The sequence below is a fragment of the Myotis daubentonii genome, chromosome 7 (assembly GCF_963259705.1).
Source record: "Myotis daubentonii chromosome 7, mMyoDau2.1, whole genome shotgun sequence".
In the NCBI taxonomy this organism is placed as follows: Eukaryota; Metazoa; Chordata; class Mammalia; order Chiroptera; family Vespertilionidae; genus Myotis; species Myotis daubentonii.
Window position 1 is genome coordinate 60359257 of NC_081846.1, and position 1153433 is coordinate 61512689.

At 38.5% G+C, this 1153433-nt stretch overlaps 5 protein-coding genes and 1 pseudogene across 6 annotated transcripts; 4 read left to right on the forward strand and 2 right to left on the reverse strand.

The window, feature by feature from the left end:
- Positions 1-169220: 169220 nt before the first annotated feature.
- GALNT13 (polypeptide N-acetylgalactosaminyltransferase 13) lies at positions 169221-666656 on the reverse strand. 2 transcript variants are annotated; one of them, XM_059704420.1, is made up of 13 exons: positions 666369-666656; positions 631619-631689; positions 591564-591809; positions 456069-456237; positions 371769-371935; positions 370916-371123; positions 368121-368291; positions 354563-354680; positions 321690-321870; positions 217911-218050; positions 208491-208589; positions 184406-184540; positions 169221-170693 (listed from the first exon to the last, which is right to left on the reverse strand). In XM_059704420.1, the coding sequence occupies exons 3-13, from the start codon at positions 591703-591705 to the stop codon at positions 170553-170555; spliced, it is 1671 nt and encodes a 556-aa protein (XP_059560403.1). In that variant the 5' UTR covers positions 591706-591809; positions 631619-631689; positions 666369-666656; the 3' UTR covers positions 169221-170552. The 2 variants fall into 2 exon arrangements, with proteins under 2 accessions (XP_059560403.1, XP_059560404.1); XM_059704421.1 differs by having other exon boundaries at positions 170575-170693; positions 184406-184478.
- On the forward strand, positions 479804-480321 carry LOC132238629 (jun dimerization protein 2-like). Its single transcript, XM_059704422.1, is given in 2 exon segments — positions 479804-480158; positions 480161-480321. Coding segments are annotated over 2 exon segments (489 nt in total). The 5' UTR covers positions 479804-479830.
- Positions 666657-910744: 244088 nt separating the features above from the next.
- Positions 910745-912357, forward strand: RPRM (reprimo, TP53 dependent G2 arrest mediator homolog). Its single transcript, XM_059702503.1, has one exon. It carries the CDS (start codon positions 911140-911142, stop codon positions 911467-911469), a length of 330 nt encoding a protein of 109 aa, XP_059558486.1. The 5' UTR covers positions 910745-911139; the 3' UTR covers positions 911470-912357.
- Positions 912358-1031889: 119532 nt separating this feature from the next.
- On the forward strand, positions 1031890-1032919 carry LOC132237984 (casein kinase I-like). Its single transcript, XM_059702504.1, has one exon. The coding sequence runs from the start codon at positions 1031890-1031892 to the stop codon at positions 1032865-1032867; it is 978 nt and encodes a 325-aa protein (XP_059558487.1). The 3' UTR covers positions 1032868-1032919.
- Positions 1032920-1043811: 10892 nt separating this feature from the next.
- LOC132238630 (cyclin-K-like) lies at positions 1043812-1046177 on the forward strand. The gene has a single exon (XM_059704423.1). It carries the CDS (start codon positions 1043933-1043935, stop codon positions 1045679-1045681), a length of 1749 nt encoding a protein of 582 aa, XP_059560406.1. The 5' UTR covers positions 1043812-1043932; the 3' UTR covers positions 1045682-1046177.
- A 60949-nt stretch (positions 1046178-1107126) lies between these two features.
- Positions 1107127-1112004, reverse strand: LOC132237985 (small ribosomal subunit protein uS5-like; annotated as a pseudogene).
- Between the last annotated feature and the right edge of the window lie 41429 nt (positions 1112005-1153433).

Genomic DNA, 1153433 nt, shown 5'->3' on the forward strand with positions numbered 1-1153433 from the left:
AATTTGTCTTTCTTTGACTGATTTATTTCACTGAGCATAACACACTCTAAGTCCATCCATGCAGTTCCAAATGGCAAGATGTCATTCTTTTTATGGCTGAGTAATAGTCCACTGCATATATGTACCACAACTTTTATAATGTCTCTCTCTGTGTGTTTTAAAACATCCTCTACAAGGGTTTCCCAGTGAACCTTATTTATTCTGTTTCTTTTCTCTCAGAAGTAGGTGTATTAATTGGAGTAGGTCAGAATATCCAGGAGCATATCTTCTAACAGTTAAATCAAATTCCTTTGCAAACCCATCAGGGTCCTGGAGAGGGTTGGAGAAATCTTTAGGTAGATTCTGTTCTAGTCCAAGGAATACATTTTTGGGTTCCCCTCTGCCTAAGACTGGCTTTTCTCCAAAGAGAGCTGCCAACATTTCTGCTCCCTTTTTTTTCTAGTCTATTCTGGTCTGGTTTTCTATTCTGAGTGTCCCCTAGGTCAGTAGAGAACTGTGGTGGAGGAGGTGGAGAAGAGAGAGAAAAGAGGGGTGGGAGGAGGAAAGGAGAGTAAAGGCTACAAAGTAAAGGTTACAGCAGGGCAGTTGGAGAAGAGGGGAAAGTAGGGTGTTGGTATTGAGCAGCTTTGGAAACCTTCTTTATTTCAGAGATGGTCTCTACAGTGTTCTTAATAGCTTTCTGGAGAAAACAGTCTCTCTGTGCTTCGTTTCAGAGGTTTCTCTTTGCCAGTTGAGGTAAGCCTCTCATTCATTCAGTTTTATTTTAGATCTGGCTTTATTTTTTTCTCAAATACATGCAAAAAAAGTTAATTTAGGTGTCAAAAGAACTCCATTTCAGCCATCTTAAGTTGATATCACTTCTAGTTAAATCTTCTCATTTCTGTAAGTATTTGCAAGTATTAGTAAAGGCTCCCAATGAATTGTCTATCTGCAGGAGCATTAATGGGGGCTGGAGACTGGGGGCCTGTTGGCTTTGGAGGTATGATTTCCCAGGTTAATTTTAGTTTTCTTTTGAGGTCTAAACAAATATCTAGGGATGTTGTGTAAGGCTGGTTGAAGTTCACTCCTTATAGATTGAGCTCCACGGGGCCGTAATCTCTGGAGTCACTTCAACCTTCTCACAAGCCTCAGTTTCTCTCCCCAGCTGCCTAATATAACCATGAGGACTCAGAGTGCTAGGGAACTGAACTTGAGGTGCATGTCCACAGATGAGTCAGTTATTTAATTGCAGTTGTGTTGGAATTTTCTATGGGGCCCAGATCATTTTGAAGGGTGCCCTCAAACACCTCCACGTAGATTCTCAGTTACTTAAGAGCACCCTAAATTCAAGTTGGAGGGAGTAGATGTCCCTTAACTGCAGACCTGAACAAGTTCAGAATGTCATGTATGCAGCAAAAGGTTTTGCTCAGACTCACAATAACTAGTTCCAATTGAAAAGCCAAAAATTAAAACCGGTCACCCATTATTATTTTTTTCGGTCCTACATTATCTCAACTCTTATCTTTAGCCTGGGTTATCTCACTCCTTAATTTCTCGTGCCACCTTGAGGATTTTATTTTATTTTTTTAAGAACAGCTCAAATAAAGTCAGAGGTTTCTATCTTAAAACAGGAAGATCTGGAATCAAAAAAACAACAAAAACCACAACTCATTCAAGTTTACCCAAAGCAGGGTGCTGGTGGGCACAATGGGCTCCTGCTGGGTATCCAGCACCAGGTCCAGGTCTGCAGGGTGGTCCTGGGTGGGCTTCTTGGGAACCCCACTACACCAAGTATGTCAACAAAAGAATGTCCAGCCTAGGAAAAGGTCTTATAAGAGTTTATTTGAGCCACAATGATGACAACTGTCAGAAGCAAAATCTCAATGAATTGAGAAAATGCTCTGGAGAATGGCAATTTTACAGTTTATTTTATATATTAGAATCAAAGGTGGAGACATAAGAAGGGTTACATGAAATCCATTGGTGGTACATTAGGGAGGCAGGGGAAAGCAAAGCTAGGAAAACTCTGGGGTTGGATAAAAAGTAAAACTGAGAGACGCATACTTTTTTACATTGGTGGGTACAAGATAGTTAGCAATGAACATTTACAGCACATAGAGATGGTACTCGAGGAACAAGATAGCAATGAGGGGTTCTGTGGTCTGCTCTGGCGTGGTGGGGGTGCCCTGTGGGATCTGGTAAAGGAGATTAGTCTGGTAATTGAAAAGTATGTTATTTTAGATGCAAAGAGATATTAGACAGTCTCATTAAGGTAAAGAAAGAGAAGCTACATGCCTACTGCCCACGACTCACTTTTAGTCAGGAATATTTATGTTTAGACATCCTATGTGACTGCTTTTGGTCTCTGAGTCTGTAGGGCCCAACATGCAGGCCCACCTGAGCTTGTCATGTTTAGTATGTGGCCCCTTTTCATTCACATCACCAAGTCAAAGAACCCAGGGCTGCGCCAAATCAGCGTTTTCACCATCAACCTTTCCTTGTGCTCCAGGTGGGGTATGAAATGGCACAACTGAAAAATGAGCAGTTTGAAGCTCAGAGATAGACGTAGGCCTGGCTATTGAAATAACCGTGCAAATAACCCAGAAACACTAGCAGAGTATTTCAACTAATGACTTCAGAAGCTAATCCCATCTAACACAACGCACATTTAAACTGGTGCTATTTAAAGGCAAACAGCTATACTATAAAAAGTGTCACTGATACTTCAATTCTACGTTCCCTCCAAACAGTATGAAAAGCAGTAACTTTGGGGTATGATTCAAATGTATATTTACAATCTCCTGAGAAAGATCGTTTATCCACATTCTAGAGTATGTGAATTGTATTTTTCAAAATTAAAGACACTTTTAAGTAATACATTAGTTTCATGCAAGTGTTTTGATGAGAATGTGGGGAGAAGGAAAAATTTGTATTCAAAGTATGTTTTCCAGAATTGCATATTATTCGCCATCTATTTGGGAGAAGTTAGGATTGGCTGCATCTATACCAGGGTTACTAGTTATAGTTACCAATGCTAACACTCATGAAGATAAGCACCTTCTAGAACTGTGATTGAAGGTAGTGGAGGATAAAATTCTTGAAACTCATTCTTAAAAAGAAAGCTCCTGAGAGCAAAATAATAAAACAGATAAAAGCAGAGCTATTCCTGCTGGAGCTGGGTTGGGGCACAGACGCCCACCCACTCAGACCTTCCCTCCTCTCTTATAGTGGCACCCAGGAAAGCTGGGGAAAGTAAAGGACTCTGAGGAGCATAGGTCATCCTTCATGACTTTCTGGAATTTAAAAGATAAAATGGAAGAGATGTGGGTGAAGAAGAGATGCCAACTTTATCCCACACTGTGTACACTCCTGGGATTCTTTCACATTTGGGTGAATGATGGGGCCAACCTGCTGAAAACGAATTCCTTAAGAGACATGAAAGACAATTCATTCTTTACAAGGGAAGAGGGAATGGGGCCAAGATACTAGTAACAAAGACTTAGTCAAGAAAGATGAGCAATTCTGCAATTCTGTACCTGTCATACAAATGTCTCTCATTCAGGCACTAATCAGCTAATGTAATGCATGAATCTTACCAATGTGCAGGTGTGAAAAAGGGTTCATGGGATTCTAAATTTGAAAAAAGAATAGACTGCTTAATTTAAAAGTCTGTGGAGGAAAAGTTGGGTATAAGCAGCATGCTTTGGTAAACTAGTAGAAAAGTACTAACATTGCAGGAGAGAGTGTGTTTGAATAAGCTTAGTTTCTGGAACATGGGGACATGCAAAGAACACCTAGGCTAGTTGCAGTGATGTGAAGTGGACTTGATCTCAGAATAGAAAGGAGGAAAATATTGTTGGAGAGTGAAATGCCCAGAGTTGACAGCAAACAGAAGTTTCTTCTCTTTGTGGTTATTCCATTTCCTGAGAGGAGGAAGAGCAGGGAAAAGGAAAAACACAAGTCTATGTTACTTGACCAAGCCTCGACTTGTCCATCAACAATAATGAGAAACCACCAAAAAGTTCCCCCAAAATGAGTTGGATAGTAGAAGTTACATTAATTGAAAGAGAAATGCTGGGGAAATGTGACAAGGAGAAAAGAAGTATACCACATAGAACAAGATTGTATAATCTTTACTCTTTCAAGATTTAAGAAAACAATTGATCAAATTCTTTCTCTACTCATCCCCACACTCTGTCCTTGGCCTTTCCTGAAATATTCAAATCATTTTGCTTTGTGCTAAGTAGACATCCTTGGCCTTTGGGGCTCACATGTAATAGGTAAATTCCAGCCTGGTTGTCTTACAAGAGATTGAATGCGTGGATTTCCCACTTTTCTTCTTTTTTAAAAAAAAAGATGGTGCTACATTACAAGATAAATAAAGATGGGAAGATACAATGGAGTCACTGAGAATAGCATTGCTTAGCAGGGCAATTCATCTTGGCATCACCAGAAGTTATTTTCCTTAGGCACAGCAAAGGCCATAGCCTTAGTATGGAAAAGGATGTAGCTCTGTGTGGATGAGAAAAAAGGCAATGGAAGCCATGTGTTCTGGATTCATGAGGTGGCTTCTGCCCTGACCCAATGTTCATGGTATTAGACTTAGCTTCCTGGGGTGGTAGCCAAGTGACAAGATGCTGGTCACCAGACCTGGAACTTTGGGTAGAGAAAACAGTCTCTCTCCCAGGTGTGTCCCAGATGCAAACATCAGGGGCTGGTTCAGGCAATGTCTTGCTGTGAAGCACCTTGTCCCCTCTGGGATCCCAATGTGCCCTGCTGCTGGCATTCACATAGCCTGAGGCTCACTGATCATGAAGTGACAAATAATTGAAAGAACTTGAACCTCAAGGGCATTAGCCTCTTGATTGAAGATTTCCCCTTTTAAAGATGTTTAATTGTTCTTTCTGATAAACCTCAGAGTTCCCTTGCTAGTGCCCTCCAAATTCTCCATGGACCACGCTGGCTGCTTATAACTCCTCCCTCGGCCTCCTGCACTTGAGTGTGCAACCCTGGCCTTCTTTGCTTTCCTAGCAGGAGCACCCTGGGCTCTTTCCCAAAGTGGTTCACAGCCAGCTCCACTTCCCACAGATACTTTGCCCCACCAAGTGTAGCGTGTTCCCAATGAAAGCCCTCTGACCTAGCTTCCTTGGCTGTTCTCTCCATGTATAGCTGTTCTTTACACTTTTCAGGTGTGACTCCATTTTTGTTCCAGTGTCCCTCAAGTTCCAGGGAATCCATGTCAAAAAATTCCTTCTGCCCTGGCTAGTTTTGCTCAGTGGTTAGAATGCCGGTGCAGGGGCTCTTGATTCCCAGTCAAGATGTACCTCAGTTGCAGGTTCATTCACCAGCCCAGTTGGGGTGCTTATGGGAGGCAATCAATCAATATCTCTCTTACATCATTGTTTCTCTCTCTCTCTCTCTCTCTCTCTCTCTCTCTCTCTCTCTCTCTTTCTCTCTCTCTCTCTCTTTCTCTTCCTCTTTCTCCCCCTCCATCCCTCCCACTCTCTTTAAAAAGCAATGGAAAAATATCCTTGGGTGAGGATTAACAACAACAAAATAATAATAATAAAATAAAATAAAAAAATATTCCTCCCATTTTGGCTTTTTCTTTCTCATTCCCTCATGGGCAGATATAAGAACACAGAAATCTATTAACTTTTTACAAAGCAATTCTCACTACAACCTCAAATAAGTCTTTGTTTTCTTACATCTAGCTGAAAATGGCTAATGGAATAATGTTGGTTGAGTCAATTTCATAATAACTGAGCATGTGTCAAAAAGGTCTGGCACTTCATTTCAGAAATGCAGGAACTTGGTAACTATTGCCTTGTTCATGACTTTTAAGGTCTATGATGAATGAAACACAACTATAAATTTGATAACACTAGACATGAATGCTGTCCCAGTGATCACATTATACATTGATAATGTTATGCATTAACAGAGAGAAGTAACATTTTGAAAATAAAGAATAATGTGAAAAGAACTCATATTAAAATGTGTTATATAACTGAAATAAATAAAGAGAAATCAACAGAATAGATTATACACCCAAACCCACTGAATAACCTATTGTAAAAGAACTCCAAACCAGTGAAGAAAGAATGGGTTCTTAATGGATGTCGTTGTTGATATTGTTGAGTAATGTCTTAGCTTTGGATTCATGGAAAGCATGTTCTGAGGCAATGGCTTATGGGATACCCTTTAATTAGTGAGTATAATTCCAGATAGCAAGAGTGAAGGAATGTAAAATGAGGAAAGCCAGTGGAGGATGCAAGGATTAAGTGGACTGCTCCACCTCAGAAGACAATTTCTAAGAGGCAGTTTTTGCTTTACATAGCCACCATCTGGAGCCAAAAGGTAGAAAAATATATCTTTAGCCGCCCCCTCCCAAACATACCCATCTGTCATTGATTGGTCAAGGACATGCCCAAGAAGATTAATTACTCCAGTTTTTCCCAAACACACATAAACACACACACACACACACACACACACACACACACATACACACACCCTCTATTGAACCAAATTTGAAATGAGTAGTATCCCAGTGAAGTGATTTTGAAAATGCTTTTGTTTACAAATTCATTAATTCACTGTATTGAGATAATAAAGATACTTTTCTCTCATGTAAATCTTTATTCTTTGGAAGAATATATAATATGACCCAAAAACAAAGTTTTCTTATTAAATTTAGAATATTTTGTAAGGCAGGTAAAAGAAACTTAAAGCAAGGTTACTTTCTAAATGCCACTCCAAGCAAATATCATGGAAGATATCTAATTCCACAGGGCAACAGCAGTAATAAATAAAATATTTTGAGATCTCAGGGAAATGCTGATAATGAAAATCAGGCATGTTGATCATTACCATGTATTAGAAAAGCAAACAATCCAAGGAAATAATAATAACTACCACATTAGATTATTTCAGAAGAAATACAATTTAATTATTCTCAAATATTACTAGATAGAAAAATGATTTGCTGTATATATTAAGAGGCAAGTTCTGATTTCTGTAATCTATATTGGGACCCAAGAGATTTTAAGAAGTTTTCCTTGTATTTATCATGCAAAAGTCCAGATATTAACAGATAACACTTTACATATCTGCAGTCAATTATAACAGTCTATTAAAAGGCTACATGAAGGAAAGTGAACAAACAGGGTGTGATGGCTATTTTTATATGTCAACTTGACTGGGCCATGGTGCCAAGACATTTGGTCCAACATTGGATGTTCCTATTTTTGGATAAGATTTGCATTTAATTGGTGGACTTTGAGTAAAGCAGATAGCCCATTATACTGTAGATGGGCCTTTTAAAGTCAATTGAAGGCTCAACTACAACATAGGACGGAATTCTGCCCTCCTATTTGAGCAAGCAGAAATTCTCTAGCAGAAGGCTTTCAATCTGCATATGCAAAAGTGGATCTTCACACTCATGGACTTGGACTACAGTGTGCTCATTGCAGGTGCGGGAGGTGGGGGTGCAGAAGGGGAGTGAGGAGGGCATAGGAGGGATAAATTATGATGGAAAAAAATAAAGAGGAAAAAAAGTGATTCTTCATTTCTTGCCAGCAGACTGCCTTTGGACTCAAACTAAAACTCTGATCAGTTTCTAAGCTGCCAGCCTCCTTCATCAGATTTTAGACTTGCCAAACTCCCATAAGAATGAGAGCTAAACCTTGTGGGTGTGGCTCAGAGGTTGAGCATCCACCCATGAACCAAGAGGTCAGGGCACATGCTCTGGCTGCGGCTTGATCTCCAATAGGAGCCGTGCAGGAGGCAGCCAACTGATGTTTTTCTCTCATCATTGTTTCTATCTCTCTATCCTTCTCCCTTTCTCTCTCTCTAAAATCAATTAAAAAACATTTTTTTAAAGAATGAGAGCCAATTCCGTAAAATAAACTGAGTGACTGAATGAATGAATGAATGAATGCATGCATATCCTATTGGTTCTCTTTCTTGGGAGAACCCTGATTAATGTATAGGGGGAAACAATGACAGTAACTGTAGACTTATCTAGTCCAACCTTTCCTAAGCTAGGTTATAGAATTTCTATTCATGGATTCACCAGCACTGTATAATTTTCTGATAATCCCATTCCTTTTACTCCTCTACTTGACCACTCCACCCCAGACTGCATTCCTGGCACATAAGAAATAAAATTGAGAAAGTAAAATAAATTCACCTTAAGGTACCTGAATAAAAGAATCACAGGCATTTATTATAATTTGAAGTCAAGGCTGAGAACCACCAACCCAGTAGCTTATGTGCTATATCAAGGCCAGTGGTTTGCTCATTTGTATTCTTTTGTTTTTAATTCTAGGAATCATGGGAAGCTACTAAAGTGTTTCAATAAAATAGTGTCCTTATCACATTTGATTTTTTTAAATATGCTCATTTCTGCAGCTCAGAGAGAATAATTGGGTGAAGAGGGATAAGTACAGACATATAAGATTAAATGACAGGTGAGGGAAGTAGCAGTGAAGATTCAAGATACATTAACAGATGAAACTGACAGGAAATTACCAATTAGTTGTCTGGATATGGGCATTAGAAAGAGTGAGGGGGTCAGAGGTGACTCCTACATTCTACAGGAAATAGATGGCAACAAGACACTTGCATTTACTAAATAGAAAACAATGCAGGGGGATCAGGTTTGGAATTCCCTCTTGGGCATTTGAGTTTGAAATGCAAGAAGTTGAGTATATATGTCTAGACTACAGACAGAAATTTGGGAGTGAGCATCACATTGACAACCTCTGTATGCTCTCTTCTCTGGTAACACGCTGGTTGCAGGGACTATGAATTATTACAGAAAAGAGAAAGGAGCTGAATTAGGAATAAACATAAAATACTGCAGGAGAAATATTTTCTAATTTTATGTCTGGTCAAAATGTGCTTCTTTGAACTATGATTAAGATACTGTATTGCCAGCCTGAGAAGGAAAAACAAAAATCAATAAAGTTTCTAAATGATCCTTCAAACCTTCTTATTTGATTTAATTTTCTATTTTGTTCAGAATTTAAGGTAGGGCCCTAGTAGCATAGAAAGTCAACATCAATCCAGTGTAGTCGTTTCAGTAAAAGTGTCTTTGATTTTCATTTAAGATATTAATAGATTTACAGATACCAATATGATTGATTCTTGATGTTCGAAGAATAGGTCTACATGTCTGACATTCGAGGGGACTGTTTTTCTTGTCTCCAGGTTTTACTTCCATGGTAATTCTGGAAACTATGACATCAGAAAATAGTGGGTGCCTACAGCACAGTATTCACCAAAACTTTTCCAGAAGTTACCAGCAGTGCCTCTCTGAGAAAAACTGAATTTCTCAGCAAAATACTCCTTGTCTCAGAGCTCCGTGATCTCAGGTGTGGGCCCTGCACTCCCTCATCTCTAAGGCCAAATGCAGATAAAGGATTGGTGAATGGCGGTCAAAGACATGTTGGCTTTCTTTCAGCAAATATGTTCTCCCAAAAGATTAAATGAAAGATATTGACAGCTTAATGAAATACAAACAACAAATTTAAAACAAGGCAAAACAAAAAACTGATTATGCCTGTAAGAGAAATAATTTCTAAATAGAAGGTTTATATATTTGTTCTTCCAGGTCAAAAAGGATAAATATGTTCGATTGCAATCTATTTAAAAAGCATCAACTTACACTTTCTTTTTGTAACAGAAAAGTTGAGACCAACAGTGAAAGGTCAACAACAGTGAAAGTGACCTCATACTCACAAATATCAAGCCATTCAGCATGCAGTTTTACCTCTAGAATTGCATTTTTATTTTCTTAATTTAATTTAATGTAACTTTTCTATCATCTTTTATTCCCTCTATGCCCTCTACAATCTCTACCCATCCTCCTTCACCCCCACAATCACCACATGGTTGTCTTTGCCCATGAGTTCTCTTTCTATTTTTTTACATTTTTAAAATAATAAATCTTTCTTAGATCTTTAGAGCTCACTATTACACTCAAGGGTTCCCCATGGAAGGACCTAATTAGACTCATTTAACCAAGACTCATAGATTAGGAACACTAGCTGGCAAGCCATATCCTTAGCTAGGACATTGCGATTGGCAGAAGTCCATGACATAGCATTTGTTAAATATTTTTATTCTCTCTCCTGGGCCTCCTTAAGCCATTATTGTCCCAAATCTGGAGGAATAGTTCCACCTTATCAAAGAGATGTAGTTAATCCAAAATGATACATGGTATGGAAAGCACATATATTTGGCTTTGAAATGTATTTTTGTACTTACATTTGAATGTGTGTCTGGTGTTCTGAGAAATTGCTTCAAAGAGATTAATGAAGCCATACTGTGAACACCTGACTCAGGAGAGCTGGGAAACTGTCCAGCTTTCTCTTCATTCTGCTCCCCTGCTGAACTCCTCTTTAACACCACTCTCTGTAGCTAAAATGTCTTTTAGAATAATGTCAGTCCTTATGGAATGAGAGATGAGAGCTTGAGTACCACAGAATTTTTTTTGCAACAGGCAAAGCATTCATTGATTGTATCTTCAATATGCATTTTCCTTTTAACCTATCCTTTTTCAAGTGTGTCTGGTTTTATTTAGAGATCCTGGTTCTTCCAGGAAACTTGGCTCCTCTCTCAGCTTCAGGTATGGGTAATGTGACTTGGGCATCCTCCAAGCTTCAGGTGTGGGAAGTGACCTTGACTCAGTATAATTCTATTCCCTTCTTCACAGTCATGGGGTTCAGACCTGAATATTCATTCTAGGTTTGTCTAATAATAGTCAGCCTCAGGATTTTTGAAGTCAGCCCAGGCTCCCTTTCCTTAGATCAGCAATTTTCAACAGATATGCCAAAAGAATTTATAAAACATGAAATACCTATTTAGTCAGGGACACTGACCTCTTTTCTCATAGATTGTCAAATTAAGAAAATGACAACAGCCAACATAACAATAGCCCTCAGTTGTAAATGTCGTCTTGAACTATAAATATATAGGTCATATAATAGAGTTGCATATTATTAGTCAAGTCACATAATAAGGTTGTGTCTGATTGGCTCATTGTTTTTAATTACATTTATTTGGGTGATACTGGTTAACAAAATTACACAGGTTTCAGGTGCACAATTCTGCATCATATCATCGGTATGTTGTATTGTGTGTTTACTACCCCAAGTCAAGTCTTTGACCATTTATCTCCCCTATACCCTTTCCACTTCCCCTACCGCCCTCTCCTCAGCAATCATCACACTGTTGTCTGTGTCCATGAGTTTTTTCTCTTCTTTTTTTGCTCAATCTGATTGGTTATTTCTTGGTAAGAGATGTTCTTATATACAAGTATAATAGGCGCCTGATTTTTTAAAAAGTCACTTTGGAACAAAAAGGGTAGGTAATTACTATTATTATTTTTTGTAAAGCAATCAAAATTATACCCATTTTTGGCAGATCAGCAAAAATATAATATACTAGAGGCCTGGTACACAAAATTCGTGCATGAAGGTGGGGGGTGTCCCTCAGCCCAGCCTGCACCCTTTCCAATCTGAGACCCCTCAGATTGCGAGGCAGCCTGGGCAAAGGGCCTGTGGTGGTTTGCAGGCCGGCCACGCCCCCATTGGTGTAGAGGTCCCCACTGGGGATGGTGCCCGCTTGGGCAGGATCTGGGGCAGTTTTCAGGCCAGCACGCCCCTATGGGGTGAGGGTCCTTGATGGGGGGTGTGGCCATCGTGGGTGAGGGGCTGAGGGCTGTTTTCAGGCTGGCCACACCCCCTACAGGGTGGGGGTCTCTGCTGGAGTACCTGGCCAGCCTGGGTGAGGGACTGATGGCTGTTTGGTGGCTGGTCAACCCCCGCAGCTGGGACCCTCACCCCATGGAGGCGTGGCCAACCTGGGTGAGGGGCTGAGGGCCGTTTTCAGGCCCCTCCTTCAGCGGCCGGCCAGGGCAGGCAGGCAGGAAGCTTGGGTTGCCCCCGGCACTCCAACCTGCTCTGTGGCTGCTGCCCACAGGCCCCTCCTTTGGTGGCCAGCCCAGGCGGGAAGCTTGGCTTCCTCTGTCGCCGGGGTAACCCAAGCCTGCCGCCCACTCCAGCTGGCTCTGTGGCTGCCACCATCTTTGTCCTGCTAATTTGCATACTCATTCCTGATTGGCTAGTGAGTGTTGCAAAGTGAAGGTTAATTTACATATTTCTCTTTTAATAGTGTAGATTTTTGGTGTGCCACATAATTTTAGTAATTAGTTTATGTGTGCCATGAGATGAGAAAGGTTGAAAATAGCTGCCATAGATGATTTCACACATAGTAATGTGAGCCTTACATGTGCTGCAATCACTTTAATAAAGTCATCATTAGGAAAAACCAATATGTGAAGATGAATATATCCAAGAGACACAGAACTCGATTCCTCACAATATAATAAGCCCCTGATTTAAATCATGTCTGAGCGCTGAACCTCAGCTTCCACCAATACATAGACTCAACCAAAATTTTTCCTTTATTTTTTAAGCTAATTAAATTGGAGCTTTCTGCTATTTCTGATTTAAGGCTTTCTAATTAAAACAATAAGTCAACAAACAGGTAAGTAAGCTGATTAGGAAGTAGCAATTGTGTTAAAATATAAATGCTGCCAATTCATACAAAACAATTTCATCACAGATAATCATAAATTGATACACACATTCACTTCTCTCTCTCTACACACACACACACACACACACACACACACACCATCAATCTATGTTGCCTGGCCTAATTTAGTTAAGCTGTATATTTTCAAAGAATGCATGACAACAAGATATAAAGTAATCTCTGTGCTATAAGTTAAGGTTCACTTGATCATGGGAAAGCAGCCTGGGAGAAAGTCAATGTATATACCAAATATTGGAATGTTCAACCTCAAAAGTTATACTAGATTAAGCTTCAGTGCTTTAATCAGAAATAAATTTTATCACTTTGTACAAAGAAGTATATTCATTTGGATTAGAAGAAGAAACAGAAATGTTATTTGCAATAAATGAAAATATATGCTGTGAATTAGACTTACCTTTAGTAATCATAATTTTCACATTGGCATGCCATCTATGTCAATATTTTGAAGTATTCAAGAGAAATCTTATGTCCCTTATAAGTACATATTGCACAAGTTATGCCAATTTTCTTATGTATATTAGTTAGAACTAAAGGCAAAAATAAAAGAAGTCAATATTCAGCAAGGTTACTGTAGTGAAAATAATGTTTTGTCATTTTTTGGGATATGATGGCAAGTATAAATACATAATGAGTTTTTTCTCCCGGATTTTGCTACAACAGTTTCTTTGACCTACGATGCAGGGGTTACACCAAAGCAAATTCATCAGTTACAATTTTGTCAGTATTACTTGGAATCTGCATAGAAGTGATCAAAAATTCCTAAGAGAGTGTCATGATCAGAAATCATGATGCTATTGTTCAGGCCCCATAAGCAGATAATTGCTTTCTCTAAGAAAAATTATTGGAGATGCTTCATTAGCCAGAGAAGCTGCAGTGAAGCTGTTTTTTCTAAGAGTGCTCCCTGACACATGCTACAGGGTAATGGCTTAGTTCATCTGTACTCTGCTTCCTGCTGCAGAGATGTGTGGGACCGACTGATGGGCTCACAGCTGGGAAACAGGCGTTATGACACAATGGAACAGTAAATCCATTGCAGCCACAGCAGCTATAGCAGCCAGCCAGAGAGAAAGTTCGGTGATGGAAGAGGCAGTTATGGTGGCCACAGCAGTAGACATTTAAGATTGAGTTAGCAAATAAATTCTGAAACTCAGTAGAATCTAAGAGATTTTAAGTGTAAGGGGTTCAAAGAGAGTCAACCAAATATATTTGTCTGTGGTATGTGTATTGTTTTGAGATAAAGGCAACCAAGACCCTGGGATATTAAGAAAAACTTCTCCCCCATCGCCTCTTAACTACCTAAAAGAATTTGAATTAGAAGCCTTGCCCATAAAAGGAGATTATCAGAGTTAATCTTTTTTGACCTGAATACGTGTTCTCCCTGCAATGATCTTCTGAAGCCCCAAGATGCCTTACCTCCTCCCTAGCTCAGAATGTCATATACACTAAATGTTCCCTTTCTTTGAACCTCTCATGTATGCAAGGTTCTCATTCATAGGAATGTGATTAAATTTGGTCATTTTCTCTTTCTGATCTCTCTGATGTCTATTTGATTGCTAGGCCAGCTGAAGGAACCTTGGGGGTAGAAGAAAGTTTCTCTCCTCCCCACACAAGGAAAGTCACTGACAAATCAGAAGTTGGTGTTTGTTTCACATGAAAGAGTTCTAAAGAGAGCAGCTAAGCAAAGGATTAAATGGTCACACCTGTAGGGTCTTGACTTCCTGTCATTCAAAAAAGGAATTTATTGTACCATATCACATCAATTTCTTAATAATCAAAGAGACTATATGATATTTATAAACTTTTTCTTCTTTTTTGAATTACATGAGAACAGTGTGATGTGTTTCCCTACTCATCTTAGCCATGAACTTTGCACATAAAAAATAAGATTGTGATTATTGACTTAAACTATAAATACCATTTATAGAGAATTAAAGCAACACACACACACACCATACACACACACACACACACACACACACACACAAAGCAGTTTTACATCATCATCATTTTAACCTCAACATCATCATCATTATGATCATCAGCTTCATCATGAGACAAAATGACTGTCAGACAGCTGAACTGTACTCAATAATTTATAAATATTAACACACCTAATGTGATACTGGGTTATCAAGAGACAGATTTTTCTGCTGTGAACAGAGAGGAAAAATAAGCCCAAATGGGCAACTGTTGAAGTGCCCACAATGCTCCATAAATAGGACCACAGTTTCTATAAAACAGAGTGTAGGGAAGACTGTATTCTCTTCATGGCTCTACCTTGGCCATAGAAATATTGCAACTAATTCTCCATTTACTACCTTCATGCTCACTAAGATTTTTTTTTATATAATTTGGCTTCTTGTGCAAAATTTCCTGTAGCAGAGGATATGTTTTTTATTCGCATTGATTATTAGCATTTGACATTCAGATTTTTGTGCATCAGCTCCTTGTTAATGTATTTAACAGGAGACATTCCTGACAGTCCTATGGTCTCTAAACTTAATTTAATTTCTAATCCTGATAAAAGGAGGGCTAGACCTTGAAATGAGGAACCCCATCTATACAGAAAGACATTTTTCCCAGGTAGCATCCCATTCTCTTGTCCTGTGCCTTTGGTTTTGTAAACTTTCTTTATTCTTCCTTCCCAGTTACCAAAAGAAATATGATTATTAATAGTAGTTCTAATTGTCCTTTTTGTAGTAAACAATCACAATCCTAAAAAGGTTTGATATATATGAAAATTATGCTTTGCTAGAAAGATGAGAGTAAACAGCAAAGAAAACTAGGGAATGAAAGTGTAGATTCAAAGGAAAGTGTGTATTTGATAAGTAAAAATCTCCTTAGTTATAGTAGTAATTTGAAATACTCGAAAATCTACAAAACAATGAGATGGGCTAAAATATGAAAAAAGTGAAAGTAATGATGAGCTTTTCTCACATCTGTCAAATTTAAAGATTTAAATTAGCATATCCAGTTCTCAGAAGATATTTTTTGAAAGAGGACTTTCCTGGTACTTATCTATGAATATTTCATTAGAAACAAACTTTTAAAACCACAGGATATATTAGGACTGCTCTTACATAAAGAAAAGGCCACAAACCAAAATAAGATTAATAAAAAATAATAATTTTGCATTTGGAAATGACTTCCATATACTTATTTTCCAAAGCTCCAATAGTATGTCCTCCCCAATTTTTAGATTAAAAAAAAGAAAGTGTGCAAGGATAGAAGGAGCCAAAGGCCTTCCTTTAATTTACTTTAGGCATTTTGCTAAGCACGTAATAGGCATTATCTTATTTAATCTTCATATAACTTCTTTAAGTTGTTAAAAATAAGTGCTTCTTTCATTCCAATTTAAGAGAAAGTTGGCCTGGACAATATGATATTTCAAATCCTGGAACCATTTTTGGTTCCAAAGACTTCTTTTTCTTTCCTTATCTCTGCAGGGAAATGATACTTTAAGAGAACTGAGGGTGTGGCATTATGTGAGAAAACTAGCCCTACTCTCTTCTGTTCATATATTTTGTGTGAATGTGAACAGCAGCAAAAATAAATGCTGTACATTTTAGTAAACTCAAAACTGAAATACCTGTTACTTTAGATCAGGAGTGTGGACCCATTTTTCTTCCAAGGGCCATTTGGATATTTATAACACCGTTCTCTTAATATAAATTTATTTTTCTATGAAAAAAGTTCCTAGATTTATTGAATTCTGAGTCGCGTTTGCAATTGCCTTGGCAAGGCTAGAACAAATGATTTGCAGGCCTTATACAGGCTGGGGGCCTGATGCTACCCATCCCTGCTTTAGATATACAAATATGATTAATTTTTTTTCAACTAACTTGGTGGTCAATGCTTACACTTTTTCCTCAAGTAGACAATGCAGCACATATTTTTTGATATAATAGATGATGCCAAAGGTGTTTTCGAATCAGGGACCGCTTGATTCATGGGTAGATGCTCAACCACTGAGTCACACTGGCCAGGCACCAAGTCCATTTTAACTTCATTTTACAATAGCATCTATGATACAACTAGAAAAATCTAAAGAAGAATGAGGTTTTCATTTTAATTACATTCCCAGAACACACTTGTTGCACTGGACATACAGTAAGTGCTCAATAAAAAGTGTTGGAAAAATGAATAAATTGTTAGAAGAGCAGTGCTTCATTCAAAGATTGAAAATGCTTGTATACAGTCAATTTATCTAAGAGATGATTTTCATTTCTACTACCAACCAGTGTTTTCAAATACTGACTTGACTATGAAGGAACAGTTTTCTATATAAAACCAATATAAGTTTATGAATTAACAATTTGAAAATATATAAAAAGAAAAATAGGTGGTAAAAATACCCATAATCATATAACCTAATGATAACTATTATTAGTATTTTAATATAATAATTTCATTTTTCTTAAATATGAATTTATGTGATATATAGCTCTTAAATTGCACCTATCCATTTTTTTCCTTTTACTCATTAAAAAAATACTAACGTAAACATTTTCTGTTATTCCAATATCTTAGTAAATATTATTTTTATAGTCCAGCCAATAGATTACACTAAATATTTTCTTTTTGTAGGTCATTAATTTTAAGAATTTTTGTTAGGTTACACTACATCCAGTTCAGGTCTGTTGCATGATTTTCTTGAAATTTCACATTGAATGATTTATGTGCCAATGTCAAGGATCAATCTGGCTTCTTTACAATAGAAATGTCCTTAAATGAGTGGGTTTCAAACCTTTCTGTTTGCTAGCACAAACGCCTTCTTAAAACAAGCACTAATGGCATTTGAAAAAACAAAACAAGCAAAAATAGAGCAAATCTGGTTGATTCAGACTCAGAACACTAACCTAAAATAACAAATTTGAAATACCATTATTTTAAGAATGTCATGTTTCCCAGTGAATAAGTTTAGCAATTCATTTTCTGCAAATGCCACAAAAGCGGTGAGTGCAACTAAATTAGAAATCCAACAGAAAATGAGGTGTCTTTGGAATTGAAGTTTGTATTAATTGGCCCTTTCTGAATCATTTTTTTTTTCCCAGGGATGCTTTCTTTTTTCCCCTGTGTCTCATCTATAGCTATAAGAACTATGTGAACAGAACTTGCTGATTTTCCCAGTAGTCTGGTTTTCCTAGAATCATTCTATCAGTGTTCCCAATTGTTCACCAAAGCATGTGGCTGTCTATCTCCAAGAAGTACATGTTCATACAGAGACTTCCTTAGAACTATATAACGTTATAAGCTGCACAAATAAACGTTTCAAATGGAGCTGCTTTTTAAATGCCTAGGTGGTACTAGGGTACTTACACTAAGAAATTAACAGCCAACACTTCACTGATTTGGAAATTATCTACTCAATTATAAGTCATTTTGCCATTTCCAGATGTTCATTAGTTATTGCTTATTCAGAGGATTGGCTATATTGGTTTTCATATATTTTTAGGTTTATTAGAGTGTGAAGATATACAGCAATTACGAGATGCAGATGAGCAACCATCTGCAGATATTTCTCCCCTTCTCAAGGACTTTCAGATCAAACTGAGTCATATTCCACTGATGAGTTTCCCCTGGATTAAAGCTTTGCAGCACTGTAAATGGCAATAATTATGGTGCTGAAAATATAAAGTTTCTCTGTACTAGAATCTTCCTTTTCTGTCTTTTCAGACTTTAAAGTAACTTCTAAAATAAATATCTTGTGTGATATGTTAATAGTGCTTTAGGTCAACTTTATTAGTTATGTTTTAAGTGGACTATTATTGATAACTAAGCAATTTATTTTTGTCACAACTTTGGAACCAAAAAAAGCAACTGAAGTGTTTGATGATAATTCTTAAATATATATGTTCATCCAATTAGTCACCTCAATGCATATCCCTTTTAGAGCAAAGATTCATCTTATCTCAGTATATCTCTATTTATCGGAAATGTCTACAGTGGAGTCCTTTGGAAGCACCCTAGGTATTCCTGCCATAGCCTAACATCACAAATAGGATAGTCAAATTCTATTAGCAAATATTACTTATGAAAATTTAACTCAAAGAAATTATTTGAAATGGGTGTGTTTTTTTAAATTGTGTTTTCTTTTGTCTTGTGGATTATACACTCAAAAATATATTATTTCAATATTATGAAGCAAACGAGTATGACTTTGTATGGTCTCCTGAAGAACACTAGCTTTGTTTTTTAATTACAACAAATTAATAAGCTTTAGGAAGTTAATTCAAAGACCTTTAATATTAGTATAGCCAGTTGGAAATGTTTTATTCCAATCTCAATGTCACATTATTTCCTACATATTTATTGCAATCCAAAATGGGCAGATATCTATTGTATAGTGGTGGATCTGGGGAAAAATATACAGCATAGTTTTTAATGCCCTGCTTACGAACTAGTGGGAACAGATAGACAGATAGACTTAAAACTGTCCAACTCTAGTGAGAAGAATTATGTTTCTATCAGAGGAAGAAGAATATAAAGAATTAATTCGGGTTGGAATTTCTCAGCTTTTGTCTACTAACCATCCTCTTTTTTGTCTTCTAGGTGTGAGTAGTTGAAGACTACAGTTTAGACTCAGTATAGAAATCAGAAAGCCAACAACTAATGACAAACTACTCAGCTTGTCCAGGGAAATGCAAATTAAAACAATAATATACAGTCAAACAAAAAAAAGAAAAAAACTTTATCAGTTTGGTTGAAGGTGTAGAGAAACTGATACTTTCAAACACTGCTGATGTGAGTGTAAATTGGGGGTGATCAATTTGGCAATATCTAATTAAAAATAATAATATACTCTTATAGAGCAATTCAGTTTCTGTTTATCTTAGAAAAATATCCATACATGACCACAAAGAAGAATATGTGTGTTCAGTGTAGGCTTTTGAAAGGTGTAAATATTAGAATCAAATTCACTCACTAAATATCCATCAGGATATGAAAGACTAAATTATTCAATAATCAATTAGATCTCTATGTTAAAAAAGATTTCTAAGATATAAAAATGGCTAAGTTTTATATCATTTATGCTGGTGGGGAAAACAGAAATATATACTTAGAAATAATATGTTTTCTAGGGGTACATACATGTATATGTAAATACAAAGAAGTTGATCCGCTAAAATAGTTTGTCCAGAGAAAGTAAGAGAAGATATTATTAGTAGAGATAGTGATAAAATGGGATTTTAGTTTTGTTTCTGATATCTAATATATTAGTGAAGTACAACACACAGGTAAGAGGACATGCCATAAGTGCACAGCCTGATTTATTTTCATAAAACCAGCACGCCTATGTAATTAAAACCACAGAAGTATAGCTCTGTCCCATTTCAGTCACAAAATGTCCCTCAACAGTAACTGTTACATCATTTTCTAAAAGCATAGATGCCATATGCATTTAATTATAGGAGTAATGAAAAACACACAAAACAAATAAATAAACAAGACAAAATGGAAACAGATAAATAGATAAAGAGAACAAGATGATGGTTGGCAAAGGGGAGGAGGAGAATGGGAGTCAGGAATGTCAAATAAAAAATTCATTAATTAATTAAAATAAAGTAAGTAAATCCTATATAATAAAAGGGTAATATGCAAATTGACCAAATGGAGGAACAACCAGTTGCTATGATGCATACTGACCACCAGGGGGCAGATGCTCAATGCAGGAGCTGCCCCCTGATGGTCAGTGTGCTCCTACAGGGGGAGTGCTGTTCAGCCAGAAGCCAGGCTCATGGCTGGCTAGCGCAGCACCAGTGGCAGGAGCCTCTCCCCCCTCCATAGCAGTGCTAAGGATGTCCAACTGACATCCCCCAGACTGTGAAAGAGCACAGGCCGGACTGAGAGGCCCAATGCACCCCCCCCCCCCGCCAGTGCATGAATGCATTGCACCAGGCATCTAGTAAAAAATAAAAGCCTTTATTAAAAGGGTGTCCTGGCTATGTGATTTTCAAAACCAATTTGTATGTATTTACCGTGGTAACAAAAATAAATAAATAAATATAAAAATTGTAAAGGTTAAATTCTGACTTCATGAAAAAGAGAATAAATAAGTACACGAATAAATATATAGTTTTAGGAAATGAGAAGAGCTATGTAAAATTTTAAATTAAATTTATCGGGGTAAATTTAATAGTTAATAACATTATATAACATTATATAATCTTACATCATCTGTATATCACACTTTCCTCACCACCCAAAGTCTAGTTTACTTCTGTGACCATATATTTGGTTTTTTTTCCCTCTAAACTTCCTTTCCCTCTGTTAAACACCATACTGTTTTCTGTGTCAATTAGTTGGTTTGTTTTATTTGTTTCATATCCAACATAAGAGTGAAATCATTTTTTTTTGGTCCTTTCCCATCTGACTTATTTCTCTTACCATGATACTTTCAAGATCCATCCATGTTGTTACAAATGGTACTATCTTACCTTATTTTTATAGCTAAGTGGTATACAAGAGGACAAGAAGGGTGGGAGAAATACTAGTATGAAGAGAGTAGTTCAAAAATATGGTGACAGAGGAGACTAGACTTTGGGTGATGAGCACACAATACAATACACAGATGATATACTATAAAATGTATACCTGGGACATAAAATATTATTAACCAATGTTGCCACAAAACTTTTAATTTTTAAAAAAGTATTCAAATATTCTTAGAAAAATACCTTAAGCAAACAAAAAATGTATTGTAGGTTCTGAAGACCCTAAAGTTCTTCTCATTCACCGGCTGTTTGCTTCAATGTCCCTATAAGGAATTTTCTTTTTGCTCAAATGCCTCTAGTTACAGCGAAGTCGCTGTCCACTGGGGCATTTCAAACATCTCACTTGGCAATTCCTTTAATGGCTAGAAATTCTTCCTGCTCTAAGAGCTTAAACTTGGAGCCATAGAACTCCCACCCATTAGTCCTAGTGTTGCCCTTTGAGATTACGTGCAACAACAACAACAGCAAAACAATCTCTTTTTCCCCAAGACAGCCCTCTCATAATGTTGACATGGTTTTAAGTGTCCTCACCAGTCTGCCTACTGCTTTCTGGACAAACTCCAGTTAGTGAATAGCATCTTTAAAATGTGGTTCCCATTCTGAGAAACATAAAATCTCTGCTGAAGTTGCTACCAATGTGAACACACGCATACATGTGCATGCACATGTGCACAAGCACTTGCATGTAGAAATAAAGTTCCTCTAACTGTATTTTCACCCATTCCACATTTCACATCATGCTGTCAAATGCCTCGCTGAAATTAAAGTGTACAATATCCACAGCATGTTTTGATCCATCACTATATTGTCTCAAAAAGAAAAAAAAACTAAGAAAGAAGGATAGGTGCCCAGAAATGGACCAACAGCACAGGGATGGACAGGACCCATCCTTGTTCTAGTCATGAATCCCCTATTTATTCCACCTCAGCTCACATTAGCCTTCATGGAAATCAGAGCTTATTATTGATTCAAACTGAGTTTCTAGCCATGTCACAAACTCAGATTGTCTGTTTGTTTTAATACAGGAATGACGGAAGAGTTAGCATAATAATGTATGATGTATTTTGCCACTACATGTTAGAGTAGGCCAGCATTGAGATTCTAAAGGACCCCTGGGTGAAATTTTGTGCAAAGGCCCTAAAAGGAGTGGGGAAGGAGGGAAATGCTTTGGGTCGGGGGTGATGACAAGGTAGATCATGGAGAGAATGGGTGTTCCCTGACCACTGGGCAGAAATGTGCACCGGGTAGCAAGGACAAGTGTCCTGCAGGCCCATGGTAGCCATCAGCAAAGAGGATTGCTGTCAGGGCATTTTCAACCTCTCTAGAGCAGAGTGTCCAGGAAAGAAGGGTAGACTCCAGGACTGAACCCCAGCATGAAGCAGCAGAGAAATAACCTTGGAGGTAGTAGCAAATGCTTCTTCCCTGAGGAGTTCTGGGCGATTCTAGAAGGGTGAGAATGACACTAAGAGGTGACTGAGGTTGATTTATTCTGACTCAGATAAATAAATGCATGTGATATAAAAATAAATTAATATAAAATAATATAATAGAAAATAAACTACAATCATAATTTAAAAATTCCGATGCATCAAATGTGAAATTAGGTTTTATATAAAAATCTGCTAAGTATGTACTTTGCAAAAGCAGTTGGGGATTATATATAAACTAGTGGCCCGGTGCATGAAATTTGTGCATGGGCGAGGGTAGGTTCCTCAGCCTGGCCTGCATCCTCTCCAATTTGGGACCCCTCGAAGGATGTCCTATTGCCAGTTACAGGGATCGGGCCTAAACCGGCAGTTGGACATCCCTCTCGCAATCCAGGACTGCTGGCTCCTAACCACACACTTGCTTGCCTACCTGCCTGATTGCCTCTAAACACTCTGCCTGCCAGTCTGCTTGCTCCCAACTGCCCCCCCCCCCCGCTGCCGGCCTGCTTACCCCCAAATGCCCCCCCCGCCAGCCTGATCACCCCAAACTGCCCCCCCTGCTGGCCTGCTCACCCCTACCTTCCCTCCCCACTGGCCTGCTCACTCCAAACTGTCCCCCCACTGTCCTGATCACCTCCAACTGACCCCCATTGGTGGCCTGCTTGTCCCCAACTGGCCCCCCTGCTGGTCTGCTTACCCCCAACGGCCCTGCCCCCCACCAGCCTGATCACCCACAACTACCCTCCCCTCTTGGCCTCTAACCGCCTCTACCTCAGGCCTGCCACCATGGCTTTGTCCAGAAGAACATCTGGAAGGTCTCCCAGTCTAATTAACATATTACCCTTTTATTAGTATAGATGAATTAATTTGTGCACTGGCGGGGGGGGGCGTGTCCCTCAGCCCCACTTGTGCCCTCTCACAGTCTGGGACCCCTCAGGAGATAACGACCTGCTGGTCTAGGCCCGCTCTCGGGTGGCAGAGGGCAGGCCCAATCCCTAAGGGCAGCCCCTGGTCGGGCTTAGAGCAGGGCCAATTGGGGAGTTGGGGCACCGCCCGCTGTCATGCACAGAGCAGGGCGGATCGGGAGGTTGTGATGCCACCCTCAGTCACGCTCAGGGTAGGGCCGATTGGGGGGTTGGGGTGCCGCCCCCTGTCACACTCAAGGCAGGGTCGATGGGGAGGTTGCGGCGCCACCCCCTGTCATGCACAGAGCAGGGCCCATCAGGGGCGTTGGGGCTCCATACCCTGTCACACACAGAGCAGGACCGATCAGGGGGTTGGGGCACTCCCCCTTGTCACACTCAGGGCAGGGCCGATGGGGAGGTTGCGGCTCCACCTGGTCACACACAGAGCAGGGCCCATGGGGGGGTTGGGGTGCCTTCCCCTGTCACACACAGAGCCACAGGGCAATCAGGGGGTTTGGGCGCTGCCCCCTGTCACGCTGCTCCAGGGGCCAGGAGGCCTTGTGGCTCCGGTGATCCCAGTCCTGGGAGGCCTCGCGGCTCTGCTTGACACAGGGGCAATGAGGCCGTGCTGCTCCGCTGATCCCGGTGCTGGGAGGCCTCATGGCTCTGCTGATCCTGGTGCTGGGAGGCCTTGCTGCTCTGCTGATCCCAGTGCTGGGAGGCATATTACCCTTTTACTATATAGGATAGAGGCCTGGTGCATGGGTGGGGGCTGGCTGGTTTGCCCTGAAGGGTGTCCTGGATCAGGGTGCGGGTCCCGCTTGGGTGCCTGGCCAGCCTGGATGAGGGGATGATGGCTGTTTGCAGCTGGTCACACCCCCTTCAGGGAGGGGGTCCCCCCTGGGGTGCCTGGACAGCCTGGGTGAGGGGATCATGGCTGTTTGCAGCTGGTCACACCCCCTTCAGGGAGGGGGTCCCCCCTGGGGTGCCTGGCCAGTCTGGGTGAGGGGCTGAGGGCCGACTAAAGCTCCCAACCTCTCCTATTTTTCTTTCTTTTTTTTTTATTCTGGAATTTATTTACCTTCTATGGCTGTCACTGGAACTGAGAGCCAGCTTTAGCTTTGAGGCTCGGTTCCAGCTCTGAGACCTCGGCTGCTGAAAGCAGGTATCTGGGTTTGTTTGGGTTCTATAATCGAAACTCTGTTGCAACTCCAGCTCAGTGGGCTGGCTGAAAGCTTGGGGATTGCTTAGCCTCTATAATTGCAACATAGTTGCTTAGAGTGCAAGCTCAGAGCCCAGCAGCGGCAGGTGGAGAACCTTGGCTTCCTTTTTCACTGGAGCAAGCAAGTCTCCTGTTGGCTTCAGCTTTCTGGCTGCTGGCTGCCATCTTGGTTGACAGTTAATTTGCATATGGCCCTGATTAGCCAATGGGAAGCATTTCAGAGGTACGATTAATTACCATGTTTGTCTATTATTAGATAGGATTATTCTTTTCTATCAAAAAAGAAGGAACAAAATAGGTAGCTAGAATAAAATATAAAAACTGCTGCAGCCTGGCCGGTGTGCTCAGTGGTTGGAGTCATCCTATGAACCAGGAGTTCACACATCTATTCAGGTCAGAACACATGCCCAGGTTGTGGGCTTGATCCCCAGTAGGGAGCATACAGGAGGCAGTTGATGGATGAGTCTCTCTCGTCATTGATGTTTCCGTCTCTCTCTCCCTCTCCCTTCCTCTCTGACATCACTAAAAGTATGTTTTTTTAATAAAACTGTTTGCAGAGTTCAAGTTATTTAGATTAGTCTCTTAAATCCTTCAGTTTGTAGTATTTTGTGTATCTGGTAAAATAAGAAAATGTCTCCCTTCCTATATGTATGCTTGTTCATTTTGATAGATAGATAGAATTTCTCTATTGAAAAATCCATATTTTAATGTGGTATTTTAAATCCACATTTAAAATGTGATCTTTTATTTTTACTCCAATAGACAAAAAGTACCAAGAAAATTTTAAGTGCATCATTGTGGTTTGAACACTGTCTTTGTCTAGTCTTTTTTTCAATCTTACCCTAGGACATACTCATAGATTTATTTTAGAGAGAGGAAGGGAGAGACATTGATGTGAAAAAGAAACATCGATTGGCTACCATATGTTTTAAAATATGTTTTTATTGATTTTTAGAGAGAGAGGGAGAGAGAGAAAGATTGGTGAGATCCAGAGAGAAACATCCATCTGGCTGCAACCTGCATGTCCCCTGCTGGAGATGGAGCCCACAACCTGGCTATGTGCCCTGACCTGGAATGGATCCTTGGACCTCTTGGTGTATGGGTTGTCATTCAACCACTGAGCCACACTGGTTGGGCCAATAGCGAAATCTGAATCACTTTTATGTCTAAGTACATTCTGGGTTCCATGTATCAGAATATCTGTATTCCATGCATTCCTGGGTGAAAATCTGAGGTTCATCAGCCCAGAGGCAAGCCACACGGAAACTCACATTTGACATATAGAGGTATTTTAGAGAAGTACTGAACAAGTAAAAGGCTGGATTTCTCACACATGCCTAAAAGGGCAGTATATTTGCTGAGAATGCATACTCAGAAAAATAGTTCTTAGAGGGAGAAAGATACATTTTAAAAGTCATTTGACTTTCACAGTTTTCTTGAGAAGGTGAAAGAAGGAAACCTTTTGATATGTTAACCAGTTTTATTTCAGAGCTCTTAGATCTGCTGTCCTAAATGGCTTTCACCTTCAAACATTATGGCAGCACCACATTATATGTTGAAAAAGAGAATGATCAAGTATTGTTATAACTACTAAAGCTACAATATCTCCCAGCACTTACATTTTTTAGTATTTTTCTATTAAAGTTAATCACTGATGAATTACTTCCTTTTCAAATTTATACTCGGTATTACTTTAAGGAAATCATGATGAATTTTTCAAAGTGTAGTGTGATCACACAAATTGATAGTCAAAGTATCAACACAAAGCATATATTAAATTTGCTTATAATTGTTCTTAGTTTAAATAACTTCTGAGGAAGAAATTCTATAGATCCTCTACAGATCTTTACCACAAAACTTACAGAGCCTGGCACCATGTCCAAATGCAAGTGTTGAAGTAAAAAAAAAAAAAAAAAGTTGTGTGGTTGTGTGTGTGTGTGTGTGTGTGTGTGGAGAGAAAGGAGAGAGAGAGAGAGAGAGAGAGGGAGAGAGAGAGAGAGAGAGAGAGAGAGAGAGAGAGAGAGAGAGAGAGATTGAGAGAGAGAGAGAGAGAGAGAGAGAGAGAGAGAGAGAGCTGGAGAGTGGAGTGTGTAAAAAGTTATGGGATTTATTTGTGAGAGTGAGGTGGTTATGCAAAATGGTCCAGAGTCTTTAAACAGCTTTAAACAGGAAAGAAGGATGGGGGAAGCTCTGGGAATTCTTTAAAACTCGTATACTTTCCTGTCTATAATCATAACCTTAAGCCTTCTTTGTATCCATTTCCATCTCTATTAATTATGTGGTAATCATTACATCTAATTCACAGAATTATTTCCATAATCAATTTTAAATAACTTCTGAGGAAGTTATTTAATGTAACATTCTATGTGCAAAGGTATTTTGTGTCAGTATAGCACATTAAATACCATGTCATATTGTTTAGATTACAGCAGTTGTCAACCTGTGGGTCGCGACCCCTTTGGGGGTCGAACAACCCTTTCACAGGGGTCGCCTAAGACCATCGGAAAACACATATATAATTACATATTGTTTTGTGATTAATCACTATGCTTTAATTATGTTCAATTTGTAACAATGAAAATACATCCTGCATATCAGATATTTACATTATGATTCATAACAGTAGCAAAATTACAGTTATGAAGTAGCAACGAAAATAATTTTATGGTTGGGGGTCACCACAACATGAGGAACTGTATTAAAGGGCCGCGGCATTAGGAAGGTTGAGAACCACTGGCTTAGAAGAATGTCAGACAGGTCCTATATGTGCCGTTTCCAAAGGTGTTACATCAGGAATGTCCCATATGAGCTATGGTTTTGTATATAACTGATTTGATTGAGTACCTGGTATGTTTTTGAAAATCTATTTTTATTTATTTCAGAGAGGAAGGAAGAGGGAGAGATAAAAACATCAATGATGAGGGAGAATCATTGACTGGCTGCCTCCTGCACACCCACACCCCCTATTGAGAATTGAGCCTGCAACCCAGGCATGTGTCTTGCCTGAGAGTTGAACCATGGCCTCCTGGTTTATATGTCGATACTCAACCACTGAACCACACGGGCCAAGCTGATTACTTGGTATCTTGCTATTGGAACAGCAGCACAGTAAAGTGGGAAATGCTGCAACTATATAGTTAAGACTCATTTGTGTTATCATTACAGCTCCCATGCATATTGACTTCAGGCAAATTATAGAATTCTTGATCTTTAGTTTCTTTATTTGAATTATGGATATAATAACATGCTTAAAAAAGCATTAGTTGCTTTGTGAAAACACATAATCTCTTTCTTGGTTAATTTGATTGCCCTTCTTCCAACTTCTAAATAGGGAAACAAATTAGAAGAAGAAAAAAAAAACGTATGAGAAAAGCAAACACTTCACACCTGATCACTTTCTAGCATGAGGTTGACAATAATGGCCTTTCCATCCTCATTGGTGAAATACAGCTCTTTCCTTTTAGAGATCTATCTTTTTTTTCCATTGTTTCATCTTTGTATGTTTGAGGAAGGAAAATATTCTTAAATCTCTAAATGTAGCATAAGGGTCATAGAATCTTGGGAAGAAGTGAAATTACCATGCTGGAGTACCATTTTAAATACACTCCACTTAATTAACTTTAAATTTTAAAAACGATTAAAATGGGTATCAATAAAATGCCTTTGTTTTTAAAATGCTAAGTACACTAAACAATGTATTTATAGAATTAGCATTCTAAGCTAAAATAGTGTTATATATTTAGAATAGTCCAAAATAAAAAGCAGGTTAAAAATAAGCTACAAAAATTGAGTGTAAATATTTTAGATCCACATTTATCACTATGTTTTACAAGTTAGTAATCTTTGGAACTCTGCATAACAGTGTTTGCAAAAGAAAACCCTACCAGAAAGATAACTATGATTAGTAAGCTGTGTTTTCTATTATTCAGAGCGCTCTAAAAATTCTCCTGCTGGGATGACATTTGCAAGTTACTGTACCAAAAAGCATTTCTCCTTTCAAAAAAATTTAAATATATTTTTTACAAATCCAGAAATGAAGAAAATAAAAAACCTCATTTTTTTTTTTTTTACAAATGGGAAGATTTTAACACATACCACAACATGAAATCATACATAATAATAATAAATGCTTTTCAAATATTCTAACTTTATTATGGAAGTTTATTTTAAAATTTAATTTAAAAACAGAACAAGGGCTGTAGCTGATTTGGCTCAGTGGACAGAGCATCAGCCTGCAGACTGAAGGGTCTCAGGTTCGATTCTGGACAAAGGCACATACCTGGGTTGTTGGCTCAATCCCCGGTGGAGGGTGTGCAGGAAGCAGCTGGTCAATGATTCTGTCATCATTGATGTTTCTATCTCTCTCTCCCTCTCCCTTCCTCTCTGAAATCAATAAAAAAAAAAAAATTTAAAAAAAAAACAGAACAAGGCATTTACCCGCAGCATTCACTAAAATAATTTATTTATGCTGAAACCGGTTTGGCTCAGTGGATAGAGCATTGGCCTGCGGACTGAAAGGTCCCAGGTTCGATTCCGGTCAAGGGCATGTACCTGGGTTGCGGGCACATCCCCAGTAGGAGATGTGCAGGAGGCAGCTGATCGATGTTTCTCTCTCATCGATGTTTCTAACTCTCTATCTCTCTCCCTTCCTCTCTGTAAAAAATCAATAAAATATATATTTAAAAAAATAATAATTTATTCATGTAATTAATATTATAAGATACATTAAAATTAGAATTCTAAGAAGAATAAAAAGTAGCCAAAGCTTTTTTTATTTACATAAAATTTAGTTCAGAATAAAACAGACCTGTGCATTCATAGATTGATTAGACTTGTTTTAAGTCCTCTATTACAAGAAGGATGGTTTTCTGAAAACATGTGAATTACTGGGACAGCTTCAGAAGGCAGAACTGGTTCCAATCAATGCCCATAACTGGGAGACAGACTTAAGCTCAAGATAGTATAGAAACAGTTTCCAGGAGTCAGAACACTCGGTCCTAGGACGCAGTGACTTGGGAACATTCACTGGGGGAATCAAACTATCTTTCAAGGATGATCAATGGAGGATCGGGGCAGTAACAGTGATCTAGAAATCCTCTAAGAGAAACGGCACTGTACATTTTCACTGACCAAACTGAACATGAAGTTGGCTCAGACTAATTTTCAGTAGAAAAAAGATTATTTTAAAAGCAAGGAGAGACTCTCTTTTTTTTTTAATTAAAAAGTAAATATATACCAGAAAAAAATCATGGTAACACAACTATTTTTAATATTGCTAATAACTATGTAATGCTTTCCAAACTGCTAACACATTTTATGCAGTTGCACTAAGTATGTACCATATTTTGACCCTCCCCCCCATTAATATATTATGAACTTTTGGTTAAGATTTTATCCAGTCTTTACAAAAGCTGATGATAATGCAATGAAAATAAAAGATGATCATGAAGATGGGAGTGATGATTGATTATGTCAATTGAGTGCTTCTTATATGCCAGGCATTGTTACAAGCATTTGGGGTAACTATCTTATTTAATCCTCACAAATCCTTTACAGATAGAGTTATTTATGCAAAGAGAGTTTAAATATTTGCTCAATCATAGAGCTATTATGTGGCATAACTGGATTTTTATACCAGGTAGATTCTCTAGGCTGCTATGTCATAATTTGCTAAATAATGAAAACTTATTATAGAGACCTAAGAGAGACAATTATTTATTTGAATCTGAAGGGAGGAGAATTTCTGATGTCAAATGTGAATTAGTTTGCATTTTCTCCTATCTTCTTAGAGATAAGAATGAATACATTTCTGTAAAGCCCTTCAGTCTATTAAATAAAATTAAAAGATCATAATCTGTGAGGGTTTTTGTTTTGTTTTGTTGTTTTTTTATTTTGTTTTGTTTTTGGATCAACTTGACACGTAGAAATTAGTACTTTGATATTCCTAGGAAAAACTCTAGGAATACCCCTGAAGCCAAGCTATTAGAGGGTTTACATGGACCTAGAACTTTTTCCAGGGTGGAAGGAGTGGTACCAGGTGTCACAAGATTTCAAAAGTTTATAATAATAAAGTACGGTCCTTCTTTTAAAACTATCAACATCAATACCCATGCAGAGGCAATGTGAGTAACAATGGAGGGCTCAGTTCTTTATGTGTGTCCAGATGGCAACAATCTGTCATAGGTTGGTTTTGGTTTATTATAGTAGTGGAAAGAGATGAAACTAGGACAAAAGTTTCAACGTTGCAGTGGAATAATATAGTAGAACTTAAGACTCAGCAGCTGCCTCCATGTAGGTGGCAGGCTCCATGGAGGCAATATCTGCAATGTTTTGTCAGCTTTAAGGACTCTTATCCCTTATTTGATTAAGATGAGCTGGAATTGCAAGTTCCTGTAGGCCAAAGGTCAGGGAACTATATCGCCTCTGGGGACAGTCTGACCTGTCACCTGTTTTGTAAAATAACTTGCATTGGAAACAGTCACATTCATTTGTCATTGTCTATGGCCGTGGTTCTCAACCATGGCTGCACATTAGAATCACCTGGGAATCTTTTTAAAATCCTGATTTCTGGGCCTCATCCTCCGGAAATTGTTTCTTCGTTACTAATGATGAGGCCCAGAAATCAGAATTTAAAAAGATTCCCAGGTGAGTCTAATGTGCAGCCAAGGATGAGAACCACTGGTCTATGGCTTCTTTCTTGCTACAGTGGTACAGCTGAGTTGTGATGACAGAGGCAGTATAGCCCTGGAAGCCTGTAATATTTGCTATCTGGACCGGTACAGAAAAAAAAAAAATGTCAACCCCTGCTTTAGACAGGGGTTTCTTGCTTAAAATAACTTAAATCACCTTTAAAAGATAGTATCACTCACACTTTCTTTCTTTTTTTCTATACTATTTTACATACCACTTCTAACTCGTAATCAAAATGAACAAAGCACACAAGTAGAAAGAAAGCTCTGTGACATGGGTTTCTCCTAGAAGTAGGCCCTAAAAGGGGTAGTCAAGTACAGATATATTTGAGAGGATATGACCCGAGAAAACATGTTTAGAGGAGTGGAGATGTAAGGAAGAGGAAAAGAAGAAAACTAATAAAGGATGCATTATTGAGCCAATTACCTGTGGGGATAACTGAAGTCTATCTCTTTAGGAACCTTAAGGAGATACTGTAAAACATGTCTCCTCACCCAAGAGGTGAGGAAGCCGGGGTTTTCATTCATCAACTTCCAAACAATCTTTACATGAATGCTACTTCTGCAGGCATTCTCTTATCAGCACTATGCCAAGGGCAGGCATGCTCCCAGGGGCAAAACCAAGCTGAACAGGCAGGAAGGAAGTGAGTCTGGCAGAAGACTGCTTTGACCTGTAGACATAAAAGCCCAGGAGATGATGGCGAGGCACTACCAGCCTTTGTGACCCAGGATGCAGTTAACAGAAATGGGTTTAAATGTAACTGTACTTAATATGCTTGAGGAAACAAAAGACAAGATTTAGAGTTCTGGTAGAAATTGGACTGTAAAACATAACCAAATGCAGACTCCATAACCACAAAAGACAGTTACTGAAGTTAAAAGAGCTCAAAGTATTGTTTTCCCCGGGAATTAGGTAACAGCTGAAAAGAGACTTAGTGAACTAGAATATAGGTCAGAAAAAAACATTCGTGTTAATACTGAATGTGACTAAAAGATGAAGAATGCCGGAAAAATCTGTAAAACTGTCTGATATAAGTGTAACTAGAGTCCCAGGAAGAGAAGAGACTTAGCACGAGACAGGAGAAATATAAAAATAATTAACTAGCATTAATTACGGTGATTTTTCTGGAAATTGGTACTTAGTTTGAAGAGCACATTGTGGTGAGTGCCATTTTAGGATGGATAGAAACAAGGCTCAAGAAATCACTTAATAAATATAAATGATTCTGCCACACACAAGGAAAATTAATTGTTTCTGAGCCCCAATCGAATAAAAGAAAGCAGTAATGTTACCACCAAATTATCTTCTCTGTATTACAACCTATTCATCATGTTCTTTTAACTTTATTTTTTATTCCTTGCTCCACATTGCAAACACAAAATTCTTAGATATATTGCTTTAAAATTAAAGCTTAAAATAACAGCTTAAGAAGTGACTAAAATTCCGGGGGGGGGGGATGTTATGAGACATCATTTAGCAATGAGATATTAAAGTCATAGAGAGAATTTCCATGGCTTAAACTTTTTGAGAGTTCAGAAACACATTGAATGCATATATTTTTTGACAAGTGATACCATGTCTAGGATTTACAGAAATATATACATACATACATGAAATGACAAAAGTGCAATGACATTTATATTGCTTATAAACAATTACTGTTCATAATAGTAAAATATAGTAAACTATCTAAATTGCTTAAATAAGTTATGTGGTGTTATTAATGTAATGTTGTGTAATATTGTGCAGCAACAAAAAATGTAATATTAGGAAATTATATAGTAACTAGAGGCCGGGTGCATGAAAATCATGCAGGGGTGGGGGGGTCTCCGCAGCCCAGCCTGCACCCTCTCCAATCCAGGACCCCTTGGGGGATGTCCGACTGCCAGATATCCCTCTCACAATCTTGGACCACTGGCTCCTAATTGCTCACCTGCCTGCCTGCCTAGTTGCCCCTAACTGCCTCCCTGTGCTGTGCCAGCACAACCAAGATTTCGGTGAGCCTGAGGGGGTTGGGGGGGGGGGGGCGCAGCAGCGAAGGATGTAGGAAAGACAGTCAAAGAGAATAAGCTGGGTCTAGGTGGATCTTCCTATGCCTGGCTGAGGCCACAGAGAGACCCAGACAGCAAGCTGAGCCTTTATTTTATAGCCAGAGGTAAACAAGGTAGTGGGCACCATAGTTACAATGTTCTTGTGAGTTTCACTTGTTTTGGCAGCACTTGTTGCACCTCCCACAGCCCATTAGCTACCCAGATAAGATCTAGAGAGTGTCATAAGGTCAAGCCTAATTATGCTAAGAGGGCTCTGCCCTCTAAGCTGCGACTTGTTTGTGGCTTTGCCAACAGGTCAGTCCGAGGCTTAACCCTATAGCCGCTCCCTACACCTCCCCTGCTGGCCTGGTCCCCCTAACTACCCTGCTGCTGGCCAGGTTGCCCCCAACTGACCCCTCCCTGCCGACCTGGTCACTCCTAACTGCTCCACGCTGGCCGGGTCACCCCTTACTGCCTCCATGCCCACCTGGTTGCCCCCAACTGCCCCTCCTGCTGGCCTGGTCATTCCTCACTGCACCCCCGCTGGCCTGGTCACCCCACTCAGCCTGGTGCTCAGTCATTTGGTCGTCCCTCACTAAACCCCTTGCCGGCCTGGTTGCCCCACGCAGCCTGATTGTTCAGTCATTTGGTCATCCCTCACTCACTCCCCTGCCGGCCTGGTCATAGGCAGCCATCTTGTGAGGGCGTGAGGGTTAATTTGCATATTACTTCTTTATTATATAGGATTTTAGAAGACTTCCACACAATAGCTTTGAAAATTATTATTATTCCTGCCCGGCCGGCGTGGCTTAGTGGCTGAGTGTTGACCTATGAACCAGGATGTCATGGTTCAATTCCCAGTCAGGGCACACACCCAGGTTGCAGGCTTGATCCCCAGTGTGGGGCATGCAGGAGGCAGCTGATCTCATCATTGGTGTTTCTATCTCTCTCTCCCTCTCCCTTCCTCTCTGAAATCAATAAAAAATATATATTTTTAAAAAGAAAATGATTATTATTCCTGTTACACTGGTGAGGAAACAGGCATATAGAGAATGTTACATGTTCAGAGAGGTTATAACTCTGTTGAGTCAGAGTGGAATGTTAACCCAGACATTCATTAAAAATATCTTTGCTGGTGAGGGTGTGGGGAAAAGGAAACCTTAGTGCACTGTTGGTGGGCATGCAGACTCGTGCAGTCACTGTGGAAAACAGTATTGAGTTTCCTTAAAAAACTAAAAATGGAACTGCCTATTGACCCAGCAATCCCACTTCTGGGAATATATCTTAAGAATTCTGAAACCCAATTTGAAAGAATATATGCACTCCTATGTTCATAGGAGCATTATTTACAACTAGAGGCCCAGTGCACGAAATTCGTGTGCCCTCAGGGGATGTCAGCCTGTGCCCTCAGGGGATGCCTGACTGACAGTTTAGGCCCAATCCCTGCAGGCCTAAACCAGAAGTCAGACATCCCTCTCACAATCCAGATGCTTCATGCACCAGTGACCATACTTTTCATACAGGTGAAAAGCATCTTTCTGTTGTATGGGCAGCTACACTTTTTTTTTTTGACCTGATTATAAAAAGTAGTACATAACATGATCTTCTGAGGCAGTAGCGCCATTTTCCCCATCTTATGGGTGGATAAACTGAAGCAGAAAGAAGTTAAGTAATTGGCTTTGTCACACAGTTATAAGTGTCAGAATCAGGGCTGACCACAAAATATACAAGCCAGAGTCCATGCATGTCATCGCTGCATCATCTTGTTTTTTCAGTATTACAGTAGCCTTGCCATGTCTTAATTTTTAAATCTAAGAGACTGTTCCCAATATATAGGGTAGGGTCTCTAGGCCTGGCCTGCGATCAGGGCCATCTGTGGGGTGACCAGCAGACAGGGTGATCGGGGGGCCCCCACTGGCACCCACCTTGGCTGGCAGCCTTGCCCCCAATTGCCGCCATGGTCGCCTCCCTCTTGGGGGGCAGACGCTCAATGTAAGAGCTGCCCCCAAACTGAGGGCAGCTCCTGCGTTGAACATCTGCTCCCTGGTGGTCAGTGCGCATCATAGCCACCTGTTGTTCTGCTGGTCTTTCCACTGTTTGGTTAATTTGCATAGTAGGGTTTTATTGTATAGGATAGCCATGATCTGGAAAGAGCCCAGTAGATGAGTGGGTAAAAAAGCTGAGGTACATTTACACAGTGGAATACTATGTGACCATAAAAAGAAGGAAATATTACCCTTTCCGACAGCATGGATGGACCTGGAGATTATTATGCTAAGTGAAATAAGCCAGTTAGAGAAAGACAAATACCATATGAGCTCCCATTCATGTTCAAATGTATCTTGGTTTGCATGATAATTTTATGGTAACCTTATATATGATACCAGAGCCCCAGTGCACAAATTTGTGCACCTTGAAAGGAACTGTGGGCCATGAGGCTGCTGTGGGCACAGAGGAGGGTCTCAGCCCGTCCTCCGTGCCCCTGCCCAGCCCCTCCTGCTGTGGCCCCCAATCCCTTGTCTGCTGACAGCCCCACTCCCGCTACCACTGCTCCCTCCGCCACCGCTCCCATGCACTGATGGCGCCGGCCTTGCTCGAATGAGGCCGGTGCCAGCAGCGGGTACAAGCACCTGGCAGGACCGCAGCATGTGGGGGCAAAGAATTTTCAGTAACCACTAGAGGCTTGCCTCATTGAAAGAAACAGCGCACCATCTTATTCTGGCATCCCCGCTCACCTGCTCCACCATACCGCTGCTGCCAATGCCTGCCATGTTCCATGCTCTGCCTCCTGCTGCTGATGCCTGCCATGTTCTGTGCGTGCCCCCTGGTGGTCAGCGCTCGTCATAGCGACCGGTTGTTTGGTTGTTTGGTTGTTCGGTTGTTCTACTGTTCGGTCTATTTGCATATTAGGGTTTTATATATACTAGAGGCCTGGTGCACAAAAATTTATGCACTTGGAGGGAAGGGGGGGTCCCTCAGGCCGGTCTGTGCCCTCTTGCAGTCTTGGACCCCTCGGGAGATAACGACCTGCTGGCTTAGGCCTGCTCCTGGGTGGCAGAGGGCAGGCTCAATCCCTAGGTGCAGCCCCTGGTCGGGCTCAGAGCAGGGCCGATTGGGGAATTGGGGCGCCGCCCCTGTCATGCACAGAGCAGGGCAGATTGGGAGGTTGCGATGCCACCCTCAGTCACGCTCAGAGTAGGGCTGATTGGGGCGTTGGGTCACCGCCCCCTGTCACACTCAAGGCAGGGTCTATGGGGAGGTTGCAGCGCCACCCCCTGTCACACACAGAGAGGGCCAATCAGGGGGTTGGGGCGCTGCCCCCTGTCACTCACAGAGCAGGGCCCATCAGGGGGGTTGGGGCTTCGTACCCTGTCACGCACAGAGCAGGGTCGATCAGGGGGTTGGGGAGCTCCCCCCTGTCACTCACAGAGTAGGGCCAATAGGGGAGTTGGGGCACCACCCCCTGTCACACACAGAGCAGGGTGGATCAGCGGGTTGGGGTGCTGCCACTGTCACACTCAAGGCAGGGCCGATGGGGAGGTTATGGCTCTACCCCATCACACACAGAGCAGGGCCCGTGGGGGGCGGTTGGGGCGCCAGCCTCTATCACCCACAGAGCAGGGCCGATCATGAGGTTGGGGTGCCGCCACTGTCACACTCAGGGCAGGGCCGATGGGGAGGTTATGGCTCTACCCCATCACACACAGAGCAGGGCCCGTGGAATGGGGGGTTGGGGCACCACACCCTGTCACACACAGAGCCGCAGGGCAATCAGGGGGTTTGGGCACTGCCCCCTGTCACGTTGATCCCGGTACTGGGAGGCCTCGCGGCTCCGCTGATCCAGGTGCTGGGAGGCATATTACCCTTTTACTATATAGGATAGAGGCCTGGTGCATGTGTGGGGGCCGGCTGGTTTGCCCTGAAGGGTGTCCTGGATCAGGGTGGGGGTCCCCACTGGGGTGCCTAGCCAGCCTGGGTGAGGGGATGATGGCTGTTTGCAGCTGGTCACACACCCTTCAGGGTGGGGGTCCCCACTGGGGTGCCTGGCCAGTCTGGGTGAGGGGCTGAGGGCTGTTTTTAGGCTGGTGGGTGACGGAAGCTCCCAACCGCTCCTTTTTTTCTTTTTTCTTTTTTATTCTGGGCCAGCTTTAGCTCTGAGGCTCCAGCTCTTAGGCCTCCACTCCTGAAAGCAGGTATCTGGTTTGTTTCGGTTCTATAATCGAAACAATGTATAACTCCAGCTCTGAGATCCCGACTCGCTGAAAGCAGGTTTCTGGGGTTTTGTTTAGCTTCTATATTTGTTACAATGTTTCTTAAACTGCAGGCTCAGAGGCCTGCAGCGGCAGGCGGGGAACGTTGGAGTCCTCTGTCACTGAAGCAAGCAAGCCTCATGTTAGTTTCAAGCTGCCTGGCTGCCGGCCATCATCTTGGCTGGCAGTTAATTTGCATATTGCCCTGATTAGCCAATGGGAAGGGTAGCGGTCGTACGCTAATTACCATGTTTCTCTTTTATTAGATAGGATAGATATCCTTGGTTAGAATGTATCCCTAAGGAAGAAGAAATGACAATGTACATTCTACAAGCTTGTAATATTGGTTTTTATTTCAATAACTAATTTTTCACATTACTGTCTTTCCACCATATTGAAATTATATTTTCATTTTCCAACATTGCAATTCAATAATCATTTATTCTGATCTTCCAGAGAGCATTTTAGATTTCCCATGTTTTCCAAAGTTGATAGCTTTGGCTCATAATGCTTACCTCATGTGTGTTTAAAATACATTTCTAAATATTAATGTGCCCCTTCACTTCTGTTCTCTAACAGACACATTGAATTTCATATCTCAGGAAAGAATTTTAAGAAATGCACATCTTGCATGGAACATGATGAAAACCTAAGTTCAATCATTTTAGTTTATAGAGATTATTCTGACATCTAGAGTTGGTCTTGTTAAATGTATATATTTTAATTTTCTAAAAAGTTATTAGATTTACTGCCTTGCCCTGGTTGGTGTGGCTCAATTGGTGGGCATCATTCCATACACCAGAAGGTCACCAGTTTGATTCCCAGTCAGTGCTCATGCCTGGGTTGTGGGTTTGATCCATGGTAGGGGCTGTGCAGGAGGCATCTGATTGCTATTCCCCTCTCACATTGATGTTTCTCTATCTCCCTTTCTCTTTAAAAAATCAATAGAAGTATTTTTTAAAATGAAGAATACTGTAGTATGATATTAAAGAGAAATCAACCATAATTTATAACTAAATGCCTGTTACTACATGAATACAAACATTAAGTAAAATAATTGAAAGATATTCAATGGTGAGACATTGGGGTCATTCAAAAACTAAATCTGGATATTAGATTTTTTTAAAAAGAAAAACATTAAATAAAGAATAATGATAATTAGAGTTGTATTGTGAACTTGAAGTTGATTCAAGGACATCTTCTCTCTTGACTCTGATATAATAGTCCTTGTGTTTTATCCAATATAACTAAACACTAATTTTTAAATACAATGCATCGCTTAGTTATATAAAATTAGTTATGTAAATACTGGTAGTTTCAAGGTGTCTCCATTAATCAAGCCTTCCTTATAAATCATTGTACCTTGGATACACTGCTGTTCTACATTTTAATAACAAATATAATTTTCTCCAAGTCATCTATGCATTGTTAACTTGCAAGTCTATATCTACATTGTCTGTGGGTGACAAATTAATGACCTATGTGATATAAAATATTGCAATTTCCCTACGTTCTATTATTTAAATTCATTTTTAAAATATACCTTTTGGCTCAGGACTTTTTAGTGAGAAAGGTCATATTTAAGACCTCTCATGTCCATCAACATTAGATAGAAAAGTGCTAATTTCTCAGAGCATCTCAAAATATTTATTACTTCTCATCCTTGTCTTATTGTCCTTATTCTTGCCATTTGTAACATACTTAAAATTAGAATAAAATAATACTGTAGTTATCTACTTTGCCTGATAAATCAGCAAGATAAAGATTTGTTCAGTACTTTCTAATAGTGTTCAAGAATTATAACTACTTTCACTTTTATTTTATTATTATATAATATCTGAAATTATCCTATATAATAATAGACAAACATGGTAATTAACCGTACCTCCGACACGCTTCCCATTGGCTAATCAGGGTGATATGCAAATTAACTGCCAACCAAGATGGCGGCTGGCAGCCAGGCAGCTGAAGCCAACAGGAGGCTTGCTTGCTCCAGTGATGGAGGAAGCCAAGGTTCCCCGCCTGCCACTGCCGGCCTCTGAGCTTGTGCTCTAAGAAACAATGTTGCAATTATAGAAGCTAAACAAAACCCAGAAACCTGTTTTTGGCCAGCCGGGCTTCAGCCAGCAGGATCGCAACAGTGTTTCAATTATAGAATCCAAACAAACCCAGATCCCTGCTTTCAGCAGCCAAGGTCTCAGAGCTGCACCCGGGCCTCAGAGCTAAAGCCAGCTCTCAGCTCTAGTGACAGCCATTGAAGGTAAATAAATACCAGAATTTAAAAAAAAAGAAACAAAGGAGAGATTGGGAGCTTCAGTCACCCGCCAGCCTGAAAACGGCCCTTAGCCCCTCACTCAGACTGGCCAGTCACCCCAGTGGGGACCCCCACCCTGAAGGGGGTATGACCAGCTGCAAACAGCCATCATCCCCTCATCCAGGCTGGCCAGGCACCCCAGTGGGGACCCCCACCCTGAAGCAACAAGATGGCGGCTAATTTGCATACTGAAGGCGGGCGGCAGTGGGCAAGGCTGTCTGCAGTCCGGGATGGATCTGTGACCCTGCCAGGCGGGGGCAGCGCTTGAGGCTGTCGGGGGTCCGGGACCCGAATCTGTGACCTGGCAGGCGGGGGGCAGTGCTTGAGGCTGTCCGCTGTCCCAGGACCCGGTTCTGTGACCCTGCCAGATGGGGGGCAGTGCTTGAGGCTGTCCGTGGTCCCGGGACCTGGATCCATGACCCTTCCGGCGGGGCGGCAGCTCGCACAGGGGTTGATCGGCCAGGGTTGGGCAGGGCAGGACACCTGGCTTCCATCCAGCCCCAGTCACTCTGGGTAGGTGAGCAGCGCAGAGAGCCTCTGGAAAGGGGAGACACGCTGGTGGAGGGCGGCCTGTACTCCCCACATGGCGGTGGTGACAGCTTTGAGTGTGCCAAGCGGAGCCTGCAGGCTGAGCTGAAGTAGTGCCTACAGGCCATCAGCGCCCAGGAGTGGTGCGCAAGATCCGCCTCCTGGCCCAGAAGGTGCAGGATTGCAGGGACAGCCACCGTGGTGGGCCAGACTGACGTCCTCTTGGCCGCACGATGGGGGTTTGCGGATCTGCAAAGCCAGAGGCCTCAGGTGTGCACATCCCCCAGCACACTGTCATCCTCCCGCACCTGCAACAGTTGCAAACCAAGGCGAGCACAAGTTCCCCCCCCTCTCCACCGCACTTCCAACAACCCGGCATGCCTAACACCCCCACAGGATGTGCACACATCCCCTCTGATGCGCTCATGTCCTTTGGAGAGTGTCTGGGTGTTCTGGGTGCTGAGGGTGGGTGCCTGTGAGATGACAGTGAGAGGGCGGAGTGGTGATGCCCTGTTCCCACGGAGGCCAGTGCAGCTATGAGATCACCTCAGGGGGGTTAATGCAGGTGCTGAGACAGGAGCAGATGCAGACAGACACACCTGGTGGGCGCGGGCGGCCCTCGCTGAGATGCCTTCAGTCAGCGTTCAAGATCAAGAACCCAGAGGTGGAGAGGAATTCTGTCCTCTCAGTGAAACAGTGAGATAGTCGGGGCAACTGTAGATGAGGAATGTGCACTTTGGGTGCCAGCACCCATGAGCGAAGGCTGCCCTGACTGAGCCTGGCTTGCTTGGGGCCTAGTGCACTCCTGCCAGGCAGCAGGTGACAGGGTGTGCTTTTCCGAATTAATGAGAGAAAATGTTGATTCTCCTGCTGCCCACGAAGGTGGAAAGTGAAGTGGGGAGACATGTGGGGAGTGAGCGAGGTTCCCTGTCTGGGGGTTCCAAATCTGCTGTTGGTTTCTTTCACCACTGACTAGAGATATACAGGGTGTCTCCCCAAAATGTATACACACTTTGAATACCTACTAATTCCAATGGTTTTAAGCATAAGAAAGAAACAACAATGGAGCTGTTATCTTTTAAAAGTGTGGGCACAAACAGGTAGTTGGACATTCCCTGAGGGGTCTCAGATTGGAGAGGGTGAAGGCCAGACTGAGGGGCCCTTCCCCCGCCCCACCACCCCCACCACCCCAGTGCACGAATTTCGTGCACCGGGCTACTAGTGATAAATAATATTTATGAAAAGTAAAAAATATATATATACTCCATATATATAATAAATACTTGAAGAGCAGATGTCCAGATCCATAGATAGAAAACCACAACTCTGAGAGCAATAAATTATTAAATGTTGTGACATTTATTTCTCATAACTTTCAGAAAAAGAAGGAACAAGTGGTGGAACCCATTTAAATCATGGAAGGCAATATGCAAAAAAAGGAGATCGTACCCTTTGCGACAGCATGGTTAGAATTAGACTACAAAATTGAGATGTGCCCTGTGAAATGAAAGATACCTGTTGAACATGTGTAATGATAGTCATGCTTGTTCTTTTCAAATTGGTTTTGACTATATATATATATATATATATATATATATATATATATATATGTATATATATATATCCCCAACTTACTGAGTAAGTTGGATATGTATGTATGTATGTATGTATGTATGTATAGATAGATATATGTATGTATGTATATCCAACTTACTGAGTAAGTAATATATTTATAAAAGTGTTTGATTCTTTTTGAACTGCCCTGTACATAATAGGGAGCTGGGATAGGAAAATCATTAAAAGGATTCAGTTTCAGACACTTACTGGGCTTAAAAGACAGGAACATAAATCAAGTACAGTGTTCCCATTTTATATAAGTATTCTTTCTTCAACATGTTTCACAAAAAAAAAGGCCTCCTGACAGCATCAGAATCTCAGAAGAGCTGGCTATTGCAGCCTGAGCTCCTGTCAAGCCAGAAGCAACACAAATGAATCTTTATCCAAATTAGTGACATCTGCTCAGATAGAGAGATTGGAAGTATCAAAGGGGTTTGGGGAAATGTATCCTTTTCTTTATGTCTTATAGATGGGGTCTAGAGTGTGAACTTGCCTTGGTTTTAAGATTACATAATTGACAGTTATCAATAGCACAATTCTTTGGTAGCAGAAGTTAACTAGATTTATGTTGGCTCTGCAAATTGCTTAAGAATTCCAGTTATAGACTGAATGCAAGTAAGATCTTGAATTCCACCCCAACTTATCTATTTTCTGTCTTAAAAAGTTGATTTAAACTCTGGCCATGTAGCTCAGTTGGTTAGAGTGTCATCCCGATATCTCAATGTTTCAGGTCCAATCACTGGTCAAGGCACACACAAGTATCAATCAATGAATATGAATAAGTGGAACAAAAAATTGATGATCTCTCTCTCTCTCTCTCTCTCTCTCTCTCTCTCTCCCTCTCTCCTTCTCCCCTTCCTTTCTCTCAAATCAATTTTTAAAAAGTTAAAGTTAATTTAGTTCTCTCAAATTAATTTTTAAAAAGGTAAGTTTTAATTTAATTTAAAATTTAATTTATTTAAATTTAATTTAAATAAACAGATGATAGATAAAATATTAAGCCATTGATACTTATCAAATAACATGTTTTCTTTAAAATTATTGATATACTAGGAGCCCGGTGCACGAAATTCGTGCACTGGGTGTGTGTCGGGGGGGAGTGTCCCTCAGTCCAGCCTGCCCCCTCTCACATACTGGGAGCCCTCAGGCATTGACCCCCATCACCCTCCAATCGCAGGATCGGCCCCTTGCCCAGGCCTGACGCCTCTGACAGAGGTGTCAGGCCTGGGCAGGGGACCCTCATTTCCCCGCATCACTGGTTCTGCCCCCAGCCCAGGCCTGATGCGTCTGGCCCAGGCATCAGGCCTGGGCAGGGGACCCCCAGACCCCTCCGATTGCTGGCTCTGCCCCTTGCCCAGGCCTGATGCCTCAGCCAGAGGCGTAGACCCCCATCACCCTCTGATCGCCTGATCGGCCCCTTGCCCAGGCCTGATGCCTCCACCAGAAGTGTCAGGCTTGGACAGGGGACCCCCATCTCCCCCCGATCACTGGCTCTGGACCCCGCCCAGGCCTGAGGCCTCTGGCCCAGGAATCATGCCTGGGCAGGGGACCCCCATCTCCCTCTGATCGCTTGCTCCACCCCCCGCCCAAGCCTGACGCCTCTGACCCAGGCTTCAGGCCTGGGCAAGGGGACCATCATATCCTCCCAATCCCGGCTCCGCCCCCCGCCCAGGCCTGATGCCTCGGCCAGAGGAGTTGACCCTCATCACCCTCCAATCACCAATCACCGGATCGGCCCCTTGACCAGGCCTGAGGCCTCCAGCAGAGGTGTCAGGCCTGGGCAGGGGACCCCCAGCTCCCCGCGGTTGCAGGCTCCACCCCTGCAAAGGCCTAACGCCTCTGGCTGAGGCATCCGGCCCGGGCAGCGGGGACCCGCAGCTGCAGCGGCCCCGTGATCGTGGGCTCCGCTTTAGGCCCAGGCAAGGGACCCCTAGCTCCTGGGACTGCCAGCTTCGACTGTGCCCAGCTCCCATCGCTGGCTCCACCCCTACTTCCTGCTATCACTGGCCAGGGCGGCAAAGGCACCTGATTCTCCGATCATGGCTGGGGGGCAGGGCAAAGGTGGCCCCAGGGCCGCCTTTGCCCTGCCCCCCAGCTCTTAGCTCCCCCCTGGGTTTCCGATCACTGTCAGTGGCAGGGGGCTTCTTCCTGCTTTTCCTTTTGCCTCCCTGCATTGTGCCTACATATGCAAATTAGCCGCCATCTTGTTGGCAGTTAACTGCCAATCTTAGTTGGCAGTTAACTGCCAATCATAGTTGGTGGTTAATTTTCATATAGCCCTGATTAGCCAATGAAAAGGGTATCGTCGTACGCCAATTACCATTTTTCTCTTTTATTAGTGTAGATAACCTTTTAGATTATAGAAATATTTGAAAATCTGTTTAAGTTTGGAGTTGACAGTGTTCCTTCTCTGTGCTCATCTGTGAGGCAGAGCTGTTTATTTATTGCCAGATATCTCAAGTATAGGAAGAGCCCAGACTTAGCCTCAAATTGCCCACTGGCGTTGGATGGGTAGCTAGAATATTCAACACAGCAGATAGGCTGTTTGGTAACTCCATCCACTCTTCAGACCCAGGACCAAGTTAAAATAATAGGAGTAAGGGTTCAACTTCCTAGGGAAAATAAGTGGTGAGACCAGGAAGAATCCTAGTTCTGAAAGACAGTCTGTGGAACACTACAAATTTTTGGAACAGAATCTTAAAAACAGGATCTAAACCATGTACTAATGGGCATGGGGATATCAGGCTTGGGAACATGAGCAAGAGCCAAAATATCAGAAGAGTCTCTCTTGACAGCAATTAGGTTGCAACTCAGGGGAGCCAAGTGAGACTCAATGTATAGCATCAGGATATCAAATTTCTGCTCTCAGAAAGCTAAATGGTGCTAAGATGGTATTCCTCCACAGAGACCTATTTTCTTTCTACCCTAAATAAATAATAAAATCATTCCTTACAAAGAATACCCGCGCCGAAACCGGTTTGGCTCAGTGGATAGAGCGTCAGCCTGCAGACTGAAAGGTCCCAGGTTCAATTCCGGTCAAGGGCATGTACCTGGGTTGCGGCCACATCCCCAGTAGGAGATGTGCAGGAGGCAGCTGATTGATGTTCCTCTCTCATCGATGTTTCTAACTCTCTATCTCTCTCCCTTCCTCTCTGTAAAAGTTCAATAAAATATATTTAAAAAAAAAAAAAAAAAAAAAAAGAATACCCGATCATCTATATATACAAAAAGCCAGCGACCAGAACGCCATAATGACTGGAAGTACTGGTTGCTATGATGCCCACTGCAGCCAGTGAAACACCCTGAAGGAGGAGCGTGAGGGGGTGGGGCCTGTGGCCCATCTCCTGCCACCCCTCCTCCTGGCCATCCCTGCCCTTGATCAGTCTCTCCCACCCTGATTGAGGGCGGGGCGGCCATCCAACCCCACCTCGGCCCTTACCTTCGGCCAGCCCTGTCCCTGATCAGCCACCCACCCCAATCAGGGGCAGGACCAGCTGGCCAACCACCTTTTCCCCTCCCCAGCTGGCCCCCACTACCCTAATTGGCCCACGGCCACTCCCCATAACCAGCTCCACTCCTGATCAGCCCCCCACACCAATGGGGGATGGGGCTGGCCAGCCAACCTCCCATGGCCCTTCCCCACTGCTGGCCCTGCCAGTAATCAGCCTCCTCAACCCAATCAGAGGTGGGGACCATGGGCCAATTGCCAGGAGCCCCTCCCCCCAACCAGCCTGGCCTTGATCAGTCCCTGATAGGGACGGGCCAGCCAGCCAACCACCGCCATCTCTTCCTCTCGGCAGGTGCAACCCCAATCCCCGATCCTATATCATAAAAACCTAATAAAGCCTAATGTTCGGTCATCCAATCAGCCATTCAACCAATCAAAGCATAATATGCTAATGATATGCCAAGGCCGCTCAACTGCTCACTATGACGTGCACTGACCACCAGGGGGCAGACGCTCTGACCAGTAGGTGAGCTTGCTGCTGGGTTCCAGCTGATCAGGACTGGGCGAGATGGGCAGGACACACCCTGGAGCACTCCTGCAGTCCTTCCCTGGCTGACCAACCTCCTGTGCCTCTCCCCAGCCCTGATCGTGCACTGGTGGGGTCTCTCAGCATGGCCTGCACCCTCTCACAATTCAAGACCCCTTGGGGGATGTCAGAGAGCTGTTTTGGCCCAACAATGGAATGACTGGTTGCTATGATGTTCACTGACCACCAGAGGACAGACACTCAATGCAGGAGCTGACCCCTGGTGGTCAGTGTGCCCCCACAGGGGAAATGCCACTCAGCCAGAAGCCAGGCTCACCCAGAGTCTCTCCCCTCTCTGTGACAGTGCTAAGGATGTCCGACTGATGGCTTAGGCCTGGGAGCTGGCCTAAGCCATCAGTCAGACATCCCCCGGGGGCTCCTGAACTGCGAGAGGGTGCAGGCCAGGCTGAGGGACCACCCCTTCCCCCAGTGCAGGAATTTTGTGCACCAGGCCTCTAGTATATAATCTGCACACCAACCTTCTTAAATTTTAGTAAGCACAAATATCAGTAAGCACAAATTACCACATTTTATCCTTTCAAATACTAGTGTGATAGAGAATGTTGTTTGCTTATCTAGATATCTGTTTTTTAGATATCTACCCCTCCCAGTCCAGATCATGTCACTCAAGGAAAGCTGACGTCATTTTCAGTTTCAGGATCTGTCATATTCAATAGGTCCTAAATATTCTAGTCCAATAATTTTCAACTGGTATGCCACAAGAGACACACTGGTGTGCTGCAAGAATTTTTAAAACATGCAATACCTGACTATTGAGTTAAAGGCATTGACTTCTTTTCCCTTGGATTGTCAAATAAAATAGTGACAACAGCCAACACAACAATAGCTGTCTGTTGTGAATGAGTCAAAATTATACCTATTTCTTTTTTGGCCAGATTAGCAAAAAATATATTATTTGGTGTGCCACCGAATTTTAGTGATTAGTTCATGTGTGTCATGAGGTGATAAAGCTTGAAAACAGCTGGTCTAGTCAATTGTTGTAACCCTATTCCATATGGCAATGATGGCAATCCTGTGCCACATGTCAACAATGACACATCATGGCCTTTCCCTAGTTATTGCTATTTGACTAGGGATGGAAACATGCTTCAGTCCTATCAGTCTGAAAGGAACAACTTTTATTTTCATGTTTAAGAGAGTACTTTTTTTCACTTTTCCCAAGCATATAACCTTGAGCAGCCCTTTGGTATTAATGAGAAAAGACAGACCGAGGAGGAGTTTAAAGTTGAAAAGTCATCACAACCAGATTTAGGGAGTCCAGCTATGGGCTTCTTCCCATTTGAGATAATTCCTCTCCTCACTAATCCAGTTTAAATCAGGTTTTTCATTCATTTCATCCAAAAGCATCCCAATTGACAAATATATTCTCTGCATTTGTCTATTTTCCTGATCATCTGTTCAGATCAGATCTTTTTGTTCACAATCATTCTTTTCTTGGTCAGCAAGCTTCTTGGTTGTTTTCACCCATTTCCATGGCTCTAATGACTCTTCAATGTGTTGATATATTCATGTCAGACCTACATATTGAGCACCAAAATCATATTCACAAGTGCTACTAGTCATCTCCTGTGTCACCAACAAGCTTCTCAATTAGCATTCTAATATTAAAATTCTCAGCTCTCGTCTATGTTGGTACCAACTCTGTTTTACTTAGATTTTCATTATTTGTTGTATTGTCATCCATCTAACTTAAAGCTTCAAAGATTTTATTTTCATCTTATCTTTCTTGCTCTCATCCAATCAGCAATGCATGTTTTTCCTACCTTCTAAAGTATTCCTATATTTCTTTCTTCTTTGCCCTTATGATGTAACTCTGTTGCCAACTTCTTCCTCATCTCTCACATTGAGTGCTGCAATCTCCTCTTGTTTGGACTTTCATCCATGAATGTCTCCCCCTTCCATCTCTCTTCAAGATACATATTTCCGTTATCGTTGTAAATAAAAAGTAATTCCCCCATTTCCCTACAGGACAATCAAACTGCTCAGCATGTTTTCCACAGCTCTTCACGGTCAGATCCCAATCTACCTCCTGGGGCTTATTTTATTTTACTAAGATTCTTTCACACATTTCTGGGCCTGACCTTCTATGTTTGGTTCAGATGTCTATTGTTTCACAGACTCAGGAGATTCCCTGTGTAATAAGAAACTGGTACCCATACACAGATGACAAGGATATGCTAAAGAAAGAGACAGACCACTCTGGATTGGTAGGTGCAAGTTTAATAAGCAAGGGAACTTACATATGAGACTTGTCCTGGGTGGCCTCAAGCTGACTACATCTCCACTCCATACTTGCCCACCAGAATCTTAACAGTTTACATACAGGCCTTCACTGGATTTAGTCACATATACCATCCAGATGGTCTCCACAACACCTTACTCTCTCAAGTCTGAGTCCTTGAAAATGGCTCTGACTGTGGAAACAGTGGGCAGAACATACTGTATATATTTCAAGGGCCAGGGAAAGGGATGAGGAGCCTCTGATTGCCCGGGTTCAGCTCTCAGTTCAATGACCAGTTACACTCTCTCAGTGACCTCCTCCAACAGTGTCTCACTTTTCCCCAAGTATGACTTATTTCCTCTTGAATCCATGTAGTTACCTATGTTTATTCCCCTGCTTCAAAGTCCTGACCCCCTTTCTCTGCCTGGAAGGCTATGATTTATTCTCCAACATAGAGCTTAGTAACTTCCCTGAAAACATATTCTTAACAGCAACCTCAGCTCCCAGACAGAATTAATCTCCTCTTGTCCTATACTCCAATCACATGTTATACATAAGCTCCTATATAGCATTGCCCACAGCATGCTGTCATTTATAGTTTGGGAGTCTAGAGCTGCTTTGAAACCATTAGCACTTTTAAAAAGAGAGACATGATTCATCTGGGAAACTCTCTGACCAGTTAACTCAGTGTCTGGTATATAATAATGTTTCAATAAATGTCTATGAAAGGAAAAAGCTAAAGGATTTCTCAGGGCTCCCCGCAATAGAAACATCTATGCTTTGTCAGGAAAGGTTAAAATTTTAAGCTTGTGCTAACTACACTCATGCTCTGTCATCACTTTATCACTTGGTAATTCTACTACATATTCTAGATTATCCTCAAGGACAAATAACTTGGAAATTTTTCTCCCAGCCAAAAGCTGGGGAAAAAAATATAACTATGTCCTGGATCTAAATGGGAGAATAAAGATGATCATGAATTTATTTCAGATAAATAGCCCATTACATCCTAAAGCTGTTAGATCTGAAAATTACATGATATGCATATCTACAAAGTTTAATGAGGTTTGAAGAAATCAATAGAGAAACATAAATTTATATAATGTTTTTTATGTCACTCTGTTGCAGCAGTATTGGAATATTTTGTCCAAAGTAAAACCTTTAAAGTAAAGGGAGATGTTTTGCTAGAACAGGGCAGAAAATGCAGAGCCAAACTTATCTTGACCCAAACACAGAACACCTCTCTGGAGCTTTCATAAAGAGCAGTTCACCAAATGTGCTATAACATCTTGTAGGACACAGTGATATTCTGTTTCCAAGCTTCCTAACAGAGATGATAATCTGCAGCCAAATATTAGGTGCTATATTTCTCAGTAGCTTTGAAATGGTGCTAAAGTCTTTTAAAGTGTTGCTTTGCCCTCTCCTGCATGAAGGGCCTGGCATGGCACATGGACCGGGAAGCTTTTTATTTTTTACAAGAATATAATTTTGTGTTTCATGTAGGCTGGAACATTCATGAACATGCTGAAATTAACTAGATTGAAATGGAACCCAAACTGTCATCATGAGACAGTTCTGAATAAAAGACATGTCCCCTGAGGACTCCATGCTGGAACAAAGCTATAAAACTTCATAGTTTATGTGTGCCATGTTTGTCCATTATAACCACATTATGAACTTGTTTAGTAAGAAAAACAATGGGGGAAATTTAGAATACATAATTATGGGATCAAAATAATAATAGTAGTAGTAATTATGATAATCATAATTTCTTGAGTGCTTCCTATGTGTCAAATACTACTTAAAACACTTTGAATGTACTAATGCATTTAAATGTCACAGGAATCTTATTACATAAGACACCACTATTATACCCATTTTACAGAAATTGAATTACTGGTTGTAAAAGTAACTTGTTCAAGGGCACACGTTAGGATGAGGCAGAGCTAATCATAGAATTAAGTCTGGCTTCAGAGCCTACATATTTTATCAACATTCAAATTGCCTCTGTGTTTTAGTATTATCCAAGAACTATTGACTTTCTGGAAAAGGTGAAAAGCTTCTTGCATATTACTTATTTCAAGATACAATGCCAATTATAAATTTTATTTTAGCCTTTTGCACTTGTGCATAACCAAGTCTTAAATATTCAGGAATCATTTGCATGCAAATTCTCTTTACCAATGTCTGTTAAACAGGATTTAATCATTGAATTGTATAGTTGAAAGTTATCTAGAAAATATACAAGAGCAAACATAAGCCTGGATGTTTTAAACAGCCAATTTGAATACTTCAAAAAAAAATAACAAGCAAGTTATTCAAAGTTATGTTGGATTCCAATGAAACCCAAATTAGTAAGTCATGGTCAAGTAGACAATATTACATGGTACAAATGAGACTCGAAGGAGAAGTTCCCAAGGAAGAGAGGAGTGGGCTACACAGCCATCCAAAAGGACTTATACAATCACTTATATGCAATTAAATAATCTAATTAAAATTATAATTAATGGATTTCAATGACCAGTTTGTCCCTATTATTATGAGCAATGAAAAATAACTCTGAAAAATGGAAAGCTTCAGTTTAGGAAATATCAATGGAACAATGCTAGAATATCTCTATATCCAGTTAAGAGGCCCTTGCCAACTCCCTATGAGAGGAAATGCTATCCAGTTTTCAACTTCCTGCAGGAGCTGAGAAGTAAAATATGTTCAGAAAGCAGAATGAAATTGATTTTGTAGCAACCAAATTAATCTTTTATTAGCAAATAAAAACCACATAACCTCATCCAATCTGAAAAGTTAAATAGTGAAACTCCAGGAGCTGAAGGTAGAAAACATACCATTAAAGCTTGAAAATCCCATTTATCAGTAAAAACAAATTCAGAACTCCAACATTTGATGCTATTCTTTCATAATTTATTAAGTCCAGCCTCCACTTTCAGTTAATGCATTGGGTAGGGGAAAGTTCTTTACATGAGTCATGCTGAGGAAGAGAATGAAATGGTTACACAGTAGAAAGCTTGATGCAAAAAAAAGGAGAGGAGTCTAGAAATGGAAATTCTGCATCAACACTGCAAGGGAGGGGAGAAGGCACTTTGGCAGAGAAACTGAACTGGTTCCAAAGAAGATGAAGGGAAATAGAGACAAATTTCAGACCAGTTTAGTGCATTGTAATCCTTCCCCTTTGGATTTGGCTAGGCAAATATTAACAGTAAAAATTACTTTCATTTGTCAACATTAAGTTATAATACATCATAGCCTGAATCTAAGCTGTGTATTTTACAACATTACACTTATAATTAAAAAAGACAAGTTAACTTTCTACACATGATAAAATTTTGTACAGAAATATAGGACTCCCTGGTTCATACGGTAACAAGATTTTCAGCTTTAATAGTTGTCTTTATACTTCCTGTTAAAATGTCCATGAATATACCAAAAAAGCCAAAAACAAACAGTAGCATTGGAACTAAAAATAAAATTAAAATCATATATCAACAGGCAGAGGGGAAGTTCATGAACTTTATTATTGGGGATAAATTACTGAGAAGCAGAGGCACAAGTTAAGCACCATGTACTTTATTTTTGGAAAACAACCAAATAAAACAAACACAAAAGCATACTCCAGAGTTTCTCAGAGTATGGTCCTGGAATCATGAGAACTAGAACATTAGAATAACATGGAAATGTGTTAGAAATGCATATTCAGCAAATTCACAAACTCCAACCTCAAATCTATTAAGTTAGAAACTCTGCAGGTAAGGCGCAGCAATCTGTGGTTTACCAAGCTCTCCAGATGATGTTCATACCCACTGAAGTTTGAGAACCACTGGCACAAACACAAAAGAGATGGAAGGAAAATATTTGATTCATCCACACTCTATGAAGGAACTCCAAAAGAATTTGCAATGGCCCAAAATAGATAAGCCCTGTCATTTTCACTCTCAGGTGAGAAGATTAAGAACAAGGAATTAAGAGCTTTGATCCAATCCAGCACAATTAGGAAGAGTCAGAGTTAATGTGTTAATTATTTGGCCCTAAAGACTATCTTTCTTAACCATTTTAGTGTACTATTTCCTGAGGGTTGATCATATAAAGTTTTCTGAATCATCATAGAATTGTTTTAGTAAAAAAAATAAAATAAAAAAAAAATCAAAGAAAACAAAGCTGGTAAAAATAGTGGGAATATTCCTCTACAATTTATAAAATAATTGTTGCAGTAGATTTTTTATAATGATATGGAACTACTGACAATTTATTGAGTTTGTAAATGATTGTAGCAGATTATAAACATAATATACTGCACTATTCCATTTTTATAAAAGTGTGTTTCATGGGGTGAACCATTTGCACTGCTATGTTGAGATTTGTTGTCTATAATGCAAGAGACATTACCAGCACCTACGACTGGTGCTTCTCTTCTGTGTCTAAATATACTTAAGAATGACTTTATGGTAAATAAAATAACATAGTTCCTTCTTCATAGAACCTAATGTCTAGTGGAAAAGACAGATATTTATAACTAATATAATATTGAGGGCTTTTATGAGTGCTAACAGATTAAAATACAATGCAAAATAGTGAATGATATTATGTTGGTCTAATACAGAACTTCAAAGTAGTCTCACCTAATTAAACATTCCTAAAGTGGACATCAGAAAAATTAGTAGGGGTGGAAGTGAAATGACATGGAGTAATATCTAGATAGAAGGAATAAAATACCAAAAGTCTTCAGACATAAGGAAACATTATTTGTTTGAGGAACCAAATGACATCTAATATGGCAATATTGAAGAGAAAAAGGAAGAGGGGCTGGTAAATACAACAAGACGGAAGTGGAGAAACAGATGGGAGTTGGTTAGATTAATCAGGACCTTGCATGATCAATTAAGGGAGTTGCGTTTGGATCCCAATGACATAATATGAGCACATTTTAGATTTTTTAAGAGTGTCATGCAAAAAGAGGTTAGAATAGAGTAAGGGAAGGTTGAGGGAGAACCATTAGGAGTATATTCAATTGCCCAAGCAAAATATGATCATAAACTGAATTATTATAGAGAAATGGATGTGGACCATTTGTAAGAAAGTTAGGAATAAATAAGAGCAGGAATAGATGACATATAAGAGAAGCAGAAACAGAGGAAGTTTAAAAGAAATACTGTCTGTGACTTGGGAAACAATATGAATGATGGGGACAATCAGTGAAATAGGAAACAAAGGAAGATTAAAAATCAAATTGAGAGATGGTCATGAGTTTCAGATGAATGTATAATTAGAATTAGAAAATTAAAGCAGATAAATAGATGTGAGTAATCATTCAGTTGAATCCTTCATTTTGTAGATGAGGAAAGTGAGTACCAGAGAGGTTGAGAATATAAGAATTTTTAAGTGTTACATAAAATATACATGCATATGCACATACATTTGCAAAAACATTGCACTATGTGGCCCTATTGTCTATTCTATAATAAATATGTACATGTAATGTGCCATTCTTAAATATTTAAAAAATTTTGGTAAAAAAGAAACATGTGATTATGTATAATTTTCCAGAAAACAAAAGTATAATTAAATAATCATCACAACCCAATATTATATAATAAATTATGGAAAATGGATGGAGGAGAAATAAATAATTGGAATCATAGACTTATTTAACTAATTTTACCGCTGGCTGCATAATAAAAGCATATATGGTAATACCCCTGATAAGATGTCAGGCATACCCAGAATATTACAGTAAAATATATTTCTGAACAACACTCACTAAAGTTATATGTAATGATTGTTAATTTCATGTGTCAACTTGATTGGGCCAAGGGATGCCTAGATAGCTGATTAACATTATTCTTGGATGTGTCTATAAACGAAGAGATTAGCTTTTGAATTGGACTGCGTGAAGCCTTCCGCAATGTGGGCAGGCATCATTCAGTTCACTGAGGGCCTGACTAGAACAAAAGACAAAAGGTTAAATTTGCTCTCTGCCAGACTGCTGAGATGGGACATCTACCTTCTCCTGCCGGCAGTACTCTTGATTCTCAGGCTTCCATATCCAGACTGGAATCTGTAACCTCTTATTTCTCACCTCTCAAACCTTTAAACTACACCACTAGCATTACTGGCTCTCCAGCTTGCAGAATTTTCAGCTTCCATAATCATGTGAGCCAATAGTTTATCTCTTTATCTATATTTCCAATTGGTTATATACTATGTAATACAAACACATGCACATACACATATTCTATTGGCTCTGCTACTCTGGAAAACCCTGACTGATACAGATTTTGATACTTGGAATGGCTCTAGAGCAGTGGTTCTCAACCTGTGAGTTGCGACCCCTTTGGCGGTCGAACGACCCTTTCACGTGGGTCACCTATGACCACCTTGCATATCAGATATTTACATTACAATTCATAACAGTAGCAACATTACAGTTATGAAGTAGCAACGAAAATAATTTTATGGTGGGTCACAACATGAGGAACTGTATTTAAAGGGCCAGAAGGTTGAGAACTACTACTCTAGAGGCACAAAAGTTTAAGGATCTGTTTTCTGAATTAGTTTTGGGGTTTCTGAAATTGGCTCTCTAATCTGATTAGATTTAAAGATGCTACTGACTATCCTATGCAATAAAAGTCTAATATACTAAGTGTCCTGTGGCCCAGTCGACCATTCAACCAACCAAAGCATAATATGCTAATGATATGCTAAGGCTGCTCAACCGCTCGCTATGACGTGCACTGACCACCAAGGGGCAGATGCTCTAACCCGCTGATCGGGACTGAGCGAGATGGGCCAGACACACCCTGGAGCCCTCAAGCGGTCCCTCTCCGGCTGGCCAACCTCCTGCATCCCTCCCTGGCCCCAATCATGCACCAGTGGGGTCCCTCGGCCTGGCCTGTGCCCTCTCACAATCCAGAACCCCTTGGGGAATGTTGGAGAGCCAGTTTCAGCCCAATCCCACAGGCCAGGCCAAGGAATCCCACTGGTGCAGGAATTCATGCACTGGACCTCTAGTTTTCAATAGTAAAGAGAGTGCTGATAGTCCAACTGTTTATAGCAACACCCAAAATATGTGCCTTGGATACTCCTAATCAACCACTTATAAGAGGCAAGGAGTTGGGTGACCATTCATATATTTTCAAAATTTTTTGGAAAACTAACATATAATAAAGTTAGCAGGTTGTTCCTAATATAACTGGACAAATGGTGAAAGAAAAGAATGAGCTCAGGGATTTAAATTCCCAGCTCAAGTTCCATATAAAAGACCTAAATATTTCTTTGTGTGCCCTGAAGGAGAGCCTTACCTCCTGTAACCTCAGGGCTAATTACTGAAAATCAAATACAGAATCTCATTCTGAGACTGGGTGAATTACATACAAGTTAAATTCAGCCTTGCAGGCTGTTTGCCATTAAAGTGAGGCTGTTGATTGGGAAAGAATGGGGTCCCACACCTTGAAATGGGATGTGTGGGAAGACCCTGATGAAGCTGGGGACATTGAGCCCCTAAATTCTGGTAAGTTTTTGACAGTGGAAGTGACTCCCTGCCCCAAATGAAGCAGTTTTCCCCTCCTCCCTGTGCTATGAGCATCCCCACCCATAAGGGTATTTGCCTTTCCACTCCCAGAGGTAAATGGATTGACCCTGCCCTGCCTGAGGAAACTGGAAGGGCCCCCTGAGGCAATTGCCATGCTAGACCATGATGATTCTCCTCAGGTCCCACATTTACTCACAACCCCTAAAATAAGATGCATTGATTATTTCATAGACTTTAAGAATTGTTCATTTTACCTCATAGTATTTAAGTTACAGGATATCAAAGAGAAAAGTAAATGTTATTTAAGAACTTTACCTCCTTTTATGGGGAAGCAGTTACTGTGTTTTTGGCTGTATGTGGGATAATTGTAATATGTTAGGCAGACTTATTACCTTGTTAAAGTCATCATTTAGAGATTAAGTATGGTTTAAGAAGATATGTATTGGTGCCCCATTGACAATGAAAAGGCTAGCTAGCTAGTTTAATTAGGCAGTTTTAGAAAGTTTTATGAATGAAAGGGGTCTATAGCAGAGGAATACATAATGGAGACTTGAAGATGCTAGGCAGCTAGGGTGTTTATCTTACTTATACAGAGACTAGAGAAATGGAATAGGCAAATCGAAATATATCTGGCCCCTGCAATTAAAGACAGCCATAAACCAAAAGGTATCTTGGGCCTGAGCAATTAAAGTGACCATAAGTTAGGCCAAACGTAGCCCTGACCTGAGTAGCTGGGAGGGCCATAAGATAGGGCTTTCTCTGCCAACACAACTGGGAGAGCTATAAGATAAATCAACAGTGACTCCAACCAACAAGATAAGGGGCAGAGCAAATGAGGGACACCATGTGGGCTTTGAGCTTTGAAAACTAACTCCATGTATCAGAATGACCAATAAGAAGAGATCAGGTTCAGACAAAGAGCTGCAGCTTATTTAATGCCTCAAGACAAAGAAGCAGCGGTCACCCTTCTCAGGGGCCCTCTGTCCATCCAGGAGGAACAGAGTCCTAGGCTTAGAATTTAGAATTAGGTGTTAGAGAGAGTGTCTGCTTGCAATAAAGTTTCTGCTTATAGTAAAATTTCTGTACTTTTCACCTATCACCTTTTGTCTGTGGCTTCATTCTTCGAAACCATCCAGACAAGAACCTGGGAGTTCAGGGTGTTCCAGTTCAATTTTCATGTTTCAACAAGAGGTAGACCGTGATGGTCAAAGTGACTGGGCCACAGGATGACCACGTAGCTAATTAAGCATTTCTGGGTGGATCTGTGAGTAAAGCAGATGGCCCTCCCCTATGAAGGTGAGCATTGTCCAATCATCCAATTCCCTGAAGGACTGAATAGAAAAAAAAAATCAGATGAAGTTGGCATTTGCTCTTGGCCTGACTCCTGGGCTAGGACATGGAACTTCTCTCAAGCTTTCAAAATACACCACTACCTTCCCCGGGTTTCCAGTGTAAATGGAAGATCATGTGACTTCTCAGGCTCCATAATATGAGCCAATATTTTACAGTAAATCTCTTGTTTCTATTTCTCTAGAGAACACTGACTAGTATACCATATCTCCCAAAAGTAGTAATTGTATGATTCTAATATTGGGGAATTTTATAGGGAAACTAGAGGCCTTGTGCATGAATTCATGCACGGGTGTGGTCCCTCAGCATGACCAGAGGGGATTGTGCTGAAACCAGCAGGCCAATGTCACCTGCCGCTCCTGCCTGCTGCTCCTGCTCATCCCAGCCCCGCTGCACCTGCCACGGGCTTGTGCCCAGTAAGTCCTGATTGAGAGAGGCTCCTGCTGCCACAGCAATGCTCACCAGCTGTGAGCCCTGCATCTGGCACCCATCCTGAGGGGGGAGGGGGATGCAACTGGCCCTCCGGGTGGGCGGTGAGATGCCCTTGCTGGCCTGGGTTCCGGATTTGTCCCACTGACATTCGCACTGGTTGTTGGGAGCCACCTGGTGGCTGCTTTTATATCGTTTCTTCCTCGTAGAGCTTCTAGGGAGGGGAAGTGGTTGTGGTGCTCCAGGCCGACTTCCAGGAGGCCGGCAGCACTGTTGGGATCATGCCAGCAGTGCCAGTCTGTCAGTGCATGGCCCATTCTCCGGAGATTGGACCTGCAGGACTACTGAGGGAGTGAGTGGCTGCCACCGGGCTGGTGGGCCCAGGGAATGGGTCAGTCAGCTGAGCAGCACTCCCACTGTGGGAGCACACTGACCACAAGGAGGCAGCTCCTGCATTGAGCGTCTGCCCCTGGTGGTCAGTGTGTGTCATAGCGACCAGTCGACCTGTCGTATGGTTGTTCAGTCATTCAGTTGCTCAACCGCTTAGGCTTTTATATATATAGATGTTTAACTCTAGTCGGGAAATGGTTAACTCTAGAGTTAAAAAATGGTTAATTAAAATTAAAACAATTAAAAATATTATTTTTTATATTTGGAATATGTTCAATCCATATTTACATTAAACTCAAAGAGTTGAGAAAATGAAGTTGCCAAAGTAACTACATACTAAGGAAAACAGTTTAACAATGAATTTCATTCTTTGAAGTTTAAAAATTAATTTATACCAAATATGTCAGATAAGGTAATAACCTTACTCTGTAGAATTTGTGAAATATTTCTTTTTATTTTCTTTTTTTAGAAATATATTTCTTTATTGATTTCAGAGAGGAAGGGAGAAGGAGAGAGAGCTAGAAACATCAATGATGAGAGAGAATCATTGATCGGCTGCCTCCTGCACATCCCCTACTGGGGATCAAGCCCGCAACCCAGGCATGTGCCCTTGGCCAGGATCGAAACTGGGACCCTTCAATCCCCAGGCTTATGCTCTATTCACTGAGCCAAGCCGGATAGGGCTGTGAAATATTTCTTGAAGATTCAGACTGTTGTACCACATTTCAGTAATAGTAGGCATTTATATGCAAATGCTAATGAATAATAAATAGATACAAAAACAAAAGATAAGATATCCAATGAGTCATTACCAAAATGTGGAATAAGTGTTAAGGTGAACTGAATTAATTTTTACATATTTGATACCACTTTTATGTTGGGCATACATCTATAATAATAAAAGCATAATATGCTAATTAGACTGGATAGACCAAAGACCTTCCAGATGTCCTTCCAGATGAACCTGTGGCAGCGGGGTCAGAGACAGAGGCAGATAGGGGCAATCAGGCAGGCAGGCCGAGGCAGTTAGGGGAGATCAGGCAGGTAGGCAAGTGGTTAGGGGTGATCAGGCAGGAAGGCAGAGGGTTTAGGGGTGATCAGGCAGGCAGGAGAGTGGTTAGGGGTGATCAGGCAGATCAGGCAGGGAGGCAGGCAAGCAGTTAGGAGCCTCTAGTTTCCCTATAAAATTCCCCAATATTAGAATCATACAATTACTATTTTTGGAAGATATGGTATACTAACTGCTTAGTTGCCTCTAACTGCCTGAATTGCAAGAGGACTCCCTCTCCCCCACCCTCCAATCCCCCCCATGCACGAATTTCATGCACTGGGCCTCTCGTACATCAATAATTCCTATGTATATATTGCAATGGTCATGATTCTTAAGAAAGTTGTATATATGTATTGTGGGGCATATAAAATGTCTGTACTAGTATGTCATTTTTATAATACTCAACAAATCATTGCACCAGTGCCTTAAGTATGCCAGACCTGTGCAGGGGAATAGAAAAATGAACAAGCTATAACTCCTCTCAGGAATTCTCAGTCTAATGAGCCTATAAATAACAAGAATTAAAAGACACAGACTCTAGAAATGTGGACTGGGAAGAGTGAAACAGAATCATGGAAAAGAAACCACAAGCAATAGTGTTTTAAATCTTTCCCTCTGAATGCAGTGCATAAATGCCTCTGTGTGCTTTGCCAGTCTCTGGATGAGGTGTGTGTTTATTTGTGTATGTGCACGTGCGCGCGCGCGTGCTCCTAAGCACAACTGATGGAACAAGGAAATACCTATTCTCAAATAGAAGCTGCAGAAGCAAAGGAAAGGAGAGCACCACAGAAGGCTAGACTTTCCTTCCAATATTCCTTACTTCTTGAGCCACCTGAGAGCCGCATTCAGAAATCAAGGCTTTTCAATAATGCAATTTGTGATGCTCTGGATATGACAGATCCATCTCACAGAGGAGCCGATTCATCTTCTGTAGATGGAAATTTTATTTCACAAACAGTAATTCAGAGGAGGAAAGGGAAATTATGAGCTAATATTTATTGAAAACTGAAGAGAATAAAGAGAGAGACACTTATTATAGCACATATTGAGAAATACACTTGAGAACAATTGTACCAGATGTCAATTTGCAGTGAGCTCTTGGGTGAAAAGGGGAAAAAATGGAAATGATTTTCCAAACCCAAGGTAAAAATTAATACAAAGAGTAATAACACTAATTATATTTGTAAATGAGAAACTCCATTACAGAATATTTTATACTATGAGCCCTGGTGCTTTTTAATTTTTAGATATAAATTTGGTTAAATTTCTTTATTTTGAAAATGATTCCCTCTGCTATAATCTTCTTTAACATATAGTAATAGAACAGCCGGAAAGCTTTCTCATACAAGGTTGCCACAGCAACATCCCTTCTATGGAATTGTGTGTGTTTCAGGGGTGTGGGGCGTGGGGGGGGCATTGATGAGGCAGCTGGGGAGAGGAAGAAGTACAGGTGAAATTCTGTGGACTATGGGAATGTAATACTGTTGATTTTCAAGGGAAAATAAGAAATTCAAGATAAATAGAGAAAAGGGAAGGGATCAGACTGAGGGACTTACAGATTAGTCATGTCTAGTCTCATATCACTCATAGTAACTTAAAACAGAGAGATGTTGCTCCTGAATGTCAGGTAAGAAAAATAAACACAAAGAAGATTCTTAAGGTAGGAGCAGGGGAACAAACTATGTCCCAAGGCTGGCCCATAGCCAAACAGAGCTAAAATGATTGCCACAGCCGTAGCCAGTTTGGCTCAGTGGATAGAGCGTCGGCCTGCAGATCAGAAGCATGTACCTCAGTTGCAAGCTCCTCCCTGGCCTGGGCCCTGGTCAGAGCTCATGCAGGAGGCAACCAATGGATGTGTTTCTCTCACATTGATGTTTCTCTCTGACTTTTCCTCTCTTCCACTTTCCCTAAAAATCAATGAAAAAATATCCTCAGGTGAGGACTAAATAGATAAATTAAATTAAATTAAATTAAATTAAATTAAATTAAATTAAAATAAAATAAAATGGATTGCCACCCAAAAAAAGACAGCTTAGCCTACCTTTATTCCCTGCTTTTGATGGCAAATGTTCATATCCCTTTGCCAATATTTTTATGTTCTGTACACTCTAAAGAAAAGCTGACTTGAGCAAAGTTGGGCATTGAGTTCAGCTATTTCACCCTCTTTCTGAACACTTTGGTTCTAATGAAAGAAGTTCCTGGCTAAATCAAGCTAGTTAACTATGTGAAACAAACAATGTTTGATTTAAGTATCATATTCTTGCCTCTTTTGGTGACCTTTCCTACCTTCATATCTCAATTCTCAGGTGCCTAATACCTACCAGTGGACATGCTGAGTGACCTTCAAAATGGAATGCTCATCATTTCATCTCCTTCCCAGAATTCCTTCCTCTGTAATTTAACCTTGTTCTTTTTCACACTGAAATTCATTAACCTGTCCCTTTTCCTTGGGGCCATGATTTAATATTTCACTCAAGCTATAAGAAGGGTTAACATGTATTGAATTACTATTTGTCTGTTTATGCTGTACTTTTTATAAGCACTATTTTATTTAATACTCACAATTGTACTATGAAGGACATATTATTTTGTTTTAATATGAGGAATCTGATTGTTAAAAGTATTATTCTACTTGAATAAAGTCACAAGACAATTATGTGAAGGTGCCAGAAACTGAGCCTGGCTCCGTTGGAGTGTGATCTCAAGGCTCATGCTCTTAGCCATCACATTCACTCATCCCTACTAAATAACCCTTATGAAGATGTCTATGAGGCATGATAATGGCCTCGAGTCTCTTTCCCTTCTTCTGAAAACTATTTCCTTTTTTTATGGGAATCTTTAATGCAGCCGTAGAAAGAAATGATTATGAAAGAGAAATCAGATTGAGATATGTTTGGCCCAGTCTCTCAAATTCTACCACATCAGTGACTGTCCTTTCCATTTTCACTAGCATTTTTGTTTGAATCTCTGCTTGCTTCTGTCAGGGGAAAACCACATTGAAATTTGAGCATCTGTGTACCTCACAGATTCCATACTCAGGTATGTAGGTGGCTGAGGCTTTTCTGGGTGACACACTGCTCCCTCTGCTGGACTGTGGAGGACAGAGCGGAAAAAAACATCTTGAAATCTTAGTTGACATGGTACCTTTCTTTACAATTATTGATCAATTAGGAGAGACAAACAATGATTGCAAAGAACTCAAGGGCCTGGTGGTCCAATATAGGTTACAAATAATAAGGAATTCCAATGACACATGTCTCTAGCACAGATGTGCCTTCTATGGCTAAGTTTTATTTTTATCTGGGAGGCACAGCAAATATATGTTTCTCCCACCAATGGGAGAAGCTTACAATTATCATTGTGATCTGCTTTGAAGATAGAGCTGACACTGTTATCTTAAATTTCTGGTAATTGTGAGCCATGTCTCGTATGTAAACTGCACATGCTTTGTTCTTCTGGGAACGTTTTACAATCTAGAAAACTACCAGTGTAAAAGAACACGCACTGACAAGGTGAAGCAATTTACAGCAAAGATCATCTAAGTTTACCAAATGTAGACATAATTCTGAATTATGTGCAGTGTAATAATATGGCAAGTATAGTGGTTGAGTCATTTTAAACCTTGAAAGACAAGGTAAGCTTATATAAATTCAAGTAACATGGCAAGATTTGTGGTTTGTTCATCTTACTAATTCATTTATCTTTTCATTAAACATACACTGATAAAGTTCTGACTATGTGGAAGACTCAGAGTTGGGGGCATAGACTTTTTTTTCTCCCCCGAAAGCAAACTCTGAGACAAGGATTTGGCTGTAAGTTGTTCTCTGGAAAGTGATCTCAGGAAGCTTCTGGGTAGGAGAGGGAAGAAGTGAGACAGGGAAGGAAGGGCAACCAATGAAGGGTGGGTGCACTGTCACACCAGTTACTATGTAGTTCACTAGAATTTCATCATGCTGGTAAACCCTGCAAAGTAATATAGAGCATATGCCTCATAGCTATTCCACAGAGAGGCTGGACTATTTAAATATCAGCTTTACAAAAGGATAATTCTTTATTGTTAAAAGTATGATATAACAGCTTTTTAAAGTCATCAGGTGAGGGCTGAACTCAGGTCAGGGGAAAGGATCTCTCAATGACGCGCATGTGAGAAAAGCAGCGCTGTCACTAGAGATAATACAGGCAAAACGACGTAAAGGTTAGTGCGTTAAAATAGTAAGACCAGAGGGCATAGGCAGGCTACTTGCACATCTGCCATAGAACACAAAATGGTTAGAGCGCAATAACTGGCCTAGAAGAGCTCACTGTCTAGTGAGAGATGGAGGTCAGGGATACATAAGGTTGATCTAGGTTGACCTGAATTGACCTGAAAGAAGAGAAGTATTTTGCATTATTTGTAGGTAGAGGCAAGAAGATAGAGATAGTTGAGAAATGTAAGTTTGCTGTTAGGTGTAAGCAGTTGATGAATTAAAGACTGTAGTAGAACCTACCTAACTAATATCTGAAAGTTGGAGGAGAGAGTTTAGTGAAAGAAGTTCAGGGAATTGGAATTGAGATTAAGGACTTTTTTTTTTTTTTAATTGCAGATAGTGTTGAAAGATAGAAGAGTATACAGGAGAAATTTATACAATTTTAATTACCAAACATAAATTTGGGAGAGTCGGGACCACATATGTAGACAGATGTAGAGAGATATTTAATGAAAACAGTGAATGTACTTCTTGACTTTTCTAATATCATGTCAGTCCTGTCACATGTGCAGCTGATCTCTCAAGAACGATTTTACTGTCAGCACTGAGAACAACGATGTCACTGACCCACACCAAATCACTCACTCTTAAATCTCAGCTTATGGAAGCAATGTTCATGGAAAGTTGTTTAAACAAAATATTTGCATCTTTCCTCCACTTCTATTAGCATTTTATTATTTGGATCCAATTCTTATTTGGACCACTAGAAAGCTGTATGCCTGGATAATATTTTTTTAGTACCTCTAAGGATAACTTTTCCTGAATTAGGACTACTTATGTCTTAAGATAGTATTAAAGAACTAAGTAATCATACTACACTTGTCATGAATTTATCAATTATATTGCCATTATGACATTTAATGTCTTCTTTGAAGGCCCATATAATTTTTTTTTCTTATTGCAACTGAAGAAATGATATCATTATGTCTTAACTCATTTTGCCAAATCTGGCTAAAGGAGCTTGGAAACAAACAAAATGTGATTTATTTTCATTTATTATATTGACCAATTGCCAAACTATTCAGTTAAAATCTTCTAACTTTATTTTTATTATCATTATTATTTTTAATTTTGTTGTGTGTGACTGAAAGTCTCATGATAGAAAAATAAGTATAAATCAGCTACTTTCAACCAGTGTGCCATGGCAGGCACATTGGTGTACCACAGACATTTTAAAACAGGCAGTATCTGACTATTTAATCAGGGACACTGCCCCTTTTTGCCTTAGATTGCCAAATTAAAAAAAGAATGACAACAGCCAACACAACAATAGCCACATGGTGTGAAAGAATCAAAATTATACCTATATTTTTGTCAGGTTAGCCAAAAACAATTTTTTGGGATGCCACAGGATCTTAGTAATTAATTTATGTGTGAAATGAGATGAAAAGGGTTTGAGAGTCACTGGTATAAGTAAATCTAAAGTAAAAATAATTTGTGGACCAATGTCATTTTTTAAGAATCACAAAATAAAAAATATCCAAGGGCACGTAGCTATAGATAGAATGGAGCCACTTATCTTATTTATGCTCACCCCAGGGCATCAAAATCCCTGCTCTGTCTTTGCCACCACAAGTCTTTTTATACTGATATAATTTGCAGTCTCCAGGACCCTAGAACATAACTGCATTAGCATCAGAAAGCAGCTCATTTTCCACCTTTCTACACCTAGGATCCAGATTCTGTGAGACTCAATTTGTCACTTTAAGCTCATCAATGTATCACATCACAGAATAATCCCATAAGGCAGAATCCCATTTCATCCAGGCGAAGTAAACTTGCTGGTGACAGGAATCAGAATTCATCCAGGTCTTCTGACTTCAGAATGTTCTTTCTACTGAGACACTTTACATGACTTTTACCTTTTTTCTATACAGGTAACGGTATGTAAAGAAGGAGAGGTGATCTATTAATACATATTCAATGCCTGGTGACATGAAAGTATGAAAACCTACACAGCAGTTCCAGCACAGACCACTAATTGCATCACATCAACTATTTTTGCTTGTAGTCTGACATTTCATTCTTAGGAGTTTGTAAAGAATAGTTTCTATGACTCTACATGAGGCTTTTCTCTTAGGGCATGTCATAATGAATCCATAAAGTTGTGCAAGTCTATCTTCTCTGGAAATAGAGATTGAGTTAGGTAGGTGGATGGCTCCGATAGCAAGGCCGAAGCTCTTGAGGTAGAGGGTAGCTGGTCTGATTCTATGCTGGCAGAATTGAAAAAGAAAAGATGGATCACAGGTTAAAAACATACAACATTAGTGTTATTAAATGGTCTCAGCTGAGTAGCCATATAAGAAATAGAGTTAATGCCCTGGCTGGTTTGGCTCAGTGGATAGGGCATCAGCTGTGGACTGAGGGGCCCCAGGTTCGATTCCAGTCAGGGGCACAAGCTGGGTTGTGGGCTCGGTCCCCAATGGGGAGTGTTCAGGAGGTAGCTGATCAATGATTCTCTCTCATCATTGATGTTTCTATCTCTCTCTCCCTCTCCCTTTCTCTCTAAAATCAATAAAAATATATTTTTAAAAAAGAAATAGAGTCAATGAATCTCTCCTCCACAGCTTGGAGCGTAAAAGGCTACCAGCTATTGGTCTTCTCAATTTGTACACCTGGTGTAAGTGAATCAGTACATTGCCGTTCATGCTGAGATAACAAGTTCAGCTACTGACATTATCTCATCATAAGAAAGTACTGGTACCTTAAGGTAAAGGGGTTTCTCCCTTTCAGATTCACTTTATTCCCTCCCTCCTTTCACTGACAGTAATAGCAGTCTCACAGGTCATGGCTAGTGCGAAGAAGCATCACTTAAAGTATTTGCTGTCATTGTTTGGGCAAAGCTGCCCGAGGAGAATGCTACTGCTATTACTGTAAAAACCCTATTAACAAGATGGATTTTTGCAAGAGTGGGGCTTGAAGTGAAAGTTACATCTCAGATAATGGGTAACCCACCCAATTATAATTACTAAGGGGGTTCAAAATAATCAAGACGTGTCTGAGATGGGCACCCTCCACACTATGACACTGTTCTTCATTGTGGCCCTTGAGATTCTGATCCAGCATCCCCTAAGGGTGGCTTTTAAGATCTACTGAATCAGAAACTCTGCAAGTGGCAACCAAAAATCTCTGTTTTTAGCAGAGAGATCAAACATATTAATACTGAAGTTGACAATGACTCTCTCTATATCATCAGTATACTCCATCTTGATGGAGGAAAGTGACTTTTCCTTCATTCTTTATCATCAAGTAAAATTGTCACAATAATAAGGGTTCTGTATGATGAATGCTCCTTTTTTTCATTGTAAACAGACAAAAACTCTAAAATTCTGAAGCCTAGATCTCATACAATAAGCTAATTCTCTTTTATTCTCATATTTAAAATATAAGAATTCAAATAGTTAACATCAGTGTGATAATTGTTGAGTAATTTTTAAAATTATTGCACACATTTTAGGAAACATAATGACTAAACTTCTCTACTTCTAGAGAAGTTTTAACTTCATTTTAACACATTATCCTTGTGTCCCTTTATACCAAAGAAGATTTTGGCAATTTTTGTGACTGGTTTTTCAGGGGACTAGCCAGAAAATTCTGCCAGTCTAATTAACATGGTTATGAATCAACCATATCCTTTAATTCTAGATTCATGGATGGCTAATCTGTCACTTGTTATTTGTAAAGCTCAGATGAAAGAAAATGGCCATTTATTATACAACTTCATTTTCTAATGATATTCTGAGTAAATGTGGCCAAAACTGACTAAGATGATTATAGGTAGACTAGGCAATAGAGATTGGTAAATAATTAAGGGGGAAAAGCAAAATAGAAACAAACACAAAGTTGGTGAAGTCTTAGTTTCTTGCAACCATCTTAAAGGGTGAGATCATTTTATTATGACACTAGAGGCCCAGTGCACAAATTTTTGGGCACTCGGGGGAGTCCCTCAGCACAGCCTGAGCCTTCTTGCAGTCTGGGACCCCTCTGGGGATGACCATCTGCTGACTTAGGCCTGCTCCCCAGTAAATTGGGCCTAAGCTGGCAGTCAGACATCCCTCTGGCATCCTGGGAGCCCTCGGGGGATGTCCACTTGCCAGTGGGGAACATGCCTAAGCTGCACTCAGACATCCTTAGCGCTGCTGAGGAGGTGGGAGAGGTTCCCACCACCACTGCTGTACTGGCAGCTGTGAGCCTGGCTTGTGGCTGAGCAGAGCTCCCCCTGTGGGAGTGCACTGACCACCAGGGAGCAGCTCCTGCATTGAGCGTCTGCCCTCTGGTGGTCAGTGTGTGTCATAGTGACCAGTCATTCCCAGTTGTTCTGCTTTTAGGGTCAATTTGCATATTACCCTTTTATTATACAGGATAGAGGCTGGGTGCATGGGTGGGAGCCGACTGGTTTGCCCTGAACGGTGCCCTGGATCAGGGTGGGGGTCCCACTGGGGTGCCTTGCTAGCCTGAGTGAGGGGCCGAGGGCTGTTTTCAGGCTGGCCACACTCCCTTCAGGGTGGGGAGTCCTGCTGGGGTGCCTGGCCAGTTAGGGTGAGGAGCTGATGGCTGTTTGCAGGCTGGCCAAGGCCCCCAGCGGGGACCCTCACCCCATGAGGGTGTGGCCATCCTGTGTGAGGGGCTGATGGCTGTTTGCAGGCAGGCCACGGCCCCCAGCCACCCAAGCTCCCAGTGGAGGCTGGCTGGAAGCAGGTATCTGGGATTTATTTATCTTCTATAATTGAAACTTTGTTGCCTTGAGTGGAGCCCACAGCCAGCCAGGGCAGGCAGGAAGCTTGGCTTCCTCCATCACCAGGGCAACCAAGCCTCCTGCTTGCTCCAGCTCTGTGGCTGCTGGCCGCCATCTTGGTTGGGTTAATTTGCATGTAGTCACTCTGATTGGCTGGTGGGCGTGGCTTGGGTGTAGCAGAGGTGCAGTCAATTCGCATGTTTCTCTTTTATTAGATTAGATTGTTTTAACATCTATATACCTTGAATGGAATTGATTCAGTAGTGCTACTTGAAGATTTCAAGGTCATTTTCTCACCTGAGAGCTATGAATGATGGATTTATTTTTTAAAAGAATAAGGCAAAATAAAATGAACAGGTCCTGGTAGGATTTCTCATAGACAGACAACAGTATGGTCAATACCAGTGGGAAAGGGAGGTGGGGGGAGGTAGGAGAGGGTATAGGAGGAATAAATGGTGATGGAAAGAGACATGATTTGAGGTGATGAACACATAAAACAATTACAGGTGATGTATTATAGAACTGTACAACTTAAATGTATGTCATTTTAATAACCAATGTAACCCCAATAAATACAATTTAAAAAGAGTAAAAACAAATGTTGTATGCTATTTACAACATATATATATATATCCCAAGCAGTCACAATGGAAATATAGAGCAATAAACTTTTTTTACTTATATACATACCCATTCACACACACACACACACACACACACACACACACACACACACACACATATATATATATATGTATTTGAATTTGTGAGAGTGTACATTTGGAAGAATGATATTTAAGTCTATTTAAATATACATTTGCATAGTGCTTACAAATACTAATTCATGTAATCCTCATAACAGCCCTATGAGGTATGCATGAACTATTGTCACCTTAAGGAGCTTGCTCAGGGTCACACAGATAGTTAACCATGATATAAGATGATTTAAACCAAGTCTAAAGTCCATGTGCTTAACAGCTATCCTATGTTGACTTCGACATGCAACTGCTTTTAAGAGGTAATAATACAATCATATAAATGTAATTTTCTTGTTATGCTCTTTTAGCCTGTATCTATTTTTTAATCTGAAAAAAAACTACAGACCTACTGGGAAACTTTTCTACCTATTAAAATGACCTCACAGCACTATATAAAACCATTAAAAATCTCTCAACTCTTAATATTATAATTTTATTCAATAGCTTATATCCTACATTTTTTCTATAGAATATCCTCAGGGTTGAGTAAGATAGTAATAAGTATAATTTACAGAAATCGAAGTAGTACCTATAAAACACTAGAGCTAAAAATAGGATGTTATTGTGATTATCCTGAATGACTAATTTTGAAGACCAAGTTAAGAGAAATTAAATATTGTACATTGGTTTGTTTTCTGTACAAAGGACAGTCAACTTCTGGCTGCCAAAGACTCTTGCCTTCCCCCTCATAGCACCTAAATTTCCTATTGAGGAATGATTTCCTTCCCATTTTGGTCTTATTGGTGGGAGAAAACAAGAGGTCACATCTTCCCTCTTCTTGGTAAACTACACGTGGGCCCCATATGTTATAATCCTAGTCAAGTCTCCCTTCAAGGGCATTGAATCGTGAGCACCTGAGGAGGGGAGGGAGTATAGTTAGAGGTGATTTATCCCTGTGGGATCCATGGCAGTAGTGGATTATATCATTTCTTATAACTTCAGCTGTTCCAGCTTTGAAACAGTTTGTATTTTTTTGCTTTCTGGCCCTTCAGGACAGTCATTGGGTTTGTCTATTCTTCCTAATCTCCCAGCTTTATATAAATCCTTTCAATAAATTAAGTTTCATTTAATTAGCTAGCATTGGTTTCTCTCACAACTTTGAATTCTATCATACAGATTGGGTAGCAAATAGACAGTTACCCAATGCATTTTCTGCATGAGGAGCAAAATTGTATATAATAAGACTGAGATAGCAATTATAGAATTAAAGACTTCTAAAAAATGGAGTGGGGGAGCAGGACAATATTCTTTCAAATAGGTATAGTTTCTTTACAATGTATACAATATTTTCTTAAAAATAAATGTAACTGCCCCCATCCTAAGCTCTCCTGAGAAAATTTCTGACTCATTACAGAAAATTACCTAAAAATCTGTACACTATGATAAGACTCTTCTGAACAGTAATTACAAATTTGTGCTTTAGAAATTGTTTACATGAAGAAGAACATTAAAGTTTCATTTCCTACAGATCATGATAAAATAACCTAAAGGAGAAATCTATTATGTTGACAATCAGAAATTGTTTGACCTGGAAGGGATCGTAGTAACATTTAGCTCAAATTTAATATATTTATGAAAAGTGGAAACAGATGTCCAGCTAATAAAGTGGCTGAAGATCATAGGGCTTATTAGTGGCTTTTTCTGACTCCAGAGCTAGTGTTGTCTTATTACACTATGTATATGGTTGACAAAGAAATGAAAGATTTATTTTGTTTTGGTCATTATAATGTTTATTTCTCCAACTACATTATTACATTTTATAAGACTTTATAATTCACAACCATATTTTATTAGACTTTCTATACTATCTTCTATAAATCATCTTGTGTTCAGACACTTAGGGCTTTGGAATGTCCTATTCCATTGAACAACAAGGCCAGGTTACAAAGCAATAATGTGGGCGTGTTGAATTATGGAGCAAAGAAACCCGATGTAAGAAGTAATGCAGAAACAAAGTAAAATAGAAAAATACTCCAAGCAAAAATAAAATACATCAGGCTTGAGTCTAAAAGAGAATAATGTGGGTTTCTATTTGACAGGGAGAGAAAATGCTCAATGGGAGACATTAAAAAGGAAATGATTCATGGTACTTCACTTTAGTCTTTATACATAAAAGATGTCACTTGTGTTCAGACAAGTGGAGAAGGCCTCACTGTGGGAGGAGGGCAGGAAGTCATTCTGAAATAACGAAGAATAAAAAGGCACGAATGAACTCTTTATACTTGAAGGAGCTACATTTTAATAATTTAAATTATTTTTCAATACCCCATCAAGTTAACATAAATTATCTTTGACATTCAGAGAAGAAAGTTGGATTCAAAATCTGAAAAAAAACTAAAAGAGAAAAAAAATGATTTAAAAAGTGAAAAGTTTAACTCTCCTCTTCTATTATCAAAACCTTTCAAATAAAGTTTTCTTCTTGTTAAAAATATTCAGAACACTGCAGACCCATATTCTGTTGAATTTCAGAAAATATATAAATTGCCAAGCCATACATACATTTATTAACCAATGTGAGATTTCATAAGAATTTCTCTCTGCCTCTACATATATGCAGATCTAATGATCTCTGATTGTTTTAATGCTACATTTTTTTTGTATGAAGAAATGTCATTTGGCACACTCATTATAATTTTCATTTTCTAACTAGCATCACTATATCATAGCTTCTCAGCAATTATAAAAATCAGTTATATCTTTCTTAGATAGCTGGGCATCAAACATTAATAGTTTGCAAAATAGCTAAATCATGACTTCTCAGAGATGAAAGGAGGGTGCTCACTCCATAATTCAGAGATTTTTGACAACCATGATTTACCAGAGTTTTGTTTTTGTTGAAAACTGAAACAAGCTGGTGCCTAAAATATCATTCATTGTGTTCTTAGGCTCCTAAACTGTACTCTCTGCCCTAGATCACCCCCAAAATTTCTTAGTAGCAGACCATGCAGAACCTCATAATGACAGCGCCCTCTCAACCATATTATTTCTCCTGGTTCTTACATAAAAAGAGGTAGGCAGAGTTTAATTTTGAGATATAACATAACCAGAGCATGGTCAAATGTAAAGTAAGCTGTAAAATAGAAATTATTTAATACCTTCATACCTTCTGTTGTTAAAAAATACTTATGTTGCTTGAGACATGCTATTTGTTTGCTTGTTTAGTTCCAGTGAACACAGAATTTACTTTCTTAGAGTATTCAGAAATGGTTCAGAAAATAAAAGACAGGTTAACTTTGAAAGAGAGAAACTTAAAAATGAAGCTACTAATTGGAGCAAATGCTTAAATGAAAGTCTCTGAGTAGTCACAGAACAGCATGAATGCACCAAGTTCTAAGAACGAAATGGTCAGCACTGAAAGAAGTGTTGAGCAAGGACCAATACTGAAATTCAATAATATCCAGTTCAAATTCCTGACACTATGTCCCATTGAGATCTGGTTCTTTTTAACTTCTCCAAATTAATGACCAGTAAATACTGAGGGCTAAGTTTCAGGGAGGTAAAAAAGGAGGGTTATCTACTCAGAGAGCATCTATACTATCTAATAAAAGAGAAACATGGTAATTGGCGTACAACCGCTACCCTTCCCATTGGCTAATCAGCGAGATATGCAAATTAACTGCCAGCCAAGATGGCGGCCGGCAGACAGGCAGCTTGAAACTAACATGAGGCTTGCTTGCTTCAGTGACGGAGGACTCCAATCTTCCCCGCCTGCCTTGCTGGCCTCTGAGCTTGCAGTTTAAGAAACATTGTAACAAATATAGAAGCTAAACAAAACCCCAGAAACCTGCTTTCAGTGAGCCCAGGAACTCAGAGCTGGAGTTATACATTGTTTTGATTATAGAACCGAAACAAACCAGATACCTTCGTTCAGCAGCAGAGGCCTCAGAGCTGGAGCCAGAGCTAAAGCTGGCCCAGAATAAAAAAAGAAAAGAAAAAAAGGAGCAGTTGGGAGGTTCAGTCGGCCTGAAAACAGCCCTCAGACCATCACCCAGACTGGCCAGGCACCCCAGTGGGGACCCCCACCCTGAAGGGTGTGTGACCAGCTGCAAACAGCCATCATCCCCTCATCCAGGCTGGCCAGGCACCCCAGTGGGGACCCCCATCCTGATCCAGGACACCCTTCAGGGCAAACCAGCCAGCCCCCACCCATGCACCAGGCCTCTATTCTATATAGTAAAAGGGTAATATGCCTCCCAGCACCGGGATCAGCGGAGCCGCGAGGCCTCCCGGCACCTGAATCAGCGTGACAGGGGGCAGCGCCCAAACCCCCTGATCGCCCTGCAGCTCTGTGTGTGACAGGGGGCGGGGCCACAACCTCCCTATCAGCCCTGCTCTGTTCCTGACAGGGGAAGGCGCCCCAACCCCCTGATCGGCCCTGCTCTGTGCCTGATAGGGGGCAGCTCCCCAACCCCCTGATCGCCCTGCAACTCTGTGTGTGACAGGGTGTGGCGCCCCAACCCCCCCACCCCACAGGCCCTGCTCTGTGTGTGACGGGGTAGAGCCATAACCTCCCCATCGTCCCTGCCCTGAGTATGAGAGTGGCAGCGCCCCAACCCCCTAATCGGCCCTGCTCTGTGTGTGACAGGGAGCGGTGCCCCAACTCCCCTATTGGCCCTACTCTGTGAGTGACAGGGGTGAGCTCCTCAACCCCCTGATGGGCCCTGCTCTGTGCGTGACAGGGGTAGTGCCCCAACCCTCTGATTGGCCCTGCTCTGTGCGTGACAGGGGGTGGCGCCACAACCTCCCTATTGACCCTGCCTTGAGTGTGACAGGGGACGGTGCCCCAACCCCCAATCGGCCCTACCCTGAGCGTGACTGAGGGTGGCATCGCAACCTCCCAATCCGCCCTGCTCTGTGCATGACCAGGGGCTGCACCTAGGGATTAGGCCTGCCCTCTGCCACCCGGGAGCAGGCCTAAGCCAGCAGGTCGTTATCTCCCGAGGGGTCCCAGACTGCGAGAGGGCACAGGCCGGGCTGAGGGACTCCCCCTTCCCCCTGAGTGCACAAATTTTTGTGCACCGGGCCTCTAGTAATAATAATAAAAGCATAATATGCTAATTAGTCCAGACAGCCAAGCGACCTTCTGGATGTCCTTCTGGACGAAGCTGGGGCTGCGAGGGCCAAGTCCCTTGCAAGAATTTCGTGCATTGGGCCTCTAGTACTATGTAATTTACAAGTGTCAAAATATTCCATAAGAAACATCATTTCAGGGATACTATGGTGGTGAATACTGTTGGTTGCCTACCTGTAAGACAAGCTCCTCTATCCTTGCAGACAAAACTCTGATTTTGTTAAAGTATTAAATGGTCATATGTTTCAGAGGAAGATGAGTCTAAAATAATCATGGTGGTCTCATTATTCTTTCCATTATATTTCAATGGCTTAGACAGAGCAAGTATTTCAATTCTGGTCAATGAGATATGAAGAGACGTCTAGTTGACATCACCTAATTCTTGTAAAGGGACACAATATCATTTTTTCTGTGGTGTCGGGAACTGAGAATTATCTCAGGACTATGAGGGCAACCACTCTAAAAAGACAACTTAGTATGATGAAAATGGCAATATGCTAGTGTAAAAAGATTGAAAGAAACTGTATCCTTAATACTTAGCCTCTTGATTAATCAGCCTAGTAGTTGCTCTTTTTTTTGGATTTATGAGATTAAAAATATCTCATTTTCTAAAAATAGTTGTATTTTTCTATATGCAGCTGAGCACATTTTAACTCTATATATAGTAACCATTTTATATCACTAATATGAAATTGCAATTCCATATCTTCTTTAGATTGTAATAATTGAGGTAGATGAAATATAACTAAATTTATGAGGAGATATGAATCAATAGTAACTAAAAAATGTTTGCTTTATGAAGCAAGACCTAAAGCAATATGTAAATCTATTGCTTGTTAGGAGCAATGGCTCAATCAAAATGAATTCATCTACATAAGGAAAACAAACATTAAAACACTGACAAAACTAAAAGGAAGGAGACATATTTCCAACTCAAAACACAAAGCGCATTTATTGCACCTTGTTGGAAAAGAGCTCACATTTATTATGCAAATGAAACACACTGTGGGAGAAAAAAAAGAGTGAAAGTCAGGATGATAATGGGGAGATCTGGAGAAAGTTCCATCTACTCAGTGACTATTTTCAACAAGGCCTCTACTGGGGGGGTCAGGTACTAGGTTACTTGATCAGCAGCCTTCTCATCCAGCAAATAGTCTAAACCTGAAGCTTTACAAACCTCCTTAGTTTCCCTTCTCTTCACAGATAAACCTGAGCCGATCATTACCCTGCCATTTCTATATCAACATGAATATTGAAGATATTCCTATTCCCTATGTCTATTCCCACTCCCATAGTCCAGGTCCTTAATATTTCTGACCTATATTATTTTAAAGACTTACACTGGGTCTTTTTACTGCTAATCTCTACATTCTTTGTTAGCTTTAGATTTTTAAAACACAAATTTGGTAAAGTCAAAAATTATTCAGTAACTCTCCATTAAGGCCCTAAAAATTAATGCTCAAACTCCTCACCATAGTTTCAAATATCAAGCTTTTCAATTTAATTTCCTACCATTGCCAATAACAGTAAAATATTCACTTTTTCTGATAAAGTCACATGCTTTTAATTTTTTAAATCAGATACGTTCACACATATACATTACTTCATTGTGCTTCTTCTTGTAATTTAGAGATACTTTTCTCTGTCTACAATCTCTTTAAGTCATCTTTAGGCCTGTGCAAATACCACATCTTATGTGAAATATCCCCTAACTTCCCCAAGGCAGAAAATTTTCTCTTTCTGTCCTTGTTGCAATGTGTTTACATTATAGTGTAGCTCTTTTTAGAGTGTCTCCTGCAATAGTTTTGGTTATGAATGTGATGGTGAGCTCTCGGAGGTCATGAATTATATGCCTTCAGATTCCTTCCTTGTTGGATGGGATTGGTGTTTATTAGAGACATGGACCGACTGGTCTCTCTCATTGAGTGGGAGCTCCTCCCTGTTCAAGCCTGAAAGGCCAGAGAGAAGTGAAAGGATACCTGACTGATGTGTAGGTATAAGGAACAAATTTACAAACATTTCTCTAACTCTCATATGAAAGATTCTACAAATAATCATGCTGCCGCTGCACATTGTCTTTTAAATACAAGCAATGCAAGGACAGGTTCACCTGTAGGAGCCTGTCACTCTTTGTATAGTTTGATTGGAGCCCATTCTTTATTTGTGACCTTCTCAAAGTACACGCCAGATTTTATCTTTTCTATAATAAAAATTCTAACATAATATTATTATAGAAAACAAAACTCCTTCCTTCCATGATCTATATGATCCCTTTCAATCTGGTTATGGTTGCCTACCTCTGTCTTGTCCCTCACTCTTCATTCATCAGGCCTCAAAAGCTAGCCTTTCTCAGTCCCTCCTCCAGCTCATGCCAGCCTCACAGGTTTACTTCTTGTAGTTTCCTTTGTCTGGAATCTTCTTATACCAGAAAAGTGCATGACCGGCTCATTTTTTTCACTCATGTCTCCTATAGCACCTAGAATTTTTTTACTGTCTAAATTATTCAAATTTTAATATTTTTATGATTGCTCTGCGTCACCCTGACAAGAATGTAAATTCCTTGAGGGTAAGATGAACTTTGTCTTTCTTTTCCCCCTATATCCCTAATCCAAAATATAGAACATAATTAGAGATCAATACATATTTGTTGAATGAGTAAAGGATGAGTGATATCCTCAAAAAGGTTTTGAGAAAATGGTTGGAAGAAATAAACATTAGCATTCTGGTGCAAGTGCAGGGAAGACTAGGGCACAGAAATTATCTGCACTGGCCTTTCCCCAACCTCCCTTATTAGGAAAAATGCTAACTTAGGGCAGCTGAGAAATAAAGAGAAATATGTTGTATAGATTTTTTTCCTTACAGTTTCAACACAATAAAGTTTAATATTTGCATCATATCAAAGCTATCTTGCCGGGAGCCGGTCCATGCTTGCTGTTTCAAGGGACCTGGCATATATGGCATACTGTTCTTGGCACTATGTGTTTTAACCAAGGTCTCTGAGAAAGGTGGTTTCCCCAGGTAGGGATTTTCCCCTGAAGTTAGGGAGGGAATAAAACCCCTCAACTAAGTGCCAGGCGGGTAATTAATCCCTTTAACTACGAACAATCATGCTTAAACTACATAATCTTTTCTCCCTGGAATGGAGATAAGAAACGCCCTAACCTTTGTAATAGAGATTGATAGGATTGAATCAACTGGTATAAATACAGTTGTAACAAGACAGAAACACCCAGAACTCAGAACACAGAACTAAGGACACAGGGCTTGGAAGACAGGCCCAAGAGAGACAGAGCCTAGGCACAGAACCTACACAGAACGTTCTCTAGAGACAGAAGAACTTCGCTGGCGAGAGCATGCCGGAGGATCCTGGACAGGGACTGGCCTCGGAGCCTGGAGGCGGAGCCTGGCGAGAGAGCATGGCAGGGATCCTGGACTGAACCTGACTGCAGAGATTGGCAGGAGAGCCTGACTAGAACCTGGTGACTGAACCTGGCTGGAGATCTGAAGCAGAACCTCTCTGGAGATCCAGACCAGAACTTGGCTGGAGATCCTGGCTAGGCTGCTGATCAACTGAACGCTGTCTCCGTGTCATTCTTTCTTCGCCGACTCCGTCTACACCTATGGGGACCCCTGGACCCGCTGGGGTTGGACCCCGGCACTATCTCAGGACAAAACTATTAAAATTTTCCAAAAACTACCATTTTTTCATTTCTTACCTGCAATAATTATCTTTAAGAAAAATTATATGCATGCTTTGTCTTAAAAGACTTTCTTTAAGCTTTTAACTTGGAAATAATATAAGTAGAACAAAAACATAAAAATAAAAATGTTTTATTAAAAGCTTTTCAGTGCTTTCATGGAGATTGGGAACCACATTTAACATTGAATGATAATCCTTTATTCTTAAAATTAAAGTTGATATTTTATAATTGGCTTTACTGATTTTCTAAACTACTGTTTTTTTAATGTTTAGTGTTTTACTTGTTTTACAAATATATTTCATCCAATAAGTTCCCAGATAAACCTGATTTTAGTAGTAATCAGCTTTTTAAATTATATTTTTACTGGAAGGAAGAATTTCTGACAGGAGTTATGCAAGTGGAGAGTCAAAGGTTTGGTTCTCTGAGCCCTCTAATTCTTATAACCATTTCATGTGGCTCATTAAGACAGATCCTAGATTTTACTGAAAAATATAATGGACTCATACCAAAAGCAAAGATCAAAAAATATTAAAATAAGAACATTTTTTCCATACAAATAGACTCAAAATTTCTATACTTCTCTTTTTTAAACATATTAATTTAGATGGCATAAGAACATAATTGGGTAGCTGAATTATTTGAATAGTTAAAGCTATCGTTACTATGTTTTGTTCAATGCCAGGTGTATCTAAGCACTTAAAAGCTGATTTTTTTTTCTTCATAAGAGGAGGGCAGCCATTATTTTAGGTCATTCAAATGTCAGCACAATGAAAAGCTATGTCTTGGGGTAGCAGTAAAGGGACTGCTTGAAGTCCCAGTGCCAAGACCTGGGCAAAATATAAATTCAAGGGGACAAAAGTGAGATGCTGAAGATTAAATATTCAATGTAATGGCCACTGAAATCAAGTAATTTGTTTATTTATCTTTTAAGAATCATTTGATTGTTGTAAATGTTCATTTTGACATCATAGTTGGTTAGGGACACAAGAATACAAGCACTTCTGGGTAAGGATGAACTTGTTAAAATGTCCACATGAAAAAAGAATTGGTTGCCCCATCAATGATATCTGACTATCATAACTCAATTGGAAAAGATAGGGAAATAAATTACCCATGTGAAATTAAGAAAGGACGCTATTACAAAGTGGCTCCAATGCTTTGGTGTCTTATATAAGCAACCCAAACTTGAGCTTATAAATGCTCAAATTAAAAAATTTAAAACTTAAGGACAACTAATCACAAACAGTTCACTAGGCTTTGCCAAGTAATACAAATACTTAAGCTATACCCAATCAAATAATTTCCTTGGGTACTTCTACCTTTTCTCTATAAAAGACCCCCCCAGCTCCTGTCAGCAGAGCACTTCTGACCACTTCTAGAACTTGAATCAACTTTTGCTCAAATAAACTTAACATTTTTAAAATGCCTTCATTTGCCTTTTAACACCTGTAAACTTAAAAAGAAACTAAAGAGAGTTCTAATGTTCCTGAGGTAGATAAAGAAGAAAAAGAAAATTAAAGGAAAGAGATGAAGTTGTCAAACTTTTGTTCATTAAATCTGAAAAATAATGTGAAGATGGAATTTGGTTAAAATTATTTTATTTCTAACCAGAATGTATTGGAAAGAATAAATGAACTGTTGATGAAAATAACTACTGAAGTTTTTTTATTGAAGCTAAAATTAAATATCAACTAATTATTTGACATAGATTAATGGCTTAGAAAATAAATACATATAATTATAAAGATCCCTTACTCCCAAAGTCATATTAGCTAACACTTTCTAATTTTCTTAGAGTTTTCAGTAAAACCATTTTGGGAAACAGAGTTGCTCCTTTTCTAAATGATTCATATTAACAAGGGAGGTAGCAGTGAAGCCCTTAATAGGAGCTACTCATTTATGTTTGGTAGACAAATAGAATTTGGGCAGCAAGGATCTCTTTGTGCTCATCTGAATGTGGAGTGAGTTGATTATACTGGGGAAACCTGACAGGATTTTCAGAAGATATAAAGTAGAAAAATATAAACTTTAAAAATATCAAAACGCTGTAAAATATTATTATGGTAAAGGTAAAATAAAAGGTTTTGAATAGGCACACATATATGGTCTTCTGAAAATAGCACCGTTCAATTCCAGAGTCTTAAGGATGTCCATGACATCAGGGAAAGAAAAAGAAATGCAATGTATTGTATTACTTAGCACATTTCAATCCATGCTATGAGAGCCTGTAAATGGTGCTAAGAGTGTTCTGAGCATAGATTAGAAGCAGTTTCTTTCTAAGTGAAATGTAAAATTTTAACACTTGGTGAAACTGATACCATCGTAATTAGCTGGTTATTGATAATAGAAATGAAGCAAAGGGGGAAGCCAGTCATTATAGCCAGGCTGTTTGAGCAACTTCACCAGGAAGCTGCAACTTCGTACTTCCCAGGGAACCACAGGTCTATTCTCTGAAAAACACTGAGGGAAAGGATCCAACAAAGAGAATATAGACACATGGTCAGTAAAGTTGGGGTGACATAGAGAAGGTACTTGCCTATCAGTCACACCCGGGAACAAAGATCATTGGCCAGAATGGGTGGGGCCACTGAAAGCCCACAAAAATTTGGGAATACATAATTTCCTAAACAAAGGAGTTCTCTCTCTCCTGGCATTCTTGGCTCATGACTCTTGTAACTCTTGACTCTCTTATAGCCCACGGCCATGTGTAGCCCACATACAATGGACTAACGGACTGTAGGGGGCAATACAAGCGAAGCTAGCCTGATGCTGGACTGGACTTAGCTCCAACATGGAGAGGAAACTCTGGATACTGGCTCTGATTTTAGCTCTACTGAAGCCCTAGGTACATGTCTATGACTAGGCTAAGAGAAATGGGACTTTGGAAACCCAGGTGTATAATTCTATGGAAATAAAGCTTCCTACTATATCTTATTCTCCCGTGTGAGCCTCAGAAAATTATTTTCTTGGGATATCACAAGAATTCCACCCTCACTAGCAAATGGGGGAGACAAGGACCTCTCCCCTCCATTAACAAAACCAACCAAGTTCTGTTATATCTCTATCTATATTAATATCAATGTATGTATCTACAAACATATTTGATGAAAAGGAATTTATAGACAGTTGGAAAATTTAGAAAGCCATCTTTTGTTATCTGATTATTATATGATTCCTACCAGTCTAGCTGCTAGCAACCTGATGCAATTTTTTGCCAGTAATCTGCTTTTAACTTTTATTACTAGGACTAGTAATTGGTACTTAATATATGTTTATTAATGAATAAATAGAGGGGGGAAAGTGGATGAGTATTGAGGAAATACCAAACTCTTCAGCTTTGTGCCATATAAACAATATTATTTTACTTTATAGCATTCTCTAGGAATTATCTAACAAAGCCTAATAATTTGTTCAGCTAGATCCCTATATACTTTCATAAATCATGGTTTCAGTTTTCTAGTGGCTGCTGCTGTTATTTCTGCACCAAATATTCATGTGTGCAGTTTGTTAAGACCAAGGTTTCTTTTTTACTTTTTCTCCTCTTTCCTAAATGACAATGGGTTAAGAAATCAGTTTCCTCCTTTGTATGGTAATATCTGATGTACCACAGCCCACTGAATTTTAAAATTGCAATCTGCTCAAGCTCACAAAGGAAATTGTGCAATTGAAATTCATTTCAGTGTAAGCAAGCTTAGTTAAATATCAGATTGCCAGTCAATAGGGAAACAGCAGACATCTATGGATAATGATCATTTCCTTCTTCGGAAAAGATCCCAAATCACCATCTCATACATACTAACAAGTGCCATATTGACACTGAGAGGGAGCAGAGTTTGCTGCCCTAAAGATGCCTTGATTGGGATATTGATTACTTTAAGTTGGTTATTTTAACAAACAAAAGACTTAAAAAAAAAAGGCTTTTACCATCCTCTTGCTTGCCTAAAGGAATTTATATAGAAAACCCTGCTTAAAAGAAGGGAGATATCACCTTAGCACCATAATATGAACTAACTGGCGGACAGGGTGGAACCCAGTAAAGTCAGTTTGTTACATGCCCAAATGTCCCGTTGTTTTGGGGTGGCCCAGCAAAAATGTGTTTGCTCCTCCTCATTCACCTCTGAATTTCCTACCTTTTCTTCAAAGGCCAAACAACTACCCTGCCGGGAGCCGGTCCATCCTTGCTGTTTCAAGGGACCTGGCATATATGGCATACGGTTCTTAATATGTTTGCTCACGTTCTTGGCGCTGTGTTTTAACCAAAGTCACCTCTCAGAGAAAGGTTGAATCCCCAGGTTGGGATTTTCCCCTGAAGTTAGGGAGGGAATAAAACCCCTCAACTAAGTGCCAGGCGGGTAATTAATCCCTTTAACTATGAACAATCATGCTTATACTACATAATCTTTTCTCCCTGGAATGGAGATAAGAAACGCCCTAACCTTTGTAATAGAGATTGATAGGATTGAATCAACTGGTATAAATACAGTTGTAACAAGACAGAAACACTCAGAACTTAGAACAGAATCAAGAAGACAGAACCCAGAACCAGACAGAGAGAGACAGAACTCAGAACACAGAACTAAGGACACAGGGCTTGGAAGACAGGACCAAGAGAGACAGAGCCTAGGCACAGAACCTACACAGAACGTTCTCTAGAGACAGAAGAACTTCGCTGGCGAGAGCATGCCGGAGGATCCTGGACAGGGACTGGCCTCGGAGCTTGGAGGCAAAGCCTGGCGAGAGAGCATGGCAGGGGATCCTGGACTGAACCTGACTGCAGAGATTGGCAGGAGAGCCTGACTAGAACCTGGTGACTGAACCTGACTGGAGATCCTAGGCAGAACCTCTCTGGAGATCCAGACCAGAACTTGGCTGGAGATCCTGACTGGAGATCCTGGCTAGGCTGCTGATCAACTGAACACTGTCTCCATGTCATTCCTTCTTCGCCGACTCCGTCCACACCTTTGGGGACCCCTGGACCCGCTGGGGTTGGACCCCGGCACTACCCCTCTTTTCCTTAAGCTCAAGATGGTATATAAGCTTCACCTGCCAGATTTATCCTAGGATCCCATATTTTTAGGGAGACCCTGTATATGCATATGTAATAAATTTGGTTATTTCTCCCTGATAGTCTCCGGTTAATCTGTCTTGTGTCAGTTTGATTATTAGACCAGTCAGAACAATTTAGAAGGGCAGAAGGGAAATTATTTTTTCTCTCTTACAACATCTACATAATGAAATAAACATAGATTTCTGTTATGCTTTTAGCTTCGCAAGATTTACTTGATTATATATACTACCAGAGGCCCAGTGTGCGAAATTCATGCACTGGTAGGGTCCCTAGCAGGTGCCAGTTTCCAGCTGCAGGCTGCTGGAACCTTGCCTCTTGAATTCTGCAAATCCCATTGCCAGGACCACCCTCCCTTCCCCGGGCCAGCCCTTCCCCACTGGTTGAACTCCTGGAAGAATTCCAGGTGAGGGGACAATTTGCATACTATGCTTTTTATTATATAGGATGCCCTGGTAAAACATTTCTACTTTGATATATTCTGGTACTGTGCCTTTTGTTAATAACTACATAACTTTTTTTAATCTTCTGGGGTTTAATTTATAATCTCTGCAAATGGATGTAAGATTGAAGAAGACAATCTTCTGAAGAAATGGAAATGCACTTTCAAATAGACCAACACCAATTTTGCTATAAATACCACAGTTAGTTATGAAAAGGCAGGATGCAAGTCGGAGTGCAAGTTATAACCCTGCCCTTGAGAGAGAAACAAATAGCGAGACAGAACATGAGAGAGTACATTGCTTGTGCTTATTTGCTTGAAAACCTGCACCTATTCTGACAGCTGTACTATATATAGATATGCAGTGCAGGAAAAATAATATATAGGGCATACGGAGACGATTTTCTACCCTCATCAATAGTTTTCATACCACCAAAACAAGAGTTTTCTGTTCTGCTCTTTAGACAGTTTTTCTTAGTTAAACACTGAATTTAACCCATACATAAACTGAAATGTCACTTTCTCTTCTCTCACCTCTTTTCATGCAGTCATCATCCAGAAAGTAGACTCTGCAGAAATATCAACCCCACCTTTCTGCTGATAGCTTTCCTTTCTACATAGAACGCAGTCACTACTTATTAGGTATTTTATTTGTTTTGGGATTGTGAAGAGCTAAGATAAGAAATGGTAAAAATAAATAGCATAAGAGAAAGTTTTTAGCTCTCTCTAACACAGATGGTAATCAGTATTAAACCTTGCCTCTTGAATTCTGCAAATCCCATTGCTGCCCCCAAACCATGCCTATGTTTCTATAAGCAACCAGGGTGGGGAGAAAAGTTTTTAGGAGAGGAAAAACATATTTTTTCTTTAGGTGATTAATAGCTCCACAAAGAAACAAGCAGGCCTTAATCGAGTTCAGCATTCTCGTAACTATTTGCCCCTAATAATTTTCACAGGGGAAGTAAAGGTCAGGGATGAGGAGTGCTCAAAGAGATGTGTGCTGCTACCATAAGAAACATTCAAACCTGTGAAGAATTTTTGTGAGTTTATTTGAGCCAAACTGTCAATAAATGCCAAGCAGAATCTCAATGGATTGATATAATGCTCCAGAGAATGGCAGTTTTGCACCTTGTTTTATGCATTACAATCAAAAGGGGAGGTGTAAGTGGGTTACATGAACTCCATTGGTGATAGATAGATTAGGGAGGCGGGAGAAAGCAAAGTGGGGAAACCTCTAGGCTGGATAAAAAGTAGAATGATAGACGCGCACTTCTTTCACATAGGTGGGTGCAGGATAGTTAACAGTCAACAATTAACAATGAAGGGATTTGTGATTTCTGCTCTGATAGTTAACAGTTAACAATTAACAATGAAGGGATTTGTGATTTATGCTTTGAGGGGTCCAGAAAAAGGAAATTACTTTGACATTCCAATGAAAATGTTATTGTCTATGCAAAAAGACAATGGACAGGCTCTGTTAAGGTAAAGTATCAGGGAAGAAACCGGCCTAGGACATGACTACCCACCATAAACTGCTTTTTAGTTTAAAAAGTTTTAATTTCAGACCATCCGTTGCGGTTACTGTGGGTCTCTGAGTTTGCATGGCTGCCATGCAGGCCTTCCCTGAGCTAGTCAGGTTAGCATGCGGCCCCTTTTCGTCCCAGTGCGTTGTCCCAGGAAGAAGGCACCAAGTCTGGTTCTTGGGAGGCACTAAGTGAGAAGGCAGGCATCATCTTGCTCCTGAGGAAAATAGCCCTTCGCAATTCTTAGCTCTGCATTTCTCTCACTGGTGACCCTGGACACCATCTGTTGTACAGTAGAAAAAAATAATGTCTCATTCACAAGCTGTTACAGATTCAGCAAAATATTGTACATACAGTACCTAATCTAAAGCTTGGCAAATACTATGGGATAAATATGTGTACGTTTTTTTCTTTACCTTTAAATATTCATAGCTCCTTCTTGACTTACTTCTCTAAACCCAAATTTTACCTAAATAAATATAGGGGTTTAGGAGACAAAAGGAATCTGCATGGCCCTTGCCCACATTATCAGTTACTCAGGATCAAATTTTCAGATTAGTATATAAACCATATCAAATCTTATATTCACCTATGAAAGAATACCTGAGCAATGTCTCTATATCTGATTGGAAAGGGTGTTATTTTACTTAAGAAAACAGATACAATTTGAACAATCTATGATTTTTCAGTTTAACTTAATCATCCAGGAAATTTTTATGACCTTGATTTTTATGAAATTTACAGAAGTACACTGTGACCCCCATCATCACTGGAATAAAAATTATTAGAGGTAAACTTGTTTTTTGTGCACTCTCAAATAATGATGCTATAAAGAGACATGCAAACTGGTGTCAGATTGTTTTTCTAGGTTTCTGGAAATCATGTACAGATTCCTCCCAGATAGTTCATTTGCAAGAGAAATAAAGCTAATTATTACTTTGCAAAGCAAAAATTTTCAAATCTCCACAATTTAGATCTTTAGAAATCCTTCACTGCAGGAAGGAATATGCCTTATTTAATAATTCAGAACGTCGTATTGACTAAGGTTCTGCCATCTTGAATCCATGTCCCCCAAGGTCACCTTGGGCACTGACATCCAACCAGTGCACCAAGAAAGAAAGAAATCCTAAAGGATCAAATGAGTGGTTTTTAGAGGCCAGTTTTCGTCACATACATCACTTCCAAACACATTTTCTTGCCCATAACTCAGTCATATAACCCTTCCAATAGAAGTGCCCTGGGAAATAGTGTAAGAATAAAAGAAACAACAGGAAAATAGTTTTGGAAAACAGCTAGCCAGCATTTTTTGTAGTTTCTTAGTTCCATTAGTATCTCTTTAATTCCCATTATAATTTCAATACATTTTCTTTAAGAATTTCTGATCCCCAGATATAATTTTTAAGCCCATGTAAGAAGCCAAATAACATCCTTCTAAAATTATGTATACCTTCACATTATAAAACATTCTAATATAATAAAAGAATATTATAAGAAATCATGATTAATAATGAAAGAGGTATTTGTTATAAACATTGGATCAGGTATAAGAGAGTGCTCAAGTGAGTACAACGATGGCTCCTAGCCACATACATTGGAATCTTTTGTACTTGTTCAGTGTGCCTGTCCCTCAACAGCCACAACTGTTGCTCACACCTCACACCTGTAACTTCTTCAGAGTCTTGCCTTTGGGTGATCAGAACTACTTCTCTTTGGATTACAAAGCCAGGCGTATACTCAATAACAGGCTGGTGGTGGTTATAAAAGTCTAGCTCCTTTGCCTAAAATTGGGATAGACTCCACATCACGGTAAAAGCTCCAGAGTTTCCCTAGAAATAAATAGGTGAGGACTAAACTTCATCTGACAGTGGTGACTTGTATTGCGACTTCCCCTGTCTTATCTAATTCCCCTCACCCCCATGAGGTTTTGCTTAATATCACTCCTTTAGAAAAATGCACACAATCTCTGTTCCTAATGAACTTCACTCAATACAAAAGATAGGTCATTAGAAATATGTCTTTAAGTGCCTGGCATCTCTAGCCATATTTAGTTCAGGTAGTGAACCTGCAAGGGTTCTGCACTGACATCCTTAAAAATATGTCTGCACCAGCTCTTTACTAATCAGGCTTTCCAGGCTTTTTTGTTTTGCAACTATGCTGAGAGTCTTTAGTTTTCTTTATACTCATCAGGAGCACACAGTGAAAAAGCTAGAAGTAAATATAAATGAAAAGGATAAAGTTAGAAAATCAAGATCCAAGGAAGAATGTTGACCTCAGCAAATGAGTGAATAGAAAAGATGGCAATGCAAGCAAATTGATTCCCGCAAGAACTCTTTCAAGTTAACCTTGAATCAGTAAGTGCGTGTGTAACCAGGGTTACTTATACTTAATGTCCTAAAATAAATTGGGCATACACTTTAGCAGAAAATTTTAAAAATTAGATGTAGTTATGTAGACAATGAAATGCACTTTCTAAATTCTAGCAGTTATTGAAGATAAAAATAAAAAGGTATTACATTTTTGTCAAACTAATATATAGGTGTTTTGCAAACAAAAGAAAAATCCCAGTAGATAGGTGTGTGTGTGTGTGTGTGTGTGTGTGTGTGTGTGTGAGAGAGAGAGAGAGAGAGAAAATTGACAAGCTAATAAGCATAAATATATGTGAATGTAAAGGGCAAAGGAAAACAATATTTAAGGAAAAAAATTCTTACTCTTCACTGAATATCAAGATCTATTATAGAGCTATCCTATGTAATAAAAGCTCAGCGACTGAACAGCAGAACCACTGGTCTACCGGTTGCTATGATGCGCACTGACCACCAGGGGGGCAGATGCTCAACGAAAGAGCTGCCCCCTGGTGGTCAGTGCACTCCCACAATGGGAGCACCGCTCAGCTGACCTGGATGAGCATTGCTCCCACAGTGGGCCAATCCCCGCAAGCCATGCCCCCCACCAGTGCATGAATCCCTATGCTGTATGCCTGAAACTAATATATTATACATCCACTGTAATTTAAAAATACATTTTAAAAAAGAGAAATATATAGTATATGGTATAGAGCACATGCTCAATCTGTAATATCTGAATAAAAAGTGTAATATGCATCTCAGTTTGAAAGTCATTTTCATGTATGGTCTTAGGAACATTTATATTCAAATTATGTCTAAAGTCATTTCTCCCCATTACCTAGTTGTGACACATGAAAAGTGCACTTCCCCTAATTTTTAAAAAAATATATTTTATTGATTTTTTACAGAGAGGAAGGGAGAAGGATAGAGAGTTAGAAACATTGATTATAGAGAAACAACGGCCAGCTGCCTCCTGCACACCCCTACTGGGGATGTGCCTACAACCAATGTTCATGCCCTTGACTGGAATCGAACCTGGGACCTTTCAATCCGCAGGCCGATGCTCTATCCACTGAGCCAAACCGGTTTGGCATCCCCTAATTTTTTTGTAGTTTAAGGAACTATTTGTACAGATATTTTATTTAATGGAAAGTTGAAAAGACTTTCATGAGAAGTTTAGACTATATACGTATATATTGTCAAAAGAGTATGAAAGACTGGTTAAGCATTTGAAAATCATTCAGCCACTGTAATTCATTACACCAACAGGGTAAGGAGGAAAATCATATGATCATATTAACTGAGAAAAAATTGGACAAAATTCAACATGCATTTATAATTGAAAACTCTCAGCAGCCCCAGCCCGTGTTTCTCAGTGGTCAGAGCATCATACTGTGCACCTAAGGATCTCAGGTTCAATTTTTAGTCAGGGCACCTGCCCAGGTTGCAGGTTTGATTTCTGGTTTGGGTGCCATGGGAGGAAACCAATTAGTGTTTCTCTCTCACATCAATGTTTCTCCTTCTCTCTCTCTTTCTTTCTCTCTCTCAAATCAATAAACATGTCCTTGAGTGAGGTTTTAAAAAACAAAACAAAACAAAGAAAGTCTGGGAAATTCTCACAGCTTAAAGGAGCCTAAGGAGACATGATACCTATATATGATGTAATATCATGGAAGGGATCTTAGGACTGAAAGAAAATTAGGTAAAAACTAAGAAAACCTGAATAAAGTATTGACTTTAGTTAATAATATGTGTCAACATTGTTTCTTCATTATAACAACTGTATATGCTAAGATAAGATATTAATAAAAGGAAAATTAGTGTAGATATATGCAAACCCTGCATTGTTATTGTAACTTTTTTTGTAAACCTAAAACTATTCTAAAATTAGAGTTCATTTTTAGAAAAGATATCAAAGGTATCAGATATCAATCTCAACCTTTTCCAAACAACTTTGTGTGTGCATGTCTGTTGCAGAGGATGCCTTAGCTTGCTATTAAATTGTATATAAACTTTATTCCACACCCAGAGTTTTTCTTCATCATCATGATGTTGTATTTTCTGGTTTGTCATTGGGTAGAGAGGACTGAACAAATTAGAAAACCCTGTTAGTACTTGTTTCCTATTGAAAACATGTCTTCTTTTAGAAGATAATCTTTGAATTATATAATTCCCATTCTTCCCTCAAAAGGAAAGAGCTTGCTTTAATAACAAAAAGCACATTTTCAAAATTATTGAAATGAAATATTTCTGTCACTTGCTTCCATATTATGCCTTGCCGTCCTTAGCCCTTGTCAGCAACTGGCACTGAGGCTAAGTGCCAGATTCAGTTCTGCCTTGTTTCTGAGCCAACCTTTATTTATTAGACTTTTTATTTGGACAAGTGGAGTGTGTATTACTTACCCTTGGCATGGCTATACAGCGAGTCAGGTCCTGTAGATTTGATTCCCAAGTACCCTTGGCTTCCTCCTCTTTCCCAACTGGCCCATGTAACCAAAGTGCCATAATGCCTTCAGGCTTAGCCTGAAGTGGAAGTACTAATACTAATACAGTGCAGAATATTCTGTCACAAATAATAATCCAATCCCAGTCTTTCAGGAGGGTTATTCAATATTTTAAAACAGTTATCAAATCATCTAGAAATCTCTTTTCTCCAGATCAAATATACACATTTCTGGATCTGCCAACATCGTTTTTTAAAAATATATATACATATATTTTAATTTATTTTAGAGAGAAAGGGAGAGGGAAAGAGAGAGAAATATAAATGAGTTGCCTCCCATACGCACCCAAACCCAAAACTTGGGCATTTTTTTCTGACCTGGAATTGAACCCACAACCTTTTGGTTCATGGGAGGACACTCAACCAACTGAGCCAGAGTGAATTCTTCAACATCTTGATTGTCCTTCCAAAAAGGGATCTTCCTGTCCTGGCTGGATGGCTGGGTTGGTTGCAGCATTGTCCTATACAACAACAACAATGAAAAGATTGCATTTTTGATTTCTGGTCAGGACACATACCTAAGTTGCAAGTTCAGTGCCTGGTTTGGGTACACGTGGAAGGCAGCTGATCAATGTTTCTCTCTCACATCAATGTCTCTCTCTCTCTCTCTCTCTCTCTCTCTCTCTCTCTCTCTCTCTCTTCATATTTCTAAATATATCCTAAGGTAAGAATTAAAAATAAATATGGATCTTCCATTTGGATATGGTTCCCAAAGTCAGGACATACTGAATCTAATAGCTGCCATCTTCACCAGCTGCTTATGAAAAATACTGAGATGACTAACAGTAGAGTCATTTGCATATTTATAGAAATACCAGAGAGCGTCTTGCCTTTTAGGCACTAAAAACTTTATATTACAAATAGAAAAAATAGCATATGATAAATCCCCACTTTATGTCTAGCCATGAAATCCTTTGGGAATTCAAAACCCCAGAGATCATTTCAAAACTCGATATAAATAGAGAAGACTTTATAAAGAAGTTGGTTTAAAACTGAATCTTGAAGAACATGAGAAGTATTTTTTTCAGAGGAACAATGTTGTTCTTAGTAGAAAAGAAGGGATGCTCAAGTCATTATCAGGAGTCATCTTCTGTTCAGACTTTAATATATAATCTGAGATAAGTATCTTCAAATATGGGACGCTTGAGTTAAAGGAAGATGATTCTGCACACATAAATTCTCTCTCAGTCCAGTGATGTTTATATCAGACTTCATATAATTTTCAGGAGATTCAGAAAAAATCATCTTGTTCATCCCTTACCCTCAAAGTCCTTCTTAGTACAGCAGAAATGTGATTTGAAAAATCAGCATGAACACCAAAGAATCCTAAAGACTAGTTATGATCTAAAATAATAAATCTTAAATCCTTAAAACTCTAGAGTAATCTATCCTGAATGTGGGGCTAACCTGGGATAAAAGAGCAAGGAAAATGAGAAGCCTTAATCATAACAACAAATGTCTTCTTGAGTTCTGATCATAATAATTACTAATTGTATTAGTCAAGATTCTCCAGAGGGACAAAACCAAAAGGATGTGTGGTGTGTGTGTGTGTGTGTGTGTGTGTGTGTGTGTGTGTGTGTGTGTGTGTTATAAGGAATTGACCCACATGATTATGGAGGATGAGAAATCCCAAGACCTGCAATTGGGAAGTTGGATACCCAGGAGAACTGATGGTGTATTTCCCACCAAGTCTAACAGTTGAGAAGCAGGATGACCAATGATGTAAGTCACGGTCAGAGTCCAATTCTGAGGGCAGGAGAAAATGGATGTTGCTGCAAAGAGCAAATTCTGCCTTACTCAATCTTGCACTTTATTTGGGCCTCCAAGGGACTGGATGAGGCCTACCCACACTGGGAAGAACAATCTGCTCTTTTGATTCAAATATTAACCTCATTCAGAAACACAGTGGCAGATATGCCCAGAATAAAGTTTAACCAAATATTTGGGTTCCCCGTGGCCCAGCTAAGTTGGTACATAAAATTAACCATTACACTAATATTTACTGAGAACCCAATACATTACTGCCACTTATACTGGATTTTAATCTTATTATATTTAACTTAATCTTCTCAGACACTCCAAGAAGTCAGGTCCAATTATCATCTCTACTTTTCCAGTGAGGAATAGGAGGTACAGAACTATAAATAACTTTTCCATATATCATACCTCAAAGTGGTGGGACAACATCTGTCCGGCCCCAAAGGTGTCTAACTATGTCACACTTACTGACCCAACTGTCTCTGTGTCTTGAATACAACTGAGCCAGCCAAAAGACCACAGTTCCAGCTTTGGTAGCAGTTGTTGCTCTTATGAATGCAAAGGTAAATAATAACTTTGCCTATATATTGTGTACAGTAAGCTTGATTAGGGATCTGATATCTCTAATTTTATGAAATGACTATGGGGAAGGAAAAATCACAAGTCTTTTTGGGAGGTGGTCAAGGAAAGCTAACCACTAGGATACGGAATTATAGTAAATAATGGCTAAAAGTCAATGACACCTGTGAGAATTGAGATGTAGTGCTCCTTAGAGTTAGCTGATTCAACACCTTGATTTCTCCCAGAGTAAATTGAGACCTAAGGACGTTGGTTTTGTGACTCACCCAAGGCTCTGTAGCTTGGTAGATCTAAAGTCAGGCTCAATTATGGAAAATCTCGAATAACAGCAACCAAATATGTACTCCATGTTCTGGTTACACCAAGCTAATACTTCCCTGTTCACCTTTCCACATTGCTGCATATCTCTGTTAAGTGATGTGCTGCAGTTGGCCCTTGTAAAAGAGCAAATTACGCACATCTTTTCCCAGAGCCTATTGTTAAACAGTTAGTAGCCCACCACTACCTTTTCCCCTTTGTTCTGACCATTTTTGTTCCATGCCTTCCCTATCATTTCCCCCTGGCTTTATTTTCAAGTCTATTCATGAATCCCTTAAAACTCATCTAATGTGTAGTCTATACAAATAATTCTTAAACCCCTTCCTGATGTTTTTATAACAATTCATGTATGTATCTATACCATTGCCCTCTTTCATTGTTTTCAATTTTTTAGTGATGTTTGAACTTTTCAAGGATAGAGCCTATGTTTTGTTTTTGTTTTGTTTTTACATATTGTTAACCCTAGGATATAACAGAGCCCCTATCATATTCAGTGGTTCTCAACCTTCCTAATGCTGCGACCCTTTAATACAGTTCCTCATGTTGTGGTGACCCCCAACCATAAAATTATTTTTGTTGCTACTTCATAACTGTAATTTTGCTACTGTTATGAATCGTAATGTAAATATCTGATATGCAGGATGTATTTTCATTGTTCATGACCCACAGGTTGAGAACCACTGATACCCAGTAAATAAAACTTAGGTAGGGGATCTACTGAAAATATTTTTTTTTATCACAGGGAGAATGTGATCAAAACACTGATTAGAAAAGATGGTTTGGGCAGCGGTAAGACATATGAATTGAAGTGAGAAAGACTAAAAGTCAAAAGCATGGCTGTGAGACTAAGGGCCTGAATGAGGAAGGCTACAGAATAACTGATTTCCAAGGCAACATGAAGGAAGACTCAACAGAATTTGTTAATAAAAGATGTGATGGAGATATTTGCTTACATAGAGGGTGGAGGCCACCTGGCATCTCTTGGAAACTTGTTAGAAATGCAGAATCTCAAACCCCACTGGAGACCTAGTGAATCAAAATCTACGTTTGAACAAGGCCCCAGGTAATTTGTATGCACATTGAAGTTTGAGAAGCACTGGTCAAAGAGGAGGAAATAGTAAAAGATGAAAGGCTTCCATCCTTTGTTTCTTAGTCAAAGGATTTCACAATATTTTCTTTTACAGATTCCTTTACAGATTTCTATGAAATGACAGTAGGCCAGGAACAGGGGAAACACTGGTTCTTTCAAAAAACCATGGAAGCAATTGAAATTTTGTTTTTGTAGGAAAAACATAGATGTTATCCATAGATGGTCTGCATTTTCTTAGAAATCTCACAATGAAATGTGAATCATGGCAGCTTGTTCTCTATTGATTTTTTTGTGGCAAATATCTCCTTACCGTATGTAGAAACCCCCTAGGTCCATAAGCAGCCATGGTTATCAGGTACCTCAGTAGGCCTTCAACTCAGGCTTGTTTTCTCCATAGGAACTTTTATTACTTTTTATTAATTATTTCTAATAGTCTTATTCTTCAAGGCCATTCTTGAAGCTAAATTCCAATAAGTTAAACACAAGTTTCAGTGTGATAATATGTTAATAGTAAGAGTATGTAATGCACATAATGCTTATAATAGGCCAGGCACTATTCTAAGTGCTTTACAAATATAAACTCATTAAATATTCATAACACTATGAAATAAGTAGCATTAGTGTAGCCTTCTTCATTTTACACAAGAAGAAACTGAAGAATGAAGTAACTCACCTAAGGTCACACCCCTCAGTGATAGGCTGGGACTTAATCCCAGTGACTGACTTCAGAGACACTAGTATTAAGGACTCTGCCAATGGTTTTCTAACTTCAGCGTGTGTCAGAATGTGACGGAACCTAGAATGCCAGGTTCTTGAGTCTCAATGTCATAGAACTAAGCATTAAACTCAATACAAGATTAAGCAAATGGAGTTTATTAAAAAGATCTTTTGCACAAGGGAGTCAACCAGAAAAGATAAATCGAGCTACCGGAGGGGTTCTTGTGGCTCCAGGCTTCTGTAGGGGCCTTGGAGTAAGTGTGGGGCTTAAAAATGAGGTTGAGGTCAGTTGTCACATGATTGTTATATGACTGTAATTGGTCCCAAAATCATCACAAGGTGGTTTCCATGATCAAGTGTGCCACCCAAAGGGATGTAAAATAATGCTGTGCAAACATTCTTATCATTTAATTGACAAAACTATTTTGCAGAACATGATGTTAAGAAAGATGTTATCGTCATATATTCCTTAAAGATGTGGTTAGGTTGATTTTAACTAAGGAATTTTACTGAAAGCAAGGAGTCATAGGCCTCTAAGGTGGAGTTCTTTTGGGCAAGATGGAATACAGATGTTACCCGTACACTGTTTCAAAATCATCTGAAATGCTTGTCAAAACAGATGTCTGCTTTCCACGAATTTCTGATTTAGTAGGTCTGGCATGTTTCTAACAATTTCTCAAGTGACTCTGATGCTGCTGGTCCAGGCACTGCACTTGAAGAATCACTTTATCATGGGACACATACCTCTCCATATTTCTAATTTGTAGCTTTTTAAATTTTGTTTTTAAAATATCTTTTATAAAAAATACAACAGCACAAACAAATGAATTGATAATCCTCAGATGGTTTGAAAACAGCATTTTGAATGAAGTAAAAAGCCTTTCGGCAGGCACACACAGCCTTCACAACTAACCTTTTCCCAATAACTCTGTTCATAAATTTTTCTATTTTCCCAAAAGAATGATTTTCTAAATATTTGACTTCTACAAAATGTCAATGCTAGTCCCAAAATAATAGGTGATGTAACAATTTCAGTGTGATGGGTTAGAAGTAGCACAAAAGCTACATACTTTGTCATTAATTACCTGCCTGCCTTCTGACAGGTTCCGTGGCCTCTATTTCTTTATCTGTAGCATGAGACTTGGACTAAGTAGAGTTGTTTCTATTTTCCTAATCCTGTGGATGGGCAATTCAAGATGGAGGCCAACAATCTCCCATCAGAGACCAGAAGAGAGGCCCTGCAGAGCCACTTTCTGATGTCATAACGATGCCCATGGCTTTCTTGTTACTGAAAAGGAGAAAAATAAAAAAGAACTCTGCCAGCAGTCTACTAATCATGAATCTATGTAACAGTGACAGTTAATCTTCTCTTCCTATTAATAGATGCAGATGCCTAAGGGCTTAACATTTTCCTACTAGCTTAACAAGGAGAAAAAGATTGAAAGGAAAGCAGAAAGACTTGCCTAATTGCATAGCCAACAGCTATTGCCAGGTTGCTCAAAGGGACAAATTCCAAGAAAAGAGATAGAGGCAAGATGGTAATTCATTATTGCCCATGCCAGCATTTTGCCCCCAAAATAATTTAAAGGCAAGTCATTTTGATCAGTTGTGATGTACCTTTAGGAGCACATGCAAGTAATAATAAATCCAGATGAACTTTTAGTCACCATCCTGCCTACTGAGTTATGTGAAACAAAGGTGAAGCTTTATTGATCTCTCTGAATATGCCAAGGAATAGTTACTACAAAATACAAGGAGAAAAAAAAAAGCCGAGTCTACCCAGCTTTGCAAAAGCAATGTGATTTCCAATGCAGGAAGTTATCAGGTCTTACCGTGTTCAGCAGTTTCATGGACATTTGAACACAGGTATCTTGGGAAAGGAAAAAGGCCATGTATGTTTTTTTAAATGGAAAAGCATTTTACATGTACTATATATGAATTCTGCATTTTTTCTAGTTTCATTTCAAAATTAAGTGGATTTTTATCACATCTGAATCAAAACACCCTAAGAGTTACTTCAAGTTCTTCAAATAATTTTTCCCAGTAGAGAAAAATAGTACTTTTAAAATAATGTATAAATTGTAAAGCAATAGCAAGTTATATAAAATAGTTCAAATATTCACATTAAATAAATGTATCTTTGAACAACTTCCTTACTCAAGAATACTTACCATACAGACTATTAGAATGATATTTATTAAGCTTCTAATCTTACAAGTACAGTAATATTTTAATGAACCACCTTGCAAACAATTTAATTTGTACCCAAGCACTACTCAATAATTTTAAATTAAAGTCATGTTTACACCACTGGCTGGTTAGCTCAGTTGGTTATAGCATGGTGCTAAATTAAAGTCATGTTTGAGTGCTTACAAAGAGCTAGATATTTTTCTAGATGTTGAGCACAAGGTATGAGAAGATAATTGTCCAAGCCTCTGGTAAGTTAGTGAGAAAGCAAGGCTGTTGTTTGCAAATAACAAAAGCTTCTCTGGTTAACTTCTTGTATTTCCCCAAAGAGGGAAAGTGTTTGAATTCTGGGAAGCCTGAGGTAACCAATGTCTGCTATAACTATAATAAATTTTGTGGACTTTATCACAAATATAAGAGATTTGCCTCAGACTATTTGAGAGTCAGGTAAGGACTTATAGATATGTCACACACAGCATTTGAACATAAGTTAAAGTTATGAGCACTTTTGGTACGGAATTTTTGGACTGGAACATACTGTGTTCCCCTGGGCAGGATGGTTCCCAGATTCTTTGTCCACTGGAGTCAAAAAATGAATTCACAGACAGAAGGTGGTATAGCAAAGGTGGAGATTTATTGAAGAACAAGTACAGATTCTCACGTGTGGACGGGGGAAAAGGTCCCACAGAATGGACTCCCACGTGGGGAGGGGGGAAATGGTCCCACTGAGTTCCTTTTCCCTATGGTTTATAAAGGCTATAGACCTTTGTGCCTTGATATCCCCTCTGATTGGTCACTACTGCCTTGGATTGGTTACTATGGTAACTTTTGAGATCAAAGGTCCAACCTCACATGGGGCCTGTGAGGTTTCCCTCCCCTCCTTCCTTTTATTTTGTTACTATAGACCTTTTGCTGTTTTGCAGCTCCCTCATTGTATGGAAATGTACTTTCTGCAGCTTTTCAGCTCCCCAGTTCTATGGAAATATACCTTCTGCTGCTCTGCAACCCTGTGCTTCTTCCATGGTCCCCTTAATTTCTAAAATTTCCTATACCTGTCTTTTTCACCCCTAAAAATTATTCCTGTTTCACTTTTAACTTTACAAATACTGCAAGATTGCTGGATAAAGTGGTTGTTTCAATCCACACCCACCAGCCATATATGAGTTCCTGTTCTCCACTTTCTAGCCAACAATTGACATTGTCAGATATTTAAAGTTTTGCCCATATGGCCTTGGCCAGGGTGGCTGAGTTGGTTAGAGCATGGTCCTGTACACCGAAGGGTTGCAGGTTCGATTTCTGCTCAGGGCACATACCTTAGTTGAGAGTTGGGTTTCTGGTTGGAATACATAACGGGAGGCAACCGATTGCTGTCTCTCTATCATCAATGTTTCTCTAATCTCTCTCTCTTCCTCTCTGTCTCAAATCAATAAAACATATCATCGGGTAAAGATAAATAAATAAAATAAAAATTTGCCAATATAATAGATATGAAATTATGTCATTATGGTTTTATTTTTCACTTTTCCACTTAACAGTATGGTCGAGGATCTTCTATGTTTATTTCATATTCAGTTTCTTCAATTTCACCTTCCTTGATATCTGTTCATGTCTTTTGCCTATTTTCTATTGGGTCATTTATAGTTTTCCTATTGAGTTGTAAAGCAGTTCATTATAAACTCTGATTATGAATTGTTTTTCTATATTGTTGATGATAGGGTAGGCTGTGCACTAATAACTCCAAAGTCTCAGTGACTTAACAGAGCACCAAATTTTTTCTGCCTTGACTCAAATTCTATTTCACATCCAGGGAACTCTTTAGGAATTTAATTTGATTTGAACTTGTGTCACATTTATGACAATGTCAGGAAAAGAAAAAATGAATTTTGTTCATAGGTCAGTCACAATCCATTGGACATAAGTAGTTGTATGGCTCTGCCTAGCTGATACAAATGTAACTAGATAGTTATTAATAATAGGAAAGGAGCAAAGGAAGGCCAGGCATTATAAGCATGGCCATCTGGGCAGCTACACCAGGAAGCTGCAATTTCATATTCCCCATGGAATCACTGGCCATTCCCTGCAGATCACTGGGGGAGGGACTGGACAAACGGGAAGATGGGTATATTTACAATGAGTCTGAGTGACATAGGGAAGGTACTTGCTTGTCAGTCAAACATTTGGGAATACATACTTCCTTAGACCAGGGGTAGGAAACCTTTATTCTAACAAGGCCATTTGGATATTTATAACATCACTAGAGGCCCAGTGTATGAAATTCATACACTGGAGGGGGCTGTCCCTCAGCCTGGCCTGCACCTTCTCCCATCTGGGACCCCTCGGACATCCCTCTCACAATTTGGGACTTCTGGCTCCCAACCACTCACCTGCCTGCCTGCCTGATTTCCCCTAACCACTTCTGCCTGCCAGCCTAATCACCCCCTAACTACTCCCCTGCCAGCCTGATCACCCCTAACTGCCCTCCCTTGCAGGCCTGGTTCCTCCCCAACTGCCCTCCCCTGCCGGCCTGGTCACCCACAACTGCCCTCCCCTGCTGGCCATCTTGTGGTGGCCATCTGTGTCCACATGGGGGTGGTCATCTTGTGTGAGGGTGTGACAATAAATTTGCATATTACCTCTTTATTATATAGGATTCCCAAGCCATACAAAATTATCAATTTAAAAATTAACTTGAAAAAAAAATTAGCTTGCTATATTAGGTCAAACATTTAATTAACTCACTCCTAATTCCTTGGCAGGGCCAAAGCAAATGATTTGATTTCCCTGCCTTATATGGGTCACAGTCCATATCTTCCCCACCCCTGACGTAGACAAAGGAGCTCACTCTTTTGTTGCTCTTGGCTTTCTTGGCTCCTGGGGCTCTCTTTTTCCTTTGCTCCTGCCCATGTTCCCTCAAACCCAATGCAGCCCTCAGACCCCCACACACAGTGGGCTGATGGACTGCAGCAGGGAACACTAATGATGGACTGGATCTGTGCTCCCACATGGAAGGGAAACTTGCCCACTGGCTTTAATCCTAGCTCCAAAGAAACCACAGCTACTCTTATTCCATGGTGGGACTGAGGGAAATGGGACCTTGGCAACTCAGGGGGTAATTCCACAGAAATAAAGCTTCCTGCAATACACCATCCTCTCTTGGGGGCCTCTGGAAGTTCATAGTCCAGCAGCACCCCAAGACTTCATTTTATAGATAAAGGAAGTAAGGCACAGAGAGTTTCAGTAACTTGCCCAAAGTCACCCAATAAAAGAGAAGTAGAAAAGGATTTGAACTCAGATTGTCCAGTTCCCAAGTTTATACTTTATTCTTCTGTGCTGTAGAACTATAAGTTCCCTGTTCTGTCTTAACATTAGTTAGATTCCTCATCTTTAGAATAAAGATTACTTAATGTACTTTAAGGGATTTTTATGAGGATTAAGTAACATCAAACAGATGAAAGGTTTAAAAAAACAACTGTAAATTACCTCAAAATAAAGGTTTTTATATGGAAATGATTTGTTTATACAGGCAACAATTTAAGCTCATGAAGTGAATAAATTACAATCTTGACAGTTTCCTATTTATTTTTAATTGTGTTATATCCAAAAGAAGTTGTCAACATTGGTTTGATTATTTCATCACCTTTTGTGGAAAAAAGAATTTCATCAGAGTGATCACATCCTGACTATCATTTATAAATATTTACTTACATCCTTCCACTTCATTATAACAATGACTAATCATTCATCATTTAATCTTGATTATGCAAGTGATTTAAGGAACTTTGAATTATTTTACATAATCGAGGGTTTGGATATTCAAGAGAGTTGAAAATTGTCAAAAGAGGCACTATGAATAGAAGAGATTAGAAATTGTATTGTTTATGCTTGAAATTTGGGGGTTTTGAAGGGTTTTGCATCTATGTTCATGAGATTATTGATCTGTAGTTTTCTTCTCCAGTAATATACTTATCTGGTTTTGGTATTAAGGCAATACTGGCCTCATGAAATGAGTTAGAATATGTTCCCTCTACTTCCATTTTCTAGAACAGATGTTAGAAAATTGGTATCATTTATTCCTTAAATATATTGGTAGAATTCACCAGTGAAACAATCTGAACCTATTGCTTTATTTCTTTCTTCTTTTTTAAATTACTAATTTTCACTTAATTTCCTTAATAGATATAAGAACATAATAAAGGAGGTGACTGGGGTGTGGGCTCTGCATTTGGTTGGTTTGCATTTGAAAATCACAGTTGCTGGCAAGTTGCTTACTATCCCTTGGGATTGCCTAACCTTGGGAGGGGCAGTCCCTCCAGAGTAGCAAGACCCAGATGTCAAAACATCAGAAGACAGAAAATAAAAGACACAGGTGGTGCTGGCTGCAGAGATTGCTGCTTCAGGTGAGCAGTGAGCAGTTGCAATGCTACGGGTTCACCCGTCTCTCCTGAGTTCAGGGCGGCACTTTTCCCTGCAACCAGTTCACTGATGGGCCCACAAAAAGTTACTGATTTTCAATTTATTCAGCTTTTTCTTGTAACACAGGAAGTGCTGGCTTCTAACCTCATTACATGTTAGAACTGAAACCAGAAGTCTCCAAACCATTTTTAATTGTTCTGCTCACATTCATTTTATGCCAAGCTCAAAATATTTGCATCAGCTTCCAGAATCAATGGAATTACTGTGATAAGTTTCTTTTTATGGAGATTTTTGCTCAGCCCAGGAGTGGGATGGTAGACAGTTATTTACATAGTACCATGTGCTTTTATTTTGCTTTAAAAAACCTTACATGAAACCCTAGCCTCCCCAGCCCTGGTCAGGGAGCATGTGGGAGATAAGCAATAGGCGTGTCTTTCTCGCATCAGTGTTTCTCTGTCTTTCCCCCTCCTTTCCACTCTCTCTAAAAATCAACTGAAAAATATCCTTAGGTGAGGATTGACAACAACAACAACAATAAAACATTACATAAAAAGACACAAAAATATTATATCATGGTTATCTTTTATAGGAAATGGCCAGGAAATAATTTTCTTTAACAAATTAGTTATTCAAACATTATTTATGGCAGCTAAAACAACAGGTGACACAAAACAACAGTAATTTCTTTCTGTTGTGCTGTGCTGACCAAAGCAATGGGCTAGAAATTCTAGGACTCAGGTTTGGGTATTGATAGTTAATTACCAGCTGGATATCTTTACAAATAGCTCCCTGCCACATTTCTCACTCCATGAATTTGGATAATACTGGCCTTTCTAGCTTACAATGTAGTTAGGAACATGAAAGGACACGTGGAAGGTTTAAATTTATATTGCAAAGCACTACAGAAATGTAGGAAGCAATATCCTTATTAGTAACTTCCATGCGTTGTCTCCCTGGTGTATGTCCCTATTCCAAACAGAGCACTGATGGGAGGGGCGCACAAATGTTTCTGTGCTCTTGAACCCCTTTCCCTTAGCTCACTGAGAGAGACAAAAGATTGAAAGGAGAAGAGTAAGTGAAGGATGAGCAAAAAATATAAGTCTTCAAAATTAACCACCGAGGGCATGGTTTCTCAGAAAAGTTAACTAGTTGGGAAGTTTAAATTGCCTCTGTAATGAAATGTACTTCTGCTGGTGACTGATGAAGTTAAGCAGGGAACCTAGTGAGCGCATATTACCAAGACCAATAGAGGACTTATGTCCCTGGTTTGACAATATGTCTTTTTCTTAGCAGTAAATTCAACCCAAATAACAAACTACAGACAGAAAATGATCACAGACTTCACCAAGGGTAATAACACTGGGCAGAGAACTTTATTGCCCAATAAACATTAGCCCCAGTTGTATCGTAAAGCATATAGGTGAGAGCAAAAATTCCCCCTAAATTGTCTGTTTTCCACAATTGTGTTTCTATTTTTAACATTGAAAGTGATGAAGTTTCACATTACTCACTGTGTCTCAATTCCATAGCAAACATAAACATGTCTTGCCGATGTCCAAATGAATTCAATTCTGCAGGATATTTAAAGTCAGGAGAGAGTGAGGAAGGTGCCCAGCATTTCTTGAGCACCCACTGTATACCTAGCTCTGCGGGAGCTGATGCATGTTAGAAGGAAGTACATGGAAACTCAAGCTACCTTGGGTTTGGATGCTTAGTTACACAGCTGTGTGACTGGGCCATGTGTTTCCTCTCACAACACTTCAGTCATTTTTTCCATCATACAATCTGCCTTTTGGAGAGTTGGTACAAGTAAAGTACATATTGTTCTCCTGACACAGAGGTGTCAGGTAATTTTATTTGCATATATTATCTCAGACCATTCTAAATAACTCTGTGTATCTTTCTTCTCTATTTTATATTAAACAAAAGTGAAATTGAGAAAAGTTAAAAATCGTGCCCAAGTAAAGAATATGGCATTATTTGCACCAGGGTTTTTCTGGCTTCCATGTCTTAGCTCTTTCCACTCTATTATGAAATTGTGGAATATCAAATTATTAACATGTAATATTGACATATTATGTTATATGCCATAATATTACACAATATGTAAGTTATCCTATATAATAAAAGCCCAGCGACTGAACAGCAGAATGACCAGAATGACTGGTCGACCAGTCGCTATGACACACACTGACCACCAGGGGGCAGAGGCTCAATGCAGGAGCTTCCCCCGATGGTCAGTGCGCTCCCACAGTGGGAGCGCCACTCAGCTGACTGGGATGAGTGGTGCTTCCACAGCGGGCCAATCCCCACAGGCCACACCCCTCACCAGTGCACAAATCCCATGCACCAGACCTCTAGTATATATTTAAATATGCATATATATTCCAGCCCTTTCCATATTTTTTTATCCTAAAATATTAACTTGCTTATGCCTTCCTTACAGACCAAGGTTTTTAAGTTTGAAGTTAAATGGTAATTTATCTTCCAATCACATTTTCTTCTTTGTGAGAAAAACTCTGATGACTTTTATGCTGTGAGAAAGGGTGAAAAGTTCATAAACTCCCAATTTGGTTTATGTGTTCAAACCTTACATGGATTACTGTATTATATGAATTGAAAGATGAATATTTGAAACAAATTGCAAATAAAGGGAAAATTAAAAGAGATTCAAATTACAAATATGTTTTTTTTTAATTTTATAAATTGATATGATTTATATAAAACTAGAGGCCTGGTGCACAGATTCATGCAACGGTGGAGTCCCTTGGCCTGGCTTGTGGGGATTGGGCCAAAACTGGCTCTCCGACATCCCCTGAGGGGTCCAGGCTTGTGAGAGCACAGGCCAGGCCCAGAGACCCCACTGGTGAATGATCAGGGCCAGGGAGGAACCACAGGAGGGCTGAAGGGCATATCCGGCTCATATCACCCAGTCCCAATCAGCAGGACCCCAGCAGCAAGCTAACCTACTGGTTGGAGCATCTGCCCCCTGGTGGTCAGTGTGCATCATAGAGACTGGTTGTATGGTTGAACAAAGGTTGAACACTTAGCATATTAGGCTTTTATTATATAGGATTAATTATCAAAAATTTATGACTTTTTAAAAAATATGTTTTATAGATTTTAGAGAGAGAGGAAAGGAGAGGGAAAGAGAGATAGAAACATCGATGAGAGAGAAACATTGATCAGCTGCCTCCTGCATGCCCCCACTGGGGATAAAGCCCACAATCCAGGCATCTGCCTGATCAAGAATCAAACTGGTGACCTCTTGGTGCATGGGATGATGCTCAATCCACTGAACCACACTGGTTAAACTATGATTTTTTTAAAAAAATTATTTCTAGCATGGCAAATTGTAACTATTTCTGAATATTAATCCATTTTCAAATACAAGAAAAGTGTGGATTAAGTAAAGTAAATTCACTATAGAAATAACCTGCATACAAAATTTTATAATATTAAAAAGGAAGTGTTAGAAAATATACAATTATACCTGGGTCTTTGTGCTTCATTAACTGGTAAAATAAACTGTGATTTTTTTTAAAGCCTTAATTTCAAAAAATTGAAAAAATATTTTTCGTTTTTTTAAAATTTGACTGCAAATAAGGTACAGTATAATCATATCAATTTTGTTTAATTCCCATAAGATGCTTCAGAGAGAAAAATGTAAATGAGTAGTACATGAAATGCTGCCATATTTTGATTATGTAAATTAAAATTTTGATGTAGCGTTATTAAGCAATTTTCTCAGATGCTAATATTTAACAGGGTAAGGCTAATTTTCTTTTTCTCATTTTGACTAATCTATGCTACATTTATAGAATTTTTTCAAGACTATTGCTTATATTTTAAGGAAGCCAGTTAGTCCCCAGAAGATAGCAACAGGACATCAGCTGTTAACAGGTAAATAGAATGAGCAGATAAAGCAGGAAAACCACCTTTAGAGGGTGGGGTGGAAAGACAGGTTAAACTGTGAAAAGCATTTTGAAGGTAATGATTAAAATAAAAAGTCAGAATCATAGACATAAATTTTCCTACTCAGTGTTAATGCAATAAAAATAATAGCAATAATGAATGAATTTATTTATCTTTGTTTTCCAAGGTATCAGAAATAATTAACTCAAACTATACATTTGCTTGAAAAAGGAAATTAGAAGAGAATCAATAGAATCTAATCTTGGTCCTGGAAATGCTTATTAAAAGAAGGTCCTAAAATAACCACCATGCATAAAAAAATTTTAGTAGACACTATCAATGAATTATAGTCTATATTCTACTTTATTTTTGTTGTTGTTCAAATATAGAGAAGTTTATTTCTATATTCTACTTTATTTGACCAATGCAAATGGAAAACTTCTATGCAATCTCTTAATAGAGTCATAATTTTACTGCATTAAAATCTAACAACTAGTTGATTAGCAAAACACATTTGGTATATAAGACATAAGGTTTTTAATATGTAAGTTAAACACTTGGGACATGTAGTACATTTTCATATCATATAAAGATACTCTTTTAAAAGATATTTACTAGTATATTTTTTAAGAAGTAATTATATCCTTCTCTCACCTTTTCTATAAACCATAAAACTTCTCAAGTGTTGTCTGCCCATACAGTTTTCATCAGTGTATTCACAAATCACATTATTTGATATAATTTAAATGTTAAAATTAAGAAATTATAGATGAATTTTCACTTATGACTTTATACATAAGCATAAGACAATGGCTGCATATGATCATTTATTATAGCATTATTTGTTTTAGTAAAAAAATATTGAATTAAATGTCTATCAACATGGTACTATTTGAAAACAACTATCACATACACAATGGAATAATATGCAACTAAAAAATACAAGAGTTTTTCTACACTTACAGAAAGTAATCCTTAAAGTATACTTTAAGTTAAAAAGGCAAGAAGCTAAACTTTTATATAATAGTTGCATTTTCTATAAGAAAGAAGAAATTATATAAATTGAGTAAAAAAGACATAAATATTTGCTTATTTTTGCATAAAGAAACACTGAGAATATACACCAGAAGCTATAATAGATAACTAAAGAAGGCAGCAGGAAAATTGTGGTAGAGATAATAGAAAAGAGACTTATTTGAATAAAAGATTTTATGTTTCTTTGAGGTACATATATGTTTTATGTATTTAAATTTATAAAGCATATAAAAAGCAAATACTAAAACAAAATTAATAGATATAATTCTAGCTATTTATTAATTTGGTAATATTAACCAAAGAGAGGATAATATTATATCAAGAGACTTTAAAACACTTTTCTCTGTATATTATTGGAGGTATATATGTTAAGGAAAGAGAAAAACCAGCAAAGAAATCTTAAATCTAACACAATAGGTATAATAATAATAGTATTATTATCATTGTAATTATAACACCATTCTAAACATCTAATCTAATAAAAGAGAAACATGGTAATTGGCGTACGACCGCTACCCTTCCCATTGGCTAATCAGGGAGATATGCAAATTAACTGTCAGCCAAGATGGCGGCCGGCAGCCAGGCAGCTTGAAACTAACATGAGGCTTGCTTGCTTCAGTGATGGAGGATTCCAATGTTCCCTGCCTGCCGCTGCAGGCCTCTGAGCCTGCAGTTTGAAACATTTTAACAAATATAGAAGCTAAAAAAAAACCCAGAAACCAGCTTTCAGCGAGCTGGGATCTCAGAGCTGGAGTCAGAGCTGGAGTTATACATTGTTTCGATTACCTACTTTCAGCAGCAGAGGCCTAAGAGCTGGAGCCTCAGAGCTAAAGCTGGCCCAGAATTAAAAAAGAAAAGAAAAAGAGCTGTTGGGAGCTTCCGTCACCGCCAGCCTGAAAACAGCCCTCAGCCCCTCACCCAGACTGGCCAGGCACCCCAGTGGGGACCCCCACCCTGAAGGGTGTGTGACCAGCTGCAAACAGCCATCATCCCCTCACCCAGACTGGCCAGACACCCCAGTGGGGACCCCCACCCTGAAGGGTGTGTGACCAGCTGCAAACAGCCATCATCCCCTCACCCAGACTGGCCAGGCACCCCAGTGGGGACCTCCACCCTGAATGGTGTGTGACCAGATGCAAACAGCCATCATCCCCTCACCCAGGCTGGCCAAGCACCCCAATGGGGACCCCCACCCTGATCCAGAACACCCTTCAAGGCAAACCAGCCAGCCCTACCCATGCACCAGGCCTCTATCCTATATAGTAAAAGGGTAATATGCCTCCCAGCACTGGGATCAGCGGAGCTGAGAGGCCACCCAGCACCGGGATCAGCGTGACAGGGGGCAGCGCCCAAACCCCTGATCGCCCTGTGGCTCTGTGTGTGATGGGGGCGGGGCCACAACCTCCCTATCGGCCCTGCTCTGTTTGTGACAGGGGGCGGTGTCCCAACCCCCCAATCGGCCCTACACTGAGCTTGACTGAGGGTGGCATCGCAACCTCCCAATCTGCCTTGCTCTGTGCATGACAGGGGAAGATGCCCCAACTCCCTAATCAGCCCTGCTCTGAGCCCAACCAGGGGCTGCACCTAGGGATTGGGCCTGCCCCCTGCTACCCGGGAGCAGGCCTAAGCCAGCAGGTTGTTATCTCCCGAGGGGTCCCAGACTGCGAGAGGGCACAGGCCGGTCTGAGGGGTCCCCCTCCCCCCCGAGTGCACAAATTTTTGTGCACCGGGCCTCTAGTACTATAAGGTAAAGCAAATAAGTAATCATGTTAATATTTTAACAATATTAGAAACTAATACTCTCAATGCAAGAGAAAAGAGATACAATTAGTAAATACAACAAAGTAAAAACTATCAATATAAATACACTAGAGGCCTGATGCACAAAATTTGTGCAAGAGTAGGCCTTCCTTCCCCTAGCTGCCAGCACCGGCTTCCCTCTGGCACTTGGGACCAGGCTTCCTTCACATCCCTGGCTTCATCCAGAAGGTCGTCCAGAAGGATGTCTGGTCTAATTAGCATATTATGCTTTTATTATTATAGATGATGTCTATTTTTAAAAATGTGCTAGCTCTGTTCACTCAAAGTTAGGAGAAATAATGTCACCTCAATAGCAATTAGTTCAATGGTACCCGTAGTCCCTAAATCTTGGTTTCAAAAAATATTCCCAACTAAATAAAAAAATCAGAACTTTGTGGAGAAATTGCTATTCCAAATTAGAGGCAGGAAAAATACAGGTTAATTGTAGGACAGCTTCCTATGTAAGAAAGTAAGGAAAAGTACTATTGATGCTGGATCCAATGGGCCCTGAAGCCAGTTTGAAGGAGTTATCACGGACCAAATTTGGTACAATATAGACAATGGAATAAAAAATGTCTGCAATTGATGGTTACACACTGAATACATAAATCTCTCCTTTCTTTCTTTCTTTCTTTCTTTCTTTCTTTCTTTCTTTCTTTCTTTCTTTCTCTCTCTCTCTTTTTTTTTTTTTTTGAGAGAGAGAGAGAGAGAGAGAGAGAGAGCAAGATTCCAGCCAACTGAGCCACACCAGCCAGGGCCTGTAAAAAATTTTTTAAAAAGGATAAAACTCATATATCACTAATAAAATTGACTATTACATAGGAGCTCCTTACTCTAAAATAGAACACTGAAGATAAAAAAAACCATTTACTCTGTGTTTTTGTGTGTGTGTGTGTGTGTGTTTAGCTTCATATATTTTCATTGATTACAGAGAGGAAGGGAGAGGGAGAGAGAGATAGAAACATCAATGATAAGAAAGAATCATTGATCAGTTGCCTCCTCCATGACCCCCAATGGGGATCCAGCCCAAAACCTGGGCATGTACCCTGACCGGGAATCAAACCATGACCTCCTGGTTCATAGATCAACACTCAACCACTGAGCCACACCGGCCAAGCATCTCTGCATTTTTATAAGGTGTTCACCCTATTGGATGATCATTAGGTAAAAATGCCAGGTAATAAATAAATAAATAATGACAAAATTAGAAAAATCACAATTTTGCAAAGGCAATGAAATAACTGATTCACATAAGTATCATTAATAGGTGATAAAACCATAAGGTGAAACCATATTTACACAATATTATGCTATAGATCATTTTCTAAATGCAAAGCCTTTCCAAAGAAAATATCTGGCTGTCACTATTACAGCAAAGTGAACAAAGGAACTAACACTACTAATAGTGGTCCCACCCAACATCATATACTTTCTAATATGAGGCAATATGCAATACACAGAATCACTGATAAAATTTTCTTGCCAAACTTCTATTAAATAATGAATAAAGTCTTTAATAGCAATTCAAAATCTTTACAAGTAATTTTATTATTGCATTAATATCACAAATTTAATGTTTCTATTTCTTCACATTCTCTCTAAAAATCTAGGTTGTTGTTTTTCTACTATGACTATGTGATTATGGAATAATATTCAACAATATTTTTATTTCTCTGATGAGTTTTTTTTAGTGGAGTCATTGATTTTTATGTACTACTTTATTATGTTATGGATGATTACTTATAAATGGTGCATTAATGTGAGGTAAAGATATCCTCTTTTTGTGTGTGTATCTGTTACACACCTATGCAAAACAAGCCTTTTGGCTGGTTTGTGAGTATTCAGGACTTCTCAGTTTTCACCATAGTTATTTTCACTAATAACAGTCTATCTCCATCATTAGTGCTCTAATCATAGGAAATAAGATCCTTTCAATATATAATATTGGCTAATTCTTCCATGGTTTGTATAGGATGTTCCTGGTTGTATCACCTAGCTCCCCTTCAGGATTAAAATTCTTATTACCCCAGTTGCTGGGAATGCTGCCAACAGACATCCTTCACCTATCACTGCCCTTTGGGGCTTGCCTTAGCTAATGAAACCTGCCTCACTCAGGCCAATCTTCCTTCTGAAGGAAGATCTAAACAGTGACTAGTGAACATGAGGTAAAGGCCTGGCCCTCTTGACTCTACTTGAGACAGCTCTGAAGCTTTATCCCATCTTGAGACCCCCAGTAATGTCAGTTCATACTTTCTTTAAGACTCCATCTCCTTCTAATTGAAAAAACACACACAAACGTTTAAATTATTTTTTATAAAGACTGTATCATCCTCTGCCCAATCTTGCTCCCTTTCCTTATACTTTCCATAGGTATTCCCGCTAAAGGCACTCTATAAAAAGTCTCCTACTGGTTAAAAAGAAAACAAACAAAATTATCTATTACATATGGTAGAGGATTTAGAATGTATATTTTAACTCTTTATGATTAGAAATAATTTTTACATTGTTCTTGCTTTACACGTGTGCTATATATGATCATTCAGTATCTTTATTCCCCTTATATTTTTAACCTTCAGAGGCAAGAAAGCTAAACATTATCTTGCCAGAATTGTTCTGGCTACAGTTCTGTGTCTGTTTAGGTTTTATCAATGGCTGGAAAGCCAACGGAGAGGCCTTTCTCCCATTGAGAAGGAGTTCACTTTCCAGAGGCTGTTTCTGCTTTTGGACAAGGGCAGAGACATTTCAAGCCAGAAATGAAAGAAAAAGTTCTGAGATTTTATTTGCTCATGACTAGAGTAAAGGTAAACTATTAGCACATACTTTTTTACTACCTATGCCTCAATTCAGAATAACTCTGAATGGTTTATGATAGTATCCCCAATTTGGAGCTGTTTGGGGGATGTATACTTACATGTTTTATATTTCAATTAGAGGCTTAGTGCACAAAATTTGTGCATGGGTTCCTAGCAGCTGCTGGCTGCTGGCTGCTGGCCGGGGCCTCCCTTCCCTGGCTGCCAGCTGCCAGCTGGGACCTTCCTTCATTCCACACCACCCTCTGGTGGTCAGCGCACATCATAGCAAGCAATTGAATTCCTGGTCAGTCGAACTCCTGAGGGGACTCTTTGCATATTAGGCTTTTATATATATAAAAGATCTTGAGAATTTTATTGTATAGTGTTACTGGCATGTATTTTTATCACTTTAAAATCTGAGATATAAAACACTAATGAAAGTGTTTTATTTTTCAAATTTGCATACAGAATGTAGAAAGCTGATTCTCTCCCCCCGCCCCCCCCCCCCCCCTTCCTCATAGCCTGAATAAACACAGGGAGTAACCATAATTGGTCTGGTCCATATGAAGCACTGCAAGGTATGTTTAGAATATAAATTCCCAATTCTTGTGCCAAGCTCTCATCACCAAACTGCACAAAAATTTCCAGCAGACTTGTTATATGACATTTTAAGAACTAAAATTAACTTGTTTCTATTTTCTGTATTAGACATTCTATTTAGAGGAACATCATGCACTTTCTTTAAATATATAAGGTTAGGGTTTAAAGTATATGTTTCTTAAAGAGCTTTGTGATACATCCAACCATTTTTAAAATAGCTCATATAACATTATTTTACTTGCCAGGAATTATTTGCTCAGTAGGAAATTTCTAACACTTTAGGTTGAAGTGTATGGTTCTTTAAAAAATGTGTATGGTATTATATTTATGTACTTAACTTACAAACACTGTGGATCTGAAAGTCTTGTATATATGGAGCACATATTTTAGAAAAATAATATGTAATTTCAAATAAATAAGTATTCCACTTGCAAAAAAACCTATGAATTTCATCACCTTTATGGATCCACTTCACCTAAAACTCCATGTTCTAATTCTATTTAACCTCTTGTTCAAAAAGCTTTCCCACTTCACACTCTCAACCTCCTTCAGTAACCATGGCATCTTTTTTGGCTTCTGGTGTAATCTTCAAATGATAAAGACAAAGCTGGGAAAAATTAATTTTGGGAGAAGTTAAAACTGTAATTAGTAAGGTGATGTCTGAAGTTTTGCATGATGTATATTTTGATACAAATTGATGTCAGTTACAAAATACTATCACTGAGATATTTATCTTGAGTAATGTATTTTTAGTAAATAGGTTTCCAAGAACATTTTCCTTTCAAGAGCTAATTTTAGGATGATGTCTTTAAAGAATTAATTTGCAAGAAATTTACATGCCAAAGACAAACCTAGTTTCCTAATACAGCCTACACCCATAGACAAGAAGAATGTGGTAGATTACCAGAGATGTCTTAAACCAATCTATACTAATAAAAGGGTAATATGCTAATTAGACCAGGAGACCTTCCAGGAGACTGGCCAGAGAGGGCAGTTGGGGGCCATGTGGCCGGCAGGGGAGGTAGTTGGGGCCATCAGGCCAGGTGGGGAGGACAGTTGGGGGCCATGAGGCCAGCAGGGGAGTGGTTAGGGGTGATCAGGCAGGCAGGCAGATGAGCAGTTAGGACCCAGCAGTCCCGGATTGAGAGAGGGATGTCCCAGATTGGAAGGGGTGCAGGCCGGGCTGAGGGACACTCCCCCCATGCACGAATTTCATGCACCGGGCGACTAGTCCTTTAGATAATGAAATAAACAGAAGTGCCCCTCTGCAGGAAGACATTCCAATTATTATTCTTAAAACCAACAAACCCCTGTAGTTAATACTGGCTGAGAGTAATTCTATCTTACTATTGTCCAGCAAATAATGAGAATCCTATATAATAAAAGCCTAATCTGCTAAGTGTCTGGTCAACTGGTTGGCTGTTCAACCAATCAAAGCATAATATGCTAATGATATGCTAAGGCTGCTCAACCATTCACTATGACATGCACTGACCACCAGGGGGCAGACACTCTGACTGGTAGGTTAGCTTGCTGCTGGGTTCCAGCTGATTGGGACTGAGCGAGATGGGCTGGACATGCCCTGGAGCCCTTCTGGTCCCTCTCCAGCTGGCCAACCTCCTGCGTCTCTCCCTGGATCTGATCGTGCACCAGTGGGGTCCCTTGGCCTGGCCTGCACCCTCTCGCAATCCAAGACCCCTCTGGAGATGACGAAGACCCGTTTTCGGCCTGATCCTACAAGCCAGGCCAAGGGAGCCCATTGGTGCACGAATTTGTGCACTGGGCCTCTAGTAAATAATAATAGCAGGTAGTATTCATTTAGCACTTATATGACCAAGCTCTAACTACAACACCATTATTCATAGTTTCTTCATTTTTTTAATATCTATCTTCTATAATGCTCTTTAGTTTTCAAAATTCTCCTTATCTCATATTGTATCTGTCTAGGCTAAAAAAATCAGAAACTAGTCTAGGCATTTCAAACAGGGAGTAGGTATTAGTAGAAGTGGTTACAGATGTGTTAGAAGCACTATGAAGTGTTAGGGAGTGAGAAAGTCATGTTACCAAAAGCCTATCTTATCTCTAAGGCCATTGCTATGCCAGAAAAGTGTTGTGGAAATGCCACCAAATTAGACAAGTGGACAGTGCAGAAGCCACATTCTGATCTTGCATGAGTCTGAAGTCCTCTCTTAGATGAAGCTGCTTGCCTTCCCCCAGTACTGCTAGAGCCAACAGACACCTACAGTAGCCTCTTCTGCAGAAGACAGAGCAGAAATAATATGGCTTTTCTTTCTTATATTTCTACTAGAGGCCCAATGCACAAAATTTGTGCAAGGGGCTCGGCCCTCGCAACTGTGGCAGCTTGCCTCGGTCTTTGCAGCCATGGCGGCTTACCTCGGCCCTCACAGCCCCAGCTTCATCCAGAAGGTCATCTGGAAGGTTGTCCAGAAGGACGTCTGGAAGGTCATTTGGCTGTTCAGGCTAATTAGTATATTATGCTTTTATTATTATAGATATTCAATTATAGACCAGTACTATACTGCAATTTGGCAGAACCTAATCAGCAAACCACTGAAAAAAGAGTTTAAGAAATATAATTTTAAGTTTCCAGCCCATAATACATGGCAGAGTGAGTATGAGATTCAACTCAGATAAATATTTGGCACATTTATTTATGCAGTACTCCTAGAGAGCTATTGAGCATTTATATTTTAGAGTCTATTTTAAAGGCATATATGCCTACTATATATAATAGGAAAGGTGTGCCATGCTGGTGTGGCAGTGTTAGAAGAGCAACTGTAGGATTGGGTTGTTATTGATGGACCCCCAGTCCTTGTCACCCTGTAGCAGCCTGAGTAAACTAATACATCTTTTATTGATCAGATTTACCAACAGTTTGTCATTTTACTGTTCCTGTTCCTAGAACTAACTTTTAGTTTTATTGAAGAAAACCATGAGTAAATGTGTGTACAATAATAAGCATTGAACTGATCTTTGAATATCTTACCACTAGCACTTCTAAAGCTGCTACAGGCACAAATAGAACCTGCGATGCAAGCTATTGGTGGTCAATTTCATTAAGGTCTTATGTTAAAACAAGATCTTACTTAGAAATAGCTTTTTTGATTCTAGTCTATGCTTTATTTAGTAATAGTCTCTAAAACACATGAGTACTTGTGTATGATGTACTGTATTCTAAATTCATGAATTTTCAGATAAATTGTTTTAATATGTAAGTTGAATAGACAATGTAAGTGTATGTACGTGTGTGTGTGTGAAGGAAGATATGTTGAAAGAATACGTAGGTGTATATACATATGTATTCACTATGCACACATGTATCTGAATACTTAAGAATATTAAAATCAAGGCTACAATATGAAGACAATAATATTTCCTAAGAGAATGCTGGCCAAAGAAAAACCTACTCCATGTGTGTTTTTCCTTGCTCTACTGAAATAACGAGGGAAATTTTCATATATAGTATATAATTGCACATCAAATCAACAGGTCTTATAGCTCTAGGATACTAATTCATTTACTTAAGATCCCAGAGTTAGCAGCTGGTTTAGCTAAAATCAGAACCCATGCTTATTAATCCCAAGACCTTGCTCCTCTCAATCCCCTATAAAACCCCAATCCATAGCAAATGAGACTGATGTTAATGGGTAGACTTATCAGTGTTAAGAAATGGACTCAAAAACTCTAAACTACACTGACATGGAAAGAATACATTGCATTCAGACAAGGATGAAAGGGAGAGAATGGTTGACTACAGAAGGGTATTTCTAACTGAGCAAGGGTAGGACCACTGACTGCCACTAATATTATTCTAGAACCCCGATCCACCCTGTGACAGTTTGTGGGAGAACACAATGGCTCCAGGATTTGTTTCCATGAGAACATGGATTATATTTGTTTGTTTTCTATTTCAAGCTTCAGATTTTTCACTTCAGTACTTTTTAATAGTCACAGAAGAATCAGTCCTGCTCATCACTTATCTTTCCCTTAATATGCTGTACAAACAATGGTCATGATAATATTTTATAAGCTTGGTAAAGCCCTTACTTTTCAGCAATAAATTTTGTCTAATATATTAAGTAACATAGTGAGTAAAATAGCAATAAATTTTACATGTATTTTTGATAGAGGTAAGTTTCACATAGAGTGAAGAGCACTAATTTTGAGTAAGCATTTCAATGACATTTGATTGATGGAATCGCTCATAACTACCAACTCATTGTGATACAAAACATTTCCATCACCCCACAAGTTTCTTCAGTCCCCTTTAAAACACTACCACTCATAGGCAATCACTGCTCTGACTTTTATTTGCTTGTCCTTTATCTTCTATAAATAGAATTATGCAATGAGGTCTTTTTTGTGGTGGCCTTTTATTCAGGGCAACATTATACTTTTGAGGTTTATCCATGTTGATTTTCTGTCGCAGTTGTGAATTCTTTTTTACTGCTGATTAGTATTTTATTATAGAACTATAAAATATTTAGTTTTTACATTCCCCTGTTGATGGACATATGGGCTACTCTGAATTTGGGATCATTAAGAATAAAGCCACTATCATTAGTTTTGTTCAAGTCTCTTTGTGGGAATAGATTTTCATCTCTCTTAGCTAAATACCAAGGTAGAGTTGCTAGATATAAGATATATGCATGTTTAACTTTATTAGAAAGTACCAAAGAGTTTTTCAAAGTAGCTGTACTATTTTCTAATCTCATAAAAAATGTAAAGAGTTCAATTGTACCATATGTTCAATAAATGTTGATGTTTTCAGTATTTTTATTTATTTTTTATTTTTTTAAAATATATTTTATTGATTTTTTACAGAGAGGAAGGGAGAGAGATAGAGAGTTAGAAACATCGATGATGAGAGAAACATCAATCAGCTGCCTCCTGCACACCTCCTACTGGGGATGTGCCCGCAACCCAGGTACATGCCCTTGACCGGAATCGAACCTGGGACCCTTCAGTCCGCAAGCCGACGCTCTATCCACTGAGCCAAACCAGTTTTGGCAAGTATTTTTAGATTTAGCTATTCTAGTGAGTGTGTAATGACCACTAATAAAATGGCGGAATTTTTCTTGTTATGATTGGTCATTCATATATCTTCTTTTGTAACTATCCAGTCAAATCTTTTGCTCATTTTTAATTCATTTATCTTTATTTTAAAAGTTTATTTGAATGAGTTCATTATATATTTTGAATAATAGTTACATTGACATATATGTTAATGAAAATAATTTCTCTCCTGATGTGCATGTTCATTTCCTTTTTTGACAGTGCCTTTTAATGAAAAGAATATGTATGCAATTGAGTCATTTACATACAGTGACATGTTCAGATCAAAATATAAAAGATTTCCATCACCCCGGAGAGTTTTCACATGCCCTAATGTCCATTTTTCAGTCAATCTTATAGCCCTCGCAACAGAAGCAGCCACCAATCTGATTTCTAACATCGTAAATTAGTTTTGCAGAGTGAAGAATTTCATGTGACTAGATTATATACATTTTCATTCAGTTAGCATAATAGTTCTAAAATTTACCTATGTTCTTGAATATATCAGGATTTAATTTCTTTTTACTACATGTATCACATCATATTGCTGCATAGTATTCCACTGTACAGTGATACCCTTTTGCTTATCCATTGATAGAAATCTGTTTTTTTTTCTGGTATTTTTCTATAACTGTTTTTTACTCCTTTGTTTTTCCCTTCCTTTATATGCATATGTAATACTAAACATGAAAATTTACTCAAGTTGCATTAACGATGTAAAGTACTAGTATAAAGTATAAAATACTGGGGGTAAAGCATATGAAAACAGAGAAGTTACCAAGTAAAGACCAGATAGATTTGACAGCATGAAAATGTAAATCATTTGTGCAGTGAAGGATACTGTTTAAAAAGTGTAAGAAAAGTGACAGATTGGGGGGGAAATCCTGACTCCATATGTTTATGGAATTGTATAAAACAAATTATTATATTATAGGATACTAATTAATTTACCTATGAATTAAATATATAAACAATGAATATACTTGCATTATATATTGATTTATGAATTAAACATATAAACATTGAATTTTATATAATAAAATAGTAAAATAAGAAATATGTGATAAACTTGTTCAAGGGTTAGCATACATTCTTATAATTATTAAGAATTCTTAATGCCCCAATTTCCCCCCTAAATAAAGACATCCATGTAATTTCATTTTTTTGCCTATCAGACTGGCAACATGTTTTTGAAAGAAAAATTGTATTTATCATTGAAGAACATGTAAAGAAATTCTCGTGTTTATATGTCATTCATCGAATTATAAGTTGTAACATTCATTTGGATGACAGTTTAGCCATGTTTATAAAACGTCAGGTGTTCCTATCCAAAATGCAGCAATTCCTCTTCCATTAGTACTTGCTCTGCGGATGAGAGCCCTCACTACAACACTGCTCAATCCGGGAGTGTGTTGGACAGTACTTAGCTGGCACTGTTTACATAAATTATGGCAAAACAGAGTATGCACTCTTTTACTTAAATAAGATATACTTTCATGTATTAACATGGAAAGAATTATGTAGTATATTAAGTGAATAAAAGTAACTCTGATACCCTATGATAAAATGTAAGTATTTTTAATTCCATATATTTGTGTGTGCATTGATTTTAGCAGGACATGAGTATGGATATTGACATTCCCGTAATTGCACAAAAAATGATCTATTAATAGCACTAGTTCTGGGAAACAATTGAAAATGGAAAGATAATAAAGAAGTATCTGTTTCAACCCCACAGATGGTACTTTTGCAATAAAGGATAAATAAAACAAAGAAGCTAAATAAAAGAAGCAAAAGAGGAACCTGCTTGCTGAGAATCTAGTTATTCTTTGCAAATTGCCTGCTGAGAGTGGCTTTATCATACAAAGCTGACTTTATAGCTTATATAATTTGCTCATTTTTCTGGGTAACTCAGACACTTTTGTCTGACATATCTGGATATGCATTAGATGAATAACTGTATAAACAAATTAAAGTGCCCAGTGGAGTGAAGAATTCAAGGGAACTGGTGGGTAGCATCTGCATCTATTTTATCCTTTTCTTAAAAATACAGACTTTAACAGATAATAGTTGCCCTGGAATCATCTCCTAGTGAAATATGAAATCTAGGAAATTTTTCTTCTTCTATTGAATCTTAAGCATTGTCAAATGCCCATGCTCCTTCCTCTGCTGAAGAGAACTGGTTACTATAACAACCACTGCAGCAGGATTACTAACCACACACAAACAAGACCCACATCCTCAAAATGACGGATGTTTCTGTGTTCACAGCACTAGCATGTAATTTAGAACTGGGCAGAAATGTGATAAGAAAGGGAAATCATGAAAGGTATTTGAAGTTAGGTATATATCCAGAAAGCAAGCTTAAACAAAATAGAGAACAGAGGAAACTGACTAAACAGTCAGGGTGGCTCCCACTTCAGGCTTCAAGATGAAAGTACCACAGTTTTTCAGAGAAGCTAGATCACAACCTCATTCTCCAATGAATTTGGGGACTCTGGGTGCAACAGGACTAATTATTGAGGCCAGATAAAACAATGAATATATGTTGCAGAAAATGCACCCTGGTTTCACAATAAAGACTACCTGGAGAGGTGAGAATAAGCCAAAGAGGGTACACATTGCTAAGCTTTTTATTTTTACTTGCTCTAAAATTGAGCTAACAGTTCTCCTCCTTTCCTTATCACTGTGAGTGTAAAGTTACATAATCTTCTTACAAAGTGATTTAAAAACTACTAAGCTTTATAAAATATAAGCAAAAGTTCTTATTAATAAAATTAAAATGACCACATATCTGCCATTGATTGACAAGTTACTTTTGTCATAATATTTCTAAATAATGTCTTTTCTCCTTTAATAAAAAAGTTTTCTCTACATCTGAGAGTGAAACAATTAAAAGGTCTATCCAAGTATGGATAACTATGGTGAATTTTGAAAAAGGGTCTGAGTCTGAGATTTGCAAAAACATATTCTCTAAATCTCAAAAGAAGTAACCTTTGTTTAAACTCTCCCTGATATATGTATATTTGGTAGTCACTCCCCAACCTAATACTTTTCAGAATTTAACTAGGTTTAAAATGTCAAATTCTTGTTATGTTGCTAATATATTTCCCACCACATAAGAGTGTAATGACCTGGAACAGTTTTACTCACTTAATGGAGCCTTTTTTTTTTTTTATAGCTGTGAGAGAGCAGGTATAAAATTGACAATCTCATTTTAACTCAGCTTTTCTAAAACTAAGTAGTTAAAATAGCTTGTTTTAAAGAGAAACAAAAGGATGTGTGACCACCACCACCCTACACCAAGTTCTAAGCTATAACATTATTTGTACATAACTGATAACCCTCTAAAAATACAAATTTATAAATAGAAGTGTGGGCAAGCGTTAACTACTGAGCTGGATTATGTTTCTATAAACATGTACCAGACATTTAAAAAATCCTAGATGGTTATCTTAATTGTTAAAATTGAGAACACTAGACTAGAATGATAGAATATGGTACACATGGTGTGAGTGTGTGGGTTTAGAACTAGTATTTGATTTTGTATGATCAAGTGAATAGGTATGATCGGCTTCCTGAAACACTTACCATGTTAACAAAGGCAGACTTTACAGAAAACTAAGAGAGGAAAAACACAGCCCATACTCCTTCCCATAGTCTACAGAATGTCAAATCAGCATCAATAAGACAGCATCTTATTTCTAGCCTTTAGATTTGATGTAGCCTTATCTTCATAATAATATTAAAAATAACACTAGATATGACAATTTTCTAATTATTCTATAAATAAGGTTTTGTTTTTCTATTGAAAATTTTTCTGTCAGAAATCTTTTTGTTGCCGTAACCGGTTTGGCTCAGTGGATAGAGCGTCGGACTGCGGACTGAAAGGTTCCAGGTTCGATTCTGGTCAAGGGCATGCACCTTGGTTGCAAGCACATCCCCAGTAGGAGGGGTGCAGGAGGCAGCTGATTGATGTTTCTCTCTCATCGATGTGTCTATCTATCTCTCTCCCTTCCTCTCTGTAAAAAATCAATAAAATATATTTTAAAAAGAAATATTTTTGTTCATATATTTTGTTATTTATTTTAACATTTTAAAGAGCTTCAAATATGCATTTTGATCTCTGCTTTCATTATAAAAAAGATGAAGTGATAGATTCCACTAAACAGAGGAAAATTGAGATTCTCAACTGATTGATAAGATTTGGGGCAATGTACCTTGCAAACATGGCATAATTTCAGATAGCATTTTTTTAAAGCAAACTTGAACAGAAGACAAACTATCTAAATAAAGGTCCTAAGTCCTTTTATCAATTTACCATTGTCCATAAATGTGCAATCTCTTGCTTGGCATTCGAGGTACTCTACTATTCATCACTGCTTCTCTCTCCCAATGTATTTCTTATTATTACTTTACAAATCTGATTATCCCCCATCCATATAGCTTCTATGTCTGTTCATTTAATTCCTGTCTGGAATACTCTTCCTTTTCCATTATTCTTATCCACACTGACTATCCCTTACAGTCTAAGTCAGGTCTCTTGATGAAGTTTGCCTGTACACATCAACCTTAAATAATCTCTCTTTCAATACAATTTTTAAAAATTTTTATTTAATTTGTTGGGGTGACATTGGTTAATAAAATGATATAGGTTTCAAGTGTACAATTCTATAATAATCAATATATCATCTGCATATAGTTCACCATCCAAAGAAGTCTCCTTCCATCACCAACTATCTCCCCTTTACCCTCTTCTACCTTCCCCTGCCCCCACCCCCCCTTCCCTCATTTCTCTCTGGTAATCACCATACTATTGTCTGTGTCTATAAGGGGTTTTTGTTGTTATTGTAGGTGTTTTGTTTGTTGCTTTTTGCTTGATCCCTTCACTGTCCTACCCAGACCTAATGCTTACCGCTCAGTTGGCACATACTGTTGGCTACTGAATAGTATTTGTCACTTATGAATGTCCTCTTTCTTTAACCATATTACTCTAAGGCAGCAGAGAACAGAGTAAAAGGGTATAATAACTTTTGTACTCCCACAGGAATGAGCAGATTTCCCTGAACACAATAATAATAGTAATGATAAATACTTATGGATGTGCCATTATGTTTACTGTGGATGAAAGATATAGAACTGAGTTTAAGTCCAAACTCTACTATTTATTAGCTTTGAAGCTTTGATCAAGTTACTTAATAATCAAAGACAGTATATTAAGTGTTATCACATGTAATGTTCAACATAACATTGCATGACAACTTATATTATCAGCTCAACTTTAAGACTGAACAAAGTGAAGCCTAAAAAGTTTATTTAAGGACAGAAGCTAGTAAATAGAGGGCCTGGATTTTTATGTTAGAGAAACAGAGCTATGTCTTACTCAGAGAGAACTGCGAACTTGTCAGTTGTATACTTACTTGTTACTATACCTACCTGTTGTTACTAGTATACTTACCTGTTGGGCGCATACCGACCTGCTAGCAAAATGGATTTTAGTGCAAGAGGAGGTAAGCCTTTCTAATTAACAATAAGAATCAAGCACAGGACCTCAAAGAAACTTCTAACACTAACAGAGGTACTGTTTAAGGGCAAGTGCCCTACTGACAGCAAAGCTAGAAGCCTCACACTGGTAGACTGGATATTATTGTTTAAATCAGCTCTGAAGTTTCCCCATACGAGTAAGGACATGACCTAACAGAGGAGTTCTGACAGCCAGATAGCCACAGTTACAGGATAGTTGTCTTTAACTACAACTGGGCAGTTAGAGCTGAAGCTGGTTTCCAGTTAATCACCAAAATTAAAGTAGAATGTTTAAAGAAAGAACAGGGAACTATCTCCAGCACTTTTGCTTTTTAATAGGTTTGACCTTTTTAAACTTGAATTTTGTGACAGGCTATGCTGCAAGAAAAACTGGAAGAAATAAAACGGCAAAATTCTAAAAATATGATGTACAAACTGTAATTTTTTTAAAAAAGCTTAAGCTTCAATTCAGCTCAGATGTCTTAAAAAGAAATGTCTCTTACTTACTGCCCCAACGTCTCTAAGCCATGCAAATAGTCTTTATCTGTTGCCTCTCCTCATCAATTCCACTCTTCATGGATTCACTATCAGATATATTTAGTCCTACCTTCATTGCAAGTATTAGGCTGATAGTCTTGGGTTACTTTCCTCAGGGGCAAAGCTGTCACCCTCTTCTAAATGCTTATGCATGTTGATAGCTCATTTGCATGAAAGGCCAATGGCCAGTCCGCATATTAGAGGCCAACCAAGAATTAGGAAAACCTGTTTTAAATCTGATAGCTCTGTTGGAAACTAGTTGTAAGATGTTACCTACGTCACAAACTTCTTGATTTCTGTTCTGTCATTTATGAAATAAAACTATTTTCTAGATTACAGCCACACATCGAACCCTTTAATTTTGTACTATAAATCTACCTATCATGCATAGCATCCTTAATAGTAATTTCCTCCTTATCTTCTTTCTCTTTCTGGCATTACTTTATGTTTCTTTATTGGTGATTAGCACCTATCATCCCCTGAGCTAACTTTCTAACTTTCTCTACTCTTACACTATTTCCACTTTTAAATTTTCCTCCTACATTTAATCATTCATGGGTTGTAAACTGTTAATTACTTGACACTGAATACTAAATTTTCAGTTTCATACTCTATACCCATCATGCCATTTCATTCCCCAGGTTGCTTATATCAGCAATAGAGATCACAGATCCTTACAATCAGGCATGTTCTTGTCTCCCAAATCCTAGGGTTTCTCAGTTTGGGAGCCAATTTAGATTCCTTCCTCAAAACTTCTGTAGTTCATTCACAGCTAAATCTCATATTTCTCTTTACAATCTTTCCTTCTGAGATTTGAAGTTACCTGCATCAATATAACTCCACTGGTTATAGAGGAAGGATGAGGGAGAGGGAAATAGAATCATCAATGATGAGACAAAATCATTGATCAGCTGCCTCCTGCACGCCCCACACTGGAACTGAGAACTGAGACCACCCACATCAACATGACTTCACTGTTCAATGAAGTATTTGCCCAGGAGCATAGACTATACAGTACATCCAATAGACAACTTCACCGTTTGTTTCAAGAAGAATCAAGCTGTTTTGTACCAGATATGAAATTTTAAAATCCAATAAGGACATATCAACACCTATGACTTCAGCCCTCTTTCCTAATCTACTCTTCACATGGCTGCTAGACTAAACTCTTTTTAAAATAATTTTGGAAAGTATGCACACTCTAAAATTCACAGGGAAAGTTAAACCTGCAGAGGCAACTTCCTAATATATATTTTTGATGCACTTCTCATCAATTCCAACTTAATCTTTACTAGAAAATTAATTGTAAGGGCATTTTATTTTTCTTTCTTTTTTTAAAAAAATATATTTTTATTGATTTCAGAGAAGAAGGGGGAGAGAGGGGGAGACAGAATAATCAATGATGAGAGAGAATTATTGATCAGCTGCCTCCTGCACGCCCCACACTGGGGATTGAGCCTGCAACCCAGGCAGGTGCCCTGACCAGAATTGAACTGTGACCTCCTGGTCCTTAGGTCCATACTTAATCACTGAGCCACACTACCGGGTATTTTATTGTTGTTGTTTTGTTTGTTTATTTGTTTTGCCTGCATCAGAGTAGTCTTTCCCTGTGGGCACTTAATTTACAACACAATTGTCAGCACTTAATCATCAATCTTTAACTTTCTTCTTTTACCTGGAAGTCTGAACTATCAATTACCACCCATCCAGGCTCTACATATCCTTGGCAACTGGCCTCAGTACTTCTTATTTTAAAGAAGGCTTCTAACCATAACTGATAAACCAATTTGTATTACTCCTTTCATCTGAATTTTCCAAAAATTTACTTTATTCTTTATTTGTGGCAATTGCTTTAATGTTTTTTTAAAGTGTCTTCCAGGATTTAATGTTTGTTCCTTCTTGGTAGCAGAGTGAATGGTCCTCATGAAACATTCCATCTTTTCCCTCACATTTCCCAGCCTCATTGCAATGAGGTAGAGCTGTGTAACCAGTGATGGCTAGTGGGCTGGGGAATAAATGACATGCGTTACCTCTGGAAAAAAAAAAAGCACAAGACAGTAGACCCTCAACTTCCCAACTGTCTCTTACACTAGAATTCTGTATATGACAGATAGCACAAGTACAAGATTGAGGAAGCTCAATGGGCCTGGGCCCAGAGCAAATCTCTCAAATCTCTCAAGTAACTTAAGGTGGACATATAGGGAGAGCAAAAACAAACCTTTGTGTGTTAAGCCACTCAGATTCTATATTTTGTACCTAAAAGTCTTCAAAGTTAGTCAAATGATTTTATGGTTCTCTCCACAGTATACTGCATAGATTTCTACAGAAATGTAGGCAATAAGTATTTTTTACTATATGCCTTGTTTGGTAGTATTTACTTTTCCCTGAAAATAATTGGTCCCAGAAATTTTAATGCAATAGAAATGAAATCACTGATAATGATCTGAAACTCTTCCTCATACTGTTCTAAGTATTGCACATCAGATTTGAAAAATAATTTTCAAAGTTTTATAGGAAAGTTATCTGAATGTATCTGTCAGAGATTAATCAGGAATGCAGAACTCCTATGAGTTGTGTAATAAGGAATTATCAAGGAAATCAGACCTACATATTGGAGGAGGAACTGGGTGTGGGAGCTCTAAAATGGGAGTAAGAAAATCAGTGAGACAACAGTCAACCTGGGAAGCCAACAAGTTTAAATGACAGTCGTCAGCCCCTGGGAAAAGAGCAGTGGGTTAAAGATGGCCACCAATTTTGTATTTTTTCTCCAACTATGTTTTTGGCCAACTACCCTCCCTTGAAGTGGGGTTGGGCTTTGAGACCTGTCTTGGTTTGCAGCTGAGGTGAAGCTATGCCTGTTCCTGGCCTAGCCCATAAGAAACCTTGGGGGAAGCATATTACCAGAGCTTCAGCTGTTTTCCTTCTCCCTCTATCTCGGTCAGTGCTGAAGCCACAGTTTCCTCCAGCTGCTCTCAGCTGATGACTAAGTTTTCCAGGGATACAAGTCCAGACCCATTCCTGTGAGGAATGGGGATGTTTTAATTTTGAACTTGAGGATTCCTTCTTGGCCTGGAAGAAACATTCTCAGAACTTTGCAAAATCTGAAATTTCTTTTACCCAACTCTCATTTCTTCCCTCTCCTTGGCTTCCTTTCTGTTTAACCTCATAGACGTTTCTCCCAAGAAACATCTTACATATCTCACCCCATCTTGGTATCTGCTTCTTGGAATATCTGAATATTTGAATTAACTTGGGCAGTTTGTTGTGCAGCAAGAATAACTGAAACACAGTTACTGTTCTTCCACTTTTGTCTAAGACAGACCTCACATCGTGTAATTAGATTCTATTCAATAAAAATATTTTATAAAGTGTTCAATGATTATTCCTGAATGAAATTTTTATGTAAATCACAAATTAAGGGAAAATACCCTTTGTTCAGGCCAGGCATGCTTTTTTAATGAAATAGTATCATGTATATTTTGAAGAGAATCTAATTCTCATAAAAATGTCGGTTTGCAGATTCACCTGCATACAATGAGCAATCAACAGACCCTTTCTGAATGCCCATGATCTGAGAGGTAAAATGCTCAGCCCTGAAGAAAACAAATTGATAAGACAATGATTGTATCTTCCAGAAATGTTGATTGTACTATGGAGAAAATGAATGCACAACTATAATCAATGGTGTCATGAAGTTAACTCCTGGTTGGTCTGTTCTCTTCATTTGTTTATTATTGGAATAGACTGGCTGGGAGTTAATCTCAGGAAAGTCTGAATTTGGCTAGAGTTTGTAGAAAGGATGGCATGTCAAGAATGATAAAGAACTAGCAACGAAGACAAATGTAAAAACAAAAAAAGAACTAATTACAGATTCAGTAAAATTAGAATAGTTCATGGGAAGGAAAGGAACATGCAATGTAAGCCAGGCTTTTTGATACTGGAAGCCTAATTTGATCCTCAAAAAAATATTAGCGAAGTACAGAACTTTAATGTAGGAAACTTGATGGTTAGAGAGCTTGAAAATCTAAAGCATCAAATATCTTCACTTCTGATTTGTTTAAATATGGTAACTTGCTGAGATTCAGAGAAAGAGGACCTGGATGGTTTGACTCCATGGTTAGAATGTTAGCCCACAGATCTAAGGGTCTGGGTTCAATTCCCAGTCAAGGGCATGCACATAGGTTGCAGGCCCAATTCTGACCTGGGTTGGGTGTGTGCAAGAGGCAACTAATGAATGTCTTTCTCTCACATTTATCTCTCTCTCTCTCTCTCTCTCTCTCTCTCTCTCTCTCTCTCTCCCCTCCCCCCTCCCTTCTACACTCTCAAAAAAAAGAAATCACTGGAAAAAATATCCTCAAGTAAGGATTAACAGAGAATGAGAATGAAAATTTGAAGTGATAGAGGTTGGACAGAAAGAAAATGGAGATTGTAATAGTAATTACATTTAGCAAGTGAGAGATCATTCAAAGACTTCAAGATTGAAAATCCATAGAGTGAGAAATCCCATTTCAGGTAGTATATAACTGAGAAACCACAATAAAATTCTTTAAAATAAATAGACTGTGAACTTTAACACAAGTATTTATTTCTTTATTTTCTATTTTTCTTGTAATTCTTGGCCGGTGGGAAATGGAAAATTCTTTAAATTCCCCAATCAAACTCTGGATCACTTTTGAGTTGGAAATGTTTATTTAACCCAGACAAATTGAGTTCAATGAGGTGTTATAGCTTAATAATAATGATGATAACATCATTTACTGACTGGTACTATGTGTCAGAAAATGTTTTCCATGTACTGCCTCATTTAATATTTCCCAAAGGATGGGGAGTGGGCATTATTTTAACCCCAATTTTGTGGATGAAGATTCTGATCCACAAAAGTAAGTGAAATTACTCAGATTTGCACAACCTACAAGTAGTAGAGCCAAGCTTCAAAACTGGGTGAAGACTGGTGTCCAAATCCTTTTACTTATAATTTAACTTGTGTTTTGAAACTGTATTTGCTTATTTTTTTTAAAAAAGTTTTATAATCACATGGTTTAAACTCTAAACATTAGCATTCAATGTTAGCAGATTCTTATTTATGCTTATAATTTTTCTAAAAGAAAGTGTGTATACATATGTGTATACATATATGTATATAAAATCTCTTTTTAAAACACAAACTATCACACAATACGTGCTCCTTTACAGTGGATATTTTTTCCAATGCTTTATTTTTAAGTTACTAATTTTCAATATCAGCTTAGAAAAACTCTTTTGTTTGTGGCTATCTAGTCTTCTTTTATATGGATATATCATAATTTGTCAACTAATCCAACAATTTGCTATTACCACCCATGTTACAATGAATAAACTTGTACTTTACTTCATCTGACATTTTCTTGAACCATTCAATCTTATTCCTGAGGCATGCTTGCTTCCTCTCTGAGGAACCCACATAATCATTCTTGGCAATTATAACTCTGAAATAATTATTTTAAATTAAGAACATTTTGAGCTAGGCCAGTCTCTCACTGTAGCATTTCCCATTAGAAAATGAGGTCTAAACATGAATGTTCAGCTCAGAGCATTTATTAAACCAATAGAATGAGTGGGGAACAATGTTAGAAAAAAAGGGTGAATTTTTTTGAGGACAATTAGGGCTGACAATCAAAAACAGCCATCAAAAGGTCTTTTTAAAAAAATAATGAATCATCTGATGTTTTAGGAAAAACTCCTGTTTTGTTATTTAGAAACTAATAAATGTATAAACCAGCTAGTATCCCACATGTGTATTGCCAACTAATTGTTTTACCAAGCATTTGCCTAGGCATACTTTAAAGAGCTTCAAAAGCCTGAATAATTAGGCCTACTGGTTATATATTTTTTCTCACCCACATGAATTGCTTATTTGGAGAGTCAACTTATAAAACTAAATTCGGTAAGAAATCTATTTCATTTTGAGCTTTTTAGAAGTGCTTGATATATAAACTCACAGTAACGTTACAAATGATACAATCCTTGTTCATAACAAGGTCTTTGGACATTTTAATTGCTTCTAGTTTGAAGATATTTATTAATCATATCTGCTTTGCTCTGAACATTTGTTCCTTTTGGTTCCTTCTTTCTTATTATGCCAGTTCTGTTCCAATGCAATCTTATGTCATCCCATTAAGAAGACTACATTTTATTAAAGCTCTTTAAGGGCAGGTCAGTAGAGTGAAACCCTTATATATTAAAGTCAGAGGCTTAGCAGATACTCAGTAAATGCTATTGCTGTGGTGATGATGAAATGGTGTTTGCCCAAGATAAGTAGGAATTAAGACAGAGGAGACTTTAGCCTTACATTTTCATCTCTGATGACTCCTGCTGAATTGTTCTTTACACAAAGCAGAAGAAAAGCTTCATGGTGACATGGCTTGGTTTAGAGATCTTCATGACATACAAATTATACAATGAAAATATTTCTCAGACAGACTAAATTACATTTAGCTTTTACCCTCAATTGAATGATTATGAAGATATGTATTGAGTAAAGATACAGTGTAAAAAATAAAAGAGCAGAAGCTTTTTTTAGCTGAACACATAAAATATCTACCATCTTGCTTGAGAAAGTAATATCATTCCATTCAGTTATGAATTTATTGATCAAAATTTTATTGTGGATTTACTTTGTGCCAGGAACTAGGGCAGGGGCTGATGCTGAATAAAGCATGATCCCTGGTTTCTCTCTAAGAGCAGACATATATAAATAAAGAAATGTCATAAAATACTATAGCAATAATAATAATTACAATGTTACAAACATCTGAAATGGCCAACAGGTTTTATTTTGTTATTGTTATAAGCTAATTACTAATATTAATAATAGGAAAAGAGCAAAGGGAAGGCCAGGCATTATAAGTAGAGTCATCTGGGCATCTTCACCAGCAAGCTACAGTTTCATACTCTCAAGGAAACCACCAGCCCATTCCCTGCAAATCCCTGGGGGAGGCGATGGAACAAGTGGGGAGTCATATGCAGTGAAATTGGGATGACGTAGGGAAGGTGCTCACCTGTCAGTCTACCAGAGGAGCAATGGGTTGGCTAGGAGGGTGAAGCCACTGCAAGCACGCAGAGTCTTGAAAGGTTAAAAGTCCCCAATCAAAGAGTTCCCTCTCTCTTATGCTCTTGTTTGCTCTTGCACTTGCCCATACGTCCATACGTCCTCTCTCCATAGCCACACGGCCTGAAGCGGTCACCTGGCCCATGACAGTGCAAACCCACAATGGACTGTAACTGGGAACACAAACTAAGCTATCCAGATGCTGGACTGGACTGAACTTTAATATGGAGCAGAAATTCCCTCTGCAGTGGCCTTAATTCTAACCCTGTTGAATACAAGATTTGACTTCTTCCATGGCACGATGGACAGAGATGAGACCTTGGAGGGAAACGCCCTTAATTTTACACCATCAATAAAGCTTTCCACAAAACCCCATCCACCTGTCCAGGCTTCAGGCAATTGTTTTCCCCACGGCACCCAAAGAACTCCACTTCACCCAAAATAATGTCACCTGCCAAACCTTATAGGTTGGTGGTAGCTTCTGGAGAATAACTTGGGAAGGTTTGAAACTGGATCAGAGACATGATCAATTGGTGACGATAGCCATAGATATAGGATGGAGAGAGGCAGTCTGCATGTTGTTTCTTTGCTGTCTCTGCTATGTGGTGTAGAATAAGTATACCCAGAGCGGGTGGTGACCTAAAGTTTTAAAGAAGAGGTGACATCTGTGAACAGCCTTGAAAATTGGACCTAAATATAGAGAAGGTGGTAAATGGGCAGTTAAAGCAGGGAGAAAAGTATGAAGAAATGCAAAAGTTATAAAACCAGCCTCAGCACTGGTTGAGTTCAGCGCTTCCTGTCACTAGGAAGTTGGTTGGAAGGAAAGCAGGGTGAGTAACAGACTAGAGAGTTTGATAAAAGTCCACCACAGATCCAAGATTTACACATGCTGAAGAATTGAGACCAAGGCCAGTATTATGAAAACTACAGTCCACAAAACTCCTATGTCAGAATGATTTGAAATGCTTGTTAAGGCAATCAAGTCAGAATATCATTTTTTGTTGTTGTTAATTCTCACCCAAGGATATTTTCCCATTGATTTTTAGAGAGAGAGAGCAAAAGGGAGAGGGAAAGATAAAAACATCGATGTGAGAGGGACACATCGATTGGTTGCTTCCCACTGGGATCAGGGATTGAGCCAGCAACCCAGGCTTGTGCCCTGACCAGGAATCAAACTGGTGATCTCTCTGTGTATGGGACTGAGCCATATTGACCAGGGCCACTAATAGTGTTATAAATTTTATTACAGAAGATTGAATCAAAAGGCAGATGATTGGTTTAAGAATAATAGATCAATTAAAATTAGCTTTATTAATGCAATATACCAAAGGTTTTGTTTATTAAATTATGTAAGATTATGTGTCCATATGTTTAATGTTGCTGAAGTAGATGTATACATAATGTTTGAACATAGATTTATAGCTACAGAATCAAATGTGGAGGCCACAGCTAGTCATGTTTAATCTAAAAGATCCAGATGATTGAGTCATTCGTATTTTAATTTTTAAAATCTATTTATCTGGACATTTAGTTTTATTTTTCCCTCTCTGCATTTCAAACTTTAGAGCACATATACATACGCACATGCAGAGGCAAAAACACAAAAACTCTTTGGCATTAGACGAAGTATTTAATTAAAGGATTAGCACAGTCATTCACTTTTCCAGCCCCATAGGCAAAGATTGCGTTATTTAAGGAAAAGAGAATGAAGAGCTGAGCAATCAGTAGGTGATTCAGAGCTGTATAAATACCCCTCCTGGAGTATTCAGTCAGACCCTTATCCTTCATCGAACTCAGAATTGAGAGTAAGAATTATATGGACGAGTTCCCCATCTTGCTACTTTGCCATCTGTCCTAAAGTAATCATTATCTTTTCTACAGCAATTGCATTGTGGAGTCTTTATTAAGGAACAAACCATTACTTGGAACAATTAAGCTGGCACTGAGGCTGTTGGCCCAGCACAGCACATTATTCACAAATCCCACATGCTCCACATATGTTGGTCCCATTGCAGAAAAAACACACAGAAATATTTTGTTTTATCCTGATTTGAGAGCTAGAATCAAAGACTAGTAAATCAGGTAAATCAAGCCAAATATCAATTATAGGTAAGAAACGAAGGTCAAGACCTTTAGCAATTTTCTTAGCTGTGCGCAGCAATTGGAGTATCTGATACTTTCACTTTACCTATGTGTCCATTAATCATATTTCTGTTTAAAACTTCCCATTTGATTTTTATTCTTTCCCTTTGCAATCTGCTGTCAGAAGTTACAGATATCTGTTGAAATGGTTCACAACCACTGAAAGGAGGGATTTTGTGTGTTTGACAATCTAATATTGTCACGCCCCATTCACCCTGACTAAGAATTTAAGTAATTTTAAATGATATGTATACTAGGTAGAAAAATCAGATCTCTTTATTCCTTTCTTCAATAGCATGCAGTCAATACCTGCAACTAATGTATATGATCATTATGAGGAGCCCTGAAAAGAGATTTTTTAAAAATAATTTTATTGATTTTTAGAGAGAGAAGAGGGGAAAGGGAGAGGGGTGGAAAGAGAAACATCATTGTGTGACAGTGAAACATTTATCAGCTGCCTCCTATAGGCCCCACACTGGGACTGAGCCCATAGCCTGGGTATTTGCCCCACCAGGAATTGAATCAGCAATCCCCTGGAATACCAGATGATGCCCAACCAATCGGGCCACACCAGCCAGTGCAAGAAAGAGCTATTTAAACAATTGGAAGATAACTGTGCTTATGTGTTGTTGTACAATCATAGTCAGAATAAAAATATTAGATTTTATTAAGCTACTAGAAGCCCAGTGCACGAAGATTCCTGCAAGAATAGGGCTTCCTTCCCCTGGCTGACAGCACCACCTTCGCTCCAGCCAGAGCTGCCTTTCTGCCTTCCCACACTGCCTAGAGGCCCCAGAACCACGCCCCACCCCGCCCATGGCCACTCAGCACCTGTATATGCAAATTAAGCCACCATCTTTGTTGGGTTAATTTGCATGCTCATTCTTGATTGGCTGGTGGGCATCGCAAAGGTACAGTCAGTTTGCATCTTTCTCCTTTATTAGTGTAAATTGGTTTATTTTCTGATTATCACTTACCTATTTTGCTTATATTCTATTGACCTCTGTTTGTCAGTGAATAAAACTAAAAGATATATGACAAGAAAAATTTATTTCCTGTATATAAAACTTATGAATATTTTTTTTCTTAAAAGGCTTGAAATATTTAAACCTTAATTTTAATGCTCTTAATGGCCAAGAGAAATATTTGGTATGTTTTTGGCAGACTTAATACAGGGGACACCAGATCACTGTAGAAGCAGTGGTGAGTTGACATATGTCACATTTGTAATACTTTGTCATGAACAGATTTCTTTTTGTCTATGGAGAAAGTTAGTGTTCTAAATCAAATGTAGCATTTTAATAGGCAGTATAAAGTATTAGAAAGCTTCCCATAACATATTTGTAGAAAAATGGAAATCTACTTCTATATATATTTTTTAAACCTATTTTTATTCATTTCAGAGAGGAAGGGAGAGGGAGAGAGAGAGATAGAAGCATCAATGATGAGAGAAAATAATTGATCCACTGCCTCCTGCATGTCCCCTACTGGGGATCAAACCTACAACCCGGGCATGTACCCTTGACCAGAATCAAACCTGGAACCTTTCAGTCTGCAGGTCAACGCTCTATCCACTGAGCCAAAACAGCTAGGGTTCCATTTCTATCTCTTAAAGAAAACAGTTAGAAACTTCATTTTTTAAACAATCTACTGAGTTATTATTTTGTTAATGACAATTGTCCTTCCCAGAGATGAAAGCAAAAATTAACATCTTTTCTAATAACCAAGCTTAAGTTAAAAATATTGACAAATAAACTTTGCACCCATTCCAATGACTGTTATAAAAACATAGAGAATAAGTGTTGGACTCCTTGTACACTGTTAGTATGAATGTACAATGGTGCATCTACTTTGGAAAACAGTATTGTAGTTCCTGAAAAAATTAAAAATAGAATTACCACCTGATCCAGAAATTCCACTTCTGAGCATGTATTCCATAGAATTGAAATAATGTACTATAACTATGTTCATAGCACCATTATTCACAATAGCCAAAAGGTGGAAGCCCAAGTGTTCACTGATGGATGCATAGATAAACAAAATGTGGCATATACATACATGGAGTATTGAAAGGAATTTTTAGGGGTGAAATAGGCCGGTTTAGGAAATTTTAGGACTTAAGGGGTTATGAAAAAAGCACAGGGCTACAGAGCTGCAATGGGTACATTTCCATAAGACAAGGGAGCTGGGAGTAGCAAAAGGTACACATTTACAGAAAGAAGGGAAGGAAGCCCCCCATTCGAAGAGGGAGGAAGAAAAGTCCAGAGAGAATAGGAGAACAGTAAGGGAGAAGAAGGGAACCTCACTTACCTGAGGCTTGAGCTCAGGAGTTGCTATAGTGACCAAATCAAAGGGGAATAGTGACCAATCAGAGGGGTTATCAAGGCAGGAAAACGGCAGCCTTAAGAAGAGGGGGACTCAGTGGGACTCTTTCCCACTCCCCACATGGGAGTCTGTGCTTGTTTGTGAATAAATTTCCACTTTTGACTATACCATCTTTCGTCCATGGTTTCATTTTTTGACTCCACCAGACAAGAGCCAGGGACCATCCTGCCCAGAGGAACACCGCCTGTTTCCAGTCTAAATTCCCCGTTTCAGTATTGTTCAGCCTTACAAAGGGAAGAAAATCTGACAAACGCATGGTGGACCTTGAAGACATTCTGCTAAGTGAAATAAAACAGTCACTAAAAGACAATATTATATGTCACTAGTCACTGATCACTTTTGTTCTTTTAAATTATGTTTATTTTCAATTTTGTTTCTAATGAGCATTGTGTAATAAATAATTTAAAAAAGCAAAATAAATATGTACTTGTTTTTTGCATTGCAAAATGCTGACATCACAATAACTCTGTGAGGTGGGTGCTATTATTATTCCAATATTACAGATTAGGTGCAGAGCCTGCGAGGCTCCATAGCCCGTCTCAATTCCCAGAGCTAATATGTGAAAGATCAGGAATTAAGCTCAGACCTGTTAGATGTCAGACCATCTTCTATATGTACAGAAGGGTTTATGCTATTTGGCTTGCTCAGTAAAACATGGGACTTGTAAACATATTACCCTTGTGGGTTCATTATATCTAGTATTAGTGGTGGTTGTATTGTCCAGTGGAAATTTCCGGGAATAGCATTTTATCCACCCAAATTGGTTGAAAAGGCTCAAAATTTCATAAATCTAAGAAAGTGTGATACACTATTGCCTTTTTCTCCAGGGTCAGTTCAGCATCATTGTTAAAATCATGCAAAATAGATTTTTTGGAGAGTTGGTCCTTGCCTGTTTTCCCAGGGTTGCTTTTGTAGGTTTACATTTACAGACCTTGCATATTTTGTCAGATTTATCCTTATTTAGCTAAGAGGCCACATAACCCTAAAAATAAGTTTTCTGAGACATGAGAAGTATAGGCTTTACCTTATTTAAAAAAAGCAAGGAGCCACACTTAAGTTTTCATACAGTTATATATAAAAGAAGACAATAGATGCCCCTGAAAAAAATGACTGTGGTTCATGTCCTTTGAGTTGCTAAGGGCAGGGATGTTGGGTAGTGGCAGGCTTATGGTTGGAATGACCTTCAGAAGAACTTAGAATGAGACTGACGGTCAAAGAGAGAATAAAGTCTTGTGCACCTAATTATTAAATTTTAGTGGTAAAACAGAAAATTTTATTTTTAGACGGCTCTAAATGGCTATTCATGTTTCTTTGACAAGGTCAGATAGCTACCTCATTTATAGCAGTATCAAAGAGTTTAACTGATCAGATGCAATAACTATTTTACGCTAATGGTGATTAACACCAGGTCAGATTCTCTACAACAGCGGTTCTCAACCTGTGAGTGGTGACCCCTTTGGCGGTTGAACGACCCTTTCACAGGGGTCGCCTAAGACCATCCTGCATATCAGATATTTACATTACGATTCATAACAGTAGCAACATTACAGTTATGAAGTAGCAACGAAAATAATTTTATGGTTGGGTCACAACATGAGGAACTGTATTTAAAGGGCCAGAAGGTTGAGAACCACTGCTCTACAGTGTTTGTGAAATCCTCGTGTCTGACACTTTTAAAAATGGAATAGCCAGGAATCTGTGATGAGTAGTGCAGGCACTGACCTCCCGAGAGTCAAAGACTCCATGTCTGTAGAGCTTCCTGGGACTCTTTATAGCTCTGTGTGCAGTTAAATAATGACGTTAAGTGGGACTTCACATAACCAAAAAGACCATTTGAGTTCTTGCCCTAAGCAGACTTCCTTCCCTCCTGTACACTCTTGAGTCATATTCGGCCGAGGCGAAAATAGTTGGTATTGAGATGCCTCGCAGATATGTTAAGTCCCTTGAGTGGCAGTTGACAGTTCTAAAAGGCTGTGGCCTTAGAGGCTGATGAGTCTCCTACCCAACCTGAATTCCAAACAGAAACAGTTATTTTTAACTCCAGTATCAGTGCACATGACTGTCCTTGCAGGGCAATTGAGCCAAACTGGTGTGATATTTTCATTGCTAAGGTGAGAGGGATTGAGGTGCAGCCAATAGTTTCACATGATTTTCTAGGATAGTAGATAGCATTGGGGGGAAATGGCAATCAAAATTAAATAAATAAAATAAAACAGCAATTTTAGTGAACTATTCAGGAGTACCCAATGTTTGTCACTGAAGCCAATGAAAGGGTACAGGGACTTTCTAGATTGATTATTCTACTTAAACCTAATAATTCAGATGATGATGGGATATTGGTGATGGTACAAAGACCAATTAAAGGAGACCTCTTGACATTCATTTCATGGAATGTTTTCTTAAAGGTACTTTTATCTCCATAGAGAACTTCAACCCACACTTTACTCCACTCTTCATAAATCACTCAGCTACTGACTTCAAACTTCTTTCTATACACTCAATTCAGCATGAGCAACTGGCACATGCAAAGTGTTCAATTAAGGCTGGAAGGGATTCCAAGATAAATAGAACATAGCCTTCATCCTCCAGGGGATCACATTTCAATACGGACGAGAAACACACACATCAATTATTTTTAAACAAGGGAATCTCTAAATGTTTCTGCTGTTATGTTGTAGGCAGAGATATGATTCTGGGTATGTGTAGGGACATAGAAAGAGCACTTTCTCTTCTCTTATGATGAATTCTGTGACCCCTACATAAGTCTCAATTTTGGCTCACCATGTTATGACACAGTGTCAAATAGAATGCTTACATTGAATGTACAATAATACTGTATATTTTCTAATGGGTTAGAGTCTCAATCATGTACAGTGAAAAAATTCTAGAGATCTGTTGTACATCATTGTGCATATAGTTAACAATACAATATTGTAAACTGAAAAATGTGTTAAGAAAGTAAATTTCCTGTTATATGTTTTCATCAGAAATACTGATTTTCCATTTTAATTAGTCTGGACTAGGGCCTGTGGTTGTCTTGGTTTTGGTTTCTTTGTTTTATATTTCCCATGATGATTGTAAAATTTTTAAAAAGTATATTTTTATCGATTTCAGAGAGGAGAGGAGGGAGAGAGAGACAGAGAAACATCAATGATGAAAAAGAATCATTGATTGGCTGCCTCCTGCATACCCCACACTGTGGGGAGCCTGCAACCCGGATGGGGAATTGAACCATGACCTCCTGGTTCATAGGTCAATGCTCAACTACTGAGCCATGCCGGCAGAGCATGATTGTAAATTTTAACTGACCGAGACAGTCTTAAAGTTCCCCTAAGCCAGGCTAAACTCTAAACAGGGTTCTTTCTGACTATAGGCTCTGCCCTTCCTTTTCTTAGAACATTCACTTTAGAAAACTTGCAATATTTTTCTCTGCTCTTTTGAAATGGATGTAAACTTTTCTTTAGCCTCTGGCCAGTTTTATAACCCAGAAAATGTCTTTCTAAAGGACCTGCTAACTGCGTTTTTGAAATTTAAACATTTAAGGGGAATAGCATCCCTGTCTCCCAGCCTCTGTGAGAGAATAAGACTTAATTTGAATAGATGGGCCCCAATTAGCAAACACAGATGGCCTAATCTAGAGGGCAAAACATTTGTAAACTCAGGGATAACTCAATGTGCTCCTTCCAGCCCATGGATCGATATCCCTCCTAATGCCCTCCAATACTTCCCCACTAGCGCACCTGAGCACATGAAAGCCCTCTGCCCTTTGTCTCTGCAGAGCTGGGCATCCAGACTGGGCCTGTGCTGTCTCTTCCCTATTGCTTGGCAGTAGTACGGGAATAAAACCAACTTCTGTCTCCTCATCATGACCAGTGCACTCTTTAAAAAACATGATCACAGTTAGGAATTTCAAAGAGACTTTAGAAACCATATTGCCGATCTACTGAACCACAGTAGACCTTCATATATCCACTGTGAATAACACCTTCCTTATAAGATACCTGTGAGGATTTGAGATAGGCACATTCCCTGGCCTGAGGTGGGCACGCAACAGTTTTTGGTTTCTTTCTAACCTCAAGGACTAATGGTTAGACACACTGACTCCCACAGCTTCTGTTTGTTTCTATAGGTCTGTAGTGTTACATTGCTCTATTGGTCAATACTGTCCTCCAGAAAACAATTTCACTTCATACAGGCTGCTGTTAGTAACCAACTCAGTCATTAATAAGGTTTTAAAATATAAAGTAGTTAAAGAGCTGGGATCAAGAGATAATTAATTTTCATTTTAAGGGCAATGAGAAGTGATTATAATCTGGGCTTAATCTCTCAAACCAACAAAAGAATATTCATGTAGGCAGATCAGCCTTTTCCACCTCTATCTCTGAATGCAAAATTTAATTCTTTCTGTTTGGACAGCTCCCTCTACTCCACTTTGCTTGCTTTCTATCATATTACTAATGTTGGACTCTTTTTCTCTAATTTTCTTATTCACATTTTTTGTAGTATTTAACTTTAAATGTGTTTTTGTTCACATCCTCTCATTTACCTTCCCTTTGAGGAAGGTAAGCCATGTAACCCCTTTTGTAAATAAATAAATAGGAGTGGGTTTTCAAAATTCAAGTAGATAGCAATTGGAGGAAACTTGGTTAAATTTCCATCATCTAACTCTAAATTCGGAGTATTTTCTATTTTTCCATGCTAACATGTTTTAAAACATGTAATGAATGTATCTTCTTATTTCTAGTTTTCATGAAGATATCATGTAAAATATCAGTATCTTGGCAATATCTTGGCCCCTAGAGCTTATTTGCTCCTCTTCCTTCAACCACTGCCTAACTGAATTCCTAGTACTACTGGCTGCAGTACTGAATAGCATATTTGCATTTTTTGGATGCACTTGAAGAAAACTGCTGAATTAGATTAAATGCTATGACTGAGCTCTTTGCCGATTCTGTTCCACCTGCCTGACTGAAATGTATTCAATGTCCAGCACTGTGGCTGCATGCCTCCTACATTACTATTCCTGAGGGCTTTCTTCCCCTCAGCCTGTCTCTTTGTGTTATGATTCTTGACTCCAAGTCTAGATATGTTGTGAGCTGTGGTAGACACGTATCATAGTTTGACACATTTAGTTGTCAGATAAATGCTTCTCTGACTGCACAATTCTTTAAGGAGGGGAATGTAATATGGGCTCACCATGCTCCTATCTATCTCTTTCATGACCAAGCTCAATAATGAGAGAGAATAATAGTAAGTGTTTATAATAATAATGTGTTTACTTAATAAGTACTTTCTTCTGATAAAAATCAAAGTCTCAGTTGCAGATTTTGGGGAATTAAAGAGCACACATGATTTATTCTACCTCTGTATAAAGGAAGTTTAATAGTTAATAAACACTTTTTTCTATTGGCATATATGAGAAAAATTTTAATGCCAAAGAGAAAATCAGGCTCACATTCAAATGTTATTAATAAAAATGTAGGACTAAGACAGTCAACCAGGTTTGTTTCCTTCAAATTTTGCTTAAAATTGTACCTTTGTATGGGAATGCTTTTACGGTTTTTAAAAATTATGTTTCTAGGTTTTAAAATCTAGCATGACATTGAGTCCTTTAAAAAATATTTTAAAATCTATTTTTATTGAGTTCAGAGAGGAAGAGAGAAAGGGAGAGAGAAAAACATCAATGAGAGAGAATTATTGATCAGCTGCTCCTTCATGCACCCTACTGGGGATAGTGCATGCAATCCAGGCATGCGCCCTGATGGGGAATAGAACCATGAACTTCTAGTTCATAGGTCAGCACTCAACCACTGAGCTACACCAGCCAGGCTTGAATTCTTATAACACCTAATACCTGTCTTCTTCAATTTACTATGTACTGTGCTGCAAAATCAGGTGAAATGAAAAAAACCTAGCTTGAAAAGGAAATCTTGATTTCACATGTGTTGCTCCCTGAAAGAAAGGGGCAGGATATCTCATTCCTAATGTTCTGCAATTGAAATTCATTTGGGTTGTCAAATGTTTTACATAGAAATATCTCAAGGTGATATCAACCCTCCATTATCCATTGTCCATTAGACCTTCCTCTAATAATTAACATCAGAAAAACACTAGCTTGTCAAGGACTGAAGTGAGGAGATCTTTTACTTTGAAAGACTAAGAAATGATCGGAATGTATTTGAGCAGCCAGAAAGACACAATGAGACAATGTTTAGACACTGAACATTGAGAAGGTCTCAATTTCCACAGGGAGGAAAGAAGGATAGGAAATGGAGAAAAAAGGGTGATCAAGACAAAATTTGTCTATTTTCAAGGCGGTCCTGAAAATTCTTACTATTGTCACTACTGCCTAAGGTAAGAAGACATTAAAATGAGTTTAAAAGAGACAGATTGCCTAAGTGAACTGAGTACAGCCAATCCTGCCTTCTTTGTAGCAGGAAGCACTGGGGATATGGAAAACACTGATGAGACAGGAGCGTGTTCCCTTCTTTAGCGTCAGTGTAGGGCTGGCCCCGTGTCTGGCATATGTTTTCCATAGAATTGGTTACTACTGGGTGAGGAGTATGAGCCCGACCTGCAGGAATAATTCCCTGAGACTGTAAAAGTTCAGGTCTCTGATGAGAAGGTAAGCCTAAAAGTTGGAGAGAAACTTCTTCCTGCATGGACATCAGCACTATTAAGTAGTAGTACATAAACAGAGTGGGGATTGCTTGGCATGGGCTTTGACATTTCCATGTAGATGGTGTCCATAGCAAAATTTATCCAATAGGAGCAGATGAGATCTATACTGGAACTGAACTTAACAGAAAGATTGGCACTGAAGCTGACAGTTAAGGCATTTAGTAATTTCTAAAAATAAATGAGGAGTCCCTAACCATGTCCCTGAAGTTCTGAATGAAGGGTTATAAAGTCAGCAGACTTCTGGGTTAAAACCATGATTAAATTACCAAAATAAATCAGCAAAAACAAAAACATGTAAGAGTGCCCTAACCGGTTTGGCTCAGTGGATAGAGCATCAGCCTGTGGACTGAAGGGTCCCAGGTTCGATTCCAGTCAAGGGCATGCACCTTGGTTGAGGGCACATTCCCAGTAGGGGGTGTGCCGGAGGCAGCTGATTGATGTTTCTTTCTCGTCGATTTTTCTAACTTTTATCCCTCTCCCTTCCTCTCTGTAAAAAATCAATAAAATATATTTTTTAAAAAAAACATGTAAGACTTCTTAGGAAGGGCAAAGACCATTTGATCATAAGCTACCCACTACTCTCTCTCACACATCCATGACTGGACGTGTCATTAAGCTGTTGGCCCTGGGACTCTGGGTAGAAAACCTTAGGAAGGGCCAGGCTGTCTAAGGTTGTTGGCCTTACATATGAAATTCCTGAGGCAAATTCAGGTATCGTATATGTTACCAACCTTTATTAAAAATTAACAACCAATCACCAGCCTGATATTTGAATTTATTGATTTATCTACTTGCTGAGTGCCATAATACACAAAAACTCAGCTACTCCTTCCACCCAAATAAGAAAAAATTATTTTGGGGCAAAAGCCTAAAATAATATCTTTTTTTCTTTATTGATTAAGGTATTACATATGTGTCCTTATCTCCCCCATTGTCTGCCCCCCCCCACCCGTTCATGCACTCAGCCCCCTAGTATCTGTGTCCATTGGTTATGCTTATATGCATGCATACAAGTCCTTTGGTTGATCTCTTCCCCCTCACCCCCACCCTCCCCTACCTTCCCTCTGCGGTTTGAGCATCTGATCAATGTTTCTCTGTCTCTGGATCTGTTTTTGTTCATCAGCCTATGTTGCTCATTACTTTTCACAAATGACTGAGATCATGTGATATGTATCTTTCTCCGACTTGCTTATTTTGTTTAGTATAATGCTCTCCAGTTCCATCCTGTTGTAAATTCCTTTCTTTTCAGCAGCATAGTATTCCATTGTGTAGATGTACCACTGTTTTTTAATCCACTCATCTGCTGATGGGCATTTAGGCTGTTTCCAAATTTTAGCTATTGTAAATTGTGCTGCTATGAACATAGGGGTGCATATATCCTTTCTGATTGGTGTTTCTAGTTTCTTGGGATATATTCCTAGAAGTGGGATCACTGGGTCAAAAGGGAGTTCCATTTTTAGTTTTTTGAGGAAACGCCATACAGTTCTCTACAGTAGCTGCACCAGTCTGCATTCCCACCAGCAGTGCACAAGGGTTTCTTTTTCTCTGCATCCTCGCCAGCACTTGTCATTTGTTGATTTGTTGATGATAGCCATTTTGACAGGTGTGAGATGGTACCTCATTTTTGTTTTGATTTGCCTCTCTCAGATGATTAGTGACTTTGAACATGTCTTCATATGTCTCTTGGCCTTCCTTATGTCCTCTTTTGAAAAGTATCTATTTAGGTCCATTGCCCATTTTTTGATTGGGTTGTTTATCTTCCTTTTATTAAGTTGTATGAGTTCCCTGTAAATGTTGGAGATTAAACTCTTATCAGAGATAAAATTGTTAAGTCTAAAAATATCATTGGTCAGAAGTTTTATGAAGACTAAAATATAGAACAAATACTCCTGGTAGTAGTATTTCCAAATTAACCTTTTTGCCGAAAATGAACATGAGTAAACTTTTAATGCTGAGTGCGGGAAACATTTCTTCATGTAATTAATTTGTGTGTACATTAAACAGATATTTGTTGGATTTCTACTTGGTGCCCAGCATGATGACAAACTGGAGAAATATTGGCGAGCCAAGAAAACACAGTCTCTGCTCTGACTGAAACTACTGTTTGGTGGGAGTAGCTGTCCATGGCTGAAATAAACCTAGTAATAAACATGCATTACTAACAGAGAAAAGTGCCCTGCAGGGGAAAGAGCCCAGCTTGCACTTATAACTAGATAAGTGGCCTTGACTGAATGTCAGGCAAGAGCACCCTGAGGAAGTGAAAGGGGGAGGGAGATCAAAGAAGCAAATCAGGTAACATTAACTCAACTTTAATTCAAACCAAAGTGACTCCACAGCTCACCAGAACCTCTGCAGTTTGAAAGCAAAAATCCCTGGCAAGAGAAGCAGTTCAGTGTCCAGCCATGTTCTGATCTTTATAATCACACTAGAGGCCCAGTGCACCATTTTGTGCATGGGTGGGATCCTTTGTCCTGGCCAGCAATCGGGGCTGATCAGGGCCCTGGGAGGTTAGTGGGGGAAGGGGCAGCAGGAGGTTGGCCAGCAGGCTCAGGGTCCGAGGGAAGTTGGCTGGCTGGGGGGTGGTGCTGCTGGAGGTTGGCCGGCTGCCCTGATCAGGGCCAATGGGGCCAACTACCAGGGGAAAGGACTGCAGGAGGTTGGCCAGTGGCCCTGATCCGCGTCATAGGGGCTGGCTGGCCAGGGGGAGGGACCTCGGGAGGTTGGCCTGCCCCAGGAGGTTCGCTGTGGGAGTGTACTGACCACCAGGGGGCAGCTCTTGCTTTGAGTGTCTTCCCCCTGGTGGTCAGTGCATGTCATAGCGACTGGTGGACCAGTAGTTCAGTTGTTCGGTTACTTAGGCTTTTATATGTATAGAAACAATATGAAATGTCATAATTACAAGAATAGCGAGAAGTAAAATGTTGTTAATGTGGAAGGTATAATCTTAGAAATATTACTTACAGTCAAAATATTCAATGTGCATTATGCCATCTGATTAGATTTATTGAGTGTATGGACTAAGCTTAGAACTCCACCCACAAGGAACTAACTAGTCCAGCTCACATTCCCTGTGGTTCTCAAAAGAGCAGTAACAACCATTAACTATTGCTTGTGTTGTTATTACCATGTGATGACAGATATTATCTCATAAGTATGTAGTAAATTTTTTAATATTCTTAGACTTGAAATTTCATTAGTGGTTTTTTTTGGTCTTCATTAGTGTTTTTAATGCACCACTGTCAAATACTAGAAAGAGCAGTGTCACAATGGAAAAGCATGGGAAAGAGTCAGGCTTGACCTTAGGGAATTAACACTCATGAGGCTTTCATATCTGTGACTAAATCACTTGTGATCCTGAGAAAGTCACTTATTCTCAGTCAAGTATGTATTCTCATGATTGTTAACAGGAGGGCCTGGCCAGTGTGGCTCACCAGTTGAGCTTCAACCCAAGAACCAAAGGTCACAGGGTTTAATTCCTGATCAGGGCACATGCCAGGGTTGCAGGCTGGATCCCCAATAGGGTGTGTGCAGGAGGCAGCTAATCAATGTTTCTCTCTCATCAATGTTTCTATCTCTCTATCTCTCTCCCTTCTCTCTCTAAAAATCAATAAAAACACATTTTTTAAAAATGCCTTGGCCAGTATGGCTCAGTTGGTTGAACATTGTATGGTGCTCCAAAGGTTACAGGTGCCATTCCAGGTCAGGGCACATACCCAGGTTGTGAGTTCCATCCCTGGTCTGGGTGCATACAGAAGGCAACCAATCAATGTTTCTCACATTAATGTTTCTCTCTTCCTGTCTCTCCAAAATAAATAAAAATATATTAAACAACAACAACAACAATAAAACAGGAGGGGTTTGCTATTTTGCTCTTTCTCCAGTTTTTAAAAGTAGAGTAACTCAACCATGAATGCATTAAGACAACAAACCTTCCTTTCTCCACTCTGTTCTTCTTAAATTTTACAGTTTGCTTTTTTCTTTTAATTAAAGAATGTTTTCTTCTCTGACTTTATGAAATCTTACTCTCTAAGTCTATCAGAAAAGGAGGTTACTAATTATTATGTAGAACTTTTAAAAAAGTAAGATTACAGGTGTGAATACAGCATGAGTTCCATAAGGATATAATCATTGTCACAATGACCATCACCATCATAATTATTTTTTAGCATTCTTTGTGTGCCAGACCTTCTGCTATTAAGTAGTAATGATGTATTATCTCATTTAGCTTTTAAGACAACTATATAAATTAGGCATTATTACTATTCCACTTTACAGATGAAAAAACTGGGAATTGAAGAGACCCACTTCTCAAGGTGGGACATTTCATAAATGTTAGAATTGGGTTTTTATCTGGAGCCTGTGTTCTGAATTGTCTCCTACCTAGCACAAATTGTGTAATTTTTAATCTATAGCTGCATTATATATAAAAAAGATTTATCATGCTGAATTGGAAGGTGTGCTTTTGTTTTCTACTTATAAACTCAAATGTTTATGTCAGGAAACCTCCCAGGTAGCATCTTTCAGCGCCCTCATCTTCCGGGGGCTCAGGAGGTGACTCAAATAGCAAGTCATTATACCTGCTCCACAGGTGTCTGCTCCAGGCCCACCCCCTTGGAGAGTATCTCCAGGTGGGAATTCATACACTTCTTAGATCCTGACATGCTTCACTTTCTCCCAAGAAATTCAAAAGAGCAGCCTCTGAGTATTGAAACATAAATAAACGGGGAAATTAATTAGTAGTGCCATCTTTTCCATCACTTCTCTGTGTGAAAGCCATAGAGAATTTCCATAGAGAGATAAAAATAGACCAATGTCCACAGCCACTTCCCTGCTTTTTTAACAATTTTTCTCAAGGGCTTTTGAAGCCATAGCTTCAGTTTGCTGGGGAAAATAGCAATGAACCCCTGAGTATTTTCTGAAGATTCAGATGCATCCTCTTCACATTGGTGTCTGTTAAAGACTGTGTTTCATCCTCTTGTGTAACTTTGGAAATGGCAAAACTTGGTTTCTGTGTCTGAAGACTCAAAACCCAATATTATTTGTGGACCAGCCCATGAGAAAACACTTCTAATTTGAACTTACACAATTTACTCCTCAGTGGCCAGAATTTGCAGATTCTATAAAGACAGAATAAGACCCTAAATACCAAATCTCTTCAGTTGTTATTAAAGAATGGAAGGAACCGATTTTTTTCCGGAAGATAGTTTTATTTCTGATACTTCATCAATAGTGTAATCCCCAGAGCAGTAATTCATATTTGACAGAGCTCCCGTTTACATGACAAAACCAGTGTCATCACTCAATAATTTCACTTTATAAGGTCACATAACGTATGATTGGCCCTTCTATCCAAGGTGCTGTGCAAGCAGTTACTTGGAGGGTTTGTCTTTGACACTTTCTCCTCTGTACTGATTGGCCTGTGAATCAGCTCCAGCTGGTCTATGCAGCTTTCTCTGCCGCTCCAGAGGCCGAACCTGCTCCACTCACGAAGGACCGTGATTCTAACCAGCTCTAGTTTCATTTTGATCGGGTACTTCTGAACTGCTGGGCTGAAAGGGACTCATCCATTTATTCAACAAATTATTTGCAGGAATTGTTGCTAAATGTAGAAACATTATGTACAACACAGGCTGTACTTTAATTTTTTTTTTTTTTGGTATTAAGACCCAGTATCAATCAAACCCTTGCAAGTAAATTCACATTAATACCCTTAAGAGTGGCTTATTTTCTAATGATTAAATTAATAACAGAACAATCGCAACACACTATAAGAAAGTGAGAACTTCAAGTCCCTCAATGATTCAGGGGCTGAGATTTAAAGCAGTGGGCAGAAACTGGAAGTGAGAACCACTTTTCTTACTGCTGTACACTGGAGCAAAGGCATATTTGAATATGTGCCACCCTCCTCAGCAAGCTTTAGCTAACGGGCTAATTACATGTGTTGTCCTAGAATAGAACAAAAAGAACCCAGCAAATTTTTCCATCTAAGACTAATGTGCTAGCTAAAATGAACATGCACACACATTTTGTAAGAAAACAGCCCAGAAGTCCTTAATCAAATTTATATGGAAATTGCCTGGATATAAAAATGTTTGCTTCCAATTTTCATCAAGGGGAAGTACGCTGGGTTATCAAAATGAGATACATAAAAAGCAGTGCCAAGTTCACTACTGTTTCCCATTTGGAGGGTTAATAAAAATCAAAATGAGTCTGATTTTTCCCCTTATAATATACTCTATTATTATAAGACGTTATTATAAGGGGAGAAAAAAGACTTTAAATCACATACCATGTTTGTTCTGGAAGTCTTCCTATTCATCTCATTGCCATTCCTTTAAAAATATAGTAGAAACTTCTTTTAGTATGTGTATAGCAGAAGTTTTAAAAAATTCCCTTGCCCTTTTCATTGTTATTTCAGGGAAGAATAGAAAATAAAAATGGATAAGATGTTCTTCTGAGAGCTAAGAGAGAGCGATGTTCCTGTTCACTCACTGCCCCAGGGAGATCTCAGAAGAAATTTATTACCTCCAAAAGAGAGTTTGGTCTTCCCACTACTCTAAACAACATTGGAGAACTGAGATCTCCAACATTCACTGTTTTCAGCATTCAGTATTTCTCACAAATCATTCTTCATATGTCCATTTCTAGGGGAAAAAAAAAACTTCTTCTTTTAATCAGGTTAACATTGTCTACTTGTTTAGGAGAATGCATGAACATTTTTTAAATGTAACATAGATAGGTAATATAATCTAGGATTTATATTTTTTATTATTTCTTTATTATTCAACTTGTCTTCTCTACATATCTCTTGTTTCACGTTCTATCTTCATGTATGATGCCTGATCTGCAAAATGGGCACTATTTGTTAAATAAACCGATGAATTCCATTTCCATAGGAATCAGCTTCCAGCCCCATGGCAAAGGAGCAAAAACTCCTATCAGTGATACATCCTTCTCATGGTTTTTATAATACATGCTGCATAGGTTGGACTTATTAGCCAAAATGAAACTTTAAAAAAGTTGACTGTGAATATAATCTTTAATGACAGAATTGGCATAATCTTCATAATACACTGTTTCTAGAGTCATAAGGTTTAAACTGAAATTCTGGTTTCAACACATAGTACCTATGTGATCTGTGTAAATCACTTAAAAGTATATGTGCTTTACTTTTATCATCTGTAATAAAAACCTCATAGAGTTTAGGCAGCTTAAATAAGATTACCCACCCTGGCTGGGTAGCTCATTTGGTTGGAGGGTGATCCCTATATGCTTAAGTTTTGGGTTCAACCCCCAATCAGGGCACATACAAGAGGCAACCAATGAATGCATGCATGGGTGGTACAACAAATCAAAGTCTCTCTCTCTCTCTCTCTCTCTCTCTCTCTCTCTCTCTCTCTCTCTTAAATCAAACAATAATTTTAAAAAAACAATTATCTCTATAAAGGGCTTTGGAACAGTATCTGGCCCATAGTAAGTTATTAACTATATTGTATCTATTCTATCATATCCTGATATGGAACAACCTCCAGTTCCCAGAAACTTCCCATTGAACATAGAATTCGAGTTTACTTTGAACAGGAGGAGCAGGTCCACCCTAAATTAGTTGATCACCCTGGAAGTAAATGCTTCTGCACCAACTTTTTTTCACCCCTGCATTCCCCATATACTTAGAAATAGCATAAAGAATAAATACAGAAAGAAGAAAGAAAGCAATCAGAGAGGAGAGGAATGGACACTGCTCTGCCCATGTTGGAGGGTCAGAATGTACTTGCACCAAAAGAAGGTGGAGATGCCTGCTGAGCTTGCTGCTTTCCTGTTTCCCCAATTTGAAGGTCAGTAAAATTTGGATTCTGTTCCCAACACTGGCAAAATTATTAAGCAAAATTTTCATTGTTATTATAAATTGCAAACTTTTACAATAAATAATTTTGTCTTAATTTATAAGCAGTAAGTATTACCAACTTGTTTGTGAGTAAATAACTATATTTCTCAAATGGAAGCTTATTAACTCTGGCTGCTCTGATTACAGATGCTTCTCTGCATATGATGGTGTTACGTCCCCATAAACCCATTGAATAAAAACATTTGTAAGTCAAAAATGCATTGGACACACCTAACTTATTGAATATCAAACCCAGCCTACCTTAAATGTGTTCAAAACACCGTAGCCTATGGTTGGGCAAACTCACCTAACACAAAGGCTTTTCATAATATGTTGAATAGCTTATATAATTTATTATGTGTATCACTTTCGCACCATCATAAAGTCTAGAAATCATAAGTTGAACCATCGTGTTGGGGACTATCTGTATTTTTATCATCAACATCATTACAACTGATTTCATTAGAATTGAACAGCATTGCTTGCAGAGAATTTTATATTAAACTAGCACTAATTTGGTGCATGGATTTGTTCACTGATGGGGTCCCTTGGCCTGGCCTGCAGCCTCTCACAATCTGGGACCTCTCAGGTGATGTTGGATAGCCGGTTCTGGCCCTAGCCCCGCAGGCCTGATCCAGACAGGAGGGAGCCCGATCCTGTGCATTGAGCATCTGTCCTCTGGTGGTCAGTGCGCGTCACAGCGACTAGTCATTCGGTCATTTGGTCACTTAGGCTTATATATATATATAGACTAGAGATCTGGTGCGTGAAAATTCATGCACTGGAGGGGGGCTCCCTCAGCCTGGCCTGCCCCCTTTCACAGTCCAGGAGCCCTCAGGGACAGGAGGTGAACCAATCAGGGGAAGGCGATGCCCCCATTACACCTCTGCTGCTGCCACTGCCGGCAGCACAAGCCTCGGCCAGCCCTGGTTACCTGTGTCTTGGGCCCGCCCTGGGTGACTGGGAGGCTGAGGGACTGGGGGACTCCAGAGGCAGGCATGCGGAGCGGTGGTCCTGGTGCCTGCCACCACAGTGGTGCTGAGGGGACTGGGCGCTGCCATCTTGTGGCTATGGGCGCTGCCATCTTTGAGGGCGGGGCAGTCAATTACCATATTCTTTCCTTATTGTCTGTGGGTGCGGCCATCTTTTGTGACAGTGTGAGGGTCAATTAGCATATTCCCTCTTTATTAGATAGGATGGTATTACCAGTGTTTTTGGGGGGAAGTGAGACTTGTGTTTAAGAATCTTAAAGTTGGGCGAGGATTTTGCTCTTTTGCACATCGGTAACTCTTTCTAGTTATTGGAAATTACCTGTGGCAGGAATGAGGTTATATTCTTGGAAATATGCATAATGTGTTAGAATAGTTTAGCAACATATATCCTAAGAACTTCAGCACTGATTACCATGAACTTTCTCTTTCAGGTATGTTGCTTCCTTTGGGGGAGAGAATCTCTGCAGAAAACGAAGGCTGTCTTGATAATGACATATACATAAAAGCTTATTGTGTTTTCAGCTCTCAGTTTGAAAGGAAAGTGTCTCAGCATTTCCAGGCATCTCATTATTTTTTTTAGCTTCAAGAAGATTTCAAATGACCGTTAGAAACATTTTGAAAAATATTCCCTGATGCAAACTCTAGAGGGAAAAAGTAATGCCCTGAGCAATCAGACTCTGTATGCTGCTGTTTGCCAGCCGTTAACATGCCCTAGGGATCTACAGCAGGAAGCAGAAGCCTAGAGAATATAGTTTCCAAACATTTGCAGAGAGAAAACTGCCCTACTCTGGTGGGTGTATTTGTGCAGCTGGCTTGGAAAACATCCTGATGGGGCTCTAGTGGGCGGCTCTTCACTTTTTTCTTTTTTTTTTTTAGCAGCTCTTTTCTTCAATTGTTAGTTGTTTAACCTCTTAGAGTTGGGCGAGGCATTCTGACCTCTGATTTCTTTCAGACCACTTCATTCATCATTTGCCCACCCATTAAGCTCAATGTTTTCAGGTGGGCTAGAAACAAAGCGATCAAGCCACAAAGGCACAAATATTGACCTTAAAAGAAAATCATCAGTATACAATTTATTTTGATAAGAATGGTTTTACAAATGATCTGTGATGACCACTGCTATGTTAGGAAGCTTGACCCTAACCACCCATTACCTATTAAAAAGAAACTGAGGCCGTAACCGGTTTGGCTCAGTGGACAGAGTGTCTGGGTCGGTGCCAGTCAAGGGCATGTACCTTGATTGCGGGCACATCCCCAGTAGGAGGTGTGCAGGAGGCAGCTGATCGATGTTTATCTCTCATCGATGTTTCTAACTCTCTATCTCTCTCCCTTCCTCTCTGTAAAAAATCAATAAAATATATTTTTTTAAAAAGAAACTGAGAACTTGAAATTCTAGGAAAGTTTCCCAAATTCATTCAACCTTGAAATTGTGCCAGTGTTATAGTTTATCCCTGTGATTCTGAGCTCATGAGATGAAGCTTACTCATTGATTTTAAACAGCACACATTCTCACAAATTAATTGCTAGCAGAAATGATCAATATCAGGAAATAATAAAAATCTGAATGTTAGGTCTGAACAAAATTAGTAATAGTGAAAGACATGAAAAATTAAGTAGTTTTTAGCAATAAGATTTTTATATGATTTTAAAAAGCAGCAGTCTTTCATTTTTGTTACAAAACATGAAGTTAAAAACATTTTAAAACCAGGAGAGCACTTTCCCTTCTTTATAGTAGGTCACACATTGCACAAAATATTAGAAATATTGATTCTCATCTCTCAAGTGCAGCATCCTATCTATTATAATAATTTGTTTTCACTCTATAGTCATATATATACATTTATACATATATACATATACACATTTATATATATGTACACAAATATACATATATATATATATATATATATATATATATATATATATATATTCTTCATAATATGATAGAGGGGAAAGAAAAATTTGGAATAACAATTTTCAGGTTTTCAAAGAGCCTTAACTTAAAGAGTGCTCCTAAAAAGTTGTTTATTCACCAATATTCAGCTAGAAATAAAAATATATAATTTTTAAAAGTGAATAACTCCTTCATTATGAAAATTTGCAAATGCACTTAGAAATCGAGAGAATAATAAAACGAACTTCCATGGTCCTATTTACCCAGTTTCAGCAATGATCAACATTCTATTCTGCTCTTATTATTTCATTGATTTTCTTTACTTTCTGTAAATAGGTGGCTGGACTGACTTATTGAGCATCCCACTGCCTTGAATCAAGGAACACATTGTTTTTGGTTGTCTGAATTTAGTATTGGAAAGATCCATCAATAGTTTCCCACGGTGCCATCCATCTTTCTATCCCTTTCAAATTTTCACCTGAGGATATTAAGATTTATTATGTTATCACCTAGATATATTATTTCATTATTACAAAATATTACAAAAGGTGACTCTCTAGTTTTATCATTTCTCCTGCATTTATTAGCCTTGATTCTTAGATAAAGGAGATCTTCATCAACAATTTGATGACTGTGAAAGTCCACTGAAGACAGGTGATAAATGCTTGATTCTTCCTCAATGTCAGTTCTCAAATACTGAGTCTGTGCCCTTATAAAGTCCTAAGGAGACCAATAATTTATGCTCTGTTGTGTCGTTTGTTCTATTTTTTTGTTTGTTTTAGGAACCCGCGAGATTTATCATATTTTATTATTTCAGTCCTTTGTGGTCATTATTCTTTTTGATGCTCAAGGTACCCTGTCAATGACAGTGGCTCCTGGCTCCTCTTTATTTGATGGATTCCTTACTTTTGGGTACAATGAGATATTTCAGGTTCATCTTCTACCTTTCCTGCCCAAGACTTGAATAAGCCCTTTGTCCAGAGAGTACTGGTTCCTTTCACTGGGAAGTTGCATTTAGAGATGACCGTGTGGACATTAGGGATACTCCTTGCTTCTAGGACTTTCAGGGCACAGAGTTAGAAAATGTACAAATTTTAGGCAAACAATAAAGTATGAATTTGTATTAATTTTTAGAAATGGCATTACAGAGTTTTACCCAATATGTAAAATTTTACTTGATTTTGGAAATATGTATATTTTTTCTCACCCTCAAAATTTTTTATTCTAAATGATGTTAGCATAATTATATTTGCTTTTTCTTATAATAACATGTATGTGTATAAAATAGTTTGTACATGTAGATTAAATTGTTTAAAAACACAGTATCCATATGGTCAATAAAAACAAGCATGCCTGCCCTAGCCGGTTTGGCTCAGTGGATCGATGATTCTCTCTCATCATTGATGTTTCTATCTCTCTCTCTCTCCCTTGCCCTTCCTTTCTGAAATAAATAAAAAATATATTTAAAAAAATAAGCATGCCCACTGAACACAGTTTAAAATCAGTGTGGTTCTTTTTCAGACCTTAGAATATGTATTTCTACATTTTTAAGTAAAAATGTTATGTTTTCTAAAGTCATTTACAATCACTCTTCTGGATCTAGTTATTCCACCAACTGTATATACAGATAGACTTCTTTTTGGTTTCTTTCACCATAAAGGCATTGCTTTGGTTTTTTGTTTTAATCTAATTTTGGTTTTTAATTCATTAAAAATATTTACATGATTCCAAAGTCAAAACTCTGAACCAAAATGCTTTGTCCTCTACCCTACTTACTCTCTCCTTCCAACAGACTAACCATTTTTATTAATTTCCAGATTATCCTTTCTTTTTTATTTAAAAGAAAAATAGCATCCAATACGAACCTTCCTGAATCTATTAGGATTTGTTCAGTGAAGCAGAACCATTATAACTGATATAGAGGATTTATTGTATGGATTAGACACGCAATCCTGGAAGCTGGCTTAATGGTCTCTGTAAGCCTTGTACCCCTAGATCTGGCTCTGGGCTTCGAGTCAGCAGGATGAGCCGTCGGGAAGGAATGATGTACATAAAGTGAGGAGAGAAGGGGTGAACGGGAACCTGTGAAGATACCCTGGAACCTTATGTGAACTGGCAGTGATGCCTCAGCACCTTAAAGCTCTGGCTGTGATGTTGGTAACCTGCAAAAGAGCTGGAACACTCTGCCACAGTGTGACTAGTCTTCAGAGAAGCTGAAGGAAGAGATGTAGGGGAAGCGGGAGGAGCTGCCTGCCGAACTGCTGCTCCATGCAGAGCCTCCATTATGTCATAAGCTGTGAGAACTGCAATGGCCTCACCTCACTCTGAGCAGAGTGTAAACCTAGCAGTCCTCAAACTCCATGCAATTTTGCATGTGGTCAACCCTAACTTAGAACCATGCATGGAAAAGAATACTGAGAAAATTTAGTCCAACTAAGCTAAGTGGGAACAATACCAAGCCACCATAGTCCATCCTCTGTCAACATGTCATCAAATATATATCCCTCTTTTAATTATACTTAATTCCTAAAAGAATAGCAAAATTATGATTTAATCTTACATAATGCAACTATGCCTCACATAACCAAAAATACATTGCCCTATCCTCAAAAAAGGATCCTTTGATCTATTTTTGGTGATACTTATGCCTCCTCTTGCTGAAGCATGCTTCTCCTATGGTATTCTATAAGTTAAATACTGGTGGATCATGTCTGCTAGCGTGAACATGTTAGATGGTAGAGAATAGTAGAAAAGGAGGCAAATATGATTTTAAAAATGTTATGTATACACCCATAGATATATTTATATCAAAATCAGGAAGAAATATTCATGATTATCACTTCATTTCTTCAATTTGGCAAATAGCTATAGCTGATATTTATAATTACCATCTCCACTACATCTACCATATCCTCTTTGACCTTGGCAAGCACCTTGATGGATGATGGTTCCTTGCCTGGGGAGGTAACATAAATCTTCATTCCTGAACATCTGGGCCATTAGAATTGTTATATAAATAATTCCCTAATTAATAGCCTTGTCCATAAGTCACTCCTTTTTTTAATTTTTGGCATATCTTTAGGGTAAAAAGTATGCATCTCTAAATTTTCTATTTTTGCTTTCTATTTTTGATTCAGAGACACTTTGAGGAACAAAATATTCTGTTCTTTCCTTGAGATGAGCCCCTTTTATGCAAAGATTCCTAGAGAAATGCATTTGTGGACTATCAATTGGCATTATACAATACAAATCAAATAACACCCCAGACATATTTTGAAATTATAGTACACATTTTGTAACAAAGGAGCAATCATTGAAAGGACAACTGCGTGCATTACAATATTTATTATGCAGTATTGTGTGGTCTGAACCTTGATGAGAAAGCAAATTAATCCTTGTAGATGCTTAAACAAATTCACAAAAAGAAAGTATTTTAAAAATACCACTGATTTGTTAGGTGCCAGCATGACATTTTTATAACTATATGGGAGGATGCAGAAAACAGTGACTCATGCTGTTTGGGATTTGTTTAAAAGGAGAATTGAAATTTCATCCAACTAAGACTCTGGGGATCACCTATAACATCACATTATATCTTCTTCTGTGAAAATGACATTTTTCCTATGGTTGAAGTAAAAAAATGATTCAGCCTATTAAATCTAAGTCCCCATGTACCAAGTCATTAAATGTTTCATTAAAAATACCATAAGATGATTCAGCTATAAAAACCAAAACTAGTGGTTTTTCTCACTTTTATTTGACACTTTTGGTTACTGTGGGATGTTAAGTAATCCAAGAAGTTTACAATACCTGAAGTAGATGGTTCTTAAGCTGATATAGAAGGAAATGAATAGAAATTTTTGAAGCTGATGAAAATACAAAACTTACTACAAAAATAATGTATGGGGTGCTGAGAAAAGATGGGGGTTCAAGAGACTGGATGAGTCAAAGACATAAAGGATCAGTGTGACTAAAGTAAGGGCATATTCTTCAAGGTGCAGGTGGTTAAGACATACAACATGAATAAATCAAATTTGACATTACACTGATCTATAGTTGCATCAGAAATTTTCACTAAAAGAGAACTGTAGATAAGTTTGTCAAAAGGTGAGAATATTCTGTGTGGATTTTGCATCTTCCTACCTCCTGGTCCCATTTTACCTCCCTGGCTGCCTCCTACTCAGATTTCTCTTCCCATGCCTTCTCTTTACAAGATACCCAGGTTTTCTTGCTGATTTCCTATGTTTATCACTTTATAGCAGTGTTTTGAAAACTCTTTTGGCTGCTGCTTATAGTAAGAAATGTATTTTATTTTATGATCCAAACCACATATGTATGTAACTAAAAAAAATAAAAGTTTTAAGAAACAACATTTTCTCTGATTATATTCAGTATATGTTGATATTTTATACTCTACCCAACCCTAGTTACTCTATTCTGTCACTGGAAAACAGAATAACAGTTTCTGCACACTAGTTTGATCTAATATTGCACAACATCTTAAAACACCTATCACTAATGTGATTTCCAAATCTAAAACTCTAACCTAGATCTCATTCTTGAAGTCTAGACATTATAATATATATAATCTCTTTTAGATTTTTTTCCCTAGATGTTTTCTGCGTCTCACAAATCCAAGTACCTAAGACTAAAACCTCTCCCACCTCTATGGTCCAGCTTGATAAGTGGAACCAACATCCATTTAGCCCATGAAAGTAGAAACTTGGGAGTTGAGCTCAATAGAGAAAAGAAAAACCATCATTAATTAAAACATAATTAATTTTTGACTGCATGTAGCACAATGGATAGCTTAAAGCCATCTACACAACAAGGATATTTATTGGCTTGTTAAAGATACTTAAGAGAAGGCACTTTTTTAGAAGCCCACAGAAAAACTCTCCTAGCAGCTCATTGGCCTGAATTGTATCATGTTACCATTTCTAAACCAATCACTATGTTTATGGAAGTGTCAAGTGTTGATTGTCTTAGGCTTACTTTCATGAAACAATTTCTTTGTAAAAGGTGGATAGGATATCGTGAGTATCTATTAAAGTTGCCCTATAAGAACACGAATTATATTTCAGAGGAGTGGCTGTCTGAAAGAAAAATGCAGTTCAGGAAGGAATAAGAATGGAAAACAGCTTATAGTTAAGCAACTAATAATGCTATTTTCACATGGTAAACATGTCCCATCTCCCCTCTCATGCCATGGCAACTATGGTTAATCTATCACTTTCCTCCTACATGGTCATACCACCCTCCAATTTACTCTGAATTGAGCACTCCTGCAGGAAGTTCAAATTCATAAGAGTTATCACCTGTGTTATAATCTATTTGTTTTATTGCCCTGGATTCTTCTACTTCACCCCCATTACCTATTAAGTCATACAATTTTGTCTCTGACATAACACAAATTATTCCTGAAGTCATGGGCTCTCCTTCAAGGTTTAACCTATTCAAGCCTAACCGCTATATGTCCTTCTGATTTTAAAGAGATATTTCTAAAATGTAAATATAACCAAATCTCTAGAATTATCATTGCCTTTAGAAAAATAAGTTACAAATCCTTATCAGGCATGCAAAGCTGTTCCTGTCCTGGCCATTATTTATTTCTTATTCCTGTTTACCTCCACATGAGCGCCATGCTCCTGTCATAACAAACCTCATACAGCTCCTTAATTGCACTATCATGATTCATGCCTTTATGCATTGTGTATCTTGCTTCCTGTGCTAAGAAATTTCTCCCTCCTTACTTACTAACTTTCTCTCACTGAGATATCCCAGGGATCACACTGGTATACATTCCGTCTTGCTGCAACACATTAATAAACAGAGTTTTGTTTGGCAATGCATGTATTTCTAGTAGTCGTTGAGCACTGTGCTTTCTCAGTGTAGAGCAATGCTTCCTGGCACAGACACATAGAAAATCAGAAGACTGTTTGTAAGGCCTGATGAGCAAAGTGGGAGGCTGCTTGGACACTTTGGCAGCAAAAGGCATCACCTGTCTTGTGAAGACTAAGGAATATCAACATCTCAGCATACCTGTAACCTAACATCTAGTTTAAAGAGTTCCAGTAGAAGATGATAACAAGGTGAAAGAAAGATCACTTACGTCAAAACCCAGAATATAAATTCCCACCAAGCAAATCAAAGCCTTAGTGAGAACCCCCGTTTTATGAATAACAAGTATTACTCATGCCTATGAAACGTGACCTTTCAGGGAAGAAGTTACATCCTGTTCTATGTGGTGACCCCTCGCCACTTTATTAATGTATTTCTTTTGGTCCACAAATGGAGAGGAGAGGAGGGACAGCTCTCTTCATCTTACCACATTCCCAGAGATACTTTTCTACTTCAGGGATATTTCAGGGTTTCATAGTTTGATCTGACTGGCCTGTCTATTAGTGGAATCCTTTCCCTGTGAAAATTGGGATCACCTAAGGTGAGAGTCAGGGAGGGTGGAAAGAAAGTTGTCAGGAAATGATGCCACTTACCTCACAAGGGTTTTGTATGGGAAGTTCTGATTGTTGATCATCTTACCATATAAAAGAGGTGGGGAGTAGGAAACAATATTACAGAGAAAAAGTATGTTTTTAGAAGAAAAGGGAGTGGGGAGTGAGAAAGTCAAGGAATGCACAGATATGGAGCATGGATAAGAAATGCAGAATTTCTGCATAACTTTCTTTATAGTCTTGTTTTTGCGAGTCAGCTTTTAAGAGGCAAGCCCCAAGTGTTATAAATTGAATTGTGTCTTCCCAAAAAATATATGTTGGAATTCTAACCGCCAGTACCTCCAAATGTGGCCTTATTTGTAATATGGTGTTTCCATGCTTAAACAAATTAAATGAGGTCATTACTGCATGATACTATACATCTTTATTTTTTAAAATCCATGTATAAATGGTCCCATGCAGTTCAACCCCATGTTGTTCAAGGGTCAACATTATCTTTTGACTTAAAAGAGAGATTTCTTGTTTTGGAGTAATTACAGAATTGTAGCTCCGAATAGGCAGGAAGTCATAAAATAAGTCAATGTCATAGTAAATGGATAAGCCTTTCTATATATCTACCCATCTTATCTCCACATTAATATTCAAGCAGCAATCTTGTCACAGAGCAGTAGTCAGAAACTAGGTTTTTCAAATTTCATGTTGGCTGAAGAGCTTTACTTTGAAAATCACCTTTTAACTATATATTCTCTAACCCTGAAAAATTAGCATATAAGCATAATGACTTGTGGTAATATACCTACTTGTTTTCAACACACTCAGGTTAGTTGACGATGATCTTTGTAGTGAGCTATTCATGTTATTTTAATCAGGGCAATATTTGTTCACAGACATTTATAAGATTTTTTTATTTTAAAAAAACTTTATCACTTTTCATTTTCCCTTAACCTTACTTTTCATTGCCTCAGATATTGACAAATTTTCAGTGTCAAAAGGACATGGTCTTTTTCATTGTGTATTTGTTTGGAATGTAAATGGAGGGAGTAGGCTGGGATAGAGGAGGGAAAATGGAATTAAACATACTGCCTGAGTGGAGAATAAAGAATAATTACAGCACTTCTACTTTAATGATATCTTACCCTCTCTGATGCTTACAAAAGTCAACTTGACTGTTAAAAGTGCAAATTATTATATCCAATTTTTTATATGTTTAAAAGTACTATTAGATACCTACTCATGGAATGGCATGTTTGTTGTTTAATCATAACACATACTATAGCAAATCCTCACACACTATAATGCCATCACTTCTTTGCACAGAAAGCATTTTTATACCCAGCCTCCTAGCAAAATTCAGACTCCTACAAATCAATAATTTTTTTTTCTTATAAGTGAATCCAGCATTTAACCAAAACCCAGTAGGAGTTTTAGAGGCAAAAAAACTGCCTAGCATGTATTATTCACCTGTTTATGACTTAGTGATTTTCTCTGTAAATGGGCTAAAAATGAAAGGATAATTAGAAAATAGGCTAATGTGAGAAAAAAAATGGCCTCATTTTCAATCCTTGACATTAATTAATATTTTAAGTTCAATGTCATATACAACTTCAATTCCTAAAGTCAGAAGTAACTTACATAATGACTAATATATAGGTACATGTACATTAATTTGAACTTTGATGCCAATTTCTTTGCATCTTTTCATAAACAATGCAAATAACTCAAAAGGAACCCCTTTTGAAATATTTACCTGTAAAAATCAGAACTGAGAGTCAGTAGAGTTTATTATAAACTAAGTTTTGCATTTCAGCATGGTAGCTACTGAGGGGTGGCCAAAGATGTTTGCATTCTGGGCTTACTTTTGCAAATCGAAGGTAATACTTTTCAGAGAAGCTGATCTGAAGAGCTTCTTACATAAAGTTCCTAAGTTCCAGAATGTAGCTGCCTCAGGCTGCTCTAGTTTAAATCCTGCTCCACTGACTGTGGGCCCACAAGGATAAACACAGGGCTTTCAGTCTGCTTGTAGTGCAAAACAGAATCCAATTTCCATATATGGAGGGAAAGGGGGGAAGATAAACACAAAATGCCTGGATTTCTTATCCATCAAAAGCATCCTTTGTGTCAGCTGTTCTTCTAGATGGAGAAATCAACAGTGAACATGCCAGACACAGTGTAAAACTGCTCTTATAGAGTATATCTTGTTCAAGAGGCAAAATATTTACCTGAATGATTGCCAGCCCTCTGCAGTGCCCTTTGAGGTATGCCCTAGGTGGGCACTTTGGCTGATGAGGACTAGGAGGCTTGCCAGTTCAGTTGATAGGTGGCCCACATGAGATTGCAACATAAGCCACCTGGCTTCAAAGTCTATACTCTCCCCACTACACTCTAATTATAGCATTAAAAGGTCAGGATCTATTTCAAGGTAAATAAGACTGACCTCAGTGGTTATCTAAGCAAAAATAGCTCTTCTGCTGCTTGACTGGTATTGAAAGAGGTTTCTGTTAGGTGCAGGCAACTGTCATTAGGTCTTCAGCGTCTGTCCTCTGTAGTGCAACTAACAAAAACCTGCACCTCCACCTCCTGCCAAAAGTGGCATGGTGTCTCCTGTGCCTGTGATGGATGGAAGAGATGAGGATGTCAAAGAGTACAGCTGATGCCACCTCAAGTTTGAAAAACAGAAGAGGGAGAATCTCATCTACCTACCCAGCTCCTGAGACTTGTACACATGAATGGTGACCCTAATAAAGAACACACCAGGGAGATTTTACTTTTGAGTATTTTTTTTTAAATTTGGGATTTATAAATTTATACTATGTATTTTGTTTAAATGTTACACCCTTACAGAGAAATTATAATAAATTCCTACAAATAAAGTTAGTGATAACAAATGTTATTTTATAATTTAGGGGTTGATCACATCTCCAGCTGCCTTGTCATCCTAACATTCCATTATCCTATCACAACATATCATGCTTCTATTAGAGGGAAAAATGCCCTTCTAGGTCATATCAAACTTAATACTCTAATTCTATTATTATATAGGATTATGTTTTATTATAAGCCTAATATTGGGACTGGGCAAGATGGGCCAGATATGCCTTGGAGCCCTCCCACAGTCCCTCTCTGGCCCTGATGGTGCACCAGTGGGTTCCCTCAGCCTGGCCTGTACCCTCTTACAATCTGGGACCTCTTGGGGGATGTCAGAGACCCACTTTCATTCTGATCCCCGCAGGCCAGACCAAGGGACCCCACCGGTGCACAAATCTGTGCACCAGGCCTCTAGTTCTATATAATAAAAGCCTAATATGCTAAGTGTCCTATCATCCATTCAACCAATCAAAGCATAATATGCTAATGATATGCTAATGCTGCTCACTATCATATGCACTGACCATCAGGGGGCAGACAGTCAACTGGTCAACCAGTTGCTATGACATGCACTTACCATTAGGGGGAAGACACTCTGGCCTGTAGGTTAGCTTGCTGCTGAGGTCTGGCCAATCAGGACTGAGGGAGATGGGCTGGACCTGCCCTGAAACCCTCCTATGTTCCCTGCCCGGCTGGCCAAACTCCCATTATCCTCCCCAGCCCTGATTGTGCAGCAGTGGGGTCCCTCGGCCTGGCCTGTGCCCTCTTGCAACCCAGGACCCCTCAGGTGATGTCAGAGAGCTGGTTTCGGCATGATCCTGCAGGCCAGGCTGAAGGACCTCACTGTTGCACGAATTTGTGCACCAGGCCTCTAGTATTCATATAATTATGAAGTTGTCTCAAGTTCTAAATACATACATTCCCTTAAAATTTGTGCTTTTGAAATGAAGAAAGACAGTGTAATTCTTTTAGTAGAAGGACATTTTAAACGTAAAGAGGAGGTAAAATGTATCAACACAAAATGAAAAAGGAAAATCTTAAAGTCCTTCACTCTCTTCCTCCCCTTCACTCCAGTAGAGAGGAGAAAAGAGGGAAATTAATTTCACCATCAAAAATATTGATTGGGTGCCTAATATATGCTAGGCATTGCTCTGTATACATGCCTTGTCACAATGAAATCAAGTTCCCTGCTTTTTAGTATTTTATATCCAAGTAGTGGGTGCTGGGCAAGAGTAGAGGTGGAGAGAAAGAGGCAATAAGTAAGCAAGCATGAATTAAAAACAATAAACAGGTGAATTTGATAGTCTGTTAGCAGGTGGGAAGTGCGATGGAACAAAATGTAGAGCAGGGTTATGGACAGGTATATCTCAAGGACATATGGAATGTAGGTTATACGTAGAATTAAAGTAGATGGATTAGAGATCCCACTGAGAATGTAAGTTGTAAACAAGGTGAAGGAGTTAACCTGTGGATATCTAGGAACAAGTATTCTCGGCAGATGCCCGAAACCAAGAGCATGCTTGGCTTGCTCAAAGAAATAGCAAGTAGAGTGACTGAAATAAAATGAACAAGCAGAGGCATTGCAGGGAAGGAAGTCAGAAAGTTAACAGGGGTCAGATCACACAGAGCTTTTGTATGGATATAACCTTTACTCTATACAAAACAGGAAGTCATTGGAAGGTATTGAGCAGAGTATCTGGGGTATATTTCATAGCATCGTTCTGGTTCTCTGTTGAAAATAGACTGTGGAGACCGCAAGGGTGCAACCAATTCAGATGGTGATTCAGACCAGGGTGGAGGTGGTAACAATTGGTTAAATTCAGAGCAATGGAGGTATTAACAATTTGTCAAATTCAGGCAAGTTTGTAAAGGTGAAATCATACGATTTTTTAATGGAGAAAGCAAAGAGATTTTTGGACTGAGCAAGTGAAAGAATGGAGTTGCCATCATTTGAGATGAAAAATCTCTTTGAATTGATCAGATTTGTAGAATAAGGCATGGAGTTCAGTCTTGGACATACTTAGTTTGAGATGTCTATCAGTCATCCACGTGGACGTGTCAAGTAGGTAGGTTCACTTAAAAGAGTTCTGACCTGGGGAGAGACATTTCATTGTGAGCAAGATGTAGGTGGTATGAAAATCCAAGGTCTTGGATGAGATCACCAAAGGAATGAGTGGATAGAGAAGATGACTAAGGACTGCACCCCAGAACACTCCAATATTAAGAGATGGGAGAAAGAAAGACAGTCTATAAATGAAACTGAAATCAATTGACCAGTGAGGTAGGAGACCAAGAAATGAAGAAAGTCTATCCAAAGGTGATCTGCTGAGTTAAGTATTTCTAAATCTGCCAATGAAAACTAGAGTGTGTGATCAAAATGGATTCATCACTCACATTGGTCCATATCATTAGAGGAAGAACTTTAAAGTGCTTTTTTTAAAAAAGAAAATTGATTTTAGAGAGAGGAAGTTAGAGGGAGAGAGAGATAGAAACATCAGTGATGAGAGAGAACCACTAATTGTCTGCCTCCTACATGCCCCCTTCTGGGGATCAAGCCCACAACCCAGGCATGTGCCCTTGACCGGAATCAAACCTGGGACCCTTCAGTCTGCAGGCTGATGCTCTATCCACTAAACCAAACTGGCTAGGGCTAAGGTGCTTTTATGTATGCAACTTAACTCCATGCTGTCATTTAAGGGCCCAAAAGTTGCAAATACACACAGAGAAATCAGGAGGTGAGTTCAGAAGCAGAAAAAAAAGGGCCATAAATCTTTGGGAAGGCTATTGTCAATTCCGACCTCAGTTGTTTAGACAGTGTTGATCTCTTAGGCTCTGCCTTAGACAAGTTGTCACAATGTAGATGAAGGGTGCTTACTGCACAATTCATGTCTCTCATTAATAGAAAAAAAAACTGTGAAACAGATGTTTGCATGCTTGTCTAGGTTTCCACTTCACAAAATTGGTAAAGAGATTTGTCAGCAGGCATTGTGTTAACGCTCTATTTGCCAAATATTTCTGATAGAAGCTGAGATTGGTATTACTATCCTCTGTCATGTGGAAAAAATAATCATTATATCAGAAAAGGGTGACTTAGCAGAGAGGCCACCAAATGGCTCAGACGCCAAGGAAGAGTCATGAGGGTACAGTTGTTGAGCAGGAGAGTTCACTTTTTCTTTCCTACTAGGTGCTAAAGAAAGGCAAAAGAGGGTAAGTTATTGCTCTACCAAGATCTGAGGTAGGCAGAGCTGGATTATAAGGTTAATGTGGTTAATACTTCAAATGCAAGGCTGTGCTCCTAGACAAGAGTACCCGAAAGAACAAAGGCAGAAAGAAAGTAGGGGCCACATAGAGTGAGTCCCACATGGTTACAGAAATCCACGGAGAGGCGTTTTGTGTGTAAAACATAAAATCTACACAATGTCTTTTGCTCTTACTGACAGTTATAGTTAAAGTTTGGAAAAACCAATGGGGTATTCATGACGTTTGCAAATCAATGAGCTTCTGAATCATGCATACAGAATAGAATATTTTAGGTGAGTTTTCTTCAGACTAAAATTATAAAACTAGATATGATCAGAACCTCCTCCCTCTCTCCCTTCTTTCCTCCTTCTTTTCTTCCTTCTTCCTTTTTCACTTAGCAAGCAAACTTATCTCTTATTTTTCCTCTTGATTCTGTGCGAGAATAGATTGCAGGATTGACCCTGGGGAATCACTGCTCTGTGGAGTGGGCAGCCTCTTCCATCCACCCTCGTAACCCTGACAGACTGTCTTCCAGGTCGGCAGCAACAGAATCAAGGAACTGGATATGATTCACAGTATCCTGAAAAATAATGTTCATCATATGATATTAAACATTTTACTTTTCTATTTTAAGTCCTTTTATAAAAACAAAAAAAATTAAAAATCAATCAAATCATATTAGAATGAAAATTAATTAAATAATAAATTCTTTAGAATTGCACATATTTTAATATTTATATTTTAGATTTTTGGTATAAAAATTTCACATGGATCACAGTATTTTCTTACTGCTAAGGGATACCCATAGGCACTAATTAATTATTTAAATAATCTACATAATGGAACATAAGCATAAAACACTGAAATTGTTTATCTGTTTATCTGTCTAAAATGTTATCAAAGCTTTTTAAAAGACAACATATCAAAGGAAAACTAAATTGGTATATTTTAATTCTACAAAAATGTATAAATATTTAAATTTGTAGCAAAAGAACAATTATACCATTTAGTAATCTTACAATATTTAAGATGTGAAATTCCTTACAAACAATCTGCTTCTATAAATGTTAAAGAACTGTGTGCCAAGCGCATATCTAAAACATTTTTGAAATTATTCCCTTTTATTTGTGGCTGCATTGACCAAAATCTCCAAACAGCCCCCTGCCCCCCCCCCCCAAAAAAAATCATATCATCAATTCCTTTTTTTCTGCGTGTGCTATTCTTAGCTGAAAGTACAACTGAAACCAAGCAACAGCTTACGTTCATTTTTACACCAAATTAAATGCATGATAAAAATCTCATTTCTTAACCATTATAGATATAGCCTTACTCATCTAATTTCCTATCCTCGTTCTAACTCATTATAAACAGAATATTAAATGATTTGTTTTCCCCACCTAAAAACAGAAGATAACTTCATATAATGATGAAATGAGTATCACAGAAGTGATCTTTATCTTTAAAAATAGTTAACAAAAAGGCTTCCCTGCATCAGTAGTATTTCAGAGGGTTTTTTAAACAAATACAATGAAAACTGCCTTTAGAATTTATTGAACAATAGGAAGCAAAAGGTGGACACAAATTCACACAAACTATTTAAAACACATTGCTGGTGTTCATTCAACACCTTAATTTCACACAATAGCTTATATTTAATAGCACTTTGAACATGATGTTGTGTCAGATATGTTCATGTACTGTACAGAAGAAGACTGCGTTTCTCTATTCTATATTTGACATATTGGAGGAAAATGGTGGGTAGCAGCTGCTTTAAGCTTTAATTGAATTTTTGCTGCTCAACTGAATTGCAGATTTATTCAAGATTTGCAGATATCAGCTATGCAGAAAGACAGCTTGTGGACGATGACACATCCTTTAGGATCTGGAATTCCTTAAATTCTTCACATTTGTTAAGTTATGCATACAAGTTTTGACTCCTCTGAGACTAGATGTAGCATCTATAATGAGATGCAAGTGACATGCTTGTGATCAGATAAGATCATTTCTCAAGTGATGAAAACAGTGTAGGGGTAGCCAATATTTTCAGGTTTATTGGATCAATTTGTACAATGCACTCAACTATCACAGAAAAAATAAAAATATCATTGTTCCTGTTATTTTATTGTTAGAGTTATTTATCCCCTCTTTTTACTTATTAGGTTGTTTCTTCTTCTTTTTCATTGATTTTAGAGAGGATGGGAGAGGGAAAGAGAGAGAGAAACATCAATGTGAGAGGGGAACGCTGATTGGCTGCTTCCCCCTTGCTTACCAACCAGGGTTTAAACCTGAAACTTGAGCATGTGCCCTGACCCAGAATTCACAACACTTCTGTGCACGGACGATGCTCCAACCAACTGAGCCACACCGGTTTCTAAGCACCATGGAAAAACTAAATGTATGGGTTGTGTTTACTAGAGTCTACAGAGCTCCATTGGGTAGCCTAGAAGTCTCTGCTGATTACCCTGCAGTCTTTTTAGCCAAATAACCTAGAACCTACTCAATGTTCATAGTAATAGGTGGTCTAATTTTAAATGCAAGCTATAAGCCAATATTACTTTAAACTTGAACATAATCATAAGGAAGTGGAAGTGAGGGGAGAATATGCTCCCTGTTTACTGCTGAAGAGGCTTTGCTTCTCTGAAACACTGTTTGCCCAATAATGCTAGAATGTTCTGTAATCAGGATGTCTCCTGTTAATTTCTCTACTTTTGTGGCAGGTCTTTATTTATTGCCTTTATTTTGTAGACATAATTTTATTTAAGTATGAAAGGTGGTGAGAAGTTAAATCTCTAAAGTTAATTATTTCTAAAAAGGATAATATATCTAAAGAAGAGAAGTTGATATTTCTAAAGAATCAATGTACTTACTACAAAATGCTTAATAAAGACATTTTTTCCCTTATGATTGTGCCCTTTTTATTACATTTTTGAGTGCTTTGTAATTGAAGACAGTGTTAGATTACATTAACAATGATGAGTCCTGACATCAGGACTTTATGATCTTTGAACAAGCTAAATTACATATCTGATTCTCTCTTACTATCTATAAACAGAGAAACTAAGAATAAATCATCTGTAAAGTTTTTTTTAAAGTCTCTACAATTGTTCATAGACTTGAACTTAGAAAATACATGTAATAATAGTTCCTGTGAAACAATAAAAATACATATGGTTTTTAAGAAAATGATACATGTCTCCCCCCTAAAAGTAAAAATCTTATTTATGCCATCATGTGGCCATTAAAGACAACCAAAAAATAAAAATCATTTTTATCTTAATGAAGCAACTTATATAATGTAGCAGCATGTTTATAAAATGTCATATATTTCATTTCCATAAGGCAGGATATACTAACATACAGAACAAAATATAGCCCATCCTTTAATTTGAAGAATAGTAGGAAGAAAATTATCATTTGGAGAAAGTAATGTACATCCTGTCTAAATATATTACTTGACTTTATTTTAAAATTTAAAATACTGTGCAAAAAATATAGGATACAGTAGCACTTGGTAACTTTAACACACATTTTTTCAATTCATTCAAAAATATTTAAAGACTTATTATGTCCCAATAACTCTACTAGATACTGGGAATAACACAGTGAGAAAAACTGACATTCTAGGGTGTGCAATGGTAATGTAGGGGGTTTGAAAGTGGAAAGATAGACACAAAATAAAGAAGCAAATTGATAGTTTGAGAATTTACAGGGACTAGGAAGGGCAGGGGGAGAAGGGTTTGTCTTACTGATGAGATAAAATTTGAGTAAAGACTTGAAGAAAGTGAGTGAGAAAGCTCTGTGGGCAAAGGGAACAAAAACCTAGGACAGACACGTGCTTGGCAGCCAGAGTGGAGTAAGTATTCAGGAGTGTGTGTGTGTGTGTGTGTGTGTGTGTGTGTGTGTGTGTTCACGAGCGCTCATAGGAGTGTCATTCATGAATGACACTATAAGAATGACACTATAAAGACCACTATAAGAAGTTTGGGGAGACATGAGAAATCATTGGAGGGTTGTGAGAGAGAAGTGACACAATAAATTTATGCTAAATAGAATCGCTGTGGCTGTTGTATTGAGAAAAGACTATTTAGGAGCAAGGGCTGGGAAATTAGGGAACCAAATTATAAGCATGTTGCAGTTTAAAAGGTTAAAGGTAGTGACACAGAAGACATGGTGGTAAGTAGTTGGTTTAGAATCAAGGGGATTTCTGATGGATTAGATGGAAGTTGAGAGAGAAAGAGAGGACTCAAAACTGACTTTAGGTTTTTGATCTCAGCATCTGGAAGACTGTAATTGCAATGGGGTGACCTCAGTAGAGGAAGTTTGAAGTCATTTGAACTATCTGTTAGTCTAGAAAGATAATAAAGCATAAAAATCCAATCATAATTTTAATTTCTGTATCGAATACAATAAATATTTTTGAAAAGAACATTGAATTAGCTAATGCTTTCTAGTTTTTGGTGTTTTCTAATATTTTATGTCATTTTTTGTCTGTTAGACATTCTAATAGCATATGCTCATACCATCTGAGGATTCTTGGAAAATTCTTCTCTGGCATGAAACTCATGTCGTTTTTATTTCTCTTGTATTTTTGCTATGACCATAATGAACTTTCAGATATTTAAAATACAGCTGAAATGTGTCAAATTCAGTTTTGACAAACCATTTTTTTAAAAAAATTGTCTTTGACCATTTTCTAGATAACATGTATTTAGTTTGACAAATCCACAATAAATGGAATATATTGTATTAAAGAGTCCTTGAGTGTTGAAGCTTTATAAGTTGAAGGACAAATGTGCAGGGACATTTTACTTTAATTTAGTGAAACAAGAGGAAAGGGGGAGAAAAAGAGAGTCCTCAGGTGACTTGTGAGGACACTGTCAATTTAAGGCAGTGGTTCCCTACCTCTGGGGTGTCACAGTTTCTGTATAAATTTGCTGTAAACAATGGATTCTCTACCAAAAAGAAATGCCCAACACTCAAACTTTTGCTTGTAATTTTAAATGATTTGGGGATACTCAGAGACCACAAGATGAGGAATGTCTACAGTTTTTGTTGGGTTTTTTTTTTGAACTTTGCAACAGGTCTTTATTTTTGCTTTATTTCTATTACAGTGTTTGAAACCTAAAGAAATACATTTTCTCTTCAAATTTGGATCTGTATATAAATGTATTTGTCTAGACTCAGCACAATCAATGCCACGGCTTCTTGGCCTATGTCTCCTCTGAAATCATGCTTTGCTGTCTTCCCAGGGCCCCTGAGAACATAGAAAATAGCCAGAGTTTACAGTTCTTGGAAAACTAAAAGCAAATGAACTTAGAAAGGACAATCAGTGAAAAAAGAATTTGGTTCACCTTCCCAGGGTCTGTAGCTAGGAACCCAGGCTGCCTTTGAGGGACATCCTGCTTGTTTTGGGAGCTGGGACCTCACAGGTCTTCAGTTGTTCATTCAAAGGCAGTTCCCACAAAACTTGGCTAATGACAACCCTCATGCCCTGTAGTTGGGTACTGGCTCTTTTAGGAATGTCTGCACTTTGAAAAGCGCACCTGAAGTGCTCCAGGTTGTAGAATTCTTCCTTAGAGTTTTACCAGTATAAAGCCAAAGAAATAATGCTAATGCTAGCCGGAAAATCATACAAGATTTTACTGGCTTTCCAGAGCTTTTTAAGAAAAGATGAGAGCCAAAAATATGGCAAGATGCTTCTTCCATCCCTCCCCCCCCCCCGCCTACCCCCCCCACCCCCGCAATTTCTCTTAGCTGCTGAATGTATTTATTAATGACTAAAATACATATGTAGAGCTACTTTAAGGGCATTTTAAATGATGTGAAATTCTAAAAGTTGTTAGCTCAATTTTCACTGATAGAGTTTTCTTCTTTTTAGTATCTTCTACTCATTCATTTTGCACAAAGGGCTTTAAGATGGAAATAGAATGTGTGAAGTTAGCCTAACATGACTGTGCTCCTTGAGCCATAAGTTAACGGCAAATGGTATCTAACAGATTAATGAAAAGAAAAGTTTCATGGATGTGTACTGAGTTCATTCCCTTAGGAATGAAATTTTTAGATATTCTAGCATAGCAGTGAATCATCTTTTAAAATTAAAATGGTAATAGTGGCCTAACATTTTTACATGTAGGAGACAAAAAATCAGGACTAATACTCTTCACCCTTTGCCTACAATTCTGTACAGCATAAGTGACAAGACACAGTCTCTAGAGTGAAGAGAAAAGGACTGCATGGTTTATGTGAGACAAAGATAGTTGTTAAGGATTGAGTTTCCAACTTTAACTCTGGAACCAATATGATTGTTAAACACTCAGCCTGTGAGAGGACTGATTACCACCTAAACAGAATCTTCTTAAATGATTCAATTGTTGCAGTTTAGCTTCATCATCTTGCTCCCCGCCACACCTAGCTTGCTGCTTCTGATTTCAGGTCCTTTAAATTGAATTTCCAAATTCTTCTCTTTTTTTGTTATTGTTTTTTGTTTAAATGTGATGCTTTTATAACAACTCTGTAAGTCAAGGTCCAGTTTATTGGTTTTTTTTCTGGTACAAAACTTGGAACTTATTGTGTATGATGAATTCATTGCTCAGAAATACAATGTATGGCCTGCTGTTGACAAAGAAATTCAACATGTTTCCATGAAGGTCCAGTAGAAACAGAGTGAGTTTATAAAATGATTCTATTACATAATGAAGATATTTTATAAGGCATTTACATTGTCTCTCTTTCAATCACTATGAAAATAAAAAATAAAAATACCCCTCCCCACAACTAATCCTGTGACATGAGGGCAATAAAGAGGTGTGTGTGTGTTTTTTTAAGCAAACACTTTTTTTAAAGTTTTTCAAATGTTTAACAACAGTTTGCTGTTATTCATATTTTTATGTGCTTTTGATCAGATACAAATTTTGTAGGGAAATAAGCAAACATTCCTAAAAATGAATTATAAACAACTGTGTTTTAGAATACTAAAAGGATTTTTAAACTTTCAATTCAGCAAAGTTAATCTTTTTCCTTAATTGAAATAATGGAAAAACAAAAGTGTAGACACTTCCATGGCTTGGGGGAAGTGGTCTTCACGCCCCCAAAGTCATGTTCCTCAGCAGCCACTGCTGGGACCTGCTGCCACTGCAGTCCTGCATGGTAGGCACCATTTTGTCTTCTTCAGAAGGTTCATCGAGACACTGGTTACTGTTCACATGTCTCAAGGTGAGTCTCTGGAAAAGATAACCCACAGTCAGTGCAGCCTATTGTATCTTTAACTTCACTAGCACATCACATTAAATCTGCCCTTTAAGAGACCTCTATGATTTTCTTTTTAGTGTAAACATTGTGATGTGTTTATAGAAGGAACTGTGCACAGGTGGTTGTGAATTAATTATTATACAACTTTCCCTGTCAGGGTTTCATCACTGTCTAATACACCTTTATTTGCAGATGGCTAAAGAAATTAGCCAACATGTGTTTCGCATTGCCAAGAATTCGGGCTCCTTTGCAAACAGCCCATTTGTGAGCTCTGAGTTCAGTCCAGGGCTGTAAATATTAACAAGCTTTCACAAAAGTTTAGTTATCTTAGGCATGTGTGATTCGGTAACCATTTGGTAAACATGCAAAGAGATGTCACAGCTGTGACCCAAATGAGAAAACTGCTAGAGATGTTTCCAAATACTAAACAGGCCATAATATCTGTGACTGAGAAATTCATTGTATTTGAGTGATTATCACAGTGAAGATCTGTCTTACTTGATAGTATGCCCTCCCTAATTTAGTTTGCATGTCTGAGAATCTTTAAGAAATTTAATACCAAATTAATTCAGGGATGTGACTGCCACATATTTTTAAATTTATATCTATATTTTCTTTTCTTTATAGTGATATTCATTAATAAGCATCATCTCAGTACCCAAATGCTGAAATGTAATTCCAAAAATTGCATCATGTTAACTTTCATTATACATCTTCCCTTTTGGGTTCACATTTACATTTTGAAATTATGTATTTTGGACTTTACAGATATACATTTTAAGTCTACATGCTTTATACTTATGCTCACTAATTATGTACATGTTTGCTCAGTTTCATGGGCAATGCCTAGAACCATACTACATAAAAAACTTCCAAGAAGAGAAGTGTTTCAATGCATGGGAGGTGATTTGCAGGTATATCTTGTTTTGAATCACCAAAATTAAAGGTAGGCAATTTTTTTCTGGCTCATACTATTACAATTGAAAGTTGTATGAAAAAAAATGCAGGGGGAATGCAATAAAAATGGTGGAGAAACGCTGCCCAGACAATCGTAATTTGTTTGGATTAGACCTGCAAACAGCCTGGACCTCACCGTCCTGAGAAAAGATTGGATGGAAAATAGGCTTGTGGTGGAGGAGGCTTAATAGACAACAAGCAGGAAATTGAAAAAGCAAGGTTGTCAGATATGAAGAAGATTTGAAGACTGAGGCCTTTGTTGATGCTCTTCCAATACACAGAACCAAGCTGTTTATACTAAAGGATGAAGAAAACAATGAACAAACATAGGCAAGAAGGTAGTTGATTTATGCTTATGATGCCAGAAATTGTATTGTTGGTTTATGAACCAACAGCCAACTTGAAAAAACAAAATATTTTTTCTAGCAAGCTCTAGTTAAAATCAACAAAATACTCATTTTTGTTACACACCTGAGATCCTCTGTGTATATAGTCCTTTTAAAGGGATACTTTTAAAAATATTAGTAAGTATTGTTCTGTCTAAAAATGTATGTTTTCTTTGAAGGAATTCATTAGTAGTCAAAAACCACAACTGTAGAGATAACAACCACCCAAACAAAACTCTCATTTTTAATGATGTACAGTAGAAACAGCGGACATGTTAGGGTCAGGCAGCCCTAAGTGTAAATTCCCACCCTTCCACCCCCCACTTACTGGCTGTGAAAACTTGAGCAAATTTTTAAATTATTCTGAGCAATCAGATTCTTTGTGAGAAGATGCTCATTTAAACTTATGAATACTTAAAAATGCCCTTTTCTTTTCTGATTAAAAAATTTGACCTCAGTCAACTATCTTAACTGTGGCCCCTTGGCAACCTGATAATGGTAAAATGTTAACTATGTTCCTAGGCAACATTACCTATGGTAAAAACGACCTCTGATTGATAAACTGTGTCTGCATCTAATCAACTTCAGTAAAAATACCTCAGGTGGAGCCAAACTGGGCTTCTCTAAGTGCAAAGACTTGGAGTTTTGCATGTTCCATTGGTTTACTTGAAGCTCTGCCTATGGAATTGTTACAGAGACACTGTGTTCTGAGAGGCATACGGCTATGAAGCCAGGCTGTTTTCCACATCCACCTGATGTGGCTCTCATCCCCCTTGCACAGGGCTGCCAGCTCCCATAAAGCAGTATGAATTGCGATGGGAAATGAGACAAATTCTGCTGAGAAACAAGTTGTGGTTTCTACCCTAGAATTCTGTCCCTTACTGGGTATTGTATCTACCAGTTAAGGTTGCTTTAAAAACAAACTAAGATAATATATGTAAATTGCTCTATACATAAGTTACCATTGTGTAAAAGAACCAGACTTTTCCAGCTTCCCAACACATGTTTAGAATGCCCTAGACTCAAATGTAGTTCTAACCTAAACAACACTCTTCTCTCCTCTCCTCCCCGTACCTCTATTCCCAGCCTTGTTATAAGTATTCCAAACTCAATTCCAACCTTTAATGGTTCATCTGAACCAGAAAAACTCCCTCCCTAACTTCTCATGTGTTTTCATAGCAAGGTATTGGAAAATATAATATATTTTATTTACTGGAAAATGAGCACCTAAGACCAATTTCACTCTTTACAAGAATTCCATAATAGTACTTTTTTAGCATAAGCTGAATAATGATTCATTTTATTGCTTGCTGAGAAGATATTCACAAATCATGCAAGTGACAGAGAAACTGTACATTTTTATAAGCTTTATTATTATAATTATATCATTTAACCAATAATCTTAGTCGTTAATAATGAATTTGCTTAGTATCGGCTTAAAGTAATAAATTCCAGAAAGGATATGGTGTATCTGAATTGAAATTAACAACATTAAATAATTTCAATGTCCCAAAATAAATATTTTGGATATCTTAATTTTCATGTTTTTAATTTTCTTAACGGGTTTTCAGCTCTAATGCTGAAATCTATTGTCATATAGACATGACTATAGTTAGCCTTAAAAAAGAGCTAATATGTCATAATACATTCCATCAATTATATTTATGCATATCTATTTCAAATAAAGGAAAAAACCCTAGAAAATACCTATTAATTAATCACTGACTAAACACTACTACATATAATCAGCTCAGAAGTATAAGACAGAAAAATAACTCCATGGAGAAATAGCACATAAAGATTATCCTTGCCCACATATTAGAGAAGTAAATTTCTAGATTTTGATAACAAAAATACTGAACTAATATTAGTAAAGTCTGCAACACAAACCTCCAAAAATTATTAGAGAACGTAATCAGTAGGATTCTCAAAAATATTTCTAAAAACTTCCGCTCTTGTATAATTTCTTAGTAGCCATTTTTGCAAAGGGCTATCATTACATATTTCCACAGTGGGCTGTTGGGAGCCATCAGTTACTTTTCTTACTGAGAGACAGGACTGGGTGATTATGTGAAGAAGAGTGTGGGTCTGTTTGACAAAGAAAATAATGAATAATGACAAAATCAAATACAAAGGCAGTAACCAATCAATCATTCTCTACAACATACAATTTCTACTGGGTAAGAATGGAAGGCACATGTCACAATAATCACATCCACGGAGCTGTGAGCCACATCCTTTCTCACGGCTTCAATATCAAGTGTATTGGCAGGAGTAAATGAAGATGGGACTAAGAATATGGAGCAGAGTCTGAGATCAAATGCGGAAAAACTTAGGTAGAACAGGTTGTATTCTCAGTGTCCATTCTAGTTATTAAATGTTTATAGTGTGCCGGGAGCCGGTCCATGCTTGCTGTTTCAAGGGACCTGGCATATATGGCATACTGTTCTTAATATGTTTGCTCACCTTCTTGGCACTATGTGTTTTAACCAAGGTCTCTGAGAAAGGTTGTTTTCCCCAGGTAGGGATTTTCCCCTGAAGTTAGGGAGGGAATAAAACCCCTCAACTAAGTGCCAGGCGGGTAATTAATCCCTTTAACTACGAACAATCATGCTTAAACTACATAATCTTTTCTCCCTGGAATGGAGATAAGAAACGCCCTAACCTTTGTAATAGAGATTGATAGGATTGAATCAACCGGTATAAATACAGTTGTAACAAGACAGAAACACACAGAACTTAGAACAGAACTCAGAACACAGAACTAAGGACACAGGGCTTGGAAGACAGGACCAAGAGAGACAGAGCCTAGGCACAGAACCTACACAGAACGTTCTCTAGAGACAGAAGAACTTCGCTGGAGAGAGCATGCCGGAGGATCCTGGAGAGGGACTGGCCTCAGAGCCTAGAGACAGAGCCTAGCGGGAGAACATGGCAAGGGATCCTGGACTGAACCTGACTACAGAGATTGGCAGGAGAACCTGACTGGAACCTGGACACTGAACCTGACTGGAGAGCCTGGACAGAACCTGTCTGGAGAACCTAGCGAGGGAACATGGCTACAGAACCTCGCTGGAAATCCGAAGCAGAACCTCTCTGGAGATCCAGACCAGAACTTGGCTGGAGATCCTGGCTGGAGATCCTGGCTAGGCTGCTGATCAACTGAACGTTGTCTCCGTGTCATTCCTTCTTCGCCGACTCCGTCCACACCTTTGGGGACCCCTGGACCCGCTGGGGTTGGACCCCGGCAATAGTGCTACATGCATATTTTGTCAGTATGGATATTCAAAACCATTGACCAGTCCACAGAGTTGTCAGTCATGGTCTTTGGCTTCCTCTCTCCTTTGCCCTAAACTTCAGTGGATGCCAGGAGAAAATCTAAGGGATAAATTAGCTATAAGGCTTTGCTTTACTTTGTACTCAAACTATTTCCACTATGTCTTCACAGGGCTAACCTGGTGGTGTTAAAAATGTCCCACATACATATGATCACATTCATCTAAATACCAATTAGGAAGTTAATGAAGGAAGGGAAAAGAAAAAATATCAAGTCCATTTTGGGCTCTTAATTTGACTTCATTCTCCAAACACAATTTGTAATTAATTTGTCTGTTTCTTATTTTCCATTAATTTTCTCAGAGGGAGCCTGCTCCAGGAAGGCCAGGGATCATGGCAGCCTACATCACCAAACCCAGGGCAGCTCCTAGGAGGCACTCAGAGGTTTGTTGATTAAACCACCTAGTGAAGGGCTAATGCGGAAAAAATATATTTTGATAAAATTAACTACATATTTTGGGCAGCTTAATGGACACAAATCATTGGATTTTCAATTTCAAGGACTGACATCCTACAGTAAAATGGTAAATTAAAGATTTATTAAAATTGGAAAGGTAACATTATCACATATAATACATTTTTACTGGTAAAACAGCAATTAAGTATATAGTTTGATTTGTTAAAGAGACTAGCTTGGGGATTTTTCAAAAAGCTAAACTTGAATGTTCTATATATATTGTTATTTTTCTATCTATATTGTTTAAAATTTCTAATTTGATAATCCTCTACCCTCAGTGATTTTTTGTTTTGCAATGAACTTTTCTTAGTAAATTTCATGTTGACATCAAAGACCCCAGTGTTAGTGATTCTGAACTTCATGTGTCAGTAAACATATAATAATTTATAAACTTTTCCTTGGTTTGAAAACAAAGCAAAACTTGATTTTACTTATGCTCAGGAAATGTAACTCCAGAACATGAATACAGTATAAAATTTTCCATAAAAAATACATTTATAATATTTTGACCCAAAATGTTTATCACATGAATGACTATTAAAACATTCAAAGAATTTTCACTACAGGTACTTTAAAAATGCCTAAGTACAACCTAGGTCAGTGATGGTGAACCTTTTGAGCTCGGCGTGTCAGCATTTTGAAAAACCCTAACTTAACTCTGGTGCTGTGTCACATATAGAAATTTTTTGATATTTGCAACCATAGTAAAACAAAGATTTATATTTTTGATATTTATTTTATATATTTAAATGCCATTTAACAAAGAAAAATCAACCAAAAAAATGAGTTCGCGTGTCACCTCTGACATGCGTGTCATAGGTTCGCCATCACTGACCTAGGTACTTCTAAGAAAAATTAGAAAGCTAAACAACTCCATTGAGATAAAAATCATTTTCTATTTAAAGAACATTTGGTGTTTTCATTTGTTTGAAAAATAACAGTTTATTTTTTCTGAGTATTTTGCCTAAAAGAGATACCAATTATTACTTTATGCTTTCTAGTAAGCAATTTTTATCACTTACATTCTGAAAATTTATGTAATAGAGGTCATCTAACTAAACACCATTCAATTTATATTGTGGGCATCTCTTTTATCATTAGAATAATCTTAAAAACACAGAAAATAAACAATTTCCACAAAGTAGATTTTCCAAAAGTCACTTAACTTTTTCATTTGTGGGCAATCTCTGTCAAGTTTAGAGCGATTGTAAAGAATGCTGTGATAAATATCTCCCAGCATGTCTCTCCACATTATAATCTTTTCTTTAGAAATAATTATTACAAGTAAAATCACAAGGTCAAAAGTATAAACATTTTAATACCTATTAGCAAATTTTAAAAAAATATCTATAATAATTATTCAATAATAGCAGCAACAGCTAATATTTCTTATGCTTATTATATGCCAGGATAGTGGTTGTCAGTTTTACTGCATCTACAGCAACATTGTGTGCTGTCATTAAAAACATTGCTTGACAGATTGACGGGAACATAAAAATATGAATAGAAAAACACCCATGAGATTTTGATGTATGTGTTTTTGATAGTTCCTTAAATTAATGTTTTTCATTTTTATTGGCTATTCATATTTTCCTTTGCTATTTATTCAAGATCTTGTATCTTTTCATATTGGGTGTACATTTTTTTCTTAAAATTGTTTTTTGTTATATTTGTTGCAAATGCCTCTCACGGCTTTAGAAGATTCAGTCATGTTAACTCAGCTTTGAAGGCAATTGTCCTATCAGGCTGACATGCAGCATACTACCAACTTTCTCCTCCTATAGCCTAATTTAACATTGACTAGAAAACAGGGTAATATGATCACTAATCTATTATAGCACTACTCAATTTTTCTCCTCTGAAGTAAAATAATTAGTATTTCCTGGGATTTACAAAATTTTAATCATTGTATTTTAAAATGCATAAGAAAAAGTGGATACTTTCTGCCTTTAAACTTATTTGTATGTCTGCACCTAAAACAAGATATGTCATGGAGTTTCCTTATATCAACCCTGTTGAAGATACAATTACTACTGAAAACCAACTGAAACAGGCTAGTGAAACAATTTCAGAGACAAAATAGTCATAAATTATAAAATGAGACCTTTGTACCTTTGTATTAAAATAATCAAGTAAAAAATTTGAAATTTTAATGAACAAACAGAAGTGACTGTACGGTTGACTGAAGAACCAATCATACAGGTCTCAGTTTACAAGATGCCATACTAAAAGTTTAAAATGAAACCTAAATGATTATACATAGAAATAAACAAAGTAAGATTAATTTATACTGTTACAGATATTTAATTTAATATTATTATTGTAAATACAATAGGATTTCCCCTATTGATCAAGTTCAGAATAACGGTCATTTAAAATTAAAATAATAAAATTGTTATTCAAAATGTTAAATGTGATCCCCAGATAAAGTGACCTGTGCATTTGTTAAAAAAGAATGAGTAGTTTAGTAAACCAGTAAAATGTTTAATAAAACGAGAACTAAAATTGCAATAATAAACTATTAAATTTCCTATTCACTAATTTATAAGAAATCACAGCTATCGGTCAATAGGGATATGGAAAGGTAACACTTGTCTGATACAGGCAGCCTTTGAAAAGCAAATCAAGCAACTATTTTTATTAGGAGTGCTACACAGGGAAATGTCTGGTTTGCCAGTTAATAGATCACTTACCTTGAAATTATATTCCCATTTACCCGCTTTCTGATAAGGTAAATAAGAGAGGTTATAAGTAAAGTCTACATATTAGCTGCTGTGATTTTGGTAAATACCAATTCAACATATTTTACCTACTAAAAAAAATTCCTTGCATTATGACTCTGAAACACTTGATACAGAAGGATATTGAATTCATAACAATATTTTCTCAGTCAACTTGCTCAGTCACATGAAAAACAAGGCTTATTTTTAGCATCATATTTTGCTCCCCTTTTTATTTTGTTGCATAGTGTTTGTTGAGCAAAAGTGTTCTGTTCCCAAATTAGACTGTCACACTGTATGTAGCTGCCTGGATGCTCAAAAGGAACTGTGATTATGTGCACTTACTGCAGGAAAAGGAGAATTTCAAATGGAGCGAAACATGATTGCAACGTTCAAATGCAATACAAGAAAACCTGAATTAAATAGAATGGATGAATGACAGACCCTTATGAAAATAATTTTTAAAGTGGTTCAGTGAGATGAAATGTAGGGTTCCCCCCTCCCTTTTTGACAACTCTGAGTCAATGGGTTTTCATAGCACCAATGTGTTCAGGTAATTTATTCAAGTGATGCTAGATCAGGCGAGGACTTTGCAGATTTGCTAATGATGCTCGGTTGCCCCTAAATCAAACATGTTTAGCCAGGAAAGGTGATATTGAGTTAAATTCATGGTTGTGTTATTTAAGAAATATTTCAATAAGAAAATAAGGCACAATATTTTTAATCAAAGTTAACCAAAGACATATATTACTTAACAACATACACTTTATTTCACTCAAATAAAAGTAGAAGCAATTAGATATGAATTGTATTATGAATATAGATAAAGTCTAAGCAATTAGACCCTACTGACAAAGTAGTTTTATGACTATTTGTCTCAATAGACAATGCTTATTGCAGGAATCTTTCCAATGATTAAGGAGAAATTCTATGTGAATAAAATTTGGTAACACAAATAATGGATAGTATTTCTTTCTTTCATTTATAATACTGTACATTTAACTCACCAGATCATAATCATTGAAAGCATCTAATTGTTTCTAGTTTTCCAATGACCTCAAGAAGAATGTGGAAAAATGTGGAAAGAATGTTCAATTAAGTGCCAGAAACCTGTAGTGTGCAAACCCAGAGAAGGCATTTAAATACTTTAAGCTTATGTTTACTAATGTGAAGAATACAAGTAAAATATTATTATCTTACTAGAGGCCTAATGCACGAAATTTGTGCAAGAGTAGGCCTTCCTTCTCCAGTCTGCCGGCACCAGCTTCCCTCTAGTACCTAGGACCCAGGCTTCCCTCTCAGCCCCAGCTTCGTACAGAAGGCCGTCCGGAAGGATGTCCGGTCTAATTAGCATATTATGCTTTTATTATTATAGCTAGGACTATAATTAGAATTGCATGAGAAAACAGATTATAGACACTCTGTATGCTTTATTCCCTTCCACTCCCTTCCACATGCCCATCTAAAAAGTAAACAAACCAAAGCAACTAAATAGATTCCATATTTTGAGGCTTTATGACACAGTTTCCATTTTTCTCTGGATATTCCCACAATTCTGTTCTTATTTATGACTTACTTTTCTAAGACTGAAAGGATTCCAGGTGATAAGGTGATGGAATATTTCAGCTGTTCACACTGTGAGATTCACAATTACAGTGGTAACTAGCTTTCTTTGAATACTTTATTAGGACCTAATTCTGCCTCCGCTGCTGGTGGGGTGATCTTTGTGCTTTAGAGTTCTGCTGATAAAGGCTCAAAGAATAGAACTTTAAGGGAAGTTTCAGCTCTATAATTCTGTGAACACCACCAACTTTTATTCTGCTTTGAAACTGCACCAACTCGGAGGTTTCTCAAAGAAGAATAATTTTGCCTTTAATAGCTATGGATAAAGAATAAATTAAAGAAGTGGCAAGCAGCACTTGTCTACTTTTCACTCGTTGGAATATGAAAAGACTAGAAATACTTGGCAGTTACTCCTCTCTCCTGACTTTGCACCTCTCACCTTCTGCTCCTGTTCCCTCCCCCTTCTCTCCTGGAAGCCTTGTCATTTTCCACAGTATATATGCCGTTTCCCAACTTTGTAATATTTTTCAACAGTGTATAAAAAGACGAAGGAAGATTAGTAGATATTCGGCCACTGTGTAGACCTGTCCTTGTTAAACTTTAATGTGTATGTGAATGCCTTGGGGATTTTGTTGAAGTACAGACTCTGATTTAGTGTGTCCAGGGTGATACCTGAGATTCCTAACTTCTATCAAGTTCCCAGGTGCTGTTAACCAGTCCTGGAATCACACATTGGGTAGCAAAGATGGGGACCATTCCATAGACTAAAGTGGCCCTAAACCTAAAATTTAAAAGAAGAAATGATCATAAAAAGTAAATATATTCCAATTTTTTAAAGTCGTTTCCATTTTTCTTACTTTTCACAAAAAAATATGTTTTTTATTTCAAAACTGAAATGCCCAGAAAGGCAATGCATCATTCCTACAGGTATTCTATTGTGTTGTGACTTCTCTATATTCTCATTTATAAATTTGGCAAAATATTTACATTACGATTTAAAAATTTAGACAAGTTGAATATCACAATTTAATTTTGAAAACATAATCATGTAAGGCAACTGTTATATATAATTATAAAGATGATTAGATAACTTAAAAATAAACATTTCTTAATACTATTTAAGACATAGTATAAGCTTTATTTGTATGTGTTGTAGAAACAAAATTTTCATGATACAAAATAGTACAATAAACTAAAACTGCTGCAAGAAATAATACTGGCTCATCCAATTAGTAAATTTACAAAAACCATTTCTTTATCTTAGGTGAGGCTACTAATTTTTTTTTCCACTTTTCTTTCAAAATCCCTTAGTATTCAATAATCTTCCTACTGGCTGATAGAAATATAAATGAAAACATATGCCTAATTAGCAACAACAGTTATTTCAGAAATGAAGAAACTTGAGTCATGACTATAAAAGCCATTATCCACTCAAAAGTTATGGAGACGTTTAAAGATTGAGTGGTATTCTAAAATTCAACAACATTCCATCTTATTAAAAATATGCACATTCTTCCCCGTTTTATTAAAAATACTAGGGGCCCGGTGCACGAAATTCGTGCACTGGGTGTGGGGGGGGGGGGAGTGTCCCTCAGCCCAGCCTGCCCCCTCTCACATACTGGGAGCCCTCAGGCGTTGACCCCCATCACCCTCCAATCGCAGGATCGGCCCCTTGCCCAGGCCTGACGCCTCATTTCCCCCCATCACTGGTTCTGCCCCCAGCCCAGGCTTGATGCCTCTGGCCCAGGCATTAGGCCTGGGCAGGGGACCCCCAGACCCCTCCGATTGCTGGCTCTGCCCCTTGCCCAGGCCTGATGCCTCGGCCAGAGGCATAGACCCCCATCTCCCTCTGATCGCTTGCTCCACCCCCCGCCCAAGCCTGACGCCTCTGACCCAGGCTTCAGGCCTGGGCAAGGGGACCATCATATCCCCCCAATCCCCGGCTCCGCCCCCCACCCAGGCCTGATGCCTCGGCCAGAGGAGTTGACCCTCATCACCCTCCAATCACCAATCACCGGTTCGGCCCCTTGACCAGGCCTGAGGCCTCCGGCAGAGGTGTCAGGCCTGGGCAGGGGACCCCCAGCTCCCCACGGTTGCAGGCTCCGCCCCTGCCCAGGCCTAACGCCTAAGGCCTAGGCATCCGGCCTGGACAGCGGGGACCTGCAGTGGCAGCGGGGGGCGCCACAATCGCGCGGGCTCTGCCCCTGCCCCTGCAGGATGCCTCTGGCTGAGGTGTCCGGCCCGGGCAGTGGGGACCCGCAGCTGCAGTGGCCCCGCGATCGTGGGCTTTGCTTTAAGCCCAGGCAAGGGACCCCTAGCTCCTGGGACTGCCAGCCTCGACCATGCCCAGCTCCCATCGCTGGCTCCACCCCTACTTCCTGCTATCACTGGCCAGGGCGGAAAAGGCACCTGATTCTCCGATCATGGCTGGGGGGCAGGGCAAAGGCGGCCCCAGGGCCGCCTTTGCCCTGCCCCCCAGCTCTTAGCTCCCCCCTGGGTTTCTGATCACTGTCAGTGGCAGGGGGCTTCTTCTTGCTTTCCCTTTGGCCTCCCTGCATTGTGCCTACATATGCAAATTAACCGCCATCTTGTTGGCAGTTAACTGCCAATCTTAGTTGTCAGTTAATTTGCATATAGCCCTGATTAGCCAATGAAAAGGGTATCGTCGTACGCCAATTACCATTTTTCTCTTTTATTAGTGTAGATATGCTAGATTTCTTTATTTTAGCACACACCCAATAAAGTCCAAGGATCCTAGTGAAAACTAAAGGGCAACAATAACAACAAAAAGTTTTATTTAAATAAACACTTCTTTTGTGATTTCTCCTTTTTCTGAACATTTATCTACACTTCTCATAGAAGAGGTAGGGAACTGACTAAAGAAAGGTTCAAATTTACTCACATGTATTATTAGAGGAAATATCTTCTGTAGCCTTAATATAAAGGGTGGTGATGAAAATAGTTGAAGAGAAAAATAATGGTGGTCAGATAAAGAAGATGAATAAGTATTGAGAGGACCAAAGAGTCTGGATGAAACACAGTGATGCAACACAGGAAGGATTCATGGTGTTTGTCTTAATTATATCCCAGAAACTTCCTAATATTATATAAATCTTAGGGACAAACTTTAACCCTATGTAACTAGCTTCAAATCATGTAAGAATTCAGTAAGTTTTTCTGATATCCCACTTAAGAAATTACAACATCATGCCAATTAAAATGACATTCAAAGAGTTTTTAAAAAGAAGGCCTTGTTAAAATATCAATAATACCAACAAATCTGCAGATTAGTTTTTAAAATGTTACTCTTGCAGAGTATTTTAAGCTTTCATAGAAGACTGCATTTGTGAAATGCAATTGCCTCTATTGTATTATTTATCATGTAAGAATGAGGTTTACTTCTTATCTTAAATAAGTCACCAACCATTTAATAATGTGGAAAATGTAACCCAGACGACAAATTCATTTTGTTAAGCAAAGAGAAATGAAAGAAATGAAGCTGTTTCAAGATAGCTTCCTCATGCAGAGGAAAATATTTCTTTTTTATTAGCTCCATCTGATGGTTGGTTTGGTGTTTACACACTGCCTGGCTATAAATTCCCAATAATTTTATTGGTTTTTTTCTTCCTCTCTTCTCTCAGAAAAACGTGCTATATTGAGAAGAGGTTGCTTAACTGATTATGTACCTAATTAGTTTACTGAATTTTGCAAAGTATTTACTATTATAAAGAATGTTCTAGCTAATCTTGTCAGTTTTTTTCCTTTAAAGTGAGAAGCATAAATATCAGAGATTACAACGGTGTAAAATTAATAATATGAAACTATTGCTGATACTGTTCTGTATGTACATCTGCAAACATAACTCTCAGATAAGCATAGCCTGCCCTTTGCCTAACTTATGTTGAGCATGTACATATGATAACAAATTTTAAGCACATAAAAGTGACCTTATGTTTCTCATTCATATTTTATACTTACAGACTAGTTTGGCAGAAACCTACTTATATACCATCCTAATATTATGTAGTATGAGCATACATGCTTGAAAGTGCAGTTTTTCCAATGCAGAAAAAAATATAACTTAGGGTTTAAATATATTTGAAATGCAGGGTGGGGCAAAAGTAGGATTACAGTTGTTGTTATGGAAAATAATACAAGAATAAACTCTGTTTTACATACTCACAACTGTAAACCTACTTTTGCCCCACCCAGTATTAACTCAGTTGAAAGATTCCCAAAAAAGTAAATGAAGGAAAATACTATACCTCAGCGTCATATTCCCATAACTGATTTCCTCTCATGTGGTGGCATTTTAACATGATTACAGGTCCATTGAGTCTAGAAACATCCAAGCACAAGTCATCGGTTCGGATTTCTTTGTCAGCGGTATAAGAAAATACCTGAAAATATAAAATTCAGCCAATAAAATAATATCTTCTTAAAAACAAAAAGTCACAGCATAGCAGGTTTATCTGTGAAAGTTTTCACATCAAATGAACTTCTCAAATGATCTCGGCTGAGTGATCTTGAGAAGCTAGCTAGTTTATCTCTCCAGGTCCTTTTCCTCAACTGCATAATAGGACAGTGTCACATGTTTTATAAGGTTTTTGTGAAGTTTCAATTTAACAAACTAAATTATGAAATGCTTATTATTTGCCGGCACCATCTTTCCTGCACTATACCTGCCTTATAAAGCGCACACAGGTTCAACAAAATAAAGTTCGTAAATTGCATGGAGCTCAATAAAAGGCAGTCCTTGTTCCCACCACCATATGCCCAATTCCTCACTTAGAGACAATGATATTTCTATAAAGCACTTTAAATCTTTCTTTCCATAATAAAAGTACATCATGTAAATTTTATTAAATATTGTTAGTGAATCTGTGAAGGTGGTAGAATTATCCTTTCTAGGAAGCTCAATAAAGGTAGGCTCTGTGCTTATCTTTCTCATGTGGTTTGGGCTGGGCTTGACTACAATTCTCAAAATATCCAAGAAATGTCAAGGTGGATTGTAGACTCATTGTTAGCTAATTCAAACTGATACTATATAAGCTCTATTGCTTTGCTCCTGGTGTGAATACTTTATTTATAAACATTGATTATTAAAGTTTTATGAGAGTTACTAAGTTGTTTTCTTCCATTGGCTCTGATAAGCATGGTTCAGGATTCTGTGGGCATCTGTTTTTTCTCTTGCAATGTCCAGAAGGAGTATATAAAGAAGGTGATCTCAGGGCCTTTTTGTTTCCCAAAGCAATCTGATAAGATTGGAGGAAGTCAGCTCTACAAATCACTTATAAACTCCGGAGCCCTAGCCTTTAAGCTGAACAGGTTAGTCTTGAAAGGATTGCTGTTACAGTATTGCTACTCAGGATTCCTCTGAAAATCACAAGTCAGAAGAGGAAAGTCAATGATCGAGCCCAAGAACCTCTTCAGCCAACATCTTCAAAGGAAATCCTTCACAAAGGTTACACATTCTACTCAACAGTATAAAAAGTTGATAAGTGACGTTCCTTTAATTGAACTATATCTTCCTTTGTAATCTGTTGGTCAGGTTAGTTCTACAAACAACTAAGGTGGCAATTTTTATTCAATTATTTTAAATTCAGCTCTCACATGAGAAGTGAATGACTTTTTATTCCATTTTGTGGACCATGTTACTTATTTTTTCCAAGATTACTTTGATCTCTGTAAGAACTAGGTTTTTATTGCCTTCCACTGTATTAGTTTGCTAGGGCCACCATGACAGAGTAGCACATACTGGGGGGCTTAAACAATAGAAGTTCATTTTCTCAGAGTACTGGAGGCTGGAAGTCCAAGATCAAGATATCAACAGAATTGGTTTCTTCTGTGAATTCCTTTCCTTGGCTTATAGATGGCCATCTTCTCCCTGTATCTTCACATGGTCTTCCCTCTGTGCTTGTTTGTGTCCTAATCTCTTCTTCTTATAAGGACAACAGTCCTATAGGTTAAGGCTCATTCTAATGACCTCATTTTACCTTGATTACATCTTTAAAGATCTGAATATAGTCACATTTTGAGGCACTGAAATTACGACTTCCACAAGGAAATGCCTGTTGGGGGGTTGGGGAGGGGGGGTGGGCACAGTTCAGCCCATAATACCTATCAACCCTTTAAAATGTATGAAAAGAGATCATGCATCTTTCCCTACCCCTTGATGAAAACTACTGGGTTTATTATTTTTCTGCTTACTTATCTAGATCCCCTGGGCATTCAATTCAGAAATTAGATTGGTCTGTGTAATATTATCAGTTGAAACTCTGAGTGAAATGTAATGGCAGATCGCCTCCCCTTCTCTAAACTGGGCTGCTTTAGGTTGGAAGTCTGCAGTGGGACAGGGCAGCGTTGGCTTCTCTATTTCACCTTCTTAAGTTTTTTGTTTATCTGTTTGTTTGTTTTTGTGGGGGTTTTTTTGTTTTATTTTTTGTGTTGTTGTTGTTGTTGTTGTTTTCATTCTTATCTCCCTTGCCCACTCCCAAACTCCTCCAGGCTTCTAATTAGCTTTTGATTCTTCCAGGTTGGTAAAAGTCTAGGAGAGGTCTTACCTGAACTGCCTCTTTATAGCTCCTTCCTGTTCTCTTGCCTGGCGGAATTTGATGCTCCCTCTCCTGACTATCTGTGGTTCTTTCTAGATTCCCATCACTAAGTACCTCTCACTGCAGTGCTAAGAGGACCACTTTCTATTGCTTGACACCTCAGAGAGGCAAGATGACCCAGGCAGGGCAGTCAGTGTAATTCAGTTTCATGGCCAGCTTTGCCATGTGTGAGTCAGGTCACAACCTGCCAAACCCCACCAGTATAAGAAGCACATAGAAAGCTCTCAGAGTGGGGTCCTACATAATTTGCAGGGACCAATGCAAAATGAAAATGCAGGACCTATTGTTCAAAATTATTAAGACTTTCAAGATTACAGGGCCCTGTTCAACGGCATGGATTGCACACCCATGAAGCTGCCTCTGCCTTGAGTCCTCCTCTTCATAGCTTTGTCACTGGAAACTGGCCCCATCCCTCTAGAGCAGTGGTTCTCAACCTTCCTAATGCCGCGACCCTTTCATACAGTTCCTCATGTTGTGGTGACCCCCAACCATAAAATTATTTTCGTTACTACTTCATAACTGTAATTTTGCTATTGTTATGAATCATAATGTAAATATCTGATATGCAGGATGTATTTTCATTGTTACAAATTGAACATAATTAAAGCATAGTGATTAATCACAAAAACAATATGTAATTATATGTGTTTTCCAATGGTCATAGGCGACCCCTGTGAAAGGGTCATTCGACCCCCAAAGGGGTTGCTACCCACAGGTTGAGAACCGCTGCTCTAGAGGGAAGGCAACTACTTCCCTCATAGAATTCCTACAGAGTTCTCCACCTTTTGAAACCTCCTGTCCTCCTGTTATGTGTTAAATTGTCTCCCTGCAAAAGATACACAAAAATCCTAAACCCTAATATCTCAGAATGTGAACTTATTTGGAAATAGGGCCATTGTAGAGGTAATTACTTAAGTTACCAGGAGGTCATCCTGGAGTAGGGCAGGCCCTTAAACCAAAATGACTGCCGTCCTTATAAGAAGACAGAGACATACAGAAAGAAGACAACAGACCTGTGGATCGGGAGATGGGCATCGGAGCCATGTGCCTACAAGCCATGGGAACTGCTGGTGAATTCCAGAAGCTAGAAGAAGCAAGGAATGATTCTCCCTTACAGTTTTAGAAAGAATACGCCCCCCTCTCACAATTTGATTATTGGCTTATAGGCTTAAAAATTGTGAGACAATCAATTTCTGTTGTTTTAAACCATCCAGTTTGTGGTGGTTTGTTATGACAGCCTGAGGAATCTAACACAGTTCCTTTTATAACTATGCAGGTTGGAGGGTCTAAAAATCATGGAGTCGATGTTCCAAACTGCCATTGCAAATTCTGCACACAGGGAAGTCTGGTTCTATATTTCATATCTATTGCATCTTAGTGTCTGGGATGATGATGATGACATCCAGTTATACTTTACAAAAGCATTGAAACAACCATTTTTATAATAATTTTTCTATTTAAATATATCTTCCCACAGTGACCTTTACTGTGACTAGGTGATTTATCTGCTTTTATGAATATTTACAGAGCTCAAATTTATTTGTGTTTCTTAATTGATGTCTTAAATGAGTTTAGCAATTATTTCCAACATGTGAAGGATGGGAGCCAATTCCAACCACAATTCCTTTTAATGTTATTCTGATTATTTTTAAGTAAAGATAAGCATTTTCATTATTCTACATATGCATCTGGTTTGTTCTGGATTTTTCATTTCAGTTATGTCCAAAGGAATTTTATAATTATTCAAATATACACAATGAAGACAGCATTTAAACAATTTTCAAGGACTGCTATGAGAATGATCTTCTAAAATATTCTGCATGAAATTAATGCTTTATTTCACGCAAGGAACGATTGTGTCTATACATTCTTTTAAAAGTTTCATCATGCTTACAATGCTGATGTTGTATAGTTACTTCTTTAAAAATATGCCTTTTCCTTTACTCCCCTGGGAAAATGCAAGCAAATATTTGCTTAGATTAGTAGCCTTAGCACAGCTTTCAAGCAGTGCCAGTTTCAAAGCAAAGTCACTGTTTCCTTATTTGGACTGGACCAAGGCTCCTTCAGCAAGAGGCTCAGGAACTACACGCCCTCTGCTGGCCCTGGCTTGCCATAGGACGTTTCTTTTATCCTTGGATAGAGAAATATTGTGCAATATACACAACTTACTATATATAATCTCTCTTTAACAGGTTCACGCATTTATTTTATTCAGCTTTATTATACAAATTGGGATTTCCCTAGATTTAATTTTAATTCATAAAATAATTTTCCTGTTGAGTTCCTCAGAACAATATTTTCCATAAAGTTCAGTTTTAAGGGACTCTATCACTTTATGCCAACTGCTTCACTACTTAGATGAAAACATCAAAGCCGCCGAAACCGGTTTGGCTCAGTGGATAGAGCGTCAGCCTGCGGACTGAAAGGTCCCAGGTTCGATTCCGGTCAAGGGCATGTACCTGGGTTGCAGGCATATCCCCAGTAGGAGATGTGCAGGAGGCAGCTGATTGGTGTTTCTCTCTCATCGATGTTTCTAACTCTCTATCTCTCTCCCTTCCTCTCTGTAAAAAAATCAATAAAATATATTAAAAAAAAAAAAAAAAAAGAAAACATCAAAGCCAACAAATTTACCGGATTCACCCAATTCACCAGAGCCGCTTAGTGATGGAGGACCCTCTGGACCCCAAGGTCACTGTCACTATTATTGTACTTGACTGCCCCTTCCACACTCATCACTTAGTCATTTTTGGAGCTTTGGACCCTCTGGGGGATCACTTTAGGTATTTGAAGTATGATCAATTTGAGAAATTTGTTAACAATCATCCAGAGGGAAAATTTTTAAGACAATAAACACTAGGTGTTTTTTTTTGTCCCCCCCCCCCTCATTCTGTAAAAATAGCCCAGGAAAATTTCTATAGAAATAACAAGGAAAAATATTTAGCAACAAAAGTTAGAACTTTAGCATTGTGATTTTTCAAAATGCCCTTTTTTACTGTATGTCACACAATCCTGAAATCAGCACAGAATATGCACAGATGGAATTGAATTCATCAATGGAGCTTCCAAGCGAAGAGACTTTGCTCCTAGGCAGGTCCTTTTTCTGTTGCCTGATTTCAGGATGCATCTATAGCCTGTTCGCCCAGTGGTTTATGCAGAAGAGGCTAAGGAGAAGTAGCTAGCTTCTAGCTGTGTATTATTTTTTTTAATATATTTTATTGATTTTTTACAGAGAGGAAGGGAGAGGGATAGAGAGTTAGAAACATCGATGAGAGAGAAATATCGATCAGCTGCCTCCTGCACACCCTCCACTGGGGATGTGCCCGCAACCAAGGTACATGCCCTTGACTAGAATCGAACCTGGGACCTCTCAGTCCACAGCCCGATGCTCTCTCCACTGAGCCAAACCAGTCAGGGCTAGCTGTGTATTCTTAACTTACATGCCTAGATGACATCTGTGGTGTTTCCCAATTCCAGTGATGTAAAACTGTTATTAAAAACAGGATATGGGTGTGAATCTCGTGTTCAATGTTTCATTCCTGTCCTGAAATCACCTGTGAAGCATCAAATCTTTCTCCTTTCACTTCAATAAAACTGAATGCAATAATTTGCTGTTTCTTAATTTGTGCTCAGCAGTCATCTCATTCTTGAGTCCCTGACCCGGTATGTGCTGATCACATCACTAGACCAATTCTTCCTGTTCTGCTCTGCTCAGGAAAAGATGACCCTCCTTATATGACTTCCTTCATGCAGCTCTGTGTAAGGACTCTTACCTAGATAGCCTGCTTGCACTGTGCTGTCGGTGTGGCGTCATTTGTGTGTATCCTGGAGCAGGGCAGCACTAAAACAATGGGCTTTGGAAAAGGACACAGACCTGGGCCTGAGACTTCCCTCCACTACCCACCAGAGCAGAGTTACTGTGAAGCTTTGTCAGAATCTTGGCTTCCTTATCTGGGAAAAAGGACAAAGATGCCCGTTGTTTCCTGAGCTATTTCAGAGTTTGAATGAGATAATCCATGTAAACTCTAAACACAGTAGCTGCCCCAAGTAACATCTAAGTATGGGTTGTTATCTCTGCAAAATCTAGACATATAATCTATATTTATTATATTCTGTCTCATCCTTTGTTTTATTTTTAAGCCTTATTGTCCCTATAACAATACTAAGGATATTTTTTCAACACCTATGGAAACAATTCTAGGAAAAATGTATGTGCCCAATAATTACTTACTGAACTGAAATGAAAACAATTTGCCTTTAGATATCTCTAGGTCACTTTGTGGAAAACAGAGCAAGAAAGTTAATATAATAAGTGGGATGCACTAATATAATAACAAAATGTCCTTGACGTCTCTACTTTCTACTTCACTGTTAAATCTTCCCATTTTAAACACTACTGATGTTAAAGATTATATATGTTTAATACTTTAAGCTGCCTTGAAGGGTTTTCAAGGATGTTTAGAATTCAACAAATCTAACATGTCAACATTATGCCCAGATACTTATAACTTATTATTGTAGTATTAAGTACAAATTTAAGCCCAAACACAATTCCTTCCAAAAGACACCCCACTAGCTATTTGGATGTTCAGATATGGACTATGGTGAATTCTCAGATGACCCCAACTTTCTTGCCTCCTGGTGTACATGCCCTGTATAAACACACTTCCTTTGAGTATGGGTGAGACTTTGACTTGACAGGAAAGCCACTCCATGATTACAATATTCTATTCAAGACCTCCTTTTAGTCAACAGAAAAGAGAGATTTTTCTACTGGCCTTCAAGACCCAAACTGCTGCCTGGCCAGCATGGCTCAGTGGTTGAGCATTGGCCTATGAATGAGGAGGTCATGGTTTGATTCCCGGTCAGGGTACATGCCTGGGTTGCAGGCTCAGTCCTCAATGTGGGACATGCAGAAGGCAGCCAATCAATGATTCTCTCTTATCACTGATGTGTGTTTTGTTTTCTCTCTCTCTCTCCCTCTCCCTTCCTCTCTAAAATCAATGAAGATATATTAAAAAAAAAAAAAAAAAGACTCAAACTGCCATGCTTTGAAGAGGGCCACACAGCAGGGAACTAAGGGCTGCCCCTCCTGCTGAAAGCAACCATTGGCAGATAGCCATGAACCAGAAAGAGGGGACCTCAGTCTTCCTACTGCAAGAAACTGAAATTGACCAATAACCAGAAATCTTGGAAGAGGATCCGGAGCCTCCCTTGAAATCACAGTTGCAAGCAACACCTTGCTATCAGTTGTTTGAGACCCTAAGCTGACATCTCAGCCACGTTAGCCTGAATTTCCGGCCCATAGAACTGTGAGGTAATAATTTTGTGTTGTACTAAGCCACTAAATTTGTAGGTTTTTTTGTTATACAACAAGAGAAAACTAACACACTGACCATCAGGAAAAAGGAGGTTCATGCAAAAACTAGAATCATTCTCACCACGTGGAACACCTTCTCCTGTGCTGTTTCTCTATCGTTTATTTATTCATCCAATCACCCATCTACTTATTCAACTGATGCTTTTGAGCAGTACAATTTTCAGCCTTTCTCCAATCCAGATAGGTCCTTTATGAAACTCTGAATGTGATAGATCAACATTGAATAGAGTGCCAACATTTCTGTAAGTTTCCTCCAACATTCCAGCCTGCCTTGAACTCTATTTTCCAAGGGCTCATATTAATAATTTTCTGTAACCATTTACCTTTATCTGGCTGGTACTATGTTTTTCCACTGATTGTATCATTCCTTCAGTATTGGTCCTCACACATATAAATTGCAGGGGAAGAACAGTGCATTCTTGGGTGGGATACTCTCCTTTAGCCCTGGGCAATTGAATAGCCACTTTCCCCTTGTGAACTAAGATCGGGCTCTATTTAGTGTGGCTTCCTCCAAAAACTGACATTGAGATGAGGATCCAAGGGCAAGTAGTTTATCAGGTAGATGATCCCAGGACAGACCACTAGAGCAATAAGGAAGGGAAAGTAGCCAATAGAAGACACATAATTAATGAATTACACTGTGGGCAACTGAAGCTTAATCCTGTTGGGGATCTTTGGCAACTAGTATAGAACAAGCACCCTAGCTTCAGTCTCCTCCAAGGTGAAGGAGCTGGGATAATTACACACCACTGGCCCCAGCTTTTGCTTGAGGTGTGCTTCTGGGGAGTAGAACTGATTCATTCCCCAGGTGTGACTGGATGGACAAAGCAGCCTCTGGCAGTAAAAACCCTCAGGCAAAAGGACAGAGGTTCTGGCCTTTTGGATGTTGAGCTGGAAGCATGGGGAAGGAAAGAAATTAAACAACATTTGGGAGCACCTGCTGTGCATTCAACAAAATACCAGTCATTTAAAAGACAATGCATATTAAATATGATATACCACATCTCATCTACTATACATTTCTTCAATAACCTTTCAGGTAAGCATTATTATTCTTTTAAAAATGAGGAATATGAGGCTTGAAAAGGTTAAATAACTTCCAAAGTCACTCATTTTGAAAGTGAAAGAACCTGTCTTTGAAGTATGGTTTATGAGGCCCCAAATACCATGCCCTTTTCACATGCTCTTTCTCACATTAGCATTTTGCTTCTCAATTATTTTGTTTAAATTAAACTCCAAACTTTATTCAGACTTTACTAATTTTCCCCTAAAATTCCACTTGAGCCCATGATCATTTTTCCCCCAGAATCCCATCTATATTACCACATTACATTTAGTCATCACATCTCCTAGGCCAGTGGTCGGCAAACTGCGGCTCGCGAGCCACATGTGGCTCTTTGGCCCCTTGAGTGTGGCTCTTCCACAAAATATCACATGCGGGTGCGCATGTATAGTGCAATTGAAACTTCGTGACCCATGCGCAAAAGTCAGTATTTTGTGGAAGAGCCACACTCAAGGGGCCAAAGAGCTGCATGTGGCTTGTGAGCCGCAGTTTGCCGACCACTGTCCTAGGCCAACTGTCATGTTCAGACTTTCCTCTTTTTTTAAAAAAAAAATATGTTTATTGATTTCACAGAGGACGGGAGAGGCAGAGAGAAATAGAAACATTTCTATTTCCTGACCAGGAATCGAACTGTGACCTCCTGGTTCATAGGTTGACGCTCAACCACTGAGACACACTGGCCACACTGGCCAGGCTCCACTTTCCTCTTTTTGGTGACTTTGACAGTTTTGAGGAGAAGAGGCAGGGTAATGTCCCTCAGCTTGGGTTTGTCTAGTACTGACCTAATGGTGAGATTGGGGTTATATGTTTTTAAGGGGAAGGTGACACAGATGAAGTGCAGGTGTCATTACATCATATCTAGGTTGCGTGGCATCAGCCTGACTCACAATGCTCAACTTGGATCACTTACCTGGACGTAGCACTTGCCCTGTGTCTTCACTAGAAAGTCACCACAACCCCCTTCCATGCTCTAGTCTTTGGAAGCAAGTCAATAGGCACAGCCCGCGTACAATGTGGGAAGAAGGGGAAATTCCACCTTCTGGAAGGGTGATCATAAATTATTTGGAATTCTGTACAGGAGATCCCAGAGGCCAATGTTAATGTGCCTTCACTTCAGTCTAAAACTGGGCATCATATCGTTATATTGGATTTACTATTTCTTAAGATTCCCATAATAAAAAACGAATCCAGCTCACGAGCCACTTGTTTCACTCACTGCATGGAGAAAAGGTCTCGGTAGTAGGGGGTTCTGCCACCTAGAAGTGGCATTTTCTCTCTGCAGTCTTTAGGCACTGGATTGAGCACCCGCAGGTGTGACCTTTAAATACTGCTTTGTTCATTCCTTGATGCTACAGTGGCCATAAAATGCATTGCTGAATTTGTTAAGAATGGGGTTTGTTGTGTTTTTTTTTTTTTTTTTTTGGAAAAAGAAAGAACCTTTTAAAGCAAAAGCAAAAATACACGGAGTCCTGCATATTCCATCCAGATGCACATATTTTACTTCTTTTAAATTAAAAAAAAGATCCTCAAACCTATTTAGAAAGTTAGCAACTAAAGAGTTGAAATAGAAATACGTCTGTCTGGTAGGTTTTCATTAGAAGCCTAAGATTCTTTATTAGAAATGAGGATGGACGCTAGGCTGTTTCCATGGTAACTCACTGAAGCAGGCCTTTTTTCATTTAATGGAAAGGTATCATTTCTGTACATACCACATGTAGCTCCTTGCTCTGTATTGGATCAAGTCCTTTGACAAAAGAATAAAAGAAATGAACTGCAAAAAAGTTCTATAGCTCTGTCCCTGCTTGTGGTTAAATTATACTTGGGCACTAAATAACAAGAATGAAAAGCCCTTTTCATTTTGGCTGTATTCATTCACCAGGCCATTTTTAATAACAAAAGTACATGTCCAAGTATTTTCATGAGGTTGGATTAGACATAGGTTACAAGCTATCCTTTGACAACCTTTGCAGTCTGAAAGCTCTTTGCTCCTTTGTCCCCTCAGTTCAAAATTCCCTTTCTTGACACTTACATTCTATTATTATCTTAGGTCTTCAACTTATCAAACTTAATTTTCTACTCTCCCTAGTCCAGGCCTGCCACTCCATTTGGTCCTGTATCCTCCTCGCTGTCCTCATACACCCATCCTTTGTGCTCACTGTCAGTTTGTGAAGCCTTTTAGAACCATTCCTGTCCTCATCAGACCTTTTTTTGTGAATTCTTCCTACATAGCAGCATAAAAATTCTTTGTTTCAAGAATCATTATTTTATATTACTGGGTACTTTATCATAATAATATGATATACTGTATGATATACCCATATACCACAGTATATTCATTCATATACTTCTCTGTTTATACATAGAGATTGAGTATAGGGGTTATGTTCTTATTTACTTATTTATCTTTCATCTTGTAAAAATGTGGAAATGGATTTACACAGAATTTAACATATATGACATAAATTTAGATAACAGGTAGGAAACAAAAGAAATAACGCACCCACATCTATATATATAAAGCCCTAATATGCAAATAGACCAAAAGGTGGAACAACTGAACAACTGGTCTCTATTACGTGTGCTGACCACCATGGGGCGAGCACAGAACATGGTGGGCGTTGGCAGCAGGTGGTAGAGTGTGGAACACGGTGGGCATCGGCTGTGGCGAGATGGTGGAGCAGATGAGCGGGGGCATCAGACCAAGGAGGGGTGCCGGTTGCTGTCATCGGGGTGAGCTTCTGGTGGTTACTGAAAATTCTTTGCTCCCATGTGCGGCGGTCCCGCCTGGCGCTTGCACTTGCTGCCAGCGCTGGCCCTGCTCACACCCGCTGCTGGCACCAGAGCCACAGGTGGCATCAGCTGCTGGTGCTGGCCCCAATCGCCCCTCAGGGCTTCTCTACCTCCCCCTGCTCCTGAGGGGCAATTGGGGCTGGAATCAGCCCCACTCGCATGCACTGCTGGTGCTGGCCCCAATCACTCCGTGCTGTCAGTGGATGCGAGTGTGGCAGCACCATCAGTGTGTGGGAGCGGTAGCGGTGGAAGTGGGGCTGCCAGCAGACAGAGGACCGGGAGAGGGGGCTGCTGCAGGAGGGGCTGGGCAGGGGTGCAGAGGATGGGCTGAGACCTGCCCCTGGCCCACAATTCCTTTCAAAGTGCATGAATTCATGCACTGGGCCCCTAGTAAAAATGATAATATAATAAAAGGAATCTAAGAATGAGGCTAATACAAAGAATAATCAATAGAATATTATTAATTTTTTCTGTATGGACTATGTGTTTAGTAGGAAAGGAAAAAAACACACACAAAAAAACTCTTACTCAGGAGATAAATAACTCTTGATAATATCCAGTACAGTATGAAATTTTCTTAGGGGAATCCATGGGAAGGACTCTATGTCATTAACAAATAGCACCTTCACCACCTTCCTCATACACAAAACAAGAGTTGGTGTTCTAGGTATATTTTTGTATTCCTCTTGGGGCCCATATGTTATTTGGGTACATATGTGGTATTTATATGGAATTCAACAAAATCTTGATTAATAATTTTCTTCGTCCTTTCTTTAAATCATTAGTTTTTGGCTAGCTAGCAGTTTGCTCAAAACTGTCACATTGTTCTGAGACATTTTCTAAAAGCATTTGTTTCCTAAATGTTTTTGATTTTTCCTCAATTCAAGCTTTCTAAATCCAGTTACCCTGTCACTGGCTCAAATATTTCACAAATCATTTGGATTTCCTACTCTTGCCTCCTTAACAAAAGAGATTAAGAATACTAGAACTGATGGACATCTAGTTCAAACATATCAATGTATAGTATCAGGCACTGCAGGACAGAAAGGACAAAGGGCTTTCATAAAGCCACTGCCTTGACAGAAGTTTTGTGCCTGCCCCTCCCCCCCAAACACACACACACACACACACACACACACACACACACACACACTCATACATTAAACCCTGAAACTGCCAGATGATGGTATTTGGAGGTGGGATCTCTGAGAAGTAAATAGGTTTAGGTGAGGCCGTGACTGTGGGGTCTCTCTGATGGAACTAGTGTCCTTATAAGAAGAGGACAAGACCAGAGCTTGCTTTCTGTCTCTGGCATGTGAAGAATGATGCATAAGAAAAGCATCTGAAGATAAAGTGAAGAAAGGAATGAGGTTCTGAAGACTGAAAAGGCAGAGAGAGAAAAGTTCTACTGGGACCAAATAGTTGATGGAGAAAAGCCTATATCTTGGTAAAACTGGCAGAAAACTTGGAAACTATCTCTAAGCAACCGGAACTTTAGAGCAGATAAACTGGTTGGCTGAAGAAGCAGGTTAATGCTGCTCCCAGCAAAACATCTTTCTTTTAGTAGATTTTTTTGGTTAACAGCCTACAATTCTCTGTAAGAAAAGCTCTATTGGTGGTGTGGGAGAAAAGAGGTATACATGCTTCTCTGTGTGTGCTGGGTTTTATTAAACTAGGATAATATGCAACTTTTTGCTTTATGAGAATGTGTGATATTTTACTTTTTACAGAAGGGCTTTATATATATACATATATATTATTGATTTTTTACAGAGAGGAAGGGAGAGGGATAGAGAGATAGAAACATCGATGAGAGAGAAACATCGATCAGCTGCCTCCTGCACACCCCCCACTGGGGATGTGCCCGCAGCCAAAGTACATGCCCTTGACCAGAATTGAACCTGGGACCCTTCAGTCCGCAGGCTGACGCTCTATCCACTTAGCCAAACTGGTTAGGGCAGGGTTTTTTTAAATCAAAATATTATGGGAATCTCATTTATTAAATGAAATGAAATTTATGTGAATTTTCCCAGAGTACTTAACATATTTTAAAATGTGAGCCTTATGGAAATTTAATTTTAAACACTTTAGAGTGTGGGCTGATGTAATTATACAGTGTAATTAAATATTATTATGTTTAATCAATAAAATAAATATTTTTATGCTACTATGTGCACTGACATATATTGATTCACCATTTCCTAAGACACCTTCTTAGAGTCTATCATCCCCTTCAAGCCCAGTCTGGTGCCCCTCCTTGTTGCTCCCACAGCCCATTTTCCAATTACTGCTCCTTGATCAGGAATCACAGTACAACTTTTTACCATTTCAACACTAGGAATAATTGAACCTTTCCTGAAGCTGGTTTATTTCTACATTTTGACATAATGAATCACATAATCAATTTTGTACTTGTAGCTAGAAAGCTAAGAGCCAAATTGTGGCTTATTAAAATGAATGTAAGATTTCAGGGAATTAATTTTAAGTACTTTTACAGTAAAATAGTAAAAGTGCTTTGTAGGTCGACTTGCATTGCCAATTTTTCCATAGCTTTTGAGAAAAAATGTCATATGTGATCGATGTTAACTATCATTATGCAGAAACACAAAATTAGAATGTACAATGTTTAGAAGAAAAAATAAATCTAAGAAACAGGAAATATTCCTATTTAATTTTTAGGAAACATTTAGAAAAAAAAAATCTCACATCTGAGTAACTCCTAGCAGGGAAAGAAAAGGGTTGAACACAATGGATTTGTCATTTGTTACTATGCCAGGAAATATTCTGGCCAGTCAAAACTAGATCCTAAGTTTAAGTTCTTAAAAATTTTAATCAACCCCAAGCTTAGCAGATGTTCCTTTAACATAAATAATAATGCAATTTATTTTAATTAAGAAAATGTTATTTATGGTTATTTGCTCAGTTCTTGAGTTAAGATTTAACAAAAAAAAAATTACAACAATTTTTAGAATTCCTGTGCAGAATTTATTAACTATTAACTAAAGAGGCCATTATAATTTAATAATGTAAGCATTCACTTTTAGTTATTTTATATTTTTAAATTTAGGACTTAGAGCTTATTGACAATTTTCTTTGCTACAACAATGACACTAAAATAGAAAAGAGAATACAAAACGTCAAAATAAGATGGAACCTCAATAAGCAAAATTTCCATAATTGAAACATTCTGCAGAGCCAGTGTAATTTAAAGCTATTCTTTTTAGCTACCACTTCATTTCTTGCAGTAGCAAGATGAAATAATATATATATTTTTTTTAACTTTGAGGTAAGTTTAATATCTTAGGCCTCTTTTCCAAAGAGGTGGATTGCTCACAGATACTAACCTAGTTTCTCCTATATTAATTTCCTGTGGCTGCTGAAACAAATGATCACAAACTTGGTGGCTTAAGGCAATGGAAGTTTATTCTCGTATGTTTCTGGAAGCCAGAAATCCAAACTCAGATTCACTGGGTAGAAATCAAGGTGCTAGGGGTGGACAAACTTTTTGACTCGAGGGCCACAATGGGTTCTTAAACTGGACCGGAGGGCCGGAACAAAAGCATGGATTGAGTGAACTAATATAAATTCAAAGTAAACATCATTACATAAAAGGGTACGGTCTTTTTATTTTTTTTATTTTTATTCATTTCAAACGGGCGTAGTTTGCCCACGGCTGTTAGTAGGTCAGCATTCCCTCTGGAGGCTCAAGGAAGAATCTTCCTTGCCTCTTATAAAGCTTCAGGGCAACTGCCTGCATTCCTTCACTTGTAGCATCAGTCCTTCTCTGCCTCCGTGGTCACATTGTCTTGTCTCATTCTGTGTGTGTCCAATCGCTCTCTGCTCATCAGGATACATGTGATTGCATTGAGAGCCGACCAGATAATCCAGGATAACCTCCCCATCTCAAAACCCTCAAGGGAGCCACACTGTGAAGTCATGCTAGTCGCATCAGGTAACATTCACAGGTTTTAAGGATTAGGATGTGGAAATCTTTGGGGTCATTTTTCAGCCTATTACAGCTCCAAATCTAGGCATTTTCAAAGAAACAATTTCATTCTCCAGGAAGATTTTTCTTTTCTGTGGGTGAAATGCTGAAACTATTTCTGTGATAACAGCAGGTTTTTAAGTAACTTTGAAATTATGTAGGAATTTTTTTAATCATTCATTTATATAGTAAGCAATTATTGCTATTAGGAGATTAAAAAAGGAAAAGAACTAATTATTGTTTTCAAGAAGTGTTTACAATTTATTTCTGAAGATACGATGGATAAACATATATAACTGAATGACAGCATAAGGGCTAAAATGTAAGAGAAATATTGAGAGATAGTATAAAAGTAAAAAAAACAAATGAGAAAATTTTAAATATTATGAGTTCAGAAGAAGGAAATATCAATGTAGATTGCAAAGTAGAAAAAAATGCAATACTATATGAAGAAGATTGAGTTTTGAATTGGAACTAGATAAACTATGTAAACTATGGAACTGTGTAAACTAGAATTTATATAGTTAGAAAAGTAGGTAAAGGTCATACCAAGTTGGTATAAGAAAGATGACTTAAAAACAAACAGGTTAATAATATTTTTTTTAAAGTCTGGTCTGGCTATACTCAATAGAGTTGAAGGAGCTGAGAATCTGTATAGGTGAGCAACAGGAGATAAATTTACAAAGGTAGGAAGTGGTCAGATTAGATAGAACTTGGGCTTGTAAAGAATGTAAAAACCAGGAACTTAAAAAAATGTTTTGTTAGTTTTTCTAGTGGGAGTGATATGTTGGAAGGAGTCCTCACTTCATTATGGAACGTGAGTAGAGTGAAGATAGCAGCAGACTGGAGCTATGGGAAAACATATTGACAACTATTATAGTAATCAAACTATTGAGGCAATCAAAGCCAGGCAGAGAAAGTAGAATTATTAATGAAAGAAAAGAAGGAATAGATAAAAATGACACTAGAAAGAATCCACAGGGCTTGGTGTCTAGTTTGGAGAGGAAAGGGGTGATAAAAATGTAAAAGATGGATGAAAAAAAGGCTTTGAATAAAAGATGTAATTATAGATACACTGAGCTTGAGGCTACACTTCTTCATTCAAATATAAATGTGCATTAGTCAGTTTGAAACAATGGGTGGAAGCTCAGTGACTGTTACAAGTTTGGAGCTTCTTTATAGGTAAATTCGAGGGGATTGATTACCTAGGAAAGTAAATAATAGGCTCACTGGCTTGTACCTGGATCCCAAAGGCTTTGTTGACACAAGATTGATCTTGTAATTGTAGGCCCTGTTGAGACTTTCTCAGAATGAAACTAACTCTTGGATCGATGGACTTGAGGATGAGCAGAGACCTCACGATCTCCAGAAAAAGTGGACCAATGTAAAATGTTTGTTTCTGGATGTCCTCTCCTACTAACGTCACAGACTAACATCATCTAGTGTCTCTTATAGGCTAAGATAATAAGGTTTTGTTGAATAAATGATCAAACCCAATTACCATTTCATCCTCAGTATATTCTACTCTTCAAGTTGGAGCATAAGCCAAAGACCAGAGATGGTCTCCTAACCAAGCATTAATTAGATTGAAAGGCTCTTAGAATAATTCCTATTTCTATAGAAGTTATACTAACTCTGCTCTCTTCTAGCTTGCATGTCTCCAACTCATTTAAACATTTAATGAATGGTACGTATTCATTCTTTCTGCATAGGCCATTTCATTTCACTTGCAAATTTACTTCGTGAAATCCCTGCTGAGTTTTAATTCCATTATGCAAGTTACTAAAATTGGAAAAAATTAGTGTAGAAATAGCTTCTAAGTAATTATATTACTTATAAAAATGCAAACTTTAAGATGAATACATATGTGTTGAATGAATATATTCATTACAATCTGGGAGTACATTAGCATGTATTACTAAAATAATTAAGCTTTCTCTAGGAGAGGGTTCGTAATGAGGAAAGTATCTATAACTCTCAAAAACTTGTAATATACCCGTTATAATGTTAGATTATTCTTAAGTATAAATTATTTTAGAGGAGGAAGAGATATTTGTATAAAAGTGTAGATGAGACCTAATGATCTCTTCTTTATCTTGGCAGACAAGGAGTTTTAATAAATGGTTAGCATGAGCTTTCCTAAAGGCTTGCTATCTTGAAAAATGGCTATGAATCACCTACTGCAATAAATTACATGAAATGTTTCTATGTGCTTTCTAGCTCTCTTCAAATGAGTGTCTTTAGGGAGAAAGAGAAACATTATAGACTCATTTGCCAAAATGTGAGCATTTTTCTATTGCTTTATGTTTTTTTTGTATTTTTTACATTTGGAAGGAATGAATACAATATGTATGGGGGTTGCTCCCCTCCCCCTGTTTTGTTTTGAAGATGTATTGCAATTCAAAGGGAAACAGCATTGAATTTTTAAAAATTGTATACTGATACTTAATTTCAAATGAATGGTTATTTTAATAAATTTATATTAATCTAATTTGTACCCAAGTAAATTTGAAATAGATATTAGTGTCAATATTTGAGTTGATATAATATGTGCCCAATGAGACTAAGATCTATTTGCCAATTTTTGTATTGGCTCCTTTAAGATGATGTAAATGTCATTTGAAAGCATCTCATTAAAAAGAATATTTCTACATCAAAAAGAGAAAACATAAAGGCAAGCAATGATTGGAATACATAAATTGTTTAAAAGTCTGTATATGAAAATACACTGCAAACAAAAATGTCAAGTCAGAAAAATATCTGCAATATGACAGAAGGTAATTATTTAATAACGTGTTTTTATAAGGAGATTACAGGCCTGGTGCATGGAATTCATGCACAGAGGGAGGGATTCCCTCAGCCCAGCCCATACCCTCTCCAACTGGGGACCTATTGGGGGATGTCTGACTGCCAGTTTGGGCCTAAACTGGCAGTCCAACATCCCTCTCGCAATCTGGGACTGCTGGCTCCTAACTCTTCACCTGCCTGCTTGATTACCCCTAACTTCCTCTGCCTGCCTGTCTGATCGCACCCAACTGCCCTCCTCTGCTGGCCAATTTGGTTATGATTGGCTAGTTTTATGCCAGTCAGCATCAAAAGCTCCACCTCCTAGGCAGCCATTGGCTCCCCACAACACCCAGATTTGGTTCTGATTGGTCGGTGCCTATGCCAGTCAGCATCAGAAGCTCTACCTCTTAGGCAGCCATTGGTTCTTCACAGCACCCACATTTGTCTCTGATTGGTCAGTTACTATGCCAGTCAGTGGGACCTGATCAGAAAGGCAGGGCTGATCAGCAGCCCCCTGGAGACTTGGAGAGAAATGGAAGCTGGCTGCTGACCAGAATGGGAGAGAAAGAGAGAGGCAAGTGCTGATCAAAAGCTGCTACAGAGTCAACGGATCAGTCCCTGCTTCTCTCTTCAGGCCTCTTTATGGCGCTGATTCGCAGCCCCCTCAGCAGTCAGTGATGGGGCACCTGACTCCAGCGGAAGCAGTCAGCTGGGTTGCCATGGCAACCAGTGCTGACTGCAGGACTGACTTCTGTTTGGTGGAGCCTCAATCCTTACTGGTCCTTGCGACCCAGGGTTTTTATATATTAGGATAAGAGAAAAAAGGAATCCTCTCAACCCCCAATAAAAACATAAGCAAAAACTATGACTCAGAAATTCACAACGAATTATTGATGCCAATTTTAAAAATACTTAACTGCACTGATAATGTTAGAAATATAATTTAAAATAAAGTAAAATGTTCCTCCCATACTAAATTGGCAAAGATAAAAAACAAATAAAATACAATTCCCAGTTCGGTTTGGTCACTGTGATCACAATCCTGGGGGAGTATGGTTGGGAACCAATATAAATGCAGTGAATATAAATTTGGTGTAGTCAACTGGTTTTAAGTTCAAACTGGGTTTACCACCTCAATCATTTTATTAATCAGAGTTTACATTAGACTCATGAGTAAAATTAGGGTAATAACACCATGTATTAGATTGTTGTGAGAATCAAAGAGGGTAAGGCATGTATGTTAAATGTCTTATCAGAGTGTCTCTTCCTATTTTAGCTATTAGGAATGAATACAATATGTATGGGGGTTGCTTCCTTCCCCCAATTTTGTCCTATTAAATTGGTAAAACATTAAAAATGACAATTTGTCACTATATACTGAAAGGCCTATACTGCTGAATAACTGCTATTTCAAATTTATATCTGGACTTTTTTTTTTTCTGAAGAAGTTAGTATGGATGCTCACTGATTTTAGCTACAAGAGTATTGATGAGCCTTGTCTATAACAAAGTTCACAAATAACACTTTGTATTAAACAATAATGGACTGATTAAATAAATTATAATTTGCCCATTAATAATGCATCCTGTTTAGGTTAAGAAGTTACTAGCTAATAGGAACTTTTTAAAAAAAGCAAATTTATTTAGGATTTAAAGAGTGAGTATGTTTTAAGTTTGTGAGTGGAGCAGTATGTGGTCAATAGTGCAATTAGAGAGAACAGTTATCAATGAACTGTAGAGATATGAAAATGCACAGAGCATCTAGGGAATGGAAAATTATAAGACATACTAGGGGCTGGGTGCACGAAATTCATGCACTGGGTGTGTGTGTGGGGGGGAGTGTCCCTCAGCCCAGCCTGCCCCCTCTCACATACTGGGAGCCCTCAGGCGTTGACCCCCATCACCCTCCAATCGCAGGATCGGCCCCTTGCCCAGGCCTGATGCCTCGGCCAGAGGCGTAGACCCCCATCACCCTCTGATCACCTGATCGGCCCCTTGCCCAGGCCTGACGCCTCCGCCAGAGGTGTCAGGCTTGGACAGGGGACTCCCATCTCCCCCGGATCACTGGCTCTGGCCCCCGCCCAGGCCTGAGGCCTCTGGCCCAGGCTTCAGGCCTGGGCAAGGGGACCATCATATCCCCCCAATCGCCGGCTCAGCCCCCCGCCCAGGCCTGATGCCTCAGCCAGAGGAGTTGACCCTCATCACCCTCCAATCACCAATCACCGGATCGGCCCCTTGACCAGGCCTGAGGCCTCCGGCAGAGGTGTCCGGCCTGGGCAGCGGGGACCCGCAGCTGCAGTGGCCCCGCGATCGTGGGCTCCGCTTTAGGCCCAGGCAAGGGACCCCTAGCTCCTGGGACTGCCAGCTTCGACCGTGCCCAGCTCCCATCGCTGGCTCCACCCCTACTTCCTGCTATCACTGGCCAGGGTGGAAAAGGCACCTGATTCTCCGATCATGGCTGGGGGGCAGGGCAAAGGCGGCCCCAGGGCCGCCTTTGCCCTGCCCCCCAGCTCTTAGCTCCCCCCTGGGTTTCCGATCACTGTCAGTGGCAGGGGGCTTCTTCCTGCTTTCCCTTTCGCCTCCCTGCATTGTGCCTACATATGCAAATTAACCGCCATCTTGTTGGCAGTTAACTGCCAATCTTAGTTGGCAGTTAACTGCCAATCATAGTTGGCAGTTAATTTGCGTATAGCCCTGATTAGCCAATGAAAAGGGTATCGTCGTACGCCAATTACCATTTTTCTCTTTTATTAGTGTAGATGTTTAGAATACAAGGGATTATTAGGAAGACTATGCTGGAAAGTCAGATGGGAATACAATTATTAAGAGCTTTGTATATCATAACTAATGAATTTCTACTTTATTCTTTGAACAGAGAGAAGTATTGGAGATGTTTCTAAAATTTTAATTCTAATGTAGCATGTATGAGATATATGAATGAACTTCTATAAGATGTATGGAAATGATGAGATGTTTTGACTACGCAGGTCAAATATAGGCTAGGATAAATATAGGGTCCCTCACTGTAAAAGTACTTAAGATTAGGAGTAAAGGGATTACTTTCATGGAAATATCAGGATTTGGGGACCAATTAAAATTCAAAAGTGAAGTGTCTATGCTGGGGTTAAATTTTGGATGATTGTGTAAAAGGGAAGAAAATGAGTACATCTGAAAATAGTTGTGATTTTAATAATTAATTGGCAATAGATTCTAGAGCTCAGGAGATAGGTTGGTGAGGAAGATATAAAATCTGAGTCATTAACATTGTAGGGGACATAGAAATGCTTCCAGGAATCTACCAGGTACATTATCTTTTCAGAAGTATAGAGAACACAATCCCATAACTTCTAGTAAAACCCTTCCTACCAGTAAATTGTAAGTTCTTTATTTCACATGCAAAAATATATGTTCAAGTTTTAATCAAATTCCTTTTTATTTTCATCCTTTTGAAAATGTTTAATGATCATCATATTACTTGCTAGTAAAAGAGCATTTCAAGAACAGATAGGAATAGGGTGGCTAATTTTGTCATTGTTATTTGAGGTAGAAGACTTTTATTATTAAGATTTTTCAAAGAGCACTTCAATATGATCAAGTGTTGAATTTAATAACACTCCACTGCTATTTTGTTTTTCCAGTATTCCTGTTATAAGAACTTCCATGCATTCTTTCATCTATTTATTTAACTAGTTTTTTAGGTACTTACTATATCCCAAGGCTTGTGCCAGGTGCTGGGGATAAAGAGAGGAGAATGTGCTGGATATATGAGTGTTTAAGAAAGATATATCCAACAACTATTGAAGGCTAGTTTCTTAGTGATATCTCCAGAGCTTAAAAAAAGAAATACCAGAACTCCTGTGCAAAGAGAAATGGTTAAGGTATAATTGTCAACAGACATGAAGAACCTTCTTTTAGAAATGTAACTGAGTGGAAATACTGAAAAAACAGGGTTAACATTTGTTATAACTTTTGTATAAAAGCAGGAGAGAGAAATTTGAATATTTTTATGGATTGAGGCTACTTTTAAGAATTCAAAATGAAATAACCATAAAAATAGATGCTGCTTCCATGGTAACAAGCAAGGATAGCAATAAAAAAAAAAAAAAACCCAAAAAACAAAACAAAACAGGGAAGGTAGCTCTGAGAACAAAATCCTGAAATCTGTTCTTTTTTCAAGTAAGTCTAAAATTTAAGCATGTTCCTATTATTAATGACCTTAGAAATATTTAGTTCTACCAAGGTATAAATCATAATAGGGTTTTATATAATGGGTTAATTTTTTTCATAATATATATTTGTTAGAACTACAGGAGAGGCAGTTTATTTTATTAGCTTAACAATATCAGAGGAAGTGTTGTGCATTTATCTTGCCCCTGGCATTAGTCACTAAATGACCATATGTGTTTTTTTTTATAGAAGTACAAAGAGAAATAATTAAGAACATAAATAAAATAATAAGTAAATGTAATAATTAATGGTAATAAGTATTGAATGTCTAGTATATGCCAGGCTAGTGTTAGTTGTTTTATAGATTTTTACTAATATTTAGAGGGAAAAACATGGGGAAAATCTTTTATCCACATTATAGATAAAATATTAAAGAGATTAACCAAAGAACTTATATGCATCTATACATAACCCATGGACATAGACAATGTGCAGTGAAGGCTAGAGGGGTGGTCCCAGGGTAGAGGGGTTCACTGAGGGAAATAAAGGGGACATCTATAATACTTTAAGCAATAAAGATAAATTTAAAAAGTATTATGTAACATCATAAATTACCCAGGCTATTCTACTGCTGTAAAATGATGTTCCTTTATTATCAACTATTCATCTTTCTCTATTTTTGTTTAATTATGAAAGTAATGCATATATACAAAATATGTGGAGTAAAAACTAAAATTTCCTATTCCAAGTCAATATTTTTACCAGAGGTAATCTATATTCTAAATAGATTTCTATACATATCTAATAGAGTAGATAATGATCCATATAAATATAGATATCATAGATACTACATAGAGAAAAATGTTCATACGTATTTTTTTGTAAATGAGATCATTCAAAATAAATTGTACTGATTTTTTTTTTTTACCCTCTTTTCAATTTTGATAGCAATACATATAGACTTCTCTCAGTCATTTTGCTGGCTATGTAGTATTCTACACTATGAATACATCATGATTTAATTAAATGTTCCCCTCTTGGCAAATATTTCGTTGTTTTTACTGTTTGTGTTATAATAAAAAAGGTTTCAGTAAACATTCTTGTACATATATTTATAGACATGAATAAATAATCATAAAGATGAAAAAATATTGGTTTAATTTCTATCTTGTCACTAAATTCATGATGTAGAGACATTAGAATATCTGTAAGTGTAGGGTTTTAGCTTTTGTTCACCTCATTTATGAATTCCTGAGGCTTTGACATTATACATTTTGTCCTCATTTGCTCATACAAGGTAAAATGAGATGAGTCTGAAATATTGGGCTGTTTTCATTACTGCAGGCTAGTTGAAAGTTTTGCCCTTTTAATTAAATTCTGTAGTACTTTCTTAAGAAACTTGGGGCAATAAAACAGTGTAATTAGTTCTTAATTTGAATGCCCATTGATTTGCTAAACTAAGTATTGTAATTGAGTTGTAAGCCATGGTCTAGTGTGATAGTTTTCACAATAATATGTCTCCCCCTCTCCACCCCAAATATGAAGTTGATAAAAAAAAGAGAACTTACCTGATTTCCTCCCATACCATGACAGTTGAATATGCCCACTTTTTCATTTTCCTTGCGGCCCATGTTGTCTAAACATTGATTAGTCTCAACATTTCTTATCTAAAGGGAACACACACACAAATGCATAAGTCAGATAGAGATAAGTCAGGAAATCTTTCTGATATCTAAGTGTATATTGATAACAAAAGTATACACATGTGTAGGGAAATCTCTCTAAGAAGAACACATTGCTTTAAATTATTTATTTTCCTTTTTCTGTTTCCATTTTCAGATCCATGTCAGTTTCTGAACTCCTACTAAAACAAAAGTGACAACACTGGCATTGTCATTAGCCTCTACTCAAGAGGAATGACTTGTTTACAGCATAGTATCAAAGAAGAAGGGAGCATCTACTTATTACAAATTAAGAATTCTTCTATAAATTCTTTTAAAATTAGGACAGTGTCCAAATTCCACTATTCTATTCTTGAACTGTCTATAGTACCATATGCAAATAAATATAAACAAGGTTAAATATTCAAGTATATGTTTTTATAGATTGCTTCCTTATTAGATACTTCATTTTATATATTAATGGAGATTAATTACATTGTTTATTTCTGTAACTTAAACATATTCATACATCTTTTTTTCATTCCTAATGCCAAATTTGACGGAAAGCAGTTGACCCTAAGAAAATCTATTACAAGGCTAAATGGTGATTTCACATTAAAAATTCCACAAAAGCAAGATTAAATTGTTAACTGCAAACATAAGATTCTTGGTTTACAATCAAACTGCATTAGCCCCATAATTAACGTAAAGTTAATACATATTTGAGCCAAATATAAATACAAAATATATTCATTAAGTTTTAAAATGCTAAAATTACTAAATCATGTACAAATGAATGCAAAAAAAGGAGAAGAAAACCTTTCTAATATATGGAATATTTTCAATTTTTTCCTTAGTCTCAACCCCAAATATGCATTTGTTATACTTGTCCACTCTGCTTATCTCTGACTCTTATTACGACATGCATATGTTACTGTTCACTCATAATCACTTGGATATGTCTACTTAGTTATCTATGGCTTAGGTACATGTTTATTCATATTGGTGAATGAATAACAAGATGGATTAGGTTTACACATTTTGCTTTCCTATATGGTACAGAACTCCATGGTCAAGTAATAGTTCCTGGAATTGGATAAAAATGATATGATTTGCATTAAAGCCCCAATTCGCAACTGAGAACAGTGGGGATTGAAATTCATACTTGGTAAGGGTTAGGAAAAACTGAACACAGTGGGCAAACCCTGTTCTAATGGGTTGAGATTTCGAGCAGGATTATGGATGCTTTCATCAAGAAATCCGAGCAGCCACCCATTAGAAAGCACAGAACACACTGTGGGTATTAGAGGGAAAGGATAAAAGCTCCAAGAAGCAAAATTGTGTCCAAATTGAGGAGGTGGGGACAATAGGGACAAAGGAAATGGAAGGTCCAGACAAAAATAGAAACAATGAACAGAGTTAGGAGATCTCAAAAAATAAAGGACAGTTTGGTTTGGTTTTTTCCAACCCTTCAAAAAGTACAGGGACAGGAGATCGAGGCTGGTCAAATTAGCAATGTCTCCTGTAAACAGTTCCTGTCAAGGACAGCTGGAACATGTGCCCTACACATCCCTGCTGGGTGGAAAAGGAATTGGCTTTGCTATGAAAACCTCCTTTACTTTCCACCAGCACTCAGTGTTAAAAATTATTCACACAAAAAACACACTGGCTTTAGTCCCTCAAATTTATCCTGAGAAGAACCTTCAACTAGTGAGTTTTAAGAATTCACAGCACAGCGTTCAGACCCTTCAGACATCAGAAAGGAGGCTTTTCACTGACTTATAAATGGATGGTATAAAAACACTTTTCCCAGTTTTAACTATTATCCGATTGCCCTGAATCAAATTCTCACGAGTATTTATTAGTAATTTGGGTGTTATCCTGGTCTCATTTCCATCAGGCAACCCATTACTTCCCTTTGCTTCCTACTGCAAGGATGGTAGTATCATATGGTCATAAAATTGACAGCTCATATTTTGGGATTTGTGAGAATACCTTGCCACCTAATTTGTTGTCAACATTGTCATCAATTTTTGATTTTTCTCTCCTCTCTGCTCCTTCTATTTTCATGGGGGAATTCAAGGACATTCAGACACCATGTCACTGCTGCCACTATTTTTTCAGAATTCCAGAATAGACTCATTTTGGGGACTGCAAGAAAAGAAGCCTGCTACAATTTTGACATGTTCTAACTTTTCTACAGAGTGGTTTGTTCTGGACAAGTAATATTGTCCCTTGGAATGTAGCAGATGCTCAGAGGATACAATATAGGAAGTTGACTCAAGTCTGGTGAGGCCGACTGGACGCGGGATCTAGGAGACTGGGAATAGACAGAAGTCAGTAGCTTAGGGCAGCTGTCAGAATGAGACAGGAGAGACCACTACCACCACCACCATCAATACCATCCATCAGCAATAATAATGAGCAATTATGTAACTGCATGTTCCATGTGCTATTCTAAGCACTTCTGTATAATAGCTAATTTAATATTTATAACAAACCTATTACCCCTATATTGCATCAAGAAAGCATCAAGATACAGTGAAGTTAAGTAATATGCCCAAATAAGGAGTTGAAAGTTATGAGTTTGGGAGCTGCCCAACCCTGACATCCAGAGAGGCAGGCAGAATTCATCAGAAAAGAGGCCTGGGAGGAGCAAGGGAGGATTGAGTTCCAGTTGACCAGAAATAAAGGTAACAACAGGCAATCCAGACAATGGTGAAGGCACATGGAACAAGACAGATGAAAACTGGCAAGAATCAGATCAAGGACTGTGTTAAGAAGATTAATAATAAGATTTTCTTTCATGTTGAGTGCCCTGGGCTGAGGTCATGTAAATGATTTCTGGCAATGGCCAGGGTGACATTAGATACAAACAGAATGGGGCACAGAGTATCAGGGAAGAGGGGTATCAATACCCATCTTAAAAAAAATTGGAGGAACATATGTTAGGGATACAGATAATATCTGAAAAGTTTATGTCACTAGGCCTGTGATATCCAGATTTTTAAAACATTATATTCACACCTCGAAGCAGATTGGTTTATTTCAGATTGTTTCCAAATTAGTAAGCCCAACACTATGGGGATTTTCTACATTTTTCTTCAAAATATAAAAATGGTCACTAGAGCATACTGACAATCCTTAAAAGGAAAATCTTAATGCAAATGATAAGATATTGGCATGCCAGAAAGTTCAAACCATGCATCTCATCTTTGGATGATGCAAAGGATAATCAGATTTAGGGTACTCTTGTGTGATTTTTAAAATCAAAACCTTTCTAAGAACATCCTGGGACCTTAGTCAAAGAATGTGGTATAAGCAAAGAAATGAAATTTCTGGAAAGATCCTGATCTTGACACTGGTACCTGACAATACCAATTGCTTGATCATGCCATTAAGAAAAATCTAGGCAACCAACCACTGAAGAACTCTATCTGTTAGAAACTCCTTACAGAGTTTGTTCTACGGCTTCTATCAGCATAAAGTATAGCACACTCATAGTTCTGAAATCTGGAAAATTCTTTGGATTCATTCTTTATGTTAGCAAGCCTTTTTCTAAATGTTTCTACTCACCAGCTCTTGCTCCCTCTGCTGGATCTTAATAGCAAGCAACAATGAGAACTCCAATTCTAAAAAGAGGCATTTAAGTATATTTTCTCTTTGCCAAATTATGAATAAATCGGAGAGATATGTGCAAAACCTATATGCTTAACAAATCCAAGCTGACTTTTGATTTAGAATGCCTTGATTAATGACTTTGAAATTTAAAAATTCTGAATATGTGATATCTAACCCCATTCCACCAGAAAGAACATAAGAAATTAAACAATTTTATTTATTTTGGTGAATAGCAAAAACAAACAACACAAATCCTGGGAGAATTCAGTGTATATCTAACTTGCATATATAGTTTGTTGCAGCTGTTTTTTGTCAATATATATTTGAGTAATAAAATTAAAATTTGTTCTAGCCTAATTGTCAGCAATGTGAATTAAAGGTATTTTTCAGGCCTGGACGGTGCAGCTCAGTGGTTGAACGTGAACCTATGAACCATGAGGTCAGGGTTCAATTCCCAGTCAGGGCGCATGCCTGGGTTGCAGGCTCCATTCCCAGTGGGGGGCTTGTAGGAGGCAGCCGATCAATGATTCTCTCTCATCATTGATGTTTCTCTCTCTCCCTCTTCCTTCCTCTCTGAAATTAATAAAAATATATTAAAACTATTTTTCAGGTAACAAACTCATTTTTCCCCCACAGGTGAGTCAACCAGCCTAACATTCTTTAAAGTTAACCTCTAATGCAGAGTAACATATTTATCCTGTCTGTACATATGCATATTCAGTTACTCTGGCATGGAAATTAGTTTACCCTGGTACCAAAGAGTTTCAGAAACATAATCATGAGCAGAGAGAATGCCCCCATTTCTATAACCCATTTACAATGAGGCTTTCTTACTGGTTATCCTATTGAAAGGTCAAGAAGACTGCGAATCTATAAATAGATTGATCTCCTGATTACCAACAGAGAAGATAAAACTCTAAGTGCTTTTGCTTCTGCATTTGGCAGTAACTGATTATACCCTGAATCCCTGCAGCCAGGCAGCTTCATAGATCTCTATTTTTAGTAACTTAAGTTTGCTCTTGAACAATATTTAAGGATACAGTACCAATATATGCCAATGCCTGAATTAGTGGTTATAGTGAAAAGATATAAGAGGGAAAATATATGCTGAGGTCAAGTAGGTAATATAAAATGCAGAGACAGATATCTAAACATCCTCAAAGCAAAGATGCAACTGCAAATTTTAATCCCTAGGAGTTAAGTCACTTGGCTCCAGAAATCCCCTCCTCTTTCTTCTTCCCTTTGGTACACTTGTGGCCCATCTAGCTCACAATACTACCCGCCTCCCCCAAATGCTGGCCTGTCATAGGCCAAAAATTTGGGTGAGAGATTACTGTGTTAGAATGCCATTTTTCAATGTTAAACTTAAATTACCCTTCATATGTGCAAGATCAGGACCTGGCATGCTGCATCTACATAAGCTAAATGACTACTTAAGAGAGAATGTAATGCTGCAAAGAGCTTGACTTCCTTATTTCATTATGATCTCCTTACTGAATCTAAAAAGCACATGCTTCATTAAGCTACTTAAAGGTTTTAGTTCAAAGCAATTGCACAGCTTTTAACTTCTCATTCAAAATTGCATGAAATTCATGAGCTGGGTGAAGTAATATTTCAATTACCTGAGTAAAATAAAAACATAAGCAATTAAGATATAACCATCTGACCTCAGTAATTCTACTGATGATTATTTTGGTGACAATCTATAAGGAAAAATTGAATACCGTATTTGCCACTACTAGTATAGCTAGGAAAGTTAAAAAAAATCTACAGGAAAATTTTATAGTCACCAGTATACTGCAACATTAAATACAGGGTGTCCCAAAAATGTATACACATTTTAATAGCTGATAGCTCAATTTTGAAAATGAAATGTATTTTAATAAATACTGTCTTTATATATAGGCTTTGAGAAATAGTGAAACTTATGAAAACTGTGCATTGTTAAATCTTAACAATTTCTCTTGCAATTGAGTAGATATGAATATACTATATTGACATAATTTTGTTGTCTTGGTAAGTAGCTTAGACATGTGTTATCACTTTGAGGCTCTAACTATTTGATAGATAGTACCTCCATAAATAAGGAAAATAGCTTTTACATTATTTTAATAATAGTTAATGATAGACAATAAGAAATACAAACCTTTAAGTAAATAACTTGTCCATTAACAGATCATCATCTCAAACTCATTATCAACATGTCCCTCTTAAATTGTGTATCCTTGACTATGCAAAATTGAATTGAGAAGTAGTGCTCAGTGAATTTGTCCTTTTGTTTCCATGGAAACAGTTGCTGGATTGCTGGTTTTAAAGTGGAAAACTATAGTACACTCATATCCCAGAAAGTTCAAAACTTACATCTTACAGATTTTTAAATTTGCCAGGTTCTTGAAACAGCAGTTCATAGCATGCCTATATACCTGATGTAGGACACCTTTGATTTCTACTGAGTTTCTTGATTCTCTCTTGCCATTCTCCACCCACTAGAATAGCTTAAGAATAAGGTATTTCCTTATTTGACTTTACATCCTTAGCATATAATACTGGTCCCAGCTTAAGCCCTTATTTAATAAAAGCACTTTTAACACATAAAATATAATAATGTAATCTATTTTCTCCTTCTAGTTATAAGAAACGTGAGCTTTAGTGTCAGACTAAATTCATGTATTTGAATCTGACTTCAACAGCTAGCTAGTTCTACGACCCATGTCAATCACATACTTTTTCTATGTCAGTTTCCATATTGAATGGAAGATAATAACAAAACCCAAGTCATGAGTTGTGATTTTTAAATGATATAATTGAAATAAAGCATCTAGAATAATGTTTGACATAGTAAGAAATCAATAAATGGCATCAGTAATAATTACAATAGCTGTACTGGTGCTGCTACAACTTCTTGCCAGGCACAGTGCTAAATTCCCTGTATCTTCAATCATCACTATAACCCTGTATGATTATCTTCATGCTGCTGACAGGTACCGGAGAGGATACCTAGTGCCACTCACATTGTAAACTGTGGGGTCCGAATTTAAACCCTCTTCTGCTTGATTCCAAGGTCGGGATTTTTTCAACACGACATACTGCCTCTTCTGGATATGTTTCAAAAAGCCGGAAAGGCACAATATCTCTCTTTCCAAGCTTTTCAAACTATTTCTAGAAATTAAAATATGGCCACCTGATCCATTACAGAAGATAGCTAATTCAAAATCAGTAGGTTGTACAAAGAAATTTTCCCACACTATACTCTACTTTTACTTTTTTAGGAAGTCAATTAATTAGATTTCCTTGATGTAGTGCAGGAAAGCATAAAAATGGATGTTTAACTTGGAAGTAAACATCGAGGTCTCATTTCAGAGCACCGCGTCTTTCTCAGGAGTTACCTGGTGGCCTTAGAAAATTTCCAAAGAGTCCTCTTTACTCACACCGATCATGTTATATGCTCTGGTTATATCTTCTTTTAGAAAAAAGTAATTAATGTTTACTGGTCACCTGGGTCCACTGACTACAATTAGAGAAATACTCTAGCACAAGAATAAAAAAACCTCACTTTTTCTAAGGTTACAGGCAGGTTCATGATTGTTCAAGCAAGCTTTTCAGTAAAGAAATGAGAATATTAACTATTTCATTGGGGATCACCAGTAAACTAAAATATAATAACAAGCATGAAAATACTGTTTGAGCTTAAAAAGCACTGTCATATATGGCATGTACTGAATATAAATGCTGTGACACTGATGTTAACATGCGATTTATTACATACTAGAGGCCCGGTGCACACATTTGTGCATGGGTGGGGTCCCTTGGCCTGGCTGGCAATCAGGGAAATCGGGACCATTTCACTCAGTCCCAATTGAGGTCGATCAGGGCTAGTCGGTAGGGGAGGGACGGCGGGAGGGCTCCACAGTGTGTCTGGCCCTCTTGCCCAATCCTGATTGGCCAGACCTCAGCAGCAAGCTAACCTACTGGTCGGAGTGTCTGCCCCCTAGTGGTCATAGTGACTGGTTGACCAGTAAACCAAAAGGTTGACTGATCAGTCGGACACTTAGCATAGTATGCTTTTATTATATAGGATTCAAAAACAATGGCAACAACAACCCCCTCCCATAAATACAAACAAAATAAGCGAATAAAACCCTGAGGCACAGGACTAATAAATGACTAAAGTGGTACATTCATTATTACATATAAATCTTTGCACTACGTTATTCAGATTAAGGTTAAATATCTGTAAACTGAAAAATTCTATAGAGAGATATTTACATGCCCATTCAGTTTGAGTCTTATTTTTTCTTTAATTATTTTCTAGTTAATCATAAGTAAATTATGTGTGTCTATTAAAGTGACAGTGTGGATAAAGTTACAGATTTTTTTTTTTTTGCAAATGATCAAAAAAGTATTAGCTCAAATTCTATAAATTTTCAGATATCCTAATATGACCTATAAAAATGCCAATTTCAACTGAAGAACAAAATTAATAATTCTTTCCCAAATGCATTACATGATTACTGTTAAAATGTTTTAGTTAAAACCAATATTAAATTAGTTTTTATTCCCAAATCTAATACCCATTAAGTGGAAATTACCAATAAGGAAGATATAATTCAAAAAGAAATAATTCTTACTTTGAACAATTGAATATATATTATGAATATGTGTTTGTATAGTTATGATAAAGGCAATTGTGTATTTGCAAAGATAATATATATTTTGAAAAAGAACGGTTCTCAGTTGGCCCACAAAGTCAATACAATTTTATTTTATTTATTTATTGTCTTATAGATTTTATTGATTTTTTTACAGAGAGAAAGGGAGAGGTGTAGAGAGCTAGAAACATCAATGAGAGAGAAACATCGATCAGCTACCTCCTGCACACACCCCACCAGGGATGTGCCCGCAACCAAGGTACATGCCCTTGGCTAGAATCGAACCCAGACCCCCTCAAGTCCGCAGGCTGATGCTCTATCTACTGAGCCAAACCAGTTAGGGAAGTCAATAGGATTTTAATAATAATACTAAGGTATTACTTGCAGTTTTCACTGTCACTTCTCAGAATGTCCAAGGAGTCTTCCAGAGTTTACATGGTGTGTGATATTACAGTAGATTGAATAGTGAAACAGAGATTAAGAATACCTTCTATTAGGCCAGACATTAATGCAACATATACAACTATATATAATGCTAATCTTCTTACCATTTGATTTTTACTTTGGAAAATATATATTATTTTCAAATATGTTACTTATATATATTAACATATAACAATTTTTTTAGTGAATTAATGAATAGGTCTTAAAGTTATCAGTTTTAGTTTCAATACAGTAAATATTGTTATAACCCACATCAACAAAAGATCTTTGCAGTTTACCATAAATTTTAAGGGTGTAAGATCCACTTGAAACCTATGTACTCTTATTAACCAATGTCAACTCAATAAATTTAATATAAAAATTAAATTAAAAAATTTTAGAGAGGAATATAAGGTCCATAGGATCAAAAAGTTTTGGAGCCATTGATAAAGAAACAAGAAAATATTATTTATTCAGTCTTAAACTATCCCCATACTTTTATAAGAAGTCATTTAAAACAGATCTAAATACCCTTAAAGCATTTCATTCATAACATAAAAAAAGATTGAGCTCCTTAGATATTGCTCTATTTTCAAAATACATTTATAACTCAACCAAAATAAATAATTCATACCTCACCAAGTGAGTAATAACGTCTTGGAATCTGGGAGTCCGGATAGATGTTTTCAAGGTACCAAGAAAAGGGCTTACACTTCAGATTTTCTCTCAGTGTTTTTCTGACTGACACATCTCCATAATCCACTTTGACAACACCTGGAATTTTTCAGAAAAACACAAATCAGTTTGTGCTATTTTGGTTTTAGCGCCGTTTCACTCTGTTTAATTTTGATCAGTCTTTTTTCTGTAATTATAATTCCATCAAATTCAATTGCATATGCAGCTGCTATTACACTGATTTTCTTACTAACATCTAATTAGTACATTAAATTGACATAAAAATAGTTTTCCCATTGGTTATGACTTTTCAAATGCAAATATTTATCACCAAGTACTTGTACTTCTTAGATTGAATAATTAATCAACTAATTGCTATTAATTTAGCATCTTATAATCAAAGCTTAACTGAGGTGTTTTTTCTTTAATAAAAATTTCAATAGCTCCAATGCCCTTGTAAATGTTCATATTTTCCCTACAGTGTCATTTATTCACCACCTGCAGATTTCATGAGAAATTTACTATATAAATATGATGCTTAACAATGTATGGCACTTACATGTTCTAATTTTCCCTTCTTCTTCTTTGTTTTCTTCTTCTTGAATGTTTATTCTATCTAGGCTTATCATAGACCTGATTTTTTCTTTATTGATTTTTTTCTTATTTCATTTTATGAATTAATATAAGCTACTTGGATAAGGTAGTAAATAAGTAAGCATATAGTAACTAATAAATGGAATATACACACAGGTGTATCTTAAAATTGTTTAGTTTTACTTCATATCAAAACAGAATACGTAAAATTAATATTTAAATTGATGATCATAAGAAAATGCTTTCTAGATGAGAAATAAAAACAATATACCACTAACTTTTATATAAAAATATGTCGTGACCTTCGACCAAAATGACTAAATAATTGTGATGAGATTGCAATTATTTCTGAGATTGTTTTGGAAAGGTCTCTATTTCATAGGTTTCTTTAAGACAAGTAATAACTAGACATTAGGGTAGAATAAATGGCCCAGTATTTACTATATTCTATTTCAACCAAGCAGCAAAGCCCATCAATCATTCTACAAAACAAGAAACAATTGTTTAGACAACCTAAATGTCTGCAACTAATACCATTATTTGTTTTTTAGCCTCAAAAGTAGCAACACTCTTGGAGCCCATCACTTTCTAGCTTTCCCCTTCCTCTGCCATCTCTTCAGATTTTTTTGTTTTACAAAAAGAAGTGCCTTAGTGTTCTGGAAAGCATTCTGCTGATATTTACAGGCCAAACCATTTCCTTCTAAGAAAATATTGACTTTTCTAGCTGATGTTTAGATAGAAAACAACCAGGTCTTTGGGCATTTTGAACAGATGAATATTTACTATCAAAATAATTTTGTCTAGAACTTCCATTCTGGAGTTTAAGGCTTGAAAACATGTACAAAACAGATCACTAAAAGACTATCTCTTTGTGTTAAGTTCTATGGCAACTGAAATCACCTATATGATAGTCTTCAAAGTCATATAAAGAGATGAGTGACTATGAAGTAGAACCTGAATTAGATTATTTAGATCCACAGCTTAAAAATGCCATCTGCCTTATTTTCCAAACTCTTAGCTCTAAACCTCTCTAAAGTAGTTTATACAATTGTTTACCCAAGAATTTTACTGGAATTTCTAAGAGGCATCTCAAATTTGACAGATCTAAAACAGTCTTCTTGATTTTCCATTTTGTTCCATCTCTAAGGTTCTCCATTTCAGTAACTAGCACAAATATCCACCCATTTGCTCAGGAAAAAACAGAGGAGTAATTCTTTTACCTTACACATACATATTCAATTTATTAGTGATTTCTTTTGGCTCTGCATTTACAATATATCCCCAGCCCTGCTGCCCCCTCCCACCTTCCCCTCTACCATGCTGGTCCCACCCTCTCTCATCCTTTGCCTAGACTAGCATTGTAATAGCCTCCTAATTAGTCCCACTGAGGTCTTACATTTCTCCATCTATCCCTTAGTCATCATTGTCTGTTCCCTAGACAATGTATCTTAAATATAAAAAACAATTATGTCTATCCCCTGCTCTAAAGCTTCAAAGTATGTTCTACTGTGCTAAGAATAACTGACAATGGCTAAACCAATGCTTAATATCCTCATGAACTGACTCTTGGCTATCTCTCTGAATTAATCATCGATAGTCACTTCATCATAGCCACATTGGATTTTTGTTGTTTACCTTGCCTTTTTTTTTTTTTTTTTTACATGAGAAGGTCATTTTCACTTCATGGCTTTGTACTCATCCTTTTTCCTGTCTGGAGTGGTATTACCCTGGAACTTTCACGAGCTGTCCTTCGCTTTATACAAATTTTTGTCCAAACTTCACTTCCTCAGATTCACCTTGGCCTTCCTATCTAAATTGATCTCTCCATGCCATCATCCTGAGCCAGACTCTATTCCTCTTTCCTGCCTAATTGTTTTCCAGGGCACTTCTTACTACTTGATATTATATTATAGATTAATCTTCCCATTGCCTCACACCAAAAACTTTGAATAAATTATTTAATCTCTTGAAGCCTTAGGTATCCTATCTGATATCATCTTATTAGATGTTGTAAGTACTAAATAGCCTGAAAAAGGCATAACACAGTGCCTAGTCCTATCTAATAATAGACAAACATGGTAATTAACTGTACCTCCAACACGCTTCCCATTGGCTAATCAGGGTGATATGCAAATTAACTGTACCTTGGTTGCAGGCACATCCCCAGTGGGGTGTGTGCAGGAGGTAGCTAATGCAATTAGCCAAATTAATTGGCTAATCAGGGTGATATGCAAATGGCGGCCAGTGGTCAGGCAGCTGAAGCGAACAGGAGGAAGGAAGCCAGTGATGGAGGAAGCCAAAGTTCCTCGCCTACCGCTGCCGGCCTCTGAGCTGCACTCTAAGAAACAATGTTGCAATTATAGAAGCTAAACAAACCCCAGAAACCTGCTTTCAGCCAGCCAGGCCTCAGAGCTCGAGTTGCAACAGTGTTTCAATTATAGAAGCCAAACAAACCGAGGTCTCAGAGCTGGAGACGAGCTCAGAGCTAAAGCTGGCTCTCAGCTCCAGTGACAGCCATAGAAGGTAAATAAATCCCAGAATAAAAAAAAGAAAAGAAAAAAAGGAGAGGTTGGGAGTTTCAGTCACCCGCCAGCCTGAAAAAGGCCCTCAGCCCCTCACCCAGACTGGCCAGGCACCCCAGTGGGGACCCCCACCCTGAAGGGGGTGTGACCAGCTGCAAACAGCCATCAACCCCTCATCCAGGCTGGCCAGGCACCCAAGCGGGACCCCCACCCTGATCCAGGACACCCTTCAGGGTAAACCAGAAGGCACCCTCCCGTGCACCAGGCCTCTATCCTATATAGTAAAAGAGTAATATGCAAATTGACCCTAACAGCAGAAAGACTGGGAATGACTGGTCACTATGACACACACTGACCACCAGGGGGCAGATGCTCAATGCAGGAGCTGCCCTCTGGTGGTCAGGGCGCTCTCACATGGGAGGAGCTCTGCTCAGCCACAAGCCAGGCTGATGGCTGCCAGTACAGCGGTGGTAGTGGGAGCCTCTCCTGTCTCCTCAGCAGCACTAAGGATGTCCGACTGCAGTTTAGGCCTGCTCCCCGCTGACAAGTGGACATCCCCTGAGGGCTGCCGGGCTGCCAGAGGGATGTCTGATTGCCATCTTAGGTCCAATCCCCTGGGGAGCGGGCCTAAGCCAGCAGGTGGTCATCCCCTGAGGGGTCCCAGACTGTGAGAGGACACTGGCCAGGCTGAGAGACCCCCCCCCCAGTGCACAAATTTTTGTGCACCAGGCCTCTAGTATATAATAATTGCTGAATTCATATTGTATATTGTACTGGATAACTGTTGTTTCCCATGCCAATACCCATTCTTCCTTCTGCTAGGAGCATCCCTTCCCCACTTCAATATGATGGTTTGGTGACTCCATTCCCCTAACCACCTTTCCAGCTTCAGCTGTGGGCACATGATAAAGGCATGTCACCAGGGAATCTTGTTAAATTGCAGATTATAATTTTGTTAGTTTTAAGTGAGGCCCAAAAGTCTGCATATCTAATAGTTTCCAAGAGATGCTTTCCATGAGTCACTCAGGCCAAGTTCTGAGTAGCATTCAAGACAACCAGAGCATTCCATTTTTCAACCTTACACCCAACCCATCATAATGATTGGCTCAGGAAAGGATATGTGAACAATCCAGCCTAATAAATGTGTACTGAGAATTTGCTGGTTGAAGTTGACACTCTAATTCCTGTGGAATTGCTCTGTGTATGGATGCTTTAAGCCTGGAGTTTCTGGGACTACCATAGAGAGAACTCCTAAGATAGTGAGGCCAATGCAGAGTAAAATAAACAGATGGAAAAAGAGAAAGAGAAAAAGAGAAAAAAAAGATAGCAGAGGCCAAGCCCAGATTAAGTCAGCAGAAGCTTATTTATTTTATTCCAATTACATGCCAAGTGCATTAACTAGGCATTTGATATCCATTAGTGAACAAAACAAAAGTATCTTCCTCTATGGCGTTTACATTCTAGTGGAGGAAGACAAATAAACAGACTAGGGTGTGACAGGAAGGTTGCAATACAAGCATTGGATGAATTTTTTTACATTTTTTTCAAAGGCAACTTAAAGAGTTGAAAGTTATAAAGGTAAATATTTCAATGAGATTAGCATAAATCTGGGAAGGCTTTGACAAGATAAAGATGCATTATGAATTAGAAAAAAAAGCATTTTAATTAACTACAGGTATGCAAGTTTGATTAAGAGGCAAATGATAACACTTATTCGTGGTTATACTTTATTAATAACCTGTCCTCTATTCATCATCTTAAAATCTATTTCATGATAGTATTAAACTTAGATATGTAGGGTATTCAAGATTTAAGTTTTTAAACAGATTGAAGATCATAATGAACTTATTTAAGTTCTTCCCTAGTAGGTGCCTAATAAGCCTAATAGCTCTGGTTCCCCTATAATCAGGATACCTGATAATAGAATAACCTGTAGGCTAAAGCTTAGAGTTTTATGCATATGAATATGTACTGCTGTGAGCTTAAAGAAAAGGGAAATGTATTCCTTCAAGGAATGCTAAGTAAATAAATGATATACTTATCTAATTGACAAAATAGAATTCATATATTGAAACAATTATAACTGTATAAGAATATAAAAATGTTGACAAAACAATTTTATTATACTGTTATTATAACAAAGTAAAATGAAAATATATGAAACAACAATAAAAAAATGAGAAGAAAAACAGCATATTCCCTTTGCTAACTACTAAAAAAAGAACAAGAAGCTAACACATTTATTTTTCCTTAAGCACAACAATTAAAACTAAGTAGCTAATCATAAAGTTTTTTACACACAGTATATATTAACAATACACTTGCATATTTCAGTAGACCAATATCCATAGTTTCAGCTAAGAATTTTTGTGTGATATTTTCAAAATTCTCTACAACAGAAAAATATAGTCTTTATTTTGTTATTCACTTTGAATACTTGTCATCAGGAGCTTTATGAATAAGGATCTGCATTCCTTTCTCCTCAAAAGTAATCATAATTAAAAGATAAATAATTTTTAATCCAACTAGAGATTATTGTGTTTTAGAGCATATAAATGCTAGATTGTGTCAGAGGTTTAGCAAATTACTTGGAATATTTTTGTATTATTTAAAAACAACAACAACAAACAAAAAACTACTCTTTTAATCCAGCATTTCTATTTTTACCCATTCTTGATATGTATAAAAATCACCCAGACACATAACTTCTCATTAAGAAATCACTGGATAGAACCACATTAAAGGCTGATGGTCCATGCCACCTAATAATATATAGTGATTACTTGTTGAATATAGCATTAACTATTATGATTGCAATTTTATTTTAATGGGATAAAAATGAGATTACTTGTACAAAGATCATAGCTATGTCACACAGAAGAAGCAAAGATCAAACAACTTCCCAATTGATTTAAGTCTGTCTGATCTTCATAGTCAAGTTTGGGCAGGTCTTGAGGCTAAATTTTCCAATTGCCTCAAACTTCAGTTCAATTTGACAATAAAAAAATCTCATATTGAACTACTTGGTTTTAGATGAATGAGAATATGGGAAACAAGAAGAGTGAACCTTTGCAATTGCCTTTTAAAATAAAGGTCAATTTGATATCAGTTGAAGCAAATAAACTATAAAATCCACAATCTCTAGGGGAAAAAAATCTAAGTAAGGACCTTCAAAGCAGTGTTTACCACCCTTCATAAGCTATAGCCGTCAGAGTATATAGTCACCTGCTCCCTAACTCACACATGTTATAGAAAATGCAAGAGGGGTATTGAGCCAATGAACCACTACTGGTGTACCTTGTGCATTTTGTCTTTTGTTTTCTGTTTTTTTATCTCCATATTAAGAAAAAAAGTACATACAATTTAATCTTTTACAAAATGTTAACAGTTATTTGAGAGTTAGTACTCATTGCAGATTAATTTTTAAAACAGGTAAATACAAAAAGTTATATAAAAGTCATCTGTGTCTTGGCTAAGTAGCTCAGTTGGATAGAGTCATCCCTATACACCAAGGTTGTGAGTTTGATTCCCAGTCAGGACACATACAAAGATCAACCAATGAATGTACAAATAAGTAGAACAACAAATTGATGTTTCTCTCTCCCATCCTCTTTCTCTAAATTGATCAATAAAATTTTTTTAAAGTCATTTGTAATACAGCTATATTTGCATGATGGTAATGATTTTTCTAGCCTTCTTTTTATATATACTTATATAGATACAAATTTTCTTTCAAAGATTTAATTATACTGCAATGTGCACTAATAACTTGTTTTATTCCTAAAACAGTAGGCCATGAACACTTTTCAGTTCAACTGAACTCTTCTATAACTTAGTTTCTAATGCCTCTGTGGCATTCTATTTTACATGTTGGTAATAACTTACTTAATCAGTTCCCTATAGTTAGACATTCAAGTTGTTTCTCATTTCAGACTACAAAATCAATGAACATCTTTATATCTTTTTTATTATGCCCTTATTTCATTAGAATAATTTCTAGAAGCAATGCATTTTGAGAAATTATATGCTGATCTCAAGACTTTAAAAAACTTACCTATTACCAACCTGCTCCCCAGAAAGATATATCAAATTTACATACCTTGTAACAGTGATAAGAACCTAATTTACCTTCCAGAACACTGACTATCTTAATGTATTCTTTAATTTACCACTTTTTGTTATGTGGAGATAAACGATACCTCAATATTATTTAAAATCGATTACTAGTGATGACAATTCTTCTCCAATAGGCTTTGCCATTTCTTCTTTTATAAACTGCCTATTCTTTCCCTTTCCTAGTTTTCCATTGACATGCTCACTTTTTGATGTATAAGCACTCTTGATACAACAATATTGGGGATAGATGTTGCAAATATTTAATTTTTGGTATTTAATTTGGCAATACAAAAATGTTAAAAATTGTTTGCTTTGTGCCCTTCATATGATACTTGGCTTTCACTATCTTAACATTTTTTTTAAAGTCCAAGTATATATTCTTACATCCTTAAAATTTTTCACTTTATATATTTTTTCATTTAACTCATTAATCATATGAAATTTATTTTAGGATCTCTCCAACCATGTTCCTTTTTGGCTTTTATTGTTTTTGTTTCTTTGCACATACACTATATATTTTTGAAATGATTCACTTGATTTTGTTTCTTTGCTTTAATTAAGGACAGTAGCCAACTCTCTAATTTATCTTTATTGCTGGAAAAATCTACATGCCATACACTTTTATAGTATAAATTGTATCCAGGATCAGTTTAGTTTAATATATAACTTTATATTTAGATTCTATTAATAGAATCTAACCCTTGTGAAATTTAAATGAGTATCTGCATTTTGATATTCATTTTCATTGAGGGCAAAAAAAAATTGCTTTTCAAACGTATTGTACTAGCAGTGTGAATATGCTGAGGTCCTTGAGTATTTCATTACATAATTTTGCTTTGTTTTGTTTTTAATAGGAATTCTCAGCAGTAATTATTTTATGAATTCAGAAACAAGAAAAGCTGTGCTTTCCCATAGCAAATTGATTTATTTTTATCTTACAAATACTGCTAACTTTATAGCTGGTAAGGTATCCCTCTATTTTCTAGCCAGTGTATCATATAAATTTAGAATTAAATAAAGCCATCTCAAACCATTTTTGGAATAGGACAAGCATTTATTCATCATGGCATGGTATGGTATGGTATGGTTAGGGCCAAGAAGTACTGGAACAACAGATATAGCTCTATTTAAGGGAGTTCATGTTTTTAATTCCACAATAAACACGTTTGTATGTACTTTCTAATTAAAACTCTATATTATCCCTATATCTTATTATTGTTTTTATTTTAAGGATGAAAAAACTAAGACATTAAATGGTTAACTTGCTCAAGCTGACTTAGAAAGTCACATCCATCTAATATTAAAGTCAATGATCATGCCCACTCTCCTATTTTTGGAGAAAAAACACTAGAGAAACTTTGAAAAACCGAGATAGAGATATGTTACAAAACATGGTAATTATCATCCCATGAAAAATAGAATCCACTTGGCAAATTCTCCTTGTCCTGAAAAATAGATGTTATCCAAGATTCTGGACAAACTTGAATTCATGGAAATAATCAGCAATGACATAATTGGAAGTTATTCTATTGATTTGACAATTAAATATGTCAGAAGATTCTAGTGTGCAACTGATTGAGCAAATTATGTCCATATAGTGCTTCACAAATTGTGTCTAATCAATCACTAGTTCTGCAGGATGCTAGCTAGAATCGTTGCTTCAGTGCTATGACCATATTATGTTATTATACCATCTCTAAAACGGTGATATATTTTATAATCAATGACATCTTACAGTTGCCTCTGGGGAGAAGACAGCTATATAGCAGTTGTCTCCTTTTGAGCATATACAAACTTGTTTTTCTATTTGTGGAATGAACTAGTCCATTGTAGTTTTAGTAATTAGTTGACATTTTAAACCAAAGGGCATTTAAATATACCCTGATTATTGTCTGAAAACTTTTAATATTTCTGGTAAAATCAAGAAAGTAACAAGATTAAACTTTGCTGAATGTTTTCAGGGACTTGGAAGAAATCCCAGGGATAATAATGTTTTAAGAAAGTCTATATCGTCAATCATCTTGAGGGCATTGAGAATGACAGTGGATGGAAAACACATACACACCAGTAAATCTGCAATGAAAAGTGATTCAAAAAGTCAGCCTCAAAATGTGAAGTTACTTTATCAATTTATTTCCTTATTTTGAAAAAAACTATATGTATGCATAAGAATGAGATGATAAAAAATGTTGTATCTGATTTAGTTTATATCTAAAACAGTTCCTTAATATGTTGACCTCAGGAATGAATATACCTGCTGAGAAGGACTAATTGGGCTCATATTTATAAACAGAGCAGCAACCATTGCTAAACTGGGGCATCTCACACAAACTGCACGTCATGGAGAAGCCTCCTACTAAACTACCTGCTTTCCACACTGAACTGCCTATTTGCACTGTAGTCTGGCCTTCAACCAGACCCTTACAAAGGAATTCCTGAAATTGTATTTCATCCAATAGGACTGAAACCTTTCCCATCCAGTTGGAACTGCACAGCTACATCCTCATTAGCATCTCCACCGATCAATCAGAGTGGCTCCATTCCAACAAGTCAGGACAGTCCCTTATGGACCAATCAAACTATGAGGATTTGGAGCCCTTATTTGTATGAGGACTGACTAATCAGGGACCAGGGATGGAAACTTCTCACTGTTTAAGTCAGCTCCCCTCTGGCTCCCAATGAGCATTTTTACTTTCAATAATTGAAGACTGTGTTTACCTGGATGGAACTATAACATCTGCTGGCTCTGTAACACCAGAGTGGAGCTATCTTTCCAGAACTGAGCTTTAACACCAAAGCTGAAACACCAAAGCCATAACAGCAGGGCTACCTCACTGGGACCACCTCTTAGCTGTGCTGCTCCACAGCATGCTGTTTTACAGTTGAGTTGCTTGCACTGAATAAAATCTCTTTCCCCTTTACCAGACCCCAAATTGGGGACTCCTGTTGGTAACAGTGACCTTTGGTTGATAGGAACAAAATAATTCTGAGTGAAAAGGAGTCTTTTATTATAGTTTAACTAGAGGCCTGATGCACGAAATTCATGCAAGAGTGGGCCTTCCTTCTCTTGGTTGCTGCCACAGGCTTCCCTCTGGCCACTGGCAGGCAACTGGGACCTGGGCTTTCCTCTGGCCACTGGTAGGCACCTGGGACCCGGGCTTCCCTTGCAGCCCTGGCTTTGTCCAATACATCTGGTCTAATCAGCTTATTATGCTTCAATTATTATAGATTGTAAACTTTTTCTTTTAGGTATATAATAAAATGGTGACCGTTAAGTTGATGGTAACTTAACTAGAGGAAAAAGTGCTTAAACATTTATTATGTGGTCATATTTTAAGAGAAATAATAAGTTAAACACATTCAATAGGTTTCTTTACTATAGGACTCCTCAGAACTTTTACTAAGTTAATTTTGAATATCTAAAGTAGGTACTATTTCCCAAATGTGTTTATCTTTTTCCAAAAATTTGAGACAACAACCCTTCATTAAAACCACTGAGAAGTACAGCTTTATTGCAAAACTATTAATTATGGATAGGATATAAATTAATCCCATTAGAGAAAATCCTTTTTGGGGAAAAAATCTGTATGCTTTTAAATTTTTTCATTAGCAAGTTTGCATTGCAAGATATTAATTAAACCAAGACAATGGTAGTAAATTCAAATATATATATATTTGTTGACACCTGTATTTCTCTTCAGTTCCTATAACAGTATATGGCAGCCGTGGGCGAACTACGGCCCACGGGCCGGATCTGGCCCGTTTGAAATGAATAACACTAAAAAAAAAAAAGACCGTACCCTTTTATGTAATGATGTTTACTTTGAATTTATATTAGTTCACACAAATACTCCATCCATGCTTTTGTTCCGGCCCTCCGATCCAGTTTAAGAAACCATTGTGGCCCTCGAGTCAAAAAGTTTGCGCACCCCTGGTATACGGTAACAGACATTACTTAAATACTGGAGGCCCAGTGCACAAATTTGTGCATTCGCCCCTGATAGGGGTGACTGGGGGTGGGGCTGGCTGGGGGGAGGGGCCGTGGGCAGTTAGCCAGCTGGCCCCATCCCATATATATATATATATATATATATATATATATATATATATGACAGAGAGAGAGAGAGAAAGTTTATGCAAACTTAGGTTCCAAAGTGCTACTTGGCATCATTAGCAAAAATTTTTAATAATTATTAAAGTGCATTTTTCTAATCTGTATTTAATCAGCATTCTTGCTGCAAAGCCAGTAAGAAAATCTAATTATGTTTTTGAATTATGAGTTATTAGGATATAGAAAAACTAATATGATCCAAGACTGGTGAGAATTGGTTGTCACAACTTATTAACTCAACTAATATCTGAGATTACATTATGGGACACATTAACTCAAATAGAAGAAATATTAAGTACACATATTTGATTCTTGATTATCTAGGCTAACAGAATATAAACTTAAGGAATATAACTTCATTCAAACAGAATGAATTCTATATAATTTAAAGATTTCTGTTTATGCAGCAGGAAAGAAGACTGTATGCATGTAGATATGATTAAAGGAGATTAAGAATATGTCAGTTCCCTTAGGGACTACTAGTTCAAACTCTCTGGATTTGGATTCTGCTCTGTCACATTCTGAATGTGTGATATAGGGCAATTTATGTAACCTCAAAAGGCCTCAGTTCTCTTCTTCTATCAAGTGGACATAATAACAGCACCATCCTCAAAGAGTTATTGTGATTATGAAATGAGTTAAAATGCAGGGTACATACTAAGTGCTCACTAAAAGTTACCTATTACATTTGCTGTTGTTTTAGTAAGGATACGGGCTTCAAGGGGCACATCATCCCTCTAGAGTATGGGCTAGTTATTTTCTGAGCCTGCTCACTTCTGTTGTATATCAGATGAATGGAGTAGAAAATTAATAATTTAACTTTGCCCCATGTGCCCTTTCAGTGAGATGCATGCCATATATCACTTTCAAGATTTTGGAACTTCATCCCTACAAGTATCATTTAAAGTCTCAACAGAAGCATTTTTCTGAACATAAAGTACAATAAAATGAAGGTGAAATTCCACACTTCTCGACACCTGCTATTTCCCCTGTCCACATTTGTGCACTGTGGTGATTTTGACACATATGCCACATAAGAAAACACAAATTCCATAATCATGGTCTTTCAGTTGATGCACTACTATGAACAGTAGAAATTCAGATTAAAAAAACAACAAATCACTGTTCTAAGAGAACACATTGATTTCCATTTTGAAAGAAAAATGTTAAAAATATTCTCAACCTCCATTGTCAAACAATTTGCCCCCCCTGTCCTGAACTATTATAAATTAGGGAGCTGGGAAAGGCTATAGCAGAGCCATTAGTCACCCCTGGGACATTGCACACTGTCACTATGCAACAAACAATGACAAAAATTTCAATAAGTAAGAGTTTGACTTATGATTTTTGGGAATGGCAGAAGAACATATTGCTGCTGGGTTTTCCATGCAGCATTTATCTTCTTCTGGCACTAGTCATGTCAAAGACTTGATACTGAAAACAAAGCCAAGTTTATTTATTGCGAACATAGGTTACAGTTCACAAACCAGCCGTAACACTGCATGGTATGAGAACTTCTCAGCAATTCCTAAATAAGGGCAACATTCAGGCATCAGGAAGCAGGCCAAGTGTGACAACTGTGCTATTGGGATGCTAAAATATCCTTCTACACAATAGTCTCGTACTCTATTACACAGAGAATTCTAACATGCCTCTCTTCTTTTTTTTTAGAACTTTGTATTTTTCTCAGCAGGTCATTGATCTCAGGCTATGCTACAATATAATTCCACGAACCCTCTGGGTCCACAGAGGGGATTGGGCTGCTGAATGGGAAGGCAGAATGTCAACATCTTGAAAGGAATAGTATGAGTGTAATGTAGTTTTTTTTGTTTCCTAGTGAGGGTTTGATTTGTCTAGGGAAAAGGAAGGTATTTCGAATCAAAACAAAGCTATGGAATTCAAATGTACCAACTCTGAAGAATATCAGGACTGTTTCTAATCTTGCAAGCATGAATTTAAGCTTCTTACATTATTTCTCCTGTCCTCTGACTTTGCTTGTTGGAAATGTTTAAAACCCCAACATTGTTGGTAAAAATATAAAGGAGGTAGTTACTTTCAGTGAAGTAAAAATTTACTGATTAACAACTGTGTAAAATCATAAAATTGCATCAAAATTGTAAGTGTTTGAGCCAAAATTGACTTTTTACAGATGGAAACCTTTAAAACTCAGAAAGCTGACTGGCCCTGTGTAAAGTAGCACAGCTGACTGGTGAAAGAACCTGCCTTGGAATCTAGGTCTCTTGGCTTCCAGATCAGTGCTCTTACCATCTGTTCCTTCATTCAGCACATTGTCATTGTTTCTCCTCTCCTATTATACTTGAATGGGTGGTAGAAATAAAATGTTGAACAAAAACCATATAGAGTTTCTTCCCTGACAGCTTAATCAGTAATCAAATAAGCAACCCAAATGAAAATCGCCAAATGTGAATTTACAAATGTATTAGGCAGATGTTCAAGGTATGAAAGCATAGAATAGGCAACTGACTCATTGGTGGTTAGGTAGGGGCAGATGAGGAAAAGCTCTCTAAGAAAGTGAATATTGAGCTGAAAACGTATTCAAAGGTGGGTGAGATGAGGTGGAGAGTGAACTGGGTGGGCTTTACAGAAAATGCTAACTGGTTTATGAGTATCTATATATATAAAAGGCTAATATGCAAAGTGTCCTCTCAGGAGTTCGACTGGGAGACCAGGAATTCGGTCACTCGCTATGACGTGCACTAACCTTCAGGGGGTGGTGTGTAATGAAGTAAGGCCCTGGCTGGCAGCCAGGCAAGGAAGGCCCCAATTGGCCCTGATTGCCGGGTAGGCCTAGGGACCCTACCTGTGCACGAATTTCATGCACCCAGCCTCTAGTATTGATATAAAGGTTGTTTTTCTTTGGCTATTATTAAATTACTCACTTCTCTATTTCTGCATTACTTTCTGTGGCAGACAGATGGCCCTAATGATCCCTATTTCCTGGTATTCATGCCCTTGTGTGGTTCCTTTTCTTTGAGTTTTGGTGGAACCTGTGATTTGTTTCTGACCAAGAGAATGTGACAAAGGTGAAGGGATATCACTGCCCTGAAAAAGTGACATTAAGATTGTAAACGTACATCTTGCCAGCAGATTCTCTACTGAATCTCTCACTTATTGGTTTTGGTGAATTAAGCTGCCATCTTGCAAGCCGTCCTGTGGAGAGGCCCAGGTGGCAATGTATTGCTGGCTAGCAGCCAGAAAGGAGCTGAAGCTTTCAGTGTGACAATCTGAGAGAAACTCAGTTTTGACAATCGTGAAGTTGGAAGCAGATCCTTCCCCTGTCAGGCCTTGAGATGAGGCTGCAGCCCTGGCCCACAGGCTGAGTGCAGCCATGTCAGAGACTCTGAAGCAGAGGACCCAGTACACCATGCCTGGAATCCTGACCCACAGGAATTGTGAGAAAATAGATGTGTGGTTTAAGCCACTAAGTTCTAATTTTTTTATACATCAGTAAATAATATATAGGTTGAGGCAAAAGCAGGTCTACAGTTGTGAGCACACAAAAGAGAGTATTCTTATATTATTATTTATTAATTACTGCCTTCTTTTCCATGCAAACAACCTACTTTTGCCCCACCCTGTATTGCTCCTTTGTATTATTTCAGACTGTATCTGAAATGTCTTCTTTTGACTCAAATAGCACTAAGTCCTTTACTATCTTATAAAAATCTCCAAAATAAAACTAAGAAAAAATTTCTTGGGAGAATGTTATTACATTATTTAGATAATCACTTATTTCTTAATATATGGATTTTAAAAGTCTTTTTGAAAAGTTAAACACTTGTAAATATTAACACATAACCATTTAAAAATACATAAAGATGTTCTATCACCTTTTCCCCCTAGAATGTATTAGTAGAGTCTGAAAAGCATTAGGCTGAAAACTGTGGAGAAATGGAGATTTAGATGACTGATTTCAGTATTTCATATGTGAATGATACAACTGATTATGAATTCTAGATCCACTATATACTAGCAATATGACCTTGGATCAAGTACTTCGCTCATAAAAGGCACAACAGAAATAAGAGTTGTAACTACTTCATAGCATTATTGCGAGGAAATAAATTAGATGAAGCTTACAAAGTTACTTGGCACAAAGTGAGACCTTGAAAATTTTAACTATTGTTATGTCCAAAAAATCACACCTTTTTCTCAATTATATAAACTTTGCAGTCAATTATTTCATAATCTAATATTAGATAACAGTCTTATTTATTTAATTAAAAATTTCCATGAAGAGGAACAATTAACCATAAAAATCCTACAAGACTCCATCGGCAGCAAAATAGCAGACATATGTCATAGCAATATCTTTACAGACACAGCTCCTAGGACTATGGAGACTAAGAAGAAAATAAACAAATGGGACTACATCAAAATAAAAAGCTTCTGCAGACAAAAGAAGCCATCAACAAACAACAAGAAAGCCCACTGCATGGGAGAACATATTTGCCAATGTTATCTCTGATAAGGGTTTAATCTCCAACATTTTCAGGGAACTCATACAACTTAACAAAAGGAAGATAAATAATCCAATCAAAAATGGGCAAAGGATCTAAATAAACACTTTTCAAAACAGGACATACAGAAGGCCCAGAGACATATGAAAACATGCTCAAAGTCACTAATCATCTGAGAGATGCAAATCAAAACAACAATGAGATACCACCTCACACCTGTCAGAATGGCTATCATCAACAAATCAACAAACAACAAGTGCTGGAGAGGATGTGAAGAAAAAGGAACCCTTGTGCACTGCTGGTGGGAATGCAGACTGGTGCAGCCACTATGGAAGACAGTATGGAGTTTCCTCAAAAAGTTAAAAATGAAACTCTCATTTGACTCAGTGATCCCACTTCTAGGAATATATCCCAAGAAACCAGAAACACCAATCAGAAAGGATATATGCACCCCTGTGTTCATAGCAGCACAATTTACAATAGCTAAGATTTGGAAACAGCCTAAGTGCCCATCAACAGATGAGTGGATTAGAAAACTGTGGTACATCTACACAATGGAAATCTATGCTGCTATAAAAAAGAAGGGACTTCTACCATCATTTCTAACAGCATGGATGGAACTGGAGAGCATTATGCTAAGCTAAATAAGCCAGTTGGAGAAAGATAAATATCACATGATCTCACTCACATGTGGGTTATAATGATCAACATAATTTGATGAACAGAAATAGATCCAGAGACAAATGGTAGGGGTAGGGGGGAGTTAGAGAGCAACCAAAGGACTTGTATGCATGCATATTAGCATAACCAATGGACACAGACACTGGAGCAGTGGGGGCTTGCCCAGGGTGGGAACCGCTGGGGCAGAGGTGAACAATTGGGGGAAAGGAGACATATGTAAAACTTTAGACAATAAAATAAATAAATAAATAAATAAATAAATAAATAAATAAATAAATAATTTTTAAATACAAATGGAAAAAATTAACTTTAATTACATTTCTTCTGCTAGTTTGGAAAAATTTTAAAGCAATTTAAGTGATTTTAGTCAAGGATTAAGATATTGGCTACTTCAGATAACTGTCATTAAGACACTGTTTTATTTTTACTTTCATGGGGCTCAACAATCTTCCCTTTAATCCTTTTTTATGTAGTCCTTAATCTTGTATTATTTTTAAAAATTACATTGATTTTAGAGAGAGAGAAAGTGAGAGGGGGAGGGAGAGAGAAACATCAATCAGCTGCCTCCTGCAGGAGCCCTGACCTGGAGGAATCCGTAACCCAGACATGTACCCTGACTGGGAATCGAACCATGATCCTTCAGTGCATCAACCAACTGAGCCACACCTGCCCGGGCCTTAATCTTATAGATTTTTTTCTCCCTGCCCAATGTTCAGTGTTTACTGTAGTCTGCAAGGCAGTATTATAAAATTCGTCACAAAAATTTAAGAACATTAAAATTGTATGGTCACTATCTAATTATGGATTTCTGCTTGATCATAAACCAATGCTGTTTCAGTATTTACAGAACACAGACAGACACTATGGGAATTAATTAATATTCAGTAATGATTAATATATGAGTATGCCTTAATATTTTAAGAAGTTTCTAGATAGTTATCTTTTAAAACATCCTTTTAGTTACACAACGAGATTCAGATAGCCTTCTAAGGAACTAAATATGTGGGAGAATATTGGACAATGTTAATAGAAAAAAGATGAATTATTTTAAAGTTATTTATCAATATTTTAACTTTCAGTCATAGCTTCATAAACAAGGTCTCTACAATTAAAGATGGTCAATAGTAACATTAACTTAAGAATATTTGATCAAACCTTTATAATAAAAATCCTATTTAAGACTTTCTTAAATAAGGAAGAAAAGCTGCATGGCATTTTGCACAGTGGACTTATTTCATTATAACCCATTGTTAGTCCTTAGTCAATATAACATATGTTTTATTATCATATCAAATATAAAATTTCATCTATCCTGCTGAGATAGACTAAAGACATAAAAGTAGGTGGTCTTTTTTTTTTTTTAAAAAAAATTCTTCCTATGTAGTTTTGTTTTCTACTTTAAAAGAGTGAGGTCTCATTTATTAAGCATAAACATTACGTATTTTCACCCACATATTATATGTACTCTGAAATTACTGCTGTTATTATGATTTTACTTTACATAATACAACAAGAAATATTCCTGAGGCTTGGGCCTTAAACATTTTTTAAATTCACAATTTATTGTTTTAAGTGCAGAGAGAAGATTCTTAATTATGCAAGCCAATAAAAAGGCATCATTACAGATGGTGCAGATCAATGGTTAATCCAAGGAAACCTATATTTGACTCTGTATTACACAACTTTTAATACATAGGTTTGTAATGCAAGAAATAGTTGCAACCAAGCCCCCCTCTGAAATGTTTGGAAAAATAAAATGCAATTTTTATGGATGTATAAACTATTTTAGATTAGACACCTACAACAGAGAGGTTGAATAATGGCTTTGAAGTAAGTTTCCTAGAGTTCAGCATTTTCTTATTATAAGGAAGTTCAGAAAGAAGTCATTCTTTTTAACAGAATATTATATACTTCCTCATCGTCTCAAGAAAAAACACACAAAGCTGCACATCTCAGATCATTCATACTATAGTCAATGGGGGGAGTTAATGACATTTCTGATAAATGACTAATTCCTAATCTGAACACTGGGTAAGTCTAGCACAGCTACCTTCTTCTAGGATCACTGTGAACTTCTTGGGGTTCAATTTAAGTGGGGTATGTAGGGATGGGATTTCTTTACAGAGAATCAGTATTCCACCTGGACAGGAAACTGGAGGTGAAATGGTTCATGGTCTGAAATTTGAGTGATCCACTTGGGTTTAAGAGTACATCCAGATGATGGGAGTAACATGAACATAGTCACCAGGAGGTAGGTCAGGATAGGCCAGCCAAAAGGGGGTGCATCCCCAAAAGGATGGTGTGTCCTCAGAAACCCCCGAGCTTTGTTTCCCTGGGAGGCCACAGGGCCAGGATGGTCAAATCACTAAAGTCTCTCCATGAGTCCTTTTCTGACCACCCTATCTAGAACGGCATGACTATCCTGCCGAGTCACCTTTCATTACCCTACTAACTTCCTTAGCTACCATCATAATCAAACATACTATTCAATTATCCAATTTATGATCTGGTCTGTCTTTTTGCTACGAAATAAGCTCCTTGAACACAGGCATGTTTGTCTGTTTCACGCACTTCTTGATCCACAGACCTAGAAAAATGCCTGGCACATATGAAACAATCAATAAATGTTTGTTTTCATTTTAATTCCCTTTGTAAAATCTCCTTTGAATAATGTGAAGTTAATGGATTTGTCTGTTGCTAAATTTAGAAGGTCTGGGCTTGATTTTTTCAGTGGAATAAGTGCAAAGGAAAGGCCTCTACCCTCTCTCTCTCCTTCTCCCTCTCCCTTCTCCCATCTCCCCTGCCGCCTGTGCATGTGCTCATGCCAAGAAATCTGCTGTGAAAGTAAAACAAAAAAACTCCCAGTATAAATCAGCATGGGTCATAGATAGGTAAAAAAGTTGGTCAAAAATAAATAAATGAATAAATGAACCAAGACAATTAAAAAAGCAGAAATCACAAGACTAAAATAATTCCTTACTAAGATGATTACTATTATTATTTATAATTTAGTATTTGTTGCATATACTCACCAAGCGAATATACACTGAGTGATCAGATTATTATGACCACCTGACGTTTGTAGGCAAATTAGCTATAATTTCGCGCTGAAGTTTCTATAGGGCCAGACCATTATAAACACCTGAATAGCACAACATACCTAAGTATTTTTGCTGATCAAGTTCATCCTATCATGTTGATGGTGTATCCCAATGGAGATGGCTTCTTCCAACAAGACAATGTGCCATGCCACGGTGCTCGTATTGTGCAGGAGTGGTTTCAAGACATCAGGGAGACTTTACCTTGCTTAGGTGGCCCCCACAATCACCAGATCTCAATCCAATTGAGCATTTGTGGGACGAAGTTAAAAGAGCCATCAGGCAGCTGGTTCCACAACCATCAAATCTCACAGAACTGGACAGTGCTATTCATCAGGCATGGTGTCAGATTCCTCGCATCACCTTTCAACATCTCGTGGAGTCAATGCCAAGAAGAATCGCCACAGTATTGAAAGCAAAAGGTGGCCCAACGAAGTACTAATGGGATGGTCATAATAACCTGGCCACTCAGTGTATATTTAAATATAAACTATTTACATTACCTATTATTCTCAGCAAATCATTTTACTGTCTTCAAAAGTTCTATTTTAGAAAATTCTTCAGGCACAATTATAAGGTCCGATCTCAACTGGGTAGATCCTAACATTCTATTATTTTCCAGGTTTCAAAGCAAAGAGTACTCAAAATGAGGTCTATGGCAACCCTAACAGAATCTTGCTTAGCAAGACATTTTTTCCTCGGTGTGAAATTATACATTTAAAAATTCGTAAAGGAAAGAATTAAAGAACTCATCTGGGAATCCTTAGATATTTGTTATCACTTTGGAGACAAATCTTAAGATTTTTCTGCCTTTATTTTTTTAATCTAGTCTATGGGGCTGTGGAAACCCCATAGCCAATACTGTCTCAGATATATAGGAGTTTAAAGCAAAGAGTAAAAAATTGTCATAATTTTAAAAAATATATATCTTATTTTTTTTTACAGAGAGGAAGGGAGAGGGACAGAGTTAGAAACATCGATGAGAGAGAAACATTGATCAGCTGCCTTCTGCACACCCCCCACTGGGGATGTGCCCGCAACCAAGGCACATGTCCTTGACCAGAATCGAACCTGGGACCCTCAGTCCACAGGCCAACACTCTATCCACTGAGCCGACCCGGCTAGGGCAAATTGTCATAATTTTAAATTTTATCTTATTTGCCAGAAAATGTCCACAGTTATAAATGGACATTAGTCTGCCATTTCTTGTTCATTCTCATTCAGTGTGAAAGATATTAAGTATAATTTTGACATAAATTGGGATTATATATTCAGGAGTTTAGTATGACACACAGCTAAAAGTTATACAGCATGTACATTTGCATTCTATGAACTGAACTTGTTTTGGTTTTCTTTCAATTCTCTCTTTCAAAATTCATCTGTTGGATGCTTCTCACCCTCACTGGCTTTTCTGCTCATCTAAGTTGACTTGTCCAGTGAGACCAAGACCTTGATGGCTGAGGGATCCCAGGTCCTGGTTACCTTGCTCCTCTGTCAGGCTCTGACTGCCTCTGCTATCAGCAGGCATAGAAACACCAAGAAGTACTCCAACATACCTCCTGAGTTCCAGACACACTCACCCCTGTTCCTTTATGTATCAGCATCTCTAGCTTTTCAGGATAGCCAAGGTCAGTTATTCACACCAGGAGAGTAAATGCTATCTTTGCTGCTGGTCTATCCACATGAGTGTCCAAACTAACTAGGCTATAGTTGTCTCTTTGGGTTATGTGGAACACTTATCATTTTACCTGGTGGAAGAATTCCATCTCTGAGGGCCATGACTTCAAATATAATAGACCTTAAAGTTGTGGGAACAGATGCACAAAATCCCCAATTGAATTCCTGATGATAGGCGTCAATCTTCTACTCCTCGATTTCTGGAGTATGTGTTCTTGCTACTTGGACACAGTACCATATAATTACTGTTGGTTCAAAGTATACCACATCTTGTAGGAGAATACCCAAACCCATGGGATGTTCCAGCTGGTGCCTTAGCTGAGCCTCTCAGAGGCCATTCCAATATTCTGTAAGGCTGACAACTTCTGGGGTAATACAGTTATTGATACAATCAATGGGTCTCATTATCAAACCTCTGTCAATGTGAAGCGGTTCCTTTGGTCCAAGGTGATGGTATGTGAGATCCCATGTTGGAAAATGAGTCTGAAATCCCTTTTGTTAATGACACTAGAACAAGTAGTGCAGGAAGGGAAGGCAAACCCATATGAAAGTAAAGACAAAATACTTCCCCCTTCAGCGTGGAAGGCATCCTATGGCATTAACTTGGCACTACAATGTATTGTTTTTAAATTTTTAATTATTTTTACATTATATATATATAAATTGAATTTATTGGGTGACATTGGCTAATAAATTATGTAGGTTTCAATGTACAATTCTATAATATATCATCTGTATATTGTACTGTGTGTTCACCACCCAAGTCAAGCCTCCTTCCAATACCATTTATTGCAGGGAGCTGGTCCATCCTTGCTGTTTCAAAGGACCTGGCATATATGGCATACTGTTCTTAATATGTTTGCTCACCTTCTTGGCACTATGTGTTTTGACCTTGGTGAGAAAGGTGGTTTCCCCAGGTAGGGATTTTCCCCTGAAGTTAGGGAGGGAATAAAACCTCTTAACTAAGTGCCAGGCGGGTAATTAATCACTTTAACTACTAACAATCACGCTTAAGCTACATAATCTTTACTCCCTGGAATGGAGATAAGAAACGCCCTAACCTTTGGAATAGAGATTGATAGGATTGAATCAACTGGTATAAATACAGATGTAACAAGACAGAAAAAGACAGGACTTAGAAGACAGAACCAAGAGAGACAGAACCTAGACACAGAACCTACACAGAACCTAGAGACAGAAGAACTTCGCTGGAGAGAACATGGCAAAAGATCCTGGACAGAAACTGGCAACAGAACCTAGAGACAGAACCTAGCGAGAGAACATGGCAAAAGATCCTGGACTGAACCTGACTACAGAAATTGGCAAGAGAACCTGACTAGAACCTGGTGACTGAACCTGGCTGGAGAACCTGGACAGAACCTGGCTGGAGATCCTAACCAGAACTTCGCTGGAGATCCAGACCAGAACTTCACTGGAGATCCAGACCAGAACTTGGCTGGAGATCCTGGCTAGAGATCCTGGCTAGGCTGCTGATCAACTGAACGCTATCTCTGTGTCATTCCTTCTTCGCCAACTCTGTCCACACCTTTGGGGACCCCTGGACCTGCTGGGGTTGGACCCCAGCAATTTATCCCCCTTTTACTATCTTCTACCTCCCCCTCCTTCATTCCCTCTGGCAATCACCAGACTGTGGTCTGTGTCTATGAGTTGTTCTTTTTTTGTGTTTTTTCGTTTGTGTGTTGTTGTTGTTGTGTGTTTTTTTTTTTTTTTTTTTTGCTTAATCCCTTTACCTTTTTCACCCAGTCTCCTAAACCTCTTCCTTTCTAACAGCTGTCAGTCTGTTCTCTGTATCTGTGAGCATTTCACCCAAGGCAGCAGAATATACATTATTTTCAAGGATGTGGATTTAAAAATATTTCTATTGATTTCAGAAAAGAAGAGAGGGGGAGAGAAACATCAATGATGAGAGAGGCTAATTGATCAGCTGCCTCCTGCATATCCCCCACTGGGAATCTTGCCTGCAACCTGGGCATGTGCCCATGAATAGAACCTTGACCTTCTGGTTCATAGGTAGATACTCAACTGCTGAGCCACGCTGGTTGGGCTAGGGATGTACATTCTTGAACATTTTCAGGATAGACAAAGAACATTTTCTAAGTTAGACCACATGTTAAGACACAAAACAAGTCCCAATAAATTTAAGAAGATTGAAATTATATCATGCATCTTCTCTGACCACAATGGTATGAAACTAGAAAGCAATCACATGAGAAAAACTGAAAAATACACAAAGACATGGAGCTAAATAGCATGTTACGAAACAATGAATGAATTAGCAAGGAAGTCATGGAAGAAATCAGAAATTGGCACTACTGTTTAGTCTCCTTGAAGGACAGTGTCAAACTGTAGTCTAAGTGCCTGACAATTAGCTTTTTAGGTTGTAATTTAAGTACCTGACATTAAACTATTGATTGCTTACGCATTCATTTCAAAGTCATCCATTGCTGGCTGCACAACCCATTATGTTCCCCTTAGAAAGCCTTACCTAGATAACTCACTGCTTGATTGACTCTGCTTTTCCCTCGCAGTGCTATAATTCCCACTCTTAAAAATGTTGGTTTCCTTTTTTTTTATTAATTGGGGTATAATTGACATATAACATATTAGTTTCAGGTGTATACCACAATGGTTTAATATTTGTACATATTGCAAAAATGATCTCCACAGTAAGTCTAGTAAACATTCATCACCATACATAGTTACAATTTTTTCTTGTGATAAGAACTTTTAAGATTTACTCTCTTAGCAACTTTCAAATATACAAAACAGTATTATTAACAACTAGAGGCCCAGTGCATGAAAATTCATGCACTGGAGGTGGAGGTCCCTCATCCCAGCCTGCCCCCTCTCACAGTCTGGAAGCCCTAGGGAGCGGAAGGTGACCTGGTGATCAGGGGAAGGCGATGCCCCATCACACCTCTGCTGCTGCCACTGCCGGCAGCGCAAGCCTCAGCCGGCCCAGGGTAACTGAGCCACGGGCGGCCCTGGGAGGCTGTGGGTCTGAGGGGACTGGAGGACTCCGGAGGCAGGTGCACAGAGAGGCCAGGCCTGCTTGGGGTCGGGCCCGGCCTAGTCGTGTGACTGCCACCCCAGTGGGGCTGAGTGGACTGAACACCGCCATCTTGTGGCTGTGGGCGCCGCCATCTTTGAGGGTGGGGCAATTAGCATATTCCCTCCTTATTGGCTGTGGGCACCACCATCTTTGCGATGGTGTGAGGGTCAATTAGCATATTCCAACTTTCTTAAATAGGATAGTCACTATGCTGAGTTAAAAAAAATAAAATCCTTAAATTCTTACATTCTTTTTAGAAATCCAACTCTGCTGGGGTAAAAGAGTCCTGTACCTCTTTATACTGATTCAGTAAAATATCATAGGAAATAATTATATTCCATATAAAACTCAAACTATATATACCCTCTAGTGTATGTCAACATATGCTCCTCAAAAGACCCCTGCCATTATCTAACTGTGTAATGTAACATAAAAGCAGAAAGAAATGCCATTAGGCAGCATTAGCTGAACAAAACAGGGAGACTCTAATGGAGAAGGGATTTGCTTATGAAAAGTAAGACATTTTTAGAAAATAATAAGTGGCATGTCTATGTACATAATTAAACAAAACACCCCATTTCTTTCAACGGTCTTCATATCCCAGGCAACATTATTTTTATTATGGATTTTCTTTAAATAGAACCTTTGTGTTGGGTAGTTAACTGCTTCATATAACTTTCCTTACGTGAAAAGAAAGGCAAATTAAAGATTCCTCTTGACTCTCTTGTGTGATAGAAAGTGGGGTTTATATTTTGTAAAATCTGAATGTGTTCATTAATGATTAAAAAATTGATATAAAAATGCAATTTAAAGGAATTATGAAACCTTTGTGAATGGGGCAGGTTATGCACTGCCAACACCAAGAGAAAAATCTCATGTGGACTCTCATACATTTTATTACTCGAAGGATCCAGTAGATGGAAGCCTTTCCCTTTTAACGTTCAAACTGTTTCAAAAGCATGTGGTCGGATTTGCTATTCCTGATGAAAGAGTAGATGGAAATGGCTGGGGGGAGAGAAACAAACAAACAAACAAAAAAACCACTAGCTCTCCTAAGAGCATATCAGAAAGACCACAATTTACCTGCTTCGTAAGCGGTTTGAAAATTGCATTATGAAAGTCTAGTTGTTTGGATCCCCATGAGGTGACTGCGAAAGGGAAGCATAAATAAATGGATTGATTCCTGAAGCCAGGCTCTTGGTGGCTGCTGTTTGTTTGTCTTCCTGCATTAGTGTCCATGCTCTCATTGCCCTTTCTCAGTGAAAAATTCCTTAGGCCAGCAGTTACATCTGCTTCCTTACATTACAGTCCTTTTGGAGCAATCCTCAGATGAGAAGCGAGGACATTCTGATTAGCCTCTCCTGGGCTGAGCAAAGGAAAGTGGCCCAGGAATTCTCCTGAGGGCTGAGGCTCCAATACTGGCCTGGCTGTTTTTCTCTTTGTCCCTGCATATGGCCTGTCTCTTCCTCACTTAGGCTTGTCACCTTGCTTTCTCAGCAGAGTCCTGAGTATCACCTCTGAGAATATCCACAGATTGTTCTTCCACTAGACTGTCCAGGGAATGAATGGATTGCATTCTAAATAATTGATCAGAGTTAATCACTATTTTGAATTAAATCACTATTAATCTCTTAGATTGATTATTTAGCTCTCTGTCCCTTTGAAAGATATTAAAAATTGGGTTTGGAGCATTTCAATGTACAGTGTAAGCAGAGTCGTTTTGTCAGTTCATACCTCAACATGGAATTAAGAGTTTGGCAGGAAAACCACACTTTTCTTTAATTCTAAAGGGGGCAATTGAATAGTGCCTTTCCATGTGCTTACAAGTCGAATTAATGAAGCAATTATATACAAGGGCAACTTCTGCAAGAGTAGCTGGGTGCTTGAAGTCAAAGCTACCTACTTCTTACTGAATTTCATCACAATTAGGTAATGGTTCCCCCACCCCCCTTTTGTTACTCAGTTTTGAAGTTTATAGTTAAGCTGTAAATTAGAGCCTTATCTTTGGTAATAGCTCCTAACTGTTCTAAATGCTCGTCAGTTTGTCTTGTGCTAAGCAAGAGTCATCAGCGTATGTTTCATTGAAAACTCATTAAACCATCTCCCATATGCTTCTAAAGAACCAAAAGGCAAACAACTTAATTAAACTTAAAAAACAACAGCCTCAACAAGTTCTCTAGGTTAATGTTATGTAAATGTTCTTTGTTCAACAGGCAGAGATGTGGATAAAACACTTTGGTCTTGTTTACTGACTACTGGAAATTCACTACCTTCTAAAGGGCTTACAGCAGTGCAATTAAATAGCATTCCAATTTGCAAAATGTACAGAGTCATCTCGCCGTCAGAGCCCCAATTTCTATAGCACACAAGATTCTAGAAAGTAGAAAGCAGGAAAAGAAAGGAGGCGGGAGGATAACACACAGTTGTAGATGGTGAACTTCTTAGTTGACATGTCTGAAGGAGGATCTCTCATAAAAGGCTCTCAGAAGTTATAGCATATTTAAACACAACTGTAGCCTCGCAGCTTAGGAGGAAAAAATGGCACTCAGATACATAAGGTCTGCCGTAAACAAACAAAGTGCAGGCACACCTTGTTTTATTGTATCTTGCTTTATGTGCTTCACAGACATTGTGCGTTTTTTATAAGTTGAAGTCAAGACTCCAAATCGGAAAAAGATTTTTTATTGCGGCAGTCTGGAACCAAACCCACAATATCTCAGAGGTATGCCTGTACACAATGAAACACACAGAGCTTTGAATATCTTTGTTATTATTCATACTTTAAAAGTCCTTAACGCAGTACTCTTGCAAATTTGCAAACTACTCTTACAAGACTAAAATTTGTGCCCAAGATGGAAAAACATTTGTTACCAACCTTTGATCAAAACCAGTGTTTTGTTTTGTTTTTGTATTTGACCTAGCTATTTTGCAATACAAAACAATGTTTTAGAATTTAATTTTTAAAAATTAAAACTTGAAATGCTCATTTATGTTAAAAGCAGGTATGGTTTTTACACAAGATTTTGGAGTGGGGGTAGGGGGAGTCCACTGATGGTACTGTTCTCTGTTCTATCCCTGATTGCATTTGTGTTCTTCAACAAGGAGTATTCCTTTTTGGACACCACTTTTCTAATTTTTACAAAATTGGGGGCTTTCAATTACCTTCAAGTTTTGAATTATAGAGCAAGCAGAATCAAAAGAGGAAGGAAGAGAAAAATCCTGGGGTCATTCAGATTCAAGTCTCAACTGAAAACTGGAATTGTGAGGACAAACATAATAATACAACTTCAATCTTATCATATTATTCCTGTATTTAGTTTGATTACCCAAACAGCTAAGTTCATATATTTTCCTTTTTAATTAGTGTTCCCTTATATATTATGCCAGATGTCTTCATCTCAGCATCAGCAACTGGCAATAAATTATAAGTGCTGAAGCTTTATTATAAACTGAGGAATTTCTTTTGCATGTTATTCATTATTCATAATGTTTTCTTGGCTCTAATTGACTTTGGCATTAAAATAATTAGTGACATGTTTTGACTTTTTAAAACCAAAATTCAATTTTAGCTTGTCCTAGAAATTGTTTCCTTTAAAAATGTTTAAGAAAATATTTCAGACATATATTGATTGAATGAAAAACTGAGTTCATTTTAAAACTTATTTTAACATATCATATTGAAAAAGAAAAGAAAAGTAACTGGGGTTTATAACATTTTTATTATTTGAGTTCACAATAAAGGCATGATGTGTTTTTTTATTTGTTTTGTTTTTTAAATATATTTTATTGATTTTTTTTGCAGAGAGGAAGGGAGAGGGATAGAGAGTTAGAAACATCGATGAGAAAGAAACATCGATCAGCTGCCTCCTGCACACCCCCTACTGGGGATGTGCCCGCAACCAAGGTATATGTGCTTGACCAGAATCGAACCTGGGGCCCTTCAGTCCGCAGGCCGAAGCTCTCTCCACTGAGCCAAACCGGTTAGGGCTGTTTTTGTTTTTTAACACATAAATATGATAGCCACTGGGGAAAGTTTCAAATATACAGAAAAGGAATAAGAATGAAGTAATAATCATATACTATCCCACTACCCAGAAATAAGCAACATTTTATATTTTTTTCAATATTTATGTTCTATATGTTTTTCATCTAGCTGAAAACATACTGTATTTTGCATTTTTACTTTTTTACATTTTACCTTGTTTCCTGAGCACTTTGCTAATGAAAAAACACTTTTTAAATATTTGAAAAGCTTTATTATAATCTAATAGATATACCATTATTTAGTTATTTGGTCCCCTGTTGTCAATTGTCAGATGTTATTCCTGTAAAATATTATAAATGACATTGTGATAAATGCACTTGTGAAAATGTTTGGAAAAATATTATAATAATCTATAAAAAACTTTCTTAATAGGGCTCCTGGGACCAAAAATTTGTTTTTCTATTGCCTCTAGTTGCTAGGGAACATTTACAACCACAATAATAAAGCAGCAAATGAGGGAATCATGAATTTTTGCACACCCTAAGATCTTAAAACCTTTAGGATTATTAGCATGAGCAATTCTATCCTCCTCTCTAACTAGACAAAATTCAGGTAAATGTCACAAATCTCACTCAATTTGATGACTCTTGGAAGTTCTGTATTAAACTGTCCATTGTGTGTAAATCCAAGTAATTCATAATGTAAAAAAAAAACGCTTGTTTTTTAGAAAGCCAGTAGGCTTTAGAATATTCACAAAGATGTCTAAACTATGTACCAAAAAGTAGCCTTCTATATTTTTTAACCTAGATTGAAGCATCGCTTCCTTTCTAATATGCTATATAACTTTTTTTAAAATTTTTAAAAATATATTTCTTTATTGATTTCAGAGAGAAAGGGAGAAGGAGAGAGAGACAGAAACATCAGTGATGAGAGAGAATCATCGATCTGCTGCCTCCTGCACACCCCCCACTGAGGACCAAGCCCACAACCCAGGCATGTGCCCTTGGCCAGAATCGAACCCAGGACCCTTCAGTCCTCAGGCTGACGCCTTATCCACTTAGCCAAGCTGGCTAGGGCACTATATAACTTTTTGAATATGGTTTTAGGCAACGAATTTCCATTTTGTTTATTTTGTATTTGTCTAGGTCAGGAATAAGTGCTTAAGTAAGCTTGTGCTCTTAAACTTTGGAAAGTTCTATACTGAATAACCTGTTCATTCCTATTTAACAAAATATGAGACAGGTGAGTATTCATATCACATCTTTGCTCAGGCTTTCAAGAATAATGACCAAAGACTAATGTTTCTAAGGAAAATTAAGATTTAACTCAGTAGTTCTCAACATATGGGTCGCGAGCCCTTTGCCGGTCGAAGGACCCTTTCACAGGGGTCGCCTAACACCATCCTGCATATCAGATATTTACATTACAATTCATAATAGTAGCAAAATTACAGTTATGAAGTAGCAATGAAAATAATTTTATGGTTGGGGGTCACAACATAAGGAACTGTTTTAAAGGGCCAGAAGGTTAACTGAAGTACTAATATGTATGAGAACTGCCTTTTTTAATTATTTTAAAAAGATATAAAAATTAGGGAGAGTTTTAAAAATTAGTTTTGAAAATACATTTTTTTAAAATAATAAAACAACAACCCTAAGGAATTGTTTCATAGTTTTTTCCACTCAGAATTATACCACGACTGCAAATCAGGCAAAATGAATTCTTCTAGTGGTGGAAAATAAAAATGTCTACTCCTGTTAACAGCATGTAAGATACATGACATTACATAGTTTCTGTCTCCTCTGGCTTCCTCAAGGATTTTCCTTTCGCTATTGTATATCTTTACCCTCAACTTCTCCCTCTCCACTAGCTCCTTCTTATGAGCATGTAAATATCCCCTAGTATTCCTAATAAAAAATATATATAGTCAAAACTACAATAATAATAAAAACAACAAATGCTTTTCTTGCCACATGGTCACCTCTCTGCTCTTTCACACACACAAAATAACTTTTGGAACCATTTGTTGATAAAAGTTATTCTCAATGCTGGCACCATATTAAATTACCTGGGGACCTAAAAATACCCCAAGCTCCTAGAATACTTCTAAGCTCCCCTCTCAACTCCTCCCTCTCAGAGGCTGTGATTTACTTGACTTGTGGCTATATTGGTCTGGGATTAAGCACTGATCATTTCCGAAATTTCACAGATGAATCCAGGCTAAAAAGCTCTGGTTCATATTGTTTCCAATCCCATACCTCCCGTTCTCTCTTCAGTCTACTTAAGGTGGCTTCCATCAACACCACTCCATGGAAATTCCACCAGTCACTCACGTTACCATAGTCAGTAGTCCCATTCTGTCTGCATCTTACCTTCTCAGCGGCATTCCCACACAAGAATTCCCTTCCTGCCAGTTTATCTTATCTTAGCTTCCAGGACACCACTCTTCTGGTTTTCTTTCTTTCTCAAAAGGCACCTTAGATTCTCTTTGGTGCCTCCTCTTTTGCTGGCCTTCTAAATGTTATGCCTTGAGATTAGATTCTGAGATGCTCTTTGTTTTAAACGAAACTTTCTCCTGAGATGATCTCACTTAGTCCAAGGGACACGACCTATATGCAGATGACTCTCAAAATGTTAACACTAATCTTAACAACCCAAGATCTACAAATTCAACTGGCTATTTAACACCTCGACAGGTCCAAATCAAAATTTTACCCAACCTGAAACTGCTCTTCCTCCAATCTTCTCCACCTTAGCAAATGGTACCTCTAACCACCCAGTTGTTCATAACTGAAACCTATGATTTTTACTTCTATTTCTCCTACCATTCCCCTCCATCCAATCTATTAGCAAACTGTTGACTCTACCTCTATGACATATACCAGTTCACATCACTTATGCAATCCTTCTTACTCCTGACCTAATCAAAGATGCCATCAGTTCTAGTTCAACAATGAAGCACCTTTCAAACTGGTTTTCTTGAATATACTTTTTCCTAGTTACATTCAATATCCCACAGAGGCACAATAGTAATTTTCAAAACTGTAGGTCATATTTTACAAGCCCTCCAATGAGTTTCCATCATTTAGGAAAAAATCAAAGTCCTAGAGTAGTCTAGAACATGCTGTATCTTCTAATCAATCTATACCTTTTCATACATATCTTGTTTTAATCCATGTCCTCACTAATTATACCTTCCTGTTCATTATGGACTGATGTACACTGATCCCCAATTCATGTGTTGAAACTCTAATCCCCAATGTGACTATAACCAAAGATAGGGCCTTCAGGAAACAATTAATGCTAAATGAGGTTGTAGAGTGCACCCCAATCCAATAGGATTGATGGCTTTAGAAGAAGTGGAAGGGAGGAAGAAGAGGAAGAGAGAAAGGGGAGGAAAGAGAAGAGAGAGAGTATTCTGCACACTCACAAAGAAAAAGTCATGTAAGCACACAGGGAAATGGCAGCTGCCTACAAGTTAAGAGAAGAGGCCTCAGAATGAACCATATCCTGCTGAAACCTTTATTTTGGACTAAGCTGCCTTCAGAACTGTTAGAAAATAAATTTATGGAGTTAAGTCACCCAGTCTGCAGTTTCTGTTATGCCCAAATGAGAAGACTAAAACAGGTTTTCTTTCTATTCCTCAGAAATATCAAGTTAATCCTCATCTTATGGTTTTGCAGTAGACTACTACTTTGAACATTCACTCCAGATCGCAGCCATCTCTCTAGTTCTCCTACCCAGTTTTAGTTTTTTTCTTAGCATTTCATCTTAGAAATTCTTATTTTTCTACTTGTAAATTTCCACCTACTCCACTAACTTTAAACTCCAAGAGAGCTGGAACTGCATCTGTGCTGTCTACTGTGGTATCTCTGGCATTCAGAACACTCCTTAGTACATATTAGTAGCTTAATAGGTGCTTGTCAAATAAATAAATATCTGGGACTCATAAGAAAATTTAATGAAGCTGAAAGGACTTCTGCAAAGGAGACAAATTGCATGGTCTGAGAAATACACAAGCAGTTTGAAAGAGCCACGTGAGGTATTGATACAGTATTGGCAAACATGCAATGCTTAAATAGAAGTTTTTGATTTCTTTCCTTTCCTGGGAGCTGGCACTGACTGCATAAAAAGCTTCCATAAGTATTGTAAATGTGTTTCTTAAATAATTTTCACAAAACTCAGGCACATATGGACTGTTATTTCATTTCACTTAAGAAAACTGAAGCTCATATAAATTAATCTTAACCAAAGTTCCATATAAGTAAGAGGGACTTAACCTAGTCTGTTTAAGAGGCTTGTTTCTCTCTTATGAACAACTATGTGCCAACAAATTGGACAATGCGGGGGAAAAGCTATGCTCTCTCAATGCTGCCTCTGCAAAAGTCCCTTTCAGATACAACTAGCTATAATGGCACTGGGAAAAAAATCTGTCCTGGCTGTTAGGGCTCCCCAAGTAAAACTTTATCTTATAAAAGTAAATACAATCCTCAAGAAAATAAACTTAGTGGCCCCTTAAAATTTTCACCAGATATACTACAATTCTAGAATACAACAGAACATCCACTTAAACTATGGTATATATCCAGCAAGATCTGACCTTGGAAGGAAGCTAAAGAGAACGGTACCTCAATAGCATCTTCTTGCCCCCTGCCATTTTTTTTACTAGCTACAGAAAATTGCGAAGAATTTCCTGAAATGTTATACTAGGTAAAATTGCAATAGTCAACATAACTGTATGTTGAGCATTTCTTCTGTACCAGAGTCTTAGAATTAGAAGCTTAAATTTAGAGCTAGAGGTAGAATCTGCTTGCAATAAAGTTTCTGTACTTCTCACCCACCATCCTTTTTGTCTGTGGCTTCATTCTTCAAATCCATCCGGACAAGAACCCGGGAAAGAAATCACCCTTGCACCCTGCTCACCAGAAAAAAAAACCCAAATCACTCTGACAGCTGTCAGTCTGTTCTCTATATCTGAATCTGTTTCTATCTTGTTAGTTTATTTTGTTCATTGGGTTCTACATATAAGTGAAATCACATGGTATTTGTCTTTCTCTAACTGGCTTATTTCATTTATGAAAAGACAACCCACTAATTAAGAGAACATATTCACCAATGATGCATCTGATCAGGGGTTACTATACAAAATTTATAAAGAAATTATATAACTCAAGACCAAGAAAACAAACAATACAATTTAAAAATGGGCAAACCAAAGAACTTGTATGCATATATGCATAACCCATGAACACAGACAATAGTGTGGTGAAGGCCTGGGGTAGAGGGCAGGTGCAGGCCAGAAGGGATTGATGGGGGGAAAAAAGAGATATCTATAATACTCTCATCAATAAGGATATACTCTGGGGAGTATATCCAAGGAAAACCGAAACACTATTTTGAGAAAATAGCTGTATTTTTTATTGAGGCAGAAATTATAGACTCTAGATTGCTTTATAGCAGTGGTTCTCAACTTTCCTAATGCTGCGACCCTTTAATACAGTTCCTCATGTTGTAGTGACCCTCAATTTCACTGTTACAAATTGAACATAATTAAAGCATAGTGATTAATCACAAAAACAATATGGAATTATATATGTGTTTTCCGATGGTCTTAGGCAACCCCTGTGAAAGGGTCGTTCGACCCCCAAAGGGGCCGCGACCCACAGGTTGAGAACCACTGCTTTATAGTCAGGACCTGCCCAAAATATCTATTCAAGTTTGCAGCAGGAATAGGAAAATGTGTTATTTTCCAAAATATCAGATTAGAAAAACAGCCAATTCCATTGTTACTCTTCACTCTTGAAATTATAAAAAATAAAATGGTATATAGACTTAAAAAACAAACAAGGCAAACTGTTGGCTTCCAATAGTAAACTGTCTTCTTTCACAATTCGCTGATTATACCAGCTAGGGTGGTCAAAATGTTTCAGACAGCTCAGTTGGCAACATAAATAACTATTTCTGTGTAACTAGTGCCTAACAAAGTTATCCTTCCTGTTGTCTAACATATTTCTGATCCTTTTCTTATTTTTTATTTATTTATTTGTGTGGTGTGTGTGTGTGTGTGTGTGTGTGTGTGTGTGTGTGTGTGTGTTTGTTAATCTCCACCCAAGGATATTTTTTCCATTGATTCTTTAGGGAGAGGGAGGGAAGGAGGGAAGGAGAGGGGAAGAGAGAGAAACATACATTGGTTGCCTCCAGCCCATGGTTCCAGGGATCAAACCAGCAATCCAAGTATGTGTCCCTGACCAGGAATCAAACCAGAGACCCTGTTGGTGCATGGGCTGACTCTAACCACTGAGACATGCCTGCCAGGGCAATTTCTCTTTCTTTTCTGGGGACTATTTGTCTATTTCCAGGGATTAAATCCAGAGTGGAGGTTGAGGTAGGGTGGGAGTTGATACGATTATCTTCTCTTTCCCTGTATATATGAAGGTTCCTTAACATCTTGAACTCTTCTGTCCCTTACCAGTTAGAATGATCTTGCTTAGGTTTGCATCACTTGTTTTATATCTTCATTCATGGTTTACCCTCAATTATCTTATATCCAGGAACTATCCACACTGCATATAGAAAATTCGATTTCTACCCCATTACAGAAATTTCAATTTATTGCCTTCATATGCATGTGTTTATCTTTACTTTACAACACATATTTTCTCCTGTTTTATTAGAATTTGATTTTCCTTTCTTCAATCTTAACTTGTCTTTTCATGGTGATCTCTAAAACCTTGGAATAACGCAAGAGGGTTACACCACAATAAACAGTTACAACCATTTATTGAGATTTTGCTATATTCCAAGCTCTGAGTTAAAAATCTCCTTATATGTAACTAGAGGCCCGGTGCACAAAAATTTGTGCACTTGGCCAGGGGGCGGGGGACGGGGGGGGGTCCCTCAGCCCGGCCTGCGCCCATTTGCAGTCCAGGACCCCTTTGGGGATGTCCACCTGTCGACTTAGGCCCACTCCCCGGGGGATCAGGCCTAAGCTTGCAGTCAGACATCCTTCTGGCAGCCAGGGAGTCCTTGAGGGATGTCCGACTAAAGGTTTAGGCCCCCAAGGGATCGGGTCTAAACAGTTAGTTGGACATTCCTAGTGCTGCCACGGAGGTGGGAGAGGCTCCTGCCACCACCACTGCTCTGGCCAGCCATGAGCCAGCTTCTGGCTGAGTGGCACTCCCCATAAGAAGTGCACTGACCACCAGGGGGCAGCTCCTGCATTGAGCATCTGCCCCCTGGTGGTCAGTGCTCATCATAGCAACCCGTCATTCTGCCATTCAGTCAATGTGCATATTAGCCTTTTATTATTATTATATAGGACTAGAGGCCTGGTGCATGAAATTCGTGCACAGGTGGGGTCCCTAGGCCTGGCTGGTGATCAGGGCCAATTTGTGGGGAGACTGGTGGAGTGATCGGGGCCCCTGCTCACACCCGCCTTGGCTGGCCTGGTACCGCCCACTCACCTGCCCCAGCCCCCGCCGCTGCAATCGGTTGGGGCCTGCAGGCTGGGGGCAACTCCTGCGTTGAGAATTTGCCCCCTGGTGGTCAGTGCACATCATAGCAACTAGTCATTCTGCCATTTGGTCAACTTGCATATTAGGGTTTTATATAGATAGATGTCGCTATTTCCCACCTTTTGCCCCCTCTACCCAGCTCTTGCCCCCACTTCTCTCTGGCCATCACCATGCTGTTGTCTGTATCCATGGGTTGTGCATATATTTTCTTTGGCTAATCCCTTCTTTAAATTCACTTCTTTAAATTTTTATTTTCAGATTAAGTGCTTATAACTGCACTATTATATCATTTAGAATTAAGATTTTTTTAATTGAACCCTTGTAAATTTTAGCACAATTTAATAAACTATGCTAGAAGCAATTAGGAGATTTTTCATGTAATGCAGATACATTTCAATTAATATTTTATTAATTTTTAATTTTTTAATATTTTAATTTAAAATAATCTTATAAATGTAAAAAAACTATAAAATACTACAGCATATTATATGTACCCTTCACCCAATTTCTTAGGTGTTAATAATTTAAACATAACCATTATACAACTAACAAAATTTGGAATATATTTTTCTTATAATCTCTTTAATGTTACTTAATCCATTTACTTTGTTTTAGTTAATCTTCACCCAAGGATATTTTTCCATTGAATTTTAGAGAGAGTGAAGGGAAAGGGAGAGACACATCGAGAGTGAAGGGAAAGGGAGAGACACATCGATTGGTTGCCTCCTGCACATGCTCTGATAGGGACTGGGGATCAAGACAGCAACTGAGGTACATGCCCTTGACTGGAATCAAACCTGGGACCCTTCAGTCCACGGGCTAATGCTCTATGCACTGAGCAAAACAGGCTGCAGCTTAATTCATTTACTTTTAATCTATATGTGTCTTTATATTTTAAGTGGGTTTTGTTTCTGATTCACCCTCATAATCTGTCTTTTAATTGGTTCATTTATGCCATTGACTTTCAGAGTGTTTACTGATAGAGTTAATACCATATCAGGAGGCTTCTGGGGCTTCTGGGGTTGGCCTGCGGCCTGGGATCGGATCCGATCACGGATAGCAGGCAGGCGGCTTCTGGGGTCACACATGGGGGACTGGATGGCGGCTCGCACTTCCCGCCCTGCCTGCAGTATGCAAATTAGCCACCATCTTTGTTGGTGGTTAATTTGTATATCGCACTGATTAGCCAATGGGAGGTGTAGTGAAGGTACGGTCAAGTACCATGTCTGTCTATTATTAGATAGGATAATTCTGTTAATTTTTTCTTAACAATCTTTGAGATAAAAATTATTTTCTTCATTTTATATTTAAAGAAACTAAAGATGAAAGAGACAATCTCACCTTCTCAAGTGACATAACTAATAATTGATAGAGTCTAGATCTACAGGAAGATGTGGTGCGATTTGTGCTCTTTTTGTTGTTAACCCTCACCCCAGGATATTATTTTCCATGGATTTTTAGAGAGAGTAGAAAGGAGGGAGGGAGGGAGGAAGGGAGGGGGAGAAGGAGAGAGGGGGAGAGAGAGAGAAAGAGAGAGAGGGAGAGAGAGAAAGAGAGAGATGGATGTGAGAGGCACAGATTGATTAGTTGCCTCCTATACCCACCCCTACCTGGGTGGAGGATCGAATCTGAAACCCAAATATGTACCCTTGACCAGGAATCAAACCCATGACCCTCCAGTGATTGGGGCCCACATTCTAATCACTGATAAACCCTGGCCAGGGCTGAACTGTGATCTTAAGCACTCTATCATATTTTAATTTCCTTGGGGATATAGTCAATAACTTCTATTTTGTCATGGACCAAATAAACTTTGGGCTCTATTATCATACATAATTTGGTTATGTGTAGTCAAAATTTAAGAAAATATCACAGTGCCTATGATCTATACTACTATATATATAAGCGAAGGGCTGGGAACACCGGAACAACCAGTTGCTTTGAAGTGCACTGTGGCCTTGATTGGCCCTCCCACCCTATTCAGGGGCAGGATTGGCTGGCCAAACACCCCCGGCCCCTCCCCCCAGCCAGCCTAGCCCCCGATTTGCCCCCCATCCTGATCGTGGGTGGGGCCAGCTGGCCGACCTGCCACAGTCCCTCCCTCCAGCCATCCTGCCCCAATGGGCCCCAATCAGGGTAGGCATGCCAGACCACACCCATGCATGAATTCATGCACTGGGCCTCTAGTATCTATATAAATGAAGATAAAATGTAGTAGCAATGATTCATTCTTTTCAGTGTCTAACTGGCATAAGGAAAACAGTACTTCGTGGTATTTCTCGACCTACATTACTCATAATTCAGTCTAATCTGTCCCCATATGCTCGCCTTCAATCTGTGATCCAGTTTATTGGGGTTCTGAATCTTTAATGACATCTTGAACTCATTTATGACCATCGCACCTCAAACTTGACTTGCTTTTTCTGTATAGTTTTTATCTCTTTCTTTTCTCCCCCTGGTGATCCCTGTCCACACATTAGTCACTGTTCAACTCTACCCAAGTCTCTATCCACCTCACAGAGAGGGTCTCCCATTGTGTGCTAGTTCCTGTGCAGTTCCTTGACAAACCACCTTGATTTTCACCTGATTAATTTCCACTTGATTAACACTGTTCAAAAATCCTAATATTATATTACACCTTTTGGAAATTAAGGCTCATTTAGAGCAGATCTGAATTTGCTTTAATAGTTTAACTCATTGCATTTAATATGTCATTAGTTCAAAAGAAAGATGTCAGCTGGTTTACCCAGTCTTTCTATTAGGTTTCAGTTATGACCATCACATTCTTCTCTTTAGTAAGTAAACTTGGTATGATTTATGTCTGAAGCTGTACATGTATGACATTAAATGATTAAATAATCTTTCTCTTTTTTTCTCATATAAAATATACTAGAGGCCCGGTGCACAAAAATTTGTGAACTTGGGGGGGTCCCTCAGCCCAGCCTGTGCCCTCTTGCAGTCTGGGACCCTTCGGGGGATGTCCACCTGCTGGCTTAGGCCCACTCCCCAGGGGATCGGGCCTAAGCTGGCAGTCAGACATCCCTCTGGCAGCCCGGGAGCCCTCGGGGGATGTCCACTTGCCAGTGGGGAGCAGGCCTAAGCTGCGGTTGGACATCCTTAGTGCTGCTGAGGAGGCGGGAGAGGCTCCCGTCACCACCACTGTGCTGGCAGCCATCATCCTGGCTTGTGGCTGAGCAGAGCTCCCCCTGTGGGAGCGCACTGACCACCAGGGGGCAGCTCCTGCATTGAGCGTCTGCCTCCTGGTGGTCAGTGTGTATCATAGTGACCAGTCATTCCCAGTCATTCTGCTGTTAGGGTGAATTTGCATATTACCCTTTTATTATATAGGACTAGAAGCCCGGTACATAAAAATTCTTGCACTCGGGGATCCCTCAGCCTAGCTTGGGCCCGCTTGCAGTCCAGGACCCCTCAGGTGATGTCCAACTGATGGCGTAGGCCCACTTCCCAGGGGATTGGGACTAAGCTGGCAGTCAGACATCCCTCTGGCAGCCCAGGAGCCCTCAGGGGATGCCTGACTAATGGTGTAGGCCTGGGGGGAGTGGGCCTAAGCCCATGGTCAGCAAACTGCAGCTCGCGAGCCACATGCGGCTCTTTGGCCCCTTGAGTGTGGCTCTTTTTAAGCCTTAGGAGTACCCTAATTAAGTTAATAACAACGTACCAACCTATATAGTTTAAGTTTAAAAAATTTGGCTCTCAAAAGAAATTTCAATCGTTGTACTGTTGATATTTGGCTTTGTTGACTAATGAGTTTGCCGACCACTGGCCTAAGCTATTAGTCGGACATCCTTAGTGTTGCCGTGGAGGCAGGAGAGGCTCTTGCCATTGCCGCTGAGCTGGCCAGCCATGAGCTGGCTTCTGGCTGAGTGGCGTTCCCCTGTGAAAGTGCACTGACCACCAGGGGGAAGCTCCTGCATTGAGCATCTGCCCCCTGGTGATTAGTGCACATCATAGCAACCAGTCATTCCTGGTCATTCCACCGTTAGGGCCAATTTGCATATTACCCTTTTATTATATAGGATAGAGGCCTGGTGCATGGGTGCGGGCCAGCTGGTTTGCCCTGAAGGTTGTCCCGGATCAGGGTGGGGGTGCCACTGATGTATACTTTCTAAACTATATATTTTAGACCAGCGGTTCTCAACCTGTGGGTCACGACCCCTTTGGGGGTCGAACAACCCTTTCACCGGGGTCACCTAAGACCATCAGAAAACACATATATAATTACATATTGTTTTTGTGATTAATCACTATGCTTTAATTATGTTCAATTTGTAACAATGAAATTGGGGGTCACCACAACATGAGGAACTGTATTAAAGGGTCATGGCATTAGGAAGGTTGAGAACCACTATTTTAGACAGACAATATTAAAAATTTTTTCTTTTCACAAAAGGAAGGGATGTTACTTTTGTTTTAAATAAGATCAGATTCATTTATATTTAGTAACTGGGATAATTTTGAAAGTTAAGAAAGCAAAAGAATAACTTTGACTATGATATGCCACTAAATTCTCTGTAATGGCTTTGGCATAAATCAATGTTAAACGATGTACATACAATCAGGAAAATATTTAATGTATTATTAATTAAGATTAATTACAGGAACACATCAACATGCTTTAGTTTTCATCAACATTTATTTCTCAAGTGCACTAGTGGAAAAGATAAAAGCAGCTGATGATTGTCAATAGCATTGACTTTTCACTAATGGACATGGGTCTAGGTCTCTTCACTCTGCTGATTAGTGCAGTTTCCTCTGGAGGGAAATGCTTATTTCCCTTTACACTGAGGACATCCTTCAGAAGATTTGGCTACAGAGAGGGATTTCCTTTTTTAGAGATGGTTCTTTCTATGCAGTAAATAAGACTGTTTAGTCAATCAATCTAATTACATTGATTGACCATCTAACAGGAAACAATGCAGGCAGTGGAATTCCCAGCCCATGGCTATTTCTATGGGCTCTGAAAAAAAAAAAAAAAAAAAACCATAGAGAGGTATTTCCATGCTGCCCTGGCAAGTCTCAGTGCATTTATAGGATGATCTTGTTATAGCAGCCCACATTACTTTATGAAATAGATGTGCCTTTTGCAAACTGAATTATAACTTTATTGGAAAAACTTACGCTTTCAAGCAATTTTGGTGTAAATCATTGTAGTGCATAAATGAGACTGAAGAAACTTTGTGTAATATAAATGGAAGCATTTTAAAAAATAATTTCAAAATTTTTATTCATTCTTTTTTTAAATACTGGAAGTTTATAAATAGAACTTTATTTTTCTTTCTATTCTTTGACGATGGTGTACATGTGGGTTTTTATTTTGTTTGTTTAAATTGAAGGTTTCTGGTGGGAATCCTATCTAATAAAGAGGGAATATGCTAATTGACCCTCACACCATCACAAAGATGGCAGCACCCACAGCCAATAAGGAGGGAATATGCTAATTGACTGCCCCACCCTCAAAGATGGCGGTGCCCACAGCCAATAAGGAAGAAATATGCTAATTGACTGCCATACCCTCAAAGATGGCGGCACCCACAGCCACAAGATGGTGGCACCCAGTCCCCTCAGCCCCGCTGGGGTGGCAAGTGCGCAGCAAGGCCAGGCCTGCCTTGGGGGTGGGCCCAGCTGCTCCGTGTGCCTGTCTCCAGAGACCCCCAGTCCCCTCAGCCCCCCAGCCACCCAGGGCCACCCGAGGCTCAGGTAACCAGGCCCGGCTGAGGCTTGCGCTGCTGGCAGTGGCAGCAGCAGAGGTGTGAAGGGGGCGTCGTCTTCCCCTGATCGCCAGGTCACCTCCCGCCCCTGAAGGCCCCGGACTGTGAGAGGGGGCAGGCCGGGCTGAGGGACCTCCCCCTCCAGAGCATGAATTTTCATGCACCGGGCCTCTAGTAATTTGTATAAAGATTATGTATTTATATTCAAAAATTGATTGGATTAAGAGAAGAACATGTCTATTCTTGTATCCCGCGAGCCTAATGTAGCAACAGACTTGGTAAAGGTGTTTAGTGAATGGAATAAATGGATAAATAGAGCCTCAATGAAGTTAATGATTTTACCCATTCAAAAAGAAGAAAGCACTAGAGCAGAATAGAAAAATCACCTCAACTAAATCAGATTCTATTTCTTAAATGTAAAGTAAGCTTGTTGAATTAGATTATCTAGGAGGGACTAAACCGGTAGTTATATATTTGAAGAAAAATATAAGAATACAAATGCTCATAAAAGGGTAGAATAACAATATTTAATAGTCATAAAAATGAATTAAAATTTCATTTCTAAACACAGGGTTAGAAAAAACAGCATTTTAGGTAAGATCTGATTTAATTGAGCTTATAGTAGTCTTTCTATTAATTTGCTGTACTTCCTAATTTTTATCATACTATTCTCACAGTCTTAATGGAATTCACTGAAAATGTTGTTCTCCCGTGAATAATTAGGCCACGCCTCCTTAATTATTAAATTTTGTGATATCCCAACGAGAAATAATGTTGAAGAATATGTTAATGCTTTTAAAGTTATGTTAAATAAATGTCTTCTTGTCAAAAAAGAGATTGTATTATTGTCCTCCCAGAATAAGGTTAATTGAGAATTAAGTTTCCATTTTAACTTTATGAGATACAATTAGAAATTATATTTACATAAGAGTTGCAAATTACTTGTCTCTCAATGCAATACTGTTTGACTATAAATAGGTATTCTGATATAATTCGAATTCTATAAGGATAGATTATAGTACCCAATCTCGGTTTGCTCAATATAAGACACTTTTTATTGTATTATATTCAATATATAACCTGTGTGATTTTCAGCTTATGCATTATGCAGCTCAAGGATAGTGGATTTTAAATGCTCTTTATATAAAAAAACTATTGAAAGGTACACGATTGAGACTATTTTGCTTTTTAGACTTCCCCAGTTAGTTTCATCTGATAGCTATAAAGGGATTAAGACTCTTATGCCAACCCACTGAGCAGTGCTTGAATGTGATTCTTTTGTAGATGGGATAAAACACTTGGGTGATATTTTCAGATGAATAAAGACATTGACTTAAAAACACAATTGCATAAACATGATGTAGAAGGCACAGGGCTGGGGAGTCAATTCAACACTTCTATTTAACTCCAGTCTTTATCTTTTATATTTATTCTAAAAGAGCATCACATAAAACTCCCTACAAACAAAGAATTTGTCCACATTTAGATTTCAAGCTATAGACATAACCATTTCACTTCACCACTCAGCTCCTTGCTTTTTTTCCTATTTTGGAGTGTGCTTTAATTTTCTTTTATTATTATGATGGGTCAAAATGAACAGAACAGTGATTGAAATAAAACTGCATTTTTAAAGAAAAGGTCGTGCAATTAGCTGTTGGATTGATAGCAGTAACTATGGAGGCAGAATCCTCACTAGGTCCATCACAGAAATCCATAGAATAAATGATCAAGACATTTATCTAAAGAAGATAAAACAAATGCCATGGACATAATTCAGAATGCTGCTCTGAAAAGGCTGGAGGCAAGCCAAAGTTTGAGAACATGTAAGCCATAACGGAAGACAGGGATGATGAAAAAGCATTGATTCAAACTGCAATGAGCTGGTTGGACAGGCACACATCTGGATTAACAAGCCTATTGGGTTTTTTCCTCAAGATTAAGGTATTACAATGCTAGAACAAGTTAGAAGAAAAGTGAATTCAGAAAAGTTTAGCAAATCCCAGAGATTAGTATTATTGGGTGAAAAACATTGAGTGAATTTAGGCCTAGGAAATATTACTGGGCTAACATAAATCAAAAATCAAAATGAGCCCTGATGAGTTGGTTCAATGGTTAGAGCATTGGCCCATGCATTGACAGTCCAGGGAAAGGAATACAGCACAATGATGCTTTAAAACTTTGTAACGGAAGTTGTTACCTTAAAAACAGACCACAAATGTATTTGTGATTTAAATCTGTTATAGTGAAACCTCAATTAATGTATTTAGTATTTTAAAGGACTTTAAAGGCTAACCTAAACTAATTATTAAACCTATCTAGTCTCCTCAGTCATGAAAATGAATATGGGGATAAAGAAGGATGAAATCACTTCTTCAATGCAAAAGCTAGTTGGCCACACGTGGAGGATATTTTATGCAAGTGTAGTAGGTAGTTGTCTTTAACTATAGAACAAGCCACTCCCAGCTGCTGTCTCATAACCAGTTATTTAACCCACAGTTCTGCAAGTCTGCAATTTGCTTGGGTTCAACTGGGCTCTTCTTTTTTTTCTTTTGGTTCAAGGTTCCTCTTTCATTTGCAAAGAGCTGCTGAGTTAGTAGGGGCTGGCTAGTTTATGGTGACTTTGGCTGATAAGTAGGATGAAATCGAACCTCTCTACATGGGTTCTCACCCTCCAATAGGCTAGAATTGGCATTCTCTTTTCCAAGAGGGGGGCGTGAAGTATAAGAATGAGTTTACTTAGTCTTAGACTCAGAACCTCCTCTATGTCACTTATGCCACAAAAGCAACTATGAGGCCAATCCAGATTCAAGAGGTGAAAACTAGACTCACTAGTTTTGTGGTCATTTTTTGTACTCTTCCATGATGTTTATTAGAGTGGAAAATTCTGAATCATTCCAATCCTCACTGCCTATGTTTCTGTGAAAGTAACAGGTGCTACCTTTCTCTATGGTCACCTAATATCTTACATATTCTCACTCCCATTTTGCTCCTTGTTTTCTATTTCTGAAGTGATAGCTCAGTTAGTGTCAATTCCATGTGACTGGGCTTAGTGCTGGCACATCTTACCCAGAACTATGAACGAACTAGAGCGAGGTTGTCAGTCAGGGGAGAGTTACTTTTAAAAAAAAAAAAAAAAGGTCTAATTAGTTTTCTAAAAATATATCAGGTCTTAAGGGAATACCAGAAACTAAGTTATGAAGGCCTAGGAAAGCAAGAACTAAAATTCAAACATGAGAAGTCACTGCCCAAGGCTAAGGTGAGTAATGTTAATGAAAAGACTGGTTTTCTACATTCAAAGGCTAAGGAATTGAGTGAGCATTATTAGTTTATTAATCAACACAGTATCATAATAATAATTGGTAGCATCTGTTAAGAACTCACTATGTGACAGAAAAAGTACCTTAGTTTAACCTGAAGGCAATCCTGTAATGTAGACACTATTTTAAATCCAATTTTATACAAGAGGGAGCTGAGGCTAAGAGTACCCTGTATTATAGCAAAAAATAAAAAAATTCTTTTATATGGCTGGTAAGCCATAGAGCTAGAATTTGAACTCAAGACAGCCTAGCTCCAAACATTCTGCTTTGAACCACAATACTATATGGTCCCTCAAAAGAAGGTTATAGTTGAAAGAAACATTAGAGATCATCCAAGTTAAATTCCAGAATGGTTAGTTAGTAAATTAAGCCAAATTAAATATTAATTTAATTAGTGTCAGAATTGAAACTATAATCTAATTTAGTTGGTTATATACGCACCAACCTTGAAAGGAATTTTTACACTATATATGTATATGTAATGTATATATAAATACATTGTTAAGTATATTGATCTACAAATATACTCATCCTTTGTTATACCCAGCAGTGTTGACCACATTCTGCTCAATAAACTCTTTTTCAAAATAATCAGACAAAAATAAATAAAATGTTTCTTTAGGTTTTTAGTTTTTTCCCTACCAATCACTCCATGTTCCAATTACTTGACATAAGAAACCCTTCCAAAGTATGCATTGCATTTCTATTTCTCTTCCTTAAAAAAGATTGCCCAGCATTTTCTTCAATCCGATCTCCACCCTGTTATCCCCAACATCCAAAGCGTGATTTATCTTCATAGCCCAACTTTAATGCCATAACCCTTTTTGGACAGATTAATCTCACACTCCCTCCTCTGAGTTGAGCTCTTGGAGCACTGTATTCACCAAGATTGCAAAGAATTTATGTTGCCTGATAGTTATCAGGGTCCCACACAAAATGTGAGATCCTTGAAAGCAGGAGCTCTGCTTTATGTTTCTTCATGTCCCTAGTGCACAGTATATTACTTCCTCCAAAATACACACTCCAAGGTTTATTGAGTAGTCTCATTTATGAGAACAGACCTTTTTTGGAACATCTGTGCACACCTAGGTACACTGTTGCAAATCTATCACTCTACAATTAAACATTAGATTGTAAGTACAACCTAGCTGATGAGCATATCCATTATCAAAAAAAGCCCTGCCAAAGAGGCACCCTATGCTAGGAGAAAACCCAGTCTGTTATATCTTTCCTGGCACCTTCCTCTTCTTCCTGGCCTTTCTAAACCACATAATGTAGGTAGGAAAGTAGTTGAACCAAGAATTGCCTGTTCCCTTAATATTCTAGGATGTGAACATTTTTGTGTAAAAGGAAAAAATAAGGCTAAATAGAGAGCCAATACACTATATATGGATTATCATTTTCTGTACATTGTAAGCAACAGCAGTGACAAGGACATGCATGTTAATGATTTCACTTTAACTGAAGCCATCCAGTCACCACTCTTGCATTCAGAGCAGTGGGATGATTAAACTATTATAACATATGTACATGTGAATATTTGCAAACACCCCATGTAGGAAGAAAAGCAGTCAATGAAATGCTGTATAACTGAAAAGGACATGATCATCTTTCTTTCCTACAAGATTTATTGCCAAGAATTTTTTCAGAGATTTGCAAAAATTCATTAACTACATATTCAGAGACACAATCTGGATCTCTTCATATGATAGCTATATCTCTGCTCATTAAATGATAAGTTTCTTTGGCAATGCTTATTTTTTTAGATTAAGGGCTACATTTTCCTTCATTCCACCTTGACAGGTTGCCTTAGACAGCACTGTATCACATTATGTTTAAGAAAATAGTAATTCTAACTTATAATTCATTTTGCTAGGGAGTAGCAATCCAATTCACATTGATTTTGAGTAAACTTTTACATATCCATCTGCTCCATTTTAAGCTGGGTTTGAACAAATCAATGCATCTCTAGCATCAACATGCACTAAGTAATCAATGGGCAAGGAAAATCATTATTTACTGCTCAGTAATTGTGTTTACATTCAAATAAAATATAATAAATTGTGCAAGGCCATCTTGCAGGAAGAACAAGTGACCCATGTATTACAACCAGATTGTCTTCCTTAATAAAGTCTTTCAAATGAAGCAGAAGATTTGAGGAATTTTACCAGGAAAGTAAAGAGAAGGCCCCAAGTCTCACAGTTGCCTAGTTTAGTCCTCAAATACTGAGGTAGTGGTCAACCTTTTGATGATCTTTTAATCCTAGGAACCCTCTAGTTGGTAAACAGTAGCATCATGGTTCCAGACAGCAATAGTTTTTGTTGGATTATTATCAGCTCATGTGCTGATCTAGTCTCTGCCCACCTGCTCAGTATTGGCTCTGGATTCCCACTTTAATTATCCTTCTGTTGTTTGAACTTGGAGTACAGAGTTGGTCTCGCTAGTATTTGCATCTCAGCTCTCCCTCGTGGATTATAGTTTAGACTAGTTCTACTACTGATCTGTCATCAGGACCACCTTGAGTAGGCTACTTGGTCTGGTTCCAATTCTATGTGAACTCTCTCATCTCTGGTACCACCAGCTACCTGATTGTTGCTTAAGCTCCACTCTGAAGAGTAGGGAAGGGGAGTTGAATACAATCAGTAAAAACAGCAGTAAATGAAGTACCTTGTTATTTGGATTCTCTACACTACAGTAAGGCAGAAAGGCAGACACACAAGCAGCAGGACAGATAAGCCTCGGTTCTTGCAGAATAGCATAACCGAACAGATGGTCTGTGAGGAAATTGCCCATCAAAATTTGTTCTGTCCTATTTTATTAGAGTTATTCAGGCAAGGAATGCAGATTGAAAAAGGAAATGGCAAAAAAATAGGATCTGTTTTTAGTAAATTTCAGTGTTTAAAAAATTCATAGTACCATGAATGCAGGCCACTCATTTCTTTCATTCTAGCCTCTTGTAGACTACAAGACCCGGAGACTGCACTTAGCAAGTATCTAAATAGTAATGTTAGATGCATAAAACTTAAAATGATGTAAAGAAAATGGACAGGTGCCTTGTTTAAAGATCATGCAAATTTTTAAATCAAATCAATTAAAGATATATTTGAGAAGATTGTTTATTTTTTAAATCCTGAAAAGAAAAAAAGTAAACAAGACCAAAACAGCACCCATTAAGATTCTTACTTGCAACATTTTGTAACTCTTCCCATTTTTAGAGAAAAGTTACTATATTTCATGGGAATGTCAAATTCAGTGATTTTGAACCTCAATATTTTCTTATATAAAGCACTATTGTGCAGAACCGTGAACACAGTTCTGTGGGTGCATACAGAATTAGCTTAGAATAACAAGTGATCTCTCAGTTTGCTGATCTTTAACCGAAGCATTCAGTAAAGTGAAACCAACTCTGAGTTCATATAATGAGGATAGAGAAAAATATTTTTGGAAGTACCAAAATTCACCTAAAATAAATCACCCCATGAAGAAAAATGACAGATTTTTCCAAGATGAGCGATTCACTAAAATAAATAAGCGGGAAGAAAAATCCTATCAGAGATAACTGGATCTCTCTCCCATGGTAACAGAAGTTGCTGTTTGGAGGAGCAGCTTTCTTGCTGCTAATGTATATATTTAGAGCACCAAGTAATTTATGTCAGGACAAAGCAAAGCAGAAGATGATTTCAAGAAGTCAAGTATTGCATAAGCTTATGTGAAAACATTCACATTCTCCAGAAATATGCACTGTTTGTAAGGCACGGTCCACTTAAAACTCAGATATACTCAAAATTTGTTGAGATGAGTAAGTTAGAACCTCGATATAGAGGACCAAAGAACAATTACTAAGTTTAAATAAGAAAAGTGAAAACATTTTTTAGTTTTATTTTATTTAGTCATTTAGTCAGTAGTCGATTTATAATGCCCATTTGAACATAACAAAGGTGCACATTGTCATTTTTTATTCTCTGTAAGACACCCTGGAAAACCAATCATTTCTATCAATCCCTGCCATTGCTTCAGTTGAATGTCAAATGTGATTAATAATAGGGTGTCAGAGTGTCCTGACCACGCCATTGAATGATCAGTTATCCCCCGACCCATACTCCCATAACAGGTCTAATACGTGTAACTTTGTTACAGGTGACAACATGGAAGACCAGGGCATTTGCTTAGCTTCTCTAATGTTACAGGGAATATTAAAGTCAACCTTTCCCCACCAAGCACAAAGTCTCATGATTGCCTCCTGCTAGTGAGAAATCTCAGGTAACAAAAGAAGTTGCATTCCTTTGGTGGTGGGAGGTCAGTAGGGGCTGGGTGGAGGGGAGTAAAGGAGGAGAAATGAGAGATACCTGTAATACTGTCAAAAATAAAAATATGTATATTTTAAAAATAAGTAAAAATAATAGAAGGGGAAAAAAGAATTTGCATTCCTGAAATATCAGGAGCACCTTGCTTCCTACATTGAACATGTAGTCGAATGAGAAACCTAAATACATGTGGAATCCCAAGCCAGACAGTCAACTCTATTAAGGCTTCAATAACTCACATGGCACATTTAAACAAAGGATATTACTCTATCAGTAATACAAGAAAACAAAAAAATAGTAATAGTAATACAATTTAGAAGATGCACTGCCAAAAATGAATCATGATGCAAGAATGATTTAAAGCATTTTTTGACTCTCCAAGAGAGTTAAAAGCTAGAAGGGATCTTAGTGAGTGCACATGTTTGATGTGGAGATAAGCAACTGATTTGGCCTCAGAAAATAATGTAGCCCAAACTATGTTGCATGGAATAGATATAAAGGCAATTGGAAGATAGATCTATTTTATCTAATTCCCAGTACAATGCTCTTTTCAACCTACTGCCTTGAATCTCCATACTTCTATTTCTTTTCAATCAACCTCCAGGTTAATAAAAAACAGGTTTGCCAAATATCTGTATTATTAAAGATCATATAAGACAACCAAAGCTTTTCTTAAACTGAAATACCTGTATCACTACTAGAAAACATAATTATTTATAGGTGCTATATACATAAATTTATGTGTTAAATGTATAGCTGAGTATATATTTAATATGCATCAACCAATAATTTCATAGTTAAGACTGTTATATTATGAGATTTAAAATCAATTTAAAGAAAAAATAAATATACATTAGAATATGGCAAAAGTAATGAAAGAGGTAAATTAATGACAGAGTTTGGGAAATATTTGATTTAAAGTAGACTATATTGGATATTTAAATTGAGAATAGTGGTTATTTACCAAAAGCTGCACCAGTAATGAAGTTTCCTAAATAGAATAATTTCATGTAAATGATAAAATACTTCACTTAAATATCAAATGAGCTAGAATACTTCATGATATTCACTCTACAAAGTATTTTTCAACATAATTTATTCCATATGTATTGCTTTATTGCTATATTGATTTCAAGGAAGGATTAAAAAGCACTTTTTCTATGGGTCTAGATTTCTCATAACTAAAATCCAATTTGAGCAAATTGAAAACTAGCAATTGTCACACTGTTAAATAAAAACATAGGATTTTTTAAATCTGGATTAGAAATTTGGAATAGTACATCAGAGACCCATTTCTTCCTTTTCTGTTTTTCCCCCCAAAGAGTGAAAGGGAAATCTATTTAATAGTAGTTAGATTTAAATTGTAGTTAGATTTAAATTTACTTGATTAATGGCAGAAAGCTAATAGAAAAATTTGTAGATAACTATGTGGAAAATAAATCAAACAGATTTGAATACAATTCTGAGAGTCTTTGCTCAAAATAGTAATAGAATGATGATCAAAGGGAAGGCATTAGAAATTGTGTTTCACAGAAATTTAGGGAACAGCCTGGCTGGTTTGGCTCCGTGGTTCAGCACTGACCTGTGAACCGGGAGGTTATGGTTCAATTCTCAGTCAGGGCACCTATCTAGGTTGTGGGCTTGATCCCCAGTGGGGGGCATGCAGAAAGCAGCTAATGAATGATTCTCTCGCATCATTGATGTTTCTATCTCTCTCTCCCTATCCTTTCCTCTCTGGAATCAATTTTTTAAAAAAGAAAAAAAAAGAAATTTAGAGAATAATAGCAACCCTAAATGAAGTGAAATTGAGATGCCTGAAACCATTTTAATTTCAAGGAGAACTTGATGACAAACAAGAAATTCTATTTTCAATAATAACAAATGACATTTAAAGACATTGGCAGGAAGAAAGATAGAATGCTGAACTTGAGTCTCTTATCACTAAGTAAGAAAACATTAAATTCCCACTTTGGTACACTAATAATAGTAAGAGGAAAATGGTGACCTCACAGTATTATCAAAGTCAATTCAAACTCAGAACATAGCATCTAAAATTCTAAAACATTATTAAGTAGATAATTTTGCTTGAGAAAAGTACTCATTTTATGTAGTTTCTCAAACTAACAGTTGCCCTGTGGATGCTGTGAGATTTTATTATTACACTAGAGGCCTGATGCACAAAGATTCCTGCAAGAAAAAGTCTTCCTTCCCCTGACTGCTGGCACCGCCTTCACTCCACTCCGGCCCAGAGCCACCTTTCTGCCTTCACTCTGGCCGGGAGCCGACTTTCTGCCTTTGCTTTGGCCCGGAGCCGCCCTCTGCCTTCTCGTGCTGCCCAGAGGCCTGGAGCAGCCAGGGTGGGGCGGAACACTGCCCAGAGGCCCAGCCCGGCTGCTGCCATCTTTGTTGTGCCAATTTGCATATTCCCTCCTTACTGGCTGTGGGTGCCGCCATCTTTGTCATGAAGTGATGGCCAATTTGCATATTCCATCTTTATTAGATAGGATTTATAAACTCTGGGGTTATCAGCTAAGCATATCAGTAATAATGAAAATGAAAAAAATGTACTTTTCATAGTTTCATAATACACTTTTATTATAGCTCATATGTTTTTGTTTATATTTGATCCATATGATTTCACATATATATGATTTTAAAAGGCATATTGCACTACAAATATGTAATATACATTCTGAGTTACCATCCACCAGAATCTGAAATATATTTCCTAAAGTGGTATTTTAAAAATGATGCCAACCAGAGTTGCAATTCATTTCACATAGCTAAAGATACACTACATTTGCCTAAAGAGAGACAAGAATTACATTATCTAAAATAATAGTGGAGATACAACCTCTTGATATCCACAGTAGGGATGAAGGTTCAAGGGATCTGAGGTCCTCATCAATAGTACCTTTGTACATTTCCAAGATACCTATGAGGTGCCTATAATTAAACATGTCTCATTCAGAAGCCTGGGTTCACTCGTCAGTTTTACTAAGACCCATGTCATCTTTTTAGGCTCAATAGTGAAAATAACCAACGAAGACAACAGATAAGTCCATGGACACCTACTCAGTACCTTATGGTTTACCAGAGTAAAGGGATAAATAAGAAACAGCCCAGAAACATACGACCATTTCAAGAACTGGTATTACATTTATGTAATCAGAAGTACCTTACATCCATTCTTAAATACAAGTCATGTTCTTTCAATCTTTGAGAAGTTTTACGTATTTTATTACTTTGAATTATGTTTAATTAAAATAAATTTTAACTTTAAATTATGTTTAAATCATTTAAATGTATCTTATTAGGAATTTTAAAGGAATGTCTACCTTTTCCAGAAATATTTGAAATACTATTTTTCTAAGGTGACAAATCAATTAATGATGGCACCACTCTAGTTAAATTTTTAGATATATAGACACTTAAGAAAAACAAAACCAAAGTTATCTTAGAAAACTATTTGTATAATATTCTTTGCCCTGGTGTACCTTCCAACAGTGTAAAATAGCCAATTATTATTTTAAATTGTTCATTAAAATGCTAGGATCTACATTACACAACACAATGTTTAAAAATAACCAATTTAGAAATTTTATACTACCTGACTTCAATTTATAAAGCTACATTAATCAAGGTGGTGTGGAGTAGGGAAAAGAACAGACACATATCAGTGGAACAAAATGAAGAATTCAGAGATACATATACATTTACAGAGATATTTGATTTTCAACTAAGTTGCCAAACAACACAATGAAAAAAAAATATTTTCAAATATGATGCTGAAATATCTAATTGCATAGGCCAAACAAAAACACTCAACCCTACCTCATACTAGATACAGATAAAATAATTTAAGATTGATTACACACTTCAGTATGAAAGCTAAGGCAATAAAGCTTTTAGAAGTAAACATAAGCAAAGATCTTTGTAACATGGGGGTAGGAAAAGTAGTCTTAGGATAGCATAAAATAACCGCTGTTAAATTAGGATTTCTCTCAAAAGTTTCAAAATTTCGCTTATCAAAATACATTAGTAAAAAGTGAATAAAGGGAAAACACAGACAGGAAATATTTACAAGTCATATCTGACAAAGAACTAATAGAAAAGATATATAAAGTCCTTCTACAAATCAATAATATAATAAGACAACTCAGTTATTAAAACCTGGAAAATATTCAAACAGCTATTTTCAAATAAAGATATTTAAGTGGCCAATAAGCACACGAAGAAGTACTTAACATCATTACTTACCAGGGAAATGAAAATTAAAAACACAATGAGATACCATCATACGTACCCCAGAATGACAGAATTTATGAACACTAATCCATATCTAATCTCTGTGAAGATATGGGCAACCACACTTTCATACATTGTTGGTGGAATTGTGAAGTGGTCTGATTATTTCTCATAAAATTAAATATGCACCTATCAGGTGACTCAAAAGTCTACTTCTAAATGTTTATGCAAATTATATGAAAGCAGCTGTTCACAAATACTTGTTCATGAATGCTCACAGCAGTTTGAATCATAATAGCAAAACCAAACCAAACAGAACTAGAAACTACCCCAGCATCCATTAATAGGAGAATGAATAAACTAAGTGTAGTATATTTGTACAACAGCATCCTATTTAGCAATGGAAACAGACCACTGATAACATGCAATAGCACAGATAAATCTAAAGAAAAAAAATAGCAGAACAAAAGGGGCTTGAAAAAGAGCTGTAAAATGCTCCCTTTAAGTGAAAAGATGAAAGTTCTTGATTTAATAAGGAAAGAAAATATTGTATGGTGTGTGTGTGTGAGGGGGGAGTAATGGGGCAATAAGGACACATGTGTAATACCTTAATCAATAAAGAAAAAATATTGAATGCCAAGGCTGCTGAGACCTATGGTAAGAATGAATCTTCTAGCTGTCAAATTGTGAAGAAGGAAAAAATATATATATACTAGTTTGCTGAGAGAAGGAAATCACATTCACCTATTATTAGAGAATATTGTTATATTTGTTCTATTTTATTATCAGCTATCATTGTTAATCTCTTACTCTGCCTAATTTATAAGTTAAACCTTATCATGGGTATGTATGTATAGGATAAAACATAATATGGTATATACAGGATTCGGTATCATCTGCAGGTTCAGGAATCCATCGGGGGTCTTGGAAGGTATCCCCTGAAAATAAGGGAGGACCACTGTATTTTGAATAGAGTCTTGGTTTACACAGTATATACATTTTCCAATACTCAGAAATATGTACATTTCAATATATGTAAATTTCACCTAAAAAAGCTTCTAAAGAAATATGAACTTTAGTTGTGCGATTTAAGTATTCAAGTATTAAATACTTCTTATTAAATACTTCAACATTTAATATTTACATAAAGTATTAAGTTTAAGTATTTATAAGAAGTGTACTGATGTCTGCAATTTGCTTTGGAATACATTAAAAGTAAACTGGATTAATAATAAATTCTAGGTAGATGGATAGATAGTATACAATAAGATGTTAATAGCAGCATATAGGTAGTTGGGTAAATTATTCTGTCCACTTTCCTTTAGGTTTAAAAATTTTCATAAAATTTTGAGGGAAAAAAATATACTATTTTATCCACAGATAGAATAATAGTAAAGTAACATTGTTGCTAGACAATTATATGGCCCAACCAGTGTTGCTCAGTTGGTTGAGCATTGTCCCATGGACCAAGATGTTGCCAATTCGATCCCCAATCAGGGCACATGACTGGGTTGCAGGCTCCATCCCCAGTACGGGGCATGCAGAAGGAAGCCACACAATGTTTCTCTCTCATCGACGTTTCTCTCTCTCTCTCTCTCTCTCTCTCTCTCTCTCTCTCTCTCTCTCCCCCTCTTCCTTCCTCTCTCTCTAAAATCAATAAAAACATATATTAAAAATTATATGATTTATACCCCCACAAAATAAAGTGATTTAGGGTATTTTAGTTCACAAATAAAAATAGATTGACAGTACTGCTATTCATTAAAGTTGGTTTGATAAGGACACAGAATAAAAATTTTTGTTTTCCTCATCAAATACCACATTTACCAACAAGAGTTTAAAGTATCATTTGAATTCTTTATTTGTTTTATTTTTATTTTTTTATTTTATTTTTTATTGATTAAGATATTACATATGTGTTCTTAACCCCAAGTTATCCCCCACCCCCCTGCCCCCTGTTGTCCATGTCCATTGGTTAGGCCTATATGCTTGAATACAAGTCCTTTGATCTCTCCCCCTTACCCCAACCCTCCCCTACCTTCCCTCCAAGGCCCGACAGTCCAATCAATGCCTCTCCGTCTCTGGATCAGTCCTTGTTCATCAGTTTATGTTGTTCATTATATTCCACAAATGAGTAAGATCATGTGGTATTTATTCCTTAAAGAATATCCTTCAGCATTTCATATAATCCTGGTTTGGTGGTGATGAACTCCTTTAGCTTTTTCTTGTCTATGAAGCTCTTTATCTGGCCTTCAATTCTACATGATAGCTTTCTGGGTAGGGTAATCTTGGTTGTAGGTTCTTGCTATTCATCACTTTGAATATTTCTTGCCACTCCCTTCTGGCCTCTATGGTTTCTGTTGAGAAATCAGCTGACAGTCGTATGGGTACTCCCTTGTAGGTAACTAACTGTTATTCTCTTGCTGCTTTTAAGATTCTCTCTTTGTCTTTAGCTCTTGGCATTTTAATTATGATGTGTCTTGGTGTGGTCCTCTTTGGATTCCTTTTGTTTGGGGTTCTCTGTGCTTCCTGGACTTGTAAGTCTACTTCTTTCATCAGGTAGGGGAAGTTTGCTGTCATGATTCCTTCAAATAGGCTTTCAGTATCTTGTTCTCTCTCTTCTCCTGGCACCCCTATAATTCAGATGTTGGTACGCTTGAAGCTGTCCCATAGGCTCCTTACACTATCTTCATATTTTTGGATTCTTTTTTCGTTTTGCTTTTCCGGATGGGTGTTTTTTGCTTCTTCGTATTTCAGATCTTTGACTTGATTCTTGGTATCCTCTAGTCTGCTGTTGGATCTCTGTATATTATTCTTTATTTCAGTCGGTGTATGTTTAATTTCTGACTGGTCCTTTTCCATTTGTTTGGCATTCTCATTAAGGTCCTTGAAGGTCTCACTAAGTTCCCCGGAGGTACATAGAAGATTCTTGAGTAACCTTATAACCGTGGTTTTGAACTCTATGTCCTCCATTCATTTGCTTTCCTCCATTTCTGTCATTTGTGACATGTTTCTTTGTCCTCGCATTTTTGGCTGACTGCGAGGACCCGCTGTGTCTATAAGAAGAACTGCTACAGCGATACCAACAGATTTCTCTGCTTTGTTTGTAGTTTGGAAGTTTTGGAGCTCTCTGATCCAGCTGCAGTTTGTTTGGCTGCAGAAGCGCAGGTGCCTCCTTTGTGCCTCCCGATCACAGCTTGGGAGGGGATGTGAATTGAGTGGGGCAAGGTCTCAGGGAGACACCAGGGTGCAGCAAACAATGGTGTCGTCATGTCTCTGCAACTCGGACTCTGCGTTTCCGCGATTCCCTGAGTGCCGCGGGCCCCCACCGCCTCAATGATCCCTGCGAGCAGCTCTGTGAGAAAGTCACCCTCACTTTCCGACCCACTGCAGGACAGTCCCATTTATCCCTGTAGGAGCCTGGGACCCCAGCATCTCGCCATAAATGAGTTCAGTGCATTCGAGAGCTTGTATCCCCTTCCGATTGAAAGAAACCGCGCACCCAGGTGCACCTGCCTCGCCCGCGCCTCTGTACCTCTGTTCTTGGTGTTGCTCCCCTCCTACTCGGTCTCAATGCACTTTTTTCTTTCCTTCTAGTTGTAGAACTTCCACTCATACAGCTTTCCCGTGGTTCTGGATGATAGTTGTTTTGTCTTATAGTTGTGGTTTTAATGTTGTTGTGGGGGGCAGCACGTACAGGCTTGTACCTTATGCCACCATCTTGGTTCTCCTCATTTGAATTCTATAATGGTATCCTTAGGAGGAGGTTAGAGGCATCCAGTGGTTTCTGTAAACTATAGGATGAGCAGTAACTGTGTAGTACATTTTTATGCATTTTGATCACAACATCAGCGAAAGGGTGTTCACAAACCACCTTTCGCTTTCATATTAAAAGTAATATTTTATCATAATTAAAATATAATCATAATTTTTTTGCATTTAGAGAAAAAATACTTTTGAGACCCTTAATTTCTGAGTGGTGCTAAGAAATGCTTATAAAATAAATCAGTAAAAACATGTAAACACTTTTAAGTAAAGTGCCCAAGGCACAATGCCTCATTGATGTATGCTATTTTGCTATTTTGAGAAAATTAATGTTTTAGGTAATGAGATTTAGCTAAGAGGGTATCTCAGAATAGAGTTCAGAAATCATTTACTTTCAGGTTCCATTTTTTTAACAATCATATGAAACTCTTTTACATAATAAGTTTAATGCACATGCACTACCCATTAAATAGTGCCTGAATAATAAATTATTTTAGTTAATTTGTTTATCAATTTAGTTAATGTAGCTTTATTATGTAACTACAATGTGTCAGGCATGCTAAGAAGGAAATATTGGTTAATACTATGTTTTATAAGTTGCACAAAAAGTAACCAGTCCTTCTCGTATTGAACACATACCTGAAGAGGCATTGATGGGTAAGACTAGGCAAGAACATCTGGGCAACTTCCAAGCATGACTGATAATTTAGCTTTTTGAGTTCTGAAAGCTCATGCTGTTCCAGTTGATAATGTCAAGACAGCATCTGTCCTTTGGACTCCCATGCTTTATGCCAAGGAGGAAAGCTTAAAGATGGCTTCTCTCATTTCACTCTGGCAAACACCATAATGTCAGAATGAAGTGTGACATTTACGCATACCTGTGCTGATGCACTTCAAGAACCAAGACTATTTAATGCAAGAAAAAGAACTCAGATCCTGCATCTTTATGGAAGTATTAGGTTGTATCATAAAAATAAATGCTGGTAGGTTGTGTAGATCAAAAATGTTCAAATATCAGCAATTTCGTCAACTTCAACTAAATATTATTTTTAAAAGGCAAGTCTCCATTTCTTAATTTGACTTGTTACAAGTCCTCAACTAATTCATTGCAAGAATCAAATGAGATAGTAAATCTGAAAGTACTTAGTGAACTATATCTGCATGCAATAATACAACTGAGCTTGGAAAGAGGCAAGACATGGAGCTGGGCATGGGTACAAACCTGGGATGCATTATTCTACTGGCAGGTGAGTGGGGACTGAAGCTTAAATGTCAATTCATACATTCAAAATCAGTCCACCCAAGATAGGAATTACATAATTATTACCTGAGTCTGATTTCTGTCTGGAAAGGATTATGGCAGAGATCCAGTGTCATGAAAACAAATGGGAAGTCCCAAGCATAGAAACACTAGCATTCATAGAGAAACCCAGATATGAAGGAGCTGGAGTACAAAAGAGAAAACTGGCATGGAAAGCTGGGTTTACAAATTATAGTAACAGACGCTTACTGAGTGATAACTAGATAGGTGTCACTATGCGAATGTCAGCTCAACCATTTACTAGTTGTGCAACTTTTGTCAAGAGACTTAAACACTTTGAGTTTCATGCTACCATCTGTATAATGGATAAGTGGTAACATGATCTCTCCATGACTTTCTATAAGAAAAAATACCCAGTCATTAGAGCAAAGGCCACTGCTCCACTCCTGAGTAACTGTCATTCAAAGACTCACGCTGCCCCCAGATGCTCCCATGAGTCTGGGCCCTGGACCTGCCCATTTCTCAGAGAGCTTGAGCAGGCAAGTGGAGACCCCAGTCAGAGGACCATTGAAAGGACTTAAATAGGAAGTATGGGGAATCATTTCTTGTAATGGTGGTCATGAAAGAGATGGGGGAATGCTGTGTGGACAAGGATATTAGCCATGGAGTCAGACTGACATAGATTCAATTCAAGCTTTGCACCACCTGAAGTGGCAGACTTCAGGAATTTCTTTTACCTCTTTGAGCCTCCAATTTCTCATTTGTAAACCGAGGAAACTAAAAGTACCTACGTTGTGGGTTATGAGCCTTAAAGGAGATAATGCATGAACAGCCCTTAGAACTGTGTATAACAAGGTTAGCAAACACCTCAATAAAAAGTAGCATTTTTTTTATTAAAAAGCTGCATATTCTACATTTCAGAAGATGTATAAAAGTAAATACCTGTTTTATCTACCTGAGCATCGAAGACAAAGTTTTAGAGACACCAAACTTGGCCAAAGTTAGAGAAGAACTGGCCCAGAACAGGAGATGGAGGTGAGAGCTGTGGGTAGGCAATGGCAATGGTACATCCATGGTTCCCTTTACTGGTCACAGAGCACAAGTGAGACAAGCTGACAAAGAAATGGAGCTCAGGCAGGTAGAGTGATACTGTATCAAGCTTCAATTTATTCCTTTATTAAAAGGGTTAATGATATTTATTTTATAGCTTGTTGTGAAGATTGCAGCCATATAAAATAGTATTTAAGTACACTCCCTAAAACTGAAACAACATGTAAGCCAGTTTTGTACTATTTTTACCAAAAAGCACTGAAAAAGTATGAAAGAAAAATCTGCATGGAACTGAAATGTAGAAAAACTTCACATTAAATAATTAGACTTCCATCCTAACTGATTTGGCTCAGTTACTGAGGGGTCATGGGTTCAATTCTGGTCAAGGGCATGTACCGCAATTGCAGGCTCCATCCCTTGACCCCATCTAGGTGAGTGTGGGGGGCAACCAATTGATGTGTCTCTCTCACATTGATGTTTCTTTCTTTTGTCTCTCCCCCTTTCTTCCATCCTCTCTAAAAATCAATGGAAAAAATATCCTTGGGTGAGGATTTAAAAAAAATAGACTTCCTAAGACATGGTACATTTAGTAAACACTTTGCTCAAAAAAATGAACACTATGGCCAAATTTTTATAATCTATGGTTGATAAATATATGTATTTTATATTTTCCTTTTATGTGCTTACGTAAAACTGCTTGTTTTATTGATCAAAATGTTTAGAGCTTAATCTTTCCTTGTGATGGAGATGCATGGAACCATATGATCTTATAGGAGATTTATTTGTGAACTAGTGAGTGAGTGATACCAGAAAACAGAGCTCTGATCTTGATGGCATTATTTTCCCCAATTCAGTTCTGGAAGCTCACAACTGCAATGTTCTACAAGATGAAAAAAGATTGCAATGCTGACTCATGTTTCTAAATGAACTTTTATCAGCTGTATTGAATCTGAGATCTTTCAACATAATAACATCATCTTTACAACACCATTTCCAAAGGCTATTTCATGGTCTTGGCATGAATGCTTGGACTGAATCAGAACTAAATTGTGCTAAGACATTCCTCTGGCTAAAAGTCCTTCAATGCTGCCTTATGTTCTTCATGATAAAAACTAGAGCTCTTTTACTGACATACATGAACCTTCATGAAATTTCCTCTCTCTTCAGCTTTAAATCCTGCATCTTCACCTTCCCACCTCCACTCCAACCCCATTCTCTTATACACATTTAATCTTCAGCAATAAACTAATTACAGTTCTCCAGTAAACTAGGCTTTAAAAACATATTCTATATCCCCAAAAATGTATACATACTTTAACAGCTGATAGTTCAATTTTGAAAAGGAAATGTATTTTAATAAACACTGCCTTTAGAATTATTCAAAGTGTATATATATATTTTTTGGGGGGGACACCCTATATATTATACACACACAAATACAGGCTTCCTCTGTCTTAAATATTCTTCTTAAAGTGGAAGTATTAGTTTGTACTTGTCACTTACGACAGTTTCAGTGTGAAGTTTTCTGGATCTGCACACAGTCTAATGAGCAGATGCGACTGGCATGGCCTCCTGCTTTTCATTCAGCCTCACCACGCTCGGCACTCACATGCAGGACATGACTTAATACTGGATCCCTTTTGCTTTGCCTGTGGGCCTCGATGGCCACCTGTGACTGGTGTCCATAGATTTAGGATGTGAAGTCTGCTTGCTAGGTTGGATAACCTCCTCACTGCAGTTTCTGGATATGCCCATCTCCTTCCCATCTGGCATCTTTCTATGCACCTGTGTCGCCCTAGGGTTTGGATTTACATCAGTCCCCAGATCTCTCCCATTTTAAATGATTTCACAGTAAATTAGGCTATGGCCAAGCATATCCTTAGAAGTGACTTGTGATAGCTTTAACGCTGGATCTAACAGTAGTGCTGCTTATGAATAATTTGATTTTATGCAAAGACCATTTTAATTTCTTCCACCTTCAAAAAATATTTATAAATAAAAGTGTTTATCATGCTTATCTATGTTTTGGCCAAGAAGGAAAAAAAACCTGGACAGCAGTCCCTTTCATTAAAAGCACTTTAAATGATTTTACATGGCACTAAGATCATCCTTGCAATGTTTCTGAAAGCAAGATAAGGGGGTTATATTTTATCTACATCTCATGGATAGGAAATTGTAACCGGCTAATTCCACTGCCACATTCTCTCATTTATGTGTCTAATTATTGATGATGAAAACCAAATGGAGATCCTTTGATTCCCACTTTATGGCTCTCTCCATGGGTTATGAAAACCTGCTTACTGATGATTGCTCATGTGAACAGTCTTTGGGACATTCTTGGTACTCTCTAGAACTGCATTTGATTAATAGAGCCAGTCTAAGTTATGGTCTTCAAATATTATGGTGATTTCAAATAACCTGATATATAAAGTATTTTAATGAATCAGCAACAGAGAGAATCATAAAATTCATTCCTATGACTCCATGGAAAGTAAAGAAAGGCAGAATTATTAGAAGGAATCCACAGTCTTTTCATTTCCATGAACCTTTGAATAGTTCTGGAAAGGCTCTGTTTGATCCGTTCTATGCTCGTTTATCCTTAACGCTCACCTCTGAATAACATGCAGACTCCGGGGAGCCAGATATTCAAGTGCCTTTCTAAGACCTTGCAGAATAAAAGTGTCAGGGGCTGCTCTGTGAAGGCTTTCCTACTGTCTGGTATAAAATGGCACTGGGAGTTCCTCAAATAGATTCCCCTGCTGGGGCACACAGTTGGGAAGCAACTCACAGCACTTCAGAGACAGGCCAGGCCCAACCATGAAAGGGCGCGAGGGCTTTGTTATAATATGCCAGACTTCAGGGTCAAAGCTCCTGTCAGGAGAGATGTACACTGCTTTTCAAAGGAGCTCCAGGACATGCTAGGAAACCTAACACGATTGTGGGTGTCTGTTCCCTGCTGACTGTAAATTCTGCCTAAAAAAGTACCCTTAAGACAAACAAAGTAAGCACATTTTAACATTGTGAAGCTATTATTACTAACACTATTAATTTGACAGGGAATATATTAAGAGTGCCTAATCAAACAAAAGTGCTAAAAAAAAACACAACAACCCTATTTGAGCAGCAATTCATGAGAGTTATTTTTAACTCTCAAATGCCTGGGAAGTTTTAAGAAGTAGTTTGAAGGACTTATAGACTGTTTATGGGCCAAGAGTTAGGAATAAGATCAAGGTGATAAGCCCCTCTTTAATACCTGATAATTCTGTCACCTTGAGTCTCTGTTTCCTCATCTTTAAAACAGGAATATAATACAATTCTGTAGTATTATTGCCAATATCAATAAGATAAAGCATGACCAGTATTGAGCAGGGTGCCTGCCTGATTGCTAGGAAGGGTTGATAATTATTGGCTATTTCTGAGTTATTGTTATTAACATGAATGTATCTGATAAAAAGAAAAGTTCTGGTTAGAACTTAGAAATGTCAACCCACTGAAGAGAATATGAACTTTGAGCTAGCTGGATCTGGATTAGGAAGCCAACTTCTTCTAGATGTATGATTTTAGCACTTCACTTAGCCTCTCATAGGCTCAGCTGCTTTCTCTGTAAATAGGAATAACACCTACTTTTGAGAGTTGTAGTGAACATGAATAAGGTCACACATGCCAAGTGCCTGCTGTGGTACTTGGCTAGTCTCTTTTGCGTTCAATGTAAGTCTACGGCTATAATGTTTGTCATATGCTGAGAATTGAAAAGACCGAACATTCTTCCGTGACTCTTGTCTGATAATATGATCTCTTAAGCATATTAGCTTTAAAATTATGAGCAAAGGCAGAGTGAAGAAAAAACAAAATAAATAGGTGACTGGCTATGGAAAAACAAAATTTGACAATAATTAATTGGTCAAGCCACTGGAGGTGCATGATTTACAAAGTTGAGAAGAGATGGAAAAAAAGTTACAAAGAACAATTGCAGAGTTGAGTATATGCAAATTCAAGTGTTGATATCACCAAAATATATTAACAAATAAGAAAAAGGCAGTTTGAATAAAATTTTATATTTATAACAAACATAACAGATCAAAGTTTATCTTTTACACTAGAGGCCTGGTGCACAAAATTAGTGCACTCAGGAGGTTTCCTCAGCCCGGTCTGCACCTTCTTGCAGTTCGGCAGCCCTTGGGGGATGTCTGACGGATGGCATAGGCCCTATGCCAGCAGCTGAACATCCTTAGCACTGCCGCAGAGTCGGGAGAGGCTCCTGCCATCGCCACTGTGCTTGCCAGCCTTGAGCCTGGCCTGGCTTCTGGCTGAGCAGTGATCCCCCTGTGGGAATGCACTGACCACAGGGGGCAGCTACTGCATTGAGCATCTGCCCCCTGGTGGTCAGTGCATGTCATAATAAGTGGTTGAGCAGCCTTAGCATATCATTAGAATATTACGCTTTGATTGATTAAACGGACAACCAGACGACCAGGCACTTAGCATATTAGGCTTTTATTATAAAGGATAGTATATTCTCACATGAATTAATAATTAACATACTAAGGCCCTGATAAATTAGTGGGAAAAAGAAAAGACTTTATGAAAGAAGAAATACAACTATTAAAAAAATAAAACATTCAGAATGTTTCTTAATCTAAGTATACAAACTAAAATACTGAGATATGCTTAATTACCTATTATTACATAATTTAAATTAATAATTACTGCTGGAGATGATGCCTATTAAAACTAACTTGCCTACAATGAATTTCCATTAACTTTCAAATTTCCTTAATGAGGTTATATTATTCTTAGCTGTAATTTTTTACATAAAATAATTGGTTATTAGATTAACAGGATTGAAGTAGTTGACAAAATTTTTCTTACTAGTGAGACACATGGAACCCACAATTCATTGCTGTGTACAATAATTATATATAAATCTCTTTTAAGACTATTTCTGGAAACTAAGTTTCATGGATACTTGATCAAAGTCTAAAAGAGAATGTAAGCATCAGACAGTAAATGTATGCAGTGCTATAGTTAAAAGTAGGTTGAAAATAAAATGTCTGCTGTGAATATATTAGGGGTGTAACTTTAGACATGGGAAGAAGGGCCAAGTCTGTGAGAAAAAGGATAGATGATTGACAAAGTAATTATAATTTTTGACATTTTCCTAGCATTTCATTAAATTTTTTGGAAAGCACTGTCATATGTATTTTTTCTCATCTAATCCCTTCAAATGATTCTGCAAAATATATCTTATTGCACTTTTAAAGATAAAAATATGAGACTGAAAGAAGTTAAATGACTTCTTTTCCCAAGTTCCCCAAGAAGGCAAGTAAGAACTTCAGCTAGAGCTTGACCTTGAGTCTCCTGACTACTTGCTACTATGCCAGCCTGGGTGTAAAGAGCATTAATATATGAGCTTCAATGATAAAGAATAAAATTCTCCTGTAGACTATAACAGAGATTTTGGACAGAGGATGGAATAGAGAGCGCTCACATACAAATGAAGTTTTCTTCGCTTTTGCTATTTGGGGAACACTGTGGTAAAAAATGTCTTACTGATTGCTAGAAGAGTAAGACTGCAGTGAAAATACATTATCAGGAAATGCTGACTCGAATCTCTTTACAATAGAGACAGACATTTGCATTTGAGACTATGTTTATAGCTCGGAGTTATCTCTGAGGATCTCCATTATAGTTGGTGGAGATCCCAGAAGAGACTGAACTTCTGTAATTATTAGTTGTGTCACTCCAGCATTCTTCAGTAGGTCTCAAAAGGTGATTTGATTTTAGGGCTATGCTCTTGGGTCAAGCTGTGCTGACCAGATATCTAAATTTAAATTAAATAAAATTAGAAAATCAGTGCCTTAATCATTGTGGGTACATTTCAAGTGCTCAATAGGCACTTGAAACCGGTAGCTACCATATTGGACAGTGCAAAGTTATAGAAAATTTTTGTCATTGCGGGATATTCTATTGAGATATAAGTTTCCTAGAGCATAGCTACTTTTTTTCTGGGAGAGGGGGACCCTCAACTCAGGGAACACAGGAAGTTTTTGAATCATTTGGAGAGCTTGGATTCTTTCTGTGAGGATGTTCTTAATCTCAGGGGACCATATGTCTCATGCTTCAGATGTTTGGTGATTATTTATGCACTTCTCATCTATTAATATGTCAGGAAAGAATAGTAAGAGCTAGAAAGAATCACTCATTAATCAACAATACTACTAGGAGTGGAATGTATGTTTATTTAAGGTCTTTTTGAAGAACTCTATCTCAGGAGAAAAACAAAGGCTGCTCATGGGAAATCCTACCCTACTTGACTTAATTCCCCAAACAATGGATCCGTAGGCTTTTCCTATTTGGAGCAAAGTTGTCCAGTGCATGTACATGTTGCTTTGAGTCTCTCTATTTTCCCATATTTCTAACCACAGTATGCTTGGAGCCCTTACTATATCCCCCCATGGTCCTGGAGCCCAGCACCCAATCCTAGTTCATTCTTGCCAAGCTCAAAGTTTATCCCACCCCTTTATTTCTCCATCTGACATCAAAATACAGCTTTCTGAAATTCTCTCCAGCTAACTGCATTAAATATTTCTTCTCTATGTATGTAATGATTAATGGCGATGGCTTGACAATGCCCTAGAAATAAGAATACTTGAATTCTCTGGCGTGGGCAGTAGTTTTTCAAGACTGTATCACTGAAAAAGAATAAAACATGGAATAAGGCCCTGACCGGTTTGGCTCAGTGGATAGAGCATCAGCCTGCGGACTGAATGGTCCCGGGTTTGATTCCAGTCAAGGGCATATACCTTGGTTGCAGGCACATCCTCAGTGGGGGGTGTGCAGGAGGCAGCTGGTCAATGTTTCTCTCTCATCGATGTTTCTAACTCTCTATCCCTCTCCCTTCCTCTCTGTAAAAAAAGCAATAAAATATATTTTTTAAAAAAAACATGGAATAAGAAAACCTGGGTTTAGTTCTGTCTCTACCATTTCCTAATTATATAGCTATAGGCATAGTACTAAATACCTTGAGCTGGATTATTCATATGAAAAATGGGGACAATAATGCCTATCACATGTTGTTTTAATTGGGGTTTTTGTTTTGTTTTTTCTTTGGTGAAGATTAAATGGAACAATGGATTTGTATATAAATCCGTTCTAACAGTTTTCCCCCATATTGTCAAGCTAACATCTCCACCAGTTTTATTTTATTCCTTTATGAAAGCACTGATCTCAGCTCAGGGCTGTTTTCTGCAGAAATATTTCAGATGTCCTTTAACACTGTCAGAATGTTGTTTGTTAGTTCAAAGATAAAAGGATGACAGTAACAACCACATAACAGTGTGTTAAAAGTCTTTGTCAGGCTGGTCAACAAGCAAGAACTCTATTTGTGAGCTGTGTGTTGGCGTTAATTTGCTTTAAATGTTGTAAAGTTTTACCATGTGATTAAACAGGTTGCAAACAAAATATTTTGTGCTTTAAAAGCAGAACATTGTAGATCTAAGGATAATGTCACTGACCGATAAAGAATTTATAAAGACCATAGAGACAGGTTGCATAAAACCCTTCTTAGAAACATTTTATCAAGTAATGGGTCATAAGACTCACAAAGCAGAGAGATATACTGTACACAAAGAAGTGTATATTTGGAGCTGTATTCGTGTTTTCAAGCCACTAAGGTGCCACTCAAAATGCTGAAATATTCTGTCTATACATAGACAGGTGACGGAATCACATGTCTTCTCAAAATTCAAAATGTTCTCCCCAGGGGTGCAATTAGCTATAGTAACAGCAGAACAGCCACCTTCCCAAGTTTGAATAGCTCATAAATTCTTTCCTAAAATATTTTCATAATCTATTATTTCAAAATTCCCAGGAGGACTCTTGTCCTGTTCTAATTATATCAATAACTATGAGACTATGAGAAAACTTGCTTAAGTACACAATGTTGTAGCCATGATTTGGAACAGCATATTCAAGACAACCTAAGACTTCCAGGACCTCATCATATGTAAGGTTCATTCAAGTCAGAAAGCTGTTTGACAAGTGTATCCAAAGGTATACTGGGAAAGGGCATGGCTAGTTTGTTGACTTCTTGATGTAAATTTCAAAATTTAGACTAAATATATAAATACATTTTTTAAAATGAAAGCTCCAGTATTCTAATATATCAGGCCTATTTGATTACATCCTATTTGTACCTCCATCATAAAGTTGCCCGCTGCTTTTAAATTATCTTGGAATCGGGAAATGTATCTTTACTATTTTATCTCTCCAGATCTCAGGAAAGTGCCAATTAAAACCATTTATTAAGGTGAATTTATGAATGAGTAAATGAATGTATTGATTGATAGGACTCAATCCCGCCCTCCCTCCAAATACAACCCAAATAAGTTCTAATTTCTGATGTAGATAACAGTTCTTTTCTGTTGTATTTCTTTTTTTTTCTTTTTTTTTTTTTACTGTACATACTAGTATATATTTGTTTTGTTTTAAGGTTCTGAGTTTTGGGCTAAACAGCAATAGATAATATGCTTTGTTATTTTTGATTGAACACTAGACATTGTGTATGAAAAATAATTTGAGGCTCTTATTAATGTTGTCTTCCTCCAGAAAGGCTTCACATTTGTTTCTTGACAGTGGACTATCAGGCTAGAGGTATTAGAAATCCCAGGTCAATTATGGGTTGAGATGATAAGAAGCTGGGTTTCATTCCTTGTGAGGGCTGGACTATTTCCTATTCACCCCTATTCCTAAGGTGTTGTCCTTAAGTGCCGGGGTCCAACCCCAGCGGGTCCAGGGGTCCCCAAAGGTGTGGACGGAGTCGGCGAAGAAGGAATGACACGGGGACAGTGTTCAGTTGATCAGCAACCTAGCCAGGATCTCTAGCCCAGATCTCCAGAGAGGTTCTGCTTCGGATCTCCAGCGAGGTTCTGTAGCCATGTTCCCTCGCTAGGTTCTCCAGCCAGGTTCTGTCCAGGCTCTCCAGTCAGGTTCAGTGTCCAGGTTCCAGTCAGGTTCTCCTGCCAATCTCTGTAGTCAGGTTCAGTCCAGGATCCCTTGCCATGTTCTCCTGCTAGGCTCTGTCTCTAGGCTCCGAGGCCAGTCCCTCTCCAGGATCCTCCGGCATGCTCTCTCCAGCGAAGTTCTTCTGTCTCTAGGCTCCGTGTAGGCTCTGTCTTCTTCTTTTTTTTTTTTTAAATTAAATCTTTATTGTTCAGATTATTACATTTGTTCCTCTTTTTTTCCCCCCCATAACTCCCCTCCTCCCAGTTCCCGCCCCACCCTCCGCCCTCACTCCCCACCCACTGTCCTCATCCATAGGTGCACGATTTTTGTCCAGTCTCTTCCCGCATCTCCCACACCCCTTTCCTCCCCCAAGAATAGTCAGTCCATTCCCTTTCTATGTCCCTGATTCTATTATAATCAACAGTTCATTCTGTTCATCAGATTATTTATTCACTTGATTCTTAGATTCACTTATTGATAGATGTGTATTTGTTGTTCATAATTTGTATCTTTATCTTTTTCTTCCTCTTCCTCTTCTTAAAGGATACCTTTCAGCATTTCATATAATCCTGGTTTGGTGGTGATGAACTCCTTTAGCTTTTCCTTATCTGTGAAGCTCTTTATCTGACCTTCAATTCTGAATGATAGCTTTGCTGGATAAAGTAATCTTGGTTGTAGGTTCTTGGTATTCATCACTTTGAATATTTCTTGCCATTCCCTTCTGGCCTGCAAAGTTTCTGTTGAGAAATCAGCTGACAGTCGTATGGGTATTCCCTTGTAGGTAACTGAGTTACTTTCTCTTGCTGTTCTTAAGATTCTCTCTTTATCTTTTGCTCTTGGCATTTTAATTATGATGTGTCTTGGTGTGGTCCTCTTTGGATTCCTTTTGTTTGGGGTTCTCCGCGCTTCTTGGACCTGTAAGTCCATTTCTTTCACCAGGCGGGGGAAGTTTTCTGTCATTATTTCTTCAAATAGGTTTTCAATATCTTGGTCTCTCTCATCTTCTGGCACCCCTATAATTCTGATGTTGGTACGCTTGAAGCTGTCCCAGAGGCTCCTTACACTATCCTCGCATTTTTGGATTCTTTTTTCATTTTGCTTTTCCGGTTGGATGTTTTTTGCTTCCTCGCATTTCAAATCATTGATTTGATTCTTGCGCTCCTCTGGTCTGCTGTCGGGCGTCTGTATAATATTCGTTATTTCAGTCCGTGTGTGCTTACTTTCTAGTTGGTTCCCCAATATAAGATCGAGGGTCTTATTAGTTTTCGTATAGATCTCATTAAGTTTATCGGCAGCTTCTAAACAGTTCTTGAGAGACCTTAAAAGTGTGGTTCTGAACTCTATTTCTTCCATTGACAATTTTGTCCTGTTTCTTTGTCTCCGCATTTTGTTATGCTTCCTTGGTGCACCCCCTAGTGGTCTTTGTTCGCAGTCTTATAGTTAAATCTTGATTGTTGTAGTTAATCCCAGGGAGGGTTTGACCTCCAGGCCAAGTGGCTATGAGAATCAGCTGTGTCAGCGGTGAGAGAACTTCTGTCCTCTAGGGAGGTGCTAATCTAGCCTTTGCCTGAGGCTATCCGGCAAATGCCTCTGTGCAGGGCTTGGGCAGGGCGGGTCGCACAGGATCAACAGGGTGGGCCGGAGAGAGCAGTTATGGTGACTCTCAGTCCTGTCCCCAGGGGCTCTGCCTCTCTGAGTCCCAGCACCCGCTGCAAAGCTGGGAGAGAAAGCTGCACTGGCTCTGACCGAAGCCAGACAGTCCCGCTTCTCCCATTTGAGTATGGGTCCCCAAAGACTCGCCTGTATCTGGAGCTCAGAGTCTGGGACTCCCTCCCGATTGAAAACAACAACCGCGCCCTCCGCCGCCAGCCCGCTCCGCGCCCTCAGCACCTCAGAATTTGACTTCAGCACTGCGCCTCCTCTGAGTGTCCGTGTGCGTTTCTCTTTCCTCCTAGTTGTAGGACTTCCACTCAGCCAGCGTTCCTGTGGTTCTGGGTGATGTCCCTTCCGTTTTTTGGTTTCACTTTTGAAGTAGTTGTTCAAAGCAGCAAACTCCGGCGTTAACCTATGCCGCCATCTTGGTTCTCCTCCGGCTCTGTCTTCTTGATTCTGTTCTAAGTTCTGTTGTATTTCTTTAAAAAATCATTTCACTTGCCTTTTCTAAAACTCTAAATATTGCCCAAACCTCTGCTATTTTCTCTGAGAGGACCTGTCAGGTGTTGATGCCTCAGATATTTAGTTCCATATGGCAGGCTGTGGTAGAGTAAAAGATTCCAGATTTAAAAACCCAGATCAGCCTGAGTTTGTATATATTCAATAACCCTGATCCCCAACATTCTTGTCTGCAAAACTTGGCACATAGCAGATGCTCAAATCATGATAATTAAGTACAGTGAACTTAACTCAAGGGAAATTAAGTATGTGACCCATAAATTTATTTTACATCTTTAAAGTTAAAAATCCCTAAAGAACTGTCTTGCATACATGATAGGGTGTACCCTCAAAATGTATACACACTTTAATAACAGTTGATAACTCACTTAATTTTGAAAATGAATTGTATGTTAATAAACACTGATTTTATAATCATTCGAAGTGTGTATACATTTTTGGGACACCTGTATATAGTCTTAATTACATATTGTATTTTACTGTACATACAAACAACTTTATAGAAGTGTATAAGCCAGGAGTTAGCAAATTTTTCTGTGAAGGGCCTGATAGTAAATATTTTAGGTTCTGTGGGACACAGTCTCTGTTGCTACTATTCAGCTCTGCTAAAACAGCCCTAAATGGTCATAAACAAATGAGCATGTCTACGCTGTGATGAAACTACTTGTGAACAATGAAATGTGAAATCCACAGAATTTTCACGTGTCAAAAAATATTTTTCTCCTTTTGATTATTTTCCCAGTCATTTTGACATTCTTAGACCACAGGCCATAAAACAACAACAAAAACAAAAATAGACAGAAGGCTGGATTTGTCCCATGAATCAACCAAGCCTTGTGTAATATGTATACTGAAATTTATGGGTTATTTAGGGAATATCTAAGATTAATGTTTACTGTGCACTTTTTCCTTCCTTATGTGCTGACTTAAAAACTCAACCACCTTTTGAGAGGTCAATTGACTCTTTTATCATTAGTGTCTTTGGACTGCCTTAGTCACCAACCTTTATTAGATCTCATTTTCTCTATACTTACTCTCTTGGTGAGCTCATGGAGTGTTCTGACCTGAAAATCATCTCCAAATTGATGGCTACCAAATTTACATCTCTGCCTGAACTTTTTACCTGAACCTTAACACATATTTCAAATACCCTACTCAACATCTTCCTGTATGTCTAAAGTTTATCTCAAACTTAACACTTCCAAAACTAAACTCAGGATCTTCCTCCTAAACATTTTTCTCTCATAGCCTTTCCATCCTAATTTATGGCAACGCTTTTATTTGTTCAGGCCAACTTTGATTCCTTTCTTTCTCTTACAACACACATCCATTCCACCTGCAAATACTCTTGGCTCTATCTTCAAAATATATCTAAAATACAGTCACATCATGCCATCACTACTGTTACTATTATAATCATCAATCACGTGAATTACTGTACTAGGCTCTCAACTGGACCCATTATTCTCTCCATCCCTGGACATCTAGTGTATTCTTAATATGAGATTTGGAGTTATCTGTTACAATCTAAGTTAGATTATGTCACTCCTCTGTTGGAAACCATCTGATGGCTTTATTTCCCTCAGAGAAAATATCAGAGGCCTCGCTGTACCCTACATAATACACCCACGTTTCCTATTTCCTGACCCAATCTGTCTGATCTAATCTTCCTCAACTCTTGCTGTTATTCACTTTGCTACAGCAACACTGGCCTCCTTACTGTATTTTAAGCATGATGGTCAAATGTCTGTCTGGAATACTGTACCCAAGCTTGTAACATAGAATTTTGCTCAAATGTTACATTCTCAATGAGGCATTTCCTGATTGATTTCATACTATATCCCATTCCTCCAATCCCAGCATTTCCCTGCTTTCATTTTTCTCCATCATAGTGTCACCATTTGAAAAAAACTGCCAATTAAATTATTTCAATAACCCTCCTAGAATGTAATTTCTATGAGAGCACACATTTTTCTCTGATTCTTTCACTGGCATTTTCCCCAGTAGGGCAGAATAGTACCTGGCATAGTAGGAATTCAAAAAGTATTTGTTGAATAACTGAACACCTTTTGGTGCTAGGATTATGATTAATCATTTTTTTCTTTGTGCATTGCCTAGATTTCTTATGAAAAAGAAAAAAAGTTGAATATTCTTTAGATCAAGAAACACAAATTTTGGGCCCTAGCTTTGGATATGTCACTTCATATCTGTATGAAGTTGGGTAAGTTCCAATTTATTAAATGCCATTAAACATGAGATCATTACAAACAGTGGTTACTATATATTTTTCCACTAATAACTTTAGAATAAGCAATAGAATCCATTACATTTATATATTTATTTGTGTCCTATGGACTCTGTAATCTGAATTAAATGAAGGATTAGTTTGTTGGTTTTTTGTTTGTTTGTTTGTTTTTAAATTCAGGGTGATGGCATAGTTATTTTTCTCCAAATATGGAAGAAGAAAAGAAAGTGGAATCTTGGAAAATATCCTCAATTTTTACCGTCAATATAGTATATCAGGTGACACAAAGACAAATAAAAGAAATGAATGGAAAAGGCATTTTATTAAACTCTTTAAGAAACAGTGTCAAGTGGCATTAAGAGCCAAGTAATTTCATATACTGCATTTGAGGAATACTTGTATGTGTGTTATACAGGTGAGGAGGAATGTGAAGGGATGAAGGGGTTCAAGGAGGATTAGTGGCATTGCAAGCAGAAGATGGGGTGGGAGGGACCTTGGATACCTAACCAAGTTAGAAAGTTGGAGCAATGGAGACCTGCTGAGAGACAGGCAATGAAAATAACAATACTATGCTGGCTGGTTTTGGGAGTGTTAACGGGTTCCAGTACTTCAAAGCCACTATGACGTGCCAATTTTTTTCACTATAATTTCGACACAGAAATAGGATAGCTGCTTTTAAAATCAGTTTGTATAATATCAAATGTGCCTGCAAAATATTCCCATGATAAGGCAACAGAAATGTATGTTCACAAAGCATGTCTTGCAACTGAAAATATATTTTATCTACCAATAAACTTCTAGTAGGTTGAATGAAAAAATCCCTTCCAGCAATTGGGAAATAAGCCATCAATCCAAGAAACTCAGCTCAGGCACCAAAACTGATGGTCAAAGTAGAGTTTTTACCATTAAGAGGAGTTCAAATCATTCTTTGGAAATCAATATAATAAATCAGTGATTATTAAAATCATTTAACATCCATTGTCATTAAAGTAAACATCCCTTTCTGTGTGTGAACTGAACACAAATAAAAGCTAAAACTCTCCCTAAAACCTCACAGTCAGTTAATTCTTATTTTTATTATTTTCATTTAAACGTGTCTGTAAGAACATCTATATTGGGGGGGGGGACCTGCAATTTCATTCCAAATAATGAGTATATTTCAAACACCCCATTTGGCCATAAAACTTATCGACTTAATGGAGGTTAGTAATACTAACATCAGAGTATTTTAACACTAGTCTAAAATATACATATTATCTTACTGAGTCACTGCAAGAAAGTGTGCCAATTATCCAGAGTTCCTCCAAATTATGATCAACAAATAACCCTCTGTTAAAGAGTCAGACAAGCCTGGAAGTCTAGCACAGCCATCAGATAGAGAAGATACAGAATATGATAGAGGCACTGACTTCATGTTAGTTACTCTTGGTCTTAAAACCTCTTGAGTTAACGTAAACCCTGAGAAAGCTACCTTCGTATAATGTGTTTAAACATGAGGCTCGCAGTGTGTTAAATGAAAGTAGGGTCTGGGCCTGGTTTTGCCTGTGACTAAATGCCCAACATGTAGTCAGCACTCAGAAGATATTTGCCCAGTAAATGATCAAATGATTTTTACAACCATCTTACCTTCGTTCCAATTCCCTTACCCTCAAATGCATTATGCACTCCTCATAAAATCATCATATTTAGTACCAATTTGTGTGCTCTAGACCCATTTCTTTTCTGCATTCTGATGCTTTCACACTTGGGATCTTGCTAACCCTGGGTAGACTGATACTTTCAGGGTAGGTAATTTGCTAGAGCAGTGGTTCTCAACCTTGGCTGCGCATTAGAATCACCTGGGAACCTTTTTAAAATCCTGATGTCTGGGCCTCATCCTCCCGAAATTCTGTTTCTTTGTTACTAATGTTGTGGCCCCACCCTATAACAGAGAAACAGAATTTCCGGAGGATGAGGCCCAAACATTAGGATTTTAAAAAGATTCCCGGGTGATTCTAATGTGCAGCCAAGGTTGAGAACCACTGTGCTAGAGAAACAATCTACCAAGGACCATACCTGTCAAATGCAACCCCAAAAAGAGAGCCTGCACCCCCAAGCACCTCGTCTATAGGGCTCTCACACTCCAGGGCCACCGTGCACCTGCTCCAATCACAATAGGGTCAGGTACCAGACAATAGGAGCAGCTCCTATGTAGCAGAACCTGAGGAAAATATTCAAATTAAGGAATCCCAGCCCTGCTCAGCCTGCCTGCCAGTTCCTTCCCAGGGAAGCCACAATAGGGGCTCCTGTGGACATCTTCCTCACTCCCTCCGCCTCCTGCCTGACCCTGCTGCTTTCCGGCAGGCCCCCTGCGTCTCCTGCTGCTAGGCATCTCTGAAAATTAACTTCTTCCTTTATGACACTCATTTGCATGTCCACCTGCTACCATACCTGATTAAAACAAATCCCAGAGACCCTTAAAACAGAACTCCTGTGCGAAAATGTGTCCGTTCAAACTGTTGCCAAAAGAAATGCAACTCCATGGGGGGGAAAATGATCTCATAGGAAAGCAATGAAACACTTTCCCCTAAAAAAAGTTTAAATTGGTCACTCTGAGTATAATTTGGTGCAAAGTAATCCAATATTGCGACAATTAACTCAACTCGTGACCAAAAAAACAACAACAAACAAGACCAACACCAAAAAACACACAGGTAGCTAAATACCTAATGGATTAGAGCAGTGAATAATATGTATTAATCTATAATATGTACTATCACTTACATGGAAGTGTATAATACATTGCTCAAAGAAAAAACATAAAAAAGTAAAGTTCTACAATTATAACAAAACATTTCGTTGTTCATATAACAAAGGCTGGAAGGATAATCACTAAATGCTGAATGAGTTTCACTATGTGGTGAATTTATAGGTGTTTTAAAATGTTTTATTTTAGATGTTGAAATATTAAAAAATAGAAAAAAATTAAACAACGTACCCACAATCTAGTGTAAAAAAGGCAAATAGTTTACCATATTAGCTTTAGATCTCTTTTTAAAAAATAAAACATTACAAACACAGCTAAAATCTTCACTTATTCCTCTTTCTTACCTTCTCCCCAAAATATACTTATAAAATGATTATATTTCATATATATATGTACTTAAAAGTTTCTACAGTAAATATATGACTTTGTAATTAGGAAAATCATATTAAATCTATCTGGTGTGATACTGTAATGTCTCTTTATACTAATGTTAATCTGCATCCTATCTTACATTTTACAGTGGTAGCCTTTCCAATTAAACCTCGGCTTTAACTTGGAATGCTTATTGTATGGGGCCTGACGCCTCATTGGAGGCTTCCAGGTATATCGGGGGATCCTTTGATGGGGATGTATATATTTGTTCATGAAGAAATATTTTAACCGTTTAAAATTTATATTCACTTAATCGTTACAGGTGGTATATTTACAAAGTTACTGATTATAATGTGTATTTTTTTGTGTTTCTTTGTGCTTATATGGCGTTTAGAGCATCGGGATAGAATATACCGAACCAATTAGGAATCTTGTCCCAGGGCTAATTTACCCAGTTAGGTACATCAAAGGGCCTTGCAGCAAAAAGTCCCACTGCATGGAGTGCCCAGTAAACTAAAATAAATCACTGTAGCTTCTCTTACTCATCAATACATTAATATTTTGAACAACAAAATGCCAAGTTAAAATTACTAGAGAGGGTTTTTAAGCAGAAAATAAATTTGACCATTGTAAGTATATTGAGAAAGACTTGGACCTGAGACAGAAAATTGTCCATCATCTCTGAATTCAAAATTGAATTCTAAAAGCACCCTTTAAATCTAACCGCACTTAAAAATGCTCCACCAAAAAAAAGTAACTTGTATTCCTTTGGTGCTGCATAGGAGAGGTTCTAAAAGTGAGATAAATGCAACTGATGATTTAAAATTTAAATTAACCCCTGTGATCTCACAAATAAGCTAGGAACCAAGAAGGCACAGCAGTTCTCAGTCTCCTAAGAGCAGGTCTCTGGGTCTCTAGTTGCCTGGGTTGGCAAGGCTTCCTGGTTTTCCTGATGGTCTCTGGGTTGGCAAGATGAGGGCCACTTGTAAAAGATGACCAGAAAGCCTATGGCTCCTTTGTCTCTTTTTTAATTTTTTAAAATTAAATTTATTAAACTGAATAGTACAAAACTTGCAATTATAAAAGTAAAACAAACTTCATCATTGTAAAAACGCATTATGTGACTCTTGACATCACAAACTGCATCTCTTATTTAAAATATTTTTACCACTAACTATTCAAGTTGTCCCTCACAGTCTGTTCTTTTACTCCCAAACTATCAGGAGATCATTTATCAATTAGACTTCTGATTTGCTTGATGGTTTATTTGTGAGGGGCACTCAATTCCTTCTCTGACCCACTCACTACTCATGCTACTCAGCCCTTTGGTGATATTACGTGTCTGTCACTCATCCTGATAGACATGTGTTCATCTTAGAATCCCTAAGGCTTTCTAACAAATTAAAGTACCAAGTAGATTCTTAATAAATATGCACTGTTTTAAATGTAGATTTAAGGGAGATATGAGAGATAAAGGAAATTGTCAGATCATTAAAAATCCTGATTCTTTTATTTTACTACTTACTCCAACATTTAACTTCTAATGATTTATTGTAAGGCTAGGCAAAGATTTAACTTCAAAAATGCATTGCTATGTTGTTTATAATATTTTAAATGACCTAGAATCCCAGTTACTAGGGTTTGAACAATTTTGATTAATTCAGATAATGTAACATAATGCAGTCATAATGAAGTGTAAATATAATTTCCGAGTGAGAAAATGTGCAAAGTTTATAAGTTAATTCTTTTTCTTTCTCCCCCCCACTCTGTATCTAGAGATTTTTAAAAATATATATATTTTATTGATTTTTTACAGAGAGGAAGGGGGGGAGAGATAGAGAGTTAGAAACATCGATGAGAGAGAAACATCGATCAGCTGCCTCCTGAACACTCCCTACTGGGGATGTGCCTGCAACCAAGGTACATGCCCTTGACCGGAATTGAACCTGGGACCCTTCAGTCCGCAGGTCGACACTCTATCCACTGAGCCAAACCATTCAGGGCTGTATCTAGAGATTTGAAGGATATATGCAGAAATGCTCACAGTGATTATCACTGGTACTAGAATTGCAGTTGCTTCTTATTGCCTTTAAAAACAATTTTTTTCTGTATATTCATTTTATGATAAAGAAAATATGAAATATAAAAAATGATTTAAGAAGTGGTTTAATGATTAAAGTTATTCTTTAGCCAGTTGCTCTGGTGCTGCATGAAAGCAAATACATAAGTGCTCTATCTAAAAAGCTTTATTCTTTGAAAGTAGGAAATGCAATATGTTACTTGGAATTTGTTGAATCAAAGTCATTGAGGGAAGCAAAATATCTGCAAATCATCCACTGTGCAGTCATATGGTTTCTATAACACTATCCTACTTTCCCTGTTACTTCATATTATAAAATCCATTTTCAACTTATTTGAAATAACAATTCTTTATGTCTCTGCCTAATGAAAAGAGAAATGCCAAGAAATACTTCAAAATATCAGTGTTCAGAAATGACTAGAATCATAAATGAAAAGTTCCACTTATTGTAAAAGCAATTAATTAGCAGCTATCCCTCCCATTAGATAAATTAAAGTGATGAATATCTATTCCTGTTAAAGGAAAAAAATGAATTGTCTTCCTACTAAATCTGCAAGTGGCAGCTGAAACTTCTTCCTTTAAAACCAGCCTTTTGTTTCATTAGATATGAAACCAATCTAGTGTCTTGGCTTGGATACTAATCGAGGAAGATAATATAAGAGAGGCCTTTATCTACAATTGTGGTGACTTTCACAGCTTCATACACAGCTGAGTTCATTATGTTGGAGCTGCCAATCACATTGCCACTCATTGATATCGTTTTTTTAACCTTCATTGTTATGGTTCCTCATGGACATTCCTTTTCTCTTTTCTTTCATAGGATGCTTAAACATTCCATTCCACCTCCTCACAAATGACATTCTAGGAGATTCCCCATAAGACTTTCTTTGCCATAACAGAGAAATAAGATGTTTTTTCATTCCACTAATATTCAAGATATGCTTCTTCCAGCTTATCTCAAGTAGCTTAAAATCATTTTCACAATTGCCTTGAGATTGTTTTTGTGGCCTCCACTAATAAAAAAACATAGGCTGGGTTCTCATTAAGGATGCTCATAACACCACAGAGAAATCCCATGGATATTCCAGAAATCAACATACAACCTTTCCACTTGAAGTGGAATTAAAAGTACTCTCAGCACTGGAGAAATTTATGAGACAGCGAACAATGCCAAGTACTTGGTAAGGGTTTTCAGTCTTTATCATCTAATCCCTGGGGGCACTACCCAGAACATCCTCCTCAGGTCCCCATTTCAGACAAAGGCCATAACCATCCACCCACTTGCTTGCATCAGAAAACCTGCTCTCATCTTTCACTTTCCCCCTCTCTTAATTGAAAACTTTCAGGCAATCACTACATTTTGTTATTTCTACCTCAAAAATATTCCTGGACTTGTGTACGTCTCCCTATTCTCTCCACTATCCGAGTTTAGTATCAACATTTTGCACTTGGTGTAGGACACCGCATCATGCAGCCTCCAATCTCACCCCCATTCCAATCTTCCCACCTTGTAACAGAGTGATTTCTCAAAATAAATAAAAGCAATTGACTTTCCACTACGTCCTTCACTGGAACCCAGTTGCCCTTTGAGATAAATTCCCTGCTGCTGCCTAACTTTTCCAATCATATTTCTCACCTTCAGTTCCCAAAAAGCACCACACTCTCTCTTAATTCTCTGCAGGGCCACACTTTCATCCTCTGTCAGAAAAACTCCAAGCTCTCACTAGTTTCCATTTTACCTGGCTAAATTCTGCTCATCACTTACGTCCCAGCTTGAAAATCACTACACTTAGAAAGGCAGCTCTGGCCTCCTAAAGCTATTTGCAGAAGCGTCCCTATATGACCTGCTGTACACTTTCCCATCCTACTTTCTCATTTTCAACTGCATCTTAACTGCTTATTTGTTTCCTTTGTTCACCTCCAAGTGCTAACATTAATGAGGATGAGGAATATTATATTTCTCCCAACCTCTGTTGAAGAAAGACAATAAATTCAAGTTACCAGAAAAAATACCATATACATTTTATTACAACTCAAATTTATTGCCAAAGGAATTAACTAATTTTCCTCTGCATAGGGCTTTAAACTCCTTAGACCAGTGGTTCTCAACCTTCCTAATGCTGCAACCCTTTAATACAGTTCCTCATGTTGTGGTGACCCCCAATTTCATTGTTACAAATTGAACATAATTAAAGTATAGTGATTAATCACAAAAACAATATGTAATTATATATGTGTTTTCCGATGGTCTTAGGCGACCCACAGGTTGAGAACCGCTGCCTTAGACCTATCTGAATATAAAATAACTAGAGGCCCGGTGTATGAAATTTTTACATGGGGGGTGGGTGTCCCTCAGCCAAGCCTGCACCCTCTCCAATCTGGGACCCCTTGGGGGATGTCCAACTGCCACAGGGATCGGGCCTAAACCAGCAGTTGGACATCCCTCTCACAATTCAGGGTTGCTGGCTCCCAACTGCTCGCCTGCCTGCCTGCCTGATTGCCCCCTAAACACTCCCCTGCCAGCCTGATTGACGCCTAACTGCTCCCCTGCTGGCCCAATTGCCCCTAACTGCCCTCCCCTGCTGACCTGGTCACCTCTAACTGTCCTCCCCTGCTGGCCTGGTCCCCCCCAACTGCCCTCTCCTGCCAGCCTGGTCACCCCTAACTGCCCTCCCCTGCTGGCTTGATCACCCACAACTGCCCTCCCCTGCCGGCCATCTTTGACCACATGGGGGTGGCCATCTTGTGTTGGAGTGATGGTCAATTTGCATATTGCCTCTTTATTAGATAGGGTTATTATATAGGATGTCATCATTCCAGAAGTATTACACTTCTTTTACGTTTTTCCATTTTTGTCCTTTCCTTTCAGAGACCGGGGGTTTTTCTGTACAGATAAAATCCATTCCTCTGTCACAGGCACATTTCCTGTTTGTTTTGTAGCTGAGTCATTACAGTGCCAACACCAAGGGTATCAAGCTTAATAACAGACTCCGAGGACCCTTCTTCATAGTGGCCCTTTGTTGAAGTAGCTCTTTCCTATGTCCCTCCTATAAATGCATCCACATTAATAGAGAGCATTGCTTCAACAAGTGACAAACCCTTGTTCGCTCAGTACAAAGCTGAAAGAGCTAAACAGCCTTCCATTATTACCAAGGATTCTGAAAAATATGGCCATTTCATTTTCCTTTTCCCAAACCTCTCTATTCTCTACCATGGATTCCAGCCCTCTGTTTTCCTTGCCTTTATCAGAGCATACTTAATACTAAGGGGTCTTTAGGAAAAGTTAAAAAGTCCAGCATTTTACAAGAGTCCATGTTTCCTGGGACGCTCCTGAGTCTGGGCATGAGTTAGGCAGATCCTACAAAAGGAAAAGACAGGCTTGTTTGGGGGACAAAGCAGACTCAGACAGATCATTCCAAAGCAATGTCACATTTTAACACAAAGGTTTAGGCAATTCTCCAGAAGCATTGATAATGGAGTGATTCGTTCTGCTCTGGGAGAATTAGGGAAGAGAGACACGAGACATCAGAAAGCTTCCAAGAGGAGGCAGCACGCACATGTGCACACCTGTGTGTATTTTATTTTCCCACAACAAAAAATTTGAGTGACAGGAAACACATGGAGAAAATAGGTTTCTTATTTTTCATGCCTTTCCTTTTGTGGTCACATAAGAAACCTGATAAACTGTCAGCATTTGCCTTTAGGCTTGAATTAATATAATTTCATAAATTTGACTATCTTTTTTTTAAAAAGTTTCTTTTATTTTTTCTTATAATGGAAATCATTAAGGCTTTATAAGGCATTTGGCTTTAAATATTTACATCATTCATATTATACTGAAACATGATTTATGTAGCAGAATATAATAAACAACACTTCTTAGAGCATATCAATTTCTGAATGTGCTATAGAATCTGTTTTTTTAATTATTTTTAATTGACTGTAGTGGATTGGCCTCCTATATAATAAAAGACTAATATGCAAATAGACCGAACAGTGGAACCACTGGAACAACCGAACAATCAGTTGCTATGGCATGTGCTGACCACCAGGGAGCGTGTGTGGAACATGGCAGGCGTTGGCCGTGGCAGGATGGTGGAGCAGGTGAGTGGGGGCGCCAGGCCAAGGTGGGGTGCCGGCTGCTGTCATCAGCGTGAGCCTCTGGTGGTACTGAAAGGTCTTTGCTCCCATGCGCTGCGGTCCCGCCCAGCACTCGCACCTGCTGCCAGCACTGGCTCTGCTTGCAGCTGCAGCCAGTGCCAAAGCCGCCACTTGTGCCTGCTGCAGGTGCCTGGTGCTGGTCCTGATCACTCAGTGCCATCAGTGGGTGCGAGTGGTGGCTGCCAGCCCTGATCGCCCCTGAGGGCTTCTCCACCTCCCCCTGCTCCTGAGGGGCAATCAGAGCAGCAGCCACCACTCGCACCCACTGCTGGCACCGGCCCCGATCGCTCCGTGCCATCAGTGGGTGCGAGCAAGGCTAGCGCCTCAGCCCATGGGAGCAGCAGTGGTGTGAGTGGGGCTGTTGGCAGACAGGGGACCAGGGCCAAGGCAGGAGGGGCCGGGCAGGGTTGTGGAGGATGGGTCGAGACCCACCCCTGTGCCTACCGCAGCCTCATGGCCCATAGTTCCTTTCAAGGTGCACGGATTTGTGCACTGAGCCAATAGTTGGTTAATGAAAATATATAGATTTCAAATGTACAGTTCTATAATACATCATCTGTATATTGAATTATGTGTTCATCACCCTAAGACAAGTCCCCTTCCCCCTCTATGCCCCCTTTCTAGCTCTTCTGAGACGCCTTTCCCTCTGGTAATCACCACACTGTTGTCTGTGTCTATGAGTTGATTTTTTTTTTTTTTGCTAATCCCTTCACCTTTATTCACCTAGAACCCCGTCCCCTCTGACAGCTGTCAGTCTGTTCTCTGTCTCTATGCATCAGTTACTATTTGTTTGCTAGTTTATTTTGTTCATTACATTTAACAGATACCTCCCTACTAATTTGGCTCTGAGAAGGGAGACATGTGGGCTGCAGCTATTGACAAGTTTGAGCGCCAGAAGACACGTTTACGTTCTGGTGATGTCTCTGTTGCTGAGCGAGCGACCAGAAGGAGCTTTATTGTAATGATACCCCTCCACTTGTTTGGTTGAACTGTCAGCATCCAGAAAAGTGAGTCCAGTAAAGAATATTACTCTAAAAATAGAGATATGTCATTTGCAAACTATGTAGTTTTATAGACCACATATCATCCCCTTGTTTAGAGACTCAGTTTTTCTGTGGAGTAGATAGAGCAGAATTGAATAAACCCATTTTACAGATGAGTTGCTGATACTCATTAAGATTCAAAGATTTATAGAAACTAGAACATCTTATAACCATCTGACTACAAAGTAACCTTCAGGAGCTCACAATTGAGTTAAATATGTAAATAAAAGCACATAGTCATAAATGCAATTTTAAGGCTACAGATAAAGTGACATGGGAAAAGATTCAGCAAAAAGACAATAGTTGAACCAGATCTTGAAGGCATTTTTCAGACGAATAAAGGATAAGAGCATTCTGGGATGAAAAAAGAGTGTGTTCAAAGATACAGAAGCAACCTGTGTCTGGAGTGCTAGCCAAGCTTAAGAATCAAGGTATTTTGAATGCTGAGTACAGGAGTAATAACTTCAAATATTTTCCATAAAACAAAATTAATTATGCAGCCCACTACAACTGCATTCAAGCCCAAAGGAGATCACAGAGACAACACAGCTGCTGTTGTAATTGTTCAAACCAGTCAATGAATTTCTCCCTTAATGAAGATTGCCTCAGGCATTTGCCTCCGGAGCTCCGCGTCCTTCAGAAATAGCACATTTACTCTTCTCTATTTCTGTAACAAGCAGCAGCTATCAACTTATTTCAAGAGCTAGATATTTGCGGCTTTGGAGAAAAAAAATAAAGGTGTTCCAAATTACTTCTCACTCCTCAGGGACAAATGAACACATATTAAGATGTTTGTTGATACAGACAGGCACCATTCAGAATACATAAACATTACTTTGTTAAAAGGTAGATTATATCCTTATTTTTCATCTAAACTAACTTTCTAGAAACTTATTTTCATTAAAAACCTAGAGGAGTTATTCAGAATGGAAAGAATATTTTTGAGTAATAGAAATATAGGAAAATTTCTAAGTAGTAAAAATTTATAATTACGTAATAGCTTTTTTTATCATATATTATTTCAAGAGATAATCTTATCAAATTGTGCCATATATTTTTCTCTGCATTTTCAAAGCCTGCATTATATTTGAATTTATGTATAGCCAATGTCTTGATTAGTTTTATTCTGCATTGCATTTTTATAGAAAAGCAAATAGTGTTATAAAGGGAATGTTGATGATGACCTGTGAGTTTTTCTTTAAGTTCTCATAAGACTTATAATGATGGGAAACAAACTGCCCAGGCATATCAATTACTCCAATTCTACTCTTGTCACATTATCTATTGTCCTTGTCACTCCTCTAGCTGAGACAAGGGGAATAAATTGTTGGAGAAAAATATTTATACTAGAATTCCTTTGAATTTACATTATTAGAAAGAGAGGGGATTTAGAAATACTCAGTAGGGATATTAAGGAGGGATAGGTTATATTGTTTAAATTTATGTCATATTTCATTTTGTTATTTGGACCTGTATAATTTCATGTGGGCTATATTGGAAAACACAGCTGAACCTGAGGCAAAAGTGGCTAGCAAAGGGTGTGAATTTTTGATCCATGGTATGGTGTACATACAAATAATTCCTGTTATATACATGATCAAAACAAACAAATAACATATATGTGGTAAAAACTAGTCAGGGAAGGAAGCAATAGAATATCACAAAAATTAGGATAGCACTCAATTCTAGCAGCAGATGGTAAGATGATGCAATTAAGAGGCACTCAGGTGCTTTTAAATATAATTGGTACCTAGTTGGGTGTTTTGTTTTGTTTTGTTCTGTTAATCCTTTCACAGGAATATTTTTCCATTACTTTTAGAGAGAGGGGAAGGGGAGAAGGGAGAGAGAGAGAGAGAGAGAGAGAGAGAGAGAGAGAAAGGCGGGAAGAGAGAGAGAGAAACATCAGTGTGAAAGACACCTATCTATTGGTTGCCTCCCACATGCATCCTGACATGGACTGGGATCAAGCCTGAAACCGAGAACCCGCAACCGTTCAGTCCAAAGGCCAATGCTCTACCCACTGAGCAAACCCACCTAGGGCAATTTAGTACCTAGTTTTTAAAGCTTGTTGGGTACAAGTATGTTTATTTTATATTATTTTTTAAACTGCCCTTTATCACACAAATGCTGATTTTCATACTAAACAAATAGTATAACACTATGTCCCTAATAATGTATATAATGTAAATGTATATAATGTAAATGTACTATAAAAAGAAAATAAGGTAATCAAAAAGGTGAGAATCAAAATGCATGGAACTATATCTTTTACGACAATTGATAAAATGTGAAGGCAAAATCTAAAAAAGAACTCAGGAATTTTACAAATTTGAGAATTTTGCCAAAGTAATCTGATCAAATTTACAGCTCTGTGGTGTTCTAATTTGATCCAAAAATAAACTTTAAGTGTACAGCGGTGTGCACGGTTAGCAGCCTGTCCCTTAAATTATCTCCTATGAGACTTTGGTAAAAACTACAAATTATACATCAGTAGTACTCCTGTAGAAGAGTTTAAATTGCAGTAGTGATATCACTGATTAAGCTCACTTGTGTAAATTTTGGAACCCTGGCGAGCAGGGAGAGACTTTGTAATATATTATTGAAATTAAAAAGTGCTCTCATCTACTACTTGCATACAAATAAAGGTGCACTTCATCTCTACATAGTTTTTGGCTCAAGGATGACCACAAAGAGATTCCTTTAGGAAAGTATCTTTTCTCCCCCTCCTGGCCACTGAGCCTACTAGTATATTCCATTGCCAATCCCCCACTTGGATTATATTAGCAGAGACCATTTTAACCTAAAAAACAACAACAAAAAACAACAACACTATAGCAAGTGTTACCTGTTATCTTCCAAGACTAGAGGACCTTTTAGCAGTGATCCCGCAGGGGGAGTATCAAATTTAAAGTAAATCTGACTCCTGATGAATGAGCCAGAATTACTCAGCTGCAAAATGTGTCCCTGGCATCTGAAATATTTAACCTACTACAATTAGTTGCTGATTTTTGTATGTTGGAGAATATATGCTCCCCAAAATGTTTTGTTTTTGAAGTCTTTCCTTCTGACAAGTCTTAGATAGGTGTTTTGTATCTCAAGGCCAGTTCCTGTTTATCTTTTGTGGGTATACAAAGGTATAGAGAGTAGAGACCAGAATTTCATCTTCTGTTTCTTGGGGGGGGGGTGTTTGTGGGGGAACACATGAGGAATTGTAATGTAAAAAGATATGGCTGTTTTAGTAAATATTTATATTGATGCTGGCAGAAATTACTAGTTCTACAAGGAGGGGATTTTGATTATGTGTAGAGTTGCCATATGTAGCAAATAAAAATACAGAATATCCAGTTAAATTTGAATTTCAGATGATGAAACAATTAATAATTCCTTAGTATAAACATATCCCAAGTATCAAATATTACGTGGGACATACATTGAATATTTATCTGATATTCAGAACAGGGAATCTTGTATTTTTGGGGTCGGGGGAGTAGACTACAATCCCTTTATGTATGGAGTAATCATATTAGAAAGCTTAGTGACTTAATTTTAGAATCAAGGGGCTCAGTGTTGAAAAACCATTGCATCTATTGCAGGAGTTGGAGGGAAACAGGAGAGCAAACCAGAGGAGACAAGAAATGAGACTGAATGTTTACTAGATTTCAGTGTTTTTCAAACATGGCCCAGAAACACCAGAGATTTTGTTTAAAAATGATGGTGTTTTTCCCTAACTGGTTTGGTTCAGTGGATAGAGTGTCGGCCTGCGGACTGAAGGGTCCCAGGTTCAATTCCGGTCAAGGGCATGTACCTTGGTTTCGGGCACATCCCCAGTAGGGAGTGTTCAGGAGGCAGCTGATCGATGTTTCTCTCTCATTGATGTTTCTAACTCTCTATCCCTCTCCCTTCCTCTGTGTAAAAAATCAATAAAAATATATTTTTTAAAAAAGAAACACTCTTTAAAAAATAATAAATAAAAATGTTTCTGTTTTAGTTTGAGCTACCATAACAAAGTACCATAGACTATGGGGTATGGGGAGAGAGACTGGCTTGTAAACACAGAAATATTTTCTCACAGTTATGGAGGCTGAAAGGCCCAGATCAGGGTGCCAGTATGGTCCGGTTCTGGTGAAAACCTTCTTCCAGATTAAGTACTTCTCACTGTGTTTTCATGTGGCAAAAAGAGCGTGAGAAAGCTCTATGAATTCCCTTTCATAAGGGCACTAATCTCACTCATGAGGACTCCACCCTCATGACCTCATGACCTCATCATCTCCCAAAGGCTCCTCCTCTTAATATCATCACATTGGAGAGTAGGATTTCAACTTGGGAATTTTGAGAGGGACATATACGTTCAGTTCATTATAGTGAGTGTGGAATGGGGCGAGACTGTGCTAACTAATAAGCACAGATAATGACAATGCAACTGGAACACGCTGACCAGAAAGGGTTACAATTGTGGTTCTCAGCTTTGACGTTCATTAGGATCACCTGGAGGCCCAGTAAACACAATTCCTGGCCCTACTCTCACTGTAGGATAAGGTCTCAGGTGATGCTCTTTTGGCTTGTTGAGACCACACTGTGAGAACCACAGCATTAGAGAATGAGTTAATCACGGATGATTTATGTATGACTAAGATATTTATATGCCACTTGAAAAAGTAAAACAAAAAAGGGTGACATATGTAAAATTACACATAATTAAAAGGAAACACCTAATTTTAAAAATAAATTACACAAGATTAGAGAAAAAAATTAAATATCTAAATATGTGGATACTAAATTTAGATACAAAAAAAATGTAATTCAAATAGTTCCTGGGTGGTAAAGTTTAAATCCTGGTGCCATTTGTAGTGAAATCTATTCCCTTCCAGGCTTCACCCCATGTTCCTTTTTATATTCACTTGAATTTGAGTACCTGATCTGGAGGAGCCCAATTCAGTTCCTTTAATGCAGAGGTAGCAGAGAATTCTGGTTACTAACTTGACTTTCAAATTTAATATGGAGTCTTGCATTTATTATTATTATTGGCTGGAATCCCTTTCTGTATTGAATAATCATATTATAAAGCTTAGTGACTTTAGAATTAAGAGATTAAATGTTGGGGGGAAAAAACACCTGAGCATCTATTACAGGGGCCAGAGGAAACAAGCGGTCAACCAGAGGAGAAAACAAAAATAAGACTGAATGATTGTCTCAAACTTTTACATGAACAAAAGTCACCAGAGGTCTTCTTAAAATGCAGATGTTGATACATTGCTGTCTTAGTTCAGGCTGCTATAATAAAAATCCCAAAGACTGGCACATCAAGATGGCCTTGAAGGGTAGGAGCAAAACTTTCTTTTCTGGGATGGCCATGAGCCCTGAGGTGGTACCTTGCTATCCTGTGAGGCTGGCCTGGCTCACTCATTTTGTGAGTTAGGTTCAGGGATGAGGCTGTTCCTATTTAATTTGCCCAGGCTCTCTAGTAGAAAGCACTTACGGTTTTCTCACCCAGCCACCTCCACAGGGAGCTGGGATGCCCAGTGTTTAGCCTCATAGAGATGAGGTGTTGGAGGTTCCTAATACAGTGGAACCATGCCACCAGGTTCAGGACTGAGGAGGAATATGGTGGCAGTGGTTCTCAACCTTCCTAATGCCGCGACCCTTTAATACAGTTCCTCATGTTGTGGTGACCCCAATTTCATTGTTACAAATTGAACATAATTAAGGCATAGTGATTAATCACGAAAACAATAGGTAATTATATATGTGTTTTCCGATGGTCTTAGGCGACCCCTGTGAAAGGGTCGTTCGACCTCCAAAGGGGTCGCGACCCACAGGTTGAGAACTGCTGTAAAGAGACAAATGAAAATGAGGCAAACACTTTTAACAGGTGAAGCAGCTCACAAATAAGGTTGAGTTTCTTCATGGGAAACACCTATGTCTTCTAGAGGTCATGTCCAGAGCACCATGGCAGGGCTGAAGGATTCTTACCTACTCGTCCCACTAGTCCCCAGTGACCACACGACTGCCAGGAGCAGACAGACCCAGGTTCTCTCCGTTACAACTCGTGGTCTCATCTTTTCTCTGTGAACCAGGACAACTGTGTCCATGCCCACCTTTTCTGATTTGGGGTCCGTATTGCCCCCCTGGTCCTCCCTACCTTCTCTGCAACCTACCTTCTTTCTTGTGGCCACCCTAGTTTAAGCCCTTAAATGTGGAACTTGGAAGAGGATTGTTCCCTTCCCTCCAGAAAGTTATAAGGTCCTCATGCCAATCAATAGAGTTTTATCTGCACAGAGCAGAGCTGCATAGAAGATGCTGGTAGCATTTGAAAGTCATTGTGAGAGCTTCTCGAACTTCTCATTTAAATATAGCACAATACAATCACAAAAATCTTCATGCACTGCACTGCTAATAACCTCCAGAGGTCAAAGATCAGATTCTATTAAAAAAATTACTAAACTTGGTATCCCTTGCATATGATTTTAAAGTTAGTACAAACAAGACATAATTTAGAATAATTAAGGCAATAAAATATCTCATAATAAGATGTTAAAGAACCAAAATATTAAAGAGAATAACTAGAAAAGTATTAGAAAATATTTTTCTAAAAAAAACTTCAAGAGCATAAACCAGAAGGCAGAAAAATCAATGAATTTAACAATATCAAAATCAAAGGTTTCTCATTGGAAGATACAAGAGAAATTAATACAAAGTATGGGAGCGGAATGGAAGAGGTGAAAATGGGTTTGGATCAAGATTCTCTACAGAGACCTCATTATATCATTTTTATTTTTGAACTATGTGAATGTATTACACATTTAAAATTTTAAAAAGCATTTATAATAAAGAAAATTAATCCTGCTTAATGAAAAAAAAAACATGGACAAAGTTAACAGGCACCTGGGAGAAGATACTTGCTGTGATTCTGCAAAACCATCTTACAAGATTCTATGGCCCAGAAATTTTGATCCTGGGTATAATTTACTGCTCCCATTCTTATATAAGTCCATGAAAGCATGTGTGTTGCTAGCATCTAGAGTACCTAGCACACAGTAAAATGATATCATATTATTTGTTAATCAAATAATCAGAAACTAATAAATTAATGGTGTCAGGGAGTTGGAGCTGCTTTGAGTAACTATGGCAGAGAGAGTGAATAGTTAAGATGCAGTGGATGGCCACCATGGAGTGCTATGCAGCATGTAGATGAGTATTCAGAAACCAGGAATGGGTGTTAAAACGCTAATGTTTGGGTTATAAAGAGAAGAAAAAGAACGGAAAACTCAAAACCATTTATGCTAATTAAAAATAACCTCAAACAATATACATTTTTCAATAAAATATTGAAATGAAATATACATATTGAGCAAATTGGAATGGTTGCCTATCATGGGAAAATAAGGAAAATAAAGAAGTCATAGCCATGAACCAAAAAGTAAGATAAACTAAACTCTCTTTACCCGAAATTTTGGGGGAACATTATAATTAAAAATAGTCACAAATACTGTGCTATTCCTTCCTTTGAACCATTGGGTCTAAAATCCCCTGCCTTGATTCTATGTTTGTCTTATTGATTTGCTTAGCTAATAGAATGTGGCTAATGGATATTCTGGGATTCTCATAAGAATCCTTGCAGCTTCTACTTAGGCCACTTGAAACATTTGCTCTAAGGCAGCGGTTCTCAACCTGTGGGTCGTGACCCCTTTGGCGGTCGAACGACCCTTTCACAGGGGTCGCCTAAGACCATCCTGCATATCAGATATTTACATTATGATTCATAACAGTAGCAACATTACAGTTATGAAGTAGCAATGAAAATAATTTTATGGTTGGGTCACAACATGAGGAACTGTATTTAAAGGGCCAGAAGGTTGAGAACCACTGCAGGGAAGACAGCTTCCTTGGAATTATCTGTGTACTGAGACAAGCATTTCAGTTGATCATACCTGTTCATCCCAGCCTTTCAGCCTCATAGCAAGGTATCAGATATGCAAGAGAAACACCTTGAACTCTTCAGGCTGGCCCATCTGCCCGACGAATACCACAGAGTGGCTTCAGCCAATGCCATATGGAGCAGAGGAATCATCCCACTGAGCCCTGCCTGAACTTCTAACTCAAAGAATCATGGGATATAATAAAATGTTTTTGTTTTAAGAACTGACTACCACAAATGTTAAAGACAAGGATCAATGATAAAACTATGAAGGACTAAAAGACAAAGAAAAAAATGGTCTTAACAATTCTGAAACTGCTTCCTAACCTAAGGCAGAGTCCTTCCAACGAGGGCTGTCACTAATACCAATTATACTCCTACTTAAGTGTTCTCCTAGTTTCTGAGAGCAAAGACTCTTTTCCTCTCTGTTTTGGCTCTTGCCCCTGTGCCTTGCCCCAATTTAAGAGTACTGAGTCAAAGAAAGATATACTTCCTTATGAGTGCTGCTGAATCCCATTCATATCTACATAAGCATGTGTTAATGAGTCTATGTGTATTTGTGCACATGGTCTCACACAGCACTCTCACATCAGGGGCTCATGGGCAGACAGTTATCAATATGGTGGTTATCTACTTTTAAGCATAGTAATTCCACACTGATAGTAACTACTGCATATCACACTGCTTCTGATAAAATTATGCAAAATATCTATTTGTTAAACAGACATCCTACCTTGCAGAAATTGTTTCTCCTTCCCTTTGCAAAGCCCTCATCCTGTCTACCTGATGTACTATTTTTTATCCTGGCCTATATCCATTGTCCAGCCTTCCTTCCTACCAGGGACTTGCTGAAAATCTCTCTTCAACAACTTATAATACCATTGAATAAAGATAAGTAATAAAAATAGAATGTTTATTTTCTAAGTAATCTGTGATAATAAGCTGAAGGATAGCTACTATAAGGGAATGAAACTTATTTGAATGCTGAGGTAACCTGTCATTAAGTTTGATTTCTGGAAGGACTGTGAGGTTAGTTTTGTTGTTTTAATTTCGCAAGGGTCTATTTTAAAGATCCTCAATTTAACACATCTGGGAAATTTAATCTGCCTTGTGTCATTCTTGTATCTACAAAATATTGGGTTTGCTAGTTCTGTAAAAGTCATTCTGGACCCTACTCACCTTTCTAAGAGCATGTGTAAGTAAATAATTCTGGAACTTAACAAATACTGTATTTAAAATCGTTAAAAGATGAGTGTAGCATAGAAATCAGGCAAAGATGATCCACCAGAACACCTAATACTAGAGACTTAGCCTGAAAGTATTAGAAATAAGATATCTGCAATCATGTGTAACCACCTGACAACCAATCATTTTATGTAGATGAGGGCTGCTAAGAGTCAGAGTGATCTATTCAATTCAATAAGAATTAGAACTGAAATTTCAGGTAATTGGTTATATAATTCTTAAGCTGTTCAGTTTTAATTATGCTAAAATTAAATAATAAAATGGGGGCACTCTGAAAAGTAAGTGACAAGATGAACATAGGTATGGTAAAACCTTTGTATGTACCTAAGTCATGTTTTATTCATATTTAATACTCTTACATCAAATAAAAACTCAGCCAACTCCTGACAGTAAAAATCCATGCATCTTACACAAGTGTTTTTGATCATTTGCACCAAATTTGAAGAACATTAAAAATTCTTACTTCCAACAGCCTTAAAACCATACAATTAATTATGACCAATACAATCCAATTAAAGTAGAATGTACTAATTGGAAATTTCAGAATATTGCATTATTTGTACACATAGAGTGGTTAGACTGAAGTTATGCATGCTTTGTGTGAGGGAGAAGCAAAAACTGGATGTATGTATAATTTTGGTATCTAAATCCTAGAAGGTGGTGATTATTCTGTGAATAAATCTATACAAGAACTTGTCATATTTACTCACTCTAGAAATACTTTAAAACCAACCAGATTTGATAATGATAAGATTATTTGAGAGTTTTTATCTGAAATAGCTGCTGAATTTCTAATAAAAAAAAAACCTCTGAAGATTCAATGACTACTCCTTACTGTTCAAATTCAATATTTATGTAACATTCAATAAATATTATTGATACCATCTGCTTATCAGCTTTATGGAGCATAAATACATTCAAGATGCTTAGAAAGAATTACTGTAATGGGAAGTGATACAATCACAATAATAGACTTATTGAAAACTTAACTGTCATAGCTGATACTTTTATTTGTGCTCCATAGATGGAGATAAAAATACTTTTCCTGAGGCAGGTTATGTGATTCTGAAATTCTGTTCATGCTTATTGCCCAGAAAGAACACTGAGTACTAAGGGAAAAAAATCATGCATTTTATTAAAGTGAAACCTAAATCATTCACCAAATATTTCTGGGCACCTAAAATGCGCTAGGCTTAGGAAAGACTAAAATAAGCCCCAAAAGTCATAAAGGCTAAGACTGACATATTTTGCTAACTTCTTTTTAAGCGATCATTTTGTATATCTATTGCGTTAAAAGACCTATGAATATGTATATAAAAGAAGAGCAAGAATTATGCAATAGTAAAATGAAACGAAAAGAAGAAATCCAAATAAAAATGGCAAAAAAGATGTGCATGCCTAGTAGGAATGTGATAAAGGAAACAAGATATATATGCAAATATAAATAAACATATGCATATATGCACACACATATGTATTGCAAAAATTAAAAGGACAATCTAGAGTGTTGATAGTATACTATAAGTGCTCAAGCACTGTTACTGGGAGTGATAATGGTTACAGTCTTCTAGATGGAAGTACTGAAAATAACTACCATAATATTTGTGTGAATATGCATTGATCCAATAAATCTACTTCTATGAATAAATCTAGCTAATAACAGAAATATATAACAAGTTTAGTGTTTAATATTTGCCAGCAATTATCATAAGTGCTTTTTACACATATGTTTTCATTTAAGTATTAAAAAGACATTATGTAGAAGGCCCTATTGTTATAATAGCCATTTTGTAGTAAAGTAACTCAGTACAGAGAGGTTAAGTTACAGGGGTTACATGGAGCCGGGATTTGAACCGATCCAGGCAGTTTGCCACTAGAGCTCTTTCTTGTTAATCCTCACCCAAGGATGTTTTCCAATTGATTTTCAGAGAGTGTAAGTTAGAGGAAGGGAAAGAGAGAGAGAGAGAAACGTCGATGTGAGAGAGGCACATCGATTTTTATGCCCTTGACTGGAATCAAATCTGGAACCCTTTAGTCCTCAGGCTAACACTCTATCCACTGAGCCAAATTGGCTAGAGTGAGCTCTCTTTCTCAATGCTACTATTCTTTAGAAATATCCTCTCAGGTTCACAAAGTGGTTACAAGAAATATTTCTGTAATATTTTACAATGGCAGACATCTGAAACCTAATGCTTGTCAATACTGGTATAGGTAAATATGTGTTGATACATCTATGCACTATAAATCTATTTAGCTGCAAAGTGGAATTATACAATCCGATGTGAATTATATATGTGCAACACTGCATGACATGTTAAGATAGAGGAAATCTAAACAGTACCTATTATATAACCTTATTTATTTATATTTGTGTATATATCTGTCTACATGTGCAACTACATAAAATAATGTGAACGGTATACAGCAATTTTAGGAAAGGGGATATCAATGGTGATTGACATATATGTTGTATTTGCCTCCATCATATGTAATAAAATAAAAACAGGTTTGAACACAATGAACTCTGAAAACAAAACCCAATAAATAAATAACATGTAGTTACATTAGTCACATAGGTTAGTGGAGGAAATGAATACTTTCAAAATGTGTAAATGCTACAATGGAAGAACTCCAGGGAGCCATTGGAGTTCCTGGGGAAATTATACCAAACTTGATACATGAATGATTAATGCAGGTGGAAGATAAAGGTATGTCATGCAGAGGTGGCAGCATTCATTAACTCCTACTGTTTAACGCATATGCAAAACCTAAAAGCAGGAGACAGCACGATTGAGCTTTGGTGTGTGGAATGCTGCAGTTGAAAAACTGGGAAAGGACCAGATCACACAGACTTCTGACTTTGTGTGAAATCATTAAAATGTTGTTAGGTAAGTGAGAGATTAGCAGAGATTTCCTTTTGGGAAGTTCTTGGGCAGCAGCATAGGGCTGGGTGAAATGTGGGCAAGGTTTTAAGTAGCAAGAGCCATCAGGGCAGTCCTGAGGTTATTTGGATGCAGGAAGAGTCTGAGAATAGGGATAATTGAATGGATTTGAGAGAACTCAGCAGGCAGAATAAAAAGGACTTGAAGACTCATTTGACTTTGAAGTTTATGAGTGAGAAGTAGGAATCAAGGAAAATGTAGGTAGTTCACATTAAGTATCTCTTTTAATTTTGACAGCATGTTCCCCATGTATTATGCACTTAATCTTATTTTTCATTTAATCTAATTAATTGTGATGGTGTAGAGCAGTGGTTCTCAACCTTGGCTGCACATTAGAATCACCTGGGAATCTTTTTAAAATCCTGATTTCTGGGCCTCATCCTCTGGAAATTCTGTTTCTTTGTTATGGGCTGGGGCCACAACATTAGTAATAAGAAAACAGAATTTCCGGAGGATGATTCCCAGGTGATTCTAATGTGCAGCCAAGGTTGAGAACCACTGGTGTAGAGAGTACTCTTTTTTACTTTTTAACGCTTTATTTGTTGAAAGTATTATATATTTTCCCCTGTTTCCCCCTTTTACCCTTCAGGCCCATCCCCACGCCCCGCCCACCCCAGGCCAAGAGTTCACTCTTTAAAAGCAAAGACAACATCTTATTTGTGTTTATATCCCCCATCTGCAGAGTGCGGATACATATCACAGATATAAAAATACAAATAAATATCCATAAATACCAATAAAAATGGACACAATGCCTTAAAGAATTAAAGAATTCAAAATTGTTGATTGACAGTAGCAAGGAAAAGCAGTTGTCTATCCATTACACCAACAATGCTGAATACAGCTGGCTTCCCTTATTTCAACATTTAACATTTCAAGGTATCACACAGATAAAAGATTATGTGTTTTTACAATATAGCATAGCAAAATAATTTAGAATTTTCACCTCATACCATGTGATACCATGGTGTGTGCTGCTGAAAAAGCATTTGTTAAAAAATAAAAATTTAAAATTCATAGGTACAAATGTGGTTTACTTTCAGAAGTGCTGCACTCTTTTCAGATGATTTCATGATAGCCCAACCACAAACTGATATCCTTGAATTATTTAAAAAACGTGCATGCTGCACATTTTGCTGGAAACATCAAATCCTGTGCTTATTAAATCATCTTGAAACCACAGTTCTATGACTTAGAAAAGAAATTTGGCCCTACACTCAAAGGGCTGGTTATTAAATACTGTAGCTTTAAAATATGAGCCTGCTGAAAAATGTTTGTATTTTATAGATACAAATTTCAAGAGATAGAAATGAATATAGGCCTTTGATGTTAATAAGGATCCAAAGACGCTGCTACCTTTAAATGAGCTGATTTTCCCAAGGTTTTTAAAAGGTTAACAAATAGACAGTCAACCTTCAAAACAAGTTCAAGGATCCTTCTGCAAATATGTGCTTTCTGTTTACCTGGAATACAGATCAAAATACTATAATATTGCCAAAAAGAATTATGCTGTTTTCCTAGTTACACATAAATATCTTTCAAGATATGTTTTGGGAGTCTTTAAATTTGATTATCAATTTTTTTTTGTTTTTGCTCAAAACAAGAGCACAAGCTGTCCATTAACAAAAGGAAGAACAGTGGGAGGTTATACAAGAACAGCTGCTTCTAATCTCCATGTTGATTGATACACATTTAGAAATCTACCTCCGCAAAGAAAGAAAATCAATATGCGTTTATAGAACAGCCAGCATTTCAAATACATGGTTAGTGTGACTACACTGAAAGCAAGCTTTTTACCTGTGACCAACAAGGAATGAATGTTGCCATTTAGCCTGGACTGTTCTGTGAAGAGTGGTTGTCTTCTTACATCACATCATTTCAAAGGATTTGCTAGAACAAGTGGATTGGCTTAATCTGAAACAGCCAGCCAAACTAGTGGTAAAATCTGCTTCACCCTTTAAGAGCCTAAGGGGCTTTAAAAACCTATGATGGTATAGTATCTGCATTCTTAAAAAGACAACCCAAAATCAAACTGAACAAGTGTTGAACATGTACCCTTCAGCACTATTTCAAAGTATTTCTACTCTTCATTCTACTAACCATCTAGGAGACATAATTAGACAATGCCAACTCTACCAATATTGCCAATGGCTAATGTGTACAGGCCAAAACAATTAGGTTCTAGAGTAAATATTATTTTAAAATCAGATAAAATTAATTAACACATGCATTTTTATATATACCATTTTAACTTTAAATTAATGGGGGGGGGCTTGAGAAAAATAAAAATCAATGTGTGGAAAATAATCTTATTTTAAGTTTAACAACTCTTATGCTACTCTATCAGAAAACAGTATTATCTGTCTAAATTGTGCTTGTTAGACTTTTATATTAATTCTGGAAGATAAGATTACATTACTGTAGGGTGCATATGTTCTTTCTGATTGGTGTTTCGGGATTCTTAAGCTATATTCCTAGAAGTGGAATACCTGGTCAAAAGGTAGTTCCATTTTTAAATTTTTGAGGAAACATCACCCTGTTACTCCATAGTGGCCACACCAATCTGCATTCCATCAACAGTGTACTAGGGTTTCCTTTTTTCTACATCCTCGCCAGCACTTGTTGTTTGCTGATTTGTTGATGGTAGCCATCCTGATAGGTGTGAGATGATACTTCATTGTCACTTAATTTGCATCTCTTTGATGATTAATAACTGACCATTTTTTCATAAGTCTCTTGGCCATCTGTATTCCTCTTTGGAGAAGTGTTTAGGTCATTTGCTTATTTTTAAATTTGTTTGTCTTCCTTTTGTTAAGATGTATAAATTCTGTACAGATTTTGGAAATTAACCCCTTATCAGATGTATCATTGGCAAATGTGTTATCCCTTTTCATTTCGTTGGTGGTTTCTTTTGGTGTGCAGAAGCTTTTTATTTTGATGCAGTGCTATATACAATAGATAAGATCTGGAAACAGTACAAGTGTCCATCAGTACATCAGTGGCTAAAAAGTGGTACGTTTACACAATGGAATGCTATGCAGCTGTAAAAAAAAGAAGGCTCTCTTACCCTTTGAGACAGCATGAAGGGCCCTGGAGATGATTACGCTAAGGGAAATAAGCCAGTCAGAGAAAGACATGCATCACATGATCTCACTTATATATGGAATCTAAAGAACAAAATAAACTGACAAAAAAATAGATCTAGAGACATGGAAGCGTGGAACAAGACTGAGAGATCTCAGAGGGAAGGGGGACAGGCAGGAAGAGATTAACCAAATAACTTATATGATATACACATAACCTATGGACATAGACAATAGTGTGTTGAAGGCCTGAGGGAGGGTGTGAGGTGAAGGGGGTCAATGGGACAAAAAAGGGACATCTGTAATACTTTCAACAATAAAGATAAACTTTTTAAAAGTTATATTACTGTGTATGCCTCTGATTATGGTGGAATCATAAAACCCTAAGTACATAGTAAGCCAATGGAATGGCCTTTTCTGATAAGAAGAGCACCCTTCACCTTTCTTTTGTCAGTGGGTCCTTAACCAGGAATTGGCTCAGAGAGGTGGGATAAAGGCTTCTCATTTGCTGAAAGTCTTATGAAGAGATTCCCTGACACAGACCAGATGTCAATGGAGAATTAAGTAGAAAAGAAAAAATAAGTGTCTCCTGCACTGATCAGGTGGTTCAGTTGGTTGGAGCATCGTCCCATACACACCAAAAGGTTGTAGGTTTGATTCCTGATCAGGGCACATAACTAGGTTGTAGTTTTGATCCCCGGTTGGTGTGTGTACAGGAGGCAACCGATAGATTTCTCTCTCTCTTTTTCTCCCTCTCTCTAAAAATAAATAAAAACATATCCTTAGGTGATAATTTAAAAAATAAAAATAATGAAAGTGGCTCCCTTTCAATATTCATTCATTTATTTTGTCATTCATTCATTTTTTTAAATTATTCAGCCTATTTTTTTTTTCATTGAATACACAGACAGGAAATTACTAAGCACTGGAAATGCATGTATCTGAACTACCTTGGATATAGAAATGATAATAATAAAAGTGAAACAATATGATACAGAGTAATAATGTATTGGCCATGGTGTCAAAAGTACAAGGAATAACATACTTTCTAGAAAGGAAGAACACCCAGTTTGAGAAAGAGCTGAAGTGTTCCTGAAGCCAACCAATAAAGTAGATATTTTATCAACCATATTGAAAAGAAGCAATGTTGTCAGAATTCAATTCATAACAGATCAGTACTTAAAAATCGCATCTTTAATAACTGCATAAGTGAAAAATAAGATTCAGAGTAGTGCTGGTATAAAAAATACGATTCTCTTCACAAAACATCTTGGACAAATTAACTGATACATGGTGGTGCTTCTAGAAAGGAAAAATTTCCTTAGCCAGAATATCAAGGTGGTTCAGAAGAATCAAACAGAGTTCAGTATAAACTTTTTAGAGTTCTTCATAAATATGTATGTGCTTATGACTATCCTATCTAATAATAGACAAACGTGGTAATTAACCATACCTCCGCTACGCTTCCCATTGGCTAATCAGCAGGATATGCAAATTAACTGCCAACAAAGATGGCGGCCGGCAGCCAGGCAGCTGAAGCGAACAGGAGGCTTGCTTGCTCCAGTGATGGAGGAAGCCAAGGTTCCCCGCCTGCTGCGGCCCAGCTCTGAGCTCCAGAAGTAACAATGTTGCAATTATAGAAGCTAAACAAACCCCAGAAACCTGCTTTCAGCCAGCTGGGGCCTCAGAGATTAGAGCGCCAGTGATGGCAACAGAGTTTCAATTATAGAAGCTAAACAAACCCAGATACCTGCTTTCAGCCGGCAATGGCCTCAGAGCTGGAGCCGGCTCTCAGCTCCAGTGACAGCTATAGAAGATAAATAAATCCCAAAATAAAAAAAGAAAAGAAAAAAAAAATAGCCTGGGAGCTTCAGTCGCCCACCAGCCTGAAAACAGCCCTCAGCCCCTCACCCAGGCTGGCCAGGCACCCCAGTGGGAACCCCCACCCTGAAGGGGGTGTGACCAGCTGCAAACAGCCATCAGCCCCTCATCCAGGCTGGCCAGGCACCCAAGCGGGACCCCCACGCAGATCTGGGACACCCTTCAAGGCAAACCAGCTGGCTCCCACCCGTGCACCAGGCCTCTATCCTATATAGTAAAAGGGTAATATGCAAACTGACTCTAACAGCAGAAAGACTGGGAATGACTGCTCACTATGACACACACTGACCACCAGGGGGCAGACACCCAATGCAGGAGCTGCCCCCTGGTGGTCAGTGCACTCTCACAGGGGGGAGCTCTGCTCAGCCACAAACCAAGCTGATGGATGCCAGTACAGCAGTGGTGGTGGGAGCCTCTCCTGCCTCCTCAGCAGCGCTAAGGATGTCTGACTGCAGCTTAGGTCTGCTCCCCGCTGGCAAATGAACATCCCCCAAGGGCTGCCGGGCTGCCAGAGGGATGTCTGATTGCCATCTTAGGCCCAATCCCCCGGAGAGCAGGCCTAAGCCCGCAAGTGGTCATCCCCCAAGCGGTCCCAGACTACGAGAGGGCACAAGCCGGGCTGAGGGACCCCCTACCCCCGAGTGCACAAATTTTTGTGCACCGGGCCTCTAGTTATACTATAATTCTCAGTATGAATGTGTGGGTATATATGCCTCTAATCTCCCTCACACCATCTTCCCTCTTTATAAACTTACCTGTTACCCAATGAGATAAAAAATAGAAACCCAACAATTCTAGACAATAGCAAAGAAATCTGAGATTTTGATTTTAAGAGTAACAGAAGCCATCGGTAATGACAAAAATAGTTATCCACTCTAGATGGCTTGACACCATTCACATGACAGACTCCTGGCTGCTTCAATACAACCCACTTTATCTGTTTTTGGATGATTTGAAACCTGCCCAGGGCTAGAATTGGTTTTAAGCATCCAACTCCAGTTTCCAGCTTACTACTCTTCCTTTTCCACTGAGAAGCAATTTAATGTTTCATGTTTTTTATTTTCTCTCTGCTCACACTACAGTGGGCAGGTTCCATGCTCGGCAATTCTGTGACTGAGACATACATAAGCATAAATGCCTCTTAGGAAACTCCTACAGACTTCCAGCATATTCCCCAAGTACCCTTTCTCTGCTTTCCAAGGTACCTTTCTGGATTTAAATGAGCCCGTTTTATAAGAACAATAACTTCCTTAGTGGTATTTATTGTAATGTAAAAACTACACATTCCAGAATATTCAGTCCCTATCAAGTAACAAGGTGTCATTAGTTCCAGACAGCAAGCTTTATTTTTCACCCTTTAAACTCTAAAGCTTGTCATTTTATTAGTTTCAGAAATGGTTCCACTGTTTATCTGCCTGTTTTGCTCAATGGGAAATTATACAAAAGAGTTATACATCACTTTTACAAATAATATTCATCAAGAGTGAATATAATATATATATTTACAATTATTTCAATTACTTATATTCCTAAATGTAAGGAGTATGCAATCACACATTACATACTTCTTCATTCCATTGCTCCTTTCTTCATATTTGAATTTATATATTTCTACAAGTAATGATTTATATTCAAAAAGGATCATTGAAAGAAAATGAAAAGGTTGTATAAATGACACTGCCTCGCTGTGAATTTTACATGCTCTTGCTGAACTCAAGTTTGTGAACATCTGGAATGGCTTCCCACTGTAAAGGGAAACACATTTAAGCATGAAATAGTGTATCTGGCAATAGCTGCTTGACACAGAAGAAGCCTTGAAAATGTGTGAAAAGTCCTTCCCCTAATCACACATTTACACATGCCTTCCTCATTTTTCTTTTCTACAGATTAATGCTCGATCTTCATAGGAAAGTTCACCCTGCTCACTCCCTTCACGTTTATAAGAGTTTCACAGCCTCATATAAACTTTCAGAAATCAGAGTCTGTCAACTAGAAACAAAACAGGCTTGTGTAAGCCATGTAATCTATAATATCTATAATAATAAAAGCATAATATGCTAATTAGACTGGAAACCAACAACCTCCCAGATGTCCTTCCAGATGAAGCCGGAGTTGCGAGGGCTGAGCCCCTTGCATGGATTTCGTGCATCAGGCCTCTAGTTGATTAAAATATAGAAAAGAGAATGTGGGCATGGGTTTTTGTTATTTTTACGGGTTTCCTAACAATGATATTGATGACCATAGGGCCTACATAGAAACTATCAAAACAGAACATTAAAGTTTATTTTATCATTATATTAATTTATGCTTTGGTGTCTCTGAGATCTGGAAGGCAACCCTATGTAATCTTCTTATTTGTATCTTCTCATGCTTCATTTTTTTCCTTAAAAAATAAGTAACATCGCAGAGTAATTTTTTTTAAAAATTAAGTAACATAATGGTTGGAGAAACTCTAGAAAATTATAAAGAATAAAATTGGTTACAATCACACAACCCTGTAATGGGATTTTCTCACAAGGCTTTCTTTCCTTTTGTAATGACTTTCAATTTTTTTTAAAATTGTTAATACTTTACTAAAATTAATTTATGTTTTATATGGAAAATTAATAATGTTTTATAAGAAAAATTTAGAATATACAGAAAAATAAAAGGAAAACAATAAAGTTACTCATGTCACCACTCAGTGATAGCCCAAATTTACTTACATTTCTATATCTATTTTTCTCTGTAATAAAGTAGAATAACATTTTATTGCCCCTTTTAAGCTTTCTCACATACCTACTGATGATTAATTTACTGTTATTAAAAAGTATTTAAAATAAAAAATAATATCTGTATAATTTTCTATCTTGTTTCTGTAGGTCATTTAAACTTTTGCGAGTCAGCTATTTAAGAAAATAAGGCAGTAGAAAACATCTCCACTTAAACATTATCAAAATTTCTTACCAACTCAGTCAGTTTTATATGTGAAACAAGAAAATAAAGGCTTCCTTTTCTTGAAAATAAATTATTTTCGTATATTGACCTGATACATGTTAATTAAGTTTGGAGTTCTCTGTGTACTCTTTGCTCCATTTTTCTAATATAATGCTTATGCCAAGAAAGAAACGAAGAAAAAAGGATACTTAGGCATCTGAGATCAGTATAGTGTTTCTCATTTTAGGTGAAAATTAACTTCATAGTACAACTTTCTCAAACACAACTTTCTGCAACATTATGGTGATGACATTTTATTTAAACTAGCAAAAATAATGAAACACATATTCAACATCCTTAAAATTATATTTTCTCCTGCAGAGAATGAAAACTGTCAGAATTGTTTACCTGGGGATATGATATAGAAGAAATCTTTAAATTCATCCATCCACACTTCTGCCAGTCTCCTGTTGTTCTTGTTGATGACATGACCGGTGCCACCAGGAAAGGTGTATGGAGTTGCCTTCCGAAAAACATGACCCACATGAGAGCAAGTCACAATCTCCAATGAGCCTCCACATTGCCAAATCTGGGGGAAATAGCAATTGTTGTAGAATAGTCATTGCAGATAATGCGGTAATATTGTCTGAAAAAAAGCTGAGGCTAAGGCAAAATCGTCAGATCTTATATCGTTCAAGCAAACATTGGATGAACACAATTTAGAACTAATATACTAAGGTTAGCAAAGGATTTTAGTTTGAAATTACTTAATATGTTTAAATTCTGTAGCATTAGAATCATAGAAATAAGACAATTATTTTTATGTGTCTTTATTAGACTACCTAATTTTTAGTTTCTAGTAGTTAACCTAATTGCTGTTTAATAGATAGTATTTGGTATCCAATATTTGCAATGAATGAATAAATTTGTACATGTTAGATGCATATTCAATAACTAAATTTGATTTGAAGGAAAATCAGTCTGCTAGTATTATTCTGCATCCATCTGGAATTTTAAATGACCATTAATTCCCAGTTGTCCATATCTCCTGCATGGTAGGCCTTTGGATACGTTATTAGTGTTATTAAAATGTGCTAGGATTCCTTTATATATCCTCAACATTTGTGCATCCTTCAAAGCCCATCTCCAAGATAATTTCTCTTTAGTATTTAATATGTGTGTTTTATATTTTAAAATGCTTTTATGAAGAACTAATTGCACTGTAGTGTAAGCAGTGGTTTACTCCACTATCACTCCTTTCAATTTATGAACACTTAGAAGATATATGGAATGTATTTCTTGTTATCCTAGATTTACTGTGAAATAGAGGCTATGTATTAAGTAAAGTACCCATAAATATTTATTTCTATACAATTACATTGTATAATGGTAAGTTATACTTAGTGTGTGTTTAATATAGACAGATATTATATGTATATGTTATATAGATATATAGTATATAGATATGATTTATATATACATATACTACACACACTCAGATATTGATTTCATACATATGATATATTACATATGTAATATAGTTTTTATCCCAATAAATAGAGTCATAGTGATTGCTATATGTAATTGAAAGGACCTGGTTTTATACTATAACTAATATTCTTATTTCAAGAAGAGTTGCTTATCTTTAAAGAAAATATTTTCTCCAATTGGTCCCACAAGTAATATTCATCTTAGAAGAGGGCTGCTACTGGGCTTAGGTAGTGGTATGAGATATTCATTTTTACCAGAAAATGAAAGATGCTAAATGACAAGATATACTAGAATACAAGAATACATGGTATTCATCAACTATGTTTTGTGTTACATATACAAGCTATCTTTTCTCATTTTCTAACTGTCTAAAGAGTATAATGCTAACAGAAAAGATGTTACAATCCAACAGTGAAATGATGAAGCAATATAAAAGAATGGAATTTACCATTCCCCTCAAAAGACAGGATAGCTCATTCTTAATTAATCAAAGTGTTTAACTAATTGGTAACTTTCTCATCTTTCTAGCATGGAAGCTATAAACCTTCTTGTAATTACATACACCTTTACATTCTCCTCTAGTATTGAAATAGAGGAAGTTGACCCTTCTCCCATCAGAGACAAATTCATACTCATCAGTCTAGATCACATCCCTTAAATGTGTCCTAAAGACTTCACTGGTTTGGTCCTCCCCTTAATCTTCTCCTGAAACATGCATCATTCCCCTCATTACTACATTATATCTATCTTCACTTAGTATCACCTAAAATGTCCTCTCTCTCAAATAGGTTAAAAAATATAGAAACAAATTTTAAAAATCACGAAATACAACAAAAACTCCATTCCTCTGTTCAAATTTCCATTCAACATTTTTCTGTTTCCTCTCACTGTAAATTAACATAAGGTTTGTATTGATATAGGCTGTTTCCCATCCTCCATTTTTCTTGTTGTTTTTTTGTTAATCTTCACCTGAGGATATTTTTTCCATTGTTTTCAGAGAGAGTGGAAAGAAGGGAAGGAGGTGGGGAGAAACAAAGGAGAGACAGAGAGAAACATTGATGTGAGAGACATTGATTGGTTGCCTCCTACATACGTACCAACCGGCCTGGGGATCTAACTGCAACCCAGGTACATGCCCTTGACTTGGAATTGGACCTGAGACCCTTCAATGCCCGGGTCAATGCTCTAACCACCGAGAACACAGGCCAGGGCATACCTTCCTCCATTCTTTTATTCATTGAGAAATGCTTCATATTTCTGTAGCTACCCCAAAAGTGTCATGGTGAAAATCACAATTTTTCCCCTTGATGAACACATAGTGGACTCCTTCTTAGGACTTTTGGTCCTACTAGCATAGGATGGTGGCCACAAACAGCAAGTGGAACCACACTGAAACAGTAATAGGCAGCTGTCATAAAACATGATACCAGTTAGGACCTGTCATTCTCTAGCCCTCCTATTTGATCCTATATCCCGGGGGACTGGCATCCAGAAAACCCTTCCAAGCACTTCTATCAGCATCATCCCCAGGAGAGAAGACAATGTGAGATATGTATTGCTTTTGAAACCAAAGCTTTAAATTACTAGTATTTTTAATAACTTAAAGTGACCAGAAAGCTACAGAATCTGTTCCAAATGACATTGGGATTAGAAAGAAATGTTCTTCAGAGCACGAAACATGATTGGAGAAAAAAGTAAAACCATTTTAAGTTTGTACCCCATTAAATTCAGACTATACAGTAAGCCCTATTGTATATAAATTAGTGATTGGCAACTGTCCTTAGGGTTCCCAATTTATCTTTGTGGAAATATACATTGTCACTGTGGTTGTGTAAGTGAGGGCACTTTATTTGCATTGTGCCATTTCTTGGCCCTACCCTTGCTTGTAGATTTATGGATTCTATTGCTAAACAGGCACACACACAAAGAGAATGATATTTAGTTTAAAATCTTTTAAAAGTAGGTTTCAATGGTTTCACTTCTTTCCTTCCTAAAAGGCAATGGTGAGGCTATATGAAAGTGCTGATTTTGGGTAATCCTCCTAACCTGCAATGAGATGTGTGTGTGCAAGTATTGGCATAATGCAAAAATGGTTGTTGATTTACAAGACAGAGGAAAAACCTGTCACTGATTTTGAGTCTCACAGATGGAGCCAGTTCTTAAACACATTTAGGAGAGATAATAGAGGTAGAGGTAACTGTTCCATAACTCGGTGAATATTGGCCTGTGTTTTGCTTGTGAGCCATAGTTGACTAACTCCTGGAACAAAGTTAGCACTTTTCCCTATGCCATCTGTGTGCACAGAATGTGGGGATAAACATTCATATGGCATTTCCTAGGTAGAGTCTCTCCCCCAAATTTACATGAAAATAAAAAGATCAAGGTAGGAATACATAACATTATGCATTAATTCGAGTGATATGGTCATGATAATACCCAGTTAATATAAAAACAAAACATTTAGTTGATCAAATATTGACCAGGTAGTTACCATGTACTAAGTAGATACAGTTCCCAGAAAACAATATAGTTCAATATTAAAGTGAAAAGAATTCAAAATGAGTGGAGTCCCCTGTGCCTACCACGATAATGTCCCTAAGTGTATCTTCAATAAATATTTTGGAAGGATGGAAGAATGAAGGAAAGGAGAAAAGGAGGAAGAAAGAGTATGACAGTCATTAAGAATTTGGGTTTGGAAATAAACAAATAGAAGTTTTCTAGTGATTCTGTCACTTAGGATCTATGTATACTTGTGAAAATTATTTCTTAATTTTCCCTTTGGAAAATAGGGATAAAAATAACCACTTCCTAAGATCCCAATGAGATTCTGTGTATCAAGTACTGTGCCAGACACTTCATATAGAAACAAGTAAATTGTCATCTATATATTAATTTATTGTTGTTGTTCAGGGAAACACACATCTACAGATTATCAGCTTATTCTTGCTTCTTAGAAATATTTTATTTAAGACTTTTTTGGAATTACAATAACAATGTCCAGGAGGTTAGGTAAAGTAAGGAGTTTTAAAAAATAGCCAATTAGTCTCCAAATAGAACACTACATTTTGTCCTCTAAAATTATTTTAGTGTCTGAACAAAGAGTATACACTGAATAAAACACAATGTCTCATCCACATGAACACATGATGTCCAAATTATTTTGCATCATCGAGCATATCTGATTGTTATTTTCTAGGCTTCTAACAAATTAATATTTGTACATCATATCTCTCTCAAGTACATTTGACCATGTACAAAATACAAACTGTCCTTTCATCCACAGAGGATTGAAGCTAGTTAGTCACTTGTCTTTGTTCCCAGATATTTTCATGAGAGTCTTTTGATGATGGAGAAAGTTATTAATCAAAATGTAAAATGCTGTCAGTGGTGTATTAAAAAAAAATGTAAAATGCCTGTTGCTCATTTGATTATCTTCCTGATTTTCTTCTCCTAGTTAGAAGACAATTAACTAACATGCATTATTCTTTTCATGTTTTTTGGCATCTGCATCAGTGACATTTTAATTAAGGTTCATAAACTTCATAAGCTTCAACTTTGAAATCTCAGTTCAAGTGCTACTATTGTTTCTAATTTTACAGCTGTTGTGCCAAATTCATGCAGCTGCTTGTTTTTATACTAATCTTTACCCCCTCACCTCCTCCCACACATATACTACCTCTGGCAAAAAGTCTTTATAATAGCCTAAATAAAAACAGCAGTATACCATGGAGGCACATAGCATGATGATTCTGAGTGCAGGCTCTAGTTCCCGAGACCATATCCTAGCTCTGCCATTTAGTAGGGTGGATGCATCTTTCTGTGCTTCAGGTTTCAGGTAATAGTGTGAGACCAGGAGAATCTACCTCACAGGGTTTTTAATGAGGATGAAGACAACCTGACGCACATAAAGATACTTAACCTTTAGGTGAAGAATGGATCAGGATGGCGCTAATAGGAGAGATTTATTAAGGAGTTATTGCATTAATCTAGGAGAGAGATGATAATGACTTCAACCAGAGTGATGACAAAGGAAATAGAGAGTAAAGAGGAATATAATAACTTGACACAGTTTGGGGAATTAAAACTAAGAATTAATGTATGTGCTTTCCCTTTCTATGATGTTTTCCCTACTAGGCCCAACTCACATACATTTCTTCTGGCAAGTAGCTCCTAACTATATGCTAGCTTTCACTGATCTCAGTATTTCCTGACTCATAGCTTTTATTACGTACCTCTAGACCACCTCACCCCATGTAGCTTAGTTCTATATAGGTTTTCATCTTGTGAAATGTTCATGTGTGTATTAATTCACACATTAGTCTTATCTCTCTAGCCACATTATTATCTCTTCAAGAAGAAGCATTACATGTTCACATTATGAAACTGAATTTCATCATCACATGAAATTTAAATTCACTTTATGCAATTGGTATAATCCACATATAGCGAAAAATATCAGAACTTACATACACTATTAAGTCACTGCTTTCAAAGTAATACATAATGATTGAGCTAGTCAATTATTACAGCAAAATCTGAAAAAATCACAAAGTGTACACAAAAGATGTCTCATAAAATGCAATTAGGAACAAAAAACATTCTTCTTAGTTCTGACAAAGGAAAAACTAAAACAAGATACTGATGAGTTAATTTTCAAAACATTTCTCTCTACAGTCAATGTTTCTTTCAAATAATCCCTGTCGGCACTTCAATTCTCCACTTTGTTAATACATACTCAAGTACACTGATGACAAATTCTTACAATTGAAACAAAATCTAAATGAGTCTGCACTGAGATCCTGAAGGCACTATGATCCTTAACAGGTTGACACAAACACAAAAGGCATGGAAGTCATTATTTAAAAGGGGCAGGTATAAGGGCTTCTGTAGGCATCTCTATTCATTCCTGACATGAAGCTTGCTAGTTATTCCTCATAATTGTTTTGATTAGGGACAGGGTTCTTTATATTGTTTGTTTGACTCTTGGCCTAGTTTTCACTTCAGAGTTTAATTGGGGAGATTTATGTGATCTTGGAGAGGTCTCTAGAGCTGGAGTGATATTCTGATATCATCCTAAGTTCCCAAGATGAATTCCTACATCAAGCTGCTGTGACCTTCCACAGCTCACCTGAGTTGTCAGAGATCATGGATTCAACATGGTGGTTAGGCATTTATATATTTTATGAAATGATCTCCCCAATAATCCTAGTACCCACCTAACATCATACATAGTTATTACAATATTATTGACTAGAGGCCTGATGCACGAAATTGATGCAGGGGGGTGGGAGGGATCTCTCAGCCCGGCCTGTGCCCTCTAGTAATCCAGGACCCCTTGGGGGATGTCTGACTGCCGGTTTAGGCCAGATTCTGCAGTCAGACATACCTCTCGCAATCCAGGACCCCTCGCTCCTAACCACCTGCCAGCTCGCTCCTTACCGCCTGGCTCGCTGCTCCTTAGCACTGCTGTGGAGGCGGGAGGTGCTCCCACTACCACCACTGTGCTCGCCAGCTGTGAACCTGGCTTCTGGCTGAACAGCGCTCCAGCTGTGGGAGTGCACTGACCACCAGGGGGCAGCTCCTGTGTTGAGCGTGTGTCCCCTGATGGTCAGTGCACATCATAGCAACCTGTCGTTCTGGCTGTTCCATAGTAAGGGTCGCTGGGCTTTTATTATATACATGATATTCCCCTATGCTGTACTTTATATCCCCATGACTATTTTGTAACTATGAATTTGTACTTCTTAATCCCTGAACCTTTTTCACCCAGTTCCTCAAACCTCTCCCATTTGGCAAACATTAGTTTGTTCTCTGAATCTATGTGTCAATTTCTATTTTGTTTGTTTGTTTTATTCTTTTAATTCTGCAATAAGTAAAAACAAATGATATTTGCCTTTCTCTGTCTGACTTATTTCACCTACCATAATCCCTTATAGGTTCATCGATGTGTCACAAATAGTAAGATTTCACTCTTTTTTATGGCTGAATAATATTTTGTTATATGTATTTATCACATCTTCTTAAACAAACAATCCAATTAAAAATGAGCCAAGGATCTAAATAGACATTCTTCAAATAAGACATACAGATGGCCAGTAGACATATGGAAAGATAATGTCACTAATCATCAGAGAAATGCAAATTAAAAAACACAATGAAGTGTCACCTCACACCTGGTTGAAAACAATAAATCAATAAACAAGTATTGGTGAGGATGTGGAGAAAAGGAAACCTGCATGCTCTGTTGGTGGGGCTGCAAATTGATGCAGCCACGATAAAAAACATTATGGAGGTTCCTTAAAAAACTAAACATTAGAACTACTTTATGACCCAGTACATATTCTGGGTATTTATCCAAAGAAATCCCAAATTCTGATTCAGAAAGATATATGCATCCAAAATTTCAATTAACATTTTCCTACTTGGGGAAGCTGAATTTCTGTTGGTTATATTAAAAGTACATGGTTGCCAAAACCAGTTTGGCTCAGTGGATAGAGCGTCGGCTTGCGGACTGAAGGGTCCCAGGTTTGATTCCGGTCAAGGGTATGTGCCTGGGTTGCAGGCACATCCCCAGTGGGAGGTGTGCAGGAGGCAGCTGATCGATGTCTCTCTCATCGATGTTTCTGGCTCTCTATCTCTCTCCCTTCCTCTCTGTAAAAAATCAATAAAATATATTAAAAAAAAAAGTACATGGTACAAATACCATTCTCCAAATAAGAGAAATTACAAGAGATGACATTGTAAAACTTATTATGAGGCAATCAATGGGTTTCCTCCCTATCATATTTGGGATTTACCCTATTTTAGAAAGGTCACAAATGTTACCAAAAACTATTTTAAAAAAAGGAAAACCACAAAGAACTTTTGTCCACAAGATAGTTTTTCAAGAAATAGCCATAACTAGAGTAATTTGAATATTTTATTTTCACATTGGCATTAAATGTAGACAATTCTGAGTTGCATCTATATCACTTCATATATTACATTAATTTGCTCCTAAAATATCCACTTATCAAGTACTTTCCCTTACAAAGTACTATTCATCTTGACTTAGAAATGATCTACTGAAAGCCCCAAATTCAAAATGAACCCTTTTATACCTACTCATTTTCTGAAGGACTTAACACATTAATCCTGAAATAATTTCCTTTAAGTGATGTTTCCAAACTTAGTGTACTTTCTCTTTTGTCAAAGAATTGGCAAGTGACTCTTCAGGTTGGGGACTGAGGGGAGTACAAGGAAGAGAGAGAAGAAAAAAATAGAGCAGAAACAAAGAAAGGTATGCTTTTACTGGGTATGGCTTGAAGTGGAGGAACTATTTGGAAGTGCAACCGAGACAGTATGTGTATGAACCAGAGAGTATCAGAGGTATAGTGAGGTGGTTGTGGCCACAGATGGAGTCTTTTTTTTTTTTTTTTGAGAGAGAGTGGAAAGGAGAGAGGTGGGGGGGGGGGGGGAGGGAGAGGGAGAGAGAGAGAGAGAGAGAGAGAGAGAGAGAGAGAGAGAGAGAGAGAGAGAAGAGAGGAGAGACAGAGATAGAGACAGAGAGATGTGAGAGAGACACATCGATCGGTAGCCTCCCTCACAATCTCTGACAGGGGTCAGGGATTGAACCTTCAACGCTGGACTGGGAATTGAGCCCTCCACCTTCCTGTGTGTGGACAGAAGCTCTAACCACGGCACCAGTGGCACCAGCCAGGGCACAGATGGAGTGTTTTTTGTTTGTTTTTATTGTTGAAAGTATTACATATGTGCCCCCTTTTTTCTCCATTGACCCCTTTTAGCCCTCCCCTGCCCCCTTCCCACCCAGGCCTTCACTACACTGTTGTCTGTGTCCATGGGCTATGCATACATGTTCTTTGGTTGATCTCTTCCCACCCACCCACCCCTGTCTTCCCTCTGAGATTCCACAGTCTATCCCATGCTTCTATGTCTATAGATCTAGTTTGTTCATCAGTTTATTTTGTTCATTAGATTCCACATAGGAGTGAGATCATGTGATACTTGTCTTTTTAACTTCATCTCCCACTCTTCTCAAATACAAATATCCATTCTCAGCTGTTAAGATACATAGTGGAGATGCCTCCAACATACACATGCCAACATGTACATTCCACTTTCACTTTTTGCCTCTCAACAACTTTCTTCACCTTGGAGATTCCTAATCTTCAGAATCACCATGCGTTATGTCCACTTTATTTCTCAGCTTCAGGAAAATTGTCACCTGTCATTATTCCACATTTTATTAAGACTGATGCTACTGTAGAAACTCCCAACACCTCCCCCCGCCCCCTTTAGATTTCAGAGCAACACAGTCCTATTTGCGTTATGGCAAATCTCCCATCTTCTGATTAAATGACATGGATGAATACAGCAGACATGAAATGAACAAGCTGTCTACCGGATATTGAAAATCCTACGTAATATAAGGTGGTTCTGCTTAAGAAAATTAGTGTCTAGCTTTTCGTATTTACAAAAAGGTATTGCTTTTTTATTAGCATAGATTGTCTCAAGCAGATAATTTATAAAAAAGGCACACAAGGAATAACATGCGAGACAGTCACACTTTTTCATCATTCGATAATCAATAATCTTAAAGTGTAATAAATACTGGAGGTTTTGGAAGTATTTTCAGGGCATTTAAGGGGATTATTAACTAAGACAAAAGTAGAAGTTTTAAAAATCTGTGCTTTCCTCGTTGTACAGTTAATCCAACAAATAAACCTCAACTGTGAGGGGATTGTATATTGATACAATTATTGAAAAATGGATTGAAAGGATCTATGACTTATTAAATGATATCTAGGTCCACTTCTGGGTATTTTTCCAAAGAAATCCAAAACGCTAATCCAAAAAGATATATGCCTCCAAAATTTCAATCAACATTTCCCTACTCAGGGAAGCTGACTCTATTTTAGTTGTATTAGAAGTACATGGTACAAATACCATTCTCTGAACAAGAGAAAGTATGAGAGATGACATTGTAAAACTTATTATGAGGCAATCAATGTTTTTTTTCCCCCCATCAGATTTGGAGTTACCCTATTTTATAAAGGTCACAAATGTTATCAAAAACAATTTTTAAAAAAAGAAAAACCACAAAGAACTTTTTCCCACAAGTAAAAATGTAATATTTTGCATCTTCCATTGGCTTCCTCCACGTCCAATGGTCCGACTGCCTGTCAGATAGCATTATCTGCTGCTTCTGGCCACAGGGCACCTCAACAGCACAGTTGTGGATGCTGCCCTAGAATTCATGCCAGAACAGTCCCCTTTGAAAGTCAGTAGATCACCTGTCCCCAGCTGCAGTGTGTGACAACATCTCCCATTCTTTCATGGATGCCAGAGATGCTTAAAAGAATTTGGACCGGCCCGGATGGCACGGCTCAGTTGTTGAATGTTGACCTATGAACCAGGAGGTCCCGGTTCCATTCCCGCTCTGGGCACATGCCCAGCTGCAGGCTCAATCCCCAGTGTGGAACATGCAGGAGGCAGCCAATCAATGATTGATGTTTCTATCTCTCTCTCCCTCTCCCTTCCTCTCTGAAATCAATAAAAAAAATGTTTAAAAAAAAGAATTTGGATCGGGTAGGGGAAGAAACCTGGTAATTCAGAAAGTTATCCTTCAGTTACTCAGTTTGTCCTTTGAAACTGTCCACCTCACCTGATTGCAGCTATAGCATTTTACTGTAAACAAAATTCCCCGCATCACTTGGGAAGTGGTCAAATGCCTTTCAAAGGCAAGACCCCATGATAAATGTGAAGAGAGGAAATGACCTCTCCCCACTCCAGCATTTTCCCTCAGGCCCTGGCTGGCATCTATTCAGCAAATATATACAGGCCATTGACTTTGTGTCAAGCACCATTCTGGGCTTGGGGGCATAGAGAAAGAATCATCAGACATGGCCCTCTGTCTCTAAGAAGCTCATAGGACAGGCCAGTGGTATCAGAACTGAGCATGTTAAAGTCCAGTCATCAGTTTGCATTTGACAGTTGAAGAGTCCTCTCAATCCTATAAGAAAAGGACTGTTTTAAGAGGTACTCATCCGAACCGCAATCCTTTCATAGACAGACATCTCGACTTTTGAATTACTTACATTTTGTTTCATATAGATATTTTTATAGGAAGCTATAAGTTTTGCTTCAGATAAATACTTTCCCTAGGAAGCACATAGAAAACGCTAATGCCACCCATGGAAAACTATGATTCCCTTCCAAAAATCATCTTACCAGCATCTTTTTTTTTTTGTAAAATGTTTAGTGTGATAAATTTGAAACCTATAAAAATATCCAAATTAGTGCCACATCAAGCGCTCATTATAAATAACCACAAAACCTGGTATGAGGGAAAGTAGTCCTCTACTTTGACAGTTTTTGATTTTTTTAAAAATAAATTGGTAGTAATCAATGCCAGTTATACTATGCTTTAGAAGACGAGTAAAGAAATAACCATTTCGCATGTTACTTTGCTCACTTATCAGTCACAAGTGTGGAGAATGCAGTGCGAAATTTATTTCTCCAGACATGATGCTTAAAGCACAGTGAAGATAATTTCCTCATCTCTGTTTCATCAGAATTGCAAGATGCCATTCTTGTGACATGCAAATGTTGTTTAATAGATAGCATTAATGCTCCTTCAAATGCTTGCTGAAGAAGCCAGGTTTAATCCCAAACTTCCTCCTTGTCAAGCCCCAATATTAACCCCATCCTCTCTGTTGATAATCTTTTGCTCCCTACTTTTCTTGTGTTCAAGAACAGCTGACCCGACTTTCTATTCATTCCCTCCTTGAAACTCCAATAATGCCTTTGTTTCTTCTTCCCATTTGTGAAGAGAGTCAAATCTCCTTTCCAAAGTTAAACCCTGTCCTTGGGAACTTGAACTCAGAATAGAGGACTAGGAGACCTGGAACAGAGGATGTGAGTTTGATGTTCAACCCCGCCAATTTCTAGCCACATCACTTAGTTTCTTTGTGGCTCAAAAGCGTTAATCTAATCTAATAAAAGAGAAACATGCAAATTGACCATAACTTCCCAAAGCCCCCAAGCCACGCCCACCAGCCAATCAGAGCAACTATATGCAAATTAACCCAACCAAGATGATGGCCAGCAGCCATGGAGCTGGAGCAAGCAGGAAGCTTGGTTGCCCCAGCGATGGAGGAAGCCAATCTTCCCACGTGCCTGGTCAGCTGAGGCCTCTGCTAAAGGCAACAAAATTTCAATAACCCAACCAAGATGGAGGCTGACAGCCACGGAGCTGGAACAAGCAGAAGGCTTGGTTGCCCCAGCGATGGAGGAAGCCAAGCTTCCTGCCTGCCTGGCCAGCTGCAGCCTCCACTAAAGGCAACAAAGTTTCAATTATAGAAGATAAATAAATCCCAGATACCTGCTTCCAGCCAGCCTCCACTGAGACTTTGGGTGCCTAGGGGCCGTGGCCAGACTGCAAACAGCCATCAACCCCTCACCCAGGCTGGCCAGGCACCACAGGTGACCCCCACCCTGAAGGGGCTGTGGCCAGCCTGCAAACAACCATCAGCCCCTCACCCTGGCTGGCCACACCCTCATGGGGTGAGGGTCCCCACTGGGGGCCTTGGTCAGCCTGCAAACAGCCATCAAACCCTCATTCAGACTGGACATGCACCCCAGCAGGACCCCCACCCTGATCCGGGACACCCTTCAGGGCAAACCAGCCAGCCCTCACCCATGCACCAGGCCTCTATCCTATATAATAAAAGGGTAATATGCAAATTGACCCTAACAGCAGAATGACTGGGAATGACTGCTCACTATGACACACACTGACCAGCAGGGGGCTGACACTCAATGCAGGAGCTGTCCCCTGGTGGTCAGTGCGCTCCCACAGGGGGAGCTCTGCTCAGCTACAAGCCAGGCTGATGGATGCCAGTACAGTGGTGGTGGTGGGAGCCTCTCTGCCTCAGCAGTGCTAAGGATGTCCGACTGCAGCTTAGGCCTGCTCCCCGCTGGCAAGTGGACATCCACTGAGGCTCCCAGGCTGCCAGAGGGATGTCTGACTGCCAGCCTAGGCCCAATCCCCTCAGGGAGCAGGCCTAAGGCAGCAGGTGGACATCCCCTGAGGAGTCCCAGACTGCTAGAGGGCACAGGCCTGGCTGAGGGAAGCCCGCCAATGCACAAATTTTTGTGCACCCGGCCTCTAGATATAGAATAAGACAATGTTCTGGTAAGGATATAATGAAATAATAGCCTAAAACTGCATTATAGACCAAAAAGTGTTACAGAGTATTTTATTTCTCTATAATATTCTTCCAACACCTGCAGGTATTTACTCATCAATGCTTTCTTCCTCTTTCTTTTTCAATATCACCTAGGTTTTTTAAATTCTTCCTACCAGCTTATATTTACCTTATCCCCTATGATGAAATAAAAGAATAACAAATATAATTACTTTGTCATATTTACCCTTTAAGTTACTATGTGTTTTCTTTCCTATTTTCTGGGAAACTTCTTTAAAAGTTTTTATTTTCTATAAACATCTTCACAATCAAATTTTCTTATCATCTTACTTTCTAACTAGAGGCCTGGTTCATGAATCTGTGCACATTGAAAGGAAATTAATTAGAAGAAATATTTTAAAGGCCAGGGAGGGACTGCGGGAGAGCTCCAGGCTGTATACAGCCCGTCTCGCCCAGTCCCAATTGGCCGGACCCCAGCAGCAAACTGACATACTGATCAGAGCATCTGCCCCCTGGTGGTCAGTGCATCATAGCGACTGGTCAAATGGTGGAATGAATGGTCGGACACTTAGCATATTAGTTATATATATATATATATATATATATATATATATATATATATATATACATATATATACACTAATAATAGAGAAACATGGTAATTGGAGTACGACCGCTACCCTTTTCATTGGCTAATAAGCGAGATATGCAAATTAACTGTCAGCCAAGATGGCGGCCGGCAGCCAGGCAGCTTGAAACTAACATGAGGCTTGCTTGCTTCAGTGACGGAGAAAACCAACGTTCCCCGCCTGCAGCTGCAGGCCTCTGAGCCTGCAGTTTCAAATATTGTAACAAATACCGCGGGACTTCAGCCAGCAGATTCACAACATTGTAAGCAAAGGCCAGAAACCTAATTTCAGCCGGGAGGCCTAAGAGTTGGAGCCAAGCCTCAAGCTAAAGCTGGCCCAGAATTAAAAAAAAAAAAAAAAAAGGAAAAATGGAGCTGTTGGGAGCTTCAGTCACCCCCAGCCTGAAAACAGCCCTCAGCCCCTCACCCAGACTGGCCAGGCACCCCAGTGGGGATCCCCACCCTGAAGGGTGTGTGACCAGCTGTAAACAGCCATCATCCCCTCACCCAGGCTGGCCAGGCACCCCAGTGGGGACCCCCACCCTGATCCAGGACACCCTTCAGGGCAAACCAGCCGGCCCCACCCATGCACCAGGCCTCTACCCTATATAGTAAAAGGGTAATATGCTCCCAGCACCGGGATTAGTGTGACAGGGGGCAGTGCCCAAACCCCCTGATCGCCCTGCGGCTCTGTGTGTGACAGGGTGCGGCACCCCAACCCCCCCCCCCCCCGCCACGGGCCCTGCTCTGTGTGTGACGGGGTAGAGCCCTAACCTCCCCATCGGCCCTGCCCTGAGTGTGAGAGTGGTGGCGCCCCAACCCCCTGATCAGCCCTGCTCTGTGGGTGATAGAGGGCGGTGCCCCAACGCCCCCCCCCCGCCCCCCCACGGGCCCTGCTCTGTGGGTGATAGATGGTGGTGCCCCAACCCGCTGATCCGCCCTGCTCTGTGTGTGACAGGGGACGGTGCCCCAACTCCCCTATCAGCCCTATTCTCTGAGTGACAGGGGGGAGCTCCTCAACCCCCTGATGGGCCCTGCTCTGTGCGTGACAGGGGGGAGCTCCCCAACCCCTGATGGGCCCTGCTCTGTGTGTGACAGGGGGGAGCTCCCCAACCCCCTGATGGGCCCTGCTCTGTGCATGATAGGGTACGGAGCCCCAACCCCCCGATGGGTCCTGCTGTGTGCGTGACAGGGGGCAGCGCCCCAACCCCCTGATTGGTCCTGCTCTGTGCATGACAGGGAGTGGCGCCGCAACCTCCCCATCAACCCTGCCTTGAGTGTGACTGAGGGTGGCATCACAACCTCCCAATCCGCCCTGCTCTGTGCCTGACAGGGGGTGGCGCCCCAACTCCCCAATCGGCCCTGCTCTGAGCCCAACCAGGGGCTGCACCTAGGGATTGGGCCTGCCCTCTGCCACCCGGGAGCAGGCCTAAGCCAGCAGGTCGTTATCTCCCAAGGGGTCCCAGGCTGCGAGAGGGCACAGGCCGGGCTGAGGGACCCCCCCCCCCAGTGCACAAATTTTTGTGCACCGGGCCTCTAGTATATAGATAGATAGATAGATAGATAGATAGATAGATAGATAGATAGATAGATAGATACCTTCATTCTATCATCTGAACCTACTCATGAAGCATTTTAGGACATTTCATCATTCTTCTTTACTTCTCTGCTGCATTTGACACTGTTGAAAATCAACACAATTTTCTAAGTTTGGGTGATATATTTGTTCTTCCCTGATAGCTTTGACTTAGCATTTACTTTCTCTTCTTTCTCCCACCCTTACATGTAGGTGCTACCTAAAGACATGCCTTGCTGGTCTACTCTTCTTATTTTCTTTCTTGGCAAACTCATTCATTCTCAGACACTTATTTAATTTTAAATTCCAAAAAGGTAACTAGCAACTTGTCACTCCCCTTATACTTTGCCTCGACTCTGCAGCACGTTTCCGACTTCCTCAGGCACATCTTTAACTTTCCATGACGTTAAAGAGTCAAAAGTTTCCATTCTGTTCTCCAAATATGAAAAGAAAGGTTGTAGTTCCTGAGGACTTTTCCTATAGGACCAGAGAAATCATGGAGTCTTTCATCAGGTCTAATTATTATTCAAATATGTCATTACAGGCTGAGTGGGAAGCAGATTGCCCTCAAAATGTTTATTTATAGACTACTATCTTAGTTCAGGAATTGCAGAAGTTATGATTGAGCAAACCCAAACAGCTTTGTTTGGCCAGTTAAAAATACAGAATATAAAATTGGTTAACCAATGAAAACACAGATTTTAAAAATATAAACAAAAAATTTGGTTTACCAATTGAAATTGAAAAAAAATTACAAGACTGAGATCACATATTGCTAAACTATGAAGTAATAAAATGAGTAAAATTATAGTCAAATCTTTGACAATGGGGTAGTGCATGCAGACACATATTTTAGTATTCAAGCACATCATGGTGACACTAGAGGAGTGCTAATAATCCTACACCAAAATTTTGATTTCAATTTTAGCATATTTCTAGTGTAAACCAGTGGCTAATTTTTATAATTAAATGTTTTAAGAATGTGTAATTCATCATGTTGAATATTTACATATGTAGTGAAAACAATTAATTTGGATTATTTTTAAAGATAATTTCAAACATGTTTAAAATTAGGTAAAACTCTACAGTTACCTTTTCAATGGTACTTAAGACTCAGTATTATTGGTGCTAAATACTCCTGAATACATGGTTCAAAGTCTTCCCTTAACATTATCTCACACCTTCGAAAGGATCACCCTTAGTATCTCGAATCTGTCATTGCTAAAATCACTTAGCCGTATTTAAATACATCTCATAATTGGTTTCCTTTTTAAACTACATTTCTGGTCGACTACAACAACCCTGAAACGATTGGTAGTCATTGCTTAAGACAGACATCACTAAGTGTGACAGTATAATCATAGCTTAAGATGTTGCACATTTATTGCAGTAGTTACCATAGAGATTTAAATTTTGCGCTTTAACAAAAAGTATATGAATTTGAATGCATTAAATTTGGCTAGCAAGGTGCATGAGGTTTCCTAACAGAATGCACACATATAGAAACAGCATTTGTAATTTTGTCCTAGAAATCTTTAAGGCATCAAATATAGGTATATAAAAATAATAGGTTTAATTTCTTAAGTTTTTAATGGATACTTCATTAACTCTGTCACTTGAACCCTACTTCTGCAAAATACATATTTAATGGTTTAGTAATACTTCATTCATATAATTTTCAAGAGAGAAAATAAAATGAAGGGGGGATCAGATATTCTAGCCTGAGCTTAGGTATTGCTCAAAGCACAAAGGAGAACCACAGGTGTATAGACTGTAAATTGAGAGCTCACCTATTTCTAGCCCCTGCTTTTCTTCTGCTGTTTATAAAATCCTTGACTTTTTAATTTATAAATTCTTCCTGACTATCCTTGACCACAGAAATCTTTTTTTGCTTTGAATGTAATGCACTTTATATCTGCACCTTGAAATGGCACCTTGACCATATTTCACTCTCCAAACTGATTGAGATCAAGAGCCATATCTTGTATGTATACCATTCACAGTGTCTGGTGCAAGTATCCTATAAAATAAAAGCCTAATATGCTAAGTGTCCAGTTGTCCAGTCATTCGTTCAACCAGTCAAAGTGTAATATGCTAATGATATGCTAAGGCCGCTCAACTCACTATGACATGCACTGACCACCAGGGGGAAGACAGTCGACCAATTTACCAGTCACTGTGATGTGCACTGACCACCAGGGGGTAGATGCTCCGACCAGTAGGTTAGCTTGCTGCCGGGGTCTGGCTGATCAGGACTGAGCAAGATGGGCCAGACATGCCCTGGAGCCCTCCTGCAGTCCCTCCCTGGATGGTCAGCCTCCTGAGTCCCACCCCTGCCCTGATCGTGCACCAGTGGGGTGACTCAGTCTGGCCTGTGCCCTCTTGCAATCCAGGCTGAGGGGACCCCTTCCCCCCTACTCCCTGAGTGCAGGAATTTCGTACACCAGGCCTCTAGTACATATACTAGTCTAAATACTTATATTGATTAATGGCTAAAATGAGAGGATACTGTTACCTAGCTGCTACAAAGAAGTAATCTACAGCATAATGCAAACATTCCAAAATGCATTAAAGATTAAAAAAACTAACTAATTAATGGTGGTAAATGCCAAAGTCCATTATGATAATATCTGTAAAAGAATTCTATGAAGTGGTATTCAAATGTAAAGCCTCATCAAAAAATAAACTGCTAGAGAGTGTGGCCTGGCCTGTTATGTTCATTTCTCTATCTCTAGTTTCTAGCACAGAGCTTGGTACATAGTAGGTTCATATAAATGATTCACTGAATAAATGCATCAGCCAAATATTGTCCTACAGAATGATTTCTACTTTAGCCCTTGAATAAGAATGCTTTCCCCCTCCAAAAGCTTTAGGATATTTGTGATCCAATTGACTTAGAAGGAGAGAATTAAGCATAATTTCACAGTTGCCCAAGGCTTTTTGCATTTACTCTATCTTGCATGATGATCTATTTTGAAAGTTTCCTATACAAAACTTTGCACAACTGGATGCTTCCTGTCAGTCTGAACTCAGCTAAAACATTTTCTTTGAGATCTTCCTGGACCACTTTGATGCAATGCAGTGCTCTACCTCTCATTTTATTTTCTTCAAAGCACTTGTCTTTATCTGAAATTAACAGGCTAATTCTCCTGTTTACTCCTTTATTGTCTATCATCTCCCAACAGCATAATCTCATGAGAACAGGGACTGTCCTCGATCTTCCACTGTCGTCTACCTCCTTATACCCAACTACTAACAAATATTTTTTAATTAACTAGTAAAGTCTTTGAATTGTATATTTTGCAAACTTTGTTTGAATTTAATGACAGGTTTATCTCATTTAATCAAACACAGTATATATAAACGATTCTTAAAATTTCAAAAGTAGAAACATTTTTGGAAGTTATTTAACTTTTCATTTCCAGAAAGAAAAATGGAACTTTAATTTGTAAAATAAAATCAAGCACCACATCTTTAGCTGCTACAAAAAAAGCTAAACATTTCATCAGAATGATTTAGGCACATTTCAAATGTAAATAAGCAGGATAATTGCCTTAATTCTCATGCCATTTTGTATGATTAAGGACCTTAATGAGAGGCTTTAGTAAAATCTTGCCATCACAGAAGATGTCACATTTTTCTGTACAATAATTCTGAGCACATTGAATTTATTCATGTAGCTTTTTTTTATTGCCATGAATTCAAACAGTTAAATTGAGGTCCTGTCTCTTTAGAGTCAGAAGGATCATAAGGATTTTTAAGGTTAATGAAGGTGCATATTGAGTGTGTCCACTTTAGCAGAGAAGGGTCAGCAAACAGCCACAGAATTGGAGTGTGTTTCCCAAAGGTGACATTTCAGATATTTATATCTAGTATTGATTCTTTGTTTCTAAATGTACTGACACTCACTAAGAAAACAGGTGTTCCTGGCTTATTGCTATAAACAGGGAAATTCTGCTTAGTATGTTTGAAATATATCTGTATTTGTTAAGGAGCAACATTTTATCATCGTTCAGAAATCAAATTCTTCTTTCTCGAACCTCTATTTCCATTCAATGGTTTAATTAAAGAACAAAAAGTTAGGATGATTTCCCAATAGGATTTATTTCCAATGTATATTTCTGAATAAATCCTGTACAAATGTCACCCACCTCTGCTTTCTATGTTAAGGGAAATGAAAATTCATATTTTACACAAAATTTTTATATAATTTTCACTCCATTTCTTTCCTTTTATGCATTTAACTCCTAGAAATCTTCCAGGGTTTAATAATTCCTGAATTCTCGTAATTACCTGAGTCTCAACTCTTTTAGGATGTCTGGAGAATATCACTCAGCATTTACTGGCAATAGAGACCACTTATGCTATAACTTTTTAAATTCATAAATTTATTGTTGCACTATATCCTTTGCACTAATTAATACTAGAAAATTGTATTCTGAGTCTTCATAAATATCATTCACACTCACACAGACCCACATACATATAAATTTAGATATAGATACATTGATATAAATAGATAGAGTAGAGAGCATAGGTTAGACATTAGGTGAGTATATTTGCAGGCTGATAAATATTCCCTGTTTACATTCTGCAGAGAAACACTCATATGATAAGACTGTGAGGTCATGGAAAAGAGCAGTGAATGTTATTGATCCAAGACAGCACTAAATTGTGACTGTGACAACCCGAGACATTTGTTTCTTAAAAAAAATAATAACAACTTTAAGCAGAGATTAATAACAAGTTCTAGTGTACCTAAGTCTTCTACAACGCCTTATATTTCTAAAATCATAAGTATGTCTCCATGTAGTATGTTTGCAAGGTGAAGCATTACATGGATGGCTATTCCATATAAATCTATTCTCATGTTCTGGTTTTGAGAACCAGAAAGTTTTAATGAAGAGGTAGAGTAATCAAAGTTACCAAGCCTTAGGCTATTATAGTTTTAAATGCAAAACAAATTCTGCTACCATTAGCTAACATTCTCCTAAAGTTTGATTAATGTCTAATTTCCGGTTGTTCATTTGTTTTTTTCTAAAGGAGCATATGAAATCATGTATTTATTGTATTTAACATTCAAAATAAAAGTCTCACACTTTTATTTTTGGAAAAACTGAGTCTTCTATAGAATCTTAGTTAAATATAATTATATGGCTCCTACTGACCCAATGTTTTAAAATGTATATAATAGATGTAACAGAGTCTTTATAAACAATGTCTCAGCTATCTCTTACCCAGAGTTATTTTTTCTGTCATTTCAATTAAACAAAGAATAAGGAGATTCAATAAGGTATGTTTAAGCAATAGATTAAAGTAGAGTGGTAGCACAGATACCAGAAAATCTGATTGTAAACACAGAAACTAAACATTCAAGTCATTTGCAATGTGCTTACCCTGCACCAAATAGGTAACCAGAGAGAAATGTGCTCGACAGTTTCATCAATATTGGCTTATATTCTTTTTGGTTGTTGTTCTTAATCCTCACCGGAGGATATTTTTCTATTGACTTTTAGAGAGTGGAAAGGAGGGAGGGGGAAGGCGGGAGGGAGGGAGGGAGGGAGAGAGAAACATACATCAATGTGAGAGAGACACATTGATTGGTTGCCTCCCACACACACCCCAACAGAAGCCCAGGATCAAGTCTGCAACTCAGGTACCTGCCCTTGACTGTAGTCAAACCTGGGACCCTTCAGTCCACAGGCCAACGCTCTATCTACTGAGCCAAACCGGCTAGGACAATATTTGTTTATATTCTTTATGGAGGCTATACATGAACATGATGTCAGTTTATAACCTCTTAAACTTAAAAAAAAAAAGAAGCCAATAAGGGTACACACTTTCAGTAATAAGATGAACAAGTTCTGACATCTAATGAACAGTATGGTGACTATAGTTAATAATACTGTATGAAATACAGGCATACCTTGAAGATATTATGGGTTCAGTTCCAGACCTCTGCAATAAAGTGACTATTGCAGTAAAGTGAGTAACATAAATTTTTTGAATTCCCAGTGCATATAAAAGTTGTTTACACTGTAATGTAATCTGTAAAGTGTGCAATATCAGTATATCTCAAAAAGCAACATACATACCTCAGTTAAAAAATACTTCATTGCTAAAAAATGCTAACCATCATTTGGGCCTGTTGGAAAAATGGCAGCAATAGACTGTCTCTATGCAGGGTTGTCACAAATCTTGAATTTGTTAAAAAAAAAAAAAAGCAATATTTGAGAAGTGCAAAGAGTGAAGAGCAATAAAGCAAAGCACACACAGCAGCTATGTAAGGTGATGGATGTGTTGATTAGTTTGATTGTGGTAACCATTTCACAATACAGTACAGGGTAAGGCAAAAGTAGATTTACAGTTGTGAGTATGCCAAACAGTTTATTTTTGTATTATTATTTATTAATTGTATTATTTTCCATATGAACAACTGGAAAACCTAAGTTTGCTTACCCCTGTATATCAAATCATCACATTGTAAATCTCAAATATACACAATTTTCATTTGACAATTATACTTTAATAAAGCTAGGAAAAGAAGAGGCTAATAAATCTTTATATTAATATTAAGAGTGCTTCTCATATTTAAATTAGTGGCCCAATGCACGAAATTCATGCAAGGGCCTTGGCCCTGGTCCCCGCCCATGGCCAGGGGCCTCTGCCGCCTCTGCCACGGCCCCCGCCCACGGTGGCTTTTTCCAGAAGCAAGGACATCCAGAAGGACGAATGACCTAATTAGCATATGACGCTTTTATTATTATAGATAAAAGTGCTCCACCAAAATCATTTCCACCAAAACTGTGGATAACATGAACTTGTTAAATTCACTTAACTGCAATTTTTCTATTAAAGTCTGGTTTTTATGAGCAACTGAATAAAACAAAAATAGTCAAGTTTTAAACACAGACAATCCATTATGCTCAGATTTATATGAATTAAGTTTTTTTAAAAAAGACAGAATTCTAAAAGAACTAGACTTTTGTCTAAATTTATTTCTGTCTAACAAATTATGATTGACATTTCCACTTGTCAAAATCATTTGGACATTTCTAGAAAATTCTTTACTTTCTTTTAAAAATTTGGATACTACAATCCCCCCAAAGTCTACAAACCTTTGCCTCATTTACCATACTGTTCTGTTCGATAAAACCGTCCGCCTTTCATTTTTCCATTATTTATGATGTCTGCTTCCATTTCTTTTTCACTTCATTGCTTGTGCAATTTGGAAATAAGCGGGTTTCACATCATAGGACATTTCACTTGGTTATGTCCTTCAGATAAATTTACTGCTGTTTACATTGTGATTTTAAAGACAAAGAAAAATTGGATCATTTCAAGTAAATCCCATCCTGTCAATTAAAATATTGCTTATTGACAAAACTGCCTCTACTTTTTAAGGGTAATGATAATAAAACTAATATTTCTGCAGTACTGAATAGTTTATTAAAAACTCCAATAAGTATTTTTTCATTTCCACACAATTGTCTTAAGAGGTAGATTTTTTACTCAGATCAGTAGGGTATTTATAAAAGTAGGCTAAGACATACTGAGGATCTAGAACAGGGGTGGGCAAACTTTTTGACTCGAGGGCCACAATGGGTTCTTAAACTGGACCGGAGGGCCGGAACAAAAGCATGGATGGAGTGTTTGTGTGAACTAATATAAATTCAAAGTAAACATCATTACATAAAAGGGTATGGTCTTTTTTTTCAATAGTTTTATTCATTTCAAACGGGCCGGATCCAGCCCGCGGGCCGTAGTTTGCCCACGGCTGATTTAGACTGAATTACACATGTCTGCAGTAGATGATACCAACAATTACATTTTTCTTCATTTGTTTCTTTTTGTAGATGCCAGCAGTGTGTGTGTGTGTTTGTGTGTGTGTGTGTGTGTATGTGTGTGCGCACGCAAGCACGTGTGCTTTAATATTTAACAGCTTTATTGAATACTAGAGGCCTGGTGAACGAAATTCGTGCATTAGAGGGGGGGGGTCCCTCAGCCCGGCCTGCACCCTTTCCAATCCAGGACCCCTCGAGGAATGTCCAACTGTCTTTCATAATCCGGGACCACTGGCTCCTAACCGCTCGCCTGCCTGCCTGCCTGATTGCCCCTAACCCCTTTGCCTGCCTGCCTGATCACCCCTAACTGCTCCCCTATCATCCTTATCACCCCTAACTGCCCCCCTGCTGGCCTGATCATCCCTAACTGCCTCTGCCTTGCCCTGCATCCGGGACCCAAAATTTTCTCCTCTGGCCAGTCACAGGCACTCAGGACCCAGGTTTCCCTCCCTCTGGTGGGCTGTAGGCACCTGGGACTACAGGACAGGTGGCTTGTCCCTCTCCCGGGCCACAAGCACAAGCGCAGCCAAAGGCACCCGGCAAGGCGGGGCGGGAGGATTGTCCCTCTCCCAGGCTGCAGCCCCAGCCACTGGCGCCCGGGACTGTGGGGCATGCAGCTTGTCCCTCTCCTGGGCCGCAGCCTGGCTAGTCCCACTTCCTCTCTCATGAGCTCATTTGTGCCTGGCTGGTCCCAATTCCTCTCTCCCCAGTATTGAGTGTCTGAGCCATTACAGCATGAGGGCGCGATGACCATTTGCATATTAGCTCTTTATTATATAGGATAATTAAAATACATAAAACTGCATATATTTATAATGTACCATTTGATAAGTTTTGGCTTATGTGAAACCCATGTAACTTTCACCACAATCAAGGCAATAAATATATACATTATCCCCAAAAGTTTTCATATGCCCCCTTGCAATCCCTCCTTCTAACTCTGGTCTCCCACCCCAATTTGCTGTCCATAGACAACTTGTCTGCTTTTTGTCACTTTCGATTAGTTTGCATTGACCTAAAATTTTAGATTTTAGTATAACTTTTGTCAGATTTATCACTATTTCATATCTTTGATTCTATTTTAAATGACATTTTATTTAGATTTTTATTGTTTGCTGCTAATATACAGGAATACAATTGATTTTTATATAATATTCTTGTATCTTGCAAACTGGGTAGATCACATGCTTGTGTTAGTAGCTTTTGAAATAAATTCCATTGAATTTTCTAGATGATCATGTCATCTGGAATGACAGTCTCACTTTCTCTTTTACAATATGGATAGCATTTGTTTCTACTTTTTACCTTCTTGTACTGCCTAAAACCTCCACTATAATGTTAAGTAGAAGTGGTAAAAGCCAATACCCTTATCTTTTCTTGATCTTAAGAAGAAAACATTGGTTTCTTAATACTAATGTGAGATAGGCTTTTCCTATAAGCCCTTTATGAGGTTGAGGAAGTTCCCTGCTATAATTAGGTTGCTCAGGGCCTGTGTGTGTGTGTGTGTGTGTGTGTGTGTGTGCTTTTGTCCTTTTTGTTTTTTAATCAGGAATGGAATTTGATTTTTTCAAATGCCTTTCTTGCCTCTATTCAAAAGATCCATTGACTTTTTCCTTTTTGATGTGTTAACATGGCAAATTACATTGATTGGTGTTTGAATGTTAAATCAGCCTTCCATTCCTGGGGTGAACCTCACTTAGTCATGGTGCATTTTCATTTGACATATTGAAAGGATTGATTTGCTGAAGTTTATTTAGAATTTTTACATCTATGTTCATGAGGGGTATTGACTTGTGGTTTTCTATTCTCTTAATGTCTGTCAAGTTTTGCTATTTGAATAATGTTGACCTCACAGAATGAACTGGGAGGTATTATCTCCTCTTCAATATTCTGGAAGTTTGTGTAAAACTGTTCTTATTTCTACCCAAAACTATGGGTAGAATCTACCAGTGAAGTCATCTGGCAAGCAGGTTTCCTTTGTGAAAAGTAGTTTTATAAATTACAAGATTCTTTCTTTCTTTTCTTTTTCTTTTCTTTTCTTTCTTTTTTTTTTTACTAGTTTTTAGGGCTGTTTGGTTGATCTACTTCTTGTGGGCTTTGATAGTTTGTCTTTTAAGAAGTTGTCTATTTTATTGAAGTTGTCAAGTTTACTGCCATAATGCTGCTAATATTACTTTATAAGCCTTTACTATCTCTAGCATCCACAATGATGTCACCTTTCTCATTCCCAACACTGGTAAATTTTCTTCTCTTTTTTCTATGACGTTTGTTTAGAAATTTATCATTTTACTATTCTTCTCAAGGAAACTTTTTCTCTTTTACATTTTATCATTTCTGCTTTGATCTTTATTATTTCCTCCTTTTTTCGATCTTTATTATTTACTCTCCTCCTTTTTCTAGTTGTTGAAGGAGGAGGCTGAAGTCGTTGACATTTTCGATTTTTCTTTTTTCCAGCAGAGATGTTTAGTGCTATAAGTCCCCCCTAAGCATTACTTTACTGGCACTACAAACTTTGAAACACTGTGCTTTCCTTTTCATTCAGTTCAAAATATTATTTTCACTTTGAACTTCTTTTTTGATCCATGGGTTATTTAGAAGTGTATCATAGAGTTTCCCAATATTTACTCTTGCCCATGCCCCATGAATCAGGCTGCCTGGAGAGTACAGCCTACTATTGCTGGTCCTAAATGAGGGGCAAAGAGACCTCTTTCTCGTGGTTCTTTCCTCAGCTAGGGTCATTTTCTCACATATGTGCTGGTCAGTTTAATATTGAGTTCTGTTTGTGCAGCTTTTTCCTCTCTGGTACTCTGTCCAACTTCTAGCTGCCTGATCTTCCTGGTCATTCACCTCCAACTTCTCAAGTCATGGAGTCCACTGGGATCTGCGCAGGTCCTCCTTCTCTTTCTGAAGCCTCCCCAGTTGCTCTGGCAGTAAAGCTGAGGCATTGCTCTCCTTGTTGTGTCCCATCTCTCAGAGACCACTGTCCCCGATGACCAATGGCTTAAATCTCTTATTTCATATACAGAGTTATGTCCATTTTTATTGACTCAAGTGTGTGTGTGTGTGTGTGTGTGTGTGTGTGTGTGTGTATGTTCATGTGCAACCCCAGTAACTGTTATGCCAAGTCTAAATGATTCTTTAAAAATAATTATTTTATTAAAATTGATTATGACTATAGCTAAATTTTTTATACTCTAGGTTTTCAGGATGTCGGTAGTCATCTCAAAGGACACTGCAACAGTCAAAACAGAAAGCGTTATTTCTTTCCTAAAATCTAATCTCTATTCTGAGCAGGGGAATTTTAGAACCACATCTTAACTAACAACTAGGGAAGTAGTAATTTATGTTAGTATGGCATATTCTAGCTTTAAAGGTATTGTCATATACATTCTCTTCATAGATTATCTATGGTCAAGGACTGATTATTAAGGGCAAGGTTGTTATTAAGTGAGGCTCAGGAGTGTCAGGACTTGCTCAAAGTTGCACAGCTTATAACCACAACAACAATTGCTGCCTTTTATTACAGACTTTGTGTGGTCATTGGGGTGCTCAATACTATATACAAAGTTTTATTTAATCATCTCTGAAAGCATATCAGGAAAGTGCTACAAACTTTCTTATTGTAGATATGGAGAAACTAGAGCTTAGGAGACATACTACCTTGCCCAAACCATCAACACTAATAAAAGAGAAAAATGGTAATTGGCGTACGAGCTACCCTTTTCATTGGCTAATCAGGGCTATATGCAAATTAACTGCCAACTAAGATTGGCAGTTAACTGCCAACTAAGATTGGCAGTTAACTGCCAACAAGATGGCGGTTAATTTGCATATGTAGGCACAATGCAGGGAGGCGAAAGGGAAAGCAGGAAGAAGCCCCCTGCCACTGACAGTGATGGAAACCCAGGGGGGAGCTAAGAGCTGGGGGGCAGGGCAAAGGCGGCCCTGGGGCCGCCTTTGCCCTGCCCCCAGCCATGATCGGAGAATCAGGTGCCTTTGTCGCCCTGGCCAGTGATAGCAGGAAGTAGGGGTGGAGCCAGCGATGGGAGCTGGGCACGGTCGAAGCTGGCAGTCCCAGGATCTAGGGGTCCCTTGCCTGGGCCTAAAGCGAAGCCCACGATCGCGGGGCCGCTGCAGCTGCGGGTCCCCGCTGCCCGGGCAGGACGCCTCAGCCAGAGGTGTCCTGCAGGGGCAGGGGCGGAGCCCGCGTGATCGCGGCACCCCCCGCTGCCACTGCAGGTTCCCGCTGCCCGGGCCGGACGCCTAGGCCAGAGGTGTCAGGCCTGGGCAAGGGGCTGATCCTGCGATTGGAGGGTGATGGGGGTCAACGCCTGAGGGCTCCCAGTATATGAGAGGGGGCAGGCTGGGCTGAGGGACACTCCCCCACACACACACCCAGTGCACGAATTTCGTGCACTGGGCCCCTAGTCCTATATAATAAAAGACCAATATGCAAATCAATCAAACAGAGGAACAACCAAATAACTGATCGGAGGAATGACTGGTCTCTATGACACCCAGTGACCACCAGGGGGCAGACACTCAATGCAAGAGCTGCCCCTGGTGGTCAGTGAGTTCCCATAGGGGGAGAGCCACTCAGTCAGAAGCTGGGTTCACAGCTGGCAAGCACAGCGGCGGTGGCGGGAGTCTCTCCTGCCTCCAAGGCAGTCGGACATCCCCCAAGGGCTCCAAGGCTGCGAGAGGGTGCAGGCCGGGCTAAGGGACCCCCCCACACACACACACAAGTGCACAAATTTCGTGTATCAGGCCTCGAGTACAGCTAATAAGTGTCAGAGCTGGGACTTGAATCCAGACTGTCAGGATCCTAGATCATTCTTGTAACTGTTGGTCTGTCATTCATGGCAGTGGGACACTCTTCTGTGTCCCTTAATGATTTCTCACTTTTCTCCCCCATGACCTCAATTGGTTCAGCAATGGCAGACTATCTCATTTTAAAATGAACAAAATATTGTGCATTTTTGGAAATATTGCTCCTGTGCTACTACTCATGAAAGGCAAAGTCTTGTTAGGTGGTATTTATGCTGACATCATAGATATTACTTAAAGATGACACTTTTGATGGTAAATATATATATATTATCATGGGTTAACTTTTTTATCAATTATTTTATACGAGAGGCCCGGTGCACGAAATTCATGCACTGGGGGAGGGGGGTGTCCCTCAGCCCAGTCTGCACCTTCTCCAATATGGGACCCCTTGGGGGATGTCTGAGGGCCAGTTTAGGCCCGATCCCTGTGGCATCAGGCCTAAACCGGCCGTCAGACATCCCTCTCACAATCTGGGACTGCTGGCTCCCAACCGCTCGCCTGCCTGCCCCTAACCATTTCTGCCTTCCAGCCTGATTGCCCCCAACTGCCCTCCCCTGCCAGCCCAATCACCTCCAACTGCCTTCCCTGCCAGCCCTGTCACCCCCAACTGCCCTTCCCTGCCAGCCCGGTCACCCCCAACTGCCCTCCCTTGCCAGCCCAGTAACCCCTAACTACACTTCCCTGCAGGATTGGTCCCCCCCAACTGCTCTCCCCTGCTGGCCTGGTTGCCCCTAACTGCCCTCTTCTGCTGGTCTGATCGCCCACAACTGCCCTCCCCTGCCGGCCATCTTGTGGCTGTGGGCACCACCATCTTTAAGGGCGTGGCAGTGATTTAGCATATTCCCTCCTTATTGGCTGTGGTTGCGGCCATCTTTGAGGGTGGGGAAGTCAATTAGCATATTCCCTCCTTATTGGCTGTGGGCGCTGCCATCTTTGCGATGGCATGAGGGTCACTTAGCTTATTCCCTATTTATTTAGATAGGATGGATATTCATTACTGAGTTTCTCCTATCTAAAATTTCAACTCCTACCAATCTCCAACATTTGCCATTTCATATTCTACTCCCTTATTTTTCTATATAACTCTTATCACCAATATATTAATATACAAGGGTGGGCTAAAGTAAGTTTACAGTTGTTCATATAGGAAACAATATAATAATTAATAAATAATAATACAAGAATAAACTGTTTCACTTACTCACAACTGTAAACTTACATTTGCCCACCCCTATATTTTACTTTCCTTGTTTATTGTCTGCCTCCTTCTCTAAAATATAATTTCCATAAGGACACACCATTTTGTCTGTTTTGTTCACTACTGTATCCCATGCACCGATTGAATGAAAATTCAATAAATGTCAGCTAAATAAATCAACATTTGTGTATAGACAATATTCTTAGGATTTATGTTATTTGGATGATTGTTGTGGAATGGAGTAGAGAGCAACATCTGAGACTAAGCTTTCAGGAGTATTAGCATCTACCTGTACATATTCTCACTGCTATCAGATGTATGTTATATACCAAAGGAGACTAAAGCCCATAACAGGAAGATAAGATCGCTAGATGAGGCAGTCATCTCAGAAGTGTGGAGGAAGATCACGTTTGCATGTTAGCTTCTCCTCTCTCTCCTGATAATATCATCAGCAGTTAGGACTGACATGTTATGGAGGGATGAACCTTAATGAGGAGGTAGCAGTGTGGTAATTAGCAGCATAGGTGATGGTCTCAGAACACCGGGGTTGAATTCCCAACTATTCCACTTAATAGCTCTATAAATATTAGAAGTCACTAATATTTTAAGCCAAAATTTATTTACCCTGAGACTTCAAGGAATTCTTCAACCCTATGAAACTGTTAAAACCTACTGTAGGAAGAGACTGGATGCTTTTCTCTGGGGGAGATCTAGAGTTTTCATCAAATTTTCAATGTCTTAGAACTTACAATACTCTGGGCATCAAAGACCAAGTGATATTGTTATAAATAAATCTGCAAGATGCATTCCTTTGGATTGGCTTAAAGTACCTCAAGACCAGTCACACTTGTGATATTTTGCAAGCCATTAATATTTCTCTGTTTTCTAATTAACTCAAATCTACATAAACCAGAGCTGCAAAATAGAATTTCACTATGATTACAATCACCTTTCCACAGTTGAGGTTAAATGATTTGCCTACATGACAAAGACACCTCATACATAATTTCTTTTTAAGAAATTATATTTTATTGTCAATAATAACTATGTATCTCCCTCATAGGAATGTGGCTTATTGAGAGTAAAAGCATCATGCTTTACTCATTTTTGTGGTCTCAGCATCTAGAAAGTATAAAGCATATATTACACACAAAAATTTGTTTGCTCTATAATAACTGAGCTGGATATTAGTCTCAGGTCTTCTCATTGTAAATCCTCAACATAGTCTCATTTTATTCAGTCACATCTTTTCATAAAATTAGTCAAATGGGGAAGTCTCTTTCCTTTGTTAATATACTGTTTCAGCATTTTTTCTTGCTATCTTCCTCAGCTAGGGAACTAGTTATTAAGCGAACTGTTCTATTGATATCATGGAAAGGAAAGTAAGCATGAATCAAGAGTCTAACAAAAAGCAAAATACATAGGTTGTTTCTATTGAAATTAGATGGAAACTAAAGTCAATGATATATTCTAAAACAATTGAAAAGTAGTCACTTATGAATACTTTATTTTTTTAATAAGCTCAAACAACCAATCACAGTAAACCTCCTATATCATTTTCTAGGGATCTGATCATACTTAGGGCCACTAGTTGCATTCACTCTGTCCCCCTGGTATCTGCATCAAATATTATTAAATTTTCAAATTTCATATTCTCAAGTCTTCTTTTTTGATACATTTATACTTCTGTTGCATTTCCTGATTGTGTTCTTCTGTTTTATTACACTAAATTACTCCTAAACACATTTTTAAATCAGATGAAGAGTATCCACCCAGTATTGGAGCTATGTATTGAAAGTAATGGGAGTCCATTTGCAGAGAATCATGCTTAAGAGGCAAGAAGAATAGAGGTGAATATGAATCTTAGGAAAGAATAAAAAAAGTGGGCAGTAGGATCACAGATAATAGTAATATTCCCATGTTGATTTTTTCCTTATGTAATCTCAGTGCCAATATCCAAGGAATATTGGTTTGTTAATGTGTAAATACTCTCATCATTACATCTAAGATTAAGAGCAAACTGCTTTTAAGGTTTGAGTTTCCTTCCTTCCTTCCTTCCTTCCTTCCTTCCTTCCTTCCTTCCTTCCTTCCTTCCTTCCTCCCTCCCTCCCTCCCTCCCTCCCTCCCTCCCAGCTTCCTTCCTTCCTTCCTTCCTTCCTTCCTTCCTTCCTTCCTTCCTTCCTTCCTTCCTTCCTTCCTTCCTTCCTTCCTTCCTTCCTTCCTTCCTCTTACTCTTTTCTTCTTCCTCTTCTTAACTGTCATTTGTTACTCTCTGCACTTTCTGAACCCCATGAAGTAAAAATGTTAGGACCCCAAATGTCCCCAAAGGTTATGCAAAGATGCATCATGTGCCTGATGCAAGAACACATTCCTGAGTATTGTACTAAGACTGTAGAGCAAGTTGCAATACACTATAAATATATAAGCAGATACAGAAAGAATAAAATTCCATTAACTAATGATGTTCTCAGACATCTGACTATAAGAAAGGTTTATAGGCAAAAAAAAATTGTATAACTAGATCATTCTAGTACTTATAAAATAATTCAGATTATGCAAGATCCATTAAGTTTCATATTATATAAATTCAAAGTAATTCTTAGCTTCAATTTGGAACATTTTCTTACAGAACATTATTATATTTTGTAAGTGAAAAACAAACTTTACTTTCTAAAGTGTATATATAAATCTATATATCATTGATAAATATATCTAAACTAATAATTTTATTGCACAAATAATTTTGACAAACAATAGAGTGTTTTGAATTACTTCATGTTAAATTTTAAAATGGAAAAATAACAGTGCTACTAACTTATTTCACTTAAAATGATAATATATGTGGTTTGAAGAAAAAACAACAGTATGTTAGCACTGTTTTAATAGCATGAAAGCACATTTATGTGTCTGTATTTTAAATTTATGAATATAAAAAAATCTTAAAAACATTCATATGTTTCCTAAATCATATATATGAGGGAGTAATCTTTAATTTTTATTTACCTAGAAGGTCATTTAATAAGTGAATTTGCATTATTTAAACTGATTCATCAAACAATGTCTATGATTGTAAAAGTAGTCATACTATACACAGAATTATACAGAATTATTATTAAAATTATTTGAGAATAACCTCAGGTGGCATTTTCAAATTCAGATAAGATAGTTTCAGTGCAAAAATACACATTGATTTTACAGGGAACTGCTTTATTGAAAAAAATAAAGCACATCTTTATTTCAAACACTGAAAGACAATGTCTTTGTACTATGAATAAAATAATTATTTTTGAAAACTTGAAAAAAATACCTAAAATTTCCCATTTAACAGTAAATATTGCATGCAAAAGACTCTAGCAAATCTTTTTAATAAGTATTAAAATGACCAACAGATCAGCATTTTGTATCACTTCACAAAAAAGATTCCACAGTAAATGACTAGGTCTATGTGTGCATGCAACAGTATAGTATGTTTAGAGTCAAAAAAAATAAAGGAAAAGGCAATTACCCTAAAAGACATTTCAAGATTCTCTCCACCCCAGATATCCATTCCTGCATCGTAAGTTCCTATCTCTTCAAAGTAGTTTCTGTCAATAGAAAATAGGCCACCAGCCATAGTAGGGGTCCTAGTTGAAAAAACAAAACAAAAAGAAAAGAATATCTTTTGAAAACAATATGTGGAGTTTAATGAGACTGTAGCAAATATCTTTGAGACATTTTACATTAAAAATAACACTACTCAAAAATCTCAAACTGAAAGCATAAAACCAAGGTGTAAGAGGTTTTAAAATTAGTAAATAGCATTTTATCATATTTTCTATAAACTTCATTTAGATTAGCCTCTTTTGTCATAGGTGATCATACAGACACATGGAAGGAACACAGGGCACTTAAGAGGGGAGCATCTACATTCCTTTTGAAAGCCAAAGCAAAGAGAAGTTAGTACTCTTTACACTACCCTTTAAGAGATTACTAATCATGAAACTGCCAGTTGTGATCTTTTGTCACCTGATTATACATCATTTTCATGTGAAAATGGGTTTGCTATGGAAATCTCTATAGCCTACGTAAATATGAAAATACTGAATGCTATTACATGTTTATAGACAGTTAAGTAATGAGAATTACAAAGGTATTTTCAAACATCAGAGCTTTATATCTAATCACATATTCTTCTCTTTACCTAACTAAAATAATCCAATCAACCATATAACACTGGAGAAACATAGATTCCCTTTGCTATGCAAAGATTTAAAGTAAATTTGGCACAGATGCTAAAACTTTTCCCTAGAAATAAATGCTTTTGGTTCTCACATTCGAAACTTATCTATAAGAACTAAGAAGTCAAATGTTTCCTTTTAAATGGTTAATTACTTTTAAAAGATAATTAAAGCAGTGTTGATGTGTGAATTATACAAGTCTTTCTATACAAGTATTATAAATTTAACTAAAAAAGTGTGGCTTAGTTGATTGGGCATAGTCCCATGTATCAAAAGGTTGCTGGTTGGATTCCAGATCCGGGTACATGCCAGGGTTGGGGGCTTGATCCCTGGTAGGGAGCATGCAGGAGGCAGTCAATTGATGTTGCTCTTTCTCTCTCTCCTTATCTCTTCTCTAAAATCAATAAAATATTCTTTAAAAAAAAAAGAAAATTCTAGTTGTTCACAACTGGATCTATCTACAATGGCAATTATTATTTTTGAACATTAATTGTGCACATTAGCACACCTGACGAACTTCAAAAAAAAAAAGGCATTTCCATGCTTGGCTACCACTCTCCATAAATTCAGATTTCATTAGCAGGAGGCGGGGCCAGACCTTTGATATCGTGTAAAGTTCCCAGCTAACTGTAATGTGCTGTTCAAGAGGAGAAACACTGGTCGAGTAACTGATTTGGAATGTTCATCCACCTAGTCTGAGATTGGTAAAAAACAAAACAAATGTTTTGCTTTTCTTGAAATTATATCCTCTTCTGCCACAGGGTATGCTCATGTCCTCTAATTGAATAGTATAGTTCAATGAAAAACCACCAAATAATGTTGTACTTGGATAGCTACCAGACTGTGAAGTTCCTGATTTCTCCCTGCGCTCTCACTGCTTTATACTCAGGTAATTAACTGCCCATCAGTTGGAGGAGCACAGGCTCTCTGAGTCTCAGGGCAGTTTTATTACTTCTGGTCTTGCTGAGCTCCTATCAGGAACAGCATCACAGACTTTCTGAATTATAATGAGAAACACTAACCAAGTGAAACAGATGGTACTTATGGTAGCCACAACCCTCACCTGACTGGGGTTTTGGAACTCTGTGGCAATAACTATATATGGTACTAGAGTGCTGGACAGCTTATATAATGAAACGAGGAACAAAAAACTGCTTCAATTATCCTGTCATAATGCCACCAAGTGCTTAAGAATGTTAAGTAATGCATTTTTAATGATCAGTTCAGAGTGCCTATCCACTTATCTACTTACTAATAAAGGACTAATGCATTCAAGTTAAATACCAGTATTGATTTTCATCTTTCATTTTGGTCATAATTCCTATAAATGTGTGAGAAATGTATAATAAATGGCTATAATAAATCATATATTTACCATAGGAATGACCCAAAAAGTTTCATTTAGTCTTGAAAAGTAACACAAATAAAATGGCAACTCAAAAAAAAGAAAATCCTGTGTTTCTGAGGAAATAAGCTGCTAGAGACAAATTTTTGTCTTTGCAATGTCAGCTCTCTCAAATAGTCTATGGACCATTCCTTAAATGATATCTACAGCAAAAGCCAGTGTTACGCAACATGTTCTGTTCTAAGTCAACTAAATGAACAATTTATATATGCCTTTGTGAACCTTAAGTGTACAGGTACCTAGAAGATAAAGACCTTGATTATAGTTGAATTATCTGAGGTTATATCCTTTTTAATATTGTGTTTATACAATGTCACACTAACCAACTAATTCATTCAATGGAGGGGGTGGGGCAGAGCTTAATGGCTATGAACGTTACCTACTACACAGTAGGTAGGTGAAGATGAATTAATATAAGAAAAACACTTAGCAGTGTCCAGTACATAATAAAGTTAGGTGATATATCTTTGTTGTTGATGTAATCATTTAAACAAAAGACTTGAGTGTCCTTAATTTTAGCTCCCCATAAAATAGTTTCAAAATCATTTGGAACTATTTTCATATCCAAGACATTGAACTCTGAAATCTGCCACTCTGAACACAACTTTCTATTTTATAAGCCCTCCTGTTTCAATCCAATGGAAGTCATTCTTTATTCTTCATTGGTGATTTTGGTTTCTTAGCTCTTCAATGTTCTCACATAATAATCGCCTTCAGGAATTGCTTTCTTTCTCCCACTGCCTCTCCAAGATTCAGTCATGACAAGGAAAAAACTAGCCTAACCCCCTAGGTTCTTTGCCCTTGACTTATATAACTCATTCTCTTTTTGTAAATATAGTACCTGGGTAAAATTAACCTTTACCTCATCTATTTATGCTCCTAAGGCCCACAGAGTCATTGAAAAAGTAATATGATGAGTTCAACTGGTCATACTGGAAGTTCATGTTATTATTGACTCTCTGCTTAGTCCACAAATTGCTAAGGATCCTTTTATTTATGTTTATTTGCTCACTTTTCTCATTTTAACTGAAACTTTTTCAAAAGTTTGGGATGCTTCTCTAGAAACTAGAGATTGAGTCAGTGTGTAAAATGTGAACTCCCTCACTCTCTACTTATATCTCTAGATAGATGATAGATAGATAGATAGACAGACAGACAGACAGACAGACAGACAGATAGATAGATAGATATTTAAAAATAAGTGGAAAAAGAAGTTGTCGTAGTTATTTTTAAATAACTAGTTATTTTCTTTAAAAAAATCTTTCTGACTCTGCTCAGGGTGCTTTAGCACAGAACTGAGAATGTGCTATCCCTTTATATCTGCTTCTCTTTCAATGTCCTCTAATTTCCTTCCAGAGCCTTAATATAAAATGATGAAAATGCCTTTCAGCACCTTTAATTTTTGTTCATTCATTCATTTCCCAAATACTTCTAATTTCTTTCCAAAGCACTTTTGATGATTCTCTGTGTTCTCTGTTATCATGGTCACTATCTAATTTTAGTGCCGTATTTCTGTGTGTTAATGGAATCCTCTTGTTTTTAGAGCCTGCTGCTTCCAAAATGTATTCTATAAACCACAGCCAGATTAATTTCTCTAAATTAAAACTCTCTAAAAAATGTTAACCAGATGTTCAAAACCCTATTTTAAGGAATAAATGCTAGCTTCTTATCCTGGCACCAGGGATCTGGAGCCACCCAATGAGCTCCATCTATCCTTTGAACTACTTCCCTGTATTTAAAGTGTTTAGCTTTTGCTACTAAATGTTTCACACTTTCTCATCTTGGGACATATGTTCAAATCTATTTGTCACTTTCATTTTCCTTTGTAAACACCTGCTCTATTCTTAGGCCATTACAAACACAGATTCCACGCAGTCTGCCCTTAGTACAATCTAGATGTAATAATTCCCTTCTTCCTTCTATAACACCCTGTTTCTGCCTCAAGGCATTTGTGACTGCTATCAAATATTATATATTATGTCTATATACATTTTACTACTTCTGTAACAATACTCAATATAGCCCTAACCAGTTTGGCTCAGTGGATAGAGCGATGGCCTGAGGACTGAAAGGTCCCAGGTTCGATTCCAGTCAAGGGCATGTACCTTGGTTGCGGGCACATCCCCAGTAGGGAGTGTGCAGGAGGCAGCTGATCGATGTTTCTAACTCTCTATCCCTCTCCCTTCCTCTCTGTAAAAAATCAATAAAATATATTTTTTTAAAAAAAGAATACTCAATATATTGGTTTAATAGCATTAGATTATTAATATATGTTTACTGAATAGGTAAAATTTAAAAATGAGCAATATATTTCATGGACAAAAACAATCTATTTAAAAGTTTAAATTACTTACAATTTTATTTCTAAAACTATAACAAAAATCTTGGCTCACACCTGATAAACTGACGAGTAACAAAATATCTTCATTGATTCCAAGATTTTTAAAGCCTTTAAAAGGGGTCTTGGGGGTTCAGTGTGATAGTACTTCAGAATTAAAGATATAAAGCTTTGTAACAATGTAACATATTACAGGACTCCAAAAAGTATCTGACATAAAAACATAACTGTATCTTTCAAGCAGAAGTTGAAAAATTTTTTAAATGATAAAATAAATGTGATTACTGAGTGATGTTAAAATGCAATGCTTGCATTTTCACTGAGAAGATAATGTATCCTACATTTCACATTGGGATTATCACAATATGTGTGAAAAGCAGGCTCACAGTAAGGAGTCTCTAAGAGTCAGCTACATTTAGTTTTTAGGAGTATGGTCTTAGTATCTAGTTCAAAACTCATCCCCACAGATGACTTTCAGCAAGCCACTTAAAGCTGTGCCTCAATTTCATCATCTATAAAATGGGGACTGTGTTAATGCATGCAGCACTTTAAGCATAGAACCAACAATAGTACAAAATAAGTACTACAGATTATAAATATGATTTTTACTTAAAGAGAAGAAAACGTCTGTGTTTGCCAAGATTACAATCAGCTTTATATTTTATTGGTTTTAGAGTCCAATTAATTTTTAATAGTACTATAGGATTTTAGAGCTACAGAACCCTACAGATTTGTTCAACAAAATTTAGTCAAAATTTAATGTGTTTAAATGACTTGTTCAAGGACTACAAGTAGTGAGTGGCCCAGTTAAAAAACAAACAAACATGTTTTCTTTCTTTCTTTCTTTCTTTCTTTCTTTCTTTCTTTCTTTCTTTCTTTCTTTCTTTCTTTCTCTTTCTTTCTTTCTCTCTTTCTTTCTCTTTATTTCTTTCTCTATCTCTCTCTTTCTTTCTTTCTTTCTCTCTCTTTTTTTCTTTCTTCCTTTCTTCCTTCCTTCCTTCCTTCCTTCCTTCCTTCCTTCCTTCCTTCCTTCTTCTTTCTTTCTTTCTTTCTTTCTTTCTTTCTTTCTTTCTTTCTTTCTTTCTTTCTTTCTTTCTTCCTTCCTTCCTTCCTTCCTTCCTTCCTTCCTTCCTTCCTTCCTTCCTTTCTTCTTTCTTTCTTTCTTTCTTTCTTTCTTTCTTTCTTTCTTTCTTTCTTTCTTTCTTTCTTCTTCCTTCCTTCCTTCCTTCCTTCCTTTCTTTCTTTCTTTCTTTCTTTCTTTCTTTCTTTCTTTCTTTCTTTCTTTCTTTCTTTCTTTCTTTCTTTCTTTCTTCCTTTCTTTCTTTCTCTCTTTCTCTTTCTTTCTTTCTCCCTCTCTCTCTTCTCCTTCCTTCCTTCCTTCCTTCCTTCCTTCCTTCCTTCCTTCCTCCCTCCCTCCCTCCCTCCCTCCCTCCCTTCTTTCTTTCCTTCCTTCCTTCCTTCCTTCCTTCCTTCCTTCCTGCCTGCCTGCCTGCCTGCCTGCCTTCCTGCCTTCCTTCCATCCATCCTCTACTAATCAATGGCTCCCAGTTGGTTCTTTTAACTTATACAGTGAAGAATTTGAGGTAGCTAATTCAAAATACATTTTCCTGATTTCCAATTCCAAATTTATGTACCATGTTTTCCTGTTAATTTTAGCACTGCTTTTCAGAGCAATTTCTTCAAAGTTATATAAACATAATTTCTTCTCACTATTTTTTCCGATGCTATATCAGGATTTTATTTAATCTTACCTGGCAAATAACCAAGGTGTCAGGAGAAAAAAATATAAAGAAGATGTGAGAGCCTATAGCTCAGCTTTAAGCTGTTATTTGCATTGGTCAAATATCACAAAATGTAGAGGCTGTTAGTATTTATAGCTCTACATAACTAACATTTCTCATATAGTATAAACCATAATAAAAAGAAATGACAAACATAAATATTTCATTATGTATACATATGTGAGGCATAAAAATCTAAAATAGTAATATAATTTTGATTTTTTAATACCATAGAATATAATGACTTCATTTGGTTAAACATTTGGCAGGTTTTAAAATCAAAGGGAAATTAGATGCTGAGTCTCTCTTCTTCCTTCCTTAACCTGTCCACTATACCCAAATATAGAAAGCAGAAGAGAGAGAAAAGAAGCAAAGGCATAACAAGCATTTTATTAGAGCAATGAATAATCAAATGTTGAATGCGATTAAAGGATTTTACAGATAAAAAGTGGGAAGTTCGGTGCAATATTGCACACCATGACACTCATTTGAACATATGTTTGGGTGAGATGATACAGTTTTCTATAGAAAAGAAACTGTTACTGTACGAGTTTATGCTGGCTTAAGCTCTAAGCAAGAAAGCTTACTCAAATCCTGTGGAATCTATGGAACACAAATAGCTTCAAAGCTATTTTAAAGGGTAAGAAAAAATTTAAAGTTTTTCTTAGTATGGGAAAATGGCTTATTTTTCTGCCCAAGAACCAATTTAACAACAAGTATCAGAATCAAATACCTTATATGTGCTCAAATACCTATATTCTCAAGAAAAAGAACAGTTTTTTTCCTAAATCATTTTTAATAATCCTCATGAACTGATAAGACCATTAGCTTCCAAGAGGATGAATAGTAGTTGGCACAGGATTTGATCTATCCTTTGACTTTCATTGTATAAAAGGGGTCAAAATAAGAAATGAGACCGTCTAAAATCAGATATTTTAAAATATTTTGGGTAATGTGATAAAATTATTCAGCATATTAATGTGGTATTTGATTCATCACCTTGAAAACTTTTTATACTACCCTTATTTTGTTCTCATTGCAACCATTGATAGGAAAGTCTTATAACTTATAACCTAAACAATTAGAAATCAATCCTATATAATAAAGAGGTGACATGCAAATTAACCCTCATGCCCTCACAAGATGGCTGCCTATGACCAGGCTGGCAGGGGTGTTAGTGAGGGAAGACCAAACAACTGAACAGCAGGCTGTGTGGGGCAACCAGGCCAGCTGAGGTGCTGTGAGGGGCTACCAGGCCGGTGGGGGGAGGGACAGTTGGGGGCGGCCAGGCCAGCAGAGAGGGGCAGTTAGGGGCGATCAGGCCGGCAGGGGGGGGGGGCAGTTAGGGGCGACCAGGCAGGCAGGCAGGTGAGCGATTAGGAGCCAGTGGTCCAGGATTGTGAGAGGGATCCCAGGTTGGAGAGGTTGCAAGCTGGGCTGAGGGGACCTCACCCCCATGCACAAATGTTGTGCACTGGGCCTCTAGTATAATATAAACATGCAATTTTTCTCCAAAGAATATAAATTCACGGATTCCATCTGAGTTGGTATCTTTTTCTCTCAAAATCAACATGTATTAGGTTTTCACATGAGTAGGTGAGAACATGGACATTCAAACATTCCAAAGCTCAACTATTTCTATGGAAGTCTTTGCTCTGTTCACAACACTGACCTTTCCCTGTACTGTTGCTTTATTATCTCCAATTGTGAAGAAGTGTCTCACAGGCTTTGAGAGAATTTCTCTCTGCTCTGTCTTTTAATTTAAAGTATATTTTCATTGGATTGAGAAAAACTTAATAGAAAATATATGAGTTTAAAGTTAAGAATTACATTAATTGCTATTAAATAATAATAAATTTGATTTTATATTTTATAACATTTTACAGGATAAAATAAGTGGTTTTCATTTATTACACTTACTAGAGGAACTATAAATTGAAAAGGATAAATTGACAAAAGGTAACAATATTAAAATAAATTTCATATCGTCTACATAATTCTAAGGAGACTATATTGTATATAAAAACTATACATAAGAAGACATAATTGGCAAGAATAAAGTATAAAAAATCTCTTAAATGACTTTAAACAATGAAAAATATAGGAGAAGATAAGTAAATAATTGACATATTAGCAGCTATTAAAATTTTTATTTGTGAAAAAAAAAATTACTGGCATAAGAAAATACCCATGGTATAGCAATTTCTAAACTATGGAGAAATGTATCCAGAAAGAAATATAACAAAATTTTTAAAGAAGTGGCTCCTTGGTGTTCTGTTTCATTATGCTTTAGGTACTTGTCACATTTATTTTGCAATGCACATATATCAGGAATAAATTTAAAATAACACCTTTCAAATACGTTTCTCAGTTAATATTTTATAGCACTTCATGACTTAAGCAAGGCAGCGAGAATAATTTTCCATTTAATAGCTGAGAAGACTGGGTAATTTTCCAATTGGAGGAGCTTGAAATAAAACCCAGATTCTCCAAAGCCAGCTTTAATATTTCTTCTGTAATATCATACTATAAAGATGTTGGAAATAGATATGTAAAATTTCTATGAGGTTTTTCCCAATAAAGGCACAATAATTGTCATCTGAGCTATTATTAAGAACACTATTAATTTTTTTCTTTATAAATTCCTTTCTTTGAAAGAAAAATAAATGTATGAGATCAGTCACATGTTACTAAAAAGGGATATCAAAGTAGGTAAAATGTGTCAGAGAGAAAAAATTCATAATTATATCTATGTTTGATTTATGATAGCAACAATTAGAAAAAATTAAAAAATTCTTTTATTTTGCTTTAGGAAGATAATGAAAATGGTACTCCAAGTGAAAATGAAAGAAGGCATATTAAGATTATTAATAATAACTACATGCAAAAGTCTATAAAATAAGAAAAGGATAAAAAAAGTTAAATAGGCTTGATAAGTAACCTGTAGCTTTCTAGTAAAGATATCTACTTTAATAATTAAGAAATTAAAGTGGAAACAAATCTCTTTATAACTACTGAGGATGACTTACACGGCATAACTAAAAGATGAAAGTTATGAATAAGAATAGAGGTGGAGCTCTGACCGGTTTGGCTCAGTGGATGGAGCGTCGGCCTGCGGACTGAAGGGTCCCAGGTTCGATTCAGGTCAAGGGCATGTACTTGGTTGCGGGCACTTCCCCAGTAGGGAGTGTGCAGGAGGCAGCTGATCGATGTTTCTTTCTCATCGATGTTTCTAACTCTCTATCCCTCTCCCTTCCTCTATGTAAAAAATCAATAAAATATATATTTTTTAAAAAAAGAATAGAGGTGGATTCTTTTCAGAAGCCCACACAACTCTAGCAGTAACATAGTTTAACTCCTGTGTAGCCACACTCTGACCACATATGCTGGTCCAACATACACATGACGCATCCCAGAGAGTGAGCAACTTTAGAGCATAGAACGCCTTATTAACCTTTGTATGTGCAAAACCTAGCATGGTGCACAATGTGTATTTGCACATGAAATCAAACTCATTCCAATAGCTTGAACCAAATCAACTCAAAAGTTACATGTATTGGAAGCATACATCCCCCAAACTAATTAAATGATTGAAGAGATTATCTGCCCTACCAGATAATTTATGCTACTAGTTGCTATTCCATTAGGTTATGTATATGTATATTCATACAAGTCCAACTTGTTTAATCTTTAAAATGCAGCCATTTCCTCTAAGTCAAAAGTCACAAATTAAAAAGATTTTAGTCAGGTAAATAATATCAATATGTGGAGTTGATTAGTTGCAATAAGCGTATTTCTCTCATCTTTGGTTGGGAAACAGGTACAGAGAAATATTTTTCCAAGTATAAGAATGATGACAAATGGCAACAACTCATCCTCAGCCTCAGGGTCAGGGACACACAATTTAAAAAAAAAAAGAGTTGTGGGGATTATGTTACACGTTCATGCTACTTCTATATGGACAGCTTCTACTGAACTCCACCTGATGGTGCCCATTAGGGACAGAGGATCATAACAACAAGAAATTCTGACTTCTCAAGAATAGCTGGAAATCCAGATTTTTCTTTAAAACATCTCATTTTTTTTGGTAGTGGTAATTTTTAAAATTTAAAACACTATGTAGGTCAAGTAAAATTCACCTACACAGCATATTTGACATGCAAACTCCTGGTATAAGACCTCTGGTTTAACAATTTGATTACTCTATTGTTGCACATATAATTGAGATATTCTTAAAAAGTCATATAATTTAACAACTAAAATATTAAGGAGAGTTTACAGATTAAATAAAACTAAATAATAGGGATTAAATGTGCTATTATTCCATTCTCGTAACTTCACAAATACCAAGTATTTCACACACTCCATTTATTATCAAAATGAAAATATAAAAGCCTAGAGGTGACAATAGAATAATAATAACAATTATAAACTTTAATTCAAATGTGGTATAACTAAGGTTAGGTCACAAGTTCAAATTGATGCTCTATATACACAGAGGCTTTATTGTATTTCTAAGAGATGACTAAATTAGCAAATTATAGTCAGTAGGAAGTTCTGTCTTAACTGACATTTTAACAGAAATATTCTACTAAGAAAACTAAAATTTCAACCTCATTTTAATCACTTTAGCTATTCAGATTCTATTAATCAAATAAGAAAAAAAGTCTTCAACACCTAGAATGATTAATGTGTTTGTATAAATGTGAGAAAAATGATCACATCTTCAAGTAACAGATTATAAGTACAAAGAAAGTTCACATGATAGCTATGCTGATGAAAATTACCTGCGGAGTGTTACAACATAACCCATGCATTAATTAACCTTTTGCCATAAATATCTAGAAACATCAGCAAAGATAGGTTTCTCTTTTTCTTTTGCTCCAGCTCCTTGAGCAATTTAAAAAGTAAAATACTGTGCAGTTACTGAAGGATACAAATAAAATACACTTAGTTTTTATCAGTTCTCCGTGTTACTATAATAAAGCCACATAAGCATAGCAAGTAGGCTATTTCATCTTATGTTTTTGTTAATAAATGACGAGAGATAATGTCCAATTTCTATGTAAATCTTTACTTTCATGAATGAGATCAGTAAATTATTATGAATGTTGGCTACCATTTAATTATCTACCTTTTCACTCTGTGAGAAAATAAAGGTAGGTTCTGGTCAGGATGGTGGCATAAGTAAATATGGCACTTGGAACCGCCCACAATGACATCAAAATTACAACTAAATTACAGAACAACCGTAATTTATAACTATCTGAAATCTAGCTGAACAGAAGACCTATAAATAAGTATATACAGAAAAAGCCACATCAAGATTTCTAGGAAGGACGGAGACACAGAATGGGCTGGTCTCACCCCCACGTGTGGCCATTAAAAATCAAAAGAGAAATCTTGGCCAAAAAGGTATACTCTGAGGAGCAAGGGTTCTTGGCCCCACAACAGAATTCCCAGCTCAAGGGCCTGGTGCAGGTTTCTCCCAGACAGAAGTGCTGGCAGAGGCCATTGTTCTTTGATGAGCCCTTTCCCCATGGAGCTGGCAGGTGGGTGCCATAATCTGAATTTCCATCAACCTGGTTAACACTGATAGTCCAGCCTTGATGATTCCTTGAGACACCGCTCCACCCAACTTGTGGGCCCACCCAAGCCATTTACAGTGGCTTTTTCATACAAATGGTCTCTCATGCCTCATGATTTGGAATTTCCTACTATCTCTCAAACACGCAGCAACTGGTCTCTGCATGACCTATGTCTCTTGCTAAATGATCCTGGTCCTGGCCCTACTGGGAATGTGGCCTGGCTTGCAGCATGGCCTCTCCTGGGCACCTTCAAGCCCCAAACAAGTAGCAACCATCTGAAGATCACTCTATAGCTAGTGTCAGGTGGCACCAGGCAGGGAACAGGTGGTGGCTGGCCCTGCACCTCCCAGGAGGCCCCAGTGGCAGTGCTCCCGGTGGACAGCTTCAGACCATCCCGGATTACAATCCTACTACCTCCAGGATCAATGTTTCAAAAGAACAAAACACATTCTTATTACTTCATTTTCAAATGAATAAACACATCTGTATTTGAGTGCATTTGGACAGTTTTCACTTGGGATCTGAAGTTGAAAAATCAGCTAATGCTAAATGTTACCATGATGTGGGAAAACAGAATTTCTAATAAACAATAGTAATATGAGCTACTGTATTTCTTCAAGTCATTAAAGGCAAGGATCAATAAGATTTGGTGAACGTGCAGATTACTGCAAGATTTCAGTGCTGCAAAATCACACTTTAAATGCTGACATAATAATTTTACATCTCTATGCAACTGTTTGTAGCCACATTTTTTTCTCTTTGATATAGTATTACCTCCTTTAGAGGGTTAACAGACTCTATTGTTCAATCACAAACAATTCGAGCTGTTCCCTTCTATTAGTGAATTGTTAGTTTTAACTAATTCATTATATAATTAAGCTTGCCAATGTATAAGTCAATCCTTCATTAGGTTAGGAAATATTCTTGTTTAGATAATGGGCTACATATATTGTTTTAGAATGTTAGGGTATTCTCTATTATTCTAACTAAATGATGATTTGCCAAATGAATCTTTAAAGAGTGAAACTAGCGAACTCCTTCCACAAAATATTATTCAGAAAATTTTTATTGCAGTTAAGAAATACACAATGGTATGTTAAAGTAAGAAGGTGATAATTTTATGTTCATAAAGTGGGTAATAACTATCTAGAAAATTAAAGATGCATATATTTCTCATTTTTATTAAGGGAAAACAAATTTTATGAATGAATATTTCAAACTAAGTAGCTATTTTCAATAACTTGGAACAAACAATAAATCATTCATAATTATTAATACAGTTTTCTAAATGAATCTTTCTCTTGTATCTGTCAGGAAGATAGTTCTTCAAGTAAAGTTAGAATATTTATTAAAACATTTTTTATTACTTTAATTTTAGGTACACATCTACTATAATACATATACATTTAGGTAAGGTCTATCTACCTTAATTGGCAAGGCTAGCACATATTTGTCACACAGAAAAATGACAATAAATATATTTGTAATATAAGGATACACAAAGTTTCAAAAGAAATTTGGCACTTCTGCCAATGCTAATTTGACAGTGCTAATCTAAACTAGATTTAACATAGCCATTGATTCCTAGATGATTGTGTAAAAGATGATGACACATGTGTGTATGAATAAAAATATATGACTTTTAAAGGCTTAAAAATGAGAACGTAAATTTATAATACTTCTGAATTATTACAGGAATGTACATGCTACCATCGGAAGATAGGATCTACATACCTGACAGGTAATGTTCTGTCTCCTTTCCTCCTATCCATTTCTCTTTGGGGAACAGGATACCAACGAAAATTCAGTTTCCAGTTAAAACCACCATAAGTCATGTCTGACCCAGCCATATATTCAAAGGTATCATCACTAATCACATCAATGATGGGGCATACAACTGTTTTCCTGCAGAAGAAGTAAAACAAGTTTACACATAAATAATAATTTAAGTGCTATAGTTGTTTCTTCAAACTCAATATAGTTGATGTGTTGAAATTTAATTATTTTGCGACATTAATATGTTTTTATTTTATCATTTTTCCTATGGAATTATTTCCTTTTACCAGATCTTCCTTCAGCCAACTTCATACTACCATGTATAATCTAATCAGATATAGTGATTGATCTTCAAGCTGATTTTCAAATACATTCTAAGTACTAACTCAGCAGGATGGACATGGTCTATTATTCATAAAACCTCCGCCCACAGTATGATTAGTACAGCTGCTTTGACATTATGCATAATTTTAGCCATATCTTTTATAGAAAAGTAATTGCATACAGGGAGTGGAGAATGGATGATTGCAAATTAGATCTGGTAGTTCCAATCTCAGAGGGGTTACTGTTAGATTAAGGAGCTAGTTCTATGAAGATCTTCATGGAGAAAATATCTATTACAAAAAACAAACAACAAAAATCAACAAATAGAAATAACAATAAAAATAGTAATAATCAGTATAAGTAAATGTTTCCCATGAAAGATATTAGGGTCATGACAATTTCTGAGTGAAATGTCCTAGACTTAAGCGTTTATAGTAACAATCTACATCTTTTAAGATACAGAAAGATAACCAACTTCAATTTCTGGTGTTTATACCCTGACCTATCTTTTCTTAAAGTAAGAGAAAAAGCCAGATTTGGGGTTCTTGATGATGGCTTTTTAGGTAAAAAGAATTTTTTGCCATGGGAGATCAATAGGTACTCACCTTCCCATGCTCCCAGTTTATGTCTTATTATAGTATCAAACTTGTGTCATCGCCACAGTAAATGCGTACTTCTACCCAAGTTTTCCCCAGTTGTAGCTAATTCTGAAGAGCAGAGCTTATTTGTCATATTTGGTAGAAGGTAAACATACAAATATGCTTTTGAATCGCACATAGATGTGTAAAGCAAAATAAATGTTGTCTATCATTTATTCTGCTTTCGTAACACCTATATCACTCATACTTATTTTCAATTCTCTTTTATATTCTACACAATTAATGAAAGACTAGAGTTCTCTGAAGTCAGTAGAATTCATCTACCCTTGGAAAAACTTCTTGGTAACACTGGTCCCTACAAAATCAATATCCTTTATTTATTTATTTATTTATTTATTTATTTATTTATTTATTTGTTAATTTTAGTAATTTAATTTGTAGGGAGATGAAATTAGATCTAATAACTTTGAACAGGACTTTATTATCTAGTTATGGCAACTTTAGAACCTACTAGTAGAACAAAACAGTAGAGTTCATTACATAGAAATATAATTTAAATATGTTGTTACATTAAAAAATAAATGATCTATGCATGACCATATGGAAACAATATTATATTAAAAACTCACTAAGCTGAATATGAAACACATTTTAAAAGGCAGCATAATGTATGAATGTTGCCAAGAAATGCATTTAAGATGTTCCAAGTTCATTTTATTTCGCCAGTCTTACCCTCCTGTGAGTACTGTACAATACACAGAGTGGAAAAATGTTATTAGCTGTGTACTCCATGCAGTTGACTAAAAGGTTCCTACTGCTTTATTCAACTGCTATGGTTCATTTTACTGGCAGAATCCATCCATCTTCGTGGCAAGTATCAAATCTTGCCATTTAAGTGATATAGCTGGACTAGCTCACACTACACAGCCCTGGTTTTGAGTGCTTCATTAAAAACTTCAATTCTAGAAAGACCTTTCTATTGCAGGTGAACTTCCTTTGCAAGCAAGGTGTTACACATGGCTATGTTTTTATATCCGACAGTATTCAACATTGTTGTCTTCTTAAGTGCTTGGGAATTACACTCATTTATCACCAATGTTTATGAATATCTTCAGCAAAGGCTCATACCTCATAGCCTCATCATTAAAGAGAATTTCAGGTAACCAGGAGGTTCTTAATTTCTGCAAGTAACATTCAATCTTTCAGATTCCATCATTTTTATGTACAAAGTGGCAATGTTGTTTAAATGATTAAGCATTCTTTATAGCTGTGCTCTGTACGTTTTATGTTTGGAATGTGGAATTTATGTTTTTATTTTTAAGATCCTGAAGGTGGTTTTGAACTAGACTTTGAATAAGGACACCGACCTAGTAGAAAAAAGACTAGTCTGGGAATAGGAACAACTGAATTGCTCCCATCACTTCCAATACCTGGATCAAGCTACTTAATCTCTGTGCTCCTCCCTGTCATTAGGTACAGGTAAGAATATCTACATTACCTACCTCACAGCGGTTGTGAGGACACAATAAGATCCTTTGAAAATGTATTTTACAAAATTGTACTATTTCAAATTAGACTGGTTTCCTTCCCCTAAAAATGAATATTCAACATGTTTACTATTTGAATTATTTGACTATTTCTTAATCAAATAATCATGTTCAGCACTACAAAGGCAAGGTCTTTATTAAGTGAGAAAGGTGGGGACGGCTTTTTTAAAAGCTAGGAATATACCTGAAAATAGCAACCTGGAAGAGATTTTCTGGTGGAAAGCCAACACTGTCCTGACAGGTTCAGTCATAACCCAGGCAGACAGAACCCGTGAGTCCTTACCTGTCTTCCTTTATTCTCGCCAGCAAGGGCTCCAGCCAGCCCACGGTACATTCACAGTGTGCATCAAGGAAAGTGATGACCTGCCCTTTTGAAGCAGCTGCTCCTCGAAGGCGGGCACGTATTAACCCGGAGCGCTCTTCCATTCTGATAATTTTTACTGGTACTTCTAAATTTTTCACATAATTCTCTAATGTCAACTTGAGAAAATCTGCAACGTGCAATAAGAATTTTTAAGAAAGTTTTGAAACTGTTTTAAAACACCGCAGAGATACTACTGCCCAGATGAAAACCCTACACACAGAAATGGTGGTGAACTCCTGTCAACATTTTTTGCAGTAGGTGACATAAAGCTATAGAGACTTCATGAGTATATTCATGTACAGTTCATTATAACCTGTCACTTGGCTGACAAGAATAAGGATAAAATAGGAAGTTAATATGCCAGACTCTAATGGAGAAACTAGGCCACACTGGCAAATGCAGGCTCCTTCATTAAGTTATTTTGCATTTACCTGAACTTAAAAAAAAAAGACAGGTATCCATAAAGTTATATAAATGTTCAATTATCTGAGCAGTTGAGTTGGGGGAAAAAAGAACCCTTTTGAATGTCATTTTGTCTGATTTCCTGGGTTAGTAAGAACCAAATGGAATCATGGGAGAAACTGTAATAATTAGTTCCTTGTCTCTAGAGTTGGGATTGCCTAGATACACTGATGATGGAAATGCACTGATGATGAGGGGTGGTTTCAGGGTTAGTATAATTACAAGGAAAATACAGATCATTTCCCAGCTGTCTTCTTGACCATAATAAAGTGTTCTAATTTAAGAAAATATATGAGAAAAACATTTATACCTCTTTCACTGGCATCATCTACCAAGATGACCTCAGAAAGTAAATAGTGTGGAGAACGATTTATAACGCTGTAAACAGTTCGAAGGAGGGTGCTCCAAGCTTCATTATGAAACACAATAACTACACTTGTGTTTGGAAGTTCATCAGGGTAGACCTTCGTCTTGCATCTGGAAAAGGGAAAAGAAGAAAGATATGTTACTAAATAATTCGTTTTTTATTCTGATCGCTGGAATAAAAAATATCCGTGATAGCACAATTTTAGATTTCAAAGGTCCTTATTAAGGAAAGATTTTATGCACATCTACAATAATTTTCCTTTTTACAAATGCTGTGAGTAATCAGTTGGCATTTTGAAAATTAAATATGCATAATTACTAATATTTCATTTTAATTCCTGCAGGGAACCAAGCAGCATGATTTCCACAAGTCTAAGAAAGCTAAAATAACAACCTGAGACTATCAACAGGAGACCAGGCACAACAGGGACAGCTGAATTCATTTACTGGATGTAATTTTATTCTTTGTTGAGAAAAGGACAATTATTGTATAAAACTCAAAAAGTCATGAGAACATAGAAAAGACATACATCCACAGAATTTTGAAGCACGTAAAGCAGATTATTTTTCTATTCTAAAATCTAATCACGCATGCTTGCCATTCTGCATGAGAATGATGTGCATCATGTCTCCTATGTTGGAAAAGTTCAGGAACCAGGATGTATTTTATAGATTCTCAATTAGTGCAATATAATCAAATCTGAGATCAGGACAGGGAATAGGCAGGCCACCAGCACTTCTCAAACTTTAACGGAAATAGGGATTTGTTAAAATGCACATTCCGGCCTGTCCAGCACGGCTCAGTGGTGGAGCATCGACCTATGAACCAGGAGGTCAGGGTTTGATTCCCAGTCAGGGCACATGCCAGGTTGAAGGCTCAATCCCCAGTGTGGGGCGTGCAGAAGCAGCCGATTAATTATGCTCTATCATCATTCATGTTTCTCTCTCTCTCTCACTCTCAGAAATACATTTGAAAATATTAAAAAATAATAAAATAAAATGCACATTCTGATTCAATAGGTCTGGGATATAGCCTGAGATTCTGCATTTATTTTTAAGAAAACTTTCAGGCAATTCAGATGCTCCTGGTGCCTGGAGGGCACTGATTAGTCAGGGGCTAATCCATAATTGTTATTAATATTAGAACTTGATGTTTTGAGACAAAATTTTAACTTTGCTTGTGCAAAGCAGCCCAGATTTTACTTTTCAGGCAATCAATCCAAAAAGGTACATTTTGATAAATAATATGCATACTGCTCTGGTAGTATCAGAAGTTTAACATGCAGGTGTTTCTTACCCCCAGAAACTTGTCAACATTCAGACATTTCTGTCACGTGATTTTAAATCATCATCATTATAGAATAAAAAAAAATGTCCCTGGGTATCCATAGCAAGAATTAAAGTTTATTCACCTTAGATTAATTTTTCATATAAAATATTCTGAAGAGCTAGGGAATTAAAATAATTCCACCAAATAAAATGAACCCAACATTTCTTGTCACTCATGAACAACCTAATACATGACATAAAACAAGCATTATAATAATTAGTCTCATTCATGGGTGAATGAGAAAATCCAATAAAATGTGGGAGTTAAAGGCATATAATAAAACAAATACTGATTGTGTACCTACTGCTATTTTAATCATCTTTTAAAGTAGTTTAAGTTTCATCTGCTCAGTGAAGTCTCCTGCGATATAACCAGGTAAGAATGTACATATACCTGAACTAAAAGTTATATACATATAATTTTCCTTCAGCATATATTTATTCAAAAAACATTAAGCAGCCATAATATATGATATTGTATATACAGGAAAAGAAAAATGTAGTTGGAAAAGGTAGTATGACTCATAGTCATCTCTTCCCATTTTGCCAGCAAAATTCAAGTAGTTTCTATGTGCTTCATCAACTAACTTGTAACCCCAGGCAGCTCAGCACTAGGTGAACTTAGAAAGCCATCCGGGTAAGTCAGAAAGGTTCTCTCCATGATTTTACTCAACTCTCAATTCTTCAGCCTCATCACATCCCATCTCTTTCAGCATGCTAAGGAAAAAGGCTGGTAAGAATCATCATCATCATCATCATCATCATCATCATCATCATCATTATCATCAATAAAGAAGTAAAACTAGAAAAACAGGCTGAAAGCAATCTAACAGTCAATGACAACTGGTTTTAAGCCAAGGATAATAGGCTATAAGGCTACTCAGTATCATTTGGAATAAAGTGATGAATTTTAAATCAAATTTTTGTATGTTATACTAGATTCCAACAAAGAAAATATGAATGACATATTAATATAGATAAATCATTTAAAAGGTCAAAATAAAAGCAGACACTTGGATCTACTTAAACTATTTCTATCATGCTCTATTTTTGTGTTAAAAAATGCACTCACAAATGTTAATTTTGTATTCATAATATGTGACAAAGTTATATTGACCTAATTTACTATTAATGCAGCTATTACATACACTTACAGAATCTTTACACTATCATTATTTAATGTAGCATAAACATAAAATGTGGCTAATATTTTTTATTAGTTAATCCTCTTCTTCCACTGTGAAAAGTTATTTATCAAAGAAAACTTTGTATAATAATAAAAAAATTATAGAATAATTCTTAAGCTGTACACATCAATCATTTTCTATGTCAGTTCATCTAATTACCTCAAGTGCAATGATATATGCATCAGCAAGAGCTAGGATATTCATTGTTTCTGATAGCTTTGTGTTACACTGAACTGGTATTATTGCCTGTATCTTATCAAAGCTATTCTTTCACCTATGGAAGGTACATCATGATTTTAGGTACCACTAAAAAAAGTAAAAAGTTTTCAAATAAACTGTGACATAATGTTTTTTATCACTAGAATCTACTTAACACTTACATAAAGCTTATAGAAAAAGCTTTTACACTTATTTGAACATTGTTTTATATATATATATATATATACATATATATATATATATATATATTGATTTCAGAGAGAGGAAGGGAGAGGGAGAGAGGGATAGAAACATCAATGATGAGAGAGAATCATTGATCAGCTGCATCCTGCATTCCTCCTACTGGGGATTAAGCCTACAAGCTGGACATGTACTCTGACCGGAATCAAACTGTGACCTCCTGGTCAATGTTTAACCACTGAGCATACCAGCCATCCTGGACATAGATTTCTATGAATATTGTCATGCTTGCTTATGAATCAGTAGCAATAGTTATCTATGTTTCTGCTTCTATTTTGTTTGTTGAATTATTTTGCTCATTAGATTCCACATATAAGTAAGATCATATGGTATTTTTCTTTCTCTGACTGGCTTATTTCACTTAGGATAATGTTCTCTAGGTACATTCATGATGTTGTAAAAGGTAAGATTTTCTTCTCTTTTATGGTCAAGTAATATTCCATTGTGTAAATGTAGCACAGCTTTTTTAGCCATTCATCTACTGATGGGCACTTTGGCTGTTTCCAAACCTTGGCTATTGTAAATAATGCTGCAATGAACAATGGAGGTGCATATATTCTTTCAAATTAGTGTTTTGGTTTCTTTAGATAGATTCCCAGTAGTGGGATCAGTAAGGTAAAAGGCGGTTCCATTTTTACTTTTTGGAGGAAACTCCTTAGTGTTTTTCACAGTGGCTGTACCAGTCTGCATTCCCACCCCAAAGAAGACCGGCAGATGGCCAATAGACATATGAAAAGACACTCAACGTCACTGTCACTAATTCTCTGTCATCTATTCTCAGGGCTTTCTCTTTGCTTTAGGTTGTATTGCTTAACATATGAGAGACATCATTAGCACTTATCTCAGTAACAAAATATGAGTCAGCTTCATGTGTTTTTGTGTATCTTCCTTGGTACTGTAAAGTGTTTTCACTCTTTAAAGTGAGAAGGAATTAAATGGAAATATTGAGGAAATGCAGATTGTGATTCAGAAGGCTTGGGATGGGCCCAAGATTCTGTATTTCTAATAAGATCTCTGGTGATGTCCCCTCTGCAGATCCCTGATAGACATGATATGAAGCAAAGTTATATAAATCAGTCAGCTGTTGACTAGCAAGAAAATACAGAATTGTTCCAACAATAAATATTTGCTTCATCATATGAATTTTAATTCTTGCCATGATCTCCTTGCCTTTCTTTTCAGACAATAACTCCCCTCCCCCAACAGAATCTTATTGTCATCTATCTGAAGAAATGTCAGATGACAAATGCTACACATGGAGCATAATCAGCACACAAAACTTCACTGAAGCATGACTATATGAACAGCCATGACCATGTTCACACAGCTTAAAATATAGTGGCTACATAACAACTGCCAGCTGGTAGACAATGATTGCAACTAACTATCAACTATAAAACTCATCCTGGCCAAAACCAGTTTGGCTCAGTGGATAGAGCGTCGGCCTGCAGACTGAAAGGTCCCGGGTTTGATTCCGGTCAAGGGCATGTACCTGGGTTGCGGGCACATCCCCAGTGGGAGATGTGCAGGAGGCGGCTGATCGATGTTTCTCTCTCATTGATGTTTCTAACTCTCTATCTCTCTCCCTTCCTCTCTGTAAAAAATCAATAAAATATATTTAAAAAAAAAAAACTCATCCTGATTTCAGACATATAAACTATACAAAGTGCATATCTTAGAACAGGTGAATACAATAATTTTTGTTTAGTACATAAAAAGTACTTAAAGTGTTGTTTAGTGCTTTGTTTTTGTTTTTGTTAAAATACATTTAGTTTCTAAGCTGGTAGAGTTTGAAACTCTAATACTCTCTCCTCCCTGACAGATGGCAAACAACTTCTTCTTTGTAATATTACAAGAATAACTTCAACACTATCCACCTCAGCTTTTATATATTTTACATGATAAGAATAAAGTAGATAATCTGGAATCAGTGTTAGATATTACCTGGTCTGAAAACTAAAGCTCAGAATCTCCAAATGTTTGAATTGGAAAGGATTTTCAAAGCTGACTAATTCTAATCTTGATTTCACAGAATTCAAGTCTCAAATCAGAGAACTAGTTCAATACTCTGGGTCAACAAGTAATAATAATGATAATAATGAGGTAATGTATTATTTAATACTAGTAACAGTAATGCTTTCTTCCCCAGAGTATATGCTATATCAAACCTTTTAAATATTACTGGTGTCCAAAGGACTTGTATGCATGCATATAAGCATAACCAATGGACATAAGACCTGGGGAATAGGGGAGGCTAGGGGACTGTCTAGGGCAGGGGGATAAAATGGACACATATGTAATACCCTTTGTAATACTTTAAGCAATAAAAAATAAATAAAATGTGTTAAGAAAGAAAAGAAAAAAATATATTACTGGTGTCTGAAAAATTAGAAGAAAACACACATTTAAATCATACAAAATATGACTTAATCTTACATGAAATGAAATAGAGAAATAATCCTGGCCAGCATGGCTCCGTGGTTGACTATCGACCTATGAGCCAGGAGGTGATGGTTCAAATCCTGGCCAGAGCTTATGCCTGGGTTGCAAGCTCGATCCCCAGTTGGGGCGTGCAGGTGGCAGCCAATCAATGATTCTCTCTTATCATTGATATTTCTATCTCTCTCTCCCTCTCCTTCCCTCTCTGAAATCAATAAAAAATATTTTTAAAAAGAGAAATAACCTTTCTCCAAGTATCATTTCATTAAAACTGAGCATAAAAAATCAACTTTCATTAAAATTATATACATACAGACCAGATACTCTTTTAGCAGTCTGTTTTATGAAGAGATTATTTTTCTCTTATGTAAACATTTAAATGAGATTGGCAAATTGACATTATGGTGGGAGCACAATGAGAGTAAAAGTAGCAGACGGCACAAGCAATTTTCATCAATTTGGAAGGATTATTTGATGCCTACTAGTCCAATTAAGTTCCTGAAATCTGGTATTCTAGGAAAATCATAAGTATTATCATAGCAATATTTCATATTTATACCATATTATGACATGCTAAATCTCTAATATTTGAAGTAAAAGTTTATTTCCTTTTAATTCTGTAATAATATATTTGTGACTCTTAATTTGGCTGCTATTGGAATCATCCCATGAGCTTCAAAAAACAAAACAAAACAAAACATTGATGTGTTAATTTCAGCAACAGAGATTCTGATTTCAGTGTCTGGGTGTGGTCATGTGTAATGGGATTTTAAAATATATCTCCCTTGGGGATTTGAATGTTTGAATGTACAGACAAAGTTGAAAACTGTTACTGAAAGTTAATGAAAAAAAATTCTGGTTTTTAAGAAAAAATGTGTGTGTGTGTGTGTGTGTGTGTGTATATACATACATACATACATATATATATATATTTCAATATATAAGTATATAAATAAAACCTTTTTGCTTACATCAATATTTTAAAATAAGATACATAAGGTTAATATCTGTTTATGGTTATAGCAGATGAAATTAATGTCACCTTTTCCTATAATTGCAAGCCCTGGATTTGGAAAGTCTTCTCTACTTAATTTACAACCTCTTCTGTCACATGTCAGTCCAGTCTTCTCTGTATCAGCTGTTGATTTATACATATATGAGAAATAAATCCACCCATTCTTGTTTCAAGAAGATATAGGAGTGGGATCATATTTCCAGTGTCTGGTACATGAAAATATAGTGATATAGTGTACCTAATTTACCATCTTTCCCTTTGGGTATACACATATTATGGGAATACAGACTGTTACAGTTTAATTTTATCCTTTTTTGAACCATATTGATGTTTTCAGATAAGCTACTGCATATAATATGCCACATCAAAAAAAAGAAAAAGAAAAATGGACTATAAGATGAAAATGGACAAAAGATTCATAATTACATAGTGGTTTAGTTAGACATAATCCATTTAAGACTGCAAACAAAGGCTGTCAACACTGTAGTTTGATGACTTGTTGGATTGTTGTTCAGTGAGTCAGTGGTTACCTTTTATCGCCTCAATCAAAGAAGATTAATAACAGTAATTAAGAATAAAGATTTACAATACAAGTCCTCTATAGCCTTCTTATTATTAAAAGCTATGGGAATTGCACTGAATGTTGCAGAATTACACGTGGTTTCTGTTTCCAAATCATTAACATTCATATTTACAGAGAGAAATTTCATCATTTTCCAATGCATCCATGCAAAGAAGACGTAGGCAACAGGAAACTGGTTCTTTCATAATCATTAAACAGCTTGGGGTCTCATAAAAATGAAGCACTTAATTTTGCGTGGGTTTCTATATATTGATTTCTATTTACGTTTTATTAAACCTTTCAAAAGTAAGTTCCTATAAGTTATAATTCCTTCAGTAATTCATTTTTTTTTAATCAGATTTTATCCATCTTCCCCAAACAACTTTATTTTAAAATCCAGGTAGACCCTGTATTCATCCTTGGCCTATTTGCTACTAAAGCCACTTGTTGCTCCTTCTGTTTTCTTCTCCATATTGGGGTAGGTAGGTGGGGTGGGAGAATTATTAGGCTATTGATGTGCTTCCAAGACTCCCTTGCTTGTTGGCTTCTGTTTGAAATATGCCACAAGGACCTCAGAGGGAGATTAACAAACTGGAGGAAAGAGAAACAGGGAGCCAGCTAATTTCTCTGTTCTTCCCTAACCCCATAAAGAACAATTCTGCCTCCTTCCACAATTCTATAGCTCATATATGCCTCAATCTTTATAACCTTATTTTACTCTTTCATAATAAATCTATCTTATCCAATGGACTAAGGGATTCTTTAAAAGAAGAAAGAAGATTAGTCTTATTTATCTCTGCCTCTACAGGAACTAGCATTCTGCATGCCATGAAATATATTTAATAAGGGGTTGAGAAATATAAACTTCACAGTCAGGCTATTGCATGAATCATCAGATCAACTTCCCGGTGATAACTCTGCTTTGTTATTATCTGAACTAGAGGTGTAGAAACACCACATTTTCCACTTTCTTTTTTTCATATCTTCAGTTGGATTTGTTATTACATCTTCTAGGCCCAGGGCAAATAAATGAGCTAGGGATCAGTACAGGAAAGAGTGTAAGAAAATTGCTCTACGAATTGTTCTATTATAACATCACTCAAACCTAAGTCACATCACTCCTATTCAAACATACCAGAGCAAGTTCTCTGTCTGGAAAACCTATGTGTGCCTCCCAGTTCTGCCATTTAGGACCTGCGAACAGACTCTTTTTAAGGTTCAGTTTTATCATCACCTAAATTTGAGTAACACTGCTGCCACATCTACTTTACCTGAACTTTGAGGAAAACAAATGAAATTATAAAGGAATTGTGTGAAATTCACGTATTGTTACACTATTCTTTTATTATGAAACACTGTATAAAATACAGATAAGGTCTATATATTATTTGGGTCCGCCTTGCTTCTGCTAGGATTCTGTCCATGGCCATGTTCTAATAATTTGTCTCTTATACTTAGTTCTTGTGGTCAGGCTTCCACTGTATTCTTCACTTCCAAAGCAGTTTCAATAATAGATGTGGTGTCTAGACCCTCCTGGCTTAAGAACTGCTTTACTTGTTTGTCCAGGGTAGCAATGTGGAACAAAAGTCCATCCTCTTTCCCTTGTAGTCCTTCTAAATCATTTACTGCCCTAATCTAAAATTTCTCCAGCTGGCTGTGGCTGCCCGCTATTAAGTCTTCCTTCTTGCTTACCTTAGTCTCTGCTTGTTATTTTCTGCTGGAAGAGCTCAGAGACTCATGTTCTGCCCGCCTGCTGAGGTCTCTGCTTCTTGCCTGCTCTTGAATATCCGTAAGTCCTCTATCAACGTGTGCTCCCTCCCACTAATCAAAGCTGGGACTGCCCACCACTACTTGCTTCCTGTGGGTTATTATCAAACCTTGATTTCTCAGCCAGAGTTAGGCCCTCTCCTCCGGCATTCAAGCCCTGGTTTAAGAAATTATATATATGGCTAAGCAATTGGCCGACCAGCCAACAGGCCGTTAGCTATGACAAGCACTGACCACCAGGGGTTACCAGGGGTGGGCAAACTTTTTGACTCGAGGGCCACAATGGGTTCTTAAACTGGACCGGAGGGCCGGAACAAAAGCATGGATGGAGTGTTTGTGTGAACTAATATAAATTCAAAGTAAACATCATTACATAAAAGGGTACGGTCTTTTTTTTCAATAGTTTTATTCATTTCAAACGGGCCGGATCCAGCCCGTGGGCCGTAGTTTGCCCACGGCTGGGTTAGACACTCAATGCAGGAGCTGCCAAGTGACAGCAACTTTGCAGAGTGCCCTCTCACACTCCGGGACCCCTCGGGCGATGTCGGACTGCCAGTTTAGGCCTGACCCCAGCAGGCCAGGCCGAGGGACCCCACTGGTGCACAAATTTGTGCACGGGGCTTCCAGTAACATAATAAGAAAGCTAGTACTAAGTGGCAAACATTTATTGAACTCCTCATTATATTATACTGTATATTGTTATACTACATTCATTGTACTATATATATTCATTGTACTATATATATATATATATATATATATATATATATATATATATATATTCATTATACTATATATTTTATATGGGTCATCCCATTTGACCCTCAGTGGTTAACTATCAGGACTATGGCAAGACTATAAACTTATAAATAGCTTTAATGCATGCTTTCAGAACTTCCAGAAAATAAATTTATTCAATCTATACATAAATTGCTCAAAAATGCATCTTCTAAGGAGAACAGGCTGCTCAGGGGGGCAAATGGCTTTCTTCTCAGAACAATATATCTTAACTAGACAAACTGCTTGCTTATCAATTCACCTCAAGACTCTCACCTCATTCTATCCACCAATCCTAAATTATTACATCACATACTTGATTAATCCCAATAAGATTTTTATATTGAAAAATCAGTCATAAACCACTTAGACCCAGACCCCCAAACTCTATAAACACACACCTATATAAATAGCCTCCTCCTAGAACTGACAAGCTGGTGGTTACTCTGGTGGTCTTTTGTGGAGTAAGCAGCTGATAATCCTTATAATATTCTTTATGAACTAGTTATATTATTACAACCATTTGATAAATAAAGAACTTGCTATTCAGATCAGTTAAGTAACTTGCTTCTAAGTGAGGGAGCTAGGTTTCAAAAGCTGCAATTCTATCTGATAGGATAAGGTTCTTTGCCTCTTAAGAAACTTATTTTGGCCCTGACCAGTTTGGCTCAGTGGCTAGAGCCTTGGCCTGCAGACTGACGGGTCTTAGGTTCGATTCCGGTGAAGGGCATGTACCTTGGTTGCGGGCATATCCGCAGTAGGGGGTGTGCAGGAGGCAGTTGATCGATGTTTCTCTCATCAATGTTTCTAACTCTCTATCCCTCTCCCTTCCTCTCTGTAAAAAATCAATAAAATATATTTTTTAAAAAACAAAAGAAAGTAGACAAGGAATTGGGGGAGGCCAGCAGGAGCATGAAGACATGAATCCCAGGAAACAAAGTCTAACTGCTTTGAATGCCATGAGAAGAGCCTTTGCTTTGCTCTAATAGGATGGGGCCAGGAGGTGAGGCACAGTAAAGAAAGGAATAAAAAGGAAGTGGAAAGAGGGGACGAGCAAGGACAATGCAGAGAGTAGACAGTGGACTTTCCTCAGTGTCGTGATAACTGGAGGATGTTTTAAAGATAAGTTGTGTCTATAGTTCATGTTGGACTACAATGTTGTAATGCAACCCCAACGCTCCTTCTGTTGTTCATCAAGTCTGCCCTCTCAAATGCACTGCATTAGTGGTTGCATGACCATGTCTCTGATTTTAGGAAGAAGCCGGGCTTAGTATTTGGATTGCTTTGTGAGAAATGGAGAAAGCAGTGACAAAAGCAATTAAAAAATCCTAAGTCCACTGGAGGAGTTGAATAAATTTTAGGAAGAGCTCTGGACTTCATCAGATAATTCTTTTGAGGTTTAAACTGACCTCATCTTGACTTTAACAGACTGGATACACTGAGCTGACATCTGGTTTATATTAAAAACTAAAACATCATAGATGTGATTTCTACCAAATAAATGGCAATCATATAGTCCCACTGGAGTTATTTCCATGATGTCAAGTTAATAAACAACCTTTTTTAAGACATAAAAATAAGTATTATACAAGAAAATTTTATATTCTTTCTATTGTGAAGAGCTCTCCTGCATTTAGAAATTAATGATGTAAATCAACTCTGTAGCTAACAGTGAAAGAATGTCATTCAAGTAAGTGCTGTGACCTTTGTTGTTTTGGAACACGAGTTTATGAGCTTGTTCCCTTTCTGTGAGTGACCTCTGAATATAACTCTTTCATGAAAGAGTAATGAAAGTATTTAATAATGAGTTGTCTAAAATAAATGTGTTTATTGAATGTGATAAATGTAATGAAGGTATTTTGCAACAAAATTACTCGCTACTGCATTCATACATTTAAATTCTTACATTTGTTAGTGAAAAAAATAACACTGAATTTTTTTATCAATTTTTTTATCCTGGAATCTGGACCAGGCTTTGCTTCTGCATTCACTGATGGGCTTATCCAAGTCAGCTGATCACTCTGAGCCTCAAGTTTGTTTTTGTGTGTTTTTTAAAATATATTTTTACTGATTTCAAAGAGGAAGGAAAAGGGAGAGAGATAGAAACATTAATGATGAGAGATAATCATTGATCGGCTACCTCCTGCACATCCCCTGCTGGGGATCAAGCTTGCAACCGGGGCATGTGTCCTAACCCAAAATCGAAGCATGACATCCTGCTCCATTGGTTGACACTCAACCTCTGAGTCACACCAGCCAGGCCTTCAAGTTTTTCACCTCTCTGAGATAATGAAGGCACCATCCACACAGGTTCAAAGCCAGAAACTTTGATGCTAACATTATGATGGTGACTTCAACATCATGAGTTGCAGAATCCTGATAATGCCTCCTTCAGTACCTTTCTTATTCTTCCCTTCCACTGTATTCTCTTTGTAGACCACCACCTCTTCTTTAAGTTATGTCATGGAGTCAATATGGTGCATTTGTAGAACATTCTTGATCCCAAAAGTATACCCTCCTCCTTGGAGACCTAAATGAAGATCCAAACAGCCTCTCCTTTATGATAATGTTTTTGATGACTCTTCATTGCCTATAGCTAAGTCCAAAGGCTCCTCTTGATATGGCTCAGCACCACTCAGGTGATCTTCTCCTCTCAGTGGCATTTAACTCTTCAACAATATTGAACATCTCAAAGTCCCTTCAGGAAACAAAGCTCTCTCACACATGTATCTCTCTCTGTCTCTGAATTCCTTGTGTTTGGAATGCTTTCTTCCCGGAATAACACACTTATCCTTCCAGGTAGGGCTCAATCAACCTCCCCTGTGAAACCAAATTTTCTCCAGGGTTGCTCAACTGTTCACTTTCCTAAACTCCAGTATGTTTTATATATTTATTTTAATAAGTGCTGTAACCTTCTAGCTATACAAATCTTTAAATATAAAGTCTTTATTTGCAGTAGTCCTCCCTTTCCCACGACTTCACTTTGTGCAGTTTCCGTTACCCATCGTTAACCGCTGCCTGAAAATATTAAATGGACAATTTCAGAAATAAACAATTCATAAGTTTTAAATTGCATACTCGAGTAGTGTGATGAAATCTCTCACCATGCAGCTCATTCCTGACTCAGACATGAATCATCCGTACATCCAGCTCATTCATGCTGTATACACTCCCTGCCGGTTAGTCACGTAGTAGTCCTCTCAGTTAACCAATTGACTGTAGCAGTATCACATCGCTTGTGTTCAAGTAAATCTTACTTGCCTTAATAATCACCCCAAAGCACAAGAGCAGTGATGTATGTTAGCAATTTGGATATGCCAAATAGAAGCCATAAAGTGCTTCCTTGTGTTTGTATGTATGGGGTGGGGGGACATAGTATGCATAGTACTATCTGTGGTTTCAGGCATCCACTGGGGGTCTCAGAAGATATAGCTCTTAGATAATAGGGACTACTGTACTCATCAAATATGTGACAATATATATATATATATATATATATATATATATATATATATATACATATATATATATATGTATATATATATATATATATATATATAATTAAGCAATATGTTGGTTATGAACCATGCACTCATGAGGGAAGATGGAGTTATGGATAAATAAAAGAAAGTTCAAATTGGTCAAGTGAAGCTCTGTCTCCAGAGAGAATTGTTATTGATGATGCTTCAGACTAAAAGACTATGTCAAGAATAGTCTGGTATTGGTCAGGGGCGAAAGCATTGCCAGGTGGTGCCTAAACAAGCAAAAATGAAAATATGGTAAAAGAAAATTTGCTGATATTTGTGGGGCCTAGTATCAGATAACAGGGACCAACTCCAGATGATGAATTCAGAAATAGAACAACACAGTACCTGTAAGTTCAGAGCGAGAAAAGAATTCACTCATGAAGACACTGGGCTTCTGCTTTTATCAGGGCAAAGATACTGATACGTAAGCTCAGACAACAGTTCATGAATCAGGTATAACATGGGAGCTAGATCATAGCATCAAGGTGGTCACTGAGAGAGACACTAGGATCAGGCAAGATATAAAATGGGCTTGTTGAACTAGAATCAGGGCCATCATCATAATGTCCTTTGTGTGATTAGAAAAATACACCCCTTCTGGACAGTGGAGTCCTGCCACTACAGACTGAAAAGCATATGAGGCCTTTGTGCCCAGAAAAAGGCCCTCTTTCTTCCAGTGAGAAAGAGCCACTCAGCAAAGTGCACAGCCTCATAAGCAAGTGCACCCACTCAGGCCTTCAGCTAGATGTCTTTGTGCTACACGCACTCCAGAAAACTCGACAGGGATGCCCTAAGCCTAGACACCCTTCAATTATCCTGGATATAAAGATGACTAGCTCTGTTTCCAGAGGTAGCGCTTCATCTTTAGATTAAGAATTGGGGATAGGGTCCCAGCCGGTTTGGCTCAGTGGATAGAGTGTCGGCCCTTGGACTGAAGGATCCAGGGTTTGATTCTGGTCAAAGGCATGTATCTCAGTTGCAGGCTCCTTCCCTGGCCCTGGTCGGGTGCCTGCGAGAGGCAACCAATCACTGTGTCTCTCTCACATTGATGTTTCTCTCTGTCTCTCCCCCTCCCTTCCACTCTTTCTAAAAATCAATGGAAAAATATCCTTGGGTAAGGATTAATGAAAAACAAACAGACTAACAAACAACAAAAGAGTTGGGGATAGAATGAATAGTGGGCAAAAACTCAGGCAGGTCATTGTATTTTATTGGAATGGGGTCAATGTGAAGAATCTGTGTATGGAGTAAAGTATGTGGGCTTTCTGAGAATTTTTTTTTTTTTTTTTACTTTGGCACAGACAATGTCTTAGTTTTGTTTACTATAAAGCATTATATATCTACATATCCACATATAACTATATTTTTCTAAAAATATCATTATATATAAATCAATATAAATTATACTCAATAATATGCTGAAATTGAATATAAGACTTTTTACATTAAGGAAATGCTACAGGGGAAAATTATACCTTGTTCCTGTGGTATAAAACTTAAATAACATATGTTTTATATATATGAACAAAAATATTTTAAATCCATAAATAATAACAAAATTAAAATCAAAGTCTCATGTATAAAATAAGTGAAGAAATTAAAGCATAGAAATAAATTTGCATTAACTACTAAAATAAAATTTTAAAATAACAAATAGCAAGGTTTAATTGCTGCTGAATTAAGTAATAGTTAAGACTGTATGCATCATAAATTCCTCTTCTTTTCTCCACACCCAGTTAATTAATAAAAAATACTTTTTTCTCTCCACATTAGTTTCCACTGAGTACAGACAGGAAGGGAAGTGGTGGGGGGAGGAGAGGAGAGAGAGAGAGAGAGAGAGAGAGAGAGAGAGAGAGAGAGAGAGAGAGAGAGAGAGAGAGAGAGATCCAAATGACTAACCAGTTATCCCTGCCTCACTACCAGCACTAGGACAGTGACTTCAGATGCTACTTTTATCATATATTAAACTTCCACTTATTCCTATAGTTATCTCTATACTTTTTGTTTCATTCCATTTGCATCTTTATCCATGCCCCACTATTAAACTGTTTTAATTTTAGAGCTACGTTTTAATGTCTGGTAGGACTAGTTCCCTCTTATAGTTCTGTCTTTGCTTCCCTTGTTATTCTGTCATGTTTATTTCTCCTATGAGGCCCTCTACCCATATTACTTTAATGAATTTCAAACTCCCCACTATATTTTGCATCATGCTTATTAACTAGAATTTGATTTTAAATCAGTTTTTTCCTTTTAATGTAAAACTTAAATACAATGAAATGCACAAATCTTAAGTATGCATTTCCTAAGCTTTGTTAAGTGCCGTCACCTGTGTAGTCTAAACTCCTATCAAGATATAAAACATCACAACTTTAGAAAACTTATTTGCACGAAAGTTTTTGCCCGCAAATCAACCACTTCTCTGCTCTTTTTTTTAACTTATCTGCTCTTTTTAACCATGTAACTGTTTTGCCATGATAACATATCGTATATATTTCATTCTCTCTGTCTCTCTCTCGTTATACATACACACAACAGTGTAAACTTCTCTGTTTACCCAAAAAATATAAAGAACCACCTCATTCTGGAGCATTTTCTGAATTTTAATGAGTAACTGAAGTCAATACAATCTCTATGTATCAACTCCTCCCTTCCTATCATGAACACCTCATGAAAGCCCTGAGTCTCAAATGTTATTGCTAAATGTAACATCAAATATCATGCTTCAGTGACTGCAAGTAATGTCAAAATGTCAAATGTATCTGTTCTTCATTTCAATGTAATGCTAGTTAAGGGCAGCCATTACTATTGAAGAATGAGAACCTGGGTGATAAATACTTTTACCTGTACTAAGACGATTTCCAAATGATTCATTAAAAATGAAGTAATGAATTCCAGCAAAGTAGAGCAGCTATCTATCCATCTATAATTACACAATGAAGAGAAATAGTGGATATAATTACTTTCAAATAGATTTGCTATCTGCCCAGCAGCCTCTGCATAGTGCTCATATCAAGGGTATTGAGCTGTCTAAAACATGGTATGTGTTTACTTATTTTCTTTTTCTTTTTTTTTAAATGCTCACCTAAGGATATTTTTTCCATTGATATTTTTAGAGAGAGTAGAAAGGAGGGAGAAGGAGAAAGAGAGAGAGAGAGAGAGAGAGAGAGAGAGAGAGAGAGAGAGAGAGAGAGAGAGAGAGAGAGAGAGAGAGAGAGAGAGAGGAAGAGAAGAGAAGAGAAGAGAAGAGAAGAGAAGAGAAGAGAAGAGAAGAGAAGAGAAGAGAAGAGAAGAGAAGAGAAGAGAAGAGAAGAGAAGAGAAGAGGAGAGACTGTTTGTTTCTCTCTCCTGTTCATTGCCCACAGCTTCTACCACTTCGTGATGCTCCCTTGCCAATCCAACCTACTCCATGCACGTACACTGAACCAGTCTGTGCTTGTGGACAGCATATGTGCATTAACTCTTTTTCTTAATTTCTCTTTCTGAGAGATAACCACCTTGGGTAGGTTTAGCATCTATTTTCTCATTGCAACCCCTGTTTCATTAGTTTCCAGATGGCTTAGATTCCTGGTACCAGCATTGTAATTTACTCCCTGGACAGTTAACCCAATTTCCTTTCTGTAGAATTATGTTCATGGAGACCTTCAAAGCAGTGATGTGGGGAGGAGAGGTGGAAGTTGGCAAAGAGGAGGGGGAAATGACTGATATCGGGTATGGCACATACTAAGAAACCAGAACCCTAAGACACCATGCTTCTTGCCACCATGGACGAAGTTATATGTGAGTATACATTTTCTATTCCCTTATTTTACACTGTACTTATAATAATATCCATAGAATCACATATAAGAGAGATGCCTTACAGACCAATTACTGTCTTTACTTTTATGAATGGGAGAAGTGCATCAACAGAGAGAGAATATAACCTGACAAAAGTCTCACAAATACCTGGTAGCTTTGCTGTGAGCAGAATCTAGGTCACTGAATGCCCTGAACGTGACCTTGCCTCCTCAGTGTGTCCAGGAACTATTAGGGGATATTTCCCCATAAAAGACAAATGCTTACACATTTCTTCTCTTATGAAGCATACAACAATAAATCAAAACCAAAAGGAATAGGCCGGGTCTCTCAGTGTTTTATTAGAAATCATTTTAGGGATTAATGGAATACAAGGTACTTTTTTTCCATTTTCATATAGTCTGTCCTTATCTGTTTTCCTTATTATTAAAACTGCTTTCATCTTTCATGATGTTGTCTGTTCGATATACAGTTTCATTGAGACAACAGTACTAATGAGAAAAGCTATGAAATATTTCTTTTTTGACCAATAATTTATATAGCTCATTGTAGAATTAATGATAGCACTGTTTTGGGGATTTTAATTGTATCTAGAGTAAATATTTGATTTCACTTAGGTTTTCTACATAGGATTTATAGACCTAATGCTTTCTTTTCTAGGGAGAGTGGGATAAACCTGTACATTACAAAGGTAGCAGGAAAGAATAGATTAAAGGTATGTAGAGGATAGTGAAGAAAAAGGATTAAAATGGTAATGTTCCTGAAGTGGTAAAAAAAAAAGCAGTTAGACATGGTATTTTAAATGTTTTTCAATATAACAAACACAACTTGAATTGAGACAGCTATACAGGAAATGCAAACTAATATGGAGAAACACTGGGGAGAGTCCCTCTTGGAGAACTATAGTAATGTAGCCTCTTAGGAAAGGGGAAAGACCACTGTGTGCTATACTTCAAACACTAACGAAAAAGTATAACAAAGGACTTTCTATAATAAGAAAAACAAGAGATGTTTTTAGCCAGAACAAGAACTAACTTCATTTTCATGTGGATCTTTGTGTTCTAAAAGAGAATGTTTCCATGTTAGAACAAAGGTTTCAAAAGTAGTGAACAGAGTTAGTGTCTGAAATCTAAGTGAAAGGGCGAGGGCTATGCCCTCCATCCTACCCTGGATCCTCCATGTTGGGGCAGAGGCCATGTGCTCAGAAGAGTGCCTTCTTCCCGGAAGCCCAGGCCCCTGCTGGCCACGCCCGGGATTTCTAATGACAAGCAAGGGATGTTCGCGCCATAGAGATGACCACATCCTGTGCAACAAGACCCGACTTGGTGCCTGGCCAATCCGAAGGGCCCACAGCTAGCCCCCTCCCCTCACTATTAAAGCCCTGATTTTCTCATGGATATCACTCGGTTTTCCGGTCGCTGCGTCGGCTGGAGGCCCGGGTCGGGTTAGCTAACTCAATAAAGGACCTTCTGCTTTTGCATCGGATTGGCTCCCTGGCATGGTATCTTGGGGATCTTGAATTCTGGGCATAACACTAAGTTCTTTTTCCACATGCTGCAGGAAGAAATGAGTTATCACTGGAATCTGTTACTAAAAACCACACATAGAATTGCTTGTCATTCTCCAAGAAGAAATGACTGCAGCTGTGATTATCATATTATCACATACCACAGGTCAGCCCTCTCTGAGACCTCAAATGGTACATTATGGATTCCAATGTTAGGGAACAAAGTCAAACATAAACCAACAGTCAAAAGAAGTACCTACCTGCAAAACAAAATAGTTCAGTTAGGTGAAATACTAAGTCAAAGAGTATATTTTCACAAGAATCCTAATGTAAAAAAGATACTAGTTTTGAACATAGTGATGAGGATGATTCACTCTTAACTACTTATATTAGAACTTGCTTTATTATTGTCATTAACACCAAAATAGTACAATTCGCAATAAGATATTCAAGTGTAGAATTTTTATGACATCAACATTTTAAGAACTTCAACCACAAGGTCAAATGTTAAGGTCATTCAAGTTTAAAATAATATTTGATTCTTCAGAAATATAGGTGTATATATATGTACACATATATGCACACATACAATTTTAAGATCTGGGGTAAAGAAATGAACTAAAATTAATTTAAGAGCTTGAGATCTGGAAGAAAATTATTTTAGAATTATTTAGATAATATAAGTACTGGAAAGTAGATAATTCGTTTCTTTGATAAATCATCAAGTAACTAATTTCTCTTCAGTTTTTTGAGCTCCAAGATTTTTACTAAGCTTAATATTTTCTTTAGATTTCTTATTCTACTTTGTAATCTCTACAAATTATCTCAAGTTTTTCTTTTAACTATACATTCAAACTTTTCATTTATGGCTGATTTATAACATTTATACTTGGAACATATGGGAACATTCATTCATGGGGGAACTGTTGAGTCTACATGACTCAGATCGTTAATGAAGTGGACAGAGGTCGATGTACTATAAAAAAGCTTAAGAATCTGTATCTAATTTTATAATCAATTTTTATTATTTTTCTTAAAGAAGACACCAAATTAGTTTACGTTTCAAGTCTCACCATCCCAGATCTGCCCTGAGGTTGAGTATGCTGTAAATGAGACATTTCCTCATTCCTCTATTATCAGAAACTAGGGGCCCGGTGCACGAAATTCGTGCACTGGGTGTGTGGGGGGGGGGGGGGGGGAGTGTCCCTCAGCCCAGCCTGCCCCCTCTCACATACTGGGAGCCCTCAGGCATTGACCCCCATCACCCTCCAATCGCAGGACCAGCCCCTTGCCCAGGCCTGACGCCTCTGACAGAGGTGTCAGGCCTGGGCAGGGGACCCTCATTTCCCCCCATCACTGGTTCTGTCCCCAGCCCAGGCCTGATGCCTCTGGCCCAGGCGTCAGGCCTGGGCAGGGGACCCCCAGACCCCTCCGATTGCTGGCTCTGCCCCTTGCTCAGGCCTGATGCCTCGGCCAGAGGCGTAGACCCCCATCACCCTCCGATTGCCTGATTGGCCCCTTGCCCAGGCCTGACGCCTCCGCCAGAGGTGTTAGGCTTGGACAGGGGACCCCCATCTCCCACTGATCACTGGCTCTGACCACCGCCCAGGCCTGAAGCCTCTGGCCCAGGAATCATGCCTGGGCAGGGGACCCCCATCTCCCTCTGATCGCTTGCTCCACCCCCCGCCCAAGCCTGACGCCTCTGACCCAGGCTTCAGGCCTGGGCAAGGGGACCCTCATATCCCCCCACTCCCCAGCTCTGCCCCCCGCCCAGGCCTGATGCCTCGGCCAGAGGAGTTGACCCTCATCACCCTCTGATCACCAATCACTGGATCGGCCCCGTGGCCAGGCCTGAGGCCTCCGGCAGAGGTGTCAGGCCTGGGCAGGGGACCCCCAGCTCCCCGCGGTTGCAGGCTCCGCCCCTGCCCAGGCCTAACGCCTCTGGCCTAGGCGTCCGGCCCGGGCAGCGGGGACCCGCAGCTGCAGCAGCCCCGCGATCATGGGCTTCGCTTTAGTCCCAGGCAAGGAACCCCTAGCTCCTGGGACTGCCAGCTTCGACCGTGCCCAGCTACCATCGCTGGCTCCACCCCTACTTCCTGCTATCACTGGCCAGGGCAGCAAAGGCGCCTGATTCTCTGATCATGGCTGGCGGGCAGGGCAAAGGCGGCCCCAGGGCCGCCTTTGCCCTGCCCCCCAGCTCTTAGCTCCCCCCTGGGTTTCCGATCACTGTCAGTGGCAGGGGGCTTCTTCCTGCTTTCCCTTTCACCTCCCTGCATTGTGCCTACATATGCAAATTAGCCGCCATCTTGTTGGCAGTTAACTGCCAATCTTTGTTGGCAGTTAACTGCCAATCTTAGTTGGCAGTTAATTTGCATATAGCCCTGATTAGCCAATGAAAAGGGTAGCGCCGTACGCCAATTACCATTTTTCTCTTTTATTAGTGTAGATTAGCTTGCAGAGGATCTTCTTGTCTCCATGTGTGGGCATCTAGAGGTCATTATGCACATAGACTGAAGGTTTTACATCTAAGTTTTCAGTAAACCACAAGCTCTGCTAGGAATCCTCACTTCCCAGGTGGGGAGTGGCATTCTTCTGCCTCAGCAGGGAACATGATACCTTCAAGGCCAGAGACCACAGAGCTGTGTTGGCCCTCTGATCACTCCATTTCCCAAAGAACACAGGAAGCCCTGACCATCTGAAGACAGCTCAAGTGGGAAGAGGATTGGGCTAATGAGGTTTAAGTTCATTATACCAGAAACTGAAGTGGCTTATTTGTAAGATAATTTGAAATAATCAAACTGAACTTGAGTCATGCTAGTGGTGTACAATATGACTCCAGGTTTCCAAGTATCACTATTAGAGATGAGCAATACCTTAAGAGAAACTGGTATGAGAGAGGCAAAAGAGAGATTATTCATCATTTTAGGTTAAGTGTTGACTTTGATAGATTAAAAGTATATGGAAATCAAAAGATAAAATGTTTGACTTTGCAGCTGTGGAGTTAGTCAAATGTTAAGCAGATAATGGGAAGTCATCAACAGACAATTGATTGTTCACAAAATTAGTAATTAGAGATGAAAAACCATATGTCAAGAATGGATATGATAGGTAAAAGAAGAACTCATGGAGGAGCCTTGAAAAGAACTGTGAGAGAATGTAGATAACAGTTAAGAGTTAAGATGAAGTGATTTCAAGGAAGGCATAGTCAGTAGCACTTAGAGAAATATTGAAGTCTCTGCTGGATTTCCCAGCACAGAGTCCCTTTGTGACCCCAGTGAGGGGAATTTCAATCTGGGGCAGGCGCCCAATTACACTGGATGGAGTAATAAATTGGAAATAAGCAAGTAGAGATAGTTGGTGATCACTTTTTCTAGAAGTTTAACTGTTAAGAAAAAGTGAGAAACAGTGCACATTTAGAGGAGGGTTAAAGGTCAAGGGAGGGCATCCTATATAATAAAAGGGTAATATGTAAATTGACCCTAACAGCAGAATGACTGGGAATGACTGGTCACTATGATACACACTGACCACCAGGGGGCAGACGCTCAATGCAGGAGCTGCCCCCTGGTGGTCAGTGCGCTCCCACAGGGGGAGTTCTGCTCAGCCACAAGCCAGGCTGCCTGCTGCCAGCACAGCGGTGGTGGCGGGAGCCTCTCCCTCCTCGTCAGCAGCGCTAAGGATGTCCGACTGCAGCTTAGGCCTGCTCCCTGCTGGCAAGTGGACATCCCTCGAGGGCTCTCAGGCTGCCAGAGGGATGTCTGACTGACAGCTTAGGCCTGACACCCTGGGGAGCAGGCCTAAGCCAGCAGGTGGACATCCCCCAAGGGGTCCCCAGACTGTGAGAGGGCACAGGCTGGACTAAATTTTTGTGCACTGGGCCTCTAGTATTTCCTATATGTAGCTTTGCGTACCTGGTTGTTTGTATGATAGAAATATTGTAGGGGTGTTTAAGGCTGAGAAAAGAGTAAGTAGGAGAGGAAAGTCTGAAAACTGAAGAAACAAATGTGATGACTGTCACATTTCTGTTTATGGCTGACAGTAGGAAATTTAGGGAAATCATCTGTTCACAGCCTCTGAGTAAACTGAGTAAATATAATCCTGGTTGAATGTCAATGTCCCAGGCTGACTATGAAGACTCCACTGATGAAAGTCAGAGTGTACCGGAAAGGGGACCTGGCCCTAAACAGGTCTGCCTAGGGCTACTACGTAATGTGTGGGTTCTTAACTTCATGCAGGAAAAATTTCACCACATGAGTCCAGATGAATTTTAGAGGACATTTATTAAAGCTGAGGGCAGTGAAACAAGAATGAGCTTGGAAAATGAGCCTAGACTTTGGCTTGCTAAGTCAGAGAAAAGGGGGCCTTGGGGACAGGTTCAGGGGGGTTGCCTGGGATGAACTGCCACTGCCCATTGCTGCCTGGTTCAAGCCTCATGGGGTCCCATAAAGTCTAGGCAATTCATGCCTGTGGGAAAAGGGTGGGAGCCACCAGCTGGCTCCTAGGAAGGAGAGCACATGCAGGACTTTGTTTTGAGGGGTTTTAAAGGCGGGGCATTTAGGGGAGGTCTTAGGTGAGGAATTCAATAGAATATTAATCAGCTTTATGCTGATGTATCAAAATGAGATTTATTCTCTTAATTTCATCTGTCCTTTGGTGTTGCAGGCAAATAGCACTAATTGGATTTCTGAGTAGGGTGATTTAAGCTATTTATCCTCTCTGGTTGGGGAAGAGATGTGAAAACCACTTACTCTTAAGTGTTCCTGGTTTAGGGAAGATAAGATTTTCTAGATGGCTGCTCACTGCTGTTTAACTATCTGGTCTCAGTTTCCCTATTCTGATAGTCCTGACTTACTGGCCTGTCTCAAGAGTTTGTGTTCACTGACCTATTTATGCATTTGACATTTTAGTGCCCAGCTCTTTTGTCAACTTTGTGGTTGTTGTTGTTTTTTTTATTTCCTGAAATCTGATATCTAACCCATATCTGATATAAAATGCCCTTAGGGCTCTGTGTTGTGTGTCCTTGTTGGATGGTCTCTGTTTTAGTAGATCTTCCTGGTCTTTCATTGCAAGATATACCTCCTAGACTCCTACTGCTCAGCTAGGATCTCTTTCTGGTAATTTTGTATATTATCAACTAAATTCAGAGGTGATTAAGTCCACACAAATTCTGTTCCCATACACACTTTAGAAAATGTCTTAAAAGAGCTTTTTTAATTTAATTAATTTTTTTAACTTTAAATGCTTCTAAACAGTTTTAATGTGCTATTAATGTCTCTTTTCTCTTTTTATGAGCCACAAGCATACATTTCTCTTAGAATCATGAAGAATAAATGTTATTTTACTCTTAACATTGCATACTTCTCATATTACTGGAATGCTAATTTCTCAGCAAGAAGTTTTTTGATAGATATTTTTAAAACTTTTATACTAAGAAAAGCATCAGAGTCAGCAAGGTCTATAAAATTCATGAGACTAACAACTGCTAGAACATGTGTATAATATCTTTTACTATCATTGAAGTCAAGAAGTATATAAATTAGAATATAACATATAATACATAAAATTAAAATGTAAACTTAAAAATGTTGTTGATAACCTTTCTTCCCACTAATTTACACAATTATGGTTCCCCTTCAAACATACAAGATGGTTCCTAAATGTAGGGCCAGATGTAATCCCCTCCAGAAACAGTACTTTGCTCAATCTTATCTTTCAGAAAGAGAAGTTAAATGTGAGTTATGTGCTAAACAGTGAGAATTTCATTACTAGAAACTGAAGTTTAAATTTTATTTGTTATTTATCATGTTCTTTAAGGATCTCATGAGAGGTAAAGCAAATGATAAGGTGTTTTTCTTTTAACCCTAAATAATATAAAATGTAAGTTTTTTAGGAAGACATAAGCAACTTGAATAACTTAATTAAAAAAAGAGAAATAAAAATAAATGGAAGGTGTTTGATATAGCTGCCACTATAAGAAATTTTAAAGAAGGGAAAACAAGTTATTTTGACATTTTCTTCTTAATAAGTATAAGAAATAACATTGATAACAATCTATGGAAAGGGGTTATTCTAAAAGTTCTGCCTATACTAAATTACTGTGAATTAAAAATAAAGAAAAGTGTACTGATGTGACAGAGACACATTGATGGGCTTCCTCTGGCACGTGCCCTGACTGGGGCCAGGAATCGAATCTACAACTCAGGTACATGCCCTTGACTTGGGATCAAACCCAAGACACTTTGGTGTGTGGGCTGACGTTCCAACCACTGGACAAACAGGCCAGAGCTACAGACCAGTTGCTTTTGATCTCATCCCCTCCTACTTTCTTCCTGATAGTCACAATAAACATCATCCAAGGGACTTTCAGTCCGTCTCATGCTCAAAGAACCAAGTCAAACAGAGTAATCTTGCTATCATTGTCCCACCAGCAATATCTTATATGAGAAAGGAACATAATGCTAAAATAGAGGGGAAATATACAATCTCCCAGCCTAATAGAATAACATTGAATAGGATGCAGGCAACCCCATACACTAGGCTATGTAGTCACAGATGACCACATTCTTTTCCAGGATTTTCCCCTGATGCACATGCAGATGTAACACTAGGAAACAAGAAAGACATTTCACTAGTGTAAAATCTCTCCTTCGCATCATTTAGGAAGATTGAACAGGATTAAGTTTCTTAGGTGGTGCCAAGCAACAAGTCCTCATTTTCACAGTGTTCTCTCATGCTGTAAGTCAAGACAGAGATTCACAACCATACAAGACTCAGGGTAGCACCATATGCCAATAGGAATACAAGCTTGGTTTGGGGCTTCCAGCTAGCACTGGTAATGTGACAGGCTTTGATTTATGCTCACAGTCCAATCTATCACTGAGCAAAATATAAATGTGGCCAAAGATTTCATTTAGACTATTTCCTCTTTCTCTGATGTTCAGGGACCCAGTGCCTTCATGCTCATCTAGTTCCCCTTCCCTACTGACCCCAACCCAACCCTGCAGTCTAGCACTCTGTATTCTGTGTTCTTTGGTTTACCAATTCCCTCAGTGAAAAAAACAAAAAAGAAAAGTGAAATCCTATTGTAATAATATTATGCACCATCCTGGTTTGATCTAATTTTAATAAATAAAAAGGCATTATTTAGAGATTTTTAAAAAATATAAGTCATTTACATTGCAAATTTATAATTTATCCTATCAATTATCGGAAAACAACAAAAATTTGCTTCCCATGGAGAAAATGGGATCTATAAAACAACTACATCTTCACTAACTTTTCTTTAGTTTTAATATTTTATTTAATCTGATATATCAAAAATATCATTTCAACATATAATATAAAAATTGAGGTATTTTATATTACTTTTTTGAACTGTTTCAAAAATCTGTTTATTTTACACATATAGCACATCATAATTAGGTCTAGTTATATTTCAAGCGCTTGATAGCCTCATGTGGACAGGGGTTACTCTCATTTTTCAAATTTTATTGAATGAAAATAGACAAAGTCAATCAATCTTCATATCTAGAAAATGATGGATGTGGAAATATGTAGGGAAGGTGGCTTCTCAATGTTCCATTAAGCAATAGCAAAAGGGTTTTAGTCTGTAAGAATGAAACCCTTCAGTCATAGTTTCAGCTGCCACAGTTCATAATGATAGTATACTGTGGATCTGGTCTTGAATATCAAATTATAAAGGAAAAACACTCTTCCACTCTACTCTGCTCTCAATACTCTAACTTCACTTGTCACTTCTGCTCACTAAATGTAGGGTCGTCTTTTACACATTAAGCAATTTTGGGACACAGCAGGTGTCTTAAAAACTAATTCAATTCTAACACTATATACCCAGAGTCAGAGTCAGACCCACCATCTCCTATTGGTATATAGCAACATCCAAATCCTCACTTTCTGCTTTGTGTCTACTCCCCATTTTTATCCCCTATTAAGCAAAATTCTCCTCTTCCTCTCTTCTTCATTCTTCATAGCCACTCATATACCTCATTCCCCATGCCATACCCAATATTGTTCTCTATATTCTAATGTAGTGTCTGCTAGATATGTCTTATTAATTTGAATCTGACTTCATGAATAGTTTAGAAATGTATATCTACAATCTGCTTCCTGCTAATCCCGTATACAACATTTACTTTCAATTTCAAAGCCATTTGACTCCATCTCAACATAAAGAGGACTATTTGTCTTTATACCTAAGCCCATACTTTTTCACCTTTATAGCAAATGTGACCATTCTTCCTCTTTAAACCAGAGAAATCTTTAATTATTGGCTCAGTCCTTTGTTTTTGTTTTTTAAATATATTTAATTGATTTTTTACAGAGAGGAAGGGAGAGAGATAGTTAGAAACATTGATGAGAGAGAAACATCGATCAACTTCCTCCTGCACATCTCCTACTGGGGAGGTGCCCGCAACCCAGGTACATGCCCTTGACCGGAACCGAACCTGGGACCCTTCAGTCCGCAGGCTGACGCTCTATCCACTGAGCCAAACCAGTTTCGGCAGTCCTTTGGTTTTAAGATCCAAAATGTATATTATACTTTCTGTACATTAGAAGACCATAGGATGTTTTGAGATTTATCCTATTATTTCTACTGTTGTGATTAATAAAAAAGTATGTATCTAAGTAAAAAAGTCTGGAAATGAATATGCACAATTCTCAATAATCATTGTATTACACTGAAAGGATTATATTACCTTCATTTACAACCTGCTTCTATATACTCTAAAGCAGAGGTTCTCAACCTGTGGGTCACGAACCCTTTGGAGGTCGAATGACCCTTTCACAGGGGTTACCTAAGACCATCGGAAAACACATATATAATTACATATTGTTTTTATGATTAATCACTATGCTTTAATTATGTTCAATTTGTAACAATGAAAATACATCCTGCAGATCAGATATTTACATGACGATTCATAACAGTAGCAAAATTACAGTTATGAAGTAGCAACGAAAATAATTCTATGGTTGGGGGTCACCACAACATGAGGAACTGTATTAAAGGGTCATGGCATTAGGAAGGTTGAGAACCACTGCACTAAAGGGGTTATTTCTCTAGTCATTTAAACATTCTCTACTAGTATCTACTGACTTAACAGAAGACTATAGAGAGGGGAGTAAGCAGAGAACGTATGTTTAAAATGTCTGCTTTATCTCCTGTCTTCAAAATGCTACTCTTTCCCCAAACACTTTCTACACTTTTAGAGGTAAAGATTCTTGAAAATTGCCTATAATCACTGTGCCTACTCCTTTACTTCTCCTTCTTTTAAAAACCCAATTCAGTCTGACTTCTAGCATCTTAGTAAATTGCTTTAAAGAGAATCACCAATGACAGGCATTTTTCCAAACTCACTGGACTTACATTCCTCACCTTCAGAGATCTCAGATTACCATTCCTTTCTCCTGGATTTCTGATCCCTCGCCCCCCTCCTCGGTCTCTCTCTCTCTCTCTCTCTCCCTTTCTCTCTTTCTCTCCTTTATCCTGTTATCTTTCCAATCGTTCTTCCTCAATTTACTTTTCGAGACGGCCTTTGAATCCTACATTTGAATCCACTTCTCTTCTCATTTCATATTTTCACCTCAGGAGATCTCATCTAGGACCATGGCTTTAAATACCATTTAGATACTGATGAGTCAGACCTTTCTATATCAAGCCTTATTCTCTTCTCTGGGCTATCAACTGTGATGTATCTCACAGACTTCTCAAATTAACATATTCAAAATTGAACTACCAGTCCTGCCACTCTTCTAGTTTTCAGCATCTCTATAAATGATACCCACACTTATTAAATTATTTTATAACATTAAGTTATTAAGTTATACAGCCCCCCACCTTCAGTCTGTAAACTCTATTCCCTAATATATCTTGTATCTATTTTCTCCTATCATCACTAGAGCTTAATTCAAATGATCATATTTTCTTTAGCAATACTAGAAAAATAGCCTCCAAAATGGTTTCCCTGCCACCATATTTGCCCAATTCCAATCCATTGTTTTTATAAACTATTTAAAACAATATTTAAAATGCGATTATGATTATGTCATTTCCCAGGGTGAAATCATTAAATAGCCCTCATTACATTTTTTTTTCATATATATTTTATTGATTTTTTACAGAGAGGAAGGGAGAAGGATAGAGAGTTAGAAACATCGATGAGAGAGAAGCATCGATCAGCTGCCTCTGGCACACCCCCTACTGGGGATGTTCCTGCAACCAAGGTACATGCCCTTGACCGGAATCGAACCTGGGACCCTTTAGTCCCCAGGCCAATGCTCTATCCAGTTTGCCAAACTGGCTAGGGCAGCCCTCATTACATTTAAGTGAAATTCAAACTTTTTAATGTGGCCCTCAAGACCTTGCATGATATTAAACTTGCCTCTCAAATCACACTGACATCCTTCCAATAGTTTATATATGTCAGCACACTGACCTTCATTCAGTTCCCTAAATATACCAAGATCATTTCAGCACAAGGCATGTTTTTCTCTTTGATGGAAATTTTGTTCTCCATTTTCATGTGGCCAGATGCTAGTCATTCTATTCTCCTCACTATATTACCCAAAATATATATTTCTCAAAAAAGTGAAGCCCTTCACAGATTATTCTATATCACAGTATCCTGCTTTTCCCTCTATTCCATTTATCACAAATTATAATTGCAGATCCATTTTGTGGCTTAATGGTTTACATGCTATCTTCTAGGCCTCACTGGGGCAGAGTCCTAACTAGAACAATCTCTTTGTACTCCAAGCATCTAGCAATTTGCTGAAGACATATGTTCAACAAATACATATATTCATACAATTTTATAATTTAAAATTAATTTTATATATAACTTATCACCAAATGTTGGTGACATTTCCCAATAACTAAAAATTCACAAATATGTGAAAATATCAAAAAAGGGAAAAATACTATGAACACTATTGTAAAAATATATGACCCAAATATTAAAGGTATTTCAATGATCTACAGTTTTTACATGAACATGACAAAAATTGAGAATACAGAAAGACTGTATATTAGTCTAGTGTAAAACTTAAACGGAAGGTTGATGTAAAACCGCCCTTCAAGAAATTTAAATTACTGATTTTGTCGCTAGATATTTAGACACACATGATTGAAATTCAAGAAACATGCAATTATCTCTCTGAGATAATGCCCAAATAATATACTGGGCATGTAGGACAACTTTTGAAAGGTTGGATATTTTTTCTAAAACTTTCTACTGGAAACAAACTTTCTAGTAGAATTTAGAGATTAGCATCTGCATATGTAAATGATGGGAGCAGATACCAAGTGCTAAAGCAGTAACACAAGTGTTAGAACTTAGAAGAAAAAAACCTTTAGCAGGAGACAGGAAACTGAGTAGAGTTTAGTATCATGAATCCAAATTTATATAATTTGTCAGAAGTTATTAAACTAAGGTGCATCCTTTGGGTCCTATTCCCTAAAATTAAATGGAAAAAGTTTGTATTTACTTGCATTTTTCTTGGGAGAAAAAAAAAATCTTAGCTTTCTTAAATTCTCCACTGAGGTTTGTGACCTAAAAATAGGTCAACAGCAACCATAACAACAAAACCCCATGTATCCTAAGACGTAATTACATTGGTTTTTATGATGGATGTGAGTAACCCCATTTTATCCAGTAGGAAACACCTTTCACACGCATTTGTTGGGTTTTTTTTTTCCCTGAATTTTTCACAAACCCTTTTTCTTTCCTCTCTCTTTTTTTTCTTTTAAAAAACCATAGTTCTGCAGTTTTTGTTGTTATACCCAAACACAATGAAGATTCTGACTCTGTGATCTGGAATTAGGACAACTTGGAAGTGACTTGATCAGTGTTGATAAAATAATACAGAAAATATAAAGGGGATTTTAGCTAACATTCTGGCCAGGTCGCTAAAAAAATATTCTAGCCATCTATTGTTTAAGTAGAAAAGAGCCGAATAAGTAGTAAAAAAAAAAAAAAAAACTGTAGGAAATGAATTAGGATATTACTGCAGAGGATAATTGAAAGTCCTATTTTAGCACTATTTATGCTCTCTCAGTCCTATCCAACATCACCTGATACTTACTAAGGTCTCTTAGGAACTTATAATGACTGAGTGGAAAATGACTCCTCAGGGGACCGTCAAATTGAGTGATCAAGGTACAGTCCAGGTTGGAGGCATTGCTGGTTTCAGTTGAAAATTTCTGGCCTCAAGCTTTCTTTTTCACAGTTTTGTCCTTCATAGTTCAATTTAGTTCTCTTCCTATTTCTTATTCCTGGGTTCCTCAGTGCAGTTGATCACCTGTTCTTTATTCAGTTCGCACATATATACTGAGTGCCTACACGATGTCAACAATATGGTAAACAAACTGCGACTAGTTTTGATAATTACAATAACAACAGAAATCACAAACTAAGACTTAATGAGCACTGCCTATTTTCCAGGCACATGTATTACCTTAATCTTCCTACAAAGTAATGTGTCATTCTCATTTTTCTGATGAAGAAAATGAGCCTCAGAAAATAAGGCAAGATCTCAGCCTTATGAAACAAACAGTGTAATGATTTTTAATAAGCAGATTCATAATAAAATTGGGTAGAAAATGATAGGCAAATCAATTGGTTATTCAGGAGAGGGCAACAAAAGGATGCAGTATAGGCAAGCAGAGGAGCAGGGTACAAAGATGAGAAAGAGGAAGGCATGATTGGTGTTGCTAGAAAATATGGCAGGAGGTAGAGCTAAGGAGCAAGACACAATGTTGGAAAAGCAGCCAAAAGTTCAATTGCACATGTGTGCCCTCCCAAGAGGTTTAGACTTCATCTCTGCACTTAATGGGTACATAGTTAAAGATTAACAGAGGCTCTTAGGAAAGAGATATTTTTAGATAATAATTATTTAATAATCTACCAGGTAGTTGCTCGGATAATAGATTTGATGGAGATAATACTGGAGAAAAAAAATGACAGGAGAATGTTGAAATCATCCAGGTAAGAGACAATGCAGTCCTAAAATAGGACATGGCGTCGGAGATGAGCTTGATGAATAATTAGACATAAATCCCAAATCCTGATTCTGTATGGTGAAGTAGATACTGTGTTCTTGACTTTGGACTTATTCTTTAACTTCAAAATCCCCTTCCTCTTACAACCCTAGACAAATGTGATCCTAAACCTGGAGTGTTTAGTGGGTTATCTGTACCTGCATAAGCAAACTTTTGTAGAATCTCACTTTTACTCAACTGAAGAAATAATTATATGGAAGTTTTTAGTTACTGAATTTGCCTTACAGTAAATAAATAAACGTAAAATTATAAATTTTCCAAATAGTATAGGGGAGTTTATAAATTAAAAATCAATGCAAGTAAGGCATTTAAGATAAAGCTGAATAAAATATAAAGGAAATTAAAGGAAATATAGTTTCTGATACTAAAGTTGGGCATATTCTAAAATTTTGGAAACAATATCTAGATTATTTCAGGCAATGGAGGTAAAAAGGAAACTGAGTCAATTATTATGCTTTAGGAGAGTTACTGATAAATTAAGACACAAATAAAAAGTTATGTGATACTCATATAACTTAACTATTTCATCCTGAAAATTAAAAAAAAAAAAGAGTGATTACAAGAGCTATTCCTAGGAACAGAGTAGCATCATTGGCATAAATAGTGTGTGAGCTAGACATGACTGCTCTTAATAAATAAAAGCCATATTGAAAATTCGACAGTTAAAATTGTAGTAAAATACAAACTATATATGTAATTCTACACTTTCCAGTTGTCACACCAAAGAATTAAAAAGAAACAGGTGAATCAATTTTAACTATATATCTTATGTTACCCAATATATCTAAATTATTAACATTTCAATATGTAATTCATTTAAATTACCTGGATTTTTACACACATTTTTTTTAACCAAGTCTACATACACATTTTATACTTACAGCACATCTCAGTTTGAATTAGCAACATTCCCAGTGTTCTGAAGCTCAGATACTCGTGACTACAATATTAGCAGACACAGGTGTGAAACACAAAAAACTATACTTTTTAAAGAGGTAGACAATTCTCCTTTAGACAAATGTGTGAGAATACTATTACCTTAACTCTCACTTACTAAGTACTTAGTGATTTTATGCATTCATTTAACAAATGCTGTTAAGCCCTTAACATGTGGAAAGCCCTATGACAAGGCAACACTCACATGATTTATAAAGAATCTTGTCCACATGATGATTATCGATTAACAGCATATCTTCCATCCATCCATCCCTCATTCAATTTGCATAAATGAAGTATATGTAGATATAGATAGATAATAATTACCATATAGCACAATAAATGCTAAGGTAGAGACTTGTGCAAGCCATTAACTGCCATGAAAAGGAGAGAACTGACATTAGTGAACATCCATAGCAATAATGTGCTAACATGGGCAAAGACATAACTTACAAATTAATATGGTATGTCTGAGTCTATTCATAGTTTTCTATGATTGGATAGTAGGGTTAATAAGGGGAAGATAGCAGAAAATGAAGGGAGAAATAAAAATGGAGACTAAACTATAAAAACACATCATTTTATTCGTTTAAAATTTTAAATTTGTTGAATACTTAAATCTGTGGAAATTTATTGCAGTGAGATCAAAACTAGGGAAAGAAGAATTACTGAACATTGTAATTGGGGTTTTAGAAAAGAAAACATACTAAAGACCTTTCACAATCCAGGGAATTTCAGAACAGAAAAAAGAAAGTCAGGAATTCAAATTATTATGCATTGAAATGTATTAAGCATTGAATTATATATTTTTTTTAAAAGGAACTCTTTTTTTTTTAATATATTTTATTGAGTTTTTACAGAGAGGAAAGGAGAGAGATAGAGAGTTAGAAACATCGATGAGAGAGAAACATCGACCAGCTGCCTCCTGCACACTCCCCACTGGGGATGTGCCCGCAACCCATGTACATGCCCTTGAACGGAATCGAACCTGGGACCTTTCAGTCCGCAGGCCGATGCTCTATCCACTGAGCCAAACCGGTTTCGGCTTGAATTATATTTTTAAATGAATATTTATTGTGTACCTACAATATGAAAAGCACTTTTCCAGGGTGAGGAATATAGGAATAATAAGACAAACAAAATCATATACTTTATGGGGAGCAAAATTTAATGAAATCAATGTGCAATTTAAAATATTTAAGTCCATGAAACAATGAATTGGGGTCAATTATTGAGAGTGAATATGAAATATTGGCACTATAGTGAGGCTGATTAGAGAAGGAATATCAGAAGTGGCTGATGTTTGAATTTAGACTTGATTAACAAGGGGACAGTCAGGGTCAAGTGCCCCAGTGGAGAGCAAAGGGCAGTGGCCCAGAAAGAATGAGCTTGAATGTTCAAAGAAGAGAATTACGGACTGTATGTCTGGATCAAAATAGGCTTGTGGGAATGTGTTACTAGTATATGTGTGGTAAAAGAGGTGGGCAGAAGCCATATTAATAAGGATAGCTTCGTAAGTAAGTTAAGTCTTTAGCATTTTATTCAGTGCAATCAGAATCGAATCGGGCATCACTACTGAGGTAGTGATGGCATCATTCTTAATTATTACAAAGTTGCTGCTTGCTGCTCTGTGGATAATGAATGGGAGATAGGCAACAATGGGAAGACAGGCAATAGTAGTGACATAAGACGGCAGCTTAGTTGTCAGAGAGAAGCGAATTGGGAGTCTACTATCTTTTGATATTCCAAGTGGCTAAATCCATATTCCTTAGTACTTCCAAAGATATGTCAGTAATCCCATTTGACCATCATCAGTTGTTCGGGATACATTGTGGAGCTGGATGAATAAGTGTTTGAGATAGTTGGAGAATAAATGGAGGTGGGGTGTAAATGAAAGAAAAGTATCCAGAAAGCATCCTGAAGTTTGCTCCAAAGCATTGGATGAAAGTTGTTATTACTCACTCTGTAGGGAAGACTGGAGGAGGTACAGATGCAGGGGTCTCCTGGGAACCAGGAGTTAGGGCAAGCCTCCAGGCTTCTAGTGCGAATGACTTTGAAAGGAATTGCAAGACTAGAAGGAGGTTTAGTAGCAAAAAGAAAATTGTCATTAAAAAAATATATTTCTCTCTATATATAGAAAATGTGACATGAAACGATTATCATGGAAAAGACAATTCAGTTACAACTGGGAATGCCAATCCTGATAGCTTGGCAGTAAGGCTTTCAACCTTGACAAATTGAGAGCTTCCTATGGCAGAATATTAATAAGTTATTAATCATCCAGATGTTTAACATGAAAACAGAACTGCAAGTGAACAGGGAGGAATATAAAACACTCCCATTTATTCCCCCATCATCTCCTGGCAGGGCAGCTCAAGGCAAAAATGGCTGACTGGTTATGAGTACTGATAATGAATTTAATTATATTGTATCCCTCACCTCCATCTGCTTATAATCAGTTTCAAATTCTGGGAGACTTTTTGCTTGGGGTCCAGTGATAGCTTGAAAACAAAAGCACAGAACGGAAATGTAAGAAATGTGTATTTCCACTAGCTGATATACAAAGCCTAGATCAATGGCTTCCAGGCCCCATATCATAGACGGACTGAATCAGAGCAGCCTAAATTACATACTAAAAGTCCTTATTTTATTTTTCTTCCCAGACTTACTACATAAAAATATCCAATGTCAGGCTCAGGCTTCTGCATTTTTATTAGTTTCCCTCAGTGAGCCTGATGAATACTTAGGTTAAAGCAACTGATGGTGGTCAAATGGGATTACTGACATATAGTTTGAAGTACTAAGGAATATGGCTTAAGCCATTTGGAATATCAAAAGAGAGTATACTTTAAACAGAAGCTTTATATATATTCACACATGAATAATATATATAAAGCTTCTTTATATGTATATGGTGGTTAAATGAATAGAATCATGGGGAGATCATTAAATATTTCTGTTTATAAAGTTTTCATTACAGACAAAAGCTTGGACCTTAGTATTGCCCATCAGGCAGCCAAGAAAATGACTGCATTTTCTCAGGATACTGATCTTAATTTACTATCTGGTTTTCAGTTACTCTGGGCTTCCTGGATCATGGCTGAAGGAAGAGGATACTGATAGTAATAATCCTCATCTGTAAAGCATCCACTTAAAGGACCTGTATTTTTTAAAAATGTGCCTACATCCGCATTTATCCTAGCAACCCAAAATCAGAATTGTGTCCTCAAGAAGCATTCATAGAAGTAATGTTTCCTGAAAAAGAGATCTCTAATCAGGGAACATATAGAACTTACCACATTAAGTTAAAATACATACATCCTTCAAAGTGTAGCTCAAATATTACCTTACTGGAGTTTCTCTAATTTCCTTAAACTAGCTCCTTCCCATGAACAGCAACGTTTTTCTTTTCTCCACTAAAGATGCACCATTAACACTTTACACATGTCTGCATTATTCTTCTGTCAAATAGTCCTTTATTTGTCTCCCCTGCTAGATGTCATGCAACCTCTCCTACAGTAGGTTTTTCATTAAAGTATTCTGATGGAATTAAATCTAACACTAGGCAGTATAAGCACTATAAATGCCAGAAGTTTGCTTTCTTCAATGCAACTTAGTTGTGAAAATGCGATTGTCAAGAGACAGACTGTACCCAGCAATAATGAAGTTAGCTGAGTACCTCAGTCTTCGAAAGGTCAAGGACAAATCACAGATGGCACCAGTGTCTATCAATACGAGTCACTCTCACTGAACAAGAACTTAGGTGAATGGAAAGCACTTCCCAGACAAATCAATCTTTTTGGACGTATCGGTTCAAACAGATACCAGTTCTCTAAATGCAAAGCAAATAATTCTCAGATACACATGCTGTGGCAAAAAGACATTTAGAATTGACTCTGAGCATTATAAGAACGCAGATGGAGATAAAGGAAGCCTGTGAAAGGAGCAGTTACAAAGGATGCTTTAGAAAATGTGATCTCAACTTTAGACTCTAAAGAACAACATTTTATGGTCTGTGATTTTGATTGTTTCTGTATGTTTCAGTGGAAAAATTATCTAAGCCCATTTGAAACAAACATTTGTGGGGCCCAATCCCATGTCATTTTAAATAAAGTTAGAGGGTGATGAGATATGTGTGTGCCATCATCACTAAGGTCGTTTCATCATGATTGCTAATAGGTGTGGGACAGTTTTCAATGCCATGCTTCACAAAGCAGCTAACAGATGCATTGGTCTCAGGGCTTTCCTTCCTAAATTGAATTTCTGTCAAGAAAGCGACAGAAACAAATCAGACAAAGCCTCTAAGACAGGCCAAGATTTCAAGGTGCATCTAGAGAATAATTCTCCCACACTGTCATCAATATGTTCACGCAAGACTTTTTCCCTTGTCTTTATGAACTATGGATTTCTTAATTGCATCACTGTGCAATCATTCAGATTACATCATTAATACTTATGACAATGCTTCATAGGCTATCGTTCCTTCAGTGAGCCAGCTGAACTTGATAACAGTGCTCACAAACAAATACAAAGCATATTATTTACACACTAGAGGCCTGATGCATGAAAATTCGTGCATTGGGGTGTGTGTGGGGGGGGTGGGAATCCCTCAGCTCAGCCTGCCCCCTCTCACAGTCTGGGAGTCCTCAGGAGATGTCCTACTGATGGTTTAGGCTCGCTCCCCACAGGGAGCGGGCCTAAGCCGCAGTCTGGCCTCTCTCTGCCAGAGGCGACCTGGCTGATCAGGGGAAAGCGCTGCCCCCATCACCCGGCTGCTGCCACTGCTGGCCACTGTGACTGCCGGCCCTTGGCCCTCGCTTCTTAGTGCTGGCCCCACCCTCCGCCCACTGGTGGGTGGGGGGCGATCTGGGGCCAGGTCAGTAAGGGAAGGGGCTGTGGGAGGTTGAGGCACAGCAGGTTGCACCCCGTCAACCTTTGTGGAGGCGTCGCACCGGGACCAGGCCCACGCTGCTGCCTCTGTGGAAGGGGCAGCCCTGGGACTGGGACTGTGGAGCCCCCTCTCCCGCTGCCTCTGCAGAAGGGGCCGCGGCGCTGGACCAGCCCACACTGCAGCCTCTCCCACGCCACCACCTCTCTCACACCGCCTCTGCAAAAGGGGTCATGGCGCTAGACTGCCAGCCCTCAGCCCTTGCAGCCACTGTGGCTTTGTCCAGAAGGACGTCTGGAAGACGTCTGGTCTATCCAGTCTAATTAGCATATTTCCCTTTTATTAGTATAGATATGCCAACCAATATGATTGCACATACACACACACACACACAGTGTCCTCAAGTATAAGAACTGATAATATTTCAAAATATTTTTTATGCTTTTATTGACTTCAGAGAGGAGAAGGGAGATGGGGAGAAAGATAGAAACATCAATGAGAATCATTGATCTACTGCCTCCTGCATGCCCCCTACTGGGGATTGAACCTGGAACCCGGGCATGTGCCCTGACCAGGAATCAAACTGTGACCTCCTGGTACATGGCTCAATGCACAACCCCTAAGCCACACCAACCAAGCTAAAAGATATGTTTTAAAGTTCATTATGTTGTTGCAAAATTGGGTTGTATTTTCTTAGAAAAACAAAATTATATGGAATGTCAAATTTTTTATTCTAGCTCCTAAAGTCTCTTTAACTCACAATCTAACTAAAAAGATGAACAGCATCATCATATACATTAGTCACATTTTAAAGCACAATCCTCATGGGAAAATGCATTTAAAAGAAGTGTAGTGGCAACCCCCTGTCCCTCCTACCATACGCTTACCACACCACTCATTCATAGCATTAGTGGGATCCTCTTATTCACCATTCTCACCCACACAGTTAATGCAGCAAGAGCTTTTAATTCAAATTAGAGGTAATAATAAGTGTGTTTTATGCATAAATTAAATAATAATACCCAGAGAACTGATTTCAATATGAAAGGACAACATCTAATTCTATGCTCACGGTTCAACATATCATTTTTATTTCTAAAATAAAAGCTTACAGGAATAATAATTTATAGAGACTTAATGCCTTATAGAGATTTAATATTTAACTTTCTGTAAGTTAATCGCTCTTCTCTAGTCCCCACCAAATAACTGTCTTGCTAGTAGAAATAATTTTACATATGTTGAAGATATAATTTCTGAAGCATCAGTGTGGAATATGGCAACTGTGTATCGCTGGGATTCTTGCTCTGCAATTATAAGATCAAGGACATAATGCATATCTGAATAATGTATTATGTTTTCCATCCAAGCCTTGGTTATCAAGTCTTAGAAAATTCAAAACAGAGTTCAGATAAAAATTTCTTACCCTAGGGTAAAAAAAACTTCTGTCTCTGGAATCCAAAAGAGACACATTCCAAAATTAGATTTTTTCAAAATTGCAGAGTCTCTGCATTTTAATAGTATTACAATCTCCAGTTTTATGTCCCTAATCAAATTTTATGGCAAAATTATAAGACTGATTATTTTTGCACCAATAAAAAATTCTAACATGTATGTAAGCAAAAATCACTATACTCAGACATATTTTGTTTAGCTTTTACTGTAAAACCCACTCACTAACTACCTTGTCTTACCAATAAATTGCAAAAAGTAAAAAATCATATTTATGAAATGTGATATTGACTGAAGTAAGGAAGAAAAAGTGACTGCATCTCAAGCTTCCTGCTGCCCACTGTGTGCTTGTTTGATTATAAAAAAAAAAAGCATAATACACTTTAAAATCTTCCCTAAAATGATGGCTATATTCTACTTAGCATATTTCAAGTACAGTAAACCTAGAAAATTATTTGAAACTTATTTTATTCTTAGAGTAAAAATTCTTCTCCTTTCCTATAGCATTCCATTTCTATAGTAATTCCTATAATAGGTATACTATTCCATTAATAGTAAACTATTAATGTTTAAATATAACACAAATTTAAGAGGGACATTAATGGCAGAACAGAATCATTTTTCTGAACCTAACAAAATTATTATTTTTAAATAAAAGCAATATATAGAAATGGTTAAAATATACAGAGAGAAAAAAAGTTCAGAGAACCTTATAATTAAAAGCTATAATCTCCTGACTAACCTCCCTACTCTGAGTCAAGCTCATCAGATCCATGCACTTTGAATCCTTTCTGATGTCACTTCTCCATAGCTGCAAACAATTAACCATAACTTTTTAAAAAATGTGAACATATATGCTCATTTTTATTGGGTTATTTAACATTAGCCACTGATATTCTGCTATACTAGGTTAATATTTAGTTCACTTAAATCATGCTCCTCTTCCCAATGTAGTTATATTACCATTGTAAATTACCCTATTATTTATACTTACATATTTGTAAATACCATATCTAAATCTCCAGTTTTGTTATGTCAATTATTGATGGTGTAGCTTGATTTTCTAGTTTTTATGATGAGCATATTAACTTCTCAACCCTTCAACTTCCCTATTTTCTAATTTGTTACTGTCATTCTATTTTTTCCAAGATTAATAACATTTATAGCATGTTCTATCAGCTGAAAAGGCTATCTGCTCAGACTTATTCTCTTAGAATCTTCCCTCAAAGTATCACTCCATAAAAGTGGAAGAAGTTACAATCTCTTTCAGCACCTTCCTCGCCCCAAATTTCTGTTCTGAGATGGTAGTCACATCCATAAGGGGAAAGCACCTTATTACATGTACTACATGTTGAAAAAATAATCAAATAACGTGTGGATGTTTAGAGACTTTATCCAGAAGATGTTAGAGCTTGAGGGGAAAAAGTTAAAAAGAATATTTTAAAACTTCTAATAGGCTTTCATGTGTAAACATAATTTCTATTTGGCAACAAGGGAATGAGATAGCAACAGGATGATTCATGTTTTGATGTAGGAAGCAGAAATTAACAGAACCAATCAAGATTAGAACTCAAGAGATTTAATTGGCTGAATGACCACTTAGCAACTATATTGCCAAAAGGCATTCCACAGAAAGTTCATGAAATAATAATTTTAATAGAACCGAATTCTTTGAAATCAGAATACAAAAGAATAATAAATTTTATTTTGAAAGCCCACATCTATAATTACAATGTGATTATTCAAACATGTTTTTATTTGTAAATATCGCAAAGTTTAAATAATTAAAAAATAATCAACAATGACAGGCAGTAGCTTCCTATTAGTATTACCATGTTTTGAAATACACATTGATTAACTCATTGGATACTGACTGTCTTAAGTTGGTTATTTTTAAGATAAGACTCAGGAAATAACTTTGACCTTTCCCCTAAGTGCCTAAAAGAAATTTAGATGGAAGACCTGCTCAAGGAAGGGAGATATCATCACAAATAACTACTAGAGGCCCGGTGCATGGATTTGTGCAGCAGTGGGGTCCCTCGTCCTGGCCTGCAGGGATTGGGCGGAAACCGGCTCTCCAACATGTCCCAAGGGGCCGAGGGGTTCTGGATTGCAAGAGGGCACAGGCCAGGCCAAGGGACACCACCACTGCACAATGGGGGCCAAGGAGGGACCCCGGGAGGGCTACAGGGCATGTCCGGCCCATCTGGCCCAGTCCTGATCCCCAGACCCCAGCAGCAAGCTAACCTACCATTCAAAGCTTCAGCCCCCTGGTGGTCAATGCACGTCATAGCAACTGGTCAAACGGTCGAACAAATGGTCGGACACTTAGTGTATTAGGCTTTTATTATATAGGATATTTTCTTACTTTGTAAACTAGTATGTGGTATAGAGGCCCATTGACCAAAGTCCTCTCTGTGTCCCATTGTTAAAGCTGGACCAGCAAACATTTGATCTTCTATCTCTATGTGAATTACCTTCCAACCCTTTGAAGTCCCAAAACACAACCCTTGTCTTTCTCCTTAGCTCCATATTGACATATAAACCTCAATTGCCCAACGTGTCCTCATGTCTCCTATTTGTGTGCCATGCCTGCATGTACATCTGTAAAACACTTTTGACACTTTTTCCTGTTAACCTGTACCATGTTCATTCGATTGTTAGTTCAGCCAGAAGAACGTAGAAGGTGAGAAGAAAATTATTTTTTGAACCTCATAGCCCCATTGGCTCACACTGACTCACAGGGCCAGGTCTGATGAAATTGATAAGGGCAGAAGAATGGACTTCACATATTTAGCTTCTAGCTTGCATGGTTCAATATTACCCAATTTGAAGATTTATGAATGTGAGTAGTCCCATTTTTCACAGTGAAGCTGGGGCCCTGTTCCCATGAAGCTGGGGTGGGAGGAAGGATGCTTGCCAGTGACAGAGCCATTTCGCTGTAGGAGCGTAGATGTGCAGGTTTGGTTTGCACGCATAACTATCTGCTGGTCTAAGAGACACAGTAATTCATTGAAGTCCCACAGCCGTTACTTTTTCAAACTTTGAAGAAGTTCACGTTTCATTAGCACTAAGAAGCTATGAGCTATATCCCCCATATGGGTGGAAGGCCTTGAGCACTAAACAAAGAAAGGATAGATTTTTTAAAAATCTTTGTCAGAGTGAGGTATGGAAAATCTGGTAAGTACTGGGGGCAGAGAAAATCAGGATGATATGGTTAAAGAAGTATTTATCTGAAAAATTTGAAGTCACAGTCTTTCCTAGGAATTATCCTTTTCACCTGGTTGAGCACATTATTAATATGAATTATGTAATCCTGTCTAAAGAAAAGAACTGAGAGAGAAACGGCTGCATTTCTCCCATGGTAACTATTAGAAGAAAATGGAAAACAGTGCTCAATAGCATTCAAACTTGAAATGCTAAGAACAGCAATTGCCCCTGAGAAGGTTTGTTAGTGACCACATCTGGTGGCTAAAGATAAAAGTCAGGAGAGAAAAAGGAATTCCTAGATAAGAGTGCTTGTGTTTCCCAGAAACAATAGTCTCTATAAAGGAATATATTTATTCTCAAAAGGATCCAACTGAAGAACTGTGGTTGAGGGAGGCAGCAGCACAGAGTAGTGGTTTTAAGAATGTGTTTCTGGAGTTGACTCTTTAAGGTTAAAATGCTTAAAATTCTGGCTGTCTGATTTATAAATTGTGTGGTTTGGGGCAAATTGCTTAGTCTCTTTGACCACAGATCCCTTATAGGTAAAATGGCAATATTAATAGTTTCTAGTTCATTGCATTGCTGTGATAAAATCATGCAAAGCCCACAGAACAGTATTTCACTCCCAAAGGGCCTTTAATAAATCTTAGCTAACAAAATACCAGGGATAAAATGAAAAGTTTATCCCGAGTAAAATGCGGTGGAAATCTTGGGGACATTTAAGATATAGTGACATTCAGAAGTATATTCTGGTTCAAATAGACCCAGTCAATTTATCACCAATCCCTCAGCAAATGACTGTTCACTCTAAGCAGTGGTTCTCAACCTGTGGGTCGCAACCCCTTTGATGGTTGAATGACCCTTTCACAGGGGTCGCCTAAGATCATCCTGCATATCAAATGTTTACATTACGATTCATAACAGTAGCAACATTACGGTTATGAAGTAGCAACGAAAATAATTTTATGGTTGGGTCACAGCATGAGGAACTGTATTTAAAGGGCCATAAGGTTGAGAACCACTGACTCTAAGGAACTTTACAGAATTCTTGATTTCTCTCTTTCTCTACAGTTTATTTTCATAGATCAACTTTGATCCCATGTGCTCTTCTTTTGAACGTTGTGTGTATATGGCAGAGACAAAATTAGCCTCAGCTTCTCATTTAAGATCTCCACATAAATATTGATATTAGGGTTAATGAAACATATCATGATCACTGAGTTTGTAGCTATAACATGACACCGATTAATACGGCTGGATATTAGAAACAACTGTAAAACTTTTTAAAAGAAGGGCACATGATGGCCATTATCTCTCAAGATGCTAATCTAGTCGGTGTAAGTTGAGACTCAGATATGGGGATTTTTAAACATTTTGTTGGATAGTTCTGATGTGCAATCTAGAACCACTGCTATGAGAAGATAGTCTCCTACACTAATAATTGTAAATGATATCCATCAGTTGCTTACCAAGTGCCAGGCACTATTCCATGTGGTTTACAAATTAACTCATTTGACCCTCAAGTCATCTAATCCTCACAGTGATCCTAAAAGATAGGCTGCTATTACTGTCCCATTTCACAGGTGAGGAAAACGAAGCACAGGGAGGTTAAGTCAGTGGTCGGCAAACTCATTAGTCAACAGAGCCAAATATCAACAGTGCAACGATTGAAATTTCTTTTGAGAGCCAAATTTTTAAAACTTAAACTATATAGGTAGGTACATTGTTATTAACTTAGTTAGGGTACTCCTAAGCTGGCCTTTGCTAAAAACGTCCTCAATCTGATTGAGGTACGTTCGCTGAGGTCCACCCCTTCCAACTCTCCCATCCACACTCGTCTTGTATACTTGTTTCGTCTATCTCCTTTCGTTCATCCTCCCTATATGTCCAAACCTTCTCAACATACCTTTCTCAATCCTCGACACTACATCTTCTTTCACTCCACAACCTTTCCTAAAATTAACTTCATAAACTTTACTTAAAGTTTTAAGTCTTAAACTATAGGTACGTTGAATAAAACTTGATATCATACTTAACAACGATATTATGTATTGATAAAATTAAATTCCTTACAATTTACCTTACAATATCCATAAAATTAAATCATGACAATGACTGGCCCAGGCTGAAAACCAACTTCTGCGCATGGGCCACGAAGTTTCAATCACACTGTACATGTGCGCCCGCACGTGGTATTTTGTGGAAGAGCCACACTCAAGGGGCCAAAGAGCCGCATGTGGCTTGCGGGCCACAGTTTGCCCCAAGCAGCACAGCTAGTAAGAGGCGGAGCTGAGATTGAAACCCAGGACGCCTGGCTCCAGAGGCCACCTACTGACTGCAAATGTTCGGAAGCAAAGCAAGCTTTTGACATTCACTCTCAAGGAATTAGTGGAGATAAATTAGATGAGAAACATTATCATTACGTATTATCTCTGTGGCACAGTGGGATTCTGTGCGGCACTGAAAGGCGCTTCTGGGGACAGCAGTGTGCTCCGTCAGACCCTGCCAAGACCAGGACTAAGGCTGATCAAAGACCAGGCATCTGGGGAAATTCAGGCTCCAGGAGAAAGTCGTAGGAGAAAAACTTGTTTATCATGGTCATGGCTCTTCAGGAAATAATTAGTATGCAGACTGGTTGGCTCTGAGAAAGGACACCTACTCTTCCCCAAAGATAGCTGTCCTAATTCTGGGGATTCAACTGAAGGACACAAACTTGAATGCCTTCCAGCCTGAGTCTATGGGTTCTATTCAGTGATAGCGAAAAGTAAAGCAGCTAGAGGTAGCAGTACCATCTAAGTTTGTAGGAGATAAGATGGGGTGAATCCTATGGACATATACATATAATATTTATGCTCATTTGATTTTGTGCACATCAGCTGTAAAATCTTTACAGGTATTTTTAAATAAAATTATTTGTTCTCATTGTTCCGAAATAGTCAGATATATCTATTGTTATCCTGATCTGAAGCAAAACATGCATCTTTTTGTTCAGAAACACATGCATACACACAATATATTTTTACAAAAATATTTTAATGTATGTGTGATATTCACTCTTTAACCATTTTAATTAATGTTTATAAATCTCATTTACTCAAGAAATAGAACTTAGAGCTAATTTAAATAACTCAACACATTTCAATTTTTGTTTTGAATGAGTTAATAAGATTATTAATGTAAATTTTAAGCTATATTTTTCTAAAGTAGTGAAATGACTCTTCACAACAAATATATTCTAACAGTTTATTGGACTACACCTAAGCCTTAAGTAAATAACAACCTTGAGACTTAAAATTCGCTTAGAAAAATTCTAGTCTTCTAAGTCCTGCCTTTAAAATACTTTAAAAACTATTTCTAAAATTTTGTAACTTTAACATAAACCAGTGGAAATTATTTATTGGAAACCTCTATGAGAATGAAACTAATTTCTGACTAATAAGGATGAAAAAGCAAATTTTATAGAGATAAATGTAAAGTTATGCCATGTTCACTCATACACACACAAAAAAAGCAAAACAAGTGATTTTATTTAATATTGCTGTGAAATCTAAAGTTTTGTACACTGTATAACCGGTGGCAAGCATATTAAATGTTTATAAAAAGCTCTATCATTGGTCACAACCCTTTCGAACATAAATGTAAGGCAAACCTGGCCAGCTCATGCCCATCTAGGTATCATGTCACGGTCTAAAAACCATCAATTCAACATCTCACCTATTGAAAAATAATTTAAATCTTCACCAAAGGCACTGAAATGGATAACACAAGTTGTCCGTTCCTATCACATAACAAAGTGTTACCTGTCTGCATTTCGCTTCCTGTAATTGGAGAACTACCATCTCTATGTATCGCTCTCACCCTAAAATGAAAAGTTTCTTGCTCTGACTGCAGCCTTCCACATCTATCTTTTCTCCTGAAAGTCATTTTCTAGACTTTCTTTTCTTCTGAAAGTCATTTTTAAAATCTAAACAAATCTAAACTTATTAACCCACTAGGGGACCGGTGCACGAAATTCGTGCACTGGGTGTGTGTGGGGAGGGGAGTGTCCCTCAGCCCAGCCTGCCCTCTCTCACATACTGGGAGCACTCAGGCATTGACCCCCATCACCCTCCAATCGCAGGATCGGCCCCTTGCCCAGGCCTCATGCCTCGGCCAGAGGCGTAGACCCCCATCACCCTCCGATCGCCTGATCGGCCCCTTGCCCAGGCCTGACGCCTCCGCCAGAGGTGTCAGGCTTGGACAGGGGACCCCCATCTCCCCCTGATCACTGGCTCTGGCCCCCGCCCAGGCCTGAGGCCTCTGGCCCAGGAATCATGCCTGGGCAGGGGACCCCCATCTCCCTCTGATCGCTTGCTCCACCCCCCGCCCAAGCCTGACGCCTCTGACCCAGGCTTCAGGCCTGGGCAAGGGGACCATCATATCCCCCCAATCCCTAGCTCTGCCCCCCACCCAGGCCTGATGCCTCGGCCAGAGGAGTTGATCCTCATCACCCTCCAATCACCAATCACTGGATCGGCCCCTTGACCAGGCCTGAGGCCTCTGGCAGAGGTGTCAGGCCTGGGCAGGGGACCCCCAGCTCCCTGTGGTTGCAGGCTCCGCCCCTGCCCAGGCCTAACGCCTCTGGCCTAGGTGTCCGGCTCGGGCAGCGGGGACCCGCAGCTGCAGCGGCCCCGCGATCGTGGGCTCCGCTTTAGGCCCAGGCAAGGGACCCCTAGCTCCGGGGACTGCCAGCTTCGACCGTGCCCAGCTCCCATCGCTGGCTCCACCCCTACTTCCTGCTATCACTGGCCAGGGCGGCAAAGGTGCCCGATTCTCTGATCATGGCTGGGGGGCAGGGCAAAGGCGGCCCCAGGGCCGCCTTTGCCCTGCCCCCCAGCTCTTAGCTCCCCCCTGGGCTTCCGATCACTGTCAGTGGCAGGGGGCTTCTTCCTGCTTTCCCTTTCGCCTCCCTGCATTGTGCCTACATATGCAAATTAACCGCCATCTTGTTGGCAGTTAACTGCCAATCATAGTTGGCAGTTAACTGCCAATCATAGTTGGCAGTTAATTTGCATATAGCCCTGATTAGTCAATGAAAAGGGTATCATCGTACGCCAATTACCATTTTTCTCTTTTATTAGATAGGATAATTTGTTTAAGATAAGAAAAGTCACCGAGCCAGGAAAATAAGTGCTGTTGTGAATATTTGCTATTGTTTCCATTGTATACACAAGGAACCTTATCCTTTAAGGCCTTACCATATTGACAAAGCCTCACTAAAGCCAAGTGCCCTGTGTCCACTGCTTTCAGACATTTCACATCTCCAGTGTTTGCCACTTATTTAAGGACTGCCAAACCCTGAGTCCAGGTTGTTTGGGGATGTTAAGGATGGTAGATCTGTATTGCCCAATGATAGAAGCTTGTGGCTCCTGAGTATTTGAAATATATAGCTATTCCAAATTGAGATGTCCTGTAAGTGTAAAATATATCCCAGATTTTGAAGACAGTATAAAAACATAAAATATCTAATCGAACACATTTTCATTGATTAAGCATTGCAATAATCCTATATTTGACATATTGGATACGTTAAAATGTATACTATTGAAATCAAGTTCACCTTCTTCTTTTTGGTTTTTAAAAGTGAACCTGGAAGAAAATTAAATGGCATGCATGGCTCACATGTGTGGTTCAAATTAGACTACTATTGGACAACTGTAGACTATTACTATTTTCAGACCTCAAAGGCTGCAATGCAAAAACAATAGCTCTTAGGGTGTTTAAGTTAATGAGGAAAAAAACAAATTGATTGTTTCCTGCATAAATGATGGTCGGAAACAAAGCCAGCTGGACTTTGCCTCCTCTGCAATTTTTAAATCTGGTAGAATGTTTATTAAAGGTAACATGTTTATATCTATAAACGCATTTTTATAGTCCATTTAAAAAATACAACCCTTTCTATCATGGCTATAATCATATAGGGTTCTTTTGAAGCCAGCATGTTGATTCCACAGTGCTGAGATTCTGAGGAAAGCCACATATCTATTTTCAAGTGTCGAAACAGACATATTTCCTTCAGTGGGGTCAGAGAAAAGCTTAACTCTGACTCCACAACAATTGGCTGGGTCAACAGCTGTAATCACAGTAGACATCAAGTTTTTGAGCCTTGACTTGCCAGGCAAAGGGGATTGCTCTACATGAAGGAGGTAATTTCATGCCTGAATGGCCCTGCACTATTAAATCAGAAAATTGAGTTACAGTGCTCCCACATCATGGGACCTGCTGCAAGCAAGCCCGCCTCCGAGGAGCCTGCGATGGCATCTCATCCAGAACAAGGCAGTGGAAAGAAACACACACAAGAAGGAAACCAAACAAGATGTCTTATGTGATCAGACACTTTTGCTTAAAAATCTATTATTGTCACCCTTTTTGTTGTTTTCATAGAAAAACTCGAGCAGCCTTATTAAAGCTATAAAAATGTGACTCTCTGTTTTTTCTGTGAGGTGAGGCGATGTTTACTAATGTTGGTAAAACAGCTTTTCTAAATCACTGAAGCATTCTCCCCATACTGCACCTTAGTAGGGAGGCACGGTACAATGTGGTCAGCCTTCTAATATTCATTGAGATGGAAGTTGACATTATGCTCATCATTAGCATTTCAACTCCATTTTTTCGTAAATTCACTTCTACTTCTTATCTCACTTTTTACCTTTTTTATCCTATTTATCATTGAGAATGTCTCCATTCCCTCTATATATGTTATTGTTGAAAGGTCAGAACGTATAATTACTTACATAAGAGGAAAAATTTATCTCAATTCAAAATGTTTCCAATATATGACCTCATTCAAGACTTTTATTTTTATGAGATATGATTAATAAATCTGTTTTTGAGGTTAGGAAACCGAGGCACACTAAGTAAATGATTGATACAAGACTATTACAATTAGTAAGTAGAGAAACCAGAGAATTAAGAAATACTTTAGAGCTCGGGCAAGGTGCAGAAAAATGAAACGTCATATTTTGAGTGTTTGAGTGTGAGATAATGATATATATTTTAAGAATAAAATAAAGTAAAATAGACTTCATTTTCCTACAATTACTATTTCCAGCATAATAGCTAAGCAAACAAACACAAATAAGAAAAGTCATATCTTACTTCATTTGTTATATACAAGTACTGGTACAAATGAAATATTCACCAATTTAATTTAGAAATAGTCTGCTGTTTATTAAATGTTTTTTGCTGTTCAGAGATGAATATGCTTATCTTTTTCAGCTTTAACATTAATAAATACTAATTAACTTACATGCAAGACTTCAGCGGGGTTCATAATCATAACTTTTTGTGCTTTGTTTTCCCAGCTGGTAGTCAGCTTAGTAATAGATTTTATTTTTATTAACATGGATACATTTTATACCTGTAATTTATAATAACTTTTAATAGACCTCATTTTAAACATCTTGTAACAATGAATCCCTGCACTACACACCTTTATTTTGTCTTCTTAGTAGCCACTCCCTTTCAGAGACAATGATACTCTTTATCTGGGACTTATCAGCAGCCCATATCCATGTCTATGGTCTGTGTGGTGACTGCCATGACTCCTGGTTCTTGATCATTACTCTTTGTGGTCCAGGGTGTTTATCTGACCAAAGGTGGGCCAATGAGAGCCTCCCTTGTGATTTCTGACCATGTGTCCAGGGAAGTCAATTTACTATTAAATAAAAATGTGAAAGGCCTTATTTTCCAATAATTGGGGAAAGATGTATATGGGGTGAGAAAATGAAGCTAATACAGAGAGAAGAGCAGAAGTGAAAAATAGAAAAATCCCTGATTTCCAGCTGTATCACTACTCTTTCTTGGCTTAATTATGCTGTAAAATAAACAAGGAACACGAAACTACTATGTGAACTATTATAAATTGTGTTTCTGTTACTGACAGCCAAAAGAACCCTAATAAAAATGCCCCAGCCCTAACTGGTTTGGCTCAGTGGATAGAGTGTGGGCCTGCGGATGGAAGGGTCCCAGGTTCGATTTCAGTCAAGGGCATGTACCTTGGTTGCGGGCACATTCCCAGTGGATGTGTGCAGGAGGCAGCTGATCACTGTTTCTCTCTCATCAATGTTTCTAACTTTCTATCCCTGTCCCTTCCTCTCTGTAAAAAATCAATAAAATATATTTTTAAAAAAATGCCACAGAACTAGAAAAAAAAGTATTTTATTTTTAATTGCAATATAAACAAAACTCCATCTTTAATGTGCTCATTATATACTACAAATTAGTTGTCCTTATTTTCTTCAACCTCATTTTTAATTTCTAAGAGTGATCTCACATGGCTGCCCAGTTTTGAACTCGTATGTCTGTCATGCCAAGATAGTATAGAAAGTTCATTGATATGGTTTCAGATTCTGCATTTCAGGTGATCTTTAATTAAGTAGCATTTCTTCTGAGTTTTGCTATAGTATCATATAAAAAATATCCATAATTATCTTAAAAAAGTATTAAAACACATCTCTTTTCCAACTATACATCTCTGTGAAATCTAATATGCCTCATATACCTAAACTAAAGCAACATTTGCAACAGATTGAATGCACAAGCAGAATTGGGCTGCCAATAGTTTCCTAAGACAGACATTAAAGAGATTTATTTATACTACTCATGTCAGTTTTTAAATTTGTGAAATAAAACCACTTTTCATAAAAATATTTTATTTAACATATAGTGAGGTTATTGTTATTTTAAGTGAATCAATAAATATATACTTTGTTTTATTTCTAATAGAACACATATAACTTGTTATAATCTCTCTTTATAAACAACTAGAGGCCTGGTGCACAAAAATTTGTGCACTGGGGGGGGGGGTGGGGGGGCCCTCAGCCCGGCCCGTGCCCTCTCGCAGTCAGGGACCCCTCGGGAGATAACCACCTGCTGGCTTAGGCCTGCTCCTGGGTGGCAGAGGGCATGCCCAATCCTTAGGTGCAGCTCCTCCTCGGGCTCAGAGCAGGACTGATTGGGGAGTTGGGGCGAGGCCCCCTGTCATGCACAGAGCAGGGCGGATCGGCAGGTTGCGATGCCACCCTCAGTCACACTCATGGCAGGGCCGATGGGGAGGTTATGGCTCTACCCCGTCACACAAAGAGCACGGCCCATTGGGGGGGGGGGGGTTGGGGCGCTGCACCCTGTCACACACAGAGCATGGCGGATAGGGAAGTTGTGGCCCCACCCCCTGTCACACACAGAGCCACAGGGTGATCAGGGGTTTTGGTCGCTGTTCCCTGTCACGCTGATCCCAGTGCTGGGAGGCCTCGCTGCTCCGCTGATCCGGGTGCTGGGAGGCATATTACCCTTTTACTATATAGGATAGAGGCCTGGTGCACGGGAGGGGGGCCGGCTGGTTTGCCCTGAAGGGTGTCCTGGATCAGGGTGGGGGTCCCCACTGGGGTGCCTGGCCAGCCTGGGTGAGGGGATGATGGCTGTTCGCAGCTGGTCACACACCCTTCAGGGTAGGGGTCCCCACGGAGGTGCCTGGCCAGCTTGAATAAGGGGATGATGGCTGTTTGCAGCTGGTCACACACCCATCAGGGTGGGGGTCCCCACTGGGGTGCCTGGCCAGCCTGGAGAGGGGATGATGGCTGTTTGCAGCTGGTCACACACCCTTCAGGGTGGGGGTCCCCATTGGGATGCCTGCCCAGTCTGGGTAAGGGTCTGAGGGCTGTTTTCAGGCTGGTGGGTGACGGAAGCTCCTGACCGCTCCTTTTTTTCTTTTTCTTTTTTATTCTGGGCCAGCTTTAGCTCTGAGGCTTGGCTCCAGCTCTAAAGCCTCCACTGCTGAAAGCAGGTATCTGGTTTGTTTGGGTTCTATAATCGAAACACTGTTTCAACTCCAGCTCTGAGATCCCGGCTGGCTGAAAGCAGGTTTCTGGGGTTTTGTTTAGCTTCTATATTTGTAACAATGTTTCAAACTGCAAGCTCAGAGGCCGGCAGCAGCAGGTGGGGAACGTTGGTTTCCTCCGTCACTGAAGCAAGCAAGCCTCATATTCGCTTCAAGCTGCCTGGCTGCTGGCCACCATCTTGGCTAGCAGTTAATTTGCGTATCGCCCTGATTAGCCAATGGGAAGAGTAGCGGATGTATGGTTAATTACCATGTTTCTCTTTTATTAGATAGGATGTTTGGTTCTTCACTAATTTTTAAGACTAAAGTTTAAGGACTGTTGGTCTATTACTGATAGTGGGAAAGAAGAATCCTTAATGTCTCCAGAATGGAATGAACATCACAAAAGCAAACATAAATCAGCCCTTTGAGGCTCAGACCAATTCTAATCATGTATATAGAACAGGATGGCAAGTTTCAAACATTTAGAAATACTTCCACCATATTCACAAAAATACAACAACACACACAATAGTAGTAACCTATGCTTTTGCCATTTGTGCAATTAGAGATGCATGGAAGACAGAATACTGTCATGGAATGAGTTTAGTAGTTAACTGATTGGCCTGACTTTGGGAGGCAGAAAGCCTGAGTTGGAAACTCTGTTTCTGAATTTATGACCTCTGTCAGCCTGAGCCATTTATTTGACCTCTATAATAAGTCTCTGTTTCTTTATAAGCAAAGAGAGCTATAACAGTACCAACCTCAATAGGTTCTAAGAAAATGAAATTAAAAATTCATATAAAATATTTAGGATAATATCTGACATTAATATTTCAGTAAGAATACTCTAAATGTCAGTCATGTTATTACTATTATTTCTATTAGATTCCCAGATTAAAAGACTGAGAGGCAAGAGATAAATAACTCCCAATAATATCTGAAGGGAAAAAAAAGTCTTAAAATGTTCTTAAATAATACAATAATTCCTGGACTTTCTTTGACATTAATAACATTAGCTGTGATATCAGAGAAATGACTAAAATGGTGAAATACTATTAATATTAAGTATTTTTCTGTAATTCACTTTTTTTACCTTAACAAAAATCATTGTTGACAATCTCCAAGAGACATGCAAATATAACATGCAGTAATCCTGGATCAATATGAAAATAAATCATTTCTACTTGTACTTATAAAATCCAGTAGCTATTTCTAGTGAACTGACTGGGACCAGTAGATAAAATGGAAAACGTTTATCGTTAAATTTTAAATAATTATATCTCATGTTTTGAAAGTTGAGCAAACTAACTGGCTTCAAAAAGCAAAATGGCATTGCTTCATATGAAGTTTGAATGATCCCTTTGGGGAAAGCACATCTTCATTTTAAGTCAACTCATAAAACCTAAAATTGTTATTTTACTAAAGTCCTTACCAGAGAGGAAAATGTTAATGCAAGGGGAGAAATGTTATAAAATAAATGTTATTAAATAACTGCCTATTGGTAGTAAAGCCAAAGAATATTTTCCCTCCAAGGATAAAGCATTTCCCTTTTAAGGAATATATTCTTATTTTGTTAATTTGCTTCTGGATTCTAATCTTAGTTCTAAAACCTATTCTCCTATTAAATGCTTTATTGTCAATATGGTCTATAGGACATAAGAATGACTCATTATGCAACAATAAAAGATGAACTAAATACAAAAGAGTTAGATGCATTATATATTTGTTTTATCATTAACATGTTTACATGCTTATAATTATCTACAGTTACTGATATTGTAAGATAGCCATGATATTAAATGCAGAGCACATTAAAAAATATCAGTAAAAATTAAGTACTACATAGATGAATTATCTAGTTATATATACAAATAGAGATATCTATATAAAGATATTAGCTTAGGAAAATAAGGTGGGAATTATGAACACAAAATTTTAACTATGCTTATTGTGAGTGGTGGTTTTTATATTCTTTATTACCTGATAATGACTTTTTGGAAAATTTCCAGGTGTATTTAAGATAGTTATAATCAGAAAAAAAATCTATTTGCTTCAACAAATACATATAGCTATAAAAATGTGTACCTTTTATTAAGAAGTTATAAATGTAGATATTCAAAAACAATATTTATACCAATTTTTTTAAATCTGTTTGTTAACCTGAGAAAAAGAACCATAAAGAAACAAGGAAAATGAACTTCCAAAATATACTTAACATTCTAGTTATGTTAAAGTAATAGAAGATTAAAGAACAATAATTATATACACTCAGCTTTTTATTTTTAATGTTCAGGAAAACAATTTTCATGTTGCAATGAGTCTGTATGTATTTTTAAACAGCTTAAAATAGTCACCAAACAAAAAGCCCAAAACCCTAAATGATTATGAGGCCTAGCTACAGATGTCACAAATTATTCTCCACGCACTGATGCCTTCAATGCCATCTGCATTGCGTGTGTTTGGGTTGGTTTAAACGACTTGATGACACCTTCATAAATTCGTATTCATGCTGAGTATGTCAATTGCACTACAAACTAAGCAGCATATTTCTGTCAATTTTGCTGTGAAATTTGTTTTCAAATCAAGCACATAATAAAATGCACGCTAAGTCAGCTATAGAGAAATGTGTGTCCAAAAATGTCTGCCTCCCAAAGTATCTAATTGGATACGCAGTCAGGTTAACAAATAGAATTATGCCAGAGTTAACACTCTTCAAGATTTTCATCATGAATGAGGGTCCCCTAACCAAAATCGGTGACACTTAAGTGTCCCTTTTTGAAAAGCTGCTTTGCCTGGGTCTGAAATTACAGCTGAAGCCTCTTTAAGTTTTAATGTCAGATGAAAGGAACAGCCATTGAAAATCAGCATTCGGTATGTCTTCATGGCCTATTTCGGAATAAAACAACAACAAATCCAAGACATTTTATTTTACAATGAGTTATTAGCAAAGTCCTTTGACACTCAATACAGCAACCCTGAAAAAAAAATATCACCTTTTAAGGAATTACCTCTCACATTTTATAAAAAATCCTCCACCCTCTCTTACTTTGGAAAACTTTATGCATACTTATAATTTTAAAATGAATGAGAAAATCTATAAAAATTTAGATCATGTTGTGCAACATACCACCAATTTCCCTTTTGGTAATTGAATTCTAATGAAATCAGGCTGAAGAATAACATTTATATTTCACATGCAGATTCATCCACCCATTTATCCATGTATCTATTTGTTCACCTAGCATTTACTGAATATATACTATATACTGGAAGAACAAAGATAAAGAAAATATAATCTCTGATTTTCACTCTAAAGGAGGGAAACAGATGTGTAAAAAGTAATCATAATAAACTGTGTGCCCAGAAGATGTTGCTCAGTGGTTGAGCATCAACCTATGAACAGGAGGTCAAAGTTAGATGATTCCTGGTCGGAGTACATGCCTGGGTTGTGGGCTCGATCACCAGGAGGGGGCGTGCAGGAGACAGCTAATCAATGACTCACTTCTCACAGATGTCTCTATTTCTCTCTCTTCCTCTCCGAAATCAATAAAAATATCTTTTTTAAAAAAAACTGTGTAATGAGTGCTATCAAAAAGGTATAAACTGCTCTGTGAGGGTTACTGATGATCATACCTGGTATAGAATTAGGGGATAGAAGGTATTAGAAAAAGTTTCAGAGGAAGAAGATAATTTTATTGCATTATGAAGGTGAGTGGGGTAGAGGGGTGTTGTCAGATGGACTTGGCAAAGAAGGGGCGTGGCAAGCAAAGGGAACAGCATGGTAAAAGGGTATGTCAGTGAGAGGAAAATGAGTGCTCTAAAAACCCCAAGTTGGCTCTGTATGTCTGGATCATAAGGCACTTTGGGGCAGTGGCTGAAGATGAACTTAGACTGCCTGAGGAGTTATAAAAGATTCCAAGGCATTTAGCCTAGAATGTCAGGAAAGGATGTTAGGAAGGGAGCCATATGACCATATTTGCATTTAGAAGATAATTCTAGCAGACTTGTGAAAGAAATTGGAGCTGGCTGAATGTGGAAGGAAGTTGACCGCAAAACTGGTGACAGGGAGATAAATTAAGAAGCTATTGCAAACCCTCAGGCAGCAAATGATGAGGACGGTGGGACTGTAAGACTGGAGGGAGAGGAATATGTAATTGATAGAATGAAGGACACTGACTATCTGGATAGGCAGAGTGAGTGAGACAAGACATGCAAAATTTTGAGTTATTTTCTCACTTAGCAGTTCTCATGTTTTAGACATAGTTTCTTCACTCTATATGCTATTTCCCATTTGAAAAATTCCTGTCAAATATGTCAAATGCCAGAGTAGTCAGACATAATCAGTTTGGGCCAGTGATTCTGAGTTCCGACTTTGTCAGGAGACGCTTGCTACCTCCTTCATTCTGTGTTTATACGAACTCAAGCAAGTTGCTGCCATCTCTTAGCACCCATCCCATAGAAGATGTGAACGAGCTAGAATATGCAAGGGGCGTAGCATGGTACCTAGACCATCTGAGAAATGACCACAGCTGGGCATGACAGCATTAGCCCCTTCACTGAGCATTCTCAAGAGCAAAGGATTTCAATTTTTGAATTAATTTAATGGCATTTCTGCTCTTAAAACTTACTTTTGGATTATTTGAGTAATTGTTTGTGGGGACTTGCAGCATATACATCAAATTCTTAAAATGGCAACTTGAGCGTTGAGGCAAACTAATGTGTCTTGATCCTTCAAAAGAGAGTGGCCACTACTCACTGTGGAGAATTACCATACTGAAAATCCAGCTCAGTGTTGGCAGATCCATTTAACATACTTTAATTTTTGTAGCAGTTTTAGGTTTAGAGAAAACATGAGCACAAAATACAGGGTTCCCGTGTACCATCTTTCCCTCGACATCCCATCTCCTCACCACACAGTTTCCCCGATTATTAATATCTTATACTAGTGTGGAACATATGTAACATCTGCAGAGACAATATAAATCCACCATTAATAACGAAAGTCCATTGTTTACATTAGGGCTCACTTTTCCTGTTGTGCGTTCTACAGGTTTTAACCAGTGTGTGATGACAGGTACCTACCATGCAAAATAGTTTCATTGCCCTAAAAATCCCCTGGGCTCCAACTATTCATCTCTTTTCCTAGCTTAACCCCTAGAAACCACTGATTTATTTATTTTTTTACCATTTTTATAGTTTTGCCTTTTCCAGAATGTCATCTAGTTGGAATCATATAGTGTGTAGCCTTTTTGAATTGCCTTCTTTCTCTTAACAATAGACATTTACGGTTCCTCCGTGTCTCTGCATGGCTTGAGAGCTCATTCTTGTTATCGTTGAGTTGAATGATACTCTATAGTCTGGATATAGCCCAGAAAATTAACTTTTCCTTTTCTTTTTTCACGAGACTAGAATTGTCGATTCATTTGAACATGAAGTCATTCATTGTTTATATATTGGCAACTAACTCAGGTTGTTGCTACTATTGTTTACCATTGTCTGTGTCTGTTAAAATTTTGGCCATACTCCCCAAAATTATAACTCAATAGATCAGAAGGAGGCTCATGAATTTGCACATCCCATGGTTCCCAGGCAGTGCAGATGCTGCTGGTCCCTGGCCCACAATTTGAGTAACACTGATCTAGATAATCTATACTATAAATCTGACCTAAGAGGAGTTTTGGGATAAAATTAAGTCACTGAAAGTATTCTCATGAATAATTTTTCCTTTTGCTTTAGTTGACATGTTAAAAAAGACATTATTTTTCAACTTCTACATTTTCAGGAATATATAAAGAGAACAATAACCATAAAAGAAACACAACAAAATAAAGGGGCGTTCCCATCATGATTGTTTCCCTTTCTTGCTTTATATAACAGCATTCATGCCATTATTCCTAATAGATTTTTAAACCTAAGCAACTGCTTTCTCATTCTCTTAGTCCCAGGGTTTCTTAAAACGAGCATTTATTAATTAAATTATATGTTTCTGTGCTGGAACTTGAACAAGAATAATCTGGATCATGCTGATTTACAAGAGGCACATATTCTCCATAACAAAGAGATAGAAGTTCTAATACAAAAATGAGAAACAGTCGTTTTTTTCCCATGTGTACCTGTGCATAATCTAAGTAGCATAGTCCAAGGCTGTGATTATCACATCTACCTCTCAGAGGAATCATTGTCACAGGGCTTTTTTTGTTTGGTTGTCTTTTTATCCTGGTTTCTGCTTCCCCCAAATGGGGCTTAGGATAAAAATCAGGAATTCATGAGATTGGATGGGAAAAATATATACGGTTCATTAATTTCTAAGTGAGAAACAGCAGTTACTTTAACTATAAATGTAGGCAGCAAACCATGGAAATATGGAAGTACCTGTTACTTTGACACAAATAATAATTATAGACATTTTCAACATCACATCACAATTGCAGGCATCTGGGAATATCAACTATGTTTATCACTATTTTGAAAATCTAATGGCTATCAGAAGTACCTCAAGGTAGTAGTAATATTGCAGAACACACTATTCTTTTATAGGTATACTTTAAAACATTTTGGTGACTATATTTCAATATAATTGGGTTCTTTTTTATTTTATTCATATTTTACACATTCCAATAAGGGGTCCATAGGTTTAACCAAATTGCACAAGTAGTCCACAACCCTTATATCCTTCCTGTTACAAATCAGCACTAAGGGAAGCAATGGCTTGAATTATTCTATCTAGAATAGTCTCAATTCTGGCCTTTGATGAGTGCCTCTCATATTCAGTGTCTATATTAGAAAAGTGACTATTCAGACAATAGAAAGACACAGGGTTTTCTGAATGAAACTTAGTATGTCATGTGGTCAATGCGGATCTCTATAAATTGAGTGGACCACAGTATTTATCAGAACAGTTGAAATGAACAGATCAGCTATGTCACACACTGATGTATTTGCTGCATAAACTAAGCTGTTCCAGAAAGTAAGAAAAGAAAGCTAAAATTATAAAATTATTCAAATCATTACTTAAGTTTCTAAAAAAGGTACATAATTATCTGGTAAGACTATACAGATGTTTGTCACACTGGTTCATTTCAAACACTGGGAGACCCAAATTTACAATGTGTCTAATAAAACTAACAAAATGATAGGAAATATTATACATGACTTGCTTAGAAAAAATGCAATGGTTATTATAATCACATTGAAATAAAATAATATCAGCTCTATTATTCATAAGAAATTATGATAATTCTCTTTTAAATATGCAGAGACTTTTTAATCAAGCATATGAAAAGCAATAGAGTTATGCTGACAAGAAGAATGTCCTTATTTCTCCAAGACTAAAAACATCTTCTTATAATAGATATGCAACCAGAAAAATGTAATCCATTGTAAATGACAATAAAAAATTCGAGAGAGCAAAAAAAAGTTCCACTTTCGCAACTGCTTAGAAAATTAAGAACACTTCAGCTTTATATCTCAATGCTAAATCTAAAAAATCCTATCTAATAATCTCTAATAAAGAGGGAATATACTAATTGACCTTCACGCCATCGCAAAGATGGCGGCACCCACAGCCAATGAGGAGGGAATATGCTAATTGACTGTCAATCCCTCAAAGATGGCGGCACCCACAGCCACAAGATGGCCAGCAGGGGAGGGCAGTTGGGGGTGGTCAGACAGCAGAGGAGCAGTTAGGTGTTGATCAGGCTGGCAGAGGAGTGGTTAGGCGGTGATCAGGCTGGCAGGCAGAAGTGGTTAGGGGCAATCAAGCAGACAGGCTGACGAGTGGTTGGGAGCCAGCAATCCCAGATTGGATGAGGGATGTCCAACTGCCGGACTGGGCCTAAACTTACAGTAAGACATCCCCCTAGGGTTCCCAGATTAGAGAGGGTGCAGGCTGGGCTGAGGGACATTCCCCCCCCCCCCCCGCCCCCCAGTGCATGAATTTCATGCACGGGCCTCTAGTTAATAAATAAAAAGTCAAGTTTTCTTCATATGCTTATAATAGAGGAAAATATGTATTTTTATATACCTTCAAATAAATCTACTAAAAGTCAAATACTGCTACTAGTTTTGCTTAAAAACTTCCTTTGACTAGAAATAATTATTTTAAACAAGTTAATATTTGTTTTTTCATATATTTTTATTGATTTCAAAGAGAAAGGGAGAGGGAGAGATAGAAACACCAAAGAAGAGAGGGAATCATTGATCAGCTGCTTCTTGCATGCCCTGTACTATGGATAGAGTCCGCAACCTGGGTATGTGCCGGGAATTGTACCAGGACCTCTGGGTTCATATAGGTCTATGCTCAACCACTGAGCCATGCCAGCTGGGCAATGTTTGTTTTTTAAATGTTATGCTTGTCTACTTCATTAAATGCTTTTCAACATGCTCGTGGGACTGTATGTAAGCTTAGAAAATCCTGATATTTATCTCCCTAAATTTCTTATTTAATAAAACCCCTCTATACCCTATGCTTCCTTTGTTTCTCAGTCTATTTCAATTCTTTCTGCTTGGCCCAACAGATTTTGTTCCCTATGTCAGGACTGCTTAGCCTAGTTCAGACTGTGGCTGCAACTGTACCCTTCCCCATCCCCTTACCTTGAACACTGGCATTCCATAAGGGGTTTGCAAACATGGAGGCATCTAACTCTTCTCTACTTGTCTAGATGAAACTACTTTTAGACCATCCAACCTATCAGTGTAGAGACTGCACAAGCTCAATGCATCATAAATTCTCTTATAGGGGTAAGCTACGAAAAATCATATATTATAAACGTACTGCAAATAGATTATAACTATATAACTTAAGTTCAAAGAATATTTTTATTGGGAATGCTCATTTCAAATTGACCCTCAGAAACCCTCTTTATTTGGTAAAGTTAGTTAGAACTCATTTTTTCAGGAATCCAGATTCATAATTGATATTCAAACTGAAGGACAAGTAAAATTAAAACACATTTGATTAGCTTGACATTGTGTATGTAATTCATCCTTGTATTGACCATAAGTAGCAAGTCTACTAAGTAAAAAGTTAACAGGATAGTACATATTTAATAAAAATCTCATAGCAGAGTTATTATAACCCCCAATTTACCACCACTTCCACAAAAGGATTATATCATTAGTGACTCACAGCAGGCCAGCAGTACAAAACTCTCCAGTGGAATAATCTTGAAATAGCTGAGAAAAACAAGCTGTGAAGCTGAGAAACAGTTTAGCACTTATGTGTTCATACTTCACTGCCACTGCCTTAATAAGACATCCAGGAGCTTCCATTTCAAAGTCAAGGACCTCAGAGTGCCCAAATTATACAAACTAGGTTTGTATCCTGTCTGTCTCTTCCAATTATTAACTGTATGGCTTGGGGCAAGTCTCTTAACCTCTCCAAACTTTGTATTTCCTACCTGTGAAATGGGTTATCATCATGTGCTATTTTGCAGTTCAACTGAGATGTAGTAATAAAACCAGTTTATAGACTGGAAGCATACCAATTTACAGTCTAGTTGCTATACATATTCAGTTTCAAGTTATAGAGAAATGGCAAGTGAAATTGAGGACAAGTTCCAAGAGTAGCAGGTAGTATGAACCCCTTCCCATTCACACGGCATCACAGGTCACTTCAGTGGTGGGCTCGAGCTGGCCAGGACCAGCGCTCAAGAGCTGATCTATGCATCTAACTCTTCTCTACTTCATATCCAGTGATGTCAAGCAGGTATCTTAAAATCTGCGTGTGTGTGTTTGAATGTGTATGTGTGTATTTGTATGTATGTATGTATGTATGTACTCACATACCCAAACACACATGCATGCACATACACACTTACCTTTTAAAATGTATTTGTCTCTCTTTACATATTAAAATTCAGAAGTTAACATCAATACCCCCAATTTTATTCTAATACCACAGGGTCCATTCTAGTTTTTCTCTTTTCATGTTTTTCTTTCCCTTTTGTGACAGTAAGAAGCCTGCTCTATCTGATCAAGCCTACTGTATGCATTACCTCAGTAATGCTCCTCATACAAATGAGCTCTGAAGCAAAGTACATGGCACCACTCCAGCCCTATGTGGTCATCTTCCTCCCTCTACCCATGCTCTGACATGTACTTCTGGACTACCCTGCAGCTCTCCTAACCCACCCCAGGCTCCAACATTCTTTCCTACTCACCCAGCTCCTCATGCCAAATGCCTCTCCCCACCTGTGGAATTGGACCCAATGATATCCTTTCTAGACAGCTCCTAAATGGACAACCTACTCACCCAGTTCCCCCTGGCAAACACCTCTCCCCATATATTGATGCCAGCACACCTGATTTAGTTTGCAACTACCGACTGGCTGGGGCCCTGGGAAATCACTCTTGGTCTCACCCAGGCTCTTAGCATCCTGTTCTGGGAAGCCCTCCTATGAGGGTGCCTTTCTCAAGCTCCTCAGGTTCTGACATGCCATGCCAGGCCGCTTCCTATGAGACTGCCATCCAAGACCTGTATACGTTCTGATACGCCATGCAAATTTACCTTTCTACAAGGACTGCCTCCTCACCCTGCTTGGGCTCTGATGCTCATGTGATTGCCCTCCTATGGGCTCTGACACCTTGCACCACACATGGGTGCCTTTCTCACCCAGCATGGGTGCTGACTCTCCAACTGGCTGACCATGGCCCACCATTCATGCTCAGCCCTACCTAATAGTTTGTGGACTAAAATTTTTAAGACTAAAGGGGGAATGGAAGGAAAGGGAAAAACCCTTTGCTTTAATTTTAAACATGAAGGAAAAGTTTACTCTTGTTATCACTCTCCAAACCTCAAAGAAGAGGCTGCCTTCTTTAACCTTTCAGACATTTGAACTAATTCCTACAAGTTGCTTAATCATCAAAAGCTTAATCAATACTAAAATGCCTCTATCAGCCTTAGGATACAATTTATTAAAGTGGTATATGTGTGTGTTGTATAAACAGATCAATCAATCATGTTAAGTTTTCTCATATACAAAGTGTTCCCTGAGTTCTTTTCTCTTTTCCTCAACTGGAATATAAACTCCACAATGGCAGGGAACATGTCTAACTCACGTTTGCAACGTGACCCTGGGACCTGGTAAGCTCTAAAAAATATTTAGACCCTTCTTTCAGGACAAACAGAAAGCTATTTTATTTACCCCTGTGAGATTTCAAGGGAAACTGATTGCATACCACCCTTAGGTCACGACATGCAAACTTCTCATAAAGAGCCTTCTGTAACAGCCGCCTTGTGCCCAAGATCACAAGCAAAAAGTGGCTCTGCCCAATACTCCGTTGAGCTTATAATCAATAGAAAATCTTCTGCCACCTGTGGAGTTTGACCCAACGATATCCTTTCTAGTCAGCTCTTCTCTTTGTGTAATTTTCTTCTCAGCTTGGAGCCCTGATCTTGGTTTAATTTCACTTTCTCTAGCCAAAAACTACAATCAGTATCCATTGGTGATGTTTCTTTTAGACTGCTTCTTCATCTAACAGAAAGATCCAGAATATCTGCTAACTTTGCTCACTGTAAGGAATTATCTAACCATATTCTTTGTAAGACACAAATATTCAATGCATATATAAAACAGTAAGTGCATATTCTTTATTAGAGAGATCCTATCTTTGTCTATCCCCTATATTATCAAAAATAAATGTGAAAATATGGCAGTTGTGTATCCCCAGCCAAGTTCTCCCAGAAAGCATCTGCCACAGCCAGACTATTATTGAAACATGTGCATCTCATGTATACCTCCTGTCTTTCAGCCTCCTGTCTTCTGGGCTTCAGTTTTGTGATAGTCTATTAAGCACACAGCTGAAGCAATTTACTTCTATTAAAATCACTCACAGCTGAATTGACTCCCAGATAACTGAGACTTTTTATGAAAGACACTAACTGTCTTTTTAAAAGTTATTATGTTATTTTGGAGTTGCACATGACATAAAAATTTGTTAAATAGACATTTCCCCACATATACACATTGGTGGTTCTTCCACCAATAAAAATTTTCTTTTAACTTAAATTCCAGTTATATGAAAAATTTTCTGATTCAACTTGTTTTTGTTTTCTGATATAGATTATCAATTTTATGATGGAAATTTTCAAAATTTTTCAAAAAAAATACACTTGATTCTGTTATATTACTCATCTTTATCTTTTCTTAGAACCTGATCCTCTTGGCTGTAGCAAGAGCTTATAACAAAAATATTGAAAAAATGTTCTCCCAAGTGTTATTTGCTATTGTGTAATTTTCATTGTCAAAAGCAGTAAACATTTAATGGTCTTATCTCATCCTCTATTGCCTGAATTTTGCAGATGAAATTGTCAAATTTTTCCTTTACTCCCCAATGCTAATCTCATCATTATTTATCCTCTACCCTTTGAGGGTTGTTTTTTTTTTATTGGAAATCGACACCATCTGTCTCAGCCACCCACTTAATCATTCCTGTTATTCCCACTAGTCCCCACCCCCACCACAATGCATTCTGGACTCCCTAAAATGATATCACTGCAGTATTCACATTTCTTTTTATTTTTACTCCAAGGTCCATTTCAATCATCTGGTCTGGAGATGCATTTGACATCAACTTCTAGATGCCGTAAATGCAAACATATCTATTCTAGTTGAATATGCATTAATAGTACAGTATACATTCACTGGACCTGAGGTTTACAGTCATTGAACAAAACACACTGCAGTATTTCCTTTTTTTATTTTACTTATTTTTTGTTAATCCTCACCCAAGGATATTTTTCCATTGATTCTTAGATAGTGTGGGAGGGAGGGAGGGAGAGAGAGAAACATTGATGTGAGAGAGACACATCTATTGATTGCCTCCTACACATGCCCTGACTGGGGCCAGGGTTTGAGCCTGCAACCGAGGAACATGCCCTTGACTGGAATCAAATCCAGCACCCTTCAGTCCGAGGATCCGATGCTCTTATCCACTAAGCCAAACTGGCTAGAACCACACTGCAGCATTTCATAGATATTTATGCTTGCCCTTTATAATCTTAATCTTCTTACCATTACTGCTTCCTTGCTCTGTACATATTACAGTGTCCTCTGACCTCTCAACAAACTCAAATAAGGAACATCAGGAAGAGTACAACTACAGAGTCAGAGAGTCTTGTACAAATTCTGGTTTTGCAACTTGTGAATATGTAAAATGGAATAAAAAAATTCTCTTTCTTAGTATTTCAACAAGTGTCAAAATTGAGGCCAGCTAGTGTTAAGTAACCCAAGTTCTAAAAGAAACTACCGGAAAAAATAGCAAAACTGATACTGTGACTGTGAATCTCTGTCACCCAAATCCAGCTTCAAAGAAAAGAGAACAGAAAATTGAAGAGGAGTTCAGTGAAATAAGGGAATTCAAAGACATTGGGTATATGGTGGTATTCCCTACCTCTGGGACAAGGGAAAAAAGTACTTCTCACTTATCAAGCCAAATGACAGAATTCTTAAGATACTCATTCTCAGAGACTGACTGTCTTTAAAAGATCAGAATCTCATTTTATTCATGGATGTTTAGTGGCTGCGAGACTGTAACCTGACATGATGCTTTGGGCCATAACAGAATACAATGAAAAAGTACATGGGGAGCTGTGATTTCCTTGGTGCAAGGCAGGAGGCATCCTACAGAATCCATAAGGTCTTGGGGAGGGGGTAGTGAAGAAATGCATTTGCACCTTTTCGTGTGGCATGGCACCATGAGTTTCTAAGGGCAAGTGGACATGGTAAGAGGTAGCTGTACTCAAGTCCTCTCAATGGGACTGTGCTCGATAGAGCTGTCTGCTGCAGCAGTGGGACCCAGAAGCAAATGCGTGGGTGGTTAGTTGCCTGAAGCAGAAACTGAGCTACAGAGACTGAAAGAAATCAGCTGGAGTCTTTGTCCCTGTTAGCAATTGATAGTGAAGCAGCCTCCAAAACGCCCCTCACTCAAAATGAAAACCTGGCTGCCTGCCACACTGGAGAGTACAATGACCACACAGTATTAGCCAAAATTTAGGCTGCACCATTTACTATTTGAAAATGAGTCTATTAGCTTAAAACGGCTAGAAAACTGCAGATAAGTCATCCAAAGCCTGGAAAGGAAGATCTGGCAGAACATTTAGAATAAATTACAGGAAAAAGCCATTTCTAATAGTTCATCCACCATCACCCCCAAGTGTCTTTTTTTACCTCAGGTTCCTTAATTATAGAATGAGAGTAATGCCATTTATTTTTTAAACCTAATTTGAGTCTTGGAGAGGAGGACTAAAGTTTGAGCATCTATAAGCACCTAACATAGTGAGTTGTATCCAGTTGTTTCTTAATAAATGGAAGCAAATAAAAGGATCCCCCAACTCTAAATTTAACATTTTGTTAGTCCTCTCTTAGTATCACTAAGTTCCAACTACTTCAATGTTGCTCTGATCTTTTACAAAGCACAGTGTAATAATTCCCAACATTGAACTAATTCCAATTTCCATTTTCCTTACTCTGCTCCAGGCTAGACTGCATGGCTGGAAAAAAAAAAATAACAGAAATGCTAACTCAGCTCAATTAAAATCTACACTTCTTTCACAGTTTCAGTATCCCTCTGAAAATCTGTAACAGCTCTCTTTTTATTACAAAATCAAGTCAAGCTTTTCTGCCTGTCACATCCTCTGTATACTAACAATATGTCTCATCATTCATTAATTTATAAATTCATTCAACAAATATTTATTGAGTATGCACCATACAGCAAAATTTCTTCTAAGAGCCAGGGATAAAACAGAGAATAAGACACAGAAAGAACTCTACATTCAATAAACTTATGTTCTAGGGGAGGAAGAAGATAACAAAGAAGATGAATAAGTAAAACCATTCCTCTTTAGGTAGATAGTAGTATAAAGGAGAGAGAGAGAGAACGTGTCATTACTGGGTATAATTTTATGTAATGTAGTCAGGGAAGACCTCAGAGAGGAGGTGACATTTGAGTAAATACCTTGAAGGAAAGGGAACAAACCATGTGTATATTCAATCCAAAAGCCCTGAAGTGATAGTATTCTTGGTGTGCTTCAGTGTTCACCTATGCCTGGAACTGAATAAGAAAGTGGATTAGCACTAAGACAGAGTGTGGGAGAAGTAATGGAAAGACAGATCCTATAGACTTTTGTAGGAGACTGAAAGGATTTGGGCTTTTACACTCAAGGAGATGCAAAGCACTGAAGAGATTTAAGAAAAGTAGTAGCACAAACTGACATATTTTGAAAGAATCACTCTGACTTATTTTGATCAAAGACTGTAAGGTACCAAAGGAAGAACAAAACAAAACAAAACAACAAACAAACAACAAACAAAATAAACCACTTGATAGGTTACTACAATAGCTCAGGTGAAAACTATTGATAGCTTGGATTATGATGATAGCAGTGGAGATGGGAAGAGCTAATATTTTAAATTTGCTGATGTGTCAGATGCGGGTTGCAAGAGAAAGGGAGTGCTCAAATGAGACACCAAGGTTTGGTAACTACAACTGGGAGAATGGAGTTTCAGTTTCCTAAGATAATGAACCTCACGGAAATAGGAGGTTTCATGGGTACTATCAGATGCTAAGCTTTGGACACATTAAGTTTCAAATAAGTATTAGACATTTAAGTGAAGATATCAAGAACCCTGTTGGATGATCAATTCTGAATGTTCAGGAAAACTCTAGACTAGAAGTTGAGATGATATTTAAAATTCAGAGGCTACATGAAATTACCAAAAGAGTAGTTGCTGACAGAAAATACACCAGCTCCAAGGACTTACTCTTGGGACATACCTACATTTAGAGGTTAGGGAAAAGAAAAGACTCCAAAAAATAACAGATGGAGATATGAGAAAATTAGGACAACATAGTGATTTGAAAGCGAAGTGAAAAATTTGTTTCAAAAAAAAGAGATAGAGCCCTAGCTGGTTTGGCTCAGTAGATAGAGCATCAGCCCTCAGATTGAAGGGTCCCAGGTTCAATTCTGGTCAAGGGCATATGCCTGGAAAAATATCAATGAAAAAAATATCCTCAGGTGAGAATTAACCAAAAAAAAAAAAAAAAAAAAGGAATATAGAAATCAACTGAGTCAAATTATGCTGATAGCTCAAGAAATACAAGGACTGCTGAGAATGCACAATTAAACTGAGAAACATAGGGATCATTAGTGTCTGTGGCAAGAGCAGTTTTATGGGGACTAAAGTTAACCAAAGTGGATTTAGGACAAAATGGATGAGGGGTGCTGTTCAAGATAGTAAGTATAGCCAGTTCTTTCAAGAGTATTTTGAAAAAGAAGAGTAGAGAAATGGAGATATCTGTAAGGAGAGGTGTTATTTAAATGGGTGTTTTGTTTACATGTTTGTTTTACGGAGAATAAACACAAATTTGCATGCTGTTAGTGATAATCCAAGAGAGAAAAGAACTGATGACTAAAAAGGTAGGCAGAACTGCTGTAACGATGTGCTTGAGTAATTAAGAGGGGATGGTCTCTGGTGTACGATAGAAGGTCTGGTTGTGATTAGAAGTATGGACAATGTGAGGGAAGGTGGAGTATAAAGCTACAAATGCAAGTAAGGTGGTAGATGTGATGGTAGGACTAGTGGAGATTTTCTTCTATTTTTCTCAATAAAATAGAAAGTAAGATTATAAACTGACAGTGAGGATTAAAGAGGTATGAGGGAACTGTTACAATTGTGAAATAATAATTTACAAAGTGGAAGTGAAAGTAGATAAGGGAAAGGTCACATGATGATGGACAATATTAGGCTCCTCCTTGAGGGTAATGACTGTATGCGTCAGCACAGTCAGCATGACGATATGAGCAGTCAGGAAAATAAGCTCACTATTATTCTAGATGTGTCTCAACGGACCATATAATCATCCTGTATTGGGCCTCTCCCATTTGGAATCTCTGTGTTCTTACGTTTCACATAATTATTCAAGGGCTAAACCATGGTTCAAGTTTTCTATGAAGCTCTTGGTAATATAACTTGCTATCTTATCTTTTCCTCTATTACATTCACATGCTGGGATTAATAGTGCCTGGATTCAGATATCAGCTGCATGACCTTGGTGAAGTTCCTTAATCTCTTGAGTATTTTTTCTAATTCATAAAACAAATACAACAAAACATAGGCTATTATATTGTGGAAAATTCCATGAGATTATACAGGTAAACTCCTTAATGCAATGCCTGCTTTGCAGTAAGAAGTTCAACAAATATTAACTATTAGCTACATTTATTATTAGAGAATGTATATAATATTATCATGGGATAACATTTTCCTAATCACTATGTTTTATAAAGTCATCAGGATAGGAACTGTGTGCTATATTTGCTTTTTTGTTTCTCACAAAAATGTTGGTCAGAAAGGAGACCCTAGATCAGTGGTTCTCAACCTTCCTAATGCCGCGACCCTTTAATACAGTTCCTCATGTTGTGGTGACCCCCGATTTCATTGTTACGAATTGAACATAATTAAAGCATAGCGATTAATCACAAAACAATATGTAATTATATGTGTGTTTTCCGATGGACTTAGGCGACCCCTGTGAAAGGGTCATTCGACCCCCAAAGGGGTCGCGACCCACAGGTTGAGAACCGCTGCCCTAGATGAATATTAATGAAATTGAATTTTACTTATTAACTTACATTGTAAAATTCAACTTTATCTTACATACTATGGGTGATAAAGTAATTACTTTATACTGGACCTTTTCTTGAATTTCATACACCATCTTAAAATAATAACCTTCTCAATAAGTATAATCACACAGCTTTGTGTGACCTTTTAGTGAATATATCTCTGTCTTATCTACACAGTATCACTATTTCAAAAGGAAAAAACATAAAAGGACAGAAATAATGCCTTTCCTGTGGGGAAAAATAAAGCATACTACATTAAATGCTATAAGTAAATGTATAGTGGAAAATATAATTTTATACATATATGTCTATCCTAAAATTATAACCATTCATATAGTCCAAAAATTTCAGGATGGACTTAGAGTGTACTTGATAAAACTTTTTTATTTTTGTTTGCAATATGTTTAATGTGACAAAAGTACATAGCAATGTTAAGACATTAAATATAAAATTCAGCCCTGGCCAGTTTGGCTCAGTGGATGGAGCGTCGGCCTGCGGACTGAAGGGTCCCAGGTTCAATTCCGGTCAAGGGCATGTACCTTGGTTGCATGCACATCCCCAGTAGGAGGTGTGCAGGAGGCAGCTGATCGATGTTTCTCTCTCATCGATGTTTCTAACTCTCTATCCCTCTCCCTTCCTCTCTGTAAAAAAATCAATAAAATATATTTTAAAAAATAAAAATAAATAAATATAAAATTCAAAGACCAATCACAGATTTTTTCATTTATAAAGCAATTATCATTCAGAAATTATACTGATTTCTAGAAGAGATACTGCAAGGTCATGAAATATTAATTACAATATACAATGAGAATTTTTAGACATATGGCAACATCTCCCATGTCAATAAAATAATCTCTTACTGACCAAGGTATATCAACTATGAAAGCAAATTCTTCCTCAGCAAAATCACATTGTAAGTTGGCATTAGAACAATTTAACCTTCCTTTAAGGCACTGATATGTGTACAGAAAACATTTGTCATTGGAAAAAAATAGTGAGCAAGAATTTCATATAGAAGATAAATGAAGTTCTTTTATATGGTAAGTTAGATTTTTAGATTTGTTTTATATGGTAAGTTAAAAAAAAACTATACATTTTTAACCACAAAATTTACTTTTAAGGGGCAATTATCAAAACAAAAGAATCACTTTTTTAAAAAAACATAGTTTGTTCAAATAAGCTAACAATGCACACATAAATGTAGCACTGATTTCATAAAGAAGAAATGTAAAATGGGAATTTTTAATTGGATTTCTGATCTTGGTTCCAATATTTTCTTCTTAATTTGAGAATTACTACAAATTTCACATGCTGGCAAAAACTTTGCCTATAAAGATAACAATAGTTTCTACAATATTTTGATTTATCTTGAAGTATGGTAGCAACCACTTCAGGTGGAAACTGTAGTTTAACTCTAACCCTGTTGTTTGGCTTAACAATATAAAAGTTACTTTGATTTTCTAAATTGTATAAGTCATCCCATTCGATTGAATGCCTTATCGATTGAATGACTATCCCATTGATTGTTATTATACTGGTCTTAGAGAGCACATTCTACTGTACCTGGAAACAGGACAGCACAATTACCCTAAATTGTTTTAGTGGCCACAGGTGGTGCGTTCCAGCTGACTCAGTGGTCCCGAGACCAGGACAGCACAGTTCCTCTAAATTGTCCTGACAACTCAGTGGTCGGGAGACCCGAGGGCTCTAGATAATGTGTTTCTATCAACTCAGTGATCCGGAGACCCAAAACTGTAATTTAGATAGCATGCCTAAGTTTAACCCAGGTTACCCAAGGGCTCTAGATAATGTATTTCTGTCAATTCAGTGACCCCAAGAACCGAAACTGTCTGCTTCTGTAACCTGCTTTTTTTTTGCGAGCCAGGTGCCTCATTCCAAACCCTGAGATGTAATCAATACCTGTGTGATTTTTTTGCCTATATAATCCTGGAACTGTGACTAAATGGTTGCTATGAGATTTGGGAATGGCCCCTCATAGTCCCGGATTGCAATAAACGTGACTCTTTAATTCGACTTCTTGAGGCGTCCTTCTGTGATTCACGGGGTACATTACAACAACCTAATGTGCACATGTGTGGAATTAATTTCACTACCCAGATCGAAAGTGTACTTCGGTATGTTTCTGTGTGTGTGTAATTGCAGGAGCATTTACACTTTGTAGGTAATGTAGCACACCACAGACCCAAACAGGTTTTAGACCCACACACTGAGCTGCAAAAGGAAATGGTAAACCGCTGCTGCATTTTCTTATTCTCATTCTTCTTTGTTTTGTTTTACCTTGAAAACTCTATGATGAACAGTCCAAAATGAACAAGCTAGAGCTGAGTGGAGATGCCCAGGTTGGAAAGCACTCAGTTACTGGGGAAGAGCAGAGAACAAGTACCAACGACATTGTTGCTAATGATGTAACGAGACCAAAGCCAGAAAGATGACTGGCAGCTGATGTGCACAAAGGATGATGCTGCAAAACACATACAATTGGAACATGGAATAGGAAGCATGAATCAAGGTAAACTGCTAATTATAAAGCAACAAATAGAGTGTCTAAACATTGTAGTGCTTGGTGTTGGTGAACTAAAATGGACTAGAATGGAACATTTACGGTCTTGACAACTATGAAGGGTTCTACTTGGGAAATGGCAAACTTAGCAGCGAAGCGGCTTTAACACTGAGGTAAGATGTAACACAGGCAGTCAGGGACTACAATGCCAAGGTCAGACTGAATTATATCAACCAGATTTTTAGGGAAACCTGTTAACATAACCATTATTCGAGTCTATGCTCCAATTACAGAGGCAGAAGATGAAATTGAAAGCTTTTGTGCAAGTATCCAAGAAGAAATTGGTCACACACCAGAACAAGACATTCTGATAATTATATGTGACTAGAACACACAAGTAGAAAATAAACCAGAATTGGATGTCACTGGAAAATTTGGACTAGGGGTTAGAAATGGAGCAGATCAGCTCATGGATTTCTACAAAACCAACAAGGTGTCCATCGCAAACACATGCTTCAAACAATCAAACAGACTACTGTATTCATGGACATCACCAGATGGCCTTTATAGAAATCAAATAGACTATGTAATTGGAAGCAGGCGATGGAGAAGCTATATTCCCTCTGAAAAACTAGGCCAGGAGCAGATTGTGGCACTGACCATGAAACTGTGAATATCAAACATGAGAGTAAAGCTGAAGAAGAGCAATAAAAGAATCACAGCACCAAAATATAATGTCCTGTAAATAAGATTCCTGATGGATGTAAAGTCCACATAAAAAACAGACTTGCACTGTTAAACTGAATTGAGCAGCAACCAGAAGAACTGAACTGTGAATTTAAAACAGAAATATTATTAGGAAAGAATGCAAAAAGACAATGCCATAAATAAAAAGGAAGGAAAAAACTGAGACCTATGACAAAAGGAACACTACAAATTGTTAAAAGACAGGTGAGAAGCGAAAGTTAAACGTGATAAAAGCAGGGTGAGAATCCTGAACATAGGTTTTCAACAACTATCACATAAAGAGAACTATCACAACAGTCAATGCAAGGAGATAGACGATAACGCCAAAAAAGGAAAATCAAGTGCTCTCTACCAAAACAAATATGGAAAAAAAACAAAGGCCTCCATACTAGAAATGTTTGACATACATATGAATCTTCAAGAAACGAGATGCCAAGGAGTGCAGTAACTATAGGAGTATCGCTCTAATGTCCCAATCAAGTAGAGTGATGCTTAAGGTGATCCAACAAGGGCTCCTACTATATATGGAGCAAGAAATGCCAGATGTTCAATTCAGAAAATTAAGGGGCATTTGAGATCTAATTGAAAGCCTTCATTAGATATTAGAGTGCTCTGAAGAACTTTAGAAGTTCAGTCTATGTCTACAGTCAGCCTGCATGGTTTATAAAAGCTATGGGTTGCTCTGAAAAAGAAGTTGTGCCTCAGCACTTGATTATCCTGATGCTTAACCTGTATTGTGGACAAAAAGCCAGTCAGGACAGAATATGAAAAGACAGAACGATTTCCTGTAGACAAAGTTGTCAGACAAGGGTGAGTTTTATCTCCCTACTTATTTAAGCTGTATGCAGAACATATCTTCGGGAAAACTGGGCTATACTCAGAGGAAGGAGGAGTGAAATTGATTGAAGAAATATCAATACCTTAAGATATACACTGAGTGGCTAGATTATTATGACCAGCCAGATTATTATGACCACCCCATCAGTACTTCATTGACACTTTCAAAAACACTGAATATTGAAAACTTTCTAGGCAAATACTCTCAAGGTTTTTTTTATTATTATTATTTGCATAATTAATTCACTTCATCGTACTGATGGGGTGGTCCTAATAATCTGGCCAGTCATAATAATCTAGTGACTCAGTGTATACCATCTTACTTTCAGAAAGTAGCAATGATCTGAAACAAGAACCTCAGGGAAAAGGCAGGGAAGGGCGGGTGGGAAGAGATCAACAAATGAACTTTTGTGCATATATGCATAACCTATGGACATGGGCAATGAGATGGTGAGGACCTGGGGGGTGGGGAGGACGGGAGAAGGCTGGGAGAGATTAATGGGGTGAAAAGGAGGATCTACGCAATACTTTCAACAATAAAGATAAAATAAAATAACAATGAAAGAAGAAAGTGCCAAAGCAGGACTGCATTTGTACATCTACAAGACAAACCCATAACTACAGAAGAAAAACACTTTAATATAGACAATGAGGACATGGAAATTGTTAAATATTTTGCTTACCTGGGTTCAGTCATCAACCCAAATGAGCACTGCAGCCAAGAAATCATGAGAAGGTTGAGAATTCAAAGGATATCAATGGGAGAATTAGGAAAGATAATCAAAAGCAAAGATGTGTCCTTGGAGACCAAGGCTAAGATCATCCACACCTTTGTGTTCCCCCAAATGATGTGCAAATGTGAAAAGTTGAACAGTGAATAAGGCATATATATATATATATATATATATATATATATATATATATATATTTCATTTGAAATAAAATACTGGGGGAGAATTCTATGGATGCCCTAGACTAGACAATTAGAAAGATGAAAAAGGTCCTAAAGTCAATTAAACCTGAATATTGCGGGAGGGAAAAATGACAAAACTGAAGCTGCCCTACTTGGGGCACATCATGAGAAGGCAGTGTTCTTTTAAAAAGACAACAATGTTGAGGAAAATGGAAGGCAGCAGGAAAAGAGGAAGACCGAATATGAGATGGATTGACTTCATAAAAGAAGCCATTGGTATCAGTCTACAGGAGCTGAGCAAGGCTCTTAAGGATAAGAAATTGTGGACGTCACTCACTGAAAGGGTTGCCCAGAGTTGGAGCCAACTCAATGGCACATAACTGACACAGTGTGTGTGTGTGTGTGTGTGTGTGTGTGTGTGTGTGTGTGTGTGAAGCAGCAATACTACCAATCACCTAGAAACCCAAATTTGAAACATTAGAGCAGCGGTTCTCAACCTGTGGGTGGCGACCCCTTTGGACCATTGGAAAACACATATATAATTGCATATTGTTTTTGTGATTAATCACTATGCTTTAATTATGTTCAATTTGTAACAATGAAAATACATCCTGCATATCAGATATTTACATTACGATTCATAACGGTGGCAAAATTACAGTTATGAAGTAGCAATGAAAATAATTTTATGGTTGGGGGTCACCACAACATGAGGAACTGTATTAAAGGGTCCTGGAATTAAGAAAGTTGAGAACCACTGCATTAGAATCATCTTTTGATTTCCTTTGTATTTTTGTTTTCTTTTCTCTTGTATCTTGTCAGTCACCAAGTCTAAAATATCATTTCAAAATATTATTTTTAAAAACTTATTGACGCTAGAAAGAGAGAGAAAAGGACACAGAGGGAGAGAGGAACATTGATTTGTTGTTACCTTCATCCATGTATTCACTGGTTGATTCTTGAATGTACCCCAAACAGCGATTGAACCTGCCACCTTCACTATGGGGATGATGCTCCAACCAACTGAGCTACCCAGCCAGGGTTCAAAATATTCTGGAGATCATTATTACTTATAGTTCCTTTCCCTCCCCTTTATTTGCTTCAGATTTAAAACACACACACACACACACACACACACGCACACGCACACACAGATACAACTGAAAATTAACTCATGCCCATCCTGAAGCTACCCTGAATTTTGTGTTTATCTTTTTCCCTTCATTTTAATTTATTACTACTCATTGCTTTATATTTCTAAGAAAACTATCCCAGACAATTTCTAACCTAATTACATTTATGTGACGATAACAGCCAATAGGGAATCTTATTAAATTCAGGTTTCCTTATTTTATAATTTTGCTATATAAAACTGCTTGCATATATCTTCATAAATATAATTTCTTTCATGGCATATTTCTGCTCCAACACCTCCTAGCTGCTTTCATGACAAGTCTAAGCAAAAGCAGAAGCCCTGTGTTTAAGATTCTTCATCCTCCTCCCTAGGCCTATAATACCAAATGGCTACTTACCACCTTTCATTCTAGTTGGACTGCGTCCTTATAAGGACTTATATACTTTCTGCCTAAATTGTATTACCCTTTTTATTGCTCAATTATCCAAAATGTATGCATTGAAAGATTGTTTATTTCATTTTTTAAAAAAAAATCTTTATGTTATAGAACAAAATCTATTACATTTTATTGATAAAGGTCAGGTTTTTAATGAAGATTAACAAAATAAATATTTCTGCCCCAAATTACATTCACATGATGGAATATTATTCAGCCTTAAGACGTTGGGACATACGCTACAACTAAGCCAGTCACAAAAAGACAAAATGTTGTGACATATGCTCAACTAAGCCAGTCACAAAAAGACAAACACTGTATATTTCACTTATATCACCTACCAAGAGTAATCAAATTCAAATACAGAAATTAGAATGGTGGTTGCCAGGGGCTAAGGGTAGGAAGGAATATGGAGTTGTTGTTTAATAGATTTAGAGTTTCCGTTTTGCAAAGTGAAAGAGTTCTGAAGATTGGCTGCACAACAATACGAATATACCTGTAGTGGAGAGGAGAAAACCTTTTCTCTACCCTCTTTGGTTTTGTACCTGGGGCCCGCAAATTAAACTGCCAAAAGAAAAAAGTAACAGGAGAAAAGGTGTAGAGATTTTATTTGATGTTAATACTTTGAAGACCTTCACAGAAAATAAATTAATGCCCAAAGAAGTGGTAAAACTCCAGTCCTTAGATATCTTTTTTTTAAATATATTTTTATTGATTTCAGGAAGGAAGGGAGAGGGAGAGAGATAGAAACATCAATGATGAGAATCACTGACTGGCTGCCTCCTGCATGCCCCTACTGGAGATCGAGCCCGCAACCTCTGGAATGTGCCCTTGACCAGAATCGAACCTGGGACCCTTTTATCCGCACGCCGACATTCTATCCACTGAACCAAACCAGCTAGGGCCTTAGATATCATTTTCATGAAGGGTGATAAATGGTGGAGAAGTGACAATCCAAAAAAAATGGTGTCTGGGCTTCTAGGGGAAGTAAAATGAAGAAAAGCTATTATATGAGAAAACTAATAGAAGATAAGGTTTAATTTATGCAGAGTCATCACAGCACCTTATTTGATAAAGGTTGCTGTTCCCCACCTGGTTCAAGAAAGAGGAACAATTTCACCAGGTTAATTTATGCCTTGCCTTTAGATATATGAGGGAGAGAGAGACATTTACTTGTGTCTGCTTTTTCTCAGTTGCCTCAGTTCAAAATTATATTTATGTCAAAGTGGTGTATTTGGGGGTGGCATATTCCGATCCCCTTCATATTTAACACTACTAAACTGTATAAAGATAGTTAAGATAATAATTCATTTTGTATATTTACCACAATTTTAAAAATTCTAAGTAATAGTGTAAATGGAGTTATGTAACATTATTTCTGCATATAGTGGTATACAAGTACATAACATACCTAGTAATATTTTACTCAATTTTCTTATTTGAAAGAAAAATTATAGTATAACAGTATGCCCAAAATAATAGTAATCATACCTATCATCTCCATCTTCTTCAAATATATATGTACATATATATGTTTATATGCATACATAAACACACATGTACATTTTTACACAGCATTTTCAATTTGGGTAGTAAAATTAATTCTATGCATGAGCATATTATATAAATCAAAGTATTATAGAAATTATCTTCACAGGAAAAAATATTTGTCAGCATATAAAAGTTGTAGTAATTCTCAAATTAAAAAGAAAAGATGTGGAACAGAGATCAGAAATCCAATTAATATTTTCATTTTCGATTTCTCCTTTGTGCAATCAATATTACATTGATCGCATTTTAATTCATGAGAAAGGCAACCCATGTAAATGAACAGGTACACTTATGAAATTGAGCAGAGAAAAATATATCCTATAGTTTATTTCTATTTTATGTGGTAAATAAGCTCTTTGCTATTGAGGGAAACTTAATCAGAATTTGTGTGCTACTGCTCCTCTCCCATAATAATGCAAGACTGCTAGTGGTTTTTCTCCTTATCAGCTTGCAAGTGTGCATAATAAGAAGCTGTTATTTGGTCTACAAAATAAATAGCTAAAATAAATTTCCTATTTCCTCATTTTCCCCTGATGAAACTTATTTAAATGCCAGCTGCATTATAACCTTCAAATAACTCAATACAAGAACTTGAAGTGCTATTAAATGTCTGAATACAAGTAAATGCTAAGAAACCTTAACATTTTGTTTTAATTTTTAATTCCCCATAGCTTTTTAAAATAAATATTCACCCCATAAATATTTGTAATTTCTTAATTTAAAAAATTGCAGACTAAAGGGAGAAGCTGCTTGCTTAAAAAGTTACTGTGGTTAGTAGAAAAACGGATCCTAAGGCATAAGAAAATTCCACATAATGCTAATAATAATCTATAATAATAAAAGCACAGTATGCTAATTAGACCCGACAACCTTCTGGACGAAGCTGAGGCTGCAAGGGAAGCCCAGATCTGGGTGCCAGAGGGAAGCTTCTGCCGGCAGCCGGGGTAAGGAAGGCCTACTCTTGCACAAATTTCGTGCATTGGGCCTCTAGTAATAAAATAATAATAATAAATATAAAAATGTCACCAGAAACTCAGCCCAATCTTATTCTTACTTTGTCATTTTTGCAATTATTGCTTTGTTCATACAATACTATAGTTAGTGGTTTAGGTAAATATATTTTTTATATCTTCACAGTTAGGACCTGATATATCCACTTATTTTTATTCTCAAAGCTAAATAATAAAGATTGGTTGATTGGTTGACTATTTGATTAGTTGGTTTAATCAATGAAAGAAAACTAAGGCTTAGAAAATTAATGACTTATCCAAGACCCAATAGTAAACCATAGATATTAAACCTATGTGTTTTGGTTCCATATATAAAGATTTTCTCCTTAATTGCTTGAAAAAAGTCTCTGGAGTTGGCATTTTGTTCCCTTTATTTGTTTTGCATTTAGTGGAATAGAGTCATGTACCCACCTCATTGATTATGATCACAATCATACTCTTTTCTCTGCTTCCAGGAAAGCATAGAGTGTGGGAAAACATCGGCTACAGAAACCTTAGAAAATTAAAATGTGGTTTTGCTGACTTTCATGGAAATAAAAGTGAAACACTGTTTTCAAAAATTAATACACACATGCATGAACACACACATATACATACATGCATGCACACATCTATGCATTATTATTTAATGTCTATTCTGTTGTTTTTCTGTAGTTATAGTTTTATATATCCAGAGGTCTGTTATATTTCTAGCATTATATGTTCCAATAACCCAGTAATTATTTAACAACTCTGTGTATTAGCAAAATGTAATAATGATGTTCAAGTGCTGAAGATCCACTCAACTTACTCAAATGTGAGCTTCTCAAAGGGGCTTTTGCTCACGACTCTACTCTCTCTCTACCTTCCTTCATTCTTTAATTTGTTCTAAGTTCCACGAAGCAGGGACTTCAATTTGTTCACTGCTACATCCCCGTCACATAGAACAGTACCTGGCACATATTAGCATATTAGGTGCCCAAAAATAATGTTTAATATTTTAATAGGTTCCTTTAGTTTGGTAATTCTCATTTCTCTCTCTCTTCCTCTCTCAGTAAGCAGTAATACAAAAATCTTATGTTAAAAACTAAAGATGTATATTTACATGCTTTCTGAAAACAGAAATATTTAGACCCTATTTTTAAATCCAAACTACATAAGTTTACAAAACATAGACACATAACTGATGAGAAATATGCTAATAATTCCTAAAGGTGATGCATTACCACATTAGGTTAATTATGCTTTTTGAATTTAAAAAATATATATATTTTTATTGAATTTATTAAGGTGACATCATTAATAAAATTATATAGGTTTCAAATATACAATTCTATAATACATTATCTGTATATTGTAGTGTCATCACCAACCAAAGACAAGTCTCCTATTACCACTTTTAATCATATTTTTTCTCAAAGTTCTAAATCAAAATTTAATGACATTGCAGTTTTTCAGTTTATAGAGGATGGGCAAAGGAGAGAAAGGAATTTTATGTATACACTAGGGGCCCGGTGCACGAAATTCGTGCACTGGGTGTGTGTGGGGAGGGGAGTGTCCCTCAGCCCAGCCTGCCCCCTCTCACATACTGGGAGCCCTCAGGCGTTGACCTCCATCACCCTCCAATCGCAGGATCGGCCCCTTGCCCAGGCCTGACGCCTCCGCCAGAGGCATAGACCCCCATCACACTCCGATCGCCTGATCAGCCCCTTGCCCCGGCCTGACGCCTCCGCCAGAGGTGTCAGGCTTGGACAGGGGACTCCCATCTCCCCCCGATCACTGGCTCTGGCCCCCGCCCAGGCCTGAGGCCTCTGGCCCAGGAATCATGCCTGGGCAGGGGACCCCCATCTCCCTCCGATCGCTTGCTCCACCCCCCGCCCAAGCCTGACGCCTCTGACCCAGGCTTCAGGCCTGGGCAAGGGGACCATCATATCCCCCCAATCCCCGGCTCCGCCCCCCACCCAGGCCTGATGCCTCGGCCAGAGGAGTTGACCCTCATCACCCTCCGATCACCAATCACCGGATCGGCCCCTTGACCAGGCCTGAGACCTCTGGCAGAGGTGTCAGGCCTGGGACGGGGACCCCCAGCTCCCCCCGGTTGCAGGCTCCGCCCCTGCCCAGGCCTAACGCCTCTGGCCTAGGCGTCCGGCCCGGGCAGCGGGGACCCGCAGCTGCAGCGGCCCCGCGATCATGGGCTCCACTTTAGGCCCAGGCAAGGGACCCCTAGCTCCCGGGACTGCCAGCTTCGACCGTGCCCAGCTCCCATCGCTGGCTCCACCCCTACTTCCTGCTATCACTGGCCAGGGCGGCAAAGGCGCCTGATTCTCCGATCATGGCTGGGAGGCAGGGCAAAGGCGGCCCCAGGGCCGCCTTTGCCCTGCCCCCCAGCTCTTAGCTCCCCCCTGGGTTTCCGATCACTGTCAGTGGCAGGGGGCTTCTTCCTGCTTTCCCTTTCGCCTCCCTGCATTGTGCCTACATATGCAAATTAACCGCCATCTTGTTGGCAGTTAACTGCCAATCTTAGTTGGCAGTTAACTGCCAATCATAGTTGGCAGTTAACTGCCAATCATAGTTGGCAGTTAATTTGCATATAGCCCTGATTAGCCAATGAAAAGGGTATCGTCGTACGCCAATTACCATTTTTCTCTTTTATTAGATAGGATATACATATCTGCCTGGAATTTTATGTATACATGTACACAAACTTTATCAAGAATCTCAGAAACTGAGGGTATTCAAGAAAGTAAGATATTTAGTAGGGCCTTTAACCTTGACTGAACTTAACTTATCCAAGTATCACGATTACTTGAGATACAATTATTTCATGTTCCTCAAATAACTAAATATTATATACTAGAGGCCAGGTGCACAAATTAGTGCATGGGTGGAGTCCCTCAGTCTGGCCAGTGAGTGCAGCGGCGGTGGCAGGAGCCTCTCCCACCTCTGAGTCAGTCGGACATCACCCAAGGTCTCCCAGACTGCGAGAGGGCACAGGCCAGCCTGAGGGACTGCCCCGAGTACACGAATTTCATAAAACAGGCCTCTAGTATCTAATAAAATGCTGAGATATTCTAATGAATTGAGCAGTGCACTTTCTAAATATCAACTTGAGTTTTCTACTATATAAGTTTTTAAAACCAAATTATTTGTGAATCCCATCTTTTTATATTGCATACATTTATAGCAGTCATCATTAACACTATCTTAATGTGCCCCATCCATTTAACAAATAAGTATACAAAAATTAAACTGTAACTAATACCAGAACTGAAAATGTATATTTTCTACATCAAATGAATATTAATAGATTTTGACTTTTTTTTTAAATAACAGTGTGGATATCTGATTCATGGTATGTTTTTCAGCATTTGTTCCCAGGCAGTCACACAATTGAGATTCTCAAGATGACTTGGAAATGTCCCCAGTGGACTTCACATACACTTCATGATTTATCTAGGAAATTTGGATGGTACTTATGTTGTTTTTGCTTTCTGTCTGACTTTTATTCACTGATAGCATACACTTCCTTGATATTAAAATGAAATAGAAAATTTCTTATCTCAACAATATTACCTCCTAGACTATTTGCAAAATATCAAATTTGAAGCTATGTTATCCAAAGTAAATATGGCATTTTGTGAACTTCTAATACTAATCAATCTGCATCCTCCCTTTTAATGCTTAGTTATTCAAGCATTTAATATATTAAGTGATCCTTAAAAGAAAATACAGCTCTAGCTTGTTTGGCTCAGTGGGTAGAGCATCGGCCTGGGGACTGAAAGGTCCCAGGTTTGAATTCGATCAAGAGCACATGCCTGGGTTGTGGGCTTGGTTCCCAGTGGGGAGCATGCAGGAGGCTCTTTCTCTCCCTCCCCCTTCCTCTCTAAAATCAATAAGAAAATATTTTTATAAAATGAAAATATAGCATTGGCCACAAATATTTTCAGTGGATTTTCAATGAAGATTTTACTTTTTAAAATTTTATTTATTTATTTATTTATTTATTTATTTATTTAATATATTCTTATTGATTTCACAGAAGAAGGAAGAGAGAGATAGAAACATCAATGATGAGAGAGAATCATTGATAGGCTGCCTCCTGCACACCCCCACTGGGGATTGAATCCGCAACTTGGGCATGTGCTGTTGACCAGAATCAAACCTGGAAGCCTTCAGTTCACAGGCTGATGCTCTGTTCACTGAGTCAAACCAACAAGAATGATTTTACTCTTTTAAAAAGGGATGGATCTATACTAAAATGATTCTTACCTTAATCACCCCAGATCTTATATAAAATTTAATTTATTTATGTTCTGATAGTTGAAAATAAAGATTTTTAAAATTTGAACTAGTGCTTACATAGTTTTCAGAATGCCTAGGTATCACATTTAGCCATTTTATTAGAGCATGGTATATAAAGCAAAATAATAAATGCAACATTATAAACAACATATAAAATGTTCAAATTAAATTAATCAGAAGAATATGATTTTTGTGCTTTTTTCAAATACAACAAACATATACAAATATGGACAAAACTACCTGTAAAATTTTTTAGCCCTTTAGAAGGCACAAATGTAATATTTGATCTTTTAACCATTTGCTGGGGACCAAAAACATCCATAATTGATAGTTATTTGTGATTTTTTGAGAGAGAGATTTGAAAAGCATAAAAGAGTGTACAAAATCACTCTTAGCTACTTATTTAGCTACCAAATGAGCCTTCTGGCAACTCAGCCCCAGCATCTCAGAAAGGTTTCAGTTACTCTACTTTGGACTCATCTGAAGTAATTTCGAAAGGAAAAAAAATTCAGATTTAGCATTATGATGTTAATATCACTATAATACTAACATAATATAACCAATTATATCTGGCAAACTTTATTTGCATTAACTATGATTTTGTTGTATATAGAAAAAGTAATTACATACCTAAAAGAAAAACTTCTATTTACATAGAAGTATGCCCTAGGCCTAGAACATACCTGTAAACTTAGAAATTTTCTAAAATCTCAGGGTATAACTTTCTGAGTTCCAACAGTTTGCTTTACAAGGGCTATATACTAGAATGACAGACCTGCAAATAGCTAATTTCATGAATCCATTTAAAGTTTCTTCAACGATCTAGAGCATGGCTTACAGTTAATCACATACAAGTTTAATTTTTCAACTTAATTTTTCATGCAGCATTATTATTTCCAAGTAATTATTTCCTCCATGGCCAATAACTGAGTATTCTAATTATAAACAGCAGCATAAATTGCTGGAGCCCATAATAAATAATTTTTAAAGGGTCAAAGAATCATACAAGCAATGTGTTACTTTTATGCTGGAATAGGAAAGCACATAGTTTTTCAAATCAAAGTGTAAGAGTTATATATGCTGGCAAGAAAATAATCTATTAAAGAGCATGTTTGCTCTATCTTTAGCAAGATAAAGCAAAGAAAAAGCAAACAAAAATCATTTCAAGAAGAAAAACCTGTTAGGCTGTGTGTTCTGCAATTATTTTTCAAATAACATATTTTGCTCTGCCAAGGAAGAAAATAGTTCAGATCTCTCCTCATATGCATGGCACAGTAAAATCTGTCTATGGCATAGTTATTCTGAACCACATACTTCTAGAACTGAAATAATCTGAATTACATGAAGTTCTGAGGTATTCTGAGATATGTAAGATTATACAGCACACGTAAACTCACCCTTCTAATCTCACATCCGGCAGACTTCTGTTAAGGGCAATCAAATCACTGGCCATGAGGTTAAACTGATTGATTTTAAACAGTTCTTTCATTTTCTCCTGGTCATCTTTAGGAATCAGCACAGCCTTTCCCATTTCTCCTGGCCCTTCTTGGTTTCTTGAAATAACAGCTGTAAGATACACACAGGTACACACATGCATAAAAACATAGGTAATGAACTGAATAAATAAACTCTTGTGTTGGATTTGATCTCAACTGTATTGTTTATATACTGACAATAATACAATCATCAAATCTTTCACTGCTTACTTACAAACCATACACAACACTAAAGAAACAACCTATTTTAATTCATTGACTCAATGCTGCATGTTGTCTTTCAGGTCTAGATATATAACATGACCTGGCTAATTAACACTTAATAATTATGCAATACAAAATATCAAAAGTAAAACCTTCTCTGACTTCTTTTTTAACATGCTTGTTAGAGATGAAGTTGAGCATTGGGCAGATCAGGTTGCACAAAATAAGAGAACTTGTGAAAATATACCATCATTAATTTATTTTCACGTCCATTAAATGTTTGGTGTTTCACATACCTACTGCCATTATATCTTTGTAAAAGTAGGAAAGATGGACAAGCCTTCATCCCCGTAGCAATTTAAATCCATCCTGATAGCATTTTCAAATGAGTAAAAATAATTTTCACGGTGGTGACATATAATTGCAAAGGTCAAGGAACATTTGGATAGCCTGCGCTATGTAAGTGGGACCACACAGCAATATCCTGGACTTGACTGTTTATTAAAAGGACTCAGTATTCAATACACAGGCCAATGTTCTTCCAATTTCCTCCAAGTAATCACTACTCTAAGGTCCCTTCTAGCTATGCAATATCTGTTTCAATATGTGTCTCTGTGTGTGTGTTTGTGTGTGGGGGGAGGGGTGTACACATATGTCTATATGTACCTTAACATCCTACATAATCCTATATAATAAAAGGGTAATATGCAAAATGACCCTAATGGTGGAAAGACCGGTCACTATGACGTGCACTGACCACCAGGGGGAAGACGTTCAACACAGGAGCTGCCCCCTCGTGGTCAGTGCACTTCCACAGAGGGAGCTCAGCTCAGCCAGAAGCCAGCTCATGGCTGGCCAGTGCAGCGGCCATGGCAGGAGCCTCTCCTGCCTCCATGGGAGCACTAAGCCATTAGTCAGACATCCCCGAGGGCTCCCGGGCTACCAGAGGGATGTCTGACTGCCAGTTTAGGCCTGATCCGGAGCAGGCCCAAGCTGTCAATCGGTTATCCCCCAAGGGGTCCTGGACTGCGAGAGGGCACAGGCCGGGCTGAGGGACTCCTGCCCCTTGAGTGCACAAATTTTCGTGCACCAGGCCTCTAGTATTAGTATTAAAAGTTTTCACTTTCACAGTCATCCTTATAAAATATTCTACACATCTATCAAAGTCAATGCCATCCTTATATACATTAAGAGGTTGTTTGGCACATGTTATAGTCATAAATGTTTCCTGGAAACAATTGGCCCAACTTATATACTGTTCAATAAGGTAATGAAATGTGAAATTATTTCCTTCCATATTAAAAATGAACTTTGTGCCCTGGCCAGTATGGCTCAGCTATTTGAATGTTTTTTCATGCATGGAAAGGATGCTGGTTCGATTCCTGGTCAGGGCACATGCCGAGGTTGCAGGTTCGATCTCTGGCCATGGAGGTGCAGGAGGCAACCAATCCATCAATTACTCTCTCTCTCTCTCTCTCTCCTCTCTCTCTCTTTCTCTCTCTCTCTATCTCTCTCCCCCTTCCTCTCTTTTAAATCAATTTTAAAAATGAGCCTCCTCATGAAAAGTATATAAATAGTCCCCAAATTGCAATGGCTCTAGTAATCACCTTAGTTTCAGCTTTGAATGGGAAATTTTCCCATACCCGTACATCTGCTTGCACTACCAAAATACAAACAAAACAAAAACCCATTACTTCCTTTGCGGGGGGGGGGGGGGGGGGGGCGGATACACAAAACAAAAAACCCCACCCTTTTTCGCTTCAAAATGCTTTGGGAAGCCCTATGTAAGGGGACATCAAAACCGCAACAATGGTCCTGGCCAGTGTGGCTCAGTTGGTTGATCACTACCCCAGGCACTGAAAGGTCCCCAATTGATTCCCAGTGCAGGTTCCATCCCAGGTCTGTTGCCTGCAGCAAGCAACCAATTGATATTTCTCCCTCTCCTTTCTTCTCTCTCTACAAAAATCAATAAAGTATATATTTTTTTATTAAAGTAAAACAATGAGCATTTTAAAGAAGTCCCTTACATAACCCAACATTCATTATAAATTATTCCTAAGATACACAATAATAAACTCAGAATTTGACATATCATCCCAAAAAAGATTAATCAAGTTTGCAAAAATACAAACACTTTAAACACACACACACACAAAAGGGCATTGTATTCATTGAATGTACATATCACTGTGGAAATAGGAACATATTATTAAAATAATTCCTGAATATAACATTTTATTTATTATAAAACTGCAAAAATTGTCTAAAATTCTCAAAATTTATTAACTAATATTAGTCACAGAAAATGTGAAGTAACTTATTGTTCAGTTGGTTGTTATGAGTAAAGAAACTCCTTCATAAATGTCTACAATTAAAAATTATTATAACATAATACTGAATTAAGTATGAGCAGAAAAATGAATCACATCAAATACCTAAAGTATTTTAAGTCATCAAATTAAACCTACTGCTGGAATGTGAGGTTTTGTTGATGGTAGTTCTGTTGAATGTCTTTTTTTTTTAGCCCTTATTCTGCAGCATATCCAGCATGCTAACTTCTATGTTAACCTAGGTTGCTAACTTCTACGTTCACATCAAGCAAGTTTCCTTGTCCTTTAACTTTGGTTGGGAAGGTGCTGACCGTATTAGGGGACAGAAGATAAATGAGGTTGAGCTATTTATTTCCCTGGTTCCCTCTCTGTGGGGCTGCTGAGGGTTGGCTCTCCCACTCACAATGATAATGTCATGGGGAATGTCCTATGACCAGTTAATGAACTGGTAGAAAGAAACAATGCAAGGCTGAATTAAATAAGAATCCACCCTCTATGTGAGCAGCTGCTTGAAGCTGCTTCTTTACAGCCTAACTCAGGGGCGGCGTGAAAGTCAGTGGGTGAAGGGAATCTGCCTACAGGGCAAAACTTCAGAGAGGAAATTTGACCGAATACTGTGTGAATGAGAAATGGCTTGAGGTAGCAATGGCGACACTAATCCATGAGCAGTAGCTAACAGGCTGCCCAGCTGGTAAGAGATTTAAAGGAATAAGATTGAAAAATTAATGACAAAGACGTCTGATGGGAGGGGTATGGGAGACATTAATGTCCCATGTAATCTTCCAGAAAGGGCTTCCACTGCAGAGGAGCCTGCAAAAATCAGATGATTGACAAAATTATCCCTCCTATAGCTGTCAGTCAGTCAGTCTTTTTTTTTTTTTTCAGTTAATCATTTTTCCAGTCTTTTTTTTTTTTTTTTCAGTTGTTCAATGGGAGGGAGACCAGGATAACTCAGAGGGAGAGCATGCATGGATTTGATGACAGGAACTTCTCACCCCAGTTGATAGGGTTATGGCCACCCAACCTGCCAAAAGCAAGAGAAAACACAAAGGGCACCGTTCTTGATCAGCTGGTGAGAGGCTGATCCTATTGGACCCTTTCATCATTGTGAGGAAAAATGATGGGGAAAGGGACCTGGGATCTGTCTTCTCTAGCTTCAGTTCTGTCAGTACCACCATTTGTAGACGTACAAAATCCTATTTTTTCTTGGATTTTGGCATAATCTCACTTCAGACCAGGGAAAATAATTTATGGCAAAGAAATGCGACCACAGGTTCACCCAAAATATCCCCTGGTCTCATGTCCTCAATGTCTATAAGCAGCTGACCTGTTGAAATGGTGCTGGAGCACCATTTGGGAGAAAAAACCTTGTGGATTACCAATATCCAAAGTGTGATATCATATCTCCTATAGATAGAATGAACAGGCCCAGTAATCAAAGAAGGAAGTGAGAGTGAAATCTCTTCAGCAAATAACCCATTGAAGCAGTATTTGTTTTCTCTCTCTCTAACCTCTGGCTTTATGCATAGAAGGGTTCTAGTTTCCATGTGAGAAATGCTTCCACTGGAGAACACAATCACGGCTCTGTTTAATTGGAAATTGATTCTACCCCGTGGCCATTATGAGCTCCTTAAGCTGTTGAAAGGACTGGCAGAGAAAGGGACCACAATAATGGTTGAGCTGATGGATGTTATTTACCAACAGGAAATTAGATTGCTGCCACACAAGGCGGGGGTGTGGGGTGTGGGGGAAGCATAACTATTTCTGGAACCTGGAGGTTTGTTTGTTTTTTTCCCCTCACGAGCATCTCACTTCTGTACTAGACTGAGTAATAGAAAAATGAGGCAACCAAATAAGGGCAAACCAATCAAAGGCTTATATCACAAGATCATACACCACCAGGTAAAGAATGCCATACAGGCTAGTTACGGATGGAGCTTAGGATACACATTGCACAGATGTAGCTAAAAGAATATATAATTATCACCCAGCCCGTGTAGCCAGTTGTTGAGTGTCAACCTATGAACAAGGAGGTCATGGTTCAATTCCTGGTCAGGGCACATGGTTCGATCCCCTGTCAGAGGTGTGCGGGAGGCAGCCAATCAGTAATTCTCTTTTGTCATTGATGTTTCTATCTCTCTCCTTCTCCCTTCATCTCTGAAATCAATAAAAATGTATTTTTTACAAGTATATAATTATCATCTAAGACCTCATGAACAGTCCACATAAATCATGAGACTATAGCAGCTACTGTATAATTTTATGTTATTTATGAATTCATTTCCCTACTTTTGTCTAGATTACTTTATATAAAGAACACTGAGGTTTGCTAACATTTTAGGTTTTGCTTGGGAATATGAGTAGACTGACCTTAACTCATAGGATATAGGAGTTGATGGAATTTGTGTATCCCTTGTAGTAGGGAGACATATGTTTCATCTGGAAAAGAGTAGAAAGCTAAGAAGAAAGATGACTGGACTGCAGGAAATTTGTTCCTCCAGATTCAAACTCCACTCTTATCTTTCTCAAATAATTACCCAGGAATCTGACCTGTATGAACTACATCTGGACTTTCTTCTCTGATTTCAGACTGGATTTGGCCAATGGAGAAACCAGTCAGTATTTGGACAGTAGAACAAAAATAAAGCCGAGATATTTACTCCCTTGGTTAATTCTTATGTAGTAGTCACAAACTGGTTCTGTCCCCAGATCAAAGGGTATAGTCTCTGTCAGGTGGTTCTCTCCACAGAAGTATATTTTTAATAAGTTCATATAATTGCTTCCTCCTCTTGCATTTAAAGGCAGGGTGTAGTAATGACTTAACCCCAGGTAACAACCATCCCTTCTTGCCTTTTCTAAATTCTGTAGACTCCTTTATATATAGCCCTTGTGTTATATTCTTCTTTGCTACTTGGTTGAAGCATGGCATGTTTTCTGATGATAAAAGAGTTTAGAAAGTATGTGGAAACCTTAGTGGATTCCCCACTTATATGACCAAGTTTACACTTAAACTACATTAATTAACACTTACTCCATCATTTTCTCTGGATTGAATTCTACTTTAACTCTCTAATATACTTTCTTAAAGGTCTTCTTTATTTTTTTTTTTTTGGGGGGGGGGTCATGTTCTTGAATCAGTTAAAAACATAAACATGTATCTGTAATATATTAGGTTTTATTCATTGGTGATTAATATAGGTATTACAGAAAATCAAAAATAGAAGATTTAAAGTAAGGTAAAAATAAAGAAAAATCCTAATTATTTTATTTTTCTACCCCAATGAAGTATATTAGGCATCCTTGAGATTCATAGAGCACGTTTTGGAAATCACTATAGATAAAGTGATAGCATGCATTTCTTTTCTTGTCTCAAGACATTTTGCTGTCAAGAAAGGTTGATTTGTCATCATTGTTTGGTAGTTGGTATGTAGGTACTATTTTCATTTTTGTACTCACTTCTTGCTGCTGGGTATGGGGTTGACCTTCTTACTGATTTTCTACAATAGAACAATATCAAGCAAATGAGAAATTACTAGACAGAATTTCTTAGGAGGAAAATATGGAATAGGTTCAAATGGTAGGTGTGCTTTGCTACCTTCCCTGAGAATCACATTGTCACATGTTGGGGAAGAAGGTATGTTAAGGTCTTGCATATGTATTCATTCTGATGTGGAGTAATGAGTGGGGTTTGAGGGAAATCAAATACTGGAAAAAGAAAGTTTAGAATAATGGTAGGAAACAAAAAGTGGAATCATGAAGGTACAATTTGCTTCTTTTATTTTAAATATTAATCAACATGAATTCCTTGGAATCTTGTATTGCCAGTCTCTATGATGCTGAAAATATGAGACTAATGAAGGCCTGTAGGGTTTACATTTCAAAATGATCAGATGTAACCATGAGAGTAAGCTTGCATATTTCACATAAATTCACAAAAATGAATTTATATCAACTCTTCAAGTTAGCTGTCACAGAATTTTCTATTACCTAAATGTTATTTGATTTTTAAATCAGATCTTTGTCAGAAGTTCCAGTAATAATTTCAGGGTATCAAAATAAATAGATGTAAATTTGCTGCAAGAGGCAGCATAATGTGAAATTTAACATTTTGATAATTATTTTTTCATGGAGAAAATCTCTGGTGGAAGGGGGGGAAAGCCCAGCCTTCTACCTAGACTAAAAGCTAACCTCAGCGATCACATATCTAATGACTACCTGTCTCCTACTGCCACCCCTTATGCCTATGTTTGAGGCATTCCAACATTTTAATGACCATCTGCATAAACCAGCTGCTGATCCTTGTATTTAAATCTTATTGCTCAGCATTAATTTATACTGAATTTTTAGTTTTCCATAGCCTCTGGGCCTTTTCTGTTAGTCAACAACAATAATAAAAATAACTAGGATACTAATAATATGCTTCATTTAATAGTCACAAGAATTAAATTGATTGTGCTGACCAAATAATGCAAATATGCCATTTAAATTTCAGAAATCTATCATAAATTGCCTTTGCCCTTTATAAAGTATCCAAACATTCTAGGAACTCAACCATTCAAAACAGGCAACGCCTAAGTCAATACTAATTTAATAAGCAACTACTTTCTGTGACAAAGAAATATAATTCTACAATATAAATGCTGCCATAAAAATCAACACGATGCTTATCCGCCAGCAAGTACATGCTCCTTCTTAAAATCCATCAGATCTCTATAAAATATTGTCAGACGTACCCTGGCTTTTATTATCTAAACCTTGTTTTGTTTTAATAAGTGGATTTTGGTTACATCATAAGGTCAAAGGCATACTATGGGGCAAATTACAGATTAAATTAGTGAACCAATATAAAATAACAGACAGTGCTCTAAGCCTAAACATAAGCAATAACCGCCTCCTTTTTTCTTTATAGTTTCCTCTTAAAATCCTTAACATCCCACCTGACTACATATAGTAAATATATTTTATATAAATAAACTATGTTTATATTTTGGCAAAAATATATATACACAGAAGGTTCTTTTGGTGGTAATTTTTTAATCATCCTATTGATACTACTTTTTTCTTTTATAATATTTGATGATTTCATTTTTACCTTTCTATACTATATATGGAAGTGTTTAATTGTCATTATATAGGGTGGGCAAAAGTAGAGTTACAGTTATAATACCAAAAATTATGCAACAATCAATAAATAATAATACAAGAATAAACTGTTTCACTTACAACTGTACATCTACTTTTGCTGTCCCCTGTATATGCATAATTCGTTTAAATCCTGTACTACTTAAGACCTTTGTGGTTAAAATTTATTTTTGGAAATTCTGTACTTTGACTTGTTTTTCAAGGTAACTCCTATATAAACCTTTGGAGGCCTTTTCCCCATGAATTTATTTTAACATGAAGAAAAAAAAGCAGCTTACTCTCGCATAGCTGCCTTCCAATGTTTAGTAATAAATCCAGTATTCTATGGAATAAGTAGTAGCAGTCGCTTTAGAAAACAGCTTTAAAATCTCTTATATTAGGAGTTAATGTCATCTAACAGGTAATTCCATAGCAATTTATGGTTAATAGCTCTTCATCATACTACTGGGAAGGAGCAACTAATTTAATATGCATCATTATATTGTTATATGTTCATGGTTACTTTATATTTATTCTCCTGTATTGCTGAAACAATTTGAATTATATTGCCTTTCTTATTTTATAGTACACGGAAGTAAAAATACTTCAGTAATTTCCTAGTTGGATTTGTTTGATGAATTTAAGTGCAGCCATAAGTGTTCTTTTAGAAGTGGACTTTAAGGTTGATTATTGATCAAATTTTAGTTAATCTTCCATTCCAGCACAGCAAACACATTCCACTACCCATTAGATATTTTTTCCTTCCAGCTCTATTTCTTCACTCTGACCTCTTTGTTCCTATGTACTGTGCTATTTTATGCACTCTCAAATAGGAGACCAATTAGATGAAAAGATTTAATCTAGATAGATATATGCATTATATGTTTTAGGGTATACTGATTTACATTCATGAACACCCAGATACCTGCACATCTTATAAAGTTATAGATTCACAATATCTCAAGATTGGACATTTAGGTGTTTTGTCTGAATGCACAAAAGTGTTTTAAATAGAAAATTATTTAGAGCCAGAATATCTACATCTCTTTACCTAATGGGGTTACAAAATAGAGTTTAGCTTGCAAGTCAGTACTGCAAATTTATCTCCTTGATCTTAATTTGTGATAGCTTAAAAAGTTAAAATATGTGTCTCAGGAAAAATAGATTGATGGGAAAATTGAGAAGGTAGAGTAATGTAGTAAAGTTCCATTATATAGTAAGCATTGCACCCAACGAAACAGAGTCACATGATAGTAGCGACTTGTTATTGCCTTGCCTGTTCACTGACACAATGTGTTCTGCTCACTAGGAAACAGAAATCCTCAGCTGACCATTGTTAAAGAAAGTACATTGTCTCCCATATAAGAAATAATTTGGGATCATTATGTGAAGGCTTCTGCCCTTATGAAAAAGTGTTCCTATGACTTTAAAGCAAGCTATAACTGCAGGTCCAAGACCGAGTTATAAAGTTCAGTTTTCACTGTAATTATTTAGGTAACTTCCATTTTCTTGTCATCTTTTCACCATGCAGATGAGAAAAGCGGAATGGGAAAGAGGGAACCAAACTTTGTTAAGTTTAACTGTGTAGGGTTCAGTATGATACATTTCCCCACGGGGTACAACTCAGGAATTCATTGATTAACAATAATTTTTCTTCTTAGAGTTTTCCATCTCTTTGTGTGTGTTTTTCTCATCTAATGTGAATTATTCTACCCTTTTCTATGTACCATCAAATCCCAATGACATCTTGAGACATTTTGTAGCCTTTTTTCCTATCTGCAAATTATCCAATTTTTAGAGCATTCCTTTTTCAATTGTACATTTATATTTCATGAAACAGTTTCAAGTTCAATTTTTATGTATATTGCATGTTTAGTTATAATTATTCACATATTTCTGAGCATTCAACTCATAGTGTTGGGTATGATAGAACTGTCTCTTTACATTCTATTCAGTTGAGTTCAACAAGCATTTACTGATTTCTATATGCCAGGCTCCATTTGGGATACTTTGACATAGCCAGTGAAAAAATACTGAAAAAACCCTACCCTAGCATTTCTTCCATCTTATAATATACATTCCATAGTTCTGCTTCACCCACTTACAGTTTTCATTTTCTTCTAGGATATCCTTTCTTACATGTTCCCCTAGAAATTTTTCAGTGAAAAATTGTGTTAACATTTAATAAAAACAATAATAAAACAGATAACACTTAAGCTGTGCTCATGTGCTAGGCACTGTTTAAGTATGTTACCTATATTAATTCATTTAATCTGCATAATAAGTCTATGGGGTGGGCACTATTTATCCCATTATGTGAAAGGAGAAACACAGAAATAGAAAAAAAAAAGTTTAACTTCTAAGCTTGCCCAAATAACAAGTGAAGCCTTAATTAAACCCTGGCAGCTTAACTTCAGAATTTGTCCTGTTTACCAATAGACATATTGTACCTGTCTAAATCTCTCCAGAAAGGTTTATATAGCACTCCATTTAATATGTTTATTTTAATTACTTGTTCAATAGCAAACTAAAACTCAGTTCATGAGCTCTGATCTGGCTGAAACTATACTGCATATTGAAAGTCAATTTAAAGGCATAAAATAATTCTCAGAGCATAGTATCTCTTTTTTATGATTTCCTCATTTATGTCCTACCTGAGAAATATCTACTCGCCCTAATCAATGAATTTTCTCCTATTATTTTCTTGTGTAATTTGTATAGTTATACTTACTATATATAGCTTTACAATCCATTTCAAATTAATTTAGAATAAATGTTTAGATAAAAGTTCATTTTTTATGCCTACATATGGATAGCCAATTGTTTTTAGCACCTCTTGTTGGAAAGACTGTCCTACCTGTCAAAGTTGCTTAAAATTAGTGGACCAATAACTGTTTGTCTAAAGTAATAACAGTAATAAGCATATAGAAAAGTGAAATTTAACAAAACCTTATCTTAAAATATTTATAAGGAGCTTTGACATGAAAGAAGTATCATAAGTATAGGATGGAGAAATTGGTAATTCTTTGTTAAACTTATCTGTGCAATATGTTAAATAATAACATCATTTGAAAGTACAACCAGATTAGCTTAAAATGCATATTGTAAATTTTAGAGCAACCACAAAATTTTAACTTAGGAAGTATAATTTATGTTGTAAGAAAAGATAAAATCATAAAATCTGAATTATATAAAGAGAAGGCAAAAAAGTAAAAAAAAAATAGGTTCAAGAACAATTGCAATGAATAGGAAATATTTATACACATAGCAGATATTAATCCAACTATACCAATAACCACTTTAAATGTAAGTGCTCTACATACTCTAAGTAAAGTCAGGTCGTCAGAGTAGGTAAAAAAATCTATGTTGTCTACAGGAGATTCATTTTAAATATAAAGACTTAGGTTAAAACTAAGGGAATGGAGTAATATAGATCATGCTAACAGAATTCAAAAAAAAGTTTGATTAGCTATATTGACTTCAGACAAAGTATACTTCAGAGCAAGGAAATTATCAGGGGTAAAAAGGTTTTCACATAATGATATAGTGGGCAAATCATCATAAATAAATAATAGTTTTCAACATGTATGCACCTAACAAAAGAACATAAAAATAAATGAGTCAAAAATTTGACAGAACTGCATGAAGAAATAGACAAATCCACTATATAATTGGAGATTTTCACACCCCACTTGTAATAATCAAGAAATTTAGCAGGCAGAAAATCATTAAGGATATAGAAGACCTGAACAGCCCAATGAATCAGCTTGATGTAATTGATATTTATAGAATACTCCATCTAATAACAAACAACAGAAAACACTTTCTTTTCAGGCTCACGTGGCAGATTTAACAGGACAGATCACATTCTGAGACATTAAAAAATGTATAGACTAAAAACCATACAATGCATGTTTTCAGACCACAAGGGAATTAATTGCACGGTACTTTACATTCTATTTTTTGTAATCTTTCCATGTATTTATTTACTTTATTCCTTTCTAATCATAAAGTGACTTCACTTTGTTTGATGATCCACTCAGCAAGTAATTATTGAGGGTGGTTTGTTTTTTTAATTTGACATGCACAAATTAGATAAGAAAACTATGAAATTCATTAGATGTAACTCTCCTGATGGAAGTGGCTTCACTTTGCCACCTAGACACACAAGTTTTCATGCTTCCAATTGTCTGGCTCATTTTTTCCTTTCATATCGGATATCAAGAACTACCACATTATCTGTGCACTGAAGCGGGAGACTGAGGGCTGAAGGAGGCTTCGGGGACTCCCAGAGGCTCCAACATTCTCTGCCTTGGTTTATCACTTTTGAATTCCTTGCCTCATCAATTAGCCCAGAATATACCCCAGTTAATTTTTATAAATACACTCTTGAGCTGTGCTGTACAATATGGTAGCCACTAACCACATGTGGCTATATAATTTAAATTAATTAAAATAACATAGAAATTTAGCCTCTCAGGTGCATTAGTCACATTTCAAGTATTCAAGATTCACACCGAACTAGTGGCTACTATTCTGGGCAGTGAGAGTTTTAAAACATTCTACCATTGCAGAGAAGTCTGTGGGATAGCACTTGTTAGGTTCTCTAAACTGGTCCAAACCAACTTTTGTTATACTGTCAAAGATCCTTGTAAGTATTTTAAAATACGGTCTGTTAGGCTCCCTATTTTATTCCTAAGCAAAGATCAAATAATTTTATTAGACATATTTAAGGAAGAATATGACTACTGCAATATTTGATGAAAGATCAACATGAAATAACTGTTTCAAATTTCAGACTACCTAAAGAGATGTTTCGATAACTTATGAACTGTTGGAGAATAGAGACTTTTCTAGTCTCTGTTGTTTCCTAACAAAACTTAGTATAATGCTTTGAACAGAGTAAGCACTCAATAAAGCTTTGTTGAAACAATAATCTAGTATTAATTTGAATGAAAAAAAAATGTGTAAATGGCAAATCCCTTATGAAAACAATGCCTTGTTACAATTGCAAACAACTTAGTATGTGATCTGCTGTTTGTTTTAATTCATTAAAAAGTTTTATTTATTAATTTACATAATTATTTTCTTACTTATTTCGCTGATAATGGATATGTCCTCTCAAAGTACCCTGTGTCACACTGGGTAGGTCTACTTGATTCTCTGAACCAATTGGTTCCCATACTAAACTATGCCTTTGAATTTAATCTTTATCATTAATGAAAGTACTGCGACTGATAACATTTTTTCATCATTTTTCATTTGTTTAGAACCCATGTAAGGAAAAGGTTTGCTATTTACTGGTATTTTCACGGTCATTGCCACCAAAGAGTTGATAACTATGCTACTAATTTTAGATTTGTTCTGGAGGCAACGAGAAATTATTAGTAGTATTTGAACTATATGGTCTAAGCATAGAATGTTATAATTAATCAGTGGTAGCAAAAGGAATAGTTGTTTATAATAAAACTAGAGGCCCAGTGCATGAATTCGTGCATGGGTGGAGTTCCTCGGCCTGGCTGGTGATGGAGGCCAATTGGGGTCATCTTGCCCAGTCCCAATCAGGGCTGATCAAGACTGCGAGAGGTTGGCCAGCCGCAGAAGGTTGGCTGTGGGAGTGCCCTGACCATCAAGGGGCAGCTCTTGCATTGAATGTCTGCCTTCTGGTGGTCAATGAATGTCATAGCTACCGGACAGTTGTCCTGTCAGAACAATCACTTAGGTTTTTCTATATAGAGATACATATATATAGATGAGAAGCAAGAATATCAGTTGAGAAAATATTGTCAGAGATGATAAATATATTTGTATATACAAGTTTGTTTCTGAGTTTCATATATACAAAAGATAAGAAATATTGAGACATATTTTGTTATTTTTAACTGAGATTGAGATTAGTATTAGCCATTTCAATGCCATTGCCAAGTGCCAGTTGAAAAAATGGCATGCCTCTTATGAACTTCTCTGGTTTATAACAATAATATTTATCTTTTGTCTCCACTCTTTTAATTATGTTAGTTGGGTATGTCCCAAAGCCAGAAGCCAGAAAGGAAGTATGTACCCTAGGAATAGGGTTGGTGGGGATGAAAACATATCCAAAACTTGTGATTTTCTTTTAATATGCCACATTAATTACACTGGATGACATATACACACATTTGTTTGGGATCCCTATATATATATATATAGAATAAAATATATCATCTCAAAGCTGAAAAAAACTCAAATTATTATCTTGTCTAGAACCTTGCTAATAAGAAGATAAAACATTATCAAATGTGTTTTATAGATATGGAATCTAAAGGAAATAAACCAATCATTTTAATCTATATAATTTGTGATATGTAATATTCAATTTATAAGGGTTTATGCTTAATCTTGAAACCTTTCATAAGGTATAATATAAAAAACATTGTACTTAATATTATAAATATTAAAGCCAATGTATTTAAAATATGTCAATTATTTAACTTCCTAAAACTTATTCAGAAAAAATTATGTTATAAATGCTCCTCTAAGCAATCCATGTTATTATTCACTTCTTTTCCAAGTTTAGCAAATAATCTAATACTTCTTGGGATAACCCATGAATAAACAGGACTGCATTCTATTCAGATATTAACAGAAAGCTCTTATTTTCCTTTTCTCCTCTTGCAGAGAGACCATATGCATTATGCTTAATTAAAGAGATTTGAAGGCAAGAATTGAGGGTGGAGTGAAAAAAATTAGCTTGTTTTGGGCAATACTTTTGGCAACAATTTGGCAATAAATTAAACCTTTTATTTAGTTAGTGAGTTACTTATTTTTTAATCCTCACCTGAGGATGTTTTTCCATTGATTTTTAGGGAGAATAGAAGAGAGAAGGAAAGGCAGAGAGAAACATCAATGTGAGAGAAACACATCAATTGGTTGCCTTCTGCATGAGACCTGACTAGGGCCCAGGCCTAGGAGGATTCTGCAACCCAGGTACATACACTTGACCAGAATCGAACCTGGGACCCTTTGGTCTGCAGGCTGACACTCTCTATACACTGAGCCAAAATGGCTCGGGCCTAAATTATCTCCAGTAATTTTGAAATAGTTTTTAGACTAAATAATACTTAAAGATATTATAACACCTGCACTATAAGCTAACAGCTGTGGGAATCAGAAAGGACATAGCCATGAACGTATCAGTGCAACATTAAATTTGGTACTTATGAACAACATGGGTCAGATTAATCTCTAGATATTTGCAATAGTAATTTTCACTTTCAAAACCTTTTCACATCAGTCACCTATGCCTCAGGTAGAGCTTATAAAGATATTTATCTTCTACATATAAGATTGCTTTTGTATTATTATTATTATTATTGAAACAAAAAAATATTGAGCTTTTTAAACTCGACCTGGATTCAAAGAAATAGGCATATATATTGGGAAATTAGCTGATAGGAAGAACTGGACCAGTATACTGTCAAAAACATTAATATTCATTAAATTATTTTGAACATAAAATTACTTCATTAATATTTTTTATTTAATCCAATACAGAAAGATAGTGCTTTATGCACTTAGGTTATGTCAGACAGAGATTTCTGAAAACAATAATATTAAAAATGAGAACACCCAGATAACCAGGAGAGGAATAGTTAACATTTAAACCAAGAAAATGTGTTAAGTAAATAATATTTTCCTGCAAATGTGAAGTCAGTCTGCCAATTAAATGTTGTACATAACTACTCAGTGCCAAGTTAAATACTGACATTTATTTGGAGAGAGGAGAGGAGGGTAAGGAACTGGCGGGGAGGAGAGAGGAGAGGAGGGTAAGGGACAGGAGGGGAGATAGAGAAAGAAAATTGATTGATTATAAGATTACACCAAGCTCAGCTGATGTGGCTCAGTGGTTGAGCGTTGACCCATGAACCAGGAGGTCATGGTTCAATTCCTGGTCAGGGCACATGTCTGAGTTGTGGGCTTCATTCCCAGTAGGGGGCATGCAGGAAGCAGCCAAGCAATAATCATGTCTCATCATTGATGTTTCTATCTCTCTTTCTCTCTCCCTTCCCATCTCTGAAATCACTAAAAAATATATTTTAAAAAAAGATTACACCAATTACAATAAAATATCTTAATTTTTTCTTTTAATTTTTTTTCCTCAACCAAATGTTTTTAGAGTTTACATGAAGTGGTACTCTTAAGACAAGGATTAGGGCTGGCAAATAATTTTTACATATTTGCTACCCTGTTGTGTCTTAATATCCAGGCCTTATTAATCATAAGAATTTAGGGCAGATTCCAGTCAAAATAGCAGCATAAATAAATGCAGTACTCAAATCCTCCCACAACACATCAAAATTATAAATAAACTACACAACAACCATCATCAGAACCTTCTGAAATCTAGCTGAACAGTAGTCCTAAAGCTAAGGATATAAAGAAGAAACCACATTGAGACTGGTAGAAGGGGGGTGGAGAAGCTGAAAGAGCTGGCACCACACCCACGTCTGACAGATAAAAATCGGGAGGAATATTTCTGCTGCAGAAATTCCCCATGAGGAGCAAATCCTACTCCATTCCCCCAAGCCCAGCATTCCAGAGGCAAAAAAAAAAGTCCCATAACTTCTGGCTGTGAAAACCCACAGCAGGGACTGTGGTTGAGTGAGACAGAGAAGCTACTGGAATCCCATGTTCTCCTCTAAAAGGGCCTAGGCACAGACTTACTTGGACACACTCCCTCTGAGCTTCAGCTCTGGGTCAGCAGGACGAAAGGTGCAAGATGAAGAACTGAATTGTCTGGCATCAGAGCAAGAGCTGGAGGGGCAGCTTTCTTTCAGACAGAAGGGCTGAAAGAGTTCATTGCTCCTTTCTCAGACACCCTTCCAACACCACCACAGGTGGCCACCATAATTGCCCCTCCATCAATCTGATTAACACTGTTGGCCCCACCTTGCTAATTCCCTGAAACCCCACCCCACCCAACTTGTAGGCCCACCCAATCTCTTTCCAGTGGCTTTTTTTTGTACTAAAGACCCATCATGCTTTGTTTCCTAATATCTCTCAAGCAGAATCTGGCCTCAGCATGTCCCATACCTCTCACTGAATGGCCCTAGGCCTGGCACTAGCAATAGAAGACTTGGTTCTCAGGTTGGCCTCTCCCAGGCATCTCCAAGCCCAGCACAAGTAGCAGCCACCTGCAGATTGCCTTGTGACTCATGCCAGGCGGCCTTGGGCAGGGCGTCTCCTAGGAAGCCCCAGAATCAGCACACCTGGTAGATGGCATTAGACCAAATCAAAGTACCGCCCAACCACTTTCACAAGCAACACAAGGGGTGGACTCAGCAGGCAACAGAGCCGCCCTGATGTAAGTCCTGCTCTATGGGTTGGAACCAAACATAGCTGATCCTCCACAGTTGCCCAGCCAGTCCACGAAGCTGACTGACCTGAGTGTAAATCTCTCCCACTGATGTACCAACAGCCATCAAGACTCAACTACAAGTCTGCTGACATGGATGAGTGGTTGCGCATTGACCTATGAACTAGGAGGTCACAGTCAGACTCCTGGTCATGGTACATACCCAGGTTGTGGGCTCTATCCTCAATGTGGGATATGCAGGAGGCAGCCGAGCAATGATTGTCTGTCATCATTGATGTTTCTATCTCTATATCCTTCTCCCCTTCCTCTCTGAAATCAATACATACATATATATTTTTAAAGACAGAACTACAAGAGGAGGGTGTACCTGGAGTGCCCAGCTCAGATGATCAGAGAGGCTGTGCCACTGGACCCTATAGAATATCTACTGTATACGACCACTCTACTAAAAACAGGCAATGTAGCAGTTCTATTTAATACATAAAAAAAATCCCAGGGAGAGAGCCAAAATGAGGAAACAAAGAAACATGTCCCAAATAAAAGAACAGAACAAAGCTCCAGAAAAATGACTAAACTTAATGGAGACAAGCAATACACCAAATACAATTTAAAACACTGATTGTAAGGATGCCCAATGAACTTATGAGAAAATTAGATGAATTTAGTGAGAACTTCAACCAAGAGGCAGGAAACAAAAATGGAGATATGAAACATAAAAAAGAGCCAGTCATAAATGAAGAATTACACTAACTGAAATGAATAATAAATCACAGGGAATCAACCTTGGAGTAGGTGAAGCAGAGGATCAAATCAGAGATTTGGAAGATAATGAATCAGAAAACACCCAATCAGAACAACAATAAAAAAATAAGAAATTGAAAAAAATGAGGATAGTATAAGGAACCTCTGGGACAACTTCAAGCATATCAACATTCACATCATGAGAGTGTCAGAAGAAGAAATAGAGCAAGGAATTGAAAATCTATGTGAAAAAGTACTGATAAACATCTTCCCTAACATGGTGAAAAAAAATAGACATACAAGTCTAGGACACACAGAGTTCCAAATAAGATGAACCCAAAGAGTCCCACACCAAGAAAATATATCACAATTAAAATGTCAAAGTAAAAGACAAAAACAAATCTTAAAGTCAGAAAGAGAAAAGGAGTTAGTTATCTATAAGGGAGCTCCCATAATATTGTTAGCTGATTTCTCAACATGAACTTTTCAGGCCAGAGGGATTGGCACAAAATATTCAAAGTGATGATAAGCAAAGACCAAGTTTACACAGCAAAGCTATCATTTAGAATCAAAGGAACGATAGAGTTTCCCAGACAAGAAAAAGCTAAACAAGTTCATCACCACAAAACCAGTATTACAAGACATGTTAAAGCCGGGGGGGGGGGGTGTGGGGGGGGGGGAGGCGGGCAGGGAGGGGATGTCTGACCCGGGGGCCATATATGACCCACAAAATCATTTGGTCTGGCTCTGACAAGGCATTATGAGTGAATTAATTAAATGTTTGACCAAATATAGCAGGCTAATTTTTAAGTTGATAATTTTGTATGGCACTCAAATTATTTTATAGGTATCCAAATGGCCTTTGGCAGAACAAAGGTTCCCCACTCCTGTGTTAAAGGGTCTTCTTTAAGAAGAAGACAAAAAAATTAAAAAATAATGAGTAAGAAAATGGCAATAAAGATATATCTATCAACAATTACTTTAAATGCAAATGGTTAAACATTCCTATCAAAAGACATGCAGAGGCTGACTGGATAACAAAACAAGACCTTTACATGTGCTGTCTACAAGAGGCTTACTTCAGATCAAAAGACACACACAGATTGAAAGTAAAGGGATGAAAACAGATGTTTCATGAAAATAAAAACAAACAAAAAAGCTGGGGAAGCAATACTTATACCAGACAAAATAATCTTTAAAATAAAGGCTACACAACAAGAGACAAAGAAGGACCCAGCAATTCCACTTCTGGGTATTTATTCAAAGAAACCCAAAACACTAAATTGAAAAGACGTATACATCCATTTGCTCATCACAGCATTATATACAAAAGCCAATATAGAACGCAACCTAAGTGTCCATCAATAGATGAATAGATAAAGAAGTGGTGCATATATACAACAGAATATGACACAGCCATCCTATATAATAAAACCCTAATATGCAAATCAACTGAATGGCAGAACGACTGGTTGCTATGACGTGCACTGACCACCAGGGGGCAGATGCTCAATGCAGGAGCTGCCCCCCTGGTGGTCAGTGTGCTCCCACAAGGGGGAGGGCCGCTCAGCCAGAAGCAGGGCTCATGGCTAGCAAGCGCAGGAGCGGTGGCAGGAGCCCCTCCCGCCTATGCTGCAGATGAGTGGTAAGGAGTAAGGGGTCCCAGACTACAAGGGCCCGGACTGCGAGAGGGATATCTGACTGCAGCTTAGGCTGGCAGGTGCACATCCCCCAAGGAGTCCCGGACTGCAAGAGGGTGCAGGCCGGACTGAGGGACCCCCTCAACCCCCAGTGAATGAATTTTGTGCACCAGGCCTCTAGTAAAAAATAATAAGTCAGACAGAGAAAAACAAATGCCGTATTATTTCACTTATAGGTGGAATCTAAAAACAAACAAGCAGAGCACAAATAGACTCATAGAGAGAACATTTTGGCCGTTATCAGATGGGAGGGGAGTTTTAGGGATGGGTGAAAAAGGTGAAGTACAAATTGAGAGGTACACAATATTCATGGGGTTGTAAAGCACAGCATAGGAAATATAGTCAATAATATTGTAAGAACTGTGTATGGTATCAAATGGGTACTACATTTATGGAGGCGGTCACTAAGTACTAGTAAGTTATATAATATCTAATCACTTGGTTGTACACCTGAAACTAATATAATATTATATGTCAGCTGTAATTGAAAAATAAAGCATTGTTTAAAGCAAAAGAAAAATGTTGAAAAAAATCAAGTGTAGGGCAACAACAGAAGTTAAGAATATATATTGAAGCTGTGCAGCATTACTCCAAGGGTTTGAGCACAGCAAACCTCCACAGAAGGGAAGAGGGCATTGGCCAAATATTTCATTTCCCAACAGCACTTGTTGCTCTTCTCATTGGGAAGGCACTACACTTTGCTACCGTGGAAACTGCCCACTGACCTACTTTTATAGGAAATTGTCCAGCTGGATTTAATGGCTGCTCAAAAGAATTGTGTTCCACACAAAAGAAACAAGCTTGATAAAACACTAATCATAGCTTATCTATATATAACACGTGCCCAATTTTAAAGGTACTTTACATATATCCACTCTGAGATAACTCTGTATGCAACATGTTGGGAAATTTTTTGTGCCAATCTCTGAACAGTGACAAGCTCGACACATAGGAAATAGCAACAAAACTACCAAAGCAAAAGATATTACTTTTATAACAAGTCAACTGGCAGTACCATTTATTGCCTTATATGATTATATTTATATATTACTTTTATTGACTTTAACAAGGAACTTGATATGATGGGGGGGGGGCAGCGGTGGGAATATTTAGAAGATTACCTTGGTTTGAGCTAAGCTCTGAAATGTACCAAGTGTACAGGGAAGGATATGTATGTTGGGCAAGGATATTCGCTGCATTATCATAAATTTTCTCATTTGAAAACAATGAGGAAAATAACCTGTGAAACATCTGGAATCAAATGAAATAATATCTGAAAGTTTTCTTTAAACATTACAATATGTTCCATAAGTAGATTTGTGTATTTTTTAGTTAATTATTTTATCTTAATGTGGCAACTCCTCCAAGAAGTCTGCCCTAAACTTTCATTTTGAACTGTTTTCTTTCATTGTGGTTGCATAATATCTTGCACAAATATTTACAAAAATACTTACATATCTAATTCATCTTCCTCACCAAACACACACAGTGATTATGCACTGTGCATTTTTGTAATGGTAGAGTATAGTATACTAGAGATGCTAAGAAAATATTCTGAACTGTACTAAACTAAAATTTAAAAATATTTAAGAGCATTAGTCCTTATTATAGACAAGCATTCATTATATTTTTGGGTTTCTCTTAATAATCTGTGAAGTCACTATTATTTTTGTTAAAGATATCACTAAAATCACAGAAAAGAAAAAGATAAAAGCGCATCCTCTACCCTAAAATGGTTTCTAAAAAATTCCAGTTTAAAAGACATGTTCACCATTTACTGTCTATTTCACATCTCATTTTCTTTACTCATTTTATTTCTTCTACAATTGTGATTCTATTGAAATATAAGTAGCATTATATTATTTTCATTTAATGGACAATGAAATCTTTTTGAGCCCTTAAGTTTAAGTACTTGAATTTATATTTTAAAATTTTCTGCTAGTACTTTTCAAGTGGACGTGTTGAGTATTCTGTTTAGCTTTTGAACAAGCAGTGGGACACAATCCAGATATTTGCTTGGGCACTGCACAGAAAGTAGAGTCATTTTTCTCTACATGGGGCCCTTTAACGCAAAAAAAAAAAAAAAAGTACCTTCGGCTGTCTACACCCACAGTGTACCCGGTACTCATGTCTTTTACCAAGCACAAGTGATATATTATTCTCAATGAAAATTAGCTGCTTGTTCTCCTGATTATAGAGTAAACGATGCTTCTCTGCAAACATAAATTCCTCTTAGTCTTAATAAGGTTACCTGTCCTCTAAGTACATTCTTAGGTATTTTTAAAACCACTTCTGATTCTAGGAATAGTTACTGTACATTTTAAGCTTTTGGCTACACCAGTGCAATTCCAACAGTGACAGTTTTCAGTTAATTAGGTTAACGGGAGAAGATATTTACAGCATTCAAGGAAATAGAGCCTACAGGGAGCATGCATATCAAATTGGGTACTTGCTTTTAAACTCCAAAAGATCCATATTATAACAGACGGTGTACATATCTCATTTAGTCTACCAAAACGCCTTCACAAAAACAACTGGGCCTTCTAACGCATACAAAATACAAAACATCTGCCTCGGATTTTTTAAAATAATTTTAATTAGTTTTTATTTTACAACCAAATTAGTTTTAAACAGAGCCGTCAGGGTAATTCCTACCATTTAGATGAGATTGATCAGAAATGACTGCAGTTAACTTGGCTGGGAGTCTACAATTTTTCACAGGAAGACTCACAGGCCTGAGCAGCTGGAACTTAAGCTGTCAAAGCCCCAATTTGAAACCATCCAAACAACCATACACAACTAAGTTACAGCTTTTTTTCCCCCCCAAACAGAAGCATAAAATGCCTCACTGGCAGCAAGATTCTCTATTCTCAGCTTGTGATAACAGGGTTGCCAGATAGGATCTCTGTCTATCTATCTAGATCTGTATAATGAACTCTCAGAGTACTAGTAAGTATTGATTCGTTTAAAGCAGCTCTGTAATGTACATAATCCGTTCAGTTATGGACTGTAGAGCCTTACAGTCGTCATTTGGTCATCAAGTCATTAATATCTCGCTGAATATTTAAAATTACCTCAATAAAGTAAAAAAATAAAATAAAATGAAGGCAGGGGTGGGTGGGTGAGTGGCAAGAGATCAACCAAAGAACTTGTATGCATGTATGCATAACCCATGACACAGACAATAGTGTGGTGAAGGCCTGGGTAGGGGTGAGGGCAGGCTAAAAGGGGTCAATGGGGAGAAAAAGGGAACATATGTAATACCTTCAAAAATATAGATAATAAAATAAAATAAAAACATTCAGTTTAACCATTGCATATCATTTTTTCTGACAGAAATGACAATTCTGAAGAAAGGGTTTATACTAGTGAATGAATTAGAACATTTTATAAATGAATTAGAACATTTAAAATGATTTAATACAATAATCTGTTACAAAATATATCAAAAATGACATGAACATTTTGTTACTGGCCTTCAATTCTTCTATTTAAAACAGTCAAAAGCATACATTTAATAATAAAATATAATCCAAAAGTATAATGCATGCTATAAAAATGATAAAAGGTAATAACATTTCTTTTATATTGTCTCCATCCCAAAGTGGAGATCTTCTCAACAAAAATATTATGAGAGAATTTATCAAAAATCAAGACTAGAGCACTAAACTTCAAATATACTCTTAACAGTAAAACAGAGAAAAGTTTAAATATTGCATATCACACTGCAATATTATACTTTATGAAGTCTAAGATATTTTAAGCAATTTTGTAGTGAAACAGTTGGCTCTTACTGAATTATTTCTTTGCATTCTTGCTAATCCTATATAATAAAAGCCCAGCGACCATAATGGCATAACAACCAGAATGACCAGAGACCAGAACCACCAAGGCCCCTAGCCAGGCTGGCCCCACCCCCCAGCAAGCAGTTAGGGGTGATCAGGTAGGCAGGCGAGTGGTTAGGGGCAAGGAGGCAGGCAGGCAGGCAGAGCCCCGTGATTGATTGCCTCAAAGAAGGAGACCCAGGCCACAGCCTGCGGGAGGGACACTCGGCGGCTGCGACGGGAGGCACTGGTGGCAGTGGACACTGAAGGGCGGGGTTGGCGCCACGACAGCTCCTGAGCGGGAATGGCACCTGCAGTCTGGCCCAGGCCCCAGGGCCACAGCCTCCCCCGGCGAATTTTGCAGGGCTGGACTGCCAATCCTCCTGCCATGATGCCTGGGCAGATCCCAGACCCTTCCATGACTGTGAGATCTCTGCCAAGGCTCAGACCCCTGACCAGACTCCCCAGCTCAGCCCTGGCTGCAGAGGAGCTGAAATATGCTGACATCCACAACATTGGGGCCATGATCGCCCCTTTGCACTTCCTGGAGGTGAAAATGGGCAAGAGACCTCAATCCGTGAAAAGTGAGCTAGACGAGGAAGAGGAATGGAGGGAACAGCACCAGAAAAAGAACAAAGTGGCGGCAGGCCCATGCAGGAACAAGAAGAATGAGCGGAAGGAGTTTCTTCCGTAGGAATCTGAGCGGCTGGAGCTCATGATGCGGAGCTGAAAACCCAGATGGAGGAGCTGAAGCAGGAGTGGCAGCAGCTCATCCAGACGCTCAGCCGGCATCGCCCCACCTGCATCGTCAGGACCGACAGCATTAAGACCCCAGACTCAGAAGGCAACCCACTGCTGGAGCAGCTGGAGAAGAAGTGACCATGGGCTGAGAGGAGAATGAAGAGAAGGAAATAAGGAGAGGGAGTACAAACAGGGTCCCGGAGGGCTCTTCCTTGCTGCATGAAAAACTCTTCAGTGAGGCTCATCACAGCCAGCATTAGCCAGGCTTTTTTGTGAAACTCAGATCAGCCACACCAGGGGAAGAAACCCAGGCTGACGAAACCCAGAACCAAGTGCTGAGACCAAAGTAGTCCTGAGGGGGCTGTTCTGCCTGGGGCCAGGCTTGCAGGAGGCAGGACAGAGGCTCTGGGCCGGAGAGACACCCAACCAGGCAACTGTGGGCACTTCTCTGGCCTCTCCACCAGGGCACCCACCCAAAGGACCTCCAAACAGCCAGGAAAAGCCATGAGTTGCAACCAAAATTATGGCCGAGTATGGAACTCAGAGTGAAACTGCAATCTGCCTGCCCCCAGGCCTGACCCTGACCCTGACCCTGATGCAAGGCTGGAGAAGGGCACAGTGCCAGGCCCTGCTATACTCAGCCACCGTGGGTCCTGCCCAGAGTGGCATCCGGGGCACACCCTCGCCGGACCAGCTGGAGTTGAATGGGCATGAGGTATGGGCGCCCTTCCCAAGCACATACTCACTGAATGTTTACAGACTGGCTGTCCTGGCAGGGCTTTCAACTGCACATGCTTTTTTATACTTTTTTTAAAAAATATTTAAAAAAAAAAGATTTTATACAAGTAATATATAAGTGGATTTCTATAATCACTCGATGTGATACAGTATAAATATGCTATGGTTTGTTTGTTAAGAACAGATATTCAGCAGTTATGGCCATTGCGTGTCACTTCTAAATACTGTAGTCTCTGGGTGTTGGGGGTGGCAGGGGCAGGGTGCGATGAATTTCCATCCTGGTAAACCCTTCATAGTACTCAGCTCTGTATTGCTCAGTAAAAATTGCTCTTACTTAAAAAAAAAAAAAAAAGAGGGAGGCCCCGGCCACCGGCCGGCGATGTTGTGACAGGTGCGTGGCCGACCAGTGATCACCCCGCAGAGGGAGGCCCAGGGCAGCCAAGCCATTGCACCCCACGCCTGTTGCCTACAGAGGGAGGCAACTGGTGGCAGGGGAGGGGGGCAGTGATGCACAGATGACAAGCAGTGGTAGTAGCAGGAACAGGACAGCTGCCTGCAGCCAGGGGAAGGAAAGCCCTCATAGGCCCTGATCTCAGGCCAGGCCGAGGGACCCTACCCAAAGGGTGCTGGATTGTGAGAGGGTGCAGGCCAGGCTGAGGGACCACCCCCCAAGTGCACAATTTTCATGCACCAGGCCTCTAGTCTCTCTATATAAAAGCCTAAACGACCATTCTGGTGGAACGACCAAACAACCAGAACAACCCGTCACTATGACACGCACTGACCACCCGATCACCTGATCGGGGCTTGCTGGCAAACCTCCCAGTTCCTACCACCAGCCAGCAGGCGCCGAGTGCCTGATGGGGAATGGGGAACCAGGGGTGGGTGGTGGCGGATGGAGGCAGCCCCAAGCAAAGGCAGGTGCGGATGGGGGGCAGGGCCAGATGCCTGCAGCTGGGGGAAGGAAGGCCCGGACAGCCAACCTCCCGGTCCCTGAAGAATTTTGAAAAACCTCTTTCTGGGGAAGCTTTTCTTTTTTTTCTTTTCTTTTCTTTTTTTAATATATTTTATTGATCTTTTACAGAGAGGAAGGGAGAGAGATAGAGAGCCAGAAACATCGATGAGAGAGAAACATCGATCAGCTGCCTCCTGCACATCTCCTACTGGGGATGTGCCTGCAACCCAGGTACATTCCCTTGACCGGAATCGAACCCGGGACCTTTCAGTCCGCAGGCCGACGCTCTATCCACTGAGCCAAACCGGTTTCGGCTGGGGAAGCTTTTCTTTCCCCTGAGCGGCACACAACTGAAAGGCATTAGCTGTGGAGCCACCCAATCTCTCCCTGCACCCAGTCGGATTGAGTCTGGCATGTGGTGCGACAGAACACCCTGAGCCACTGCCCACAAGTGGGAAGCTGGTGGGGTGGAGCGTGGACACAGGGACCTCAGAGCTGGACCACCAGTGCCCAGCATGCTCTCCACCTGGAGGCATCCAGCTGCAGACCTACAACCCCATTAACTGGATCAGTGGTGGGGTGGAAAGCGACCCGGAAGGGTGAGGAAATGAAACTTGGGGCGAGTACCATGGGTGCAGTCCCCAAGACCTTCCCCTTCCAGGATAATGCTGCGCTCCCTAACCTCCCACACACCAGAAATAAATGTGGATTCGCAAAGAAGAAGGTGCCCCGAAGAGTTCAGCTGGGGGGATGAGAGGAGTTACTTACTTCTGACACCTCCACCCTTTGCTTTAAGGCTGCCTTCTCCTTCCCTAACACATGTTGCTTGAAGTACAGGATGGTTTGTGTTTAGACATGCGATAAACGTGGGGAAAGCAAAGTTTTGTGCTTTAGAACAAAAGTCTGGAGTCCTTGTCTCTCTCTCTCTTTCTCTCTCTCTCTCTCTCTCTCTCTCTCTCTCTCTCTCTCTCTCTCTCCCTCTCACACACACACACGCACATGCACACACACTCACTCCTTCCTACCCTCTTCCTTGGCCTGGCGAGTCTTCACACAGAAAGTTAATCCTAGCTCCTCAGAACAAACCCTCGCTGCAGTGTCCTCTGTTTTGTTTTGGGGTTTTTTCTCTCACAAGGTTTTTTCTAACCTCTAAACCAGCAGTCAGACATCCCCCCAGGGGTCCCGGATTACGAGAGGGCACAGGACAGGCTGAGGGGCCCCTCCCCTAGTGCACAAATTTAATGCACTGGGCCTCTAGTAATATTAATAATTCTATATTAATTAGTCTGGTTCATCAAATTAAAACACTGAGCAATTATGCAAAAGATTGTAATGAGAACATCTGTTATTTTCTTCCTATTACAAAAACAACACAACACACAAACACACACACACCACAAAACATCTTATTTAATATGGTGGGTTACATTTGTAATTGCTGCATTTTAGATTTTAAAAATTTAAAGTATTATTGATGTATACATATTTGTGTTGGATAATTGTGACATACATATTTGTGCAAAATGAAAAACATCAGAGGCATATAAGTGAGTAGGATAAATATAAACTATCCTAATTGAGAAAAGTTATTTTTACAAAGGTAAAGGATATTTGAGTTGAATATCCGGAGTTATTTCCTGACTATGAACAATAAATGAATTATGGATCAGCTTCCTGAGACTGTGGAAGAAGCTTAATCACAGAGGCTATTTTAAAATAGACTGGGGAAACTGCTGAAGATACATTTTGTAGGATAGGAAATGTTGGTTTTCAAAAGGATGGAATGAGTAAATCAAATTTGGTATTTTCATGGGCTTATATTTTGGGCTTGCATTGTTAAAATAAATTTTAAATTGCAGACAGCTAGCATTTCTCATCCCTCAACCCCAGTCTGTGTTGCAGAAACTCTATTCCAGACAGTGGCTGAGAGGCCTCAGGATTATTCTTTTATGTAGCCTCCACTAATAGGTCTACCGTAGGTATGGCAGGCCAAAGAAACATCTGCAGGTCAGGAATAATGGGGCCATATCACATTTGCCCCAACTCACTCACAGGGCAAACGTTCTATCCTAGGAGTGGAAAACTAAGAAGACTGGAAGGTACCACCCCTGCCCAGTGTCCTGCTTATAGAGAAGTGCTGCTTTTTACTTATTCTTTCATTTGGGGGGGGGGGGGTAGTATCCATATATATAAAGAAGTAATATGCAAATTAGCCAGGACACTGTAATGTCACAACTGCTCAGGAGGAGGCTACGTGCGCAGGTGGTCGGGAGGAGACTGCTGCGCGGTGAGGCAAGCCACGGATGGTGCAGGGCCTGCCAGCCACCACAGCAGCAAGCAGGGCATGCCAACCACCATGATGGCAAGCAGGCCCGCAGAGAGCACAGCCTGCCAGCCGCCGCAGTGCCAAGCAGGCGCGCAGAGAGCAGGGTGGAGCAAAGCCCACAGAGAGCAAGGCAGAGCAGGGCCTGTCCACAGAGAGCAGAGACCAGAGCCTGCCAGTCTCCACTGCAGAGAGGAGGCCCGCAGAGAACAGGGTCTGTCAGCCGGGGCGCACCGGCAGACCCGCCTCTGTGGATGAGCTGCAGAGGAAAGTGTCCCTCTCACATTGATGTTTCTCTCTGTCTTTCCCTCTCTCTTCCATGCTCTCTAAAAAGCAATAGAAAAATACCCTCAGGTGAGGATAAAATAAAAAGAAAGAAATGTCATATCCTATGAAAGAGACATCTTGAAAATGCCTAAAGAATGTTGTCATTTTTTTTGTGGTGAAGGGACTGGAGTCCATGCTGATGAAAACATCTTGGTGGCTGTGGCGGCCAGCAGTGGCAGCAGCAGCGGGGTGATGGGGGCAGCACCTTCACCTGATCAGCCCGATCGCCTCCTGCATAGGGAGGCCAGACTGTGGATTAGTCCCGCTCCCGGTGGGGAGAGGGCCTAAGCCGTCAGTTGGACATCCTCTGAGGGGTCCTGGATTGGAAAGGGTTCAGGTTGGGCTGAGGGGACCCTGCCCTGTAAAGGAATTTCGTACACCGAGCCTCTAGTTGAGTAATAAAGTTATATAGGTTTCAAGTGTACAATTCTATGATACATCATCTGTATATTGCATTGTGTTCCCGCCACCCAAAGTCAAATCTCCTTCCATCGCCATATATTGGACTCCCTCTACTCTTCATTACCCCTACCACCTCCCCCTCTGGTAACCACCATACTCTTGTCTGTGTCTATGAATTTTTTTGTTTGTTTGTTTTTCTTGTTTGTTCTTTGTTACTTTCACTTTTATATCCCACATATGAATGAAATCATATGGTTCTTGACTTTTTCTGTCTGGTTTATTTTGCTTAGCATGATATTCTCAGGATCCATCCATTTTGTTGCAAATGGCAGCATTGCATCTTTTCTTATGGCTGAGTAGTATTTCATTGTATATATGTACCACATGTACTTTAAACAATCCAATTAAAAAATGAGGAAAGGACATAGACACACTTCTCCCAAGAAGACATACAAATGGCCAATGGATATATGAAAAAAAAAATTCTCAACTTCAATATTAGGGCAATACAAATCAAAACTACAATGAGATTTCATCTCACACATGTTAGAATGGCTTTATCAACAAGACAAGTAATAGCAAGTAAAGGAGAGGTGGAGAAAAAGGACCCCTCATTCACTGCTGGTGGGAATGTAAACTGGTACAGCCACTATGGAAAAGAGTATGGGGGTTGCTCATAAAATTAAGGATAGAGTTACCATATGATCCAGCAATCCCTCTTCTGGGTATCTACCTGAAAAACTCGGAAACACTTATTCACAAAGATATATGCATCCCTAAGTTCATTGCAGCATTATTCACTGTGCTGTGGCCAAGACATGGAAACAACCAAAGTGTCCCTCAATAGGGGTGGCATCTTTGAGAGAAGCAACCACTGCTCTGACCTCAGCTATAGAGCAGTGAAGCACAGAAATTTTGCCCAGGGAAAAAGCAGGTCACAAGAACAGAGATCTTCAAAGATCTCCCCAAAGTAACTAACTTTGTTTAGAATAGACTGTAGGGATGATCAAGCCTAAAGGCTAACTTTCTCCATAACAATTTGGAAGAGAGCAACAAGAGGAGAATATTAGCTCCATGAGAGTTACAAGCTAAACGACAGGCCAGCTATAATTTACCATGGAGAACCAGGTAAAGAGAGAGTCAAGAAACACACTCCTGAGTTCAGAAAAAAAGCAAAGACCGGCCTCTAACTCTACTCCTACAAAGCAATTAGAATGTAACCGGATCAGAATGTAGAGCAATTTATAACCTTGGGCATTTTTAAAAAACAATAGCACAATCAGTTTGCAATTAATGTTGAAGAACAAAAACAGCCCTGATAATTCTTTCCAAAAATGCTTTCCAAAATTGTTCTGATATTTTATTTTAAAACAAGCACTATTGCCTCTACTTTTTTATTGAATTTATTTGTGTGACACTGGTCAGCAAAACCAACCAGGTCTCCAGTGCATAACTGAATAACTGTGTACAGAATACTTTCCTAGAAAACATGTAAATAATTTTATAATATACTAGAGGTTGGGTGCACGAAATTTGGGGTCCTTAGGCCTGGCCGGTGATCAGGACCATCGGAGCCAGGCCGATCAGGGCCGGGCTAGAGAAGAGGCGATGGTCGCCGGGCCAGGCACAGAAGTAACGGACACAGGGTGCCGACACCACCATCGCCGGCACCCCACCACCACACGGTTCCCCGCCTCCCCCCCATCCCTCACCGCTGCATTGCCACCATCACAGTTGGGCAGCGGGCCAATCAGGACTTGCCAGTGGGGGGCGGGACAGGGCACAGGAGGTTGGACATCGGCCCCAAGGAGGGAGCCGGTCCTCGGGCCCCCTGGGAAAGGGGTTGCATCCACCACCACCTACCCTTGGCTCCCCATCCCAGCCCAGGGAGAGGGACCACGGGAGGTCGGTCAGCCAAGGGAGGTTGGCTATGGGAGCACACTGATCACCAGGGGGAAGCTCCTGCATTGAGTGTCTGCCCCCTGGTGGTCAATGTGTGTCATAGCGACCAGTCGTTACTGTGGCTTAGGCTTTCATATATATAGATAGAATATGAAGAGTCATAGTATGTTTAGTGAACAAAAGAAATTAGTGTCTGAATATAGATAAACAAAGTATAGAATAGTTTTTTCTTCAAATCTACTAAAAGTAAAATAAAATAATATAATATTGAATATTAGAGGCCCAGTGCACAAAATCGTGCGCGAGTAGCTTGCCGCTGCTTGCACAGCACGCCGCCCCACCCGCTGCCGCTCATTGCTCACTGCCCCACCCACCACCTCAAACCACTCACCACCCTGCCCACTGCAGCTTGCAGGCCAGGGGGTAGGGACCAAGAGGTGCACAATGCACCTCATGGTGACTGGTTGAGCGGTCATTCCAGTCATTACACTTATGGTCCCTGGCCTTTTATTGTATAGGATAACAGAAGAGATGAAGGCCAAGGTTACTTTTGCAAATTCTATTATAGATTCAAGGCTATTGTAATTAATTATAGTGTATAAGACACAGCCTGTGGCCACTTCTGTTCAATACATTTTCAGAATATGGTAAAACTTTGCACACTGCATTATAGTTATCTATTTATAGTTATTTATAATCTGCTTCACTCACAAAGAATATAAGGTAATTTACAGAGACAATTAAAGTTCTCTGATACAAAAGAATTAATGGAAGTGAAACTCATTAATTAGCATAAATCCATGAATAATTTCTTTAAAAATACTATAAGGTTCAACATAATTACAAAATTGGAACAAAAATTTAGTTCTGACTCTTTTTTTTTTGGACAAAAGAAAAGAGAAAAACATCAATAGTGATAGATTCACACTTTTTATTCTAAGAAAGTTACACTGTTGCTCTGAAGATCAGCCTATTCTGGCACTGAGGCCTGACAGAAGAATCCCTCTCATGTTATTCTTGGACTATTGAGAAATAACAGGAAAATGGACCACATGTATAGTCTCATCTTTGATCAAAATTATCAATTTGAAAATTATTGAATTTACACCATTATTTCAATTGTCTTAGGGAGTCCATGCATTAATATGTTAGAAGACTATGGATCAAGCTAACATAATCATATTTTAAAGGAATAAAGTCTTTCAACTGCTTAGACTTAGGAAGCGGAGTTCGTAGACAAATTAATAGGAAACTTAGACAAATGCACTTATAATGATTTATAATATCAAATCATAGTCTCATTAAAATATAATAAGTTTGAAAAAAAAACCCTGATAGATTTGTTAATGTTAAAGATAAAAAAGGCCGAAACCGGTTTGGCTCAGTGGATAGAGCGTCGGCTTACGGACTGAAGGGTCCCAGGTTCGATTCCGGTCAAGGGCATGTACCTGGGTTGCGGGCACATCCCCAGTGGGAGATGTGCAGGAGGCAGCTGATCGATGTTTCTCTCTCATCGATGTTTCTGGCTCTCTATCTCTCTCCCTTCCTCTCTGTAAAAAATCAATAAAATATATTTAAAAATAAAAATAAAAATAAATAAAGATAAAAAAGTCCCTGGAACAAAAAAAGTTCTTTGTATAATCAGAATATAGTAAATGCTATGAATTCTACATACATGTGCCTTCAATTAATATGCAGTGTATGTTGAGATTCAATAATTCAGACTTTTTTAAACACTCATGTACCATAGTGTTTATCTAAGGCTTCACTGATGTGTATAACAGTCTGAAAAATTAGCTTGTGGGCCATCGATATATGTACTTTGTTAGGAAAGCATTTTTGACAAGCAGCCAAGGCTTCTCAGTAGTGTGTAATCTGCACATTCTCAGCAATGCTCACTTCCTTTCAGAAGAAAACAATTTATCCTTTTCTTTTCCTTATCAGAAATCTGAATTCACACCTGCAAACATTTGATATAAATAAATCCTCTCATAAAAAAAAATGATGACAGAGTGCATGTGGTGAACTAACGACATCTATTTCATCACAAACTAGATTTAGTTTTTTCTTCCAGAAAGATGTTTCAGTTGTGTGCATTGGTGTATCTATAGGTGTATTCTATCTTCTTAGTTAATAAAGTTACTTTCCTGAGACCATCAATCGGTTGGGTCCCTTTATGTTTATTAAATTTTAAATGTTAATAAGTATACCTAGCTTTAGTAAATATTTAGTTTCCAAATTGTAATTTAAACATTGGTATTCTAAAAATGCTTTAAAGTATCACCAAAGAAAATTCAAAGGTAAATCCTCTGTCCAGAAAGTTACACTTATTGTTTGAAAAAATAATCAGTATTCTGAATAAAGATGCATATAATCAAAAGTTTATGCAAATGAATTCGTAGAATACTGACTATACTTATAAATGCATAAGTACTCTTATCTATAGCTAAGACAAACCCATGTATAGAGGGATTTCTCTATGCAATATTGCTATATATTCCTTACTAAAAGGAAAAAAGGTATGGTCAGATTTATATTAGAGCTTGCTGAAATGTTGTCTAATGACAATGGGCAACAATTACAGTATAACGTGCCAATGTCTGCTACTAAAAGCACTGTCAAAAATGAAACAAGCCAAATTACAAAGCACTTAAGAAAATATAATTTTCATAAATGAATTATTCATCAGATTAAATTCAATGGTGGGAGAGAAACCCAATATGCCAAAAGCTTAAAATACATCATCACATGTAATCCTCGCAGAAGATCTGTTGTATGAACAATGAGGAAACTGAGGCTCAGGGTTTGGGTACCTTGCCTGAAGTCTACTTCACTTAAATGATGGAAGAAGGTATCAAACCCAAGATTCTAGGACCCTGAAGCCTTTAGTCCCTCCTTCACACTGCACCTCATCAGTTAGAGCACAGAGACTCTTTCACGCCTTTCTGTCCCTCATAAAGTCAGTGAATTTGGAATGAAGCCGCCACCTGTGTTTTCCCCAATTTGTGCATATGGATGTAATTATTTCCACAACTAGCTTTTGTGAGGCTAAGCTGCACCTGAAAGTAACAAAGGTTCACATGAACAAAGAAGTCATTCACACATGACTCTTACAGGTTATACTAAAATCATAATTTCACTTTGTTTTAATTAGCAATTAGTACTAATCCACATTTTCAGTTGTCACTATTTCAAACCTAAGCAAGAAAATAAAGAACATTTTTCTATTACAAATAAATTATCTAAATTGGCACTTTTCTTCCATTAAGAGTGTTTCAGTTTTTTAGTTTAGTACTACCAAACATTTCTATTTCCTGATCGGAGGAGGGGGGTTAGGGTGGATAACACAGCTGAGCAGGAATATAAATATAGATCAATTGTGTGGAAATGGATTCTCTGGCATTTTCATTGTAGAAAATCATCTGTAGGAAAAAGTGCAGGACCAATAACTAAGCATGACCTTGAAATTACTTGAAAGCAATTAAATTGCCTTAGTGAACAAGAAAAAAGAGAGTGACAGAGAATATCGGGATTTCATTCTTAAGCAAGAAACTTGATGTGAATGTTCAAAATCGATGCTTGTGGAAAATAACATATAAAAGATTTCTGAACAATTTCAAATACAATCTATACCAACAAAGGGGTAATATGCTAATTAGACTGGACATCTTCCAGATGACCTTCCGGACGTCCTTCTGGACAAAGCCATGGTGGTGGGGCCGAGGCACAGGTGGTTAGGGGAGGCACAGGTGGTTAGGGGCGATCAGGCCGGCAGGGGAAAGCAGTTCGGGGGATCAGGCCAGCTGCGGAGAGCAGTTAGGGGGATCAAGCCGGTAGGCAGGTGAGCAGTTAGGAGCCAGGATTGCCAGAGGGCTGTCCAATTCCTGTGGGGTCCCAGATTGGAGAGGGAGCAGTCTGGGCTAAGGGCCCCCAACCCCCACCATGCACAAATTTCATGCACCAGGCCTCTAGTGTTACTAATAATTGATCTATGTTGAGGAATAGAAAAAGAATAACATCAGGAATAAAGAAGGAAATATTTATAATAAATGAAGTTTTTCTTAGGCAGCACTGATAGCATGAAACCTTACCTGAACTTTACCAATGAGCTTCTCTCTTATTTTAGCCAAAAAAAAAAAAAAAATCCTTTGTTATAGCTGGCATGAAAGATGGATTTGTTTTAATACATGGGTTTTTCAACATTGATAGAGGTAGGTAAAAGCATTAGTATTATCGTAAGTAGTTTTAGAATATAATATCTTTAAGTGTATTTAAGTAATTTAGGGATTATATTATACTTAACTTAAAATTAATTTCCTAGAATTTGGTCCAATTACCTTAGAGTCATATAAAACCTTTAGAGTCATTTTTATAAAACACAGGTAGCATTCATATAGTAGAAACTATATAAATCAAGAATCGTGTTAACCAGTTCAGCAACAAATTTCCCAAGGTAAATTCATAATTAGTTTATTGTAGAGAGTAGGTCCAGGAAAGTACAAGGAAGTTAATAAAAATGATTTGCTAATGTGCTTTAACTTATTACAATAGAAAGTGACATTTATAGTTGAAATATTACTTTTGGACTATTACTGACAGGTACTCTAAAAACAGCAACCAATAAATAGTGTTTAAGCTAAATCTCTCCTACAGTAAAAATTCAAAAGTATATACAGAGGCAGCCTATTTGCATAGTGTAGCTCTCCTCAACCTGCCCTCCGCTCTCACCAGATGACCTGTCCCCTTTGGTCTTTGGGTTGAGAATATGGCCCTTCTCCCTTCCTACTATCCACAGAAACATCAAGATTGAGTTATTCCTCGTGACATTTAACTTTCCCTGTCCAGGACTCCCCAGCATTGGCAATCTGCCTTTGATATTAAAGCCTGCCATGGTCACCCCTGTTCCCACACCATCACTTTTTCCCACTGCTTCACTTCAGCAGGGACTGAACTAGAACTGCCGCTAGTTTTGCATAAAGGGAAATGGCAGTCAGGATGTGGTTATCTGATGAGAGGACACAAAAGCGCTGCTTAATTATCAGGGGCACCAATCATTATAAAAAGGTGAGTCCCAAACAGACGTATCCATGGATCAGAGAGCAGAGGACAGAGGAAGGTATCTCTCATCTTTCAAGTTCTCCTTCAAAGCCACTTCCTTCTTTTTCCAACTCAGAGAGCTGAACAACAATAGCACTTATTTCTTGAACCAATCATTAGATATTTGTTATTTGTTCCTTTGAGGGAAGGAATTGTTTGTTATACTTCACAACATTCCTTATAATAAAGTTGCATACAAGGTATGCTAAAAACACATGTGCCACTGCTACCTCAGAAAGTGAGAGTATTAAAGAATTTTAGATGCCATTAATTTTCGAAGTTAATAAAATGAAAATGAAGAAATTTCGTTAAGGTGTCTGTGGAAAATTTTTATTTTCTCTTTTGAAACATTTTGATATAAAGAATTTGTAAAATGGGCAATAATTCCTTTATATATCACACAGAAATCTCAACTGCTGTGAAATATAAAATAGAGGAAAGGTTTTGTTTTGAAGATACACAGCATTCAGACCGAATGTCAGCCCAGTTGTATCTTTGTTTTATGACCTTAGGTAAGTTATTTTACCTCAACTTCACTTTGTACAAAATTTTCATTTCATAATGAATTTCATGAATGCTATATTATTTTAAGAAGCAAAGGAGGCAATTCATTAAATAAATATGTATCATAAATCCAGGGAATCTATTTGGATAATAAACTGATTTCTAGATTTTAACCAGATCTAGGTACTAGTAACTTAAGCTATTTTTTAAGAAGTCTGTCATATTTATGAACTGTTTAAAGAATCTTTTGGTTGTATGGACATGAAATTGCTTGAATTAGAGCCTAGAGACTAAGAAAACCCAAGGCTCAAGCACATTGCTTTATTGTGGTTCAACCACAAGTGCCCATTACAGGTTGAGGCTACTTTATACTATTAAACACCAGGCATATTATCAAAGCATAAATAAGATAAATCAATGGTCATTTGACAATGGTCTACCTTCAAAACAAGACTACACTTGAAACTCTAATAGCATTCATATCTATGGGAAATTAGTCATATGGAAAAGTCTTGCAGTATGGGGTAAAGAGAAATATATTTACCATGGAATATCATCAAACAGTACTTCAGGGTATGTTCAGGGTCTATTACCTGAGTTTAGGGTGGGAGTATTTTTGGAATGATAATACTTGATCTAGCACAGTCCATTTTTCTACTATCTTTCATTATAGAAAGGACTGAAAAAAAGCCAAACAAACATCAAGACAAAACAAAAAATGATGATACTGCCACATAAAGGGACATGATGGGCAGTGATATGGATTTTCTGGTTAAGAGGGCACAGGACATTTCTAATTAGAAGTTATGTAAGGCATTATAAGAAGGTGAGTCATGAACAGATGTAACCATGGAAAAGGAGCAGAAGGTAGTAGACTAAAAGAAAGCCTACTTCTGTCTCAAGAAGACAGGTATGTATGCTAATACTGAGATGGTTTCAAGTGTGGAAGGGTGTAGAAGGAAAATTAAAGTGAAAGAGTCAAGGGAAGGGTGTTAGGGTAGACATCAGTATCCAGAAATGAAAAAGAGATTTAGATAGCGAATGAGTCTGCAGTCTCTATAACTTCTCTGTGGAATTTATGTTAAAATCAGCTAGATTACAGGGGTTTCCCAGGTACATCCAGACAGCAAAGACATGAAACTCAATCTATAAATATAGAGAAAGCTTGCATGCACAGCAACATAAAATATAATGCTAAATGTTTCAATGTGAGCAAAGAGTCAGGTGACTTATAAAAGAGGCCATGATAAACATCAAACACTAAAATTTCATCCAAATTCAACATTTCCTGCCCTGTATCCCAGACAATAAATGTGACACCCTGGCTAGGCATCCTGAACAGTAGTCTATGAGTTTACCCAAAGAACTGCAAAATGTGTATACTGAAATGATGAGTGATACTTTAGCATAGATTCCAGTTCATGGAAAAAATAGCTGAAGGTATCATGCTTTAATAACATCATTTAAATAGCCAAACTTTCGGGAGGAAGTAAATATGCAGGTGCCTCCAATATGGAAGGGTGCTTTGAGCTTTGTATATCCCGAAATTTGACCAATGTTAACATATCAGGAGAATCTAAAGAGGGTTTCAAGTTAGAAATCAAGTAAACACTCCTTCTATTGCCACCTCCTTGGAGGGAAATAAAGTCTTTAAAATACCCTTAAGAGAAAACATTCTAAATCTTCCTTCCATTTATTGCTGGGTCTATCATTTAATCATATGTACAGATTGATATCCTAGCCCATGTGCATTTTAAGCTTCACTTATTGCTACTTAACTCTGTTTCTTCATTTTCTTCATTAAATGCTATTACTTAAGTAATATTTAATCCTCCTCCTCCTTCTTTTCCTCCCCACTCTCTCTCTCTTCTCTCTCTCTTTCTCTCTCTCTCTCTCTCTCTCTCTCTCTCTCTCTCTCTCTCTCTCTCTTTTAGGATTGGATGAGATTAAGGTATATTCTACCACATGCCCGGTAAATATTTGCAGAATAAGTAAATGATTCAAGTAAAGCAGCCACGGTGCCTAGATAGAGGTCTCCACATCACACCTCGCTCCCAATACACTTGCTGAAGTGATACTTGCACAGATCATCAACTGTATTAACTAAAGTACTTTAGGAGGACAAGGAATTGAGAGAATACAAAGTATTTGAGTATATTACATATAAATATACTCAAGTCCAAAATACTGGTTACCAAAAAAACTATATAAAGATATACAGAAGGGTAAATGGAATATTAATTTTGCTCCATATTCTTTCTCAATATTGTATTGTGAGTATTATTAAGATGGCTCAAAGTAACTTAATTTTACTTTGTTTTAGTTTTTTGTTTGATGATGTATATTAATAAGAAAAGTAATCCTATATGATAAAGAGGTAATATGCAAATTAACCCTCATGCCCTCACAAGATGGCTGCCTACTACCAGGTCGGCAGGGGGGTTAGTGAGGGATGACCAAACAACTGAACAAGCAGGCTGCATGGGGTGACCAGGTCAGCGGGGAGGGGGGGTGCCGTGAGGGGCAACCAGGCTGGCGGGGCAGGGGGCAGCTGGGGGTGACCAGGCCAGCAGGGGGAGGTGCAGTTGGGAGCGACCAGGCCGGCTGGGGGTGGGGGGGGCAGTTAAGGGCGACCAGGCTGGGAGAGGGGGGCAGTAAGAGGTGACCAGGCCAGCAGGGGGGCAGTTAGGGGCAATCAGGCCAGCACACAGAGTCAGTGAGGGGCAATCATGCCAGCAGCAGGGGGGCAGTTAGGGACAACCAGGCAGACAGGCAGGTGAGCGATTAGGAGCCAGCGGTCCAGGATTGTGAGAGGGATGTCCGACTGCCGGTTTAGGCCCGATCCCTGGGATTGGGCCTAAACAGGCAGTCAGATATCCCCAAAGGGGTCCCAGATTGGAGAGGGTGCAGGCTGGGCTAAGGTGACCCACCCCCGTGCATGAATTTCATGCACCGAGCCTCTAGTATTAATCATAAGAACTTATATTTGGAAACTATTTAAAATGTATTTCATGTATTTCAAAAGTATACAATTTATCAATGATCTAAATTTTAAAAAATAAAATTAAGAAAAACTTCTTGCATAATGTCTTTTGTCAAGATTGAAAGACATGCTTTTATTCTGATCTTTGAATATTTATCATCATACTGTTTTGGGAACCTCATAAGAATTTTTTTTTCTAAAAAACCTTACATTATATTCCATAACATTCATAATTTTTATCTAAGTATAAATTCATCAACTAACATCTGGTTACCACTTATTTCACTATATCCATAAATATTTTAATGGTTAATTCTATATGTTGATTACCCTCTACATTCTTCCATATAACATTGGAGCTCCCAACAAATTATTCCCCAGTTTGAATATGATTATATATTCCTCAAAGCTATAACTAGGCATTGTAATCATTATAGTCACTTTGAAAAAAAATTATCTTGAAAAAATAACAAAATATGCCATATGCCAGACTCTATCCTAAGCATTTTGTAATCATTAATTCATGTAATCCTTACAACTCCAAAATGTGTAGCAATTGTTTTCTCTATGTTATAATACTAAGGATAACTTAGGCACAGAGAACTTAAGCTTCCTTACCTCACATAGCAATACTGGGATTCAAACACATGCAATATGTTTCAAGAATCCACTCTCTCAACCACTATATTCATTGCTGTTCTGTATCAATGCAAACATGTTTTTAGTAACTTATTCTTTTATCTTACACTAGAGGCCTAATGCACGAAATCTGTGCAAGAGTAGGCCTTCCTTCCCCCAGCTGCCGGCGCCGGTTTCCCTCTGGCATCCAGGACCGGGAATTCCCTCACAGCCCCGTCTTCATCCGGAAGGTCATCCGGAAGGATGTCTGGTATAATTAGCATACTACATTTTTATTATTATAAACATGCAATGTATTTGGTAGTTTAGAAAGAAAGAAAACAAAAGGTAATTAGGACCCCTACTTCAGGAAAAACATAAGTATATTTAAATGAGACAAAAATTATTTTTTTTAATGAAGATGTTAGCAACAGTGATCAGAGATGCCTCCATCAATTTTGACATCATTATTCAGGGATAAAGAAGGATGAAAAAAGCACCTTCTTCTAACCAACATTCACTGTTTCTTATTAACTTGCTTACTTTGTCTCTCTATTAGCAATTACATTCTGTTTAATAGACATCCTTCCATCACGAAAAGGAAATTTGGGAATCTGCGATGAGCAAATCATCTTAATTTTCTCTACCTACCACTAAAATTCCAGTCATAACTTCTACTGTATATACAAATTACAAGATTATACCTGGAATAAATGAAGTACATAAATAAATAATATGTATGTATTTGAAGCAATTTAGTAAACCAGATGGAAGCCATGGTAGTCAAGTTAAATACACTCTTCCAAAGAAGCCACATTCTATTTGTAAATACAAATTGTAAATGGTTTAATTTCATTTGATAACTTTTTTATTATACCATTGATAATAATAAAAACTTATTGTAGAATATTTAAAAATACCTTCAGTTTAGGACACAGTCACCCATTTTCCCCACAACACAATTTAAAACTGCTGTTAATGATTCGGAACATATCTATATGTCCTTTTGCTCTTTAAATGGTGATCATCCTCTGTTCAAGAATTCTATACACTCCACCGATCAGATGCTCAAACCTCAGAGGGAAGGCAGGGGAGGGTGGGGGTAAAGGGGAGAGATCAACCAAAGGACTTATATGCATGCATACAGGCCTAACCAATGGACACAGACATCAGGAGGGTGAGGGCATGAGAGGGGGGTGAATGAGGGGATAAGGACACATATGTAATACCTTAATCAATAAAGAAAGAAAAAAAAAGAATTCTATACACTCCTATTTTCACCCAACATTGAACAATTAATATTTCCTACAATGCATTATTTGAAAGCGTGTTTTACTTTAATTGCTATGTAAGATTCATCCATAATAACACGCCATAATTTGCCAAACCCTTCACTATTATCTCCAGTTTTTCAATATTAGAAACAATACTGGTAGATAAACCCCTCCTCCTTTTTTTGGTAGATAAGCCTTTCATTAAAGTCTATGAGTATTTCTAAAGAATAAAATCTTGCTCTATTATTTCAGATCACTTTCTCAAAAGTCATGTCAGTTTAAACTCTCCCTGACAGTATATGAGAATGCTCATTTGACCACACCCTTACCAACACTGAATGTTATTTTTTTTAATCTTTGCTCATATAGTGGATAAAATGGTGTCTTTTTAATTTTAATTTAAAGGGGTGCTTATTACAAATATTGTCACAAATAATATGAAATATTTTTGTTTGTTTACTATTATTTTGTATTTCTTTTCAGAGTTAACTCATTATTTCAGACCCCATGATCAGTTCACTTTTAAGTTTTCCAATGCCAAATGTTACATAAAAAAACCTATGGTAAAGTTGTAAATAAAAGTCATATCAAAACAATTAATGAGGCTAATAAACTAATAAAAGCTCATAAACCAAAATTCCCCTAAAGTACATGAATAATCAATTTTAAAATTAATGAGTTTGTAGTTTGTATATTTGACTACATTTATAAAATCTTTGACTAAGCACACAAAACATGTACCATATCTCAGGTCAGAAAATCTCCATTCTTAGTGTAAGTTTTATTATTCATTCTACTCTTGCTATTAAAACTTTAGCACTACTATTTGTCATGCTTTAGAAATATTTATTACTTTAAATGGTAGCTACAATGAAATAAAATAGAACAGATTTAAGAGACCATCTTGGGAAACACTATACACATTAATAAGTCTCACTTACAGTATTCAGCCAAGAAGCAAAACCAACAGATACTTACTTTGCCATGGAGGTATTACTTCATGTGTTCCCAGTGAAGCCTCCGTGTTTAGCTGATTAAGATTCCTTACCCAAACTTGCAAAACCAATAATAAGTATAGTGTTCTATAAAATTTGCCACTAAGGTTAACCACTCATTTTGGTTTCCATGAATCAGTCCCCAGTTAAAGCTCATTAATGCAACCCATTCGTTTCAGTATTTATCAAAGAAAAAGAATTGAGGTTTAGTCAATAAATTATAGAGTTGTCATATTTATAAAATACTATGAGGTGCTAGGTGATTTTTACTAAATGTAATTTATTTTCTATTATTGGAACAGAGCACAGTCTCTGAAACCAGAGTACCTAGGCTTGCATCAGCTCCCCAATTTATTAAATCTCTTAACATGGGTAAGTTACTTAAACTCTCTGTATCTCAGCTTTCTCATATACAAAATATGGGAAATACTAGGATATAACATGATTGCTTATATTTTTGCTTCCAATTCAAATATTTGCCACATTCCTATGAGAAGGTAATATATATATATATATATATATGTATATATATATATATATATATATATATATAGAGAGAGAGAGAGAGAGAGAGAGAGAGAGAGAGAGAGAGAGAGAGATTATAGACATAGATATATTAAAAGAAGTATATAGAAACCCCATTTTAGTAAAAACAAATACACATGGGTAATTTTCTCACCTTTTATATTTTTCAAATTTTATATGCATTAAAGTTACAATAAAAAAAAATAATTTAGCCCTGGCTGTTGTGGTTCCATTTTTTGGAGCATTGTCCCATGCTCCAAAAGGTTGCTGGTTCAATTCCCAGTTGGGGCCCATACCTAGAATGCAGGTTTGATCCCCAATCCCTGGTGGGGGGGAGGTGTTTATGGGAGGCAGCTGATTGATGCTTCATCTATCTCTCTCTCCCCCCTCTCCTCCCCCCCAATCTTTCTAAAATCAATAAAGCATACTAGTATCCTCAAAGTAAATATTAAAAAAGAAGAATTTAAAAATCAAACATGCTAGGTTTATTTATTATATAAATGTGGCTCAAAACCCAAGAAGGAAAAAATAATCCTCATAGCGATGTGGTACAACACAAACAGCAAGGCCTGTGGTGTGGAGAATATCTAGTCTATTGCCAATTCTCTCATTTTTTGTGTGATTTCAGCAAAAGTAATAAAACTCAGTGACCCACATCTTCCCGATCAACGAAATGAAAATAGTGACTACCCACTTGATGGACTGTGAAGAAAAGAAAGAAAATCGTGTCTGTAAAAACCTGACTGTTCTCAATAAATGTTAGCATCTTAATGCCCACTGGGGGTGTTCTGCTTTATCAGTTGACTGATTCTCCAGATCTCAAGTGAGAAACTTTCCTTCTGTTCTCTGGTTCATCATCTGATAAGGAATTTTGCTGTCATCCCTTTCCCAAGTACTTTTACCCTGGGGACTGTTCCTCACAGCACTAACTTCGGTTGGTGATAAAATAGCTGTGTGACCAACTTTCTCTAAATGCGGAAGTTGCTGTCTCACCTCCACCTACATAAGGGGTGGAGAGATGGGTAGTCCCAGTCCCCTAATACTTATGACCAGGCAACAGTGTTCTACTGATTCTGCAAAACATTTCATATTCTCTTGGGTGAAACATGGTAAGTGAGGGAGCATTACACAAGGAAGTGTATGTGTGGGCTCTGAAAATCTAACAGTCATGAGCTGCAGGGTTAGGTTGTGGGCTTTGAGCCAAGTCTTGAATACATGGTTATGAAAAGAGAAAAGTGGCAATTAGGTCCAGTCATTTTTATAGTAAACAGTAAGCTATATGTTAATATTTTTCATCAAAGTCATGAACAGCATTTTCATAAAATCTTATGTTCAAACACGATGACTACACACATATGTAGATGAGGTATAGTTGACTCTTGTTATTCCCAATAGTTTTGTTCTGTAAAGTTGCAGTGAACACTGGATTAACAAATAATGAACTATTGATCGTTGGGGAAATACAGGGTTAGGTTCCTGCAAGGCTCTGGTCAAAATATTTTTTGTAATCCAAAGTGCTATTTGCATCATATAGGTTGGTTTGCTGAAGTCCTTTATAAATTAAGCCAGTCTCTTCAGCCTTGAACATCTGCTCTTCCACATAACCCTTTTCCTGTACAACATTCACCAGGTATTTAACATTTCTTCTACAGTCTCCTAACTGCAGAAGCTGTCTCCCCTGCAAGTTTAACATTTTCTTGCTATAACACTCTTAGAAATGAGCAAGCCAGCCGCACTAGCCAAGAAGGGCTCAGCATCTTCCTGACTCTGGGTAACATGATGATAAATTTCTTTGACTATCAGCCTCATGATAATGCTGTTCTCTATGCTTTTTATTGGTTATCATCTCAGGAGTCCACAAGTTCAGCCACTTCCTCATCTTTTGCAGAGCTTCATCCTGCACTACAGAAGTTAGTTTACCACTTTGCAGAGCAACCTTATGTACAAATCAACAAATTTCCCCTTCCTTTTTCTGCATGTTCCCTACTGTTGATTCATTAACACTGAACTCAGGGCCGGCAGCACTGTAACTCATTCTGGAACAAAGCTTATCTAACACACGTTATTTTCTCTGTAAGGCACATCACAGCCTTCTTGTGCTTAGGAACACTTCACAGCACTTCAGCACTATGCGTGAGGTCATTTTCAGCAGTAAAAGCACCAATAAAAATACAAAAATACAAAAAAACCTCACACTAAGTAGACTGCTACCAAGACACTTGTTTACAGCAAGAAAGCTGAACAAGAAGGCAGAACACTACCTTGCTCTCTCCCAGCTGGGAACATGGTATTGGGTAAATAAATTTTTGCTACTCTGTGTATATGCAAGACTATAAAAGTGCCATAAGTATTGATTTCCAGTAACAAAGATATTTTTTGTGAGTAGATGAACTCACAAATACAGAACCAATGTATAATAAAGATTGACTGAATTTATAGAGAAGTTAAAGTTCAAAGGTATTTGGAATTATAAAAATGATACAATCAAGAAAATAAAGATGAACTGCAAATGTATTTTTTTTCTATCAGTAGCAAAAGTGTTCTTCTATAAATTCATAATCTTTAGGGACATCTGACACTGTGTTAGGATTAAAGAAACTAGTTTTTTACAATATGTTGTAAAAATTTAAAATCCAGAAATTCTGGACAATTTTCATTATCAGCAATTCATCCAAATGGCATCAACTCCGAATATAGGTCCAGTGAAAGAAAATAAATTTGTTATTTTGGTTTTTAGTATTGATGAAATATTCGTAGGGAAGTCCTGATGCTCAAATTAATAAAGAAAAAGTGCCAACTTGCAACAAAAAATGTCATACATCAAAAAACATTTCTGACGCATCCAATTTTATTTTTTAAAATTCATTTTTGGAAAATTATCATTTTCCTGACTATGATTGATTCCAGAAGTTTTAGAAAAAGGGAACCCAATATAGAAATACAATTTACAGAAAAACCTCATTATAATCCATTTTAAATCACCCATAAGTATTTTAAGATCTCCTTATTAATAGCTACATGCTACAACTTTTGTCTCAAACTTGAATCTTTCTTTGTCACAATATGAAAAAGAAAAAAGTAGTAGACTTTCCCCTTTATTTGGTGACTTTTAATGTTTCTTTGTTTCTCTTTCTAAGTCTCCTCATATTCTTCATTAAAAGACACCAGTCCTAAATGACTCCATACATATTAATCCTTCCTATGTCTGGTTTTAATGCTAATTTAAATTAACCTTCTTGAGTCAACTATTTTCCATTTGGTTATCAATATGTGAACCTACATGGTAGTATCATGTTGTCTCAGAAATTTCAGACATCTCCTGAGGCTTCTCTTATTTATTTGTACAGAAACAACATGAAAGAACACATTTCCATTTCTTCTGTATTCTATCTACTTCTGCTTTGTGATTAACTCAATAAATATAAAAGTATAAATCTTTACATGCTGGCTCAGTTTGAATCCCCTTAAGTTTAAATCTAGGGTCACCTGTAGGAATAGCCCTTTTTTAGTGAAAGTTCCAGGATCCTAAACTCTGGGTCAATCATGTTGCTGGTCCTAATTATGTATTATAATAAAATCTTCTCAGGAATGAATTTTATGTTAAGTGTCACTTATTCATCAAGTCTTTATTCTATTTCCAACATATACCTTGAATTGTGTGAGTTACCTGGAATACAAAATGAATGATGCTGTATATTTCTGTCAATTGTTATTTTCAAGTTAATTTTTATATATGGAAAGAAGTAATCATCATTTTCATTAAAAGATCATCGTTTCCTCAATGTTTATGTATTAGTTTACTTTTACATTCTATAGTCGATCCTTCTAGCTAAATCGTTGATCATTGTACTCTGCTAACTTCTAACTTTATCATGAGTACTGAAATTTGGTAGCATCTGTTCTTCATAGAGATTATTCTAGCTATGCTATGTCCTTTTAATTTTCATGTTAATATTAGAATTACCTAATTAATGTCCACCAAAATAAAAAAGTATTTGTATATAGATTATAATAATAAGTCTATAGATCAATAAATAAATTCCCTATTAAACACTTCATTAAATTCTATAAGCAATGTGCTAAGGCTTTCAGTATACATCTCTCACACATCTATTAAATTCACTCTGGAATTTCATGATTCTATCCTATTATAAATGGTATTTAAAATTTTTAATTTTGCAACTGTTCTTAAAAGTGCAAGTGATTTTTGTGTATTTACCAGTATCTCTACTTGACCCTCTGGTTATTTATTTTTTGTATATAGATATGTACTTCTATTTGGAATTATTTACCTCCAGCATGAAGAACTTTCTTTAGTGTTTCTTGTAGTGAAAACTGCTAAAGAAATTCAGTTTGGTTTTGAAAGTAATTTTTGTACAAATCTTTGAATAATATTTTTGTTGAGTATAGCATTCTATGTTAACTTTTTCTTTCTTTCAGCTCTTTAAAGATATCATTTCTTGTTTTATTTTTCCCTCAAAGGGACAAAGTCTGTTGTCAGTCTCATTGTTGATATTGTGAAAGTAATGTATAATTTTTACTCTGGATATTTTCTCTGGATATTTTTTACTCTGGATATTTTACTCTGCTGTGTGTGGATGGTATTTTATATATATTTACACTGCTCAAGCATTGATAAATTTTATAAATCTGTAGATTGATGAATTTATCAGATTTGGAAATGTCTCAGGCATTATTTTTCTATTACTGAATCTTTCCCATTCTGTCTTTCTCTTCTCTTTCTGAGATTTTAATCATTTGTATTTTATTCTCTCTTGACTACATAATAAATCTCTCCTAACAATATATATTTTTTCTTCATTTTTTTAAAAATCTTGTGCCGCAGTTTGTATGCTTTCCATTGGCGTGATTTGTGTTGACTAATTCTGTCTTCTGCTGTGTCTAGATTTTAGTTAGTCTTCATGCAATGACTTTTTAATGACTTCATGCAATTTCCCATGCTGTATTTTACAGTTCTAAAATTTCCCTTAATTTTTACCATTATTCTTTGTATTTACTTTAACATATTTATAATAGTCACTTCTGGGTCTTTGTTTGGAGTTGTGGTTGTGCTTCTATTGCTTGCCATTTCTCTTATTGGTAATATTTTCTTGCTTCTTAGCCTATATAGTATTTTTTAAATTTTACTAGTTTATTTATCTTTTTTAAAATATATTTTATCGATTTTCTACAAAGAGGAATTGGGAGGAATAGAGAGCTAGAAACACCTATGAGTGAGAAACATCGATCAGCTGCCTCCTGCACACCCCCTACTGGGGATGTGCCTGCAGCCAAGGTACATGCCCTTGACTGGAATTGAACCTGGGACCCTTCAGTCCGCAGGTCAACGCTCTATCCAGTGAGCCAAACCAATGAGGGCAAATTTTACTAGTAGTTTATATAGACACTACAAATAACTTTAAAGATAAAATTCCTGTAATGGTTCTCCAAGTGGGATCCATTTACTCTGTTGGTAGTAGATTAAGGAGTTAAGCTGGGACTGAGTTGGAACTTTACATATACATACACTCAGCCAACTCTCTATTTTGGTCTAAAGGATGAGATCCATTTTATGGTTATTTTATGCTCTTCCCTCTAGTGGGACTTTAACCACAGCACCATAATAATAAGGGAAGTTCCATTCTGACTTTCCTAACTAATAATCTAATTTCTATTGTCCTGGAACTCAGCACATGTTGTATGGAGGAGAAGATATGAAATGCTGTCCATTTGGCGTTCTTCTCACTTCTTATCTGTCATACCACAAAAGCTCCTCTGATATCTCATTCTTCCCCTAGACTCCTTCTAATCCAAACTCCCTGTGTCCAGACTTAACAAGTTCTTCCCATAGGAGAGAGAGAGAGCGCGTGGGGGGAGGGAGAGAGAGAGAGAGAGAGAGAGAGAGAGAGAGAGAGAGAGAGAGAGAGAGAGAAAGTCAATACACATAAGAAGGAATGATTATTCTCTATTTGAAACTTGATAGAACTTCTATTTGCTTTCACAACTCTCTGATGTCGTCTAAAAATGTGCCATTTGTAATAATACCTATTATATCTGCCAACTTCTTTCAGTAGGAGCAATGGCCATCCACTTCATTTGACCCAATACTGGCAATTTATCTGAAAATGTATTTTTTTTCAGGTGGGGACAATTCTACCTAAACTTGTGTTCAGTTTTTGCTAATCATTAGAGTTAGTCATTACTGACCTTTAAATAAATTATAATAAGATTATTCACAGAAGTGATTAATTATATACATTTTTTACCAAACTGGTGGAATAAATAAATTGCCCCATCATCTTAATAAAACAATAAATATATGAACTATTTATAGCATATTTCAATGTTATTTATGGTTACTTATATTACTACTAAGAAGAAGATTAGCTTTGTATCACAAATATCTGAATGGCAATAGAATATTAAAATTCTAAAAAGGGATGCCTGCTGTCACTTAATTGTCTTATTCTTTTGAGAAACATTATATAGAACTCTTTTATAGACATATATTACTTCAAAAAAACTTATTCTTGAAACCTCTCTCATTTCATAATCAGTATTTATAAGAATATGAATTAGGATGACTATTTAAACAATAACTCTAAACTAAATTTTTGGAAGTTTGCTACTGTTGTTGGCCTTGTTTTAAATAAGATAAAGGCAAACCACTGTTTTTGGAGAATAATGGTTGCCAGATACTGAATCTCCACCATATCCCTCCAAATGAATCATAAAATCAACAATAATGGCAAATAAATCCAAAGATAATCCATGATTGCAACATCACTAGGAGATATAGAGACTGCCACAACCTTAAAAAAAAAAGGGCGGGGGGAGGAAGAAAATGTCAGCCCTAGCTGGTTTGGCTCAGTGGGAGCGTCGGCCTGTGAACTGAAAGGTCTCGGATTCAATTCTGGTCAAGGACACATGCCTGTGTTGCGGGCTCGATCCCCTGTAGAAGGTGTACAGGAGGCAGCCGATCAATGATCCTCTCTCATCATTGATGTTTCTATCTCTCCCTCTCCCTTCCTCTCTGAAATCAATAAAAATATATTTTAAAAAAATAAAAGAAAAAGAAAATGTCAGCAGAGTTTCTACCAGTCACTTTATACTGCAAGCCAGAGGGTATGGAAAATGAAAAAGGCATGAGACTGGCCCCATGAAAAAGTGAGGGGAGATGAGGACACAGATGAAATACAAATCAAATCACTCCCCAAAAGACAAATAGCAGCATTAAATTCCAAAATAATAAATACATCAAAATTTGTTTGGTCATCACACTGGTTACAGAGAAGAGGCTTGATAGTGTATAGAATCAGACATGGCAAACTTGAAGAAACAATGCTTCCGGGAATGAGTTTATAAATAAGGAGCAGTACGGTTCTGCTTCTATTGCTTGCAGTTTCTCTTATTGGTAATATTTTCTTGCTTCATAGCCTGTATAGTATTTTTTTTAATTTTACTAGTAGTTTATATAGATACTACAAATATCTTTAAAGATAAATAAATAGTGAAGGAAAATAAGAAAATAAGAGGCAAAAACTATGTTTCCTGCAGAAAAAAATAAAGGTAACAATACAAACCAACTCTTCCCTGTCAACATCATTCTTGCCCTGGCCAGTGTAGCTCAGTTGGTTGGAGCATCATCCCAAACACCAAAAGATGGTGGGTACCATTCCTAGTCTAAGCACATACCTAGGTTGTGGGTTTGGTCCCCGGTTGGGGCTCATATGAGAGGCAACTAATCAATGTCTCTCTCTCTTCTCTCTCTCTCTCTCTCTCTCTCTCTCTCTCTCTCTCTCTCTCTCTCAAAACAAACAAACAAAAAACCCACACACACACAAAAATATCATTCTTTTAAAAACTTACTAGAAAAGAAATGAAAATTTCAGAACATGGTATTCTTGAATTTATGAACAAAAATAAATCCTGTTCATAAAATGTATAAAAATAGAAAAAAGCAGATCATATCAATGTGAAATGACGGTTTAAAAAGATTTAAATTGTGACTAAAGCTATATCATTCTTTATTCAACAATTTGTTGATGAAAACTATCTCCTAAAAAAAACCACATAAAGCTAAAAATGTGTTAATTCAAGCTGAATTAAATATCATGAAATATGTATTTAGGGTAATAAAAATGCCTTGAATTATGAATACAAAAACTAATACCAGAAATGGACTAATAGGAAGAAAAACAAGAGAACTGAAAGGACTCAGGAAAGAAATAGAAGAAAAAGAGTAACTCATTTCAGAAATGAAGGCTAAAGAAAAAATTTACCAAGGAAAACCAAATTCTAATAAAAATTTAATAAAGGCCATTGCATAAAAGAAGTAAAGTTCCTAGGAGAATGAAAATCAAACATAGTTTTTAAAAAGAGCCAGAGAGAAGGGGTTTGAACTGGAAGACAATCAAAAGGAATCGAAGTATAATTGTAGTCCATAAAAAAAGAAAATCAAAAGAATGAAAGAAAATTAATATTTCAATATTTACAACTATAATCAAAGAAAACATTCCAAAAATACAAGAATACCTGACTCTACATTTTCAATTGACCCAGAACAATAAACTCTGACACCATCTAGCAAAACTATTCAAGTTTAAAGACAAAGTCCTCAGGACCTTCAGATAAAGAGATGAAAATACAAGAAAACTAGAATGTCATCAGACTTCTCTAAAAGAAACACAAAACAAGGCACAAGTAGAGTGACATTTTTGAGAAAGCTAAAGAAAGAAGTGTGATCTAAATGTGCACAGACTCAGGGAATACTGCACACATGTACTCTTCCTGAGGAATCTACTAAGGAGAAGCTTCATCCACCCAAGACCAAACTGGAAAAACTTTGCAAAGGGACGGATGGCGAGCATTCCGTATGTTGGCTTTTAGAATTAAGAGTCAAACAAAGATGGAATTATGGGTAGAAAAATAATATGCATGAAATCAAAATTTGTGACAACATATTGAAAGGTCTGTCTCTGGCCCAAATGTTGCATGTAACCTTTCAGGACCAATCTTAGGCAAGTACAAAGGCTTTTCACCTGGCAAGCCTCAAGGGAGAAAGCTGCCAACCCAGGTGTGGTGCCCACCAGTGCACTGCAAACTCTGAAGGGAGTTGAAGTCAAAGACCCAGGCTCTAGAGGTTGGCGATGCTCTTAGAATAGAATAATATAAAATTTATTGGAGGGAGAGAGATGTAGATATTATGGTAAAGCAAACAGATTAAAATCTTTATAAAGGATAAATAAGGTTAAAGGATATATGGGTGTTCTTTGTAACACTTACTTTTTTGCAACTTTTCTGTAAATTTGAAAAGATTTTCTTTTAAAAAATCAAAAATACATTTAAACTAAGAAGAAGAAATTATTTGCAAAAGGTTATCTCTTTGGGAGCATAATGAGGGATGTTGGCTCATAACATTTGATATCTATGTGGATCTCAATATAAATCAATTTCTCTCTTTTACAAAATATAATTTCAGGTTGGCTATATATTTCTATTTTGTTCCTCCAAATTTACTCTCTGTATCTCTAGAGTTTGCTGTGTCCCCCTGAAGGCTGATCTTTAGGCACCCTGCAGTACTCTCCGGTGGTTAGCCAAAGGAAATGCAAGCAGGATCAGCATGTGTGACAAATGAGGTCAAGCTTGCTTTGTTCCAGGGTTTGTTCCTCTGCCAAAGCTTACTGATTCTTTTGAATGGCTGTCTCATACGAATACAACTGTAATTCAAGCTACAATTCTATCTATGGGTACTACTAAACTGCTCCTTCACCATGGTCAGCAAACTGCGGCTCACGAGCCACATGCCACATGCGGCTCTTTGGCCCCTTGAGTGTGGCTCTTCCTAAGCCTTAGGAGTACCCTAATTAAGTTAATAACAATGTACCTATCTATATAATTTAAGTTTAAAAAATTTGGCTCTCAAAAGAAATTTCAATCATTGTACTGTTGATATTTGGCTCTGTTGACATTTAATGAGTTTGCTGACCACTGGTTAGGGGGTGCAACAGAAACCTTCAAGCGTTGCTATCCCTTGTTAGTTTCAACCCTGACAACACCTTTGTTAATAACCTCTTTACTAAACCTTTTTGAATGTGCTATCTCTCTATTGCAGGGATCTTGTCTAGTACGCAATGCTAATCAGAAAACAGAATGATACATGAAAAATGTAAAGTATTTAAATCCTGAAAATATTTTGAGAACTATATATCACACAAAAATGCAACTATTAGTAAAAACAGTGAAATAGTGTGAAAAATTAATCATTTTGAAATATTGACATGGTCCATTACACTGATGAAAAATAGATGAAACGAATTTGAGTTAAAAAAGTATCACTTTAAAGAAAAAAAGATGATTAAAGTAGCTTAACATAATGGCGCATATACAAGTTGGTAGAATTTTACATTTACATATGGATACCAAAAGCAATGCCTTGAAAACAAAATAAGTCTATGTTTTGCCTTATCAAGTCTTTATACTATAAACTAGAGGCCCGGTGCACAAAAATTTGTGCACTGGGGAAAGTACCCCTCAGCCTGGCCTGTGCCCGCTTGCAGTCTGGGACCCCTCGGGGGTGACCACTTGCTGGCTTAGGCCTGCTCCCCGGGGGATTGGGCCTAAGATGGCAATCAGACATCCCTCTGGCAGCCTGGCAGCCCTCCAGGGATGTCCACTTGCCAGCAGGGAGCAGACCTAAGCTGCATTCGGACATTCTTAGCACTGCTGAGGAGGCAGGAGAGGCTCCCAACACCACCACTGCACTGGCAGCCATCAGCCTGGCTTGTGGCTGAGCAGAGCTTCCCCCTGTGAAAGTGCACTGACCACCAGGGAGCAGCTCCTACATTGAGCGTCTGCCCCCTGGTGGTCAGTGTGTGTCATAGTGACCAGTCATTCGAGTCTTTCTGCTGTTAGGGTCAGTTTGCATATTACCCTTTTACTATATAGGATAGAGACCTGGTGCATGGGTAGGGGCCGGCTGGTTTGCCCTGAAGGGTGTCCTGGATCAGGGTGGGGGTCCTGCTTGGGTGCCTGGCCAGCCTGAGTGAGGGGCAGATGGCTGTTTGCAGTTGGTCACACCCCCTTCAGGGTGGGGACGTCCCCACTGGGGTGCCTGGCCAGTCTGGGTGAGGGGCTGAGGGCTGTTTTCAGGCTGGCAGGCAACTGAAGCTCCCAGCCTCTCCTTTTTTTCTTTTTCTTTTTATTCTGGGATTTATTAACCTTTATATCTGTCACTGGAGCTGAGAGCTGACTCCAGCTCTGAGGCCCGGCTGGCTGAAAGCAGGTATCTGGGATTTGTTTGCCTTCTATAATTGAAACATTGTTGCTTCAGGAGTTCAGAGCTGGGCCGCGGTAGGCGGGGAACCTTGGCTTCCTCCATCACTGGAGCAAGCAAGCCTCCTGTTCGCTTCAGCTGCGTGGCTGCCAGCCGCCATCTTGGTTGGCAGTTAATTTGCATATCACCCTGATTAGCCAATAGGAAGCATAGTGGAGGTATGGTTAATTACCCTATTTGTCTATTATTAGATAGGATTAGTATACTGAAGGGTAAAAACATGTACCAAAAAAAAGCAACATGGCTATTTTTCCTAATTTTTCTTTACCTCCCCTCTATTTTTCTCAAATTATTTTGTTCATATTCTATAACCAAATCCACTTTAATTCTATCATTGAATATTAATGTCAGCAGGTTAGGTAAAAGGGGATATTTTCTTTTATTCAGGTTATTGCTCAGTCTCAAAACCTTGGAATCATCCTTGATTCCTACCTTTGTCTCACACCGCAAAACTATTGGTTTTCGATGAATTGTCAGATTTTATAGAAACCCTTCCAGCATTCCATCCTAATCTGAACCACCTTCTCCTCTCACCTAGATTACTATAATAGCTTTCTAATTGTTAATATTGTTTCTATCTGGCTTCTGAGAAGTCTCTTTTAACTCAGTGGTGAGAATAATCCCTTTAAAAGTAATACAAACTATATCATATTTCTCAAAACTCTATAATGGTTCCTCTTTTCACTCTAAATAAGTCCAAAATCTACAATTCCTTAAAAGGCCCTGTGTGATCTTGCTCCCACATCTCTACACTCTTTGCCTGCGAATTTCCAACATGTTCCCTCTTCTTTAGACAAACTGGCCTCTTAGCTGCTCCCCAAGCTCAACAGGCATGATGCCACTTTTATGCTGGCATTTCTCACTGTCCGGAACGCTCGACTCCCAAATTTTCACAAGACAAACTTTATATATTTATTCAGATGTCACCTTTGCGATGAGGCCTACTCAGATCTCCTACTTAATATTTGTAACATGTCTTTCATCTCACCACTTCCTACCCTTTGTCTTTTCTAATTTTTCTTTGTTCCAGAAGAGTCATTGCCTTGTAACTTCCTATATCATTTATGTAGTGCATTTATTATTTATGACCTGCCGTGACTCCTGTGCAATGACTGGCACTACACATGTGTTCAATAAATGTTTGTTGAACGAATTAATGAAATAGTACATTCAGCAAGTATGTATTGAGTCCCTACAAAATTGTTAAGTACTCTAAAAGTGTTTTATCTAATAAACATTTATTCTGCAGATTAACCACATCTAAATGATATTGAAATCATAATATAATATAATTAAATGAAAAAAATATTTCTGAGTAAATCCTACTCAATTATTTCTGTACATGTACTTCAAACATACACAAATGTAAATATTTCTCTTGTCATTGCTTCCTCTGTCTTTGTTCTCCAACCCCATGACAGCTCCAAAGCAGGATTATGTGGGCCCAGGTCACTTTGCTCCACCATGCACTTAATATATTCAATTATGTTTATCTGTTAATATGTCTCTATTTCACAACCGATTAATAAATTTTCCAAGGCAATGTCTATTGTGTGTACCTTAGTTTCCCAGCAAATAAAGTCAGAACTGCATAAATATTTAGTGAATAAAATGAAGAAAAAAAGGGAATAAAAACGTGCACAGAACTTCCCTGTATATTTTTTGCAACCTGTCAATGTATAATTGTTTCAAAAATTAAGAAAACCATTAGGTTTCCTTCCTGTCTTTTTCTTTTTTTTTTTTAAGTTTTTCATAAAAGAAGGCTGTCTGTAGAAATTCTTGAATCATGTAAATTCAATCTAAGACTAAAATGAATTAATTAATATTATTCCTCAATTTTTCTAATGTGAACATTTTATTCTAGGTGATTCTATTTTTAAATGCCATATAAATATGTGAACACTTTTATTGTTTTGACACTCTTTACCACCCTTAAAGCATGTGGAAAAATGTATTAGTTTGTAACAAACTCAGTGGAACCTCGGTGTTGGTGCCTTAAGCAAAGATTTAAGAGTTTAACCAAAATTTGGGCATTTCCTTATTGTCAATATCAGCTACACATTTCATTTAAAATGTCCATTTATTTAATGATGGCTCTACCAATAACTTTTGGTAAGAAGTAACACTGAAAATTAATTCAAGTTAAAAAACCAAAAAATCAAGAGTTTTTTAAGTACTATAAAAACGTACTTGATGTATGAATCTGAAGCTATCGGGACAGCTAAATTGATCAGTTAATGGATTAACTATATCCTAGAATAGGATGATCAATATTTTGCCTTAGGTTAAAAATATAAGGATGTTAAAATATTTCTATGATGAACTCTATAAACCTATCTGTCCAGTAATACTTAAATTATTATAGATGAATAAAATATGTTTTCCACTTTTCATTGTACAAACTAGAGGGCATATTTGAGGAATGTCAAACTCAACAGAGTTGTATTGACGTTTGGTCAACATGTTTTTCAATTATTTTTATCCAGAAAAATATTCAGTGTTTCTCTCTTTTCAAGCTGGCAACGAAAAAAGATGCAAAGCTCTATGAAATAGGACAAAATCAGCTTAACACATTTTTCTTACCTAAGCTTTTATCTTTATTGGGGATCAGTAATTCTAGCATGAAGAAAAGCCTATCACAGAATTATAACTACAAAGATAAAACTTCTTATTGGTTAATTTAACAATACAATTTAGATTTCAGTTAATCTCCTTTTCCTAAGGGAACAGGCAACTCTTGACCCAGTAGACAGACACATCATGCATTAAAGTCAGAGAATGACCATTAGATCGTACCCAATAGCCTTTGTTCTGGTTAGGCCATAAGCCTCAAAACACTACTTGAAAATGCAATACCCCTAATGAGAATGAATCTGAAACTGAAAATTTAAACAAAGTATGTTTCTGCATATGGACACTAGCTTGCCTTTGTGCTCTCTCTAAAATTAGCTTCTTATTTTTAAAAGTCTCTCTACTCAGACTATTGTAATTACATGGAACTGCATGCTTCCTTGTATCCATGCAGCTTTTTTTCTCTACAATTGCACCTCTAGGACACTTCCTCCAATTAGTCACTCCCATTCTTAGAGCTGAAACTCAATGCAATCTTGTAATTATGTACTTATCTCTAACTGTTTGAATAGTGATAATATACTTATTTTGTCTCTGAAAACATACATGTTGCAGAGGATGGGGTATGTTTAAACTGCTGTGAACACTGTGGCCATATAATAAACATTAGATGATTAAGGACTGATCACACTCTCTTAAAAATAAAAAGCGCTGTTTACTTTAATCTGTATACACTTGCAATTCCATGAACAATACAGATTCAGTTTATAGAACGCAGGCAGGCAGGCAGGCAGGTAGGTAGGCAGGGAGAGAGAGAGAGAGAGAGAGAGAGAGAGAGAGAGAGAGAGAGAGAGGGAGAGAGAGAGAGAAGGAAAGAAGGAAGAAAGAAAGAGAGAGAGAGAGAGAGAGAGAGAGAGAGAGAGAGAGAGAGAGAGAAAGAAAGAAAGAAAGAAAGAAAGAAAGAAAGAAAGAAAGAAAGAAAGAAAGAAAGAAAGAAAGAAGAAAGAAAGAAAGAAAGAAGAAAGAAAGAAAGAAAGAAAGAAAGAAAGAAAGAAAGAAAGAAAGAAAGAAAGAAAGAAAGAAAGAAAGAAAGAAAGAAAGAAAGGAAAAAAAAAGAAAGAAAGAAAGAGGAGGGGTGGGGAAGGAGGAGGAAAACTACCTCTTGGAAAAGGGGCTCAGGAGGAAGGACCCCTGCTGAGGTTAAACCCATCAAAGACATTATCCTGCCTTCTCATAGGGAGAACTGCTTCCTCAAAGTGGCAGCTGTACCTACCTATGCAAAGTAGCAAAATAAAACATCATTTGACAAAATGCCTGCTTATGAGAGAAATCATTTGAGTAGAGAAACAATTACATGGGATTTAGTGAACCAGAGAGCCTAGATCCTTGATCAAACGTCTGCTTACCATATCTTTGCCTAAAAGAGAATAATTTATCAAACATATGCAAGGGAATTCTTTTACTTTTAACAAAATTATGTCACACATCATATTTTGTCAGTTTAATTAAACACTGAGCATGTCAGGCAGCCCACTGAAATCACACAGAACTATTCACAGCCAACTGCATTCTGTCAGACCCACTCTCTGTTTATTAAATGCTTCTGTTCTGAGCCCAAAAAATAAAGACTGTTTTAAGATATGCTCATAATTTCTAATTTTATATTTTATTATGGATAGAGCTTTAATTTCATAAAGCTTTCTGTGAAGAAACTTCTACCAATAATTTTGTTGTCAAAATTTATTGGGGTTTTCTTTCCTTCCACATAAAAGTTGCTCTGTTGGTTACCAGCATGCATTCCTTAAGGGATGTTATAACTGGAACAATAAGACACCCCACTCCTGCCTGGCAAGAAGGGAATCAGAAAGAAAGAGGGAAATTAATTTTATGAATATTTATGCACAAAAAGATAATTTCTGAAACATTATTTATATGCCCGCACAAGTTTTATACCTTAATTTTTTACAAATTAAAAGAAGCACTCTTTCCCAATTTAACATAAATTTCTTATGTAAAATGCAAAATACAAGGTGGGAGAAAAGTATGTTGCAGTTGTGGGTATATGAAACACAGAGTTTATTCTTGTATTATTACTTTACATACAAACAACTATAAACCTGCGTTTGCCAAACCCTGCATTTCATGAGTAAATCTCTTAAGTAGAAGAATAAGTCATCAACCCTGGCTGAGTGGCTTAGGTGGTTGGAGCATTGTCCCACACATCAATAAGGTTGCTGGTTCAATTCTCAGTCAGGGCACACACCTAGGTTGCGGGTTTCCCCAAGAGGCAACTGATATTTCTCACATTGATACTTCACTCTCCCTCTCTCCATTCCTCTCTCTCTCTAAAAAAATCAATAAACATATCCTCAGGTGAGACATTCTTTAATAAAAGAATAAGTTATCAATTAGCAGTAACCTCTATGGTAAAGTTTGTGTTTCTTTTATCACTCTTCCATCTTTGTTCCTTATGTGGATAATAGTACTGGAAGAGAATGTCACTTAAAACATGAAAATAAAATGGATTATTTGAAATTCATAACACACTTCTTCAGAGAGCATCTGGGGGGGAAATTAAGGGAAAAGTAGCCAAAAAAAAAAAAAAAGACAAGAGAAGTAAGAGAAAGAACTGAACCTTGTGCCATAAAGAAGAAAAGGTCATACATGAAATTTCCCAATGGTATAGTACAGATGCAAAAGATAAAATCTTAAGAATGAAAGTTGCATGCAGAAACTGCATTTTATTCGTATGCAGAAAGTAAAAGCAAAGGAGAAAAACATCACGAGTATAAAGTAAATGGAAAAATAAATCAGAGTTCCTCAGGCAAGAAAATGATAGAGAAGAGTCAAGAACCTGGTAAGTGCAATAATAAGAAAATCTATCCGTTCTATTAAATGTATCAATCATCACCCCAAACACAGAACAGGTATACTCTCACATTTCTTAGAAAAGTCACACAAAGTAAAATTTTTAAAAGGTGGAAGGCATTTAGCTATTAAGATCTATTTACCTCAAAAAATGATGACTCTCAACACTAGCATTTCATCTACTGTCAGCCCACATTCAAACTATAGGTTCTTTAAATCCTATTTCTTTAAAAACTAATAAGTCACAAAAGCACAGATTATCTAAATTCCTTTACAAATATTCTATTATTTACAAACTAGAGGCCTGGTGCACAAAAATTTGTGCACTCGGGGGGGAGGGGGGGGGGTCCCTTAGCCCAGCCTGTGCCCGCTCGCAGTCTGGGACCCCTTGGGAGATAACGACCTGCTGGCTTAGGCCTGCTCCTGGGTGGCAGAGGGCAGGCCCAATCCCTAGGTGCAGCCCCTGGTCGGGCTCAGAGCAGGGCCGATTGGGGAGTTGGGGCACCGCCCCCTGTCACACTCAAGGCAGGGTCGATGGGGAGGTTGCAGCACCACCCCCTGTCACGCACAGAGCAGAGCCAATCAGGGGGTTGGGGCGCTGCCCCCTGTCATGCACAGAGCAGGGCCCATCAGGGGGGTTGGGGCTCAGTACCCTGTCACCCACAGAGCAGGGCCCATCAGGGTGTTGGGGCACCGCCACTGTCACACTCAGGGCAGGGTCGATGGGGAGGTATGGCTCTACCCCGTCACACACAGAGCAGGGCCGGTGGGGGGGGGGGGGGCTTGGGGTGCCGACCCTGTCACACACAGAGCAGGGCCGATCAGGGGGTTGGGGCGCCGCACCCTGTCACAGACAGAGCAGGGCAGATAGGGAGGTTGTGGCCCTGCCCCCTGTCACACACAGACCCGCAGGGCGATCCGGGGATTTGGGCGCTGCCCCCTGTCACGCTGATCCCGGTGCCAGGAGACCTCTCAGCTCCGCTGATCCCGGTGCTGGGAGGCATATTACCCTTTTACTATATAGGATAGAGGCCTGGTGCATGGGTGGCGGCCAGCTGGTTTGCCCTGAAGGGTGTCCTGGATCAGGTTGGGGGTCCCCACTGGGGTGCCTGGCCAGTCTGGGTGAGGGGCTGAGGGCTGTTTTCAGGCTGGCGGTTGACTGAAGCTCCCAACTGCTCCTTTTTTTCTTTTCTTTTTTTTTATTCTGGGCCAGCTTTAGCTCTGGCTCCAGCTCTGAGGCCTCTGCTGCTGAAAGCAGGTATCTGGTTTGTTTGTGTTCTATAATCGAAACACTGTATCAACTCCAGCTCTGAGACCCCGGCGGGCTGAAAGCAGGTTTCTGGGGTTTTGTTTAGCTTCTATATTTGTAACTATGTTTCAAACTGCAAGCTCAGAGGCCGGCAAGGCAGGCGGGGAACGTTGGTTTCCTCCATCACTGAAGCAAGCAAGCCTCATGTTAGTTTCAAGCTGCCTGTCTGCCGGCCGTCATCTTGGCTGGCAGTTAATTTGCATATCGCCCTGATTAGCCAATGGGAAAGGTAGCGGACGTACACTAATTATCATGTTTCTCTTTTATTAGATAGGATGGTCATCCCACTGTTTGGCACAGGGTCTAAACGTCCTAATGCAACAAAGAACTCAATGTAAAGTAGCACCTGTCTACCAGAAGGCAAAGCAATCCTAGAGGAAGAAAACCTGTTTTAAATATAACCAAAACAAACTAAATTTGCTGAGTACTCATTATATGACAGACATTGTTAATTACATGCATTATTTAATAAAAATTGTATGGGATAAGAACTACCACTAAAACTATTTTGAGAAATGGAGTACAAAGTTAAGCACTTTGCCCAAGGATATAAATCCTGTAGGTTGGGGAGGTGAAAAATATAAGAACGTGGGCAAACTCAAAAGACTGAGCACTTCATCTTAAACTGCCTGAGTTAAAGGACTTGACTGGGCAACTGATTACCTATGTAACCACCAGCTATTACTTAATCTTTCTGGGCCTGCCTCAAGTGTCCTTAATTGTAAAACTTGCTTCCAATGTTAGTTACCATAGTTAACTCTCTAAGGTTTCAAATAAAAACAATTTGATTTAAGTGTGTCACTGAGTGATTCAGCCTATGAAGCGATATGATATTAAAAGATATCTTTCTCTTGAAAAAAAAAGGGTTTTTTTTTCTTCTTTATATTTATTCACAGGCACTTGTTTGTGAGGCTATGAAAGAACAATATTTTTCTGTCTGAATCTATGAGTGTAAAAGAAAAAAATCCAAGCCCTAACTGGTTTGGCTCAGTGGATAGAGCGTCAGCCTGCGGACTCAAGGGTCCCAGGTTCGATTCCGGTCAAGGGCAGGTACCTTGGTTGCGGGCACATCCCCAGTAGGGAGTGTGCATGAGCCAGCTGATCGATGTTGCTCTCTCATAGATGTTTCTAACTCTCTATCTCTCTCCCTTCCTCTCTGTAAAAAATCAATAAAATATATTTTTTTTAAAAAAGAAAGAAAAGCCAAGCAAGATGACTGTTTTTCCTGCCCTAAGGAAGCCACAATGACTATAAGAAAATGTCATTTTGATCAGCCAACAACAACATACCTCCTGCAGGATTCTCCAGCCAGTTCCTTTGCATCAAACCTAAAACACCCATCTATAATAATAAAAGCGTAATATGCCAATGAGATGCGACAGCGGAACGACCTTCCGGAAGTCCTTCTGGACAACCTTCCAGACAAAGCTGGGGCTGGGAGGGCCAAGGCAAGCCACTGTTGCGAGGGCTGAGGCCAGAGGCTGCCACTGAGCCTGAGAGGGCCAAGCCCCTTGCATGCATTTCTTGCATCAGGCCTCTAGTCTCACAATAATCCTTCACCACTCAGGTATCTGTAGAGAGCACCTGAGAAGGCACATGGGCATTTCTTTAATTATTGTCAGCTCAATCTAGTGGCTTTCGCATGTCCTAGAAACACTTTGCCAGAGGCAGGAGGGTTGTCAGCTTGACCTTCATCCCAGGTGCCAGGGGGTGGGTTTTATTATTTATTTAATTTTTTTTGGCGATTTATTTTTATTTATTTATTTATTTACTAGGGGCCCGGTGCACGAAATTCGTGCACTGGGTGTGTGTGTGGGGGGGGGGGGAGTGTCCCTCAGCCCAGCCTGCCCCCTCTCACATACTGGGAGCCCTCAGGCGTTGACCCCAGCCCAGGCCTGACGCCTCTGACAGAGGCGGGATCAGGTCTCGGGCGACTGCTGGCACTCACACCCCCAACCCGCTCTCTGATGGCGCTGTACCATCCTGCCTGCAATATGCAAATTAGCCACCATCTTTTTTGACGGTTAACTGCCAATTTTAGTTGGCAGTTAATTTGCATATCTCACTGATTAGCCAATGAAAAAGGTATCAGTCGTATGCCAATTACCATTTTTCTCTTTTATTAGTATAGGATTTTTTTTTTGCTTAAAGTATTACAAAGGGTATTACATATGTGTCCATTTTTCCCCCCGCCCTAGACAGTCCCCTAGCCTCCCCTATCCCCCAGTGTCTTATGTCCATTGGTTATGCTTATATGTCAAGCCAAGCACCAGGAATGAATATGACTCAGGCCCACCCAAGAATGCAAATAAACACGCTGTATTGGCTCTGGGTCCCTGTCCCTGTCTCTCCGTCAGAGGACAGTGGTCCCACCTGACCCCAGCTTTTTCCTTCCATCTCTGTGTCTGTCTCTTTCTTTCATTTTCTCAATCCCCAGAAGCCCCACTCAGGAACCGAACCTCTCTCTAGCAGCACTGGACACGGAGAAGAGAGAAATATGTACAGGTATCTTAGTAGAGGTAGAAATATCTATAAAAGGACCCAGATATGACATGAGGTATGCCAACACAGGTATCTTAACATTGATTCATGTAATTTTAATCCCAAGACAATCGAAAGTGATATCCTTCTCCCAATTAATATAGCAATAATTAATTCTATTTTTTAAATTAAAGCATAATTTACATTCAGTAAAAGTCACTCTTTTTGATGTACAGTTCTATAAGTTACAGCCACATAACTACCACTGAAATCAAAATATAAAATAGCTCCATCACCAACTCACCTTTTTGATGTATAGTTCTATAAGGTCTGGAAAACACACACAGCTGTGTGACTCCACCAAAATCGAAACATAAAACATTTCCATCACCTCACAAGATGTCCTGGGGCCCTTTTGTAGAAAATGAAATCCCTCTCCCCTTCCCATGGCAGCCATTAATCTGTTTTCTGTCTCTAAAATTTTGCTTTTTTCCAGAATGCCATAGAAAAAGAATCATTTAGCCTGGCCAAGGTAGTCAGTGGTTGAGTGTCCAGGAGGTCACAGTTCGATTCCTGGTCAGGGCACATGCCTGGGTTTCAGACTTGATCCCCAACGAGGGGGTTGCAGGAGGCAGCTAATCAGTAATTCTCTCTCATCATTGATGTTTCTATCTCTCTCTCCCTCTCCCTTCCTCTCTGAAATCAATAAAAAAATATTTTTTAAAAAACAAATCATATAGTTTATAGCCCTTTGAGTATAGTTTTTTCTCACAGCATAATGGATTTGAGATTTATTCACATCGTTGCATTAATCAGTAGTTAGTTCATTTCAGTTGCATTGTATGGACATACCAGAGTTTGTCCAGCCACCAGATGAATAACACTTGGGTTGTTTGCAGTGATTATGGACAGAGTTACTGTAAGCATTCGTGTATAAGTGTTTGGCTAAACTAAGTTTTCACCCTCCTCGGTTAATTAAATACCTAGCAATGGGATGATGGGTTGTAGTAATTGTATGTATGTTTACTTTCTAAGAAACATCCAAACAGTTTTTCTAAATGACTACACCATTTTGCTTTTTCAGCAACAATGTACAGATTTTAGAGAGTCCAAGGTTCTCTATATGGTATCAGATTTGTTGTTGTTATTGTTATTAATCATTTTAATAAGCATATGGTGATATTATACTGTGGTTTTAATTTGCATTCCCCTAATGACTAAAGATGTTGAGCATATTTTCATGTGTTTAGTTGCTATACATATTCTGTGCTGAATATCCAAACATTTTGTCCTTTTTATAACTTGGTTATTTGAGCTTTTATTATTAAGGGTTTTTTTTGGTTTTTTAATATATATTTTTATTGAATTCAGAGATGAAGGGAGAAAGAGAGAGATAGAAATATCAATGAGAGAGAATCATTGATTGGCTGCCTCCTGCATGCCCCAACTGGTGATGGAGCCTGCAACCCAGGCTTGTGCCCTGATTGGAATTGAACTGGGACTTCCTGGTTCATAGGTCTATGCTCAACCACTGAGCCATGCCAGCTGGTCTACTACTGAGTTTTAAGAATTCTTTATATAATTAGAATAAAAGAACCTTATCAGGTATTTAACTTGGGATTTTTCTCGCTATAAATAAGTTGATTGTATTTTCATTCTCTTAACAGTGTGCTTTGAAAAGCTGATGTTTTTATTTTGATGAAGATCAATTTATCAATATTTTATGGGCTGCACTTTGGTAAACAAGGTCACAAAAATGTTCTGTTATGTTTTCTTCGAGAAGTATTATAGTATTAGGCTTTACATATGGATCTGTGAACATTTTTGAGTTAATTTTTTAATATAGAGCAAAATCTGAAGCAAAGCCCATTTATTCTGCACATGAATGCCCAATTTTTCTAATGTGATTTTTTGAAAAAGCTATACTTTCTCAACTAAATTTCAATTGCATATTTTTTTAAAAAATCAATTGACCGTGTGTGTGTGTGTGTGTGTGTGTGTATGTATCCATGTGTCTGTATCTGGCCTCTTGATTTATGCAATTCATTCTGAAGGGTTTTAAGAGGTAGACAGTAGCAGAAAAACTAGACATTTCCAATCAATGATGTTTTTTAAAATAGATTTTATTTATGCAATTGATTCTAGGAGCTTAAGGCACTATTGTTTCATTAATGTTCGTATTTTCACTACAGAGCAAATAGAATTTTCCTCAGGTTTTGTATATGGAAAATTAAAGACACGCAAAGAAAAAGGCTGAATGGATATAATATAAACTCCTCATCATAAAAGTTTTAAAAAGTTATAAGTTTTAAAAGATTTAAAAATTATTTAATAAAATTACTATTTTTAAAGGGGAGGACAGGAAGGAAAAGAGAAAAGTGAAGGGAAAGAATAATAGAAAATGGAAAGAAAATGTATTTATTGAGCACCCATTGTTGCCATGTAGTATATAAGGTATTTTGCATATGATGCTAGTTATTTTAAATCACTGATTTTGACAGCAATTAATTTAAACAAACTATAGAGAAGCCAGTCATTGAAGTCAAGATTTTTCTTCCCAATTTAAGGGAGAAATAATTCCTTGTTGCTGTGTATCTCAAATCAAAAGTTATTTTTCAGATACCTTTATGAGCCGAGTTCTTTTAAACCCCTAACAAATCATATCAACTGTGGGAAGCTTTTAAGATACCTAGAGAGAAAAATGGCAACTAAAAGATAAACAATTCTGAAATTAAATGTAATTTAATGGGCCCATTCATTCAGCAATCATTTATTGAGCACCAGCACATTGAAGGTTCTATGATGGGTACTGTTCAGAGGAGTTAAAACACTCTTCTGATCTCTTATACTCACTCACCTCAAGGAGGTGAGAAAAGACATATTCAGTAACTATGAATCAGAAGCAAAAAGAAATAAGCTTAACAACAGCAATGTAAATAGAATTTTGAGAGAATTTTAGGAAGACAGAAATAAACTATATGAGATTAGAAAAATCATATAGAGTACATTTGAACTGATGGTTCACAGAATGATAGGTAATATAGAGAATTGGGGGTAAGCCATTTTCAGTAAAAGAGGTACATACAATGCATGGAGAAAGTGGGGATATGTTCAGGGAACAGAAAAAAATAAGCTCATTGTGTTAAACATAGAACATGTAGAGATAAATAATGGGAGATAACCTTGGGAAAGCAGACAGAGGTCAGGGGATACAACATTTATTTCACAAACTAGAGGCCCGGTGCACAAAATTCACACATGGTGCTTGGGGGGAGGGGGGGCCCCCTCAGCCCAGCCTGCAACCTCTCCAATACGGGACACCCCTCTCACAATCCTGGACCACTGGCTCCTAATCACTCACCTGCCTGCCTGGTCACCCCTAACTGCCCCCCCCCTCTGATCACCCCTCACTGCCTCAGCATGCCAGCCTGATCACCCTCAACTGCCCCCTCCCTGCCAGCCTGGTCATCCCTAACTGCCCCCCTGCCAGCCTGGTTGCCCCCAATTGCCCCCTGCTGGCCTGGTTGCCCTCAACTGGCCCCCCTGCCGACCTGGTCACCCCACGCAGCCTGCTGTTCAGTCATTTGGTCATCCCTCACTAACCCCCCTGCTGGCCTGGTTGCCCTATGCAGCCTACTTGTTCAGTCGTTTGGTCATCCCTCACTAACCCCACTGCTGGCCTGGTTGTAGGCAGCCATCTTGTGAGGGCATGAGGGTCACTTTGCATATTACCTCTTTATTATATAGGATATTACCTGAGTGTCTACTGTAAGATGGGAACAACAGCAAGCACTGACAGTATCAGCCAAGAATAAGACATACAAGTGTCTGCCCTCAGGGATGTTAAATTATAAAGGTTTAGGAACTAGGACTTTATTCAAGAGGCAATGACTATTATTAAAGATTTTCAAGCACTCAGGCTGGGTTTAGGGAGGGAAGGTGGTAGAGAAGTATTAATATAAATGAGTACAAGTAAAAAAATACATAAATATTCAAACTATGGTTTTTGCATCCTACCTTTGATTTTGTTAAAAAGTATGAAAACTGAGACCTATTTACATTACTGTTGGTAAGCTTATTTCTTTTTAGTATTTTAAAATGAAAATCAATTCTCAATAGACTTTTGAAAGTTTAGAGTTAGGATAGAACAGTACACTGAGTTAAATGTTTTGCTAAATAGGGGAATCACAAGGTTTATATTTGTTCATATTCTGGAGTAGAGCTTATGATTAGCTAGAAAGAAAGAATATTGTACCTACATATCTTAATAACATCCATTCATCTATTAACACTTGTATCAATGAGTACTTTCACTCTATTTAAAAGGAAAAGGCTAAAGAAATAGATTTTTTAACTTGTTTCAAACCCTAATTAATAATTAAATGTTAAAGGGTTCAACTTCAAGAAGTAATGAGATAATTTTTCACCACCTGCTTTTTTCAGTAATTGAGATTTAAACAGGAGTGAAATTTAACAAGTTTTACTGGGAAGAAAAGAACATTCTGCACATTTGATGTCTCCTTGGCATTATCTCCTGATTTCCACTCAGACAATGTCTGATTCATGAGATGATAAGCCAGATATTGTTACTCAGAGTTAGAAGTAATTCTGCCTCTTATCTGAACAGCACCCTCAGTCTGACACATGCTCCCCAGGTTTCCGAGAAGACATTCTATTCCGGAGCTTATAATGTCCTATGTCCTCAAGGCAGGGAGGGGGATCAAATATTGTGCTGGTTGCTATAAGACAAACATAAAATACTCAGTTTTGGTTGTTGAAATAAGAAGCATGTGAGCCCTGAATGGTTTGGTTCAGTGGATAGAGCATCGGCCTGCGGATTCAAGGGTCCCAGGTCTGGTCAAGGGCATGTACCTTGGTTGCAGGCACATAACCAGTAGTGGGTGTGCAGGAGGCAGCTGATCGATGTTTCTCTCTCATCAATGTTTCTAACTCTCTATTCCTCTCCCTTCCTCTCTGTAAAAAATCAATATATATATATATATATATATATATATATATATATATATATATATATACACACACACACACACACACACACACACACACACACACACACACATATATATATTAAAAAGCATGTGATTTCTTTAAACTTTTCAATGATGACTCAGGTACTTTCTATTATACTACAATATAAGGATGCTGTATCTCTGAAGTGAATTTGGTTGATTTTGAGGAGGATGATTGTAAGAAAAAGCAATAACAAAAGTATTAAGTATAAAAATATTTCACTGTTTTCAGGAAAAAAACTCACTATTCATTCTATTATATATAATATATAAACTATAAATGCCTTCATATATCATATCTAGTATATATCATATGTACTACTATCATATATATAAGATATTGATCTATATCCCTAATGTTACTAAACCTCAAAAAGAAAGTAGCAGTCTATTTATATCTCCCCCCCTTGAGCTCCACCACATCTAATATATAACTGTTAAAATGATATACATTTCAATGTTATTTCCTTCTTAAATTGAGTGCTGTGTTTTTCAGAATCAGGAGAGATTCTCAAGGCTATAGAAAAGGGAGAAGAAAGGGGAGAGAAGAAGGGAAGGGAAGGGAAGGGAAGGGAAGGGAAGGGAAGGGAAGGGAAGGGAAGGGAAGGGAAGGGAAGGGAAGGGAAGGGAAGGGAAGGGAAGGGAAGGGAAGGGAAGGGAAGGAAAAGAGAAGAAAAGGTGAGTGGTACTTCACATTCTCCCATAACTATTGGCTGTCTTTATCAGTCTTTTGAAGACACTACCAAGAGGAATTACACAGCAAAATAAGAAACCCACATTCATTTTCTTATCAACAATTGTGAGAAAAGTTCATCTGGCAAACACTATGATAGAGCATAAGAACACTGGCCCTAGAGCCAGAGGAAGTAGGATCAAATACCACTCATGCCACTTACTGCTCCACCTGTGAAAAGCCCTTCCACCCACAGACTCACTTTTTCCCACCTCTTATATCTGCATCACCCCACTATGATGAAAATTTTAAAGTCACATGAAAAAATCATACAAATATTAATTACTATTGCATTTAAAACCCCTTGTTTCCCTTTCTCTCTATTCCTGATTTCAATGTTGACTCTACAACAAAAAGAATAAAGGAGGAAGGAAGTGGAATTGATAAAAAATTTTCATCAATTTTAGATGGTATATTTAAAATAACATATTGACAAAAAATTACTCAAATCAATAATAAACATTTATTGTAACTGAGGAAGAAAGATATGTTTTGATATAGCTATATTCTCATTTTGGGAAGACTTGCTGGTATTGCTCAAGAAAAAAGATATCAAACAAAATGAAAGTGAAAGCATTGTTTACATTCTCAAAATGACAAAAACTGTAGGACACTGTCCTCAAAATGGCAACAAAAGAAATAATAAAGAGGCAACTCCTTCTTTTCCAGCTTCTTACCTGGCCAATAAAGAGGATGTAAAAACTACTCTTAACGTGAAAACCTGGTCTAGTAACTATTAAATACATAAAAAACTCCATTAGGCTCTTAAAGTTACTATTATTATAATTTTTAATAAAGAAAGATAGTTATCTCCCATTATATGTAATAAATCCTGACTACTGGATTCATTTGGTACTTGCGTCTGTTGACTTGTACATTAGGATATTATATATGTGAAAAAATCCAAGAGTGTAAAAACCTGCTTCAATTAATATCACAACAAGTTTCCATTAGGAACAACATTAATCCGAAAATTATTTTTTAGACCAGCCAGCAACAGGATTTAGGAAAATAATAGCTCAGATGTAGGGAACATTTAGCATAAACCAAATATTGTTTTATTAAGTAGTTTATTCAGTGTCAATCCCAGTTCAATGAGTTGGGCACCTCTATTATTATCCCTATTCTATGGATGAGGAAAATGAGACTTTTTAATTAATTATCTTGCTCAGTGTTGCCCAGCTTTAAAGAGGCTGAGCCAAGATTTTAACCAGTTTGCTAATTCCAGATCATATACTCTTGGCTACATCACCATATTATTTCATGTTTATCAGATAATCCACTTTCTGATACGTTTTTTAAAAAGTGTCATTTTAAATAATATCTATAAGAAACCCCTGATGTATTATTCTCTACTAGAAAATTTCATTCATGAAGATCAATAAAAGTTCAAGCACACAGCAAATGTCACTAAATCATTATTTATTCATTTATTGAGATTCTCATTTCAGCTTTAGCAAATGTACTCTAAATGCCAAAAAAATGAAAAATGCACCTAACCAAAGCACATCAGACTAAGAAGAAAATGAGAATAGAAAGCTCTTAGCTTTAGTATCATATTACAAATGTAAAAGCAAGTTAGAGCAAGAGGAAGACCATCAAGTCATTAGGATGTCTCATATATTCAGTACAGCAGAGGTAAGTTATATGCCACCAAAAACTCAGGGAAAATACAAACTTACTAATATAAACATCAGATGTAGTAGTTTGCTAGCACTACCATAACAAAATACTACAGACTGGGTAGCTTCAATACCTGCATTCCTTACAGTTCTGGAGGCTGGCAGTATAACATCAAGGTATCAGGAAGTTGATTTCTCCTGAGGCCTGTCTCCTTGCATAGTCTCACTGTGTCCTCCTATGTCCGTTTGCCTCTGTGCATATCCCTATGTCTCTTCCTCTTACGAGGACACCTGCCATATTGCATTAGAGCCCCACCCTAAGAGTCTCACCTTAACTTAATCACTTTAAAGACCTTATTTCCTACTATGCTCCATTCTGAGGTATTGGGGGCTGTGACTTCAACATTAGACTTTGGGGGTACATAATTCTGCAAACATGTGGCAAGGACAATTCCTAGGACACATGGGGCTGAACCTGCTGGACCTTTCTCATGGAGGAATAAAAGAGCAGTGAGTCAGATATTAGAAAAAAAATCTGTAAATTATTTATGAGAATAAATAGCACTGTGTGGCATCCCAAGATGACACACCACAGGTGATAAACCTAAATGGAGATGGCTGGCAAGACCCAACTTGAAATTTCTGGAGTCTAGAAATGCCAATCAGGGTCTCACCAATAGCCCTGCAGTGTTTTCCCCACACTTACTAGACATAAAAATAAATAATAAATAAATAAATAAATAAATAAATAAATAAATAAATAAATAATATCTTTCATGGCAAAAAATGCAAAGACAGTAAAAAGTGTGCAATCTGGTGTTGCTCCGTGTTAAACTGGGTTTCTCTTTTGTTTGTTATTGCTGTCTTATTTCTTTTCTAAAATTGCAGGAATATCAGAACTGCTGCCTTGAATCTAAGGCGGTTGCTTTCACTAGAAGTTAAAGCCTGCTTTTCTGTGCCTGCCAAGAAAGCAAGATCTGAACCGCAGGATATGTTGTTCTCCCTTCTCCTCTGGAAGCAACACAGCTTGCCTCCAGAGCTGCCTGCCAACTCAGCAGGTCAGCAAAAACAAAGAGTAAAAGATGAGAGTGAGGCAGAACAGAAGGAAAAGACCAAATGCAAAGATGACTAAGGCTTGGGTGGCAAGGGAGTATTTTCTTAGAAGCCATGGCTAGTTGGAAGCAGTGTGGTAACAATAAAGAACATCTGTTAAATGTAAGCAAATCACAAATACAATTTTCAATCTAATGTCATGCGAACATAAATTTCCACATTATTCTCTGTCTTAATCTCTGATATCCTGGCTTTTATGTTCCTTTCCTATCTCTTCTAATCACCTGGGCTTGTGGACAAAAAAGGGGGTATGCACAAGTTCAGAGATCACAAGTAACCTCATGATCTGATCATAAATTCTTATCTGGACAGTCTCGCCCCAGGCCTGTAACTTCTTTTAGTAAAAGATTTTAAGCAAGGCCTCTCCATTGTTCTTGAGAATCTAGGTTAACACACCTTTGAAATGTCAGAAGTAAACCTCCTTTCTGGACCCCTGGAAGGCATACTCATCCTCAAGGAACACATAATCCTGACTATCCCATACCTTGCTTTCTCCCACTTTATTGTAATATTTCTTGTGTTCCCTCCTTAATTCCAAATGTGTAAAAAAACCCCGCAACACAGTCATTCTCTGGAGCATTTAAGGTCTTGCTTCTTGAAACTGTCATCAGTTTGGCTCAAATAATTTCTTATGTAAATTCTCTACAGGTTTGGGCAATCTTAAATTGACATGTTTGACTGTAATAAAGTCTGCCCTTCAACATCCACCTGATTAGTTGTCTTTTTAAAAAATATATATTTCTATTGATTTCAGAGAGGAAGGGAGTGGGAGAGAGATAGAAACATCAATGATGAGAATCATTGATCGGCTGCCTCCTGCATGCCCCCACTGGGGATTGAGCCCGCAACCCAGGCATGTGCTCTTGTCCAGAATCAAACCCTTCAGTCAGCAGGCCAACACTCTATCCACTGAGCCAAACCAGCTTGGGCCTGATTAGTTGTCTTTAAATGGCTCTTTCATCACATGATTTCATTCCCCTTTTTCAAAAGTCTCTTTCATTAAAAGTACATCAGGTATTAAATATTCTATTACTCCCCTCCATAATTTGGCCTCACCCTACAGGTCCATGATCCATCCTCATTACGTATTCCTCAGCATGCACTGAGTTTACTAAATACCTTCCTCTACATTATTCTAAAAACATATCAACAGTCCCCTCAGAAGTTCCCTTTCCCCTGTACTGACCTGACCCCAGACACCCCATCTTCTGAAGTCCAGTTAATATCCAATTCATTCCCAACTGATGGCTTCCAAATAGATAATAGCAGAGAGCTGGACCTGACAATCCATTTACCCTCTGGATTCTTACATAGTATCTCCCACAGTTACTGCAGATTAAACATGACTAACATTAAATTCATTATCTCCTCCAAAAAAGCTGCTCCTGTCCCAGGGTTCCCTTTATGCCGGGAGCCGGTCCATCCTTGCTGTTTCAAAGGACCTGGCATATATGGCATACTGTTCTTAATATGTTTGCTCACCTTCTTGGCACTATGTGTTTTAACCAAGGTCACCTCTCCGAGAAAGGTTGAATCCCCAGGTAGGGATTTCCCCCTGAAGTTAGGGAGGGAATAAAACCTCTTAACTAAGTGCCAGGCGGGTAATTAATCATTTTAACTACGAACAATCATGCTTAAGCTACATAATCTTTACTCCCTGGAATAGAGATAAGAAACGCCCTAACCTTTGGAATAGAGATTGATAGGATTGGAATCAACTGGTATAAATACGGATGTAACAAGACAGAAAGAGACAGAACTGAGAACACAGAACTCAGGAGACAGGAATTAGAAGAGAGAACCTACAGACAGAACCTACACAGAACCTACAGACAGAAGGACTTCGCTGGAGAGAACATGGCAAAAGATCCTGGACTGAACCTGACTATAGAACATGGCAAGAGAACCTGACTAGAACCTGGTGACTGGACCTGTCTGGAGAACCAGCAGAACCTCTCTGGAGATCCAGACCAGAACTTGGCTGGAGATCCGGGCTAGAGATCCTGGCTGGGCTGCTGATCAACTGAACGCTGTCTCCGTGTCATTCCTTCTTCGCCGACTCCGTCTACACCTTTGGGGACCCCTGGACCCACTGGGGCTGGACCCCGGCACCTTTATATGCAGATCTGAAAATCATCCTCATTCTCTGCCCTCTTCACCATCCCCCACATCCAATCATTCACTATATCCTTCTGAACTGATTTCTTAGAACCCTCTAACATCTGGTCCCACTTACCTCTGTCCTTTACATTGTTATTAATCATCTGCCAACCTAAGCCACTGCATTAGTATCGTGATTCCCTTGTCATTCCATCTTTTTCAATGCACAAAACTATTGTTCTATATAAAAGGGCAACCAAACCTCAGTTTGATCTTGCACCAGGAATTTGGTCAACCTTACCACACTGTCAGGCCACCAAACCAGCAATATTGTATAAGGGACAGTGAATATCCCCAAGCTTTTGCACAGGGAGGGCCTAGGATAAATTCCTATAAATTCTTTAAAGAAATTCAAATGCACCTATTGAATTTTCAGTGCTAATTTTATATCCTGCAACTTTACTGACTTCATTGATTAGATCAAACAGGTTTTTTTGGGAGTCTTTAGAATTTTCTACATATAAATAATGTCATCTTCAAATAGAGACAATTTTACTTCCCCCGTTTCAATTCTAATACCTTTTATTTCTTTTTTCTTGCCTGATTGCATTAGCTAGGATTTCCAGTATTATGTTGAATAGGAATGAAGAGAGTAGGCACACTTGTTTTGTTCCTAATCAACATCACTAGTCATTAAGGAAATGCAAATTAAAACCACAATGAACCATAAACTCATACTTATTAGGATGGCCATCATCAAAAAGACTAGAGCTAACAAATGCTATAGTGGATATGGAGAACAGGGAACCCTTGTGCACTGACAGAATTGTAAATTGGTGTAGCCACTATGGAAACACAGTATGGAGGCTCATCAAACAATTAAAAATAGAACTACCATATGATCCAACAATTCTACCTCTGACAATACATACAAGAGAAACGAAAATATTAATTTAAAAAGTTATCTGCACCCTCATGCTCATGACAGCATAATTACAATAGCTAAGGCATGGAAACAACTGAAGTGTCCATTAAGGGATAAATAAATGTGTATACATACAATGGCATATTATTCATCCAAAATGAGGAAATTGTACCATTTGTGACCACAAGGATAAACAGTGAAGGTTTTGTACTAAGTGAAATAGATAAGAAAGCAAAAACTGGATGATCTCACTTATATGTGGAATGTAAAAAGAAAATTACTTTCAAGGGCTTTGTGATAAAATTATATATATATACTTATATATATATATATAATTTTAAACAAAAATTATTACTTGTGCTCAATATAATTTGAATGTCAAATTTAGGATTTTAGAAAATAATTCAGTAAAGCAAGAAATATGTTTTCTTAAAAATAAAAAAAACTTTTGAGGAGATATTTTTAAGTGATATTAATTTATATTATACTTGAAGATGATTCAAAGTTTCAACTGACACATAAATTATATTATACGTCAGCAAATTTTTAACCAGTTTCTCTAGAATATTAACTAGATGTTAATTTATTCTCCCTTTTGCAATTCATAGTCCAAGATCTAATTCATTAAAATATTTTGTCAAGGTATCTTTCAATTAAGGTCTTAATTTTTATACTCTTGAACTCAGTTTTTTCATGAAGCCTGCCCAAGATTGTGCAGCTGACTTGATGTAAAGCAAAGACTTGAACCAAAGAAAGATGATTTCAGAGCCTACACCTTTATCCAGTAGTTTATACTGCCTCCCTCCACAGAGGGAGGCCACCAGCAGCTGGGGCAGAGAGATGGGGAGGCGGGGCCGGAGCTGCCCCATGGTGGTCAGTGCACTCCCACAACGGGAGGGCTGCTCAGCCACAAACTGGGCTGAAGGCTGGCGAGCGCAGCGGTAGTGGTGGCCAGAGCTTCCCTTGGGGAGTGGGCCTAAGCCATCACTCCGACATCCCCCGAGGGCTCCCAGACTGCAAGAGGGCACAGGCTGGGCTGAGGGACCCTCTCCCCCACCCCTCCCCCACCCCCGTGCATGAATTTTCGTGCACCAGGCTTCTAGTACTTCTATAAGACACAAGAGTTTCCAATGTGTAGTCAAGTGGGCCATCCTTCTGAATTTTCCTAGAGTCTTACATTGTTTTGTTTACCTACTTATCCAATTAGAGGACAGGCTTGGTTAAGTAGTAGAGATCAAAGTAACAACACATGATGGCCTAAAGGAAATTGAAAAAAAAAAAATGTAGTTAAAAGAGGAAAATGTGTGCCCATCTGGTGGGGCTCAATGGTTGAACCAGGATGTCACAGTTCATTTCTCTGTCAGGCACATGCCTGAGTTACAGACTCAATCTCCAGTAGGGGGTGTGTAGGAGGCAGTCAGTCAATGATTCTCTCTCATCATTAATGTTTCTATCTTTCTCTCCCTCTCCCTTCCAATCTGAAATCAATAAAAATATAGTTTTTTAAAAAGAGGACATACACACACACACACTCACACACACACACACTCACCCCTATATAAACACATGGGCTACTAAGAATATATCTTAAAAGTATATATGTTCTTTCTATTATTTGTGTCCATCAGGTAAATCAATGGTAAACAAAAGGTGATTTACACTTTAGCAATGGAGTTTGAGATGTATAAACTGCCCTGTGGTGAAACAATTACTTTCTCAGAAGCTTTGGTTTTGTCATAATACAAATTTTGCCTATGTTAAACAGCATTTACCATGATGGCATCTACAATGCAGAATTTGTGGTTCACATGCTAGGCAATAGAATATCTCAGGTATATCAAGGGATCAACTTTGCTATTTTCAGTATAGTTAAATTTAAACAAAGGAGTTATAGCATGAAATATTCTTACTTTATTACTAAAGAAGGCCTCTAGGGATGTCAGTTTCTATAACAGTATTTCTTAAGTTGGACACTAATAGCTGGCAAACTGTATCAATAAGTCAGACAAAAACTTAATTTTTCTTAATAAATAATGCTTTAGAACCAATACATTTCTATATTTTGGAGAGAAACAGCCAATCAGCTGTCAGTACGGAAAAGTTTAAAATACCACAACAGGGAAGGACACTAAAAGAGCTTCCGGGCATGGTCGAAGATCCACTATGCAGGAGGGGTCTCTGGGTCAGTGGCTGGGCAGTGCCCTGGTGACTCGGTTTCTAGCTGGCAATTTAGTGGGATTGTTTAATAGCAATTCGTCATTGCCTGGATGGCAACACCTGGCGAGGGAAGATGCCATCCTAGCAAAATCTTCTAAGCAACAAGCTGGGGAAACCAGAGAGATCAGAAAGAAACAGAAGCCAGGAGGATATAAGGGTTCCCAGGAGCCCTTAGGGTTCCCTCCAGTGCTGGGGGAGACCCGTCACATGGTAGCAAGTGCAAACTGAAAATGGCTTCCCCAGAAGCCAAGGGCTTTGTCCCCTTCACTAGTCTCTTGAACTTATGGAATCGCATATTACTTAAAAAACACAGCAAGGGGCACCCAGAAAAAGATTTAAAGCCAAACACTGACTTGGAAGTTGGAGGAGAGCTTCCATTTATTTATGAAAATCTTCCTCCAGGAATAATGTCAGAGGCCTTGGCAGATGTGGACCCACACTGCTCGAATCAAAATACCTGCATGGTATTAAACAAAAGATCTATCTTCAGGCCCTGACCAGTTTGGCTCCGTGGATAGTGCGTTGGCCTGCAGACTGAAGGGTCCCAGGTTCAATTCCAGTCAAGGGCATGTATCTTGGTTGCAGGCACATCCCCAGTAGGGGGTGTGCAAGAGGCAGCTGATCGATGTTTCTCTCTCATTGATGTTTCTAACTCTCTATCCCTCTCCCTTCCTCTCTGTAAAAAATCAATAAAATATATTAAGAAATAAAAAGATCTACCTTCAGATTTAGTGCCTGGTATACATTGTGTTCTTTCAATTCAATTAGAAGACAACTATTCAGATTTTGGTACATCCCTTTTCTCGACTGTTAATTTTATTTAGCATTTTGATTAACTGCATATTTTGTCCATGACTGATTTGCCAAAATGGAGGCCAGCATTAGAGAATGCGTTGCTTGGAATTTACACATTTGAAATACTTGTAAAACTCATTGCAAAAGGCATCTACCTGAGAGGGTCTTTTTATTTCTTTGTGATCCGTGGACTGGCTTGACTTCAATGTAACTATGAGTATACAATAAGATATTGACCTCTAAACTTCTTTCCAATATTTAGAATTGCAAGAAATTTGAGAATTTTGAAAATTATTCCTTTAAACCAAGACCTAAAGTCTTATGTAGGAATCCTGCTCCATTACTTGAAGAAACATATTGGTGCCATTATCCTCTGTTTTTTTCTGAGCATATTGTCTCTAATCGGGATGGGCTTCTCAAAGCAACCTGAAGCATACATGTTTGAAATAGCCCCGAGAAAATGAAACTGAAACTCTGTACAACAGAACTGGAAACCCATGTTATATTTGAGGTAAGAATCACTGGCCATCTATGTAAGAAAAATTAAAATTTTTTGTAATGGAAGAGGAGTCTTCCGTTTGATCAAAGAAGAAATTCTACTTCAGAACAAATTACACTTCACAACAAACTTCATGAAAATGCTGTAACTATGCTCAGGTACTAATTTGAATCAGTGTCAGGATAGTTAAGTTCTAATCTTCAGACATGAAATCAGGGAAATCTAAGTTTAGAATTGCTAAACTTTATTTTTTTAAATAAATAAATTTTACCAAAACCTTATTTGCAATTTCATCAGAGTAGAATCCTCATAATACTACATTTCTTCAATAAAGCTGTCTATTAAAATATGTCAATTTACTCATTAAAAATCCTATAATAAAATATCAAAAAATCACTACGTATTAGAAAGCCAGGTTAACAGCAAAGACTTATTGGGTATCTACAATATTAGGCATGGAAGATCTTCATCATAAAGAGGATTATTTATTTTTTTATGCCTCCCTTCCTCAACTGTGACTAAGGGATTCAATACATATTTGCAACATAATAATGCTAAAATCCTGAAATATATTCAAGATTATATATATATTCATTCTAGATTCAGTTAAAGCATACCCTAGAAAAATGGTTTTGCTGTATTTAGTTATAATGTTCTTATTACAGATTCATTTATTTAAAATTACTTAACAAATATGTATCATATATCTCTGATGCTCTAATCATTAGGCTAGGCATCAATAAATAGCACAGCAATCATAGCATCTGTGCCTTCATGAACCTAACATATTATCTAAATTTTAAAAAATCAATTAATAGTTTAAATCACCACACTTTAAAATGTTTTCTATTTTAAAAATTATTGTTTAATCATAGCAGGCTAGACATCTGCTAATTTTCATATTACTCCTCTTTGTAGTTCAGAAATGGAGAAACAATTTGCAGTCATGTTAACCATTGTGGGTAAAATGTAAGTAAGTTCTGGGACCAAATTAAATTTCTAATTATACTAAATCCTAGTGTCCATTTTATTTCCAATAGACAATTATATCACATGAAAAGATATAATTAAGCTACAGGGATTCACATGCATTTCTATGGCAAATAATAGTTTAATGCAAAATACTTTCTATTAAAAAAATATCTCTTTCACACACACACCAGCACACCACCAAAACAACCATTTAATAATCAAAATAAAGATGTAATAACCAATGAGAAAACTGAGAAATTTCACCTATTGACTAATTTTATTTTGAAAACTTATTTGACTTCTTCCAAAATATCACATAAGTGGAATCATACACTATGTTGCTTTTGTGTTTTCCTCTTTCCTGATGCAAAATCTATTTAAGATTCATTTGTGATTTTGTGCAAATCAATAGTTTATTCCTTTTCAGGGCTGAGTGTCCACTGCACTATTGTCCTGCGGACTGTTTATCTTTTCACTGGTTGAAGGGCATCATGAATGTTTCAATGGTTTTGGGTGATTCTGAATAAAGGTACTATAAATATTTATGTATAACATTTTGTGTAAAAATAAATTTTCATTTCTCTTACGTATATATACCTAGTAGTGCAACTGCTGAGTTATATTGGAAGTGTATATTGAACTTATAAGAAACTGACAAATTATTTTCCAAAGTGACTGGACAACTTCAAGTTCTGACCAACAATGTATGAGAGCTCCAGTTGTTCCACATTCTTCTCAGCATTTGTTCCTGTCCATTTTCCCTTTTCTTTTTTAACTCTGATAGAAGTGTACTGTATCTCATTGTATTTTTAATTTGCATTCACTTTATGACTAATGAGGTTGTGCTTCTTTTCATTTATTTGTTTTAACTGGATAGTATTTGCCATCCATATATCTTCTTCTGTTCATCGTATTTATCTTTCATTTATTTGTTGTAACTAGATAGTATTTCTAATTATTTAGTTTTAAGAATTCTTTATATATTCTGGATATAAATCCTTTGTAAACTAAGCGATTTGTAAACAACCTGTCTTCCTGTGGAGTCTGTGGCTTGTCTTTTCATTTTCTTAACAGTGTCTTCCACAGAGCAAAACTTTACTTCCAAAGTGACAGTATCTGCAGACAGGTTCTTTAGGGGGTAATTAAAGTTAAATGAGGTCATAAGGGTTAGGGTCTAATCTTACAGGACTGTGTGTGTCTTTATAAGAAGAGGAAGTGAGAGAGATTGTTCACCCCTTTCTACCATTGAAGACAGAGAAAAGGTGACCATCTTGCAAGCCAGGAGAAGTGCTCTCATGAGTACCTGATAGAGTTGGCACCCGACCTCAGACTTCAAGCTCCCAGAATTGTGAGAAAATAAATTTATGTGATTTAAACCATTAATCTATGTCATTTCTTTCTTTTGTTTTTGCAACAACATAAGACGATCAGTACACTAGCTGACTACTGGTGACCTTTACCTGGATGTCCCACAGATAATGCTAGCCAAACTTGTCTAAGTTGTCTAAGTTCATACTCCTTAACTTTCTACTAAATACGCCCTTCCTTTTGCATTCTATATCTAATGTAAAAGTAGCCAGCTAGAAGATTGAGAATAATTTGAGATGCTCCTTAGTCTTGACCCTCTGACAACCAACGTGTCATCAAATACCATACATTATCTTTTTAATAAAGCCATAACTTCATCCCTCTTCAATACTAATATAGTAATATTAGATCTAATTTCCTATGTGGACTATTTCAATAATTTTTCACTTCAAGTAGCTTCCTCACTTCGAGTTTTACACCTGAATAATCCATCTTCTGCTTTCATATAATGAATTGAAAATGCAAATCTACCAAGTCCCCTCCTACACTTGAAACTTTCAGTTTTGTCCATTGCTTATATAATGACAAACAAGACTCCCTCCACCATGACTTAGGCCCTGCTTATTTTTTTTAATTTGTCTCTTGTTGCTCTACATGCATGCTCCTCTTCATTCATTTATCCATATGTTAAGACTAAGTTTAAGACCCAGTTTTCCCCTAAGAAGAATGTTTTCAACCCTTTTTCCTCAAAGAATCGATGGACCCAAATTTGATGAACCTATCACTGTATTAGTCTCTTTCACATTAAGGTACTAATCCCCTCAAGGTAAGCTAACATGGCTTATTACTTAGTTGTATCAAAGTGTTTAATACACAGTGGACATTTAACAAAAATTTGTTGAATATAAGAAGAGATAAAAAAAAAAATCAAAGCTCCAATAAGTCTACAATATCCATAAGGTAAAAAACACAATAATCAGAAATAGGAAAATGGGTAGGCAAATGATGTTACATTAAATGAAAACAATTTCCAAAAATTATTTTGTTAAAAAAAAATAGTAAAACATGAAACTGTACACACTGTTGATTGCAATTCAGTAAGAATTAATATGTGCGTGAATGTGTGTGCTGTCATACAAATTACAAGAAAATATATCCAAATATTAACAAGCTACTTCCAGGTAGTAAGATTAGAGGCAAATCACATTTAATTTTTTTAAATGTATGCATTTTCAAATATGACAATAAAATTTTTATTCCTAAAGTAAAACAAAATATTATATGGAATTAAGATATTTAAAAAAATAAATAATCCATTTAATTTTTAAAATATGGGTGTCTTTTATCTAATTTGTTTTACTTAAGGTTCTTAGGGTTGTAAGAATGAAACAAAATAAATGAACAAACAATACAGATAAAACTCAAGAAAACCAGGAGCAAGGAGTGCGGTCAAGATTCTGGGTATTAGAATAAGGGAATAAAAACATGTTTGTGAACTGGATCTCTATTTCTCTGAGGATACTTAATCTCTTGATCCTCCTCTTCTCCATACATGTAATCTACAATCTCCCCATCTCCAACTTTTCCATTCTGGTTCAACTTTCTCTGCTTTTCTAGTCACATAAAGCAAGAAAGACTGAACTCTTCCATCCTGACTTCATATTACCTTAGTTCAAGTGACCACAGAGACCAACATCTATGAATACAATTTCCAAACTTCTGAGAGAATCTGATTGGCCAAGCATAGATAAGGTGTGGCTAATCAGCTGTTCCACATTGCTGCGGAGGGGCTAACATAATTACATTTCATACATATAGTCCCTTCTCTTAAGCTGTGAGTGGTAGATTATAGAAGAAAATAAACCCCAAACAATAAATAAAAATGTAATAATAGCAAAACATAAGAAGAAATAAGAACATTTTTTCAGTTAGATATTTGCTACATTTATGAATTTGTAGCTGAGAATAATTTGTATCTGAAATTTTCAAAAGGACAGTTCTCAGGTTGCTATTATCCTTGAATATCTAAATATAAAAATGGAAAGGCACAACAGAAAAACATTGCTAACAAAAATAAATTTTCTGTATACTACACTGTTTGCTCTTCTGTTTGACTACAAAGTTATCTGAAAATTTAAAGAGCATACAACTTTCATTATAACAAATTTAGAGAGGGATACACTAAAGACCAACAGACAGGACATCAGAACCTGGGTCTGACTCTAATTTCCCATTTAGCATAAATGTGACAATCTTAAATCTATTAATTTATCTGATTATCAGTATTATCAGTTGCAAACTAAGAGAATGAAATCTGACATAATTACTTCTTTACAGTGCTATAAAAATGTTAACTACATTAAAACTATGCTGATTAAAAAAACTTTGGAAGGCACAAAAGTAAGCAATATGTAGTGAAAAGTGTCAACAAAAAAACTATTTCCACCTGTTTTAAAAATATAACCTAAAATTTGAAGATAATACATGTCATAATTAAAGTTCATTCCAGTACTTCAGAAGGCAGCTATAATGTAATGCCAAATATCCTCCTTATGAAGAATCAAACAAAGTCTATATGTGCAGGTCAGGTTGCAATGGCGAGATACAAATAGAGTAAGTTTTGTTAGGGATGGGAGGGAGAAATAGAATAGTGGAGACTAACTATAGTTATAAGAAACTAGAGGCACGGTGCACGGGGAGGGGGTTCCCCTCAGCCCAGCTGAACCCTCTCCAATCCAGGACACCTAGGGGGATGTCTGACTGCTGGTTTAGGCCCAATCTCCAGGACATAGCTTTCACAGTCCTGGACCGCTGGCTCCTAATCACTCACCTGCCTGCCTGCCTGCCTAGTTGCCCCCAACTGCCCCTCCCTCCCCTCTGGCCTGGTCTCCCCTCATGAGCCCCCGCCAGCCTGGTTGCCCCATGCAGTGTGCTGTTCAGTCATCTGGTCATCACTCACTAATGCCCCTGCAGGCTTGGTTGCCCCAAACAGCCTGCTGTTCAGTCATCTGGTCATCCCTCACTAACCACCCTACAGGCCTAGTTGCCCCACACAGCCTACTTGTTCAGTTGTTTGGTCGTCCCTCACTAACCATCCTCCCGACCTGGTCGCCCCACACAGCCTACTTGTTCAGTTGTTTGGTCGTCCCTCACTAACCATCCTGCTGACCTGGTTGTAGGCAGGTATCTTGTGAGGGTGTGAGGGTTAATTTGCATATTACCTCTTTATTAGATAGGATATCAATCATGCTGTTAACTGTGATTGTTTTGTTTTGATTAAAGAATGCACATTCTAACCTGGCTGGGAGTTGTATGACCAAAAGACCTGGTATTTAACCTGGAAATGCAGTCCATTCTCCTAAACTGAGAACTGCCTATCTGCATGGAAAGATTAACAAGCTTGTTGCCAAAACAATGAAGTTCCTGAGGCAACTCCGTTTGCAACCTTCCAGCCTGAATTGCCTGTAATCTGTAACCATTTTACCCATTTTTATTCCTTTTGCCTACTTCCCCATGCCTGTAATGCCCATTTTTATTTCTTTTGCCTAGCCATTCATATTACTTTTGCCTACTTTTCCATATAATCTTTGTCCATCTACCCAATATAAGCAGCTGGCTTATGAGGGGGGCAGGGGATGCAGAGCAGACTGTCATGGATGACCTTCTGCTCTCTCATTCTTCTGACATTATTGGAATAAATGCTCATACATGCTTCAACCCTGTTAATGCTAAAGTGGCTCAAGTAGTGACAGGCAGCCTGGACCCATTTGTTGCCCGGTTTCAGCTTCAAAAATAATAAAAATGATTATTTACTTGGAGAAAAGTTAACCCTGTATTTCAGAAAAGGGCTGCTGTTGCTCATGTTGAGCAGAGAAATCAAAATACTTTTGTCAGTCAACTATAGCAAATTAATTTTTATGTGTTTAGGCAATAAAAAAGTCATTACATTTTATATATATAAAAAGTCAAAGAATAACCTAATTTGCTGCTATCTGCTGGTAACTGCCTAGAACAATACTGATTAGTTTCATTTTGGCTGGCACCTCTGAGGCAGTACCTGAAATCTATACATTTTCACAACAACATTCAAATGGCAAGTTACTTGTTCTTTGTTGTGTAAAATATTAGGGGGAATAAAAGGATTTGAAAAAGTAAAGAAAGAATATAGGGTTTCTTTTTCAGGTCAGAGAGTACAAAAACTAAACTAAACACACTAAATATTGGAGAAAAACACTTATTGCAATTAAGAACTTTCAAAATATCTGAAAATAAAATCCTCCTTATCTTTTTTTTTTTAATTGAAGCTTTTTTTTCATTTCCTCCAAGCCTTAGGCTTACTAGTTTAGGAGAAGACAGTGTGGTAGCATATATTCCAAATGAAAATAGAGTTCAAATCCACAATAAAATAAGAAAAGTTGTTCATTGATAGCTGTGTTTTCCCCTAAGGGAATATTGGGAAACCACAGAGAGGCTGCTAACACAGTGTATCAGATACCTCATTGATTTAAATGGCAGGCTCTCACTTATTGATTAGAAACCCCTACTTCAACAAAGGGATTTTCTTAAAAATCCATCAATGATGCTATGCCTTATATCTTATCTAGAATCAGGAATAACTAACTTTATTTTTTTTCTCATACTCTTCATTGACAACTTAAAAACAAAGCCACTTAAATCTACTAAATTAGATTTCTTCTGATGGCAATAATTTATACAATAAGTTACAATAACAAATCTTAAGTAGCATAAGAATTGAAGCATTTTAAGCTCTGATATTGGAAAGGATGTATCTATTGTTTTCCTTTTTTATTTCTTATATATATGAGAGCTTGTTTCCTGTTAAATATGTATCTATACAGAGCTAATATATATATTCTAATATATAAAAAGCCAGTGTCCGTAACACCCAAATACTGAAGGCTCCACTAAAAGTCAGTCCTGCAGTCAGTGCTGGGTTGCCACTACGACCCAGCACTGACTGCGGAGGGGGCTGCGGATCAGGCCGGAAGAGAGGCCTGGAAAGAAAAACAGGGTCTTATCTGTAGCAGCTGTTGATCAGCACTTGCCTCTCTCTTTCTCTCGGGGCCTGGCCATCAGCCTCGCCTCTCATTCTCTTGGGCCTCCACTAGGGCTGCTGATCAGCCCCGCCTCTCTGATCAGGCTCGTTGATAGGCCCGGAGACACTGACTAGCATAGAAACCGACCAATCAGAAACAAATCTGGGTGAAGTGCAAGGAGCCAATTGCTGTCTAGGAGGTAGAGCTTTTGCTGCTGACTGGCATAGAAACTGACCAATCAGAAACAAATCTGGGTGAAGTGCGGGGAGCCAATGGCTGCCTATGAGTCAGAGCTTTTGATGCTGACTGGCATAGAAACCAACCAATCAGAACCTAATCTGGGAGAACTGTGAAGGCAGAATCTAAGGTGGGGGCTGAGGAGGGGTTTTAAGGGCAACAGCTGTGTGATGTAAGGTGTAAGAAAGCAGTTCAATTTTTTTTTAAATAACCGGTTTGGCAGTATAGTGCGTATGGCTGGCTATCAATCCAGATATAGGGATTATGTATTTTTGTCTGCCAAGAGCATCTCCTCCTGATGAAAAAGGCTCCTCCCCCCGCATTTAAGCAATCCTATCCTATATAATCTATCTATACTACTAAAAGGGCAATATGCTAATCAGACCGGGTCAACCAGCCATCTTCCGGATGCCCGACTTCCTTCCAGAATAAGCCATGGTGGTGGGGGCCAAGGCAGAGGTCTTTAGGAGCAATCAGGCCGACAAAGGAGGGCAGTTGGGGGAGACATCAGGCTTGCAGGGGAGGGCAGTTGGGGGCAACCAGGCCGGCAGGGGAGGGCAGTTAGGGGCGATCAGGCAGGCAGGCAAGTGAGCGGTTAGGAGCCAGTGGTCCCAGATTATGAGAGGGAGGTCCAACTGCCAGTTTAGGACCAATCCCACAGGGATTGGGCTTAAAATGATGGTCAGTCATCCCACAAGGGGTCCCTGATTGGAGAGGGTGCAGGCTGGGCTGAGGGAACACCCCCCCCCATGCATGAATTTCATACACTGGGCCACTAGTATCTACATATATAAAAACCCTGGGTGTAACATCACATACCGAAGCTCGACCAACCGGAAGGAAGTCAGTCCTGCAGGGGACGTCTTGAAAACGGCTGTGCACTCCGCCAGTTGTTTCCCAGAGGGCGAGGTTTCAGGCAGGAACCTGACCTCAGGGCAAGGTTTCAGGCAGGAACCCGCCCTCGGAGCGGAGCGTAGAAATACTGAGTCCTGGGTTGCCTTGCCAAAGGCTGTGCCCTCCCTGAGCTGTTTCCTGCAAGGCCTGAGGGATGAAACCATCCTCGGAGCACCAGGAGTGCCCAGCAGCAGTCAGACCGGGGTTGCTGAGGCAGAGGCCACAGTGTGGCGGAACTCTGGGTCTGGCCCAACAGGGGGCGTGGCCGGCCTTCAAACAAGACCCTGACAGTAGGGAGGAGACAGCCCCATTCCTCACAGAATCTGCTGTTGGATACCTTGCTGTCAGTGGCCTGCCAGCCAGGAACCCCATTCACCTGTACCCCGGACCCTGACAGGAGGGAGGAGGGAGCCCCATTCCTCACGGAATAGACAGGTGGCCAGCTTGCTGTCAGGGGCCTACCAACTAGGAATCCTATTCACCTGCATATCTGTATAAAGTTTCAATACATTATATTAGAGGTCACAGTGGTACTGTTTTACCCACAGCATCTACAGGAATTGCTGCAAATTTACTTCTGGGTGGAAGCACCTTTCATTCCCAGTATAAATTACCAATTCCACTAAATGAAACTTTAATTTCTAGACTAGATATAAAGAGCGAAGTTGCTAAAACTATTCAAAAGGCCCAATTTCTCATTATTGATGAATGCACCAGGGCATCCAGTCATGCTATAAATGCCATAGACAGATTACTAAGAGCAATTATGAGTCTGAATGTTCTATTTAGTGGGAAAGTTCTCCTCCTTCTTGGAGTGGATTTTTGACAATGTCTCAGTATTGTACTGCATGCTATGTGATCGTCCATAGTACAAATGAGTTTAAAGTACTGCAATGTTTGGGGATGTTTCAGAAACTTCGCTCTTACAACAAATATGAGATCAGAGAATTCGGCTTATAGTGGATGGCTAGTAAAACTTGGAGATGGCAAACTTGATAGCAGTTTTCATTTAGGAATGGATATTATTGGAATCCCCTGTGAAATGATTTGTAATGGATCTATTATTGAAGCTACCTTTGGAAATACTGTATCGATAGATAATCTTAAAAATATATCTAAATGTGCAATTTTTTGTCCAAAAAATGAGCATGTTCAAAAATTAAATGAAGAAATTTTGGATATACTCGATGGAGATTTTCACACATATTTGAGTGATGATTCCATTGATTCCACAGATGATGCTGAAAAGGAAAATTTTCCCATCGAATTTCGTAATAGTATTACTCCTTCGGGAATGCCGTGTCATAAATTAAAATTGAAAGTGGGTGCAATCATCATGCTATTGAGAAATCTCAATAGTAAATGGGGTCTTTGTAATGGTACCAAATTTATTACCAAAAGATTACAACCTAACATTATCGAAGCTGAAGTATTAACAGGATCTGCAGACGGAGAGGTTGTTCTGATTCCAAGAATTAGTTTGTCCCGATCTGACACTGGCCTCCCATTTTTTTAAATTAAATCTTTATTGTTCAGATTATTACATTTGTTCCTCTTTTTTCACCCCATAGCTCCCCTCCACCTGGTTCCCACCCCACCCTCTGCCCTTACCCCCCGCCCCCCGACTGTCCTCATCCATAGGTGTACGATTTTTGTCCAGTCTCGTCCCACACCTCCCACACCCCCAACACCCCTTCCCCCCCCCAGAATAGTCAGTCCAATCCCTTAATATGTCCCTGATTCTATTACACAGTGGGGCCTTGACTTATGAGTTTAATAGGTTCCGTGACAGAGCTCATAACTCAAATTACTCGTATGTCAAATCAAAAAGTGAATGAGTGAGACACGTGATGTTGGACTGATGTTGTGGTGTTCACTGTGACGTTCACTGCACCAACTAGCGGTGGGGTTTCTGAAGCTGGCTCGTAACCCGAATTTTAGTTCGCAACTCAAAGCAAAAAATTGGCCGAGAGACAGCTCATATCTCGAAAAGCTCGTTAGTCGGCCCCACTGTATTCACCAGTTTATTCTGTTCATCATATTATTTCTTCACTTGATTTTTAGATTCACTTGTTGATAGATGCGCATTTGTTGGTCATAATTTGTATCTTTACATTTTTCTTCTTCCTCTTCTTAAAGGATACCTTTCAGCATCTCATATAATACTGATTTGGTGGTGATGAACTCCTTTAACTTTTTCTTATCTGTGAAGCTCTTTATCTGACCTTCAATTCTGAATGATAGCTTTGCTGGCTAAAGTAATCTTGGTTTTAGGTTCTTGGTCTTCATCACTTTGAATATTTCTTGCCACTCTCTTCTGGCCTGGATAGTTTCTGTTGAGAAATCAGCTGACAATCCTATGGGTACTCCCTTGTAGGTAACTGACCTTTTTTCTCTTGCTGCTTTTAAGATTCTCTCTTTGTCTTTTGCTCTTGGCATTTTAATTATGATATGTCTTGGTGTGGTCCTCTTTGGATTCCTTTTGTTTGGGGTTCTCTGCACTTCCTGGATGTGTAAGTCTATTTCTTTCAACAAGTAGGGGAAGTTTTCTATCATTATTTCTTCAAATAGGTTTTCAATATCTTGCTCTCTCTCTTCTTCTGGCATCCCCCTAATTTGGATGTTGGTACGCTTGAAGTTGTCCCAAAGGTTCCTTACAATATCTTTATATTTTTGGATTCTTTTTTCTTTTTGTTTTTCTGGTTGGGTGTTTTTTGCTTCTTTGTATTTCAAATCTTTGACTTCATTCTTGCGAACCTCTAGTCTGCTATTGGAACTCTGCATAATATTCTTTATTTCAGTCAGTATATGCTTAATTTCTAGTTGGTCCTTTTTCATAACCTCCAGGGTCTCACTAGATTTCTTGAGGGTCTCACTAAATTTATCGGCGGTTTCTAGAAAATTCTTGAAAAACTTATAACCATGGTTTTGAACTCTATATCCAGTAGTTTGCTTTCCTCCATTTCTGTCATTTGTGACCTGTTTCTTTGTCTCCGCATTTTTTATGCTTCCCTGTGTTGACAGAGTGGCTTTCTGTGCTAGGTGTCCTATAGGGCCCAGTGGCTCAGACTCCCCAATTACCTGAGGTGGACACTCTTGGTGCACCCCTTTGTGGGCTGTGTGCACAGTCTTGTTGTAGTTAAGCCTTGATTGTAGTAGGTATCACTGGGAGGAACTGACCTCCAGGCCAATTGGCTGTGAGAATCAGCTGTGTCTGCAGTGGGAGAACTTCTGAGCTGGAGACACCCTTCTGGGGCAAGACTTGCTTCAGTGGGGCTTTGGTGCTCACTGAATCTGCCCCGAGTGTGTCCCTTATGGATCTGAGGAGTTGTAATCTGGATGGTCCCACTCTGACCACTGGGTACACTGGCTCTTGGATGTCTAAGGAGATGCTAATTTAGCCTCTGCCTGAGGCTACCCAGCAGGAGCTATGGAGAGATTTGCAGATTCCTCTTCTTTGTTTGGGGTTTGGAGGTGCCCAGATGAGGCCCAACTCTGAAGCAGTGCAAGATGTTGTGGGGCCTTGGGCCTTCTTTTGGAAGTTCTGGGTCTCTCTGACCCAGCTGCAGTTTGTTAGGTAATTTTCAGATTGCAAAGGGCCAGGCCTTTCATATGCAAATCCTCTGGGCACAGCTTGGGTGGGGCAGGGTCTCAGGGGATCAACAGGGGAGAGAAAACAGCTATGGCTGCTCCTCAGTCCTACCCTAAGAGGCCCCATGACTCAGTGTCCTGGTAATCGGTGCAAGCACCTCTGAGAGAAAGCCGCCCTTGAGTTACGACCAATCCCAGACAGTCCAGTTTCCCTATATGAGTCTGGGTCCCCAGAGACTCACCCAGAACTGGAGTTCAGGCAGTCAGGAGCTTGTGTCTCCCTCCCGATTGAAAAAGACATCGTTGTCCTCAGTTGCCAGCCCTTGCCGAGTGCGCCTCCGTACCTATGCACTTTACTTCCGCACCTCCTCTGAGTCTCAGTGTGCTTTTCTCTTTCCTTCTAGTTGTAGAATTTCCACTCAGCCAGCCTTCCTGTGGTTCTGGATGATGTCAGTTTTGTCTTTTAGTTGTATTTCCAGCATTTGTGGTGACTATTAATTAATCACAAGGACAAACTCTAAACAGAGTAGGCATATTCCTACCTGAACACGTTTTAGCACATGGTCAGTTATATGTTGCTTTCTCTTGAGTTTGAAGAGCATGTGACGTTACAGTTAAAGTTCTAAATACTTCATCACAAGGGAAATCAGTCAAGCACTCTGAAAGTGTTTTCACTCTTTATGTGGTGTACAGGGAGATATGAGAATAAGTTGAATCACTTTATCAGTCATTGTTTGCATCACTGTTGTTTTTACATCATGTTTTTGTTGTTTTTATATCATGTTTTTGTTGTTTTCATATCATGTTTTTGTCATTTTTATATCATGCCTCTGTTGCTGTTAAATCCTTTTGTTACTGTTTATTTATTAATAAATTTATATATTATTTTCATATACATTTTACTAATTTACTTTCATCTCTCACACTTCAATTATAGAGAAAAGGCAAATAGCAATATTAAAATATTTCTGCTAATGAATTCCCTCTTAATGTGCACGAATTATGTACACAGGGCTACTAGTAATATATAAAATGCTAATATGACTGAGCCACCATTCCCCTGGTATTTTGCTTATTAGGTTTATTCTCTTCACAATTAAAGACATATATTTGAAAGATAACTAAGCTAAAAGTGTTCTCTTCACCAATGGGAAAATTTTATTGCCTGTTCTCTACTTCCACCCCCATCTCCCCCCCATCAATGATCAGAACTAATTGAGAGACATCAGATCAATTTTTGTGGCACTGATACAATCAGAGGTTAAGTACTGACCTATACATCCACTGAGATAGTAACTGCAAATAAAACACGCTGAGAGATAGATCTACAGTGTGTAGTAAGAAAGTCTGGCCCAAATTCATTTTCAGGTCCATCTCATAAACTAATTTCTTTTTCAATATTTATTCCATCTTATAAAGTTAGAGCCATAATGAATGGCTTAGAATTTCAGAGGAATTGAATACTTTATTTAGCTATTCTATGGTAAACCAGTAACATAAATAATCATATGGTGGGAAAAATCAAAGGTAGACAACAATTCTTTGTATTCAACACAATTAAAATTAAATTAACATGTCAGTTATGAAATAGTTGGATATATATCTAATGTGCCTCTATGCTCCTTGAGAACAGCAAAATTTAATTATTAATTTACATATAACTCTTTGTTTTTAAAAAATTATATGTACAATTGGTGTCTATTCATATATCTAACACAACATTGAGTTTAGTGCTATGTTTAGTGTTTACATAAATAAAATATGTTTTAATTAAATTGTGTTGAGTTGCTCAAACACCTTTACCACATAAGCAAATCAAGAGCTGATTTATACATTTTACATGTTATCAATGTGAGTTTTTAAATTATTAAATATTTAAATATTTAATAAATGAACTTAAAAATGGAAAAGAGTCAACATAGATATGAAAATGTTTATAATTAACCTATTTTAAAGTTGATAAACAATTTCTCTACATGGAAATAATTTAAAAGTCTCTATACTGACCTAAGGAGTGTCTATTAACAATATTCTTTATCATATATAGAAATAAATGGGTTTATTCCACTAAAGATTTCAGCTTTGTTAGATGATTTGATATTTTATAATACTAACATAAATATTTTACTCAAAATACATAAATGAAATAATAAGAAAAATATTGCTCTATTCTAACTAAATAAAATATAATCATGGATGCACAGTGGACTTTAACACATTTTTTGAAAAGCAAGAAAATAAAAACCATTACCTCAAAATGTTTGTATTTTTGTAGCATATCTTCTAGTATATTAACAGAATATGACCATATTAATACTGCCTACTATAGTGAACAGAGGAAGAAATTATTAATTTTACTAATATAACTTTTATGATCAATTCAGTATATTGTATAATACTAATATTTTAATCTTTTATTAAGTGAATGGATAGCCATTTTAACATTTTTATACATCTATTGGAGGCCCCATGCATGAAATTCGTGAAAGAGTAGGCCTTCACAGCCCTACCTGCCTCAGCCCTCACAGTCCCGGTTTGGTCTAGAAGGTCGTCTGAAAGGATGTCCAGAAGGTCATTTGGCTGTCCGTCTAATTAGCATATTACACTTTTATTATTATAGATTATTATAGATTCAGCATGAACTGGATATTTAATTTATAGAGAATATCTAGAGTTGCTAAAATATCCAAATTTTTGTATATGTTTATAAATGTTCATACCTGGTAAAAACATAAAATGTATAGGTCATACATGTAATACCTCTGAGTCTCTCAAAAATACTTTACAAAGAAAAGCTTGCATAAATTGTTTCAAAGCTATATTAACCTAGATGCACAGAAACAATGGACAGGACTTGCTTAAGGTAAAGATAAAGCTTTTATTAAAGACGAAAGGCCCAATGCACAAAATTCATGCAAGGGTAGGCCTTCCTTCCCTCCAGCTACCAGCACCCAGGCTTCCCTCCAGGACCTGGGTTTCCCTCCAACTGCCAGCACCTGGGCTTCCCCCAGGTGCCAGCAACAGGCCCCGCCTCCCTCCTGCACCTGCCTTGGCCTGGCACTGCCCACGTCTGTTCCCACACCCCAACCCCTCCATTGATCGCCCCACCAGCTGGTGACCTGGGCCTCCCTCTGGGGGCAATCATGGGGCAATGGCGGGGCTCCCCGACCAATCGCATTGCACCCGCCTTGGCTGGCCTGGCGGCACTGCATGTCATAGTGTGGTCAACCAGAAGGTCATCCAGAAGGTCATCCGCTGTTCAGCCATTGGGTCAATTTGCACATTACACTTTTATTATTATAGACTAGAAGGCCCGTGCACAAAAATTTGTGCACTGGCAGGGGAGGGGGGCCCATCAGCCCATCCTGTGCCCTCTCACAGTCTGGGACCCCCTCGGGAAATAACCACCTGCTGGCTTAGGGCTGCTACCCGGGTGGCAGATGGCCTGCCCAATCCCTCAGTGTCTTCCCCGTCTCCCCCGGTCGCAGATGGCAGGCCCGGATCCCACACTGGGGCAGGCGGCAGCTCGCAGCTCGGATCATGCTGCCGCCTGCCCCGCCCGCCCCACCTGCCCCTCCCCGCCTGCCCCTCCCCGCACAGGGAAGGCCAGGATCTCGTGCTGGGGTGGCGCAGGGGGATCTGCCTGCAGTATGCAAATTAGCCACCATCTTTGTTGGTGGTTAATTTGCATAATGGGTTGATTATCCAATGGGAGGCGTAGCAAAGGTATGGTCAATTACCCTTTTTGTCTTTTATTAGATTAGATGTTATAGGCCTGGGGCTGGACTACCCACTATAACCTGCACAGTTAGATATTTATGATCAGATTACCATGTGAGGTTACTTTCCATAGAACCCTATATTTTGTCCTCAGTGCTAAGAATAGAACAGTAAGCAAAACAGACATAAAATGAGCAATGAAAGGATAGATGGTAAGAGCAATCTTAACAATAATTGACCACCATATGGATCCAATGCTAGGAGTGACTGGCGGGGCAATCAGAGGGGGTCCCCCGCTGGTACCAGCCTTGGCTGGCCTGGGGCCTGCAGGCTGGTGGCAGCTCCTGTGTTGAGCATCTGCCCCCTTGTGGTCAGTACACATCATAGCGACCGGTCGTTCCACTGGCTCATTCCACCATTAGGTCAATTTGCATATTAGGCTTTTATTACATACACACACACGCGCACACACACACACACACACATATGTGAATATATATATGTGGATATAGATATAGATAGAGATAGAGATGATAGATATAGATATAGATATAGATATAGATGATATAGATATAGATATAGGAATAGATATATAGATATTAGTATATACTAGAGGCCTGGTACACGAAATTTGTGTACAGGTAGGGTTCCTAGGCCCGGCTGGCGATCAGAGCTGATCTGTAGGGTGACCAGAGGGGCAATCAAAGGGCCCCCACTGGCACCCACCTTGGCCGGCCTGGTGCCATTCACTCGCCGGCCCCGCACTCTGCCGCTGGTAGCCTCCCTCCGTGGGGTGACCAGCAGGGATATCGGGGGGCCCCTGCTGGCACTGGCCTTGGTTGGCTTGGGGCCTGCCAGCTGGGGACAGCTCCTGGGTTGAGCATCTGCCCCCTGGTGGTCAGTGTGCATCATAGCGACCAGTTGCTCAGCCATTCGGTCTATTTGCATATTAGGCTTTTATTATATAGGATATTAGTTCTGCTATGTTTTTCAGGCTAACATGATGATCCTGGACAATATATTTGAAAGTTTTTTTTTTTTTAGAAGAGTTACTAGGAAGGATACACTTATTCCAGAACCATCTACAACTCTTACTAAGAAAACAGTTCTGTGACCCAAAAGCCCAGAATAAAAGTATACAATCAGATCATTTCACGTTCAGGTTGAATCCAACTTTGTCCATACTTGTATTTTTCAATGAATTACATATGAAATTAATAATTTAATATTAAATTATCTGGTCCTATTCTATTTTAGTTCCAATTACACTTCCGCAGGTGAGGGTAGGATGCAACATTCTAGTGTTAAACATTCCTGATATTCAGTTTTTTTATTTTCATCAAAGCACAGTTTATGCCTGAACTTCTTCCTCAGAACAAGTGTATACTATCAAATGAACAAGTGTATACTATCTTAGCACACTAATTATAAACATGCATGAGATATTAAAATGCACTGAACATATAATTACCACTTTGTTTCAAACATTTAAATAAACAGTGTTTGACATTTTTTTAATTATTTAAAACTTATTAATTAAAAGCATAACATAAAAATATAGCTACTATAACCCACTCATTTATCAAATTCCAGAAGAAAATAGTCTGATATTATCTCTGAAAGATTAAGAGAATTAATATTTCATTTATGTGATTTCACTTTCTTGTTACTTCGAACACATTATTGAAGCCATCAGTCTTGCACATTGTTTATTTCTTTCTTTGGCATTAAGTCAAATACAGTCCTGAGTAAACTAGAAATGTTTCATGATCTTCAACATGCGGATCTACAAACAACAGGCCAATAACATCAGTATTATTATACCCCCTTTTAAGGAAGTAGAAGTGGAAGTTTAAAAACTAAATAATCTCTCAAAGTTAACATGGCCAGAAATGAGAATCAAATGTAGGTCAAACCCATCCCCTTAACCACTGCACAACAATGTCTCTTTTTAATGCATTATGTGATAATTATTTGCTTATAGGTCTATATCACCAGTAGTTTATAAACTGCTCTATCTGAACCACAACAAATTCATTCTTTTCTTGTAATGCAGCCCACTTGAGCCTTAACAATAGTTCCTTCTTTGAGGAGTGAATGTACAGTCTCTGAGAGGAAATGCTCAACTTACCAGCTTCAGTTTTTTTCCCCTTCCCTGACTTGGACCTTATAACAAAGGTGACCTTTTTCCTCTGAATCTTACCCATGTGCCACAGTGCAGCCTCAGATCTTATAATCTTTCTGACTTGGATAGATCCTCTGGACATTTGGTCCCTCACTCTACCTTCCTATTCAGGCTTACCCTCAGGCCTTTGCACCCTCAGCTTTGGCTGGGCCAAGAGTCAGCTCCTTCTCACATTTTTTGTCCCACCACAATCCTGCCCCAGCCAAGGGTCCCTGGAATGAGATGTATATTGTTCCCCACAGTACAAAAGAATTCCTTATCACAATTAGGCTCCAATGTCTCTGATATTTACGTGATGATCTGTTCTGGCTGAGTATCTTTGAAAAGGTTTTGTGCAGTGAAACCCCGAGGATGGTTTTGTTTAAAGCTTCCCTGTTTCTTTTTACTCTATTTCCCAAAGGTCAGTTAATGTACCTTCCCAAAGATTTGAAAGTTACCAAAGCCAGCTTAGTCAGAACCGTGGGTGGGCCCCATCCCACATGGAAGTCAACTTACCAGCTTCAGTTTTTTTCCCCTTCCTACAAAATACTTAAGCTTTAGGCTAATAGCGAATTTTGTGATTCAGTCTACACATCAAATTGGTCAGACCATAGCCATCACCATTTTCTAAAATATTAGTCTGATCTAGCTCAAAGCTGAAAAAGGAAGCTTTTAGTTTGTTTTGTAAGCTGTATGGCTAGGAGCGCACACATTAGATTGATTATTCCTTTAGATTTGTTTCTTCCACAGCTTTAGGATATTTATCATTCTGTAATCTCAAACCTAGTCTTTTGTTTTCTTTTCCAAAGTAACAGAGCACCACTATATGTAATGAATGTCTTACTAGACTCTGACACATATTTCTCAAATATGATTGAGTGAGCCTAATTCCCTTATAATAAGGACTTCTAAAATTTATCATCCTCCAGTGACCTATTTCTACATTAAATGTGGAAAGACATATCTAAGACATAATCTAATAAACTAAAAGTACATATTAGTTACTTGTTTATTTATTACAAGCATGTCTTAGGCCCCAAAGATTTAGGATTCTAGCATTGGTGATCTATGTGTAAAAAAGTCTTCCAAATACAATTTGTCATACAGAGAGCACACTATTGATAAATATATCTCCCTTTTAGCTCTTCTGTGACAACTTCCCACTTTTCTTCCAAGGTAGAGGCAGCAAAGGTCCTCTTCTTTAATACAAGACTAAGTTTTCAACCACTTACCTAATAACTCTATTCTCCTCCTTTTACTCCCAAACAATGCCTTTCGCCACAGGTGCATCCAATTTTACTTAAATGCCCTCAGCATTTATACATTGCTTAGGCTCTGAATCTCACCTTGATTCTTCTCACTCGTTTATTTTTCGGATCCAACATATTATTAAGACATGTTCATTCTATGTATTAATGTATATCAACTCCATGCATTTCTTACCATCTCCATTTTATCCTCCTATTTTCAAACTCCCTTTTGTCTCCTTGGATTACTGCAATAGACAAGTTATTTGTCCTCATGATTCTCCTCTTATTTCTCTATTTCTCTCCAACTAGTTGTCAAACAATACCCACATTTTTTCAATATAAATCTAATTATATCAGTTCCCTCTCATCCTCCTCCTCTATTGTTAATATTCTTCAGTGGCTTCCCACAGTACTTCAGATAAAATCGAAAGTTTTACCAGAATCTAGAAGATGGTATGTCGGCTGCCTCTTTGCTAACTTTCCATAGTTATCTCTTATAATTCTCCCCTTCATTCACTTTGCTAAACCCAATATGGCCTTAATTCCTTGGAAATATGAGCTCTTTTTACACACAATTAGAGGATGTTTTACTTTTTAAAACACTAAGTAAAAACACTGAGTCTTCCATTCTGACATGAAAATCTAATCACAAGTGACTGAAATAAGTTTGAGATAAAGAAAAAGTCTTAGGAGTGAAGGGGTTAAAAATGAATGCCAAAGCAACTTTACAATTGTGAATGCCCATAAATTCAAATTGGAATGCCAAGAGTATGTTTCCATAATAGTGATTTTCAAATGTCTGATGACCAAATCCTCATATTTATACAAGGCTGGTATTTGCTAGGTTAGCAAATATATTTTTTTAATCTTAGTACCTATTAATTAGTATATATTATAACTAAAACTGAAACACCTCATTTACAACAGTAACAATCTTTACTTCTGTTTTAATAAACAACATATACTTTTGAATATGGAATTATCTTCCTCTGATTTGAAAGTCCAAAGTCAAAAAGGAAATAATATCTAATTGATACTCTTCCAGAATAAACCAACCTTCATATTAATGCAAATAGCATTTGATATTTGGAAGCCAACTATTTACTAGTAAAAGTAAATACTGTAAGGTAAGGATTGGAAAAGAGCAAAGTCAAAGAGATACAGCTCTCTTTTATTGCCAGAATCAAATCGTAGGAGAAAGCTAGCTCCCAGGGGCTCCTGCTCGGTGTTTCAGTATCCCATCATTGAAAATGCTATCTAGCCATTTCAGGTTACTTATGGATAATGCGTAGTAATCTGGCCGGGGGCCAGTTTTAGAACTACCACAAAAGTACAAAAGTGCTCTGATCTGGACAACTGTGCTGAGATCACATAACAACTTACACCAAGGAAACTAAATACAGCCAAAGATTTCCTATAAAAATACAGCACTGCAAGCCTTCACCAAATCCAGCTTCCTGAAGAGCACTTTAATGAATAATGAAACAGGTCTGGAAGTCTTCTGCAGACATTCGGTCAGGACATGTTCTCATGTGGTGTAAAGCAGTTACTGAGGTAAACTCTTCATATTTTATAGTTTGCCAAGACAGGTAAAAAGAAAGGTCATTAAATTATGAAGCTGATGTAGTCCATTAAAAGTGCTAAAGTTAAAATGACTCACATAAAAGTTCATTGTTATTTTCTAAAATTTCTTTATTTTTTGTATATTTCCCTTCAATACCATGTGATTATTATACTCGATACTGTGTTTGGTACTGAAAATATGACAAATATGTGAAAACCCAAATTTTCTTCCAGGAACTCCTTATCCAAAAAAAAAAAAAGGAATTCATAAGCAAATCAAAGCTAACATAAAAATTTATATAAAAGAAGAACACCAAATAAAGGGGAAGTAATTTTTCACACAACTCAACTACCAGTTGAGAAGATAAGTTGTATGCATAGGGGTGTTGAGGAGAGTCTGGGCAGGATGCTATCAAAAGGATTTTAAGAGAAATTAACATTCAAATTTCACATAAATGTTAAGCACAGGAATTCAAAGAAAGCATTGTGTTATTGGAACTCATCACTGACCACAACACAATATAAGAATTAAGCATTTCATCAAACTTTTAAAGCCGTAGCTCCTACAAATAAAAAATTAGCATTCAATGGGTTTCTTTAAGAAGCATTTTATTGTTAAAAATAAAACTTTAAAATTAAGGATTATAGTTATAACCACATATAATAGATTCTTCTTAAGCTAGCCAGTAAAATGTATTGCAGTTCTGTGATACCATTGCACATTGATCCGTTTTATTCTCACATTATCTTTCCTTTCTTTAGGAAGGACAATATTTTCTCTAAAAGGAACAGGTAAGTGATAACACGTTTTTTAAAACTGTCAATATGTCATACTACAAAGGGCACACTGTCACATGTTAAATTGGTGTTAAAAATTAAATGGAATGCCAAGAATATAAAGGGTTTCTATGACATAAACTATACTCAAGTTCTCTTTATTTTATTACTCAAATAAAATCTCATTTAATTTGTTCTATTTGGAAATCAGTTTGAGAGAATAAAGCCTAGATTTTTCATTACGATGAACATAAAGTATCCATTGAATACTTCAGTGTGTGGTCGCAGACCAACTTTAACAAATAATCTTAACCAATCCAAAGATTAAATAAAGAAAAGAGGGCAGGGGGAGGGGAAAATTGCATTATTTTAAATGCATAATTTAAGTTATAGTTTCCAATAGTTACAGAGTTTTTAAATAAATACCAGTATTGTGTGATTAACACTTAAATTCTGGATAAAATTACTGATATACTTTATTTTAAAATCGCCCCAAAACAGAAAACAATTTTCTCTCTTTTTTAAATATATTTTTATTGATTTCAGAGAGGAAGGGAGGAGAGAGAGATAGACACATCAATGATGAAAGAAAATCATTGATCATCTGCCTACTACACATCCCCTACTGGGGATGAAGCCTGCAACCCTGCCATGTGCCCTAAACCAGAATCGAACCGAGACCCTTCAGTCTGCTGGCCGACACCTATTCACTGAGCCAAACCAGCTAGGGATGAAGCAATTTTCTTATTTAAAATTATATAATTTGGCCCTGACCTATGTGGCTCAGTTGGTTGAGCATCATCCCATGCACCAAATGGTCTCTGGTTCCATTCCTGATCAGGGCACATGCTCTGATTGTGGGTTTGATCCCCAGTATGGGCATGCAGGAGGCAGCCAATAGATGGGCTCTCTCTCACAATGATACTTGTTGTTGTTTTTTCTCTCTCTCCCTCTGCCTTCGTCTCTCTCAAAAAAATATTTGTATTTAAAAATCAGTGAAAATTTAAGAAGCTATAGAAAATGTCACTACACATTGTTGTTACCAAATTTTGCTCTCTACATAGGAGAGAACATTAGGCAGTTTATAAAGAGAATATACATCAAGATTGTTTTTTCATATTACTGACAAATTAATTTTATAGCGTATATTTTATTTTCACCTAAATTATTTCCAGATAGAAATAGAAATAATTATCCTTTCAACAATTTAAGTAAATTTAGTTTATTGTTTTTTCTCTTCAAACCCTAACAAAAATTCTCAGCATCTTAAATATATCCAGTACCTTAAATATTCCCAGCACACTGGTACAGAATATACCAAAACTTTTTATTGAATACGTAACTCTTTTTTTTTTTCTCTAGGCAAATTAAAAACTAGTGTCATCAGAGTTTTTACATATAGTCACATTTATGGGATCATCTACAAATCACTTTAAAAGTGAAATGAAAAATGATGCTTAGTTAAGATCATTCAACATGAAAGTCAAGTATGAAGTTATAGCTTCTCCATGCCACTTATTAAAGGAAATAGAGAGCGTACCTTAGAATAGGCTCTATGTTACCTGCTAAAGGTGGTTAAGCTTCTCAACTGTAAAATAAAGTGGCTTTCTACACTGACAGATGCTATGCAGAAACTGATCTGTCCCTGTCACTATTTTTTCTCAGGAATACACATATACAAACTTGGTGATAGATGATGGTTACAACTTACAACAGAATTTTCAGTTATCAGCAACCTCTTTACAGACCTGTAAAGTGAAATGGCCCAGGATTTGTATCACAGTAGAAAATGCTTTGCATACATTTATAACCTCCCCATTTTGAAATTTATTTAATCCTTCCCCTGAAGACAGATCAATATTCCAACAAATTTAGCAGTCTTTACTTACTCAGATGAGCCAAGTACGTTTTCATCCTTGCAAATGAATCATAAAGTTTAATTCCACGATGTAACTTCTCCCTTAGCCTGTGATAATGATTTCTAAGGTTTCACTGGCCTACTAGTAAAATGATCAATGTTAAAACTGTGTTTGTTCATGTGGATTGTAATGAAATATAAGAGAGAAAAATGTCAATTTCTCCCAGCACACATTTGTTGGACTTGAGTGTCAGCTTGATAGGACATCAAAAAGCTGAAATTATACCTTTCCATTGCTGTAGTAGAGGGACATTCCATGTGGGGTAATTATTTGTCCCACATAGCAAGGAAAAGGTCAAGGCTACTCACTGATCCTGAAAATGATGTTACAGTAAAAGGCATGATAAAATATAAATTAATAATAAGACTATTGAAAAAGTAGCAAGACAAAATATATCTTAGGCTATTCCATCGCAAGGCAAGGAATATTGAATGTGAACCACTTATCTGTATTCCATGCAACTGGAAAAAATCTCCAAGCTGAAAGGAGATAATTCAGTTCAGTGTATAGGTAACCTCAGATGACAAGGCAAAACTCACATTATGAAACTGCAAACTGAAGCAACTTTTGCCCCACTGTTTCTGAAATTTACATAAGGATAAAAATAATTTTGCATGAGACCAAACAAATAGTCCTTCTAATCCAATATTTAGTTTCTAAAGAAATAATTTGGGAGATAAATATTAGTTGTTGCCCTTCATGACCTCATCCTCATATGTTTGAAATGTAAAATGAGATGCCTCACTACTCTTTAATAATATTTCAGAGAGTTTCTATCCATGGATGTTCATTTTTTTAATTAAAAAATGAATCATTTTAAAAGTAAAATATCATTTGAAATTGCAATGTATATAGTACTTATAAGCAGAACCCCTTCCCTAGAAATGAGGTGCAGGGCCTGGCCTCCTTTGTCCAGACACTCCTCAGTACATAAGACACTCGGAGACACCTTCAAGATATCTTGGAGCTCTGAGAAACAGCGCTTCCAAACATTGCATGCATCTAAATCCTTTGGAAGCCTACTGCTATTTACTACTCCCATGCAAGAAAGATAAGAGCACAAGTTTCCTTGGTACACATGATGAGTACAGAGTGTTTCCTTTCATTTGCCTCAAAATGATAGTTTTCACATTTTAAAGCTGCCTCTTACTGAGTTCTTTAAGCTTCAGAAACATCTACCCAACTGCGTACTCAACACTCTTACATGAATTTCTCAAAGGCACCTCAAATGCAACAGTATCCAAGACTAATCTCATTTTCTTAGCAAAGACCACTGTCACCCACATAATAGCTCAAGCAGAAAACCTGGAATCATCTATCTCTTACTCATCCCCAAATAATTCCAAACAATCTCTTAAGTGATGATGCCTATTACTCCTTCTAAATATCACTTTCTCAAAGCCATCTGCTTTTTCTACTGGTATTCTCTATCTCTAATGCCACTAAACTGAGTCAAGCTACCATTACGTCTTCTTCCAAGCTACTGCCATAACTTCCCAATAAGACTTCCCTCCTACCCACTTTTCTGGTTTTCGAATCTATTTTTTTCACACAGCAGTTATTTATAAGCTTACAGCTTCCCTGTTTAAAATCCTCCAATGGTGTCTCACTGCTTCAAAAAAAAATTAAAAGCAATACTCAATATAACCTAAGATGATTTGACCGTACCACCAGCTTCCTTGGTCTCTGTCCCTCAGCAATATTAGCATTCTCTCAGTCTCTCAAATCTGTCAGCTCCTTCTTACCCCAGGACCTTGACACAGATAAGATCAAGTCACCCTTTAAGATGCTGTCATATCATTTTGGGTTAGAAGCTTTTATCACATTATAATCAACATGCAATTCTGTTTCTATTGCCTGTATGCTCTGGCTCATCCTCATATCCCAGGACACAGTATAATGTCTTGCACAAAACAGAGCTTCTATCAGTTGAATTAGTAAATGATAATCTGGGACGGGGGAAGAATATGACCTATCTTTCATTTTATTTTCATCAATATTTTCATAACCAGATTTAAAATTTTAATTTTCTTTTAGTCTCTTCACAAGAAAGCAGATCAGCCTCATTTTAGATTCTGAAATTGTCCTCTTCCCCCCCCCCCACCCCCGGCTTTATTATATCTTTAATGAGGTTGAAGGATGTCTATAATGTCTAAATAAGATATCTGTCCATATGCTGTTAGGTACAAAGATTCTACTAAAGAATGATTATTATTTATATTTGTATATTCAATCAAAGCTATTGCAGATCGTAAAGCTCAACTCTTCAATATCCTTTTAAGCATCCAGGCATATCAATAACTATTGTAACTGACAAGCATTACGGAAAGACAGGATCATAGAAGAGGAATAGGTATTCAGGTTTCAGAAGAGTCCATAATCTCAGATCCTAACTCCATCAAACAGTGAATCTATTTTTAATTCATTCCTGGATATGTAGTTGTAAGCGCCTCTGGTTCACTTACAGATATTGATCTGTTCAAAAGCAAGGAAGCCTTCTGCCACATTAATTTTTGATCCTCTGCCCCTCAGCTCCCTGGCATATTATTTAAGTAAGTGTGGCTAGCTAAATTACTGACCAGATTCATGAAAATATTGATATTTAAAGTTCAAAATCATTGATTTGGGGTTATTCATTAAGGTAAATATAAACTAAGTCATTTCATTTTAAAAATGTTTGCACCAGTTTTCCTTGGATAGTTACATTAAAATAATCTACATCTGAAAGAATATAATAGTATCAATAATAGTCCTTTCAGAGTATTCATTATATTCTAATTTCTATGCATTTTTTGCAAGATATAATTTAATCCTAATAATAATAACCCTATGGAGTAGGTAGTATATAACTGCATTGTCATTATCCCTATTCAATAGATGAGAAAACTAAGATTTAAAAAGCTAAGATACTTGCCAAAGGTCACACACAGTAAGGTGGCAAAGAAAGAATTCACACCCAGCTGCCCTGCTGGAAGCAGAGGTGATGCCTCAAGCACAATTATTGGGTCTCAGCCACAGAGTAAATGTAGGAAGCCTCCTTGACATCAGGTTTCCTCACTACAACTTTGTCATGGAGAGAAGACTGAAAGTTTCTGACTCTGAGAAGCAGCAATGCCAGTGATTAAGCAATACTTTAGGAAGTTTTGAGACAATAATCTATCTTCTTACCTCAGAGAGATCTAGTTTGAATTAAATTCAGTACTCCATTTATAATGTTCTGGGAAACATGGATATAATTATTGACATAACATTTTTGGAAACTCTATGGAATCTATTCATCTAGGAGGTGATTTAGGTGTGAATAGTATACTCATGGAGGAAGCCTGTACACAAATAACAGTAATTAAAGGCACTATTTTTAAAAATACAGCAATTCACAGGTTTGAGATATCTCTAGAGGCTTCAGGGACGACTTCAATAGGTAGGATATGAGTGCACCATGAAAAAAAGTTGTAAGTTCAAAAACTGGACCTTGCTTCTACAATTTGAATGTGCATGTGGATAATATAAATGACCTGGGAGTCTTGTTAATATAGATGTTCTGATTCAGGTGATTTGGGTGGGACATAAAACTCTTCATTTTTATAAAACCTTCTCAGGTTATGCTAAAGTTACTGGTTTAAGGACCACACTTTGAGTAGCAAGGTAAGTCTCAACATATAAATAGTATGAGAGAATCTACATGGCAGAAAAGAATCATACTTATTTTGAAGAATAGTCAATAACACTCTTTCCCTGAAGAAACAGCAGATGGGAATGCCCATACGACTGTCAGATGATTTCTCAACAGAAACTATGAAGGACAGAAGGGAGTGACAACAAATATTCAAAGCAACCTACAAACCAAGATTACTCTACCTGGAAAAGCTATCATTTAGAATTGAAAGTCAAACAAAGAGCTTCACAGACAAGAAAAAGCTGAAGGAGTTCATCACCACCAAACCAGTATTATATGAAATAAAGGCCGGTGCACAGAATTTATGCACGGAGGGGGAGGAGGTTGAAGGCTGTCCCTCAGCCCAGCCTTCACCCTCTCACAGTCTGGAAGCCCTTAGGGGATGTCTGACTGCCACAAAGTCTGGAGAGGCTCCTGCCACCGCCACTGAGCTTGCCCGCTCTGAGTCCAGCTCAGGGCTTCTGGCTGAGCAGCGCTCCCCCTGTGAGAGCACACTGACCACCAGGGGGCAGGTCCTGTGTTGAGCATCTGTCCCCTGGTGGTCAATGCATGTCATAGCAACCAGATATTACGTCTACTTGCATATTAGCTTTTGTTATATAGGATGTTGAAGAATATTCTTTAACAAGAGGAAGAAGAAAAAGATTAAAAATATGAACAACAAAATAACAAATACATACCTATCAACACTGAATATAAAAATCAAAATATACGAATAAGAAATCTAATAAACAGAGAAAGAACAAAGTTGAAGGAATCACAATACCAGATATCAAGCTATATTACCAAGCCATGGTTCTCAAAACTGCCCAGTACTAGCACAAGAACAAACATATAGACCAATGGAACAGAAGAGAGAACCCAGACATTGAGCCAGGCCATTATGCTCAATTAATATTTGACAAAGGTGGCAACAGTATACAATGGAGTAAAGAAAGTCTCTTCAATAAATGGTGTTGGGAAAATTGGACAGATACATGCAAAAAAATGAACTAGACCACAAACTTATACCATACACAAAAATAAATTCAAAACAGATAAAGGACTTAAATGTAAGACAGGAAACCATAAAAATTTTAGAAGTCATACGCAGCAAAATAGCAGACATTTGTCATAACAATATCTTTACTGATACAAGCTCCTAAGGCAATAGAAACTAAGGAGAAAATAAACAAAATGGACTACATCAAAATAAAAATCTTCTGCAAAGCAAAAGAAACCATCAATAAAACAATAAGAAAGCCAACTGCATGGGAGAACATATTTGCTAATGTTATCTCTGATAATGATTTAATCTCCAAAATTTATAGGGAACTTATACAACTTAACAAAAAGAAAATAAACAATCCAATCAAGAAAGTGGGCAAAGGACCTAGACGCTGTTCGAAGGAGGATATATAGAAGGCCAAGAGACATATGAAAACATGCTCAAAGTTACTAATCATCCGAAAGATGCAAATCAAAATGATGAGGTACCACCTCACACCTGTCAGAATAGCTATCATCAACAAATCAACAAATGACAAGTGCTGGAGAGGATGTGGAAAAAAAGGAACACTCATGCACTGCTGGTGGGAATGCAGACTGGTGCAGCCACTATGGAAGACAGTATGGAGTTTCCTCAAAAAGTTAAAAATGGAACTCCCATTTGACCCAGTGATCCCACCTCTAGGAATATATCCCAAGAAACCAGAAACACCAATCAGAAAGGATAAATGCATCCCTATGTTCATAGCAGCACAATTCACCATAGCTAAGATTTGGAAACAGCCTAAGTGCCCATCAGCGGATGAATGGATTAGAAAACTGTGGTACATCTACACAATGGAATACTATGCTGCTGTAAAAAAGAAGGAATTCTTACCATTTGCAATAGCATTGATGGAACTGGAGAGCATTATGCTAAGTGAAATAAGCCAGTCAATGAAAGAAAAATATCACATGATCTCACTCATTTATGGATAATAAAGACAATTATAAACTGATGAACAAAAAGATACAGAGGCAGAGCAGCATCGAACAGACTGTCAAACTACAGTGGGAAGGTTGGGGAGGGTTGGGAGGGCAGGAAGGGGGGTAAGAGATCAACCGAAGGACTTGTATGCATGCATATAAGCATAACCAATGGACACAAGACACTGGGGGGTAGGGGAAGCCAGGGCAATATCAAGGTGTGGGGGGGGGAGGAGACATATGTAATACTCTTTGTAATACTTTAAGCAATAAAACAAAATTTTTTTAAAAAACTTAACAAAAAGAGGTGACAGGCTGTATATGACCAATGGACCATAGTTTGCTGACTCCTGCTCTGAAATGAAACATTAAAAAAAAAAAAACAAGAAAAGAAAGAAAGAATATATGCACCTCTATGTTCATAGCAGTACAATTTATAATAGCTAAGATTTGGAAACAGCTAAGATTTGGAAACAGCCTAAGTGCCCATCAGCAGATGAGTGGATTAGAAAACTGTGGTACATCTACACAATGGAATACTATGCTGCTGTAAAAAAGAAGGAATTCTTACCATTTGCAACAGCATGGATGGAACTGGAGAGCATTATGCTAAGCGAAATAAGCCAAAGTTAGAAAAATACCACATGATCTCACTCATTTGTGGAATACAAAGGACATCATAAACTGATGAACAAAAATAGAGACAAAGAAGCATCAAACAGACTGTCAAACATCAGCGAGAAGGCAGGGAAGGGTTGGGGGAAGGGCAAGAGATCAACCAAAGGACTAATATGCATGCATATAAGCATAACCTATGAACACAGACACTAGTGGGGTGAGGGCATGTGCTGGGGGGTGGGGGAGGCCTGGGGAGAGAGGTCAATGGGGGGAAAAGGGAACATATATACTACTATTTGTAATACTTTAAACAATAAAAAAAAACATAGATCAGACTAGCAAAGGCAAATAATGATTTGGTACTTGGTAAGGATGATGGTGTTCTAGATGCACTATTGATAATAAAGTTTTACCTAGACAAAAAAAAAAAAAGAAATCTAGTGAACAGAATAAACTGGTGAATAAAATAGAATCAGAGGCATGGAAATGGAAGAGGCTAACGATTCTCAGAGAGAAGGGGGCTAAGGAATAGGAAGAGACTAAACAAAGATCTAATATGCATATATGTATTACCTATGGACACAGACAATAGGGGGGCGAAGGCCTGGGGCAGGGCGGGAACCGGGTGGAGGGAGGCAATGGGGGGGAAAGAGATGGACATCTGTAATAATCTCAACAATAAAGATTTTTTTAAATGGAAAGAAATATTTAAATCAAATCATGAAGGATCGTGAATAACTGCTTTACTACTCTAATATTTTATTTCAAATACAATATTTGCTGTCAAGACTTTCTCAAAGAAACAAGTATTCCTTCAACGCAACGGGAACAATGTTTCAAAGAACATAAAGATAAATGATTTATCAATTTAGTTAAGGCTGCTGTTCCCTCTATTCGTAGAGAAAAAAAAGGTTCATGCCATTAAAATTTTTTTAGATAAAATTATTTCAATACTTTATTCACCTAAAGCTCTATTTCATATTAAATATACACTCACATGAATAAATTTTTAAAGTCTTAATTTTACACTTGAAATAAAACATTTAAGATTGTCAATGCATATATTTCCATGTTATTCACCTTTTTACCAAAAATGTTCTAAATATGCAAACATCAAATGCTCTTTAACAATTAATTACTTAATAGTATGAAATTAAATGTAATTACTATGTAGCTTATTTTAAATAGCCCAACACAGCAGATTAACAGAAAAAACCATTTCTACAATAAAAGGTAAAATTAACTCCTTTTGTTTCTCAAAATGAGCTATTACCTCAAACATGTATTATTGGTTTCAAATGTTTCATACACTCAAGTTATATGATTCCAACAGAGCCTATTCTTTAGAACAGAATTACTTTATGAAAGTAATTTTAATTAAAGTAACATAAATACTATTCTAATAAATTAATACCTAATTAGCCTACAAAAAAAAGTAGTTTAGATATAAGAGATATCCAGGTTTTATGAGGCTTAAAACATTCATTTTAGAGGACTTCTTTACAAAAAATACAAGAATTAAAAATGGTCCATGATCATTCAGGACCCTAAAGCTTATGCTTCAATAGCTTCATAGTAATAAGATTCAGGTTAGGATCTATTGAGCCCATGTTTAGGTACAGTCAACAGTTGAATGATTAATTACTGGGTACTTATTCTATTCCAATACTATAGAATATAGCCAATACTATACTAGGCAGTGAGGATGAAATGTTAAATGAAACATACAAAATTTTCATCTTCATAGAACATATGATCTGGAGGTAGGAAACACATTAATACATCAATGGATAAAACAAATCCAGAATCCTATATAATAAAAGCCTAATATGCAAATCAACTGAAGAGAGGAACAATGACCGGTCACTATGTTGCGCACTGACCACGAGGGGTCAGACACTCAACGCAGGAGCTGCCCCCAGCCCACAGGCCCCAGGCCAGCCAAGGTGGGTGCCAGCGGGGGCCCCCAATTGCTGGTCACCCCACAGATTGGCCCCGATTGCCAGCCAGGCATAGGGATCCTACCTGTGTACAAATTGTGTGCACTGGGCCTCTAGTATATAGTAAGGGCTGTAAAATTAAAATAAGACGAGATAGAAAACAGGAAGTGGCTTTTTCAGCTTAAATGGTCAGTGAAGTTATGTCAGTATCTGATATACAAAATGAATTCTTTAATGATAAGAAAGAGACAGCCAGGCTAAAGAGGATTTTTTTAAAAATTTATTTTATTGATTTTTTACAGAGAGGAAGGGAGAGGGATAGAGAGTTAGAAACATCAATGAGAGAGAAACATGGATCAGCTGCCTCCTGCACACCTCTCACTGGGGATGTGCCCACAACCAAGGTACATGCCCTTGAACGGAATCGAACCCGGGACCCTTCAGTCCGCAGGCCGACGCTCTATCCACTGAGTCAAACCAGTCAGGGCTAAAGAGGATATTTTTAAATGTAGTTTTATCCACAGTAGGGAGAGAAGGTAATCAATAAATATTTGCTGAAATGTCAAATAAATATATCTGGGGCGAAGTATTTTGAGTAAAGTAGGAAAAGCAAGGCCCTGAGATGAGCATAATTTTCCATTTGGGGAAATGGAAAAAAGGCCTGTGTGTAGAGAATGGTGAATTATGGAAAGAATGGGAGGAGATGAGACTAGAGAAAGAGGTGGGAGCAAGATCACATAAATCAATGGTGGTCAGGCCAGGTAGCATATTAAATAAACTGAGGAATTTTACAACACACCAATGTTCAGGACCTATCAGAGGTCAGTTATATCAGAAGAGGGAGGGGAACCTGGTGTTCAAACAGAAGCATTTGTTTCCAAGCCCCCAGCTGAGTCTGTTGTGCATCCAGTGTGAAAATCCAATGGTCCAAAGATGTGAAGGCACAGTAAGAATCTGGGTTTTAGCCTATTATCAAGAATTCCACAAAATTATAATCAGGGAAAAACCAATAATGTCATTAAGATGCATATTGGCTTAAATTAAGATTCAGAACACTTTGCTCAAATTCTTTTTCTCCCTACCTAATTTGTGTATTTATACAGAAACATAAAGTAAACAACAACAAAGAGAGTCATATTCAAAGTAGAGAATGGTATAAAATATTTTCTATTCTTTCTAACTGTGATACCTATACAGGGTGGAGCAAAAGTAGGTTTACAGTTGTACATATAAAAATAATACCATAATTAATTAATAGTATAAGAATAAACTGTTTTGTGTAGTCACTATTGTAAACGTACTTTTTCCCCAACCTTTATAATCTATATATGTAAAAGGCTAATATGCAAAGCACTCCCTTGGGAGTTCGACCAGGAGACTGGGAGTTCGATCGCTTGTTATGACATGTGCTGACCACCAGGGGGTGGCATAAAATGAAGGAAGGCCCTGGCCAACAGCTGGAAGGACCCAATCGGCCAGGCCTAGGGACCCTACCTGTGCATGAATTCCGATCACTGGGCCTCTAGTATAATAATAAAAATGTCCGAAAGTTTCTCACTCGTCACATAAGAAAAATATTCACTTTCCTTTATCTAGACTATTTTAAATTAAGACTTACTTAAGAAGATTAAGCTGTCAAAACCAACTTTTTTTTCTTGCACATAACTCCAGTTCCCTAGGACCTTCTGACAGTACAAGAAGTGATAGAAAGCTTGAATCAGTTGAATCTCTAAAATCTGAATTCTTCTGGTAGCTCTATGATATGAGCAAGGGAGGAAGAATACTTCAGTTGTTTCAAGTCTGATTTATAATGTTCCTCTCCACTGATACCTCTTCCCCATTCTTCATACTTTTACCCACATTTTTTTCATAGTCCTTATCCAGTGGTTCTCAACCTTCCTAATGCCGCAACCCTTTAATACAGTTCCTCATGTTGTGGTGACCCCCAACAATAAAATTATTTTCGTTGCTTCTTCATAACTGTAATTTTGCTACTGTTATGAATAATAATTTAAATATCTGATGTGCAGGATGTATTTTCATTGTTCGTGACCCACAGGTTGAGAACCACTGCTTACCTTCTAACAGTTTATAGAGCAGCAGTTCTCAACTTGTGGGTCGCGACCCCTTTGGAGGTCGAATGACCCTTTCACAGGGGTCGCCTACATAATTACATATTGTTTTTGTGATTAATCACTATGCTTTATGTTCAATTTGTAATAATGAAATTGGGGGTCACCACAACATGAGGAACTATATTAAAGGGTCGCAGCATTAGGAAGGTTGAGAGCCACTGCATAGAGTATTTATTCATTTATTCTATTTATCATCTATCCTCCCAACTAGCAAGCAAGCTGCACAATAATTTTGTCTATTGCATTTTATTGATATACTAGAGGCCTATTGCACAAAAAGATTGGTGCAATAGGCCTTCCCTTCCCCTGGCTGCCAGCACCGGTTTTCCTCCGGCACCCGGAACCCAGGATTTCGCTCCGGCCAGAGCCACCTTCAAGCCCTCGCTGCTCCGACCAAAGCTGCCTCCAGTCTTCGCTCCACCGCTTCGCGCCTATGTATGCAAATTAACTGCCATCTTTGTTGGGGTTAATTTGCATATCACTCTGATTAGCCACTGGTGGGCGTAGCAAAGGTATGGTCAATTTGCATCTTTGTCTATTATTAGATAGGATGCCAGTACCTAGAGAAGTGCCTCACGTACAGTAGGTACTCAATAGATATTTATTAAAAGAAGGAGTAAAAGTGGATATGATCATTATTCCTGTTTTCAAGATAAAGAAACTAAAGATTATAGTAGCACATGAACTTTACAAGGTCATGTCTTTAGAAAATGACAGACTTGGATTAAAATGTAGATCTGTCCCTCACTACAGTACAGGTAGTAACCACTATATATGCATTTAAAGGTAAGACTGGAAGTTTGTGCTGTGTTCTGACTATGACCGTCTCTAGTACCAGAGTTAAGGAGTTATGACTTTGAACTGCCGTTAGTTGGGAGTTATGAAGGACACTGAGCAGACAAGTAACATCATCAAACTAGTGTTTCAGGAAGATTTATCTGTCATTGGAGTTGAGAATAGATTGGAAGGGGAACATCAAGGCACAAGATAGTTCAAAGGAAAAATCCCAATGGCAAGATAATTTCAGGAACTAGTCAAAGTAAAAGTCTATAAATCATTGGGAACAACAAATTGTTCTTCAGCTTTGAGATGCAGACCTATTACAAATGTTCATTCTACAAATATTTATTGAGTGCATGCAATGTTCATAACAGTCATCAACAGACTCTACCAGACATTTTAAGTCAAGTCATAAGATTAGATTGTCTATATATGGTCATGCTCATTTCATTCCACTCGGTGGACATATGAATAGCGTAGACAACTTAAAGATCCTCAAAAAACCACTATAAAGTAACGTAGGAAAGAATATCCAAACTAGATGGAAGTGTATTCAGTCACCAATGTTGGTCCTGTAACTGATTTATGAAAGACACTCAGGTACATGATTCCCTGAGTGACAGAAAGATCTTAAGTCCTAAATACACAGCGTCCTTAGTCAGAACAATAACAACAAAGCCCCCACATAAGTAGCCTAACAATAAAGATATTATAATGGAAGAAGTTTAGATAAGGTAACTATGTTAACTGAGAGGAGAAAAGGGTCACTTTAAGCTTGGAATCGCACAAATCTTCAGTAAATTACTAGCAACTTGCCGAAACCGGTTTGGCTCAGTGGATAGAGCATCGGCCTGCGGACTGAAAGGTCCCAGGTTCGATTCCGGTCAAGGGCATGTACCTGGGTTGCGGGCATATCCCCAGTGGGAGATGTGCAGGAGGCAGCTGATCGATGTTTCTCTCTCATCGATGTTTCTAACTCTCTATCTCCCTTCCTCTCTGTAAAAAATCAATAAAATATATTTTAAAAAAAATTACTAGCAACTTAAAATAAAGTTTTATTTTAAAACTGGTATCTATATGATAAAATATATTACTATAAAATACACCAAATGCATCAAAAATAGTGTGTTAATAAATTTGGGGCAATTTTTGGTAAAATCAGTAACTTCTAATGACATTGGGTATCACAGAAATGATAGTGATGCATTTCAGGAAGATACATTATAGAACTCATGAGGCCAAAAGCAGGGTTGCAAATTATACAGACCCTTTCATACTCACTATAGTTTCTAAATAGAGCACTAGATCAGAGTCCTCACGGCTCTGGGTAGGTTTAGGTTGGTCTCTACTAACTGTCCAACCTTGATAATTAATACACTCTCCTTAGATCTCCAGTTCCTCATTGGGAAAAATATATAGGCTATGGACCACTAATTCCTCCAATACACATAAGAGTTCTATATTTTAGGGATTACAAATTCTACTTATATAAGATAATATTTAAAAAATGTATTCATGTCTTTGAGAATTTTTTTTAAATATATTTTATTGATTTTTTACAGAGAGGAAGGGAGAGAGATAGAGAGTAAGAAACATCGATGAGAGAGAAACATCGATCAGCTGCCTCCTGCACATCTCCTACTGGGGATATGCCCGCAACCCAGGTACATGCCCTTGACCGGAATCGAACCTGGGACCTTTCAGTCCACAGGCCGACGCTCTATCCACTGAGCCAAACCGGTTTCGGCTAGAGAATTTTAAAACATTGAAGCTACATTAGATTATTCCTAAGATTGTTACTAACTCTAAAATTATATACCTATCTAAAATATCATATAATGTGAATTCTATCCTGAGTGAGTCATACTAGTAAATTTTACTGTGTACCCACTATAAAGAATTAAAAAATACATTATCACATAGCTTCCAATTCATTTGTAGCTCCTTTTGTCACAAGAACATCAAATTATGAAATATAACCATCATCGCAGCAGCCAGCTTATCTTAATAGGTAAAAGTTTATACATTCTCAATATTTCTTGTTTTTCTAATACACTTAAATTTCTAAAATATGCATTCATATATTCATAGAACTATAATTTTTTTTATTCTTATCCTGATATTAAAGTTAGAAAGTTGGAGAAGTGTATTTGTGATAGATTTTGAACCAGGAATAAAGACTTCTCGATATCACCTTCAGTATCTTGACTGAATTACTTTGCAATTTGTGACAAATTATGCCTTCACTCTTCCTATATTGTTACGACCATGGATCATTAAAAAAAGAATTGTTTCCTAAGACTACCATAACAATCTACCACAAATTTAGTGGCTTAAAACAAAATAAATTTATTCTCTCAAAGTTCTGGAGTCTAGAAGTGCAAAATCAAGTTCAACAAGACTATGATCCCTTCAAAGTCTCAGGGGAAGAGCCTGGCCTCTTCCACCTCCTGGAAGGCACTGTGGCAGGAGAACTCCAATTCATGCTTCCATTTTCACACAGTTTTCTCTTCCTGTGACTCTCTCTGTCTTCTCCTCCTCTTACAAAAACACCAGTCATTGCATTTAAGGTCCATCCTAATTCAGTATGATCTCACCTTAACTGATTACATCCACAGAGATCCTATTTCCAAATAAGGTCATATTCTAAAGTTCCAGATGAACATAAATTTTTTTCAGACACTTTCAACCCATTATCATAGTTATGAATTAGTTTATCAATTTGCATCAAATATGGAAAATATTAGCATGTAAAATAATGCACATATTCTTATTAATATTACAAAGTTATGTGGAAAAAGAAAAAAAAAACACTGATGCTTTCAGCTGTTGGAAAACCTATATTTGAAAACTTCATGCTTTTTTTATATACTGATCATGTTTATACACTGTTGATGTTCTCTATAGATTTCCAGTTAGAGTCTTGAGATGATTCTCTCCAGTGGTAAATTATTTTAGAAACAAAAAGTTGAATTCTCGCCCTATAAATCCATTAAGCAAGTAATCAGTCAGTATTCCTTCCTTCTTTCATACACTGATGTAGGAGGCACTTCTAGGCACAGTAGATGCCAGCAGTAAACTAAGTAGACTGACAGTATTGTTGTCAGTCAGAAAGGTGGAAAACAAAGGAAAATAATTTAAACAAGTGAAATACTTATGAAGTCAGGTGTAAAAAGTGCCATGGAGGAAAACAAAAGCAGAGAGAAAGGATAAGCAGTACAGAGATAAGAAATAATTGATATTTTCAAATACTGTGGCCATGGAGGCCACCCTCTGTCACTTACATTTGAGAAAATGCCTGAAAGAGGGGAGGAAAAAAAAAAAAGACAGAAAAAACATTATAGACAAAAGAAAACCATGTGCAAAGGCCCTGAAGTGGAAGAATGGCATATTCCAAGAACAGCAAAAAAGCCAATATGAATGCAATGGCAATAACAAGGGGGGTTAACAAGAATTGAACTTGGTGGTTAACTTCAGCACGTAATATAGAACGTGGTTAGGCCATTTAAGGATTATAATTTTTTTGGTTCTGAGTTACAGGGAGCCAACAAAATGGTTTGAGCAGAGGAGTGACATGATTTAACATGAGTTGTTTTTTTTTTTTTTTTAAATCAGTTTGACTGATCTGTTGAGAATAGATTATAGGTGACCAAGGTTAGAAGTGGGGAGACCAGTTCATTGGTGAGAAGTCTAAATTCTGAATACATTTAAAAGAAATAATAAATAGAATCTGCTAATGTGAATTATGAGTAAAAGAGAAAAGAAAGAATGACTACAATTTTAGGCTTAAAAAACTGGAGCATAGGAGCTGCTAAAAACTGAGATAGAGAAAACTACAGGTAGGGAAGCTTTCAGTGGGATGTTAAAATTTCAGTTTTGAACGCAGTGAGTTTGAGATGTCAGACTTCAAAAGAATATATCAAGTAAGCCTTGGTCATAAATGTCTAAAAATTAGAAAAAAGGTGTGGGCTGGATACATAAATTGGGAAGTTGTAAAATTAGAAGATAGCATGTAAAGCACTGAGATCAGATTAGATGAGATCATTGAAAAGACTGAGTATAAATAAGAAACAGATAAATCCAATCCCATTTCGTGGGCTAGTTCAACATTGAGGTTCGGTGAAAAAACAGAGCCATGCAAAGGAGAATGAGAAGTAGTTAATGAGGTAGAAAGTCAGAAGAGCTGACAGCCTCTGAGACAAGTAACTAAAGTATTGCAAGGAGGTATGAATGAATAACTTTTTCAAATGTTATTCATAGTCAAGTAAGATAAAGGATGAGAACTGGCCACTGGATTTAGCAAGATGGAGGCTATCAGTGGTCTTCATAAAAGCACATTTGGTGCAGTCATTTTGGAAACTAAACAATTGGAGTAGTTTGTACTTAAGAGAGATAATTCAAAACAATCCTATCTCATAAAAGAGAAACATGGTAATTGGCGTACAACTGCTACCCTTCCCATTGGCTAATCAGGGTGATATGCAAATTAACTGCCAGCCAAGATGGCGGCCTGCAACCAGGCAGCTTGAAGTGAACGTGATTCTTGCTTGCTTCAGTGACGGAGGACTCCAACGTTCCCCGCCTCCCGCTGCAGGCCTCTGAGCTCCTGAAGCAACAGCTCCAAAAGATACAATGTTTCAATTATAGAAGCTAAAAGATGGCGGTTAATTTGCATATACTAGCTGCGAGCGAAGACTGACGACAACATGGAGGCCAAGCGGTACAGAAGGGAGCCAAGTAGAGGCCGCGAGGACAGAAACGGAGCCGCAGCTGCTGTGAGCGGGAGGGGCAGTGGCTTGGAGGGGAAGGGGCAGCAGCTGGGAGCAGGAGGGAAATCCCAGCCACAGCGGCTGGGAGTGGGAGAGGCAGCGACTAGGAGCAGGAGGGGCAGCGGCTTGGAGAGGATAGGTCAGCGGCTGGGAGTGGGAGGGCAAGCCCAACCACTTTGGCTGGGAGCATAAGGGGCAGCGGCTGGGGGCGGAAGGGGCAGAGGCTTGGAGGGGAGGGGCAGCAGCTGGGAGCAGGAGGGCAAGCCCAGCCCCAGGGGATGGGTGCAGGAGGGAAAGACCAGCCCCAGCCACTGGGATCAGAAGGGCAAGCCCAGCCGCAGGGGATGGGGGCGGAAGGGCAAGCCCAGCCCCAGCGACTGGGATTGGAAGGGCAAGCCCAACCACTGTGGCTGGGAGCATAAGGGGCAGCGGCTGGGAGTGGGAGGGCAAGCCCAGCCCCAGCAACTGGGAGCGGGAGGGCAAGCCCAGCCCCAGCGACTGGGATTGGGAGGGCAAACCCAGCCCCAGCAACTGGGAGCGGGAGGGCAAGCTCAGCCCCAGCGACTGGGATTGGGAGGGCAAGCCAAGCCCCAGCCACTGGGATCAGAAGGGCAAGCCCAGCCACAGGGGATGGGTGCAGGAGGGCAAGCTCAGCCCCAGCAGATGGGAGCGGCTTGGAGCGGGAGGGCCAGCCAAGCCCCAGCCACTGGGATCAGACGGGCAAGCCCAGCCCCAGCAACTGGGAGTGGGAGGGCAAGCCCAGCCCCAGCCACTGGGATCAGAAGGGCAAGCCCAGCCCCAGCAACTGGGAGTGGGAGGGCAAGCCCAGCCCCAGGGACTGGGATAGGAAGGGCAATCCCAGCCCCAGCCACTGGGATCAGCAGGGCAAGCCCAACCACTGTGGCTGGGAGCATAAGGGGCAGCGGCTGGGAGCTGAGGGGCAGTGGCTGGGAGTGGGAGGGCAAGCCCAGCCCCAGCAGCTGGGAGCGGGAGGGCAAGCCCAACCACTGTGGCTGGGAGCATAAGGGGCAGCGGCTGGGAGCTGAGGGGCAGTGGCTGGGAGTGGGAGGGCAAGCCCAGCCCCAGCAGCTGGGAGCGGGAGGGCAAGCCCAACCACTGTGGCTGGGAGCATAAGGGGCAGCGGCTTGGAGCAGGAGGGCAAGACCAGCTGCAGGGGCTTGAAGCGGGAGCGAAGCCCGCCTCAGCGAGTTTCGCTCCCTTCTCTGCTCTGCTCCAGCCACAGGAAGCCCTATTCTTGCAGGAATATTCCTGCAACGGGCCTCTAGTCCTATATAATAAAAGCCTAATATGCTAAGTGTCCAGTCATCCAGTCAGCCATTCAACCAATCAAAGCGTAATATGCTAATGATATGCTAAGGCTGCTCAACCACTGGCTATGACGTGCACTGACCACCAGGGGGCAGATGCTCCAACTGGTAGGTGAGCTTGCTGCTGGGGTCTGGACACATCCTGGAGCCCTCCCCTAGTCCCTCCTTGGCTGGCCAACCTCCCGCATCCCACCCCAGCCCACACAGGAGCTGCCCCCTGGTGGCCAGTGCACTCACACAGGGGGAGCGCCACTTAGCAAAAAACCAGGCTCATGGCTGGCGAGTGCAACGGCGGTGAAGAGAGCCTCTCCCACCTTCACTGCAGGTGGGAGATAAGGAGCAAGGGGTCCCGGACTTCAAGAGCCCCAGACTGTGAGAGGGATGTTTGACTGGCAGGAGGACACCCCCTGAGGGGTCCTGGACTGCAAGAGGGCGCAGGCCAGGCTGAGGGATTACCCCCAGTGCATGATTTTCATGCACCAGTCCTCTAGTAAGTACATAAAATTCTGTCAAGATAATTCTCTCTTAACTTCTCAATAGAAATGTCTGAAGACTAAATGATATAGCCACAGTGCTGAGTGTAGAACTAGGCATATATTATACAATAAACAGTAGCTCTAATGATGGTGAAGATATTGATAATGTACACAAACCTTCTAATTCTACAAGAGTGCCAATTTCTTCAAGAATAATTTCTCACCTCTAGGAATCTATCTTTTGAGATTCAGTTCATATCTCATTAGATAAATAATAAATAGAATTAACTATGCCCCAAATAGATACATTAATAATGAAATGAATTACAACTCATAGATGAGAAAAAAGAGAAAATACTACATGGAAGCAAATAAGGAGATTTATAAAAATTTTTAGTTTTTTATTCTCCCTTTTAAAAGTCACAGGGAAATACTCAAACAAGTTATGATGTATAAGATCTCTCCTACTTTGCTGAAGGGAACAGCAAATAGTTTAACATTTTGGGAAAACAGACTGGCAGCATTTTACAAAATTTAAATATGCTTAGCATATGACTCAGCACTACTACTCCTTGATATTTACACAAGAGTTATGAAAACATATATCCACACAAAAACTTATGAACAAATGTAGCAGCTGTATACAAGGATAAACAACTTGTAATATGCACATAAAATAGAATACTTATCAGCAATAGAACCACTGACACAGTCAACATCAGGGATTCATCTCACCCGTATGGTGAACAAAAGCAGCAAGAAGCACAAGAGTTCACCGTGTACTTTTCCATTTATCAGACTTTCTATAATAGACAACACTAACCAATAGTCATGAAAACCAGATCAGGGCTTGTCTAGAGCTAAACTGGAGAAACTGACTGTACAGGGGTATCAATGAACATTTTAGGGAGGATTATCACTATGAGGTTAAGCCCTGGATTCCATTTGTCAAAACGCAACATACTTTACACTTAAATTGGAGCATTCTATTATACCTCAATAAAATTTATTTAAAAATAATTCCTAACCAGATACTATCCTCAATCATTCCCAAAGCCTTACTCATTTACTAACTGTGGGCCCTGTTCTATATACAATGGCATCACCTTATTCTTGGTAATCTTCCTTTATGATTTTCATTTTTAAAAATTTCCAATATTACTTTCTTTTATTCCTTGTCTATCATCTCCACTTTCCCTATCTTCATTCTACAGATGAATTAGATATACCACATGCCCATATCCTTTTCAAAGTTTCTCAATCTAACTTTCATAAATGTTCCTCTCTGTCCTCTATATATTGATTCATTCCACACATCCCACATGATATGCCTGCTCCACCAAGAGCTCTCTTCAACAACAGCACTACTGCATGCCAATATGCAGTGATCTCACATGCCTTTGCATCACACAGACAATATACAAATGCAACACAAGGCAGGTTCTGGGAGAGAAAAGATAGTCCCTTGACTATAAATTTGCCAACTTGGACTGAAAATAAAATTATATGGGCCAAGAAAGGATAAAACAAAAAGGTTGGACTATGTGTGTAAATAACAATTACACCATCAAAAACTTTTGCCATGATAATTTAGTTATTTCAAGTTCTTAATCATCAATCTAAACTGGATACTCTATAATCATGAGAACATCTGAAAAGTGCCAAGCTGATCATGCATCCATCCTTCATTCATTCAACAACTATTATCTGAGCACCCAATCTGGAGCAGGAACTGTTTTAGGTGTTAAGAACAAAAGTGCACAAACCTGATAAAAATTCAATATTAGCCAGTTGTCTCTGCTGCAATATGGCCCTCTAATGACAATGATTTCTAGTGGTTGGAGATCAAATTTGTTAATCTCCACTTTATAAGTAAACTGTTTGGTAAACAGTTTTATGCCCAACTCTCTATTCAAGCAACTCTGGTCTTTATGGAACCAAAAAGTAGATCTTGCCCTCAAAAGACAGATATGAGCTTAATGAATTTTTTTCTCCTTGTTTCATATATTCTCTCTCTTACATTTCATTCATATAATTCTGAATCCCTTTCTCCCCTTGAAACATGAAAACAGCAACATGTCTTCTTTATCTGTCTATCCTCAGTTCTGACATAAAGCAAGCACTCAAATGTATGTTCATGAATTGCCTCAGCTTAATTTAATACTAATTAAAATTTTGAGCACTTACTTTTTAAAACAATATCTAAACTCAATCTCACAAAGGGGAAAACTTTCTTGTCCCTACCAATTAATTTGCCAAGTGAATCAATTGAAATGATTTAGTATTCCATTTAGTTACCATCTAATTCAAGTGGCTTTAATTAATGAATAAAACTTTGCTGAGTCTTTATTTGAACAAAGGTAAAAATGTCTTTGTGCTATTGTCTTGCATACATATTAAACAGGCTTGCATTCTCCTTCTAAACATCAGCTGATGATCATCAGTTCTTTCCTTTTCCAGAAACCTTCAATGGTTCCCCATTTCCTAGGAAACAAAGTTAAAAATTCCTTTCCCCAGCATTCAGAATCCTTTAAAAACTGTCTTTATCCTAACCTAAAATTTAGAAATCCCCCTTTTTTATCATTTGAATTTATGTTATTTATTTAATATATTTTTTATTAAGATATTACATATGTGTCCTTATCCCCACATTACCCTCTACCCCCCCCACCCCCCGCTCATGCCCTCACCCCTCACCCCCCCCCATTGTCCATGTCCATTGGTTAGGCCTATATGCTTGCATATAAGTCCTTTGGTTGATCTTTCCCCCTTACCCCCAGCCTCCCCTACCTTCCCTCCAAGGCCCGACAGTCCAATCAATGCCTCTCCGTCTCTGGATCAGTCCTTGTTCATCAGTTTATGTTGTTCATTATATTCCACAAATGAGTGAGATCATGTGGTATTTATCCGCTCTCCAGTTCCATCCATGCTGTGGCAAATGGTAAGAGTTTCCTTTTCTTCTTCCTCTTCTTAAAGAATACCTTTCAGCATTTCATATAATGCTGGCATGGTGGTGATGAACTCCTTTAGCGTTTTCTTATCTGTGAAGTTCTTTATCTGACCTTCTATTCTGAATGATAGCTTTGCTGGATAAAGTAATCTTGGTTGTAGGTTCTTGGCATTCATTACTTTGAATATTTCTTGCCACTCTCTTCTGGCTTGCATGGTTTCTGTTGAGAAATCAGCTGACAGTCGTATGGGTACTCCCTTGTAGGTAACTGACTGTCTTTCTCTTGCTGCTTTTAAGATTCTCTCTTTGTCTTTTGCTCTTGGCATTTTAATTATGATGTGTCTTGGTGTGGTCCTCTTTGGGTTCCTTTTGTTTGGGGTTCTTGCGCTTCCTGGACTTGTAAGTCTATTTCTTTAACCAGGTAGGGGAAGTTTTCTGTCATTATTTCTTCAAATAGGTTTTCAATATCTTGCCCTCTCTCTTCTTCTGGTACCCCTATAATTCTGATGTTGGTACGCTTAAAGTTGTCCCAAAGGCTCCTTACACAATCTTCATATTTTTGGAATATTTTTTCTTTTTTGGTTGGGTATTTTTTGTTTCTTCGTATTTCAAATCTTTGACTTGATTCTTGGGATCCTCTTGTCTGCTGTTGGATCTCTGGATATTATTCTTTATTTCAGTCAGTGTATGCTTAATTTCTACTTGGTCCTTTTTCATATCCTTGAGAGTCTCACTAGATTTATAGAGGGTCTCACTAAATTTATCGGCGGTTTCCATAAAATTCTTGAAAAACCTTATAAACGTGGCCTTGAACTCTATATCCAGTCATTTGCTTTCCTCCATTTCTGTCATTTGTGACCGGTTTCTTTGTCTCCACATTTTTTATGCTTCCCTGTGTTGGTAGAGTGGTTTTGTGTGCTAGGTGTCCTGTAGGGCCCAGTGGCTCAGCCTCCCCAGTTACCTGAGGTGGACACTCTTGGTGCACCACTTTGTGGGCTTTTTGCACAGTCTTATTGAAGTTATGTCTTGATTGTTGTAGGATCACTGGGAGGAATTGACCTCCAGGCCAATTGGCAGTGAGAATCTGCTGTGTCTGCAGTGGGAGAACTTCTGTGCTGAAGACACCCTTCTGGGGCAAGACTTGCTTCAGTGGGGTTTTGGTGCTCACTGAGTCTGCACCCTGAGTGTGTCCTTTATGGATCTGAGGAGTTGTAATCTAGATGGTCCCACTCTGACCACTGGGTAAACTGGCTCTTGGATCTAAGGAGGTGCTAATTTAGCCTCTGCCTGAGGCTACCCAGCAGGAGCTACGAAGAGAACTGCAGATTCCCCTTCCTTTTTTAGAGTTTGGAGGTACCCTGATGAGGCCAGGCTGTGAAGCAATGCAAGCCGCTGTGGGGCCTTGGGCCTTCTCTTGGAAGTTCTGGGTCTGTCTGGCCCAGCTGCAGTTAGGGAATTTTCAGGTTGCAAAGGGCCGGGGCATTCATATGCAAAAGCCTCTGCCACAGCCTGGGTGGGGCGGGGTCTCAGGGAATCAAAGGGCGGAGCAAGCAGCTATGGCTGATCCTCAGCCCTGCCCTAAGGGGCCGCGCATCTCAGTGTCCTGGTAATTGCTGCAAGCACCTCTGAGGGAAAGCCGACCTCAAGTTCCGAGTTCTGCCTGCTGCCAGACAGTCCAGTTTCTCCCCATATGAGTCCTGGGTCCCCAGAGACTTCCTGGAACCGGAGTTCAGAGCAGCAGGGAGCTTGTGACTCCCTCCCGATTCAAAAAGACAGCCTCGTCCTCAGGTGCCAGCCCCTTTCTGCGCATGCTAGCCTCAGTACCTCTGCACTTTACTTCCGCAGCTCCTCTGGCTCTCAGCGTGCTTTTCTTTCCTTCTAGTTGTAGAATTTCCACTCAGCCAGCCTTCCTGTAGTTCTGGATGATGTCCGTTTTGTCTTTATGTTGTTTTTTTGAAGTTGTTGTGGGAGGCAGCAATTTCCCGATGTTTATCTATGCCGCCATCTTAGTTCCTCTAGAAATCCCCTTTATGTCTCATTCTGCTCCAATCAACCAATTCACTGAACACTTATATCCTTATTTTGGGAAAGGCAACAGCTTTCTCTTTCCTTCTGACATCTAGCCCCTTCCAATTTTTGCATGTCTACATCATTTATATACTATAGGGCCTCTCACAGTACTTTATTTGGCATGTCTCTCATAGCAGCCACCACTTACTATTCTGAATGTAGTTATTTATGAATATGCATGTATGTATACATCAGGGCTCCAACAGACTCTATGATTCTTGAAGACATATTCTATTTGATTAAACTCTGTATATTTCATAGTACCCAACTGTTCTGAAAAAATTAGAGCTGCTCCTGTTCACAACGTTTAAGTATTCTTTCTAAGACTTCAGAGGGTTAACCCCAAAGGAAACTGCTGTGAAAAATTACAACTTAAATTAATTAGTATACTGTAGAGACTCAATAAATGCAAAATTGCTACAGTCTAAAATAAGGGATGGTGAGCCTACAGAGTACTTTTCTCCCAAGTTATACCAAGACATGTTTCTATAGGTCTGTGGCCTCTTCTTTTTCTGTCCTCTAGAAATATCCCTATTTGTGTAAATATTTTATAATAGTATATAAATGTTATGAGTACTCTGCCTAAAGAGTCTAGGCACACCTGAGTCAGGGACACAGCATAACACAGGGCTTCAAGGTCTGGGCTATAAAACCTGACCAGAAAGGCTGTGAGTCCTTTGTTCCCTCTTACCAGTTTTGTGACATTGAGGAACTTAATTAACCTTTCTAGGTCTCCATTTCTCCTATACAAATGAGGATAATAATAGTACCTATGCTCCATGATACTTTTCAGAATTAATAAAAACCTTATATCTAAAGCATCTACCATAGTATACCTAATAATTGTTCATTATTACAACATATTTTTATATCTGACAGGAATATATCTGTATGAAACAGCAGAGGGATCAGAGTAAATTATGAATAAAAATATGAAAGAACTAAGTAAATATCAAGGGTCAAAACTTTATAAGGCCTATAAATATTTGATACTATTTATAAACTTTATTGAAAATTATCTGGGAAATATCTGCCTTTAATCCAAGTTGATTGTGCTTATATGCCCCACTTTTCATATGTCTATGAATATTACCATCTGACAATTCCAGCAGTCATCATAATTTATTCAGAGCAATTCCAATACTGACAATGCATTTTAATCCATCACACTCTTCTACCTGCCTCCAAAAGGTGAAGTTATATATATTTTTTAAAAAATGGTGTTAGCATTAACACCCTAATTCATCAGTTTCATTTTCCAGTTTTCTGTCACACCTGCACACTGGAATTATCCCCTGGAGCACCAAAGATTAATCAAACAAAATCACAAACATTTATTATTTAATAAATGAGTACATTGCTTGGTGTTCATGTTATGAGAAAATAATTTAGAAAGAAATAAAAGAAAGGATTGATACAATAGCCCACTGTCAAAAATCCAATAGCACAAGGTTCCCTGTGTCCCAAGATTTATGAGAGGGGATCAGTTAGTTTCCCAGGCAGGACCAATGGAAACATGGAGGTATCTAATTGAGATTGCCAGTCAACAATTCCACTCATTTTCTTGATTTCCCCTATTCAGAAAGGTGTTGGGAGAGTATCGAGGAACAGAAGTGGATAAGAGTAATTTTTGACAACCTTTAAATGTCAGAAGAGTTAATACTATTGTATAAAAGATATGAACTCTCTTCTACTCTCTCTCTAAAAAAAAAAAAAAAAAGATCAATGGAAAAAATATCCTGGGTGAGGATTAACAACAACAAAAGACAAAAATTAAAAAAAAATCAAAGATATGGCCTGGCCAGCATGGCTCAGTGGTTGAGCATCAACCTATGAACCAGGAGGTCATGGGTGGACTCCCAGTCAGGGCACATGCCTGAGTTGCAGGCTGTTTCCCCAGTGTGTGTTCTGCAGGAGGTAGCTGATCAATGATTCTCTCATCATTGATGTTTCTATCTCTCTCTTCCTCTCTGAAATCAATAAAAATAAAATAAAATAAAGGTATAAACCCTGGGAAATATTTTCCTGGCTGGAGTTGCCATATCCCACTAACCAGGGAGATCTGTCAGAACCTAGGGTGTCTCTGAGAGTAAAAACAAAACACTCAAGTTTTCAGAATATGTACTCCAGATTGTATCTGAATGAAAGCATGGTTCATAAAGTCCAATGCAAACTGGCATTTATTGATGACCAAGTCCTTGTACAGTATAATAACCAAATCCTATTCTATTGACTGTAAAAATGCTGGCACTTCCCATAACCTCACTGTGAAATAGCAGAATAAAGCTAGATTGGTCTCTACTCGGGTTCCTAGCAGAGAGGTCCTCTAACCCTTGTTATTTCCTAAGTAATAACAGCACTCAGAGCATCTTTTGTTCTAACATTTTGTCTTTGACTTTGGTTCCTCTCATGGAGCTCCTAAATCCCTTGGAATTTCCTGGATGACAACAGTGTCTTTTGTTAGAATGAGGCAACTCTTTTGAATGAGTGGGCTCCTGGGCAGCTCCCAAATAGGATTGGTCACCACAATGACTGAGCCATGATTAGAAGCTTGGAACTTTCAGCACCCCTACCTCCAAGTTCCAGGAAATTGGAGATTGAGTTAATGATTGATCATATCTATGTAATGAAGCCTCCATAAAAATCCCCAAAGTACAAAAGTATGGGTTCAGAGAGCTTCTGGGTTGGTGAATGTATCTACATAACAAGAGGGGGGCATACCCCAACTCCATGGGAAACAGAAGCTCCTGCACTTAAGACCCTTGTAGACCTCACCCTATGTATTGTTTCATCTGGCTGTTCATTCATATTCTCACTATATCCTTTATAAGTGTAAATAAATGTTTCCCTAAATTCTGTGAGGTATTCTAGCAAATTATTGAGTCCAAAGAGCATGTCTTGGAAACGATAATTCATAAGTGATCGGTCAGAAGTACAGGTGACAACTTAATATTTGCAATTGGTGACAAGTGAAGGTAGTCTTCTGAAACTGAGCCCTTAACTTGTGGGATCTGATGCTAAATACAGGTAGATGGTCTCAGAATTGTAGGACACCCTGCTGATGTGTCAGAGAATTGCTTAGTATGAGAAAAACCCACATGTCTGGCATGAGAAGTATTTATGTCTGTGAGTAAAGAGGAAACACAGAATTTTTTTCCCATTCATTCACTTTGCCTCAGTTTCCCCATACATAAAAGAAGAAGAATGCCTACTTCACAGATTTTTTGGGGAGGGGGAGGAATTAATTGAGTTAACATTTGTACATTAATAGAGTAGTTAATAACTTATGATCATTATTATTGATTAATGCACTTATCTTTGTTTACATATAAGCAGCAATTTCTTATTTTCCCTTTTTTTTTTTTTAGGAAGAAAATTTAATTTAATTTCCTAAGCATGTATAATATGTTTAAGATTCAGGATCAGGTATAGAATGGTAGTTTCCTTCCCTTCTTAAATATGATAATTTTATACCCCTACTGTCCTCTGTGGTGAAGAGAAGGCCTTTCTGCAGTTTCTAAGCAGACAGCTTCCCGCCATGTCACCTCCATATCACCAATTTTATATCAGATCACACATTATCTATGGACTAATCAAAAGTTGATACTGAAATAACCCACTTTCCATAGTTTTATTGAAAAAAAGTAGTTAGAAACATTCTTCATTTGGAGACTAGCATTTATTTTATAAACCATGCCTTATATTCATTTCATTATACAGACAGTGAGGCTCAGAGAGGTCAATTAACTTTGAGGACATGGCCCTTAGTGGGGGAGCCAGAAGCAGGATCTGATATTGTAGAGTGCCCGTGCAAACCTTCAAAACAACCTCAAATTTCCCCAGTGCTTGTTTGTAAGTGCACTGCAGCCGCACTGGACTTTTTAAATACCTATTTATTCAGCTATCTATTCTAACTCTTCCAACTTGAGAGTAGCACCACTTAGTGTGCCATACCAATTAGGAGTTAGAAATATCCTCCAGTGCGTTTTAGTTCTAGGTGGCCCCAGAGTGGCATAAAAGAGTTAATGTGCTCTTCTAATTACTACTTATGTTACCAAAAAGCCCTCCTTAAAAAAATAGGAAAAGGAGTCATGGAAAACTAATGTTGAAACAAGTCTACATGCTCCCATAAAGTCTTTGAAATAATCTTTTTTTAATAGCATCATTCAATAACTAATACACAAAATGATAATGCTGACACGGTTATAAATATTCAGTTATATTCCATGTGCCCCATTTAATAAAGAACATAATCCATTTTAGGGGGAAAAGGTCCATAGAAGTGATGGTTTTTTTTAAGTTTGATATTTAGAGTTTAATAACTTAGCCAACTTCCTATGAAACAATTCCATTCAGCTGCTTAACAGGTGTCAAACTCAACATGTCTAAAATAAACTCAACATCCACCCTTAAATCATCTCCTCCTACATTCTCTTCACTTTCAGGAAATTGAATCAACTAATGCCCTGAAGGAACTCAAGACTTATCCTCGACACTTGTCTCCTACACACATCAGAGGCAGTCAAGCATCTAGCTCTCTTGCTCCCATATCTCAAATACCTGTTCATTTTACCCACTTCTTTCATACCTCACTGCCACTACTCTGCTCCAAGCAGGCATCACTTCCTGAACAGAATTCATGGAATGCTGCCACAGCTTCCCACCCAGCCTCCTGAAGAGACTGGTTCTCCTCCAATCCACTGTCCGGAGTAAATCCATAGTGATCTTTCCATAACACAAATGTGATCATGTCTGCTCTGCCTTTTAAACCCATTAAGTGGCTTCCCAATTTTTAAATCCTTTTAGTGGCTCTTATTCGTTCATTTAATCATCTACTAGTATATGATGTAATAAACACATCAAACCCACACACAAAATAAATCTGGAACCCCAGAAATGACCCACATTCAGCCAAAATGTTCACCCCTATCCCATTCTCCTGTCTCCCCTGACAGGAGTCAATGTCCTAAATCCCATATTAATAATTAGCCTCACTTGTTTTATGTAAAATCTCATTGCATCTGGATATGTCACTAAAATGTATATTTGCAAATTTTAGTTGACTTTATCTTTCAAACTGTATCATGCTATATATCATCTTTCAGGGACCTAACTTTTATACTTAACTTACCATTGTATCATCAAGATTTACTCATATTGGTGCAAGTCACCACAGTTCATCCATTTTTACTACTATATACTAATTCCTTATATTGACATACCACTGTTCATCAACTTTTCCATTGATTGGAATATGGGCTATTTTTAGCCTTTCATGTTACGAGCAATACTATGAATTATTTGTGTATGTGGAACAAATTATCTTGAGTATATGACTACGAGTAATGGCTCATACACAAATGTCCAGATTTCAAAGATAATGGCAAGCTGCTACCTAAAGTTATAATAAAAATGTGGAGATGCACAATTTCTAACAATTAGCAATAGTAGTCTAATTTTTGCCAACTGAATGGATATAAATAGGTAATTGTAGCCTTGCCCTGTATTTCCCTGATCAAAACTGAAGATGTATATTTCTTCACAAGTTGTTTTGCTAGATGTGTTCCCTTTCTTAAGCAATTATCTATTCACATCTAATGCCCATTTTCCTCCTATTGGATTATTTGGCTTATTGTATTAAAATAGGGGTTATTTCTATATATTTGACACTAATCTCTTAGTTGCATGTTCTTTGAACATCTATAATTTGTAACTTCTCCTTTTACTTTAAGTTATAGTTGAATTAACCAACTTTCTCAATTTTAATACAATCAAATTTATCTATATTCTATTTATGGTAAAAATTTTTGTATAATGTTTCAGAATTTTTTCTTCTTTTTAAATATATCTTTATTGATTTCAGAGAGGAAGAGGGAAAAAGATAGAAACATCAATGATGTTGGCTACCTCCTGGACGCCCCCTACTGGGGATAGAGCCCTTGACAGGAATCAAACCCGGGCCCTTCAGTACCCATGCTGACACTTTATCCACTGAGCCAAACCAGCTAGGGCCAGATTTTTTTCTTAATTGTAGACCTAGTAGATGCCTAAATGTTTTCTGCTAAAAGTTTTATTTTATTTTATTTTATTTTTCGCTTGGCGCCAGAAGCGAGAGCCCCTCGGGAGTCGCCCCCCGCCCCCCCCCCCTCCCCCCTCCACCGGGTCAGTGAAAAAAACGATCAGATTAGTGGTATTTCACTGGCGGCCTGCAAGGCCTGCGTGCCCCCCTCCGCGCCCCCTCGGGGGGACTCAGGGAAGGGGCACCGGGGGCCTCCCACTTATTCTACACCTCTCATGTCTCTTCCCCGTGCCAGACTAGAGTCAAGCTCAACAGGGTCTTCTTTCCCGCTGATTCCGCCAAGCCCGTTCCCTTGGCTGTGGTTTCCCTGGATAGTAGGTAGGGACAGTGGGAATCTCGTTCATCCATTCATGCGCATCACTAATTAGATGACGAGGCATTTGGCTACCTTAAGAGAGTCATAGTTACTCCCGCCGTTTACCCGCGCTTCATTGGATTTCTTCACTTTGACATTCAGAGCACTGGGCAGAAATCACGTCGCGTCAACACCCACCGCGGGCCTTCGCGGAAAGTTTTATTTTGACATTAAGACATCCAAAGTTTATATTGGTTTGTGACATGAAGTAGACATTCAATTTCATCTGTTTTCCACATGGATTCCCACTTTATTTCAGCTCCACTTATAGAACAGCCCTTCCTTTCCCCATTGATGTGCAGTCTTCCTCTGCCACATCCTGAATGTTCCAAACGTGTGAACAGCATGTCTACCTCTATTCTGCTCCACTGGGCAGTTTGCCTACCCTTTGTGTCTCTTTGTACCAATACTCCTGCCTTAGTCACTCTAATTTTATAAGACTTCTATATTTTTCTCCTTAAAATGGATCCTGGGTATTCGGTAGCCTTTATCATTTCATAAAAATTTTCATATTTTCTTCTTTAACTAGTTATAGCCCACTTTAACGTTTTCGACCTAAACTTAAATGCCACAGTCTGTGAAATTTTGATCTAATACCTTAGATCTATTTTCCTCTACTCAGAGCATCCCTCTTCGTCATCTTAATACTCATTATACACATTATGCTTGTCAAAATTTCTAAATTACATTTTTCAAAGAGGGAGTGACAAAAAATGGGAGAAAAATGTGTACTTTGTTATTGACTATAAGCTTCAAGACAGTAGTAAGGACCTCAGTTCCCTTATATATCCAGATCTTACCACAGACACATAGTAGGCACTTAACAAATTATTTTTTAAAAGAGTTACTTCCTCCTTTGGGGTCTCATCCAGAATAACTGTTCCTCCTCATCCCTTGCTCTGCACCCTATTCACCCTGGACAGCAATGCCAGGAGGAGTCTCATTCAGACCTGTCGGTTTACTCCTCAACATTTAGCAGATATTGATGCAAAGATTACTGTGAGTCAATACTCCCCTGAAGGGTTTATGTACATCATCTCATTTAATTATCAAGGCGACCATGTAAAGCAGGATTTACTGCCTCTCAGTTTCTCATATTAAGTGAGAACACTATCATTTTATTAAGGAATTTGCAAAATGTCACATAACCATTCAATGGGGAGGAGGTAAGAACCAGGTTGTTCAACAAAGCCTAGGCTTTTAAAAAATTTTTTAAATATATTTTTATTGATTTCAGAGAGGAAGAGAGAAGGCGAGGTAGAAACATCAATGATAAGAATCATCAATCAGCTGCCTCCTGCATGCCCCCTCCTGGGGACTGAGCCTGCAACCTGGGCACGTGCCCTTGACTGGAATCAAACCTGGGACCGTCCAGTCAGCACGCCAATGTTCTATCCACTGAGCCAATCAACCAGGGCAACAAAGCCTAGGCTTTAACCCTGTGGCATAATCTTGTTACATCACCTGTGAGCTCAGATGTCTTTATGCTTTTTCTTGTTCTTTTCTTTTTTAATTGAAATATAATTGATATATAACATTGTGTAAGTTTAAGGTATGCAACATGTTAACGTCATAGGCACTAAAGTAATTGAGGATGTGATGAATAAATAAATGAACGTTTCTCAAAAATTAATTCATAGTGTATGCTAATATTGGGTACTTAAAAATTGTTTAAAATGTAATGTTTAGAACTAGAAGGGATGTTAGAAACCACCTCGTCCCAAACCCTTTATTTTAATAACTAGACACTTGATGCACAAAATTCCTGCAGGAGTAGGCCTTCCTTCCCCCAGCTGCCAGCACCAGCTTCGCTCTGGCACTCAGGACCCAAGCTTCCTTCCGGCCCCTGGCAAGTACCTAGGACCCGGGCTTCCCTCCGGCCACCGGAAGGCACCCAGTACCTGGGCTTCACTCACAGCCCCAGCTCGTCCGGAAGGTTGTCTGGAAGGACATCTGGAAGGACATCCAGTCTAATTACCATATTACGCTTTTACTATTATAAAGACACACAGGTCCCCAAAGATCAACTTTTTTTTAAGTCAAAACGGCCTGTTTTAGCATATTTTGAACATGAAAATTCAGGTAAGTGAACTTTGCACAATATCATCTGCCTGTAAATAAAATATATTCTAAATACATGGCACAAATTCCTAAATGAAGTGATACTCTGAAAAAATAATTAAAAATAGAAAATGTAATTAAACCCCAAACATTCAAGACAAATGTAACACACAACTAAACAACTCTTAAAAATGAAGAGAATATAGCTTAATTTTACAATTTAAGTACAAGGACAAATTACTATTTTTGCATTGCATCGTTACATTTCACATTTTTAGATTTAAAACTGAGCATTAAGAACTTAAATCAGCAAAACTGTACTTTTTTGGAACTTGTAGAAAAGGCTATTATAATTTTGCTGAATCAGATTATAACATTTTCTGTGATCCATCTACATGTCTCCATTCAACAAATGACAAAGTGATCATTCCAAACTGTTATAATTCATCAGAACACATTTCCACTTTCAGCAGCAACTCAACTGATTCAAACAAAGAAGGAGAGAAGGCTGATTTGTTCTGGGATTTTAACTAAAGACCAGCAAATCAAACCCATGTTCATTTATCAAAATCTGATAGACTCATAATGTTCTCCACTTTGAATAGCTATAGTATAAATGTATAAAAGATGCATATAAAATACTGAAATGGCTCAGTCAGTTCTGAAGTACTTTTTCTCAAATATTTGAATAGTCAAAAATTATAGTGAGAAAGTTAGACTAATTTTGAAAAGAGGAAGATAATTAGAATTTCTCCAATTGACCAAGGGCATTATTGGAATCTGAAGCAAATTCAAGATGCCCTAAATACTCTTAACAAAAATTAATTTTTTTTGGAAATGCTCTTCTGTGTTTTCCTAAACCTCATATAACCAGATAATATCTATGAAAGACTGTTTATTAGCAAATTAATTAATAAATAACTTCAAAAATATCTATAACAATGAAATCTGATGACATTCATTAAATAAATATCAAGTAAGGAATTTATATTCACTCTTCCTAAAGGTACAAACATTTAAAATAGGACTCAAAGTTCACCTTTTGTCATATTCATGAAGAAAAGTTTTGCTAAACAAAATTAATGTAAATTAGATTTCAAAGAAAAAAATTTTTGATTCAATGAGAATAAAACTAATTTCAAGCACCCTTAAATACTGTAGAAGCATTCATTTACTAGGAATATTTGAAAAATATATTTATAGGTCTATAAGTCAACAAAAAGCATAGAGAAATTTATTTGAAATAATCGGAGGAAAGGAATGCCTAATGTCACAATAAATCCCCATTTATACATATCACTATGCTTCTTTGGAATATACTCTTCTCTAGTCTTTGAAACTGGTCCCAAATGAGGTAAATATAGAGTCAAAGTGACTATCATATACTTGAAATTATCCTTTGCCCTTAACATATATATATATATATATATATATATATATATATATATATATATATATATATATATATATATATATATATAAAGCCTAAGTGACCATTACAACTGAACGACCAGAACGACTGACCGGTCAACCAGTCACTATGACGCACACTGACTACCAGGAGGCAGATACTCAATGCAGGAGCTGCCCCCTGGTGGTCAGTGCACTCCCACAGAGGGAGTGCCACTCAGCCAGAAGCCAGGCTCACAGCTGGTGAGCGCAGCTGCGGTCGCCAGAGCCTCTCCTGACTCCACAGCAGCACTACTGAGCGGCAGCAGTAGGCACAGCAGGCTGGGATGAGCATGAACAGTGTGGTGCCTGGCCCCAGCTCAGGCTCCTTCCTGGCCACCTGCAGCTTGGCACTCTGCTACATCCCTCGGGGGATGTCCGACTGTCAGTTCATGGATCAGGCCTAAACTGGCAGTCGGACATCCCCCAAGGGGTCCCAGATTGCAAGAGGGTGCAGGCCAGGCTGAGGAACCACCCCACTCCCTACATGCACGAATCCGTGCGACGGGCCTCTAGTAGGACAATAATCTGATAGCCCACAGGTTGGAGCTGGCCACCAACATGTATTTTCTTTTAAAAAGTGTTTGTTTGTTTGTTTTATAATATTTGGAAGTCTTTAGGGGTGTCATGTACAGTTCAATTTTGCTATAGTTCCCACTGTCTCACTTTAGTAGGTTTCCTTCTTTATGTTACATGCTTGGTCTCTAAGGGCTTTTACTTCTGGAAGCCTACATTTAAAATTCTGTCCAATTTGAATGTTCGCTGAATTATTCTTTTTGTACAGTCCCAGAACATAGAAATTATTAGAATTGGAAGGTGCCTCAGAGGTTATTTCATTCTTCTCATTTCTTTCAATAAGAAACTGAGGCCAAGAAAAGTAGAGTAGCTTTACCACAGTTAAATGTACATGAATAGTTCTGCCAAAGTGTTCTTCTAACTCAATAAGCGGTTTTTAAAAAAACCCCTATTTTGAAGTTTCATGTTTTGTCATGAGTCACCACCATTCCCTATCTCTATAAAAGTAACATTTATTTTATTGAGCACTTACCCCTGAGAGCAGGTAGAAGGGATCTCTCCTTCTTGTCATCACATTTGTTACATTCACTGAAGTACAGGAGTAAGAAGACATCAACCAGAACCCACATCAGCGAAGTGGCAAGGACCACCTTGCAGTAAACAAACCTCCTCATGTCTTTTCTTGATTTCTAGTTAGCAAACAGACCGAAGACAGATGCTACTGTGATAAATCCAAGCCACAGGGGTGAACTCCAGCATAAAAGCAAAATGCATCCCACTGCATTAAAAAAAAAAAAAAGGAAAAAAGAGAAAAGGAAAATTTATTACCATATAGTTTGTTTTGCATAGAGATATAACACAAAATACATGAGTTATTTAATGTTTCCATATATATCAGCACTTGGCTTTCAAATTCAGAATTAAAAGTCCAAACAAATGAAAAGTTGTAAGCAAGCCAGGTAGCTAAAATTCAAACAGCTAATCCTAGATATGCTATTACTGTGCTGGGCCCTTAACAACTATTCAATTTCATCAAGTTGTATTGTCTTCTCAAATTTCTATCATAACATTCTGCAGAGCACCAGATTGTCAAATAGTGCAGTTCTGAACTTACCCTAATCCAGCACTTTGTAGGAGCCAATGCCGCTGAAACAGGAATCACTGGGGATACTATATATTGTAGAGGCTAAGTGTTGGTCTTTATACACAGATAGGCTTGTGTCTACTTACTTTATATTTGTGGAAGCCTTTTCATATTTTTGTTTTGTTTTGTTTTTCATTTATAAAATGAGAATAACAATGCCAAACCTAAAGATTTGCAATAAGGACTAAGTACAATAATGCTTGTAAACCATCTTGCAGAAGACAAAATTACTAACATATAGGAAAAAAAATTGTCAAATTCTCAGAAAGAGCAATTACATAAAGCCATCAATTATTAAGACTTAAAAACCCCATCTGGTCTGCATGGAAAGTATCCACAATAAATGTTTATTTTAGAATGGACAGCATACATTCAAAAAATACTCCCCGAGGAGAAACAACATATTAGTGTAGAGTGACTTAGAATAACCAGAGTAAGAATTTTGAAAGGCATAGCAAAGAATTGTGCACAATTATTGAGATATATTCAACAACAGTGTAGAGTTAATACCATATATATTTGTTCTATTTATACTGCATAAGACAGTAAGGACCTGGTTGATTGTATCTATACAGTATATATTCTCATATCATTTACTACATTTAAAACAATATAAATTTATTGATGTGAATCAATAACATAGTTTTCACAGATATTTGGGGAGAAGATTCATTAAATACAAAGGCACTCAGAATATTTCATAAACATTTGTCCCAAAATTAAAACATTGAAGTGAAAATTGCTGAGGTAGAAGCTCTTTAAGTTAAAGGCAGCTGCCTTTGTATCAAAAGCAACACAAATGCTGTTGCCCCTGTTACAACCTAACCAGATTATAACAAATTCAAAATTTATATAAAGTGACAGTTTAGAAAATTATTATACCAAAAGGTCTACTTTCAATATTTATATAAAACTTACATTTATTCAGCATAGTTTTTTCAAAAAAAAAAAAGAAAGAAAGAAGCAAACTGTACAAATTTAAGAAATACATGATTTTTTTAAATATATTTTATTGATTTTTTTACAGAGAGGAAGGGAGAGAGATAGAGAGTTAGAAACATAGATGATGAGAGAAACATCGATCAGCTGCCTCCTGCACATCTCCTACTGGGGATGTGCCCGCAACCCAAGTACATGCCCTTGACCGGAATTGAACCTGGGACCTTTCAGTCCGCAGGACGACGCTCTATCCACTGAGCCAAACCGGTATCGGCAAAATACATGATATTTAGGCTTTATTGTCTGCTTGTTATTTTCTTGAAAAAATTCCATGCTGATTATTTCATTTTTACTTTATTGTTTGTAAAGATTACAGCCAACCATTGGAACTGAGCCTCTAAACCTGATAAGAGAAAGATTATGCTCTATATATTTCCTATGTGTATGCTTTACTGAGTATGAATGTGAAACAACTCAAGCTGTCCAATTTTCTGTCTTCCTTTGGTGGAGGAGGTCCCTTAAATTTTTTGTAGAAAAAAAGTCCTAGAAAAAAGTATATACAAGACTGATGGTTACCAATGCACATTCCCAGATTCATAAGGAATACCTTAAAATAAAAGATCCTATAATAAAGTCTCTAGCTATAATAATAAAAGCATAATATGCTAATTAGACTGGATGTCCTTCCGGACAAAACTGGGGCCATGAGGGAAGCCTGCATCCTGGGTGAATGCTGGTAGCTGGGGGAGGGGGGCGGAGAGCCCAGATCCCGGGTGCCAGAGGGAAGCCGGTGTTGGCAGCCAGAAGAAGGAAGGCCTACTCTAGCACAAATTTTGTGCATCGGGCCTCTAGTGCATTATATAAAATCCTTTATTATAAAGATGGATAAAAGAGACATAAACAACACCATTCTTATCTATGTCATAAAGTGAAAAGATGACTTTAGAGAGAAGGATATGTGATGATGTAAGCAGAGGTTGAAGTGATACAACCTGAACCAAGGAATGGGGGTGGAGTTGGCTGAATAACAGGAATGGATTCTTCCCTAGGACCTCCTGAAGGAACCAGCCCGGTGGGAATCACTTGGAACTTTCACCATGTGGAACTGAGTCCTAGCCAATGATGAGGTGCACCATAGAAATTGTACCATCTGCTTCTCTGGATATGTTTCCTTCAGGAAGCAAGAACTTTCTATGTGATCTCAGGGACACAAGTTACAAAGAAACCTTGCTCCTTAGAAATTGCAAGAGCTCCTTACCCAGGAACTGATAATGCCTCTGACAGAGCAATTTCTGCTACAGGAATGAGTAACCATAGAAACAGCTCCACAGGCCCAACACCTGACTGCTCTCCTCCATCCCTTCCGACACTGCCCTCAAAAATATTGTAAAAGTTATTCAACCCAACATCAACAACACCATCTATTACGTCCTCTCTGAATTTTCATCGAATGAATCACAACCAGGAATATTTCTAAATCAACACACCCAGAGTGTGCAAGCTTTCTATCCAGCCGTCTGTTAGCCTACCCACCTCTTCTGTGGGAATCACAGAGGTTAACAGTGAGGAAACTAACCATACAGATAACCTCTCTCAACAAGAGGACAGTGATCTCCCAAAAGAATACGATCCTGAGCAATTTGCAGGCCTTCTCCATGGATGCTCTCCAACCTGTGAGTCCCCTGAAAATCCATTTAATTTCTATGGGAAAAGGGATGAACATGAAGGACAAGATGAAGTCACTTTGGCAAATAGTCCATTGGCTCTCAAGTAGTCTCCAACAGAAAATAACTCAGAACCTTTGGTAAAGAAAATTAAACCCACAGTTGTCAGTAGAATAATTTTTCACAAAAAAGAACAACCAAGTCGAAAATCATACCATTGTTGGAACAAGAACAAGTAGGAATAGATCCTGGAATGGAGACTAATGGATTATGAAGATGGAGAATTTGTGGAGAGAGCCTGAACCCTGGGGAGAATGTCATCGCCAAAATCCCTGATTGACATGCATTTATCAAAAATGTATCTAAATCAGATTCTGATCTCATTGCCTATCCTTCAAATGAGAAAACCTCAAGAGTTAACTAGAGTGATTCTTCAACTGCTGAACACAATTCTAAAGGGAATTCCAAAAGATCACCATCATTCACTTCAGAATGGGAAGAAACTGACAAAATAATGAGTTTGATCAATGTTGGAATTAACAGTAAACTTGGAGAAATAAATGGTTAGGCCACAAATGTGGCATCCTGTTTCTTACTGAGCTTTTTTGATCCACCTCCTACTAGCTTCTGCTATTTCTCTGTGATCTCCTCAGGAATTTGCCCTATATCCCACTTATGTGGCATTTCCTTTTGTGCTTCATCTCCTTGTGAAGATCTTTCTTAAGTAACTTTTGTAATCCTTGCCAATTTTTCCTCATTGCAAATATGACAGATTTTGCTGTTGCTGCTGCACTTTGGGAAGTATTTTGCTTGAACCAGTCAGAAGCAACATTTTTTACCAAATAAACGTTTGACACTATGACAGTCTGTTATAACAGTTCATGTTCAAAATCACCAATTAAGGTACATGCTCAAAACAGATTAATATATACAAGGGAACCTACATTTTTATTATGTTACTAGAGGTCTGGTGCACAAAATTCATGCACTCGGGGGGAGGGGGTCTCTCTGCCCAGCCTGCGCCCTCTCTCAGTCCGGGAGCCCTCAGGGGACGTCCAACAGTTGGACATCCTTAGCACAGCCGCAGAGGCGGGAGAGGCTGCCGCCACTACCACTGTGTTGCCAGCCGTGAGCCCGACTTCTGGCTGAGTGGCGTTCCCCCTGTGAGAGCGCACTGACCATCCAGGGGCAGCTCTTGTGTTGAGTGCCTGCCCCCTGGTGGTCAGTGTGTGTCATAGCGACCGCTCATTCCACCGTTTGGTCGGTTTGCATATTAGCCTTTTATTATATAGGACTGGAGTTCTATAACTTATCAAACTAAATACTATATCTATGAGGATCATATGATCAATAACAGTAAAGTTATAAAATTTTGACAAGATCATGATCTCACCATTTAATATGTTGACTTAGCCAACTGGGAATTCAGTAATATACATAGTAAAAATATTTAAATAAAACTTACCAATTAAAGCATTTAGGGAACAAAGTATGACAGCATTTCATTTCATGCCACTTTTTTCTTAAAAGGTCAAAAATAGAATGTTTTCAACATTTCTTCTATAGTTTTACCAGCATGACTAAAGAAAAAAAACTTTTAATTAAGGAACATTTGAAATACACACAAAAATAAAGAGGATAATATTATAAACACTTATATACTCATCACCTAGCTTCAAAACCTGTCAACATATGACCAATTTATTTTACTCTGTAACAACCATTCATTTCCTATATACACCCAGCGTCATTTTGAACAAAATCTCAGACATTACATCATATCATCTGTTAATATTTTGTGTAAAACTCTAAAAGATACAGAATTAAGAATACAAGCAAAATACCACTACCACACCTAAAGAAAAATCAAAAGGTAATTTTTTTTCCATTTTGTTTTATTACATTTTTGTATTAAATTTATTGGGGTAACATTAGTCATTAATATCATATAGGTTTCAAGTGTACATTTCTATGATACATGATCTGTATATTGCATCCACCACCCGAAGTCAAATCAGTCAAACAGTAATTTCTTAATGTCATTCAAGATCCACTTGATTTTTAACTGTGGATCCGATTATCTCATAATTTAATTTTTAACCTTTAGTTGGTTTGAATCAGGTTTCTATTAAATATATTATGGTTGGTTGATAGGTCTCTTAAGACTCTTTTAATATATTACTTCACACTCCATTTCTTTTTATCTTGTTCCTTGAAATTTATTTGTTGAAGTCATGCCAAATGTTTTAAAACCTTATTTTATGGGCTCAATAATTTGTTATTTAAAACTTGGCTTCTCTCAAAATATGAAAATCTATTTTAAAAAAATTACATCCCTGTATAAAATATAGGCAGTACCCTAACAGTAAAACAAAACTAAACAAAAATAGCCAAACCAATAAAACAAACAAACAAACAAAAAAAAAAACACGCCAAAACCGGTTTGGCTCAGTGGATAGAGCGTCGGTCTGTGGACTGAAGGGTCCCAGGTTCGATTCCGGTCAAGGGCATGTACCTTGGTTGCAGGCATATCCCCAGTGGGAGATGTGCAGGAGGCAGCTGATCGATGTTTCTCTCTTATCGATGTTTCTACTCTCTATCTCTCTCCCTTCCTCTCTGTAAAAAATCAATAAAATATATTAAAAAAAAACAAACCACCATAAAACGATGACTTTAGATAGGCATTTTGCCGCTCTGTTTTTCATTTTCTTTTTTTATAACACTAGTGTCCCGGTGCATGAATTCGTGCACGCTGAAAGGAAATTAATTAGAAGAAATATTTTAATATCACTCTTCACTCTTTATAATAAAAGTGTCAACAAAATTCACGATCGACAATGACAGGTTGAAACACACGTTCGATTGGCACCAGCAAGAGCTTTATATATATCACGCATGTGTGAGTCAACTTAGCCTTTTATATGTATAAATAAATTTGCTTAATTAGACCTGCTTTCAGATGTAGCTAAACTTTTTCCAGCCCAGTGAAGCATCCCAACTTCTCTTTCAGGTAATTGTCAGCAACACAGCAATAAATATCAACAGGAAGCAGATTATTATTGTAGATCACACAGGGAGAACAAAGGGTAAAATATTTAACTGCAGCAGTGTTTGACTATATTCTGCACAGAGAGAAAACCTGAAGTCATTTTCAACTTCCACCATTTCTTATTTCTTTCCAGTTGGGTCAAGTTTCTAAACTTTCTAAATCTCCATTGTCTTGCTAATGAAAAAATAGGATTCTCCTATCTACCTACTCCAGGATTTCTGTGAGGATCAAATGAGATGAGGCACGGGAAAATGCTTCACAGACATTTGGTTACAGTGTAAAATGTTTGCACCTGGCTATAAAGTAAGTCATGTTCCTGGGCTGTAGAAACACCAAGGAGGCTAGTCACTAGGGAGAAGAAGCCAGGCATTGCTACGTGACGTCATTACCCAGTACCCACAGCCACCATTTCCTGGATGGGCTGGGCTGGGCTGTTGGCTGCATTTTGCGCCATGGGGTCTTGGCGGTGTCAGCTGCAATTTGGTTGGGTGTCGCTCCTGGGTGGTGGCGGGGCCTGTGTCCCACATGGGGGAAGCCGAGTGTTGGTTTGTCGGCTCCAGGTCCGTGGTGCTGTTTATTTTTAAATGGCCAATGCACGTCACAGCAGCTCCTGCGTTGAGCATCTGCCCCCTTTTAGTCAGTGCGCATCAAGCTATCAGTCAGATGGACGGCACATAGTCTTTTATATATACAGATATATTCTATCCTATCCATTTCACAAAATATTGTGCTTTAAGCAGAATAAAGAATGTGGACATTTTAAAAAGAAAGTAGGAAGAATATTATTATAATAGAAAAATCTGAAATCACTTAATATTAAATATTAAAATGTCTAAGATAAGTCATTTCCTATAAGCCTAACAGTAGAAGTTATTGAGAATTTAATTTTAACTTTAGCTATAATAAAACACAAAAATCACATCTTATTACCATTTCAAGAGTTATTCAAGTTATTCTAATTCCATAACCTGCTAGATCTATACATTAAGACATTAGTACGAAAAAAGTCTAATGTTAGTGTTTTATGAGATAAAAGTTGCTGTTTAAATTTTTATTTATGAAATTGGATTTTCTTATATATTGTAAGGTTTTAATTCTACCTGTACCTTGAAAATATACTACATGCTATCATTCACAAAGGTCTTATCTACTGGCACTTGTAAAATAGTAATCCTATATACTGTGTTCCAATACCCTTCACAAGAAAATGGAACTGGCTGGGCAGAAGGATGGTATAATATACACAGTAAAACTCCCCAACATAAGCACAGTTGGTGGCCCAGCTTTATTTAAGAGAATCAGCATCTGTATTATGTTTTTCATTCAGCAAGCCCCTACTTATTTGCAAACACTGTTCTGTCTCTCAAACCAAGTCCAAGTCCTGCAATATCCCGGGCTTGCCAAGCCCATGTGGAGCATGACCAACTTTGCATAAAAACTACTGGCTCTTCTATCCAAAATTACAACCCTTTTTCGAATTGTTTCAAAACCTTCTTAGCATAGTTATTTCCCTTTAAAAATATTTCTCTAGGTAGAAAAAATTCAAGAGTTAGAAAACTATCAAGTACCGTCTTCCCAGTCAGATTGCCTTTCCTTTTCTTCCTGCCCACTAAACAATAGTATCAGCCAGATATTCTGTGAGATATTACACAATTTCTGTTTGAAAATATACACCAATTACCCTATCTTTGTCAAAATGGACTTCACTTATAAAAAAGAGCAAAATCTGAATAAAGTTCAGAAGTTTGGTAACTATGTTATTAAAATAAAAATAAAACATTTTTGTTTTTGTTTTTAATTAGAAGTTATCCCTTATCCAAGTAGTCCAGTTTAGTTAATGTCAAACTTGTTTTTATCTGTAGCCATATACTTTCTTTTGTAGAAAACTGACTAATAGGTGCAAATTTATTCAGTCTATTTTATGAGGCTGTACTGAGGCTGCCAAAGGTTCCAGGAAGCTAGTTTAAGACTGCTGTTAATGCTCCCAGACGTTTTAGGCACCCAGCACACTTTAAGAGTTGGCTATGCAGGAGCTTCTGTGAACTGGTGATTGGACTATTTTGCGGAATTTGGTTTATGGACCGATAAATCAAGTGAGTAAGCACTGAACAAATACACCGAATTAGCTACAGGTCTTATTGACAGGAAGACTGGTCTTTGTAGGAAGGAAGATCTAAAATGGTGAACTTGAAGATTATACCCTCAGCCTAAACCAAAGGGACCAAAATTAAACCACACTGAAAGATATATTAAGAGACATAGAAGCAAACAAAGGTAAAGTAAAATAAACGCCTTTCATGAAAAAAGATGGAATGGGAGCAAGAAAGTTATATAGGCCTTGATTTGCATTTAAACTAAGGAAAATTTAAATATTCATAAGATTTTACTATTAGAAAGCAACCTGGCTTAAAATTTAGAAATATATATCTCAGAGTTACAATGCCATGATTTGAATCTGGGTCCCAACACTCTCTAATTATATGGCTTAATTCAAGTTACTTAAATGATCCATGCCTCCCTTTTACTAGTCATAAAATATGAATAGTAGCTACCTCATAAGGTTATGATGAGTATTAAGCTAATTAATACATGTAAAGCTCTTATAACAGTGTCTGATTTATAAGAGGGGCTCACTATAAAGTACCTGTTATTAATAGTAATAGTAATATTGTTATCATCTTGAACATCATCAAAAGAACAAGAAAAAACAATGAGGGTTCTCCTCATTAATCCTTCCATAAGTAATGTATGGTGAGTATGTGTGTATTCATGGGGTCAGAAAATAAGATGAGAATTACAAACATGGCTGATACTTACAAATATGTTTAATATTAAGTCACAAATATACTTAATAATAAGATTTGTGAGTATTACAAATATATTTTATATTTAATAATCAAAAGTAGATTTACTAGATGTAGTTTCTGATTTAGTTACACAGGATACAACAATTGTCAAAACTCATAGAATTGTACACTTTAGATATGTGCAATTTAATTCCATATAAATTATCCCCCATTGTTTAAAGGTAAAAACAAAACGTTTATGTACCTATCATATGATTTCATCCACTTTTGATTAAAGAAATTAATGGTATCACTATATAAGAGGGCTGCTACTTCTTAATAGATTTCTGATCCCATCTGCCATTGTTATCCATGGCAGTGACTTGGGTCTCCTTGCTGTTCCTTACATAGACCAGTCATTATCTTGTTTCAGGGCATGTACCTATGCTGTTTTCTGCTCCTCTTTCCTTCAGCTATTACTTCTATTTTTATCATCATTTTTTAAATTATTTTCAGCTATAGTTGACATACAATATTATATTAGTTTCACATTATAAAACTTAAGTGATCATCCCCCAAAAATCTTATACCCATCTGACACCTTACATACTAGTAGTTATTAGAACATGATTTACTATATTTCCAATGCCAGTGATAGCGAACCTTTTGAGCTCGGCGTATCAGCATTTTGAAAAACCCTAACTTTACTCTGGTGCCGTTTCACATATAGAAATTTTTTTATATTTGCAACCATAGTAAAACAAAGACTTATATTTTTGATATTTATTTTATATATTTAAATGCCATTTAACAAAGAAAAATCAACCAAAAAATGAGTTCGCGTGTCACCTCTGACACATGTGTCATAGGTTTGCCATCACTGCCCTATGCTGTACTTTACATGCCCAAGACTACACTATAACTACAAATTTGTACTTCTAAATCTTTTCACCTTTTTCACCCATGCCTCTATCCCCGTTCCCATCTGGCAACCATCAAAATGTTCTCTGTATCTAGAGTCTGTTTCTGTTCAGCTTATTCATTTATTTTGATTTTGAGATTCAGTTGTTGATAAATATGTATTTACTAGTGGTCTGGTGCGCATAATTTGTGCACATTAAAAGGTGATTAATTAGAGGAAATATTTTAATATTGCTATTTGCCCTTTCTCTGTAATAGAAGTGTCAGAGATGAAAGAAAATTAGTAAAATGTATATGAAAATCTACCTCCCGTGAGAGTCTGGGGCGCACCACGGGACCCTTAGTCAAGTCCCCCTCTACCCATGTGCGCCTCAAAATTGCATGAGACCCAGACCCAGCTGGCCCTCCCAATTGGGTAGATCCAGACCCGGCCGGTCCCACCCTTGTTAAGTAAGCCCCACCGGGCAGGGGGCGCAGCCTCAGGTCCCCTGTCAAGCCCTGCCGGGTGGGGGGGCATGGCCTGAGGTCCCCCATCAAGCCCCGCCAGGCGGGGGACGCAGCCTCAGGTCTCCAAGCCCAGTACCGGGAGGGGAGCGCAGCCTCAGGACCCCATCAGGCCCCACTGGGCAGGGGGCATGGCCTGAGGTTCCCTGGCCCGGGGTGAGGGGAGCAGCCTGAGGTCCCCCGGCCCAGCACTGGGGCAGGGGGTGCAGCCTGAGGTCTCCTGTCAAGCACCGCCAGGAGGGGGGCGTGGCCTCAGGTCCTCCAGCCTGGCACCGGGGCAGGGGGTGCGGCCTCAGATCCCCTGGCCTGATGCTGGGTCGGGGGTTGCAGCCTGAGGTACACCAGGCTGGTGCCGGGTCAGGGGGTGCTGCCTGAGGTCTCCCATCAAGCCCTTCTGGGTGGGGGGCATGGCCTGAGGTCCTCTGGCCTGGCGCCAGGGCAGGGGATGCAGCCTGAGGTACCCTGTAAAGCACCACTGGGCAGAGGGCATGGCCTGAGGTCTCCCGTCAAGCCTTGCTGGGCGGGGGGGCATGACCTGAGGTACTCGGCCTGGCGCCAGGGTGGGGGGCACGGTCTGAGGTATCCTGTCAAGTCCCACGGGGCAGGGGTTGGGGGCACAACCTCAGGTCCCTGCTGATTACTCGTTAAGGCTCATTACGGGAACTCGGTTTCCGCTGTGGGTGCAGCCATCTTGTGTTACAGAAATCCCACCTCCGCTGTGGGCACAACCATCTTGTGTTACAGAAACCCCTGCCTCCGCAGTGGGTGCTGCCATCTTTGTGATGGTGTGATGGTCAATTTTCATATTCCCTCTTTATTATCTAGAATTGCCATTTTATTGTTCATTGATTTTTTTCTTTTTCTTTTTTTCCTCTTTTTCTTAAAGAAGAGACTTTAACATTCATGTAATACTGGTTTGGTGGCCATGAATTTCTTTAGCTTTTCTTTGTGTGGGAAGCTCTTTATTTGACCTTCAATTCTAAAAGATAGTTCTGCTGGATAGAATACTCTAGGTTGTAGGTCCTTGCTTTTCATCGCTTTGAATATTTCTTGCCACTCCCTTCTGGCCTGCAAAGTTTCTGTTGAGAAATCAGTTGACAGTCATATGGGCACTCCCTTGTGACTGTTTTCTCTTGCTGCTTTTAAGATTCTCTCTTTGTCTTTAACCTTTGGCATTTTAATTATGATGTGTCTTGGCATAGGTCTCTTCGGATTCATCTTGTTTGGGTCTCTCTCGGCTTCCTGAAGTTGTATGTCTATTTCTTTCACCAGGTAAAGGAAGTCTTCTGTCATTATTTTTTCAAATAGGTTTTCATTTTCTTGCTCCCTCTCCTCTCCTTCTGGTACCCCCATAATGTGAATGTTGGTACCTTTGAAGTTATCCCAGAGGCTCCTTACACTATCTTCATATTTTTGGATTCTTTTTTCTTTTTGCTGTTCTGATTGGGTACTTTTTGCTTCCTTATTTTCCAAATTCTTGAGTTGAATCTCAGCATCCTCTACTCTACTGTTGATCCCCTGTAAATTATTATTTCAGTGAGTATATCCTTTATTCTGACTGGTCCTTCTTTATGTCTTTGATCTTCTCATTAATTCCTTGAAGTTCTCACTAAATTAATTGAGCATCCTTATAAACATTGTTTTGAACTCTGTATCTGCTAGTTGTCTTGCTTCCATTTGATTTAGTTTGTTTTCTGGAGATTTCTCCTGTTCTTTCATTTGTGACATGTTTCTGTGTCTCCACATTTTGGCTATTTCCTTGTGTTTGTTTCTATGTATTAAGTAGGTCTGTTATGTCTCCTGAACTTTGTAGAGTGGCCTTGTGTATTAGGTATCCTGTAGGGCCCAGTGGTTCAGCCTCCCCAGTCATCTGAGCTGGGCATTCCAGGTGCCACTGTTTGAGCTGTATGTACTGTCCTATTATAGTTGATCCTTAGTAGCTGTTGGCATCACTGGGAGGAACTGATCCCCAGGCCAATCAGTTTTGAAAAAGCTCCTGTGTAGAAGCTGACACTGTGGAGCAAAATTTGCTTTGGTGGGGCTTTGATGCTCACTGAGTCCGCCCCTTGAATGTGTCACTTGTGGAGGTGGTAAGGTTGTAAACTAGTGTGGTCTAAGTTGCTGACCACCAGGTGCAATGGCTCTGGGGCCTCCCAGAAAATATAAAGTCAGCCTTTGCCTGGGCTCTGCCCAGGACCACCCCGCATGATCTACAAAGCAATCTGTAGATGGCTACTACTTGTGTTGACCTTGTAAATACCCAGGAGATGTCATGCTGTAAACCAAGGAGGGTTGCTGCTAGTGCCAGGCCTTGGGTCACTTACTGAGAGTTATACAGGACACACTGACACCAGCTGCTGATTGTTTGAGAGATTTTATGAAAGTCCAAAGCATAAGGCAAGAGAGGACAGTTGTACAGAAAAGCCACTGGAAATGGCTTCGATGAGACTGCAAGTTCAGAGGGGTCAGGTGTCAGGGAATCATCAGGGTGGGGCAAAAAGTCTGAGCCAGGTTGATGGAGACTCAGATATGGTGCCTGTTTGCTGGCTCTATGATGGGGAGGGCCTAGCAGAGGAAAATGGCCTCTGCCAGCCCTTCTGTCTAGAAAAAAGCTGCCCCTCCAGCTCTCGCCATGATTCAAGACAAGTTAGTTCCTCTCCAAATGTCCCAGGTTCCTTTCAAGCTGCTGCCCCAGCACTACTGGTATAGCTCAGAGGGAGAGAATCTGAGTAAGTCTCTGCATGGGCCAGTTAATAGAAACTGCCTGGGACTCCAGGAGCCTTCCTGTCACTCAGCCACAACACCCTCTGGTTTTTACAGCCAAAAGTTGTGGGGAATTCTCTTCCTGGCACTGAAATCCCTGGCACTGGGCTGGGGGGCTTGGTGTGGATCAGGGAACCCTCACTCCTCAGGGAAACCGCCACAGCCAAGATATCCATCCTTATTTTTATTTGCCACATATGAGTGTGGGACCAGCAGGTCCCACCATTCTGCCCTGCAACTCCACCCCTCCTACCTGTGTCAATGTGCTTTTTCTTTAATTCCCTATTTGTAGGACCTCTGTTCAGCTAGATTTCAGGTGGTTCTGAGTGATGGTTTTTCTGTATTTTAGTTGTAATTTTGCTGTGGTTGTGGGTGACAGCGAGTACTGTATTTACCTATGCCACCATCTTGACCAGAATCACCTCCTGCTCAAATGTCAAGTCATGGAGAGCTTTTCTATCAACCTATATAAAAATAACAACGCACTCTCTATTTCCTTACCTCACTTTATTTTTCTTCTTTGCATATATCCATATATATTTAAAAAGTTAATTGGCTGTTATATTTGTTTGCTTGTCCCTCTTAAATAGTAAGCTATATGAGAACAAAATTTCACATCTCTTACATATGCCCTTTCCCACTCTAATATATTGAAGTTTTAAAACTCCAGTACTGGTAGTTACGGGCTGAATTGTGCCCTCCTAAAAAATTTTATATGTAAGCTCCTAATCCCCAGTATTTTAGAATGTAACTGTACAATATTTGGAGGTAGATCTTTAAAGAGGCAGTGAAGGTAAAATGATATCATATAGGTGGGCCTCCATCCAATAAGACTGGCATCCTTATAAGAAAAGGGGATCAGGTCACAGACACAGAGAGGAAAGACTATACAAAGTCAGAGAAGCTGCCACCTGTATGCCACAGAGAGAACCCTCAAGATGATACCAATTCTACTGACATGATGATTTTAGGCTTGTAGAATCTCTAAGAAAATAAATTTCTGTTGTTTAAGCCACACAGTCTGAAATACATTGTTAGCATAGCCCTAGCAAATGAATATCCTGGTTAAATCCAACTTCCCCATACTCCACTCCTACATGTAAAGAGAGAAACATGGCTAGAAAAGAAACCCATTCTGCCTGTTCTCATTTTAAATCTATGAATTCCCACTTTCAGTCATTGTCCCATTCACACCTAATTCTTCCATAGGAAAGGTCTGGGTCATGGAAAGATGATATCAAAAAAAAGAGGTTAAGTTATATTTATGGAGCTGAGCACACTAAATGTCATGGCTATGGAGGGAGAGTAACAATCCTGACACCTGGGGAGGAAACAGATTGTATCCCACCAGGTGAAAGAAAGGGATAGGTTCAATTCTTGTTCTCTTTGTCACCTACTAGTAGATTCAGCACCAGAACCTGGCCAAATTATCCCCCTGCCTGCTTGAACAAATCAGGTTCTGCAGCTGACAGTCTGACTGGTGTTTAATTTGTCACCTAAACCTGATAATCTCTGAGGAGTAGAACTGATTTATAGTCTTCTGTTGGTTTGAATTTTTAATAGAGGCATCCATTAATTTTAGAATACAACTATTACCTTAATTATAAAAACTAAAGTATTTCTTTCTTTTATCCAACCGACAATTAAGTGTCTGTATACACTGAGTGGCCAGATTATTATGACCACCTGACGTTTGTTAGCAAATTAGCCGTACACTGCATCCTATGGGATATGGAAGCTGAAGGCCTGCTCAAAAACCTTTGCTGACTGCAGTTTCCAAGATAAAACGTCTCCAATTCACACAGAAACACAAGGATTGGACAGTAGAGCATTGGAAAAAAGTCATGTGGTCCGATGAATCACGTTTCCAGTTGCATCATGCAGATGGCAGTGTGATAATTTGGCAGAAACAGCAGGAAAGCATGCACCCCACATGCATGAGTACAACCATTCAAGCTGGTGGGGGCAGTGTTATAGTTTGGGGCATGTTTTCCTGGCATGATTTGGGCCCTTTAATTCATGTGGAACAACGTCTGAATAGCACAACATACCTAAATATCGTTGCTAATCAGGTTCATCCTATCATGTTGATGGCGTATCCCAATGGAGATCGCTTCTTCCAACAAGATAATGTGCCATGCTATGGTGCTCGTATTGTGCAGGAGTGGTTTCAAGAATATGAGGGAGACTTTACCTTGCTTAGGTGGCCCCCACAATCACCAGATCTCAATCCAATTGAGCATTTGTGGGACGAAGTTAAAAGAGCCATCAGGCAGCTGGTTCCACAACCATCAAATCTCACAGAATTGGACAGTGCTATTAATCAGGCATGGTGTCAGATTCCTCACATCACCTTTCAACATCTCGTGGAGTCAATGCCAAGAAGAATCGCCGCAGTATTGAAGGCAAAAGGTGGCCCAATGAAGTACTGATGGGGTGGTCATAATAATCCAGCCACTCACGTTCAAATATATCCCACGTTCAAAGGCTGTTAAATCACGTTGTTTACCCATATCTTCAGAAAAAAATCACTTCTACTATTGTGGTAAACAACCTGCTTCCCTATTTATAATGGTCTGGCCCTCTAGCAACTTCAGCGTGAAATTATAGCTAATTTGCCTACAAACGTCAGGTGGTCATAATAATTTGGCCACTCAGTGTAGATGCCAAAACTGTGTTAGATACTAAAGATAAAACTCATAAACATTCAGAATACCTGCTTTCTGCATTAGGATCCAGTTGGGGGATAAACAAGAGCATTGAAGAAGGGATAAGAAAGGAGGTAAGTGCAGTTAGGAGTGATTTTAGATGTAGAACTCCTATTAACACATAGTTATATGTCATTATTAATGTTGAGAAAATACAGCAACAAACAAAATTATCAGTCATAGAAAGATTGAAAGAAGAAAGAAACTTCACAGAGAATGTTTATAAGGCAGATGCCATTTATCAACACAGTTTGTTACAGATAGGTCTTTTTAGTCACACTTGGATATAGGAACACCTATTCTATGAACATGCTATGAATGTCAAAACCTGGAATGCATGTTAATGAGACTTTACAAGCAAAAAGATTATCATTAAAACATAATAAAATTAAGTCTTCATAAAGAAAGCTTGTAAAAAGCAATATATGACCCTCAAAAATAAAATTTTTCTACATGCAATCTAAAAATTGTTCATTATTTATTTGTTTTAGGTATTTAATGGTTGCCCAGAATTCCTCTAATAATATAACATACCAGTGGCTTAAGCTTGTCTATTATTTGTTACCAAGAGGGGAAAATAGAAATCTGAAATGTTCAACTGGATATAAAACCTAGAGATTTAAAACAGTTCCCAATAGACATCTCTCAGCAAGCTGGCCATCTTCTGCCATAAATCACATGGTTAAAAAGAAAACAAATGTTTCCACTGAGACATCTAACCATTAAGAAAATCTTAACCTCAGCTTCTTAGCTGGCCTTAGGCTTCTGAATTCTTTATGACAAAAGATATAAAGAATGAGTTACAAGTGTTACTTTTTGAAATGTGTAGAATTATATGGCTATTTCTTTTCTAGATTTTCTTTCCAAAACAGGAGTGGTTATGTGCAGAAAATAATGAAGACTAATATTAAATTATCTTGTGAAATTATATCAGAGTTACTCTGCTCCAGCTGGTAATTAGTGGGAGATGAAAAGAATGTGAAGGGGAGTTGAACAAAAGCCCAGAACTCTAAAGTACAAAAGGATCCCAGCAGTATAAAGAAGGTGCAGAAGGGACATGGCCACAGAAAATTCTAGACGTAAAATGAATTAGAGCTCCTTTCTGAAATTTTATCACAAAATTGCACAGATATAAATCTAATACTGTTTGCATGCTTGATTATTTTAATGTAGTGATGTTTTGCCATATTTGATACATGTGAGAAACACACATTTCTTAAAACTAATTTTAAAAACATTAGCAAGTGAAATATTCAAATTCCTCTACTTCAAAAAAAATTTTTTAATTTTAAAAAAATCTTATTAAAGCTACTATATATTTACTTAGTAGTTTGATTTGCAGCTTCAGTTTTTGTTTTTTTTTTCCCACCACAACCTTCCTGGTGAAGTTACTAATTATATATTAAGTGCCTTAAAGGATAGGCAATTAGAGGGAAGATATAAATAAATAATTAAAAATCAGAATGTTGAATAATTAGTCCCCAATTAATTAACAGTTATGTAAAATTACTAGAGACCTGGTGCATGAAATTCGTGCATGGTGTGTGTGTGTGTGTGTGTGTGTGTGTGTGTGTGTGTGTGTGTGTGTGTCTCAGCCCAGCCTGCACCCTCTCCAATCTGGGATCCCTCTCACAATCCAGGACTGCTGGCTCCCAACCGCTAGCCTGCCTGCCTGCCTGATTGCCCCTAACCACTCCCCTACCAGCCTGGTCACCCCTGCTGCCCTCCCTTGCCAGTCTGGTCACCCCCACTGCCCTCCCCTGCAGGCCTAGTCGCCCCCAACTGCCCTCTCCTGCAGGCCTGATTGCCCCTAACTGCCCTCCCCTACTGGCCTGGTTGCCCCTAAATGCTCTCCCCTGCCAGCCTGGTTGCTCCCAACTGCCCTTTCCTGCTGGCCCGATTGCCACTGTGGAAAGCAGTATGAAGTTACCTCAAAATTTAAAAAATAGATCTGCCTTATGATCCAGCAATTCCACCTCTGGGAATTTATTTAAAGAAACCCAAAACACTAATTTGAAAGAATCTATGCACCCCTATGTTCACTGCAGTGTTATTTACAATAGGTAATATTTGGAAGTGGCTCAAGTGTCCATTAGTAGATAAGTGGATAAAACAGCTGCGGTACATTTACACAATGGAATAGTACTCTGCCATAAAAAGGAAAAGTTTACCCTTTGTGACAGCATGGATAGACCTAGAAAACATTATGCTAAGTGAAATAACCCAGTCAGAGAAAGACAAGTACCATAATATGACTTCACTTATATGTGAAATATAATGAACCAAATGGGTCTAGTAAGCAAAAAAGTCAGTCTCATAGTTAGGGAGCAGGCAGACATCTCTGGTGGGGGATGTTGAGGAGGGAATGAGCAAACAAGGAAAAAAGAGAGAAAGAACTCATGAACATGGACAACAGTATGGTGATTGCAGGGGCAAGGGAGGTGGGTGGAGGAAGGTATGGGGAATAAATGGTGATGGGGAAAATAAAGAGAAAAAATAGCTAAATAAATAAATTAAATTAAATTAATATGCTTTTGGGACTACTTTCTTAAAAATAACCATGTACTTTCAAATACTAATTTTGCCTACTGCAAAATTCTCTTTTGAAACCCCATATTAGAGAAAAGTCTGTGCGTGGCAATGTTACAATAACATCATTAATTAAAAATAGTTCAAAATAGATACATAGCTTATAGTATATTATGCAGCTGTTAGAAACATGAAATTTTTTAATAGCATAAGAAAAGCTTATATAATAATATGAAATTGAAAAAAATCAAGATATTAACTTTCACTATGGTAACAACTATATTTTTTTATATTACCCATTAAAAAAGTACTGAAAACATTAGTGGAAATGTGAATTTAATTTTGCATTCCTCTTAATATTTTTGTTAATTTCTAAATTATTCAGAAATATTATACACTATCTAAATGATGATAAAATATGATTTATTTTAGGGTAGATAAGAAAACCACCAAAAATAATGATAAACAATAAAATTTTGTGAGTTATGTGATATTTGTTCATATGCATATGTGAATAAATGGGCACACACACAGTTATAATGAAATGTAACAAATACAGAGTAACAGACCAAAGGTCTGTAAAAAGTTACTCAAAACAGGGTAAATAAGAAAGAAAAGAAGCGTAGAACCTTATTAAAATACAGCCTAATTTAAGTGTTCTGTTTCCAAATTTCTCTTTTTTAAAAGTCTCCAATATTATAAAATCTATGTGGCTTTGGAAATAAAAACATTTACCCCATGTGTAAAATTCTACTAAAACTTTCAAAAAAGTGGCTAACTTTCCAAACTTGGGAGTCTCACCCAAGATTCAGGAACTATCTTTTTCTGGTAGCATTTGTGGCCTTTCTTCTGAATAAATACCCTCTTAAATCATCAGGACCAGTATTTAAAAGATCACTGAAGTCGGGGAAGACTACTCCTTTCTAATCATTCTCACTGTTGCGCCCTATATTTCATCAAACCCAACTAACTTTATAGAAAAGAAACAACACAAATTTTAAATCCCATTTTAAAATTTTAAATCCCATTTAAATCCCAAATTTTAAGGACATTTTAACATATTGAAGACATACCTACTTGAACCTCCAAATATTCTTCTTTCCTATATAATTTAGATTAAAAGGTCATGCTAATTAAAATACCTAAAAACTACAGTGCTTGTTGCCATGGAAAATATGGTCTCCTATCAATACTATACTGTAATTTGAAAACAATCATTGCTGAGATAATAACGAAAATGTTTAGATTCAATCGTTGAGTTAACATGAGCAAAAAACCTCCCTGTTAAAAGCAAGCACCTTAGTATTTGGTTTTATTCAGAAACATACATACACACAAATGATGTAGTATACAGCCAATATAATCTATCCTATTATCTTATGTTTTTTGTTGTTGTTAATCCTTACCAAAGGATATTTTTTACATTGATTTTGAGGGAGGGAGGGAGGGAGGGAGGGAGGGAGGGAGGGAGGGAGGGAAGGAGGGAGGGAGGGAAGGAGGGAGGCAGGCTCGGGGTTTGAGAGAGAAAGAGAGAGAGAAAAACATCAAGGTGAGAGAGACACATCGATCGGTTACCTCCTGCATACATGACCGGGGTCAATGATCAAACCTGCAACCCAGATACATGCACTTGACCCTTGACTGGGAATTGAACCTGCAACCCTTAGGTATGGGAGCAAATGCTCTAAACACTGCAACATAGGCCAGGGCTCCTATTGTCTGTTTTTAAATGTCTAATCTATAAATACTATTTTGAAAGACCTTAATTATCATTTTAATGAAATAAAAAAGTATTATGTCTCCAAGTCACCAAAAGATGTGCATTTATCACTTTGTGCCAGTCATTGCCAATTTAATCAATTTCTAGAAAGTCTTTCAGTTTATTCAACAGAAATTAGCTATGGGGAATATGGTAGGGGGATGAAGGACTTGGCGGGGAGGCATGGAAAGAAGCTACTAAGAAGCTATTATTACCCTACTCAAATTTACCTCAATTGTTAAATATCCTTTCTAGAGATGAGATCTTTATAGTTTACATCATAGCAGTGAGAAACCATGAGTTATTACTAGATACTTTTTTTCTTATTGGAGTTTATTTTTTAGTCAAGGTTCAAAATCTAAAAACAAACAGCTCATACATTTTTTCACAGGTTTTATAGTTTCATAGTGAAAATAGCAAAAGTATAAAGCTTCACCATCAATAACATCTGTTTAATCCAAGGAAAAGCTCCACTATTTCTGTGGCTGAATGGTTATAATATTTTCTTTTGATTTTTGATAAGCATAGTAAATACATTCTAACCACTGATTGACATCAGAACCAATCCGTAGGTGTGCTCACTCCAAAATCTCTTATCTATTATTTTCTGTGGAATGAAACAGTGTTCAAACTGAGAAAGAAAATGCTTGTATGATTACTCTCCTGCAAAAAACTATAATCAGTATAAAAATCCTCATATTTCTCACATCCATCCAGCTCCACCCCCAGCAGAACAGCAATCAACATTTTATTTTTATTTTTGCTTCAAATTTTTGGCAAAGATATGTACAAAGACAGAAATCTGAATTAATGATGCATGGGATTTTTTTCTTTATGCCATTTTTAATTCCTGATTATTTACACTCCTCTACTTTTATTAAATTATATTTTTCTTTGAGCACATTTAAATCATGTTTCCCTTCATCATATTTCTTGTATTCCTTTTTATTCATCTCATTTTTCTCCATATTCTCCTCTTTTTCCAATTACAAAAATCACCTATCATGAATTTTTCCTTTCATTTGCAATTGGCTCTGCACAATATATTTGTTAGTTGTTTTTCCAGTTGTCAATTATTTTTTCCATTTTTTTCCAAACTTTCCTGTATTCTCATCTCATTCTATAGAGAAAACAACATATTGTTTGGCCATTCCAATATTTGTCCATTTCCATTTACCATTTTACAAAAGTTCCTTTTTTCTTATCCAAAGCTCGAGTACATATTTTAAGTTCTTCCTTCATTTCAACCCAAACCAAAATGATAACTGATAATACCTAGGAACATTTGTTCTTGTAGTCATTTGCTGGTACTGACACACTGAAAACTTTAAATAATAGCAAAAAAACATCAGAACAATGAACAATTGCATTAAAGAGCAGAAAAATAGAAAGCATTGTGTGTATTTTCATAAAAATTCAGCAATATATAGCATGGTTAAGAGTATTAGAGTTTGATTCAAGTTCCACTTCCACCACCTTTTCATTTAGAAATAATAGAAAGGTTAAATGCTCAGCTAACTCCAGTTGTTTCCATGTTTATAAAATGGTAATAAGAACTATACCTACATATAGGGTCATTTTATTGGCTTCTGTGGGATATACAGGTGGAGCTTCCCAGAAGGCAGGTGAGTGCAGGAATGGAATTTCAGGATATGTAAAGAAGAGGGAGTCAGCAAACCAATGTTAATTAAAGCAACGGGACTGGTGAAATGCCTTTAGTGAGACTATGTGGAGAAAAAAAGAGGGTACCACAAAGAATCTCATAAAGAACCAATCTGAAAGGCAGGTAAGCCCACAAGTGAGTTGGATAAGGCATATTGAGGTGGGGGAGAAAAACAGGAGAGTGCAGTGTTATAGATCCCAGTAGAAATAATCTTTTTAAAATAAAGGGTGTGATCCATGGTATAAAATTGTGCTAAGAAATCCACAAAGTTAATTCAACTATAATCTCAGGACTCACTTTAGTGACCCTATAAAGAACATCTTCAGACAAGCAGAAAAAGCAAGCCTCAGTGTGTTGAGGAATGCATGGAGGATGCAGATTGGAGACACAGAATACAGACAATTCTAAGAAACTGCTGGGAGGAGAGATCAGTGCTACTGTGTAGCTGAAAATAGACTTAGAATAAAGGAAGGATTAATGCACAGATCTATTTTTTTTGTTTTATTTTGTTTAATATTTTTAGGAGAAAGACACTTGGGCATGTTTCATGCCAATGGGAAGAAATCAACAGGGAGAAGGCTGAAGACATAGGAGAGAAAGAAAATATCAATGTGAGTTAGGACTCTCAGAAAGGAAAAGTGAGTAGTGGTAAATTAGTAGTAACCTCCTCTGTTCCTATCTTGCAGATGCTAATTTCTCTGTGTGTTATCTGTTAAGAAGGAAGAAAGGAAAATAAAAAGGAAGAAAGGTTAGAGCATAGACAGTAGAAAAGTTGTCATACAACATTGTGGAGAACAGAAGATCCCTCTCTAGAAAAATACATACAGGTTGTATCCTTACAGTAGATGACTCCAGTGAGGCTGCCATCCCAAATTCTCACCCTGTTTGCTTAGTGTCTATCAATGCCTCTGACACCCACCCAGAAGGACCCAGGCATATATCCCTCCCTATTTCTTTTTACCAAGAAAAAGGTTAACTCCAGATAGGCATTTTATTCTGCACTTTACAACAAAGTACGTCCATTTAAAACTCAGAGTATTTTAAGTGTGATTGATTGAATCAAACATAATATTATATAACTAAAGGCCCGGTGCACAAAAATGTGTGCACTTGGGGTGGAGGAGGTCCCTCAGCCAGCCTGTGCCCTCTTGCAGTCTGGGACCCCTCAGGGGATAACCACCTGCTGGCTTAGGCCTGCTCCCCAGGGGATTGGGCCTAAGCTGCCAATCAGACATCCCTCTGGCAGCCCAGCAGCCCTCAGGGGATGTCCACTTGCCAGCAGGGAGCAGAGCTAAGCTGCAGTCAGACATCCTTAGCGCTGCTGAGGAGGCAGGAGAGGCTCCCACCACCACCGCTGTACTGGCAGCCATCAGCCTGGCTTGTGGCTAAGAAGAGCTCCCCCATGTGGGAGCGCACTGACCACCAGAGGGCAGCTCCTGCATTGAGCATCTGCCCCCTGGTGGTCAGTGTGTGTCATAGTGACCAGTCATTCCCAGTCTTTCTGCTGTTAGGGTCAGTTTGCATATTACCCTTTTACTATATAAGGATAGAGGCCTGGTGCATGGGTGTGGGCCAGCTGGTTTGCCCTGAAGGGTGTCCCGGATCAGGGTGGGGGTCCCACTTGGGTACCTGGCCAGCCTGGGTGAGGGGCTGATGGCTGTTTTCAGGCTGGCCACATCCCTTTAGGGTGGGGATCCCCACTGGGGTGCCTGGCCAGTCTGGGTGAGGGGCTGAGAGCCGTTTTCAGGCTGGCCAGCGACTGAAGCTCCCAGCCTCTCCTTTTTTTCTTTTTTTTTTTTAGTCTGGCATTTATTTACCTTCTATAATTGAAACTTTGTTGCTGTCACTGGATCTGAGAGCTGACTCTTGCTCACTCCAGTTCTGAGGCCACGGCCTGCTGAAAGCAGGTATCTGGGGTTTGTTTAGCTTCTATTATTGAAACTTTGTTGCCGTCACTGGAGCTAAGAGCTGGCTCCAGCTCTGTGGCCACAGCCTTCTGAAAGCAGGTATCTGTGGTTTGTTTAGCTTCTATAACTGAAACTTTGTTGCTTTCAGAGCTCAGAGCTGGGCCACGGCAGGCAGGGAACCTTGGCTTCCTCCATCACTGGAGCAAGCAAGCCTCCTGTTCACTTCAGCTGCATGGCTGCCAGCCGCCATCTTTGTTGCCAGTTAATTTGCATATCGCCCTGATTAGCCAATGGGAAGCGTAGCGAAGGTACAGTCAATTACCCTTTTTATCTTTTTTTTAGATAGGATTAAAATCTCAAAGAACTCATAGTTAAATGGTTTGAATGTGCTAAAAATGATTTGTAACATCCTCCTCTCCTAAAAATATTAATAATGATGCATCTTGCCAAACCTTTGCACTTATACCTGTAGACACAACAAAGAAGGAAAATACAGTGAAGGAAGTAGAAACCCAAAGAACTTGGCTCTAAGCTATCTGCATGTTACTAGAAAAAAAAAACTGTTTGTGGTCATGACTAACATGGATAAATGCTCAAGTGACACTTTTTTTCTCTCTCTCTCCCTAATCACTCCTTCTTTCTGTTGGACCCTGTTGTTTCTAAGATACCTTCTAGCTTGACTCTCTGCTGCACAAATGGGTGTCTCTGACACTGACTGAGGTTGCCTGGCAACATGACCTGGAGAGCGCTCACCAGCATGTGTGGAGGCTCTATTTTTTGGTTCACAGGTGGGAGATTTGGGCAGAATTTCATGGGATTTCCATGTTGCAATTGTTTCATGTCAGTGAGTGTGTGAGGAAGTTTATTATTTGCAATATTATTGTTATAGGTCATTGCACTATTGTTTAGATGCTTTTTTGTTTAATTATGAATACCTTCAGAAATTTTTAAAAGATTGGAATTGCCATTCAAAATACCTCATACCTTTTTAGAGGCTCATTAATATAAAGCCAAAGTAAAAACATATTGAAAACCAAAAGGTTATTGATGGGGAAGAGATGCAGGTGGAATTTCTCAGGGCTTGGAAGTGTTCTATATGTTGATTTGGGTAATAGTAACACAAGTATATAACTATGTAAGTATCCATCAATCTGTATACTTAATATCAGTACACCTTTCGCATTTTAACATACATATGGCATACTTCAAGAGTTTCAAAGGTGGTAACAAGATGAGTAAATGTATCTATACTAATAAAAGGATAATATGCCAATTAGACCAACAGACCAAACGTCCTTCTGGACAAAGCCGCAGCAGCTGCGAGGGCCGAGGAGGGCAGGCAGCCGTGGCAGCTGGCAGTGGCAGCAGCAGCAGGGTGATGGGGGCAGCGCCTTCTTCTGATCAGCCCAGTTGTCTCCAGCAGAGGTAGGCCAGAGGCAGCAGCAGCAGCGGGGTGATGGGGGCGGCGCCTTCCCCTGATCAGCCCGGTTGCCTCCCATAGAGGGAGCCCAGACTGTGACTTAGGCCCGCTCTAAGCCATCAGTAGGATATCCCCTGAGGGCTCCCAGACTGTGAGAGGGGTCAGGCCAGGCTGAGGGAACCCTCCCCAGGAAGTGCATGCAATTTCATGCACCGGGCCTCTAGTATACACATAAAGAAACAGAGGGTAGGTGTCAAACTACAGCTTGAAGGCTGGGGGAAGGTTGCAGGGGGAGGGTAAGAGATCAACCGAAGGACTTGTATGCATGCATATAAGCATAACCAATGGACACAAGACACTGGGGGGTAGGGGAGGCTGGGGGAAGGTCAAGGGGGAAAAAAGGAGACATATGTAATACTCTTTGTAATACTTTAAGCAATAAAACAAAAAATTTTTTAAAAAAAGAATGTAAGCTAGATGTCAAATTGGGGACAAAACTAATCTCTAGGTTTTTATCACAGAACAGAGTATCTCCTTTCAGACTGAGCACCGCTGTTGAATCTAATTAGTTTAACAACAGGAACTATCTTGCCATATGTCAACGATGCTTTTACTATTAATGTGCTATTTACAGAGAAGGAGCCTTAACTGTCAACTCAAATGGGCAGACTGAAGAGAGCAGGCAGCACTAACAGTCACACCCTGCAAATGATTTGCTGCTGCAGCCTCACTGGATCACCAGCGGAATACCTGGAAGATCATATCGGGAAATTTACCTCAAGGAGACGCTTCACACACAAAGTCGGAGACATGCCTGCTGATCTGGCCTCTGCGGAGTGCACTAAATAACCCCTCCTTGCCATGATTTCCTGTGGCAGGTGAACAGGTTGACAAAATCTAACCTAAACTTTAAAACAGGGATCCTTAAAAGCTTGATTTCATTTCATTCTATTTGTAAAACGTCATACAATCTCCATACCAGAGACCAAGGGCATTTACTGTACTTTACTTACAGAACCTCTCAGAGAGTTTAGAATTGAACTTGTCCGGTTTTTTAAAGTACTTTTACATTGTTCTTATTTCATTTGATCCTCATCATGGCTTTGATATACACTTCCCATTTTATAAATTCTCAAGATCAGAGAATTTAAATGACTTGTCCAAAGTGACGCACTACCTCTAAGCCAGCAATCTTCACAATCAGTTTGAAGCCAGTTTTCTAACATACAATACCATGTTGTTCAATTAATATCTATTGTTTTGTTTCAGAACTAGGAAAACTTCTCAACAAAGCCAGTTCCTATGAAAATTCAACTCTGAGTTGAATAAATAAGTGTCACCTTGTTTGCTGGTGTTTAGGATCAGAGGAGACGACATGCACAAGAGAATCTGTCTACGGAAAATAAAAACGCACAGCATTGTGTTGCTGTAAAGCTACCAAATAGGTGGCAAAGGTTAACTTGATTTGTCAGCTGACAAAACAGGTCCAGAGGGTTATAATGACTTTCACAAGTTTCATACCTTCTAATGGCAGAATTCAAATGGAACTCATTCTATCTACTTCTTGCTTTGACATTATATAAGTGCTACTATATAAGCCTGAATATTGAGCAATATTTCAGTAGAGTTGAAAATATTAAAATAATATCAAGGGCAGGAACTGAGATTCAATCCCATATAAAAGATAAAGCTTTACCCAAGAAAAACAAGGTAAATTGCCTTTTTAGACTATCAATCAGTATTAGGCATGAATGGACTCTGTCCCCTCAAATAACTGAATTTTTGTTAACATAAGGGGGTAAAATAAAAGAAAAACCTACTGAACCTTTCCTCTGGGATAGACCTTTTGCATATATTATAATATTCAACCCTCCCCAGAATGCCTCAAGATAGTTATTACTATGCCCTTTCACAGCTGAGAAAGTAGACACAGTTAGCATAAGACCTTGCTCAAGGTCACAACACTAGTAATTTGCAGAGCTGAGATCAGAACCCAGCTCTGTTTAATAATAGAACCTGCCTATTTTAACTCACACCATCTTGCCTCAGGGATGAAATTACTTCATCCTCATCCTCACAAGGAACATATTCAGAGCAGTTGTGTATGCTGCCAGAACACTACATGTAACAGCTTTCTTTGCAATAAAAAGTAATGGTTAGGTAGAAAATATTGGGTGAGGTTTCCAGGGAATCTCTTTGAGGGGAATAAATTAGCTGGTACCATGTCCCTTTGTCATTGTATTTTTTTCTTCATTTTTGTTGCATAGAACCAAATATGATGGCTAGGCTCCAGCAGTCACTTAAGCCAGTGGGAAAACCTTGAGGATGAAATCTTATGGCTAAGATGGTGGAAAAACTACATGAGGTGACTAGATTCTCTAATAACCAAGGTACTCCAATTCCATTGAGTTGCAATTCCTCACAAAACTATAACAGCAACAACTCATATTTGGGTAAAAAGGTTATTAAAAGAAGCTCTGGTAAATGCATACTAGGTCATTTAAGAAGAAAAAAGAATTCATCTTGCTTTTGAAAACCAACTGTAGTTAAAATATATACGAAAAAAATTGTAGTTTTTCTTCCATTTAGACAGTAGAAAACCATAATAGAACATTGCTCTTATCCTAACCATGAGAAAAAGGACAGATAATCTGCAAAATAAGTTTTGTTGAGCCCATCAGAGAGCTGGGGTTGCAAGGCCAAGAGATTAATTAACTAAACTTCAAAGGGTAACAGCCACCCTGAGGAGAGACAGGACATAAACCACTTATTTCACTTTTGCTAGAACATGAGAAAATAGGTACACATTGTAAAAGTGGGTAAGAAGAAAACAGGTAAAATTAAAAATTAAAACAAAACTTCAAGGTTAGAATGGGCTAACAGAACACTATAGACACGCTGGGATCCACTCATTCATAAGCTCTTTTTTTCATCTACTGGCCACTCAAAAGAAAGACTTAAGTCAGGACAGAACACCAAAGAGAGCACTTCAGTGTGCAAAGGCACAACATTCTTTCTGATTCCCCAGACTCTCTCTAACACAAAGGAAAATTTTGTCTTTTGGGACCAAAAAAACTCACACTCCCAGTGCCCTGGAAAAGATCCATAGTTTCTGTGAAAGAGGTAGAAGCAAACGTTTTCTGGCCCTGCTGGTGGGGTAGGTAACTAACTCTCTTGGGCCCAGAATCTGACACTAATACAAAGCAGACATCTGCTATCGCTAGGGGAAGAACAGGACACTCCCACCAAAGAACCCTATGAGGTCAAGGAGGCATTTTGGCTGGGGGCCATGGAATGGGTAGGAATGGTTAAAGAGCCACACACCTAAAGCCCAGGCACACAGCACAGTCTAAGACGAAGACTGGAGCCAAGGAACACAGAGTCCTCCTAGCCCAACAGGAACACTGCACCAAATAATAAGCAACAGCCCTCTGCCAGTGGGGGAAACACAACAGTGTGACCAGAGGCTTCCTCTGTTGTGTAAGCATGTGGGAAATGCTGAACAGGGAGGGTTCACACACAGAAAACACAGAAAATCCCCTGACATTCCAGGTCCCACACTAAACACAAGGAAGTAACATCTCTGCTGCTGGAATTTAAAATCTGGAAAAAAAAATCCATTTAAATAATGAGATTAACAAATTTTTAATCAAGTTAAAAAAGAAAAATTATTGTATAATCTCAGCAGACACAGAAGAAGCTCCTGATAACACTCAACTCCAAATTACGATGAAAAATCCCAGCAAAGTCAGAAATAAAAATAAATGTCTAAATCTATTAAATGTTATTGCCAAAAACAATTACAATAAAATCATTCTTAATAGGAAAATGGTAAAAGTATTCCCTTTGATTTGAAAATAAGAATTTTCATTTTCCCCACTTTCATTCAACATTGTGCTGGAATTCTAGCCAATGGAATAAGACATGAAAAAGAAATAAAAGTATAAAGTTTGAGAAATACTAAATAAAATTATCTTTGATCATAGACAACATCATTTGTTATGTGAAACATCCAAAAGAATCTACTAAGACAATATTGGAATTAATGATTTTACAATCTGCTTTATGCAAAGTCAATATAAAAAATTACCTTTAAACTGCATAAAACTTGTAGGAACAAATCAATCACAATGTACAAGACCTCTATGCAGAAAACCATAAAATATAATAGAAAGAAATTAAAAAACAACTAAATATATGAAATATACACGACATTGACCTATAAATTAAGAGTCGATATTGTAATTATGCAATACTTTACTTAACAATAAATTGAATTCAATGTCAACTGAAATTACAACTTTTTTGTCAAACCTGACAAAGTAATTCTAAAATTCATATGAAATAAGGCAAAGTCAAAATGCCTTACATAAAAGCATGGTTGCAGAACTTGGTTTAATAGATATCATGAATAATAAAAAAGTACCCATAATTAAAATGTGTTACAAGTAGTAAGAATAGACTAATAGATTAATTAAAAAGAATAACTGGTACCCAAAATGCAGACATATATTGACATTTGATTTAATATAAAGATGGCATTTAAGAACAGCAGGTGCAGAAAGTTTTCAACTGGATATCCATTAGTAAGGAAAATAGAACTTGAATTCTACCTCAAATTATTCACATAAATCAATTGTAAGTGGAATTACCTAAACGTAAAGTGGCAGAAAAATAATTAAAATTGAAAGTAGAAACTCTTCCTCATCAGAAACTCCATTAAGAAACTAAAGAAGCAAGTCACAGGGGGTAAAAGGTATTTGCAACATTAATTGAAAGGGGTTCTTAATCCAAATATAAATAACATCTGCATATTAACAATTTAAAAATCAACACAATAGAAAAATAGGCAAGATAAACAGGAAACTTACAGACAATAATATCGATATGGCAATTAAACCACATTAATTCATGAGCGAAATGTAAACTATACTTTCATGAGAATGACTAAAATTAAAAGGACTGATTATTCCAAGTACTTATAAGTATGAAATAATGGGAACTCTCATACACTACTAATTGGAGTTGATATAACTACTTTGGATAACTGGCATTATCAACTAAAATTGAAGAGTTACATAGAATACAACCGAGCAATTTCATTGTTAAATATATATCTAGAAAAATCTCAAATCTGAGGAGAACCAAGATGGCGGCATAGGTTAACGCCGGAGTTTGCTGCTTTGAACAACTACTTCAAAAGTGAAACCAAAAAACGGAAGGGACATCACCCAGAACCACAGGAACGCTGGCTGAGTGGAAGTCCTACAACTAGGAGGAAAGAGAAACGCACAGGGACACTCAGAGGAGGCGCAGTGGTGAAGTCAAATTCTGAGGTGCGGGGAGCGCGGAGCGGGCTGGCGGCGGAGGGCGCGGTTGTTGTTTTCAATCCGGAGGGAGTCCAGACTCTGAGCACCAGATCCAGGCAAGTCTTTAGGGACCCAGACTCAAACGGGAGAAGCAGGACTGTCTGGCTTAGGTCAGAGCGAGTGCAGCTTTCTCTCCGAGCTTTGCAGCGGGTGCTGGGACTCAGAGAGGCAGAGCCCCTGGGGACAGGGCTGAGAGCCGCCATAACTGCTCTCTCCGGCCCACCCTGTTGATCCTGTGCGACCCGCCCCGCCCAAGCCCTGCACAGAGGCATTTGCCGGATAGCCTCAGGCAAAGGCTAGATTAGCACCTCCCTAGAGGACAGAAGTTCTCTCACTGCTGACACAGCTGATTCTCATAGCCACTTGGCCTGGAGGTCAAACCCTCCCTGGAATTAGCTACAACAATCAAGATTTAACTATAAGACTGCGAACAAAGACCACTAGGGGGTTATGCACCAAGGAAGCATAACAAAATGTGGAGACAAAGAAACAGGACAAAATTGTCAAAGGAAGAAATAGAGTTCAGAACCACACTTTTAAGGTCTCTCAAGAACTGTTTAGAAGCTGCCGATAAACTTAATGAGATCTACACGAAAACAAATAAGACCCTCGATCTTATATTGGGGAACCAACTAGAAATTAAGCATACACGGACTGAAATAACGAATATTATACAGACGCCCGACAGCAGACCAGAGGAGCGCAAGAATCAAGTCAATGATTTGAAATGCGAGGAAGCAAAAAACATCCAACCGGAAAAGCAAAATGAAAAAAGAATCCAAAAATGCGAGGATAGTGTAAGGAGCCTCTGGGACAGCTTCAAGCGTACCAACATCAGAATTATAGGGGTGCCAGAAGATGAGAGAGACCAAGATATTGAAAACCTATTTGAAGAAATAATGACAGAAAACTTCCCCCACCTGGTGAAAGAAATGGACTTACAGGTCCAAGAAGCGCGGAGAACCCCAAACAAAAGGAATCCAAAGAGGACCACACCAAGACACATCATAATTAAAATGCCAAGAGCAAAAGACAAAGAGAGAATCTTAAAAACAGCAAGAGAAAGAAACTCAGTTACCTACAAGGGAATACCCATACGACTGTCAGCTGATTTCTCAACAGAAACTTTGCAGGCCAGAAGGGAGTGGCAAGAAATATTCAAAGTGATGAATACCAAGAACCTACAACCAAGATTACTTTATCCAGCAAAGCTATCATTCAGAATTGAAGGTCAGATAAAGAGCTTCACAGATAAGGAAAAGCTAAAGGAGTTCATCACCACCAAACCAGGATTATATGAAATGCTGAAAGGTATCCTTTAAGAAGAGGAAGAGGAAGAAAAAGGTAAAGATACAAATTATGAACAACAAATATGCATCTATCAACAAGTGAATCTAAGAATCAAGTGAATAAATAATCTGATGAACAGAATGAACTGTTGATTATAATAGAATCAGGGACATAGAAAGGGAATGGACTGACTATTCTTGGGGGGGAAAGGGGTGTGGGAGATGCGGGAAGAGACTGGACAAAAATCGTGCACCTATGGATGAGGACAGTGGGTGGGGAGTGAGGGCGGAGGGTGGGGTGGGAACTGGGAGGAGGGGAGTTATGGGGGGGAAAAAAAGAGGAACAAATGTAATAATCTGAACAATAAAGATTTAATTAAAAAAAATATATATATATATATAATAGAAATGTACACGAGCAGCAAAAAACATTTAAAGGAATGTTTGTAGCAGCATTAGTTATAATTGAACCAAATCAGAAACAGCCTAACTGTCCTTCAACAATATCTACACTAATAAAAGAGAAACATGCAAATTGGTGTCACTCCACTACACCCACCAGCCAATCAGAGTGACTACGCAAACTAACCCAACAAAGATGGTGGTTAATTTGCATACGCTGGCACAGGACCAAAGACTGAAGGCTTCAGCCAGAGTGAAGGCTGAAGACTGAAGACTGAAGAGGCTTGGCTTCTCCGCAGCGGAGAAGCCAAGGCTCGCTGCAGCTGCAGCGGAGAAGCCAAGCCTCGCTGTGGCCGGAGGGGAGAAGCCTAGCCTCAAGGCTTGGCTTCTCCACAGCAGCTGGACCAAACGCCTGGGTCCCGGGTGCTAGAGGAAAACTGGTGCCAGCAGCCAGGGGAAGGAAGGCCTATTGCACGAATCTTCATACAACGGGCTTCTAGTAATGAATAAAACTCTGTAGTATCCTATATAATAAGGATAATATGCAAGTCAACCAAACGGCGTAATGACCGGTCGCTATGATGCACACTAACCACCAGGGGACAGACGCTTAACACAGGAGCTGCCCACAGCATGCCAACCTCTCGGTCCCTTCCCCAAGCCAGTGAACAGGGAACCAGGGGTGGATGGTGGCGGGGAGAGGGGCTGGCTGCTGGCAGCCAGGAAAGATGGCCCTAATTGCAAGCTAGGGCTAGGGACGATACCGTGCATGAATTTTGTGCACTTGGCCTCTAGTTTTATATAATGGAATACTACATAGCAATTAAAATTAATAAACTGTACAAACACATTAATGAAACTTAGAAATATATGTTCAGGGGAGAAAAACAGATCCAAAGGAAAGCACATTATATAATTATCATGTACATAAGTTCAAAAATAAAGCTAAAACAAATTTTGTATTTAGGGATGCATGACAAAATGCTACAACTAATAAAAAGCAAGGAAGTGCTTACTAGAAAAGTCACAAAAGTGTTATCTGTCAGGGAACTGCAGATATTTGGGAGGCAGAAAAAGCAGGCTTTCTGGAATACAGCATGTGTTCTATTCCTTAATTTCTTTGCCTGTGAAAATCATTGTTTTGTCCCTTGAATACATAAAAATTCACAATAAAAAGGCTTAAAGTGGCAAAAATTCTGTAATTAAATGTTATGACAGATGAGATAAAGTACAACGAACATAACTCACATCTATTGAGAATTTACTGTGTTTCAGAAGCCACTTTAAGTGCTTTATCTCATTTAACCTTTACAATGTTCAGGAAACATAGTACTACTATTGTAATATTTCAACACATTTCAAAGGTAAGAGACTGAGGCACAGAGAGCTTACATAATTGACGCAAAGTCACACAGCTGAAGAGGCCTCATTTGGGATCTGGACCACCCCGTAGTGTAGTTCTGAAGCCCATGCTGCACATTATGCTGCGTTCTCCAATGCAGAACAAGACAAATCCTCTTTATGCTGGGTGCTGATTTGTCCCCTTGTCCACGTTATTGTTTAGCATGATAGGTAAACTAAGTCTAAAATAATTGGTCTTTCATGGACCCAAGATATTAAATCTTTAATTTAGCACTCTAAACTTCTTTCATGTTAAGCTCTCCTAGGGAAGGAAGACAAATCATATTAAGGTGACATATTTACTAGTCTAATTTACAATTGAGCAATATCATAAATTACTCTGTTCCTGTTGCCAAGCATTGAAGTGAAGGTATACAAGCCATTCATCACTAACCATAAGGGATATTTCTTCCTAAAGGTCAAATTTTTCTCCCAACTCAAAGACTTAACTTAAAGACGGGATGAACTCCGGGGCGGGGGACCTGATCTTACCAATGATCTCTTGGTAAGGACATTTTCTGGTTCAATCAAGCTGGAAATCTGTTGTGTGTTATTGTTGTTTTTTTGAGAAAAATGGTGTACAGTGGTTAACTGCAGCGATATGGAGCTTGGCCAATTCCCCCAGCCCTACCGTTTCCTAGTTATTTGACCTAGGACAATCTACTTAGCTAAAGGCTGCCTCAGTTTCCTCTTGTGCAAATGTAGATAATATTAGCATCTACCTCTCAGAATTGTTTGGAAGTTACATTAAATAATAAATACAAATAATTTAAAATAGAAACTAGTACACAGTGAATGCCACTCAAGTGTTGTCATTGTTATACCTAGACCCTTTTTTTTCAAAATCTCACCTGCATCTATTGCTTCCTCTCCATTCCCGCTGCTATGACCTCACATCTTACCTCATCCATTCATTCCTATATCACTCTTTTTTCCTAAAATTGTTTTTCTTGTCTACAAGTCTTCCAGCTAGAATCAATCGTGAAGATAACTCCTGTCTAGTAGTCAGAGAAGAAACTTTTTGTTCACACAATTGGCCTTTGCAAAATACTCTTTGTTTTTTTTTAATTGCCTACCAAATAAATTTAAATTTTGTATTCTGATTATCAGTATTTTATATAACCTAGCTCCAGTCTTATTTTCCAGTGTTACCTGGTTTTAGTCCAACATAAGAAACTCATTTTGTTGCCAAGCTAAATAATTCTAACCATGGATAGGGACCCCTTAATGTAAAGTCTGGCTCTTTACCTCTGAACTTGGGGATGCCATTTCCTTGACTTCTCTGTTCCACCTGCATCAATATCTAGTGCAAATGCAACCTCCATGATGAAATCTTGAACCAATGGGGTTGAGAATTACATATCCTTTCTTAAATCTCCTCTAATGCTTTATTTTTCACCTATATTAAACCTTTTCAAATTATTTGTAACAGCTTTATTAATTTGACTACTATAGACTACTCTCCTAATATCATAATCTAATAACACATCATTCACTTTATTTATGCCTGGGCTATTTTATTTCCTCAAATTGAAGATAGAATTTTCTTGAAAGTCATTTTTGTCTTTCCCTTCCACTTGCTCTAGTACTTACTAGCAAGGTGCCTCTCTTATTATAGGAGCATGTGGTAAATATTTATTGAATTAAATGAAATAGAATTACTAAATGTAACCACTAGCTTTGTCTTTCAGAGACCAAATCTTGAAATGGAAAGTAAAAGCATTCTGTAAGTCTTTCAGTTTTTTAAAATAAAGAGTAGTGTGAGAATGCAAAAGACGTGACCCCTTCATTTTTAGAGCAATAATATTTTACAGTGTGAAAATATCCCTCAAGTAAAATGCTGCTGATGGTTTGTTCTAAGCAGTGGTGTGTAAAGGGACTAGGATCAGTGGATGACTGAACTGGAAGAAAATGAAAACCACCAAAGACTTGAAAAGGAAAAGTAGCAGTGCAGTGTGGCCAAAGTGTTGTCAGGATGTCCCTGAAAGCTGATACACCTGAGGATAGCAAATAGGGACGAGAAGGAATCCGTCAAGGTGAACTCTACATTTCAAACTTCTCTGTATTCCTTAAGTGGCTGAAGGACTGCGAGAAAAGGGCATGGTCAGTCACTTCAAATTCTGAAAAGTAAGAGTAATAAAAGCATAAGATATGGTCCCAAACCTTGGGGAAGGAGCTTTTTTATTTTTTAAATTTCTTTACTCAAACAGCATTTTTTAAGGTAATTAGTTTTGGATTGCTGGGTGGTCCTATCAACACTTAATATAAGGCAATCATGATATGTTTTGGTTGAAAACAAATCATACTCTATTTATTTATTAAATAATTCATATGTCTGACCTGAGGTTTAGGAGCAGTGTTTTACGCAAATAAAAGGAAGTCAGATCAGCCACAAAATTTCAATATTTAACAGCCAGGTTAAGGGGATAAGAAAAGAAGGGTTAGTCCTGGTTGGTGTGGCTCAGTTGGTTGACCATTGTCCCATGCACCAAAATGTCACAGGCTCTATCCCAGGAGGCACTTGCAGGAGGTGGCCAATCAGTGTTTCCCTCCCACGTGGATGTTTACCTCTCCCTCTCCTTTCCTCTCTTTCTAAAAAGTCAATAAAAAAACTTTTTTAATTTTAAAAAAAAGAAACTTTAGAATTAGATTGATCTCAAGCTTCATTTCCATGAATGATAGATTTAAACTTTCTGTGTTAATTTTTCTCCTATGAAAAAATGGAGATAATAATATAGCTACTTCATGGTATTATTGCTTAGATGAAATGAGATTTTGAATGTAACATATATGCTACACTTCTGCCGGAATTAAATGCTTAATAAATATAAAATTATTAAAAAATGCTTAATAAAATTATTTTCTTCTCCACATTCCTCAATTTCCATAAATTGTTTCATAAAACATTGGGTGAGATTATTCCCCCAAATTATTTGTCAATCATTTCATTATTTTCTTTACTTCGTATTTATGTTTGCCCTGTCATCTTCTTCTTAAAAAAACAAAACAAAAAACATTTTGGATTCCCTAAGCACCTAACAACTGCCCCTGTTTTTTCCAAAAAGCATATAAACACTTTCAACCTAGAAATATAGTCAACACACAATAAGATAAATATGTATGCTAATTTTATACACTGTTTGCAGGGTGGGGCAAAGTGAGTTTACAGCTGTGAGTACTCAAAACACAGAGTTTATTCTTGTCTTATTATTTATTAATCATTGCATTATTTTCCATACAAACATCTGTAAACTTACTTTTGCCCCACCCTATACATACCTGATGTTTGACAAAATGGTATATTTCATTACTAATGGTTGAAAGAAGTAAAGATGTCTACTAAAAAGTACCTTGCTCTGTTTATAAAGAAGACTGAAGTTTACTTTCTATTTGAGCATGTCAATCAGCAGTGGTCACTGAATACCTTTGCTGTGTACTTTATATGACATGATTCTGAGGCTATGATGCGTATTAACAAACATACTTGAGTTAATATAATTATCAATAAAAAATATCAATTTTTAATAAAAAATATCAATTCCAACTTAATAGCCACTAACATTTATTGAGCATTTACTCAATACCTGGAACTGTGCTATATTTAACATGCATTATCTCACTTGCCACAAATGAGGTAGTTCCCAATCTTATATCCATTAAAAAAAAAATTAAGTAATTTATTCAAAGTCACACAGCTGGTAAGTAATAAACCCATGATTTAAAGCCCGGTGGTCTAATCTCAGAAATCTTAAGCCACTATACCAGTGGTTCTCAACCTTGGCTGCACATTAGAATCACCTGGGAATCTTTTTAAAATCCTGATTTCTGGGCCTCATCCTCCGGAAATTCTTTTTTTTTGTTATGGGATGGGGCCACAACATTAGTAACAAAGAAACAGAATTTCCAGAGGATGAGGCCCAGAAATCAGGATTTTAAAAAGATTCCCAGGTGATTCTAATGTGCAGCCAAGGTTGAGAACCACGGCACTATACTATGCTGCCTTTTTTTAAAGTAGTTGCACTTGGAGACAATGACTAAGCATCAATGCTGCCATCACTGATTCTACCTTTATTGAGAATTATATTTTAAAATTCTCCTACAGATCATCCCACTTCATCAAACAAGGAATTTGAGCAAATGGAGGCCAGGAATCTATGATTATATGATCCCTTCCAGTTCTAAAATAATAAAATGGTAGCATTTAATTGTGTACTTGTATTTACTGAATGAAAGAAGACTCTTGAAGAACTTCAAAACTCTAATTCTAAACACTTTTTATCCTATATAATAAAAGCCGAATATGCTAAGTATCCGGTCATCCGATTGTCCATTCAACCAATCAAAGCGTAATATGCTAATGATATGCTAAGTCTGCTTAACTGCTCGCTATGACATGCACTGACCACCGGGGCAGATGCTCCGACTGGTAGGTTAGCTTGCTGCTGGCGTCCAGCCGATCAGGACTGAGCAAGATGAGCCAGACACGACCTGGAGCCCTCCCGTGGTTCCTCCCCGGCTGGCCAACTTCCCACATCCCTCCCTGGCCCCAATCATGCATCAGTGAGGTCCCTCGGCCTGGCCTGTGCCCCCTCGCAATCCTGGCTGAGGGACCCCTCCCCCCACCCTGTGTGCATGTATTTCGTGCACTGGGCCTCTAGTAAAAGAATAATTTAGGCAATCTATATACTCTTTCTTTAAGGAAGTTGCATTTCACTTATTTCCTTCTAGTTCAAAGTGGTTCAAGTTAGGATTAGAAAGCATAATTTGAAATGAAAGCAATGACATGATAGACAAACAGGAAAAAAAAAACAAAAAACCTGCAACATTTTCAGGATAATGCTTACGCAATACAAAAACCCAAAGAACTAATCAGGACATGTTTGCATGCTTAAAAACATCCAGGCTCTTAAATAAAAGTTATTTGCTGGGGTCCAACCCCAGCAGGTCCAGGGGTCCCCAAAGGTGTGGACGGAGTCGGCGAAGAAAGAATGACACGGAGGCAGCCTTCAGGTGATCATCATAGCCGGGTTCTCTTGTCAGGGTCTCCAGGTAGGTTCTGTTCAGGATCTCCAGTGAAGTTCTGGTTCGGATCTCCAGCCAGGCTCTGTGTCCATGTTCTCTTGCTAGGTTCTCCAGGTTCTCCAGCCAGGTTCTGTAGCCATGTTCCCTCGCTAGGTTCTCCAGCCAGGTTCTGTGTCCATGTTCTCTTGCTAGGTTCTCCAGGTTCTCCAGCCAGGTTCAGTCACCAGGTTCTAGTCAGGTTCTCTTGCCAATTTCTGTAGTCAGGTTCAGTCCAGGATCTTTTGCCATGTTCTCTCGCTAGGTTCTGTCTCTAGGTTCTGAGGCCAGTTTCTGTCCAGGATCTTTTGCCATGTTCTCTCCAGCGAAGTTCTTCTGTCTCTAGAGAACGTTCTGTGTAGGTTCTGTGCCTAGGTTCTGTCTCTCTTGGTTCTGTCTTCTAAGTTCTGTCTCTTGCTGTACAAAGGTTAGGGCGTTTCTTATCTCCATTCCAGGGAGTAAAGATTATGTACCTTAAGCATGATTGTTCGTAGTTAGAGTGATTAATTACCCGCCTGGCACTTAGTTGAGGGGTTTTATTCCCTCCCTAACTTCAGGGGAAAATCCCTACCTGGGGAAGCAACCTTTCTCAGAGAGGAGACCTTGGTTAAAACACATAGTGCCAAGAAGGTGAGCAAACATATTAAGAACAGTATGCCATATATGCCAGGTCCTTTGTAACAGCAAGGATGGACCGGCTCCCGGCAGTTATTTAACTTTTTCTGCTACCGAAGGCATATTTTTTGAAAAGTCTTATGTCCAATGCCCAGATTCATCACTTTGAATAGATATTGAGCAAGGCATTAAAATTTCTTGAGTATAAGTTTTCTTATTTAAAATATAGAAATAAAAATAATAAACTTAAAATATTTAGGTAAGAATTAAAGGTGCAACGTGTAAATTGCCTGATATTGAGCAAATCAGAATACTAGCAAATCCTAATACTGAGCAAATCTTAATATTTAATATTCCTTTAAAACTTCCTTATTAACACTGGCTAAAATAATACTAATTTTTTTCTTCAGTCTTCTCAATGTACAATTCAAAGGAAAGCAATCTTAAATAATATGTGAAAAACATTGTGTGCATTATGTACATAGAACAATAGTAAAATTCAGCTATTAGAAATCTTAAAGTTATACAACTTAATTCCAACTAGCCAACAGCTCAAGTTTTTATCTTTTATATAGTTTTTCTCAATATTCACAAATATCAAGAACTGTAAATAGAAATGTGTTCTTTTATGACAGTCTGCCAAATTCATTCAGCATGACTGCAATTGAGTGAAAAAATAGAAATACATATTACTTACTGTATGTGGCGCTTGGCAATTTCAAAATGATTTGCAAACATTCATCCTCAAAATACTCCTACAAAATGCATCTGTGAAAAGAAAAGAAAAAAGAGTAAGCAATTTGCCAAGGACACAGAAATACAAATCCAGACCAACACACACTGAGACACTACATACTTAACATACTGAAATAAAATTTTGTGAAATATAGATTATATATCTTACAAAACATAATAGGCTGATGAACAGAAATATTCCCAACTGTTCTAAACATCAGTCAAGGAGGTCACTCTTGGGTAAGAGGCAAGAGTCTGCACACGGATTCAGAATCATATAGAAGAAGCACAATGCCCCCAGGACATGGCAGAAAAACTTAAAGCAATTCAAAATCATGAGATGTCTGTAGCTAAATGTAATTGGAGATTTGATGTGGTTATTAAAATAATTCAAGTTTTTAAAATGCACCTTTGTCTAACGTATTAAGATCTCTGATGGAGAAGTTTGCTTGATTTACCCTTAGAATTGCACCAATTCACTTTGTAATTGCATGTCAATTTTAATTGAGGACCACACACTGAGAAAAAAGTAGGAATGCCACTTGCATGCCTCACAAAAATACACAAACATCCATTTTCTTTTTTTTTCAGTAAGTCAACGTAATTATAAGGAGAAAGTTATTTCATAAGATGTTATTAATTAATTTATGTGTTTTTTAAAGGAGGGATGTTAGGATGAGCACATTAATTTCAAAGCTCAATATATTTCACCATAAATAGGATTTTATGTTTGGGGGTACACTGTTTTATAAAAGAACTGTTCAAAAGAAACAAAGTAATATACAACCTACTAACATTTAAAATAACCCTTTAAGGTACAATGTGTTTTTTCTGACAGATCAAACACACGATGGACAATACAAATAAAATTCCCCTAAGCAGCAAGCACCTTTAGAGTAACATTAGTTCCCAGCAACCAACAGAATTTCTGCCCAGAGAGATGTGGTTCTTTACAGTACTAAGTAGAAACACCAGTTTATTAAGACAGATGGTATGCTTTCGTGTTCACCAAAAACAGGTGTAATCAGTTCACCAAACAGAATAGACAATGAGCTGGATGTCTAATTTATCTTCCTAGAGTATTAAAAAACACAGGATGGCAAAGGCCTCTGCCTGGCATAGGAATGAATGATTTTACTATTGGTTCACGCAGAGCCTCTCAAACAAGAGAAAACTATATATGTAATTAGCAAATTTATATTTAAATATCAAAGATAAATCAAGAGCCCAGTTAGCGTGGCTTAGTTAGTTGAGCATCAGTCCATACACCAAGAGGTCCCTGGTTCAATTCCTGGTCAAGGCACATGCCCAGGTTGTGGGCTCAATCCCAGTAGGGGGCATGCAGGAGACAGCCAATAGATGATTCTCACTGATGTTTCTATTTCTCTTTCCCTCTCCCTTCCTCTCTATAAAATCAATAAAAACATATTTTCAAAAGAAGTAAATCAAGAAATTCATAAGAAACTATGTCTTTTTAAATTTTTATTTTTCTAAGTTTAAAACTTAAAGCTTAATAAAAAAGCAAATTCATATTCATATATAATTTCAATAAACTTATAAAGCAACTATTAGCAGATCTGTATGTTTCTTTACACTTTAGCATATTCATTCGTGTGGGCAAGAGAACTAAAGTTAACACTAATAAGGTGACTTCCCCAGTTTGACACAACTGTTAAGAGGTAATCCTAGGGCCTGCATACCTTTTCTCCCCCAGGTTTCATCAGCTTACATTGTTGCCAGTCTCTCAGTAGAGCCAAACATTTACATTCAGAGTATAGCCTTTGATCAACTTCTACCCTAGATACCTATATATATTGGTACTGTGCAGGGAGGGGGACGGGGTGAAGAGGAGTACACCGAGATGATGATGATAAGCACAGTCCTAAGCATAAATTTCTACTTTGAGAATAAAACAGCTCAGGGGATGACTGCCTAGGTCAATTCTTCCTCCTCCAGTGATGGCGAACCTATGACAGGCGTGTCAGAGGTGACACGCGAACTCATATTTTTGGTTGATTTTTCTTTATTAAATGGCATTTAAATATATAAAATAAATATCAAAAATTGATATTTGTTTTGATATCTTTGTTTTACTATGGTTGCAAATATCAAAAAATTTCTATATGTGACACGGCAGCAGAGTTAAGTTGGGGTTTTTCAAAATGCTGACATGCCGAGCTCAAACGGTTCGCCATCACTGGCTCAGAATCAGTTTTTCTGACCCAATTACTTCTCACTACAACACCTGTTAGCCCTTCCATCGCATCCAGAGTAGAAGTTGCAAAGTGGAGTGTAATAACCAAATCTGGCTTATTGACATGGTTTTTTTATTCCACATCATGGATTCAAAAGTATTTTTTTATTATTCAAAAGTGGAGTATTTTTCATAAGAATCCTCATTTTTAGCTTTTTGAAAGAACAAAGATTTTGTTAGGCTGAGCCTCCAGAGAACATAGAAATTGTTGTCTCTCTTGGATGAGACATACTTTCTGCTCTCAGCTATTTCCTACTTTTGCAAGCTGTCTTCTACTCTTCCATTTTCAAACATCAGTGTTTTGTTCCTGATCCCTGCATACCAACTACAATCGGACCTCTTTACTATGAAACTGGAGGAAGGACTATCCTCAATGAGGCTCAAAATGCTTATTTCATTAGTTGAAGCAACTGCTTAAAACTACATTTCACTGGTTTTTATACTCAGGTGTTATTGATTAGTTAGTTACCTTATTTTAATCTAATTACATTTTTTTAAATTTCATGGGTTTGAATGTCCATTTGTCTAAATATACATTTGATCATTTTTAAAGCTAATGGAGAAATTTACAAACACAATTGATTGGTACAAATCAAAGAAGTTATCTCCAGTAATGATTTTACCATGCATACATCTTTCAGAGATTTCCTGGATTGACAAATATGCCATTTGATAAAAAAAATAATAGAGAAAAAAAACCCTTCAATTTAACTAAATAAACTGGATTAACACTGACCACAAAAGGTAAGGCTATTCAATCCACACTTTCTGATTACATCGTGGCATGTTTTAAATAACTTGAAATAACAATGTTTTGTAGAATGCTTTAAAAATATGGAGCTAGAGTTCTGGGTCGTATTAACAGCAGGAATGTATTAAACATTTCACAAATTGAGCAAAATATATACAGTCAACAAATCAAAATAAACAAACAAAAACCCCCACACAAATCCTAGATCTTTAGCATAACTGGAAGTTTGAGAATAATAAAAATGTTAAATTACTTGTAAACAGAAAATTAAACAGCAATTTCTAACAGAGATATCTTTCCAGCTCCACTATGTATTGCAGAGATCTAAGGGGTACAGAAAAATCTATGAGGAAGAGAAAAGAGGAAAACAAATGTTCTAATACCAACACAAAACTTACTCTCAGAAAGTCCACTGATACTATTAAAATACTGAAAAGCTATCCTGGCATAACAGACATAGGAAGGAGACATAAAAATATGGAATCCAAGTTGGCAACATTTTCTCTGGCATTTAAAAATGATGGGGATATGTCCAAAGGACATAGGCTGTAACTTCAAAAGCTCTCAGCAGTGAAATCTTGGACAATTGGGAAATCAAAATAATTAATAACCATAAAGAATTAAAATCCATGACAGGCAATAAAATATAAATAAAAATAAAGTGTATAAGGAATTGAAAATTCTTCTTTTGCATAGCATGCCACTTATAGATGTGCTGATAAGAGTTAGAACATCACCATTAGGCAAACATTACAGTTAACTTGATTCGGTCAAGAAAACACCTGTGAATCAGCACTTGTGGGTGAAAGCATGATCAACAAGATATCTCCATAGTCTTAAAGTGTCTTTCCACAAATCACTTACTAATTACAAAAAGAAAAGTAGAAACATTCAATGGAGAAACTTGGCATAGACCACCTCACTAAATGACCAAAGCCAACATCATCAACAGGACAAATATACATGATGTGCTTCAAGTATGCTACTCCTGAGAAGGACACAACATCACTTCCATGGTGTATCTGCCAAAAATGCATAACCTGAATTAATCATTAGGAAATAGCAAGCAAACCCAAATTAAAGAATGTGGATATTATCTGGCCTGAACCTACTGAGGAAAGTCTGAAAATATGTGGCATGACCTCTTCGAATTCAAAGTCATTAAAAACTGAGGAACTGCTCCAGGTTAAAGGAAGTTTAAAAGACAGGACAACCAAATGCATGTGTGACCCTAGATGCACTTTGAGTTACATAACAATATTTTGTTAATAATGTCTTATTTTCCATAATTATACTATGGTTACACAGGACAATATCCTTATTCTTAGAAAATACACACAAGAGCACTTCAACTCAAGAAGCATAATATCTGTACCTTATTCACTGTTTCATGTACTCACAACTACAGTAATTGCAAACTTTCTGTATGTTTGAAACCATATCCAAATTTAAAATTAATCAAACAACAATGAGGTATCATCTCATACCTGTCAGAATGGCTATCAACAAATCAACAAACGACAAGTGCTGGAAGGATGTGGAGAAAAGGGAATACTCATGCACTGCTGGTGGGAATGCAGACTGGTGCAGCCACTATGGAAGACAGTATGGAGTTTCCTCAAAAAGTTAAAAATGGAACTCCCATTTGACCCAGTGATCCCACTTCTAGGAATATATCCCAAGAAACCAGAAACACCAATCAGAAAGGATATATGCACCCCTATGTTCATAGCAGCACAATTTACCATAACTAAGATTTGGAAGCAGCCTAAGTGCCCATCAGCAGATGAATGGATTAGAAAACTGTGGTACATCTACACAATGGAATACTATGCTGTTGTAAAAAAAAAAAAGAATTCTTACCATTTGCAACAGCATGGATGGTACTGGAGAGCATTATGCTAAGTGAAATAAGCCAGTCAATGAAAGATAAATACCACATGATCTCACTCATTTATGGATAATAAAGACCATTATAAACTGATGAACAAAAATAGATACAGAGGCAGAGCAGCATCGAACAGACTATCAAACTACAGCGGGAAGGCCGGGGAGGGTTGTGGGGGGAGGGGGGTAAGAGATCAACCGAAGGACTTGTATGCATGCATATAAGCATAACCAATGGACACAAGACACTGGGGGGTAGGGGAGACCAGGGGAATGTCAAGGGGGGGAAAAAAGGAGACATATGTAATACTCTGTAATACTTTAAACAATAAAACAAAAATTTTTAAAAAAAGAATAAAGGTAGAAATAAATAAATGCTTTACTTTCATTGAGATATCTTGGTATCACAGGAAAATTGCCAAATATAAATCAGTGAAGGGTTTTTAAATAGAGAAAAAAAAATTTAGACCCCTGGTATTGCCGACATCAATCAAGGCTTAAAGGAAACAAGACTGCGCACAAAGACCACTAGGGGGTGTACCAAGAAAGCATAAAAAATGCGGAGACAAAGAAACAGGACAAAACTGTCAATGGAGGATATTGAGTTCAGAACCACACTTTTAAGGTCTCTTAAGAACTGTCTAGAAGCTGCCGATAAACTTAGTAAGGCCCTCGAAAAGACTGGTGAGACCGCCGATAAATGTAGTGAGATCCTCAAGAAATCTAATGAGACCCTCGATGTTGTGATAAAGAACCAACTAGAAATTAAGCATACACTGACTGAAATAAAGAATATTATACAGACACCCAACAGCAGACCAGAGGAGCACAAGAATCAAGTCAAAGATTTGAAATGCGAAGCAAAAAACACCCAACTGGAAAAGCAAAATGAAAAAAGAATCCGAAAATACGAAGATAGTGTAAGGAGCCTCTGGGACAGCTTCAAGCGCACCAACATCAGAATTATAGGGGTGCCAGAAGATGAGAGAGACCAAGATATTGAAAACCTATTTAAAGAAATAATGACAGAAAACTTCCCCCACCTGGTGAAAGAAATAGACCTACAGGTCCAGGAAGCGCAGAGAACCCCAAACAAAAGGAATCCAAAGAGGACCACACCAAGACACATCATCATTAAAATGCCAAGAGCAAAAGACAAAGAGAGAATCTTAAAAGCAGCAAGAGAAAGAAACCCAGTTACCTACAAGGGAATACCCATACGACTGTCAGCTGATTTCTCAACAGAAACTTTGTAGGCCAGAAGGGAATGGCAAGAAATATTCAAAGTGATGAAAACCAAGAACCTACAACCAAGATTACTTTATCCAGCAAAGCTATCATTCAGAACAGAAGGTCAGATAAAGAGCTTCACAGATAAGGAAAAGCTAAAGGAGTGCATCACCACCAAACCAGTATTATATGAAATGCTGAAAGGTATCCTTTAAGAAGAGGAAGAAGAAAAAAAAGGTAAAGATACAAATTATGAACAACAAATATGCATCTATCAACAAGTGAATCTAAGAATCAAGTGAATAAATAATCTGGTGATCATAATAGAATCAGGGACATAGAAAGGGAATGGACTGACTATTCTTGGGGGGGAAAGGGGTGTGGGAGATGCGGAAAGAGACTGGACAAAAATCATGCTCCTATGGATGAGGACAGTGGGTGGGGAGTGAGGGAGGAGGGTGGGGCAGGAGCTGGGAGGAGGGGAATTATGGGGGGGGGGAGGAACAAATGTAATAATCAGAACAATAAAGATTTAATAAAAAAAAAATTTAGAATAAATCATAATCATTGCCCAATGTTGTTGGACAACTAGGATAACAAACAAGAAATTCAGAAATATATCTTTTTCTGTATTTTATATATTATATACTTTTATATTTTAATTCCTTCACACCGGATGGCTTTTGTTGTGTTGGCTGCTGTCATTTTTCATTTGACAACCTGAGGGAAAAAAGGTCAGTGTCACACATCGCACATTTTGAAAATTCTTGTGGCACACCAGTTGAAAGTTGCTGCCTTAAAATACCCAGAAGGGGAATTACTAGATTAAATAGCATGAGGCTATTAAGACATTGTAAACTATATTTTATTAGTACAGATGCACACAACTTCATATTTTAACAATTCCACAATCAGGTTCTATTTTACAGTCACTGTAGCCAATAGCATTTGTGACATAAAAAATATTTGCTTATCTATGCCCCAATTTGGTCCTGGCTCTTCATATTGTCATGTCTTAAATTGAGTGTTATGCATTCTGGTATTACACATGTTGAGTTTAATTATCTTTTTCAATATCTTCAAAGAGATTATCTAACAATTTAACATTTGAATAAAAAATTGTTTATATGGAAACAAAGCAGCTTTACTAAAGTAATTGTTTATTTTTGGAGGAATTAACACAAGTCCTTTTTTTTTTCCACAAAGCAACAGCCAAGTATTTTGTAAAACCTAAAGATTAAAAATACCTACAAACAGATGAACATGCATTAGTCTTAAAACTGAGAACATACAAAGGATTGATTATTCCATGATGAGTAATGTCAGTGAAGGCAGGAAACACTATAGATCCCCCTGAATCATCCAAATAGCTGTAATAGGTCTCATTTCTAATTTACAGCAACAAGGTGTCAAAATGCCTAGATATTACCATATTTTTGCACTACATACACGATTTACATTTCATTACACTAGATATTACCTTTTTCTCTTTAAGTGCCATTTTAATCGATGGTTCTCATCGATCTTCAACTTCAGCCACTTTTCTTGCTTCCTATGTTCACTTGGAATTCTTATAAATTCCTACAGAGTTAGCAACTTCCCTACTCTATAGCTTCCACGTTTTGTATTCTTAAATTCTGGATATAAATACAAATATCATTCAGTATAAGCACCCAATAAACCCTTCTGGTGTTTTACGTGGTCTGTCCTGGCAGGTTACTGACTCAATGACAAATAACAAGCTATGCCTCCCTGTACACAAAATTACATTTTCTTTACTGGTTGATGAGAACATTGTGTGAGGCAAAAACTAAACCTTACTAAAGTGAAGATATATGAGCTGTTATTTTAAATTTTATTTTTAAGTTACAGTTTATAGTCAATATTACTTTGTATTAGTTTCAGGTGTACAGTATAGTGAAGATATATGAACTCTTTTGCTTCCCCTCATATTTAAGTCCTGTCATTGTGTCAGAGAACAAAATTAGATTAACTCACAGTGATTTACTTCTCTCAAAGTCATGCTGGTTGTTACCCCCATTTGTTCTGATCTTTAAGATATATGAAAACCAAATGCCTTTTTGATTTATGTCTCTATTTTTATCTATATCAAAGCAAAATGATTAACATATAACTTCTAAAGTCATCACTGGTCTGCCCTCCTCTCCCATTTTCATTTGGACTTCAAAAACCCTAAGCTCATTTTCTATTATAAATATGACTTGATCATAATCTTATGATAATTTCAATTGTGAAAGGTATGACAAATCAGAATCTCCAGAATCCTATATAATAAAAGCCCAGTGACCAAAATGGCAGAACAACCAACGGTTGGGGACGTGGCCAGCCTGCAAACCTCCCACAGCCCCTCGTCCCTGCTGCCCCCCCCCCCCCAGTGGGACCCCTACCACGATCAGAGGCATGGCTGGCCAGGAAACCTCCTGTGGCCCCTCATCCTGGCCAGCCCCACCCCCCCAGCAGGGACCCCCACCCCGATCCAGGGACCCCATCAGGGCAGGCCGGCCGGCCCCCACCTGTGCACTGGGCCTCTATCCTTTAAAAAGGGTAATATGAAAACTGACCCTAACAGTGGAATGACCAGAACGACCGCTCGACCAGTCACTATGAGACGCACTGACCACCTATTGGTCCCTTTCCCTGGCTGTCAGGCTCCGATCACCTGATGGCGAACGGGAAACTGGGGGTGGGTGGCAGGGGACACGGGTGGTTCCAAGCCAAGGCCCCCACCCCACCTATCGCCCCCACACAGAGGGCAACCCACAGCAGGGGTAGGGCTGGAAAGCAGGCGGGAACAGCTGACCTCTTGGTTCCTCCCCGTGCTGGCAGGCTCCAATCACCTGATAGCGAACCGGGAACCGAGGGTAGGTGGCAGCGGGAGGCAGGGCTGGCTGCGGGCAGTCAGGGAAGATGATCCTGATCGCAGGCCAGGCCTTGGGACAGTACCCGCGCACAAATTTCATGCACTAGGCCTCTAGTATTGTACATAATTTAAATATAATCCTCTTGAAGTTTACTAGACAATTTGCATCAGTATATAATTCCATATTGAGTAGACTCCAGGATTAAATGCCTTGACCATGACCTAGGACACCCTCGCCCCTTGATTTCTGGCAGTGTGTGACAGTGTCTACATTGTGGTGTTCCCTAACTGGAAACTGTTCCATCATCCCTTTTATATATCCATCCAGTTGAAGAGAAGGAGACCTGTTTTCTAACTCAAGTGGGTTCTCAGTCAGTACTTTTTTCTCTCTTTTTTTTCATTGAATGTTTACGGCTGGCAAATTGTTCCACATCCACCAGTCTCTCTATATCAGTGGTTCTCAACCTACCTAATGCCGCAACCCTTTAACACAGTTCCTCATGTTGTGGTGACCCCCAATTTCATTGTTACAAATTGAACATAATTAAAGCATAGTGATTAATCACAAAAACAATATGTAATTAAATACGTGTTTTCCAATGGTCTTAGGCGACCCCTGTGAAAGGGTCGTTCGACCCCCAAAGGGGTCGCAACCCACAGGTTGAGAACCGCTGCTCTATATAAAGAGGTATGAATGCTTTCTCCTTCTTCACCTGTTCCTATTTACCTGAAGAGAAATGAAAAAAAAGTTGGTTTCTTCATCCTCTGAGATGAAGTCTTGCTTAACACACCCCACCCCACCTTCAGCAAATATACACTAAAGCATAGAATATTTTACATCCTTCACATCATTATTCTTAATCTCTATAGAAATTTTACTTTTTTCTTTACATATCCCTATCTTTTCACCACTTCCACGAAGCTATTCTAAGAACTAAAGAAACAGGCAAAGATTCATGTTCAGAGAACTTCATCAATGTCATTTATAATATTTATAATTGTAAATCCTTAAAAGCAACTGGAGTTTCTAACAATTATGGATCAACTAAATAAGTTGTGAGTTGTGCAGTTGATAGACTGTCATGAAGTCACAAAACTCATGACTCAAATAGTATTTATTTACATGTAGAAATCTTTTATCTATATTTTAAAATAATATAAATGCTTTCTAAAATAATATGATATATAAGGTAGCAAGTATGTAAATAACCTTATATAATAAAGAGCTAATATGCTAATTAGATAGAACAGCCAAAGGAACATCAGACAACCTTCTGGATGAAACCAGGGCTGCAAGGGCCAGCTGAGGCTGTGAGGGGCTGTGAGGGCCAGCCAGGGCTTCGAGGGGCTGTGAGGGCTGGCCAGGACTGTGAGGGCCAGCTGAGGCTGTAAGGGGCTGTGAGGCTGTGAGGGGCTGTCAGGGCCAGCTGAGGCTGCAAGGGCCTGCCTGCGAGCCTGCAAGGGCCAGCCAAGGCAGCTGGGGCTGCGAGGGCCAAGTCCCTTGCATGAATTTTGTGCATCGGGACTCTAGTTATAAATATATGAACATATATTTACATATACACATATATGTATAAAATTCAGAAAGACTGAGGACTATGTAACAAAGTGTTATCTCTGAATGATGTAAAAATAATATTAATTTCTATTTTTCTCCTTTTCTTAATCTTTCAAATCTTCTACCAAAAAAATATGTATGTCATGTTATAAAATCCAAAAACAAATAGTTTAAAAATTCAGAAAAAAAGCAACACAGTTCATAAATAAGAATGAAATAAACAGCTGTATATCAGACAGAACTTTAGCATTAAAAGAACTAGAAACTATTGGGGAATAACTAGGCAATTAGAAATTATCAAAAAGTTAATAGAATATGATTTTGATGTGACATAGCTAAACCTGCCAGTTCCCTCACCAATATCTATTCTCTCCTCCCTTAGCTGCTAAGTGCATTTTGATGCTCGCTAGCCTTTGCCTGCCCAAAATGTAGATACAGTGGTTGAAATTCTACCAACTATTTTCAGTGCATGAATCTTAGAAAGGCTACAAGGATCCAAGATCCCCAGTGACATTAAAGAGCCATCTTATCAGACTTATGCACCTTCTTGAACCCACAATTTTGATGATTTTGTGGTGATTATCTTTAGATTAGATAGCACTAATATTCTTTTATATTTTTATTTTTATTGATTTCAGAGAGAGAGAGATAGAAACATCAATGATATGAGAGAATCATTGATCAGCTGCCTCTTGAAAGCACACTCCCTAATGGGGATGGAGCCCGCAACCCAGGAAAGTGCCCTGACTGAAAATCGAACCAAGACCTTCTGGTTCATGGGTTGCCACTCAACCACTGAGCCACACCAGCTGGGAAACACTAATATCCTTTTATACCCACCATATTCCAGAAAAAGATACCAGAAGTGTCACAAAGATTTATTCAATAGATCATCAGTAACATCATAAGTCTTTATCCTACTGAATCAATATTTAACACTTTTTCAAGACATTTATTGAATGACTGACTATATTGTAGACTTTGGTAGATCTTAGGGGAATTATAAAAAAATGTAATGCCAGCCCTAGCCAGCATGGCTCAGTGGATAGAGTGTTGGCCTATGGACTGAAGGATCACAGCTTTGATTCTGGTCAAGGGAATATGCCCAGTACAGGGCATGCAGGAGGAAGCCGAGCAATGATTCTCTCTCATCATTGATGTTTCTATCTCTCTCTCTCCCTCTCCCTTCCTCTCTGAAATCAATACAAATTTTTTTTTAAAAAAAAATATGTGATACCAGTTCGATCCCGGGTTTCGGCACCAAATTTAAAAATGCCTCCATTGTGAAATAGCTTACAATGTAAAATGAGAGACATATGAGGATACAGCTAACTATGGTGATAATGTGGTATAAGGTAGCAACATCAATAGGAAAAAAGTGCTAAGGAAACAGGAAAAAAAAAGAATAATTCTACCTTAGAGATTTGGGGAAAATACTTTAAAAAGCATTGCCACTTGAGCTGACTTGAAATGAGGAGATAGGTAATTGAAAGCTGAAAAGCAGTGAGAGCAAGAAACACAGAGTCATGGACATTCATGCCATATCCAGGTTATGGAGAAGTAACTGAATCCTGCAAATACTACATTAAATGGAATCAAAAGATGAGATATGAGGCTGAGATGGTCATTTGAGGTAGATTTCTATGAAGGATCTTCAATGACATGCTAAAGAATTTAAAATTTAAACTGAAGAGTTTTCAAGGGTTTTTACAACCAGGAGTTGCATGCTGAGAACTATATTTGGAGAGATCCCTCTATTGGCAATGTGAAGTATGTAAGGAACTACACAATGGAAGCTAGCTTTATTTTAGAGAAAAATGGTAAGTGCTGGGTTTAGACTAGGCAAAACCATGACTGATGGCAGGGGGGGTGACAGGGCCACCCCTCAAAATCCCTTTCAATCTTAAACTCTGTAACTTATGTCCCTTGTGAAGCAAAGGAGTTCCAGACTAATTCTTAGAAATGACAGAGGTGGCAGGACTCTTGAATCATTTCAGTGAAAACCATAAAGACATTGCTATTTCAAACACCCACTGAGTTTGACAACAAGTATATAAAGTGCACAACCTTTGGCCAGCTGACAATGGAATTTGAGAGAAAAAAAAAATCACAAATAAGATATTAATATAGCACAATGGAAAGACATATTCAATTACCCTAGTGGGAGAGCCAGATAGAAATTTGACTGACCTAAATCTTTTGGCCTGCATCATTTTCCAAAGAAGCGTCAACTGCTTTGGAAGTCCCAGGGGACCTATCGGTACATGGGCAATCTAATTAAATGCATGTAGTAAGGATTTAATTGTGTAGAGCAATTCTCTAGGTACAGCAAAAAGAACTGTGTTAAACTGCCTTCTTGGATTTCATAATGTACAAAAAACAAATACATGTGGATATGCATCTATAATTTAGAAAGATAGATGAAAGGATTCAAACTACAGGAACGGATATATATATATATATATATATATATATATATATATATATATATATATATATATATTTTGCATGGAACACTTCATGAACATCAATAAATAGGACAATTCCCTGATTAGTTCCATTTCAAGGGGAAACATGACGAAAGGTGAGAGAATGCCAGAGACCAGATCTCACTCCTGAGGCTTGATGGAAGAGAACAGGAAAACTCTGCCCTATTGTTTTAACAGCACTGGAAGCCAAGGTCAGTGAAGCAGTCCGAGGCATAACATGCCACAGGACTGCAAGTACTTGAAGGGAGGAGAGACAGGCCAACCATGGCACTGCATCAATCTGGGGATATAAGCTCCTTTTCTTTCCTTCCTTCCTTTTTTTTTTTTTAATTGGTATTGGTGTTAGGCCACTCCAATAAGCACATTTGGACTTGCAGAGAGAGATCTATATGTGGGTGTCAGCAAAAAGGTAAAATTCATGAAATTTCTAATCAACAGAAGATGTGAACCTGGGTTGAGAAAGTTAGCAGGTGAAAAAGTTAGAAATTGGGGTACAGTGTGAATTTTGCCCCTGAGATTAATACAGGGTGTGTGACATCAGAATTCTTAAGTCCTCTGAATGACTTGCTTGATGGCAATCAGCCAAGCATACCATCAGATCAGAATTCTAGATACTAAAGAACCGCACTGTCCTTGAAGACCCTGCACAGTCAATGAGCAAATGAGACACACATTTTCCTATAAAATTCAGTCATGAATAGCACAGTCTGAACACCCTTGTTTAAAAGAAACAGAAAGCAGCAAGAGTAAAATTCTACAAGATAACAATCTGTAGTAATGCGCTCATGATTCATGAAACTATCATATTGTTCATAGAGAAAAATGATGTTTATATTTGTTTATGGCACACAAAGCCCTTTCTTGATGGAAAAGTGTGGCCTATGAAAGTAAATAGCTCTATTTTGCAGATGTTTTTCATTTCTGAATGAGAAATAATCCTCAGAAACAGGAATGAGAAAATCATCTTTTTAATAGTATGACAATTCAAGACGACCGAGATCTGAAAGCAAGCAAGCAGAAATGCAAGGCACACAGGAAAGAGGATTTGCTGACTGGATCCCCAGGGTTTTAGAATTGCAAAATCACTCAGTAATTGCAGGAGGTGAACATGAACCCACTGCTAAAAACCATTTGTTAGTATGTGCCCTTTAATGAAAGTTTGGAAATGCCTGATCTTGCACTTACATAGTGCCCTAAACTAAGTAGATCCCAAAACCACTGGCCAAATATATTAATTGATTATGTGCTGGTTGCTTATGCAGGAATCATTTCATGCACCAATAAATTATTAAAATGTGGCAACATGTTATTGGCCCACAAGTTTATATATTAAGTTATGATGAGATGTAGCCATATGGCCAATTAAACGTGCATGGGTATTTAGAGAATTATAATTAAATACAGATGCACATAATACAACTTGATTAAAATCACATAAAATGTTTCCATGGCAAATACTACATACATATATGATTGGAAAAATAGATGGACAGAAAATAGTATTATTTTTAAAGTGACCAAATGTAGGAGTTTTAGGGTGTGTTAGCGTGGAGAGAAATGAAAAGGGTGAAGGATTTTAAGGTTGGCTAAATACTCAAACTACTAAATTAAACCTGATAAAAAAAAAGTTACACTGAAAATAAGATTTTAGAGAGAAAAGTAAAAATGTGTTGGAGCAAAACTTAATTTGGTCCAACAAAAGGTCAAAACCAACTTTATAGTTAACAAAGCACCTTAAAGTTAGGAATGAATCTGAATTACCTAAATATATATAAAAGCCTAAGCAACTGGCCGACCAGCCGACCATTGGACCATCCAACCAGTAGCTATGATGCCCACTGACCACCAGGGGGCAGATGCTCAATGCAGGAGCGGAAACCACAGGCATGGAAACATGGAATAGACTGATGAATCTCAGAGGGAAGGAGGGAGAGAGGAGGGCAGAAAGAGATTTACCAAAGATGTTATATGTATACTCTAGGCCTGGTGCACAAATTCGTGCACCGGTGGGGTCCCTTGGCCTGGCCTGTGCCCTCTTGCAATCCGGTGCCCCTCAGGGGATGTCAGAGAGCCAGTTTTGGCACTATCCCCACAGGCCAAGCCAAGGGACCCCACTGGTGCACAAATCTGTTCACCAGGCCCCTAGTCATAAAATAAGATCAGTAACTTATATTTAGCTTGAGGGTGTCCAAGCACCAGACCATAAAGGTCTACACTTAAAAATACCCAAAGAACCCATAATAATGAAAACTCAACTTTCACTACAAGTCCTTTGGGAAACACACACACACACACACACACACACACACACACACACACACACATATATATACACAGGACATCAGCCCTGCCCTATGACAGAAAAAAAGTATATAGGCTATCCCAAAAAATGTATACAGATTTTTTGATAGCTCAATTGATGTTTCTTTCTTTTCTGATTTAATCCATTGGAAATAGTAATTATTCAGAGTGTGTATACTTTTTGGGGGGACACCCTGTATACCTTTGATTTAGTTTTAGTCAAAAATACATTGCAAATTCAATAATATTGCTAAATCTTTCCATATCTTGGTTTCAGATTTATAATGATACAAGTAGTGCATATATTTTGTGAGTTACTAACTTATAAAGAACTTGTTAAATAAAATGAAAGCTGTTCACAAAGTAAGTTTATAAATTTAATTATCAGTGGACCATCCTACTATAAAATAATTATAGGCGGTGTAATATTTGGGCAGATAGGTCCAACAATACAAGAAAACCAATCAATCATCTGTCTATAACTTAATGTAAACATGGTTGGAAATGGTTAACCTTATGTATGGTTCACCTTATGTATGGCTCACAAAGTGAAAATTATTAATTGATTTTAAATATTTCTCAGGTAGAAATTATTTACAATAATTTGTTAAAGCTTTTCTTTTGAATAACACTTTAGATATATTCAGTGGCACACAACTTCAGAATGAGTCAACAGAATACTACGCAAATGAAAGCTGGGGACCCAACATTGTTTTAGACAACATTAGAAAATTGTTTGAATCACTCTAGATAAAGTAGTAAGAGGTTATGGGAAAAGGATTTTTTTTTCTGGTGTAAATCATTTACATTTAATGTGACCTTTACTATGGTTGGATTTATTTTTTAGGGGGGAAGGATTTTTAAACACAGATAAAAGATATATACTATTTAATAACCTATATAACCACTTCTTATGTAATAATCTCTCACAAAACATACTTTACCATTTTAAAAAATAACTTCTATATTACTAAACATGTTGTTGGAGTTGAGGAAATTGTAGGTTAACTAAACAATTAATCCTGGTACAGTTCAGCAGTCTGGAAATAATTCAGAAATAAATCAAAAACAGCATGAGCCTCATTAGATTCCCACCAGCAGTTTATTAATTTATGTATAATTATCATTTGTACAAATTATTGTGAAGGAACTGACAAACTATCAATGTTCAAAACAACATATTTTCCTCAGTGATAAGAAAAGACAATTGGAATACAAATATTTCTAAATGAGAAATCAATTACAATTTGTTATTTCACATTATGTATTCATATAAATAAAATTTTAAAAAAAAACACAGAAAATGTCCAGTTAAACATTTTTAAAAACAACTAGACATCACACACTAAACATAAAGTCTATGTCTCTAAACAAACAAACAAACAAATAATGTTTCATCTTTTCCATTCAGATAATGAGGCTAAGATGACAATGTCTTCTAAACTTTTTACTATTTTTCATATTCACACACACACAAAAGCACCCATCTTTCAATTTCTCTGTGGGTCAGCCAAGAAAAAATAACATGGTCTAAGCTGATCAAAAAATTAAGGTAAAAATGGTAGATGACTGCATTTAGCCAAGAACTCCCAAAAACAATCAGCAGTGATGTTGGAATTTTCCAAATCATGCTATAGAGAATGAAGCTTATCACCCTTTTTCTAAGCTAGATCACTTTCTGCAAAATGGCACTGCAGTGTTAAGCATTATGTACAATTTGTATGGCATCATGATATAAAACTTACCATTATATATGTCCTTCTCTTCCACACATTTACCTTTTCTCCTCTCTTATGTAATATTCTAAATATTTCACTAATACAGTTTTTTGGTGTTTCTATTTTGCTTGACTTCAACCCTCTCTTTTATTTCTATTTACTTATTGTCTCCTGGGACCTGATTTTGGAGTTACTCCTTACAGTAACTCTTCCAGGTCTGGGATTTCTATTTTGAAAATCGGTTAAGCAGGCCAGATTTACTAGGTACCCATCAAACTTAATGCCAGCAGAGGACCCTGGTAAAGGAGATGAACTAGTAATAGCTAAGCTCTGTGGAACACTTGCTAAGTACCAAGCACAGTGATCAGTACATTACACGTATTGTCATCTCAACCCTCATGACAAGCCATTAAAGTAGTTACAATTATTAGGGGGATGAAAATAAGTACCTAGATTCTAGCTCCTAGTATTATGAAAATTTAATGAGCTAATATTATGTAAAGCACTTAAAGAGACCCTCATGCCCAATTAGAGAACTGAGCTGTATTAGTGTTAGCTAGTATTATTACTACTCCCATTTTAAAGATGAAGTAACAAAATTCCATAGAGGCTATGTAACTGCTTTGTCATTCTGCTAGTAACTGGATGAGTCGAAAGGTTTGAACTGCATTCATGCAGGCACCACTGTCTTAAATTTGTGTCTTTAACACAACTATGCTCCATTGCCTCCTCCAAACTTAGATTAGAATCAAGGGGTAGTTCATACACTTTTAAAGGTTCTAATAAATTGCCAGGAACTTCACCTTAAAAGCAAATTTCAAGCCAGGTGAGATAACAGAACAAAAACATCTTCCACTGCCCTGGAGTCGCCATCCAAGAGCCAGATCGCTCAGAAAATGATAAAAGGAGGAGACCCAAGAGATTGTAATCACAACCTGTCAACAGATACCAGATAGTCACAGCTTTAAAGAATGCCTTAAGGTTAATTCTTTTTTCTCATTTCAGAATCATCTATCATTCCATATCATAAAAGTACTAGATTTTAACATATCAGTTAAAAGGAATTTTCTTTCTCAATTTTCCACAAAAGTGTTATGTTGCACACATCCCAAGCTATGGGGGGAAACTAGGAAAAGTTCTCATTTCTCTCTCTCTCTCTCTCTCTCTCTCTCTCTCTCTCTCTCTCTCTCTCTCTCTCTCTTTTACAAATGCTAAAGCATACACATAGACACACACACACACACACACATACACAAACACCACAAATTTCTTCAAACCACCAGCAAGTTAGTAATTTCTTGGGGGACCCATCTGTGTTCTCACATTCATTGGATGTAGCTAGCATTTTTAAAGCAACTATTTCTGATTAACTACAAAATTAAAGTGCTAGCCCAAACAACAAGAAGCAGAGAGAACTTCAAAAGCAGCTGCCAATCTAAGATGACACTATCCTCACATCTGCCTAATGTTGAAATGGCCATCCTTCATCTATCAATTCTTCTGTGAACCTGCAGACACATCAGGTAATCACAGTAACTCGTATAATTTAACAACACAGAGGACTATAGAATTTACCATCTCTATCTGGAAACCACTAAAAAATGGTTTTTAAAATTGTTTAGTGTTTAAAATTTATTTTTTAGTATGTTCAGAAAAACAGAGGTAGAATGGAGATAGGACCTTTTAAAGAATTGTTTGTTAATGCTTTTTAAAATGTTAAAAGAAAATAAGCCCTTGAGTAATTTAAAAATTCTATCAAAACAACCCTATTTGGGAAGTGATTATTACAGATTAATAAAACTAAAGATGCATGATTCTGAGTTGAGTGGTCAATTCAATTAGACTCAAGATCAAGAGATAAACTTAAAGGAGAAAGGAGACCACTGTTAAAAAAGCAATTAACACCTTCACTCAAATAAAGAGATTTCACTCATATGTAGAATCTAAAACAATCAACAACAAATGAACAACATACAAAACAGAAACAAACTTATAAAGAACAAACTGATAGTTGCTAAATGGAAGGGGAGTGGGAAGAAGGGTGGAAAAAGTGAGATTAAGAAGTAAAATGTCCACTTATGAAATAAGAAATGTAGATCTAATATAGAGCATAGGGAATATAGTCAATAATATTGTAATAAGTATTTATAGTATCAGATGGTGTCAGAATTATCATGGTGATCACTTCATAAGGTATATAAATATCTCATCAGTATGTTGTACATTTGCAACTAATATTGTATATCAACAACAATCCCATATAATAAAGAGGTAATATGCACATTAACCCTCACACCATCACGTGATGGCTGCCTACGAGGGGGGCTAGTGAGGGACTACCAAACGACTGAACCACAGGCTGCGTGGGGCGAGCAGACTGGCAGGGGGGTTCGTGAGGGATCACCAAACAACTGAGTAGCAGGCTGCGTGGGGCGACCAGGTCGGCGGGGGGGTCCGTGAGGGGCAACCATGCTGGCAGGGGAGTCAGTTGGGGATGACCAGGGGGCAGTTGGTGGCGACCAGGCTGGCAGGGGAGGGCAGTTAGGGGCGACCAGGCCGGCAGAGGGAGGCAGTTTGGGGCGACTAGGCCAGCAGGGTGGGCAGTAAAAGGCAACAAGGCCAGTGGGGGGCAGTTGGGGGTGACCAGGCCAGCGGGGGGGGGGGCAGTTAGGAGTGACAAGGCTGGCAGGGAGGGGGAAGTTGGGGGTGACCTAGCAGGCAGCGGGAGCAACCAGGCCAGCAGGGGGGGCATTTAGGGGCAACTAGGCAGGCAGGCAGGTGAGCAATTAGGAGTCAGCGGTCCAGGATTGTGAGGGGGATGTCTGACTGCCAGTTTAGGCCTGATCCAGGTCGGACATCCCACAAGCGGTCCCGGATTAGAGAGGGTGCTGGCTGGGCCTCTAGTTATAAATAAGAATTTCGTGCACCGGGCCTCTAGTATAAATAATAAAAGAATCCGAATCAGTCTTGAGTGTTATCATACCTAGAAAAATTATAGTTCATTTCATTTTCAAAGAAATTAATAGTCCTATCTTCATAAAATAAACACTAGAATATAGAATGCTACTGGCTATTTTTATACAAGTTGCTTCATTTTAAAGATGAGGCAACTGAGAATCAGAGAACTTAAATGACATACTGCAGAATGTATTGATAGCTTTATCAAGACTAGAACCCAATTATTTTCCTCTTAGCCCCATGATCTTTAAAACTCTGTAGGCGATGACTGCTACTGTGTTTAATAACAAAAGTTCCAAGTACTTATGTTTCTTTATATAGTGCAGTCCTTTCCCCCAACCCAAACCAGTTCCTTTCAACAGAAAGCATCACCTTTGTTTATTAGCTCTACAATAGCAGTTTTAATTGAAATGTCGCTATGTTCCAGGGCGACTCAGCAGAGAGTGATTGGAATCTGTGGAACTCTGGAGAGTATATACCCATATGAAAGCAATTATATTTTTTTAAAAAATTGAATTAAATCATACTTTGACCAAACTAATGGACCCAAAGTATTTTAGACATTACCTAAGTTACCTCACTTATCACACTCCCCACTTCCGTACCCTTCCTCTTAATAACTTACTCCTCTAAGTTATCCTTTGAACTTTAAGGAATATATGGTCACTGCTATTTCTTGTATAAACTATAGACACTATCCCTTAAACCATTCTGTAAAATGCTAATTTTCCAATTTCTATCCTTTCCTCCATACCTAACTCAAACCTACCATCTGTATGTTTACTGTGAAAATATTGCCATTGTTGAAAATATTTGCATTCTGTTCTATATCATCGTCCACATTTTATCTAAAGATTGGTACTAAAAGTTAAAAATCAGTAAGTACCACTTATATTTAATTAATGAAGAAATCGGTGTGTGTTTTTTCACAGCCAACTAAAGTTCTATGATTACTTTCCTTCTTGCATAGTCCTTTGTTTTTCCTGGAGTTTTTAATTTTTTGCACTATGTTTCTTTGTCTTTGAAAATATTTCTTGCACATTAAATGTATAATGTCCTCACTTTATTCCAATGCCTTCTACCAGCCAGAGCCCTCCATTTTTTTTTACACTAATCCTATAGCATATTGAAATAATATGAATTGTCTTCGAGGACTACTTCATAGTTATCATGCCATGTCTTTTTTTAAAAAAAAAATCTACTTTTATAGATTTCAGAAAGGAAGAGAGAGTAAGAGGGAGATAGGAACATCAGTGATGAGAATCATTGATCGTCTGCCTCCTGCATGCCCCACACTGGGGATCAAGGCCAAAACCTGGGCATGTGTCCTGACAGGGAATTGAATCATGACCTCTTGTTTCATAGGTCAACACTCAACCACTGAGCCATTCTGGCTGGGTCATGTCTTTATCTTAATTATACTTTGCTGTGGGTCAAGCTCAAGTAAATTTGTAAGAAAGGTTATATCTGAGGAAAGTATCTTTATTCTTTATAGGTCTGAAAATGTTTTTATTCTACCCTTGCACTAAATATTTTGAGTGAATATGAAATTTTGAGTTGCAAATCATCTTCCTTCAGAAATGAGAATTATTCTATTAATTCTTTAAAACTTGTCCTAACTATATTTTTTTCTTACAGAGCTCCAACTAGCAGGAAGTCACATTTCAGGTAAGTTCATAGTGGCTCATCTTTTTTATCCTTCTGTTTGTTTGTTTGCACTATTGAAAATTTTTTCTCTATTTAAATGTGCAAATTTTCCCTTAAACTACTAATTTGAAAAACTTTAATTGCAAATTAAAAATTCTTGCTTAGTTATTGTGTCTTTTGCATATTATGCTCTTAATGTTATGAAGTCGATGTTTTCTTGAATCTCTTTAAGATTCTAATTTTTTTCTCTCTTTTATGATCTTTTAATGATCTGTTCCCTGGAAGGTCATTTTTTAATTATTGGTTTTCATTTATCTTGAACTCTCTTTTTCTTCCTGCAGATTTTTGTTAAAAATGTCTTCTCAAGGAATTCTTACCATTTGTAACAGCATGGATGGAAATGGAGAGCATTATGCTAAGTGAAATAAGCCAGTCAATGAAAGAAAAATACCACATGATCTCACTCATTTATGGATAATAAAGAACATTATAAACTGATGAACAAAAATAGATACAGAGGCAGAGCAGCATCGAACAGACTGTCAAACTACAGCGGGAAGGCTGGGGAGGGTTGGTGGGGGGTAGGTAAGAGATCAACCAAAGGACTTGTATGCATGCATATGAGCATAACCAAGGGATGCAAGATACTGGGGGGTAGGGGAGGCCGGGGGAAGGTCAATGGAGAAAAAGAAAAGGAGACATACGTACTACTCTTTGTAATACTTTAAGCAATAAAATTTTTTACAAAATGTCTTCTCAAATTATTTTTTGACTGTCGGCTGGTCCTTGGCTGCTGCTTTATATTTAAGAATGAAAGACTAGACAATGCTGTATATTGAAGAATGAAATACTAGAAAATGCTGAGCCCTCTGTACTTGAGTGGGTCTCACTGATTTGAAGACATTGTTTGGGGGTTAGCAGGGACTGTGATCATTAGGCTTAAAGACCCTAAGTGCCAAAATAAAAGGGACTTTATTCTATGGTTCTAAGATTCATACCTAGTTGCCCTTATTGTCCCTCAGCAGTCCAGGTAATTTCATTAGCATGTGTTTAGAGGGACTGTCTGGAGGGATGATGAGAATAAGCTTGCATAGATGTTTACATAGAAGCAGAATTGGTGAGTAGAAGGCTGGCTATTCCAGCTATACATGTTGATTAAATATTTTGTTTCAGCCGCAGTCTCTCACTTCTGCCTTCTATTTTTGTTGGCATGGTTGAGCCTCAAGCCTTTGTTAATGGCAAAGTGGCTTCCCCTGAACTTCACTCTCCTACATCTTAGTCAATTTCCTCGGTCTGACTTCACTCCATACAATTTATAACAGCTTGATAACTTTTTGATCCCCTCATTTAATGCTTAAGTTAATGAGTACTCAGGAGGGAATTTAGATAAAGCTATGTCTTAATCCTTACTCTTAAAATGGATACTCGTCTGCTTCAAAGCAATTCCACTGACCTAAAGAAGCTATCCTTAAAACACCTAAGATGAAGAAAACCCAAGAACGAATACAGTTATTACAGCGTTGCATATTACCGTAGTCATGAGAACAAAAACGCTGTTCACACTGATTCAAACGAGGCTCTCCATTAAAATAAAAGCAAACTTTACATCTGCACATGTCTTAAGGAACACGGATAAAAGTAGTACTACTGATTTCTGTTTCTGAAATGCTTTATAGTCTATCCTTTTTGTGGGGAATGAGACAACTGATTAACATTCTTAAAAGAAAAAGATTTATTGAAGTTCAAAGTTATTTAATGAGATAGCTGCAAATATATTTGTGGAGGTTATTTTCCTTACAAAAGGGCTGGAAGTGATGCATACATGTTATCCCACTCGAATTAGGATTTTATATAGATAATAAGAATTTGTGCATTGTAGAAGCAAAACGGGCCCATTGTTGTCTGCTCCAGCAAATGAAGTGCCTCATAACTGGCAATTCAATGTGTTAATTCAGCTGCACCATCCAATTACCTACGATTCATCTCAACTTAGTGCACAACAATAAAACTCTTTAAAAAATCTGTGACAAAATATCTGCTCTAGGTTTACAGAACAGTGAAAATACTGTCCTGAAGTCAGAGAATGGGAGCCACAGAAAATAAATTCTAAAAATTGCTCATCTCAATCTAGCAATAATAGTACCACAATGAATTTCTGACATGAAGTCAATAGTCTAGAGTTACTAATGAAACACATATGGGATGTTTTATAAGAAAAACCTGACCAAGGAATGTGAGAACTTCCTGGCAACTGAAACTGGCAGCCCCTCAAGTAAACAGCATTCCCTTGGAGCCAGGGACCTGCCAACTGCCAGCTGACCACAGGGCTCAAGCACACAATTCTAAAAGTAGACAAAGGTAATGAGATGCGAATTTAGCATCCCCAGCTTCCTGTTAAATGACCCAGATGCAAGAGCTAGAGCATCTGCCTCTTACCTATTCAGAGACTAAATGATGAAATAAACAAAAGCTCTTTCCTATGTACTTTTTTTTTTTTACAAAATCAATACAATAGTCCAGTCTTGATACATGAGGATTTATTAAGCCACAGAAAATAGTTTAGAGAATACCATGAAGATGGAAGAAAGGAAGGGAGGAGCAGGGAGAAAGATATGGGAGAAGAAAAATAGTATTAGGAAATTATGTACCCAGTGTTTATTTATAAATAAAATATAGAGGTACACTAAAAATCCATAGGATATGGGTATAATCTGGGTCGTGATCAGGAACAGGCTGGTTTCTAATAATATATGACATATAATCCCATTTGAGACTAAACAATCAAGAGAATCAAAGAAATGTAAGCCTTGAGGATTCAGAAAAAGAGGCAGAATTTGCTGTGAGAAAAAGAGAAAAGACTGTAATGTCTGAAACTAACTTAGTCAGTGATCCCATGAACTCTCACAATATTACAGAATCTGAAAAGCAAATTGTTTTTAAGTGCCGATTTGTCAAAACACACACAAACAAAAAAAAAAAACAATACAAAAAACAGACAGGTGGACTGACTCATTACCAGGAGTATCTAAAAAAAAAAATAACTCACATAATCTAGTCAATTATCACTCAGACTAAAATGATTTTCATTTTTTAAAAGACTAAATAAAAATCTAATTAAAACACTGTCTTAGGACATTAAACACAAATATTAAATAACAGGAAGCTGCTGAAAATCAACCAAAGGTCAGGAGGAAGGAGAAAATGCACCTCATCAAAGATGGATACATCAGTTCCAGTGACTACAAATTAGCATAGATATCCCATCGTATGAAAAGCTTACAAAAACATACTTAAGAAAAAACAAAAATCCCTAGGATTTCCCCAATCCTTTCATACATATGAATATTTCCTAATGTAACGTAAAGAATTTATCAACAACATTACAAAAAATAAGGCATTTTTATTAGGTTAGTTACAGATGTAGTTTTTAGTTATGGATTAAAGTCTATATATTGAAATCTTGTTTAGTTATGGATTTTTTTTTTAAATATATTTTATTGATTTTTTACAGAGAGGAAGGGAGAGAGATAGAGAGTTAGAAACATCGATGAGAGAGAAACATCGATCAGCCGCCTCCTGCACATCTCCCACTGGGGACGTGCCCGCAACCCAGGTACATGCCCTTGACCAGAATCGAACCTGGGACCTTTCAGTCCGCAGGCCGACGCTCTATCCACTGAGCCAAACCGGTTTCGGCTAGTTATGGATTTAATTTGTTTCTTTCTGTCTTCATCACTATGGATTTTTGTTTGTTTTCTTTGGGGCAGGGCAGGGTCTGCATGTAAGTAGAGACAACCATCTACGTGAAGAACAGCACTGATTTATTTTTTCATGTTCATTGTTCCTTTCATATTAATTTTCTTTCTTAATTTGGTGCCATAGCTTCTAAAAGGGAAACATTTTTGTTTTCAATACCAGAAGTCTGAGTTGGTCAGGTTTTCTTCACTTCTAAAGGCAAAACTTACTCAAATAGAAACAAGACATAGAAACTGAAATTCCCTTTTCAATTCTCCTACTTCGAGCTTTTTGACCTAAAGCAGGTTGTTTTGTCAATCATTTCACAAAAAGAGCATAGACCAGGGGTCCTCAAACTACGGCCCCCAGGCCACATGCGGCCCGCAGGTGTTTTTGCCACCGCTGCCTGTCCTGCTTAGCAGCCGACTCGTCCCGGGCACGCGGTGCGCATGTATGGAATGTCAGAGGGACAGTGAACTGGCCCCCTGTTTAAAAAGTTTGAGGACCTCTGGCATAGACCCTACCCTGCCACTTGCCAGCTTACTTGGGACACTTACTCATTAACCTTTCTGCATCTCAATTTCTTCATCTCGAAAGTGGAGGTAATAATAAAACCTACTTTTGGAAGTAGTTATGATTAAATTAATATATGTAAAGCAATTTTTAATTGAATTTATTGGGGTGAATTGGTTTATAAAATTATGTAGGTTTCAGGTATACAATTCTATAATACCTTAACTATATATTGTAGTACGTGTTCACCACCCAAATCAAGTTTGCTTCCATCACCATTTATCCCCCTTTACCCTCTTTTTTTTAATTTAAATTCTTTATTGTTTAAAGTATTACATGAGTCTCCTTTTTCCCCCATTGACCTCTCCCCAGCCACTCCTACCTGCCAGCACATGCCCTCACTCCCCCACAACCCCACAGTCTGGTTCCATTGATTATGCTCATATGCATGCATACAAGTACTTTGGTTGATATTTTACCCTCTCATCGCCCCCCCCACCCAGCCTTCCCTCATAGGTTGGACAGTCTGTTCCATGCTTCTATGTCTCTCGTTCTATTTTTGTTCATTAGTTTACATTGTTCATTATATTCCACAAATGAGTAAGATCATGTGATATTTATCTTTCTCTGACTGGTTTATTTCACTTAGCATAATGATCTCTAGGTCCATTCATGCTGTTGCAAATGGTAAGAATTCCTTCTTTTTTACCCCAGTGTAGTATTCCATTGTGCAGATGTACTACAGTTTTCTAATCTACTCATCTGCTGATGGGCACTTAGGCTGTTTCCAAATCTTATCTATGGTGAATTGTGCTGCTATGAACATAGGGGTGCATATATCCTTTCTGATTAGTCTTTCTGTTTCCTTGGGATATATATTTTCTTGGGATCCTAGAAGAGGGATCACTGGGTCAAATGGAAGTTCCATTTTTAATTTTTTGAGGAAACCAATGGTATAGAAAAGAGAACCCAGAAATTGACCCAAGCCATTTAATACTTGACAAAGGAAGCATGAGTACATAATGGAGTCAAGACAGTCTCTTCAATAAATAGTGCTGGGAAAATTGGACAGATGCATGCAAAAAAATGAAACTAGACCACCAACTTACACCATACACAAAAATAAACTCAAAATTATTGGATAAAGGACTTAAACATAAGATGGGAAACCACAAAAATCTTAGAAGGCTCCATAGGCAGCAAAATAGCAGACATGTGTTATAGCAATATCTTTACCAATACAGCTCCTAGGACAATGGAAATCAAGAAGAAAATAAACAAATGGGACTACATCAAAAGCTTCTGCACAGCAAAAGAAACCATCAACAAAACAACAAGAAAGCCCACTTCATGGGAGAACGTATTTGCCAATGTTATCTCTGATAAGGGTTTAATCTCCAACATTTACAGGGAACTCTTACACCTTAACAAAAGGAAGATAAACAATCCAATCAAAAAATGGGCAAAGGACCTAAATAGACACTGTTCCAAAGAGGGCATACAGAAGGCTAAGAGACATATGGAAACATGTTCAAAGTCACTAATCATCTGAGAGATGAAATCAAAACGACAATGAGGTACTACCATCTCACATCTGTCAGAATGGCTATCATCAACAAATCAACAAACAAGTGCTAGCAAGGATGAGGAGAAAAAGGAACCCTCTTGGGCTGCTGGTGGGAATGCAGGCTGGTGCAGCCACTGTGGAGAACAGTATGCAGTTTCCTTTACCCTCTTCTACTGAAAAGCACTTTATATATATATATATATATATATATATATATATATATATATATATATATATATATATATATATATATATATATATTGAGTTTATATATATATAAAGTGCTTTTCAGTAGAGGAAGGGAGAGGGAGAGAGAGATAGAAATATCAATGATGAGAGAGAATCATTGATTGGCTGCCTCCTGCACACCCCCTATTGGGGATCGAGCCTACAACCTGGGCATATGCCCTTGACCAGAATTGAACCTGGGACCCTTCAGTCTGCAGGCCAATGCTCTATCCACTGAGCCAAACCGGCTAGGGCTAAAAAGCACTTTAAATGGCATTCAGAACATAGTAATGTCTACATTTGTTAAATAAATATTAATAAATGAATCTGAAAAGTTATGTACTAGAAGTAAATCCGTTGCTCGGGAAATGTTTATAAAGATATATTCTGTGGACCCACCATAGGTGAGTGAGAATCTGTATCAATAGGACCTGACAACCTATATTCAAACAAACAAAAACCAAAAACTTCTTTAGGTAATTTCAGTTTGCCAACTGGTTTGTCAGCAGCGACACTCAACAAAGTCTTAGGTCAGTTAGCTGGATCTCACATACCTTACCATCACTCTTTTCTTCTTCAATGGCCACTATCTAAAGCAACTTGGGATTTAGTAATAGCATCAATCAGTTTTACAAAAGCAGTTAGTAATTTAGCTTTGGGATTTCCTTTCTTACCTAAAGCAAAAGTGCTTTGTCCTCACCAAGGCAAAGACAGAAACCTGAAACTAAAGGTTGAGACGGCTGGTTAGGGAAGGAGAGAAGAGTAAGTGGAGACATGCACCTTGTGTTTTTGCCCAGCACTCATTCCTCATCCCAGGACACAGACTGGCACCATCTTAGTGACAGTGATTTGTGCTTAACTACCAGGAAGGAAGAAGTCACCTCCAATCCTCTTATCCTTTCAACAAACATTGAAGCAGTCAACTGAAGCTAGAGCAATTGCTAGCATTCTTCCTAGGTCCAAATGCATTGCCTTGAATTGCAACTAGAGAGAAAATGGAATAGCTTTAGGGTCTATGTCTCATTAAGTCATGAATATGACGCCCATGCTGTCCTGTGCTAAGTGGCTGACTTGGGTCCATGCGGTAGGCGGTATATTATAGTAGGTTAGGCTAACAAGGATTACAATCGCAGTTTACAGAATGTAATGAAATTAATTACTAATAATGCAATGAATTTTTCATCTGTATTAGTTAAATTAGAAAAGTAAGTGCAGTGTAGGAAAATGCACAGGATGCTAAATTTATTTTAAGAACTATATTTTGAGATTCAGTTATGCCATCTTAGTTGGTGTTAAAATGACTACTCTCTTTTATAAAATGATGGTGACATAAGTAGACTTTGTAAATCATTCTTACTGTACAACAGAAAATGTTCACATAGAGGCTGGCACTCATTTTTTTTTTAAATGTATTAGTCAGCAAAAATGTCAGACTGAGAACTATTAGAGCACTGACTTCGGAGACAGAAAGCACTGATGTGATCCCTGGCCCTACCACATATTACCTGGGCGATTTTGAGCAAGTGAGTCATCATTTATACACTGGGGATAGTAACACTACTTACTATTCATATGGTTTTGAGGATAAAATGATAAAATGTGATAAATCCTGTCAGGAGTTTACCCACAAAACAATTACTAAGTAAGTATCCAATAAATTTTAATCATTTTATTAATTTATAACTAAATTAACCATATTAACTCCCTCACAAATAAATTAAAATGGCTATACCTTATGTATATTTGTTTCCAAGTATTTTGTCCCATTTTTCTTTCATTAGACTAATGGTAGTATTGCAAAGGGGTCTTGATAGTCATATAAATCTCAGCCTCTCCATCTAAAACTAATTATAGAATAAAAATCTCAAGAGGAAATTAAGTCAGTTATTATGCTTCTGGTCTACAGGAAGATAATCCTCCCCATATGTCAAAATCCATTTTGTTAACAAAAAAAGAGGTGCTGTGCTTAGAGTATCAAGCCAATTAATATTAGACAAGAGACTAAGTTGACATTTACTACTATCTCTGAGGTATAATTTGGATGATTTTGAATATGTAGGCTGTGCTTTAAATTCTCTTTCTGTTTACAGTGGTTACTAAGCTCATGTATTATGTTCACCAAAGTGCCAAACAGCAGTTTAATCATACTCTTCCCTATGATCTACAAGAGCTTAAATAAGACTTATGTAACAATTCAATGTAGTTTAATGTATCAGATTCCCAATTAATCCCACACCATGTTAAAACCCTGATATGATATATCATGTTCCCATCTATCTTAACAGTAAGTACTTCTAAAAAAGTACAAAAGTCTCAATTTTAATATAGACAGTCTGTTTAATGTCCTCACATAAAAAATATGATCACAAATATGGTCTTATCAATGATGGAAAATTCACTACTTTCCCTACATCCTTCTCCAACTTATATTAGGAGGATTAACAATTAATATGAAACAACTTTTAAAAACTGATATTTTGCATCTTGTTTTAGTTCTATTATACAGGTTGGATGATTATAGGTAGGTAAACATTAAGAAAGAAACTGATAGTTCATGAGGATTATACTAATTGTGTGGACATTTCAGTGAAGTTGGGCCCTTAGAAAAGAGACTGATCTCCCTAATTTAACTTACATTTTAAATGTTAGGCCCCAGCCAGCTTTTAATAATCTGTAATAGTAACTTTTAAAAATTAAGAATTTCAGCTTAAATAAATAGATTTCAAGATATACTAAGAAGATAAAATTGGGAAACTGATCGATAAATATGAATTTTAGCTAATGCCTTTACAAGGGACATTAGGACACACATTAATTACACAAATGGCTTTAGCCACCTTTAATTATGTCTTGATAATCAAGCTGAAATCTATTAAATATTTTAGCATAAATATTTCTTCCCACATTGAACATACACATGGGACTAAATCTGAATCAAGGAGAAATTAGTATGAAATGAATAAGGTCTGTTTGATTTATATTTTGTGCCCAAAGATAATTTCTTATAATGCTCCAAGTGAATGACCAACTATAACTGAATTAATGTGTGTATTCATTTTCATAAATTTCTTTGAATTCTCTAAGTATTAAATTTAACAATGGAAAGCTAGACTCTTCAATAACATGTAGACTCATAATTAAATGGCAAAAGTCTAATCTGTTAAAATGATAAATGGTTTATCAAAGCAGAGAGTGTCAGAGCTATAAATGTGACTTATGTGTTCAAACATATACTTAGTGTATATGTGTAAGGGGAGCAATAATGTTAAGAAATGTCTTCTAATAAATTGTCAGAGTCAATCTGAGCATATATACTTAATTATTGATTTGATATTTCACATGTATTTATTTGATGACAAAAGTAGAAGGAAGGATTTAGAACAAGAGCCCAGTTAAATTTTTTAATAACTAGGCCACTAGTGAATATGGTCACTCAGACTTCAAAGTAGTGATCCTGTTAGATCTTACTAATTTGTCTTCATGTTCCTACTGCTGACAGTGACACAAATCCAAGAAGGTGCTGTATTAAAATTCAGTCAAAATTGGTTTATTGCAATAGGTGCCACATGAGTATATGTTTAAGAAGTCAAATTAGTTAAAGAATAGAACTACAAAACTGTTCATTTTCTTAAAGCACAATGAATACCTGTCACATACATGTAACAGTGTTATTTATTTCACAGGTTAGGACCGTATTAATACCTTACTCTAAGTCATTTCCCTTAATTTTCTTGTTAATCAGAAATACCAATACTCTCTTTTGCCCAACCAGAAAGAAGAAAAATGCTAATTTGCTTGTTCTCTCACTCTCTTCCTAAAATGACAAAGTTTTTAAAAGCTGCACAATCTCTATTACATGGTAATGTTCCTGTTACAACTACCACTTCTAAAAATCAAGTTGGCGAAATGAAAACATTTTATTCCACTCTGACAGAACTGTATAACCTAAAATTAATGCACATTAAATTAAAAAGTTAAATGTGCCTCAATATTCTTAGTGGTAAGAAATCAGAACATATCTCAACCAATATCAGAATTTCATCTTTATGTATTTGCTATTTTTAAATACGAAAAAATGGGGAGAGCATCAGGTGATGTATAAGTAATATTTTAAAGCAACATTGCCTTGAGCATAATTTTGAACAATGCTCATGGCAAATCCCCAACTGTTTTAAGAGAGGACTAGCAAATCATTAGAAAAGAGATATTGAAGCCCATAGGTTCCTACTAGATCATGTATCAGGAGGCATTACATTGCCAAGAATTTGGCAAATTCTTATATACATGTAGTATCACACCTCTCATATATATTCAAAGCAGTAAGGAAACCTATAAATTATTTAAGATAAGTAGTTCAGTTTGCAGATCAATTTATAGCCCCCAAATACCTTGCCCTGATACATCTATTCTTTAAGAGAGAACTTTTCACTTGTTAAACACACACACACACACACACACACACACAAGCATTCACCCACAAATGATGCCATGTCCTCATTTACTTTCAGGTAGGAAGGCTGAATAATGCCATCACCAGAGCCTCTATGTTCTGCAATGATTGTTAAAGAACATCGGCCAGCAAGACTTGCAGAGAGGGCAAATTCAAGCAGTGACTGAGCTAAAAAGGCACAGAGGACTCATGTTTCAACATCACTTCTAGTGGTCTTCTATTCCCATTCATGAAAGACTAAATGAAACACAAAAGGGGGGAAGGCAAAAAGCAACTTCTTGTCCATAGGCTCATAAGCATAGCTGGTGACTTCAAAGCCTATAATTAGTTGCATACTAATCAGTCAACAAGTTTTTATTAAGCATTCACTAGTTTTCTCACATTGAACTAGGGTGTGCATATCTGAGTCACACCCAGTCCCAGTCTGGACTCTGAGATCCAGAATTAATGCACACCTGCAGTGCTGTACTTCCTTTGGGAAATCTTTCTTTCCTTCCTCCCCAAACCTGATCTGAGACACGGGGCCTTGCAAGCCCTGGAATGGGATGAGTACCACAGAAATGGTAAATTAAAAGCATTTTTTAAACCAACAAGAGCAGGTGAGGGAAATTCTCAATAGAGCTGAAAGAGAGCAGGAGCATAGGAAAAAGGTGTGCAGTCCTGGTTTGTGGCAAGCTGTGGAGAAATGCACTTTTTATGTCAAGTCAACCTTCACCTATGAAAATTCTCCAAATCTACCCATAATATTAGGGTTCTAGTTCTGCAGGAGAGGGGGGAGTTTGTAGAGATCAGTGAAAAGGAAAGATTAGTAATGCAATGCAAAAAGTCCAAGATGAGGAAAGGAAAGGATGGGCAAAAAGGCAAGGAGAATGACCTGGGATGGGAGAGGTTCAAAGTCAGTCATTGACCTTACTTTTCAATATTCTAAAGCCAGCAGGTTTCTTTAACACTAGAGGGCATGAGTGCAAACACACACACGCAAACACACACACACACACACACACACACACACACACACACACACACACACGGAGTAGCAACCTTGAGCAAAGGCAGCCTTCATATAAACCCTAAGATTTGAGGCTCCAAGGAAACACTACATTTCAAGGGGCAGCCAAGTAAAATCTCTGGGCTGTGTTTCTGGGAGGAGTGACCACGATCTCTCCCAAGAAAACCACTCAAGGATCCAGTGCTATGGCAGTTTAAAGCAGGCATCACCCCGCCACCCCCAGTACTCCTTTCCTCCTCTAGTAACAGCTTTGCCTCCCGAAAGCTCCCACCCATTCGAGGCTAGTTTCCACTGGATCTCTAAGCTTCTGGGTTTGTCTGCCCACTGCCTGTAAAGGCTGGAGATGTAGACTCTCCACCTAGAAATTCAACTGATTCTAGCCACGGAACCGGGCAAGGGGAGGGGCGCCCTCAGCGTTCGCTCTCCAAACCCGCAACCTCCGTGCGCTCAGTGGGCAGCAGCGCAGCACCCTCGAGCCCTGGAAGGGAGGCTGTTCCTTGCGCCCTACATTCAGCCCAGCCCCTCGACTTCAGAGCTCAGTCAAGGGCAGGTTGCTTCCATCCCCCCACCCCCTCTAGCTCCCAGCAGGGGGGTCTCTGCACCTGAAGGTGCTCAGAAGGTGGATCAGGAGGTGTTCCCCTGGCCAAGGCGCCTTGGGATCTGGGAGCTGATGTTCGGGAGGACGAGGCAGGGCAGATGAGAAAGACAGAGATGGACATCGAAAGGCAGAAAGTACGGCAACACGGAGAGACAAGCTGAAGAGACAGAATAACAGGCACACAGAGGCATCCCAAGAAAGGCAGGGAGGTGAATGCGAGAGAAACAAGGAGACCCAGAGGGTTGCGGGAGCCAGAGAGAGAAAGAAACTGAGTTAGAGACTGAGAGAGAATGAAAGGCAGAGGGGCACTCAAAGAGACAGGCAAGGGGAGGCAGGAAAAGAGGAAGACACCGTCGAGGAAGACTCCCCAGATCCAGATCGTCCCGGGCAGCGGGCGGTGTGAAAGCACCCGCGCTCCGCGGCCCGCGCTCGCCCGCAGCTGGTGGGAGAAAGTTGCCGGGTGGAAAGTCTGAACCGCCCCTCCGCGAGTGTCAGCACCACGCGGAAGGTGGCCGGCGCCCCCAGCGCCGCGGGGAGCTGAGGAAGCGCAGAGGAGAGGGCGGGCAGCGGCACAAAGTTCGGCGCCTGGCGCCTGCCCGTCCACCCCCCGCACCTGCAGCGGCGGGAGACCGCGATCCCGGAGCTGGGAAAGCCGCCTCGCCCGGTCTGCCCGCGCCCCTGCCCCGGGACCGGCCGCTCCCCGCCACTCGCTGCAGGACTTTGCGGAGCCCCGCCGGGCACTCTGGCCGCTCAGAGGGGACTCAACCCAGACCATTACAAGGAAGAGAGGGGGAGCGCGAGAGTCAGAGACCTGCGGTGGTAGCCCGGGATCCCGCGAAGAGGCAACGGCGGTCCACGCACGGAATGCAGCCTCCGACCCAGCCGGGCAGACGCCGGCCACCTGCGCCGAGTGCCGGGCGCGCCGAGCCTGCGCTCACCTGGAACCCACGCCGGTCCCCGAGTGCCGCGCGCAGCCCGGTGCCAGCCGCTGCCTCGCTTCACGCTTCCCCGCGAGCAGAGCGAGCTGGCTCCGGTCTCGGCCAGCCCCGGAGAGGCGCCCTCATAGCGCGGCGGCGGGCGAGAGGGCTCCGTGAGCGCGGCGAGAGCCGGCGCGGAGGCCGAGGGGCGCAGGGAACCGAGCGAGGGCTCCTAGCACATTGTCACCTCAGCAGAGCCGTCGCGACCGCCGCCTGGTCACTTCGCCCCCGGCCCCCGCCCCCCTCCCACCCCAGCCCGCTCGTTCCGAGCCCCTCCTCCTCGCGCGGTCCCTCCCCCTCCCGTAGCCCCAGCCAGGCGGCCTCTCACAGGGCTAGTATCATTTACGTAACCAGCACCCCCAGCCCTCCTCCTCCCTCCCCGCTCCCGCTCCTCCCCGGGCTGGGGCGGTGCGCGCTGAGCTCGCTCCAGCTGCTCCGGAGCCGCGGCTTCAGCGACGTGCACAAGTCCCGCGATACTTGGCAAGCACGGCCACCCCGAGCCACCCTGGGGTCCGTTCTTCTCCCCCGCGAGCGCCCCGCGCCCCTGGCAGCCCGCGGTGCAAAAGCCGGCTTGCACCCGCAGAGCCCCTTGCACCAGCGAGCCTCCTGCAAGGATGTTAAGGCGCCCGAGACTGCCCCCTGGGAAAGCGTGGGCTGCCACACGCCAGTCGTCGGCTCTGCGGTGCAGAGATGCCGCGGGGAATTTGGAGTTTGGGGCGCTCTGAAGCAGAAAGGACGGAACACAGTTTGGCCTCTTATCCCTTACACTTCATCCACCCTGCGGGGTCCTAGTGTTCTGGTTGGTAAGAGAGCTGGGAAAGCAAAGCGCTTCCTTATGCTCTTAATTTTTTTTAGGAAGAGGCAAAGAGTGGATCTTTGAATTTCTTTTTGCCTGGAGGGTATGGGCTTAATATACATACGCACCCTGAAGTACCTGTAGGCTTGCATTTCAAAAGGAATGTTAATGGACAGTCATTTCGAAGTAAGATTAACTTGTAGTGTAGAAAGGCCTTGGTAGCAAATGAGTTAACATATAAATAAGGGCTTTAGAACAGTGCCTGGCACAAAGCACAGACTTAAGATTCCTTTAGTATTAGCATCTGAAGACTTGGGACCTATCCCCCTCTGACACGCGGGAGGGACTCTCCGAGGACATTGGGATTGCTGAATTCAAGTCCCTGCCTCATCATTTATTCACTGGTGACTTGGTTAGTTTTGGCCCTTTGCTTTCTTCATTCTCAGTTCCCCTGTTTGTAAGAGGGACTCCAGTAAGGCTGTTTTCCCCTCTCAAAGTGTCACTTCACCCATCTTAGCTTCACCTTACTTCTTTTATTTGGCAAAACTGGGGGGATCATATAATAACAACTTCAAAAATATTAAGAGCCACATTGTACAAACATATTATTAATTATAATCTAGTATCAGTGGGATTATTGACACTCATAAAAGACAATTTTTAGAGGTGTTATCCGTATATATTTTCATGAATCAATTATCATCTAAATAGGTATGATCCTGTATTTAATGTTTCAGCCTACATTGTCCATCCTGCCACAATGTCCCACTGTCAAGTATGGAGCACCCACCTAGCAGAGGTGGTTCTCTGAATGTGTGAGGACACGGAGTGCCACCCATAACACCAGGGACAGACACTGTGATTTCTCTCTATTGCTCCCTCTTTGTGAGTTATACAGTTCTGTTCTCTCATCAGGCTACTGACCTCTGCCTGGCAAATTGAGAAAAGCTAAGGGCCAGCAGGTAAAATGTTTGGGTTCTAATGTTGGCACAGCCATTTAGTAGACATGTATACTTTGAAGAATATAAGGCCCCATCCTTACCTTCTTCACCTAAAAAAATAATAGCAATATTTTGCCATCTTTGTAGTAATATTTAACTAAGGCAAGAATCATAAATCTAGTCGGTAACAGCTGTGTGTGAAACAAGACATTAACATCATCTCAAAGTAGATCCCTGGGAATTATTAGCTTTTACTTTATAACACACTATCCCAAAACTCAGTGGCTTAACACAATAAAATAAATCTATAATTTCTCAGGATTCTATGGATTGTCTGGATGATTTTCTGCTCTATCTTGGTCAGTTTGGGCTGGATGATCTAGGATGGCCTCACTCACTTATCTATTGGTGGCAAGCTAATTGGGGGTAAGGCTAAACTGGGATGGCTCATCTTTGTTCAACCTGGCCTGTCATCCTTCCTACTAACCTTGTTTTCTTGAGTAGTGGTAGTTGCAGGATTCTAAAAAGCAACAATAGAGTGCGAGCTACATTTAGAGTGCTTTTCAAGGTTCTGTGGACACACATTTACCCATGTCCCATTAGCCCAAGGAAGTTATGTGGCCAAGCCCAGATTCAAAGGTGGAATGAAATACTCCATGTCTTACAGCAGCAGTTCTCAACCTGTGGGTCGCGACCCCATTGAGGATTGAACAACCCTTTCACAGGGGTCACCTAACACCATCGGAAAACACATATATAATTACATATTGTTTTTGTGATTAATCACTATGCTTTAATTACATTCAATTTGTAACAAAGAAAATACATCCTGCATATCAGATATTTACATGATGATTCATAACAGTAGCAAAATTATAGTTATGAAGTAGCAACGAAAATAATTTTATGGTTGGGGGTCACCACAACATGAGGAATTGTATTAAAGGGTCACAGCATTAGGAAGGTTGAGAACCACTGTCTTAAAGGGAAAAACTGAAAAATCAAATTGCAAAGAAGAAATGCACACACAAATGGGAACTACTTGAGATCAGTTTTGTAATCTGTTGGGGAGCACATGATGTTATATTGTAACTCAGAAGACGCCTTAATCAATAAGCCAAATTTATTTGGAGTCCTTTTCATTTTCGCTAGCGCTAGCAGGCCCAGAGGAACTCATGCTTCTCAAATTCTGGGACCCAATATGGTGGAAGTCTCCCTTATTTATACATTTTTCAGATCTTTGTCTCCCAAATTTGGAATGAGACTTCCAGACCTTCTGAGAAAAAGTCCTGTTTGCTGGGACAGGGCCCTGAGACTATACCTCAAAGCCTGGTCTGGTGCCAGCACTGATAACTCTGTCTGGGGCATAGTTTATGGCCTCTCTGAAATGGGGAGTAGTCTTATTTTCCCTATTATTTAAGGAAGCATGCTAGAAGCTGGTCCATTCTTGCTGCTTGACAGTCGTTGCAGGGAAGAAGCATCAGCACAGCATATGTTTCAAGGGACCTGGCATACTGTTCTTAATATGTTTGCTCCCCTTCTTAGCACTATGTGTTCTAACCAGGGCCACCTCCCCGAGAAAGGTTGTTTCCCCAGGTGGGGATTTTTCCCTGAAGTTAGGGATTAACAGGACTAAGGAAGGGAATAAATCAGTAAAACCCCTTAACTAAGTGCCAGGTGTATAGTTAATCACCTTAACTACAAACAATTGCACTTAAACTACATAATCTTTACTTAGGATAATCTCCTTCAGTTACTTCTTTGTAGCTTAACAGAACCATAGAGTAGTGACCTTGGAAGGGAGATAACAAACTAGCCCTAACCTTTGGAATAGAATAGATAGGATTAAAATCAACAGAACTAGATGGAGATGGGATTTTTGGCAAAGGTCAGATAAGAAACTATGGACATGAAACAAGGAACTGTAGAAGGTCAAAGGAGGATCCAAAACATATGATGATGTAACTATAGAGGCATGCTTATAGGACCAAATGGTATAAATACAGATGTAAAAGGAGAATAAAGAGCAAACCTGGCTATGCTGATCATCTGTACACTGTCTCCATGTCCTTCATTCTTCGCCGACTCTGTCCATACCTTTGGGAACCCCTGGACTGCTGGGGCTGGACCCCGGCAGAAGCACATGTTTACAGAAGCCAGAATAGCAGCATTAAAATTTTAAAACAGTTTTTACCCAAGATGGAGGTTACTATGCTTCAATGAGACTTGGTTGGGAAGTTTGTAAGGAGGACATTCCGAGAAAAGGGAAGTGTGCTGAAGGTGGCCTGCCCTATTTATCAGAGTTCTGATGTTGGGGAGTGCCAAAGGCGGTGCCCGTAATTATTCCTTGACCTTTCCAAATAACTCTGTGCACAAGCAGAACCCCTGGGTGTTTATTGGAATCCTTATGCTTAATCTTTGGGTGTCCTTGCTTAAAGGACACTGCAAACACATGTGTCCTCCCAAGATTCCTTACCCTACTGATTGTATCTAAAAGATAAATTTTATCTCAACCTGCTGTTACAATAAAAACAGAATGAGGCAGGCAATCAAGGCTGTCTGGTTCCTTTAGCCAGGCAGTCCCTTAGCCCTCTCTTTCACAGCAATCCTGTGTCAGAGTAATCATTCATTCGTCGCTCAGGGTCTGCTGGTCAGCCCCGGCAATCTACCATAGGTTTTTCTTAATTACAAGAAAATTAAAAATTCCTTGCAGTGGATAAATCTGATAAATATTATCTTAACCAAATGATCAAGGTTAAAATTACCAATAATGGAACCAGGTGACTAAAAAATACACTAAGGGGTAAGAGACATAATTGCTAAATGCAATGTATAATGGAGAATTGGATACTGGGCTGGAAAAAATAAATGTATCTATACAAATAAAAGCATTATATGCTAATTAGACCAGACGATCTTCCAGATAAAGATACGGCAGTGGGGGCTGAGCCCTTTGCACAAATTTTGTGCATTGGGCCTCTAGTCTATAAATGACATTATTAGAATAATTGGTAAATTATTAATAAAGTCTATATAATATCTACATATAGCTCTTTTATTTATGCTAAATTTCAATTAGTTTTATATCAATATTAAATATCCTAATTTTGATAAATTTTGATTACTCTAATGAAATATTTGGGGGGTAAAAAGGACATAGTGGCTTCAATTTACTCACAATGGTTTAGAAATAACTCCAGAGAGAATGATGAAGGAAATGTGAAAAATTTTTTAACAGTTGATAAGTTTTGGTGAGTGGTATATGGAAATTTATTATATTAATTTTGCCACATTTTTTCCTTTGAATTTATACTTTTAAATGAGAGGAGAAGCAATGTTTGCTTATCTCACAAGAAGATTAAATGCAATAATTTATGTGGATGAGTGTTGAAATTAATCAAGATTTATACTGTACTTTTTTCAAATAGAAAGCTAGGAATTTATCTTTAATTAGTGAGAAGTTATTAAAATATTTGTTTAGATAAATGGGATGGCCAACATTGCAAGATTAATCAGCTATAAGGCATACAGCAACTTATATGGAGAATATAGTAAAGATAGGAATATAAGTTTAGCAGTTACAATTGACCTGGTTAATGAAGGCCCCAATTAAAATGGAAAAAATGGGTAATATATCCATATAAATAAATATTACTGAAATTAGAATATCTAGTTGTGGCAAATTATTAGCAATAACGGAGAAGGAAAAGGTGTTATATAATTTTGAGAGGTTGAATATTAGAATGGAGATACTATTATTAAGAGAAACAGAAAGCTATAACTTTATTTTCTAAAATAAAAATCCAATAATATTTCTTTCTAATTATAATAGCTCAGTGGATTCTCATTGCTTTTAATAAATAGTCTAAAATCCCAAATAAATCTTATGAGAATCTTTATAATCTGGACCCTGCTTACCTCCTTAATACCTACAACGAACTAAGCATGGAACTGAACACAAATAATAATAAAGACAGCCCTCATGGAACTTAGAGTCTAGTCCTTCATCCAGTGAATATGTATTGGGTGCTTACAACATTCACTGAGAATGTGAACAAAAAGACACAGACTCTGCTTTCCTGAATGCTACATTTCAGTGCAGTGAGTACTAAACAAATAAGCACTTATATCAGGTGGTAATAAATTCTCAGAAGAAAATTGAAACCAGCTAAGAGCTGAGCTTTCCAATTAGTGTGCTATAAAATGTTTACAGATATCCCTTGATATACTGATCACCTCACCCATCAGGAGCGACCAAGTAGAGAAACCTCAAATTGTCAGAGTCCAAAGTCAGATAGTCTGTTGTCATAAAAAGCTTGTTCAGAGCTCTTTGGAGAATGACCTGAGCAAGTAAGGTCTGAGAATATGTCCCATTTTTCCTGAAGGTGTCATAAAATACGGAGGTGTCTACTTCTGGACATCTACTTCAGCATTCAACTATAGGCCTCTGACAAGGGCTCATGAAATGGTTTGAGGATTTTTTTTTTTAAGGTACAAGGAACAATGCATGTAGTTCAAAGTGTAGTCCATTATAGATGGGGGAGCAAAGATTTTTGGCAAGATGTTCTAGTGATCATAGCCCTCGTAGATGACTCAAAGCACTAGAAACATAAATATAAGGTAATTCTGTTCTATATGCTGCTTATTTTCTATTTCTGTGTTAGCCATGTCAGCTGCAGATTGGCTATTCTAACAAAGGTTGGGCATTCTTCAAATGCAAGGTTTATAACTATTTCAAATTTTTTGGTAAAAATTTTGAACAGATTTCAAATTCATTAATATCCACAAAAATTCAAAATTACAACTATTATTAAAAAAACTAGAGGCCCAATGCACGAAATTCATGCAAGAGTAAGCCTTCCTTCCTCCAGCTGCCAGCACCGGCTTCCCTCATAGTGACAAGATCTCACTAAATATTTTTTTAAAATATTTTATTTGGAGGTCTTACACAATCCAGTAGGTTTTATATTTTTAACATATAGTTTTTATAATAATTTAATAATTTGAATAAAATATAATTAATCTTTAACCAAGCTCCATATTAATACACTCACCTTTGCTCTACTTTGTCTCATGATCCATACAGACCTGTAGCCTTCTTAGCGCCTAACACAGTTGCAAATTTACATTTTTCCACATTTGTGTGATTGATGTCTGTTTTCTCCAAAATACAGTAGGATACACTAGAGTAAAGTATACTTTTACATGGAGGCAATGGGAGTGGAGGGAGTTGTAGTTTCACTCCAAGCACAGTGCCTGTTGTACAGTAAACTTTTGTTGAATGAATAAATCAGTTCAACTACCCATTAATCAATAGCTAAGGCTCTCCTGTAAACCTTTCTATTTTTTATTATTCTTTTTCCAACTGAACTTTTCCTGTGCCTGTTTTGAATTCTTGATCAGGCAATAATCATTAGTGTGAAACATATAGAGAAAAAAAATGTTCAGCCCACATTGATATTTCAGCACCGTGGAGAGCAACAAGTGAGTCTCCCAACCAGCTATGTGGTCAGGCTAGCAGGACTATGCTATTATTTAGCATACATTGACAGGGATAAGCAAGTGGAAAGACATGTGTAAAAGACTATGCTATTATTCAGAATTCATAGAAAGAGATAAGTAAATAGATGGAAAGCAGGACATTGTGGAAAGGCATTGGCGTTCACTTAACGGAATGTGGTATTACTATCACTTAACCTTTCTGCAAATGTGAAGTAAAATGTCAAGTGCCATCAGAGTTCAAAGCATGAAACAATTTACATATCCACAACCTCAAGACATTTTCACTTGTATATACCATATAGACATATCCCTTCTTAGAGGGTAAGTCCCTGGAAATCAGGGACTAGGTCACTGCTTCCCAGGCCTGAATACAATGTCTAAAACATAATCAGGAGTCATTTATTTATTAAATATATGTACTAAATTAAATATATTTAATAAATATATGTAATCATCCTGTCAATAATATTTCACTAGTTTATTAAAGTTCATGAATAATGTATTATAATGGCAAAACTATATATACACCTAAGAATGATAATTTCTTTTTAAAATGTGAATATTTATGCTTATAAAAATAAACTACATAGCATGAAAACTTTACTGTTTTTCATATTTTAAGGCTATATTTAAAATATCTCCCTCTTTTAATTAAGAATTTTCCTGTGTGTTTTAATTACTTATTTAAATATAGCAAGTCCCAAAAAATGTATACACACTTTGAATAATTATAATAATTCCAATGGGTTACATCTGAAAAGAAAGAAACATCAATTGAGCTCTCAGCTGTTAAAGTCTGTATACATTTTTATGGGACACCCTGTATTTACTCATAACTACAGCAAAACAAATGTAATAACCACAAAATCTTTTAGTCAACAAATAACTACCATAATGATCTACTCCATTGATGTAAAAATGTAAAATTTATTGTCTTATAGAGTTAGATTAAGTCAGATACAAGGAATAAAGAAACATACCAAAACCACTATTTTTAAATTGTAACATTTAAAAAGGTTCCCAGAATCATATTAGATGTTTTTCTTTAGTCCCATTTTTTCTTTAGCTATCCTATTCAAATAAAACTTTTTATGTTGCTACACAATGTACAAAATAAAATTTATGTGTACTGAACAAGAAAATTTTAAGTGGGAAAACATAAATTATTCAAGGTTTAGCCGAAAACAAGAAATAGAAAGCATTAAGTGGAGAGTCACAAATTTTGGTTCTGGACCAAATAAATACCTGGTTAGAGTCCAGATTTAAAAAAGAGAGAGAATCTGTTTCACTTTAATCCGTTTGTGTTGCCAAAATCATGTGAATAGGCATTTGTCTCAACATTAAATGACAGAAGAATGACTATCATTTAGCAGGAAAAGGTGACTGCAATTAACTGTGAGGGACTTATGAAGCAAGTAAATAAAGAAATATATTTCACTTTATTTTGAAACATCAGCAGAAGCTCATATTAAACTACAGATTAAATATTTTAAAAGAACCTATTATTGGGATTTTTCATTCATTAGCCTGGAAAGCATAACCATACATTGTCGAAAATGCATAATAATTATATTATGATATATACAAAAGAAATATATATCATATATACATATCATGCATGTAGTTTTGATAAGTATAAAGCATTTATAAATGGATAGTAATAACAAGTGTAGAAATAAATCTTGGCAGATTGTTAAAAATAAGGAAAATGATGGATCATTTAAACAATAGGCCCCAGGCTTCTAAACTTAGTAGAATTAAAGAAGATATATAAGAGTAGAACAGGTAGTGATGTTTTGGAACAATCATTAGTATCATATAAAATCAATCAAGTTTGTAAGCCACAAAGAACGTAATGGTAGACTCACCAAGAATTCCATAAACATGGGACTTGATGTTACATAATTTATATTCTAGGATATTAGCAACTACTCATATTTGTAAAGAAAAGAGAACTTAAAGCATTTATATGTATCCTTGTTCCAGGAATATTACAAACAATTCTCAAAATTCTTTCCAGACTTTCAGTTATTATCAATTTGACTGAGATCTTTGCACTGCTTCTCTGAAAAAGAGGAGCATTGTGTGTGTGTGTGTGTGTGTGTGTGTGTGTGTGTGTGTGTGTGTGTGTGGTGTATCTGTGAGTGGTGGTATAATTCATTTTCAGGAAGCGAATACTCAGAGTTACCATTCTTGTATATACTTGCTATAAGATACTTGGTTGTGAAAAATTAGCTTTTATAGTTACTTCTCATTAAACACACAATGGGACTATGTCTGCCATGTGACACATAGGTGTTATACTGAGTTCAAGGATATTCAATAATCAGTAAAAAAAAATTTCGAAGTGGTTAAAATTAAAAACTTAAAATAATAATTTTCTTCTCACAAATCTATAAACTCTGTAAGCTGCCAATAGTTAGATTTTTAATATTGATAATAAAGCTCAAACTAATGGCCTAAAGGTACCCATCAGAGAAAGAAAAGTGCAGCAAAGTTAACTATACTGAATCAACTTTTCAAAAGTGATACTTTTGCTTTTATTTTCATCACAAACATACCATAGAAATTAGTACATTTTAAAAAATCACACTCATATTCTCTCATTGACCAACATAAAATTGTATGTGTGTTTTCATCCACAGGTCTTCTTCCTTCTCTGGTTCAGGGGCCACAAACAGTTTGTAGACTTTGAAGCAAAATAGACATGGACTAAATGTCTAGTTCTATCACATAGCAGCTATGTGAACTTAGACATGTACCCTCCTGAGAAGTAGTCACTTTTTTGGTAAAATAAGGATACACTATGTTCCATAATAGATGTTTTAAGAATTAAATTATGCATTATGTATACCCGACTCACACTATATACTCAATAAGTGATACTATTTCTAAATTTCCTGTATTTTGAATGCTATGTGTCAGTTTTCATATATAATCAGGGTTTATAGTGAATCCAGAAAGATTGCATGCTCCTTGCTATGGCGACAATTTAGGAGAAGGAGTTAAGGCGATAAACGCCATTTGGGTACAAATTAGAAATTCTCTAACTGCTTTCTCTTCCTCCTCAAATCTCTAGAAATAATAGCTCGAACTGTGAATCAGAATAAACATTTGTACTGTGAATAGACATCTAGACCTAAACACTAACCCTATCATTTACACATGTGTACATGATGCATCATACATACAACTGTACATGAACACACATGCACACATGCTCCCCCTATAAAATGTAAGTTCCATGTGCTTTGTCTGCATTGAGCATTTATCCAATTAGATAAAACTGAGTGCCTGCCATCTACGAAGGGCCCAATTTATAGCATGAATCATAATAGAGTCTTATATTATTTTCAATAACTACTTCAAACTAAAAGAAAACTGGCTTTTTATCATACAGTCTCTTCATGATCAGACTTTTTAACAGCCTCCTAATCAGACAATGAATGCTGCTCTCTGTGAAGACCAGCTTGTCCACCACGCCCCGCTGAACTTTCCATAAGCTCTGCTTATTTAGAGAAGAACATGATAGACTTCAACCGATTTAGTACCAAATAAATAAGCAAGTAACTCTATTCTATATTCCTGGTTTGGCCTGAAGTTTCCTTAGCTAACTCTGGCAAGAGCAGAGTTATCCTAAATTGCCAAAGATGTGAAAAATGCAGGAAGTTCTTAAGAAGGAACAGGAATAGAAGCATGATCTGTGCGCCAGGACACAGAGTACTGATATGAGTTACAATAATAATTCCAACATTTCAAATCAGAACTTCCCTTTACAAAGCGTTATGGAAGATAACTTTCATTTTAGCACAATATTTTGCCTTTTGTACCCCAACTTCCAGAGTTTCAGAAGAAGTATAAAATCCCTGAATGAATTCATGTATTTGCACTCAATTTACTTAGCCATTACTGAGAGGTGAATTATCTGGGACTCATTTTCCCTGCTTTTTTTATCTACCTTTTGACTATTGAGTTTTTTGTTATCAGTGCCAATGAAAAGAAGAACCAGTTTTATACATATGAATTATGAACTTTACCTATGATACACCATCCTATAGAACTCTTAGAATTCTAAGTCAATTATTCTGACTGTTAATTCTGAATAGTATTGCAGCATTTACTGCAAGGCTTTGAAAATTCTCTCATTAGAAAGTACAGAAGTGAAGATTTATAGATTTTAAAAAAATATGCACTCTTTAAATAGAAATTTAGATGCATATTTTAATAACATTTAGAAAGCGTTCTCCAATTTGCATTTTATAGACACTATCTGTGGTTCAGAGCCAATCTATGTTTTTGCTCTTTTTTTTTCCTCCTAAGGAAACACTGGGAAATGTTTTATTCATCTATTTCTTTTGTCATTTCTTAACCTCTCATATTTTGAGATAAATATCAAAGAAAAATATTGTCAAAAATAGTTCCTGGGGCTAAAAAAAATACTAGTCAGTTTCCAATTTGTTTCTCCTATAAGGTACATTATTTCTCAAATAACTTGTCATATTTCAAGACATAGTACAGGAAAGGGAAAGCCAGTTCCAACGAGCATGGAATAAGAAAGGAGAGACATCAAGCCAGAACCTGTGGAGACTCATCTGTTTATGAAGAATGGACCTAGCAGCAAAGAGCCGCCAGGAGGGTTAGAAACAGTATTCCAGTGACATCATGATTCTAGTGAAAATTCTGTGGACATGGCTTTTGTACATGTGAATCTTCACATGTTAAAAAAGTCAATGCACTATTAGAAAATAAGGATTTTTCTCAATAAGAAACCTTGGTGTCTAGTTGTCTTTAAGCTTAGAATATGTAGCAACATTAAATCTACTTTGCTAAATGCAAGATGGAGCTACTTCACTGGACCAAACAGAGATTATTTCTCACATGGGTTTTTATGATAACCTCCTTTTTCCATCTCTTCTTTCCTTGAATCTATTCTCAAGGAGGCAGCTGAACTGTTCCTGTTAAACCCAAGTTATATCACATTACTATTCTGCTCAAAACCCTGCACACCTCCACATCTCACTCAGAGGGAAAATCAGGGTTTGTGTGGTGGCCTATCTTCTGATCCTTTTTCACTCTGCTCCCGTCACACTGGCCTCATTATTATTTCTCAAGTAGTGCAGGCCTTATTGTCCCTCAGGGCCTTGGCATTTCCCATCCCCTTTGCCTATAATGACTTTACCACAGACTGTTACATCTTGCTCTCTCACTTCATTCAAATTTTAACTTAAATGTCATGTTCACAGTGAAGACTGCCCACCTAATTTAATAGTATACCACCGACACGCCTATCTCCCTTCCCTAGTTCTCTTTCCTCCATGGTTATCACCACAAATAGATTTTACTTCTATATCAGGGATCTTTGTATATTTTATTTCTTGCTTATTCCCTGCTTTAAAAATCATACCTGACACATGGCTCTTACTCCATAAATTGCTTTGAATGAATAAGTGATGGAGTATGCTTATTTTTCTCCACATTGTTAATAAGGAAACTAAAAGTTAACATTATATAATTTCTTCAAGATCACATAAGTAAAAAGAAAAAGCTCATATTCAGCCTTGGCAGTCTGATACCAGGTCCCAATATTCTAATCATCAGGTTGCAAATATATAAAGAAGAGTTATGTGATTTTCAAGAAAAAACATTTCTGTGTGAAGTTACAGAATATTACTATGTGAGTAAATATGCAAACTCTATCTTTATTTTTTTATTAGAGGCCCAATGCTTGAAATTCATGCAAGGGGCTCGGCCCTCGCTGCTCCGCCTGCCTTAGCCAGCCCTCACAGCCCTGACATCATCCAGAAGGTCGTCCGGAAGGTCATCCGACAGTTGTTCTGCTGTTTGGTCTAATTAGTATATTAGCTCTTTATTATATAGGATATCACCTGTCTGACCTCTGTAAAAACAAAAGATTATGACCCTTGATCTAAATGGTGAAAATGGAGAAGAAATCAATGCTTTTATCAGTGCTTTGGACCTATTGCTTCTCTCAGAGCTGCATTCTTAGCTCTCCTTCTCCACTTTCTCTGGATTTGGGCTAATCAATACTCTAGCGATATTTGAAATTACAATAACTTCTATTCTTTCTCCTTTATATATGAACTAGTGGCCCGGTGCACAGATTCGTGCACATTGAAAGGAAAATAATTAGAAGAAATATTTTAATTTATCTGTAATGGAAGTGTCAGAGCTGCCACTGGTCACCGTCTGCGGGGTGATCAGTGGGGTGATTGGGCCCCTGCTCATACCCTTTTGGCCTGGTGCCGCCTGCTTATCTGCTGCACCATCCTGCCATGGTCCCAGTCTCATCAGGACCCATTGGAGCTGGCAGCACCTCCATTGCCACCCGCTGCCAGAGCCGCGTGGCCAACACCTGCCATGTTCCGCACCGCACCCTGGTGGTCAGTGCATGTCATAGGGAGTGGTCGAACTCCTGGTCGAACTCCCGGTGGAGGGGACAATTTACATATTAGGCTTTTATTATATAGGATTATATTTTGAAGTATAAATAATAACATAAAGAACAGTTCACAAAACACCTAGAAGCATTAAAAAAACAAAACTTTATTATTGAGTTCTAAGAGTTCTCAATAATTTTTATGTTTAGTACATTAGATATTCTGTTTAAGAATCATTTCCCCACTTCTAGTGTTACCATTATAATTAGCTAGTTATTAATATTAATAATCAGAATGAGTAAAGGGAAGGCCAGACATTGTAAGCATGATCATTTGGGCAGCTTCACCAGGAAGCTGCAACTTTACACTCCCCAGGGAACTACCAGTCCATTTCTTGCAGGTCAAAGGGGAAGATGGGTGCTGTGCAGTAAAGTAGGGGTGACTAAGGAAGATACATGCCTGTCATTCTAACCTGGAACAAAGATAATTGGCTAGAGGGGGTGGAGCCACTGCAAGTGCACAAAATCTTAGAAGGCTAAAATCTGCATGTAGACAAAGGAATTCTCTCTCTCTTGTTCCTCTGTCTCTGCTCCTGTGTCCCTGCACTCACCCGTGTTCTTTCCATAGCCATGTGGCCATAGGAGCCACATGGCCCATCACCATGTGGATCCCACATGCAATGGACTATAGCTGGGAACACAAACTAAGCTAGTTTGATACTGGGCTATGGACTGGACTGTGCAAATATGTGTTGGAAACTCTGGACACAGGCTTTAATCCTAGCTCTGCTGAAGATGAAATGGAACTTTTTCCTTGGCAGGATGGAGGGAGATGGGACCATCCCATGCAAATAAATATCCCTCATTCTCGCATGTAGTCTCAGAAAATTCTTTTTCATGTGACATCACAAGAGCCCCACTTCCACCTGTGACAGGTGTGGACACAGAGAGCTCCCCATTGAAAACACTAGGTCATAAAGATATTCTCATAATTTATAGAAACATTACTGACTTATTTTTGAAATTTGAATTAATTTTTATGTATGGTATAGGTCAAGATCAACTCCACCTAATATTAAATCAATTCAACATTATTTATTGTGAAAACAATCTATTTCTTATTTTAAAGTTGTGCAAGATTACTCCAATATAAGGGTTATCTGGTGGATTGTTTGATTTTATCATTTTTCCTTTGATATTTTTTGTTATTTGTCCACTTGGCATTCTTGACTTTTTATGTCTTATTATGTTCCAGCCCTTGTGTATATAAAAAATGAAAAGAAACTGAGGTTCTATCTGATGTAATTTCTCTTCAGTTTTGGTTATGGCAGGCAGCTTGAGTAGGAAAAGATGACCAATCCAGTTTGGGACTGAGCTTGCTTGAGGTTGTTTTGTTCCTTTGTGAGAGCTGGTGTATTTCCAGTTCACCCTTGTTCTTAGGTTGTAACACTTCCAGATTTCTAAATGTACATTTTTAATATTATCCAGGACCTCTGCTCTTTGATACTCCCTGATCTCCCATATTTGTCTCATCAGCTTGAGACTGTCAAAAATCTTTTCAGTTTCTTATTCATTAAGTGCCTCTTTTTGTTCAACTTTTTGGCCTCTCAGCTCTACATGACATGAATGTGTAATTTTTTTTTTCTTTGGCAAATAATTTTAAAAAGAAAAGAGAAAAGGCCATCAGGCTTATCTTAATTTATTTCTCTTCTTTCACATCCTGGCTACTTTACTAGTTCTCCGATGTTGTGGGCCAGATTTTGTTTTTCCCTATCTTTTCTAGTTGTGGTAAAGTTGTTCCACAAGAAACCATTTTACCATTATTGGAAATTAAATCCCCACACCCACTGTACTTTCTTTTGTACAGGAAAGCACATCCCCTAAGATTTCAGTACTTGCCTCATTTGTCTTCTTTTGGATCAACAAGCTTAAGTCCTTAGCTGGAAAAATGTCAACAGTGAAAATCAGAACGGTAAATAGCATCTTTTGTGTACTTTGTTGTGAGTATTGACTTGAACTTTCTAGATCTCAGAAATACAATGTTATAGGCAGACAATTTACTAAACAAGGACCTCATTATAATTCCGTACTTACAGATGTTCTGCTTTAAACTAAAATGTAACCATAACACAGATGCTTGTGTGATTTTCTAAGAACAAAGGAACATGTAGTATAGTAAAAATTATTAGAGAAAGTAGAAGGAGAATATAAACACTAATGTTGTTTCAGGAAGTGCCTCAGCTCTGAGATGAGATGGATGTGTGCTCAAATCCTGGCTTGATCACTTACTACCTCTTGAACTAGGATTTAATATTTTACTCTTCAGTTTGCTTTTCTATTAAATCAGTTTCTATTATTTATGTAATACTAGAGGCCCAGTGCACAAAAATTTGTGCACTCCGAGGGGTCCCTCAGCCTGGCCTGTGCCCTTTCACAGTCTGGGACCCCTCGGGGGATGTCCACCTGCTGTCTTAAGCTGGCAATCAGACATCCCTCTGGCAGCCCGGAAGCCCTCAGGGGATGTCCACTTGCCAGTGGAGAGCAGGCCTAAGCTGCAGTTGGACATCCTTAGCGCTGCTGAGGAGGCAGGAGAGGCTCCCGCCACCACCGCTGTACTGGCAGCCATCGGCCGGGCTTGTAGCTGAGCAGAGCTCCCCCTGTGGGAGTGCACTGACCACCACAGGGCAGCTCTTGCATTGAGCATCTGCCCCCTGGTGGCCATTGTGTGTCATAGTGACCAGTCATTCCCAGTCTTTCTGCTGTTAGGGTCAATTTGCATATTACCCTTTTATTATATAGGATAGAGGCCTGGTGCACGGGTGGGGGCCGTCTGGTTTGCCCTGAATGGTGTCCTGGATCAGGGAGGGGGTCCCGCTGGGGTGCCTAGCCAGCCTGGGTGAGGGGCTGAGGGCTCTTTTCAGGCTGGCCACACTCCCTTCAGGTAGGGGGGTCCTGTTGGGGTGCCTGGCCAGCCTGGGTGAGGGGCTGAGGGCTATTTTAGGCTGGCCACATCCCCTTCAGGGTGGGGGTCCCCACTGGGGGCCTGGCCAGCCTGGGTGAGGGGCTGATGGCTGTTTTAAGGCTGCTCAGGCCCCCCAGCGGGGACCTTCATCCCATGAGGGTGTGGCCAACCTGGGTGAGGGGCTCAGGGCCATTTTCAAGCTGTCCACAGCCTCTTCAGGGTCAGGGAGTCCTGCTGGGGTGCCTAGCCAGCCTGGGTGAGGGGCTGATGGCCGTTTTCAGGCTGGCCATCAGCCCCCCAGCCACCCAAGCTCCCAGCCTCTCCTTTTTTTTTCCCCCTGGGATTTATTTATCTTCTATTATTGAAACTTAGTAGCCTTGAGTGGAGCCCAGGTCCAGCCAGGGCAGGCGGGAAGCTTGGCTTCCTCCATCGCCAGGGGCAACCCAAGCCTCCTGCTTGCTCCAGCTCCGTGGCTGCCGCCATCTTAGTTGGGTCGATTTGCATAGTCACTCCTGATTGGCTGGTGGGTGTGGCTTGACTGTAGTGGAGGGACAGTTAACTTGCATGTTTCTCTTTTATTATATAGGATGAGGTTTGTATAAGTTTAAATGAAATAACATATATAAAATTTCTAACTCAAAATACGCCTGACTCGAAGTGCTGAATCAATATTAATTATTTATTCATAGTGAAACGTGGGGTTCAGGGTACAGACTTCTTAGCATGGGTTCTTGTCCAATGAAGTTAAAGAATAAATTCGTGAACTAAGAGGCTTCTTTAATAAAAATGTGTACATTTATTGGAAGCATACACAAACTCTGTCTGGACAGGGGTGTCCCCAGAGGGGGCCCCCAGGGACGGGTCCCCAAGTGGGAAAAGCCTGCTCTCTTGTGTGCTCTCTTTCTCTAATGGGAAAAAAAATCAAAATCCAAAAATCTGCAATCTAAAAATCTAATGTCTGAAATCTGTCTCATGTCCCTTTGACTCCAGTTTATATATGCTATAATTCTTTGCTGATCCTGACCCTTTCTAATTGGACCTTCCTAAATTTAGGACTCCCTTGCTTTCCTCATTGTCACTCTGCTACAGAGTATCAGTTTCAAAGCTCAAAGCCCACGTGGTACCTCCCCTCTTTCTCTCTCCTTATTTTGTAACATTCCTCTATCCTCTGTGAAAATATGTTTCCTTCTTCCCAATATCCTGTGACTTTTCTTTATCGTCTGTGAATGTATGTCTTCCAACCCCCTTATCCTGTGGCATTTCTCTATTCTCTGTAAGATAAGCATTTGGGTGTCTCCAAGCCCCCATCTATTCATTCCTGTCCCATGGACCCTCTCATATCTCCTCAGACTTCCTGTTCTGTCTCTAAAATTCCTTTCAATAGTTTTACAAATGTATCATGCTAAGCAAAAGTATCTAAAAGTCAATTAGAATTATGCTGAAATTCTAGGTTTTAAAATTATAAAAGGATAGATTAAATTGAATATATTTTTAAGGTGGTGAAAAATTTTACATATAAAACAAAATGTATTAGAGAAGAGAAATGAATTGAAATTCAAAAGAATTCCTTTATAGGAAGAAAAATATTAAATAGCTAAAGTTCTTAATATAGAGCCTTTGTATTTAAAAGTTAGATTATTGCCAAGAGTAGGTACTAGGGTCATAAAACCATATAAAAATTAGGAGCAATTAAAAGTAAACATTTGTCCTGCCCGGCTTGGCTCAGTGGATAGAGGGGTCCCAGGTTTGGTTCCGGCCAAGGACATATGCCTGGGTTGTGGGCTCCATCCCCAGTAGGGGGTGTGCAGGAGGCAGCCGATCAATGATTCTCTGTCATCATCGATGTTTCTATCTCTCTCTCCCTCTCTGAAATCAATAAATATATTTAAAAAAATAAAAGTAAACATTTAAATATTTATAAGACTTTAAATCATATTCCATTAAGTGTGTAAAACCTTGCATATTTAGGACAACTGATTTGAAGTTGTTTTCAGAGACTCATGACAATTTAGAATTGTATGGGATCTTATTTAAAAGATGAGAATGATCTGATCTAGTAAAGGTGAATAACTTTCCAAGGTTACCCAGAGAAAAAGGGCAGAAAATGCCAGATTAAAATATGTGCTGAATTCTTTTGATTTACCTCTTCAGTTTCACTCTTCATCCTGTATCCTATTCTGTGGTCTGAAAGGCTTCTGATTGTCTTGTCCAATAGACAACACTATCAGGAAATTAGTGGAAAGCAAGAGAGTGAGGTCAGTTTATATAATACCCCTACTGTCTCCTTCTAGGGTGACTATGGGCTGACTTTATTTCTTCTAGTCAGTCCTCACCACATACCGTTGAAAGCTGTTGTGACAAGGCTCAGGGTATTGCACTATCCCTCGGGTGTACCTCGGCTGTACCCTTTATTAAGCATTCTTTAAATCACCCAATTGTACATACCATCTTTTTTTCTGCTTCGACTCTGATGAACACAGAAACCATAGCTTTAACTGAGAGCTCAAAATTTTGTGTTTCATTAGCCAATATTTTCTCCCTCTATGGTGATCAGATTGTTGCTGCCTGGAAAGTTATTGATTACACAGATTACATAAAATGAGTTAATTCCTAAGAATGTTCATTAGGCCAATCATTCTTGCAAAACAATGTGTCCAAAACAGTTCAGTGAAATGCAGTTGCCAATGGGTTTATGTTACATTTTTTATTAGTTAGTGTACTTATTTTTATAACCAAAGTTCTTCAATGCATTGGGGGAAAATCACATAGAAAAATGCATGAATAAACAAGTAATAGTTACCATGTGCCAAATATATTAATTGCCAATAGAGTAAATGATTATAGTCACTTGCCAGAAGTATATTTCCCACATCTCTTACCCACCACCTAAAGAAATTTTTTATTGATTGATTGATTTGAGAGAGAGAGAGAGAGAGAGAGAGAGAGAGAGAGAGAGAGAGAGAGAAACATTGATTTGTCATTCTTTCCCTTATTTAGGTTGATTCTTTATGTGCCCTGTCCAGGGATTGAACCCAAAAGCTTGGTGTAGGCTGTTTCCAAATCTTAGCTATGGTAAATTGTGCCTAAGTGCCCATCAGCTGGTGAGTGGATTAAAAGCTGTAGTACATCTACACAATGGAATACTACACTGCTGTAAAATAAGGAGGAATTCTTACCATTTGCAACAGCATGGATGGAACTGGAGAGCATTATGCTAAGCGAAATAAGCCAGTCAGAGAAAGATAAATATCACATGATCTCACTCATTTGTGGAATATAATGAACAGCATAAACTGGAACAAAAACAGAGAAGCATTGATCAGACTGTCAAACCTCAGAGGGAAGGTAGGGGAAGGTGGGGGTAAGGGGGGGAAATCAACCAAAGGACTTGTATGCATGCATATAAGCCTAACCAATGGACACAGACACCAGAGGGGTCAGGGCATGAGTGAGGGGTAGGGGGGCAATGGGGGGATAAGGACACGTATGTAATACTTTAATCAATAAAGAAAAAAATAATAATTTTAAAAATTAAAAAATACTTGGTGTATTGGGATGCCACTCTAATCAATAGAGTCACCACTTTTTGAAAGAAATATATTACATCAGGTTCTTCCCATAAATTAGTCTTTCTCTGGTGGGAAATTTAGCTGTTTATAGAATCAGTTTTTCATGATTGTGGCATGGCAATACATTTACTAGCTTTAAAATAGTGTTCTATTTACTCCCTGTTTGACATTGTGAGTCTTTTAGTTTATGAATACACAATAACTCCTTAGTGGGTCAGAAGAGAAAGTCCATCTATTATAGGCCCTGTATCTAATATTATAAATGATAAAAAATAACAAAAATGTTACAGCAGAACAGTTCAGGAAAGGTTCAGCATCCAATGAAACCGCAAAGTATGAGCAGTTAGATACATGGATTTCAAGTTCAGAAATATTGTGAAATGGTTTAGGTAAGTCATAATTAATACTTTTTCCTTGTCTTATCACATCAATAATTTCTTCATGTGTTATTTGATACCTGCTCATCTTCTTCAGATATCCTTAATTTGCCAACTTGAAATAAAAGTCTAGGTCTTTAAAAATTTTTATTTTCACACAGAATCAGTGAGAAATATCAATCAACTAGAGGACTGATGCATGCATTCGTGCACAGGTGGGGTCCCTCTGGGTGGCCTGAAGAGATTGGGCTGAAATCCGCAGCCCAACGCCACCTGCAGCTCCTACCTGCCACTCCTGCTCATCCCGGCCCCACTGTGCCTGCCGTGGTCTCCTGCCCAATCAGTCCCAATCAGAAGAGGCTCGTGCTGCCACAGCAGCACTTGCCAGCCATGAGCCCTGCATCTGTCGCCCTCCCAAGGGGAGTGGCCTGCGCGATCAGTCTGAAACCGGCTCTCTGACATCCTGGAGGGGTCCTGGATTGGGAGAGGGCTCAGGCCAGGCTGAGGAACTCTGCCAGTGCACAATTGGGCTGGGGAGGGACTGTGGGAGAGCTGTCCCTCCCTCAGTCCCGATCAGCTGGACCCCAGCAGTAAGCTAATACCAGTTGGAGCATCTGCCCCCTGGTGGTCAGTGCATGTCATAGCGAGTGGTTGAGAAGCCCTAGTATATCATTAACATATTACACTTTGGTTGTTCTGCCATTCGGTCTATTTGCATATTACTCTTTTATTATATAGGATATTGCTTTATTTTATTCAGCACATTAAGGCAAATTCAGTGCTCTTGCTAAACCACTTTTCCAAAAAGTGGCATGGTTATAATAAACCTGTGTTACTTAGTGCAGATTAATCTGATATTCAATCTTAGAATGGCCAAATTGCCTTAAGACATAGAAGAGTGGCTTCATCCATCAACTCTTAAGAGTTAATTTGTTGGTGTCCATGAGTCCAAATATGTTTAAAAATGTATATTTAAAATATTTTAATATGACATGAAATGATAGCACTAAAATAATAATGTAACACATGTGATAGGTAGATAAATGTCACTCTGTCTTTTATATTATAAAACATAGACTTATTGTATTTTAGCAAATGAATTATATATTTTTAAAGCAAGGTTCAAATTTAAGAATTTCAACTTAAAGAAATGATGACATTTTTAAATTAAAAAAAAAAAACACCTCAAGATTCCTGTTTATCAGAAACTATAATATTCAAAATATTTGTTTAGCATGTAACGAAAACTCTTTTCACTAAATTATTTTTACAGAACTACAATCTATCTTCAAATTATTTCTAATTACTGAAAATATCACTTGCTCCAAAAGTTGCATCAAAGCCTTTGAATGACGGGTAACAACCTTATAATCTTAAAATAACTAACAAAAAAGCACATCATGGCATGATGAACAATTCTTAGATTTTAGAACTGCATAATTTTGATTGTGAGTTTGCTTGGAGCCCCACAAGTAAGATTAAACACCATGGCTCTGTATTACAACCAGATATACTCAATCATGTTATGTGCTTAGTTCAGATTCTTTTCATTACAAAGAAATCCACTGAAGTTAGCTCAGAGTAAGAAGACTTATTGTAAACTTACATGTAGGAAAGGCCTAGAACTAGAATGAAAAGCATCATGAAAAGAGGCAATTCCAACAGATTATCTTTCCTCCTCTCTCATAGGCTAAATTATCTCTTCCTTTTTTTTTTTTAGTTTCTGGAGGTTTTTTGCATATCTTTTCTACTCATCTCTCAACTGACTTACTGCCAATTGACTTAGTCTGATTACTCATGCTTTATGGCAGTTCAAATATTTAACTTGAAGATGTGTTTATTCAATTTGAAAAGCAAATATTTACTGGGATGGACTATGTTGTAGGTATAGGTGACTTCATTTTGCCACGGCTCCAACTCTGTCTCATTTTCTGTCAGTCTCTCCCCTTTTATTTTGGCTCTCACACAAGCCTATTATATGCCTCTCTATACTTCCAAATTTAAGTTCTCTAAAAAGAAAATCAGTCTCTATTACTTAAGTTGTAAAATGTGGCACAAGGGTCATTTTACCTTGTCAGACCTGTTTTGTTTTAAGCTCATACACTGTGTAAGGATTTTAAAAAATTAACTCCAGCCTGCCCGGTGTTGCTCAGTGGCTGAGTGTCGACCCATGAACCAAGAGGTCACTGGTTTGATTCCCAGTCAGGGCATATTCATAAATTGCAAGCTCAATCCCTAGTAGCAGGTGTGCAGGAGGCAGCTAATCAATGATGTTTCTATCCTATTGATGTTTCTATCCTTCTCCCTTCCTCTCTAAAAATCAATAAAAAAAATTTTAAAAAAATTAATCAACTCCCAAAACTTAAAAATTAGGAAACTTATACCCTCCCCACGAAAAAATAAAAATCCTAATTTCTGTGACCTCTTGGAAAAAAATAGAGATTCTGGCAACACTAGGAGTCTTTTTTTTTTTTCTTTCACAAAATAAATGACTTGGAGCTGATTAACTATATAGCCCCCCTAGACCAGTGATGGCGAACCTATGACACGCGTGTCTGAGATGACTCGCGAACTCATTTTTTCGGTTGATTTTTCCTTGTTAAATGGCATTTAAATACATAAAATAAATATCAAAATATACATCTTTGTTTTACTATGGTTGCAAATATCAAAAAATTTCTATATGTGACACAGCACCAGAGTTAAGGTAGGGTTTTTCAAAACGCTGACATGCCGAGCTCAAAAGGTTTGCCATCACTGCCCTAGACTGAGCCTGTGCTGTCCAGGTTGCCACCACTCCCCGTTGTGTTCCACACTAAGCTGCGGGTCTTTTGTCTTTTGTCTTTGGGCACTGGCTCATTTTAAAGGAGGCTTCTGTGCCGCAGAAAGTAAACGACCTGTTACATCGGCTTCCTTCAGCCTCTCACAGTACCTGAGTGACCTCTGGGCGCTTTCCAGGGGCACCTCCTGGTCTGTCTCAGCACATAAGTCCATCCTAGCATAGTGGCCAGCCCTGACTGGGCTTCCCTGGCATAAAGCACTGTTTCCTGACCCTGCAAGTGAGGGCAACGTTAGGACAGAAAATAACTTAAGATTCTTTCAACTTTATGATGGTGCGAAAGTGATAAGCATTCAGTAGAACCCGTATATCGAATTTTGAATTTTGATCTTTGGTAGGGCTAATGATATGCTATATGACACTTTCTCACTTTCTCGTGATGATTTTTCCAACTGTAGGTTAATAATGTAAGTGTCCTGACCACATAAAAGGTAGGTTAGGATAAGCTATAATGTTTGGTAGGTTAGGTGTATTAAATGCATTATTTTTTAACTTATGATATTTTCAAGTTATCATGAGTTTGTCAAGACATAACCTCATGGAAATGAAGATGGCGGCATAGGTTAACGCCGGAGATTGCTGCCTCGAACAACCACTTCAGAAAAACAACTAAAGACGGAACCGACATCATCCAGAACCACAGGAAGGCTGGCTGAGTGGAAATCCTACAACTAGGAGGAAAGAGAATATCATACCCAGACTCAGAGGAGGCACAGTGCTGAAGTGAAATACTGAGGTGCGGAGTGCGCGCACAGAGCGGGCTGGCGGCAGAGGGCGCGGTTGTTGTTTGCAATTGGGAGGGAGTTTCAGACTCTGAGCTCCAGATCCGGGCGAGTCTCTAGGGACCCAGACTCAAACGGGAGAAGCGGGACTGTCTGGCTTCGGTCGGAACTCGAAGGCAGCTTTCTCTCCAAGGTTTGCAGCAGTTGCTGGGACTCTGTGAGGCAGAGCCCCTAGGGACGGAACTGAGAGCAGCCATAACTGCTCGCTCCTGCCTGCCCTGTAGATCCCCGGGGACCCGCCCTGCCGAAGCCCTGCGCAGAGCCATTTGCCGGATAGCCTCAGGCAAACGCTAGATTAGCACCGCACTAGAGATCCAGCACAGAAACTCTCCCACTGCAGACACAGCGGACTCTCATAGCCAGTTAGCCTGGAGGTCAAATCACCCCCGGTATTGCCGACATCAATCAAGGCTTAACTACAACAAGACTGCGCACAAAGACCACTAGGGGGTGTACCAAGAAAGCATAAAAAATGCGGAGACAAAGAAACAGGACAAAACTGTCAATGGAGGATATTGAGTTCAGAACCACACTTTTAAGGTCTCTTAAGAACTGTCTAGAAGCCGCCGATAAATGTAGTGAGATCCTCAAGAAAACTAAGGAGACCCTCGATGTTATGATAAAGAACCAACTAGAAATTAAGCATACACGGACTGAAATAACGAATACTATACAGACTCCCAACAGCAGACCAGAGGAGCGCAAGAATCAAGGCAAAGATTTGAAATGCGAAGAAGCAAAAAACACCCAACCAGAAAAGCAAAATGAAAAAAGAATCCGAAAATATGAAGATGGTGTAAGGAGCCTCTGGGACAGCTTCAAGCGTACCAACATCAGAATTATAGGGGTGCCAGAAGATGAGAGAGACCAAGATATTGAAAACCTATTTGAAGAAATAATGACAGAAAACTTCCCCCACCTTGTGAAAGAAATAGACTTACAAGTCCAGGAAGCGCAGAGAACCCCAAACAAAAGGAATCCAAAGAGGACCACACCAAGACACATCATAATTAAAATGCCAAGAGCAAAAGACAAAGAGAGAATCTTAAAAGCAGCAAGAGGAAGAAAGTCAGTTACCTACAAGGGAGTACCCATACGACTGTCAGCTGATTTCTCAACAGAAACTTTGCAGGCCAGAAGGGAGTGGCAAGAAATATTCAAAGTGATGAATACCAAGAACCTACAACCAAGATTACTTTATCCAGCAAAGCTATCATTCAGAACGGAAGGTCAGATAAAGAGCTTCACAGATAAGAAAAAGCTAAAGGAGTTCATCACCACCAAACCAGCATTATATGAAATGCTGAAAGGTATCCTTTAAGAAGAGGAAGAAGAAGAAAAAGGTAAAGATACAAATTATGAACAACAAACATGCATCTATCAACAAGTGAATCTAAGAATCAAGTGAATAATCTGGTGATCATAATAGAATCAGGGACATAGAAAGGGAATGGACTGACTATTCTTGGGGGGGAAAGGGGTATGGGAGATGCAGGAAGAGACTGGACAAAAATCGTGCACCTATGGTTGAGGACAGTGGGTGGGGAGTGAGGGCGGAGGGTGGGGCGGGAACTGGGAGGAGGGGAGTTATGGGGGGAAAAAAGAGGAACAAATGTAATAATCTGAACAATAAAGATTTAATTAAAAAAAATTTAAAAAAAAGACATAACCTCATTGCAAGTTGAGGAGTATCTGTATAGCTGCTTAATTAACAAATGATACATGTGATGCAATTTCTCTTACAAGAGGGTGAGGAGAGGCAGGCCAATATATGAATCTATTTGACCTAGTGTAATGAAAACAAGCTTTAATGTATTTAAATAAAACAATTCCATCAGGAGAGTCAACATCTTTTATCAGTAACGTGGCTCAACAACCATAAAAACCCTTTTAGGGTAATACCTCTGAAGCCTGAAGGGTGCATCTGTCCATCAGGACACTCGGAATATCACTTGGAATGGAGAGCTTGGTGGTACTGAACCCCTGAGTTCTCACCATATTTTGAGAGCTGCCAAAACAGAACTCCCCAAAAATGTCTCTCCATGGAATGATTTTACAGTCTCTGCTTCTAATCCTTTAAAGCAGGGTCGGCACATTGCAACCCCTGGGCCAAACCCTGCCTCCCTGCCGCCTGTCGTTGTGAAGGAAGTCTTGCTGCAGCACAGCCATGCCTGTTTGTTTACTGTGGCCTCTGGCTGCTTTCACACCACAAAGCCAGAGCTCAGTACCTGTGAAGAGACTCTGGCCCACAGAACCTGAAATATTTACTCTGACACATCACAGAAAAAGTTTGCTGATCCCTGTCCTGAAGACATGGCTAGATACCCTGAATATATTACAAAGTAGCCCTTCGAATGCGGGTTATCCTTCTACCAATCTAAATCCTGTTTCAGGGTAATTTAATTCCCTCATTTGACCTTGGCTGAAATGGACTACAACACGATTTCATCAGTAACATATATTCACACTGAAACCTGTTAGCAAACAATCGGCTGTGTCTTTCTTTTCTTTTTTCTTTTTTTAATCTTTATTGTTGAAAGTTTTACATTGACTCCCTCTAGCCCGCTGACCCCCTTCCTGCCCCAGGCCTTCCGCTGCTGTATTGTCTGTGTCCATGCATATAGGCATACAACTTATTTGATTGATCTCTTCCCACCTCCCACCCCCCACCCCCCACCTTCCCTCTGAGGTTCAACAGTCTATTTCAATTGTGTCTTTCTGTAACTAAAACCCACATTGTATTTTATGCTAATCATATCCCCTGGATAAGTATTTGAATCAAAGTAAAGATCTTTCACAAATACTTGCCTAATTCTTTGAACAACTTAAATCCCATTAAAACTTTAGTACGACCCTGCTGAAGCAGAAGCACCACCGCCTCAAGTGTTTGAGGTCCAGTTGGAAGAAAGAGAACATGCAATGGAAGAATGGAAAGAGCTAATTTGCAAAGAAGTAATGGATTGGGAAGGAAGAAGCAAGAACGGTGTCCTGAAAGGCCAGCCCTCAGCACAGGCACAGCAGTAAGCAGCAATGCCACTTCTCAGTCGTCATCTATCCGTGACATTTCATCCATGCCCGCCACACAGAAGCTGGCCTCCGACACAGACAGCGGCCCTGATACCTCCACAGGTGGTTTGAAGGTTGTCAATGATGTTAGAAATAGCAAGCTTATCATCAGGGAGGAACTCTCATCTCCATGGGCCTGCAATACCTGGGAATTGATGAAACCAAATAGGAAAAGTCCATGGTTTGTGTGTAAGAAACACGATGCCCTGCCCCATTGTCCGAGTAGAGTATATGGGGCGTTATCCAAGGCATCCCTTGAGATAAACTTAACCATGCAGGTGTTCCGACATTAAGTAGTTGCTAGCAAAGAGACTAGTACTCTAAGCAGGCAGGACAGGGGGAAGGCATTATCATCTGACCTGATATTAATATAGTTAAGACTGCAGAGGAATTACGCCACACAAGAATATGCAGTTGCAAATCACACAGCACATTTTATTACTCACAAGGTTCCTGGTGCCGTGGGCTCAGACTTAACGGGGTCCCCGGGAAGAGTGGCATCCTCTGTGGGAAGCGGCAAAGCCGCCTTTGGGTGGCTGGCCATCTATTGGGTCGAGTCAGCGGGAGGAGGGCAACCTAAGTCTCAGGATAGGAAGTTCGGCCGTTCTTCTGCCTTCTGGTGTGGAGCAAGGCAGCGTGGAGCCTGGATCAAGAGAGGATGATCAATGTCTGAAGTCAGGGACCCACGGCAGTCCAGGTGGCTATCAGTAACATACGTTATCACACAAGTGTTAATCAGAGTACAAGCTGGTTATCAATTGCAGTGTCACTCAGAAGGTGTCTATCGGGTTTATATATGTCATTTCTAAGGGTAGCATTCAGCTATGGTTTTATCTATATGGTGCAGCTAGGGCTTGGCCAGAGTGGTTATTCCCTGTGCTTCTTAATATTTTACACAAGTATTGCACACAAAAAATAATTTTTCTACATTTCCTATAATACTCTTTGTTTTCTATTGCTATAACATTGTAACATATGGGAAGAGTTCAGGAAATTTATCTCAGTGCAGTGGCAGATGCAATGGCGTGAGCACACTCCGCCTATACAAGCTTCCTTGGCACACCGGGAAGTGGCAGCGCCCGCCTGAGCAAGCCCCCTACAGCCCCTACATAGTACCCTGATCTTTCCTACTATTGGCTGCCCTAAGAATTGTGTAAACTTCTGATTGGTCCAGAATGTTATATATGTTGCTGCACTTACACAATAAACTTAGATCTGCGTCACTGAACCTGGTCTCCGGAGTCGGGCATGCTTCGTTAGGGCTCCGTCGGCCTCACCCCCGCGGGACCCCCTGTTTCAGTAACACTCTTTACTTATTTCCTATCATTATCACTATTACTATGACACCCAGCTCAGCTTTAACAGCATTGTCTGCCTAGATTATAAAGTGAAGCAGGTTATGACTGAAGAAAAAAGTGCAAGCCACTCTTTTAGAGATTTTGTTCAAGGTCATTTCAGGTGAGCAATTAGAACAGATGAATATTTTTTAGGCTGTACGGTAACAGTAGTGACAATTTCTCATCCTCATATGCATGTGACCACAAATGCTTGCTTGAACTGCCATCTAGCACTTTGGAAATCAATATTGGAATTCGAAATAGTCTTCCAGGTAATGCTGCTTAAGAATTATCTCTTAATCCTCTTAAGTACTTTGGTGTTTATCCAGGAAAAATAAATTTATGTGTATTAATTGGCTACCATCATATTATCATCTCAACTTCTTTCATGGTATGATTTATTCTATCATTTGTATTTCAGAAAGAATATAATTAAATCAATTTAATAAATTAAAAATAGAACTTAAAAAAACTCCATTTATTTTTAAATTTGTTTTGATCATGGCAAAATTCACTTATCAAGACTCTCATACTGAAAAAGTGAGGTTTTTTTTATACCTTCATGGATCACATCACTGATAACATTTGTAATTCACTATAAATAGTATTTCTTTTAGAAGTAATTGCTATTTTTAGTAATGCCTGTTGTGATATTTCCCATCTTTACTAGTCTCCATTTGTCTTGTGTTAGCACCGATGGAACAGGAGGGTCAACATATGCTAGCATAGGCTTTTAACATACACACTCTGTTAGAAACATCCTCAATAATTATTCCCGCCAAATACATAATTCCCTTCATTCAATAACCTCAGAAAAATAATACTTACAATGAAAATGGAAATAAAATGTTTTTCTTTATTTCAGCAATAACCAGCTAGGAAGTATACTGTAAAGTTACCCCCTGCAGACAAACAGCAGAGTATATCTCATAGTTATCTAGAAATGAATAATGTGAACATAGAAATATAACTAAAAAATTCTTTAAAAATACTTAAAGCAATAAATGTAGATGTGATGATTAATTGTATGTTAACTGGGTCATGGGAAGACAGTTGGTAAAACATTCTGGGTGTTTGGGGGAGGGTATTTTAGAATAAGATTAACATTAAAAAATCTTTATCGTTGAAAGTATTACATATGTTCCCTTTTTCCCCCATTGACCCCCTCCAGCCCATCCCTGCCCCTTGACCCTTGCCCAGAATAAGATTAACATTTAAATAGACTGAATAAAGTAGATGGCATTCCCTCATGTAGGTGGGCCTCATCTAATCAGTTGAAGGGATAAACAGAACAAAAAGGCTGATGCTCCCCTGAGTATGAGAGAATTCTTCTGCATGGATTGACCTGATGTGAAACACTGCCTCTTCCTGGGTCTGGAGCCTGCCAGCCTTCAGCTCTCCTGGGTGTTCAAGTTGCCGATTCACCCTGCAGAGCTTGGGACTTCCTAATTGCGCATAATCACATAGAATTACACATTTATTGCTTCTGCTTCTCTAGAGAACCCTGACTAATACAGAGGAGAACTGATATGTTCCAGTTATTAGTCAGTCCTGTCAGGAAAAAAGTCAACCCAATTACACCAGAGAGGTATAAAGCTAGTAGGTGACTGAACAGGTAGAAATAAACAACAATAAAAACACCCACACAAACTTCACAGAACCACAGAGACAGCCAACTTCAGTAGCAGTTACCACCCCTAGGACTGAGGAAACGAAGGGAAGAAATTGACTGGTTAATACTTTGAAGTTTTAGGAGGTCTCACAAAGCTGAACCTCAGACCTTTGAGGGCGGGGGGCACGGGTAGTTGGTGCTGGGGTCTCTGAGGGGGCATGGTGAAGCTGAATCTATGAGGGTTGGGAAATCTAAAAAATGGATACAATTGCTGCTACAATGAATTGCTCCTTCTAGGAGAAGAAATGTTGCTAGGGGGATGGCCTACCTGGAGCCACAGGAAGCAGAAAGAAGAAGCAAGTTCCTTGCCTCTTCGATCTTTGCAGCCTTCCTCTAGCACCCCCTAGTGGCAGAGCCTGACACAGCCGCTAGCAAAGAAATGTGGCTGGCAGAGCTCTATTTCCCAAAGCTGGGTGTACAAGAGTGAGGTTGGGACGGAGAGACAATGGCATAGTAAATATACAGCAGATATCCATTTTTCTCAAGTATGTTTCTAGACATAAATGGGTGGTTGGTAGAATGACGGTAATTTAAAATATTTTAAAGGTCAAGTGTAATTTTTAAAAAGACAGGCAAAGGCATTCAACAAATATAAATGGTTTTATCATCATGAACTTGAAAAACGACAATACTCTGAATCATAACAGGTATGTAGTGTAAATTAATTAACTAAAAGAAGTTGTTGAGAAATACTGTTATATCTTCAAAATTGTAATGATTAATCAATACGTGATATTAGGAATAAATTTGAGATATCCTTATCTTATACATCACACTTTAAACCAAACTCATTTTCAGTTTAACTAAAATTTCAAGTATATATAATAACACTAAAAAAATAATGGTGACTATTTACTTGATGTCAGGGTGTAGAAAGAATGTATTAGCATACAAAGAAAGGAAAACATGAAAGGAAGAGTTGTACTGACTACATATAATGTATGACTTTAGAAACAAAGTCATTACATGCAAAAATGAAGGGGATAATGATCCTAGAGGCAATTTTGAAAATGTGTACAAAAGAGACACAGTTCTTGTCATCCCCCCAAATTTATAAATACATAATAAATACAAGCAATTCTCCTTAGAAGAATGAGCAAGATATCTGAATAACAACAAAGAAGAAATAAATGTGGCAAATTTATTAAAAGTTAATCCTTCTTAGTAACTAGAGATGTGCATATAAAATTTAAAAATTATGTATTTTGTATGAAATTAGCCAAGGCAATACCTAATATTGGCAATAATAAGTGTTTTCACATTTTGCATGTAGTAATAAATTGGTACAACCTGCTTAGAATACAAGATAGCAATAGTGCCATACAATCTTAAATAACTTTCCAATTTCTAGGAATCTAACATAAGGAAATGAAGATAAGTATAATGAAAGGCTTGGTAATGGTTCATGCAATGCAATTTTCTATTATAATAATAGAAAACTATAAATAAAATAAATGTCAAGCCATAAGAAAATTAGAGTATAGCATGTAATGAAATATTATATAGAGATTGAAAAATGTGTTCTGTAAATAAATAGTTTGAAACTCAGAAAACTTTCAAGACATGCAAGATTAAAAATTAAATCAAAATACAAAATAATGATTTTGTATTCTTGATAATATACAAAAAATTAAATACCGTAGTCTCAGAATGATGAAATGATAGGTGATTGTTTTACTTCTTAAAATATTTTGAAAACCATTCATAAATCAGACTACTAAAGCATGGGTGTGTTGTTTTTTTAATCTAAGACTGTTTAAGGGAAATTTACTCAGAACTTGAGCAACATGTTCAGAGCCAGTAGATTTCCTCATTAGTCCCCCAAAAGAAAACTTAGAGAGACTTGCTAGGATTTCTGCAATAACAAAATAAAAAGATCCAGTCTTCTCTAAATGTCAACTGTTTGGTCTTTAAAATTCAATAGAGGATAAGAATGTTTTCTAGCAAGAAGCATTTGCCAAATATCAGCTATAAAGTTCTATTTTCTAGGTTAAGTAATAAGTTAGATGCCATTCATATTTTTATTGTTCTAAACTTAATCTATTCTCTTCTTGCCTGAGCTCCACATTCCCACATTTAACTGACTACCTAGGATCTAACCTTAGAAGTTAGAGTTCACCAGTGAACATGTGCATAAAAAATAAATTTTTATTCCCTCTGATCTGTCCTAGCTCCTCAGCACCTTCCATCAGCAGCTTCCTCCTCCTCATTTTCTCAAGAACACATCTAATTATTCATGCCAAAATTTGACGTTTTTCTCTAACTCCAGTTCTATACTTAATCCATCCAGTCCTAACCTGATTAAATGCTTCTACCTGGGCCTAAATAGAAGACTACTGAAATAGCCTTCTATCTTATTTCCTTTCTTACACTATTGCTCATCCTCCCAATTGCCCATTTGTCACAAAATAGCTACAGTGGCTATTAAAAATATGAATTAGATGCTCATTCTCTGGCTTAAGAATCTCCAAATGTTTCTTTCTTAATGTGGAATGATGTACAAAGAATTTATATGACAGTTGATTCTAAGGAACACCAATAGGAGACTGGGGACATCAGATTTAAAAAGGGGAAAAGCCATAAATGGTGCCTTACCAAGAACATTGCCACTAGCAGCAATTCAGATTATTGGCAAAATTCAGTTCCTTGTTGTTTTAGGACTGCAATTCCCTATAAAGTTCTTCCTGGATATCATCTGGGTGCCACATTCAGTTCCTTAAGTGTGTTTGCATTCCTTGCCAAATGGCCTCTTCAAGCCAGCAACAGTACATCAAATCATTCTGGACTTGTCATCAGTCAGAGAAAATTGTCTGCTTGCTTTTACGGGCTCACGTGATTAAATCCATCCATATAACCACCCTATCTTAAGAACAACTAATTTTGGATATTAATCATATATGCAAAAAAAATCCCTTCACAGAAAAACCTAGATTAGTGTTTGTCTGAATATCTAGGAAAAATATATATATATATACACTAGGGGCTGGGAATCTTGGGGGCCCATCTTGGAATTCTACCTATGATACCATCCCAATGTTCTATCAGTCTACTAGCTTCTCCATCATATCCATATAAGGCAGGAGCCATGGATTTCATGGCCATAGGCCCATTGTCACACCTCCTTTAAAAAAAAAAGTGAATTCCTTGGTGTAAGGCTATATTATGCTGAATCACATCTTGATAAATCAAGACCAATTGATTTCAAGAGATCCCTTGAATAATGGTGCTAGCTATGCTGCTGTTGGCATGAAACGTAAACCCATACCCATAATATGAATCCATCTAAATAATGATGAATTGACGCCCCTCCACAAGTGGAATTGGTCTGGTGTAATTAACTTGTTCCAAGTTGCTTATTGATCTCTTGGAAGAATGGAACCTCAGAACTTTCCCTAAGGCTGGTTAGATGTTGAGTAACAATCGTAACTATATGCCTTGGATCCATGCATATTCTTCATCCTTGCTCCAAGGGCCTCTCCATTTTGGGATCATTGTGAAAGCAACGGGTGGTTCAAGGCAGAAGCTGGCTGATCTCCATATGACCCCCCTATCCACAGATTACTCATTGTGGTAGATATTCCTGGGAGTCATTAATGTGACACAAAAAGGTCCATACATTTTTGTGCTCATTTCCATAGATCCATGCAGATGCTCCTTTCTCAGACCTCATTGCTCTGGATCTTACAGGTCCCTGACCAATCAACCAAACTATTTGTCACTGATTAGAAATCTGTGTACATCCTTCATTTTGACCACTTCTCTCTCCCTTCTAAGTCGATGACTAGATAAGTTCTGCTCAAAGCTCTGCCAATTGCGAGGATTTCTCCCTTGCCACTGTCTTTCAGGACCATCACTCTCTAGAGTTGTAGTGTATCAGTTATCCATTTGAAACTTTTACCATTATAACAAGCCAATCCATCTTCTTTTAAAACAGCTTTTTTGAGATATAAATCATGCACCATACAACTGACCAATTAAAGTATTAAATACAATGGCTTTTAGTGTATTCACAAAATTGTGCTTCATCATTACAATCCATTTTGGAACATTTTCATTACCTCAAAAAGAAAGCACTTACCAATCATCCCCCAAACCTTCCATCTCTCCCAACTCTGAGCAATCACTAACCTACTTTCTATCGCTACAGATTTGCCTATTCTGCACATTTTATATAAACAGAATCACACAATGTGTGGTCCTTAGTCACTGGCTTCTTTCACTTAGCATAATGTTTTCAAGATTTATCCATGTTTTAGTATGTGTCAGTATTCAATTTCTTTTTATGATAAAATAATATTCCATTCATGGATATAACACTTGTTTTCCTCTATTCATCAGCTGATGACATTTGGGTTGTTTTCAGATTTTGTCTACTATAAATAATGCTATGAACTTCCATGTGTAAATCTTTGTGAAAGTCAATCCACCTTTGAACCTGGTCAGACTTTTCTCTATCAGATGATCCTACTAGGCACCACATGAAAATCTCTATGTAATTACACTTAAGGTGTACCATGTCATGGAGTTTTGAGACATTGACTTAGAACTGATCCCAGTGTTGCACTTCGCTTTATATGGCAGATAATTGTTGTTTCTGACAGTCCTTTTGACTTGGTGGGTGACAATAACTAGTTATGGAAACTCTGGTTGCATAAACATTTGATGTTCTGTCAGCTGGTACTCAGTCTACCAGAGCTCAATACCATGGCAGGAGAGAAATCTGCATAATATATGACTTTGCTGTAGAACCCAAAGACTCTGCTTTGCAAATCTCCTGTTGGGTGTTGCCTGAGACCCAAATGTTGCCATTATTTACCACAGATTCTTCTAGAACTCTGGAATTTGCCTGATCTTTTAGACTAAGCAGCAATACTTCTTGCACTGCAATATGAACTTGCCACAAAAATGTTTTTCACCGTAGATCCTACTCAAAACTGGCAGCCTTCTAAATAGCCTGATAAATGGTTCAGAGAAATAGGTTTAAGTGTGATACCAGCAGTGTTTGTGGTTTCCATTATATTGAAAACTAGAAGCTAAACAATATGTGCCATGGCACTCAGATGACTCCATACTTGCCCTTCCTCACTGATTTCTTCTACCTCTCACTATGGCTGCTACCACTCACTATGACTTTCAGACTGCTAGTAAAACAAGCAAAATTTGATCCACCCTCATGCCTTTGTACATTCTGTGCCTCTGACCTGAATGCTCTGCCCACACATCTCCTTGGATTGGCTCCTTCTCAGGACTCCAGTCTGTGCTCAAACACCAGCACCACAGATTCTGACAGATAGCCCTTCCTGACTGCCTAACAAAAGTCCTTCCCTCCATTCATTCCCCCTTGCTTTGAATTCCTTTTCATTCTATTCTGTTTCATTTCTTTATGAAACTTACATCTAAAATTATAACACAGACTTTTTCATTTACTTAATTTCCCCCCATAAGAATGTGAACTTCACAGAAGCACTGAACTTGCCAGAGTGGCTCACTGGTGTATCTAGCACACTTGCTGAAGGAGTGAATCAAGTAAATGGAGGCATTGTCATGAATAATCATTTTATAGAAAGAGAAAACTGACGACATTTTAACTAACTAAATAAATGTATTCTAGGGCATAAGATTAAAAACTTGAGTGGTTATTAGAATAAAGAATCTCAGGTGTGCAGACTTTTCTTAATACAAAGGAATAAACCTTCAGCACATTTTAATGGAACACAAACAATAATAGGAGTTGAGACCTGTAACAAAATCTCAACTCAGGATTTTATGACAAGTAACTATTTGAGGATATTTTTGAAATGTTCTATTATGTTTTGCCAAAAAATATATTATGAAAGGAAACATTCTTATATTAAGACATGCAGAGTTAATGAGTCTATTTAACAACCATGTCTGCAATGCAAACTACATTAGAATAGCCGTTTATAGTTGTTACCTAAAAATATTCAAGATTTGTACTTTTAAAGACTAATGAACATGAAGGAATAAATCTTAGAGGTATTAAAAGTTATTACTTTCTCATTTAAACACTTTGCTTGAAATATATATATATATATATATAATCTCCTAATTTGATTATTGGGCTCTACTCAAATCTAGTGAGATGACTGTACATTCTCAATGGTTTCCCTAAGTGCCCCCAGACACTTCACCTAAGTTTATACACACCAGGTTTATATACAACCAGATGGATGTATTAACTCTAGGATAAGGGAGAAATGACAAGAGAAAATGTGAGCAAAACCTAAGAATTTTATTTGTTCAGAAGCTCAGTATAAGAGAACAGTGTCACTAGATTAATAGTGCCCAGGACTATGGCATAGATGATACTATCTGTTTTGCACTGTGCAGACTCTCCAATTGAACTGTGTTTCTATTAAGTGCTATATCAGCCAAATGGAGTCCATATGTAAGTGAATTGTCAGGCTAGTGAAGGGTTTTAGAAACAATGATAGAAGAGAGGAGTCTTTAGCGAAGAGCAAGCTTGGATGGGAGCATGTTAGCTCTCTTTAGAACTTAAATACTCTAGAGAGAGAGGAAGAAAGAGGGAGAGAGAGAGGGAGAGGGGGGAGGGAGGGAGGGAGAGAGAGAGAGAAAGAGAGAGAGAGAACTGAAAACAATTAACAATGTTCACATGGATTTGAGTTATAGTTTACCCTGTGGAGTTTCTACCTCAGACAGTGAAAAGAATGAACAAAATATATATCAGAAGAATAGAAATTTAGTTGGGTCATTTAATAGTATAATGGTAGATATACATGATACATATTTGTTCAAACTTATTGAATGTCCAACATCAAGACTGAACTATAAACTATGGACTTTGAGTCCAAATATAAACATGTGTCAATGCAGGTTCACTAATTATGACAAATGTACCATTCTGGTGGGGGATGTTGATAATAGAGGAGATTATGCATGAGTGAGGAAGTGGCAGGACCATATGGGAAATCTCTGTAACTTCCATGCAATTCTGCTATTAATCTAAAGTTTCTCTAGAGAATAAAGTCTATTAACACATTTTAAAAATTCAATTGGTCCAGAATTAGGGATCAAGATTAGAGTTCATATGCCTGAGAAATGTTTTTGAAACTGGGTGGAGAGACGATTGGAATAAAAACAATGAGGAACATTAGCTGGGAGAGGGAGAAGAGGAGGTGCTGGCTGATTTTATTACCTTCCAAATGTGGTAGAGAGTGACTGTAGTGACATCTCCTGTCCTACAACCTGTGGCAATGAGACATTGCAGCTACTCTCATTAGGAAGTGAAGTCTGCTCTGCTCTCTCCCATTCCACCCCTGGAACCTAGATTCCTTGTGACTTGTTTTAATAAATTAAATGTGGAAGAAGTGATGACCTGCCTCTTCTGGACCTAAACTTGAAGATGCCTGGCAGCTTCTGTCTTCACAACTATGCTACAAGCAGTTATAGGTTAGCCTGGTGTGGGGATGCACCAGAGTGTCAGGTAGGAAGCTTCTTGAATTATCAGGCCCAGTCCCGCTGCCAGTGAATGCAACTTAGTGAATGACCCCATCGACAATAGGCAGATTATAAGAACAGCCCTGCTAATTCTTGCCCAAATTTATCACTTGCAGAATTATGAGAAATAACATTATTTGTGAAAAGCTATTAAATTGTGGGATTATTTGCTCTATATCAATGAATACCTGAAATACTAAGTGTTTATGATCCACATGGATTGTATCACATTGAGATTTCTAGCCACTGCTGATATTCAACCTATCCTATGCTGTGGGGAAGCATGGGACTTGGTTGGAAAGTCTATAAGGAGGAATCTCCAAAAGCTCAGGGGTATCTAGGGGTCCTTGTCAAAGGTGGAAGCCCCTGCCTTGACTTTTCCAAACAAGTCTGAACCCCCAGGTGTTTTACTGGAATCTCTATGTTTAGTCTTTAGATCTGACTTTGTAGAAGCATGTGCTTTCTCAGGGATGCTTACCCTGCTGATAGTATCTAATAGTTAATTTTAGTTCAAGCTGTTGTTACAATAAAAGCCTAAGGAGGCAGGTGAATGGGGCTGTTTGGTTACTGTAGTCAAGCAGTCCCTTAGCCTTCTCTTTCACAGAAATATGTATCAGAGTAATCCATTCCATTCATCGGTCGCTCAAGGTCTGCTCATCAGTCCAGGCACTATGCACAGGACAGGTAAGGTTGGACCAGATGGCCTTTGAGGTTCTTTATGATACCCAAATACTATAGGAATTTCCTTCCAGATCTTCTGTCTTTAGGGGGAAAAATGAGATTAAGTATATTTTCCCTATAGCCCATAAGAGGGATGTTTTCGACTGAATGCATTCCCTCAAAATTCGTATGTTGAAGCCCTAATCACCAATGGGATGGTGTTTAGAGATATGGCCTTTGGGAAGTAATTAAGGTTGTTTTATCAGCGGTCTCCAACCAGTAGTCCATGGACCACTGGTGGCCCGTGAGGTCTGAAAGGTTGGCAACCACTGGATTAAGTCATGAAAGTGGGGCCTTCACCATGGGATTAATAGCCTCATAAGAAGAGGAAGTGATCTCTCTCAATATCTCTCTTTCTGTGTGTGTGTGTGTGTGTGTGTGTGTGTGTGTGTGTGTGTGTGTGTACTCACCAAGGAAAGGACTGGCACCTTGATCTTAGATTTCCCAACCTTCAGAACTGTGAGAAATAAACTTCAATCCTTGAAGCCACCTAGCCTCTGGTACCATGTAATCGAAGTCTGAGCTAACTTATATAGGGAAATTGATCTGGGAAATCTACTTTCTGATTCCAGAATTTACTCAAAGTTTCTTGAACATAAGATTTAGGAATATTGAGAGAAACCAAGATGGTGGCATAGGTAAACACCAGAGTTTGCTGCCTCGAACAACCACTTCAAAAATACAATTAAAAGACAGAATGAACATCATTCAGAACCACAGGAAGGCTGGCTGAGTGGAAATTCTACAACTAGAAGGACAGAGAAAAGCATACTGAGACTCAGAGGAGGCGCAGAACGGAAGTAAAATACTAAGGTGCAGAGGTGCATGCGGAGCGGGCTGGCGGCTGAGGGCGCGGTTGTCGTTTTCAATCAGGAGGGAGTCTCAGGCTCTGAGCTCCAGGTCCGGGTGAGTCTCTAGGGACCCAGACTCATACAGGAGAAGCGGGACTGTCTGGCATCGCTCAGAACCCTAGGGCAGCTTTCTCTCAGAGGGGCTTGCAGCGATTGCCCAGACACTGAGAAGCAGAGCCTCTGAGGGCTGGACTGAGAGCAGCCATGACTGCTAGCCCCGCCCTGTTGATCCTTTGGGACCTGCCCCACCCAAGCCCTGCAGGGAGGCTTTTGCTGGGTAGCCTCAGTCAAAGGCTAGATTAGCACCTCCCTAGAGATCCAGGAACCAGGAAACCCAGAGGTCAGAGTGGGACCATCCAGTTTGCAGCTCCGTGGAACCATAAAGGACACTCTCAGGGGGCAGACTCAGTGAGCACCAAAGCCCTATTGAAGCAAGTCTTGCCCCAGAGGGGCATCTCCAGCACAGAAGTTCTCCCACTGCAGACACAACTGATTCTCACAGCCAATTGGCCTGGAGGTCAATTCCTCCCAGTGATAACTACAACAATCAAGGCTTAACTACAACAAGACTGTGCACAAAGACCACAAGGGGGTGCAACAAGAGTGTCCTCTTCAGGTAATTGGGGAGGCTGAACCACTGGGCCCTAGAGGACACTCAGCACAGAAAACCACTTTATCAACACAGGGAAGCATAAAAAATGCAGTGACAAAGAAAAAGGACACAGAAATGGAGGAAAGCAAACTACTGGATATAGAGTTCAAAACCACACTTTTAAGGTTTTTCAAGAATTTTCTAGAAACTGCCAATAAACTTAATGAGATCTACAAGAAATATAATGAGACCCTCGAGGTTGTGATAAAGGACCAACTAGAAATTAAGCATTCACTGACTGAAATAAAGAATATTATACAGACTCCCAACAGCAGACTAGAGGATTGCAAGAATCAAGTCAACGATTTGAAATACGAAGAAGCAAAAAACACTCAACCGGAAAAGCAAAATGAAAAAAGAATCCGAAAATACGAAGATAGTGTAAGGAGCCTCTGGGACAGCTTCAAGCATACCAACATCAGAATTATAGGGGTGCCAGAAGAAGAGAGAGAGCAAGATATTGAAAACCTATTTGAAGAAATAATGACAGAAAACTTCCCCTACCTGGGGAAAGAAATAGACTTACAAGTCCAGGATGAACACAGAACCCCAAACAAAAGGAATCCAAAGAGGACCACACCAAGACACATCATAATTAAAATGCCAAGAGCAAAAGACAAAGAGAGAATCTTAAAAGCAGCAAGAGAAAGAAACACAATTACCTACAAGGGAGTACCCATACGACTGTCAGCTGATTTCTCAACAGAAACTTTGCAGGCCAGAAGGGAGTGGCAAGAAATATTCAAAGTGATGAATAGCAAGAACCTACAACCAAGATTACTTTGCCCAGCAAAGCTATCATTCAGAATTGAAGGTCAGATAAAGAGCTTCACAGATAAGAAAAAGCTAAAGGAGTTCATCACCACCAAACCAGTATTATATGAAATGCTGAAAGGTATCCTTTAAGAAGAGGAAGAAGAAGAAAAAGGTAAAGATACAAATTATGAACAACAAATACACATCTATCAACAAGTGAATCTGAAAATCAAGTGAATAATCTGATGAACAGAATGAACTGGTGATTATAATAGAATCAGGGGCATAGAAAGGGAGTGGACTGGCTATTCTTGGGTGGGAAAGGGGTGAGGGGGATGCGGGAAGAGACTGGACAAAAATCGTGCACCTATGGATGAGGACAGTGGGTGGGGAGTGAGGGAGGAGGCTGGGGTGGGAACTGGGTGGAGGGGAATTATGTGGGGAAAAAGAGGAACAAATGTAATAATCTGAACAATAAAGATTTAATAAAAAAAGATTTAGGAATATTGAGGACACTTATCCAAATGTAGTTTTCTTAATATCATATAAGCATTTAAAATGTATTAAAAATAACAGTACAAATATGTTATATCATAGTAAGTTTGTTCGTCAATATCCAAACTCTTGAGTCCCAGGGAATCCTAAAAAGCAGTGTTTTACACTTGTTCACTCCTCCCTACCTCCACTTCAGTATTATTATTCCACTCATTTGTAATAGAAAAGTGTGCAGTATTTAGATTCTGAATCCCTGAAAAGAAAATAGATAACAATTCAAAACTCATATACAGAATCTAAGCAAAGCATGATAATGCAATGATGAGCTCAACAAGAAATAACATCTCTGTAAAAATGTGTTAAGAAATGAAGCATATAGATAAAAAGAGAAAAGGTGAGATGAAAGGGGAAAACCGTTCTGAAATATTTTATATATTTTAAACTATCAGCAATCTCAGTGAATAAGATAAGACAAAAACTGCATATAAAATGGCTCAGATAATTCTGTAAGAATGAAGAAAACCTGAAGGATCTTTTAAAGTCAACATTCCTATAAAATACAACCATTTACATAAGATAATAAAGGGAACAGTTTGTGTGCATAGGGAAAGCGGTATATACATGTAGAGAGAAATTGCCAATGTGCTCCAGATAATATCAGAGTAAGAAAAGCACTGGGTATCCTTTGTCTCTACTTCAGATAAGCAAAGGAATAGAGGCAATATTAAAGGAAAAGGAATATGAATTAGCACTGGGAAGGAAAAGAATCTGTAGGGGATGGCCACAGCTCAATATCTCTTTTCTATTGTATTGTGAATGTGAAGTAAGTAAGGTGAGAATTGGGTATAAAGAAAACTAAAATTTCTATCATTTTAACAAATATATATTTTATTGATTTTTTTACAGAGAGGAAGGGAGAAGGAGAGGGATAGAAAGTTAGAAACATCGATGAGAGAGAAACATCGATTCAGCTGCTTCCTGCACATTCCCTACTGGGGATGTGCCCGCAACCAAGGTACATGCCCTTGACTGGAATCAAACCTGGGACCCTTTAGTCCGCAGGCCCATGCTCTATCCACTGAGCCAAACTGGTCAGGGCTCTATCATTTTTTTAAAATATATTTCTTTATTGATTTCAGAGAGGAAGGGAGAAAGAGAGAGATAGAAACATCAATGATGAGAGAGGATCATTGATTGGCTGTCTCCTGCATGCCCCCTACTGGGGATCAAGCCTGCAACCCAGGCATGTGCCCTTGGCCATAATCGAACCTGGTACCCTTCAGTCTGCAGGCTAATGTTCTATCCACTGAGCCAAGCCAGCTAGGGCTATAATTTTTTTTTATTGTGAATAAATGGTGTGGAGAAATGTTGTTAATTGTAGTAGATGAAATTCTCCTAACTGGTATTTTAACCCTTTTAGTTTCCTTTTTCCTTCCTTTGCAAAAATTCTATATTTATTATATTTTTACAAAGAATTGAGGAGATTCACCACAAAAACCAGGAGTGAAGGAAACTAAAATAACTTCTGTTTTTATGATTCTGCCTCTTCAGCATCACATAAATACCAAAATAGATTTTTATTCAAAGTGGCTTTACTTACGACAGTCCCAAATTGGATATAACCCAAATTCCTATCAAAAGGAGAATGGGATATTTGTACAATGAGGTATATTCATACAATGGAATACAACATAAAAATAAAAAAGAGTAATTTATTCTAGTCACAAAATACAGCCATTTTTAGGAGCAAACAATACCGCCCAAATAGAGGCATAATAAAAAGCATGAATTAATCTTATAGATACTGAGTGAATATAAAGATAGACACACACGTAAATTCATGCTGTATGTATGATTTCATTTCATAGAAAGTTCAAGAACAGGTAAAAGGAATGCATGGTGATAGAGGTCAGAATGGTTTGCTCTTGGGCATGATGGTATGGATAAGATAGGGCACAAAGGAATTTTAGGAAGTGCTAGAAATGTTCTCTATCTTTATCTGGGTGGTGGTTAACAGGGTATAAACATATGCAAACAATTCTAGACTGCATAATTAAGAGTAATGCACTTTACATACTCTGCTATATGTACATGATATCTCAGTCTAAAACGATAAAATGTAGGAGCTCTGTGGCAAATGTGCTAATATTGGAGAAACCTGGTATGAGCACTTCAAAAGAAAGACTGTTGTCCCCCTGAGCAGCTGAGCCTGAGAAACAAAAAGAGGCTTGTGTAACTGACAATTGGAAGAACCATTCTGCATATATTAAGACATCACAGACAGAGAAGACAAATAGTGGTTTCAATTATGAGCCTAAATAAAGAGCCACAAGGGTGGATGCTCCAAATTGTAAGCTTTGGCTTGCAATTTATCTACTTCTTATGTGAGCAACTCTATGTTGCAACTTCCAACAATAGTAGTAGCAGAGATTTATTTGTTCAACATGGTAATTCTTCTAAGGAATTCAGAAGGAGAGCTAATAAGAAAATATATGTAAAAAGTAATTACCAGGAAAAACCAGAATACAAATAAGACATAGATAAAGGCAATGAAGATAAAGGCAATAAAGACAGATAATTGCTGTGATTACACTTTAAATTTGATTCACCATCTCAGCAGCCAGTGAACAGGGGTAAAGCTAATCAGGTTTTTAATTCTCATTGTCAGGAAGAAGACAAATATCATTCTCCAAAAGGAAATAAAACTTTGTTGAAATTGAATTTATGTTTAAATCCATATTAAATGATATCCACTGACTCTAACAATATGGTAGAGAAGAAAGATCACTAAACTGAAATAAAAATAAAACCTAGATTTTTGATGAAGAAATTGCTCTCCAGGTATGTAATTCTAACCTCTATGAACCCGTTTCCCCATATTTAAAATAATAATAATAGCTAACACAAACATGCTTGCTATATGGTGGGCACTGAATTAATTTAATCCTCACTAAAGCTTTATTCATAAGTGACTTTATACCCATTTTGCTGATGATTAAGTTAAGGTACTGAGAGGTTAAATAACTGGCCCCAAATCAACATGCAGAAAAACAAAGATAATCATTCATTTTTAGCCCATTTCACCAAGTGGTTGTGTAAATCACTTATGATGTTTGGTCAGTCTTTCTGAAAATACAATTTAATAATTAAAATTGACAAAAAAATATGTTGTATCTACTTATGAGCAAAGCATTTTACTACACAAATTGGAGTCCACAAAGATGGAAATTGTACTTGTCTTGATTTAACAAAAGGTCACTGCTCTCTAAAGCTAAGAAGTACTATAACATATTCGTATATTAATAGGAATAATTGTTTAGAAAAGGAGAAATTATTGATACAAAGGGAAAAGGGATTATTTGAGAGCCAAAATAATTGAGCAAGCAAGAGGAAATGGGATAACGTGCCGTGGTGGATAGGTTGAACTTTCATAGGTATAGAGACAAGTATATTATAAAGTGGAGAAAGCATATTATAAAGGAGCAATATAGAATGTTGGTTGTCTCCTAAACTGCGATTTCCTTCTTTGTTCTTTCTAACATAATCCAAATTGAGTTAAGACATGCCTGGATTTGATGGACCCACTAAAATGGACCAGGTCTGATCAATCATATTTTATTTTTGAAAACAACTGGTTTAGGGATGGGTATATGATCCAAATATGCTCAAAGAGGTAGAGAAGGAAATTTATTGAAAAATCTGAGGAACTTTTTTCTCTTTGATTAAAAAGGAAAGACATTCAAAGAGAAACTCCTGCCACCTGTGGATGTGTTAGGACATGATGTTGGAGTTGCGCCAGCTATCTTATAATCTTAGAGAAGCCACTCAGAGCTCTCGTGGAATGAATCATTCCTGAAACCATGTACCCCTGGTTTTATTTAATGGGATATTAGAAAGCCTATTTAAAAGCCAACTTTAGTTGTTGCCAAAACCGGTTTGGCTCAGTGGATAGAGTGTCGGCTTGCGGACTGAAAGGTCCCAGGTTCGATTCCGGTCAAGGGCATGTACCTGGGTTGTGGGCACATCCCCAGTAGGAGATGTGCAGGAGGCAGCTGATCAATGCTTCTCTCTCATCGATGTTTCTAACTCTCTATCTCTCTCCCTTCCTCTCTGTAAAAAATCAATAAAATATATTAAAAAAAAAATAAATAAAAGCCAACTTTAGTTGTGGATTTTGTGCTTGCTGGCAAAAGCATCCTAACTAGTTTAATGAGCAATTGAGACATAAAAATGGAGACTGAACATCTATATATAGAAAAGCCTAATATGCAAATTGTCCCCATGGGAGTTTGACCAGGAGACTGATCGCTTGCTATGATGTGTGCTGACTGCACCACCCCCCAGAACGAAGGAAGGCCCTGGCCAGCAGCTGGAAGGCTCCAATCGGCCCTGATCAACAGCCAGGCCTAGGGACCCTACCCTGCATGAATTTCATGCACTGGGCCTCTAGTTTAGATGATAAAAAGAGAAGAATATTGTCTCCTGGTGGCTTCTATGTTGTCAGTGAAGCAAGAATAGAACTTAACTGACTGTTGATAAAGAAAGTGAGAGGGTGTAAAATGTTTGAGAGAGGGGAAATACTAAACGGTCATCTTGAGGAGTAAGCAAGGAAGTTTACCAGGGCAATATAGAGCTGCTTAGCACTCCTGAGTAGCTGGTGAAGACTGGTGACTATATATGTGATGTGCAAAACCATCAGTGTGGTACTGTTTTTCTCCAATAATGATCAGACTTTCAGAGTAAGCAGAATGATGCATTTAATCGGTTTTAGCATTTTGCCAGGCAAGTTTTGAAAGCACTAGAGAAAGGCAAAGGAGTGAGGGCCTCTGCAAAGGACTGTCTAAAGTGATTAATCATGGAGGGTAGCATGGGTAAAGAGAAAACTGAGAATAAGATAAGGTAGATGACAGTGAAGAATAGTTTAGGTCAAAGGATTGGAGGTTTCACTAGAAACAAAAGAACTGATGGAGAGAAGTAGCAAAGTTGAATTAGAAAGGGCATGTAAGTGGTCAGAGTAAGATGCTTATATGTGAGATTTTTGAGAGGCTAAGTATTGAACACATCAATAACATGGAGGGTATGGTCACACAGAGTAATGATAAGCATAAAGTTAGAGAAGGAAGGAGCTAGCTACCAAGATATTTAATAACTACGAAAAAAATATCTTGGAATCCTTAGATGACAGCAAGAAAGAGAATAGGAGATCTAGTCTGAAATCAGCACTCCAAAGGACTGAATTTAAAGAAAAGAAAGCAGAAAGGGGAAATGACCTGAAAGTGGAATGAGCAATAAGGACAGTCACACCACCTCCAGGCCCTACAGTAGTAGTATGTGGCAGAAAAAAAAAACAGGCACAAATTGAGAATGCTGCAGGAAAAAGTTAGGTAAATGTTATAAACTACCAGAGCAGTTTGAGGATAAATGAGATAAAATATAAAACACAAGAAAGCTGTCAGGATTGTAGAACAAAAACACAGTCACGTCCCTGTAAGTCACATTTTAAAGCTCCACCACAGTATTAAATGTAGCCCTTTAGGCTGTTTGTATTGAATTTTACTTTGCTCCATTCACTCTTCAGTAGACATTGAAGAGCCAGTGATGAGAAAATTCAACTCTGTGAGGTAACCTGATGAAACATAAGTGGAAAATTCATTTGAAAATGGTTCCAAGTTAGTAGTTTAGCCAGGCATCCATCAAAATTAACTGGAAATTTTCACTAAAAAAAACCATTGACATGTAATCCAATGTTCGCATTGAATTTCCATAAATAAAGATCCAAAAATTATGAGCTCACAGGTAAAAAAATCACAAAATGTATAAGAAGACAAGATACAATAGACCAGTGGTTGGCAAACTCATTAGTCAACAGAGCCAAATATCAACAGTACAACGATTGAAATTTCTTTTGAGAGCCAAATTTTTTAAACTTAAACTATATAGGTAGGTACATTGTTATTAACTTAATTAGGGTACTCCTAAGGCTTAGGAAGAGCCACACTCAGGGGGCCAAAGAGCCGCATGTGGCTCGCGAGCCGCAGTTTGCTGACCACGGCCATAGACAAATGGAAATATTAGATAACAGAATCTCGAGATCTTAAGACTGGATGTTGGAATTATCAGACACAGATTTTAAAATAATTATTCATAATATATTTAAAGACATGAAATAAAATATTAAATATATGAGCATAGAACAAGAAACTCTGAGAATAACCAAAATGATTTGTATAATAGCCCAAGAAAGGGACTAAGATAATGTCTGACATACAAAGAACTTCAAAGTTACTGACCTATTTTTTAAGCTGGTTGATGGGAGCCCAAGTCTTCATTGTATTGCTATTCTTTATATATTTCATATATGTGTATATTTATAAATGTACACAGTGTTTATTAAAATAATTAAAATAAATAAATAAATAAGTTTAAGGCCATTCGAAGAAATATTGTATAGCCATTCTAAAGGAGGAGCCTAGTAGAAAATGTATCTTAGACATATTTTTCAGTGAGAAAAGGAAGTCAACGGGTAATATGTAAAGCTTGATTGAATTTCTATGAAGCAAATACATAAAAACTTTAATAAGATTATGCTTATAGTTATTACTGAATATTTATATCTATCTATCTATCTATCTATCTATCTATCTATCTATCTATCTATCTATCTATGATCTATCCAGCTATCTATCTAACCAACTACTAGTATCTATCTATCTAGTATAAGGTTAGAAAAATATTTGGGAGGGTATAAACTCATGTGTTACTAATGATAACTTACAGTGAGAGAAGAAAAAGGAGGGTGCTAAAGAGTAAATTCACTTTTTACTTTGTGATAGTACTCCATGGATTGAGCATACTTAATAATGATAATGAAGCCGAGACCGGTTTGGCTCACTGGATAGAGCGTCGGCCTGCAGACTGGGGGGTCCCAGGTTCGATTCCGGTCGGGGGCATGTGCCTGGGTTGTGGGCATATCCCCAGTGGGAGATGTGCAGGAGGCAGCTGATCGATGTTTCTCTCTCATCGATGTTTCTAACTCTCTATCTCTCTCCCTTCCTCTCTGTAAAAAATCAATAAAATATATTTTTAAAAAAATGATAATGAAAACTCTTGTAACCACTACCCCAGTTAAGAACTTTATGAGCCACCGAAGAAGCCTCTATACATTCCTATCCCAATCACTATCCTCTCCCTCCCCACAAAGTATCTAGTGTTAACTTTTATGGTGGTCATTGTATGTGTTTCTTTATAGTTTCATCACCAAAGTGCACATCTCTAGGCATTGTAACTTTGCCCAATTTTATTTAACTTGGTATAATTTTCAGTCCCTTTAGTCTACAGGTTTCACCTCCATGCTTTTGCACTTACAAGTTATCAGTTTAAGAATCTGAATCATTTGACCGATAGCATTTCACACAGTCTGGAATTTTCTGATTTCATACTCATTTGAAAGATCTATATGTTCTTCTGCCTATTTTCTAGATGTATTTTATATGAGCTATCTTTCTAGTGTGCTATCATTTTCTACAGCTGTCATTCTACTCCTTTTTCATTTATTATAATAAAATGTGTGGGATTTGACATTGTATTTTTCTGTCACTCATTTTTACATGAAATCAGTTATATTAATTTTTCAGAGCAATAAAAAATTTAAGCATTTGATTTAAATGCAAAAATAAATTCATTTCTCCTTTCCCCTTTAAGCTAGTCACTAGTTTTTTGTTTGATTTTTTTGGTATATTTTTGAAAACCAAGGAACATAGAGGATCAACAGATACAGAGTTTTCTTTATAATTCTTGTCACCTCCACCCACACCCCCTTGTTGTCAGAATCTTATTTATAGCTGCTCCTTAATTATATTCATATAATAGCTAATTTCTATTCCATTGAGATGTCACAAGCCAATCATTCCATTTCTACTAATTATGCCATTCCATGGGTTTAAGGATACTAAAGAAGCATTTGAAAAATGCAGATGGATTAGGGAGATGGATAGTAGGGCAGTAGGTAATTATATGTTAGTCCAGGCAGCCTTAACAAAATACTATAGACTGGGTGGCTTACACAACAGAAGTTAATCTCTCACAATTCTGGAGGCTGGGAAGTTCAAAGATTAAGGTGCTCATAACCTAGGTTTCTTTTATTTTTATATTAAATCTATTGGGTTGACACTGGTTAATAAAATTATATAAGTTTTGAGTGTATATTCCTATGATACATGATCTGTATATTGCATTGTGTTCACCACCCAAAGTCAAATCATCTTCTGTCACCATATACTGGATCACTTCTAGTTTTTACTACCCTTCACCCCCTTTTTCTCTAGTAACCACCATACTGTTGTCTGTATCTATGATTTTTTGTTTGTTTATATTTCTTGTTTATTATTTTGTTGCTATCAGTCATATCAGACATATAAGTGAAATGATATGGCTCTTAATTTTTTTCTGTCTGACTTATTTCCCTTAGCATGATATCTCAAGGTCCATCCATCTTGTCACAAATGGAGGTATTTCATATTTTCTATTATATACACCAATAATCTACTGAAGGAAACTTTGGTTATTTACATGTGTTGGCCACTGTGAATAATGCTTCAATGTACGTAAGGGTGCATATATCTTTGCAAATAAATGTTTTCAAAATTTTCAGGTAAATACCTAGAAGAGAGGTTGCTGGATCATATGGTAACTATTCTTACTTTTGTGGGGGACATCCAGACTATTTTCTATAGTGGCTGCACCAGTCTACATTCCCACCAGCAGTGAATGAGGGTTTCTTTTTCTCCTCAACTGCTCCAACACTCGCTATTACTTGCCTCCATGCTAACAGGTGTGAGGTGGTATCTCATTGTAGTATTGATTTGAATTTCCATAATAGCTAGTGAAGTTTTCATTCTGAAGCTTCTTCTCTTGGTTTGTAGGTGGCCACCAAATCACTGTTTGCTCACATGGCCTTTTCTTTGTGCACACACACACACACACACACACACACGCTGAAGAGAGAAAGAGAGAGAGAGAGAGAGAGAGAGAGAGAGAGAGAGAGAGAGAGATCTTCCTTTTCTTATAAAGCTACCAGTTCTTCCAATTATGACTCTATTCTTATGATTTCATTTAATATTGATTACCTCTTAAAAACATATCTCCAAATACTGTCACACTGGAAGTTAGAGTTTCAACAGATGAATTTTACAGGAACACAATTTAGTCCAAGGCTTTAATATAATTAAATTAATTATTTAAAATAAAACAATAAAAATAGCCATCTTATTTTGAAACATGGGGAAAGATGAGTTTGAGAAAGATGTAAAGTATAAGATAGTGCATAGCTTAATAATCCATCAGTGGTTCTGAGGAAGAGTCTCATCTTACAGAGGCAGTCTGAAATTGCAGACATTGACTTAGGGCAATACAGGATGTCATCCAAACAGAAATATCCAATTGGCTATAATGAATATTGAATCTAATTTGTGTCATGGCTGGCAGCATTGAAACTCACAGAAGAGAAGATCATACAGAAAGGTGCAGAATCAGGATTTCCTCCAAAACACCACTACTATTTCTAATGCATTCTCTCCCCAGTTTTGCCATCATAAAGTTCATGGTATTTCTGAGGGCACATGCTCAGCCATGAGCCTGAGATTCTATTTTGTCTGTATTCCATTCAATAGTTTTAGAAGTATTTTGAGCTTTTGGTTTCTGCAATTCTGTGACTAAATGAAATAGGCCTGTATAGGAACACGAATTTGTGAAAACTGATTGAACAGAAAAGAAAGAACGTTGAAGCCATTTCTCCTCTGCAGGAGGAATACTTTAAATTCGCAGGGATATTTCATGAAATTGGCATGCATATCCACTGATGTTTTAAGAATTGTCAACCTAGAAAGTGGTTGTAAGGATTAGATGGACATAAACCTAGCCAACGGAAGAGTGGCTAGAGATTATATAGAACTCTCTTTCTGCATTGTAAGGTTTGTGAGGTGATTGAATAGAATGACGTCATTCATCTCCTATGACTAATACTGGGGTGATTAGGAGTAAAACAAACCAAATAAACTATCCTGAAATAAGAGATCAATTTGATTTTCATTAAAAGATGTATTCTGGTTAATAAAGAGAAACCACAATAGAAATATTCAGTTTTCTTTTCAATGTTATTGAAGCTTCTGCTTACGTCTAGGTTTCCTGAATAAACTCCAGGGTAATAGCACAATTACTCCATTAATAGAGGCTAATGTTTTGAGAAAGCCTCGAAGACACAGGCTTTAATAACTATTTATCATGTCTAAGAAAACTTAAGGCCATGTGACATTTTTCCAATCATGGAAATTGTTACCAAAAATATTGTCCACATAGTAAATAACATGCCACAGCTGAGTCCTCATCTACACCAATATAAAAGCTGACCAGTTTCCAATTAACTGCCTTGTCATTAACATTCTGCTCAACAGGATGTCAAAATACCTTATCCTCTTGGGGGTTGGTAGTAGGTAGGTATGAGAAGCAGAAAAAAAAGACAAAGGAAAACAAAAACATACTTAAAGCCACAATGGAAGAACCATGAAGCACTGATGTTATACATAAGCAAAAACAATAACTTAGGGGAAAATACACGCACACACACACACACACACACACACGCACACACACGCATGCACAGAGAAGGGAAAGATAAAGTGGATGAGAAATTAGTTGTTAGTGACAGAATAGCTGATCACCTCATCAGTCAATGTAGGCAAGGTTATGCTACAGTAACATACAACCTAAATTGTCCATGCCTGACAAAACAAATGCTACTTTGTGTACAACGTAAGTCATAAGTCAATGTAGTTTTGTTTCATTCCTTTATTCTAGGATTCAGGCTGAAGGAACCATCCCTCTATTGTACATACTACTCTCGTGGCATCTATCTTAGGACATGAATTCACATGAAATACACAGGATTAGACAGTAAAACAACAAACTCAAAAACAAACTCAGACTATATGACCTGTTTTACCTTTAATTATTCTATACCAAATATACTATTCACATTATGACACAGTAAATTTGTTCAAAATAAAATTTAATTGGAAGCTGAATAATTTAAGTGAATATTAAACTGCCTCCCATCAAATATTTCTATTCATCCAGCGAAAGTGCAAAGGCGATAGGAGGAAAAGCAGATTAAAATCCTGACGATCAAGAGAACCTAGCTCTGGCTAGCACGAAGCAAGTTATATATTGATTTAAATCAAGGACAATACAGAGTGGGGCTTCTAAAATTTTTAAGTGCACACAAATTTACTGGTGGTCTTCTACTAATATATCTTATTGATTTCAGAGAGAAAGGGAGAGGGAGAGAGAGAAACATCAATGATGAGAGAGAATCATTGATTGGCTACCTCCTGCATTGCCCCTTACACCCCTCCCCCCAGGGATTGAGCACACAACCCAGGCATGTGCCCAGACTGGGGATAGAACCATGACCTCCTGGTTGATAGGTCGAAGCTCAACCACTGAGCCATGCCACTGAGCTCTACTTGGGATCTTTTAAAAATGCAGATACTGATTCAGTAGATCTGGGAAGAGCATGGGATGCTTCATTTCTGACAAGCTTCCTTCCAGGTCATTTTAATGCCGGAACCCACAAACGGCCAGGTGCTAGGTGATGATAGAAACTGTGTCGGAATTATTCTAGAAAGACACAGTAGCCTATAGCAAACACTCTTACTTCACCTTCTTCAACCAGCTTTGGCCTAAATATCACTGTATTTCTAATCTCTTTATGGGAATACTTCAATGGACATAAGCCAACAATAGCAGGGATGGGGTCTTAGCAAGGTGAAATAGCAGGCTTTTGCACTGCTTGTTTTTATCGTAATTTTATCTTTACTTCATTTCAAAGATTCTTGTCTGAAGGTGTAACTGAATCCTACAGGAGTACTAACCTCTGTTTGCAAGCGGAGGTTTTTAATTCATTTATGATTCACTTCCATTGACAACAAAGAATGTAGGAAACACATTCTTCAGGGAAATACATTAAGCCTCTGATCTTCAGCCATGCTGACTGGAGGTGAAATAGAAAGCCGTGTCATAGGAAATGTCCTAGAGGGAACTTGTGAGAGTAAACATGTTAAGCCAATGTGCTTAATTCTTAGAATGGTTGGCCTTCTGTAAGCTGTATAAAGTGAATGCCATTCTGTCAGTTCAGAGAGTGGTTCAAAAAACACCTTTGGTCAGATGACAACCTCACACTTTTTAACAGACCAAGAGCATCACAGAGTCACTTTTTCTAACCACTTATGGAAACACAGCTTAGCTCTTTCCAATAGTGATTTATACCTTAATAGCAATGCTTTAGATATTTTTCTGTCTCAGACTGAAGCTAGTTACTAGATGCTTTTACTGTGTGTTTAAAACAAAACAAAACCACCCTTCTGACTATGGCACATTTAACAGGCTTGCTCCATGTTATTCACTTCTCTTTTGTGTCTGGTGATGAAGTAAGCATTAATTGTGGCCAGAGTGCTAGCTTTCATGTTAGTGCTAATTGAATGCATTATTATCTATTAGATAGTACAGATCATATGAAATTAAAGCTTAAAACATTTTTTCCATTTGTCAAAAAAATTGGGATTCCAATTAAATCAATGGTAGAAATAAACCCTTTAATTCATTGCTTCAAACATGTAGGAGATGATAAATTTTTTCCTTTAATGATTTATTTGCTGAAATCATAAAATATAATTTTTGTTCATAAGAACTGAGTAACTAAGTAGGCAGGAGAGAAAAGCATGCTGTTATTTTTTTTAAATTTATGGCACCAAAGAAAATATTGGGAGACAACCAGGCCACTTTCACCTTCACGAGATACTACACAAACATCTATGAATATATATGTCTACATTAGAAACAGAATGTTTTACCAAAAAAATGTATTTTATAGCAATATCTTCTATGCTTGTTTGGGAACATGCATTGAATTTTAAACATTTTTAAAAGTTGGTTTTTACAAGGATGTTTTCTTTAAATTTCAATATACTAAATTCATAATATAACTTTTATTATACTTAAGTGTAATCTTTATTTTTATAAATAATCATTTGCATGACAATTGGTAAGCCAGAGCTTCAAATTAGTTATTCGAAAATGAGCAATTTCAGTGTCATCAGATTACTGTAGAATATAAACATTGGAGTTTGTTGAGCTACAACACATATGTTTTATTAAGTAATGCATATGTCAGAATAATAGGTAACCTTTTGCGTGTGTGTGTTTGTGTGTGTGTGTGTGTGTGTGTGTGTGTGTGTGTGTGTGAAATACACATTGTATTAGGAAGAAAATGCTCTCCCTTATACCTCTCTTCTATTCTCTGTTCCACACTACGGTCCCATGTTCTCCCAACCTGTGGCATCCCAGAAGCCTGATCATGGGCAAGGAGTCAAGTGGACAAGATTGATGCTACGCACTGTAATGGGTCCCTCCCTGTATTAAATACTTCATCTATATAAACTCCTCATCGGCACGGAAATACTCTCATTACTAAAGTCAGACGTGTGCAGGAAAGAAGCTGAAGTTTGCACTGTCTGATCTGGGACAAGAACACTCAATGGAGTGCAAGGAAGGGCTCTATCATCTGGCAAAGACAAACAGATATAATAGTAAAAATGTGAAATAATCATTTCCAATATTGAATATCTATGACTGGCTCTCTTTGAGCAATCAATTATAACGTCAAACTTTGTACAATCTAAGAGGAAATTATGATAATTTTTGTAGAAGTCTAAAGCAAACTTCAAAAGAATGGCTTTTATAAGATGCTTTTTGCCCACTACAAGCTAGAGGAAGTGGGGCAAAAGATGCCTAGCTGGATTTGTTTTTCTGAATATATCTCTTGCTTTTGGTCCAGGAGGTAATCAGGTAGTTCCTGTGATTATTGGCTGATCTGTGTTAGCTCCAAGATCAGGTAATTCATTTCACTATTTCCTTCACTGAGAATAATCACTTCAGCTTTGATGTCAGTAAATCGGGCATTTTCTATTTTATTCAAGGAATGTATTTACAAAATTAGCTAATATACTATAATTTCCCCCAAATTGACTCAATTTTCAGCCAATTTTCTAAGCAAACTAAATAATTTAAATCATGCATAAGGATTATTTTGTCTATAAATTATAGTAGTGTACATGGATTGTGAATCAATAGCAAGGTATTTCTAGTGCAACTTAAATGAGTAATGAGATTCGTCAGGGGATATAAAGTATAGCATAAGGAATATAGTCAATAGTACTTTAATAATTATATATGGTGTCAGATGTGTAGGAGATTTATTGGGATAATCACTTAGTAAGCTATATAACAATGTTTAATCATGGGGCATACACTCGAAGCTAATATAATAGTTATGCCAACTGTAATTGAAAAATAAAAAATGATTTTGAAATAGTGTTCATTTCACCACAATTTTGCAAGCATGGAATACTATTATTTATCGATTTTTTTAAATATTTGCTGTCTAGATTTGTTTATAAATGAGAATAAAATTTTAAAATACTAGAGAGACAGAGAGAGAGAGAAAGAGAGAAAGAGAGAGAGAGAGAGAGAGAGAGAGAGAGAGAGAGAGAGAGAGATGAATACAAACTAACATTGTGAGAAAAGGTACAAATTTTGGCCACTTACCACCAGCCTAAGGTAAAAGCCAAACTTGGTTGACCTGTTTAGCCTTTTCTTTCTTTATTTTTAATATAACTGTGCTGGAGCATTGTTCTATCTTTAAGTGAGAGATTTCTTTACCAGACATAACATGGTAAATCTTTCCTACCATGTTTATCATTGCATAAATCTGTCTTATTTCTGCTTCAAAATTTTCTAAAAATATTGATTTAATATAAAGTTATCATAATATGCTTCACAGCATGTTTTCCAGAAAATAAGCTAATACTCACTGGCTTTAAAAATTTTGAACACAGTTGTGGTTAGCTGCAGGTTGCTATATTAAATTACTTTTTATGGTGCTAGAGATCTTTCTGAATAGCTAATGATAAACTAATTCTAAAAGAGAAAACATTTAGAAAGGAAAGACACTTTAAGGAAACTGTCAGTAAAATTCCTTAAATTAAAACAAAAATAAGATAGGACACTAAATTATTACCTTATGTGTTAATGTTAATATGTTTAAAATATTTTTTTAAATTTATGGTGAGATTTAGCTTAAAAGTTTATTAATCTAGATTTTAAGACAGAGAAATAAAAGTTCTTTTTGGTGGATAATTTTTAATTTCAAGAATTTAGCACCCTGTCTCTGTTTCTTGGTTTCCATAATGAAATGGAACTCAACTCTTTGATAATAACTACTAAAACAGACACTTTACAATAAAAAGGACTGTCCTAGCTGGCTTGGCTCAGCAGATAAAGTGTCAGCCTGTGGACTGAAGGGTCTCCGGTTTGATTCTGTTCAAGGGCATGTACCTCAGTTGCAGGCTCAATCTCAGGCTCTGGCCAGGGCACATGCAGGAGGCAACCAATCCATGTGTCTCTCTCACATCAATTTTTCTCTCTCTGTCTATCCCTCTCCCTTCTACTCTCTAAAAAAAAAATCAATGGAAAAATATACTCTGGTGAGGATTAACCAAAAAAAAAAAAGTAAGTAAAATAAAAAGGACAACTCTTTCACATTCTGAAATGTCAAAGTAAGAAGTATCACAACATACATAGCATTAAGATCAACTTCCTTCAAAGAGAAAATCTACATTTATTATGGGAAATTATGTCCTGTGACTGCCAAATTTCTAGTGTTCAACTATCACTTTAACATGTATTTCTATTTTACTTGAATTGTATATTATGAAGTTACTGCTGTGATAAAATATAAAGGAATGCTGTCTTTCATTTTATCTGCTAGTTTATATTATTAGTCTTTAAATCCAAAGATTTAAATTTTCCTTTGATACAAAACATGTAAGATGGGAAGGCTATGTACTTGTGTGGAGAACAAAGGAAACTATCAACACCTTTGTCCAACTACTTTGGAAGAATATTTTCCAGATCAAAGCAGGTGTCAGTTTTATCATTTTGGTTCCAGAAGTGAGAAAACAGAACAGTAGGAGTGGAATAATTTGACTATAGCATTTGAGGAACTAACAGTTGAGAAACAGTCTACTTTATAATTGCCGGATTAAGAAGATAAGTTTGAGATTGGTGAATATTGTGCTCCATTTCTGGAAGATGTCCTGGGTTTGGAATGCAGAGAAAAAGTACAAAATAATTTTAACTGAGAACCATATTAAAAACACATTCATTTAAAAATATATAGAACCTGTATAAAAATTTAAAAAATATATTAGCTCAGAACACTAAAGTCTAAATAAATGGAGGGATCTACTGTGTTTCTGTTAGCAAGTATCCTATATAATAAAAGGGTAAAATGCAAATTGACTGAACGGCGGAACAACCGGGTCGCCATACACACACTGACCACCAGGGGGAAGATGCTCAATGCAGGAGCTGTCCCCTGGTGGTCAGTGTGCTCCCACAGGGGGAGTGCTGCTCAGCCAGAAGCCCTGAGCCGGGCTCATGGCTGGTGAGTGCAGCAGCGGTGGCAGGAGCCTCTCCTGCTCCACAGCAGCAATAAGGATGCCTGACTGACTGCTTAGGACATCAGTCGGACATCCTGCGAAGGCTCCAGGACTGCGAGAGGGCATAGGCCTGGCTGAAGGACACAGCCCCCCGCCCCCCCCCCCCGAGTGCACGAATTTTGTCCACTGGGCCTCTAGTGTATATTATAAATATGCCAATTCTGCCCAGTTTGATTACACATCTTTTCTGTAGAACTATTTGGAAATACCAATCAAATGCCTTAAGAACATGCTTATCTCTTCTAGAAATTTCTCTTAGAGACAGAATGTTATACAAACAAGCATTTCTATAAACAGGAAAATCATTTTAATGACCAATAGTAACAGACTTATTACATAAAACTAGGATATACAAAGTTTAATAAATACAAAAATCATGCCTTCAAAAGTTATGCCCAGAAAAATATTTAAAGTTGTAAAATTTTTCAGCATGAATTTTAAGTGATAAAAGTAGGTTATAGTATATACTATGAATTATAATCCCAATATAAATAATTAAAATACTCAATAAAATAATTGCATATAAACATATACATAGAAGAAGAATAAAAAGATAAAGACCAAAATTTTATAGTGATTACCAACAGGTAGTACGATTATGAACAATTTCTATTTTATAAAACATAACTTCCCATGACTTTCAAATATTCTTTCATTAGTTTTAATTAGAAATTATGAAATATTTCAAACACAGAAATGTACCAAAAATTAGAGATTGCACAGCACTCACCTTACATTACATTTTTGAGGTACACAATTAGAAATCATAGACTACATATAGGAGGAGGTAATAAGGAGATATACAGAGCCAGAAAAGAAAGGTTATCTGGAGAGGAAGACAAACACTTGATAGAGAGTATAAGGCTTGGCCTTGGCCAACTATTAGGAAGAGTGGAAATCCAAGTTGAAATTAAAATGGACCCTCAAAGCAATAGTAGACACTGTAGGTAACTGATGAAAAAAGGATAATAAGGGTTGTAAAAAAATTTTCTGTTATATATCTTCACCTGGGGGAGAGGGGGCAGAAATCTATTATCAGGAATTTCTTCTTTTTTTAAAAATATATTTTATTGATTTTTTGCAGAGAGGAAGGGAGAGAGTTACAAACATTGATGAGAGAGAAACATCATTAGCTGCCTCCTGCACACCCCCTGCTGGGGATGTGCCCACAACCAAGGTACATGTCCTTGATGGAATCGAACCTGGGACCTTTCAGTCTGCAGGCCAATGCTCTATCCACTGAGCCAAACCGGTTAGGGCTCTTCTTTTATTTTGTTAACTTCAAGATTAGGTTATCTCCTCTTGATTTCAAGATGCATTTGCAATTACCTTACTTTTAGGATTTTATTTCTTCTCCCTTGGATTTTGTGCTGGATCCTCTTTCGCTCTCTAATCCTATTCTATAATATTTTATCCTTGGCATATTGATTTTCTCATCATATATTTTCTACATGAGAAATGTAGAAAACTAATCTATTCTCACAATACAGACTTTTATATCAAAATGTGATGTGGCCTTACCCTTAAATTCCAGAGTACAATATCCATAACCTCTTTGGAAAAATTCATTTTCAGTTTTCTACTAAACCCAATCAGTTTTCACCACATACTAATTTCCTTTCCTGATTTACTTATTTCTACTGCTTCTGTTTTCAGCACATACTAGATTTCCATCAGTTTTCACCACATACTAGATTTCCTTTCCTGATTTACTTATTTCTGCTGCTTCTGTAACCATTTCTCATGGCTCAGTTTGGGGGAGGATCTTCCAAGCTCCTCACCTGGCTGTTGACAGGCCTCAAAAGATCCCCTAAGAAGCTCACACACATGGTTATTGGAAGGTGTATTAGTTCGCTAACAAGGTACCACAGATTGGGTGGCTTAAACAACATATTTATTTTCCCATAATTCTGTAGGCTAGATGTCCAAGATCAGGGTGTTGCAGGTTGTTTCCTTCTGAGGGCTGTGAGGGAAGGCTTTGTCCCAGTTATGTCTCCTTGGCTTGTAGATGGCCCACTTCTCCTTGTGTCTTCACATCATCTTCCCTCTGTACATGTCTATGTCCAAATTTCCATATATATACTAGAGGCCCGGTTCATGAAATTTGTGCCCTCCGGGTCATCCCTTTAGCAGTCTAGGGAGCGGGCCTAAGCTGGCAGTCGGAAATCCTTAGCACTGCCGCAGGGCTTCTGGCTGAGCAGTGCTCCCCCTGTAGGAGCTCACTGACCATTAGGGGGCAGCTCCTGCGTTGAGCGTCTGCCCCCTGGTGGTCAGTGCACATCATAGTGATCAGTTGTTCTGCCATTCAGTCAATTTGCATATTAGCCTTTTATTATATAGGATTTGATTTCAGAGAGGAAGGGAGAGGGAGAGAGAGATATAAACATCAATGATGATGACGGAGATTAAAAATGGTGGCAGAGTAAGTGACTGCTGCATGGACATGCTCCCATAAACAAGCTGGGATTACAACTGAAATACAAAAATCTTCCTGACTAATCAACGGAAAACTCACAGGAAAGAACCCTGATACCCAAAGACCGAAGGTGGAGACCACATAGAGACTGGTAGGAAGGGCGGTGGCGTGAAAGGGCTGGCTAGGAACCCACAGACAGCAACTGAAGTCCTGCAGAGATATCTTAGCTGTGGGGGTGGGGGAGTGCCACTGAAAACTCTGGGATCTAATCCCAAAGCTGGGCTCCCTATCAGAGAGCACCAGATCTGAGGAGGGTACCCACATAACATCTAGCTATGAAAAGCAGCAGGGTGCTATCTGCCAGGAAGTGGCAGCTGAAAGTTCAGGCACCCTCTTGAAGGGCCAACACACAAAAATCCCCTTTGGAACCACCCACCCTGTGCTCTGGCAGAGGGAGGGTGCAGTGGACTGGAGCCGTGAGAGCAGAACCCAGGACTGGGGACTAGGGGGATAGAGCTTAGAAGGCAGACACCCCAAGTTTCCTGGGCTGAGTCATTCCCTCACGCAGTGGAGGACATCTTTCCCACATACACATTGGAGTTGCCTGGTGGGAAGACAGTCGTCACACCCTATTGGAAAACACCTTGACCTGAGGCTACTTAACCCCTAGAGTGCCGGGAGTGCGATCGAGCTCCTCCTGCAGTGTCACTATTAGATGCTAGTGGTTCACTCTTTATTGACAGATGGCACCTAAGTGCAGATTAGTTATGATGCCGAATGTTTGTAATTCTAAAATTGACCACTGGCATTTATCTGCCTAATTTTTTACAGGTACTACGATTTTATGAAGTTTACTCAGATTTTGTAGCCCTAAAGCTTTGAAATGGCGTCCAGTTCTAAGTCTGCTTTTATTAGTGATGATGATATTGCTAAGTATGTCAATTCTTGCTGTGAAGATGACGATTTTGTGGAAGATATTGGAGAAGGATGACCCTCTATTTTAACATTATATGTTTTGTTCAAATTTTTTTTCTACTAGTATTTTATAATACAATCAGCAAACAATATATGAACAAAGATGAAAACAAATGTAGTAAAGGTTTCCTTAAGTTTTTGAATATGTAACTTCATTTACTTGCGATTCATAATTTTTTTCCTAAACTGCTGTAAAATCAGCAAAAATGCCTTGGCAATTTTAGCATAGTTCCTAGGATACTGGTCGGCACTCAAAGGGTTAAGAGATTAAAAGTAACAATTAGCCTCCAGGGGGAAGCAGCTGCCTTGTGCTGTTGAGAAAAAAAAAAACAACAACTCTTGCCCTAGCTGGTTTTGAACAGTGGATAGAGCGTCGGCCTGTGGACTGAAGGGTCCCAGGTTCGAATCCAGCCAAAGGCACATGCCTGGGTTGCAGGCTCGATCCCCAACAGGGGACTTGTATGAGGCATCCGGTCAATGATTCTCTCTCATCATTGATGTTTCTATCCCTCTCTCACTCTCCCTTCCTCTCAGAAATATATAAAGAAATATTTTTTAAAAAAGAAAAAAAAAACTCTCGCCACACCTGAGGATGATTGCCTGGGCTATTCAAGTCAGAATCCTATTAGTCTGTAGACAGAGGCAGTCTCTGGAGGCTTTGCATCTTTGCCTGATCCAATTAGTCAGAAACAGCCTTGAACACTCTCCTGCATTAGAGATTGAGAGGTGTAGAGGATCTACCTAAAACATAGTCACAAACCCAAACAGACAACCAAAATGAGACAAAGAAACAACCCCCAAGTGAAAGAATTAGAGAATTCTCTGGAAGAAGATATAAATGAAGCAGAGATAAGAAATTTATTTGAAACAGAGTTCAGAATAATGATGGTAAAAATGCTCAACAGTATAAAAAAAGATATAGTAACTATGAAAAAAAGAAGAGTCTGAGATAAAGAATGACATAACACAAATAAAGAACACATTGGAAGGAATGCACAGCAGATTAGGGGAAGCTGAGGATCAAATCAGTGAATTAGAAGACAGAGTTGAAACATCGATGATGACAGAGAATCACTGATTGGCTGCCTCCTGCACACCCCACATTGATGATCGAGCCCCCAACCTGGCATGTTCCCTGACTGGGAATTGAACTGTGACCTCCTGGTTCACAGGTTGATGCTCAACCACTGAGCCATGCTGGCCAGGTAAATTTCCTCTTCTTATAAGGACTCCATTCATATTAGATCAGAGTCCACCCTAATGACCTCATTTAAACTACTTACCTCTGAAAAGACCCTGTCACATTCTGAAGTGCTGGGGAGTAGAAAGACGCTAAAATATGGATTTTGGGATCACACAATTCAGCCCATACAGCAGGCCTCAGATTCTCCTGACTATTGACCACAGATATCAGCTCCCTGTTGTGTGGGCCTATCCATAGGACAGCTCACAACATGACATGTGGCTTCCCTCAGAGTCAGCAAGATAAAGATTGAGACAAAGTAAACAAAATAGTAGCCAGAGTCTTTTTGTAACCTCATCTTGGGAGTGACACACTATTCTGTTTGCCATATTCTAATTCATTTGAAGTGGTGTCTAACCCTAATTATTTGTAATTCTCTGTAGAATTTGGAGTAATTGTTTCCTCTTTGTCTCAACTTTGATTTCTATTGACTAACTCTGGGACAACAGAAATGTCACCTCTGATATTCTCTTACTTTTAGATTTTAATGTGGTTTTTTTTTGTTTTTGTTTTTAAATATATTTTATTGATTTTTTACAGAGAGGAAGGGAGAGGGATAGAGAGTTAGAAACATTGATGAGAGAGAAACATTGAGATCAGCTGCCTCCTGCGCACCCCCTACTGGGGATGTGCCCGCAACCAAGGTACATGCCCTTGACCAGAATCAAATCTGGGACCCTTGAGTTCGCAGGCAGATGCTCTATCCATGGAGCCAAACCAGTTAGGGCGTGTGTGGGGTTTTTTTTTGTTGTTGTTGTTTGTTTGTTTTTACCTTTTATAAATTTGAAGGCAGTTTTTTTTGGGGAAACAAAGCACTGCATTTTGAGCATTCCTTCTGAGATTGGTGAAAACCAAAAATATTTAGCTTCTTATGCTCGCTAATCCAAGGCCTCTTTTCAAATGATGGAGAGTTTTCCTAGTCACAGAGAAGGAATCTATGCTCCGGAGAGCAACTGCCTACTTAGTCTTGCCCATCATGCTCACCGAAGCTTCATCATCCAGTGCATGCTGTACATGTCAACTAGAAAGAAAATGAATCAATTCTCTACAGATATGTTCATTCTAATTCTGTGATACCAAGAAGTCTGTGAGTGCATTTTCTTGGAACAATATGAGATGGCAGGGTGAGAATGAGGAAAATGAGGCAATAGAAAGTCACACCACACTCCTGAATATGCTCAGTGACAAAGCTAATGTGACAACTTTATAGTTTCTGATACTATGATTGTTTTCAATTCAATATGTCACACCCTAAAGTGGAAAAATGTAATATTAAGACTACGGATGACTCTAATATTCTATGCAACAAGACTTCAATTTGCTGAAAGTAAATGAACAAAAATTCTCAATCCCTTTGCACACGATCCTTGGTCTACCACAGGGGTGGGCAAACTTTTTGACTCGAGGGCCACAATGGGTTCTTAAACTGGACCGGAGGGCCGGAACAAAAGCATGGATGGAGTGTTTGTGTGAACTAATATAAATTCAAAGTAAACATCATTACATAAAAGGGTACGGTCTTTTTTTTTTTTTTTTAGTTTTATTCATTTCAAACGGGCCGGATCCAGCCCGTGGGCCGTAGTTTGCCCACAGCTGGTCTACCAGGAATGCTCACACCACTGCCACTTCACTTAGCTATCACCCAATTATCCCAGTTTACATGATTGTCCCTTGGAAACATTCACCTGACCATTCCATATGTTTATTACAAATTATCATAAGTTTTATCATCCTGTATTATTATCTCACTAGAGACCTGGAGCACAAAATTTGTGCACCAGGGGGAGAGGGGGTGTCCCTCAGCCCAGCCTGCATCCTTTCCAATCTGAGACCCCTTGGGCATCCCTCTCATAATCTGGGACTGCTGGCTTGCCTGCCTGCCTGCCTGCCTGATTGCTCCTAACCGCTTCTGCCTGCCAGCCTGATCTCGCCCCCAACTGCCCTCCCCTGCCAGCCTGATGGCTCCCAACTGCCCTCCCCTGCCGGCCTGGTCACACTGGTGGGAGCCAGGCGAAGCAGCAGCCAGGACCCGCCCCCCAGCAGGGCATAGGGAACTCCGGGGAAGCTGGGTGGAGCAGTAGCCGGGACCCACTCCCCGGCTGAGGGAACTCCCTCCAGTGGCAAGCACACAGTGCAGCTGGCCCCGCTGCTGCTGTGCACGCCACCATCTTGTGACAGTGTTACAGCATGAGGGTTAATTTGATATTATCTCTACTATATAGGATTAAATAGGATGTTTAGTTAACCATCTTCTCTAATAAACTGTAAGCTCTCATCGGCAGGAATTGTGACTCTCTCACTGTATCACTGGCACCTAATTCAATGCCCGACATCTCACAGGGCCTCAAACTACTGCCACAAATGAGTAGGCAATATTTTTGCTGCTCTGAAATCTGGGTGCAAAGTAGACTATGGTTTTGGGTATATCATTAAAATAGAAAAATTACCCCCAAAGTACATTAATGGTGTGTTCCATAGTTCCCCATGTAGAAGTATTTCTCTTATCAGTATCTGTAAGGTATTATGTAGTGGTTTGTGTTAAGGCTCGACTCTGTAAGCATCAAGAAGATATTGTATGTAGACAGAATAAGGGGTTCTTTAATACATAGAAGAGTCTGTTAGTAAAGCAAAGATTTATACTAAACCCTAAGGAGCAGATATATGATTAAAATTGGGATCACAGAACCAAGAGTTTGAAGTTGGGTAAGATTTGTAGCAATATGATGTTAAGCACCAGCAAGGACTGCCCAGTGTGACTGCAGTGAACATCACCAAGCGATCGATAGCCCATCCTGATAGTTAAATGACTTTGGGGGTTTGGGAAGTAGGTAAAAAGTGAGGTTTAAGAAGAATTACATTAAGGTCAAATGTGCAGAAAGATAGCTTCAAATGTGTAAATCTTAAGAGTCTGTCCAAAAGAAGATTATGTTACTAAGGATTGCATGATTTAAGATATGAGCCCTACAGAACCATTATGTAATGGATCATTGGCATGGAAGAGAAAAAATGCCAGCTACTTCATGACACTGTATTCTGCTAGTCAGACTGAGATAGGAGTGCAATTCACCAGAGCTATCATTGACTCTGATAGTATCTTGTTGAATCATGCATGGTGTCAGAAGAACAGAAAAGTTTCTTGAAAAATAAATACATTACATTCACTCCATATGTAAACTAGATGGAAATGAAGCTGAACAGTGAACAAATCATAAACAGTTCTTGATTTATTCAAAGACTACAGGGGCTTATATAGAGAAAAAAATGCTGAAAATCTTGTTATGCTACGTTGGGATATTATATTTATATCTAAGAAAAATCAGAACTAGTTTAGCTATGGTAATCCAGATGTTTTATGAAAACTGTGGTCTCTAGTATCACTCATGAGAAATGATGCCTTTGATTGTGAGTTTGGAAATACACAGATCAGCTGTGCCTTCCAGATTATTTTTATAATATAAAAATGGAACATGGCAATACATTTGAGACCAACATTGAAATCCCTACTCATAAGGATATACTGAAATAATAAATGTACCATTTTAAAAACCTTTCTTGTATATCATGTAGTTGAAGTTAAAAGGTACTTTATTTGAATTGCATTATACATTCAATTTTATTGGGGTTTTAAAATCTAATATTAATAACACTAGAGGCCTGGTGCATAAAAATTTGTGCACTTGGGGGGTCCCTCAGCCCAGCCTGTGCCCTCTCGCAGTCTGGGACCCCTCAGAGGATGACCACCTGCTGGCTTAGGCCCACTCCCTGGGGATTGGGCCTAAGCTGGCAATCAGACATCCCTCTGGCAGCCCAGGAGCCCTCGGAGGATGTCCACTTGCTAGTGGGGAGCAGGCCTGCTGAGGAGGTGGGAGAGGCTCTCACCACCACCTCTGTACTGGCAGCTGTCAGCCTGGCTTGTGGCTGAGCAGAGCTCGCACTGTGGGAGTGCACAGACCACCAGGGGGCAGCTCCCTCATTGAGCATCTGCCCCCTGGTGGTCAGTGTGTGTCATAGTGACCAGTCATTCCCAGTGGTTCTGCTGTTAGGGTCAATTTGCATATTACCCTTTTATTATATAGAATAAAGGCTTGGTGCATGGGTGGGGGCCAGCTGGTTTGCCCTGAAGGGTGTCCCGGATCAGGATAGGGGTCCCGCTGGGGTGCCTGGCCAGCCAGGGTGAGGGGCTGATGGCTGTTTGCAGGTTGGCCACAGCCCCTTCAGGGTGGGGTTCCCAGCTGGGGTGCCTGGCCAGCCTGGGTGAGGGGCTTATGGCTGTTTGCAGGCTGGCCACAGCCGCCAGCCACCCAAGCTCCCTGTGGAGGCTGGCTGGAAGCAGGTATCTGGGATTTATTTATCTTCCATAATTGAAACTTTGTTACCTTGAGTGGAGGCCACAGTCGGCCAGGGCAGGCAAGAAGCTTGGCTTCCTCCATCGCCGGGGCAACCAAGCCTCCTGCTTGCACCAGCTCCTTGGCTGCCGGCTGCCATCTTGGTTTGGTTAATTTGCATATAGTCACTCTGATTGGCTGGTGGGCGTGGCTTAGGGCATAGCGGAGGTGCGGCCAATTTGCATGTTTCTCTTTTATTAGATTAGACTAGAGGCCCGGTGCACAAAAATTTGTGCACTCAGGGGGGAGGGAGGGTTCCTCAGCTCGGCCTGTGCCCTCTCGCAGTCTGGGACCCCTCGGGAGACAATGACCTGCTGGCTTAGGCCTGCTCCCGGGTGGCAGAGGGCAGGCCTAATCCCTAGGTGCACCCCTGGTCGGGCTCAGAGCAGGGCCGATTGGGGAGTTGGGGCGCCGCCCCCTGTCATGCACAGAGCAGGGTGGATTGGGAGGTTGCGATGCAACCCTCAGTCATGCTCAGGGTAGGGCCGATTGGGGGGTTGGGGCACCGCCCCCTGTCACACTCAAGGCAGGGTCGATGGGGAGGTTGCGGTGCCACCCCCTGTCATGCACAGAGCAGGGCCAATCATGGGGTTGGGGTGCTGCCCCCTGCCACGCCCAGAGCAGGGCCGATCAGGGGGTTGGGGAGCTCCCCCCCGTCACACACAGAGCAGGTCCGATCAGGGGGTTGGGGAGTTCCCCCCTGTCACGCACAGAGCAGGGCCGATCAGGGGGTTGGGGAGTTCCCCCCTGTCACACACAGAGCAGGTCCAATCAGGGGGTTGGGGAGCTCCCCCCTGTCACGCACAGAGCAGGGCCCATCAGGGGGTTGGGGAGCTCCCCCCTATCAGGCACAGAGCAGGGCCGATCAGGGGGTTGGGGCACCTTCCCCTGTCAGGAACAGAGCAGGGCCAATAGGGAGGTTGTGGCCCCACCCCCTGTCACACACAGAGCCACAGGGCGATCAGGGGGTTTGGGCGCTGCCCCCTGTCATGCTGATCCCGGTGCCAGGAGACCTTGCAGCTCCGCTGATCCCGGTGCTGGGAGGCATATTACCCTTTTACTATATAGGATAGAGGCCTGGTGCAAGTGTGGGGGCTGGCTGGTTTGCCCTGAAGGGTGTCCTGGATCAGGGTGGGGGTCCCCACTGGGGTGCCTGGCCAGCCTGGGTGAGGGGCTGATGGCTGTTTGCAGCTGGTCACACACCCTTCAGGGTGGGGGTCCCCACTGGGGTGCCTGGCCAGTCTGGGTGAGGGGCTGAGGGCTGTTTTCAGGCTGGGACTGAAGCTCCCAACTGCTCCTTTTTTTCTTTTTCTTTTTTTATTCTGAGCCAGCTTTAGCTCTGAGGCTCCAGCTCTTAGGTCTCCGCTCCTGAAAGCAGGTATCTGGTTTGTTTAGGTTCTACAATCGAAACTCTGTATCAACTCCAGGTCTGAGATCCTGGCTCGCTGAAAGCTGGTTTCTGGGGTTTTGTTTAGCTTCTATTTTTGTAACTATGTTTCAAACTGCCAGCTCAGAGGCCTGCAGTGGCAGGTGGGGAACGTTGGAGTCCTCTGTCACTGAAGCAAGCAAGCCTCATGTTAGTTTCAAGCTGCCTGGCTGCCAGCCGCCATCTTGGCTGGCAGTTAATTTGCATATCTCGCTGATTAGCCAATGGGAAGGGTAGCGGCCATACGCCAATTACCATGTTTCTCTTTTATTAGATAGGATAGTCTGTGTACTATAAGAATTAGAGGCCAACAGTGCATTTTAGAAAGAAACACCTGAGAATCAGAATTGCCTTTGAAGTAACTGTGTCAAAACCATAACTTAAAAATTGTGTTAGTGGCATTGGCTCAGTTTTTAATAGAAAGACAACACTTTCTAATACTTTAGCTATTAATTAGCATCTCTTCATAGGCTCAGAAGGGTAGTCAAGCTTTCAGTGAATAGCATAAATAAACTTGCATTCTTCACCTCTATTCTATGCATAGAATTCTTTACAGAGAAAATGAGGAAAAATTCAGTGCCCATCTCTGTAGTCAATTCATTTGTTGAGTACTTTGCACTAGGCACTGGATGAAGAACTCATAAACTCTGGCTTTTGTAAAACACCAGCTAGGCTACACTCATATTTTTAAACTTATAAATCATAGCTGAAGTTCTACAATAATATGTAAGTTATTCATAAAAAAAAATTTTTTTTTTTAAACACAAGCACCTTTAGCCCGGCTGGTGTGGTTCAGTGGTTGAGTGTTGACCTATGAACCAGGAGGTCATGGTTCGATTTCCAGTCAGGGTATATACCCGGGTTGTGGGCTTAATCTCCAGTGTGGGGTGTGCAGGAGGCAGCCAATCAATGATTCTCCCTCGTCATTGATGTTTCTATTTTTCTACCCTCTCCCTTCTCTGAAAGCAATAAAAATATATATATTTAAAAATAAATAAAATAAAATACAAACACCTTTAGAAGGATGATATGTAAATGTTTATCTGTTACAAAAGTTTTAGTGTACATCTGATAGTTTTAGCTAACAGTAGTTACATGTAGGTGTTACGCATGTATTTCCTATAAATGCCTAGGCAAGTCCAGGTCAGAATGAGGACAGGGAGAAACTACAACATGGCTTATGTTAAAAGAGTCTAAAAAAGTGAAAAAAAGGTTGAAAACCATAATAAGTTAATTTCAGTGCTATCCTAAGCGAAAGCAGGGCTTCCCATGAGATTGTACTGAATGTTCTACTGTTTAAAAATTTATACCTTAAACTGCATAAAAGAAATGAGGTAGAAATTTATTTCAATTTCATTTTTTAAATAACACTTTATTAGGTTTGAATACAAAAACATATAAAATGAATGTTCAGTAATATTTGAACCCAGAAGAATCCCTTTTGGTAGGAAAAAGTATGGACTCATGTTAAAAATGTTTGAATAGGTTATAAAAATACAGAATTAAAGCTTGACCTCTTTCATCCTAGCTCTGTATATTTTTCAGCAAAATTAAATATTGTTATCAATTTTTATATCTTTCAAAAAATTGTTATATAGCAACATTTAACTTCATCTGCATGTCCTTCTCCATCTCTATCCTCATTGATATTTCTGTTTATTCAATCATCTACACTAATAAAAGAGAAAAACGGTAATTGGCGTACGACGATACCCTTTTCATTGGCTAATCAGGGCTATATGGAAATTAACTGCCAACTATGATTGGCAGTTAACTGCCAACTAAGATTGGCAGTTAACTGCCAACTAAGATTGGCAGTTAACTGCCAACAAGATGGCGGTTAATTTGCATATGTAGGCACAATGCAGGGAGGTGAAAGGGAAAGCAGGAAGAAGCCCCCTGCCACTGACAGTGATCGGAAACCCAGGGGGGAGCTAAGAGCTGGGGGGCAGGGCAAAGGCGGCCCTGGGGCCGCCTTTGCCCTGCCCCCCAGCCATGATCGGAGAATCAGGCGCCTTTGCCGCCCTGGCCAGTGATAGCAGGAAGTAGGGGTGGAGCCAGCGATGGGAGCTGGGCATGGTCAAAGCTGGCAGTCCCGGGAGCTAGGGGTCCCTTGCCTGGGCCTAAAGCAAAGCCCATGATCGCGGGGCCGCTGCAGCTGCGGGTCCCCACTGCCCGAGCCGGATGCCTCAGCCAGAGGCGTTAGGCCTGGGCAGGGGCGGAGCCTGCAACCGCGGGGAGCTGGGGGTCCCCTGCCCAGGCCTGACACCTCTGTCGGAGGCCTCAGGCCTGGTCAAGGGGCCGATCTGGTGATTGGTGATCGGAGGGTGATGAGGGTCAACTCCTCTGGCCGAAGCATCAGGCCTGGGCGGGGGGCGGAGCCAGGGATTGGGGGGATATGATGGTCCCCTTGCCCAGGCCTGAAGCCTGGGTCAGAGGCATCAAGCTTGGGTGGGGGGTGGAGCAAGCGATCAGAGGGAGATGGGGGTCCCCTGCCCAGGCATGATTCCTGGGCCAGAGGCCTCAGGCCTGGGTGGGGGCCAGAGCCAGTGATCGGGGGGAGATGGGGGTCCCCTGTCCAAGCCTGACACCTCTGGTGGAGGCGTCAGGCCTGGGCAAGGGGCCGATCAGGCGATCGGAGGGTGATGGGGGGCTACGCCTCTGGCTGAGGCATCAGGCCTGGGCTGGGGGCAGAACCAGTGATGGGGGGAAATGAGGGTCCCCTGCCCAGGCCTGACGCCTCTGTCAGAGGCGTCAGGCCTGGGCAAGGGGCCGATTCTGCGATTGGAGGGTGATGGGGGTCAACGCCTGAGGGCTCCCAGTATGTGAGAGGGGGCAGGCTGGGCTGAGGGACACTCCCCCCCCCACACACACACCCAGTGCGCGAATTTCGTGCACCAGGCCCCTAGTAGATATATAAATAAATATATTCTTTGTGTTTCTATAAAAGGTATTATATTGAATAAATATAATACTTCATTTTTATCTTAGTAACTATGGAAAGCTTTCCAATTCAGTACATACCTCATTTTCTAATAGTTGGGTCTCACCAATTTTTTTTTCAGCTTTATTGAGGTATAATTGACCTATGAAATTATAAGTTATTTTAACTTTACAACTTAAGCAACTTTAAAATTTGGCAACTATGCTATGAAAAAATTAATATCTTTCATTTTATGCTTTTCTTAAGTTATAAGTGTTTTTTTCATAGGTGTTTTGGAAATTTAAATTTTTTATACACAATTTGTTCATTTTTTAATCATCCTATATAATAAAACCCTAATATGCAAATCGACCAAATGGTGGAATGACCGGTCACTATGACACACACTGACCACCAGGGGACTGACGCTCAACGCAGGAGCTGCCCCCTGGTGGTCAGTGCGCTCTCACAGGGGGAGTGCTGCTCAACCAGAAGCCGAGCTCATGGCTGGAGAGCACTCCTCGGTCTGCCTGCTGGCTTAGGGCTGTGGGGAGCAGGCCTAAACCAGCATTCAGACATCCCCCAAGGGGTCCCAGACTGTGAGAGGGTGCAGGCCAGGCTGAGCGCCCCCTCCCCCCCCCCCCAGTGCACGAATGTCATGCACCGGGCCTCTAGTTTATTTAAATAATGTGAGTAGAGAAGGTTATTTAGATTACTAAAAGCAAATGAACTTGTATCTAAATCAGTTTTGTTCTGTGCTATATTTTTACATACATCCTACTGATTTATGAGAAGACAGAAGGGAGAGAAGGGAAATGGAGAAACTGGATGAGCAGGAAGTATGATAAAGATGATACATAAGAATGAAAGAGAAACAAAAACAACTAAAGAAGGAAAGGAAGCAGTGATAAAGGAGGAAATAGATAAACATGACAAAAATTCTTATTGCTTCATTTTCCCACAGCCCCATATTTGGGGGAGCGGGGGGCCGGGGGGAGGGAAGGAGGAGATTTAGTATAAAGGAAAACATGTCTAATATCTTTATCTATTGTGAATTCAAAATGTTTATCAAATTTTAAAAATAGCTATTATTTTGTCTTTGCTTAGACTAGGATTAACAGTGAGTCTAACTTATTGCCTCAATGTTTCTGAAAATTATGGCCTACCTTTTGTTTTTTTCTTCTGATATTAAGAATGTTCTTAAACAGTCTCTCTGTTCTGGCTTTAGATGTAATTCAAAATAATGGTTCTGTTTTAGACATACACCAAGGATTTAGCTTGCTACTGTATAATCAAGTGGTATAAGGTAATGTAATTTTCGTTCACTAACGCAGAGAAGAAAACATAACTTTATTTTTCTGTAATACTGATTAATTTTACTATGAGCTCTCACTCTAACTGGTTTAAGGATTCATCATCAAGCCATTTTTAGAGTTACTACCCTTGACCATTTACTCATATCTAAATTCCTGAGATTTCAGGTGGAGCGGTGGGCTACCTAGTTCAAAACTAGGGTGGGCATAACTGGCTATTTCAGTATCTGTTCTCACTGGCATCCAGTTAAACTCAGTCCACAAAGTACATGCTGAGTGGTGCCAGTTAGGACCTTAAGTCGTGTTGGGAATCCATTATTTTTCTGTCTTATGCTTCCACCCTTCTCAAGTGTAAGGAAATAGGTCAGGACTGACTAAGTGCCTATACTACTCCCAGGCTACCTCTAAGGAAGCACACAAGAGTAAACCTACTGATCCTGGGCACTGCCAGGGAGGAGGAATTCAGAGCGGCTATCTCAAGCCAATGCAGCTTTGAAGTATCATGCAACAATTTCAGGACTTGCTTTAGCATATAAACTTGGTAAATAAATTGAGCCACTAAGCTTAGCATTTTAGCTAAGCCTATAATAGGATAGGAATAGATGTATAATTTGGTGCAGGGAAACTTTGCTAAGATTTATCATAATACTTTAAATCTATTGATGACAGCCTAACTGCTTCTTATTTTCCCATGAAATTCAAAACCCAAGCATGGACTTCTTATTTCCTCTTCCTTTTATGGTGCTAGCTCTTCAGTGAAGCATCATGCTGATTACATGTGAAAGTGGAAAGTGGTCATGAATCAAAAGGAAGTATGGGGGAAGCACAGGGACTATTAATCATATTACGTTGGAAACACTATTGGTAACAAGTTCCCAAGAGATAGTATGAATAAAATGTTCAAGTGATTTTCAAAGTTTTTAATTTTTTAAATCAATTACTATTGCTATTAGAGGTTTTACAACCACACCCTTGATACTGGCTTACCTAAGTATCTTGATCTCATCTTTTATTACCCTCAGATTTATTAGATGATTATATTAGGTCTCTTTGGAAAATGTACTAGTTTGTAATTCCCACAATGACCTCTCTGAAATGCACAGTATCCTAGTCCTCTCCACTTCTCCCTCCTGCCACCATCTCTCATACAAACAGGTAACACTCAAAAGTACTGCAAAGTGACTGGTACACTGAACAGAGGTAATAGGGTAGCATCTTATGCATTCCTTTAATTTTAGCTTATTTCCTCCCCAAGCATCCATAATTCCTTGCAGTGTTTTATTTCAATTGGAAACAATCTTGATCGTCAACAAACCCTATACACAAGCCACTAATATTCAGATGTACTTATTATAAACATCTCTTTCCAGTGGCTTTGCAATTATTACAAAATGCCAGTCAGCCTAATTAAAAAAGGAAAGAAAACTACTTCCACAAGTAAATTTGGTTCACCCAGAAGGGGCCGTCATAGGAGACAGGAAATGATGAAACCACTTTTCACAACGGGTACTCCTTTTTCATTGAGGAAAACTTGATTCAGACATGTTGACAGGCTAAAAGCAGCCTTGGCCGGGGCTGAGGAAAAACTTAGTGCCTTCGTAATCAAAGTGGAGAACTTCTAAAACGAGAAGTCTAGGAAACGTTTCATCCAGGGAAGACACAAAGCCTGGCTGCACTGAGGTTGAAGCAATTACTGAAATGTCAGGGCTGCACGGCAAAGAGAAGATACAAAGATTCTTATGGAGAGTGACAGGCTCTTTTTTTTCAACATTCACTTTACAAATGTTTTCAGTAAATGTGTGCTTTAGAGGTACTTAGAAATCTTTGGGATGGGGAGCAGCAGGAATGAAAGACATAAGCAATTGAGAAATTGAAAGAAGCTTCTCTTGGATGTTAATGCTTTGCTGAAATTGACATTTTAGAGCTACAAACACACACACACACACACACACACACACACACACACACACACACACACACACACACAAAACCACTTAATAGCTACAGTGAAAACACCACGGATGTTTTGTCCTTGAAGAGAGCTAACAGGGTGCTATGGAAGGGATAAATGGAGAAAACCCAAAGCCTTGGTGTTCTTTGGCCTTATTGAACACATTTCAAAATAAATGTTTAGAACGTCTCAAAACTGAGTGAGAGAACGAATGCCAGTTTTAGGTGTTTTCAGAGAATGTACACAACTAGCTGTGATAAATAAATTCTCTCCTATTGCACCTTTATTTATAAAATTTCTGGATACAAACTTAGAAGTATTTTATTCTCAGACATATTCTTAGAATACTGTGCACTTCAAAATAGTAGGTTTCATAATTTGCTTTTTTGCTTGTTTTCAACAATAATATTCATACTTATGTCAAAATTTTGTGTTGAATAAAAGAGTGCTTGAACAGACAGAATAGATTTTCCTTATATGAACAATGGTATCTGTATTAAATTTTTCTTCTCTTGTTTCATTGATTTGTATTTTCAATTTGGAGGTCATCTCCTCATTTGAAGGATGATTGCATAATTCATTATAAACTAATTTCTAATGAATAATCCTAGGTTTTACTAAAGGTACAGTGGGTTTTAAAGGAAAAAAACTCAAACAAATTTTAGAGGTAATTGGATGATTTCTGGTAATTGTACAAGACTTAGTCATTTAGTATTATTCAGTGCATTGTGCTGTGTTTGAGGAAGGCAATGGAAAGATAATGTGATTCTTGGTCTTAGAAAGATAAGTGAACAACTTTAGAGTATTTTAAGGCAACATAAAATTAAATGTAAGTAATATAATACAAGCTGAATACATGAAGAAAAAAATGTTAATGTCTTTAATCTTACTTGGAAATTATATATTTTGGTCCAGGGTAGGTTCATGTGTGGGAAAAGAATGAAGAAAGTTTACAGAAAAAAGGTAAGTTATTGTTAGTAAGTGAATAGTTTCTATGATCATATGAGTGCTTTCCATTTAATAATTTGGAATTTTGCCCTGAATAGAAATCTGAACAGTGAGTAGAATATATCAGCATATAAATAAGAGTGTGGGTTACCATGCAACTTCCTTATTAATTCTGACAATAAACTAAAAAACTAAATTTAAAAATTGCCACAATAAAAAAATCAATACTTATTTAATAATATTATGTCTGTGTCAATATTGGACTTGATTCTTTCTCTATCAATATACTGTAACCAAATTAGTGTCCAAAATAAGTTTTAAAAGTAAAAGAATCATGATCTACTTTTATAACTCTGAATGACATTATTTTAGTAACACATTAGGTGTTCTAAGGAGCACAGAAAGTTCTTCCTCACTGTCTCTATTTCTGCCCACCCTCTTCTATTTACTTATAAAAAAGAAATGTCATTACTTCTTATTTGACCCATTCGGTAAATACTCCTCTTTGCAAATATATTTTGGGTTAATTAATTCTACTTCTGTAAAAATAGAAGGAGCCAGGTGTTTTTTTACTTTCAGAGAATACGCTCGAACGTTTTCAGAATTTGATCCGAAGTGAAGGACTGGAAGTTATTTTTTTTTCATTTTAACATGAATAAGTTTACAAAAAGAAGGAGAAGGAGGAGAAGGAAGAGGAGAAGAATGAATGAAAAGGAGGGAAGGGGAGGAGAAGTAGAATGAAGAGGGGGAAGGGAGGAGGAGGGAAAAGGAAGGGGAGGGAGGAGGGGGGAGAAGAAGAAAGCAGAGAGGGAGAGGAAGGGTTGGGGGCAGGAGGAGGCAGAGGAGGAGGAACAGGAAGAAGGGAAAGAGTGGAGGAGGCATTTTCCTGTCAAAGGGGTCATGGAAAAGTGTAAGTATGGAATTTTGCCTAGATCATTGATTTGCCTGGTTGAGTAAGCTCTGCATTCACCTGAAAAGCACTTAAAGCTCCCTTTATATAAGACATAGTCAAATTTATATCTTATATTCTATATTTGTAAATAATTGCAATGGCATCTTCTATTAAAAATACTTTTTCTCACTATAAAATTAATTTACACACAGAGACAATTTGGAAACAGAGAAAGAGGGGAAAAATATCACCTCTAAGTCCACCATCCAGTGATATTCAGTAACAAGTTTTATCATGCTATATTTCAAAATTTTTATGGATTATTTTCAAGCTTACATTTATTATAAATTACTTATACATATTTATAATTTATTAGATTTATTATGTTTATCTCCTCAATCATTAAAATTATATGCATAATTTAAAGATTGTAAATATACATTAGTCTATAAAACATAGTAGGAATCAATATGTATTTCAACAACTTTTCTGCAAAGGTTTATTAAATATTAAATTCTACTCACAAGCAGTGTATAATTAATTATAAATAATAATTATTAATTATATTAATTATAAATAAGTAAATATATATTTTGTGTTCCTGCCTATGGGTGTTGTAAATTACTTTTAGATTTAGGTATGCATTATTGTTACTATTCATGGCTAGCATTATAAAAGACAAGATTAGGATCAAATTTATAATTAAGGTTATATATGGTTTGTTTCTATAATTCAATTTAGGTTTTATGGCTTAATATAATTTCTGAAAACTATATAGGTGTGAATTCCTGTTAAGTTTTACTATAAGGTAAGGATTGATATTAGTGGGAAGAGAGAGAGATTATAAACAAATAGTTGTTAAACGATGATTACTGTGTCACTTGAGGTCTTCAAAAATCTCTCCTAACAGAAGTCTCTATTTTGTTCTTCAGCAGCCTATTATGGCACTATTTATTTTGCAAACTTGATTAGATACTCTCACTAAATTGTGAAAGTAGCAATACTTTCTCCAGGGAGGTTAAATTAAAATAATCTCTTGCTTTACATTTACCTAGGTTGGCTTTTGAGATATGTACAATTTTAAAATATCAAGGTGGCCACCTACAATGGCATAGCCTCAAGAATGCTGAGTGCCTTTCTTTTCTTGACAAGCAAATAAAAGAAAAGATGAAGAAAAAAAAATCCTTTCTCCCTGACAACTAAAATTATTTCAACAAAGGGACCTTATTTCTATACCACATAAAGCTTAATAAAATACACTTAATAAAAAATAACTTGGGTTATATTATTCAAAACAGTTAGCAAATGACTGATTTGATATCCAATAATGTAATAAGAACAGGTTTGATTATGACAGGTGTGTTTAAATGGGTGAAAGTTACAAGGGCTAGGTGAGAAAAATACATACCTGAAAAAAAATGACAGAAAATAAAAACTAGCGTAAATCTATTATCAAAACTTGACAAAATATTACCACCCCAAAAATGACACAAATATCCCTATGACTATGAATGTAAAATATTTAGCAAAATCTTAACAACAAAGCCAGCAAAATAATTTTAAGCAATTTGTAGTATTTTAAAAGTAATCATGAGATTAACAGAAGTAAACTATATGTACTATATATGTGGATATTTATGTGTTAAATAATATAACAATATAATTAATATGGTCACAATATACTAACAAATCTGCTTGAATATAAGAAGAAATTGAAATCCTATATAATAAAGAGGTAATATGCAAATTGACCCTCACGCCCTTGCACCATCACAAGATGGCTACCCCCATGTCGTCACAAGATAGCCTCTCCCACGTTGTCACAAGGTGGCTGCCCCCACATCATCAAAAAATATGGCCGCCCCACATCATCACAGGATGGCCACTGCCACGTCATCACAGGATGGCCGCCCCACGTCATCACAAGATGGCTGCCACAAGATGGCTGCCCCCACATTGTCACAAGATGGCCAGCAGGAGAGGGCAGTTGGGGGCAACCAGGCCTGCAAGGGAGGGCAGTTGGGGGCGATCGGGCCAGCAGGGAGGGCAGTTGGGGGTGATTGGGCTGGCAGGGGAGCAGTTAGGTGTCAATCAGGCTGGCAGGGGAGGGCAGTTGGGGGCAATCGGGCTGGCAGGGGAATAGTTAGGTGTCAATCAGGCTGGCAGGAGAGCGGTTAAGGGGTGATCAGGCTGGCAGGCAGGTGAGCGGTTAGGAGACAGCAGTCCCGGATTGTGAGAGGGATGTCTGACAATGGCATAGCCCAACTGCCAGTTGGGATTGGGCCTAACCTGGCAGTAGGACATCCCTGAGGGGTCCCAGATTGGAGAGGGTGCAGGCTGGGTTGAGGGGCACCCCCTACCCCGCATGCATGAATTTCATGCACCGGGCCACTAGTAGATATAATTGTTATATAAGACTTTGATACATTTTTCTAAGTTTGTAAAAATAGAGTAGACAGTAAATAAGAAAATCTGAACATCATAAGAAATATAGTAAATCTTTAGTAGTTATTAATTTTATACAATGGAAACAGAAAATGTGCTTTATTTTCAAACTCACATGGGGAATGTGTAAAAAACTGATACGGTAATATGTAGGCCACCAAAAAGTAAAAAGACCCAATACATCCTAACAAATACATAGAAAGCACAATGAAAAAACAACATATTTGAACAAAGATATTAAGAGTAGAAAAACTAAAAAGAGAAACTCCCCAAATAACCATTAAAAACATGAAAACATTTTCCTAAAGGTCTTTTGGTTTCTGACTTTCCTGATTCTTTAAAATTCTTCCTATCTTCTCACCCTGTCTCCCTTCCCTCCTGCCTGCCCTCCTTCCTCCCTTTCTGCATAAGTAAATCCATAAACTATTAAGAGCGCATGCCTGGGAGGGAGGCCTGACCTGGTGTGGGGTGCTGGAGCATGAACAGGATGAAGATGATGTCTTCGGCAATACTGTTGACAGCACAGCATGGAAAGCTAGATCCCAGGGAGGGTTTTCCCACTGGGAGGGTGATGCCAATGGTGATGGTCAAAAGGAGAGCCCAGGAAAGGATGCCAGAGGTTGTGGGAATGAAGAGGGATTCGCGAAAGCAAATTCAGTGCCTGTCTTCATCAAGATAGCCTACTGGCATTATCATGGTATTTTTAAAAAATTATATTTAGAATATTTTCCAGTAACATCAATTTTACCTATTTTTAAATTGCAAGTTCCTAAAAAGTTGGCTTATTTTGTGTGTCACTCAAAACATTCTACGTTTGTGACAACTTAATGCTTTTGATGCATGAAAACGTAGGGAAAAGGGTCTATTCTTTCTGTAGACCAATAACCTAAAACCATTTTTAAGAAATGTTAAGTTCTAGAGGCCAAATTTAAAGTTTTTTAATTTTATTTTTGAAATTCCATTAAGCAAGAATGTCTCTCAGAAATAAAAGCATGTAGAGAGAGCATGCCTATGAATATTAACTAAATTCTCTGCAAATAAGAAGTCAGGAACACAGTTCCAAACATGACATAGAACACAACACGCTGAAAAAAATCCCTGCAGCTATGACTCATATTTTGTGATTCAGGTAAAATCAAGTGGTGGTTCTGTTTCTTGACCAAGCAGCCATGGAGCTCCAGGTACCAATGGAGATCCATGGCAAAGTCATGTCACCAGATACTTAGGGAGGTGCAAATGAAAAGACAGACTTAGGACTTGATTGTGGCCCTCTAGTAACTTATCATCCACAACTCAAGAGCAAGTATTTTCAATTAAAAACAATGCAATCACATATGAAAAAAATAACAGAATAAATCCAAAAAACCGAATGCTCCAATATTTGACTTAGACTAAAAAATATTAGCTCGATCAGAATATAATTTCTGACCTCAAAAGTGAAAGGGTTAAAGAGAGTGAAACAGGACAGAGAAAAACTAACTGTGCTTAGCAGATAATCTTGCAGAAAGCTTGCAGCCTTGAGCACCTCATAGCCCAGATAACCACTAGCCATCTGACGCTGGGAGGAACCAAAGACTGATGGGCACTTACGTCAGCAGAAAGGCTTGCAGCCAGCAAAAGTTAATAAAATCCTATCTCTCTCTGCTCTCCTCACTGACTCCATTTGGTCGGACTCAGCCCACCTACACCCAGGTGCCTGGAATAAAAATCTCTTTGATACATTATGGCCTCATGTCATAGGTGCTTGACCCTGGCCCACTCTGAAACTTTTAAAAAGTAGCACAGAGTATAATTTATCCAGAGTCACAGACTAGAGAGAGATGAATGCTATGCAGATGTAAGCCCAATGGATGCTTTCAAAAAGAAAAGCAGCCCAAGTGATTGGGCAGGGCCCATCCCCTTTTACAGCCAATCAAAACTCACCAGTCTTTAGGATATTAGTACATTTGCATGCACTGACTGTCGGTACTGTCCTCGGTTTAAGCAAGCTGCTAGTGTAGTGTATGCAAACCTATCCCTGAGCCTTTATTTATGTCCCTTTAGATTTCACTACAACCTTGTTTGCCTACTGTTAATTCTAGAGACCGGACTTGGCAGAGCTGTGTTTTGATAAGTCACTAAGTCAAAACAGTTACAATTCAGGAGATCATCTTTTGTTTTCCCGCTAGCAGTAATGTTTTTTCTAGGGCAGCCTATCACCAGGGGCTCCCACATGAGAGAAAAAGATAATAGTTGCTTGTGTGAAGGCATGTTAGTTATAACACATTATGAAACTGAAAAGCATAACTTCTTCCTGGTAAATGGTTTACAGGGTAGAGGAGAAGACCTCTAAGTACAAAACAAAAAGCAAGCACATTTTTTTGTTTTAGTGCATGTGGAGGCCAACAGAGGCCAGTAAACTAAGCTGAGGTACCTGGAACTTGGTTTCCAACATACATAGCTTAAGGCAGTCACAAGATTTAGTGACTCAAACATCTACTTAAGCAATGAAACAGACACTCTGTTCCTAGGCTGTGCCAGTGTGTCAAAGACAATAACGACACCCCACTGTTTCCCTGAGAACAAGGAAAGCGAAGACATTGAAGAAATGGAAAGAAATGGCTGTCAGATGGATTCACTATCTGAAAGAGAACACTGTTGAATAGGGGAGGGGATTGGACATTTTAATTGAGCAGTCTGCTGGAAAATCCACTGAAGGCCCCAAGTTCACACCCTGTGTTACTCAAAATGATTTCACTTACATTAAGTTTTACTCCACAAGTCCGCCTGCTATGAAATTAACACTTTACTACTACATGCCTGCAGTGGCTTCCACTTTAGACCACCACGTTATTGCCAATAACCATTTGCTCAATAGCAGCTGTAAATGCCTTCCACAGAGAGAAAGCTACTTTTAAGTCTTAATAACACTCATTCTAAAAGTCTTCACTGAAAAGGGCTGGATTTGCAAGGTTGCTAGAATGAGCCCTGTAAAAGAGAACAGAAAACAAGTTTCTTTAAAGTGATGTTAAGCCCATTATGAAACATGGCAGCATAAATGTGAAAATATGTATGCATGTGGGTAGTGTAGGAAAAAGAGGAGCTGCACCCAACTGATATTATCACTGTGGATCAAGGAAAATCATTCTACAAATATTTATAGAAATGTTCTACTTTTCGGGAGCTGTATTGGGAGCTGTATATAAATAAACAAACACAGACATTGCAATCTTCAAGTTTACAGAATGACTTAAAGGGCAGGCTGTTTCCTGTGCAGTTTAATCTATGTCAATGAACACATGAATAATGAAGAGGATGGATAACCTACAACCCAATACCGTTTATGTTTTGCTTGGTAGGAAAGCTTTCACCCATAATAGCACATGGCTTAATCAAACACAGGCTTATTTTTCCTTGCATTACAAATAGTGTTAACATTGGCTCATCTCCTCAAGGATTCAAGATACCAATATCTTTTCACTTCGCCATTTCCACATGTCGAATTTCTATCCTTAGGCTGATTGCCTCCAGATTGCAACATGGCTAGTATTACTCCAAGCAACACAACACCTTAAAGGGTGTGAAGAAAGGGTAGGGGAGTGGCCAGCCTCTGTCTCTAGATTTTCAGTAGGAAGCAAAACATTACAGAAGCTCCAATGCATGCAAAAAGTGCTCATCTAAATTAGCCATGGGGAAATACAAGGTAAAATTACAATATGGTACTACCACAAACCTACCAGATGGGCTAAAATGAAAAATACAGAAAGTAGCCCTGCCCAGGTGGCTCTGTTGTTTGGAGCATTGTACATTACACCAAAAGGTTGCAGGTTTGATTCCCAGTCAGGGAAGCAGCTGATTGGTGTTTCTCTCTCACGTCGATGTTTCTCTCTCTAAACATAGTGTTGGGTGAGGATTTTAAAAAAAGTACAGAAAGCACCCAGTGTTACATCATGGAGGAACGAGAACTCTCATAGACTACTGGTATAAGTAGAAATTGGTAAAGCCACTTCATGAGACACTTTACAGTATCTATTAAAACTAGACATGTGCTTACAGGGGTGGGCAAACTTTTTGACTCGAGGGCCACAATGGGTTCTTAAACTGGACCGGAGGGCCGGAACAAAAGCATGGATGGAGTGTTTGTGTGAACTAATACATGTTAACACTGCTGCTGGTGAAGGAGCGGAGGGAGAGCAAGAGAACCCTCCGCTCTTTTGGCTCCACAGGCCGGATAGAACAGCCGAACGGGCCGTCCCGCGGGCCGTAGTTTGCCCGCGGCTGGAAACTATTACCCAGCAACTCCATTCCACTCCAATTCTAAGAGAAATACATGTCAAATGTTCATAGCAGTGCCATTTTTAATCACCCCACCTTAAAAAGAACTGCCAAGTGCCAATCAACAGTAGAATGAAAAAGTTTTGTCCTATTCACACAATAGAATAATATTCAATGAAAATGAAGGATGCACAACTATGAGTAAAACTATGGGTAACTATTAAAAAAAAACGTGTTGCTGAGCAAAAGTAGGTAGAAATAGTATATTATAATTATATTTATGCAAAACTTCTAAACAGACAAAATCAGTCTATTCTGTTAGAAATCTGAGCATGTTTACCTATGGCCAAGTAATGGCAAAGGAATAGGATTTAAGAAAGTTCAAGAGAAATAAATGAGTTCCCAATCACCCTAATTGTGCTCTTTTTGACTATAGTTTCCTGTGAAAAGCAAGCTTTAGAATTTATATCAGATAATTAAAGTCCATATGATAATTAGCTAATGTCATATAGGTCTTCATATTACTATTTACGTAGAAGCTCTAATTGCATGACTTCAGGTCAGCAATTGGGACCTCATGAGTTGCTAACATTCATTTTGAACAGGAAAAGAGCTATTTAATATGCATTCCTTTGACAGGGGGGAAAAAGGAGGAAAGTATGTGAATTAAATGCTGTGATTTAATTGTATATCTTTATAAGAAATCTCTTATGTGGAAAACAGAGTAGGTAGAAGTTTAGACCTTCACTGTCTATCAGCATTTAGGTTGGAGCATCCTTTATCATATTTATTTTGCAGGAATTTCATTAAAGCATGCCTTGCTAAGCCATATTTCATCACACTCAAATTATGGCTGCATCAGGGAATGGCTAAAAATATAATAACCTAAAGTATTGATTCCCCCCCAAAAAATAAATTTGCAATTTAAAAAAAACTATACAAGTTATGTCTATGGGAGTTATTAGGCACAACATTGATTTGTCATTCCAATCAATCACTTTAATTGCACCTTCCCAAGTAGCTCAAGCTATAATTTAGAAGAACTAATATATAAAGTCCATGTACATGGAGATCTGTACTACATTAATTTATTTTTCCATGTCTATATGTGAGTATGTGTGCTTCCAGTAAAGGACTACAAAAACCAACCTAATATACTGAAACATGTTAAAATTTTCCTCAGAAGTCTTCATTTTAAAATTATTTTGAAATTAAAATTTACATAAATGCACAAGAACATTGGCAAAAAATAGAGGCTCTATGTATTACCTAGTAATATTTTATACTAAAAATTATTATTGAGATTTTCACATACACACAAAAAGATAATACAAAGAATGTTTTATAAGTTATTCCCAAGAAAGAAAAAGACTTTTTAAACCATTCAACATAAAGTTTTAGAGCATAAATTCAAGAAACACCCCTTTTTCCATATGATTAAACTGTATGGCACATTAGGCATGCCAATTAAAGTTTCAAATCACAGTGCTGGAACCAACTGCCAGTGGCATCTATCTTCCTCTAAAGTAACATCTGTTAAGTTGGCAGCATGGGACCAGAATTTTGGACACTCTGGGGTAGAATATCATAAGCTTTATGTTTTCCCCCCAAAAAAGTCTCTTGAATTTTTCTCAACTTACTCCTACCTGTCCATTTATTTTTGAAAACTACCATGGTTTTATATTACCTTCACATTTCAAGGCAGAACAACTTCATTTTAGTCATGTTAGCTTTTCAGAGGGACTTCAGACCAATACAGAAGCAGATACCCCCTCTTCCTCAATTACGTTTTTGAGAGGTATCTTTCAGGCATTGTCAATTAAGCCCCCAGGGGGAAAAAAGGCATTTTTGTCACTTGCACACAGAATCTAATGATTTTCAGGGGACTATAGATAAATCTAGTCTTTTTTTATATGACAGAAATGTTAATGTTTGATAATATCTGTGATGGTTAATTTTATGGGTCAACTTGACTGGTCTAAGGGATGGGCAGATGAATGGTAAAACATTATTTCAGGGAGTGTCTATGAGGATGTCTCTAGAAAAGACTGGAGATTAGCGTTGGAATCAGTAGACAGAACAAAGAAGGTTCCTCTTCACCAAATGTGGGCAGGCGTCATCAATCTGCTGAGGGCCCCAGTTGGCAGAGGAAGAGCTATTCTCTCTCTTCTTGAGCTGGGTGGTCCATCTTCTCCTGCCCTTGGATATCGGAGCTCCTGGTTCTGGAGCTTTTGGACTCTGAGACTTACACCAGCACTTCCCCTCTCCCATCTTGGCCCCCACCCCTCCTCTCATCCCAGCCCCTTAGTTCTCAGACCTTACTCAACTAAATGACACCACAGGCTTCCTGGATTCTCCAGCTCAGAGACAACAGATTTTGGGATTTCTCAGCCTCCGTAACCTTTTGAGGCAATTTTTATAATAAATATTCATATCTCTATCTCTATCTCTATCTCTATCTCTATCTCTATCTCTATCTCTATCTCTATCTCTATCTCTATCTCTATCTCTATCTCTGTCTCTATCCATATTCACATCCTATTGGTTCTGTTTCTCTGGAGAACCCTGAATAATATAACACCTAAGCCAGAATTTCTATCTGAACTTATCACCCTGGTCTTCCCTTTTCCAAGCTAAATATTCTCAGCTTCTCTAAGCAATTACTGATTGGTTGGATGCTTGCTGTAATCACCCTAATAGTACCAGCACCAAATGTGAAGACAGAAAACTAAGGCCTAGGCTCCCTGCCATAACCATCAGAGATTCACTGGAATAAAAACAGAGAAGGGGTCCCAGTGGGGGTTAACCTGACCTAGTTAATTACAACCAACAGAGAATCCTTGCCAGGAATTTGAGGGTTATCACCCTGGCATTCCTTCCCCATTAACATGGAATCCCACAGTCTTATGAGTGTAAAAACATATGGTTTAGATGCAGGTTTTAAATGTCCTGTTCAATCGCAGTGCATCATGTTTGCATAGTGCTTTCTGGTTTTCAAAGTGCATTCTAACCATGTCCCTCACGAGACTGGGAGGTTGGAAGATCAGGAGTTATTATTAATAATATATAGGTGAGAAAAATAGGGCTCATGGAGGTAAAGGAACAACAAATTCTTGTAGCTGGTAAGGACTGGAAACAAACCCCCCACCCAGGATATTTTTTTCATGCCCAGTCCTGACTACACTTGGCTGCCTCTTCATGTCATTTAAGAATACACAGTTTGCTGTGGAACATGCTTCGAAGGACACCAGGGAGGCCCATAGCTGCAATCCAAACGGATTTATACTTGTGGGCTTTAAAAGCTTTCTGTTTAAAAATAACTAGGAAAACGGAAACAACAACATAAAGAAACTTTAACTTCACACCAGAATATCTTTTTAGCAGGGAGTCAATTAGTAGAAGATATTGAAGAATACATAACACAGATTTCACTATTTTACTTCATGTCCTGGTACTAGCTTTTGATCAGTGTTGTTCTGTCTTTTTTAAAATTTGTTTTGCTTGATGTTTGACTCTTAACAACCACTTTCATTTCTTCAACCCCCATATGATGCCCTATTTTTTTAAAGATCTATTTTAGTCTTGCCTGGAGATAGTATTAATAATAAAACTGAATTTATTTTAAAAATCATTTCCTCCAATTTACGGATGGCTTTAGTAAGTACGAAAATAAAATAAAATAGTGAATCTTATTGACATGGTTCAGGGAAAAAGAGAAAAGAGCAGTAGTCTCAGAATTTCGAGTGATTCCAGAACAACATCAAAGGAGAGAGTTTGTAGACTTCCTGTGACTTTGTGTAAAAAATTTACTAAGTATTTCCCTAACCAGTTTGGCTCAGTGGATGGAGTGTCCACCTGCAGACTGAAGGGTCCCAGGTTTGATTCTGGTCAAGGGCATGTCCCTTGGTTGCAGGCACATCCCCAATAGGGGGTGTGCAGGAGGCAGCTGATTAATGTTTCTAACTCTCTATCCTTCTCCCTTCCTCTCCGTAAAAAAATCAATAATATATATTTTAAAAAATTTACTAAGTTTTAGGTATTTTTATTTCTTGTCTCTACTAGGCTTGAGTACTTTGTAAGTAAACATTGCTGTAAATAATTGATGACCAAGCTCTAAATGTTGAGAAAGTTTTGACTTGATGCTTAAATAAGACTTCTGGCTGGTTGGTTGCTATACAGTTTGTTCAATTTTTACCCAAAGTAGGCCAATTACCAGTTACCAGACTGCTCTTAGATTAGCTTAACAGTCAATCATTACAAAATCCCTGGTCTTTAAAAATTCAGCATGTTATTGAAATATTAAACATTTGTGCTTCTTCTTTCTTTTCTTTTTTCTGCTATGTACTAGTAATGTTCCACCAGAGCAGGAAGGTTTAAAATTTGTATAATTTCTATGTAGAAAATTTAAAATTAGCTGAAAGTATTAAATATGGGCCTGCAGTTTGTGTTATGTAAGTAAGTGTTAATATTGAAATAATTTTTTTTTGGGGGGGGGCGTTCTTTCTCTGTAAAATACTCATGTTCAATTTCCACCCCCAGAAATAAAGTCCAAATAATTTAGGAATCATACCTGATACTGCTTAAAAATTCATAAATCAGTATGTTCAAATAATTTAGAATTTATTTCTCCTATAGATGCTTAAATCTCTACTCAAAATGCCATAGTAGTAGCAGAAAGTCTGCTTCACTTATTGGGTAAAAGAATATTAAAATGGAATGGAATCCCTGCAGAATGGAAGTAGAACTTGCTAATACTTTTATTTCCCACAAGTGACAACATTGCAAGCAATTAGGAACAACAAACAGCCCACAGAAGGAAAAAAAAAAAAAAGACAAAGGAGAATGTTTGTTATTTTGAGTGGCTCACCAGGGAATGCTTTCATGGCCGGGGAATAAACACCGCCACCCAGGCAGAGGAGCTGCATGGCTTTCAAAGTGTGCCAGCAATATTGAATTAAGTTATTAAAACACTTCTTACCCCTTAGTATCCACCGCTACAGATGATTGACAAAGGTGCGGTTCAGAGCATGCCAGGTGAGATGTTAGGCAAACGGATGTTATTTGGAGTCAATGGCTTGATTAGGGGAGGGTTGGGAGGCAGGAGGGAGGGGGGTAAGAGAACAGCCAAAGGACTTGTATGCATGCATATAAGCATAACCAATGGACATAAGACACTGGGGGGTAGGGGAGGCCAGGGGATTGTCAAGGGCGGGGGAAAAAAAAAAGAACACATACGTAATACCCTTTGTAATACTTTAAGCAATAAAAAAAAAGGCTTAATTAGGATTCAGGATTCATCTCAAAAGGCAGAGTCTCTTTACGAAGAATTTGAAAATATTACCCTTCTCTTGTATGCTTTCAGTAGGAGGCTTTCCTGTTGGGTTGTTTTTGTAACAGAGAAGCTTGACACTGTTTTTTTTTAAGGTCCCTTTCTATAGAGTTAAGAATAATTTTGCTATTCACAGTCGTGTTTATTTGTCATAGCAGTACTTTTCTAGTGTTCAGTAGGATAGTATCAAAATTTAGTATATCATTACAGTGAGCCATCAAAGGTTTCTGGTGGTCATTGTAATGACCCCTAAATTTAGTCATTATACGACCTAGATTTTCAGTGGAGAGCAAGGCCCAATAATGCAACACTTCATTTAAACTTTTTAATCTGAGCCGTGTGCAATACAGACTATTTCCTACTCATAGAGGTTTAACAAAAGGCGTTGTTTCTGAACTTCAAAATTAAATGCCATGACTGGCTGCCTTAGCTGCCTGGGAACTATCATTTCCCATTGAGTGAGCCTTAGAGATCCGTGATATTCAGTGAGACCGAAGCTCCTCCATGCTATTGAGTTCCACTGACTCCCACTCACTGCTTTCCACCACAGGTGAGAGAGTCACCCGTCCAACTGATACTCAACAGACCAAGGGCTTTCTTTGCCTCTCCCCCATCTCTTCTTAATTTTCAAATCGTTATTACCAGTGAAACACTTATCACTGCCCTGTCAATGATATGATGACAACAAGAATACTCAATATCCTAAAGTCCTCTATCCAGACAACAATCTGCTGGCCCCTTTCCCTATATGTGTGTAAAATGAAAAAATCTTACCTTGAAAGTGTGGTCACTTTCAGCTCTGAGAGCCAAGCCATGAATCAGGCCAAACAAAGGGGGTTAAAAGAAGGAGCTAAAATGTAAACCAAAATTGACTGTGAATTTGGGATTTAAGGTGTTAATGTAGGGTAAGAAAAGAGAAATGGGTGGATTAAAGATGGGAGCACTGGGACAGAGTTGGGAAGCACAGGGGGCAAACACTCTGACCCCAGCCTGCTGAAATGCCTTACATCAACTATTTGCTTTTTGGAAAGTTGACAAGTAACACATGCCAAAGACTGGAGATGGAACTGTAGCTTTAATTTATGTATGTTTTCAAAGTACATTGTGTTTAAAGTACTACAAGGCACCGAGACCTGCTGGGAGAACTGCACGGCTGCGAAGCCATTAGCATCTACCACATAAAACTGTTAAAAGGCTGTACACCAGTCACAGCTGAGAGAGCTGCTGATGCACTGTGGAGAGGCACAAGCCAGCCAAAACCCCTGGGAGCTAAGGAGACTGGAGGGCTGCAGAGCAAACAGCCACTGCCTCCAAGGCGCTCTGTTTCCAAAGACAGTTTGTTCTCAACTTCATTCCCAGATCTAATTACCACCAAAGCCATTAGTAGCAATTAACACTTAGTAGGCTCACAAAAATACCCTTGATTACATACAGATCAGTTAAAATAATAAATTGCACACATCCCAGGGAAATCAACAACTGAGCAGCAAGAGCCGGCAACTGGAGTTTGAGCGGAAACCCGTGTGAAATCCTGAGCACTCCTGTGCCTTGCAGGCTGACAGTTCACTAAGAGCCATGGTGGAATAGAGTGACAGAAGTTGGACAATGATGGAGGAAAATGAACTACTTCAGACATCTCTATCTATATAAAACCCTAATGCAAATCGACCAAAAGGCAGAATGACCAGTCACTATGATGCGCACTGACCACCAGGGGGCAGATTCTCAATGTAGGAGCTGCCCCCAGCCTGCAGGGTAGTGGCGGGGGGGGGGGGGGTGGTGGTGCAGCGAGCAAGTGGCGCCAGGCCAAGGCAGGTGCAAGCAGGGGCTCTGATCACCCTGCCAGTTGCCCCACAGTTAGACCCTGATTGCAGGCCAAGCCTAGGGGCCCTACCCGTGCATGAATTTAGTGCACTGGGCCTCTAGTATTTTATATTCCTGGATAAACTCAAGAAATAAGCAAGTGAAATTTTCAATTGTCACATGAAATTTTAATTAGCTCTCAATTAACATCTTATGGCAATATTCCTTACCACTGACATTTGAGAAAAGGTATAATGAGGAACACTTGAAGTGAATGAAAAGAAAGAGGTAAGGACTAAATATAAAGTAGTATTACCCTGTTTGTTTCTTGATATCTACACTTGATCTTAGCCAAAAGGCCGAGAAGCGGTTGTTTCTTGATATCTAGATTCAGACTAACTAATGGGATGAAATAGACAAGCATTAGAATCCTGAATGTGGGCACCCATTTTAGCTTTTGCCGCTTTCACTTTGCCTTGCTTCATTTAGGCTGGTGAGGGTTCTTGGGAAGATTGAATGGATACATCAGACACTTTTAATTTAGCACTTGATCAGTGCCTAGTTTCCCCTTCCTTAATTATAATATTGCAAATTGTCTAAGCTAACCAGTTCAGGGTTTCATCAATCAAAAAAAAAATTGGTCTATGGTCATGATATATTCATTACTATTACAATAGTGGGAAATGTGGCTTTTAGAGCCTAGAGGTGCATATTAGAATGTGTTCCTCTCAAATATAGCAAAATAATAAGAACATTTTGAAAAGTTTATGATGAAATAGTTGAGTGAGAGCAAGACTTCATTCATTATGCAAACACACACACACACACACACACACACACACACACACACACACACATATATATATATATATATATATATATATATATATATATATAAAGTGTTTTGTTTAATTACATATTTGAAAGCCTATTTTGAGAACTCTGTGATATAAAACAGGCTTTTTGAGAACTCTCTGATATAAAACAGGCTTTTTATATTTTTCATTTGCATATGGAGGCCCTCCTAAGTGAAAAAATAATGGGGATTTTGGTAAAGATAAGTGTGTTCTAGTTCAGTAGAAATATCAATTCTAAATGAAAAAGACAACAAATGTATCTGCCTCTCTGGATCTCAGGAGGAATCCCCCAAGCTAGCAAATATTCACCATGAAGTAGGATAAAGTTAAGAAATTTGTTCAGGATACAGAAACTGCAGGGATAAATAATGTACCAATGCAACACTGTTGTCATTCAATGCCCGTGTCTAGTCCCTAGGAATTTTCCCCAAGACTTAAGTTTGGGGACCTAAAAATTGGGAGAGGTAGCTTAGAAGAGAGAGAGTAAGTTACTCGGAGCAGTCTTCATGATTAGAGATGAGGCATTCTAAGAGCTTCAGAGATGTTGGCAGCCAGAGAATGGAATTGACAGCAAATAATATCATTTTGAAAAGATGGAAAGTTAAATATTGAATGTAAACTGTAATTTTAAAAAATTAAAAATAAGGAAAGTTGGAGATCTAAGTGGTGGCAGAATAGTTGTCAGGGTGCTGGCAATTTTTAATATTTGACTTTGCTCCTGTTGGCCAGGGTCACTGAAGAACACAGCCTCTCTATGGAAGAGCATAGAGCCATAAAAGACAGAGAGTGACTAGTAGAAAAGAACTGACTCCAAGAAATTGGAATGTTACAGACATTGGGATATCAACAAGAGGGGAAGGAACCCAAGAATCAGGATGTGCACTTCCCACAATGTTTCTGAGTGGATGATGGAGAAGCCATAGCATGGTGATGTCTGCTCAAGATTTATTGGCTCTCAAATCTATCTGTCCATGGGAAATAAATAAGGGTAGCATCTATTTCATATTAAATAAAATATTAAAATATAGTCTTTTTATCTAAAAGGTAAAAATATGTGTGAGTGGTACTTATTCCAATTTCAGGAATTATATCCTTCTACCAACTAATCTTTAACCTACAGTATATATCTCTACAATTTAAATTCCTTGTCTACCATAAATCTTGGTTCATGCCATTAACAGAGTGCCTGGAGTGACTTATCTATATGTTGGCCTATGTAGTAGCTTTGATACAGTTGGACAAGTTCCCACAGCACAGACTGCTTGTTTTGTTAGCCTCACCCATTATTTTACAAGAAGGCTGCAGTGGGTCTCTGGATTTAACATTTTCCTGCGGGGCAGGATGTGACTACCAGAGTCCGGAGCTGACCCATGATGGACATGAAGCCCTTGTGAGCCGCAAAGCTTGGTTGCATTATACCATTGCAATATCGGTGGACCAATATGTTTTGACCTCTACAGGGCAGGGGGCTCTATGTGGGCTGACTCTTCTGTGTTAGCTTTAGTAATTAGGTACCAATCACCTGTCACTGATGATACTTTCCATAAATGATGGTAGAAGAGAAGGCCATCATGAAAGCAGTCTTTGTGCCACTTTAAAAAAGACCATTTCCATTTAGTGCTGCACGTGAACCTCAAAGTTGCCTGTGAATGCACTCATAAATAATCATGAGATGGGGTGGCAGGCCTCTCTGTCCCTCCTCCTGTCTACAAAATAAGAGGAGCAGGTTTTAACACAAATCATCAGGCCAAAAGCCCACGACTTTTCCATGCCAGGACAGGACAATGTCCTACCTATTATCTTCCACTCAATAAGTTATTCTCTAATTGCAACAAAAAATGAACAAAGCTACAACTCCCAAAATAGAATGATATATTTTTTTGTAGATGAGAATGTTGTCCCATTATGGTAAGTCTCAAGCTTTGATAAGAACTGAGGGGGTAGATTTGAGACAGGGTGTAGTGATTTTTGTTAATTATTGAGGAAGGAGACATGAAAAAAAAGATAAATTTATGCAGCCTTAGAGTTCTTCTTTGAAGAACTAATAAATTGGTAGTTTCTCTCAAAAGGCAAGCCATAATTCCTAGGAATGTCACATGCAATCCAATAACTGTCATATTGAAATAATATAAACATTGAACTTCCAATTGAAGTATGTTTTTCTACTAGTTAATAAGAATTGGAGGTATAAGAATTGCCAATTATTTTTCTAGAGATTTTATGACATTTTACCCCTGAAGTTTCTAAAGAAGAAAAAAATTACATTGTCATTGTCTAGCGCGTCAAAAATAATCACTTACCACCAAACAATTTTATTCTTTATTTCCAGTGGCATCAAAAGAACAGACGTTGGAGAGGTAGTTTCTTTTTACTCAAAATTTCAAAAGGACCACTTTGATTATAGTTTTCTTTCTTCCCAGCATATAGGAGGACTGCACATCCCCATCCCCTTGAAGTTGAGCATGAACATTTGCCTTGACATATAAAATATACATAAAAATGAAGTCTTTAGGATCCGTGCACAACTCTCCCTGTCCCCTTTCCCTGTCACAGCAACCAATCATAAACAAAAGGGTAGACCTCTGTTAACTTGCATTTCTGAGTAAAGAAAATATATAGCAGAGCCCAGAGCTGACCCAAGATGGACATAAAGCTCTAGTCACCACAAAGCTTGGTTGCATTATACCACTGCAAATTTGGGTTTATTTGCTATACAAACTGAATTTCTCTTATTTTGTATAATCATTCTTTGAACTCCCTTTTACTCATATATGAAAGGGGTATTATGATAGCTATTTCACAAGGTGGCATGAATTACAATGGAGAGATATAAAGGACTGGACATAGTTCTTAGCATGTTATATTGAGCTGCACAATATGTGGTAGCTTTTATTATAATGATCTCCTAGAGAAGACTATAGCATAAGCTATTTCAGGTTGCAATGACATCAAGTTCTAACTTGAGGCCAGCTTTTTAGTTAATATTTCCACTAATGTAACCCCATGCTCACTATGAATGTTATAAAGCTACAGATTTAGGCCAAATTATAACAGCAATTTTTATGAGTCCATTTCAGAATCCTGTGCTTAGTAATTTTGATAAATGAATCCTTCAAAAACTTGGCTTTAGAAGTGACTGAAAATGGTTGAGAGAGCTGAGTTTAGAGCTGAGTAATTGTACAACAAAGTTCCTATGGCAAAGCTCAGAAAAAAAAGGACTTAAAATATTGTTTTTAAGGCAGGTCTTTTCACTCAGGGTACAAGTGTTTCTTATTTACTTTTTCAATAAGATCAAATCTAATTTTTGAGATTTTTATCATTAAAGGATACAGATTAAGAGTAAAAACAGACTGAAGAATAGTGACTATTTGTAGCATAGAATGACATTTCTTTTGGAAGTTTGTACTCTCAGAGATCATTTGATTCTTAAAAGTAATCAAATTCACAAAGACTATAAGAAATAAAATGTGTGAACTTGTTAATGTGACTAATATATAGTTTACCAAAACAACATCACTTAAACAGTTCCCAATGCCTTTGGTAATCATTTTATTGATAATTTGATAAAAGTGTTAGAGAACTACACATAGAGTAAACGAACCAAGATTGTTGGGTGGTCGGATGCCTACTATTATTCAGTAGAGAAAAAGCACAACAAAGATGGGCCTCCTAGGAGCTATAATCTAATTGAGAAATCAAAATACACTCCTCCTTCCTCCTCCTCCTCCTCCTCCTCCTCCTCCTCCTCCTCCTCCTCCTCCTCCTCCTCCTCCTTTCCCTCCTTCTTCTTCATTAATCCTCACCCAAGGATATATTTCCATTGATTTTCAAAGAGAGTGTCAGGGTCGGGGAGAGACAGAGAAAGAGAAACACCAATGTTAGAGAGACATTGATTGTTTGCCTCCTGCATGTGCCCGGTGGGGCTGGGGATCGAGCCTGCAACTGGAGTGCATGCCCTTGACCAGAATGGAACCTTCTGTCCACAGGCTGATGCTCTAGCCACTGAGCAAAACTGTCTAGGGCCATTTTTCTTCTTTAAGGTTAATGTGTGTAGTTCAGATGATAATTGTACTAGTATTCAGAAGAGATAACATGATTTTTACCAGTTGTTCTAAAGATGTGGTTCAGGAACCCCTAGGAGTCACTGAGACCTTTTAAAGGCTCCAAAGGTGCAAACATTTTCATAATAATATTAAGATAATATCTTCCTTTTTCACATTCATCTGAGTCTATGTGGAATTTCCAGAAGCTACATGAAGTGTGATGATAAATTTAAAGATTATATGACATGATAGGTTTTGAGTTGCTTGTACATAAAAAATTAATTTGATACATATCTAATCAAATGCATAATTGTTACCGTGCTGTATAGCAGTTTGGAATATATGGCAGTTTTATTTTACACACAATCACACACACACACACACACACACACACACACACAGGCACACACACCAGTGGGTTATCTGGGAAGCCACTTTGCGGTCCCCATGAAGACTATGAAATTCATACCCTGATATTACCCAGGCTTTTTCTTTATTCTATAAGGAACAAATATACACTCATTGTTGGAGGAAGCCCTCTGTCCCCTGGTTTATACCTCTCTTCTAATGACAATTACTTTTTTCATTTCAAAATAAAAAATTGTCTTAAGGGGGCCTTACATAGAATATACAAATTGAAAACGTGGAAATATAAGTGAACCAGCACTTCCTCTATGAAAGAGGATGGGGATGGGGTGGGGATGTGAGTGGTGGAGGGAATGGTTTCAACATACTGAATCCGGTTAATGCTATCTTTCTCCCTACATCTGTGGATTCCTTCTTCTCCATAATAGTAAAACATTTCCGGCATCTTAATGTCCTTTAATGTAAGCATTGGTATTCAGTTTTCGGTCTATTCAACCAAAACAAAATTACAACAACCCCCATTTCCTTGAGCTCAAACATTCAATCCAGAAGTCCTCAGCCACTATATTCAAATCAACAACCTTGGCCTGATCTAAACTTATGTTCCTCCTATTCGCAACACTCACGGATTCCATACTCACATATATAACCCAGGTTTTTGCTCATGTATGCATTCTCTCCTCTTACATGTTTGAATTTGTATTGAGTCACACAGAACATAATGTGAGATGACTTAGTAATGGGCTTGACTGGTGGTAATGAGACGTGGTGGAGGAGGAGCATAAGGACAGTTGGATCCCTTCTGAAAGTAGCTGTCTCAAGCAAGGCCGCACCACAGTGGAGAGGCAAGGGAGGCTCAGATGCACTGGCAAATACATTGAGGTCGTGTGCTATTTCACTGAAAGGTAGAACTTAGGTCACATGCCTGCATCCATGTTCAAAGGAAGAAATAGAATTCTGCAGGTATGAATTAAAAATGTATTTCTCCAAAGATGGATGTTGGGTGGCAACTACCGATATGATGAAGATTCTTAAAGATTGGTTTGATATCTTCAGTATTATGAGGAATGATGCTTATGATTATAAAGATAAAGCATATGACTTTTGCCTCTGATCAATGGTGATGCTATAGAAATAAGATTTGTTCTTACACACTATAACTTAGATATTCTTTTCCCAACTTAAGGATAAGAACACTAAGATTCAGAAGGTCTAGGCAATGTTTTTTTGAAAATGATACCAAAAATACAAGCAACAATCAACAAGTGGCACCATACTAAACTAAAATGCTTCTGCACAGCAAAAGAAACAATCAACAATAACAAACAAGCAACCTACAGAATGAGAGAAAATATTTTCCAAACATCAATCAAATAAAGGGTTAATATCCAAAATATATAAGAAATTCATACAACCCAATAACAACAACAAAAACTCCTAACAATTCAATTAAAAAAATGGGCAAACCAAGCAGACTTTTTTTTCTTCAAAAAAGGCAAATGGGTACATGAAAAGGTGCTCAACATAACTAATCATCAGGAAAATGCAAATCAAAATCAAAATGAGGTATTAGCTCACACATGTTAGAATTGCTATCATCAAGAAGACAAGAGGTAGTAAGTGTTGGTGAGGATGCAGAGAATAGGGAACACTTCTATCCTGCTGGTGGGAATATAAATTGGTTCAGCCACTATGGAAGGCTGTATGGAGGTCCCTCAAAAAATTAAAAATAGATCTACCACATGATCCAGCATCTCTGGTTCTGGGTATTTATCCAAAGGATATGAAGACAAGATATCAAAAAGATATTTGCACTCTTATGTCCATTGCACATTATACAATAGCCAAGATATGGAAACAGCTTCAGGCTTCAGTATCCATCAATAGATGTATGAATAAAGATAATAAAAGGGTAATATGCTAATTAGACTGGCTGTCATTCTGGACGTCATTCCGGATGAAGCCAGGGCCAGACTGAAGACCGGGTCCTGGGTGCCAGAGGGAAGCTGGTGCCAGCAGCCAGGGGAAGAAAAGCCTATTCTTGCATGAATTTCGTGCATCAGGCCTCTAGTTCTATATAATAAAAACCAAATATGCAAATTGTCCCCTTAGGTAGTCATTAGAACAGTTCAACCACTTGCTATGATGTGCGCTGACCACCAGGGGGTGGCACGGAACATGGTGTGTGTCAGCGATAAGGTGCTGGAAGTTGGTGGCAGTGGAGGTGCTGCGGGCCCTGATGGGCCCCAATGAGAGCGGGACTGCAGTGAGATAGTGGAGCAGGTGAATAGGTGGTGCCAGGTCAAGGTGGGTGCAAGCAGGGGCCTGACTGCCCTGCTGATCACCCCACAGATGGTGACCAGTGGTGGCGGGGGGATGGGCTGCCGCCTGGCTCCAAGGTGCTGAGGGAGCCAGGCGGGGGGCCCTGGCCCGACAGATGGCCCTACAGGCAGGATGGTGGAGCAGATGAGGTGCCAGGCGGGGCTGTGGGGCTGCAAGTCTGGGGTTGCAAGCTGGGGCCCGATCTCCATAGGCCACCCCGAGGGACCCCATCCATGCATGAATTCATGCACCAGGCCTTGGTATATATAGGGTTTCCCAAAATTCATGCAAGATTTGCAACTGAATTGAATTCTTGCATGAATTTTGGGACACCCTACACACACACACACACACACACACACACACACACACACACATACACACACGGAATATTAATCAGCTATGAGAAAGAAGAAAAATCCTGCCATTTTCCACAACATGGATGGACCTTGAAGGCATTATGCTAAATAAGATAAGATTAAAAAAGACAAATACTGTATGATGTCAAGTATAGTGCTATTTAAAAAAGCCAAATTCATAGAAACAGAGAATAGAATGATGATTAACAAAAGCTCGAGGTGGGGAAATGGAGACATACAGATCAAAGAGTAAAACTTGCAGCTAGAAGATAAATAGTTCCTGATATATAAGGCATAGCATAGTGATTATAGTCAACAATAGTGCACTACATACTCTAAAGTTGCTAAGAGACTATATCTTAAATGTTCTCACCACAGAAAAGAAATGATAATTATGTGGCATAATAGAGATGTTAGCTCTTGCTACAGTGGAAATCATATCACAATATGTAAATGCATCAAATCAACAGGCTGTATTGTATACCTTAAAGTTATACAATGTCATGTCAATTGTATCTCAACAACAACAAAAGCAGTTAAGCATTTACACAGTCTAGGTTCAATGTTAAGTAAAGAGTAAATGCCAGAGAACTTGATTCTACAATCCATCCTATATTCCTCTGTGCTATATTAGGACAGAACAAAAATTGAGGCATAAATTATATTCTTAAAGGGAAATAAAAAATAAGGACAGTAAGAATTATGGGAAAGGGAGCACAAAGGGGTTCTGCTAAAAGGGTATGAAATATGTTCTGGAATGTAAAGCTCTAGTTCATGATGAAATCCACTTAATCTGTTCCCCAAAATGTATGTTTATGTACACAAACACACACATGATTAAAGGAAATGATTGAGGAATGGGCCTGCTTTGCCCATCTCACTTGGTCATAAATGTTAAGATGAAGCCATTTTACAACATTTTAACTATATAATTTATTTATCTCTAGTTGAATCTTATTCCCACAGTTTAAATGTCAAGAGTTTTGTAGTGAGTTTTAACTTTTATGATTATTCGTCATCATGGTCCTAGAGTTGGGACAGTAGCCTTTTGAGATACATTTAAATAAATGATTGTACTAAATAATATAGTCATCAAGAAGCAGCATGTATGGTTTACAAAAACTAATTGAAGAGAAGCTGCTATTTTAAGTAGATTTCTAATGTAAAAGGAGAAGAAAAACAGTGCTAAGAAAAAAATCTTACTGTTGTAGTCTACATATGGTTCTCAATTCTTTCCTCCCCTCTACATCCATACCCTTCGCCATGTTACTCTGCAGTTCCTCTCATGAGAAGCAGAGGATATTTTCCTGACCCTATTGATGGTGGGCTGGCCATGTGACTTGCTTAGACAATGTGATGGTAGCTATTATTCCAGGATCAAAGGCTTGAAATGTGTTTGTGCAAATGGGCTTATCTACTTGTGCATCTGCCTTTCCCCTTGAGAATACCAGCTTTCAGATCCCTGTTGGTCCAAGGAGAAAGAGAAAAATGTGGAAAAGACCTGGACCTAACTTATAGTCTGACGTAAACCCCAACAAACCCAGCCTAAATCAGTTGAACACCACCAACTAACCGTAGATGCATGAATGAGAAATAAGTGGATATTTTTGTATATTTTGTAGGGGTTTGATATCAGTGGCAATTGCTTCATCACCTTTTAAATAGTGATACCTCCATCAAAGAACAGAATCTTCATAAATCTCCTGTAAAAGTTGCCATGGGTCTTATCTACAAGCCTAATGACCTAGTTAAGGTAGCTAGACATATAATTTTTATTTTACAGGGAGAAAACAGACACTGAGAAAAGTCAAGTGGAGAAGTCACAATTTAAAACCAACTTTTGACTCCCAATTTAGTGCTCTCTTCCAGATCTTATCATTTGTCAATATCTCTGCTAGATAATATGAGGCAAGAAAAAATTTCTGTACCAAGTCAAGATTTTCCACTAACTCTACACATACAGCAAAATTTTAGTACATTCTAATATACTTGACTGCCTTAAAGAATGCTGAGGTATGCAATGTTCAGTAGTTGACATGACCATTTCAAAATTAAACTGATCAGTATAAATTGGATTATTGAATTTCCCCTATGATTCTAGCTTTTCTGTTAATGTTTATCATAGGACTTGTGAGTGCATCCAAGAACATATTCGATGGCAGTCTTCTAGGATCTGTTTATTACATTAAGAAATATATCTGGATAGATAATGCTCTTTTGTTATGCTGCAATAAATCCCTCATGTTGTAAAACTGTGTGAAAATATTCGGGTTTCTATTAACCTAACTGCAAGACTTCAGCCTACATTTGCTATCTGGTAATAAGTCATTGGTTTAGATGGCATTTATATCCCAGAAAGGAGGTAGCTGCTGTTCAAAAGAAAAATGAAAATCTTACTCCTTTCAAAAACAATTCTCCAAAGTCACGTGCACACTCAAAAGCCACTTTGCCTATTTCATTAAAATTGCAATAAGCTCCAAAGCTTTAAGAAGAGAGATTTTTCGCTTCTGCATTGAAAACTGAGGTGCATTTGTACATTGAGAGGGAAATGCATTATGTTTTCAATGAGAAAATTATACTCATGCCACTCACTGTGCACTGAAAATTAGAATGAAATTAGAGGTAATTTTGAAGGTACTTAAGGAAAAGTTAATATGATGTGCAATCAAGTGAGTGGCTTATTTTTGTTAACTATAATTTTTAAAAAGTAAAAAATAAAAAAATTCCATTTAAGGAAAAACCAAGATGGCGGCATAGGTAAACACTAGAAATTGCTGCCTCCCACAATAACTTCAAAAATACAACGAAAAGACAAAACGGACATCATCCAGAACCACAGGAAGGCTGGCTGAGTGGAAGTTCTACAACTAGAAGGAAAGAGAAAAGCACACAGACTCAGAGGCGGTGCGGAAGTAAAGTGCAGAGGTACGGAGGTGCACGCAGCAGGGGCTGGCAACTGAGGATGCGGTTGTCTTTTTCAATTGAGAGGGAGTCTCAAGCTCCCGACTGCTCTGAACTCCAGTTCTGGGCAAGTGTCTGGGACCCAGACTCATACGGGGAGAAACTGGACTGTCTGGCAGCGGGCAGAACTCGGAACTCGAGGGCGGCTTCCTCTCAGAGGTGCTTGCAGCGATTACTGGGACACAGACTTGGGGCCTCTTAGGGCAGGGCTGAGGATCAGCCATAGCTGTTTGCTCAGCCCTGTTGATTCACTGAGACCCCGCCCCACCCAAGCTGCGGGCAGAGGCTTTTGCATATGAATGCCCTGGCCCTTTGCAATCTGAAAATTACTTAACAAACTGCAGCTGGGCCAGACAGACTCAGAACTTCCAAGAGAGGGCCCAAGGCCCCACAGCAGCTTGCATTGCTTCACAGCTGGGCCTCATCTGGGCACCTCCAAACCCCAAACGAAAAAGGGGAATCTGCAGATCTCTTTGTAGCTCCTGCTGGGTAGCCTCAGGCAGAGGCTAAATTAGCACCTCCTTAGATCCAAGAGCCAGTGTACCCAGTGGTCAGAGTAGGACCATCCAGATTACAACTCCTCAGATCCATAAGGGACACACTCAGGGGGCAGACTCAGTGAGCACCAAAGCTCCACTGAAGCAAGTCTTGCCTCATAAGGGTGTCTCCAACACAGAAATTCTCCCACTGCATACACAGCTGATTCTCACAGCCAATTGGCCTGGAGGCCAATTCCTCCCAGTGATACCTACAATAATCAAGGCTTAACTACAACAAGACTGTGCACACACCCACAAAGGGGTGCACCAAGAGTGTCCACCTCAGGTAATTGGGGAGGCTGAGCCACTGGGCCCTATAGGACACCTAGCACACAAAGCCACTCTACCAACACAGGGAAGCATAAAAAAATGTGGAGACAAAGAAACAGGTCACAAGTGACAGAAATGGAGGAAAGCAAACTACTGGATATAGAGTTCAAAACCACGGTTATAAGGTTTTTCAAGAATTTTCTAGAAACTGCCGATATATTTAGTGAGATCCTGGAGGATATGAAAAAAGACCAACTAGAAATTAAGCATACACGGACTGAAATAAAGAATAATATACAGAGACCCAACAGTAGACAAGAGGATTCCAAGAATCAAGTCAAAGATTTGAAATATGAAGAAGCAAAAAATACCCAACCAGAAAAGCAAAAAGAATCCAAAAATATGAAGATAGTGTAAGGAGCCTCTGGGACAACTTCAAGTGCACCAACATCTGAATAATAGGGGTGCCAGAAGAAGAGAGAGAGCAAGATATTAAAAACCTATTTGAAGAAATAATGACAGAAAACTTCCCCTACCTGCTGAAAGAAATGGACTTACAAGTCCAGGATGAACACAGTACCCCAAACAAAAGGAATCTAAAGAGGTCCACACCAAGACACATCATAATTAAAATGCCAAGAGAAAAAGACAAAGAGAGAATCTTAAAAGCAGCAAGAGAAAAACAGTCAGCTACCTATAAGGGAGTACCCATACGACTGTCAGCTGATTTCTCAACAGAAACTTTGCAGGCCAGAAGGGAGTAGCAAGAAATATTCAAAGTGATGAGTAGCAAGAACCTACAACCAAGATTACTTTGCCCAGCAAAGCTATCATTCAGAATTGAAGGTCAGATAAAGAGCTTCACAGATAAGAAAAAGCTAAAGGAGTTCATCACCACCAAACCAGTATTATATGAAATGCTGAAAGGTATTCTTTAAGAAGAAGAAGAAGAACAAGGTAAAGATACAAATTATGAACAACAAATACGCATCTATCAACAAGTGAATCTAAAAATCAAGTGAATAAAAAATCTGATGAATAGAGTAAACTGGTGAATATAATAGAACCAGGGGCATAGAAAGGGAGTGGACTGACAATTCTTGGGGGAAAAGGGGTGTGGGGGTGCAGGAAGAGACTGGACAAAAATAATACACCTATGGATGAGGACAGTGGGAGGGGTAAGGGCAGAGGGTGGGGTGGGAACTGGGTGGAGGAGAGCTATGGGGGGAAAAAGAGGAACAACTATAATAATCTGAACAATAAAGATTTAATTAAAAAAAATAAAAAATAAAAATCAATGGAAAAAATATCCTCAGGTGAGGATCAACAAAATAAAATAAATAAGTAAAAAAAAAAAATTTCCATTTAACATTCCATTTAACATACATTTTTGTAACTGGACTAAAAGATTGCCCTCTATGGGTAGAACTATTGAATGATATTTGTGTTTTAATGTTTTGGTGATGAGAAAAAAAAGGAAGTTTTGAACAATATAATGCCTTATATGTAAAAGTGAGTCACTTCCTCTGATTCTTATTATATTAACATTTCTATAAGCTAAGTTTTTAACCAGAATGAAATGCACTGGTGTTTTTAAGATTTATTATGTCAAAAAAAATGTAATGACACATTTTGGAATTAGAAAAATCTAATATTCTTTGTTAATATTTCAAGAAATATGTTAAAATAATTAGAAATTTCCATCTGAATGGTCTCTAGAGTTAATCAAATTAAATACCTTATTTTAATCTGAAGAAGCTGCTACAAAGTGATTCAGGTGACTTGACTGCTAGTCCCTAGTAGTATAATCCATATCCTCTCCATTGTTTGACATAGTCTCTAACTAAACAGAGTATACAGTTGTGTCTATGAACTATGTTTCTGGTAGTTGGTGCTAAAGAAAGTGCAGGTCTACTTTCAGCTTGGATTGATAAGGATAAACATAAATAAGGAAGGACCAAAAAAGAAGGTCAAAGAGGACACATTTCAAGCACCATCTAATCACCTTATACTTAGGCAAACAGAAATTCTAACTTGAGATATTTATGAATAAACTAAATAAAATGAAAAGCCACTCTTCAAAAGTACTAAGAAAGGCAGGCAGAATGACAGCAAGGAAGGGAAGGAAAAAAAGAAGAAAAAAAAAGAAATAAAGGAAGGGAAAGATGAAAAATCTGTCCTAGAAGAATATATACCACTATGAAACCAGGAAAATGCATGAAAATAAAGTTTATATCCTCCAGGAATGGAAAAGAACCTAAAGAATATGAAATAAGAATAAAAAGGAAGCAAATTAAAGATGAAACTTATACCATTAAGAAATAATAATGAGATACAGAAAATAGTGGAGTTGGTAACCTGGAAGGAGGAATTAAGATAATTTTTTTTAAAAGACAAAGAGGGCAAAGAATTTGGAAAGCATAAAATGTGCATGGAAAATGGATATCATGCTTTAACTCACACAATTTTATAGAAACTGCTATTATGAAGACGATTCACATTATTAAAGCTAATAGTCAATTTACAGGCATCTTGTCACTTGACTAAAAGCACTACTAGACTCATCTTTCCCCTCCCCCATTGAACATCCCCTTACTTGGCTTCCGGGACACCATATTTACCTTGCTATTGCACTGGCCTCTTGCTGGTTCCTCTTCATCTCCCCAAGCTCTTAAGGCGCAGTACCCTAAGGCTTAGTCCCTGCTCTTTCACTTTTCCTTGTCTGGGCTCACTCTTCAGGTGATCCCACCTGGTTTCATGCCTTTACGGACTGTCTAATGTTGATGACTCCAAAATGTACCTCTTTAAAATAGATGTTAGTTCTGCACACCAGAGTCATATATTAATTTCCTAAATGGAATTTCCATTTCAATGTGCCTAAACAAAGCTCCTAATGCCTCCCAAAATGTTTTGATGACAACCATTCCATCTAAGTTAATAGCACCTCTATTCTTGCTGTTGTTCAGGCCAAAACCTTGAGGTCATCCTTGATGCGTTTCTTTCTCTCATACACCACATTCAATCCATCAATCAATCCTATTGACTAGAGCCTCAAAATATATACAGAAGCTCACCACTTCTCACTACTCCCACTGCCACCACCCTGGTCTCAGCCATTGTTACCTTGCATCTGGATTTTGGAAATGAACTCCAAATTGCTTGTCTCCTTGACAGCTTGACAAATGCAAGTCACTTTTAAAACACAAGTCAGATCATGCTACTCTAGGTTTAAATCTCTACGGTACATTTGCAAGTTATTTAGATTAAAAGCCTACGTCCTTATTAGGAACTTGGAATCACGTTATGCTCTGACCCACCATTCCCCTGACTTTATCATTCTCAGTCACTCAGGTCCAGCCACACTCGCATCCTCACTGGTTCTTTCTTTTTCTTCTCTCACTGGTTCTTGAATAAGTTAAGTAATTTCCTGCCTCAAGTTTCCAGTAATTAATTTTGTCCTTGTCTAGAATATGTTCCCCTCACACATATTCACGTCATATTCATAAACATCTAGCTCTTCAATCCTTCCTGAGCATATGGAAAATTACCCCTCCCAGAGTCCCAGCAGTTTGTCGGGGCTGTCTGACCAGGTATAGGTAATGAAATGTGAATGACAGTGATGTCACTTCTAGCCTACGCCCCACAGGGTGTCCTTATCTTTCTTTTCTCTTGCTGTGGCAAATATGAAACTATTGTGTTGATCTAGGAAAGCCACAAGACTGCAGAATGTATAACCAAAGAAAACATAGAAAATCAAGTAAAGCAGAAACCATACTAGGCTTTGTAAACAGAAAGAATTTAATGTAGGCATTAGGTGCTTACAAAGCCAATGTCAGTGCTAGATGAGCAACAGACAGAAGAGGCCGCTGTTAGGTTTTCTGCTGCCACCCTGGTGTTTGAGAAAAAAAGAAAATCCTGCTACTGCAGTGGTTAGAATGATGGGACACTACCCCTGAAATCACAGATTCCCTGCAATCACAGACAGGTTACCTCCAGAGAAACAAACCGTCACAGTTGCAAGAGCCCACCAATCTTTGCTGTTACTTTTAGAAAGTGGTTTCTGATTTCGGTCTTCCTGTCAGTTCTCATGAGAGATCACCTCCTTGGCAAAGTGTGGCAGAATCCAGATCCTTAGAGACAAGAGAGTCTGAGAAATATAGTTCCCAAATTTTTAGCCCATCAAAAGAGGGGGAGATCTATAAAGGGGACAAATGACCAAGAGAAAAAGTAGCACAGCTTCCTACTTTGGCTACTCAGCATCCATATTCTAACTATATTATCCCTGCAAACAAAAAATAGCTAGAACAACGCGTTTCCGTCTAACACAGCGGTTCTCAACCTGTGGGTCGCGGCCCCTTTGGCGGTCGAACGACCCTTTCACAGGGGTCGCCTAAGACCATCCTGCATATCAGATATTTACATTATGATTCATAACAGTAGCAACATTACAGTTACGAAGTAGCAACGAAAATAATTTTATGGTTGGGTCACAACATGAGGAACTGAATTTAAAGGGCCAGAAGGTTGAGAACCACTGCTCTAACACAAAGCAATGAACTTTTATAAAATCAAACTGTGCTCACTTTCTTTCAAAAAGAAGACCTCAAGTCCTGTCCTCTGTGTGATGATTTCTTCCAACTTAGTTACAATCCACATTTATAAAAATACAACTTAAAGTTAACCTATATATTAAACCAATAGTAACTTTATTCCAATGGCAGGGAGAGAAATCCACAACTACAAATGTCTTCCTTTCTAAAATGGAAACTGGGTGGGTGGCCTTACTTGATATTTTACCTTCCATCTTCTACCACATGTTCTGGGCATTCTTACCCTTCATCCACCACTTCAGCTGGCCATGATTCTTACGTAGTAGACTAAAGCACATCTTTATACCTGAAGTACAGGAGACCGGATTGGATCTGCCCATATTTGGTTGCTGTGCAGAAAATAGTTAATTCTTCAGGTGGGAGACTGCTATCCTGAGAAAGGCCTGCTTGTGAGGTTGGTCAGCTGGTGTCTGGGAACTTGGATCTTGGGGAGAGATGCCACCATTCCCTGATTACAATGGCTTACTGTACCTAAACTGTCCAAACAGTGTAGTTTATGTGGAATACCAGCTTTTTTTCTGTGAGTCTCCAATCTTACTACATGTCTAAAAGGTGCATAAGTGACAAGCTCCCACTAAAAACTCCGGGCACCAAGTCTCTCCTGAGCTTTCCTGGTAGACAGTATTCATACTGTTGTTACAACTCATTGCTGGAGGAATTAACTGCATCCTGTATGACTCCACTGGGACAAGTCTGTTGGAAGCTTGTGCCTTGTATCTTGTATCCTCTGGAGTTTATTCCATGTGCTTTTTATCTTTGTTGATTTTTCTTTGTATCTTTTTGCTATAAAATAAACCCATATCTGTGAATATAATTATATGCTGTGGCATATATGTCTTGGAGCCACCTACACCATTGTTATAACCTTTTTTTATTTTAAAAGGCATATTTTAATGCTTATTATCCAATCATAGCATCTTAGATAGTCCCCTTATATTGAAATGAGGAGCAGATTTGTGAAAATTCTCTCAACCCTCATTATTACATTTAAGATTTTTTTACTTGACAAGTCCAATTTTAAGTGTTTAACTTAATGAATTTTGCAATATACATGTAACTCACCTACAGCAAGACAACTATTTATAATGCTCCAGAGGGTTCCCTTATGTGCCATTCTATCAATACTTTCCCAAAGGTAAACACTATTCTGAGTTCTAACACCATAGATTAGTTGTGCCAATTCATGTAAATTCCTGTGTCAAGTCATGTAAATGGAATCATATTGGTGTGTACCTTTTTGTGCCTGGTTTCTTTCTTTCATTATATCTGTGAGATTCATTGATATTATTGTATGTAGCACTAGTTTTTAAATTTTTGTCAACAAATATTAGGAAATTTTTCTGAGGTCATACATGTAGTTTGAGAATACGCAAAGCAACAGACATAGTTGCATGGGATCTTGGAGTCACCCACATGCGACTTCTTTGTACCTTTAGGAGCTGCTTAGCTGAATTTAAAATCATTCCATTTTTGGCCCTGACCGGTTTGGCTCAGTGGATGGAGCGTCAGCCTGCGGACTGAAGGGTCTCGGGTTCGATTCCGGTCAAGGGCATGTACCTTGGTTGCGGGCACATCCCCGGTGGGGGGTGTGCGGGAGGCGGCTGATCGATGTTTCTCTCCCATCGATGTTTCTGGCTCTCTATCCCTCTCCCTTCATCTCTGTAAAAAAATCAATGAAATATATTTAAAATCATTCCATTTTTGGCTGCTGTAAATGCCTAATTTTATAGCATAATGAGAAGGATAATACCCACTGATGATGGGTTTCTTGGTCCTCCCAGGATTGGAGAAGACCTGAATCTGTTTCACAAAAATAAAATAGTTACTTGAAGAAGACATAACATTTTTTTAAAAAAATTAAGGGTCTGGGTTGGGATTCTACTGTTGAGGCTTTTAAGATATTATTGGCAACATTTCTAACAATCACAGAACTTTCAAGTACCATTGGATCTCCTGGGTCAGAAAGTTCCAGCTCAGAGCAACTTACACTGTACCTAGGACCAGCTTCAGAATCTTTTCTTCTCTGGAATCCTCTAAAAGCTGGTTTAAATATTAAATGATTTGTAGAGCACACTCCAATGTGCTATATTTGCCTATAATATACAAAAGGCCCACCAAGGTCTGAGTGTTGGGAGTATAATGTGCAACACTGTCTCTCACGTGAAGGTAATATGACAATATGAGCCTTGCCATTGGAACTCTAGGGACTTCCTAGGGTAGCAGCAAAGGATTTTCATGAAGCTTAATCTTCTCCACCTTCTGGCACACATGTCTTATAAAAACACTCGGGAAGCCTGTTCATCATTTTCAAACAGTAAAATAGCATCAGTATCTTAGACCACACATATGTCCCCAATATATGTTGAAAGGCCAGTTGATCAAGATTGCTGGATAGTAGGTTAAGAAAAACAGCCACGGGTAAGACAATGAAAATGTGCTGCTATCCTGCCAGATGAAAGCAAATTGCATCTGGTGATCATTGCTAATCAATAGAGAGAAAAATAGCTTTGGCCAGATCAATGACTACATTCCAGCAACCAGAGCTTGAGTTGATTTAGTCCAACTAAAGAAGCGATATCTGAAATAGTAGCAACAATTTAAATCATTCTCCAAAAACTCATTTTTCCTCTGTACTGGCCAAAAAGAATCTATCTATCTATCTATCTATCTATCTATCTATCTATCTATCTATCTAATCTTTCATGTCTCTGAAGATGGCACCGATCTAGGGTATTTCCAGGGATGCACTATTTTTTAAAAAATTCTAATGTAATAATAACAATGCTCACATGACTATACATCTTAATACATTTTTCAGAACAAAAGATACCATTTAACCAGCTGCCAGATAAACAGAACAGTACTGGACCTCAGAAACTCCCTTTGTGCTCCCTTCCAAACACTACCAGCCCCACAGGTAACTGTCATCCTCCCCCTCTAACAAAATGGATTAGTTTACCCTGTTTATATAATTTATATAAAAGCATAATATACTTTTAATAATTATTATTATTAATAATGTACTCTTCTGTATCTTTCTTCTTTTGTCCAATACTTATTCATACTGTTGTGTGGAATTAGATCTATAACAACAAGTTTTCACTGTTGTATAGTATTCCACATTATTCAGTCAATCTACTATTAATGGATATTTGGGCTGTTTCCAGTTTTTGACTAATTCAAATAATGTTGCTATGAAAATTCTAATACATGTATTTTGGAGAATATCAGTATACATTTGTGTTGCATATATACTTAGGAATAGAATTCCTGGCTCATATAGCATCTATATGCTCAGATTTATTAGATATTGCCCATTTTCCTCCAAATGTGGTTGTGGTAGTTTTCATTATCATCATCAGTGTATGAGATTTCTAGCTGTTCCCTATCTTTGCCAACACTTATTTTCTATCATTTTTATTTATAGCTCTTCTGGTGTGTATACTATAGTTCAAAAAAAAGTTCACTAAATAGTTCATTTAAAAAAATTAACAAGGGAGTAAAAATATTTAGTGATATTGGGAATCTACCAACTTGTTAAAGTCAGAGAGCACAGTGGCCCCTCAAGCTATTCATGGTCTAGGAAAATTTTCTCACATCAGAAGATTCTAAGAGAAAATTGCCAAAATGTTGTGTGTTGGGCCAGATATGTAACATTTTAAGCTTTGTGGGCCATAACAGACTCTTGCAACTACTAAACTCTGCCACGATAGCATAATCACAGCTATAGACAATATGTAAATGATTGGATGCAGCTATTTTCTAATAAAACTTTATTTTCAAAAACAGATGGTAGGCCATCATTTGATGACCTCTACCGAAACTTAAAGTTAACAGTCTGAAAAGAATTTGAGGATCATACTGAGATTAAAAGCAACAAAAATAATTGTGTAGTTACATGGCCTCTTTTCAATATTTGGGAGGAAGAACAATTTTTACTTAAATGTCTCCTATGTTTTTTTGTAAATATGAAATCTTGAAAAGTAACTTAATTTTCATAAGCTGAAATATGAAAAGATATGCCTAAAGAATATACCAAAACTCTCCCCTTTTTATAACTTTTAAGGCAATCTGTGCTTTCAGGCAACATCTGAAAGGACGTATATTTGGAAGCTGGCAGAGCGATTCTTCTGTATGTACTAAATCACCATATATGCTAGTATGCTTTTGATGGAGTTGATAGTTTCTGTTTAGGTCCAACTTATTGAATAAGAAAATTACTGAAGCTCCATCAGGATCAAAGATCTAGTAAATTTCTATTCATCTTATGCTGGCAAAAACAGTGTTCTGAAATGAGTGAATGCCAACCTACATAAACACACACACACACACACACACACACACACACACACTTTTTTTTAAGGTGAAAAAGAAATTAAATGAATTCTGAAAAAAAGGTGAACTCAAGAATAAACAAATAATTTGAGAGAATCATTGAGGCCCAAATAAATGTGTATTCTAATGATGTTTCACACCATTTGTCAGCATTCCAGTGGTTGAATGCTCAGTGGAGCTCCCTGATACCCAAGTTAAATGTTGTTTTAATATGTAATGTGATGTGATTCTCAAACAGAAAAAAAAATTAGGTTAATTACCACTGCTGTAGCATTTAGCTGAAATAAAGCACTCCATGTTCCCCCACAAAGCATTGAAGAGTTCATGCATAATGATAGTCAGAAGAGGCATAATACAGACACAACAACCGCGACAGCTATTATGGAAATAGGCCAGGAACAAGGAGAAATGTGAATACAACATGAAGAAAACATATATTAATTCACAATAATAATGATCATAATGAATTCCATTCCACTGCTTTCACTAATCTCACCTGTTCTTATGTATTCTCTGTGTCAAATTTTAAGTTCTCCAAGGCTATCTATGAAATGATATAAAACATTTAAAATAAATGCTTTGACTGTAGTACTGACCTGAGGTATATATGCATTCTCATCAAAAAGAGAAAATATTAATATACAACTTCTGCGAGAACTGCTGATTTCACCAAAAACGTTTACCAACTGAATTTTTAATGCTGACTTCCAGATTCTGAAGGACAGTGGTAGTTGGATGTGAGGGGCAATTATTTCTTGTTACATACATTTATTCATTTATTTGCTTCTTTCTACCATCACTGGTTTATCAAAAACATTTAGCATTAAGGATATACAGGTCCTAGAAAAAGTAGTTACTCTCAAAAGATTAGAAATGATGGAAACTGGCAAAATATATTTTTACCATTTAGTTCAAAGCCTACATAGCAGATTTTACCCAAGGGCAGAGAAAACCTCCTTGGAGCAGAAAAGACCAAGGGCATTTCTCTCACTGGGTTTAGTTATGTTTACCTACTCATTCCCTCCAGTAAAACATTTCTAAGATAACTAACATTGGAGAGTCAGAATTATAACACAGAGTAAACAGTCTATAGTACAATGAATTCATTAAACTCTTCAAAAACACTGACAAAAATGACGAGATAAAAATAATCTTGAATTTTATCAAGGTAAATTTCTTGAAGTTAAAGTTTCCAATGATGTACACATAAACTGTAGGTTTTAATGAAAACTTTTAAAGCTAAAATTTGCCCTTCTAATTTCTACTCACTGATGATTACAACTTGTAATTATTGATTACTTACTATGTGTCAGACACTGTATTCATCTGTATTTTTTTATTTTCATTCTTTAAATTACTTAATGAAGTTTAGAAAGGAAAGGTTGGAGAGTTAAATGACTTGCTCCAATTTCACACAACAAAGGGATGTCATGGCAAAGATCTGGTCACAGGTTTCCTTGATATCAGAACTCGAGCAGTACTTAATATGCTGTACATCTTCCTGATCTACATAAAAACCTTTTAAGTCTCTGAAATCAATTAATGAAGCTTTTGTGACTCCCCCTCCAGTTAAGTACTCCCAGTTTTGTTTTTCCTAATCATTCACCTGCTTTCATAACATCCCTTTTTCCACTTGGGGAAGATCTCTAAATGTAGAAACCATAACTGAATATAATAATCCAGATGCATTCTAATCGAGTTAGCACAGAGAAAGCCATGCCTTCTCTTCTGGCCACTTCATTTCTAATTAAATTAGACAGGAATCTCATTCCTTTAGAACATTTAAGCCATGCAGTTCAGCTATGTCAACATTTTCTGGAGAGAGAGAGAGAGAGAGAGAGAGAGAGAGAGAGAGAGAGAGAGAGAGAGAGAGAGAGAGAGAGAATTTTAAGAACCAAGATTGGGACAACTATTTCCCAATTATGTTTTATGTTATTATACACATCAAGTAATTTTGACTTTCTAAATATTTCAAGATAACAACTCAACCATATGTAACATATGTTACACTATCTAGTCATGTGCAATTTTCATGAGAAAGTCATTTGGGGTTTCATCCAATCATTGCTGAAAATGTTTGATATAAATTTCTAAGGAACTACACATTATCAATTTGTTTTATATTTATGCAAGAACAGGTGTTTAGACTGTCTTTTGAGGATAGATAAGTGTATGTAGTTTGCACTGATAGCAGCATATACATGTAGATAAGTCAAGTAAACAGTTGGAAACTGAGTTAGAGTTCAAGAGAGACCTTTGTAAGATATTAATGCAGGAATCCATATAAAGATGACAGCTGAGCTACAAAATAGTCAAGGGAGTGAGTATAAAATAAGAGGTAAGTGTTACCAGGATATTATAGAAATCTGGTAACAGAAGCAATAAGAGGTTTACTAGTAAAGAAAAAAATTGGAGATTCAAAGAATGGAACATTAACACTTCACAATGTTAAAAAAAGCCTCCACAGCTTGGCTGGTGTTCTCAGTGGTTAGAGCATTGACCTGCTCACTGGAGGGTTGTGGATTTGATTCTGGTCAAAAGCAGGACCTGGGTTGTAGGTTCCATCCCCAACCTTGGTCAGGGAGTGTGCTACAGACAACCTAGCGATGTGTCTCTCTCACATCAATATTTCTCTCTCCTCTCTCACATCAATATTTCTCTCTTCTCTCTTCTCTCTTCTCTCTTCTCTCTTCTCTCTTCTCTCTTCTCTCTTCTCTCTTCTCTCTTCTCTCTCTCTCTCTCTCTCTCTCTCTCCCTTCCTTCTCCATCCCTCTCACTCTTCCTCTAAAAAAATCAATGGAAAAAATAACCTCACACCTTGGGTGAGGCTTAAAAATTTTTTCACAACTATTACAGAAAAACAAAACAGGTAGAAATAAGAGTATATGGGAGAGTTATAGAAAAACCAGCAAACATACATTTTTACAATTCCCCAAAGAGAAATAGCACATAGTGCATACTGGCGAATATGTCATGGCATTGAACATTCAGGATGATGCTTAGTTGCTAAAGCAAGAATGTACAATCTTACTCAATAGAAAGCAGTTCACCTATCCAAGCCTGGTGCATAGAAGTAAACCTTGAAGAATGCGTCAAGTATTAACTCCTGAAGCTGAGGATTGAGTGATAATAACTTGTGTGTAAGAACTGTGTACTTTGTAGCATTTTAAGCCCAGACCTTTTTCTCTTGTGAAGGAAAACCAGCCCCCATACCTTTGGTGTATGTATCTTCTACATGTGAAATTTTGGAATGAGGCTCACATCCCAACAGACAGCTACTAGATTTCATAGTGGGTAGATGATGCCAATTGGTGAAAAGAGCATTTCCAGTAGGAAGTTGAGAACAAAAACAGATTGCAAAGTGTCCAAGAGTGTGTGATGGAGGAGCAGAATGAGGAAACAGACACAGTGAAGATTACTCTGAGGGACGTTAAAGGGGCATTGAGAATGGTATGATATCGTGAAGAGGAAACTTTGGTTGTCTTTTATTTTCCTTTTTTTAAAAAATATATTTTATTGATTTTTTACAGAGAGGAAGGGATTGAGATAGAGAGTTAGAAACATCGATGGGAGAGAAACATCGATCAGCTGCCTCCTGCACATCTCCCACTGGGGATGTGCCCGCAACCCAGGTACATGCCCTTGACCGGAATCGAACCTGGGACCCCTCAGTCCGCAGGCCGACGCTCTATCCACTGAGCCAAACCGGTTTTGGCTATTTTCCTTTTTAATGAGGGGAGTGAAGTGATGAACATATTTGTAGTCTCAAGGGGAAAAAAATCCCATAAAACCAATGAGCATTTTCATGCTCACTTTTATTGATCCTGTAAATAGCAAATGCATTTATTCACGTTTAAATCAGAGGTGATCAAGTTTAAGACAACCTATGGGCATTTGTAATTTTTTGAAGGTAAAAATATGTTGGTGAAAAGTTTATATGAGGGGAATTCATAATTTATGTATTTTTAACACTTACACATTGAGTATATTTTCACTCTTTTATACAAATTCTAATATATATGTGTATATATATGTGTGTGTATATATATATATATATGTGTGTATATATATGTGTGTGTATATATATATATGTATATATATATATATATAGTGGGGTGGGCAAAGTATATTTACAGTTGTGTGTGTGGAAAATAATATAAAAATTAATAAATAATACAAGAAATAACTCTACTTCACATCCTCATAACTGTACACCTACTTTTGCCCCACCCTGCATATTGATATCTGCTATTTATTGTCTTCTATTTTAAAAAATTCTAATCAGTTTCTTCTCCAAGTAGGGGGTGAAAACTTTTTTAAAATGTCCTTTGGGGTAGCAGAAATAGACACAGTCATTTTTTCTCTCTATAGAACAAAAGATAAAACAACTCAACTTCTCATTTATCACATGACATGACACAACATCTTCCCACTTCACTCTACAGTGTACTCCACGCATTCTATTTTAAAGTGTTTCTTCTTTTTTCTTATCTTTTGCGTTATTTATTCATTATTCATCCATCCATTCACTCAACAAATACTTATATAGTGACTTCTTAAAGGACGATGAAACATGGCCTCTACCCTTAGTGTTGTGGAATGGAGATAGAAAGACAGCTGATAAATATACAAAAACAATAAAACCCAGAGGCAAAGATAAATTCTGCATAAGAGAAAAACTATGTTATGGAATTCAGAATAATGAAGGATTGTATTGGAGTAGAATAGTTCTTTCAGATATGGGAGTGTATCGAGGAAAGTTTAATCAAAATCCATCATAGAAACATATTTGAACTGAGATTGAAGGATGGAGTGTAGAAATGAGGGATACTGGGGAAGGAATGCACATGTGTCATATCATATGCCACATTCAAAGGCTGCATCATAATAATTTGCAGAAATGAATTGATCTGTTAAGGTCTGGAGTACTGGTAAAAGAGTGATACAATTAGCAGTTTTTTTAAAAAAGACAGAAAAGAAGGTTTATGTGAAGGTAGATCTTGAATTTGGTTTATGTGAAGGTAGATCTTGAATTTGGTTTTGAAGATGCTGTATTTAAGTTGTAAGAAGGATAACCAGGCCCTGGCTGGTATGGCTCACTTGGTTGGGCAGCGTCCCATCACCTAACGGTTGCTAATTTGATTACCAATTGGGGCACATGCCCAGGTTGTAGGCGTATCCTTGGTATGGGGTGTGCAGGGGGCAGATGATTGACATCTTGCTGTCACATTGATGTTTCTCTTTCTCCCTCTCTTTTCCTCTCCCTCTAAAAAATCGATAATAATAATAAAAATCTTTAAAACAGGGATAACCAGGTAAAGACAATCTCAGAAAAGGACTGGAATTAGACAAATTTGTCAAAACTGAAGATCCAAAATGAATGGCACATACAATGTGTAACTTGTGCACATTTCTGGGATGGATTGAGTATATCTTCTCATTTTCCAAATAAAGAAACTGAGGCAAAGAGATTTGCTATGATATATTGAGTGGGCCAGTGATACAGATAGAAAAAAAACAAAAAACAAAACCAAACAAACAAAAAAACCACAGGACCAGAACGCTCTTCATGAAATTATTATAAATTAAGTTTCTGAAGTTGGAATGGTCTGGGTGTGAACAGAATGACTATGTGCATTATAGAATAATAGATTATTATAGGAATGAGACTTTATGCAGTCTTGAGAACTGCTAGGCAATCTAGTGTAATGCATGCTATTGCCTTTCCATCTGGTGTTTTCCTGCAGTCAGGGCTAGAAGTTGAAAAGGAAATATAAATGTATATAGGGGGAATCAAGGGAAAGCTAGAATCCATGAAGACAAACTGGTGCCCCTGTCTGTCCCCACAGCCTGTAATTATAAGGATGTGGGTGGTGTGTGTGATAAGCTGACTCTCTTTCCTCCACAACCAGACATGCACCTGGCCCAGCATGCAGAGAAGCTGAAGAGGAGATCCAGAGGGAAGTGGGAAACTGCTGAAATGTTAGAAAGAAGGTGAGCCCCCAAAACCAGGGCTCCTGGTAGAATACAAAGGATGCTCAGCAGCCAGATAGCAAGGCAAGTATCTTTACTTCTGCAGAAGGGTGTGCAACCAACAATGTGTCGGAAAGCATGCACATCGAGTGGGAGGTCTGCTCAGGTTTTATCACTGATGCGTGCTGTCTGTCCCTCACTCTTGATTGGTCAGAGTATGGGTTCACATTCTTGCACTATTGGCTAATTCAAAGGACAGGGCGGGGTTGACATTTGCAGTTTTAAGATGGCAGCCCCCAGGGGAGTGAAAGTCATGGGAGCCAAGATGGGGGCTGCTTAAAATTCCCTTCTTTGACAGAAAAGAATATTTGTTTATCCTCACAACTCTCACAGAAACAACCACTGCCCCACACAAGCAAGGTGAAGCAGCAGATCATCAACAATGTGCTTGAGCTTCTTTAGTACCTGCCTGGCTCTTCCCTGACCTACGGTGCATAAAGAGATGGAAGTGTGTGGGGAAGGTATTCTGGGAAATGCAGTTCCAAATCACAATACAAAACCATCACAATCTATCCCTTCACAACCTAGCACCATACTTGAGCCATTTTAAAGCACATTCTTTAAGCATACCTATACCTTCCAAATAAATACAACAGGGAAATTGTGCTTCAACTTAATATGATGCAAAAAAAATGTAGTATAACATTCAACAATTCTTGCTGACTCTCTACCTAAAAAGGATATCAAGTCCCTGAATCCATCTTTGAATAATGCTTATCCTCTAGCTGAGTCACTCTCTTCTTTTGATATCCTATAATTTAATAATGAGATATATTAGTTAATATTAATACATTTCGTAGAAAGGGAGATGTGGTAGAAGAGAATTAATTCACATTACATATATAGGGTGTCCCCCAAAATTGTTTATACACTTTAACAACTGATAGCTCAATTTTGAAAATAAAATGTATATTAATAAACACTACCTTTATAATTATTCAACATGTGTGTATACATTTTTAGGACACCCTTAATATAGTCATCTATATGTACAAAACCCTAATATGCAAATAGACCAAAAGGCAGAACAACCAAACAGCCAGTCGCTATGACATGCGCTGAACACCAGGGGGCATGTGTGGAAGATGATGGGCATCAGCCGCAGCTGGATGGTGGAGCAGGTGAGTGGGGGCACCAGACCAAGGCTGGTTGCTGTCATCGGGGCGAGCCTCTGGTGTTACTGAAAATTCTTTGCTCCCACGTGCCGTGGTCCCACCCGGTGCTCGCACCCCCTGTTGGCACCAGAGCCACCAATCACACCTGCTACTGGCACCTGGCACTGGCCTTGATTGCTCGGCGCTGTCAGTGGGTGCGAGCCCTGGCACCGGTCTCGATCGCCCCTGAGGGCTTCTCCACCTTACCCTGCTCCTGAGGGGGGGATCAGGGCAGCAGCCACCACTTGCACCCACTGATGTTGCCAGCCCCAAGTCAGCAGGTGCGAGCGGCACTGGTGCTGTGATGGGGTGGGGGGGAGGGGAAGGTTCGTGGTGGGAGGGGCCGGGCAGGGGCGTGGAGGATAGGCTGAGACCCACCCCTGTGCCCACCGCAGCCTCGTGGCCCACAGTTCCTTTCAAGGTGCACGAATTCGTGCACTGGGCCCCTAGTATAGAATAAGGAAGAAGTACTTACAACTATTGCAGATCCTGGTTTTTATAGCTGATGATATAGTTGAGCTGATATTTATAATTTTATTTTGCTGTTGCCCATTCTATGTGCTCTTTGTCTTCAGTAAGCACTTCAACTAACCATAGTTCCTTGTCAGGTGGGGTGACCTATGTCTTTATTTTATAAAGGTCTGGGATATTAGTAGCTGTCTGTAGTATTATAGTATTTTTGCTAACTTACAACAGGACAAAAGAGGAGACACTTCAGGGGATCTTCTCCATTCCAGACATTTTCCTTTTTTAATTCCATGACGTAAAGCTTCCCGTGAAAGTCAGGATCAATCACCCTCACCAGCAGAGTAAAACCTTCTTCTTGCCTCTTGATTGACTGGCACGAGAAGCCAAACTGGCCAGCTATTTAATGTGTGTCAGCTTGAATCCTATTTTGGGTACCAAATTTCTACTGTAGTTGCTATTGTAGCCTATAAAATTGCACTACATCTTAGTGGTGTAAAATAACAACTATTTTATTTTGCTCACCATATGTGGGCAAGTTCAGAAGGGCCCATTTGGAAAATATTCATTTGGTTGTATTGGCAGGGGTGGTAATAAGCTGCCTAGACTGGTTTTAAATAAAGGGTAATTTCAGGGCTGGCAGATGATGCTGGAGTTCAGGTGGGCTATCAACTTCAGGGCCTATCTATCGCCTTACCAGCACAGCCATCTCCATGTGGTCATATATTTTACATGGTGGCTGGCATCCATCAGAGTGAACCTCCTAACAGAACTAGGAAATAGTTGCATGGTCTTTTATGACCTGGCTTTGGAAGTCGCATATCATAAATTTCACTGAACTCTATTGGTCAAAGCATTCACAAGCCTGCCCTGTTTCAAGGAAAGGGCATATCAACCCTAACTTTTTTTAAAATCCTCACCCAAGGATATTTTTCCATTGATTTTTAGAGAGAGTGGAAAGACAGAGAGAAATATCAATGTGAGAGAAACACATTGATTGGTTGCCTCATGCTCAAGCCCTAACCAGGGCCAGGGCCAGGGAGGAGCCTGCAATCTGGGCATGTGCCCTTGATTGGAATCGAACCCAGGACCCTTCAGTCTGCAGGCCAACACTCTATCCACTGAGCCAAACCGGCTAGGGCTTGACCCTTACTTTTGATGGAAGAATGTGATGAACCTGGAATCATTCTTTCAAAAACTATGATAATGGTCTTTCTCTCCATATTCTCTACATTCCTGTTCATTTAGACCACACACAGTGTTCCACTTACCTTGTGCTTTTTAAACTAGGAGCAGTAGTACTTATAGTGCTTTCTCCTCCAAGGACATCTTAAGCCTGTATCTTTTTCTATCAAGGTGCTGCTATTTTTAAATTCAGCTTTAATTCTAACTTACTTATTTCTTCATTCATCAAATTTAGATTTAGCTTATAAAGCCTATCCAAATACCTTTTCCTAGAGGTACAATGCTCCCTTTCTTGACCCATGAGTTATTTATTAACCTCAAATTGCCCCCTTTATCTTACTGTCTTCAGTTATAACAGTTCTAAATTATGTTATTTTTATTCCACCCCAACTGTATGACTTTTTTTTAATACAGTAAACATATCTTGTATTTCTGTCTCTAAATTTATACTACTTTATTGAACAGATTGTCCAATTGTTTCTTTTGTATGGAAAAGATACCTGGAAGTGTGAATAGCTGGATGGATGGATGGATGGATGGATAGATGGATGGATGGATGGATGGATGGATGGATGGATGGTTGGCCGGCCAGATTGGTGGACAAATACCTGGGCAGACTGATAGGAAGGTGAACTAATACAGGGATATAAATTATTTTATTTTCAAAAATCTTAAAAATTAAGGTTTATCTTTACACTTTAACTGTGAAGAAACAGATAACATTCAAAAGTGGCTTTGCTTTTGCTGCTAAGTATAAAGCCACACTTAAATGAAATAGCCCTAGCAACAATATAGAGGTTATCTGCTGCAATGACCCCCTTCCTAACACTCGCAGCTCCTTCAGGTGCATATTCAGATGGCACAGAGAGACTGGACTACAAGATAAAATGAGAAATCTGAGAAAGTTTGAACTCTATTATGGAAAAGAAATTGAGAAAAATTCTATAAGTTAAGCTGAGCTAGTTGACTATAATACCTATATAAGGTATTTTTTTTCTTTCAAAAAATTGTGCTGGCTCAATCAACATATACTAATCAAATGTATTTTTGTAGCTGGTACTGTGATAAGTGCTCTCAAAGTTAATGCATATCTATATCTGGACAGATATGCATATGTATATTTTGGTGAATGATATTATCTCAAGAATCTGTTAACTACATATGTAAATTCTGGTAACAATGATAAATCTCTTGGAATTAATGTGAATATCAGGTAGAACGAATCATCCTAGGTTAAAATAAAAAACAAAAATTTATTCTATAGAATACAACTTTAATAAAAAAGCAAACACACACACACACACCTTTGAAAAGATAAGTCCTATTAATTCAAGCCAATTTTACTGACAAATATCTGTAAGTTCTAACTAAATGACCAGATTCTTGAGACTATAATGTGTCACCTTACTTTAGTGTATCATTTATCTCTATATGATGTAGAAGGCATTCAATGAACACTTAGAACTAAAGTTGAATGAATTCGTACATAAACGAGTGCAGGAATAAATACATGCGTGTTTGGAAAGCGTATTTCTTTATGGAGGCAAGCTTGCTTTGTGAAATCGTCTTTGTGTTGTTACTTTCCTTAGCAATTTTTCTGCAAGATGAGATAGTCCGGGGCATAAATAATTAGTGATTCCAAATGAGTCAAATTTAAATTAATAAAGATTTTGTGTTTATTACTGCGTGTGTGCGTGTGTGTGTGTGTGTGTGTGTGTGTGTGTGTGTGTGGTCAACCACATTGTCTGGTTCAGAATTCCATGACCTCTGCTGTTATGTTTCATTCCTAGGAGAGCTCCATGCACAAGGTGGGATTAAATTCTTCTTGACAATAGTTATGACATGTAGTCAGAAAATTAAGTTAGGTGACCTTGGACACACATGCCATTTAATTCCCTTCAGTGACATTCCTTAGATATGACTTAAAACCCCAACCTGGAGCTCCGGAAAGAAGGGAGAGTTTGATTAATTGAGTTGAGCTTTAAGACAACTGTGTGCTGTTTTAAACTATCACACCTAATTTCATGCAATTAGGCATGACTGACACTTTCTTTTCAGGAAAGAATTAGAAGCAAGCTGGCGATGAGAAAGAATAACTTCCCCTGCCCCAAATAGACAGCTCTCCCCAGGGTGAAGTTGAGCTCATTAGCAGGGCAGGATGTGGACAATAAAGGAGGAGCGCTCTCCCCTCGGCTGCTGCCATTTACTTTATTATCATAAGTGAGATTCTCTCCCTCAGTACAGAGCTGCAGAAAATTGTTCTTGGAGGGGAGAAGGAATCTTTAATTGGATGAGGTATGTTCCAGCCATATTTCAAACTGACACTCAACATGTCAGTTACTTTCAGATAATGAAATCGATCTGTTGTATTTTTGCACAGTACACAGAGTAGCTTAAAGTTCAGTAAACATTTTCTTTTCACTCCCCCCAACCCCCATGGCCAAAATTAAAGTGATTTATTGTCAACATATTATAAAGAAGCTTATCAACTTAAAGTGTATCCTTTCCATATTGGCCTGCTTTTACGCACTTAAAGGAAATTTAGTTATTGTACCATCCCCCTTTGCTGATTTTACTGAGCACATATTATGTGTTCTGGATACACTTATTTTGTGTTATCTTTATATTTTTTAAAAAAATATATATTTTATTGATTTTTTACAGAGAGGAAGGGAGAGAGATAGAGAGTTAGAAACATCGATGAGAGAGAAACACCGATCAGCTGCCTCCTGCACACTCCCCACTGGGGATGTGCCCGCAACCAACGTACACACCCATGACCGGAATCGAACCTGGGACCCTTCAGTCCGCAGGCCGACGCTCTATCCACTGAGCCAAACCGGTTTCGGCATTATCTTTATACTTTTAAAAGTAAAGTGTAATGGTTATAGAAACTTCTCAAAGCAAGTGTGTCCACCAAAATGTCAACTATTTTGACAAAATTATCTCTAGATATCCAATTTATCACAGAAAAAGCATTCCTGGAGTTTATTTATAGTGTTCCTTTTAAGAGTGCCCTGGTTCTTTTCCTCCTATCTTCCTGTCACCGTCTCCCTGTGTGGGTTTGCCTGTTGCATGGATAGGAGAGCCAGGGAGAACCACTACAGGGTTGCTTCAGGAATGGATCACTTAAAAGTTCCTGTCTAATAGTCTGACTCTGGGAAATTAAAGTTTCAGACAAAATGGTAGAAATCTAGCTCTTCACAGAAAATGAGGATAATTCCAAACACTTTGTCTTTTAGTCTTATATACCTAATAAACGTAAATTCTGCCTTTGTAAATACTTTGTAAACATTTGCTGAATTTATTATAAGTCGTAGACTCTTAACTCGGAAGAAAACTCACATAAATATCCTATCGCAAGGCACTTAAATTATAGAAGATGATGATTATTGGGACAGAATGAACAAATCATTCATGGCACAGGATTTTCGTTAGAGAAGACTCACAATCAGATAACCAAATTGCTGCTGAGGAAATCTGAGTGACGAAATCCTTCATTCGATAGAAACTTCGTTAAGAAGTCTACGGAGCAGTGTTTTAAGGCTTCACTTCCTGACTGTCAGAGAAATCCAAACATTACAGAAATCCGTCTGTCACTGTCACAGACTGGGGCTTTGGGGAGCAGAGATGCAGATTAATAGGATTAACGAGCAGCAGCCTATTGGAAAATACTCTCAGTATAAGCATCTGTGTGGAGTAAAGGAAACCCAACTGGGCGGAAGGGGCAGTTAACTTCCTTGCAGCTGCAACAAAGACCCAGCCAATCCTATTGAGATCTGGAGCTAAAGATGGCCTCTGAGACTTGTCCCAGTTCAGAGCAAGGAGACCAAACATTTGTACCACTGCATCGACCAGCCGTTAGATGGGGAATGTCCCCAGGAAAGGGGCACAACATTTCATAACCCAATAACCTTTGGGTAATAATCCAAAAATATTTGGGTTATTCAACTTCCTTTAGCCAGGGGCAAGAACCAGAGAGGACCTGAGCTGAGAGAAGTTAGCTGTCAGCCTTCCCAGTTAGGACAGGAGTGCCATCGTCTTGGAGGGTATATCTGTGCAATGAATCAAAACACTCACTTCTCCAACAAAACTAAGAGTACACATACCTTTGACACAGCAGTAACACTTGGGACAATCTATTATAGAAAATAAAGGCAGTAAATGTAAATAATTATGTGCAGATATTTATATCAATATTCTACAACTAAAGGCCTGGTGCACGAAATGTGTGCACTCTCAGGGTGGGATGTGTCCCTCAGCCTGGATTGTGAAAGGGCACAGGCCAGGTTGAGGGATGATTGGGACTGGGGAGGGATGTGGGAGGTTGGCCAGCTGGGGAGGGGCCACAGGAGGGCTCCAGGGTGGGTCCAGCCCATCTCACTCAGTCCTGATTGGCTAGACCTCAGCAGCAAGCTAACCTATCGGTCAGAGCATCTACCCCCTAGTGGTCAGTGCACATAATAGTGACTGGTTGACTGGTCAACTGTCTGCCCCCTGGTAGTCAGTGCATGTCATAGTGAGCAGTTGAGTGGCCTTAGCATATCATTAGCATATTATGCTTTGATTGGTTGAATGGCTGACCAGATGACCGGACACTTAGCATATTAGGCTTTTATTATATAGGATTGAAATTTTATGAAAAAAAATTTGTATTATAGTGTATCCATATTTGTGAATTATTATTTTAAGCTATTAAAAAGAAATGAAATCTATATAGACTATTTGGGAAGGATCTTTATAATATATTATGTGAGAGAAAAAATAAGTTACAGAAAATGTGTTTGGTACAAACTTATTGGCAATATCTTCTTTTTAATTATTTTTTTATTGCTTAAAGTATTGCTTAAAGTATTACAAAGAGTATTACATATGTCTCCTTTTTTTCCCCTGCCCTTGACAAACCTCTGGCCACCTCTACCCCCCAAATGTCTTATGTCCATTGGTTATGCTTATATGCATGCATACAAGTCCTTCGGTTGATCTCTTTTTTTGTGAAAAGTAAACAACATTGAAATTATGCATTGTACAAGTGGCATATATGCTTGCATGCTCATGGAAAATAGAACAGAAGGCTTCATACCAGGGAGTTAATATCAATTATAAACAGGATTGTTTGGAGACCACTAATTGCTCCTTTGTGCTGTTTTTGTTGTTACAATTAGTATGCTTTCACTGAAAAAAAGAAGATTCATTGAATGGGAATATTATGTGCCTCAGCAAGTATGTAAGGAGAAGTTTAAAACTGACTGAATCTTATAAATCATTTATTTCTATAGTTTTTTACCTTCTCCAGGTCCCAGTGGTTTTGAGCAGCTGAGCATCTTTCTCCAGAAAATGTACATATTCAGATGTGTACATTTCTATATAAGTAATTATATCAAATAAAGATAATTTAATGTGATGAATTTATCACATAAAGATAAATTTCTCTCTCTATATATAGTTATTATAACATTAGGATATATGGACCTCTCAAAAGACATTTTAAGCTTTCCGGATTCCAGTACAACTTTATTATTTTACAGATGAAGAAAATAAAGTCCAGTGACTTGCTCAGGGTCACAAGTTTTTTAGTGTCAAGCAAGGTTAGATTCCAGGTAATATTCCTCCTGTCACGATTCCAATGCTGGAGACTTGTACTCTTCTGAAGACATTCCCACGAACACCTTTACCATTTACACCTGCCCCCCTTACCTCTTGCAGATTATATTCTGAGCCAGCTATTCACTCCCTCCCTCCTCTGTAAAGGAGCTACATACGCTCACATGTGGCTGTTTGACTTGCAGCACCTGCTTCTTCATAGAAGAATATGGTCCCATCCCATTGTCATGTTTGGCCATGTGACCTGCTTTGGCCAATGGGAGTGAATGTGACTCAACCACATCTGGGCAAAAATGTTCAGAACAAATTCAAAATCAGGCTCTATCTCCTGCTCTTTTCTCTCTGCTTTGAGAATAATATGTTCCAAATAGGTTCTGCTTCTTCAACCTGACTATATGTTAAAAAGATACACAGAGCAGATCCCCAAAGGTTGAACCGCAGCAACTGACAGGTTACACATATGAGGAATTGTTTTGTAAACCATAAGCATTGTGGTGTTTGTTACCACAGAAAAGCAAATGCACTCCACACCTGATGCTATTCCCAATCTTCTACATCTCAAAAAATAAATGCCATCTACTGAGCCCACTTAAGCCAAGGTGATCTTTTAAAATCTATAAATCATATAGTGTTATTACCTTGCTTAAAACTCTTCAACAACTGCCTGTTATACCTCAAATGACTTCCAAAGCCTTTATAAAGGTCAATGAGACCCTGTATAATTTGTCTTCATTCCCTACTACTTTCCTTCATCGCTCTGGTTCTTGTCCTACTTGTTTTTTTTCTACTTATAGGATATGCCAAGTCTGTGCCCTTTGCCTGGCTCCTGAGAGTCACTTCTCTAGTTTAGGTCTCTGCTCAAAAGTCACATCCTCAAAGAGAGTGCATATGGCCAAAATAAGCAGTGTTGTGTTCAGTTCTTACTAGTCATTTTCTATTACATTGTGCTGTTTTATTTTCATGTATTACCATGTTTATGCTCCCAGATGACTTTTTGGTGTCTCAGTTGAAGAACTTACCATAGTATCATTTGTGCTATACCAATTTGACTATTTGTCTTGCCCCTCAATAAGATGCACAAGGGGTTGGAAAGATTTGGGCTTTGAGGGAACAAGTAGAATTTAGATAGGCAAAGAAGATGTGAACAGAAGTGCAGCTAGAGGATAAGGCAGGGGTGAGGAATGCCGTATTAGGCCCAAGAGATGATTTGGTCTGGCCCTGCCAAGGCATTGGGAGAGTTAATTAAATGTTTGACCAAATATAGCAGGCTGATTTTTAAGTTGATAATTTTGTATGGCCTGCAAATGATTTTATAAATATCCAAATGGCCCTTGGCAGAAAAAAGGTTCCCCATGCCTGAGGTAAGCATTTTACTCATTTTTGTGTCCTCACAGCATCTATCATGAGGTCTTACTCAAAGGCTGAATTAAACTGAAACCTAAACCCAGAAAAAAAAACACACAGAGAATGATTACACTTCCTTGGGTTTTTACAGAAATGTTTGATTCTTGCACATATAGAATCTGGCAACTGCTATTAAGTTCTGACAAATGTCTATGTTAATACTTCTATAAATGATACAGTAACTCATGCTGGAATCGATGGCTGCAATACCATCACCACTGCATTTCCGTGCAATAGGAAATTGTTCGTAAAATCTTGTGCAAATATATGTATGAAATGGACTTTTTAATAGTACGTAGTGGGTCCTTTTTAATTTTATGTTACATTCTGGTATGTAGGAACAGATAGTGTATATTCATACACTGGATTATGATGATTCCATTTGTGAAGACAGTATTCTAAATATTGTATAAAAATGACAGACACACATACATTAGAAGGCACAAACATGTGGGCTGCTGGATGGACGAACAGATGTGTTCTTTTTGCCTTGCACAGTGTTTAAAAACTTGCTTCAGCAAATATTCGACATTAAAGAAATTTCACAAGAATATGAAGATTTCTGGGTTTTCTTGAAAATACACACACACACACACATACACACACACACACACACACCAAGATCTGGAAACACTGAACATGCATTTCTACATTGCAATAATTTGACACTGTGTAGAGTTTTTCAGTTTAGATAAGGCATGTAATCCCCAAATGACTTTCTAAAACTCTTATCTATATTTTCCCTGAGTTTGAAACTCATGACATTATATATACAATATGTACTATTATATTTATTGATAATAAAATAATAACTATTCGGTAACTTTTAAAGAAATATAAGTAAACATGTTCTAACTGGGGGATGGAGAGAGTACCTATAATCTACTGAATTAGACTGATATAGTCACATAAAAATATAATTACTCATCATTGTGTGTGCAATATACAGATGATGTATTATATAATTGTACACTTAAAACCTACATAATTTTATTAACCAATGTCACCTCCACAAATTTAATAAAAAGAAAAATATAATTAATAATGTAAGGAAGTTAAAGGTGAAATAATAGTAAGTGCCACTACATTTTAAAAATTATAGATTTTATTGGGGTGACATTGGGTAATAAAATTATATAGGTTCCAACTGTACAATTCTATACTACATCATCTGTATATTGTAGTGTACGTTCACCATCCAAAGCCATCTCTTTCTGTCACCATTTATCCCCCTTTTCTACGACCCCAAGACCCCTTCCCTCTGATAATCAACATACTGTAGCCTGTATCTATTAGTTTTGTTTATTTTTGCTTAATGCCTTCACCTTTTTCAGCCAGACACCCACCCCCCACCCCCCACCCCCGGCCCTCTGACAGCCGTCTGTTTTCTGTATCTATGGGTCTGTTTCTCTTTTGTTTGTTAGATTCCATATATAAATAAGTGAAATCATATGGTATTTGTGTTTCTCTGACTAGCTTATTTCACTTAGCATAATGCTCTCCAGGTCCCTCAAGGTTGTCTCAAAATGTAAGATTTCCTTCTTATTTACAGCAGAGTACTATTCCATTGTGTAAATGTACCACAGCTTTTTTAGCCACTCATCTACTGATGAGCACTTGGGCTGCTTCCAAATCTTGGTTATTATCAATAATGCTGCAATGAACATAGGGGTGCATATATTATTTCAAAATAGTGTTTCAGATATATCCCCAGAAGTTAAATTGCTGGGTCATAAGGCAGCTCCATTTTTAATTTTTAATATTTTTAGGAAACTCCATGCTGTTTTTCACAGTGGCTGCACCAGTCTGCATTCTCATTAGCAGTGTTCTAGGGATCCCTTTGCTTCACATCTTTGCCAACACTTGTTTGTTGATTTACTGATGATAGCCATTCTGACAGAGATGAGGTGATATCGCATTCTGGCTATAATTTGCATCTCCTGATGATTAGGGACATTGAGCATCTTTTCATGTGTCTATTGGCCATTTGTATGTCCTCATTGGAGAAGTGTCTATTTAGGACTTTTGCTCAATCTTAAAATTGGATTGTTTGTTGTTGAGTTATATAAGTTCTTTATAAATTTTGCATATTAAACCCTTATCAGATGTATCATTAGCAAATATGTTCTCTCATTCAGTGAGATGTCTTTTCATTTTGTTGATGATTTCCTTTGCTGTGAAAATGCTTTTTAGTTTAGAGTAGCCCCATTTCTTTAATTTTTCTTTTGTTTCTCTTGCCCAAAGAAACATATCAAAAAAAAAAATGGCTATGAGAAATGTTCAAGATTATACTGCTTATGTTTCCTTCTAGGATTTTTAATGTTTTGAACCTTATATTAAGTCTTTAATCCATTTTTACTTTATTCTTGAGTATGTGTAAGAGATGGTCTAGTTTATTTTTTTTTGCACATATTTATCAAATTTTCCAAACACGATGTATTGAATAGACTGCCTTTACCTCAATGTATGTTGTTACCTCCTTTGTCAAATACAGGGTGTCCCCAAAAATGCAAACACACTTTGAATTATTAATTCTAATGGGTTACATCTTAAAAGAAACGTAAATTGAACTATCAACAGTTCAGTAAGTATACATTTTTGGGTGGGAAACCCTATATTAATTGACCATAAAAGCATGGGAGCATGGAATAGAGTGTGGAATCTTAGAGGGAAAGCTGGGGAAGGTGGGTGGGTGGGAGGTAATCAACCAAAGACCTTGTATGCACATATGCATACCCATGGACACAGACAATAGGGTGCTGAAGGCCTGGCGTGTGGGGGCAGGGGCAGGCTGGAGGGAGTCAATGGGGGGAATAGGGGACATATGTAATATTTTCAATAATAAAGAGTTTAAAAATTACATTATAAAAAAAGCATGGGGTTATTTCTGGGCTCCCTATTCTGTTCCATTGATCTACATGTCTGTTTTTATGCCAGTACCGTGCTGTTTTGATTACTATGGCCTTGTAATATAGTTTGATATCAGATAGCAAGATTTGTCCAATGTTGTTGTTCTTTCTCAAGACTGTTGTTGCTATTCGGGGTCTTTGTTTCCTCATTTTAGTTGCCTCTTTGGGTTTATTCCTACATACTAGGTGGATCTGCTTTGTCTCCCAATGTCTTAGTAGGGTGGCCTTATGTAGTAGGTGATTGGTGGGACCCAGTGGCACAATCTCCTTGATCACCTGACCTGAACTTGGTGCTCCATGAATGTCCCTCTTGGAGGTTATGTGAGCCCTTCTGTTGTAATTGAATCTGGATTGCGATTGGCCCATTCATGCGTAGGATTGATTTGCAGTCGGGCTGGCTGTGAGGGCTGATGCTGACCACAGTGCATGAGCTATTGTGCAGGTGCTGACCACACAGAGCGAAATATGCCTCAGCAGGTATGGTGCCTGCCGAGACCTCCCTGTGGATATGCTGATCATAAAGGTAGTTGCATTCTGCTCTGATGTTGTCTCAAGCTGGTCACTGGATGTGTTTGCCTTTTGGGAGGGATTCTGGTGCAGGTCAATGTCAGACTCTGCCTGTGACTAGCCCTGGGCAACCTGTTTGGATCTACAAAGTGATCCAGTTTGTGGCTGCCTCTGCTGGGCCTTGGTGTGTGTGGGAAGGACCAAGCTGTATCTATTTTTTGAAACTTATTGTTTGAGGATCCTATGTGAAAGGTCTAGAAATACAATTGCCTGCGAGCACATTCTTTAAAAATTCACTTCAAGCCTGTGCTGCAGAAGGTATATTAATAGATCAGCCTGGATTTTCCACATCCATGGAAGGATGTTGGCAGCAAAGTGGAATCAATACCCAAAGTCAGCCAGGTATTGTATCTAAGGCTCTAAAGGGCACACGTGGAAAGGATAATAAGAGCCCAGGCTTGTCATATTATCGCAAAATCTGCCAAGTTGGTCTCAAACATATGTCTAATTGGTTCATGCTATATAAGAGACTAATTGAAGATTTAAGAAGAAGTTAGCTTAAACTTGAAAAATGTGGTCCACAGAGCTATTTTGTTCTAAAATGTGTAACAAATAAAATCTTGGATTTAGAATGCTATCTATGGAGGTGACGCAGCTTGGTAATTGAGAGCTCAGTCTTTATATTCAAACAGGCATTGCTTCCTGACTGTGACCTCCAATCTTCTGCCACCTTGATCTTAGCACATCATGCAGTCTCTCTGTGCTTTAGATTCAACTTTATGATGGAGAGCAACAATCCTTATCTACATCACCAAATTATTGTGGGATTGCACGGGGATAATACATGTAAAATGCTTAGTATCGTGACCATCATATACCAAGGATTATTATTTTGTCTGACATGATACTTCTCTACCACACCAATCTTAATTCTCCTCTCTCTTCTGCTTATTCTGGACACTGCCACAATGCACACTTCTGATCTTCTAACTCTCCCATTTAAAAATTTACTAGCTCCCCCAGCGCCTAAAAAATAACATCCTCTCTTCTTTACCCTGGGACGGTCTATCTGAAACCTGTCTTTACTATGCATTTTCTAAAAACCCTCATTGCTTGAACAAAATTGAATGCATTTAAGATTTTCTCAGAATGCTCTGTGAGTGCTATTGCAAAGCTGATCATTTCATGGTGATCCATCTGAATGTTCATACTACCTGCAACTCCACTGTAAAATTCATTCTCCCCTTTTCCATTTTCCACCCCGGTTCTTCACAATCTTCTGGTCACTTCGCTAGTGGAGGATCTGGGTTCTTGCCAGTGCCTTCTTAAGTTTTCTTTCCCATTGCTATAGCTACCAAGCCTCCACCGTCTTAACACTGGAGTTGCACTTTCTATTTTTTTGTACCCTAGGGCTTCATTCTCATTTCTTAAACTTCATCCTAAAGCCTGACTGGTGTCCATTTCCTCAAGAAATTTTAACCCAAGATTTGACATGCTTATTTCCCTGCTAGCTCTAACTGACATGATCACCTGGAAAATTGTAATAATTCATTAAAAAACATTATTCATTATCATGGAATTTTCTCCTTGACATTTCTTTTCCCTTACTAGTAGCCTTAAAAGTACCTAGATAGCATTTGTAACAAAAACAATACAACCTTATCGTTTATGGAATCATTTGTTTTAAGGTTTAATAGTTAGGGGAAATTTATCACTATTCTAACAACGTTTCCTTTCTTCTACTGCCTAAAATTCATCAAATATTGAGTTTCTACAACATTCTAGAAATAGTATGGGTTGTAGGAGAAACAGATGAAATAGTCTCTGTAGCCCACAATTCTCTGTTCTTAGGCAAGTCACAGTTAAATGCAGTGTTTTCCAAATACTTTATTATTATTTTCCTGTTAGAATATCTTTTACATTATGAATACAACACACACACACACACACAAAATGGAAGCAAAGGTAGTCAGACAAACATGCAAAAAAAGCAACCACGATGCATTATGACTATAACTGAAATGTGAGCACACACTGTCTAATTGTCTTACTCATATTCTTCTTCAGGATCTGGCAGAGCATTTTCTTTAGAGTAGGTGCTAAATAAACACATGTAGAATTAATAAGCCTGTTGGCATGATTTTAAAATTAGCTCTTTATTACTAAGACATTAAAATTTAAATCATAAGCCAATTAAAATATTTAATTGCTGAGACTTAACCATTTACATTTTGTTCAATACAGTGGGCAAGGCATCCTAATGATAAAGATTAAATGAAATACTGACAGAAAATTTTTATATCTGAAAACACTATAGCTATTAAAGGACTTAACGTTTAGATAGCTCTAGAATTACAATATATTCCTTGGCTGTAAATTTGCTCACTCTGTAGCATCAACCTTAGTCACAGGACCTGGTTTCGGTCATCCTTCTCCTTCCACTCAATCACAGACATAATACTATAGGTGACTGAGAATTTATCAGATGTTCTATGAATGACTTTTCTTATGTGAAATAACTAAGTTTAAGAAGCTGTCAAAGCTACATGCCGCAGCTTCTATTAAATATCCGATATCAGTTTCTTCCTGGATATAAATACTCTACTCTCAGATCTTGAAGGCACTAATAATTCCAAATGGCTTTGGTTACCCTGTTCTTTCTTCAGTTGGGCCATTTTTCCTGATATTTAGGTAGCAGTTTTCAAACCCTCATCTATAATTCTTACACTTATAATTTGGATCTATTTATTGGTCATTATAAAAATCTCTGTTTTTAAAAACCATTTCAACATAATTTTGGCAAAAACCTATTAATCCATTAAAGGATAGAAACTGGATATTAGAGAATACCAATGTTTTAAAAGATAATTTAGCCCAGCAAGCATGGCTCAGTAGTTGAGCATCAACCCATAAACCAGGAGGTCACGGTTAAATTCCTGGTCAGGGCACATGTCCAGGTTGTGGGCTCTGTCTCCAGTGTGGGGTGTGCAGGAGGCAGCCGATCAATAATTCTATCTCATCATTAAAGTTTTCATCTCTCTCTCCCTCTCCCTTCCTCCCTGAAATCAATAAAAATATTTTTATTTTTATTTTATTTATTTACTTATTTATTTATTTAATATATATTTTATTGATTTTCTACAGAGTGGAAGGGAGAGAGATAGTTAGAAACATCAATGAGAGAGAAACATCGATCAGCTGCCTCCTGCACATCCCCCACTGGGAATATGCCCGCAACCCAGGCACATGCCCTTGACCGGAATCGAACCTGGGACCCTTCAGTCCGCAGTCCGACGCTCTATCCACTGAGCCAAACCGGTTCCGGCAATAAAAATATTTTTAAATAAAATTTTAAAAAACCTAATTTATATAGGGAAAATTCACCTGTGGAATCGTATTTTAGTTAAAAGTCAATTGGATAATTTTAATAATTAGGAAATTACCTGTGTTCTGCCACTGTTACATTTTATCAAATGACAAGCATAAAATGTTTAATATTTCAAGTAGTTAGGGATGGATGAATAACATGTGATGAATAAGTAATCTCTACAATCTAAATATGTGTTATTCCTCAAGAGACACAAAGCAGAACTAGTCAAGAAGCACTCAGAGAATTTGGTGTAGATGGCAGTGATTTCAATAATGTCACTCCTTAAATTGTAAATTTATCAAAGATGATGATAAGCCCTGGCCAGTTTGGCTCAGTAGATAGAGCGTTGGCCTGCGGACTGAAGGGTCCCAGGTTCGATTCCGGTCAAGGGCATGTACCTTGGTTGCGGGCGCATACTCAGTGGGAGGTGTGCATGAGGCAGCTGATCGATGTTTTTCTCTCGATGTTTCTAGCTCTCTGTCCCTCTCTCTTCCTCTCTGTGAACGATCAATAAAATATATTTTAAAAAAGATGATGATAATATGGACTTGTAAGTTATGATGTATCTAGTTAGATGTGTTTATTCATTCAATAAACATGTTTAATAAGAATTAACTGAGTGTTTAATGTCTAAACACTGTGCTAGCTAAAGGGGAACTAGAGTAAGGAAATACCTCTGACATCAGGAATTTACACCTGGTGTGGAAGTGGCAAAAATTCAGGCACCACATGAATATATTATAGAAAATTTTCCACAGTAGTTTTAAACAAGATCATTTTAGGTAGCACACTATTGAAAATTCGTTTTTTTGCTCATTATCATTATTTCAAAGTGACTTTTTAAATGCCCTAAAAGGCACAATTCTGGTGCTAATACAAATTTTCTATTTAAATACATTTATGTAAAATTACTGATTCAATTTAATAAAATGTTATAAAAATAATTGTATTTAAGTAAAACAAATGTGAATAATTTTAAATTAATGGCTCAAGTTTGGGAAACTTGGACTAGCAAGCATCAAATGGTGCTCCCAACCATCAGATTTTGTAAGCCAACAATTGAGCTTTAAGAGACTTAAAACCACCTGGCTGGTGTGGCTCAGTGGTTAAGTGATGACCCGTGAACCAAGAGATCACTGGTGTGATTCCTGGTGAGGACACATGCCTGGATTGTGGGCTCAATCCCAAGTAGGGAGCATGCAGTAGGCCACTGATGTTTCTATTTCTCTTTCCCTCTTCCCTTCCTCTCTTTCTAAAAATCAATAAAAACATTTCATTTAAAAAACCTTAAAAAAAAGGGGGAGTGAGGGGCTTAAAACCAATGAAAAATACATTAAAGTGCAAATGGTGACTATGTTCAGTAATAGTTCCTTTGTTCTTTGTGTTCTAATGAGGTGTTTGTTTTTCTCAATCTCAGTATCTTAGTAAAATTATAGAGGAGTGAGAAAGTAGGAAAAAATAGAGCCGTCCCAAGGAATAAGTAACCTAATTATCCTTATTAAACAGATCTACCCTCAAACTACACTATGACTTGGAAAAGCAGAGCATTTGAGCATTTGGGGAGAGAGTAGGTTCTAAGCTTGTAGACCTAGATACTAAGAGAAGATTTAGCAATGAGCTAAGGAGGCAGTAAGAAGAGCAGAACCAGCTACTGTAAAGCACTCTTCTACCCAACTCAGCATCCACAGAGATTGCCAAACATATTATAGCAAGTACATTTGATGAGCAATAGTGATGTAAGGCATCACGACAATGCACAAATTATGCCAATATACTCTGCTTAAGATGATGAAAAGCAAAAACAAAATTTTCAATCTTGTAAATTATCAACACTAATAAAAGAGAAAAAAGGTAATTGGCGTACGAGCTACCCTTTTCATTGGCTAATCAGGGCTATATGCAAATTAACTGCCAACTAAGATTGGCAGTTAACTGCCAACTAAGATTGGCAGTTAACTGCCAACTAAGATTGGCAGTTAACTGCCAACAAGATGGCGGTTAATTTGCATACGTAGGCACAATGCAGGGAGGCGAAAGGGAAAGCAGGAAGAAGCCCCCTGCCACTGACAGTGATCGGAAACCCAGGGGGGAGCTAAGAGCTGGGGGGCAGGGCAAAGGCGGCCCTGGGGCCACCTTTGCCCTGCCCCCCAGCCATGATCGGAGAATCAGGCGCCTTTTCCGCCCTGGCCAGTGATAGCAGGAAGTAGGGGTGGAGCCAGCAATGGGAGCTGGGCACGGTCGAAGCTGGCAGTCCCAGGAGCTAGGGGTCCCTTGCCTGGGCCTAAAGCGAAGCCCACGATCGCAGGGCTGCTGCAGCTGCGGGTCCCCGCTGCCCGGGCCAGACGCCTCAGCCAGAGGCGTCAGGCCTGGGCAAGGGGCCGATCCTGCGATTGGAGGGTGATGGGGGTCAACGCCTGAGGGCTCCCAGTATGTGAGAGGGGGCAGGCTGGGCTGAGGGACACTCCCCCCCCACACACACACCCAGTGCACGAATTTCGTGCACCGGGCCCCTAGTCTATACATATAAAAGCCTAAGTGACTATTAGACCTGTCGACTGAACGACCAGGTTGACCAGTCACTATGACTTGCACTGACCACCAGGGGCAGATGCTCAATGCAGGAGCTGCCCCCTGGTGGTCAGTGCACTCCCACAGCCAACCTCCCATGGCTGGGCAACCTCCTGCAGTCCCTTCCCCCAGCCAGCCAGCCCTGATTGGCCCCAATCGCTGGCCAGGCTGAGGAACCCCACCCATGCACGATTTCATGCACCAGGCCTCTAGTATAACTAAAATTGCAGAACTAAGCACTTTCAACTAACATAATAAAGTGAGAACCAAACAAAAATTACTTCTTTGCATCAACCATTTAAAAATCTTTAATGGTAGACACAGAATTCATTTCAAATAAACAATGTGAGCTCTTTCTCACAAATGCAGTTTAATAAACTTTCCTTCATTTTGACAACTTGCAATGGTATTTACATGTGTTAAAATTCATCTTCTGGGATTCAGCCTATGAAAATGATTGCCAATATTCCATTGAATCCAGATTTGCCATTCAATACATTTTCTGTCACTTATGGCATTTTTGGTAAACTAGTTTGATAAAAATGCTTTCTATGCAAATAGGTTAATATTTTAAAAGTTATTTATAGAAAATTTCAACCACATATAAAAGAAAATGTTATAATAAATTTCTATGAAGTTATCACCCACAACTTAGTTTCAATAATTTTCAACTTTTGCCAATTTTATTTCATTTATTCCCCTAATCACAACCACTATATATCATTTCATCCATTAATAAATCAATAAAGATGAAAAATAGCTCAGTATATATCTCTAATGAGCAAATTTTTAATGTAACCACAATAACATTATTATTCCTATGAAGTTAATATTTTGTTAATATTGATTCATCTAATATTTATTAAATGATAATAGATTTATATATAGTTGTTTTGTTTAAGTCAGGATCCATGCAATTGAATCTGGTTAATGTCTGATAAGTCTTAAATTTTTATGATAGTTCTTTTTTCCTCTCTTTTTTGTATCAATTAGTTGTTGAAAAACTGTGTCAGAATCTTTTCCACATTCTTGCTTTAGGATTTGGATTTTTCTGTTATTTATATTGCCTATATTCTACATTTTTTATAAAGTCAGTGCTAGAGACTTTAAAGACATAGGTGTAATTATTGTTAAGGATGCTCTATAGGAAATGCCATATACATCTTAATACTTCATATCAAGAAGTATATAAAATACAATTGCCCAACTGAGCAAGATTGAACAGTTGGTTCAGTTATTTCAAACTGATTCATCAATTAGCTTCTCAAACTTGTACCTAATATTTGAGCATTCCTTAATAATTATTTCCTACAGCCACTGTTTTATTAGGTGTTGCTAAATAATTTTTTTATTCTATAATTCCACATTTATTACCTTAAATGCTCTTATAAAGAATTTTTCTCAATCACTTGATTACTCTGAAATATATTTGCATAAGAAAGACAGAAAAAGTGCTGGGTATTTTCCTTATTTATTTATCTTCAAAATAATGAGTAGTATCCAAGCAATCTCCAAAATGACACTATTTTAAAATGGTTTAATGAACTCAGCATATGTATTTTTAAGTATTTTGATACTTTGCTGTTTTTTGGGGACGTAGCATGGCTCAATTTGACCCTTATTTAATCAATGGAAATCAAAGTTGACACATCTCTAATTTTATTAATCTCACATATCATAATTATATTCACAGATATTTTAATAAGCAGTTCTAAAAAATAAAGATTCCTTTTCAAACATAAGCACAGTTTTTAGGACAGCCAACAATTTTGCAGTAATTCCTCACCCAAGGTCATGACTTTCTCAGGGAAACCTGCATCTGATGACCAAATGAGAAAGGTTTATAAAGGTTTAGCTGTTTAGTCCCAGTGTGGGACTCTTTAAAGGGCAATTCCATCTTCAAAGCTCCCTAGTGGTTTGACGGAGTGTTTAGCCTGAATCAGTCAATTTTTCCTCTATTCAGTCCTATTTTTCCCTCCTGCCCTTCACATGTGCTGATTCCTAATAAACACATTTCACCACAATTGTTATTTCAGCAACTAGCTTCCAAGGAACCCAAACTATACACTAATATTCCATGAATTTACACCTCAAATTTCTTGACTACCTGATCCAACTGCAAGTATAATCTTTTGAAAATATATTCTGCCTATTGTATATATTTCTGTTCTATAAATTCATACATATGTAAAACTCAGACCTTAATTTTATTATCAATGCCTACACCCAAGTTTTTTAAGGAAAAAAAGAAATGAATATTCCATCCTTTAATGAAATTTCTACTGCTTTCTCATGAATTCTTTGATAACATAGTGTTAATATGAATATAACCATTTTTGATTTTAGAATGACATCAGAATTTCTGCTTCAGATGGTAAAGAGACTAGAAGAGATTTCTAAATTCATGTGGGACTAATTACATTAGGAAGGACTGGTGACATTTTTACATTTTACTTTCAAACTGAGGGCAAGAGTGCACAGAACACATATCAATCTCAGCTATTGATTTTTCTGCCTGTAAATTTATGAGTCTGTTTATTTAATAAAATTATCAAGTTCAATTTAATTGCAAAAGACTTTTACAACCTTTGGCAATGGCTTTAGGTATTTAGCAATTTATTACAAAACATATTTGTTTAAACCCTCAGAGATATCAACAAAATAATATAGTAAGTCAAACTTTATTCATAACCTATGTAATATATACAGAAAAACATTTTATTTATGTGTAAATCAGAGTCGACTAAACTAAAAAGAGGTAGAAAAGATTTTGAAATGATGAGTTTTGCATCTTCTTTGGCTCGGACCATAATTTTTTTCACCATTTGGAATCCCACTCGTGCACTGCTGGTGGGAATGCAGATTGCTGCAGCCACTATGGAAAACAGTATGGAGTTTCCTCAAGAACTAAAAATGGAACTGCCATTTGACCCAGTGATCCAATGGGGGGGGGGGGGGGATCTGTAATGCTTTAAAAAATAAAGTTAAATAAATAAAAAACTGGAAGATCACCACCTAATATATTTCAGGTAATAGATGCTATCAACTCAATGGCATTTATCTATTTTGCTCATCTTAACTTCCTCACACACTCCATTTTCCAACCCTTGCCCAAATTTGTTATAAGAGAAAAAATAACACATTATTAGAAACAGTATATTTCACCAGCGCCATGGCCAGCGCCAATGGTTACTACTATGGTTAAGAGGGTCTTTCCCATGTATTGAACACTTTTCATTTCAAGACTATTGTCAACTTAAGAATGATGAAGCCCTAGTCGGTTTGGCTCAGTGGATACACCCTACTGAAGGGTCCCAGGTTCAACTCCGGTCAAGGGCACATGCCCACGTTTCAGGCTCGATCCCCAGTGGGGGGCGTGCAGGAGGCAGCCAATCAATGATTCTCTTTCATCATTGATGTTTCTATCTCTCTCTCCCTCTCCCTTCCTCTCTGAAAAAAAAAAAAAAAGTTGAAAATTATGTAATAGCTATGTGCAGGTGGCTCCAGCAGGATATCCTCCAGCAGGGAAAGAGAATGGCAGCTGGGATATTGGGGGAATGCCAGAAATATATTGTCTATTCTGCTCTGAGCCTTAAAAGATCCACGACACTGTTACAAGTGCCAACAGTTTTTTCACACAATCAGGTATGCTCCCTGACTTCTTTTGCTCATTTGTTCCTGCTTAATATTCATAAAATTGTTTCTCTCACACTGAAAACAGACTGTATCCTATAATTTGATTCTCACCTCTGGTCCTTATCAACTCTCCAGATTCCTCTTTTATCTTCCTATCTATTTGCTTTCCTTGAACCCTTTGTTATCTCACATCTGTCACATAGATATTATCTCTCTAGAGTCTAGAATAGATATTGGTCAAGCCACTATCAACAGTACAAGTTAGATTACAGGAGATGTTATTGTTCACCACACCCAAGTTTTATTATTATAATCCTTAATCCTGGGAGGAATATGCACTATGTTTCAAATAGTTTAAATACAGCTCCTCAATTAAGAAATTTGTAACCTTAATACTTGCCCATAGTTCTAAATTTTTTCACTTTGAATTTTTTTTTCTCTGAATTGCTGAACATTTTACTTCATTATTGGAGTAAATAATTTCATTGGAGATACAGATGCCTCCAAAATCTAAAAATTAAAATCTTGGTGAATATTTTTCAAAGACCATTAAATTTTTCTTAAAACTACTTATATATACTTTTAAGCCATGAGAAAATATTTTATTTTTATTCAGTCAGTCAGTCAACAACTATTTGAAAGTATACTTGGTGCAATAAGGTAGAAGAAGAAGAAACATGGAATCAGAATTTCTGAGTCAAATTTTACCTTCACCATTTATGAAAATATCCAAACTACCCTCAATCTACTCCATATTTAGCATTACTAATTCAATGGAAATGACAATATATTTTCAGCATACCTCATAAGGCAAGGGTCAGGATCATGTAAATATGAACCCATTTTGTAAAGTATAAAACACTCTCCACAAATTTAAGATTTTAGTAGCATTTTGTGTAAAAAGTGGAATGGGTGCTGGTTGCCTTGATATTTAGTGTAACAACAGGTCCCCTGACACTCTCTAACCTTTCTTTACAACCTCATTTTATGGGTGGGAAATAAAAACCTGCACAGGAGAGAAGGAATGTAAAATTAAGACCCTGTGAAAGTCCTGTCAGGAACATTTGGAGGTAAGTGTATTGTGAAACAAGCATTTCTTCTGCCTATAAAAATGCTTTCCCTGTTCTAATTGTCCCTGAAAACCTCTGGAGACATTATTTCAAAATATGTCTCCTCCGATCCAAGACCATTTTAATTTACAAAACCCATAAATCGTGATGAGTGCAAACAACTCTGTATGTACATCTGATGATAGATTTAACACATTGGTGAAAAGTATGTACTTGAATAGTTTTAAATTTTCTCTAAGCCAAAGAAGTATAGCATTCTATTTTAAACCATTTTATCTCAGAATGTTTTCAGAACTGGAAAGAAATTGCAGTGCTATTTAAGAAAAAACTTTAAAAAATCAATTAAAATTAAATACTTAAAAGTATACTAGGAAAAACACCCTATCAGCTATGCTCCAAACTATTATTCCTACAATACTATAAAATTAGGCTATTGGAAAAGAAACAAAATCTGTTTAGTAAAGGCATATTACATTTAAAAGGTCATTAATATTTAATGTGTGAAATTAAGTATATAACTCAAGCTTTGTGCAAAGCCACATCCTGCCTCTTGCTCAGCAGAGAGCATTGCACCATGAATCACACATTTGTCTCCATTTTCAAATAGAATATAATCGTAAGTAAGCCTGCCTCTAATTATTTACAGGTAATTTCTATACATGTTTTTAATTAGAGAAAATGTTTCACAATAGTGAGGATCTGGGAACATGCCATATGCAGAGAGAGGTTCTCTTACATGAATTTTAAAAGATGCAGCAGCCTGGCAAGTGTTTCTTAGTGGCGCTGAAATAGCACAAACAGAAATGTAAGCACAGCAAAGGGATATGTAGGATATGTCAACAGATTTGGCCCCATGGCTACAAGAGAAAAAGAACAATAGAAAAAGCCCAAGAAGTGAATCTTAAAGTGACAAATTGGCACTATCATTGGCTGGGTCCTAATCTGAACGCAGAATTTTTACACACTTTGCCCGATTTGGGAAATGCACTGATATATCACATTGGATTCCAATGTAGGAGAAATCTACAGGACCAGTGAGACTGAATGCATGGCCAGAGAGTCAAGATGTGGGCCCAGGGTTAGTGGTGGGAGGTGTCAGAGTTTTCTACCTGATAGCTGGAGTGGAGGTCAGGACAAAGAGTACATTGCTATAATGTCCCTGAATCCTGAGTATCAACTATCACATGAAAATAAAATAAAATAAATCAAAATAAAATAAAACCTGGGGCTCTTCCTACTATACTGCTCACAGCTCCAGTTTCCTACCCACTTACCTCAGTTTGAGAGATAACTGAATTGACCTTATAATTATCCAACCCTTAGATCAGAGGTGAGGGGAGAATTGTAAGAAAATCAAATTCAATAGTGAAAGGGCCAAAGGCTATATACTCATTGTTTAAGAGGAAAAAAGTTAAGGAATATGTTTATTTTCTATACTTTGCACATGTTAAATAGGATACTTTTGGCATTAACAAAATATTTGTATTAATTGTATATAAATTTATATATTTTCTTAGATCGGCACCTTACTAAAGTTTCCCATTGACTGTAACAATCTATAATACTTGATTTTCTATTTAAAGAATCATGTCATCTACAAATAATGACAGTGTCTCTTCTTCCCATCTAGTTCTTATAGATTTATTTCTTTTCTTGTTTTGCCAAACTGGCTAAAATCTCCTTAAAAATGTTGAAAATAAATGATTACAATACACTTTCTTGCCTTCTTCATGATATTACAAAGAATGTTAAAGAAAATGGTTAAGAATAATTGTTCTGAGGTTTTATTTAGGTGTACTTTATGAAAAAAGTTTCCTTTTATTGACAATTTGCCAAATATTTTATAGTAAACTAGAGGCCTGATGCGTGAAATTCGTTCAAGGGTTTTGGTTCTCACAGCCCCGGCCGCCTCAGTCCTGGCAGTGGCTCTGGCTGCCTTGCAGCCCCACGACCCTGCCCCCCGCCCACTGGTCATTCCGGAAGGTCATTATGCTGTCTGGTCTAATTAGCATATTAGCTCTTTATTATATAGGATTATTGTTAAATTTTCTAAAGCTTTTTTGTATCCACTGAGGCGATATGCTAATGTAATAAATCACATTAAATTAATCAATTTCATTGTGATAAATTCAAATTAATTGTGATGTATTTTTCTTTCTTTTAGCCCTCACCCGAGGATATGCTTTGCTTAAAAATTGATTTTATAGAGAGGAAGGGAGGGAGAGGAACATTGATGTGAGAAAAAAACATCAGTTGGTTGCCTTCCATATGCAGGATCAAACCCACAACCTAGATGTGTGCCAGACCAGATATTGAACCCACAACCTTTTGGTGCAAGGGATGACATTCTAACCAACCGAGACAACTGGCCAGGGAGTATTTATCTTTTGATACATTCTGGACACAGTTTGCTAATATTTTAAAATGTTTTAATCTATTTTTATGAGTGAGATTAGACTAAATTTCCACTCTATTTTTTATACCCACTGTTAGGTGATATTAGTGTCTTAGAGTAATTTTTAGAATTGTACTCTTCTATGATATGGAAATTTTGTATAAGATTGAAATAACTTATTCTCTGAAAATTTGATTGATTAAGATCTGGTGCTTATTTTGGGCTAAGGCTTTGAATTTAAAGTCAATTTATTTAATTTTTATAGAACTACTAGATTCATTTTCATTTAGAGTGAGTTTTGTTCAATTATATTTTAAAAATATTTCCAGTTATTCTGGTTTAATCTTTATTGCTATTTAGTTATTTTTTGAGGTGTTTTTTTTTTAAATAACTCAGTTTACATTCAACATTATTTTATATTAGTTTCAGGTGTACAGCATAGTGGTTAGACAATCATATATCTTACAAAGTGTTTTCCCTGATTTTTTACTACCCACCTGACACCATGCATAGTTATTAAAATATTATAAGCGAAAGAATTCACTCAGAGAAAGACAAATACCATATAATTTTACTTATATGTGGAATCTAAAGAACAATATGAACAAACAAAGTAGAAACAGACTCATAGATATGATGGACAGACATCATGATGGTTGCCACAGGGGTGGGTGGTTTCGGAACTGGGTGAAAGGGGTGACGAGATTAATAAGTACAGATCGGCATTTGCAAAAATAGTCATGGGATGTAAAGTACAGTTATTTAGTTATTTATGACATTCTTTTACTAAATTTAGTTGCTGCTACATCTGCAGTTATGGCCCCTTTAAGAACTCTAATGCACTGATTATTTTTGCCTTCTTTGTCTTTTTGCAGATAACTATAAGTAGAGATTTGTGTATTTTAATAGTCTTCACAGAGAAATATTTTTTTCTTTGTGGATTCACTCCATCACATTTTTATTTTCTATTTTGTTAATTGCTGTTCTTAAATTTTACATATCTTTGCTTCTATTTTTTTGTGTGCTTACTTACAGTTTTCAAACTTTTTTATTCTTTTTAACATAAAATTTGATATTTGGCAATTTAGGATTGCTTCACCCCACAAATTACAATAAGCAGTATTTTAATTATTAACTAGTTCTAATAATTTTTAATTTCTATTATTAAAATTTTGGCCTATCAATTATTTAGCTATGTTCCTTAACAAATATAAATTTTTACATATGATTTTTATTAAGTTTTAATGTAAATGCATTTGACTAGAGAACTGGTGTGATCACATCTACTTTAAATTTCGTTGAAAATCACTTTATTACCTAGTGTAATGGGCAACTTTTGGAAAGGTTGCAGTTGTACAATAAAATAGCATGTTTGAATTGTGGGATCAATTAGACAAACTTGTTATTGCACTGCTCAATAATTATTGAGTGTCCTATCAATAAATGACAAAATGCTGAGGAAATCTCCTTCTATATGGGCAATTTGTCTTTTCTTCTCTGTAGTCTTGTGAGATTCTGTTTTATATGTTTTCGAAGGTGTTACTATGCCCATACAATTTAAAAATTGTTGTATCTTCCTGGAGAATCAAAGCTTTCATAATTTTGTAGTAAATGACTTTTGTTGCTGTCATTTATTTTTTTCTGATTAAAATAGTTATTTCATGTTATTTGGATAGCATTTGTCTGCTCTACATATTTTTATTCTTTTCTTTAAATCATTCCATGTTCTTGTACATTAAATGTCTCTTGTAAACAACATATACAATTAGAATAAAATGTGTATTATAACAATGTAATGTACACACACATGCATGCATAAAAGAAGACTGCCTGAATTTAATGACACCTTAAAAACATTAAAGATTTATTAAAATTATTAAAAGGCAGCAAGCCCATGAATAAATTAGCTAGAACAGCAAAAAATATTGAAAAATATTAAGAATGAGTGAGGGCTTGAAATTCCAGGCTTTAACGCCAAGTATGAAGACAATAAAATTTAAATAGCTTACTTAGTACTCCCATCAAAATAACAACTTAATCAATTGAAAACAGACAATCTACCCACAAAATAACTAAGTGTAATATATGATTGAAATGAAATGTTAAGTCCTTTGCAATATTATTAAATACAATAGTTTTACTATATATATTTAATACATAGAATATTATCAATAATAGTTGAGGTATACTAACAGGAATAACTGGTTAATGAATTTGAAAAAATACAGCTTAATTTGTACTTTTCTCATGCTATACAGGTATACCTTAGAGATATTATGGATTCAGTTCCAGATCACAGCTATAAAGTGAATTTTTTGGTTTCCCAATACATATAAAAGTAATGTTTACACTATAACTGTAGTCTATTGAGTGTACAATAGCATTATGCTTAAAAATGCACATAACTTAGTTAAAATAATTTATTGCTAAAAATGCTAACCATCACGCAAGGCTTCAGTGAGTCATAATCTTTTTGCTAGTAGAGAGTTTTACCTTTAATTTGTAAAAAAAACAAAATTCAATATCTGTGAAGTGTAATAAAACTAGAGTATATAGCTATGACTTTTATTCACTCAAAGAACACTGTGCTGAAAACAGTAGTAACCATTTTACCAGCCTGGTCATTGCAGTAGCTCCTTATGTGTCTCCCTGCTTCGTTTCCCTTTTAGCCCTCCTACTGCCCCTTCTGGATGGAGCACTCAGAATGCCTGTTTCACAAGCAAGTCAGGTCATGGCACTCTTCTGCCCAGATCCCTCCAAAAATTTCCCACTGCAGAGATTAAGCCAATGTCTTTACATTGATCTACAAAGGTCCCAGATGATCAGTCCATCCCTACGTCTCTGATCCTCTCTCCTACTGCTTTTACCCAAATCCACTCTATTTCAGCCTCCCCAAACATTCTGAGCCTTTGCCTGTGCCCTCCTTCTTCCTGGGATTATCCTGCCAAGGAATCTAAGGACTTGTTCCTTCAGCTTCTTCAAGGATGCAGTGAGGCCTCCTGGCTACCTACAGAAATGGCACCTCTCCCATTGTCCTGCAGCAGTCCCTGGCTCTTTTAGTTGGCTTTCGTTTCCTCCATAGCACTCACCAATATTTGACTGTTATTTTCATGTTTATTTATTATGTTTTCTCACTCCAACAGTCATTAAAACTATAGCTCCACCATGGCAGGAATTCATGGCTTTGTTCTCTGTGCATGACATTTAGTAGGCACTCTATAAAAGTTTATTGAATGCATGAATAAATGAATAAACATAGTATATGCTCAATATTATTGAATGATGCAATCAATCCTGTTTTCTTGTAAGCTTCTGTAACACTTAAAGTCTGTATCATGTAAGTTAATGTCTAATTATAAAAAGTTATTTTTGTCAATAGTTACTACTATGGACTCCTCGTGTGTGGAGACCATATTTTAAATTTCCCTTACATTCTACACAGTATTTTAATTACTGCTCAATCGCTGGCAGGTGCTTGGATATAGACTTAAATATTCATTCATAATGTGGCTCTAAATGCTCCAAGAAAATGCGACAAATTTGCTGTGATATTTATTTCTCTCTCCTTCCTCTGCTACTTTTTAAAAAAAGACGTAATCACATAGGGAAATACTGAATTCTCACTTCTACTGAGCTCTGTCTTACCATCCAGAGAGGAGCTTGTCAGTGATGACATAGGATAGAAAAAAGTGAAGCAAAATGAGGGAAAAGGCAGAAAAGGGGGAGCCAGAATTGGAATTCCTATGGCATGAGCAGAGAGCTTTTGAATTTACCCTGAGGTATTGGTGGTTAATGAAACATCACCTGATAGACTGCAATTTTTTGAACTTCCTTCCAGTTAGAATATTCAATTCAAATAGGATAAGGCAGTGTACACTTCAAAGAGAATTAACACATATAGATAGATACCTTTACACATAAGATTTGAGCATTTTAGAAATTCAGCAATTTGGGATATGACCACAGAAATAATATTACAGCTTGAAAAACCAAAATAATACTATAATATAATCAGGCAAACAGTACCTTAAATATTTATTCTCTTTATTTCAATGTAAAAGGGAGTTTTACCCTTTTTGTTGCCTATTTTTTTAATTTAACACACCCTTGTCCATAAATGTTACCTTATATCTGACACATTAAGTTTATCACCCTAATTTATACCACCTCCTTGACAGAGATACAAAACGCCTACTCACAGGAACATTTTATATGAAGACACATATCAATTCGCCTCTTCTCCAGCCTAAACTGTCTCAACTGCTCTATATTTCCTTCACAGATTCAACTTTCTTATTGTAATCATTTCCTTAGATCCTCCTTCTATTTTTCTTTCTTAAATTCCTAGAAACTGAGGAACAAATACCAGTAACTGCAGACATTATTTCAGAGAATCTAAATGATGCACAATGAGAATCAGCAAGAGCCCTGACCTACGGGATAAACGGCTTGGATTCTGGTGCTGTTTCAATTATTCATTAGAGTTGCCCTGGGCAAAGCACTGACCACCCAGAACCATAATTTCTCCAAATTTTAAAGCAATAGAAATGTCCCATTTTATCCAAAGGGGGCTTTGATTGGAATAGGAAAAAGCTTCATGAAATAAAAAGCATTTTGTAACTACATATTATAGCATTTCCTGCTAAACATAGTCTTAAAGAAAATTTTGCCCATTAAGAAAAAGCTACTGGAGAACTTTCTACACTCTAATATTGGAGAATACCAAATGTGTGTTTGTAATAGTTTTATTTAAACTATTAAATAAAACATGACTCTTTGGATTTATTTACTGAGACATAGTTAATTTTGTTTTTTGATAATTTGAGCATCTATGTTCATGAAGAATATTGACCTATAATTTTTTTCTTCTTTGGAGTGCCTCTATCTGGTTTTGGGATGAGAATAATGCCAGTCTCATACAAAGAGCTTGGGATTCTTCCCTCTTCTTAATTTTTTGGGAATAGCTTGAGAAGGGTAAGTGTTAGTTCTTATTTGAATGTTTGCTAACACTCACCAGTGAAGCCATTTGGTCCAGGACTTTTGTTTCTTGGGAGTTTTCTTTTATTACTGCTAATTTTACTAGTTGTAATCTGCCTATTCAGATTCTTTGATTCTTCCTGACTCAGTTTTGGAAGATTCTATGTTTCTAGGAATTTAACCATTTTGTCCAGACTTATTGGCAAATAGTTGTTTGTAATATTTTCTTACAATCCTTTGTATTTCTTTGGTTTCAGTGGTTACTTTTTTTCTTTTATTTCTGATTTTATTCATTTGGGTCCTCTCTTTTTTTTCCATGATGAATCTGGGTAAAGGTTTGTCAATCTTGCTTATCTTTTCAAAGAACCAGCTGTTGGCTTCATTGATCTTTTGTATTGTTTTTTAGACTCTATTCCATTTTTTTCTGCTCTGATCGTTATTATCTCCTTTCTTCTACTCCCTTTGGACTTTGTTGTTACTTTTCAAGTTCCTTTAAGTGTAAAATAAAATTGTTTACTTGAGATACTTCCTGTTTCTTGAAGTAGGCCTGCAATGCTGCTATTAATTTTACTATAGGACTGCTTTCATTGTGTCCCATCGATTTTGGGTGTTGTGTTCTCATTTTCATTGTTTCAAGGTATTTTTTGATTTTTTCCTTTGATCTCATTGTTCACCCATTCATTGTTTAGTAACATGTTATTTAGCCTCCATGTCTTGTATGTTTTTCAGGTGTTTTTATCTTGATTTATAGGTTCATACCATTATGATCAGAGAAGATGCTTGATATGGTTTCAATCTCCTTAAATATATTGAGATTTGTTTTGTGTCCTAATATGTGGTCTGTCCTTGAAATGTTCCATGTATATTCTGCTGCTTTAGGATGAAATGCTTTGAAGATACCAATTAAATTCCACTGACCTAGCATGTCATTTAAAGCCACTGTTTCCTTGTTGATTTTCTGTCTGGAAGATCTATCCATTGATGTCAATGGGATGTTAAAAATCCCCCACTATGACTGCATTACTGTCAATCTCTCTCTTTGTGTCCATCAAGATTTGCTTTACATATTAGGTCCTCCTATATCGGGGACATAAATATTTACAAGGGTTATATCCTCTTATTGGGTTGCTCTGTTTATCATTATGTAGTGTCCTTCTTTGGGACAATGCCTCATGTTGTCTAAGATATATGGCCTCTGTGGTGTGGGAGAGGAACTCGGCACAGGGACCCTGGCTGCTGATCCACTGGCTCTCTCCCTGGAGCTGCAAACCCCAGTCTTTCCTCATACAACTCTGATATGTTCCTCCCTTCCTCCCTGGGAGCCTAAGATGAGTGACTACAAATGAGATTTTGTGTGCTGGCCCTTTAAGACATTGCCTGTGTCTCTAGCAGACTTCCATCTTTCCATGGTGGACAGAATTCCTACTGCTCTTCAGAGCCAGATGTTATATGTGCACCTCTTCCTGGCTCTGATGTTCTGGGCTGGGGAGCCCCGTGTGGGGTTGAGGCTCCACACACCTCAGGGGAAACCTTTACAGCTGAGATCCCTCCAGAATCTCAGTCGCCTCTAGTGGGAGCAGGGCAGCCCTTTTCATGTCTTGGCCCTTGCTGCCAGTCTAGATGTAGCTTTTTCTGTAACTCCCTGGTTATAAGAATTCTGTTCAGCTAGTCTTCAGTTGGGAATTCAGCTACATGTTCTGTATTTTAGTTTTAATTCCAGTTTGGTCCTGGAAGGGGGTGAGTATAACTTCCACCTTCTCTGCCACCATCTTAGATCTCCTGAGACATATTTAATTTAATAAAATGTGCATTGCGCTGTTCATGTCTTTCTTAGAGACAGTAACAGAGAACCAAGGGGAATATAAGAAAATAACTAGGTAAGTGCTTGTCTTGGTTTAAACTCTTTTCCCATTCAAAATGTGGCTACATTTGGATTGTGTGGAATTAAACATAAATGGGTATATATTCAGCAGGGTGCAGAGGGAGTTAGACAGGAAAAAACCTTCTTGCATACTAGGTATTTTGTGCCTGATTTCCTTCCCAGCATGCTAAAATGTAATCACCATATGTGGTAGAGAAATTCCATTTCTGGGATTTCCTCTTCACAGTTCTCCCCATCACACATCAACACACACACATATGCAACACACACACATACACTGCATGTTTATAAATGTAGTTTCCGTTTAATATATTATTCAGATGAAACATTTACTAGCATGTTTCTTTTTTCTCCCTGTCTCACAGCATCTAAAATGTAAAATCCCATTTTCTAAAACGTGTACAAAAATATGATACTAGAAACAAAGCCCCCAAATAATCTGCAAAAACGAAGTGTATTGACTTAAACTACATGGAAACTACAAATGCACAGTATTTACAGACCTCTAGTGAGTAGCATAAAGTTAGTCGAGTCTTAAGCAGAACCACCAGACATAGACACGAACCCCCAGACCTTCTCATACTTATAATACGAATGATTCCTAATATAATGAAAGGGACCCCCTACAACTCTGCAAAATTAATTCTTGGATTAACTAGCTTGGTATAGAAATTTAAATGTCTACATTTCCAATTCCTTGCCCAACTTACTTTTAGTGTCATGAAATTTCTTACAGTCATAGTTTCTTTTAATACTAAAGACTTAATTTTTTTTCTATTATGCTTTGCATAAAAAGTTATAGAAAAAAAATCTCTCCCTATAAGATTATTTGGTTACAAATAACAGGAACTCACTGCAAACTACCTGAAGCAAAAGACATATAATGTGCAAGAATATTATGCTCTTTTATGACCACCACTTGAGGAGTGGTAAAAATTCTCAGGAAAATAATTTAGTTTCAGCTGGGTAGACACGCAGAACTGGGTCTACTAAAAGGACTAGACAAAGGGAAATAACAAAGCACACATTCCCTTTCTTGGAAAGTTCTTTTTCCTCTCTTTCAACATCCACTTTTCTCCAAAGTAATTGTCAAGTTTCATGGCTTCCTAGAAAATCTTCTCAAATCACTCTGCTTTAGCACTTAATATCTCTCAACTTCAATTTTCACATTTCCAAATTGGAGCTAAGATGCCTGCCTCCCAGAAGTATGATAGAAACCCAAGATGAGGTAATGCATGTGAAAAAATGTATTATAATGCTGGTGTATAATTTATGTTCCATAGAGGTCTTCATTTTTGTTTTCTAATCATTAAATCATACTCATAAGTTAGCAACATAATGTGTCACTTTCCCGAGGATGTATGGACGAATAAGAGAGTCTCTAGGAGTAGTGGTTTCATGTATTTACTTCTTGGAGTGGATGTCATAAACAACAATTGTAAAAATGTCTCAACAATATATTATGAGAGAGCAGAATGAGTTGAATGGACGGCTACTACATTTTATAACTTTCAACATTCATACTACTTTCAACTAAAATGCCTTTTTGGATATATAATTGTAGGTAACAGACAGGTAACAATTTTAGTTTGATTAATTACTTATGCTTATTTACTTATTTGTGCTCAACGTGTATTTCTTCTGGGTAAAATCATAAAACTCAAAATTATGTATGGCTCTTTTATTGAGGAATTTTCCCAGTGGTTCTGGATTACTGAGTCCCTGTATAACTTCTGTTTATTTTTCTGACAATTTATCAATATACCACACAAGTTATGGAAATTTTTCTACACTGCATCTGACATCCTTCAGAAGGATGATGGAAAATCATGATCTTTAAAGCAACAGGACGCAAAAGGTAGTTAACTGCATTTTAAAATCTTCAGAGTCTGTAGAATTTAAAAGTCAGACATTGGCAATTATTAAAAGAAAAGAGATTGACAGTTCTGTCCACAAACATTATTGATATATGATATTTATAAAACCACAACACTAGAGAAAAATTACTATAAATATTTTGCTATGAAAAATTCAGGAGTGTGTGTGTGTGTGTGTGGGGGGGGGGGAGGTGTTATATAGGATGCCAAGGAAATATTAAAGGCTTTCACAGATTTCCAGCAAAAGTATTCCAAAGATTGGAGTATTCTGAAAATAAGCAAAGAATGCCATAATTATCAACAGATTACCGAATGGACCGATACTTAGACATTCCTTAGCAACATGGAAAACAGGACCAATTTCTTAAGAAAATGCCTCAGGTAACCACCGGATGATCAATGTTTCCTAAGTGGGGTGGTGGTGGTGATATAATGGTAGGCAAACAAACAGAAGACATTTCTTGGAAGAGGCTATGGTTTTAGAGTGTCTAAAAATAACAGAAGTCTCCAAATATATTTCTAGTCTCTGTAATTGGAATATTCTTAAAACCTTGAAGTGAGAAAGACCTGATATTTACTCAAGTTTATTATCATCTGCAATGGTGAAAGGAAGTAAATTGAATAATAAAAAAGGCCACTTGGTGAGACAGTGTTTCATTTTCCTCTAGTTTAAGCATATGTATTTCTCCCAAGAAGACTGCATATTCTCAGCTGTGCAATTTAAAAATATGAATTAAAATGTACACAATTTCAACCTTATGGGGGAAGGCATAGCTTATGTTTCCTATTTTATCTATGTTGGAAATTAAAAGCATATTTTGCAATTTCCTTAAAATTTGGTTAAAAGGCTTGATGAGAGGCAAAAGGCATGATCACTGTCAAATCTACACAGCTATTCTATACCCTGCTGACTTTCTTGCAATTTTGTTATAGATGTAGCTTAGCGATATAATCAAAAGCCTCATAAGAGGTTCAGCATGAATCTAACACCTGGGAAGAATTTAGCAGATCATCATATGAAATATAAAAAATACCAAAGTGAGATATTTTATAGATTTGTTACTGTGAGGATTTAATGTTGGAAAACACCCTTTCTCTTTCAGCATTGTGTGTGTGTGTGTGTGTGTGTGTGTGTGTGTGTGTGTGAATCCAACTCAAATTTATTCTTTTCTAACATCTTTATTGTTGAAAGTATTACAGATGTCCTCCTTTTTTCCTTATTGACCCCTTCTAGCCCATCCTTGCCCCCTGCCCCAAGCCTTCAACACACTATTGTCTGTGTCCATGGGTTATGCATATATGCACACAGTTCTTTGGTTGATCTCTTCCCATCCACCCACCCGCCCCCACCTTCCCTCTGAGATTCTGCAATCTGTTCCATGCTTCTGTATCTCTGGATCTATTTGGTTCATCAGTTAATTTTGTTCATTAGATTACACAGATGAGTAAGATCATGGGATGCTTTTCTTTCTCTGACTGGCTTATTTCGCTTAGCATAATGCTCTCCCGGTCCCTCCATGCTGTCCCTAAGGATAGGATGTCCTTCTTTTTTACTGCTGTACAATATTCCATGGTGTAAATGTACCACAGCTTTTTTTATCCACTCATCATTTCTTTTCATTTTTTTATTGATTAAGGTATTAGCTACATAGGTGTCCTTATCCTCCCATTGCCCCCCCTCAACCCCCACTCATCATTTCTAATCCTCTCAAAATTTCTCAATTTTGGTTGTATCTGAAACATCTTACTTCTTAAGAAATTATGTCTCCTTTCTGTTGTAATGCCCAACAATAAAAGGCCATCAGGCACCAAGCACATACCTAACAGAGGGCTTGCATCTAAAACATACAAAGAATTCTTAAAATTCTACAGTAAGAAAACAAACAACCCAATTAAAAAGTGGGCAAAAGGTCAGAACAGATACCTCACCAAAATGATATGCAGGTAGCAAATAAGCATGTGAAAAAATGCTATGAAAAGGTGCTCAGTATCATATGCCATAGAGACTTGTGAATTAAAACACAATGATATACCACTCCACATACACTAGAATGGCAAAATTCCAGAATAATGACACTACCAAATGCTGGCAAGGATGTGGATCAACAGAAAATCTCATTTGTTGGTTATGGGATTGCAAATAGAATGCAAAATGGTACAGCTACCTTAGAGGACAGTTTTTGACATTTTTAAAATATATATTTTATTGATTTTTTACAGAGAGGAAGGGAGAGGGATAAAGAGTTAGAATCATTGATCAGCTACCTCCTGCACACTCCCTACTGGAGATGTGCTCGCAACCAAGGTACATGCCCTTGACCGGAATCGAACCTGGGACCCTTCGGTCACAGGCCGACGCTCTATCCACTGAGCCAAACTGATTAGGGCTGTTTTTGACATTTTTTATAAAAAGTTAACATAGTCTCATCATACTACTCATCAATCTCACTCATTGGTCTTTACCCAAGTAAGTTTGAAATCATGTCCACACAAAACCTACACAAGAATATTTATAGCCTGTCTATTCATAATTGCCTAAATTTGAAGGAACCAACATACCCTTCAGTAGGTGAATGCAACAATACACTGTGGTACATCCAGACAACGGAATATTGTTCAGTGATAGAAAGAAATAAGGTATCAATTCATGGAAAGACATGATCCCTAAATGCCTATTACTAAGTGAAAAAATCCAGCCTGAAAAGACTACATGCTCTATGATTCAAACTGCATGACCTTTTGGAAAAGGCAAAAATCTAGGCAGTAAAAAGATCAGTGGTTTCCAGGGTGTGGGGAGCAGGGAATAAACAGATAGAGCACAGGGCATTTTTAAGGCAGTGAAACTATTCTGTATGATACTATAACGGTAGACAAATGACATCATGCATTTGGAAAAATCCATAGAACTATGCAGCAAAAAGAGTAAACCATAGTGTAACTGTGGCCTTCAGTTAATAATAATGTCCATCAATTGTAACAAACACACCACTCCAATGCAAGATGGAGAAACTAAGAGGTGGCAAGCAGAGTATATTGGAACTCTGTGTACTTTCGGCTCAATTTTTCCGTAAGCCTAAAACTTCTTATAAGTTGTCTATTAATCAAAACAAATAAATAAAAAGACCACCAGGAAAATACCTGTAACAAAAAAAATGTTAGGCTTACTATGCTTTTTACAGCAAGGAAAACATAAACCAGAGAAACTCTGTGAGATTATCAGTTATAGCAGTGGTTCTCAACCTTCTGGCCCTTTAAATACAGTTCCTCATGTTGTGACCCAACCATAACATTATTTTCGTTGCTACTTCATAACTGTAATGTTGCTACTGGTATGAATTGTAATGTAAATATCTGATATGCAGGATGGTCTTAGGCGACCCCTGTGAAAGGGTCATTCAACCACCAAAGGGATCGCAACCCATAGGTTGAGAACCACTGAGTTATAGGGACTTGGGAAAGGCTTCTTAGAGAATGTGCGTTTGAGCTTGATAGTTTCAAAGAGGGACTATGGGAGCGTGGGCCAGTTCTGGCATGAATGCTGTCAGAGGCGGGAACAATGGGTATCTTCATAATTTTTATTCCAAGATGTGGGGGATTAAAGCTAGTCTACAGATTTCATTAGTAAAGAAGCGGTAGTCACTTATGTGCGTCAGAAGAGAGGGCTGTTTTAAGTCAGTGTTATGATTGTGGAAAGGCCTGTGTCTGTCTCCCCAAGTGTGCTACCAGAGTGGACTTGCCTGAGCATTGTTTATAGTCTATGATCAGTTATGATATTTGGGAACATACAGTTTATATGTTACTGGGACTATTTTTCATTTGTTCAATATGATAATATGACAATACTGAAATAAATCATGGCAAGTCTTCCTTGACATAGAATTAAATACCTGAGCTGCTCATTTGTCCAGCTGTCCTCTCTTGACTAAGTAACTCACAAACCCCAGGCAGATATTTCAAAGAATAGCTGACTGTTTATTCTACTTTACAACCAGATTCCAACTACAGTATTCTTTAGAATGCTTTCAGGTGCAAGGAATATAAAATTAATAGGGAGAAACTATTTATATTATCATGCATAACAAGACACATAATCATGATACTTCAAGAATTTGGTCAATTCTGAATTTAATAACATACCTAAGGACTGACCAGGTTTTACTCATCTTTTCACACCACAGTGCTCAGTGTGTTGGTTTTTATCATTAGGCTTGAACCCTCGTGGTCCCAAGATGGCACCTTCAAGCATTCGTTGCATCCTCACACAACAAAACTCAAAGACTGCCAGGAAGAGTAAGACTGCACTTCTCCTTTGTCCCTTTTTAAGACTGAGAACAACTTTCCAGCAACTTCTTCCCATATGCATCTTCCTCTATTTGTAATGTTATCTCTCCATCTGAAATATTGCTTGTGTCTTTGCATGAATTCCCTGGGTCTGGGACTGAGTTCAGGAAATACTCTCTGAATTTAGATCAGGGGTCAGCTAACATTTTCTGCATCAGGCCAAAGAGTGAATATGTTAGCTTCTCTACTGCATGTTCTGAGGTTTTTGTTTTTGACAACTTTTTAAAAATGTAAACACTATTCTTGCTTTCAGGGCTGTGCAACAACGGGATTTCAACAATAATGATGGAAAACTATACAATGTTTTATGTTTTTATCACGAATATAGTTCAATTCCACAAATATTTATTGAGCACTTCCTATGTGCCCAGCATGAAGAATGCAATCATGCATAAGTGAGGCAGATTCCTATTGGAACAAGAAGTGTTGCACTGAAAAAAAAATTATATATTCCCAGAAAAATCACGGCATATAGTGAAACCTTAGATTTTAGAGGCTCCTTTATTAAAAGAACAGAGCATCCAGAAACTTTGCTTTTTTTAAAGCCCATATTCTGAAGAATAGGTTTGTTATTTATCTTTCCTTTCTATTTATAATGTGTTCCTTGAGGTACAGGCTGTGTGGAGACTTATGTATTTCTATTACAATAACTATCTTTATGTTGAGTTCCTCCTCTTTTCACTTTTCACCTTCCATGCATCCAATGAGTTAAGTTTATATTTCTACTCTGAATGAGTTGGGAAAACTTCTATATCTCCAACTGAGAGCCAATTTGTAATATGGAAATTAGAAAGCTGATGATAATAGTGGGGCAGTGGGATGGTATTTCTATGATATATATCTCTGATGAGGGTAGATATCTCATACACTTGTAGGATGTTTCTCCTTTAGAACAAGTTTTCCAATTTGCATGATGGAAGTACAAGTTTGTGAATAAACAGGAAAGACAAATGCTACCTTAATTGGTTTGGGATAACAGATGACTCCAAAATTTCAGTGGGTGGCTTACATCAACCATCATTTATTTCCAGTCATGTGACATGTAGGCTGTAGGCAGGCTAAGGCTGCGTTGGAACTGACCAACTCTCTAACACCTTTTCATTCTGGAGCCCAGACTGAGGAGGAAACCCCTACCTGGCAGCGCTGTAAGTATGGACCACGATGAACCACACATATTCAAAGATTCTCCATTGTTCTATTCAAATGTAACCAAGAAGGATAACAGGAAAGGGAGAACGTCCCGGCCATGAAGCTAAAATCCATGGAATACAGTGAATAGAGGAGTAGGACAGAGGCCCCAACACAAGAGCATTGCCTACCTCAGAGTAAGGGCTTTTCACAGCGCTTACTCACATTTCAGAACTGCTGTGCCCGTGTGGCTCCTCTGGGCTTCAGATTCCCCCGGACAGAACAGCTTTCTCAGCCACTTCCTGAGCTGGAGATAGTTTGCTAGTATCTTGAAGAGACCACATTGTCTTTGTTCCAAGCTCCTGTTACTTTTGACAATACAAGTTTCTGAAAAAATAAAAAAAGAATGTTTTTCTAATTCTACTTAATATAGTCAGCTCCATAAGCCATCATTCCCCTTACGATTTCTTCTGAAAGTAGCTTTCTCCTCACCTCATTTCAGGCATTTCCAGTCTATTATATTTTTGTAGAATTATTCCCTTCCCTTTACCACAGCCATTTAGTGCAGTCTTCCATTTTAATTCACTCAGAAATCTAAACATGGAACATAGATCTGAGATAGTTAAAAAGATTTCCTAATTTTATGTTTTACTGATTAAAGTTGAAAAATTGTTCCATGTTCAATTCTGCAAGTTCCACAATTGCTGGGACCTTTATATTTTCAAGCATACCAATTCTTTTCTGACTTCAGCTTTCATATTATTGATTTCAGAGAGGAAGGGAGAGGGAGTGAGACATAGAAACATCAATGATGAGAGAGAATCATTGATCGGCTGCCTCCTGCATGTCCCACACTGGGGATTGAGCTTGCACCCCGAGCATGTGCCCTGACTGGGACTTGAACTGTGACCTCCTGGTTCATAGCTTGGTGCTCAACTACTGAGCCATGCCAGCAGGTTCAGCTTCTTTATAGTGCCTTCTCAAGTGTACCTACTAACAACTCATGCTTGTAAGGTGCTGTTCTGAAACCTTTTTGCCCAAAGCCATAGCCTTTTATTGTATTGTACATCAACTGCCTCCCAACCTATCTAAAAATATGTTTCAAAATACTTTGCTACTGTATAACACTTTCTAAGTTTCCAAAAACAGTTTCTCTTCTTTTAGGTGTCCTGCAAAATCTTTGTCAGATATATTAGGCATTTTTGTTATAGCAAAAAAGGTTTAGCAGTTATTTTCTCAATTGGACATTTTTGCTGCTAATAAGTAATCCCCAAAGCTCAGTGGATTGCATGCAACTGTGGTTTGGCTATGGCTGTTGTGACGGAGTTCAACGCTGCTTAGCCCTGCTGTGTCTTCTCATTCCTGGACTCAGTGTGGAGGTACAGCCCCTGTCTGGGACATTCTGTTTTCATGGCAGAGGGTAAAAGCAGGAGGCTGGGATAAAATGTCTTTCAAAAGCATATGTCACATTTGCTTATATTCATCAGCCAAACCATAAGGGCATGGAAGTCTCCTCCACCAGAGGGAGGCACCAGGTCACAGGGCAATGGATGGAGAGTTAAAGGGAGGGAGTGAATACCGTATCTTTCCGTCTATAAGGTGTTTTTTTTTTTTTCTAAAACCGTTAGACTGAAAATCGAGGGGTGTCTTATACACGGAAGTCAGCCGAGGAGGGAGCCACATGGGTGCATAGCTGCCCATACCTTGTCAAACAGGCTTCCTCCAATCACTAGCCTCATTGTTACTGATGTCAGCTGATGCTCTAATTGGAGGTGGAAGTGGAGAGTGCGCAGATTGAACAGGGACCCGAGTGTTCTGAGCCCATAAAGATGCCAATAAATAAAAAGATAAATACTGGTAAGCGATTGTCTTACTCTGCAAAATTCAAACTGAATGTAATCAGCTATGCACAAGAGCATGGAAATAGAGCTTCAGAGAGACAATTTGGACCTCCTCCCACTGAGTGTATGACCAGACAGCAGAGAAAACAGGAAGAACAACTCCTTAAGATGCCAAAAAAGAAGGCCTTAAGAGGAAACCCAGCAAAATGTTTAAAAGATTGATTTCTTAATTTGGGGTTGGAAAAGTGGGGGGTGTCTTATACATGGAGGTGTCTTATGCCCTGAAATATATGGTATGTCAGTAACATAGTTTAAGACAAATGCTGTGCAGCAGGAGGCCCCTTCTGAGAATACGTCATAAATGAGTTACTCCTTGAATCATAAGAAAATCCCTCAAATAGAAGATTAAAATATCATAATAAGCCATTCCAGTTTTCATTTCACTTTGGAATCTTTAGGGATAATGTGTTCAAAAAATCAACACAGACTCTGAATTAAGTTGGATATCTCATTTTCTTCTTCTACTCTCCTAACCAACTCCCTCACTCAACCTCTCTATATCATCTTCACTAAAGAACGTAAAAAAAGCATTTCATAATTAAAAGAGAAAGATTGGGAACTGTGATGGGAAAGAGCATTATTAAATGACTTCCACATAGGATTGGCAGAAGGTGGTATATTTAAGCCAATCTGTTTATTGGCTCTATGGAGTCTATCATTCCTGAAGAAGTTTATATAATTTCTCAGTTATAATATCTGGCTTACTGGATCCTAAATTAAAGTTATATTGGTAAAACTGTTAAAAAGTGGAAAATTAAAGTGTAATGATACACACTATTTTATACCTGATCTTTAAATAATCCCTTAAGTATGCCTTAGAAATTCAGATGTTTCTAATTTATATAAATTCTCCAAGTTAAACATTTTTTGATAAACTGAAACATATTATTCTTTATCAGATAGGTTACATATTTTCATAATAATTACATGATATTCAGTCCTATTCTCTATGTATAATTATGCTATTAATTTTTATTTTAAAGGCCTGAAAATATTTGCCATCAGTTGAAAAGAACCTGCTTAGGTTGGTTAGAATAAAAGCAGTTTCTTCTTCTGCAACAGAACAAACTACCTACTTTTCATTTGTCCTTGAAAGCACATTCAGAGAGAGAGGCATTTATAAAGATTTCAAAAGAAGATTTGATGCCAAGTGCCATAGTAAGTAAACTCCACCAAAACTACAATTTTATACTTCAAGAAGCTAAGAGCCCTTTAATAAAACACATTTCCCATTGAAGTAAGTAGAGCTAAGTATTCTCGTTACACCAATGGGGAAAGCAAAGTTGAGGAAGACTATAAAGCAATTCGCCCAATGTCAAAGGAGTCAGAAGTAGATCTTAGAATAGGGCCCTAATAGGTTATAGTGAAAAAGAGAATTACAGAAATTACAAACCACTCACTCATAATACAGCATTTCTACTGCAGAAATAAATAGCTTTTGTTCCGGGAACCCATTTCGAGGGGGAACGCAAACTTAAGTAGCCAAGCATCAGAATTAAGAAAGAACAATCACAATAACCACATAACTTCAATGCTCATATTAAACGTAAAACCCAGAAAAGTTATATTGTCACAGCATTCGCAGGACTTCCCTGAGCTCTTCTATTTTCAACAGAGATGACCACGTCATTCTTTTATTCACCAAGAGTACACATGTGTTACTTTTATACATAAGATTAAAAATTCCCACTTTTATTTATCTGCCATTTAATGTAACTTCAATATTGAAGATAAAGCAGAGTATAATTTACCAATGAAGTTATCATGGAAGCTTGAGAAGGATGAGACTACTGAACACAAAGATAGAAACTGTATTAATAAGGACGCTGTATTTTTTTATTTTTTGTACAATTCTGAGCACATATAATAGTGAATATAACCCCCTGAAGGGTTATAAAGGACACTGTGTTTGATTTTCCTGAGATAGTTGGGCTCCTTTTCTAAAAAGATTTATGGAACATCTATTTCCATATCTACTGTATGTCTGTGACACCAAAGAATCATGCGCTAGCCGTTGCGGCTCAGTTGATTGGGTGCCATCCTGTGCACCAAAACGTTGCCACTTTGATTCACAGTCAGGGCATATGTGTGGGTTTAGGGACTCATCCTGGAAGGGGGTGTGCAGGAGACAGTCAATTGATGTTATGCTCTCACATCAAGGTTTCGCTCTCTCTCCCTCTCCTTTCCTCTCTCTCTAAAAATCAATAAGCTATTTTTTTTTTAATCACAGTGTCTGGACTCTCTGGCAAGTCCATAAATTAAATACATAAATCATCTTTCCTCACCCCAATCATGAGAGGACAGGTTCAGCCAATTTCTAAAGAAACGCCATAAGCTGTGCTTTTGTAGCTATTTTAATGCTTCATGATCCAAGCAACTACTTTCAAAGATCTCAGGAATATCTTAAAATATAACCTTATTCTTATTTCTTAGTTATAAATTAATATGACTCATTTCCCTGTCAAAACCACTTAATATCTTTGTAAATAAGACTTTTTGCTCTCTATAAAATTCAAGTAATATATTTAATATCTGACAGCAGCCTGAAACCCACAGTATGTTTGTGGGGGGAAGAGAATTACTAGTAAACTAGTAATATTTACTTACAATTAACATACCTAGAACTTACATATTCATGAAATGCTGTTCTTAAGAGTTGTTATAATTATTAATAATTATAATGTATATTTTAAAAAACCCATTTTTATTGATTTCAGAGAGGAAGGGAGAGGGAGAGATAGAAACATCAATAGTGAGAGAGAATCAATGATTGCTGCCTCCTGCAAACCCCTTACTGGGGATCAAGCCATGTGCCCTGACCAGGAATTAAAACGTGACCTCTTGGTTCACAGGCCGACATTCAACCATGAGCATACTAGCCGAGCTATAAAGCATATTTTTAATAGGCTAAGAAGACTTTCTAAAGGGAACATTTTGTCCTAGCCTATTTGACTCAGTAGATAGAGTGTCAGTCTATGGACTGAATGGACCTGGGTTTGATTCTGGTCCAGGGCATGTGCCTGGGATGCAGGCTTGATCCCAAACCTCAACCCTGGTCGTGATGTGTGTGGGGAGACACCCAATTAATGTGTTTCTCTCACATTGATGTTTCTCTCTTTGTGTCTCTCCTCCTACTCTCTCTAACAAAATCAATGGAACAATATCCTCACACGAGGATTAACAAAAAATAAAACAAATAAAGGGAATATTTCCTTTAATCTTCAAAATAACCCAATTTACTTCTTGCAACAATCCTATGCAGTAAGTATTGTATGAATTCCATTTTACATGTAAAATCTTTAAAGATGAGATGGGACTTAACTCTAATACTATTATTGATTTGGCATTGGTCATCTGTAGAGTGGTCCTAGACAATGAATATTTACAACTTATTCTCAAGGAATAATCATCCATTCATCCATCTCTAACCCCTATCTAGAAGTTACTTATATAATAGTTTCTGTAATTCTTTCAGTGGTAATCATTTCTCTGTTTGGAAAACACTTGGTTAAACACTTCTTATAACAGTATTTCTTATTTTTTCCTAAAATATGGGCAACTTAAAGTTCTAAGAAGTCAACAGTATATATATTTTCCTGAACGGTCTGGAATCTGTCTCTGTAGAAAATATTTTAGGGTATTATGCAAAGGAAAACACTTTCTCATCTTATCTCATATAAAAGCCTAATAAAGCTGAGTTATCTGAGTGCCACTTTTTGCATGGCAATACATCCAACAGAAAGATAAATCCAAACTTAATATAGATAAAGTAATGCACATGTTTATGGAACGCTCTAAAATATACAGCAGAGGAGTAATTACATTGAATTCACATAGAGTAAAGCTTCTGCAAAGCCTTCCTACTCTGTCAAATCCTCATGCAAGCTGCTAAAAAAAATCTATTTGATTTCTTGCCTTCAAAATGCTCTAGAAAAATCTAACCTACACTGATTATATTTCCCTTTTCTTTTATTCTCCTTCCTGCCAACTTGCAAATTAATTTTTCCATAAGTATCTCCCTGTCTGTATCAGGTGGAATGCTTTCAGCTGCAAGTAAATAAATACATAAACAAACAAAAGTCACATGGCTAATGGGGGACTTATCTTCCTACATAAGAATGGTAGAGGACAGGTGAGTTCAGGATAGTTATTTAGCAGCTCAACAATGTGAGGCTTGCCCAGCTGGTGTGGCTCAGTGGTTGAGCATCGACCGATAAACCAGGAGGTCATGATTCCATTCCAATTCAGAGCACATGCCCAGGTTGTGGGCTTGATCCCCAGTGGGGGGCATGCAGGAAGCAGCCGATCAATGATATTCGCTCTCACATTGATGTTCCTCTCTTTCTCCCTCTCCCTTCTTCTCTGAAATCAACAAAAAGTATTTAAAAAACAAAACACAATGTGGGGCCTTGTGAAGGGGTGTTCTGCACAAAGTTTGGCTGTTCTGCATTTTCCCCCCTTTCATGGCGATAAGATGGTTGCAACAACTTCAAAGAGCACATTCTTATGCCAAAATATCCAAAGGCATGAGGAGGAAACCTTTAACTCGTGTCCCTTTTTAAGAATGAAGAACACTTTCTCAGAAATACTCACTGGTATTTGAATGCCTCATTTGTTAGGACTTTGAGCCACAGGCAGGAGGAATGGAATAACTGCTACTCTCTGGTCTGGTCTAATCAAGACTTCTGTCATTAGGTTGGAGTGGACTCCACATAGTACCTCACAAAATGTTGATTTGTTTAGAAAGAAGAAGAGGCATAATTTTTAGCAAGAAACCAATAATAATGATTACCTGCCTTTTCCATTTAGCTTCTCTCTCACTCATGCAATATCCCACTAGTCATTATTCCCATACAGTACTACAAAAAGATCCTGCAAGCCAACAAAATCTTCTTTAAAAAGACTAGGAGAGATCAAGTTAAAATTATATATTAATTTTCTATAATCTGCACTAATAAAAGAGAAACATGCAAATTGGTGTCACTCCAATATGCTCACCAGCCAATCAGATGAGTATGCAAATTAACCCAACAAAGATGGCAGTTAATTTGCATACATAGGTGTCCAGCGGCCTGGGTCCTGGGAACATCATCGGCACCCAGGTCACACCAAGGTAGGCCCCGTGTGGGCCCTGAGCAGCGTAGGAAGGGCCTGAGCCAGGGGGCTCCTGGGCAGGGGCAAGCTGGCTATCGGAGCTGCGGGGGGCCCCTGCCCAAGCCTAAAGCCTCGGCCAGAGGCATTAGGCCTGGGAGGGGTCCGAGCCAGCAATCAGGGGGAGATGGGAGCCCCCTGCCCAGGCCTGATGCCTGGGCCAGAGGCATCAGGCCTGGGCGGAGGGCCAAGCTGGCCATCGGAGGGTGATGGGGGTCAATGCCTCTGGCCAAGGTGTCAGGCCTGGGCGGGGGGTGGAGCCAGCAATCGGAGGGGTCTGGGGGTCCTCTGCCCAGGCCTGGGTGGGGGGCGGAGATGGCGATCAGAGGGAGGCCGAGGTGTCAGGCCTGGGTGGGGGGCCGAGCCAGGATTGGTGTGAACTACAGAGGAAACACCTTTTCTGACCGCTCATTGGCTAAGCTCCCTGTATGCCCTGGTAATATTCTTAGTAACTTGGGTAATAAGAATCCAAAAAGGTGATCTAGGGTTTTTCCACCACACTCCTGGTGAAAAAAACCAAGGTCCGCTGCTGGAGGGCTAAGAAATGTCATAGCCTGCCCTAGCCAGTTTGTCTCAGTGGATAAGGCCTCGGACTGCCGACCGCAGGGTCTGGGTTCAATTCTGACCAAGGGCATGCACCTAGGTTGCAGGCTCCTCCCTGGCCGGGGCCCAGGTCAGGGCTCATGCAGGAGGCAACCAATCAAAGTGTTCCTCTCACTTTGATGTTTCTTTCTGTCTTTCCCTTTCTCTTCCACATTCTCTAAAAATCAATGGAAACATATCCTCAGGTGAGGATATAAAAAAATAATAAAGAAAGAAATGTCATATCCTATGAAAGACACATCTTGAAAATGCCTAAAGAAAGTTGTCATTTTTTCATGGTGAAGGGACTGGAGTCCGTGTTGATGAAAACACCTTGGTGGCTGCGGTGACTGGCAGTGGCTGCAGCAGTGGGGTGATGGGGCTGGTGCCTTCCCCTGATCAGCCCGGTCACCTCCCACAAAGGGAGGCCAGACTGCAGCTTAGGCCTGCTCCCTAAGGGGAGCAGGGAGCGGGCCTAAGTCGTCAGTAGGACATCCCCTGAGGGCTCCAAGTATGTGAGAGGGGGCAGGCTGGGCTGAGGGACCCTGCCCCCAGTGCATGAATTTTGTGCTCCGGGCTCCTAATACATATAATGAAAAATGTTAATATCATATTATTTCTGTAACCTGCCATTTTTCTTTTAACAGTAGTAGATTATTCTCATTTCCATGGAAATGAATACTTTCACAAGATCATTTTTACTGACAATTTTGTGACTACCAAAATTATTAACCATATATATATTTTTTTGTCTGACCTTTACCTATTTTTCAAGTTTGTTTTCTCATTGATGTAAGACCTCTAATGTACTAAGTATATTAATTTTTAAGTCATGTACTAGGGGCACAGTGCACGAATTCATGCACCTTGAAAGAAACTGTGGGCCTTGAGGCTGTGGTGGGCACAAGGGAGGGTCTTGGCACATCCTCTGTGCCCCTGCCTGGCCCCTCCTGCCATGGCCCCTGGTCCCCTGTCTTCTGGCATCCCTTCTCCCACTGCCGCCACTCCCATGTACTGACAGCACCGGCCCTGCTTGCATCCGCTGATAGCTTGGAGCGATTGGGGCCAGCACCAGTGGTGGGTGCGAGTGGTAGCTGCTGCCCTGATCTCCCCTCAGGAGCAGGGGGAGGTAGAGAAGCCCTCAAGGGTGCTCAGGGCCAGCAGCCACTGCTCTCACCCGCTAACAGCGCCGAGCAATTGGGACTAGCTCCAGGCGCCAGCTGCGAGTGTGAGCGGCAGCTCTGGTGCTGGCAACAGGTACGAGCAGCGGCTGCTATCCCCAATCACCCCTTAGGAGCAGGGGGAGGTGGAGAGGCCCTGAGGGGCAATTGGGGCCAGCAGCCGCCACTCACACCCCCTGCAGGCACTGAGCAATCGAGGCCAGTGCTGGGTGCCAGCAGTGAGTGCGAGTGGTGGCTCCAGCACCAGCAGCGGGTGCGAGCGCCAGGCTGGACTGCAGTGCTTGGGAGCAAAGAATTTTCAGTAACCACCAGAGGCTTGCCCCGATGACAGTGACCAGCACCCCGCCTTGGTCTGGTGTCCCTGCTCACCTGTTCCACCATCCCGCTGTGGCCAACACCCGCTATGTTTGCACTCTGCCACCTGCTGTCGACACCCACCATGTTCCACATGCACCCCCTGGTGGTCAGCACTCGTCATAGTGACCGATTATTCAGTTGTTCTGCTGTTTGATTTATTTGGATATTAGCCTTTCATTATATAGGATATTGCAACTATTTTCTCAGTTGACTTTTGATTTTGTCATGTTGGTATTTTTTCACATAAAAAGGATTATAATTTTCATGTAGTCAAATCCATCAAGATTTCTATCTAAAACCAAAAGTCCTTTTACTCTTAAAATATATTCCCTATTCTAGGATTATATATGGGTGTGTTTTTTTGGGAGGGGTGCGGGGGGGGGGGGGTTGGTCTATGTTTTCACCCACAGCATAATTTAAATCTTTTGACCATGGAACCAACTTTTCTACATTCAAATCCAAGTCAGCTGAATATTTAGGTTTGTCACTTTGGGCAATTTAATTATTTTTTATTGAATACGTATGTCACTTAGAAGTCACAATACCTGATTATTTTTTCAGTACTTATATATTCTACAGGTTGAGTTTCAACTCATTTGGATTTAAATTGATACACAGACAAATTAGAAAGTTAACTTTATATTTTCAAATGGTTATCTAGCTTTCTCAAAACCATTTAAGTCAAATAATAATTCTTTTTATGCTATTGTGAAATATGACTTTGTCATATCTACATTCCTTATCTGAATTATACATTTCTCAGCTTTCTGTTTTGTCACACTTACTTGTATTTCCTGTAGTTTGTCCTTTATTTTAATATTATGTTTCTTGAGCCTGAATGTGGATTGTAATGTATTATAAAGTTCATTTTCCTCTTTCTCTCATTGGAAAGGTTAGTCTTGGCATCAACATTTCTATTATTAATAATACAATTCATATTTTCTTATTGTTGGCATTTTCCTCCTTTGTCTTTGTTCTCACTTTAAATGTTGACTTTTCACATGTGTGAAACATTTAATTTAGCTACATTTATTATATACAGCCTAAGTTGGGTTTAGGTTTTGAAACCAATCTGTTTACTTAAAAATATTAAAATGCTTTCTTTAATGTCATATTTTCCATTCCTAGACTTTCATTTTCTTTCCTTTAATAGATTAAGCTTTCTGTTTTGTGCTCTGTGTGTTTCTGTATGTGTATAGTTAGTATGCTACTTTGGATAGTTTTCCATCTGGTTTCAGTTCTACTAGCTATATTGCTCATTTTCTATGATATTCTTAAAGGCCTGTGTATTTATTCACCAACATTGGTCATATTTATTCACAGATCTCCACTATGAATGATGAGACATGAGCATATTCTCTGCGACTTTAATCTGCTCCCAGTGGTCAACAATGAACAGCAGAGCAGAAGGTTGGCCACACTCCTAAACTGCAGCACAGAGCAGCCTTAGAAGCATAGGCAGTGTCTCTGATATTTATCTGGATTATTTGTCTTTGTAAAATCATCACCCCTTTCACCCTAACACTTTTTCTTTAGTTAGAGATAGCGACTCCGGACCCAGAAACCAGTATGGCTTAAAAACATTTTATTGCAACTGTTATCAACTCTGGGATTTTATATATCTCTATCTTTATCATCTCTATCTCTATCTCTATCTCTATCTCTATCTCTATCTCTATCTCTATCTCTATCTCTCTATCTCTGCATCTATCTCTAGTGAGATATATATGACACTAAAATAACCATTTTCAAATACTTTGACTTATTAGACAAAAGCTGCTATTAAAGCATAAAGCACTATTGTTGTGATGGGCACTCAGGTACTTTACAATTTCAAAGCAATTAAATCAAATATGTGGGTGAATTTGTCTTTAAAAGAAAAATCAACAAAATAGTCCCCTTTTAATCTTCTACCTGTTTTTAAATTGCCACCTAATCTGAGTTTTTTTCTTGATCTGTGTTTGATACATTCTGTCACCTTGGATGGCATAGAGGGGAGAAAAGCTGTGGGACTTCAAAAAATGTGGCCTTATGACTTTTATTAAGCCCTCAGAGAAATGAAACACCATTAAATATGTTAGAGAACTGAATATACGCTTCAATACAGTTTGTTAGAAGGTATTTAAAATGTGATTCATCTGCTATTAATCTCTTAACCTCCTCTGCAGCGTGTTGTCACCAAACAGGGAATAATCTAGAAGGCTTTCAGAATCTGACACCTCTGCTGTAAACACTTCAGATTAAAGTCCCTGGTGCTTGTTCAGAAAAGTCCTTTATCCTCCCAGTGGCTGCTTCTCCACTTCAAAAAGGAAATTGATGGTGAGCAACTGAATGGAAACATTTTAAAGGAGAAAAAGATATGTATTGGATGCAAACAAAAGAAAGTTTTAGAGACTCTAGCTAAATGTGTGTGGCTAGTCCTTTAAATACAAGCTATACTTTAAAGTACACCTAGGTATTTGCTCTAGTGAAGTACGCAGCCTCTTCAATTTTAAAGGAATTCATATGAGTTGAAAAAAATGTTTTAACCTGATCAAAATTAGATAATGACATTAAATTTTACCTGTCTCCTCTTTCCGGTAAGTGTTCCTGACAGTCTTTGTCTGAAGATGCTCCTTTCATACACAGGTCCTCACTCTACAATATAATATTCTAAATTATGATGGAAATTTCTATGAATATTTCCAGGGAAAAGTATGGGTATGTCTAAGAATTATGGAGACCACAAAACAAAACTTACAAATAACTGTTTGACAGTTTTAGTTTTATTAATAGCAAACACCACCTCCTTTTTATATTGAAAGTACCTTACCGCTGTTTGTTAAATTGAAAGAAACAAACAGAAAAACAGAGACGTCTATTTCAGCTTAGGCTCTGTGTCCAATTTTGTATATTCTGAGAAAATGTATTATTTTAAAAATTTAGATAACATCATATGTTATTTCAGTTGAAATAAAAAATGATAATTTTGTTGTCTTTTGGTGTTAAGAGTTATGATTACAAAAGATACTTATTTGAATGCTTTCTGCCTTTAGTCATACTCAAAACTTTGCTGTATATTTTCCTGATTATTGTCTTAAACCATTGAATAATTCATTCAATATAAATTTTCTCTGATAATTCATTTAGAAAACAGGGCTATATGTACCATGAAGGCAGTCTGCTTTATTATTTGTATAACTTTATATTTTATTCATCATTGTTTACCCAGTGCCTACAATGGTTCTTTATATAGAGAAGGCACCAATAAACATTACTCAAGGATGGAGGGATAAAGAAATAGAGCCAACCTTAAATTTATTTCAGGGGACTTGCCTCAACTCTGGTGTCATTTGTTAAATAAGTATTGAACACCCACACTGTGTTAATTCTGAGACTTTCATGACAAAAAGTCATGATCCCTTCATGAAACATAGGGTCCTAGTGGGCAAAATTTTGACAAACAACTTCAATAATTGTTCATACAGAGATAGCACTGAATGCTATGGGAACATGCTGCAGGGCCCCTTCACACTGGATTAGCCAGAGAAAATAGATATATGTACTATACTAGTTTATCAGGGATAGGGAACCTTTTTTCTGCTAAGGGCCATTTGGATATTTGTAACATCACTCACTATAATTCACTTAATGTAAACGTATGTTGCTATGAGAAAGCTCCTAGATTTATTGAATTAGGAGTCCTACCTGTGGTTGCCTTGGCAGGGCCAAACCAAATGATTTCTCCAGCCTTATATGGCCTGTGGGCTGAACATTCCCCACCTCTGCTCTATATAATGACATTTTAAGTATAACTAGGTATTATTCAGGTGAGGAGAGATGGAGAATAGAAGTGGTTGATAGAGGGCATGGTGATAGAATGCGTCAGGCAAAGGAAACAACCAAAGGAAAAAAAATCTGCAGAAAGATACCCACAGAATTGTTAGAGAATTGTAAGTAGCTCAGTAAGTCTGGAGAACAGAACCTGAGGAGGAGAGGGGTGAGAGGGGGGGCTGTGGAGTAAGCAGGGGCCAGATCTCCAACTTTCCGAAAAGATAGATCACTTGACTCTGGGCCAAGTGGCTAGTCACAGCACTTTGAAAGTCACAAGGCAGGTTTCACAATGGGAAAGCCATGAGAGGCATTCGGTTTGGCCTGAGAGTTCAAGATTGTCCTGATGGCCTCTGAAATATCACCTCAGATTGGGGTGCGTTGGCTGATGCAGCAGAGTTCTCTTCAAGTCTGTGCTTCTAATAGCCAGAAATGACTCATGGAAACAACATCTTGATTAGATTCCCAAGCCTTTGGCTGAATGTAAAGCAGTATTGGTGATATATATTTCTGAACCTTGTCCTGTTTGGATATGATGAGTGCTCATTGCTTTTGCATGAAACTCCCTCACTATTGTTGTCCTTTAGAGACAGATGTTAAGAGGGTAAATGTAGGGAGCTGAATATTGCCTCCTTAGAACCAAGTCTTCTGGCTTTTTCCTCCTCCTCAGTATTGTTCTAATCATGAGGACCCTCACAGCATCTCACAGACCCTCTAGTACCAGAATTCAAGGCATCAATGTTATAGTAGTATAAGGGTGGAACATAAAACCTCAGCATGAGTACAAATTTGGCTCCCTCTTTTCCTCTGAGCTTCTTCTTTAGAAGTGGATTAACTCAGAACAGCTTAAATTTCCTAAATTCTTCAAACACAAAAATATTTGCTTATCTTACCCTCAAAACTCTGACCAACCTCTCTTGGAGACAGTTATGCTTCAACATGTGGAAGGAAGCCAGTTTATTTTTATATAGCAGTAGTAGCGAGGCCAAGAACTGATAACCAATTTCTTTATTTCCCCCCCCTTTGGGTAAAAGTAAAGTCTGACATGTGTTCACCCACATTGCTAAAATGAAGACAAGAAATGACAAGTGGCTCCAGAGGAATTGATTTTTAGACTGTTTAAATCTGGACCAGTCCAGGGGAAAAAATATCTACTAAGAAACTTTCATTGAATATGCCATGGTCTCTCAAAGAACATCCTTATATCTAAGAAGTTAAAAACTTCAATTTTTTTTTCTGAGTGCTAATAGCTCACTGCAGTATGCTGAAGCAGTTTATAATAACAATAGAGAAAATAGGACCATTTTAGGGTCAGGTGTGATGGTCTTGGATAATTGAAAAGCCTCTGTCCATAAAGACAGATGAGCTTACTGAGCAAGAAAGAGTTTAATTTTGGTCTGGAGTCTATCAAGAAGTGATTACCAGCTCTGTGTAAAGAGCTTGTCTATTACTTACTACCTGAGAGTGAAAAAATAAAATGGGATTTAGACTGAGCAGAATAGAAGGCTGACAAAGAGCTATTTGGAATTTCAAGTACGGAGGAAAGTGCACTGAGCACACAGAGCCATTCTTTCCCATGCTTTAAAGGCCCCAGGTTGAGCAGGGGAGTCAGAAGGTTGTAGGAGTGGAAATCACACTGCATACAGACTGCAGAAGATCTGACTTTATTTAGGTCTTGGCTTGGATTCTAACTGCATGATCCTAAGAAAGTCATTTAACCTCCCTGGGCCTTATCTTCCTTACCCATAAAAATGAATAATTGAACTAGATAGCTTCCCTGCTCAAGTCTATGAATGTCAGGAAAATAAGAACTATGTGTTTCTTTTTAGCCTCAGTAAGCAGAGGGCCTGGCACATAGTAGGCATCCAATAAATACTCCTTATGCGAACAGGAAGTGTGTTATGTAAATGGGAAATCTATTTAATAGAAAAACATCATACTTATTCATGTATTTGTATAGATTTAAAAATAATAAAAGTTACTGATAATTAACATTGAATGATTAGAATATCAAGTTACATAACTGCAGGAGCCACATATAATTCAAAATATTAACTTAATTGATATAGCACTTTGACATAGAATCCAACTAATAAGTATGACTGATACTTATCAACAGATTTTCCTGCATATCAATTTTGATAGGCATCATACTCAGGAGGTGAGATTTGTTTGAGCTGAGACTTTAATGATAAAAATGGTCAAAAGCCAAATAACTGAAGGATAAGATCTAATCATTGGTTATAGTGAAATCTAATTGCAATCTTTTTTTTCTGAAGGCCCATCTAGATATGAGAAAGAGAAAGAGATTGGTAAAAATTATATTTGCATAAAATTTCTATCTGCCTATAATAACCATGCCATTTATTTTTCATGAATTTTCAGGTTACATTGACCCGCCTATCAAAGTGATGAAGTATGGTGTTAAGTCATTTACAACACTTGATAAAAACAAAGGCTATGAATATAGGGTGATGGGCCCCAGAGTCAGTCAGAACACACCTTGGCAGGAGAAAACAATGACAGAGGAATGGAAAAATCTTTACAAATGCTACAGCTTCTCCATGAGCTTTTCCTGCTTAATATCTTGACTTCTGGCAATCCTTACATTGTAAATAACTCATTTAATGTTGATGGTGATATAACCATTCTACCAATGAAAGAGATTGTTAAAAACAAACATTAAAAGGTATTTGTGAGGAAGGGGAAGCTCTCCCAACAATGATACAACAGACGATGATGTATACACAAAAAATTATGGACTTCCTTTGAATTTTCCTATATCCAGAGTTTCAAATGTAGGTCTAGAAGTTGAAACAAGACTGTTTAAACCACCTGGCTTAAGGATACGATTTGATTTGTAAAGAATCAAGAAAAGGCGAGAGGAAACACATTTTCCTCTTTGCTAATAAGAAAAGTTGAAGAGTAAATATTTTCATAGTAAAGCCTATGGTAGCTTTTACTAGAAAAGGCTGAAATTTTTAAAATGTTTAATCTGTAGATAATACTGTAGCCTCATCTAAAAGAATAGGGTTATTATCACCTTGAGTCAAATCACCATTTCCTTTCTAAACTAACATATGGTGACGTCTGGTTATCCATTTCAGAATGAATCTAATTCAATACAATTAGTCCTGATGTAAGCTGCCAGCATATGGCAGCTCTGAATCATTAATTTCTCAGGATCCCAGCTTTTTGCCTGTTTCTCTATCATGAGAGGCTTTCATTCCCAAGGTTATGTGATGTTCCAAAATGACTTGTTTTGCTCTAGTTATTACATCTGTATGAACTAGAAAAAAAAGGACATGCTGCCTCCTTAGAAAATATTTCTCAGAAGATCCATACTGTACTTATGTTTCATTGGACAGAACTTAATTATAAGATTACTTCTGACAGCAACCATAGTTGTAAAATGCAGCTTTATTATAAGTAGCTGTATGTCCTTGTAAATAAATATGTAAATTAAAGGAGAAAACTAGAAGACTACAAAAACACTTTTATTTTTTAGATGAATGGTCAATATATCTGTTATTAAAGCTATATGAGACATAATAACCTCATAGCAATTGCAATCAAGCTGTGTTGAATTCAGACCTGTCATTTAATTATCAACAGTTGAACCCATTCTTAAATTCCTTGATTAATAACACTAATGCCCAGACATTATGTCTCGTTAAGGGTCAGTGACTTTGGTTTTAGTTTCAAAAGCAGACATTCCCCAAAAATCCATCTCATAAATGCATTCCATTAATCATAATGGAAACCAAGTCAGAATTTCAAATTTAGCACAACCACAAAACCAACCATTTCAAAATTAATATTCTTCTAACAAAGAATCAGTAAGTCCATTATATTCAAAGGGGCAATACGTGTCAAATTCTATCATAGCAAAATATATCAACAGTATTTAATATAGTTGATTATTCTTTCCCTCTAAAAACATTTTTCTCTACTTTTCTATGACTCCATTCTCTCCTGGTCATTCTTTTTTGCTCAACATTATCTCATTCTTCTTTTCCTTTGCTGGTTATACTTTGTCTCTTTGACCACAAAACTTTGGAGTGGCCCAGAGCTCAGTTCTTTAATCTTGGCTTATCTTAATACTAGAGGCCGGTGCATGAAATTCGTTCACTGGAGGAGGGGGTCCCTCAGCCTGGCCTGCACCCTCTCGCAGTCTGAAAGCCCTCAGCGGATGGCTGGCAGTCGGACATCCTTAGCGCTGCTGCAGAGGTGGGAGAGGATCCAGCCACTGCTGCTGTGCTCACCAGCCATGAGCCCAGCTCAGGGCTTCTGGCTGAGCGATGCTCCCCCTGTGGGAGCACACTGACCACCAGGGGGCAGCTCCTGCTTTGAGCCTCTGCCCCCTGGCAGTCATAGTGACTGGTCGTTCCACCATTTGGTCAATTTGCATATTAGCTTTTTATTATATTGGATACATATTCATTCCCTTCCTAATATCTAGTTTCATGACTTTAAAAATAATCTGCTAGTGACTCTAAAATTAATATCTGCAGCCTAGCTCTCCCTTACATTCCAGACTTGTATATCCAAGTGCTCTCTTAATATCTCTGTGGGATGTCGAATGGGCATCTCAAACTTATCATGTCCAATTGAAGACATCTGGTTCTCTTCATCTCAAACTACCTCTGTATAATCTTCTCAGTTTATATGAATGGTAACTCTATCTTTCACTGTTTTAGGTCAAGAAATATTGGCATTATCCTTGACTCTTTTTTTTCATTCTCACATCTGGTACAATAGTAAATTATTCAGATTTTCCACCCCAAACATCCCAAGACTGACCACTTCTCATTGGCTTCCCTGCTACCACACTGTTCTAAGTCACTGTCATGTCTAGCATGGTTTATTGCAGTTAAGGGAGACTTGCTGATCTTTAGATACCATGGCTTGCTCTTTGCCTTTTCCTATTTATCCACCATCAGCCCTATAGTCTATCTCCACATGGCATCCAGATCAATCTTATGAAAACATAATTAGATCATGTTAATCCTAGTATGAAAACTTTCCAATATCTCCTTCTATCACTTAGGGACTTAGTCTCTACTATGATCTCCAAACCCTTATATAATCTGATTGCCCATTATCATTTCTCATCTCCTAGTACTCTCCCCTTGCTCTCCCATGCCAGCCACATTGTTTCCTTGCTCTATTATGTTCACATCAAGAATGCTCATACCTCAAGGATTTTGCGCTTGCTGGTCTCTCTTCCTCAAAATTCTTTGCCCCATATGTCCACATGACTAAACCCTTCACCTTGCCTCTCTCATGTCCTTTTCCAATGTCACCTTCCAGGTAGAGTATTACTATGACTCCTTGCTTAAAACTAAACCCCTCACCCACCTAACTATCTAAATCCCCTTTCTTGCTTTATTTTTCTTCTAAGCCCTTTTCTCCAACTAATTGCTATTGACATGATATATTTGGTTTCTTTTTTCTCTCCCTAAACTAAAATTAAGCATCATGAAAACAGAGATTTGGAGGGCTTTTGCTCACTGCATCTTTAGTGCCTAGAGCAATACTTAGAATATAGAAAATGCACAATAATAAGTATTTGTCAAAGGAGTTAACATATTATATCTTAGCTTAAAAAGCATAAAATATGAATTGTGCGAGTGCTTCATATCTACTGTCCTGTTGGCTAAGCCAGATCCATAATTAGTGGAGACTTGCTGATCTATAAATCCTCACAATTTGCTCTTTGCCTTTCCCTATGTTTGTTTTATTTATGCAGCAGTAACAGATCAGTTGGATAAGAATCCACATGGGACTAAATATTTGCCCTTTTGAGAATTTTCCAGTATTTGCATTTTCATTGACCTGTTACACATGGCTGAATGAATCAAGTGATTCACCATGGGTAAGTCCCTTTGGGTTATACAGGAATTATGCAGCATTCTTGCACTCTTCTTTGTCTAGGTGCTTGATATTATTTAGTACATATTCTCTTTTAGTTTACATTCTATCTTTTATTGCTTTTGTGGAGTCTTTGTATGTTTCCCTAGAATAAGAAATATCTTATGTGTGCCCATGTGAAACTAAAAAGTCATAGAAGGCCTAAATACATGTAACATTTATTCCTGGGTATTGAAATAATTTTCTGGCATTACAGTGCATGTGAAGGTCTATTGTACAATATGTTCTCATTTCATTTATAACCAAACTGAACAGGAGTGACAATGTGGAAATGAATAGAGTTACTCCTGTTCAGCTTGAGAAATTGCATCTGACATGAAGTGAAAGAAAATATGTGGGAGTGCTGAAACCAAAAAAAGAAAAACTGAAATTTGTCAAAGAAAAAAAAACAAACTCCTTCTTCATTCTGTGCCTATCTCCTCGAGGATAAGATATATATTATAGTTTGTTTGTTTTTAACCAATTAACAGTGTCAGCATGATTTGAAAGTTATATCTTATGACAGTTTAATTTTTGTATAGTTTGTTATATCGTCTCAAGTCACTAAAGACAATATTTTGCAACCATCAGTGATATAAACTCCATTGTAAGAATATGTAATATTAAAATCATGGCAGGAAGACTCATAAACAGGCAAGGCACTTAATATAGCTCTTGATTTTGAAATAAATTTCCAATCAAGACTGCACTATAAGTTGGCAGAATAAAAAAGCTTACAAAAGAAATAAATTTAAAGACAGTGAATTTGTATAAATATGGTGTAGCAAAGAGCTATTGTTCTATTTAGCCTCCAACATCTCTTTTCCTTCTGTGGTTAATAATGTCCCATATTTCTTTCCCGGAACCATTACTTTTTCACTCACAATCTCCTTTCCTGGCTTATGAACTGAGTGTATGCTCCCCAAATCCACATGTTGAAGCCCTAAAAACATGGTGTGATGGTACTTAGAAGTGGAGCCTTTGTGGGGTAATTAGGTTTTGATGGGGTGATGATGAAAGGTCACTTACACATGACTAGGGTCCTTTTAAATAAGGGAGAGAGAGAGAGATCTCTCCTTCTGCCATGAGAGAAGTAAGAGAGATAGTAGCTGTCTTCAAACCAGAGAGTTCTCACCAGAACCCAACCATGCCAACACCAAGATCTCAGGCTTGGGGCTTCCAGAACCTCGAGGAAATAAGTTTCTGTCATTTAAGTCATTCCATCTATGACTTTCATGCACATTATGAGCTAGTTCTAACTAATCTGTTTATTTCATCCTTCTGGCCATAGTGATTAAATTATGGAAGATTATTTGTCATAACTCAACCCATTAAGAGGTAGATTCAGATAGTTTTAGAATTCCCTCAGCCTTTCTTAGCTAGGGTTCTTCATCTGAATCCCAGTAAAGAATAATTTCAATGACTACTTTATGAATTCTCCAAAGATAGGAACCCACTATTAACATTGATGATGCCAAGGAAGAAAGTTAATTGTTCATGTGCAATACACACATAATCTTGAGACGATAATTGTTTTAAGGCATGGGGTTTTAAATCTCTCACATTTAAATTCCAGTTGAAAAATGTTCCCTTACAGAAGAGTGTGAGATTGGGAAAATATAGAGCTGGAGATATTAGGATCCCTTGGAGCTTAAGGAGAAAGCACATATAACATAGAACAGAGTTGAGAGCTAAAATATAAAAACAGTTGCAAGAACACATAGATCATGTCATATCTGGATCTGGTACCACATCTATATATTCAGTAATACAAGCAAACCTTTTCTTTTAGTTTATGTCACCATGAGTTGGGTTTTCTGATACTTGCAACAGAGAACCTAATAAGTTTTTATATTTCAGTTGGACTTTGGAAAGAAAATAAAATTTCATTTGATATTGCAATTATGAAGTGTTATTTTTAGATGGTGAGAAATAAGAAAATGCTCTGCTCAACAGTTTATTAGGAAGAAACTGGGAGAAATATACAAAGGCTGCATGTTTCTGGCATAAACTAAACAAATACATCAAATGCCTCTAATCTGTCCCCTTGCCTTTTTATTTCTGGCTTCTCTGGTGTTAGCTGAAGGGCAAACCTATTTTTAAATAACTGGGCTGAATTTCTCTAGTCCTTTCTGCCTAAAGGGATTGGGATGGCAGTGGTGTGTTGGGGGGTAGGAGGAATGGATGAATACATAAAACCGGTTTTACCACCTCATTAAGACTTGTGATGTGCCAGTAGCGATCTTTACAACACATAAGTTCTTTTATTTAAGTTTTTTTTTAAATTTGTTTATTAATTTTGAGAGAGAAAGGTGGAAGGAGGGAGGGTGAGAGAGAAACATTGATTTGTTGTTCCACTTATTTATGCATTCATTGGTTGATTCTTGTATGTGCCCTGACTGGAGATCGAAATGAGCATCTTAATATCAGAAAGAGTGTCCTTTCAGGGTTGTGGTCTCCACTGATTGACTGGCTGGCACCAGGGTAGGGGGTCATTATTCCATATAGCTGGTTCTGATGTCAGCCATGGCTGGTTTTGTTGCTTGGGACCACCCCATGATTGATTGATGGATTGTCCACTGCTAGGCACCTGCGGACTTTCCACGCTGATGGCCTTCTGTATCTGGCCCACAGTCCTTGTCTAACTGCCTACAATCCTGCCATCATCAAAGCCTTCCTTAGTTTTATCTGGATATCTTCTGAGGAGTTTTACAGCTTGATCTTACTTCCTCTTCTCAAAATGTGGTAATGAATATGGTAAAACAGTCTTGAAGCCTCAGAGAGCAGTTGAAAAGAGGTCTGAGTATGGGTTCAAATCCCAGCTCCACCAGTAAATATGTACTTACCTTTGGGTCAATTAATACAACAGAGATGGCAGCACTTTCCTTATACAGTCAAAGTGGTTCAATAAGTTTTCCAATGTTAGGGGTTTAACACAGTACCTGGCACATTGTACTCTGTCAATTACTATTTGTTAAAATTACTATTATGGTCATATTGAGACAGGACAACCAATGGGTAAAGGCTGCCTCTCACCACTTGAGCCAATTAAGCAGAGACAGGGTTGAATCATGTGCCTTTATTCCAATGCCAGCAGTATGGGAGAACAGCAAGTTATCCATGAAAATCTGCTCTGCAGCACCCCATAAGCCAGTTTCTTATGTTGGGTAGAAGGACAAAGATCACATGGGGAAGTAGACAAAAGGAATAAAAATGGGTATAATGGTTACAGATTACAGGCAATGCAGGCTGTGTGTGGGGACTGAGGGTGTCTCTAGGACTCCATTATTTCTGCAACAAGGTTATCAATCATTTTTTTCTAGTTTTATTTTTTAATATGTCTTTATTGATATTAGAGAGAGTAAGGGAGAGTGGTAGAGAGATAGAAACATTGATGAGAGAGAAATATGGATGCATGGATCCCTGCCTGCTACAAGGAATTGAGCCAGCAAACCAGGCTTGTGCCCTAACCAGGAATTGAACCAGAGACCTCTTGCGTCATAGATCAATGATCTTCTACTGAGCCACACCCTCCAGGCAGGTTGTTAATCTATAATAATAAAAGCATAATATGCTAATTAGACCAGACATCCTTCCGGACATCCTTCCAGATGACCTTCCGGATGAAGCTGGGGCTGCAAGGGAAGCCCGGGTCCCTGGTGCCAGAGGGAAGCTGGTGCCAGCAGCTGGGGGAAGGAAGGCTTACTCTTGCACGAATTTCATTCACCGGGCCTCTAGTCTTTTCATAATAGGTAGTTCTTAACTCCCTGGGTGTACAACTCCCAGCTGGATCAGAATATGCCTTCTTTAATTAGAACAAAACAATCATGGTTAACAGAGCAGGATTAATATTTTTTATAACTAGAGTTAGTCTTTACTATTCTGTTTTTGCCCCTAACAGTATTCCTTTGTAACCCAGTGTTTTTGTTAAGTGCTAAGACCACAGAAGACTGAGCTTAGAGGAAGTGCTACTTACAAAGCAATTATTTAGACAAGAATAAAAACCATCCAGCTGAGCCTAAACATAAAATCACAAAGATAATAAGAAATATGGTATTTTAAGCCACTAAGTTTTGTGATCTGTTATGTAGCAATGAGTAACTGGAACACTAAATATTTGTCTTTTTATTACTAGTGTAAATAAAATAGTTCCCTTCCCCCCTCCCTTTCATTTTATCTGCTTGTTTCTATGCAAAAAGGCTATTATTGTATATTATTTATTTATACAGGGGAGGGAGGTAAAAGTAGGTTTATAATTGTGATTACATGAAACACAGTTTATTTTTGTATTATTTATTAATTACTGTATTATTTTCTATACAAACAACTATAAATTTACTTTTGCCCCACCCTGTATATTAACATTTATTTTATAGATTAAAATTTTAAGCGGCTACTGTGCTGAATTCTCATATTATTCTAAATTGATTTAAAGTAAATATTTAGGTTTCTCATATATAAAACCATATCTACCGCAAAATATTTTGATTCTTTTAAAAATATTTATATTACCAATTCATTTGCATGTCTAATTATATTAATCAGTACATGTAGAACAAGGTTAAAATATAGTGACTATATTGAGCTCATGTTTTATTGCCAAATTTAATGAAAATGCTTCTAGGTATTTCTTCTGGCTTTAAACGAAATCACTGTAGAAAAATTTTCCTTCTATTCTTATTTTACTTAGAGTTTTTAAGTGACTTTTTAAAATATCAGAAATAGATATTAAGCATTATCAAGTTTTTAAAGCACCTTGCTCAGTCATCCTGGAATATTATTTCTGATGAAATTTTTTAATATAACATAGCTTGGTTTGTTTTATTATTCAATCGGAGAGCCTTTTTCTACAATAGGTGATTTCTCTTATTTACATTTATTGTAATAAACAAATATGTTTGGTTGAATTTGATCACTGTGTATTTACAATTTTTTAAATCATTTCTTCCTAATATTTGGTACATGATCTATATTATCTCTTTTGAGTATGATTTTTCCCCATCAAATTACCTATAAGATTTATAGTATGCTTTTAATTTTCTAGTGGAAATTATTAACGCTTCAAATCATATAAATAAACCTTTATATCTTAATTTATCAACTCTCAAAATAATTTTAATATAAAACTATAAAGATTGGAAAATATACTTTTATATTTTCTCCCACTTCCTCATTCCCTTTCCATCCCCCAATGTTATTTAAGCATTTGACATTTTGTCTAGGTTGATATCATTTACATTTCTTAATAATCCCAAATTAATTTTCATTATTATTTAGTCTTAGAATTTTAGTATTCTTTCTTATAGCTTCATTATACCCCAGACACTGATTTTCATTTCCTTTTTGGTTGATTGAGTTTGTAGTCAAATAGTTTTATTTTTCAAGGACTCAAGGGTGCTTAAACCTGAGTTTGTGCACATTTGAAAATATATTTGTTCTGAGCTAGATGAAGGCAAGAGCAATTAGCAAAGGGGTAATAAGAATTCCTTATTGCTTCTAGCTTATAAAACAACTGTGTTTACAATTTGTACTTAAAGTGCCAGTGAAGAAGATAAATTTTGATCAAATATTTTTACCTACAGCATATTAGTATATTCCTAATAGAAAATATCTATCTGTAGTTCAGTAGAAAAATCAGATTTGGAAGGTAAAGGGATTAGAGTTGTTAGCATATAGGAAACAATTGAATTAAAACAGTTAAGACCACCAAAAGGAACATACAGATAATTAATAGATTACCTTGCAATATGATTATTTAGAATGGAAGTAAAAGAGAGAATTCAGGTGATAAAAATTAGAAAATAATCAAAGAGAGGATGAAATTCAAAAGATCAGTGTCACAGAAGTCAAGTAGAGAAAATGTTTCCAAAAGCAATGTATAGTGACCCAGGACAAATACTATACATATAGGACAGGAAAGTCTAATAGTGAGTTCTAGAACTTTTAATACAAAGTTAAACCTTCATTGATTACCTTTAGTTATTAATAACCTACATCAGAACAGTTTAGTAGAGTGTTAACAGCAAGAATCAGATTTAATTGTAATGGGAATTAATATCTAGTAAACTGAGTATGAATGAGAATGTGAAAGAATTGAAATATGTAAACATCAAAAAATAATTTTTCCAGTTTTTTGAGTTTTATATTCCTGAAAATTACCAAGGAAATAGTAAACTAAATACCTGATTTGGCTGTATAAAATTAATATTACCTACCTTCACTAATGTAAATTGCCTATCATCCTATCTAATAAAGAGGGAATATGCTAATTAACCATCATGCCATCGCAAAGATGGTGGCGCCCACAGTCAATAAGGAGGGAATGTGCTAATTGATTGTCATGCCCTCAAAGATGATGACACCCACAGCCAATAAGGAGGGAATATGGTAATTGACTGTCACACCCTCAAAGATGGCGGCACCCACAGCCACAAGATGGCAGTGCCAAGTCCCCTCAGCCCTGCCGGGGCCGGCCTGAGGTGCAGGCAAGCCTCAGATGGTGGCTGCCCAGCCACCCAGGGCCGCCTGAGGCTCAGGTAATCAGGGCCGGCCGAGGCTTGTGCTGCTGGCAGTGGCAGCAGCAGAGGTGTGATGGGGCGTCTCCTTCCCCTGATCGCCGGGTCACCTACTGCCCCTGAGGGCTCCCAGACTGTGAGAGGGGGCAGGCCAGGCTGAGGGACTCCCCCTCCGGTGCATGAATATTCATGCACCGGGCCTCTAGTTAATGAATAATTACCAAGTATAGAGCATCTATGATACTTATTGCCAATATGGGTCAAATTATTTTGTGGAAAGTTACTTAGTTAAAACTAAACCTTTTCTATGAAGCCTCAGTCTTCATGGATTCATCGAACATTATTCTGTACAAGATTTTAAAGAAATAGAACAGCTGCAAGCTCCTGGGAGAGTTCCTATTGCCTAAGAGAATGGGTCAGTGGTTTCCCAAGTCCAATAACTGTGTTTTTTGTTACATTCTAGTATAAACTGTTGTTGTGGTGCATTGTATATTAAACCATGAAAGTATAATTTTTCTAGGAATCTGTGCTGTGTGGGAAAGAAAGGATATAGGAATTCTAGTCTCTTCCCCACCATCTATCTCCCCTAACCTCACACTCACCTCTTACTTTACTTCACCAAGTAGAGACTGTTCACAAGGATGGCAAATAAATGACATTTTTTTAAAAGACAGCAGACACTTGGGAAAGAATCTAAACAAAAGCAACAGAATCATTACAGTTTTTGAAAAGGGAAATGATGCTATTGTGACAGTAGGCATAAAGGATTATCTAATTATATGATTATACAATCCATCTCCCAGCCGCTTGAGTGACTTCATTTAATCTAATTGAGACATTTATCTTCCTACTTTCAGTTCAAAACTTCTATGAATTTTATAGTTACAAATTTGCAAGGTCCTTAAAAGCATTTCTGTTTGTATCTGAACTATGCCCACAGTGAGTAGTTTAAAGGTTGCTTGGTTGGTTGACTCTGTCATTAATTAAAAAAGAAAAGATAAAAACTGATAAAAATTATTCTTGTTATAATAACACCCATGGGTTCTACATGATTGCTTAATCACCCTGCCTTTTTTTTCTTATCATCTAAGGAAAATAATCAAGAGGCCTAAGAATAACAGCAAAGCAACTGTTTTCCTAAATGTGATCTTTTGGATGTTAATTCTATAGTCATTATATAAATATGAGTTTGAAATTGCCATTTTATGTCAAAAATTGTCAAATAGCAATAATTTCACATGCATCATTAATAAACAATTGTAATTTCATTGCCAGGATCTCTCATTACACATTTTCATCATCCATACTTAAGCCTGCAGTTCTCTTTCTCCCTTCCCCATGGATTAAAATTTATTAATTCTTGGGAATTCAGTGTAAGTGATGCTTCCTCCGAGAAGCCTTCCTTGACTTCTTAGTTCATTTAGGTTGCTATAACAAAAATACCATAAACTGGATAGCTTATAAACAACAAACATTTGTTTCTCACAGTTGAGAGCTGGGAGGTTCAGGTTTGTGGCTCAGGCAGATCCAATGTCTGGTGAGAACCTGCTTTCTAATTAACATCCATCTTCTCACTGTATTCTCACATGGTGGAAGGGCAGAAGATCCAGCCGGGGCCTCTTTTATAAGGGCACTAATTGGATTCATGAGGGCTCCAACCTCATGACCTAATCACCTCCTAGAGGGCCTGCCTCAAAATATTAAAATAGGGATCAGGTTTCAACATATGAATGTTGGAAGAGTAAAAACATTCAGACCATAGCAACCTCCATGATAATTGAAATCTCTCTATAGTAAGCACTCATGCACAGTTTCTTTAGACCATGTGCCACAGCTATAATTTTATAATTATGTTTGTGATTAATGCCTAGCTTGCCCATTAAACTCTAAGCAACATGAAAGTGGAAACCATGTCTGTCTTGTTTATTGTTTTATCTCTAGTAAACACTAGCACTGTACCTAACATGTAGTATATGCCAAATAATTTTGAGGTAGATGAAGTACCTTAAAAATAAAATACTTATATCATATTCAATGAAAATATGCTGCACCTAGAAATGTATGCCCAATAAAGTTACAATATGGAATCTAAAAAGCTAAATGCACCTTATACACACAACTCTCAGTATCTGGAAAATGTATATTTATTTGTCTAGCTAGCCTGTTATTTTTTACTTTAAGAAGATATAGAATCTGACTTATTTAAAGGGCAGTGAGTGAATCCTGTTATCAAAGATAAAAATGCTATTGGCATAAATAATTTTTAAAGACATGACCATATTTTTATAACTATGTTAAAGATCATCAAAATGGTGGGGAAATTGCTAAGAATATTTTAATAAAATTTTGGTTCTTAAAATATGTTATTTATTTTAAATGGGGTAAATGTATTTCTTTTGTTCAAAAACTAAATGGTTTTAGGCACCTGAAGTTATTAAATTGATGTACAATCAGAGTTTTACTCATTACTAAGTTATAATCAACTCTAATAGGCTAATTTGAAAACACTCTGCTCAGGTATTCAAATGGCTCAAAATTAAATAATGTATGTAACAGAATAATTATTTACATGTAACAGAATAATTATTTACATGGATAAATAAAATCCCTTAGAAACCACTATGTGCCAGAATAGGCAAGGCTGTATTTACTCTCGAGATTGTCATCAATGTAGAACATTAATCACGTCAAGTGAAAATTGAGTGCAATTAATGGCTTAGGAATTATAAATATTCTCTCAATTAAACTGAAAAAAAATGGCTGATTCTGGATTACAGGGTAAGTATTCAATAAAATTGGAAATATTTGGGCAAATATCCAGGAAAATTTGAGCACTTACCCAGATATACTAGGGGTTCCTACCAAATAAGCAGACAGATACTAAGAGGTACATAGAATAAACATCGCATCTTCTTACAGGAACTGGAGTCTCTGCTTTGCCTTGTAAGTGACAGATGAAAAGAAGATCAAACTTCCTTCCAGGACTCTGTTTTCAAAAAAATATATTCTAAATATTTTCCATTTTTAAGGAAATGAGTAAAGGCCAAAGGAATAGGAAAGAAATAAATGTCACCAAAATTACTGTATATTCCACATGGCAGAGGTGGAAATCAAAGTGGTCTTTGAGGGCAAAATCCAGGTCTTTTGTAGGCTTACAGTCTCTTACAAATTACAAATAGTAAGGTATCTATAGATCTTTGTTAAATGAATGATTAATTGGAGATCCAGAATCTTATTTCTAATTATTGCATATTCAGGCCTTATGAATATTACAAGATAGACACACACACACACACACACACACACACACACACACACATACACACATACAGAAGATAATAGTAAAAAAAATTTAGGTACCAATACTTATTTTTTAAAAGAAGTATTAACTTTTATTTTCCTCTTGGAGATACTTATTTTATGCAAACTTATAAAGAGAATATTAAAAAAAAAAGTAAAAATGAACACCACAATATTTGGCCATAAAAGATCCATGGAAGAAATGAGAAAAAAAAGTCTAAAATACTGATGGTGAACACACTAGAATAGCAGAGTGCCTGAAAATTCTAGGTTCTTAATCAATATTCATTCACTAATCAAACAATTCTGAGTTGACAAAAATTAAGTGCCAGTCTAAAGAAGAATCTTTTTTCATTGTATTTAGTAATCCAAAAAACATTTATTGGGCAACTCAATGTCCCACCCACCACCCCAATACTGAAGATACAAATAAGATATGAACATATGTCATTACATGTCATAAATATGACATAAGATATGAAGAAGGCAAAGACATACAAACAGTTGTTTGTAACACAAAACGTTGAGCACTCTGCTAGAGGATACTCAGGGATCTGTAAGTGGGAAGAATCTGGATTAGATCAATGAAGGCAACAGAGGAGGTGTCATTTGGATTTTGGCCTTGAAGGATGAAAAGGAATTTTATATATAATACCGATATCTACTACTTCCGAAAAAAAAAAAAAGAGATCCAAAATAATTCCTTTATACTCAACTAAATATGTACCTTAGCAGTGATGACAGAAATATATATTGCTGCTGTAACTATTATCACTAAATGTACATTTTACTATTAGTTTTTCTGTTAACAATATTTATGTGGCAATAGTTGTTTCTTTTTAAGCATTTATCACAAGAAGTCTATATAGGAAATTTAATTTTAAAAGCATTTTACTAGGCCTGGCTGGCGTGGCTTGGTGGCTGAACATCAAACTATGAACCAGAAGGTCACAGCTGGATTCCCAGTCAGGGCACATGTCCAGGCTGTAGACTAGATCTCCAGTGGAGGGTGTGCAGGAGGCAGACAATTAATGATTCTCTCTCATCCTTGATGTTTCTATCTCTTTCTCCCTCTCCCTTCGTCTCACAAATCAATAAAAATGCATGAAAAAAATAAAAGCATGCCGGGGTGTTGCTCAGCATCTAGAAGGGTTCAGGAATCTGGAGAAGGGCTGCAAGTAAATTAATAAAGAGACTAGACATGAAATATAAATTTGGAAGGCATTTTGGGGAGCCAGAGGAGACCTAGCTTCAGTAAGCAAGTTTTCTGAATCTCTGGACCCCTAGCTTCTTATTAACACAAATCGCCCTAAAGCAAAGCAGATATACATATCAAAGGTAAGGTTTGGTACACAGTAGGCATTGTCAGGTGGGGGAACTGCCCTCGGCTGTCAGGCAGCAAGCAATAATATATGCAGATGTTTAGGTTTGGGGAAATGCTTTCGGCTATTCCAGCAGCAATAACATGATTCAGCCCTGCTGAATATAGAAGCCCATCAACCTTTTGAGGACTTCTTGCATTTTTTTATGCCCTGCTGGAATTAGCTTCCAGCAAAAGCATTTTTACTAAAAAGTTATATGTCCATTTTTATCTCCTTTAGAAGATGCAGCAAAACCCCTTTCTTCTGTGTTCACAAATTTTCAGAGTTCTGGTCCAAGATGGTGACACAGGAGGCTCCTGAACTTACCCCTCCTACAGACACACCAAATCTACAGCTACTCCTGGAGCAATTCCTTCTGAAAAAAATCCCCAAACTAGTGGAGATGCTCATATTCATTTGGGTGAACAAGAAAATTACCCACATAAAAACCGATAGGAGAGGCTGACACACGCTCTTGACATAAACCTCACCTCTGGCACAATAACATTGGCACAATAACATGCTGTCGACAGGGAACCCCCAACTCCCAGATTCTCCCTAAGGAACAAAGGATTGGATACTATATCTAGTACCTCAACTTTTAAAACCTCCACCAGAAGGCTAGGCCCCAGAACGCCTACTCCTGGTTTGCATCCATGAGGCCCACAAGGCCATGGCAAACAGAGGAACAATTCTTGTGAGCTCATAAGGACTAACTGAGGCTATTCATCCCAACCCCCATCCCCAGGTTCCGCACACAGGGGACAGGTAGAAAGGCTATCTCTCTCTCTTTCCCAGAAACAGGCTCATTTGCATGCTTTAAAAACTGCTGCCTCAAGGCCTGATATTCAAGCAGTCAGCTTCTAGATCAGCTGTTCTAAACCTGTGAGTTGCGACCCCTTTGGGGGTCGAACGACCCTTTCACAGGGGTCGCCTAAGACCATCGAAAACACATATATAATTACATACTGTTTTTGTGATTAATCACTGTGCTTTAATTATGTTCAATTTGTGACAATGAAATTGGAGGTCACCACAACATGAGGAACTGTATTAAAGTATCGCGGCATTAGGAAGGTTGAGAACCACTGTTCTAGGTACTGATTGAGATCCTCTCCACTGGGATATTGACAGGTCTTGGCACACCCTCAACTCCTGGAAGCCACTAAAAACAAAGGCAGCTTGGACAATGACAAAAGTTTGAGGGGAAAAAACAAGAGTTTGGACCAGGCTAAAGAATAAAGTTCATCTCCTACAAGAGACTACTTTATCAAGACGGGGAGAGATGACTGTTTTATCTAATGTACATAAACCAACACCACAGAGACCAAAGAAAAATAAAGAAACAAAGGAATGTGTTCCAAACAAAAGAACAAATTAAAACTCTAGAAATATACTTTAATGAAAGGAGATGTGTTTTACCTCATAAAGAAGTCAAAATAGTGGTAATATAAATGCTCACTGAGGTCAGGGAAACATTTCATGAACAAAGTGAGAATTTTAACAGATAAGAATATAAATCAAACAGAAATCACAAAGCTGGAGAATACAGCAACTTAACTGAAAATTCAATAGAGAGTTTGAACAGAGTTTGACTACATCAGCAGAAGAATTAGTGCGTGGAAAGACAGGGCAGTTGAATTCATCCAGTAAGTGGAACAAAAAGAAAAAAAGAATGATAAAAAATAATGAAGACAGCTTAAGAAACTTAAGTGGACCAATATTTACAACGTAGGGGTCATAGAAGGAGAAGAGAAAAAGAAAGGGTCAGAAAGATAATTCAAAGAAACAATGGCTAAAAAGTTCCCTAACCTGGAGAAAAATAAAACAGACACCCAGATGCAGGAAGCCCAGTTTCAAATAAGAAGCCAAAAACTCCACACTGAGACACACTATAATTAAACTGTCAAAAGTTAAAGGCAAGGAAAGAATCTTAAAAGCAGCAAGAGAAAAGCAACTTGCTATATAAAGGAACCTTCAAAAGACGACCAGCAGATTTTTCAGTACAAATTCTGCAGGCCATAAGGAAGTGACACAATATATTCAAAGTGCTGAAAGATAAACTCCAACCAAGAAGATTCTACTCAGAAAAGTTGTCCTTCAGAATTGAAAAAGAGATAAGTAGTTTTTGAGACAAGCAAAAACTGAAGGAGTTCATCAACACTAGACTGGCCCTGCAAGAAATGTTGAAGAAACGTCTACAAGCTGAAATGAAAAGATGCTAATTAGTAACAGAAAAACATATGAAAGTATAAATCTTACAGGTAAAGATAAATAAATAATGGAATTGTAATGTAGTAATGGTGGTGGATAAATCAATTATAAATCTAGTATGAAGGTTAAAAGGCAGAAGTATTAAAAACAACTATGACTACAATAATTTGTTAGTGAAGTCAACAATTTGTAAATGGATTGCAATAATTTGTAAGCGGTGACATCAAAACAAAACGTGCAAGGGGGAATAAAAATGGAGACTTTGTATATACATTCAAAGTTAAATTGTCGTCTTAAAATAGACTGTTATAAATATGTTTTATATAAGCCTCATTATAACCACAAAGCACAAACTTATGGTAGGTATGCAAAAGATAAAGAGAATGGAATCTAATCATACCACCCACTATAGAAAATCACAAAGAAAGAGAGCAAGAGAATAAGAAACAAAGAAAATGCAAAGCAGCTGGAGAACAATGAACAAAATGGCACTAAGTACATAACTATCCGTAATTACTTTAAATATAAATGGACTCTATCAGCGGTTCTCAACCTGTGGGTCGCGACCCCTTTGGCAGTCGAACGGCCCTTTCACAGAAGTAGACTAAGACCATCCTGCATATCAGATATTTATATTACGATTCATAACAGTAGCAACATTACAGTTATGAAGTAGCAACGAAAATAATTTTATGGTTGGGTTACAACATGAGGAACTGTATTTAAAGGGCCAGAAGATCGAGAACCACTGGACTATATTCTCCAGTCAAAAGATATAAAATTGTTGCCCTGGCTAGTGTGACTCAGTTGGTTGGAGGGTGGTCCCATACACCAGAAAGTGGTGGGCTGGATTCCCAGTCAGGCACATACCCAGGTTGTGGGTTCCATCTCTGGTCCCCTGGTCAGGGCACATACAAGAGGCAACCATTAGATGTTTCTCTTTCACATCAATGTTTCTCACAATCTCTCTTTCTCAATCAATCTCTTTCTCTCTCTCCCTCTCACCCTCTCACCCTGTCCCTCTCAAATATATGATTTGCAAAATTTAAAAGACAACAACACAGAATTGTTGAGTGAACAACAAAAAGACCCAAATATATGCTGCCTACAAGAGACTCACTTTACTTTAAATAACATTTTAATCAAAACAATAGCATTTTCTTCCTCAAAATGTTCTTCCCATTAAAATGTATTTCATAATCATTTATTTTTTAAAAAATTAGTTATTGATTTTAGAGAGAGATGAAGGGAGAGAGAGAGAAAAACCATCAATTTGTTTTTTTGCTTATTTATACATTGATTGATTAATTCTTATATGTGCCCTGACTGGAAATCAAACCCAGAATCTTGGCATATTGGGATGATGCTCTAAACAACGTAGTACCCGGCCAGGGCCTCAAAATCATCTCAATTGTAAACAGAAAGTCATAAGACTTGGAAGCCTTTATTAGCAACTGAACACTTGGTGCTAGAAAAAAAGTTGTTTATTTATTTATTTATAGCCAGAAGACTCCTGGACCTTTGATGTGCTGGTTAAATTTCTCAATAAATCTGGGGTCAACAACACCCATGATGGATCTTAATCCCTAGATTGGAGAGAGTGACACAAAAATCTATCATCTAATAACAGGGATTTTAGGTTTTCCTATGCTGTGAGCTAACACCTCTGGGAAAGCTACAGTCTTCCCTGCTCCACACTCAATACCAATCAATATGTGCAAGAGACCCTAGGAAATACTAGACCCTTTGTAAGGTGAAGGTTGTTACTTATAATTGACTAGAATTTATTAACCAGAAAACTAGCCCAGCCAAGAAGACTTTTATTCACAGCCTGATTTAATTGTTATGTCAGCAATGAAAACTATATCATGTAAGTGCATAGAGCATTTATTTCTTTTTTATGATCTTTTATGTAACTTGTACATTGCAGGTGACTGCTAACAAACCCAGGAGCAATGCCAATGTGTTTTACCTGATCAATCTTAGCATTTGTGAGATTAACTCCATAAAACATTGCTTCCTGACCACTGATTGCTGAAAACGACACCACAGTCATCCTGCTCTGCTGACTTGCAGTTGCTGGATCTCTACTGTCCCACGGGTGAACTGGTCCTCATCCTCTGAGGGGAAATCACAGGCAGCTTTTCTTCTCATCTGTGTCTTCCTTCCAGGCTTACCCTGCCAAAGCTAATGGCTGTGTGCCTTCAGAATCTTAAGATCTTTATTTCCACTCTGACAGGTATACAGCCAAGGTTGCTGCCGATCAGTCTTCTTCACACTCTTCATTTTCCCTTTGTGGATTCTTGGCATAGAGAAGGGTTTGACTTCATAGGTGATGCATCGTCCTTTACTCCGGGTAATTTGACTTCCCCGTGATCTAATGCTATGAACTGTCCTAGGCAGCTATTACAATGGCTCCGGGCCAAATGTGTTGTCTTAGAGTTGATATGACAGTTTATGAATTTAAAATTGAGGTCATATAGTAAAATTAGTTTTGTATATGCTATATTCCTTGAGATAAAATTAAACTACAGCCATCTAGCAGAAAAGCAAAAATGTTTTATTGACTCAGTTATAGATCTAACCTTGAGGCTTAACCTCAAGAACTGACATTAAAAATCACTTATGACATATATTGGCATGGTGGTAAATGTATAAAGAGCACTATTTTGAAGCCAGGTTTCTTTAGTAATTTAAAAAATTAAGAAAAATTCTAAGGACACAATACTTAGAAAATAATATGCATGTGTATAAAATTGTATACAAATGTATGCACAGACATACATCTTGATTATAATAAGTTCTTTAAATAAAAGGATCTTTTATCTTTAATAAAAGGATCTGCTTATTTGTGAATATATGTATATGATTATAAACATACATGTATATAAAGAGTTGATGTCTTGATGTTTGAGTAATTTCACTAAATATACATTTGTTGAATATAATTAATAATTTTTAGTCAGGCATAGGAACAAACATTTCATAACTAGTTTTAACACATTTTGACTTTTTAAAAAATATTTTGTCCATTACAAGAATGCAGGCTTTTATGAAAGAAACATTGCATATGAAATAGTTAGTGGCCTAAAGCCAACAATCCAATTTTGACAGTTAAAAAAACTAAGAGCATCTTTACAAATACACATATATAAACTATAGTATTCAATGAAGACAAGTGAGGGAAGGAGTACTAAACACAGCAAGCTTTTCTTTTTTTTATGGGAAAAACAGACAATTTTTATATATTTTTAAGGGACTCATGATTATTATAAATTTATTAATATCTTCCACTTCAGATGAAGGAGGCATAGAGTACCTGTATTTGAAAAACAAAGGGTGTTTTGCTTCTAAAAGATAAACAGCCCAGCAATGCTTTTATACTGTAGCCTTAAAATTTTAAGATATATTACTAGCTAGATTTTTTTATTGCAATCTAAAATTTAGAATAAATCAAATAAAAGTTTAAGTATCAATGAGAAAGATAATGGCTTTGTATCCTGGACATATTTTTTCCTTCGAAAATTTCTCTAAAAATGTAATGGCAAAAATATCACTGCAGTACAGTGGGGGAAAGATGGTGTCTTTTTCAAAACTATATTTTTATTGATTTCAGAGAGAAAGGAAGAGGGTGCGAGAGATAGAAACATCAATGGTGAGAGAAAATTGTTGATCGGCTGCCTCCCCTACTGGGGATCAAAAGCATGTGCCTTGAGCTGGAATTGAACCATGACCTCCTGGTTCATAGGTTGATGCTCAACCACTGAGCCATGCTGGTCAGGCAGATGGTGTGTTTAATAAATAGTCTGGGCAGTTAATATACACATGAGGGATGGGGAATTATCTTGACCCTCTATATCACACCGCACACAAAAAAATGATTCTAAATTGCTTTTGGATTTAAATGTGGAAAGTAAAACAATCAAACATTTTTAAAAAATAGAATATCTTTGTAACCTTAAAGTAGGCAATAACTTCTGAAACAGAATATAAGACAATGACAGAAATAAATTGACACATTTAACTAGTTTAACTTTATTTCTGCTTATCCAAAGAGACAATTAAGAATAAAAAGGCAACACCAGAGATTGGGATGCCACATATATCCAACAAAGGGCGCATATCAAATGGCATAAAGAACTCAAAATTAAATTTAAAAATACTCAACCAAACAGAAAAATGCACGAGAGTCTTATGCAGACAATTTTTTTTAAGTACATGCAGCTATTCACTAAACTAAACATATAGAAAGTTGCTCAGCTCATCAGTCGTCAGAGAAATGAAAGTTAAAACCCAAAACAATATCAGTGCACAGGCTCCAGAATGGCTAAAATGACAACAGAAAAAAAAAAGTGTTGGCAAGGATGTACAATAAGTCAAACTCTAAAGCACTTTTTATTTGGCAGTTTCCACTAAAATTTAACCCAATTTATAACCTATGGCTAGAAAAATAAGAATACACTTATTAATAAGGAATATTTATGTTATTAACATATAATAAATACATGATGTAATAATATGTAGCAATCTATCACAACAAAACCCTCCCCCCAAAAACTAGCCCATAATCTATTTAATCTCTGATGCTACAACTTAGGGTAGTGGTAACTTTGGGGAACTGTGTAATGATTAGGCTGGTATTTGCTTTTTTGGTGTGTTTTTCCCCCCATTTATTTATTTATTTATTTATTTATTTATTTATTTATTTATTTAGGCTCTGATTACCTGAGTGTATTCAACTATTGGAGAGTTATTGAGCTGTGCATTTATGATATGCGCATTGTTAGGCATGTATAGGACACATCAATTAGTAGAAAATGACATCTCTAGAATGACTATTATTAAGCAATTGTACTTTTACTCAACAAAGTATAAAAATTCCCTATTGTAGCTGAAACCGGTTTGGCTCAGTGGATAGAGCGTCAGCCTGCGGACTGAAAGGTCCCAGGTTTGATTCTGGTCAAGGGCATGTACCTGGGTTGCAGGCACATCCCCAGTAGGGAGTGTGCAGGAGGCAGCTGATCAATGTTTCTCTCTCATCGATGTTTCTAACTTTCTATCTCTCTCCCTTCCTCTCTGTAAAAAATCAATAAAATATATTTTTTAAAAAATTCCCTATTGTAGATGAAGTATATAAACTTTTTTAAAAAAATATTTTCTATTACAGTCTAAAAACTCTGTACCACTTGATGGCCGTGTATCTAAGTAACAGTTTCAGTTTCAGATTTTCTGATGTGAATAAAAACTCTGATCAAACATTTAAATTTTAATATACAAAAATAGCAGATTCCAAGAAACAAGTAATGCTACTTTGGCCTCATGATATAAATTCATGCATGCTTAACATTTGAAGCGTAAAGTTAAACAAATTTTCCCTTTATGAGTAAATCCAAAACTAGAGTTTGAGGCCCAATCTATCATTTGAGCATTTCCTTGAATAAAGTTAGAAAGGAAATAGCAGAAATAACAGAAATCACCTGGCCAGACCACAAGGAATCAATTCCCTGGAAGCTGGAGGAAGCTAAAGCATCTCTCGATCATGCATTCCTCAGACGCCCAAACCAAAGCCCAACGAAGCTTTATGACCTCCGCCTTGCCACAGATTCTGTAGTCAAATATCTAGGCAGATGTTTAAAGAATCCCATCCAGGAATTCAGTATTTTGATAATATTAGTCCTGTAATTCTTGGTATTTCTCTAGATTAGCATTATTGGTTTTTTTTAATAACTAGCCCTTTCTTTTATATAACTTGCTTTTATAACCAGCCCTTGCCTTTGCCATGTTAAGCAATTCTTGCCTAGTGCTTGGTTTCTGTTTTTTTGTGATCAGTCTAGGAGTGTCCTGCCTCACATGTCAGCACTTTCTAGACAGAAGTATCGCGATGTTTCTTCCTTTGTGTCCCATGGCCTGAGGTCTGTGTGATTCTCTCTTGATGGCTTGGTGCTGACAGCCAGTGTGTCCCAGGACAATGAACTGCCACTGCCCTATTCCCAAGCTTTTCTAAAACCATGCAAGCCAGGACATTCCCCTGTCACTCACTCTTCACCAGACCTCGTGTGTCTGCGTGGATTCCCACCAGTGCTAGTTTCCAGACTTCTTTTTCAACAGCCTCCGGCAGCGATAGCCTGAACGGGCACCACCCTCTGCCTCTTTGGAAGCGGCTGAGGTGCGTTTTCAGCCCAGTAGACCCTTCTCACCTCTGAGTCCCAACTACCAACCTGGCCCTTCTGATAATTCCTCATCTATGAAATATGATTAGAAAAAAACAGTTTTAAGGTATCTTCCAATTTTAAAAAACTATATTTATTTAATCTGTTATTTAAAAAACTGATTTTCAATTATATTCTTATAAGTTTGCAAGAGCACAGGCAATATTGATCTCAAGATCCATTCCTGAGAATTTATTAGAGAAGGAGCCCACCATGAGTTTAGGGAAAATTTCAGCATTTGAATTATAAAAGTGTGACTAAAACAAATGGAATGTATGTAATTGTAAAGCTAACAACAATCAGTGGGGATAACATGACCAAATAGAGTGTAAATGTGTTTTCTGACCCCCAAAAAGTAATAAAAAATAAATATAGCTAACAAATAGTGAGTAAAAAAAGGCAGAGTGTATGAAACATACAACTCACAGGATGTGAATTGGTATAAGAGGTTGTCATATCTAACTAAATTCTGAGGGGAAGGGAGGTAACAAGGAAGAGGAAGTTACTAGCTAATTTCATTATTGTAACATAATGAAAGTGGTAGACAATATCAATAAAAAATGGAGTAAGTATACATATTAAGGTAGCTATTAGAAAAAACATACAAACCTTTAGCATATAGTAAGTAAATGAGCATATCTCTAACTTAATCACAAATGGTTCATATTGATTACTAGGATAAACTCCAAATGAATCAGCAATCTCAAAATAAAAAATAAAATGATAAAAGTACTGAAAAACATGGATGAATTTGTTTTATATCCTGAGAGGGAAAAACACTTTCATATTTACCTATCTATTCATCCATTCATCCATAAAGGCATTATATACAAATAAAATGAAAGGAGTATAAATCTTGTAATTGCACACTTGAATATGGAACGTCTATATACACTCAAAATTTTCCATTAATATAATTTATCCATGTATACATTTTCTATCACTAGCAATATACTTATAGGGCAAAGATTGGGGTCTCTAAATATCATTTCCCACTAAAAGAAACTAACAATCTTTGGAGAAATGGCCGATACCATTTGGGAAATATATCTGATAATCTTAGGGCACCATATCTAAATATTCTAGGAGCCAATTTAATGGGACTCCCATTGGTCTAAGTGACATGAGATTGAGCATCAGAAAGTACAGGCATACCCTAGAGATATCATGGCTTTAGTTCCAGACTTCCGCAATAAAGCAAATATCACAATAAAGTAAGTCACACAATTTTTTTTGGTTTCCCAGTATATATAAAAATTATGTTTAGACCATACTGTCGTCTATTAAATGTGCAATAGCATTGTGTCTAAAATAACAATGTATATACCTTAATTAAAAATACTTTATTGCTAAAAAATTCTAGCCATCATCAGAACCTGTTGGAAAAATGATGCCAATAAGACTTGCTGGACACAGGGTTGCCACAAGCCTCCAATTTGTGAAAATCTCAGTATCTGCCAATCTCAGTAAAGCAAAGCACAGTAAAACGAGGTATGCCTGCATGAAGACTGTACTGGACTGAAGCATCTAATCTAATAAAACCTTTGAGCAAAAAAGTGATATTTTAAAAACCGATTAGATACTATAAAATGTGTTAGAATACAACTTATTCACTAAAAATTTATCTTTGTAAGAAAAAAAAAGACATCCTATTTTTCTTATTTAAAACAGTTAGCCAAATAAAGCAAGCTCTCCTTAGAGAAGAGTTATGACTAATAAATGCCAAATAAATGATTCAATTAGAAAGTCACCCTTTTGCAGCCTCTAGTTAAATGTTGAATAGGGAGAGTAATCAATGGATTTTAAAATTACTAGGTAAAAAGTGGATGGGAACCTTTAATGGAGGAATCAGGCTGGTCCTACTTAAATGTAAGCGTAACTAAAAGTGAAGCAAGCAGACGGTCTATGCCTCCTAATGTGATGCGTTAGGAAGTGCAGAGCACAACCTTTGAGAATACGGTGTCATAAATGAATCCTAATCTAATTATTTCTATATTACAACCATTTTTGCGAGACATACAGGAGACAGCAGGACAAGGTAAGTGATACCACGAGAAAACAATCAGCTAAAGCCTACTGGACAGTCTGCAGGATAAGAGGCCCAATTTCTCCAACTAAACTAAGGCATAGAGGGCAAAGAGGGGAATGGGAGAGCGTGAACTACACTTAAGAGACATAAAATCCAAAGCAATGTGGACTCCTGCTTGGATCTATATTCAGACAATGGCTAAAAGACATCTTTGAAATGACTAGAAAACTTTTGACATAAATTGGGTATTAAATAGAATTGGTGAATTATTCATTTTGTTAGCTGTAATAATGCTGGTCATATTATAAAAAGAAATGTCTTTATTCATTTGTGATGCATACGGATGTATTTTTGGATGAAATAACATAATGCTTGATATTTGCTTCAATATACTTTTGAAAACAGTTTTGGATGAAATAACGTAATGCTTGATATACTTTTGAAAACAAAGTAATACATGTAGGTCTCAGAATTGCTGGCATTCATTTTGATCACCACCATAATATAAAAAAAAAAAAAATGTGTGTGTGCCAAAATGCCCAACTTTCCAGAAAGACTATCATATCTTATTGATGTAATTAACCATTGTTCCTGACTTTTCAGATCCCAATATTATGAAATTCCTCCTGTGTTCAAACCACTGCATTTGTCTATTGAAAATCATTGACAATCGCCTGACTGCAAGAGTTTATGATTTTTCAGTGGCGCTATAACACGTAGAGAAATATGCAGCCAATGTATCCCTTTCTAAAATATATGTTTATTGATTTTTCAGAGAGGAAGAAAGAGAGAGAGAAATATCAATGAGAGAGAATCATTGCTAGGCGGCCAATGTATCTTAAGGTAAGGTATCGCTCGCAGGAATGCTGTAGAATTGCCTTCCCATTTGGAGAGGGTCACTACCTGAAGGCAGTTGAATAAACCTAGATGTGGACTGCTACATGTCAACGTACGAAGGACCCTGGGAAGGGGGAGACGGCTGAGCGCAATTTGCTACTGAAAGCACAAACCACGGTTAGAAACCACGGAAAAGAGGTCAGCAGCGGATGTTTATGATGCCGTCTCTAAGATATGTGGGCTGTAGCTGGAGGAGCTATTCCACATGACAGAGAAACTCGTCACGAGCCGCTGTCGGCTGTTTTCAGTGAAGCCCGGGTAGGCCTACCTGCAAACTCTGCCCACAGAGGACACATGGAGTTGCCTGAGGCTCCAGCAGAGCCTGGGAAGCAACAGCGTCCTGACACAGTGCGTGCCAGAGGAGCTCAGGGCCTTGTTGGCGTTCCTACAGTCTTTCTAAGTCCTGCGTGCAGTGAGCATTAAGTTATATTTTATTTACTTACTTAAATATCTGTTCACTCAGAAAAGATCTTTGATGCATGTCATCTCTGAGCAAAAGCTGAAAAATTCACCTCTGCTGGAGCTTCCAGTAACATAAGGGAGGAAGGTTTCATCAAATAATCACATCGATGAATGTGATGAGCTGTGATAAGGGAAGACATAAGTTTCTTCATGAGGATATGTCAAAGCAGCCCTTTTCTAGGTGGGGGGATTCAGGAAAGGCTTGCTTGGGGAATGACACTTCCCTGAGGCTTAAAGGAAGAAAAGTGAACTGGGCAAAGATAGTAGCAGAAACTCCCCAGGCAGAGGGGCTGCAGAAGTTCAAGTGCTTCTACAGGAGGCCAGATGGGCTACAGTGCAAGGAACTAAGGGGAGAATAAGGCTAGATGAAGGCTGAGGATGAGGGAAGCCAGACGTTACAAAACTGTTGCCACATCAAAGAATTTGGATTTTATTTTAAGAGCAATTGGAATCCGCTGAAAGATACTAGGAAGAGAAGTAATGAGAGTAGATTTACACTTTAAGAAGACCACTCTGGTTCTAGTGTGGAGAAGAGATTGTAAAGAAAGCTGAATAGATAGAAGGGTTGTAAATGTCCAAGCAAGAGATTACAGAAAACGACAAAGTTGCTGGCAGTGGAGGTGAGAAGGGCAAAGAGACATGTTAAAAAGTTGTGACAGGCCTCCTAAGGGATTAGATAGCGGGAAGGGGGAAAGTGAGGAAAGGCAGAGGAAGCTGTCAAGGAAACCCTACATATCCTGTTTGTGCCGTTAGATGGGTGGGGGCTAATTTGTGGAGATGGGAAACATTAGAAGAAAACTAGATTCAAAGATGTGCGGTCTGAGACATGTTGAATATAGGATATTATTTTGAAATGTCAAATGCATATAATATTATATAGCTCAACGAAAGGTCTAGGAATTTGAGAATTGTGAGCCAGATGGTAAATGAGGCCAGTGGCATAAATGAGATTTTCTAAGAGAAAAGAGTAGAGAGCAGGGCTCTCAATGAGTGAATCAATCCAATAGGGAAGGTTGATGGTATGACTTTAACCAGCCAGATGTCTTCAGTATTTCTGAATTTGAGAACATTTAGATATTGCATGCACTTTCTAGTCCAGTGATTTTTCCTCCTTTTTACAGGGCCTCTTTACATACTTGTAATACCCACTGGCATTGAAGGCATTTGAGTTTTCACAATAAGGCTTAAGAAGGAAAGGGGTGTAGGAGAGTCTTAAGTCATTTCATTGCACACTGAACATTTGGGTGGAGACAGAGGAAATGCTAAGGGTTAGCACAGAAATCTTTTTAAAAGGTATTGTATCTTTGTGGAAAATTTAAAAAATTTTATTATGAAAATAATATTATTTGTTTAGAGATATATTTTACAGTATCTATAAATATATACTGTATTTATGTACTATAAATATTTTACATTTCATATGATTTTTCCTGAGGTATAAAGAATATAAACTTTATAGTCTAATGGGGAAGCAAACACTTAAATGATATACAAATTTGTTTTAATTTAAACTGTATTTTACTGTCATTTTTTCTCCTAATTAGAATAGTCTAGCCTTTGAGTATAATAGAAATTGTTTCATTAGGCTATCATATGTAATTCTTCATTCCTACATGTTCTAATTTTGAAAACTAGAAAGTCATTATATAATTTCAAGCATCACCATCTATGAAAAGATAATAAGGAATGAAAAATATGGAAAATGTGTGGAAGCACTTGACTGAAAAATGTTTTCATTATCACTGCAGAAAGAGATATTAGGATGACAAAGAATCATCATCCACTTGCAACCTTTATAATAAAATGTATAGTGTCATTTGGTATATAGTGGCACATAGTATCATTTATAATGGCTTTCACCACAAATTTATTTTCCCCAGCTTTAGGCAAAGGCACTATGTTGTGGTTAGGGCACTGAATTAATAAGTATTCAAATAAGCGACGTGCCAATAATAACCTTCTCACAGTCTTATGTAATAGTCATCTTTCTCCTTTATTTTTGTACTGTAGTTGGTTGAATTGTAAATTGAAAGAAAATTGAATCTGTTCTTCAGGACAATCACTCAGGAGCACGATAATGAAGCAATTAAGAGCAGGCACAGTTAGGGTCCAGACTGCCTGGGGTCAGATGCTCCACACAGCCACTTACAACTGCTGACTCTTATGTCTTACATCTCCGTTTCCCCATGTGTAAAATGAGGCAATAATCATAACTACCTCATGGGGTGGTCATGAGAACCAATTTCAGTACTATAAGCAAAGTGCTTAGAGTAATGCCTAGCACATAATAAGCAATCAGTGTTTATGGTTATTAACATTTGTTATTACATATTTAAAATAGAAGCTTCTGTTTTCTGTTAATAAAATTATAATCAAGATGATACCAACATACATTTGGGCGATGCAAGATGCTATAGACTGAATGTTTATGTCGCCTCAAAATTCATATTTGAAAACCTAATCCCTGATATGATGGTACTGTGAGGTGGGGCTCTGAGCGGAGATTCGGTCCTGAAGGAGGGGCCCTCCTAAATGGCATTAGTGCCTTCATCAAAGAGGCTGGAGGGAACTCCCTCTCCTCTTCTGCCAAGTGATGACACAGCAAAAATGCACCAGAAACCAGCACCTCACCAGACGCTGAATCTGCCTAAGCCCTGGTCTTGGATTCCCAGAACTGCGGGAAATAAATCTCTGCTGTTTATTATAAGGTACCTAGTCTGTGGTATTTTGTTATTAGCAGCCCAAAACATCAAGACAGGATATCCATATAAGGTCCATTCTACCCATATAAGCTGTAGAAACACCCTATATAATAAATTGTGTTTTTTAAAAATCACAGCAGAATTTAATCTTTTTTCCCCCACTTACTCAACCAATATTATTGAATACCTACTATGTGCTAGGTGAGTATCTACTATGCGCTATTCCTAGGAATACAGATCAAACTCTACCTGTGCTAAGAGAGAGTTTACATTCTAGTGAGGAGACAGACATTGAAGAAACTTTTTCTCTCTGTCATAGTGTCACACACAAACACAAGCATACACACACACAATTTTTCTCACATTCACACAAAACAATCATTTCACATTTTGAAAAAGTATCATAGGGCATCACATAAGTATACTAGGAAGACTTGATTATGAACAAAATGGCAATAAATATGTATCTATCAACAACTGAATCTAAAAAACAAAATAAGCAAAGAAGTAGAACAGAAATAGACTCATAGATGCAAAAAACAAAAACAAAAAACATTTTGATGGTTGCCAGATGGGAGGGGGTGGGTCAGGGGAATGGGTGGAAAAGGTGAAGGGCTTAAGAAGCACAATTGGTAGTCACCAATAGAATAGTCATGGGGTTGTAGAGTACAGCATAGGGAAAATAGTCAATAACCTCTCTGTATAAAAGCAACCGAAACAACTGAACGGATGACCAAACAGGCTGCGTGGGGCGACCAGGCTGGCAGGGGGGGCAGTGAGGGGCGACCAAACCACTGAACAGCAGGCTGCATGGGGCAACCAGGCTGGCAGGAGGGTGAGGGATGACCAAATGACTGAACAGCAGGCTGCATGGGGTGACCAGGCCAGCAGGGGCGGGCAGTGAGGGGCAACCAAATGACTGAGCAGCAGGCAGTGTGGGGCAGTGAGGGATGACCAGGCTGGCAGAGGGGGATGACCAGGCTGGTGAGGGGGGCCAGTAAGAGGCGACCAGGCTGGCAGGGGAGGCAGTTAGGGGTGACCAGGCCAGCAGGAGGGTAGTTGGGGGTGACCAGGCCAGCAGGGGAGGGAAGTTAGGGGCAATCAGCAGGCACGCAGGTGAGAAGTTAGAAGCCAGTGGTCCCAGATTGTGAGAGAGATGTCCGACTGCCGGTTTAGGCCCGGCAGTCGGACATCCCTCGAGGGGTCCTGGATTGGAAAGGGTGCAGGCTGGGCTGAGAGAACCCCGCCCCTCTGCCCATGCACAAATTTCTTATACCAGGCCTCTAGTATTGTAATAACTAGGTATGATGTCAGATGGGTACTAGATTTATTGGAATGATCACTTAATAAGTTATATAATGTGTAATCACTGGATTATATACCTAAAACTAACATAATATTGTATGTCAATTGTAATTTAAAAATTTTGGATCACTTATATTAAAAATTAAAAAATAAAGTTAAGAATTAAGCCCTAACTGGTGCTCAGTGGTTAGAGCATTGGCCAGAGGACTGAAGGGTCCCAGGTCTGATTCCAGTCAAGGGCACATGCCTGGGTTGCAGGCTCAGTCCCCAGTGGGGGGCCTGCAGGAGGCCAGTCAATGATTTTCTCTCATCACTGATGTTTCTATCCCTCCCTCCCTCTCCCTTTCTCTCTGAAATCAATAAAAATATATTTAATTAATTAATTAATTTAAAAAAAAAGAAGAATTAGCATAGGGTGAAAATGTTGCTTTGGCCCTCCAATAAGGCACACAAAAAGACAGTCTGTGTGCACAGTTTATGTGGTATGTGGGGATGCCCACACATGCCCATGTGTACGTGCACACAGCATCAGCATGCCCAGCTTCTGGTTTCCATAAAAGCCATTCTTTTAAATATTAATGATATCTGGTTTCACTCAGTTTCTGGCCCATAATGTTAGGAACAGGTTTAAACTCCAACTGCATTTCTTCCACATATGTTTTGGAAAAACACATCAAAAAAATGCTGAGTTAAGGAAAGAAGAAACTGCATGACAGAACATACACAAATAGCTTCTGTCACTGCTGGCTTCTCACTTGTATAGCACCAAATGCCACATTTGAAGCAACTGACCAAATTGTGTTTCCTTTTCCCTTGGTTTCTGAGCTTGTTTTCGGAAACTATCACAGCAACCTCTCATTACCCCCGTATCCTTGTTTATGCCAAACAGCACAAGAAACCCAAGAGACCCAGAGCTATCACCAGGACTGTGGAGAGCTTGGGAGACCTGGAGTGACCTGGTCCATCTGCAGCAAGGCCTCCTGTGTCCTCAGCAGCCTTGGATGTCTCCTTCTCCTCTTGCTCTGTCTGGAGCCTGACCCTCCCCCCGGGGACAGTGTTTCACCTGAACCCTCTCAAATGAACCTTCTTTGTTCTCACATCTCTTATAACCTTAATCCTGAAAATGGGTAGTTCTTTCCTTGTCTTCTCATTGCTATTTCCAGACCTTTTCATATTCTCATCCCTAAAAGCCACAGTTTTTCCAATTTATCCATTTGAACTCTACCATTAGGGTGACCTGTCCTCATTCCTTGACAAACTCCATAATCACTGTTATACCTTTTAGGAGTATTCTAATCATATTGCTCGATGATTTTAACATCCTGCAAATGGTCCAGCCATTCGGTGACTTGCTTTCTCCCAGTGAACTTGACATTTGATTTCTCATGCATAATCACAATCCAGACGTTGTTATTACCAATAAATATAACCTCTGTATCTTAATTTTCACCATCCTACTCTCTGGCCACTATTGCCTCATTTTTATAGTTTCAATATCCCCAATTGAACAATTATTTAACTGTGGTTCCCCTGCTACCTAGTAAACAATTTTATATCATTGCTTCTCTCCTCAACCTTCAAAACCTCCTTCCCATCATTCTCATTCTCACTATTGACCTTGATTCCAAATTCACAGAGGAAAAATAAACAGAATCAGTTAAAAGATCTTCGGCGGCACCCACCACCACCACTACTCACCAATCTGCACCTGTGTTTCCAAACCCTGACTACCGTCTGGCATGAAGGAGGAATTGGCTGTGCTTGCTCCCTCTATGTCAGAATTCCTGCTCCTGTGCATGCATGCCATCGCTTCCCGATTGTTCAAGAACATCACTCTTGCAACTGTCCCTACTCTTTTTCTTCTCTCCTCCTTCTCTACCTTCAATTCGCTCCTCTCTACTGGATCATTATCATCAACAAGTAAAGATGGTGGACTTAACATTGTCATTGAAGATAAGAAATTACACCAATGGTATAAAACTTATACCATTTAGCAGTAACAGAACTATTTGGAAACTAGCTTGAATGTAGAGAAGGTTTATTGCTTGCACTAGGCATTCGAGAAGTGCCTGGTTTTAGTGATGGGCATTGTAGTGATGCCTACTGAGTGTCTCGGGGACTTGTGAACACAGCTCTGCAGACTTTAACAGCCAAATCAAAAGTTGAGACTAATCAGTTACAAGACTGCTTTTATACATTGTCAACATGCAATATGTATGGAAATAACCCAGAAAGTAAACTGAGAAATCATTTTGTTGCTAGCTAGCTGGCATCTTGTAGAGCTAAGCTCTTAAGTGGTCTTCTAGGAAATGGAGAAGAAAAGGAATGACCTCCTACAGTCAAGATTCTTCTTTCTGGCACAAGACCAAGTGCCCATTTGGACCTATCCCATGAAGTCTTTTAAATATTCCCCTGACCTCTTAGAGGTCAGGCCTTTATTAATTCAGAAGAAAAACAAGCTAGAAAGGTCTTGAAAAATCCAAGGTTAGAGAGGGAAAAGAGAATATAAAGAAGATATAAAGAAGCTCTACTTAGATGCTGCCAGGTATTTTAGCCTTTCTTATTTTTAATGGTCACCGTCAAAGTCCTGTTAAGAAATGGTAGCTATTCCTCCAAACAAGACCTTGTTATATAATTAACAACCCCAGAAGTTAGTGCCTTAAAATAACTATCATTTATTTGTTCAACATTCCAAAGGTAGGCAATTTGGATTGTGCTCTGCCTGGAAAGTTTGTCCTTGCTGAGCCCACTCTTGTATTTGGGCCTTCAACTCAAATGGCGGGATGGCTGGGAAAGCTGAAACTGTTATTTACATGGGCTCTTTTTCTCATGCTTGATCTCATGCCTGTAGTTATCCAAGAAAGCAAGAGTGGAAGCCACGAGCTCTCACACATTATTTCTGCAACATTCTACTGGGGGCAAGAAAAGGTTGAAAAAATAGTCTTTGCCTCTTGAGTTGAAGCATTGCAGAGAATGTATTCCTTTATTCAAATCTACCGCTTACCTATATAATGAAACTGGGCCCTTTAAATCAGAATTAAAGTATATTGAGAAAGTCTTCAAGCATTTTGTTTGTAGGTCTTCAGCAACAGAGACATCTGGCATTTGATATACTCTTATTTTTTGAATTTGTATTGATATACAATTCATATACCATAAAACTCACCACTTTAAGGTATGCAATTCAGTAATTATTACTATATTCATGGAATTTTGCAACCATTACCACCATCTAATTCCAGATTTGTGTCAGCCCACAAAGAAACCTTGTCACTCCACATTCTCCCCTTCCCTCAGCCCCTGGCAACCAGTAATCTATTTTCTGTCCTATGGATTTCCTTTTCCTGGATATTTTATATCAGTTATATCGCAAAATATGTGACCTTATATGTCTGGCTTTACCACGTATGTTTTCAAAGTTCATTCACATTGTAGGATGTATCAGAATTTTATCCCCTTCTATGGCTAAATAATATTCTGTTGAATGAATATACCTCATTTTGTTTTTTTCATTCATCAACTAAGGGACATCTGATTTGTTTCCACTTGGATTATTAATATGCTGTTATAGACATTTGTGTATAAATTTTTGTGTACACATTTTCAATGTTCTTGGATATACATCGGAAGTGGAGTCTTTTTTCTTTCTTTTTGTTAATAATTTTTTTTCTTTATTGATTAAAGTATTACATATGTGTCCTTATCCCCCCATTATCCCCCATTCCCCTACTCATGCCCTCACCCCCCTGGTGTCTGTGTCCATTGGTTAGGCTTATATGCATGCATACAAGTCCTTGTCTTGATGTACTGTTATAACGATGCTTGATTGAGGCATACTAATGTGTTATATATTCTCATAGATACAGAGGTGGGAATAAAAGTCAATTTTGATACATGATTCTTGTAGGGCAGGCCACATGGAAAGACTTGTGGGCCCTGATTCCAGCAAGTTCAAATTAATTACCATAGTGCAAAGTAGTTAAAACAATTATCCAGAGGTAGCAGCCAGAGGACAGTGATCCAGTTCCAACGATGCCCAGCTATCTGCATACCCTGCCACCCATATACTTATATTTCATAATCAACAAGGTATTTCCCTTACTGTCCTTTGATGTTATTAGAATACCTCATCAATTGAGGTCATTGACATTCCCTATTGTTTGAAAACACACCCTTTGCTTAACCATTGACCTCTAATGCCAGGTCTTCTTATTTCTCTTGTCATTGACAGATTAAGGTACTTTAAAACATTACTGCATAAGCTGTAGCCACAGCACAGGCATCACCTGTGAGCTTCTTAAAAATGCAGAATGTCAGGCCCCACATAGATCTACTTAAAATAAGAAACTGCATTTGAACAAGATCCCCATGAGTTTGCATGCACATTAAAGTTTGAGAGGCAGTGCAATATAGCAATCAATTCATTGAGCCCCTATAGAACTTAAAGCTGGAGGTTTAGTTCTCTAATCAAAGTATTTCTGTGAGATTACAGACAGTAGATAATATTACCAATAATAAAGAGAAAAATTATTGAATGTCAACTATGCTTCAGGCCCTACACCAAGTGCTTTTCAAACATTTTCTCATTCCATCCTTACGGCAGTCAACTACTTCTATATATTACTAGAGGCCCAGTGCACAAATTTGTGCATGTGTGGGGTCCCTCGGTCTGGCTGGTGATTGAGGTCCATGGGGGAGGGGGAGGGCCCGCTGTCCAGGGGGAGGGATCCCGGGAGGTTGGCCATCCAGCCCCCCAATCAGGACCTATCGGGGGCTAGCTGGCATGGGGGAGGGACCATGGGATGTTGGCTGTGGAGAGCACTGACCACCAGGAGGCAACTTCTGTGTTGAGCATCTGGTCGACCAGTCGTTCCAGTAGTTTGGTTGTAATGGTCACTTAAGCTTATATAGATAGCAAAATTACAGCTCAGAGTGCTCAAGCTCCTTGCCAAAAGTCATAGCTTTTTAAAAAAGATTTTCATTGGTATTTTTTTTAGAGAGAAAGGAAGTGAGAGGAAGAGAAACATCCATGTGAGAGCACAACATCTATTGGCTGCCCCCTGCTTGATCCCCTACCAGGGATCAAGCCTGCAATCCAGGCATGTGCCCTAACCAGAATTGAACCAGCAACCTTTTAGTGCATGGGACCATGCCCAACCGAGCCTACTGCCCAGGGCCAAAAGTCACAGCTTTTAAGAGAAAGAGTCAAACTCCAGTTTACCTCATTCTAGAGCTCAATATCCCCACCATTACCTTATCTTGTCCAGTAATTTCTGCAAATAGAATTCCCACAATCTAATTCATAAAAAAAGAAGGAAAGAAAAGGAAACAAGATATCCTGTATAATAAAAGCCCAATGTGCAAATTGTCCCCTCCACTGGGAGTTCAACCAGGAGTTCGACTGCTCACTATGATGTGTGCTGACCACCAGGGTGGGGCATGGAACATGGCGGGCATCGGCGACGTGGCGCTGGCAGCCAGCATCAGTGGAGGCGCTGCTGGCCCCGATGGGCCCTGAAGAGAGCAGGCACTGAGGGAGCCGGGCGAGGGCCCAATGACTCAGATGGAGAAGGGTGCATGGAGGCCTGGAGGCCAAGATGCTGCTCAGGGCCCAGAGGTCACCTGGGACCTGCCCTTCCATGCCAGACGCTCACACTTGGATCGCTGGCCAGACCTAGGGACAGCATCCATGCATAAATTTCATGCACCAGGCCTCTAGTGTTTTGTATAATTTCTAAACTTCCTTAACTAGTTACATTTTTTACCACTTCAGGAGGATAAAAGCTCCATGAGGACAGGAAGTTGTCATTGTCACTGCTATATCTCCAGCCTATAGACTAGCACCCAACATGTGGGAAGCCCTCACTAAATTTGCTTCATGAGCAAACTAATTTATGCATCCAAACCCTACCTATGATTTATTAAAATGAAAAAAATTCATCTTTACTGACTCCCCATTTCTCAGCCTTGGACTTTGCCTATGATACAAATGCTAATGGCTGGTTTGTTATGGCATTGATGCATTTATCTTCAATGAAAACAGAAGTAGCATGGTGTTATGCATCAGCAATAACTCCTCACAATGCCATCTTATCACAGAGCATTTTGACACAGTACAACCTTGAAGGAGCTGTATTTGTGGCTAAAAATGTATTGTGCCAATTGTTGTTTTATTAGAAAACCTCAATGTGGAAGTATTAGTGTGGGCCTGCCACATTGGCACATTTTGCAAGAACTGAAAATGTGCAGCATGATGGGGGCACAACACACACAGGGAGAAGTTATGATGTATTACCCAAGGGACGAATAGTGCAGGAAACTCCTGAAACCAAAGGTTTTACTTCATCCGTCTTCCACATGATTTTTCTTTTTGTAACAGTGGAACCACTTGCTATTCACCTCCATCCCATTAGGCAACCAAATGACATGCCAAGCTAGCATTATAAATAGAATCCTGAGAGCCTGGCCACAGCCAAAAGAAAACAAGAGAATACATTCATTTGCATAATCTCATCTTTTAGAGTAGAAATTGTCTTTTCCATTTACATATACAGAAACTCTCAGAATTAGAGAGAGGTAGGAAAGGGTGAAAGTATTCAAAAATACTTAAGGAAACACAGAAGAACTTCAGTATTTTTAGTATAATAAAAGATATTAATCTACATGAAACATGCTGGAAATTACATTGTGGTTATTGAGGCAATATACACACTGATTTATTGACAAGACTATTTTGCATCTAATTCTAATACCAAACTTGATCTGCACCAAGTCTAATGGGCATCAGTGAGAATATCCTATTTGGCCATGGATGGAGATTGGCTAAGGAAGTAATGAGATGAGGGTGAACACATACAGGCAGTGCTCGGGTTACGTACGTCATTTTGTGGTTACGTCGCCATCTCCCATTTATTTATAAAAATAAAAAGTTCTGTCATTTGACCTATGTACATATGTGCTTTATGTTCTTTGTTATTTATTTACCACAAGTAAAGGTCAGGAATTGTTATCTTTCTTTAAAATTCTTTTTACTGTTTCACTTCATTACTGCTATGTATGTGCTCCATGTGAGTGAGGTAGGTGCTTATGTGGGTGGGTTCCGACTTACGGCGAACATCGCGTTATGTCGCGCTGTAGGAATGGATCTCCAACGTAACCCAAGGACCTACTCTAATCTTGTTTGACACCTGACAAGAGGGCACACCTGCACAGCCAAAGGGTAGCAGTTCTAATTAATCCTTTCATGAAATTTTACAAACTTGCCTCCAAAACTTCAAAAGTAAGGTATTCTTGTATTTCAATAAGAAAACTCATTTTCAGGACCAGCTACAAAATTTGGGATCCATTGCAAAATGAAAATGTAGGATTTCCTGTTCAAAAAAGCAAGAGGTTGGGGGAGAAATGCCATTTAAAGAATGAAAATGTAAAGCTTTTCCTTTCTTCAGCAGTGTCTCTCCAGTTTGTCATGATGTTGTTACATTCACTACTTAATTCCATTCTAAATAAAGAATATTAAGATTTTAAATTAATAGATTCATTTTGCCCTTCATCTTTATTATATGACTAGAGGCCCGGAGCACAAAATTCATGCATTGGGGTGGGGTGGGGGGGTCCCTCAGCTCGGATTGCAAGAGGGTGCAGGCCAGGCTGAGGGACCCCACTGGGGGCAGGGGAGGACACGGGAGGTTGGCCAGCTGGGGAGGAACCACAGGAGGGCTCCAGGGTGTGTCCAGCCTGTCTCACTCAGTCCCGATAGGCCAGACCCCAGCAGCAAGCTAGCCTACCAGTTGGAGTGTCAGTGCACATCATAGCGACTGGTCGACTGGTCAACTGTCTGCCCCCTGGTGGTCAGTGCACATCATAGCAAGAGGTTGTGTGGCCTTAGCATATCATTAGCATATTACACTTTTGATTGGTTGAATGGCTGACTGGATGATGGGACACTTAGCATATTAGGCTTTTATTATATAGGATGAAATGCCAGTTCAAAATGCAATTAATGGAACATTTATATTAGGAACCACCAAAATTAAGACTAATTTTGTGGCTAATCCCTTGAGAGTGACTAAAGCCGGCCAGCCAAAAAAGATAAACTCAAGTCAGATTCAGGAAGAAGGTGTCCCACAATGTCAACTTGTACCCTGTACACTTGCAGGACAAGTGTAGACACCCCCCCCCCCCCCCCAGTGCCAGGGGCTCAGCTCATATCCCAGGGCTAACATATGCTGGGACCTGACCACAGCTGGGCTCCGTTTGCTGCCAGCCACCACACTGATGCGCCTTGCCTTAGCAGGGAAGCTGAGCCAGGCATATCCTCTCCCCAGGGTCTCCCGCTCCAGCCCACTCCAGCCAAGGCCATCGCAACCCGGTGCTGAGAACCGAAGTCCTGGATCAGGGGTGAGTGAGAGGCTGTTATGGTGCTGTCAGGCCAGGATGGGGAAGGCTGCCACCATCTCTCCCCTCTCCAGATGTGAGGGCATGACACCAACTCTTGTGACACCCACACCCAGGCCCTCTATGGGGGGAGGGGGACAGTGGTGTAATGGTGGGGGTGAAGAAGAGGAAGCCAGATGGGGCCCAGGGGTCCAGGAGGTAGGGAAGTGCACAACCTAGAACCCATCCCTGGGGCCTTAAGCACTACACAGAAACAGCTCTGCTAACACGTCCTTTTTGTTGAGGCAGCCTGGGCAGGGACTGCTGCTGGCCCTCCTATAGCTGATCTCCGCTTCTACATTATTGGAGCCATCAACTTTTAGCTGGGCACAGGACACCCATTATAAAGCAGGCATTTGCCAGTCAGCCTTGCAGCTAAGTGTGCAATGTGATGAAGTCATGGCTAATGATGTGTAAATGGGATCAACATCTGTGCCCACCCCCTCTGCCTGTCTTCTCTGCTGCTGCGAGAACACAGATCTGCTATCTGGAGCTCCAGATGTCATCCTGCACCTCAAGAACAAGGGCCATGCTCCAGGGATGACTGAGCAGGGAGGGCGAAGAAGCCGACTTCTTCAGGATTCCAAGGCACAGGGCCACCTCACAGCTTGGACTGCCCACCACCAATCCCTGAGGGACAGAAATACACACAGCCAGCTTGTTGAGGCTTTCTTTCCTGGTTCTCTTTCTCACAGCCAAACTACAGGGTGGGGCAAAAGCAGACTTACAGTTGTTCATATGGAAAATAATACAATGATTATTACATAATAAAACAAGAATACATTGTTTCACATACTCGCAATTGCCCCACCCTGTAGAATGTTAACCATTGCCTAAAAATAGAATACAGTTTTTATGCTACTGCACTCACCACTGAACATTGCCGGGAGGACAAGTTATCCAACCTCAAGTCCTCCTGCCCTTTCTTACCCCGCCTCACCAATATTTGCCCTGAAGCTATTTGAGTAGGATATTCCTTTTTTTTTTTTTTACATTTGTCATCGTTTTTGTTACCTTAACTCAAAATATTTGTAATTGATCTTACTAATTTGCGATTCTATTCCTTTCCTGAAAAGAGATAGCAATTGCTGACCATTTAAAGGGAAATGCATTCTTCTGGTAATAATATCTACCATTATAAAGGAATTAAGTTCTCAGACATAAAGCTTCATTCTTGTATCCTAGCAGGAATTGTTCGGGAAAGTTTCCAAGTCAATTCTAAATAAATATTGAGAAGCCTCACCTGAGTTATGGGTTGCTATCTAATTTGTCCAACAATTTTCGTCAATTTCCCTCACTCAAATTATTTCTTAAGTGAGATTTTAGGAAACAAATTAGAGTAATTCTGCACCCTGGATGTTAAAAAGAAACAGAACTACCAAACTGACATGTATTTAAGTGAATAAAATGTTAACTTCCTGATTTAAGTAAAACCAATAAAGGTTTTGTGCAACGTTTATACTATGTCCAACCTGCTAAGAACCGTTATAAATGGTGTAAGTGCCCACAGACATATGAATTGTTAGCAAGGGGAAGAGATATAAATGGAATGGGTGAGCGAGGTGGCCACTAACTAGAATTATTTTTCCCTGGATAGGAGATTTAAGGAAACCTTATATGATAATCTGCAGAGTTTTTATTAACTCATGCACCAACCCTGTATTCAGTGTATATTTCTTATATCTTACTGTGCCAAACCGACTTCTTTAGATTTATGACCCAGAAATCATACATTTCTGTATTTACTTTTACCGTTTTTCTCTGTTGTGCTTATGATCGATCGCCAGGCAGAGGAAGATAAAATTCTGAATATCTATGTGAAGCGCACGCAAGGCCCCTGCTGTGCGCTATTAGCCCAGCAGATGACGTGTGCTCCTACTTGGGAGCTAAAGGGATGGGAAGAGCACTGTAGCAACCCTGTGTAAAGGCACATAAAAAGCACCTGTTTGCCTGCTTCATTAAACTTCCCCTAATGAACACCTCCAGGGAGCAGAACCAGGGAACTTCTTTCCTTTCCTGCTATAAATAGAGAAAGGTATTTAAAAGCTCTCATTTTCTCTGTGACAATTTGCAGGAATGTAAAACTCTTCAGGAATATAAATGAGCCAGTGCTTGCATGGATTCCTGATGATAACAGACAGAAGGAAGACGGCTCCTTGTACTGCACTGAAAGTTTCGTTCTGCGGGATCAGAGTCACAGACACGGTAAGCTTTCTCAACTCCTGCTCAACTCCTGCCATCAAAAGCAAACAAAACAAAACAAAACATCCTGGGCTCAGCCACGACCTCTTTGGAGAAACTTTCCTAAGTGTTCTGCCTCCCTAACACACATAAACATAAACTCCATCAGGACTGCAGAATGCGTATGTTTTTTATTCAAGCACTTATCGCCGTGTAATATGACCATTGACTTACTGTTCGCTTCTCTCAGACAAAGGCAGTGTCTCATTCTACACTGAGTCTCCAGCCCCCAGAATGAGCCTGCCATGGTGCATACCCTCTATATCAACCACAAGAGTCATTGTCATCTCTGTGACACTGTTTTTAACCTCTCTGGCCAGGCCATCTTAGTCTCTTTTCTCCATTCTTAACTGTATTCTTAAATGGGGGTACTGCCATCTTTACCCTGTCTCCTTTTTTCACTGGACACATTTCTGGGTGACCTCATCGACAGACTTGTTTCAGAGCCGTGGCTTTCAAATTGCAGTTTGCTCAGCCATCAATGGAGTGTGGAAACAAAATATCAGAACTATCTGTGGATATTTTTCAATCTCAGATTTTTAAAAATTTCTATTTATAATGCATATTGCACACAAAATTCAAAATTGTATTGGAGTGTAAATCATTATAAATGCTCAAAACTTTATTTGATATGTATTTTCATTGGTGGGGTATAAAATATGCAAAATAAAAATATTTTTTTTGACTGCCTGACCAAGCACTGGGGTAAAAGTCATAATCTTTCTCACCAAATCTGTTCCTCCGGATGCATTCTTCAACTTGGCAAATGGCACCAGAATTCACCAGCCACCTGAGACGGAGGGTAAACTTTCCCCCACAATCACCCACTGACCAGAGAATCTCTGCCACAAATAGATCCAAATGCTTTTGCCTATAAACTGGTCCCTCCTGCCCATTCTGACAGCTATAGTCTCAGTTCAGGCTCTTGCGTGGTGGCTGGACTGTGTTAAACAGGTTTACCTCTGCCAGAGGGCTCTTTAGACAAACCAACTGTGAGCCATTTCCAAAGCTTCCCGTTATGCCCCAGAGCTTCCAAGGCGAAATTCAGTGTTGATGGGCATGTCTGGCAGGCCCCTGCCGCCTCATGTCTCCCTCTCACGAACCCAGGGAGAACGTCCTGTGGCTCCTTGAGCACAGGAGGCAGTTCCACCTCGGGGCATCCTCGCTCGCTGACTTCTTTTACTCAACTGGCCTGGCCCCTGTTTTGCCTACTAAATCCTACTCATCCTTTGAAAAGAAGCTCAATATTTACCTCCAATGTTAGATGTCAATTATATATCAAGAATGATGGAAGGAAAAAAAGGAGTTTGTGCAGTGATTTTCCAGACATATATTTGGCTTTCAACTAAATGCATAAAACACTGGATACAAAATTCTGTCAAAGTCTTGATTATAGTACTTCATAAATGTATAATGTCTTTTACCTTTTAATATTTTACATGCTTTTATAACTGTGTCTCATATAATTTTATAATGATCCTATGTAATAAAGAGCTAATGTGCAAATGGTTGTCACACCCTCACGCCCTTGTGCCCTCCTGACAGGGATGGAGGACCTGAGGCTACACTCCCTGCCCGGCAGGGCTTGACGGGCACCTGAGGCTGCACCCCCCTACCTGGCACCAGGCCGGGGGACCTGAGGCTGCGCCCCCTGCCCTGTAGGGCTTGACGGGGGTGGGGCTGGCCAGGTCTGAGTATTGCGCAATTTCAAGGCACACGCGGTTGGGTGGGGATTTGACTCTGGGTCCCACAGCGCACCCCAGACTCTGACAGGAGGGAGATTTTCATATATAGTTTACTAATTTTCTTTCATCTCTGACACTTCTATTATAGAGAAAGGGCAAATTGCAATATTAAAATATTTCCTCTAATTAATTCCTTTTAAATGTGCATGAATTTAATGCATCGGGCCACTAGTATATGATATGTTTGGACTAAAAACCTTTTGCACACTATTTAAAATTTCTGACTTACATATCTATGTATCTTCCCACCAAAGGGTAAGTACCCTGAGAATAGAGATCATCACTTATTTGATAATATGAAGGTCTATAATATTATTCTGTGTATATTAATTGAATAAATACATAGCAAACTAAAGTGGATTATCATATTCAAAAACAAAAATGGGTGGCAAATATCTGTTTTGCTTAGTTTAAAATTGATATAATTTATTACCTTGGATTATATAAATGTTGTGATAAGAAACTTGAATTTTATGCTATAACATTTCCATTAAGAAAATATAATGGTATTTATCCCCTAGTTTATAGTATTCCTGCATAAATTAATTAGACTGTTTTTAAAAAATGCTTGCAGCTCCTTCATAAGCAGCACTATACATTGAGATGCCTGCAACATATGTCAAATATAAGTACCCTTTCTATGGTGGTTTTAGGTATATTTCCTAAACATCATTGTCCTTCTTTAAAAGAAGATAAGCACATTCAAAAGTATAAAACAGATTATATTTACATCTGTTGTGCAACAAAAGTTTTTGAAGCTATAATTCATGTTATAAAATTCTGCTAATAGAATGTATAGTGTAAAAGCAATCTCTATTTAATTATTTCAATGAGCTCATATTTATCAACAAAATAACCTATTTGTGATTTACATAAGATCTCACACTCTCTTCTGTTCATACACTTCTGTCTATGGCCAGAGAATTATTCAGATTTAATGATTATATCCTAGCAATCCCCATTAAGATAGTAATGTGTCACTAAAAGGGTTCTCAAACTATTTTTGTAAGTTATCAAAATAGAAGAGAAAATATATTTAATATAAATACTTAATTAAAACATTAAAACAGTATGTAATAATACCATGAAAATGGAGGATGCAACTACGCCAATTTTTCAGTGTTTACTTTTCAACCATCAAGATGAAACCTGTGACTGGAACCACTAATGAGTTATCCTTAGAAAGAAGGAAAGAAAGAAAGAAAGAAAGAAAGAAAGAAAGAAAGAAAGAAAGAAAGAAAGAAAGAAAGAAAGAAAGAAAGAAAGAAAGGGAGAAAGAAAGGGAGAAAGAAAGGGAGAAAGAGATGAAGGATTCCCTAGGATACACTGAGTTCAAATTTCTTCAGGCCACATTTTTAAATAAGTCTCTAAATTAACATTAAGCTAATAACTCATGAAGTTTTGAGTGCCCAAACTATGTTTGCAAAAAAAAAAAAAAAAAAATCTCTGTTCTTTATTCATCAGAAAATTCTGGACAATTATAAACTTCAAGTGACTCTCTTGAGGTCACTAAATTTAGCTGCTAATTTTGCCAACAAACGAGCATCTCAAGCAGCCTGAACTCCTTAGTGTCTGTCTTATTTTATTATCTTGGGAGAAAAATATGCAACAACTATCCATTCCTTTAGGTGTCTTACTGCCTGAAATAAGTCATTATACCTATCAAGATAATTAAAATAAATAATAGCTCAGATATGTTGTTATATCTTCTTAAGTGAGCAAATATTGTTTTCTAATAAGACAGGTGGGTGCACAGCTCATATCATCATATGTTTAGTCATTTAATTTAGGATCTGCTGCTTTTGCAGCCAGCCCTACAAGGGGATGGGGTGGGGGGGGGGAGATTAAAATGGACCACATCTGCAGTTAGTAATAGCCAATAAAAGTGGTCATGCTCTAAAAATCAAAAATATTCAGGCCACATTATGTGATGCTGGGATGCCGGCCATCATTTGTGATAGATCCAGAATACTCTTGGTATTCTAGATTCATCTAAGAAATAATACTAAACTTGAAGTGCTAAAATAAACCCAGAGCAATACACTGTAATAGACCCTGACAGTGTCTCATCATTCTATTTTCTAACTCTCATAAGTTTAGCTTCTGACAGTGGCATTCTATTTGTAATACAAGACAGGAGAAAAAAAGAAGCTTTACAATTTTTGTCACAGGAAATGTTTCCCATTCAAGCCCATTGCTGTATATTTTATAGCAAGAATAAGCTGGCAGCATAATGGCTTGATTTGTCAGTCAACTGAAGAAATTTTATGTGTATAAACCCTACATACATACATACATAGGGTACATGTGAAAAGCCGGAGACAACAAGCTTATGAAATTGCAATAAAGCAACACTTCTGGCCAGCAGGTGGCGCAGCAAGCCATCATTGTTAACCAATTGGAGATTTAGGAACCACTTGCACTATCCTGTTTACTTAACTCCAATTTCCATTTTAAATTTTTCCTGTCCTGCCAATCAGCAAAGAGCTCAAAGGAAATTGTGAAATCTACAGGACTGATCGATTAACTCTGCTAACAATATCAACAGTCAATATTTTATAATTAACATGTTATCAATCCTGTGGATTATCAAGTAAAACCACGTAACCTTGGGAATATATGTATTTGAGAGTTCATAAGAAGAATCCTACTTGAATGTGAGTGCAAGTGTGTGAAGTAACAACATTTTGGTGCCAAGTTAAGCTAAAAGGTTCTCTAATGGATATAGGAGCCTCGGACCCAGCAGGCTGACCCACTAACTCCTAAATATGTGTCTTAGGAAAACGTAGAGATATAACCAATTTGACACGTATAATTAACAGGAATGTAATTTCCACTGGTAGCCCACTATAGCCCACAAATTGAGTCAACATCCAGTCCAGACCTCTGTGTCTAAGTGAGTGCAAGAACAAGTCTAGACACCCCACCACCATGTACCAGCACATCCTCAGGGCTGGCCCTTCCAGCTATGCACTTGTAAGCCACTGACCTGACACCCCACTGGCCTCCACTACAGCACACATGCCTGCCTAGGGGGACACTGTGCAGCCAATAGAAATCACACCGGCAGCCAGGGCCTATGCAGAAACTTCTGAGCCTGGATCAGTCCCTGCCTTGGATCACTGGCCTGCACCCCTGTACTCACTTGCAGCTAGCCCCTCCAGCTGTGCACCAGGGCACCCTAAGCCCAAACCCCTTCCCCACCTCCACTGCCATGCACCCTTGGTGAGATCCCACAGTCACATTAGTGCCCACCAATAGCCAGGGCCTCTGCAGCTGCAAGTGAGTCTGTAGTTGGTTCTCATCCCAACCCCCTCCCACGACTCTCCTGATGGAGCAGAAGCCAGGGCTCAGACTGTTACCCCTCCCTCTGACTTACCATCATTAGCAAGAAGTAGCTGATAGGTTGGCCAGACACTACAAGGAAGAACTTTAACAAATGGAACAGAAGTAGAACTATGGAACAGAGAAAAGAATATAAAAATGGCTGTCACCTTTCAGAGAGATGGGGAAGCTATGGGCAAGATAAAGAAGGAACATGAAATATGTAAACAACCAATTGGTGATAGTGGACTCGGAAACAAGGTCGTTGAAATAAGGAACTCACTGGATGTATTTTTTAATACTTTTTAGTAAAAATTCAATAGACCTAAAAAATGATTTCATAAGCTGAAAGATTAGAGCAAAAAGCTCTTCAAAAAGAAATGAGCAAAAGATAAAGGGAGGAAAATATAGATAAAATTGATGAGCATCAAATTAAAATGTCACCGTTAAGAATTCCAGAGTGAAGAAGGAGAGTAGACTTGGGGTGGTGAACACGCTATACAGTAAACAGATGATGTGTTATAGAATTATACACCTGGAACCTATATAATAATAATAATTTTGTTAGCCTATGCAATCCCAATAAACTCAATAGAAGTATTCCAGAGTGAGAAGAAAGAATAAGCAGGATTATTTGAAGAAATAATGAAAACGAATTCCCCAGAATTAGACACAAATAAAAGACCGCAGCTTGGAAGTAACGCAATGTTATAAATATCCCATAGAAAACAGTACTTGAGGCAAGGCCTACAGGCTAAAGATTTTTTGGAAACTGCAATTCAAAGGTGGCAAGAATGAGTGAAAAAGGGGAGTGAAGCAAGGAAAGCGGGAAAACAAATGTAAGACTATCTGTTCTGAAGTTCACCACAGCTTCACAAAGACAAATCACAGCTGGGTGCCGGTTACATTTACTGTATTCCAGACGAGCAAGTGTCTCAGAGAAGAAGGTTTATTTGCCAGCTCCTCCCATTTTCTGTCCTTTATTGGTCACGGTTGACCCCCCCCCCCCAGGGTGTTAACTTCCCTGAACTTCTGGTTGGTATAATTACGCTCCCCGCCCCAGGCTGACTCTAGAGCAGCTACATGTCACTCATGCCATGCCATGCCACTCCGACACTTCTGTCTGCCCCTGAGCTTGAAAGTGGGAGGAAAACTCAGCCTCCCTGAGTCCAGTCAGGCCAACCCCGATCAATGAGGCCACAACAGTTGGCACGATCAAGACGATACAGAAGCGTGGCCTCAATCCAGGAGGCTGAGACAGCTCCCTGCCTCAGTGCAGCCCAGGATCTTCCTTAAGCAAGTAGCCGAAGACTGGGGACAGGAGGGACCGAGCCAATCTGGCGTGTCCGTAAACTGGATCTAGTACAAATGATGGACTCTCTGCCACCCAACGTCACATAATAATATAGTCGTTTTTAAAACGACCAGAGATTTAGGTATTTACCGAAAGGAGCTGAAAACTTATGTCCACACAAAAGCCTTCCCTTGGATGTGTACAGCAGCTTTATTCATAATAATTGCCCAAACTTGAGAGCAGCCAGATATTCTGCAGCAGGTGAATGGATAAACTGTTTTACATCCAATGGAATAGTACTCAGAGCTAAAAATAAGCAAGCGATCAAGCCGTGAAAAGACATGGAAGAAATTTAAATGCATCTTATTGAGTGAAAGAATCCAATCTGAAAAGGCTACATACTGTATGATTCCAGAACATGACAATCTGGAAAAGGCAAAATTAGGCAGAGAGTAGAAAGATCAGTGGTTTCCAGGGGCTAGAGGAGAGGAAAGGATTTTTACGGCAGTACAACTGCTCTGTATGATACTATAGTAGTGGGTACGTGTCATTATACATTTGTCCTAACCCACAGACTGTAGATCACTGTATACTACATTAGAGCGAACCCTAAGGTAAACCATGATGTCTGGGTTATGATGACAGTGCAATCTGTTACACTAGGTTCATCAGCTGTAACAAATGTATCTCTTGGTGACAGCGGGGAGGCTTGGCATGTGTGGCAGCAGAGTGTACGGGAACTTCCTGAACCTTCCACTAACTTTTGCTATTAACCTGAAATTGCCCTAAAGTATAAAGTCTATTAAAACACACACACACACATCAAAAGCAAAGGAAGCCTCTAAAAGCTTCCAGAGATAAAGATCACTTGTAAAGGAAAGTGATGCCAAGTTTATCAATAACAACACCGGAACACAAGGCTAATGAAACACCCTCATCGCAGTTTTGAAGAAGAACTTTATACTTAGATCTTTATATAGAGTTAAAAGTTCACTTAAAAGTGAAATAAAAATATTCTATGGCATATAAAGTCTTGGGTGATTTGCAAAGTAAAATCCTCTGTGTGTGTGGGGGGGGCAGGGTGGAAATAAACCCACACATTTAGAAAATGCTCTCCAGCAAGAAGCAAGCATTGTCTAGGGAGGAAGAAAACATATAGAAAGAAGTAAATGAATTAATAAAGGGTTTTATTGTCTAGAGCAGTGGTTCTCAACCTTGGCCGCACATTAGAATCACCTGGGAATCTTTTTAAAATCCTGATTTCTGGGCCTCATCCTCCGGAATGAGGTGATTCTAATGTGCAGCCAAAGTTGAGAACCACTGGTCTAGAGAATAATGACCAATAGAAAAATAAACACATCCAAAACTCAGGCACTAAACTAACAGAAGAAGAGGGTATGGAATAAAGGCAGAGAGAGGAAACATGGGGAGGTGACAGATGTAATTAAAGCTTTGTTGGTGGTGATGGTCTCCTGGGTGTACAATTATCCAAACTCACTGAGTTGTATGCCTTAAATATGTACAGCTTTCTACATGTCCGTCGGATCTCAGTAAAGTCGTGTTTAAAAAAAACAAGGGTAGGAGGAAGTGACTCGAGGGAAGTGAGAATTTGCTCAGATTAATTCACTAGACAGATATTGACAAGTTTTAGTGATTAATAAGAAAGTTTAAGCAAATGTTTGGTGTGAATAATTTAGGGATAGCCAGCCACTACATGAATACAATTTGAAAATGTAACTTCCCAAAAAGCAGAGGAATTTGCTTTGTTCAAGGGAATAAGGAAGGCAAGAAAAAAGAAATAGGAATTATGGAAAATAAAATTCCCTGAATAGGATGGCAAAATTAGGTTCTAGGAGAGAAGCAATTTGAAGAAATATCTGTAAAAGTAACAAGATTCAGAAACCCTCAAATTAGGAGGAGAAAAAGAACAGGAATATGTTGTCTGTGGGAAATGTATTTAATGCAAACAAATACAGAGAAACTGCAAACAACAAAAAATTATTTATTCAATTATTTCTATCAGTATGTTCTCAAGAGATATTTATTTGATCCTGCGGGTTAAAATTCAGTAGTATGTCTGGGGCGCAGGCATCGAACACAAGGCCTCCTTATTTGGGATTTCTTTTCTCAGAAAATTTTAGAATTTTTTAAGTTAATAACATATGTTAAGAAATATTAATATTACAGAGGCCTGATGCCACAGACGCCTAATATACATCACACGGAGACCAAATGTTCAAACAACGTTAGAGTAAATGCAGCTGGACGGAGAGCAGTGTTACCCGTTCTTTGCCAGGCATCTGTTTTTGTCTCCCCAAAGGCAAATAAAAATGAGTAACAATAATAACAATAATAATCTTTTTGATCCTCAAAGGTAAATTAAAAATGAGTAATCGTCATCATGGCTAACATCTATTGACTGCATATTCTTAATGCACGCCAGGTGTTAACCTGTGTTAACTCCTTCACTCGGCAAGGAAATCCTATGAGACAGATACTTTCCCCTCCCAATTTTATAAACAGAGACGTCGAAGCACTCAGGCATTAATATCACAAAGGTGGTAAATAAAGAAGCTGTGGCTGAATATAAACAATTAGGCTCCAGAGCTCACACGCTTAACCATCGCTGCATCGCACTGCTGTCGATGAATTTACAAAAATCGCCTTTACTCCCCTCTGCTGCGAAAAGTCGGTAGCCCTCGCAAGTGGTGGCTGTTTCTCCTTCCATAGGCTGCGTCCTCTGTACCTGAAAGTGGTGTAGGTGTTCTTCATGCCGCTCACTGTGGCTTCCAAACCAGTTACCCTCCTTCCTAACAACCCAGTTCTGAAGCTCAAAACATCGGTCTCCACCACACGTGCCTCTGTTTTGTGGCCATCAGCTACAGACGCGAGGTCCTCCTCCCTTCCGTGCAGCCTGAGCATCTGAGTCATTCTCTCCAAACCTCCCCGGCACAGGTTTCAGTGGTTTCAGTATCCTCATAGGTAATCAATCCTTCCCACTCCGGGGCCTCTCAGTTCATTACCCCTGACACCTCCACAACCCTGTCCCCACCACATTTCAGCCCCTCTCACCCAGTAGGTCTTAGATACACAATATAGCAGTCATTGAACCTCCTCCATAATTTCATGTTCATGCAATCTCTCTGACCACAACCTTTTGGCTCTCCAGCTTATAATTTAGTCCCAGATTCCAATTACTTTTCAACCCCATTGGGATCTGATTGATCTTACCACCTATTCCTGCCCCAGCTCCTTCCTGCTTTTGCTTCTTTCCTACCAATGTGAGATTACATGGTTGATAATCATAAGTACTTTCTTGTATTTGCCCAGAAAACTCACGCTACTACCTTGTTCTTGTATGCATTTGGCAAGACCTCAACTCCAGTAAAAATCAACTCTCTTATGTATTCGCTTACTTCATTTACTCTGAACCTATGCTCATACAGCTGACAGCGTTTAGTGAAAAATATGCAACAGTGCTAACTGGCATAAGTTTTATTTTATGACCACTAATCTCATGTGGTCCTGGTCCATTCACTTTCCCTCTCTCCTAGAATTTAATTATGACCTCTAACACACTCCCCTCCCTGAGTCTCTCTTTCATTAAAATAAACAAACTACAAAAGAAATAATCTGAAAAGAAATGCCACTGTTTCCTGCTACCCCTCTGAATCGGTACCCATATACTCTTCCTTCTCCCTGCTCTCTAAGGCTGACCTTCTTGGGCTCTAGTCAACAGCCACTCCATTTTTGCACCAGATCCCAGCCCCTCTCTACACTCAAGGACATTCTTTTAGACATTTCTCCTTTGTCCTGCTTCATCAATTTCTTCCTTTCTATTGGATCATTCCCATGAGCATCCAAACATACGTCAATTATACAGCGATTCTCAACCTGTGGGTCGCGACCCCTTTGGCGGTCGAACGACCCTTTCACAGGGGTCACCTAAGACCACCCTGCATATCAGATATTTACATTACAATTCATAACAGTAGCAACATGACAGTTATGAAGTAGCAATGAAAATAATTTTATGGTTGGGTCACAACATGAGGAACTGTATTTAAAGGGCCAGAAGGTTGAGAACCACTGCTTTAATAGCTCCTATCAAAAGAGATAGATCAGAGAGAGAGAGGAAGAGAGAGCTTTTATCCTTACCTCTCCAGTGAGCCTGCTGTTGTCCAAACAGTGCCTCTCACATTGCCACATACCATACAGTGGTCAACTGTCCCCCTCTCCTTCTTAAAACATTTTTTTTCAGTTGAAATCTATTAAACACAGCTCTCTTGTTTGCCGCTTACCTCACTGACCACACTGCCTCTGTTTCCTTTGCTGACACACTCTACTCCCTCCAGCTCCTAAACGAGTGCTTCTCAATTCCCGCTGCACATAACAATCACCTGATGAGCCTTTAAAGTACAGCTGACCCTTGAACAACAGGGGTTTGAACTGCGCTGATCCACTTACACACCAACTTCCCTCCCCTCTTCCCAATAAAACCAGTTTGCCCTTTGTTGTATCCAGGGGTTTCATATCCAAGGATTCAACAAAGTGGGATCAACACCATATATTTTCATATTCCCAACCACAGATTCCCACACGCAGGAGGAAAATATTGTTTTGATCCAGGGTTGATGGAATCTGGGGATGCAAAGGGCCTACTATAGAGTCAAAAGTTAGATTCAGATTTTCCACTGCAGGAGGTGGGGGATTGGCACTCCTGATCCCCGGTTGTTCAAGGTTCAACTTTTTATCGACGCCCAACTAGCTTCAACTTGACTAATTAAATCAGAATCTCTGGGAACGAGGTGACAGGCATAGGCAATTTTGCTAAAGAACCCACTTAATTCCAATGTGCAGCCAGGCGGTAAGCAACGGAGTGCCTTGGGGCTCCATCTCAGATCTGGGGTCTTCATCTGCACTTCCTTAAGTGACCTCAGCCAATGTCTTGGCTTTGAATTCCATCAATACCTGGTATCTTCTAAAGTTATATCTGCAGCCCTAACCTTTCTTCTGAACTCTGGAATTCTATATGTAGCTCTCGGTTGTCATCTACTTTTGGATGTATGACATAACTTCCCCAAGTTAACATGTCCTTCTGCATTCCATCCCATCTCAACAACTAGCAATTCCATCCTGCTCCATGGACCCACACAAAGCCAGGTAAATGTTGTTATCTTGGAGTCATCCTTTATGCCTCTCTTCCTCTTTCTTGTATCTCATCTCATCTTGTATCAGCCAGTTCTGTTTCAGAATATAGCCAGAATCTGATGACTTTTCTTACCACTGTCAATGTTACACTCTGATCTGAGCGAGACTTCCCTCTTTCCTCTGCACTATTACCATAGTCCATCCCTGTTCTTCTTGCTACTACCCTTGCACCAAAGATAGTTGTGAGAGTGATCCTTTTTCGATGTTATTTAGGTCATGCCAGGCCACACTTTAGAACCATCCAATGGCATCAATCACCTAAACTTTATGATGTGACTCCCAGCTGCCCTTCTGAGCTCATCTCCTTCCACTCTCTCCACTCTAACACATCAAGTATTGACCTGTTCCTGAAACAGTCCAGGTATACGCTTGCTTTTGTACTTGGCGTTCCATCTGCCCAGAACAATCTTTTCTCAAATATCTCCCCTCACCACAGCAATGCTATTTCATCATCAAAGTCTTCCCAGGATGCCCTATATACAATAGCACCTTCTCAACCTATCTCTGTATTTTATTTGCATGTTCCCCATTATATATGTGTTTGTTTTCAGTCTCCCCAAATAAAATACAAGCTCTCGAGAACAAGATCTTTATCTAAGCCTGAAATGGCTCTTGGCATGTCGTAGACACTGAGTAATCAGTTGCTTAATAAATGAGCCCAGCTGGCTCAACAAATGAGCCCAGCTGGGAAGCTAAGGATTCCGGCCAAAGCCTCTGTAGTGCTATTGTAAGTAATGGAACATCAAAGGACCAGATGAGCATTTAGGAAACAATATATACCTCAGAAACCTTTCCCTTGTCCATTATTAGGAGTATCCCTTTGATTTGGGTGGGGAAATGACATGGTGACAAGACTATAAGAAAGATACTGCAATACTGTGGCTTAAAATAAGTCATTGTGAGATTTGCATTCCCTGAGTGGTGCTTGGGCTGCAACATGTTCTGTTTACATTTAAATACTCTCTGTTTTCTAAATTCTTTGACACCCTAAAGGGCCATCACTCCTGGGAGGCAAGTCCTGGTACTGGTACCAAAACATGCATAAAATTAGCAAAATCAAACAACACAGTGCAAGGTAAAATGAGATAAAAGTATATTTGATAGTAAAATAAGTCTCCCTCAAACTATTTTAGTCCTTCATTTGAACAAAACATATTACATTTCAAGCAGAACCCCCCCTTAATCCCTTGCAATTAATGAAATAAAGCCGGAAAACTTTTTCCTCCTGGAAAACTTTATAATAATTGGCTGAGCCAAAAAGAAAGCCCTTTGCCAGTCAGTTCTGAGCCTCTCTTAGGAGCCCCAATTTCTCATGTTATATACCAGTAACCCTGTACAGAGGAAGCACCTAGTTGTAATCAGTGATTGTTAGACCTAGCTACTCCCTCGGCTAAAGTAAGAACACACACACACAGAGTTAAATGGTGAATGCTGGAAACTAATACCTCCTATTTACCTACTGAAAACTAAATGATTATCTACAATAATATATTTTTTTAAATATATTTTTACTGATTTCAGAGAGGAAGGAAGAGGGAGAGAGAGAGATAGAAACATCAATGATGAGAGAGAATCACCAATCGGCTGCTTCCTGGATGCCCCCCACTGGGGATCGAGCCTGCAACCCAGGCATGTGCCCCTGACGGGAATCGAACCAGGGACACCCTCAGTCCGCAGGCCAATGCTCTATCCACCGAGCCAAACTAGCCAGGGCATACAACAACACTTTTAAGGAGTTCCATCTACTTAGTTCATTTATTTGCAAAATTTCTTTAAATATTTTTCCCAGGCTTTTTCTTTACTGCCTATACATTAATATATTTGAACTATTTATGAAAAATAGTTTCAACTCTTAAATGTAAGCAAAGAGTATCACTACCTTAATTTTACCATTTTAGGACAAAATCTTTAAAAGATCGGAAAAATAAAAGTTCAGTTCTATCATTTGCAAGTTAGGCTATGTGAATCCAGCATACTGTCTCCTACACACACTAGATGTCACTGCATGACCTGAAATATTGGCTGTAATTTGATCAATTTCTTTACCAGCCTTATAGACAACATCAGCATGCGGTATAAAATAATCTCAAAGTATATTTCCCAAACAGCAGGCACCTTGGCTTGTATTTGATCAATTGCACCCATAAAAAATAAATTCTTTTTACCTCCCCAGCAAATCTATACATTAAAAACTACAAAGCAACATTATCGCTTTCCTTTTAATCATCAACTCCCTCCTTCCCAAATTCTAATATCCAGTAGAAACATTTGCATTTGATCTAAACATGAGGGAGATATAAACAAAGAGCTGTGAGAAATAGAGGAAGAGGTTCATAAAGGATTTAGGAAATAGACACCAGCCGCCAGAAAAATATAGCTGCTCTTCATTTGAAAAATTAATATGTCTGAAATATTATTGCTCATTCTTCTTCAGCTTAGAGCAACATTTATCAGCTATATGTAGTGCTCTGTGAAGTGTAAATAGGTGCTCAGCTAAAGAAAATGGGAAAATGCTAGGAATATATTGCAATAGAGTCTGTTAACGAGGCTTAGGGAGAGGCAAACCATAAAAATCACATCTGAACCCGGGCAATTGATCAGTGCTGGGTATCACCCACTTGCTCCATTCTGTTCTTCCTGCTCCATGCCCTTCACTCCGCCTTCTGCTGCTGCAGACTGGTCTGTCTGAATAACATCAACAGGCTGCAAACAATATTCTCTTAAAGTTTTGAAATTCAAAGGGGACCCACTGGGCTAAAGTCAAGGGGTTGGCAGGGTTGTTTTTCTTTCTAGAAGCTCCAGGGGAAATGTCACTTCTTTGCCCTTTTCAGTTTCTCAAGGCCATCCACATTCCTTGCCGCCAGCAGCAGTGATGAGCGTTCTCATATCATATCACTCTGATCTCTTCCCCATTTGAGCAGTCTGGTGATTACATTACTCCCATGTGGGGCGCGGTTATGGTGTTTTGGCCAGGTTCAAGCCTCGGACTAATGAAAGGACAGGGTCCTCTCATTGCCACGCGCAAGTACCAGCTGGAGGGCAGGGTCCCCCCAGCACAATTATAGCCAACGGCTGTGGTTGGAAGCTTGAACCTATGGTCCAAACACGTAGCCCCACGTGCCTTGTGTTAGGGTTCAGGTGCATGTAGTTGAGTGGGGTTGGAGCTCACGAGAACGCTGTAAACAACGTGATCACGCCCCTGCTTTGCCTCGTGGCATCTGCTATAAAATAAAGACAAGGCTTGTGGGCGCTGTCATTGTCTCCTCATCAGGGAGGCAGCGTCCCACCGAGACCCAGCTATTATTCTCTCGTCTGTCTTTCCTTAATCCTTTCACCCCCGCACTCGGGATCACCCTTGGTCGTGCAGCCACACTCCCACCCACATAATACAGGATAACCTCTTATTTTAAGACCACCTGGTTACCAAACTGAGTTCCATCTGCAATATTCCCCATTATACTGTTAAGGTGACATATTCACAGGTTCCAGGGACCAGGTGGACATATTTTGGAAGGACTTTAGTCTACTTTCCACAATGAGATGTAAAATTATGTTTTAATTAACTTTTATAATAATTGCTTTGCATTATGGTAAAAAATTGTACTGAGGTTTTAAAAAAAAATTGAAGTGGTTAAATGCTATTTATTCAGTTTCTATCACTTTTAGGTATTATGAGAAATCCCTCTACATTTTAATCCAAAAATTATGACCTTTACATAATGGATTTTAATATATGACATGGAGCAGGTGTATAATTGAATTGAATTGAACTCAAACACTTTTTCTGGCACCATTTGTTCTACAGCCCACCCTTTCTCTTACTGATTTGTAATAATTCTTCTATCTTCTCACTTAAATTCTTAACTAGGGATAGGCCCTTATCTTTTATTAATAACTTCTTTAAAATCCTTACCTAATGATATGCTTTTTATTGATTTTAGAGAGAGAAGAAGAGAAAGAAAGAGAGAAACATCAGTGCAAAAGAGAAACATGGATTAGTTGCCTTCCACACACACCCCAACTGGGGATCAAACCCACAACCACAGCATGTGCCCTGATTGGGAATCAAAACAGCAACCCTTTGGTGCACAGGACTATGCTAAAACCAACTGACCACACTGGTTGTCTCACTTTACACAAAAATAAACTCAAAATGGATTAGACTTACACATAGGAGCACAAACTATTAAGCTCATAGAAGAAAACGTAGGTGGTAAGCTCCTTGATATTGGATTAGACAATGATTTTTTTTTTTTTTTGCATTTCACACTAAAAGAAAAGGCAACAAAAGCAAAGAGAGAGAGAGAAAGAAAGAGAGAGAGAGGAAGAGAGAGAGAATATCAAACAAAATGAAAAGGCAACTTATGGAATGGGTGAAAATATTCCCAAACAATATATCTGATTAGGGTTAATATCCAGTATATGCAAGAAACTCATACAATGCAATAGCAAATTAAATAAATAAATAAATAAATAAATAAATAAATAAATAAATCTTTAAAAAAAAGGGCAAGAAACCTGAATCGATATTTTTTCAAAGAAGATATACAAATGGCTGGCAGGTATATGGAAAGGCGCTCATTAGTAATCATCAGGAAAATGCAAACCAAAACCATAATGATATATCATTTCACACCTGTTAGGACAACTATTATAGAAAAGCCAGGCCCTGGCCGGGCAGCTCAGTTTAGTAGAGCATCCTCCCCATACACCAAGGTTGCGGGATCAATCCCCAGTCAAGGTATACACAGGAATCAACCTGTGGGTGTGTAAATGGGTGGAACAACAAGTTGATGTTTCTCTCTGTCTCTCTAAAAATCAACAAATAAAAAGAAAAATTAAAAAGTCAGAAGATAACAAGTATTGGTGAGAATGTAGAGATGAGGGAACCCTACAAGGGTTCAATACAATACTATTATTGGGAATATATACAAAGGAAATAAAATCACTATCTCAAAACTAAAAAAATATCCTAACTTATTTTAGATAGTCTTTTCAGATCTACCAATTTCCAATAATTGAGTAAAAATAAGATCATGAATTTTTTCTTCAATCTATAAAATAGTAAAACCATGAATATGAAATCTTCACATTCTAAGCATCCCCTGCCATTTCTTCTATTGCTTTTCAGTAGAACTCTGTTCAGTGAGAGACCAGTACTACTTAAGATGGTATCATTTATTAAATAGGACATAACAGGTGCTGTGTTCCCCTGTTAGAGACCTACAATCCACATTCAAAGATTAGAAATTCTGAGAAATTCTGTAATTAAAAATGTGCCTGTTGGCTTTTTAATAGCCAAAATTTCTCAAACATTTGACCGTGGAATTCTCTGCTGAGCATCTACTTACATTTCACAAAACATGCTCATTGAAGTGTTATTCACAGCAGTTAAGAAATAAAAGCAATTGATGTCCATCAATGGATGAGTAGATAAAGAAAATGTGATTTATATACAAACATATTAAAATATTGTTCAGCCTAAAAAAAAGAGAAGGAAATCTTGCTATTTGCAACAAAATGGATTAATGGAGGACACTATGTTAAGTGAAAATTAAGCCAGACAGAGAAACACAAAATACTCACTTATATGTGCAATCTAAAAAGCCAAACACATAGTAACAGAGAGCACTATGATTATGAGGGGCTCAGGAGGATGGGGAAATGTTGTACAAACTTTAAGTTATAAGATTAATAAATTCTGGAGACCTAATGTGCAGCATGGTGAGTACATAATAACAAGGCATTAAACATTTAAAATTTACTTAGAGAGTAGATCTTCCCCCCCAAAAAAATGGTAATTATGACAGATATGTTAATTGTGGTAAATAATTGTACAATGTATACATGTACTCAAACATCACACTGTATGTCTTAAATATATACCATTTTTGTTTGCCAATCATATCTCAAAAAAGTTTGGAGGTTAGTAATTCCATTTGTATGTAGTAATTACTAATGACAGTCTGTCAGTTTAGGATTGAGAAAAAGCCAGCAAGCCCCAACAACTTTCCCCTAAATGTCTAACTGCTATCCAAAGAATCTTTGGACAATAGGGGACAAGAAGAGATGTGAAACATTTAGGGATTAATCATTTTAAAAGTGGGATGGTGCTTCATATTTTTTTCTGGGCATTCTCATTTGTCCAAGTCTTCTAATGTTGAAAATAGCTTTAGATGTATCACAGATGCATCATCCAGAATTTGGTGAGTTTCAACAATGCTACAAGAGCTTCCTAGAAATTAAATACAAGGCAGGTGCTCTGGTGAAGGCTTTGAAGATTACAGACTCCTGGGTGGATTCATGAACCAACAAAAACACCATTAGCTGAGTAGGACATGGAGCTAGTTGGTGACTACCAAAGTGAAAGTGGGTCACCAGGCAGCCTGAAAAAAAAAATGTATTTGCAGAGCATCACAAAAGCCGTACTTGAAGCATAGTATTATGGCGCCGGGTTGCGGAGAGGCAAGCAGTGCCTAAAAGAACACCCTAGCAAGAAGGACTCAGAGTCACTGCTCACTATGAACGCATGCGACACGCTGATTGCAGAGACACAGTGCAAGAAGAAAGGCCGTCCTCGCAGAGAAAGAACTGAAATTCACTGGATAGAAATGCCTTCTTTGGTCATTTCAGTCAAGTTCATCTTGGGGATTATGTTCTCTTTCACAAAGGTGCCCAGCAGGACCGAAGAACTGAAACCAAAACTGGACATGTATGTTCTGAATACTGTCTTCAGCGACCTCAAAATGAAGTTCTAGAAATGAGGAGCCACTTACTTTTGTCATTGGGCTCCCAGTTACCTGCTGTTATTTATTTAACATCTAAGATACAGGACTTTATATATACTCTTTATGGAGGTTTCATTTACCCATTTACCTTCATAATTCTTAGCACTGCCTGAATTAGTTGCAAATTTGACTTTTCTATCCTGCTGCTTAATTTGACTTTTCCATCCTGCTGCTTCAGTGTCTTCCCATGCCTTCCAGGTGGAAAAACAAATTCCGTAAGGTAACATAAAAACCCTTTATGGTCTGGCCTCTCCTAACTCTTGAACCACTCCCCATTTTGTAGTAGCCAATACTCCAAAAAGACAGAACTACTTGCAGATGCAAAAAAAGTAAAATACGCCTTCTCTCACACCTTAGTGCCTTCAGCACACCTCACCTGGCTAACTCCTCTTCTAAGTCATCCTTCAATACTCAGCTCACTATCACCACCCTCCCAATGACCCATTCTGGATTCGATGCTATTTATATGTCTCCCAAAGAATTGATCATAGTTTACAATATTTGCCTGTAGATCTGCCTTCCCAATTACTGTTCTAGTCCTTTCAGGCTGCTATAAAAAATTATCATAGACCGGGTGGCTTAAACAACAAACATTTATTTCTCACATTTCTGGGTCTGGGAAGTCCAAAAACAAGTGATTGACAGATTCGGCATCTGGTGAGGGCATTCTCCCTGGTTCATAGATGGTCATATTCTCGATATAACTTCATACGGTGGAAGGGACAAGGAATATCTCCGGGGTCTCTTTTTCATAAGGACACTAATTCCGCTCATGAGAGTGGACCCCTCATGACCTAATCACCTCCCAAAAGCCCTACCTCTATCACTTGGGGTTTGGATTAGGTATATGAATTTGGGGGAATGCAAAGACTCAGTCTATAGGCCAGTGATGGCGAACCTTTTGAGCTCGGCGTGTCAGCATTTTGAAAAGCCCTAACTTAACTCTGGTGCCGTGTCACACATAGAAATTTTTTGATATTTGCAACCATAGTAAAACAAAGACTTATATTTTTGATATTTATTTTATATATTTAAATGCCGTTTAACAAAGAAAAATCAACCAAAAAAATGAGTTCGCGTGTCACCTCTGACATGTGTGTCATAGGTTCGCCATCACTGCTATAGGCAGTTCTATTCTTCTAAATAGTGTTATATACATAAAATGATCCATACAACGTTTCTCGAATTAATACACTAATTATTTGTCATAAAATTCTTGGATGGAAAGGAGAAATGATTGGTAGGTGATTTGCCCAAGGACACCTATCATATTGACTTTAAAAAAGTCTTTAAAGATAGACTTCTCAACTGCAAAACCACAGATGTGCATACAGTAAATGCTGGACTATTCTTGTCACTATTATCAGAGTATAAATAAATGCTGCCCCTTCCGCTTGTTATCTGAAAATAAGTGACCTTATTGTTTCTACCTATTGCGTCTACAGATTTGCAGAAGACAGAAATCTTCGTGAGTTTAAATATACAAGTCCAACTTCAACATGCTATGGGAAAGATTTTGTTTTCCTCCTTGGTTTCCAGGATGAGTCTCCCTTGTAGTTTTATATACATATTCAAGAGAAACAGCATACACTTGCCCTTTGGAAATAGAAGGTATAATCCTGCCTTAGGTTAATGGAACTGAAGCTGAGAAGTTGGAGAAACGGCATCTTTCATGCCTCCTTGCAGCCACCTGCTTCTGCCCCATTTTGAAGCTGGTGCAAGCCTTGTTTCTTTAAAAAGGAAGGGATACACCAGTAGCACTAAAGGCTTTAAGTCACTTGGAGATTTTTTCACTTTAAAGTCTAAATCATGCAGACTTTACATAGTAGGCAGAAAATCAGATTGAATTAAGGACAAAAATGCCATGGAGGCAAAAATTGTCTGTGCTGCACATCTAATGAAAACAATGCCACAGGCCTACCACGGATCATCCTGAAAACTTCTCAGCATGTTCGGTGGTCAGGATTTGTTATCAGACTTGGAGGTGAGTTATTACTTGCTTTTCTCGGCCCTTTATTTCAACAACAGTATAAAGGAATTAATGGATGAGAACACTGGCTGCTACTTACCAGCTATCCCATGTGCCTGTGCATTGAGAGAAAGCTCTGACTCAAAGAGGTCACCTGTGTCACACAAGGACAGTCTTCCCTCTCCCCCCACAGAGAGACGAGCACTGTCAGCAGAGGGCCTCACGTCGGAGATCCAGGGAGTGCATTTAAATAAAAGAGGGAGAGGCAGGCACTTGGTTTAACCTTTATTATTTCACCCACTTGCTGACTGCTTTCCTCTGATCTACTTTCAACAACAGTGGTTCTCAACCTTCCTAATGCCGCGACCCTTTAATACAGTTCTTCATGTTGTGGTGACCCCCAACCATAAAATTATTTTCGTTGCTACTTCATAACTGTAATTTTGCTACTGTTATGAATCGTAAGTAAATATCTGATATGCAGGATGAATTTTCATTGTTACAAATTGAACATAATTAAAGCATAGTGATTAATCACAAAAACAATATGTAATTATATATATGTGTTTTCAGATGGTCTTAGGCGACCCCTGTGAAAGGGTTGTTCAACCCCCAAAGGGGTCGCGACCCACAGGTTGAGAACTGCTGTTCAAGAACATAGATGCAAAGATCAAAAGAAAAATTAGGCTGATATAGACTCTACACTTTAGAACCTTAGAGCTTAAACATTTTGTTTAAAAGTTTACATATTTTCTATTATAAAAAAAAGACACCTGAAATTCCTTACTTAAGTTCTGAAATTCAAAATCAGAATGAAATAACTTTATTATTATTTACCTATTAATAGGCTATTTAGGGCAGTGATGGCGAACCTATGACACACGTGTCAGAGGTGACACGCGAACTCATTTTTTTGGTTGATTTTTCTTTGTTAAATGGTATTTAAATATATAAAATAAATATCAAAAATATACATCTTTGTTTTACTATGGTTGCAAATATCAAAAAATTTCTATATGTGACATGGCACCAGAGTTAAGTTAGGGTTTTTCAAAATGCTGACACGCCGAGCTCAAAAGGTTCGCCATCACTGATTTAGGAGGACAAACTTATGTTAAAATATCTTCTAGATAGACTGTTATGTTCAATGTAAAGCAATGCAAATATAAATGTTTTTTAAAAATAAAAGAATAATCTATATAGATATAAAAGCCTAAGCGACCATTCAACCATTCCACTGTTTGACTGGTAGCTATGACACGCACTGGCCACCAAGGGGCAGATGCTCAACACACAGACATGGAAACATGGAACAGACTGATGAATCTCAGAGGGAAGGGGAAAGGGGGGCAGGGAGAGATTAACTAAAGATCTTATATGCATACTAGAGGCCCGGTGCATGGATCCGTGCACCGGTGGGGTCCCTCAGCCTGGCCTGTGGTTTTCAGGCAAAACTGGGCCCGGTGCACAAATTCAAGCAACAGTGGGGTCCCTCGGCCTGGCCTGTGGGGATCAGGTCGAAACCGGCAGTCTGATATCCCCCAAGGGGTCCCAAATTGTGAGAGGGCATAGGCCAGGCTGAGGGACTGACCAAGTGTACTAATCTGTGCCCCAGGCCACGAGTATATAAATAAATTCTAAATCAGGGTAAACTTTCTAAGTTTAGAAATAATGAAAAAATCCCTGCTCAGTCCATATCTTCCTGAATGCATAGCACATGCTAGCTTTGCCAATGGTAGCAATGCCCCAGATAATAATGCTTTTACATAGGGTCAGGGGCCAATCTCTGGAACACACGTCAGCTTACATTTCCTTCTGCAGTGAATCCTTGGAGACAGTCTTCTTTCTCTCTTAAACAACTCATGCACTGTATTAAAAAACAGCTTTATTGAGCTATAATTAATACACAAAGAACTGTACTTTTTGATGTTCACAGTTAAATGAGCTTGGACATACCTAATACCCATGATAGTCTCACCACAATCAAGGTAACAGACATATCCAACAACTCCAAGAGTTTCCTTCTGTTTCATTGGGGTTCTTGTTTGTTTGTTTTGTTTTGTGGCAAGAACACTTAACATAATATCTACCTTCTTAATAAATTTTTAGGTGCACATTACCATATTGTTAACTACAGGTACTATGTTGTACAGCAGATATCTGGATCTTAATCATTGAGCATAACTGAATCTTATATCCATTGAATAACAGTTTTTCATTTTTCCTACCTACCCACCTCTGGCAATCACCACTGTATTCTATGCTTCTATGACTTCGACTATTGTAGATACCTCATATAAATGAAATCATACAGTATTTGTCCCTCTGTGACTAGCTTATCTCACTTAGTCAAGGTAGATCTTATTTATGAATAGGGTTGGCTTAGCTTTATATTTCATGGAATTCATTTTATTTCCTTTTCTGTGCTAAGGTTGTATGGCTGACCAAGAGAATGATAGAAGATTTATGTTTGCCTGTGTGAATGAACCGTGGCCTTCACTGCTTACCATTCTTTTCCAAGATCAGCCAGGCAATTCACAAGATGGATGTGAAAGGTCTCCAGGGGTGGGTTATTTCTAAATGTCTTCTGGTGGATGGCTGTGTAATCTATATAATCTGAGACTCAGAATAGCTTTCATGTACCTGGCCCCGAGTGATAAGGAGAAGGCAAACTCAAAATGCCCACTTTGCTGGGGCTGATGTTGGATATAAGATGTAGACCTTGTATTTGACTAAGGAAACTGTTAATTTTATGACAGCAACTCTAGTGTTTATAAAATGAAAAACTCATACAAGCGTTAGCAACAATTTCACAGCCCAGTTTGATGCCTGGGCAGATGTTATGGGAGCATTCTGCAAGTTCATTAAAACAGGTCACAGTGGGCATCACCAGTGAGTCACCTGTCAAAAGCATTGTGTTAGAGACTTGTCTGAATCTGTGTCCCCAAGAGGGGTCTTATGTAAAAGAACTTTCTCTGATATAATATGTGTTTTCCCCTTAAAAGTAAAAAAAAATCTAGAAATAAAAGCAATGAAAACATTGCTGATAAAAAATGTTGATTCATTCAGGTCCTTTGTCTAATTCTCATAAGGGTCTGGTATAGGAACGGCATTTCCTGGGATACTTGCTAAAAAATGCAAATTCATATTAAGTGAAATAAGCTTATCACAGGACAAATACTGTATGGCTTCATTTATATGAGGTATCTACAACAGTAGACATATGTAATCAGAATCCATATAGCTAAAAAGAATATAGCCCAATTAACAGACAAATGTACTAGAAAAATATTTATAAATATGTCATACATACAGTTAATATATTTGATAAAGACTTATTATAAATCAGTATAATCAATATGAATGATAAAATATCACATGAGAAATAGACAAAGGACCTGAATCTAAACATAAAGATTACAAAGTAAGATATACAGTTCTGTAACACTTATGTGGAAACATTTTTTGGCCTCAAAGATAATATGTAACTTCAAACAAGGTACTATTTTTTTCCTATCAAACTTGCAATGATAATTTTTAAAAAATAATACTTGATGCTCAAGAACAGCATTTCCTGGGATACTTGCTAAAAATGCAGATTTATAGGACCCATCCCAAATCCACCAAAATAGAATTCCAGTGGATGAACCCAGGAAGCAAGTTAGGGAAATTGCTTCAATTGGCTTGCAGTCAGACCCGGGAATCATTCAGTTCCTATCCCCATCCAGGTTACATTAGAGCAAGCTTGAAAAGATTACTCTAAGCAGTGGTTTTTAACCATGGCTTGTCTACTGCATTACTTGGGAAATTTTTTTTAAAATACACACTAGGTCTCCTATTTAATCCTTATGGGTTTGATTTGATTATAAACCAAATGTAAAAGCTCATTTAGGTGATTCTAAAATGTAGCCAAAGTTGAAAACACCCCAGAGAGTGTGATAAAATGGATATTTGTATGCTTCCCAAATGGCAGTGAAAATTGGTACAAACCTTTATTACAATTCGATTGTGTTGCTTTTAAAAATAATAATAATAATCTACACTAATAAAAGAGAAAAATGGTAATTGGCGTACGACGATACCCTTTTCATTGGCTAATCAGGGCTATATGCAAATTAACTGCCAACTAAGATTGGCAGTTAACTGCCAACAAGATGGCGGTTAATTTGCATATGTAGGCACAATGCAGGGAGGCCAAAGGGAAAGCAGGAAGAAGGCCCCTGCCACTGACAGTGATCGGAAACCCAGGGGGGAGCTAAGAGCTGGGGGGCAGGGCAAAGGCAGCCCTGGGGCCGCCTTTGCCCTGCCCCCTAGCCATGATCGGACAATCGGGTGCCTTTTCCGCCCTGGCCAGTGATAGCAGGAAGTAGGGGTGGAGTCAGCGATGGGAGCTGGGCACAGTCGAAGCTGGCAGTCCCAGGAGCTAGGGGCCCCTTGCCTGGGCCTAAAGCGAAGCCCACGATCGCGGGGCCGCTGCAGCTGCGGGTCCCCGCTGCCCGGGCCGGACGTCTTAGCCAGAGGCATCAGGCCTGGGCAAGGGGCCGATCCTGTGATTGGAGGGTGATGGGGGTCAACGCCTGAGGGCTCCCAGTATGTGAGAGGGGGCAGGCTGAGCTGAGGGACACTGCCCCCTGCTCCACACCCAGTGCACGAATTTCGTGCACCAGGTCCCTAGTAATAATAATATTGTTCTCCCTAAAATTGCAATTTTGTAAATTTATCCTATCTATGTAATCTACATATAGAAAACATTTATGAGCAAAAAAATGTTCTTTGTGTGTGATTGATTCAGTAGCAATATGAGAGCAGCATAACTGGTCAGCTATAGGGAAATTGCTTAGTAAATGATGGTATGTTCACATAATAAAGTGCTATATAACTCATTAAAAGTCTACATATAATACATTTTTTATGTCATGAGAAAATACAAGGTTAAGGGGGAACAGTAAGGTATAAATTGTATTACTGCATGGGCAAGACTAAGCTAAAATAAGCATAGGAAAAGAAGGGATGAAAATATTCTAAATTACTAAGGGTGATTATATTTGAACTCTGGGGAGATAAATGACTTTTCAGTGTTATTTTCTAAGTTCTCTGAATTTCAGAAATTTATGTCTAATATTTATGTTCAGTCTAATTTAAATATTTAGGATTTTTATTGTGGTACAGTATCTATAACACAAAATTTACCATTTTAACATTTTGAAGTATGTAAGTCAGTGACAGTAAGTACATTTACATTATTGTGCAACCATCACACTTTTTCATCTTCCCCATTACCTTCTCCTCCCAGTCTCTGAGAACAACTATTCTCCTCTTGTCTTTTTAATTTGCTTATTCTAGGTATCTATCTACACTAATAAAAGAGAAACATGAAAATTGGTGTCACTCTGCTACGCCCACCAGCCAATCAGAGCGACTATGCAAATTAACCCAACAAAGATGGTGGTTAATTTGCATATGCAGGCGTAGAGCTAAGACTGAAGGCTCCAGCAGGAGTGAAGACTGAAGACTGAAGACTAAAGAGGCTTGGCCGCAGTGGAGAAGCCAATCCTCGCTGCAGCCGGACCAAAGGCCTGGGTCCTGGGTGCCAGAGGAAAACCGGTTCCAGGAATCAGGGGAAGGAAGGCCTATTGCACAAATCTTCGTGCAACTAGTATATATATAAAAGCCTAATATATACAAAGTATCCCCTCGGGAGTTCAACAGACTGGGAGTTCGATAGCTCATGTTAATGTGCGCTGACCACTAGGGGGTGGTGCAGAACAAAGAAAGGCCCTGGCAGGCAGCCTGCAGCCGCTAGAGACCCTACCTGTGCATGAATCCGTGTTGAGTATGTATCAGAATTCCATTGCTTTTTAAAGCTGCATGCAAGTGTATACCATAATTTGTTTATTCCTTTATCCACTGATGGGCATTTGGGTTTTTTCCACCATTTGGCTATTGTGAATAACATTGCTATGAAATTTGGTGTACAAATACCTGTTCAAGTGCCTGCTTTCAATTTTTGAGGGTATATAAGTTGAAATAGAATTGTTGGATCATGTAGTAATTCTATGTTTAATTTTTTGAGGAACAGTCATACCGTTTTCCACAGAGGGTGCACCCTTTTAAATTCCTACCAGCAATTCACCAGGGTTCTGATTTGAACACACACTTAGAATTCTTTACCTAACAAAGTCAATCACTTCATATAGAAATCTTTCTAAAATGTGTCACTCACTTTTCAGCCTTCTCAAAAGGAAATATTAAATAAAATGTAACCTTTATTTATTTTAATAATTTATACATATCGATGCCCCCTCAGGAGCTGCAGAAAGATACTTTTGCTTGAGATCTTGCTATGTGCTACTAGACTAGATTCTACTCTAAGTTATTTTTGGAGAGCAAATCAGTCCTTCCAAAATCCTGTGAAACATCACTCCCATTTCACAGGTAAGGAAATGAGATACATGAAGGTGATGGAACTTTCCCAAGATCACGTAGCTAGTAAGTGAAGACAGTAGGATTCAAAGTCCATGACTTTACATGTTTTGTTAGACTCTTAATCATCTAAAACTGTTTGTCTCTCTATTAAATATCTCCAAGCTAATATAGTACACTTAGAAAATTTGTGTATGTTATTTAATGTGTTTTCCCCTCTGGAGGTAGTCCTTGTGGTAGTAAAGCACCTACCTCTTGCCATTTTCTTCTCTCCAGCCCACATGTTGCTACTGATATCCTGTTACCATGAAAAACAGATAAAGAAGAAAGTTAAAATTATGTAAACAGTAACAGTACATAGGCTTAAGAGAGAATTTGAGGGGTCTATCTAAGGGTAAAAATATATGAATTTACATATTTGAAGTGAATTGTTTCTCTTTTGGTAGTTCAAGAACCTATTTTGCTTTTTTCTGGCTTTGTGTATGTGTGTTTGCATGTGTGTGTGTGTGTATGTGTGCGTGTGTGTTCCAGATGCTGAGTCTACTTTTTAAAAAAATATATATTGTTATTGATTTCAGAAAGGAAGGAAGAGGGAGAGAGAGAAACACCAATGATGAAAGAGAATCATTGATCGGCTGACCTTGAATCAAACTGTGACCTCACACCAGCCGGGCCTGAGTCTATTTTTATGAATGAATATGCGTACTCAGTCTTACTCATATTTACATTGTGTAATATAATGTAGCTTATTTTTTTTAATAAAAGCTTGCCTCAAAATAATAAATATCCTTTCTATGTCTGATATTCTCTTTTCTTCAATGTCTATTGAATATTTTCATAATGCATGCAAAGAAAGAACCAAGAAAAAGGTTTTAACATTGAAAGCCTCTGGTCGTACATCAAGACTATTTAAACTGTAGACCCAGTGACTACTGTGTATAGATGCCCATCAATACCAGCCTGGAATATCTTGGTAGAATGTATTTACTATATGTCATAGATATTTCCTGGGAAAAACAGATAAGTGTTTCTTTCTTGTGTAACATGTTTATTGTGAAAGTAGAGGCCTGGTGCATGAAATTCGTGCATGGGAGGGGGTCCCTCAGCCCAGCCTGCACCTTCTCCAATCTGGGACCCCTCAGGGACATCCCTCTCAAAATCCAGGACCGCTGGCCCCTAACCACTCTGCCTGCCTCCCTGATCGCCCCTAACTGCCTCTGCCTGCCTGCCTGATCACCCCTAACCTCAAAGCCTGCCTGCCTGCCTGATCACCCCTAACAGCCTCTGCCTGCCTGCCTGATAACTCCTAACCACCTCTGCCTGCCGGCCTGATAGCCCCTAACTTCCCTCCCCTGCCAGCCTGGTCGCCCCTTGTAAATATGTCTCTCTTCTCCATGTCCAACGCTGCTAGAGAGCAGTCTGGTTCCTGAGTAGGGGTGGCTGGGGATTGAGAAAATGAAAGAAAGAGACAGACACAGAGGTGGAAGGAAAAAGCTAGGGCCAGGTAGAACCACTGTTCTCTGATGGAGACACAGGGACAGGGACCCAGAGCTGATACAGCATGTTTATTTTATACAGCAAAAAACAGGAAGTTTTACTAAAAGTCAAGACAAAGGAGATTATGTGCATTCTTGGGTGGGCCCGAGTTGTATTCATTCCTGGTGCTTGGCTGGATTGACTTAGAGAGAGTGGAAGGGAGGGGGAGAGACTGAGAGAGAGAAACATCCATGTGAGAGAGACACATGGATTGGTGGCCTCCTGCACAAGCCCCCAACCAGGGCTGGGGAGGGAGCCTGCAACTGAGGTACATGCTCTTGACCAGAATCAAACCCATGACCCTTCAGTCCACAGGCAGATGTTCTGTCCACTGAGCAAAACCAGCTAGGACTGTTTTATTGTTCTTAAGTGTCACCCATATTAACTAAGATAGACTGATTGTACAGTGATTTTTAAATAAGTTTTTTTCTGATCAATTAATAATTAGAAAACAGAAATTATTGGGAGTGGAGCAATATTTAAGGCTAATATAAACATGGGAAACTAGAGCAATGAACCAGATGAATTGTGGACAAGGCCCAGCAGCATAGGTCTTGAGATACTAAACATCCTCCCAAAAGGAAAAAAAAAAAATGCAATCTAGAAGGAACTAAACTTATTGAAGTTAATATACAATCAAAAATTGAAAACTCTGACCTAAAGAGTTTTATCATGGCCACAAAATAGTACAAAAGCATTTAAGGAAACCTCTGAATGGAATAAGTGATGTTTGGGGAAACAAAAATTAGCGAGTTTAACAAGCATATAGAACAGAACTGAGAATAGCGTTGAAAATGTAACAGCTACTTGTTAGGTCTGATCAGAATATCCAATCAATATTCTCAGGCCACCCCCCCCCCCCTCGGGAAACTGACCTTTAGACCAGTTCACAACCAACATTCTTTTTCACTTAGACCACATTCCATTTGCTAAGACCAGTAACTTTCCCCTCCAGAGTTGCCCAGGATCCAGACCAGACAGGCCCAGAGAATTACCCTCCAAAAAAGCCCATCGAGAGCCCTTTAAAATCCCCGACTCCCTGTCCCTGGGCGCTGGTACCATTTTGGGGCTCAGCCCATCTGGTCTCCAGATGATCTAATACATTTAGAATTCTTTACCACATTTGGCCTCGTGCGTTCCTCCTTTGGTGACCATACCACTACTATGTTATAATAGAAAGTTAGTAGATGTATTCTATCAAAAGTTTGGGCTACACTTCAAGGTTTCCAGCTGAAAGAAAACAGTTGAAGGGGGGAGAAGGGAGGAAGGAAGAGAAGGAGGAAGGAAGGCAGAAAAAAAGAATTTTTAAAAAATAAAACTAGAGTTTAAGAAATAATCTGACAAGTTTATAACATTTCACTGAAACTGACAGCAAAATTATGAGCTGAATCTTCAATCAGGCCCCTAAGACATCTGTGGTGGTGTTTTAAATGACTAAGGTGAAATACATCAGGTTGTGGAAAATGGGGAGGGCTTCCAGCAGTTGGCCAGTATTCTAGGTGATGGATGTGATGAGCAATTCCCTTAAACAACTGATTTGCTGCCAACAGAGAAAAACATTAGAACACATCCTAAAATTCATCTGCAATTAAGATTACAAGCGTGGCTGGCTTCTCTGTCCACCTTCCCCTCCCTTACCAGAGCCGTGGCCCTGCTCCCGGCAAATACCTCCACACAAACGCCACCAAGGAACAACACCTCCTTCCCATAAACCCCTTTCCTTGGCCCTAACAATCAGTGTAAAACCCGCTTTACGCTGTTTTCTAACAGCTTCCTTTCTCCCTCCCTTTTTTCCTTCCTCCCACCTTTTCTTTCTTCTTTTCCTCCTTCCCTTTCTCCCTACTTTTCTTTCTTCCTAAAATCGATGCCTTTTAAAAACTACACACCGGTCAACCCTACTCCATTAGAAACCCTTCTCAGGCGACACTGTCAGACACAGGGGCCCGGTCGGTGCATTCGCAACCACCATCTGGCACCTGGGACTGCTCGCCACTTTCCATCGCCCAGAGGTGAGAGGGGCGGGCAGCGAAGAGGCGCAGAGCTGGTGTGACCCAGTTCTTCGGAAACTTTCAGCTGCTCTCAACCATCCCACCAACCCGAAACCCTTTAATCATCCATCAAGCCAGAGAAGTACAACGACCTCTCTAGCCTTTGGAACCGGAAAAGACGCGAAGCAAGAAAAGCAAGACCAGGAGGTTCGCATCTTTGCCTCACCACCGCCCAACCACAGCGCACGCAGAGCCGCAGCGCGGCCGGCAGGGGCCGCTGTTTACTCGGAGCAGCCGCCCCGCCGCTGCCGCGCCCGCACCTCCCACGCCCCTCCCGGCCCAGCTCGCCAAGTTCCTACAGCCCCCAGCCGAGCGAGCGCCGGGAACGAGCACCGCCCGGGTAGCAGCGGACGGCGCAGACCAGCCAGGCTGCGGCGCACGTCAGAAAGGCTCCTGGGAAACTCTCACCGGCCCGGGACCGGGGAAGGAGAGAGCGAGCAGCTCCAGGGCGCGCAAGTCTGCAAGGGAGTGCTCCGCTCGGCACCTGTTCCTCTCGCGCCACCGCCTTCCCAACCCCTCGGACCCGCGCCTCCTAGGCGCCCTCCCGCCCCGGCGATGAATCCCGCGCTGGGCAACCAGACGGATGTGGCCGGCCTGTTCTTGGCCAACAGCAGCGAGGCGCTGGAGCGCGCGATGCGCTGCTGCACCCAGGCGTCCGTGGTGACCGACGACGGCTTCGCCGAGGGCGGCCCCGACGAGCGCAGCCTGTACATCATGCGCGTGGTGCAGATCGCCGTCATGTGCGTGCTCTCGCTCACCGTGGTCTTCGGCATCTTCTTCCTCGGCTGCAACCTCCTCATCAAGTCCGAGGGCATGATCAACTTCCTGGTGAAAGACCGGAGACCGTCTAAGGAGGTGGAGGCGGTGGTCGTGGGGCCCTACTGACCGGCCCTCCGGCCCCGCGGCGGCCGCCCCACACCTCCCCACCTCGCCAGCCCGGCCGCGCCCCCTCACCATCCGAGACCGGGCGACGCAAACCTGTCGGAGTCAATTATTTCTCCCGACTCCTGCCTTTCGGGATGAAGCGACCTGTTTCTCGCTCGCTCTTGGAAAGTCCCCAGGCCTGGCTGGAGGAGGAGATCGCCCTCACTCTGGACTGAGCAGCAAGTGTCAAGAGGAGGGAGATTAGGGCGCAAACTTTGGAAGCTGCTTGGGATGCGGGAAAACCGACGGGGCAAAGGCCCTTCTCCACCCGCAGGTGGGCCAAGCTCTGGGGGCAGGTGGAGAGGGCGGGCAGGGGAGAGACCCACCAGCACCGGATGCCCGATGGCCTGGAAAGCGATCCGTGCATACGCCACGGAACAAAACTAATGGGGGCTCAAATCCGTGTCCGGATTGGCGCCCGTTCTCTCCCGGTCCTCCCAGCCCTGGCGGGAGAGGCGATGAATACCTTTGCTTGACTGCAACGTGCCGTTTTAAGGGGTTTTTGTGTTTGCTTGACTATAAATATTTGATAACTCTTTTTCTGCCCTAGTGACCTGTTTGCCTGCTCGGGAGTTAGGGTTTTGTCATCGTGGGGAAAAGGGTGGGGGAGGGGGAGCCTGCGAATGTGAACGGGGTGAGTTGTTTCTTTTATTTCATTCACAACTGGGTCTTTGGAGAGCCGGGCTGGTGCCACAGCTGGCCCCCGGCAAAGACCCGAAGTAGAACTGTGTCTGTAGCTCGTGACTGCACGATTTATGCCACAAAAGTGCTCTTGACATTCGTGACACCGTTTTGACTTTTTATTTTTCGTGTTTAACATTTCCTTAATAAATGCAATATTTAAGTGGTGTTTTTTTCTGGCCTCTTGGTGGTCATTGTGCGCTCCTTGCAGAAGGGAACGGGGCAAGGAGTCTGGTTGCTGGTCCAGAGAATTCGCTTTGGAGAGCTGTGATTCCACTCGTGGTTCCCCCCGAGGGAGGAGGTGGGGACCAGAGAGAGAGGCCTGAGCCCAGTGAGCCGTGGCCAAACCTCAGGCCCAGGAGGAGCACCCTCTGTTTTCTCGGGCAGTTAATATTTTATATTTCATTTAGACTCAGCTCTTCAGCCAGGCGAGAGGACAGGAGGGCCCAGTGGGAACATTACCCTTCCTGCAGGCTCAGGCGGCGGGTACACAGGGTTACTCTGCTAATGAAAGGAAGAGAGGGCTTGGCCAGCCTTCAGGGAGGGCGTCTTTCCCCTGAGCAACCAATATCATCAAGAAGGCATCAGGATGCTACTCAAAAAAAAAAATTAATAAATTATTTAAATGTGAGGAACAGTAGCTGCTAAAAAGTACATAGTGACGTTAATTCTCCCAGGGGTAAGCCATGGGACAAAAACATGGGACGCATTGTCTTTGCCCAAATTAAACATTTTCTAGAGAAAGGATGAGATTTAAAAAGAGACCCCACCCCGCCTGCTCTTGAATTTAGAGTCATCAGGCCTAGCCAGGCAGAACAGTCCAAGGGGGGTTAGCCAGGTCCTGAATGTCAGAGCTGAGGGTCACAGCCCAAGCTGAGAAAGTGGGGCCTAAGTGGAGCTACAGATGGTCTTGGGCACAGTTAGGGCTCAGAAATGGAACAGTTTTGGAGAATAGAGAAAACCGTGAGTGTGAAAATCACCCAGAGGAGGCAATAGCCTCAAGCTTGAACTTGGCAAGAGGTTTTGAGCAGTTTACTTTTATGCCCTGGTTCGGATCCTCTGCTATGCTATAGCAAGTAAAACTTCACAGTAGCGGAGAGAAGACTAAAAATTTCAATAACAATCCAGTGCCCCTTTTACTTGGGAAGAAGCACAACTGGTGTAAACAGTGTCAGTGACTCAAAGGGTTGGGACCGAGAGGTTTGAATGTCCTTTAACATCCTGCCCACTATTCAGTGTCTATTTCACTCTCAAAGTAAATCTTGCCAGGGTTTATGACCTAGAATAATTTTTTGAATGCTAAATAGCATCGGGCTTCAAAAGGATTTTGATGTTTTGTCTATTGTCTTCAGCAGTAAGGGTTGGCTTGCCTTTTGTGTTTGCTTGTTTGTTTGTTTTGAATCTGGGGAGAGGAGCAGGGTCAACGTGTAGTCAAGGGCGAGTCATGGAGGGCAGTATACTTTCGCAGATGTTTAGGACAGGAAATGGAGGCTTTTTATTTTGTGGAGAGTCTCTGTGGCACCCAGTGAACCTGCTGCCTCCATGTTTCAAAGGGAGAAACACAGCAGAACAAACAGTTCACTCTGGGACTAACCTGGCATTTAAATTAAACTCAGAGTTCCTGTGGCTGCAAAATCTGCTGAGGGTCCCTTTCCCCCACAAATTTATTAGCCCCTCAGCGAATTCCGTGTTGTGTGGAAATCCATTTTGGGATAAAAAGCCAATCAGCTAGGAATCTTGCGTTGGGCTCTGCTATGTGGGACGTACATGTGTATATAGCAAGTTTCAGACACAAGAAAGGTTTCACACCTCCAGGCCAGTTATTACTTGTTTCTAGAACACAGAGATTTCTATTTAAAGCTGAAGTCTTAAAAGTTGAGAGAGAGAGCCTGCCCAAGTTCCCTATACTCTCTTCTCTACTGCTACTATCTCTGCTTCTGTCACTACCATCTCCTCCATCCTTGTTCCTCTAAATCCTTCTTCACCCCGCTTTCCTCTCTGCTGCACCTCAAAAGCAAAATTCAGTTTCTTTTTACTTCAACAAAGCCTCTCAATTCTCCTACTCCGAGAAAGTGTGGTTGTCAGACAAATCAGAAGCTGCAACATTTAGTCCTCAGGTAGCAAAGATGCGTGAACTGAGCTCTGTGATCCATGGTCTATGCATTATAGGGAAATGCACAGAGGCTGAAAATATCATAGCTCTGGGGACCATTTCCTGCCAACAACTCTTCTCTACAGCTTCTCGATCCATTTGCTACTTAGAGAGATGCCAAGCGGCTCTGGTTTTTATAGATGAGGCAATGTGTACAAGAAGCTTTTTACACTCCCTATTCCCTGTGGCCACACAGCAACCACTTTCCGAGGCCCCACACCACTCCCTGTCTCTCTCTGCTTTGGGCTCTCTTTTTCCCTGATCCTAACAAATGCATTAAATGAAATGTTTAAATCCTGTTCGGAGTGTACGGAGTGTCAGTCCTTTCCCACAGATGTGCTGCAAGGAAGGTGAGTTTTAAAAGTCACTCTCTGGGTTTCACATAAGAAAAACAACATCAGTTTTAAGAAACTGGGAACTGAGAAGAATTAGATGCAAACAGGCAGATTTTTATCATCCCTCACTTAAGTCCACCATTGGGTCAGTGATTAGGGGAAAGCCCTGACAGAGAGAGAGAGAGAGATGGCTTCCTGTGAAAGCTTGCTGTATATGACATGGCCCACAGGGAGGTCTCTGATACTCCCTGAAACTGCCTGGAAATGGATCGGAAGCAGGGAGAGGTTTTCAAGGGACACAGCAAGTGGATTGGTGGGATTGTAGCCCTCACAGGCTGTGCAGACGGCCACTGATGCCTCGGAGCCTAATTGGGTGGCCTCCATATAAGTAGCTTAGCTAATTGCTGGCAAGTGGTATTTTTCTCAAGAATGGTGTTATGAATCCTTCCACTCTCTAAAAAATGTATCAAGAATTTGAGCACCGGACACAGTGAAGACTGCTTGAGGGAAGTCTAAGCACAAAGGTCACACACGGTGTTAAGTCCAAGATCGCTCTGGCTCCGGGTGGATGGTCCCGCGCCTGCTTTCTGATTTCCAAGCCACCCTGGTCTCTCCTTGATTCCTGGGTCAGCCCTGTTACCGAGTGTCCCTGCAGTAATTCTGGGTGAGGGAGGGAAAGGCACACTGACCATAGTGTAAGAACGACAGGTTCTGGTATCTAGGTGTCTGAGTGGCCTCCTCCCTAAAATGAGGAAGATGGATTCTAAAACATTCCAATTCTGAGATTCTACTGAATTAGTCTGTTTCATATTTCCTTGTGTCTTAACATGTTTTTTAGATCTCTATCTCTTCAATAGGTAAGTTAAAAACATATTTTACCAAGGTTCCAATCTTGGTCCTCCAGGTAGAAAATCCCACCCCCCAAAAGTCAAATGCTCCTTGACGCAGGATATGCACGCTATTTACAATCATCTAAGCAGTATTTCAGACACCTAGCCAGTCCTCGGTAAACAGCAGTTTCTCAGCTGACAGATCACACATCACCTAAGGCAGACAGTGCCTTAACTATTCCAGATCTCTGTGTTCTCACTGGACGAAGCAATGGAAAGCGGAGCCCAGCGCACTCGGGAGCAAGTAATCAGCAGTGGTTCCCATAGGTGTACACACATTCAGACTAATATACACTGTTGTTTATTGAACTTCGGGTGTATTTCAAAACTAAGTAACAGCCAATTTTTCTCCCCTAAAGCATGTTCCCCTTCCAGCTTCTGCAACAGCGCACAGCAGCTGGTCCCACGCAGCGGTTCTCAACCTGTGGGTCGCGAACAATGAAAATACATCCTGCATATCAGATATTTACATTACGATTCATAACAGTAGCAAAATTACAGTTACGAAGTAGCAACGAAAATAATTTTATGGTTGGGGGTCACCACAACATGAGGAACTGTATTAAAGGGTCGCGGCATTAGGAAGGTTGAGAACCACTGAAGAGCCTTCCTTAGCACTGGCTTATTATACTTGTCACTTTGGGGAGGAGGGGTTGCAATGCCAGGAAAGGATTTCAGGGTTCAGTTTGTTCTCTAAGACGCAAACCCAATTTGAAAGCCTGTTGAAGCAGCAAGTCTACAGCAATCCCCCAAACAGAAATCAACAAATCTTTTATCTACCTGCCAAGTCCCACTTAGATATCTGCACAGTAGCTCAGATGGGATATGTTACAGTCAGCTCCACCAGTGGCAACTGTTTCCTAATATCTGAATTGACATGCTCAATGGTTAATTGCTCCCATGGACAACCTCACTCTGTCCTCCTTTCCAGATACTACATTTGTATTGTTTCAAACACTTAACATGTCTGAAAGTCCAGAATTATATTTATAGCATCAACTGAGATTTAAAAATTCGTGGAAAGTATAGTTTAGGGGAAAAATAAAGTAGATGATATTATCAGCAATTCATAAATCATTTACAGTGATAACAAAATAGTCTGAATGTATTATTTATATTTGAGAAATTCAAAATATTTCAGAGGGAGTCTCTACAGGGACTACTATAAGGATAACTAGATGCATTTCAAAATAATCTTTAGCAAGCTTGTAAACAGTGGCCTGCTTTTAACCCAAATAACAATACAGTATATACTGAGAATAAAGAAAGCAAATTTTCATTTACTTGATTATTCATGTATGTTTTGAAGGGATACTAGGTACATAGTATCCTTTTCTAAATATATGTAGCTGAGTGCTTGCTGAAATATTGTTGAGTGTGTAAATGTAGGCAGAGTGATCAATACATAAAAGTCAACCCATCTGAGATAATGTTGCAACAAAACTCTGCCCTGCCCCCATTTTAAACTGGTTTCCCTTAAATAGCAATATTTTCTAAACTTAAAATTCAAACAGATAATGCTTGTTAAGCACCCATGTATACATGGTACATTATAATATTCTAGAGTCCTGGTGCATGAATTTGTGCACCAGTGGGGTCCCTTGGCCTGGCCTGTAGGGTCAGGCTGAAACCGGTTCTCTGACATCCCCCAAGGGGTCCCAGATTGCAAGAGGGCACAGGCCAGGTCAAGGGACCCTACTGGTGCATGATCGGGGCCGGGGAGAGATGTGGGTGGTTGGCCAGCTGGGGAGGGACTGTGGGAGGGCTCCAGGGTGTCTCTGGCCCATCTCGCTCATTCATGATTTGCCAAACCCCAGTAGCAAGCTAACCTACTAGTTGGAGAGTCTGCCCCTGGTAGTCAGTGCATGTCATAGTGAGTGGTTGAGTGTCCTTAGCATATCATTAGCATATTATGCTTTGATTGGTTGAACAGACAACCAGACACTTAGCATATTAGGATTTTACTATATAGGATTATTAAAAAATTGAGATGATTCCTATACATTTGCACCATACAACACAGGCACAGATAAACACACATAATGAAGATATATGATCTACCCACAGAAGTCAAATAATAAATTGTTCCTGTTACATTTTATGGCATTCATAGTGATATAAGTGTACATACATAACTATGCTATAGCCTATATGTTGGCATGGTTTGTTATAGGCAGAAATGTTAGTTTTTCTCTGCATTTTTTTCTCCCAATTGCCTTTATGCTCACCAATTCCTCTCTTATTAATTACTCCTTCCCTCACCCACATCTAAAGACATACTATCCTGAAAGAGTCATTGATTTTTATCAGACTAAGACTCCAGATGTCTGATTGCTTTGGGAAATGAATTCCTCTGGGTTCCAAAGTGTCTCTTTTGCTTTATTTATTTTCCTATAAATTGAGCTGGGTCATGTAGTTCATATTCTAAATAGTATTGATTAAGGCAGGTGCATGTGCGTACACTAACATCCTCTATTCCCCGTATTGTATTCTGATGAAGATGATATATATCCATTCAACTGCAGACTAAAAGTAAGCATCACATATTCCCCAATTCTTTGTTTTACACCATTTATTTATTTACAATAAAACAGTGCATAGAAAAACATTGTAATAAATAGTTCCAAAGCATTCAGTAAATAAGATTTATATGGGGTACCTAGAGTCTTATAATACATCTGTATCTTGAGATATATATTTCAATCTTCATTTAAGAATTGAAAAGAAAAAGTAGCTAAAACCACAAGGGACAGAAAATTCAAAGATTATATATTGTAGTCTTCAAAATCTTTAAACACTAAGTTAAGAAAAATGAGAGAGGACCCTAAATATGAAGATGATCAATGAAAACAAAAAGAATCTAGCAAATTAAGTCTCTAAACATTTATAGAAAGATTTTGAATTCTCAAAGCAGTGACTAGGAAATTTCCCACTTAGAGGACTTAATAAAAGGATTACTTACTACCAAGTAGAACATCTAAGCAATGTGAGAGGAATGCGGAAGAGTGTTAATTCCTTCTCCATTGCTCTCTCCTCTGTGGAGTCTTGAGCTAATTGCAAGCATTCTGATAGCCAGCTCAATTTTATTATACTCAAAGGTCAAAAAGTCCTTGCCAGATCTTCTTATCTATATCATCAATCAATATTTATTATTTAGTATCCATTATAGGCATGAGTCTGCACTAGGTACTAACTCAGACCTTGGGAATTGAGTACAAAGTACCATGGAATTGAAAAGGATCTTCTCTTATTCCCTCCTCGTCTTCTGTTTCCTTTATTTCCATATGTCCTGGAGATCCAGCTGTATGAGACACTAACTTGTGACTTTTCCCCTTACAGGTGAAGTACTCTGTAGTATAATTAACATGACTAACCTGAATTAGTCAAACGACTTAAGCATACACAGGCTTGATGTACATTATATATTCAGCTCAAAATGATCATGTTGTGGAAGGTCTGAAGGAAGTGCTCCAAATGAATTTCTTGAAACTACCTATATTTTTCTACAAATTCAGCTCTGGAACAAGTATTTTATTCATTTCCCCCACCATGAATTGTCAATGACTGAGTAATTAATGAAAAGATCAAGTATGAAATTCACTCCCCTACATTCCTTTGATGAGCTTTGTACGAAATTGATATATCCTTGTTTTAAGTAACAAATATCTTCTAAATTCATGACATGGTCAAGCTAGAATGGCATGTATTAAGACTCTTTGGGTTATAAACAATGAACATAATTTTTAAATGAAAATTGAATTTACTTACTGTGTGACTTGCAAGTCCAAGGAAACAGGCGCTTCAGCTGTATAATGAGGAGAGAAAAAAAAAGATTTCCTCAAATCTAAACTTATATCTTACCAGTTTAACAAAGGAGCAGAAAGAACCTTTCTTTCCTGGGTGAACGCTGGCCCACTTTGGGTCATCTGTCCATCTCCAAAACAAATGTCTGTGGCTGAGTTGGGTGCAGGAAGAAGGGTGCACTTGATCAAAACTACCTGTGTGGTGAGGAAGGAGAGAACAAGAAGTAGTCCAACTATAAGGCCATGAGTCCTCACATGAGGAAGAGTTCTGTGTGTTACCAGAAAAAGCAATGAAGCTGGCGGGGTGGCCTACCACGGTCACCTCGTTCAATGAAGCCAAAGCCTAGAGAGGGTGAGTCTTGTCTCCAAGGTCCCACACAGCCAGCCAGTGATGGGGTCAGTCATGGAACCCACACCTCTTGACTCTTAACTTAGCATTCTTTCTTAAACTACTTATTCTATCAATTGTCTTTCCGCAAGGTTCACACGCCTTTTCTAATTGCTTTCAAGAGTCTTTGTGTCTGTGCTGATGTAGCTCCAAGAGCCCTGGACAAGAGTCTGAATTTCTGGGGCAGGCATTGCCACCACCTGTACCTGATCATGTGAGTTTCTACAAGTCACTTAACATTTTTGTTTGTAAACTCATCTGCCCTCCCTAGATGTAGCGAGGCATAAAAATGTCTTTAAGGCGAGTGAAGTCTTTGATTGCTTTGTAGAATGAAAGTATAATGATACATTTTATGTTAAAATATCTGTAATATGATAAGTTATTGGACAACATTAAGAAGATTCATTCACTGCAGGACTTCTCTCCTAAGTCTCATGACTCTCCATGAGGTGGATAAAATATTTATCATTTCCCAGGTTAATCTGACAAACTCACTTTGGTGGAGACTCTCTCGTGACTCATATTCCTTGAAAATGTTGCTGCCCTGTCAGTACATGTGATATTTTTATTACCTTCCTTTGAGTCCTTCCTTATTCGGTGTCTAAACTGTTTCTTATCTAAACTTATCCTAAATCAGAGAGTTGGCTTAGCTTGCTTTTCCACATAGAAACTAAACTATCATTATTCATTTCTTTGGGTTTCCAGCTGCGTTGCCGGCTCCACATGTTTGGCTTAGGGAAATTACCTTGCTAGCCATGAATAGTCGTTTGCAAGTTCCTGGGCCCCCATATGAGACTTGTGCTGGCGGGCCTTTTCATTCTTATTCACCAGTCCGGAGGAGAGCAGATGGTGTGTTTGAGAGAGGGAATCTGTCGACCATAGACCGGTGTTTGGGAGCTTGTTTCTTGTACAGCTCATCGCAACAGGTACACTCATCTCATCTTCGGGCTTCCAACTGTGAAAGCTTGAATCTGAGGATTGGAAGTGCAATATTCTCAGCAGAAGGTTTCTGCATTTGCAGCACACATAATGGCTCTAAGGCACATTTGTACCAATATAAGAGCTCTCCCTTTTCCTGACAATGTATCCTCTTTTTCTTGGCCTGATAGCCTTACTATATTTTGACTATTTCTTTTTCAAGAAATGGCAACCTTGCCCTGACCGGTTTTGCTCAGTGGATAGGATGTCGGCCTGCGGACTCAAGGATCCCGGGTTCAATTCTGGTCAAGGGCATGTACCTTGGTTGTGGGCACATCCCCAGTGGGGGATGTGCAGGAGGCAGCTGATCGGTGTTTCTCTCTCATCGATGTTTCTAACTCTCTATCCCTCTCCCTATCTCTCTGTAAAAAATCAATAAAATATATTTTAAAAAAAAAGAAATGGCAACCTTAAAAATAAAAATAAATAAATAAATAGTCTATAGTAACATAAGTGGCTATGCTCTAGACATATGGTTTACTTTATGGTTAATCCTTGGTTGATCAATTGCTTTACATCCAACAGCTTGATTACCCAGATTTTGCTCAGTGATAGTCTTCTAAACAATTCACTATGATTTCCTGAATTGGTTCTTGGTGTCTAGTCTTTTTGCACCTTAATATTTGGCCAATGTGGCATAATTTATTACACAGTGGATTACAAAATCTTATTATTATGAAATAGTAAACCATACACTAACCTGGTTTATTTGAAGAGAGAAGTGTATCCATGTCTATTTAGATTTTCTTTTTAAAAATAAAATATCTAAGTTTTTAATATTTTCTTAATAAATAAATGTTTTTAATATTCTTTTATTAAAATTTTATAATAATCAGAAGATTTATAAGTAGAAAGTTTTAAGGATGCCAAAGCAATTAACTCTGGTAAATATAAAATTCGTTGCTTTTAAATGATGATATATAAAGAACCAAATCATATTGAAAATTTTAAATAAAAATGTATTCTTCCTCTTTAAAGATAATTTACTGAAGGATTTCTTTAGCTTTTGAATAAGCATGTACTTCAAAATTAAAGTAAGGCTATATCTACCTTTTGTATGAGATTGCACACCAGAAATATTGTAATAGCGAGATTAAATTTTACTGGATTCTTTGCATTTTTTAAATGCATTTTATTCCCCAACATTATGCTTCCATTCTACAATGCAAACAAAGGCTTCACTGACTATTGCGATAAAGAAAAGCTATTCTGAGGATGAACCTTTGCTGTTTGATGCTGAGTTTCATTTCACGCTTACTGTACTGTGTAGAGAAAGGAAATGTTAAAAGTGTTCCATGATCCAATGATTTTTGAGGTAAAGATATTTTAAATTTATCATCCTATGGATTCAAAAAGAGTGCTTAGACACTGGAAGATGCTTTGAGAAATTTTTTATGACCACCATGGACTTTGACCTCTCAGAGTGTGGGTAATTTGTCATGTGGCAGTCACTTAAGAAAAGTTGAATGAACTTATAAATTCCCATGTTTTAATGAAATTATAAATTAGAATATTAGGCCATTCTATAATCTCATTGACTTACCTTATCTTATGTTTTCAATTAAGAAATGAAGTTGTCATTTTAAGAGAATTTTACTTCTACGCTGATTTCAAAGCAGTCAATCACAATGAATTAAGCATGCTCCTATTTTCTATATTCTTCTCTTACTATTGTCTTCTAATTGGGTTGTATTATTGAGATAGCTTATTTTCAATTTATATTCATGGAAAGTTGGAAGGCATCAAATAAATTCTTATTTATTATTGTCATCACCCATTCCTGAGTGAACGGCTAGTATTAATCATACTTGGTACTTTGCACATGTTACCTCAAAATCCTTACAACTCTAGAAGTTACTATAACCCCATTGCCATACATAAGAAAATGAAGGGACTGAAGGATCAGTAGTAACTTGTTCAAGGTCGCATAGCTAAAATATGTATAAACCCATATCTGAGAATATCACAACTGAAGGAGTTTCCACTGTATCATCCTATTAACTCATCTAGTGATGAATTGATAGTAAACAAAGTTTCAACTTACTCACACACATGGTGCTTTGTCGTTAACAACTTGGATCCACCCCTACAGCTTTGAGTAATGATTTCCCATCAAGGCAATGCAAAGAAATTTATCATCTTGGTAGATTTAGAGTTTGCTAATAGCAGGTGGCCTTAGGAGGTGGGAATGTGGATTTTAGGAGGCAATTCAAAATGAGCCTCAAATTGTTCAAATATATAGTCCCCTTACTTGGAAATGCACAGAGATTTATATGTTTTTATCTTTGAAGACTATAATTATAAAGCTCTCTAGTGCTAAGTAATATCATGTTGCTTAAACAAATTTATTTTCTTCAAACACTGTACAATGTAGTTTTGACAAAAATATTTTATACTAAAATTTTAGGACTTATTTGTATGATCTAAACAAATGTACTTTAAAGTTAAAAGGTAATTTTTGAAAACTGGACTTGCTTAGAGAAAGGATAATGATTTATTTTATTGAATACTTATTATGTATTATTCTCATCTAAACACTTTCTCCTATGTAAACACTTTCTCACACAATCTTCACAACCATGTTATGAGGTAATCTCTATTCTCATTTATGAGGAAATAAGGAGTGGAGGAGAGTCTGTTGACTGATTAAATCTATATACAAAAAGATTCTGAGAGATTTGAGTAATGGTTCTATTTTAACAAGATAAAATTTAACCTGGAAAAGTATAAGAGCCTACATTTGGGCCTAAAACAACTGCAAATATAGAATAGGGAAAATGTGGTGTATCAACTGACCATAAATATAAATATGTAGAGCTTTTGTTCCAGAAACTCTAGACAAGTCAACAGAATATTGAGATTGACCCCCCAAAATAATATGAATTTAGTCTGCAATGATGGAAGCAAAGAATCATATTATGCGAAAGTAAGAGCCCCCCTCCCTTCTGTTTCTTGATTATTCCAATTTTTGAGTGGTTCTGGTCCTAATACCATATTTATTTCTTATTTTTAAATATATTGTTAATTATTTTAGAGGGACTGAAGAGAGAGAGAGAGAGAGAGAGAGAGAGATCATGAGAGAGAACCATCAATCGGCTACCTCCTGCATGCCCCCTACTAGGGATCAAACCTGCAACCCGGGCATGTGTCCTGATCAGAATCAAACCAGCAACCTCTTGGTGCATGGGACTACACTCAACCAACTGAGCCACACCAGCCAGGACCTAATACCATATTTTTTAAAATTGTAAACAAACTCAATGTATTCGAATGAAAGAAACTCTGCTGGCAAAGGTTCTAAAACCATTTTGGATGACAAATGGTCCAAAGAACTGGCAATGCTTACCATTGAGGGGAAAAAAGCCTCGGGTGTAGCAGGATACCTGCACTCCAACAGCTGAGGAAATGCCACAGACAGGAACAAATGGAAGAATTACATATGCTTAGTATCAATCCAATTAGTAAAACTGGAAACTGTGAGTAGAGGAAGCTACACACAGGGAGAATCCAACTCTTAACCAGACAGGATTTTCTAATGGAGCTGTACAAATATAATGTGAACTGTCCTTGTAGAAAATGAATTCCCTATTTCTGGATGTCACTCAGCAGAGATATGAGGAGATTCAAGAACGGCTACATCTTGGAGGTGCCTTCAGTCTTGCGCTTTCATTCTCCACCATGCTTTCCCTTTAGACAGAAGCGCAGGGCGCCTGGCAGGTGGCTCTGCTGTCTGGTGGGAACAAGCGGCAGCCTGCTCAGGGACTTTGGAGAAAGCCTGCCCATTACAGGATTTGGGCAGAAGTAGCAAGGCCTGAGGCGCAAAGTCTGAATCCTCCTGTCTCGGTTGCATACTCACCTCTTCTCACAACCTGCCCCCTCCCCCCCACGGTGCTAAAATCATCTTTTATTACATCTTGGCCATAAGTATCATTAGCTTCTGATCTCATTTCTAAACGGAACCCTCCTAAGTGGTTTGTCCAGAAGTTATATTCAAAACGGCTTCGGGGTTATTTTACTGAGGCAGTGCAGACATAGCCTTTCTGCTTCCTCCACCTTCAAAGGCTACTTCTTACATTAAGCTCCCTGCTTCAAAAGAAATATTAAGCCGGCTTGGGGCACCTATTTATCCCAGACAAAAGAATCCATGAGGTACAAACTCTCGTGGATTGAACACGTCTTTGTTTCCTTAATGTATCAGTAAAAGGTGTTAATGGATAAATCATTCGTCCTAATGCAGCACAAGCTGTGGTCTATGCCACACTAAATAATCAGATATAAGAAACATTTCACTGTTTCTAAGAAAGAATTCTTAATACCTCCATGTCTCAAGGCTTGCAAACGCACAGAGAATCTAAGCCTGTAATTATAGCATTGTGTTTCAGAATCAGCACAGCACTGCAAAGATTACAGTCCCTGCTCTGAGGGATATGAGGTGTTTGCCAGTGTTCTGTCAGGATTCCAAAATAACTTTCCAGGATATTATAGTTGCTAAGTATGTTAGGCCTCCTAAATATTTTTTAAAATAGTTTTCCAACAAGAGGAATGTTTTAGGCTAGACTTTTTTCCAGATGACAAAAGCATTCTTAGTAGACACAGACACATTGGAGACATGAAGATCATCTTTCTGAATGCAGATTGATTCTATTCATCTCCTCGGACAGAGAGGAGGCGGTAAGTTTCACTAACCAGAAGACCACGAAATCAAAGTCAGTCCTATTGGAATAGTACCCTTGTGCTACTTGTCTCTGATCCTTGGTATAAGAACTTTAGATATGGGTTTTCCGGTATGTAAATATCTAGCTTTGGCAGAGGTTATGGCACTTTGCACATATCATTTACTTATTATTCATTTCAGTAACTAAAATGTTATATAATTAACATTGGTTAAATGCCTTCTTAATAATATTGTGTATTACATCCTATATAATAAAAGCCTAATACACTAAGTGTCCGGTTGTCCGGCTGGCCGTTCAACTAATCAATGCATAATATGCTAAGGCCGCTCAACCACTCACTATGATGTGCACTGACCATCAGGGGGCAGACGACTGGTAGGTTAGCTTGCTGCTGGGGTCCAGCTGATTGGGACTGAGCAAGATGGGTTGGGCACACCCTGGAGCCCTCTCGTGGTCCCTCCCAGGCTGGCCAACCTCCCACGTCCCTCCCCGGCCCTGATCGTGCACCGGTGGGGTCCCTCGGCCTGGCTTCAGCCCTCTGGCAATCTGGGACCCCTCAGGGGATGTCTGAGAGGCAATTTTGGCCCAATCCCACAGGCCAGGCCAAGGGTCCCCACTGGTGTACGAATTCATGCACTGGACCTCCAGTTTCATAATAAAAGGAGAAAAATCATGAAAACATAATACCTGAGTTTTCTATGTCTCTAAAAGACACCACTCTTAAACATGCCTTATTATAAAAAATGTCCTCATCTAATTTTACAACATCATGTGACCTCACAGTCCTATATGCCAAAATCACTGTAATTGACATTGTCATCGTAGGATCTTGCTTCAATACTCCCTGCTATAATTTCATATCCTGTCCTCAGAGTGGCCTTTATTTTGAAATTTTGCCAAGAATACCATCATTCTGACTGCTAAAGTTTGATTTTATATAGCCCCAAAGAATGTCTTTCAAAGGATATATCTCACCCAGTTTCCATTTATAAAATACGAAGTAGCATATGCTTTGAAATGACAATAAATCATCTTCAAATTTAGATTTAAAAATAACAGATATGAATCGCTTGTAGCTCCAAAGAGGTGCCGAGGGCCAGTCATAGGCAGCGTCATACGTTAGCCTGTACCAGAGTCCCTCCCAAAAGGCCCAGAACAAACACATCCAGCAGCCAGCTTCAGACAACATCAGAGCAGGTCCAATAAGCTTCACAAGTGGCATAGCCAAGGGGAAGTCATGGCAGGCACCAAACTCTGCTGAGGCGAATTCAGCTTCATGTAGTCAGCACCAGCATGGCAGCTTGCATGCCGTGGTTGGGGTTGAGCCAGCCTGAGGGTTGATCCCACCCATGAACAGGCCAATAAAAAGCAAGATTTTATTTATTAAAGAGGAGGGCCCACATAACCCACACAAGGGATAGTTCTGGAGCACTCAGCTCAGGTGATCAAGGAGACTGTACCACTGGATCCCACAGAACACCTACCACATAAGTCCAACTCATGAAAACTGGGAGTCATAGCAGACCTACCCAGTACATAGAAATGAACACGAAGATGGGAAGACAAAGAAATAGGCCCCAAATGAAAGAACAGGATAAATCTCCAGAAAAAGAGTTAAATGTTATGTAGTCAAGCAATTTATCAGCTAGAGAGTTCAAAGTAATGGTTATAATGATGCTCAACAGCATGAAAAAAGACATAGAAAACATTAAATAAAACCAGACAGATATGAAGAAAACAATATCTGAAAGGAAGAACACACTAGAAGGTGTGCTCTAAATAGTAGGTTGGATAAACCAAAGGAAGGAATCAGTGACTTGCAAGACAAGATAGAAATCAACCCAAACTATTATGCTCAATTAATATTTGACAAAGGAGGCAAAAATATCCAATGGAGTAAAGAGAGTCTATTCAACAAATGGGGTTGAGAAAATTTGGCACCTACATGCAAACAATTGAAACTAGATCACCTTCTTACACAAAACACAAGAATAGAATAAACTGAAATGGATTAAAGATTTAAATGTTAAGCTCAAAAGAATAAAAATTGGAAGAAAACGCAGCCAGTAAAGTCTCAGACATTTCTCATAGCAATATTTTTTCTGAAATATCTTCTTGGGCAAGGGGTACAAAACAAAAAAATAAACAAATGGGAGTACATCAGACTAAAATGTGTTTGAACAGCAAAGGAAACCATCCACGAAATGAAAAGCAACCTATTGAATAGAAAAAGATATTCACCAATGATATATCTGATAAGGGATTAATATCCAACACTTACAAGGAACTTATAAAACTCAATTCCAAAGCACCAAACAATCCAATTAAAAAGTGGGCAAAGGACCTAAATAGACACTTCTCCAAAGAGGACATAAAGATGGCCAATAGACATGCAAAAAAGATGCTCAACATTACTAAATATCAGAAAAATGCAAATTAAAACCACAATGAGATAGCACCTCACACCCGTTAGAATGGCTATCATTAATAAATTAACAAATAACCAGTGTTGGTGAGGATATGGAGAAAAGAGAACCCTCGTGCTCTGTTGGTGGGCTTGTAGATTGGTGCCGCCACGTGGAAAGCAGTATGGTGTTACCTCAAAAAAATTAAAAATAGAATTTCCTTATGACCCAGTGATTCTAATTCTCAGAATTTATCTGAAGAAGCCTGAAAAACTAAGTCAGAAGAAAATATGTACCCATATGTTCATTGCAGCACTATTTACAATAGCCAAGATTTGAAAGCAGCCTAAGTGCCCATCAGTAAATGAGTGTATAAAAGAGCTGTGGAATATTACTTGGTTGTATAAAAAAAGGAAATCTTACCCTTTGAGACAGCATGGAAGGACCTGGAGAGCATTATGCTAAGTGAAATAAGCCAGTCAAAGACAATGCCATATGATTTCACTTATATGTGAAATCTAATGAACAAAATGACCTAATAAGCAAAATAGAGACAGACTCTTAGATTGAGAGCTAGCTAACAGCTGTCTGGGAATGGGGGATAAGAAGCTGTGAGATATACGGATTGAGCAAAAAAAAAAAAAAAAAGAGAAAAAACTCATGGACATGGAGAACAGTGTGGTAATTGCTGGGCAGGATGGGAGGAGGAGTGTGGGGAGAGATGGAGGAAGGTATAGGAGGGATAAATGGTGATGGAAGGAGACAACACAAAATATAGGGTACAGATTATTTTTTGTGGAATTGTGCACCTTTTGTTGTGGAATTGTGCACCTGAAACCTGTATAATTGTGTTAACTACTGTCACCCCAATAAATAAAAAGGGAAAAATAAAAATAACAATAATAGATAATATGGATTTAAACTCTTGTCAGGAAGAAGAATGCTTCCTAGAAGGACTCCTGTGGTTTGCCCATGTTATGTATCTGCTGGGCACTTGGAGGCACCCTGGGTGGGTGGGACAGAATCCTGAACACTCAACACAAATAACTGGTGCTCATTACTTCCTCAGCTCTGCTGCATCTGCTGCCCTGAGACCCTCAAGCAAAAGCTCCTTTCTGCCCAGGTCCTAAGCTGACTACCTATAATAGTAGCTCCTAGGGGCCAGATGGTGGGATCTGGCTGATCTTCCAATAGCTTTTGGTGTTCTCAAAGTGTTGCCTGGACACTCCTTTGTGCAGAGAACCCAAGCCTCCCCCTTGAGACCCGCTTGTTTGTCTGGTGTACATAGCTGGCTTCTCTCCAAGTGCCTTGGCTTCTGCAGCAGAATTGGACTCACCCTGACACCCTGCCCAAACTGTACTGTCTCTCAGGAAACTGCAGCTTTGCTCAGAGACACTCCTAGGTGTTGCTGGAACAATCTAGAATTGTGATGCTGCCACCTCTTCACCTATAGAGCAGAATGCTGCATTGAACCTACTATTGTTATATCTCAGCAATTAGAGCTCGGGATAGTCAAGATCAAGCTCAAGTTAACCATAATCCCATGACCCAGAGCTTTGTATGGCCGCTGGCTCTCTTCATCTGGAGCCAAAATTACAGTTGAGTTTGCTTCCCAACTATAGTCACTTGTTCCCTATTCTTTTCCCATCCCCCTGATCTGCTATGAACATCCCAGTATGTTTTCAGTGCAGGCTAAATGTGCTATAGCATGACCAATATGAATCAAAAGAAAATGGATAGATGTAAGACTGAGAGCTACATCTATTCAAGTAAAATATGTATTTCTGTTGCCTCCTCTACCTGCATATTCAGTGGGATCCTAGGCGACAAAGTGTTCAGAGAGAGACTACATATTCAGACTTAGAGGTCAATATGATTTAAGATGCTATTTTGGTCTTGATTTGAGAAGCACTGAATATGACCACTACTTTAATATACACTTGAATTTGGGGTGGGTCAGCTAATAAAAGCTCTTAAAAACATTACTAAGATAACACTGTGTTGTTCTTCACTATGAAGTGCTCCCACAGCACTGCAGAGCAAGGTTACATTACTTTTAAAATTATTCCTTATTCTATACTCACTGGTTCACTCATCTTTCTCATTACCTGAGTTAAATCAAGAGGTTATTTTATGTGGAAGAAAATCTTAGAAGTAAAGAGGGTGAGGTTATAAATTATATATTTTTTGAAAAAATTTTTTCCTCAAGATATGTAAAAGTAAAAACAGAATCTTCTGTGTAGAATATTTCATTAAATCCTATGTGAAGGCAGGAGAGTAAATCATAAGGTTGCTGCATAAGATTGTTCCTTTTCCTGATCCTAAGGAGCATACAGCTACTGTCTACGTGCCAGTGATTAGGAATTATGGTTTCATACAATAATATTCTGGCTTAGCCTATTTATGAGCCAGGACCATCTGGGATGCTTCATCACTTTCATATTTATAAATAAATATGCCGATCACTATTTTTTCATTGCATGGTAATTCTTTTGAACAGTGACGAATTCTAAATCCCTTTGGAGCTCAGTAGTGTGGCTCAGTGAGTCTAATTTGGATTCCACTTCTTTTGATTCCAGGGAATTGGGAAGGTGAGTGTGAAATGACTTTGGTTCCTGACACCAGTTGCATAGATTTATTTCAGTGATTGATCAAAAAATCACATGATTTTTCTAAGCATTGCAATGCGGCATCAATCTTCAAGGGAGCTCAGACTGCTATTGATTCTGCCCTGCTGTCTCAGGAAGAAAATTCTGCAAGACTCTATCTCGCCGTTAACAGGCATCAGCAGAGGTAATGGTTGCTTTAATTGCTAAGCAGTGGTGGCATCTGAAAAGAAGCAGGTCCAACAATAACATTTCACAACATTCATTTTTTTTAAAGTCTCCATCCATTTTATTTTGTCAATTAATTTAAATTTAAATGCAGAAAATATGAATGATTACTGAAGCCAGTAATTAAAGGGATGCTTACCTAAGCAACATGCAAATGTCAACAGGTAATATGAGATTTACTTTACCTTACTATTTTATGTGTATCAGGGAAATGTTAATTATTGTTTTCTTTGTTATTTTTAATTGCAGAAGAAGAGCTTGCTGCTGTAAAAAGTTCATAACACAGACATTTATAAGGATAAAGTGAAAGTCTCCACCTGCTCCCTAAAAACTTCTGGATGGGGGAGGGCTACAATAGGAAGAATTTAGGAGTTAAAGAAAGTAAGTGAAGAGTGATTCAGGTGATCACAGATACAAATTTCACTCTACAAACTCAACTATAAAAAATAATTTTTTTCCTACAACAGCTTAACTTATAGTAGGAGTTCCATACTAATGGGTCAGTTCTTTCCCTCAGTCACACACTACCGCCTTCTTGAGGGTTGGACCCATGGTTGTGAGCTTACAAAGTGCCAAGGCTTCAGGAGGAGCGTGATGGCATCTTGTCCTCGTCCTTATCTTTCCACTGTGGTGTCTGAGATGACTCTTGTCTAATATGGCCCCGTGTGGTGGGTTCATGTAGGCGCCTCCTTGCAGAGTTTCTGAAAGTCAGATGACTTCCAGTATTAAGTTCATACTGTCCTTGGACTGAACAGGAGTGTTGTGATCTCCTCCACCGCTCCTGCACCATCTGGGATGTTCTGACTTTGTGACGTTGACTCAGGCCCAACTGCCCAAACATACCACACGCCATTTCTTCTTTGGAGTAGGTCCTGTCCTCACTCCTTTCAGATCTTCAAATCTATCTGCAGGCTGTCATTTTCCTACCCTGGCCTTAATCTGGTTTTGCCTGAGGATGGTAACAGATAGCATTCTGAGTCTCATTCTCTCAAACCCAATTCTACCAAAATCTGATGGCTTAGCTTCTAATTCTCCTCTTCCTTCCTCTTTGTTAAAGGAAGTGGTCAGAGTGGTATCTTCTAACTTCATCATGTCTTCTTCCAAGTCTTTTTTCCATGTCCTGAGTTCTTCCTTTTTCTTCCCTGCATGTTAATCTTGTGAAATTCAAAATTGACTTTTTCCTCTGTCGTTCCTTTTGTGAGGCAGGAAGGAATAAAACCCAGATGATTAGAGGAAGGGTTAAGGCATATAAGAAAATACAGTGAGGAATAAACAATTTATAAACTGAAAGTATTAATATGAATTATAAATTAAATATTATTTCAAAATATTTTGAAAAGTATATATAACCACACCTCAGCCATATTAACAGTTTTTATTTCTATTTTTAACAAAAATTGAAATCATTTAAATGTACAGATAGGATTCAGCAAGGTACTCTATTTCCCTTAAACAGTATATTATAAACAACTTGCAAATATAATTCTTATAAATCAGTCCCAAATTTAAAAGTGGTGACAAAAAATGATGTATCAATGGCTGAAATCAAACCAGTATATTGCAGTCTTCTTGTGCCAATTTTTTATAGTCCATGCCTATTCTAATTAATCTATTCTACGTAGTTAGCACCAGTGTTGTACTGTTGTTTATTTTTCTTAGTGTTTATTCATTTATCCTCCTATCATCCCTAGGTGTACAGGGAGAGATTGTGAGATTTCTTCTGGACGTTCTCTAGTCATTGAGAATGGAATGTACATGAAGGTGATGAAAATGATACTCACATGGCAGCACCTGAAAGTGTCTAATGGATATTGGTGCAATAAAAATAAAAATTACATGGATTGGGAGGAGGCAGAAAAAGGAAATTGAAATTCAGTCAGCAATATTTGGAATCATACTCAACTAGGTAGTATATGACCACTTATATTTTAAATACATAAGTACCTCTCTGAGTCTTGGTTTTCTCCTTTTAACAGTGTGAAATTCTATCCACTCATAAGGTTCTTGTGAGGGTTAAATATGAAAGTTGTCCAAATGGTCTCCACACAAAATGCAAATGAGTTCTCTATTCATCTTGACAATATACCCCAAAAATGAAGCTCAGGAGATGTGAAAATATCCAGGCTGTGGCCAATTGGTTTATGCCAAGGAAACAGCCTAATGCCTGACTAGCCCATATAAAAATACCTAAGAAAGCAATTACTAACCCAAAGTAGGGCAATAAGAATTGAGCATATGAACTCTCTCTGGATTCTGGGTTCTCATAGAAAATCAGGAGCTCTGACACCAGATCTGCTCTGAGCTCTCCAGGTCACATAGTCCCAACCACTTGCTATTTGATCATTCACACCTGGTTCTTTGTGTTCACTTATATTACTTACCTGGACCTGCATTCATCCAAGTGAGTAACCCGAACGTTTCTTTCACTAACACCTGTAGTTGAGAACCTGGGCTCTGGAGTGAGACCACCTGGGTTCAAATTCTGGCTCTGATGCTTGTTATTTGACCTTGGGCAAGTTACTCAATCTCTCTAAACTTCAGCTTTTCCTTTGTAACGTAGGAGTATTAATGCCTAATTTCAATGTTGTCATACAGATTAAAAACATGATATATAGAAAGCCTATAAGACTGTGCATAGCAACAGATTAGTGCTCATGGTGAGGCATTGAAGACATGGGTAGATATTTTTCTTAGGTGTTTTTCTGAAGGTCTCAGTAATACAAACAGATATCAGGATCCATCTGTTCTCAGAAAGCCTCTCCAAGTAAACACCACTCACTCCCCTGAGCTTCTCTTAATCAGAGTTTTTCAATATTCAGACACACATTATTTAGCACATCTGGATTTCAGCACTTCCAACTCATGGTTTCTGTTTTGTCCTCGGAGGATGGCTTAAATCTAGGCTCTGTAAAAGCCTAGAAAAGGCCCACTTTGGTGCAATTTCAATATTCCTGAGAAGATTTAATACTTACCAGCCACTCTCCTCCCTCATTTATTTAAAGTGGTTTAATTCCTATAGTTATATTCCTTGAGTTTAAACTTTGTCCCTTGCTTGTTAATCCTTATAAATGATCTATAATTATAAAAGCACAATATGCTAATTAAGACCGGACAGCCAAACGACCTCTGGACATCATTCCAGACGTCTTTCTGGACAAAGCCATGGCAGCGGGGGCCTAGGCAGAGGCGGTCGGGGGCAATCAGGCAGTCAGGTGAGCAGTTAGGGGAGATCAGGCAGGCAGGTGAGCAGTTAGAGGAGATCAGGCAGGCAGGTGAGCAGTTAGGGGTGATCAGGCAGGCAGGCAGAGTGGTTAGGGGTGATCAGGCAGGCAGGAGAGGGTTAGGAGCCAATGGTTCTGGATTGTGAGAGGGATATCTGACTGCCGGTTTAGGCCCGATCCCCCAGGCAGTCGGACATCCCCCGAGGGGTCCCAGGTTGCGAGAGGGTACAGGCTGGGCTGAGGGACCTCCCCCTCCTTGTGCACAAATTTCATGCACTGGGCCTCTAGTAATAATAGAAGTTAAATGGAATTAATTTTTTTAAAGGGCTACATATGAGAAAAAAATTCAACCTACTACAAAAAAAAGAAACAAAAAATATTTCTTCCTTGCCCAGCTCTTCATTCCTCTCCCCAGTATAATAACTTTGTTAGTTTTAATCCTTCAAAAAGAAAGAGAAGGTTTACTTAAATATACATGTATGTGCATTTTTAATTACAAATGGAATCATACTACACTTCTCTTCCTGTAAAACTTTACATATCAATATTTAATGCTTTCATTGTATTCTATTGTATGAGATATGCATTGATGATTATGTGGTAAATTCTCTATTGTTAAATATTACAACTAATGTTACAGTGTGTGTATACACACATACACGCACATTCATGTGTCTTGGTATACTTTTCATTTAAGACATGTTGAAGACCTAAGCTAACTCAGTGACAGTGGAGATGGCAAGCTTGAGGTATATAAAAATGAACATGTGGGGGGGGAAGAAAGTCTAGACTACAGTGGTTCTCAACCTTCCTAATGCCGCGACCCTTTAATGCAGTTCCTCATGTTGTGGTGACCCCCAAATTCATTGTTACAAATTGAACATAATTAAAGCATAGTGATTAATCACAAAAACAATATGTAATTATATATGTGTTTTCCAATGGTCTTAGGCGACCCCTGTGACAGGGTCGTTCGACCCCCAAAAGGGTTGTGACCCACAGGTTGAGAGCCACTGGTCTAGAGCAATCCTCCCAGATACAGGAGATACACAGTGAATGAAACAGACAAAAATCCCTTCTCAAATAGAGCAATCCTCAGAATTTTTCTTTTTTTTACAAATGGTTCTGTGGGATGACATGCACTGAACTAAGATATGCCAGAGTAGAAAGTGGTGTTCAGAAGGGAAATGAAGGCTTCAGTTTTTACAGGTTAAGTTTCAGTTGTCTATGGAGTATCCAAGTCGAGCTTTCCAGTAAGTAATTAGATATAATTGCCTGAAATTCAAGAAACAAGTCTCTGGTGCCAAGTTTCTTCTGCAGCAGACTGTGAAAACGGACAGTGTCAGTAATTAGTAGCCTGGCCTAGGAATTACTTCAAGTCAGATTCTGGATGAGTCAGAAAGGAAGAATAGAAGAACATGGTCTTATTATGAATTGAATGCTAAATACTTTACAAGATAAAAGAAGACTAATTCCACCTTGAAATGATGCCTTGATGTATAATAGTCATGTATTTCACTTATTAAGGCTAAATTCATATCTTCTGCTACTTACATAATTTTATCTTTAACTTATTAAAAGATCATATTTTCAATTCTTTAATTTGGTCAGAAAAACCACATATTAATTTCAGAAAAATGAGCATATTTTATGTCATATGTTTGTTGTTTTGTCCAGAGCACCATTTGGAGGGGAACTCTCTAAGCTGGCAAAAGGAGCAGTAAATGCTGAAACTGCGAACCCAAAGTTATAAAACTCTCATGACAACATGTCAGCCAATGAGGGAGCCAGGTTCTGATACAGAAGTTTTACAAGAGATGCTGGCTTTTTAAGAGGCTGTCCCTTAGCTGCTTTCCAGCTCTAAGTCTGATTCTGACTATAATGAAGGAGAATCCAAGTCTTCGTTTAGTCAGAAAGCTAGGGCCTATTCCAAAACCACTCATGAAGGCAAAGGAATCTCCACTTAGTCCCAGGAATCCCCCAATCAGCTGGCTTTACTGCTCTGTCAGTCAAGAACAAGTCACCTGTGTCTTGCACCAACCCTGTCTCCTGGGCCTGAACTCTAATTGCAGTGGGGAGGAAAAGCAGTGGCCTTTCTGACACTGCTTGGGGAAATTCCTTTCCATTTCCTGCACTGCAAATTTCCAGTGTGGAAAATAAAAATTTCTCCCAAGCTCAGAACAAAAACATACAGTATACTTGAATTGTTGTAAAATGCTGGTTATGGTGAAGGACCTCAGAACACATGATCTGGATCTGATATTTAACCTTCTCTTTCTATACTGCCTCACAGTCAGTCAAATTTCCCTTATTAAAGAGGAACAGAGGCAGTTGAATACAATTCAGTTTTCTCCGGCTCAGTATCATGTATTTGGAGACAGCAATAACTATTATTTGGTGATGATAGTGATGATGAAGGCATGATGATAAATTGGTACCCTCTTCCCAAGCTTGAGGAGAAAAGGGTGCTCTACATTTATAAAGTCGAACAGATAATTAAGCTAAGTGGGATTTTGTGAAATAGATAGTGTCACATCTGGGTTGGAAGAAGTTACTGAGGCCAAACTATTGCTAATTCTATTATTAGGAATCATGAACTCAGACACTGAAAAAGAATCCTATTTGTTTAGATGAAAATTTAGAAAGAAAATAAAGAAGCACAGAATTGATTAATGAATGCTGATAAATTTAGGTAAAATATAGTCTTGTAAATTATAATATTTTATAGTTTCAATTTAAAAATTGACATATTAATATTTAATTGCAAAATACTTTTTTGGTGAAGTGAGACTGAAAATACGTAGCAATTGAGAAGAAAGCATATCACATCTCCCAGGGGTGTTTGATAAATAATAAAGCATGATAATGAATTATGGACAACAAACATTCCGCATTTATGGTTGAAATCTATAGAAAATTATCTCTGTGGGACCCTGAACGGGTCTTCATTAAAATCTGGTGTCATGTTTCCTAGTAGCCCTCACTTGAAATATTCTACAGCAAACTCTAGATCAGTGATGGTGAACCTTTTGAGCTCAGCGTGTCAGCATTTTGAAAAACCCTAACTTAACTCTGGTGCCATGTCACATACAGAAATTTTTTGATATTTGCAACCATAGTAAAACAAAGATTTATATTTTTGATATTTATTTTATATATTTAAATGCCATTTAACAAAGAAAAATCAACCAAAAAAATGAGTTCGCCTGTCACCTCTGACACGCATGTCATAGGTTCGCCATCACTGCTCTAGATCCTGAGTAAAGAAATCAAAGGGAAGAACACATTCAGATTCCAAGTGGATACCTGTCAGCTTCTCCTTGTTAATTGAGACTGACTAGCATTACATAAGAGAGACTATATTACCATGCTATTATAGTACAAGGTCAGCTTCACTCCAAAAAAGAATTCTTTGGAACACTCAGCTGATATGCGTTCATCAGAATATAATAGACACCTGCAATCAAATCCCATCTAGAAAATATTCTGGGCACAATTTAGAGTGTGATAAAAAAAAAAAAAACCACAACACTTTAGACTTAGGGATATAGAACTCAATTATCCATGGGAATCAGAACTCATCACCTAATACACCATCTGAAGGACCATCAAATATCTTAGAGAAGCAATCACAGTGACAAAATCAGTGTCTGAGTTCATGATTTCTCTGAGTCTCTTAATAGTAAATTGTGTCATGGATCATTTTGGTTCAATCATTTTTTTATTCAAACTGACAGATATTTACCACAAAAAGAAAAAGTGAGAAGTAGAGGAACATGGAACAAAATGAAAAATGAATGCCATCATTTATAATATGATAGAAGAATCTTTAACCTGCTGTTTCGCTCTGTTAATGCATATGGACTATAAGAAAAAAAGAAAGATATTACTAGAAAATGAGAAAGAGTTCACATTCCTAACTTGCCAAGCCAGAGCAGATTGTAAAGACCTCTCAAGATTATTACCTAAAAGATGAAGTACCTAAAGAACTCATTTTAACCCCTGAGAGAAGAAGCCTTGTGAGGTGAAATGCCCCTGTAGTAGTCAAACTCTACCCAAGAAAGCCGGAGCCACTCTGGGTCTTTAATCCAGAAAGAGTTAATGTAGCACATTGTTTCACAGGTGCTGCAATTGTCTAGGCACAAATGGAGGAGAGTAAGGTAACCACCGGGTAAGGTAGCCAATGCTCTCTCAAGGGCAGGTGGTATTCTCCATCTGGTGGGAACCACAGTGACGTGTCTTGATCAGAACTGGGACCTCAGAGTGAAAGGCTTCCTGAAGGGGAATGACAGAGCAGCAGCCACTGATAGAGACCCCGCAGGAAGAAGGAAGGGGCAGAAAAAGCCAGACTTCTCTGGCCTCTGATCTTTGGCCAGTGCCTGCCTATGTAAGTCTGCTTGGGCTGTTAGGACCAAATACCATAGACTGATGCCGGAAGCCGGTCCATCCTTGCTGCTTGACACAGTCGCTGCAGGAAAGAAACATCTGCACAGCATATGTTTCAAGGGACCTGGCGTATATAGCATACTGTTCTTAATATGTTTGCTCCCCTTAGCGCTGTGTGTTTTAACCAAGGTCACCTCTCGAGAAAGGTTGTTTCCCCAGGTAGGAATTTTTCCCTGAAGTCAGGGAGGGGATGCCTCTCCTAGAAAGGTTGTTTCCCCAGGTAGGAATTTTTCCCTGAAGTCAGGGATGGGATGCCTCTCCTAGAAAGGTTGTTTCCCCAGGTAGGAATTTTTCCCTGAAGTCAGGGAGGGGATGCCTCTCCTAGAAAGGTTGTTTCCCCAGGTAGGAATTTTTCCCTGAAGTCAGGGAGGGGATGCCTCTCCTAGAAAGGTTGTTTCCCCAGGTAGGAATTTTTCCCTGAAGTCAGGGAGGGGATGAAACTCCTTAACTAAGTGCCAGGCGGGTAGTTAATCACTACAAACAATCATGCTTAAGCTACATAATCTTTACTCCCTGGAATGGAGATAAGAAACACCCTAACCTTTGTAATAGAAATTGACAGGATTAAAATCAACTGGTATAAATACGGATGTAACAAGACAATAAACAGCAGAGCCTCTCTAGAGATCAAGACCAGAACTTGGCTGGAGATCCTGGCTAGGCTGCTGATCAACTGAACGCTGTCTCCGTGTCATTCCTTCTTCGCCGACTCCGTCCACACCTTTGGGGACCCCTGGACCTGCTGGGGTCGGACCCCGGCAGACTGAGTGACTTAAAAAACAAAAATTTATTTTCTCACAGTTCTAGAGGCTAGAAGTCTAAGGTCAAAGTTTCTGGTGAGATTGCTCTTTCTGAATGACCATCTTCTTGTTATATCCTCACATGGCCTTTCCTCGGAGCATGGCAAGTAGGAAAGAGAAAGAGAGGGAGAAGGAGAAGGAGCTCTCTGGCATCTCCTGCTTAAATGGACACTAATCCTATCACATTCGAATCCCATCCTTATAAGCTATTTTAGCCTTAATCACTTCCTTGGAGCCCCATCTCCAAATACAACCACATTGCGGGTATGGCTTCAACATATGAATGGGGGGGGGAACAAATATTCACCCATAACACTGCATGTGGCTGAAGTTACCCAGATGCCAATGGGCAAAGGACCCTGGGGAAGTTCTGAAATACAGAAAAGGAGGGGAGGCTGAATACACATGAGGGTGTTAACTTGTATAATCTAGTCTCAGTATTATTTTAATCTGATTTATGATAGAATTAGGAGAAAAACAAATAGTAGAATTGAGTGGATTTAATATAACTTGCTGAAATATGTGTTCCTTATTCACTATAATGGCAGATCAATTTATGCTGGCAGATTTGATAGTTGTGACCAAATTCTCAGCTACAGAAGATAGCTAACTTATCACCAAAAATACCTCCTTCCCAAACCTGAAGCTTTATGATTACTGAACCATTGTAGAAATTTTGTTTTTGGGCAACAGACATTTGTCAGCCTGATGAAAAAAAAATAAACATTCATAGGAATGAAATAAAAATAGAATTATATTCTAATAAACTGAAAAACACATAAAAATAGGTTGGCTTTAATATCTTCTTATTAATCCCCCACCCTACCCACTCATATGGTTGCAGATATTGTTGAAAATATAAAAAAGCAATATTCCTCACTTAATTAGGACCAAAAAACAAAACAAAACAGTCTTTCATCCCAATCAGTACCCTAAATCTGGGAAATCACAACCCAAACATGAATGCACAAATCTTATTTTCTGTTAACACAGTGGCTTTGCAAAACTTCGCAGGAGAAGCTCCAATTACTGTGTAAGTCAATCAAGACACTTTTAGGTTAAACTTAACAGATACTGTTCAGGTAACAGAGGAGGAAATGTATATGGTTAATCAGAATCAACAACAATCCAGCCCTAGCTTGTTTGCTCAGTAGTCAGAGCATTGGCCCAGGGGCTGAAGAGTCTCGGGTTTGATTCCATTCAAGGCCACATACCTAGGTTGCAGGCTCTACCCCTGACCCCATCACGGTGCATAGGAAACCAATCAATGTGTCTCTCTCTCTGTCTCTCCCACTCCCTTTCACTCTCTAAAAATCAATGGGGAAAAAAAAATAGCCTCATGAAGATTAACAATAAAAAATCAAGAACATCCATTTGAAGAGTACATGGCCCTTTAAGGGTTTTGCTAGGACACAGTGTCTTCTGATTCAGCTTTGATCTCAATGAATGCTCTAAGACCTGGCAATATATATAAGAGCCTTGTAAAGTTCATATATTTGGAGCCATTGATTTCATTTCTGAGAATCTAAGGAAATTAAAATTCTGGAAAAGCTTTACACATAAAGATGCTCATTAAGTCATTACTTATAACATTATAAATTAGAAACTACTATTTTTGACAGTAGGAGAATGTGAAAGGGTTCTCTGAGCCAATTCCAATGTGTGTATGGAGGCTTTCCCACACCAACAAGCAATCTCAGATACACAAAAAGCAGGGTATCTGAGAACTCAACTCAATTCTGGCACTATGTACCCAGAAATAGAATAAAATTCCACAGGTAAAGGGCTCAGTCCCATAAGACCATCCTCCACTTCAGACGTCAGTCTCAAGCCCAGGTTGTTAGCTCTACTTTGACAGACTGGCTACAAATCAAAGGTTCTCATGACACCTCTGCAAGTTTGATTAATTTGCTAGAACAGCTCACAGAACTCAATAAAAACCATCTATTCATTAGATTACAAATTTATTCTAAAAGGACATAACTAGGAAGAGTCAGAAGAGATACATACAGAGGGCAAGGTATGGGGAAAATGGGTGGAGCTTTCATGCCCAATTCAGGTGCAGCACTCTCCCTGCACCTTCAGGAGTTAAAACCAGAAGCTCTGTGAAAAAGAGGTCAGTTACTACAGCTCTCCTTGGGTTTTCCTAGAGGCTTCATTGTGTAGTCAAGATTGACTAAGTCATTGGCCACTGGCAGTTGATTCAACCTCCAGCCCCTTCTCCTCTCCTAGGTGGTCAGGGGGTAGGGTTGAAAGTTTTAACCTTCTAATCACATGTTGGCTCCACTGGTAGCCAGCCTGCATCCTTGAGTGGGCATCCAAAAGTAACCTTACATTTCAATAAAAAAAAGACACCATTCTTGCCCTCATCACTTAGGAAATTTTGAAGGATTTAGGAGCTCTTTGTTAGATATGGGGATGAAGACAAAATATATATTTATAATAAACCAGGGGCCTGATGCATGAAATTCATGCACTGGGAGGGGGGGGTCCCTCAGTCTAGCCTGCCCCCTCTCACATACTGGGAACCCTTAGGGGATGTCCTACTGATGACTTAGGCCCACTCCCTGATCCCCTTGGGGAGCAAAGCTAAGCCACAGTCTGGCCTCTTTTTGTGGGAGGCGACCAGGATGATCAGGGGAAGGCACCAGCTCCATCACCCCGCTGCTGCAGCCACTGCCAGTCACCACAGCCACCAAGGTGTTTTCATGAACACGGACTCCAGTCCCTTCACCATGAAAAAATGACAACTTTCTTTAGGCATTTTCAAGATGTGTCTTTCATAGGATATGACATTTCTTTCTTTTTATCCTCACCTGAGGATATGTTTGCATTGAATTTTAGAGAATGTGGAAGAGAAAGGGAAAGACAGAGAGAAACATCAAAGTGAGAGGAACACTTTGATTGGTTGCCTCCTGCATGAGCACTGACCTGAGCCCCAGCTAGGGAGGAGCCTGCAACCTAGGTACGTGCCTTTGGTCAGAATTGAACCCAGATCCTGTGGTCAGCAGGCCAAGGCTCTATCCACTGAGACAAACTGGCTAGGGAAGGATATGACATTTCTTAGCCCTCCAGCAGTGGACCTTCATTTTTTTTCTCCAGGAGAGTCATGGAAAAACCCTAGGTCACCTTATTGGATTCTTATTACCCAAGTTACTAAGAATATTACCAGTGGCATACAGAGAGCTTAGCCAATGAGCGGTCAGAAAAGGTGTTTCCTCTGTAGTTTATACTGATCCCCGGCTTGGCCCCTGCCCAGGCCTAAAGCCTCTGGCCGGGGATTTTGGGTTGGGCAGGGGACCCCCAGCTCCTCCGATCATGGGCTCTGCCCATGCCCAGGCCTAACACCTCTGGCCGAGGCATTAGGACTGGGCAGGGGACCCCCAGCTCTGTCTAATCGCTGGCTCTGCCCCTGCCCAGGCCTAACGCCTCTGGCTGAGGGGCCCCCTCGGCTCTGATCGCAGGCACAGGCCCTGCCCAGGAGCCCCCTGGCTCAGGCTCTTCCTATGCTGCTCAGGGCCCACACAGGGCCTACCTCGGAGTGACCTGGGTGCCCGATGATATTCCCAGGAACCAGGACGCTGGGCTCCTACTTATGCAAATTAATAGCCATCTTTGTTTGGTTAATTTGCATACTCTCCTGATTGGCTGGTGAATGTAGCGGAAGGATGGTCAATTTACATGTTTGTCTATTATTAGATAAGTCTAGAGGCCCGGTGCATGAAATTTGTGCACTCAGGGTGTGTGTGTCCCTCAGCCCAGGCTGCACCCTCTCTAATCTGGGACCCCCTCCAGGGATGGCCGACTGCCCGTTTGGACCCGACCCTTGTGGGCAGTTGGACATCCCTCTCACAATCCAGGACTGCTAGCTCCCAACTGCTCGCCTGCCTGCCTACCTGATTGTCCCTAACCACTCCCCTGACAGCCTGATCAACGCCTAACTGCTCTTCTGCCTGCCCGATTGCCCCAACTGCCCTCCCCTGCCAGCCTGGTTGCCCCCAACTGCCCTCCCCTGCAGGCCTGGTTGCCTCCAACTGCCCTCCCCTGCCAGCCCGGTTATCCTTAACTGCCCTCCCCTGCCGGCCTGGTCACCCCTAACTGCCCTCCCCTGCTGGCCTGGTTGCCCCCAACTGCCCTCGCCCTGCTGGCCCAATCGGCCCCAACTGCCCTCCCCTGCAGGCCTGGTCACCCCTCACTGCCCTCCCCTGCTGGCCTGATTGCCCACAATTGCCCTCCCCTGCAGGCTATCTTGTGGTGGCCATCTTGTGGCCACATGGGGGTGGCCATCTTGTGTTGGAGTTATGTTCAATTTGCATACTGGTTATGACTAATTGGGATATCTTGGATAATTAGCATATCCCTCTTTTATTATATAGGATAGCAATATCACAGACTGCTTACGGAACCCATGACTCAGAGATATAGACTGTTACATAACCAATAAAAGCTATGATTATAAGAAAACTTATAATATGGTAAAGCAAAAGTATAGCATACTATCAGAGCAACAATATATGAAAAAAAAAAACAGGGTAAAAATGTAGCAAGTGTTAATAAACTATAATGCTATAAATGTTAATGGTGGTTGAGTTTTAGCATTATGGATGTCTTTCCCGGTGTACTTTAATTTAAAAAAATTCAGTGGAGTAAATTTGAAGATCTAATGGCTTTATTAAGCAATTCATAAATCAGGCAGCATCCCATCTAGCAACTAAGAAGGGGGCTCAGAAGGGCTGTATAAAATGGAAGGTTTTTATAGGAGAAGGATGGGGCAAGGGCGCTATTAACGAGAGAACAAAGGGCTATTTTTAGACCATGATATCTTCTTTGGTGTGTGTGTTTGGGTGGGGGTGGGGGAGAGTATGAATGAAAAAGGAGCTATATGGTACTAACCACACAGGATGATCTGATCATAAATTTCTAACTGGGCAGGTCATGTTGGGCAGTCCTGCCCCAGGCCTATAGCTTCCTTAGTAAATAGTTAATCTTTGCCTTGAATGAGCCCTGTCCATTATTCTTGTGTGTCCATACCTTTAAAATGCCAGAGTAATCTTCTTTTCCAGACCCCTAAGAGGGGAGATGTAACCCCCTCATGGGAGTACATGCACCAAACTCTTCCTCATTGTTATCTTGTTGCCCTCATACTATCTCTCTTCACTCTAAATGTTAACTATTCAATAGCTGCCAATGTAAAAGAAGTATGTATCTCTCTATTTTACTTTTTATCAAATCAGATTTCCCCACTTAGCTTTCTCTGGCCTCCTTAATCTACCCCCAGCTTTCCTGTAATTTTCCTTATGTTTTCTCCTTTGATTCTAAATGTACAAAATGAACTGCAAAACTGCCTCTTTCTGGAACATTTTCTCAATCCCTTGAGATCTTGCTTCCAGGCATGTCCTCAGTTTGGCCCAAATAAACTCTAATAAGCTCATAAAACATCTATAGATTTGGACATTCTTGCATCCACAGAGGGAATCGCAGGGGTTTTTATTGTGCAGATTGCCTGTTCTTTCTTGGGGGCGGGGGAGGGGAATATATTATGATGGTGGTGTCCCATGTGACAGATTACCTTACTGATTCCACCACAAAACTCCAGACTGATTGATTAAGATTACATTTCTGGGAGAGGCTGAAACTGCAATTAGGTCAGGTATTAAATCTAAGTTTAGTATTATGGACTTTTAGCAGGAGTGACACCAGTTTGGGCTTGTGGTTTTCTCTTTCACACTCTGTGGTGCATATTTTCTATATTGACCATCCACTACTTAGTGGCAACTATATGAAAATAATCATTGCTAGTCCCTGACACCTTTTATCTTATTTGGTATCTCTTCAGTCTCCCTAACTTGGAGCAGCAGTTTTAGACGCCAAAGATAGAAGATTTCAGCTACTGGTTTGGCCCACTGCTCACTGCTTCTCAGTGCTATCTGAGCCTCTTCAGCTAAATTCACAATTATTTAATGAGAATCTGTTATTTGCTGATCATCACGTTAATGCAATAGGAAATCCAAAGAGGTATAGTATACCAAGTCTCTGGGTTAAGCTTACAATTTGATTGGGGACCAAAGTCATGTACTTGAAATAAAAATTAGGGAGCAAAATAGCATTTAATCTGATACTTCTGGCCACAGATTCAAACTACTATGGATAGCAAAAGAGATGTTATTCTAATAACAAAGTTAGACTTTTCTATTTTATTAATTCAGAGAAATTTTTAAGTCATTCTGCTTTTTACAAATGTATTTTTTTTAATTTAGTCATATTAAAACTCTTCTCCCTGGAGAACAGGAAGTTGTTAAAGGACACAGAAAGTTGTTTTAATTTTTAAAATTAAAGAAAAACTCCATTTTATCAAACTCTGATTTGCTTCTCTTGGTATTTGCTAACTTCCTTTTTTTGCAAAGAACGTATTTCACTCCATAAAAAGAAACAAATTTATTATTAAAATCTGAAGGTGCTATTTAGAGATTATGTGAAACAGTAAATATATTTTTTCAAAACAATAACAATTTACATAGAAAAAGAAAACAAAGGGAAAGAGTAGAATATTTGACAAGAAAAATTATGCAGTGATTTAAAAAAAAGGTTGCCAAAACCTAATTTGGGGTGGAAAATTAATTACCAAAGGTATTGTATATAATTGTCCACTAAATTATACTTGGCATTAAATCAAGGGGAAACAGAAACACCTTAAATCATCACATTGCCTCTTCATGTAATCTATGAGAAAAAATAGATGAGAACCTCATAAGACCACAATTTATTTTTTTAAATGAGACTAGCAAGGTTGAATTGTGTTTTAAATTCTCTTCTTTGCTCATTAATGAGACGTACTTTTTTTGTTTGTCATTTCTCTCCACTTTAAATAAAGTGAGACTTTTCACTCATTCCTTAAACAAAATTTCTCTAATCATTTCCATATTCTGTTATGGTTAATACCTGACCCCTACCCACCCCACGCTTGCATTACTAGATAATATACAGAAGAGTCTCCAAATGCTTAGTGTGTGTGTGTGTGTGTGTGTGTGTGTGTGTGTGTGTGTGTGTGTGATACATTTAGCCACAAGGAATAAAAATGAAAGACACTGTTGAAAAATAGGCAAGTCATTAAATCAAGTAGACTTTTTAAAAACTCTCTGATAGTCATTTAATATTTTCAGAAGGAAAAATTAATCTGGGTTAAGCTATTCTCTGTCTTATTTTTAAATCAAAGCATGCTATGATTCATTCTTGAAAAATAAAACAATAAAATGAAACTGCACTGATTGAAATGTTTTACTCACCCTCCCACCCCACCTCAAACAAAAACAAATCCAAATAGAATGCTGCAAAGGGTTTCTGTGAGAAAATATTGGTCCAGAGAAAAAAACTGACAGCAAGATCGGGTCGGCCACAGGCAGTGGGGGAGGAGGAGCTCTGCCAAGCAGTGGTTAAAACTGGAAACTTGGTGTGCTTTCATCTAAGCTACCCATCAACTTGTAGTGTCATTGACCTTGAAGAAATAAATTTATCTCCTGGTCAAATACTTTGTGAAAAGGTACTTGCAGTTTAATCAATTTCCAGGCCCTCACTCAGGTCCAGATTAATTTGTGCAGCTCCAAAGTTAATTAAACCCCTTCTTCCAACAAAACAGATTCTTTCCAAACCATTTGATGCTAGTTTACATAATCCATCTCTCAAAACGCTCCTGAAAGAATACACTGATGGTAATAGAACCCGAGACTCCTGGGGAGCCCTATCCTGTGGCTTTTAGATAGGAATGCTAACACATTTCCATGACACACACGTGTCCTATTGACCTCGGTTAGAATCCACTCTGGCAGTCTCAAAAGCAAGGTTGTTGATTTTATGGAAATTGAAAAATCACAAATAAATTCCTCTGTGATTTTTTTCCTTTCATTTCCAATTAACTTAATATTTCCCAGATCAGAAGACTAATAAATAAATAAATAAATAACCCCAATTAATTATGTAAAGATGTTATACAAGAAAAAAAAAAAGGCAGTTTGAAGTCTGAGTGTTCCTGGAGGTTTTTAATGTTCTGGAAGATGTTTAAAGCTTTTCCAGCAGCTATTCCAGCTGTAGTGCTGGAGGGGGAAATGAATGAAGTATGCAAGCGTCATTCGATATAATGTGACTATCTTCTGGCTGTAAATCCAACCGTCTTCAGCGATCATTGAGAAAGGAATAGTGTTATGCATGTAACTGGTTAGTTGTTTTTTATAGCTAAGGTAGGTGGAACATAGTAGATACTTAAAAGAAATGGGTGATCCCTTTAAAATATCTCCTTTAAGAAAGAACTGAAAAAAAACAATTTTCCCCATCACTTTTGTAGAAAGCTGAAGAATCAATTTCAGTCCCATGCCACTTGTCTGTTCAGTAGAGCTCTTACTTAAAGCAAAGAGAGAAAGGCTAGAAGCCCTGAAGGAGAAGGAGGATGACTCACACGTACTGTGTCATCTTTAATGGGCTAAAGCATGGTCTTAGGAACCAGAGAACAGAACAACTGGCCTCTTCTTTACTGTTTGTGCAATTATAATTTGAGTCAAGCAGAGAGTGCGCACCTCATCTGAATAGCCACCACTTACAAGCTCAGCGTGAGGAACCATCATTCATTAGTTGAAAGGATTTGACACATGACGCATCCCATGCTTACCTCTGACACATTAAGGCTCAACGCCAAAATAATAGTGAGTTCAGCAGAGAAAATCTGGAACAACTGCTTGAGGCCGAAAAAAAAAAAAAAAAGAAAAGAAAAGAAAGGGCAAAAGTAGGTTGTAGGCAAACCCTAGAATTGCCTAGTTTCAGTTAATAACATCAACAAAAACTGTCCTAGTAAAATAGAATGTTCCTAACTGTGTCAAGACTTTTAAATGTTATTCCTCTTTATAACCCTAACTGGTATCGTATCTACATAAAATTATAACCAATAACTGGTGAGAATTTAGGTTTAAATAAGTATATTAAATTCTGAATGCTTGGGTAGATTAATCAGGGGGGATTGCATATCAAGATAATATAACTATCTATTGTGGGGCTTCTGGTCAAGATGCAGAGTAGGTGAATGTGGTACTCGCATCTTCCCATAACCACATCAAAATTACAATTCAACCACAGGACCACCTGAAGTCTAGAGGAACAGAAGTCCTATAACCAAGACTTATAACGTTAGCTTTAATTTGCAGCACTGAATTTTCTACACATAAAGTTCTAGAATTTGGGAGAGCCATTAGTGAAGAATCCCACACTATTAACATAAAATCTGAATCTATATTTGGTACCAATCATTGTTAGCAAATTAAATATATAAAAAGTTCATTCTCTCTGCTCAATGGAAATTCTGTGCCCTGTGGTCTTATACTTTTAATATCTCAGCTTTATGTGTTTTCAGGACACAAAGGCTACAAAACTGAGCAAATATCCATCTGGAAAATAGTGCTCTATAAACTGTAAATATCCAGTGCTGATTTACGGCAATAAAGACAGTCTAGATGGAGCTAATATGACCTGGCTATGTTTGTAGAGTTTTCTGTCTTAATGGGATAATGTAATGATCAAGTCATTATTCATATTTTATCTTTATTCTCACTATTAGTATTAAATCATAAACTCAACTAATTTAGAATTAGCCCTTATGTGACCTAATAAAGAAAATGGTTAAATCTAAGGAAATTTAGGGCGTCCAGATGAGCCAAGAAGCTTTTTTTTCTGTAACACCATGACCTATCAGAATAATTACTGCTGAAGGAAGATGAGATAGTAAAGCAGAATGACTCAGAAGAAGAAAAAGCCAATCTCACATTACTAAACTCAAATAGAATGTAACAGGAGAAGTATTGATTATAATTGCTCATCACGCTTTTTAAATAAGTTTTAGACCATGGCTTAGGGCACTATTTGCCAGGCTTATTAAATTGTTTTTATTTAATAACTTTTCACATTTGTAACTTTACTGAAAACTTCCATGTAAATGGCATATGTGTACTCTGTATCATTTTTCCATAACTTAATATGTGACCTCAGATATGTGTTCCTCTTTTGGTGTGGCAGGAGAGAAAATGAAGATTTCATGAGTCAGAATTTCAACATTTATTTCTGTAAAAATCATGTCTTTATCAATTTCCTGCCCATTGTTTTTCCTCTTCCTGAATTCATGTATCCATGGGCATCAAATCCAAATGCTTTTTTCACACTCACTGAAACCCAATATTTGGTTTTCATGTCTAGTTCTCAGTGACCCTGCGGAACCTAAATGTTTAAGCCGTCACAATGTTTAATGCATTCTTGTTTTCAATTGTGGCAATTGCTATATTTTCAAATTATATTTTAAAATTGCTTGTTTGTATACAATAATTTATTTGATTTTTTTAAAATATTGATCATTCTCTGTAGCTTTTCTTGAACTTTCATGCATAATCATAGCATCTATAAATGATGGCATTTTTATTTTTTCTAATCCTTATGTTTATATATTTTGTACACCTTATTGTTTAGCAGAAACTCCAGTATAATAGTGAATAAAAGAAGGCTTGAAGTCTTGCTCCTGACTTTAAAGACAATGTTTTAATATTTTGTTATGAAGTATTTTGTTTCATGTAGGTAATATTTGGTGGCTAACTTTTAAACATAGTAAGTAGGGGCTATCTTTCCTATTCTGATTTACTAAGAGTTTATCCATGAATGTGACATGAGTTTATTAAACAATATTCTGGCAAATTTTGGGGTAATCATAATTTAAAAAAACTTTTAACCTTTTATTGTGATACAATACACTAATAGATATTTTAATATTTTTATACCTGCATTCTTAATTATACTTTGTCATAATTTATGTATGCATACTTTTCTTTGTTATATTTGTTAATATTTAAATTGGGATTTTTGCCTCTGTATTTATAACAGATAATGGTCTGAAATGTTCTTTCATTAACCATCCTTGTAATTTTATATAATGTTTATAGCAAATATTACATTTGCTATATTAAAACAAAATGGTTGAGGCGCTTTCTTATTTTATCTCTTCTTTAGAACAGTGTAAATAAAATAGAGATTGTCTAACACCTAATTGTTGGGGAAATTATCCTATAAATACATATATTAAGGATTCATTTTGTTTTTGCTTGTTTGGGAGATTTTTGTTCTTATTTTGTTATTTTTGTTTTGTTTTGTTTTTTTAAGTATATTTTATTGATTTTTTTACAGAGAGGAGGATAGAGAGTTAGAAACATTGATCAGTTGCCTCCTGCACACCCCCTACTGGGGATGTGCCCACAACCAAGGTACATGCTCTTGACCGGAATCGAACCTGGGACCCTTCAGACCACAGGCTGATGCTCTATCCGCTGAGCCAAACCGGTTAGGGCTATTTTGTTATTGTTTTTGCTGTAGATTCTCCTAATGATTGAATTGTGGATTGCTAATTCAGTTTCTTTAATTTTGTTAGGATTACTCAGATTTTCTGTTTTTTCTAAATATATTCTGTGAACTGCATTTTCCTAAGAAACTTAAATTTTTAAAAATTATTAGCAAAATGTTATTTTGTAATTGTGGTCTCATTTTCATTAAAGCTTCTTTCTTTCTCTTGCTTAATCTGCCAGAGATTTCTTTATTGTATTAGTTTCTCTAAGAAAATTAACTTTGGATTGTTTACCCTATCTACTGCTTTCTTATATATTATTATTTAAAACTTTTCTGCTCTTATTCTTACTTTTTTCCACATCTTTCTAACCAAAACTTTGGCATGCTCTAAAGGCTCAATCCTCAGATCTTTTTTTCTTCTCTATCTATACTTATTCCTTAGGTTAATTGATACGGTGAGCATGTAGTTCATATATCATGGTTTACAATTTCTAAATATATACTGATGATGTTCCCAGTCCAGACTTCTATATTGAATACTATTCGCATATTTAACCATCTCCACTATATTTTCCAATGAAAATATATCCGAAATAAAACTTCTCATTTATTTTGTGTCTAAATGCATATTCTCTGAGTTTTTCCTCTCATTAACTTAAATTTTCTATATTTGCTTACTCGTGACACAACCAGTAGTATCTCATTTTATGTCTTTTATAACAACTCATATACAACATACCAGAAAATCTTGTTAGTTCTAGTTTCAAAATATATCCTGAAACAAATGACATTTCATCACCCCCATGAGCAGGCTGGCCCAAGCTTCCATGGTCTCTTGCCTGGATTATTGTAACAGCCCTTTACCCACCCCCTGTTTGCATCCTTTCTCTCTATGGTTTATTCTTAACTCAGCAATATGAGTGAAAGCATAAGTAAAATAATTTCTCTGCTAGTGACTTTCCCTCACTCTTAGAGGAAAAAGGCAAGGAAATTTACTGAAGCCTGAAAGGCCTAGCCGTGGTCGGCAAACTGCGGCTCGCCAGCCACATGCGGCTCTTTGGCCCCTTGAGTGTGGCTCTTCCTAAGCCTTAGGAGTGCCCTAATTAAGTTAATAACAATGTACCTACCTATATAGTTTAAGTTTAAAAAATTTGGCTCTCAAAAGAAATTTCAATCGTTGTACTGTTGATATTTGGCTCTGTTGACTAATGAGTTTGCCGACCACTGCTTTCTTTCGTTACCTCTGTGACTCTTCTAGTACTTTCTCCTAGGCTTCTTCTGATGCTAGAGGAATTAATGGGTCAGATTTCCCAGACACAAGTAGGAATGAGACCTGGCGATATCTTCAGATACCTTCTCTGACCACCCACTGCGACGTTGTGATCTCCTCCTCCACCATAGTGGCCTAGCCTTCTTCCCAGTATATTTCTCTCCATAGCGCTAATTCTAATGGGATAGACCCAGAAGCTCTCCACTTGCACGGGTCCCTTGCAAGGCCCTGTACCTTCTTTTATATTCCTTCTCTTAAAGAATTATTTAAGCCCAGCTGGCTGGCTCAGTGTTTAAGTGTCAACCTATGAACCAGGAGGTCACAGTTAGATTCCCGGTCAGGGCACATGCCTGGGTTGAAGGCTTGATCCCCAGTGTGGGGCATGCAGGAGGCAGCCAAGCAATGATCCTCATCATTAGTGCTTCTCCCTCTCTCTCTCTCTCTCTCTCTCTCTCTCTCTCTCTCTCTCTGTCTCCCTTCCTCTCTGAAATCAATAAAAATATATCTTTAAAAAAAAGAAAAGTCAGTTTCAATTACAAATATAAAGGCCATGGATGTAACTCTATAAAAGTAATAACTTTTACATTAAAAAGTATCATAAATAGAATTAAATGGTAAGTAGTATATGAAAATATTTGCCCTGACTTTGACAGACAAAAGTTGAATGCTTTAATATACTAAAACAAAACAAAAAAGTAAAAACAAAATCCCCCCCTCCCTGCCCCCAAACAACAACAACAAAACCCATGCAAACAGACAAGGTAAAGTCTAAGTATTCTATAGGAAATATGTAAGCAGTTATTTGCCAGCTTTAATGAATATGCCTTTGTACCCTTGGAATAAAGACTTATGTCGTTTTGATTTAAGAAGCTAACAAGTGATAATTAAGTTATTTTGCTCAGTACTTTTTCTTTATTAATATTATTATGTTGGCTCTATTCCAGGGTGTCTGGAACACCGAGACACTATGGACTGCTCTCATAAAACAGAAGCAGACACATGGCTTTGGACTTCATATTTTTCAAGAAGTACATTTTCTTATTCTTCATAAAATAGTAATTTTAGGAGTATCTAATAATGTTGAATAAGAAAATGATTGCTTATGAATCATAAGCTACACACCAGGGAGATACTGTTGTACTGTTGTCTTTAATTATAAGCAACATTCATATGCTTTTTTCTAATGTAGGCCCTGATTCCAAAAGAGTTGTTGGTAGGCTTGCTTATTTATAGCACATGTTCTAAACAATTACATAGTATGATTAAACATTCCTAAGTAGGTTGTGGGTACTGCTAGTGCCGATTTTTTTCTTTTCTTTTTTTGTAAACACATTCATTTAATTCTTTTATGATTATAAAAATAATTTCTGTTAATTCATTGTAAAACAAATGTAATATACAAATAAATATAAATAAGGAAGTTTTCCCTATTCTCACCAAATAAACTGTTTGTATTTTTGTATAGTTACAGTAAAATTTAAGCTATATTTTAGCAAAGCTAGGATCTTATTATAATATTATTTTGCTTCTTGATTTTGTAATTCAATTTTATATTGTGAACATTTTCTCATATCCTGTTGTTCAAACATATATGAACTCATAGTTTTAATTTTATAAATGCAAAGTTTTTTATTTATATGACAAAATTGATCATGTACCCCTATTTTAACATTGACCTAAATGGAACTGACTAGGCTTAACACATACTTTGAAAGTAACCGGAATCAAAGGTTTCATTTGAATGAAACCATAACTAAGGACCATTTTTATTAAATTGATTTGCCTGGAATACAAGGAGTCAGGCCAATGGATACAGTCAGGCCCCACAGAATGCATCAGCCCATTGCTCTCCTTGGTAATCCTGGCTCAGGCTTGGATGACAGTTAGTCAGAGGTTGTGAATAGCCAGCCTCCCAGATACAGTGCGATATCATGGCTCAGCCAATTGGCATCCTTTCAATAATGGAATCACACACTTCTGGCCCTGGCTTTGGATGGCCCATCCCAATGAGCAAGACCATTTGTGACTTTTCTAACATCTGAAAAATATTTACAAGCCAGAATCCTATCCAATGTCTTCTGAATCTTAAACTTAAAAATAATTTTTTTTTGTCTGTAACTAGTTTTATAGAAATTGACACATTAAGAAACCAAGACTATAAATAATAGTAGGTCAACGCTTTCCCAAAGTGTCTGAAATGTTTATTGCCTGGGACAGCAAAGCAATTATGTAAAGACTATGTCTTCACAACTCCCCTGTTCCCATGGGAGAACACTGCCCTCGGTTTACCATGGTTCTGCTCCCTGGTTGACCTAAAACACTTAAAAAATGTGCTTTCATTTGTAAACATCAACAGTTGGTCTGATGAAAATACCACATTATAACCTTTCAATGTCTACAAAGTTTGAAGGTGGGAGTATATTTTTATGGTTAAGAAGAACCCTCTGGGTAGAGTGGGAATAAAAAGTATTTTAAAGCTGCAAAAGCTAGTGAATAAATAGATTGTTAAGCTAGAATCTCTTGCTTCTGAATCTTAAAATTCCATTCCAATATCTTTGCATGTCTAATTCCTCCTATTTATATAAAATCCAGACCGAGGACCAATTAGATTGATAGGATTTTTCTTTTTTAATTACTTGCATGCATTTCATTTAGTGGTTCTTGTCATGACTTCACCTTTCATTTCTGTGGCAACTGCAGAGAACAAATATAAAACAACTTTCTATCCTGCTAGCATTCCTAACTCATATGCCTACCATTTTATCAAATCCAATTTAAACGGATACTGTATCATTTTTAAAATAAAAAAAGCCAAGGGCTGTTTTAGTTTTCTCTCATACAACTAACTCCAAAAGATAAATAACTTCAAAGCTTTTTGCCCTTTTTCTCCCACTGTCCCTTATGAATTCATTGATTTTAGAATAATCACAGAATGTGTAAATTTGTCCCAAATATATAATAATGTTTATGTTTTCAAGCAATCTAAATCAATCGAAGGTAATGCTTAGGTGCTAAATTATGAGATTAGAATTCTCAAAAATATCTATATTGGTAGTGTGAATAAAACAGCATCCACTCACATACAAATTGTGTTAGCCAAGATACAATTAAATTGCTCTGAAACATAACATTTTTCTACAAACATTTGTCTTAATGTGCTTGTCTTTAAAGACTAATAATGCTCACTGAATTTTCCAACTGAAGTCCAACCATTTTGAGTATGTGGGATCTGAAAGAATGAGGTTCTATTTCAAATGGATCAATAAAGGCCAACCATGACAGTTATATAACTGAAACATACCATTCGTCTCTAAAACATGCAGTTTGTCTTCTAATAGGCAACAGATGAAATTGGTCAATGTCCAACTAGGAGAGTATGTGTATGTGTATGTATATATAAGTGAACTGCAATGTTTTACATATTCATTCTGAATATAATGTGGATTCTGCTATGGAAGTAAGGCAGCAGTGAAAGTTTAATGACTATATTCTGTGTGGCAATGTGGTGGACACTTAACTATTATGTCTGCCCTACAACTCCCTGAGCCAGACACCTTCTCCACTCTGCTGCCTGCCCCAGGAGGCTGACCTGTAGGAATGGTATCAATAGATCCCTCTACATGGTTTTGGCCAGTGGAGAGTTTAGATAAAATATGGAAGAGAAGGGATGAGGTTAAGGTGTGTATATCTCTGTTCCCTCGCCATGCGGTTGCCTTGGGCTGCCCATGTCTCTAAACAGAAGGCCACTGCTCCTCTCAAGGCAGCCTGAGCATCTAACTCTCTTCTTCTGGGTTCTGCTGAGCTCTCCTTCCTCTCATCCTCAACAGTTTGCGATTCCTTATAGTTCTAGTGGCCCACATTTTTATAGCCACTTTTTATAGAAACTTTCCTTGAATTATCCTAATTTGTGTGGGCCATGTGATTTCTGTTCAGGTCCTGACTATTCTGTCTCCTTTGGAAGAATTACTCCTCTGCTGAGATATATCCCCAGCCCTATATTAGTACATGAACTACAAGAAAGAGCTAATATTCAATTAGAAATGTCAATAAGACAAGTAATAATTTAAGAAAGAAGCCTATGGATAATCTCTCCTATGCATAAAATCTACCATCAAAGATGAAGGGTGTCAAACCTTCCTTGAAACCTCCAAAATTATATTGGAAATTCTTCTGTGTTCCCCTCTATTGCAGTACAATGTGTGGAGCTGTGGGAAAGGTATCTTAGAATGCCTGCTCATAGCTGCTTCTAACATTTGCCTTTCAGCAACATCCCCCCTCCCTAGTTCAGGGATCAAAGAGGGAAATACTCGCTCTACTAGTCTACATCACCCATCAATCTTATCTTCTTCATACCTGAAACCCTTTGAAGAACTTGAAATATTGGTGGGTTTGGATATGTGTTTGCTGGTCTGTGTCTAACATTCTGTTAGCTCCTGAGGGGCAACTCATAGTTTTAAAATCTGGAGTTTGCAGAAAGTTACAGTGTCAAAGGTCTGTCTAAAGATAGTTAATATTACATACCACCTTGTCCTGTAAGCATAATTAGTATGTCCCATAATTAGTATTTCATTAGCTTATAATACCAATAAGATCATGTTTATACCGCTATTAATGCTTCTAAATCTTGTGTTTCCCCCATCCTCTCCTTCACTAGCAAAAATTCTAATATTTTCTTAAGGTTTCCATTTCCATTCTTTCTGAGAACCTATGCCTATAAATTATTCTTAGTCAGACTCAGTGCTCATTGGGAAAGTAGGAATTTAGGTATCCCTTGAGTTTAGGCTGCAAAACAATAGCATCAAAGATCATTACATGAGAAACTGATCAGTACCACCTCACTACTGAGGACAGCCCTGTGGGGCCTCTCAAAGTGAGGGAAAATACTTCCTTCCTCTCTGCTATGTTCAAGCAAGGACTGCCTTCAGCCAAGCTGCAAGGCCCCAAAACGTTGCAGGTCACACATCTATACAAAGACACACATGCATGTGTGCATGCAGTATTTCCCCTCGGGTGCACTCCTGCAGTCAGATTGACTAAGGTGGACCCTGGTCTCCACTTTACATGGAATAGGGAATTACCATTCCTTTCCAATCCTTACATTTTGCCTCTCAATTTTCACACAGGTTCAGACTCCTTAGTCCTATGTAGAAATTCCATCATTCTTGCCATCTGTAACTAGTCAGCACCTTCATCCAACACATGTATTTTTATATAAAACTCATGGGGATTGAGGTCAGATTTCCAGACCTTTATTTCCCCATGTGTAACCTGCTGGGTACAAAATAATTTTTGAGGAGAAGCACATAACAGTATGCAAGCACCAAAATGCAAATATGTACCTTGTAGGAAAGGTGGCACCCACCTCATCCAGAGCTAACAGAGGCTGTGCCCTGTGAGTCTGTTTCACAGCTAACATGAGTACCACACATATATGTGACTATTATTATGAAACATTTTATTTCACTTTTCCATTGGAAAATTGAATCTCATCTTTAAAAACTATAGACTAGATTTATTTTTTTAATTTTGGTATTTAACCAGTTTTGTTTCCTGAATTTATTTTCAAATATTTTCATAGTCACTAATACCAAAGACACAGAAGTTGTGGATACTAATCCTAAAATGCTGTTCATCGTATAACTGTATAAAAATAATCATTTTCCCCTAGGTGCTAAATTTATTATGAGAGAGAAATGGTATGGACTGACAGTTTATTGTAATTTTACTTGATAATAGCGGCAAATTGAGAAATACTATTCTTAAATTTTTCTTTTTCTAATGCAAGAGCACATATCTTGGAGGGGGGGAAAATCACAAGTAGGTGCAAGGAATAGAAAATGCAAATTGCTTAACAAATAAGGATATCGATTAGCATATAAAAAAAATCCAGAGGCAGAGCAGGCTTTGGGGTTAGTTGATTAAAGGCTCATTTTGTACTAAGCTCTCAGGTTCATTTTCTTTTTTTGTTCTCACCAATAAACATTGGCTTCATCCTAAGCCTAAATATCCCCGCTTTAGCGAGATATCTGCCACCAACAACTAAGGTTACATGTCTCTTTGTTCAGGAAAAACAGTGGAAAGAAAATCCTCTGTCAAATACCTTGAAATTAAAGACATTCCCATTAATCACGTCGGAACAATTTAAGCGGCCAGCCATCCCTGGACTGTTATGAGCCACCATGGTTATGCAGTGCACCAGTGAGCCTATGTCGGTATTTATGACAATTTCCCTAATGACAGAAAGGATTTGCAGCGTTTGGTAAAAAGACAGATTTCTATCACAACTCACACCTACCAAATCAAAATTTCAATAGGAGAGTCTGATAATCTACACATGTAATAAGGTTCTCAGGTGAGTCTTATAATCAGGGCAATTTTGGAAACCTGCGGATGGGTCAGAATCCATAACTGGAGTTAGGATGAGGTCAGTTCTCTGAGTCATACAGGGGAAGAGCGAATACCTCAATAGATTCGGATTATTTTGGGATGGAGTCAGGCGGTATTGATGCTGGATACCAACCAGCAGTAACAACATAAGGGGAAGATTTTATCTTCTTAGCTCTTTACTCTGAGCACTTCCCCCTAGGGAAGCCTTTCCTACTCTGCCTCCACAAGCACTTCTTTCCTATGCACTGCAAAGCCCAGATTTCTCATCCTAGTTCCAATTAGGGGTGTAAGGCTGGGAGCATCTACTGAAGATATTGGAGCCTATGCTGGGCTCATGTGGCTCAGTGGCTTGAGCGTAGTCCTATGCACCAAGAGGTTATTGGTTCAATTCCCAGTCAGGGCACATGCCCAGATTGTGGTCTGGATCCCCAGTAGGGGGCATGCAGTAGGCTGCTGATGGATGTTTCTCTCTCATCAATTTCTCTCTCTCTCTCTCTCTCTCTCTCTCTCTCTCTCTCTCTCTCTCTCTCTCTCTCTCTCTCTCTCTCTTCCTCTCTCTCTAAAATCAAATATATATATGCCTAAGCAGCATCATTGAATGAGAAAAATTTTTTCTCAGGGCTTCCTCTACACTCTGAAAATATCAGCACATAGGTTGTGGCCTATTTGGCCTTCACAGAAGGCCAGTCCACCTGGTGGCATATAGTGCTGCCTTGGAGAGCTCTTTCAGATTTGTATTGGTTCTTCTCATGCTCTGCAGTAAGTCACAGGACTTTGAAACTTGTCATTAATAAAATAATACTAAAATATATAATGTCTCCTGCAGTTGAAAACATACCTTATGGAAAATGCATTGATTTGAAGATACACCCAAGGTACATAGGAAGAATAAAGACCCCACAACCGGAAATGAGAAACAGCCTTTTGCTCTGACACTAACAATGTTGAGGGCATTTTTCATTAGAGCAGATGCTCATAGAGTGCCACTGGTTGGATGTTTTATATATATAACTAACTGTAAGCTTATAGAAGAAACAAGTATTAAGAGCCTATGGTTACTTTCTAAATGTTACTCAGAGGATGAAAGCAGATGATATAACCAACTACAATTTACTCTCCTGTCATCTATGTCAGAGCTTCTCATTATTTCCCATCATTTTTATCATCATATTAACATTCAACACATGCCACCGTTGGACACACACTTTTCTTGCATTAATTAGCTATGAGGATCCCTCGCATAGGCCTCCTGAGTGGGCAGCTGGACAACACAAAGGCGCGGCCAAAGTCACCAAGAAAGAGGGAATCTAATGTTTCTGATAAACTGAAACCCTCTTCCCATTTTTCATAAAAGGATGAGAAATCATCTAGCTTTTCGATGAAAATCGCCACTTGACCCAGAGGAACGACTGCATATTTCACATCTATGGATTTATTCATTTTTGCTGTGTGGCTCTTGTACAGCTCACTGTGTGGTCACATTATTCATCCTGTACAAAATTAGTTCTCAGGCGGAGGCTCTAGATTCACATGGAAATATTTTCTTATGTATCCTGATTATTTCACAGATGGTACATTAGGCAGAGTACACATTTTAACATATGTTTATTGATTTTTTTAAATAAGTCAATATGGAATTGAGGAAGCTTTCTCTAATTAATACCATGTTTTTTGCACAATCCTTATAGCCATAATGGACTGTGTCAATTGAAGTTCAACTCCCTCTCCCCCAACCTTTGCTTGCTCATAAATGAACTACCTGGTAGAATGTTTGTATTTTCAATTTTGCAGAATAAAACTCTATTTGAGAAGGTATTTTTGTCTGTTTTGTTCGCTCTGTATCTCCTGAATCTAGGAGAGCACCCAGCCCAAAACAAGTGCTCAAAACATATAGAACTGAGCCGCTCAACTCCATCTTCTGTCCAACGTCACCGTCACGGCTTTAGTCCATTACAGGAGTCAGCAAGCAGTTACCCGTGGCCCAAACCAGCCTGCTGCCTGATTTTTAAGTAAAATTTTATTGAAACACAGCCATACCATTTGTTTACATAAATCGATAGCCTCTTTTCTACACTACAATAGTAGAGGTGAATCACTATGACGAAGTCATGTTTGGACCACAAAATATAAAATATTTATTACCTGATTTTTATAGAAAAGTAGAGGCCTGGTACACGGAATCCATACACTGGTGGGGGTGTGACCTGCGGGGATCGGCCTGCTGTGGGAGCACCACTCATCCCGGCCAACCGAGTGGCTGTGGACCTGCCCTCTGAGCAACTGCACTGTGGGAGTGCACTGACCACCAGGGGGCAGCTCCTGCGTTGAGCGTCTGACCCCTGATGGTCAGTGTGCGTCATAGTGACTGGTCAACCATTCGTTCTGGTTGTTTCTCTGTTCGGTCACTGGGCTTTTATTATATAGGATGTTTCCAACCCCTGGTCAATTGCAGTAATTTATAAGTAATCTCCCTTTGTCCAGTAATACCACCTCCATTTCTATACACACATACCCACCCTAATCCCCTCTGCATTGGCCCCAAAGAAATCATTCTAAAATACAAAGACAATCTTGTCAATTCCCTGACCTCTTCCCTGAAATACTAATTAGCTGACTCCATTTTTATATATATAACTAGTGGCCTGGTGCACGTATTCGTGCACATTTAAAGGAAATTAAATAGAAGAAATATTTTAATATCACTATTTGCTCTTTCTCTATAATAGAAGTGTCAACCAAATTCATGATCAACAATGACAGATGGAAACACACGCGTGTGATTGGTGCCAGCAAGAGCTTTATATGTATCATGCATGCACAAGTCAACTTAGCCTTTTATAGATATAGAATAAACTTGCTTAATTAGACCTGCTTTCTGATTTAGCTAAATTTTTTCTGGCTCAGTGAAGCACCCCAACTTCTCTTTCAGGTAATTGTCAGCAACACAGCAGTAAACATCAACACGAAGCAGATTATTATTGTAGATCATGCAGGGAGAACAAAGGGTAAAATATTTAACTGCAGCAGTGTTTGACTATATTCTGTACAGTGAGCAAACCTGAAGTCATTTTCAAGGTCCACCATTTCTTACTTCTTTTCAGTTGGGTCAAGTTTCTAAGCTTTCTAAATCTTCATTTTCTGGCTAATGAAAAGAAAATAGGATTCCACCAAGTCTCCTATCTACCTACTCCAGGACTTCTGTGACGGTCAAATGAGATGAGGCACAGGAAAATGCTTCACAGACATTTGGTTACAGTGTAAAGTGTTTCCACCTGGTTATAAAGCAAGTCTTGTTGCTGGGCTGAAGAAACTGCAAGGAGGCTAGTCGTCACTAGGGAGAGGAAGCCGGCGTTGCTATGTGACAGCTTCAAGCCTATTCTCCCATACACCCATTAATACACATCTCCAACCATATTGTAATTGTACATTCTTTTCTATAGAAACTCTTGAGTTGGTACTGTTAAGATAAGAAAAGGAATAAAATAATAACAAGGACATGATGCCCCCAAGTTTCTGCAAATAAGCAAGAAATAGAGAAGGGTATCCAAATGAGATATCCCTGGAGGTCTAATGTATTTAGGTTTCATGCGTTCATGTGGTGAAAAGAATAATAATTGTTAAATTAAGACTGTTACCTGATCTGTTACCCCAAACTTTGATCACATGTGGTAGGCAGAATTCTAAGATGACACCCCAAATACTCATCCCTTGGTGTCCACACCTTGTATAATGCATGCCCTGCCTTTGAATGAGGATGGGACTTGTGAACATGATGGGATAGTCAGTCTCTTGACTAAATTATGTTATATGGAAAACAGTGATGACACAGTCATTTTGTGATTACCTTCAATTGCATGAGACTCCTTCAAAGAAGTCTGGAGAGAGATTGGAAGTAAGAGGGCAACTAAGAAGGGACTTTATACAAGCACCTGGGACTGGCTTCTGAGAGCTGACAAGAAAAGAAGACCCCAATCATGCAACTGCAAGGAAATTAATTCTGCCAACAAACTGAGGGAGCTTGGAAGCTTATTTTTCCCTGGTTATGCCCTCACAAAAGGATGCAGATGGCCAATCCTTTCATTTCAGGCTACTGAGATCCTGAACAGGGGACAAACATGCTAGAATCCTGACGCACAAAAACTGTCATGTAAGAAATTTGTGTTGTTTAAGCCTCTAAATTTGTGATTTTCTATGCAGTTATAGAAAACTATACACCCTATTCTGTTAAAAAAAAAAAAGAATTACTTAAACTTTTCCTTAGGGTTGGACATACTCATTTAGAATAATGGCACTTATCTTTTGATCACTGCAATCGCAACATTTTTTTGTTACAAAGTCCTCAAGTTGTCAAATGTCAGACTCTTTATGATGAGAATATCCCATGAGAGAAGTTCATGGTCAGGTTCTGTAAGTGTAGAGTGGGCAAACGGTTTTCTGAGCTCAGGAAGTGAGGATTATTAACATTTGTGTAGCCTGGATTAGTCTCCTCTACTTTCCTGAGTTCAAGTTTTTATCAGAGTCAACTGGAAAATTAAGAGTTTCGGGTATTTGCATGAGCCCAATTTAAATTACAAAGTCAAAGTTAAAAATAGTATTAAGTGAAATTTTAAAACCTAGGAGAGGAAGAAAATTCTGACCTTGAAGTGTAAATTTAGAGATTGTTATATCAGTCGGGAAAATATAGGTTATATTATAGTAACAAACAATCTCTAAGTCATAGAGTGTTACAAAAATTAAAGTTTAATTCTTGCTCAAATCCTATTTATGTTCATCCCAATGTGCTCTAAAGGCTCAATTTCTCTGCTTTCATATTTTCTGAAGCTGGAAAAAGTGAATGTGGTAAATCACAAACTGGGTCTTGAAATCTAAGCTTGAAACTGACACACATCATTTCCGTTCACATTTCATTGGCTAAAAATCATCACGTGGCCTAGATTAGTCAGAGTTATCCAGCGACTAGCACCAATGTGTGTGTGTGTGTGTGTGTGTGTGTGTGTGTGTGTGTGTGTGTGATATTTATTTTAAGGAACTGGCTTACATAAGTGTGAGTGCTGGCAAGTCCAAAATCTGCAAGGAAAGCCAGAACCCAGGGAAGAGCTAACATTGCAACTTGAATCCGAAGGCAGCTACTGGCAGAATTCATTCTTCCTCTGTGAAGTTAAGTCCTTTTTCTCCTAAGACCTTCAGTTGTGTGGACAAGGCCCAGCTACATTATGGAAGGTAATCAACCTTACCTGAAGTCTACAGATTTAAATGTTAATCTCATCTGAAAAATACCTTCATAGGAGCATCTAGAAATATAGTGCTTGACCACATATCAGATTACTTTGTCCCAGCTAAGTTGACATATAAAATTATCCGTCACATGGCCATACCGTTCTTCTAAGGGAGTAAGAAGCACAATGCTACCATAGGTTTGGAAGGCAGAGAGCCAGGAGCAGTTGGTGAACATCACCAAACCCAATTGCAACCAGCTACAGAAACTAGAGAGATCTCTTTTACCATGTGTCTATTTCTTTGAGCAGGACAAAAAGTTTGACACTGCTGAGTTGATTATTGGAACTACAAAAAAACATTAAGATTAAATGTCTCATCAGAAGCTGGGGAGGATTTTAGCATAATGTTATACATCAAGCCATAAGGACAGATGTAGCTCTTCAATTTATGATTAACCAGCACAAGTTTTATTTCAAGATCTCAAGAAAATGATTGCATTGGGGAGAGAGAGGGCAAACAAATTGGGATTCGGAGGAATATAGAATACTTACACTCAGATTCAAAGGGTCTGCCTACCTTCATAGCTCCGGTGTAACTGGTAACACACAGTCAGGAAACTCAGTAGCTGCCAATATCTTTGTCTAAGAAATTGTAAAGTTCCTTCACTAAGGAGGTTAGTCTGTTTTGAGATGGAAACAAATGGCCCCGTTCTCTTGGTTTATAGGAGGCAAATAATGTCCTAGTGATACCATTGTAATAAACCTACTTATGACACTAGGTAATAACTGGAAATGAGCAAAGAGAAGGCCAAATATTGTGGGCATGCCATGTGCACAGCTTTGGTTGGAAGCTACCGCTTAACACTCCCCAGGCAGCCACTGGTCTACTCCTCACAGATCACTGGGGGAAGGGACTGAGCAGGGTGGAGAATAGATGCATGCCCAGTAAAGCCTGGGTGACATAGGGATAGGGCAGGTACTTGTCTGTCAGTCACACCTGGGACCTGGTCACTGGCCAGAGTAGGTGTGGCCATGACAAGCATGGGAAGATTTGAGATGTTTAATTTCCTAAACAAACGCATTCACTCTCTTGTGTTTCTGGACTCTTGGGACTCGTGTTGCAGGGGGTATGTTCTCTTGGTTCTCCTGCATTTGCCCACATTGCTCACAGCCATGTGGACCCCATGCAGTGAACTAATGGACTATGACCAGCCTGATGCTGTATTGCATTCAATTCCACCATGGAAAGGCAATTTTGGACACTGGCTTTGCTTCTAGCTCGACTAAATCCCCAGCAGCACATCTTCCAGGACTGGAGAAAGGGAAATGGGACTTTGTAAACCCAGAGATGTAATTCCACGCAAATAAAAATCACTCATCCTCCTGTTGGAGTCTCAGAAGATTTTTTTCTTGAGATATCATAAGGACCCCACCCCAAGTACCCAGTGGGGAAAGGTATACCTCACTTCCACCGATAACACTAGGCTTTAAAATATCAAAGGTCTTTTGTGGGTTTTTTTCTGCATTGTTTGATTTCTTTTTCTTAGTGAAAAGTTTGAATAAATTTAAGTACTTCAAAAATCTCAAGGCTTTTAAAATGCTTAATTAAAGAAAAAATGTTTATAATTTTTATAAATTAGATTATTAATGAAATTTACAAAAGTGCTGTAATGTTTGTTATTTCATGATAAAATTTAAAATATAGTATTTTTAATATAATTTGTATATTATAAATATACATAAAATTTAGTTTTAATGTTTTAAAATATTATTATTAAAATATATATCATATATTTCAAAGGGTAAAGGAAGGTTTATGATCATAGCTTTCTTATTTAGTTAGAAAACATAGGAATTGGAAATTATGATTTTCTATATGACAAAGTTTTTTTAAAATAAATAACTATTTTATACCAATATGAATGTACTGGAAGCAACATAAGCGTCCTTTTCCTCAACAAAATCTGCAAGTGAAATAGGCACAGAAGCAAGCCTTAGGGCTAAAATAAAACAAATAACCTCTCTAATTTCTTACCAGTAGGAGCCACATTGCATTGAATGAGATTATACTCCAATATAAATTTTAAAAATCCATTATTTTCTTGGAGGAGATCCTGGGATTTGAAAAAAGGACTTGGTTTTAAGACCTTTTAAGAAAGCTTTCTTCATGTTTCAAATTCAAAATGATATATTAGAGATACATTCCACCAGTTCTTTAAAAAAAAGACCTACATATAATATTGCCAGTAGAAATATTGTACAATCTCTCTTATCTCAGGATATACCTTAAAAGTCAACCTCAGCTGCTAGTCATAGATATAAGTGAACCCTAAATATAAGATGCAGTTGCTAACAAAGTGACAGTATTTCAGGTGAACAGTCACATAGCTCTATTCCAAATATATCCATCTCCACAGCATGGGATGAGCTGCCATCATCTGGCTCCTACATTCCTGAACTTACCTCTCAGCTCCTACCCTGCTGCCATCCTTGTCTCCCTAAGGTCTATTCTCCAGAAAACAGTCAGAGTGATACTGTTAAAACAAGGTAAATCGTGTCCCATCTGTGCCCAAATCTTCCCACAGGCCCCCATTTCCCTCAGAGTGAACACCCATGTCCTTAAAACCTCCTATAAGACCATACATGGCCCTGCCCTCTACAGTGTCCCTGGTCCTTCTGCCTAGAATGTTCTTCCCCAGATACAGGAATGGCAGATTTCCTCACCAGCTGCAGTTCTTTGCTCAAATGTCACCTTCTCAATAAAGCCAATTCTGGTCACCCCATAACAATGCTCCCAACCCTGACTCTTTCAATTTTCTTACTTTGTTCCACATTATTTTTTTAATAATACTTATCTAATGTGTTACATAATTTAAAGAAATTTTTCATATTTATCGTCTTCTCCCCCCTTCAACTCTCTGCTGGAATGTAAGCCCAATGGGGCAGTTTGCCCTCTGAATTATTACAACAACCTAGAATCGTACTTGATACATAGCAGGCACTCAAAAATATATATTGGATGAACAAATGATTACAGTAACTGGTGAATGGGCAGAGATTCAGGGAGTTATTGGGAGAGAGAAATATTCATAATAATGTACTAATATTATAATTAACATTTAAAAATCCCATATTAATATTAATTGCTTCTCTTTAATCTGTACTCTAGTCTAACCAGCACCTATCTATAGAATGTAAGAAGTCTTCTATGACATGTTGTTATAACATGTGAAATAGGGGTCCAATGTGATTGGTGAACAATGTAATTGGCTGTAGACCTTCATCTCGTTGGAGCTGAGCCTCCAGTTTGGAGTCAGTGAATTTGAGTGTAGGCCTAGAGCTACTCATGTGAGCCTTTCCTTCTTAGGAATTTCTGGCTCAGGCTGCCCATTTCCCAGTTCCTTCTCCCTGCTGAGACCTATGTAACTTCTATGTAAATTTCTACCCAGGCAGAGCAAGACAAACTTGAACAAATCATCACTAATGAGAGTATTCAAATTCGAAACATATACAGCCCAATAATAATTCAAATATCTCTGCTGCAAATAAACACTGTATAAATTAGTAACAGAAAAGACACAGTTTAATCAGCTTTATATAAAGATTCTTATGCAAGTATTAACTCCAGGCAACATGTAGGTAGTGAGGAGAGCCACTATCCTCAGAGTATATGATGAGCTCTATTGACATGAGCCATATTATCAAGGACCTAATTCTACTGCAGACCCACCACACTTCCTTACGGTCAAGAGTTTTCATTGTGGTCTCCGAGGAAATGCCCAGTAGAACTATGTGAGGGTCTTTTACCCTCTCCAAGTAGACCCCAGGCACCACAATCCCAGGGTGTAATAGGGGAGGAGGAAAGTGTCAGATACAAAGCAGAGAAACCTACATTGTCACAGTCAGTCCTCCTGGATCTCCAGGCTTGGAGTTATATCAAGAAAGACACCTTGGACTGGGAGTTAGGAGGCCAAATTTCTACTCCTGGCTTTGCAACTAAACCACTGAGTGGCCTTAGCAAGTCACCAGATCTTGGAGTTTCTATTCCTTCATTTGTATTATAAGGGGGTTGGACTAAATTACAAAGGTCGTTTGAAAATCTAAACTCCAGTTAATCTCTGCTCAGGCTGATGAATTCATGGCTAGCCCTCTGTTGACAGGCTCCAGGAAGTTGTAATAATGATTTTTCATGTAGCATGAATGTGCCATATGCCCGAGATGCTGACAATGAGCCAAACGAAATGCTTTTCCTCCAGTGCTCATGGTGACTCTGTGAGGCTGGTTTACCTCTGCTTTGCAGCCAAGGGAACTAAGGCACAGGCGAAACTTGCCTAAGGGATGTCAGACTCAGTGGCAGGTTCTCTCTCTTTATTCCCACTACACCACATAGCCTCTCATAACCACCAATTATGACCACTGGGACTTTGAAGAACTAAACATGAAAATACTGCTTCCATTTATTTCGATTAACCAATGAGTCAGAAATGCAGAGCTAAGGCAAACTTTGAAGTTGTATTTCAGACCCTAATTTTACAGATGTGGAAAATGACACCCAGGGAAGTTGAAGTAACTAAGAAATAACAAAGCAAGAAATAACAAAGCATATTTCCCTTTCTTCCTTCCTTTCTTCCTTCCTTCCCCTCCGCCATCCTTCCTTCGTACCATTTATTCCACAATTCCCAAAGTAACTATGATATGGCACGTATATTAGAAAAAATTATTATGTGCTAGAACTATCCATTTCCTCCCAGGATGACCGATGACTCTTTGAGTAATAGTATAGCAGGACTTCTTATTTCTTTACTAATATAGACACTACTATCAACACTCAATATTTAAACCGTAAGAATATGGAGCTTTTATGGCAGGTGTTTTTAATTACATCATCTCACTTCCAAAAACTCATCTCTTTGTACACAAGGATAAAGGGAATAATTAAAATCTATAGACTTGAAGACATAACAATTAGTTTTAGTATTATTTAAAAGTTGTGAGTGACTCTTTATTCATATATAAACTTTTTTTTCTGCATCTTAAACAGCTTTGAGCATCTCAGAGCAACAAATAAATTCAGTGGTTGCTAATAATGCATGAATTTACTAATAATATTTGATGTCTATTCTTCTAAAGAGAAAAACCTACATTGATACATTAAGTGGTGAAAATGAAACCCATTTATAACAAGGTTTGTCAAATAAAATCAAAACAAAGCAGCTGACACAAATGCAATAATTAGAAGCTCAGCTGCCAGGACACCGAGTGGGGAATATTGTTAATCCTTACCTGAGGATATTTTTTTCCATTGATTTTTAGAGAGACTGGAAGGGAGGGAGGGAGAGAGAGAGAGAGAGAGAGAGAGAGAGAGAGAGAAACATACTAGTAGATTTGAGATAGACACAAACATTGGTTGTGTGTGTGTGTGTGTGTGTGTGTGTGTGTGTGTGTATTACACTTGCTGCAAACTCCTACTCTCTCTTACTGTTTAAGTTGATCATCATGGGATAAACATAACATTGTATATTATTTAAATCTGCTTAGAAACTAAAATAAGTAGATCTTCATAGAGTCACATATATTCTGTCTTATCCTTGTCTAAGGAAAAAAGTGGCTACCTTTCAGGGATTACCTTTAATCTTTTCTCTTTCAAATACACATCTTCACTTTTTAGTGTCTAGAATTAAGTGCCAGAGCCAAATACTATGAGGTAATGATTAATATGATCATTTTTCTCTTTCCTTCTCAAGTCAGAATTTCTGAGACTACATTGTCAGCAATGAAGTGTTTTGGGGAGAGGAGACAGATATTTGTTTTTTAAAGTTTGCTCATCACTATAAACCTGAGCTAGTTACTTGACATGATTATTCTTATTTTATCTAAAGCATCCCAGGCTTGAGTGGGGGTGAAGGACGTAGCTTCAAGTAATCAGGGGATAGGCAAAGAAAGCAGTTGTTAGGAGGCCTGGATCTAAATATATGTCCTCAGAGACCCGGCCACTGATACTTGTGAAGATAAAGTACCGTGTCCAAGTACGAGAGCAATTATATTAAATACATGAGGACAGAGCTTATTGACCTGGCCTCCCAGGCCTTGCTAGCGATGATGACTCTAACAGTTCCCAAGCAGAGAGTAGAAGCCTGAACAAACAGGATAAAGCCCACACCTTCCTGCTTCCCCTTTCTACTCCTCCAAGCACTAGATCCCACATTCACCACAAAGCCACCTTCGCCTATTCCAGCTCCCACTCACACCGCATTCCTAAAGCTCACCAAGTCCAGAGGAGTGCATCCGCACTTTGCCAACTTGATTTTATCTTTTTTCCTCCGTTGCTTTATCACTTTTTAAAGCCAGTTTTGCCAATCTAGGTATGTGGTGACTCTCTCTGGAGAGGGCACTTTTAAATTAATTATTAACTTACTATCTGATAGATTTTTTTTTCCGTCCTCAGCTGAGCATATTTTTTCCTATTGATTTGTTTAAAGAAAGAGTGGAGGGGAGCGAGAAGCGGGAGAGAGAAGCATCACTGTGAGAGAGACACACTGTTTGCCTCCTGTTAGGGCCCAGGGATCGAGCCTGCAACTTAGACATGAGCCCTTCAGGCAAAGTCTCTTCAAATTCAAGAAGATAGAAATCATATCAAGCATCTTTTCAGATCACAATGGCATAAAATTAGAAATCAACTACAGTAAAACAATATAAAAAAAATCAAATACCTGGAGGCTAAATAGCATGCTATTAAACAATGACTGGGTTACCAAAGAGATCAAAGAAGAAATAAAAAGCAATATGGCAATAAACAACAATGAAAACACAAGAACCCAAAATCTATGGAAACAGTGAAAGCAGTCTTGAGAGGGAAGTTCATAGCTCTACAGGCCTTCCTCAAAAAAAAGAAAATTGGTAATAAATTATCTAACCCTACAACTCAAAGAGTTAGAAAGAGAGCAACAGGAAAAGCTCAGCAAAAGCAGAAGGAAGGAAATAATAAATATTAAAACAGAAATAAACGATATAGAGACAAAAAAAATAATACAAAAGATCAGCCAAACCAAGAGCTGGTTCTTTGAAAGGACAAACAAGATTGATGTACCTCCAGCCAGGCTCACCAAAAAGCAAAGAGAGAGGACCCAAATAAACAAAATCAGAAATGAAAGAGGATTATTCCCACAGAAATACAAAGGATTATGAAAAAATACTAGGAACAAATCTATTCCAATGAATTGGACAACCTAAACGAAATGGACATATTTTTAGAAAAATACAAGCTGCCAAAACTCAATCAAGAGGAATCAAAAAACCTGAATAAGCTGATAACAACCGAAGAAATGGAAGCAGTGATCAAAAATCTTCCAGCAAACAAAAGCCCTGGTCTGGACGGCTTTACATGGGGAGTTCTACAAAGCATTCAAAGAACTAAAACCTATCCTCCTTAGACTATTCCAAAAAATTCAAGAGGAAGGCACACTTCCAAGCTCTTTCTATGAAACCAGCATTACCCTAATTCCAAAACCAGATAAAGACTTCACAAAAAAAGAGAACTACAGGCCAATATCCTTGATGAACATAGATGCTAAAATTCTCAACAAAATTTTAGCAAATCAGATCCAGCATTACATTAGAAAGATAATACACCATGACCAAGTGGGATTTATTCCAGGGATGCAAGAATGGTACAATATCTGCAAATCAATAAATGTGATATATCACATAAACAAATAGAGAGACAAAAATCACATAATCATAACAATCGATGCAGAAAAAGCATTTGACAAAATCCAACACCCTTTCTTGATAAAAACTCTCAGCAAAGTGGGAATAGAGGGGTCATACCTCAACATAATAAAAGCCTTATATGACAAACCTACAGCCAACATCATACTCAATGGGCAAAAACTAAACTCATTTCCCCTAAGAACGGGAACAAGACAGGGATGCCCACTTTTACCACTCCTGTTCGATATAGTACTGGAAGTGCTAGCCATAGCGATCAGACAAGAAGAAGAAATAAAAGTAAAACTGTCCTTATTCGCAGAAGATATACTATACATAGAAAACCCCAAAGACTCCATCAAAAAACTACTAGACCTAATAAATGAATCTGTCAATGTAGCAGGATACAAAATTAACACCCAGAAATCTATGGCCTTTTTATACACTAATAATGAACTCACAGAAAGAGAAATGTAAAAAGACAATCCCATTTACCATTGCACCAAAATAATTAAGATACCTGGGAATAAACTTAACTAAGGAGGTAAAAGACCTATACCCGGAAAACTACAGGACATTGAAAAAGAGACAGAGGGAGACATAAACAAATGGAAGAACATACCATGTTAATGGATTGGTACAATAAATATCATTAAAATGCCCATACTACCCAAAGCAATCTACAGATTCAATGCAATCCCCATTAAAATACCAACAGCATATTTCAAAGATGTAGAACAAACTCTCCAAAAATTCATCTGGAATAAAAAAAGACCTGAATAGCCACAGCTATCCTGAGAAAGAAGAACAAAGTTAAAGGGATCTCAATACCTGATATCAAGCTGTATTACAAAGCCACTGTTCTTAAAACTGCCTGGGTACTGGCACAAGAACAGAAATATAGACCAATGTAACAGAACAGAGAACCCAGAAATCAACCCAAGCCACTATGCTCAATTAATATTTGACAAAGGAGGCAAGAACGTACAATGGAGTTAAATGGTGCTGGGAAATTTGGTCAGGTGCATGCAAAAAAATGAAACTAGATCACCAATTTACACCATACACAAAAATAAACTCAAAATGGTTAAAGGACTTAAATGTAAGACAGGAAACCATAAAAATCCTACAAGACTCCATAGGCAGCAAAATAGAAGACTTATGACGTAGCCATATCTTTACCGATACAGCTCCTAGGGTAATGGAGACTAAGAAGAAAATGAACAAATGGGACTACGTCAAAATAAAAAGCTTCTGCACAGCAAAAGAAACCATCAACATAACAACAAGAAAGCCCACTGCATGGAAGAACATATTTGCCAATGTTATCTCCGATAAGGGTTTAACCTCCAACATTTATAGGGAACTCATACAACTTAACAAAAGGAAGATAAACAATCCAATAAAAAAAATGGGTAAAGGATCTAAGTAGACACTTTACGAAAGATGACATACAGAAGGCCCAGAGACATATGAAAACATGCTCAAAGTCACTAATCATCCCAGAGATGCAAGTCAAAACAACAATGAGGTCCTATTTCAGACCTGTCAGAATGGCTATCATCAACAAATCAACAAACAACAAGTGCTGGAGAGGATGTGGAGAAAAAGGAACCCTCATGCACTGCTGGTGGGAATGCAGACTGGTACAGCCACTGTGGAAGACAGTATGGAGTTTCCTCAAAAAGTTAAAAATGGAACTCCCATTTGACCCAGTAATCCCACTTCTGGGAATATATCCCAAGAAACCAGAAACACTAATCAGAAAGGATATATGCACCCCTTTGTTCATAGCAGCACAATTTACAATAGCTAAGATTTGGAAACAACCTAAGTGCCCATCAGCAGATGAGTGGATTAAAAACCAGTGGTACAGCTACAAAATGGAATACTATGCCGCTATAAAAAAGAAGGAAATTTTACCATTTGCAACAGCATGGATGGAATTGGAGAGCATTGTGCTAAGTGAAAGAAGCCAGTCGAAGAAAGATAAATATCACATGATCTCACTCATATATGGGATATAATGATCAACATAATTTGATGAACAAAAATAGGTCCAGAGACAAATGGCTGTGGAGGTGGGGGGGGGGGGTTAGAGAGCAACCAAAGGACTTGTATGCATGCATATTAGCATAACCAATAAACACAGACACTGGGTGGTGGGGGCTTTCCCAGGGTGGGAATGGTTTGGGGGGGGTAGGGTCAATTGGGGAAAAAACAGACATGTAAAACTTAAGATTAAAAAAAAAGGATACTAGTATACGCCCTTGACTGGGAATTGAACACAAGACCCTTCAGACTGCAGGTCCACTCTCTAACCATTGAGCAAAACTGGCCAGGGCTAATACATTTTTTTAAAAGAAAGACCACAGTAATGGAGTAACACCTAGATATGCTCCAGACTTTATATTCTGCAGCAAGAATAGTCACAGAGGCCCTTTACAGTCCATCAAAGCCTTTTAACATCTTGTGACACTGCTAGAGGAAAGCTTTTCCTTCAGATCCCGCAGAGCATTCCCCCTAAAACTTAACAGTAAAACAGGAAAGTAAAAATAAAGTAAGCAGTATGGTTGAAAGAGAAAGGAAGGGAAGAAAGTCCAGCACTATAAAATACTAGACATTATCATTTAAATTCATTGTTACAACAATCCTGCAGGGTGTATATTTTTTATCCTGATTTCACAGGTAGAGTCTCAGGGGGTTTTTGAAGGCAGACCTGGGAAGCACACACAGAGCTGACTGACCCCTTAGCTCAGAGCTCCAGAGGTTAGATAATGACTGGGGAACAAGAAGGAAGAGTGAACAAAGGAGTTAGCTGTGTTGGAAAGGAAGATATAAAACCTTGACCAGTGTGCATGGCACCTGGAGCTCCAATGGCCCTGGTCCACACTTGGTACAGAAAATGGGAGGGTTGTTCTTGTTGGAGAAAGAAAAGAAAAATCTGCTAGAGAATTTCATAGGGGAGAAAGACTGCCTCTTTCAGTAGATTGGAGAAATGTCCATTTCAAAACCAGGAGAGTGTCAATGCTTTTTAGTTCCCTGAAAATTGCTCATTCCCTTTAATGCAGTTCCCTCACTTAACTTCAAAGAGAAAGACTTATAAATGAACTCCCTAATTAAAATTGCCTTTAGTTCAAGTCAACTAGTTTAAGGCTAATTTTCTTCTGCTTACTTATGATAAAGGTTCACTGTTTTGTTGTCACATCAATTTAGCAGAAAATGTCCCTGCATCCTTAGAAGTTATTCAAATGTCCCAAAAATTTAGCACATGTGGAACACTGAATACTGAATTTAGGACTTTGTATAAAGAAATAAATAAAAAGAAAGAATCCTCCTTTAAGGGATAGGATGGTATTTTGACATTAATTCCTCACAAAGTATAAATTCCTAGAATCAAGAAGTTTTAGCATAGTATAGAAGTACCTATTTGCTTCCATACAACATAACTCTCTTCATTTTTCCATATCAAGAGTGGATTTTAAGTAGACTAATTTGCTGTTAAAATTTATGTACAATGAATAGGCAACATGAATGCCCATGATATGTTTTGTGTATTTTTAAAAATATATTTTTATTAATTTCAGAGAGGAAAGGAGAGGAAGAGAGAGATAGAAACATAATGATGAAAGAGAATCACGGATCAACTGCCTCTTCATGCCATACACTGGGGATTGAGCCCACAACCCGGGCATGTTCCCTGACCAGAATCAAACCATGACCTCCTGGTTCATAGGTCAATGCTCAATCACTCAGTCACACCATTCGGGCTTTATCGTATGTTTTTAATTTGAAATCTATGGGGTCAGTACTTCTCTCAAATTCTTCAAAGTATATCTTACTCGCTTTTTGTACATCTCATGATACCTGGGACATTGCCATGCCTAAATTATATATTTAATAACTGGTTTGTAAATTGATTTGAAAATAAAGATAATTTTATTTCTCCCCAATATATTTAAAAATCTGAAATAAAAATGTCTCAAAGCAGAGAATGTAAAGCCGTAGTCTGTCAGCTACTAGACTGAGTGCACAGATGTGTTTTGTCTGGATGGAATATTATGTTTTAGAGTTTTTGGAAGAGTTTCTTTGAAGAATCAAAAGATGTTTACATAAAGATCTAGATTTTTGTCTTGCTTTAAAAATTAGTGGATCTGGCAAGGCCAGTCTTTAATTTCAATATGACAACAATCAGCTGGAGTGGTCTTTCCTTTATACCTTCTACAATTTACTACCCTCCGCAGTTCCTGCTGTCCTGTACCCAGCCTGCATCACTCATTTATATTACCTTCCGGATTAAGAATCCTTCTGGGGAAAAAATAGCCCATTTCTCCATCACTTGAAATACACATGGCCTTTATAATGCTACCTGCTGTCAGTATTTCCCAAAAAGAGCCTTTAAGGGTGCTGTTTGCAGAGCAATAGAAATGTCTTCAGATTTCACTTGGTCACAGTAATTAATCACCTGCCTGTTCAATGACACAATCAGTTCCACAGAATGAAGGTCTTATAAACAGAGAATTACCCCCAGTGAATCAATACTATTTCCAGGGGGGCCAGAGGTGGGTGGGGAAGGAGGAGAAGAAAAGAACTCATCAAATTTTAAATATTTTTTTCACAAAAATGTGCTTGGTAATTTACAAGTGAAGGAACAGAAAAAAAGATAGTGTCTGCTATCTAAATTCTTTCATAATCAACTTCTTTTCATAGTTCCATTGGTGAGAATTCAAAACTTCTGCCCCAGTGTCCAAATCTTACCTTATTTTTAAAAATGCCCACTTCCACTCTTTTAATCCACCACATGACTTCAAATATTATTAAAATATATTCAGTATCTTTGCCCAATGAGTCTAAACATCCTTCTCTCACACAAACAACTGTGGTCCATTTGATTTTTCTGCCATTTATTGGGCTCAGATCAGTCTGCACACAGTGCTCTGGTACTGCCCCCTTCTCATTGATACTGTGGCCCCTCTTAATTGTAAATTGGAGGTTTTACTAAACAATCAATCAGAAAACAAATTTATTCTTAGGGTGTATGTGTTATCAGGGCAATTTGTATGAACTTATTAGAAACAGACCTCTTAAGGAACTTGAAGGAGGCACTGCAGAAAGCCAATGATAAACCTGGAGACAGGCCATATTTTCTCTTTCCCACCCCAATATGAGATTTTTTTCCCAGCAATACACTGTTGAGGTTGTTTTCAGGTAACCACTTTAATTCATGACACAATGCAATTCCCAATCTAATGGAAGCTTATGCTTCTATTTAATTAACTTTAGTTAATTTTTTAAACACTCTGGAGATTGATGAAATTAAATTTTTCATTTAGGAAATGAATCCAACTAAACAGTTACTGATTAAAAATGACTTTTCAAAATAAAAATATTTGGTATGACTCTGCATATAATTTTCTTAAAATCCTGTGTATGTGTGTGTGTGTGTGTGTGTGTGTGTGTGTGTGTGTGTGATCCGTATAGATTTTTTTGTAAGCTCAACAGATAGATCCTTTGAATTGTGAACTCCATGCAATGCTAAGAAACTGGTTTCCTTAGTGATAGTTACTAGGCACTTGGAAGATATTGGAATTTCCTTCTATCCTATCATAATATGTACTGTATGTTTCTTCCAGAGACCTCATTATGTTCACAAGGTAAAATTATTTAATTCAAATGCACTTCAAAGTAAGGCAACATACCTAGATTATGAATCTGCTATTAAAAGAACCTGAACATTCAAACCAGTTTCCTACATATATTAAAATATGGATAGCTACAGAAATTAATTTCAAAATTAGTTCTTTAAAGATTCCTATAATTGCAATATGCATAAAATGATATTGTTTAGTGCTTGCAACAGAGAATATTTTTATAAGATTATATAGGAAATTAAGCTTGATTCATCTAATTTGTAACTATTGCTTTTCATTAATAATCCATTACATTTCCAATTGTTAACCAGCTGGCCATTGATCCATTTTTCAGTCTGCCACACACTTATGCTATGCACAGTTTTGTCATATAATGAATGAAATTGAAATTGAATTTGGACTTACATAAAGTATATTTATTATCTATCATTTCAGATTTGCCCCTAATTTATACATTTATTATCCAGACCTCAGTGTTACACTTTAGTTATATACTCAGTAAAAAAATAAGAAAGTTGAAGCAAATAACTGGAATAAGAAAATTTACTCTGTTGCTAAGTAAAAATCGTTTGGTCCTAAAGTAGGTGGATACTATAAAGGAGGGCAGGACCAGGGAGGAAATTGATTCTATCAAGAGACCATTCCTAGCTGACGGAGTTGTTATTAGCCATGCTGAGAATCACTTTAGTTTGCTTAGAAGTTCAATCTTGGTAATTGGCATTCCTTGTTTCTAGATACTTGCTGGACTACCTGGAGTTTTTCTTTTCTTTTTTGTCATTAGGTTTACGGCATTATTTTCCTGCACACGACAATCCCACTGGGGTAAAATGATTAGAAAGTTCTTTGTGTAACTCTGTTTTGTTTCTATGAAGGAAAAGGTCTCACAAATAACAGTATAAATTCAGGGTGATTGGTTCAATACGTAATGTTGGTTTCAAGTGGGTACTTATTAAATTTAGATGACTGTTCAACAAAATGTTAAACCCTAAAATTCACAACTTCCTAGACATTTTTGGGGTTGACTGGGCTTCTGTGTCCTAGTTAATCTATTTTTTCCGTCATTTTCTAAATACTTCACTTCCAGCTCATGTGTTTTACCCCATTTGATTCATAACTCACTGCAGTCTGGTTCCCCCACTACCACTGCTCTGAAACTTGCTTTCTCAAGGGTTTTAAATTTGGCATGACTTCTCTGCAAAGTTCTCCTCTGGGCTCTGTGACCCTGCTCTGCCCTGGCTTTCCTGCTAGTTTCTTTGACGTTTCACTCTCTCACAAAATCCTTTTCTTCTCCTTGAAGGCTTGACTGCAGTAATTCTCCAAGATTCTGTCACATCTCTTTTCTGCAGTCCTGCCGCGGGTAGTCTCATTGTTACCCACTGATTCAAATTCTATATGTAGATAGATGAATTTCAGCCTTATATCTGGCATCAATTCAGATTCCAAATCCACATTTCATACAAAGAAACCTGAATTCCACAGGCAAGATATCCATAATTAAATTCATTATCTCTTCTTCCATCCTTTATTCTTTCTTGTTTCCTCTTTCTGGTTAATGACATCATCATTTCTAAAAAGTTCTGTGATAAATATTAATGATGTTTATTTAATATTTCTGGTTCTGTTCTCCTTCTGGGCACATAAGAGGATACCACTTCCGCATTCTCGTAAACTTAGGCATGGCTGTGTGACATAATGAGGAAAAACATCCTTTGCTGCTCTGAGCCATTGAGATTTGGGGATTGTTTGTTAGGAAAATGTGACTGAGTTCCCTCTTACTGCTTTGTAATTTCTCAGACATGAAATCTGATGTCACTGGATAGTCAGGAATAAGCTTAAATGTATGTGACATAAAAAAAATTTTAATGTAAATGACAAAAACATACCTTTATCTTTCTCTCTGTCAGGTGAAAAGGTGTCCAGAAGCAAGCATTCTGGGGCTGCCCCGCAGGCTCTCAGGCTCCTACTTCCCTGCTCCTCGAGAAATGCACTTGGCTTCCACTTCATATACAGGTGGTCAGGGGGTGCTGTCACCCATTCCATCCACATGTCAGCGCCTGGAAGGAAGGAGTGGCAGAAGAAAACATTGATCTCAATGAGAATTTCTAGAAGTTGCACTTTGTCTCATAGACTGAAGTTTAATCCCATGGCCACACCCAGTATGGAAGCTCTAAAATACAAATCTTTCAGCTGTTTGGCAACTGCCCAGCTAAAATTTCTGGGCAATGGTATCAAATAAGAAAGGGGAAAAAGACATTGAAAGGTAAACAGCAGTTCCAGCCACAGGTATGTTTGACTTTAACATTCACCTGGTCTTTCACATCATCAATATTCATTAATCCCATTTTCTAAATGTCTGTCAATTCTGACTCTTCCTTTTCACCCCAATGATACTATGGAAATAGTTTTCACTAGGACTATTGCAATCACTTGATAATTGCTTTTCCTCCAGCCTCCTTTGAGAATTGGAACTTCTCAATGTTCAATGCTTCGCATAGCTACAACAGTTACGAATTTATATAACCACTATTCTATATAACCCTTTACGCACTCATTGTTCTTTCTTCAATGATTCCCCATTACCCATAAGATGGAGTTCAAATTCCTTATCATGACATTCAAGATTTTCTATTGTAAATTTGGTCATAATATACCTTTACGCCATCATTCCCCACTATGTACATTCACATATACGTCTCCTTTATGGCTTCACTCTTTCTTCCTCTGGAAGTAGGCAGAGTCCTGCCTCACTTCTACTTATTACTATTGTCTTCATTTTTCAAGCACCAGTTGAAATATGGCTTCCTTTAGGAAGACTTTCTACATCTCTCGGGCTATTTGTACTGCTCTTTCTTCCTTCTCTCCTAGAATTTTATTTATACTTCTTTTTAGTACTTAGGCTGGTATTCATGAATGTGTATATCTTCCACATTGAATTATAAGATCTTTTAATGTTGACTGTGTCTTTCTTACTTTTGTTCCTTTAAAAATTTCATATGCATAATGGATATTCAAGAAATGATGGTTGAATGATTATGCACATGAGATTCTGTGCCACAGAGATACAGTATGCATAAAATATCAAGACATGATAATTATGCAATAAGTATCAAGACATGAGTATAAATGGCATCTTATTTTGTTCTTCTGTGGCACTAACTATAGTTAAGCAAGACAACATTGGCTCTAAACCAGATTCCCAACTTCTTCCTAGACCTGTCATCATTTATCTTAAATATCCTTCATGACCTAATTAGGAGTCCTAATCAGAGTAAATGAAAAAAATGTTGTCATATTAACTGCTTTATTTTGAATACAAAGAAGCCTGATTGCTGCCTAATCAGCTAGATTAGCACCTAATAAATTGTATCTCCCTAAAGAAGCTCTGTAAGTATTTATTTTTAATTGCCCAATCCCTACATTAAATTAACTAGTGGGTTCTTCTTAAAAACACTAGACTCACTTTAATGATCTCCTGTCCTTTTCAAAATAAGCACAGTAGTACTGATGCCAAGAAATGAAGATACTGTTATAGTCTTGCTTGGTTTTTATGAGCCAGATGCACTATATGTGCATAATTGTGCATTATTCTAAAACTAAAACTAGTTGGCCATTATTAGAATCTAACTCATGAACTGCTGAGTCTTTCTAAATGAACTTGGCTCATTTTTTTATTTAAAATCAATAATATATTGGCGCTAGCCAGTTTTGCTCAGTGGATAGAGCACCAGCCCACAGACTGAAGGGTCCTGTGTTTGATTTTGGTCAAGGGCATATACCTTGGTTGCAAGCTCCATCCCCAGCCCTGGTGGGGCACATGTGGGAGGCAACCAATCGATGTGTCTCTCCCACATGGTGATGTTTCTCTCTGTGTGTCTTTCCCCCTCCCTTCCATTCTCTCTAAAAAAACAATGGAAAAATATCCTCAGGTGAGGATTAACAAACAAACAAACATAAAAATCTAAAAGATATTGGTGCACAATTACATCTAAGGATAGAGGGGCCCTTAGAAGTATCTCCTTTCCTTGGGCTATTTCTGGGCATTATCCCCATTCCAGGTTCTAGGAGTGAGTCCTATTTGGCCACAGTTCACTTAGTGAGGTAGAGACCTGCTATAACACATTTGAGTTCTTGAGGGAATATGGCCAAAAACGAAGGAGGAATTGCCAAAATAATCCCAGAAAGGTGGAGTAGAAGCACGATTACTCTGTCAGCCAACACCGTAGTATGCTAACACCCTGGACATTTTAATATGTGCACGAGCAAATTATTTCCATTGTTTAAGCCAGTTTAAGCTTCCAAACTAATCAATTGCCTAAACAAAGGCCCAAAGTCACAGAGGCCTTTGTCACCTCCACAACTGAGCCATCATCGTACTTTTTAATCACATAAAGGAGAAATAAGATGCTTTTCAAACATAGTTTACGTAATACTTCCTAAAAAGTAAATTCACCAGTGGGAAAATTATTGCTTAAATCTTGGCCTCTGGAAACATTTAAGGGTGAACTTTGCTGAACAACTTGTGTACACTCTAGAAGACAGGCAATAATTGGGAATAGAGTGCCTTGCATTATAGTGGCCTACAAAAGAGAAGTTACCCTCTCTTGCTACTTGGCCATTATTGATCCAGCTTTCTCAGTTCAAAGAATCTGAGCTAATTATAAAAGAGCTACTGTCTTTTCAAAGCTATTGTTTCATATTGATATCACAACTGTATGTTCCCAAAACACTGAATTATGAGGTTATTTCCTAACAATATTTTCTTAAGACTCAAAGAACTGACATTTACTCAAAAAGTACAAGGTATTAAATGTTATTCACCCTTCTGAGAACATTGCTTTTATATAATATATTAAGAATAATGTTTCAAAAAACAGCTTATAAAAATGAAAGGTCAACAAACTGAAGCATATCACCTAATTACTCCATGTCACAGAATAAGAAACATTTTAATTTCCATACTTTATTCCTGGATTTGAATCATTCTGAAACTCTAAAGAATAATCCAAACTTCATTTGGCACCAAAGAAAATGGCAAAGATAATAAAGAAGTGAATCAAACATTTAAAAGTTTTATTAATAAATTATAACCCTTGCTGAAAAAATACAGTCTAATTTAATGTTCAATTTAAATATTTAGTTACTTTCTGAAAAAATGTTTAAAAAGCAAATTTCCATGGTGATTAAATTGATGTTGTTAATTTGACAATTGCTGAAACTAGATCTTAATCATTCTCACTGCCCCCCCCCATACACACACACACACACACACACACACACACACACACACTTGACTCTATGAGGTGATGGATCTGTTAATTATCTTGATATTTGTAATCATTGCACATGTATATGTATATCAAATTATCACATTGTACTCTTTAAAAGTATACAATTATATTATTTCTTAATGAATTTGGAGGGGAAAGAAGACTTATGTATCTTCTTTGTCTGGTTCTTGGTCTCTCCTTATCATTAATTTATTTGCTCCAGGTGTATATAAATTTATGTTTTAATTTTTATGCACTGTATTTGTTTGCTAGAGATGCCATAACAAAATGCCACATACTGGCTAGCATGAACAGCAGAAGTTTATTTTCTCCCAGTTCTGGAGGCTGTAAGCCCAAGATCTAGGTGCTATCAGGGTTAGCTCCCTCCGAGGCCTCTATCCTTGGCTTCAAGGTTGCCACCCTCTTCCTGCCTCTTAATATAGTTGTCCTTCTATTTAGGGTCACCTCACTGTCTCTTGTCTTCTTATAAGGACACCAGTCTTATTGGGTTAGAGCCCCATTCTAATGGCCTCATTTTAACTTAATTATCTCTTTAAAGATCTTATCTCCAAATACACTTACATTCTAAGGTACTGGGGATTGGAAACATCAACATATGAAATTTAGAGGGACATAATTCAGCCCATACCTGTCACCTTAATTTCTTTTTTAATAAAACATGTATGAATTACAAATATGTTTACACTCACCATCCTATCTCAATTATTATATCCTAATGTATGTTCCAGCCAGAAAGGAAGTGTTTAATGTGGATAAGTCATTTAATCAATATTTACTGAATAAATAAATGAATGAGTGGATCTAATACATAGATATACTTAGCAAATTCATATGCATTTATTCTAAAGACTTCTCAAATGCAACTTCACCAAAATTGAACTCATCCCTTTCTCTCAAAAAGCTTTTTCTTCTCCATTCCACACACTGCCACAGCCAGAATCATCTCAAAGAATTTTCAAAAATTAATGAATGTTTCAATAAATGGTGTTGGAAAAACTGAATAATCTTGTACAAAAAAAAAATGAAGCTGCACCGTTACCTCACACCATATACAAAAATTAACTCAAAGTGGACCAAAGACTTAAATGTAAGACCTAAAACTACAAAACTCAGAAGTAAACATAGGGAAAATTATTATGACATTACATTTGGTAATGATTTCCTGGATATGATTTTTTTAAAAAGTCACAAGCTACAACAACAAACAAACAAATAAGTTGACCTACATTAAAATTTATAACTTTTATACATCAAAAGACACTATCAACAGAATGAAACGGCAACCCCAAAACTGGAAAAAATATTTGCAAATCATATATCTAAAAAGGGGGTAATATCCAGAATAAAAAAACCTTTATAGCACAACAAAAACAAGAAAACAAACAACTAAGTTTAAATGTGAGCAAAAGGCTTTAAGAGACATTTCTCCAAAGAAAATACACATATGAATAATAAGCACATGAAAAGATTCTTGACATCACTAATCATTAGGGAAATGCAAGTTAAAACCATAGTCAGATATCACTTTAAATTCATTAGGATAGCTATTATCAAAAACACATGAAATAACAGGTATTAGTGAAGATGTGGATTAAGTCACACCCCTGTGCACCGTTAGTGAAAATGTAAAATGATTTAGCTGCTACAAATATGCAAAAAAATTAAAAAAATAGAATTTCCATTTGACTCAGCAATTCTACTTCCAGAATAATTAAAGGCAAAGTCTCAGACAGATATTTGTACATCCTCATTCATAACAACATTATTCACAATAGCAAAAAGGAGGAAGCAACCCGAGTGTTCACTGACAGACGGACAGATTGTATGGAACATGACGGAGCATTATTCAGCCTTAAAAAGGAAGGAAATTCGGACACGTGCTCTAACAGAGATGAACCTTGAAAACATTTTCCTAAGCAAAATAAGCCCGTCTTAAAAGTACAAATACTGTCTGATTCCACTTATATGAGATACCTACAGTGGTCACATTCATAAAGACTGAAAACAGCATTGTGGTTGCCAGGGACTGGAGGAAGGAGGCTATGGGAAATTATTGTTTAATGGATCCGGAGTTTTAACTTGGGAAGATGAAAAAAGTTCTGAAGATGGATGGCAGTGATGGTTACACAATGAAAATAGAATTGATGCACTAAACACTTAAAAGGGTTAAAATGGAAAATGCTCAATTTTTTTGTAAAACACAATTTCATAAAAAGTAAATTCTCTACAAATTGATGGATAGAGGCAAATGCAATCTCAAAGTTGTATAGAGAGATGCTCAAGTCAGAAGCAAGACAAACAACGAGGCCAGGTGGGCAGAGGGGGCTAAGTGTACCTGAGGAGGCACAGAAATTGAATCTTGTGCACTAAGAAAAATAAAAACTCAGTTTTGCAATTTTCCTTTCTTATCATACTGTGTGATATGTAGTAGGAGCTTTGTATATCTTTTTAAATAATTAAATAATTTGTGGTAAATGTATTTTGCTTTTCTTAGTTAAGAGGTACATTATATATGTATGTCTTCCTGACCCAACTTTCTTTTTCGCTTCAATTATTTTTTATCTCCCAGGAAGTAAAGATTGCCTACAAATGAGAACTAACACACACACACACACACACACACACACACACACACACACACGCAAATGGGCAAAGACTATGAATTTATAATTCACAAGACAAAAGAAAATGAGCAATAATCATACGAAAATCATATCAACCTCAGACAAAAAATTAAATGGCTAGAATTAAAATGTTCATTCATCTCTCTGCTGCCTTTTAGGACTCCACTAAAATAACAGCAAATGGAGATCAGTAGGAAAAAAGCAACAGTCAATGAATAATGTTCACAAATATTTGCAATATAGAAAGTAGATAAAGGCATGGTAATTGATATAAAAGGATAATGAGAGGTTAAGCCTCAACACCAGCACAGAGGATACCTATAACAGAGCATCCTAATTCACCAAAGAAAACCTAAACAAGGCTCAGGATAAAAGCACCATTGACTTTCAAAGGGGGAGATGTAGTAGAAAGCATGGTAGTCAATTTAAAGTGAGTGCAAAATGGCCCTGGCTGGTTTTCTCAGTGGTTATCAGGGGTGGGCAAACTTTTTGACTCGAGGGCCACAATGGGTTCTTAAACTGGACCGGAGGGCCAGAACAAAAGCATGGATGGAGTGTTTGTGTGAATTAATATAAATTCAAAGTAAACATCATTACATAAAAGGGTACAGTCTTTTTTTATTTTTTATTTTTATTCATTTCAAATGGGCCGGATCTGGCCCGCGGGCCGTAGTTTGCCCACGGCTGGGTTAGAGCATTGGCCTGCAGACCAAAGGGTCAAGGGTTTGATTTCTGGTCAAAGGCATGCACCTCAGTTGCAGGTTTTATCCCCAGTCCTGGTTGGGATGCTTGCGGGAGGCAATCTCTCTCTCTCTCTCTCTCTCTCTCTCTCTCTCTCTCTCTCTCTCTCTCTCACCCCCACCTCCCCCAACACTTCCTCTCTCTAAAAATCAATGGGGAAAAATATCCTTGGATGAGGATTTTTTTTAAAAAGTGAGCACAAAATGGAGTTAAAACCAAGGTCTCGTCTACTTCCCTGCCAACCGCATGTTTATTCCTCCCTGTGGGGAAAACCAGAAGCTTTTTCCCTGGAGAAATTAAACTATAGTAGCTCTAGATTCATAGACACTCACTGAAAGTGGGGGTCAGGCATGGAAATAAAAATAAGAAGTTAAGTGAAAGTATACCCATTAGATAGTGGAACACTCTCCCTACTTGCCAGCCATCCTATTCTTCAGCTCATGTGATTAAATGTCGACAGCGAGGCATTGATGAGCAAATACTAAGTCATAACTGAATGGTTCTTCACAAGAGGGACTGAGGGGCAGAGATAAGTTCAACGAATAACGGCATTTATGTCCTCCAACAAAATGAGGAGGCGCAGCCCTGCTGTGGGAAAGTGAAGCCTGCTAATGGACAAGCTACATCAGACACAGAGGATTCGCTGAACTTTTTAGACCATAAACCTCAGATTTGAAATGGTATCCAAAGATCACCAGAAGCTTGAGAAAAGACACATTTTAGAATCAGCTTGTCACTATCTGGGCAACATCATAAAGATCCCTATCAGATTTATGTTTAAACTAGAGGCCCGGTGCACGGGCCCTCTCGCAATCTGGGACCCCTCGGGGGATGTTGGACTGCCAGTTTCTACCCGGTCCCCACAGGCCAGGCTGAGGGACCCCACTGGTACATGAATCCATGCACTGGGCCTCTAGTATGCATATAAGATCTTTGGTTAATCTCTTTCCGCCCTCCCCCCTCCCCTCTCCCCTCTGAGATTCATCAGTCTGTTCCAAGTTTCCATGCCTGTCCATTGAGCATCTTCCCCCGGTGGTCAGTGCGCATCATAGCTACCGGTCAAATGGTCAGCCAGTTGCTTAGGCTTTTATATATATACTAGAGGCCTGGTGCACAAAAATTTGTGCACTCGGGGAGGAGGGGGGATCCCTCAGCTGGGCCTGTGCCCTCTCACAGTCTGGGACCACTCAGGGGATAACCACCTGCTGGCTTAGGCCTGTTTCCCGGGGGATTGGGCCTAAGATGGCAATCAGACATCCCTCTGGCAGCCCGGCAGCCCCCGAGGGATGTCCACTTGCCAGCAGGGAGCAGACCTAAGCTGCAGTTGGACATCCTTAGTGCTGCTGAGGAGGTGGGAGAGGCTCCCACCACCACCACTGTACTGGCAGCCATCAGCCTGGCTTGTGGCTGAGCAGAGCTCCCCCTGTGGGAGTGCATTGACTACCAGGGGGCAGCTCTTGCATTGAGCATCTGCCCCCTGGTGGTCAGTATGTGTCATAGTGACCAGTCATTCCCAGTCATTCTGCTGTTAGGGTCAATTTGCGTATTGCCCTTTTATTATATAGGAGTGCCTGGCCAGCCTGGGTGAGGGGCTGATGGCTGTTTGCAGGCTGACCACAGCCCCTTCAGTATGCGGGTCCCCACTGGGGTGCCTGGCCAGCCTGGGTGAGGGGATGATGGCTCTTTTCAGGCTGGCCACAGCCCCTTCAGGGTGGGGGTCCCCACTGGGGGACCTGGAAAGCTTGGGTGAGGGGCTGAGGACTGTTTTCAGGCTGGCTACAGCCCCTTCAGAGTGGGAGGTCCTGCTGGGGTGCCTGGCCAGTCTGGGTGAGGGTCTGAGGGCCGTTTTAAGGCTGGCTAAGACCCCCAGCGGGGACCCTCACCCCATGAGGGGCTGATGGCTATTTTCAGGCTGGCCACAACCCCCAGCCACCCAAGCTCCCAGTGGAGGGTGGCTGGAAGCAGATACCTGGGATTTATTTGTCTTCTATAATTGAAACTTTGTTGCCATGAGCAGAGGCCACAGCCAGCTCAGGGCAGGCGGGAAGCTTGGCTTCCTCCATTGCCCGGGCAACCAAGCCTCCTGCTTGCTCCAGCTCTGTGGCTGCCGGCCACCATCTTGGTTGGGTTAATTTGCATATAGTTGCTCTGATTGGCTGGTGGGTGTGGCTTAGGGAATAGCAAAGGTACGGTCAATTCGCATATTTGTCTTTTATTAGTGTAGATAGATTATTTTATTTGTCAAACATCACATCATGGTGCATGGAGATGCTTAAAGGCCTTTGCAGAGTACTTTTAAGTAGCCTGCAGAACTGCAGCGACTGGGTACGTTCTCCTTTACACTTGAAAACCTCATTTCTTGGTTCATGTAAATTCTTAATCTCTAACTGTGTGTGCATATGTGAATATCCAACTCAGTAATAAACAAGCTGTATTTTCCTAAATGCCCCTCAGTAGAACATGCAGTGATATCCCACTATAGGGATTTATCATGACAGTATAAAAATTTTGTCAACTTAGTACTGTGGCTAAGACTTAATTCCCACTAAAATCACTACAAACAATGTAATTAATTAGAACCAATATCTGCTATTTTTAAATGTATCAATCTGATAAATATGTTTACAAATATACAATGTCTTTTTAATATTATTAACATAAATAAGAGCCAATGTAATAGACCCTTTGCAGATTGAAAATGAAAAATTAGGCTTAGAGTGGCTACAGATCAAGATTCTGCTTCCATCCCTCTACTTCAATATTTATAGAAGTGATGCCATAAATGTTTCTAGACAGCAAGCTTTACAACTGTCTCAGACAACAATAATAACACAATAACAACAAACTGCCAGAACAGCTTATGGCTCCAAATTGCTTCTGTTATCTTATTTTGAAACTTCATATCCCATTACTTCATACCCAGGTAAGTAGAATTTCTTGTAAATATTTCAGTCCTGCTAATTTGGGAAAATTAAAAAACCTAATTATAATCCATTATTAACATAGATCATTAGCATTTTAATCAGTATAACTTGGTAGAAGCAATGTAATAAAGAATAATCAAAGTGAAATAAACACCTTCAGTAATCAGGTTTAACCCAAATTATTTGGTGAGGTATAGTACTTAAACTTGAATAATATTTTCCATTAAATGTGTTCCCAATTCTGAACCAAGATGACATATTTGTGCAATGGAAAGTATTTAATTAAACTATTGCCTACGGTTGCATGCATCAAATTCCAACACAGCAAGGATATACCTACACAGACAAGGAAGATTAGATATCTACTATCTACAATGATCAAATTAGTTGGAAAGTTTCCAGATCTTTATTTCTCTCTGTATTCTGTACACCCAGTTTCTCTGTTCTCCATTTATCTAAATCTGGGGCAAGAAAGAGCACCCCGTAAACCACTCGCCATCAGTCTATTTACATCTAGGAAAATGATTCACATATTAATTTTAAAGTATTTTATGATAAGAAAACTAGGTTGGGCTTTAAGCTTTATACAACTTTACTTGCTTTTATCCAGTTAGTATATTTGGCATATTGAGCAGTTTCTCATTTCTATAACTCTGGACAATAAAATATAAACTAATTAGTCACCAATGATTATTTATTTCTCACTGAGGGGGACACTTTAAGATAAAGGAAAGTTATCAGTTTTAGCCTCTCTGTCTTAAAAACAATCCATTGTCACAAAATCAGACTTTCCATCGCATCCAATGGCTTCACCAGAAAAAGAAAAATGCCTGAACAAGTGGGGAGAATATTTTTGACCTGTAATAATGTCAGGTTTTAGTCATTTTTAATCTAATTGATCTTAGCAATACAATCTGTGTCTGTTTAACTCTGTTATTATGTTTAGTCCTCAAATCTACTTTTTTAAAATTTCTTTGGGCAAATAATATATAATTTACATACTTATATATAGATACTAGAGGCCCAGTGAGCGAAATGTGTGCACTGGAGGGGGAGGAGCCCTCAGCCTGGCCTGTGCCCTCTCCCAGTCCGGGACCCCTCTGGGGATGTCTGCCTGCTGGCTTAGGCCCAGCAATCAGACATCCCTCTCGCAGTCTGTGGCTCTCATAGTCCGGGTACCCTCACTCCTTACCGCCAACCTGCTGTGGAGGCGGGAGAGGCTCCTGCCACTTCCGCTGTGCTTGCCAGCCGTGAGCCTGGCTTCTGGCTGAGAGGCGCTCCCCCTGTGGGAGCACACTGACCACCAGGGGGCAGCTCCTGCATTGAGCGTCTGCCCCTGGTGGTCAGTGCACATCATAGCGACTGGTCATTCACCGTAATGGTAGCTTAGGCTTTTGTTATATAGGCTAGAGGCTCAGTGCATGAATTTGCGCACCGGTGTGGTCCCTGATTGCAAGAGGGTGCAGGCCAGGCCGAGGGACCCCACCAGTCACGAGTGGGGCCTAGGAGTGACACAGGAGGTTGGCCAGCCGGGGAGGGACCACGGGAAGGCTCCAGGGCGTGTCTGGCTCATGCCGCTCAGTCCAATCAGCTGGACCCCAGCAGCAAACTAACCTACCAGTTGGACATCTGCTCCCTGGGGGTCAGTGCACGTCATAGCAAGCAGTTGAGCAGCCTTAGCATATCATTAGCATATTATGCTTTGATTGGTTGAACGGCCGACTGGTCACTTGGCATATTAGGCTTTTATTATATAGGATAATCTATAATTTCTGTACTGCAAAGCTAACTAATGCAATAATTGAGTTACCTAAATGGAAAGACATATATTGTGCTACTGCACTAATGTAGACACATTGTAAATATTATTACATTCAATTCTTACAACAAATAGGAGACTTAAACTTTAAAATTCTTATAAGAAAGCAGGCCTAAGGACCCTTCTGGCTGCTAAGAATTGGCAAAGTTAGAACTCAAAGTCAAGTGTCTTAACTCTAAAGTTTATTCTTTTATTATTTTATGTTATTTTACAGGGACAAAGCTATAAAGAAAAAAAAGTGATAATATGATTTTTTAGTTTCTAAAAGGTATGTATTAATAGCTAACATTCTTTGGCACCTGCTATGAATCAGGCAGTCTTCTAAAAACTTCAGAAGAAAACTTTTGAGCTCATTTGATCCTCATAAACCCTTGTAGGCACTACAATTGCCCTCATGTTACACATCAAGAAACTAATGCTTCAAGAGGTCCAGTAAATTGACCAGGGTCACAAGGTTAGCAAGGAATGCTGCAGGTTTACATGCTTTTTGATTAAGGAACCCAAACTCTGCACCACTGGATGAAACCAAGATCAGGTATGACCTTACAAACCATACTGCTTTTGATTCATTGTTTTCATATTAATATGTTTATCTATTCCCTAATTCCCACACTATGCAATGTGCTGGATTCACAAACAGAAAAAGCCAAAAATTTTATGTGCAAAGAGTCTGTGAAGGAAAATAGGTAATGATGATTAAAATATTCTGTAATAGGCATATACAGAGATTGATTATGGTTGGGCATCTTATCCATAATGAAGGAATAGAAAAACTTGAGCAGATTATTAAACAAAATTAGCATTTATTCACCCATAGCATCTTCTCATTAAAATATAGTATATTTCATATACTTATAATACTTGAATCAACTTTGCTCCAAACTTCTCTGCTTTAATAATATTTTTAAGAGGAAAAGTTCTTCTGCAATATTACCTTTATCAAGATTAACTGACAAGTCTAGCTAAATTATTAGCCTATTTTCACAGTCCCCATTAAAAAAAAATCAATAAAGTTTCCTTTTACTCTACTGACTGATGTGATATTTGGTGTGGATTGTGTTGGATGAAAGGGTGTCAGTCAATTCCTCTCTGGAGAATGCTCTTGATTTGATAGATTGAGAATTGAGAAATCCAATATATTTGGACATTTCAGTTCAGAAAGCGCCTGGCTAAACTTTTCCTTGTGCTTCCATTGCAGCAATGGAAACACTGGCCTTTATTATGAGTGCTAACTTAGGCATCTTGGCATAAGGATAAGGCAGACTGAAAAGCTATTCCTATCAATGTACATTAAGACATAATGATCTTAGGCATCTTGAAATGTCAAGTTTAATCTGTGGCATTACAAAACTAGCATAGAAACTAGAACTTTTGTTGTAAAATACAAACTGAACTGGTTAAAATATTGAGTAAAACCATTTTTTTCTTATGAACTAGGCTTACACAAGGGTGGTAAACATGACTGGACCAAAACATAGCAGGTCAGTTTGATTTACCTGAGGCAGGAAATCTGTGAGCAAGCCCAGTTCCTGCCCATCTTACCTGGAGTGAATTATAACTACTGGTTCTTTTTTCTTTTTTTATTATTTAAGGTATTACATATGTCTCCTTTTTCCCTTGTTGACCCCCTACCCCACTCTCACCCCACCACTCCCGCCCCCCAGGACAAGCCCCCACTGCAGCAGTATCCGTGTCCATTGGTTATGCTAATATGCATGCATGTAAGTCCTTTGGTTGATCTCCTACCGCCCACCCTCCCCCCACCTCCCCTGCCTTCTCTCTGAGGTTGGACAGTCTGTTCAGTGTTTCTTTGTCTCTGGATCTATTTTTGTTCATCAGTTTATGTTGTTCATTATATCCCACATATGAGTGAAATCATGTGATATTTATCTTTCTCCCACTGGCTTATTTTGTTTAGCATAATGCTCTCCAGCTCCATCCATGCTGTTGTAAACGGTAAAAGTTCCTTCTTTTTTATAGCAGCGTAGTATTCCATTGTGTAGATGTACCACTGTTTTTTAATCCACTCATCTGCTGATGGGCACTTACTATAGGCTGTTTCCAAATCTTAGCTATTGTAAACTGTGCTGCTATGAACATAGGGGTGCATGTGTCCCTTTCTGATTGGTGTTTGTGGTTTCTTGGGATATATTCCCAGAAGTGGGATTACTGGGTCAAATGGGAGTTCCATTTTTAATTTTTTGAGGAATCTCAATACTGTTTTTCACAGTATGTGCATCAGTCTGCATTCCCACCAGCAGTGCATGAGGGTTCCTTTTTCTCCACATCCACTCCAGCACTTGTCGTTTGTGGATTTGTTGATGATAGCCATTCTGACAGGTGTGAGATGGTACCTCATTGTTGTTTTGATTTGCATCTCTCGGATGATTAGTGACTTTGAGTATGTTTTCATATGTCTCTTGGCCTTCTGAATGTCCTCTTTCGAAACGTGTCTATTTAGGTCCTTTGCCCATTTTTTGATTGGATTGTTTATCTTCCTTTTGTTAAGTTGTATGAGTTCCTTATAAATTTTGGAGATTAAACCCTTATCTGAGATAGCATTGGCAAATATGTTCTCCCATGCAGTGGGCTTTCTTGTTATTTTGTCGATTAGGAGAAAATAAACAAATGGGACTACATCAAAATAAAAAGCTTCTGCACAGTATAGCTACTGGTTCTTACAGTTGTTTATGAATCTGCTATGGTCATGTAGCAGCCCTTATAAGGTTTCTCACATACTTTCCATAGTTCCATACTACCTTTATGCATTTAATTGTTATCTTAATGCATGCACATCTTCCTTCTCCCCATAATAAAACCCAACCCTTCAGCTTGTTGGGACATGGAATATTGTTTCACCATGAGTTTAAAGGACACTTGCTGCTGGCAAATCAATAAATCAACTTAACATTCTCTGGCCATAGCAAAATAGCCCATAATTAAAAAGACGTTTGTAATGGGTATAATGAAATGGTCTCCACTCCTTTGAGAACCTACCACCTTGGTGGTGTTTGCTCAACCTCTGGCATTTCAGGAGAAACAGTCAAACTCTTTTAAAAACCATCACACTTAAAAAAGGGCTAAGGCTTTATTTTTATGTTTGTTCCCCTTAAAACAAATTACATGCCTTGCCAATGTTTTCCTTATTACTTACTTCATAATCACCTGTTTTCTAGACAATTCGGCTAAAAAATGAGATAGAAAAAACATATGTTACTTAGCTCAAGTAGCTCTAATAAGTTTGGTCACACCAGTCAATAAATCTAAATATTAGTTTTTGTATACTACTTTTCCCCCCCTTGTTCTATCTTGTAGACACATTAACCTTAAATGATGCTTATCTAGTCTTTTCCAGGGAATTTTTCCTAAGAAAGTAGTCTATCATTCTTCACGACCCACAAAATCATTTGAAAATTTGTTTTTTTGTTAATTTTAATGGAAGATTGCAGAATTTGAGCAATACTGTTTTCACCTTTATATTAAGAAATCTAGGTCAGAGATCATTTTCTCTTCTTGCTTCAGGAACTTAGAAAGTGAGCTATCTGAATAAGCTTCTTAACTTGCATGCCATCATCAGCACTACCATCAACTCTGTTCCTCATCCACTTTGAGGCTTGCACTCTCTAGGTCCCTATGCTTTCTGCTGCCAACTAGGCCAACAATGTTGAGGTAATATGGATTAAAGACCAATGATCTATACTAATAAAAGGGTAATATGCTAATTAGACTGGGTCAACCAGACATCTTCCGGATGTCCGACTTCCTTCCAGACAGTTAGGGGATGACCAGGCTGGCAGGGGGTCAGTTAGGGGAGATCAGGCCGGCAGGCATAGGCAGTTAGGGGTAATCAGGCAGGCAGGTAGAGTGGTTAGGGGTGATCAGGCAGGCAGGCAGGCGAACAGTTAGGAGTCAGCCAGCCAAGATTGTGAGAGGGATGTCTGAAATTTGTGCACGGGGCTTCTAGTGTTTAAATAAATGAATGATTATCCTGTGACACATGTGTCTATAAAGAATACTTAGTAACATGTTCTTAAAGAAGTATGTGTGGTAGACAGTTCTTGTCTAAGCAAAGAAAACTACTTAAAACATTTCTCTTATGTATCCCTTAATTTATCTTATTATTTTTACTTATTTTTAAAACACTTCTGATTGTGGAAGAAATGCATGGTTATAACATAAAAGCACAACTACAAAGAAGAAGGTAAAGATTACCATACAACTGCATAAAATTCGACCACTCCCCTGTTATGTGTGTAGAAACCAGGGAAGAAAGAGGAAGGGCCATGCCTAGGGAAGTGTCAGTACAGCACTCAGGCCAGGGAGGAGAAAGCCAGTACAAGTCCTGTGAAGATGTGAGGGAAGGTCTCACTATGAAGTAATTGGTGTATTAAAATTTTTGAGAAGACCACCATGTTTCAGTTAAACTCTGAGTCCAAATTCCCTATCATCTGAAAAACTATTTATGGGTTTTTCAGGGCTTTAATTGGACTCTACGGTTAATCACCCACCTCCAGTGCTCAAGGGCAACGACTTGTGTGGAATTCAACCCAGAGAAGTTGGCAAAGAGGAATATCTGACATCCGTAGCATATTTCTTTGACATGGCTTACGGGATTTTCTTTGTGTGGTACTCTGGGGCAGATAAACCTCGTTTTGTTGAGGGATAGGTTGAGACAAATTTAGAAGTGATTTCACCTTGGCAGAATAAAAGAGCAAAGAGCTCTGAGTGCTTTTTCAGAAATGCAGCTCGACTCTGAACATCATTTCTGGGAATCTGCCTCCATTTTTAAGAGCTGTCATTTAGGACTTACTTCCTCCGACTATTCTTCCTCTTCTGTGTAGTCAATTCCAAGCCCTGTCTTGAATAGTCCCTTTATTGAAGCCATAATGATGCAAATTTTTCTACTCAATGGATTAACTTGAAATCTGTAGAAATATTTATTGTCTTAATAACACCAGACACTAGAGGAGAGAGAAATGATGAAGCTGAGTCACTGCACCAACAAAGCCTATGTGCCTGTCACATAATCAAACGCATGGTTTATGCCCCTTGACTAATCACAGCATCTTCATTCATATTTAAAAAATAAAATGCATGGTTCATGGAGCTTAGTCTTTTGATGAACATTTCCCCTCTGAAGACCATACTAGGAAGATGCTGCGAGGGTGTTGCCAGCGATAGACGCATGACCCGTGAAGCTCCATATTTCTTCCTGACATTCACTTAGGTGGGCTCTAAGGCCTAGGAGTTTGAGATGTACTTATCACAGTTAGTCCACTGAAAGTTTGCAGTTTTAGATAATATTTTGCCATCCTCTAGAGCAGCGATTCTCAACCTATGGGTCGCGACCCCTTTGGCAGTCGAACGACCCTTTCACAGGGGTCGCCTAAGACCATCCTGCATATCAGATATTTACATTACAATTCATAACAGTAGCAACATTACAGTTATGAAGTAGCAACGAAAATAATTTTATGGTTGGGTCACAACATGAGGAACTGTATTTAAAGGGCCAGAAGGTTGAGAACCACTGCTCTAGAAAGAAACTACATTGATTGGAATGATATGGAATAGAAGATTCCAGAAGGAGTTCGGGCTTCCACAGACCCCTATCTTCAGGGGGCCAGCTCAAGTCTCCTAAGCTCTGCCCCACAGGCTCTGACCTGGTGTGGAAGACTCTGTGTGCTCAGAACAGGGCGATAACTAAATCCCAATGCTTTTAGCTTCAGTGATTTGTTTATAATTAAGAGTGTCTTAATGTCTATCATGTTAAAATAAAACAAGCAAGGCTTACATATATGAATTTTAATATGTTCCTTAAAAATCCAAAGACACTCAACAAACTATACCCATTGCATTTCTAAGTTAGGCACCCCAGAAGAACTGGGACTCTCTGTGTTCTTGGAAAATATCTTTTATTTTTCATCCATAGTTTTCTGCATCATGCTTTAGTGACAAAATTCACTCCACAGAATTAATTTGCCACATTGTTAAAAACAAACACTTCAAGAAGAACAAAGTCTGTCATTTTCTAAAGAGAAAAGGGGTGAGGAAGTCCTATGAATGTAAATTCATTTCTAGGTACAATTGCTCGCATAGTGAAAGGAATTTCACCGAGTCCGCCTTAGAATTAATCATTTTAAGCCGCCTAGGTTGGTTTACATGTTAATCCACTTCCCCAGCATCTCCCTCTGTGACCTGGCAGGTTTCAGCTCTGCACAATGGCAGAGAGAGACAGCCTGCTGAAAGGTCTGTTCTTTTAAAATGTCACTCCTCACGGAGGACTATGTTTTATTAAAGGTAATGGGAAACGGGCAGGTCCAGTGGTGAATTTGCTGTTCTTTCCTCGATGAAATTTGAACACAGACTTAGTACGGAAATTTGTCATGAGGTTATAATGGCAGAGTCGGGTGGGCTGGGTGTCCGCTACTCCCCAAACAGAGGACTTCAGCCTAACTTCTCTGGGAGGTTGAGCATCATATCCCAGGATGGCCACAGTCGGGGGTCAACAATCACATGGCCAAGAACATACTAGTAATTAACAGGCTGCCGAGGAAAATGTCCAGGTCTCCATAATAGGAAAACTTTTTTCCCCAAGCAATAATAATGATGCATTAACAAAACTCATATTGCACGCTTTCGTATAGATAACAATACACAGGTCAAATCGTTTGATCAAAAGCCTAGTAACAACCAAGAAGCCTGCAATAGCACGACTGCCTAAAAGGTGGGATTAGTCTTTTCCCCAACATCAGACCTATATGAGGATTTCTCTTATCTCAGTAAAAGCCTTCTCTGGGTGGTTTGGAATTTATGTAACTAATGAATTTGTATAACTCTTATATCCTGCACTGAATGGTGTGATTTCCAAGATGGAAAGGAATTATGCTTTGTAATCCTACATAATTGGGTTGGGTTCCAAATGTTGTCCTTAGTACTAATAATGCCAGCTTCCTGAGTGTGTGACTTTATGAAGTTTCATGAACTTGAGCCTTTTTTTATGAACTCTCCCCCTCTGGAGGCAAGAAGGTTCAGAGAGGGTCCCATGTTTGGATGTTAATGTTTGCATGTTAATGGTCCCTCCCTGCCCTGCCGAGGGACCACTGCTGTCTTTGGCCCCTGGTGGGGCCTGGCAGGGGAAGGTCAGGTTAGGCTTGCGTGCCCAGTGCAACAAGTAAAGTGGGGCTTTGGGCACTGGTTAGAGTCTGCATGTATCATATGAGTATACGCACATCCAAGTGAGCACAGCATTCAACAGCAATTTAAAAAATCACTATGTGCCCATCAGTAGATGAATGGATTAGAAAACTGTGGTACATCTACACGATGGAATACTATGCTGCTATAAAAAGGAAGGAACTCTTACCATTTGCAACGTCATGGATGGAACTGGAGAGCATTATGCTAAGTGAAATAAGCCAGTCAATAAAGGAAAAATACCACATGATCTCACTCATTCGTGGACAATAGAGACCATTATAAACTTTTGAACAATAATAGATACAGAGGCAGAGCTGCCTCAAACAGATTGTCGAGCTGCAGCGGGAAGGCCGGGGAGGGTTGGGGGGCAGGAGGTAGGGGGGTAAGAGATCAACTAAAGGACTTGTATGCATGCATATAAGCATAACCAATGGACATAAGACACTGGGTGATAGGGGAGGCTAGGGGACTGTCTAGGGCGGGGGGATAAAATGGATACATATGTAATACCCTTTGTAATACTTTAAGCAATAAAAAAAAAATAAAAAATAAAAAATAAAAATAAAAATAAAAAAAAAGAAAAAAAAATCACTATGACAGCTTGAGACAGAGACTGCAAAAGAAAAGGAAAAGCTTTTATTTCTACTTTTTTAACAAGGGGCCCATATTTTCATTTTGTACTTGGCTCCAAAAATTATATAGCCAGCCCCAACTATCAGAATGGTCTTGTGAAAATTATGCAACCTTTATAAGCCTTAGTTTCCCCATCTGGGAAATGGGAATGATGAAACCTATAACTTGGAGGTTTTTAAATTTGTTCTGTTTTTTGTTTTCATTTAATTTTTAAAATGTTTAAATTACAGTTTATATTCAATATTATTTTGTAGTGTATAACATAGAGTTTTAATGAGGATGAAAATTAAAATAAAAAAATTTAAAGGGCTTAACATAGAACCTGGTGCGCTGTAAGAGGACTAAAAACATTAATTATGTGTGTCAAAAGTTATAAAACAAACTAACAAAAACATGCTCTGACTTCATATACTTATGTGGACAGCAGAATAAGTATAAGACACACATAATTCAGGAAATTTGAGAAAATCCAAGATGTATATTAAGAATATTTTGGCCCATAATATCTTAAAGTTCAAACATACCAAGTTAAAATGCATATGTTTTCAGGTTACTGAAGATCTTGGCATTTAAAAAAACAAAACAAAACAAAACAAAACAAAAAAACCCCACAAAGTCTTTCTTATTAAAAAAGGATAATGTAGAAAATATTAGAAAAAGGAACCTATTAAGTAACAACTATGAATATGTTACTGTAAGGTGGAACCCAAACATTTCACTGTTAACAATGTTAAAAATAAAATAGCCTCACCTTAAATTTATTAATATTAATTATAAATAAAGCTTTTCACAGTTTAATTTATGCAAACTCTGATAGCCATTAGCACTTTTCCCTAAATTCAATTTACTTCTTAGGAGAGGCAGCACAGTTGATCTAGTTGGCAGCAGAAATCATATCTAACCTAAAGGGTACAAGCCTAACCCTAACTCTAACCCTAGCCCTGACCCCAGATGAGTAACATCAGCATCACCCAGGTATGGCAAGTTAAAAGTGCAAATTCTTAGGGTTCAGCCCAGACCTACTGAAGTAGTCCTTTGAGTGAGGTTCAGAAATGTGTCTTAACAAGCGTTCCATGTGATTCCCATGCACACAAAATGTGAGGATAACTCGTGTAAAGGAAGAAACGAATTATGGTGAGAAGACCTGAGTTCTATTCCCAGTCCATATCTTGTTTTGTGAATTTGTGCAAAATTATTTAACCTCTTTAAGGATCCATTTTTCTTCTCTGAAAAATTAAGGATAATAACACCTATTTAATTGGTTTGCCATAAAGATTATGGCCTGGCCAGCATGGCTCAGTGGTTGAGCATCAACCTATGAGCCAGGAGATCACAGTTCAATTCCCGGTTGGGATATATGCCCAGGTTGTAGACTTGATCCCCAGTGTGGGGCGTGCAGGAGGCAAAAGATCAATGATTCTCTCTCTTTCTCATTTGATGTTTCTCTCTCTCTCTCTCTCCCTCCCTTCCTCTTTGAAATTAATAAAAAATATATTTAAAAGAGAAAAAAAGGCCATTATATTTAAAAAAGATTATGTATGCTAGGAGTCTGACACACAAGTTCTCAATAAATGACAGTCATTGCCATAGGATAGTTCATTCTGAAAGGTCTAATTTACAACCCTTCACAAATGCCTAATTCTCCTTACTCCTATCTCATAAGACTTTTCAGCAGCTAACATATAATTCCAAGTTGGTATCAGAAGCAACAGTTATTACAGATTTTTTTTTATTTGAAAACTGTTCCTGACACAATTAACTCTTTTGCAACTAGAGAAGCTGTTACAGTCTGTTAAGAACTAAGCAAATATTCCTTTTCACAGCATATCAATGATTAGCCCCAATAGGCTGTTATATGACACAAATTAAGCACTTAATGTGGCTAAGCCATCCCCAGGGAAATCCAGGCAGTGGTAAGTGATGAATAAAATTGAACATTCTAGATAAAGAATACCTGGGTTTTGTCAGCAAGATCAAGAAGAAAAACTACACTGAAGGCTCGCCTTCTAATTGGCTCCTCTGTTAGAAAACAAATCCCTTGTGTACTGTGCCATATGACTGACAGGAAAAAGGTAAAAATAAAATTGTTTTGGAAAGGCTGCTTCCTTGGCAGGCTTACCAGCCTATTATACTGTTGCCTGGCTGAACTTCCCCCAAGGCATTAATTACCAGGAATGGCCACCTGGAGGGTGGGCGGGCCCCTTTGTTCAGGGCCTCCCATTGCAGGGCCCCCTGATGAAAGCCCTCACCATCTGTGATAACCACCAGCACCAGCAGCAGCACGGTAATGAGATCAAATCATTCCCCTTGCACTTTAACCTGTCTGGGTGAGGCAACGGCTCAGCAAAGAGATTACGTCACTGAATTTAATTTAGACGACCTTTGTTTTCATCAATAACAGAAATGTTTAAATCTAAAGCCATTTGCAGGGGCAGAAGCAATGAAACACTGATTTCTTAGCTTCTAGATAATGCTAGGTTCTTGCCAATGCATACATTCCTAATAAAAGCAAGAAAAATGAAAATGGTGAGTGTTGTCTACTGCCCATTTAAAAGATATATTCCAGTCATTGTTTCCAGTGATCCTATATGCATAAGCTTTACGTTCTTGGATGTTTATAATACTTGTCTTTGTGTTTTTGAATAATGTTGCAATTATGTTGAGCCTGAATTATAGGTTTGCATTTGCTAGGCACAAGATACTGTCTGCACTAAATGACTTTTTAAAGAGTTTCCTAATGAGCAGTGGTGTTCAATATATTGGGAGCTGTGAACACCACATGTATCAATGTGTAGCTATTAAAATACATTTCCTTAATTAAAAGGAATTAAATTATCTTTAAAGAAGCCATTTGACTTTTTCAAATAAACACATTACAATGATATGGGGAGGAGTCAGGCTCACTGTAGGTGGTAAAGGGACTGGAGAGAAGATCAATTAAAGTTTCTCATTTCCCTCCTCTTCTTCCCTCCAGCAACTGATTTATTTGCTCCAAGTTGACAGTAATATAGATGTCTCATCTGCATGTTGACCCTGGCTTTTTTACTCAAGGCCCTAATTTGCCTTTGGCATATTTGGCTTCACAAACATCCTAGGCTACTCCATTGTTTGCACATCAACATTCCATATCAAAGACTATAAATATTTTTTGTCATTTATTTTTTAATCTTTATTGTTGAAAGTATTACATAGATCTCCTTTACTATAAATATTTTTAAAATGAGGTATTTGTACCACATACAGGGGTGGGCAAAAGTAGGTTTACAGTTGGGAGTACACAGAACATAAAATTTATCCTTGTATTATTATTTATTAATTGTTGTATTTTATTTTCCATGTGAACAATTGTAAACCTGTTTTTGCCCCACCCTGTATTTTAACAGCTATGCAAAACAACATTACACATATGCTAAGGGAAAGACCAAAGAGAGAAAGCCTAAATTTAAAAAAGAACTAATACTGTAAGTAAAAAAATCAACACACTTTATAATCTAACATTATATATATATATAAGCCTAAGTGACTGTTACACTGGAACAACCAGAATGACCGGTCGTATGATGTGCACTGACCACCAGGGGGCAGATGCTCAATGCAGGAGCTGCCCCCAGCCCGATTGTCATGGGGCCTGCCGGCCAACCTCCTGGTCTCTCCGGCAGGCCCCAATCATCCCACTGGGGCTGGGCCCCTGGGCTGGGACGGGGAACCAGGGGTGGGTGGCAGTGGACACGGCCCCTTTCCCAGGGGGGACGAGGGCCAGCTCCCTCCTTGGGGCTGGTGGCCAACCGCCCGAGTCCCTCCCCCTGGCTGGCAGGCCCCAAATGGTCCACCACCCACCCACTGTGGTGGCAGTTGGCCCCTTCCCCCGGCCTGCTGGCCTTGATCACCTGATTGGGGCCAGGTCCTGGGCTGGGATGGGGAACCAGGGGTGTGTGGCGGTGGATGCAGGTGTCGAGGGAAGGAGGAGGCAGGGAGGTGGGGAACCACGGTAGTGGTGCACAGGTGGTGAGGGAAGGAGGAGGCAGGGAACCTGATTGGTCCTGATTGCTGGCCAGGCCTAGGGACCCACCTGTGCATAAATTTCGTGCACTGGAACTTTAGTCTATATATATAAAAGCAAAGTGACCAGAACGACAGAACAACCAGAACAACTGGAATGACCGGTCACTATGACAAGCACTGCAGTGTGCAATTGGACTGATCAGGACCCTGATTGGTCCCTCCAACCTCCCGCAGCTCCTCCCCCTGGCCAGCCTGGCCCCTGATTGGCCACCCCCACCCCGATCAGGGGTGGGGCCAGCCCACCTCCTGCAGCCTCTCCCCCTGGCAGCCTGGCCCTATGGCCCCCATTGGGGCCAGCCGGTCGGACCCCACCCATGCACAAATTTATGCACCGGGCCTCTAATAATTCCATGAAAGTTGCCTTAAAAATACAGAGCACTTGCCATTACAATGTTCATTAAATATAAGTGATGAATGACTTTAGGTCTAATTAGACTACTTAGTGGACTGCTGATGCATGTACTATGCCTATGGTTATAGGAGAAACAGCCATTCGGGATTATAAAGCATCTAATTTAAGCCTCATTATTTTGAGGGCTAATGTATGTCTATATTACCAACTATCTACCAAGCTGGAAAAAATGGACATATAATCAGAGAGGTGCTGTCAATACAACATCTCTAACTAAATACTATTGTTAAACAATGAAAGAAAGTGGTGAAATTTAATAGTTACTATTTTTATTATTAAAAGTATTATTTTTTTAAGATTAAGGAGAGTTTAATCTTAGTGTTCTGTAACAGACCAACTCACAATGGGCATTAAGTAAATCCTAAATAGTAATTAATTTTTAATAAATATTCAACAAATTTTTTTCTGTTTATGAAAGAATGTGTAAGTTATTGTTAAAAACTTGGAAAATAAATAAATCATAGAGAATAAGAAGAACCCATAATTTCACTACCTAAGAATAGTCTCTAACATGTTGGATATTAAGCTCATTCTTGCATATCATTTCCATACTTTTTAAATAACGGACATCAGATTTCCTCTGGGGAGCTTCTCTGTCTCCTTCATCCTGACCAGACTAGTTCCTCTCCCAAGATATCCATATTCCCTCACTTATTTACTTCATCTTACTCTAAGCATCTATTTAAATGTTTGCCCACCCTTCTCTACAAAGAATTCTAAGTGTGAGGGATCATACCTAATTCCTCTTCATAGATAGCACCAAGTGCATTGCATCTATAAACATTAAACCCAGGAATATGAAAAGAACAAATTATTTCAACTATAGTTTTTTATCCATCTTTTTCACCTAATATTATATCAGAAGAATTGTCCCATGTCATTAAATTCCTTTAGAAATTCCTTTTTTTTTAAGGTATAATAATTTGTTACATGGCTATACTGTGATTTCTTTAACCTTTTTTATATTATGAATCACCCTTTTTGTCACTATACAAAGCATAGTGTTGCTGCAAAAAAGAGGTCATTATAGCAAGGAAATTGAAAGTATGAATCTTACCATTAAAAATGGTGAATGGGAAATAAGATTAAATATACACGGTATGTTAGATGGTATTTTTAAATTAATGTTAAATGTCCCACCTGCAATAATGATATGTGCTTAAGCAAAAGAATGTTTTCATTCTTTGTGTTACATGCTGAGATATTTTGGAATGTACATATATACAGAAAAAAAGAATAAGGCAAAAATGTAACAACTGGGGAATCTGATTGAATAGATGAATGGTTCATTGTACTCAGCTCTCAACTTTTCTATAGACTTAAAAGTTTCAAAATGGGAAGAAAACTATGGACCTTGAATTCCATATGCCTAGGATTTTATCCCAGTTTTACCACTTATTAGCTGTGTAATCATTAGGTAATTAACTTTATTGGACCTGTGTTCTTATCAATAAGAGGGAGGCAGCAATAGTAAATATCTTATAGAATTGTTCTGAAAATGATTATATGGGTTAATAATTTTAAAATTTTATCACAATTCCTATTGGATAGTAAGTTCTTTATGATGTTCAACTATTATTGATATTATTATTCTATATAATAAAAGGCTAATACGCAAATTGTCCCTTCAACCGGGAGTTTGGGAGTTCGACCAAGAGTTCAACCAGGGGGCAGGGCAGGCTGGCCAACTGCCCATGGCCCCTACCCCCGGCCAGTTCCACCCCGATTGGCTCCCCCACCCTGATCAGGGGCAGGGCTGACCGAACTCCACGCATGCACAAATTTGTGCACTGGGCCTCTAGTATATAAATGTTTGCCTACATTGTGCAGTATTTAGACTATTATAATTTTTTCCTTAGGTGAAAATCCTAAAAATACAATTACTGAGTCAAGGCATATGGGCATTTTGGGGGCTTCTGACTGATAATAACAAATTGCTTTCTGAATAGGTAGGATCAGTTTACATTACAGCAGCAGTCTTTCCAATACTGAAGATCTTTTTTTTTTAATCAAGGATAGTAACTAATTAGATTGCATCAATTGATTATCTTAATATGTCTTAATTACAATCAGTGTCAAGCAAACATTTTAAAAGCTTACTGCTATCTCTAAAACTGAAAAGCAATGCTGACATTCATTCAACTTGCTAAAAAATAAGACAGTAGAAGGAAAATTGTTTTCAATTCTTAACCTGAATAAAACAGATTCTGAGTGTTGTAAATTGCACATATTTTTCCTTGCTTTTTTTTCTTTTTCTAATTATTCTGATTTGAAACATGTATTATTTATTACCATCATTAGTAAAATATAAAGGAAATTACTTTTCTCACAGCGTTTTTAGAAACCTTAGTAAAGGAGGAGGCTTGAAAAGAGTGACTACAGAGCATTGGTGGAGGTGGTAAGGTTACTGCTGCTTCACATGCCCACTGATTGCAGTTAAATTGTGAATCTAGAGAAATTCTATTTCTCAGGCAGTTTGCAAATTTTGATGTCTCACACAAACCTACCCTATGATAATCACAAATTCTTATTCCTATCCACATATTTTATATACTTGCTATGCACAGAGCAAACTTAATCACTCAGACAATAGTCCTCACTGTAGGAGGCAATGAGAAATGAACACTGTGTTTAAAGAAAAACGAAGATTTTAGAAAATATGTAATCAAAATAGTTCATAGACTATTACAGTTTTAGAATATGACCGTTATTTAATCTGTAATTCAATGCACTAGAGCATAAAGGATTCACATTTTAAAGGCAAATAAACTCTGAAGAACCATCTCAAGTTTTAGCTTGTTTACAAGATTTCCACTTTAATTCAGATTCCAGTGGTTTAAAAAAAATCCATAATTTTGACTATAAAGAAGGAATTCTGGAGTAAAATCAATCAATAAGTAGAAGTCCTGAACATCCATTAGCTTTCATCAGTTTCAGAGACAATTCAGGAAAGCTGTTGAATAATTTCAAGCATAGTGAACCCTGCTGTACATGTAAACCTTCATTGGGAGCATAACTTCTGTTTCCAGCCCAATAAAGAAAGTCTCTTTAGATTAACAATGTTCTCTGTGTTGTTGACACAGTGACCTACATCAACCAATAGCATGTCTTTCTAAATTGAGATTGCAGACATCCACGCTTCCCATTGCATTGTTCAATTCAATGCAATGAAAATTGTCTCCTCATATAGCTTTCCTTGGGTCATCAGGTCTACCTTTTTCATTTCTTCTTTCACTGATATTTTGAGCGCATCAGATCTTTCTGCCGTTTTTCTTAAGATATGTTCTAAGTGTTGCATGTGTGTATGTGTGCATGCATGTATGTTAGCTATACCCTAAACTTCTAGCCAATAGCTTTCTCTTTCTAAGATTATATCTGAGTCCTCTAAAAGGAGACTCTTCAAACAAAAATAAGACCCACGGAAAATATGTATCAATTCTAGATTCAAAAACAGCCCTGTAAGCACAAGGCCATTTTAAGATCCTCACTGAACCTAAGGTTCTGACATTTGGAGGCACCACTCAAACTAAAACAATTTTATTAAAATACATCCACATGCCACAATAAATAAAATGTTTGCTGTAAAAAGTTGACAAATTTTTATCATTATGTTTTTCAAATTATTTGGCCATGAGTAACTTTTTTAATTTGGTTATAATTTTTATGGCCATTAATGTGAATGATAGTCGGGGATTTTTGTGAAAAGAAAAATATGGAATTTGCCAAAAATGATAAAATGTAATGCCATAAACCATGAATTAAAAATTGATAATTTTTAGTACAGAAAAGTAAGATTATACTCACATGCACATGTGCACATGCCAATACATAGAAAGCATATTAAGCATCAGCTTAGCTCTCAGCCTCAATTGTCTCTTTTTCCAGCGATGGCTGGTAAGAGGAGAAAGCCTCCATGGAGGAGACTGAGGCTTAATTTGACAGTATTTTAACTCATCTCCACACCAAATATCTCTCACATCCTTCACTGAGGTTTCCCCAAGAGATACTGCTCAACACTCATCATGCTCAACCTGGAAATTTTGGAGAGTTACAGTTTTTTGGCTTAAATTTTCATCAATTAAAGGTAGGGGCTATTAGATAAATTCTCTCTTTCTTCCTTTCTTCCTTTTGGGGAAGTCAGGCTACAATGTTATTTACATATAAATTTTCTGTAAGAGGTACTTAAGAAAGAACACTGGTTAACAAGAAAACAAAAGTAATATATTTTTATTTATTCATTTTTTGTCATTTGAAAAATTTAATGTGTTTATAGTATACTTAACTAAATATGATTTAACACATGCATTAAAAAGAATAATGACTTTATGAAGGCAGGGTAAACCAAAAGAATCCCTAAGGGAGAAAGCAAGATGGCGGCATACGTAAACACCAGAAATTGCTGCCTCACACAACCACTTCAAAACTACAACTAAAAGACAAAATGGACATCACCCAGAACCACAGGAAGGCTGGCTGAGTGGAAATTCTACAACTAGAAGGAAAGAGAAAAGCACACTGAGACTCAGAGGAGGTGCAGAAGTAAAGTGCAGAGGTATGGAGGCGGGATCAGAAAGGGCTGGCAACTTAGGACTCGGTTGTCTTTTTGAATCAGGAGGGAGACACAAGCCCCTGACTGCTCTGAACTCCAGTTCTGGGTGAGTCTCTGGGGACCCAGACTCATACGGGGAGAAACTGAACTGTCTGGCATTGGGCGGAATTCGAGGGCAGCTTTCTCTCAGAGGTGCTTGCAGTGATTACCGTGGGACACTGAGACCTGGGGCCTCTTAGGGCAGGGCTGAGGATCAGCCATAGCTGTTTGCTTCACCCTGTTGATTCCCTGAGACCCCGCCTCACCCAACCTGTGCACAGAGGCTTTTGCATGTGAATGGCCTGGTCCTTTGTAATCTAAAATTACCTAATAAACTGCAGCTGGGTCAGAGAGACCCAGAACATACAAAAGAAGGCCCAAGGCCCCACAGCAGTTTGCATTGTTTCACAGCTGGGACTCATCTGGGCACCTCCAATCCCCAAACAAACAAGAGGAATCTGCAGATCTCTCTGTAGCTCCTACTGGGTAGCATCAGGCAGAGGCTAAATTAGCACCTCCTTAGAGATCCAAGAGCCAATGTACCCAGTGATAAGAGTGGGACCATCCAGATTACAACTCCTCAGATCCATAAGGGACACACTCAGGGGGCAGACTCAGTGAGCACCAAAGCCCCACTGAAGCAAGTCTTGTCCCATAAGGATGTCTCCAGCATAGAAGTTCTCCCACCGTAGACACAGCTGATTCTCACAGCCAATTGGCCTGGAGGTCAATTCCTCCCAGTAATACCAACAATAATCAAGGCTTAACTACAATAAGACTGTGCACAAAGCCCACAAAGGGGTGCACCAAGAGTTTCCACCTCAGGTAATTGGGGAGGCTGAGCCACTGGGCCCTATAGGACACCTAGCACAGAAAGCCACTCTATCAACACAGGGAAGCAGCCAAAATGTGGAGACAAAGAAACAGGTCACAAATGACAGAAATGGAGGAAAGCAAACTACTGGATATAGAGTTCAAAACCACGATTACAAGGTTTTTCAAGAGTATTCTAGAAATTGCTGATAAATTTAGTGAGCCCCTCGATAAATCTAGTGAGACCCTCGAGGATATGAAAAGGACCAACTAGAAGTTAAGCATACACTGACTAAAATAAAGAATAATATACAGAGATCCAACAGCAGACTAGAGAATCGCAAGAATCAAGTCAAAGATTTGAAATACAAAGAAGCAAAAAGCACCCAACCAGAAAAGCAAAAAGAAAAAAGAAGCCAAAAATATGAAGATAGTATAAGGAGCCTCTGGGACAACTTCAAGCATACCAACATCCGAATTATGGGGTGCCAGAAGAAAAGAGAGAGCAAGATATTGAAAACCTACTTGAAGAAATAATGACAGAAAACTTCCCCAACCTGGTGAAAGAAATAGACTTACAAGTCCAGGAAGCACAGAGGACCCCAAACAAAAGGAATCCAAAGAGGACCACACCAAGACACATCATAATTAAAATGCCAAGAGCAAAAGACAAAGAGAGAATCTTAAAAGCAGCAAGAGAAAAACAGTCAGTTACCTACAAGGGAGAACCCATACGACTGTCAGCTAATTTCTCTACAGAAACTAAGCAGGCCAGAAGTGAGTGGCAAGAAATACTCAAAGTGATGAATAGCAAGAACCTACAACCAAGATTACTTTACCCAGAAAAGCTATCATTCAGAATTGAAGGTCAGATAAAGAGCTTCACAGATAAGAAAAAGCTAAAGGAGTTCACCACCACCAAACCAGTATTATATGAAATACTGAAAGGCATCCTTTAAGAAGAGGAAGAAGAAGAGGAAAAGGTAAAGATAAAAATTATGAACAACAAATACATATCTATCAATAAGTGAATCTAAAAATTAAGTGAATAAAAAATCTGATGAACAGAATAAACTGGTGAATATAATAGAATCAGGGGCATAGAAAGGGAGTGGACTGACAATTCTTGGGGGGGAAAGGGGTGTGAGGGGGGTATGAAGATACTGGACAAAAATCATACACCTATAGATGAGGACAGAGGGGGCGGTAAGGGCAGAGGGTGGGGTGAGAACCGGGTGGAGGGGAGCTATGGGGGGAAAAAAGTGGAACAACTGTAATAATCTCTACAATAAAGATTTAATTTAAAAAAAAGAATCCTTAAGTTCTGAGGCTGTCAATACTATAGCACCTCTGATGGACATCTCTAAGCAACTTATTTGGGTAGAAATTACATGTGAAACCTTGGAGTTGTAAAAATTCAAGAATGCATAAAATTAGTGCAGTTTGGACAAAGCTGAGTTTTTATGAAGTCAAATCCTTCTTTTTATATTAAACACAAGTTTTACTTTGAAATGTATACCATACCTTAAGAGAAAACTTCTTTAATAATCCTGAGATTCAGCAAGTGAGAAAGATCAAATTGGTATTGGTGTCCAAGAACATGCAGTTCCTACATCCTGTTCTCACTCAAAAATAAACCACAACCACTGACTCTGTAACATGAGCTATTTTAAGGCTGTGCACATTAGTACAGATAAATAAGCAGCAATTAAAACAAAGTATATCAACCCAAAATTCGGCTCAATTTGATAAGGTGGGAGGTTGAAGAACTTTTAGTTGAATGGATTAAAAGATATATAACTGAGCCTTTTTATGGGAATTAGAATGACCTAGAAATAGAAAAAGGACTAAGAACTGAACCAAAGTTAATTATAGTCATTTTCTGCATCTTTCAGCTAAAGATATTAAAGCAAACTTTATTTGGTATAAGGTGGGAGGAAAGTGGTAATTAGATATTATTTATTTATTTTCCTCAGTCAGCCTCTCACTTCAGCAAATTTAAATTTAAAATTTCCAGTATCCTTAAATGTTTCAGAGACGCAGTAAGATTACCATTCCATGCAAATTACTTTACAGGGCAAGTTTTCATAACTTCAAAATTGGCCCTTAAACTAGTGTTTCTTGTAATTCGTATTAATAAGACAAAGAAGTACTATTTCTCAGGACACAACATGAGAAACACTGGCAGAAGCAACTGTAGGTTAGGGAGACAATGACCTTCTCCTTGATTTTCACTTCTATATCTCAGGAAGCAAGAGCCTAGGTACTCAAGTGGTTGTGAACTGACTGCTTAACTGACTCTACTAGTAAATCAGTGATTGAAAAAAACAAATAAATCCAAGAGATAGATGCAAATCAAAACAACAATGAGGTACCATTCATGTCAGAATGGCTATCATCAACATATCAACAAATGACAAATTTTGGTGAGGATGTGGAGAAAAGGGAACCCTCTTACACTGCTGGTGGGACTGCAAACTAGTGTAGCCTCTGTGGAAAAGAGTTTGGAGTTTCCTCAAAAAATTAAAAGTGGAACTCCCATTTGACCCAGTGATCCCACTTCTAGGAATATATCCCAAGAACTCAGAAACACCCATCAGAAAGAATATATGCACCCCTATGTCTATAGCAGCACAATTTACAATAGCTAAGATTTGAAAACAATAGCTAAGTTCCCAACAGCAGATGAATGGATTTAAAAACTGTGGTACATCTATACAATGGAATACCACACAGCTGTAAAAAGAAAGAACTATTACCATTTGCAACAGCATGGATGGACATAGAGAGCATTATGCTAAGTAAAATAAGCCATCAGAGAAAGATAAGTATCACATGATCTCACTCATATGTGGAATCTAATGAACAACATAAACTGATGGACAAAAATAGACCCAGAGACATAGAAACATAGAATAGACTGTCAAAGCTCAGAGGGGAGGCAGGGAGGTTGGAGGGGGGAAAAGATTGACCAATGAACTCATATGCGTATATGCATAACCCATAGAGACACAGATAATAGGGTGGTGAAGGCTTGTGGGGAGAGGGATGGGAGAAGGCAATGGGGGAGATAAAGGGACATATGTAATACTTTCAATAATAAAGATGTATAGAAAAAAACAAGTAAATGGGTGGCTGACTGAATTAGTACTAGATGAGTAATTGAATAACTGAATAAATGAAAGGATGAATGAATAAATGCATGAATTAGTGAGTTAATAAATTCATAGGTGAATTAAAAATTGAAACGTAAAAATACTACAATTACATAAACTGAAAGAAAAGTGCCATTTTTTTCCTTCTTTATTCCAATGGCCTTCAATTCTGCCTGCACATTGGAGTCACCTGTGAAGCTTCCTATATAATAAACGGCTAATACGCAAATCAACTGAACGGCAGAACAACCAGTCGCTATGATGTGCACTTACTACCAGGGGAGCGCTGCTCAGCCAGAAGCTGGGCTCACAGTTGGTGAGCGCAGCAGTGGTGGTAGAAGCCTCTCCTGCCTCTGCGGCAGCATTAAGGATGTCCGACTGCCAGTCTAAGCCATCAGTCGGACATCATTCGAGGGCTCCCAGACTGCAAGAGGGCGCAGGCCAGGCTGAGAGACCCTCCCCCGCCCCCAGTGCATAAATTATGTGCACCAGACCTCTAGTTAAACAATAATACCAGCTGCCTCAGCAATGAAATCTCATTTCATTGGTCCAGAGCAAGACCCAAGCATGGGTATTTTATAAAAGACCCACTGGTAATTCTATTGTGTAGCCAGGGTTGAGAATAGCACCTAGACCTCTCTCTTTTAATCACAGAACTCTTTTCAGCTCTGTGTCTTTTATGCTTTATTTCTTTCTCTAAAATCCCCTGTATTTTCATCTCTGAGTACTAATTTCCTTTCTTTTCCCACCCTGCCTCATTCCTGAAGCTTTGGTTGACAAATGGGGGCCATGAAAGCTAATGTATTTTTTCTAGACTAGTTACACTTTTGTGTTCTTCAGATAAGTAGGCTGAAGATATTCAGATCACAGGGTCAGAAATAAATGTGGAGTGTAACAGATGTAGAAGATTATAAATTTATATTAACAATGACTTTTGTAGACATCTTCCTGTAGCTCAAATATGAAAACTATACCAATACACATAGTATGGAAACAATCTTGTTCATTTGAATTTGTTATAATAAATGTGAACATGACGTGGTGGTTTTAGAAGTGAATCATATGATTTAGCCCTACATTATGGCTGAAGTATATTAAAGCTGGGAAATATTATTGGAAAACGACTCAAAGAAGTCAAATGATAATAAGTGGCACATATTTGGAACTATACACATATGGGTTCAAATCCTGGCTCTACTATTTACCAGTTACATTAACTGGGGGATGTTCTAGAACCTCGCTGAAGCCCAGGCCACTTATTTGTACAATGGGTTAATAATAACTACTTCACTAGATAGTTGAAGTAAATAAATTTGATGAAATGTCTAAAATTACCTTCAAATTGCTGGACAGAGAATAATTGCTTGATAAATAAAATTTAAAATAAAAGATAACACAGATAATCAGTGCTAGAGAATGTAAACTCTACTTTTTTTCCATTTCACTCCACAGCCTATCACAAGATATTTTCTGCATATTCTTACAGCAATACATTTGACTAATTTTGTCTCATAGATAATATTCTCTGTATCAGTGCTAATTAATTTAGTTTGCCTAGAAAACCCAATTTGAACTAACCTCGAGCAGAAAAAAAAATGGAATAGTACAAAAGTATGTCTGACATCAGGCCTTGCGGGAAGCAGATAAAATAATGTCATCCACATCTGATTTTATTCATTCTAAGGGCTCTTTCCTCGTGGCTGCAAAATGGCTGCCAGAGTTTACAGGACTGGCAAACCCAGTCCAAATGAAAAAGAATCATTTTATAGAGCATCTTGTTCTTGGAATTCTTTTTTTTAAATATGTTTTTTATTGATTTCAGAGAGGAAGGGAGAGGGAGAGAGAGATGGAAATATCAACGATGTGAGAGAATCACCAATCGGCTGCCTCCTGCATGCCCCACATTGGGAATTGAGCCCGCAACCTGGGCATATATCCTCAATCGAACCATGACCTCCTGATTTATAGGTTGACTCTCAACCACTGACCCACACCAGCTGGGCTGTTCTGGGAACTCTTCATAAGAATCTACTCTGATTGGCATGGCTTACATCACCTGCCCATCTCTGAACATATCAGTGGCGATAGAGCAGTGGGGCACCTCATTGGCTTAGATCTGTTTCACATGTCCACCTGGAGCCCTTGTGAGCAGGGTTGCACCTAGATGACATGAGTGAAGTATGGAGATGATCTGAATCTCCAAATAAAAAATGCCGATCCTTTGTATCAGAATCATCTTTTTATATACAAAAAGGGATAGATGCAAATAGCCCTTCCATGTCTATATTTTACAAAGGCAGAAATTGTGTTCTGACTAATAAATCTTTGCCTACACTACCGTGCACAGTTACTATTATCCATGTTTTCTTTAAATATCTTATAGTTTTGGCTTTTATTTCTAGGTCTATGATAACATGGAAGTCCATTGCTGTATTATATACTTAAAAGTTGCTGAGACTAGAGCTTGTGTTCTCACCATAAAAAAGAAATGATCATTATGTGACATGAGGCAGGCATTAACTAGTGCTACCATGGGAATCATATTGCAACATATAAGTGTATAAAATCAATACATCGTACGCCTTAACCTTAGACACTATTATGTGACAAGTATATCTCAGTTTAAAAATTGCAAAAAAAAAATGGTAGAGCCATCATTATGTACAGCAGGTTTTCCTGGTTTCACTGTGTCACTGACCATCACAAATTTGCCTACCAAGGATTGAGAAGTAGATACCCCAGAGAGGATGCTAGAAAAAACCGTGAGGCATTTGTGGGAAAATGTATGTCTCATAAAGTAAGATATGGAAGCAAACTAGCAAGAAACCTGTGTTTTGTCACCTACTTTTATTTCTTGCATTCTCCAAACGTTTCTCTCTTTTGTTGATTATTAGATTAACTAAACTCTTTTTGAAAATTATACGCTATCTTAATTGTATGGAAAATACCAAGAAGAGGTGATTTTATCCACATTTAACTGAAAGCTTTAAAAAGGGGAGAAATGTGCCTGGGTTGTGGGCTCGGTCCCCAGTGTGGGGCGTGCAGGAGGCAGCTGATCTATGATTATCCCTCATCATTGATGTTTCTGTCTCTCTCTCCCTCTCCCTTCCTCTCCGAAATCAATACAAATACATTTAAAAAAGCAGGGGAGGGAGAATGGACCTCTGGGGTCAGGGTGAAAATAGCAATGGGCCATTCCCCCAAGAGTCCTTTGCCAGGACAAAAACTTCAGAGATTCTAGGCTTTGTTTTAATCGGAAATATTTTATCAATTTTTAATTTCTCACAGAATATTGAAGATTAATTCAAAATGTCAGCATTTATTTTTTAAAATAGGTTCATTCCATGGAAACAGCTAAAGCAAAATATATATAAAATATTCTCCCCAGAGAATTAGAATTTGTTTGATTAAAGATTCTCCTTACACTTAAAATCTGCAGGCAGAAAGTCACAGAGCTTTTAAATATTTCTCATTTCTTTACCCACCAGAAACTTTAAAAATACAAATGGAGCATGCTATGAAACCTCTGCAGGTGTTGGGGAATAAAGATAATCATCACTTCAGTAACCAGGCATTTTTGGAACATAACATATATTGAATAAACCCCAACTTCCATCTTGCGGCATAAAACTATATGTTCTCCAAAGGAGCCTAACACTAATACTGAATTTCTAAGGTGTTCTCCCACTTACTAAATATAACTATTTTCAGGTGGCCCTCTTAGCGCAGTAGGCAGCGCGTCAGTCTCATAAATATAACTATTTTCTCTACCCATGAGTTTTCAATTTTTCATTCTGTCTCTGCTATAACCTTAAAAGTAAGAGAAAGAAAATTATATTTAGGGAGAACAAAAATAGAAATTTATATTTATTTATAACCTATCCTGTCTCAAGGAGGATTTCTCTCTTATTATTTATGAAGATATGTACAGATTTTTAGAGTGCAGCTCAATTAACTTTGACAAATGCAAACAAGCATGTAACCCACAAACCTACATAGAACATTTATGTCACACCAGAATTTTTATTCTGAAAAACTACTAAGTCTGTCCCACCATGCCATCTACCCCTCACTCAGACCCGCCAGTCCCATTAGGATAATTAGTTTGTTCCATTGTATTGCTGAGTGGTAGCTCATGTTTCTTCATTCTCCTGCTGGTGTGTATTTGGATTGTTTCCAGTTTGGGGATTTTATGAATGAAATTGCTGTGAGCAGTGTTGTCCAAGTGGTTCTGTGGACATATCTTTTCATTTCTGTTGGATAAATAATTAGGAGTGGGAGAGCTGGCTCAGAGTCAGGATAGGAGTTTAAATTTATAAGACATTTTCAAACAGGTTCTACATTTTACATTCCCACTAGCACTACAGGAGAGCTACAGTTGCTCCACATCTTCAAAATGACTTGGTATTTTCAATGTTATACCATTCTATGTGTTATGTCATTTGCATATTTCTGACAAATTATGATGGTGAGCATATTTCATGTGCTTACTGGCCATGTATCATCCTTTTGAAATGTCCATTCAGGTTATTGCCAGTTTGGGGGTTGTTTTTCTACTATAACTGAATGTTAGTAGTATTTAACATAATCTAGATACAGATTCTTAGTCAGATATAAATACTGCAGATATTTGGTCCTACTATGTATCTTGCTTATTCATTTTCTAAAAAATTTTAATTTTTATGAAGTCCAATTTTTAATCTTTTGAATTTTAGACAAATCTTAATGGATGTTTAACATCCACTTACAAAGAATGTGTATCCTACTATGTAAGGATTTAGTGTTTGTGAATATCAATTAAGCCAAGTTGATTGACAGAGATTGCAAGTCTTCTCTAGCCTTTGTTTGTTTACTTAATCTATCAACAATTTTAAAAGGCTTTAAAATATTTATATTTATAGATTTGTCTAGTTCTCTCTTTAGTTCTGAAAATTACTGATTAATATATATTGAATGCTGTTATTTATTATTCCATTATATATCCTCCATATCAGCAGTTCTCAACCTGTAGGTCGCGACCCCTTTGGGGGCCTAACGACCCTTTCACAGGGGTCGCCTAAGACCATCGGAAAACATATATATAATTACATATTGTTTTTGTGATTAATCACTATGCTTTAATTATGTTCAATTTGTAACAATGAAAATACATCCTGCATATCAGATATTTACATTATGATTCATAAAAGTAGCAAAATTATAGTTATGAAGTAGCAACGAAAATAATTTTATGGTTGGGGGGGTCACCACAACATGAGGCGCTGTATTAAAGGGTTGCGGCATTAGGAAGGTTGAGAACCACTGCTCTATATTCTTGTAATTTTATCTTACAGTAATTTTTTAAAATATATTTTATTGATTTTTTACAGAGAGCAAGGGAGAGGGATAGAAAGTCAGAAACATCTATGAGAAGAAACATTGATCAGCTGCCTCCTGCACACCCCCTACTGGGGATGTGCCCGCAACCAAGGTACATGCCCTTGACCGGAATCGAACCTGGGACCCTTCAGTCTGCAGGCCGATGCTCTATCCACTGAGCCAAACCGGTTAGGGCAGTAATTTTATTGGGGTTATGCTATAAGAACCATCTAATTAATTATATACCTGCATTTATGCTGTTTTCTTCCTTGTGCTATTGTTGTCTTAAGTTTTGGTACATATTTTATAAATGTACCAAAATAACATTTCATCATTATTTTTCTTTGAACAGTCCATTATCTTTTAAAGATATTTGAAAATTTTAAAAAATATATTTTATTCTAGTTCACATATTTACTATTTCTGGTTCATTATTTCTTCACACAGATCTGCGTTTCTACCTGATACCATTTTCCTTCAGCCTTAAGAACTCTCTTTGATATTTTTTTTAGTGCAGATCTGCTGAAAACGGATTCTCTCAATTTTGTTAATCTGAAAATTTGGCCTACATTTTTGAAGTGTATTTTCACTGGATATAGACTTCTAGACTGACAGCATTTCTCCCACCACCCTCACCCTACAGTTTTAAAGATACCATTCCATTGCCTTATGCCTTATAGTTTCTGGTAAGAAGTCAGTGAAAATTCTTACTATTATTGTTTTTAACACCTTTTTAACCTTTTATTTTTAGCAACTGCACTATGATATACTGAGATGTGGTTGTGTCTATTCTGCTTGAGATTCTTTGAGTTTTGTGATGTATACTTATATTTTTTTCACTAAATTTGCATGCTATTCAGACACTATTTCTTCAAATATTTGTTATGCCCCTGTCATCCCTCCTTTTCTCTTGGACTTTGTTTCCAAAAACAAAGACTTGTAATCCATGGACACAAAATGTTCCCAGTCTTAGAATCATAACTGTTTTGTTCTGGCCAGCATGGATGGGTGGGATTGTTAAATTTATGAGTTTGGACAGGTCTTCTATCATATCTCTGATACTGGTCTCAGAATATAGCAATTAGAAGTGTCAGGTTTTTATTAAGACTCTATAACTTTTAGTCTCTACCTCTCATTTTTGGGGGGAACCTTTCTAGTCTGTCTCCTAACTCTTTCCTTTAGTATGGCTTGCTGGACATTTAGAAAAACCCATATTCAGTGGCTATGGGCAAAGCGTCACACATATTGAATACTGAAAGATTTAATGATTTTAAAAAGACTCTTCTTCCCTTTCTTCCCTACATTTCATCACTCCATATGCTAACTTCTGCCCATTTGGAAGTCTTCCAATTCCTGGCTTCCTTTTTAGATAATTTCTTCCATTTTACCCATAAGACAATATTGACAAAGCATAATTTGCTTATCACCATTTCCCCCCTCCCTTTCTACTACTTCAGTATTACAATAGTTCTGTGATTCTCCATTTATCTGGGAGCCAGACTTCTGAAAGCCTGACTATCCCAGAACATAGCCGTACATTCATAATGAAGAACTCAGCCTCTGGGCTGTCAACAGAACCTTCCAAAAACTCAAGCCCTTTACTGAACCGCGTCCAGCACAGCCAGGGGTGAACCTGAGGAGGGGCAGTGAAGGATTAAAGAAGACAGACAAGAGAATACAGTTAGGACCAGGTGGATCACTGTGCCTGGATGAGGAAACAGTGACACAACCTGTAAGCCCAGTCATTATTTTATAGTCAGATCACACAAAGCAAAACAAGAGCAAGATGTTTACAATGTGGAAACCAAGATGGCAGCATAGGTAAACACCGGAGATTGCTGCCTCGCACAACCACTTCAAGAATACAACTAAAAGACAGAACAGGCATCATCCAGAACCACAGGAAGGCTGGCTGAGTGGAAACACTACAACTAGAAGGAAAAAGAAAAGCATACCGAGACTCAGAGGAGCTGCGGTGCGGAAGTTAAGTGCACAGGTACGGAGGCGGACGCGGAAAGGGCTGGCAGCTGAGGACACGGTTGGCTTTTTCAATCAAGAGGGAGTCTCAAACTCCCTACTGCTCTGAACTCCAGTTCCGGGCGAATCTCTGGGGACCCTGACTGATACGGGGAGAGGCTAGACTGTCTGGCATCATTCGCATCTCGAGGGCGGCTTTCTCTCAGAGGTGCTTGCAGTGATTACCCAGACACTGAGACACGGGGCCTCTTAGGGAAGGACTGACGATCAGCCATAGCTGTTTGCTCTGCCCTATTGATCCCCTGGGACCCCGCCCCGCCCAAGCTGTGCAAGGAGGCTTTTGCAAGCTGAAAATTACCTAACAAACTTGCAGCTGGCCCAAGGCCCCAGGGCAACTTGTATTCCTTCACAGCTGAGCGCCAGCTGAATAGCCTCAGGCAAAGGCTAGATTAGCACCTCCTGAAAGATCCAGGAGCTAGTGTACCCAGTGGTCAGAGTGACTCAGTGAACACCAAAGCCCCACTGAAGCAAGTCTTGCCCCGGAGGGGTATCTCCAGCACAGCAGTTCTCCCACTGCACACACAGCTGATTCTCACAGCCAATTGGTCAATTCCTCACAGTGATACCTACAACAATAAAGGCTTAACTACAACAGGACTGTGCACACAGCCCACAAGGGGGTGCACCAAGAGAGTCCACCTCAGGTAATTGGGGAGGCTGAGCCACTGGTCCCTATAGGACACCTAGCACAGAAAGCCACTCCATCAACACAGGGAAGCACAAAAAATGCGGAGACAAAGAAACAGGACACAAATGACAGAAATGGAGAAAAGCAAATAACTGGATATAGAATTCAAAACCACACTTTTGAGGTTTTTTGAGAACTGTCTAGAAGCTGCTGATAAATTTAGTAAGACCCTCAAAAAGACGGGTGAGACTGCCAATAAATGTAGTGAGATCCTCAAGAAATCTAGTCAGACCCTTGATGTTATGATAAAGGACCAACTGGAAATTAAGCATACACTGACTGAAATGAAGGATATTATACAGACTCCCAACAGCAGACTAGAGGATTGCAAGAATCAAGTCAACGATTTGAAATACGAAGAAGCAAAATGAAAAAAGAATCCAGAAATACAAAGATAGTGTAAGGAGCCTCTGGGACAGCTTCAAGCATACCAACATCCAAATTATAGGGGTGCCAGAAGAAGAGAGAGAGCAAGATATTGAAAACCTATTTAAAGAAATAATGACAGAAAACTTCCCCTACCTTTGATTGGTTGAACTGCCAACCAGTCAACTGGACAGCATATTAGGCTTTTATTATATAGGATGATATGCCAAGCTCAAAAAAGTTTAGTATAGAGGTTACCTAGCCAGAGAAAATTGGACATAGGCAATTCAAATGGAAGTAAGAGGTAGTTCTATTGAAGCCCACTCATGTCATCTGTGAGAGAAGTGACATTTGATAGCAAGGCAAGAGACAGAGCAACTACTAAAACAGAAGAATTATACATGCTCAACAGGGTAGAGCCATTAATGTAGGTCAAACCAAAAAGGTCAGATTAAATTCAGTGGAAACCATTTAGGAAGGCAAGGAAGTGTGTAATACATTTCAGAAAGGTTCCTATCAAATTATTTGTTAGTGTTTATTTGCTATTTAGTTTTAGAACTTAAATGGTAAGTTTGAGTTTTATTAAGAACTCCACAGCACTAGAGGATGATGAGGCATTCCTGAACCACAGAAAATAGAAGTAGCTCCCATGCTTTCATCAGTTTTATCAGCAGCATCTTGTTCTGATTATTTTTGTCTTGTTTTTCAAACAAGATACTGAATAACTACCTCGCCTCTCACCCACACAAATTTTAATATATCTAGTTTTTTTCTCTGTATCTAAAAATGTCTATTTGCAGTAACATCTTGCATGAAACATGTAGTACAAAAATAAAAGTAAATTATATAGTTTTTTTACACACCTGTTTAGGTGATAGAACTAATGATGAGAATAATTTAAAATGGTTCCATGAACTCTGTACATAGATTCAATTTATTTTAGCATATTTTGTTTTAAAGCTCATTTTCTTATAAAAAGTTTTAAAATTTTGAATATTAAATAGAAGAAAAATTAAAATAATTCTATTTTGATTTTTAATATCTTTCTGATTTTTTCTATCTTTGCATATTTGTCATGATTGTAATTATGCTGCATTTATAATCTATTTTGCTTTTCATCTAATATTATATGCTAACTAGAGGCCTGTTGCATGAAGAGATTCGTGCAATAGGCCTTCCCTTCCCTTGGCTGCTGGCACCGGTTTGCCTCTGGCACCCGGGACCCAGGCCTTTGCTCTGGCCGGGCTCTGGTCAGAGCCGGCCCCGGAGCCATCAAGCTTCGCTGCTCTGGCCCCAGGGCCATCAGGCTTCGCTCCGCCGCTTGGAGCCTACATATGCAAATTAGCCACCATCTTTGTTGGGTTAATTTGCATACTCTCCTGACTGGCTGGTTAGCGTAGCAAAGGTATGGTCAATTTACATGTTTGTCTATTATTAGGTAAGATAAGTATTGCTGCCATATTTTATAAGATATATATCTTATGGTAAAATATACTTAACATGAAATTTAATATTTTAACCACTTTAAAATATGCAATTTTTCAGATTTATTAAGTGTTCATCTTAAAAATTTTATAATTGTTCTATTGTCCAATTGTTAGGTATTTAGGCCATTTTTCCCCCCAAACTCTACATAATATGATGATGAACAAATCTGTACACCTAATTGTAAGGTTCTTAATTTTTTTTTCTTAAGATACTTTCCCACAAATGAATCACTAGTTTCAATTGACCATGTCTGCAGCAATGTATGAGCCTAACAATTTCAGAGCTAACTTTCAAAGACGTCTATGGCAGATCATTTTCATAATCCAAATACTTGTTTCTAGTTTATCAGATGTGTTCATTCATATTTTATATTTCAGAATCTCTTAAGTCAAGGCATACATGATTGCTTAAAAACTAAAGTTCTCCAAAGCACAATCAATGCCATTGACATACAGAATAAATTACTTCTCTACTACTTTCTATGAAAACAAGACAATGTTTAATGGTTTTATTTTTAAGATGAATCATTGTGATATTTAAATCATAGCAGCATAGCAATTGCAGACATGGTAATGGCTGGCAATGATTAGACTGACAGTTTTGAATTCTTTTGGAAATTTTCAGACTTGTCTTCACCATCAGGTAGACAAACAGATGATCAAAATTCAGTTTAAAAGGTAGAAGTATGTTTTTATCAAAAGAATATGTAAATATAAATGTGTTAAATAATAAAGTATGCAGGTGCTTAGAAAGAGAAATTGGAAATTTGATGTCAATTGTCAAGATTAAAGTTAAACATCAAATTCTAAATATATACATATGCATATACATATATACAGATATATGTCTAGATAAGTTCTTTTCAGTACATAGCTACTCATGATTGCAATGATAAAATTCCAACCAAGTTGTTTCAATGGCTGGATTGGTTTATCTTCATGCACCAAAAGAGACAGGGGACAATGTGACTGTGTTTGCTGGGGAGGGGAGGCAAGACAGCAAATGAGACTACTGGAGGAAAATGTGTCACCAGAACAGTCTAAAAGCTATGGATCATAAAAACAGCTCTTATCACAGATTCTACTGTTGTTTTCTTATGATTCAGAGGCTTAACATGCCCCATATTAGTCCTTCCTAGTGTGTACTCAACTGGTAATCTGCCCTTTTCATTTTCTTGTTATGACATCTATGACTATTCCAAGGTTGGCCCCCATAAGTGAAAGATTAAAACAAATCCTATGAGAGGTACAAAAGCTTTATGAAGGTACTCTAGCAAGTATCTTCATGAAAGTTAAAATTCCTTTAAAAGACAAAGCATCTAATTTCACAATTCGTGATGAAACCTAAACTGTAAAACTTAAAAACATAAAAATAAAGACATCATGGGGAAGGAATACACTTTCTCAGAAAGAAACCATTGATTTATTTGGTCAACACTGGCTGCCCAATAGAAATACTGGGGAGCTTCTAAAATATTCCAATGCCAAGACCTCAGATCAATTAGATTAGATCTCTAGAGGGAGGGGCCCAGAGAATGGCACTTTTTTTTTTCTTAAGTATATTGATTTTTACAGAGAGGAAGGGAGAGGGATAGGGAGTTAGAAACATTGATGAGAGAGAAACATCGATCAGCTGCCTCCTGCACATCTCCCACTGGGGGTGTGCCCGCAACCAAGGTACATGCCCTTGACCAGAATTGAACCTGGGACCCTTGAGTCTGTAAGCCGACACTCTATCCACTGAGCCAAACCAGCTAGGGCGAGAATGGCACTTTTGAAACTTGCCCCTACTCTAAGGTCTAGCCAGGTTTCACTGCCAGGCTGTAAACAATTCTGCTCCTAATTGATTACATTTTTACAGCACTTTACAATTTCCAGAACACTTTCTCATTCATTATCTCATTTGATCTTCATTAGCAACACAATAATTAGAGCTCACAGATTAGAATCCTTATTTTATAAATCAAAAACTGTGAAGTCCTAAGAAATTAAGAGAATTCCCCCAAATAGCACTATGCAGATTTTAAGATCACAAAGAGGGAGCAAAATATAAGCTATAGAAATTTAGAGGTGTTTGATAAAAGAGGCCCCAGATTCTACGAGAGATGCATAGAAAAATAAGACCCAGGCCGCCAAAGACAACATTTGCCTGTATTTTTTTTGTTTCTATTGTAAATCTTATAAACCCAGAACCTATATGGTCTATTACAGAATACTGATGAGGATGGACAATCTGTAAATCAGAAGAGACAACTATATGCAAAGCACCTGCAAGCTGAAGTCCTTGAGAGCTAGTCCTTGGTTGACCTTTAGCTCCCCTGCTTTCCCCAGTGACTTCCCAGGAACTTTTTTTTTTGAATGACTAAATCAAAGTAAAATGTTAAATTACTTAAAAATATTAAGTTGTATTTTTCCAGAATTTGAAATGAGATTATGAAATCCTTAGAAACACTAATTTAAAATCTGTTTTCGTTCTACACATCTTTTAACTTGCAGCTTAATCCATTACAGCTTTACCCCACCGTGCCTTCCACCTCCAACCCTCTCTTGGCAAATGCTTTTCGTTATCAATTGCACTAAGAATCCTTCCTCTCTAGGAGAGGAAAGGAAGGAGATAAATTGATTTCAAAATAACAGGATTAGTATTAGGAGAGGAGAAATCTGTGACCATGTCCATATTAATAATTTATGTTCAGACACACTTGCCCAGCTGGAAAATGGGTGACTTCCCAGGAAACAAAAGGAGAATCTAGCATTTAATACTTCCCTCCCTAAGGCATTGCCTTCCTCATGGGGAGGAGAGATTGCATGGGAGCATTTAGCCACTAGATACCCCACTTATGTCACAAGTCACAGTAATGCTGCTTATGTCTCACTGGCAGCATATTAGTGGTCTATTTTCACAGGCCTGGATGAGGGGCATCCTACAATTAAGCCTAGTGGGACCTCCTTATACCCACCCATGTGCCTAAGTAAGATTTAGAACCCCACTGACAATTTCCAAAAGACTAATTTTTATAAATTTGATCTTTACATAGTCCTGATTTAAATTAGTGGCATGGCCCTAACTGGTTTGGCTCAGTGGATAGAGTGTCAGCCTGCGGGCTGAAGGGTCCCAGGTTCAATTCTGATCAAGGGCATGTACCTTGGTTGTGGGCACATCCCCAGTTGAGGGTGTGCAGGAGGCAGCTGATCGATGTTTCTCTCTCATCGATGTTTCTAACTCTCTATCCCTCTCCCTTCCTCTCTGTAAAAAAACCAATAAAATATACATAAAAAAAAATTAGTGGCATGGTTTGAGGGAATACAATTAGCTACCAGAGGAATTAAAAAAACACACACACCTTAAAATATTGCTGTATGAAGCAAATAACAGTGATACCTTAAATACATAGTCCTCAGGAATCCTCTTTGTTCTCCTCTCTAGTGCTTTTATTCCCCAGATATTTCAGACAACCTCATCAAAATTTTCTCAACTTTTTCTCCATATCCAGGCGCCATGCAAGTATTTTCTTCTTTTTTACTCTCTTACAGTTTCATCATCATATGCTGTACATTGACCTAACATTTATCAATTAAAAACAGTGTCTCTCAAGGAGGAGACAGGGAGCAAAATTTGGGCCACTGTCATAGGATTCTGGAGAGGAGAAAGCTGTGAACCTATTATTGTTCAATCTTGTTGCATAACATAATGTGGGGAGTCCAAACTATAGTTTGAATTAGTGTATATTATACTTACCTGTTTCTTAATAACCAACTTTTATCTTCTTGGTATAATATCTCAATAAATGTAATTTGAGAAAGTATCACACATTTTATGGAATATAGTCCTCCCAATTTCTAGAACAGCTGTGAAATCCAAGAATAGCAACCATGATTGTACTCAGCTCAGCACCAAGGGATAATGTTAGTCAGAGGAAAGACCATAAAAATTTTGTGAAATTGTAAGGACAAAATGAGAACAAAAGAAATAGTCTGAAAACTTAGAACATCAATGCTACAATGAAACTAGTCTTGAAGATGGGAAAATGAGCAATTCGGGCATAAAAATGGAAAGAGATTGAATTTAAATTGATACTATGACAATGGGCAATTGTATTGGATAGCTTCCTTCGGACCTCTGGATCCACACCCTACCGTTTCCCACCAAACTCTGTTCTCCAAAGGGTTGGTCTATATAGATTTTGTCCACGAGCTCACTTGCATTTTGGTTTCCCTTTGGTTTTTGCCAAAGAGAAGTAGTGGCAAGAAATAGCTGCATGGGAAGAGAGTAAGACTGGCTAAAATTTTTGTTTTTCCAACTCTCTTTTACATGATTTAATTGCTTCCACTACAGAAGGCCATGGGCCTCTTAGACCTTCCCAGGCAGTTCCTCTAGCAGGGTCTGCCTTGCCTGTTCTTGCTGGCCCTTTGGTATTGCATATCCCTTGTTGAATTCTCTGTTTACCCCACAAAACCTTCTATAAATGGTTCCTTTATCAAATTCCCCTCAATTAGTAGTTCAAGTTTGCTGTTTCCTGACAGTACCTTAACTCAGATTTCTTAAATTAAAAAAGATAGATTTCTATGTCCTGAAATGACACTGAAAATCATTTCTCAACAAATTTTCTAATCAACTCCCCATAATTTTCTCCCATCAATATTCTTTAAGTATGCTACATCCTTGTATATCCAAGCTAAAAGAAAACTATCCCATAAAATAAAAATTATTAACATTTATATTATTCAGTTTTGCATTGCATTATTTTTGAGATGGGGAATACATTTGTCTTTAAATATGTCTTGAGCCAAAACCGGTTTGGCTCAGTGGATGGAGCGTCGGCCTGCGGACCGAAGGGTCCCAGGTTCGATTCCGGTCAAGGGCATGTACCTGGGTTGCGGGCACATCCCCAGTAGGAGATGTGCAGGAGGCAGCTGATCGATGTTTCTCTCTCATCGATGTTTCTAACTCTCTATCTCTCTCCCTTCCTCTCTGTAAAAAAAAAAAAAAAAATCAATAAAATATATTTTAAAAAATAAAAATAAAATAAAAAATAAATATGTCTTGAGTTTTTGCCCCAAAATCAATTTATTTTTGAGGGTTGAGAATGAAATGGGCTCTTTAGAAGACTGCTGCTTTGTAAAAAAAAAAAAAAAAAATTATACTGAGATGAAAATATGACTGTAATTTAAAAATTAATGCCCTTACCTCCCTTTAAAATATACATGAATGTCCTCATAAATACAAGTTGTTTTATCTTCACACAGAAACAGAATTATTTAAAGAGTATTCGGGGAACCTATAATAATCCCAAATTGTCTCCTTCTTGCAGGTGTTAAAATGTTTGAAAGGTTTTCATTAGTTATTCCTTGGGTTTGGTAAAGCACTGCTCCCGTCTTCCTATTTGCTCTTTTTCCTCTTTTTTGCAGGTACATTTATCTATAAAGCAGGAGTCACACATTAAATCATTAAAAGCTTAGAGTGAATTTTCTATCAGATCTTGTCTTGTTAGCGGAGAGTAAGGCACTTGAGCTGCCTGAGAGAACAGGGGCTCTGCTCTGTAAATGTGAGAGGCTGGATTAGCAAACAGCGAAGAAAAAGGCGGCATGAGGATGCTTCATAACTGGTGTGACATTTCTGTAGGTGAGCAGCACAAGTTTCTCAGAAAAGCCCTTAAAAAGAAGCAGATGGGGAAGGAAGAACAGAACAAAGAGGATAAGAAAAGGAAGTAGCTCCTTCGAAGCCTTCCATTAATCCAGGTAGTAATCCATGAGTCAGTTAACCCTAAATTATAAAATAACTTCTGGCTCCCCTACTCCCTACCAGTGATATAACAAATAGTTCATTGACCTGTTGCTGAAAACTGAACTCACAAAGATGTAGGAGATCGCCATTCTCATAAACTTTTACCGGCACATGGGTAACTGCAAGACCTGAAAAAGTCTTCAAGGACTGAATTTTGAATGGTAGCATATCAGTCCCAAAGACAGATGGTTTGAGCTTCAGGAAGCCTCGGTCCCATCACACACAAAGGTGACCAGAAAGCCTGCAAATACATGTGTCTGCCTTGACCTGGGTATCAGCAATTATCTGCATGGCTTCTCTGCAAAGTTCCTCCCTGGTTGTACACTTCCAACTCTCTAGGTCCCATAGTTTAAAATCAGAGACCACCTACGCTTCAAGAAAGTAAAAATCTAATCAGAGTTAGGAAGCATAGTAGAGATATGCCCAGAATATAACCACATAACAACAAAATCAGCTATAACGAATCCTCGGTGTCAGAGAGAAAGAAGGCACATCCGTTAGTTCTCTGAGGTAACCTGATCATTTGTTTGAATATGTTCCAACTTTCTCCTAAATTATACGCCCAGAACCACCCAGACTAGCTGCATGCAGACCTTTCTGAGAATGCCTTTATGTCCAGGTATGTTTTATTCTTGAATCAAAATGTTTTCTCTCCCTCTTGAATTTGTTGAATCACTCAGTTTGAAGGATTTGTTCTAACTCAAGCTTCTTTTCAGTCGGTACATTGTGATACTGTCATTCGGAGAGAACTGCTCTTGCTGTCATCAAGAGGAATATTTTATTCTGCCCTAACCTCTTAAGCCCATTCACTATTGTTAGCCTCAGCAATGGCACTGCAATGATTTGAGTCCTTTACTAACACCCTCTATGACCCTTCATTAATTCGTTCTTTTCTAATTTAGTAGCATGTACAAGACAGAAAACATGCTTTCCGAACCATCAATCAGCTCATCCTTACAGATTATGATAAAGCTAATGATAAATGTTCACATTTGTCATTTCAGACAAGTATAAGGGGCTTCATTTCCAAATTTTTACTGCAAGTTTTAATTCCACATTGTCAATTATTTAAAGTATTCTATCCCCTCGGCATTGCTGTGCTAAATATACAGGTAGAATACTCTCTTGTTCAAATACTCTGCAATTTCATGCCTCTTCCAATTTTCCCTTTATGAATCTTCATGTAATTTTCCTGGCTTTCATATCTGAAATTATCTTCGCTGCCTCACAGCTTCAAGTAGAAAAATAAAGACCTCCTTTGGGTTGACATTTAGAGGTTTATTATTCTCTCTTTGATATATGAGCTTAATGCTCATTAACACTAAAATGAACCAGCTGAGAAAAAAAAAAAAAAAAGCTGCCTTCAAAGATTCTGGGATAAATAATATAACACTCTCTTCCTTCCTCCTGACTACAATATGATATGATATTAACCAATTCCACAGTCCTACAATGTAAGCTTTTACAAATTTAATATTGTCTGTTTTAACTTTTCAAAGGTATGCAAATGCTGCCCTAGAATCTGGTTGCTTTGTTAGAATTTATTTTTCCTCAAAATAGATTTAATGCAGCCTCTTCCATTCCATTTTTTCTAGAATTGCCCCTTAAGATTAAATTTAAAGCAACCTCTAAACACTGAGTTATTTGAAATTAAATATAAAGCATGTAGTCCTTTAGGAAACATGATCACGTGATCCTCTTGGGATTTGGGGAGCTCCAATAGTTGAGGGAATTTTTAAATTAAAAACTTAATATAGATATTTAAAGTAATATTTTTCATTAATCATGTTTTGCAGAATCCCTTTGTGGTCTGTATATTTACCAGTTTCTTCCTGTGTAGATTTCTTTCTTTCTTCTATCAGAATATTTTAGGTAAAGTCAAATTTACCCAGCCTCTGCTAGAAACTACTGGGAACACAGTTTGTTTCTCTGACCCTTTAAATCATACTCTTTCACTCTGCATCGGCCAAGAAACATCCTGCCAAATAAGTCTGATGGTGATTTGATATAACTTTTCACAGGTGACCTATCATATATGAATCATGTATTATGTATTGGAAATAGTTCAGGAAAGCTGCTGCGTTTTCTCTCTCCATAATTAACTTCCAATTCCTAAAACAACACTAAATCCTAGGATTTCCTGAGATGGAAAACACTTGGTTTTCCTGGAACAACTATTAAATTCCCCAAAGGGATAACAAGTTGCTCATTTTGCCAATTATCACAAGTCATTCCTCAGAGATCTTATCCTCAGTGGATAGGTTTCTATCCACTATGATCGTTTTAGAAACAGAAGTTCTCCAGAATAGGGAGCCCAGGCTCTACCTCCTATTGGTGCTAATTTCAATTCCTACCTGAGGTCCCCTTTCCAGAATTTTCCACTTGCTCCATTTCTCCATCCTCAAGTTTCAGTGATTAGTGCTGATCAGGATTATCTCGGGGTTCTGTTTTGTGTAGCAGACCGCATGCAGAGATAATAAGATAGCTAGAGTTTTCATATCTGATGGGCCTCACTGCTTCAGCAGTCTGGAGAGTGGAGCAACATTTTCCATAAGCTTGTCTGATAAGTAAAGTCGGACCAAGCAGGTCCTCTAACACAGGCCTTGCCCCGTCCTGTGGCAGACCCAGAAATGAGGACAGCTGACTCGAGCTTCGTTCAGGGAAAAACCAAAAGTCAGATATATTAAATCCCAAATGTATCTTCCTCAATTTGATACGACATTTATTAGCTTTCAATGTTCAGGTTATATCAGTGCTTCTCAGAACTGAATGCGTCTGTGACTCTGAGAATCTTCTGATTCCCGGAGTCTGGGATTTGGCAGGAGATTCTGCATTTCTAACCACCTCCCAGGTGATGCTGGTCCAAAGCTGGTCCATAGCATATACTTTGAAAAACAAGAGATTCTAGAAGCTTAGAAGTTCTCAGACGTTTCATGTGCAAAAGAATTCCTTGGGGAAATTGTTTAAAAGGCAGAGTCCAAATTGCATGCCCAGAGGGTCTCCGGTGGAGCCCAGGCACTGGGCGTCAGGGCATCAGCAAATCACGCCACAGTTGAGGGTGAGCTGGATTCAACTTTGGGCAAGGCATCAGACCAAGGTGCCAGCACTCTTGGCTTTACAACCTACTAAATCTGTGACCTGAAATAAGTAATTTAACATCTTTTAGGCATAGTTCCCCACAGCTGTAAATGGGTTTTGTATTGTCTGCTCTGTTGGTGCCCTCATATTGCTGAGACATTCTATATGTTCACAAGCTACACAGATGTAAGTTTCTGGCAGCCCTCTGTAATCATTTCCACATCATTTGATAACAGGATGTCACCGCCTTCTGCCTGATGTAGGGCCCGCCCCACTTTTCTGTCCTTTGAAATATTCAGAGAGGATCACAGGAATATGTTCTGAGGGAGTTCTGGAACCTCACCAGGAAGCCTCAGATGCTGAGAAACAAAAAAAAACCTACTTAGCAGAGTCCGTCAGAGGTAGGCTTCACCCCTGTCAGTGCTGGCGATCAGAACAATTGCAGATGCAAATCTGAACCCAGAAAGCACCTGTCCCCTAAAAGATTACTTTTGTCTTTATGCTCCAATAGTATCTTTGATATTCTTTTGTTCTTCAAACCTAAAGCTTTGGTTTAAAGACCTTATGACACTGACGAAGCTTTCTTTTTCCCTCCCTGCCTAGTTAAAAAAAAAGAGGACCAGTGGCCCTTGTGTTTGCATCAGCTATGTTTCTGAGGCTAAAGTGGTGACACTGTTTTTGATTAATTGAAAACAATGCAAGTATCACGTAACATTCTGGTTCTTCCATTTCTTCCATTTCATTGAACATCTATTCAATCTCACAGTCCCATCAGCCTGCAGAATACATCCGCTCATCTTTCTGTGTGCATCCCCTTCCACTCTAGCACCCTCACATTCAACATCTGTTGCTTATTCAAGATGCAGGAAAATTCCCTTTTGGGAGAGATCATACTCCAAAGACATGTGAGTGCACAATTGCTTGGAAATAATGATCTGAGCCAATACAAAACATCAACTTAAAAAATAAAAATAAAGGAAACTGAATATGTAAACATGTACTGCATAGTATCTGAACCCACATTTATGCCAAAATATGGACACATACACCCACATACACACAAATACACGCACACTGCATGCACACATACATGCACAGGAACTTTTGAAATCTTTTATAACTGAAAAGGATTTCACATGCAAATGTTGCCCTGAGCTCAGTTGAGTCGGAGAGTCTCTGAGAGACTTGGAGGAGGAACGATGACTCCTGGAGCCTGAGTGTGATGAAGGTCTCCAGGGAAGTCCTTCCCATCACATATGCTCACCCAAGAGCAGCTTCCCCAGCAGACTCATTCCTGAAATTGTAACATTAGAAGGTTTTTTCTTTTAACACGTTAAGCGCCAAGCCCGTTTTATCTTCCTTTCCGTTTAGCCCGCGATATCCGATTTCACCAATATGCTGGCTGCACCAGTGACTGAGGAGGTCTGGATGGAAAGTATAGTGTCAGTCACCTTGACTGATGCGGTGCTTAACGTGGGAAGGAAGGAAGAAAAGGAAGGAAGGAAGGAAGGAAGGAAGGAAGGAAGGAAGGAAGGAAGGAAGGAAGGAAGGAAGGAAGGAGCAGCCCTGGCCGGTGGCTCAGTGGTTAGAGTGCCGGGTTCGGTTGCAGGCTCAGTTCCTGGCCCTGGTTGGGATGTGTGCGGGAGGCAACAAACGGGTGTGTCTCCCTCACATCCATGTTTCTCTGTGTGTGTGTGTCTCCCTCTCCCTGCCATTCTCTCTAAAAATCAACGGGAAAAAAATCCTCAGGGCTGGGGCCTGAGTAACTAGATGGCGGAGGAGTGGCCGGGGTCCCTCGGGGCGGCCATGGTGGCAGCGGCATCACCGCCCTAACTCACTGCCCCCTTTTCCAGCCCTGACGGCGCTGCGAAAGCCAGGCAGTGGCCCAGCCTGGGAGCCGAGAGCCCCGCACACCCTGCAGCGGGGCACAAGGAACCCGGCTGGGCGGCGGTGACCGCGTTCCCCTCGGCGGTTCGGGCCCTGTGACGCCAGCAGCGGACGTGCCGTTCCCTGCCGCGCTCCCCGCAGCCCTGCCTAGCGGACCAGCCCAGAGGCCGCGTCCTCCTCCCCGAGGCTGGGCCCGGCCTCCGCCTCCGTCTCCCGGTCTCCCGCGATGGCGATGGTGATGCCGAGCAGCAGCGGCTCCAAGGCCGAGTTCGTTGTCGGGGGCAAATACAAGCTGGTGCGGAAGATCGGGTCTGGCTCCTTCGGGGACATCTACCTGGCGATCAACGTCACCAACGGCGAGGAGGTGGCGGTGAAGCTCGAGTCGCAGAAGGCCCGGCACCCGCAGCTGCTGTACGAGAGCAAGCTCTACAAGATCCTGCAGGGCGGGGTGGGCATCCCCCACATCCGCTGGTACGGGCAGGAGAAGGACTACAACGTGCTGGTCATGGACCTCCTGGGGCCCAGCCTGGAGGACCTGTTCAACTTCTGCTCCCGGAGGTTCACCCTGAAAACTGTGCTGATGCTCGCCGACCAGATGATCAGCAGGGTGGAGTACGTGCACACGAAGAACTTCATACACCGAGACATCAAGCCCGACAACTTCCTCATGGGCATCGGGCGCCACTGCAACAAACTATTCCTGATTGATGTTGGTCTGGCCAAAAAGTACCGAGACAACAGGACGAAGCAGCACATACCGTACAGAGAAGACAAAAACCTCACGGGCACCGCCCGCTACGCGAGCATCAATGCGCATCTGGGCATTGAACAGAGTCGCCGGGACGACATGGAATCCTTGGGCTATGTTCTGATGTATTTTAACAGAACCAGCCTGCCGTGGCAAGGGTTAAAGGCTGCCACAAAGAAACAGAAGTACGAAAAAATTAGCGAAAAGAAGATGTCCATTCCCGTGGAAGTGCTATGCAAGGGGTTTCCCACCGAATTTGCCATGTACTTAAACTACTGCCGTGGGCTGCGCTTTGAGGAAGCCCCGGATTACATGTACCTGAGGCAGCTCTTCCGCATTCTTTTCAGGACCCTGAACCACCAATATGACTACACATTTGACTGGACGATGTTAAAGCAGAAGGCAGCACAGCAGGCGGCGTCTTCAAGTGGGCCGGGTCAGCAGGCCCAACCCTCCACAGGTCTCTAAGCATGAACCAAGGAACAGAAGGCGCAGTGCAGCTGACCCGAGCAACATGTTTCTCCCCAAATCTAGACATTTTAGTCCCTAGGTACACTAGCCAGTGGTTGTGGACAACCATTTACTTGCTGTAAAGAACTTAATTTCAGTATAAACTGGATCTGGGCAGCATTGGTGATGCTGTGTCCCAAGTTGTAGCCGCTGTAGTTGTGAATAATAACTGAGATGGTGAAATATGGTGTCCAGTTTTCTATTGCTTTTTTTTTTTTCAAGTGGAAACGTTAACTAGATGGTTGACACCACAAATTGGTGGAGAAATTGTGCATATGCCAATTTTTTAAAGTCTCTTTCTTTGAACTAGAGCAGTGGTCGGCAAACTGCGGCTCGCGAGCCACATGCGGCTCTTTGACCCCTTGAGTGTGGCTCTTCCACAAAATACCGACTTCTGCGCATGGGCCACGAGTTTCAATCACACTGTACATGCGCACCCGCACGTGGTATTTTGTGGAAGAGCCACACTCAAGGGGCCAAAGAGCCGCATGTGGCTGGTGAGCCACAGTTTGCCGACCACTGAACTAGAGTGCTTTGAGATCTCATTTCAGAAGAACGGCATGAAGAGTCTTCAGCCACAGTTGTGATGGTTGTACATGCTCATAGTTGTGCACTCTTAGGGTTTATCCATCCCTGGGGTTAGCAAGTTGTTCACTTAAAACATTCTTAAGATGTTTGGCTTCTTGTTTGCAAGCCAGCTGATATGGTAGTAACCAAAGATTCCAGTGTTTGGGCATAGGAAAGACTGCCTGCTAACCTGAGCTAGAAATTACATCTAAAGTGGAGGCTTAAGAAAAACATAGTGACTACTAGATTATCCTTAGTACTCTGCATTAACTCTATAATCTTCTTGGTATTTTTTTTAAAAAAACATATTTGTCACAGAAATTTAGTTAACATATTAAAACTGAATATGTACGTATGTTGCTTAGATAAATGTAGTCACTGTAAACATCTATATGACCTGGGATTTTGTTTTTATTTTGAAATGGGAGCTTTTTTGTTTACAAGTTCATTTAAAACTAAAAACTGTTTCTGTAAGGAAAAAGAAAATATCCTAGGTGCGGATTAACAAAAGAAAAAGAAGAAGAAAGAAAAGAGCACATGTTAAACTTTGTCAATGGTTTGCTCCTCCCTTTGGGTGAGTCTATGTGCTTCTTTCAGATAGATTTCTGTATGCGTTTCCTATGACAAAGTACCACCAGCTTAGTGGCTCAGTGCAACACAAACTACTTACTTTACAGCTGGAAGTCGGAAGTTAAAACTGGGTTTCACAGGGCTGCATTCTGTCTGGAAGCTCTACTGGAGAATCCATCTCCTTGCCTTGTCTAGCTTGTAGAAGCCATCAACATTCCTTGGCTGGTGAATGCTTCCTAAATCCTAGCCAATAGCCTAATTTCTCTTTCTTCCTCTGAGCTCTGTTTTCATCTTCATAATTTCTCTGACTCTTCTGCCTCCCTCTTCCACCTTTTAAGGACCCTTAGGATTATACTGAGCCAATCCAGGGAGTCAGGATAATCTCCTCATCTCACGATTCTTAATCACATCTGCAAAATCCGTGTTGACATATAAGGTAACATATTTACAGGTTTCAAGGATTAGGATGTGAACATCCATTATTCTGCCTACCATTATTTCTAGAAAACTACAGTATAAAGGGTTGGTTTTGCTATTAGGGCCCAGGAAGTAAAGGAGTGAGAAGGCAGGACCTGGATAGAAATGGATAGGACACCAAAATAAAGATATTGAGCACCTGAGAAAGAGGAGGTGTTCCCAAATTAGGGAATAACAAAAAGGTAAGCAGTGATGAAGTCGAATTTTTTCTACTTCATCGTTTTCATTAGAGCTGGCTACGAAATCTCCTGCAGCCTCTTCCCCTGGCTGGCCCCACCTCTGATGGGCCCCCACCACTCCAATTGGCCTGCAGTCCCTCCCCACAGCCAGCTCTGCTCCAATTGGCTGCCCCCACACCAATTGAGGGTGGGGCTGGCCAGCCAACCTTCCACAGCCCCTCCCCCAGCCCTGCCCCCAATCATCCCACCCACCCCAATCAGGGGCAGGGCCCACCAGCCAACCACCTGCGGCCCCTCTTCCCAGCTGGCTCGGTCCTGATCAGGTCCCAATGGGGTGGGCTGGCCAGCCAACCTTCCGCTTTCTCCTCCTCCCAACAGGCCTGGCCCTGATCTGCCCTGAGTGGGGTCAGACCAGCCAGACTCCACCCATGCACGAATTCATGCACTGGGCCTCCAGTCTATAATAATAAAATATGCTAATTAGACCGGATGTCCTTCCGGCCGACCTTCCAGATGAAGCCAAGGCTTCCAGAGAAGCCCGGGTCCCGGGTGCCAGAGGGAAACCCATGCCGGCAGCCGAGGGAAGGCTTACTCTTTCACAAATTTCCTGCATCGGGCCTCTAGTCTCTCTCTCTCTATATATAAAAGTGTCCAACTGTCCAACCAACCACTATGACGCGCACTGACCACCAGGGGCAGATGCTCGATGCAGGAGCTGGCGACCTGCAGTGAATTGGCAGTGGCGGTTCTTAAGTGACACACCCTGAAAACCAGAGAGAAGGGAGCCCGATTCCTCACAGGACCACGAGATTCCACCTTCGGCCATGGGTTATGTTGTTGCTAAGGCACTGTCGGCCTCTAATCTGGTTTACTGCACACTTGCATTTGTGTTCCACACTCTGTACGACAGCAACTTTGCAGAGTGCCCTCTCGCACGCCGGGACCCCTCGGGGGATGTCAGAGAGCCAGTTTCAGCCCCATCTCCACAGACCAGGCCGAGGGACCCCACATGCTGGAGGGACCCGACTCACTCCAGAGATTCTGGGGAGGGACCACCAGAGGTTGGCTCCAGGGTGTGTCCAGCCCGTCTTGCCCAGTCCCGTCCCGCCAGCCACCTTCTAATTAATTTCCTTTCAATGTGCATGAATTCCTGACCTGGTTACTAGTATCCTATCTAATAAAAGAGAAACATGGTAATTGGCGTACGACCGCTACCCTTCCCATTGGCTAATCAGGGCAATATGCAAATTAACTGTCAGCCAAGATGGCCGCCGGCAGCCAGGCAGCTTGAAACTAACATGAGGCTTGCTTGCTTCAGTGACAGAGGACTCCAACGTTCCCCGCCTGCTGCTGCAGGCCTCTGAGCTGGCAGTTTGAAACATAGTTACAAAAATAGAAGCTAAACAAAACCCCAGAAACCAGCTTTCAGTGAGCCCGGGATCTCAGAGCTGGAGTTGATACAGAGTTTCGATTGTAGAACTAAACAAACCAGATACCTGCTTTCAGGAGCGGAGGCCTAAGAGCTGGAGCCTCAGAGCTAAAGCTGGCTCAGAATAAAAAAAGAAAAAAAGAAAAAAACAAGCAGTTGGGAGCTTCAGTCCCAGCCTGAAAACAGCCCTCAGCCCCTCACCCAGACTGGCCAGGCACCCAGTGGGGACCCCCACCCTGAAGGGTGTGTGACCAGCTGCAAACAGCCATCATCCCCTCATCCAGGCTGGCCAGGCACACCAGTGGGGACCCCCACCCTGATCCGGGACACCCTTCAGGGCAAACCAGCCAGCCCCCACCCATGCACCAGGCCTCTATTCTATATAGTAAAAGGGTAATATGCCTCCCAGCACCGGCACCGGGATCAGCATGACAGGAGGCAGGGCCCAAACCCCCTGATCGCCCTGTGGCTCTGTGTGTGACAGGGGGCGGGGCCACAACCTCCCTATTGGCCCTGCTCTGTTCATGACAGGGGAAGGTGCCCCAACCCCCTGATCAGCCCTGCTCTGTGCCTGATGGGGGGGAGCTCCCCAACCTCCTGATCACCCTGCGGCTCTGTGTGTGACAGGGTGCGGCGCCCCAACACCCCCACCCCACGGGCCCTGCTCTGTGTGTGACGGGGTAGAGCCATAACCTCCCCATCGGCCCTGCCCTGAGTGTGACAGTGGCAGCACCCCAACCCCCTGATTGGACCTGCTCTGTGGGTGATAGAGGGCGGCGCCCCAACCCCCTGATCCGCCCTGCTCTGTGTGTGACAGGGGGGAGCTCCCCAACCCCCTGATGGGCCCTGCTCTGTGCATGACAGGGGGGAGCTCCCCAACCCCCTGATGGACCCTGATCTGTGCGTGATGGGGGGAGCTCCCCAACCCCCTGATGGACCCTGCTCTGTGCGTGACAGGGGGTGGCACCGCAACCTCCCCATCGACCCTGCCTTGAGTGTGACATGGGGCTGTGCCCTAACCCCCCAATCGGCCCTACCCTGAGCGTGACTGAGGGTGGCATCGCAACTTCCCAATCTGCCCTGCTCTGTGCATGACAGGGGGCGGCGCCCCAACTCCCCAATCAGCCCTGCTCTGAGCCCGACCAGGGGCTGCACCTAGGGATTAGGGCCTGCCCTCTGCCAGCCGGGAGCAGGCCTAAGCCAGCAGGTCGTTATCTCCCGAAGGGTCCCAGACTGCGAGAGGGCACAGGCTGGGCTGAGGGATCCCCCCTCCCCCCCAGTGCACAAATTTTTGTGCACCGGGCCTCTAGTATAAATATATATACATATATACATATCTGATGAGAATTATACTGCTTGTTTTTTGTAGTGTCATATGAATAATTTTTCCTTCCTTCTGCTTTCTGTAATTTCTCTGGATTCTACCCTCTAAATATTCTCCCCTTCTGCTGTGAATTGCCTTAGTCCAGGTTACATCTCTTCTCCCTCTAAAATTGTCTCTTATTTTCATGTTTGTTCTTTTAATCCATTCTCCAAACAGCATTCAAAAATATCATTCTAATTGCCTATCTGCCACCTTAGCCCCCCTGCTTCTCAAACCTCAGGTCTTTGCTGGCTTTTCTCACTGATCTTTTTGATGGTCCCTGCAGCCAGACCACCTGCCATGCCCCCATTATCCCCTGAATACCTCCACTACTATTTCATGCTGTCTTTATGTTCCACTAGATTATATCTCCATAAAGGCAGGAATCGCTATACCCAGCATTTGAGATGATGCCCAGAATATAATAATTCTTAGTAAATGTGCTTAATAAGTAAATGTACCACTTTTTAAATAAAAATACAGACAGCATAGCTTTTCCTCTATTCTCAGACAGAGAGGGTGCTTCTGCCCTCGCCAACACCCCTTTGCCAATCACTCTTTCCAGGATAGAACCTTAGCAGTGAGAGCCCAATAGTCATTGGTCTATATCCTTTTGCTCACAGTGATATGTTTCAGAAAACTAATCATTAAGTTAGCATAGAAATGACTAACTATATATGAACTATGATCACAGAGATGTGAAATACGGATGGCACTATAAGCAAACATCAGAAGCCTCTATAGAAAGTCCAAGATAGCTTTGTTACTGTAGTGGCATTGTGGGTAATGAGCTTTCTATTTTCAAAATGCTTTTTTTTCTTTATTGATTAAGGTATACATATGTGTCCTTATCACTCCATTGTACCCCCACCCCCACCCCCACCCCCCACTCATGCCCTCACCCCTCTGGTGTCTGTGTCCATTGGTTAGGCTTATATGCATGCATATAAGTCCTGCATATATTGTTCATTATATCCCATAAATGAGTGAGATCATGTGATATTTATTTTTAATTTGGTTCATATATCTTTCAGGGAAAGTGCTTGCTATTATTTATGTACAGTACACTAGCTAGACAGCATTACCCCTTGCATATAAAGACACAACCACATACAGTTCAATTCAATCAAGTGGTAGGTGTTTTTCCTACATATCTCTAGACAATTAGTTTTTTATACAAATTTAACAGATTTAATACTTTATTTTCTTGTCCACAAAATGATCTTTATTTCCCTTTTTGAAGATAAGCAGCCCAGCAGCAAATATCTAATAGCTATGCCATACGCATGGTTTTTATTCCATAGACGGGGGTGGGGGGGGGGTTGGGGGGCAATGCCTCAGGTTTTCAAGATGCAAAAGTCTCCTGATATTTTGGGGTAACCCTCAAGCCAGCATGGTGTCAGGGATGGTGGTTTAGGGAGACAGAGCTCAGGCACTGACCAGAGTAAAAAGAGGGAAATACTCACAAACAAAATCTTTTGAACTATGTTTCTATGCAACCCAAGGTGATGAGTAAAACAATGAATAAATCACAGCCCCACCTTCATGGAAGACAGATGATATTTTGAACATTATCTCTCTTCATAGTACAGATGTTATTACATTTTCTTTTTCAACCTAAAACTTAAGGTACAGCTTATTACACAAATGTTGTAAAATAAAAAGAGTAGTATCAGGGATCTTTTCTGAAATGATGCAGACACTGTATCATTCTGTAACTACAACTTTTATCTTAACCTTAGTATTCCTATCAATACTGCCTGGTTAATAGTCATGTCTGGTGGCAACAGTCAGCAGTGATGAATCTTTGAACATCTGTCAAATAACCCCCCTGGAATACATTTTGATTAATAAAAATAAAAAAAACCAGGAAGGTTTTTTGACTAAAACATTTAAAGAACTTCTAACAAACAAGTGAAAAGGCGAGGAAAATGTAAAAGAATGTTTAGATTTAGATCTTCTAAATTTCATAGCTAACAATTTAGAGAATATTTGTTCTGTTATGTTTATACAGCTCTATGATAATTAATTGCAACATCGGGTTATATTTTTCCAAATGGATAATGCTAATAGATCTAATATTGCATTTCTCTTACATATAAAGTTGTAGCACTGAAATATATCAACAGTTTTACTAAAGAAACTATGAAACTTCTCCATGCAAGGTACAAAACAAAGCTTTTAAGGGACAGAGGGGCATAATATGTAAGAATTTTTAAAATCCTACCTTGGTCTTACCCACGGTTATTCTGTAGAGAGTACTAGACATGGAATATAGTTCTGCCACATGTAGTCACAGAAGTGCAATAGAAACAATGAGGAGACTGGTATGTTGCATTTGGCCCTACTAACACAGCAGGTACTTAATAATACTAGTAACTGTTTGGTGATGATGTATAATAAAGCAAATAGCACTCAGAGGTAATTGTTCACAGTGACAGAATTTTGGTAGTCAGTTCCAACAAAATTCTTTAGTAACTTTTAGAGAAGAAATCACTTTATTTAAAAAATGTAATAGCCATAAGAAACATTTTGGAAAACATTAAATTATACTTTCTCTGTGAAATAGTCATGCTATAAGACCCTTTGGTATTTGAAACATCTTTGCTTAGGTGAAAATTATCCTAGCTTACCCTGTACTAAAATTCTTAGCTAACAATAATAATTATAATATTTAAAAATATCACTGACAATTTTTAGGCAAAACAATCAATTGCAAATTAGAAAAACTAGGTATCTGTTTATGTCTTATTGTATTTATTCATTTAATAATTATCATAACTGGAGTTTTAATAGATAAGCTGATTTTGAAGTTAAGAAGGAAATAATAAAAATACAAGAACAGACATTTCTTTCAAAATAAATCAATTGCTTAAAATTGTTCAGATGAAAACTGAACCTCACAGAAGTTAGCAACCTGCCTTTAATCACACAGTTAGGAAATGATGCAGCTACAATTTTGATCCATATCTGTCTGACTCCATTTTCATGTTCCTAACCATCTTGCTGTATGACCTCCAAATATAAGAACACATCTTAAAATAATAGACTTCTATAATTGCATTTGTTTACTAGCAAGGTTCTGCATACTGCCTCATGGTGCCAAATTGGACTCCAGAAATGTTCTTTTTGGCAGGCAGTTTACTCCTTCCCACCTCATTCATCTTCCTGGAGGAGTGGGAAGATATTTGAGCTGCAACCTCTGATTTAATGTAGACTGTAGTTCAAATTATTTTCAAAGTACTTTCCCATATTGTATTTGCTATGCAGGATAGATAACTCCAAAGGTTAACAGGAAATGCACTGCTATTCCCATATGGCGAGAGTGGACCGAAGAACAGAAAACTTAAATAACTCACGAAGGATCACTGGAAAATGGTGAAAAGAGCACCAGCTCTGATACAGATTCTCATTTGATTTACTTTGGAGCAAGTCTCTAAAACCATCTAAGCCTCAGTTTTATCACATATAAAATGGAGTATTACCATTCCTACAGGGTGTGATGAGGCTTAATTAGATTATACAGATAAACCCTCTGACAGAAGGTCTGTCATCTAACAGATTCTCAATAAAAATTAATTTTTTTCTGTTGTTAATGATTGAAACTGAAGTTAACAATGTCTGAAGAAATGAGGTCAGTGGGTAAGGTAATAAAGATCCCTTCTGCTGTCTCACCGGATATGGTTCTACCCATCTTTGTGAATGCTGATGAGAAGCTTAATTAAGTTAAAGAGTATGATCAATATATTCTTAAGTTAAATGGAAAGAGAATCAATGTTTAACTAGATTTTTAATTATAAAAATGAATATATGCTTATGGTAAAAATAAATTCAAAGAGTAATAGGAATAAAACTATAAGTCATCTACCTTAAAGTTCCAACAACACTTCAGAAATAATTTCTACTGGCTATGTCTATACTCCTATTCTTTTCATGCTCAAAGAAGTTTTATAATATCTAAATATACAGATAATATTTATTTGTAGCTACTTAACTAAAATAGGCTATAAATATCTATAATAAAAGTATAATATGCTAATTAGACCAGACATCCTTCTGGACATCCTTCCGGATGACCTTCCAGATGAAGCTGGCACTGTGAGGGAAACCTGGGTCCCGGTTGCCTGCTGACGGCTGGAGGGAAGCTGGTGCCAGCAGCAGGGGGAAGGAAGGCCTACTCTTGCAAGAATTTCATGTATCGGGCCTCTAGTATAAAAACATATAGAGAGACATATATGCAAAGGAATACTACATACACAATGGAGGTGTATATACAAATATATAAATGCATAAATTTATACTACATATAGCACATTCTTTATAACATCTCTGTACTACTCTACAAGTCAGAATTTTTCTGTCATCTTGAAACTCTTTTGGGCTATTAAAACAATACTGCAACAAACATAAATCTTTGCACATATCTAAAGCTCTCTCTCTAGAATACATTCTAGAAGTAGGTCTCAGACAAGTCTCTCTCTGCTACTCCAAACAGTGGCTCATCCCTCCAATAGTGTATGAGTGCCTATTTACTCTCAACCACGCTAATACTTGTTTACATTTGACAAATGGAAAAGAGAAAAATGTAAACTCACTGCATTACTTTAATCATTTGTAAGGCTAAAAAATGTTTTGGCCTTTGTAAATCTTTTCCTATGAACTATAGTTAGCTCATTTTAATATATTTCTTTAATTTGTGAGAGCTATTAGTCATTATATTTTCTCATAAATCAATTTCATTAATTGCCACTTAAATTGTCAAAGTATTTAAAATAATTTTAAGATTTATTCTTTGTGTTTTTTAGGGTAATCATGTGATTTAACAACAATGTAAATTATCGATAAAATAATTATTTAATATTTTTAGTTTTTATACTAACTTAATTATATTGGTTAATGTTAAACCATGTCACTTAATATTAACAATAAATTTACTTCTCTTTTCTAGTATACTTATTTTTCTTTTTGTTTAATTACATAGGCCAGTATTTTTAGAATAATATAATATACTTTCATAGACATTTTTCCAAAGGAGATATACTGATGGTCAAGAGGTACATGAAAATATGTTCAACATCATTAATCGTTAAAGAAGTGCACATGAAAACTACAATGAGAAACCACCTATCACCTGTTAGAATGTCTATTATCAAAAAAACAAGGTGAGGATATGCATAAAAGGGAACCTTTGTGCACTGCTGGTGGGAATGTAAATTGGTGCAGCTGCTGTGGAAAACAGTAGGGAAGTTCCTCAAAAAGTTAAAAATAGAACTGCCTTACAACCCAGTGATATCACTTCTGGGTGATAATGAAAACATTAACTTGTAAAGATATATGCACCACATGTCCAAGATGGCTCTGTTTACAATTCCAAGGAATGTAAACTACCTAAATGTCCATTGATGGATGAATAGATTTTTTTAAAAAAATGCATTTTTTTTCAGCCATAAAAATAATAAATTATTTCCATTTGTGATATTAATGATCTTGAGGACATTATGCTTGATTAGTGAGACAGAGAAATACAGATACCATATGATCTCTCTTATATGTGGAATCTAAAGAAATAAATTTAAAAATAAATAAACAAGCTCATAGATACAGAGAACAGATTAGTGGTGTCCAGGGACAAAGACAAGGGGAGGAAAGAAATGGGTGAAGATAAAAAAAAGTCACTTTTTAAAATTAAAAACTAAAATGATGTATTCAATGTCTTAAAAAAGAGAAAGCAAAGAACGTATCTTTAGTGAGGAGCTAATTGCAATATTTGTTTAGATAAACAAATATTGGGATGATAAACATTGCATAATTCATCAGCTTTACAACATAGAATGACTTAGATGGAGAATATGCAAAAAAACAAACAAACCAGGTATATCAGTTTAGCAAGCACAATTGCTAGTTCTGCGGTTAACAACAAAATTTTTAATAAAAATAAAAGGATAATGGCTCTAAAGTGTTGATTCTGCCTTAGAGTTACGATTACAATTGGATAAACTCCAATTTGAATTCACATTTTATTCCACTAAGATTGTAAAACAATTATGATTATCACTCCATTTGTTACAACAGTGCTGTTCAAAGCTAGTCAGATCTGTGTTAGTGATTTGTCAGGTATCTAGTGAAGGATTGCTTTATCCTTAAAAATTAAATTAAGGACCTCTTTTTTATTTAAAAAAAAAAGTGCATTAGAAGCCAAGCTACAGAGTGGGAGAAGATATTTCAATGCATATAGCTAACAAAAGCTCTAAATCTAGAATATAAAAATGACTCCTTCAAATCAACCATTCAAAGACAAAGAACCCGGTACTCCCCGACATCCTACGTCCAAAATGGCCGCGATCGGCAAGGAGAGACGTCGCTGAGGGGCTTACCGGAGGCAAGGGGATCCTAACATTTTCAGAGAATCTTTTGAAAAGAACAAGTCTACTTCAATAAATGAAGGAGAATAAAGAAAATTCCAGCCCTTCAGTAACCTCAGCAAACCTGGACCACACAAAACCATGTTGGTACTGGGATAAGAAAGACTTGGCTCATACACCCTCTCAGCTAGAAGGACTTGACCCAGCCACTGAGGCCCGGTACCGCCGAGAGGGGGCTCGGTTCATCTTTGATGTGGGCACACGTTTGGGACTACACTATGATACCCTGGCAACTGGAATAATTTATTTTCATCGCTTCTATATGTTTCATTCCTTTACGCAATTTCCAAGATATGTAACAGGAGCTTGTTCTCTCTTTCTGGCTGGGAAAGTAGAAGAAACACCCAAAAAATGTAAAGATATCATCAAAACAGCTCGTAGTTTATTAAATGATGTACAATTTGGCCAGTTTGGAGATGACCCAAAGGAAGAAGTAATGGTTCTGGAGAGAATCTTACTACAGACCATAAAGTTTGATTTACAGGTAGAACATCCATACCAGTTCCTACTCAAATATGCAAAACAACTCAAAGGTGATAAAAACAAAATTCAAAAGTTGGTTCAAATGGCATGGACATTTGTAAATGACAGTCTCTGCACGACCTTGTCACTGCAGTGGGAACCAGAGATCATAGCAGTGGCAGTGATGTATCTCGCGGGACGTTTGTGCAAATTTGAAATACAAGAATGGACCTCCAAACCCATGTATCGGAGATGGTGGGAGCAGTTTGTGCAAGATGTCCCTGTGGATGTTCTGGAAGATATCTGCCACCAAATCCTGGACCTTTACTCACAAGGAAAACAACAGATGCCTCATCACACGCCTCATCAGCTGCATCAGCCCCCATCGCTCAACCCCACACCACAAGTGCCACCAGTGCCACCGTCACAGTCGGCTCCAGGCCCTGAACCACCGCAGCCCCCACAGAAGGACCCGCAGCCATCAACCCAGCCGCCACCACCGCCACAGCAAGTCCAGCAGCCCAAGAAACCGTCCCCACAGCCTAGTCCCCCCCGCCAGGTGAAGCGAGCCACGGTTGTTTCTCCCAAAGAAGAGAACAAAGCAGCAGAACCACCACCACCTAAAATTCCCAAAATAGAGACCACTCACCCTCCATTGCCTCCGGCCCACCCACCACCAGACCGGAAGCCTCCCCTCGCGGCTGCCTTAGGCGAGGCTGAGCCACCAGGCCCTGTGGATGCCAGTGACCTCCCCAAAGTCCAGATTCCTCCTCCGGCCCACCCGGCCCCTGTGCACCAACCACCACCGCTGCCACACAGGCCACCGCCGCCGCCACCCTCCAGCTACATAACCGGGATGTCCACCACCAGCTCCTACATGTCTGGAGAGGGTTACCAGAGCCTGCAGTCCATGATGAAGACCGAGGGCCCCTCCTACAGCGCCCTGCCCCCTGCCTACGGGCCTCCAGCCCACCTGCCCTACCACCATGTCTACCCCCCCAACCCACCCCCACCACCGGTGCCCCCTCCCCCAGCCTCCTTCCCCCCACCTGCCATCCCAACCCCAACTCCCGGGTACCCTCCACCTCCACCCACCTACAACCCCAACTTCCCGCCCCCACCCCCACGCTTGCCCCCCACCCATGCCGTTCCACCTCACCCTCCTCCAGGCCTGGGCCTGCCTCCAGCTAGCTACCCACCTCCATCTGTCCCCCCTGGAGGACAGCCACCTGTGCCCCCACCCATCCCCCCACCGGGCATGCCTCCAGTCGGGGGCCTGGGGCGCGCAGCCTGGATGAGATAACCTGATGCCTTTTTTCCCCTTTGTTTTTTTAACAAGTTTTTCTAGTTACCTTGAAGGGTAGTTGAAGTGAGGAAGCAGCAGGGTACCTTGTATAATGCTGGACAGTTGCAGTATGGGAAGACATGGACCAGGCCCGGGAGATGGATCAGATGGTCCTCCAGGCCCGGAGTGGGGACAGCCCCGGCAGCGCCCGGGCCGCCCGGCTGTGCTGGTGTCGGCTGAGGGCCGCGTCCTGCACTGGGTGACTATACTAGTGAAAATGTTAACCAGCCATATTGGCTCAATAAATAGCTTCCGTAAGGAGTGAATTTCCTTCTAGAAATCAGTGCCTATTTTTCCTGGATATGCAGTTTTAAACAGTCCAGTTCCATCTGAAGTCAAGCTGTCGTCATCACTTCCATTCCGTGTTCTCTTCCATGACACCCAGTCGCTCAGAAGCAGCTTTTTGATTTAGAGATATTTACATCTTTGTATTAAAGTTATTTTGAAGCGGTAAAAAAAAAAAAAAAAAAAGACAAAGAACCCATGTAAAAATGAGCAAAAGACCTCATAAAAGAAGGTATATTTAAATGTTAAATAAACAGAAGAAATGTAGTCATCAGAAACTACAAATTAAATGCACAATGTGTCTGTTAGAGATTTGGGACTATAATAACAAAACAATAAAAAAGAATAAAAAATTTCATATCTACAGTATGTCCCAAAAATGTATATACATTTTAACAGCTGAGAGCTCAATTTTGAAAGTGAGATGTATTTTAATAATCATTGCCTTTATAATTATTCAAAATATGTATATACATTTTGGGGGATACTCTATATGTAAACATTTTATTTATGACAAGGTGGTATTTCAAATTAATTGGAAAGGAGACACTATTCAATATGCAGTGTGGAAAAAATTGGCTATCTATTTGAAAAAAATAGTTATTCTACTACTTCACATCATACAGACAAATAAATAAATTCTAGCCTTATTAAAGACTTAATCATAAAACTGAAATTATTAAAGGAAAGTACAGAAGAATACATTTTATGTTTTTCTCTTGGGGAAAGCTTTCCTATATAAAGCAACAGCAACAACAACAAAAAAGAAAAAAACAACAACACAGAATTATAAAAGAAGAAAATATGATAAATTTAACTAAATGAAAGTATAAAGCTTATCTACACAATATAAAACAAAGCATAAAGACAAGTGACAGATGAGAAAGAAATAGGTTACAATATATAATAGACAAAAAAGGTTTTATTCATAATATATAAGATCTAATACAGAAACAGGAAAATACTAGGATTAATAAATTAACAAAATAAAATGCAAATGGCATATAAAAATATGAAAAGATGCTCAACATCATTAATAGTTCAGAAATGTAAACTCAAACAACAATGAAGTACAATTTGTTAGCAATCACTTTGAAAAGTTTAAAAGATAAATGATAAAAAGTATATTGAGGACATTATATTAATGATGATGCAGAGAAACAGGTACTCTCATAAACCCTTGGTAGGAATATAATTGATACATTGGCAATTCCAGTGTGTCAATTTCAAGTTGCAGGATCAATGAAAAATTTTTAATTTGTCTCTACCTTGACCTCAAGGTTTATTTCCTGGAATCTACCCTACAGAAACATAGGTACATAAAAGCATATTATTTGTAATGGCAAAAACCAAGAATAAACTTAAACACATTAATAAATCATGATATTGCCTTAACATGGAATATTTCCTTCCATTAAAAAGAATGATGTAGCTATATAATTGAGACATGAGAGGAAGACATAAAGTAATCTCCAAGACATATTGTTAAAATCAAAGAGCAAATTGTAGAGGAATCGATTACTATGATGTCATTTATGACCTTTAAATAAAACCCTAAACTAAATATGTATGTCTCCATTCAAAAGGTTGAACTGAATACACACCAAACTATTACCAGTGGTTAATTTTGAGGAATTGAGCTAGGGGTATCAGAGAAAATTAGAAAGAACTTGACTTTAAATTTCTTATTATTTGACTTTATATCTACCAGGTATTTCATATATAACATTTGTAATTCAAAAATAAAAGGATATGTTTAGAGTTATACATTTGTAATTCATCAAATATGAAATCATAGAAAGAAGAAAATTCTAATATGCTAATCCTGATTGGCCACCATGTTTATAACACCTACAGTCTTTGGAAAGATGGGATATAGGCAACACTTGTGAGATAGTCTTCATCATGTACATCTTAAAAATCTGTTGCTCCAAAGGCAACAAGAATTGGAAATGGGTAAGAGGTTGAGAATATGGAAGTAGGAGACATGAGGTCTTTAATAGCATTCAACCCCTGGCAGCAAATGAGAGAGACAGGAGCTCAGAGCAAAGAGAATGCAACCACACCTAGAAAACCAGGAGTTTTACACATAAGGAAGAAAGGCTCCAAATGCAGAATCTGCCAAATATAGGGATTTGAATTCACCAAACACCCACTTTGTATTCCCAGCCCCAGGCTATAGAGAAAGAAGCCAGTTTATGGAGCAGTCACAACTGACATCAGGGACTGAGGTCCCAGACTTTTATCACCAGGCCCCTTCTCTGCAGTTCTCTGCAGAACTCTCCCATTGTAAGCATCTACTCCGTCATAGTTGCTCACCTGACCCATTTGCCTTTTTACAGAAGGTAGTAGCCATTGCCCATTGCTGAATGATCACTGCCTCAATCTCAGTCACCATCCCCAGTGTGGCAGCATTCTTACAGACTGACATAAACACCCATTGAGCCGAGTCTCAAATAATGGCAGGAAAGCCATGATCAAAAGCTATAAATTATCTTAACGTTTATGAGAATTACCAGATATGTACCTGCTGAACATCCCCAAGGAGTCTTCCTAGATGCTTCTTATGGTAAACAATCAAAATAAACTGAGCTAAAAACGAAAAGGAGTTCACGCAATTTCTGACATTTATTTGGGAACTAATTAGAAATATAAAAAGAATTAAATTCAATTTTAAATATAAAATTAAGAATATAATATATATATACTCACACACACACTATTATATGACCAACAGCTATGACATTTGATTGCTCTCCAGTTGAGACAACTAAATGAAAAATTCACCCTCCTGTGACAGTCATTGAAAAGCAGCAGTAGCTTGATATAATCCTCCCTGTTATGCCTTCATGAGCAGGGCCATTTTAACTCCTAGATTTGATCTTGACCAACATATAAATATTTTTGTACCACCCATGAATCTTCAGACACTTTTTAATTATCATAATTAATTATAAGAACTATGACCACCATCAGTATCACCTTCAGAGCATGGCACTGTATCAACATATAACAAATCCATTCATCACTGAGGGCTATTCTTTGGACTCCCGTTAAACTGGAAGTACAGAGTAACAGCATATTGGAGACAAGTTAATTAAAACCATAAAGGTAATTGTAGACAAAGGATAAAGAAGCAGCATTTAGTACCAGATATTCTACCTAGTGATATCCAGTGATATTGGTTATTTTTACTTCATAGTCCTCAGGAGTCCTCTTTGTTCTCCTATCTAGTTCTTTTATACTCCAGATATTTAAGACAATCTCATCAAAATTTTCCCAGTTTTCCCTCCATATCCAGCCCCCATGCAAGTATTTTCTTCTTTTCTACTCTCTTACAATTTCATCATCATATGCTGTACATTGACCTAACATTTATCAATTAAACACAGTGTCTCTCAAGGAGGAGACAGGGAGCAAAATTTGGGCCACTGTCAAAGAGGAGAAAGCTGTGAACCTATTATTGTTCATTCTTGTTGCATAAGATAATGAGGGGAGTCCAAACTATAGTTTGAATTAGTGTTTCTTTTACTTACCTGTTTCTTAGTAACCAGCTTTTATCAGGATGTGTATGGGAGGCAACCAATCAATGTTTCTCTCTCACATTGATGTCTCTCTCTCTCTCTTTCTCTCTCTCTCTCTCTCTCTCTCTCTCTCTCTCTCTCTCTCTCATCAATAAAAACATATGCTCAAGTGAGGATTAAAAAATAGATATTCTCTGGAATTATGGAGAAGGCTTAAATTATATAGACGTTCATTATGGTGAGTGTGGCCCAAGAGAAGAGGCCTATACATGAAATAAGCAAATTCTGTTTATTAGAATTTCGACCCAGGTAATGATAGAAACAAATCAGTCTTACCTAAGAGGTACCATATAACCAATGACAATTAAACACTCTTTAAGCAGCCTCCACAGTTTTTAAAACAAAGAGACTCTGTGGTTTTAAAATAGCTTGCTTTATTCAGATCCGTGTTTAAAGTTTAGGTTTTGTGCTCTTGCAACACATATTCTGTTCTATGAATGAGGTATTACTTCCTATGTCTTTACCACAGATTATTTTACTAAAATCTATTAGCTCCTGGACACATCAAAACATGCATTTGGGTTGCACTGAAATTGATTTTTAAGGAAAGTGCTGAAGTTAGAATGAAAGGTTAATCTTATTCTGACATCTTCCCTGAGCATTGACAAGGGCCAGTGCATGTTCTGGCATTTCTTTTCCCAGCAGTTGAAAACCACCACTCAGCACCACAGAAAATAATGGGGCATATGGGACCAGGGGAAGAGATCCTTACCAAGAGTCAGGTCCTCAAAGATCACAAGTAGAGCTGCTGAAACCAATCCATTTTAACCCTAAATTAAACATTCCCTTGATCATGGACTCCTGCAAAAAGGAGAGGTAAAATTGTCCCCTCTTCCTCATCTAGAGAAAGTATTTCTTATTTTGAAGTCCAGGATAATAATAGACAGAAATCTTTGTGATTTCTTTTCAATAAAAGAAAAAGTCAGATAAGAAAGAATTATAGAGGTGGTACCTGACAATTTATGAGTTTCTGTCATTTATTTAACAAGATAACTTAAAGAAACCCTATTTGGGTAACAGAAGGACTATCTACCCTATTGTTAATGTATATTGTTAGGCTAGAATCCTAACAGTCCACTGTGATGTTTATTAAATAAACTTTTTATAAATAAAATTTTTATAAATTAAGCTGCTATGTTTCACTCTCAAGAATAAGATGCAAAAGCAGTGTAGAATCTTAAAAGAAACCAACTTTGATCGTGTCCAAATTGAGAGCCCTATTCCATACTAGCAGCTCTACTGCATCACTTTGCCGTCTTCAAACTCTTCTCTGAAAAGGACAGATGTGAAAAACCTAGGAAGATGTGAAGTCTCATACCCTAGCAATTTGCCTCTATTTTTTTTTTAACTGAGTTCAAATTTCAAAATTCTCATTAAGAAATTGAGACAATTGGTTTGGGGTGGGAGAAGAAACCTAATGCGTCTGCTGGCAAGGCTCCAGCCTCTGTATCATCCCCCTACATTCCTGGGAGTATCTCCATTACCTGGAGGTGGAAAAGCTAAAGTGCAGTTTAAACCAAAGAGACTGGAGAAGAAGGAAAACACCCATCATGCAACATAATGGATAAACTTTCATCAGTATCTCCAGTCAACCACTCCTTAGGACAATCGAGAAAAGCATCCTAATAACTGTCCATGTCCAAAGCAAAAAAAAAAAAAAAAAAAAAAAAAAAAAAAAAAAAAAAAAAAAGTGGATTAGCCTATAGGAAATAAGGCAAGAAGATTTAAAAAGCTGCGATTTCCCTCAGAAAATTTCATGAGATCTAAACTTTATCTTGTGGATTTCATAGTAATGTATATATGGGCAGACCCTCCAAGTCCAAGCATGGAAGCTCTGTTCTTCCATTCTAAGGCTAGTATTAAAAGGAGGGGTTGACGGGGAAAATAAAGAGCATATGGGAGTGGCCAGTAAAATCACTAGAGAGAAAGATACTAATTCTTAATTTTCAAAATTATTTCCAGATGTATACGTATATATTTAAATCACGTAGTACAGTCATTCTAGAAGATGATTGCTTTATTGCAGTCTGACTGCCCTCTATCAACCACTGTGAGCCACATAAAAGAAATTAGTCATAACATCACGATGAATTATTTGGGGCTCCTCCATATCACAGCTAATAAGATTGTGCATTATTAAGTCAGCATCAGGCAGAGGCCGACCTAATGCAGTAAGACACAACTTTGCCACAAAAGGAGCCGCTTAGGATTGTGTACAATGCAGGAAAATAGTCACCAATATTGGATTAAAAGGTTAAAATGCCCTGTGTCATAATATTTCCATATTTCTGAGTATATCCAATTGATCTAGTCCAAAAAGAATCATAGATGAGGATTATTATCTGCTTATAAGAAAATTTAAAAAAATAAATAAATAAGAGCAACTCTTCCCCAAATTCCACTAGAGTCTTGGTTCTCCCATCCCTATCCCTAACATATACTAATTTTTAGCACATAGAAATAAATTAGCAGGCCTGAAAATTGACTGCTTAAGCCAATCCTCCCCACTTCTACTTCTCATAGCCACCCAGCATGCATTCTAGAGAGGAACCACATAGAAATTCATTTGATCAAATATTCAATGCCTCTAACTTCTTAGAGTAGAAAACCCAAAGATTTCTAATATTGTCGGACAACTATAGCACAGTGATTTCACTGGGCATCTCAGGACCAAAGGTGCTGAGTGAATATAAGACCATGAAACTCCATTAAAGGGCAGAGTTTAGCCAGTGTTCTCTGCACGCTTACCTTGTGAGGCTGGCTTCGCCCTCTGCCATGCTATAAAACTGCTACAGTGCATTTCTCTGTTGAATCGAATGACCTGGCAACTTGTGAAATGGAGGAGAGATTTAAAGACTTTCCAAGGAATGTAATTGCCAAGTGCTTTCTGGGTAGATAGAAATTGAAATGCACTGTTTCCTGACTGACCCTCACCAAATGCAAGCTTTTCAGACTACTCTCAAGTCATCAGAAAAAAAATAAAAGTATATACATCAATCTGGAAATACTAATCATACTTATAATGAAAGGAACAACAGAAAATAAATGATAAAATTAAGTGTATCTTGTGTGGACCCAGTTGACCAATGATCATTTTCAGGAAATATAATTTGGTTTTGCCTGAAAAATGGCAGATGATTGCCCCAGATAAGTGGTCTGTAATTTACTTGCACTTTACAAAGGGCTGCTGATTAAATACTATATAAAGAATTTACCCAGAAGGTTAGTAACTATGGACTCAAGAGTAAGATCCCTGGATATGATAGGAAACAGCCTGGCTAAGGTACAGAGGGTAAGGAAGCAATTTAACCTAGAAATGAGTGACCAGCCAAATGTCACAAGCTTCAATATTAGAACCAGTTTGCTTATTTACTTGAGAGATTAAAGTCTTAAAGGAAAAGGGTGAGAGAGTGATGGCATTTCTGATATAAAGCTGGAGAACTCTCAAAGTCAAGCTCTCATTCATGGAGAGCTCGACGAAGGATGAAAGCTATGCTTTACAGTGTGTGCACCACTCATAATTGAAACGGGATCTGCTGAAAAAAGCATGAGCAGAAGTATAGCTTTATAGAATAAATTTACCCAGAGAAAGCAATGGGTAGAATGAAAAAATCAAAATGTCAGTTCTCACTCTATCTTAGTTCCCTGTTGTTTAGTGAAAACAAAGGTGGTCAAAGTAGTTTTCTGCCTCCAACATCTGGATTTGGATACAAAGTAATCAATTTGTAATCATTTATACATCTATAACCATCTCTTACTCAGAAAGTCCTAGCATTGTTCGAAAAGTTTGATTCTGCCTACCTAAACACAAAGAACTTAGAGGTGGAGTAAAATAAGTGCAAGTCCAGATTGGAGTTGAAAGCTAATACAGATTCGTGCAATTGTAATGCTTGTTTGTCCATATCCTGAGATTATCTCTGCTCACGGAGGTAGCCCAAATAATTAAATGCAGGCACTTTCAATATTTAAAACAAAGTAATCTAGGCCTTCGACACAGAAGAGTAATAGAACTTCAAATTTAGAAAGGATCGCAGATATTTCTTTGCTTGATCCCTTTATTTTATAAATCATAGAACTACAGCTCCACAGTGTCACTTAGCCAGGACCAGGCAGGATTTTAATAACCAGAGCACAGAATTCACATTTTATGACTCTTATTCTAGACATCTCCCCCTACACACAGATGTTTCACTTGCGTTTTCTTTTTTGCCTTACATCCTTCAACAACTTCAGGTATTGCATCTTAAAGCTCAGTATTCTTTGTTACATGACCGACTGCTTGAGAGCAGGAGGAAACAGATTTATGTACTGTATTTAAGTGGGATTTGAGAACTTTGGACAAACGGTAATACAAAAGCTATGGATTAAACTGTGCCAGCTCTCACCCACATAAACCTAATTCTGTGCCAACTGCTGGCATCATCCTAGGCCAGCAATTTTCAACCAGTGTGCCACAGAATTTTTAAAACATGCAATACCTGACTATTTAGTTGGGGAAACTGACCTCTTTTCCCTTAGACTGTTGAGTAAAAGAAATAACAGCCAACACAACAATAGCTATCCGGTGTGAGTGAATTATAATGATGCCTATGTTTTTTGTCACATCAGCAAAAAAAAGAAGTAATATATTTTTTGGTGTGCTGCAGAATGTTAGTAATTAGTTTATGTGTGCTATGAGACGAAAAAGGTTGAAAATCACTATCCTAGGCAATTTCAACAACCATGTCATTTATTCATTCAAGCCCTTAGCATTCCTTTACCTCATCAACTCTAATGGTCTTCACCTCCACTCCAAATATCATAGGTGATTCCCTGAGAAATTCTCTCACAAGCAATCTCAACCTCCTCACCCTCTCTCCTTCCACTGCATTGGCCTTACAAATTCCCAGCCAGAAGTCCACCCTACAGTTCACCTGCTGTGCACCCACATTCACCTACCTGCGTGTCCTGGGAAATACCATACCATCACTTGAGTCAAGGCCATCACAGATTCAAGGATTTTAATTTTAGTGGTCCACTCAAATCTCTTTTGTCCCCTCTGGCAAATTTCATTTTTAGTTCTTTGGATTCTTTTTAAAAATGATACCACTTGCCGTAACGGGTTTGGCTCAGTGGATAGAGCGTCGGCCTGCAGACTGGAAGGTCCCAGGTTCGATTCTCGTCAAGGGCATGTACCTTGGTTGCAGGCACATCCCTAGTAGGGGGTGCGCAGGAAGCAGCTGATCGATGTTTCTCTCTCATTGATGTTTCTAACTCTCTATCCCTCTCCCTTCCTCTCTGTAAGAAATCAATAAAAAATATATATTTTTAAAAAATGATACCACTTTATTCAAGTATCTCAAGCTATCATTTTTGTATTCTTTCTCATCAAATGATGACTCCTTCTTCACACACAAAAAAGAATAGATAAATCAGGATAACAGGCTTGAACTGTCCCTGTGCCCACCTCCTAGAAAAAAAAGCTGACCTCTATTTGTACTTACAGTGTCAGAGGATGAGGTGGTCATTTTCCTGCTCAAAACCAGCTTCTATTCCAGATTTCGTAAATGCCCCCCCCCACCCCGTGCTCTCTTTTTTCTGACACATCCCTACGTCAATTATCCATCCCCTTCTGTATCTTCAGCCTCTCACTGTCAACTCTTATCTTTTCCCTCAATTTATAAAACTTCCCATGCTCTCTTGTACTTTTTTTATAAGCAAGGCCATCCTTTGACCCTGTGTGCCACTTAAGCTACTTTTTTCTCTTCCAATAATGGCAAAGTTCTTAAACTTGTCTTCACTTACTATCTTCATTTCCTTAATACCTATTCTCTTCACTAGACTCAGATTCTGCCCCCTCAACCACTGAAAGCTCTCTGGCAAAGGTCATAAATCACTTCCTCATTGTCCTCATAATTTCTTTGAATCTGCCCTTTTTGAGGTTACTAAAGGCATAATACTCAAATCCAACTGGAATTTTTTAATTCTAATCTTATCAGCCTTTCCCCTGAATTTTTATTATTGACAGTCACCTTGTTGTCAAAATTCACTCTTCTCTTGCTTTCCTTCACCTCCATCCACTCCTGGCTTTCCCCTCAATCTCTCTGACCATTTATTCATAGTCTTCTTTATAGACTCTTTATAATTTGCCCCTTCCTTAAAGGACTTGCTTCTCCCCAGAAGTCTGTTATCTATTTTCTCTTTCTATTTACAAAGGCATCTTTTCCATTCTCACAATTTACTGTACCTCATATGCTTATGACTCCTACTCCTGACTTAGATTTGACATCTAACTGTCTTTTTCTATTTTCCTAAGGTAAAACGTAGGCTATTGATATTAGATCTTTGTTTTAACACATCTGTTTAATGCCATAAATTTCCCTCTAAGCCCTGTTTTCATAATATCCCACAAATACTGATAGTTTGTATGTATATCCACTTATATTTAGTGGAAAATATTTTTAAATTTCTTTTGAGACTTCATCTTTGACCATGTTTTCTTAGAAGTGTTTTAATTTCCAGAGACATGGGGATTTTTCAACTTTCTTTATGTTATTGATTTCTAGTTTAATTCTATATGGTCTGAGAGCATATTTTGTATGATTCTTATTCTTTTAAATTATTAAGGTGTATATGGTGTATTTTATTACTAAAAATGTGTTTTATCTTGGTGAATGTCCCATGTATACCTGAGAAGAACTTGTGTTCTGTTATTGTTAGGTGGCATATTCTCTAGTGTTAATTAGGTCTGCTTGATTAATATTGAAGTTCAGGTTATTTATATACTTACTTGCTTTGTTATCTGTCTGCTTGATCAGTTACTGAAGAGAAGTATTGAAATTTCTAACCATAACAGTGGATTTGTCTGTTTCTCCTTTCAGCTTTATCAGTTTTCACCTCCTGTATTTTGATGCTCTTTTGTTAGATGCATAGACATTAAAGATTGTTTATCTTCTTGTAGAATTTACCCCCTTTACCCTTATATCATAACCCTCTTTATTCAGATACTCTTTCTTATTATGAAGTCTTCATTGTCTAAAATTGATACAGTTACAACTTTCCTTTGATTTTTGTTGTCATGATGTATTTTTATTCCCCCATTTACTTTTAGCCTATTTGAGTCTTTATATTTAAAGTGGAATTTTTGAAGACAACATAGAGTTGGGTCTTGTTTTTTAACCATGCTGATAATGTCTTTTAATTGGTATATTTGGAATATTCACATTTGAAGTGATTATTGACTTAGTTGGATTAGTATCACAGTGTTTGTTACTGGTTTATATTTGTTTCTTTTCCCCAATTTTTCTGCCTTCTCTATTTCAAATTAAACAATTTATATGTCTCTATTTCATCTCCTCTCTTAGCTTATCAGTATACTTTTAAAAAATTATCTTAGTCATTGACCTAGAGTTTATAATATATATTTTAAGTTAGCCTGTGTCCACTTTCAAATAACATTATACTGCTTTAAATGTAGTATAAGTACCTTATAACAAAATAGTCCCAATTTCTACCTTCGGTCCCTTATATTTCTGACATAGATTTCACTTATTCATCTCCCATAATCACCAATACATTATTATTGTTGTTACTTTAAACAGTTATATTTTAGCTTAAGAATAACAAAATAAAACAATTTTATTTTACCTTCAGTCATTACTTCTCTGATGCTCTATCTTTCTTTATTAGATCCATGTTTCTGATCTGTATCATTTTTCTAATTCCTGAAGAACTTTTTAAAACATTTTGTACAGAAAATATCAGTTGATGATAAATTCTCTTAGTTTTTCATCGCCTGAGAATTATTTCTTCTTTACTTCTGATACCGAATTTTTGGAATGGAACCTGGATTCTTTGTCCGCCAGAATTGAAGAATGAATCCATGGACAGAAAGTGGCATAGCAAATATGGAGATTTATTGAAGAACAAGTACAGACTCCCACATGGGGAGAGGGAAACAGTCCCACAGAACTGATTCCCCTGTAGGGAGGGGGAAGAGTCCCCCTGAGTTCCTTTTCCCCATGGCTTATAAAGGCTGCAGTTCCTGTGTCCTGATATCCCCTCTGGTTGGTCACTATTCCCCTTGGAGTTGGTTACTATAGTAACTCCTGAGCTCTAAGGTTGAACTTCACATGGGACATGTGAGGTTCTTCCCCCTCCTTCCCCATTGTTCCTCTATTCCCTCTGGGCTTTCTTCTTCTCCTTCTGAATGAAGCTCTTTATTTTGTAAATATAGACCTTTCTTGGCTTCTTCCAGTTCCCTTGTCTTAGGTAAATGCAACTGCACCTGGCTTCCTTGTGTTATGGAAATGTACCTTCTCCCAGTCTGCAGCCCCGCTTTTTCATGGACCCCAATTCTAAAAATCCCTAAGCCTGCCTATGTTCCCCCAAATTCCTGCTTCACTTCTAAAGAATAATTTCACTGGATGATTAATTCTAGGTTGGTGGTTTTTCTTTTTCAACACTTTAAACATTTCACTTTTCTCCTTACTTGCATGATTTTGATTAGAAGTTGGCTTTCATTCTTATCATTGTTCCTTTATAGGGAAGATATTTTTCCCTCCGGGCATCATTCAAGATTTTCCTCTTGTCTTTGATTTCTGCAGTTTGAATATGATATACCTAGGTATGTGTGACTTGGTTTGGTTTTTATCTTGCTTGGTGTTCTCTGAGCTTCTTGGATCTATGGTTTAATTTTGGAAATTTCTCAACTATTATTACTTCAACTATTTCTTCTGCTCTCTTCTCTCTTCTGTTCCTGGTTTTCCAATTATACATATGTTACTTATTGATATTGTCCATAAATTCTTAAATTTTCTGTTTTGTTTTTATCCTATTTTATCTTTGCAATTAAGTTTGGGATATTGCCATTACCCTTACCCTATCTTCAAGCTCATTGGTTGTTTCCTCAGCTATGTCTAGTCTATTGAAATGTATATAGAAGGCATTCTTCATTTTTTGTTACAGTATCTTTTATTTCTAGCATTCCTTTTAACTCTTTCCGCTTGCATTGCTCATCTGCTCTTATATGTTGTCCACTTTTTTTTAATTAAAACCCTTAGCACATTCACTACTGAAAGGGCGAGGACTACGCCCTCCACCTTGCCCCAGGGTAAGGGCTATGCCCTCCATCTTACCTTGGCCATGTGCTCAGCAAGGCTTCTTCCCGGAAGCCAAGCCGCTGCTGGCCACGCCCAGGATTTCTCTGGACTGGCCAATGATAGTCAAGGGAAGTGCACGCCATCACTATGACCACATCCTGTGTAATGAGACACCGACTTGCGCCCGGCCAATTGGCAGGGCCCACAGTCCTTTCTCCTCCCCTTACCCCAACCCCCTATAAAATCTCTCTCCACTGGGCACAACAACTACAATGTAAAAACCCTGTCTGATAATTTTAACATCTGGGTCTGATTGTAATTATTTGCTTTGCCTTTCATACTGTTTTTTTCTTGCCTCTGGCACATCTTCTAATTTTCTGTTGAAAGCTACATACTGGGATATAAGAACCCAAATAAATAAGCTTTTCTTGGGAGGATTTAAATGAATCTGTATAGGAGTTATATTGGGTTTAATGTTTACCAGAGGTTTGAAATTTCTCTTGAGGTCTCTTCTTGACTTCAAACTTCCCTAAGTACTCCTCAGAAAAAGTCTGCAACTCTTTCAGCTAAAACCCATTGTTTTTATACTAGAGCCTGTTAGGATGCTGCTAACGTGTGGGGGAGATGAGCATTCTATAATCTCCTGATTAAATCTCAGCCTTTCTGTGCTATTGTATCTCTGGGCTGTGATTTACATGTGTTTCTCCAGGGCCAGCCCATTACTCCCTTCCTGGATGCAGTGTTCATAACCTGTTTCTCTGAAGCCCTAAACTGTGCTGATTATTTTCTTCCCTTTGGTGAGAGAGAAAAGCTGGAATTGAAGAAACTCCATTCCTCCCGCTGGGATAAAACTCTGGCAGTCTTTTGCCTAGAGAGCAGATCTTTGTTATGCAGAATACTCTGGAAGAATCGCTCAGTGATTACTTATTAGCAACCCTGGCAAGAGCCTTGAGGGGATTTAATAGACCTTCACCATGAATTCCTGGAGGTAGAACCCATAAAAGTATGGGGGATCCCCCTAGAACCTTGTGTCCCAAGAGTTAAAACTATTTCCCAAAATAGTTGAAAGCATTATGTAAGAAAATGTACTTAAACCACTGAATTTATTGCTGGTACCTAATACTCAATAAGTGGTCAATTTTACTGTTATAGTAATAGTAACTCTAGGTTCTACATTATATCTAAGAAATACAAAAATAACTAAATTGCTCTCAAGGGGCCAATTATCTAGAAGGAAAAACAGATATAACAGGTAATTAATACATATTATGATAATTGTTATAATACATACTAGCTGAATCTAACTGTCTGGAGAGAATAAGAAAGATATATTGGGAATATATTATGTGCTATCCTATCTAATAATAGACAAACATGGTAATTGACCATACCTTTGCTATGCCTCCCATTGGCTAATCAGCGCGATATGCAAATTAACCGCAAACAAAGATGGCGGCTAATTTGCATACTGCAGGCAGGGCAGGACAGCACAGCCACCAGCTTGAGCCGCCATCCCGGGCCGCAGGTCGGCCCCAAAAGCCAGTGATCAGGGGGGAATGGGGGTCCCCTGCCAGGCCTGACACCTCAGGCAGAGGCGTCAGGCCTGGGTGGGGGACAGAGCCGTCAATCGGAGGGGTCTGGGGGGTCCCCTGCTCAGGCCTGAAGCCTGGTCCAGAGGCGTCAGGCCTGGGCAGGGGGTGCAGACGGCAATCGGAGGGTAATGGGGGTCGATGCCTCTGGCCAAGGCGTCAGGCCTGGGCAGGGGGCAGAGCCGGCAATCGGAGGGGTCTGGGGGTCCCCTGCCCAGGACTGACGCCTGGGCCAGAGGCGTCAGGCCTGGGCGAAGGTGGAGCCGGTGATCGGGGGGAGATGGGGGTCCCCCCCCCCCCCATCTAGCCTGAAGCCTGGGCCAGATGTGTCAGGTTGGCGGGGGGTGGGGGGGAGGGCAAACCGGCAATTGGTGTGAACTACAGAGGAAACACCTTTTATGACTGCTCATTGGCTAAGCTCTCTGTATGCCACTGGTAATATTCTTAGTAACTTGGGTAATAAGAATCCAAAAAGATGATCTAGGGTTTTTCACCACACTCCTGGTGAAAAAAACGAAGGTCCGCTGCTGGAGGGCTAAGAAATGTCATATCCTGCCCTAGCCGGTTTGGCTCAGTGGATAATGCCTTGGCCTGCCGATGTCAGGGTCTGAGTTCAATTCTGACCAAGGGCATGTACCTAGGTTGCAGGCTCCTCCCTGGCTGGGGCCCAGGTCAGAGCTCATGCAGGAGGCAACCAATCAAAGTGTCCCTCTCACTTCGATGTTTCTCTCTGTCTTTCCCTTTCTCTTCCACATTCTCTAAAAATCAATGGAAACATATCCTCAGGTGAGGATAAAAAAATAATAATAAAGAAATTATTATTATATGAAAGACACATCTTGAAAATGCCTAAAGAAAGTTGTCATTTTTTCATGGTGACGGGACTGAAGTCCATGTTGATGAAAAAACCTTGGTGGCTGCAGTGACTGGCAGTGGCTGCAGCAGTGGGGTGATGGGGCTGGTGCCTTCCCCTGATCAGCCCGGTCACCTCCCACAAAGGGAGGCCAGACTGTGGCTTAGGCCCTATCCTGAAGGGGAGCAGGGAGCCAGCCTAAGCCATCGGTAGGACATCCTCTGAGGGCTCCCAGTATGTGAGAGGGGGCAGGCTGGGCTGAGGGACACCTCCCCTCCCAGTGCACAAATTTCGTGCACCGGGCCCCTAGTTTTCTAATAAAGTTATAAATTAGTCACCCAATATTTATTTATTTATTTTTAAATTTTATTTTATTGTACCCAATATTTTTTTAGCATCTACTACTTGGCAAATGATATGGGATTTTTGGACTGGAAACGTGTGGTGTTCCCTGGGCAGGATGGCTTCCCAGGCTCTTTGTCCGTTGGAGTCAAAGAATGAAACCATGGATGGAATTAGCAAATGTGGAAATTTATTGAGAAACACACACAGACTCTCACGTAGGAGGGGAAAGAATTCCACCGAGTCCCTTTTCCCTATGGTTTATAAAGGCTGCAGAGCTTTGTGCCTTGATAATCCCCTCTGATTGGTCTCTATCCCCTTTTTAAAAAAAAAAATAATATTTTTATTGATTTTTAGAGAGGAAGGGAGAGGGATAGAGAGATGGAAACATCAATGATGAGAGAGAATCATTGATCGGCTGCCTCCTGCACGCCCCCTACTGGGGATCGAGCCTGAAACCTAGGCATGTGTCCTTGGCTGGAATTGAACCTGGGACCCTTCAGTGGACCCTTATCCACTGAGCCAAAACGGCTAGGGCACCATCCCCTTCTGATTTGGTCACTATAGCAACTCCTGAGCTCAAAAGTCTTACCTCACATGGGACACATGATGCCCTCCTCTCTCATTGTTCACCCATTCCCTCTGGGCTTTCTTCCTCCTTCCCTTTATTTTGTAAATGTGTACCTTTTGCTAGTCCCAGCTCCCTTGTCTTATGGAAATGTAACTTCTGCTGCTCCCTGTTCCCTATCTTATGGAAATGTACCTTTTGCAACTCTGTAGCCCTGTGTTTTTTTCCATAGACCCCCTAATTTCTAAAATTTCCTAAACCTGCCTATTTCACCCCTAAAAAAACTCCTTTCACTAACACTCGTTTAAGGCTTTGTTAATAGTTAACCTGGTCCTAACTTGATATTTTGATCTTCAAAAAGCAGAAAGAACAAGGCGTATAATTTTCATTTTGGGAAAACTGGGGATCAAAGAGGACAAGTGGCTTTCTCAAGTTTTCACAAGCTGGTTTTAGAACAGCGACCACAGTTCAGGGCATGTAAATGTTAGAGCATCCTCTATCAATTTTACTAGACTATTTTTTACTCCTCTATAAAGGAATTGAGACATTCTCTACTTTTCCCCTCAGATTCAGCAATGACAGAATTGCTCTTAACGGATGTCATGAGGATAAAACAGACGCTGGAAGATGGATCGACAGGCACTTTACTTTTGCAGAAGGATGCCAACGCAACCAGCAACAATACTGCAGCAGGCACAACCAATGAAAGGGAAGTCCCTTCTACCTTTTATCCTTGTCCTGTCACTGCACTGGACCCTGATTGGCTCAGGGGTGTGGTTTCACAATCTGAGGAGGGCGGGGCAACAGGGGTGGGGGCTGTTTCAAATGCCTGTGGGAAAGTAGTGCAAAACTATGTCTTGTCTCCTACAGGAATGTCTGTCGTTTTAACTACCTGTTAGACTTCCACTGCCAGCCAGGAAATGGGGGCGAGCTATGGCTTTGTCTTTTCCAGCAAGGGAGGCCTGGGTAGATTTGAGTATAAAACGAAGGGTTATAAAAATAATAATAATAAAATAAAATAAATGGAGCTAATATCTAAACTATAGCTTTGATAGAAAAGACTTCCTAATTATTGCAAGCAATAACTCAGCTTAAAGCACTTTCAAAGAGAAAGGGGGGAAATTTTCCCATATCAATAATATGTTTTGAAACAGATTTGTTATCCGGAGCTTTCTAAGTCAGCTAAAAAGTTCAGTTGAAAAATGATCATGCTGCAATAACTAATTGTTCTAGTATATTTTCCCAATTCTAAACCAAATTACAACAAAAATAGACACTAGGTTGTACACTGTGAAAGGAGTGGGTAACTTGATATTACAGGAGTCAAATACCTACACAGTCTAACGTGAGTATAAAATTGAAAAACTAATACTCATTTCACTTAGCTCAGCACTTAAATCACCTACAGTGCAGAAAAGGCCATTCTAAATGATTGAAGACAGCTGTTCTGCTGGGAAATAATGGATTAAACCATCAGGTGGTTTCTCTGTATTGAGGATATATATATATGGTCTGGACTTCAAATGGAAATTTCCCATTTTCTGCCAATAAAGCAGAGCCCATTCACTTCACAGGGAGATCATATTGTCTTACCAAAAACATCTCTTTCAAAACTGAATGTTATTAGTTTCCATTTCTGCTTAGTAATAACAATGCTACCATTTAGAGCCCCTAATTTCTTGCTAGCTTCCTAAAGAAAATTTAGAGGCAATGACTGAATAGGTAAAGGATAAATTCCTTATTAGACTGGATGCTTTGGGATACATAGTCTACTAATTATCCTACCGAGTAGCCATCCCAAAGAGGAACTCAATTTAAATTTGATTGAAATGTCAGTACTCAGTTGTATGTACATATAAACTGCAATTAACAAATACTTTCAGTTTCTGTCTGTATTGTAGAGAGCTGGAAAGACTGTCACTTCCAGCCCCTTACCAACAGCAACAAAAATAAAAGCTGAAAAAAACTGCAACTTTTTTTTACTTTGTCATACCCACCAGAGAGTTGAGGTCACAGGGCAACCAACTAGCCCACACTCTAAGACTATAGAAACAGAACATGAGCACTTTTTTACCAGTGGCAAATGTTGCCAGAGTACAGTTAGAAGAAATCTGTCAGAATTGTTAGCAAATTTGTAGATGGCAAGTGTGAACTGGAGAAAATGTGGAGCCCCTGCGGACTGGAGATACAGAATGAGCTCACAAAAGAAGCTCTTTTCTGTGAACCTCGCCAAGTTCTTATAGGGAGGGAAAGAGGGAGAGAGGGAGGGAGGGAGAGAGGGAGACGGGTGGGGGGGGGGTGGGGGGAGGAAGGACAAAGAAGAAAAGAGATGTGAAGGGAAGTACTGAAAAAGGGAAAGGAAGGGAAGAAAAAAGGAAGAAAGGCTGATGATGTCCGAGAGGGCATCCATCATGGTGAAAGCCTGGAAGGGGGGACATCAACTATGTGGGAAGAACATAAAGGAACATAAAGCCCTCAGATTCTTATTCCCTAACACCACTAAGTCACAAAGGTCTTGGGTGGGGAGAGAGAACAAATGCTGTTGCCCTTAGAATACTGGTAAAAAACCAATTCTATCTGGGAAAGAAAATAGAAAAAAAAAAAAAAAAAGCCATTGTGTCCATGGGAGATGGATAGCAATACATGCTGAGCTCAGAGAACTTCTCCCCCATCTATCACCACCAGAAAAAACAAGTATTTAATTACAAGCAACACTGGAATATTGTTGGAGAGAGATAAGAGAAAGATAAGAAAGTGGGGAAGTTATCTGAGGCTCATACGGAAGCTCATAGGGAAGCCCCAAAGAGCTGAGAGTTAAGCATACATTGGGGAAAATCCCTCTGGTAAATGAGCCTTAACCCTAAACACAAATATCCCCAAAAGATTTGAAACTGTGGTTCTCTTAATGTATCCATAGCAACAACAAACTCTCACCCAGCTCAACTCCTGACTAAATTGGCTCATATCCCCACACTACAGACTTAACAGAAGGAAAGGCATACTCATTTCTAGACATGAAAACTTTTTTACCTCAATCCCTACTGCTGTACATAATACATAAAGCTTTAAGAACAAAAATAATGAGAAATATAAAAAAGAAGAAAAAAACCCCCAGCACACTGCCATGTAAAAAGGCATTTTATAGATTTAGACTTATGAATGGCACAGATATTGGAACTACATCTAATTGTGTTGAAATTTAAAATAACTGTAATTTATATTTTAAAAGCTTTAAATGGAAAAAATGCATGATAAAATGGGTAATTCCACCAGAGAGATAAAAGTCATACAAAATAATCAAGTGGAAATGCTACAAACAAAAAACACCAGAGGAGGAATGAACAATGCTTATGATGAGCTCCACTGAGGAAAGAATCAGTGACCTTGAAGCTATATCAATATAAATCACCCTAACTGAAATACAAGGATAAAAAAACAGTAAAAATATAAAAATGAATCAGAACATCCAAAAGCATTGAGATAATAGCAATAAAAAGAACATTAGAGAAAGCATGAGAAGATTCGGTCTTAACCCTGAACATGTGTCACTTTTTTGTGTGTCCTCAGAAAGGCCCCTTAACCTTCTCAGTTTCATCCAAGTTACAATAAGTTGTAAGTATTATGTAGGGGAATGACATGGACTTTTCAGTTCATCAAACTGGCCTCATTTCAAATCCTCTCACCTTCAATTTTACCTTATATGATGTTGAACAAGTTATGAAACTTAATGGAGTGCCAGAGTCATTTATCAAATAGCAATAAAATATTAATGTGTAAATTAAGTTTAATAACACACTGTATTGGTGAGACTGTGTGGAAGTAGACAACTGCTCCACCTGATTGCATATAAAATTCTCTGATGGATAATAAGAAAGCAATTATGATGGCTACTTCTGTGGGCGTGTGAACAATGGGAATTTGTTGGGAAGCAATAGGAGGAAATCTTTTCACATAGTGGTTGGCAATAAATCATGTGAATGAATTCATAGTCTAAAATACAAATAAAAATTTAAATATCCTATATAATAAAAGGGTAATATGCAAGTTGACCCTAACAGCCGAACGACTGGGAATGACTGGTCACTATGACGCACACTGACCACTATGGGGCAGATGCTCAATGCAGGAGCTGCCCCCTGGTGGTCAGTGCATTCCCACAGAGGGAGCTCTGCTCAGCCACAAACCAGGCTGATGGCTGCCAGCACAGTGGTGGTGGCAGGAGCCTCTCCCACCTCCTCAGCAGCACTAAGGATGTCCAAATGTAGCTTAGGCCTGGTCCCTGCTGGCAAGTGGATATCCCCCGAGGGCTGCCGGGCTGCCAGAGGGATGTCTGACTGCCAGCTTAGGCCTGATCCCCTGGGGAGCGGGCCTAAGCCAGCAGGTGGACATCCCTCGATAGGTCCCAGACTGCTAGAGGGCACAGGCCAGGCTGAGGGACCCCCCTGAGTGAAAAAAATTTTTGTGCACCAGGCCTCTAGTATAAGATATAAATAGAGAGCCCAACCCAGGGCCTGGCACTCAGAAGGCATTTATAAGGAAGATATTCCAAGGGTCGTGGTGATAGAGAGAGGCACTGCCATAATAAAGCTAGGTTACAAGGGATTCAAGGGAATAGTGTTCTTTTTAACATTCAGATACAGCCACAAAAGACCATCTGAGCATAGTTTCATTGGTGGGTGCTGTTTGAGTACTCAATAGCATTTAGGTAACTTTCAAAGATATTTACAAATCAAGACATCCCCAGTAGGACATTTTTAAGCAGATGCTTTACTCTCTACTCTCTTTTTTCTAGTATTTCATTTTTTTCTTATCTAGCATATAGATTATCTATATTTTAATTGAATGTTTTTCACAAAATCAACTTCTGATAAAACTTCTAAGTTTTATTCCTAAATGACCTGTGTTATTCTAAGTATTAAAATATTGGCCTTGCTATTTAAAGTTTTGACCAAATGTTTCAAGTCCCATTTGCTTAAAAAAACAAATAAAACTAAAAAACTTTCCTTATAGCAGCTACTAAAAGAAAACATTTCATCATGGTGGCCTGTCACAAAGCACACAGTACCTGGCAATTGAATGTAGCATGCTATCATACCTTGTGACAACACGCTTTCGTGTGCCAACAGCATGCAGTCTGGTTTTCACAACAAATGATTTTATTAAAAGTGGGTACATTTGTGCAATAGGAATTATGATGATGGAACATGTCACTTCTTATCACCTCCTGGCAAACATTTCCTTTTCCATTTCAAATGGTCATTGTGTCATCACAGAAGTGCTCCAATACAGAAGGGCCGTCTAGGATGCTGCCATTTATCAGCTATGGTCAATAGTCCTAACAAGGCAAATGTTTTATTGGTTTAGCTCTGCCAATATAAAATTCATCATTGGGGTCTAGTATTGCCCAGGAAATTAATGGGTATAATATGCTGTGTGGAGTTCTGTCATCCAGGGCCCAGTCCAACATTTTATAGGATTTTTATCCACTGCATAGGACTAACCACTATTTTAAAATACTTCATTCACACTTGCTGAATAAGAGAAAAATATTATTAAATCAATAGCATATATTTTTAGAGAACATAATTATATAGAGCAGCGGTTCTCAACCTGTGGGTCGCGACCCCTTTGGTGGTCGAATGACCCTTTCACAGGGGTCACCTAAGACCATCCTGCATATAAGATGTTTACATTATGATTCATAACAGTAGCAACATTACAGTTATGAAGTAGCAACAAAAATAATTTTATGGTTGGGTCACAACATGAGGAACTGTATTTAAAGGGCTAGAAGGTTGAGAACCACTGATATAGAGAGAGCCCTCTCACTAGATAAGAACACATACATTCATTCTTGTTTGACATTAGTGTTACATCGTAATGATGATGAGATTTTTCTTCCTTCAACAATATGGATGAACCTAGAAAATATTATGCTAAGTAAAATAAGCCAGTAGAGAGCCTGGCCAGTGTGGCTCAGTTGAGCATCAACCCATGAACCAAGAGGTGACTGGTCTAATTCCTGGTCAGAGCACATGCCCAGGTTGTGGACTAGATCCCCAGTAGGGGACATGCAGGAGGCAGCAGATGGATGTTTCACTCTCATCTTTGTTTCTATCTATCTCGCTCCCTTTCTCTCTCTCTAAAATAAATAAAATAAAAAAGAAATAAGCCAGCAGAGAAGACAAGTACCGTATAATTTCACTTATATGTGGAATCCAATGAGCAAAATAAACTAACAAATGGAGACAGACTTGTGGACACAGAGAACAGACTGACAGCTGTGAGAGGGGAGGAGGTTGGGGCCTGGGTGAGATTGGTGAAGAGACTAAACAAAGACTCATGGACACAGACAACAGCAAACACACAATGTACAGGTGATGCATTGTAGAATTGTATAGCAAAACCTATGTAATTTTATTAATCAATGTCACTCCAATGAATTCAATTTAAGAAAAAGAGAAATTATGTTTAGCAAAGTGTCTTATCTTCTCTATTTTTTACTTATTTGAAAACACTACTGCTCTTGATGCGTACTAGTTCTTACTAGCATCTCAATATTTTCATTGTATCAGCAAATGAATGCTACTTAGTTAACTGTATATTTCATTTCAACCTCAAAGGAACCCTGAAAGATGGGTAATTGTGTCCATTTCACAGATGAGGGAACTGAGGCCCAGAGACCTAAAGAAACCGGATGAAACTCACACCGCTGTAAGTAGCAAAAATAGGATTAGAACCTCCATCTGTGTGATTCTCCAAATGAGCTCTTGCTAATAGATTGTTTTCCTTCAGCGAGACCAAGGCATATCATTTGTATCTTTCCTCTCCTCTTGTCCCTTACAGCATCTGGTGTAATAAGTACGTAACACTGAGAGACAATTTTTCATGGCATTTCTGCACATCCTTGGACTGCCTTTCTAATGATGTTTGTATAACAAACAGCCTGGGAAGATATAGTGTCTCCTTCTAGAGCAGAGGAAGATTTGTTTCCAGTCCTGGATAATAAAGATCACATCTCCTGGTGGAGTAAAGGTTGGGCAGATTTTTCTCACAGTCTCTTCAGAAGATTGGGAGGTTAATGGGGGTTTCTTGAGGGGGATGGAGTAGAAGTGAATCAATGGAAACATGACCTATGTAACAAACCGATGATAAAAGTCCATGTTTCTCTCTGTGAGGAGTAATAAAATCCCAGTGATCTTGTGTGACCAGTTACCTCGTTAGCTTGCGAGCGGGGCAGAATCGCAAACCCCTCACAGTTCTTGACAATAGTAGGTACCCAAAATATACCCACTGACTTTTAAAATACATTAGTTAGCATTCAAATATTTTTCAATTTCGTGAGCCACTGATGGATAAAAACTCTATTATAAATAGTATTTTACTAAAGAGTATTTTGCATAGACATATAATCCATTTTCTGATACCCAGTAGCAGGATTTGGTACAACCAGCTGAGCAGTCACACACATGCCTTATCTCTAATAATACCAAAGAGTGACTGTGATTTCTATAAGAATACAGAAAGAAAGGAAGGAAGAGAAAGAAGGAAAGCTACTAAGTCTATTTTCTAGTTTGAGCAACCAGACGATAGTGGGGCTATCAGAGTAATAATTATAATAAATAAATAAAATCCTTGATTCCCTCTGTCCAAAGCCAATGAGACTGCATTTCAGATTTTATTCTGTTTAATTATGAAAAAACAATATATAATACTTGACTCTGAAAAAAAAAAACCCACGCAGCTTTTTCTAACATAATTTCAAATCTATTATATTCCTAGTAGAGATCCTCACATCAGGTGAGTCACAAGTAACCTGTAATTGTTTTAGGCAAATTATACTGCAACTATCAGCAAGAATTAATCACCCTCTATTTCTTTGCTCTCAAATTAAGCCTTCCTTAATTAGAGGCTTCTAATCTTTAAACTCTCTTGACTTAATTTATGAGCATAGTGGCGCAATGTGCACAATGGAAAGAGCACACTGCTCTTTAGAAAACAATGTGGAGTAATTAAAAATTTAGAGAAGGTGAAGGCAGATTAAGACAGTGTTTGAGGCGGGTAAATCAAGAAGCTGGCATGAAAGGATTTTAGCATAGTTCACTTTTTCCTTTCTAGGTTAGGTTTTGGACTATTCACATGTCTGTAAGTTCTAAGAGACTAGTAATTTGAAGAGAGGTTGAGAAGGATGTGTACCTAGAAAGAAGAGAATAGGCCTGTTAAATATTGGCAAGTTTCTGATACCTGGTGGGAATCTGACAGTTGAATGTACTGAATGTTAGAAAAAGTACAGGACAGACACAGCACCCAGATTCCTAAATATGTTTTTGAAACAAATTTTTCTATTCTCCCCATAAAATCTACTTATTTCCCAGGGTCACTTTATGTAAATGGCGTAAGTGGGGAGAAAAGAAGAGGGAAGGTCTCCTGAGCAGCCTATCTGCCACAAGTTACTGGTGCCCTTTTCTGTGGTTCAGACTTCAGCTGATAAGTGTGTTTTATTTTTTAAATTTACCTTTATTGTTGAAAGTATTACAGATGTCCCCCCTGTTTCTTCCATTGACCCCCTTCAACCTACTCCTGCTCCTTCCCCAGACCTTCACCACACTGTCTGTGTCCATGGGTTATGCATATATGCATATAAATTTTTGATTAATCTCTTCCATAGAGAGGAATCAGCCCTCTTCTTAATGCACCATGTTTGACTCTTACAGTTTCCAACCACCTCGTACCCTGCCAACTCTGCTCAGCCAGTGTTCTCCAAGCCTTAGTGAATATCAGAGTCACCCGGAGGACTTGTAAGACCCCTCCCTCAGTCTCTTGATTTAGTGTAGTGGGTGGGAACATGGATTTGCCTTCCTAATAGCTCCTAGGCCACGCTGATGTTGCTGATTCTTTACGTATCACTCACTGTGACCACCATGTTATCAAGAGTGCAGAGTAGATTGTATACCAGACTTTGAGGTCTTTAGCTTCTACTCTCTTCTCCTCATGAAGATTAATGTTCAGGTGGGTGGCAGGGGGAAGAGGGAAACTATATTATCACTAGAGGCCCGGTGCATGAAATTCATGCACTCAGGGGGGTCCCTCAGCCTGGCCTGTGTCCTCTTGCAGTCCAGAAGCCCTCGCGAGATGTCCGACTGACAGGTTAGGCTCGCTCCCCTAAGCCATCAGTTGGACATACTTAGCACTGCCGCACGGAGGCGGGAGAGGCTCCTGCCACTGCCGCTGCGCTCGCCAGCCTTGAGCCCAACTTCTGGCTGAGCAGCACTCCCCTTGTGGGAGCACACTGACCAGCAGGGGGCAGCTCCTACATTGAGTGTCTGCCCCCTGGTGGCCAGTGTGCATCATAGTGACTGGTCCTTCCACCATTCAGTTGATGTGTATATTAGCCTTTTATTATATAGGACTAGGGGCCCGGTGCACGAAATTCGTGCACTGGGTGTGGGGCGGGGGGGAGTGTCCCTCAGCCCAGCCTGCCCCCTCTCACATACTGGGAGCCCTCAGGCGTTGACCCCCATCACCCTCCAATCGCAGGATCGGCCCCTTGCCCAGGCATGACGCCTCTGGCTGAGGCGTCCGGCCCGGGCAGCGGGGACCCGCAGCTGCAGCGGCCCCGCGATCATGGGCTTCGCTTTAGGCCCAGGCAAGGGACCCCTAGCTCCTGGGACTGCCAGCTTCGACCGTGCCCAGCTCCCATCTCTGGCTCCACCCCTACTTCCTGCTATCACTGGCCAGGGCAGCAAAGGCGCCTGATTCTCCGATCATGGCTGGGGGGCAGGGCAAAGGCGGCCCCAGGGCCACCTTTTCCCTGCCCCCCAGCTCTTAGCTCCCCCCTGGGTTTCCGATCACTGTCAGTGGCAGGGGGCTTCTTCCTGCTTTCCCTTTTGCCTCCCTGCATTGTGCCTACATATGCAAATTAACCGCCATCTTGTTGGCAGTTAACTGCCAATCTTAGTTGGCAGTTAATTTGCATATAGCCCTGATTAGCCAATGAAAAGGGTATCGTCGTACGCCAATTACCATTTTTCTCTTTTATTAGTGTTGATTATGGTAGCCATAGAGAAAAACGTTGGAAGAAGTTTTAACAAGAATTGTCAATGTTAGCATTATAAGGGCTATACTTGTTTTTTACCTTTAAAACTCCACTAAAGCCAAAAGGATTATGTAGTAAATTACCACATAATTAGATATAAGTGTGTTGTGTCTGGTCTTCTCTGAGGAGTTTTATGTAAAACCAGTTTCTGCTTAGTACAAGGCTCAAAATATGGCAGTTAGCTCACTGTAGTTATTATTAATAATATTACCAGTAGCTAATATTTATCAAACATTACTAAGGATCAAGGGCCAGGATGAGTTCTTTCTCAAACACTACATAATATTATCTCACTATCATCATGGTAGAAACAGAAGCTCCCAATACTGAATCAGTGCATTAACTAGTCACAAAAACCTAGTGTGGCAAAGAATTTGGAATGGCCTAAAATTTGACAATAATTAGTGGGGTTTTTTCTTATATTTAAAAATATAACAGGAGTTAATTTTCCTCGACTTGATGTTTAGCAGTTTCAGACTACAGGGAGAAAGTTTTCTCTAACAGGATTATATAACCATAACTGCACTGGTTGCTTTTCCCCTATGCCTTTCATCAGAGAGACCTGGAACAAAAAGTTGATCTCTTTGGGGATTGTGCTTTTCCTAAGGCTCTAAAGAATAATCAGCACCCTGTCCTCTCCTCCCACTTTGCTAACAGGGCCCCCAGAGCTTTCCCCCTCTCCTGGCTGGGTCTCGTCACTGCTGACTTTTCAGTCAGGAGTGCGTTACTCTATGTCACCCAGTTCCACTGAGGGTCTGATCTGCAAAGCCACTCTTAGTTATCAATTTATTTTCCAGTTGCACAAATAGCCAAGGCTCTGTGATGCTAGCTCGAGTAAGAGGAATGGGGAGGGGGAATTGTAATGTATTATTTTTTCTTTTTACCCTTTAAACCCCATCAGCATTTCTTCTACTCCCCCTCTCCCCCTGCTCCTGGCAAACTCAAACCTATTCTTTGTACCAATGAGCTTGGTTTGTTTGTTTATTTAAAATTCTACATATGAGACCGATTGTATGGTATTTGTCTTTGTCTGACCTATTTTTCTTAGCATAATGCCTTTGACATCCATCCATGTTGTCGCAAACTGGAAAACTCCATTCCTTTTTCTGGTTGAACAATATTACACTGTGTATATGTGTGTGTGTGTATCACAAAATTTTTTTGTCCATTTATCTAGGCTAGCACTGGACATGTAGATTGTTTCCACATCTTGGCTATTATAAATAATGTTGCAATGAACATGGGGTTGCTTTTAAAAAGTAATTATTAAAAGTTTACTTTTTTGCCTACAGCCTTTATATTTTAGGAAAAATTGTAGGTATTGCTTCGTGGAGGGTGTGCTTGCTTAGGTGTTTCAGCCCTTTGATACACACAAAAATCCTCCCAGTGCTAGAGGAAGCATGACTTATATTGTGGAGGGCGTGTTGCCCCTCTCGTTATCTAAATTATACAGGTGTGCACAACTCTTTTTTAATAGTTGTTTTACATATGTTGCTGCCTAATACTTGGATGACACATGAAAAGATAATAACAGAAACACTCAAAATATATTTTTATTTGAGCATTTATAAAGATAATAATTTCAATGCACTTTGCAAACTTAAATGAGAGTTTATGATAACTAGTCAGCATAGGAGAATACCTGTAAACCAAATTATCATTTTGGAATCAGTAAATACTAGTGAATGAAAGGAGTGATCATTTAATCTGCTTTTCCTAAATAAACAGTATCACTGGATAATTCAGAGGCAGATGAGAGGAAGTTTCTCATACTAGAAGTAATACATCTAACAAATGAAGAAGAAATAATCACTATTTAGCAACAGGTTGGGGGTCTAGGGATGCATCATCAGTGGCTGTTAACATTGCAAAAAGAAAGACAATACTTACGTGTGTTTGGACAGAAGAAAGGAAATATGCATTAAAAATAAATACAAACAACACACTCTCTGAACCTGAGTCAGAGTATTCAGTCACTGCAGGGACTGGGAACATGTAAAACACATGGGAAGGCAGCCAGCATAGACTAGGTTGTGGGAAACAATTTTTGAGAGAAAAATGTTCCATTTCTTCAGCAAATTAATTACAAGGAAAAACTGGAGTGGGGATCACCTAATAGACTGAAACTGATCAGTCATTTGAAAAGTGTAGACCTTATCTAAATTATGATTCAAACAAACTATAAATGGTGACATTTGTGAGAGAGTAATGTAAACCCTGAATAACATTAAGTATTCTTAATTATGCCTGGAAATTGTATGGAATTTGTAATAATAGAAAGAGTCCTTATCTTTTGGAGATGCATACTGAAATATATGAGAAGTGGATGAGAGAGTTAAGAGCTGGAGTACAGATAAAATACAATTAGCCATGAGTTTGTGATTGTTGAATCTGGGCAATGGGTATAAGGGGGTGCATTAAATTATTCTGACAGCTTTTTAAGCGCTTACAACTTTCCATAATAAAAAATGTGGAGGAGATACAGAAATGCACAAAAAAATAAAATGTTTCTTGAGCTTATTTTAGCTGGCTCTAAGAAACACATCACAATTTCAAACTTTAATATACCCAACATTTGAAAGTATAAAGAGGCTTGACCTTTATTTTTTCCTTTCAGATATAAATTCTCTTTGCCCTTCCTAATCTTGTAACTAATGAGCTCTTCAGTTATACTTATCATTCAATATTTTAAAACCAAAGTTCCTTTCAATGTGACCCTTCAAAATAATCTTTACCACCACCAATTTGCTTCTCAGCCCTATTCCAGCACTACTGTTAGTATCTAGAACTAGAGTCTTACACAATCAGTTGTAAAAATGTCCACTTTGACCCCTGTCCGGTGCAGCTAAGCAATTAGAGCATCAGCCCACACACCAAAGAGTCACAGGTTCCATTCCAAGGGCATGTAACTGGGTTGCAGGTTCTATTCCCAGTCCCAGTCTGGACACATGTGGAAGGTAACCTATTGATGTGTCTCACTCACATCAATGTTTCTTCTCTCTTTCTCTCTCTCTCTCTCTCTCTCTCTCTTTCTCTCTCTCTCTCTCTCTCTCTCTCTCTCTCTCTCTCTCTCTCTCTCTCTCTCTCTCTCCTCTCTCTCTCTCTATCTCTGTTCCTCTTCCTCCTTCCCTTCCACTCTAAAAATCAATGGAAAAAATATTCTGAGGTGAGGATTAACAACAACAAAATGTCCATTTTGAAAAGTGAGTTCTAATGTCTAAATATCACAACAAACCTTCAAGTCCCTTATAAATTATTTCAGACATTATCTTCATATTACGGCAGCATGCTCTGTACTTTTGGCTTTACTAACTAAAAACATCAGTATTTATGAATGAGGAGTCGATTATTCTTTCTTTTTTCCTTTTTTAATCAATGGCATTCCTATGAGGATTATTTTTTTTCTTCATTATTTGATTCAGGACCTACTGAGAACTCTGAGGAGGGTATGAAAAGGAAGGCAATTATTGCTTTAAATTTGATTAGATAGTAGAGAAGAAAAAGTGTTTTTAAAACTAAGGGATATTAGTAAGTTAACAATTACTTACTCTGAAGTATGTATAAACTTAGTTCTAAAGGTTCTGGATAACCTTCCAAAAACAGCCAGTCTTGCACAAGGTTTTAAAATTAAATGATTTCAATTGATGGAGATGAACTGGGACAACTTTCAGGGCCAAGTGAAACAGTACTAGATTAAAAAATAGAGATCGATAAAATGGATGAAGCAGCTCCAGGTGTGCAAAAGTGCAGCGTCGGGCTTACTGGCGTGAAATAGAATGAAAATGTCTTCATTGGATTGCACCCATTGGATTGATTGGATCGACTGGATTGCTGACGTTGAATTGATTGTGTTTAATTAAACCAGGGAAGTGCCTTTTCTAGGAAATAATGAGAATGGGAGGTTGGGGAGATATGAAACAACAAGGGGCTTGCATTTGGCTGGTTAGATGGCTGGGCTGAGCTCCACAACCTTAAACTATGATTCACAAACTTAAAACTTTGATTTGAATTTAAATTAAACATTTATTCAGAACATTCTAGTTGGCACAGTTAACTTTATAATTCTGGTTATGAAAAAATAGCTCAGTAGCTCTTTTAGGACAAACTTGAAGAGGAATAGATTGAGGTGACAGAGATCAGCAAAAATGTCACTGAGATCCTGCAGCATAAATAAGGAGGGCCTGAACAAAGCAGAGGAAGCAGGCTGCCAGGGCTTCAGTCATGTCTCCCCTTTGGTTGAGATCCAAGTCTAACCAAATTTATACCAAATTCTGTTTTATACCAAAAAATATTACAGTCAAGTAGCCTTGAAGTCATTTTTTTTGGTAAGTACTTTAGACATAAAATTTCTAATTCATATGTCCCAGTCACATACCTCAATTTCCTGTCCTTCCAGTGAGATTGCCCAGTTACTCTCACAATCTCTCTATATAAAAGCCTAAGTGACCGGCCAACCATTCAACTGGTAGCTATGACATGAACTGACCACCAGGGGGCAGATGCTCAATGCACAGGCATGGAAACATGGAACAGACTGATGACTCTCAGAGGGAAGGGGGGAGGGGAGAGGGCAGGAAGAAATTAAACAAAGATCTTATATACATACTAGAGGCCCAGTGCACAGATTTGTGCACTAGTGGGGTCCCTCAGCCTGGCCTGCAGGGATTGGGCCGAAACCGGCAGTTTGACATCCCCTGAGGGGTCACGAATTGTGAGAGGGCACAGGCCAGGCTGAGGGACCCTAGTTGATCTATAACATCATAGGTAGCACCAGTCCAGAACTTCAGCCATTCCCTTTCAGTTTCCTAAATTCTTTTGCCCTGTGTTCCTTTCATCCCTTACATCTGCCAAACTTCAATCCAGAATCAATCTACCTGTCTGCCTTTCCCAATTCTGCACCTAATCAAAGTAAAAATATCAGAGAGAGCAGGAAATATTTACAGGATGGTGAATAGGCAGGTTTGTAGACTACAGGGTTGTTAATAAGACAGTAGGATTATGGGAGAGAATGTAGGCATAAATAAGTTTTGAAATTTTTCTTAATGAATTTATTGGCTAAACTTAAAACAAAAACAAAAAAAACAGACTCCTTAATTTCCTTCATACTCATTAAGAAATTTAAGTAACTGTAAGTAGTACCTGCTAAAATTTTACCTTACTCCATCTAAAACACAGCTTAATGGTTAAGAAAACTATCAAAAGCAATTAGCCTGATTAAGGTAGAAGATGAAGCAATTTTTTGGAGATAATAATGGATAAAAACTGCTAAACATGCATAATATGATTACCAAAAATTGCAATTATACGATTCTTACAGCCTACTTTCCCCTTCCCTGCCCTTATCAGCAATGTGACTACAGGCATTTAAAAATAATAAAACTACATTTTTAAAATGAATGTTTTAAGTCAACCTGTCACTAAGAGACAGGCTTTTCTCCAATTAGGATAATTTAGCCTTATTTTATTACATTTACATAGCCAGACTGGGAAGATACTGTATTCTAGGGAGGTTGAGCTGCCTCTGACCAAGTTCTGCAACTTTAAAAAAATCCCAAACATCCTGCTTCAATGGCCTGGGAGATGGGTAAATGGGTGTGGAAAGGAGCAAATTGAGGAGACAGTAAATGATTCAGGATGATGGGAGAAGGATGGAAGATGCCAGGTTAGCTAGCTAATGCTTCCCATTTCAGTGATTTACAGGAGATGCACCCAAGCTTGGTATTGAAGTTGGTTCGCTTCCACTGTGCACTGCACTCCTCAGAAGTTTTCAAGTCAGCCTGCAACTGTTCAGACTTTCTTCTTGGACTTGAGCTCTTCATCTGGTTGGTCCTTCACAAACACTGTTCACCAGGAGCAGAGCCTGCAGGAGGGTGCAGAGGCCCAACCTCGTGGCTTACCCCTTCTGGAGAATCACCCAGAAGCCTGCCTTGAGACTCTACTTCTCTCATCTCCCAGGGTTTCAGGTTGCACCGCAGCACCCACCTACCCTGCAGCTCCTCCTCGGGCATAAACTGCACCAGCCACTCGCCGCAGGCAAGGACTACTTATTTGAATAAAGATTATCACTAAATGATATGTTAGAAGTTATTCAGTCTAATGATTTTTCAAGTAAAGTTATAATTTTAAAGTCAGGAAGCTGATATTTGTTTTTAACAAGAAAGCAGAATAATGTTCAAATGTATATTGTCCTTTACCGAGACACCATGAACCATTTCCAATGATATCACTGTTGTGTGAAATCTTATCTAAAACTAGAGGCCCGATGCACGGATTCATGCACCGGTGGGGTCCCTCAGCCTGGCCTGCTCCTTCTTTTTATCTTTAATTTCTTTATTGGTTAAGGTATTACAAGTATGTCCTCATCCCCCCCATTAACCCCCAACCTCACCCCCCCACTCAGGCTTTCATCCCCCTGTAGTCCATGTCCATTGGCTTGGCTTATATGCATGCATACAAGTCCTTTGGTTGATCTCTTCCCCTTACCCCCACTCTCCTCTACTTTCCCTCAGGAGATTGATAGTCTGATCGCTGTTTCTCTGTCTCTGGATCTGTCCCTGTTCATCAGTCTGTGCTGTTCTCTATATTCCACAAATGAGTGAGATCATGTGGTATTTATCTTTCTCTGACTGGCTTATTTCACTTAGCATAATGCTCTCCAGTTCCATCCATGCTGTTGCAAATGGCAAGAGTTCCTTCTTTTTTACCGCAGCATAGTATTCCATTGTGTAGATGTACCACAGTTTTTTAATCCACTCATCTGCTGATGGGCACTTAGGCTGTTTCCAAATCTTAGCTATGGTGGATTGTGCTGCTATGAACATAGGGGTGCATATATACTTTCTGATTGGTGTTTCTGGATTCTTGGGATATATTCCTAGAAGTGGGATCATTGGGTCAAATGGGAGTTCCATTTTTAGTTTTTTGAGGTAGCTCCATACTGTTCTCCACAGTGGCTGCACCAGTCTGCATTCCCACCAGCAGTGCATGAGGGTTCCTTTTTCTCCACATCCTCTCCAACACTTGTTTGTTGATTTGTTGATGATAGCCATTCTGACAGGTGTGAGATGATAACGCATTGTTTTGATTTGCATCTCTCATATAATTAGTGACTTTGAGCATGTTTTCATATGTCTTTCAGCCTTCCGTATGTCCTCTTTCGAAAAATGTCTATCTAGGTCTGTTGCCCGTTTTTTGATTGGATTGTTTATCTTCCTATTGTTAAGTTGCATGAGTTCCCTGTAAATGTTGGAGATTAAATCCTTATCGGTGATACTGGCAAATATGTTCTCCCATGTAGTGGGCCTTCTTGTTGTTTTGTTGATGGTTTCCTTTGCTGTGCAAAAGCTTTTTATTTTGATGTAGTCCCATTTGTTTATTTTCTCTTTAGTTTCCATTGCCCTAGGAGCAGTATCAGAGAAGAAATTCCTTCGGCATATGTTTGTGATTTCGCTGCCTGTGGATTCCTCTAGTATTTTTATGGTTTCCCATCTTATGTTTAAGTCTTTTATCCATTTTGAGTTTATTTTTGTGTATGGTGTGAGTTGGTGGTCTAGTTCCATCTTTTTGCATGTATCTGTCCAATTTTCCCAACACCATTTATTGAAGAGACTGTCTTGACTCCATTGTATGCTCTTGCCTCCTTTGTCAAATATTAATTGGGCATAGTGGTTTGGGTCAATTTCTGGGATCTCTATTCTATTCCATTGATCCATATGTCTGTTCTTGTGCCAGTACCAAGCTGTTTTAAGAACAGTGGCTTTGTAATACAACTTGATATCTGGTATTGAGATCTCACCTACTTTGTTCTTCTTTCTCAGGATTGCTGCAGCTATTCGAGGTCTTTTTTTATTCCAGATGAATTTTTGGAACGTTTGTTCTAGATCTGTGAAATATGCCGTTGGTAATTTGATGGGGATTGCATTGAATCTATAGATTGCTTTGGGTAGTATGGACATTTTGATGATGTTGATTCTACCAATCCATGAGCACGGTATGTTCTTCCATCTGTTTATGTCTTCCTCTATCTCTTTTTTTAGTGTCCTGTAGTTTTTCACATATAAGTCTTTTACCTCCTTAGTTAAGTTTATTCCTAGGTATCTTACTTTTTTTGATGTGATGGTAAATGGGACAGCTTTTTTAGTCTCACTTTCTGTAGGTTCACTATTGGTGTAAAGAAATGCCATAGATTTCTTGGCATTAATTTTGTATCCTGCTACATTGCCAAATTCATTTATTAAGTCTAATAATTTTTTGATGGAGTCTTTAGAGTTCTCTATGTACAGTATCATGTCATCTGCAAATAAGGACAGTTTTAGTTCTTCTTTTCCAATTTGGATGCCTTTTATTTCTTCTTCTTGTCTGTCGCAGCGGCTAGTACTTCCAATACTATGTCGAACAGGAGTGGTGAGAGGGGGCGTCCCTGTCTTATTCCTGTTCTTTGGGGAAATGGTTTTAGTTTTTGCCCATTGATTATGTTGGCTGTGGATTTGTCATATATGGCTTTTATTATGTTGAGGTATGATCCTTCTATTCCTACCTTGCTGAGAGTTTTTATCAAGAAAGGGTGTTGGATTTTGTCAAATACTTTTTCTGCATCAATTGATATGACTATGTGGTTTTTATCTTTCAATTTGTTTATGTGATGTATTACGTTTATTGATTTGCGGATATTGTACCATCCTTGCATCCCTGGGATAAAACCTACTTGGTCATGGTGTATGGTCTTTCTGATGTACTGCTGGATCCGATTTGCTAGGATTTTGTTGAGGATTTTGGCATCTATGTTCATCAAGGATATTGGCCTGTAGTTCTCTTTTTTTGTGTTGTCTTTACTGGTTTTGGTATTATGGTGATGCTGGCTTCATAGAATGAGCTTGGAACCTTCCTCTTGAATTTTTTGGAATAGTCTGAGGAGGATAGGTTTTAGTTCTTCCTTGAATGTTTGGTAAAACTCCCCTGTGAAGCCGTCTGGTCCTGGGCTTTTGTTTGCTGGAAGCTTTTTAATGACTGCTTCAATTTCTTCCATAGTTTTGGCCTATTGAGATTTTTGGATTCTTCCTGATTAAGTTTTGGAAGATTGTATTTTTCTAGGAATATGTCCATTTCCTCCAGGTTGTTTAGTTTGTTGGAGTAGAGTTGTCCATAGTATTTTTTAACAATCCTTTGTATTTCTGTGGAGTCTGTTGTTGGCCTGCTCCTTCTTGCAATCTGGGTCCCCTTGGGGGATAACCAGCAAGACAACATCCCCGGAGGGATGTACACCTCCCCCGAGTGTGCTACACAGCTGGTGGCCAGGGAGGAGCCCGACCCGGGCCACTACCGCTCACTCCAGCCCTGCTGTGCCTGCAGCCACCTCTGCTCAATAGCGCTGCTGCAGAGGTGGAAGAGGCTTGCACCACTGTAGCTGTGCTTGCCAGCCGTGAGCCCGATGCCTGGCACCCATTGGTCAACTGAGCAGCACTCCCATTGTGTTAGCACACTGACCACCAGGGGGCAGCTCCTGCGTTGAGCGTCTGCCCCTTGGTGGTCAGTGCGCATCATAGCAACTGGTCAACTGGTTGTTCAGTGTTTGGTCGTTCGGTTGCTTAGGCTTTTATATATATAGACTAGAGGCCTGGTGCACAAAAATTTGTGCACTTGGGGCGGAGGGGGGGTCCCTCAGCCGTGCCTGTGCCCTCTAGCAGTCTGGGACCCCTCGGGAGATAACGACCTGCTGGCTTAGGCCTGCTCCCGGGTGGCAGAGGGCAGGCCCAATCCCTAGGTGCAGCCCCTGGTCGGGCTCAGAGCAGGGCCAAATGGGGAGTTGGGGTGCCGCCCCCTGTCATGCACAGAGCAGGGCGATTGGGAGGTTGTGATGCCACCCTCAGTCACGCTCAGGGTAGAGCCAATTGGGGGGTTGGGGCACCGTCCCCTGTCACACTCAAGGCAGGGTCAATGGGGAGGTTGCAGTGCCACCTCATCACGCACAGAGCAGGGCCAATCAGGGGGTTGGGGCACTGCCCCCTGTCACTCACAGAGCAGGGCCCATCAGGGGGGTTGGGGCTCTGTACCCTGTCACGCACAGAGCAGGGCCAATCAGGGGGTTGGGGCGCTGCCCCCTGTCACGCACAGAGAAGGGCGGATCAGGGGGTTGGGGCACCACTCTCTATCACCCACAGAGCAGGGCCGATCAGGTGTTTGGGGCGCCGCCACTCTCACACTCAGGGCAGGGCCGATGGGGAGGTTATGGCTCTACCCCGTCACACACAGAGCAGGGCCAATCAGGGGGTTGGGGCGCCTTCCCCTGTCACGAACAGCAGGGTGGATAGGGAGGTTGTGGCCCCGCCCCCTGTCACACACAGAGCTGCAGGGCGATCAGGGGGTTTGGGCGCTGCCCCCTGTCACGCTGATCCCGGTGCCGGGAGGCCTCGTGGCTCCGCTGATCCCGGTGCTGGGAGGCATATTACCCTTTTACTATATAGGGTAGAGGCCTGGTGCACGGGTGGGTGCCGGCTGGTTTGCCCTGAAGGGTGTCCTGGATCAGGGTGGGGGTCTCCACTGGGGTGCCTGGCCAGCCTGGGTGAGGGGATGATGGCTGTTTGCAGCTGGTCACACACCCTTCAGGGTGGGGGTCCCCACTGGGGTGCCTGGCCAGTCTGGGTGAGGGGCTGAGGGCTGTTTTCAGGCTGGGAGTGACTAAAGCTCCCAACCGCTCCTTTTTTTTTTTTTTTTTAATTCTGGGCCAGCTTTAGCTTTGAGGCTTGGCTCCAGCTCTTAGGCCTCTGCTGCTGAAAGTAGGTTTCTGGCCTTTGCTTACAATGTTGCGATCCTGCTGGCTGAAGCCCCGGACTAAAGCAGGTTTCTGGGGTTTTGTTTAGCTTCTATATTTGTTACATAGTTGCTTAGAGTTGCAGCTCAGAGGCCGGCAGCGGCAGGCGGGGAACGTTGGAGTCCTCTGTCACTGAAGCAAGCAAGCCTCTTGTTAGTTTCAAGCTGCCTGGCTGCCGGCTGCCATCTTGGCTGGCAGTTAATTTGCATATTGCCCTGATTAGCCAATGGGAAGGGTAGCTGTTGTATGCCAATTACCATTTTCTCTTTTATTAGATAGGATGTCCTGATGGAAAATCCTCGAGTCAGTTCCTCAGCCTCTCAAAAAGGAAAAAAAAAAAGCAGCCACAGTAATTTTTAAAAATTATTTTTATATTAATTTTTTTCTTTTTCAATTACAGTTGACATTCAATATTATTTTATGTTAGTTTCAGGTGTACAGCATAGTGGTTAGGCATTTATAGAATTTACAGTGATTCTCCCTGATAATTCTAGTATCCACCTGGCCCCATGCATAGATATTACAATATTATTGACTATATTCCTATGTTGTGCTTTACATCCCCATGTCTATTTTGTGACTACCAATTTGTTCTTAATCCATTCACCTTGTGCACCTATCCCCCCAACACCCCTCCCATCTGGCAATAATCAATTTGTTCTCTGCATCTATGAGTCCGTTTCTGTTTTGTTTGTTCATTTATTTTGTTCTTTAGATTCCACATATAAGTGAAATCATGTAGTATTTGTCTTTCTCTGACTGACTTAGCTTACTTAGCATACTTATTTCACTTAGCATAAACCCTTTAGGTCCATCCATGCTATCACAAATGGTAACTTTTCATTCTTTTTTATAGCCAAATAATATTCTATTGTATAACCTATTATAATTTATCCAATTGTCTATTGATGGGCACCTTGGTTGCTTCTATATCTTGGCTATTGTAAATAATGCTGCAATGAAAATAGGGATACATGTGTCTTTTCAAATTAGTATTTTGAGTTTATTCAGATATATGTATATCCAGAAGTGGAATTGCTAGGTCATAAGGTAGTTCTATTTATAATTTTTTAAGGAGCATCCATACTGTTTTTCATAGTGAGTGTCCTAATTTGCAATCCCACCAATAGTGAATGAGGGTTTCCTTTTTTCCACATTTTTGCCAATACTTAGCAATTAATATATGACAAAGGAGGCAAGAATATCCAATGGAATAAAGATAGTCTATTCAATAGGTAGTGTTGGGAATATTGGACAGATATATGTAAAATAATGAAACCAGACCACCTTCTTACACCATATAGAAGAATAAATTTAAATGGATTAAAGACATAAATATAAGGCATGAAACCATAAAACTAGAAGAAAACATAGGAAGTAAACTCTCTGACATTGCTCCTAGTAATAGTGTTTTCTGCTATATCTCCTTGGGCCAGGGAAACAAAATAAAAAAATAAACAAATGGGATTACATTAAACTAAAATGATTTTGCACAGCTAAGGAAACCATTAACAAACCAAAAAAGACAACCTACTGAATGGGAGAAGATATTCAACAATGATATATCAGATAAGGGCTAATATCCAAAACTTATAAAAGAAATCATACAATATAACACCAAAAAGACCCAAACAAACTGACTGAAAAAAATGACATCACTAATCATCAGAGATATGCAAATTAAAAACACAATGATATATCACCTCACACCTCTCAGAATGGCTATCATCAAAAAATCAACAGCCACAGTACTTTTAATGTGACCCAAACCAGTATTATCAATGTTATTTTCCAGTCTTGGTCACTAAAGAAAATTGGCTCTTTCTATTTAAAAAATCACTTTCAATGGAAATAATTTGTCATTATTAAGGGTATTCAAAAGAATATACTCTGAAGAGTACTTCTAGTAGAGGAGCTTCAAAAATATTTTGAATAATGAGAGAGTTATTTAAATAAATGTGTAACATCACACGGTGACTGTTTCAGGTAATAACACCCCATTGGAGGTCAAAAGTCAATGTGCATATAAAAACACAAAGTTCAATGTGTTTATAAAAAGGTCATATCACCGAATAGCCACACTTCTTATTTATGCAACAAATATTTATTGAGCCAGCACTGTGCTAGGAGCTAGGTATACAGTCGTAAACAGAGAGGACCCCTACACTCCAGAGACTAAAGTGTAGTGGGGAAACACATAATAAGTGAGTAAGCAAGAAATATCTAAGTGTAAATTGTGTGTGCCACAAAGCAAAAGAACAGAGTGAGGGGGTGGAGAATTTCCGTGGGACCTTCTTAAGACGAAGTGGTTAGGGAAGGTGTCCTGAGGAAGTTTGCAGGTGAGCTGAGATCTGAAGGCTGTGATGGAGCCAGCCATCTGAGGAAGGGGGGAGCTCAATCCAGCCTGAGTAAAAAGTCAATAGAAGAAAAGGCTAGTTGATTTCAAAGACTGAAAGAGTGTGACTGTGACTGTGGCCGAAGTGTAGGGAGACAGGAGGATAGAGGAGAGACGCAGGACCAGAAGGCAGAGGTGTGTGGGTAGTATGCCAGTATAAAAAACGCCACTACAAATGGTCTGCGCACATTGATTAAAGGTCTGTAAAACACTTTGCAATGATGGGGATTGCAGAAACATTGAAACTTTGGGCATATGAAGATGACACTTTTCAGTACAATAGTCCCTCCTTATCTGTGGTTTCACTTTCTGAGGTTTCATGGACCCCCTGGTTTGAAACAGTACATGAAAATTTCCATAAATAAACAATTCATACATTTTGAATTGCTCACCATTCTGAATAGCATGATGAAATCTGGTGCCATCTCAATCTGACCCACCCACTAGGGAACTGAATCATCCCTTTGGTCCGAATATCCACCCAGTATACACTCCCTGCTCCCCACTCGTTAGTCACTTAACAGCCCTCTAGGTTGTCAGACTGACTGTCACAGTTTTGTGTTAAAGTAACCCTTATTTTACTTAATAAGAGTTCCAAAGCACAGGAGTAGTGATGATGGAAATTCCGATATGCCAAAGAGAAGGCATAAAGTGCCTCTTTTAAATGATTAAAGTCTTTCCTTTAAGTGACTGTTTCAGGTTCTTTGAGGTACCGTCTACAGCAACTTATATCATGAATCCTAAATGTTCTAAGAATGAATACATGACTTCACCTTCCTAAAAGCAGACATGTGACATCTTTCTGACTTTTGAGTTAGACTCAAAAGATGGCCTCAGGGGTGCATACCAAAGAGGCACCGAAAGGCATATTGGGCCACACTGGAGAACTGAAGAAGCTGAGAGGTCAGAGAAGAGGGAAATCGATACTGGCTCACACAATGAAAGCAATAGAAAACAAAATTATTGATTGTGATATAAAAACAAATGGAGAAAGCATATTATGCCTTCAAATTTTGTTACAGTAAATTATTAAAGATAAGTCTCTTAATATGTATTTTTAAATATTGAAGGAACTATTGGAAAATAAAAATAATAGACTCTATGATCTTAAAAATGGAATAAAAATCTTACCATTCCTATCTATTCTATTTAGAATAACCCAGCACACTCTTTGGAAATTATAATTTACATTCTAGATGAGGTTAAAAACAGTTTTTTCTTATTAGGTGCTTTATAATGCCATTACAGAAACACTACAGCTACATATGTATTTGGATAATTGGTGAGTTAAAAAGAACATAAGCAAATTGCTCTCATTCTCAATACACACTTGCCAAAGGCCAGGACTGGGGACCACTTTCAATTCTAACTAGAAATTGAGCAAAGATTGTAGCTGGAACCCACCAGTTACACCATGGATTTTATGTGTGTCAATCTTAGTATTTAGTAATTATACCACCCAACTAGCCCACATGAGCACTGTGTTCTTCTCTACTGCTTCTCAGCATTCTTTTTTTAATTAAATAAACCATTTTGAAGTATTATTCACATCCAAAAAGCTGTACATATTTAATGTATACAACTTGATAAATTTAGAATAAGTATACATACATGAAACCATCACAATACATGCCATAAGCATACTCATAGTTTTCAAACATTTCTTCCTGCTTTATTTATTACTAGGGGCCCGGTGCACGAAATTCGTGCACTCGGTGTGTGTGGGGGGGAGTGTCCCTCAGCCCAGCCTGCCACCTCTCACATACTGGGAGCCCTCAGGCGTTGACCCCCATCACCCTCCAATCGCAGGATCGGCCCCTTGCCCAGGCCTGACGCCTCTGGCCTAGGCATCCGGCCCGGGCAGCGGGGACCTGCAGTGGCAGCGGGAGGTGCCGCGATCACGTGGGCTCCGCCCCTGCCCCTGCAGGACGCCTCTGGCTGAGGCGTCCGGCTCGGGCAGCGGGGACCCACAGCTGCAGCGGCCCCGCGATCATGGGCTCCGCTTTAGGCCCAGGCAAGGGACCCCTAGGTCCCGGGACTACCAGCTTCGACCGTGCCCAGCTCCCATCGCTGGCTCCACCCCTACTTCCTGCTATCACTGGCCAGGGCGGCAAAGGCATCTGATTCTCCAATCATGGCTGGGGGGCAGGGCAAAGGCGGCCCCAGGGCCGCCTTTGCCCTGCCCCCCAGCTCTTAGCTCCCCCCTGGGTTTCTGATCACTGTCAGTGGCAGGGGGCTTCTTCCTGCTTTCCCTTTCGCCTCCCTGCATTGTGCCTACATATGCAAATTAACCGCCATCTTGTTGGCAGTTAACTGCCAATCTTAGTTGGCAGTTAACTGCCAATCTTAGTTGGCAGTTAACTGCCAATCATAGTTGGCAGTTAATTTGCATATAGCCCTGATTAGCCAATGAAAAGGGTATCGTCGTACACCAATTACTATTTTTCTCTTTTATTAGTGTAGATTATTTTTTGTAATAAGAACACAACATAGGATCTACCCTGTTAGGAAATTTTTAAGTACACAGTACATTATTATTAAATACTGGAGGCCTGATGCCTAAAAATTCATGCAAGAGTAGGCCTTCCTTCCCCCAGCTGCTGGCACTGGCTTCCCTCCAGCACCCAGGACCTGGGCTGGCTTCCCTCGGGCTGCCTGCAGGCACCCGGGACCGAGGCTGGCTTCCCTCCAGCCCCGGCTTCATCAGGAAGGATGTCCATAATGATGTCTTGAAGGACATCTGGTCTAATTAGCATATTAACCTTTTATTATTATAGATAGGCTCCATGCTGTACAGTAAATCTCTATAATGTATTCATCTTGCACAACTGAAACTGTGTACCTTCTAATATCTCCCAATTTTTCCCTTACCCCAGTCCCTGGAAACCACCATTCTAGTCTCTGCTTCTATGACTTTGACTATAGATTCTTCATATAAGTGATATCATGTAGTATTTGCTCTTCTGCGTCTGGCTTATTTCACTTAGCATAGTGTGCTCTGGGTTCATCTATGTTGTTTCGAATGGCAGGATTTTCTTCTGTTTTTAAGGCTGAATAATACTTTACCTTAAGTATTTAGCATGTTTTACTAAACTCATTCATCTATCAATGAACATATATAGGTTGCTTCTATCTTGTGGCTATTATGAATAATGCCACAATGAATATGGGGGTGCAGATATACCTATGAGATCCTGATTTCAATTCCTTTGGGTGTATATACTGCAGTGGGATTGCTGGATCATATGGTAGTTCTATTTTTAATTTTTTAAGAAACCTCCATACTATTTTCTATAGTGGCTACAGGAATTTACATTCCCACCAACATTGCATGAGGGCTCCCTTTTCTCCACATCCTCACCAACATTTATATTTTTAAAAAACATAATAGCCATTCCAACAGGTTTTTAGATCACATCATTGTAGTTTTGATTTGTATTTTACTGATGGTTGGTGATGCTGAGCATTTTAGTCTCTGTAGTGTTTATAAATTTCTAGGAATTCTAGGGTTTGCCTGTATATTTACACATAAAGCCTAGAGAGCCATGGAGGTGGAAGGAAGCTGAAGAAAGCAAGGGATGTAGTACATGTGGATTAAAAGCCTAGTATGGATCCTCATAAAGAAAGCGGGCAGAGAGAGGGGTCACCCATGGAATCCCATTGTCTATTTTGAATTATGGAAGGAGAATGGAGACTTAGATCTGAAGCTTCAGCTACATCTGCCTTGGGTGAGCCATGAATTACATCCCAAAGGGAAGTGTTCAGTGAATGGCTGATATCACAGCAGCCTTTCCAGGGCAAGAACAAGATGGTAACTGGTATCCACTTTGTGAGGAATACATAATCGTGTGAAATCACATTTATGTAAATGTGACTATTTACACTGTAAGTTAGAAAACAGAGTCATTTCTTGTGTTTTGATATAAATTGAGTGGTTTTAGTTGATTAAAGAATTGGTTCAAGATAAAGGCCCACAGAGGTAAACATGTTTTCTACGTGCTGTGTGGAGCAGCTTTGGGAAAAGCCCGTACCCTCAAAGACGTCTTTGCATAGAAGCCTCTACTAAGTAGTTGATGACATAAATCAATTTGAAGGCATGACCCAACGATCCCACCCCACAGTTACTACCAATAGAGTAATATGGGTGTGTAAGTGTGTAGAGAATTAACGTGTAGATCAATTTACTTCTTAGCCTTCCTTTCTCAGTAGGTGCTCTCTTTTACACATATTGTCAGAATAGATAAGCAGCCACTCATTCCCATCCACCTGATAGGAAATAAGTAACTAATATACCTCAAAATGACAGCAGGCCAGCCAGGCAGCATAATCTAAGACGAGGTCTCCTGTGCCACATCTGTGGGGCCCACCGTAGAAAGCGCTGCAGAGAGCAAGATTATTCCCACTCCAGGGGCACACAGATGACACAAGCAGATGTAGGACCAGAAGCAGTTGTGTGATTCTAACCAAAGAATCAGGAAAACAAAAGAATTTCAGGAGAAATTACCAATGGAAATAGATCTGTTTACTCTGGACAAAACATAAGGAGGACCATCATGGAAAGCTGTAAGTTAGCTCTTGTGTCTTGAGCCACAAGAAAATTATGGCCCCAGTAACAGTAAGAGAGTACATCACCTCCCAGTAAGCCTCTGGATTGAATGCTGCTCTTTTTGGTGGAAATGGGTGCCCTCGGGAGAAACAAACACTGCCCCTTGTGCTGATCTGTGTGTTTTGTGACTCCAAACTCTTATTTGGCTACATCAGCTCTTTTTTTTTCCCAGTCTAAGTGGAAGCAAACATTCTCAAGGAAATTTAAAGCAACTCTGGTAGATATGGGTTCTGTTTTTTTTCCATCTACAAAATTACAAAACCTTCTTTTTTCTGTTGAGTGTTTTGATTCATTCTTCCAATAAGTATTTCCTGAGATTTTGCTCCATCTTAGGCAGGAAGATGGCTTCTGTGACTCCCAGTGATAAACAAGAATAGGTATCTGCCTTCAAGGGGCACACCATCTTAATTTCCAGATCCAACTGACAACAGGTCCTTTCAGGTGCCACTGCTTCCTCATTGTACTGGTCACACCCGACATAAATGGTTTCCACAGAGCATACTAGCCACGAGTGATCTATTCTGAGGTGTGCAAATGACCTGCTCTTCACATTTCCCCAACCTGCTTCCAACTCTCCTGACCATGTGAATGATAACTAATTTTCTGGGAATGATGATTTTACCATTCTTAATTTTCTCCCCTTTCCATCTCCCAGACAAATTCATTATTTTAAAATTGTTAAGTGGAAAGGTAATTTTAGGTATATAAGATTCCCTGCCTCCAACATACATTATTTTTCAGTCATATCAAAAGTAAAAGCTCCCAGAGTTGAAGAAAGTTGGACATATCTGCTTCAAGCAGTTGTTACAGGACTAGCATCCATGATCTATGTATCTAACATGGTAAATTACATATTGAACATTCGTTTTATTTCTTGTTCTCTTGTAACTCTAAATTTTATGTCATTTTGGAATAATACCTAATTTTGCCTTGAAATTACTTTAATGCTATTTTATTTAATGTGTTTCCAATTTTAAATACTTTATAGTGTATTTGCTCAAAGAATATCTGTCTTCACCCAGCACGGCTTAAGACCAGTCCAGGAATGCTCGATGACACCACATTCATTAGAGGCAAGAGAAGTCTCAAGGTGCTCAGGGTGGCCCCCATCCTTGGGTAATGTAGACCAGAGGCAGTGTTGTGGTCAGAACAAGGATGACTCAGAGCTAATGCACAGGCTCACACAAATGGCTCACAAATGGTGCACTTACCACTGCAAACAGACTCTTTGATAACCCCATCATTTTTATATTATAACAGGTGATTTAAATCCCCTCCATAGGAGGTAAACTTACATTGTCTCAAAATTAAAAATCAAAATAGTTTACATTAAATTTACATTTTTGGTTCAGTGTGAAGAAATTAGCATTTTATAGTTCAGAACAATAAGAAATCCATAAAATTGATATGTGAAGAAACAGCAATTTTCTGGTCATTTTTCTCTTTTTTAAGAATCAAAATTTCAACAACAGTGTCTAGATTTATTATGTTTAGTCATTGATATGGATATAAATTTATCTACTTGTTCTTGATAGATTTATGAAATGTATACCTACACAAGACCTTAGAAGTAGTACAGCCCAATTTCCACTCTGTCCAGGCGAAACTGAGGTGAAAAATTTCCTGACTTGCAGCAGTCTCCCCAGGATGTCTGTGACAGAAACTGGATTGATATCTTTGTTCCAAGACTAGTGCACTTTAATCTATCAAATAAGAATCATGCTGAGAGAATGTGGATGTAGAAAATTCAAAAAAGAATCTACAAATTGGAAAAGCTAGCAAGTGAATTTAATGTGAGTGCTGATTTAAACTTTATATGAAAATTTGCTTATTTCTTCAAAATGGGACTTCAAGACTGCATTGAATCTACAGGGCAATTTGAGGAAACTTGAGGTTTTACCCTATTTAGTCTTCCAACTGACGAGCATGAAATATCGCTCCTTTTATTCAGGTCTTTAATTTCTGTGAGTAATGTTTTGTAGTTTTTGTGTAGATCTTACATATATTTCTTATACATGTATTCTTTAGAATTTGATGTTTTCTGATCCTGGGGTAAATGTGTTTTTAAAGTTTTGTTTTTCATTTCTTGTTATTATATAGAATTAACTGACATAGACCATTGATTTGTTTTCAGCATACTTGCTAACTACTCCAGCTAATTATTCTAGTTTATGGCAGCTCTTTTTGGATTTTCTATATCAACAACTGTATCATCTACACTTCATGGCAGTTTTTCTTGCTTCTTTCCAATTTTTCTCTTATTGCAGTGACTGGCACCTCTAAGACAATGTGATTACAAGTGGTCATGGTAGACATCATTTTCTTCCCAACTTCAGGAAGAAAATGTTTACTATTTCACCACTAAGTATGATTTTAGCTGTAGATTTTTTTTGTAGATACTTTTTATTAGGTTTAGAAAGTTTTTTATTGTGCCGCGCCAGCATGGCCAAGGGTGAACCTGAGTGGGGGCTGTGAAGGATTTAGAAAAGACAGACAAGAGAAGAAAGCTGGGTCTGGGTGGGACACTGCCCTCCCTGATGGAGAGAGACAGTGCCACGGCCTGTAAGCCATCTCTTTATTTTATAGCCAGATTCCACGAGGCAAAGTAAGGGCGTGGTTACAATATTCTCGTGGGTTCTGAATCTGCTCAATTACATGCACCTGAACTCCATCAAGCCCACGTCACTCAGGCACGTGGGGCCATGTGTTTGGACCATAGGTTCAAGCTACAACTACAGCTGTCGGCTATAATTGTGCTGGGAGGGCTTTGCCTTCCAAGCTGGGACTTGCACGTGGCCATGAGAGGACTGTGCCTCAAATTCTAATATACAATTGTACATTGTATAATATACAGTTTATAATATTGTATATTATAAATATACAATAGACAGATATTATATAAGTGTACAGTGATATTATATAAATTAGTCCGAGGCTTGAACCTGTCCAAACACTGTAGCCGCTCTCCACATTTTATTACTATTTTGCTGAGTTTTTTTAAATCATGAATGAGTATTGAATTTTAGCAAATGCTTTTCAATGCATCTATTGATTGTGTTAATTTGTTTAGTTACATTGATTACTTTTCAAATAGTAAACCAACCTTGCACTTTCGGAATAAATCCCACTTGGTCACAATATATTATTCCTCCATTTCTAAATTTGATTTGGTAATATATTTTTTAGGATTTGTGTATCTAAATTTATAAAGATATTGGCTTATAATTTTCTTATAATATATATTATATAAATAATTTATATTATTTATTATAATTATATGTAATTATATAATATAAATATACAATAGACAGATATTATATAAATGTACAGTGATATTTCAATTGACCTGTCTCTGACTTCACTAGTGCTTTTCTGTGTCTAATCTGCCAGTAGGCCAATCCAATGAGTTCTTAATTTCAGATTTTATATTTCTCATTCTAGAATCTAAGTTAGATAACATTTTTCTGTTGATATCTTTCATTTTGTTCATCTTCCCTTCTATTCCCTTTAACATATTAGTGATATTACTTTACAGTTCTCTTCTAGTAACTACCTAAGAGCTGAATCATTGTGGCTCTGCCTTTATTGTTTACTCAATGTCCTGTAAATTTTTATTTTATGCTGGACATTGTATATAAAAGAATCTTAGAGACCACAGATTATAATACTTTCTCTCAGAGAAGGCTGAGCTTTTTCTTCATTAGGCAGATAAGAGCCCAATCACTGGAATTAAATAAACAATTTGTGATAGAACTATGCTGCAAATTTAATTAGACTTAATCCATCTTTTGTTTATCCCTGTTCCTCAGGTTAATTACCCTCTGTTTCCTCTTCTCAGTAGTATTTCAAAACATTTCTCACCTTCTTCCTAGTCCTTCCAAGGTGTTATCTGGGCATGGCTTACTGAATCCATGGTTGGCAAAGGAAAAGAAAATGCCTTTTTGTATTAAGTACCCTGAGCTGCTCTATTTGCTTTTAATCAACTCATATTATCTTGTCTGTCTGATAACTAGTGACCATGCTGGTGCCTGTCATTAAAATCTACACTAGAGAACAAACTCATGACCTGTCCTCCTTCGGCTTGGTCAGGGCCCAGCGGTTCTTCCTACTGTCCCGAAACCTTCAGCTCTTGATGGCATTGCAAACCCCTTCGGGCTGGCTGTAAATCCTAAGTAGTCAGTCCAAAGGTCCTTGGATACTGTAGTTACTACCTTTTTGTCCTTGTAGTCGCTACCTTTCTGGCAAGCTTCCCACCCAAACTCCTGGCTAACTTTCTTCTCCCTACTACCTCTACTACGTGAAAAACAAAGGTGGCTCAGAGGAGTGAACTGAAGCCCTCCTTCTGCCCGCACCACACTCTCACACTGATGCAGCCTCTCATGGGTAGATCTAAGGCTCTTTTAAAATACAACCTAGCCTAGGATATCAAATACTATAAACAAATGCTCTGCTTTACATTTCCTGTCTATTAATGCCTCCTTCTGTCCAGGACTTCATTCTAATGAGTACATCAAGGTGCGGTGGTGGTTTTTTTGTTGTTGTTGTTTTTTTAATTTCTAAATGATTAGTTGTTAATGTTAATTAGATTAATGGACAGTGCTTCCTCTTCAATTATTTTATATACCACCTGCCTTTTTAAACTCATCCTCACTAACAACCCAATGATATAATCATTTAGCCAATTCATGCATTCAAGTAGTTGTCAAAGCAACATTGCTGTGACTTTTAAAAGCAAGGAAAACCTTGATCAGATATATTCTCAGTATCTCACTTCTTAGAAGTGTATATTCCTAACCTATTCTTTGGCAAAGGGAAGAGAACACTATGATTGGCTCAGACCAGTCATGATTCTAGTCTTGGGCTGGTGCAGGCACATATCTTCCTTAAGGCTCATGTGGAGTGAGCCTTTCCCCCAGTGGGGTAGCTGACCCAAATCAGGGTTCTGTTAGAGAAGGAAAACTCTTGGTTTCTGAATAGGCTAAGTAAGTGCACATGAAAAATGCTAAAGGAACTTTGAAAATAATTTTATCTCTTGATAAATTCTAGCTTTCATCATTATTTACTCAAAACCTTATTTTCTTAATCTAAAGCTAAATTAGACAAATGGATAAATCAGACTAATTCATCAGAAGATCAAGTTCATAGAAATGCAAAAGAGAAAACTCATTAATGTATTTCAAAAACAATTTCCCTACTGACTTAAAATCATTGTGTCACCAAAATGTTATGAGTTACAGTCTGAATTTCAAATGAGGTGACATTTGGTAGTTATTATTGACTTCAGTTGGCCAATGACCAGCATGTATTTGGAAGTCAGCAAGTCTATGTTTAGCCATCTAATGCAGCATTTGGCTACTAGCAGTGTTATTTGGCTTAAAATTAAAAAGAAATTTTTTCTGTATGACACTTTGTTTCTAAGCTAGCTGTTTAAGTTAATTATAAATTTTTCTATCAAAAATCATCTGTTCCAGACTTTGGCTATAATGCGTGTATTTGTATAGCCATACATATATTCCTTTTAATGACTACTGAAGGATCAAGGAATCATAAAATCCCTCAAGTCATTCTTTGAATTTTCCTCATTCCCATGATAAACAATAACATACCTCAGATCTCAATAAAGTATGATTTTATTTTGACAGAAATTTTTCATTTAAAAAATAATTTGCTTAAATTAACAAATTATTTTTTAAATGAAAAATTTCTGTCAAAATAAAATCATACTTTATTGAGATAATCTTTTTGATACATCATTTTATCAATTAAAGCAAATTTCTTCATATGGAAAAATAACAACATATGAAAATTTAAAGAACACCATTAGGGTGTTTGTTGTTTTTTTGTTTGTTTGTTTTTTTATCAATTCTGTGTTTTATTTAAAAAATCCGAGTTGAGCTTTGTATAATAATGTTGTCTTCTAATAAAACCACCATTTACCTTAAATCTTCATAATAAATTTGATAGGATTTTATAAATTAGATAACAGTTGTAATTATCCCCACTAACTAATTAAATTGGCTTTACTTAAATAAACATTAAAATTGGTTGGTTAGACACAAACATGCTATTCACATCTAATTTTGGATAAAGGCTTTTACATAAATTCTTTTCCAGACACAAAAGGTGAAATTTCACCTGCTGATGAGGTCAAGGACCAGCTCCTTTCAAATTTCTATTTCTACACATGTCAGCAAACAGCTGGATGCTAACAATATTAGAGGTCGTACTTTTGATCCTTTAAAAATAAAACAGGCTATACTTTGAGGAGGCAAAGGAAATAATGCATTACAGATTAAACTCTGTGTTTCTGTTCCGGGCTCACCCAAGTTGCCAGTAACAGAGCTGTCTTCTAGGAGGTTGAGCCTCAGCCAGGCCCTGGTCCAGTGCAGTCAGGCCTGGCGGTTCTCTCTGAACCTTTATTTAGCACATGGAACCATCCTTGCGCAAGCAGTGTCATTGGTTTTAAAATGATTGGTGAGTTATAGCCTTTCCACACTACCCTATCACTAAAACAGGACCCCAGAGTTTGGACAGTTGTAGTACCGACCCATTCTCCTAACTCCCAGAGAGACAATTTCTCCAGAGCTGGGCCATGCTTCCAGACCCTTTACCTTATTTCAGTCAAGCCTTCCATCCTTACACTTGAGACACCAAAAACCAACAAGAGTCATGGCCATCTATAACCTCCTATTGGCCCAAACCCTGCAAACTGTGATTAAACAAAAAACAAAACAAAAGCCTCTCACACTTTAATCTCACTGAGATCCAACCTGATTTTGACACTCTGCTTCACACTGCATTTTAGGCTGTTTGTCTTCTAATGTCCAGCTTTCCTGAGTCTCCACCAATTCATTTCCAGTCTTCAGGTCAAGCCTGTTGCCCTAGAAGGAAATTGCACTACGCCATGCATCCAGGCAGAACTATTAAAGACAAATGGATATGGTGCATATCAGAACACTGGCATTTAATTGATAGCCACCTAATGAAAGTCAGCTCAACTCACGAACTGGTGCAAAGAAAGCCAGTGACTATATCTACAGCAAAGACCTTTTTTTTTTTTAATTAGCAGAACTGTGTTTTTTTTAAAACTTTGTTGCTAGAGAGCAAACAGCTGGTACGAGGACTATAACAAGAAAGAAGGCTTAAAGAAAGCTGTGATTTTTACAGTTCTTTTGATAAATGTGTGATATAGCCAATTTGGAAGCACATGAAAAGAACTGAAAATGAATGAAATGCTTACTTTGGATACATGAGAATATATGAAGACTTCTCTTCAGAAGTTTGTTCACTGTGAAGTACAGTTAGTAATGATAAGAGTAGATTGTGTTTATTAAGCCAGCACTTTAAATGCACTAGTCAATTCTCACCACAATCATGGGAGATAGGAAACTTTTGTAAATGAGGAGACTGAGTCACAGAGAATTTAAAAATCTTATCCAAGGTCACACAAGCAATTAAAAGGCAGAGTAAGAATTCAAACCCAGGTAGTCTGATTCCAGGGTGATCTAAAGTCAATATAAATCAAAGTTAACTACCAAGTCAAAATAAATGCACACATTTCTATGCACCCACTTTCACAGAAAAATACTTCTAAAGGAATTTGGGAATAGTCTTCATTCTGTGGCAAGACAAGAACAAAAGGTCTCTAAATTTCTTGTTCTCCATTAAATGATCAATTGAAGGCAGCATTTGAGTGAAACATATTCTTTTGCCGTCCTCTACTATCCTATTGTTAAATACTTTAAGTATCACCAGCAGCATTTAATGTGCCTTCAATTACAGAGATGTGAGGAACCTAAAAAATCCCTAAATCCTTGACCATCCACTTAACATGGCTAAATTGTGCGGGGTCAATGTATAGTGGACATTCTGGGAAAAGCATGTTTTTATTAACACTTTGGACTTGGTTTCCTACTCTGGTGAACTTGGCTGTATCACTTATGATACTGGGAATCCCTCTTCTAAACAAGAGACAGACCAAGTAAATGCTCTCTTTGGTCCTTAGCCCCTAAGCCCATCCTGACCTTGCTCTTTGAAATCTTTCTTCTAGAATGGTAAGGAGGAGGATGCAAAGATTAGCCCACAGAAGGAGCCTTTTCCGAAGTACACTTCATCTTTCCTTACTCCTTGAATTCTGTACTAACCCCAAGGAGACTTTCCAGATCAGAGTCCCAAGAACACCCATCTCCAGACTGTCCTACTGCACCTGACTGTGTTTCTGGAAGACACACAGGCAGCGTGATATATAAAGCAATCATGAGAGTCTGCCATTTGAAAGACAACAAACTCTGCACAGCAACTTTACCCCATTCTGTCCCACAGAATCACTCCTCCTCAGGAGGAAAGACTAAGTTATTCTGCAGCAACATAGAATCTCAACAGTTTATAGGAAGAAATGTTTATTTTTTGTTGCCATTATATGTCCAATGTAGATCAAAGTTAGGAAAGGAGAGAGATGGTCAACTTCAAGCTGGCTCTTCAAGTTTCTGCTTCCATCCACATTTCATAGGTCAAAGGAAACCAGATGGTCATTCTTGAGTTCAAAGGGCAAGAAAATATAATCCTCCTGCTGGGATGGGCACCACATATTTCATAAAGCCAGTGGAATAAGGAAGTATAAATTGCCCCCAAAGAAGGACAGTAAATATTTTGATGAAGAATACAATATACCACAAGTTGTTTTGTTTTTTGTTTTTGTTTTTTGGTCTAATGGTGCATTATTTTCTCTGCTGCACAACAAATTATCACAAATTTAGCAGCTTAAAATAATTCACAATTTACTCTCATAGTTTCTGTGGGCTGGAAGTTTGGGTACAGCTTATCTGGATTCTCTTTTTCAGGGTCTCACAAGTTTGATATCAAGATGTCAAACAGAGCTTTCTAAGCCTTGGGGTTCTATCCAAGCTCAGATGGTTGTTGGTGGAATTCAGTTCCTTGGAGCTGTAGGTTTGAGGTCCTCTGCTTCCCCAGGCCACCCTCAATTCCTTGCCATGTTGGCCTCACACACAGCTAGTCCACAATACAGTAGCTCACTTCTTCAAAGCCAGCAAGGGAGCCTCTACAGCAAGTCTGCTAGAGGACAGAATGTTATATAACACTAGAGGCCTGGTGCACGAAATTCGTGCACTAGGGGGAGGGGGAGTCCCTCAGCCTGATTGCGAGAGGGTGCAGGCAGGCCAAGGGACCCCACTGGTGCACGATAGAGGCCAGGGAGGGATGCAGGAGGTTGGCCAGCCCTGGAGGGATTGCAGGAAGGCTCCAGGGTGTGTCCAGCCCGTCTCACTCAGTCCTGATTGGCCAAACCGCAACAGCAAGCTAACCTACTGGTCGGAGTGTCTGTCCCCTGGTGGTCAGTGCACAACATAGCGAGCGGTTGAGCGGCCTTAGCATATCATTAGCATATTATGCTTTGATTGGTTGAATGGCCAACTGGCCACTTAGCATATTAGGATTTTATTATACAGGATATTATATAGGACTAGAGGCCAGGTGCACAAAAATTTGTGCACTCGGGGGTGGGGGGGGAGGGGGTTCCCTCAGCCTGGCCTGTGCCCTCTCGCAGTCTGGGACCCCTCGGGGGATGACCACTTGCTGGCTTAGGCCTGCTCCCTGGGGGATTGGGCCTAAGACGGCAATCAGACATCCCTCTGGCATCCCGGCAGCACTTGGTGGATGTCCACTTGCCAGCGGGGAGCAGGCCTAAACTGTAGTCGGACATCCTTAGCGCTGCTGAAGAGGCAGGAGAGGCTCCCACCACCACCACTGTACTGGCAGCCATCAGCCTGGCTTGTGGCTGAGCAGAGCTCCTCCCATGTGAGAGCGCCCTGACCACCAGAGGGCAGCTCCTGCATTGAGCGTCTGCCCCCTGGTGGTCAGTGTGTGTCATAGTGACCAGTCATTCCCAGTCCTTCTGCTGTTAGGGTCAGTTTGCATATTACCCTTTTACTATATAGGATAGAGGCCTGGTGCATGGGTGGGGGCCAGCTGGTTTGCCCGGAAAGGTGTCCCAGATCAGGGTGGGGGTCCCGCTTGGGTGCCTGGCCAGTCTGGGTGAGGGGCTGATGGCTGTTTGCAGCTGGTCGCACCCCCTTCAGGGTGGGGGTCCCCACTGGGGTGCCTGGCCAGTCTGGGTGAGGGGCTGCGGGGCGTTTTCAGGCTGGTGGGTGACTGAAGCTCCCAACCTCTCCTTTTTTTCTTTTTTTCTTTTTTATTATTCTGGGATTTATTTACCTTCTATGGCTGTCACTGGAACTGAGAGCCAGCTTCAGCTCTGAGGCTTGGCTCCAGCTCTGAGACCTCAGCTGCTGAAAGCAGGTATCTGGGTTTGTTTGGCTTCTATAATTGAAACACTGTTGCAACTCCAGCTCTGAGACCCGGCTGGCTGAAAGCAGGTTTCTGGGGTTTGTTTAGCTTCTATAATTGCAACATTGTTTCTTAGAGTACAGCTCAAAGGCCCCCAGCGGCAGGCGGGGAGCCTTGGCTTCCTCCTTCACTGGAGCAAGCAAGCCTCCTGTTTGCTTCAGCTGCCTGGCTGCCAGCCGCCATCTTGGTTGGCAGTTAATTTGCATATCACCCTGACTAGCCAATGGGAAGCATGTCGGAGGTACGGTTAATTAACATGTTTGTCTATTATTAGATAGGATAATGTAATCATGGGAATGACATGCCATCATCTCTGCCATCTTCTACTGTTTAGACCAGTGGTTCTCAACCTGTGGGTCATGACCCCTTTGGAGGTCGAACGACCCTTTCACAGGGGTCACCTAATGTGTTCTCCATTGGAAAACACATATATAATTACATATTGTTTTTGTGATTAATCACTATGCTTTAATTATGTTCAATTTTTAACAATGAAATTGGGGGTCACCATAACATGAGGAACTGTATTAAAGGGTTGTGGCATTAGGAAGGTTGAGAACCACTGGTTTAGAGGTAAGTCACCAGTCTCACACACACTCAGGGGTGGGATTAGACAGGGTGTGAATACCTACAGAGGGAGATCACAGGAGATCAGGGGTGGGAAATGAGCAGGGAATTGTTCAGTTCCCTCTAGAGAATATACTGTTAACAGACACTTCAAAAGCATGGCCAAGAATATTCTGATGATTACCAAAAACATTATAGCTCCCTGTACATGTAAGATTATTTAGTTCAGACTGAGATTATGACACCAGTTTTATTTCAATCCCATCATATTTCCCCTGCCCTGAGTCTGCTATTCCTCTTTTACTAGGCAAGCCATTGAAGAAAATCCTTGGTCATGACAGTGATGAAAACCATCTTTGGTTCTTTACTGTTCTATCTCTTGGTTTCCAGAAGAGGACTGTATTTCTTTCACCATGTACTGACCCTGCATCTATTCACATCCTAAGGTCTCGTTCACCTGCTCCTTGTGAACTGTCCACTAGCATTTCCACATGAGTCACAGACAATGAGTGTCACAAGAACAGCTAATAAGTACAACCTATGCAACGCCACTTCTGTCCAAATAAGAGAGTATGCCAGGCTCCTGGTTTCCACAATTAGTGTATATTATGTGTTTACAAGCCAAGCGGCTCAAACAAAATGCATTGCCAGAGAACATACTGAATGAATATGTTTGCTTACAAAACAAAACAAAACAAAACAAAAAACCCAAAACTCTACGTTATGACCAATTTGCTTTTCCTAAGACTAAACTAATGTTGCAAAAGACTTTAAAATATAAGTTGGCAACAATAAAGCTGGCTGTCTTTAACAGTTTATGATATATATATATACACACACACACATATATTATGGGAAATGTTTTGACTTGAAGAGTAAAATTCATTTCAAAGGGAAATGCAAACATGCTACAGAGCCCAGACTGTGTTTTATGGCCGTAATAATCAGGTGCCTGTTGGATAGGAAGTGTACTGTTTCTCCCACACACCAATAATGAAAGTATCCTTATCTTTCAACAGAGTTTCATAATAAAATAATACTGCATTCACGCATAGCTGCCAGATGTCATTGGCAACACCAAGGACAGTATCATTCCTGACCCCAAAGGTTGCGTGTTCTTTTTCTCAGTGACATTGGAAGGTAGCATGACAATCCAAATGAAAATTGGGCTCATATGCAGGTCAAAAGATACTCAACCTGACTTATAAATAAGCACATGCTAATTCAAGTGGTGCTGTATAACTTTTCATCTACAATAGTGTCAAAGATCAAAGTGCTGTGCTGGCCATGGTGTGAAGAAGCAGGCGCTCTCGTAATTGGCTAATGCGACTAGAAATTGAGGGATCCTCCCTGGCAGGCAATTTGGTAATACCCATCAAAACATTAAAATACATGTAAACATTGACCTAGGAGTTCTACCTAGATTTATACTCACACGCCAGAGTCAAGATATTTTCTCAAGGATAATTTCCAAAAAATATTGCATACTTTAAGAAAATGAAAAAAGGCAAAACAGAAATGTGTATGCACGAGAGGCTCCCACTCATTTAATAAAAGGGGGCATATATATGTTTTTGTAGATGTTTTATTTTTTTTCCCCCTCTGGAAAGGTAAATGATGAACCCTTGAGTAGCAGCAAGTATCTCTAGCAAAGGGAGATGAGCTGTGGAGTAGAAATACATATTACTTTTTCATTGTATAGCTTCCAGTACTATATGAAAATTTTACCATTCATTTTTTTCAATGAAAAATAGAATAAAGAAATAGCTAAGAAAATGAAACTGACTTCATCTGAATGAATCTGATACACTGAAATTCTTATTCGAATTAGAATTATGGAGTTACAATTGGCTTCTCAGCCTGCACACATTTTAAATGTCCTTAAGAGCCAAAATGAATGACATGACAGTTGCCATTCAGAATGTTAATTTCTTTCTCTGGCATTCTCAGTGGTATTTATACTTTGGAGATTTCTTCCAGGCTAGCATGACCTCAGGAAATTCATCCAGTTAGGTTCAAGATCACCCTCTGAAGGTGAAAGTGGAGGTTCTGGTTGAGAGCATAGCCTGGGATGGACCTAAACCCTAGATCATATCACTGCAGAGAGTAAGGAAGGAGTCAAGAACCTTCTTAAAATGTGATAGGCAAAACAGCTTTGAGAACTTGCTTTACACCCAAAGTAGAAGGCAGTCTAAAAATTGGATTTTCAGAGTTTGAAGACCAAGAATGGTCCAAAAACCATTCCAAATTGTCAAACCCACCTCAGCTTGGTCCATTCACTTACTCTTAAATCAGATTTAGACTACCCCCTGGTGGTTAGGTTTAGAAGAGAAATTCCTTTCTGTCTAACTCACTGTGGCCCTTTATTCAGAAAACAAGATTTGATCTAATATGAAGACAGTCAAACTTCTCAGAAATGAAAAACATAATAAAATTTGCCATCAGGCAGGGAACAAAATCTCTAGTATGGAAGTATGAGTCGAGGCCAAGATGGAGAAGACCATAATTAGTGGGAATATTTATGTTTTAAATAAAATATTTTAAAATGTTTCCCGGCTTTGCAAATGCCTTTTCTTCTGGCCTCATTCCCCTTTTAAATGCCACACTTTAAAAATTCTATTTAATGCCATATGCCCCAGCCTCTCTGAGCTGCAACTGATTCATTGGCCCTAATTTGTACTCAGATGGGTTGATAACATGTCACCTCAGCATACTCTAAATCAGGGGTCCTCAAACTTTTTGAACAGGGGGCCAGTTCACTGTCCCTCAGACCGTTGGACGGCCGGACTATAGTTTAAAAAAAAACTATGAACAAATTCCTATGCACACTGCACATATCTTATTTTGAAGTAAAAAAACAAAATGGGAACAAATACAATATTTGTATTTGCATGTGGCCCGCGGGCCGTAGTTTGAGGACCCCTGCTCTAAATCACCAAAGACACATAAGCATTGACTTATCTTCTAAATTACCTAACATCCTTGGGAAAAATCTGAATCTCAGAATCAATCCACTTATATTTGTCTCACTAGATTTGGTGTCTTCTAAATTTTGTGTTAGTATAAGCTTTGTTGTCTGAGCATTGCTCCTGGAATACAGGGCATCTATATATATAAAAGCCTAAGAGACCGAATGACTAAACGACCAAAAGACTGGTCAACCGGTTGCTCTGATGCGCACTGACCACCAGGAGGTAGACACTCAACGCAGGAGCTGCCCCCTGGTGGTCAGTGCACTCCCACAGCCAATCTCCTGTAGTCCCTCCCCCCGGCTGGCCAACCTCCTGCGGTCTCTCCAGCTGGCCAACCTCCCTCGGTCCCTCCTCCCCACCGGCCAACCTCCCACAGTCCCTTCCCCCAGCCAGCTAACCTCTCTCAGTCCCTCCCCCGGGCCGGCCAGCCCCCTGATTGGCCCTGATTGCCCCCCAGGCCAAGGGACCCCACCTATGCACGAGTTTGTGCACTGGACCTCTAGTCGTTATATAAATATCAAAATATCTATGTATTTCTAAGTAGCATGTGTTAGTATAAAGATGAAGAAATAGATATATTTGAAGATTCTTCTAGGTGCTCAGCTATTTGTTCTACATTGTTTAGTTCTACTGAACCTGCAACAATCCCTAAAAGGATGACTTCTTAAAAGTTCCTTTCCTCATCTGAGGCTGGAATAACAAATACATTTTGATTTCACTGAAAACTGCTACAGAGTTAGGAGATGGCAAAATAGGGGATCTCTTACATTTCCAGGGTTTAAGATAAGCTCCTCAGGACTTCCTCTTCGCTCATGCTGGTGCTTCCCAGTCCTCATTTTAAAAGCAAACGATTAAAGTGTAGTTATGACTTTTTAAAAAACATACTTGTATTGATTTCAGAGAAGAAGGGAGAGGGAGAGAGAAACATCAATGACAAGAGAAAATCATTGATTGGCTGCCTCCTGCACACCCCCTACTAGGGACTGAGCCCGAAACCTGGAATCAAATCATGACTTCCTGGTTCAAGGTTTGATGCTCAACCACTGAGTCACATTGTAGTTATGATTTTTAAAAATAATAAACAAAAAGATAACACTAAAAAAGAAAAAATTTTTGAAAAGTAACTGCTAAAATTAGAAGTACACATGGTCAAACAATTGAAAAAATAACCCTTGAGAAGAAATGGCTCTCTGATGTATTTAAATGGCTAAAAGGGACTGGCATCTGCCTGCATTGTAAACATAAAATATTCTGATTAACAGAGTCTCTCTGGCAGCTCCTGGTTGGGAGTCTCTGGATCATCACCCTCTATCTCATGCCAAAGATTCATGCCTACAGCAAGAGGAGTGCATTCATCTCTTCAGAAGGCATGATCAATCACAAACCAATAATCAAATAGCAACAATCGATTCAGCGTTCTTCACTTCAGTCATCAGTTATGGAGACTACAAACCCTCTTGTTCTCCTCTCAAAATTCTTCCTATTTCCTGAGAAAATTCAACTGATAGATGGTTGCAAAGTAGCAGGGTCGCCATCTATATATGGGTAAGGCAAGAGTGGAAGCTGGAAGGTGTTACTATGGCTTACAAAACTCTACAAAGTCTGAACCCAGTTCCTCTTTGACTTAGTTTCTTCCCTCTCACTCTGCTCCAGCCAAGCTTATCTCCCTGATTATCTTCTCACATTCCAGGCACCCTCCTGTCTCAGGCATCTTCTCTGCTTGGAATGCTCTTTTTAGATGTCCTATAACTGGCCCTCTCCTCCTACAAATCTGGCTTAAATATCCCTTTAATGTCACCATCCTCTCACCCAGCACACCTGATCTCCGTACCTCCATCTATTTTTTACATACTACTTAGCAGATTCTTAAATATTATCTAATTTAACTATTAGGTTTAGGCATTCCTATCTATCTCCCCCCCACACACACACATACACACATGTTATAATGGAATCTCCACAATGGCAAGCATTTTTGTCTGTTTTCTTCATTGATGTAACCTCAGAAGAGTATCTGACACATGGTAAACACTCAGTAAGTGAAATCTTTTTAAATGAATAAATGAAAGAATGAATGAAGACATTAACATTGCTTGGCAGATTGGTTCTTTTAGCATCCAAGTAAGAGACACAGCCCTTGGCTCCGAGCTGCTAAGTGGTGCATAAGGAGTACTCAGCACGCAGAAGCAAACAGGGTCAAAGAGTTAATGTAGCAGAACTTGCTACATTGTCGGTAGTGATTGCTAGAATAAGTAAGGGCAGCAGTTGCTTATCTACTGCTGCCTGAAGGATTTTACTGCTTTTTAAATCTAGAATATCTCTAGTCTACGTACTAGGCTAGTCACTTTTTTTCTGGATTCAAGAGTTCTCAGTCATTCTGTGATCAACATCCCTCATTTTCCATGTTTTCAGGAAATGATGCCTTCTCTGAGAGTTTGGAGGACCCTAAGAGTGAATCTAAATAACCTAGCAACTTGAAACTTGGCCTCATTCATTCTCATCAGAACTATCAACCTCCAAGGACTCTATTCTGATATTAACAAAGGGATATACATCATTTAAATTTAGTTCATTGGGTTGGGAGAGAATCTTAACAACTCTCTCCCATGCCCTCAGAATTATTCTATGACATATCTGGAATGCCTACCTTGACAATGACTCCTCTTCTGCTATGGATACGTGTCTTCCTCTTTTATTTGCTCACAAGTTACAGAATACATTTGTATTGTCACCTTATCCCTACATCACTCACAATTCATGACCCACATTTAACTGGTAAGCAAAAACAATATTGCTTGAATGCTAAATCTTCTTGGCAACTAAACACAATAAGTTATCCTGTACGTAAAGATACAAAGTAGGAGGGAAGACTAATGCTTATTGAGCAAGTTCAGCATGTTGCACGCTTTACAAAGGCTACCTTATTTTAACTTTACACAGAGTTTTCACAAGAAACGGAGTATGCTTTACTCCATCAATTAGATGACAAGCTCCTGGAATAAGTGACCATGTTTATCTTCCTTATCACCATATCCCTAAATCTAACAAGATGGCTCATAACAGGTGTTCAATGAGTAGTTTTGGAAAAAATGAACTAATAAAATTATGTAATGGCAGTGTCTCTTCCTTACAAATCTGGCTCAAATCACAACTCTATATCCTGATTATTAGCTGTATTTTACTCACAACATTGACCCTCACAAAATGGTGGGTATGCTCTTTCATATCCTAAGACTGCTTCCTTTTTTTTGTTTTTTTTTAAATAGACTTAATTCACTTTATTTTTCTGGTATAAAATTATGTGGTGGCCACAGCTGGAATCTGGGTCCTCTGCAGGAAACACTGGGTCTTTACAAGATGGTCAGCGAGTTTCTGATGGGGAGACTTGGTGAACAGGTCTCTTTCCAGAGTTCGAGGGTGAGATTGCTTTAAGTCTTGGAGATGGCATTAAAGGTGGCCTTGGCAAAGTTGCCCAGAGTAGCAGTGCAGCCCTGGCAGAGGTACAGCAGTCTTCAATACCAGCCATCAGCAGCAGCGCTTGGCACAGGGGTTGAGACGATACCAGTGCCCCTGGGGTTGGGGCTTTGGCACATCAACCCAGAGCCACAGGGCCGGTCACCTTGCAAGGGACAGTGATTCCTTGCAAGGGATCATGACTTGCTGATCTTGTTTCCCCAGTAGCCTCCCTGCACAGGGACAACAGAGAGTCTGACCAGGAAAATGGCCCCTGATGGCAGTGGCTACTTCCTTGGAGCACTTAACACTGAGGCCAAACTGTCGGTAGAGTACCCAAAGGTGACAAGGGCCTTGAACAGGGTCCTCTTGGCCAGTGCGGGTCTGCTTTTGCAACAGCATAATCTTCAGAACGCCTTCCTTGAGGGATGCCCCCAGGAAAAAGTCACTGATCTCAGATTCCTTGGTGGGCGGAGAGAAGAAGTAGATCCCCTCCTGGGACTTGATCTTCATGTCCCTCATCAGGCGGCCCAGCTTGGTGATACGGATCCATTCCTTGTCCTCGGCCTTGCCTCTGTGAGTTCCACAGTCTCCAAGACTGGTTCTTAACTTTAAAAAATGTTTTAAAAAACTGTTTAAAAAAGAGTTATGGATTGCTATTAAAACATATGAAATTGTCCAGGAAATTATTACTAATGTAAAAAATCAGACATAAAAACTCAATGGGCATTTCCTTCTTTCATTTTTCTCCCTTGATATTTTCTTAACTATTTTTAAGAACTTTCTCATCCAGATGAATTTTAGAATCAAGGTTATATACTAGTAAAAAGTCCTATTAGGATTTTTATTATAATTAGAGGCCCGATGTATAAAATTCATGCAAGAGTAGGCCTTCCTTCCCCCAGCTGCCGACACCAGCTTCCCTCTGGCACCCGGGACCTGGGCTTCCCTTGGAGCCCCGACTTCATCCAGAAGGACAGAAGGTCGTCCAGAAGGACAGAAGGTCGTCCAGAGGACGTCCGTTCTAATTAGCATGTTAAACTTTTATTATTATAGATTATTACATTGAATTTGTAGATTCACTCAGAAATAATTGATATATTTACAATATTGAATCATCTACACCAGATACATGTTATACCTTGCCGCTTTTAAGTATTTTCTATATCTTCAGCAAAGGTTGATAGTCTTTGGAAAATATGTATCTCAGACATGTTTTGTTAATTACATTCCTAGGTATTTTAAAGTTTTTGGAGCTAGAGTGAATAGGCTCTTTCTGTAAATAAATAGAGATATAAGAAACCAAGCACATTTGAACTCTAATGTTCTTTCTTTAAATTTATCTTTATTGTTGAAAGTATTACAGATGTCCCCTTTTTCTAATGTTCTTGGCCTGATTATCAAAGTGACTCAGCAGGTCAAGTCACAGTCCAGGAGTAGTTTTTGTCTTTTTTATTGCGTTAGAAAATGATGATCTCCCCAAATATTCAAGGACTTCTTGATCAGAAACATGTGTACAATCTAATAATGTTTATATTTAACTTGAAATAAGCTCTTGTGAGACAGAACATGTTGTAAGACAGAAAAATGAGAAATAACCTGAGATAACTTCACAGAACATCCAATTATACAGAGCCCATTGCAAAGCACTAGCTCTTTCAGAGCCAATAAAAGAGGATGGAAAGTTAGCTTTAGTTCAGTAACAGCTGCCAAAAATTTTATGAAGCACACACAGAGATAGTGGCACTGAAATTTCAATGTTACTCACCTCCCCAAACCCTGTGCTAAACACCTGTGGGCTGGTGAATTTATCACTGCAAATGATAAACTGCAATTGTAATCTCAAAAGGATTACTAAAGAGACAAATAGATAACTTTTTGTTAAAATTAGGTTTGTGGATTGGAAACAGAATTGTGTTTATCATGAAAACTCCAATTTGCTGAGCTTTCGTAGAAACAGAATCATTTGCTAGACATTTTTCTCCATACGCTGTATGTCTCCATTTCTTTCTCATTTAGCTCTGTAAGTCACATCTTCCACCTATTTCCACTGAAAAGCCCAGTCCTTTCCAACTCTTGTGAGATAAAGCAGGCACTTCACAGAGCTCCCGGAATAGCTTCTCCTATTTAAGAAACACCAGATGGAACAGCTAATGCTGTGCGGTGCCTCATCTGTACTGTCAACGTGGCACAACTTTTACTTTCTATCAAAATCAGAAAAGTCTTTACCTCCATACAAAGAGAAGGGAGAGAAGCATGTTTAGATCCTCATCTCCTAACACTGCTGCATCATGCCCTGAGCCCCTAATCCAGGATCAGGTTCTAAAATAGTGATATAATCAGAATTGGTAGTTAATAAATAAATAAACACATTTTTGAGCATTGATTTGCACAATGGTGTTAGGCATATATTGAAATTTCAGTGCTAGTTATCTACTTAACTCTAAAGGAAGGGAAAAGTGACATACGTCTAATCTATTTAGAAGAATCAGAACTATGAGGTTTCTGATGGCAACAGTCATGTGTGTGTGTGGTGGGGGGGGAGGGGGAGACAAAAAATCAAACCCTTTAATTATCCTTCCAAAAGCATCAGATCCTCTTTCTCCTGAATGTATGGATCATATATCTTCATTCAACTTCTACTGGTGTAACAGGAAGATATAGTTAAAGTTTACCCTAGTCAAAGATGCATGTGCTGGGGGAGAATGTGTTTAAAATATATAAATGACTACATCAGAGAGAAACCTGGAATAGAAAGTATTCAAATCAAAGCTCTAGCTACATGTGCTCCTGATCTAGAAGTCATTAAACAACAGATAGGATTAATAGAAGAAAGTGTTGAAGAAGAAAAGTTTTTCTTAATTAAGATTTTCTAACAAAACCCTAATATTATCAGTTGAAGTGTTTTATCTGGTCATCTCTAAATCAGCTACCACTGCCACATCCCACTTATGACGTTGCCCTGGAAAGAAGTTGTTCCCCTGCCGCAGTAATTCACACAATCAGCATTTTATAATCAAGAGGACAGTCATTAAATTACAAAGAAGTTAAAGGTAATTTTCTATCAAGACAATTTTGGAGTGTTCCTTGTTACAGGGTTTGGAATACCTAAGAAAGGGCAAGGTGTCAGATATCAGGTTTAGTAATAGCTCGCCTCTACAAAAGAGAGGGGACCTCATGTTCCCACCTGTAAAATGCTGGTAAGTTAGACCCTCTCCACTCGGTATACAACAGCTGGCCAACCTCTTATATGTGCTCATTAATGGAACCAGTGTGTCATAAATTTCCTCTTCTATTAAATCTATCTCCTGAAATCAAAAGTGTTGAGTAATCAAATAGGCCAAGGAGTACATAGCACTTCGGATTTTCCTTGGAAGTTATTTGAAGGGAAAGAGGACTAGTTTAATTCACAGTGTGGCCTTCTTCATAGATATGCTGATTAGAGTGACTTTGACAAGAGACCATGAGCCGTATGAAGACAAAAGAGATGTCAAACCAGGGATTCTCCGTGAATTAGATGAGCAGGCCCCTGAACCACCAAGTTTGATTATAGCTCCAAAGGCATCATTTTCAGGCCAAAACTGCCATTTTAAATTGTGTCTTATTCTGTCTGACACTCCTAGAGATATTTTATTCAATTTTTTTATTATCTACTAACTCCTTGTGTATACGAATAAAACATGGGTATGCTGTATTAACAACTACAATTTAAAAGAGGTGAGGTAAAGTGCAAATGGTAAAATGCATTAGTCAGGACAGGATAGGCTATGCTGTTGGAACAAATGCGTACACCCTAAAATGTGAGGGGCTTAGCAGACAAAGGTTTCTTTGTTGCCCGCATCACAGAAAAATTTGTGTTGGCAGGATTTCCTTGGTAACTTCCATAAATTCTGACTTAGAGTTCTTCCATCTTGAGACACTGACATCTTCAAACCACAGACTTTGCAGTACCAATAGAAGGGGAAGAGAGAACCAGGATAAGGAACGTGAACTCTGAATTGCTTCAGCCTGGAAATCTCACAGGTGGCCTCTGCTCTCAGTGCACTGGCCAGAACTTGGTCTCACAGCAGGGGGGCTGGGAAACAGTCTTCCCGATGCTCAGAAAGAAACTAAACACAAATCCCGGCCTCTGCCACAAGAGCCATGGGCTCTGGAGTCAAACAGTTGAGGGACTGATTCCTATGGCACCTTGGGAAGTTGCCTAAGCTCTCCTCACCTTGGTTTCACATCTGTAATATGGGAATAGTAAACACCTTGCAGGGCTGTTGTGATGACTAAATCAATTGTCTGCCTACTTGCCTGATTTAATGCTTGAAAAATAAAGCCATTATTACTACTATTTAAATAGCTTAAAGTTTTTATAGCTGATTTCAAGTTCAGCACCATCACATCATAACACCACTCTGGCCTTTAAAATCATCCTGTGTGGATCTGAGCATGCGCATTTTCAAGCTTACTTCACCAGATCAGACACTTCCCACACCAACATCCACCTTTAATTTACCACAGCTCTGCCTTCTCTGTTTTCTAATGTATGTTTCAATGGCAAAATTCCTGAGGCTTTTAACTGAATTAACCTCTGGAGTTCTGATATGTGCTTTTCTATTCCCTTGGATGTCTTTCCGTTTCTCTTACTTTCCTCCTCCTCCTCCTCCTCCTCCTCCTCCTCCTCCTCCTCCTCCCCCTCCCCCTCCCCCTCCCCCTCCCCCTCCCCCTCCCCCTCCCCCTCCCCCTCCCACTCCCCCTCCCCCTCCCCCTCCTCCTCCTCCTCCTCCTCCTGTTTTCTTTTTAGCAATGGCTTGAAAATCTTAGAGATAGCATTCTGTTGATCAAATGCCTCTTTCTGAAGGTTTACAATGTTTTCAGAAACCAGGTTGAAAAAAATTCAGAATCCTGAATGTCCTAATAAGCAGTGGAACCTAAGTGACAGCATTTTTATTCTTTTCCTTTCTGACTTTGCTTTCCCTCACTAAAGAGCTCAATTTAATGCATGTAAATGAATATACCTTCCACATTAAGCACTGCTGAACCCAGATGTAAAAACGACATATCCTTCTTCCAACTCTTTATTTGAAACAACTAAATAAGGGTCTTTCAAAAATAAAAAAAAGGTCTAGAGTTGCTTTTTCTCATTATGCCTTTAATATTTGACTCACACTACAAAGATCTGTCAATACAATCATTCAGAGGCAAGAGAGGCAGCAGCTGCTGCCTAACTAGGAAACCGCTGTTATTCCTAGAGTGTGCACCATCCCGGATTAACTCAAGATGGATACTTTCTCTCCCCTGCTTTGTTACAAATCACTTCTGGTAATACCAGAGGTACTGCAAAGAAGCATTCAACACCCGCAAAGCAGTTATTTAAAATGAAATATGAAGCATTCTGATTGCGTCTGGATAATCTTTGCTGTGTTTCTTAATGAATTTTTTAAAAGGAAGTAGCATCTTTTCTTCTATTAGCGTTCCTGAAAATGTGCTGGTGCATATATGAACCTTGGCAAGATAAAACTGTTGAAATATTATCTTAGAAAATAGGAATCTATCCACAACAGACAGTTCTTATACATTGAGTTAGTACTGTTTTGTCATAACTCAGAGACAATTCTGACTCAAGCATGCTTCACTTCCACAATGCATCCTTGGTGTCCTCTGAGCTCCCACCTGCTGCCATTGCAATCCCACCCCCCTGCCCCCCAACCCCCAACTTGGAAGAAAAGTTCAAAATACTCTGCAAACCATCTGATGAATGCTTAATGTCCCAGGGCAGTCCAGCCATCGAAGATGACTCAAGGAGCTGGTTTTCACTGGACATTAAAATTATACCCATTTTTTTTTAAATAAATCCACTGTCTTTAGCTTCTCCAATTCCTGAAAACACCTTGCACTGTAAATTTTGCCTTATATAAGGTGACCCTGCAGGGTCTCTATAGACATTTTTAGGAGCTGCTCCTATTTATTTAACCAATTTTAAAACTTCAAGCAAAGAAGTAAAAAAAAAAAAAAAGAGGCTCTCATGACTCCTAAACTCCCATGTGAAGGGAGTGTGAGGTGACAAATCTCCAGAAATTATTGAATCTTCTCTTTCCTCTTGTCTGAACCAGAAGAAAGAAACAAGAAAACACAGGAATCCTTTAACTTTGCTACGTGTTCATTTCTAAGAAATCACTTTGAGAATGAGTTTGAGTTTTGAGCACACTTTACAATGCCAGCCATTGCTGGCTCCTCCAAGCGTGGAAAGTTCGGAGCCAATTCTGAACACCTTCTCCCTGGTCTTGTCAGTCAACTGTAAATAGCACTCTATCAGGATCAGATCCCGGAGGCCAAGAAAATAAGCACAGCAAGGGGCTATCCTCATCATGTACTAACTCTTTTTTGTGGTCCAGGAGGGCAATGGTCCGTTTAGCTCCATGCCTTGAACAACTCATTTCTCCTCTGCATCTTAGTTCCTGACCTATTCTTCAGAGTAGCTCAGGCATGAATGAATGGTTTTGTCTTTTATATTCAGCCACCTTTTTGGGGGGATAAGGTAAAAATTATAGGGAATAAAAGAAGGAACTATTAATTAATCTCATTGCAGGTATAAGATGGAGGCAATTACTGGACTAAAGTATACAAGGAAAATTCTGTGAGTTACAATGAATGGCAGTCTCTATGTATTAGCCAAGGATGGCCCAACACATGGAATATGAGTGAAGAGAAACCATGAAAACCAACATGTTCAAATGTACCTCCTCCATTAAGTTGTACCTGATACCTCAGTTGAAGTCTTGAGTCCTTGAGCCTATCTGAGCAGGATAAGGTAGTAATTAGCTTTATTGGCCTTATCAGAAGAGATAAGGCCCTTTCAGAACTCATGAACAGGTTCTAAAAGGCTTTATAAGGGACAAGAGAGGACCCCTGGTCCAGAGGAAATGTGTAAAGTCTGAATGGGTTAAAGGTAGAGATGCGGGGTTTGTTGGGGAGAGGAGACCAGATCCTAGTTACTGAAAAACTTGATATAAAGGAGGGACTGGATCACAAAGATATTTAACAAAATTCCATATACTACTGATGGAGGAGGGGAATAGGAGGACCTCCAGAGAGACAACTTTCATGTAGTGATCTAAGCTTCCGAAGCGCAAGATCTTCCAATTGGTCCAAAGATCTAAATGAGGCCTAAATGTATAGTTGGTTCAGCAGCCTCACCTGTGACAGAATGCCTGCAATGCAGGGAATTAAATAGGTAATTCTGATAGCTAAGGCAGTGGTTCTCAACCATGGCTGCACATTAGAGTCACCTGGGAATCTTTTTAAAATCCTGATTTCTGGGCCTCATCCTTCAGAAATTCTGTTTCTTTGTTACTAATATTGTGGCCCCAACCCATAACAAAGAAACAGAATTTCTGGAAGATGAGGCCCAGAAATCAGGATTTTAAAAAGATTCCCAGGTGACTCTAATGTGCAGCCAAGGTTGAGAACCACTGACCTAAGGCTTCCTCTGTTAGAGAAAACTAGAGCTTGACAGTAACTCCCTAAGGCATTTTACCCATTCCTTTCATTGAACACCCTCATCATCTTGTGATCCTATAAGGACTTCTGTGCTAGTGTTACCAGAGGATTTCATGGGTGAAATTCCTCCTTTGCTGGTGGGCGTGGGGTGCTTGCAATATCTTGAGAAAAGGAATTTTAGAAGACTCGCACAGGAGAATGAATGATTTTTATTTGCGATAAATTATATGCCTTGGTTTCCAAAGTCCCATTTCCCTCAATCCAGTCCTGGGAAATGTGCAGCTGGGGCTTTAGTAGAGCTAAAAGCAAAGCCAGTGTCTAGAGTTTCCGTTCCATGGTAGAGCTGGGTTCAATGTATTATCAGGATAGCTAATGACCATTAATCCACTGTGTGGAGTCCACAGGTCTTTGGGCCACATGTGGGAGTGCAGAGCATGCAAGCCCTGCAAGACAGGAGCGCCAGAGGGCCAAGAGCACCAAGAGAGAATTCCTTTTGTTCAGGAGCTTATGTATCTCAGATTTCGCACCATGCAGTGGCCATGCCTATTCTGGCCAATGACTTGTTCCCAGGTATGACTGACAGCTAAGTACCTTCTCATGTCGCCCAGACCTTACTGGACGTTCGTCTAAATTGCAGCTTCCCTTTGCTCCTCTCCAGTTATTAATTAACAACCAGGTTATTATAACAGAATCTCTAGATTTCTGAAAATCATACTGAGAAATCAAAACCCATCTTGGTTTTGCCTTATCCTTTCATAGCCAAGTGGTCCATTGCAAAGAATCCAAGCTAACATTTAAGGCCAGTGCTCTGAACATACCAGAATGGGGAACAGAACGTAAAATTCATTCTTTCACCAACCTGCTTTGGAACTTTCTATGTTAAAATGGTCTTTAAGTGTTTTCAGCCAGGAGTGTTTTCCAGTTCTCTCATGTATATGGGAAACTGTCCCATGTCCCAGAGCGTCAGTCAAATAAACAGATTCCTTCAACATGCTAGAGCAGTTCTTTTGTCCCTGAGATAACCTCATAAAACTGAGTTCTGGATGCACCATACTGGTTCTAAGGCTTAATAATAAGGACAAACGCTACCATTTATTGAGCACTTACTTGCTAAGTGATATTCTAAATGCTTTATATCTGTTTACTTATTTAATCCTCATTAAAGATCACTGGAGTATCACCATTCATACCTGCATTTCCCAGATAAAACTAAGGCATAGGATAGCTTCAGTAACTTGACCAAGGACACAGAAGTAGGAAGTGGTAGAGCTGTGATTTGAAAAACCAGATTGATTCCAGAGCTCAACCACCTTGCTGCTCTACCTCCTACTGTTTATACCTGCTGCTAAGTTTCCTTCAAATGACTTCAGAGGAGAACTCTTCTTAGGCCAACAAGTGAGAACTAGAGTTAATATTGAATGTCCTTGGCTACCATTTCCCAAACTGTATTCTTCAGAATTTTATGCTCAAGGACATCAACAAACATGCTGTGTAAAAGGGATTCGCTACTGAAATGTTTGGGGATAGTGAGCGCTATGTCCTCTTGTAGAGAGTTAATATTCAGTTGAGCATTTCAAAAGGGATAAGAAGTTTTACAGCAAAGAAATTTAACTTTGTTTAACCCAGCATGTGCCCAACGTACTTGACAGTAGGACTCTTTGTTTTATCCATGCATCAATTAACACTCTTGAGAACAACATTTGTAAAACATCAGCTTGAAGAAAGCTGCTCTAGAGTCATGACAACATATCCAAGTTGCTCAAACCATGGTGTGGGGGATATGTGGACCCCATACCCTGAATGAAAACTGAGAAAATAGCCCCTTCCCATGTGACTTTAGAGAAGCCTGAAGAGTAGAATGCACAATCTTATAACAGTGGTTCTCAACTGGGGATAATTGTGACCCTGAGGGACATTTGGCAATGTCTGGAGACTACCACAACTAGAGGTTGGTGCTGGCATCTAGTAAGCAGTGTCTAGAGATGTTGGCATGCATCAGATAATGCATAGAACAACTCCTCACAACAAAGAAATGTAGGGCTCAAAATGTCAATAGTGCCACTAGTGAGGAAGTCTGCCTTAAAGGTAATAGCCCCATCTATTCCTGACATACTCAGGGAGAGCACCTGTCTACTGGACTATAAATCCCACAAGCAAATAGCTATCTCACCAGTGCATGGCACTATTCCTGTTACATAATAAACATGCTAGCTAGCTTACCATCTAGGCAAAAGGATTCTTCTCTAGTCTCCATAGTGTATTTTCTACCATAATCTTAGTGTTTGGGGAACTTCCAGATAAAGGGAACCCCCGAGACAAACCTTTCTGATTCAGGACAGCCAGCTGGATTGGATCGTAGAGGGTTACAGAGGAGATGCTAGTTTCAGGCATCCTGGTCAGTAGTCACATTTCTGTAATGTGTCCCACAGTCATGAGGAATGTCTAGGAACCTGTGCCTACCACTGAGTGCAATGGCTGACTAAACGAGTCAACTAGAGTTTCTTTGTACTGGGAGACAGTGTTTTTCTCCCTAACTTTTGGAGCTCTTAGGACAACAGTTTCTCTGACTGGGAATAAGTAAGAGAAACTGACCCACTGAGGTTAGAAGGGACAATTAAAATGAAAGCTGGGTGTTAAGGAAGTTGGCAAATAAATAAGAAACTTGGTGAATAAATAAATGGAATAGGAATAAACTGAATTGTGTATTTATAACACCCAAGAATAATGTTCCATCGTCTGGGAAAAATCACCTAGAGGCCTAGGAGAGGCAGATTTTGATAGTTTGAGGTCATGCTAGACCACACATACTCTTCCAGTATTAGGCACACAGCACTGTTCTTGGTGTCCATAGATTCCCCACACTCAGTGTACATATGTCCATAATAGATTAGGTTTCAGCCTCTGAGCATATAACTTTTTACACATTCCAAGTTTGGAGAAACTGCACTGAGAGCCATCTGCCACCAAGCGTCTGGCTGGATTTATACCTAATCCATCTCTGCCAGGTGTCTGATATCCGCACACCCTGAGAACCCCAATGCCAAAATGATATGTGAATTAAGGACCTAGAGTTCCAAAATTATGTGATTAAGAAATATTTTAAGAATTCAGCTTAAGTTTTCTAAGGCTAAACTTTAAGTATTATTATTATTACACTAGAGGCTCGGTGCATGAAATTCCTGTGCAGGTATGGTCCCTAGGCCTGGCCTGTGATCAGGGCCATCTTCCCCAGCTTTCGGCAGACAGCTCTGACCTCCGCCGCCACCCACTCCTGGCTCCCTGTTTGCCATTGGGAGATCGGGACCTGCTGGCCAGGGGGAGGGACCAAGAGGTCAGCCTTTCCCGCCTGCTCACTGTCCCCGCCCCCAGCCCCAGGTCACTATCTGTGTGGGGGGCAACCAGTGGGGCAGGGGCCTTGGCCTGGCACTGCCCGCATCCCCCACCACCCACCCCTGGTTCTTCGTTCGCCATCGGGCAATTGGAGCCTGCTGGCTGCGGGGAGGGACCAAGAGGTGGTCAGTGCACCTCATAGTGACTGGCCAAGCGGTCGTTCTGTTCGTTCTGCCATTAGGGTCAATTTGCATATTACCCATTTATTATATAGGATAATCAGCGATCTTTGAAACAAAATCCAATTGGATATAATTTTTAAACTAGAGAATTTCTCAACATGGTTTGCTGACTTTGTCAATATAATTAAAATGTATCCATAAATATGTTTTATAATCAATACAATTTTTAATCACCTTTTTTTACAGCATGATAGTATTCATAAGCCTTCGGTTAAAAATAGTAGATAACTGGTAAATATTGCTTTGTTGTATTTTGTTCTGATAACCAAATACATGAACTACTGCATTCTATATATTGCCTTTCAAATAGCTCTCCAAGAAAAACAAAATCTGCAGTATGTACACTCAGCATCATAACAGACAACCAAACATCTTGTGCCAAAAATAGGATCCTACATTTTTTGAGAAATAAATCTACGTTTTCACTTTTTTATCTATAGTGTGCTAAAAGTAATAAATATTTACTATATAGTACATAAAGTAAATCCAAACTTTATCATCCTGTAAACTTACTAATAAAAATGGGAATAAGAGTTAATGCACATTGTTAACTGTTTCCCAGATAGCATGCTAAGCACACACTACATACATAACTTTTCCAATAATCATCAGATAATTTCTAGCATACTCACATTTAACAAGTAGAGAAATTGAGGCTTAAGGAGGTTAATAAATTTTCCCAGAGACACAAAGCCAGTAAACAACAACTTGGTATCACAATCTTAGATAAGTACCACATGCCAACCGATTACGCCACAGTAGCTCCTAGATCTGTCCAACTTCAGAGCCCACTGCCTTAATTACTGTTTTTCCTCAACCATGAACATATCTCTCATCTGGATCTTCTATGAGCAGTAGGCCTTGTGGTGAGGATTGTTACATATTCAAGAATTCCAGACAGCGAGCTAACATCTTAAATTGTTACATGCGAGAAAGTACTTCCCTGAAAACACAGAGCTGATTAGTGACAGAACCAAGACTAGATCCCCATTCTCCACTTCATCAGGACTATTTCCATTGTACCACATTCCCTCTCATGAAATTATTCCAAGGAAAACAAATACAAGTCTTTCATGCAGGTGATCCAAGGATTTTTTCCAATGACCCTTCTTTCCATGGAGCTTTCTAAAATTGGAGAAAGGAATTATTTATAGCCCTTATTTCAAGGTGCTTTTCAAACGTCTAATTATCCAGTGACCCATACAAGAGCTGGAGGTGCCGAAGGACAGTGGACTTGGCTGTATATTTTGTAATCATTCATGTGATGACCAAAACTCCAGTGCTTAGGCAGTGAATGCCCAAGGTGAGGATGCGAGAAAGTGAAGGCAAACATCTGTGCATGTCATTTAAAGATATGCTGAGGGCAGGGAAAAAAATCTAAGAAGTACTTTTAAGCCATTAGAGGTTGGTAAGAAAGTTTTTGATCTCTAAATGATCAGCCCACTTTGCAAGGGTTGTCTGGGACAGATTGTTCCATTCCACTTTTCAAAAGTGATTTTTGGAGTTTTCTAAACTACACAGTTTAGGAGAATACAATTCTTAGTTGTGCAGGAGACTTCAACTGGCAGCATTTGTAATGCAGTCTAGAAGTCTAAGAAATGTTCCCATCTACAGATTAGGCTATTTCCATATGGCGGACACTGCTACTTGCTTTGGGAGTTGAATGGAACTGAAACAACCATGGCTGCTTTTCAAGGCTTCAACTCAATGTAGGAAGCATTTTCATGCCCAGGTTTAACTTGATTTCATTTCTTGGAAACTGCAGCACCACAGTTATTATGGCCCAAAGAGAAAGATTACCTGCTCTGTGAGGAACCAGACAGATAAAAATATAATCATAAATCCTGGAATTCGGCTTCAGGTGTTAACAGGCATGAGCCAGAGTGTTCTTGCAAAAGAATGGACAAAAGGCAGCATAAAAAAATAAAAATTTTAAAAGCACAGAAATAATCAGAGTGCAAAATGTTTCCACCTTTTCTTTTTTCCATTTCAGCCATTTTACAAAAGAAAATACCATCAGAGAAATACCTTTGACCTGCCCTTTGTTTGAGGCAAAGTTAAGGGATGGAGCGATAACAGCCAGAATTTTGGGCTGGAAGCTTCCATCAGAAATAATTAGAAAATAAAGCCAGATCCCCAGGTTCCTTCCTTGCTGGTGTGGCTCTGGAATTAGCCACTTGGCTACTAAAGTTTCCCTTTATCATTGCTGGGGTTACTTCTATTCACACCCTCGAAATGCCTATTCACTACCTTGTATCTCTTCTCATGTTACTGACTGGCACCATGTTCTTTGGAAATTACACCCCTTTCTGAGATACTGCTCTACATGCTGCAAAATTGGGTAGCTGCAATGAGTCACCATGTTAACATCATAACCCAATTTATGCCTTTGATTTAAATCCAATGGCATGAGCTCAGCAAGACAAAACTTTGGGACTTGACTATGTCACACTGACTTCATTGATTTCTCATAGGTCTCCTTGTCAATATTCTCATTTCTACACATAAGACTACATAAGGCCAAGAAAGCTTACAATATCCCTAGTTATATTTCTTCTAGTCATTTCATTTCTCCTTTCATTTCTCCTTTCTTCTTCTCTGCCTTTCCCTCACTCCCTTTCTCTCTCATTCTTTCACTTGCCTCTAGAACCATCTTTTGGAGGTTTGGGGACATGTTCTTCCCAAGTGTTGGGATAGAAGACAATATGTATAACACCACAGTGTAGCAGACCAAATCATCAGCCTGTTTTCCTGAACTGAGCCTGACCATTCCAGAGTCAGCTTCCTGCCTCTTATGTTCAGGAAAGGCTCTTTCTCTTTACCTTCATCCATGCACCTATCATCCTCATTTCCACCAGTCCTACTGGTAACTCATGCAAATAAAACTCCCACTGACTTTCCAAAATATGCCCCACGGTGCCAGGATTCCAATGGGGTAACGTTAAGTAGCCACTTCTCCTCCAAGGGTTTTGCTCTGTATGTGAAGTCACCAAATGAAACATCTTCCACAATGAACTAATTTAAGGGCCATTACAATAGTATGTGCCTGTGGAATTAATAAATTATCTGTATGGCATATTTTGGTCACAAAGACCAGTAGTTTAGGTACAAAGTTTAAGAATTCTGTAACTTTTAAAAATTGCATATTTCTTCCATAACAGCAAAAAAATGCTTAATAATATCCCTCTCAACCCAATAACAGCCTTACTTTAACACCCTTCATTTGAAAACTTTTTCCCTAAACTCTATCCCTTGATACTTTGGGTTTATTAATACATTAACAAATATTATTTAGCACTTGCCACAAGCAAGGCATTGTATCAAGTGTCTGGATTCAAATTCTGGATCTGATATTTACTACCTTACTGTTAGGTTGTTCTAAGGATTAATAAAGATAATAGGCTTAAAATTAAGTATATAGGAAGATGATTTCTGAAGGGCAGCATGAGGAGCTCTAAGACCTTCTCCCCAGTGAAACAATCATAAGTTGTGAAAAAATGTTTAACAAAAACAAATAAAAGAAACTCTGGAAATGAAGAAACATTTACTCAAGAAAATCTCCTAAATCCTGGTAGGAATAGGAAAAGTCTGTGGCATTTGAATTACAAACCTCCTCTATCCCAATTCAACATGATGGATGCGCCAGTCCGGGTGTGTGCAGCCAAAAACTAGAGTTCCCTTTCCTCCCAGCTCCCAACTGAGGGCTACAGTATTTCCTCAGGAGGGTCAGGCTGCCAATTTCCCATTGCTCACCTACCCACCCACCTTGATCTGAATTTCAGAAGTTCTACTCCAGGAAGAACAGTTTTGAGATCTGGGGGTCTCTTCCTCTAGCCCCCACTCATAGGGTATAAGTTCTATCCTAAACTTACACACCTTTAATACAGAGACCAAGATCACTCTGCTTCAGCTCATTCTTAGAGCAGAGATTGCATACCATGACAGACAAGCTGAGAAGGCCAGTAGAAGCTGCCCAGCACAGTATCCTGCTGTGAAGCCAGGGTGTCACTCTAAGGGAAGTGGGCCACGCTCTCCAGACCCACATCTGCAGCAATTATACAGAGGTTTTCCTCAGAAGGAAAGGCAGGTATAAAACAGAGATCTTTGAAGATTTTTACCTGGGGACCAACCTTATTTTATTTGGAAGAAAGTAAGAGAAAATTGCTATATTATTTAAAATGCCCATATTCAACAAAACCATATAATATATGCAAAAATACAGGAAACTATGACCTACATATGGGGGGAGAGGGGAAAGCAGGCAACAGAAACTACCTTTGAAGGTCCCGTGTTAGACATGGTGACAAAGACTTCAAAGTACCTATTATAAATATGATCAAAGATTTAAAAGAACCCTTGCTTTAAAAGGAGAGGAAGATGTGATGACAATGCCTTATAAAATAAAAAAATTAGTAAAAACATGAAAGTTATTTTTTTAAACCCAAATAGAAATTCTGGAGTTAAAAAGTACAATAACTGAGTGGCTCACCAATAGATTTGAGCTGACAGAAGAAATAATCAGTGAATTTTAATACAGTTTAATAGAAATTACACAATCTAAAGAACAAAGGGACAAAAAAGAATAAGTAAAAAAAAAATAACCTCATATGGAATGCAATTAAGAGCACCAACATATGCATAACAAGAGGGGAAATAAAAGAGAAGATAGGAGAGGAGAGAAAAAAGCGAAAAAACTATCAAAGTAATAATGATTGGAACAGTCCAAGTTTGATGAAAAATATTAATCAATACATCCAACACATTCAAGAAGCTTAGTGAACTCCACGTTAAATAAACATAAAGAGATTCATACCCAAACACATCAAAATGTTGAAAATCAAATACAAAGATAAAATCTTTAAAGTAGCAAGGAAAACATGACCAAACATTTAAAGAAGAATTAATACCAAACCTCACAATCTCTTCCTCCAAAATATACTTCCTAACTCATGAGGCCACCCCGACACCAAAACCAGACAAAGATATCACTGCTATAAACACAATTATGTCTCTCCCAAATTTTCCTAACCCACAATGTGACAATTTGGAGACAGGGTGTTTAGGAGGTAATTAAAGTTAAATGAATTCATAAGGGTGGTACTCTAATCAAATGTTTATCTTTAGAATGAGCTGGTTGCTTTGAAAGAAAGAACATGGAAGAGGTGTGATAGAAAAATATTTCTGTCTGTGGATTTGGGTAGTCACATAATTGTCAGATCACCCTACATCCCAAATATCATATTGTATTTTGAATTAAGTAATCCTTTTAAAATCAAAACCTCTCCCTGAAACTCCCTACCAAAAGCACGCCTGGGCAGCTTTGTCAGTCTCTTGACTACTGGTAAGTGGCTCTGCTATAAAACTTTATTAATAGTTGAATGGTTTTGCTACCATAGCCTGAGGCTCTTCAATATGATTAGTGGTACAGATGGGTGGAGGTGTATGCACATATTTGATATGACAAATCAGTAAGAGCAAAAGTAAAAAAACAGGAATCCCAAAGACTCACACACTGGAAAATTCCATGTTGGATATCATTTGCCAATATTACTATCCTGCCTTTCATAGCATCCTTTTCCCCATTATGCTCAAAGCCCTTAACCACCTCATTAAAGTATTTGTCTCAGGATACACCTCACCAATCTCAGATGTACAGAACAAAGTCAAGTTTTAAATCAGTGTCAGAACTTAAAATGGAATTCTCATCTTGATTCCAGATACTACTAATTAGAATATATACACACCACACAGGCAACATAAGGGAAGTGGTTAACAGCTTAGGTTCTAGAATCAGAATTTGAAGGTTTAAATCCATGCTTCTTCACTGAACCTTCTGTAACTTACTTAACCTCTCTCTGCCTCAATTTTCTCATCTGTACATAGGGATAATAACAGTGCCTACCTCAGATAACGATAATTAAATAAGTAAATATTTGAAAAAGCTTAAAATAGTGGCTGGTAGATACTAAGCACTATGTAAAGGTCTGTTAAGTAAATACACATGGAAATGAAACACCAAAGAAAATAAGAACACAAGAAACACATATTGAAATCAAAACACTTTGGCCGAAGAGTCAGTTGCCCAAAAAGGTGAATGATTAGGGTGACCAATGTCTGGGTTTGCCCATGACTGAGCAGTCTCAGAGAAGTCTGTCTCCTTGCACTAGCTCAGAGTATACCGTTTGAACAGTCTTCCTCATCTGCTCTGTATAGTTTGATCTACTGAATAGCTTGACCTACTGCCATCTCTAATTTGTTACTGAACAAATTTCTGCAGATCTTCTTAAGAAAGATCAGTACTCTAGCCACTCTTTCCCCTTTTCCATTTTGCTGCAGATGGACCTCGTCCTGCTGCTTTGTATGTAGTCCTCAAACACATTAGTGTGTTCACACCATAGGCCTTTCTCCTAGCTATGCCCTGTGGTAGCAATGTACTCTTCCTTTTCTTTGCATGACTGACTCCGTGTGATTCAGTTGGCCTTAAATCTGATGGATTTTCCTTAACTGCTCAATCTAAAACAGCAATCCAGGTAACCCTGTAATGTCAGCCCAATGTATCGCCAACTGGTATTGTGATTATTGTATTTGTTTATTGCCTTTATCCCTCCTCACCCCGTGTGCACTCCATTAGTACAAGGCCTTGTTGGTCTTGTTCTCAAGGGGACCCTAGGACCTAGAATAGAGCTGGCATTTAGTCAGCACCCAAATATTTCCTGAATAAGTAAAAGCTAAATAAATTGTTCTCCTGTAACTACCTCCCATGTGGGGATTATTCTCTCGGGACTCAGCTTTTACTTAGAAAAGAGCAAATTTCCATGGAAGTACATCTGAAAGCATCTGTCCCACCACATAGAACTTATTGACCATTCCTAAGGCACATGAATAAATATCTTCCTGAATTAATGAATAAACAAATCACCTGGAGTTTGAACCTTAATTTGTTATTTTTTATTAGAGTTATAAAATCATTTTAGATACCACAAAGTCATATATAAAAAATAGTTTTGTTAATTATCTACGATCAGAGAGAGATATTGCCTATGCATGTTCTCAAAGTACCCCCGGGTCTCCTTACCCAAATACATACTAAGAAGTACCTGTAATCTCCAGACTGCCCATGACCTTAAGTTATACTAGTCAAACCTGTTAAAATCCAAATGTATAATGAAGTCCTGTTTAGTTCTAAAGGTAATTCCTCATGCAAAAAATCACAGACAAAATTAACCCTTGAAAGTCCCTTATGTCATCCAGGAAGTACATAGTGTGCTCAGATGCCATTTCTCAACAGAGCAGTCCATTTTATTTAATTTTCCAATACCATTGGAACAGAGAGAACTATTTATTCAATTGATCCTCAGATGAAATAGTTGGTCATACCTTAGGAACTATACATCTATTTAAATTTTAGAATTAAGCTCAGCCCAATGAAACATTCATACTAATTCAAACAGAAATTGAGACTGACCAAAGAGAAACAGGTAAATACACACACACACACACACACACACACACACACACACACACTGTCTTATTCATTCTCAATCATCCACAGATGGAGAATGGACACTATGGACTGAACTGTGTGTCCCCAAAGTTTACATGTTGAGACTCTAATCCCCAGTGTGACTGTAGGGTAGGGCCTTTAGGAGGAAATTAAGGTAAAATAAAAGCGTAAGGTGGAGTCCTAATTCAGTGTGATATATTGCCTTATAAGTAGAAACCTCTCTTCTTCATGTGAAGACAGCCATACAGTGGCTATCAGCAAGCTAGGAAGAGAGTTTTCACCAAAACCATCTAGGTTCTTCCAGATCCCAGAACTGTGAGAAATAAATGTCTATTGTTTCAGCCTCCCTGTTCATAGTACTTTGTTCCAGCAGAGTCTGAGCTGACTAGTACAATGGGAAAGAAATTATATCTTGTGTTCTCGTTTTCTCTCTCTCCTCTCTCTCTCTCTCTCTTCTCTCTCTCTCTCTCTCTCTCTCTCTCTCTCTCTCTCTCTCTCTCTCTCTCTCTCTCTCTCTCTCTCTCTCTCTCTCTCTCTCCCCCTTATCCCCAAACCCTCTGCTCATGCTCAATTACTTACATTACATGTGCATCTGATGCAACACTTCTGTAACACATTAAGTCATAATTGGTCATTGCTAATGTGAAAGGAGGAGTTGATATTTATTAGCCACATATCCATCAAGGCCTGGGAGGACAGAATACATAAGAAGTTAGAACAAACAGAAAGGAGTCAAGGAAATTTTGGCACAAAGCTTCACCAGAAGAAATTCTGATGTGTATGCTGAGGGTAGGTTTGGGCTTGGGCCTCTAAGGGGTTGCAGAAAGGTTTGGGCACCAAGTTCTAGAAGTTTGAAAAGGAGATTAACAAAGATGACAAAATAAAGCAACATTGGTAGCAAAGATGACTTTCCCCATTTTGCCTAAGGCTCTTCCTACTAATAAATGTAATAACTGTGAAAATTGCTTAGTATGTTATTAATCTTAAAGCCGAGAAATAAACAGCCCTACTCACCAGCTCTTCATATTCCCGTCTCTATTCATCCTCCCAGAAGGCACAAGGAGAAAATTCACTTCCAAGATGACAAAGGGAAAGATTACCTATTCTTATTCACACTTACACACAAAGGTAGGAAAATCATCTCCACAGAGAAATGGGGCTTGTGATCTTCAGGAGGGAAAAAGGAAGCCACTTCATTTATGCTTTAACAAAATAGAAAATTTTAAGTTAGAGATACTGAATGCTGAGGAATTGAGATAACTTTCAACTGGCTTTAATGGATTCTCTTTTTGCTACTCCCGTCATTTATGGTCTTTTTGAATTTCTAATTTCCTCCATCTTAACTGTCAAAATAGATGGGGTGCTTTGTCCATTACAGTAATTAGTCTAAATGAGGCGAGAGCTGTGAAAGGAATGCAGAAGCCACAGAACATTAGTGTTAATGCTGTTGTGTTTCAAATATGAACAATAGGCAGAGATATGCATTCCAAGTGACTGGAACACCCAGATATTCTGTCAATAGCACTCTTTGACACCTATTGTGTGCAGAACACCAGGCCTGGCTGCTGTCTGAAGAAAGGAAAGAAACCCAGCACAGTCCTTATCTTGCACCTTATAAGGCTGCAGGTCTCAAAGGACCAGGACATTTTGGGAAGTCATCCCCACAAGAAGAGGCCATTTTATCAAAAATGATGATGACAATTGTTAAGGATGGAAAATGTATCTCTGTCAAGCAAATGTAAAGTTGTATTCCCTTAAATGTAAAGAGAAAGATTTCAGGAGACTGTGACTAATATTTTTCTTAGGATAGTCTCAATATTGTCTATTACCTAAGTAGCTCATGGGAAAAAAAATAAAGCCCAAGAAAATTCCTTTATAACCAGTAATCTCCCAGATCAAATCAGCACAAGGTATTCTTAGTGTGAGTGTGAGGTTTTTAAAAGTAAGCTTTGAGTCTGGTACTGGTAGACTGTCTTTCTAATAGGAATTTGATTTAATCCATTGACCATCCCAGAGCAAAGACTTTCTTGAAAAAAAGGCTTTCTTTTTAAAGACTGGGGGAAAAAAATCAATCCACTTTTAAAATTTCATGCTGATTTAAAAATAACATTTGTGTGAAATTTCAGCACCAACTGAAAACGTGCTTGACTTGCTACAGAAATATTTTCAGGCTGACACAAGAATCAATATCATACTAATCAGGACAGAGCTGTGAAGCAGATATACGTAACAAGTGTGACTCATGGGATAAAATTATAAACAGCTTCATTGTTATCTTCCATTGTCGCTTCAAATTTATTCTATTGGATTAGTATTTCCACTGCCTCCAGATGAAAATTCAGGCCATCCCCACTATTTTTTATGGATACTCCCCAAAACAACAACAACAACAAAACTAGAGCCACTTTAAAATACAAAACAGCATTTTATTTTATTAATAAATCAAAAGGCCAAAATTGAATTAAAGTCTAAGCTTCTCCTTCCCCACAGCTAAAGCCTGTAGGAGGGAAACACAGTTAGAGAAGAGCAAAGGGTCTTCTCTCTATTCCACTTCAAGCTTTACTTTTCCACCCCAAGGTCAGATGGAAAAACCTAGAAGACAGAAGGTTCAAAAAAGACCTTACTTTGATGCAGGCATTCTAGGGGTCCGGGGACCCAAGGGTCTGTGACCTACTGTGGGTTCTTGGCTTCACGCAGGAAAGAATTCAAACACAAGCCAGCATAGAGTTTAGAGTGAAAGTGAGTTTATTACTGAAGCAGTGAGACAGAGAATGGGCTACTCCACAGACAGAGCAGCCCCAGTTAGCAGAATTTGCTTCCTTTATGAGGGTTCATTTAATCAGGGGGAAGGATATTCAAATGAGGGGAGGAACATTCAGGATCTTCTTCTCAGGAAAGGGGTGATTTCTCAAAGGTTTGTGGGCCATTTTGTGTCCTTATATGAGATTTCTATTTCCAATCATGGTGTGTTATGCTGTTTAGTATGCTAATGTATTACAATGAGCATATACTTAACCTAGGGGTTACTGTTGGTGAAATTAGTTGTGATGGTGGATCTACCCATTTTAAGCCATAAATCCAGCAGGGGGTGGTCCTGACAGTTCCTGTAGCTTGTATTCATTGCAGCCGTTTTGTCACAAACCCTATCTTAACTTAATACTCTTGTGAACTGGTTTGTCATATGTTCAAAGGTGAGTTCTTGCCTGGCTGGTGTTTCTCAGTGGTTAGAGCATCAGCCTGCAGACCAAAGGATCTTGGGTTTGATTCCAGGTCAAGGGCACATACCTGGGTTGCAGGTTTGATCTCTGATCCCATGGTTGGACCGCATGTGGGAGGCAACCAATCAATGTCTCTCTCACATCGATGCTTCTCTCTTTCTCCCTCTTTCTTTCTCCCCCTCCCTCCCTCCCTTCCACTCTCTCTAAAATCAATGGAAACAAAATATCCTCAGGTGAGGATTAACAACAACAACAAAAAGTGAGCTCTTTTGTGGGTTCTTCTGAGATCACTCACATACAAACTCACCCACATACATGAAGCTGGGGAGTTCTCAGCTGCAGTGCCAGTACCACAGGAGATGAATTCTCCATGTCATAGGCTAATGCTCCTTCCTCATCTTTGGACATGTCAGGTTCCTCAGGTTCCTCTATTGTGACGGGGTTACTCTTCTAGGTGTCTTCTTGGACATAACTTAAGATCACCACTATCAGATCTCTCTCAGAGCATGGAGCCCATATCTGTCTCATAGAAAATACTCAAGAATTAACCCATTGGTTTACTTATTTTCCAAATGTTTCTTGAACTTCTATTAGGTAGCAAGCACTCTTAAAAACATCATATACTGAATGGTGATGTTGAGTATCTTTTCATGTACCTACTGGCCATTTATACATCTCTTTTTGTGAGTCTAAGTCTTTTGCCATTTAAAAAAATCAAATTATTTGCCTTTATCCTGTACAAAGATCTGTATCAGATCTATGTACTGTGAACATTTTCTCCCAGTTTGTGGCTTGCCTTTTTATGTCCTTAATAGTGTCTTTCAAAGAGCAGTTTATAAATTTTAATTAAGTCAAATTTATCAAAAAAACCAAACACCATCATATTCTGAAATATAAATGAGTCACCAGCCTTAAACTGTACCTTTCCCAAGGGGTATTTGCATTTTTAAAAGACAGTGTTTTTAAACCACACAGATAAATCACACAACCCTAATCACACAGATGGATTTATTCAATAGAGTCCCAAACGCTTTTCCAGAAGACACAGCATGAGACTCCTACAGGGAGAGTGCTCCAGAGACACAAATGTGTTCTAAAGGCGAAGCCAGTGGGCTTTCAACTTTCAATGAGCAACAGGACCACTGCTTTAACTTGGCACTTTTCAACCTTTTTCATCTTATGGCACATATAAATTAATTATTAAAGTTCTCCGGCACACCAAAAAATATGTTTTGTTTTTTTGCCAATTTAGCAAAAAAGGTAAAGGCAAAGGTAAAATTTTGATTCATTCACACCAGACAGATATCGTTGTATGGGCTGTTGTCATTTTTTTTTATTTATTTGACAACCTAAGGAAAAAGAGATCATTGCCCCTGACTAGAGTCAGGTATTGCATGTTTTAAAAATTCTTGTGGCATACCTGTTGAAAATCACTTTTTTAACTTAAAAAAAATTACTCTTTTAATTATGTGGTTCTTTGGGGTCATTTGAAGGTGGCTGATAGATTATAGGGAATGGAGGGGCTAACTCCCTTCAAGCTACTCCTTGATTTTGTTGTCATATCATTATTATTTATAATTTTGGGTTAGTGTTAATTTTTAATACCAGAATCATAGAATATCTGTGCTGGAAGAGATCTCAGAAACTCTGGTCAAAGTCTCTCTGTACATACCTTTCCTGTGTATGTATTATATGTAAGGTTACATGGGTGTGTCTATGAGAACTTTTGTTAAATAAGAGTATGCATGCAGAAAATGCATGAATACAAGTTCTGACTCCTTTCAATAGTTATTTTGATTATAGAACCATTTATCTTGACCCTCAGATGATCAGAATGAAGGCTAAATTATCAAACAATAGGCAATCTACTTATATATGAGGGGAATGCAATCTGGTCTAGTTTGAGGAGTTTGATGGGGGGAGGGAGGGGGCTGGATTATAAGAGGCTAATCAAGGTCCTTCCACTCATATTTGGTAGGGATCTTTAAGCTTGACATTTTAAAGACCTGAAGGAGATTCAGTAGTGGGAGTGTCAGAGATCACAAAGATAGGTAGGAGTGTGCCTGGTTGTTTGAGAAACAGCCAGGAGACCTGTGTGTCTAGGGCTTAATAAAAGAGAGACTAGAACGTAAAAGGAGTAATGTTGAAAGTGAGAGAAGATTGTGGAGGACAGTAGATGTTCATTAGAATCACTTGGGGACCTTTCAGCAAATACCAATGCCCCAACCATAAAACCAATGAAGTCAACATTTCAGGGATCAGACCCCCAACATGAGTATTTTTTTTAAAGCTTACCAGGTTGTTTTTAATGAGAGCCAAGTAGAAAATCTCTGTAGGAACTTGTAGACAACTTGACTGATTTTGGGTGAAATGGGGATACTAGAATAGGGGTTCTGAGCGGAGGAGCTCTCATCTCACTTAGGTTTCCAAACAGTCCTTCTGATTCCAGTGTTGAGAATGAATCATAAGAGGACAAGGCCAGAACTAATTTTAGAATGCCTTTGCAATAATCTAGATAAGGGTGGGAGCAGTGGTGGTATGAAAAGCAGTTGGACTCTGGATATATCTGAAGAGAAGACTGACAGGATTTACCGATGCCTCTGATGTGAGGTAGGAGAGAAAATGGAAGTCAAGGAAGGCAAGCTCTGGAGGTACCAATAACCCTTGCACTCGCTTTTCTTAAAGCTTCTCCCCTCTGTGGTTATTCCTTTCCCTCCACACCTGAAAGGACAAAGCAGAAACGAACTCTCCTCCACTTTATCTTGTAGGGCTGGGCCCTCAGCCTAAACCCCCTCCACTTTCTGAGAGTGACCACAGGAATGCCAGTAATATCCTAACTCCCCCAGCCACCACCTGAGTGGACCAATGAAGCTCCAGGAACGCAGCTAAGGTCCTAATAAGGCTATAGTGGGGGACGGCTCAAACCTCAGAATGTGTTGGTCACTTCCTGACCTTTGTGCTGAAAAACCCTGACCAGAGTGACCAATCTCTGTAACTCACGTCACTTACCTAAGCCCACCCAAATGACTAGCCCTATGTAACCTTTGTTCTCTTGGGACTCGGGGCTCTCTCTCCCATCCAGTAATGGAGGCAGAGGGGGACCAACCCCAGGCTTGAATAAAAGACTCTGCTTTTGCATTGGACTCGGCTCCCTAGTGGTCTGTCTTCGGGGATTTTGAAATCTGGGCATAACACACCCCTTTCCTTCTCCCCATGTTTCTGTCTCAAAATCTTGCTCTAATGAAAAGATCTTTTAAAATTGCCGGGAGCCGGTCCATCCTTGCTGTTTCAAGGGACCTGGCATATATGGCATACGGTTCTTAATATGTTTGCTCACCTTCTTGGCGCTGTGTTTTAACCAAGGTCACCTCTCCGAGAAAGGTTGAATCCCCAGGTAGGGATTTTCCCCTGAAGTTAGGGAGGGAATAAAACCCCTCAACTAAGTGCCAGGCGGGTAATTAATCACTTTAACTATGAACAATCATGCTTAAGCTACATAATCTTTACTCCCTAGAATGGAGATAAGAAACGCCCTAACCTTTGGAATAGAGATTGATAGGATTGGAATCAACTGGTATAAATACAGATGCAACAAGACAACAACAGACAGAATTCAGAAGACAGAACCTACACAGAACCTACAGACAGAAGAACTTCGCTGGAGAGAACATGGCAAAAGATCCTGGACTGAACCTGACTACAGAAATATGGCAAGAGAACCTGACTAGAACCTGGTGACCGAACCTGGCTGGAGATCTCAGACAGAACCTGGCTGGAGAACCTAGCGAGGGAACATGGCTACAGAACCTGGCTGGAGAACCTGGAGAACCTAGCAAGAGAACATGGACACAGAACTTGGCTGGAGATTGTGGCTAGAGATCCTGGCAAGGCTGCTGATCAACTGAACGCTGTCTCCATGTCATTCCTTCTTCACCGACTCCGTCCACACCTTTGGGGACCCCTGGACCCGCTGGGGTTGGACCCTGGCATAAAACTTTATAAAACCTGTATATTCTTATTAACCAGTGTCACCCCAATAAATTCAATAAAAAGAAAAAAACCTTTATCTACTGAGGTATAAATGAGTAGTAAGGCTTAAAGTGTATCTTTCCCAAAGGTTATATGCAAAGAAGTAGTCTTTTATTTTTTATTATTTTTAATATATTTTTATTGATTGCAGAGAGGAAGGGAGAGGGAGAGATAGAAAATCAATGATGAGAAAGAGTCATTGATCAGCTGCCTCCTGCATGCCCTGGCCAAGAATAGTACAGGTGCTTTCCTGGTTCCATGCTCAACCATTGAGCCATATTCGGCTTGCCAGAAACTATCTTTTAAGCCAACTTCATGAATAAAGACCTTTCTGATCCTAATCACACACATTGCCTTATTCTACGGAGCAAGTTCTAATAGTAGCAGACCTAGAATTTCTACTTTGGAGAGGTTTCAGAGAATAGGGACATGAAGTAAGGGCAGGTCAGGCTGATTATTTAGAATTTTAGTTTACATAACAATCCTATTGTTTTCCTTTAGATCACAAACCTATTTGAAGCAGTTTATAGGTGGACTGATGGATTTGGGGGCAGGAGTTAGGTGAAGACAAGAGAGGAAGCTAAAGCCCCAGGCCATCCCTTGGTACCACCTCTATTTTCATACATACTTTATTAATATTTTTAAACAATAAGATAGGATATCTGTGACAAAAGAGATTTCAGAAAGCATCTGTTTCATATTTCAAGATTCCAGAAAAGGACACTGAGCCTTCGAAAGGCTGAGTTTCTCATTCAAGGATCTACTGCTACATCAGATGGGACTGCCTTTTAATATTGCAGCAAAACTCAAACTCCTCAGACTCAAAATACCATAGAAATCCATTCAAACTTCAAGCATTTGATATCTTAACTAGAAGTGTAGACTTCCTTTAAAATTTTATTTTTATTTATTTTTCTTTATTAAAAATAATGCATATTATTATAACCAGTGGAATAATACAAAGTTGGTTGTTATATGTGAAAGGCAGAGCAAATAATAATTTCCTTTCCTCCTCCATTCTCACTCTCCTGAGATAAGTTTGTGTATGTGCATACAAATAATTATATACATACATACACATATTGTGGTTGTACATCATTTTTTTTAAAGGGGGTAATAATTGCCCAGCTGGTATGGCTCAGTGGTTGAGCATTGACCTATGAACCAGGAAGTCACGGTTCAGTTCCTGGTCAGGGCATCATCCCCCAATGTGGGACATGCAGGAGGAAGCCTATCAATAATTCTCTCTCGCCGAAACCAGTTTGGCTCAGTGGATAGAGCGTCGGCCTGCAGACTGAAAGGTCCCAGGTTTGATTCCGGTCAAGGGCATGTACCTGGGTTGCACGCACATCCCCAGTGGGAGATGTGCAGGAGGCAGCTGATCGATGTTTCTCTCTCATCGATGTTTCTAACTCTCTATCTCTCTCCCTTTCTCTCTGTAAAAAATCAATAAAATATATTTTTAAAAAAATAATGATTCTCTCTCATTATTGATGTTTCTATCTCTCCTTCCTCCTTCCTCTCTGAAATAAGCTCTATATGTGCATATATATAGATATATATATTTACACTATAACTTTTCTCACTTAATATTTCTGCATATCCCTCCCAGGAAATAAATACAAAGCTATATTTCGTAGAATGAAAATATGACAATTTAGTCTACCTGCTTAACTCTCGATAAATGCTTTTTTTCGGCTTTTGCTTCTGGAAACACTAGAAAACAACAACAACAAAAACACACTTATTCTTACATCCCAATACTTTTATTTTTTCAGGATATCTTCTCTGAAGACTTAAATAAAGTGAATGACTATTAAAAAGCTTATTCTAGTCTCCTTTCTATAAATTCATTCACTAGACTCTATTCTTAAAGTAAGCCTTTGACTTTTTCCTTTTATTAATTTATTCACTGTAAAAATATATATTTAGTAGTGTTAATATACCTGGGTCCTGAGACACGTTCCTGGATCCTATATTTTTAGTTGCTGTTCAAACATCAATATGGTTCTTAATAAATGCTTATTCTCCACACATAGCTTCAATCCAATTCCATTGCCTACTGTAGTAGCTAAAACACCATATAAGCATTCCAGGCCTGAATCTGTGAAAAGTAATAAATCACTTCTAGAAATAACCTTGTTTGCTTTAGGTCGGGACTTTCATTTTGCCAGAGAAAACACCTTGTACAAGGGGCACCAGAAAATTATGAGTAGTAGGACCCTGATTAGCCTCTTGTGGTCTTTCTTCCCTAAATCAAAACCTCAGGCAAAACCAGATTGCATTTCCCTCATATATAAGGAGAACTGCCATTTGAAAATTTAGCCTTCACCCTGGTGAGCTGAAGGTGCAAGATAAATGGTTGTGCGGGCTACCTAACATCCAGAGGGAATTGGAGGCAGAATTGGTGGATTTCTTACATACATGCTCAGAGTACATTTTAACTAAGAAATCCCCACAGACTCCCTCCCTCTGCACAAGTTCTCACCTACACGAGAGAGATAGTGATAGTGATAGCTGCCTTTCACATATAAATAAAAAGCCATTTTCTGATTATAACAAGGACATACATTTTGCAATGGTTTGAAGGTGGGGGCTCAACTTGAATCGGAAATCAATACTCAATTAACGGACACTATAACAAAGAAGAGGCACTACAGTAGTTAAGATCATGATCTTTGGAGTCAGACACACATGGATCCAAAGCCAAGCTCTTTTTGTAGCTTTATGTTGACTTTAATGTCTATTAAAGCCTTGCCCCCCTCATCTATAAGTGATAATATAGATACCCTTATGGCTATTGTAATCTATAAGAATAAAAGCATAATATGCTAATTAGACCCAACAGCCGAACGACCTTCCGGACATTATTCTGCAGGTCCTTCCAGATGAAGCTGAGGCGGCAGGGGCTGAGGCAGAGACAGTTAGGGTGATCAGGCAGGCAGACAGATATTGGGGTGATCAGGCAGGCAGGCAAGCAGTTAGGGGCATCAGGCAGGCAGGCGAGTGGTTAGGGGCAATCAGGCAGGCAGAGAGGTTAGGAGCAATCAGGCAGGCAGGCGAGCAGTTAGGGGTGATCAGGCAGGCAGGTGAGTGGTTAGGGGCGATCAAGCAGGCAGGCAGGCCAGTGGTTAGGAGCCAGCAGTCCTGGATTGTGAGAGGGTGCAGGCCAGACTGAGAGGACCCACCCCCCCCCCCCGCACAAATTTCATGCACCAGGCCTCTAGTAATTAAAGAAGTATTAAACACAGAGTATGGCATTTACCACACAGGAAGTACTTGGTGAATATTTGCTATTATTATAATGGTCAAAGGAACTTCAACTTCCCCATTAGTCCTTTGATCAGGCAGAAATGTCTTGCATTGCATTCAAAGAGTATTATACAAAACTACTGAAGGCCTAGGGAAAAAGTTAGCCATTAGATAAATAAAGAGCATATATCAATAAGGCGGCAAAGCACAATTGAATACAGCAAGCTAAGAATAGAATAAAGACCCAAAGATAGTCCACAAGATATACATCAGGGCTTTGTTGGGAATCCAGGAGTCAAAAAAGTAACTAGAAAATAAAGTCCAAGTAGAAGAAAAATTTTTAAAAGTACAAGAAAATAAAAGTATAAGTACAAAGACAAATAAAAAAGACTGGTAAGACTGGACTTGGCATATAAATTTAAAGCCATTACATCTCTAAGATTATGTCTCCAAGTTCCTCTGGAGACAAGAGCATGTAACAGGAATGGCATTGAGATGTCTGAGTGTTTGTATGTGGTAGGGCCTGGGGAAAATTAAGGGATGATATTAATAAAGAAATGAATTATGGAGGAGCACTGCAGTCCTGCTCTTTTTATAATTTCAACTTTGTATGAGAATTTCACTCAACAGGGGTATATGGACACAGGAGCTACACAACTACATTAAAGCAGTTAATTCAAATAAATCTGATTCTCAAATGCCCAGAATTCCTCAGCTCAGTATGCTGAAGGGAAAAATCAATTATTAGAGTTCAGAGCCTTTATTATAAAGTCCAATGGTTGTTTTTAAATGGAGGATAAAATCAGGGGGTTATTGATTTATAATTATAATGTACTGGGCTACCACTAAAGACCAAAAAAAAAGGACTCAGTTCTCCATTATCCACACCAACAAAATCAGAACACTGATAATTCAGACTGTTGTGTAGAATTTATTTTCTTCAGAGATTAGATTTCATATCCTTTTATTCTGGTTCATTGCCTGACTGCTCAAGTATTCTGCACTTTCTTTCAGCGGCCTTAGCACTCTTCACATCTATCTGAAAGACTTGGGTCAGTCAGCCAGTCAGCAAAAAATGATGAGACATAGCCCGTGCACTGGCTCAGGGCAGTGGGCACAACTTTAACTCAGCTGCAGCACAAATCCAGTAACATATTCAGAGAGATACAGCACTCTAAATGGAGATGAGATCAGCCACGAGAATTTTAAATGGAAAAAGTGAATTTCCATTCCACCTTCTTTAGTATTTCTAAATAAGCCATTTTCAGGCTTCAAAAGGTCCAGATGATCAATTCCAGGAAACAAGGCTCTTAAGCATCTGATAAATAAATCCTGGTTTCATTACAGCACTGGCTCTACTTTTGCAAAGTGAATACAGTCTCTAGCAGAACAGTAAGAGAAATCCAGAGGCAGTGAAAATATTCTTGGGCTTAGAGTCAGAAACTGTGTTGAAACATGTATGCCACATTCCAGCAGTGTGACCTTAGGCAAATGTATCTTCTTTAAACCTGTTTATAGGGTTATTTTGGAGATTTAAGGAGATAATGTAACTGAATTATTTTATTAAAGGTAGAGCATTATTCATTTATACATAATTATTAAATATAAATAAATTATTTTACTTTAATTTCAATGAATTTTTTCTACATTCTTCACAAATAAATATATATGTAATCAATATTGTGTACCTAGCCCAGTACTGAATTACATAAGACATATAAAAAATTCTTCAACATGAAAGACTCTTAACATTTTGTTGCGTTTCAAGTAACTGCTCATACTTCGCTGTTTGTCCCCAAAGAAGAGAGAATTACTGAAGGTTTATCAGTTAAACTTCTGAAAAATAACAGTTTTATTTAAACCATAAAATATAAAGTGTTTCTAGGCCTTGGGATGCAATGGAATAAATGTACTGGAATGAGCAAAGGCGCAAAATCTCAGTGGCATTTATTCAAATTTCTTAATCACTGGGCCTTCCTATTTTTACTCCACTAGTTTCTGTTTTTTCATGGCATTTGTTATTCTCAAAAGACAATAATACTCTACATAAACCCATTATCAAGAAGAGTTGATTATGTAAATTACCCATATATAATCTACTAGAGGCCCAGTGCACAAAATATGTGCACTTGCGGGAGAGGGGTCCCTCAGCCCAGCCTGCACCCTCTCACAGTCCAGGAGCCCTCAGGGGATGTCCAACCGCCATGTTAACCATGAGCCTGGCTTCTGGTTGAGCAGTGCTTCCCTGTAGGGAGCGCACTAACCACCAGGGGGCAGGTCCTGCATTGAGCATCTGCCCCCTGGTGGTCAGTGCTCATCATAGCGACTGGTCATTCTGCCATTTGGTCAATTTCCATATTAACCTTTTATTATATAGGACATATATAAAAGGTTAATATGCAAAGTGTCCCCTCGGGAGTTTGACCGGGAGTTCGATCACTCACCATGACGTTCACTGACCACCAGGGGGTGGCACAGAACAAAGGAACCAGCCGGCAGCCAGCAGCCAGGGAAGGAAGGCCCTGGCCAGCAGGCAGAAGGCCCCAATCAGCCCTGATCACTAGGCCTAGGGACCCTATCCATGCATGAATTCCGTGCACCAAGCCTCTAGTGTAAGTATACTTAACCAATTAAACAGATATCCAAAGCTAAAGAGCAAAAACAAACAACAAAAACAACAAACCCACTAATTTTAGTTAGAGAGCAATTACACACAGGCTTAGGTTTCTGAGTACAACTTAGCAAGGGGCTTCTTAGTGCCTACTGTGTATATTTATGTATTTCACATAATTAATGCTTATAGACCTGCATATGTTAAATATCCTATCTAATAAAAGAGAAAAATGGTAATTGGCGTACGACGATACCCTTTTCATTGGCTAATCAGGGCTATATGCAAATTAACTGCCAACTATGATTGGCTGTTAACTGCCAACAAGATGGCGGTTAATTTGCATATGTAGGCACAATGCAGAGAGGCGAAAGGGAAAGCAGGAAGAAGCCCCCTGCCACTGACAGTGATCAGAAACCCAGGGGGGAGCTAAGAGCTGGGGGGGCAGGGCAAAGGTGGCCCTGGGGCCGCCTTTGCCCTGCCCCCCAGCCATGATCGGAGAATCAGGTGCCTTTTCCGCCCTGGCCAGTGATAGCTGGAAGTAGGGGTGGAGCCAGCGATGGGAGCTGGGCACGGTCGAAGCTGGCAGTCCCAGGAGCTAGGGGTCCCTTGCCTGGGCCTAAAGTGAAGCCCACGATCGCGGGCCGCTGCAGCTGTGGGTCCCCGCTGCCCGAGCCGGACGCCTAGGCCAGAGGCATTAGGCCTGGGCAGGGGCGGAGCCTGCAACCGCGGGGAGCTGGGGATCCAGCTGCCGGAGGCCTCAGGCCTGGTCAAGGGGCCGATCCGGTGATTGGTGATTGGAGGGTGATGAGGGTCAACTCCTCTGGCCGAGGCATCAGGCCTGGGTGGGGGGCTGAGCCGGGGATTGGGGGGATATGATGGTCCCCTTGCCCAGGCCTGAAGCCTGGGTCAGAGGCGTCAGGCTTGGGCGGGGGGTGCAGCAAGCGATCAGAGGGAGATGGGGGTCCCCTGCCCAGGCATGATTCCTGGGCCAGAGGCCTCAGGCCTGGGCGGGGGCCAGAGCCAGTGATCGGGGGGAGATGGAGGTCCCCTGTCCAAGCCTGACACCTCTGTCAGAGGAGTCAGGCCTGGGCAAGGGGCCGATCCTGCGATTGGAGGGTGATGGAGGTCAACGCCTGAGGGCTCCCAGTATGTGAGAGGGGGCAGGCTGGGCTGAGGGACACCCCCCCACACACACACCCAGTGCACGAATTTCGTGCACCGGGCCCCTAGTATAAATATAAAACTCCTTAAAATTGATTCACTCTTTTTTTCTATAATTGTTCCTCTTTAACCCCTAGAGTGCCAGGGAGCGTGATGGCGCTCCTCCTGTCTTTTGCCAAAAGTGCCGGGAGCGCTATCATGCTCCTCCTGCAGTGTCCAGTTCTAAGTCTGCTTTTATTAGTGATGGTGATATTGCTAAATATGTAATTCTTGCTGTGAAGATGACGATTTTGTGGAAGATATTGAACATGTAACTTCATTTACTTGCGATTCATAATTTTTTTCCTAAACTGCTGTAAAATCAGCAAAAATGCCTTGGCAATTTTAGCATAGTTCCTAGGATATTGGTTGGCACTCAAAGGGTTAACATAGTCTCATACTTAAATGATTACATTAATGCAATCAAATCAGAATCAAATATCATTGAGTCCTTCTTGCTATTATAGAATATCAGAATCTGCAGCTGCCTTCCATTAAAGCTATCAGACTGGGCTTTCATTTGCAGAATGAGAGCCATTGATTGTGTCAAAGAACATCAGTTTTGTCCTTTAATGACCCATGAGCTCCTTTCAAAAGCAGCTCAGTAATGGTTACTACATTAAAACTTCAACATGCACAACCACAGGATGAGTTTCTAAAGCACAACCTTCATCAGCATCTCAGGGTCATCTGGGAGGAAGAATATTGGCCTGGGAACCAGACACCTAACTGTTAGTGCAAACTCTGTAACTAACTTGTTGCCATAAGTTTGCCATAAAAAATACAAGACACCCTGTTAAATTTTAACATCAATTCAATAACAAATTATGTTTTAATACAAGTATCTTCCAAATATTACATGGGGTATATTTATGTTAGAAAATGATTCACCAGATATCTGAAATTCAAATTTAACTGGGCATTTTGTATTTATATTTTTTATATTTATATTTGCTAAATCTGGTAATCCTACTCAGGCAAGCTAATGATGGCTTCATCATTTGAGAAGTGCAGGGGTTAGACAGAACGACCTCCAAGTGAGACACCATAAAAAATACTGGATTTGTAGGTAAGCAAGGATCAAAATCCACCATATTTGTATTCCCTAATTTGTAAGCAGAGATTCATAAAAATCACTCACATTTAAAACCAAGTAAAACTACCCTAGTAGTGAAGATGAATACAATATCTCTGTAAATTTCCAAACATGGAAAAAAGTTCAGGCATTTTAATCGCTCTTGTATTTGCTATCTGTTGCTGCATAATAAATTACCCCAAAATTTAGTGGCTTAGGACATTTATTATCTCAGTTACTTATGGGTCAGAAATCCGTGAACAGCTTAAAGGGGTCCTCTGGCTCAGGTTCTCACACGACTATAGTGAGCTCTGACCCGGTGGCTCAGTTGGTTGGAGCATCCTCCATACACCAAAAGGTTGTGGGTTCCATTCCCAGTCAGGGCACATACCTAGGTTTCGGGCTCAATCCTGATGGGGGGCGCATAATAGGTGGTAACTGATTGATATTTCTCTCTGACATCAATGTGTGTACAGTGGGGCCTTGACTTACGAGTGTCCCGACTTGTTTTTCGAGATACGAGCTGTCTCTCGGCCGATTTTTTGCTTTGAGTTGCGAGCTAAAATTCGGGTTACGAGTCAGCTTCAGATACCCCACCGCTAGTTGGCACAGCAAACGTCACAGTGAACGCCACAACATCAGCCCAGCATTCAATTCATTGTAATGGTGAAAACTGATTTGACATACGAGTAATTTGAGTTACGAGCTCTGTCACGGAACGAATTAAACTCGTAAGTCAAGGCCCCACTGTATTTTCTCTCTCTCTCTCTCTCTCTCTCTCTCTCTCTCTCTCTCTCTCTCTCTCCCTTCCCCTCTCTAAAATCAATAAAAAAAAACATATCCTTGGGGGAGGATTTTTTAAAAACTAGACTACAATGAAGGTTTTAAGTGGGCTACAGGCATCTCAAGGCCCAAATAGAGACAAAAACACTACTAATCTTATGGTTGGTTTTTGATGGGATTCAGTACCTTGTGGGTTGTTGGACTGATGGTCTCCATTCCTTGCTGCCTGTTGGCTCAAGGATGCCCTCAGTTCTTTCCAGATGGGCCTCACGTAGGGTAACTCATAACAAAGCAGCTTGCGTCATCAGAGTAAGCAGGCAAGAACAACCAGAGAGAATACAAGCAAGACAGTCTTTTGTAACCTCATCTAAAAGTGACATGCCATCACATTTACCATGTACTATTTCTTCCTTTTTTTAATAAGCCTCAGTTTGCTTATTATTCTTCTTTATTAAATCTTTATTGTTGAAAGTATTACATGGGTCCCCCTTTTTCCATTAACCTTTTCCAACCTGCTCCCAACCCCCACCCCAAGCCTCATCACCCCATTGCCTGTGTCCATGGGTTATGCATATATGCATACAAGTTCATTGGTTGACCTCTTCCCACCCAACCTCCCCTGCCTTTGCTCTCAGGTTCAACAGTCTGTTCATGTTTCTATTCTCTGGGTCTATTTTTGATCATCAATTTATTTGGTTCATTAGATTTCACATATGAGTGAGATCATGTGGTACTTATCTTTCTCTAACTGGCATATTTCACTCAGCATAATACTCTCAGGGTCCCTCCATGCTATCTCAAAGGGTAAGAGGTTCTTAGCCTAAGTGCCCATATACTATTTCTTTTTTTAAAAAAATATATTTTATTGATTTTTTACAGAGAGGAAAGGAGAGAGATAGAGAGTTAGAAACATCGATGAGAGAGAAACATCGATCAGCTGCCTCCTGCACATCTCCTACTGGGGATATGCCCGCAACCCAGGTACATGCCCTTGACCGGAATCGAACCTGGGACCTTTCAGTCCGCAGGCCGACACTCTATCCACTGAGCCAAACCGGTTTTGGCCATATACTATTTCTTAAAAGCAAGTCAAACCTGGCTGGTGTAACTCAGTGGTTGAACCTTAACACATGCATCAGAAAGTCGTGGTTCAATTATTGGTCAGGGCACATGCCCAGGTTGAGGGCTTGATTCTCAGTAGGGGGCATGCAGGAAGCTTCTGATGGATGTTTCTCTCTCATCAATGTTTCTATCTCCCTCTGAAATCAATAAAGACATGTATTTTTTTAAAAGCAAGTCAATAGTCCAGCCCACAATCAAGGGGAAGAAATCATACAAAATATGAATAAAAGAAGGTGGGGATCATTGGGAACCCTTTCACATTACCACCTGTTGTACTTAAAAAAAATTATGGAATAGTTACTTACCAGCTATTCTTAGTTAAGAGGAATTTACATTAGTTAAAATGGAGAGCTCTTTAAAAATTGGTGGCCAAAATTAAAGCCTTTGGATCAAAATGAAATTGTATCATTATGGTAAGTATATCCCTTAAAGATGGATGGATTTCTTCTTTCAAAAGATCTCAAATACAAATGCTTCTTTTCCAGAGTGAAACATGCCAATAGAGATTTGGTTTATCTCTTTTTCAAAAGGTAACAGCAATTCATATATGTCAAAATATAACTTTCTTTATTGAGTCCAACTTACTATGTTTATTAGTTTTATTTCCATTGATGATACAGCAAAATTAATCTTGTCCTTTACTTGATTATTTCTGGTTTTAAAATACTATTTGTGGTTAATAATCAGTCAGCTTAGGATTTAAATTCAGGCAAATTTAACTAGTGGCTCTCAAAATTTAACCACGCAAAAGATTTCTCTTGGGATGTGTATTGGTTTCCTAGGACTGACACACACACACACACACACACACACACACACACACACACACAGTACCATAATCCAAGTGGCTTAACATAGAAATTTATTCCATCATCATTCTGTAGGCTAGCAGTTAGGAATCAAAGTGTTGGAAGGGCCATGCTCTCTCTATAGGCTCTAGAGGGGGATCCTTCCCTGCCTCTCCCCAGCTTCTGGTGGTTGCCAGTCATGCTTGGCCTTCTTTGCCTTGTAGATGCATCACTCCAATCTCTACCTCTGTGTTCAAAGAGTGTTTTATTCCTCTGTGTTCTGTATCTTCCTTCACATAGCAGTCTCCTGTCTCCAAAGTTGCCTCAGCTTATAAGATACCAGTCTTAAAAGGCTCACCCTAATTTGGTAGGACCTCATCTTAACTTGATTACATCTGCAAAGACTGTATTTTCCAATAAAATCACATTCACAGGTACCTGGAATTAGGACTTCAGCACATCATTTTAAGGGACACAGGTTAAGGTGCAGAGTCTAGCCCAGCCGTGGGCAAACTACCGCCCACGGGCCAGATCCGGCCCGTTTGAAATGAATAAAACTAAAAAAAAAAAGACCGTACCCTTTTATGTAATGATGTTTACTTTGAATTTATATTAGTTCACACAAACACTCCATCCATGCTTTTGTTCTGGCCCTCTGGTCCAGTTTAAGAACCCATTGTGGCCCTCGAGTCAAAAAATTTGCCCACCCCTGGTCTAGCCCCACAAGAACCTCCCATCCTCTGGGATTTTGATTCTATAGGTTTCGGCATGGGATTAGGGATCAGTCAGATCAACAAACTCTGCAAGTATGTTCTGTGGGAGTGGTGCACAAAGCACAATGGCAAACTCTGCTCAAGGAAACCAACTATACCTTCCCGCTAACTATTGTTAGGCAAATAGTAGTTAAAAGCCTATGGTCTTTATCTTCTTCATTCTCTTTTAATGAGAAAATTTAGATGAGGGGCAGTGTGGCAAAATGAATAGGACAATAAGGTTAGCATTGAAAGACATAAGTATAAATATTAGCTCCACACTAGCCATATTACTATAATTTAATCCCTGAACATCTATTTTTTCAACTACACCACTGTGTTTTTCTTAGAAATAAATTAAATAACATTTGTAAAAATATCTAGCCAATTAAAAATAATATGACAGTATTAAGATTTAAAAATGGCAATAAAAATGTATTCATGTCATTTAATCCAATAATTTCTCTTCATTCATCATTTGCTGTTCTAACAAAAATTTTTGAAGCGTATACCATATGCCAGACATTGAGGTTTGCCTGACGGGTGCAACAGTGAACAATAAGGATAGTCAAAACTTCATATTCTTTAGGAACTATAACTTTACTAAATAATATATAAAATATTAAAAGAAATCATAAACATTAAATTATTCATGACAACATTCATAAAATATCCTATCTAATAATAGAGAAACATGGTAATTAACCATAACTTCGCTACCCTTCCCATTGGCTAATCAGGGAGATATGCAAATTAACTGCCAACCAAGATGGCGGCTGGCAGCCAGGCAGTTGAAGCGAACAGAAGGCTTGCTTGCTCCAGTGAAGGAGGAAGCCAAGGTTCCCGGCCTGCCACTGCCGGCCTCTGAGCTTGCACTCTAAACAACTATGTTGCAATTATAGAAGTTAAACAATCCCCAGAAACCTGCTTTCAGCCATCAGAGCTGGAGCGAGCAGGACCGCAACAGTGTTACAATTATAGAACCCAAACAAACCCAGATACCTGCTTTCAGCAGCCAAGGTCTCAGAGCTGGAGCCAAGCCTCAGAGCTAAAGCTGGCTCTCAGCTCCAATGACAGCCATAGAAGGTAAATAAATCCCAGAATAAAAAAAAAGAAAAAAGGAGAGGTTGGGAGCTTCAGTCACCTGCCAGCCTGAAAATGGCCCCCAGCCCCTCACCCAGACTGGCCAGGCACCCCAGTGGGGACCCTCACCCTGAAGGGGGTGACCAGCTGCAAACAGCCATCAGCCCCTCATCCAGGCTGGCCAGGTACCCAAGCGGAAACCCCACCCTGATCCAGGACACCCTTCAGGGCAAACCAGCCGGCCCCCAACCATGCACCAGGCCTCTAGCCTATATAGTAACAGGGTAACATGCAAACTGACCCTAACAGCAGAAGGACTGGGAATGACTGGTCACTATGACACACACTGACCACCAGGGGCAGACACTCAATGCAGGAGCTGCCCTCTGGTGGTCAGGGCGCTCTCACATGGGAGGAGCTCTGCTCAGCCACAAGCCAGGCTAATGGCTGCCAGTACAGTGGTGGTGGTGGGAGCCTCTCCTGCCTCTTCAGCAGCGCTAAGGATGTCTGACTGCAGTTTAGGCCTGCTCCCCGCTGGCAAGTGGACATCCCCTGAGGGCTGCCGGGCTGCCAGAGGGATGTGTGATTGCCATCTTAGGCGCAATCCCCCAGGGAGCAGGCCTAAGCCAGCAAGTGGTCATCCCCTGAGGGGTCTCAGACTGCGAGAGGGCACAGGCCGGGCTGAGGGACCCCTCTCTTCCCCCTCCCCCGAGTGTACAAATTTTTGTGCACCGGGCCTCTAGTCTAATAATAAATATCTAATAAGAGGAAAATGCTTACTGAGTGAAACATTGCAGGCATGAAATAAAAACTATGTAGTAATTTGGGAAAATGCTTCTAATGTAAAATAACAATTAGGGCACAAAATAGCTTGTATACCATGATTACACGTACATAAAAATAGAAATATAGAGAAGAGAGTGGACTAAAACTGTGGTTGACATTTTTTAACTCCCTGGATGGAAGCATTAGTTTCTTCTTTACTTGAGTTTAAGTTGGGTTTTGTTTATTTGTCATGGTTTTCTTGTTTTTTCATTTTTCCACAAAGGAATTGCTTTGGAAATCAGAAAAAATTTTTAAAAGTCTTATTTTTTAATTAGCTGTACATCATCTGGTTACAATGCCTGACTGATAATCAATCTATGAACGTCAGGTAGGTCCAGCTTTCTCCAGGTGTGTGAGACCTGCCTTGAGGTATAAAGCCCAAACGAATCTCTTCCAAGGCCAGATGCACTGTGCTTGTTCCAACATGCCACCATACATCCCTCCTTTTCCCCTAGACCAGTGGTTCTCAACCTTCCTAATGCCGCAACCCTTTAATACAGTTCCTCATGTTGTGGTGACCCCCAACCATAAAATTATTTTCGTTGCTACTTCATAACTGTAACTTTGCTACTGTTATGAATCATAATGTAAATATCTGATATGCAGGATGTATTTTCATTGTTACAAATTGAACATAATTAAAGCATAGTGATTAATCACAAAAACAATATGCAATTATATATGTGTTTTCCGATGGTCTTAGGCGACCCCTGTGAAAGGGTCATTCGATCCCCAAAGGGGTCGCGACCCACAGGTTGAGAACCACTGCCCTAGAGCCTTCTGTGGGGGCTCAGTATTTTGCTGCTCTTTCCAACCCGAGCAGCATCTAAATAGGCACTCGGCTTCTATCTGTAGGCTTGAACTGAAATGCTCTAAAAATGACTCCAAGATTTCATTTTCCTAATTGTAACTGATACTTTGGAGCACAGCACACAATAACTAGAATTTCAATGATTTTCCCCATACTACTTTGGTCTTCATTCACACTAACAGGCCCTGTGCTGTGAGCTTGGCAGGGCAGACGGAAGTATTCCACTCCTAATTTTTTGACCACTAAGGACCCTATCACTCCCATTCCTCTCCCAGCCCTAACTCCAAGCTGCTAAGGTGTTCATTTACAAAATAGCATTTATTAAACAGAAAACTAATTTCCCTTTTTATTAAAGATAAAAACTTTCAGTCAGAGCTTTTGACAAATATGAGATCGACAATACATTTCCAACTGAGAGTAAGTATATTTGATTATTTTTCTTTTAATTTTATTTTTTATTGGTTTCAGATATATAGCTTAGTGGTTAGATAATTATATACTTTCATAGTGCTCCCCTCAATAGCTCCAGTACCCCAACTGGCACCACACATAGTTATTGCAATATTATTGACTATATTCCATATGCTTTGCTTATGGTCCCTGTGATTATTTTGTAGCTACCAATGTGTGCTTCTTTTTTATATATATATATTTCTTTATTGATTTCAGAGAGGAAGGGAGAAGGAGAGAGAGACAGAAACATCAATGAGGAGAGAGAATCATTGACCGGCTGCCTCCCACACACACCCACTGGGGAATGAGCCCGCAACCCAGGCATGTGCCCTCGGCCGGAATCGAACCTGGGACCCCCCAGTCCGCAGGCTGACGCTCTATCCACTAAGCCAAGCCGGCTAGGGCCAAAGTGTGCTTCTTAATCCCTTCACCTCTTTCACCCAGTCCCCCAAACTCCCTCCTTTTTGGCACTCACCAGTTCATTCTGTGTGTCTATGAGTCTGTTTCAATTTTGCTATTTGTTTATTTTGTTCTTTAGAATCTGTGTATAAGTGAAATCATATGGTATTTGTCTTTTTCTGATTGACTTATTTCACTGAGCATAATAACCTCTAGGTCCATTCATGCTGTTACAAATTGTTAAGACCTCATTCTTTTTTACGGCTGAGTAATATTCCATTGTATATATGTACAACAGCTTTTGTACTCATCAGTTGATGGCACATGGGTTGCTTGCATAGCTTGGCTATTGTAAATAACACACAATAAACATAAGGGTGCATATATTCTTTTGAATTAGTGTTTTGGGTTTCCTCAGATAAATCCCAAAAGTGGAATTACTGGGTCAAGGTAGATCCACTTGGAATATTTTGAGGTAACTCCACACTGCTTTCCACAGTGACTGCACCAATCTGCATGCCCACCAATAGTGCATGAGGGTTCCCTTTTCTTCATATCCTTGCCAACACTTGTTGTTTGTTGATTTATTGATGATAGCCATTCTGACAAGTGTGAAGTGATATCTCATTGTCATTTTAATTTGCATTTCTCTGATATGAGCATATTTTCATGTGTCTATTGGCCTTCTGGGCAATGTACCAGAGGCCCAGAGCAGGGCTCTGAGCCAAGTTTATAACCAATGACTATAAAAAATGCCCCCCAATGTGCTTTAACTCTTTCTTGTTAATATACTGACACATTTGAAGCTTTTTTATTCAATATTTAGCAACCAAGGTAATAAACATAAACATCATTGTCTTAGCAGAGTTCTTCTAGAAACTGACTCTGAGAAGAATATTCCAAGGAAAATAGTTTATTTTTGATATGTAGGAAATATATAGGGAGTAGAAGGACAATGTTTTTAAATAGAGGAAAAAATGATAGAGGAGGGAAGCCAGAAAATAGAGGCAATATTAAGACATCTATCACAGTGGACAACTGAAGCTATACTCCCTCAGAGAAACTCTGGAAATGCAAGTGTCATTTTTATCATTTTTTATGTACCCTGCATTTAATACCGTGATATGTTGCGGTCAGAAAAGACAAATAATTTTGTTTCTTACTATCGTATGTATGCTAGAAACTGCCTTGGATAAATAAATAAATGTCTATTTAATTTCATTGCAATTGACTTTCCCTAAAAGCAAGGATTTCACAAAAATTAATTAATTTGGGGTTATGGTTTTTGGATACACTGAGAGATGGTAAGGTATAGTTGTTAAGAATCTGTGTCTAAAGCCTGGGTTCAGATTCTTTGCTCAGGCCCTTGCTACTTGTAAGTTACCTCTCCGTGCTTCAATGTCCTTATCTGTAACATGAAAATAATAATTTTACCTACTTGATAGTGTTGTGGTGAAATGTTAATGAGTTCATATAAATAACCTAGAATAATACCTGCCTTTTAATGAGTCCCCTTATACTAGTGTTAGTTGCTATTTCTTCATTTTTTTCATTCAGCAATCATTTATCTAGCCTATACTCCATGCCAGAGGCTACAACTCAAGTAAAAACCACTGATAACAAAATTGGTGGATAAATTAAATAGATAATTACATCACAATGTAATAAGGACCATAAAGCACAGGACAAGCACAACCAACCACTTGGGTGAAGCTGGGACAAGTTTCCCCATGGAGTTGGTGTTAGAGGGAAAGCAGGCACTGTGCGATGGGAAGAGAGAGCAGCCTGTGTGAAGCAGAGGACCTGTGAACTGGCATAGAGCATTAGAGCAATGGTAAGAAATTACAGTGTGACTGAAATTTAGAGTGTTGTGTGGGAAAAAGTGTTAGGTTTGGATTAGGGAGTAAAGGTCTCTGAACACCAGGTGAAAGGATACTGACTTTTCTTCTATAAAAAAAGAGAATCCAGAAGTAGTTGGGTTTTGTTTGCTTGCTTGTTTTTGTGTTTTGTTTTTGCAGGAAGTGATATCTCAAAGTTGTTTCTTAGGAAAAGAATTTGGTCGTTAATGTAAAGGATTGGCTGGAATCAAGAAAGCAGAGACTGCTGTGGCTATAGTTCAAGTTGGAGACAATGCAAGTGGGACAGTGGAGCTCTCCCTAAGGAAGGTAGTGGGGACCAAGAGCAAATGGCAGGTTGAAATAAACTTTGGAGTTTGAGACTAATTGAATAGGTCTGAACAGAGGAGAGAAAGGGGTTAAGAAAGATACTGTGATGTTCAGTTCTTGGAACTTGGCTGGCCACAACATTAATGGGCAGAAAGAATACAGAAACAATCAAATTTTGGACCAGGGCTCAGAGAACTATGAGAAGGTTAGATAATGACAGGGTAAATTTGAGGAACCTACAGGAAATTTAGACCAAGGTGTCTATTTGGGTATCTTGCATTGGGAGACATTAACATGCAAGTATATAAATAGATGATCTCACCAGAAGTTATATTCTATTTGGAAGACATTAGATGATGCCTCAGTGCTTCAATCACACCAAAATAAATAGATGAGATGGGTGTACCTACTAAGCAGAATAACACCTCTCACTCCCAGTTCTTCAATGGGTAAATCCTATTAGAAATCACTGTATAACACTTGGCTCTTTCATGGTTCCAGTAACATCATGTAGCCATTTTATTTTGTTAAGCTGCCCCAATATATCCATTTAAAGTTGACAGGGAAAGTCAAATCTTGATTCAAAATACATAAGCCATAATTATAATGCAGTTGTTCTGAGATTAATCTGTCAGTAATCACTTGATTTCCAAGACTCTTTTCACAGAATAATTGGCTCTTTCTCTCTTATTACTGTATATGTATTTATCCCACGGTTGTACCATGGACAAAGACTTTCCTAGATAAAGGAAGCCTATGTTTAAAGTAAGGATCTTACCTTAACTGTGTTCCACACTGATAGAACTCTTAAAATAATGAAGCTGATTTTTGTTTAAAAAGAAAACCACATTAAAAAAAAAGGAGAGAAACCAAGATGGTGGCATAGGTTAACGCCGGAGATTGCTGCCCTCGAACAACCACTTCAGAGATATAACTAAAGGACAGAACAGACAGCATCCAGAACCACAGGAAGGCTGGCTGAGTGGAAGTTCTACACTAGGAGGAAAGAGAATATCATACCCAGACTCAGAGGAGGCGCAGTGCTGAAGTGAAATACTGAGGTGTGGTGTGCGCGCGCGGTTGTTGTTTTCAATCGGGAGGGAGTTTCAGACTCTGAGCTCCAGATCCGGGCGAGTCTCTAGGGACCCAGACTCAAACGGGAGAAGCAGGACTGTCTGGCTTCGGTCGGAACTCGAAGGCAGCTTTCTCTCCGAGGTTTGCAGCCATTACTGGGACTCTGAGAGGCAGAGCCCCTGGGGAAGGAACTGAGAGCAGCCATAACTGCTCGCTCAGCCCGCCCTATAGATCCCCAGGGACCCGCCCGCCCAAGTCCAGCGCAGAACCATTTGCCGGATAGCCTCAGGCAAAGCCTAGATTAGCACCGCCCTAGAGATCCAGCACAGAAGCTCTCCCACTGCAGACACAGCTGACTCTCATAGCCAGTTAGCCCGGAGGTCAAATCACCCCTGGTATTGCCGACATCAATCAAGGCTTAAAGGCAACAAGACTGCGCACAAAGACCACTTGGGGGTGTACCAAGAAAGCATAAAAAATGCGGAGACAAAGAAACAGGACAAAACTGTCAGTGGAGGATATTGAGTTCAGAACCACACTTTTAAGGTCTCTTAAGAACTGTCTAGAAGCCGCCGATAAATGTAGTGAGATCTTCAAGAAATCTAAAAAGACCTTCGATGTTGTGATAAAGAACCAACTAGAAATTAAGCATACACTGACTGAAATAAAGAATATTATACAGACACCCAACAGCAGACCAGAGGAGCGCAAGAATCAAGTCAAAGATTCGAAATGCGAAGAAGCAAAAATATCACAAATGAAATATCTTTCAGGCAAATGGAAAGGAAAAGAAAGCTGGGGTAGCAATACTTATATCAGACAAAATAGACCTCAAAGTGAAGGCCATAACAAGAGATAAGGAAGGCCACTTCATAATACTAAAGGGATCAATACAACAAGAAGATATAACCCTGGTAAACATATATGCACCCAATGCAGGAGCACCCAAATTCATAAAAAAACTCCTGGAAGATATCAAAGGAGAGATCGACAACAATACAATCATAGTAGGAGACTCTAATACACCACTGACAGCACTGGATGAGCCCTCTAAACAAACAATCAGCAAAGATACAGCAATCCTAAATGACTCACTAGATCAGATGGACTTAATAGACATCTTCAGAACACTTCACCCCAAAGCCAGGGAATACACATTCTACTCAAATGCTCATAAGACATACTCAAAAATAGACCATATATTGGGTCACAAGCAAAGTATCCCCAAATTCAAGAAGATTGAAATCATAAAAAGCGTCTTCGCAGACCACGATGGCATAATATTAGAAATAAACTACAATAAAAACAACCCAAAATACTCAAACACCTGGAAGCTGAATAGCATGCTATTAAATATTGATTGGGTTATCAATGAGATCAAAGAAGAAATTAAAAACATCCTGGAAACTAATGACAATGAAAACACAACAATCCAAAACCTATGGGATGCAATGAAAGCAGTCCTGAGAGGGAAGTTTATAGCTCTACAGGCCTATCTCAAAAAACAAGAAAAAATGGTAGTAAATCATCTAACTCTACAACTCAAAGAATTAGAAAGACAGCAACAAGAAAACCCCAGAGTGAGCAGAAGGAAGGAGATAATAAAGCTTAGAGCAGAAATAAATGACATAGAGACCAAAAAAAACAATACGAAAATCAATGAAACCAAGAGCTGGTTCTTTGAAAGGATAAACAAGATTGACAAACCCCTAGCCAGACTCACCAAGAAACAGAGAGAGAGGACCCAAATAAACAAAATCAGAAACGATAGAGGCGAAATAACAACAGACCCCACAGAAATACAAATGATTGTTAAAAAATACTATGGACAGCTCTACTCCAACAAACTAGACAACCTGGAGGAAATGGACAAATTCCTAGAAAAATACAACATTCCAAAACCCAATCAGGAAGAATCTAAAAATCTCAACAGGCCAATAACCA

Excerpts from the sequence above, each read along its gene's own strand:
- RPRM (XM_059702503.1), top strand. The coding sequence starts at position 911,140 with ATGAATCCCGCGCTGGGCAACCAGACGGATGTGGCCGGCCTGTTCTTG.
- LOC132238630 (XM_059704423.1), top strand. The coding sequence starts at position 1,043,933 with ATGAAGGAGAATAAAGAAAATTCCAGCCCTTCAGTAACCTCAGCAAAC.
- GALNT13 (XM_059704420.1), bottom strand. The coding sequence starts at position 591,705 with ATGAGGAGGTTTGTTTACTGCAAGGTGGTCCTTGCCACTTCGCTGATG. Across the intron at positions 368,292-370,915 it reads GCGAGAATAAAGGAAGACAG|GAAAACAGTTGTATGCCCCA; the intron begins GTAAGGACTCAC and ends CTTCTTCTGCAG. Across the intron at positions 184,541-208,490 it reads ATGGTATGGGAGGAAATCAG|GTATTTTCTTATACCGCTGA; the intron begins GTAAGTTCTCTT and ends TTATATTTTCAG.
- LOC132237984 (XM_059702504.1), top strand. The coding sequence starts at position 1,031,890 with ATGCCGAGCAGCAGCGGCTCCAAGGCCGAGTTCGTTGTCGGGGGCAAA.